At 43.3% G+C, this 1,153,433-nt stretch overlaps 1 protein-coding gene across 1 annotated transcript; it reads left to right on the top strand.

The window, feature by feature from the left end:
• Positions 1-207,702: 207,702 nt before the first annotated feature.
• Positions 207,703-783,515, top strand: PDZRN4 (PDZ domain containing ring finger 4). The gene is made up of 8 exons (XM_078655512.1): positions 207,703-208,005; positions 457,506-457,753; positions 463,280-463,382; positions 625,738-625,836; positions 669,194-669,256; positions 722,776-722,877; positions 775,892-776,008; positions 781,386-783,515. Exons 1-8 carry the CDS (start codon positions 207,937-207,939, stop codon positions 782,907-782,909), a joined length of 2,325 nt encoding a protein of 774 aa, XP_078511638.1. The 5' UTR covers positions 207,703-207,936; the 3' UTR covers positions 782,910-783,515.
• The last annotated feature ends 369,918 nt before the right edge of the window (positions 783,516-1,153,433 follow it).

The following is a 1,153,433-nucleotide window of genomic DNA, read 5'->3' as shown; positions in this document are numbered from 1 at the left end:
TATTAAGGAGACACTTGACACGTTTCATTTGCACTATTCTGTGCATGGTGGTACAGTGGCTCCAGAAAGAGATATCCTTTCCTTTGGCAAAGAAGAAGGGGTGACATTAGCCTTTCTCACCTTGATATCTGCAAGGGTCCTCCTTTCATAGGTTGTGTTGGATTGGGTTGTTGCGGGCATTGGATGGGAACCGTATTTCTCTGGTGTATGCATAAGGGTGCTGGTGGGCATATATGTATATTTCTGTTCTATCAATGAGCAATGGTTTGTGTGAGAAATTATGTTGCGGCTACAAACACACAGGTTGCAAGGGATAAAGGTGTATGTGTTCCGAGTTCAACGTAAGGTGAGACGAATCTCAAGTAACGGGGGGATTACCTTGGGCACTAAATCTGAGGTGGCCTCGTGCACATTGTAAACATGTTCCCTGCCTGTGGGCATTTGTTTCTGTGCAGGGTCAGTGCAGAGTGGAAAGCTACCACAAAAAGAGCTTGGCCTTTATGCTGAGTTCACAAAGTATTTTCTCTTGGAGGATTGTGACACGCTCTTTGCCCAGAGAAGTAAAAGGGCAGCTCAACGTGCACTAACGGTGTAGTTAGGGTTTACAGTCTGGGATCGAAAAAACCCTAGTGACTCAATAGTTAATGAAGGAGGAGAAAACCCTACTTACTGCTCTGCACTTCGGGGGCTGGATGACTACAAATGTGCCCTCGAAGTCATGGTCTCTGCACAGTTTTGGGCTGACTGGTGTAAAATATTTGAAGAGCTCGAGCAGCAGTATTGTAGCACCTCAATAGTGGTAAATGGCCTTAATACCGGGAGCTTAAATAGCAGAGTATGCCTATTCACAAAATGCGCTTTCGTTTTATCACACCATGTCAGAATAAACAAGCATTTACAATGCAATGGTTTTGCCTTTGTTAAAGTTAGAGCTATTGGCATTGCTCTTGACATTATTTTTATTTGTTTTTTTTTTTAAATAAATAAATGGCATTGTCATTTACAATAGCAGGGCAGGGCAGGGCACAGGGAAGGGGGGGCGAGGAGAGACGAAGGAGAGCTGCGGGCTCAGGGAAGGGGGGGCGAGTAGAGACGAAGGAGAGCTGCGGGCTCTTGTTGTAATGCTTGCATGGATGAGTTGGTGGATGCATGGATGGGTGCATGCATGAATGGGTGTATGGATGGGTGTATGGATAGATGCATGGATGGGTGGATGGATAGATGCATATATACAGCCAATCCCTCAACAATGTATGCAATCCACCAACCCATCCAACCACACCATTAATGGGTGGCACTTTTATGGTGCTCGCTCCATCATTTCCAGGGCAGTGCAAAGTTGCACAATGCCACATAGTGGATATCACAAACACTGCTGATAAAATTATCCCAAAGCAGTCTGGCATCTGAGGTAAATTACAAAGGTGAGGAATCTGTAGTTTGAAGTGTGCATCAAAATAACTTCTTCATAGTAGCAATATTGCTGCAAATAAGAGGGACGCCAACTTTGCTGCCAGCAGTGCTGTTCCTGTTCCAAATAGGGAGAAGTTGCACTGTTTCCTCTGAACAAGTACCTTTTGTGCAACGAAACAAACACATTTGTCATCCCTATTGTATGTGTGTATGAGGAGTGTCTGCACTACTACTGCCAGTTCTATGAGTGTATGAGGTGAAGGGTGACGTGGTGCCTGACTGTGATCTAGACTGGTGAATGCAGTGGCAGATAGGTGTGAGTTCTATGCGCTACTCCAATACACAAAGAACGTCTTTAGTTTTGCAGTGAAAGATTGCTGACTGAAGAAATGTGTTTTCTCTTATGTTGGAGGGCACGCACTTTACAAGATGGAGCGTTCGGTCTGCTCCGAGTAAAAGCCCTTACTTGTGCAAAATGTCCAGTCTGGTCACTGGCTTTGGCCAAGAGCTTTAGATAATAACTCTTCCCTAGTGCTCTTTGTGCCAGATCACCCACCTGCGGATAATGCCCACATTGGTGGCGGCTGGTGTTTTGTGACCTTCCTCCGCTGACAGACTGTATGAAGCACTTGCATTCCAGTGAGTGCAGGAATATATGCATGTCTGCTACAGAGTGCGGCAAACGTATTCCACTGATGTCTAGGTCTCTCTACTCAGCTTTGTTTGCCGCAAGACCCAGGAACTATCAGCATTCTGCAAAGGATTCCCTATGGCTGTTTCTTCACCACAGCACTGCCTGTGCTTCTGGCACACGCAGCTTGTGCCGCAACTGCAAAGAGTATACAGGCGTGGAGCGATCTTCACAGCAACAATAAGGGTGGCTTATAAAGGCGTGGTGGGCGGAAAATGTAAGGGGCCTCCAATGCTATGGATGAGCACTTCACTCTCCTCAGAGGAATACCACTGCTGGCCAATACAAAACGCCTGCCTGACAGAAGAGGCTGGCCAACAACAGCGTGGCACCACGAATCCTTTCTTGTACTCTTTCAGTTTTACCAGCATGGCAAATCTCTGCAAGCAGCTGAACCTTTCTCTAGCCACACCCAAAAACTGGGAGTCACAATGTCTATGAAGATGTTCGGAGAGGGTGTTTAATAACATGACACTCAAAATAAATATCCGAAAGCAGCCATAGTCTGAACGGGAATGCCAAGAAGCACTCGGGTAATAAGAAGTGCGAATAACGAAGGGTTTTAGCAAGAGGGGGAAAAGTTAGTATATTTCGCTGGACAAATAAGCACATCCCAAGCAGAATTTAAACTCACCAAGTCAAAATGTACTTTGGAAAAAGTAGCACACCAGATTCAGAGCTGCAAGGAGCGGGGAAGCAAACACCTAGGGTCACAAGGCAGAATGTGGGATTCACAAGATGGATTCCGAAGGTGTGATGACAGCCCAGAGTCAGCAGTGAAAACCAAACGCCGCGGAGGCCGCAGCTTCCTGCAGCCGACGAGTTCAAGGCATTCCGGAGGGAGCGAGCATTCCTTTGATCGGAGTCACTGAACAAAGGCAAACAAAGGCAGGCGCGGAGACTAGAGCGACCATCAGTTCATGGAGCCGGCAGGAAGACTGCACAGTGGAAGCGAAAGGTTACCCAACCAAAGCAGAACTGAGCTCAACAGCAACCAAACGCGTTGGAAAGGGTTACATCTTTTTATTTTTATTTTATGCGTTTTTATAGAGCGCGGACTTTACCCGAAGGTGTCGGAGCGCTTCACAATAGCAGTAATGATACATGAGGAGAAAATTACAAGTGAGCACATTACAAAAGCAAACGTTACATTACATGAGGCAATAGTGACAATTGTGCATGTACCAAGAGCAAATAAAATTCAAGAGGTAGCAAGCAGTACGTTACAAGAGGAAAACGTGACATGTGTGCATGCATGTTACAAAAGCGTACAAAGTTAAAGTACAAGTAGAGGTATAATACTGGCATAAAATATAATATAATAAAAGGTAGACACTCAAAACACAAGAACAAACGTTACGTAACATGAGCCAATGGTGGCAATTGTGCATGTATCAAAAGCAAACAAAATATAAGAGGTAGCAAAAGTGAATGAAAACAGAAATTACAGCCAAGCTAGCGAGTCTTTAACTCTCTCTTGGTAAATTATATATTCCGCCTCCTCTTTGGATACATATTTCTCTGGGGGGTGTGTCAGGACGGGGCTGCTGTCCACCCACAGACTCCTTGCCGTCTCACAGGCCTCCACGTTTCTCAGGAGGGGGCCCCTTCCCAGGCTCAGGGTGCGACCCCCGGGCAGGTAGAAGGCGAAGACCACGTTGTTCCACCTGCAGGGCTCGTACGTCTGCCGTGACTTCAAGTCCAGCGGATACTTCTCCAGGCGGCCCGTGGAGGGGTCGAAGTACCAGGTGTAAAAGTTTGTGGTGGACTCGGGGGCCCACAGCAGGTCCCCTGTCCAGGAGCGGGGCCACACTGAATCCAGCAGGGGCAGGTACTCAAACCCCACCCAGGAGGGGCTGTGGATCAGCACCCAGTGCACCACCTCCAGTTTGTAGGCCTCGGTGCCCAGGACCCTCAGGGCCGGCTCCTGCCCCCCGCAGTGCTGCTGCTTGTAGTTCCACAATAGCTCCTCGAAGCCGAAGGGGAACAGGCAGTTCCCATAGCGGGAGTCTTCGCACAACGCCGGGGAGTTGGCCCCCATCTCCCGCAGGTCTCGCATCGAAGGGTGGAGTTGCCGGTGGGGGATGCTGCACCCCCAGTAGTGCTGTAAGACCGCCTCCAAGCGCCTGCTCTTGAAGCGCTCCACGTCTGGGCGCGGAATGTGCGGGGACTAGCAGGAGACGCTCAGGTTTACGAGGTTTCCCTTCAAGATGAAGGTATGCCGACATTTCTCCTCAGTATATGTTCACACACACGCTCCATTGAGAACATTTTCGACCATGGGGTTTGTGTGCTCAACTGGGAACCTGCACCTCTTTTTAACACTCCTTCCCCCACCCCCCGCTGCTCACAGCCCCCTCACCCCGATTGTGAGGCCAGCGGCTGCCTAGAGGGCGACCAATCCAATGCGCCCCCTTTTCACAGGCTTGCTGAGGAAGGGTGAGGGCTACCACCTCTATGCTGCGTTCAAAACGGGCCCCTATCGGGTCCGGCTTCGCCTCCCTCGGCCCATGTTTCTAACACATGGAAGCCTGCAATGGCTGTATATAAGACTGTCTCCAAGTCCCTTCTTACAATCAAGTTGTATCGTCTCTAGTGACCGGTCATAAGAACAAGGAAAGACACGGAAGCGGGAGGTGGGGTGGGGGGGGCGGGAAAGACACGGAAGCGGGGGGGGCGGGAAAGACAAGGAAGCGGGAGGGGGGCGGGAAAGACACAGACGGGGGCGGGAGGATCACGGCGCACGCACATTTATAAACAAAATGCTCCTTACCTGATCGCCTCGTGGGAACTCGAATCTTGCAGCCAACTCCAACAACAGACACTTTGAAAAGGAACAAAACAGGCCCACTCGAAAAAAAAAAATAACACCCACCCACCACCGTGATGACGAACAGAAGTGGGTGGAGAGGGAAAAAATCTCGGGAACGCCCCCGAATCTGGTCCGAGATTGACGGACAGAGCCCTCTCCCAATGGCTAGCCTCCATTTATGGAGCTAGCCAATGGGAGGAGGGGGCGGATACCCGACCCCACAGAGAAAAACATAAGGTTTTCCTAGCGCATGCGTACTTCGTACTTCGTACGCATTTGCTAGGCAAAACCTAAAAAGGGGTCAATCGAATTACACCATGCTAGCCTACATGACTTACACTTGGGCCTGAAGATTGCAGCCATTTTGAATCATTTTTCTGATTCTCTATATTGCACAGTGTAGCAGCTCTTTCTCTGTCTTCATGTCCTATTCAGCCACAGGGTGGGTTTTGAACTTCACCCTTACCCATTACGACTGGAGATCTGTGCCTGTGCATCTGGAGCAAGCATACTGGGGGGTCGTGAACAAATTGTCACCGGGCATTTCACCGAATTGCTGGCTTTGCAAATATGAACTTAACAAAACTCACAAACCCAATGGTGTTTTTTTATCTCAATCCGAAAAGGCGACAAGGCGTACTTTGGGTGCTGTAAACATGATTTCCATGTGTTTTTTGTGATAATAGCTTCTTTGGGCTATTCTTGGTATTCATTTTTTCATGTTTTCATAACGATGACCCCCGTGAGGTGCCCTACATGAAGGCCAGACTGGCCACGCAAGTTCATCTGCTACATGTGAAATGATTAGTCCCACTTTCTGGAATCTGGCAGGTCGTTTTTTGTGTCACTTTGCAATTCTTATCTATTTTGACGACGCTAATAGAATGAGTAGTAAGCTGGAATGGTCTTTGCCGGTTTAGAAAGCATTACTGGTTCGTACTGAAGGCAGCAAAAGTGAAATGAAAGGGCCCTACAGCTTTTTTTTTAACATCAGCAAACTGTGAGAGTGGCAGGAGTAATGTATGGTTTGTGTGTACAAATGAGTATTTCCTTTCTGCAGTAGTACTCAATTAAATGCATTCAATCTATCTGGGCAGTATGGCGAGGCACTGTAATGATTTGTTTTGATCGCCCTCCATAGCACAAGATCCGCAGTTTCTATTATTTCTTATGGGGATTCTGACATTTACCTTGTCTGAACTTCCAGGAATCCGTTATCAAGATCATAGATGCATGTTTTATTTATTGACTGAATCTTGTACTTTCTCCACCATCGCTTGCCAGTTAGGTCCATTTCCTGCCACCACTTGAAGATGGAAAGGATTGGCGCTTGCCTGAGCGGTGATAGGAGTGTGCACACTGTTTCCATGTCTCTTCTTACACTGCACCAAGCCGGTTGATAAAATTCCGGTGTTTCTGAGTTGTAGAGATTTACTGAAATGCATGGAAAGTCACTTAAACTAATTTAGGCCAATAAACATGCTCGGTAACCCTCCCAATAGGTTGGCCTGAGTGAAAATGAAATTATGCAGTCAAATTTATTACATTTTATGTAACATGAAATTTCCTAAAATTTCGCATTATGTAATTATGCATATTTTGTCTGGGGAAGACAACTTAATGCAGAAAATGTCTCCATGAGAAACATTTTCAGGCTAGTCCAGTTTCAAAATAGTATACCTGCAATTACTTTTTATAAACGAGATGCAGCAGAAGGTGGAAAGGTGGTATGACGTATTGGTGAAGCATATTTTACACTGAACTCATGATTGTGCACAATTTCATGTAAAACATGTGAAAAATGCCCACACCTACAAGGTACATGGAAAACTGCCTGGGCAGAATGTTTGGGTAGTTACCTCCTATGGTTTTTATCTGTCGAAGAGGTCTTGTTTTTTGCTTTTGGTTTACTTCAGTAAATCCTTTGCCAAGCCGAGTGACACAATATTGATCAGCTTGATTTCTGCAGCAGCTTAAAGGCTGAAAATCAATGTAATCTGTGACACAGACCTTTTCATTTCATTAGGGAGAGATCAGCAGCCCACATGTAACTACATGTGTGCTGAGCACCTGAAGACCTCACTATCAGGATTGTAACATCAGCTGCTAAAATATAAATAAATAATTATCTTGTCACTGAGCATGTTTTGAGCAAAATATTTCAGAGCAGGTAAATGTGACTGGCTGACAGTCAATTTTTGAACAATGAAAAACGTACAGTCGCTTTTTTTTATTTTTATAAAATATGTATATGAAAGCAGTGTTTGCCAAAGCAACCTACACAGTGTGTCTGTCTTTATGTCTACACATCAGCGGCTCCTAGAACATGTAAGCCTGTGTCACTCAAGGTAGATTTTACTGTCAGAACATCATAATCTTGACAGAAGTGCGCACTTTGTCATCAACTAATCAACAACATACATATATATGCCAATTGCATGTCACAATGACTTTGTAAAAGGAACAGCTCTACAAACGTCACCAAGCCTCTTCAATGTGCCTTTACTACTGAACAAATGTAACCCCATGTATACGGTTTTAGCTAAATTCCTCTATTTAAAGCACATACATACAAACAAAATATCATGGCCAAAACGATATAAGCAGAGGGCAATCATGACCCATTGAAGCTTCGCCTTTCCTGAGTCATGGCCCATCCTAACACTCAACAGTAGCAAAAAGCATCATATTACACTGCGTGTTCGCAGATATACTTAATATATATTACACGTGTGGGTGCTTTTATTGCATTTTTTCCCTAAAGTTCTATATTTTTAAATACAACTTACTCTTACAAACATACCTGTAGAGTTTTTCCATTTGTTTCCAGTAAAATAACAAAAATAAAAAATGTGTAATAAAAAAGATACATAACGGTTAAGTTGGCACTGTAATGCCATCTCAGGGTAGTGTTGACATTTACAAACTGCTCAGAGATTGGCCTTGTGACATATTATCACTAGAACCCTTTGATGTTGATATGTATGCTGGGCCTCTCACAAGATTTTTATATCGGCCTTTCTAGTGATAGCTAGACAGAACGCCTAGGGTCTCATTACAATGTGACTCACATCGTGGGTTTCACTTTTGACCTCCACATTACAGTGCAGGCAGTCGAAAGTGAAACTGAACGGTCATTCTGGCTGGATTCCAAAGGGCTCAAGGAGCCTCTTAGCCTGTCGGAGGCCTCACCATAATCCTTATGGACGGCATTTCTGCTGTCGGGATTACGATGTCGGTTTCCGACAGGCTATCCATGTTGGGCTCTCCAACATGGAAAGCATGTTGGAAAGTGACTTTGCGCGCCTAGCAAGGCCTCCTCCTCCCTGAGGCCTCAAGTTGGGGGTCGAGGGGGCCCCTATGGTGCCCCCCTGTTAATCCATTCACCGCGAGGCAGGCACCTTGTGGTGCCTGCCACGCGGTGCAGGGATTAACAGATTCTCCCATTTCTCTATGGGAGTTTCTGCTATAGCCAGTCTACGGCCGCAGCACAAGCTCCCATAGAGAAATGGAAGTATGCAACGCACCATGTACGGTCACTTGGTGCAGTCGTATTGTAATACTGTGGTCGGGTCCACTGACTGGAGGTCGGTCGGTCCCGATTCCACAACGGTGTCACGTCCACCTGACATCGTAAGGCCCTTACTGTGTAATTGTCTAATAAATTCCAATACTGCCATTGAGGGATTTTGGTGACATCATAAACCACAAGGCCAATGGCAATATAGAACAATATTCCCCATGATACCCATTGTTTATTTTTATATTGCAAGTTTATTTTTGGGTAGTTCATTTTAAAATAAACAAAATTTAAAGTGCAGTTAACAATGGGTAGTGACTGGAATTCGAATGGTTAGATTTTGTTTACCTTTCTTGAATACATTGTTGATAAAGCAATGAACAATGGTGGGGTCCAGGAAATGTATGTGATTCTGTGGCAGCAGTGTGTTTACAGCATAATTATGAAATTACCACATATGCTACATAGTTTGCATAGTTTAAAAAAAACATGTTTCATGTTCAACTGAATAAAAACCATACTGCCAGAGAATGTACTGAATAAATAGCATTTGAGTACCACATAATTTGGTCCTTCATGCTGCATACTCTTAGAAGCTCTGACAATGGTAAGACTCTGCAAATGAGGTTTGGGGTGTGTCATCATGAGGTTGAAATCCATATTTCACAGTGAACTATATCTATAGTGCTTTTGACTTTACATATGACATCACTCATGACATGTTCAGTTACATCCTTGATCATTGATGATATAATTGATGACCTTTCAACTGAAAGCCATCAGATGGGTGCAGCAGGTGCAGTGCCTTGTTTGCAGAAGAAGTTGACTAGTGCCTGGACTTCAGCCAGGCCTTACACCCGAGAACCTGCGGAAGGAGCCCAACACCTGCAGCTTCCAAGACCTGCAAGATCTGATCCCTTCACACGATTCAAGAACTTTCACCACCTCACATTGTTGGACCTCTCGCTGACTCCACAAATCTTGTTTCAGATTTACGAAACCTGCAAGTGGGCCAATATGGATCCATGAAGCATAATATCAGTTTGCAGTCTCTTCCTCATAAAGCTTGCATTGGATTTGCCGCCTCTAACCTGTATTCGTGGATCTCTGGGGCTGAACTGGAGTGCACGAACCCAGCATCAGGATCCACAAAACCCACAGTAAAAGTTGCATTTTAAAAAATTCATTCACAGGGGAGGTGTCTTGGGACCACACAGGCCTGTGGTTCAGTATGTTCTCACTCGGCCCCTTAGAAAGTAAGTGCAAGTAAAGCCAGCCAAACGTGAGGGCAGCCTGTTCACTAGTACTAATTTCATTTAGTGAATTTGAAAAGCTAACTCATGCACAAAAGGCTACTTGGAGGCCCATACAGTATAACTATGATTTTGCACTACAATATTTTTAGTTTTGTACAGAAAGTACAAGTTTATACACAAAGAAGTAAACCACTAATAATGTCATATGCAGATAGTGAACACAAAAGAATGAACAGAGGTGGCATGGACGGGGTCTTGATCAGATGTGTCTCTGATGAGCTCCAGGACCAGGAAATTGTCTCAGATGTCACTGAAAAGTGATCATGAGCAACCAGCAAAACATACACGGCAACTGAGACAGAATTGCACCAGGGGATATAGATATATTACTCTGAGATGGGCTTTGATCCAGTACTTTTACTCCTGGTGCCCACTTCCCATCGTCCCTTGATGAAAAACTAAGATGACCAACACGATCACTGAAGAGTGAAGTCTGAAGGAGGCGTGCCCTTGGCCTCAAGTATAGTAATCAAGCCTTCTATCTGTGTTGGCTTGGGACTCAGAGTGAGTCCTTAGGCAGCTGGCAAAGGTTTTTTAAAGGAGCTCCTTCCTGTTAGGATGACCACACACAGTGCTCATGCATTGTTTCCATACATTGAAGTTACACACTGCATTCAACGAGGTGGGAGACTGCACCCGCATAAGGAGGGGAAGGAAGTGAACAGGTGGCATGAGACAGCAGGCCCTGATGCAGTAACTTAGAACCAGCAGTGTGAGATCCATCTGATTCACCCTTTGCAAAGAACACTGAGAGATATAGCTGACAACCAGGAGAGAGAGGTCACTACTCTTAACGGGGCTAGAGCCTGAATAGTGGCAGCCAGAGGTGGGTGAGACATTTAGGACAGCAGGCCTGGTACATAATTGGGCGCTCTGGCTTTGCAGTGATCTGTTTTATTTATTAGTCCAAATATTCGCACCAAGTATGAGACCCTGACACTGAAGTGTTTCTATGTGAGACTTCAAACACCTGTGATATTTCATTCCCACCTCATTGTTCTTCACCTGGTGAGAGGGTTCAGTGTTGACCTCTGAATTCTTCTCCATGTCTGTTCCACAGTCAGGGAAGAAGACTTCAGACTTCGCTCCCTGTATTATTTGTCAGACCCCAATTTGAGAGGCACCAATCAGTCAGTGGCTACTGAGTCCCAGCTGTGGTTGTTTGAAGTTGTTTGCCACCTGTGTCATGGTGATCTGACTCTGCAAAATGGTCCTTGTACACCCCGTTCCACAAACGACTCTCAGGATAGCAGGTGTGAGCAGTCACAGGCTTTCAGGAAGGTAGTGAAGGGAGCAAAAGTTCAAAACCGTTGAAGAACAAACATAACTTAATATCCATTCCAGTGCTTTCCTTCTTGTAAATATGTAATATCTAATGGGCATACCCTGTGTTCCTTAGAACCTGGGTAGATAGTCAGTGTGAGAAATAGGGTTGTTGGTTGGCTGGGGTGCGAGCCCTGGTCAAGCAACAGCCACCATCCCTTGTAGGGCGAACCACAAAACTCGCTAAATTAACCTGTGCTCAACCATGGGTAGCTTGGCACATAAAACAGTCAGGCTTAACTTAGAGGCAATGTGTAAAATATTTATGCTGCACACAAACAGTACTAAAGTGAAAACACAACACTCGAAAAATCTGACACCTATTTTGGACAAATATAGTACATTCATTATTTGACAGTAAAACAACATAAATCCAATCAGTAGAACTGGAGCTATTAATTTTTAAAGGTTTTTGTAAAAACTAGCACCTAAAAGATGAAAAAGCCAACTGTGGACATCTAGTCATGCGAAAATAGGTTAAAGTAAAAAAGAAATTTGGGTGCCCGCACTGGATCACGGTTCGGATACAAGAAGTGGATTGGGCCTGGACAGCCCTTACCTTCGGACTTAGAAGAAATTGTCAGAAAAATGTTCTGAGAAGGTAAAGTTCAGTGGAGCAGGGCCGCAGGTGGTGTCGGAGGAGGGAGCGTCATCTTCGGAGAGCCTTGGGTCAAAGCCATGATGATTTCTATGTTTGTACTTAGTCTCTTTTTTGGAAGTCGAAAATCTCCAGCAGGATGAGACAGAGGGTTATAGCCTAGAACAGTTTCTCAAGGCCAGACACCCCATTTGGTAGAGGACCGCTGAACAGGATTTGCGGCTTCAGAGAAGAACGTGGGAGAAGCCGCAAATTTATTATGACCGGTGATGCACCTTAGACAGATAGGCAAGCAGTTTGGTATTGGCCTCCTCCTGGTTCTTAGGGCAGTTTTTGTCAAACAATGTTCAAAGTCCTCAGTTTTAAGATTTGGCCATCTGGGCACCTTAGCATGATAACCAAAGGTCCAGGACTGATGGCAAACCACTTGAGGATTCAGGACTCACTCTGTCTGGGTCCAGGTGTGGGTTCAAGATGGTGGGTGCCTTTTGTGTTTGTGTGGCTCTGAACAGGAACCCAGCAAATTAGTACTGGGTTCAGGTGAAGATGCAGGGTTCAATAGCAAGGCTGGCTTTTAAGGGTTTAAGGCAGTCTCCAGGCAGCAAGGCAGTCCTTCCAGGTATAGCAAGGCAGTTTTGCAGAGTGTACAGCAGGTCATAGCAGCAGGTAGTCCTCTGAGAGTACTTCCGTGAGTCCAGGAGTGAAGTGAAGAGTTGGTGTTTGAGGTCCTATTTGTATACCCTGGTGCCCTCCTTGTCGAAGGTGGGAGTAGCTTCAATACAGTGGCTTTGAAGTGCATGGAAGTTTCTGACTCCCCCGCCCTGGCTCCAAGCTGGCTGCAGTGACAATGTGGAGGTGATAGGTCCTTTGTGTGAAGGCGGAGCACTCCCTATTCTGTTGGATATGGAACTGTGTTCAACTCTGCCCCCCAATTCTGTCAGGATACGGCACTTTCAGGAACACCTAATCCCTCTATTGTGTGACTATCTAGGATGAATTCACAAAGTCTGTCAGTTATACCCAGTCATGTGACCCACACCGGGCTACAGACACAAAAGGGTTAAGGGAACAAAAATGGCAACTTTCTAAAAGTAGGCCAAAGCGGCATGTAACTTATGCACCAGTCTGTCGTCCTGCTGAATGAAAGATTTTTTCCTTTCAATAGTCTGCTCCATACTGCGTTTACCAGTCTTTATGAAAAGTATACCAATAATTGTCCAAATAATTATTTCTCAATTCATCACGTTGAAAAATCACTGCGGAGACAGCGTTATACTTCTGTGATTCTTTATTCCATGATTTTAAATGAATAGTATATGCCCATCCAGGTCTTCTATAGCATCACGTCTAAATGAATAATTTATCACAGTAAGCTTGTATATGTGAATTCCACCTAATGCATTTCGAGCCTCGTGGCTCTTCGTCAGGGGTCACTGAAACAGAACAAGAGAAACAGCTCAACCCACTGCTAAATATGAATTTTCTCTAAACTAGATCCATTTCAATAATGTAGCACAAAACCTTAAACCTCCACCTACATAAACCCTCATTGGGTCATTACTGCTGTGTATTAGAAAAGGAAAAATTAAAACTCCCAAACGTGAACACTCGCAAAACCCCTACACTCTAAATTTAGCTCACACCCACTGTGAAAAATTATCACAAACCTCTATGTGCATCGTGCTGAGATAATAAGAGCCTCCCCTACTGCCCCCAATCTCCTGGTTCCAGCCCCCTTGACCTATCTACAACTCCCACACCATAAAATATATACTGCCCTCAAGATTCGAAGTCCCATTGCCTATAGATGCCAAATATCCCCATATTCCTTAATAAGTTCAGCAAAATTATAAGCAAAAAGTATAAGGGAAAGAGTGCATCCTTACTAAACCAGTTTTTGCATCGCAACTCTCTAAAGGTGGTATTTCCAAAATTGTAATAAAAAACCCCGGTTTATCATTAAATAGGGTTTTTCAATACAATTCCAATGAAACCAAACATTTCATAGCAACCTGCTCCCAATTGGTAATTCCAGAATATTAAATGCAATAAGCACTCCACAGTGTTATCCTATAGGGGATAGGCTTCAAAGTAGTGAAAATGAATTTCAGTACCAGGACATTCAAAACTAAAATGTTCATGCTTAACCTTTCAATTACATGACACCCTGCCCTATCAGCTACCTAGAGCCTACCTTAGATGCAACATGTAATAAAAGGGGAGTATAAGACTTGGCAAGAGGGTTTTATTACCAATGCCGACATGCCAGTTTAAAACTGCATTCAAGCTGAAGTGGAAGCTTCCGACATGTTTGAAAGAGCTACTTAAGTGGGTAGCACAATAAGTGCTGCAGGTCCATTGGTAGCATTTACTTTACAGGCCCTGGGTATATGGTATACTACTCTACAAAGTACTCATAAGTAAGTGAAATATACCAATTGGATGTTATCAAATTTAACCATGTGTTAGGTGAGTGAGCATACACACTTTAGAACTGGTTAGTAGCGGTAAAGTGCACAGAGACCTAAGGCCATCAAACATAAGTTCAGCAAAATGGAGGAGGAGAGGCAGAAAGTGTGGGTGAAGGCCACCCTAAGGCTGACAGGTCTAACAATCAATATAGTCACACGTGGTTCTGTCAGAATTAATTTAGCATCTTTCATACATTTCAAACAAGGCCATGTATGGGTCCCCTACCAAAAACGTTACTTACCATTAAATATAGACACAAGCTCAAAGTGTTTTTCAAAGCGTATACAATGTATATTATCTGTCAAATTTACATACTTTAACTACAACATTAAACAAAGTTCGGACAGGATGTTCTTGTCTATAAGTGACAAACTGCGTGTGCAGTGAAAAAACGTGCTTCAACCTATTATGATACTTGATCAGCCAATTTTCAAATATTTTCAAAGCCTGGCTATGTCTCACTTAGTTGCACCCTATATATGTCGGGTCAATGTCATTCACTTATTCCCAGCTCGGTATGATTAATACAAGCTATATCTTGTAAGGCGTTGACGTTTTGACCCCTGCAGTCAGATGTGTAACTGAAACATCTAATGAGTTCTTCCTCAGGACCACACACAAAGCATAAGTCTGGCCTGCATCATTTAAATAAAGCAAATACCAACATGAGCTACTGTGTAAAACAGAACAGTCTCTTATATAGATTATGATTGGCTGTGATTCACCAAGCCTTCCTGATAAATACGTGCCCAACCAGGTTGCATAGTAAAAGACTCTTGCTCAATTCGCTGTAAACAAATAATGAAATACTTGCTCAAAAGATAATAATGCAGGATAAACTGTATTTATCATTTGGGCTCGTTTAATCCTTTGAGCATGCTGTTTCAAAGAATGAAATGGTCACACAAAGGACCCTCGGAGGATCAGACTGCAGACATATATGAGAGACCATCACTAACAGGGCTGTCCCTAAAAGGGAAGAATAATACCAGATTAAATGAAATATAATAACTCCACTAGTATAAATAATAATGTGTGCGTCCCACTTCAATGAATCACGCATCGCATTCACAATGGCGAAGAAATGAATAACAATGAATAGTCCAGGAAATTAGGGAAAGTAATCTCCAACTGCTTCACCCAAGGTGTTCATATCGGCTCGAGTAAATTATGCTGTGCGCCAAACAAAAGCCTTCAAATAGTCAAAAACGCTGCACCGCAAATAAACATGTACTCTAGTGGAAGGAGATCAAAGTATTTTGTTCCTTCAAGATGGCCAACGGATGACCGTGGGCTAATGCTACAGTGTATCCAGTAGACCGGGAGAAACATCTTCTGTTTGTTCTTAGAAACCATAACCAATAGATATACTCCATGTTTTCCAACAGGATATAATCATGCTCAACAATACAACTAAACAATCTGGAAATCATTTGGATTGCTTATAAATTAATTTATAAGTTTCAATAAATATTTTAAGAGAACACTGCAGATTGTTTATAACTTGGCATTTCTACATAATGTCATAAAGTACATTTCATCTTGTATTTTTGACATGTTTGAATATGAATTGAAGCCAAAAGCAAACAAACAGAAGTTATACCTCAAGTGACACTATTCAACATTGTTTCATGTTGTAATTAATGGATACATTGTCCAAAGATACGGTTTAATACACAGAGTTATTTGAATATTCTGCTGAGCTCTTCCTTCCTTTGTCAAGAGGAACCCGAGACTAAAACAGCATGGGGTTATTTGAATCCCATTTTTATCTACATTTTCCATGTCCTTCTAAATCTGCTCCCCAGCTTGATGAGAACCACTCATGTCATAATAACCAGTTCATTAGGGATTGGCTTGAGGATATGCTCATGACCCTGATTAGAATTTATGCCCCAAAGAAAAATAAAGAGTAATTTTTCACTGAAATAGTTCCTTTCAGAATTAACTTTTTGAAAGGAAATTAATTGAAAGGTGGAGATTTCAGCATAGCATTGGATTCTACTGTAGGCCGGTTTGACCTTGTTTGTGACTCAATTAAACCTTCCCCCTCTTTACAAGGGTTCTAGAAGGCCTAGACTTGATCAATGTGTCGAGACTCCACCATCTGATCTCGGAGACTTTACTTTAAATTCCACTGCACATACACCATCCTCAAGACTCAGTCCAGGTATAATGTCTTATGACTGGGTTGCAGCGAGGGCTCAGGCTCCCACAAGTAATGGGTGGATGGCATTGCATTCAGAGATCCAGTATTGCGGTATTCAATCAGAGAGGCTTTGGAACACTACTTTCAGAAAATATAGCTGATGAATTATCCTGGTCTACTATTTTGGATGCTGCAAAAATAGTTGTTAGGATGGAGTTCATCCTTCACTACACCACCTTCTTTAGATTGTGTAGGACAAAGAAGTCTGACTTGAACAGTGCAACCAACTGGGAGGTGGATCTAACAGACTGCTGGCCTAGAGACTAAAAATGCTACAAACTGTCAATTGAATTAAATGTCTGGTCGCAGAGGAAGGTAGGGCCATAGCAGTTTGAGAAGATAGATGGGAGGCCTTTTATTTATTATTCTGATTTCTATAGTTCAGCCGTACTTAACACAGTGAACATTTATCAAAGGTGACATTTCCATTTATATGTCTCCGTATGCTAAAACGTCTGGAGGAAACCATCACCCCGGCTAAAGTTCTGGAAGCCAACAAGAAATGTATCCCTCTCCCCAAACAAACCCCCAGGTCCTCATTGATTCATAACTTCATTTTATAAAGCATTCAAGGACCTTTTATTGGCACCCTGTTCAACCTGGCGTCTTTGGTGTGGTTTACCATGACTATTTTGCCTTCTGACCTCAAGGTTTGCTGACTTTGTTCTTCTGCCTTTAGGACTCTGGGCATTTTATCACTGCTAACCAGTGCGCAAGTGCATGTGCTCTCTTCTGTAACATGGTAACATTGGCTCCTCCACAATTGTCATATTTAATTTACTTACAAGTCCCTAGTGAAGTCCGCCTACATGTGCCCAGGGCCTGTTATTTAAATGCTGGTAGTAGGCCTGCAGCACTGAATATCCCACCCACTTCAGTAGCCTCTTTAAACATGCCTCAGGCCTGCCAATGCAGAGACTCTGTGTGAAATTTAAAACTGTGGATGATTTCAAGCAGAGCATACTCAGAATCCCGGCTGACGGCAGGCAGACCAGGATACACATTGATGCAGTGTGGCCGTTGGACTTGGCCCTTTTTGCAGGGTCATCCCTGAACTTTTTGCCTTCCTCCTCTATTTTTTCTGACCTGTTGTTGGCTGTTTTATGACTCTTGGCACTTTACCACTGCTGATCAGTGCTAAAGTGCATATGCTCTCCCTATGGTAAATTGATGCATGGATTAGTGACTCCATGATTGTCAGATTTGGTTTACTTGTCATACCCTAGTACAGTGCACTGAGTGTGCCCAGGGCTTGACAATCCAAATGCTGCTAGTGGGCTTGCACCACTGGTTGTGCCACCCACTGAAGCAGCCTGTAAAAATGGGTCTAAGGTCTGCCATTGCAGAGCCTGTATGCCTGAACTCAGAATGATAAAACACATATTTTAGTGAAGTTGGTTTTAACATTCTATGTTTGAAAATACCACTTTTAGAAAGTAGGTATTTTCTTGTCTAACTATCCTAAGCCTGCCTCTGCTAGGTTGTGTATTCCTTATCTGGAGTTTGAGTGACAGGGCTGGGGGATTCCAGGAGACAGAATGAGTCAGCCCAGTGGTGAAAAGAGAGATCTGCATCTAGATGGGAGGGAGAAGTTGTACCTGGGACCTGAATAGGACTGTGCTCGCCCCCCACAGTGATGGCTCCACCTCCTGTGGTGCGTCTGATGTCTCTGTCCTGCACTGTGAAAGGAGAGAAGGAATCATTTCAACAAAGTGCTCCAGGGCTGTGCTTTCCCTACACAATGCTGGCGCCACCTCCTGTGGGGGGTCTGATGTTTCTGCCCTGCACTGTTAAAGAAAAGAAGGAGTCATGTAAACAGAGTCCTCCAGAACTGGTTTGGACTGGGCAAAGGCCCCTCTGCCCTCAGAGAACAAAGGATTTGGGACTATAAATATCGGGACCCTGATCACAAGAAATTAGATCACTTTGGACTACAAGAATAAACCTTTACCTAGGAGAACAACCTGAAGAAACTGAGGAGAGACTATTCCCAAGCTAAAGTGCTGCTTGGGGGTTTGGCCTGCAGTGGCTGCCTTACTGCCAAAGAAAGGAGAAAGGAATTTTGTGTACTTTGCTTTCAACTTGTGAAGGATCTCCAAGGGCTTGGAAAAGGGCTTGCCTCCTGCTGAAGTCTCAGGGACAACAGACTTCAACCCCCAGCTCCCCAGAGTTCTTTTGGTAGTGCCTGCTGCTGTTTTGGGCATTCTGAGGGACTGCGTGTCGCAAGGAGCTGGAAGTTCGACTCAACGAAAATGAACAAGGGTGTCGCCGCTGGAGTTGTCACACTGCACCGCATCGAGAGAAGCGTGCCGCAATGAAGAGGAAGCGTGTCGCCGTCGCTGCTGCCTGCCATCGCACTTCTGAACAAGGGTGTTGCCGCTGGAGTTGTCACACTGCACCGCACAGAGAGAAGAGTCTCGCAACGAGGTAGAAGCGTGTCGCTGTGCCTTCCGTCGCAGTTCTGAATAAGGGTATCGCCGCTGGAACTGTCGCATTGCACCACATCGAGGAAAGCGCCTTGCATCCCCGAGAAGCGTGCCGCCGTCGGAGCTGCTGCCATCACCTTTCTGAACAAGGATGTCGCCGCTGTAGTTGTCGCATTGTGCGGAAGCTTCACGCATTGTGGGAGAAGAGTGTTGCAGTAGGAGCTGTTGCTGTCGCACTTCTGAACAAGGGTGTCACCGCTGCAGTCCACGCATCGAACCGAGAACTTCTTGCATCCCCGAAGAAGCGTGCCACATCTGGAAGATCTTCACGTCTTTATTTCTTTGCACCCGAACTTTGCCGCATTTCCCTCACTGTGACATTGCTTGTCGTGGAAGGGCAACGCATCGTAAGGTATATTGACGCAAAGTGTTGCATCTTAAGAACTGAACTTAACTAAGCAAAGTGTCGCATCTTAAGAACTGAACTTAACTAAGCTAAATCTACCATCTTAAAGTAATAGTGTTGTGTATTTTTTTCGTTTATGTTCTTGTGGTAAATCTATATAAAGTCTACTTATTTTTTATATACAACCTTTGTGGTGTCCATCTGTAGTGTTGTCACTGGGTTGCTGTATGCGGTCACAAATGCTTAACTTACAACGCCTCTGAAATAAAGCCTGTCTGCTCGTGCCAAGCTACCAAGGGGGTGAGCAAGGGTTATTTTAGGAGTGTAATCCCCTTGTCCTGACTAGAGGCGGGGGTCCCTATTTGTCACAAGTACCTACCTGTGCCAACTAGAGACCCCCAAATCTAACAGTGGCCAGAACTGAAAGGGGGTCAACGGTATGCACACAAGGGGCAGTGAAGTGGTATCAAACTTCGCGTGAAGTAATTGCAGTGTGGTGACAACTGACCCTCACCCCGAAGAAATTGCCTGAAATTTAGTAGGCAATGAAACATGTTGGCCCTCTATGGAGATAGAAGGCGACAGAGTGTCTTTTAATATGAGCAAACACACAGCATAAATAAAGTTAGAAGGCTAATAGTTGTTTAGCTCAGTTTTAAATCTAATGGGGTGGCTCCAATTGTATTAGATTCCACTTCATTAGTTATGGGGTCAGGCACAGGGAGCACTAGGGAGATACATTCTAGAGCTCACATCACTAGTATTTCCACATTTTTGTTATCATTATCACATCTTTTGTCATGGTATGGGTGTGCTGATGATGAGAACATGCGCTCACAGGTGAGAACCAACCAGTGAGCTCCCATGGTGTTACTTCCATGAGGCATCCCATACCCCACATCACATGTTTTATCGTCTTTGATAGTGTCTGCATCACTATAATTGCTAGAAACACTGGGTTATAGCAATATCCTTGGTGGTACAGTGGGGGAACACACGTTTTAAGAAAAAAATTAGAACAGGGATTCATTGTCACAGTTAAAAATACAGATAAACTGTCAGCGTAGCACATAGAAGTGCAGGCATAGGACAAGCAGAAATCCAGATCAGACTGTTCAGCAAAGGACCAGGTCATATTGTGGCTGATATGTTTAGTGGGGGCAGACCTGGGTCATGTTAAACCCCTTGAGCTCCTGTATGAGGATTGCAATTTTAAACTGCCATGTCGACTTGGCAAGCTAACCCTTTGGCCAGGCTAAAATCCTTCCTTTTCAAAACATATGTCACCCGAGAGGTGGGCCCTGGACTGCCCCATGGGCAGGGTGCAGTGTATTTAAAAAGTTGGCTATGTACTTTTAAGTTTTACATATCCAGGTAGTGAAAAACTCTTAAATTTGTGTTTCATTACTGCAAGGCGTATCTCTCCCATTGGTTAACATTGGGATTACTTATTACATCGTATACGTGTAATATCCAATTGGGAAGAGATGTTTGGTGTCTCTGGATTCACAATTAAAAATCCTGATTTATGGTGAAATTAGATTTTAAATTGTAATTTTGAAAATGCCAATTTTAGAAAGTTTGTGTTTTCTTACTTTAATCATTTGGTGCCTTCTGCCTGCCTCTGAATACACATCTGGGGTGAATGACAGCTGGGCTTTGTGCATTTCTTCCAGACGGCCACACACAAAGGGAGCTTAGGTGTGACTGATGGGCAGTCTATTTCCTGATGGCCCAACCTCGGCAGAGTGGGAGGAAGGAGCTGACACTCACACCTGAAAGAGCTGTGTTCTGTCCCGACGTAAAGGGATGCATACCCCAGAAACACATCTAGAGACATTGCAGGAATGGCAGAGAATCTGTGTATTTCAAAGGCCTCTCTTTGAAGTCTCCCCCACTTTAACGGCATAACTGGGGATAAGTACTGGCCCCAGACACCACCAACTCAGCACACTTTTGAACCTGTGGATACTAAGCCATGGAAAAGGACTGCTGTGCTGCTCAAATGACTGCCAGTCTACTGAACTCTGTTGGATTTCTGCTCTGCTGACCTGCTGCCTGCTGCATTCTTGCCTTGGGGGAGTGAAAGAGAAGGACTGGACCTGAATCTCTCCACCACTTGAACCTAGAGTTGCTCATAGGGCGTATTTGCTTGTCTCCTGTTGGACGTCTCAGGGACATCAAAGACTTCACTCCACCCATCATCAGCACCTGGATTCTTACATCTGAGAGTCTTACCTTGCCAAGTGGTGCCAATCCAGCTCTGGGCCTTTGGAAGTGGGTTTAAAGTGCTGCAACTGCAAAACCCACGCATCACTGTTGTTGCGCAGCTCAGAACCGGTGCATTTAGTTCAATGCCAAAGCATCAGCACTGCTGACAGTATCGAGGACATCGCAATGCCGGCTGCGCAGCTCGAGAATGATGCATCGGCTACATCAGAGGGGTTCAGCGACAATGCATTTCTGATTTCCATGGCTCAGAACCAACAGACCGCCTACATCTCCTGGATTGATGCTAACACATCGCCTACCTTGTTCATCAAATCTCGCCCTCGACGTAAAAGCAACCCCAAACCACGGTACTCTTTCAGTGGAACAAGGCTAGACCCTGTATCTGACCCGCGCTAAATCGCAGTCTGCCTGAACTTTTTGAATATTACAGATAACAATGGTCCTAGACGTTGATTCTAAATACAATATTCAATACTTCTGTTTGTTTTTAATTATTAACCATGCGATTCAATCCTGCAATGGAAAATTCTTTGGGAGAGAGAAAACATATAGCCCAATACAACAATGTGTCCAAACAAACCACAAAAGGAATATTAAAGTGTGTCTCAACAAAAGAGAGGAGACTCAACTATTTATTCTTTTTAGAAAATCCTTATGGTGATTCAATATACAATTTATACAAAATCCAAAATACAAAATACAAAAAAGCAGCAAAAAGGGGGGTTGCTGTCAAATAATAAACAAAGGATAGAGTGAACAGTACGTGCTAGTGTGAATAGAAAGGACCAAGATGGTCAGAGAAAATGAAATCTTCGTTAGATTCTAAGGCTAAAGAGTCCTTAGGATTGTCAACATAGAGCCTGCCCTGAAGATTATGTTCGCAAAAATGTTACTCTTTCTTGCGTTGTCACAATGAATATCTTATCCGTATTGTCTGTAAAGGAGGGGTAAGGAACAGGGGGCCATTACAGATACAGGCTCAAGGTGGGGGGTTTTTGTCGTCGACGTTTCGATCCAAGGACAACAACTACCAAAGTGAGGGGGCTCCGTCTTAAACATTGACCGCCATAAGACGGAGCCCCCTCACTTTGGTAGTCGAAAACGAACGATAGTGGAGATAAATCCCGTGGATTTTTGATCAACTACACCGCCATACAAAGCGTGGCAATTAAAATAAAGCACGTTTGTTCGGCTCTAGACAGCGAAACCTTGGTATTCGTGGCACACCGATATAAGGGTGTCCATTCATACCACTGGGGTTGCTTATCTTTTAACTAAGTGTCCCCCATCACCCTTCTCGTCCTGATGAAGACCCGTGTATGAGGATACCACTTGCCCTTTGTTGTCCTTGGGTCGAAACGTTGACGACAAAACCCCGCCCCCACCTTGAGCCTGCATCTGTCAATTGCACTCCTAAAATATTATGCTAAAATATACACAAGAATAGTAACCACACTTGTTGAAAGTATATGGCCAATATTAATACATCCTGTCCAATTCTGTTTTATATAACAATCAGACGACAGATAGCATCCATCAGACTTTGCATGCAAATACACAAACATGCTACTTTTCTCGCTAAATGAGGAGAAGACATTTCATAAATATGATTGTTCGTTCCTTGGATGACACTTGAAAAGACAGTCTTAGGGCCCAATATTCAATTATATATCCTGTTGAATTTTGCTTGCTCCTCCTCCACAACCTTTACATCCAGGCACCTGCTATACAGCTGCACTCTACTTCTGTTTATTAGAGAGATGCTAACAATAAAAAAGATGTTCCTAAACAGGCCAGCACTTATTTAAAGGTTAATTGGTGTTAAAGAAAGGAAGTGACTATTGAGTCCTGCATCACTTAACTTTATTTTTAAAGCCATCTTGCAGCAAAAGTGTAAGCACATGATGACGTCATTTAGTTAGCATGCATTGAGAAGTATTATTTTAAAAGTGACAGTTTTCAAACATGAATTTAGAAAGCTGAATCCCCTCCCCCTCCCAGTACAATGCCAATAGTGAACCCAAGAAAGGGACAATTTAGTTGTTATGGACATGCTTTGGATGACCTGGGTTCCTATTATACTAGTAAAACATAATTCAATAATTGAAACAAAGGAGAGGATTTTGTACAGCACGCATCTTGAAGTCATGTATTTCGAGGTCCTTGTATATGTCATAAAGAAGATACTGGAGTTCAGGATGTGCACTGTACCAGCACCGCTTATGTTTGATTTAATAGACTATAATGTTGCTTCATCTATGATAACATAATCTAGGCCACGTTTAGGGTTTACATGAGTACTGATTTACCTGTTAGTTCACTAATAGCACTGTTGTAGAAGGCGAGCCATGAATGTTTTTTTTTAAACTGTCACTTTTAATAAATGTCTGTTTATGCAGTGATATAATGCAATGTACTAAGGTGAAATGCTTTCGCATTGTGAAAAAAAAAACTTTTGGGAATTTTGAAGATAGTGAATCCTATTTTGACATTATGCTTGTAGCATGATGTACATACCAAACGTGTTCATGGCTTGACTCATGCACCTACTCTTAGAGCCAAGCAAGACCCATGGCTCGGTTCTCTCTTGGTTCGCCCAATAAATGTGCCTTCGCGTCCTCCTATATTTGCAACTTAGGCTTAGTACATTGGGCTATCAGTCATTTGATCAAATGATTTTTTAAAAGGCAGGTACTAGAATCCTGGAGCCCTGCCCACATACATCCATAGACGACTCTACCATCAAGACGTCTTGATGCAGAGATGAAGAAGAGTCTGTTCAGTGAAAAACAGTTAAAATACTTGATCACTGGGCAGAAGCTCCAGTCTGATGGTTTGTATATGAACTTAATATTCTGTTCCCAGGGAGAATATGCCAGACCCAGGTATGATGGGCAGAGGCTTATTTTCACTGTGGGTGTTTGGGGTGTGACACGTCTCAGATGCATTTTTGGTTTGGTAGTTGGGTCTGGGGCCCTCAGTAGGGTCTGCTATATCTGTGCTATTTTTTCATTGTTATTCTTATTTCACTAAGAGATGTTATCTCGTTCTTTCTCTGGATATGGATCTTTAATATATATAGTGCCCGAAAAAAAATTGCATATCTGCAGACTTAGAGATACTCCTTGAATTTGTGCAAATTTACACCTTTTTGGAATTCACAAACATTGGCAATAGTAGACTTGCAAAGCTGCATCAGTCTCAAGTTTCTAGGTATAAAACTTGCAAACTAACACTCAAAAGGTGATGGAATGTGTACTTGCTTCACTGCTTGCAAGCAGTGAAGGACTCCTTTGCCAGCGAGGAGGTCAGGGGATGTGTTAGTAGACAGGAAAGTCTGTTGCAGATCCAAAGAACAAAGCAGTCAAGTTTATTCGCTCAAAAAGAATTCTACAAGTGAGCTCTTCACAGGAGAGTTTCTCTTGTCTAACTTTGCAGGGCATTTTTCCAGTGTACTTGGGGCTTGTTGATTTCTCTTAGATCTTTAACATATTAACAAGGCAACCATGGCTGGTAATCTACCTGTGTGAGCTTCCAACAGAATAATAGATGAAATTCTCCAATATAATATCATTGTCTTTTCTGATAGAAGGGTAGACATTGAAATATTTGGTTTAATATTTGGTTTAATATTTGCCCAGCTTAGAACCCAAATATGATTCTAGGACCTGCAGTATTGGTATTTACCAAATTTTGAATAATTATTATTTTAAATTACCGACACCTATGTTTAACTTTGTTTTGAAGGTTGAATCTTTCCAGTTAAATTATAGTTTGCGTATTTTTACATATTAACATTTATTATAATACAATAATTTCAATTGCAAAATTTGAGAAAAATTAAATGCATACTACACTGCAATGTGCTCTTGCCAATTGGTTTGGCTCACATTTATAAGAGGGAGTGAAGTTAAAATGTATTTACTGGGCATTCAATCTATGCACTAATCTAAAGTCATTAATATGCATTGTATTCCGCATTATGTAACACAATACTTGGTCCACACACTGTCAGAAGAAATTCTAATTCTCCTAGGTCTCTGTTGCCAGTCTGCTCCACATAGGCGTTAAAAAAAAACAAGCACTGACAAAGCCAGCAGGTATGACCTTTTATTAAAGAAGTGTTATGTAACAGTTGGGTGATTTTCTCTGTGTTTCTGAGATTGCTCTAAAAAGAAAAACTACTAATGAAGCAACGTCTTTGTTTACAACAGTAAGGAGCTTGGGGTGGTGTCCATTTGCTGAACAGACTTTATTAGGATATTAAAGTTGTACCTTCAAAGACCAATGTTAAAAAAGAAGTGAGAAGACGAAATTTGCATTAAAAAGATGAATGTAAAAGGCATACAGATAAACTATTGTGTAATAGATGCTTTTGTCAAAGAGCCAGTATGTTTGTTGCATCTTTAAGAAACTCTTTGTGTCACCACCTCTTGACTTTGAGAAAATAAAAACATTAAATCCAACATTTTATTATAAAATAAAGTAAAACGATCAAGCATAGATGGTCAGTGAATAGATCTGCGATTTTATCACAGCCTAAGGCATCACAAAACATGACATTTCAAAACAAAAAAGCATAAATCAGCAACAAAAAATGTTGTTTCAGCAAAGTAATCATATCAAAGAACACGTATTGGCCTCAATAAAAAGCTTTAAGTCATGTTGTATCAGTAGTCTAACAAGAGGACTGCTAGATGCCACACAAGCAAAACCTAATTCTAACATGTGTAGGACAAAGGAATCATTCAAGAAATGCCATGACAAGCAGCCAGGTAAACAGTGGCAAACTAAGAAAAAAATGTAAGACAGTGGTTCAATTAAGTCAACCCAAAACCACTCCCTCACTGTACTTCTTTCATTGTACACTTTTCAAGAAGTGATAACAAAAGGTTTTTCAGATAGCTGTAGGTGCCTGTAGCCTAATTGAATGAGTCTGAGCTGGCAAGCAGTTTTACAGATTATACATTTTCAAATTCAATGCTTCTAAAACAAGCATTTGCAATGCAATAGGTCTCGCATTTGAGAGAGTTTGAGCTATTGGCATTGCAAATGACAATGCCTTTTATTTTTGTGTTTTGAAAACCTGCAAGTGGTGCGTAAACACGCACCTTGTACTCATAGTTCTTGCTTACAAAAATCAAGGCGCAAGTTACTGCCTACCCTGCTTTTCGTAAGCAAGAACTATGAGTACAAGGTGCATGTTTAAGCACCATTTGCAGATTTTCAAAACAGATAATTAAAAGGCATTGTCATTTGCAATGCCAATAGCTCAAACTAATTGTAGACAGGAATGTAGAATGTGTGTAGAATCTAGGAAGCCTACGGTCGTTTGATATATGCTAAATGATTTACAGGAGGGACGTCGACTGTATTTGTCCAGGGTGACAAATATCCAGCATCATTTTGTCTTAACCAGAATACGGTTGAGCACACTACACCCTTTAGATGCCTTTCCGAAATGAAAATCTGCCGCCAGACACGCTCCATTGCCCTTGTGACAGTCTATGGAAGCAAAGCACACAGCACTTTGTGCTATGTGTGGTTAGTAAGGGCACTTAAGGAGATAATATCTCAAACCGATTTTTCTTGCACAGAATATAAGAGACTATAAACATACTTTATACACTATTTATTTGCACTTGTTTCAACTCTATTTTTTTTAATAGGACAATACATCTTAGGAAAAGTATTATATTAAAGTGAACAATTTTAGGGGAGACTCCGGTGTTTTAAATATTGTTTTTATTTCCTATTGATGTGTTTTATGTTTTAGATTTATTGATGATGTGTTTTATGTACTTTTATAGCCACCTTGATTTTCCCAAATAAAGTTTTGTGATCTGATCTGAGTCTGAGTGTCCGACTCATCATAAGGTATTTTCACCATCTCTTTCTTAAGCTGGCATTTTGGTCCTTATTTTCCTATGTATTTCCTGAACTGAAAAAAACACCTAGGGAGTCTTGCTGCACCATGTTACACAGTGTGATCCTATGAATATCGCACATAAGTAGTGAAGTCCAAGCTCTATAATCCTTCAGCATATATTAATCACATCTATTTCATCATCTCACTAGGTAAAGCTGAAAATGCAAAAACAGAGACAAAAGAAATGCAGCCGTGCCAGAACAAAGGCCTTTAATTTCCGTTCACTCACTGTGACACTGTATATGTAGCATGGATGAGGATTGCATATGTTCCACAAGGCGAAATGCATCACAAAGCACTACCTACATTTAAACTTGGTGCATATGAAAACATTTAATTTCATTGATCCTACTTATCTGACAGAAGAAATAATGACTTATAGACAAAGGCGATCTTGCTATGTTTGTTTTTATTAATGTTTGTTTGTTACCTTTGACTATTTTCTATCACCCAAGCTTATAGAGAAAAGATATGATGTTTGGAAAGCTGCCCACAGCTACTTCAATCTAAGTGTTATAATTGTATGGGACTCTCAAAATGTCAGCTTGGAGTTCAATGTGTATGCTGATGACAAGCATGTGTTAGAATAGACAAACTGTCGCTCTGTGTAAAATTCACAGTACTGGTTGTCAACTATGAGGTCTGTAGTGTGTTTGTGAGGGTGGGGGGACGGTGATGAGCACTTGATCAACAGTGCTAGGGGCTCCTACCCTTCTTTTGCTGCACAAACGCAGCCGTTGGAGCATCGTTTTCCCTAGTATGAATGTAGTAATGTACAGCAGGGTGGCAACGGTAGAGATATAATCAAAAAACACAATTTAAACAAATATAAATTTGCTGTAAAGAGAGCCCAGATTGCAGGGTCAAAAGCACAGGCAAACACCCTGTCATACTTCTTGGCATGCACCTTGGAAACAGTGCTGAGCTCTCTCTCTCTGTACTGCCGTGTCTGTTTGGTTCATTGCCATCGAAGTGCTGGTATGAATGGACAAGAGCAGCTTCCCTTCATGGCCGCTTCTCTAGTTAGCTATTCATTCAGTTATTTTTGAAAGCTGTCGAACGTGCTGGCGGTGTTTACGAGGAAGCAAAGTGTTTGGCTGGTCTCAATAAACACAGTGATTGTGTAGCATTGCGTTAAGTCAACGCTACTCACTAAGGCTGCTATTTCGGGCCGGTCTCAATTATCAGACTTCCGTTACACTGCAATCCATGAAACTAGGTAGCCAAGACCTATTGGCTTTGCCAGTGCTTGTTAGACGAAGAATGTTGTAGCAGAATTCAGTACTAAGGAGTTGAATGCAGGAAGAATTGTGTTTCTTTCAAAAATCGAGTTGGAGTCCTTTGACTTGAAATTCCAGGTCACAAACTGAACTCTGTCATCAATGACTCCCGGTGACTGAATGCAGGGCAGCAGTGGGTATGATGCTTTTCTCACTTGACCTAGCTGTCCGCGGTAACAGAAGTCAGAGGCACGCTGGCTCCGCTTTTATGCATTGGCTGGCCACGAGTCTCGTAGGCACACTGGCATCTGCAGGCTCCTCCTCCACCCCATGTGAGCAGAGTCGACAGACAAGGGCTTTAAGTGACCGCTCTGGTCAATGCACACATTTACATTTACACTTTTGAGTTAGCAGTTGCAATCGAAATCCGTCCTCCCGTGCTCCTGTAGGACCAGGCCCGGACTGGCCGTTGTGGGCACCGGGCAATCCCCCGGTCGGCCGCAAGGGTGGGGGCCGGTTTTGGGCCCTGGGGGCCGTTTTTGTTGCAGAGCCGTTTTTGCAGCATAGCTGCAAAATCGGCCCTGTAACAAAATCGGCTGAAAAGCGGCCCTGGCAAAGCGCTCGCCCCCCTCCCGCCCGGGGGGCGGGGGGGCCGACCGAGCACTTTGCCAGGGCCGGTTTTGGTTCCCAGTCCGGCCCTGCGTAGGACATAATAGGCGGAGCACGGATTTGTGGTGCAGGCTGGGTGTGCAGAGCGCCTCCGCTTGGGGCAGTCTGGCCCAGGCCAGGATCGACTTGTGTAAGGATGAAAATAGGTGCGCTAAGCACACACTCCTGTGCACCTTTTTGTGAATAGGTGGTGTGCACCATGTGCTGGGACCGGCTCCTGCCACATCCATGGCATGCCCTATCAGCGGAGCCAGTTTTGCTAAGATAATGTCCTGGCCGAGGGCGAAGAGAAATCTGGTGCCCTTGCAGACGGTAGTGAATGGTCAGTATTTGCATGAGCAAGGACTGACCCCTGAACATAAACATCCCCGGACCTCCCTCAGCACCCCCACTGATAGCTTAGCTGCCTCCATGCAGATGATGCTTTTATTGTTGATTTGTGCCAGCAGGGGTCAGAGGGCAAAGGGAGGGCAAGGAAGGGGGCTAAAGTAGTGTTAAAAACATCGCCCGTCCTATGGTAATGAGGGATTAAAAACATTTTAAACTGGCAACCAGACAAGGAACAGGCAGGGACTATGACGAGCCTGGAGCAAGATGGGATGGCCGCTGTGTTGGCGTAACTTTAATGCACACAGCGCCCTTCAGAAACAAGGAATTTGCCTTGCACTTCATTCCACTAGGTAGTTTGGTGTGTAATGGTGTGCAAACGCCATGATAGACTATTTCTCTAGGGACAACCCATTGTGTGGTGTTAAAGGCTCTCCACAGTTTCCCCCACCTCCAGCTTCCACGTGGATGTCTGATTACGCACACTAAGAAGGCAGGCAGCAGTGCTGAAAAATGTGTGTAAATCGGTTTCTATGTTTTCTCAGAGATGATCATCGTTGGTTCACCGCACCATGTAGGTAAAGTTGTATAAGCAATGTTGTAGGACAACAAAGGGACCAAATTTTCCCCGCTACACAAAACAGAATCAAAGGCAATTCATGTATCTGATTGTCCAGCCGAGCTGAATACAGATGAACAGGAGATGGAAAAGCGTATGCGTACATTTTTATTCTAATTAGTCACACGAGCAGTGCACACCGACTGCCCCCGCCCACCCTCCCCACCCCCTAATTTCATAAAGCAGGCAGAAAAGGCCCTCGTTCTACACATGGTAAGGACATTATTCTGCAAATCGCGGGGTGCCGTAACTACATTTTCGGGATCGAACGGATAAGAAGAGAGGCGGAAAATAATAAATAAAACACACACACAAGGAGGAAACGAGCTGTGGCGAAGGACCGGTCCCGCTCCCTCCTTGGAACCAGCACGGGCAGAGCTGCCAATCAATGCGACGTCACCACACAGTGCCAGCCTCCATAGGGGTAGGGCTGGGAGCTGCAGCTATCGTTAGCAGTACATAGTGATAGTTCGGTTGAAATACAAAGAACAAGCTGTGGCACGAGATTCTCCTCGCACTAAGTAGGGGGCGGGGGAGGCCAAGGAAAAGGGCAGCAGATTGATCTCCACACACTGCTGGAGCGCCCGCCCGTGCACCATGTGGCTTGTAAGGCCGACGCTGCTGAAGAGGAAAAAGAAAGTTCCCCGTGCGCCTTGCAGAGGATTGCTGCGGAGGAAAACTGTAGTTAGGCACTGCTGCTTCCGGACTATACAGAAGTTAGGTATGGTATTAACAGCCAACAGAAAGCAAGATTAAAACATCAATGCCAGAGTTAAACCAATGGTAAGCGGCATGACAAATTACACTAAGTTTCAGCCAACATTCAGATTACTTTTGGTCTCGCTGAGACAGCACATCAGCGCATGCGCTGCCAAGACGCGAGACCTAAAAAGTGAACTATATGGCTTGCAATTTCACAAATAAAACCCATGTAGTCCTGGTAATGAAGTTGCTGGAAGAAGACCACTAAATATTATTTAGGGAGATGGATTGACACTTATTTGATAATAATATAAAGGCAAACGAACAAAGAGAGGGCTGATCAAAAATAGCCTGAAAATTTTGTATTATTCAATACTGAGGCACAAGGGAGTATTCGACATAGGTCCTGAAGGCCAAATACATGTCTGTGTTTCAGTATATCCATATAAAAGAAATCTGCATATCAATGGTGAGCATCCTGAAGGTCTGACTGGGGTCCAGCTCTCTTGAACATACGTTTGGTACCCCTGCTCCAGAAACACACATCATAATGAGGTTCAATGGAGGCCAAGCTAAGAGGGAAAAAGCTGTCAAAATGACAGAGTCATACAATGCAATCGACCTCTTAATGTCATGAGTTCCAATCTCAGCAATGACGCCTCGGCCTGGAATCTTACTAAAGCCCGTAAATTAAGTACTATAAAAACAGGTAATGATGAGATGTAGTATTTACAGTGCTCAGAAATGTCACAAGGGTGGTATGAAGTACTATATAAGAATTAAGGGTTCTATTAGGATGTCGTGCGAAATCCGCATGACATCGCGGCACAATTTACCCCGCCATATTTTTATGGTGGGGGGTACTGCAGCGGACGGAAAGTCCGTCCACCGCTTTTCCGCAGGTCGGATTGCCGGCCGGGCAGAAAAGACAGACAATATGGTGGCGGTGGCGATGCCGCCATGGAAAGGCCGGCGGAAAATGCTGTGGGGGCTTGTTACGGGAACCTGGGGATGTGGGGGGTCAGGGGGCTGCACTTAGGGGGGTACCTATACTACACCCCTTCATTGGCATACACAAGGTGGCAGGCAACGTGCGGTGCCTGTCACGTTGTGCATGCCAATGAACAACATGCATATTTTACATTGTAGCGGGTGCTGCTTACAGCACTGCCCACCGTAATGTAAAATATGCGTGAAGCGACCAACAGGGTGGCGGTCGCATTCTAATGGGCCTAGCGGGCCTGCCACACCTCTGGAGGTCGCTCCCGTTTGCCATTACGGTTTGTCCGCCCGCCATTGTAATAGTGCCCTAAGTCAATAAAGTCTTGTCATGCTTGGCCTGTTGGATACCGCTAGTTGCGCTGGAACTCGAGAGGTACACACCCTCCTACTATAAATGAGGATTTAGGAAAACAAGACACAAAGCTACATTTTACAGCATCTTTTTTCAAAAACATATCTCAAAAATCTGTTGTGAGGCATAAGTAAACTTAAAACATAGATTTTCTTTCTAGCAAACTACTGGTATTTGCGGATTTTGTGTGCGTGTATGAGAGCAAAATACGAGCATTTTGTTACTTGAAACTAATAACGCTAAGAACAGTTACTGAGAGGGTGAAAGTAGAAAGTAATTTCAAATGTTTATTAAATTATACATACGTATAACCCTCATATGAAGGAAAACGACATGTACTACTCCTTAATGTTAGGACATGACGGATGCAAAGATTTCTAATGAAAGATCGGAGCAAATGATGGTACACCGGGGTTGTTTCTGTGCTGCGCAGCAGGTGAAAACTACGCCAGGACAACATTCTAACGACGATGGCAATTTTTGCCGAAAGTTTGTATTATGAAATTTTGTGTAATTGCTGCCTGCAGCAGACTGACTTGTGCAGAAACATCTTGCTGAAAGACGATTTCTGCTAAGTCTCCAGCGGATATCTCATAAGACTTTCTAATGCAAGGTACATGCTTGCGTCAAAACGCCCTACAAGATTCCAAAAATAAACACATTGAGCTCTGAAAATGTATTTCGGAAAATTGTCATCAATATTGTGAGAAAATTATGTACTTGTACACCCCCAGTTAAAACCATTCATTTTTATATTGCTGTTTCTTAGGCATTTACTTTTTCAGTACAAACTGCCACAATTACAGGTCAACAAATCATATTTCGTGACATCGCAGCAGGTCCAGTGCATTAACAAATGATATCTGTTGTTGATCAGTATTTCACTTCAGCATCTTTTCTACGGCTCAGTGGAGCTGGAAAGATTATCAGAGTGGGGGCGCTTGGCCAGTTGTGCCACTTTACGAAAGTCATAGGGATTTTGAACATTCATGATGTTATGAAGCAAATAGCTGCAAAAAGCGTTCTGAAAGAGAGACGACTAATTTTTCATCTCCTCCTTAATATTTTTTGGGGGGAGATAGGATGCAGGTGGGCTTTTAAAAGCAAATTGATTCCCAAACCATGAGTTCAACTTGGCACAGTATGAACCTTCACAGATGAAAACATGTTCTCACTCCAAATGATTCTCTGTGCTCAAATCAGCACAACCAGTGGAAAGCCAGCTCAATGTTTTACTTTAGTTTACAATATCTATCTTTTAAGTATAGATTTTATTCATCAGAAAAATGTGTGCCCAATTAAAACCATTTGTGCACAAAATAGATTTACCCAGGTTTCTGCTCTCTGTAAACAGTCTCAGTTTTCTAAATACGGTGGTCCTCTTTGGGAGTGGCTTGGTAATTTGGGGTTACTGATAACCTGGGGGCAGAGGAGGTTATCATAGTATTGCATTTTGCACCCTGATGATGAATAAGCAATTACTGGGAGAATATGTAATTATGTGTTTCATTCCTCTGCTAATTTCTCAGTTCTCCACAGAGCTTTGCCAGGAGCTGGAGTTATCTCAGATGTAATATGGTGGCCTCCAATTGATCTGGCAAGGCAGGAGATATGATGGTGTTACTCTCTGTCAGTAACAGAGCCTTCCACTCGTCTATTATTCCATCTATGTGCCTTCCTACCCAGAAGGTAGCCCACAGTACCTGGCCACATCACGATGCCAGCAATGGCCAACTCCCTCAACTCCTAAGAAAAGTCCCAGTCATCCATCCAGAGGAGTAGTGTCCCAGATAAGACCCCCCTCCCCACTCAGTCATTTTAGTGCAGTGATACTCAAAGTAGTGCCCTGGGGTGACTTGCGGCCCTTCTGCCCTTTACAAGCGGCCCCCTGGTCAAAAGCAGTGCTGGCTGGTGTTTAATTTACTGAGTACTAACATTCAGAATGATGTTAAATACACTGGCAAGCATTCATTTGCATGTTACCTGCAGTTAAAGAAGGGAACTCCTTCATTTTTAGAGACATCTTAGAACAAGCGAGTCAAAAAAAGATAACGTTTCTTCAATTTTTTCAAAAAGTATATTTCGTTGATTTGTAGAAGCGTCGCCTTAGTAAATCAGATCGAATTGCTTCATTGAGAGTTTTTTAAATTATTGTTTTCAAATATATTTAGAAACATTCTTGTTTCCACCCAGACACCAATGCCCATTATGAACTAAGAGGCAAATCAGTTGTCACATGCTTTCTATTGGTGGCCTATGTTGCAATTAAACATGGACATTATGATGTAATAAATCAAACTCAAGAGAAGGTTTTGTACTGCATACATCCTGAACTCATGTAATATAAGGTTCTCTTCTATGTGATAATGAATAAAAAGGAGGCAAAGTGAAAAATATAATTGCCAAGGATCATACAAGTTGGTCAAGTGGGGGAGCCAGGCTTCATTCCAGGTTTTCTGATTGAACATTGTGCAATTTAGCTACTAGATGTACATGCTTTGCTTCCCTTACACACACATTCCTCGCCCTGACCTACACCTTGCTGACATCAGTGCAGCCCTCAGTCAATTCATAGACCATACTTTATGGCCCCTGCAGAAATGTTTGCCAGTACCCATGCTCTATTTTGTGGCACCACCACTCTGTGGAGCAGATCCGAAGGCAAAGTCCACAAACCTTGTGACCAGTCCAAGCCACAGTTCAACTGCAGCCCTCCATCCTGGTCTGCTGCACCCACTGGGGTTCCACTGGCAAACCTGCAATCCCGTAGCTAAACTGCTCATTTAATCACAGCCGCAGGTAATTGCCATGACAATTCAAATGGGTAATTTGTGGTCTGGGATGGTATGTCCCAGGACAAAAGAAGTCATGGAAATTAGATTCTAGGGAGCTCCACACATAATCTATTACCCCTCTTAATCACGTCCAGTTGTGCTAAAACAGTTGTATGGCTACACATATTGAATCAGCAAGGTGGACGGATAGGTCAGACTCTGAAGATGCCATGACCATTTGCAGGATGAGCACATTTATTGCCATGTACAAGTGACAGTTGGCAAAACTGTCCTTTCCTGGCAGCTATGCAGGCAGCCCATAAGCTGGGCCTGTGGCAACTTCTCTGTTGATGTGGCGCTTTCTGCAAATGACTGTCCATCTAAGAACAGCAGCATCAGTTCATTTGTATTTGTAGCAGATTTAACCTCTTGCTATGAGGTACAAATGTCCCACAATTAATGTTAAAATATACATACATAAAACTAAGGGATGCCTTGTTTTGCTTGTTGTTAAAAGAATAAGAATGTCTTCTAAGCAGTGGTGGTAGTGAGTGCGATCAGAGGGGCACAATTTGCCTATATTGGCTTGATTTACAAAAAAAACTTTCCCCTACTTTTTGTTAAAAGACAAGTGTCCTGGGGCAATTAATTCCAATAGTTTAATTGGTTTATTGGTTCAGATGAAGTGTCATTCAGTGAGTCTCCTCTGCTGTGAACCCGAAGCTGGGAAGACAGCTAAACAGAACTTCCTGCAAGGTTGCCTCCTTGCTTGAAATGATGGATCTCTCTGTAAAGAAAATGCTCAAGACCAAGGAAAAAGGGCAAGGTGTTCATCTCCCTTTCTAGCTAGGAATACTCATTAATAAAGTCAAACAATAATGTATCAAACACATTAGGCATTACTCCTCCTGGACAAATGGAAACTACTCATCCAATGGTGTTGTCAACTTCCGATGCTTCTTCTCCTGATTCCTAAAGTAAACTTGCACGTCGATATAGCGTTTAAGAATGTTTCAGGTTTTTGTTACATGGAGCATAGTTCTCATGAGAACCTTCTTACCTAGGCTAAAAGATGCGCTATGAGCTCAGTGTGAAGACAAATGCTAGTCAGAGATGAGGAGGCATACTAGCAATAATATTCTGATGAAGCATATATAAAATGTCTAAATCACTGCACTGCAGTCACTGCAAGCCTCATTGTATTAAGGTAAATTACCTAACATGGGGTGAGCAAACTAAATGAAGCATGAATTTGAAGTCAGCACATTCTTAAGCAAGTTGCTGGTGCTAGGCAAATGTTGTAAGTAACATCTATCAAGCCATGAGAAGAGTCAAGAGAAAAGGTTTTTAGGCCTAACTAAAGAGGCACATTCAGGAATAATTGCCAAGTACAGAAAGACATTTAACATGGGGTGAGCAAACTAAATGAAGCATGAATTTGAAATCAGCACATTCTTAAGCAAGTTGCTGGTGCTAGGCAAACGTTGTAAGTAACGTCTATCAAGCCATGAGAAGAGTCAAGAGAAAAGGTTTTTAGGCCAACTAAAGAGGCACATTCAGGAATAATTAACTTCATTCTTTCATAAGCATTTTATAAACTCGCTTTGTTCTACATATGAATGATTAATTTTTTTGTTGCAGTATTAATAAGAATTCTGCTCGTTCTATGCATTAGGCACATTTTTCCTATGTGTCAATTTCTATGTGAAAACATGAGTGCAGCAGTTTAAATGTATCCTAAAGTGTAATTTTAACACAGTCTATAAGTCGAATTTTTATTTTCAAACTAATTTCCTCCAAAGCTTTGCGATAACAAAGATTTCTTTGTTTTGAGGGGTGGAGCAAAAAGTTAACAAGTGAGCTGTGAAGTGCGTGCTTTTAACTGGAATTATATTTATGCAGCGCTTACTACTCCTGACCAGGTGTTGAAGGGACAGTTACGTAAAAGATTGAATTATGTACAGTCTGGGTATTACTAAAATCTCTATTTGGGAAGCACCGTTTTATCTTAAACCTTTTTGCACATTTTGTAGCAGTCTATCCTATACTGTGCTTTCTGCCACATGCTGTGACACCATAGAACTAAAAATACACAAGTCACTAATCCAACATTGAATTCTGTGGCTCCCTGGTTACACACTGACCCCTGCTACGCATTAACTAATAGAGGTTTCATAATGTACTATGGTGCATTTTCCACTAACATATATTTTTTTATTTTTCACTTAAGCTGTGTGTTATTTTATATGTAGCTACCTGACGGTAAAAGACAAAAATAAATTACAGAACATTTTTTTTGCCACACCTTTGACCCCGGCCCCATGCTCACTGACCCCACCCTCATTGCATGCAGCGTCACCGTTGCAATACAATTTTTATGTACTTCGACCACCGCTTCTAAGACATGAGAAGATGGAAGCTGGTCCAGGTTCATTGCATGCAATCAGAGATATTCTGCAGAATTTATCACTGCATTAATATAATTATATTATAATTATACTGAAAGACAATACAACTATTGATAATGATAAGAAGAAGTGGGCGCTGAAAGCAGAGCATGGACCACAAACTGAACTGTTCCTTGCTAATACACTGATGGTAATTTGGGTTATTTTTAATAACCACATCAGTGGCCCTCAGTTCATTGACCTCAAAACAATAAAACGCTGAGTCAGCCTTGCTATAGTCTGAATTCAAGACTGTTAGAAATGGGATTTCTGGCTGCCTAGGGTATGCGAATAAGCCAAGCAGAAACCACCACTCTAGTCAGGGCAAGGCAGCTACACGCTACACGCTGAAGATAACCCCTGCTCACCCCCTTGGTAGCTTGGCACGAGCAGTCAGGCATATCCCAGAGGCAATGTGTAAAGCGTTTGCGCAACTCACACAAACAGCAGCAACACACTTGGCACACCTCAAAAGAGACTCCACACAAGGTTATATAAAAAATAACCTTGGTATTATCATAAACACAGTAGAATCATAATCACACATATACACTGTGCCAACTGGCACTAGGCGATATTCACAGGGGATTATATACAGGTTAGGGCCAATCGGGCCACTGTCAGAACCTTTAGAAAGCACTAGTAGCACATATAAACCACAACCAGTGGCCCGTTCACCGGGCTCCTCTTGGGGCAAACACTTGGCACGGACAGGTCCACATAGGCCCCCACTCCTCAAAATCAGCACTAACTGTGCGCCTTGGGGAGCCCCTCTCACCTGGGCTCTCTGGTGGGCTTCTTCTGGTCTTTGGACACCGGGGACAGCGCAGGACTCCAGTCGGGAGCCCTTGAGGCTCCTGTCCTCTCCCTCCGGGTCTGGCGAGCCTATGAGGCTTTGTCTCCGCTTGGCCAACTCCACAGGGCTCTCCGGTGCTTCTTTCCACTGGGGCAGATACGTGGGGTAGGCTCCCGCCCGAATGCTGCATCTGCGGCGTTTCTTTCTCCGCACAGCACCGCCCACGGTCTGACTTCTGGTCCGGCACATCCTGATGAGGACCCTGGTCTCCTTCCGCTTTCAGGCCTGTATGCCCACACACCTCATCAGCCCCTGCCACTCAAGAGCCACACATGCAGTACACATCATGCAGGCAGACACATAGCACACAGAAATGCCAACCTCTAAAAGTGGCAGTTCTAAAATAGGGATAATACATCTGCACACACCATTGCGCAGCATTTATTACTACTATTCCAACCATACCAAACTTGACCATGCTGCTCCTCTCATATCAGGAATTACCACTGAAACACTTAACCTGAAATCCCCAGTGCATTCCTATGAGAGGGCAGCCTCACAGCAGTGAGAAACCAAAATGTCTGTTTGTCACTACCAGGGCATGTCACACACTAAGGTACATGTCATACCTTTTCCCTACAATGCACCCTGCCCATAGGGCTAGCTAGAGCCTACCTTAGGGGTGACTGACAGGTAGTAAAAGGGGGGTCAGAGACATGGCACACAATTTAGGTGCCATGTCACAGCGGCAGTAACACTACGCGCACAGGCCCTACAATGGCGGAGGCCTGAGACAGGTTTGAAAGGCTACTTTGGTGGGTGGCGCAATCAACGCAGCAAGCCCACCAGTAGCATTTAATTTACTGGCCCTGGGCATCTGAGACACCACTTTACAAGGGACTGACAGGTAAATTAGATATGCCATGTTTACCACAAAGAGCACACACACTTTACACTGGACAGCAGTGCTAAAGTGCCCAGAGTCCTAAAACCACCAACACCATGTCAGAAAAAAGGCTAGGAGAAAGGCAAAAAGTTCAGGGATGACTCTGCAAAAAGGGCGAAGTCCAACAAAGACATTGGGTAGAACTATTGAATACCAGTTTTGTTTGACAATGCTCCTTTGAATATGTGGAACGCTACTGTGTGACTGGTTCACCCTATCTTTCTGCTAGCTAACCCAGGTGCAAGGTTATAGCCGTCACCAATTGCATGACTGTGTATAATCCTCAAAAATATTTGTGCATGCTTCTTTGCCTTCCCACATTTACATTTTGGGGCCACACAAAGCCTCTGAGCATCTTTTTTAGGTCTCGCTTAGGCAGCGCGCATGCTCTGTCTAGAAGGGCCTTTAGCCATCGGTCTTCACTTTTCAAGCACTGCATTCGTGCTTGTGGCGGTATCCACCTTGCGGGAACGAGCAGCGGTGCACCACAAGCACGAGTGCAGTACTTGAAAAGTGAAGACTGCACGCGCACGCACCACTACCGGGCTTATTTCTTTTTCTTGCAGCACTCCATTGCAGTGCATCTGTTTTCTCACACTCTGCCTTTTGTGCTGCTGCCCCACTCAAATGCCAAACCTTCTTGCGCTCCCTATGTTTCTTCTGTCACCACCCAGCTTGACCGTTGCTTCCCCTGTCCTACTTTCCATTGTTCCTGTCACTTGGCCACATTGGCAAACCCCCAACCCACTCCTCTGTTGCTTCCACGCCCTTCCTCATCAGTTTTTTTTATTTTTATTTTGGAGTGCTGGCAGCTGCCATTTGCTTCAAGGCTGACCTGTCTTTTTGATGCATTTGCATGCATATGTATTTTTTTTACTGCTCCAATAATAGCACCTGTCATCTAACAATGGTAAAGAAGTAAAACAAAACAAAACAAAAACAAATTTGCACAATGTTATGCCATATGCATGTGCGTGCGTGGTGACCCACAAATTGATATACGCCATTTTTCTTGCTTTAATCCCGATGCTGTTCTACATTGGCAAAAAGCATTTTTTAAGTTTTCCCGATGCCAAACAGATTCGGGAAAAGCGTTGACCAAGCTAAATATTTGGGTAATTGCATTGACAAACGAGACCTTTGTGAAAGTTTGTCCTTCAGTCGTCACTCAGCAGACACTTATTCTGGTCACACAACATCTTTTTGAAACCATCATTTACTCAGAACAATGAGCGCCACTACCACACCCAGTGAGAGTACCCACCAGTGGCAGGACTGTCCTTGCACTGTTTGAATTCTAGGCTTTATATAGTATTTCCTAACTCTGACGAGGTCAGCATGGGTCTGTGGCGTGTGTCTTTTCTCTGAATTCTCAAATAATGTGGCAAAGTTTATGGCTCGGTATTTGCCAAGCCCGGTAAAGAGGTGAGGTGCATTGTGCAATGAATGGCCCAGGCACTGTGCTCCACCCCTGTTCGCCCCCCCAAAAAGTTACACCCGGCCTTTGGCTGTATGCTGCATGCTCTGCGTGCACGGAATTGCACACTGCATGGTTAAAGAGAGGAGTCAAATAGTTTTAGCACATCATGCCCAAATGTGGTATCTCAAGCTTTGTGCCGATGTGTCAAACTGCCTCAAAAGAATTAGCAAATCAAAGCTTTTTTTGCCCCTCTCCCTCTTTACCTCTGTCTTCCTTGACTGATGTATACAAAACTTGAGATGCCCGCCCAGGGTGTAAGGTGCTACCTGCCATATTTCATTCAGGTTCTTCAAACATCGACGTGGGTACTAGCAAATTACCTGTTTTTGTCGCCCCCCCCTCTGTTTTTGCCCCACACCCGTGGGAAGTTCTCCTAGGAGAAGCTGGCACTAACTAGTATTGCATGGGGGGGGGTGATTGCAACTGCTGTTGGGCGGTAGTAACATTTCAATGTTTGTATTGCCTGAAGATAATTTTTTGTTGTATACTATCAAAATAGTTATTCTTATCCATAGGCCTGTTGAAGGTTAGCCCACCGCCCCTGAGTCAGAGTGCATTCAGTTACTCAGGATGTAGAAGTGAACTGCCTTAATCCCTATTTTGATCTCACAATTCTCCCCTCGTAATACCTTTCATCCAACCGCTGTTCACTGCAACTGACTCCATGTGCTGCCCTCTGGTGGACACGCATGCTACATACTCCTGAAGAGGTAACTCGTAGCCAGCGACCCTGAGGATCACTGCATATGTCAGTCCCTCATTTAGGTGTTTTACTAATGAGAGGGGTCACGCTGCTTCTTCCGCTTGATGGGCAGGTATGGATTCGTTCTGAAATGCTTCTGGATTGGCCCAGGCGAGCTAACCAATGGCGGCTGATTTGCTCCTCCGGAAGTGTACACGTTTATAGCCCATGTTTTCGACTCGTTATTTCCTTTATATTGTAAGATGTAGATTCTTTGCTGTTGCTCCTAGTGACTCAGACTACTCCCTCCTGCTCTACTTTTTGCGCCCTAGGGTTCATACCACAATCCACAGATTTGGTCACTGTGCATGTTGACACACACTGCTGTTTTGGGCACTTTGCCTAATGACTCATACACACTACTGCTTTGGTCACTGTGCCTACGGACAGATGCTACAGCCCACTTCTGTGGTCAATGTGACTGTGGACTCATACACCATATTTACTTTGGTCACTGTACATTTGGACTCATACAACTATTCTCTGCTTCAATCAATGTGCCTATGGACACAAAGTGAACACTTTTACTTTGGTCAGTGTGTTTTTGGGCACAAACTGCACCCTATTGCTTTGATTACTGTGCCTATGGACTCATACTACAGCCCACTGCTTTAATCACTAAGCCTATGGACTCAAACTCAATGTTTTGGCCATTGGACCTGTGGAAAGACACTACACCCCAGTGCATTGGTCAGTATACTTATGGACTCATACTACACCCCACGACTTTGGCCACTTTGCCTATGCTCTTTTACATAACCCTACTGTTTTGAACACTATGCACATGGACTCATGCAGCACATCACTTCTTTGGTCACTGTGCCAAGGGACACAAACTGCACCCCTCTGCTTTGATCACTGTGCCAATGAACTTATACTACACCCCACTGCTTTGATCACTGTGCCAGTGGACGTATACTACATCCCCCTGCTTTGGTCACTGGGCCTAGGGACGCACTGCAGTGTCCCATTTACAGGGGCATCCGTGGAGAGGTTTCGCTCTTTGTGGGCATTATGTTTACTTCTCCCATGGGTGCTTAGTTCCTCTGTATCACTGCACATATGAAAAGACACGGTGGACTACTGCAGGAAGCAGCCCATCGGTTTACAACTGCACACTCAGTCATTTCTCATTTGTTGTTGAAGCATTGCAGAGTTCACATACTTTGGTGTGCAGAAAACAATAGTATAGATGCCAACCCCCTGGCCCGCTCTATCAGACTGCATGGTTCATCATAAGGGATTTACATTTAATAAGTAATAAGGGTGACTAATGCTAAGAAGAAATCATTATTTTTTTCAAAAGGTGACCATGGACCTTCTTTCTCCCATCCAATGAAACCACTGGTATTCTGTGACCACTATCTTCAGGTCATCGTGGAGTGTTTCCAATCCTAAACATTTGTGAGATAAACCAGTGCACTCTGGGTCTTGTATTCTTGCTTTACTTTCATTGAACTAACTAGTGATAGACACCTTGAAAACGTACTTTCTTTGTGAAAAGTTCAGGCCTGGAGACTGTGTTCCTAATGACCTGGATTTTGCTTGGCCGGACTAGTCACAGTGGACCTTACCCCATGGACTGCCCTGTGTACACACTGCGCACCTCTGTAAGCAGCCTCTTTAATCCCATCCTGCTGAGCAAGTTAGGGCAACTGCTCTGCTTCCTGAATGTACCGGCAGGGTCACTTATTTTATGCAATTCCACCTGGAAAGATCATTCTGACCATGATTAAAACAGAAAAACCGCAGCAGTGAGGCTGCTGTCATTAGGGACGAACTCTGGAATGTACTCATGTATAAGCATGGGCGGATTTCACGGATCCACGATCCGCGAATTTTGCGGATCTGCGTATTGTTGATCCACAATATCCGCGGATTTGCGGATTTGCGGATTTGCGGATTGCGCTCGTGAAAGTCAAGGATGCAAAGGCCTCTATCCAGCATCACAGCTGATTTTCGACGGTAGATTTGGGAAGAAAGCACACCTGCCCAGCCTCGACAATGCTCACGATTGTTTTTGGGCTGATTTATGCATCACTGAATTTGAGCTTCAACTGTCCATCATAGTGGGTAAATGGCGGGAAGACGGTTCACACCGCAAGTGTGTGGGCGGGGCCAAACGTGCGGGGCTTCCATGCGAGCACACATGCCTCTGGTGTGTATAAAAGGTCAGAGACCGATCAGAGCAGCAGATGAAGAGAAAGAAGCTCCTGGTCACAGGAGCAGCCAGGGGATTGCGCTCGTGAAAGTCAAGGATGCAAAGGCCTCTATCCAGCATCACAGCTGATTTTCGACGGTAGATTTGGGAAGAAAGCACACCTGCCCAGCCTCGACAATGCTCACGATTGTTTTTGGGCTGATGTATGCATCACTGAATTTGAGCTTCAACTGTCCATCATAGTGGGTAAATGGCAGGAAGACGGTTCACACCGCAAGTGTGTGGGCGGGGCCAAACGTGCGGGGCTTCCATGCGAGCACACATGCCTCTGGTGTGTATAAAAGGTCAGAGACCGATCAGAGCAGCAGATGAAGAGAAAGAAGCTCCTGGTCACAGGAGCAGCGAGGGGATTGCGCTCGTGAAAGTCAAGGATGCAAAGGCCTCTATCCAGCATCACAGCTGATTTTCGACTGTAGATTTGGGAAGAAAGCACACCTGCCCAGCCTCGACAATGCTCACGATTGTTTTTGGGCTGATTTATGCATCACTGAATTTGAGCTTCAACTGTCCATCATAGTGGGTAAATGGCGGGAAGACGGTTCACACCGCAAGTGTGTGGGCGGGGCCAAACGTGCGGGGATTCCATGCGAGTCCATGCCTCTTGTGTGTATAAAAGGTCAGAGACCGATCAGGAAGCACTAATAGATAAAATAAAGCAGGTGCTCGAGCACCTGCTTTATTTTATCTATTAGTGCTTCCTGTTGAAGCTAACTTAGCTGACTTAGTAACTATTTTAGGATGGCGCTGGCAGCTTGCCGGCGCCATCCTAAAATAGTTACAACTTCAAGCTTGAAGGCTTGAACTTTTGCCCCCCAAATCCGCCGCTCGCGTATTCGCGGATTTTTGGTAAATTCGCGGGAGTTCGCGGATTGCGGATTTACCGAAAATCTGCGAAATCCGCGAGCGGAGCGGATTTGACGCTCATGCTTACTCATGTACCTTATTGGCATTTTTGCAAAGCACAATGCAGCTCTTTGGGTTCTGAGACACTCAGCACATAGGTAAAAAGTTGCAGAATTGTATTCGGTGGCATACTCACAGAATGTATGGGATGCTGAAATGGCACAGCCATTTGAAATGCCCACAAAGCTGGCTCTAACTCCTGTTTCTCCCCTGCCGCCTGGGTTGTGTGACAGGGCCATGAATCAACAAGCATTGGCATAACCAATAGGTCTTGCCTTTGGGACCCTATAAGCTTTTAGCCATGCAACAGTTGATGTTGTTGCACCAAGGCTATTGTGCTGCATAACTAAACACTTATAAGGTCCCAAAAGCGAGACCTATTGGCCTATGCCAATGCTTGTTTTGAGTATGCTGTTGATCCAAAGCTTTACTTCCCAACCCTGCAGAATTTGAACAGTTGTATATTTCTGTTTGTCAGATTTTCATTTATGGCGGCTTCTTCTTGCAGGAATGTCCCTTGGTGTGTTTGTAGCCTTGTGCATATGCAGGCGTCCCAGAGGGGTAGTGGGCATAAGTAAGTAGTAAGTCACCAGGAGTTGAGAACAATCACAGGCGGCTGCTCGAGGCAGCTGTCAGCTGCGCTGCCGCCATCTACGGCGATCGAACTCCACCCAGAAACCACCGAGGTGTGACTGATCTCCCATACACACGGACATGCTCCGATCGGGCCTTTGTTTGATGGCAGAGGCGACCTCTGATTAGCTGGTTTCTAATCCAGGTTCAAGACAACGAAGGATTTGCTCTACTAATTCATGTGATGTCCAGCAGGAAGCTGGCAGGGAAGAAAAGCGGATTGCGAGATCAGTGCTTCCAGAGTCGCGTCCCATGCATGCTTGTTCTTGACTTTTATTCCCAGGGCACCTGTTCCAAAGGGCCCGGTTCGGCGACAGGTGTGCTGCCATGCCTCAGTGTGCCCGTAGAATGGTGCAACAGCTGGCAGCGGCTCGCGCTAGGGTGTAAGATTAGCATGTTGAGGCCTGGGCCACACACGGGCAAAAAGCTGGGTTAGCACAGGACGGGCCTAAGCACCTCTCCGGCAGCTGGCGCAGTCACTAAACTCTGGCCACCGCCGTGGAAAAGCTGCATCTAATTGCACTGCCCTCTTCCAGAGCAGAAGGTGAGGCGCTAGGCGTCAGGCTGATTGCAGCAGGCTTGGAGCTGGACCTAATGATGTTCCGGCAGGCAGGTGCGCTGGCGCCATGTTAGCTTCTCGCGCAAAGTAAACACTGCAGGGCGGGGGCGCATCAGTACAAGGTCACTGCAAAACATTCTGCTGACTACAGGAGAATTAATGCTATTTTACGGCTCTTGGTAATGACTCACCAAACGAGTGCATTTCTGCTCAAACTGTAATTTTAAATCTGAAAGCCAGCTTGCAGGCAGTAAAATTGTAGAAACGGCCTCGGTTTCTTATCTGTTTGAAATCCTCTCTGCCCTTAGATCGCCGCCTGTAATAGCTGGGAAGCCCGTTGCCTAAAACAGTAGTGCGCTTTCCTTCATTTTCTTTTTACGGCGACGAAGGGACATAGTTATAGATCTATAAAACTAGAAAACGAAAATAATTCCCCTAACATCCCGGACCCTGGGCAGATGTAACACTGAGCAATCCAATGAAAAACTGACAAGTAGGCGAGGAAGTTTCTGATTTGTGAGCTAATAAAATCAGCATGTGCTTAATAATCACTACTAAAACAACAATGACAAGACATCTATTGTAGATTTTAGAGAGATTGCTGAATTCACAGCAGGTTCCACTTTCTCGTCTGAAGCAGATTTTTTATGGATTTATGTAATGAAGAACCCTCCAGGCATGGCATGCTATGATATTCATCTATTCATCGTAACATGATTATACGACATTGGGGGGCTATTCACAAGTCACTTTTCTGAGACAAAAGGGACTTATGCCGTTAAAAACACAAATTTACACAAACTACACATGATTCAGAAAATAAAATAAAAGTGCAATGTACATGCCTGACTGGTTTCTATGAGGAGGGTGTGGAAAGTTGCATAGACTCATGGCTTGCAAATAGGTATATTTTCTTAAAGCCACTGGAAGCTACACAACGTTTATCAGAGATGGAGAAATAAGCAGCTTTTTCGATATCAACGTGCATTTTTGTTAACATTAATATTTGAAAAATGACATCACAAATGTTATTTGTTTTTCAGGTTATTTTTATAAATATGATTTATTTCTTAGTATTATAAAAGAGGTGAAAACAACCATTATCAATATGCTAAAAGAGGTCAAAATAACCATTATCAATATGCTAAAAGTGTGTAAAATACATTCGATTTATCCACATTTCTGTCAATTATTAACCTGAATCAAGTTTTCATTCACATTTTTCTTTGTTGTAATCCTGTACCATAGTTTTCATAAAATTCCAATTTCCCGAAAAGTCCCTGGGGTATATTCCCAAGAACGTGTCATAACTACGGCAAGAGTAGCAAAGCGCAACTTTCAACATCGCAGCCTATCGCGGGAAAATAACCCCGTGGCAATGTAGAATTCACAACGCTGTGGTAGCATGCGATAGTCTGACGAAAGCGTGGACAATGTCCGCAATACAACCACCTCGATGGAGACAAACATACAAACCACAACATCAAAAAACCTACAAGGGGCTAAAGCGCAATAAGCAGTGCCAGGCCTGCAACACACACCTGGCAGGCAGGAAAAATTACCATAAAAGTAGGAAAAACACCCAAACACAAACTTACCAACACCCAAGCACCATGGAGGCAGCTGGAGCAGGTGCAGTGGACGAGCGCAACCCACAACCACCCCGGGCGACCAGCCCGGGACATCAGGAACAGGGAAGGGCAAAGACAAGAAGAAGAGGAAGAGGAAGTTCAGTCCGCAGGCGAACAGGATCATAGTCATGGAGGTGATGGAACACCATCAACAACTGTTCGTCACCACCAATGTGGCGGGACATTGAGGACAAGGTGAATGCTGTCGGGGAGCACAAGAGGACAATGGACGAGGTCAAGAGGCAATGGAATGATATCAAGGGGAGGACCAAGGAGAAATTCTCCGCTAACCAGAAGGCAGCAATGCAGACTGGAGGTGGGGTCCCAGCGCCACAGCTCTAGCTGAATGACATGGAGGAGCTGGTATCGACAGTCATCAGTGTAGAGACTGTGGGCGGAGTCGGGGGATCGGACACTGCTCGACAGGACACAACACAACCGCAACAGGGAGAGTGATCACCAGGTACTGGGGGATGGGTGGAGATGGGCACAATGGCACACATGCACAATCAAGCAGAGCACAGTGCACACCCACAATGACTCTGGGTCCTCGCCCAGATCTACACACTGTCACAATGTACAATGCCATGCTGTCTGAATGTCAACATGTACCATGCGGCTACATACATGTGGACACATTGTAATACACCATCTCACTTTTGCATCGCATGGCTACCGTCAACACCTCCTGCAGAGCAGTCCCAGCCACTCTTCACCGATGACGAGGAGGACAACACCAGCATCTGCACCCAAGCCATCCAAGACATCATTGACCTCACCCGCCACTCACCTCCAGGATCAGGGCAGCCCAGCTACATCAAGGAGATTCCACCCACTACCCAAAGGACCCAGCAAGAGGCACCCACCGCCCAGCACTCCCCAAAGACCCCCAGAAACAACACATGGCCTTCCAATGCCGTGTGCTGGAGTGCCAGAGGGAGACCGCAGAGCAGGCGTGGTTGGGCTTTGGCATCATGGCAAACAAACTTGATGCCATCCTTGGGTGTGTAGGCCCACTCCATGGTCTCCAATGAGCCCTGATTGCGATCGCTGGAGTCATGACGCGGAGAGAAGAACACCTGTCCACTTAGAGTGTCTCCAGCGATACCAGCCGTGAGCTGGCACACCTGCGGAGGTTCATGGAGGGCATGGTGCGGATGGAGGCGGAAAGGATGGCAGCTACCGCTGCACATCAGCGGAATGTAGCTGGATCTACCTTGCCCTGCAGATCCTCATCATTGCATTGCTGCCACAAGGCGTGGCGATGATGAATGCTGCTGCACACACACCATCCACATCTCCGCCCCTTGGTGTGTCTCTGCTTGCCAGTGCGGCAGGTCTAACCTCTCCGGCACCTGATGTGTCAGTGTGACACAGTGCGGCCGACAATCCACCTCCGGCTCCTGATGTGTCAGTGGCACACAGTGCCACAGCCAGTACAGCAGCACCCACAGGTGGGGCAGAGCACACAACCGGGGACGAGGACGTGGATGTGCCTGTGATAAGAAGGACTCAGTAACATTAATTTCCGCCACCAGGCCTGTTTCTGCTTGGTCCAGCACATGGCCTCATGACCTTCCACTGACCCACAATTCACACAGATGCACTCACCTTGGACTATAACATGGACTGCCACATCCTGTTTGATGACTCATGATACGGCGACCAGACTGCGGACTGCATCCCTCCTCTTCCGCAGTACTTGTCATCCCCAGATGGACTCTGGATGGCCCTCCATGGGGCCATTTTGTGTAGTGTGTTCGGCATTGCCCTGTACCGCTCCAGCTGCAGAACTGCACTGGATGCGCAATAAACATCCAGTGACGCACTGCTGTGTCATGTCTTTCATCATTCATGTATGTATGTGTGGATGAATGTAGGGTCAGTGATTTCCCTTGCGTCAATTATGCTCAGCCTGTGGGATGCCACTCAGAGGGTGCTGCATAGCAATTTGTGTTACGGGTCCCTTGGACATGACAACATGGACACACACATCAGCCACTTTCTTGTCCGGACATGGACTGAACCACGCCCAGATCACTCCACTTACGTTCTGAGGGGAGGCCTCATTGCTGCCCGTCGCAGGCGTACTCGCTGGTGGTGTGCAGGTCACTGGTCTAGTTGTCAGCATGTCACAGCCACTCCCTGAAGGCAGGTTTGCACACACACCACACCCATCCACGCACAGGCATCACAGGCCATGTGACCCAGTAAATATAAGGGGCAGACGACATCACATACTCCTCTGCCGGTGGTGACTGTATTACGGATTCGAGGCCTTGAGGCCGACATGGGCCTACCACCACATGGCGCTTACTGGGATTGAACAGGGTTTGTGGCACACGCTGCATTGTGGACAGCACAGGCACCCCGCCACAGGACAGCGACTTTGGGTGCACTGAGTCATTGGCACCTTAAGCTGCTGAGCGGGTGTGCAGCCTGCGATGTTGCCCCGTCCCGGCGGTCCGGACTGCTCAGGATTTGTGTGCTGTGCTGGACCGCAGTGTAGGCCAAGCCAGCGGGCCTACCGCCACGTGGCCTCGCTTCCGGGATCACAGAGTTAGTGGCACCCATTGGGCTGAGTGGCTGTACAGGCTGCGATGTTGCTGGGTGCCCTGGTATGTGCTATGTCATGGTGTTTCAAGACCCAGGACCAGACGTGAGACCTAGTGGCCTGGGCAGCGTGGCTGCATGGTGTGGAGGGTGCCATGTCCGTTAGACCCGGGCTTCTGGCTTGTAGCGGCACGTGGTGGGACCTGCTGTCTACACGCCAGTGGCGGAAGGTGAGCAGTGAAGCCCGGGGGTGAATGGGCGGGCATGCTCCGATGGGCGGCGGGTGGGGCTGGGATGCCTCTGCCTGGGTGTGCTGTGCATGGGTGGGTGGGCGACATTGTCTTGGGCAAGTGTGTCTACTGTGCCAGTCATGTATCTTGACTCGGTTTCAGATGACGGCTCTGACTCTGATGTGTGACCTGGTGTACTGCTATACATACCGGCAAGTGGTTGGATACACATTGGTGGCAGCAGGTGAGCAGTGTGGCCCGGGTGCGCAGAGGTGGCACTCTCTCTCTCTCTCTCTCTCTCTCTCTCTCTCTCTCTCTCCTCCTCTCGTCTCTCTCTCTCTCCCCCTCTCTTCTTCTTTCTCTCTCTCTCTCTCTCCCCTCCCTTCTTCTCTCTCTCTCTTCCCCCTCTTCACTCTGTCTCCTTCCCTCTCTCTCTTTCCTTTGATGTGCGCAGAACACACCTTCTCGTCATGTTTTTTGTCTTGCAGTCTGTGACCTATGGATTGTCCTGAGGGGAGCCGCCATGTGTCTTCATTTCATTTCTGTGTTAATTTCAATAAAGTTTCATTGGTTGCTTTGAAAGTGAATGTGTGATGCTCATTTCTGTGATGACACCAGTTGTGATTGTGCAACATCAGGTGGATTATTTCGTACATGTTTAGGTGAAGCTGATGTGGCATGTCTTTGGTCAGGGGGTGCCAGGGAGGGTTGGTCCTGGGTGTGGTGTCGATGGGTGTTGTAGCCCTCTTGGGTGTCCATGCTGCATGTTCAGTTGCTCCATGGCATCTGTTTGTCTTCAGGTGTGGCTGTGGGTTGGGCTCACTTTTGTGGTGCAGGCTGTGGTCTGACTTAACACCAGGTATGCACGGGAACGCCTACTCTGCATCTCATTAGCGATAGTTGCGGGGGTCCTCAGTTGTGATTTTTTTTGCAACTGCTATCGCGGGAAAACTGGTGCTGCGGGCTGTTAGCACCAGCTTGCGAATGGGGGGGTACATTTATCATGAATTTGGCTGCGATAAAGTGCCGTTAATTCAGCGATAGCTCCTTGTGAATATGGCCCTCTATCTTTAAACTCTGGGAACAGATATATATATATATATGTATATATATATTACCTACTGGCGGTCGCCAGTAGGTATATATAGTTAGGATTTTTTCCCTATGGGATTTTTGAAAATTCTATGTCTAATAACTTTGGCGTTTGTGGACGGAATTGGCTGAAATTTTCAGGAAAATGGAACATTTTGTTTCTGAGCAGCCCCTGGAAATTTGGGGGGGGGGTTCGTCAAGGGGGGCCGAGAAAAAAGGGGGGTCCCAAAACGTGTTTTTCCCATGTTAATTTCCATAGGGCGGTTGGCCTCACTTTTAGGCCGAACGGCTGAATGGATTTGCACGAAACTTGGCAAAATTGTAGGGACTGTTAGCCCGATGTGCCTTTGCTAGGTCTCAATATATGTGCTCCAGTGGATTTTGAGAAATTAACGTTCAAAAAAAGATATATATCTGTAAGCGCGCTCCGGGCAGCGCTCCGGTTCGCGTACCTGACGCGTAACGGAACTTCGAGCAGCGAAGCTGATTGGCTCTCCAGTGTCTGTCAACATTCTGAACAGTCCGGAGCGGCCACCATCTTGTCTCTCGGTAGGATCGAGAGACAAGAGGAGGCCAAAACAAAGGGGGAAATGACCATAAGGGGGCATAGTAGATCCTCCCTGACCCCCTAGGTTTGATGTGGAGGCTTTAAAAGGGCCCCGCAGTGCCAAAAAAAAATATATATGTTTTGTTTTTTTGCGTGGGGAGCGCCCGGTCCGCGAACCGGGAAGCGTTCTGGGGAGCGTACTATAAGGAAAAAAGAATGATAGACTTTTCAAATACTGTATGTTAATTGATTGTTGGTTTTGTTGATTATTTTTTAATTTCTTTATTTTTTAAGCAATTATTTCTTATTGTGATTGTGTTTCAAAATTTAATAACATTTCTAACATTTCACTGTCTGAAATGTCGTCATTTTCATTGAACATAGCTTGTAATCTCTGAGTGTGTAAAATGTCCTCATTTTGAAGGAGGTCATCTACTGCTTGCACACATTGCAGTAGTTCTTGGTCCCAAGTTTCATCCATAAATTCTATATAATTTGGATCAATTAATTCTTGGCTGCTCTCTTGCAGGACAATTTGAAATGAAACTTTCTGTTCGCCTTCCATGTTGCCTGAAATTTGGATAAAAAAAATATATATTAGTAGAGATAGGGCACTGTTGGGATTAATTTTAGATAGGCAGTTTTTATCAGTGAATTTATCTTTGGGCAGTGTATAGTATCAGAGTGGAAGTAGGAATATAAAAAAGTGTATGTGATTTAACGTAAGTAAATTCATAATTATACAAGAGAAACCTAACTCCATCCATAACTATAACAGAGAAGTCTATCTAAATCTATAACTACTACAGAGGGATAGTATATAATTATCAGAAAAAGTTTACCATATTAACTGATAGTGCACAATATACTTCAGTTTTTAAAATAACAACTTACCTTTACAAAGAAGTTGAAGTGATTAGTGAAAATCCAATTGAAATGTACACCAGGAAGTAGTAGTCAAAATGGCTGTGTTTCCTTCTCTTCCTTTATATATATTCAGGTATATAACCAATCAAATGTCAGATAAAAAAAGTAGAAAATGAAAGTAACATTTTCATTGGTTGTCAATTCCAACACTTCAGATGTGTTTTCTGAAGTAATTTACCTCACGGTATTTAGAGAGGTCTACAGGCTAAATGGCTAAATGGAATTTCAATCAAATTTGTGAAAATGATAGGGATTGGTATGTAGTATGAGCTAATCTATATTTGGTGAAAGTGTCTCCAGTCGTTTTTCTGTAAATTACTTTCCCACCTTTTTTGATGGAGCGCTTCCCGGGGAGCGCCCCGGTACGCGAACTGGCGAGCGCCCCGGTACGCGAACCTGAAGCGTTACGGGAGTCCACCATTTTGTGTTTCGGTCGAATTAAGATACAAGATGGAGGGCAACTAATGTTCAGAATGGGTAGAAGGGGGCACGGTAGACTTATCTTGACCCCCTAGGTTTTCTGAGGGTGGCTGAGGAGGCCCATATGTGCGAAAAAAAAACATTTTTTTAAAAAATTTCGCGAGGTTAGCTTCCGGTTCGCGTACCGGGTAGCGCCCCGGGGAGCGTACTTTGTTGAAAATTAGTGAAAAAAGTTAGAGTAAAATAATAATTGTGAGTGATCAGATGTAGGGTAGCTCTGAGAAGAGCTTTTGGGTTTATGGTACATTTAGGTACTTATAAGTAGGTACCAATGCACAGTCTTAAATTCAGAATGAAAATTCTGTTGCCCTCATCTGAGATGTGAACTCCATCTCCTCTGTAGATATCTTGCATGTAGTAACGCAAGTTATTGTTGTAGATGCAGCCCATTCCATGGTCTCTCATGTAAGCTGAAACAGATTTGTTTACATGCTTCCTCGATTTCTCAATTTGTGGACAAAATTGGTTCGACCACCTCCATTTCTGTCTTTGGCATATATTTGAATATACCAAGGCAGTTTGAGGAAAAAGTGCCATCAATTGCTCAAAGGTGTCCTTTAAAAGCATTTCCAGACCTACCCCAGTCAAAGTGCCCAAATCATTACCTCCACAGTGCACAATTAATAGGTCAGGTTTTGGCAAATGCATAAAGGTTTTCACCAATGGTATCAATTGGTGACATTTTAATCCTCTGTGGCTAAACCACTTAATTTCCACATCTTGTAAATTGAGGTTAGGTAAATTTCTGTTATCAGCATACCTCTGAGCCCAGTAGATGTAACTATGCCCAACAATCCAGACAGAAAACATGGTGAGAGGAGGTTCTGCTGCAGTCAGATGAAGTGTGGCAATGAAATGGGAGTTGACAAAATAAGAGTTTAAAATGAAAAAAACTGTGGAGTTTCTGTGTTAATGAAGCAGTAACAGTGATTGGTGGATTTTGATTGCTGAAAACAGAAAGTTAGGGTGCATGGATGAGTTCTTTGAAAGATGTATTTTGAATGGTCAATAAAAAATCATTAAATGAAAGATTGCACTGGATATGCAGGTGCACTGAGAGTTCAGAGTTCAATTGAAACATTGTTGTGTGAACTTGCAAACACCAGAGGTCTTCCAGGAGGTGGTTGCTGTGCAAAAAAGGCAGAGAGGGCAGAGGGGGGAAGGGTTTTGATTTGAAAAAAGTGAGGGAAGAGTTTTGATTGGGTGACATGAGATATGTGTGAAGAATTACAGCATTTCTGTGCTTTTGATAGCTGCAGACTCTGGAGTGCATACCTTTTGCTCTGCTAAAGACAAAGTAGTGTGTTTCTGAGACTGTTTTGAAACTCATAAAGTATGTGCTAAGGTGAGAAAAGATTTATTTAATTTAGATAGAGAATAGTGTGCTTTAAGGAGAAAATTATGAAGAAAGTTGTGTTTTTAAAATGTTGCTTTGCCTCAAGTGTTTTACAAATAGATTTTGTTTCTTTGAGAAATTGTAATTGGAGAAAATGTGAAGTATTAGTACTGACAGGGTGTTTTTGTGCATAGGAGCTGTGCAGTGTTTTCAAATTATGACTTGAAAATCGTTTTTGAGGAAAAGGAATGCTTTTAACATTTATGACAAGGACATAATGGTGTATGCTTCTTTATAAGGCATTTGAGTGTCTCTGATGTTATTTTTCCCATTTTAATGTAAGACCTTTCCCCGTGGTGCAAATTCCTTGTAAATATGCTCCCACCTGTGCTTGGCAAATTTAGATTTTGAATGTTTGAGTTACATAGCCATGTTAAAAGTGACCCTAAAATGCTGCAAAGGCAATCAAAAAACGCTTCCATGTGTCTTAAGGACATTTTCAGTCATTTCCCCATGTGCAGTGTTTTCAAATTATGACTTGAAAATCGTTTTTGAGGTAAAGGAATGCTTTTAACATTTATGACAAGGACATAATGGTGTCTGCTTCTTTATAAGGCATTGGAGTGTCTCTGATGTTATTTTTCCCATTTTAATGTAAGACCTTTCCCCGTGGTACAAATTCCTTGTAAATATGCTCCCACCTGTGCTTGGCAAATTTAGATTTTGAATATTTGAGTTACATAGCCATGTTAAAAGTGACCCTAAAATGCTGCAAAGGCAATCAAAAAACGCTTCCATGTGTCTTAAGGACATTTTAAGTCATTTCCCCATGTGCAGTGTTTTCAAATTATGACTTGAAAATCGTTTTTGAGGTAAAGGAATGTTTTTAACATTTATGACAAGGACATAATGGTGTCTGCTTCTTTATAAGGCATTGGAGTGTCTCTGATGTTGTTTTTCCCATTTTAATGTAAGACCTTTCCCCGTGTTGCAAATTCCTTGTAAATATGCTCCCACCTGTGCTTGGCAAATTTACATTTTGATAGTTTGAGTTACATAGCCATGTTAAAAGTGACCCAAAAATGCTGCAAAGGCAATCAAAAAACGCTTTCATGTGTCTTAAGGACATTTTAAGTCATTTCCCCATGTGCAGTGTTTTCAAATTAAGACTTGAAAATCGTTTTTGAGGAAAAGGAATGCTTTTAACATTTATGACAAGGACATAATGGTGTATGCTTCTTTATAAGGCATTTGAGTGTCTCTGATGTCATTTTTCCATTTTAATGTAAGACCTTTCCCCGTGGTGCAAATTCCTTGTAAATATGCTCCCACCTGTGCTTGGCAAATTTAGATTTTGATTGTTTAAGTTACATAGCCATGTTAAAAGTGACCCAAAAATGCTGCAAAGGCTTTAAAAAAACGCTTTCATGTGTCTTAAGGACATTTTAATTCATTTCCCCATGAATGTAGGTAGGCCTCACCTTAAACAAACCTCTGGATAGGCCACACCTTATCGTCATCCTGAATTAATCATTTAAAATGCTAGGGACAGATTTATGATAGGTGTATGCCTCTTTTGCGCCACTGTGCGTCACTTTTGTGACGCAGTGGCGGTGCAAAAGATTTGCTATGTGGCGACAAAATTACAAATTGATGCATCTAGGCAGATGTGTCATGCTGTAAAAAAACCGTGCCACATGAAACCGATGCAGCAGTGATGCAAAAGATGCACCATGTTGCAAGACAGGCCTCACTTCATCTCCAACAAGATAAGAAGCTTAGGGATAGATTTATGATGACTGGTGCATCCCCAGGGATGTGCCAGTCATCCTGCGCCGCTGTTCCGCCACCCATGGTGCGCTGCATTTACAATGCGGCGCACCATGGGGCAAAAACAGCACAGATGCGTGACGCATCTGTGCCGTAAAGGTGGCGCATTGCTGGAGCTGCATCGCAGGTGCCATGCAGCTCCAGCAAGGCTCAGGGGTGCCCCATCTCCATTTAATCTGCAACCCTGAGTAGGCCTCACCTTAAACAAACCTCTGGATAGGCCACACCTTATCGTCATCCTGAATCAATCATTTAACATGTTAGGGACAGATTTATGATAGCCGTGTGCCTCTTTTGTGCTGCTGTGCGTCACTTTTGTGACGCAGCGGCGGTGCAAAAGATTTGCTATGTGGCGACATATTTAAAAATTGATGCATCTAGGCAGATGTGTCATGCTGTAAAGTCCTGTGCCACATGAAACCTGCGTCAGTTTTCATATAGGTGTTTTGTTGCAAGGTATGCATTAATTTGCAAGAAAGCCCTGTAAAACTAACACAGTGAAATTTAGAAGATTTCACTGACTCAGCTTTATAGCATTGCTGAATCAAATCATTACGCCTGTTTGAAACAGGCATAAGGAGTGATGCACCATAAAATGTGTGGCTTGCTCCTGTGCATTGCAGTAGACATGTTGCGCTTACGACGTGATTCCTGCAATGTGCTGCTTTTGCGGCACAGATGCGTGACGCATCTGTGCTGTTTTCACTCAGTGGTGCTCCACATTGTAAATGCGGCACACCATGGGTGGCAGAGCAGCGGTGCACATTAACTGGTGCATCCCTGGGAATGCGTCAGTTAACATAAATCTGCCATTTTACATTTAAGTATGAGCAGGGGACACAGAGTTGGTGAGGCTTATCCAAGGTTAAGAAGAGATGAGTCCTGTTCACTGAAAACTTGGACATAGGCCTTACCTCCTCAGCATCGCTGGTCATGGCTAAATAATAGCTGCAAAATGTTACTCTTGTTAAACAATTTTACTATTATAGTCTCTGAGATTTGTGCCTTACTCTGCAACATCTCATTGTTGTTCTCTTTCTTTAAAGATAACAACAACATCAACATGAGCGACAATCAGCAATCAGTTGATCTCGACCTCATAATTGAACTCGTAATTGAAACATCACTGGAAGTAGATCCCTTGGATGATTTAAATCCTGAGGATGAAGAAGAACATGATGAGGATGCAGATTTGTCAGAATTGTATGACATAGGGTGGGAAGCTGAGGTGCTTGCGCCTATGGAACTATAAACATTTATTTTTAAAAATTTATAATAAATGAAAAGTAAAAATGTAAACCGTTTCATTTAAAAATAAAGACACCTTCAAAAACAGGTTATGTGTAGTGTCTTCAATAAAATATTAAAATATGCTCATAAAATTAGATCAGATTCACATATAAAACAGCACAGGTAAAATGAATATGAATTCCATTTCTTTTCTGCTATTTCTGTATTCTAAATTTGCCAAGCACTAAAAATGTCAAGTAGTGTGTTAAGTTTTTGATGACTGTTATTGATTTACTGTTTGGTAATAGTGGTTAATAACATTTTTTATTATATTTTACCACAGATTCAACTGCAGATCATTTCAAGATTTCAGCATGCCAACTAAAGAAAGACTTAGAAAGGCTGCAAAACGTCAAAGACAGCAGGTACATGATATAATGCAGCAGTCCTCTGACAAAAAAACTTGTCAAGTCACCAAGAAAGCACCGGGTAAGAGCACAAAAACATTTATAAGAAATATTTGTAGTAAAAAAAATATTACTACAGAAAATGTTTCAGTCCAGAAAAAGAGAAGCATTTTAAACGGAAAGGAAAGGCCAATCAAAAATGTTACTGCTAGAGCAAGAGATAACTCTGTGCATGATAGTAGAAGGAAACAACAGTTTAGGGACATTCGTAAACGAATGTTCCACAACAGGATAATTGGCAATTTGTTAAAAAATATTAAGAAAGGTCAACAGAAAGTGGTTTTTTATAAGAGAAAAAAAAAAGTTGAGAAAGTTATTGATCAGGCATTTGAAATTAAACGTAAGTTATTTATTTTGATAATCAATAGAATTAGGAAGCTAAACAAGGCAATTTATGATTTCAGAAGAAATAGTAGATGGAAGAGAATAGTTAATCGTAGTAATTTTTGTGAAGTTTTTTCCGGAGAATGGATGCATAGTTCAAGTTGTGAGGCATTTTTTAATGAGGAGAGTTATTTCCAGGATAATGATTTGGTGCATGCAGTTGACACCAGTGGTCGAGCTTATGAAGTGAAAGATGGTTGTCCAGTTGAAAAAGAAAAACTTGTGACAACAGAGACAGAAGAGGTGTTAGGTAATGAGGTTTTAGGATGACGTCCTAAGGGTCCTGTGTACACCTGGAAGTGTAGTAGTATTTGCAGTGTGCGACAGGATTCCATCAATTTGCTTTGTGATTTTGTACGGACATTTAATAAGAAAAGTTTGAAGCAGAAAATGAAGTTGTTGCAAGAATTAGATCCTTGCAGAGTGAGAGAAGTGACAGGTTTGCATGGTCATTCACTGGCTTGTCTTTCCAGGAGAGTATGCCAGAGTGTTTTTCATCATTTCAGGATGCTAGCAGTGCATCATAATAAAGTGAGGAAATTAGTTAGAATGTTGTATTATGCTAAGAGTCCAGCAATTATGCTTAAACAATTATGCGCTGCTCTTTTGCATGGTTCTGAAATAGATGTGAAGAATATTTGTGCAGAAATTGAGTTTTGTTACTTTGGAAGTAAAGAGGAGAATGTTGAAATTGACCAAGAAGAAGAGGGTAATGTGGAAGATAGTGTGCAGGTTTCCAGTACAGATAATTTTCAGAGGGAAATTGCGACGTTTCAGGTGAAATCAAGTGAGAGGCCTAATTTCACTTGTGTGTGTTGTCGACGCACTTATTATAAGAATCAGACTAAGTTAGTGGATTTATATGCAAAAAGTGAAAGGGAAAATAATAGTGAATGGAAGGATTTCACAACATATTTGATGGTAGAAAATTGTTTTGATTTGGGATCGGATCAACGTGTGTGTACTTATTGTTGTAGCAAATTAAATCAAAACCAGATGCCTGCAAGAGCAGTTCATAATAATCTGCAATTGGTTGAGATTCCTTCTGAATTGAAGGATTTAAATACTTTTGAATCTATTTTGATTCAAAGTATCCATCCCTTTCAGGCTATTGTAAGAATGGAGCCAAAGACAGGGAAATTGCCTCCATCAGATTTACATAGAGGATTAAAGGGAAGAGTTGTTTATTTGCCTCTAGATTTGAAGAAAAACATTAACACAATTGGAGTAGAAAAAGTGGAAGAGGACCCTCTGGTTATCTTAGTTAATGGGGTTCCGACAAAGAATAAGAAAATATGGCAAGATTTAGTGAATGTTAGGAAAGTCAAAAAGGCAACATTGTACTTGAAAAAAAATAATAAGTACTATAAGAATATATATGTTGCAGAAGAGGAAGTAAGTGAGGAAGAGGATAGCGATTTGTGTGCTGGTCAAATTGAGAAAGTAGAACCCTCTACTAGTGAAGAAATATATGAACATTATAGTGTTCATCCTTTGCATTCCAAGGAAGTCATGGGGAATGCTATTGAGTTGTTTCAAATGAAACAAGCCAAAGGGAGTCCCATTAGTGTTTGGGAGGAAAGTTTGGAAGCTCGGTGTTTCCCACAGCTTTTTCCAACAGGTCAGGGAGGAAGATATGATGAGCGACCTCATCAAATTCCTGCTTCTGAATACCGGACTTTGCGATTGTATGCAGGAAATGCTAGGTTTTGACAATGTATTCCCTATTTGTTTCATCTCCTGTTTGAAAGCGATCTGTCTGGACTGTCATATGCAGTGAACCACATCTTGAAAAGTGGTATACACATGCAAAACATCTCGGCAAGTGACTTTATGGATAAAGTCAATGTCCAAGACAGTATTTTGGATTCTCACCTGATTAATCTCATGGCGTGTCAGCGTGGTACTAATGAGTACTGGTACCGTCGTCATGGTGATTTAAAATGTATGCTGAGGAACTTAGGAACTCCCACATGGTTCCTCACTCTGAGCTGTGCCGAGTATGGCTGGGAAGACTTACTTGAATTTCTACGAGAGGCAAATGGAAACATCGAAAACATCGAATTCAAGACACCTGGAGAACTATGCTCTTTGGATCCAGTCAATGTATGCCGGTACTTCAATCATAGATTTGAAGCTATGATGTCTTTCATCATGAATAAGAAGAATCCACCTCTTGGAGAGGTGTTGGATTCTTCTGGAGAAAGGAGTACCAAGCAAGAGGTGCTCCTCACATACATATGCTGTTGTGGATCAAGGATGCACCTAAATTTGGAACAGATCCAGAAGACTCAGTGATGAGTTTCATACAACAGTATTCTACGTGTGCTGTTCCAAACGCAAAGGAGAAGAAAAGCCTAAGAGAAAAAGTTCTACGTTTCCAAAGCCATCGTTGTGGAAAGTACTGTCGTCGTAAATTCCGAAACAAGGACAAGTTCTACACCAAATGTCGTTTCGGCTTTCCACGACCGGTGATTTCTAAAGGAAGAGTAAACAGTTTGATGTCTTCGCTGCGACATAATGTGATGAAGAAATCACCTAAAAACACATACAATTTGAAGAGGAACGAAGAGTCCAAGTACATCAACGACTACAACCCGGTGATTTTGTCCATGTGGAATGCTAACATGGATATACAGTTTGTGGCTGATAACTGTATGGCTGTGGCTCGGTATGTGACATCTTACATCACCAAAAAAGAGAAGACAGAATTGAAGGATATGTGGGAGGACATTTCCCATGAAAAGAGCCTCAGTAAGAAGTTGTACAGTTTCAGTCTGAAGATGTTGTCGCATCGAGAAATCGGAGCTTACGAATGTTCTGACCGGTTGTCTTCAGCAAGTCTCTATGCCAAATCTAGGAGTATCGTTTGGGCGAGTATTGGTCTTGCTGCAACGCGTAATCGAGTTCTGAAACCTGTGCGGGAAATTGAGTATTTGGCGGAAAAGGAGCCAAACAGTACCGACATTTTGAAGAGCAACATGTTGGATACATATTATCCAAATCGAAGCAGTCACCTCGAGAATGTTTGTCTGTATGAGGTTCTTCAAAATTACATATTCAAGAGGAACATCAAAGAAGATACTGAGAAAGGAGTGTATGCTGTAATTGGAAGTGAGGGATGTCTGGTCAAGCAAAGAAAATGCCACTTGGTAAACCATCGAAAATTGAGTGGCGAATCTCCTGAAAAAAAGGAGTTTTTCTATTTAGCACTTTTGCAACTTTTCAAGCCTTGGCGTGCAGAAGAGGAACTGCTTGGAGATTTCCTCTGTTACGAAGACTCTTTCACTGCCGCCAAGGAGACCATAGAATGTCCTGCTTTTCCCAAATATGTAGAAATGTTGAATGTGGAAATCGAGCAGGAAGCAACGATTGCAGCCGAGATTGCCAGAGACAGTTCTCAGGACAGTCAGAGTTCTGCTTCATTGAGTCAGGATCCACTAGGAGGACCTGTTATCGAAAATGAAGCTGCCACTGCTATGAATGAAGTGGAAAGAGCCATGGCACATGCTCAGGAGGATGCGGTTAACTTAGAAGAGTTGGAAAGACAACTCAACGTTGAGCAGAGGAAAATATATGACTAAGTTACCATGCAAATTGATCATGGATTAAGTCATGAGAAGAAAGAGTGCTCATGTACGTCGTTGAAGCCTGTCCGACTCTACGTGAGTGGAGAAGCGGGAACTGGAAAAAGTTTCCTTATTAAAGCAATTTCATGTTATTTGCAGGAAAGGACTGAGTCATCGCTGTCTTGTGTTGTCACCGCTCCAACTGGACTGGCAGCACATAACATTAAAGGGATTACTTTACATCGTTTACTGATGCTGCCAGTGGAGCATGACAACAAATTACAATATCACAAGCTATCTGGAGATGCTTGTTGTGAAGTTTCAAGAATCTTGAGGAAAATTAAACTTCTTATCATTGATGAAGTAAGCATGGTTTCCAATGTCATGCTTGCCTTTGTGCATTTGAGAATGCAAGAAGTTCTCAAAACAGAGTATGATGTGTTATTTGGTGGCAAACACATCATTGTTTTGGGAGATCTTCTGCAGCTGACACCAGTGAAAGGGCAACCTGTGTTCAAAATGCTCACGCATGAAGATACCAGGAAGTGCCTAGGGAGCATTGGCAACGTCAATATATGGTTAAACTTCAATTATGCTGAACTGCATGAAAATATGCGCCAGGCGAAGGATGAAGTTTACAAGAATATTCTACAAGATGTTAGAATAGGAAAAGTGACCGAGCATGGGAAAGAAGCTTTACGTGCACGATTACTGTCAAATTTATATCCAGAACAAGATGTTGTGCCTGAGAATATTTTTCAGAAAATTACTGAGAAGAAATCTGGAATATGTTTGATGCCAACTCTTGCAGAATGTGCCATCTTCAACAACAAAATGTTGAATTTAGAAAAGCAAGAGATTGTGAAACTGGAAGCTATTGACAGAGTAGAGCATATGGGATCAACAATTATTTTGTCTGAGAATTTGAAATCAAAATTGGATTCATTAGAGAAGACTATATCTAAAACTGCAGGTTTTGAAAAGAGTCTGAATGTGTGCTTGAACTGCCGTATAATTTTAAGAAGGAATTTACATGTTGAAAAAGGTCTGGTAAATGGATCAATGGGTAATGTTGTTGATTTTGTGAAATACAGAAATAGAGATGGAATTGAATTTTTAAAAATTAAATTTGATGGCATTGAGGAAGTACAGCTAATTGGTCGTTGTTCTGCTAGATTTTTGCTTGTAAAAGACTTATATGTTCACCGTAAGCAGTTTCCTGTTTGCTTGGCATATGCGGTGACAATCCATAAATCGCAAGGTTTAAGTGTAGACAGTGCATTGGTGAATATTGGCAGTTCTGTGTTCAAGGAGGGTATGGCATATGTGGCATTGTCAAGAGTTAGAACTTTATCGGGATTGTACTTGATTGAGTGTGATGTCACAAACATTTGTGCGGATCTAGATTGTGTTAAGGAATACAATAGGTTGAGAAGAGAGTATGCGCCACATTTGCCTCAATATCCTTTGTTTGAGAAACGTGTGGTAGGCCGGAAATGAAGAAATGTGACCAATACTGGGGAGGTTGTAGCAAAAAGACGAAAAGTCGATGAACCTGAAATTATAAGCAGAAACAAAAAGGATTCTGTTGAAGATGTTGTTGGTTTTCAATTTGAAAACACTTCTGGTGTCAACTGCTATGCTAATGTAGTGGTTAATGTTTTGTTTTCTCTAGAAAATGTAAAAGAAGAGATTGTGGTCAATTCTGATCAAAGATTATGCAGTTTGTTAAATTCTGTGTTAGAGAAATGTAGCACTGATAGAACAAAAATAGAAAGTGTGTCTGAAATTAGAAATCTGTTAGACAGGTGTTCAGGCCAAACACAATTCTCTCAAAATATTCAGCAAGATTGTCAGGAGTCTTTAATGTATATGCTTGATGTATTGCATGCTGAAGGTGTAGATGTAGATCACCTGTTTGGGCTTTCTTATCAATGGCAGCATGACTGCGAGAACTGTAGGGTATCAAGTACTACTAGTGTAGACTCAGAAAGATTTATATATTTAACTTTGCCAGACAGTAAATCAGTCTCCTTTAATAAGCTAGTAAAAGCAGCTGATCACAACATGGAATGTTACAGAAAAGGGGGTGGTGATGAACAGAGTGTCTGAATTAAGCAGACCACTCTTACCCAGTCCAAAGATCAGGGCTTGATCCATCACCGTTATTTATCTCACTGCCCCATCCCAGCTCAGAACCTGGCTATATGCAAATTAGTCTGTCCCTGGCCCAGTGCATCATGGGAACAGGGCAGACCAAACTACCAAGCCAATTCTTCACCAGAAAGGAGACAAGCTACCGGGGACATGGAATGTAGCCAATGTAAATCTGAAATGATGTCAACATTATTTATACGAACATATGGCCAGTATGTCATTTTAATGTTCCAACGATGTAGGCCTGATGGAACAAAATTGACAACTTTAATTAAAAATGTTGTGGCTTCACAGTTGTCAATATCAGGAAGGACTTTTGTAACTGTAGCAATTATATATCATGACGGTCCTTCAATAACATCAGGACATTACACAGCTTATTTAAAGTCTAGAAATGGCTGGTCATTCTGCAACGATTCTGTTTTAATTTTCAAAAAAAAATTGCCGTATGACCTTAAAAATTCTTACCTGGTGTTTTTAAAACCAAAATTTTAGGGAAAGAATCTCGGGATGTGCTCTGAGGAATTTCAAGAAGTTCTAATGGCTCCTACACGATTTGGCCTTGAGGATAAGTGTAGTACAGAGACATAACTTCTTACCATAACACTGGACGTCATGGAAAAATAAGTGCACTTTGAAAGAGTTCAGAAAAACTATTTTTGGTTTTTATAAGCTAATTCAAGCAGCCAATCAAAACATGGAGTAGAGGGAATGTAAGTCTGCAATGCTGTCTACTGTTTTATATTGCTTTGTGATTAAAAGTGATGTAGAGAATTAAATAACTATAGTAGTCATAGAGGTAGTGTAAGTCTGCTTCATAGTAAGCAGTATCAGTGTCATAGGAAATGTAGAACATGAGTGAGCAAGAAGGGTAAGATATTAGTAGTCCAGGATTGTGAAAATGATCTTCAACATTTTAATTCTGAAAGTTGCGGAAATACAACATGACGGGATTGGCTTACAAGAATTCCAAGAGTTATAAATGGCTCTGACATGATTTGGCCTTGTGGAAACGTGTGGTAGAGAGCGAGAAGTCATTTATTGTATGTAACATATTTTTCAAAACGATGGAGGTTTTCTTTCAGAAAGTGGCGGGCTGAAAGTAATAACAGCACAACAGAGTGTAAGCTGTTCATAGGACATCCTTCGACGTCATGGAAAGTAAGTTAACTTTAAGGAGTTCTGAATTCTGATTTGTTATGTTGTATGGGTTTTTTAAACACAATCATTTTGATTGTGTTTTTTTCCCCGCTGTTATATGATGAATACCTTCAAGTCACTGTTTTTAGTGAAATTTGATACATTCTGAGAACAGCAAAAATAAACCATTTAACATGTATAATTAATTCTGTACTGTTTGCATTTATGATGTACATGTAGAACTGTGTAGGAGGCATGGAGAAGGTGAGGCTTCTGTAAGTGTCAAAGTTGTTGCATACAGTGCTCATATTCTACGTAGTCTTTCATATGATAGACTACATTTCCACAATGAGATACCTAAGCAAAGGAAACACAGGTGATATGATTGTGGAATGAGCAAAAAAAATTGCACGTTTTTCAATTATATTACCTGTGTTTCCTAACATTACACATCACATTGTGTAGATGAGGTTTAGGCCTGTTCCTGGAGACAGAGGATGTCTGACATTTGTTCAAGAGTGCAGTGGACATGACTCACTTCGTTGGTAGGCCTGCACATGTATTATCTCCTCTGTATTCTTCAACAAACCTAAATTTCATCTGCAACTCTGAGTAGGACTTACCTGAAACAAATCTGTGGATAGGTTACACCTTATCAGCATCTTGAAACAATCATTTAAAATGTTAGGGTCAGATTTATGATGGCCGTGCGCCTCTTTTGCTCCGCTGTGGGTCACTTTTGTGTAAAAGATGCAGCATGTTGCAAGATAGGTTTCAGTTCATCTCCAGCAAGATACCATCAGTTTAAAATGTATATAATTAGCACTGTGTGGGGGGCATGCAGAAGCTGAAGCTTTTGTAAGTGTCAAAGTTGTTGCATGCAGTGCTGCACTTCTGGGTACTGTTTCATATGCTGGACTACATCTGCACTATGAGATACCTATACAAAGGCAACACAGGTGATGTGATTGTGAAATGAGGAAAAGAAACTCCACATTTTTCAATTAAATCACCTGTGTTTCCTAAGTTTACGAATGACATTGTGCAGATGAAGTTTAGGTCTGTCCACGGACACAGAAGAGGTCTGGCCTTTGTTCAAGAGTGAAGTGGACATGACTTACTTCATTGGTAGGCCTTCACATGTATTATCTCCTCTGTATTCTTCAACAAGCATAAATTTGATATGCAATCCTGAGTAGGCCTCACCTTAAACAAACCTCTGGAGAGGCCACACCTTATCGTCATCCTGAATCAATCATTTCAAATGTTAGGGACAGATTTATGATAGGTGTATGCCTCTTTTGCGCCACAGTGCGTCACTTTTGTGATGCAGCGGCGGTGCAAAAGATTTGCTATGAGGCGACAAAATTACAAATTGATGCATCTAGGCAGATGTGTCATGCTGTAAAAAACCCGTGCCACATGAAACCGATGCAGCAGTGATGCAAAAGATGCACCATGTTGCAAGACAGGCCTGACTTCATCTCCAACAGGATAAGAAGCTAAGTCTTCTGTAAATGTCAAAATTGTTGTATATATTGCTCAACTTCTATGTACTCTTTGATATGCTAGACTCCATCTGCACTATGAGATACCTAACCAAAGGCAACACAGGTGATGTGATTGTGAAATGAGGAAAAGAAACTCCACATTTTTCAATTACATCACCAGTGTTTCCTAAGTTTACGAATGACATTGTGCAGATGAACTTTAGGTCTGTCCACGGACACAGAAGAGGTCTGGCCTTTGTTCAAGAGTGAAGTGGACATGACTTACTTCATTGGTAGGCCTTCACATGTATTATGTCCTCTGTTCTCTTCAACAACTCGAAATTTCATTTGGAACCCTGAGTAGGCCTCACCTCAAACAAACCTCTAGATAGGACACATCTTATTGGCATCCTGAAACAATCATTTAAAATGTTAGTGTCTTGCGACACTTTTGTGAGACAACATCAGTGCAAAAGAGACACCATGTTTTAAGATAGGCCTCACTTCATCTGCATCAAGATACTGTTAGTTTAAAATGTATATCTTTAGGACTGTGTAGGGGGCCTGGAGAAGCAGAAGCTTCTGTAAGTGTCAAAGTTGTTGAAAAACTGTTTGTCCTTCAATCTTTTCCCTTGTCTTTTCTAATTTTTAAATACATGTTTTAATATTTTTCAAATGTTTGTTCTCTCTTTCACAGATTGAAAGTATAAAAATAAAAAGTGAGTAAGTTAACGACAATTATAAGGTAAATGTTTTGTACTCTTTTCGTTACATTTCTATCACATTCACCTACTATTAGTTCCACAGCTTCATTTCTTTAACCCTCAGTTTCCTGCCTTTGCTACTTTCCTCATTCCTTTCTCTATTACCTACTTACTCAACTCCTTCCACTCTTTTTCTCAGTCCCTCTTTTCTCATAGTTCCTCACTCTTGTTCACTCACTCCGTCTCTATTACTCTTAGTGTCTTTGACTGATCACTCTTTCACTACTTGTTCATAATGCTTTCTCTGTGTAGTTGAAGCACACTAAGGGGCATATTATGAACACAGCCAATAAAATTATTGCTGTTTTTATTGGCAGAAAACTGCTGCAAAAGTGGTTTTAGCGGCAGTTTTCTGCCGCAAAAGCGGCTTTAGCGACACATTTCTGCCGATAAAAGCTGCAAAACTTTTATTGGCTATGTTGATGATATGGCTCTATGTTATTTACATTTCTTTGCTGTTTCAATTAATCTTTTTCTGTTATTTTTTCTTTTCTGTTTTCTGTTTTTTCTCTCTGTTATTCCACATGTTTTAATCTTATTTTGAACATTCACTCACATTCTCCAAGAAACTCTTCTTTGTTATTGTTCTACTCTCTTTTTTTTCTTTCACTTCCTTTTTTATTTTGTTTTTCACAATTATACCCTCTTCCATCTTTTCTTCGGTAAATAGATCTATTAAACAGTATCTCTGGTTTACTCCCTATAGCTGTCTTTCTTTTAACATTACTCTCTGTTTACTTCCCTTATACTAACTCTTCTTTTTTTTTTTCTTTTTGATTCGCTCCCGGTTCGCGAACCGGGAAGCTAACGGGGAAGCGAACCAAAAGAAATAGAGCTTGCCAGAGTGCTAAACATTCTAGCAATTTTTTTTGAAAGGGGAGGTAGTTCTGAAAAGAACTTTTTTTTAAATGTTTTTGTTGTTTTATATTTTTTTTATTTTTCTGAACATTTTTTGTTTTTTTTGTATTTTTTGAACAGTTTTATGTTTTTTTTTGTTTTTGATGGAGGGGAAACAACAAAAAACAGGCATTGGAAACGGCTCAACAGGAGCAAAAAAAAAATTACTGTCTGGGGCGTTTAGGGCAATTGTGATTTTCATAAGCTCGGTTGATTAAGGTAATACTAATATTGCCACAAGACAGTAATGCACCACAATACAAGCAGGTAAACTTCATATGGACAAAGTTGTCCTGAATGTTTGGCACGGTTTCCCGTGCCTCTGCTGCTGTCAAAGATATCTGTGATGATGACCTGGCCACAGGAGTTGTTGGGTTGTCCTGCTGGTCTTGCATCTCTGCCCGGCTGTAGTTTAATGGATGCCACCTGCTCATATGACGATGCATGGTGTAGTTACCGAAGCTGTATTTTTTTAAGGTGCCTCTAGATAACTTCTCCTTACATATGAGGCAGGTGACATATCTGGCATTTACTTTCTTCTGCCCTTCAGGGATCGAAAAAAACTGCCAAATAAAACTGGATTTCCGATGAGAAACCCGGGGCAGCTCTTCTAAAAACTGTGGTCCTTCTGTCTCCTCTTCCTCTTGCTCATCCTCTTCCTCCTCTGTGTTGCTGATGAACTGGGGAGGTGGTCCTCTCTTCCCATGAGGAGGTGGTGGTGGTGGTGGGGGTCCACCAGCTGAAGCTACCAATGAAGCCATTGCTGAACTATCAAAAAAGGTCTTCCTCTCACAAAGATGAAAGTCAGAGTGAGGAAAGAAGGAGGGGTTTTCATCATTTGGGAAAAACAATAGTTCTAAACCAATGAAAAGTGTTATTTTTAGGTCACCTGACCTAGCCTTACATCATTATGAAACCAAAAGTGAAATGAACCAATGAAAAGTTTTATTAACAAGTCACATGACCTGTTACGCTTATGTTACGCGCTGCGGAACGAGCCCCGGATCGCTTCCGGGTCGCTGCGCTTCGCGCCTCGGTTCGCGCTCCGGAGCACTTCCGGGTGCGCTAACGCAGCGCGTCATAAGACGCATTACGCGGCAACGCGATACGTCGCGCTTTCGCGACGCGCCCCTGATCGCTTCCGGGGAGCTGCGCTTCGCGTCTCAGTTCGCGTACCGGAGCACTTCCGGGTGCGCTAACGTGGCGCGTCATAAGACGCATTACGCGACAACGTGATACGTCGCGCTTCCGCGACGCGTCACGATGTTGATTTCTAACGCGGCAGTTGCGCAAACGGAACGTTTACCGGTTCGCGGACCGGGTCGCTGCATCACATTGAGCTAACGGGAAGCTTCCCGGTTCGCGAACCGGGAGCGAAGAAAAAAAAATATTAAAAAAAAAATTTGTACTAACTATATATCGCGCACCCGCAATCCACTGCTGATCATGTCACATATTACATCATTCATGACATGGTCAGTGACATCACTGATGACATCACTGATGACATCTCAAATGACATCACTGATATCAACATCCAGTGACTGTATGTTTCTATAAAGTTAAAATGTGTCTTACATATTGAAGAATGAGTGGAAGTATAAGTGTCTGGACAAAGGATTTAGTAGGTGCATGACTGAATGTATGAGTGAGTGATTAAATGTGTCTCACTGAGTGCATGGGTTAGTGACTAAAGTGTCTTAATTTGTGCATCATTATGTCTGTTGTTCTGTAAACTGCTGCATGTGTTGATCAGTAGCTATATGATTAACTATATGGGTTACTGATTGATTGTCCAAGTATTTGTATGGGAGACTGAGTGTGTGTGTGGCTGGCTGGGAGGTGTGTGACTCTGTGCAGATCAATGTGTACTTATATCAATGATTGTATAACAAGGTAAGTATGTGTTAGTATATGTTTGAAAATGTAAGGTGCTCTATGTTTAACTGTATAGACAAGAAAATGGAAGTGTGATTGATTCTTTACAGGACTGACTAGGTGTGTGAGTAACTCCATGGATGAGTGGCAGAGTGTGAGTGTCTGTATAGGTGTATGAGTGCATATGATAGTGTTGTAAAGATGAGTGATTGTATGTATGAATGATTGTATGGGTGAATGAGTGAATGTGTGTGTAGACGTAGGAATCAGTGAGTACATATGTAGTAACTAGTATTGGTGTGTCAATGGTTTCAAAAATTATACTCTGTATTTAACACTGGGTGAAACAGAGGTTATATTAAAATGTGAGGAGATGCATTGTATTGTCACATGAATGATATCATCAGTGATGTGGTCATTGATGTCAAATGAGATGTCATCAGTGATGTCATCAGTGATGTCATTTGAGATGTCATCAGTGATGTCATCAGTGATGTCACTGACCATGTCATGAATGATGTAATATGTGACATCATCAGCAGTGGATTGCGGGTGCGTGATATATAGTTAGTGCAACTAACTATATATGGAATTTCAATGGTTTTGTGTGAGTAAAATAAGGTTTTTTAAATGCTAATTCCTAACTATATATGGTCTATAACCTATGGTTTTTTCAGTGAATTTTCAAGGTTTTGTAAATGCTAATTCCTAACTATATATGGTCTATAACCTATGGTTTTTTAAGTGAATTTCAATGGTTTTTTAATAGCAAATATCATAAGCTGTCGAATGTCAAGTACGTGGTAAGTGAAAACATTTTCGTGTTTATGCACACTGATCTGCTTTGAATGGTGCCCCCCCACCCTCATTTCTATTAGGAGTACTCTCTCTTTGCACATAGTAAAGGGTAGTTAACGCAGGCCTTTGCCCCCGTTGTAATACGTCGTGCCTGCTTCTCTCTCCATTTGATTGATTGTTATCCAAGTATTTACTGTTTTAGAATTGGTTCTCTTTGGTTCATTCTCTATTTACAAACAAACACAGAGTCGCAATACTCTGTTTAGTCTTTGCAGATAACGAAAAATCGTGTAAAAAAAAAAGAAAAGGAATCGAGCAAAATCAGTAGGCCACTAATGGGATCTCTTTTTGACCTCGCTAAAATAGAAACATTAGGAACAACCCCTCATGACAAATACAAAACTAGTGAAATGAACTGAACTCCACACAATGATGGCTGCAAAACAGCTCGGCTCCGCCACCCACCCCGCCCAAAATAACGATAAAGAGCGGCTGCCATGATTGGTTGCGGAATGGCCACGACGGAGCTACGAAATGGTGCTGCTCTCATGCTAACCCCAGCTTCAGTCTGAAACATCCAGAAACACTGTAGACTACCAATTCGATCAGTTCCGGTAGCGCCCCAATGTAACCCGGTAGAGAAGAACTAGCCCTCCCCTCTTTGACTAATGGTTCTTGTTGCCTGTCCCTTCTGTTGTCATTTAACAGAACTATTTAGCCTGCTGAAAGGGGTTGTGTTCCGACCGCTGGTTGGTGGAGACATTTTGACTATATTCTGGACCTGCGTTGTCGCTTAATGCGTCATATGACGCGCCGCGTTAGCGCATCCGGAAGTCATCCGGGGCGCGCAGCGCGTAACGTAAGCATAACAAGTCATGTGACTTGTTAATAAAACTTTTCATTGGTTCATTTTACTTTTCTTATTCTAATGATGAAAGGCTTGGTCATATGACCTAAAAATTACGCTTTTTATTACTTCCGAACATTATTTTTTCTTAAATATATGTTATAATGTTCCAGGCTAATGTACTTTCCCGGAAAATTTACAACTGTCCTGCAAGTAAAATATATTCTTTTTTCGAGAAAAAGAGCGTTTCTGCGTCCCATGACGGAGCCGTTGAGCAAAAGAGGGTCGACCTGCTGTCTTAGTCGCCGATACGCCTGAATATGAGATTCTTATCGATCACTTTATGTTGCAGGAATAGAAAACACAACAGCCCTTGACCATTTATCTTTACTGCGTTCCTTCGTATTATACCTTTTACCCTTCATGTAATTGGTCTGCTTTATTTCACTTGCCTTTTAATGATTCTAAAACAGTGACTATTATTAAAAACTTTACCAATGTATATACTACTACCATGTTTTCTTTTAAAAACCTTTATTGTGAAAATGTCATTATACAAATACGAGCCTATAACCACGTGCGCCGGCCACGGAGCAAACTGTAATCGTATATGATGAGGAGACATTTACACTGTAGAGGAACGTAACGGGCGGGCCATTAGGTTGCAAGAACTAAGGTGTCTAACAGTTGCGGAATCGGTGGACGTACATTTTATAATTAAAATACGACAGGGCCAGTTACAATAAAATTATCTAGATATACATTTGCGGGCAAGTACCATGGGTGACGTTAATTCGAACTTTCAATAGTACAGTAATCAATAACACATCACAACTTAATATCAATAGAGATGTCGAAATATTCAATCTATTCTCGTCCCCGCCCGCCATGTGCTTCAAAACTGCATACGTATCTCGTGATATCAAGGTTGTACAACAAGTACACAACAAGGAGTTACGAGTCCCATTTATTCCGGCGCCATTTTGGGCGAGGACGGGCAGGTCCAGGATATAGTCAAAATGTCTCTACCAACCATCGACTATGATGATGTTCATATGCTGTATTTATTAGAGTAACACTCATCTGTCCACATGAAATTAATTTGCCACAATCTAAACATGTCATTTTAATCTTTCCAAAGTTCTTCTAAATATTTGGGACCGTTTCCCTTGCCTCTGATGCTGTCAGTGCCACTTCTTTGATGAATATACTAGCAGGTCAGGGGTTCTCCTCCAAATCTCTCTTTTATGCAGCACTATAATTAATTGGTGCCACCTCTCCATATGACGATGCATGGTATAGTTACCATAACTATATTTTTTTTCGGTTCCTCTGGAGAGTTCATCGTGGCAGATGAAGCGTGTAACGTACCGGGCATTTACCTTTTTTTGCATGTACAGGAAAGGAAAAAAAAAACCGAGCGTCCGAGTTCTAAGGTGTCCCAGGGCCATTTTAGTGGACCAGGCCCAAATCCAAAGAACAGGCCGCCATTTTGAGAGTCCTGTTGCAGCCGCCTGTCGCTGTAGCATCAAGAGCAGCCGAAACTCAGCTGAATGGCAACTGAAACGGTAAAGGGGCGCCCCACTACAGCAGACGAGCCTCCACCTAGGAAGGCCCGTTCACGCCGCCTCCCCCCCCCCTTCGGGCACCCCACGCCGTTATTCGGAGCAGTATTGTAGGATGGCCACAGCAGTGCGGCAACTTGCTAGACATCACCTCGGTGGTAACCGAATCTCAGCGCCTTGTGGTGTCTTCTATTCAGAAAACATTGTTATGCTGCCTTCGACCTATTCGCCGCAAGTGCGCACGCAACTCAGCTGCATAGCTTGCTAGACACCACCTCGGTGCTAACCGAATCTCAGCGCCTTGTGGTCTCTTCTATTCCAAAAATATTGTTGCGCTGCCTTTGGCCCCATTCGCACATCGGTCCGCTACTGCCGCCATCTCACAGGCCAACGGGGCGCCCCACGCCGACTTTCAGCATTGTAGGATGACCACACCAGTGCACCTTACTAGACACCACCTCGGTGCCATCCAGATCTTGGCATCTCAGCGCCTTGTGGTGTCTTCTATTCAGAAAATATTCTTGCGCTACCTTTGCCACATTCACACATCGGTCCGCTACTGACGCCATCTCACAGGCTAATGGGGCGCCCCACGCCGAGTTTCAGCATTGTAGGATGACCACACCAGTACAGCAACTTACTAGACATCACCTCGGTGCCATCCGGATCTCGGCGCCCCACTGCAGATGAAGTGCCTCTCAACTATGAAACCACCACGGTGACATCCGGATCTTGGCGCCTTGTGCTGGTTCCGGCCTATTCACACATCGGTCCGCTACTGACGCCATCTCACAGGCTAATGGGGCGCCCCACGCCGAGTTTCAGCATTGTAGGATGACCACACCAGTACAGCAACTTGCTAGACATCACCTCGGTGCCATCCGGATCTTGGCATCTCAACGCCTAGTGGTATCTTCCATACAGAAAATATTGTTGCGCTGCCTTTGGCCCCATTCGCACATCGGTCCGCAACTGACACCATCTCACAGGCCAACAGGGCGCCCCACGCCGACTTTTACCATTGTAGGATGGCCACACCAGTGCCACAACTTGCTAGACACCACCTCGGTGCCATCCGGATCTTGGCATCTCAGCGCCTTGTGGTGTCTTCTATTCCGAAAATATTGTTGCGCTGCCTTTGGCCCCATTCGCACATCGGTCCGCTACTGCCGCCATCTCACAGGCCAACGGGGCGCCCCACGCCGACTTTCAACATTGTAGGATGGCCACACCAGTGCGGCAACTTACTAGACACCACCTCGGTGCCATCCGGATCTTGGCGCGTTGTGCTGCCTTCGGCCTATTCGCACATCGGTCCGCTACTGACGCAAACTCACAGGCCAACGGGGCGCCCCACGCCGACTTTCAGCATTGTAGGATGGCCACACCAGTGCTGCAACTTGCTGGACACCACCTCGGTGCCATCCGGATCTTGGCGCGTTGTGTTGCCTTCGGCCTATTCGCACATCGGTCCGCTACTGACGCCGCCTCACGTGCCAACGTATTTTCTCCGCATTTTATACCCTATGCCGCATAACAGGTCATGTGACTTGTTTATAAAACTTTTCATTGGTTCATTTTACTTTTGGTTTCCTAATGATGGAAGGCTTGATCATATGACCTAAAAACAACACTTTTCATTGGATGAAAACTTTTTTTTTTTCCCAAACGATGAAAGCCCCACCTTGTTTCTGGATGTTTCAGACTGAAGCTGGCGTCAGCATGAGAGCACCACCATCTCGTAGCTCCGTCGTGGTCATTCCGCGAGCAATCATGGCCGCCGCTCCCCACCAGAAGCCTACAGGAGTCGGGGGCCCCCAAAACTTTTGATGAATCCTCAAGGCGGAGGGGACGCTTTCGAGAATGGGGTCCAAGACCTAGCAGACAAGCGTCCGATTTCCAAGGTGTCCCAGGGCCATTTCAGTGGACCAGGCCCAAAAAGGAAACAGCCTGCCGCCATTTTGAGAGTCCTGTGACAGCCGCCTATCGCTGCACCGCAAGAGTGGGCGCAACTCAGCTGAATTGCGGCTTTTGACACAGTGGACCAAAAACAGACGGAATGGCAACTGAAACGGTAAAGGGGCGCCCCACTACAACAGATGACACTCCACCTGGAGAGGCCCGTTCACGCCGCCTCCCCCGGGGCGCCCCACGCCGTTATTCGGAGCAGCATTGTAGGATACCAAAACCAGTGCGGCAACTTACTGGACATCACCTTGGTGCCATCGTTCTGCTGCCTTGGAACTATTCGCACAACAGTTTGCTACTGATGACCCACCCCCCGCGACGCCCCACGCCGGAAATCTGGACGTTGTGCTGCGTTGGGACTATTCGCACAGCCGACCGCTACTTCGTTGTTTTTCCCTAAAAATGTTTATATGTTATTACTGTTTTTGTTTTCTTGTATATATTTATAAGTTATTAAAGTTTTATAATCTTACTACTTTGTCGGAGTGCTATATATTTTTAATGTGACACATAATTGTAAAAACTTTGATGTACAAAGAGTCATCCCTGGAATCTTCCGCTTCAGGCTCGGTCTCCTCCCCAATCACAATACAGGATGGTTTTCAGATAATAGGAACGCGTCTGCTGTGACGGATCTCATCGAGTGTGGGCCTTGATCTACTATAACTCCTTTGAAGAGGGGTGATTCTTTACAGCTGGGGCCATAAACTACATCTGCAGGGCTAGCTGATACCCTAGGACCGGCCTGGACAATCGGACACAGAGGAAAAGGAGTGTCAGAGGGTGCGGTAGTGAATAGGGCGAAAGGGAGGTGTCGGGCGGGCACAGGGTGTGATTCTCAGGGAAGAGCAGCGCAGATGAGGGGAGGTTTATTACCCATGCATAAGACAGAGAGCGGGGGTGACCACTGCCTGGGGGAGATGCTTGCGAGGGTGGGGAGCCATGCTAAGGATCGAATGCGTGCACCAAGTGGGTCTGGTCAAGGCATCTAAAATGACTGCCGTGCACGACAAAAGTGTGGCATTTAAAAAAGACAAGATGGCGCAGACAATGTTTTTCAACACTTCCTGATTTCCTTCGAATCGAACGTTAACAGACGTTGGGGCATATTACCAAAGTTAAGCGATATTTATCCCTAACGATGCTTAGCAACGATTTTTTTACCGCTAAGCATCGTCAGAAATTATCGCAGATAAACCTTGCTATTATCAAGGTTTATCGCAAATACGATAAAAAACGACCGCAATGCATTAATATCGCTGAAAACTCAGCGATATTCATGCATTACCGAGCTAATGCTCTTAGCCATGTTATCCACCTCCCATTGGATAACATGGCTAAGAACTGCTCAGGGCAGGTGCTAGCTTTTGGAGATATTCGCGCTTATCGCGAATATTTCCAAAAGTTGATAATAGGAGATAGCGATGTTAGCGACTGTTTCCAGTCGCTAACATCTTGGCATGCCCACTTTGCATGTCATTAGTGATAAATATCACTCACATGCAAAGTGGGGCCCAAGATGGTCGCTATCTCCTACTAGCCGTCGCTAACTGGTGTTAGCAACAGCTAGGTAATACAGATATAATTTTATCTCCGCGAAGCGGAGCGCTGTTACAGATATATATCTTGTTTTTGAACGTTAATTTCTCAAAATCCACTGAAGCACATATATTGAGACCTAGCAAAGGCACATCGAGCTACCAGTCCCTACAATTTTGCCAAGTTTCGTGCAAATCCATTCAGCCGTTTGATTATTATTATTATTTTTTTTTTGCCCCGCGGGGCCCTTTTAAAACCTCCACATCAAACCTAAGAGGTCAAGGAGGATCTACTATGCCCCCTTATGGTCATTTGCCCCTTCGCTTTGGCCTCCTCTTGTCTCTCGATCCTACCGAGAGACAAGATGGCGGCCGCTACGGACTGTTTGCAATGTTTACAGACGCCGGAGAACCAATCAGCTTCGCAAACCTCCGTTACGCGAAGCGGAGCGCTGTTACAGATATATATCTTTTTTTTAACGTTAATTTCTCAAAATCCACTGGAGCACATATATTGAGACCTAGCAAAGGCACATCGGGCTACCAGTCCCTAATATTTTACCAAGTTTCGTGCAAATCCATTCAGCCATTCGATTATTATTATTATTTTTTTTCTTTTTGCCCCGCGGGACCCTTTTAAAACCTCCACATCAAACCTAAGAGGTCAAGGAGGATCTACTATGCCCCCTTATGGTCATTTGCCCCTTCGCTTTGGCCTCCTCTTGTCTCTCGATCCTACCGAGAGACAAGATGGCGGCCGCTACGGACTGTTTGCAATGTTTACAGACGCCGGAGAACCAATCAGCTTCGCAAACCTCCGTTACGCGAAACGGAGCGCTGTTACAGATATATATCTTTTTTTGAACGTTAATTTCTCAAAATCCACTGGAGCACATATATTGAGACCTAGCAAAGGCACATCGGGCTACCAGTCCCTAATATTTTACCAAGTTTCGTGCAAATCCATTCAGCCGTTCGATTATTATTATTATTTTTTTTCTTTTTGCCCCGCGGGACCCTTTTAAAACCTCCACATCAAACCTAGGGGGTCAGCGAGGATCTACTATGCCCCCTTATGGTCATTTGCCCCTTCGCTTTGGCCTCCTCTTGTCTCTCGATCCTACCGAGAGACAAGATGGCGGCCGCTACGGACTGTTTGGAATGTTCACAGACGCCGGAGAACCAATCAGCTTCGCTTCACAAAGCTCCGTACCGCGAAAAGTCCGCGAACCGGAGCGCTGCCCGGTCCGCTGTTACAGATATATATCTTTTTTTGAATGTTAATTTCTCAAAATCCACTGGAGCACATATATTGAGACCTAGCAAAGGCACATCGGGCTACCAGTCCCTACAATTTTGCCAAGTTTCGTGCAAATCCATTCAGCCGTTCGGGCTAAAAGTGAGGCCAACCGCCCTATGGAAAACTCAATGTTAAAAACACGTTTTGGGACCCCCCTTTTTTCTCGGCCCCCCCTTAACGAACCCCCCCCAAATTTTCAAGGGCTGCTCAGAAACAAAATGTGCCATTTTCCTGAAAATTTCAGACAATTCCGTCCACAAACGCCAAAGTTATTAGACATAGAATTTTCAAAAATCCAATAGAGAAAAAATCCTAACTATATATACCTACTGGCGACCGCCAGTAGGTAATATATATATATATATATAGCGCTCACAAATCCTCTTGCTTCCAAAAAGGACAACAGCACTCCGGGGGCGGCAAGTTCAAAAGCGATCTTTAATGAAAAGCAAACAAACGCGTTTCGGCGTAAGCCTTCGTCAGTGTCGATGACACTTGACACATGACCCCACTTAAAGCCCCATGGTGGGATTAAACATAGACAAGGGACTGCCCCAAGTGTCGAATATCGACGCCATCTTGTAGAATGTTAAGTCAAATACATATAATGTATATATATATATACACATCCTGTAAGACAATAATACCGTGGATCGGTTCAAATACAAGAAAATTACGGGTATAAATTGATATATTTACAAATTGTAACAAAATCGAGCCGTGGATCGGCATGGGTCCCATAGCAGTCAATCTACCCCTCTTCAAGGCAAGTGTAAAGGTCAGCGAAACATGTTAAAGAAGCTAGTACATCTAGAATTACACCAAATTTACAAATAAGTGATCATTGAATTGCATATATCTTCCATATATCAACAGGGTTAATTTGTAACCCAACGTAACAATCCCACACATAAAATGGAGGAAAAGAAAAGAAGAAGAAAGAAATGGAAGTAATATCCAAATATGCATATATATACTAGTAATGGAAACGCGGTGTGTGTGAAAATTACAGAAAAATACAAAGAATCATCATGAAACCTCCCATAGACCCCACCATGAGTTCACTATACAGACTCAACCAATACTATGAGCAGCCATACCCTGGTGTCTCCTGTTTGTGTAATTCATTTACCTAGGTGGACAGTCATTTCCTCCCCACTGTTTAGACCCCCAGGATGTTTGGTTGCTAAATCAATGATATACCTTGATTCCAGCTGTCTGAGTCGTCTCATCCTGTCACCACCTCTAACATTGTTAGGTATAGTGTCCAACCCAAAATACTGCAGTTTATTGCGATCTTTATTGTGATGCTCCGCAAAATGCAGGGCTACAGGGTAAGAGGGATCTACCTTGTCAATAGCCCGGAGGTGTTCCAACACCCTCATTTTTAATTGGTTGATGGTGCTCCCAATGTAGCGGAGGCCACACGGGCACACCAAGCAATATACTGCAAACACAGTACTGCATGTAATAAACTTCTGTATTTGCATTGATCTTCCTGTATCCTGGATGACATAATGGAGAACTCTCTTGCTGGCCGCACAAGCTTTACAGCGGCCGCAAGGGTAGAACCCACTCATTTCCTTCAATGTATTGGGTTTGACAGTGGGTCTTTCTAAATGACTTCGTACCAGCATATCCCCTAATGATCTACCTTTGCTGAAGGTCATCAGAGGATACGGAGGCAAATCCTCCCTCAATACACTATCTGTATGCAAAATGTGCCAGTTTTTTCGCATCACGGCCCTAAGGTGGTTTGCTCCCGAGGAGTAGGGAGTAACCATCCTGAACTTCCCCTCTTCAGTAATGTTAGTACTAGCTGTTTTTTCTTTTTCTTTGAGCAGTACTACTCTCGGGATTTTTCACACTCGTCTCAGTGTGTTCTGCAATAATGTGTCATTATATCCTCTAAGTGGGAAGCGTGCCAGGCACTTCGTGGCTGCCACCTCGAACTCCCGGTCCTGTGTGCTGTTTCTACGGAGTCTCAGGAGTTCCCCATAGGGGTTGCTCCTGATGAGTTTTGGTGGCTGGCTGCTCTTGACAAATAGAATGGAGTTTCCCGCTGTCTCCATTCTATAAAGCGAGGTGTGCACTTGGCCTTGATCAATGTACACCCTCAGGTCCAAATAGTCGACTGCCACCCGACTAATTGTTCCAGAAAGGTGAAGATTGTAGCAGTTATTATTTAGGTTCTTGATGTATTTTTCTGCCGTGCTGGCTGTACCCTGCCACACGATGAATAAATCATCTATGTAGCGGTACCAATGTACCACTCTGCCACTCTCTTGCCCCACCTTCCAGCTCCGGGGCACCTGCTCCTCCCACCAGCCAACGAATAAATTCGCATAGCTGGGTGCGAAGCAGGTGCCCATTGCCGTCCCAGAGGTTTGCCTGTAAAGCTGTTCTTCAAACAGGAATATATTATGATTTAGGCAGAACTTTACAAAGTTGAGGATCATAATGTTGTGCTGTGCAAAACGCAACTGGTGTTTGTCTAGATAGTGCTTAACAGCAGTTAAACCATGCTGGTGGTCGATGTTAGTGTAAAGACTGGTGATGTCCATCACCATCAGTAAATAGTCTGTCTCCCATCCCATACCCACAATCTTATTCAGGAAGGCTTTAGTGTCCTGAATGTATGAGTCGAGACTAGTCACAAGGGGAAAAAAGACAGAATCCACGAGCTTGGACATGTTTTCAGTTAGTCCATTGATAGACGCGACGATTGGACGGCCTGGGGGAGATGTACTGTTCTTATGGAGCTTAGGAAGATGATAAAAAGTCGGGGTCATAGGATTACTGCTCCTTAAAAAGAGGTGTTCGTACTTCCCCAGCATATGCACATCGTACCACGTATGAATCAGTTCATCATATTCATTATACATATACATATACATATTTTTTAAAATCTTTCAGATGTATTTTAATTGTGTTCCTATGTTTAAATCTTTCAGATGTATTTTAATGGTGTTCCCATGTTCGTCATTGGTTACTGGTTGTCTGTGTCCCTGAGGCGATGTCAATGTGTTTATACGCCTCTTATCGTGGGTTGTCTCCTCAGGACAGGACAGGACAATGGTGTTCTATAGCAGAAGAAAAATGTAGGTCTTTTAATGGTGCAGTCAATGCAATGTTATTATATTTCGGTTCATAATAACTACCGAAAGTATACTGAACGTCTGTTTTGGGACAGGCTGTTGCTATGTGGCTTTAATTGTACAATTTTTATGTGTATCAAAATATAAAGTTGTTTTGATTAGTTTAGTTGACTATTACTTATATTTTTTATTTACATAAGATATCACCCAGATCTTGTTCTCTGCCTTCCAAGAAGAAGATATGGTCTACCAACACCTTAACCTACTTCAGTAGCTTCTTGCACTCTGGTCACTCTTCCCCTAACAGACCTTCATTTTGCTTAATTCAATCCACTAATTTACAGTGACCATCACACAAAAGGCTGAGGTCCACCACCTGATCTTATGCTCCAGTTTGTCTCTCGTAGATGTAATTACTGCTAGGATCTCATTTAGTCTATCTTGTGACTGACCATGTGGGTGTGATTATTGACATTAATTGCATCCCGAGGGGTCTGGGCAGAGTACTGTCCCTTAGGGAACAATTGGGAATCACCTGCAGGGTGTCTTTGTACCCTTAGCCCTGCCCATTTGGGTGATTCCGCACACAGCAAACTGTGATTCCAGTTTCTAAGCAGTCTCACACTTTACCATCATGGTCAGTCCTATGACCTCCCTGCCACCAGTACCTGTCATTCTTTGACCGTGGCTATGATGGTGAATGCACAATCTGTCCAGGAACGGAAGTCCTGACAGACCCCAACACACTGCTCCAGCATCTTCAGTATTTGACTATCTCAGGACTCCCCCCTCAATTGCTCAAACCTGCCAGAATTGGGCCCAGCAAGTCCAAAACTGTGGTAGCAGCGATTTCTCCAGCTGAACTTTATTGTCACATTTTAAAGAAGATTCTGTCCTTCATGCTTTTTTGTTGACTGCCTAAGTAGGCCCCAGCAGTTTACATTATGGCATTGGACACTTAGCCCCTCACTCACTCGCACCACATATCAGCTGCCCTCACCTAGCCATCTGCCCCATGCAATGGGTGCTGCGTCCAGGCCTGTACTGTATGCCCAGTCTTTGGTGCTCAACATGCAGCCTCTTGTCCATTTCCCACCATGGTCAGTCAGTGCCTCCAAGTGATGACGGCTCGGGCACTACGGTTATCCGACCCACTGTTCCCAAATCTCATTCCCCCAAGTACTCTGCAACTATCATCTCCATGAGTAGCCAACTTCCCTGCTTAATAAGCAGCCAGAACCCAAGGGTACTTTTGAAGTCTAGTCACTCCATAGCTCTGGCACCATTTTTAGGTCTCGCCTGTCAATGCGCATGCGCATTGAGCAGAGCGAGAATATGGGGGCTTAAACAAAGCTTACCTACACTGGCGATTCACTGGCGATTTGATGAAGTGCATGTGCACTTTTAACTCAATGCGCAAGCGCAATTAGTTAAAATGCGCGTGCACAGCATCAAATCGTCAGCTTAGTGCCGCCAGCAGCTCTTCCCGCTCCGCCCCCTGCTGCATCAAAGGCTTGGCGCTCTGCCTCAGCCCAGCCATTCTCCTCCCCTAATTACCCCCTGCTGCATCAAAGGCTTTTTCACAGCCGGCCGGCCGTGCTTTCAGTTTCACGGCTGGCCGGCCGTGTCTCCTTTTCTTTCTTTTTTTTTTTTATCCGATGTTGATAATAATGATATCTGCTTGCTTTGCTTTATAACACTAATTTTATTTTAGCTCATCGCAGTGTGTTCACACTTCTATCGATGTTTCACAAAGTGTGATTTTGCAACTAAATGTAATTTTTGCACCTCTATTTGCTGGGGATGTCATACGAATACACATTTTTCACAACTCATTTATCATCAAACTAAATTTTCTCTCTATGCAGAGTGATTTTACACCTATAAGAAATGCCACACACTTGGTTACTTTGCTGCATTAGAGACTGTTCACCTAAGTTAGATTTTTGATTTTTGCTCCTACATGTGTTTTTGGAACGAAAAGTGATTCATGTTGATTTTGCACTAGGGATTGGACTAAATCTGACATGCCACACTACGGAAAGGATTTCATGCAATGCAATTCACTGTCCACATGCGCTTAATTAAACATATGCTTGCAATCATAGTTTTGCCGTTTCTAAGTTCTATCAATCGAAGGCTTTATAACTGCATCCACCACCACATCCACCGCCACATCCACCACCACCACATCCACCACCACCACATCCACCACCACCACATCCACCACCACCACATCCACCACCACATCCACCACCACATCCACCACCACATCCACCACCACTACATCCACCACCACCACATCCACCACCACATCCACCGTGACATCCACCACCACCACATCCACCGCCACATCCACCACCACCACATCCACCACCACTACATCCACCACCGCATCCACCACCACTACATCCACCACCGCATCCACCACCACTACATCCACCACCGCATCCACCACCACTACATCCACCACCGCATCCACCACCACCACATCCACCATCACATCCACCATCACATCCACCATGACATCCACCGCCACATCCACCGCCACATCCACCATCACATCCACCATCACATCCACCATGACATCCACCATCACATCCACCATCACATCCACCGCCACATCCACCACCATCGCATCCACCACCACATCCACCACCATCGCATCCACCACCATCGCATTCACCACCACATCCACCACCACATCCACCACTACCACCACCACATCCACCACCACCACATCCACCACCACCACATCCACCACCACCACATCCACCACCACCACATCCACCACCACTACATCCACCACCACTACATCCACCACCACCACATCCACCACCACATCCACCACCACATCCACCACCACCACATCCACCGCCACATCCACCACCACCACATCCACCACCACTACATCCACCACCGCATCCACCACCACTACATCCACCACCGCATCCACCACCACTACATCCACCACCGCATCCACCACCACCACATCCACCGCATCCACCATCACATCCACCATGACATCCACCGCCACATCCACCGCCACATCCACCGCATCCACCATCACATCCACCATGACATCCACCGCATCCACCATCACATCCACCGCCACATCCACCAACATCGCATCCACCACCACATCCACCACCATCGCATCCACCACCATCGCATTCACCACCACATCCACCCCCACATCCACCTGACAAAGGTATTAATTTTGCTATTTTCAAAACCAACACATAAATAAAAAAATTAAAAAACTTTCCTAATGCGAGACCTATTGCATTTTCAATGCTTGTTGAAAAAGCAGTTTTGCAGCTGCACTTCTCCCTTATCTGTCTGTTCGAAACCATTCCCAGTTCATAAGGGTAATTGGGGAAAAGTGGCGTGGCAACTTTGAAGATAGTTTAAAGAACAATGCGTGTAATATCGGTGGCATATGCGGAGTTCTGAACAAAATACTATAATACTATAATAGGGCCTCTAATAATCTTTTTAGTATACTGTGCCTTCCCTGGGTTGTAGATCCATTGCTACTTGGTGGGCCCCAAAACTTCTGACAAGTTTAGGGAGTTTTGGAAAGCTTCATCTTCTCCTTATTGCACATCTGTTACTCGTGGGTGGCTCACATACTCCGTAATAAGCTAGCCGGTTTTGGGATGATGCTTTATCCTCTAGTTTAATCTCTGCTGCTCCTATATGAATCACATATCCTCTGATGCATTTGGTCCTTTCATATCGTCTCCACTGAATCATCACAGACCATCTGATAAGTTTGATGTTTTTGGAGTCTGTCTCTATCACTGGTGGAACCTCCCTTGCTCCAAGGTGAACCACATAGCCTCAACAATGTTCTCTATTGCCTGCTCTTACCTTTGCTACTACTGGGAAAAGCACATAGCAGCCTCTATTATGCTTGGTGGTTTTTAGGAATCTGTTTCTTCCATTGGCTTCACCAACATTGCTCCTGGGGGTACCACCTAGACTCTGATAAGCTTTGTAATTTTTACAAAAATTATATAACACTTGTTTTACCTCCTCTACTTCTGGGTAGGCTACATAACATCTAACAAGCTTTGCAATTTCTAAGAGTCATGGCTTCCACTATTTGCACCTTAATCATTCCTAGGATGACCGTCTAGCCTATGATATTATTGGTGGATCTCAGTAAAGCTGTGTTTTTCTACCTTTGTCATTCCTGTGTGGATGGCTTCATCTTTTAAGCCCTAGCGGTTTGGGAAGATGTACCTCCATCTGACTGCACAACCCTCACTCTCAGGTGGACCACACATTTATTTATTACTTTCATGGCAGGAAACAAGCCTATTACCTTCCCCTTACAGGATGTTATTCAACTCATTGAGACATGGTGCCAAGTCATAATAATCTTGAATTAGGTCTTTCTTCGCTCAGAAATGATGCAACCTCAATTCTATCTCCAACCCATTATCACACCTCCCAAGCTGTGCATTAATGATCCACCGCTTCTAAACCTGTGTCTACTCCACATTCTCCTCCCTCCCACCCTCATCTTACTCTTTGTCTCTTGATTTTCTGTGCTACTTCTCTTATATCACCTTCTTCTTTGCCATACTCCCTTTTCTCCTCTACTCTCCTTTTCTCCATTCCCAAGCCATTACCTATTCCTCCTCTTTTGAAGTCTCCCCAGAAGCCCAAACCCAACAATTGGCTACCTTCCCTCATTTGCACTACAACACTTATCCACTTTCCCCTATCTGCTCCTCTGCTGTCTTCTACCCATTCTTATTCCAATATTCCACCCCTCACACCACCGGATGTCTCACCTGCTATACCCCTCTCCTCACTCAGTCGGCTCTCATGTAGCTGACACCACGTGCTTCCAATCCAAAAACTGACTTTTCTCTAACTTTGCATACAATTTTGTCCTGCTCATTTCCATACCACCCCTTCTTTCTACCCATAAACATTCACCTTCCCTAGATCCTTGAACATAAGAAAAAGACCTCTCCCCACTCATTCCCTCATTCACTCTGCCCATTCATCATTGTCCTACCTCCCATTCTCTTCCCCACAATTTCTGCACCTTAACCTTTTAAAATCACCCTACCCATCCACTCTTCTGCCTGCCTTTTCCTGTACCCTTCCACTTTACTCCTACTTCTCTTCTCTCCTATGAATTCTAATTTACTTTTAGCAGAGGCCTTTCTGGGCTCTATTACCACCATTGCCCTTAACCACATTATCTTTGGCATCATTGTTGACCTCACCATCTGGTTTGATAAACCGGACCTTCACAAACCTACAGTTTTATTAGTCAGTCAAAACATGTGTTTATTTAGACCTTGGTCTTTAAAACATTTACACAATACAACGCTTTTGTAAGAAATTAAATGATTACATAAAAATTGTAAAACCATTCAAAGCTAAAACCATAACAGGTTGCTTAAAATTCCATCAGATATGTACATCAGTAAAATGCTCAGACTTTTGCAAAAAAATCATTCTCCAACTATAAAAAATCTCCCCAAGGCACGGGACATGTCTAAAAACCATATGTTCAATAGTAATTTGGCTGTTTACGCCCTTTCTCTAATCCCATTTTTTTGTAAATAGGTCTCAGCAGTCTTTTTCATTGTGCTACAAACCACAATGATTCCAGTAAAATGTGCATTAAATCTCCTTTCATGCTAAGACAACATTTACACATTTTGTTCTTGTCTAAAAAAAGGGCCCTGCGCTTGAGAAATTAAAACCTGATTAATGATGCATCTAAATTTCAGAAGGCTCAATCTTAGATGTACATTTGGTAGGCTAAATAAGGGAATATTTCCTCCTCCAGCCACAAGGTCGTCATAGGGGATACATATTTCTTGTTCCGAAAATATCTCAGGTCATCATCCCTGGCCTTGGCTTTTATCGGCTCCCGAATCTCAGCTTTACTAAATTTTGATAGGTCTGTCATTCCGCTATTTATTGTCAGTTACTTGCATGTATCATTGATTTGCCCTGGCAGGCCTTGCCCCATAAAATTGACTTTCACTAATTTCATTTTTACAAAGTGTCTATATTTTGGGAGCTCATCCCTATCTATTCTGGACCAGAATGTTAGTGTTTCTGGCGAAGCTAAATAGCCACATGCAGTTAGTCCTGTTTCTATCCTAACAGCATGGATCATAGTAGAGGGTGGAAGGGAGAGTAATCTTTTTAAAAATCTACCCTCTTCAAGATCCCAATTTGTTTTCCCACTTATACAGAGGACCCCCACACCATATTGGAACTGTGGTGGAATCATCCCCTGATACGCCACCAATAGTGGTCTTAGAGAGGTACCGTCATACAGTTTATCAAAATTCTTGAGTCCTCCTACTGAAGAAAGGGCTTTTGCGTGCAGGGAATAAATGGGCTTTTTTAATTACAGGTACCTCACAAACTACATCCTCAAGTATTTGTAACTATTAACAGTCTCAATTTTAACATTATTTAGAAACCATTTAAACTTTACTTTCTTGTTCTTGGAAGGAAGCACTTTTGTTTTCTCCAGGTTAATATTTAGTTTTTTCTTATTACAGTAATCAACAAAGACATCTAGATTTCTCTGTAGACCAATTTCTGTTAAATCCATAATCAGTAGATCGTCGGAATAGAGAAGACAACTTATATGTGTACCATTCATTTTGGGGCCAAGACCATTGGGCAGGTCTAATATATTTGGTAAATTCCCCCAAAATATAGAAAACATGGGTTTCAAAACACAACCATGCCTGAGGCCATTCCTAATATCTATTCTTCGAGAGGGATTCTCATCGACATCCATTTCCTCCTGGGCCCAATTATCTCTATGCAATTCATGCGTGGTCAAATATGAGCCATGTGGGCTATCATAGTTTCTTAGTGCCTCTCACAACAGGGCCCTATCAATGGTATCAAATGCCAAGCGGATATCCACAAAACAGCAATATAACCTGTCACATTGCTCTAGTGATAATTTAGCTATAGCCCATAAGCTAAAACAGTGATCTGCTTTCAAATGTCTTGCCTTAAAACCACCTTGCTCCTCTATGGGTATTATCAAATGTATTTATGTCCATTCTTTCAATAACCCCAGGAGGATTTTTGAAAACACACCCACATCCATCAGGTTTATTTGCTTATAGCTTCTTGGGGAGAATACCTCACCGTTTTTGTACATGGGTTTGATCACCACCCACTTTCAACTATTTGGGAAAATTCCAGAGGAAGAATATTCTGGAAAAATAGGTGAAGCCGACTAGACCACCAGTCAATATTTGTTTTTCTTATTTCCACCGGCAGATTATCTGGACTGGCTGCTCTTGTAAACTTTAACAATTCAATAGTCTTTTTGATAGTTTCTAATGAAAATAATTCTTTCATTTAATCATTTATATTAAAATTAGCTGGTTGCGGAATGGTCGATACGCCTTTATTTTACATTTCCTTCAGGTATGTGTCCTATGATTCCTCTCCCTGGCATTTAAGCTTTCCCACACTTTTTTCTAGACCATGTTGTACTAGTTCCGATTTTTTTTAGGTTGTTCGTCTCTATTATTTCTAACCTGATTTTCCAGCTTTTTTCCTGGTGGACCTGTTTCTTATTAGCTATTGATGAAAAAGGGTTCAGGCAGATCAGGTCGTTTACCCCTTCTCTAGGTTTGCCCGGCGTTAGCCGCTTCTCACCCAACTCACGATTACCCAAATAAAGAGGCAGGCGCTGGAGACTGGAAGGCAGGAAACAGGAGTTTATTTCCGACGGAACAGAACACGTCAAATCAGACAACAGGGTATCTTCTCGAGGTGCTCTAACAAGTTTCTCTATGGCTCCGTCTTTTATACACAGGTTTATGATGCACAAACATTCCTTATTGCAATAAAGACACTTTGAAGTACAAAAAGGGCATGTTTGGGACCCCAGCTCCAGGCCCATTCCCATACTGACCGCTCTGATGTTGTCTTCCCCTCCCAAATGTGACATGTGATTGTAATCTGCAGCCGGACATTCCAACAGGGCACGAGGGCAGGAGGGGGTGGTCAGAACTAAGGTTGGGCGGGCGATAAGATCATGTTTCGCTATGTGGGCCGTAGGGGTACATCCACGAGACCTAGTTTTATGATGTGGGACTGGGTCGAGAGGCCAGGTGTAGCCGGGGGGGGGCATCAGAAGAGAGGAAGGGCGTTCCTGGGAGGGATGCGGGGGTGTCGGTCAGGTCTAGGGGTGTGAAGGCCTTGATTAATCACCGCTCCTCTGATGTGAGGCGAGGTCCTACTGTAGGAAGCAATAAACTGCATCTGTTGGGCTAGGTGATGGCCTGGGATCAGTCCGGGCAATCGGGCAGGGAGGAAGAGGTTACCAAAAGGGCCCGTTCTATGAGTAGAATGAAAGAGCGAGGGGTCAGGGGTCCAGAGTGGTGACAAGGTCGTGTTTAGCGGTGCGTTTATGGCCCGAACAGGAGAGACCGGGGGCTGTCGGGGCGCGGGGTGCTTGCGGGGCTGGAGAGAGAGAGAGAGAGAGAGAGAGAGAGAGAGAGAGATGATGGCTATCGGCAATGGGCAGGGAGGTCATGACACAAAGATGGCTACTATTTATGTTCGTGATGGAGCCTAAAAGGGAACAAGATGGCGGGGCCACTGTTTCGTGACTTTCTTTACCTTCAACAGTGGCGAGGGTGAACACAAATGAACGCCGCTTATGTACATATACATTTTGTCATTTTCCACAGTCGCCGCTTTTTACATAAGATAGATCATTTCCGTGTTTATCATACATATAGTCGTGTTTAGTCAATGAAATAGCGTTTGTCAATATTGGTAGACTTACATATAACCGTGTGTAGTTGATGCAACATACGAGGTGGAATACATATAAATTTACATTTGTCGTACTTAAAAGTGACCGATGAAACATTTTACAGGCAAAAGTGATTGAGGGAGGAATTTAGTCCAATACAAGCAATTAGTCGAGGGGTGTAGAAAGTTCCGAAAAAGGGGGGTCTTCGCCACAGTGTCTTTATTAGTAGCGAGTCATCACTGGTAGGTTCTGGTAGTTCGTTTTCTTCCGTTGGCGCTGTTGAGCACCGGCGGTGGAGCTATAGGTCCAGCTCGGGTCCTTCTTTACACGTCGCAGGATGTGATCTGTCCTTTGCCGTTAGGCCACAGTCCTGTTTCCTAGCTAATCTCTCTTTTTTTTTTTTTTTTTTTTTTGGGTTAAAAACTTTTATTGAGCAATCAGAGAAAAAGTACAGAGATGGGCCTACAACCACACGGGCTGGCCGCTAATTCGCAAAGCACGTACCATATAGTAAACATTAATCTCCGTGGCCAGGCCCAAATCACAGATTAAATATTGCACAAATCATATGACAGGACACAACAGTTTTTTGTCGTAAACATTAAAATAACAAACCAAAACAAGGCGAATGTAGCAATCACGTCAGCCCAGATGACAGAGGGGAAGTCCACTAATCAGGAAGATAAAGGTAAATCAATGAGACTGGGCAAGGCCGGGGGGGGGGGGGCAGCAGGGAGGACAGGAAAATCTTAAAAAGAGAATGAAAGATTTCGGGAACGTCAGCCTAGGGAGACAGGGTAAAATCGGATGCGTCAACCAAGGGAGGGGTACAAATGTCTCCACAATATGCATTCCACTGACCCCAAATTTTAGTCCACGCCCTGGGTCTGCCCCTAGCCACATAGACGGTCTTCTCTCGAAACATGGACCAGTCCATGTTATCCTCCCACACCGAAACGTCCGGAGGTCTGGATGCGCCCCAAAGTTGCGCAATGTCCCGCTTCGCGACCATGTACCCCAAGGTTGCCCATCTGGTCTGGGCCACAGAATAATCGGTGGGTTCCCACACATTCAACAGGCATCGTCGGGCCTCAGGCCGCAGGGCAACACCAATCACGACAGTCATCACATCAAGTACATCAGTCCAGTAGGCCGCCACCAACGGGCATTCCCAAAGTATATGCATAAAGGTAGCACTCATCCCACAGCCACGCTTACATAAGCCATCCGGGGAAAAACCCATTACAACCAGGCGCGGACCAGTTACATACACGCGGTGGAGGATCTTAAGTTGCACCAAACGAAGACGGGCGGGAATGGCTACCTCCTTAGGAGAAGAGAGTGCTGACTGCCAATCCTCGTCATCTAATTCCAATCCGTCACCAACCCACAGCTCCCTAAGGCGGACCAACAGGTCGGCGCGACTATGAATCAGTTTTTTATAAATAAGGGAGATAGTACTATCAGGCAGGTGTCCATCTAGTATACGATCTTCAAGGGGGGAAGACTCGGGCAGGGTCACACCAGGAGTTAGAACTGAGGCCAGGGCATGCCGGACCTGCAGATACCGAAAAAACTCTCTATCACTCAAGTCGTATTCTGCCTTAAGGGTCTGGAATGACTTCACGCTACCTTTCGCACAGACATCACCCACCTTACATATCCCAATCATATCCCAGCGGTCGAATCCCTTAGTAGACCAGAGACACCCCAAACGTTCAGAGGCATAAAGCGGCGTCGCTAGTGTCAATCGATTCTCCCAGCCCAAACTCACATGTGCGGCGCGCCACACAGTGACTGCGATCCTGGACGGGCCCACAAGATGGCGCCCGGCCGATCTAGAATAAAGCGCTCTATTAAAGTCCCCTCCCGGCAGCTGGAGTCTATCCATCTCAAAGGCCGGATCCCGACCCGGTGAATACATCGCGTGGTTGATGGCAGACAGCTGGGCAGCCCAGTAATATCTCTTGATGTCGGGGAGCGCCATGCCCCCGTCATACCAAGGGATGGTGAGTTTCGCAAGGGCAATACGTGGACGCCCGTCCCAGATCAGTTGTCTTTGAAGACTCTCGATCTCTCGGAAATAGGTAGCGGGAACGTCGTCATAAGAATTCTGAAGTGCGTAGAGGAACCGCGGCAAGGACATCATTTTAAAAAGGGCTGCCCTGCCCAGAGGAGACAGGGGCAGCTTACGCCAACGGGCCACATCTAGTCGCAGTCTAAGAAGCGGGGGGAGGAGATTGCGCTCGAATCGGAGTGAGGAGTCCAGCGTAATAAAGATCCCCAAATACTGGAAGCCAGACTGGGCCACCTGGATAGGAAATCTGTCCGGCAATGGGGGCAAAACACCCGAAAGAACATACACGCAGGACTTAGCCCAATTAATAACTAGGCCCGAGTTAGCTCCAAACGAGGTAAGAACATCAAATAAAACATTTAGAGATTTACGCGGGGAAGTAAGATATAAAAGAATGTCATCCGCGTAAAGTGAGACGCGGTCCTCAAAGTCCGGTGACCAACGGATCCCCTTGAGTGAAGGCTCCCATCGAAGCCACGCAGCTAACGGTTCCAGGGCGAGCGCAAAAAGCAACGGAGACAAGGGGCAACCCTGACGGGTCCCCCTACCAAGGCAGAAGGGGACAGAAACTCTACCGTTCACCACTACCTGCGCTAAGGGTTCAGCGTATAACAACTTCACCCAACCGATAAACTCAGGACCAAACCCAAATTTTTCAAGAGCAGCCCAAAGATAGGGCCACTCCACAGTGTCAAAAGCCATCGAGGCATCCAACGAGGCCAAAATGGCCGGTTCCGTCAGAAGCCCCGCCCTCGCAACAGCACCGTGGAGACGACGTAGGTTAAGAGCCGTGTTGCGATGTGGGATAAATCCGGATTGATCCGGATGAACCAAGTCACTAATGACCGTCAAGAGGCGGGTCGCCAGGAGCTTAGCCAGGACCTTGGGCTCAACGTTTAACAAGGAAATGGGCCTATAAGACGAACAAAGGTCCAGCGGTTTACCGTCCTTGGGAATTACGACTATCGTAGCCAGACGCTGATCATACGGGAGAACACCCCGTTCCCGGGACTCCAAAAACATGTCGCGAAGATAGGGCGCCACCTTATCAGGACGTAGCTTGTACAGTTCAATTGGCAACCCGTTCGGGCCCAAGGCTTTGCCCGAACGGAGTGAGCGAATGGCAGTAGCTATCTCGTCAGTAGTAAAAGGGGACTCCAACGATTTACAGTCTAAATCGGAGACGCTGGGCATAGCTATATCGCGCAACAGAAAGCGAGAGTCAGCAACATCCCGTCCAGACACAGGGGTATAAACCACACGAAAATACTCAGCAAAACATGCAACTATTCCAATCGGGTCCGTCACTCTCACACCATTCGATGATTGAATCACGGGCACCACACGATTCGCCCTCTCCTTCTTATCCAACCACGCCAATAATTTGCCCGCTTTGTCCCCCACATCATACAGACGACCCTGTTGCTCCCGGAACATCTGTTTGGCCGCATCCGTGACCAAAGACTTATAAGCAAATTGTTTCAGACCAAGGGCATGGAGTTTATCAGATGTGACTTCCGACTCTAAGGCAGCCTCCCTTTCAGCAATCTCCCTCTCGAGGTCCACCACCTCCCGATCCCTCGCCCTCTTGGATTCAACAATAAGGGAAAGGGCCTGTCCACGAATCACTGTCTTAAAGGCCTCCCACAGGGATATCGCAGAGGAAACGGATCCCTCGTTGTCTAAAAAATAGGCGTCCAAAGACTTAGTCAAAAGGTTGCGGGTCTCGGGGGAGGTAAGGTACCATGGGTTGATAGGAGCAACCCGGCCTGCCGCCTCCACCCCCATCTCAAAACAAAGCCAGAGCGGAGAATGATCGGAAATGCCCCGGGGGAGGTGTCTAATCTCACGCACCGCCGGCGACTGGGCCGCAGGCATCAGGAAATAATCCAGTCTAGACAAACTCCCATGGGCCCCAGAGTGGAAAGTGTATTGAAGCTGAGTAGGATGCATAAGCCTCCAGCAATCCACCAAGCCAAACGTGTCCAGAAACCCACCCAGCCACTGTTGGGCCGAAGGAGTATCCCTAGGGGGGTGGCGGTCGTGTAGACCGGAGAACACAGAATTAAAGTCACCTGCAATGAAGAGAGTACTATTTGGGAGTTCCAACAAAACACGGCCCAAATCGGAAAAGGTAGAAGTCTGCAGGCCGGGGGGCACATAAACAGCAAATAAGGAGAGGGTACGACCCTCATAACGACCCACGAGGACAGCATATCGCCCCCGATCATCAAGGATCACATCATCAATAGCTAGGGGGAGGGAAGCCCGAACAAGGATACCCACCCCCCTGGAACCCGTGGTAAACCCCGAATGTGCGGCAAGGCGATAGCCCCACCTATTCATCGCACGACAAGTATTGCCCACCAAATGAGTCTCCTGCAGAAAAACAATATCTGGAGATAAACGTCGTAAACATTTCAACACCACACTCCGCTTAATACGATCCCCCAGACCATTAACATTCCACGAAACAAACCTCAACCCGCTACCCCCCATCCCACACAGCAACGCCGAAACCCCTCCTCCATGAGCATGACATAAAAACCATCAGTAGCAAGACAAAGTCGCCTTGAGAACATAACACACAAATATCGAACTTCCCAACCACCCACCCCCCAACAATCAAGAAAACACCCCCCACCCTGCACCCCTGCAAAATGCTAAAAAGCCACCCCTACATGCAGTGTGCCTGTCGCCCAAGAACCTCCATTCTACAAAAAGACCCCGGAGGAGGAAAGGCTCTGGCCCACCCGCCACCCCGATCAAGACAGATAACGAGGAAAACACACAAACAGTAGAGGCACTTAGGCATAGAATCCCGGAAGAGTTTACTCTATACGAGGGCCCAGGCGTAGACGAATTGTTCAGCTCTCCACACCACCCTCAGCACCACCCGGGTGGGCGTTGGACTCAGTCGCAGGAGGTCGGCCAGGCAGAGAGTCCAGCCAGTCGTTCACAGAATCTGGTCGATCAAAGAAAAAGGTTCGGTCATTGTACTCCACTCGCAGCCTGGTCGGAAACAGCATAGCGTAGCGTAACTCCATGTCCCGAAGACGCTTCTTGACACCACGGAAGCCCATACGCTGTTTCTGGACCTGTTGAGAAAAGTCCGGATAAAAGTTCACTGTGGCGTTCTCAAAGGCCACCGGGCCCTTCACACGTGATGCTTGCAGGATAGCGTCCCGATCCCTATAATGGAAGAGTTTCGCAACAATAGGCCTCGGCGGGGCACCTGGCTTACCCTGGCCCCCCGGAACTCGATGGGCACGCTCTACTGCGAAAAATTTACTCAGTCCAGACGGAGAGAGATAGTTTTGGATCAGGTCCTCAACCAGGAGATCAACAGAGTGAGGTTCTGGATTCTCCGGAACGCCAACCACGCGCACATTACAGCGACGGGCCCTGTTCTCAAAGTCCTCCAAGCGCCGGGTCATGAAATCGTTCACCCTACGGAGATTACCAATCTCCGTCTGTATCTCCGAGACGTCCGCCGTGAGGCTGGATGACTTGAGATCCAATGATTTCACCTTTTCATTGGTTTTCGATAGGTCGGCTCGAATCAAGTTCACATCAATGGCCACGGTGTCGATTTTGTGGGCCAAGGCCTCATATTGTTGGCCTATCGTCTCCCTCATGCCAGAAATGGCGCCCATGATGTCCTGCAGGGACGGCTCCGTTGACGCGTCCATGATGTGGTCAGCAGCACTTGGACCGGGCAGGGCGGCTCCGGGGGACCCCTTCGAGTGGGTGTAACGGTCCATAACGTTAGACTGGACCGGGCCCCCGCGCAGGGGTGTCTTGGTCTTCCGTGTCTCTCGGTCCCCTCTGCCCGCCATGTTGGAAACTGCGTCACAAAGAGATTCACCAGGCTCGATGGAATGGGCACAGGAAAATAAGGCTTCGGGATCAAAGAGCCGCCAAAAGGGTACCACCAGGATAGAGCCAATCAGATAGGAGAATAAGCCAGCCAAAGGCCCGACAGCCGTCTCGTGCCCCGGACCCAGCCCAGGCCAGACTCCCCTGCCAGATGTCTCAGTCTGAGGCAGAATCGAAACCGAAACTTAAGAGGGGGACCCACAAGTCCAATCCCCCTGCCGCTGTTGTTCAACTCCAAGACGGCCACAGAGCCTCACCCAGTCCCGGGCGTACCTCAAGGGCGGATCCCAAAAGTTTGAATCACCGTAACTCCGGCACCCCGGGTCAGAATCAAATTCCGAAAGTTCCAGGAAGATCAGCCCAGCGTCCTCTACACAAATCCTCGTGAAAAGTCAGGATGTGTTCAGGATATCATGCCGGGAGTGGCGGGGGTCCGGAGAGCGCTGTGCTCACGCGGTCATCTCGGATGCCCGCCAAGCTCCTCCCCTAGCTAATCTCTCTTAAGGGTGCCTTATGCTGGGCACCTGCATTTCTTTCTCGGAGTCAGAATCCACGTGGAAAGGATAGAAGGGGTTTTGTCGGGTAATCGGGGGAGGAGAGGGCGGAGTGGGACCGGATCTTTGAGACGGACCAGGGGAGCAAAAGGGTGATGCGCAGGCAGGTCCATCAATCGGGCTCAAAGGGGCGGGGACTTCTGGCACGCGTGGGTCAACAAGTAGAGGGCTTCAAGGCAGCCACCCATTCCTTCGTTTTCTGCGTTTGAGAGTGGTGCATCGTCCCGCGTCCCGTTGCTCTGCGGCTCCATCTTAGGTCGAGGTCACACGCGCCTCACAATCTGTGGCCAGGTTGTGCGTCACGTCCAGCCCCTCTCCTCCGGTGGCTGTGTATCCTTGAATGGGTACAAAACAGGTTTTAGCGAACTGGCAAGAGAAGGCATTTATACATTTCAATTCCGTCCCAGATCTAGGTAGCTGGGGGTACGTTTCACCGGTCACGGTCAGAAGTTATCACTGTGGAGTATGTATACAGGCGTGTCTACTGATTTTGAACTAGGTCTATTTGGCGTTCATTCATGTCGCATGTGGCTTTCTGACCCTAGCCCTGGCAGTCTTTTATCATCATGAGAGAGGGGTAGAGGCTAAACACTCTTTTCTCGGGGAGCAACAGTTAAGCAGGGTCATCAGTTATACCTCGAGTTTTCGGAGCTGGGGTCAAGCGGGAGGAACGGGGACGTTTTGGACATCCGTACTTGGGTGCGGAGGGGTGGGGCAATCTGGGCCTAGGAGATTGTGTTTCTAACGAGCTGAGAGCAGAAGGTCACTGGCGTATAGTCCTCCTATAAAAAGGGCCAGATTAGGGGGACATCAGTCGTCTTACCTGTCCTTTCCTTATAGCCAATTTGAGTTCTGTCATTTTTACAGAAAAGGAGAGGTAGTAACATGGCAAATTACAATTGTTTTAGTTTCTGGCAATTTTGTCGATCACCTTTGTGTTCGAAAAACCAATTAGCCAACTTGGCCAAAGACATTTCCTCCTGCATGCTGCGCATCCTTAGTTTCCTATTTAATTCGCCTGGCTGTCTTTTGCTGTTCGTCTCTGTTGCAAATACTTATGCTTTCGTCAATTGTTCGGGAACTATCCTGGTCGGGCTAGTACTTACGGTGGGATCTTTGAATCATTTTTAGCGGACGGGTATCCAGGCCAAGGCAACGGAGGGTGTTAGTTGGGGGAACAATGGGCAACTTCGAGTTTCATGGCGTAAGAATCTACTCGTAGGTGCACGTCATTATTAGAGAGATGGTCGTTTCTAAGTAAGGGTGTGTTATATCTATGTCTGTTCATCGTGTATAGGTGCTATGTTCAGACCCCCTTTTTCCCCATTCCATTGGCCGTCCAATCATCACTCAAGTCGTACAAAGACATCTCTCTTATCAGGTCAACGCGTGCAACGTATATCCAGTCGAGTCACACACATTCGGTCATACACACATGCATTCATATCACCCAAATCCGCGTTGCTTAGGTCTTCTCCACACTTTAGTCGATGTTCTGATGCGACCTGCAGAAAGAAGGGGAAGAAGAAGGGGTGGGGGCGGCGTTTAAAGACACATTCGCGCGCATAAACCTAAAAGGCTTTTTACTTACTACGTATTTCGACCTATCTCCGCGGGGTGCAGTCCCTTCCATCTCGGCGTTTTAAGCCCCATGGGACTGGTGGTGCGGGAGGCATAATCATTCATGGACTGCACATTGCATAGATCGCCCACGTGTGGTATTGCGGATCTTGTGTGGGGGGGTCGAAACAAAAGGGCAATCAGGGTAAAGTGGGTGAACTCGTGTTCTTCTTCGAGGAGTCGGGGTGGTCTACAGTGGTACCGGGTCTGGTTTAGGGGCATCTGAAACAATTTCCCTGAGATATGTGGCATACAAAGTAAAACAGAACATCGGGACCTTTATCGATTGCCTTAGGTTGCACAAAAGTAAAAAAACACACGCAACAACTTGGATCGTTCACATTTTCAATACTCCTAGGTATTTTGCTTTTTAACCTTTCAGTAATCGACTTGCTTTATTTCGCCTATATTTTACATAGATCGGAAACAAGGGCTATGTATTCAAAACTTACCAATCCAAAAGCTACGACTGTATTTGTTGTCACAAAATCTTTATTTAAAAAATGTTGACGTACAAATGCAGGCCTACAACCACGTGGGCCAGCCACGGAGCAGACTGGAACTGTACATGAGGGCATATTTATCTGCGGAAAACATAACCGAGTCGGTGGTTGTTTTATTTCATCAAGGTACGATAAGTGCAATAAAATCATATCGAAAATTCATTGTGGGTAAGTACCATCAGTGTCAAAAAGATTCGAACTTTCAATAATACTGTAATCAATGATGCGTCAGAACTTAATATCAAATTCACTGTTCGAATGTTCGAGCAATCCTCATCCCCTCCCGCCATGTGCTTCAAAACTGCATACATATCTCACGATATCAAGTCTGAGCATCCAGAACACAACGGGGAATTGTGAGTTTCGTTTGTACCGGCGCCATTTTGGGTGGGGTCAGGCGGGTCCAAGTATAGTCAAACTGTCTCTACCAACTCGTGGTTGGGCCAGAACTTCTTTTCGGCAGTCCAGAAGTTTCGTTAAGGGGCAACAGAAGGGACCGGTGACATGAACCATCAGTCAAAGAAAAGGGAGGGGCAACAATCTTTCCTACCGGGTCGTACTGTTGTTCCACCGGAACTGATCAAATCGGTAGTCTGCAGTATCTTGGGTCATTCAAAACTGAGGCTGGCGCCAGCATTAGGGCGCCGACGTCTCGTGGTTACGTCTTGGTCATTCTGCGGGTGATCATGGCAGTCACTTCCTATCGGTGGCGGTTGGGGGCCCGCGGAGGTCGAGGGCCCTCCGCAACTCTCGTAGAATCTTCAAAGCTGAGGAGAACGTTTCTGAACGGAGGACTCGTTTTTCTAGTTGGCCAGCGACCAGGCCATCCTTGCACGTCAGGTTCGTTCCTGCAAGGTCGACCGCCATTTTTAGGAGTTCTGCAGCTACCGGCAGTCACTGGGTCAAATGAGCAGACGGACTCCAGCCTGTTGGGTGAGGCGTCGTAGCACCGCCACAGTGGACGAGACCCTGCTGGGTGTGTGGAGCGTCCCTGTACTGCAGGAGTGGACGAACCCTTTGCCGGGTGCGTGGAGCGTCCCTGCACCGCAAGAGTGGACAAACCCTTTGCCGGGTGCGTGGAGCGTTGGGGGTGCAGCTGAGGGGCCTCCACCTGGGGAGGCGGGGGAGGCTCGTCCGCGCCGCCTCTCCCTCCCAGTGCACCCCACGGCGTCTCGCTGACATTTGTTATGGTCGGACCAGGCGATGAAGAAGAGGGGGGGGTCGGAGGCATATGCAAGACATCCCCCCCCCGTGGCCTGCAAGGCGCCGGGAGAAGAAGGGAATGGGAGGACCAGTTCATTCCGGGTCGGGCCCATGCCTTCGGCGGCCGGCCGTTCTTTGCCACGGCCCCAGGAACGGGTCCCTTGGTTCATCCCGGGGACAGGCCTTGGCGCGTGGTGTCGCCTCCGGACTATTCGCGTAATGGTTCTCCACCCCAGGCCGCCGCCGACGGCTTTTGTAGACTTTCTGACGCCCAAAAACCTACTAGAAAGTAGCCCAAAGTAGCCCGACATTGCTACTTTGGGGAAGGAGGGACAGGAACGGCGTCAAGCAGACGGCGAAATGCATTGTGGGTTTGTTGTTGCAGCCGTTTGCCGTGTAAATAGTTGTTTAATATATTTTTGTTCAAAATAAAAACGTTTTAACCTGTTACTTTGCTATAGTGTTGTATATTTCTAATATTTGCCTAGGGTTTGTCGTTAATTGGGCGGGGTGGTCGGTGGAGCCGAGCTGTCTCGCAGTCATCATGGCGTTGAGTTCGGCTTTCCTCACTAGTTTCATACTTCCTGAGGGGTTGTTCCTAATGTTTCCATTTCAGTAAGGTTGAAAAGAGATCTCATCAGTGGCCTACTGACTTTACTCGATTCCTTTTGTTTTTCCTAATGATTCTTATGTTCTTTTATTTGCTAGCACGATATATATGTCCTTTTTAGGTCTCGCCTGTCGATGCGCATGCACATCGAGCTTGCGAGACTATTGGGGCTTAAACAGTCTTTAACTAACTTGCAAGGAATCGTGGCGATTCCTTGCAGTGCCCGTGACTTTTAAGCTCAATGCGCATGTGCATTGAGCTTAAAAGCGCGTGCACATCAGTTCCCTCAGCCGGCTGCTTTAACACCCTCTCCCCGCTCCGCCCCCTCCCCTGCCCGCCGTGTCGCATTTCTCCTCCCCCCTCCCCTTCTCTCGGCTGCTTTAACACCCTCTCCCCGCCCCGCCCCCTCCCCTGCCCGCCGTGTCGCATTTCTCCTCCCCCCTCCCCTTCTCTCGGCTGCTTTAACACCCTCTCCCCGCTCCGCCCCCTCCCCTGCCCGCCGTGTCGCATTTCTCCTCCCCCCTCCCCTTCTCTCCCTCCGTCTTGTTTAATCCCTCCGTCTTGTTGCTCCATTGCAGTAGTGTGATCTGGGGTGAAACCTGTTACTCCTGGAAGATCAGTACGCCTCGTGTGCGCTCTGTCTCCCAATATGAGTGGCTCATCTTTGTTCCACCTACACTGCACTGCGCACCTCCCCTTCTGTTCCTTGTAGTCTGCCCAGGCATACAGCCGCCAAACTTTCAGCAGCTGTGCCAGGTCACCCATATCCCCGCTAGTGATCCAGGCGGGAGATAGGAAGCTGCACCCCCCATCTCTCCTCGGCCATCCCCTTTCTTCTCGGCCATCCCCTTTCCCCTTTGGCGTTTTCGTGCTTTGATCCGACCGACACGCACACCGTACCGGGGACGCATCCCGAATACATGTGTCATTGAGAGGAAATATTGTGTGCAGTGCAGCCTTTCAGACCACACGCTGCTACTACGATGCGCGTTTTGTATCCTACTCCATTCCTTGTTTTCATTCATAGGAGCAGCATGAACCATGGGGCTGAAACACATGCAATGTTGTAAAAAAAATTGTAATACTGCTTTGAAGTTTACATTTTCATGTGCTCATAAAAGTAGTGCCTATCAGCAGAATGCATCGCCTCCCATGCACCCGTTGCTTTTATACTGTCGGCAAGGAGTGAATGTTTTTGTCGGTCCCGAAATTTGTTTCTTAATGTTGCCTGTTGAGCCCTGGAGCCTCTCTTCATACATGTTCGCCTCAAAGGCAGTTTCATGGTTTTAATGGCATCTTTAGTGAAGATACTGTGATGTATTCACAATACTAAAGGCGCTTCTTTGAAAATAATCATCTCAGCACTTGAATTCCGAATGTGTAAAATGAAGTGACAACAGATATGCTCTGCTGTCTGTATTTAGCGGGTTCACCATCCTGTCCTTGTTCAACTTCAAATCTTTCGGACGTCTCATAGACAACATGGCAGTCGGTGAGTGCTTCCCCACAAAGGTGGCATGCTTTTATGGATGTCTCATAGAGGACATGGCAGCCGGTGAGTGCTTCCCCACAAAGGTGGCATGCATTCACGGATCTCTCATAGAGGACATGGCATTTATCACGAAGACCATTCTTGTAGGTACTGATTGGATGTCGGTTTAGGACTAGTACTGAGTGGCACAGCAGAGGGAGCCATCATATGAGTGACTCTGCAGCCCCACTAGCCCTGCGAGTGACCAGCCTTTAGTGCGTTCTCCGTAGCCCACTCTGGCTTAGGAGTGTGTACAATTCAGGCATTTGGGGATATTCAAAGGCATTATACATAGCTCTCATCATCGTCTGAAGCAGATCGCAGGACAGTGCCAGCCAATCGCTACATGAGGTAACATTTAACATGTGACACTTAGAAATTAAAACGTACACTGGTCACAAGGAGGGGTATGTTCTACCCCACATAAGTTTTTTCGAGGTGAAAAGGGGACACATTTAAACAAGCATTGGCGTAGCCAATAGGTCTCACCGTGGGGACCTTATAAGTGTTTAGCCATGCAACAGTTGATGTTGTTGCACCAAGGATATTGTGCTGCATAACTAAGTACTTATAAGGTCCCAAAAGCGAGACCTATTGGCAATGCCATGCACACATGCAACGCCACTCAACCACGCAACGCCACTCAACCACGCAACGCCACTCACACATGCAACGCCACTCACACACGCAACGCCACTGAAACAGCGCCACTCAAACAACAGCGCCACTCACACACGCAACGCCACACACACGCAACGCCACTCACACACGCAACGCCACTCACACACGCAACGCCACTCACACACGCAATGCCACTCACACAAACAACGCCACTCATCCACGCAACGCCACTCATCCACGCAACACCACTCATCCACGCAACGCCACTCATCCACGCAACGCCACTCATCCATTTGCAAAACGAAAAATGTTAAACTCTTCTATTGCGAGACCTATTGCATTTTCAATGCTTGTTATTAGGGGTGTCCTCCGGTGGAGCCAGATGGTCTACCTTTAATAAATGGTCCAGGCTGAACCAACTACTGAGCAATGGGGGGGAGATAGGCATGACGGGTTACAACGGGGACAAAAGTCAGCACTACCTATCCTTCACTACTTTGCGGAGACTAAGTAGAATATTTCTATTCTATAGTATTCGCAAATAGGGAATACCCAAAGAGAGAACCAATTCCAAACAGTCAAGTTCGGACAAACAATCAATCAATCAAATGAGGAATAAAATAGGCGCGACGGGTTACAACGGGGGCAAAAGCCTGCGCTACCTACCCTTCACTATCTGCAAAGAGAGAGATCTTCCTGTTCCTCTCTGTTTGTAGGCAGAGAAGATCCTTTCCAAGAACCAATTCCCAACGATCAAGGTCCGGTCAAACAATCAATCAGTGGGGGATAAAAATAGGCACGACGGATTACAACGGGGGCAAAAGCCTGCGTTACCTATCCTTCACTATCTGCAAAGACTAAACAGAGTATGGCGGCCCTGTGCTTGTTTGCAAATAGAGAATGATCCAAAAAGAACCAATTCCAAAACAATAAATGCTTGGATAACAATCAATCAAATGGAGAGGGAAGTAGGCGCGACGGGTTACAACGGGGGCAAAAGCCTGCGCTACCCACCCTTCACTATCTGCAAAGGGAGAATACTCCTATCCTTCCCCGTTTGTAGACAGAGAATCTCTCAGGACAAAACAATCAAAATGCGTAATACTAGTATTTTCCAATGACAATCAAACAATCAATTCGCAATTTGTCGTGTTTCCACGACCTTACCCGGACCGTATGGACGGTTTCTCGTCTTCCGTTTCCAGCGCCCGATCGTCCTCTATTCTCCGTAATTGCTGTGGCACTCCTGATGGTTCCCAGTCAGGACCGTAGATCACTCGAGAGAGGTCTGTACGGAACCGGTGAAGTTCGGATGATCGGCTGCCAGACAAGGGTCTATCGGGCAGGAGCTCTTCCCGATCGTTGCAGTCGTTCACTCTGTCGTTGGGACCTCTCTCACTGGATCCACGTGTCGCTGATGGGCCCCACGTTTGGGACGCCAATTGATGAAAAAGGGTTCAGGCAGATCAGGTCGTTTACCCCTTTTCTAGGTTTGCCCGGCGTTAGCCGCTTCTCACCCAACTCACGATTACCCAAATAAAGAGGCAGGCGCTGGAGACTGGAAGGCAGGAAACAGGAGTTTATTTCCGACGGAACAGAACACGTCAAATCAGACAACAGGGTATCTTCTCGAGGTGCTCTAACAAGTTTCTCTACGGCTCGTCTTTTATACACAGGTTTATGATGCACAAACATTCCTTATTGCAATAAAGACACTTTGAAGTACAAAAAGGGCATGTTTGGGACCCCAGCTCCAGGCCCATTCCCATACTGACCGCTCTGATGTTGTCTTCCCCTCCCAAATGTGACATGTGATTGTAATCTGCAGCCGGACATTCCAACAGGGCACGAGGGCAGGAGGGGGTGGTCAGAACTAAGGTTGGGCAGGCGATAAGATCATGTTTCGCTATGCGGGGCCGGAGGGGTACATCCACGAGACCTAGTTTTATGATGTGGGACTGGGTCGAGAGGCCAGGTGTAGCCGGGGGGGGGGCATCAGAAGAGAGGAAGGGCGTTCCTGGGAGGGATGCGGGGGTGTCGGTCAGGTCTAGGGGTGTGAAGGCCTTGATTAATCACCGCTCCTCTGATGTGAGGCGAGGTCCTACTGTAGGAAGCAATAAACTGCATCTGTTGGGCTAGGTGATGGCCTGGGATCAGGCCGGGCAATCGGGCAGGGAGGAAGAGGTTACCAAAAGGGCCCGTTCTATGAGTAGAATGAAAGAGCGAGGGGGCAGGGGTCCAGAGTGGTGACATGGTCGTGTTTAGCGGTGCGTTTATGGCCCGAACAGGAGAGACCGGGGGCTGTCGGGGCGCGGGGTGCTTGCGGGGCTGGAGAGAGAGAGAGAGAGAGAGAGAGAGAGAGAGAGAGATGATGGCTATCGGCAATGGGCAGGGAGGTCATGACACAAAGATGGCTACTATCTATGTTCGTGATGGAGCCTAAAAGGGAACAAGATGGCGGGGCCACTGTTTCGTGACTTTCTTTACCTTCAACAGTGGCGAGGGTGAACACAAATGAACGCCGCTTATGTACATATACATTTTGTCATTTTCCACACTATCAAACTTATAAGCTGTTTCCTTGGGTCAATGAGTCAGGTTTTACCCTCTTTAGTCTGTGTGTGCTTTGTATACCTTATCCGCCTTTTCAAATTTCTGCATTCTTCTTCAAACCAAAGGTTCTTTGTTAGTTTCTCTGACTTCTTTCTATTTATTTGATTATTAAATACTTTGAGCTCTGCTTTTGAATATGCTACAACTTGGTTTATTATTTATTCACACCGAGAATTCAAAACTGAGGATATTTCTTCTACTTTAAGCTACTTATACTTATATTGGAAAGCCTTTAACCGTTTTAGGTACTTCTCTGATATTTTCATACTTAAGCATCTTGGAAAGCTGATTTTCAAAGAGAGCTCCAGATTTCTTTTGTGGATGGTACCCATGTTTAGCATTGTAGTCAGGGGATAATGACCACTCCTTTTAATCTGTAGTACCTCACATTTCTAAGTATGACCGTAAATCCAGTCTTGGACAAACACGTAATCAATTGGGCAGTTCTGGTCGCCATAAAGAAATGTTTTCCTTGCCAGTGAATCTGTTGGCATTCGATTTTTAAGACTGACGAAACTATTTGAGGCGAGGGAATTTAACAAAGATGTATCTCTCGCTGTTACAGCATTTACCATAAGCCTTGTTAAATTTATATTGAATGTAGATAGTAAAGCTTCATACATTTGATAAGTTATCCCAGGAATTAGTTATCATTAAAATCATCTAACAATACAAACAAATGTTGCGGTTACAATGATCATAATTTAACCAGATCTTCCTTAAACATAACAATATTCCCATCATAAACAGACGGATTCTTCACTTGCAGGTAAACATTGAGTACAATAATACAATACAATCCGACCTAACATTGGACAAATTAACTTTTTTTGTGTTTTATTTCCCAGCATCCCATTATCACCCGTTTTACCGCCCCTAGCCATGTTGGAGACAGCCTGTGCCTTTGGTTCTCGGAGTTTATGGATATCTAGTTCATTTTCCTTTCTCTCAAGACCTCCTCCACGACTTTGCTCCTTGTCTTTCTGTTTTCTGTTTATCCACTGATCTCTTCTTAAAGGGTTGTTTCCTACTCTTACCCTATCCCTCCCACTATCATGCAATGTCTTCCTGAACTTAGTAGTTACACTTCTATCTGGGATACTCTCTACATCTATTCTTGTACATATGTCTGAGCCCAAGCATTTGGATAAATTATAATCGGGGTACATGGAAAGGGGCAGAAGTGACGAAAGGGGTCAATTGGTCTAATAGACAGAGCACAAAAAATCTTTTGAAAGCAAGTCCTAATGAAAACTCAGGCACGGATGAAGGAAGAACACTTCTTATCTCATCTATAAGCAGGTTTTAGGGCCCATACGAGTACCATAGACCAGGTGCTCCGGTTGTTATTGAATTTATGGAAATGGGTTTTAATTGGTAAAGGACACTTATACGTGGTATGTGTGGATCTCAAATCTGCATTTGATTTGATACCCCTGGTGAAATTGTGGGAAGTTTTGAATGAAATGGGAATGCCGATGGAATTGTAAAACTTGATAATCTGTTTACATGAGGGGACCTTTGCACAAGCCAGGTGGGGCAGGGAAGGCAAATTATCAGAATGCATTGATGTTTACTGAGGGGTCCACCAAAAATGTATTTTAGCCCCTACACTATTCACACTGTACGTGAATGGGGTAATCAATATGCTTTACAAATGCAATGGTGATCCCCTGAAATTGGCATGACAACAATTACCGGCACTTTAATTTATTGATGATAAGCTGCTAATTTCGAAAACTCCCTTGAGCCTACAAAATGCCGTGAACCCGTTTACAGAGGGGTTTGCGTCATATGGATTAGAATTAAATGGGTCTAAAACCAAACTAATTACTTTTTCCCACATAAGTCCTTTAAAGGTAAAATTAAGGTTGGCTCAGTGAACCTAAAACAAGGAATTTGATTACTTAGGAGTAAGGTTGGCAAGTAATCTATCATGGACAGCCCAGATCATGAAGAGCCAAATGACACTCCAACATGTAGAGTCGGCAATTATAAAGTAAATGAAAAGATCTACTTATTGGCAAACATCCCCTTTGCTACATATATACTGTGTCAGAGGCTTTGATGCTGCCCTATATGGGGCAGAATCCTGAGGGACAGACCAAACCAGTTATCTGGAAATAACAGAAAACAAGTTTATTAGGGCAATACTTGCAATACCAAGGAATACTCCACTTGTACCAATGCGCATTGACCTAGGTATGAAAAATATAACTCACATTGCTGCTTCGAAGCCATTAGTCTACTGGGTTAAGATCTGGATCTGGATGGGGGAATCACATATCCTTATCAAAAAGGCTGTTCTAGAGGTCAAATCAATGGACAAAAGGACTTCAAGCCCATGACTCAGACAGGATATGACATGGTTGCTTAAACTGGACTCAGAAGAAGCATGAACTAACCCAGTAACCTTTGATGAGGGCATGATGGCAACATTTAAATCAATATACTGGGCCTTTACTTTGCAAAATTGGTTGTTGACTGTGGCACATGGCACTTTGATAAATTATTGTATAGATTTTAAATGTGTTTTAACTCATGAACTTTTTATGGATTGTATAGAACCCACAGTAGCTCGGATATTGTTTTTGAAATTCAGATACGGAATTTTACCAGTAAACTCAGAAAAAGCAAAATGGAAATATAGTTCCACTCAACCACGTTCCCTAGTCTGTAATCATACCTTAGAGTCTATTGAGCATTTTATGTTTTTTTGTTCTGCTTACATGAAAACCAGGAGCAGGTGGATAAAGCGAATTTCAGGGCTTTTATCCATAAATCGATATACTGATGCCATATGTATCCTTAGATCAGAAAATACAGAATGGCTTGTGTTTTGAGCCTCTAGACAATTAATGTTTGCATGGAGTGTAATACATTGTCTTTGATAACTGACAACCAATAACTGGGTTTTAGGCTTATGCCCTCATCATATCTCTATATTATGAAATAAGATTGGGGTTTTATGTATTTTGTATTTTAATGATATCCCATGTGGGATTCTAATTTATTAAATTATTTTATCATTGTTATAGGTATGGGCATTTATTAGCTACATGCTGTACATGATACATATTTATGATGGTAACTCTTTCACTGAGGATGACAATTGTCCTTGTCACAATTTCCCTGCGTGTTGGAAAATACTAGTTACAAATGCTACAATAGCATCATCAAATGCTCACAATAATCTCATTTTGTATACTGATTCACACTGTACTACTGATTTAAATTGTTTTAAATAAGATTACAATTGGGGGTCGATTCCGATCCGGTAAAATGCGCTCCGAATCGTCGTACGGAGAGTTTTTTCCCCATACGAATCGTACCCATAGACGTCCCGTACGTACGACGAAGTACGATCCGTACCAGGTGCCAAACTCCGTACGAGTCGTACAGGACTCCGTACGACTCAAATCTCCGTACGAGTTTCACTCGGACCCGGCTGTACGCGACATCACTACGGTTCGCGGCTGGTTTTTACGACCCAGCAAGTACGATTCGTGTCGGGTACGCGCCGAACGACCCTTTTCCTACGGGAGCCGAAAACAGTCGTAAACGCAGAGTTCGTGCCGAAACAGGTACGGAACGCCCCCCCCGGGTACGGCACGTACCCCCCATGATCGCAGGGGTACGCGCCGTACCCCTGTGATCATGCGGGGTACGTGCCGTACACCCAGCGTACATGGGGTACGCAACGTACCCCATGTACGGTGGGTGTACGGCACGTACCCCATGTACGCTGGGTGTACGGCACGTACCCCGCATGATCACAGGGGTACGGCGCATACCCCTGCGATCATGGGTGGTACGCGCCGTACGGTGTGTAGGTGATCGTGCGCTTTTCCGTACGAATCGACGTGTACCGTACGAATCGCGTCCGGGTCGGCCGATCGGGATCGGAATCGTCCGGTCGTACGGCATCCGTACGAGTCGTACGGAAACGGCTCCGGATACGATTCGTACGGACGGGGATTTTACCGGATCGGAATCGACCCCCTGGTCTATCTAGATTGTTTGTATTTAATCTTTTATGTATTTTATATTTGTACTTAAATGATCATGTAATGATTGAATAAAATACTACTGCCTAATGAGGAATTCTTGTTGTTATTTTAATTTTTCATGGCTTTCGCTCATCACCATTTGTTATCATGCTCAGTTCTTTACCCTTTTCAAGCTTCTCCTATTCCTTTCTAACTCAGTTAATCGATCCTAAATGACCCTCCCTTCTTCTTTGATTCGGCCTTTATCGCACTAAAGTAAAAGATGAGCAGTGGCGTGGCAACCCCAACACCTTATTAACATTGACCATTTTGATATATATATCATAGGTGTTGAGGATGGTGCTGCCACCGTAACTGGTGGGTCAATGGTGGGTTCTACTTCACCCTCTCTACCCTCTCCCCAAGCCCAACCATGTCCTTCATGCTTTCTGCTGCCCTTACCACCCTCGGCATGAGGCTATTTATTTGTCGTAATTCTGTAGCTATAGCCTCTAAATAAGATTTATGTGATTTTAGGGTATTTGCATTCAATACTATAGCTTCAAAAACACCTTGCAATGTTGTCTGCATCAAAAGAAATTATATTCAGCTTAGAGGAGGATGAGCTGAGTGTTATGTCCGGGTCAATATCCATATTGGGGAGTGCGAATTGGTTGGGGGTATTCATCATACTTGATGGGGACCCAATGGTTTCACACACTTGGTCTACTGTAATAGACAGTGCCTTCATTGAGATTGACCTTGGGCATAGTACTATGCTTGTGTACTTTGCTCAACTACGGGCTACTCTGATTGCACGTAGCACAGTGGAAAAAGGCATAGTGTAGCGTCGCGTGCAATTTTTGCTGGCTCATGGTCCTCAACGTCAAGTTGGCGACCGCGAGCGAGCGAAATAACATCCCGGCGAGACTTTTTCCTCGTTCAGAATCAGCAACATCAAGTTGCCGATCGCGAGCGTAGAAAATAAACCTCCCAGCGAAATTCTCAATGTGGGGAGGTCAGGTTTCTCATTGCGAGTGGTTGCGTATGCTCGCGACCGCTCGCAATGAAAAACTACCAGTCGGCGTTGAGAAAGCTGCTGCTCGTGTGCAAATCTACTCGAGTGGCAGAAAATGACCGCTTGCACTGTGCAAGATGCGGGTTGCAATGATTGCAGAGTGCGGACAAGCATCGGCACTGTGCAATCAGTGCGAACAGCATTTTGCACAGTGCACTACGCAGTTTGTGTAGCTACGCGTGGCTTGCATAGTGCGAAGTGCCCTTCGCGTAGTTACGCGTAGCGCTACTACGCGAACTACGCCCAAGGTTAATTGAGATACCAATATCCGGTGCCCCTGGGTCCTCCTGCATCTTATATAAGACATTCAGACCATTTACAATATTAACCCCATTGATCTACATGTCCGGCACAGCGCCTTCCGAGGTGCCTCCCATTAACCCTCTTGACTGACATGGTGAGGACAATAGTCTGGGCTCCAAAAGTTGTATATCCAGCTCCATTGTTTCAAGAATCTCTGCCATGTCCAGGGAAGAAAGGGATACATTGATAGATTTTTTGAATATAAGGGATGCCTCATATTTTTCTTCCTTGCCGTCCTGCTCCTGAACTGCCTTTCCACAGTCTTTTATTGAATTTATGAGGGAGGGTGCCTTAGAAGTTCCCATCCCTGTATTTATTACTCTATTTGAATCCCTAGACTCCTCTATGATTGTTTTTTCTAGTCCTACTCCTGAACTTCCAGACTGAGCTTTGTCTGCTCTGTTTTACAGATCTTTAATTTTTCTTGCCCTCCAGGCCACCAGCGGACTTGCCATTATTGCTCAATGGCATTCTACCCGCAACGAATGTGTACGCAAGTTAAAAATATCATTATTTTAGTACTCTGTACAATGTCTATCTCCTAATCTCTTGACTCTTGACTCCTTTACCCTTTGTTATAGGTGTTATTATAGCTGCCACCACCACAAAATCACCATATCAGATATTTTCATCAAAATTTGGTAAAAAGTGTAAAGTAGATTGAACTTTGTCAAATAAGCTAGATTGTTCAGAATTTATCAAAACTGTTTCAAGGCCATCTCTGTTAGATCCTAGGCAGAATCTATATCAAAAGAATCCACCCCTCCTACTAAACGCGAACTGCACCAACAGGCTTAACTATACAGAATCCTCAGCCAAATATCCACATACACAAAAATACAGGGTCACTAGGGAGCTTGCTGCCATACCTCCACACTCCAAAACCTCACCCGAGCTTCTCAGAGTGGGTTGACACAGTTACAAAAAGCACCCCCTACATGTGCACCCCCTAACGGTAGGTTAAATGTACCTGATGGCTGTCCTGAATGTTGACTTCTTGCCAGCTGCTTACGCCAGCATATCCAATTGATGGAATTTGCCGCAGGTTGTCTGCACGCTTACTTATGAACTTTGTAGCTCATGGTCACTCTTTCTTGTCTTTCCCTAGCCAGGGGATCTCAAACCATTGTCCTTTGATCCTTCTGGACTATAACTTTACCCAATGCCTTTTTTATTAAATCTAGACTTGTAAAATTGACTCATCTAGTATCCAGTACTGTCCTGTCTGCTGATCACTCTCTGGATACAATCTTTGAACCACAAAGATCTGTAACTATCACATCATCACCTTTCATCTTAACCAACCTACTGTGCTGACAACTCCTACAACCTATCCTGTATATCAATAAGATATAAAACCTTAGGAGAAAGTCAACTTTGAAAGCGCTTAAAATGGCTAGTAAACTTTGAACATGACAAAAGAATTTTGAACGCTGGCTAAAATCACTGTTGACACTCTTATCCCACAAAAAAATTCCTTTAGAAATGAATGAAGCTGGCTAATTATCAAAGAACTGAATGCAAAAAAATAGAGCCCTCAAATTGTTCTGGGAAAAAACGGTACAAAAAAGAATAACAAACTTTGTTTCCAACTCCAACTCAGTGGAAAAGTGGGTTATTAGTAGGTGGGGGTAAGCACCCTCGGCTAGTAATAATATCATGTTCACTAATAGCTCCAGTCAAGTCTCTGTAAATTAATCCTTGTTCAACCCTTGTTAGCTTATTAAATAAGCAGTCAGGCTTGACTTAGAAGATAGGTATGTGTAAAGTATTTAATACCACGAAACAGTAACTAAGTAAAAGACACAACACAATAAAAATCCAACACCAGTTTAAAAAAATAGAGAAAACTTATATCTTTAAAATGACACCATAATGACTAACATCCAATGTAGGTAGCGGGAGATATGACTTTTTAAAGATTAAATAAAGAATTGTGCATCCCAGCACCAAAAGCTTAAAGTGCCATTCATGGCTATCTGGACACACTAGACTTCGACAAAGTCAAAGTTATAGGCCAATCACAGTGGTGCGTAGGTCAGATAAGAAGTAGGCCTGGCTGTCAATTCCGTTCCGTTTGCGGAATTTGGGTAATTTTGTGTTCCGCAGAGAAAGTGAAATTGCCCAAAATTCTGCATTCCGCAACTTCGTGAAATTTTTAGCTTGTTTGCGTTCTCAAAATGTGTTTTCCCAAGATATTTCCCCCCGAGCACGCAAACAGCGATTGCGGACAGTAAAAAAACATCACAAACAAGCAATTCCGTGAGTTTTTTTACTGTTTCGCGGAGATTTGCATAACGCGATTACGCAAATTCCGCCCACCCCTAATAAGAAGAGAGCTAGGTCCCAGTCAAAAGTGTATCTTTGGACTTAGCCTTTTTCTTGGAGCTTTTCCCTCGATGACGAGTACTTGGGTTACTCGGATCCGTAGTTCGGCTGGGGAGCTTTCCACTGGACAAACCAGCGTGGTCAGGCTGATTTGTGAGTCAATGCTTGGCTCTCAATGTTAAGCTGGTCTCCTCATGGAGCTTTTCTGCAAAACTTTGCAGAAAGTTTCCAAACTTTGAGATCGTGTTAGTTCTAAGTTCCTTTGGGGAAAATAAGGGTTCAGTGACTCTGGATTGCCTCTTTATGGTTAGGACTCAATTTCCCACAAAACTACTGCACAATCCAGGAAAAACCCAGTTGCACCTGGTCAGATTGGGGTGATCCTCTCTTTGACTTGGCAGGGGACTTCTTCCAGCTCTGTTGCACCGGTTGCTGATCAGGGAGAACACTCATTTTTCTTCGATTCAGAAACAGTCCTTGTTTGGTAGAGCATTGGGCGCCAAACCGGTGAAGACATTCTGAGTGCAAGCCTTCTGTTGTGCATTCCAAGGATCCAGCAGGGGAGTCCTTCTTCTTTTGGTGTTCCAGGCAGTGATCTGAGTAACTCCTGCAGCTCTCCCATATTGATCCTCCTTTCTAGACTGGCAGGAGGGGGGACACCCCAACCAATAGGGAGAAAGCGACCTCCCCCTGCTATGACCACTTCCTGCAAAGTGTGGCATATTTGTGACCCAGAATGGACTGTTTCTCCAAAAATCAAAATGGAGGAATTCTCTCTTTGGTGTGAGCATCTGTGTAACCCAACCCAGAGGTGTGGCTAAAAACTGATTACACTCCCCTTCTAGCCTCCCATCTGGCTAGAGATCAAGGAAGTGTGGGTGGTCCTGTGACATCTGTTTTCTTCAGAGGCTCCTGCCTTTGAAGTCCAGCTTATCTAGCTAGTCTACTTCCTCTCCCTTGCGCCTCCAGGAAGTAAATCTCCTCCCACCAAATGGCAGTCACAGCCCTTTTCGCACCTACTCAGATAGCAGCTTGACGCAAGTTTTAAAAGGTTGACCAATCAGAAGAGGCTGCTACAGTGCTACTTTAGGTAACTTCAGGATAGTAAGGCCTAAAACAACTTTCCTATAATAGGTATAATAAACCCTACCATTGCAAGTTGTTGGATGTATTGTAACCATTATGTTGATGCTTTGAATAATATGTCTAGCTAGCTCCAGTCAAAGGTTAGACTTTGTTAAGTTTAATAAAGTCTTCCCATGTTAGTCTACGGGGCTAACAGCATTACAATAGGGACACACAGCTTTGGTTGTTTTCCTTACCAGGACATGTAAAACACATTTTATATTGTCCATGTTTTTTATAACAATCCAACCTACCCTTGGATTACCTAGGGCAGACTACTTTAGGGGTGACTTAAATGTATTAAAAAGGTAGTTTTGTACTTTGAAAGTACTTTTAATTCCAAAGTCGAGTTTGGACTTAGTTTTATTTTTTACCCAGCCTGCAAGGCAGGCCTGGCTTTAAAATGACACCACAGTGGTGCACATTTAAGTCAACTGGGGTCTCTAAACCTACATGCCCTACCATATATTAGGGACTTACAGGTAGGTTGTCTTTGCCAATTAAAATTATACCAATTACCAAATACCTTTGGAGGACGGAGCATTGGCCCTGGGCCTGGTTATCAGAGCCCACTGCACTTTCAGAGTCAGTAACCACCAGTATCAGTCAAAACATGTGGGTGATCAGGGCAAACAAATGTTTGACTTTCCTTCAACCCAATATGAGATTATGCACAGCCATCATCAGGACATATGGAACAGCACAGCACATATGACCAAAGTCACCTCCCAATTCAAAGAGCTCCAAAAAATCATCAACAACTTTTGGAAATTAGAATACACTGCTAACCCTATGCCCATCTGCGCCTTTTCCCATCTGCCTAGTTTTCTTTATTGCAGTCTACTCTGTCTAAATTCATAACTGTTAACAAGCCAATTGCAGTGCTAGCTCTCTTGTGGACCTTTGCCCCCCCCTGCACATCAAAATGTTCCTATACACATCCTCACTATGCCTAGTTAGAGACATTTTCAAACACAGTCCTTTACCAGTGATCTCAGGATGTCCTACATCAAACCTATACTCTGGAAACAACTCATTGACACATTAGAAACAAGACATTTCAGACCAAATGCAGAAGGATCCTTCTTAGGTAAACTCATCAAGACAGGTTACTTCATGCGACATTCTATTTCAAAGAAGCCACTTATTAACATATTACCAAAACAGTATTCTCCACCATCTGCAGCATATAAACATCCCCAACTCCGACCAAGATTACCTCAAATTATCCGTTGATTTGAATAGATGTGCTAACTCACCTTGCTGCTCTCCTGTGGTCTTTGGTGCAAAAATATACGGTGTCTTACCATACAATTCAGGCAATACTAGAGTGCAAGGGACTACACTGTAACAGATGACACTAAATTTCACAATGAGAGCTCCTATACTATCCCTTCATCCCCTTGTGACCAGTCCGTTCTTCACAGACACAGGCCCTCCCAATGTTGACCCCAATGCTGATCCATCGCAATACATCTCTTCAATGCCTACCATATCCCCCTCCCTCTCCCAAACATCTTCAACCTCTCCAGTTACAACTAAGCTGATAAAACCTAAATAATCTTCAAAATGGCAAAACCTCCAGATCTAGACACCAGCACTTTCACTAGAAATGGACCAATACATATCATGTATTTGTCTAAACCTCATTTTAAAAATGACCTAACCCAGTGTTTAATGTCTTCAAGAACTGAGACTTAGAAATCTTAGGGTTATCACCTACACCAAACTGTCTACATCAACCAACTCAGACTCCATCTGACCAAATCTGACAACCATCAGGTTCAGTATGCCCGACACCAATACAACATCCTAGACTGTACAGACAGCCAAGTTCTGTAATTTTCTTCCAGCAAGAATCAGACGCTCTCCTAAACACGTGTAATACTAAACATCATAAAATACCTGGTTTCACTCCACTTTCTGACAGTGCAGTGCCACCCATCTAATCAAGATTACTCCACAACATGTGCTTCACCAAGCAAGCCAACAACTGATGTACCGATTAAGTGCCCAGCTGGAGACACTATATACCCACATATGCTACCCCTTGTACTTTACCTACTTGGATGATTAGTCTGCTAGGAACAGCCCCAGAGCACCTCTTCTGGCCTCCTGCATTACACCAAACATGTGCCACCGTGGCCACACTTAATACAGCCCTCCTTCAAAGCAGATTACAAAAAGCTTGAGTAAACAGACAGGGTCTGAATGTGCTTCGGGGTCACACCAGTAGTATGAAAACACTATAATATTGTATAATTGTGTACTTGATTGCACCACACACTTCCTTTATGGACCATATCAAATACTGTGTTAGAGTTTCCAGTCATCAGGGGCATCCTGAAAAATGCAATCTACATCCAAAACTACAAGCAACAACATCCTTATCAGTCACCTTAGTTTTTCATAACTCTATCGCATATTTCCTTTCATCAGCGTCCAGCTGCAAAGGATTCAAAACTCAATGCCCATTCTTGAAATGTTGATGCTATTGACATCTCACGGAGCACATATTTCACCAAGGTCACTAAGACACGAGAGAAGTAAAATATTAATATCCAGTCAAATTAATACAGCAGATTCGCCTCTACGGGCACCCATTGAGCCATATACTTTCCCTCCCATTAGTAATATTAGGTCCATAAATACCTATCCTGACGCCTTACAAAGTATCACATAGACTACCAGCTCAAACCATATTATAGCATTTGACTACCTCTTCAAATTCCAATCACAATATTTTTCACTGATGCCCCCTCCACAATGATTCTTGTCATAAAAAACCTGTAGGCGCTCAAGGGGTTCTTTGTTCAAAAACTTGATGGCTTTCTTGGTGTCAAAAAAATATTTATTTCCTTGCTTGGTAGGGGTCAGCAGCTGGACCCCGCCCACTGTCAGTTTCCTTTTTTTTTCTTGAGAGATGTTAGGGTGAAAAGGCAGCCCGCCACCAAGATGCATCTCTTTTTACCCTGCTTAGCTCCCACTAGTAATCAAATCCTATTTCTGGAACTCGGGATGCAAAATACCTGAGTGTCCACCAGGAGATCTAGTCTGTCCAGTAATCAATAATCTATATCCACCATATAGGTTTCTAGATGAGCATTTCCAGGAAGTTATTATGTTATCTTTTATCTATAAATGGCTATATATAAGCAAGCTCCAAGACCTTTCCAGCAAACCAAGGAGGTGAAGATTATTGCTATCAATCATTCTCCCATGTCATGCAATACATTTTTATGATTCAATCTTACCATCTTTTTTAATTTGTTTTTGCCAGGTAATCTGTAACCCACCTCTCAGCCCAAGTACTCTCCTCCTCAACTCTGTTGGACTTTCTTTAATCTTAGTCACTTCCTCGTAAACTATATTCAGGTATATTTATCACAACGCTACTTAATTGCTTCCAATTTAATAACATTGATCTCTGCTGAAGCATCCACTGTGCCAGTCTCTACCTTAAAAAGCTCAGCACAGGGCCAACTAGAGGAGCTAAAATACACCTCAAATCTAACCCAACAGTACAGTCACGAGATACTTTTTATGTCCAAGAATGGGTCAAGCATGCTTGTGTACTACAGGCTTCTGGGCATTAACAAAGTTATGGTTAATAATGTATGAGCAAGTTATAGGCAAGCCAGGCAAAGCGCACCAATCCACTCTAGTGCTTGTGCTCACACCACAGATATCAATAACAGTACAAACATTGTTGAATCCAAATGGTGGCTAGTGATCATATGTGGCAGCAAAGACCATGGACTCTACCAAAATCTTGCATCAGCAGGTCCTTATGTACAGGGCAGAATATCGGGCACCACCTCCCTGGGCAAGCCTCATTAGGCAGTACCCTACATCATCTTACCCCATTCCTCGCTGTCCACACCTCATAATCATCAGCCGCAGAGGTCAGAGGGCTAGTAGAGTTGCAGATTAGCCAAAATGAAACTACCTTTGTAGCTGCTGGATGGCTTTCCAAGGCTAAGCCCTGAATGCAAGTGCTGACCTCTCTACTGGGTTTGACACTGGGATGGCGGGGCACTGCACTTCATTTCTCTGGCCTTGGAGGGTAAAGCTCAGAAATCCACTCTTACACTTCTTCTCCTCTAACCACCTCTTCCTTGCAATATTAGGAGAGCACAGGCCAGCCACTGAGGTAACATACTGCCTCCGCCCATCCTTGTCAGGGTTCCCAGGCTATATGCAATAAATCAGCTTGCCTTTGCTGTCATCAACACTATTTTGTAGGCCTTGCTAAAAGGTCACCTGAGTAGTAGTGGAGGCTCCTTCACAACTCCTCTTTGTCAGGGGTCTGACGTACACCCCTGAAGCCCCTGCGTTGTGGGGGGCCAAGTCTTCCATACATAAAGCTATGTATTGTTAGCTCGAGGGGTATGGGTGTTGAGTGCCCCTACCCACCCCGCCATTCCATGCAGGACGCCCCCTAAGGTATCCTTGCACCACTGCTCCTTGTCCTTATATTTCACCGGATTCCAGAACCAGCTTTTGGCATATGGACACCTTCCCCTGAACACACGAGGTGGCGGTCAGGCAGGCTCCGATGTTCAATAAAAGAGGATGATTTTGCAGCATGAATATACATACCTGAGGAGAAACAACAGCCCTCGCATCCTCCCTTGATGATGCCAAGCCATGCCGGCACATTTCTCACCGCTGCCAGATTTATTTTCCTTTGTGTGGGCCTGTGTGCAAACATTTGATTGAAAATGTGCTTTTTTTCTGATACTTAAATAAATATCAGTGAAAGTGCAACAATTATTAAAAATTCTTATTTTATTATTTTATTAATGGTTGATTAAGATTAATATGACTCCTATTAATAGCATTTGGAAATGCTTGGACGGCGGTTTTCAGCGCATGCAGTACCGACGAGGCGACTAAAGAAACAGGCGGTAAGTAAACCGTTCCAGATCGTATGGCCACAGGACAGACACTTGATAAATGAGCAGCGAAGGCCACACCGAGGCCTGTTAAAGAAACAAAAGAACAGCAGCCGCGGCGGCACTGAAAAAAATCGCAGCAGGAAAAATGCTCGGAAATAAAACTCAGGATTCAAGATTTTCTTTTCACGGATTTTTCATTTATCTTGTACTTTGGAAAAAAAGCCTTGTTCTAATGCCGACTTAAAAAATAATTGCCAGTCATCGTAAGAGAGCTTGGTATGTAACGGCTCCTTCATTAGTACATTTTGTGCTCGCCACTCGGCAGACTTGGCTTGTCACCTAAAGAAGCAAGCGATCCCTTTAGTGGCGGAGGAAGAAACGCGTTCGGTGAAAGATGGCGCTGTCGGTCTCAGCGACTGCTGTCTAATTCCTTGATCTGATGTTCAAGTTCCGAATTTACACATCTGAGGATCCCCTCACAGCCCTTCTGTGCAGACAGTTCAAAGGCAGAGAGGGGCCTGTCTCCTTGCCTTCCAACTTCCACAAAGGGGCCTTTCCATCGGAGTCAAGCAGCAAGACGATTCTAGAACTTGAGACATTTCAAAACAGACATAGCAGTTGTTCAGAATAGTAGTAAAGGTGGTTGGGGTGAAAAAGGGGTTCACTCCATAACACGTCATGTATTTTCATAAAGGTCTTGGTATGGTGCATACCAGCTTTTAATTTGGAAAGTGGTCTTTGTGAACTAATGCGCGATGCTTACTATAACGACGATGTGTTTCACCAGGTGGCTGTTTGGCTGTTTTCCAGACAGTTAAGTAAAATGCAGGCCCACTAAATTGGATTAGCACATCCCATGGGGCCCGATGAGCAGCAGGTGACTGTATCTGCTTGATTGTCTGCCTTGTTGTTGTTAAAGCGCTGCTATACGTGTAAAGGCAATTTGTTAACAATTAGTTCTTATTAGCATCGGTTCCTGTCATCGACGTGCAACACCGCCCAAGGCGCTAATGTTGTGTATGAAAAAGAAACGTTTTTGTTTGTATGAAGGCAGTTAAAAATACTCAAAACCCATTGTCTGTCTCAACATCGTTTAATATTTCAAAATAATTAGTTTTGCATTGGAGACCCCCCTGCCAATGTATCCAGTTTGAATAAGCAGTAGAGAAAGTCTTTCACTAGGAGACATGTTCAATTCGCAGAGAAGGTAGACAGACTGACAAAACAAATTAAGAAAAATGCACGTCTTTTCTTCATCAGATTAGATATGCTGTGATTTTCAAATCTAAAACGGACCATTACTTTTCCAGCAGTAGATGGATTATGAATCAACATTTATTTTTTACTGTATCTATTGCATCTATATGGAAATCCATAGGAAATTTGCGTATACCCTTTAGCTCACAATGGTTTAGTGGTGTATATAAACAAATACACATGACATATGGATTACACGCATATTTACTGCCAAAGAGAAGCAAGGCACCATGACAGGCAAGGCCACAGTATTATTTTTTAGGGTAGGTCAGCTTAGAATCACAATTGTATAAATAATTGCCATATCAGTCTACTCTAGGTTCCCGAGTAGTAACTCAAATGCATGGTGTTAGGTTTGCCACGTTTTTTTCCAACATTGTCAAACGAATGCTGTCAACACTACACAATAGCTACGTTTGAACAATGTTGTGGATATTGGAGCGAGATATCAAAGTTAATTTGATAAGGCTTGTACTATGCACTGCGTCTCCTAACAGAAGACAAAATATGCAATGGAACATAATAAAATGCAAATTCAGAAGCCCTAGGATGCAGGAATCATCCTCAAGTCCTCCAATCCTAACACACACTAGATGCTACATAATCTTCTCCTGTCTAAGACAAGTCCTATATTCTTGATGGTGCAGTTATTGTTTAGTACTCGGGCTGTGTGTAATATTACGCCAGCATAATCTTGCATAGTACCACTTCAGAACATTCCTAAACCTGGGAAGACTCCATCTGAAGAAGAAGGTCCTGCTTGTCCTGCGCAGCGGAAACGCCTGACTCTCGCCTGAGTCAAGCCAGAGTCTGCCCGTCTGCGCCCGTCAGCGCTAAGGAGGCGTGGGTGGCGGGTGACTCTGACAAACCGTATACCTGTTGTAATGCAAACTCCTGACTCAGGTATGTCCCGTGACTTTTTGTTAGCATTTCAAGGGCCCCGTGGCCCTTGTAATTGTTCCATACTACCTCACAGTTGGCATGGCCCTGCTAGCTGTGCCCATTGTCACACGACATTAAGCCCTGAACTAGCAACAGAGACACCCACAGACACTATTCTAGTGCGAGGTGGTCTAATTAACGCACGCTCCCTAGTGAAAAATGCCCAGAATATTTACGACCTTATCACCGATTCACATCTGGACTGGCTCTTGGTCACAGAAACGTGGCTAAAGCCGTGGTGTAATCCCGCTCTATCCATAGCCTTGCCTCATGATTATCTTATTCAGCGCTTAGATAGACATGAACGACGGGGTGGGGGCCTTGCTATTATTTATCAAAACATTTTCAAATGTTCTATTGAAGAACTGACGGAAATAAAAGAGGCAGAAGCTTTAGCCTTCTCTCTTGAAATCCGGGATTCCTTTGTTTTCTCGGGGGCTTTTATCTACCGCCCCCCGGGCTCTCCTATAAAATTCTTGGACTCTATAGGTGAGGTGATGACCGATCTAACACTCAGGTTTTCCAACTTCTCAGTTCTGGGCGATCTCAATCTGCACCTTGAGTCCCCAAATGATTCTGGGGTCAGCGGTTTTTTAGACACAATTGAAGTGTTGGGTCTCAATCTCGTGAATCAGGAACCCACCCACCATGCAGGACATTTGCTAGATTGTATTTGTTCTAATTATCCCAGTCTGATAGCTAAACCCCCCTGTCCTCAGGTATGGACAGATCACTTTTTAATTCCTTTTGATATAATTGGGACTCTGAAACCCTCCTCAAGGCCTCTAAAGGGCAATGACACATTGCATACTAAAATTCTTCCGGATTGGAAGTTATTAGCCAGCAGACCTGACATTGTTGAGAAACTTAAGACTAGCCTACCAGTTCTAGTTGACTGTACCTCCACTGATAATCAGACTTTCTGTGACTGGATTGCTGAAGCAGGTACGTTACTTAAATCATCTAGAAATGAAAACCCCAAATCCAGGAAGCCAAAAAAGAATGCCCCCTGGTTTACAACAATTCTCAAGCTTGAATTAGGTGAAGTAAAAACAAAGGAACGGAGGTGGCGTCGAAATTATGACACAACTGCACGTACTACTTATATAGAAGCGAGACGGAAGTACCATGCAGGAATAAAGTCAGCAAAAAAAACATATTATCTGCAGGCCATATCAATGGTTGGCCAGGAACAAAAAGCAATCTTTAAGATTGTTAAGGATTTTATGAATCCTTCAGCTCTATCGCAAGCAATCCCTCCATCGCAAGACTTCTGCAATGCGATATCTGATTATTTCGACAATAAAATCCTGGCCATTACAAATACCTTTCCATCAGGAACTGTTGCAATAATGGATGCTGAAGAGAAAGGGGAGACGATATCGTACCCTTGCTTGGATGACTTTGCCCCAGTATCTTTGGAGGAATCCGCCAAAGCGATCTTAGCCAGTAAATCAGGCTCCCCCTTTGATCCCTGCCCTCCCCCGGTGTTGCATTTATTAATAGAGATGGTTAACCCAATGATAAACAAAATCATCAATTCCTCTCTAGCAACGGCTAATATCCCGAATGATTGGAAGCTGGCAGCTGTTAAGCCGCTCCAAAAAAAGGCCCTGGCCGATCCTACTACCCTGTCCAACCTACGCCCGATTTCCTTGTTACCCATTCTTTCCAAGCTGACTGAAAGGTTTGTCAACAGCCAGTTGACTAACTTTTTGGAGAAGAATAACGTTCTCCATCCCAATCAGTCAGGATTTCGGTCAGAACACTCTACCGAATCAGCCCTATTATATACTACAGAAACACTTAGGGCAGCAATGGACCAAGGAAAGAAGGCTGTCCTTATCCTACTTGACCTGTCGGCAGCCTTCGATACGGTCTCTCATAACATCTTAGTGGACCGGTTGGCTGCCGCAGGGGTAGGGAGACAGGTGTTGGCCTGGTGTAGGAATTTCCTTACCAACAGACACCAAATAACAGTTTTAGGGCCATACCAATCTGAGGCCAAAAACGTCAGCTCAGGGGTGCCGCAGGGCTCTAGTTTGAGCCCTGTTCTTTTCAATCTATATATGGCACCCCTGATGAAACTGATCGCGTCATTCAAGATCAGTTCTATTTCATACGCTGACGACACCCAACTGATTTTGGTGTTGGATAAGGAGCGCCCAGGTGCCGAGGAAGATCTTAAGGATTGCCTTGCAGCAATCTTTAAATGGATGACTAATAACCATTTAAAGTGTAACGCCGGAAAAACTGAGATCCTTCCTTTTGGGAATGACAATCTTTTTTCCCCAATAGCATGTTGGCCTTCGGATGCTGAAGTGCCCCCCAATACAATTGCATCTGTTCGCAATTTGGGCATGAAATTTGATAACCAGCTATCCTTTAAACCCCAGGCTGTAGCAGTAGCAGGCACGTGCTTTCAAATCATCAAAGCACTAAGGACGTTTTTTGATCTTCTCCCTTTATCGGCGAGGAAAACTGTCGCAGTGGCCTTAATAAGTTCTAGGCTGGACTACTGTAACGGATTATACGTTGGAGCTAATAAATCTGTTCTCCACAAATTACAGATGGTCCAAAATGCGGCAGCCCGCCTTGTTCTATGCCTGCCTCGTAGATCGTCAGCCTCAGCAGCCCTAAACACCCTTCACTGGTTGCCAATAGGTAAAAGAATTTTGTTTAAACTTCTTCTAATTACCTTCCGGGCTTTTCACCAACGAGGCCCTACCTATTTATATAATGGGTTTAAAAGATATTATCCATCACGAAGTCTGAGATCTGCAAGTCAGAATTTACTTTCCCTCCCCTATTTTAAACTAGCCACAAAAGGTGGCAAATACCTTTTTGTACTCGGGTCTAAAGCCTGGAATAAACGTCCGCTCTTTCTGCGGTCTTTTTCTCAAGAAGCCCCCTTCAGGAAGGCATTGAAAACTTGGATCTTCTCATTGCCCGACGCCACTTGTAGGACTTTAGTGTAATGTGTGATCAGAAATCAGAGCACCTCTTTTTCCCTTTCCGACTCCTCCATCTGAGTTGTGTAATGCGCCAAGATACTCCTTGGAGTGGAAGCTGCGCGGTAGAAATGCTCATTACATTACATTACATTACATTGTAGCTTACATAAATTCATGCTTCCTTAAGTTTATGCCCACAGCATAGTTTCTCTCATGGAAGAGCTGGTTTGAGCTGAAATGTTTCATGGGGGTTGGAGCAACTCCTTAGGGCCCCCACTCCACCCCAATCTGCTTTACTATTTTACATGATTATTTCAGTGCACTGTTTTTCATAGCGTGCTTAGTTTCATACGTTAGATTATTAATTCAGTTACATCAGTATTCACTAGCTTTATGTGTGAGCTTCAAATGGAATGAGTTAGAATATCAACTGCATTATGGCTTTATCTCAAAATTTGGTATTCATAAATTAAAATAGCTGTTTGTTTTTGATTAAACACTTGGTCATTCTAATATACTATCCTGCAAGATGCAAAAGAAGGGTGTGGCTGCCTGTCAGTTCCCTGGTGCGATGTTTGACGACCTAAGAGAGTAAAGTGTTTGTCACACTGGGAATCAAACTTAAGACCATCGTGCCATATTTTAATATCATTGGATTTCTTCATTAAGAGTATAACCCTAGATTGGATTTTGCTCATCCAACAATTTATGGTTGATGCTTAAGCAGTGCACATGGCTTTCACTGCCAACAGTGAAATACTTTGGTGTATTTTTTGGTCAGGTGGTCGCTGGGGATATGTTCCTGGTCAAGCCTACAACTCTCTTGTTTGTGCCCCCCCATCCCTTTTCTTTGACCATGGGTCATATGGATTATGTGGCAAATTCACCTTGTCTACATGGTCATCCCAGATTGCCTCTTTCGTGGCCCTATTGATCTGGCTAGATGACTGCGTGCACTTTACCACTGCTAATCATCAGCAGTAAAGTGCCTCTGCATCGCTACTTCTTAATCATGTGTTGTATGTTGGATATCCCTATTTGGCCTATTTAACTTCCTTGTAAATCCATTGTAAATGGTAGTGCCTTAAGTCTACATAAGGCATGGAAAGTGAAATGTTATATGGGAGCGACAGTGTATTTTTACACCACCTACATACATGACAAAAATCTATGTCTGTCAGGAGCACCACTGCAGTTTAAAGGCACTCAAATGACTCATGGCATGGAAAACGACTTTGTAGGAAAAGCCTACCTTTAAGTATTCGTAAGTCATCCCTAACATAAAGAAGAAGATACACTTCTTATTGGGGTTAGTCTGCCCTCACACTGAAATAAAACCCAAAAGCTATTTCACTCTGAAGGTCTGGCCTGATCATTCCTAATAGGGATCGGTGGGGCAAAAATCTTTATTTTCCACCTCTGCATAGGAAAGGGAAAAACAAATGTTTCAGGGTTATTGCCTGATTAGTTTTTAAAATCTGACTTAATGATGAAAACAGATTTTTGATAACTTATGAAAAAAAGTAACTTTTTATAAATGCACTTAAGGCTGCCTGAGCCAGAATTGGCTTAAAACCAGTTCTGCCAATTATCACCCCTCCAGAGCTGAAAAATCCATCTTTGGATCCGAGACTTACCCCTGGCCCAGAGGACAATGCCTTGCTTCCAGACCCAAGAAAGGTCAATGTATGTTAACTACTGACTACTTAGAATTGATAAGCTATCTGGGAGTGCACTGTAACAGTTGTCAAAGCAAAGGGAAACTTCAGCACCACCTCTTTTAACTTACAGATGCTAATGGGGGCTTTTTCTATTCTTCCCAGGTCCCTCCTACACAGCTAAGCTCCAGCTATAGTAGGAGGGAAACTAGCTTTGGTTCTGTCAGGTATGGGAGTGGCCAAGAATCTTTAGACAGGCCTGTCTAGTGGCAGCTGGGTCCCACCATCTTGAAACAGGGGCTACTGGGTACTTTTACAAGAAGGCAAAGAGGTAGTGCTGGAAAAGGAGGATGGGGAATGCAAGAAAATGAAATGAAGGTTTGGGGTAGAATGCTTTCAATGACTGTCTAGTGTACAGGATAAATCTGGCACCTATACCACCACCTCAGAACATTCCTGAAACTGGGAACACTCCATCTGAAGAAGAAGGCTCTGCTAAAAACAAAAAACACTTCTTTCTAACTTCAGACTGCCCCATTTCTGATACATTAGATAAGCTTGTAGCTTTGATAAGATCTCAATCCTGTGCCATAATTTCATGAGGGAGTTTCTAGAATTTAATGTCACTACTACTCTTGTTCTACATCAGTTTAAATCAAAATTGCTTTATTGTAGTCACTCTTAGATTAAGAACTGGCAAAACAAAGTTAGTTTTGTTATTTAGCCCGTGTTCTGTAGACATTCCTCGTATCGGATAGCAATGTTGACTAAAGCCTGGCCTCCCACAATTTTTTGCCTCTCCTCCATCCACTTTTGCTGGACCTATTTTTGTTGGACTTAGGACTCGGAGCAATTTATCACTGCTAACCAGTGCTAAAGTGCATGTGCTCACTCCTTAAAACATGGTAACATTGGCTTATTCCAAGTTGGCATATTTAATTTAATTATCAGTCCCTATTGAAGTGCAATACATGTGGCCAGGGCCTGTAAATTAAATGCTACTAATGGGTCTGCCTGATTGTGCCTCCCACTAAAGTAGCCCTTTAAAGATCTCTCAGGCTGGCCATTATAGACCCTTTAAGTGCAGTTTTATGGTTTAAATCTTTTTATTGAAATTTATCAACAAACAGCATGTCGGGCATCTCAAGATAAATGACATAACAAGGGCAATATAGGCCCAAAGAGGCTGAAGTACTAGAGCAAAGAAATCGGAGCGTATAAATAGAATGCCTTAACATGAAATGAAACTTTTTCTAAAACCCCCCCTCCTACCCTTCCCTCGTCCACCAGGATAGAACAAAGTGTGGGAGCTGACTGGGTCATGGTGCGTGAGTAAGGCCCCTAGATCACTTTTGGTTGCAGCTCGGGAGAGTCGTAGGTGGTGCAAATATCTGGGGCAGGTAACTTCTTGAAATTCGCAGTCAAGAAGAGACAAGAATGGCTGCCAGAGCTTTCCAAATGTGGAGCCTTTCCCAGCATGAGGGTCAACTTCTCCATCCCTAGAATGTGCCACAGTCGATATAACCAGGCAATGAACAACGGGGTCCGAGAGGTGCGCCAATGTGTTAATATGTTTTGAACCGCTGAGCCTAAGGCAATTGCAATCATGCGGCCCTTGCGGGACTTAAGAGGATATGTCAGGGGGTTCGGCAGACCCAGCAGGATGTATGCAGGAAACCATGGCAGTTGTGTGTTTAGGTGTTTGTCCACCTCGTCAAGGACCTGAGTCCAGTATGCTTGTATGCCTTTGCAGTCCCAGAGGAGGTGTACCAAGGAGCCCACATTCCCACAACCCCCCCAGCAGTCTCTGCTGTGTCTAGAGTTCGCGAGGTGGAGACGCTCCGGTGTGTAGTACCAATAGGTAGCAAGTTTGGTTAGTGTTTCGGTCAATCCCGTGTGGTATGCAGAGTGGCAGGCCCTGTAATACATCCCCTCCCATTCCTTGTTGCTGAGTGACCTGCCCAGGTCCCGTTCCAATTGTGCACGGCTGGCGCTGTACATATGTGTGTTCCTGGCTAGCAGCATTTTGTACAGATCAGAGATATGTATTTTATCTGACGTGCTAGTAAGAAGCCATTTCTCGTACGCGGAGAGGTGTCTGTGAGCGTGTGACCTAATTTGAGGGTGTAGTGCCCAGTGTCTAATCTAGAGGTATCGCAGTCGTTCAGTTTCAGGGATCCCATATTCCGATTTGACCCTCTGGAACCGAATGATCCAGTCAACATCAAAAAGATGGCCCAGGGATCGGCACTCCGAGGATCGCCACCGTACAAAGGCTGCTTCATCCATGGCAGGCTGAAATTCAGGGTTATCGAACAGTGGGGTGAGCGGGGAGGGGAAGGTGTTCAGGTTATGTTTAATGTTAGTGAGATCCCAGGCCTCTAAGGTGACACGAGTAATGTGGGACGCATAGAGATTGGGTGGTCTGTGCACCTTCTGAAAGAAGAGCACCCTCCGAAGGGTTGTAGCTGCAACTGCTTGATCTTGAAAAAGCCAATGTTTCTCTGATTCCAGTCGATTCCATTCAACCAAGTGGCGTAGTTGTGTTGCTTGGAAATATAGTTGGAGGTTGGGGAAACCAATGCTGCCTTCCTCCGGTGGGAGGACCGTTACAGCATGCTTCATCCGTGGTTTGCGCCCATTCCAAATGAACTGCACATGGTCAGATTGGGTTTGTTGGAACCAATCAGGGGGAAGACGAAGGGGCAGAGTCTGGAATAGATATAAGATCTGGGGCAGTATAGACATTTTAGTGGCTGTCACACTGCCGAGCCAGGAGAGCGGGTAGTGTTTCCATTGACCCAGCTCCTTTCTAATTCTCAATTGCAGCTGATTATAATTAATGCTGGCTATGGCCCAGATAGAGGGAGCTAGCTGGATACCCAAATAGGGAACTGTGTCTGACGCCCACTGGATAGGGTGTTGCTCTTGCAAATATGCCCGGGTAGAAGGTGACAGGAAAATATCAAGTGCTACAGACTTGTCCGTATTAACCTTGAACCCTGCCGCTTGCGCAAAGGTGGCTAGTTCCAGAAAACAGGCACCTAACGCAGGAATCGGATTTGATAGTGAAATCAGGACGTCATCAGCATATAGACTAATTGTATGGGTATACCCCCCAAATTTGATCCCTGTTATTGCAGGGTTATGCCGGAAACAATGGGCCAGGAACTCCATAGAGAGCGCAAAAAGGATGGGCGAGAGGGGGCACCCCTGCCTGGTACCTCTACCTATAGGGAAGCGGGACGATGTGTGGCCATTCACCCGGACCTGGCTGTGGGGAAGCAATAACAGTTTAGGATGTGCATTCTGAGTTTATCTCCCATCCCATAGTGTGGGAGCACCTGTTCCAAGTATGGCCAATGGACCCTATCAAAGGCGCTCTCCGCGTCGATGGTAAGCACCATGTTCTCCTCTGATCCCGGGAGGCCTTCTCGATGAGGTGGATGGCCCGTTTGGTGTTGTCGCTCGTTTGTCACTGGGGGATGAAGCCAGCCTGATCCAGGTCGATAAGCCCTGGCATGTAGGGTGCTAGGCGAGCAGCTAAGATTCCAGTATATAGCTTAATATCAATATTAAGGAGAGATATAGGACAGTAAGCTCTGCAAGTGGTCCTGTCTCGTCCCGGCTTCAGGATGATCACTATGGAGGCATCGAGCATTTCTTCCGGGATTGCCCCTATCTTGCCAAAGGAGTTAAAGAGACTAGTCAGGGTGGGGGCCACTAGCGCACAAACATTTTATAAAAAGCAGCAGATTAGCCACCAGGCCCCGGGGCATTCTGGAGTCCTCAGATGCAACCCGTCCTTCTCTTGTTTCAAAAGGGACCTCAAATTCCATCTCCTTAACAAATACTTTCCTGAACTACGTCAACTAACATAGACCTCAATATTCAGAGTTGACTCACATTCAAGGATTGTTGGTGAACGGATTATGCTAATCACCTTGTTTTTTGCACAATTATTTATTGTTCATGCTGTATTCTTTATCCGTGATTTGCTTACTTACTGTCAGCTTACTGGGTAATGTAAGGCCCTTCTGTTTTTGACAATGTGTATGTGAAGCGCTCTGATACCTATGGGACTAGCTAGCGCTATACAAAACTTTTAAAATAAAATAAAAGACGCGAGATGGCCGCAACAACCTCTTCTATTCGTATTTCCCTCTCCAAATGATCTGCCTGAGCTTTGGTCAGGGTAGGTAAATGGGTCTCCTCGAGGTAGTCAGCGCTGTCGGCGTTTTTCAGTGATAGGCTTGTATATAGTTGGACATAAAAATCCAGGAAGGCCTCAGCGATTTTGGAATCCTCTGATAGTCGCCTACCGTCCCCTCGATGAACCCCCTGTCTCTGCCTCGCCTCCCGAAGTATATGAGCAAGGAGTCGGCCGCACCTGTCCCCTCCAGTATAATAAGAGTGTCACAGCCGGAGTGCAGCGTATTCAGCCCTGTCCTGGTCTAGTGCTGCAATTTGCTGTTGCATAGCCCTCAGCTGACGCCACACTCTAGGTATCCCTGTTCTCGGGTGCATCTGCTCTAACTCCCTCGTTCTCTGGGTGAGATCATCTCTCTTACGCCTATGCTCTGCATTATCTGCTGTAGAAATGACCACAAATTCCCAGCGTATGACCGCTTTGACGCTGCCCACTGTTTAGAGAGGGAGGTATCTTGATTAGCGTTGTATTAGAGGTAGTTCTTGAGGGTGCGTTGGATCTGTTTGACAACTGCTGCGTCACTGCCGGGTAGGTCGCTGCAAAGGAGGAAGCGTGAAGGTAGCAGTTACTGGGGCATGGTCAGATAGAGAGGCAACACCTATCTCTACGCCAGTTGCGATCGTGTGCATAGGCAAAGAGATAATCAATCCTAGCGTACAATTTATGTGCACTAGAGTAATAGGAGTACTCGCGGTTCTGGGGATGGAAGCAGCGCTAAAGGTCTTTGAAGCCTAAGTCCTGCAGACGCGCTAAGCCTGTCGCAGAAACTGCGCCCGTCTGACTAGTGCGCTGGCATGATCTGTCCATGATGTTATTACAGACCAAGTTCAAGTCACCCCCCAGCAAGGTCCAGTGCTCCGCCTGCGCTGTAGCCTTTGTGAGCGCTTCATATAAAAAACTTCTCCTGACCCTCATTCGGGGCATATACCAACCCAATGCTAAAAGTCAGGCCACCCAATGTAAAGCGGTAGGTGAAGAGCCGCCCCATAATTTCGTCCTCTTTCTGAAGGATCTTCCCTCGAAACATGCGGGAGACTAAGATGGCTACGCCAGCAGATTTGGCAGGGCATCAGGAGAACATCTGAATCGGAAACATGTGGGATTTTAGGCGATGGCAGTCCTTTGACAAGAGATGCGTCTCATGTAAGAGGCATATGTCAGCTTTAGCATTTTCAAAGCAGGACAGGACCACCTTGCGTTTAACAGGGTTATTAAGTCCCCGCGCTTTAAAGGTGAGAATGGTAAAAGTAGTAGGGAGCATCTATCTGGCGGGAAATCGCTAGGGAGCAATAACAAGGTTCAGAAACTGCCCCCGATGTCTTAGGGAAGATGCGCCAACAGCAGCCGGGCATCCCCTGTGTGTAGCCATTTGAGGGCCAAAAAGGGTGTCCGAGGGATCCCAAAACCCAGAAAAAATAACCCCAAAGAAATATCCAAATTTAAACTGTCCACATATGGCGAAACCAAAACGAAAAAATGCTGAAAATTGTAAGTTAGTCCATCATCCATAGATGATCGGTTGAAAGTCTTCATGGAGGTCGTGTCGTGGCCAAGGTCACCTCACCATCCCCCCCGCCGGCCACCCAAAGGCAAAGTTAGTACAGGAAAAAAGTAATTGGACCATGCATCTGTCATGCTGGCTGTGTTTTTGCCAAAGCTTCGGGTAGGGCTTCCAAAGCCGCTTTCTGACCATGCGAGAAGACTGAAGGGTCCAGTCGCCTGGGTCATTGCCAACGTCCTTGTTGCCTCCATCGTGGTCGCTTGTCCTCCGGTCCACGAGCGGGGCTACCCTCGCCATTCTCTTCATCTGGGATGTTGACTCGTAGGAGGCGACCAGCCTCTGAGAGTGAGCGGAGTTGATAGAGTTTGCCTTCCAAGCGGAAGATGAGACAGAACAGATGTACCCAGCTGTAGGAAATGTTGCGTTGGCGTAGATGTGTGGTGATGGGTCCAAAAGTTCTAAAGTTTTGCAGGCTGAGTGCCGCAAGATCTTGGTATAGGAGAGGGTGTTGGTCCAGAAATGTGATTTGGTGCATCAATCTGGCCTTACGTAGGATGTCTTCCTTGGGACAGAAGTCCTGGACACAGACCTATATGTCTGCGGGTGGGGCCTTATTGGAGCGTGGGAGACCCACCCTGTGCGCTCTGTAGAATTTGAGTTCTGCATCGGGGGGGTTGCCCAGGATGTGATTAAAAAGTTCTCCAACATACTTGAAAATGTTGCCAGCCTCTTTGTTGGTCCTCACCCCTCGGATTCTAACATTGTGGCTGTGGGAGTGGTTCTCCAGGTCTTTGAGGTGTGTCTGCAAATCTACCTGCTGATCATGGATACGGATAAGCTCTTGTTGAAGGGTTGTCATCTCCGCGTCCCTCTCATCGCCTTTTTCTTCCAACGCGGCGACCCTCTTGCCAATGCTGTCCATATCTCTGCGGACGTCTTTAATTTCAGCAGTGAGGTCGTGTTTGAGTGTCTGCAGATCGTCCCGCAACACAATGAATAGGGACTCCAGAAAGGCCCTGGTCACTGGTTCCTCTCCGTCCCCGCCCATCTGTGAGGAGGAATCGTCGCCCAACAGCGCGGTACCTGCCTGGCCCCCACTCTGGGCTCGTGCGTATAAATCCTTCAACATTTTGTCTTTCTTTCCACAAGTGGAGGACATGCTGCTTCCCCGCGTAGGAGGCCTTGTTGTGCCAGGGTAGGTTGAGCAGGGTTTCAGCCCAACTCCTGGATTGTGGCGTAGCCTAACTGTGACTTCTAGTGGCATTCCTCTGTGGGTACAGTGGTTCGTTGCGTCTCAACTCATCTCGGGGTGCATCAGGCCTGTTCCTGAGAGGGCCTGGGAGGTCAGTATAGGGCTCCAGCAGACCATCAGGCACAGTAATACACAGATGCCCTCCAGCCCGAGGGCTGACGATAAATGGCATAAGGCCTGTCACTGCAAGGCGTTGGGTCATCGCATCGACTTCTCTGTCCCTAGGCCAGTATGGGGAGCGCGCTCTGGGGCATGCGTATAATGCCTGCTCTGCAAGCTTCCCGGGGTAGGCAGAATCTCTTTCCCAGGCGCACCCTCTCAATGCCAGTCATGCACTGCGGGTTTCCCTCCTGGGTCCACACTACGCCACACAGTGGGGGAAAGTTGCAATAAGCTGGTCTGATAGGCCCCCGATGTCTGCCTGCTGCTAGTCCATCTACAGGTCCCCAAGGCCCTCCAGGAGGAACAGCTAATTTTGGGAGTGGGAGCGTCTCTCCCAGAACCCCCACACTGGAGCCAGATCAAAGGACAAATCTTGAGAGGGCAGGCCGCAGTAGCACCTCAGGCCTCTCTGACCGCTGTGTAAATTCAGCGCAGCCTTCTCTGATCCTCCCGCCCTCTCAGTGCTGATCATGCACTGCGTGTGTCCCCTGGGGCCGCTCACCTCTCATCCTGCAGTAGGGCGCGGAGGTCTCCGGCAGTACACTCAGGGGCTGGCTGGGCTCCCGTGCTCTGATTCACTGCTGGGCCTCGCTCCGGAAAGTCTGGTGCGTAACCACCCGTGCCGCTTCGCTGGGAGTCCGTGGGCGCCGCCCCTAGCTGAGGCGCATCCCGTCTCCAATCTCCTGCTGACACAGGCTGCAGCCCCGGTGGATCAGGGCGCGGTGTCTCCGCTACTGGGATGCTGCCTGACTTCGGTCCCTCTGGCTGCCGACCGCCTCTACCGGTTCCCGCACCTCTCACAGCCCCAGGGCACTACTTATCGATGTCCAGGTGGTATAGATGATTCAGAAAAGGGGGTGGTGATGAACAGAGTGTCTGAATTAAGCAGACCACTCTTACCCAGTCCAAAGATCAGGGCTTGATCCATCACCGTTATTTAGCTCACTGCCCCATCCCAGCTCAGAACCTGGCTATATGCAAATTAGTCTGTCCCTGGCCCAGTGCATCATGGGAACAGGGCAGACCAAACTACCAAGCCAATTCTTCACCAGAAAGGATACAAGCTACCGGGGACCGGTTTCTGGCATTTCAGCCTCGTCGGCCCGGCTTGCTTGAATCCTGATGGAGCAGTGAGCAAGGGACTCATGTCTGAGTATACCCTGCCACACCTATAGTGGCCAAAAACGATTCAGAAAAGGGGGTGGTGATGAACAGAGTGTCTGAATTAAGCAGACCACTCTTACCCAGTCCAAAGATCAGGGCTTGATCCATCACCGTTATTTAGCTCACTGCCCCTACCCAGCTCAGAACCTGGCTATATGCAAATTAGTCTGTCCCTGGCCCAGTGCATCATGGGAACAGGGCAGACCAAACTACCAAACCAATTCTTCACCAGAAAGGATACAAGCTACCGGGGACCGGTTTCTGGCATTTCATCACCACCCCCTTTTCTGAATCATTTTGTCCACCATAAGCGTGGAAGGGTATACTCAGATGTGAGTCCCTTGCTCATTGCACCATCAGGATTCAAGCAAGCCGGGCCGACGACGCCTGAAATGGCAGAAACCGGTCCCCGGAAGCTTGTTTCCTTCCCAGTACAAGAATTGGCTTGGTAGTTTGGTTTGCCCTGTTCCCATCATGCACTGGGACAGGAACAGACTAATTTGCATATAGCCAAGTTCTGAGCTGGGATGGTGCAGTGAGCTAAAAAACGGTGATGAATCAAGCCCTGATCTTTGGACTGGGTAAGAGTGGTCTGCTTAATTCAGGCACTCTGTTCATCACCACCCCCTTTTCTGAATCATTTTGTCCACCATAAGCGTGGAAGGGTATACTCAGATGTGAGTCCCTTGCTCATTGCACCATCAGGATTCAAGCAAGCCGGGCCGACGACGCCTGAAATGGCAGAAACCGGTCCCCGGAAGCTTGTTTCCTTCCCAGTACAAGAATTGGCTTGGTAGTTTGGTTTGCCCTGTTCCCATCATGCACCGGGACAGGAACAGACTAATTTGCATATAGCCAAGTTCTGAGCTGGGATGGTGCAGTGAGCTAAAAAACGGTGATGGACCAAGCCCTGATCTTTGGACTGGGTAAGAGTGGTCTGCTTAATTCAGGCACTCTGTTCATCACCACCCCCTTTTCTGAATCATTTTGTCCACCATAAGCGTGGAAGGGTATACTCAGATGTGAGTCCCTTGCTCATTGCACCATCAGGATTCAAGCAAGCCGGGCCGACGACGCCTGAAATGGCAGAAACCGGTCCCCGGAAGCTTGTTTCCTTCCCAGTACAAGAATTGGCTTGGTAGTTTGGTTTGCCCTGTTCCCATCATGCACTGGGACAGGAACAGACTAATTTGCATATAGCCAAGTTCTGAGCTGGGATGGTGCAGTGAGCTAAAAAACGGTGATGGATCAAGCCCTGATCTTTGGACTGGGTAAGAGGGGTCTGCTTAATTCAGGCACTCTGTTCATCACCACCCCCTTTTCTGAATCAGGTGGTATAGATGGCGTGAAGCTACTGCTTTGCTCGGCCGCCGACGGGAGAGATGGAACAACGCGACCTATCTCGCCGCCATCTTGGCCACGCCCCCTTAAGTGCAGTTTTAAACTGCCATGTCAGCCTGCCAAAATAAACCTTTTGCCGGGCCCACACCTTCCATTTTTATACATCTACATCATCCCTAGGGTAGGCCCTGGACAGCCCGCAGGGCCGGGTGCAGGGTATTTGTAAGGTTGCACATGTACCTTTAAATTTGACATGTCCTGGTAGTAGAAAACTCTGAAATTCGTTTTTCACTACTGCAAGGTCTAACTCTCCATTAGGATACCACTGGAGTTGCATTTTTTCATGTTATATGTGTAATTCACAAATGGGAAAAGATAGCCTGTTCATGTTTGGTGTCTCTGGAATCAAAATAAAAAATCCTAACTTATGGCAAAGTCGGATTTTAAATTTCAATTCTTAAAAATGCCCCTTTTAGAAAGTTGCCATTTTCTTGCCTTAAGCCATATGGTGCCTGCAGCCTGTCTCTGGTCTAAAGACTGGGTGTAGTTGGCAGCTGGACTTTGTCTATTCCTTCTAGACAGACACACACAATGGGAGCTTAGATTTGAATAGATGGGCTATCACTGGCAGGATGGGAGGGTGGATCTGGACCCAGCCTTACTTTTACCTAAATAGGCTGTTTTCTTTCCCCACACAAAGGGCCTTGCAACCCTGCATTGTCACTCCAGCTGCTCGGGGCACGGGCAGGTAGGGAATACCTTGAAATTCAAAGCCACTCTCTAGAAGCTTCTCCCACCTTCCAGAACCTGGGCACCAGTGTATAAAAGAAGGGCCTCAGTCTTGAGTTTGATTCCCATTGTAGGATTAACATGAAAAAGATTAGAGATCCTCAAAGGACTCTGCTCAATTCTTTTGTCACATTAACAATAAAAAGCAAAACATGTGTTGGCTACTTTGAGATCAATCCTTTGTTACAAGACATTGCAAAGATTATACCTGTGATTACTTAATGTGATATTTGTGAAGGTATTCTTAGACCAGTCCTCTCTGATTCAACTATTGGTCTAACATTGATGAAAACTTGATAGAACATTTTATTTCCTTTTGAGAAGCTAATAAAAATAAAACAACCAATTCTCTAGAAAAAAAGACTTTGACTGAAGATACTATTCTTAACCATGTCTTTTCTATACTTTGGATTACATATCTTTCCAGTAGCTGCAAACCCTTTTGCAATCATGTCTGCTTTCCTCCTGAGACTATTAAAGGAAGAATTAGTTTGCTATTGTTGGTAGGCACCTTGTTTTCATTTATTTCACAATTTCACCCACTGCTGCCATTTGTACCAAGGGGTTCTTGGTATGTTTACCTAGAAGCAGTACTTTCACCAGACTTTGATGTTAAAATTTGGAATTGCAGTCTCTGCCTGTACTTGTAACTGACAAGAGGAATTCAGATTTGTCCTCTTGAATGTGTGTGGCGTATAGGGGTTTTGGGGAGGTTACTGCACTCCTCTCCAGGACGAATTATCATTTTTTCCTACCTTCTTTGTGAAATCATTTCAGTTTGTGCTTATGCCTTTTTTACAACTTGTTCCTTCCATAGACCTCCAGGTCAAATTTGTATCGTATTCCCCATATGCAGGGGATTTGAAATGTGCAATGGGGTTGTAACTTTACCTAGAGGGACTTGATAAAATAGCCACTATAAGGCAACATTGTTTTTATCGAGACATGTTAAAAAGGGGTGCACAACAACAAGGGCCTAATTACGATGTTTCAGTAGAGTAGTGGCGTGGCAGTGCAAACTGCTACACCATCGCTCAACCAAAGGTCGCCCTGCCTGCCAGAATATGACTAACAAGTAGTCTGGCAGCGGGTGGGATGCAGTCCCATGGCGGTGTCTCTTTTAAAGGTGGTGGTGCCTTTGAAAAAGGCACTGCAATGGAACCGCACTACAAGGTTCCTATACTGCATGGACTCGAAAGTCCATGCAGTGCAGGAACCTATGTCCATGCACACAGGGGGTACATGTTATGCCACCCTGTGTGCCTCCACATATGTTTGAGGCACAGGGGGGACCTATAGGGCCACCTTTGTTTCCTCTCCACCAGGGTTTTCAAAGCTTACCAGAGAGGAAATTTGTAATATACTTGGCAGGTCTGTGATGGTCTTCCCAAGCATATTGTGGCCTCTGACCACCACCCTAACGCCAGGGAATGGCAGTTCCATGGAGGAGCCGATGGTCCAACTGCCTAGGTCGTAATTGGACAGTCGGACCGCCTGTGCGGCAGTGGCTGGATCTGCCACTACTGCACCACCATGAGTCTGGTGGTCCTCAGACCACCAAACTCATAATAGGGGCCTTAGGGCGGGTGGGCGGGGCGACCTTCGGTAGAGTGGTTTCACGACAGTGTGCATCGCTGCGCCACCACTCTGCTGAAAAGTAGTGATTAGGACCTAAGTGTTTTAATTAAGTGTCATCCGCAAAACGTTTGCTTTATTAAGATCACCCACTTCTAAGCTTTCAGAAAAAGGTACACTTTGGTTTGTACTTTCATTTGTTTGAGGAATAGCTTTGAAAGCTTTGGCTGATCCAAAAAAGCTATACACCTCTCAACACAAGACAAAACTCTAAATTCTAAAAGGTGTGATTTGTTTGGATCGCTCAAGGCCATTCCAACTACACTAATCATTGCATTTAAAAAGGGAATGAATGTGTGGGGAAAGAAAAGCAATAGGTGATAAACATTACTATACAAATGTAAATCTGGTAAATCAGCGAGAGTCTTATAGCATTTGTAGTTTGGCAGAAAACAAGCATTATCCAGAGCCATACACTCAACTGTGTCTTACAATAATGTTTCATTATGTAACTATCATGCATCACTCAATAAAGAACAATGTTGTGAATTCAACAGGTATGAAGGGAAGCTGTGTATTTTGAAATGTGCTAAAAAATAATCTGAGTTTATGTGTCCTTTGTATTACTCCAGAGTACCTATGCCAGGTGCCAGCCATTTTATCAAAAAATGTTTTTGTAAATAGGCAGATGCTGGTCTTAGCCCTCTCTGCAGGGTCACCCTCAAAGTTTTGCCTTCACACCTACTATTTTGCTGAATTCATTTTTGTGGCTTAAGGGCGCTGTGCACTTTACAACTGCTAACCAGTGGTAAAGTGCTTGCCCTCTCTCTTTTAAACATGGTAAAATTGTCTTTAACTCAATTTGCAAACGTACATTTACCCAGGGACTGTAAATTGAATGCTATTATTGGCCTGCAGCACTTATTGTGCCACCTACTGATGTGGCCCGTTGAAACATGTCTCAGGTCTGCCATTGCAGCCTCTGTGCAGTTTAAAACTGCCATTTGCCCTGGCAAAATAACCCTTTTGCGAGACCTCAACCTTCCTTTTTAATACATATAGGTCACCCCTAAGATGGGTACTGAACAACCTACTGGCAAGGTACAGTTTACTATTTAAAAGGTTGGACATGTACTTTTAAGTTTCACATGCCCTGGCAACTCCTAAATTTGTTTTTCACTACTGCAAGGCCCACCTCTTCCATAAGATAACTTTGGGTTACCTTATTACACTTACTAAGACATAACTTTTGATTGGAAGCAGGAGAAAGTTAGCAGCACCTCGGTCTCCAAATTTCCGGCCGGACGTGATATTCCTCCTGGGGCGCCTGGCATGACAATGCCTGACCTCAAAATGGCGGCCGTCCTTGTGATGGCTAGGACCTTCCAGTAGCGGATCCCTGAAGAGTGCCCAGAACCCCGCAACAGAAAGGAGAACACTATTCTGGTGGCTAACGGGGGGTTACGGCCTTTGACAACTCTGAGAGCGACCCTTAGGAATAACGTAATCTTTGCCTGACCTTATAATGGCGGAGGTTAGGTGGACCCGGGCTCTGGAGGCAGCCTCATGGCTGAACATAAAACTGGACAGATTGCTTCTGTTCGGAGCTGGGAGTCCATCACTGTGACCCGTGATTGGGCCCTGGTGCTCAGTCACGCCCAGGAGCTCGGGGGTTTTTGATCTTCTCTCAACAGACCATCCAGGCACCGCAGGCTCCCTGGGTCAAGAATGTTGACATGTGAGTAGCTCCGACCGGGAGCGCCCTGGCTAGTGATTACCTTCGCAGCTATATTCCCTCCTTGAACCTTTGGGCACCCCTGAAGTTATATGGACGGCGGACCTTCAACTCTCCAATTACCGCGATCTTGGTTTGTGTTCTTCTGTTGGACCTTGAATTTTGATGACCTCGGACCCCAAACAGTCATGGCTGCTGCCTGGTGGAGCTATTTGATCAGCTATAGAGGAGATTAGGCTCTGATTTACTCCCTCAGCCTTCACCTACCCAGCCGGACATTGGACATGGTTCCCTCGCCTCTATGCTGCGTCTCCTTTACTCCCCTGCCCTCAGACGAATCCATTCCCTGAAGTACTTTCCCCCTTTCCAGTCTGCCCGATCCATGCTGCATTCCCTACCCCTTTGTAATTTCCTCCCTCTCCCTTCTCTGCCCCTCTGGACTTATGTCTTGATTATGCTTGCACTAGTTACTCATGTTATTGTTTAACACTTTTTTTCCCCCTATGTTATACATGGCACCTGTAACTGTTGTAACTTTGCAACTTGTAACTCGCTGATCCTCATGTAAAGTGCTCTGATACCTCCGGGTCTAGCCAGCGCTATATAAAACTCTGCAAATAAATAAATAAATGTTGCGTTTAGTCTCAAATGATTTGTAGTTTACCCCCTTTGGTAAAGTCAGATATTAAGTCCAAATTCAGAAAATTACACTTTTAGAAAGTTGGCATTTTCTTGCCCTATCTCGTTGGTTCCTGTATCCGGACATTAATCCAAAGTGGGACTAGGTGTTGTTAGGACGGGCCACCTTGTCAGAATGGGCGGTGCGGTGCTGTCAGCTTCCACCCTTTCACTTCAAAGGGACTGCCTTAGCACACTTATAAATTACTTCATATTCATCTGTTGTCACCCCAGATCTGTAGGAACCAGAGCAAAGTAAGGAAAGAATTCCAGATGAGGGGTAAGTTGTAGATGTTTCTCCCATTTTGAAGCTGGAATAAGGTATAAATATTGGACCCTCAGACCCTTTTCAGATCACTTCTGGACCTATGGAAGATTTTGAAGAAGGACTGCTCTGTTGCCCTGCTGCTGTAAGGACTGCCCTGCTGCCCTTCTGCGGGGAGGACTGTCCTGCTGCCTGAAGAAGGAAGACTGGACCTGCTCCTTGTACCCAGACCACCATAGTGACTCGAGGGGCTAGATGACCAGCCTCCTGTTCTGAATGACAGTGACATAACAAACTCCAAAGATTTGCCCTGCATCGGCCCACTTCATCGGAACTGACATATCGCAACACATTTTTGTCGCTACTTTTTCCAAAGACTTTAAAATTGCATATCTCCAGTTCTACTAATTAAATTGTTGTCATTCTGATATTTTATTTATTAACATTTGCTCTATTTTTCTAGATTGGTATGGGATTTTTCCTTGTGTCGTGTTTTCAATTTATTACTGTTTAAGTGCTGCATAAATACTTTACACATTGACACAAAGTTAAGACTGACTGCTTTTGTGCCAAGCTACAAAAGGGTTAAGCACAGGTTCATTTAATGACTTTTTGTAGTCCACCTTGACAGGGATTTTGGTTTCACCCCTCTCATCCAATAACCCAAGTTCTCACAGTAGAAATATAGAGGAACACATTAGATATTTCATCATCATCATCAAATAACTTTATTTCGGCCGTTACGGCCTTAAAAGTAGCACTTACAAATTTTAAAGACGAACATGCTAAAAACCTTAAATTGAAATAATAGTCTGTACTAGCATAATGAAGCATAATGAATTTCATTCTTGAAAACAAATTTCATGAGAGACCAGGGAGGGAAAAAGAAAGACCACAGATGCATATACCTTTGGTACAATAGGCGAACAATCCTATCATAAAACACAATACAGAGTTAACAAGATCTATCATGCCCCCCCCCCACCCCCCACACCCCCTGGATTAAATTCCTGGACTTTTAAAGTGCAAGTGCCAAAGATACAAAAGTTAAACAAAAGGACTACAATTGGTATAAAATCTTACTCAGAACAATATTAGCAATAGCCCATGACGCCAAATTTAACAACATGAGTCATCATGCAATACAGTTCATGGTTAATAGAATACTATTGTATAAAATTGACATATTTAAAACATTTTAAAAAGAGAAGTTAAAAAAAACCACAAAAGCTAGGATGATTGCATGGACATCACCGCACCTTCTACTGATTCACATTTTGCCTACAAACTTGGCAATAGCACAAAGAATTGGCGTGCAGGTGTTGGTTTTCAAAATACGTAGTGCTACGCCATGACTGCGAGTGCCTAGTTGTTTACAAATAGGAACTATCCACCTTGATCTCAAGTGACAAAATCTAGGGCATGCAAATAATGTGTGGCTAATAGACTGGTTTGCAAGAGAACAACCGGGGCAGATCAAGGTAGCCGAAGAGTGTTGAGACCAGGCAGCTACAAAAGTATTAAGAGGGAGAGTGCCAAATCTAAATTGCATAAAAAGTTTCATATCCTGGGCATTGGTTCATTGGTTATAACTTCCAAATATGGCTCGAATGCACCTTGCAGTTTAAACTCCATAAATTCGAGGGTCAAACGGCCCCCAGTCAAGTGTATAATGAGGGACTGCGCCATCCAGTCCCAATACTGTTTATTGACCTTGGCTTTCATTGGAAAGGATTCTAGGGTGTCAGAGTCCCATGTTCCTTCCATCTTGATGGAGGACATCAGTAGCTTAACCCTAGTCAGCCAGCCAATTTTCTTATGACAATCTAGTGCATAGACCTCGTCCAGGGCAGCAGTATATGGGTGTAATTCAGGGGTAGTTTTTAGAAGCAGCCAAAAGAGTATTGGGCGCAGCTGGGCTTTTTGCACAATTGTGAACCTACCCAAATCAAATCTCAATGGTTGTAATGGTGTGCTCTGCGGAAGTGAGCAAAGAGAACTAAAACATTTGTTTTCGGTCACTAGAAGTGTGTTAACATTTTCAAACCCCCCATAGTTCTGCCCCATATAAAGCTACTCCCAATGCTTTGTGGTGATATATGCAGATGGGGGCCACTACTGGCTTGCTAACTGACAACTTATGTTCCTTGATCAATGCCCCTGTAATATGCCTTAGCTTTAAGTTATGTCTAATAATTTGGGGTCTCCAGGTAAGATCACCCGAAAGAGTGATGCCCAAGTATTCGAAGGTGCTCACTCTTTGTAGTTGTCCCTCTAGGAAGATCTTGCCTTTAAAGGATCGGTGGGAATTAATCATTAATAACTTACACCCTGATTCATCAAGCTAAATTGCACTCGCAAAAGGCAAGATTCTCAGAATCTTGCCTTTTGCGAGTGCAATTTTTGCATTTGGGATTCATCATCCCAAATGCAAAATTCGCTATTTAAGAATTCGCACATTTGCGAAGAATTGAATTTAAGGAATCTCTATTTGAGATTCCTTAAATGCAATTCATGAAGCATTTTAAAATTGCGAAATTGCAATTTTGGGCCGCTATTTACCGAGAGGTCAGACCTCTCGGTAAATAGCAAAAACTTAGAAAAATGCATTTAAATGCATTTTTCTAAGTTGCATGTTACACACACACATGTCCTTTGGACATGTGTGTGCGCAACACCAATGTAGATTACATTTCAGGGGTGCTACAGGGTGTCCTTTGGACACCCCTGCACGCTTGAAATCGCATCCTTATTTGCGATTAGCTAATTGCTAATCGCAAATAAGGAATAACTCCCCATGCATTCCTATGGGCCTGTAGGCCCATAGGAATGCATGGGGAGTTATTCCTTATTAGCGATTAGCAATTAGCTAATCGCAAATAAGGAACATGTAGGAATCGCAATATTTATTGCAATTCCTACATAAATCACGTTTTGCAAGTCCTTAATAGCGATTCGTTATGAATCGCTATTAGGGGCTCGCAAAACGGGAGAATGATGAATCAGGCTGCTAGTCTTTGCGGTGTTTATCTTGAGCCCTCTTAGTGCACAGAAAGACTCAAAACGTTTTAGGAGAGTTTTCAGGCCACTTGCGGTCTTGGAGACTAACAACGTATCGTATGCAAAGAGTAGGGTTATCACCTTGCCCCCCCCCCCAGTGTTGGCGCATCAGCTGGACTCTCTGCAAGGTACTGAACAATTCCATTTATAAAAAGGGAGAAAAGGGTGGGAGCCATTACACATCCTTGCCGGACACCTCTGTCTACCCTAATTGGGTCTGTCAACTATCCTTGGTCCCCCTATCGCACCCTTGCATAGTTGTTCTCATGTAAACAAGTGATCAATTGTACCATTTCTAGTGGAATGCCCATCTCCTTCAGAACATTCCATAGTCTGTGTCTAGGGATAAGGCCAAAAGCAGACCGTAAATCAATAAAGGCTACATATAGACTTCCCTTGGAGAGTGTCACTGTCTTCCATGATAGAAGTAGGAAGCGAAAAACCTGATTAACAGTGCTAACTTTGTCTGAACCCAGCTTAAAAGGGAGTTAGAATGTTATTCTCCTCTATCCAAGATTGAACTTTAATAAGCGGCATTGGAGCAAAGACTTTTTGAGCACTATTGATCAGCTGATGGTTCTATAATTCATGGGAAGTGAGAGATCACCCTTCTTAAACACTGGGATAGCCTCAGCCCCTTTCCATGAAGGTGGAATTTCTGAGCCAGCAGCTGTTCTATTAGCCAGTGTTATAATGTATGTTGACCAGTTCTCAACATCACTAAGAACTAGGTCACCAGGAATTGTGTCTGGCCCGGGGCCTTTGATCTAATGGTTGCATTAATACTTTATTGTATTTCCACTAAGCTGAAAAACCCGCCAGGTGCATAGCTATCTCGGGCATCTGTTGGGTCTGCATTGACATCAATAGACCCTCCCGTGTATAGGGATGAAAAATGGAAATGCCATTCATGAGCAGAGATATTACTACTAAGTGATTGGGATCTATTTTCCTTCCCCCTTGTTACTAAAAGCCAAAAGTGCTGTGTATCTTTTTTTTCCACAAGCTTCAATAATCAGTGACCAGCGCTCCGCTTTCCAAACCTTTTTGGCCTTAAAAGTCAGCTTTTTTTATATGTTCACCTCAATTCCCTGACTTGGCTTACATTATTCAAATGATTTGCTGAGGCCAGCTGGAATCTAATGATCCTGCATGCTTGTGTGAACCAAGCAAGATGCAATCTTGCACTTGCATTCTCTTTTATTCTGAGGTACTTTAAAATAAGTGGCCAATAAGTTTAAAAAAAACCTAGTTTGGCAGTCAGCAACCTTTGCAGGATTTCTCCTGGAGTCAGTGAGACCGGACATCAGTCTAGTAGTAGCCTCCAGGTTGGTATTAATGAGAGATAACTTCTCTGTGTCCATTGCTACCCACGCCCATTTAAGACGCCTACTATTGTTAGTGGGGTGAACCTCCTTGCAGCAGAAATATAGAGGAACACGTTAGATATTTGCAAATGCCCTACCTCGCAGCAATCCTACTCTTCTCCCAATAAAAACAGTATTGCACACGTTAATGGACCTGTTACTGAATAAGGAAAATACCCCAAAATGCAATTACCCTAAAGGGTGTTTTAAGTGCTTTGAAATGTTGAATTTTGGTAATTGAGTAGCTGCTATATTTGGGCCAGGGATCAGCTGACACCCAGAAATGCCAACAAATCCCATACATGACTGAAAAGTGGATGCACAGGGTGGTCGAGGAGGTGTGGTTTGTGGAGAACCTACCACTTTTTCTTACTTAGAATGCTCTGCAAATATCAAACATTGGTTAGCATACAGATTTCCTCATATTTCTGTGACAGGCAGATCTGAAATTTATGAGAAATAGCAAATGCCCTACAGCTCTGCATTACCACACTTCTCCTGATAAAGGTAGTACCCCATATGTGGGTGGACCTGCTGCCTAAGCAACAAAAGGCCTCATAAAGTAACAATGTAATGGCTCCCATGTTACTTAAAAAAATGGATTATTGGAATGAGAGTCGGTGCTGTATATGAGCCACAGCTTAGCCAGAAGCAAGGGAACCCTAACAATTTCAGACATTTGTGAAAACTTTCATGAATACCACCACTTTTTCTGACACAGAATGTCCAGCAAAAACAAACTTTGGTAAAGGTTTTTTTAACATTTCGTTATGGAAAGCACTGGAATTTGTGGTGAATGGCAACAGCCATACCACCTAGGATTCCCGCACTTCTCTCAATAAAAATGGTACCCCAAATGTGTTGGTGGACCGGTCCTTCAAAACAGTGACCATGTAAATGTCAGTCAAGTTGTTTTGACAAAAAGAGAATTGCTAGGATATAAATAGCTGCCATATTTAACCATGTGGTCATTCAGGCACTATGGAAAGAAACCAATCCCTAGACTTTTCTAAAACCTAGAGATCGGGCATAGTCTAGGGTGTTGTAGCTTGTGTGGAACCCACAGTTTTATTTGCCCAGAATGTAAGGCAAATATAAAATATTGGTTAATATGATATTTTTCTGTGATGCAACTCACTGGAGTTTTTGAGGAACAGCAGATGTCGTACTGCTAAGCATTGTGAAGACAGCACTGGCACAACATGTGCAAGTGTCACCTAGGGCACAGAAACTGAGTGCTGCAAAATCCAGCTATTTTATCCTTCGAAATCGTTCATGGTAAAAAGTTTTTGCAAATGAGGTTTCTTGCACTTTTATATCATCTTCAATATTTTATTCAAACTGTTTATTGTTCAATGTAATATTTTCTTCATATACACTGATTATCCATTTCATTAACTTTCTTATTTTGGCGAATAAAAAACCACAATTTTTTTCCAATGCATTTCGGCCTAAAAGGCCTTCATCTGGGAAATCTGTGAAGCAAAAACATGCATCTATCACTCTTTCTGTATAACGCAAAATATATACTTAACAAACCATACTGTCATAATATACCATAACTAATAACAAAATAATGTGTTAAACGTTTCAAGGTGTAACCTATATTTATAGACAAAAGACAGTGGGCCCTTGTTTGCACATTTAAATCAACAAACAACCTTCCTTCTGAAAGTTCGCCATGGTATACCAAATGAAACACGTGTAATAGAACTGGTTGTTAAACCAAGGCAGAGATGCTTGTTTAGAATATGCCCGGAGTTGAAACAATGTTACGCGCATTCAAACAGGTTTGTCACTCGCATCTACCTATTAAATACAAAACAACTCCGTTCTTAAATCGCTGCTACGCGCATGAAGATTACTGCGATAATCTATCGCTTACCGGGTTTTCGCCGTTAGAACGTCCTGAACCGCTACACCAAAAGCTGTGTGTGGTTTGGTAAAGGTTGCGTGTGACGCTTGGGGTGTGGTTTGATATATACGATTTCGCGCGTTAACTTCGAGGGCTGAGAACTTAAAATTAAAGGTGCAGGGCGCATAGTTGACTTATGCATAAAGCGAAAAAACTGACTACAACAATCGGTGGATCATATCAAGCATCATTGGAGTACTAATGTATTTAGGCGGTTATCAGCAATTTCATGAAGGCATCAGACCTACACAAATATTATTATCAATATGTCCAAAAAAGAAAAAATGAAGCTATGTTGAAATAAAATTAACGTGAAATCGGTATTATGCTCAGCACTACAGGTAAACACATGTTCACGGGATTCACAAATAGCAACTAAATTCTGTCCGTTCATTTTACCCATTAGGGGTCAAGGTCTGTAAATCGTATATCCAATAGTTCTCTCTTTTTAAAAGTGTTTTTTTATTGTCTCTTTCTTCTTGTCTTTCCACCACTTCCAATATGCAAGCTTTGATCTGATTCACTTGATGATTGTGTTCAGTGAAATGGGTTGCCACTGCTGATTTTAACACTTTGGTTCTGATATTACTTTTGTGCTCCGTGAGTCTTACTTTAAGTTTCCGCTCTGTTTGCCCAACATAGGCTTTACCACAGGGACACTTTATCATATATATGATGTTTTTTGTGCCGCAGGTTGCATTTACTCTTAATTTGATTTTATTCCCTCTCATAGGGTGCGAAATGGTGTTGCCTTCCATTATGTTGTTACAATTACTGCAATTTCTGTATGGGATTGTGCCTTTGAATTTTGTGTTGGTTTTGGTGGTAGTGGGGCTTTTAAGAATTTCCCCTAGATTTCTTGCTCTGGTTAAAGCAAATATCGGTTCTTCCGAAAAAATGTTGTTGAAATCTGGTTCAGTTTGTAACATTCGCCAGTGTTTTTTGATTGTTCTTTTAAACAGTGGGCTCATTGTTGAGTACTTGCTTACACATGTTATCTTAGGTTCTTTTTGGATGTGAGGTGTGGATAGTAATGACCTTCTGTCTTTTGATTCGGTTCTTTCCAATGCAGAATTTAACACAGTCTCAGGATATCCTCTTTTTTTGAACCGTTGTAGCATGTTGTGTGCTTGCGTCTTTGATTCCTCGGGGTCTGAGACAATTCTCTTAACCCGAAGGAGCTGAGAGTATGGTAGGTGTTGTTTGAGAGGACTTGGGTGGAAGCTCTGATATGATCGTAGATTATTGCGATCTGTGGTTTTGGTGTGGAAGGTAGTTTCAATTTGGTGTCCTATTTTTTTAATAGTTACGTCCAGGTAGTTAATTTGGTTCTCTTCAATTTCATAGGTGAATTGTATGCGTTGATCTATTTCATTCAGTTGTTAGATGTTGAAAATCAGATTGTCCTTTGAACCTTTCCACAAAATGAAAATGTCGTCGATATATCTAAGGTATAGACATAAATCTTTGTTCCATTGATCTTGTTGCAAGATGTGTGTGTTCTCATATGAATGCATGTAAATATTAGCATACGACGGTGCTGCTGGATTTCCCATGGCTGTACCCGACTTTTGGAGGTACCAATTGTCTTCCCATCTGAAATAGCTGTGCATTAATGTAAAGTTTAATAGTTCCAGTAAGAATATTTTCATGGGTTCTTCATAATCCATGTGAAGTAATGCTTCCTCAACTGCTTCTAACCCCATGTTATGGGGTATGGAAGTATAGAGTGCCTGGACATCTATAGTGCACATGATAATATTTTCATAATTTTCCAAGTGTAGGTTGTCTAATTTCATCAAAATGTCTGTGGTATCCTTAACATAAGATCCCATTTTGATCACATAGGGTTGCAGATATTTATCGATCAATTTTCCCACAGGTTCATGGACGCTCCGACATGTGGAAACTATGGGGCGGCATGGAGGAGTGGTGAGGTTCTTGTGGATCTTCGGTGTAAGGTAAAATTTAGGTGTTTTTGGGTGATCTGTAGTAAGGTATTTCTTCATTTTGTCATCTACACATCCTGTAGGTATGGCGTTAGTTAACCTACTGCTCCATGAGCAGAGACACCTACGTTACTGCTCGTAATAAATACAAAAAAGCCATTGCTATGGCCAAAACTACCTATGTCTCTAACAAGATTCTTTCCGCCCCCTGCAAATCTAAGGAGATCTTCAGAGTGCTTGAAGAATTCTCTTCCGACCCCAGGACGCTCCCTATCCAGGCTCCGACTCAGGAATCTTGTAATGCCCTCAGTTCATTTTTTCTGGAGAAAATTATTTTGATCAAGGACACTATTCCGGTCACCGTTCCTGGCGCTAATTTCACTTGTCCCCCTCCTAACGCCCTCACCTTCACACACGTTCCCCCTCTAGATTCAAAATCGCTGGCCATCTTGGCCGTCCGGGTTAAATCTGGTTCTCCGGATGACTGTTGCCCACCTTCTATACTACGGGACATCTGTCTCCATCTCCCTGATAATACTCTCTCTCTGCTGAATTCTTCTCTCTCTTCTGGCTCCGTACCTAACTCCTTCAAGGCAGCCGTCCTAGTGCCTTTACTGAAGAAACCGGGAGCAGACCCCGCGGTCTTGGCGAACTACCGGCCTATCTCTCTTCTGCCCTATTTCGCCAAGATTCTGGAAGCCCACGTTACCATCTGTCTCTCGCAGTTCATTGAGAGCTCCAACTTCCTCGAAGTCAACCAGGCCGGTTTTAGACCCGGCCATTCTACAGAGGTAGTAATTCTGGGCGTACTGGACGCTCTCCGAGCTGGCGTCGACAGGGGCATCCCTCAGGCCTTGGTTCTCTTAGATCTGTCGGCCGCTTTCGACACGGTGGATCATAACATCCTACTCCACCGTGTCGAGCAGGCCGGCATCCAGGGCCTGGCGCTGACTTGGGTCAAATCCTTCCTGTCTGGGAGGTCTCAGACTCTCAGCCTGGGTACTTTCAGGGCTCCTAGGGAGTGTTCACCCTGCGGCGTCCCCCAGGGCTCTTCCTTATCCCCTCTTCTTTTCAATCTATATCTTCAACCTCTCCTTTTCTCTCTGAGGCAGTGGGACGTCACCGTATTCAACTACGCTGACGACCTGCAACTCATCTTTCCTCTCGATTCTTCTTCTGCTATCTCTAACTTCCAGGCGGTTATGACCCACATCCTTCAGTGGATGAGCCAGAACCAGCTCAAACTCAATCCCGGGAAGACGGAACTCCTTCTTCCCGGCAAGAGCTCTATTCACTGGGGCCCGCATTTCTGGCCAGGAGACCTGGGGCCTCCTCCCACCCCCGTGGCTTCAGTAAAGAGTCTCGGGGTCATCATTGACTCCGAGTTATCTCTTAAACCCCAAATAGGGTCGGTGGTCTCCTCCTGCATGTACCAGCTACGCAGGATCAGAAAGGTGGCTTACCTTCTGACGCCTGAAGCCCTGATTTTAGTCATCATGGCCCTTGTCCTTTCCCGCTTGGATTTTTCGAACTCACTCTATCATGGGTTGCCTAAGGCCCTTCTTTCTAGACTCCAGATCGTCCAGAACCAAGCGGCGAGACTAGCCTGCGGGATCCCGAAATGGCAATCTGCCAAACCCTTCCTCACTAAACTCCACTGGCTTCCTATCTCCTCTAGGGCAGCCTTTAAAATCGGCTGCCTCACTTTCAAATCTCTCACCGGCACCTGCCCTGTCTTCCTGAAATCCCTCATCAGTCCCTACTGCCCCTCACGTAATCTCAGATCCTCTACCCTTCGTCTTTTGGTCGTTCCTCCTTTTAAACTTTGCAGAATGGGTGGCCGGAGATTTGCTCTCCTTGCCCCCACACTCTGGAATTCTCTCCCTCTCTCACTCAAACTCTCTAATTCGCTTATCCAATTCTGTAAATCCCTAAAAACTTGGCTTTTCCCACATTCCGTTTAACTCTCCTTTCCTCTTTCAGTGTCAGACTAGCGCCAGGAAACCCACGGTGACAGAGCGCTTTAAAAATGCCCCTTAACATAACATAACATAACATAACATAACATGATGGTTTGAAGGACCATTTGTATCTCTTTAGTAGGATTAGAGTCAAGTTCCATGTATGTTTTTTCGTCTTGTAAATGCACTAACGCTTGCGAATTGTAGTAGTCTTTGTTCATAATTATTAGAGCACCACCCTTATCTGCTCTTTGACAAATGATAGTGGGGTTGTCTGCTATAGCTTTGAGAATAGCATGTTCTTTCTGTGTCATATTTCTCTTTTTCGTTTGTTTTCGGTAATTGAATCTATACAGATCCTGTTTTACTAATTGTTCGAACAAATCTAATGTCTTATGGCTGATAGGGGCCATAAATGAACTTGGAGTGCTTAGGCCTTTTAAAGAGTCATCTTTTTGTTCTTGATGTTCTGTTACAATGTTGGTGAAAAAATGGCAAAGTCTGAGCTTTCTCATAAGTTTAAAGAAACTAATGTTCAGTTCGAGATGGTTGGTGTGTGCAGTGGGCTTAAATGATGTCCCTTTTTGGAGGGTTTTAATTAGTAGAGGGGTGAATTTGACATTGGAAATATTAATTACCAAGTTATCTACCGATTCTTCTTCTTGTCTTTCTTGGTTGTCACGTTCCGAGTTTGTGGTGGATCTTTCTCCTTCTCTATCTCGAGACTTTCTTCTAGACCTCCTTGGTCGTCCCCTGTGTTGGGGCGTATTCCTAAAAAAGGCTGATCTGATGTTTTGCTGGTACTTGTAGTTGGTTTAGATACCATGGGTATTCTCCTAGATGTCTCTGATGTAGCGTCTGTATCTGAGGAAGACGTGTCTGTCTGTTGTGTATATGGCCGGTTTTGTCTTTTCCTTGCATATATTTCTGCCCAATTGTAAACTTCATCCAGTTTATAGTCGATTGTGTCTCGACGGTATTTACGGAGTTTTCTTTCGTTAACTTCTTCAGTGTGTTTTGCCAATTGGGTTTTTATGTCTTCTAGTGTTTTATTAAGCTCTTCGGTCGTCATTATTTTTCCAAGTTCTTCTTTGACAGTAAAAATATCTTTCTCCAAATCTTCTAAGATTTGGGACAATTCTTGAATGATTAACAGGATCAAGTCTAAAGAACATTTATTTAAGATTGCGTACCATTTGTCAGTGAATTTCTTAGAGTTTTTACATGAAGATGGTTTTAATAGTATTCTCAGACCCCGCGGGATTCTTGACGCTTTGTGGTATCTCACCATTGTGCTGGCATGTAACCTTTGATTAATAATTTTCCTTGATAGATACAGGAGTTGTTTTATTTGTTGATCTTTGGATTTGGATGTAGTACACTCAATGACTTCCTCTTGGATCAATGAATATATTTTTGATGATTCCGCATCGGTATATGCAAAAGTGTCTGCTTTTGTTTCCGTTAATTTGGTAATTTCGTCGTATTGCATTTTGTTAGCGTGCTACAGTCAGGGAGCAGGAGAAAAATATGAATAATGGAAAGTGGCTGTGCACTGCTGGTTATCTGTGTTGGTTTAAGGCGTACTTCGTGCTCCTAAGTTATTCTCCCCGCTCAGGAGTGTATGTGATATGTGAAGACAGCACTGGCACAACATGTGCAAGTGTCACCTAGGGCACAGAAACTGAGTGCTGCAAAATCCAGCTATTTTATCCTTCGAAATCGTTCATGGTAAAAAGTTTTTGCAAATGAGGTTTCTTGCACTTTTATATCATCTTCAATATTTTATTCAAACTGTTTATTGTTCAATGTAATATTTTCTTCATATACACTGATTATCCATTTCATCAACTTTCTTATTTTGGCGAATAAAAAACCACAATTTTTTTCCAATGCATTTCGGCCTAAAAGGCCTTCATCTAAGAAATCTGTGAAGCAAAAACATGCATCTATCACTCTTTCTGTATAATGCAAAATATATACTTAACAAACCAAACTGTCATAATATACCATAACTAATAACAAAATAATGTGTTAAACGTTTCAAGGTGTAACCTATATTTAACCTTTAACTTCGAGGGCTGAGAACTTAAATTTAAAGGCACAGGGCGCATAGTTGACTTATGCATAAAGCGAAATTTATTCATATTTTTCTCATGCTCCCTGACTGTAGCACGCTAACAAAATGCAATACGACGAAATTACCAAATTAACGGAAACAAAAGCAGACACTTTTGCATATACCGATGCGGAATCATCAAAAATATATTCATTGATCCAAGAGGAAGTCATTGAGTGTACTAGATCCAAATCCAAAGATCAACAAATGAAACAACTCCTGTATCTATCAAGGAAAATTATTAATCAAAGGTTACATGCCAGCACAATGGTGCGATACCACAAAGCGTCAAGAATCCCGCGGGGACTGAGAATACTATTAAAACCATCTTTATGTAAAAACTCTAAGAAATTCACTGACAAATGGTACGCAATCTTAAATAAATGTTCTTTAGACTTGATCCTGTTAATCATTGAAGAATTGTCCCAAATCTTAGAAGATTTGGAGAAAGATATTTTTACAGTCAAAGAAGAACTTGGAACAATAATGACGACCGAAGAGCTTAATAAAACACTAGAAGACATAAAAACCCAATTGGCAAAACACACTGAAGAAGTTAACGAAAGAAAACTCCGTAAATACCGTCGAGACACAATCGACTATAAACTGGATGAAGTTTACAATTGGGCAGAAATATATGCAAGGAAAAGACAAAACCGGCCATATACACAACAGACAGACACGTCTTCCTCAGATACAGACGCTACATCAGAGACATCTAGGAGAAAACCCATGGTATCTAAACCAACTACAAGTACCAGCAAAACATCAGATCAGCCTTTTTTAGGAATACGCCCCAACACAGGGGACGACCAAGGAGGTCTAGAAGAAAGTCTCGAGATAGAGAAGGAGAAAGATCCACCACAAACTCGGAACGTGACAACCAAGAAAGACAAGAAGAAGAATCGGTAGATAACTTGGTAATTAATATTTCCAATGTCAAATTCACCCCTCTACAAATTAAAACCCTCCAAAAAGGGACATAATTTGTGCCCACTGCACACACCAACCATCTCGAACTGAACATTAGTTTCTTTAAACTTATGAGAAAGCTCAGACTTCGCCATTTTTTCACCAACATTGTAACAGAACATCAAGAACAAAAAGATGACTCTTTAAAAGGCCTAAGCACTCCAAGTTCATTTATGGCCCCTATCAGCCATAAGACATTAGATTTGTTCGAACAATTAGTAAAACAGGATCTGTATAAATTCAATTACTGAAAACAAACGAAAAAGAGAAATATGACACAGAAAGAACATGCTATTCTCAAAGCTATAGCAGACAACCCCACTATCATTTGTCAAAGAGCAGATAAGGGTGGTGCTCTAATAATTATGAACAAAGACTACTACAATTCGCAAGCGTTAGTGCATTTACAAGACGAAAAAACATACATGGAACTTGACTCTAATCCTACTAAAGAGATACAAATGGTCCTTCAAACCATCATAACTAACGCCATACCTACAGGATGCGTAGATGACAAAATGAAGAAATACCTTACTACAGATCACCCAAAAACACCTAAATTTTACCTTACACCGAAGATCCACAAGAACCTCACCACTCCTCCATGCCGCCCCATAGTTTCCACATGTGGGAGCGTCCATGAACCTGTGGGAAAATTGATCGATAAATATCTGCAACCCTATGTGATCAAAATGGGATCTTATGTTAAGGATACCACAGACTTTTTGATGAAATTAGACAACCTACACTTGGAAAATGATGAAAATATTATCATGTGCACTATATGTCCAGGCACTCTATACTTCCATACCCCATAACATGGGGTTAGAAGCAGTTGAGGAAGCATTACTTCACATGGATTATGAAGAACCCATGAAAATATTCTTACTGGAACTATTAAACTTTACATTAATGCACAGCTATTTCAGATGGGAAGACAATTGGTACCTCCAAAAGTCGGGTACAGCCATGGGAAATCTAGCAGCACCCGTCGTATGCTAATATTTTCATGCATTCATATGAGAACACACACATCTTGCAACAAGATCAATGGAACAAAGATTTATGTCTATACTTTAGATATATCGACGACATTTTCATTTTGTGGAAAGGTTCAAAGGACAATCTGATTTTCAACATCCAACAACTGAATGAAATAGATCAACGCATACAATTCACCTATGAAATTGAAGAGAACCAAATTAACTACCTGGACGTAACTATTAAAAAAATAGGACACCAAATTGAAACTACCTTACACACCAAAACCACAGATCGCAATAATCTACTATCATATCAGAGCTTCCACCCAAGTCCTCTCAAACAACACCTACCATACTCTCAGCTCCTTCGGGTTAAGAGAATTGTCTCAGACCCCGAGGAATCAAAGACGCAAGCACACAACATGCTACAACGGTTCAAAAAAAGAGGATATCCTGAGACTGTGTTAAATTCTGCATTGGAAAGAACCGAATCAAAAGACAGAAGGTCATTACTATCCACACCTCACATCCAAAAAGAACCTAAGATAACATGTGTAAGCAAGTACTCAACAATGAGCCCACTGTTTAAAAGAACAATCAAAAAACACTGGTGAATGTTACAAACTGAACCAGATTTCAACAATATTTTTGCGGAAGAACCGATATTTGCTTTTACCAGAGCAAGAAATCTAGGGGAAATTCTTAAAAGCCCCACTACCACCAAAACCAACACAAAATTCAAAGGCACAATCCCATGCAGAAATTGCAGTAATTGTAACAACATAATGGAAGGCAACACCATTTCGCACCCTATGAGAGGGAATAAAATCAAATTAAGAGTAAATGCAACCTGCGACACAAAAAACATCATATATATGATAAAGTGTCCCTGTGGTAAAGCCTATGTTGGGCAAACAGAGCGGAAACTTAAAGTAAGACTCACGGAGCACAAAAGTAATATCAGAACCAAAGTGTTAAAATCAGCAGTGGCAACCCATTTCACTGAACACAATCATCAAGTGAATCAGATCAAAGATTGCATATTGGAAGTGGTGGAAAGACAAGAAGAAAGAGACAATAAAAAAACACTTTTAAAAAGAGAGAACTATTGGATATACCATTTACAGACCTTGACCCCTAATGGGTTAAATGAACGGACAGAATTTAGTTGCTATTTGTGAATCCCGTAAACATTTGTTTACCTGTAGTGCTGAGCATAATACCGATTTCACGTTAATTTTATTTCAACATAGCTTCATTTTTTCTTTTTTGGACATATTGATAATGATCTTTGTGTAGGTCTGATGCCTTCATGAAATTGCTGATAACCGCCTAAATACATTAGTACTCCAATGATGCTTGTTATGTTCCACCGATTGTTGTAGTCCGTTTTTTCGCTTTATGCATAAGTCAACTATGCGCACTGTGCCTTTAATTTTAAGTTCTCAGCCATCGAAGTTAACGCGCGAAATCGTATATATCAAACCACACCCCAAGCGTCACACGCAACCTTTACCAAACCACACACAGCTTTTGGTGTAGCGGTTCAGGACGTTCTAACGGCGAAAACCCGGTAAGCGATAGATTATCGCAGTAATCTTCATGCGCGTAGCAGCGATTTAAGAACGGAGTTGTTTTGTATTTAATAGGTAGATGCGAGTGACAAACCTGTTTGAATGCGCGTAACATTGTTCCAACTCCGGGCATATTCTAAACAAGCATCTCAGCCTTGGTTTAACAACCAGTTCTATTACACGTGTTTCATTTGGTATACCATGGCGAACTTTCAGAAGGAAGGTTGTTTGTTGATTTAAATGTGCAAACAAGGGCCCACTATCTTTTGTCTATAAATATAGGTTACACCTTGAAACGTTTAACACATTATTTTGTTATTAGTTATGGTATATTATGACAGTATGGTTTGTTAAGTATATATTTTGCGTTATACAGAAAGAGTGATAGATGCATGTTTTTGCTTCACAGATTTCCCAGATGAAGGCCTTTTAGGCCGAAATGCATTGGAAAAAAATTGTGGTTTTTTATTCGCCAAAATAAGAAAGTTGATGAAATGGATAATCAGTGTATATGAAGAAAATATTACATTGAGCAATAAACAGTTTGAATAAAATATTGAAGATGATATAAAAGTGCAAGAAACCTCATTTGCAAAAACTTTTTACAATGAACGATTTCGAAGGATAAAATAGCTGGATTTTGCAGCACTCAGTTTCTGTGCCCTAGGTGACACTTGCACATGATGTGCCAGTGCTGTCTTCACATATCACATACACTCCTGAGCGGGGAGAATAACTTAGGAGCAAGAAGTACGCCTTAAACCAACACAGATAACCAGCAGTGCACAGCCACTTTCCATTATTCATATTTTTCTCCTGCTCCCTGACTGTAGCACGCTAACAAAATGCAATACGACGAAATTACCAAATTAACGGAAAAAAAAGCTGACACTTTTGCATATACCGATGCGGAATCATCAAAAATATATTCATTGATCCAAGAGGAAGTCATTGAGTGTACTAGATCCAAATCCAAAGATCAACAAATGAAACAACTCCTGTATCTATCAAGGAAAATTATTAATCAAAGGTTACATGCCAGCACAATGGTGCGATACCACAAAGCGTCAAGAATCCCGCGGGGACTGAGAATACTATTAAAACCATCTTTATGTAAAAACTCTAAGAAATTCACTGACAAATGGTACGCAATCTTAAATAAATGTTCTTTAGACTTGATCCTGTTAATCATTGAAGTATTGTCCCAAATCTTAGAAGATTTGGAGAAAGATATTTTTACAGTCAAAGAAGAACTTGGAAAAATAATGACGACCGAAGAGCTTAATAAAACACTAGAAGACATAAAAACCCAATTGGCAAAACACACTGAAGAAGTTAACGAAAGAAAACTCCGTAAATACCGTCGAGACACAATCGACTATAAACTGGATGAAGTTTACAATTGGGCAGAAATATATGCAAGGAAAAGACAAAACCGGCCATATACACAACAGACAGACACGTCTTCCTCAGATACAGACGCTACATCAGAGACATCTAGGAGAATACCCATGGTATCTAAACCAACTACAAGTACCAGCAAAACATCAGATCAGCCTTTTTTAGGAATACGCCCCAACACAGGGGACGACCAAGGAGGTCTAGAAGAAAGTCTCGAGATAGAGAAGGAGAAGGATCCACCACAAACTCGGAACGTGACAACCAAGAAAGACAAGAAGAAGAATCGGTAGATAACTTGGTAATTAATATTTCCAATGTCAAATTCACCCCTCTACAAATTAAAACCCTCCAAAAAGGGACATCATTTGTGCCCACTGCACACACCAACCATCTCGAACTGAACATTAGTTTCTTTAAACTTATGAGAAAGCTCAGACTTCGCCATTTTTTCACCAACATTGTAACAGAACATCAAGAACAAAAAGATGACTCTTTAAAAGGCCTAAGCACTCCAAGTTCATTTATGGCCCCTATCAGCCATAAGACATTAGATTTGTTCGAACAATTAGTAAAACAGGATCTGTATAAATTCAATTACCGAAAACAAACGAAAAAGAGAAATATGACACAGAAAGAACATGCTATTCTCAAAGCTATAGCAGACAACCCCACTATCATTTGTCAAAGAGCAGATAAGGGTGGTGCTCTAATAATTATGAACAAAGACTACTACAATTCGCAAGCGTTAGTGCATTTACAAGACGAAAAAACATACATGGAACTTGACTCTAATCCTACTAAAGAGATACAAATGGTCCTTCAAACCATCATAACTAACGACATACCTACAGGATGCGTAGATGACAAAATGAAGAAATACCTTACTACAGATCACCCAAAAACACCTAAATTTCACCTTACACCGAAGATCCACAAGAACCTCACCACTCCTCCATGCTGCCCCATAGTTTCCACATGTGGGAGCGTCCATGAACCTGTGGGAAAATTGATCGATAAATATCTGCAACCATATGTGATCAAAATGGGATCTTATGTTAAGGATACCACAGACTTTTTGATGAAATTAGACAACCTACACTTGGAAAATGATGAAAATATTATCATGTGTACTATAGATGTCCAGGCACTCTATACTTCCATACCCCATAACATGGGGTTAGAAGCAGTTGAGGAAGCATTACTTCACATGGATTATGAAGAACCCATGAAAATATTCTTACTGGAACTATTAAACTTTACATTAATGCACAGCTATTTCAGATGGGAAGACAATTGGTACCTCCAAAAGTCGGGTACAGCCATGGGAAATCCAGCAGCACCCGTCGTATGTTAATATTTTCATGCATTCATATGAGAACACACACATCTTGCAACAAGATCAATGGAACAAAGATTTATGTCTATACCTTAGATATATCTACGACATTTTCATTTTGTGGAAAGGTTCAAAGGACAATCTGATTTTCAACATCCAACAACTGAATGAAATAGATCAACGCATACAATTCACCTATGAAATTGAAGAGAACCAAATTAACTACCTGGACGTAACTATTAAAAAAATAGGACACCAAATTGAAACTACCTTACACACCAAAACCACAGATCGCAATAATCTACTATCATATCAGAGCTTCCACCCAAGTCCTCTCAAACAACACCTACCATACTCTCAGCTCCTTCGTGTTAAGAGAATTGTCTCAGACCCCGAGGAATCAAAGACGCAAGCACACAACATGCTACAACGGTTCAAAAAAAGAGGATATCCTGAGACTGTGTTAAATTCTGCATTGGAAAGAACCGAATCAAAAGACAGAAGGTCATTACTATCCACACCTCACATCCAAAAAGAACCTAAAATAACATGTGTAAGCAAGTACTCAACAATGAGCCCAATGTTTAAAAGAACAATCAAAAAACACTGGCGATTGTTACAAACTGAACCAGATTTCAACAACATTTTTGCGGAAGAACCGATATTTGCTTTTACCAGAGCAAGAAATCTAGGGGAAATTCTTAAAAGCCCCACTACCACCAAAACCAACACAAAATTCAAAGGCACAATCCCATGCAGAAATTGCAGTAATTGTAACAACATAATGGACGGCAACACCATTTCGCACCCTATGAGAGGGAATAAAATCAAATTAAGAGTAAATGCAACCTGCGACACAAAAAACATCATATGTATATGATAAAGTGTCCCTGTGGTAAAGCCTATGTTGGGCAAACAGAGCGGAAACTTAAAGTAAGACTCACGGAGCACAAAAGTAATATCAGAACCAAAGTGTTAAAATCAGCAGTGGCAACCCATTTCACTGAACACAATCATCAAGTGAATCAGATCAAAGCTTGCATATTGGAAGTGGTGGAAAGACAAGAAGAAAGAGACAATAAAAAAACACTTTCAAAAAGAGAGAACTATTGAATATACCATTTACAGACCTTGACCCCTAATGGGTTAAATGAACGGACAGAATTTAGTTGCTATTTGTGAATCCCGTGAACATTTGTTTACCTGTAGTGCTGAGCATAATACCGATTTCACGTTAATTTTATTTCAACATAGCTTCATTTTTTCTTTTTTGGACATATTGATAATGATATTTGTGTAGGTCTGATGCCTTCATGAAATTGCTGATAACCGCCTAAATACATTAGTACTCCAATGATGCTTGTTATGATCCACCGATTGTTGTAGTCCGTTTTTTCGCTTTATGCATAAGTCAACTATGCGCCCTGTGCCTTTAATTTTAAGTTCTCAGCCCTCGAAGTTAACACGCGAAATCGTATATATCAAACCACACCCCAAGCGTCACACGCAACCTTTACCAAACCACACACAGCTTTTGGTGTAGCGGTTCAGGACGTTCTAACGGCGAAAACCCGGTAAGCGATAGATTATCGCAGTAATCTTCATGCGCGTAGCAGCGATTTAAGAACGGAGTTGTTTTGTATTTAATAGGTAGATGCGAGTGACAAACCTGTTTGAATGCGCGTAACATTGTTTCAACTCCGGGCATATTCTAAACAAGCATCTCAGCCTTGGTTTAACAACCAGTTCTATTACACGTGTTTCATTTGGTATACCATGTCGAACTTTCAGAAGGAAGGTTGTTTGTTGATTTAAATGTGCAAGCAAGGGCCCACTATCTTTTGTCTATAAATATAGGTTACACCTTGAAACGTTTAACACATTATTTTGTTATTAGTTATGGTATATTATGACAGTATGGTTTGTTAAGTATATATTTTGCGTTATACAGAAAGAGTGATAGATGCATGTTTTTGCTTCACAGATTTCCCAGATGAAGGCCTTTTAGACCGAAATGCATTGGAAAAAAATTGTGGTTTTTTATTCGCCAAAATAAGAAAGTTGATGAAATGGATAATCAGTGTAAATGAAGAAAATATTACATTGAACAATAAACAGTTTGAATAAAATATTGAAGATGATATAAAAGTGCAAGAAACCTCATTTGCAAAAACTTTTTACCATGAACGATTTCGAAGGATAAAATAGCTGGATTTTGCAGCACTCAGTTTCTGTGCCCTAGGTGACACTTGCACATGTTGTGCCAGTGCTGTCTTCACATATCACATACACTCCTGAGCGGGGAGAATAACTTAGGAGCACGAAGTACGCCTTAAACCAACACAGATAACCAGCAGTGCACAGCCACTTTCCATTATTCGTACTGCTAAGCATTGCCACTTCTCTTGATATAAATAGTACCTCACTGTGTGGCAGATTGTCCAGGCAAGAACATGAGAAAATATAAAGGACATCCAAATTAATCCAAAGTATGAGCTTCGGGATGCTGGGTTTGGTGGCTTAGTGGACTAATGCATCCACTGTAGGGGTCTGAGTTTAACCTCTTGGTCACAGGTTCAAATCCTGGCAGGTCCACTCAGCCTTTCATCCTGATGAGGTTGGTAAAATGAATACCATTTAGATGGGTAAAAATAAAGATCTATTATTCAGCGCCAAGATACCTTTGGGTGAATGTGCGCTTCACAAATATATGCAATGTTATATTATGGTGTACTTATTCAGCAGCATTTAGTGACATCCCTGTTTTTATTTACTGCTTCACTGTTTTTATGCACTTAGTGCCGTACCTCTGTTTTTAGCTGTGTCATGCTCTTCCTACCCTCTGTCACCGCCTGTGCCGATTGCACGGAGGGTCGGTCCTGGCGAAATTCTACTTCCGGTTGTACTACCGGAAGTAGCAGCTAGCGTTCTAGCCTGTGTTTGTCCCTCTCCTATTTAATCGAGAGCAGGGCGCGGACGCGCGCAGCTGCGCGCTATAGGCGTGCCAAAGGCAAGCCCGTCTGCGCCCGTCCGCGCACGAATGCAGCCAGACGCCTGGTTCCCTGCATCCCTCCCCCTGGTAATTATTTCTGTCCTTATTAATATCGCCAGTCTCAGGTACACTAGTAAAGAATTAAATTAAATCAATACCCCTCAAAGTTGCGAACGAACTGCTTGAGATTATCGCCCCTCACGTTGTGACCTCTGAGAAATTTCTTTTGATAGGTGATTTTAATTATGCGAAAGTACAGCTGAATGTGGATACTGAAAAGTTAATTTCCAATATGAACACCCTCGATCTTGTTCAGATGGTCACAGGCCCTACCCATCAGGCCGGTCATACTCTTGACCTTCTTTTCTCAAATTCTCCTGATATTATGGTAGATCACCTCATTCCACTGCTCTGGACAGATCATTATGTATTGAAATTTACCATTCCTATTACTACTTCTGAAGTGGCTCTCGAAAATGAATTCACATTACGCAGACCCTTGAAATAATTACTCTATCCTCGTTTTCTAAACACTTCCACTTTGATCCAAAAGCTACTACTATGAGTGCTAGTATAGCAGCACATCACTTTGATAAAGCCATTGAGACTACATTGGATAAAATTGCCCCCTGGAGTAATGTCAAACATAAGATCAGAAATGCCCCATGGTTCACTGAACAACTAGAAATCACTAAATCTCTAACTAGAGTTGCGGAGAAAAAATGGTGGAATAGCAAAGAGCAGACCGACCGCAAGGCGTATAAAGTACTGCACATTGGTTATATGCGTGACATAAGGTCGGCAAAGCGAGCATTTCTTACGGAGCGAATAAAGAAAGCTGAGAACTCCTCCAAAGAACTGTACCAAATCCTAAAGGAGTTTACGACCTCTTGCAACCCGTTATCAACACCTAATTCCCAAGAGTGGACTGATGCTCTTCAGTATTCTTTGAGGAAAAAATAACTACAATCCACATCTCATTTCCCCCTCATCAAGCTACAACGCATTCTGAAGCCCGGGTAAACCTGTCATGCGACCCACCTCATATCCTGAGTGAATTCGTAAAATTCGACAGTGAAAGGACCATGTCAGTTGGGCAAAAAATAAATTCTGGGTCTCCTACCGACCATATTTCCCCCAAAGTATTTTCCATACTCGCCCTCGTTTTGGTGGAATGTCTGACTGGTCTCCTCAATTAATCTCTCTCTGAGGCAGGCTTCCCCATGACATGGAAAGCAGGAAGAATCAGACCAATATTAAAGAAACCCTTGGCCGACCCTAATATCCTTTTAAACGATCGACCGATCTCATTACTCCCAAACTTTGGGAAAATACTTGAATTTTTTGTCAACAAACAGCTTGTGAGTCATCTTGAAATTCAAGGGCACCACACAGAACGGAGACAGCACTGGTCAAGGTTGTTGACAATATTAGGTTAGTATTAGATAAACACCAATCAACCATCCTCGATCTGTCTGCGGCATTTGACACCATCTCCCATCGCATCTTAATTCAACGGCTTTGGGAGATTGATGTCGGAGGCAATGCCCTAAAATGGTTCACTAGCTATTTATCTGATCGTACTACTGCTGTTCAAATTGGCAAAAATATAGCAGGTAGGAGACCTGTTAAGATGGGTGTTAGAAGCGGGACCCCCGGCCGGCCAACGCTCACGCCAAGGTCAGTCAGGGATCACCATTTCTAAGTCAGGGCAAGGGAGTTACACACCAAGACAACCCCTGCTCACCCTCTAGGTAACGTGACGCGAGCAGCAAGGCTAATCTCGGAGGCGATGTGTAAAGCGTTTGCGCGCGCACCCCAGCGACAACACCCTAGGCCCACCACAAAGGAATCTCCACACAAGGTTATATCAAAAATAGCCTTTGTATTATAATAGTAAAAACACATTAGATAACACACACACTTTACAATGTGCCAACAGGCACGGGCAAGATTTACAAGGGATTATGTACAGGACAGGGCCACCTGGACCACTGTCAGGGGTATGCACTTTTTAGAAATAATACTTGTAGGTATAACACTTAGCACATAAACATATAATGAATGTAGCACACAAAATAGTTAATGTAGCATACAACCAGTAACTACTGGTAAAGGGTAAATACCTCCTACGCCACCCTAAACACTGTAGGGAAATCACGCAGGGAACTAGGACCTTATCATCAGGACCTATGGAAGGCAAACCATCACCTAAGCAAGTCACATTTAGCACAGGGAAGGAAACCTAAAATAATCACCTAAGCAAGTCACATTTAGCAAAGGCAATAAAACATCAACATTCCTCTAAGCAGGTCACTTTTAGCAAAGGGGAATAAACCATAAACAATTACCTAAGCAGGTCACTTTTAGCAAAGGTAATATCAAACAATCCTCTAAGCAGGTCACTTTTAGCAAAGGGGATAAAACAAACAATTGCCTAAGCAGGTCACTTTTAGCAAAGGTAATAACATAAACAATCCTCTAAGCAGGTCACTTTTAGCAAAGGGGATAAAACAAATAATTACCTAAGCAGGTCACTTTTAGCAAAGGTAACAACAAACATTCCTCTAAGCAGGTCACTTTTAGCAAAGGGGAATAACACATAAAGAATCACCTAAGCAGGTCACTTTTAGCAAAGGTAATAACAAACAATTGCACATGAAACATTAAAACACATTCAGAGGTGCAGGTAGAACATTTGCGCAGGAATCACATAAGCAGTAAATCATAATGCGCAGGGTGCACATGGCACAACACTAGAACTGTCCCTCAGGCCAACTGGCCTCGCAAGGGGCTGAATGCCCTGAGTCTCAATGTCAGGGAAGGCTGCGCAGGCAGCCAGAACACAAAGCCTAAACGTAGCAACTGTCCACTAAGTGCTGGACAGTTGTAAATACAAAGATGGCCAACGTTGGAGCCTCGTGGGCTCAAGAACACAGGTGAGGGCAAGTACTGCGTGGGAGCCTCGGGCTCTGTACCAAGAACTGCCCCCTCGAGCCTCGTGTGGGCTCTAAATCAACTATGGCACTCAAAGAGCCTCTCTAGGCTCTAAAACAAATGGGGGCTGTGAGCCCTCTCTATCAATGCCCAGGGCGGTGGAGTCCCTCTCGGGGGACTCGAGAAATGAATATTGCCCAAGAGCCTCTCGTGGCTCTAAACAAATATGGCCCCGCGTTGGAGTCCTTCGTGGACTCGGAGGACTTGGCACGTGGGAGCGGCCCGCTGCCAACCGGGGCCGCTCTAAAACAACAAAAGACCCTGTCCCCGCACTCACCGGTACCTCACTGGTGCTGCGGGGGCAGGAACACTGCCGGCTCCTCTCGCGCTGCTCCTCTCTGGGCGGCGCTGCAGGGGCCGCGGGCGGGGCTCCCCTTCACTCGGGAGCCTCGCAGAGACGCTGCAGGCTGCTTCCTGCGTCTCCCGCCTGGCCTTGTCTCGCCGCCTTCCGCCTGGCTTCCGCTGGGGCCGCCAATGGCAGCGCGGCCCTGGGGGTCAGGAGGCGGGACTTCCGGGTCGCAGTAGGCAGCGGCCCGGCAACAGTTTTCACGGCTCCGGGGCTTGCGGCGGTGATCATGGGGCAATGCCGGGTGGGCACCGGCTCGTAAATATCAAAATAAACCGGGGCAATGCCGGGTGGGCACCGGCGTCCAAAAGAAATATAAAGCGAGGTAGGCACTCGCGATGCGCCGCAAATTCGGGCAGATGCCGGGTGGCACCGGCTAGAGTCAAAAAGCGCTTGGAGCGCTAGAAGGCAAAGCAAAGCGCTATTGAGCGCTGGTGTAAAACTAAAGCGCTCCCAGCGCTATAAGTCAAATAAAAGCGCTTTCAGGCGCTCTGGCATAAGGTAAAGCTCCAGCAGGGTCTGGAGGCAGGCAGGGGGGGCAAGGCAGGGCCAGAGCCAGCACACTGGGTCTCCAGGCAGGGAGACAGTCCAAGTGGCGGATCCAAAAGTAGAACAGTTTCTGTGGGGACACAGCCCCATTTTTATACAGAGAAATCCTTTGTTTGGAGGTGCAGGGTGGGGGGAAACCAGTTGCAGCTGGCTTGGGAGTACCCTTGATGGCCCAACCACCCCTTTCATTCACTGGGGAGGCTTGGGTCGTTAGACAAACCACAGGGGGGCGGAGCCAGCATTGTGTGGGGAAAACCCCAGCCCATCCAGGACCCAGGTGCACTCCTCCCACACATCACTCATGCTGATCTCACACTCACCACCGGGCAGACCCATCCAGACTTCCTGGAGCCTGGCATGCCAGCCAGCTCCAGCCAATCACGCTCCAGCACCCTCACTGCACACATACATCAATGTCCAGAAGTAGTACTTCCCTACTAGACACATACAAGCCGCACATACCATTGCGCAGCATTCACTCTCACGAGTTCACACATACTAAACTCGAGCCTGCACTCCCCACGCATCAGGAACTAACATGGACACACACATTCCCCATGCATTCCTATGGGAGAGCAGGCCAGGCATACTACACGCACGCACTTTACGCTGGGACACAGGGAAAAAGTGCGCAGAGACCCAAAAATCACTAACTCTGGGTCACAAACAAAAGCAAAAAGATTAGGGGTGAACCTGCCCTAAGGCCCAAGTCCAACAATGGGTGTCCCCCAGGGCTCTATTTTAAGCCCTACGCTTTTTAATGTCTACATGACACCCCTGGCCAAAGTGATCAGAGCCTTTGGCTTTGATGTTTTGTCTTATGCAGATGACACACAGATTTTAATCACTTTGGATCCGGATCCTAATGAGACAAGACAGCGTTTTAAAAATTGTATGATTGAGGTTGATAAATGGATGATCGGAGGCGGGGGTGGCGCCCTGGACTGGTTTGCGTCATTCTTATCTGACCGCTCCTTCCAGGTGCATGCCGCTCCGTACTCATCCAGCAGACACCCCCTCAGCTGTCGGGTTCCTCAGGGATCAGCTCTCAGCCTTACGCTGTTTAATGTATATGTCAGACCCCTGGCTATGCTAGCCAGAGAACGGGAAATTAAATTAATGTCTTATGCTGACGATACACAGCTTATTTTCACCCTTTCCAACAATGCTGAGTTAGATCGAGCTAAATTTGGGGAAGATCTTATGGCCTTCGCCAATTGGTTGTCTGAGAATTGCCTACAGCTAAATGCTTCCAAATCAGAGGTGCTCATAATCGGCCGGGATCAACAGAAGTGGGACGAGCACTGGAGGCCTCCCACACTGGGCCTGTCTCCGATCCCGAAGCAGGAAGTAAAAAATCTGGGGGTTCTGCTGGACAATGATCCAGCTTTGGACTCCCATGCAAAACGAGTGGCGGGCACCTGCTATGGGCGTGTTCGCTTTCTCAGGCCCATCTTAGGATTCTTTGAGCCTTCGACCCGGCAGATAATAGTTCAATCCATGGTCCTCTCAATTCTGGACTATTGTAACGTTCTTCTGCTAGGCGGTTCTTCTGACGGTCACAAAAAGACTTCAGAGGGCTCAGAATGCTGCAGCCAGCACTCTGCTTGCCCTGCCGAAATATGTCTCTGCTTCACAGGCTCTTGTCCGGCTGCATTGGCTACCTGTGAAACAGAGAATTCAATTTAAAACCCTCTGTGTGGCTCACAAAATTCTCCACGGGCATGGTCCTCAAATATTGCAGGGACTGTGCACTTTCTATACCCCGATGTGTGCTCTCCGCTCTGCAGATCTCCATCTTGCCTGCACCACTAGGGTTCGTAGGAGCAGAGCGGGTGGACGCTCATTCACACATAAGGCTCCTTTACTTTGGAATTCTATTTCACTTCAAGCACGGTCCACCGCGAATCATCAGCTTTTCCGCAAACTAATTGAAACCTGGCTATTTTCTTCCATCTGATTAGCCCAAGCAGGGGATGCTGTCATCACTCTCTTTCTCTATACACTGCTGCCATGTCACACATGTCCGTGAGCGCTGGGACGCCCCATTGCTGGGGTAGCCATGCGCTATATAAAACAACTTAACATAACATAACATAACATGAACACCAACCATTTACAGCTAAATAGCAGCAAATCAGAAATCATGCTCTTTGGCAAGGCCGCAGAACACTGGGCACATGACTGGTGGCCAACTAACCTGGGCAACTGTCCAACGCCAAAAGAATCATTGTGGAATTTGGGTTTCTATTTGGACAACAAACTGTCCATGAGAAACCAAATTAATCATATCGTAGGGACCTGTGTAGTAATAAGGGTCCACACGGTGTAGCTGGAAGTAGATTTATTTAACCGGTTAGCAGTAAAGGATGCCCCCAACTTGTCTGTGACCTGGTCAGGCAAAATCTCAACATTCTATTACAGCCTTCACTTGAAGGTTCGAAGACCATACATGTGACAGGTTAAGGAAGGGGGGGAAGAAGAGGGAGAGGGCAGGGCAATCTAAATCCTAGGTTACAACACATCATCCCCCCTAGGGAAAACAGGGTGGTGAGAGGCAAGGAGAGAGAGAAAGTACAGAGTGGAGGTGGAGAGAGAGGTAAAGAGGGGACGGGGTAAGGTCCAACATTGGCTAAGGCACATTAATGCGAGGTCTTGCGCAGAAGACCCAAAATACCTACACGTAATACGGCAAAGATAACAATCAAAAAACGTATCCTGTCATGCAGTACTGTCTGTGCCAATGCGGAGATATTCTTTGTCTACAGCTTTTCCTACTCTGCCCATCATCCTTCCTGATGCCATCTACCTGGGACTTGTCTTCCCCTGATCTGATATTTCCTCCTCTGGCGGGTACGCCCTGGTCCTGACTCCACATTTTCCCAACTTCTATAACAACCACATTTTTCTTCACTTCCCTGATTTTACTAGGGGCAAAGAACTTATCCCCACTTTTGCCAAGTTTCTCTGGCTTCCTGATGTAAACACTTTGTCCCTGTTTGAGGTCCCTCTCCTTTGCACCCCACTTATCATCGTACCATTCCTTGTACCTATTCTGCTTGCATTCGATCTTCTTCCTTGTCTCCTCCTGATCTATCTCCCCTGCGAACTTTCTTCCCATCCAGTTTGGAGATAACTTCGATCCAGCTTTCCTTCCTCTCAGCAGCTCGAATGGTGAATACCCTGTTGTAGAATTGGGTGTGGTGTGGTACGCCCAAAGCATGTCCCGGATAGCTTCTTCCACGTTTTGTCCCGACTTGCTGGCCAGTTGTATGCACTCTTTCAACATGCGGTTAGCTCTCTCTACTTTCCCATTTGCTTTGGGACAATATAAAGGTGTGCGGAAGTGGGAAATGGAGCAGTCTTTTAGGAACTCTTTCATCTCTTCTGAGACCAATTGTACGCCATTGTCCGTTACCATCGTGGATGGAATACCGTCTCTGGAAAACACCTCCCTCAAGAAATATATGAGGGACTTTGTATTCACATTGTGTACCACTTTTTGTGTTATCCAATTGATGAAATAATCAATTAACACCAACAAATCCCAATCCTGGGGTCCTTTCCCTTGAATAGGGCCCGCTATGTCAAAACTCAGCTTGTCCCTGGGTGCATTGGGAACCTCTACTGGGCTCAAGGGTGCTTGCATTGTTACTTTCGACTTGCCGCTTAGACTACACGCATAGCAATCACGAACTTTGTCCTCCATGTCACGATCCATTGCAGGAAACCAATATTCCGTCCGTAATCTTGCTTTGCTGAGGCTGCGACCCAAGTGGCCCTCATGGGCCAGGTCTATCACTTGATTCCTTAGGCCCTCTGGAGGAACCACTCTTCCTGATTTAAGGATGAATTTCTCTTCCACTGAAAGATCATCCCGTACGTTCCAATAAGGGTGGATTTCATTCTCTAGGTCTTTGCATTTGCTTGGCAAACCCGACACGATGTATGACCTCACTTTCTTCAAAATTTTGTCTCGTTCCATGTGTGTATCCCATTGGTCCTTCTCTACCGCAACCAGGCCTACTTCCCATATGGCTTCATCACTCTTCTCCTCCTCCACTTCTTCACCAATGGGAGCCCCCGAAAGGAAATCCGCAACTTTGTTTTGTTGCCCAGGTATGTAAGCCATTCTGAAATTGTAGCCTTGCAAACCCAAAACCCATTTAGCAATGCGTGGGGTCATGTTTTCCATGTCTTTTTTAGCAAACAATGGCACCAAAGGTTTATGGTCTGTGTGCACTTCAAATGGAATACGCCACACATAAAATTTGAAGTGCCTGATGGCCCAATAGACGGCTAGGGCCTCTTTTTTCCACTGTGGAATAGTTGGCTTCAGGACCTTTAAGCGTTCTGGACACAAACACCACCACCTTCACCTTGTTATCCACCCTTTGTGCTAAGGTGGCACCGATCCCTTTGTTGCTAGCATCCGTTGAAATTATGGTGTCCCTTTCTGGATTGAATTTTCCAATAAATGGTGCCTCTATGATCGCTTTCTTTATGTTGAACAAAGCCCTTTCATGATCCATACCCCAACAGAATGTGCTGTCCTTCTTGACCAATTCTCGTAGGGGTTGTGACATCGCGCAAACTTTTGATGAATTTCGCCATGTATTCTACCAAACCTAGAAAAGACATGACCTCTTCCTTGTTGGTTGGAGTGGGTGCATCTCTCACAGCATTCACCAGATCACACTTAGGTTTTATGCCCTCCTCCGAGATTGTGTGACCGAGATAGTCCACGAACTCACTCCTAACTTACACTTGCTCGCTTTTGTGGTGAATCCCACCTCTTTTAGTCTCTCTAAAACCTCTTTGGTGTTTTCATTGTGCTCTTTTTCGCATGATCTGTAGATCAGGATATCATCCTGGAAGCACATTGTCTTGATACAGTCTTTGAGAACATGTTGCATTACACGTTGAAAGGCTGCAGATGCGGATGCCAGGCCAAATGGCATCCGCAGAAATTTAAAATTACCAAAAGGAGTCGTGAAAGCTGTAAGTGACTGAGATTCGGGTGCAGTTTAATTTGATAATATGCCGAGGAAAGGTCCAAAACACTAAAATATTTGGCACCCTGAACTGTGCTCAACATCTCGCTTATCCTCGGGAGCGGGTATCTATCCACTAGGATGTTTGCATTTAGGTCTCTCAAGTCCACACAGAGTCTTATGTTACTTCCCCCATCCTTGGTCGTGATGACAACTGGGGCCAACCAAGCTGAGCTTTCAATCTCCATGATGACCCCTTGGCTGACCAGTTTATCCAATTCTCGTTTCAATGGCTCCCTCATGCGCAGAGGAATGGACCAGGTCTTGTGTACCACCAGTCCCCCTCCCCTCTTTGAGGATGATCTTGTGCATGTAATTCTTAAGCACCCCCAGGTTTTCACTGAACACTTCTTAATATTCTGTAGTAAGGTTTTCTGCTATTTTGAGAGGTTCCACTAGTAAGACCTGCTCTCTGTTGTTGGGATCTAGTTTAATCCCTAACTCTTTCTGATGTTTCCACCCCAGAAGACATGAACCCCTCGTGGAGACATAAACCTTACCTACAGTGTGTCTGTCCTTAAATGAAATCCTCATCCTAGCCATGCCTTCTGAGGGATACGTTCCCTATTGTAACCTGCTGGGCATATGTCAGCTTTCTCTAGTTTAACTTGGTGACTAGCAAATTTCTCCTCAAAAACATTTTTGTCAACCAAAGTGAAAGGAGAGCATGAATCAGCATACACTTGGAACTTTTCCCCATCAAGAGTAATTTCACACTTCGGGTAAATGTTGTCCTCCTTTGCATTGTCATCATCCACTTGAGAAATGTACGTTTTCTCACACCCTTCCTCTCTCTCAACATTTTCTATAGCATGCACCTTATTGTTAACAGTTTTACACACTTTGGAAAAGTGCCCCCTCCTATTACATTTTCTACACAAAACATTCCTTGCCGGGCATTTCCAATTGTTCGCCAAATGATTAGGACTCCCACATTTGAAACAGTGAAAACCTTCTGATTTACTGCGTTGATTTTCTTTACCTTTTTCCCCCACCTTACATACAGAATCCCCATCCGAAACAGCCTTACTCTCACTCTTTTCTCTGTTTACCCCATCATGAATTTTCATTTCCTTCATACAAATGGCTGTGTGCTCCAAACCCTTTGCTATGCTTAACGCTTCTTCTAGATCGGGATTCCTAGTGAGCAATTCCTCCTGAATCTTAGGGTCATTCGTACACCTCACAAGTTGATCCCTAATCAAAGAATCAGTTAGAGGCCCGAACTCACAGGTAGCTGATAATCCCCTCAGGACAGCAATATATGCAGTAACCATCTCCTCTTTCTTTTGCGCTCTCTTAAAAAATGTGTGTCTCTCTAATACTACATTGAGCTTAACTTTAAAATGTGCTTCTAATTTCCTTAGGGTATATTCATAAACATTGGTGCCTTCCACCTCTTCCTCCTGGTCATCCTCTACCAACCTACCCGTGATATCCTCAAATACTTTTCTGCCTTGAATTCCCAGATTGTGGAGTAAAATGTGCTGTTTTCTCACATTAGAATAATTACCACCTCCTATTGCTATTAGGTAGGACTTAAAAATGCCTTCCCACCTCCTCCATGGAATATCTGGCTCCCCCAGCTCATTTAGAAAAGGAGGCGGCTGACTCATGCCTGCTCCTGCCATTGCCATGAATGGTGTCCCCACACAAAAACACCCCAAAGCGCACCAGAGTCACCAAAACCCAAAAACAAAAAACAGGCAAAGTTTAAAGTGAAACACCGAATGGCTCCAGGGACTGGGGTAGATTTCCACCTGTAACGATATTTGTCCTCTGTAGTCACAACCGTGTTGTATATAGTCACAGTCTCTGGCTCATTGCAGGTTGCCCACAGTACACTGAACCACAAAATTTGGAAGATCCCTATTGCAACGCTGGCTTTAAGGATATAAAACCAGTCCTCTGTCTGTTGCTGTTACCTTTCTCTCACAGAGCCAACCGGTATACTCTTGACGCCGGCAAGCGGAACTTCCTGTGAAGGGAGGTTCTAGTTACCTCAGGGAGTGGCGAAAAACGGGCTCCTTCAGCCATGACAATATCATTCATCTGCCCCAAAACCTTGAAATAGACCTCACCGTGTCTTAAGTACACAGACACGCCACCTTGGGGAGCACCTCTACTGGTTACTACGCTCCCCACAACACCGTCACGAAGGAAAATGTGTGCCTCAGACTCCACGAACGCGCCGACTGCGCGTTAGATCGCCACCACAGAAACTCCTCCTCTCACCCCGGAGAGTGCTGCGCCAACAGAGAGATGGGAATCTCCGTAGCCTCCCGCCGCCGGAACAATCTCCTCGACCAGCTTTCTTTCCCGATGCACCCCTCTGGAAAACTTACACCCAGGGGCCCCTTGAAAGTCCGACTCAACACCCCCGAATATCTTGCTGCGTGGACGGCAGAGCCAGTGCGAATTTCGCACCACACCAGTCAGGTAGGATGTATGACCTGGCGTGCCTGCCTTCTTCTGGGGGTTGAGGGGCTGGGAAGTGAAGATCTAATTGTCCCCGTTTGTCTGCACTCATCGGACTCCCGTAGTGGGCATATATAGCAGTGTCCGACGCCTCACTTACCTCACTGCCACCAATAAACCAACTAAGCGCCTTGACCAGTCATCAAACTCAACGTCGCTCCGATCGAGTTTCTCAAGGTTTCAGGGGAGGGCACCCTGCTGTCTCTGACACAGTTTCCATCCCTCGTCGCCACAAAATGTAGTAATAAGGGTCCACACGGTGTAACTGAAAGTAGATTTATTTAACCAGTTAGCAGTAAACGCTGCCCCCAACTTGTCGGTGCCCTGCTCAGGCAAAATCTCAACATTCTATTACAGCCTTCACTTGAAGGTTCGAAGACCATACCATGTGACAGATTAAGGAAGGGGGGGAAGAAGAGGGAGAGGGCAGGGCAATCTAAATCCTAGGTTACAACAACCTGCTTTGGACTTATGCGCAGCCTAAGAAAGGTCTTCAAGTGGATCCCAGCTGAGGCTCGGAAACCCCTAGTTCAAGGTTTAATCATAAATAGAATGGACTGCGGGAATGCGCTCCTACTAGCCACAAATGAGTACCATCTGAATATACTCCAGGTTCTTCAGAACACTACAGCTCGGCTGGTTCTCAATCTACCGCGAAGATCTTCATTGGCCCCCTGTCTGAAGAGCCTTCACTGGCTCAAGGTAAAAAAGCGAATCCTGTTCAAAACGCTATGTTTAATCCACAAACATATGCACGTAAATGGTCCAAAATACTGGTCTAAAAAGTTAACATGGTATCAGCCTCAAAAAGAACTCAGATCTAGCTCAAAGTCTCTGCTTACATCTCTTAGAATACATACATCCAGAAATGGAGGTCGCGCATTCTCTTTTCTTGCCCCCGCCTCATAAAACAAAATGCCTCATGACCTCCGCATTATCCCTGAACACAGCTGCTTTTGTAGGAAGCTGAAGACATGGCTTTTTGCAAACTAAGCTCTCCTACTCTCCTGTCAGAGCTGTCTGCAAGCGCCATGAGACTCTTTGGATTTAATATGCGCACGATACAAATGTTTCTGACTTGACTTGATATTATGATGTGGGTAGCTGCCATATTTGGGTCAATTGTCAGCCAGTATCCTGTGAAACCTACCATCCCTTGACACGTCTGAAAACAAGAGACCAGAGAGAGATCAGTATGGTGTAATTTGCATGGTTCTTACCATGTTTCTTATTCTAAGTCATCTGCAAAAAGCACACTTTAGTCAAAACAAAATATAGTTTTCCACATATTTCTAAAACTGTGTCCCACATGTGGGTTCACTGACAAAATATCACCAAACAAAATATTCCCTTACCAAAATATCGGGACCAAAATATCAATGTCAAAATATTGTCATCGTATACTTTTAACGGGAAGTACCAAAATATTGAAAATAAAATAGCGGTCATTAATATTGTTGTATTAAATATTGTTCTTTAAATATATATGAAATTAAATGATAAATATTAAATATTAACATGAATAAAAAATATATATATATATATTTTTCTATATATTTTAACAAATATCACAATAAACTTAATTAAAAAAATTAAACAAACATATGATAATTAATGTATATATTTACATATTTCTACTTAAACAATTATTTATCAAATAATAGTAATTTATATTATAATTTCAAAATGTATAAATAATATACAAATATATATATATATGTGTATATGTGTATATGTATATATATATATATATATATATATATATATATATATATATATATATATATATATGTATGTATATATATATATATATATATGTATATATATGTATATGTATATATATATATGTATATGTACAACAACACCAAAGTTCCGGTCAAAAACCAGTCACGTTCACGGGTGAGTCGGCGTAGGGCTCCCGGTCACCCAATACATCCAAAAAGGTGCTCCATTCATAAGAATAAACGTCACCAACACTCTGGAAATTGCTGTGCACGAAAATTTAATTTGGCAGGAAAACAACCCGTTTCGCTTTGCAGCTTGATCACGTTTACAAGTGGACACCAAACAATTGTCCTTTTACTCTTTCCAGTAACATAGAAAACGGACAAACACCCAAAGTGTATAATTGTGAGTACCATTATGGCGGACATATTTTAGAAGCACACAAACATAGATGTAAAGGCATATATGCATAAAGATCCTTAATGCATTTCGTTGTCGCTATTAAAAAAGGTTTGTAGCTGTTACATATATGTTGCGGCTAATAACAAATTAATTAGACCCCAAATCCGGTATAAATGCTACATAACAGTGACGGGTTTTTACGATAGATCTCGTTATCACATCTCTGCAGTGTTATAAATTCATAACGGATACATATAATATTACAGGACTACCACCGTGAATAAATTCATGCCGGTATTGTCGTGCTAGTCTCAGCGCAATAAAGTTAAATTGTTCAAATGAACAAACAACGCTACCTGTCAGTCACACTGTGACATTCCGCCCCAGTGGGCGAGGTAATCTAGACAAGACACGCCCAAGTGGGCTCATGTTCCCCAATAACTTGTATAGTCTCTCCATGATGTTTCCATCAAGGTACATGATGGTAGTAAAAGAATCCATGCCCCAGTGGGCAAAAAATACCTTAGTGTATAACACAATTAGTAGTAATAGCATTTAGCAACAAGACAATTTCAGAGCTGGTCGCCTATATCATTTTAGGCTGCCACATGATTTTCAAAATTTTTTGGGATCTTCAACAGAATGTGATATACTCCTTGTTCTTAGTCACACCATCAGGTACCTATATGAAAAAATATATATATATAAAAATATTGAAAAAATATTTAAAACAAGACCTATATAGGTCCTACTGCAGACAACAATCATAGTTACATTTGTACATTTCATCATTATTCAGCAAGGTGTACAGCTAGTTCTTCATGCAAGTTCAGTCCATTTGGGGTCATGCTTTCAAAGTCGATGATATATTGCGACTCTAATTTACGTAGAGCTAGTTTCTTATTCCCTCCACGTGCACCCAAAGTCACCTTATCTATGACCACCATCCTCAGCTGGTTCTCATTTTGAAAATGGTTGTCAGCGAAATGGCGAGCCACAGGATATTGTAGGTTGTGATTTTTGATCGCTCTCAAATGTTGCAGGACCCTTTCTTTGGCTTTCAATATTGTGCTGCCCACGTACCACCTATCACAAGGACAGATAAGTATGTAGACGCAGTACATCGTGTTACACGAGAGAGATTTGTTAATCGTGAACACTCTTCCCGAGGTTGGAACTATAAGCTCTATGCAATTCACACTATTGCGACAGGCTTTACATGACCTGCAGTATTTGAAACCCGGATTGTCTTTGGATTCAATTTTACTCACAACCATATTTCTACTCAAATCATCCTTAAGCGATCTACATTTTCTGAAGGTGATTTGGGGGTTGGAATTTAAGTAGGGTTTCAAGTGGTGATCGGTTAGGAAAACATGCCAGTGCTTGTTGAAGATCTTTCTAATGTCATGGACCTGTCCAGAGTACGTAGTAATGAATCTTACTTTATTGTCCTTTTCAATGATTTTGTTATGGTTAAGTAATTCATTTCTAATTGTGGCATCCGCCCTATTGCAAGCTTGTACAATAGTTTTGTTTTTGTACCCCCATTCTCTGAACCGGTTACACATTAGTTTTTTCTCCAATTCATATGCCGTTTCTGTACTACAATTTCTTTTGGCCCGTAGAAGTTCCCCATAGGGTATACTATCTACAAGGCTTCGAGGGTGGGCACTTCTGGCGTTCAACAGACTATTGCCCGCCGTTTGTTTCCGAAATAAGCTGGTGGTCACAGTGTCTCCTTGAATCTCAACTTGAATATCAAGAAATTCAATGGTACCTTTATGGATGTTTTTTGTGAATGTAAGATTCAGTGTATATATTCTTAGTTCTTATTCAGTAGACTCACAAAGTCCCTGGCTGACTCAATACTTCCGTTCCAAATCATAAAAATGTTGCCGATGTACCTAAGCCACAGGACAACTTCGGTGTTAAATTCGGCTAGTTGGCTGGAGGAGCAGGTGTATTCAATCCGGGTTTCAAATGTTGCAGGTCATATAAAGCCTGTCACAATAGTGTGTGAATTGCATAGAGCTTATAGTTCCAACCTCGGGAAGAGTGTTCACGATTAACAAATCTCTCTAGTGTAACACGATGTACTGCGTCTACGTACTTATCTGTCCTTGTGATAGGTGGTACGTGGGCAGCACAATATTGAAAGCCAAAGAAAGGGTCCTGCAACATTTGAGAGCGATCAAAAATCACAACCTACAATATCCTGTGGCTCGCCATTTCGCTGACAACCATTTTCAAAATGAGAACCAGCTGAGGATGGTGGTCATAGATAAGGTGACTTTGGGTGCACGTGGAGGGAATAAGAAACTAGCTCTACGTAAATTAGAGTCGCGATATATCATCGACTTTGAAAGCATGACCCCAAATGGACTGAACTTGCATGAGGAACTAGCTGTACACCTTGCTGAATAATGATGAAATGTACAAATGTAACTATGACTGTTGTCTGCAGTAGGACCTCTATAGGTCTTGTTTTAAATATTTTTTAAATATTTTTATATTTTTTCATATAGGTACCTGATGAAATGGTGTGACTAAGAACAAGGAGTATATCACATTCTGTTGAAGATCCCAAACATTTTTGAAAATCATGTGGCAGCCTAAAATGATATAGGCGACCATCTCTGTAATTGTCTTGTTGCTAAATGCTATTACTACTAATTGTGTTATACACTAAGGTATTTTTTGTCCACTGGGGCATGGATTCTTTTACTACCATCATGTACCTTGATGGAAACATCATGAAGAGACTATAAAAGTCATTGGGAAACATGAGCCCACTTGGGCGTGCCTTGTCTAAATTACCTCGCCCACTGGGGCGGAACGTCACAGTGTGACTGACAGGTAGCGTCGTTTGTTCATTTGAACAATTTAACTCTATTGCGCTGAGACTAGCACGACAATACCGGCATGAATTTATTCACGGTGGTAGTCCTGTAATATTATATGTATCCGTTATGAATTTATAACACTGCAGAGATGTGATAACGAGATCTATTGTAAAAACCCGTCACTGTTATGTAGCATTTATACCGGATTTTGGGTCTAATTAATTTGTTATTAGCCGCAACATTTATGTAACAGCTCCGAACCTTTTTTAATAGCGACAACAAAATGCATTGAGGATCTTTATGCATATATGCCTTTACATCTATGTTTGTGTGCTCCTAAAATATGTCCGCCATAATGGTACTCACAATTATACACTTTGAGTGTTTGTCCGTTTTCTATGTTACTGGAAAGAGTAAAAGGACAATTGTTTGGTGTCCACTTGTAAACGTGATCAAGATGCAAAGCGAAATGCGTTGTCTTCCTGCCGAATTAAATTTTCGTGCACAGCAATTTCCAGAGTATTGGTGACGTTTATTCTGATGAATTAAGCACCTTTTTGGATATATGTATATGTATAAATATATATATATATATATATATATATATCCACTTCACGATTGCCGGAAAGAGACCAAGGCTGTATCGGTGGTCCGAGTTGCGAAAGCCGGCACTTTCCACAAATCCACTCCCAGGCTCCCGTCCTCACAGGAACCACTCGGACACTTCAGGTGCTGTTCCAATATTTTATTCAGCAAGGGGAAAACGACGCGTTTCAGGGATTAGCCCTTGATCACGCTTGTATGTACTACCATCCACCATGTTTAAATACTTCATGTAAAACACAATCTACACCACATGTGATACATATAGAAAAACATTGGCGGCCATTTTGTAGTGTGCAATTTCACATCATGCGCATACAAATAATTCATATAACTTAGTTCCTGATAAGAAATCTTATAACCATTTGCACAAATGAAAATACATGCAATGCTATATCATTATAACATTTTATCTTAATTCATATTGCTTTATGTAGAATACGAACAGTGAACTTAGGGATTTGTGTTTATAATTCAATGCCCGTTTGTACATATAATCACGACGTTAAAGTCAATTTATAACGTATTTTGATCCTCATTAGCTCCGCAAGCCCCAGTGGGCGGAGTCCTCTATTTCTCAGTGCTGCCCAAGTGGGCATAATCCCTGTTTCCTCAGTTCATATGTGCAGATTCAATCACTTTTGTGCAGTTCATTATGTTATCCCCAGGCCGTCAATTGTCAAAATTTCAGTGCTCAAAAAATCTAAAATAAAAACATGATTTAAAATTACCTTCAGCAAAACTGTATTCAGATCAAAACATATTATTCATATAAATGAATTGCCAATTCTTCACTAATGTTTAAACCATTGGGAGCAAGACTTTCCGGATCAACAATGCATTTGGACTAAAGTTTCCGTAGGGAGAGTTCCCGGTTCCCCCCTCTGACACCCAGGTCGACACAGTCTATCACCACCATTCGTACCTGTTGTTCATCACTGAAGTGATTTTCTGAGAAATGGCGAGACACCGGGTACTGTCTGTTTTTGTTCTTAATAGCCCGTAGGTGTTCCAACACTCGTTTTTTTGCCTCATGTTTGGTACTTCCATTGTACCATTTCTGGCAGGGGCATATTAAGACATATACACAGTGCGTAGTGTTACATGTGAGGTTTTTTCTGATTTTAAATTCCCTGTTAGAATTGGGTACTGTCACAACCTCACAATCTTTGCTATTTCTGCAGGCTTTGCATTTCTTGCAACATTTAAAGCCCACTGGCTTCGAGATGTCGTCAGTTGTAATAGATCGGACATGATTATGACTCAGTTCGTCCCTCAGTGATCTGCTTTTCTTAAATGTAATTTGTGGATTACTGCTCAGATTCTTGCTGAGGTGACTGTCCGTTAATAACACATGCAGTGTTTTTTAAAATTTGTCGCAAAGCATTGGCCTGCCCGGAAAATGTGGTGATGAATCTGATACAGTCATCTTCCTCATTTTGCTTTTTGTGGTGTAGAAGGTCATTCCTCGTTTTCAATTTTACCCTTTCAACAGCTTCTTTGATAATCTTTTTACTGTAACCTCTTTCAAGGAACCATTGACACATGGTTGTCTTTTCATTTTGAAAGGAAGTTTCAGTACTGCAATTTCTTTTTGCACGCAGTAGCTCCCCATAGGGGATACTGCGTACCAGATTATGGGTATGACTACTATTTGCTTCTAGTATGCTATTCCCAGCTGTACTTTTACGGAATAGTTTGGAAGTCAGCTTGCCATTATTTACCTCCAAAAGGACATCAAGGAATTCAATCACATTCCCACCAACATTACTTGTGAAATGGAGATTCAGATCGTTCACATACAATTTGTCCACAAAAGATTTAACAGAGTCCTCTGTCCCACACCAAATGAAAAAAAATATCATCAATATAGCGCAGCCACAGGGCAATGTTGGGAAATTCAGCCATCTCCATGACAACCTGCTCCTCCCACCAGCCCATGAATAGATTCGCATAGCTGGGGGCAAAGCAGGTTCCCATGGCTGTGCTCTGTGACTGCCTATAGATGTCATCATCAAAGAAAAAGAAATTGTTAGTTAAACAAATTTCAATCATTTTCGGTGGAAAAGGTGAAAAAAAAACTAGAAGTCCGTGTTGTTTATTAGGACCCGGGGGGGGCAAATTACGGGGGCAATTTTTAGAGCTATATTTCTATGACAGTATGTAAAACTTTCCGTTTTTTTCCTGCATCAGTTGTACTCTCTACGCATGCGCAGCCTTGTTTGTCCTTGTCCTCCGATCTTATCAGACTTGGTCACACGTATACCTAGAAACTAATTTGAAGGATGTAAGGCACAGGCATTACAACACGTGTTGTCAACAAAAAAAATTATTAAGATTATGCATTTATCATGTGTGGTAAATGCATACTAGTTGTAAAAGCATGTGTGGAAAAGCGATATGCGTGCTAATGGTTTTGTGGTGACGATCACGCGTGCTTATGAACCGGGTCTGGGCATGGTGGGGTGTAGGGTACCAGGCGGAGGGGCATGCAGCTGCACTCATACAATATAGAAGTAATATAGGATTTTTAAAACTTAATAAAAAATTATTCCATAATTATCCTAGATTAAGTCTTCTGTTAGTATGTTCATTAAATACATGATAATATGTTTTTAAACAATTAAAAACATTCGCGTCTTTTTTGTACGGTGCGCTGTACATGACGTCACATGGAAGCTTTGATGCGACGTGTAACGTCAAAGGGTATTCGTAGCATATGCTGAGAATGATTAGCAGTACAAACTATGGTGTGATCACTCTCTCACTGTCAAATCAGAGCACAGGGCGCGCTATGAGAATGGTTAGAAGTGGTCACTCATTGGAGATCCAATTCAGGTGTGTGGCTTATCCACAGTATCATAACGTTATTTTTTAACCTGGTTAAGTTTGAGGTTTGCATGAAATACTATGCTATAGGCAGATATGGATGTTTAGCGAGCGCTTATCTGCATGAAGCTTGGTTATTACCATTTACATATAGGTGTCTGAGGAAGGGAAAAGAAGTCTATGTGAATGGCGAGGATTGCACAATAGTACCAGATCACTCTTTAATTTGTAGACACATACAATTGCATGACTCTTGTATACAAAATGCGCCTAATTTGGACTGAGTTTTGAAAGGTAGTCCGACACCTGCTATCATAACAACGTTCAGTTTACTGGAAACGGGAGTTATTTACTTTGAAATAATGGAGATTGTTGTGCAATGTAAGCAGGCATCGCTTACATGATTACTGTAACTGAGCGTGTGGTTTGATTAAAAATAAGTTGTGTTAACTCCTCTGCATGGGAAGCTGGATGTTTTCATCTGGCTGTCGATTTCGACCTTGAAAGCAGAGTCAACCAAATCAGTCGTATAAGAGCGCTATTGTCTCAAAAAGAGGTCGCTCTTATATCTGGTACAGAAACATTTGTCCTTCATGTAGCAAACACCCGCACAGAAGTGCATGATTTATTAAATACAGACGTGCTCTTGAATTATGGGGAGTTAATTTAGAGTATCTTTAATGTGTCCTTGACTATGGGGTTACCTTACTTTTTTAAAGTTAGAAGCAGTGGCCTTGTGACTTCTGTAGAAAGTATATTTGGTGTCTTTTTGGGATTTTGTCATTCGATTTTTTCCAGCATCTTTGGTGGATTGCGCTTAATACTCGCATTTGTTGCCGGTGTGCTTTTATTACTTTGTTTACATAAATATGGATGCACATCCTGCAGCAGACGATAATATGTCCCGGCTGTTGCTGCTTCGCAGCCGAATGATTAGTTATTACGGAGCGCTGCCTTTGGCTATATTGAGTGCAGCTTATGGATTATGGTTTTGATTTTCCTTTTTCACATGCGTTCAACCTGTGTTCCATTGCCTGAGCTGTGATTTCGACTGGGCCCTGGATTTGTGTTTCTGCAGTACGGTGTCTCCCAAGGCGGATTATTACCAGCTGATGAGCCCCTTACTGGTTCATGACGTGCTCTGTTCTGGCGGCGGGATTATGGCTTTAGCAGCGACACATGGAATAATGGGACGTTGGAATGTTTTTGCAGCGGCGCTTGAGTTCTTGAAACGCAGTTACATTGAAGATGCCCCGAGTTTTCCTCCGATGGTGATAGTCTCTGGTCGTTGAGGAACATGTATGTTCATTCCCACTATTGAATTGGATGGCTGAAATGTTTTCAGAAGAGAATAATGACTTCCTGTTGGAGGCTGTTACTACATACTGTGTTTATACGCTGTTGGATTAAGACTCTGATTTTTCTACGTATTCTTTATTATTTAGTTACTGCTTTCTATCAAAGAGCGAATAACTTTTTTTTGGAAATGTGAACTTGACTCTGCTTTTTAGGCTTGGACTCTGCGTTCCTAATTCGCCCACGTTTATATCATGTGCTTTGATCAAGAAAGGGTGCCGTGGGCTGAGCGTTGCACTCACACCCTGTTAAGTTAGCATGGGTTTATTAGACGCTCACACGCTATTTTTGCTTTCCTGCTCTGCTTTGCACACAACACGTACTTGTGATATTGTTTGCAGAAGGCTGGGTATTTTGCTTTATATGAGAATAATTTGATGTGCTAGATTTGTAAACTGCTTCGCTAGTTTTGTGTGTATAGTGAGATCATGGAACATCAAGGTTATCTTGAATACTGTGTCTGTTATTCAGAATGATCCTCGCACGTTAGAGCCATAATACATATGGAGCTGTGGCCACCTCTGATACTTGCGCGTTTCATAATCCATTGTGGAGGCAAAGTTACACACAGTTGGAGAACATTTGTATCTTGACAGTTTGTGGAGCACTGAATATGAACTACTACTGCTGAGTACCAGAGGTATGGGTCTGCCCAAGTAATCCTATGGGACTTTCTGTAGTTATAAACTAATCTGCTAGGTAGGGAGGGTGAAATGTAGGTATATTTTAAATTTGTTTACCTTTAGCATTATAGGATGCTTTTTCCGTTTGTATTTCATAGAATAGTAACAATGCTGACAACCTTGTTTCTGATAAAATGTTTGGTTTATTTTCTATGGTACTGTGCATGAGATTATGGCGTTAGAAATAAACATTTCAAAGTTGCACGTGTCTTTATTTACATCTTGTTTTGGACTGGTGTAAGACTATATTGAAAGAGTGTTTTTGTTATCCACTTTACTTCATGTAATCTAAGTCGCATGTTCTGGATTGACTAGTCATTGGTGTTTTTGCTCTAGGGCGAAGGACCAATGAGTCACTGATTGCTTGTGTGGTAGGGGGTTTGTGTAGTAAGGTGGGTTTGGTACACCGTAATTCACTGAGGTCCTAAGTCTTTATGCACAGTTCTATGTATGAGCAGAATTCCTGGAACAGTAGTTACAACAAAAAGGTTCGATAAAGGGCTTGCACTTTGAATATGAATATAAAATAGAAGAATAGTTGATAATCACAGCTAAGGAATGCAGCAATTAGATGTGTGCATGTGTGGATGATGTGTAGATTGAGTGGAAGATGAAAAACGTGAAAAATAAGAAAGGTTGGAGAGACGCAAACTACCCACTGCATTGTCATTGAAGTGGATCTTTGGATTTCCAGGTCATTACACAGATAGGGTGTTGGATTCCGCAGTGGGAGCAAGAGAAACTAGTACAACAATTAAGGAAGAAAGCTAGTGCATAAAGTACACACAGTTGAGCAGATTTACAAGGTCATGGGAAAAATGATGCAAAAGTGGCGCAAGGGGCTTGTAAACCTGCCGCAATGTGTGGTAGAAAAGATGCAAGAAAGGACGGAAGGGTGCAAATTAACCACTGCTATTCACGGGTAGTACTTACCAAGAAGGCTGAATAAAGAGCCTGCACTTTGAATTTGAATTAAAGAAGAAGAATTGATAAGCTTAGGCAAGAATGGTAGCAAGTAGGTGTGTGTATTTGTGGTTGTTGTGTTGATTGCGTGGAAGATGACTAAGGTGAAAAATTAGAGAGGTTGCAGAGATGCAAACTTTCCATTTCTTTGTAAAGGAAGTGGGTGTCTAGTTTTCCAGTGCATATATATATTCACTGAAAAACCATAGGTTTCAGGCACGTTATAGTTAGGAATTAGCATTTAAAAAACCTTAGAAATTCACTGAAAAAACCATAGGTTTCAGTCACGTTATAGTTAGGAATTAGCATTTAAAAAAACCTTAGAAATTCACTGAAAAAACCACAGGTTTCACCCATGTTATAGTTAGCTGGACATTTCTCTCATACAAAACCATTGAAAGTCCCCCGTTATAGTTAGTTCAGCTAACTATAACTCGCGCGCCCGCAATGCACTGCTGATGATGTCATATATTACATCACTCATCACATGGTCAGTGACATCACTGATGACATCACTGATGACATCTTAAATGACATCACTGATGACATCTCAAATGACATCACTGATAACATCACTGATGAAATCATCCATGTGAAAGAGTGGCAGACCTCCTCTCACCCTAATATAACGTATAATAAACACATTCAAAAATAGATACTAAAATGTTCAAAAAAATGGAGATACCAATACCAGTTACAACAACCTATTCAGTAATTCCAACATCTACATACACATCCACCCATCCACCAACAGTTCTATATAGTCACTTAAACATGTACTCACTCAACATATGTACTCATACACCTATACATCCTGTTACACTCCGATACTCATCCATAGATTTACTCACACACATACTCACACATGCAAATAAACTATCAAAGATCCATTTGTTTGCATATACAGCTATACACACACCACTACACTTACTTTTACAGAAATGTACACATACTTACTCTCTTAAACAATCAGTTATAGAAACACATACTTATTTATACAGGAACTTTTTCAATCTGTCATTGTCATATATCCTTACTTATATACATCAATACTCACATATACTAGTTTAAACATATGTACTTAAAGACACTATTGAGGCAGTCATTCACTCACTAGCACACCCATACACACATTCATCCACCCGTACAGTCCTGCACACATGCTGTCTTCAAAACACATACAAACAGTGAGTCAGTCATTCATGCGTCTGTAATACCCGCCACCAAACCATACAGACACTCATTTTGATACTCAAAAACAAACTAATAACCCATATAGACACTCGTGTAGCTACTCACCAACCCATGCAGCCACTTATACACAAAGTGAGACACTGATAAAGATATTTATATATTTAAACATTACTCGCTAATACATGTATTCACTAAGATACATTTAATAAGTCAGTTATACAATGAAATTTACAAAAAAAAACATTCATTTAGACACTTATTTACCCATTTATTCTTCCATCGACCTTTAGATATACATATATAAAAATATGTAGTTTTCAGATAGACAGACATTAAGTGGATGATGTCATCAGTGATGTCATCAGTGATGTCACTGACCACGTGATGAGTGAGGGAATATGTGACGTCATCAGCAGTGCATTGCGGGCGCGCAAGTTATAGTTAGCTGAACTAACTATAACGGGGGAATTTCAATGGTTTTGTATGAGAGAAATGTCCAGCTAACTATAACATGGGTGAAACCTTTGGTTTTTTCAGTGAATATATATATATATATATATAAATATTCATTACCTACTGGCGGTCGCCAGTAGATAGTTATAGGTTGGACCAAGTTTCCATAGGAAGAGCATTTTTAGTTTTGCTTCTAACTTTGGTGTTGTTTTATGAATCTTCATGAACGTTTCAAAACTGATTCTTTGTTCACATCAGCTCCTATGTTGAAAGTGTGGGGGTGATTCGTAAATGGAAGGCTGAGATAAAAGGGGGGCCCAAAACATGTTTTTTCCATGTTAATTTTCATAGAAAACTTTAGACAAGGCTACAGGTCGAACGGGTTACCCCAAATTTGGCATGGAGAATGGTCTTGGTCTAGAAAGCACGCTTTTGTTTATTTGGTGTAAATCCGTTCAGTAGTTTTTGAGAAATATTGAAATTTACAGATATCGATATTTGTGAATTCTGCCATCTGATTGGCTGAGGCATTACGAGCACGCGCTTGCTGCTGATTGGCTGCGAGTGCTGTGAGCGGTTGCAACTAGAAAATGTAGGCCGCCATTTTGTGATTCCGTTGTAGCGCGTAAGGGGAAAAAAGGGCGAAAACAGTGGGAAAGAGGAGGGTAGGAGCACTGTAACCTCTGTGGGTGTTTACGGTGTGCTACTGAAGGGGTGCGAAGCGAACTATTCACCCCCACCGGTGTGAAAGTGGTGGGCTACGGAAATTAAGTGAGGTTTTGCCTAGAGTGTGATGCTGCTAAGGTGAGCTGGTGCGGGACTCAGGGATTTATTTATTTATTTTATTTTATTTATTTAATTTGTATAGCGCGTTATAACCACAGGGGTCTCTAAGCGCTGATTGTCCAGATTGCGTAGTACAGTTTGGCAGGTACATGATCTTAACAATGCATCTAAGAGCTGCTCCATGCTTGTTTGAACAGAACCGTTTTTAATTTTTTCCTGAAGGCTAACAGATTGCATTCCTTCCTTAGTTCCGGGGCCAATTTATTCCACAAAGCAGGGAGTGTATTAGAAAAGGCACGTCCCCCCATCGTGGCCAACCTAAAACGAGATTGAGAAAGGAAGGTAGCATTCGACGAGCGCAAAGTCCTGCTCGGCGTGTAGGGAGATAGGCGAGATTTCACATATTTAGGTGCATTGCCATATAGCGCCTTATGTACAATGCACAATCCTTTGAATGCAACCCTCTGCCGAATCGGGAGCCAGTGTAGCTCCTGCATCAGTGGGGACGAATGTGCCGTCCTGGGTTTTTTGTAGATCAGCCTGGCAGCGTCATTCATTACCCCCTGTAACTTATCCAGCAGCCGCTGGGGTAGCCCTATATACAAGGAGTTTCCGTAGTCCAGCCTAGCCAAAATTATGGCTGAGACCACGCGTCTCAAGGTGGAAAATGAGAGTAAAGCTGAAATTTTTCTCAATTGTCGCATCAGGCCAATGCAGGTACCCACAACCGTCGAGACTGCTTTTCCCATGGAGAGCTTCTCATCCACGTACAAGCCCAAACTTTTCACTGCGGCCGCCGGTTTCGGTGGTACACCCAGCTCCACAGGCCAGAATTTCTCGTTCCAGGGGTTGCCCGTGATGGAAATGGGCAACACTTCCGTCTTGTCCGGGTTAATTTTTAAGGAGTTTTTAGACATCCAATTAACCGTGGCTTTAAGTATGTCCTGCAGCCTGGTAGACGCTCCTGGACCATCATCCAGCCGAAGGATTATCTGGGTGTCATCGGCGTAGTTATATACTAAGCAATCCATCCTGTTCAGGAGTGCAATTAGTGGCTGTAAGTAGGCATTAAAGAGTAAGGGCGACAGGGCAGAGCCCTGTGGGACCCCGCAGGTGATGGGTGCGGAGGTGGAAAGCAGGTCCCCCAACTGTACTCTTTGTGTCCTGCCCTGCAGGAACGATGTAAGCCATGCAAGAGCGGAGCCCCCGATACCAAAAGATCTCAGCCGCGACAGAAGTTGTTCATGACACACGGTATCAAAGGCCGCGGAGAGATCTAATAGTACCAGGGCAATCAGTGTTTTTTTATCAGCCCGACTCCTCAGTTCGTCCAGGATTGATAGCATAACTAGTTCCGTGCTATGGTTAGCACGGAACCCTGCCTGATTAGCCTCCAGCAGGTTGTTGCACTCTAGATGTTTAGAGAGCACAGCCAACACATGCTGCTCAGCCACCTTCGCCAAGAAAGGCAGCTGTGAGATGGGACGGAAGTTCTTTAAACATTTTGTGTCCGACCCAGGTTTTTTTAATAACGGAATCAGGCGAGCCTCTTTAAAAACTAGAGGGACCTGTCCTGTATAGAGGGAAGTGTTTAGCAATTGCAGAACTTCATCCTCGATACCTGGTAATGCCAGCTTAAACACTTCAGGGGGGCATGGATCCATCAGGGAGCCGGATTTAACTCGGCCAGTGATTGTGGATAATTCCTGTTTCGAAATTGGGGGGAATCCAACTAGCGGGATGATGTCCAGTGGGGCAGTATGGTCGGGTGGGCAGGAAAATTCGAGGGGTGTAGTTGCAGCAATTTCACCCAGAATATCGGAGATCTTATTCACGAAAAAGTCCTGGAACCTCTGGCAATCCTCCTGCACGAACTCAGTGCTTTGCTCTTTGTTAATCCTGAGCTCCGCCAGAACCCGAAAGATTTCCTTCTGTGGATTCCTGGCTGCAACTATTCTTTCCTCGAAGAAAGCAGCCTTCCTAGTTTGGATGGCTAATTTATAAGACGCTAATGATGACCTATACTCTTCCTTAGCAGTGGCGTCATATTCTTTCCGCCATCCCCGTTCTTTCCTCCTCACCTCACGTTTCATGTCACGTAGGGAGTCATTGTACCAAGGAGCCCCAGCTCCTCTCTCCACCTTCTTCACCCTACAAAGGGGTGCCACCAAATCAATGGCTCTCCCCAATTTGAGGTATAAATGACCACAGAGGGCATCAATACTGTCGTTCTTCTCCTTTACTGGGGGAGACTGTTCTAGAAGAGACACCATTTTATCCCCATCAAGGTTTCTCCACTTCCGCGCCATTTTCCAACCTTCCCCCGACTTAGGCAGGTGGCTATTCGAAAGTATTTTGCCCTTTATTAGAAAATGGTCTGACCAAGCGCATGGCAAGATCTCTACCGCGCCCTGGACTGGCATCGTAGTCCAGACTAGATCGAGCACATGTCCCTTCTCGTGTGTCGGACCCTTCACCTGTTGAGTGAAGTCCAAGGAAAGAATTGCTTCCTCGATTTGAAGTGCTTGCCCCTCTTTAGGGGATTTTTCCCAATGATAATTGAAGTCTCCGACAACAATCATTTTATCGTATCGTGAGCGCAGGTCCTGAACTAGTCTTGTAAAAAGAACCGGGAAATCAGGCGAAGCCCAAGGCGGACGATATACCACCAGGAACACCAGACAGGCCGCCCCCTGCCTGAGTTTTACCCCCATAATCTCTGCACCCCCCATGGTTTCGGATAGAAACCTTTCGGCGCTGAGACGGGCCTGGTAGAGGAGGGCTACTCCCCCTCCTTTCTTGGCTCCCTCCCTGTTGACATGGAGTGCCAAAAAGTTATCTGGCAATGCCGCCACTAAATCAGGCGCCGAACAGTCCTCCAGCCATGTTTCGGTAAGTGCGAGAGCATCTAGCTCTCCGTCTTCCAATAATGAAAAGACCTCCAGCTTATGGCACTGCAGAGAGCGTGTATTTAGCAGACCAAAGTTTAAAGTGCGGACATTGGGGCCGCCCTGCCTCGCTCTAATGCTCTTAGGTAAAGTCAGCAGGTGCTCCCGGGCCAACAAATGTAAGCACTCCTGATCAAGTTGAGACTTACCCAAGTTAAGCTCCAATAATTCGCCTCTAGAATAGCGCCGAAACGGACCAGGGGTTCTGGCCCCGGGTCCCGGATGGTCACTGATGGGCAAAGATGGGCTCGCCTCTGGCGAGCCTCCGGCGCGTCTCAGGCGCGCCCGCTGCGCGTCACCGCTGCGCGTTGTCATGGGGGCGTTGAAGTAGCACCCAATCGTGCTATGTCTGCCGCGACAACTAGAGCGGCAACAAAGATGGCGTCCCTTTTTGGCACTTCCCCTCCCAAGATGGCGCCTACCCCCAGACCAGCTAACGAGCCGCCAAGCAGCGGTGGGAATATCAGCTTTTTAAATGCAGGTATGTCCTAGGAAGCCCGCTGCACACCGCAATTCCAAATAGTGAAAAGTTACTATAAAAATTACACAAGTTAAAATGCACAGACTCGCGTTTTTAAGCGCCGAGCATAAGCAGCTAAAACAATTAAGTTTCAATCACCATTTGATTTAGGTGTTTCCAACAAACCAAGCGCAGCAGCAGCGCGATAAATAATGCCTCGCCTGCACTAGCGCTTGCCTGAACAGAACGGGCACCTGCTCTAGCCGGCTTAAGTAGCACCCAATCGTGCTGTGTCTGCCGCGACAACTAGAGCGGCAATAAAGATGGCGTCCCTTTTTGGCACTTCCCCTCCCAAGATGGCGCCTACCCCCAGACCAGCTAACGAGCCGCCAAACAGCGGTGGGAATATCAGCTTTTTAAATGCAGGTATGTCCTAAGAAGCCCGCTGCACACCGCAATTCCAAATAGGGAAAAGTTACTATAAAAATTACACAAGTTAAAATGCACAGACTCGCGTTTTTAAGCGCCGAGCATAAGCAGCTAAAACAATTAAGTTTCAATCACCATTTGATTTAGGTGTTTCCAACAAACCAAGCGCAGCAGCAGCGCGATAAATAATGCCTCGCCTGCACTAGCGCTTGCCTAACTGTGCCTAACTGTGTGTCTTATGCTGTGAAGTCATATCCCCTGACCACTGCACTACAGCTGTGGAAGTAGTGTCAGCATGTGTTTATACCGATTAGGATGAACTACTGACTAGTACTGGTTGGAAAGTCCTGGGGTATGGAAAATATGCGAGGTATTGTAGAGTCTCATGGTGCTCAGCTGAGCTGCTGGCGGACTCGGAGATGAAAGCGTGAGCCCAAACTGTGTGTCATATGTTGTGAACTCATGTGCTCTGGCCGCTGTGCCACATCTGTCGAAGTAGTGTAAGCATGTAGTTATACCTACGCGGATAACCTTTTGTTTCGAACATTGTAACTCGTGTATGGTGCTTAAGGGGTGTTATACAAGGAGTGCGAAGGTAAATTTGTGCATATCAAATCAATACCGTATTTGTGAAGTGGAAACTACTCACTCCTACGGGTTTGATGGCGCTGGGGGCATTAGCTGAGACGCTGACGAACTCTGGGTAAAGTCGCTGAACTACTGACCCCTATCGGTCTGAAGGTGCGAGGTACAGAAATTAAGTGAGGTATTGCCTAGAGTGTCATGCTGTTAAATTGAGCTGCTGCTGGACTCAGGGATGAAACCGTGAACCTCAACTGTGTGTGCTATGCTGTGAAGTCATGTGCTCTGGGCGCTGTGCCACACCTGTCTAACTTGTATATGGTGCTTGGGTGGTGTTGTATAGGGAGTGCAAAGATAAATCAATACAGTATTTGTAAAGCGCAAACTACTCACCCCTAAGGGTGAGTAGAGTCGGTGATCAAAGCAAGAGCTCTTTGTTGCAAAGTGAGATGGTGTGGCGGCTGTTGCACAGCTTTGTGGAGAATACATTTTGGCTACGGTCTGGGAATTGCCGTTACCTGGCCCTAAAATAGCGGGCCTAAGTTGTAAGTTATAGGGTGGCTCTAAAAAGAGCCCTTGCATTCATTGGTTGAAGCTACATATAAGTGCGGATGCACAGCTTCAAGTTATTCAGGAAAACTCGATTTCCCTGATCTGTGAAGTGTACTCCATCACTTCTGTAGATGTCAGCCATATCGAAACGTATGTTGTTGTTGTAGATGGACCCCATTTTGTGATCTCTCAGGTATGCAGACACAGCTTTGTTGACTTTCTTCCTAGATTTTTCAATCTGAGGACAAAATTGTCTTGACCATTTCCACTTCTGTCTTTGGCTTATATTGGAATATACAAAGACAGTTTGAGGCAAAAGTAACATCAGATGTCCAAAGGTGTTCTTCATAAGCATTTCCAAACCTACCCCAGTCAATGTGCCTAGGTTGTTTCCCCCACAGTGCACAATCATGAGGTCAGGGTGTTGGAGATGCAAACAGGTTTTAACCAAAGGCAACAATTGGTGCCACTTCAATCCTCTCTGTGGAAACCATTTAATGTCCACATTTTGTAAACCTAGGTCTAAGTCAATACGTCTCTGTTCTGCATACCTCTTGCAGCAGAAAACCTAGCTATGTCCTACGATCCACACTAGCCTTTTGAAGGTATGACTGAAAGTTATGAAAAGATGTCTGTAGCTCATGCAGTTCCTTCATAGAACAAGAGATGTGTTTAAAGATGGGGAGCTAGTTTTTTTTCAGATACAAAACGATACCTGATTGGGAGATGAAAAGTATTGTTTTTTAAAAGTAGGGTGAACATTCGTTTTGTGGAAAAGCATCTTTGTGATTGGTTAAGAAAATGAAGTTTGAACGTGGAGTACATATTATAGGATAAAATTTGCTCAACTCAACCACTCACTAACCCATACAACCACTCACATATGCCCATTCTCCAACACAGCCACCCATACACCAACTCAGTTAACCTAACACCTACCCATACAGCCACTTACACACCCAGTCACTCACCCATAGAGCCACTCACACTGCCACTCGGTCACCCTTAAAGCCACTCACACACCCACTCACTCACCCTTACAGCCACTCACTCACAAATATGGCCTCTCACAGACACTCTCTCATCCAGCTACTCACACACACACTTTTTCACCCATACAGCCACTCCCATACCCACTCACACACCAAAACAACAACTCACACACAGATACAGATGATCTCACATCCACTCAGATGACATATGATAGAAAGAGTAACACTCAGTAGTACAGAAAGAAGAGTAATTTAAATTATGCAGTAGTTTAAGTCTCACAAACGTTAGCGAAACACACTCACTAGATGATGTCATCAGTGATGTCATTTGAGATGTCATCAGTGATGTAATCAATGATATCACTTACCATGTCCTGAGTGATATAACATGTGAGGTCATAAGCATTGCATTTCATGAGGCCTAAGTTATAATTATGTCAGATAACTATAACTGCTGCATTTCTATGGTTTTGTGCATGTATAATATAAGCCTAACTATAATGGCCCTGTAACCTTTGTTTTTTTCAGTGAATATATATAAATATATAGACATATATACCCTGGGGAAAAACTCCATTATTTTGGCATAATCTCATATAGTTTCATGTTATGCTTGTTACATGCTATTCCAAAAATGTCACCATTATGCTATGTGGTGTAATTTCCCTTAATTACACAGAAGAAAACTATGAGAATTTTGCACAATCCTAATAGATGTATTCTTAAGAAAGAACATGGATTTAAAAAAAACTTGTAGATGACATACTATTAAAGCTGCAAAGTACAGAAAACTTGAAATAAAAATATAACTCTGCCGCACTAGGTTTAACTGTTGCCTTGATTTACTGGATGAACTCACATCTGGCCAGTCAAGTTTATCAACACAGGTAGCTTGAAGTCAATTCACTGTAGTTATGTGCAAGGTACGCATTTCAAATCTCCCTGCAGATCTATTGTACATGTGGTCATCCTGTATGCTATCAAGGGCCAGCCTTTAGCATGTGCAAACTGGGCCCAAAGCGCCTCCCTCCAGAGAGGGCACTGAAGCTCCATACTGCAGTCTCCCTTCAACATAGGTCCAAAAAAGGTGTGGGGGGTGTGACACCAAATTTAGTTTCGCCCAGGGTGCTCTCAGTGCAAAGGCAGCTTTGATGCTACCCAAGTGTGTACTACACTCACATATTAGCGAGTAGTTAGACTTACAGGGCTTTAAGTGGGATGAAAAAAACTGGGGGGGGTCTCTCAAAGTGGCGGGCCAGTGTAATTAAGGGCGTGGCTTAAAAACATGTAAGCTAAAAAATCTGTGTGATTTGTATTTTGGTCCTTCTTCTATGTTATGTTATGTTAATTTAATTTGTAGCGCACACAGATACTCGAAAGTGTCCCGGAGCGGAGCAGCGAGGGGTAACCATCAGAAATTTATGAAAAGAGATATGTTTTAAAGTTCTTCTTGAAGATCAATGGGTCCTGAGTATTCCGGAGGGCAAAATTGAGGGTGTTCCAAGACGCAGCAGATTCCCGAGCTAAAGAGCTGCCTCCAAGCCTCAGACATTTAAAGCGAGGGACCTGAGCGAGGCGCTGAGACAGGAAATGCAGTGGTCACGCTGGAGTGTAAAAAGTGAACCATTTTTGCAGATAGGTGGGACCAAGCCTATTAAGAGCGTGATGACCAAGGATTTAAATTTGACCCACTCGGCTACAGGAAGCCAGTGCAGAGAGCGCAGGTGGGGTCTAATGCTAGTCCTAGTGGGAATTTCCAGAAGAAGTCTGGCTACCGCATTTTAAACGACCTGAAGTCTTTTTAACAGATAGACCATGATGCCCATGTAAAGGGCATTGGCATAGTCCAGCCGGGACAAAATAAGGGCACAGATAACAGTCTCTTTTGCCGCCCTGGGCAGGAGAGGTAAAAACTTCCTCAGAGATTTCAAAAGGCCAAAGCAGGTCCCAGCAAGTTTCTTAATCTGTGTGGAGAAGGAAAGATTCTCTACAAACCAAACCCCCATGTTTTTAGCGGGCTTCCCTGTAAAGGTGGGTATAGGAAACTTGGGGGGCCATAGAGTTTCTCTGAAATTAAATGGAAACTTTCCATAGAAGAGAATCTCCGATTTGTCTTCATTGCACTTGAGTTGTGCAGCTGCTAGCCAATGAGATACGGAGGACAGGCAGTGTTGAGCAGAGGAAACAGAGTTTTCTTTTTATCCCAGGTGAAAAGAAGATGGGTGTTGTCGCGTATGCCATGACCTTAGCCCCAAGTTCTTCTGGCAGATACACCAAAGTTGTAACAGAAATCTTAAAAATAAGCGGGCTAAGGGAGGACCCGTGTGGGACCCCTGTGGTCACTGTCTGGGGAGAAGAGGAGGACGTCCTTCCAAAAAGGATCTGAGCCAGCCCCAAACAGCACCCAACACCCCGATCTTGGTTAGCCGCATGAGGAGAAGGGAGTGGAGGACAGTGTCAAATGCCGCTGACAGGTCTAGCAGAATTAGTGCTGCCTTCCCGCCGGCGTCCAGACACTCCCTAATTGCCTCTGAAACCTCCACCAGGGCCGACTCAGTGCTGTTGGAGGCTCTAAACCCTCAGTGAGCTGGGTGCAACAGGCCCTCTCTCTCAACAAACTCTGTAAGTTGTCTGTTCACCACCTTCTCCCACACCTTGGCCAGGCCAGGTAGAAGGGATATGGGATGGTAGTTCACTGTGCTAAGTGGGTTGTGTGTTGTTTTTTTTAAGAGAGGCAAGATTTTGGCCTGCTTCCAGGTTTCTGGGCCGCAGGCCGCCTGAACAGACAATTTGATGATACCATTCACCTCATTATTAATGGTCTCGGCAACTGCTGCCAGCATTCTGGCCAGACAGGGGTCCAATTGGAAGCCAGGCTTCAGGTCTGTGAGAATTTTAAGAGATACAGAGAGCTCTACAGGCTTTAAAGCATGCAAAGAGTTATCTGGATCAGCGAATAAAGGCACCACTACTGCCCTAATACCCTTGTCGCAGGAAGAGAATGCCACCTGAATGGAAAGAAATGAATCCTTAAAGAAATTAGAGAGGCTCTCGCACCAAGTGGATGGAGACTCCCTGGATAGAGTGGCAGGGGACGTGAAACTCTGTATAATAGGGATGATTTCTTTGGCGTTGTTTTTTTCCAAGTCAATGCGAGTTGCAAAAAGTTGCCTTTTGACCTGGGTAATCGCCCTATAGTAGATCTTTTGTTTGAGACGGAGCTTCTGCTTGGCCGCAGGACAATATTCACTGCGACGCCAGGCCAGCTCGAGAATCTTGCATTTATGTTTAATTGCTTTGAGATCGGGGGTAAACCAGGGTTTAGATGGAGAATCCCTAGTCAGCCTTGAACAGGATGGCGAGGCCAATGAATCCACTGCACTGGAAGCCCAGTTTGTAAACTTAGCAAGCCTGCCCTCAAGATCCCCCGATAGGGTGGGTCTGGAAGCTTCCAAGGCCTGGCTGAGCACAACAGGGTTAGTTTTGCTGAAGGCTGGTTGGCCATACGAACGCACTGAAGGCTCGCCATTGATAATTTCCCAAGAGAAATATGTTAGAAAATGATCGGTTTATGAGACCGGATATGGATCCTACAACAAAGTAGGAAAGTTGGTGCAAATAGGGCATAAGTGCTTCAGGAAGTGTTGCATATTGAATTAATATATACACAGATTTTAAAGAAGGTTTGTTCGACAAAATGTAATTTCTTTTAAATGCATGCGTTTAGTTTTCACATGTGGAGTTGGACTGGAATGTAGATCAATAACTTGCCCTTACATATGCAGAATACAACCTGGGGAGTTGGTGCGTTGGTTTCAAATATTTCGAAATCAGTAAAACACGTTTAACCTGACCCTTGATAAGAATCAATTGTGCATATCATGACGTACACGCCTTTATCTAACCTGACACCCTACTAGACATAGCTTGTTAGACAGGTAGTGAAGCGCTTCGGTGCCCTACATAGAAGTTGTAAGCACTTTATAACTGCTGCGCTGCAATACAATAACCCTCGCATGTGCCTACTCAGTGGGTCACCCGTCTATACTTACTTGCTGGTGGACATACTGCATACATTCTCCGTATTCCCCCATCAGTCCTAGTCAATAATGTCAGCCAACAATCTCAGCTCTTAGTGGTGGTCATTGTTGGCCGCAGATTTATTAATATCAATAAAGATTATTAATAACAATATTAATAACATACTGGTTGTACAATCTTCATTTGCGAACTTTAACCATCAATCATGCACATCACATTACAGTTTATGACACCTTCCTCTGATACAGGTGTCTGTCTCTCGTGCACTCATCAGTTCGTAAATGGCACTTGTGTACAACCAGTTCTTAATCAGTTTTATTGGTGTTCCAGTAGTTGGTTGGCCACACCCCTTTTTGGGTGTCATGGAGGGGAGCTTCTTTGCCTGGAGTTAGGTCCCCAGCTCGCTACCATTTGCGCCCTGCCGTCCGGCCGGGTCTGGGCCGCGAGTGCCGTCTCCGTCTTTTCCTCCCCTCCTTTGTGCGGCCACGTCACCCTGCCGTGCGGCATTGAAAAGTGAGTGGCCCTCCTCCTACACACCGCCCACCGGTGTGTTTGGTTAGCCAACGATTGTAGGATTTCCGCCAACGCCTTCCCCACTGTCCAGCACTGCGACTCTGCTGTTCCTCAGGTGTGGGTGGGTGGGCTTCAAACGATGTCGTTGTCGCGCCGCTCTCCCAGCTCCTTCGAAGACGTTGTGCTTCTGCTGGGGAGCGGCGATCCTTAAATCCCCCTGAGCCCCCAAGGGCTTCAGGTGAAACCCCCTTTGATTGGGGGGTTCAAAGGTAGCAAGGTTGGCCATTGGTCGCCCCCCATGGTCGCCCAGGTCACAAGGTCACTTCCTGTCGGGGTGGCTGGTGCGCACCCCGTATCCGCTGGTCCTGGCCGCTTCAGGGCGCCCAGGACCAGTTCCATCCCCCTGTTGGCACCGCGTGGGTTATGGCGCCGGCCCTTGAGCCTCCCCCACCCTGCGGGTGGATGCGGCGGCCTCTGCAATAACCCTCGCATGTGCCTACTCAGTGGGTCACCCGTCTATACTTACTTGCTGGTGGACATACTGCATACATTCTCCGTATTCCCCCATCAGTCCTAGTCAATAATGTCAGCCAACAATCTCAGCTCTTAGTGGTGGTCATTGTTGGCCGCAGATTTATTAATATCAATAAAGATTATTAATAACAATATTAATAACATACTGGTTGTACAATCTTCATTTGCGAACTTTAACCATCAATCATGCACATCACATTACAGTTTATGACACCTTCCTCTGATACAGGTGTCTGTCTCTCGTGCACTCATCAGTTCGTAAATGGCACTTGTGTACAACCAGTTCTTAATCAGTTTTATTGGTGTTCCAGTAGTTGGTTGGCCACACCCCTTTTTGGGTGTCATGGAGGGGAGCTTCTTTGCCTGGAGTTAGGTCCCCAGCTCGCTACCATTTGCGCCCTGCCGTCCGGCCGGGTCTGGGCCGCGAGTGCCGTCTCCGTCTTTTCCTCCCCTCCTTTGTGCGGCCACGTCACCCTGCCGTGCGGCATTGAAAAGTGAGTGGCCCTCCTCCTACACACCGCCCACCGGTGTGTTTGGTTAGCCAACGATTGTAGGATTTCCGCCACGCCGCAGGGAGGCTCACGTCTTTCTGCGGCTCCCCCCTGCCTCTGGTTCGCGGCTACCCACCCCTCCTTTCCTTTTTTTTTTTTTTTTTTTTTAAAGACAACCTGCGGGAGCCATTGCGCCCCACAGGTTATCCCAGAACACCTTCATCCCTTTGTCAGAGAGATGGACCCCACCTTGGGCGTACAGCTCTGGGCAGTCCGGGTGGATGAGGCCGTGCCTGATTGATTCCAGGCCATTGGTGGAGCAGAACTTGTGCATTGCGCTGCTCAATTTTTTTTTTTTTTTTTTTTTTACCTTGCATTATCGACCGCCTTGTGCTTCCTGCTGCTCATCTCCGACCAGACCACCGTCGTTGGACCCAGCCATGTCGCCGCCTCGGTGAGGTCCTTTTGGATGGCCTGCCCCACTGCCTTGCGCCCCAGTCGCGTCAGGTCGTTGCCCCCAAGGTGAATGATCAGGACGTCGGGCAGCCATGGGGTTATCCAGCGTCGGCAGCAGCTGCTCCCATCTCATATACCTTGTTCACCTATCCAGCGGATGTACGTCGCTTTGGGCCCGGTGGCTTGCTGCGCACCGGGTTAGGTTGAGGGACAAAGCACCCTGCCGTGCAGCATCCCAAGGCGGCCGCTCCCTCTCTTTTTTTTTTTTTTTTTTTTTTAAGATGTGGCCATCTGTATGACTTGTAAGCCCTGGAACGCCACCTGCCCATGGCCTGGATCCTCTCCTCTGGCATGCCATGCTGCGATGCCGAGGCTGCAGCCCCGATCCTGAATGAGTGAGGGGCAAGAAAGCATGAAGGTGGATTACCACTGGTAAAACCTACACCTACCCACACCGGTTAATGGAGTAGGCGGTCAACTGAGGTCGTAATCAGGGTCCACATACCTGTAGTTGTCCCTCCTCTGGTCCATGTTTTGCTGTGTGCGGCTCCCGGGCCGGCGTTTTTTTTTTTTTTTTTTTTTTTTTAAGAAGGGCAGCGCTTGCAAGCATTTTGTTGCTGCCCGGTCCCAGTTGCCCCTTTTTATCGTTACTATCAATAGACCTGTTCGGACAAACAGCTTTGTAAGAGCAGACTGCTTCCCGCCGGGGCGCGTGGACTGAAAATCAATGCAGGTGGTGAGGTCTCGGATGTCCCCCATCAGGGGCTCACGCTCGTGAAGCACTCACGTTCTTGGAGTGCATACCTCAGTCTTTGTATGGGGCCAGCCAGTCCCGGACAAGCCTGCCATATGTAGCATTTTAACCCATCTCAGTAGATATTCGTGTTTTTTTTTTTTTTTTTTTGATTATGTTGGGAATAAGGGCATTGCAGGTCTGTAAGCGTGGGGATATTCTGCCAGGTGGGGGTAACCTCTCAACGCGTTCTGTGCCCAACAGGATTTGGAACCTGGGTGTTCCCTGAGGGAGTGTAAACGTGGTGCCCATTGCAGCTGTAGGGGGCTCACCCTACTCGGAATCTTTGACGATACTCACAAGTGCTTGATGTGCATTTTTTCCCTTAATGCACATGCCCGTCTGTAGATAAATAAAGCGGTGTATGTGCGGGCGTGAGGCAACCCAGACTGCCAAGCAAAATCAAGTTGAGGATGAACTAGGCGCGTGTTGACCTGACAACCTTGGGCGCGGTGGTTTTTGCACCCCTTGCATGGAGCACCCTGGTGCAAATTGTTACTTTGGAGGAGGATTGTAACCTCTGGCCGTTCAGAGGTAAGTTACTTACAGTGTAACCCCACTCAGTCAAGGCTCTCGTTGTTGTGTGACTAGCTCACTCAGGATTTCCTTTTAATTCGTTATTTGCCGGCCTCTGTTCGAAGAGGCATACACAGGACTACGAGTCCCAGAATGCAAAGGAAAATATGGATTTCCCGTTTTTGTGCCATCCGTTTCTTAATTACGTAGCAAGCCAACCCAGTCTGAGACACCTGCCCCGTGGTCCGGGGTACTGAAATGAAGTAGTGCGGTTGCTTTTTTCTTAAATCTTTCCGCTGTGCGCAGTTCATTTATTGTCCATACTGTTAAACACTATGACACAACTGGGGCCGCAGCCACCACTTGCAACTAGTTAACTGGACTTGAAGCGGGCAGAGCACAGATCCAACCGTGCCACGGGTTTCACGTGCGCCTCTGGATCTCCACAAACTTACTAATACAACGGGAACTGTGCTTGTTACAACTCCTCTCCCGCACTAGACCATTTCCTTGTGCACTGAGTACGTGCATCTTTCGCCTATCATTTGTATTTCTCTGTGCACTGCCTGCATCTTAGAAACAAGTTCCTCAGAAACCCTGCATGTAACCCTTTTTATTAGCAGCGCATCCTCTGTACATTGTTTCTAATTGCACGATTTCGCCTGGGTGTGCTACGGGGACACGGTCAATCATCGTCGGTGCGCTTTAATTGTTAAGCGCGGTTTGTTTTGCCCTTGCATGCCCAAGGGGGGCATATATTTATTTTGCTCAATGAGACATCTCGGATTGGGATATACTACAGTCACGCTGCAAGGGTTGGCTGATGCCTTCAGTGCTGAATAGGACGTCTCCGATTGGCTGCTGCCAGTGTCCCGAACGAGGCACAGCACTGCAAAATGTCATTAATGCAGGCTCCGCGGAGTCTGCCGCGGCTCGGGGGAGGCCTGGGGGGGGGTCGGGATGCCGATTGCTTCACGTCCCGCCTCTTGGGCCCGCCCCCTTATCCTAATGGCATTAGCGTGTCCGGGCCAGACTGCGGGTCCTGAAATAACCCTTGCACCACACAGGCACATTATGAATTGGTGCAACCAACACGCAGGCACATTATGAATTGGTGCAACCAACCTCCGCCGCCAACATATATTGGGCTGAGAATAATTTTAAGTCTCATATAGCCTCGCCGGGCGCCCGTTGTATCGCGCGAAGCAACATCCCTTTCCCCTTATTATTATTTTTTTTTTTTTTTTTTTTTTTTTTTTTTTTTTGTACACGGGGGAAGTCGGCGGGATGCAACCCTTCTGCCCAATCCCCCCCCAGTATTATCCTGGGCAACTCGCGGATAAAACCCGCCCTTGTGCGGGACGCCTCTGGAGGTTTCGGGGGGGCAAATGCGTACTTTAGTGTGTGCCACCCTGGACCCTTAATTAGGTATGCATTTTCCGTAGCTACGAGCACCCAGGAAGCACATTTGGTAATTCCAGCTCCTAGCTACTACCACTTTGCCGCTAGTCTGATGGCCTTGTCAAATACTACCCGACGCGGGCCATTTGCACTCGCCCGGTCGGCCAGAAACAATTATAACTCCCGTTTACCCGATCACCTGGTAACACCTTGCCCCCCAAGTATACAAAGTATCGTACCAAAGGATTTTCAACACCTCGGTTGCGGCCGACACTACGATCCGCACTACCGAGAAAGCTTTGCCTTGGGCGGGCTGGGCGACGGTGTATTGAAATGGACGCGCTTTTCAACAAACACAGGGGCTACTTTTGGGACTCCGCACGTGTTGCATTCTGCCTGCCTATTGTGCGGTTGGAAGATGGGGCTTTTAACAATTGAATGCATTTTCATGTCAGCAACTTAATCATGCCCCACTGCCGCTAGCGTTTAACCCCTCCTTGCTACTTTACCTCGCCACTACCGCTGCCCTGCTCCGCCTTGTTCGTCGCCGAAGCCGAGATTTTTCTTTCTTCGGTGTCTGGGGAGCCGGGGGGAGTTACTCTGCACTTCGCCGTCGTCTCTTCCGGCGCGCTGCCCACCTCGGAGTCTGGATGCCACCCGTGACAGTTTTCTTCCATCGATGCCTGGGGCGCTGGGGGGCCGCTCTGCACTTCATCGTCTTCTCTTCCGCTCTCTGGCTATCCTGGTTTCCCTCTCACCGTAGCGGCTCGATGCGCGCTAGTTGGGTGGGCGGGGGAGAAGCGAGGGCGGGTTACCTCTCGTTGCCGTGTTCGACGCCTCAAGCCTCTTGTGCTGACCCAAGGAGATGGGAGTGCGGTCGTCGTGCTGTACCGAGCTTCTCAGTTAGTCCGCGACCTGGAGCTCGCCGACCGGGTCTCGACTTCCTCCACTTCGTCTTCGTCCCGTACCTCGCCGACAGGGTCTCGCCTTTCTTCAGTCGATTCAGTTGCACCGCTCCCCCAGTTCTTCAAACGATGTCGTTGTCGCGCCGCTCTCCCAGCTCCTTCGAAGACGTTGTGCTTCTGCTGGGGAGCGGCGATCCTTAAATCCCCCTGAGCCCCCAAGGGCTTCAGGTGAAACCCCCTTTGATTGGGGGGTTCAAAGGTAGCAAGGTTGGCCATTGGTCGCCCCCCATGGGTGCCCAGGTCACAAGGTCACTTCCTGTCGGGGTGGCTGGTGCGCACCCCGTATCCGCTGGTCCTGGCCGCTTCAGGGCGCCCAGGACCAGTTCCATCCCCCTGTTGGCACCGCGTGGGTTATGGCGCCGGCCCTTGAGCCTCCCCCACCCTGCGGGTGGATGCGGCGGCCTCTGCAATACTGCCCCTTGGTGTATGCGGTGCTTTAAAAACTCATGTGAATAAAACGTTCCATTGTTCATCTGAGTTCTTACCACTTAAGGCAGGAGCAGGTTAACTGAGTCATGCCTTTCGTTGCAGAAGCAGTATGTACTATCCATGTTTGGGTGATGCTACAATGACCCATGCTCATCTCATGTGGTGTACTTGTAGGAAGAGAAAATGAACCTAAGCACGTTCCCTCCCTCGATGCTTCAGTGCACCAGAAATGCTCTAATATCAGCTGGAGGCAGACGAGTATGGGTGAAATAAAGGGACCAGCGTGTGCTTCTCTTTGCGGGGCTTGTCGGGCGATCCGCCCATCCTGCATAAAAAGGAGATCGCACTGCCCCCGGGGAGTTTTGTTTAACCACACTCCAATTGTTTCTTAATTGGTAAATATTCATCTGTCATCGGCAACAGCTATGACACCCCTCCCGCTAACACGTTGTGTCATAAATAATCAATGAGGGGACATTAATATTCATGAGCTGAAACTGTGTAGTCATGTGCGCTGGTGCTGAGACGGGGGGAGTGTTGTCATGAACTGAGTCGTAACTCGGCGTGTGTGGATGCGAAGATGCGAGATACTTAAGGAAGGGTGGACGGGCATGCTGCTGCCGCCTCCGCTGCTCCCCCGCGCCGCACATCGCCTCGGTGCATGCCTGCATCTCACAGTGGCTGCCGGGGTCTCCACGCGGGAGTGACTGATGACAAACTGTAGTCGCGTCCGGAGGGTGATTCCCTGTCAGTGCGCCTGCCATCCTGTGCTGGGGGAGAGGGGAGCCCAGATCTCCCGCCGCGTGCTAGAATGGGCTGCAACCTGTGTACTTTTCAGAAGAGGGAGGAACACTACAAGCTGCTCTACGAGGTCGCACAGGTGAGAGAGTGGTGCCCTGGGAGCAGGCGTGAGCATGGCAGCGAAGGGGCTTGCAAAGTTCTCTGCCAAGCGTTTTGAGTTGTGTCCTCTCCCTGTGTGGGTACCACGCTGTGATCTCCGTGCAAACACTGAGGGCGCCTGCAAGTTGTCACATTAGATCTGTAGCGCAGTGTGTGGTTTGAGAGAAGGGTCGGAGTGTGATGAGGCTCTGGAGTCTAGTCAGGGATGCTCGTGCAAAGGCGGATATTATGTACAGTTTACATTTGGATAGTCCCAGGTCTTTCTAATATATGGCAACTTTCTTCCGAATCCTGATCGATGAAGGATGCTCTAGCGATAGTCGACATTGTGTCACCGCTTGTTGTTATGGTTCATTGTGGGAGTGTGTGTGTAAAGTGCATTATAGTACATCGATAGCCAGGTGATGGCTGCGCGTTGTAACTTGTGACCAAATAATTTCGTCATGTTTAACTCTGGTCGGTGAGTAGTTTGGGCACTTAGTCCATGAACGGAATGTCTGCGGGGTATTGTTTTGGACATACAGAATGGCATGTAGAGTGTGTGGGCGCCGAACCATGAAGAACACGTGCGCTTCTGTGCTGTGTGCTCCTGGGTCGTGTGCTCCTGTGCCATGTGCTTCTGAGCAGTGTGCTCACGGCGCCTTTCCGCCTTGCTCGGGTGGCGTGTGTGCAGCAGGATGCGCCGCTGCTCTGAATGAGGGGGACATGCCTTGGGGGGCGTCTCTTCTGCGTGCATCTGTCAGAGGGGTGACAGATACATGTTGACAGAGGCTGAGCGGGCCCGGCATCCGGAGGCACTGCCGGCGACAGGCGCGTGGCGGGGAGCCCCTCTCAGTGCTGGTGGTCCTCTGGCCCAGGGCGGGTAAAGTGCCCGCTTCTCAGCAGTCCCTGCGAGCGCGGGCAGACGAGCATCCCTTCCTAGAGTGCTGGCACGGAGGGGCGTCTGTGTGCGGAACTGCAACCGATGTCCGTGCTAATGGGGGCTGAGCCTTGCTTTGGGGCTAGGCACCAAACCAGTCTCTTACGTGTGTTAAAAGCGAAGCTGTGCCTCGCATCTCTGCGCAGACGGAAATACACGTGTATGTTCTTAACTCCTGGGGACAGTGTCACAGCTTTATTTGTGGGGACAACGGATTTCTTATATATGTTCTCTTCATTGTAGATGCTCCATTTTAGACATACCCTGACTTTGATCTTTGCCATGGTCTGTCTGTGGAGGGCACACCTCCTTCGGCTCCCGTTAGTTTCTGCTGTAGCTGATGCTCTTGCGTGGAGCAGGTGAGGACAAAGCGGTGTTTGTTTACTCTTTGGAAACCAGCCTATTCCACGCTGCCCTGCTAACCCGAGTGGCATCTTGTGATCTCAACCATCACATCCCAGCACCACGACCACAATAGTGATGTTACAAAATCCGAAAAAAGCCTCTCACTGATAACGAGGGTTGTCACGCTCGCAGAGGGTACCTGTGCGTTTCAAAACCTTAACAACGACGCGTGAAGGAAAGGGGCGGCGAGCTTTAGTGCAGCAGGTGTATTGGCACCGGGAGCCGGAGAGTGTCACTCCAATTATGGCTTTTACTGCCCAGTTTGCATCAGTGCCGATGCGTTCCATTTGAAATACAAAAAACCCACATTTAATTTAAAGTACCACGGTTCTCAGACAGATACCTCCCTAATAGCATATAATCGCGGAAAGAGGACATAGCCATAGAGCCTGCCTTAATTCCTGGAAGACGCCGAGTGTGACTCCTTCCGGATTATATGTGGTGACTGAGCCCTGGGCCTCGGAGCCTGCCGTGTTCAGCATATATGGCAGATAACGTGTGAAAGAGCCCCTGCGCGTGCCGCCGTCCTCGCCCGCGGCGCGCGGTGCGTCGCGTCCGCCTGTTCCTGGCTCCGCTCGCGTTCGCATGGAGGACGCACGTGACAGGAGCCAACCAGGTGTTGCACCAGGAAACAGCAGCTGCCTCCCGGGTGGCTGCAGTGTCAGCAGACCCGGAAGCCTGCCTCCAGTCACTGACTCGGATACAATAATCCGAATTAGCGTGTTCAAACATTAACACTTGACTCGGCCAAATCCCCTTTTAATGTTATGCCCCGGTGCTATCGCGATCACAGTCCTGGCTGTGCGGTGTCTAGAGAACTGGCTGCAAGGGGTGGGGTGGGTGTGGGGCTGTCTGGGCGACAAGACAATTGAAGATTAGCAGTTCTTTGCAAACATATCTGACTCTAAGGGGCTCGTTTATATTCATGCAAGAAAGCAATCCTGGAGCTGCGTGCACAGTTCTGGGGCCTGGGTACCAGATAGCACAGAATGCGCCACCGAGCGCGCTGTCAGATTAGCAGACAGAGTGAGAGAGGTGGCACCCAGCCACCGCGCTCAAGGAGACGTGTCTGCGCCTCTTGACACCAAGACATCTAGGAAACTGGAACAGGGATGTGCGGCAGCCACGTTGTGGCTGGTAGAGTTCAGAATCCTTAAACTGGCCCTGCCCCATCGCTGTGCCTATTTTAAACAGAGAGGATACTGTACCGTTACCCACGCAGAATTAGTAAACACTTTAAATGTCTTCGGGCTAATAGCATGACTTTTGAGTCCTACTTACCAAGGGCTCACATGCCCTACCTCGTGCCAGTCTTAACTACAACAGAGCTACTGTTCATCCCTCGTGGTGCAAGAGAAACATGAATTGGTCAAAACCGGTTTTCCATCCAATTCGCATCAGCTATTTACAAAGCACACTTCCTATTCGAGATTTCGTAGCTGGACGACGTGCCACCGATTCCAAACAGTGGCGTAGCACAAGATGATCGGGGCCCCGCAGAATGTGGAGGGGCCCCAAGTCTTGCACATCTCACAGATACTAGAACTTGGGCTGAATGCCCCTCCCACGCGCCGCAGGGGTCCGCCTTACGCCCCTGATTTTGAATGCTTGGTGCAAGTTGGTGCTCCAATTGTTTCTTAGTAAATATTCATCTGTCATCGGCAACAGCTATGACACCCCTCCCGCTAACATGTTGTGTCATAAATAATCAATGAGGCGACATTAATATTCATGAGCTGAAACTGTGTAGTCATGTGCGCTGGTGCTGAGACGGGGGGAGTGTTGTCATGAACTGAGTCGTAACTCGGCGTGTGTGGATGCGAAGATGCGAGATACTTAAGGAAGGGTGGACGGGCATGCTGCTGCCGCCTCCGCTGCTCCCCCGCGCCGCCCATCGCCTCGGTGCATGCCTGCATCTCACAGTGGCTGCCGGGGTCTCCACGCGGGAGTGACTGATGACAAACTGTAGTCGCGTCCGGAGGGTGATTCCCTGTCAGTGCGCCTGCCATCCTGTGCTGGGGGAGAGGGGAGCCCAGATCTCCCGCCGCGTGCTAGAATGGGCTGCAACCTGTGTACTTTTCAGAAGAGGGAGGAACACTACAAGCTGCTCTACGAGGTCGCACAGGTGAGAGAGTGGTGCCCTGGGAGCAGGCGTGAGCATGGCAGCGAAGGGGCTTGCAAAGTTCTATGCCAAGCGTTTTGAGTTGTGTCCTCTCCCTGTGTGGGTACCACGCTGTGATCTCCGTGCAAACACTGAGGGCGCCTGCAAGTTGTCACATTAGATCTGTAGCGCAGTGTGTGGTTTGAGAGAAGGGTCGGAGTGTGATGAGGCTCTGGAGTCTAGTCAGGGATGCTCGTGCAAAGGCGGATATTATGTACAGTTTACATTTGGATAGTCCCAGGTCTTTCTAATATATGGCAACGTTGTTTCCGAATCCTGGTCGATGAAGGATGCTCTAGCGATAGTCGACATTGTGTCACCTTTCGTTGTTATGGTTCATTGTGTGAGTTTGTGCGTAAAGTGCATTATAGTACATCGACAGACAGGTGATGACAGGTCGTTGTGACCAAATAATTTCGTCATGTTGAACTCTGCTCGGTGCGTAGTTTGGGCACTTGGTCCATGAACGGAATGTCTGCGGGGTAGTGTTTTGGAAATACAGAATGGTATGTACAGTGTATGGGCGCCGAACCATGGAGAACACGTGTGCTTCTGTGCCATGTGCTCCTGAGCCGTGTGCTTCTGTGCCGTGTGCTCCTGTGCCGTGTGCTTCTGTGCCGTGTGCTCCAGAGCCGTGTGCTTCTGTGCCATGTGCTCCTTGGCCGTGTGCTCCTGTGCAGTGTGCTCACGGCGCCTTTCCGCCTTGCTCGGGTGGCGTGTGTGCAGTAGGAAGCGCGGCCGCTCTGAATGAGGGGGACATGCCTCGGGGGCCCGTCTCTTCTACGTGCATCTGTCAGAGGGGTGACAGATACATGTTGACAGAGGCTGAGCGGGCCCGGCATCCGGAGGCACTGCCGGTGACAGTCGCGTGGCGGGGAGCCCCTTTCAGTGCTGGTGGTCCCCTGGCCCAGGGCGGATAAAGTGTTCATCCCTCCTGGTACAAGAGAAGCTGAATTGGTCAAAATCTGTTTTCCATCCAATTCGTTTCAGCTATTTACAAAGCACACTTACTATTCGAGGTTTCGTAGCTGGGTGACGTCCCACACAGTTTGATCAGGCACCCGTATAATTCTTGGGGGCCCCAAGTCTTGCACATCTCACAGACAAATACTAGAACTTAGGCTGAATGCCCCTCCCACGCGCCGCCGCAGGGGCCCGCGTTACACCCTGATTTTGAATACTTGGTGCACGTTTATTGCTAACTCTCGGGATAACTCGGTGGGCAGGATGATTACTGCAGAGGGCGTTGCACACCCTGCAGCTCATTGGTTGGGAAACTTAACATCACCACATTTAATTCGTCATTTTGAGGCCTACAGAGAAAGTAGTGTTGAGCAATAACAGCTGTGTTTAATAAGCAAATGCACACAATTCAGCTGTGGCGGGTACTGCACTGCATAAACGCCCAGTGTTATTAAAATTGCAGGCAGTCATATACTGTGCTTGAATGACGTTTTTTATTTTGGCACAGCACCTTCAGTTACTATGCATTCAGTGTGGGTACAGACTCTTTTGTCTGGTTTCACTGACAGAAGTCATTATGAAGGAGGTCGCCGGCACTGGCCTTTCTCCTCTGCTGAGTCACGTTTGAAATCTGTGGAGACTGCCTCGACCTGACCTTTAACCTACTTGTAACGGACCTTCGTGTTTCACACCAAAAAACCTTTTCGTTTCTAGGATGAGGCATGGCAGTGCTGGAATGTTTCAACTATCAGCTGTTCCTTGTTGTTCGCATTTTGTGCCTTCATTTGACGAGTCAAGTTTGCCACCATAGTTAAAATCCACGAACGGAACGGCAATAAAAACGGAGGCCAGTTCAACAAAGACTTCAATTCCCTGAGATACTCATTACGATGATTATTAGGCGTCATTAAAATGCGAAAGATCATTTGCTTAGAGTATTTCCTGTTTCTTTCTGTTTATTGGAATGCCTAGATAATGCTCTTAATAGCAGAGTTTCACCTGTTAAAGAAGCTGCCAATGTTGGCACGTATAGAAACAGAGTCACAGGCTGGTAGAGTGCATCACCTGGGGTGACGTCATTGAGTCGGGGGAGTGCCCGGATGACAGTTCTTGTCTCCTGCTCCCAGAATCACCAAACTGTTATTTCCCAGCCCTACATTTAATTCTATCCCTGGAGTCTACTAATGTGCGCCTCTTCCTTAGTTACTCTTCCCCATTTCTCTCTCACTACCAGGCTTCACTACTCCCCTCTCCAGACCCCAGACCCTCCTCACAGTGCTCCTCTCCCCCTCGCCATCTTTGTCCTTGCACTGTCCCACACGTGCCCGCCTTCTTTGTGCCTCTCGCTGAATGCATCCCTGTCAAGCCCTCTTCGCCTCGCACCCTGTTGTCAGCTCTTGTCTGCCATTCATCTCCAGCCAGCCCCTCGCGACGCGCCATCCACCCCGCCTCACCCTCTGTCTCAATGCTTGATCTGCCTCCTTGACATCCATTTCAAACCCACAGAGGCATGAGACAGGCGCGCAATTCATTAAGCAACTATGGGGTTCGCATTGGTTTTCCTTCAAGCACTGCCTTTCTTTTTCACTCCCCCTTGTTTGCCTGCATGCTTTCATAGCTTTCTCTTAGCAAACCAGAATGAAAAAAAGTTGTTTTTTAAAGCTAAGCACTACACACTGCACTTCTGCTGTTTGTAAGCACTATAAAAACAAACGCTTCCCATTCAATCAATCAATCAATCAAACAGGAATCATAAAGCGCAGCTATTCACCCGCGAGGGTTTCCAGGCGCTGAGGTCTAAGCTGCTGGGGTGGGGTCGGTTGAACAACCAGGTCTTTCGTTTCCCTCTGAATACCTGAGGAGAAGGTGAGCTCCAGAGATGGGGGGAGGCTGTTCCAGGTCTTTCCAGTGAGGTAGGAGAAGGAGCGTCCTCCACGGTGCTTCTGCAAATGGGGGAGGAGGGTGGGGGGAGGGTGTAAGCGAGGTAGGGGGAGTGCATGTGTCTGGGGGGGGGGGGGGGGGGGGGGGGGGTTGATGGAAGCTGATGGTATTCTGTGGTTGAGTCTACCTTGTTGGGCTGTGAAATCGTAACCTGGCCCTGCCTGCATGTTTCAGTGGCCAGCTTTCAACTGTTTGGGCCATTCTTATGTGCTGTAACTTCTATAGAGATCTGAAACTTTTATCTACAGAAGTATCCACTTCATCACATAGTACATTGGCTGCAGTGGCCATCACGATTCATTACATGATAGTCACTGATATAATCGACTGTATTTTTATTCAAATGGTAGCGTTTTTATACAATGTAGTGCAAAGGCTAAATAAAGCAATGCAGATACAAGCTAATAAAAAAGCAGGAGAATCAACAGATTAATGAATGAATTAAACACGTATAAAGCACACTGCTACTCACTAGGAGCACCCTGGCACTGCAAGTTATGAACTGATAACCTAACCAAACTAACTAGACGAGAGAGTGGCAAAGTCCATCAGAGCAACAAAAAGCCAAGTTGTGAACTGATTTTTTAAGAGAACTTCTAATTCTATGAATCGAAAGTGACTGGGAAGTTGGTTCCATGCTTCAGCTCCTCGTTCTGAGAAAGATTTGCCACCTCGTGTTATAAGTCATAATGAAGAGGACTTAAAAAGGTTCATGCAGGAGGACTTGAGGGTTCTGAGGGTTGTATAATGTGAAAATCTGGCCATCAGATATTTCAGACCAATGGCTTTGAAAGCTCTGAAAACCAGTACAAGAACCTTAAAGAGGATGTATTTGTGTACTGGGAGCTAATGTAAGGCTTTTAGGGCTGTGGAGGCAGAACCACATCTGGGGAGCTTCAACACCAGCCTGGCTGCAGTGTGTTGCAACTGCTGACGTTTATGGATCATGCATTTGGAGGAGCCTGCAAAAAGTCTATTACAATAGTCTAGTCTTTAGGTGATGAGGGCAAAAGCCACTGTCTTCCTGGCGGCTAATAGGATGAAGTCAGAAAACTTCCTTAAGGATTTCATTAAATGAAAGCATGTCCCTGCCACAGCGAGGGATTGCGGACGGAAGGAGACGGAAGGAGAGTGAAGTGTCAAATTTTACGGCAAGATTTCTGACCACTTCGACTGTGGCAGGAGGAGGTACTGAGATTGGCCACCATTGCAATGGTGAAAAGCAGTTGGATATGCCAAATAGCAGGATCTCTGTTGTGTCTGTGTTGCATTTAAAACAACTTAAGTTAAGCAATTTTGGAAGTTAACTTCGGATTGTGAGGACCCTTTATCCAATATAAGGATCAACTGCATGTTATTAGCATATGAAGATGTGGCGATGTAAAAGGACACTCTCAAATAAATAAGAGTAGCCATATATATATGTTGAATAGCCCAGGGCTAAGAGGCAAGCCCTCTGGAACTCCTAATGTTACTACTGATCTTTCTACCAATCAGAATGGTCCTGGAGAGACAACTTGTCTCCTCCCAGTTAGAAATGGTTTAATCCACGTGAATGCTTTGTGGGAAATACTGCAGCCCTTAAGACATTGGAGAAGTATCTGGTGAGAGAAAGTATTGAACGCAGCGAAGAGATCCAATAGGATCAATACTGCATTATCTACTGTGTCCAAAGTAAATCTACTGGTCCCAGAAACTTCCAACAATACTGATTCTGTAGAATGTTTTACAAGGAAACCTGATTACTGAGGATGGAGTACATCTGAATTTTCAAGAAAAGAGGTTAATTGGTCATTGACCAATTTTTCAAGTATCTTGATAAAATCAGAAGCAATGAAATGGGACGCAGATTACATAAAGTAGCCGGATCTACCAGGGATTTTTTTCCTTGGGGATTTTACCACCATCAATTTCCATTCTGGGGGGACATCGGCTGTAAATAATGAGGAGTTAAGAATAATATTGATTACTGGGTTTACTGCATCAACGACCTTGTGAAGAATAGCAGGGGGACAAGGATCGTCGGGGGAACCCGACTAGCAAGAAAGAATAGCTTGTTGTGATTGTGAAAGTGTAATTTCATGAAATTCTGTCAAAGTCGTAGTCCCTTCTTTTGAGGTAACATCCAGTAGATTGTCATTGGTAAAGAGAGAGGTCTTAGGTACGTCTTGTTGAATGGCAAGTATTTTATCCTCAAAGTAAGAGGTGATCTGATTGCTGAGGGTTTAAGAGGGGGGTGTCTTTAACTAGTGCCCTAGGCTTTAGAAAGGATTTAGAGATGTTGAGAATAGTTTCAAGGTCATGCTGGGCCTCCTCGATCGGAGCAGTAAAATACGTTTTTTGATGCTTTGATCTGGGCCTGATAGACTTTCTGCGCCTTTTTGAATTGCTGCAATTCCTTGGAATTGTAAGCATGTCGATACTTACGTTCCAGTTGCTTGCATCACAGGCGCTGCTCTGCTATGGTTAAAGAGAACCACAGGGCTGAAGGGTTGGATCTGTGATTTTTGGAGGATGTTGTGGGGGCCAACTTGTTACCTGTATCTGCGATCCAGTTATTAAATAAACTTAGATTTTCTGCTAGGATTTCTGTAAGAGTCGACGTGGAGGAAGATAGGGGATTGAATTTGCGGCAGTCATCAGTTTACCCCACTTGCATAAATTATGGATGCCCTTAGTTGTAGTGGGCTGTGGCAAACCTTATGAGTTAATTGAAATTGTAAAGCGAATTAAGTTATGATCTGACCAGGCCTGCTGAACAGGATCATCTATTACTAAATTGAAGATGTTGGAACAAACTTCATCCAGAGTATGACATGCTGTGTGTTTAGGGCATGTTACAAGCTGGTTAATGCCAATGATACTTAAAGTATCAAGAACGTTTGAAACATCTAGGATCTTACTAATCTCCACATGAGAATTGAGTCACCCAGGATGGTAAAGCTGCAATATTGGAGTAACAAAGGTACCAGTGTTTCTTCCAAGGAAGCTAAGAAGGTGGATCCTGGGGCTGGGGGCCAATAAATAAGGGCACCTGCAAATGATTTATTGGGGTTGATTTTAAAACAGAAGCTTAGACTTTCTGCTCCTTTTAAGGTGTTTTTCTTCAACGTACAACATTGGAGTGACTCTGGAAAGATGATAGCCAGACCCCCACCAAAATGCTCCTCTCTATCCCACCTAAGGATAGAATATCCTGGGGAAAGAGATTCAGCAATAGCCTGACTGCACCAATCCCTAACCATGTTTCAGTAATAAAAAGAAAGTCTAAAACAAGGTCTTCAATCAGATCATGCACCTCCTGTGTATGTTTGCGCAGTGAGCGAGCCTTGATTAGTCCACCAGATAACGATGTAGTGCTGTGGTAATGAACAAGCATGGGGTCAGGAAGCTGCTCACTAAACATCTTAAATGTACCTTTGCGTGGGGAAACCCTGTTGGGTAGCTGCGCGCTTTATTAATCTATAAATAAATTAATAAACAATTCAGCATAATGGGTCCTCAATACAGGTTGGGTCTGAAAAAGTGACCACAGTGCGAGGTAGAATGCCTGAGAGATTTTAGGTGGAATGAGGATAATGAATGGACAATACCTGGAGTTCCGCTGACCGGGGGGCTGGCGCTGGTCGTGGTCTGGGTGCGGATGGCGGCAGACTGGCTTGCCTGTGGTGCACATTTGGCGTACCACCGGAGCAACTGCACTGTCCTGTGCACACAAAGGGCTCTGAGCTCTAATGGGCTCTGCCCAACAAAAATCTAATAAACCCTTCCCCAGCCACTCAGAGAACGACCTTTGACATCAGGAAATGCCCAAAAACTAAGCGAAGAACAAACTGCAGTTTTCTCCAAAATTAAAGTGCCAAGTGCATGTAACAGCCTATAAATTGCAGCAAGGAGCAACAACAAGATAGCATCACTACATGCATCAAGACAACATTACATAACAGTCCTTGGGTTTATTATAAGCAACAAAAGAAAACCGTAATAAATAGCATTTTCATTAGACCCACCCACTTCAATTCTATTTCTTTTCATCATTCCAAGACACAACCCAAACACTGGAGAAGTCACGTAGTGGATGGATATAAATATATGGGTCTGATTACCAAGAGGAATTAAAATAGGATGGTGTTCTGGGAGTAGTGTTGCAACTATGTGAAGAGAGTTTATGCTTTTGGAAGAACAGCTGGAGAAAAGAGATTTATGTATGCTAATGATCAGGAGGTTATTTGATACCACTTGCTGTAAGATTCTAGTACTTGAACCAAAGAGGACATTAGTTAGTCTACACTCAAGGGCCAGTGCTTCGTGTTTTTTCTCCTGGCTGATGTCATCAAGCATATTCTATAAGTCTACTGTACTCTTAGTAGTGGCTGTTGGGAGGTAGACTCAGTTACATCCTGCGATAACTTTTTGTCACATGAAGTAGAGTTTTTCCAGTGGAAGGAGTATTAAACACTAATGAGGGTTACTGCTTTTGGCAGAGCACCTTCCAGAAAGCTCTTGCATGGTATCTAATCAAAATTCATTTAACTTAAAAAAAAACAGAGAGGCATGTGGGAATGGTACTATGAAACAACAACTTTCGCTTGGTGCTATTTAGGTGTCCCCCTTAGTCAGCGTTTAGCTGCTGTTGAAGATATATTTTGAACAACACCAATTATTAAACTGAGCTTTGAGTCCTCCATTGATTACCATTGATTTCATGGGCTTTCATTTGTTTTCTTGTTTTTCAATAGCTTTATTTCCACTTCTTGTGTTTGTGCCTTCTCTGGCAAAAGACACACAAATAATGGATGGAATGCAGAGCAAATCAAACATTCACCCCCAGTCAACAGATCTGGGTTAAATTCATCGTTATTTTGCTCACCATGCCCCCCAATTTAGACCCAGCCACATGCAAATTAGTCTTGACCTTGTGCGTCATGGGAACAGTCCAGCCCGAACTGCCAAGCCAGGTCCTCCCTGGACCAGAAACAAGCCTCCTGGGACCAGTTTCGGGGTACTACCCCTCATCACCCTCATCATCCAGCCTAGCTTGAATTTAGTGGCAAAGTGAGCCCGTGTCCCATGTCTGGGCATACCCAGTGCACTTAGGACGAGAAAGCAAAAGACACATAAACGATGGACGTAATGCAGAGCAGATCAAACATTCACCCCTAGTTACTATACCTGGGTTAAATCCATCGTTCTTTTGCTCACCATGCCACCCCAGTTTCTTCTCTGGAGCATAACTTGTTTACAATCTTTTACCTGGATGACTAGTATGCTTCATCAGGAAACTACTTTTTTCTTTTTATTTCTGCTGTCTGTGAGAAAGCACACATTTTCAAGGTGTCTCCTTTATGTGCTTCGCCCCTTTCAAATCCACGCCCCACACTGTCAGTCTAGCTTCCTGCATCCCCCACAGCTCATCTGTTGCTTTCTCCACCCATCCCTATTCAGCTTTTAAAATAATGTTTTTAAGTGCCCCAAGCAGTTCTGTTGTTCTTCTACCAGTCACTGTTTCATTCATCAAAATACAATTCTGTTTTGGAGGGCTTGGCCACTGCAAATTGCTTATGGCCTTCTCCTTTCAGATAAAAAAGGGAACAAATGCTCTTTGGTGTACGTATATGTTTTTTTTGGGGGGAGGTTGCAATTTTCTGTTTCAAGATGGTTGTGCCTTCTTGTAATCGTACTTTCTGACTGAGTACACAATGACTGTTGCATCATTATGCATGAATGCACGATAGTGGCGATGCTTGAGCCACCGAAGCATCATGAAGTATACATGTGCATGAGTAGTGATGAATATGTTCATGCATCTTTGCACTTTTTAAGTCTGAGACCTTTGATTTTACTACAATTATACATATAATATCCTTATATGGCTTTAAGGCAGCCTTCTTCATCCATTGGTCTGTTCTTGTCATTCACGTTTCTTCTGCTCACTACAGTATATCGCTTTTGGCAGTGGAGCAACCTACTGCTACAATCTTCTAACTTCACTGTGAGCGACTGCATTCTGTTATTTCACAAGGAGTACATCTGCACTCATAAAAGTTTCCTTCTGTGCCATAAACTATGACAACATATGCTTTTGAGACAATAAATAGTCATCTATTAGTCACGTTTTATTTTTAATATATAGGAGAGGGCCTGGCTGCTCCCCCAACAATAGAGTTTCACAAATAGCAAGTACTGAAATGGCCAAAAGTCTAAGGTCATTCCTATTAGCTTTGACAGTGCTGGAATTTTATCCTTGCAGGAGCTGCCCAACATCAGCAATACACATTTTGTGTGTGTTTTTGCCAATACTGAACAGCATCAGCAAAATAGGTGAGACCTAACAGCTTTGCCAATGCTAGCTACTAAAACCAAAACAAAAGGTTAGTCCTTCATTTACATTGTGGCCATGCCATGGAAAAGGAATTCCCTGTTCTAACATATGGACAATCTACAGTCTAAGATGCTGTTTCAGTGCTGTTCACTGTCATTGACTGCATACCAGTGCAACTAAGGTACTTTGGGTGGCTGCTCATGTTCTTTAAGGGAACAAAAACCATTGGCTCAATAATGGAAAGCTGTGGGATGAGCAGCCATTCATTTCGTAATTCTCCCTTAGATCTTCAAGACTCCATGAAGGCCTGCCTCCTGCGCTTTCACTGGACCTCTTCTCCAGGGCCCTACAGTGAGTATCCTGCAGCATATAGTACGCCTGATATAGATCTAGTGGTGCGATTTAAAAAAACATATACATACATTTTGTTAATCCAAGACATACAGATACAGCTGCACTTTAGGTCTCTAGCACCTGAATGTTGTGTACATACAATTGCAGGCAAGTTAAAGAAAAGGGATATTTAACTCTTTTGTGTTTGTCAATAAAAATGTTGTGAAGTATTGTTACATATGCCCCTTCCATTTATACCCCGCTGGAGAGAGCAGGAGAGAATTTAAAGTTGAAGAAGGTAACTGATGACATAAAATCACAGGAAGGGATAAGATGAATAAAATATTACTCGTCATACAAACGAGTTTCAAACACAGTGGTATAACTCAAAATGATTGGGCCCCTTACAAAATGTGATGAGGGGCTTCTGAGTCTCCCATATTGGAAAATATTTATTGCCCTTGGCCTAAATCAATCAGGATTGTAAAGTGCTGGTAATCAGCCACAAGGGTATCCAGGCACTGAGAGCCCTGCTGCTTCCGGTGGGTTCAGTTGAATAGCCAGGTCTTGAGTCCCTTCCTGAATTTTAGAAGAGAGGATGAGGGCCGGAGGTGAAAGAGAAGGCCATTGAAGGACTTAGCAGTGAGGTAGGAACTAGCACCCTCCACTGCGCCTTGGCTGCTGCAGGTGGTGTGAGCGAGGGAGAGGTAGGTAGAGCGCAAGAGTCTAGAGGGTTGGTGGATGTTCATGTTGATGTTGATGTATGCTGTTCCTTGATTGTGAAGGGCTTTGTAGGTGTGGATCAGCATCTTAAATTGGCATCTCTTCTGATTGGGGAGCCAGTGGAGCTTCTTGAGGTGGGTGGTGTTGTGGATCCATTTATAGAGGCCGAGGACGAGTCTGTCCACTGAGTTCTGTATGGTCTGCAGTCTCTTCGGGAGGTGAGTGTGTTGACGTAATCGAGCTGGCTGGTGACTAGGGTGAGAGTGAGTGTTTGTCTGGTGTTGACGGGGAGCTATTTGAAGATTTCTGGGACATGCAGAGCGTGAGGAAGCAAGTGGAAGAGGTACATTGATCTGGCATTTTATGATGAGCTGGCTGTCCAGGAGAATGCGAAAGTTGTGTGCAAGGTCTGTCAGAATGGGTGAGGGTCCTAGTTTGGAGGGCCACCAGGAGTCATTCCATAGTTATCTGTGTTGACTTTTAGGCAGTTGTTTTACATCCAGTCAGTGACGCTCGTAATGCACCAGTGGAAGTTGGCCCTTGTGGTGCAGGGGTCTTCTGATAGCTAGAGTGTGAGCTCTGTGTTTCCTGCATAGGACATGATGTTTATTCCTTGGGTTTCTGACAATGTTGACCAAAAGAGTCATATGGGTGTTGAACAGTGGCCTTGACACATGCCGCAGATGATGCACTTTGATTTTGAGGTGAATAGTGGTAGGTCGATTCTCTGGGTTCCTCCGGTGACAAAGGAGGTGATCTATTTGAGGGCCTCTTCTTGGATTCTTATGTGATGAAGCCTCTTCATAAGGGAGTGGTGGGATATGGTGTTAAATGCTGTTGAGAGGTCGGGGAGGATCAGGGCTGCGGTTTCTCCCTGGTCCAGGAGGGTTTTGATGCCATATGTGGCAGCGATCCGGGCGGTTTTGGTTCTGTGGTTGGTGCGGAATCTGGATTGGAAGGTGTCTAACACATTGTTGTTCTCCAGGTGTTCAGTGAGTTGGCGGTTGATGGCTTTTTCGAGGAATTTAGTGGGAAATAGGAGCAGAGAGAAAGGGCGGTAATTCATGAATTGACTGTGGATGGTTTCTTGGGGAGGGGCCTTGGTGATGAATGCATTAAAAATAAAGATAAGCTCCCTGCTGAGCTTCCAGGTCCTGAGGCAGAGTTCATGATGGCTGTGGTGTACTGTGTGGTCAGCTTGTCCGAGGCAGTGAGTAGGTGGTCCGGTTTTGCAAGCAGGCTGTAGAGGTCAGAGGTAGAGGGTTGGGATTCGAAGTTGTTGTAGAGGGTGGAGATCTTGTCAGGGAAGAAGTCCTCCAGGGTGTCAGAAAGTTCCTGGGAAGGGTGATGATGTTTTCACTGGCTGAGGGGTTGGAGAACTCTCTGACAATGCTGAAGAGTTCTTTGCTGTGGTTAAAACTGGCTTTGATGTGGCCAGCCAGGGTGCTCCTTTTTGTGTCTTTCAGGGGTTGGTCGTATTGGTTGAGAGTATCTTGAAGGTGGCCTGGTCTGTGGGATCCTTGCTGGTCCACCATTTACTATCTTCTTGATTGCAGTTGCATTTTGTGGTTTTCCGTTCTGTCGTGTACCAACTGGCCTGCATGGTAGAACTCTTGGGTTTGGAGGGCTTGACGGAGGGACTCTGTTGATACAGTTGGTGATCCAGGTGGAGAAGTTTTTGACAGCCTGTTCTAGGTTGGTTGCATTGTCAGAGTGGGAGGTGTAGTGGGTGTTGGTACACTGGCTTTCTGACACTTTGTTCCAGCTGTGGTGTAAGGCGCTGGGCAGCTTGGTGGCAGTGCCGGGAGATCCTGTGATAGTGAAGTGGTCTAATCAGGTGAGCTCGTGACATTACTGCACTTGACTCTGTCACTGGCCATGAAGATAGGGTCAAGTATGTGTCCTGTGCTCTGGGTGGGGTTGGTGACCAGTTGGGTGTGGCCGATGTAGTTCCTGCTTTCGAGGAGGATGGTGGTGTTGGGGTCGTTGAGGTAATCGAGGTCGAAATTAGGAAGATGTGGTGTTTGGAGACAATGACAAGTGAGGTGTTAAAATTGGGGATAGCGTTGCACAAACCGGGTCGTGGTCTTGGAAGTCTATAGGTGATGGTGGTTCTGCCATCAGTTTGGAGTTGGAAATTGAGGTGTTCCATTATCAAGGTGGTGAAGTCTGCAGTGGTGGTGCAGCAGATGGTTTCTGAAACCTCCATTAAGTAGGTCCTGGGAGGAGAGAAGGGTGCTGAGTGGTGGGAAGCTGTAGCAGCGAAACGGGTGAAAAAAGAGCGAGCAGTAAGTGAGCCAGCTCAAAAAACATCGCAGTACAGCAGAAACAAAATAAAAAAGAACGGCTGGAGATATGAGAAATAATAAAACATCAGGAAAGAAGGAATAACATTACGAGAGATTAATATAAATAAGAAAAATAATTAACAGGAAATAAGGAATAAAATCACACAATACAATTCAATCAAACAATACAATACAATGGGCTAAACAGGCAGGGGCAGCAGAGGGACATGAGCGGCAAAGTCGGGAGACCTGCTGAACTAATGGGCAGCAAGGGGGGGTTGGATCAGAGACCTAAATGTTGGCCCACTTGCTCTGCTGGGCCTCCAGGGCCTGCTTTACCCCTCTGTTCAGACAATTAGCAGAGTCTGGAGTTTGCAATTTAACAATAGCAGCATGGTCTCTACTATGCTATGTTTTTCATATCACATTGTTCACCAGTTGCTTGACCTGCTGCTGCTATTGTGATGTTGGAGATTTTCTTAAGTAGTGTAGTCAGTAATTATAGTTTGCAACCAGGCTCAGAATACATGTAGCGATTAAGCCATGGTGTGAAGGCAAATTGGTATGTGTGCTGTTGTGGCTAGTCACATAATAGTGTGTTGCAGAAGACGGTGAGTCTAGAGACCATCCACCAAACCACACACATGTATGCTTGGCTGTGGGTGGGTGGTATGTGTGCTGCTGCCAGGCCTTCATCTGTGAGATTTGCTGGATTGTGTATTATCAGAAGAACTGTTGAGGAGCTCTAAAGAGGAGAGTGCTGGGCAATGCAACCTTCCTGAAAAAACAGGTTGTACTTTGTTAACCAGGTGTACCCAGGGTGTGACACAAGCCCTATGGTGCAGGAGGGTGGGTACCCCAAACCTTCATGGGACCCCCATTCATGACATGGTCAATGAATATCTATGTGTTATGAGATACACAGGGGCCCTCATTACATTATGCGAGAAGCATCATTTTGTGTTATGCTATAGAAGTGTATGTGTGAGTAAAGTCTTGTGTGGGGGGCTAAGGTGGTGTTCTGGGTCGGGGTGATCTGCCTCAATGGCTTGAATTTGTGTCTAGTCAGTTAAGTTTATTAGGCAGTGCTTAGCTTGGAAAGGTGTCTGTCATTGGTGGTGCTTTCTAATATTCTCCAACTGGTTGTCGCGCTCTCCCAAGAAAAACACTGCGTGGAAAACTTTCACACCTGCCTCTCAGAAATCCACTCGTGGATGAACGTCTCACGTCTCAAATTGAATGGGACTAAAACAGAGCTCATGTTGCTAGGCCACCATATAACATCTCTACCAAATTCCATCTGGCCTACCTGTCTGGGACCTGCACCAACCCCAAAGAATGAACTAAAAAGTCTGGGAGTATGGCTGGAGCAGGACCTGACATTTAAGACCCAGGCAAAAAAGACAGTGGGCATTTGCATAGGGTTACTCCGCTGTGCTCGAAAAATACTCCCCCTACTGCCAGAACTCTCAAGGAGGCTACTTATCCAGGGTCTGATCTTATCTAGACTGGATTATAGTAACGCTCTCCTCCTGGCAGCCCCTGAATCTACAATTAACATTCTTCAACGAGTCCAGAACTCGGCAGCGAGACTCTTGACTGGCACCTCACGCAGATCGCCAGCCCTTCACTGGCTACCAATTCGTGAAAGGGTCAAATTTAAAGCCCTATGCATTGCTCACAAGTCCCTACAGGGGAATGGCCCCCCTATCTTAGAGCATTTTGTTCGCCCATACAAGGCCACTAGATCGCTCCGCTCCAATCATGCCAATTTGGCAATTGTCCAGAGAGTTAGGCGGACGCGAACTGGGGGTCGCCGCTTCTCAGTGAACTCAGCGACCTTGTGGAATGCTCTTCCACTCAGGATTCGGATGGAGCCGAGCCATCCGAAGTTCCGAAAGCTCCTCAAAACCTTCCTGTTTCCCCTAGACCCCTAGCCACTGGCACTGTCTTTGGTATCCCTTGTTTTATAGCGCTGGGACGCTCGCGGGCAGCCATGCGCTTTATAAATTTAATTTAATTTCATTTATAAATTTAATTTCATTTCATTTAATTTCACAGCAGATGTAGATTAACCACCCAAATGCTCAAAATTGCAGATACAGGGTTGTGTGGAGCCACGCAGTGCATGCGTCTGTGTAACGTCTTTTGGCAGACTTTTGGTAATAGTGAGTGGGAAGTGATGTATGGTGTCATTGGTGATGATGTGTTTTGTATAGGTTCTTCTGTTGTGTGTTGAGGGTCATGATGTATGGAGTATTGAATATAGTGAAAAGGGCACAGGGTGGCATGCTGTGGTAGTGAATTGTGGCTTACATTGGTAGGTGATATAGGGTGTAGTTTGATGTTGTGCACACAGTGTGCTGTGAGGTCTTCCGCAGATGCAGATTGTGCATGGACAGAATTTTGTCTTGACACTTTTAGCAGAAAGACCTCGTATGCACGTACTGTTAAATGTAATCTACACCTTCAAGAGCCTCGTCATATAGTTTTATCCAGACACAAGATGAATCCACTCCTGGAAAATGTTGCAGTGTAATAATTTGTACACTTCACACAATAGACCTCATTGGTAGTCAAGGGTAACAGTTACTGAGCCTGACTTGCCTTTGGGCACCCCTCGCATTACTCCTGCTACTCTTGGCGTAAAGGGTGAAGAAAGCAGTGTCGGGAACAGAAAATAAACCCATTTCTTGTACTTCCCAAATCACCTCAGATGCAAATCGAATGCCTTTGTTGGACCAAGTAAGGTATAAGAGATCAGCGTTGTGATGTCATCGCAGTTGAAGCATGCATGGAGTCAGCTTGACTATGCCTGGTATTTTGGTGAATTGACGTCTTGCTTCTCTCCATTTCAAACCAAAGAAACATAACATTTCCATGTTGGTTTTATGTGTGCCTATGTACTCTATGGCTATGTATGCTAGGCACACATACCTGCAAATCAGCTTGCACAAGTGGGCTCTCCTAGGGCAATGTCAGTAGAGTGGCCAAGGAAATACAATGCATATGTACATTTTAGTTACACAAAGAGGGACTTTCTGTGTAATTACAAATGATTGAAAATGTACTTTACTAATATAATTGAGCCGCCAAATGGAACATTAATGAGCATGGTGTAAGTTGTACTGAAAGCCCAATGAAGTGCGTCAACCGATAGACCAGTTACAAGACGTCTGCTATGTATGGGAAAATAATAATTAATGATGAAAGTAAAACAATTCAGAAATTAATGGATTTCCCTTGCCCCGCACATGCGCAGTTTATGCAATACAATATGATGGGGGTAGGAAAAATCAATGAAGACCATATTATATGCAAATACCATAACCTACTTGCACACAATGTATACAAGTTGGGCACTACACATGTATGTATATATATATATATAGATATATATATATATACAAAAAAAAAATATATATATATATGTATATATATATATATATGTATATATATATATATATATATATATATATATATATATATATATATATATATATATGTGTATTGCACTTACATCTATCAGAATTAATAAATTCATAACTCAAGAATGCACAAGTGTTATTTGCACTTTGACTAGGATAAAACCACTTCCACTGAGTTTTGTGAATCATCTCCTCACTCTTCAGATGCACTTTTGTGGTGCCAACTGTAAACTTCAATTTCTGACTAATTGCTCATAATTTCTGCCCTACAATTGGCTCAGTTGAAGATCAATCAGCTCCCTGCAGCTATTCTGGTTCCTTTCACTGGGATACATCTCTTCCCATTCACAGTTCAGTCATAAACATCACAGAGGGTATTCCTTTCGTGCTCTTTTAGCACAGGGCATAGGTCTGGCGAGGCAAAGGTGTTTTTAGCCGATTATGGGCTTGTATTGGTAATTACTCCGCTTTGTCTCCGGGCTCCTGTCTTATGATAATTGTGACCTATTCAGGCATAAATCAAGTAAATCGGATACCTTTGTCTTCCAGGTTATCAGGTCAGCCATAAGCTGGTAAAATAAACCCTTCCTGCGCGGCTACCCCTGAAAAGGAAATAATACAGATTAATTTCCCAGTGGGTGAATGGGAAAATGAGAGAATGGGGCTCATAGCCCTGATTGTACAGTTCAAATCTTGTGAAGTAGCAAGGCCAAATGAATTAAAAGAAAGAAAAGCCTAAAAATACACAAACTCAGTCATTGGTTTTAAATGAATGGTGAATAGGCTCAACAGTATGAGAAATTATTCAATTCTACAGTAGATTTAGAGCAAACAAGAAAGGAGAGAAGACAACAGTTGACAGCCAGATAAAGATGGTGCTTGGGGGGATCATTCCAACAGGCCATTTACATGCTAGAGAGTAATAAATGGCCTAATAAACCACCACGCAATTTAATGCTGATCAACTTTAGGCTAAAGTTTCCAATCAGCTTGAGATAAACGATGCAAAAGCTGCTGAAGACCACGTTATTATCTTATTCATAGGAAAAATAACAAACTTGAGCTTGCTGGTAGACATGAGCGATGTGGAGGCTTTGTTGGATGTAGGTGGCATGTAGATGTGAGCGCAAACTCTAATGATCGACATCTCCCTCTTCTCTAATTTTTAGATCTTTCCTTAAATTTTGTATGCATATATATATTATTTACCAACAAAATTCCAACACGAGCACAGAGCACTCTGTGGGTTATTGAAAGTGCCATTTTATTTTCAATTTCACCAGTAGACGCGTTTCGGCAAACTGCCTTTCTCAATACTGGTTATCATGTAGGGTAACATGATCGTTCTTTAAAATATACCTACACCCGCTCCCATTGGATCACAAATCATTGACCATGGAGATGCGCTGTCCTGTCTCCATTTCCTTCTTACAGCCAGCGTGTAGCCATCTTTAAATATGTTGTTTCTGTACAGATTAATGTCAGTAGCAGTGTCTTTTGACATATTGCAGCTTAAGTACCTCTTATTTCCAGATGGAACTCCGCCACACGACACAATCTTATCACAGGTAGGAGCGATGTTTGTTTACAGAGCATTTCCTGGTACCTGTTACCCTCGTTACCGCAAATGCCAGTTTTCAGAGAGTTTGCCCGAATGCGCCGGAGCTAGTAGCCAGTGTCTTCACATTTAGTAATGTCCCTTCTCCTGGCTGGCATACTTCTGTGGCTGCAGTGGTTCTGGAAGTTCTCCTTTAGACATTCAACTAAATGCCACTCTAAACCTGTCAAACACTGTAGAACTGGTGTCTCCGTATCATGAGAGCAGATTCATGTTAATTAATTTACCACCAAAATTCCAACATCAACACGCAGCACTCTGCGGGTTATTGAAAGTACCATTTTATTTCCAATTTCACCAGTAGACACGTATGGCAAACTGCCTTTCTCAATACTGGTAACCATGTTGGGTCACATGTTCGTACTTTAAAATATACCTACAGCCACTCCCATTGGATCACAAAAAGTTGACTATGGAGATGCACTCCCGTTCTATGGTGTTCGGCAGGTCTAGAGGGGCATTTGGTGGAATGTCTAAAGAAGGCATTTGCAGTAACGAGGGGAACAGGTACCAGGCAATGCACTGTAAACAAACATCGCTCCTACCTGTTAATTGAGTGAAGGACAACACACAGCCAGCATGTAAAGATGAGATTGTGCAGTGCGGCGGTGTTCTTCCAGGAAATAAGATCTACTTGAGCTGCAATTTGTCTAAAGACATCACTATTGACATTAACCTTTACTGAAGCAACATATTTAAAGATGGCCACATCTTTCCTGTAAGAAGGAAAATTTCGGCCCTGGGGACCTCTTCCCTCGGGGTCCAGCCTACTTGTAATACATGAAGTGGGCTGTGCTGCCCGTCCCTTGGTCTATTTCAGCCCCAGCGATCTAATTCCACAGGACCGGGCCATATACAAATGGGGAGAGGACCACATGGCCCCCCTCCCAGGGCTGATTTTGGGCGCAGGGACCCCATCCACCAGGGCCCTGGCCTCTTTATTCTGTGTGTCCTGGCCCCCACCCAGGGCACCCAATTCCACAAGGGTAGCCTCAAGGCCCCGCGGTCCTTGCTGGCCCCCCTCCTTCTGCGGGAGCCAGCATTACTTTGACACAAAGGGAGCTGCTAAGCATGCGACTGCCAGTAGGGAATATATGTATATACATATAGATAGGTAGATATCTTCTATGCAGAAATGTTATAATTATGTTTCCTCAGTAGGGTACCTCTAAATTATACCTTGATTGCAATGTTGCAGAGGTTTCAATTATGGTACTGTGACCTTTTGTTATTCATTTTCCTATTTCTTTGTACATATGAATTCTTTCAGTGTCTCTGTTTATTCCTAATCACTTTTTGATGCTTGTTTCTGTCTGGGTGAGTTCAGTAGGCATGCTTTTACCACAGTTTAGATTTGCGACATTGATGTGTATTTGCAAATCAGGGTATTGTTTACATGGTGTTCACCAATCAAAAACCAGACTAAGGGGGTTATTTAGATTTTAACTGAGTGGGAATACCACTGTAAATCATGACGGTCCCACCTTGCTAAACTCATTATTCCAATTCCCTATTTAGAGGTTTAAAAATTGCAGAGATTTGTAGGACAGAGCATTTGTTTGCCCTGCTGTCAGAAATCTTCGACCTGATGGATCATTCACTACAGGGGTCAGCAGGTCACAGTGATACTTGTTCTATTTAGGATAGAATCACCGTCAGTAGATTTCTATGCCTGAAGCCATCATGCAAGGCATGGTGGTCCTGGGCATGCCCAATGGCCCTCACACACATGGAGAGAACTTCCTGTGTATCAGGCCATTGTTTTTTTTAAAAACAAACTCACCACATTAATGAGAGTCTGTATTCGAAAGCCAAAAGGTTTGCCAAGCCAGCACAACAAGCATGGCACCTACTCTCCAACATTTTCTGCCCTAGGTTTAACCACTGTAGCAGTGCTTAATTTGAGCTGGTGGTTACCGGTGCTTGGCAGCAACACTTAATTGTCAATACCGAGGCTTGTAACAGGCGCTGTTTGTCTGATTTGAAAATAAGTACAATAGTTGTTAATTAATTCAATATACACTAAAATGACTATTGACTGCAAACCCATGCCATTCTTATAGCTTTTTTGGCCTGGAATTGGTTGGATTGTCACATTTGTAGAGGTGTGATGGTTAGTAGTTGTGTTACAACTGCCATTGGCAATTCTGGGAGCGGCAATGAGCAGTGCGGTGGCCTTCTGATGAGAGCCCTGTCACTTATTTTTTTCCTACACATTAAGCACTGGATTAAGTGGTTCTTTGCCGGGGGAGACCACAGCAATCTGTTACCGGGAAGGAGTGCATGTTGTCTGCCAGGGTCTAAATGACCCTGAAAGTCTTCCTATGAGCTACACTTTTTCATGACCATGCTCATTCATGATGAGAAACACAGCAATATACAATGGGAAAAAAGTCCATCCGCACAAAAATCTGATTTTCAAAATATGCAAAGTCTCAATTTCAGTAGCGGTAAAAGTCTGCTTACTGATCCCACTCAACCAAAAGTAAGCACCAAAAAACGTAACTAAGATTAAACTGAGACACCGAAACTATCCATATGTACAAACCAACACCAATGATATTTCACAAAGCATTCAGAAATATCAACACAGGAAAAAGGCATAGCAAAAAAGTGATTACGTCTAAATAAAACGCCACAGCATTATAATTTACAACTGAAATGTCTGCAACATTGCATATAGGGTGTGGTAATAAATATGCCAGTCCACTATTACAGAGACATACTTGCAAAATCTCTCTATATATAAGGCAGCATGCCCAGGGCTGAATGCAAACACAGGTAGAAAGCCCTGCATGAAGGACTATGGTGATGCAAAGAAACTGCATGGAGAACTGCACATACTGGGCATGCCATCTCATTTGGCATGCATGTTTATGTACAGTATCAAATGAAATGGAGACCACAAACGAGAACGAGATTCCAAGTAAATAGAACACGTATTTACTTCTAGGAATGAGGTTATCTGCAGTTGCCAAATACTGAAGGGCATCAACAAGATGCTACGAATGGCAAACCTACTCATTTGCTCCCCTAAATACCTCACACCATGCCAGCTGAAATGAAACCACCACAGTACTATACCACACATTTCCACCAGAGAAGCACACCTGAAATTTCACAAGATATAACTGCAAAGGTATTTGGGATATCACAGCTACATGCTTGACAAAAAAGGGCAGGGAAGGTCCTATAGATATTTTAGAGACCAGCAAGGATTACATCCCCAATCAATACAAGAAACAACAAAGAAATCCTTGGGTCTAAGATGCCTGTGCAGGCAGGGCAAGAAAAACTAGAGGTAGTCTAGTGGCTTGTGGGGAGATCCCTTTCAGGACGAAATCCCTCACCCACTGATGACAGTCTCAGTTACCGACAGAGAGAGATGGGCGCCCTTCCCGTGAGCTGTCGCCAGGTTGACGTGAGGATCATTATCCGTACTCTATGGGTATGGCCAGTAAATCAAACACTGAAAAACAGTTAGATTACTGGTTTTGTATTTCACCTTTAAACTTTTCTCTTTTCATTTTCACAATATTCACACATTATTGACGCAGTAGCAGTATCTATGATCCTGACGAAAACTGTGATACCACTCTGGGTTTCCAAGGCTGAAACATGTAGACCTACTTTTTTCTTCTGACGCGTGCAGTTCTATATCCATACTGCAGGTGCACTGTTTTTAATCCTGGCAGCAAGAACTAACAAATAAAGGTTACCCTATTTCTTTTGCTAGTTAGTTGTAGCTTCACCACCTACACTTTAAGTTTTTTTCTTTTTTCTGTTGCACTGCACCCTCATCACCCTAGTTTTAGTCTTTCTCATCTGTAGGATTTAGTATATCCTAGCAAGTGTAGGAATAAACCATCCCTGAGCTCCTTCCTCTCAGAGAGGAAGTTGTAGCCCTTGGAGGGAGTAGGTTTTCCCGCTAAGAGGAGAATCCCAGATGATGAAGCATGCCATCTATCTTGGATGAGGTATTTCTTCCTGAAAGGGATCTCCCCACAAGCCACTAGAGATTACCACTAGTTTTTCTTGCCCTGACGGCACAGGCATATAGACCCAAGGATTTCTTTGTTGTTTCACATATCACAGCTACATTCATGCACAGCTCTTTTGGCACTTTTAGCCATGTTTCCCTACCCCTTACTTGACAAGCCAACGGAGCCTTATATGAAATAACAACTTGCCCCGCATCATGAGAATTTGGACTGCACATAACCTGGTATCCACGAGGCACACAGGTGCCCCTTTTACCGCAAACACATAGGATGCACACACGTCTCATCATTAAGTTGCTAATGCCCACCCGAATTTTAGAGCATACTTTCAATGCATAACCATTATGTTGAATACTCATGCAGTCAGTTGTGCATGTCAGTAGTGCTCCAAATCAAACACACGGAACGACACAGATACAGAAATTGGATTCATTTTCATATATGGACAAAATATTCCATGCAGACAGATCCGCAACCACAGACGCTGCCTTCAACATGGTTCAGCAAGTATCTATTAAAGATGAGCCTGATGATGCCTCATCACAACCCAGGCTGCCAAAGAAACAAGCCTTGGAAAGGCAGTAGGACTCACATTTGTTGGATTTGGAGCTATTGGCATTATAAATGCCATTGTTTTTTACCTATCAAATAGATATGCCCTCCCCACCTTAAAAAAATAAAGAACTCTGTTGTTTTTTTATTTTTTATGTAGTACACCTGTAATAGGGCCAAAGCATTGGGAGTGAAAATTGAAGTTCTGACTCCACGTTAAAACAAGCAGTGTTGTGAGGGTGCAGTACCACAGACTGTCACTAGGTGTTTGTTGGGACCTCTTTTGGCTACTTATGTTATGGCACTCTGAAACATGTCTAAACAAGGGATATGGTGCAGTGGTGAGAGTTGCTGACTGGTGAGCTGGGGATCCATGATGTGTCTGCTGGTAGGCCAACATGATGTGATAATGGACTGATTGTTTAATTTCCCCGAGCCCATGGCTAGGTGCGCTATATAAATCAAAGCATTTGTAAAGTAACAAAAAAACTAGAAAAATAGCAGTGGTTTCAGAGGGATAGTGGGGGCCTGCAAGTAGTGTTGTGGGAGGAGTGAGGGGGAGTCACAGGGAGATTAAGGGATATGAAGCCACCAAGCAGTGTTGTGGGATGGTTGAGGGGGAGGCATGGGAAATAAAGCGACGGAAAGCAAATGATGCCAGCGAAGTTTCATTGCACAAGTAAACAGAGAAGGTAACGAGCAAAGAGGCAGGCAGGCCAAATAACAAAAGAGTTCTCTCTAATTATAAATACCCGGAACAGTAAGAACACATGTAGGAGAGGTTTTCCTTATGAAAGGATGCAACGTTCCAAAAGGAGGAACTACTAAGTGTATTCACCAATGAAAATCCAACATTTCTAAAGGACAACAACAGGAACCAATGAAAAAAGATGGGCGTTTTTAAAGCCCATATCCTAGATACAGCATGTCTCAAAGAGACAGTGCAAGCGCTGCCTATGCAAGACCTAAAAAGGGTATACATCTAAATAAGGTACTCTATTGGATGAGCCATTTTGGTTTTCAAACAATGATTCATGTCTCTGTCAATCTGCTGGAGTCCAGTGTATCTGCTGAGTGCAGGAGATCTGCTAAAGGTCTGGCTCATGTTGCATAATAAGAAAGTAAACATAGCACTCTGTCTATAATTACCATGCACAGCCTCAGACAGACCAACAACCACAAATACTCAGGCCAGAGGGATGTTATGCAGGTACCACATGATTTTCATCCTCTATGTGCGAATGACCAAAGTAGGGGATACTCCCTTTCAGGAAATGTTAGCTCTTTGATGCAGATTGGTGATGTGTGCACATTATCCTCAGAATATTTACAGGATTACAAAGAAAAGTGGGTTCCCTCAACCACCATCCTGACTACTGCTGCTGGATGCTAAAGCATTACCAAGCCAGCTCACATGGAGCCTAGATTGCATTGCAAATGAGAGGAAAAGGCATTGACTATTGCCTACATAGAAGGAGGCTAGTATGCTTCTAAGCATTTTTTGCGAAAAGCAAAGCTGAGGAAGTATGTTTTGACGACTCAGTTTCATCAAACTGGGTTACATAAAATTTCCACCATGAATGGTATTCACCAGGTTGACAGAACCAACCTTGTGAATGATTCGCTTTTTAAAAAGTATTTTTAAATTATTTTGTTCTTCATTTTTTAATCTGTGACCTAATATATCTTCCTTTTTCACACTTCCCTCCCCTTTCTAACTTGAAGTAGATACATCATGCTCCTTCCAGACTTCCTCCCCAGCTTCCACCTGCACACAATGTCAATCTTTTTTATAGTGGGGTTTCATCCACCCTGCACCCTCCCCGTTGTTCTCCCCTGATCTTTTGTTTAACTTACGTTCAATTTTTTTTGGCTCTTTGTCTTCTGTTGCCATTTTCTTTTTGTCTTCCACTTGGGGCCAAGGTACACATAAAAAACAAAACATCACGACCCTACTTCTCTTTAATTCTTTTTATTAAACATATACATTCTCCAAATTCCTAAAATGTTTGGAATTGCAAGAATACATTTATTTAAAATGTTTTTTCTTTGTTTTGTTTTTTTCTGGACCTAATATTGAAAACTGTATCCGGTTTCTTTTTTCCACAAAACTCTTTGCTGTCTCTGTAGCAGGCATATTTCTCCGATCAGAAGCATTGCCAGAATACCGTTCACACCTTATGACACTGTACCAGCAGGATACATGCGTACCCATTAATCTTCCAACACTGCTAGACTCTGCCACAGCACTTATCTCTATGGCTTTTGTGCTTTCTTTATCCGGGTGATTTACTGATTTTCCTCACTATGGAGCAGTACTTCTCATTCAAATAATTCAGGGAGGTTATATGGGCCATCTTGTCTGTGTCTTTCTGCAGCTAGAAACCTCTCTATTTATAACTTTGGAGTCGACTTTAGACCTTGGCCTTCGACTCCTCTCCCCTACGCAGCCGACTGATGTCAGTTTCAGTGGCCTCATGCATTTCCTTCTCTCAAATAATGTGTACATAAATAAGCATAGTGTCCCATCAGCGGGATCCCAAACTAAGACTTTCCTGATCCCAAACTAAGACTCACTTCAGGGATGTAGCTTTCAACTGTGCAACAGTTGCAGTGCCACCAGGGCAGAGACCTGCGGTCCCAGTGGCATAACGAACCTTGAGGGGGCCCCCCTGCAGGGTACGTGAAGCGCCCCCCTGCGGACTCAATCTAGAGCTCCCCAGCAGAAGTGCAGTGCTGACGGGGCCCCTGGAGGGTTAGGGCCCCCCGCACCGCGGGGGCTGCAGGGGCCTGTGTTACTCCCCTGTGCGGTCCCCCTGAACCCGCATGATTGCTGCATTTTATTATTCAAACAGCAGCCAGGCTGCCCATTTCCTTCATTCCACTGGGCCCACTACGCACTGGCTACACTACTGACTCTCCCAGATGTTTTAAGGTGTCCAGTGATCCATGACACTCCATTAAAGCTTGTTTTTTTTATCACGGCACGGGGGACTATAAGTTGATGAATAGAAATCAATATGTCGTATTAATGTGTATCAAAATATAATTTGAATTCAACAAGAGACACACTATCAGTTGCATGACCATCCAACTCACACGTCTTTTAGATATACTGAGATGGTTGTCCATGTAGGCATGTCCATTGCTTATAAATCTTCAAATTCTGAATTCAAATTAAATTAATATAAATATATGTGTGTTCTGTGTTAGTACACGCAGCCAAGTCCTCTCAGTTGCTGTTTATTGGGTTTTCACAGTCCTTGGGAGGCTTTGGCGGGTATAATTTCTCTGTTTCTCTTTAAACGTGAACGGTCTTTCTCTTCTGGTTGGATGCCACCAGGTCTGTTGTCACTGTCCTTTGTGTGTGAGGGGAAACAGACTTTATAACGAGGTTTTTACCTCGTTAAGCCTTTATCACAATTTTTTTAGCACGCATATTTTTACAGCGCATAAGCATTCTAAACTCATGCCAATACCACGCATTTTAGGTAAGTTGGGTGGTATGGTGGGTCTGCCCCCACAAATACATTGTTCTTAAATATACAAACAATGCATGGTATTGGCATGCGTTTGAAATGCATTTTCGTGGTAAAAACATGCGTGCTAAAAAATTTATGTCAAAGGCATGCAATGTAATTGCATGCGTTGTACCATCGTACAACCCTTTGTGAGTGGTGGCTGTAATTTCTGTTCGTTTCACGGAAATAGATATTCTGAACTGATTGTCCTCTTATCATTCTGCCTTGAAATATGTGAATGTAGACTATGGTCTGAGAAGCTGCCCTCTGAAATGATCGCTGTCTGGATTAATGGGTGAGGCGGGGGCAGGCAAAATTATATACAACACCCACAAAGTCAGGAAATATTTGAAAACTTCACCCTTGGTGAAAGCGGGTAACATATCCCAACTTCGGCTGGGGTGGAGTTCCCCACCTGGAACTCTCCTTTGGTTTATTTCATGCTTCTGCATGTCTAGTGGGTGAGATATTCCGTGGTAGGAAATCAAGGTGGGCTGCAATCCATCCGGTGTAAGTGCAAGGTTCAAAGAGGAGAGAGAGAATGGACAGCAGGAATTCAGACTGTGGCAGCGGGGTACAGCACAGTTGGTGGTTTGGGGCTTTGGTAGAATGGCACAGTAGGAGCACTCCAAGTTGTACTAGCCAAGCACTGTCTCATAGCGAGACAGGCTAACATGTGTTAGTTTTTCAGACGCTACTAGTTCAAATCATATTTTTTTCTGCAACCCAAAAGGGAAGGCTCTACCATGCATCACAAGAAAGATGGTTTACATGGCGGTTGAAAAAAAGAAAAAATGACATTGCTGTAAGGCCGATGTTATAAAGCCAGCAGCCTGGAGACTCATGGGCCCTTCATAAGTCATTCCTAAGGTGGAGACAGCAGAAGCTCTCTCGTCAGTTCAAGACAGTTTCCCCAGCTCTAAATGAGGTGGAAGAACCGTGTCTGCCACACTGTGAATGACTACCTTAATTCCTCCCTGACATCATTAACCCGTTTACCGTGGCTGGAATTCCGCCGCGGTGTGGGTAATTTAGGACTGGGCATGAGCCGTCCTCCGCACACGCCCACTGTAACATCGGACGGCCGGGGGCCGTCCGACGCACGCAAAGGGTTAAATAGTCCTATGTTGCTTTGTGTTATAAAACCCATGAATCCCTGTTAAGACCACATTTCCATAAGAATAGCTATTTATTAGATTTCTTATAGATTTTGCACCGTTTAACAAATCTTCACAAAACTTGCCCAAAAAAGTCTCATCCACCTCAGCCTCTTCCAGGAAAGTTTCAGGGTGATCCTTCAAACGGGGGTGAAAAAAGGGGGTGGATCCCAAAACACATTTTACACATTTATTTTTATATAGAGTTCATTTTTGGGTGTGATGGTCTTCTCTGAGGTTGGCTTATTGATAGGCAAGTGTTGGCAGTTTATTATATTTAGCAGACTAAACCAACATCCACGTGACACCACAGACTTAGATTGATTGAAAGGGATACAATGGACCCCAACAAAATAACATAGTTATATGCACCTCTTAAAACATACCTAAAGTTGCGCAATGAACAGGCTAGCCCATCAGATTGTACGTACCTGGTCTAGCAAAGATCTCCTGCTACACACACACACACACACCAAACAACATACACTGGTACAGTGTGCAACCAAACTTATCTACAAAATATTAACCTCTTTTGAACATCTTGCTATCCTAGTGAAACAGAAAACATGCGACTGAATCTTTGAGACAATAATAGTAAAGTACCTGAACTAGACCCCATTGTGATAATATAGTAAACATAGCAAAGTGCTCAGCTTTATATTTAGAAAGAAAATAGAGTGATGGTGTTGAGCAGCAATGAGGGCCTGCCTTCAGCTCCAAGGCATTTGGAGCCCACAAGTGGTTTTGAACCTGCACTTTAATCTACACATTTAAATGTCCAAAGGACTGAAAACTCGCTTCTTCCATCCAAAGCAGCTGCAGCAATTTTTTGCAGCATGAGACTAGAAATATCCTTCTGTCACAGCACATGCGGAGTTCAGAATTCTTTAGAGAAACGACCTCTACATTTACCCCTGAAATATTTTCTTTCCCGTCTGTGGTTTACACAGGAGGCAGTTATTTGTTTTTTTGAAGGCTCAATAGATCTGCCTTCCCTACTCTGCAGAGTCTTCATTGTCGACCAACTGGCCAGAAACCCTACTTTAAAGCTATGTGTATTGCACCTTCCCATGGCCTACAATTGTCTCATATGGAACTTCTGCCCTCCCATTTTTTCCTAGAGCGTCTAGGGGCAGTTTGGAATTTGTTTCACCCCCTTTTTCAAGTGATCTGAAGTTCAAGAAAGGCCTGACCACAAAGATTCACTCACTCCATTTTATCCATAAATTGTTCCGAATATGGACTAGCCTAGTGCAGCTCGTGTTATTCACCTATAAGATTGAGTGTACCTTTAGTTTAGTTACCTTTCCTAATTCTTATGGTAATGTTTCTTATGTGGACTAGTATTCAGTATTGATGATATCAGCAAGGTGACATGTATATTGTCATTTTTTTTTTATTGGTCTTCACTTAGCCATTGAAATTTTTTAACATGCCAATGCCAACTGATACTAAGACGCATTAGTTGTATTGTTATCATCACTGTGGTTTTATGTTGATGATTAAATAACTGTGCCTATATTTGTAATTGGATAACAGCATTTCCTGGTTTTTAAAGTTGAGGTCACTACACCTAAAATGACATGCTCAAAACAGTACCCACGTATATACACACATATTCTAAGCACATATTTGCAATACATTTGCACAAATTATAAATGCTCACAAACCTACTTTGCCCTTTGATTTGAAAAGAATATTTGTCATATGGTCAGATTTAACTTTTATGGAGAGGTTTGCGTAGCACAGTTATCATATTTACATAATGGGACATCTACATTTGGATAGTGATTCATACTTGCATGTAAGAACCTGGCCCGACCCATACCTCCGAGCACTCAAAGATCATTCTAACCCCACATACGCACATTTTGTTGTTTCTGCCCTATAGGGCAGTGGTCAGTCCTAGGAGTGATCTTCATAGCCACCACCTAGTTCTGCCTGTATTTTAAGAAAACAATAAAAGTTAAAAACAAAGAGGATGCCATTGAAGCCTACCATTGCGACACAGCTTATTAACAGAAAAGGATAGATCAAAACCAGGAGCCTATGGATTACGCCAACCTACATACTGGTCTCTCACTCCTTAAAAATGCATAACAGGTGACATTTGAAAGTTTATGAACCTCTGAACTCTGTCATGTTGCCACCTGTACTGCAAACTCTAGGGACCAAGTCAAAAGACTTTTTATAGTGAGCGGTATTGCATGCCTTGGGTGGTACATGGTGCAGAGATTGACTCACACACTGTATGACAATGTATCAGGTAAAGTCTCACTGGCGTAAAGCAAAATGATGCTCCACCCCTCCCAAAAAAAAGAATATGCTGAAGGGCCCCTGAGTCTCACATATCTCATAGATGTTCTTTGGCCTTTGGCTGAATGGGGAGCCATTGGAAAATTGAGGGCCCCTTGTGCCACAGGAGCCTGCGTTAAGACCCTGCAAAATCCATTCCTTGACTGTTAATGTTGAAGTTCTCTTCATGGTTCTTTTTGCAGGGGCTTAATTAGAAATGTAACTGGGAGACTAGAGACAAACTTAAGAAGGAGTTACCAACCATTCCAGACTTGCATGAAGGCGTGTAAATGCAAAAAGAGAAATGATTACTATCCATGTGGCATTTGTTTTTCAAAAAATGTATTTGATCCTTCTTTTATTGCGTAATCACAAATTACTCTGTAACCTTGGTTCAAGAGGTCTGCGCTGAACTTTCTGCGGCAGGTGCAGTCGGGTGTTCAGCTTCCTGCACACGAGAAGTGTTCATTTATGATTGCCAAAGATGGTAACATACAGTGCTACCGCTGTAACGGCGGTATGTGAAACAAAACAGTCTAAAACCATGGCCAAAGCTTGGCTATGATCAGCGCTTCCCATGCTCACTGTATTGTAATTACATTTATATAGCACTTACTACCCCTGATGAGGCGTCAAAACTCTTTTTCGGCGAGTAGCAGGCTATTCCGAAACCCATAAAAGATTAGTGGTGAATTAGTATTGTGAAAGCATGAAAGTAATTTGAGTGGTGAATATGTTAGTCAGTTATTTGGATTGAGAAAGATAGTGGAGGGATAGAAGAGGGAAAAGGTTAAAAAGACCTAGAACGCTAACAAATCCTTTTTTGTGTGCTTTTGTCCATATAGAAAATGTAGGTGATTGACTGAAACACAAAGCCCTGTGGGCACCCAAAAAAAGAGTAAATTACGAAATATTTCTGGGAGGTTCGCCTAGGTTGCTGCCCCTACAGTGCCATTCCGCTGACTTTTCCTCAGCAGTACCGTTGAGAGGTAGTCAAACAGACTATTACCTATTCACAGTTTTACTGTTGGCTGCTATTGGATATTTATAGGCAAGTTGATATGTTGGGCGGTAAGGTTGACGAGTCACCTACAGAAAAAATGTGCTGACAAACCATTTTACAAAACAGGCAAGATGGTTCTTTCACAAAGCACAGAAAATAGTTGGTAGCCAAATATCTTTTTTAGATTTAATCTTCCAGATTCATTTTAAAACTAAAGGTCAACTTCAGTCCCCAAGCCCCTGCAAAGGTTGCATTCATGCAATATGATAAGAAGAGTGGTTGGATTGTCTTGCCTCTCTGTTACTTAAAAGAGAAGCGTAATATCTTGGATTGTAATCCTGTTCATCACTGTGATGGAACACCACTAGCCACTCTTTTCGCTATACCGAGCCATTCAGCTTATGCGACAGGTAGGACGTAGTTGACTAAATGATGTGGCAAGACAAGGCAAAAGTGTAATTCCCCGCATTTTTTTATAATATTACTTCATTATTTTGACATTTTTACACATGTAAACGCAGTCTGGGCAAAGCTTTCATCTCATTAGTAACAGTTTTAGACTCAAATAAGGCAATATACAACTGAAAGGTGACCAGTAAATCTTTGTGCAGGACCTTCCACTATGCAGCAAAATGTGTTGCTGTATTTTGATGACTTTTACTCTGTTTGAGCTAGAAAAAATTTTGTTTTGCAAATTATGCTTCAGCAAATGAGGTATGAGCAAATACTGCAAATTCATAATTATTTAGAAAATGCCATGATTGCATAATTTCAGTGGCCTTGGCAATTTCTTGTTATCTCATAAGAAGGTCTTCCAAATAGTGTTTTTTTATTTTTAGTTAATAGATACTTTAGGCTTTCAAAAAAGGTCAATTTCTCACTAAAATTGGTGGGTCAGTAGTAGCAATATATTCAAGTTATTTTCTCAAAGAGCTACTGTGAAGTAGTCTGTTAGGACAAAAAAAGTTCCTTGCATGGCTCTGCAGAGCATGCATGCCTTTCTGAACTCAAATAGCAAGCTCCGTTTTTTACCTCCTCCTTAACCCACATGATGAACATGTGTGCATTAGGATATTTATTGAGTGCAATCTACTCTATGAGATATGTTGGTGCTTGTGGAACTGGATTTTTTTGCAGGGTTATCCCCAACAACTTTTTGTCTTCTTCCTCCTATTTTTTTCTGACTTGTTTTTGTTGGGTTTAGGACTACGGACACTTTTACCCCCTCTAATCAGTGCTAAAGTGCATATGCTCTCTATGTAATTGTAATGGTGATTGGTTTATTTATAAATGGCATATTTTATTTACTGATAAGTCCCTAGTAAAGTGCACTGTGTATGCCCAGGGCATGTATATCACATACTAATAAGGGGCCTGCAGCACTGATTGTGCCACTCACATGAGTAGCCCTGCAAACATGCCTCAGTCCTCCACTGTAGGGGGAGAGGTGTGGCGCCGCGGCCAGGGTGACTGACGCTGGACGCTGGGAATCACGGTTCGATCCCCGGCTTCGGCTACAAGGGTCTGCCCAGTACCACGCGACTCTGGGCAATAGCTTGCTTAATCTTCCCAACAGCCCCCAGCGTAGAGATACCTCTTCGGTGGTGATTCGTGCGCTATACAAGTACTGGAGTGACATTTTTTGTGTATGGAAGTGTAGTCTTAAACTGCCATGTTGACCTGGCAAGTGCACCCACTTATCAGGCCCAAACATTCCCTTTTACTACATGTATACAACACTTAGGTGGACCCATGGTAGCTTCATGGGCAGGGTGCAGTGCATGTGAATGGTAGGACATGTACTGGTGTGTTGTACATGTCCTGATAATGAAATACTGCTAATTTCGATTTTCAGTATTGCAAGGACTATCTCTCTCATAGGTTATCATTGGAGCTGCCTAGTAACACTTTTCAAATTTAAAGAGATAAGGATTTGAAGTTTGGGTTCCCTGAACTCAAGATTTAAAACACACCTTTCTGTGAAGGTGTTTTTTAAATTGTGCGTTTGAAAATGCAACTTTTAGAAAGTGGGCATTTTCTTGCTTTACCATCCTGTGCCTCTACCTGCTTGTGGAATTCATGTCTGGTTTAGACTGATAGTTGGGTTGTTTGTGCATTTACTCTAGTCAGTCACACAAAGGGAGCTGAAGTGTGCCCTTCATAGACGGATTGCCCATCACCAGGCTGATGGGCCTTCCTGAGCTAGAGTGGTGGGGGGATTTGTCAAAGATACCTGAATAGGGCTGTGCCTGTCCTCTCACAATGCTGTTTCCACCCCACTGTAGTGTTTCTGGAGCCCAGTCATGGCAAGGCAGGATCTGTGCACTACAAAAACTGTCCTTTAAAGAATGCCTACTTCAAAGGCGGAAAGGGATATAAGTATGGGACCTGTGACCCAACATTTTTGGAACACTTCTGAATCAAGAGGAGGCTCTGCCATGAGGAAGAGCTGGAGAACTGTCAGGAGGAGTACTGCTCCTTTGCTGTGTTGCTTTGCTGGGTTGGCCGGCAGTTGCTGCTTCTGTCTTCGAGAGGAAAAGGACTGGTCTTTGCTTTGTATCCTGCTTGAGAATATTCTCCAAGGGCCTGCTTGTGCTTGCCTCCTGTTATGAAGTCTCAGGGCCATCAAAGACTTCAACTGCAGCCTCTGGACTCTTCTGCTAGGAGTTTTGACCTGCCAAGTGGTGCCATTTCCAGTTCTGGGACACTGGAGGTGGCTTTGCTATAGAAAGAAGAAGAAAATCAACACAGCGACCTTCCGTGCCTGTTTTTCCTGCTGCAAGCTTGCCATGCAGTTGAAAAACCAACGCATCGCCGTGCTGCGGCTGAAAGATTGACGCAGCCCCTGTTCGTGGCTGGCTGAACCAACGCTGCGCTGGTTTGCATGGCTCCATGTTCGTCGCAGCTGAAGTCCCGAGCACCATGTCTCCAATATCTGAGACACCCTCTTTGGCTCCGACGCAGGCCCTACTGTATGGCTGAAAAACCATTCCATCACCCTGCTGCAGCCGAAGGATCAATGCAGTGCCTGTTCGCGGTTGGGAGCATTGACCCCAGTGCATCTGAACTTTTCACACAGCGCATCGCACTGCAGAAAGGACCCACTTTTGGATTTCAACATATTGCTTCACCTTGCAGTAAGGGAATACCCACAGCACTTCTCCTACGTGCAGGAGAATTGACGCCTCCATTCCCCTAGTGCTATAGAATTGATCTATCGCTGTGTTGTCTGATGCTTCTCTCCTTTGCGGCTGTTTTTCATTTTGGCGCTTTGCGCTAAAATCACCGCATCCGTAGAGCTCTATGGACAGAAATGCTTAAACCTTTAAAAAGTGATATCTTTAGTTCTGTAGGTTAGATTTTTGTCATTTTGGTCTTGCTTGGTTTAGATAGAGTGTTTATTTTTCCACACTGGTGTGGCATCCATTTGTAGTGTTTTCTTTGTGTTACTCTGTGTTTTATGTACAAATGCTTTATCATTGCCTCTGAGATATGCCTGATTTCTTGTTCCAAGCTGTAAAGGGGGTGAGCAGGGGTTACCTTGGGTGTGTAACTTCCTTACCCTGACTAGAACAAAGGCTCCCTACTTAGATAGGGTACATACCACTGCCACTATAGACCCCCATTTCTAACAGTGCTAACCTGACAAATGCAAAAAGTTATGAAAACAGCATGTCCATTATTGATTAAATAGGAATATTTTGTAATGCTTTTGTAAACCAAAGAAGAGCGGATTGATTTCAAAAAGAAAAGGAAAGATGTTCCAGAATTGCTATGAAAAAATGATGTTGAGTAGATAGAGATGGGATCATGAGAGAGCCGAGGTAGAGTGAGCCAGAGACATACATTGCTACACTCTGTGAGAGTGAGACCTAGCGATCACAAAGTGACCCAGCAGTAGGAGTGGGATTGTGTCCCCCTTGCATGGCGCATAATGAGGAGCTTGTGTACTGTTACGTTCCATTGCAATACAGAGAGCTAAGACACCATGCAAAGTTGAGAGACTGGACTGTAGTCTGCGATCTCACTGAAAGAGAAACCAAGGGTGTCAGAGGAGAACCACATTGGTAAGAGGCTTGTGCGAAGTACTCACCATTGCAACATGGTGGGCACCTATCTTGTTTGCTTAATGGGTTTTGTGCCTCGGCCCAGGAAGAACCCAAACCTCAAAAAACTGAGGTCCACCACAACCTCTTTGACTGGTCCTGTCTCTGCCTCTCCTCACCCATTGTACTCTGCCAACACTGGTGTCACTGCTCACACACCAGTCTACAGGACTGGAGTAAGGTCAATGTTGTTTGTTCTCTGAGTGCCACACTACCATTTTTCAGCAAGGTTAGGTTATTAGCATATTCACACCTGTGTACTATCTGGTCAGAACCTCTTTGAAGGGGTTTCATGTTCTTTTTGTGATTCTCAAGCACTTATAACCTGAGATGCCTGGATCTGCCTGTTGCCACAAATTGTAAAGAAATTTCTCTTCAGCCTTTTTCTGATGTATCACAACCTGATCTAGGCCTTAGATCTGATTAAAAAATTCAGGTCTCCTAAGTACTCTCACCTTATGAAAAGTGAAGGCAAATTTCATGAATATACAACTGTACTTTTGTGGTCCACTTCTGCTGAATGAAATATTCAGAGCATCAGAATAATGACCAGATATGTTTGGCTAACTGCGTGAGGAAAATTGCCCTCTCACAAATAGCAGTGGACCAGGCACTCTCAGTAAATCAGGAAGATGTGGCTCTATGTTTGTGATGTGGTGCAATTGACCAACCTCTAAAAATGTCCTAAAAGCAGCCGCGACCTGTGCAGGTAAGTGCGGTCGAGCTGGTGAGGGGGATTTTGACACACGAAAATGAGGGAAAAATAATTACTTAATTTTCCCTCATGGTCGTCCGTCGAATCCCTCCTCAACCGTTCCCCACCCCCCCACTGCTCTTACCTGTATGGGCCGCTCCTGCTGAAAAGCATCCTAACATCAGGCAAGTTAATCTCCTGGGCATACTGCTCACTTCAAATGAATTAAATAGGACTGGAGTAATTCCAATTAGTTTATTGGCCAGCTTCACACACTGGTGTCACATATTGTGATTTTACAAACAGAACCACTTGCCTAAGGTTCCAGATTCAGCCTCTCTTCCCCTCGGCTCACTGCTGCCGTCAGGTGTTTGGTCTGTGGTAGTGCACTGAAGACCAATCTTGTGGACACACGGCAATCCCTGCTTTACCAATGTCTCACCCAGATGGAATAAAAAGCACAAATATTCATGGCATGAAGAAAGCTATGTTGGCAAGTGGCATCCAAAGGCAACCGCTGGCATCCAAAGGAATAACATTTTGATCTTTGGGAGTATATTTTATACCATTTCTGATGTTCGACTGAAATGAATGGAGCCACATACAGTGGAGGGCAAATCTGATCCAAATATGTGTTCATCATTGACAGGAAAATATTGTTTGAAAATGACTCCTTAAACAACAGCACACCATAAGAACACATTATTAAGTATTGATATTATAAATTCATATTTGAAATGTTCTAGTATCTAGTCCTGTTTATTCACATGAAAGCTGATAGCGTGGCTGGCAGCACCGAAGAACAGTGTTATGATGGCATTCTATACTCATCTGCCTGATGAATAGTCCACTATTTGTGAGCAGCTGCACAGATGTTGTGTGCGCAATGATTCACGTACCTTTGAAACCAGGCGCCACGGGCTCTCCAATTATTAAGATCAATGCAAATGGTGTAGCCTGTGTTGATGTGCTTGTGTTGATGAGAACAGTCGTGGACGCTACTTTGCATGTTATTGTTTTTTTTTCATCACAGCAAGTGCCCCTGTGTGCAAAGTGCGGTCCTGGCTCTCTCGCCCCGCTTAGCACAACCGCTTCCCGGCGTCCCCTTTGATGGATTAACTAGAACAGTGAACTTTCTCTTCGGTTTTGCATATGCGCTCCCTTGGTAGCTGACATCATTTTTCTCCAGATGACCTTGCTGCTACCCACTCGACTAATTTTCCTGAATTAAAAATGGCATGTGGCCATGTTAAACGGAGAAATGCCTCTGAAAGTCTCACCTGCGCAGTAGGAAGAGTGAAGGAAAGCTGGCTGCTGATTTATCGCACACACACGCACACACACACACACACACGCACGCACACACGCACACACCCACAGTCAGTGTCCATGAATGTAACTCTGCGGGAAATGTGCGTCGGCTCTTGTGGTGTCACCTCGCCGGGATGCGCTCCGTCTCCTGACGAGCGGCTCCGAGGTTCCTCATCCATCTTCTTGTCCCATTACATTTTGCGTGAATGATGCTCTGCGCCCATTAACATTGATGGAAAAGAACAAAGGGAAGAGAAATGTGCCCTTCAATTGATTGTGTCTCCACAAGAGCACGCGGGACTCCACCGGTATCCGCAGGAGACGGGGCCCTGATATTTATTTATTAACTTCATTAATTAGCTTGCTTTATCAATCCCTACTACTCGCCGTCCCTCCTGTTTGCGACCCTCTCACGGCGCTGATTTGTATTCCGTGTTTATCTCTCATGTTGTCTGCTCGTCGTATTACCGAGTGATGTATATTTCCATCTCGGTAATGCGCCCGCCGGTGGCATTGCATCTGCCAGCATTTCCATTCTGGCTTCCCTTTCCCCTAAATTGAATTCACATATTTGTCTGATGACTACACCTATTGGATTTTTCTTTGTTGTCTTACTGACCTCACTTTTATGGCACTCCTGGCAGATACACATATCACGGAAATGATCACCTGAAAATGTCAAGCAAGCCCATCTCCCTGCATTTATTTATGGGCGCCCTTTTTATTGGCTCATCCGGGTATGTTTACCATGTTATTTCACACTTGAAAATGCCCCAGAAGGGCTTTTGGACCTGCACATGGCGGAGGCCCACTTTCTAGGCATTTGCAGCATGGAAGTGTGCTGTAAACATGCTATTTGCTTAACATCTGGGTCTGGGGAAAGGCACTTTTCTGAGAATGTTTGTATGCACAGCTTGGTGAAAAGATCTCTGAGGGCTAATAGGCAAGCTCCAGTGAGCTTCTGAAATCATAGGTAGTGTTTACTTTCCTAATATATATAGGCGTGTGATATCTGAGATTCACTGCATCGATTCTACACTCACACTTTTGAAAAACGTACATTTGTAGACATGTTTGCAAAGGCATGCCTCCAAAACTGTAGATGGATCACCAGTTACAGACCCATCCTTTTCCCTTAATTATCACGAAAAGGCTAGAGACGTATCTGTGGAACTGGCATATCCTGGTGGATAAGCAATGTCCCTTTTGCTAGAAATTACATTTATCATTGCAACACAGTCAGCAAAATGTATTTTTGCTTTTGCCTTAAACTGGGTTACTGGTAGAGGGGTGTAACATCCTACTCAAGCAACAACCACAATCCTTATCAGAGTGAGGAACAAGCAAACCCCAAATTAACCTGTGCTCAGTCCTCTAGTAGCTTGGCTCAGAGAAGTCAGGCTTAACTTAGAGTCAGTGTGTAAAGTATTTATGCAGCTTTTCAAACAGTAATAAAGTAAAAACATCACACAAGAAAAATCCACACTAATTTAGAAAAATCAAGCAAAATGTAATAAATGAATAAAGACCAAAATGACAATAATCCAATCAATAGAAGCAGAAATATGGAATTTTAGAGATTTAAGCAAAGAGAGCGCAACATACGGCTATCTAGTCATGCAAGATCAGGAGAAAGACACAAGTTCAGGCCAACGCGATGGAGTGTGGGCCGAACACAGGGACCATATTAGTCACACAGATTAGTTACCTTCACAGTCCAGCATGAAGAGTCTCGTTCATGGTGGAGGGGGCTGTGAGGGGCAGAGAAGCATCATGAACAGTCGTCTATTTAGTGTGCAGAGCAGGCATGGCGTCGCAGACAGTCATCCCTGTGGCACGAAGGTCCTGTTGACGTTGTGAGCGGGCAGAAAAGAGCTTTGCATTAGCGCTCCCTGAGAGTGGTCGAGGCTGTAACGTGAAGAGTCGGGTTGACGGAACTTTGCGCAGGCGGACTGTGCAAGGGACAAAGTTGTGGCATCGTGGGCCTGTTTGTGAGCGTGAAAAGCCTTACAACTTTAATTCAGCTGCCCTAAGGCCATACCATGGTATTAGTACTTGAGGAGAATCACTTGAGGGCCAGGGCCCTGCTCAAGCTAAATCTGGGTGCTGGTTCAGGTGGTTGGGAGCCTGCTATTTTCTTATGGCTCTGGATAGGAGGCTAGCAGGCTAGCCCTTTGAGTCAGTCGGGGAGTTCCCGCTGCAGGTGCAAGTCCAACCCCTCTGATTCTGGCAAGAGGGTAGCAGGGGCGCAGGGCCGCAAGGCTACAATCCAGCAAGGCAGCAGTAGAGCAAGATAGTAGTCCAGCAGGGCTGCAGTCCAGTAGAGTGGCAGTCCTTTTAGCAGCACAGCAGTCCTTCTTCTTGGCAGAGTTTCCACAGGTCTGGAAGTTTACTGAAGAATTGGTGTCTGAGGTTCAATATTTACACCAGGTGGTTTCCATATGAACTGAACAGGTTTCCTGCCTCCCCTGCCCAGGCTCCACACTAACTACATGGGTATGCAGCCCGTTGTGTTGAGGCAGGACACATCCTATTCAAGTGTAAGTAGCGCTGTGCCTAGCTCCACCCTCCCATCCTGTGGTTGATGGCCCATCCAGACACACCTAAGCTTTCTATTGTGTGTGGGTGTACAGGAGGAATACGCAAAATCCAACTGCCAGCTACACCCAGTAATGTGACCCAGAGACTGGCTGCAGGCACTAAATGGCTAAGGCAGGAGAATGTCAGCTTTCTAAATATGGCATTTTCAAATTATAAATTAAAGTCCAACTTTACCAAAAGAGTGGATTTTTAATCACAAAGACACCAAGCATGCACTGGTTACCTGTTCCCATGTGGAAGTTACAGTTTATCAGATATAATAAGGTAATTCCAAAGTTATCCTATAGGAGGGGTAGGCCTTGCAGTAGTGACAAATGAATTTAAGAGCTTTTCACTACCAGTACATTTGAAACTTAAAAGTACATGTCCAATGTTATAAATACACTGCACCCTTCCCTCTGGGTGGTCGAGGGCTTACCGTAGGGGTGACTAATATGTATTAAAAAGGAAAGTTTGGGCCTGACAAAAAGTTTATTTTGCTAACTCGAAATGGCAGTTTAAAAACTGGACACACAGGCTTCTATGGCCGGCCTGATACTTGTTTATAGGGCTACTTAAGTGGGTGGCCCGATCAGTGTTGCAGGCTTCTAGTAGCATTTACTTTACAGACCCTAGTTACCTTCAGAACGACTGTACTAGGGACTTACAAGTAAATTAAATACCAATTGGGTACAAGCCAATTCTACTATGTTTTTGGGAGAGATCACAATCATTTTAGCACCTGTTAGCACTGGTAAAGTGCACAGAGTCTTAAAACCCAACAAAAACGGGTTGAGAAAACAGGACGGTGAAGGCAAAAAGTTGGGAAATAACCCTGCAAAAAATGCGAAGTTCAACAGTGTCCATTACAGTGTTGGTCATTGCCACCCTGTATTCATGATTAAATTAATAATACTAAATATGCTTTTTATTGCTTCTATATTTGGTCACATTAAATGAATCCAAAAAAATACAAGCCATCTATGTTTGATCTTTCAGAGTTTCATGTTTATTGGTCAGGTCTCAAAAGTTGAAACTCCCCTTCAAAACAACTTATAGAAGGATTGTCAAAAGATAAGGAACATATTGGAATTTTTGGCATGAAGAAGTAACTTAAACCAAAGCTCTGCCATTTTGTTGTTCGTGTAAATCTGTCTAGCGTGTAAACACTTAAGATCTATTAAAAGGCTGTTGTATGTTAACTCATGATTTCACAAAATTAAATTTTGGACATAGTCCAAATGAATGAAGAAGTCTTAGAAAATTGTTTTTGTGGGGTCATGTGGCGGTATGACGTCCCCACAGCACCACAGGGAAGACCATGGCATGGAATTGCAGGTAGAAGGAAAGGGTCCAGTTTTAAATAAAACTAAATGCAATTTTTGGCCACAGGATTCATGATCTGGGAAGACCACATTTACAGATTTTGCCCACTTATGATGACCATGAACTCAAACTCGCAAAATGGCCATGGAGTATGTCTGCTGTTCATGTTCTGCGGCTACTGCTGCAAAGCTGAATGCCATGCACTTCGCCGTAGCACCTGCCATGCATGGCCCAGTTTACATCCTAGAAATACCGTGAGAAGGGACTGCCCACATGCACCTTGCAGGTGCTAGTGGCAGAAGTAATACTCATATGTTTTAGCTGAAGGGAACACCCTGTGACTACTTTGCACTACTGCAGGTTATGTCCTGCGACCAGCTAAGCCGTGCCTTGTTAATAGTTTATGTGTAGGGAGCACAGTGCACGGGCAAATGACATACCATGTAACTAGTTTCTAGGAGACTTTTTCAAATGCCTTGACCTGTTTGTACTTACATTGCTTTGCCAAGTTATAGCACACTCTCCATTACTATAATGCCTTCTATGCACTGTTCATTCTTTTCCACAAGATGCCATAAATGACACAACAATTACATGATTAGTGTTTATGGTGAGACAATAGTTACTGTCAGTTGCGGATGACACAAATAAAAAGTGGTGGGGTGTGTGGAAATGTTGTGGGCGGAGCGCAGGGGGAGAGTGGGGAAAGTGCAAAGTGTGGAGAGCTGCGGGTTAATAATAAATAATACAACTTACCTGATGCTGCTAGCCACCTTGCGCCTCGGTACTCCTCTGCTTCCTGCCTTCCGCAGTCCCTGGGACAGCATTAGAGACTTCACATCGAATCCCTGTACGGCTCTCATGGTATTACAAAGCATAAGAGCAGTGCAGGCATTGGCCTGAGTGGGCTGGTTTAACACTTGCTCAGACACAGGGAGTCTGTTCTGTTTCTCCAACCCAGTTGTAAAATACAGCTGGGTTGGAGAAACCTAACTGCGCATGTCTGTTCGGCTAGCCTAAGACGGCTCGCCAAACTGATATGTGCACTTAGCTGTGCACATCAATCCGCCGCATCTGCCAAGGCGTGGCCCCACCTCTCCCTACACACGCTGGCTAAGCCAGCAGTTGAAAAATAAAACGATAATTAAGTATTGTCTTATTTTTTTCAGCTGCCGACTCTGTGCCACTGGGGTCACCCTCCACCACCATTGCAGAGGAGCCACTGCTGGTTACTGTACAATTTATTTTTCTTTGTGAGCTAAATTAATCTTCCAGGTAGCTCTGCATTTAAAGTAATTCTCATACTCCTCCACACTGTCTGTGACCAAAAACAGTAAAGAAATGCCAGTAGACCAGATTCAGTCCGGAGACTCCTGATTTTTAAAGCAAGAAATGGGTTTATTTTGGCTGTTTCCCAATTGCAATTTCCTCTGCTTCAGTATAAGTCAATGGAGAAATACATTCTCATGGTTAGTTTTATAGACACTCCCCCTTACCTCTTCTAAAATGTTGGCATGTATGGCAGTGAGTTTTACGTTTCAAAATCATTAATTAGAAGCACAAAATCACTCAAAGTAACACCACATGACTTTTGGGTCGATTATGGTGTCACAGGGTATTAGACTCAGATTAGAGAATATGAGTGTGAGACTTTGGCCCAGATGGCATCATGAGAAATAAACAAATGGCCTTTGAGCACTGAGAGCAGCCTGCACCACACTAACACATCTTCTGCAGTGCATTGTTGTCAGTAACACCAGTAGGTACTCTGATGCATGAATTTGACAATTCTGCCCAGCTTTCAGAGAGTTGATAATTCTCTGCTTGACTTGCACAGGGTATTGGTGTGGACCACCGACTGATTAAGTGGTGTGTGATTGATGCGGGGGAACTATTTACCCTGTGGCCCTACTCAGGCTGCAGCGGTCGCATCGCCCTAAAGCCTCAGTGACGCGGTTGTCTGTCTTTTAATTGTGTATCATGGAAATAAAAGACAGACAACTGCACTTATGTGGTTGTTGATGGAGGATCAGTCCTGTGTCCACCCGTGAGTATTGAGCGTCCCGTACTACACTGGCTGCTTTCCAGGACTACGGTACGAGGCGTTCAAAAGCTCTTGTCCTGGGGTTGTCTATACTGGCAGTGGCACAACTGAGCTCTGAGGATGTTATCATATGAGAAAAGCAACAGCACAAAAAACAAGTATTGGCATAGCCAATAGGTCGCGCTTTTGGGACCATATAAGTATTTAGTTATGCAGCACATTATCCTTGGTGCAACAACATTAGCTGTTGCATGGTTAAACACTTATAAGGCCCCAAAGGTGAGACCTATTGGCTATGCCAATGCTTGTTTCTTTCTTCAAAAGGACAAGCAGTGCTATCAGGCTTCGGCTGCCATTTAGAGGTGGAGAGAGAGAGGTGTGTAGAGAGAGAGAGGTGTGTAGAGAGAGATAGGTGTGTAGAGAGAGATAGGTGTGTGTAGAGAGAGAGAGAGAGAGAGAGAGAGAGGTGTGCAGAGTGAGAGAAAGGGGTGTAGAAAGGCGGGTAGAGAGAGGGGTAGAGAGAGATGGGTAGAGAGGGGTAGACACCATCAGACTGTGAACTAAGAAGTGTAAAGCAAAACGGTAACAGTACTTTTCCATCTGTGCATAAAGAATCTGGAACGATACCCATTTTCATCAGGACCGCCCCAGTCCCGCTTACATTAGGAAGTGCAACAGCTTGTCAAGACCACATGGATTGACTTTGCAAAAGTTTTTTTTTTTTTTTGTGATGGATAATTGTTTACTGATTTATTTTGCCAGCATACACACGACACCTTGAAGCATTGGCATTTTTACTTGATGTCACTTCTACGCTTTTAAAACAAATAAATAACAACCATTGCAGGTTTTCCCAGTCCCAAATCTTTTAGTTTTTCCCGTGCTGTTTTTTTAAAATTTAGGACTTTTGAAAAATAGTTCATGCATGCTAATGATAAAGCGTCACATAAGAGATTAAATGACGCATTACATTAATTGTGTCAGTTATCTAAGAGATGCATCAAACACATCTCTACATATCAGGGAGCATGAGATTTGTGAATAAGTCAAATTTGGCACGTAGGAAAATGGGGAGACCACAATGACACACTGGATATCCACAAAGCATCTCGATAGGATCCCTTTTGTTTGTCATTTTTAGCCATTCCACTATATCATTATCAAGTCAGCTCTTGTTAAACTTTTATTGTATTTCGATCAACCTGATATTTAATTGAAAAAAACAGGCACAAATAAATCTTGGTCCGGGCTCCATCAGCGTCACTCAAGGCGAAAGTTGTTCGTCATTCACTCACCGTCATTGTTGCCGTGACTAAGGTTGTCATTACAAGTCAACGTACGAGGGCGCCATTGCCATATGAATATTTATTTTAATAAAATTAAATCAGAAGGATAGTTCTAACTTGCAAAATTTATGACAAAAACAAGTATGACAAGCACAAGTGTCAGAGCACGCTAATTTAAGTTTTCCTACAATTCAATTATTCTTTTTTTATTTTGCATATGTTGTAACAATTAGTATACTTGTTAAAATGTTGGGGCATTGACCTTACCGATCAACACTGACACCTATGTTTAGCCATCCACAAAAAAGTGAACCACTGGGTCGCCTGACTTGGTAGCCATTATGGGGTGGGTTAGCTGTTAATAATTTAAACAAGACGTGCGGCAGCGAGACGCGCTCTGTGGTGGGGGAGGGGCGGAGCGAGGCACTTGGGAGAGCAAGCGAGGAAAAAAAAAGGAGGAGAGTGGTGTGCGATGTGCTGGCACCATGACGAGAGAGGAAAGCCAGATGGCTCCTCTGCTTGTCATTGTGCGCGTAACCGTACGCTCTTTGCCAGCCAAAAGCATGTGGTCAGACTTTTAAAAGCCCACACACTAAATGTCTCGCCAGAGTAGCGCATTCGCTGGCTCGGGCGAGACATAAAAACAAGCTCCCCTCTGTCCGCATCTGAGCATCACTCCTGGGGCACTGCTGCAGTGCTGCTAACAATACCACAGCTGTAGAAGGTAATTCCAGTGCAGATGCTGAGACCCTCTCCATCACTTCATGAAGCATGAAGCATCTGATAGACGCAGCCTCTCACTGCAGTCTGGAAAAGAAATGGAGGCATTTCAGAGACACTCGGGGGACTGGAGTGGGGTAGGCAAGGCTGCTACCACGGATCTAGCTGACACAAAATCAAGTCCCATTCCAAGTTTAAAAGGCTAGCAACAAGATGAAGTGACGAAAACAAGACTCTGCCTCTTCACAATTACACCTGGCACAAACAGGGGTCAGCTGCCGCCTCTCTGGGACTAGTAACAGGATCCAGTGGGCACAGCAGGATCAGCCCTACCACCCTGGTACTAGAAAAGGGAGCGGCAGACAGTACCAAAGGCAAAGTTCTTGGAACGCCTCCTCAGAAATGTAAGTTATGACTCGTGCTTGCAGGGCGGCCACTGCCCAGCTGCAAAACGCCCACGCCTGGAGGCTATCTTCCCATCTTCCACGTCAAATGGCCGGTAACGAATGCTCCACTTGAAACATTTCTGTAGCACGCAAGGGAGCAGCAGCTGCTTCGCTGACCAAAACTGTAGTGCAGGTATTGATGCTAACTACATCTGCAAACCTGGCCAGAAGTGTTCCCTTCATCAGTGCGAGCAGCATACACAGAAGCAGGGACGTAAGAATTTCATTGGTGCAGCAAGTGCAGTTGGACCATGGCCCATCAGTTGGAGGAGCCCACAACCCCCTGATTATTGCTGCATTTTATTATTCAAACAACAGCCAGGGTGTCTATTTCCTTCTTTGCATAATGGCCAATGCCACACTGGCTAGGCTACTGCACAGAATCAAACTCTATCTCACTGATCATGTCAGCTGTATTCTGGCGAGCAAGTTTATGAAGCCCTTCTACCTCTGCCCTGCAGGCTGTGCCACCCAGTCCTGAGTGAGCCCCTAGAAGGTTAGGCAGAAGTGTTCTTTACCAGTCTGTTTCTGGCGTGCTTAATTGTGTCAAAACAGGATGCATTTTAATACAGCAGTTAAAGACTTACTGCAGAGATGTTTGTATGCCCAACAATTTTAAGGGGATATTAATAATAGCAAGGTAACTCTGGTGGTTAAAGTACTTGTGTCTTATTTAGTCACAGTTTTGACTCCTAAAGTAGAGGATTAACATGCAGATCACAGATTTGTATTTTAAAAAGATAGTTTAATGGATCACTGCTTTTATCACAGAGATCCATTTGTCACTTGCAGTTCATTAGTTGCAATCCTTCTTATATAGCACAGTGAGCAGCGAAACAGCAACAAAGTCTCACAAGCAAAGCATAATGTACGGGTTTAAAACATTATTTGTATTCTCACTCTTTTATTGTGCTATGGTTGATATAAAAGGATTCCTTTGTGTTGTAATACATTCTTTTTAGTATAGACAACCCCAGCCACTGTGTTATGTTTTAAATCCAGAGTTTGTGGTGTTCCAGAGTCCAGACCAAGCACTCTTGACACGTGATTCTTACCAAAATGTTTGTTGCTCTCATACATAACACTGTAGTTGTAAAGCACATGTTCACACACAGGTATCTTGGCACTGAATAACAGATGTTTAGTATTACCCAACTCAATAGTACTCATTTTATCAACCTCAGAAGGATGAAATGTTGAGTGGAACTGCTTGGATTTGAAGCTGTGACCATGAGGTCATACACACGCCCCTACAGTGGATGCATTAGTCCACTAAGCCACCAGACCCGGCTCACTGTCTTTTGTAACATTTCCTGTACATTTATTTTTGCACACTTGTATGCTTGTGAGGGTATATAAGAGCATATGTTCCTTCCTTTCAGATAGATAATTGATCAGCAAGGATGAATCCTTATTATCTGAATATTTTGCTGCAGAAATTGTTATTCCATATTATGTCCATTCACCACTTAATTAGTCCATTTCACTCTTGTTTTTAATTGTAAGTTTTTATTGAACAGAGAAAAGACAGCCGACACGTGCTTCGCCCTATATGGCGAATAACACCAGGGCTTTCTCAAGGCTAAATAAATTCATCAATCTTTTACTCAGGTTGCTGCGATACACATTCCAATACAAAAGATGAACATCCAATTTTTTCTTAAGAGAAAAGAGTCCTAAGTAGTCCTCAGTTTAAACCGGTATTTGCAAAAGTCCAGATGTCTTTAGGAATCATTATCTAGACCCAGGACCTCGGGACCTGTTGCTTTTGTTGGAATTCATACACTTGTATGCTTCCCTGTTTCTATATAATGGGTGTGAACTGTAGAGCTCTCTGACAACCTACATTGGAATCAATAGTGTTACATAGGAAATTTAATAGATGTCAGAGGGACTACAGAGAGATGAGGGGCACCGTTGTAGCGCGGGAGGAAGGGAATATGTGGATAAGGGGATTATGGTGGGAGAACTTATAAATATTGTGCCACTGGGCGCCGCCAACACTAAAGCTGGCTCTTTAGTGTTGGTTCACTTTCTAACAGGCTTAATCTGCCTACCACTTACCCAATAGCGGCAGATGAACTCCAAGAAACCTGCAGCACTAGCTGCGACAAAAGAGCAGCCACAAACTGCCTATATTTATAGAGAGGATAATATGAAATCTTTTACAACACAAGCAGGTAGTTCAATAAAAAAGAAGAAAATAACTTAAATAAGCAAGCTGTCTCTATTAATTTTGATAACCATGTTTATTACTGGAAATATTTCCAGTACTTTATCAAAGGTGTGAAATGGTGCAGGTACCTGCGCCATTCAAAACAGTTTCCCTTAGTTTTTCTGTGACCATGAAGGCCAGCACTCTGCATTTTTAAGCGCGTTTTTTTAATAATGGTATGTGTTCTTTTTTTATAAGAGGTGAGCATAATCAATATAAGGGTTTTTTCAAGAGGCATGAATATTTCCGAAACAGAACAAGGGAGTGGAAATTTTCTCACCATTACAGACATCACAGTATATTAATTTAATTCCTATTCCACGATGGCAGAAAAATAATTCAGTAAATGTGCTTTACCTCCATTCCGACATTAATTACTATACCATACTATACCCTTCGAGGACCCAAAAACTGTTTTTACCTACTCCAGAGCCCGAGCAACCTTGGCCGATGCCCGGTGGAGCTGTCTTATACAGCTATAGAGGAGTTCTGGCCCCTTGGCCGTCACCTACCCAGCCGGTCATCTGACATTGTTTTTCCTCGTCTCTCCGTTTGTGTCTCCTTCCCTCCCCCTCCTCTTCCAACTGTGATTCTTTGATTCAAATTGATGTAACTATGTAACCTGTAACTCGCTGATTCAACTGATATAACTATGTATCCTGTAACTCGCTGATCCTCATATAAAGCCCTCTGATACCTCCGGGTCTAATCAGCACTATATAAAACTTTGCAAATAAAATAAATAAATACATAAATAAACACCATAGTTCTGCAGGTCTTTCATAGCCCTTGGTGGACCTCCACCACCATTATCCTAATGAAGTAATCTTTACTATTTTATTATTATCTACTTGTCACTCACTCACCTCACAGAAAGGTACATTTATGTAGTGCCTAATTTATCACAGGTTCCTACCGATGATGTCAGTGACACTGCTGGAAAGTCTTCCATCAGTTTCCTTTATTAAAGCCGCCAATCGGCATCAGTGATACAGAATATGCATGATAGCACAGTGAAAAGTACTAATGTGATATCTTTGGGATTGCCCTTAAAGAATTTCCTTTGTGCTCAGAATCAGACTGTGTAGAGGGCTGATAATAAACAAGCTCATTATTTTTTTCAATTAAAAACTGTAGGAAGTATGCAGCTACGTATGGAATAAGATTTACAGTAGATGTGGTTGGGTCCCGAAAACTACCACAATTACACAACATTTATGCTTTTAGAAAAGCCAAAATATATTGCATCATGTGCCACCCTATGTCGCGGTATTATCTTGTTATTTTGTCTTTTTAACACTCATCAATACAAAAGGGATGCACATTCTTCAAAAATTTTACATTTTCTTAAGAAAAGAAACTGTACACGTTCATCACAACCTGTCGAAAACATTATTCACAAGCAAACGTTGATTTTATCTCGCAAGGAAGCCCCGAGACATGAATATATTCATAGTGTCCCTCCCAACTTCCAGAGGATAATAATTTGTGTGAAACATACTTTCTTGTATTCAGCAGGAAACAATTCCACAAGTCCTCTTCATGTAATAAAAAAGTCCCTTTTTCTTTCTGCTTCTCCCAGTTGTATTCTACATCTAGTCTTCAGTTTATAACTGGCAACACTATGGGTCTTCATCACATCCCCGTCACATCGTAAGGAAATACAAATAAATACAACAACAAACACTGTGGGTCTTAAAAAGCACCTCTTTACATTAGCATCAGCCCTGGAGAACTGTGTTTCCATCACGTCTGAATGTGTTTTGCTAAGATGCACAATAAGACTCAAGACCTGAGGCCAGTTTTCTGTAGCCTGATTGCCAGCCTGTGGTGTTTTGAGAACAATGTCTGTGATGTACCATGGAACATGAAGCAAAGCATATTTGAATCAAATAAGGTAAAATATTCCCACTTTTATTAAATTACAGCCCATCAAAGGGCAAAGCCTTTAGTGCATTCGTACAAATTTTGCTGGATTTCCGGTGTAGCATTTTGCATATGGGCGTTACCAGAATTGTAGGAGTGGGAAGAAGACACTATGAGAAAATTCCTGATGCAGTTCTGTTTGACTGAACTGAAGCTGTCTGGGCACTTGGTGGATGTGTTTAGGAGTAGTCCATAGCAACTTTAGGCCAATTATACCGATTGATGCATTGTAGGATTTAAAGACCACCACAAGTGTTAAGAGGAGGGAGAATTGCCTTTAGCTTTCGATGTACTTTTTTCTGCTCATGCCTCCATGAACTCAGACACGGGGCCATGACCCCAGGCTCTGAGGCCCAGGCAAGAACCTCTTTCAAATTGCTTCCTAAGTAGGCAGTGTGCTTCTGAAACTCAGTAAGGCTGCTGCTACAAGTGGCAGCATTTTTAAAGATAGGCCTAAACATGTCAAGTGGTGTAGTTATGGCAGGAGACTGTCACCTTCCACCTTTTATCTACACCAGTGGTTATGCCCTTCTTGGTCATGGAGAAAGGAGGCCCTGTAATCAATAATCAATAGAAAACAAATCGAACCTTTAAACAGTTTTGTGTAAAATATAAATGGTGTCATTGTGTCACTTTGCACTCTATTTTCTTCTGTTGTTTGCATTAAGCAGTGTTGTTTGAGGAAGAACTATGTTCCTCCTTGTCCTTATTTAAATGTGCTGCATACTATGCTGTACCAAAGAACATAGGTACCTGATATACTATTGGTTTATAGCCTGCTGCTGCAGGCTATATCGGTTGTTAAAGGCCCTGAATCCGAGCTGCTCAGGCCTATAATGAGGGAAAGAGCCTTTGACAACCAGTGTAGCCTGAGACCGAAGGGATGTGATGCTATTAGGGCATTCTACCCATCAAGGGTAGAATGTTCTAAGCTAAAAAGGGAAAACAGAAAGACAAACATTGGAAGTATATAACAGAAGGGTCTTACCGACCATTATTAGCCCTGAACCACTTTATTGTCTTCAGTGTAATTCCCAACATTCCAATGTCCTACTACCTTTTATAATTGTACCTCCATGTGAACAGGAAATTAGCCATTCCTTGTATAAAGTGGTGTATTTACCAAAAAGCAAATAATTTTTCAAAAATCAGAACTATGCGTCATTCAAATACAAATTCTCATCTTTTTTGAGCTTGCATTGCTTGAGTTCAAAAGGGTTTTGCAGAGGTGTGTTCTGGACAGAGCTTTCAGTAATTGCCTGGTTGTGCTTTACAGATGCAAACCTTATCAATTACCGGATCATAAGCTTTTATTCGATATGCAAGATATCTTGTAAGCACATTTGAATACAAACATTACAGTATCAAAAATAGAAAAACATGCCGTACAAGAAGCCAGTATAAAACTCATTTAAGAGGGATAAAAGGGCGTGAAATGCCCGTTAATAAATTAGCTAAAAAATGAATTAAACAGCTACTGACAATCTCTTACAACGAATAAGCCAAAACTGCTTTAAAAATTTTGCTATTCCACACACTAAAGGGGGAGAAGTGTCTGTGGTTAGGATACGCAAGGCTACTAGGTGGTTACGTGTGCCCATATTTCGACATAGAGGTTTCAGCCAAGAGCTCCTAGGCCTTGCATAATCCGGGCATTCAAATAGAACGTGGGCAATGGACTCAACCCTGCTCGGGCAGCATGCACAATTAGGGGAAGTGCGGCCCGCTGATGTCCATTTCGATACCACAGCACCTACTGGGAGGGATCCAACTCTGAATTTAAAATAAAGTGATCGATCAAAAGGGATGGTGATCATGTCCAGGTAGGGTTCAAAGGCAACAATGTCTTTAATTTGTAAAAAGGCAACCGTGGATTTGCAATGGTTGGAGTTTGTACTTAAGCGCTCCGAAATCCATTTCCAGTAAAGTTTCTTAACCACTTCTTTTGGAGGGGCTGAACGTGATGGCCAGCAATCTCCTAGGCCGATCTTCTCCAGGAGGTTTTTAGTTTCACTTAACCATCTTATCTTTGCCCAACCCCCCAGGCTCATTATATCCCCCAGGGCATCAGCGTAGGACTTTAGTTCTTCGGCCCTCCATATTCGTGTCCATAATAGGAGCGGCCGGAGCTGGGCCTGGTCTTTGATATTTTTACAGTCCGTGTCCAACCACACTGGTACAGAGGGAGTGCTCAGTGGAACGGAGATAATAGATTTCAGTAGCTTACTCTCCGCTGTCACTAGGGTGTCCATTCGACAGTGGCCCCACAATTCAGCCCCATACAAGGCTGATGACACAACTTTAGCCTTGTAGATGTCGATTACTGGGCTAAGAGATCTCCTAGGTGAGGCCCTGAACTCCCTCATGAGGGCTCCTCCAACTCTCCTATGGTTGAGGACCATTTTTTCAATATGGTTTGCCCAGGACAACCTATCCGTAATTCGAATGCCGAGGTAGTCGAATTCCGCTACTTTTTCTAAAGGGATCGAGTTAAGTGACGGTGGGCGGCCCAGTTTCTTAGGAGGGTTTAGGACTAAGTATTTTGTTTTATCCACATTTATTGTTAGCCCTTTTGCTGTACAAAACTCCTGAAATCGTGTTAGCAATTTCTGTAGGCTATGTGGGGTCTTTGAAATCAGGAGCGTGTCGTCCGCAAAGAGTAGGGTGGGGATACGGACTCCTCCGAGGCAGGGGGCGTCGGCTGGTTCTTGCTGAAGATGTTTAACCACCCCGTTCACATATAGCGAGAAGAGGGTGGGAGCCAAGACACAGCCCTGTCTTACGCCCCTAGACACTGGTATCTTCTCGGTGAGCTCTCCATTCTTACCCCAGCGGACTTGTGCATAGGTATGGGTATGAAGGCTAATGAGAAGGGACAAGATGTAAGGAGGTAGTCCCATCTCATAGAGTACCCTCCAAAGCTCTTCCCGGGGAACCAGGTCAAAGGCAGTCTTCAGATCTATAAAGGCCAAGTAAAGACTACCCTTGCCTAGCTCCACCACCTTCCACCCCAATAGTGCCAGCCTAAACACCTGCTCTATTGTCCCCATACCTGCCCGAAAACCTGCCTGAAAGTCTGATAGGATTTTATTTTCCTCCACCCAATAAAGAATCCTACCAAGGATAGCTTTCCCGGCTATCTTTTGGGTGGAGTCTATCAGACTTATAGGGCGGTAATTCCCCGGTGTTTCCCTACACCCTTTTTTGTAGATCGGGACCACCACTGCCCCTTTCCAGGATTCTGGCACTGCCCCTCCCGCCATGATATCGTTCAGGAGAGCTGCTATAACCCTAGCCCACTCCGTTGGGAATGCCCTCATAAGATCCCCTGGTAAGCCATCAGGGCCCGCTGCCTTACGCGGTGCTACCCAACCTATAACCCCCTCAATCTCTAGGGGAGTGAAGAGATCATAGGCAAGGGGTTCAATTTCACGTATAAGGTCCATCCCCAAGATCAGTTCCCCAATTGGAGGGAGATATAGATTCCCAAAGTGTTTTACCCAGTTTTGGGGCGGGATGTTACAGGGTCTCATCGATGCATCGGGTTGATTCCGAGTGCTAATGAGATTCCAAAAGGTCCTTGAGTCCCTGATCTTACTAGCCTGGAGGAGGTCATCCCAAAAATTTTCTTCCCATGCCATCCTGGCAAGTTTGAGGGATTTGTTATAGGCCTTCCTAGCTTCCTGAATCACGCCTCGAGATTTAAGTTTTACCGCCTCTACTAGCCTTGCCTTGTGGACCCTACAGGTTTGTGTGTACCAACCATCGACTGTTTTTTTTGATTTTTTGTTGCCCGACTGGTTTGGATACATGGTAAACACATTGGTTAGGGCTACTACCAGGGAGACAAAAAGCCCGCTAGCTCCACCCGCCCCTTCTAGGGAGGTTCCAAGGGTTGTTACTGCCTGGGTTAAAAGGGATTGAATTTCCCCTACCTTTGCCTCGGATAAGACCAGTTTCGCCCATTTTATTCGTCTACCACAAGGGGAAACTTCGGACTCATCCGGGGATGGGGCTACCAGGTTAATATTAACCCTATTTGAAGTGCGCCACCACTGGATCATACTTAAAGAGAGTGAATTGTGGTCACTTTCAGTCGAGGGGACCACCTGCATGTCCCTTACATAAGGCCATAAACATACGTCTATTAGGAAGTAATCCAACCTCGAGGAGTGTCCTGGCCTATTGTAGGTGTGAGCCCCCCCCCCTATCCGAGGGTGTCCTCCCATTTGCTGCCCTCAAGTTAAATTCGAGACACAGTGAGTATAACTGGAGCGCGACTGCTGTCCACCTTCTAATCGGTGGGATTTCTAGTGCCGGGATCCCCTTCCTGGAATCCTCCTCATCTTGGTCGAGGGAGACATCCGAGCCCAAGGGCTCGAACGTACAGTTCATGTCACCTGCGACCAATGTGCATGTTTTATGAGGGGTGTTATTTAACAAAGTCTCGAGGAGTGATATTACAGGAGACTTCCTCCCGCCCTTTGTTCCCCGGGCGTAGACATTATAAACATTTAAGACAATTCTTCCCCTTTGATCTAATAGGGTGATGTTTTGTATGTCCGGGGAGCCTGTGGGGAACTCCACTACTCTACAGTCTAAGGATGCAGCGACCCAGATGAGGAGGCCGCCCGATGGTCGCCCTCTCCCTGTTGGCGAGACTTGTGCTGAGGTAAAATAGGAAGAGAATCCCACCCTGTGAGCCGGGACCGAGCTCCATGTCTCTTGGAAGAGGCACAAAGAGTACTCATCAACCCAAGCATTAAAATCTGGTAGAGCCAGTTTTTTTGCAATCCCAGCCACATTCCAGCTGAAAACCTTAAGGACTAGGTCCGTCACAGTTGGAATGCAGTTGGGCACTACAAAGCCCCTATCTGAGGGCCTCCTCTCAAGCATCTGGGGGGAAGAAGAACCCTGTGGGGGAGCTACAGAGGTTCCTATTTCGTTTGTGTGGTTTACTTGAGTATGTGGTACTCCTACGGGCTCTACTCTGCTCCCAGTTTCCAGTCAGTGAGGGCCTGATGCCCACAGTTGGTTCTCCCTAATACCCCCCGAGACCCCCACCCAGTTTTGGCCAGTCAACAGGGAACCGAAACTTCCTTCAATTGGGCTAGCATTTTGCCTGGGGTAAAAATAAGAAAGGTCTACCACCTTTACCCCCGGAGTCCCCATACTTTTAATCGGAGTACAGATCGATGGGACTACTCTTGAGTCTTGGAAGTTTATGATAATACAATCCCCCTCCTGTGTTTTTCTCCCCTGCCCTACCCAGCCCACTCTGCGGACACTTAGAATAATACCGTCCACACCCGGCGGAATTGGCTTATTCGCCTTCAGCCAGTGGATACACTTATTTTTAAGTGATTGGTGATTTTCCACCTGGCCATCCTTTAAAGGGGGCACGTCAACCATGACAGCAACGAAAGGTTGACAGTCTGGGGGGAGATTAACAGGGGGGATCCATCGCACTGGTTTGCTGGGGACCATCGAGGAGGAGGGGGGGGCTGTAGAATGGGATACAGACTTAGGGGCTTTCCCTGTTGCTAGCCCGTGTGTTGTGGAACGTGCCCCTGGTTTTTGGGAAACTTCCGTTTTACCACTAACTAGCTGTGGCTGTTTTTGTACGGGGGGGTTAGATTTATTTATGGCAGGTTCTAAGTGTAGTGAAGGTCCCTTGAGTTTTGGCCCGGAGTTGGGACGGGGAGGAGATTTAAGAGCTAAAATTAGTGGGTTTTTATCGACAACTTTTTTTGGGCCAGTAAGTTGTTTAGGGTCTTTCTGAGCTGATGGTTCATTCCCCTTTGCGCCCAATTCCCTGTTGTCGGTCACTCTGGTTATTTGTTTAAAAGTTGTTTTAAGTGAGTGCAACCCATCAAGGGTTGATTGCTCTAATTTGTCTATCCTCTCTCCTAAACCCTTGACTTGCGATAGTAATGGTTTCAAGAGGCTGTATACCTTCTCAAGGATGTTTTCCAATGGTGCTAAATCAGAGAGCTTAGGGGCCTTAGCAGTGATAACATCTGGGTGTAGCCCTGTAGGAGAGATCTGAGCATCCCTGTCTGTATCCATTACGTTCACTATGGGCGTATCCCTTTTGGTTGTCATACTCATTCCTAAACGACTTCTTGCTCTTTGGTAAAGAGCGGCCTGACTCACTAGCCTACCCTTTTTGCGTTTTCTTGGCTTTTTGCTGAATGGTCTAGTCTCCTGCCTGGTCTCGGGGATTTGAGAGTTGGGGGACGCCCTAACTGACCCCCCTTCTAATATAATTATAGTAGGTGCGAGAGGATTTGAGGACTCTGGGTCGCTAATTGCCTCGCTATGAACATTTGGTGATAGTGATATGGACAGCTTGCTTGGGCCATCATCTACCATTGTAGGTATAGGGAGAAGCATGGCCAGATTTTCCAGCCTATCTATGTTTTGCTCTACACCGGCCAACTGAAGGGGATCTGCAAGAACACCTGGGACACTGGGTGGAGAAGCAGATTGGGGCCGAGTACTTGCTGGTGTAAGTGACAGAGCGGCAACCCCTAGAGATGAACGTCTTGAGGGGAGGTATACCTCAGATAAACGTCGCTCAGAAATGGCAATTTCCTTTTCAATCACCGCCGCCACCCTGGTGATAAACCGGTCCATAGTTCCTATAACTGGGCTTGCAGCATTTAACCCCTTGTCAGCTTCGCTCCTCAGAGACTTTCCGGAGCGAGTAGGCATGGTTACAGGAAACAAAACGGACAAGACACCTGGTGAAAGTACTCACTGTTGGCAGTTGGAAAGGGACGTGGCCCTGCCCGGCCTCTTCTGGCCCCTGACGGCCACAGACGGCCCCGCCCTTGTCCCGGGCTTCTCCCGCGCGCGACTCGCAGGCGAGAGGGGGTGTCAGCCTTTAACTGGCGCCTCCGGGCGCTCTTTGCGCGTCACGGGCGCGCTGTAGGCAGAGGGCGTGCTGGGGATTGTGGTCCGGTCTCTGGGACGCCGCCCGCCGTGTGCTCGTCCCGCCGTTTCCCTCACGGCACAGCCCGATGGCCACAGGATGCAGGTAAGCCTCTGGTGTTCCCCCACTGGGCTCCCGGGGGGTCAGCCTTTAACTGGCGCCTCCGGGCGCTCTTTGCGCGTCACGGGCGCGCTGTAGGCAGAGGGCGTGCTGGGGATTGTGGTCCGGTCTCTGGGACGCCGCCCGCCGTGTGCTCGTCCCGCCGTTTCCCTCACGGCACAGCCCGATGGCCACAGGATGCAGGTAAGCCTCTGGTGTTCCCCACTGGGCTCCCGGGGGGTCAGCCTTTAACTGGCGCCTCCGGGCGCTCTTTGCGCGTCACGGGCGCGCTGTAGGCAGAGGGCGTGCTGGGGATTGTGGTCCGGTCTCTGGGACGCCGCCCGCCGTGTGCTCGTCCCGCCGTTTCCCTCACGGCACAGCCCGATGGCCACAGGATGCAGGTAAGCCTCTGGTGTTCCCCCACTGGGCTCCCGGGGGGTCAGCCTTTAACTGGCGCCTCCGGGCGCTCTTTGCGCGTCACGGGCGCGCTGTAGGCAGAGGGCGTGCTGGGGATTGTGGTCCGGTCTCTGGGACGCCGCCCGCCGTGTGCTCGTCGCCCGATGGCCACAGGATGCAGGTAAGCCTCTGGTGTTATCAATTACATATTCTTCTTCTATCAGTGCAAAGGCTTAATGCAACTAACTGCTTAATAAACAGTACACATTTTTACAACATAGAAAGAAAGAACCAGAAGATATTTTTATATAAAAAATAATGCAAAACATGATTTTGGTAATACTAATCAGTATACATATTAATAACAAACTCACTTATACTGGCTCACTCATGTCTACAAGCCACACAATATCCAGAAACAGTCTATGGGTATTTGATACATGCTTTATAATTCCGGAGGTCATCTGTTTTACTCCAACAATACTTTTAATTTTAATATGAATGAAATGTATAACTTCCGAGCATATTGCATTGAGACAAACAGCGTGGCATAAACTCAGTTGGCATTCAATGGTTTCTACACGCGTTTCGACATCATCAGTGCCTTTTTCAGGAAAGGCCACAGCTGGATATCCTCTATTCATCAAAGATCTCAGTGAATTAAAAGCAAAATCCCAAGTAGTCAACTTCACCAACATATTCTGGTTTTTGCATTCTTTAACATCAAATATTTATTTAAGGGGTTACACTTAAGGACAACTAGCACTTTTCAATATGAGACATTAGACTCTAGGTTTTTTAGATTGCCATACTCCTAAAAGGCAGACAATACTTAGTGCATGACTTTTTAAGTTTGAGTGATAAGCACCTTGTCGTCTTTATATGAAAATCACAGAACCAGACTATTTTCAAACAGAAAGTCTGCATTGCATTTTGTCAGGTGGTCATGGATATCTTTAATAAAGGTATTAAACAACTGAGGAGCCAAGAAACACTTCTTTTTGGACTCCATTCACTATTGGGAAACATTCACTGGTTAATCTCTTGAACTATAGCAGACCAAGGCTTTATCAGAAGTATGTAACAAGAGTACTGTGTCAATTGGCTCTCTTGACATTTTATGCAGGGCCGTAACAGATCCTAATATGGCTTTATTCACGGTCACTTCCAGGCCATGGAAGGCAAACAAAAGTGTAGTGATCACACTGGAGCCGGTAGGTGTAAGAGCACTTAGTTCAACGACTGTTCATTTCCACAGCTTCCAGGAACAACTGGCTCCTGGGATTCAAACCAACACATTCTATCATCATGACAGTGACATCATAAATAATAATGAATACAGCAATAACAAGCTCTGGAAAGACTACTAAAACATCTCCTTTCTTTCCATTAGACAAAAACAAAAGGAAATAGGAATTTAAAAAAACAAAGCATTAAAAAAATGCAATATTAAATAGAAAAATCAAGCAACTAGCAAAGAACATAGCGGAAACAGCCATAAAGAACAATGTACAATAAATCTACAGGTAAAGCCGTAAATAACAAAGGACTATAAATCCAAATGGTTTGGTGGAACACTTCTCCTACCGCTTTTGTGTGAGTGACGTATTTTAGTGATGACTTAGGAAGCTGAGAAGGTTGCAGACAACACCCCTTCTGAACTTGCTGGGTATGAGCAGCATCACTCCCAGACTCAAGCCTCAACTGCAACACCACCTTCCTGGGAATCTTGTAAATCCTGGACAAGTTCCACCAATTCTTTCTATTGACCCTCACAGCAAAACGTGAAGTGGCATCCACTTTAACCGGAAGGCCGAATTTTGACAAACCCTTTGCAACATTGAGTGGAGACTTAATTCACACCCAGTCTCCCACACATACACTAGTCTTAAAACCAACCACATCTGGGACCACAGATGGAGCTGTGCAATGTGCCCACAACATACTCTGAACCGCTTCCTTGATCTCAATCCTTGATGAAACAGCCCACTGAACACACTCATCAAGAATAAGGTTAGTGCACTCAATGAAACCATTGGCCTGTGGTGATATAAAGTCACACAGCCATGTGAAATACCAGATTGACTTAAAAAATCAGACATCTCCTTGGACGTAAATTATACCTGGTTGTCAGATACAATCTCTTTTGGGAACCCCTCTCTGGCAAAAAGACATTGAAAAAAACTTGATGACCTCTTGAGTATTCGGATCAGTCATAAACTGAACCTCCCACCATTTACTGAAATAAACAGCTACAACCAAGGCAACTTTGTATTTGTTAGGGAAAACATTGAAAGGACCCACAAAATCTATAGCTAACTTCAACCAAGGGCCATTGGGAACCTCCACCTCTTGTATAGGAGGAGCAGCAACTTTGATAACTATGTCACTAGTGCAGCATGTCACACATCATTCCACATCATTTACTTGGCGGTCCATAGAAGGCCACCAGTAAACACACCGGATCCTCCTTTTGGCACTCGTCTGTCCAAGATGTCCTTCATGACCATAGTAGATGATGCAAGCTTTTAAGGACTCAGGAGGAATACATTTACCCTCCGCATGATCATTTCACCACCCTCCAAAGTAAGTTCATCTGCAATCTCAGCAAAAGGATGAAGATCACCATCCAAATATTTTTCCTTGGGCCACCCGGACACAATGAACCCCTTTACTCTCTTGAGTACAGAGCCCGACTCTGTTGCACAGAACCACTCACATTCAGTAAAATAACCCACACTACAAGCATCCACTGCAGCAATCAGACATTCTTCATCAACATCATCATCACAAAGTTCCTGTATTCCCAACGGTAAAGGAGACCTTGAAAGAAAATCAGCCCTTGTGTTTCTCTTAGTCTTTTTTAGAACAATATCCTTCATGACATAGCAGAGAGGTGCTACTCCTGTCCCTCACTATCCACAGAACTTCTGAAATCCATTTAATGGTCATTAATCATGTTGTTCTCTTTCTGATATAATTGGAGTTTAGTGGCAAATACTTTAGAAATATTGCAACCACCCCACACATCAAAGAGATTTATTACTAATTGCATGGCCACATATTATCGCAGTTTAAGTAGATGGGAAGATGATAGATTGTCGACAAAAGGGAGACTTGTGTCAGTTTTCAGCATTTTATTAAATAGAGCGTTTGTGAAAGGAACCCAAATACCAGTTTCATATGTACAAATAATCAGTGGGAAACCGATCAGGGCCTGCAGCCTGACCCTTCTCTTGGCTTTCTTCGCTTCTTCAAGCGTGATTGGGGCAAGAGGTATGATTGAACTGGAAGAAACCAAGTAGAAAGGAAGAAGCATGTCCACGGAGGCCTGTGTAGTGGTCACTCCTTGCCTGGCAGATTATATATCATTCACAGTGGCCTAGGTTACTTTATAGATCCAGTGCTGTTAACTTTTGCCAGTCTTGTCTTCCTATGCTGTTAGCATAGTGGTAAGGACTGCAATGAAGGCAAGTGGCCACATTATTTTGTTCAACACTTACAGTAGAAAAGGCTTGTTTAGCAGGACTCAAGTTACGGCCAAGAACTAAAACCAACCTTCTAATATGCAAAAACTTGTAGAGCACTGGGCAAATGTAATCTAATACAGTCTTATCCTGCCAAAGTCTCCTCCCCAGGTTCTCACAGTGACATAACGGTATTTAATGGGGCATGGAGGTACTATATAGAACTCCATTTGGACATTTGTAATGTGTAGCCCATGTATACTTTTCAGTAGTGCTTGTGATGTAATAATGAATCTCATTTAAAAAAAATCCTGACTTCTAAAACACTACAATAATTTAGCAGTTCAATTTTGCTTGTGAACTACCATTTAATTGCAATTCAAAGGATAGAAATACTGTGAAGAGTATTTGGTATGTTTAGTAGTAGTGAAGGGAAATGTCACAAACCTTACTGATTTTCGAGCCAGAATGTATTAGAGAGGGGTGTAGAAGAATACAGGATTTTGCTTAGTTTTATGAATAATCAGATAGGAGCCAAATATTTATTTTGCATACATTTTTTGTTTTAGCAAGGTTTAAATGCGTCGTTCTTTTGCTGCATAAGGGTACCATTGAAAAGGAAATGCAGAGTATACCCGGGCCTAAAAACCAATCAGGAAGCAAGAACCTCCCTCCTTCAGGGCATGTGCTTGTAATATTCATCACAAACATTATGTTTCTTTTGGAACAATGAACATGTGTTCGAACTGCACCACATGGGTGATGGATTCCTGGATTTCGGACAGCAGTGCCCTTGTGACCTGCATTCTAGACTGTGAATGCAGTGTGCATTATATTAGCATTAGCTTAAAAAAAAATGAATGAATGTTCCATAGCAATTGCGTTTCACTGTAAACCCCCTAATCGCGCCTGGCACTGTGCTCACGATTGAGCACAATCCCTTCCATAGGAGTGAATGAGGTCGGAGCAGAATGCCCTCGAGTGACTGCAAGCCCTGGATGCATGTGAGCCTCTTGTATCCCATAGGTCCAGTGTAATGGGCGTGACATGTTTCTCTATACATCGTCGCATGATCATAAGTCCAAGTCAAGTGGAGGCTGTTCTCTCGTATTTGCTGGGCCTTTGAGGAATAGTGTATGCGCTTTCTCGACGCATTTTTCTCCCTCCCACATTTACAGATTGTCTTAAAGGCTATTAATTATGCAGCTCTCATCCACTCTAGAACTCCTCATAATGTGACCGAAGGCTTGCGCGTGACAGCTGCAGACTCACTCTGAGGAACACGTGTCAAACAACTTTCTGTTTGCCAACTCTTCTTTGAGGCTGCGGCAAAGTAAAGCATGTTTTAAACGAGTACTCCGTCAAAAGTCTGTTAATATTCAATGCCGAATTCGAGTACACACGTCAAAATAGGCTTCTCTCATCTTTTAGTTTTTCTGCTCATTCAATCCTGAGGAGAAATAGCTGCTTTCATTTTGAAAGATGTTACAGCCTCGCTACTGCAACATTAATAAGCAGCAGAACTGAGCCCTGCTCTAAAAAGTTAGCATGAGTCACGGCTCCACATAGATAACTAGTAGGGTCCCCTCTGGAGTACTGCGGAATGCGAATATGCAAATATGTTTCTAAAAGAAGTATGATGTACTGTTCTAAAATATTATTGTCACTCCGTGAAGGAGTTCGAGTATTCCTGTTACTTGGAGTATCAAATTCGCGTTTTCATGCCTTTTTGCATTCCTGTTGTGGTGATATGTGTGTATTTATTTTAGAGAGTGCTAGCATGTTGACACTTTTGAGTGCTAAACCACAGCCGGAGTGGACAGCCAAAAGATGCAGCACTGTAGAGAGCTAGTGAGAAGGTAGATTTTATAGCAAAGCCTTCAACGAACTATCCCAATCTCACCAGGAATAAAAGAGTGCTGAGAGGGCGCTGCAGGGCCCACACCTTGAACAAACTACAACATCAGACCAATCTACAACAGACCGACCTAAGGCAGACAACACTCTGTCAAAGCAGCTTTCAAAACCAAGAAATCCTTAGCAGTCAAACTGAACTCTATCTCCGTGGAAATATCCATCATGCAGCCTCCATGAATCAACTCTGAAGTCCCACGCAGAAGACTACCCACGTGACTAGAAGGACTTACCTTTAGTCTTAAAAGACTTATTCATAAAAAATCACCACAGATTAAATAACATTCCTCAGCATTTTCTGACAACAATTTTTCCTTGCTCTCTGCCAAGACCTATTTTATTCAACACTGGCTCTTGATAGATAATAGATTTCTCCTAGATGGACGTGTCCCTTACTGCATAAAAACAAGGCAAAGCACTCTTAAGAAAACCCAGATGATCTCCATCATGCATTGGCAGAGCCAGCTGAGGATCTGCTGGTGGAAACTCTGTAGTTCCTCCATCCTAAAATGAGGTGGTAGAAACACAATATTGGCATGGTGGACGGACTTACAATTTATGTCAGTTCACTCATCCCAGACAATTTTAAACTACATTATTGGCTTCACATGTGATTCCCAAAGCAGTTTATTAACTCCTGTTTTACAAATCTTATGTTTTGTTACAGCAGTTTTGTAAAACTCTGATTTTGACATCTCTGAGGTGCATCAGGGCGAATGCGCTTGTGGCTTCCATTTAGCCTTTCAGAATAGAACCTTTTTAGATCAGTTTGGACTGAGCACCGAATGCCATCAGTACTCATCGCCCCTGCTTAGATCTTACTGGTAAACACAGTGGTGATGGCTGCAGGGCCATTAGCATCGTTGGCAGCCATTACAGACGTATTTAAAAGCTGACTGTCAAAGCTGGGGAATCACCAGCAGTAACATTTTGCCACCGGTTCCACAGTTTCACAGAAACAGTCTACTTGAGATATTTGTAAAAATGACTGGGATACAGTCAATATTACAGTCATACTTGTGTTTCCTTGGGAGTGGAAAATGTATGGTAACCCAGTTACCAAAAACTCTTTCTGTTCCACCACTACACCAAGAGGATCTAAACTGAGCCCACAGGCGGTTATTGGATAAATGTGGAGTGTGGTGTAACTCATGAACTGATGCTTTAGGGGAAGACCTGTAGTAATGCCCAGTGGCCGATCCATAACCCATTAACTTGGATCATGTGCATGATTGGTCAATGTTATTTGCTCCCTGAAATAAAATATGCATACAAATAATACAAATAATACAATAATAACATTTAAAATGAAGTTGCTTAATTCAAAAGTCTCCTATCGCTCCTGGTCTAAGACATTGTCCCTCTCTGACTAAAAGACCATTCGAATATTTATGTATGCTCGTCATAAGTGCAATTTGTTTTTAAGGAAGAGGAAAATCCGAGAAAGACTAAAATGGATTTTATCAGTCCTTGTGCTAATCAATTGGGTCAAGGATTTCCATCCTCCGAAAATTATGCTTGAGTATGGTTTTTAGTGACTACATCTTGGAACGTGCTGGTGTGAAGACAGTGAGTTGTCGCTGCACTAATATTTTCACCAGATTGGTATTGGTTTATTTGGTATGGTGATTGAATACAACGCGAGCCCACAGACTCCATGATCAAATAATAAAGTGCTTGCACAGTGTATTTAGGACTCTTTCTGTTGGGCGTTAACAAATATTATGTAATGGGCTGTTGTGCCTCGTCCATTTTGCTCCATCATTTAGCAGTGTTTTGCCATAAATAAAACCCTTTCTAATCCAGGAAGTGACAAAGCACCTTTAGTGTACGACCTGCCACTTTCTAGTGTATTTTTTTTAGTCCCGCTTTATAATTGTATATTGTTTCACTTTATTTCTAGTTTTTCAATGATAGCCTTATCATTTCTTTATCATTTCTTCTTTATTTTGCAGTTTTCTGCCTGCCATGGCATTGCTCTGGCCTCTCAGCAGTATAAGCACCCCATTCATTATTTGCACTAATTGTTCCTATTTGTGTCTAGTCATGCAGTCAAGCCGTTTTTTCTGACTAACGACCAGCTGTTAGTCAGTCAGTCATTCCCAGCTGTAGTCTGGGGGCAGCATATCCTCCCTCGTTAAAGTGATGTGCAGTTGGATGTGTGCATGACTTGTGTTTGAGTACAGCAACACCTTGAGTCCATCATATGATAAAGATGGCGCTCACAAATGTGGCTTTTGAGCACTACTGGATGGAGGTATATAATTGAAGTACTTTAGTATTTGGAATAATGAGAGGTATACAAACAGATCCTAAGACATTGTCTCTTTCTACAGCGTTGCCAAGGACCAAGCACCGCCCATCGTTGTATATCTTTTCAAGTATTGTTGGGCTGATCATAATATCAGAATTACTACAACTGATTGTGTCCCATCTTAAATAAAATTGGAAGTAATGAAAGGAGAGATTAATTGATTACTTTCAAAGAGTGGTATTCAGTCTAGTGAAACGTATGCTGTCACTGCAGTGAACATGTTTATTTTGTGGTAAAAATATGGTTTTATAGCTAGTATTCAAATATTAACCAGGTCACCGTAAAGTTGAGAATTACTGGATGTGTGATGCATCCTTTTCTTCAGTCCTTGTAGCCAATCAGTGGCTACAACACTGCTAATCCCCTGGAAAGTCTCCTGCTGGGTGGAGTGGTGGTTCTGTCATTCTCTTAAAATCAAAGGACCATCTTAATTCAGGGAGCACACATTGACATGCATTAGCAGCACAGTCCTTTCCCTTTTCAATCCTAAATTGCACCAGCAAAGACTCAAGCTATACCTCACTGACTGGGCTGTGCTGTTACTATTGGAGCAGGACCAAGATTGGTTTGCATCCAGCTTTTCTGCCTGGAGTAGCATAGTGTGTGAAAAGCATGGTGTATAATGTGGCCCTGAGTGATCACCAGTAGTTGAGATTAATTGAAGCATTCCTTTTTTTGCTTTGTTATTGTTGCAGCAGATGTCCTCTGTGCAGCAGGTAAGGCAAGAAGTGGGCACCATGCTCACTGTGCCACAGACCTCGGCTATACCTTACTGACTAGGCCTAAGTAGGCCTAAACTCATCTGAGCTGCGTGTGTTCTTGTCGGGTGTGTCGGGCCTGATAGTTTGCGCTTGACTATTCCTAGTGGAGCAGGGACAAGAGCGACTTACGTATTGCTGGTCTTTGTCTAGACTCTAGAGTGTCATAGTCGGTGAAAAAAGACGGACTGGAATCTAGCTCTGAGAGATCGCCAAATCTGGGGTTAATTCAAGCATTCGTTGCTGTTATTTCTCATTCTCACATACAACAGTGGTTAATCAGTGAAAAAAGATCACGCTGTAGCAAGAAAGCTTGAATGGAACCAAGCAGGCTTCTGATGGAATCAACAGAACGAGTTTCCTAAAAATGCATTTCTTTGCTGCACTTTACACTAAAGAAGTCTAAGGCAGGTTCTTAAATGAGTCTGGAACTAACTCTGGGCCAGAGGTTAAAACCGATCAGGTCTCTGGGCCTGCACACTACTGAATTCGTGTCTTCATGGCTGGGCCCTTCTTCATTGGTTTTATGCTAATAGCATCTGGTGTACGGCAATTACTAGAGTACCGGTGTTGATTATCTACATTTCATTGAAGTACATTTTGCAGTCACTGCAGTCAATAGAACCAAACAGGAGAATGACTTGGAGAGTGATGGAGCGAGATAGAAAACAAAATTTTGTTTAAACTCGCAAAGTCACATTTCCATAACATGAATAAAATTATTAATGATTTGTGATATGTCGTGCTAATACAACCTAGATTAAACTTTACACGTGGGGGGACTAACATGTGTGCTCATAAACGTGCATAAATGTTGCATCTTTTTGTTCGTGCAAAATAATAAAATAATTTATTGTTTTCGTTTTTGTCATTACTAACTGCTGCATATTTAAAATAAGCATGTGCTTGTTTTGCTTTTCCTTGTCTGTGTGATGTCATTTCTACTATTCTAGGTGCATATGGGTCTCATAGAAAAACGGAGACTGGTAAATATAAACGCTGCTTTATTTGTTTGCAATGGCTAGGTAACATTTTGATTAATCGGGTGGGTTAATTATTTAGTAAACCATGGGGTGGATACAGAATATACTTTATTTCTTACATTAATACTTTTCTTGTGTTTGTTTTATACTAGAAATCATAAGTTGCCTGCTTTTGAGGCCTAGCTATTTGAGCCGCAAAATAAAAGCTGATCTGAATTTCTGCAGAAAGTCACGAGACGCCCATTCTGAATTAAAACGTTTATTGAAGCTGTATTCACAAAGCAAAAACTGATGAGCTGACATCATTCTGTCGGACATGGCCAAGGTCGAAAGTGAACTTTTTGTCAGTCCTTAACTTGGCATCCGCGGAAGTTGCACTGTAAGACTATGGAAGCTGCGAGGATGACTTAAAACAAAGTTGCAATCGCAGGAAGCCTCTGGCTTCACGTGGAAGAGACAATGGTCTTTGTAAGACATGATTTTGTGGAACTTTTTAAGAATCGGGTGACATGTCACTTGTCACTCTCAGCCAATGGGACGTCGAGTATTTCTGAAAATTTTCCTTCGCTAGTTTAGTTAGCGTAGAAAGGTATAAAAAGTCATGCCCTTAGGGTTGGGCTGGCTGCTGCTTTCTGACTTTCCGATGAGGGTGATGTGCTGCTGGACTTTGCGTGGAGCACGTAAGAATCCTCAAAGAACTTTACTTTAATTTCTGTCTATTTAGCTCAGTTAGGGAAATAGGTTTTAGAAATGCTAAACTTTATATAATTTCTTTAAATTGATTAAATTGCTTAAATTGTATTTTTCCATATTTCTTACTATCATGCTTGCTTTATTGCTAATAAATTTCATTTATAAAACTTACAACTTATATACCATAATTTAGAAAATAAAATCTTACTTTTGACAAACAAGCTGGTCTTGGTTATTTAGAAGTATAGGTTACCATTAGCTAGATCACGTCGCCTATGGTGGTCGTTTAAATGGTTGGGTTTTATTCTAATGACAATATTCTTTCTGCAAATGTATAAAATTGTATATAGTGTGTAGATAATGTGTATATAGATTTATTCTGACCACCTGATTCAGTAGGCCCAAAATATATCAGGTTCATAAATGGGTCCATGTATAGTTTAGAATTTTGTTTATAGGTTATGAAATTGGGTAGCGTAGTTTATGATATATTTTCTATAGCCCGCTGGATCAATTATCTGGTAGCAGAAATTGATGGTTGCTAAGCGGTAACCAAGGTAACATGTTGGTTGCTAAGGATTGCGTCATGGTATGAAAATAGGATCAATGTTTTAACACTCGTTAAGTTCGTTTTTCGTGCCTATCTGTAAGCTATACCGGTATAGATTGTGTGGCGAGAAATTAGTCACGCAAGCCATCTGTTCGTTTGTAGTGATATCGCCGAGTATCACAAGAGGTATCGCCGTGTACCATAGTGTTGTCGCCGAGCAGCACAGTTTTAGGGCTAGGTCTGAATCTTGTATAGTGAGGATTTTCTAAGAAATCAAAGCAGCATGAGAATAGGGACAAAGCGCCTTCCATAAAACTCACTGTGATGAGAGTAATAGTTATATCCGAGCTTGAATGAAGGGTAAAATTTAACGTCGGTGCATGATTATCTATAAACAGGTTAGAGTCCTGTACGGGTACATGTTTCATATCTATAAACAGGTGAGAGCCCTGTACGGATAACGTCGTTATTTTGCTAACGGTGCATGATTTCTATAAACAGGTGAGAGTCCTGTACGGATTTCGTGTGTGTTTGAATTTAGGGAATTTTCCGTGTAAAAGTGCGAGTTTGAATTGTATTTTATGTTCAAGTGGAACTCTTAGAACTTTCACTTCGCGGTGGGTTCAGAGCAAAGCGAGTTCATAATTATACTTGCTTGAAGGGTGGGGTAAGGTTACTCTACTGACAATTGAATATTATCCTTAGTGTGAATAGCGCCGTCTATTCCGAAGTGTGGATACTTGAATGTATGTAAACTATCCTAATTAGTGAAACGAACAGATGTTGTCTTTATAGTCATTGTTAAGAATTAATTTACACTGAAAAGTGTTCTTAAAATGGCGCTGTGAAAAGATTTTGTGAAGGAGGGGTAAGCGCCAGGAGTGAGAAGCGAGAAACCGCAGCTGCTGTGTACGTCACAGAGCCGCGCTGGGATTGGGTGACCTACGTCACAAGCTGTATTCTGATTGGCTCCTGAGTCTCTGACGGCCTGTGAGCTGATTGGTCCTTAGGAAAATCTCCAAAATTATTGGTTGAGCAGGAAACTGACGTAGCTCAACTGCCATTGGCTTGTTGGTGTGTTTCGCGCACGGATTGGTTGTTTTGCGGAACATCCCGGAAATATTTTACGAACGATTTTGTGAATTAAATTTAACTTTTAAAAATGAGTTATCATTTTAAACATGTTGAGAAAAAGACAACATTATTTCAGAAATTTAAGAATTTATTTTCACCTGACAAGAAAATCGAAACGCGAGGTGGTAAACTACTTCATAAGTATAAAACACCTGCAGCGTACATGGAAGGTGAATACGGATATCATACTGTCTTATGGTTCGACAGTTGGAAACGTTATACTAAAAACGATGGTGTTTTGGCTTGGCCTGATGATGGTTCATTTAATGTAAGAGTTTTAAGAAACTTACGAGAGAAAATGAATGCTCTTGTTCCAAAACCGAGACCAACTCAATTTGAAGCTTTAGTTGAGTGGGAAGATGAGATGTATCAGTTACAAAGAGAAGCTAGTGGAATTAAAAGACCTTCTAAAAATCCATCATGGAAAAGAGAAACTCATGAAGATAGATTACGAATGTGGAGACAGGGAAACATGAGTGAAGGATTGTATTTAATTCATGAAATGGTAATGGGTTCTCCTACAGGAAAATCTATGGAAAGTGAATCTGAGGATGCAGTTATGGAAGAAATATATACAACTGCTAGAAATAAACAGCCTAATCAGCCTTTGAGACCTCCTAGATCATGGTCTACTCCGGTGGTTTCTACTGAAACTTCACCGAGTGCACCTCCAATTAGTGAAGCTCCTAAACTTTATCCAAATAATTGTGAAATCACTGAAACTCCTAGAAGACCAGAATTTGAGAATGCTCGAAATGAGGGTAGACATTTTTCAATGACTCCAAGAGCAAGGGAACCTCCAAAAGATTATACAAGAGAGACAAGAAATGTTGAGGATGATGATTATAATGAATACTTAAGGTCTAAAGAAGAATTAATTAAAAGAATGACAAAAGGCATGGAAGCTGTCACAGTTCCAGTAACAATAGGTCCTGTTCAACCTGTATTTGATCAAAGAAACACAAACAAAACTGGATTAACTATTCCTTTAAATACAGAAATTCAAAAGCCTGCTGAAAAATTTTATTCAGACTTGACTGAATTAAACACTTCTAGATCGAGAATGCCTGATTTAACCTTTAATGAGGATTTATCTCCAAAAACACCAATGGGTGCTATGTCAGATGTAGGAAGTCCTGAAGTCAGGGTAACTACACCAAAGCTTGATGTGGCCAAATTAAAAGCAAATATTGAAGAATTAATAATTGGAACAATTGGCCCAGATAGTTTAAATTACTATCGGGATGATGAACTATTATTCATTTGCAAAAGTATTCAATGGAAAACGAAAAATAAATATGATCAATTAGAGGATCTAGCTGCCGAACTTGAAATCGATGTGAGTAAACAAAAGAATTTTGCAAAACATTACAGATTAGATTTCTCAGAAAGCGACATTGAGAGTTTGAACTCAATGGGAAGAATAGTTCACATTAAAGATTTAATTGTCTATATCAAAAAGCTAGGAGAACTGAACAAATGGAGAGTGAAATGGACTAAAAGGAAGGAAGATGAAAGATTAGAAAGAATGTCAAAACAATTTCCAATGAGAGAAGTTGCAGGTGGAGGATATGTTCATGTCCCATGGTCGAGACAGGACATTCTGTTATTCACAAATGACTTTCCAAAATTAAGAGAGAAACCTGTTGAGTGGTACAGGCAAGTCGATAGATTTATCAAAGTGTCAAAAGTTCTGTGGATTGATTTGGATGGATTTTTTGACATTGTTGTTCCATCTGATCTTTGGACAGAATGTAAAATATCTATTAGTTGGCCAAAAACAGAACCTGAGCGAATTAAAGAAACAGGTGCCCCAAATCCACTCGTAATGGATTTTTACGAGAAAGTAATTGTTTGGATGAAAAACAAAATTCCACCCAAAGAAGTTGATTGGGTTAAAATAGAAAGAACAGAGCAGGAAACAAAAGAATCAGTTCATTCTTTTTATGAAAGACTACTGTTAATCTTTAAACAATACAGTGGTTATGAAAAATTAGATGAGAAAGACATGAGTCATTTTATCTATAGATTTGTTTATGGACTAAAACCTGAAATTGGAGAAATGATCAGAACTAGTATTGTCGGATGGCAAGCACTATCTATTGATGATATTCTGAGAAAAGCAAAATATTGTAGCGATGAATTAGAAGTAAAACAGAAAAAGCTGAAGGAGAAAGCCATGTGGGCACAGGTAAAAGTGGCTGAGCAACAGATTGCCAGCATGGGAAATAAGAACACTAATTTTGTTCAAACTGGAAATACGAACCAGATACAAGGAAAGTTTAAAGGTAATAATTTCCAAAAGAAATTTAGCCCAAAAATAGAAGAGCTGAAACAAAGATTACCTTGTTTTAATTGTGGCGAAATTGGACATTGGAGGGACGAGTGTCCTCATCCTCCTAGAAACTTAAAGAATCCCTTATTGAATCCACAGATGCAGAATGGTGTTAACGTGCAGCAACAGCTACAGATGCAACAGGGGTTAAATGAATTTAATATTCAGCGACAATTACAACAACAGCAACAACAACAGGTGAATAATCGTCAGGACCAGTTGCCACAACCACCTTTTCCGAATTGTGGGGGAGTTCAAAAATATAATCCAAACGTGGGATTTCAGGGATGTGAACAGGTAATAAAACCACAAAAACAGCAAAAGCAGCAAAGGGTTCAAATGCAAAATGCTTCACAACAATTTTTATTAACAGAAAGCCAAGACAGTGATTCTGATGATTATTGCTGACGGTGCCCGAGAGAGGAGGAAGAGTGTGTTGTTGGAGCCACTCTTGAGGTTGACCAGTCTGGTCCTTATGTAAACGGGAAAGTTAATGATGTAGACATCACTTTTCTAGTGGACACTGGTGCTACCCGTTCTACTGTTAGATCAGTGGAAATTGAAAACCTACCTCTCTCTGGGGATACCATCCAAGTTGTGGGAGTAAGTAATCAGCAAATTAAAACAGATTTAACTGATCCAGTACCAGTTGAAATTGGAAATTACAGAGACAAACACAGATTTGTGGTTTGTAATAGTAGTCCAGTAAATCTATTAGGTAGGGACATCCTATGTAAAATGAATTGCAGAATATATTGTTCTCCTGAAGGAGTTGAATTACAAACAATGGAGGAAGATGGTTTGTACAGAATGACAATGATGATGATGGAAGCAGAAGAAACAAAATTGTTTCCTGCATTTGAAGAAAAAGATTTACCTGAAGAGCTAAAAGAAACAGTGAAATCTGAAATATGGGATTTTACTGGGAATGAGATGGGTCTGATGAAAAACGTAGATCCTGTTAAAATTGCATTGAAGCAGGGAATAGAATTTCCAAACACTCCACAATATAAAATGAAAACAGAGACAATTGAAGGTATTACACCTGTAATTGAAAAATTAATCAAGCAAGGTGTATTGGAAGAAATGAAGAGTAGCTCTTGTAATTCACCAATTATGGGAGTTAAAAAGGCTAACGGAACATTTAGGATCGTACAAGATTTGAGAAAGGTTAATCAAATTGTTATTCCATGTTGTCCTGTGGTTCCAAATCCAGCAGTAATTCTATTTCAGATTCCATATGATGCTGAATGGTACACAGTCATTGACCTTTGCAATGCATTCTTTACTGTTCCTCTACACCCAGACAGTTATGAAATCTTTGCTTTCAGATTCCAAGGTAAGACCCTTGGATGGACAAGAATCCCTCAGGGCTATACAGAAAGTCCTTCAATCTTTAACGAACTGTTAAAAAGATCATTAGAAGATTTAGACTTACCAGGTAGGTCTACGTTGGTGCAGTATATTGATGATTTGTTAATAGCTGCTAAGACAAGAGAAAATTGTGTAACAGACACAATAATTCTGTTAAATCGCCTTGCAGAAGAAGGACACAAAGTGTCCCCAGCAAAACTACAGTTTTGCAAACAGGAAGTGAAATATCTTGGTCACAGAATTGCAAAGGGAAAAAGACAAGTAACAATAGAGAGAATAAAAATGATTCAAGCAATGTTACCGCCAAGAACACAAAGACAGGTCAGAATGTTCCTGGGAATGGTAGGTTACTGTCGACAATGGATAAGTGGATTTTCAGTAATTGCGAAACCACTACAAAGACTGACCAAATCAGATGTAAAAGATCCAATTATTCTCAGTGATGTTGAGATGGAATCTTTTGAGAACTTGAAAAAGAGCTTATGCCAAGCTCCTGCTTTGGGTATGCCAAATTATGAGAAAGATTTTGAATTGTATTGCAGTGAGAGAGAAGGATGTGCATTATCTGTGTTAATTCAGAGACATGGAAACCTAAAGAAACCTATTGCATATTTCTCTGCAGTTCTTGATCCAATTGCAAAAGCATTACCAGGTTGTTTAAAAGCAGTTGCAGCTACAAGTATCAGCCTTGAACAAAGTGAAGGAATCATTATGGGATTTCCTGTCAAAGTTTTTGTGCCTCATTCAGTTGAAATATTACTGACAAGAGGTAAGACTCAACATTTAACAAGTAGCAGATTGACAAAGTATGAGAAAATCATACTGGGAGCAGATAATGTTTCAATTTCAAGATGTTTGAATCTGAATCCTTCTACATTACTGCCTGATTCAGAAATCGTTAATGACATTGAGACAGAACATGAATGTTTAGATGTCATGGAATTCTGCACAAAACCAAGAAAAGACATCAAAGACAGACCTTTGCCTGAATCGGATTTTGTCTACTTTGTAGATGGCTCATGCTTAAGATCCGAGGGTGGTGTCTTGAAAGCTTCATACTCAGTTTGTACAGTTGAAAATATTAAAGAAGCATCATGTCTTGAAGGAGTTCGTTCAGCACAAGTGGCTGAATTGATTGCTTTAATTCGTGCATGTGAAGTATCAAAGGATATAAGAGTTACCATCATTACTGATAGTCAGTATGGGTACGGAGTTGTGCATGATTATGGACAACTCTGGTCACAGAGAGGATACATGACATCAACAGGGTCACCAATTAAAAATGCAGTTTTCATTAGGAGATTAATTGAAGCAATACAATTGCCAAAAGAAATTGCCATAGTCAAGTGTGCAGCACACACTAGAGGAACTGATTATATTTCCAAAGGAAATGCCTTCGCAGATGAAACAGCAAAGTACTGCGCAAGGAAAAATTATTCTTACAATCGGAATAGAAGTACAGAAACTGATTCAAATTCATTAATGCTAACAACTGTTGTAGAAACATGGAATGAGATTAGAGATTTACAAAACGAAGCAGATGATGAAGAAAAAGACCAGTGGTTAAGATCAGATTGTAGACAACGTGATGAAGATGGAGTGTGGGTTTACAAAGATGGGAGAGTAGTTTTACCAAATTGCATGATTTCTGACATGGCCAGATTATATCATGGTCCTGCACATTTAGGAAGAGATTCTATGGTCAGACTGTTTAAAGAAACATGGTTCAATACCAAATTTAGAACCATTGCAGAATCTTTTTGTCAAAGGTGTTTGTCATGCCAACAAATGAATCCAAACAGAAAATCAGTGGTGGGGACAGGAATAATTGGTCGAGAAGGTGGTCCCTTCACCAGGTTACAAATAGATTTCATTGAAATGCCCTTACACAACTGTTTGAAATATGTACTTGTAATTGTATGCTTGTTCTCAAGGTGGGTAGAAGCTTTTCCTACACGACATTGTGATTCAATTACAGTAGCAAAACTAATGCTCAGAGAAATCATCCCAAGGTACGGTTTTCCAGTCACTATTGAGAGTGATGGAGGAAGCCATTTTGATAACAAACTGTTGAAGTTAATTTGCGAAGCTATGAGTATTGAGCAGAAAATACACTGTGCATACAGACCAGAGGCATCAGGTGTAGTTGAACAAATAAATGGAACTATCAAAAACAGAATTGGGAAAATGTGTCTAGAGACAGGAGTTAAGTGGACTGATGCTCTTCCACTTGTTTTGATGTCAATAAGAAGTACACCAGATAAAAAGACAGGTTTGAGTCCTCATGAAATTTTGATGGGAAGAGTTATGAGGCAAGCTTTTGTACCTGTAGGTAAACTGTTGAGTATAAATGACAGTGCAATTTTGGATTACTGTAAAAGGTTATCTGATATGGTAACTTCTGTGTCTAATCAGGTGGGAACTGAAGCACAATCAAATGACAAAGTTTTGACACATGATCTGAGACCTGGAGACTGGGTCAGAACGAAAGTACATCGGAGGAGGAATTGTCTATCTCCTAGATGGCAGAAACCTAGGCAGGTAATCTTGATCACTACTAATGCTGTAAAGTGCAGAGGATTGAAGCGTTGGATTCATCCAAGTCATACTATTCCAATACCAACTCCTGAGAATTCTGATGTTGAAAGTGATACCACAGATGACTCTGATTCTGAAGCAGAAGACAGAACAGAAGGTGAAGTAATTCCAGATTCTGAAGATCGACAAGAAAGTCGACATCTGGAAACTGTGCCGGTGAATGGAAATCTGACAAGAAAAGACTTAGAAATAATTGAAATAGATTCTGAAGGTGAAGAGAATCTGCTAAAAGGAAAGATAACTGAGGATTCGGTTGTCTATGTTGAAGACAGAGAAGCTGAACCAAAAGAAGTTTCAGACCAGGAGAGTATCGAAAGGCAGAGAACAAGCTCTGAAGTAAGGAACAAAAATCCGAAATCTGGGAAGCTAGAGGTAATCGAGGAAGAGGAGGAGATCGAATTACCGAGTACCAGTGATGGAAGACAAAGTGAAGTTCCTGAAGGAGTAAAATTGCCGAATAGAGAAGTTCCTGAGTCAATTGAAATTTCAGACTACGAAACTGAGGAAAGTGACGTGGAAGGTGGAAGTGAAAACAGAAAGAAAAGGACTTGGAAATCAGAATCGAATAATTCTGAACCAAAGAAAAAGTACGTGAGAAAAGCAGACTACTGGCCTGGTGGAAGATTGAGAGTCAGATTGATCAAAAAGCCAATAGAACAAGTTGAAGAAATCAGTAGTCAAAAGAGTCCTGGAAAAGAGGTTGGAGTTGGAAGGAAAATAGAGGTGATATCAAGAAAAGGGAAGAGAATAATTAGACCAAACCAGAAATACAAGTCTCCTGAGTGGACTTACTTAGTAATTCCACCTGTTATTGACATATATGATAGTAGTGAAGAAGAAAACGAAATCCAAGAAATTAGTGACAATGATTGAAGTACAAATTTATTAAATTGGCATAAGGCTGAAGAAATCCTGTTAGTTGACACAAGGTTGAAGAAAAACTGTTTAGTAGAAGAAAAACTTATGTATGACATAAGGTCGAAGAAATCTTGTTTAGGGTTATAAAAAGAAAAATATTTTAAAAGGGGGGTGTATATAAATTTTAAAATTTATTTTTATTTTTAATTTTATTTTTGAGGCTAAAACTAACCTGAGAATGCCTTACATTAAGGAGAGCACTTCAAAATGCTCTGTTTTTAAAAGATGCTGTAAGATGACTCTGGTGTGTCTGCTCATTTTAGTTCTGCTCTGGTTGATACTAGCTGTGATTATACCTTTAGAAATGAATAGAGAATTACACAAAGTTAATTTAACAAGCAAAGCTCTGGTTAGCCAAACTAAACATAGTGCATCTGCAAAAGTAATTGATCATCAGCCTAACATTCATCAAGATAAATCAATAGGTGATTTTTCAAGCAATACTTTCACAAAGCTTTTGAGTGAATATGTAAAGGTAATGGATGCAAAGGATTGTTATGTGTGCGTTAAGTTGCCCGCTTCTGTTTCTGAGGGAGTAACATATAATATGCTTCCTCTCACTTATGCTGTTACATGTAGTGTATTAACTAGTTTATTTTATCAAACTGGTCGTTTAGAATATTACTATTCAAATTATGATGAGATTTTTGCTAATGTCAAGATTGATAATGCTTTAAATAAGCATAAGAAAGCTAAACAATTGAGAGAATATTTCCTTGTTACTAACGAACTCACTTATGAGTATGCTTACAAGAATAATCTAACATGTAAATTAAGTGCTGAAGGGAAGAAATTTCTGAATATGGTTGAGGAGAGAAGAGCAATTTATAAGAGAAATGAATTAGTCAAGCAGACTAAGTCATCATTCTGGCAAAAAGAGGATGAGAAACTAAATGGCAAAATGCTTGAAAATATTGCAATTCACATAGACAAACCTGTTAGTGGAAAGCTTTGCATTAGAAGAGATAACACACTTTTTGATAATTATTTTGTAGGTGCAAGCAACTGTGAAGATACTTATCAGATTTTGGGAGGTTGGGGATTTAAAGGTGGAAAAGATCCTATCTTTCCTGGAATTTATTTTGTTTGTGGTGACAAAGCCTACTACAACCTTCCAGACCATTGGTATGGAACTTGTTATGTGGGAATTGTTTTTCCTAAAGTGTTTCATGTTGACAGAGATTCAGAAGGATTATTTAAAATTCATAATTATGTAAATAGAGCTAAAAGAGAAACTTTTACTGAAGTTCTGGGAGATATTTTCCAAGCTGTAATACCTTTTGTTGGTATAACCCTAAATGCAGGGAGAATCAGAAAATTGTCCACTATAGTTGATAGATTATCAACTGACACTGCTGATGGATTTCAATTAGTGAATGTTGAAGTTATTGCAATTAGATCCATGGTAATTCAAGACCGTCTTGCTTTAGACATACTCCTAGCAAAGGAGGGAGGAGTCTGTGGCATTTTACATGTCCAACATTGCTGTACATATATACCGGATGAAAGTAAAAATATTGAAATGTATATTAAGAATATTACACAAATGCATTCTGAAATAATTCCTTTAGAAGAAGAAGATTTTACTGGGAAACTTTCAAATAGGTTTCAAGCAATTAAAAACTGGTTTCATAATATCGGAAGTTCAATTCTTGGCAAGATTCTGGCACCTTTGATTATAATTATATTCATTTTTATTTTGACTAAAGTAGGTTGTTTGTTGCATAAAAGAAAGAAGCATTTGAGAGAAAAGAAGAGAATTTATAAACTCAGAAAAGAAGAGGAAAGGGAGATTGAGTTGCAGGAGTTACATAGAGAGCGTCATGTTAATTGCAAGGATTATGCTGAAACAGACTTTTAGGTTTACTAATACAATGAATTTGAATCGATTTCTTATAAATTAAATTTTCCAAAATTTTGAGTGCTGGTGTGGTGATTTGTTAATCACCAGATGAGGGAGTTGATGGAGCGAGATAGAAAACAAAATTTTGTTTAAACTCGCAAAGTCACATTTCCATAACATGAATAAAATTATTAATGATTTGTGATATGTCGTGCTAATACAACCTAGATTAAACTTTACACGTGGGGGGACTAACATGTGTGCTCATAAACGTGCATAAATGTTGCATCTTTTTGTTCGTGCAAAATAATAAAATAATTTATTGTTTTCGTTTTTGTCATTACTAACTGCTGCATATTTAAAATAAGCATGTGCTTGTTTTGCTTTTCCTTGTCTGTGTGATGTCATTTCTACTATTCTAGGTGCATATGGGTCTCATAGAAAAACGGAGACTGGTAAATATAAACGCTGCTTTATTTGTTTGCAATGGCTAGGTAACATTTTGATTAATCGGGTGGGTTAATTATTTAGTAAACCATGGGGTGGATACAGAATATACTTTATTTCTTACATTAATACTTTTCTTGTGTTTGTTTTATACTAGAAATCATAAGTTGCCTGCTTTTGAGGCCTAGCTATTTGAGCCGCAAAATAAAAGCTGATCTGAATTTCTGCAGAAAGTCACGAGACGCCCATTCTGAATTAAAACGTTTATTGAAGCTGTATTCACAAAGCAAAAACTGATGAGCTGACATCATTCTGTCGGACATGGCCAAGGTCGAAAGTGAACTTTTTGTCAGTCCTTAACTTGGCATCCGCGGAAGTTGCACTGTAAGACTATGGAAGCTGCGAGGATGACTTAAAACAAAGTTGCAATCGCAGGAAGCCTCTGGCTTCACGTGGAAGAGACAATGGTCTTTGTAAGACATGATTTTGTGGAACTTTTTAAGAATCGGGTGACATGTCACTTGTCACTCTCAGCCAATGGGACGTCGAGTATTTCTGAAAATTTTCCTTCGCTAGTTTAGTTAGCGTAGAAAGGTATAAAAAGTCATGCCCTTAGGGTTGGGCTGGCTGCTGCTTTCTGACTTTCCGATGAGGGTGATGTGCTGCTGGACTTTGCGTGGAGCACGTAAGAATCCTCAAAGAACTTTACTTTAATTTCTGTCTATTTAGCTCAGTTAGGGAAATAGGTTTTAGAAATGCTAAACTTTATATAATTTCTTTAAATTGATTAAATTGCTTAAATTGTATTTTTCCATATTTCTTACTATCATGCTTGCTTTATTGCTAATAAATTTCATTTATAAAACTTACAACTTATATACCATAATTTAGAAAATAAAATCTTACTTTTGACAAACAAGCTGGTCTTGGTTATTTAGAAGTATAGGTTACCATTAGCTAGATCACGTCGCCTATGGTGGTCGTTTAAATGGTTGGGTTTTATTCTAATGACAATATTCTTTCTGCAAATGTATAAAATTGTATATAGTGTGTAGATAATGTGTATATAGATTTATTCTGACCACCTGATTCAGTAGGCCCAAAATATATCAGGTTCATAAATGGGTCCATGTATAGTTTAGAATTTTGTTTATAGGTTATGAAATTGGGTAGCGTAGTTTATGATATATTTTCTATAGCCCGCTGGATCAAGAGGAATCAGAATCTACCACCAGGTTGAAAAGCCGCTTCCCTCCAGAGGGAGGAGTGATATACCGGCTGCATGAACACTGAGTTATGCAAAGGGAGCTTGGCTCGCAGCATTACTAAACTTGTCAGTTCCATTTTACAAATCGACCCTTTCCTCACGCATCACGCGGGGCTGCTCAAAATGCACCCAGCACGTTTTTAAAAAAAAACATTGCATTGTGGACAGAGATTCTCTTTTTACAGGATTGCATTGGCGGAGCGAGGAGTGGGGATATTGCAAGACCCTGGAGGATCTTCCCATTTCAAATGACTCTTCCAGATGTGGGGAAAGGGCCTCGCACTCCGCACAGGATTGGAAGACAGATCATATAATGAGGACAAAGAGCTGCACTTCGCACAAAGGAATTAGGAGCCAAGAGGGAAGGCTGAGACTTGGCAGGTCATTCCCCGTGCACCCTGGTTCGTCTGATAAGGGCGCGCGTGACAGTGGCTGATGCCGCCGCTGACACACCTCTGCGCTCCCTGCACAGGCACCAGGGGTTTGGCAAGCAACGATAAGGAACACAATGAATAACTAACAAAGCTCATTTGATGAATGCGGCCATTTGCATTGCAGTCTACAAAATAACTCTGCAGCCACAGGCAGCCCCGCGTGCCTTACGAGCAGCCACTCTGGGATCATTGCAAAGATGTTCGAGAGCAGCACTAAGATGTGAGGGATGCTGTTTGTGGCACGCGTTCCCGTGCATTCCCAGGGAGGAGAGCACGGGATGCAAAGCTCCATCCTGCGTGATAAACAAGCGCCTGCCTCCTCTGTCCGCCTTTCATCAAAGCAGCACACACGAAGGAAAGGAAGACTCCCCCCACGAGTTTCATCCAATGCTGGAAACATTGTGGCACGACATCTCCAGGCCTTCAACCATTTATTTACTTTCAGCCAGCTCTCATGGAAAATAAGTTAACATGTGTTCATATATTAAATATACATTAAAACATATACTGCTCTCTAGCTCATCAATGTATTTTTTTTCTTTATGCTGGGGATCCTGCTCAGTTAAAAATATTCATCAGGTCAGGAACTTACAAGTAGTCTCCCTACGAAGGCAGTGATATGAAGTGATCATCCACAACTGGTAAATGAATACATTAATTAGTATTACCTTTGACTCTTTGAAGTTTGGAGCTAGCCAATGTTGTATTAGAAGTAGTCACAAGAGCCTAATATTGGATTTGTTTTTGTTCAAAGTTATAAAACGTGCTCAATTCGGTTTTAGTCAGACAATTCATATTCCAGTTTGTATGCCTTCTTAAATGATAAATTAAGACATTATCTCGATCTTACAGTTTGGAAGATGCGGGTGAATTATTTCAAGTATATGGATATATATATAGATATATTTTACCAGGTGTTAACTTTTTTTCCTGCTTAGACGTTTGTAATAGTCTTCCAATCGGTTAGTATTGCATAGATTTTCACGAGTCTAAATCCTAACAATTCAATGCTACACTTGCACATTTGTTTTGTAGAATCATAGTTTGTGCACTTTCAACGCTTACAGTGCGTGATTTGTTTTGTTTAAAAGTATTTCGTGTAAAACTTCAAATATCGCTTGTTGGTATTACAGATTCTTTTAGTCATTTCATGAAAGTCTTCTGGTCACAGATGTGGCAGTTGTGGCTCTTTCTAGGCGTGGTGTTTTACACATCACATGGGTTATCTTGAGGTTGGGATATTCCAGCGCCCTTACCTTGGATGTAGATGGTGTTCCAGTTCATCCCTGAAGGAAGTGCTCATTATGTGCTGGCTCCATACGAATGAATAAACCGCCCATCTCATATTCACATTTGCATATGCTGTACCCATGACTGTTCTCTTCCCCAGGGAGTGCAGATGGCATTCTATTTGAGGGATGGTTTTCAAATGCATACCCCAAGGAAGAAACTTTGACAAGGGACCGGGAGGAGCACTCCTGGCCCTTCCCATGGTAATTCAGTGACTGAGTGCAGCCGCACCGGTGGGAGCATCAAACCCCCTGCCAAAGGACAGCCCGGGGCCCCGGCTCACATTCTTGGAGCTGACAAGAGCTGCTGTTCCATGCTTGCGCATCTGCCTTCATGCTGTGATAGGTGTCTGCACCCCTTCGTAAGCGTGGGACTGGTCTGAACACTAGAACTGTCTCTCCGTACTGTGGTGCCCTAAGCACCTCTAGAAAGTGTGGAGAAGCTGCACTATCACTGGCTGATGTGGCAGTGAACCCACCCCTCAAGTACTATGCGGCTCTCAAGCAGATGCCTTTAGAAGAAGAAGGATGTGGACGTCTGCATTGTTTATTTATATTTTTTTATATATATATTTATTCATAGCTATGAATGGCCTGACACAAACCTGAAACCTATGGCTACTCTATGTTCGCTAGTGAATATATGTGACACTGGTCATGTAGTGGCTTCTAGTGGTTTCTAACACATTGTTTAACTCTCCCTGTGCACTTCCCTTTGTTTGGGTGATACCCGGACACTTTATTTAATATGATCTTAAATGGTATTTTATTATTCACAGTCTAAATAGTGTTTCAAGACACGTTACATTTTATAAAACATTTTTGAAACAGTAAAGTATCCGGCGGTTAGTAGCAGCAATTGAGAAAGCAGTAAGCTGCAGATTCATACATGGTTAGACCATGTGGCTAACCTAATGAGTTAGTTTATGGCTCACACTGAAGATCATATACCTGTGTGGAATATATGCTTCCTCCATATATATTTTATCTTCTTATATTTCACAATGGATAGGATGGTTCGTAAATCTTCAGAGCGCACCTCTGGTTAGGCATGCTCCCCTTGCCATTGTGAGTCATTAGTGACTTCATTGGTTATGTCATTGTATCATCATATGATGCTAGACGGGTACTGTTATCAGCAATGCATTGGGATGGTAGGATAAGGCCACATAGCTATCTTAACTGCTGCATTTATTGGGATTTGTGACATTAGTCTGAAACCAAAATTGTAATTCACCTACAATTTGTTCAGCTCATTTGAATGTTTTTGTATATATATTTCTAACCTTAATGTTACCGCAACTATGATTTTTTCATTTGATTTATTGATTATACGCCCTTTGAGTAACCTTAACCTTGCAGTAACCAAGCTGTTTTGCCATTAGACTACCTCCTTATTTGCAAATCTGAACCTGTCATAGTTCAGAATCCATACACCATGCAAACTGTAGTACCTTCAAGTCAGTAGCGTGTTGTTTCCTACACAAGGATGTGAAACCTAAAGGACAGAATCGGTGGAGGACAATCCAAATGTTAAAGAATCTTTCCCTTTATGGCTACCAACTGAAGCAGGAAACAGACCAGTGAATGGTCACACCTTTCTCTACAAATAAACTGGCCTCTGAAGCGCACTGACATGTTCACCAAGCTTCTTGAATACCCACTCTTAGATACTCCACAGCATGTGTTCACCTGCGTACATACTAGCAATTAAAGGGGAGTTCTCACAGGAAGCTGGGGAAGGGTCACAGGGATTGTTTTTATATGGCTTCTCCTGGTATCACCCAAACAAAGGGAAGTGCACAGGGAGAGTTAAACAATGTGTTAGAAACCGCTAGAAGCCACTACATGACCAGTGTCACATATATTCACTAGCGAACATAAAGTAGCCATAGGTTTCAGGTTTGTGTCAGGCCATTCATAGCTATAAAGAAATAAACTTAGATTGCTTTGTTTACATTGTAATGCTTGGTACATGATTGGGTGCTTCAAATCAAGTGTGAACACATTTGTGTCTAATTCCTCAGTCAAGAGAATATTTTTATATCCATTCTCCATCAATGCAAAGTAGTTGCTGACCTTCTTAAAAGAAAGTCACCCCTCTTCCCTGAGTGCATGGCATTAATGGGTCAGTCCATTCACCCATACACTTCAAGCTGTAGTGACCCTCTTGGTAACTCAGGGGTCTCAAATGGAGGAACCAAGCACCCACTATGCTAGTCTTGGCATATTAGGAGCCATTGCACAAATCCACGGAGAAGTATTTTATATCAGACAATCTTGTCAGCATGCAGTTGATCAATGAATGGTAGACGTTTTATGGGTTACCCTCCAGCAATTTGTTTCATTTGTGACTAGGGTGTATAGAGTGCAATTGTCAAAAAATTCTAGAGGTTTTGTTGGAAATACTCACTTATGCTTTCGATCTCCAGGCAGCTGTAATAACATCTGACTGACCTCATCATACTTAGTGAAAGTAACCTGAGCCACTGTTACTTCAAGTCTCATCACGTTGCTGACGGGGACAGATTTAGGAAAGTACTAGCCTGGCTCCTTGACACAGAACATTGAATCACTTCCATTCTCGGTGTATGTACACTACAGGAACTCTATACCTCAGTACACATTTAAATTAACGGCCCCTACATTTTCTGCTGCAAGTTGCTGTGCACAACGGGACTTTCTAAGGATTAAGAGGACATACAAGAGGTACGATACAATAGCACCTGAAGTGGAATTTGAAATTCATGAGTTATGTTGTGTGCAATTAAATCACTAGATGCACACAACAGGGATCTAGTGTACTGTCTTTTGACACATGCTGACCCACTATAATAAAAATAAATACCTATGACATGTTTCATCATGCCATCCTCCAATCCATGGTAAATATCATATTGAAACTAGATAAAACCCCATTAGCTAATGCAAATCATGTTGGCAAATTTTTTATATCCATATGCATGTTAAAATATCTGTAGCGTTTCAGGCACATGGGTTACATCATGTCATAACCATTTTCTACAGACCAGTTTGATTTCCTCCCAAACTGATCTACCTCTAAAAATCTGCACAATATTAGAACCCATCCTAAATCCACAGCTGTTGCCATTTAGATGGTGATAAAGTGTTCGACTTCTATGCCATGGGCTTTCGGTTTTTCTACATTGCTATGACCTGCTTGTAATTTGCAGCAGTGTCTGCTAAGCCCAAAGAGCTACCAGGCAGAATGCTCCCCACCATCTGTTTTTTTTGCTATATTACTGTTATGCTTCTGCATAAGTACACCTTGACGGTAAAGAGAGTAGACCAGTTGATGACTATATTCCATTCAATGCATAGAATGAATAACTCTGTCACTGGCCCAGCAATTGTATCTTACTTACTACGGAGGAATGTGACAGGCAGGACGTCCTTACAATAAACTGGACTATGCTTGAGCTATTCACATTTACCAAAGCAATGGAGGAATCAATGTGAAACTTATCTATGAATTGAGTGTGGGCATTGGGAGTATGTTTCGTTTCGTTATCTTTATTTCGGCTATTTTTAGCCATAAAAGAAGCAATTTAAACATTACATTCTACATAACAAATTATCCAGTAGATCAGGTACAATGGGTTGGGGACAGAGGTCATTATACAATTTTATACACATATTCAAATTACGCCTAAAACCTATCATCTAATATCATAAATACATTAAAATATGTTTAAAAGCCAGACATTTATTCACTTGATAAACATTTGATCAGAATAACTAATCAGTTTTATGAAATTACAAATACAATGGTTCGTTAGCCTAGGGTTCAATAATATATTGGACTGTGACACTAAAATTTTAGTCCAGCTTTCTTCCTGGTCAGGTAGACATTATATAAAAATCTACTTATACAAAACACCACCAGTTTTTAAGTGTTTGACTTCATTATACGTTCTGCCTCACTACACGTCCTTACACCCAAGTTCCTACACAAATATGTAATCCAACGTTCCCTAGGTGATTTATATGCTGGGCAAAAGAAAAATATATGGACATCATTTTCTTTAACCTTCTGCGTGCAAAGAGTGCATAAATCATTTTCCTTAGATCCCCCCCCATCTGGACGTATTCGCATTAATTTGCAAAACTCCATATCTGAATTGTAAAAATAAAGATTTCGCTAGCGGGGCACCTATCTCAACCATAAAGGGTTCAAAGGAAACAGCATCTTTAAAAGATAGGAACTTCAGGGTAAGTGACCCCATAGATGAACTATGTAGTATATCATTATTCATATATGACCAGAGAGTGGACTTTAGGAGCTTCTTGCAAAGAGGTGTCAATCTTGAGGGCTCTTCCCAGTAATACGATAAACCTAGCTTGTTTACCCAGGATAAGACATGTTTTAGCCAGGGGATATTCTTATATCCATCAATCTGCATAATCTCTACCAGGCCATCTCTGTAATTTGTCAGCTCTGGGGTGGTCCATATCCTAACCCAATATAATAAATGTCTTAGGATTGCTTGATGGTCAGTGCGTTTAATATTAATATCCAAAAGTACTGTTGTTAAGGGTGTTCTAACGGGAATTTTAGGTAATCTCCATATGAAGTTATTTTCTTCCCGTTCGAAATTCTTTTTACAGTGTGGCCCCCAAATCTCGGCCCTATAGAGTACCGCAGATTTTGCCTTTGCTTTAAAGACTTCCAAGGCAGGAGATATAGCCGTGGACTGGCTATCTCCATGTCTTTTCAGTATCGGAAGCAAATTTTGTCGGAACGTTACCCTATTTTTCTCTAGATGTCCATTCCAGGATAATTTACTGTCCAACATGATTCCCAGGTAATTAAAACTGGGAGTATGTAGAATGATACAATTTGGTCTCAAGATCTGAGGTCCCTGATAAACTACTGAAACAAATATTATTCTGGCAGATCCTCCCTAATTAGCTCATGGGCTGTATTGGGATTATCAAAATGCCAGTCCTCCAATATTTATATATATTTCTTTTACATATGCCAGTTGATCCTTCTGATAATCCCTCAGCCAGTCTCCTGGACAAAAGATGATTCCTAAGTTTGAGTAGTGTCCACATACTTTCAAAGTCCCAAGTCTAAACTTGGCATGTTATAGCTTCAATTATTTGATAGTTGTCTGGGTTTTACTTCTTTCTTTTTTTAAAGAGACTTTATTAAACCTCTCTGTTTGAGCATGATGGCACATAATTCAGCACTGAGGCTCTAACAATAATTCTTCACAAACAAAGGGGATTATGAACAAGTACTGTCTAAAACTACTTGTGAATCGGATTTCTTTCCATGTGACTTATTTTAAATGACCACTATGTACTTGATATCTTCCTATAATATATTCTCACCTGCAGTAATCTAATAGTCTCCTCGATTGCAAATATTGTTGCAACAAGGACGTGTACTGGTTGTTTCTTTCTTTAAGATATATACACTAACACGGCATCCAAGTCCTTCAACACTCTCCAGGAGGGATGGAATGCCTTCCTATCTTAGTTTTTAGGTCTCTGTTACCACACAGTGCAAGCTCTATTGTTGATAAAGATCTTTTGTGGAGTTAACAAAACAGTGGGCTTACAGTCCAACCATTGCTTACCATTGGATTGCTTGCCTTTCTCTACTTGTTCTTGTCCCTTCCCTGGAGCATAGACTCGTCACCATACTTTGAATTGGCTGACTTGTATCTTTCAATTGCTCACTTTTAAAGAACTACTTTTTCTTTTTATTTAAGCACTTCACGAGAGCACATGTTATCCAGTGCTCTCCATTTACTTCCTCCCTATCAAATGCTTACTCACCCCAAGCTTCATGGAGTTCTCTTCCTTGTGTGTTGCTTGCTCTCTCTCTTTTGTGTGCTCCGTCCCAATAAACTTTCTCTGTACTCTATTTTACACTCTGATTTGTGTGATTCTACCACTGCCACCATTTTGCTCCTTCTCGTGTGCTTTGCCCCTGCCAAACACCTCCATCTTAGGTGTTACTCTCTCCCTTGTGTGCTTCTCACCATACCATGCATTGCTCGCTCCCATGTTTTGCTTTTACTCGTCCCTCTCAGACACCTGTATTGCTCTCAACCACCCCTGCTTTCCTTTTGTTTTTCGGAGAGCCTGTCAGAAAATTGCTGCGAGTCCCTTTACCTTTTAAAAGTGATTTTGCGCTTGGGAAATTTCTATCTTTTTTTATTTACTGAAACATCTTGGATTGAGACATAAAATGTCACCCATGTCTATTCGTATTATTGCTCATGCAAGGTGATGCATGCATGTGCTTACAAGATGACACATGTACCTGCATGAAATGACGTGACCAGCAGTTGCTTCATCGCACCTTTCGTTTTTTATTTTGACTGATTCTGCACAGCTTCTGGAAACCGCATTGTCACTTCAACTAGGTCTAAAAGGTGAAACCTATTTGCTTTGTCAATGCTTATCATCCCAAGGGTGTCTCAGACATAGTAAGAGACGATATTAATGCACACTTGCTAGTACTGCTTCAATTGATTTAAAAAAAAAAAATCTTTTTTAAAGCATTTTCGTCATTTTATCCCCTCCATAATTTTACAACAAGAGAAAAAAAATCTGTATATCAATATTAGAGCTATTATTAATAGCCGCTACCCTTTCACCCCCCAAGCTTGAGTATATACATAAGAAAAACAACAATAAAAACACGGTACATGAAACTGACTGTTTTTGTATCCAAATTATAGTAAACATAATATGCATTTTCTTGATATATGATTGCAAACTAACTAAATTATATGATTATCCACCCGGATTCTGTATCCAACATGTCAGTGGGTCCCAAATGTTCGACGCCGTCTTTTGTTTCTTTCTACCTTTCTTTCGGTATATAGCCTTTTCTAAATTATATGTGGCCAAGAGTCTGGCCCGCCATTGTTCAAGAGCCGGAGGGTTATCGTCTAGCCATGCCGAAGCCAAGCATAATCTGAATACAGCCGCGGAAATAAAAATAAGCCCTTGAGTTTCCTTCGGCCGGGTATCTCCATCTACACCAAGTATTAATTCTGCCTTCGGTAATTCAATTTGTAAGTTAAAGATTTTGGATAGAAAGGTAGAGATTTCCCTACGTATTGTACCCAATGCGACACATGATGCGAATATGTGCACAATATCTGCCTTGTGCTGCTTACATCGAGGGCATTCTGTACCTCTGCCCGATCCCCTTTTGGCGATCTTGTTCGGGGTATAATATAACTGGAAAAAAGTTTTATAATATTGGGCTTGGAGGTTGGCCGACATTAGCCATAATTGAGATGCCTTAAGTGATTTCTCACAGGTGTCTTGTATCACGTCTAGTTTTTCTTGCCAATTTGATGTATATTTAGCAATATCGTCTGGTAGAACAGATATAAGATTATCATATATATACCACCAATTCTTATTGTGTGGGTACCAATTATTGTGTCTATTAAGGGAATTTTTCTAAATTTGGCCGGGCCTCCCCCTTTCTTCATTAAGAAATCTCTAATTTGTAGAAATTTAAAAAAATCTGATTGGCTTAGTCTGAATTCAGATTTCAGTTCATCAAATGATTTGAATCCAGTATTGGAGTAAATGTTACCACACTGGGTGATCCCTGCCCTTTGCCACCTTTTCATGCACTCGTCATTAAATGTATCAGGTAGGTTGGTATTTCCCACTAGCGCTGTATAGTATGAAAATCTCCCAATCCCACATAGCTTTCGAACATTGTTCCAGGCTGAGTATACACCCCTTAGAGTTTTAAATTATACTTTTTTGTAGTAGCAATTGTAAGTTTGTCTCCAGAGATGTGATTTTGTTTCATTACCTAATATTAAGCCCTGTGGTGTCGGGATCGTTTCTTCGCATTCTACGTGGTTATATGAGGTCAGAAGTATTTTGCTATACTGTATGATTGTGGCCCACCAATACATTTTAAAGTTTGGTAGTGAGAGCCCGCCCCTGTCTTTCGGGAGTGTAATATATTTGAGTGCACTACGTGGTTTTTTATAATTCCATATAAATTGTGAGAACAAGTTATCTATGTCCTGGAATATTTGTGTGGTGAAATCTAAACAAATCGTCCGGAGGAAATATAAAAATGTTGGGAGATATAGCATTTTGATTGCATTGCATCTTCCCACTAAAGTCAGATGAAGATTGTGAATTATCCAGAGGTTTTTGCTTGTTTGGTTTATGAGAGGTTCCAGGTTAATTTTGACCAGATTGTCTAGGTCTGATGTTATATTTACTCCTAGATATATGGCGTTGGTGACTACCCGATCATCAAGAAATGTAATCTTATTATTGATGACTATCTGGGTTTTTCCCTGATTGAGTTTGTATCAATCAAGTACTGCTTCAGTTGAAATGCTTCTTCAAGCAATCTCTGATCCATAAGATGGCCAGAAAAAGATCCTAACTCTATACTACGCCAAATACCTTGATTCACGGGTGAGTAGCCGCACTTTACAAAAATTCTGATTGATTCCGCCAAGACCTCTGTCTTTGTTTAAAGTTAATGGGAAGAATCAATAGGCCACTGTATAACCCTGATTGAGTGTGCAAAGTTGTGGCAATGGTGATGGCTGCATCCGTGGATTGGTTCGCTGGTACAATACAAGTTTATACAGAAAACATATTTCACACATTTCATGCACAGTGATACATTGTGATACACTGTTTTCCAAAGTTCAAAGTACATAAAATATTGTTTTCCAGATCACTTCACGCGGGGAATGATGTACAGCAGTAATGGCAGCCATACAATATATTTCGCCCCTCCTCTGTTTCACCTTTGTTTCCTCGTGGCTCTCTGCCCAAAGCATTTCTCACCTTTTCATATGAATGTGATTGGGAAGCACGCTGCTGACATAACAGCACCCTTTTGTCCCAGATTCGCTGGATGCGGTTCACAGTGATTTGAGTCACTTTCTGTCATGCGACCTGCCCAGCTTGGCTGGTGGGCTCCTAATGAGTCTTAGGGTCGACAAGCCTCAATGGCATGCACCTGCTTACTTGTGGGTGGTACTGCATCTGACAAACTAAATCACCACTTCAAGCACCCCAACATGGCTGTTACTTACTGTTAAGGACTAGCAACAACGCAGAAATGTGTCCAGGAATGCAAATGGAACTGGCTGTACTAACATTGACTCCAAAAACACTTGCGTGTAGTCAAGAAAACCTGAACTTGTATGTAGCGTAATGACTTTACACTTCCTTTTTAGCTTTCTCAATTATGGGCAGGTAAAGGGCACACTTTTTAGAGACAAGTCATACTTTCTTGCACAAAGTCACCTGCTGCCTCCATAACACACCCTCATGCTAATATCAGGAAATCCTGTGACTGTAAAAGGCTCGGAGATAGGTGCATGATGGGGAGGGTCCCTTGGCTGAGGAGTGGTGGCACTTGGCCTTTGGTCCTGTACAGTTGGTCCGGCACAGTTGGCCACAGGGCCTGGCCTAATAGAAGGCCCTGCTGCCAAACCCCAGGAGCATTCTAGTCCTGCTGGGCATGTCTTCACACGTTCACAGCAGGGGGTTGGACACAGGATGTTGCCTCAGGGCAAGTCCTATGCCCAATATCAGTGGGCGTCAATCTCCCCATTGACCCCCTCCACCCCACAAGTATCTTTATTTATTTGTTTGACTGTACCATTGTACTCCCATGGTACCACCAGCCAAGCATCCCCTCTATGGTACGATGAGACCACGCAAGCATCAAGCAGTGAAGCTTTCATGATTCTTCTGGAACACAGTTGTACCTCACAGAAGCTTCATGCTGTGTCCTGAGGGAGTACAGCAGTACATGCTGCACACATTTATTTTTGGGCTTGGGGGGCATCCCTCTGGATAACCCCTATGAGTGCAAGCGGATCAGGGTGTCCCTTCCCCGCCTTCTTATGCGTTTGTGTTTTTACAAGTTCAGGACACAGGGATGGAGTCCCTGTATCCTGTAATGGCGCCTACAGCATTTGTTTCAATTTGATGCCAGCCAATCAGAACAACAAAAAGGCCAACTGGAGAAAAAGCTCTCTCAGCCAATCAGAGGCCCTTATTTTTTTTTAAATTACATTACCACTTGAGTACCATGAGACTACCGCGAGACCAACTGTCCAGATATCGCTAACATTTTAACACCTTTGTGACCACCCCAATTATTTCTCTAAACACACATTTCTTGAAAGTGGCTGGAAGGAATTAATCAAATAATGAAATCATGCTTTTAGTGTTAAAGTTCTAACTTTATGCCAAATTTGGTGTGGTTCCATTCAGCAGTTTTTTCGGTATCGCTTCCCAAAGGTTCCTATGGGAATTAGCAATGTTTTGGAGCTCCTCACCCCTTTTTGTGGCCTTTGCTCGATGGATCACTCCAAAACTTTACACAAAGAAATTGCGGTGAGTCTTTGTTTTTCTTTTAAAAGTTTCGTGAAACAGTGCTATAGTTAGTAGCAAAACAAAAAACTTTCTTCCTATGGAAACTCTGCCTTAACTATAACTACACAGTGATGGGTGCCTAATGCATAGGTATGTCATTTTCCTGTGTTAAATCGGGAGGAATGTTGCTTTAAAAGGATGAACAGTGGTTTACTTCTGTACCAGAACATATCATGCCATGCTATAGACAGTGGTCATAATTCCTTTAAAAACCATGTTAGCAAATAATGTGTGACTCTTTTCAGTTGCTCTTTGTTCAAACATGAGCAAGATGATATTAATTATTTTCTCTTTTTTGTTTTTCTAAATGCATATAAGCTTTGACCACTGTTGGGACCAGGGTGCAATAAACCAAAAACTATACGTTATTATAAGAACATTCTTTAATGTTTTCTCAGTTCCAGAACACGCACCTACCTTGGTGAACTAGGCCAACAGGAGTTAATCAAACATGTGCACAGCTGTCTCAACCTTTATCTGATAACCAGATCTAATTTTAGAATTATCCTTCAATCTAAAACAGACGTCCATCTGCCGAGCATTATTTGTACCCCCTCTCGATCTTTTAATATAACAGTTACGCCAGGAGCACGCGTCATTCAACCACTCATTGAATTAGACTGCACCAGCGAATATTGCAGACTACGAAATATCACATTTGAGAGGGTATGGACTCCGGCCTTTAAAGTATTTTTTGGGCTAACATACGACCCCGGTGACAGCGTCAGGAAGTAATCCATGATTATATTTCAGGAGAGGGTAATTGACAAGCATGGTCACATTAATGGCCTCGAGCTACCTGTTAATGACTGAGGCCCAAGTCCTGCCTGGCAGCTGCGGTTTCCAATGAAGCATTAGCTGGAGAAGGGTGCAGACCTGCAGCTGACAGCAGCTGCCTCCTAGAGGTGGCGTTTCCTGCTTCATTTTCATTCGATGCATTTCAAGGGTATTGTACCTGGTTTTAATCTGACTCACAGATCCCCTGTTCGTAACCTTTTACCATGCACAGCTCCTTAAAACGTGCAGCTGTAATACAGGCGCTTAAATGCTGTCTTTGGCACAGCTCTAGTACATGAAATACGCTTTTATTGAACCAGAGCCCAATGATGAATTTCCCTTTAATTGCTGCTTCTCCCAGCTCCATGAAGATGTGTCGAGGAGTGCTTTCTCTCTATATCTGTTTTCTGCTATCTTTTACCCAGAACAGTTTTTTTTAAATTACAGATTAAAACTTAATGTAAGTATAATGATTCCAGGCGCACAGGCCATACAAACGCCTTCCCCATCAAGCTGCCTGCATCCTTTTTCAATTTGACCATAAATTTGGGTAGGAATTAAATAGTAAGTAGCCGTGATTGCAGTACAGGTCTCTGAGGGCACTCACGGGAATGAAAATAAATGAACAGGCTCTCACTCGGAGAATGCTTCATTATGGTCATTAGTGGGCACATCTTCAGGAGCAGAGGGAGTGGGGTGTATTACCAGGAATATTGGCACATGCCACTTGAAAAACTCATCGAGAATGAACAAGGCAAAACCCTCTGTTTTACCTCAAATAATGTTCACATATCTTTCCTACGGGTCACAGAGGTAGGCCTTTCTTATTCTTCTACCTTAATTGTGAATGATTATTACATTTTTATATTTCTGGTCTTTTAGAAAAGCTAGTCTGCCTTTTCTGTTCTATTTCCTGTGCGTCATGACAGATGACCAGAAAATTAAAAAAATACTTGCTACTTTGCTAGTCTTGCAGGCATGTAAATGTTTTTGAGGCTTATCTCTGTTCCTACATCCAATGACTGTGTAACTCTGTGTAAAAAAAAAAAATATATCGAATTAATATACTTTTTTTGTTTATTTTAGGTAAGGGATCTTTTATTTGTCTTGAAATGCATGACACCTGCGACTGGCTGACCACTGTACCCAAGGTTGAAGTAAGACGTACAGTTTCTACATTTTAAATTACTGGTTTTGTTGGGATGGTAATGCCTTTTTTTCAAGCCGGTGTTATTTTAGATTGGTCTATACCTTATTTTTTTATAATTGGCAGTATGTTATTTTCTATAAACGATCCCCAGTGCTGTGCTGCATTGTCTTGGAGTACAATGAGTTCACTGTGTGTCTGTGTGTGTGTGTGTGTATGTGTATATCTATTCACTGAAAAAAACAAAGGTTAAAGGGATACTATGGTTAGGTGAAAATGTCTGTTACTACCTAATGTTTTAAAATAACCAAGTTGCCCTAGTAGCACATGAGGTCTTACATAGCGAGACAACAAACTATTTCACTCCTACACTTGTCATCTCTGAGTGTATCTGAGGTACTTCGAAGCACTGATTACCATCTTACAACTTTATCATTAAAAAAGCGCATTCTGAAACAATCTCTCTTAAGTGCTTCCAAAAAATCAAACTCTATTGCAACTGCTCTAAGAACCAACCCCTTCTGCATCACCTTGTATACTGTCCTGTTTTTCCAAAGACAATTCCACTTTTTTTCAGCGAAAAAAGGAATTCTCGTTGTGATAGACACTTTAACATTGGATCAACTCCAAGACTTACCTCTCGAGTCATTACTGAGGCCGCATTATGGGGGGTGTACTGATCCCATGTACATATCTCCACCTTCAGCTTCTCCCATTAACTGCAGTCTATAATTTACCGAATGGATTTAGTTCTCCTAGTCATTAAATTCTATATCCTAGTACGGTTTATTTAACTAATGCCTTAATCATTCTATTTTCACCTCTGCATTTGTAAAGCTCTTCACTGACCTAATGGTTCTGATTCACACTATATAAAACAGCAGATACATAATTAAAAATCAGCCTGTAATGTAATTGTGATAAAGACCCTGGTAACACATTCGACATGGGTTACTTTTATCAGACCAAACACCTTCTAATTCACCAGCCCTGTGAATCTATTTGTTTCACATATATGTCCGCCATCTCATGCATTGCATTGCTTTGCTTAGCCTGAATCATGTTAAATTTGTAATTAAATTAAATTATGTGGTACAGTATCACCTGTGGGAGGCCCACAAAAGCTGCACATCTATTCCTATACGATAAGGTTTTCTAAGGAGCACAGTCATTACCCTCTATCCTAGCGTGCTTGTAATAAAGGTATTTTGTCATTATGCAACTGGATTTTGAAGGAGGGGAGTAAACATGTCTCAGGAGGGGGAGAGCTGGAGGAAAAAGAGACTTCCTATAAGCTATATTTAAAGAATTTTCTAGATGTAAATTCTCTGTTGTAAACCCTCATCCTTGTGTAATGTCTCTTGAAAAAATTTGGAATCCGCTTGCATGCTCCATCTCCTAGGCTCCCGTCACACACATCGCCTTCGGTTTCACTAAACAATGATGTATACACTTTTGACTGAGTTAGGATATTTACAAAATGGGTTACCTGCAAAAAGGTGGGCCTTTATTAAATCAGAATGCTCCTAGGCAATTAGAATTAAAAATATGTAATGAAACCTTTCCTTTGGCATTGGAGATACAGCAACTGGGATTTGTCTTCAAGACAGGATTATGCAAGCGAAGAAAACAATGTTCTCGTTAGGTTTTTTTGTCAACATACCAATTGTACAGAACATATTATTCTACAAAAATCGAGACGCTTGTTTGTTCATCAACTAATAATAAATGGAAAGATTCAAAGCTTTAGGCATGCCACTACTTAGAATAGATGTACTTACTATTTGTAAATGTGCTGACCTAAAGATGGTGAGATCATATTAAATAGTACTATTAAAAAATTACAAATCCGAACCAAACCCCAGAACAAATATTTAAATAGGCGTGCAAGGTAAATATGAATTTTAGTACATCAGAATAAAAAATGTACTTGCATGTTAGTAACCTGGTCTTGATACCCAAACTGTTTCCAATGTTGCAACATGTGTGCTCAACAAAGTATTGGACAACTCCTACATTTTGAAAACAGTGCAGTTAGAGACCTTGCAATAAAATCAAGTCATGTAAACATACATATTATTTTATTTAACCGTTTAGTATAGTGCACCCGCACCACGAGTAGCACTAGGGTGCTTTTCCAAAAACGTAAGTATAGTACATCACACCAAAAGCATGACTCTAGAAGAGGGATAAAGAAATGTTGGGAGTAGTCCTTGTGCAGGTTATACAACAGTCACAGAAGATCGGAACATTGATCACTCGCAAATTCTAGGCTAGCGAAAATGGGTTCATTTAGGCATCTGCAGAAAAAGTGTGCTTTATGGTGTTTTCAAAAAGAGTTCAGTGATGGTTTGGGTGTGATCAAGATGAAAGAGATCCAGCCAGATGTAGAATCCCTTGTAGTCAATAGAGATCATGAGAATCAATGTGATGTGATGGAACTTGTTTAAATCTGGGACCAGAAGGGTGGAAGAGGAAAGTATCGTCCTGCGCGGGCATCAGAGGATTGTCAGGCACCTGCTGAGACAGCATTACCGCAGTCAAGCCTTGAGATCACAAAAACATGCACAACACTTTTCAGGTTGTCCTGTGAAATTGCATGTTTGATTTATTTGAGTCAGTGGAGGAAAAAGTGAACGGATCTAGATACCAGTTCAACATGTGAAATGAACAAGAGTCTAGAGTAAAATCTAGCAATTGTATGGGTAGATAAATAGATGGTGAAAATTGTTCTTTCGCTAGGAATTCAACTGAGAAGGGCAAAATGTTTTCTTGTGTTTCCATGAGATGAGTAGGAATTAAGTTTTGCGTGGGTTGTGTTTAAGATAGACACCCATATGTGTAGTTTTTTTAGACAAGCTAGGAGAGAGGATTTCTTCTCAAGTGGATGGAGACACTGGAGTTCTTGAAGATCAGGTTCTGTGGCTTAATTACGGGTTGTACGGTGCCTGTGCGAGGGTTGCACACTGAGGGACATAATGAGGCATTGTGATAAGACCTGAGCTAAATCTCACCATAATCTCCACTGTATGGCGTTTGATGAGAAATAAGGAGAACCAGCTATGCAATTCTTCAAATAATTTAATTGATTTATTTGCAGAGGTTAAATTTCATGAAACACCCTAACTAACAGAGCTTTTCCTTGGTGGAATAGTTTTATACGCAAATATGTGTAAAATTGACCACTACAGGAAATTAAACTTAAATCAGCAAAGTTTAACCAGAATATCAAGGAATAGCTGTCATAGATCCACATCGAGTCAGACGCGGTGGTAACACTGGAGATATGGCACCTCGACCAGAAACAAGTATTACAAGTGTGGGGACGCCCAAAAACTGGCCCAGAACCAGAAGAAATGTTTGGAATTTGTCTGGCAATTCCAGGTTTGCATGTTTCCCCACTTTCAGGCCTGGAACCTCAAACTAGCCCTGTAACTGGGTGCAGATACTGGTTAGACTAGTTATCTCCATCACCGGTATCTCAGCCTTCAATTACCAGCTGGCAGATCAGTGCTTTTGTTGCAGGAAATAACTTACAAACCTTAATATACATGACAGGACATGTAAATCAACTTGCTATGGTGGTCACTGGCCTGCTTCTCAGTTAATGAGCAACATTGAAATACTATGCTTCGACGACGTCTTTAATAACCACGAAACTGACGAGGTCTTGATATCTTCTTTCAATGTTGAAACTTTTTTTCAGAAACCATTAAATTTGTTTTGTTGTAAAGACCGATGACTTTCAGATTGCTTTCCTGACTCAGCAAGCTAATTGGTGTATTCTCTGCAACGTACTCTTCTTTCCAGTATATTTTTGAGATTAAACAACCATGACATGAAAACAACTAATCGATATCAAAACAGCATTACACTAGCGGTCTTTTCATTGAATAGCAGAAGATGTGGGGGACCCAGGTTTGAATCTCAGCCTCGGCGCTGTGTGATTCTGGCCAAATCACTCAATCTCCTCTGCCTAAAATGGGAAATGTGTGTAAAATGTATTTGTTTATCAGCGCTGCGTTGCTTGGTAGCTAGGTTTGCACTATAAAAATGCTAGCATAAAGCTCACGTACATTTATTTATTTCACAGCACCCAGAGCATTTTGTTAAGAGGCATTTTACATCGAACTGCATCTTTAATGTTCCATAGACCCATCTGGTTTTCGAGTTTTATTAGCTTGAGATTGGCAACATAAATTAACTATACTACAGTTACATCATTCTTTGCCTATCACGGTTTTTGGTTGCTATCTGCATCTCAAAATGTTGTACCCCATCAAATTATATCCTCAGCCATTCTGATCACCACTGTATTATTTTTTTTTATTTAATGTGAGATTGCATAGACCTGGACAGGTCTTGGGCCTTTTACTCGCACTCAAGGTCATTTCCTTTCAACTTTAATATAATTATCTATTCCATGTGCTTTACTTGGTGCTAAGCATAATGCCTATTGCCATTTTTAGAGTGATTTGTTGCATTTACCCCTAATGGATAGAGCAAAGTTTCCTAGGTCTGTGCATCAGTAGCTCGTCCAGAACAGATTTTTGTATCTGCATTCAATGACTTTTATACTTGTTAACCCCAGTAATAAACTGAGGACCTCAAGAACCATGGGCCGAATTACCTAATTACGTATTGAATAGGGAAAACGTAAAAGTGCTGGGAATACATTTTTCAATGATAACTTATGGGAGAGGAAACACGTGTGCTATTGGAGGTTGGCAATGGGGTGCTCATTCACCAGTCTTTTGATTATGATTTCAGAGGGTCCAAAGTCAGATCTCATGGGGTGGGACAGAGAAGGGTAGCTAGTGAAGACCGCAATATTAGCCCACATCCCATGCAATGGATGCATTTAAAGGTCAGCTAACTAATGATGCGACTCTCAGATCCAGCATTAAACAACTGCTTCCTCTTTTGATGCATATCTACCATTTGAGGGCTTGCTATACACTTAGATAACAGGTTTGTGCACAGGTGATTCAGCTGTGCTCTTAAAAACGGTTGCATGATAGAGGCACACATTGCTAAACTACTCAAGCCTCTGCTATGCTGCCCTAACCACAAATTCGTCTGAACAACTTTGTGGTATAGGCATGACTGGTAAAGGGATATGTGTGGTAAAGTTCAGACCCAGGAGCCCCTCCCCCCCCCCGAATCCTAAAAACAAGTGGGTGCACTTGCCAGGTCGACACAGCAGTTTAAAACTACATGCAGGCACTGCATTGGCAGGTCTGAGAAACCTTTTCAGGTCTACTCATGTGGGTGGCACAATTAGTGCTGAAGGCCCAGTGGTAGCATTTGACTTACAGGCCCTGGCACACATACTGCACATTACTAGGGGCTTACCATTACACCAAATATGCTACTCAAGGGGAACCAATCATAATAACAGTTTTCATACTGAGCACTTGATTTTGACACTGATCAGCAGTGGCAAAGTGCTTTAAGCATCTAAGCCAGCAAAAACGAAATCCAGCACAGCATCAAAAATACAAGCGGTAGAGGCAAAAAGTCAGGGGAAACCACGCCAAGGATGCCAGGTCTAACATAACCCAACCTCTCCAGGCCCTAAAAAGTACCCCAACCCCCCATAGCCTTAAAAACGATCCGACCCCACCGTCCTAAAAAACACCCTTACCCCCTGAGCACTAAAAACTTCACTCACCCGCTCCACCCTAGTCCTCAAAACAAACCCGCCCCCTACTGCCCTAAAAACTACCCCCACCCCCAACTACCCGGCCCCAGCCCCACTTACCTCACAGTGTCCTCTCCTGAACCTTCCTTTTCCTGGGCCCACCCATTCCAGCATCTAGACCCCATTCAACTGCTTGGTTAAGGCAAGCGTGGGTCCGCTTGTGGCGAAACAGCACGCTTGGCTTAGCCCACGTTGTAAAGGCTGTTTCTCCTTAATTCATTAGAGGACTGAAATTGAAAACATTTTTTGCATGTAGTCCGTCTGCTAATAAAAAAGTCAGCAATACTTTGATGGGTAATGTGCATGGTGTTCCAAGTATACAGGACATACAGGCAACACAACTTTTACTTTCTCTTACTGATGTTGAAGAATCTCCATATTCCATGGTACGTCTTCTTGAGGAACTAGATATAGACATGGATATCTCTATGTCCAGTGGTCTTAAGAATAAATCCAAGTGGACACCCACCTTCCCGGGTGGTAATGCTATAGATTCCTTTTACAAACGTGTATTAGAAGATCTTAATGACGAGGAGTGTAAGAAAACCCCCAATAAGAGATTCTATCAAGATAACCTAGAACTAGGGGAACATCAGGCTCTAAGAAATCTAAGCGAAGACAATGATATACAGTACTAATCAGAGAAGCTGATAAAGAAGGGAATGTAGTTGTCATGAATAAGGTAGACTACAAAAGAGAGATCATGTCCCAACTCAATGACGATACATGCTATGAACCAATTAATCATAATCCCATGGGACCCCTGTGCACCCTGATCAATAAACACCTCACTGAATGATACTCCAAATGCCTTCTGGATGGTGAAGAATATGCATACTTGAAAGTATACAGACCCACTTACCCAGTTCTTTACACTCTGCCCAAAATTCACAAACATCAGCCTTTCCCACCAGGTAGACCAATAGTGTCGGGCATTGGTGGCCCCACAGAGAAACTGTCCGAATATGTGGACCTTTTTCTATGGCCCTTGGTATCCAATTTGGCTTCCTATATTCAGGACTCCAAACATATGGTGAGTTTCCTTGTGGATGTACTGTGGCAGCCAGGAATGATCCTAGGATCCCTTGATGTGGTATCCCTTTATACCAATATACAACCGGAAATAGGCCTACATGCTGTGACACAACTTCTGAACCATAGACCAGATGCCCAGTGGTTACACAAAGAAATGCTGATCACCATGTTGCACATCATCCTCCATAACAATGTTTTTCTATTTGAAAACAGTTGGCACAAAGAAACAAGGGGTGTAGCGATGGGGTCGAAATCTTCACCTTCATTTGCTAACTTGTTCATGGGCTGTCTGGAAAAAGATTGGATCTGGGGCATCAGAGGGGCAGCATGGATTAATCATGTCATTTTGTGGGGCAGGTATATTGACGATTGTTTACTATTATGGTCAGGCAACCAAGCGAAACTAGACCATTTCAGCACCTACCTGAATACCAATAACTATGGCATGAATTTCACCATGGAATTCAGTATGACCGCCATTAGCTTTCTAGACATTGAACTATATATCAAGGAAGATAAACTCCTCAGCCGACTATTCCGCAAAAGTACCTTATGTAACTCTATCTTGCATGCAGACAGCCATCACCCCACGCACCAAATCATATCCATTCCGTATGGGGAATTCATCAGAGCCAGACGTAACTGCAGCGAAGAAACTGAGTTCCAGAATTGCATTAGGGACATGAGCACTAGATTTGTGAAGAGAGGTTATTCTGCTGACTATCTCAAACGAGCTGAAAGTCGTATCTCCAATGTCAAAAGAGGGGACACCTTACAGAACAAGTGAAAACCAAACATCAATGACCAGAGAGTTCATATGATCACGGACTTCAATGACCTTAGCCACACCTTCAGAAAGAGTCTCAATAAACACTGGGGTACTCTACTGGCAGATAGCTCTCTGTCAGGCTTCATCACAAATCACCCCCAGATTACCTTTAGACGTGACAGGACCCTACGAACCAGACTCAGCCCTACAGTTCCTTAAACTTGCACTACACAGATTTGGCTTATACCCCACACCTTGGGTTTCCACAAATGTGGATGCTGTGGGCTTTGCAAGTGGGCCAAACACAATGTCAAGACTTTCAACGGCTACAACAACAAATCATATGTGATAAAATCTGACATCAATTGCACCACCAGAATTGTTATCTACAATATTGAATGTGCATGCGGTAGACAGTTTGTGGGCAGCACTATCAGGCCATTGAAAAAGAGAATTGGTGAACACATGAGGGCTTTACATCAGCAGGATGTGAAAAAGTGTGGCTCACTGGTTAGAGGAGGCAGACCCTGATGCAGAGGTCAGACCCGGGACCAGGGTTCAATTCCCGATGCGGCAGGGTCTTGAGCTCAAAATGTCCACGGACTCGATAATTCTTGCCTCGGTGCCTACTGGAATCATGGGTTCACACTCTGCAACTCTGGGCAATAACTTGCTTAATCTCCACTACGGCCCCACTGCGATGGGATGCCTGGTCTTCACCTTGGGGATGCCCAGTAGGGGCTATCTCGCAGGGAAAGCCAGGACGGGTTCCCAAAGCAAGCGCTAAGAGACCTGTGGGTGATTTGGCGCTATATAAATCGAAATTAACATAACATAACAGGATGTGAGATACGCTGTAGCAATACATGCTGCATTGTGTAATGCACAAGGCCCACTCAAGACTTTCGCTTTATTTAGAATTGAATCCATCAGCTTCAGCCACGGGGTGGTAACCGGGAGTTACATTTTAGACTAACATAAGCCATGTGGATTATGAGGTTGCACACAGAAGAGCATGGGCTCAACTGCGATTCTGCGATGCAATATTTTTGGGGGACTGAGTAATCATTTGACTACAATTTGGGAAAACATGCTGACACGATGTTGTCCTGAAATGTATGCCATTGTTTTAACTATTGCATCCTCAGTTGGAGTATATGTTGTAAACTCCCTAATCAATCAACTGTACTGCAATGCCTTGTAGTTATGCGTATGAACATGTTAATATAGTGGAATACAGGCACACGATGAATACCTTAGGGCTTGCGCACGTTTAACTGAAGGTACTTGCCACAAATCACCTTTCTGCACACAGTACTGGCAGCCTTTACGTTGGTCTTTGAGCACATGAGCTACTAGACTACATATTACACCCTATCCTTACTGTACACTTGTTTCCCAACTTTGGGGACCTTCTACTTCACCCGCTACGTGATGGTATGTGCTTTTATTACAAGTGTTTTTGTTGCGACTAATGCGCGTATCGTACACTTTTACTCATTATACTACGATATGTTAGGAAACATCCAGTCTCCCTCTTATTCTTCTCCAACATCCACCCGTACCAATGGGTCCGTTGTTTGCCTCCCACCCCTTTCTAGTGCGTAATTACTTTCCATTGTGATGGACTTGCACCCCATCGGGTTGGAATTATCACCGGCTGAGGGGGTAAGAATTTTACTGTTACGCTCTAGACATAATCCACAGTACCACCATGGTTATTGATGGCCCATAAACTCGGTGTAGTGACTCCCGTCATTATTTTTCTTCCTATTTTCATTTTCTTTTAGACTACACTGAGTTGTGAACTCTCCACACAGGCACTGTGAGATGTAACTTCCGCTTTTACAGTTTCTCTCACCCTCTATACTAAATAGATTCATATTGAAGAAAATTCTATACTAAATAGTTTCATATTAAAATTAGTATTATTTTTTAATTTCTATCAAATCTAGTTTTTTGGCTCTCCACTGTGGCGGTTATGCCCGCTACAGTTACAATGTTTCTCAACTGTGCTTCGTATAGCTTAGGCTTTTGCCGTGAACAGTTCACTTATGTTGGTCTAATTAGATGTGGTTGTAACCATAGGGGTACGTCCCACACCTAATGTTGCAGGTTTTCTCTCAAATATGGTTTCCACGTGTGCCGGGTGATGTCAATTTCCTCGTATGTGAGAACATGTGTTCTCCCTGTTATATGTTACGTGTTACATTGTTCTCAGGTCATGTTTTGTTTCATTCCCAGCCCTGAAGAATCAGAGACCACTGTTTCTCTGATGAAACACGTGTCGGCTGGCTGCTTTGTGTAACTACCGATTAAAAAGAAAAACAAGATATCTACGTTGGATTTTGCACTAATTTGCTTACTATTTACATTTGCATTGTCACTCTGTTGTAACAACTGTGTGTGTGCACGAGATTGTCATTTTATGCCCCATATATATATGCTGTAGATAGAAAAAAATAATCACGCCGTACCAGTTTCTTATGAGGATAAGAATAAAACGTATACCCCAGACCAGTTGGATAACAATTATCCCATACACCAACCAGCCCATGATCGTTAATGAAATTATATAGAGCTTTATGGACTCTTGGTTTCCGTCCCTTATACCATTGTGGCCCACTGTACAATTTCTTCTTCACCAGACTAATGTTAAGATCACCACAAACCACGAGAGGGGTCGGCCAAGATGCCAGCTCCAAGTTCAGCGCATCCAACACTGCAGACTCATCTAAATTAGACCCATAAATAGTACATATTGTGACTTTACTACTACCAATCACACATTCAACGATAGCCTACTGACCCATTTTATCCGCTAAGCAACGGCCTGTTGTCCGCACAGTAGGTTTGCTGTGAGGTGACTAATAGCGAAAGCCCTAAATCCACCAACATATTGCTCTTCCCCCAGGGTATATGCATCTCTTCATTGCATACCAAATCTGGTTGTATTATACGGAGCTCCGCCGCCACCCTTTTTCTCTTATTATAATTGTTTAGGCCACACACATTTAGAGAACAGATTTTAACTCCCTGTGAGTCATGATAACATCCAATAAAAACAATGCCAAGTCTGGATCCTACTACAATTATACACATCTTACAATGTCTTCGGAGCTGTATCATTATTTTCTTTTCTTTTTTGATACCGTGGCTTTTTCCCCTTTTACCCCACCAAAGTGCCCTCTGCCCCACCCCTACACCACCCGTGTCCCAAACCCACACCCACATCCCCAAAACTGCCCTAGAACCCCCCCATTAACAAGGCTTTAGGACCCATAATCCTGTAGATGCCAAGCTTTCCGTACACCTCCTGCCATCGCTGACTAAACCCCCAGTCAAAGAAGAGGGATTCCCCCTCCCTCTGGCTGAGCCTAACAACCAATAATCCTAACACTTGGCTGAGAAGAAAAGAGGAGCATACAATGCATAGAGAGGGACCAACGGGATAAGGAAGGAGAAAGAAATAAAACAAATATTAGAAATCACATAAGCAGGTCTAGCCTGCTTATACCCTATGTCGAGATCTTACTCCTTATACCGCTATCCCAGAACCTGGGTCTCTAAATAGAATTTGAATACTCCTTCGCAGAGCCTTCATTGGTAAAGAACCTAGTGTGCTCCTGAAAGATCACTTTGAGCTTTGCCGGGTTCATCAAAAATGCTTGAGCCCCTTTACCTTGAAACTGCGCAATTAACTGGTGTAATTGCCAATGAGTCTCTACAGTGTAGCGACAAAAATCCGGGATTAAAAAAAAACTCAAAATCTTGCCCAGATCGATCTTTTCTTATCTGGCCGTGCAAGATAAAGTTTTCACTCCAATCACACTGTACCAGAAAGAGTGTCTGGTGATGTGTAATTTAAGGAAGGCTAAAATGTTAAATGATGACGAGGATAATGCACTAATCCACTAAAAGTATGACGGACATGCTACTCATGTCCATGTGTCTGGGGGAGAAAAAAACGAGTTCTTTTTAATTACCCTCACACACCCTAGTGGTGTCATGCTTCATCATCGGGTCACCCCGACCCCTAAAAGTCGGGGTGGGCTCAACCACAGTGTTGGGTAGCTCTTCAAGATAGATGAAGGTGGGGGGGCTATAAGATAAAAAACCTCAGTCAGACTCCCGGTTTCCCTTTATTCTTGGGTCTGACTGGGTTACTAAAATTCTAAAAATGGGTCTCTTTTGGATTTTAATGTTTTGTTTTTTTGTGAAGTATAATCCCCTGGGTGGACATACTCCGATCGGTTCCCTCTCTAACCCCCCGACCACTGGAAACTGCACCAGTGGCCTTTTGTGATAACATAGTATTAACTCCCCCAGCGTCCATTCTTGCCTTCGTCATACTTGAATCAGCTTTCGCCCCACGCGCAGCATTACCTGGCGCCTTGTCCCCGGGCCAGTTCCTCCTTCAGTCAATACTCCCCCGTGCTCCTTTCGGCGGCATCACTAACGGCCTTCCCCGCCTTCTGCAAAATCTCCAAGCTGCCTCCAGGTGGAATCAATCCCCCTGCAGCGGAGTTCTCGTGGAGTGGACGCCCAGCGGCTTCGTCGCCCAACCCCGCCGCGAACACCGCCAAAGTAAAGAGCATCCTATCTTCAGGCTTCAACCCCACCGGAGGGACCAACTTTAAACAGGTATGACCTATATAATGTACGTTTTAATGTCCGTTAACATCTAATTAGTCCGTACCGGCACTGCGGTAGATTCAGCACGATTACAGCAGGTGACAGCAAGTTACAGCGCAACTCCTTCTCCCCTTCACAGATCTAGATTCAGGTCCGGCAGGAGCAGCCAGCTCACACGTCCACCCTCGAGGGCCCCATCTTGCCTCTCCCCCTTAAAAACCTTTTCTTTATTATTATTATTATTATTATCACTAAGTTAAATTTATAAGGCGCTCCGTTACCCGGAGGTTTCACGGCACCATAGGACGACATGCAATAGAGAGAATCACGTCTACTAGTTGAATAGCAAAGTTTTAAGGCCTTTACAAAAGATCTTATGGCTGATTTCATGCCAATGAGATGAAGTTAGCTAGTTCCACAAGATCAGGGCCAGATAGGAGAAAGAACGTTGTAGTGTTGAATCATAAAATACTCCAAGGGTGCTTGTAATCTTGAGTTTTTTCAGCTTAGAAGAAGTACAGCGACAGGAGGCAGAGACAGTGGTCAACTGCCAAACAGCAACATTCTCTCATAAGGCATGGAACCATATAGAACCAAGGTTCTACCTACAGGTGCCTGGAAGGCACAACACAGAGAATACTACATTATCCTCTTTTCTATAAAATGAAAGATAAACAATGATAGATAGAAAATAGAAGAGAAAGAAGAAAAGGAAACATAAGCGAGAAAGAAATGAGAAGGAAAGAAAAGTAGTAAGACGAGTAAGAAAAGAAAAGTAGGAAAACACAACTGAGAAAGTAGGAAGACACAACTGAGAGCAAAACAGAACGCAAGAAAGTTATCTGAACCTGGCAGGAATCCTACAGACTCTAAGACTCCTGCGAAGCTCTGGCACAAAAGTTGCATCAATATTACTACCATTTCCATTATTAGTAACAGAACTAAAACAACCGTTGTTTGTATCAGAACTTGAACTTGACAAAATGTCATTAGAGAAAATGTCATCTCTACCGACCTTGACAACTTTACAAATGTTCCACCAATTCTTGTTATTCACACACACTGCATTCCCGCAAACCTTATCAACCACTAGTGGCTCGGAAAATTTGCTCCTTCCCTTAGTGACATGAACAGGATTTTTTATGCGAACAACATCACCAGAACAAATGTTATGAGGAACAGATTTTTTCCTTTCATCAAAATAATTTTTTTGTTTCCTTTGAGCTAGCTGCTGTAACATTGTCCCTAACAAAACCATCAATGCCATCCATCAAATTCATCTTCACCCATTTAGACATCAAACCGGGACACATTTTCGTAGAAGGTTTCCTTCCCCTTAAAAGTTCGAAAGGAGAAACTCCAGTAGAGGAATGCGCAGTAGTACGGTAAAACCATAACATGGAACGTACAGCATTTTCAACCACACACTTGCTGGCAATGGCCCACTGCACACAGTTATTGAGCACACGATTCATCCTCTCAACAAGGCCATTGGCCTGGGGGTGATAGTGAGAGAGCACAAATCTGGGAAAAAATGTATAAGTGCACCATATTTACAAGCACGTAGTTAGTTTAAATATACCTTGCACAAGAGTGTCTTATACCTAGTAGTGAAATGTATAGAGTGTTTAAGTAGGGTAACAATAATCATAGCAATGTGAAGACTAATGTAGAAATGTTGGAATGAATATGAAAACCTCTCGTCTCATGTTAAAGTGATCATGTAAGAGTAAGGTGAAACCTTGCAAACCAGTTAAATTGTGTAGGCCTCATGGCAATTCACAGTAAATATAAAAGTGCTGCTAAAATAATGTGAGGTGGGGTTAACATGGTTCTTCCAAAATGTATTATCGAATTTAGTATTTGAAATATATGTTTTATAGATGTGTTGCATTATAGAAACGTGTGTTAGTTAAGAATACTGTTTAAATCAAGTTAAATGTTTTCAGAGTGCAGGGACCCGCTTCATGTAAATCAAGTAGGCCTGAACAGATAATGTCGTTTCTTTGATCTGCAATGTGCTCGTTAGAGAAGAAGTCGAGAGGCGCCAAGTACAGAGTTTTACATATGTTTTATGACCTATAGATATGGTGGAGTCTGGAATTTGAGGCCCACTGTAGGACGATCTGTATGCAGGTGCGAGGGGTCCTAATCAGTCGTAATGAATGGAGCTTTGTTCAGTGGCGCTTGGCGCAGGCCTGTAGGAGTTTCCAGGAATTTCAGGGGGTACCAGCGAACTGGAGAAGAAGCCTGGGAACCAAGGTCAACTTTAACGAGGGTCCCGAAGAGTACCATCATGGAGTCTGCCGCCAAATTCGATACCACGTGAGGGGCGTCCCGAGGGGCGTTCCTATCGGAAATGTGATTTTGTATTATGGAAAGTGACCCGGGAGGAGAGCAGAGCAGATGATTTCGGGAGCCTAAGAAAGCGGTTGGGTAGGCAGATAGGCTGATCACAAGAGACCGATTTACAGAAGAGACTAAGAGAAGTGTGCGATTTTTTTTGGAAGTCACCACGGCTGACACCTTTTTAGGTAAAGATCTTGTTGAGTAGGGATGTCACTTAGTCTAGAGTAGGGACAGACTAACTGGAAACCTTTCCTTTCTGTAAATGACTATCAGGTTGCAACTCACAGCGATCCTTGCAACATTAATGCTCTTTAAAGTAGTTTTGATAATTTCCTTTTGTCGTTTACGGATATTTAGAGAGTATCTTTTTGTATTAATACCTGTATACCTTTTGAATCTTATTCTGAGATGTTTGTATCTTCAGATACTTTTGACTTTGAATTAAAACTTTTTAACCTTTCTCAGTGGTAAGTGGTTCTTTAGAGTGGTTTAAGTTATTAATTAACTGACCTAATAGTAGATTACCTTTTACTCAATGACAGGTACCAACAATTCAGTCGACTTGATTTGGGATCTGATAAGGTAACTAGAAATCAGAAATCCCGCGTTAACAGTTGGTAGCAGTGTAGGATGGTTATCTTCTTGAGGAAGGTAATCTAGACTAGGTTAGCTTACCCCAAGGCCCCTAGAGCTAGACATCGAGAGACGAGCAGCGGAAGAATCGTGCGCCGAAGGTGCAGACGGTGCGAGAAAAGCAGCAGTATCGGAGGAGAGTGAGTATAACAAGGGTCATGCGTGAACAGATTGCGGTGTTTGTGTGGTAGTTGGATTGTAATGTCTTGCGGAGTTGAATGCCTGTAGTGTGACTGAGAGAAGGTTGTGAGCGCGTGCAACCTGGTAAACTGGTTACCTGGTAAACAGGTGAACTGGTGAATCTTAAGTTCAGGCCAGAGCTTAAGTGGTTTTGGGTGTATCGAACATCCAGTGTAGTTGTCGACCATAGTACGGAGGTCACGAGGTACCATTGACATAGTGGATAGTGTAAGAGTGGGTGCGTGAAGTAACGGACGCTGGTCGAAAGTTACTGTGTGTAAGCAACCTATCAGAGAAGGCGATTGTCTGGACGTAAACGGAAAGACATCTCGTCAAGTTAAGGTGACAACTACAGAAAGACTGTGGGCGTACAGTCAAGAAAAGTGATCGCTTGGACGGAAGTAATCATTTTTTCAGAGTATGAATGGGATGCACGCATGACCGAGGAGACGAGCTGAAAAGGGAGGGGAACTGCTGTGAAGGGGGACGGGTGACGTCGGTTAGAGCCGCGCTGTGATCGAGCGGTTGGTGTGACGTTAGCTAGAGCCGCGCTCTGGTTGGGCGGCTAGAGTCACGTCGGAGGAAAGCCGCGCGCGGATAGGCCAGTTAGTGAGGACCGCGCTGAGATTGGTGGATTGTCATCAGGAAGTAAACAAACGCTGAGAAAAGAGAAATCATGAAGTGCTTTAAGTGTTTGAAAGGGATTTTTAAAAGAAAAAGAAGTGAACATTATTACGGGGAAGAAGCACCGCCAGAGGGTACACCAGCTCATTATATGGCAGCGAATGTGGGGCTGCATACAATATTATGGATTGGGGCTTGGAATAAGCTTACAGAAGGGAATGAGGAAATGCAGTTCCCGAAGTATGGGACGTTTAAGTTAGAGGTGTTACATCGGCTAAAAGCAACCATGTCCTCATTGAAACCCCCGCCTAGACCAACCCAGTTTGAGGCCCTTAATGCATGGATTAGGGCGGCGCATGACAGGAATTTGAACAGGCGTCAACAAAGATTGACGCGATCGGTAAGAGCAGTGCGAGATTCCAAATGGGACGAGGAGGCAAAGAGATGGAGGGTACAGGCTATTGAAGTAGAGAAATTGTATCCAATGAGGGAGGTGGGAGGAGGAGGAAACCTCATGGAAGAGGACGAGGAAAGCGAGTCGGAAGACAACCTGATAAACAGATTGCTGTTAGATAGACCACCTCCGAGAGTTGGGGAGATTGAAGATAGGGGACTCGCAAGGGAAGGTGGGACGGCCATAGAGGGGTTTACACCACTCCCTATATCAGAATGGACACCTATCAAAGGCGAGGAGACACCTCACAACAACACTGTACAGAGTGTAGTGGGAAGGTTTGTGGTACAGAAGACGCCAACCACCGAAAAGGTTGAGTCTTTTGGATTGCCAGACGCTCTTCAAGTGCCTGTTACCATAGGACCTATAGTATCGATTTACAACCCAGAGAATGTGAGAGAGGAAGAACAGATACGGTTAGATAGAGAAAGGATTGAGATGGAAAGGAGGAATAACATGACAAATGCATGGAAGCAATTGCCAGGATCGGTAACGTGTAACACCCCATTAGAGGCAACTGTGGATCCCAATACAGGACAAGGAGGTCAGAGAGGACCGATGGACCTGAGGGGACCACGGCCAAAGTCCTATACAGAATTAAGAGCTGATTTGAGGGAATGGGATGGGTCCGCAGTAACCCCGAGTAACAGGTCAAGAACAGAACCCGAGTGGGAAAGCAGAGGTAATGGGACTGTATCTCATTGTGGGGCCAGCGAAAGCAGTCAGGGGCGAGAAGGCCAAAGTCAGGAGAATAGAGGAGTTACACGTCCTATAGACGAGAGGGAACAGCTGGAGCAAAATAGTAGGAGTGTGGAGTGTGAGGAGATGTCCCGTCTCTGGGAGAAAGGTGGAGATCAAATGGTACATGCATTCCAGAATAGGTTTAGGTGCCTTCATCATACACTCGGAGAAGACGTCCAACATTGGAGAAAGGAGAACAGCGATAGGTCCCGCCATGCCTCGAGTAATCAAGAATCACAGGGGAATAGTGAGGAAAGGGGGAGTAATGGAATGTCTTACTATACATCCAGAGAAAGCAGGCAGGACAAGGAAGGTAGGAATATGAGACGCAATGGAGTGTTTCACCACCCACCCCGAGAGGACGGAAAAGCATGGGATCTGGAGAGGTGGGAGCATGGGAAGACTCCGTATAACTCACCGGAGCCTAAACGTAGAACTCGGAGCTGGGATGGGAGAGATGTGGATGGAGTACCTAAATCTAGTGTGTTGAAAGCTGCAATAAAGGCAAAGAGACTTGATGTCACTAGTTTAAAATCTGATGTTGATGAGATAATAGATGGTACACTGCCTTTAGAAAGGATAGAATTATATGAACAAGATGAGTTGCTGTTCATGGCAAAGGATGTCACTAGGAAGGCTAGAGCAATTCATGAGAAACTGACTAATTTGGCAGACAGGTACGCCGTAGATTTATCACGGACAAGGGCACTGCAGAGTAACCACAGATTGCAGTATTCAGACCAAGACCTAGATGAGAAGAGAACTACCGGATTAAAAACACACATAAGAGAATTGGTATCAGGAATAAGAGTGTGGAGAGAACTGGACAAATGGGAAGAAAGGTGGTCGAAAAAGGGCACTGTCAGGCGAAGTATGAGAGAGATGTCTCCTGAGGGAAAGATAATGCAGATGGAGGCATTCCCTTTGCGAGAGATATCAAATGGGAATTATGTACATGTACCCTGGAGTAGAGGAGATTTAGCTGCATTTACGAACTCATTTCCGAAGTTAAGGGACAATCCAGTAGAGTGGTATAAGCAGGTAGAAAGGTTCGTAAAGATCTCGAAAGTATTATGGATTGATTTGAACACGTTGTTTGACATTGTGGTCCCGTCTGATTTGTGGACATCATGCAAGACTAGTGTTGAATGGCCAACTACTGAACCAGTGAGGGATGCCCTGACAAATGGACCGTCCGAAATTGTCATGCAAAAGTATGAAAGAGTAATAGCTTGGCTGAAAGATAAGGTACCACCCCAGGACATAGATTGGGTAAAAATAGATCGAACAAGACAAGAACCGAAGGAGACAGTTCATGAGTTCTATGAAAGGTTGTTGAGAACATTCAAACAATACAGTGGGCTCGATGTAATGGACCCCAAAGATATAGGACAGTTTGTGTCGAAGTTTGTTTTGGGGTTGAGACCTGATATTTGTTTAATGATTCAGCAACATTTAATTTGTTGGCAAAACAAACCTTTAGATGAAATTTTAAGGTATGCCAGATACTGTAGCGATGAGATAGATTCCAAGGCAAAGAAAATGAAGGAAAAGCTAATGGTGGTGCAGATGCAGTCAGCCGGGAAGGGCGGACAGCAGAAACAGGGAACGGGGACAATGGGACGGAAGTCGAATGGTCAGAACAAGGATAATGAAGAAAGTCAGAGACCTAGAATAGATTTTGCCACCTTAAAGAAAACGACAAAGTGCCACCAGTGTCACCAGGTGGGACATTGGAGACGCGAGTGTCCCTTTAACCCTGAAAATGGAGAGCTAGAATTAGAAGAGCAAGTTCAAGAGGTTACAGCTCATAAGGCGACAGTCCCAGGAAGCAAGGTGGTCAAAGGGGGGACTTCGGCTCCAAGAGCTCAGTTTCCACAGCCACTGAAAATCGCGACAGGGGGAAAGGTCTATAAACAGATGCCACTTTTTATTGAGGAAGAAAAGTGTTATTATATTGATCCATTGACAGGACAGCGTGTGAGTAGGGAGGAGGACTGTACCCTCGGGGCAGTCCTAGAGGTGGATCAAAGAGGGCCATTTGTCGAGGCTGAAGTGGCAGGATGTCCTACAACGTTCTTGGTGGATACTGGAGCTACTCGATCAACTCTGAGATCAGCGGTGGTTCCAGATTTACCGATGTCAGGGGAAACAATTCAAGTGGTAGGGGTCGCAAACAAAAGGTTGACTAGTCCCTTGACTGAACCAGTGTCCATGAAAATAGGAAATCATATGAATGAACATCAGTTTGTAGTATGTGATTCAAGTCCGGTATGTCTGTTAGGAAGGGATTTGCTGTGCAAGTTGAATTGTACCATATACTGCACACCGCAAGGTGTGGAGGTACAAACTACGGATGATGATGCTACTTTTAAGGTAGCCAATTCAAAATCTTGTATAGAACTATATCCTACCCTGACAGTAGAAGATCTTCCCCAGGACCTACGAGATGCAGTGGCGTCGGAGGTATGGGATTTCACAGGCGAGGAAATAGGATTGATCAAGGGGGTAGAACCAGTGAAAATAATGGTAAAGCCAAATGCCGAGTATCCCAGAACGCCTCAATACAAGTTGTCCCAGGAAACGATTGCCGGAATAAAACCTGTGATCGAGTCAATGATTCAACAGGGAATACTACAAGAAATCGTGGGAAGTCCTTGTAACTCCCCGATTATGGGTTTGCAGAAACCTAGTGGGAAATTCAGAATAGTTCAGGACCTTCGGAAAATTAACAGTATAGTTGTTTCATGTTGTCCAGTGGTGCCGAATCCATCAGTGATACTGTTTCAGATACCATGCCAAGCAGAATGGTTCACAGTGATAGATCTTTGCCAGGCCTTCTTTTCAATCCCATTGGATGAAGAAAGCAGGTATCTTTTCGCTTTTAAAATGGAAGATCGCGTTTTAACATGGTGTCGAATCCCACAAGGATTCACAGACAGCCCATCCATCTTCAACCAGTTGTTGAAGAAGAATCTCGAAAATCTAGTACTGCCGCAGAATTCGGTTCTGGTCCAGTACATAGATGACCTACTTGTTGCGTCAGAAACCGAGGAAGCTTGTAAAGTAGATTCCATTGCCTTATTGAACCACTTAGCTGAAAATGGACATAAGGTATCTCCGAGCAAGTTACAGTACTGCCTGACCGAAGTGCAGTATTTTGGACACCGGTTAGAAAAAGGAAAACGCAAGGTGTCCCCAGAGAGGATTGAGGCGATAATGAAGATGAATGCGCCTACGACACAGAGGGAAGTTAGGATGTTCCTAGGGATGGTTGGTTATTGTCGACAGTGGATAGTTAACTTTTCACTGAAAGCAAAACCCTTACAGAAACTGACGCACAAGGAGGTGAGTGATCCGGTACCATGGGACGATGAATGCCTAGTGGCATTCCTGCAGTTGAGAGACGACTTGTGTCGTGCTCCGGCTCTGGGGATGCCCGATTACGAGAAATCTTTTTCACTTTATTGCTGTGAGAGGGAGGGATGTGCTTTGTCAGTCTTGGCACAGACCCATGGAAATGCCCGTAGACCAGTTGCCTACTTTTCAGCTACATTAGACCCGGTAGCCGCAGCGTTGCCCGGATGTCTCAAATCCGTTGCTGCAACGGGTGTCAGCATTGAAAGGTGTGAGAGTATTGTTATGGGACACCAGTTAGTGGTGTATGTACCACATTCTGTAGAATTGTTAATGACCAGGACGAAGATGCAGCATCTGACCAATAGCAGGCTCACGCGCTACGAGCAAGTTATTCTTGCTGCGGAGAACGTGACCCTCAAAAGATGCTCGGTCTTGATTCCTGCTACATTGATGCCACTACCTACTGTAATAGAAGGCGAAGATTGTGAAGACCACGATTGCCTTGATGTGACTGAACTATGCACGAAGCCCAGACCAGATATCGTGGATGAGCCGTTGACTGACCCTGATGAAATATACTTTGTCGATGGTTCATGTTTAAGAGACGATACTGGTCGGTTGCGAGCAGCCTATGCTGTTTGCACCATTACTGGAGTCGTGGAAGTCGCTTGCCTGGAAGGAGTACATTCCGCACAGGTAGCCGAAATCATTGCATTAACTCGTGCCTGTACAGCAGGTAACGGAAAGAGAGTCACCATATACACTGACAGCCAATATGGTTTCGGTGTGGTTCATGATTTCGGGCAATTGTGGTCCCAGAGAGGTTACATGACCTCTTCTGGTTCGCCCATTCGAAATGGAGAATTTGTGCGATTGTTGTTAGAAGCATTACAAGGTCCAGCTGCCATTGCGATAGTAAAATGTGTAGCTCACACTAAGAATACAGATTTTGTGTCACAAGGTAATCGGTACGCTGATGAGGTCGCACGCTATTGTGCGGCACAAGATTATTCTTTCACAAAAGTGGAAATTGATGGTGCTGAAGAAAAGACAGAGTTTAGCATGATGCTAGAGACAGTGGATACTTGGGAAGATTTAAGAGTGATGCAGGAAAACGCACCTGAAACTGAGAAAAAGGCATGGGAGATAGCAGGGTGTGTGCGAAGTGAAATGGATTTTTGGATTTCAGCAGATGGGAGGGCAGTGTTGCCTGAGGAATTGGCAAATCCCATGGCAAGACAAATACATGGTTCAGTACACCTAGGAAGGGATGCCATGCTGAGAGTGTTCAGGCAGACTTGGTATTGCCCTAAGTTTAGAATAGCAGCGGAATCAGTATGCAAGCGATGTGTTACCTGCCAACAATTAAACGTAGGGAAAAGAACACCAGTCACACTGAGTCACATTGGGAGGTCTGGGGGGCCTTTCAACAGAATGCAATTAGATTTTATTGAAATGCCAAGAATCAACCGCCTTAGGTATGTTTTGGTGGTTGTATGCATATTTTCCAGATGGGTTGAAGCATACCCTACACGCAGGTGCGATACACTCACAGTAGCCAAATTGTTGCTCAGGGAGTTGATACCACGCTTCGGGGTGCCTGCCTCTCTGGAATCGGACAGAGGAACACATTTTAACAGCGAAATTGTGAAGATGTTGTGCTCTGCATTAAAGATCGATCAAAAACTGCATTGTAGTTATCGACCGGAAGCCTCAGGGATTGTGGAACAAGTAAATGGCACCCTGAAGAGTCGACTAGCTAAAGTCTGTTCATCCACATCTTTGAATTGGCCAGATGCCCTTCCTTTAGTACTCATGAGTATGCGTAGCACACCTGACAGGAGGACAGGTCTCTCTCCACACGAGGTTCTGATGGGGAGGGCCATGAGTCTTCCCACTGTTCCAACTGCTGCCTTATTGAACATTACAGATGATCTGATCTTGGATTACTGTAAGGGACTGTCTGACGCCATCCATTCTGTGTCCCTTCAGGTGCAGGCGGCTGAAGTTCCATCATCAAGGAACCTGGGTGCTGGTCAAGAAGCACGTCCGGAAGAACTGCCTAGATGTACGTTGGCGTGGGCCCTTTCAGGTAATCCTGATCACGAATACCGCGGTGAAGTGCGGAGGGCTGCCAAATTTGATCCATGCATCCCATACTCGAAGAGTTCCAGCACCTCTAGAAGAAACAGCTCCTCTCCCCGAGAAAAAGTCCAGTCGTGGAAGAAGAAACCCAAGAGGGGACTGGATCAGCTGTGGGGGTGTCGGAAGAAGTTGGGAACGCACCGGATCCAGAAGAAGAGGAAAGGCAGGACGGCAGTGAAACCGAAGACGCAACTGAAGGAGAAAGCTGCAGTGAATACGACTCAGACACAGATCAGTACCAGAGTGATCAAGAACCGAGTGTGAGGACGAGAAATAGGAGAACAAGGCGTGGAGCAGCCACCTGGCCGGAACGAAGGAGGAGGCTAAGCTTAAGGTCAGCTCAGGAAGAAACGCTTGTTCCTATATCTGAAGACTCGGATCCGGAAGAAGATACCCAGGATCAAGCCCAGGAAGGTCCAAGAAGATCAAGGAGGGTGCGAGTGCCTAGCAGAAGATACTCTACTCCTGATTGGACCTACCTCGTCACAGATGTCCGTGGGTCACAGAACCGGGAGGGTCAGGGAAGTGAGCCTGATCAGAATTGAACCGATTATCACAGTGCAATTAAGGTTTCTGCTACCAGGAGTGGAGGCCGAAAGGTTGCTGACACTCAACATCGTCTATCCTCCTCTCCTGAGCGGAATCAGAAAATTGATTTTAGAAACAGTTGACTTTCCGGTTTGTTGTTCACAATATCCAATATTAGAGGGAACTCTTCTTCGCTTGGAAATGCTTGAACGAGTAGTGGAAGTTCTTGGCACGCTCATTGTCTTGGATTAATACCTTATTGTAAATGTCTTCAAAGGGGCGCAGAACTGGGAAAGTGAAGAAAGTGATCTTGGTCAGAACAGACCCCTTCGTAACGGTGGATGTAGAGTTGATAGTACCAGGAGTGGAGATTGAAAAAACATTAACTCTTCATTTTGTTCGTCCACTTGTCCAGAGCGAAATAAGAAGAATAATCCTAGAGACAGTCGAATTTCCATGTTGCTGCACGAATTGCCCAGAATTTGAGGGAATACTTCTTCGTATGGACATTTATGAGGATGTGGTGTCCCTCCTTAGTACACTCATGGTTTCAGATTGATAAAAGACTTTTGAAAAGAACATTGTAAATATTGCTGCAAGATAACCTAGCGCCGAGTGGGAGAAAAAAAAATGGTAGGGATTTCCTTTTAGAGGACGGAGCAGGGTTAGGGTTGTCTATCTTCTACAGAACTTTAAAACTGTTTTGCAGAGTAGATTGTCAGCTTCCAGGTGTTCAAAAGAGAGACATTATTTGAAAAAGAGACTTTGTTCGGAGAGAAGGAGAAGTGGACGCTAGAAGAACATCCAAAGCTACACTGTTTGAGAACATGGAGGCCGGCAACCCGAACCGCAGGGCAAAATGTATAGTTGGCACACTTTTAGTGGTAGTGGTTTCTCTTATAGTTTTAGTAGTTACTGTATCATACATAGTGGGACATGAAAATGAAACAAAGACAAGATTAGAAACAAAGAAAGCATCAACACAAAAGCCTACCACTATTGCTGGGGGAAAGGGAGAAAACACTGAGAAAGAAAAGACTTTGCTAGATGATGAGATCAAAAGATTACATGTTGACGAATCAAAGGGGAACTTTAGGTCAAATGCGTATGCCAAGCTGTTATACGAATACATTGATGTCATGGAGGCGAAGAATTGCTACGTTTGTATGCAATTACCAGCTTCTGTGGATGAGGGTATCAGATACCATCATCTTCCATTGACATATGGAATCACATGTAGTTTGTTGTTAAGCATATTCTATGGACGAGATGGATTCGAGTATTATTTCTCGAATTTTGACTCGACATTGCCAGAGGTCCCAAATTACAAGCATCTGAACAAGTGGGACTATTACAAGTGTGAAGACAGGTTACAGAAATGGTTCATTCCATGGAAAACGTTAGATACTTCACATGCCCGAAGAAATAATCTGACTTGTCAAGTGTCAGAAATTGAGAAAAAGTTTATAGGGCAGGTGGATACTAGAAACAGGAGGCAAAAGATTTTGAAAGCTTCAGGACAATGGGAAACAGATTGGACCAAGGAAGAAAGGATGCAGCAAAGAAAGGGTAGCTTTGGTCCAATTGCTTTAGACAAGGAGAAACGTGCATTCACAGAAGTTACTCCTATTATGAGAATCTGTATGTAGGTCAAGTCAGTTGTGAACATGCTTTCCAATTGGAGTACTACTCCAAGGATTTTTTGAAGGAGATGCAAGCAATCCCAAATGTATATTTTGTATGTGGAAGAAATGCATATGTGAAGCTACCAGATAATTGGTATGGATCATGTTATTTGGCAATTGTCTTCCCCAAAATATAACATGTTGAGAATTTAGACACGACAAAGAGAGGAATACCAACAAGAGGGAGGAGAGGTCTAGGTGCTGAAGAGGTAGTTGGGGATGTATTTGGTGCTGCATTCCCTATCTTGGGATTGATACTGAATGACATCAAAATTAGAAGAATGGCTACAGTTGTAGATAGGTTATCTGCCAGTACTGCTAGATCCTTAATGCTGGTGGAGGGAGAGATGCAATCGATAAGAGCAATGGTTCTTTAGAACCAACTTGCTTTAGATGTTCTGTTAGCCAAAGAGGGCGGAGTCTGTAAGGCTTTGAAGGTTCAGGAATGTTGCACTTACATTCCAGACAATTCAAAACCTTTAGAGAAGTACATACGAAATATTACTGCGATTCATCATGAAATTGAGGATCTGACAAAGATAAATGTGTGGGAAAAAGTAGGTCATGGAATGGGTAAGGTTGGAGGTTGGTTTGCCAACCTAGGAAAGGGTATCGTTTGGTACATACTGAAACCCATCATCATAATTGTGATTTGTGTAATCACTTTGTGGGGTTTGGTGCGACTGTATTAATGGTATAGAGCAAACAGGTTGCAGAGATCTATGAGAGAACAGGAGAGAAGACTAACGGCGATGCAAGATACACAATATAAGAGTCTGAAGGCATTGGAGACAATGAAAAGAAGTGGTACTGCCATGACTTCACTTTGAAGGATTCTACATTTTAGAGATGGTGTTTTAATGGTGATGACTCCTGAAAGTCATCAAAGGGGGGACTGAGAGAGCACAAATCTGGGAAAAAATGTATAAGTGCACCATATTTACAAGCACGTAGTTAGTTTAAATATACCTTGCACAAGAGTGTCTTATACCTAGTAGTGAAATGTATAGAGTGTTTAAGTAGGGTAACAATAATCATAGCAATGTGAAGACTAATGTAGAAATGTTGGAATGAATATGAAAACCTCTCGTCTCATGTTAAAGTGATCATGTAAGAGTAAGGTGAAACCTTGCAAACCAGTTAAATTGTGTAGGCCTCATGGCAATTCACAGTAAATATAAAAGTGCTGCTAAAATAATGTGAGGTGGGGTTAACATGGTACTTCCAAAATGTATTATCGAATTTAGTATTTGAAATATATGTTTTATAGATGTGTTGCATTATAGAAACGTGTGTTAGTTAAGAATACTGTTTAAATCAAGTTAAATGTTTTCAGAGTGCAGGGACCCGCTTCATGTAAATCAAGTAGGCCTGAACAGATAATGTTGTTTCTTTGATCTGCAATGTGCTCGTTAGAGAAGAAGTCGAGAGGCGCCAAGTACAGAGTTTTACATATGTTTTATGACCTATAGGTATGGTGGAGTCTGGAATTTGAGGCCCACTGTAGGACGATCTGTATGCAGGTGCGAGGGGTCCTAATCAGTCGTAATGAATGGAGCTTTGTTCAGTGGCGCTTGGCGCAGGCCTGTAGGAGTTTCCAGGAATTTCAGGGGGTACCAGCGAACTGGAGAAGAAGCCTGGGAACCAAGGTCAACTTTAACGAGGGTCCCGTAGAGTACCATCATGGAGTCTGCCGCCAAATTCGATACCACGTGAGGGGCGTCCCGAGGGGCGTTCCTATCGGAAATGTGATTTTGTATTAGGGAAAGTGACCCGGGAGGAGAGCAGAGCAGATGATTTCGGGAGCCTAAGAAAGCGGTTGGGTAGGCAGATAGGCTGATCACAAGAGACCGATTTACAGAAGAGACTAAGAGAAGTGTGTGATTTTTTTGGGAAGTCACCACGGCTGACACCTTTTTAGGTAAAGATCTTGTTGAGTAGGGATGTCACTTAGTCTAGAGTAGGGACAGACTAACTGGAAACCTTTCCTTTCTGTAAATGACTATCAGGTTGCAACTCACAGCGATCCTTGCAACATTAATGCTCTTTGAAGTAGTTTTGATAATTTCCTTTTGTCGTTTACGGATATTTAGAGAGTATCTTTTTGTATTAATACCTGTATACCTTTTGAATCTTATTCTGAGATGTTTGTATCTTCAGATACTTTTGACTTTGAATTAAAACTTTTTAACCTTTCTCAGTGGTAAGTGGTTCTTTAGAGTGGTTTAAGTTATTAATTAACTGACCTAATAGTAGATTACCTTTTACTCAATGACAGGTACCAACGATTCAGTCGACTTGATTTGGGATCTGATAAGGTAACTAGAAATCAGAAATCCCGCGTTAACAATAGAAAGAACTCTTCTTATGAGTAACACCTCCCTGTTTAAGAAAAGACTCGAAATCAGAGCTAACGAACTGTACACCATTGTCCGTCATGATAACTGAAGGAAAACCCTCTCTCAGGAAAATATCCTTCAGAAAAAGAATGACATTAGCAGAGGAAGGTTCGTTGATAAAACGAATCTCCGGCCATTTAGAGTAATAATCAATGGCAACAATGGCAAAACGAGAAGAAGAAGGAAGGAGATAGAAAGGACCAACTAAATCAACACCAATCCTTTCCCACGCTCTCTCCGGAAATTGAATAGGTTCAAGAGGAGGAGTCCTTACCTTGTGACTTTTGTCAGAAGACTTGCAAATAACACAATTATCAATCAAAGTGTCAACACAGACATCCATTTGCGGCCACCAAAACACATCCCTCAACCTACGCTTCGTGAAAGTTTTCCCTAAATGACCTTCATGTGCACCATCAACAAGACGTTTCCTCAGAGACCCAGGAGGAATAAGCCTTCCACACCGCAAAAGAATACCATCCTCAACAGTGAGCTCATCAGCAACCTTAACAAAGGTCTGGAAATGCCCAGAAACATTCTTCTCTTTAGGCCAACCAGATTTCAAGTAATTAACAACTTGAACAAGGACTTCATCCTTTAACAACTCCTCTTTCCACTCAACCTCACTAATAGCACACATTCCTTCAAGATCCAACGCAGCAACAAAACAATCCTCTAGGTCATCCTCCTTTTCAAAATCACAATCATTCCCACTTATAGGAAAACGTGAAAAATAATCTGCCCTGACATTCTTTGAACCAGGGAGATACACGATGTCAAAGTCATACTGTAGTCATTTTGTTGACAATCTGGCAATCCTTGGAGTATGCTCCTTAATCTTCTCCCCAGACAAAATCGAGACTAAGGGACTATGGTCTGTTCGAATCACAAAATGACTACCCTAAAGAAAAGGGTTGAACTTCCTGACCGCCCACCAACAAGCCAAAAGCTCTTTCTCAATAACAGAGAAATTCACCTCAGCCCCACGCAACACTCTCGAAGCATAAGCAATAGTATTGTCAATTTGGCCATTCTTCTGAGTGAGTACAGCACCAAGGCCAAAACCACTCGCATCCACAGTCACAACACATTCCTTATTTGGATCAAAAGGTTTGAGCACACTGTCACCCACTAACTGTAATTTAATCCATTGAAAAATTTCTTGACAGTTCTTATCCCAGAGAAAAGGCACATTCTTCTTTAGCATGTTAGTGAGGGGTTGAACTTTAGATGCATAATCTTTGATAAATCTGGAGTAAAATTCACTGAGCCCAATAAAAGACTTCAAACCAGATTTATCGACAGGTGGAGAGGCATTTGAACCTTAGAACTCAAAATTTGGCTGGCGTAGAAGAGCGAAGCGCCCGTGTCGGAAGATAAGACTGGACTAAGGAAAATAGATACAGGGGTGCTATGCCATGCTTGATTGTATGCATATAGCATAAGGCCTTAAATTTGGTCCGGTTCTCTATCCTAAGCCAATGAAGATCCCGGAGAGCACCTGAAATGGACGCTGATTTAGGCACATGAGAAAGCATTCTAGCCACCAAGTTCTGAACCACTTGTAATTTGCAAACTGTCTCCTTGTTGGCTCCTAAATACAGGACGTTACCATATTCTAGCCTAGACATGATCAAGGCCTGAATCACTTTTTTTTGGGTGGGACCAGGCAACATCCAGAGTATTTTACGGAGCCATTTTAAGATGGTAAAGCAAGTTGTGCAGTCTTGACTACTTGCTGTCTCATAGATAGCTGATCACCGAGCATCACGCCTAGAATTGTGCACAGTTTGCACTGATAGGGGTAGTTTGCCCATTTCAGGCGGCCAATGAAGTGGACGCCAGAGGTCTTTATTTTTCCCCAGGATCAGAATCTCAGTCTTTCCACCATTCAACTTAAGCCAGTTTGTATGCATCCAGTTAGATATTTTTTGCAGCCCTACCTGTAAATATGACACAGTGGAGGATTCATTGGAGGAGAGAGAGGAAAGAAGCTGGGTGTCATCTGCATAGAAAAAGATAGATAACTAGGGGCCAGATGTAGGAGCCCTAATGCCGGTCGGTAACGGCCGAATTCGGCCATTACCGACCGGTATTTTGGATTTGGCATGTAGGGGGCATCTTCTTTACAGAATCGGTATATTAACTGATTCGGTAAATATACAGAATCGGTAAATTACCGAATCAGTAAATTTACCGAATCTGTAAATCAAGATGTAGGTGGCACTTCAAAGAGTGCCACAGGCCCTTTAGGAGTCGGTATTTACCACCCAATCCTATTGCTAGAGGACTGACATAAAGATTGAATAGCAACGGGCTAAGAATTGAGCCCTGTGGTACTCCATACGGAGAAGTATACGTCTTGAAGCTGGCAGTAGGCGAAAAAACCTGAAAGGTTCTTCCAGTGAGAAAATGTTTTATCCATTCTAGAGCTGGGCCAATTATCCCAATAGACTGGAGTACCTTCAAAAGAACTAAGTGGGACATCGTATCGAAAGCGGCAATCAAATCCAATAAAATGAGTGCCATCCTTTCCCTTTTGGCCCAATGCTGCCGAAGTGTTTCTGTAACTCCTAGGGGTGTTGACTTTGTGGAGTATCCAGCTCTGAAGCCTGATTGAGACACGTGTAAGATTTTATGGGTCTCCACATACTGCGAAATGTGTTGATTCACATGTTTTTCCAAAATTTTAGAAAACACCGGTAGCAAAGAGATAGGGTAAAGTTTGACGTTTCAGCTGGGTCTGCATTTGTTTTCTTTTTAAAGTGGAAGAACCATCGCGTGTTTCCATTCAGGTGGTAAGGGGGCTTCTCTCAGTGGCACATTAAGTAGATCCCTAATAGGTCCCAAAGAGGTGGGTTCTAATTTTTGAAAAATGTGGAAAGGGAGCGTGTCATTTGGGGAGGCTGATTTAAGATTATTTAGAATGGAATTAAAAGACAAAAGGTCTAATGGCTGCCAATTAGTAATACTGTGACTAAGCACGGAATCAGGCGTCCCGTGTGGCGTGATACAGCCTAGAGAAGGCATGGAGTTGGCTAATGGCTGTTCGACATTACCTATAGTTGTACTTAGATCAGCATAAATCTTCTCAACTTTCTCAATAAAGAAGTTCGCCACATTTTCACAGTGTGTTTCATCTAATACCGGAGGCGTCGGTTGACAAGATACTCCTTCACGATTTTAAACAATACTTTAGATTTATTATGTGCAAATACAATAGTATTGCTCACGTGCTCAGCACGAGCAGCTTTGCACAGAGCGTTATATTCTCTTTTAGCAAGTTTATAGCTCTGCTTGGATTCAGGAGCATAATCTTTCCTCCAGTATCTTTCCAAAGCTTTGCATTTGGTTTTCTTCACTGGACTGCTATTAAATTGCATGTGAATACTTGGGTTGGAGATTTAATTCTCAAACGTTTAACATTTTAAGAACCATCAAAGTCTTATTAGTGAATCAAAAGAATGAAGGACGGTATTCGTATGGTACAAACTTAGTCAAAGGCAGCGTGCACTGTACAGAGACAATATGTAATATCCTGTATATTGAGTATATACATATCTCCCACTACTCCATCTGTAGAACACTCAGGTATGATGTCATTTGGAGTGTTGTTCTAGGGAGCTGTCAGTTGGAGTAGGGCTGAGTGCCCAGCTGGACACTCCTGGTGGGGCTATCTACTAATGTATTACTGATCTCCATCTATATTCAATAAATCTACCTGAATATCACCTACCTGCGTGGAGTAAGTTACTACACTTATTTGGCGACGAGGATGCACAACTACTCATGGCATACCATGTTACCTTCATTTTGTGCACGTTCTAAACCTTTCTTAAGGTGTCTAATGAAGGTCAATGATTTTACGTCAATTGTGCACAAAAATTATACGTATATCATTTTTCCTCTGCACGTTCATATTTTACCCTGTTGGGTGTATGGTTTAGCTTTTACTGCAGTGGTCTGCTTAAGACTGGGCATTTCTATATTGTGTTTTTCAAACTTATTTCGCTGTAGCCCAGTACTTTTCTATTGTATTATTTATTCTAATGTTTTTTATTGTATAGAGAGGAAGAAAATCTAGTTTGCTTTTCACTTCTTCTCTATCATCTTAATTTCTCCTGATGTGGTTTACTCTTTTGTGTACTTTCCTGGCCAGTTCGTGCACAGAGGGTTCTCATTGATGGTTTCTGTTTCTTCTCTTTATTTCTTTTCGCATTCATCAGAAAGGAGGATGGGAAACGGGTCTTGTATTTCTGTTTCTTATTATCCAGCTTTACTTTACTTCTCTTTTCTATTTTCTCAACTTTAGTTTTTCTTGTTATCCAGCTTTACATTGTTTACCTAGTTCTCTTCTCTTTTCAATTCTCTCAGCTGTAGTTTTGTTTATACACGTCTTCTCTCTTTATTTCTGTCTACAGCTTTGTTTCTACACTTCTCTTCTCTTAAATTCTGTATACTTGGTTTTACACCTGAATATCTTCTTTTGCTTTCATTAGAAAGGAGGATATGTAATATCCTGTATATTGAGTATATACATATCTCCCACTACTCCATCTGTAGAACACTCAGGTATGATGTCATTTGGAGTGTTGTTCTAGGGAGCTGTCAGTTGGAGTAGGGCTGAGTGCCCAGCTGGACACTCCTGGTGGGGCTATCTACTAATGTATTACTGATCTCCATCTATATTCAATAAATCTACCTGAATATCACCTACCTGCGTGGAGTAAGTTACTACACTTAGGTAAAGTCAAAGTGTGTCTGGAGGGCCCACAGAGTTCTAAGAGTGGACTGTAATTGTGTCATGATGTAGTGTCTTCAGCTACTTCCTAAACTACAGTACAGAAAGGGGGTGGTCCCAGCCTTACAATAAACACATAATTAAATGATATAATGCGCTGTCCCAGATTTATTCTGATGCTCAATACGATTCAATAATATTGATCGCTTTATTGTGTTGTGTAATTTGAATTAATGCTGGCTGGCATTTAATTACGTGTTTTTTTTAATTATAAGACTTGGATCACTCCCTTTCTGTACTGTATTCTACCCATGTCCAACTTCCTAAACTATAGCAGGGGTGGGGCACTCCTAATATGATTTTAATAGGATTCTGTTTTGGGTCCTTGGTACATATTTAGAAAAGGCCTGTTACTTTGATTTTACATTGTCCCCCTTATTTTACTCTAGTCTGATGGTGTTCTGGCTAAAGGTGTGCTGAGAGCAATTTAAGATGGTGAGCTTTCAGCCCAGTAGTCAGGGTCACTGCTCAGAATTACCTTGTGGGTAATGCAGCTGATCTTGAAGATGGCGTGGGCTGTCAAGGAGAACCACTGGAGTTCTATCACAGTGGGTATGTCTTTTTTTCAGGTCCTTGATAAGACAGCTGCAACGTGTAGAAAGCCCCTTAGGGGGTGTCAAAGTGGAGTTTAAAGGGAAGGGAATCATCAATATCTAGTTGTGAGAGTACAAGGGCTTGAGCAGCAGTTCTGAAGTGACTTTGTTGAAGGAATGGAGCCACTTTCTTCAGCGAAGAGAACTGGCACCAGAACATCTTGGTTTACTTAGTGATGTGTTCCTTGAAGGTGCAGTCGATGTGCAGGCTGAATCTGAGTGACTTGGCATTGATTGAAAGTTGGTGTTCAAACTCGTCAAGGTTCATTTTTCTATCCAGACATTGAATTTATGGAGCACTTGAAAATTTTCAAATTGTTGGTGAGAGACCAACGAAAGGGGTAGCTGAAATCCTAAAAATTTGAAGAATATATGTTTGTGATGCTTCAGGCAGTTGTATGTCTGGAAAAACATAAATCTTGTCAGAAAGTCGTTGTTGCCATAATAGATCTTCAGTAGGATTTAAAATGTATATTCTAGCAATCAAAGATAAAGTAATGTGACATTCTCAAATGAACAGGTTCCAAAAGATCAATGCTAAATGAAACTCTTAGCACTGTTCTTTTGGAATCTGTTGCACTATTTTAAAAGGATTGCTTGTTTCATAGTTATACATGGTTGAAAGATATGTAAGTAGTGTTACTTTTCTCAAAATGGCTGCCTTCATGTTACATGTGCTAGTTGTGCTTTTTGACTTGGAAATAGACTTTAGGTCTGTGCCACAAACAAAAATAATGCACCTACATGAATGCACCACTCCTAAGCACAGGTGTAGGTGTATGACTTTTGGCTACTTGCAAAATGTACAGGTAATATGTCTCACAAATGTGCCCATCACAGCTTTCCTGAACAATTCACGGGAATCACTAATTTCCTAATCGATCTTTATTGACACTGGCATTTTCCAAATAGGGAATTGTATGCCTTTCACAAATCCTTACTGGGGAGAGCCAGCACCTTTGCTCATTTGTATGTTTTTCCTTTTCTTTCTTCACAGGGAAAATATCCCCCAAACACCAAATAAAGAAGCCCCTATCCAAACACAAAACTGACGTTTGGGAGTGCAAACCTTCCTCCTTTCCACATCAGAAAGGAATTTATTTCAGCGATTGACTTATATTAATCATAGACCATTTGCAGGACAAGGATGGATCAGACAGGAACTGGTGAATGGTCGCAAAAGTAAGGAGTTGTGAGCAATTCACAGTCATTCTGCCTACACCCCACGGCTTGTGAGGGATTCTCTCCTGCATACTATTGTGCTGATGTAATCAGTGGTGCTGGTACAATTTTCAGAGCGGGGGTGCTGCCATCAATGTTACATCACTGAAGTCATAAGGATTGTGAAATATTCAAGTGTCACACTAGGAAAAAGTGTAGGAAATGAGTCACGTTCATTCAGCGAGAGAGAGGTACTCGTGTAGCATTTAGCTCATGGTGCAATTTGGAGAGCACTGTTGCAAATACTAAAGCATGATGTGGTAGCACACTATTGTTTACAGGCCGCACATTTTCCATTGAAATGGACACAAAATTGCCACAGACGTGTAGTTTTATTGATAAAACTATATAGCGCATGAAAGATAATTGTGGAGCCGTGGTGGTTGGTGACAAACAAAAATGGTGAGGCGCTATATGAGTATACATTTAAAGAAAGATTTAACAAAGAAAAAATAAAAGTTTACATTACCTTAGCCTGCAGCATGTCCTTGTTGTTCTCCAGTCCCTGGCTCCAGACTTCTCCGAGCGCGAGGTCTCACAGTCAACTCCCTTATCCAATCCAGACGTTGCTCTCACGCTGTTAACAATGTTAAGCAGCATGAGTGAAGCATCTGGATTGGCTGGAGCAGGCAAGCTCAGTGCTCCTAAAGGCATTGGAAGCCTGTGCCTGCTCTCTACCCAGCTATAAGACAGCTGGGTTGGAGAAGCTTGAATTGCGCATTTCATGCTGGCCGTAGCAAGATAAGCAGCCAAACCGACAAGCACACTTTAAACTGAAGTGGCCACTCAGAAGCAATGATGCACTGACCTCACCCTCGCACTCTATTTGGCTGGCAGAGAGTAAAAAAAAAAGTAATACAACCATTTTATTAGCATTTTATTTTTCACACTTTCTGCGCAGCAACTGTACAGTTCATTTACAGGTATTTAAATGTTGTGTGTTAGAATAAAATTGACACCTTACACTCTTTCCTTTCACACTGTCTGTGCCATAATAAGGCTCTCCCACAGTTTACTTTATAAAATCCTCTCACTTTTCAGTCAGAGAAAGAAAAGCAAAGTAAGCACCAATCTCTATGTTAAAAGATTAAGAAGCAATTTGTCAGAAGGCGTAGCCTGACATTTGATCTCAATCCTTGGCATAACAAATGTGACAAGATAAAAACGCTTTCTAAAGGCCTGTTTATTGCTGATTTCCTTTTGAACATCAGCAGGGTTGTTTTGGGCGTTCTACAGGACCCTCTGCGCCCCTACTTCCAGCGCCTATGGTTGTGATGTAATATTATGCTGAAGTAAATTAATTTAACACAGCTTGGTCTCATTTTGTGAATACTTAGGAGTTGTAATTCCAGCCATTTTCGACCATAAAATAACTTCAAAATCTGAAAATGGCTCTGTGAATATGACCTACTGTGTCCACACATAAGCATACGTTTCACAACTTAGCACACTCATCTGCCAGCTTCAGACAACTTACTTACATTTAGGATTTTCAGTTTTGGACTCGAGGTAGAAAAACACTTCGTGACTGTGCTGTATGCATTGTTGTGCCAGAAGATGTAAACAATTAGCAGAAAAGCTTGCCCCAATTTAAACACAAAAACAATATGTTATCATGTAGGCTTTTGGTAAGGAAAACAGGAGATACTGGCGGTTGGAGTTCGTTGAATATCCTAATAATGTAATACTTTCTTTATGTGATAGCTGCATGATCTGGATGGCAAATGAAACAAGAAGCTATGGGTGTCATTGGTGTCTAACACATACTAGGGTTGATAATATTAACATCAGAGATCCGTGGAGATACTCTGAAACTTTACTTTCGAGTATGCAACGCACATCTTCTGGCCGCCACTAGAGAGCAGCAAAGACCATTAGCTTCTGCTCGTGGGAGGAGCGACTGATCAACGCCGGGCGTCACATGTGGCAGCTTTATTCTGAGATGTCTACACGCATACAGAAGTGTGTCCAAGTGCTCTAGGTCGGACATATGGTCTTATGGCCACAACATCACCATTGGACCCACAAGACCGAGGCTGAAACTGAGCCCTTAATGATATAGATTAAACATTACCCTGCTGGTTTTATTGGCATTTGATTGTGGTTAACATATTCCGCGCCACAACCTCATTCCTTGTCCACACGCTATCCAACGTATATCCCCTTTCAAAATACCTCATCCACTCGCCTCTTCCTTTCTGTCTCTACTGCATACGTCATCCACAGTGCGAGATCGCCATTGCTCCTGGCTTTTTCCTGCATGGCGTCTCCCTAGACAGGTTAATGATGCCTCGCAAACCCAGTTCTACCTGAGTCTGAAGATATAATTCTGACAGCCATAATTGACACTTTTACCTCACAGTCGCTCTTTTGACAAGGCATTTATTAACGCTAACGTCCTAACAAACTCACCCACCCACTCTCATTTTCTCATTTTCCTCCCAGAAATCTCCAAGGCCCAGATGCATGAAGCTAAAAACCGCTCGCAAAGGGGCAGATTCTCAGAATCTGCCCCTTGTCGACCGGTATTTTTGCATTTGGGATGCATCATCCCAAATGCAAAAATCGCAAATTGAGAATTCGCTAAATTGCGGTTACTTGCATTTAAGGAATCTCAAAGTGAGATTCCTTAAATGCAATGCATTAAAGTTTAAAAAATAGCGATTTCGCTAATGGGGCTCGCAAATTACCATGAAGTACAACTTCATGGTAATTTGCAAAAACTTTGAAAAATGCACTAAAGGGCATTTTTCAAAGTTTCATGTTTCTGTGTGCGCAACATATGTGCACAGATCAATTTCAGGGGTGCAACAGGGTGTCCTTTGGACACCCCTGCACCCTTGAAATCGCATTCTCATTTTGTAATTCGCTGATTGCAATTCGCAAATTGAAAATTCTTCCCATTCATTCCTCTAGGCCTCTAGGCCCATAGGAATGAATGGGGAGGTACTCCTTAATTGCGACTCGCAATTTGTGAATCGCAATTCAGGAATTTTAAGAAATCGCTATTTTTAAAGTGATTTCTTCTTGCATGCCATTTTGCTATTCCTTATTAGCGATTCCTTATTTTTCGCTAATAAGGAATCGCAAAATGGATGCTTGATGCATATGCGGGCAAGTCTTTAAATCTGAAATCTAACGTTAAGCTCGCCAATATTGGCATGACGTCGGTCCCTCTGATATTCCTTCACTCTGTTTACCCTTGGGCCAATGCAAGGGCCTCATCACATCCCAGACTCTTGTTCGTTGCTCTGATCGCCACTTCGCTGGACCTGGCAGAGCTGTTCGGTGAACATGAACAAAAGTAATTCCCTACCATGTTTCACTAACAATAAGCTTTTTTCCCTCAAATGCACCAGCCTCTCTTAAAGCAGGTGTATTGCCCCTTCGAAATTATCGCAATCTCCACATACTAAAATATTTATCAACCTAACCTACCACCTTACATCGAAGGTCAAGTCGCTGATAATCACACCTGCTAGACCATCACAACCACGTGACCATTATTTAAAGCTGTCAGGATATACGTTGGGGTCGGATTGGTAACCGCCAGCACTCGGGCAATGGCCGAAGGGCCGGTTGCCGAGTTCTAGCTGTGGCTGCTTTCAGACTTTCAGACATTAGTCCAAGGAAATGTTAGTGTTACTTTCTTGTGTTCCAAACGTCTTCCCATGAATCATTCTTCCTCTCATTACTGTCTATTTCTGATGAGAACCTCACTATCAGTCGTCTAATACAAAACAAGTGTCTTTTCACTAACTAGCCTTGGGCTTCAGAAATTGCAGCATCTGCAGCAAAAAGAATAAAAACTTCTTGCTCAAACAACTATTCAGGTTAAGACATCATTTTTCTTTTAATATGACATCAACAGTTACGCCAACTTAATCCAGCATTAGATTTACGAACAGGCCTATAATATTCAAATATGATTACCTAATACAACTCTTGCATTTAGCACATTTTATTTAAACATAATATTGTGCAAATTATTAATAGAAGTGTTTTCAATAGCATTTAAGATTTACTGCAGCATAAATAGGACAGTAGTAAGAAAAACACACTTTTATACTTATTTCCACTTGGAAGGGAACCAAAGATTTAAGGAAAACTTTGGAAGAGGCCCAGGAGGTTCTGGGCAATAGCAATAATTCTGCCGACGACCAGATCGAACACTGAAAGAGAGTAGAAGACAATTGTGCAGTTTGGTGAGGTACAAACAGCCCTTTTTCTTCAAAATGGAAATTGGCAAAACCAAGCATGCAGATCTGAAGGACGTGGAAAGGTAGTCCATAGAACGTACCCAGCATACAAATGAGAGGTTCAAAGTGATAGTATTGACAGTCCTTGGAGACACACCATGAGTTTGGCATGATCATGAACCATCCCAGAAGAAGGAGTGGCTAACATTTATTACAAGTGGGAGAAGAAAAGGCTCTAAGTAGAAAATTGGATTTCCAAATCATCACAAGAGTTTCAGGGGGAGGACGTTTATCTTCTGTGGGAATCATCACGTTAAGTAGGGGTATTTTCTAGGAGGGAGTGGAGGTATTTGCAAGCTAGTGGTTTGGGACTTGGAAGGGAGAGATATTGAGTCGACATTTATGTAGGCACATGCTATGCATGTACTAATAGAAGAGGTTAGGAACCATCAGTTGATGGGCCTACGGGTGGACTTATGCAGCAGCACAATAACCATTACAGTCAGCCCAGTCTGAGAGTCCTATGTGAATAGGGGAATGGTTTTAGCCAGTTATACCAACATTTCAGAGGTTAAACTGATAGGATTTGTGAGAAGCTGGTCTGGTATATGATGTCTACTAATGTAAGTGGGCACCCTGCACCAGTCCAGGAAACCCTTATGGTGATTTAAGAGGTCTTAGACAACCATAGAAAGCTCTCTAAGTGGTAGCTGTGGAGAGCAGCCTTCAGGCTTAGTCCAGAAGGAATGTAAAGCAACTTGTTTTTACCAGAATGCAAATTTATAGTATAGATGAAGTGAAAAAGAACCACACAAGGTATTTATAAAAATATGAATTTATTATATAATACTCTCTAACATGTTTAGCTATCTCCTACCTGGAGATAAACACAATGCAATGAAATCCAGTATATAGCAGAGAATACAGAGTGGACCCCAGGGGGGACCAATCTATATACTAAGACGAATGCCCACCAATGTCGGGTATTTCAGGAGAATTGGCAAGGACCTTTTCTTTCATCTGTCAACATCCCCCCACCCGCCCCACTGCGCTTACCCCCTACTGGCTTGTCTTAAAAACAATCTTCCTCCTGAAACTGGACCTTAAGCTTTTTACTTGCATCAAAACTGGACGTGTTGCTGCCCTAGTTACTAGCAACAGACAAACTGGCTTCATCCTAGGCTGCCAAGGCGAAGGTAGCACAAAGAAAATTATTCACATCATAGAACACACCCAGAAAAGCAAGATAAATGCGCTCCTATTAACTTTGAACTCTGAGAAGGCCTTTAATAGAGTTGACTGGCCTTGTATGGTGTTACACAAGATGGGATTTGGGCAACACTTTCTCAAATGGGTAATGACGAGCTGCAGTTCTCTTCAGGCTCTGGTAAGGATCAATGGTGTAACATTTTCTTTCCCTATCAGCAGCGGGGTACCAGACAGGGCCCTCCTTTTAATTTTAATAGTGGAACCTCTAGCAAATGCCGTCAGACATGAGAGGGATAGAATGGGGTGAAGATAATTTAAGCTTACAACGTTTGCAAATTATATATTGGTCACCATATTGCATCCTCTGAAGTTTGTTCCTCCCCTTCTAGAAGAATTGGAAAATAATGGGTCCATCTGCTTTAAATTTAATTTCATCCAATCAAAGGGCCTGTTGCTCAACCCTATGCCTCAACAACTGGGTTGGGAAAAGGAAGTTATTACATATTTAGGCATCACCTTGAGTCATTTCACCTTTCAGACAATCACTGTTAACTATGCCTGCATTCTAAAAGACGTTGGGTAAGACCACTTGAACTAGCCCAATAACATTTCTTGTGGATGGAGAAAATAGCCATAATAAAAATTAACAACTTTTCCACTGTACTCAAAACTAGGGGGGAGCGGAACTCATGGAAGTTGACTCTGAAAATCAATAGATAGGATGCAAATAAAACTAATGCTTGCTAGACAAGTTGCAATAAAATAGGAAACTTCACACATCTATTATGGAGGTGCCTAAAACTAAATAGGTTCGGGAGCAAGCTTTTTAATAACTCAAATTAGTATTTGAGACCCAAGATCTGCGGGACCCCAAAGTGATCCTTCAAGGGTACCCATATGCAAAAGTGAGATTTCATAAAGGCAAGCACATCACCATAGCTATCGATGTGACATTACAAGCAATCATATCACATTGGTTTATGTCCTCATACTATCACTAAGAAAGTGGTTAACGACCTTCGGGGATATATTAGCCATGGGGAATATACTTCTCACTACTGAACATAGACTCAAGTCATACGAGGAAGACTAGCCCCATGCACAACATTCTTATCTAGGGACTAGAGAGAGCTTACCTGCCATAAATATCCTAAAACCCTTAGACTTATTACAGGCATATACGCTCATACCGCTAGTAAAGATCTCCTGATGATGAATCTCCGAAGTCCATTGGCTATGAGTTTTGCTACTGAATGACTGAATTTGCCATGTTTAAGAATGTATTGGCTCTGGGAGTGTAGTGTGGGCGACGTGGATGGTGAAGGTCTCAATTTTGTTGGTAGGCATTTTAAGTTACAAAAGTACCAAGTTAGCAAGCATAGAGCCTCATTGGCCATTTGGTTGTGGGTGATTATCTCTGTAACTCTCAGAACTATAAAAAGATTTCAACCATGAAAACTCATGAAGCTCCACTTATCGTTTCCTGTAACTAATCCCCAACTTCATATCCTCTTTTGGTCTTGAAATTAACATGCCCCACCATTATAACCCTACTAGTTGGAACAGCCTACACTTTGAGCTCAGATTCAAATCCATGTTACTGTCTATTTGAAAGAACTTAAAAACACATTTGTTCATAATATAACCTACATGGCAACCCTGCACTCCTCCTTTTACTTTTTTTCCTCAGTCAAGGTGATATCTTGCTGCATTGCTGAGATTTATTAACTTTTTACAATTTATTGTATATCAGGTTTGTTGCTCGAGCTGTTCTCCATCCGTCATTTCTTCAATAGTGTGCCACTATTCTGCTGTTAAGTAAATCAATCCCTTGCCATCATGACATTCTCTGTCCTATACAAGTGCCATCAATAAATAAGGTTTGTTTTTTAATTGAACTCATCACTGGATCTAAGGATATGGATACTTTCCCATCCGATTGGACGCTAACTGTACCTTTTTAGCACTATAGACTTCTGAAGAAATCGAAAGGTAACTTGTAGCAATTTACAAAACTCATCCATAAATAATGCCTTCTTTAATACTGGCACATCCCCCTATACTTATAATTAAAAAGGCATGTGCAAAAAAATGACCTCTCTCTACTGATCCTGCCTCTTACAGATTGTTATGAGTTGCAATCGATTGTGCTGGAATATCTGGCACATGGATAGATTTAGCAGTTAGCAAAATCATTCACTGACTACACCTCTGGGCAAGACAGGTAGTGAGTGGGCTGGGAAATGCTATCACAGTCTTGACAGGGCATACTTAAAAAGGGGCTACACATGCCTTCGATATGTTCTTTCTTCTTCAAAGCATCACTAGAGATGCTATTTGCGAGGTTTCTAAACACAGCCAAGCCAACGAATGTATGTGAAAACTTCCTTTTAATCTGGCCACTATTAAGATTACCTCCTACCTTTCTGTGGAGAGCATGGCCTTTAGTGCACAATATTAAAAGTTATTTGAGGCTTTTCCCCATGCGCTCTTGTATAATTCCTCCTACAGTAACCCTGGGATGTCCACTCTCTTTGGTCTCCAAAACCGTGCCGTTTGGGTGCAGTTCTGCTTCGGACCATCTGGGGCTTTTTTCCGCACCAGTGAGGGGTGAATATGGCTAAGCACAGGTTCTAAAGAGAGATTATGGATTCTTTATAATTGATAAAAACCATGGAGGAAGTCGCCTGGCCTGCCTGTTAGAAGAAACTGGATTTTTTACCTTTTTTGAATATTTGAATGTTTACTGCTAATAATCTGAGAAGCTTGGGAGACTTCTGAGCAATATAAGGCTGTCAATACTACCCAATTCTGTAGGAGTGGTGTGACTCAAAATAGTTTTGTGAGTGGCCTTGGCTTGACCACCATAGAACCCCAATGGATCCATGGCTGCACCTCCATGCCAGATTCAGACAGTTTTCCCCCCTGTTCAAGGCTTCTTGGTGCAAAGGACTTCAAGCTTTAGGTTCGAGCTATGGCGGCATGGGTACATTCCGGTGATACTACTGGAGGCAGCTCAGTAGGCCGAGCTAAAAATGTAGGCACCTTCCTTAAGATTTTATCCAGGCTCACATCCGAAATTCAGAAAACTTATGAATACGTAAAAAATATTCTTGTAATGGTAACGTAAAAAAATTAAATATATCCTAACTGACTGCGAATAGGGCTCTGCTATATTAATTGATTTAGTGTGTTCATATGATGAATAGTGTCCTGTTGGGTTAGCCACCAGCCTCCTGACAACATTCTCTGTAACACTTCTTGGGCCGGTATATTAATTATTAAACATTGTTACCAATGACACAATATGACACACCCAACTATAAATAACAAGTAAACTCACAAAGCAATGCAGCAAGCCGTAAACATCACCATCAAATGTAGTTAGAAATAATATAGGCAGACCTAATCTGTCTACATAGTATTTGTTTATTTCCCAACCTTGGCTCTAGTATATCCTTTTCCACTTCCTGGTCCCTTCTTTGTCAAGCCATTTATAAATATTTTGTAATATCAAACTGTTTGAAAGAGACGGTTGTTTGGGCTTCTCTTACTGTTCTGTGGAATGCAGTTTCAATATATATTTTTTCAGATTCACTGGATGAGTTGAAAAGCTATCTATATTTCATGTTCTACCTATGTTGTAACTGAGTTTGAATGACTTGGCTAGGCCTGGTCATGAAAGTTTCAGGTACTAGAGCAATGCACAAATACACCAAGGGTAAACTTGTATTTTATATTCACAAATTGTGAATTTACAACAATATGATGTAATACTATGTTTGACCTTACATGCCCAAATGGATGTATTGTGTATGTTCCAGGTCAGAAACCCTTCCTAAGTAGGGCAGCATCCACAAGCCTGTCACTTTGTGGGTATTCAAAGACCACTTCGGTTACATGCCCACTGTCCATACCTTTGGACTATATACTTCTGTCAGGGTGAGGAGTAAATTTATATACACAAAGAGAATGGTGAAGTAATGTACTCAATTGACATGGGCAAAGGATTTCATCACAGGAATATAAGATTTCCCTATGGAAAACAAAAAAGTACAATTGCACTGGCCTACTAGATTTAGGCTGAGCAAATGTGCCCTCACTCAATTTACACATATAAACGTTCTTTTACATTTGATTGACTTGGAATTCATCAACTTCCTAGAAATGGTCTTGGAAATGTGTTACTGTACCAACTTATTAGCAATGGCGGACGTTTCTGTGAATTCTGAAAACGCTGGAAATTTACTCTAAATTGGGCATTCGATCTCTAATATTCTGTCATCTACTCTATCCCATTGTTTTGTATTTTTTGAATAGCCTCCCCAGGAGTATTTCTATTCCTTTTTAAATTTGTAGTGGTTATGTGTATTGTAATGTATTATTCTCAAAAGGAGGTACAGAAGCTTGGTAGGTCCACCATACAGACCCCTAGTAAATATGGCTAGAACAGAGGTATGCAGTTCCTAGGGGGGGCAGGGACAGGAAGGGGAATGGGGGAGAACACGCTGGGCGTTTCAGGTGTAGAAATGGGACTGGGAGTGGGATAGCTCCAATAAAAAGCAAGGGCCCTCACACACCCCAAGGGGTGTCATGCTTCATCATAGGGCAGCTCCTCATTTGGCCGGCTCTGCAGTGCCCAACGGGGCTCTTGGCTGGAGGTCTTCTCTGGTTGCCGACGTGAAGCTAAAGAGAGGTGTGGGGTCATGTGTATGGTAAGTAGAAGTGGGAGGAGAAATGTGCATCTTTAAAATAGCTAGGGCATTCCCCAAACAATTTATTTCGCTGGATACCACTGCTATGGATAAAAACAGCAGACTGTAAATGTTGTGGCTGGCGAGGAAAATTATACCCGCTGCAGCTCAAAGTGATGTGTGAAGGGTGTAAATGGTGGACATGTTTCATGCCTGAGACATACAGTAGGATCTATGCCATGTCATCAGGACCGGGGGATCCTCATCTACTCTAGTGGGGACGGTCAAAAGGTGAAATCGGAATTTCCATCCCCTATGTTCTGGATTCATCTCGTAATCATTAATGAAAGTGGAAGTGTGTGAAAAAAACAGTCTACCTTCTAGCGAACACCTGTTGATGTCTAGACGTGGGTAGGTCCCACGCTATGGAGGACCTCACATTGAGTTGTTCTTCCCTCGCCACTGAGCGAGTATCTTGGACGTCAATGTTGGAGTCTTATTCTAATCCCCTTCTAGTTGTTCGCCAGCCACAACTGTTTTTTCATTCATTTAAATGTTTATTGTATAGCACTGTGATGTCATTCCTCTTGTATGTAGGTTGAAGGGGATACTTGACTATTAATTTTAGGCGGGTTCCTAGAGTGAGACCTTTTTATGCAACACAATTTCTGAAATGTTGGTTGGTTTTTGTCATCTAACTTTTAAAGTACGGCCCATAGTGGCACTGGTTTTTTTACACTTCTGGACCTATAAAATGGGCTCCTTTGTGGGATGTGTTTTACACTTTTCTTTCCTTTAACTGAGCAGTCCAAATGTCAGTTTGCTGTTTAATTCTGAACATAGAATATATTTGATTGCCAGATTTTCTGCTTGCTTTAATGAAGGCAACTCTATTACAGTTTGTTATTTGACTCAATACTTGACTCTTGCTTGTTTTCTCCGGAGATAGACTTTGTTGGTTCTCTTACTGATTCTGTAATAAGACATTTTCTCTTGACCTATGGTGCCAATTTGAATTGATTAACTATCTTGTAGGTTTCTTTAATGATTCTTAATTTTGAATAAACCTAGATAGTTTGGCCTTTGAATGTTGTCCTCCATGGGTTTACTTTATTTTTGTTGGGCCCGCATTGATAGGAACTCAAACGGCTTAGACATTGTGAATCAGCTATTTTTGTGCAATGCGCCAACACTGACTAAATAGAAGGTGCTTGGGAATAATTTTTCCCTCCATTGACCAAAAAAGTCAATATTAGAACAAATAAATAGCTGGCTCTGGTCTTCTTCGTTTTAGATATTGCACATAATGCCTGCATACCTTAAAATGATTTACTGAAGTCTGATGAAGTTCACCTATACCTTGGAGATTTCCTTGAGAAAATGTGCCTATTCATGTTTAAACTAGATTTAATCACAACAAAGTGTAGCTGGCATAGCTTACTTCAGGTGCATTTTGTTCCAATTTTAATGAGTCAGAATGTTTTTGATTTCTGTGTTTCTTCTCGACTGTTGGAGCAATTGTGACATTGTGTAATCCTTGTGTTCTCTCGGTAGTTAACCCCTTCCTAAAATATGTCGTTTGTCGAATAGCTGGAAAAGGAGTTGATAGATACAACTCTGTATTACATTTTGTAATTGTAAATACAAGCTATTCTAATCCTTTGTTCGTCTCAATAGGATTGTGTCGGTTATAGAAAGTGATCCTTCGTATTGGATCAACATGGAAGCACGAAGATGCAAAGTTCATTAAATAATGAGATCACACACGGCCTCTGATCCGGCTTACATTGGACAAACGTGTGGTCAACTTCTACTTTTTTTCTGTGGTGCGTTGAAAGCTTTAATGGCCTACATCAGATGTAGAGGCCCTCCTTTCCATCGGTTGTAAACATAAATCCTACTCTCTTTATAGACAGGAAGAGACAAGACTGCCCTTCTTATGGAAAATACCTAATGCCAATCCAGTGGGCAGATATGAAATTCGTTCATAATGTGGTAAAGGGCAAAGAAGGTAGTAGTGAAAAAAACAGCTTTATTATCATACTCCCGCTAAGAAGGTGACAGAATACCAATAACTATGGAAAACTTGGGCATCAGGTTGCAGTGCATTATAAGTTAACTAACAAACACTCCGTTAAATTGTCAGTACTTACATTTCTTCATTACAGTGCATTATCACAACAAACTTTTTCGTAACTTTTGAGTCACTTGTAATGCATTTTCTTCCGGGTTCGTCCAGGTCAGTTTTAGCTTTCATGGCTGATATGTTCAGTCACCATGCCAGCTTCCCAGTGGTACAGTGTCCTTCAGCTATTCTAGCACTGCTGTGTTTTCCTAGAGACCTGATCCTATTGAATTTGCTTTGGTTGTTCATATGGAACCGTAACTATTGTTCTGTTATTACAGTCACTTCTCCTCATTCCATTAGGACTGTCCTTCTTTGATGCCGCTGAGATAACAGAAAAGCTAAGTTATAAGCATAAACGATAAGTTGTATTAAAGATAGGAATGCAAGAAATTTGCATCAGTAGTTGGAGACAAATCTATGCATCCTCAATCTGAGGGTTAGCCTTCGGAGGCGGGCCTACACCTTTCTCCCCTTCAGAGGCTTTCAAGCATATGAAAAATATCCTGTTCCTTAACGCCAAATTAGTGTTAACCTAGGAAGGATAATCTGATGAGGAGAGAGGTTGTCAATCCGTGAGTGAATCTTATGAGCTTTTTCTAAACTGAAAAAGGCAGTGTCCATTGTTTTTGAAAGGAGTAAAAACAAAGGTGTCTCTCCAACACAATCATCACTAGACAGATGTTGACATGCTTTGTTTTATGCTGCATTATTTAGGATCGTTTTATGCCTTAGAGGCCCTCATCTCCGAAGAAGGTGTTTGACGTTACTGGCACATCATGCTATCCGGCCTGAGCTTACAGAACATAATGGGGTGTGGATATTAAGCTGCATAATTAATAAATGGCCTTCAGTTATTTTCCAACAATAATACAGGAGCAATAAAAGTGTTCCAAGAATTTCTGGGAGAATTTATTCCCTCACACTTATACTTAGATGTGATATTCCTGCAAAGAAATACATAAACATTGATGCAGTTCTTTTAGAGGACTAAACATGTTGGCCAGGCTGTTTTATTGATGTTTTGAAGAATAATAGAGAGAATTGTTTTGAGACTTCATACTACAGCTCCTATGTTATTTTGGTCTTGGTGAAGATTATATTGGGAGCAACACCAATGAATGATGTGTTCTTTGTGAAAGAAAGAGCAAAAAAGAGAACAAGCTCAACAATACAATTGTTGCACTCTTGAGGCACTCCCGTTTGTGTGTTTTTTCTGTCTAGTGGTATTTATGGTTGTTGAATAGTTTGACCATTATAGGATGAGTGGCTACAATTATTACCTTACAAGACCCACATCTGTGCGGCAGTTTGTAGCCATAGCTAGTCTCGCTTAGGGATTGCTCATTCATAGATGTCTGATACCATTTGATATTGCTTTTGGAGTCCTATCACTTGGTCTACTTCTGATGGGCATACGTTGACATGCACTGTGTAAGACATAGCTTACACTTATGTGCACTAAAGAGAAAGTCCGAAGCACCTAGCCACTTGTATTCAATTAGACATGCTTCAGTGGAAATCCCCAGCATCCCCAGCACCCCCAACGATTGTCTGATTTTGCTTATCACATGCAGAGAAGATAAGATGGAAAAAGGCTGTTGCAGCAAGTATTTCATTTATTTACTTATTGTAAAGAAGTAACATGACACGAGAGACTAAGCATAGACAGTCTGGAGAGAGCAAGCATAGTACCAAAGACTACGGACGAAAGACTATTGTCACTTCTTCTGTGGGCATTGGTATCACCGTTACCTCTCAACGTTTCACCCAAGTGAACAAAAAATACAGTTCAGCTTAACCTGTTGAGAAACTTCAGAGGCATTGATCCAATCATCGCATTTTAAACCATAGTCCAGGCTTTGGTTCTTAGACATTGTTGAGTTACCTAAGATCGTTCTCCTCTTGCCCAAGGTCTGTCTTCATCCCATAGCCTGAATGATTTTAGAAGCCAGGAGTTTTGAAAATATATCAGACACTTCATTTTATTTCCTACCTATTTTTGGATTCTCCATCTACTGTGCGGTTGAGATTAACCTACAGTAAAAAAAAACTTCTAAGCTTGGCATGTAATCTGACATTATATACGAAATCTAAATAAAAAAAATTCCTGTGCAGCATTTTAGGTTATACTTTAAGGGTCAACAAACAATTGTTCTTTCCACTGTACTTGTAACATCTTTTTAAATTAAACAAATGCTTGCTGGAATATTTATGGTTAGTGCACCTTGCTTGGCCTTGACCTTGCATTGTCTTCTTTTGCTTAGTATGCTCCCATTGGCGAGCACATGTATCTCCCTTACTTGATTGCATTTTGGATAGAAGGAGCCATACATCCCTCTTGGACACTCTCTTCAAACATTCAAAGCAGTAACATCTTCTTTCAAATCTCCCATCACTTTCCCTGTGTGTACTAAGGTATAAGGAAACATATCTAGGTTTTTGGCCAGGCGTAGCATTTTCCTTTGCCCATGCTATAGTGCACCTGTCTTTAAGATACTCAGAGATATCGAGTTAATCATCTCTTTGACAGGTTCAGCAAACAATGAACATATTTTGCCTAGAAATGATTAGGCTCTCTTTGATTCATAGGGTAGAGTGCTAATTGAACAAAGGGGATTTGATATTGGGTTTTGAATACTCAGTCAGGAGTTGTTAAAGACTTGTAAATCTACCTCTCACTCTCTACAACCATCTATATCGTCTAAATGTGCCCTAGTGTGAATTGATGCAAACCTTGATGACCTCACACAGTATAACAGTACATTCCATCCATTCTGTGCTACTCAATGTTGGTGCTTTAGAACCACAATTCTTCTTATGGTCAGATGGCGTTTGAGAGTGCAACCGAAACTTCATTGTTTACTGCAGCGCATGCCTCAGCTGAGCACATCAATATAAACATTCCACCATTCATATTGATTTGCTACCCTGCACCTCCATTGTGCTCTATTTTTTTTATATGAGATGTGTATGAAATTCTCCAGTAATTATAACATATTCTATGTAACCTGCCACTCCAAGTGTGTACATTCGAGCTGAATGCAGTGCTCTGTTTCCTACTCCCAATTTGTATCTACAGTGTTACAAAACACCTGTTAATAGATGGCAAATGAATTATCAGGCTTGTAGTGGGTTTCTGTAGTGTTTTGAAGAGTTTTGTAGTAGTTATGGTCAGAGTTAATGTTGAGGAGGCATTCACCCTTGTGCTGTAACTATGCAAGGTATCAGTGTGTGGTCTACCTTTGTTTGGTTACAGTGCAAGAGGGGTAGGGATATGTAATAACCATGTGAATGAAGGTGTGGTCAGTCAGGATGCGTTAGATGAGACCAGTGTCTTGGGAAAGAAGAGGAAATGTTTTAAGATGGACATTGTTGCAGATGTAGTTGGTGTCAGAGAATGATCACATCAAGCTGATTAAAAACGATTTGTTGGTGATTTTACAAGACTAAGTTGAAGTCTATCATAATAATCAGTGAGCGCCGATTGAGTTTAACCCCTTCGGGGCTGATGACGAGCTCAGCTCGTCATGAGCGTAACCTGCCGTACGCTCATGACGAGCTGAGCTCGTCATGTAACGCAGTAATTTTGAAATTGCCGCGTACAGCGGGAAAATGCACCGCATCCATGCGGTTAAGATTGCAACACGATTTTTAAACAAACTTCTGAATAATGCAGGAAGGAGTTTTGTACCTTGATCTGTGCCTCGAAGGGAACAAGCTCAAAAATCACAGTATGTTTTGGTGGAGGCATTGGGTAAAAGGCAGGAATCGTCATTAAAGACTTATTTTTAGTAGCTAAATCAACCACAATTGAGGCCTTGCCCCAGGTGGGTGGTCAAGTGATTGTGTTGTAGTAAGTGTAGAGATCTGCACATGCCCCTGCCTTTTTGACTAATCGAGGTCTCAGTGATAGCCTCAAAAAGAAGAGGGGAAGTTACAGTAGAAGTGGTCTATAATGTATGACATTTTGGTAAATACCTACTAAAAACTCTGTAGTCTTGATGTCTATGTACTGCAGTGGCCAAAGCATACTTTAGTTTGCATTGTGATTCATGTCCATGTACTTATATATTTATCTGCAGATGCTTATTTACAAAGATACATATTCTCTGCTGCTATTCGTTTGTGTATATTACACAGAAAGGGGAGCGAGAAGAAATCTGGTAACTCACCACACGGTCTCTCCATCTAAACACTATGTCACAATGGGTGCATTTACCTGCGTCCAGTGGGGAATGTCATAGTCCCAGAGAATCCAGATGTTCTGGATAAGGAAACCTCACCATACTCTATTGTGGCATGCTTCATGATAGGCAACCTTATTTTTTGTGTAAATGATCAACTTTCTCGTGTGAATTAATGAAACAATGAATGAAGACAATTTGCAGGGTGCACCGTGACTTGCGAGGTATCAATGGGTAAGTAGAAAATAAGGTATTGGTTGAGAGAGAAAAAAATGGTTTTAAAAAAAGGGAGGAAGATTTTTCAACAACGTGCAGCTTTTTGGGAGTCTCACCCTCATATGCAGCTTCTATGTGCACATTTAATTGGTAGTGGACTTGTGTATGCACATGAATTCTCCATACCTCTTTGCCATAAGTGCAGATAACTCTTGATTCTGGACATTGTATATAAATGAAACACGCAAACGAAGGGCAACCCCATGCTCTACAGCTTGGGACTGAAACTAATTGTTTTTCTCTATCTTTTTTGACATTCGCTCTTTTTAAGTGAAACACCTTTTTTCCATAAAACTGTTTTAGTCATTTCTTTAAAAACATAGATTAGTAGTTAGTGTAGCCGAAGCCTGCATCGATGAGGTATTCAATTACTTTGCTGTACTAAGCCCCTCTCCCAATAACACCACAACCCCCAATATTTACAGTTGGGTGTTTCTCCTTTTAATTTTAATTAATCTGTTAAAAAGCCCACACTCTGCAGAATGTGCACTTCAGCTGAAGATGGCTCTTCAGTGTGCTATCGGTTTCCATATGTCATCTAATTAATCTTTCCTGATTAAATGTACATAAAACTCCCTGAAATACTTAGTAATTTGCGCCGACATGGAACACTGGCAAGCTTTTTCCAATCTCTGATATGATTATTACATTAGGGGAGGTAATTTCATGAGGGCACAGATGTTAATTGATTTGACGAAGTAAAGGTATTAAACAAGGCACCCTCAGGTACAGCCGGAATTCTGCAAAACTAGGAAACGAATCCATTGTTTGCTCTGGCTGTTCAGAGTGAGGGGAATTCACGGCAGAAGAATGCAATGGCCAGGGGAGGGGGCACGCAAACAGAATATACTTAGGCCCATTGCAGGCCTGCAATTTGTCAGTATCTTCATCATTACCTGCAGGGTGACAGGTGAGAGAATGAGCTCATGTCTGCAGCTGCTTCTCGCAGTTAGCGGTACAAATCTGGCATTAATGTCTGCTTTCTTCTAGCGGAGTCTTCCCGCGCATCATTACAAGCTGCCAGCTTTAAATGGTACATGTGCTTCATTTTCTAATGTAGAAATGAGAGTTAGAGTTGTGTTTGCCCATCAGAATAAATATGTTTTTCCCTTTCAGTGAAGCATTAAATGTTGCATGGCTTTATCCTTTTATACACGAAATTATCGTTCATTTTAAGACTTGTTTACACTTTCCGATCTACCATCCGTTCAGGAAAATTTGTCAAGCTGGCATGTGTAGGGGGCAGCTTGTCATATTTTCTTAGATTCATTGGCTTCCACAGCTATGAAGCTGGCCTGGTTACAGCAAGTGCCTCCTAATAGTAATGATCGGAAAAGGCCAGGGGGCATATTACCAAGCATAATTATCGCTATACATGGTTAGCGGCTAAAATTATATCGCCGCGCTCCGACGATTTTTCCCGCTGAGATACCTTGATATTATCAAGGTTTATCTCAAAAGCGGTAAAAATCGGCCGAAATGCATGAATATCGCTGAAAAATCTGCGATATTCATGCATTACCGAGCTAATGCTCTTAGCCATGTTATCCACCTCCCATTGGATAACATGGCTATGAACTGCTCTGGGCAGGCGTTAGCTTTTGGAGATAATCGCACTTAGCGCGATTATTTCCAAAAGTAGGTAATAGGAGATAGCGATGTTAGCGACTGTTTCCAGTCGCTAACATCTTGGCACGCCCACTTTGCATGTCATTAGCGATAAATATCACTGACATGCAAAGTGGGCCCCAAGATGATCGCTATCTCCTAGTAGCTGTCGCTAACTGGTGTTAGCGACAGCTAGGTAATAGGGCGATAAAATTATCGCCGCTTTAGCGGGAAAAATTCCCGCTAAAACGGCGATAAGGCCCTTGGTAATATGCCCCTAGTTTTCCATTCAGGATGTAAGTGACCTGCGCACTTTGTCCATAAAATAAGGATACGCTTGTTGATGTAGAGTACTGAATTGTGACGGATCCAGATAATTAAAATTAGTTGCAAAGGGAGAATAAGAAATTAATAGGTGAACGGTGTGCGAACAAAAAGGTACAAGTCAGTGCTAAAGATAGGCTTGCTTATTGTTTAGTTAGTGTCGTCCAATTAAGGCAGGCACCTCTTAGGAAACAAAAGTTTAATTCCAGATGTACGGTCTGATGACGGAAAAATATTTGTGCGTGTTTTTTAAAATGTTTTTCCATAGATTTTGGTAAATGATTGAGGCTATTCCAAATATGTCGGTTTTTCCGACTAAATTCGCTGTATCCTCAAGAGGTTTTGATGACATTTTCAAATGTTTTGTGATTGACCTTTAAACCTTACAGAATAAGCAAATCTCTCCGAGATTGCGCTGGTTCAAGATTATGGGTTTAGTGGTGCGAATTTGGAAGCTTTCTATCTGAATTGTTTCTGGTTTTCCCTGCCTTCATTGATGGAAGGTTTCATCACCCACAGACCTGTACAACTAGGATCTTTGCCCCTCACACAGGATGTCCTGTCTTTGAAGGCAAGGCATACTGCGACTGGGAAAACTCTCTATAAGAGGTTGGGTTGTGAGGGGGCTGGAGCACGAGCCAGTTAATGGATATGGGACCTTGCTAAAGCCGGATATGCAAAGACTAGGACAGATGTTCTAGCGACAGCAGGCACAGCAACACCCTAAGCTTCGAAATACTCAAAATAATGAAACATAAAGCAAAGTCCAAACTGTAGTAAATCACTGATGTTCCAATCACGAAACGTTTAATTCAGTTGATTGCAGAAATCCATGTAATTCACAAATGTTAACAGCACACTTGTAAATCCTATCAGGAAGACATGTTTTTTCAAACTGTGTATCCACAGTAGACTTTCACCAGGCGCAATGCATCTCGGGTATAGGACCATTCATCAGGGGTTACTACAAGTGAAGAAAACCACTTATTTTATATTTCAAATGAGTCAACAGTTAAACACTCAAGGTGAAACCCACTTGCAACAGATGAAAAGGTTTGCAAATGCCACCCAATGTAATGGAAGATATTTTAAGAATATCTTATGTATAGTGAAGCTGTTGATGCTAACCACTTCTGAACGCAGGTGAAACTACTTCCCCTACAAACTATGAAACCTAGCATACATCACATGAGATCACCTGGAAAGAAAGACCTTAAATGTGAGTGAATCCCAAACGTGCTGTCAGTGGATTAAGCAGTTCTCTAAAACGTCACCAGTGACCGAAAAAAACGAAATCAGAAAAAGTTCAAGGGTAAAAAAGCATTGAAAGCTTCAGACCTCGGAAATAGCAGAAAAGCCATAAGGCTGAGCAGAGTGACACTGAGGGGCGTCAATGTTATCAAACTGCAGGAAAACATGCAAAAGTAAGCTGTGGGGGAATCAAAAACGAAAAAACCAAGTGCCATCCCCAGCCACCTAAAACCACTTGAATACCTGTCGATGATGCCTCAGTGGACTTGTATTTGAGTGCGCTACGACCACATTTTCTGTGATATTGCTAAATAGCCATGATAGAAGGTGATGAATTGAGTGGTGTGAGGTGTTGTTTCATGGCTCTGTAAGGGGACAGCCTCTAAGTGGCAGCAGTCCACCTGCTGGCACCCATGGAAGTGGAAATTGTTTTCTACTGCCGGAAATGGTTGCTGAAGATGGCCCTTGTTAGATTTGGGGGCTCTAGTTGGCACAGGTAGGTACTTGTGACAAATAGGGACCCTTGCCTCTAGTCAGGATAAGGGGATTACAATCCTAAATAACCCCTGCTCACCCCCTTGGTAGCTTGGCACGAGCACACAGGCTTATCTCAGAGGCAGTGTGTAAAGCATTTGTGACCACATACAGTAAGCCAGTGACAACACTACAACTGGACCCCACAAAAGGTTTTATATAAAAATAAGTATACTTTATATAGAGTTACCACAAGACCATAAACGACAAAAATACACAATACTGTTACTTTAAGATGGTAGATTTAGTTTTAGTCAATGTACCTTTTGTTGCGTTGCGCTTCCACGACGAGCAATGTCGCAGCGAGGGAAATGCAGCAAAGTTCAAGTACAAAGAAATAAGAATGTGAAGTTCTTCCAGATGCGGCACGCTTCTCCGGGGATGCGAGAAGTCCTCGGTTCGATGCGTGGACTGCAGCGACGACACCCTTGTACAGAAGTGCGACGGCAACAGCTCCAACTGCGACACTCTTCTCCGACGATGCATGAAGCTTCTGCGCAATGCGACAACTACAGCGGTGACATCCTTGTTCAGAAATGTGACCGCAGCAGCTCCGATGGCGGCGCACATCTTGGGGATGCGAGGCGCTTTCCTCGATGCGGTGCTATGCGACAGTTCCAGCGGCAACACCCTTGTTCAGAAGTGCAACAGCAGGCAGCAGCGACGGCGACACGCTTCCTCTTCATTGCGGCACACTTCTTCGCGATGCAGTGCGACAACTCCAGCGGCGATACCCTTGTTCAGAAGTGGGATGGCAGCAGCAGCGTCGGCGACACGCTTCGATCTCGTTGCATTGTGCTTCCAGCTCCTTGCGACAAGCAGTTCCTCAGAAGGCCCAAAACAGCAGCAGGCACTTCCACAAGAACTCTGGGGAGCTGGGAGTTGAAGTCGGTTGTCCCTGAGACTTCAGCAGGAGGCAAGCTATTTTCCAAGCCCTTGGAGATCCTTCACAAGTTGAAAGCAAAGTACACAAAGTTCCTTTCTCCTTCCTTTGGCAGTAAGGCAACCACTGCAGGCCAATCCCCCAAGCAGCACTTCAGCTTGGGAATAGTCTCTCCTCAGTTTCTTCAGGTTCCTCTCCTCAGTAAAGGTTTCTTCTTGTAGTCCAAAGTGATCTAATCTTATGGTATAAGGGTCCCAATATTCATACCCCAAAATCCTTTGTTCTCTGAGTGGAGAGGGGCCTTTGCCCAGTCCAAACCAGTTCTGAAGCACTCTGTTTACAAGACTTCTCCTTTCCTATCACAGTGCAGGGCAGAAACATCAGACGCCCCACAGGAGGTGGAGCCAGCCTTGTGGAAGGCAAGTACAGTCCTAGAGCACTTTGTTGACAGGACTCATTCTCTTCTTTCAGTGTGCAGGGCAGAGACATCAGCCGCTGCCCAGGAAGTGGAGCCAGCATTGTGGAAGGCAGGCACAGCCCTAGTCAAGGTTCAGGTGCAACTCCTCCCTCCCATCTAGATACAGAGCTCTCTATTCACCACTGGGCTGACTCATCCTGTCTCTTGGAATGCCCCAGCCCTGTCACTCACAAAACCAGACAAGGAATACACAACCTATCAGAGGCAGGCTTGAAAGGTTAGACAAGCAAATACCTACTTTCTAAAAGTGGTATTTGCAACCACAGAATGTTAAAACCAACTTCACTAAAATATGCATTTTATCATTCTGAGTCCAGGCACACTAAACTCGAATTTCTACCTTGTTCTCTGTGTCAGTTAGGATTATTAAATGTAATAATTCGAACAGCCCATTCTGGCCTATGGAGAACAGGTAGCCTTGCAATAGTGAAAAATGAAAATGGCTGTGATTCACTATTAGGACATGCCACACACATCAGGGCTTGTCCTACCTTATACTTACAATGCACCCTGCCCTTGGGCCTACTATAGGGGTACCTGATAGGAAGAAAAAGGAAGGTTTAGGGACTGGTGAGTGGGTGCACTTGCCCAGTCAGGGTGACAGTACCAGACTGCACACAGGCTCTGCAATGGCAGACCTTAGACACATTTTACAAGGCTGCTTCTGTGGGTGGCACAACCAGTGCTGCAAGCCCACCAGCAGCATTTGGATTTACACGCCCTGGGCACACTCAGTGCACTGTACTAGGGTCTGACATGTAAACCAAATAGCCAAACATGGAACCACTGATTAATACATCAATTTACAATAGGGAGCACTTGCACTGTGGCACTGAATAGCAGTGGCATAGTGCCCGAAGCATCTAACACCAGCATAAATACTTGAGGCAACAGCAAAAATGGAAGGGAGACCCATGCAAATGGTGCCAGGTCCAACAGCCCTCATGAACTTAACACTTCACAAGGCTTGAAAAGTTTTTAAAAATTCACATGGCTCGGGCTTGGTTTGGATTGCACGAGATATAGTGGTTCTTCTGTGAACTCCAGAGAGCTCTCCCTGCTGCACCATTTGCTGATGACTATGGAGGCAATTGGGAGTCAGAATTGATGTTGGGGATGAGCTCTGACCCCATCACTGCCATCTGACTCTGCAAGCTAAGCAAAGCACAGCAGCACACGTGGGCCCGTGACTCAGTCTACACCACTCGTTCTTACGCTGCATCATAAAAGATGGCAGTGCCACAATAGACCCAGCCACGGCAAGCTGCGCGCAGTCTCCCCTCACCCATATGCAAAAATGTCTTATGCGCAGTGCCAAGCAGTACCAAACCCCATCGAATACAGCCTCGACACCAGCTACGTTGGCTGTAGCATTGTTTGGATTGACACCACACGCACAAGCGGGGCCCGAGGTTAGTTATGGCATCACGTGGACCAGAGGCATAAATTCCCAGCTCACCCTGATCTGCAACCTCGCTGTCACCCTACTAGATCTGCAGGGCAAGGAGCGATATTGGCAGAACTCCAGCGAGACTACAGCGGGGGCTATCTAACGGTCCTGCTGTGCTGACATATGCGCAGTGGCTAGATGATGGTGGCACCACACTGATTTCTTCTTTCAATTTCATGCTGTTTCCACCATTAATTTGGCTCATCTGGGGAGCCACCTGCTGGTCCCCCTCTGCTCTTTGTGGAGTCTGGTAGACTTGTTGACCCCAACTTGATGCCTTCTGACCCATCTGCTCCGGCTGAGTCTCCTTGTGGGGCCTTTCATCAGTTGCACTCATGCTGGCTTTAATGACCTCCCTGGGCAACCCTGGCATCCTAGAGTTTAGTCAGCCCAAGACAGCCTATTTTCTTGAGGGCTCAATTTTTCAATCAACTTGTGTCATGAAGTATTGATGACTTTTCCGGCGAACTCTGTTCTGATATGGTCAAACCTGTTGTTGAATGGTCCCTAAATATGTCAATTTTTTTTTCATATTTTGAGTCAAATATTGGTGCTACCAACACTGTTCATTGCACTACGATCCCTGACTACCACTATGTGGCGTGGCCCCATAACACCCATTCGGAATGAGGACCGGGACACTCTTGTATGATCTTGGTTCCTATTAAAGCTGAGTGTTTATTTGGGGTCTCGAATTTTTAGGGGCTGAACATGATGGATTCGAAAGAAAACAAGGCGAAGGAAGGGAAAGAAGGAAAGGGTAACCTTAAACGTTCAAAACAAGTATCCCCTCTCCCAGAATCTCCCATAAAAGAAAAACAGGAAAACTCAACAACTCTAGAGGCAATCATGAGGAAACTCAACAAGGTGCATGACATAGACCTAAGCACCAAAATAAATACCGATCTCTTATAAGCAGAGGCCTGTGGGATTTGCAAGGATCTTAGGGACCTTAATCTCAGGATGTCCAATGCAGAATCTAGAATTGGGATGGTGGAAGATGATATTTCAGCCCAACATAAGAGCCTGGTGAGAACTGATATTTTGATAACCGTGCTTAAACTGAAAATTACCAATTTGGAGGATCACAACAGATTTAGTAATCTTCGAGTTTTTGGTATCCCTAAAGATGTAGAATCTGAAGTGCCCCCCTGTGGTTGTCTTTCTGAACAAGTGGCTTCTGACGGTCTTGGGCCTTTCGTTTGACAGAAACTTTCAAATCAATGGCAATCACCCGAAACCCTCTAATAAATTCAAGACTGCTATGGCCACTTGAGTTCTGATCTTTAAACCCCTTCGTTACCAACACACCGAGTTTATTCTAATAATTCCAGACTGTGAGGCCCACCCTCCAGAGTCAGCCGCTCGGGACACTTTGCCACACCTCTACCTCACATGGCACACATGAGGAAAGTCAAGTCAATCCAATGAAAGGGCGCCAGGATCACCATCACTCAGGCCTAAGGAAGGGATACTGCCTCGAGGAGGAAGGACTTCCTGGTTCTCCAGAAGACCCTTGCAGACAGAGTGATCCAGAGCTCCATTGGGGGCCCTTCCAAGTTCAGGATGGTGTTCAAAGGACCATCGCATATCTTTTTGGAACGTGAATACTTTTGAATGACAGATGGAGGAAATTAGTGACAAGTCCAGCTGATCTGATTGATGTGGGAGTGCATGTGGTGGCCTTACCTGGCCTTGAGCTCAGTCAAGGCCCCCTGTCTGCCTTGTCCACATATCTACTTTCAAGACACCAGGGGCCTTGGCCCCACTACTATATCTCTCTCCACATTGCTTTGGTTTGGAGTCCCCCATGACAGTAGGCAATGGATTTCCAGGATCCTGGCAATTTTGTACTTTTTTGCCTACTATGTAACAGACCTTTTCTTTTTGCAGGTGTTAATGTTTCGGATATAAGTCTCCCGCTGGACTCCGGCCAGTTGTTTGTGGTTATCTCTTTTTTGCCACATTGAGAGCATTTGTCTGCTTGCTGACGTTCCAGGCCTCTGGCCTGTAGTTCTACTTTAATTCTGGGAATGTCATATTGTGCTGAAATGTTTTAACGTCCTCTCAGTTTCTCATTGACCGCTCATGTATGACTAAATGCAACTTAATGTCTCATGTTATTCTTGACTGTGCGTACCTTAGGCTGTGCTGGAATGAGTCTAGTGTCATGGCTTCCTTGTTGGTTTGGATCTATACTTGGGATGGTCTATCCTGCCTCTGTGGCAACCTCAAACTACCAGGAAGTTCGGTACCCCTGAGAGTGTGCCATGCAGTATCTGTACTTGTTACTTTGGTCCTCCTGGCCATGTTTTAAATTGTGGACTGGCATGCTTATTTTATTTGTATGTCTATTACCTATTACAAGTGTTTATTTATCTTTATGCTCCCGGGGGACAGGCTTCAACTGTTGGCTTGTTGGCTTACGAGGATGGATTCATGTGGTTCGGGATAAGACATAGCACTGTCTATGTGTTATCTGGTTTGTTCTGTTTACAAGTTGTTTGCGACATGAGAAATGCTTTCATACTTTATCACACTGTTTTTTCTGTATGAAGAGATACATGCTGTTTGATTCCTGCAGTCGTTAATATTGTTAATGTTTACCTATCTATTAAATGTGTTGATTAGTTACCCTCTTATACTCACTTCCTTGTTGACTAACTAGATTATTAAGCAGTTCTACTATGTAGATGTTTGTGGAGAGGGCTCCTGCTCACCCTCGTTGGTGTGCCCCACTGCCTCATACACACTTGTTCACCTCCTTGAGGCACTTCTTCCATTTTTTTAGAGTCTTTTTGTTTATTGGATTAATCATTTCCTTTCCTTCTCTTCTTTATCTTTGCAATCTTGTTCTTCTTCTGAGCCAAGTCACCCTTTTACCATGCATCACACCTAATGGTCAAGAGTAAACCCATGATCAGCCCTTTCACCAAATAGTTCATTATAGCCCTATCGATCTGACCTATGTAATAATAATCCACATTTGTAAAGCGCGAACAATCACCCGTTAGGGTCTCTAGGCGCTGGGGGCCGTCCGGAAGATTAAGCAAGCTATTGCCCAGAGTCACATGGTGCTGGGCTAATCTGCCGCCGGTGCCGGGGATCGATTCCAGCATCAGTCGCCCTGGCCACGGCGCCACACCTCTCCCTCCCTCCCTATGTCTACACTAAACGTTGTTTCTCTGAATACAAAAGGGCTTATCCATCCTGTGAAGCAAAGGAAGATCTCTGAATATTGCCACTCATTGAAGGGAAACACAGTAGTCCTCCAAGAAACAAAGATCGGTTAAAAAGAAGCCCTTTCTATGCACAATGGCTAGGTACATGACCTCGTCTGCTCCCCGGCAATGACTGTGAAAAACGGGGTAGTTACCCTATTATCCAGGAACTCTGGCCTCTCAATCATTACCTCGGAGCAGGACAAAAGTGGCAGATGGCTGATTACCCAACTGGAACTCAAAGGTGTTTGCAGTAAACATATAGGCTCTGAACACTAACAATCCTGTTCTTCTAGTTAAAATTGGCTGCCAAAATGGCATTGCTTCCAACATTTTGGGAGGATACTAATTTATCAATGGATACTATTGTAGACAAGAAATCGGCATTTAAACACAAAACTCCTAAACATTAAAGCCCATAAATCAATGAGCTCACTTTCTACAGCGCATGCACTATCAGAGGTTTGGAGCTACCCAATCCTACCAGTAAGGACTTCACCTTCTTTTCCCCCTCACACAAATGTTTCTGTAGAATTTATTACATTTTAGTAGACAATTTACATTCCCTGTTACAAGACACCTGCTCCTCTGTCATTGAACCCATTAACATCTGTGATCTTGCAGCATCTCTGTCTCTCTCAAGGTTTGACACTGGTCTATTGTAACCCCAGACAATCTGAGGCCAGGACAGCGAGGCACGAATTTCCAAGAACCTCTGGAGACATAAACCTCTGGAAGCTTATCTCACTTCAAAGTGGGCACCAGGTATAAATAGTAGACCTCAGACCCCAACTTTTCACTACACTTCTGAACTTGTGGAGACTGCCCGGAAGAAGGACTTCTGTGCTGCTCATCTCTGGCCACTTGAGTTGCATTTCAAATAATGCAAAAAGGGACAGTCTAGTTTAATATAAAGGTCTTGGAGGTGATTATAGTGAGGTACTGTGCTAGCATACATTTAAAGAAATCACAAAAAACTCTGTAAAAACATTTTAAACCAAGAATTATAAAAAGTGGCTAGAGGTTGGCATAGGTTGCGAAACAGACACTAACCCAGAACAATTTATTTTATTCGTACTATCAGGTCTTTTAACAAAACCAAAATATATTTATTCGTAGTTATGTAATTCAGTTACTAATTTAACTGCCAAGCATGCAGGGTTCTGGGTGCAGTATTTTTATACCACCCTTGAAATATACCCCTTGGTGTATTGCAGAGGGGAGTGGATCAGACAAATATTCTCAATAATTTGGAGTGAATAAAATGAATCTACATTCAGCACGAAATAACCTTTATCACCATGTGTGTGAAGTATGAGAGGCTAAACACTGCCTGTGGAGTTGTTGTGTAGTTCCTAGGATTCCGCAGAAGCGGCGCGTTTTGGATGACCTAAACTAAGGGCTTTGTGTCCAAACCACCTCCGGACACCCCTACAGGATATGTCAACCGTTAGACCAGCTAGCTCCACAGTGTCACTACCACCCCTATGTATCCTACAGTGGTTTAGGTAGTTTCTGGCAACCACTGGCCATTACAACCCTGACCTCAGGGATCATGGAAAACAGGACAGTAGTTTTCGTTCAGTAAATCGTGCATACTTATTCTCAGAAAATACAAAGGATGGTGGTTAGGACGTTTCAATAAGTATTTATTGGTCCAGCGTCAGTTTTGTGTAATACATATTTGTTGCGACCATCAGAAGACAAAAGCATACAAAGGAAATTGTAAGTACCAATATAATAAACAGTAGACACATTTCTCCCATAGTGCTAAGAAGATGAACATATACAGTTCATATAAGACAGTAGCACTTGCATACTCCTAGAATGCACTCCTTACGTAATTTACCTAAATGTACCAAGCCTAGATATGTAGGTGTAGCATGTATGTGTATAGCTATATATCTGTGTTTAGCCAAGAATCCCCTAGGGAAGAACCATCCCCTCACCTGATGGTACAGAATGAAGGACCCCTTCTCTGATTCGAGGATGACACCCTGCAAGGGATGTAGGGGTGTCAAGCTGCTGCGTTTAGAAGATTCAGCATGCAGGACCTTGTTTCAACTTTGAAGGAATTCTACTCTAATTTGTAGGGAGTAATAGGGGTCTTATATACTAGAGTGGTCACTCCAGGATTTCTTCTAGAATTAATGTGTTTTGAAAACAATCATAAATGTTTTGAGAATAATCATAAATGTTTTTCCAAACAAATGTGATCATGCACAGCGGGCTGTTGGCCAAGGATGAAAAAGAGTGGTAACCCTTATACAGAATAATTAAGCAGGGCTTGCGGACATATTTATGAATGTCAGGCACAGGTATTATGATAGAATACTAAGAGTCTGGTATCGAAGAGACAGGAGCAAGCTACTAGGTAAAAGGTCACCTGTTTAGAACTGTTATTGTCGTGTGGATGGGACAATGTATGTAAAACAAGCATTAGAAATGCAATCGGGCTCGGATTTATTTGAGTTTGAGCTAATGGCATTGTAAATGCCAATGTATTGTTGCTATGTGTTATGGAGTGTGTTCATGTGGTGTGTACTGCCAGTGATCTCCTTGTGAGTGTGAGAATATTGCACCGTTACTGCCTGTGATGTCCTTCTTGTGAGTGTGAGAAGCTTGCACCTCTGCTGCCTGTGGTCTCCTTTTGTGAGTGTAAGAAGCTTGCACTGCTGCTGCCTGTGATGTCGTTCTTGTGAGTGGGAGAAGATTGCACCTCAGCTGCCTGTGGTCTCCTTGTGAGTGTAAGAAGCTTGCACAGCTGCTGCCTGTGATGTCCTACTCACTACTCTACTCTACTCACTACTCTACTCACTACTCTGCACTCACTACTCACTACTCTACTCACTGCTCTACTCACTACTCTGCACTCACTACTCTGCACTCACTACTCACTACTCTACTCACTACTCTACTCACTACTCACTACTCTACTCACTACTCTACTCACTACTCTACTCACTACTCTACTCACTACTCTAATACTCTATTCACTACTCTACTCACTACTCTACTCACTACTCTACTCACTACTCACTACTCTGCACTCACTACTCACTACTCTGCACTCACTACTCACTACTCTACTCACTACTCTCCACTCACTACTCTACTCACTACTCACTACTCTACTTTCTACTCACTACTCTACTCACTACTCACTACTCTACTCACTACTCACTACTCTACTCACTACTCACTACTCACTTCTCTACTCACTACTCTGCACTCAGTACTTTACTCACTACTCTACTCTACTCACCTCACTACTCTACTCACTACTCTACTCAATCCTCACTACTCTACTCACTACTCACTACTCTGCACTCACTACTCACTACTCTACTCACTACTCTACTCACTACTCTACTCACTACTCTACTCACTACTCACTACTCTGCACTCACTACTCACTACTCTACTCACTACTCACTACTCTGCTCACTACTCTACTCACTACTCCCTACTCTACTCACTACTCTACTCACTACTCTACTCACTACTCACTACTCTACTCACTACTCACTACTCTACTCACTACTCTACTCACTACTCACTACTCTACTCACTACTCACTACTCTGCACTCACTACTCACTACTCTGCTCACTACTCACTACTCTATTCACTACTCACTACTCTCCACTCACTACTCTACTTTCTACTCACAAGGTGATATTAAGCCAAGTTAAGTGGCTTAACGCTGCTTTGTAATATACGGAGGATATTACCACCAGACCGGCGCTAAAAGTGACATTCGGGTGGCGATATCCCCCTTGTAAATATGCCACTTGGTGTTAATTGTATTGCTGGGTTAGTACCCTATGCTGCCTAGGAATTCACAAAAGGCATCTTGGCACGTGTAAACGGGTTTGGCACTGAATATATATACCCCCCACGAGTGTGAAGAAATGTGCTGTGGTGACTATCTTTAAGGGGTGTTGAGGGGATAGACGAAGGGGTGGTTTGCCTTGTGAGTTTTATGTTTGAAAGCATTCACAAACTTCAATCCGACTATTTTGAGATCGGGAAACGGTCGGAGTAGCGGGCTGGAGTAACTCCCTTCCGAAAATGGGGAGGGAATGGGTCAACCTTGGAGGCGATGCAGAGAGGAGGGATTTCCATTTAAAAAACAGGAAAGTAAAATATTTACCTTTGCACTTTGGGCATCATTTCCCCAGTGCTGAAGTGTACTTTTTGGGGGCTGTCTTTATTAGTTTTTCTAATGTATGCATCCACCACAAATACAATTACACGAGACATAACAACATAGCACAGTGTCTCCGCTTGTCATTACAAATGTATAACAATGTAAAAGTTTAGTAATAGTACCGGAGTCATGCGGTGTGCAATTTCTCGGTCATATGTGCATCAGTGATCACAACTTACAGCGATGGTTGCGCACGTTTTACAATATTACTTGATATATCTGTTATAACATCAGAAACAATATTCAGCATATTAATAAAAGTAAAAATCGGGGGAAGAGCGATATGAGCAAAATCTCTACCTTATTATAACTCTCGTTCCACCCCTGTCACTGCACGCCCCATTCACTCAGCCCGTTGCAGGGGACTTCAGAATGACATGGGGTCACAATCACAGTGTGGTTACCTTAATTGCACCAGAGGTATCCTTAGTAAATTCGGGTATCACGAGGGTTGGGTACATTGCGTGGGGAAATGTTTAGCTTCTAATCGTGACTGTCTTATAGGAAGAGCTACTCAGTCCTGCCTGCGTGGGGCCCAGTCGAGACGGCAAGCCTCCCGCTGGTCCCCCCTCCCCAAAAAAGCCCTATTCGGCCGTGAGGGCTCTGTGCAAGTCTTGCAACCATTTTGGGATGGAGGGGGGAGGGGCGCAGGCGTGCCTTCCAGCACATAGCTAGCTGCTGACCTTGAGGTAGAATTATGTATTGGAGAAATGTGAGCTGGGGTGATATGTGGCCTGGCATTCCCAGTTATTATTCCTGCAATACTGCACAAGGAGTAGATTTTCAACATAATAGAAATTATAATATAATATAATAGAAGTTTGAAATTCCAAAAAGTAGTCATCTGCACCCATTCTCAGTACTTTAACATGTACAGATATTTTATTTGTGTGTGACTTGCCCTCATAATGTATACAACCAATGACCAGAGGTAAAAAAAAGCTTCTGCTAATGCATACAACGCAAAAAACAATAATACTAACATAAAATGTAGTTGACAAAAAAAAGCTAATGATACGAATATTTAACCCAACAACACGAAAACACGACACTGTTGCTGCAAAATAACACAAAGTCAAAACATCTGTAGAAGAAGCTGCAATTCGAAACAGAAGACAGCCAGACTAGAACTGAACTAAAATCTAAGGTTAAAATCTCATTTCCATCTGCCTTCAATTACCGGCACCTCGGACAGCTGGTAATTGAGGATTTATGTATTCTTCTGCACGTGTTTCTTAAAAAGTACTGTGACTGCCCTTGAAGCTACAGGAAACTTCTTTCAATTAACTCCGCCGTGAACGCGGCACTCTGACAGCTCCTGCAATGGTGAACGCGCTCCCACCATCTGCATTGCATTACACGGGCACTCTGATAGCTCCTAATTAAGATTAATAAGTCTGCCGGGCACGTAACCGCACACTTTATGCCATGAAACTGAAATAAATGACGGCCGAAAAGTAAATATAGCCTATCACGTCAAGGCTACTTAATAGACAGCACATCGAAGACGAATCACTAGGCAGATGCCAGAAAAAACGCGGCGCGCACTAAAGAATGTGCCAGCAGGACCCCTTTCAGAATTCTTTTTTTTTTTTAACACATGAGAGCTCGGAAGCTCCGCCCCCCACTACGTGGTGGCGTAGGCCCGAGCCCTAAAAAGGGCCATACATTGCAAGACTATCATAAATCACAAGACAGAGTATCTAGAAAAAGTTAATTCACTTTTGAAAGTAAGCCATGCTTCATGGTTAAAACACACAATGCAGCGGAGACAGGCCTTACATTAGTCTCCTACAATAATATTTTTTTGGGGGAGTTTGCTACCACTGTTTTGAAGGTTTGGACCACTGAATAAATGGTTTTGTCAATGCCTTTTCCACTTTTTGAGACAAGATATTTGCCTTATCCACAACATAGCATACAGCCCAACATTATAATGGTTATGTCACTAGTCAACAAATATGATATTTCTATGCTGTTTCTAACACAGTCTTGCAACTTTGTAGTGCTGAAAAAATCCTTTGGAATAAGAATCATCATTCTGAAACAATGCATGACTGTCATTAACAGGCAATGTCTGGCCCTGATCTTCCAACTCCTGGCACGGAGGTGCAGAGCTAGCATTAGAAAAAGAAAGCAAACACAGTTTTTAGGAGGCATGTTTAAATTCTGAAGTTGCACCCCTTGGCAGTCAATAAGAGGCCACTGAGTGACGTGTGAGACAAGGGGTGGGACTTCTCACACAATATATCTTCTTGTAAGCGTCAATTTTTGCTTTTTCAGTTTTATTTAGATGTATTTTTTTACAGTTTCATTAGAACAAATGTGGCCCAAGGGCATTAAAGTGTTTTACATGAGCAGCAGATTATATGACACATTTTAAGTCACAGGGATATTAATTGATTTTCAACAATCACATGATGTTGAGCAGAGGCCAGGACTTCAGCCTGGTTCCCCAGTTCCAAGTTTGGATGTTAATCCAGACCTTGTCCCCTTCTCCTTTCTCCTCTTCCCCTTTCCTTTCTCCTCCTTTCTAAACATTCTCTTCACGGGGACCTATGCTTATAATCTAAGTTCCCACTATTGCATATACCCAGAATTTCAGCCACACATCAAACCGAGGCTGGATAGTCCTTAATTGCACATAGCTGAGGAAGTACAGTTGCATTTTTCTTGATGGCATAACTTATTAATGAAAATATGTTATGCTATCTTATGTTAAAAATATTTCTAAAGTGCACGGATGCGCCCCAGAAGGGGGTTTCCCGGTGCTGGTTGCAGGGAAGATGGCAGCAGAAGAGGAAGGCAGGCTAGGCCAAGAAGAACAACCAGGGGCCTCATTTATGAGGCCTTGCGTCAGTTTTGCGCTGCTGATGCGTCACTTTTTGTGACGCATCAGCGGCGTAAAACATGCCCCTTGTTGCGCCATATTTAAAAAGTGACGCATCTAGGTAGATGCATCACTTTTTAAACCCCTGCGCCACATTATACCTGCGTCAGGTATAATGTATGCAAAGGGGGCGTTCACACGCAAAAAGCCTCGTAATAGTGACGCAGTGAAATCTATGAGATTTCACTGCGTCACTGACGCAAGCCCTTTCACATGGGGCTTTCCCCATGAGAAAGGACGCATTGCTGGAGTTGCGTCACTTTTGTGACACACCCCAGCAATGCGTGACTTTTGCGCTTACAGATACGTCAGAAATACTGACGTATCTGTAACTCCTTGCGACATGATGCGTCATATTATAAATATGACGCATCAATCATGTCGCAGGGAGAGCGCAGTGAAAAGTGACGCATCGCTGTTTTCACGCAGCTATGCGTCACTCTTCATAAATAAGGCCCCAGGTCTTTAGTTGCTTCTGAAAACGTAAGTGGTTTCAAGTCTTTCTTAGTGAAGATGGCAAAGAGTTCCATTGGGTTGGGGCAAGGACACAAAAATAACTTTCTGGCTCTTCAGAGACGGGTTTGGAGGCCAGATTCAAGTCTGCTGAGTGTAAATCTCTCATAGGGGAATACAATTGTATCAGAGCAGCAAGACTTGACACTCCTTGTTTATAGAAGATCTTATGGGAGATGCATAGCACTTTAAACTTTGTGCGCTTTTCATCAGGATGCCAGTGACGCTTGGTTAAGAGTTCAGAGTCTGAACATATTTTGGGGAGGGAGAAAAGAAGGCTGGTGGCAGCAGTTTCATCAACCTGTAGTCAGTTCAAGACTGATCTTTTGGAGCCAGGTAGAGACTGTTGCAATAGTCAAGGCAACGAATGACAAGAGATTGAACAATCAGTTGGTGAACTTGTAGAGTAAAGAATCCCAAGATGGATTTATCGGTTCATAAGAATGCAACAGCAGAGACCTGCTAGAGGTGTACCCTCGGTTTCAAAAGATAGTGTGTCAACCATCCAAAAACAAAGGTTTTTAACCCCTGACTTAGGTTTAGGAGGAGGTCCTAGTACATCCGTCCACCAATTGTCTCCCTATAGGTGGGTGTGTCTGACCAACAAAAGGATTGTCTTGCTGCAGTTGAGGCTTTTTAGGAGAGGGTTACCTGCTGGTGTCAAGGAGAAGGCAAAGTGATTGCACTAAATCTCATCCCTTTTTGTATCTCCAAAAGTTAAGAAGTGTTATCATGCACTACTGCCGGGAGGTTGAAGAAGCAGCAAGTGGGTAGCAGAGTAAGTGGCTCTAGAAAGTACAGGAGAGGCAGGGATTTAGGCCCCTGTCACCATCCATGCTCATGCGGGCTTGCCTTCAGCATGCCAGCAGTGCACCTACTGCGCACATCTACTGCACATCCGCGCTCAAATCCTGCTTAAATGGGAACTTCAGGAATGAGAAGGCAGCCACAAAAATGTCCCACCAACGCTCAACAACTAGAGTGGGAGTTGGCAGGAATTGATAGAGTGTGGCACTAATCGCCATCATAAGCCAGGCATCTGAACAGTTAAATGTTTCCAAATGATTTCACATACATTTTTTGAGGTTCCGCAAATTAAATTTAGTACACTTGTGTAAATATTGATTAATTGGCCACATAACTCTAGCCAAGTTAAATACATTCAACTTTCTATGCCTTCAGAAGGACATAAGCAGAAGTGCAAAAATTATCATGTGCTGCTCATTTGAGTAATTATATTTATATATATTGTTTGACCAAAAGGTTCTTGAAAATGCCTGCCAACAGAGCTGGTAAGAAACAAACAAGCATTTGCAATGCAATAGGTCTCGCATTAGGAAAGTTTGAGCCATTGGTATTGTGAATTACATTTTTTTTATTTATGTGTTGGTTGTGAAAATAGCTATAGTAATAGCTAAAGTAATAGCTTTGTCATTTACAATGGCAATAGTTTTAACTTTCACAAATGTGACACCTATAGCATTTGTAATGCAATATGTGTTGTATTTTCACGAAAATCCAAGAACAGAAGTGAAATATTAAAATTTTTTGTGACATTTATAAGACAGACGTTATTGTTGTTCGAGTACTTTACGCTGGTGTTTGGATTCCTGTAAATCCCCAGTGTTGCAGGGTGCGTAAGAATTTTGTGAGTCCGCGCTATATAAAAATGCATAAATACATAAATAAATAAATACCGCCTTCGGGTAAAGTCTGCGCTATATAAAAATGCATAATTAAATAAATAAATACATACCGCAAAACATCCTCGTTACTCTGCCGGCCTGCGACCAGGAAGTCAGGCAGGCCGGCGCGACAACAGGAAACAGGAAGTAGGAGGGCGGGAGCCTACCCCGCCTCCCACGGAAGAGCCGCGATTGGAGCCGTGCACCGGAGCAAGCAGGAGCCTACCCTGCGCCCCGGTGCCGAACGAGGGAAGAAGAGTCCTGCTGCCGGGCCTTGCAGCTGAGGAGAGGAAGCCGGTGAGTGCGTTGCTGAGCTGCTGCTGCGGGCGGGCGGCGGGGGGGGGGGAAGCATGTACGCGTGCGGGGGGGCGGCCTGTGTATGTGTGTGTGTGCGTGCGTGTGTGTGTGTGTATGTGTCTTGGAGTGCGTGTGTGTTACTGTGGGGGAGGGGGTGTGTGTGTGTGAGCGAGTGTCTGTCTGCGATGTGTACGGCGCGGGACGCGACGTGCGCGTTCCCGCACACGAATCCAGAGAGAAAAAGCTTGTGCACCCTCTGGTCCGTCATTCCTCCCACAGTGATCGCTAATGGTCTCCAGCTGGATGCATCCTTACGGATGCATTTCCAGCGAGACCCAAAAAGGAAGAGTTAACATATTATCGCATTTCTCTTTCATTTTGTATAATGAGTTAACCTCCTTTGTTTATATAAACACATTTATCATGTGTTTTGGTGTGTGCTGCAACTATTATGGAAGTTGTTAATTATCATTATGTCTTGCCCTTAGCCCCGCCCCTAGCTCCGCCCAGCCCCGCCCACTCACTACAACTCTAGCTCATTTTAATGAGCACCTGCACTTATTTTTTCCCATTTAAAGCACTGGTTACTCCTGATTTATGAAGCCACTCAGGGCCACACTAAGTGGACCTGCGTGACTTCAATTAGTCGAATTTATAAGTTGTGTCGCGCATGTACCAGTTTGCGCGGTGCAAGCGTGACGCACCTAGGCTCACGAATATGGCCTATAGTGGCCTCATCAGCAATCCAGCATGGGGCAGAGGAGTATGTTCAGAGCCATGCAGGGAACATTTCAACCCCAGCATACTTAATAATGATATTGCCTTGAAATTATGAAAGTCTGAGTCAGGCCAGCAAGGGTTAAACCGCCGCATTGGCACGTCCCCACTATTCCATCACCAAAAGTTTCTCCTCTCCACCTGCAGCACAATGTACAACGTCACTGCTTGCTCCCTGTCCCTCTGCAGCTGGCCCATCACTCTCCTGTTAAGATTGTGCATTTCGCGATTGAAGACACGGTTGATTAAAAGCATACATCAAAACATGTAAGTTTGGATGAAGGTTGCTAGGATTTGAATTTGTAAAATGCAGGCTACATGCAATCCCAGCAGCAGCCACTGAACCTGCTAAGCTATCGTGCTGCTCACAAGAAAGAATGCTTAAGTTTAGGTGACTCCGAGGGCAGGAGGGGGCTTGCCGTGGTTAGGTATTAATAACTCGAAGGAGTGCCGGGGTGAACAAGCGTACAGTATCAAGCAAACAGTATTAAGCGCTTAAAATAAACGCGGGCGCTGTTGGGGCACGTGAAGCCGCTGACAGCTATGAATGGGGAGAGGTGGGAGCGGGGAGTCTGCTTCAAGGAGTGGTGCTGGGGCTGGGGAGGGCCGGATGGGCGCGGATCTCCGAGGCCTCTCCCTGGGAAGGCTCGACAGCAATGTTCAGGAAGCATCCTGTCCCGGGGGCGCTAAGACCCAGCACCGGACACCGGACCAGGGCGCAGGAAGCCGGGCCCGGGAGGGAGCCTGTCAGTCTGAGGCACCGCCGGGGAGGCTGCAGCGGCCAGTGGCGCGCTCTCTGCTGAGACTGGACGCCTGGTGGACGGTGGACAGTGGCCGAGTGTGGACGGAGAACCAGGAGACTTCTTGAGGGGCAGGTGTCTGCGCGTCGAGAGGAGGCAGGTTCCCGTGAGTCCGGAGTCATCAAGAAAAAATCTGGGACCACTTTCCTCCACAGTGCCCAAGCTCACAGTTGAATAAGAGGTCTGGCTTTGATACTTTATTGAATGACCAAGTTGGGGAGGGACAGCATTGTGCCCTCCTCCAGTCTGCCTCCTCAGTAGCTCCTGATATTGTTCTGGCACAGATGCCAGCCATGCCAAGCTGACCCGGGTGCGAGGTGACGAGGACTGTCCGGCCTTCGCCACCCCCTGACCATTGGCTCGCTCTGACAGAAGTCCATGGCCGTGAGAGTTCAGTGTCCATTAATTAGAGTTTGACCTCGGGGGTCGCCCCTGGGCTGTTGTGCTGAGGTTACTCCTCGGCCACTGCTCCTTCCACAGACCCCCTGCGCTGGACCACACCGGGGAGATAGTGACCATTGCTGACCAGTGAACACTGGACTCTTCAAAGCTCGTCCGGATCAGGTGCAAACTCTTCCCGCGCCCACCGAGGCTGTGTGGCCGCCATGGAGCGGATACACGGTAACGTTATGGCGTGTGATACATGTAACTACACAGTCAGGGGGCGGTGTGTCCTAACAGATTGCAGGAAGTGTTCAATACTACGAATGTCTGCACTTACAGTGCCTTGACACCGAACACTCTAGGCGCTGTTGGAGTTCTTAACCTGTGAGTGACAGGAGTCGCTCAGAAGTGTCAGACCAGCACGTTAGGTGCTGCGATGCTCTTACGTCCGTGTGTGTGTCTATGCCACAGCTGAGCTGAGGGGTTGACTGGAGGAGTGGGGATGGCAGTATAGTGAATGATGCGTTTTTCTCTAAGCGCTTTCAATGTGTCTTTCCTGTTGACAGCATGAGTGATTTAGTGATATATAGGCCTGCACACTGAAGGGAAGGCGTTCAAACTCATATTCTGTGGATGTGTCTGTCACGCAGATGGCACGGGTGTTTTATTAATGTGCACGCCTACATTTTATGGAGCTGTGTGCCCTGCAGCGCATCAGCTGTGTGAGTACTTGCACTACAGGGAATATGAGATTGGTAAAAGTGTGAGCATTACAGGACCATAAGGCCATGCAGACGTGTCTTGCAGCTTTGCCATTCCCGTACAAGCGGATAGTTGTGCGGTTTTGATGTTTATGTTGCTATGGGACGCTCTGGATGTGGCTGCTCTCCATGTGACAGAAGGGTTTAGTCATGCACAAAATGCATAATTAAATAAATAAATACATACCGCAAAACATCCTCGTTACTCTGCCGGCCTGCGACCAGGAAGTCAGGCAGGCCGGCGCAACAACCGGAAACAGGAAGTAGGAGGGCGGGAGCCTACCCCGCCTCCCACGGAAGAGCCGGAAGAGCCGCAATTGGTTGCAGCACCGTAGCAGGCAGGAGCCTACCCTGCGCCCCGGTGCCGAAGAATGGAGGAAGAGTCCTGCTGCCGGTGAGTGGGGCTTCGCTTTGTGGCTGGCCTGCGAGGGCGGGAGGGGGGCATGTGTGGGCGCGCGCGCGGCGGCGGCCTGTGTATGTGTGTGAGCGTGCGTGTGTCTTGGAGTCTGTGTGTATGCGTGTGTGACTGTGGGGGAGGAGGAGGAGGGGGTTGCCTGTCTGGGTGCCTGCGTGTCTGTGTAAGTGCGAGTGTGCGCGTGTGTGTGTGTGTGTGTGTGTGTCTGTGTCTGTCTGTGTGCATGCATGCATGCGCGTTAGGCTGGGAGTATGGGAGGGCGGCGCAGGACGGAACGTGCTCGTTCGCGCACACCAATCCAGCCTGGAAAAACTCGTGCACCTTCTCGTCCGTCCTTCCCTCGAGACAGCTAACTGTACGTCTCCAACCCTGGACGCATCCTTTGGATGCTAATTCCAGGGCGAGACCTAAAAAGTGGGCCAATGCACTAGTGTTACCATAGCCTACTTGCTTTTATGCTTGTCACATCCATAACTTCAACACCGTTACATTTAGTATCAGTAATAATTGTCAGCACCTTGAAACAATTAAAGCTATCTTTAGGCTTTTATTTTTGAAGTGACAAAATCTATATTCACGTAACCTCATCAAGAAAATGTACCCTTTTTTTCTGAGTAAAGTTCAGAAGCACTTTTAATTTTTAATGTGTCCAGGGACGTCACTTCCTGCAACTCCTTGTCTAACGTTTGTTGCATGGTCAATGGGTAACTATATATGATAGGAAGAATCATGCTATGGTACACCATACAGGTTAATACACAAAGATTTTACAAATTCAAATTGAGAATATTAGAGTGGAGAATTTGGTAACCTGGTACAATGTCTCACTTGGAGAAATTGTGGAGGGAGTATTTCCATGAAAGTATGATGGGAGGCTACCAGAGATCTTCTCTGTCCAGGGAGGAATGTGTTGGTCTAGATTGAGAGTTGGGGCTATATTGATCTGTGATGTTGTGTGTGTGAGATACCGGTGTCCTTTTGTGGATTGATCAATAGGAATGCAGAATTTGAACATTTTAGAATAAAAGAAGGATTTTCCCTCTCATCAGATTTTGACATTGGGAGTGAATAATGGGTAGCCTTTCTCCAAATGATTTACTTTGATGTTTCCGGGGCAGTGTGCTGTTATAAATGATGGTCCAATGAACTTTGGGGCATGGAGTAATGTATTCTATATGTGAAAACCAGGTCAGTCCCACACAATCTGCTAGCCTTAGACACCAATATGGGCACTGGAACCAATGCTGTCCACCCTGTATCCAATTTGTGTGTGTGTGAGAGTGAGGGAAGCTGTGCTGTTGTTGCTCATTGTTATTACTGGTCTGTGTAGACGAAGGATACCTGAAATGGCAATGCTAGTTGTGCCTGGGCCCTACACTGTGAGTGAGAATTTGGGCTCTATTTTGGCATATTTGGACTGTAAGTTGTATATGATGGCCGAACATAAAAGTGCAATGTCTGCCCTACTGGCATACAATTATTTCTGCCTTCTTCATTTTTTCTACATAACTAAACATAGTATTTGCTTTAAAATATATATTTGTGTTTTCTTAGTGTGCACTTGTTGTGTGTGTGTTTTATTTTTATTTGGAAATGTCACCATACTTGGAGGTTTTGTGAATTCATCTATGATGTCAACAGGGTCATAGATCATGCAATGTCATTTCCCCTGATGTCATCATTGGGTCAAAGGGCACATGATGTCATTTCCTCTAATCCTGGTATTTTGTTGAATTGATATTTATGAGTCATTGCAGTACAGATAGAGCTATCATGCACATCATAAATGGCCCCTTCTTGACCTCAGAGGAAAATGATCCTAAGCCTCCTGCTAGTCTTTGACCTTTCAGCTTCTTTTGACACCACTGACTAACCATGCTAATTCACATCCTGAAGTATTAATTAAGTAGGTTTTACGGGCAACATCATTCAATGGTTCTCCTTCAGCCTTTCCAACCAACATCAGTTTGTTCTCCAGTGGATCTCTGGTCCTAGAAGATCCATGTCCCCTGCAGATTTCCCATGGTTCCATACAGTCCCCAAGTAATGTTCATACTCCACATGGAATGCATTGGGGCTCTAGTCACCAATCATAATATAATAATTCACAAATATGCGGCTGATAAGTTATACTTACATCTCTCCTCTGCTCCATACATCCAAATCTGGCACACCCTTTTAATGAACATTGCACTAACCAGCTACCGCTCAAATCACTGGTAACTGTATCCTTGACTTTGACTGTTAATAGTAGACTTCTACCTTTTGGGTTACATTCACACTATACAAATACTGCTTCCCTACCTACATACAGGGGTGGCTCTAGGCTCATGGCGGCCCTGGACAGGGAGCGTAGGTAGGAGGCCCTGGAAGAGGGGGTCCGGGCGGGGCGGAGCGCGGAGGCCAGTGAAGAGGGGGAGGGGGGGGCAGGGTGTTTGGAAGTGGAATAGAGCCGGAGGCCGACAAATCCCTGCCAGGGGCCGCCACACAAATATGTATCCATCCTCAGAGGATTCTTATATTAAGGATATATATTGGCGTGGTGGCCCCTGGGGTTTGGTGGCCCTGTGCAGGTGCACAGCTTGCACATGCCTAAGGCCGCCCCTGCTACATAAATCAAAACAGTGCCTCAGAGTCTAAGCCAAATAACTACAGAGACGAGATAAGATGTTGGGTGCATCCATGTACTCCAACCTTTGCATGGTTAGGTAATAGGAGGGCAAATCGCGGAGACTGTCATAGTTCTGTGTGTTGCATGCCTTTGTATATATGCATTTAAATGTGCTGCCTACAGGAAAGAGATCACATTACAACAGGAGTTTGGTAAAAAGGAAGGCAACTAATAGTTTGTGGTGTGCCCTATATAAGTAAATGGCATTGCTAGTATCACCATTTCCCAACCGAGTATTACTCATTTTATTGACTTTATTTAAAGGCTTGTCAAAGACTCTAGCAGGCACATTAACCTGCCGAACCATGTATCGAACTAAAATTAGCCTCACTCTTTATGACGCACATGGACAACATACAAAGCATGTCTTATGCCTTTGAATTCTGAGCCAAGACTATGCATTTTAATGAAGTTTCAGTTGATTTTCTATGTTGTGAAAAATCATCTATATCTACACTAGCACTATTTCAGGGATCATTTTCCAAATTAAGTATCTGGTATTTACAGGCACACTGAGCATATAATATTTGTGTTGGATGTAGAGGGGGGAGCACAGTCATGCCAGTGGAACCACACATACCTCAGCACCTCTTCGGTTCTCTTCCTTTGTGCTGTTCTGCCTCCTCATCTCTCACTTAACTCCCTGCAAATCAGCAGATGACCTTTCACTCCCAGTCTCAGGTGCGCAGCAGATCAAGAAGTACCAGGCACCCAACCCAGCTCTTTGGAACTCCCATCCAGTGGGACTCACAGTGATCTTGTTGATGATTAACTGCTAAATCTGCATTAAGTTTCAGCACCTTCTGATAGGTCCCCTGGACAGGCATGGGGTAACAATGTAATCCCTTTTACCTTGCACAAATGTGTAGGCAATTGGGGAATAAAAGGAGCTACTTATAAAAGACTGTGGATCTCTGAACTGTTGTAGTGATTGGTTAGTTCTTGTGTGACCACTGTCCTATTGGTACTGAAATCAACATCTATGACCACCAGTCTCTCAGTGGTTTGCCCAATGTCAGAATGGACCACTCAGCCATGATTGTTAACCAGAGCCGGTGTAGTTTATTAATTGCTGAGAAAGTATGATCTCCACCTCAAAATACGGCTTTGCTCCTTTCCATTGAATTCTTTGCAACTTTTATGACTGAATACTCAGTGTCATGAATGCTTTTATAGATCGAATTTCGGTAGAAGAAGTGGAATACATTGGTTTGAACAGTTATTTTTTATTGCTTCAAGATGAACAGTTTTAGTTTCTGGAAAAGCCTTGTAGTACGAAAAATGCTCAGACACAAATTTAGGATGGCAATAGAAGTTTACCGTCAAACAGTGGGCTGTGGATGTAATTTCTGACGTGCTCGAGATGAATTTGTGAGGGTCCCAGTAGTAAAATGAGTCTATAAGATAAGATGAATAGATTGGTTTTCAGGTTACTCCGGAATGAGGGCAGGTTAGGATTATGCCTGCGCTCCTCTGAAAGAAAGTTCTAGTAACTTGGTATTGGACATAAGAAGGTTTATGAATTTCTCTACTTTCCACAATTCTAGGAGCAATTGGGATTTGGTTCTTGCACCTTTTCCTAATGTGAACAGAAGTTTGTCTTTAAACTAGGTGGCCTGTACCTAAGATACATCATTATATTTACCCTCTTTTATATGACCGATACCACATTTAAAGCTACTCTTAGTCCATCCATAAGTTAAAAAATAGTATATGTTGGTGTGGAGAGCAGCCTGATGATTTATTATAGGCAACACGACCATGAAGGACAGCTGTAGAGATGGATTCTGGAATTATCTTAAAGCATGGTTAAGAATAGAGCGTTAGTCTACTACTTAGCAGTATACGTTCCATAGGGGGTGGGACTTGTCAATTATAGTGATTCTCAGCACATCACTTCATCAGACTGTGCCTATAAATGCAAATATCTGTAAAGTAAAATAAAACACGTTTGGTGGAAAAAGTAAATGTACTTTTGAGTATTGTCTCAATTACATATACATCCACCTTTGTTACATTCTTGTTCCTTTTTTCCTGTTTCAACATGTACATAGCAATATTCTATGTGCCAAACCGCAAGCTTGAGAGAATACTGCTGCTACAAAATATTCTATGTAACATGCTCTGCTGTTCCTTGGAGCTAGGCTCGCTTTATATCAGATATTTTTGGCAAACAGTGGTGCAAAGATGCATGCACACCCACAACAGCATCAGACCGGCATGAAGTTTCCCCTCAATTACACCATTTCTTTGCAATGGCATAGTCAATATGGTCAATGGACAGCATGGCTAGGGTTAACATTGACCAACTGCAATCTAGTAAATGTTGAGTGGCAATGCACAGCGTGTTCTACTTAAATCCTAGGTAGTGGCAGGCCCGGCTCCAGGAATTTTTATTTGGGTGGGCCAATGGTGTATTTGGGTGGGCCACTGAGTTAGTCGCGTCCGGCATGACTCGCGGGGGGAGGGAGAGGGGGCAGTGGGGTCACTCGGGGGGGGGAAATGTAATAATATCTTTTTTTTAAATGTAGCTTACCGGGTGCCACGGCTTCTCAGCTCCTGCCCAGGATGCAAGCAGCCAGGTTCCCTCCCCAATGGTGCATAATTCCAGTGGCCCTGGTTATATCAATACACCCCAGCAGGCAGCAGTTAATGACTGTGCTGTCTGAACAAATAACTATGGCGTTAACATGTTCAGTTTCGCTGGTTTTGAATGAAAGGGCTTTATTTTTTTTTCCAAGGAAGGAGTACATGATCAAACATTTGGTCTCTCAGAAAAACCATAACAGTTAGTTTCTGTGGTGGCCCTCCTTTGACTGAGGTAACTTAAAAGTTACACTGCGGTGGCCCTAGGGCCCAGGAAACTCGCTGCCAAGGGCATCTGCTGACAAAGCCTATACATTAAATGCCACATCTCAAAGAGATAGGTATGTTGGGGGTTGGTTTCTGGTTAAATCCGGAGTTTGAGATGGGAGGTTGGTAGAGCAGTGAGGATGCCTTGCCTGGCCAGAATGAGTTGGAGTCGGGCCAGCCATCCACTGCGAGGAGGGAGGGAGCAAAACCCTGTTTATTGCCCTCATCACTTCCTGTTCCAAGGGGAGTGAAAACTCTGGCCCGTCGTAGCAGCATCTCCCGTGGTGAGACCTCACTGTCATACCCTAAGGCAGTGGTCTTCAAACTTTTTTGCATGGGGCCCCCCAAAGCAAAATGTTTTGAAGTTGGGGACCTCTGCAAAACTTTATTCCAAGGATCGTAAAACAGGAGAGGCAGGGCTGAGAGCAAAGGCAGAGCTTTTGAGATCATATTATGGACACTTTTTTGTAGCTCAGAATCCACAGTAAATATGAAACATATGTAGGGAAAATCATCAAGCAATAACAGAAATTGACAAAAAACCTGTTCTCTCAATAAATTGGTTCTTGTGAGCCCCTCGCACTCCTGGCCCCCAATGGAATTTTATTTTCTGCACTAATTATAGCTGAGGCCCTAATTACCCCCCTACCTCCTCTGTCTCTTTCACAACTTATTGACCATGGCTATCACTCCAATCTTCAAACAGGTTATCCATCGCTTTTTTGGTTTTACGTAAGGAAGACCCGGCCCAAGGGCATTGGGAAACTTTAAATAAGCACCATTTACATTACACAAATACAAGTTCATAAAATTTATTATATATTTTTTTTAATTTTAGGCACTGGACTATTAAGTGATTTGAGTTGAGCTGACAGGAGGACCTGAACTAGGTTCCAAAGTAGGAAGCTCTTGCCATTAGGACACAACTCCTCCCTTTTAGAAATAATGAGCTCCAATGTGCTGTCCCCACCTTTTCGCAGTGAAGGTGCTCTCATCTCTCTGTGATACGCCCTTCGCAAAGCTTGACTGGTCACCTTTCTTTTGCTTTTTGCTATATTTGGGTATTAAACCAGTATTAATGAGGTAAAATCAATGCCCAGATAGTTTTTACCAAATGTAAAAATGACAAAGTAGATGCATGACAAAATGTTCTGCATAACCCCATATAATTTTCCTTTTCTTGCCGCATAATTAAGTCAACCCTGCCACATGATTTGGTCCTCCCCTGCCGCATGATTCCAGTGACCCTGGCTTTAATAGGCCTCTCATGACACTGGACCCTATGCAACTGGTTAAGCAACACACATAAAAGCAGCCGAGGAGCTAATATATTCTTTATGTGATGCCAAAGTGCTTTTTACCACAGGCATGGAACGTGTAGCTCTATAAATACACTAGTTACTATTTCCCACTGTGAAAACCAGGATTCAAATCGGCGACTCTCTGGTCAGACTCAGAAATCTGCAGTGATTGCTTTAGATAACTGAGGTTTATAACGTAAGAGAGTAAATTTTTGCAAAATTCGTTTCATTTGCTTTGTTTTTTCATTTACTGTGTGTGCGCTTTTTTTTAAATATGCAATTATATGAAGATGAAAAAATTACATAGTTATTAGCATGTTGTGTTTACCCTTGAGCCTCGTCTCCCTACTCACAGACAGCGCCCCAGGAAACACTCTGGATTACAGGTGCAAACTTTTTATGCTGTTTAACTTCTGCATATAAAAGAAGACATCCTGTGAACTCACCAGATAAACGTCGACGCTTGCAGGCGATCTTCATTCACAATTCCTTCCTTGCAGACGCAGTTGTGCCCCCCTGGGAATGCAATCACGGACCCCCAGGGAGGTGTGCACCACCGTTTGAAGACCTGTGCCCTAAGGCCAGGGCTGGAGCTCCCACCACATGCTGTGCCTGCTGGCTTTGGCCCAGCATGTCATGTCATGTGAAATGGGCCGCGATAATCTGTGCTGGGCTGCGCAGAGGCTGCAGCAGCCTCTTGACTTTGGATCAGGAGAGCCAGCACGAACACTGATGGGGGAGGAACGGCTCACACCAGGCCTCAGGCCAAGGCTCCTGTTTGGGTGGGCCAGGCTCATGTTTGGGTGGGCCCGGCCCACCCGGCCCACCCTCTAGAACCGGGCCTGGGTAGTGGTAGAGTCAAAACGTTCTGCAAGCCCTGTTCTTTATGAATGTGAAATTGAATTAAAGAGAAGTCCTACCACAGTAAAAAGTTCAAGTGTTGTGTTGAATTTGACTTATACATCTTTTGTAGAATTCTGTAGCACCTCAGTAAGCTTGGCAGATACTGGGAGCTTATGTGTAACCCATCCTAGTGGTTTACTTGGGTATGTTTCCGAAATGTAAAAGGATGTATTTGAAAGTAAAAGGTTTCTATTTTCAGAAATGATAAGCAGGTGCATTTTAGACTGATACTTAAATGTTAATTCCTGCTGTGTTGGGGTGTCTTATTACTGATGTTCTTTCTTAGATGCTAGGGGGTATTGCATGTATAATTGCTCTGACACAGGAAGGTGTTCGAAATTAAAATTGAGAAAGCTTTTTTACAGTATTGCTGGGGACCTCACCTGATGCACTAGGTGGTTATTGCTGGTAATGCTAAATCCAATGGCCACTCATGGCATCGTGTCACTGTTGTAACACTGTTAGTAGTTCAGGGTGATTTTTATTGAACATATGTAGCATTTATGATAAAAGAAGAACTCGAACATGTCTGTGTTCAGAATATATGTATTTTTACTCACAACTTCCCAGTACAAGAGGATTGACACTGCATCATACTTATATGTTCAGTCTTGCCTCTAGCTTTTATGTATACTGTATGGTTGTCACTATAATACATTTTTGATGAAATCAAAACAAACATATTTCAACAATTGCTTTATGTAATGTAATTTTGATCTTTCATTTGTGAATACATTCACCAATGGGAGCTTTTTATCATGTTTAGTTGTCTGTGTGTATTGTTACTGTGGGGGAGTTGCAATTGTAAACAGGGCCGGACTGGCCATAGCGGGCACCAGGCAATCCCCCGGTGCGCCGCATGGGTGGGGGCCGGTTTTGGGCCTCTGGAGACTGTTTTTGTCATAGGGCAGTTTTTGCAGCATAGCTGCAAAACCGTTCCTTTAACAAAATCGGCAGAAAACCGGCCCTAGCAAAGAGCTGGCGGCACGCCCAACCCCACACGGGGGAGGAGGGTGGTGGTGGATGGCGGCCGAGCACTTTGCCAGGGCCGGTTTTGGTTCCCAGTCCGACCCTGATTCTACATAGTGTGCAAGCTTAGCTGAGTCATTAAGCTGTTCTGAAGTGCTCCTCCATCTGTACAGATAAATGTTTTTGAGTTATTGACTACCCTACTTGTAGACTTGTAAGAATCCCTATCCAATCATAATAAGAATGCAAAACATGAGTGTAATATTAGCAGGTGTTCAATTTGCACCTCACTAGAACCTGAGTACCTTAGAATTGGGAATAATGTGCTAATAGCTCACGTTATTGTCCATTCCATCGAGTTTCTTCCCAAAACGTGATTCCCGCCCCACTGTGATTTAGGCCTAAATGTTTTAATTGATTCAACTACGAATGCAAAATCAATGACATAAGAATTATGGAGAATCTTTGACACACATATGCGAATTGAACCGAAGGGAGGAGGTGTCTTATGCACACTCATCAACACACAAAGGTATGCAATGTCTGTCTCTTCAGAAGTTTCTCTTTGTCTTCAAATTACTGTTTTAAATTTTGAAATGGGTGTCTGGAAACTTCCCTTGTGGTGCCAGGAAAACATCCTCTTTGCCTTAAGTTCCCAATGGTTCCACACAGCCTTATATCATATTGTTGGTAATTTGAACCAATCTTCCTAGCTTTGAGTAGTTCTGAACATGAAAGTTATTGAATTAATGTTGCTTTTTTACAATACTACAGTAAGGGCAAGAGCTCAAAAATAACATTTTAAATCACAAAACTGATTGAATATAATTAGGACATACTCTATATGGTAATATAATTCCATGCATATGTACTGTTCATGGTTTTAAGAGAATATGTTTAATCAAATTAAACTTGAAACATAAAGGTACATGGCATTAAACAATTTCCTAGACACTCTAGATTTTTAGGAGAGGATAGGGTAACATTATGCAAAGGTATACAGGACTAACATAACATAATTAGAAGGTTAACAGGTTAATTGTGTGTCTGCAACATTAACAGTTTAGTGTGGCTGAAGCTTATCGCCAACTACTAGCAACCCAAAATTAATATAATACCTCCTGTTGTGCATAATGCCAGTATGTCTGTAAACTACCATGCCTGAGCCTCTTCTTGAGCGGCTTTAAGCCACCACTCTTGGCTTAAATCATGTTGTGTCCGCGGTTGTGCAAAACTACCTCTCTTGCGCCTCCGCTCTCAATCCGCTAACCGTGGCTCATTTGTTTACTAAGGCCGGCATTGCTAATATCGCACCAGGACACTCATGGTTGCTTAGCAACTAATAACCAACCATGCGACTCCAACGTCACCGTAGGAACTCTGACTCAGCTCTGGGCGTCACCCAAGCCCCTCCCTTGACCACGCCCATCCCGGAAATGACTCGCTCCTCGCTCCTCGCCACCGTCTTCATATATACGATGTCCGTGCCCCGCATCTACATCTTCGGGGTCCGGTAGAGGGAGATGCAGGTACACTGAGGGTGCCGAGCGTCGAGGGCGTGAGTAGTTCCAATGATTCCAAGATCGGCTGTTCTCTAAGCTAAGTACCGATTCTCTAAACTAATGACTCATTGTATGTTTCTCTACTCTCTCTGACAAACACGCAGGGTGTGCCAATTACGTTCCCACCCCCCTCCTGTGACCGATGGTGTTCTTCCCTAACACCAACTAAGTGAGACATTTTAATTTACTAAATTCACACGATCGATCTGTACCATTATTTTTGATCGCTAATCGGATGTGAAAACGTCCGTTTTTATGCAACCTACAACATAGCTCGTATCACGAATAGCACATAGCACTTCCCTCCGGATAGTGTCTAAACCCAGGGACTAAGGCGGTGATAACTGTATGACTACAATTCGCCACTACTGTCTCTGAACCACTTTTGGAGCACTTTACAATCACGGAAACCAATGGAACTATACTAAATGTATGTCATGTTCTATATGTTTGTCCACGTCTTTTTCATTTTCAGGTGCAGAAACCGAAAAGGTGAAGCCTCCTAAACCAGGAGTATTTAGGGAGATAAACCTTTCTTCCTAATTTTTGCACTTTTTTAAATTATTTTTCACTCTCACGTCCCTAGGTAAGGGTGGGCCTTAGCGTGCTCACACCGCCAGGGTTTAATACACATCAATAGTCCTGAAGAATTGCCAGGTAAAGTTACACCGTTTCAAGGCAAGAAACATGTTGACTGATATCTAGGAAACTGCCACTCAACTAATTGTGGACTGCTTCCATACACATAAATTTTAAATCAAAGTCTTTAGTGGTCATAGAATAAAATTTCCTTTTGATACACTACAGACCCTTTTAATACCCTCAACACTCACTAGTTTAGTTTGCACCAACACGTCCTGAATCTCACTAACCTGCTCCGCAGTAAGATCTGGCGTTGAAGCACACCAAGGAGACACTCGGTCTCCTTGGTGGAGCCCGATGATGAAGCATGTCATCACCAGGTGGTGAGTGAGGGCTTTTTTCAAACGTCCAAGTGTGGCCGTTCTTTCTCTTTGTTGCTCCCGAATGTGGTTCAAATACAACCATAAGACACTCTTTATTTGTTTATTGAAGCTTATCCCCGTCATACTAAAAAATAAAGTTTCATCATTGGCATTTATAAATATAATTTAAAAAAATCTTCGAATCTCTACGTGTCTCTTTGCTCAACTGCACCTATACAACTCAATTAACATCGTTTTTTGTGCATTTATATTACTCTTATGTGTGTCATAAAACTTTTTAAGCATAATTCCAGAATGCTGATTCTCTTCAATTAATCAGAATTAAGAATGCAGAATTCAGCAGTTTTGCATTTTGTACACATTCAAATATTTTGGAATGTTTTTTAAAGCCTTTACGGTGGACAGCCATGAGGAAGTAATTGACAGAAAACAAACTCAAATATTGGTATGCCGGTAACTTTCACCTTGGCAGTGCAGGAAAATATATATACTCCTGTGAAAAGCAGGAGTAAAAATGTTTCCAGGATGGGGAGGAAATCCCCTTGGTTAACAGCGACATGGGATCAAGTGGTTTTTCCACGGTTAAAATGTTTTCATCGTGGATAAGAACAAACATTTAATTGTATGAATGCACAAGTTTGTATGTGTTTCTCATGCCAATTTTCCATTTACTGGAAAATCTGTGCAAATATAATTTTCAGATTGGACCCTTCCTGGAAAACTAAAGCTGGGACATGGCAATACAGAAAATGTGCCCCATTTCTAGGACTCATTAGTCTTGCCTAAAAGTAAAGAAAATAGGAGTGATATTTGATAAAGGTATTCCTACCTCAAGGTAAAAACAGTAAAGAAGGAACAACGTTTAAGCAGCCTATTATTCTTATGATGGGTAAATTCTCTTTTCAATGCACTAGTTAAGCAATTAAACCCTTAAATGGCAGGTGACTATTCCACAGCAAATGCAAAAAAAATTGTGTAAAGATAGGTTTTAAATAGGTTTTGACAATACAGAAAACTGTCTACCTTCTGTATGTACAATGGCAATTGGTTCCAGCATCTTGTGCAAATAAAACTAAATGGTTTACCTCTACTTTGCGATTGTCTCCCTTAAGGAACAACCACATAAAATGTGTCGTAGATCTGAGCTCTGTGGGAAGTTGATGGGGCCTAGGGCGGTCTGTTAGATATAAGGGGCTATATCAGACTCAACTCTTGTGTGAGAGCAAGTCTAATACATGAAATAATCAGTTTCATTGTAAGCCAATGAAGCCGAGACATCATAGGAGACATATAAAATGTGTATTTATGAGTAGATTTTACTGATCCAGCATTTGAATAACCTTCAAATGATGTAATATACTGCCTCATTATATCACATAAAACAGTTAAGAAATCAGGGTTTGTGTGCACTTTGGCTCTAGCATAAAAGCAGAATTATGTGTTAAACATAGTCGGAAATGACTCGCAGTGTCTTGGCCTTAAAGTAACAATCCTGGCATTACAAATTTACAGATAGATGTTTTTCTTTTTCAGTTAATCACAACACAATCTAATCTTGGAGTCACTGAGGCTGATACAGTTGGACTGCATCTTGTGGTCTATGCGCTGCGCTGTTATAAAACCATACCATGGCTATCATCTTGAATGAAACCCTACTGTATTGTGGGAGATATTTTGATTAGCAAAGAATGAACATTTTATCCTAGATTAATTTCACTGCACTCTATAGGACCATACTTCTTGGTCATGGCCAAACAAGGCGCAAATTAAGCCAAATGTATGACATTACAACTCATGCCTTATCCATTAACCCTTAACCACTCAGATGCCTTTATCATGCATGGTAAATATATGTAAGGTAAGTGAAAAAATAAAAACATCTATCTATCTATCTATCTATCTATCTATCTATCTATCTATCTATCTATCTATCTATCTATCTATCTATCTATCTATCTATCTAATAAGGTTATAGGGATGTTATATTTAGGCTCAGATTTCCCTCATACAAAAACAGTGAAATTCAGCAGTTATAGTGAGCTAAGCTAACTATAACTTATGCCCCCGCAATGCACTGCTTATGACTTCACATATTACATAACTCCTGACATGGTCAATGACATCACTGATGACATCTCATATCACATCCCTGTGGGACCCCCCCAAGAGGCCTAGGGGATCAAGGTGTTTCTACCCAGCCCCCTTTTCTTTTTTTTCTGTGACTTGGTTCAACTGAGTCAAAAGATGGCTGCCAACACTTCTTGGTTTGAAGTGTTGGCAGCCAATCAGATCTCAGCACGAAATCCCAGGAGGGGTTGCGGATCCTCTGGGTCCCCAGTTGTATATCAGAAAAACCTTGACATAACTCTGTAGCTGCTGAATGGATTTACACCATTTAACAAAAAAGAACTTCCCTTAACCAAAGTCTACCTTGCTGCCAAATTTGGTGTAATTATGTTAAGCAGTTCAAGCTGTAGCCATGTCTAATGTTCTTATGGAAATTAAAATGGCAAAAATCATTTTTGGACCCCCGTTTTTCTCGGTCCCTACATGATGGATCACCCCTAAACTTTCAAAACAGCAGCTGAATTGAGAGTCAAATTAGTTTTGAAAATTTCACGAGAATTCGTCAACCGACACTCAGGTATTGGCAAAACAAAAACACTCTTCCTATGGAAACTACATCCTAACTATCACTACCTACTGGCGACCGCCAGGGATATATTCACAGAAAAAAATAAAGGTCACAGACACGTTATTATTAGGAAGTAGCATTTAGAAAATCCAGAAATTCACTAAAAAAACAAAGGTTACAGGGAATCTATAGTTATGTACAAATTTTACACACATAAAACCATATAAATTCAGCAATTATAGTTATAGTTAGCTGAAGAAACTATAATTCATGCCATTAGGTAAGTGTTGCTCGCGCCACTTCCATGCACATTTTTCTAATCAATAATTGTATTGCAAATATTGCAGTGATATTATAAATGATTTCATAGAAGATGTTATGAGTGATATAATATATTGAGTAATTAGCAGTGCACTGTGAGGGTGTGAGTTATAGATACCTTAGGGCACAATCCCCCTTATTTTTAATTTACTCCTAACCTCCTTTTACTAATAACCCCTAAAACTCTAAAATTATCCTTTCCTCCCTTTGTTTCTACCCATTGCTGAACCCTTAAATTAAACTTTCCTCCCTTTACTTCTGCCCACTTCTAAACCTAAAAATTGCCCTTACCTCCCGTTACCCACTACCCACCCCAAAACCCTAAAGTTACCATTACATTCCTTTTCCACTTTCCACCTCAAACACTAAAAATTACCCCACTTCCTTTTACAACTATCCTCTCCTCAACTCTAAAAGGACCCCTTTGCAAATTATTATTTTTTTAAACCTCAACTATATTATACTTACCATGTGTGGTAAAGGAATGCATGGGGTGAAGACTGCATGCTAAAGGATGTTTCACATAAACCCATATATCCATGTTTTCGCGTTCACAAAGCAAATTGTGCACTAATAAAATGCTGTTTTGATATACTGCTCTCAAAGACCTCTGGAGGAAGTTTCCTTCCAAAATATAATTGTTGAAGGCCTTTCTTGCCGGTGGCCTATCCATTGTTTGTCATTGTTTGCTGATAACAGGTCAAATAGGGATTAGTTATTATTTATTTTAGTTCAATGGTTTTTCATATTGCTTGTTAGAAATGGGGGTCTCTAGTTGGAAGTGGTATGCACCCTATTGAAGTGGGGACTCATCCTTCTTCTAGTCAGGGTAAGGTGATTACACACCCAAGTTAACCCCTGCTCACACACTTGGCAGCTCAGCACGAGCAGTCAGGCCTATCTCAGAGGCAATGTGCAAAGTATTTGTACATAACACACACAGTAACACAGTGAAAAACTACAAATGGACACCACACCAGTTTAAAAAAATGACATTATGGTTTCTCAACCAAACAGGACCAAATGACAAAAATCCAACATGCACAACTCAAAATATCACTTTTACAATATTTTAGCAATTCTTTCCATAGAACTCCATGGATGTGCTGATTTTACATAAAGTACCTTAGATGCATCAAAATCCACAAGGAAAAACTGCAGCAGAGAAGGGAAGCGTAGGAAAACACAGTGATGTGTTGATTCCTGATCGTGTGTCTCTGCATTTTTCCCCCGTTTTTGTCCAGAATTTGTGCTTGTTTCCTTATTTCTTCCTGTGCCCTGATCGCGTGTAACTGTATTTTTCCCCCGTTTTTGTCCAGAATTTGTGCTTGTTTCCTTTTTTCTTCCTGTGCCCTGATCATGTGTCTCTGCATTTTTCCCCCGTTTTTGTCCTGAATTTGTGCTTGTTTTCCTGTATCTGCCGTCTCTCGTCGTGTTGCCCACCTCGCCGCCCCCCGCTCCCGCTTCCCGCCACCGCCTTCAGCCCCGCCCCTTTTCTCTTCTGTTTCCCTCCCCGCTCCCGCCTCCCAGCTGCTCCGCCCACCCGCGCACTTGGCCTTAAATGGCGACCGTGCGACGCAGGTGAGTGTGACCCACTTGTGGGACACCCCCGCGCCGCACGGCCACCAGCTGCTGCGTGTGCCCCCAGTGCCTGCCTCTGCCTCAGCGCCGGCCTCGCAGCCGCCCTGAGAGCTCTCCTTGGTTTTCCCCCGTTTTTTGTCCTGAATTTGTGCTTGTTTCTTTATTATTTCTTCCTGTGCCCTGATCGCGTGTAACTGTACTTTTCCCCCGTTTTTGTCCAGAATTTGTGCTTGTTTCCTTATTTCTTCCTGTGCCCTGATCGCGTGTAACTGTATTTTTCCCCCGTTTTTGTCCAGAATTTGTGCTTGTTTCCTTTTTTCTTCCTGTGCCCTGATCGTGTGTCTCTGCATTTTTCCCCCGTTTTTGTCCAGAATTTGTGCTTGTTTCCTTATTTCTTCCTGTGCCCTGATCGCGTGTAACTGTATTTTTCCCCCGTTTTTGTCCAGAATTTGTGCTTGTTTCCTTTTTTCTTCCTGTGCCCTGATCGTGTGTCTCTGCATTTTTCCCCCGTTTTTGTCCTGAATTTGTGCTTGTTTTCCTGTATCTGCCGTCTCTCGTCGTGTTGCCCACCTCGCCGCCCCCCGCTCCCGCTTCCCGCCACCGCCTTCAGCCCCGCCCCTTTTCTCTTCTGTTACCCTCCCCGCTCCCGCCTCCCAGCTGCTCCGCCCACCCGCGCACTTGGCCTTAAATGGCGACCGTGCGACGCAGGTGAGTGTGACCCACTTGTGGGACACCCCCGCGCCGCACGGCCACCAGCTGCTGCGTGTGCCCCCAGTGCCTGCCTCTGCCTCAGCGCCGGCCTCGCAGCCGCCCTGAGAGCTCTCCTTGGTTTTCCCCCGTTTTTTGTCCTGAATTTGTGCTTGTTTCTTTATTATTTCTTCCTGTGCCCTGATCGCGTGTAACTGTACTTTTCCCCCGTTTTTGTCCAGAATTTGTGCTTGTTTCCTTATTTCTTCCTGTGCCCTGATCGCGTGTAACTGTATTTTTCCCCCGTTTTTGTCCTGAATTTGTGCTTGTTTTCCTGTATCTGCCGTCTCTCGTCGTGTTGCCCACCTCGCCGCCCCCCGCTCCCGCTTCCCGCCACCGCCTTCAGCCCCGCCCCTTTTCTCTTCTGTTTCCCTCCCCGCTCCCGCCTCCCAGCTGCTCCGCCCACCCGCGCACTTCGCCTTAAATGGCGACCGTGCGAACGCGCAGCGTTGACGCGCAGCGGGCGCGCCGATTGTGCGCCGAAGGCGCGCCAAAGGTAAGCCCGTCTGCGCCCGTCCGCGACCGGACCGCGACCAGCGCCAGGACCCCTGGCCCCCACCGACGGAAGCCGACCCGACGAACCTACAGCGCCACCGACCTCATCGCACTCAACACCGGCCGCATCCCAGGATGTCACCGAGCCGCCCCGAAGCACACCCACGGACCCTTCAGCTGCCACGCCTGCAAGTTCACCTGCATCCGGACCTTCCCTGCACCCGCCAAGCCGAACTCCAGCAGCACCCACCTCAAGTGTATCCTGCTCAACACCCGCTCCGTCCACAGACACGCCGTAGAACTCTGGAACCTGCTCGACACCACCGCCCCCGACGTTGCCTTCATCACCGAGACCTGGATGAACGCCTCCTCAGCCCCAGACATCGCCATCGCCATCCCAGAGGGCTACAAGATCACCCGAAGAGACCGCGACAACCAGACCGGAGGAGGCATCGCCATCATCCACAGAGACACCATCCGCATCACTACCAACACCGATGACACCCTCACCACCGCTGAACACCTGCACTTCCAGATCCACACCAACCCGAAGACCACCCTCAGAGGCACCCTGATCTACCGACCCCCGGGCCCACGCACACGATTCAGCGAGGACATCGCCGACTTCGTTAGCCCGCACGCTCTCCCCTCCGCCGACTACATCCTCCTGGGGGACCTCAACTTCCACCTGGAGAACAACAACGACTGCAACACCATCAGCCTGCTCGACAACCTCGACAACCTCGGACTCAAGCAACTGGTTACCACCCCCACCCACCTCGCCGGACACACACTCGACGCCGTCTTCTCATCCAGCAAAGACGTCACCTTCAGCCACGCAACAGGACTCCACTGGACGGACCACAGCTGCGTCCACTTCACCTTCAGAAGAACGACGATCCACCACCACCAGCAACAGGTCGCTCGAAGAAGCTGGAACAAGATCACAGCCAACCAGCTCACCGCTTCCCTGAGCCAGCACCCTCCCGCCAACTCAGCGAACCCCAGCCAGGCCGCCGACAACCTCACGAAATGGATCAACGACTGCGCGGACGAACTCGCCCCTCTGAGAACCCCACCCAGCAGATCCTGCAGCAGAAAAACACCATGGTTCACCGACGAACTCAAGAGCTCCAAGAAGAACTGTCGAGCCCTCGAGAAAGTCTGGAGAAGGGAACCAACGACGGACAACATGACCACCCTCAAGCTCGCCACCCGGAAACACCACCAACTGATCCGCGCCACCAAGAAAAATGCATACAAGGACCGGCTGGACAACAACGCACACAACTGCAAGGAACTCTTCAGCATCGTGAAAGAGCTATCCAACCCCAACGCCGGAAACAATGACATCACCCCGTCGCAAGAACTCTGCAACTCCCTCGCGTCCTACTTCCACAACAAGATCACGGACATACACAACAGCTTCAACAACCAACCAACGCAAGCCACAACCGCAACGACGCCACCCACCACCACCCTCCGCACCTGGACCCCGATCAGCACCGAAGACACCATCCGCACCATGAACTCCATCCATTCCGGATCTCCGACCGACCCCTGCCCTCACCACGTCTTCAACAAAGCCGACGCTGTCCTCGCACCCCACCTGCGGGACATCATCAACACATCCTTCGACTCCGCCACCTTCCCCGAGAGCTGGAAGCACGCCGAACTCAGCGCTCTCCTCAAGAAACCCACAGCAGACCCCACCGACCTCAAGAACTACCGTCCCATCTCGCTTCTCCCGTTCCCGGCCAAAGTCATCGAGAAGACCGTCAACAAACAGCTGGCCGCCTTCCTCGAGACGAATGGATCCCTCGACCCCTCACAGTCTGGCTTCCGAGCCAACCACAGCACCGAGACCGCCCTCATCGCCGCCACCGACGACCTTCGAACTCTGATGGACAACGGAGAAACAGCGGCCCTCATCCTCCTGGACCTCTCCGCGGCTTTCGACACTGTCTGCCACCGCACCCTAGTACAGCGCCTCAGCAACATCGGAATCCAGGAGAAGGCACTGGAATGGATCACCTCCTTCCTCGACGGAAGAACACAAAGAGTCCGCCTACCACCGTACAAGTCAGAGGCCACCAAAGTCATCTGCGGCGTCCCTCAAGGGTCCTCGCTCAGCCCCACCCTCTTCAACGTCTACATGAGCCCCCTTGCGGCCATCGCACGCCAACACAACCTCAACATAATCTCCTACGCTGACGACACCCAGCTGATCCTCTCCCTGACCAACGACCCCGCCACCGCCAGAGCCAACCTGCACGAAGGGATGAGAGACGTAGCCGAATGGATGACGACCAGCCGCCTGAAACTGAACTCAGACAAGACGGAGGTCCTCATCCTGGGCTCCACGCCCTCCGCCTGGGACGACTCCTGGTGGCCCCCTGCCCTGGGCAGCGCACCCAAACCGACAGACCATGCACGCAATCTGGGCTTCATCCTGGACTCCTCCCTCTCCATGACCAGACAAGTCAACGCCGTCTCCTCGTCATGCTTCAACATCCTGCGCATGCTACGTAAGATCTTCCGGTGGATCCCCACCGAGACGAGGAAGACGGTCACCCAGGCCCTCGTCACCAGCCGACTGGACTACGGCAACGCCCTCTACGCCGGAACCACTGCCAAACTCCAGAAGAGACTCCAGCGGATCCAGAACGCCTCGGCGAGACTCATCCTCGACATCCCCCGACGCAGCCACATCTCCGGACACCTGAGAGATCTACACTGGCTCCCGGTCAACAAGAGAATCACCTTCCGTCTCCTCACCCACGCGCACAAAGCCCTACACGACCAAGGCCCGAGCTACCTCAACAACCGGATCAACTTCTACACTCCCAAGCGCCTCCTCAGATCAGCCAACCACGCCCTCGCCGCCGTCCCCCGCATCCGAAGAGCGACAACAGGAGGAAGATCCTTCTCCCACCTGGCCGCCAAGACCTGGAACTCCCTCCCGACCGACCTGCGCCTGACCCAAGACCACCTCGCCTTCAGGAAGAAGCTCAAGACCTGGCTGTTCGAGCAGTAGCGGCACCCCCCCCCCCCCAGCGCCTTGAGACCCTACGGGTGAGTAGTGCGCTCTACAAATGACCTGATTGATTGATTGATTGATTGATTGATTCCTAAGTCCCTCGTGAGGCGGTGTGAGTTCTGCTGCACGCAGTAGTAGTGTTGTGTCGAATCTGGACTGTAGGGGAAGCGAGTTGTGAAATCCAAGAATGGTTCAGGTCTATGGGTGATGCAGTGGAAAACTTGGCACGCAGGAGCGATACGTGGAAATCCGGATGGGCTGGAGGTCAATGCAGTGGCAGCAAACAGGCGCTGTGTCGATTTCTTCAGCTGCAGTCCAACGATGCATTGATTCTTTCAGCCACACAGAAGGGCCTGCGTCAGAGTCAGTGCAGTGGTCTTGGACTTCAGAGACTGAATGCACTGAACTTGACCTGCTGTGTATTTTTTGGCTGTGGTTCGCACTATGTCAATTTTTTTATTGGCCGCACTGTGGTGGTGCAGGGAAACATTTCCCCCATGGCGGTGCTGCGTCGGAAAAACAGGCGCTGGAAGGGCCATGTGTCGATTTTGAAGGTTCTAAGCAGCAAAACAACCTCCAAGGGCCCAGAACGGGAATTGGAACCACAAGGCAGGTCAAAACTCCCAGCAGTGGAGTTCAAGGATGCTGAAGATGAAATCTTTGCTGGCCCTGAGACTTCTTAATTTGTTTTTCAATATTGCGAGGCCTATCTTTCCCCTAGGATAACATTGGAGTTGCCTTATTAAATTTTATAGGTGTAATTTACAAATGGGAAGAGATCATTTGTTTCTCTGGAATCCTCATTTAAAATCCAACTTATGGTGAAGTCGGATTTTAAATTACAATTAAGAAAGTGCAACTTTTAGAAAGTTGGCATTTTTTTTGCCTCTGACATTTTGTGGCTTCTGTCTGTCTCTGGTCACATGACTGTGAGCAGTTGGAAGTTGTGATTTGTGTAGTGCTTCTAGAAAGCTACACACAATGGGAGCTTAGCTGAGACTGGATGGGCCATCACTGGCAGAATGGGAGAGAGGAGCTTGGCCGAGTTTCACTTATACCTAAAAAGGCTGTGTCCTTTCTCTACACAAAGGGTTTCACACCCCTGTAGTTAGTCTGAAGTCATAGCGGGGAAGGCAGGGCATCTGTGCACTGCAAGGGCATGCTTCTAGAAGCTTCTCAAATACCTAACTGTGTATAAAAGAAGGACCTCAGACACCAACTCTTCGATACACTTCTGGACCTGAGGATACTCTGCCAGAAATGAGGACTGCTGTGCTGCTGAAGGACTGCCACTTTGCTGGACTTCACTCTGCTGGACTCCTGATTTACAATGCTGACCTTCTCTCTGCTGTCCTCCTGCCTTGGTGAGAGGGACTGGACCTACATCACTTGAACCAAGAACCCACAGAGACTCCAAGGGCTGGTTGGCTGGCCTCCTGATCTGAAGCCTCAGGGACATAACAGGCTTTTGAACAACCTTGCATCTGCACCTGGACTCTGCCATCTTTGAGTCTACCCTGCCAAGTGGTGCCACCTCTGTCCTAGACCCTTGGAAGTGGCTTTAAAATGCTTTTCCAGCCTCTGTGGATCCACCAGAACGACGCATCTCCTCTGCTGCGCTGACCAACCTCAAGCAGAACCAATGCATCTTTGTAGATTGGACCTGTCGCAAAGACTTGCATCACTGCTGCAGCCCACATTGCCTTCAGAACCAACTATTATCTCTCATCTACAGCAGCCTCAATGACGACGTCGGATTCAGCATTAAGGCCTCGCAGTTCCTTGGAACCGACAAATCACTCCAACTGCATGACACATCCGTGATTCTCGACTTCGGATTGTAAGACTTCATCGACAGGATCCTAGACTTCGACCTAACAGGACCTCACATCGCAGCTCACTGCAAGTCGGAACCGGCGCATCACTTCGGCCTCACGATGCATCTTTGACACAGGGTCACGCAATGCTCTGCAGATCAGAATTTAAGGTACACTTTTCAGTGTGCCTAGCTGGGTCCCTGCCACTGGCCTGCACTCCATTGCAGTCAGCCTCAACTTGTTACATTGTCCCGACCTAGCACGACCAGATATCCACAGTTGGTGCTTTGGGCCTTTTGTTAATATTTTCGGCTAATTTGATTTTGGTTGTTTTGCTCTTGCTTTATTTATTAAACCCTACTCTATTGTTCTAACTCTGTTGTGGGCTCCTTTTGTGGTGTGTTTTAAATGTGTTACTGTTTTGCATGTATACTTTACACATTGCCTCTAAATTAAGCCTGACTACTCTGTGCTAAGTCGTTAGGGGGTTGCGCACAGGTTAATTTAGGGTTTGCTTGTGCCTTACCCTGAGAAGGTATGTGATTGCTGCTTGACCAGGGTTCACATGTGAGTCAATCCGTAACCCAATTTCTTACAAGCAGAGGGAAATTTGCAAACTACCCAAGCGAATATTAATTGGGTAGGTCAGATTGAAATTTCTAGTGGCAAAAGGACTTCTTGCAAATTGTGACCTCTTTTTGTGATCAAGACAATAGTACATCTTTATCCTATGTACCTCTGAACAAAGTAGTAGGGCACATGCTCAATTGGAAACATCATTTTAAATATGTAAGGAAAGGTTAAAACGATTCCTTCAAAAAGCGTGGAACAACCTCAAAAAAGATGAAAATCGACTACCTCTATTGTTGAATCACCATATGCATAATATTTATTTTCATATAAATATTTTTGGACAGAATTTAATTCCTAGTACTATTAGAAAACTAGAAATTACATTTTTGATGAGCTCTATTCCTATAACGAGCAAAGAAGGATCAATATCTAGCTGTTGTGATCACGTGAATATTACTCAAATATGGTTCTCATCAAAGTTTGTGTTGCTCTCTTCCTGTCCAGTTCATTAAAGGGATGGGGTTACTGTGATCTTAATGTAAGCAGGGAAATCTTCTTTGAATAGACTTGTTACTATTTTCTTTCCTCAAATTAAGTCAGATTTTGACAAACCCAGAGGTCTCCATGGCAACACGTTCCTTAATGTGTTGCTTAGTTCCTTGATACATCTGCCTCCATGCTTCTTATAGTGGAAACTTGCTAGTTTGATTTGGTTTGCCTTGCTTTATCTCTGGCAATGGTTGTATGTTCAAGTAGGGTAAAAAGGCTTTAAATATTTCATGCCAAGGCCCTATTAAACTTTGAAAGCAATACAGGGAGATTACTATTTTGCCCTCTGTTCCCTTAGATACCATTGCACTTTTTTGCAGGATAGAGAGATATGATTGAATTTGTCTCAAGCAAAGGCTGGCTGCTTGATTTTGTAGATCCCTTTCTTTAAAGCTCCAAAATAGACAGTGATGTTCTTATCAAATCTCAATAACACCAATGTAACTGGCCTTGTTAGTTCACTGTGATGTGGTAATTGGAGAAGCTGAAGGATCATTATCTATAATATGCGAGCGAAGTTGGTATTTATATCCACTGTGGTGATCTGAACGTTGAATAAAAATACAAGTATGTGGTCAAGGCAAAGCAGTCTATAGAGACCTGCCCAGAAATTCACCCACTTACTGCAAATGGTACACAATGAGTTGCCCTAACTATGGCTGAACATTAAGAGCCTGATTTCGAGTTCGGCAGATGACTGGCCCCACTACAAACAAGACAGATATCCTGTCCACCTTATTAAAAGTGCATTATATCCTGTGACATTTTTAATAAGGCGGGAGGGGTATTCATCACGTTTGTGACTGAGTAACCTGTCTGCAAAGCTCTAAGTCAGGACCCTAAGATAAAGAACATAAGAAAGTCAATAGAAGAAGTAAACAGTGGAGTACAAGTAAAAAGAAACCTAATTTGATCCATGAAAATTTCTGGAGCAATGATGAAGGCTCTGCACAGAGACTGTCCACCAACCTCCGATCATTGCACTTTTGATGGTATTTTTATTTTTAAATCATGTCCTTCGACTTTGGCACTCTCGCTCCTTGGATAGGGAACTGAGAACGAAGGATTCCTGAAGAAGGGTGATTTGGGCTCTGACTGGCTGGATACCTCCCAATAATTGGGTGATTCTCAAACAGAGATTATTTTACAATTCAAATGGCACAGATATCCTGTGCCAAAATGTGCAGTGCCATTTTCATGTAAAATTGCAAAAATAAACATTCGGGAATATTTGAGAAGCACTGAGACTTGTCAAAATATGTTTCTTTTGTATCATTATTTTAAGGACGAGTGAATTAATAGCTAGGCCTTGCAGATAAGAGTGGGCTCCTCCCATGTAAGTGTCTTGACAAGGGCAAGATGCAGGTGTTTTCGCGCGCCTCTTCAGTGCCTTTTGTGAAGCTTTCCATCTTTGCAAGCGGCTTCGCAGACTGTGCAGCGCGCGGACTCTGTTTCATGAGCACATGCCAAATTTCCCCGGTGGCATGGCCTTTTACCACAGTTCCATGTCAGTGAACGTGCCCAACAGGTGTCAGTGTAAATCCAAAGATCGAAATTGATTGTCAAGAATGATTTATATACTTCAGACTTTCCTCGGGTAAGGAATGTATGTTCGGATTCTCTTCTGTCATTTAGACCTGCCTCGAGGCGTTCCCCCCTCTCCCATAATGGCATTTTACTCTGGTTCTACTTCCATACTTGTACGATTTCAGAACACTGCATAAGCGCTGCGACGTAATTCAGCCTTGTAGTCTTGAGAGAGAGAAGCTTTTTAAGTGAGAGAACTCCGGGCTATGCCTGTGTATATTTATAGTTTACAAGCAACCAGGAATTGAGAAGTACACGGCGCGACAGTTCAAGGTCGCGGGCGCCATTCACGCTGCTTGTTCCTAACAGTACTGAAAGGGCGAGATTTTGATCGATACCTTATATCTATTGATCCAAACCTCGATCTGGTCGACTGAACCTTTATTGCCTGTCTTGGAAGGAAACAGTACACCTATCTGCAAATTAGTTCACCCAAGAAAGGACTCTACTCTCAAAGATCACGGACAACTTCTAGGTTTCAAAAGTTTATTGTAAAGATATAATGAGCTGCAAATACAAGCATCTCAGAATGAGATTCACGAGATACACAGGTCCAATTACATACATGTGCTCTCGAAAAGCCCTCAGACGAGCAACAGAAATCACTAACACAAGTTCTAAAAATAGCAAAGCTATCAGCATAGACGCATATCTCTCCTTCATTTAGGTTGGAGGAAAACAAACACAGGTTAGGCGTCCCTACCCTGTTCTAGATGGTATCCCTACTTAACCAAATCCCAACCTAACAAAGGTGTCAGCAATGAATGACCCCCAAGGGAAGTCACCCACTCTAAGTCTCTTGGTGAAAACCTAAAGTTCTCCAGTCATGACCCCTCACTGCCTACCCATCCGCTCTCTAAAGGGTCCTCAGGTCTCTGCTCTAACTCCACCCAGGGGTGCTGTCCCTAATACAAAACAGTCAACAACATTTGAGACGCCCCTTGCGAAACGCCTCTCACGTGGTGCAACTTCAGGCTTTTTCCATGATGCTTTGTATTGGGCCTCAGACGTTAGAGTTGACCTTGCTTCTCAGTCTCTTCTCCGGCCCGCTGATACCCCTTAAACATTCCAGAACCCTCCTCCATGTCTGGGCCGTCTACTGAACAGACCTCTATTCATTCACTTATAATTGGATCCCCCCTTTCCTGTTGCAGACAGATATCTGCCGCCAGGAACCCAACTCTCATAGACTTCTAAAAAGGCTTGCAACATTTCTCAGCCCAGACATGTACGTGTAAATCAATGCTAAAACATTTCAGGCCTACAATATTTCACATTATGATTATAGCATTCAATTTCTTCATTTAATTAAAGCATGTTAAAACTCTTATTCTATTATTTAGAAAACATTACTCTAAATCATGGCCCATTAATGCAATGACCAAAAACGTTAAACAATCTGTGTCGTGAAAAGAAACACCTTCCCTTTTAGCTCCAGCTCTGGCCCTGAGGCCTACCACGTTCTGCGTTTTACCACAGACCATCTTATATGTTAACAGCTACACGACATAGATTCAAAATAATCACGTCTAATAAAATCATATAATGTCACACATTTCTGTATTAGTTCCACTTCTACTTAAATCTCTATATTAGCTATACATTTAGAATATAATTTCAGATACTATTAGCACTCATGGCATTTCTCTTCATGACTGGTGCTTACTATAGGTAAGTGTGATGTACTCATACATTTATATCAGTTTGCGCTCTCTCAGTTCCCCCCTTTGATGACCTCTCGGGGTCATCACTAACATTTAAACTGCAGTTATTGCTGGCATTCTCTGTGCTTCCAGAGCTCTCAGGCTCCTGTACTGATTATCTTGTATGGCAGCCAATCTCTGCAACTGTTCTCTTTGGGCCCTTTCTGACCTTCTTGCTCTGTACCATTTGAATACCCTCACCAATCCCCACAATATTATCCCACAGATCAATATTATGATGATAGGCTTTAGGATATACCAAATAAAGCTTTTGCCTAAGGTGGAAAACCACCCTCCAACTGTACTCATTCCGTGGCCCACCTTTTCCCAGACATTTTCTCTACTCAAGTCTTCGATCTCTTTGTGTATATTAGTTATGTTCTTAATAACTTTCTCAAGGGGTTTTGAAAGGTCTGGAATGTAAGTGCAACATTCCTGAACCTTCAAAGCCTTACAGACTCCGCCCTCTTTTGCTAATAAGACATCTAATGCAAGCCGATTTTGAAGAACCATAGCCCTTATCGATTGCATCTCTCCTTCTACCAGCATTAAGGACTGAGCAGTGCTGGCAGACAACCTGTCGACAACTGTTGCCAGTCGTCTAATTTTAACATCATTAAGGATTATTCCCAAAAGAGGGAACATAGCTCCAAAGACATCTCCAACCATTTCTGCATCGCCTAAATCTCTCCTTCCCCTCGATGATGTCTGGCCCTCAATGATCAATAAGTCTTGTGCATGATATATTTTGGGGAAGACAATTGCCAAGTAACATGATCCATACCAGTTGTCAGGTAGTCTCACGTAAGCATTTCTTCCACATACAAAATACACATTTGGAATTACTTGCATTCCCTTCAGGAAATCCTTAGTGTAGTACTCTAAATTAAAAGCATGTTCACAGTCAACTTCACCCACGTATACATTTTCATAATACGTTTTGGCTCGGTGAAGACATAACTTTCCTCTCTGCGCTTTATCTAAAGCTATTGGACCACTACTACCCTTTCTCTTATGTGACTTCTCTTCCTCGGTCCAATCTAATTTCCCTTGTCCTGATTTTTTCAAAATCTTTTGTCTCCTGTAACGATCATCCACCTGCCCTATGAACTTTTTCTCGACTTCTGACACCTTGCATGTCAGATTATTTCTACGGGCATGTGAAGTATCTAAGGTAATCCAAGGAATGAAGAACTTGGCCAATCTGTCTTCACTCTTCCAGTAATCCCATTTATTCATCTGCTTATAATTCGGGACTTCTGGCAACACAGAATCATAATTGGAGAAATAGTATTCAAAACTATCTCTCTCATAAAATATACTAAGCAATAAGCTACATGTAATGCCATATGTCAGAGGGAGGTGATGATATCGAATTCCTTCATCTACAGACGCAGGCAACTGCATGCAGACGTAGCAATCCTTAACCTCCATGGCATCCACGTATTCATACAAAAGTTTAGCATAAGCATTTGACCTAAAGTCTCCTTGGGACTCGTCTACATGTAACCTGCGGGCTTCTGCAGCCAATAACGCTTTCTCTTGAGTGTTTTCCCTTTTCTCACCTGCAACAGTGGGTGTAAGTGTTACTACAGAATTCGCATCAGTTACCTTTACCTCTTCCTCATGTCCCTTTACATAAGAAATTGTTACCACTAAAGCTATTAATATTATCACTCCTACTATTAGTGTACCTATTATACATTTAGCTCTGCGATTCGGGGTGCCGGCCTCCATTTCGTCAGACAATCTAGCTTTCCCTTTCTCTTTGCAAAAAAGTTCTTTTCCTCTCGTTCCTTTACAGTCTCTTTCAATCCTTTTTTTGTCTTTAGAATCCACACAGCTGGAGGCTGACAGCCTTTTTCGCAAAAAGTCCTTTCACAGTTCAAAAAGACAACCCTAGCCCTTCTCCATCCACTCAAGGGGTTCCCTAAAATTCTCTGCTTCCTGGGCGCTAGGTAATCTTCTTTTCTTCTGCTTGCTTTATTTACAAAGTCCTTTAACAATCGACTATTAGATTTGTGGTTGCAGCTTCAATAGCATAGTTCAATATTTCCATGCGAAGAGTATGCTCTTCATGTGCTGTTATCGTGGTACCAAAGTCGGGGAATTTCAATTCTGTAAGAAACATGTGTTTTAACTTGCTGAGGCGGGGAGGTCTGGGGAGCACGAATGTTAGTGACCCTTCTTGTTCGACACCGGGTACCAACAGTTGTATTTCCACGGTGATAATGGGCTCAGAACTGGACACCACCACCGCTCGGATCCTCCCTGTCTCCGGTTTCACAGACATTTGTCGCCAGATATGTCCACTCAGGTGTGGAGTATCTTCTGTTAGGCACACGCACTCTTCTTGACCTTCTTCGGTCTGATGCTTCAGCGCCCTGAGCACCTTCTTCTGGGTCTGAGTCTTCTGATATCGGAGGAAGGGTTGCTTCTGGAGTTGACCTCAGGCTAGAACTTCTTCTTTGCGGCCAATTTGCTTCTCCACGTGCCCTTCTACTCCTTCTCCTTCTGGTCTGTTCTCGCTCTCTTTCAGACCTGTCAGGGTCAGACTCGTACTCCCAGCTGTCTTCTCCTTCTGTAGCGTCTTCTGTTTCGCTGTTGTACTGACCGTCCTCAGCTTGGTCAGACTCGTTCCCTGCTTCCACTGGCACCTCTACAGCTTGGCTAGCCCCCTCTATGGCTTCTTGGTCCTCAGCTGGACGTCCATCCGAGAGAGGAGCTGTTTCCAGAGGTGCTGGAACCCTTTTCGTATGCGACGCGTGTATCCAGTTGGGCAGGCCTCCCACCTTTACAGCTGTACTTGTGATCAGAATGACCTGGTAGGGCCCACGCCAACGAATATCCAAGCAGCTTCTTCTCACATGTTTCTTCACCAGGACCCAGTCCCCCGGATACAGGTCATGGCAAGGGCCCTGGCACGCTGGAACCTCTGCAGCCTGCACCTGAAGGGACACAGAACGCATGGCGTCAGACAGCCCCTTACAATAGTCCAGGATCATATCATCTGTGATATTTAACAGTGCAGTAGCTGGAATAGATGGCAGTCTCATTGCTCTCCCCATTAACACCTCATGTGGTGACAACCCTGTTCGTCTGTCTGGGGTACTACGAAGGCTCATGAGTACCAACGGCAGGGCATCAGGCCAACTCAGGGTCGTTGAGGAGCAAACTTTCGCTATTCTGGACTTGATCGTGCCATTAATTTGTTCCACAATTCCTGAGGCTTCTGGTCGGTAACTGCAATGGAGCTTCTGGTCAATATTTAGCGCAACACAAATCATCTTCACAAGCTCGCTGTTAAAATGTGTTCCCCTATCTGATTCCAAAAAGGCCGGCACCCCGAACCGAGGGATAAGTTCTCTAAGCAGTAACTTAGCCACTGTGAGGGTGTCGCACCTACGTGTAGGGTATGCCTCAACCCATCTGGAGAACACACAAACAACCACCAAGACATAGCGGAGGCGGTTGCATCTTGGCATTTCAATGAAATCTATCTGCATTCTGTTGAATGGACCTCCAGACCTTCCTATGTGACTTAGTGCAACTGGTGTTCTTTTCCCTACATTCAGCTGCTGGCAGGTCACACAACGCTGGCACACTGCTTCTGCTGCTATTCTAAACTTAGGATTGTACCAAGTCTGTCTAAACACTCTCAGCATAGCATCTCTCCCTAAGTGTACGGGACCATGTATGAGTCTAGCCATTGGACTCACCATCTCATTGGGCAACACTGCTCTGCCGTCTGCTGAGACCCAAAAATGAGTCTCACCCATTACACATCCTGCCTTTACCCATGTTTCCTTTTCTGAATCAGGAGCATTTTCTTGCATGGTTGACAATTCATCCCAAGTATCAACAGTTTCCAGTATCATGGCTAATTCAGTTCTTACATTTATTCCACCCACATCCACCTCTGTGAAAGAGTAACCTTGTTCTGCGCAATACCGCGCAACTTCATCAGCATATCTATTGCCTTTCGAAACAAAGTCCTCATTTTTGGTATGTGCGATGCACTTTACAACTGCGATACTTGCTGGACATTGCAATGCTTCTAACAACAAGCGCACAAACTCTCCATTGCGAATGGGAGAGCCTGAAGAAGTCATGAACCCTCTTTGAGACCATAACTGCCCGTAATCATGAACTACCCCAAACCCGTATTGGCTGTCGGTGTAGATGGTGACTCGAATTTGATTGCCTGCTAAGCAAGCACGTGTTAGGGCAATAATCTCGGCTACCTGAGCGGAGTGTACTCCTTCCAGGCACCCTGCTTCCACAACTCCTTCAATTGTACAAACAGCATAAGCTGCTCTCAACTGCCCAACTTCGTCTCTTACACATGAGCCATCGACAAAGAAAACTTCGTCTGGGTCGGTCAGTGGCTCATCTACGATGTCGGGTCTGGGTTTGGTGCATAGTTCAGTCACATCGAGACAGTCATGGTCTGTATATTCATCATCATCATCAATATCATTTGGAAGTGGCATTAAAGTAGCAGGATTCAAAACAGAGCATCTCTTGAGGGTCACGTTCTCTGCAGCAAGAATAACTTGCTCATAGCGCGTGAGCCTGCTATTGGTCAGATGCTGTGTTTTGGTCCTGGTCATCAACAGTTCAACAGAATGTGGCACGCACACCTCTAACGGGTGCCCCATGACGATATTTTCACATCTCTCAATGCTGACACCCGTTGCAGCAACGGATTTGAGACATCCGGGCAACGCTGCGGCTACTGGGTCTAAAGTAGCTGAGAAATAAGCAACTGGTCTACGGGCATTCCCATGGATTTGGACCAACACAGACAACGCACAACCTTCTCTCTCACAACAGTAAAGAAAGAATTGTTTATTGTAATCAGGCATTCCCAATGCCGGAGCACGACACAGGTCCTCTCTCAGCTGTAAGAATGCCATCAAACAGTCTTTGTCCCATGGTACCGGATCACTCACCTCTTTGTGCGTCAGTTTTTGCAAGGGCTTTGCTTTCAGTGAAAAGTTCACGATCCACTGTCGGCAATAACCCACCATCCCTAGGAACATCCTGACCTCTCTCTGTGTCTGAGGCGCGTTCATTTTCATGATCGCCTCTATCCTGTCTGGTGACACTTTTCGTTTGCCTTTCTCAATTCTGTGTCCCAAGTACTGTACTTCTGTCAGGCAGTACTGCAATTTTCCCGGGGACACCTTGTGCCCATTGGCAGCTAGGTGATTTAACAAAGCAATGGAATCTTCCCTGCAAGCTTCTTCTGTTTCTGACGCCACAAGGAGGTCGTCTATGTACTGGACCAGAACTGACTTCTGGGGCAACACTAGACTTTCAAGATTTTTCTTCAGAAGCTGGTTAAAGATCGATGGACTCTCTGTATACCCCTGAGGGATACGACACCATGTTAGGACGCGATTTTCCAGCTTAAATGCGAAAAGAAAATGGCTATCTTCGTCCAAAGGGATCGAAAAGAAAGCCTGACAAAGATCTATCACAGTGAACCACTCAGCTTGGAATGGAATCTGAAACAGTATCACTGATGGATTCGGTACCACTGGACAACATGAAACGACTATGTTATTAATCTTTCGAAGGTCCTGCACTATCCGAAATTTCCCATTTGGTTTCTGCAGACCCATAATCGGGGAGTTACATGGACTACCCACGATTTCTTTCAGTATTCCCTGTTTAATCATGGACTCGATCACGGGTTTTATGCCTGCAATCGTTTCTGGAGTCAATTTATACTGGGGTGTTCTTGGGAACTCAGCATGCGGTTTCACTACAATTTTCACTGGGTCCACCCCTTTGACCAATCCAATCTCTTCCCCAGTGAAATCCCATACCTCTGATGCCACTGTCTCTCTCAAATCCCAGGGAAGCTCGTCTACTGTCAAAGTAGGGTACAGCTCCACACATATTCTTGAGTTTGCAACTTTGAAATCTGCATCATCATCATTAGTCAATACCTCCACTCCCTGGGGTGTACAATATATAGTACAATTCAATTTGCACAACAGGTCTCTTCCTAGCAGACACACAGGGCTTGAATCGCAAACCACAAATTGGTGCTCATCGCTGTACTTCCCTATTTTCACCTGTACCGGTTCTGTCAATTGGCTGGTTATTCTCCTGTTTGCGACCCCTACCACCTGTATGGTCTCTCCAGACATGGGCAGGTCTGGAACTGCAGCTGATCTGATCGTGGATCTAGTGGCTCCTGTGTCCACCAGAAATGTCGTAGGGCACCCTGCTACTTCTGCTTCAACATAGGGTCCCCTCTGATCTACCTCTAAGGCTGCCCCAAGGGTGCAGTCTTCTCTTTCCACTCTCTGTCCGGTTAATGGGTCCACATAATAGCACTCTTCACCTTCCACAAACAGGGGCATTTGTCTATAGGTCTTACCCATACTCCCTACTCGAGGAGGTTGCGGGAACTGGGCTCGGGGAGGAGCCCCCCCCCCTTTGAGCACCTTTCCTTGGTATGGCGTCGCCCCTCTCATAGGTGCGCTCTGGACCTCTTCCTCCTCTATCTCTTGCTCTCCTATCTCTACATTGTAAGGGCACTCGCGTTTCCAATGCCCCAACTCGTTGCACTGGTGACACCTAGTCGTTTTCTTCAAGGTAGCTATGTCTACTCTGGGTCTGAAGGTAGTACTCTCCTCATTACCCTTGTTCTGACTGTACTGCTTCTTACCTCCTGTACCTGTCCCTTGCTGCTGTTGTTGCGGTCCCCCCTTTCCTGCTGCCTGCAATTGTACCACCATCAGCTTCTCTTTTAGTTTCTTAGCCTTGGAGTCTACCTCATCACAGCAGTACCTGGCATATCTCAGTATTTCATCTAGGGGTCTACTTTGCCAACAAATCGAGTGTTGCTGAATCATTAAACTAATATCCGGTCTCAGTCCCAGGACGAACTTGGACACGAATTGCCCTATGTCCTTTGGATCCATTACATCCAAGCCGCTATACTGTTTAAACGCCTTCAGCAATCTCTCGTAATATTCATGGACTGTCTCTTTGGGTTCCTGTCTCGTTCTGTCTATTCTGACCCAATCTATGTCTTGCATTGGCACTTTTTCTTTCAGCCAAGTCATCACTCTCTCGAATTTTGCCATCACGATCTCGGACGGCCCATTAGTCCTAGCATCTCTCTCTGGCTCCGTTGTGGGCCACTCAGCGCTAACCTTGCATGCTGTCCACAGATCTCCTGGTACTACAATGTCAAACAGCGTGTTCAGATCTATCCATAGGACTTTTGAGATCTTTACAAACCTCTCGACTTGCTTGTACCACTCCACGGGGCTCTCTCGTAACTTGGGGAAAGATGTGGTAAAAGCAGCTAAATCTCCCCTACTCCAAGGGACATGTACATAGCTCCCATTGGCAACTTCACGCAAAGGGTAAGCTTCTATTCCCTGCTGTCCTGGTGTTATACCAATCATGCTTCTTCTGCCGGTCCCTTTCTTGGACCACCTCTCTTCCCATTTATCTAGTGCCCTCCATGTCCTTATTCCAGTAATCAATTCCCTTATGTGTGTTTTCAGCCCAATCGTTCTCCTCTCATCTAGATCTCGATCTGAGTAATGTAGCCTGTGGTTACCCTGTAATGCTTTGGTTCTTGACAAGTCCACCATATATTTGCCTGCTAGTTCGACTAACTTCTCATGGACTGCTCTCGCCTTTCGTGTGATGTCCTTTGCCATATACAGTATTTCATCCTGTTCATACATTTCCATTCTTTCTAAAGGCAGGGTACCATCTACCATGTCATCCAGATCTGACCTTAAGCTGGAGACATCAAGTCTCTTGGCTTTTATCTCAGCTCGCAATATGTCTTTTGAAGGGGGCTCACTGGTCTCCCTACCATCCCAACTTCGAGCTCTGCGTTTGGGCTCAGGAGAATTAATGGGTGGCCTCCCTTGCTCCCATCTCTCCAGGTCCCATGCTCGGCCATCCAATCTTGGAAGGTGATGGAACACGGGCCTTTTATCCCTACTCTCTCTCTGCCCACTCTCGTCTTCTTCTCTCCTCTCACCGCACATCTCTCTGTTATTTTCCCTCTGGTCGCTACACTCCCTTTGCCTCGTATCGCTCAGTATCCGATACGATCCTTCCTGGTTCCCCATATTCCCTGGGCTGCGCTCATTTCTGTCATCACAGGGACTATGGTGCGACCTCTCACAACTCCCATTCTGTTCTCTGGTGCCAGGCACACAGTGTGGACACTTAAAGCTGTTCCTGTACTCTTGCGCTCTCCTCTCCCCTTCACTGAGTATTGGGCACGCCACCCCTTCACTCCCGGGGCCCCCGTTTTCCAGGTCTGTTCTACCTCCATTCCGGGCCCAATGGGTGACTCCCCTACTCCCTCTACAGTCCCACTCCGGGCTACTCTCCCCAGCCCCGCAGTGAGTTCGTGCTCTGCTGTCCTGACTTTCCCTTTCTGCTTCTGCAGCATTGATGCACTTTTGAGCCTTCACTGCCTCATCCCACTGCTTCATGTACTCATTTAGCTCTTGAAAGGATTTTCGTCCAGATCCCCTCAGATCCATTGGCCATCTAGGGCCCCCAGGATCTCCTCCTGGGTCCCCTGCTGTGTGCATCGGGGTGCTCCACTCTCTGGGTATCGGCATCTGACTTGGGGAATTAGTGGTATCGTTCCTCCTTGCCTGCTCTGCTCTTTCTCTGTCTTTCCGTTTCCGTTCTTCCCCTCTTGCTCTCTCTTGGTCATATATCGATATTATAGGACCTATGGTAACAGGTACCTGTAGTGCATCTGGCAATGGGTAGGATGTGGCGCTTTCCGTTTCCGGCGCTCTTTGTACCACAAACCTACCGACCACCTGTTGCACCTGACTAGGCTGGAGCAACTCTTTCTTTGGCTCAGGATCCCACTCTGAACTGGGAAGCGGTCTATGCTCTCCTGCATTGCCCCCCTTTTCTCCTTCTGTATTCTCGACCTCTCCCCCTGCTCTATTATACGGGGGTGGCCTGTCTGTCAGTAATCTGTTTATCAGGCTGTCCTCTGTTTCGCTCTCATCATCTTCTTCTAGGGGGCTTTTATTTACTGGCGCCTCTAACACTGGGTACAGTTTATTTATTTCCAAATTATGCACTCTCCATCTTTTAGCATCCGCATCCCACCTGGCATCCTGTACTGCCCTTACCGAGCGTTTCACCCTTTCTTGTCGTCTGTTCATATTCCTTTCATGCGCTGCCCTAAGCCATGCCTCAAGGGCTTCAAACTGGGTTGGTCTAGGCAAGGGTCTCTTTGAGGTCATGACTGATTTCAATCGATGTAACACCTCTAATCTGAACGTCCCGTACTTCGGGAACGTCAGTTCCTCATTTCCTTCAGTAATCTTACTCCACTCTGATATCCAAAGGATCGTATGCAACCCAACATTTACTGCCATATAACGAGCTGGCGTACCCTCCGGCGGGGCTTCTTCCCCTTCATACGATCCTCGCCTCTCTTTCTTAAACAGTGCTTTCAACCATTTAAAACACTTCATAATTATGCGCACAAAATCCAGCCTCGCTACTCTGTTTACTTCCTGATGACAATCCACCAATCCTGTCGCGGCTTTTTTTGCTTGGCCTATCACAGCGCGGTTTTTCTCCTGTCGGCCAATCACGTCGCGACCCTGTATGACGTGTTCGCTAGCTGGCCTATCACAGCGCGGTCTTTCTCCGGTCAGCCAATCACTGCGCGACACCACCTGACGTCTCTTTTCTCCGCTTCGCAGCAGCACCCCTCCTTTCTCAACTCGTCTCCCGGTTATGCATGCGTCCCATTCATACACTGAAAAATGACTACTTCCGACCAAGCGGTCACTTCTCTCGACTGTACGTCCACAGTCTATCTGTAATTGTCAACACAACTGACGAGACGTCTATCGTCTTTCTGATAGGTTACTTACACACACAGTAACTTCCGACCAGCGTCCGTTACTCACGCACTCACTCTTACGTTCCCCCTATCTCGGTCTCTCGGGTGATCAATGGTACCTCATGACCCCCTTCACACTAGTTGACAATTACTCTGGGTGTCCGATACACCCGAACCACTTAAGCTCTCCTTGAACTTAAGATTTCCACCGGTTGCGCGCGCTCACAACCTGTTCCACAGTCACTCTACAGACATTCAACTCCGCCAGACATTACAACATAGATACAATACAAAACACCGCAATCTAACACGCATAACCCTTTATACTCACTCTCTCTGATACTGCTGCTTTTTCTGTCTCACGTCATCCGGATCTTCATCTGCGGGCTGTTCTTCCGATCATCGATTTCTAGGGGCCTTGGGGTAAGCTAACCTGGCCTAGGTCACCGTCCTCAAGAAGGCAACCATCCTCTATAGCTACCAACTGAAAGGGCGAGATTTTGATCGATACCTTATATCTATTGATCCAAACCTCGATCTGGTCGACTGAACCTTTATTGCCTGTCTTGGAAGGAAACAGTACACCTATCTGCAAATTAGTTCACCCAAGAAAGGACTCTACTCTCAAAGATCACGGACAACTTCTAGGTTTCAAAAGTTTATTGTAAAGATATAATGAGCTGCAAATACAAGCATCTCAGAATGAGATTCACGAGATACACAGGTCCAATTACATACATGTGCTCTCGAAAAGCCCTCAGACGAGCAACAGAAATCACTAACACAAGTTCTAAAAATAGCAAAGCTATCAGCATAGACGCATATCTCTCCTTCATTTAGGTTGGAGGAAAACAAACACAGGTTAGGCGTCCCTACCCTGTTCTAGATGGTATCCCTACTTAACCAAATCCCAACCTAACAAAGGTGTCAGCAATGAATGACCCCCAAGGGAAGTCACCCACTCTAAGTCTCTTGGTGAAAACCTAAAGTTCTCCAGTCATGACCCCTCACTGCCTACCCATCCGCTCTCTAAAGGGTCCTCAGGTCTCTGCTCTAACTCCACCCAGGGGTGCTGTCCCTAATACAAAACAGTCAACAACATTTGAGACGCCCCTTGCGAAACGCCTCTCACGTGGTGCAACTTCAGGCTTTTTCCATGATGCTTTGTATTGGGCCTCAGACGTTAGAGTTGACCTTGCTTCTCAGTCTCTTCTCCGGCCCGCTGATACCCCTTAAACATTCCAGAACCCTCCTCCATGTCTGGGCCGTCTACTGAACAGACCTCTATTCATTCACTTATAATTGGATCCCCCCTTTCCTGTTGCAGACAGATATCTGCCGCCAGGAACCCAACTCTCATAGACTTCTAAAAAGGCTTGCAACATTTCTCAGCCCAGACATGTACGTGTAAATCAATGCTAAAACATTTCAGGCCTACAATATTTCACATTATGATTATAGCATTCAATTTCTTCATTTAATTAAAGCATGTTAAAACTCTTATTCTATTATTTAGAAAACATTACTCTAAATCATGGCCCATTAATGCAATGACCAAAAACGTTAAACAATCTGTGTCGTGAAAAGAAACACCTTCCCTTTTAGCTCCAGCTCTGGCCCTGAGGCCTACCACGTTCTGCGTTTTACCACAGACCATCTTATATGTTAACAGCTACACGACATAGATTCAAAATAATCACGTCTAATAAAATCATATAATGTCACACATTTCTGTATTAGTTCCACTTCTACTTAAATCTCTATATTAGCTATACATTTAGAATATAATTTCAGATACTATTAGCACTCATGGCATTTCTCTTCATGACTGGTGCTTACTATAGGTAAGTGTGATGTACTCATACATTTATATCAGTTTGCGCTCTCTCAGTACTGTCAGCAGTATGCGGCTTTCAGTCACTGTACTCGCTGTTTATGCATGTAAACGCCACACCTTGTAAGGCGAGTAAACACGTATTCTCTGGCTCTCTAAACTGATGGTGGTGAAGACAAGCTCTCCTCCCGCAGCGCAAAATTTGGAGCAGCATGTCTTTTGACGCCAAGAACAGGCTTATTTTTTTGTTTGCTAGACTTGTAACGCTCAGTTTAAAATTGAATGTGCTTTTCTAATATTTGGAGATTTTGTGCGAAAATATTTACCCAGCCAAACTCTGAAAATGTACACAATTTTTTTTATTTTTTTTATTTCAAAGTATTTTATTGAGGATTATATAGATATATACAGTACAGTAGTAGTGGTGCGTGAGGGTGAGTACAGACGCCTTTGGGGTTACATTAGGCATAGTGGCTCGTACGGCTTTAATTAAGTCGACAACTCTCGAATTTCTGGCTGGCGTAAATTGTTCTCGGTCACATTGTTGTACCCTCACTAAGAAGAAAGAGAGGAGTGAGGAAAGGAGTAGTAGAGGCAGGTAGGTGTGTTTAGATGCTTACTTAACACCATTGAAATGTTCCATTGAAAGTGAACAAAAAATAACCTTCTATAGAAAAATGTTGTTTTAAAATCCAGAAAGGAGGCAAGTCAGCCCTCAATAATTGTTCATTGTTGTAATGAAGGAGAATGGTAACTTTGCACAAAGGGTGGTATTTAATCAGGGGATTACAGGAGGTATCTATGCTGATTGGAGACCCCACTTTTTGGGGGGCCCTTTCAGCCAGAGGCCGCGAGGTTTTATGGGGTATGCAAGTCTCAGGGACGGCTCACCATATTCTTCAGGGCTGGCCAACATATTTCAATGCCACTGTTGTAAAGAGAAATAAATAAGCCAAAATGTGGCCTGTAGGTTGTATCAGACCTATCACGCTGCCCTAATGTGAGAGTCTTTCATTATGTCCTCATCGTGTTTGTATCCTTCTTGGACTCACCTTTAGGGGATGCTGACAAAGTGGCTTTTTGAAGAGAAAAGCATCAGCTTGGCTGATCGAATTTAATGGGAGAAAATGTCATGCTCTGTTTCAATAACATAGTCTGATGTGAAGACAAAGGGAGGAATGTCTTATTTTAAGTGCCGTTTTCTGTGTTTGTAGTTAGAAATGGGTGTCTCTAGTTGGAAGAGGTGTGCACCTTTGTCCAAGTAGGGACCCTTCCATCTGGTCAGGATAAGGAAGATACACACTTTAGATAACCCCTGCTCACCCCTTGGAAGGTTGGCAAGAGCTTATCCCAAAGGAAATATGTGAAGTATTTGCATCCAGACACACAGTAACACAGGGAAAACACTACAAATGAATACCATACCAGTTTAGAAAAATAAAGTATATTTATCTAAATCAAACAAAACCGAAACGACAAAGATCCAACATACACAATTCAAAATATGACTTTTAAAAGGTTTCAAGCAATTCTGTCCATAAAAAACTATGGATGCATGACTATCACACAAAGCACCTCAAATGTGTCAACATCCACAAGGCAAACAGCTGCAGAGAATGGAAGCACTGGAAAACAAAGTGATATGTCAGTTCCTGATTCCTTAGGGAGCCGATGCGACAGTTCTGCTGCATTCAGGAGAAGTGATGCGTCAAATCCGGACTGTAGGGGAAGTGATGCGTAGATTGCAAGAGGGTTCTGGTCTTTGCCAGATTTTTTAGCCACTGGCAGGCACTGCAGCAATTCTTCAGCTGCACGGCAGAAGAGCATGGAAATCTCTCCCGCTGAGCGGTGCTACATCGGAAAAACAGGAGCTGAAAGAGCGAGGAGTCCATTTTCTTGGATTCTTCAAGCTTTTTCAGCTCCCAGTAGCAGGAACAGCCGCCAGAGGCCCAGAACTGGGACAGGCACCTCCTGGCAGGCCAGAACCCCCAGCAGTGGAATTCAAGGAAGCTGGTGGTAAAGTCTTTGTGTCCCTGAGACTTCAGAAGAGGAGGCAAGCACAGTCAAGCCTTTGGAGATTCTATACAAGCATGTTCACAGCAAAGTTCCTGTCTTTGTCCTCTCCTTGGCAGAAGCAAGCAACTGCAGGCCAATGCAGCAAAGCAACACACAGCAAAGTGGCAGTCTCCTCCTCGTAGGTCTTAAGCGCTTCATCCTTGGCAGAGGGTCCTCTTGTTTCCAGAAGTAATCTTGCGTTCTGGGGTTTTGGGTCAAACATATATATACACCCCATTTTCTCTTTGTAGTATTTGTTGCAAGAGTCTCTGAGCTCAGTAAAAAACAATTCTGTCCTCCCTGGTCCAGCTTCAATACAGGAGGTGGAGAAAGCATTGTGCAGAGCAGACACAGCTCAGCTATTTGAGTCTAGTGAAAACTCCTCCCACCACTTTAAATGCAGACCAGGTTTATTCAGGCTGGCTATGAGTCACCCAGGAAAGTTAGGACACACCTCAACCCCCCTTGTGACAGTCTGGAGTCAATGCATATCCTCGTATCCTGTTGTTTCAAAACCAGTCAGTGAATACACAAACAGGCATAGACACAGGAGGGTTGAACAAGAAAATGCCTACTTTCTAAAAGTGGCATTTTCAAACACAGAACTTAAAAATCACCTGCACCAAACGGTGCGTTATTAAATTCTGAGATCTAAGAGCCTAAACTCCATATCTCTATCTTTTCCCAATAGAAATTCACACTTGTAAGATGTTATAAGGCAGCTCCCATGTTAGCCTATGGGACAGACAGCCTTTCAACAGTGAAAAAATGAAATTTACAGTATTTCACTATCAGGACATGTAAAACACACCAGTACCTGTCCTACCTTCCACCTACTCTGCACCCTGCCCATGGGGGTACCTTGGGCCTACCTTAGGGGTGCCTTGCATGTAAGAAAAGGGACGGATAGGGCATGGCAAGTGGGAACACTTGCCAGACCGATACTGCAGTTACAAAATGCACACAGATACTGCAGTGGCAGGTCTGAGACCAATTTGAAAGGCTACTGGTGTGGGTGGCACAATCAGTGCTGCAGGCCCACTAATAACATTTGATTTACAGGCCCTGGGCACACACAGTGCACTTCATTAGGGGCTTACCAGTAAATCAAATATGTCAATCATGGCTAACCAATCAAAATGACATTTACCAAGGGAGCTCTTGCACTTTGGCACTCACCAGCAGTGGCAAAGTGCCCAGAAGGCCTAAACCAGCACAAACGAAATCCAGCACACAGTCAAAAACTACAGGAGGTGGAGGCAAAAAAAATGGGGAAAACCATGCAAAGGATTCCAGGTCTAACATTTGTTATATAAACAGAGCCTCTAGTGGAATTTGTCCGATTGAGAGTTTGGAAAATAAGTGTTCACCTACTCGGTATCACAAGGACTAGACTTTGTGGTGCTCTCTGATAATGCAGTCTTCCATGCATGGTTTCTACAACCCTTTTAAATATGCATTAAGCAGAAAAGTAGTAATGTGCATGTTCTTAGATAATGAATAATTAATGAATAGATATGTATACCACATTTCTGTAAACAAATCATCTCAGCCAGCAGGTTACTCTCTTACAAAAAGCCAACAAAATCCAATAAACTTGATCGCAAGCAGAATTCATAGCACCATATTCATACAGTCCTTTAGAAGAAACCAGTTTCTGCCTCCAAAAGAAGGCATGCTTAAATCAACTAACTGATACTTCGCATTCAAATTCCTGATGGAAAAATGCAAAGTCTGTGCAGAAATATAAAGCAATTGGCAGGGTATCTAACAAGTGGGTCAGCCCCTAGGTTATCAAGTTAAATAGACTGGGAAATAACATAAAGCAATGCTAGAAAAATTAAACTAGACACATTTGTTAAAGCCTGCTGCAAAATCTACATGAAGTAATAGAATATGACTATCCATATAGCAACGCTCCACAATGCCAAATAAATTGATGACACATCCAACCAAACAGTGACATTTCAGATTCCTTTGAGAGGTTGGGGAATTCTCATCTGCCACGAACACTGCTTATGCTTTACCAATCACTGCTGTTATGTCATATTAATTGTAAGCGAAAGGCTAGAAAAATATGGTGTGCCGTCTTTGGAAAACCTAATAAAGCCTCCAGATTACCTCATCACACCACCAAGAAACTAGACATCTTTAAGGACCTGTAGCTCCATGACAGAGGAACAACAAACACTCTGCCACCCAATGAAACCCTCTTTGGCTGTGGCTTTGAATGACCAACTTGATACCGTAGCTGCATATATTGTGGAGATTATTGTTAGACCTAGCATCCTTTGCATAGTTTTCCCCCTAACCTCTTGCCTTCAACCCTCCTGTTTTTGCTGGCATTAGGACTTTACCACTGCTAACCAGTGCTAAAGTGCTCTCTTCTCAAAACATGGTAGAATTGACTTGTGCCCAATTGGCATCTTTAATTTACTTGTAAATCCCTAGTAAAGTGGCATTACCTGTGCTCAGGGCCTGTAAATTAAATGCTATTGTGGGCCTGCAGCTCTTACTATGCATCCACATAAAACATGTCTCAGGTCTGCCACTGCAGCTTGTGTAGGCAGTTTTAACTGGCATTTCGACCTGTGAAAACAAACCTTTTGACATGCCCAAACCTTCCTTTAAATGCATATTTCACCCCTTGGGTAGGCCCTGGACAGCTCAGAGGGCAGGGTGCAGTGTTTTTAAAAAGTTAGACATGTGCTTTTTAGATCTACATCTCCTGATAGTGAAAGACTCTTAAATTTGTTTTTCACTACTGCAGGGCTTGTCTCTCCCATAGTACAACATTGGAGTTACCTTATTTATTAAGTGATAATTTCCAAACGGGGGCAGGTAATACTTTCATGTTTTGAGTTTTTGGAATGTTAATGAAAAATCCTCTCTCATGGTGAAGTCAGATTTTAAAATACAATTTTGACAATGGCAGTTCTAGAAAGTTAAAGACTCACAAATGATGGGCGTGCTCTCATGCCACTGGAATCAAGCTAGCCTGGCTGATGAGGGGTGATGCCCCTAAACCGGTCCCAGGATGATTGTTTTCAGTCCAGGGAGGACCTGGCCTGGCAGTTCGGGATGGACTGTTCCCATAGGGAGCAGGGTCAAAACTGATTTGCATATGGCTGGGTTTAAACTGGAATGGCATGGGGATAAAAAAATGATGGATTAGGCCCAGATCGCTGTACTGGGGGAATGTTTGAAATTGTTCAGCATTCTATCCATTAAGTGTTGTTTTTGCACTTTTAGAAAGTTTACATTTTTTGCCTTAGCTAATTGGTGTTAGCAGCCTGTCTATGGGCATTCAACCTAGACATCCACACACAATAGAGGACTCAGGTGTGCTTGGATGGGCCACCACTGGCAGGGTGGGGTGGCTGAGCTTGACAACACCCTGCTTATATTTGAATAGGCTGTTTCCTGCATCTGCACAAAGGGCTGCATACCACTTGTAGTTAGTGAGGAGCCAGGGCTGAAAGGTAGGATGCCTGTGGACTTCAAAGGAAACACCTCTAGTATCTTCTCCTACTTTAAAGGAAGGTCAAGGTATAAATACTGGACCCTTACACTGCAAATCTCTTGCCGACAGCAGCCTAGATGACAACACAGGTTCTTGCATCCCAGCCTCATGGCTCTTCGGAACCGCCACAATGTCTTGACTACACAACGCATCCTCCACGCTGGCCTTCGTATCACAAGCCCTCGTCGACGAGATCCTGGACGACAACGCAGGACTTCATATCTTAGTTCTGCAGCTCCTTGGAACTGACGCATCACCTCAGCTGCGCAACACATTCCTGATGCAGAACCTCGCAATGCTCCGCAACCAGGATTTAAGGAACTCTTATTCAGTGAGCCTAATTGCGTTCCTGTAGCTGGCCTGTGCTCCGTCATGGCCGGCCTGAACTTGTGACTTTGTCTCAGTCCAGCATGACCAGATATCCACAGCTGCTGCTTTTTTGCTTTTTGATATTCTTTTCACTGAAACCTTTAAAATTGCATGTGTCTGGATCTGCTGATTTAATTTTTGTCAATTTCATCTTGATTTATTTATTAACATTCACTATCTTTTCCTAAATTGGTGTGGGATTTTTCTTGTGCTATGTTTTCACTTTATTACTGTTGAAGTGTTGCATAAGTACTTAACACATTGCCTATAAGTTAAGCTTGACTGCTCTCTGGCAAGCCACCAGAGGGTTGAGCACAGGTTAATTTGGAGTTTTCTTATGCCTCTCCCTGACAACCACTGTGTTCCTGCTTGAGTAGAGTTTCATCCCTGCATCACCCAAACCATTAATCCAATTCATTACTGCACCAGGGGTACTCTCCGAGCCTCACCTGCTGTTTCCCCGATCGCCCAGCTGTCTCCTGCTTCCCCACCCGCCGCCGCAGTTCCAACACCTTCCAGCGGCCGCAGTGAGGAGGGGGGCTCGGGGGTATTGAGACTACAGTCCCCAGAAGTCTCAGCGGCGGAAGACGCCGCCACGCGCTTTCCGGCGCCAGGAGGCGCACAAAAAGGATCACAGACCCGGTTTGAGTAGGGGTCATTACTGCACCAGGGGTACTCTCCGAGCCTCACCTGCTGTTTCCCCGACCACCCAGCTGTCTCCTGCTTCCCCTCCCGCCGCCGCAGTTCCAACACCTTCCAGCGGCCGCAGTGAGGAGGGGGGCTCGGGGGTATTGAGACTACAGTCCCCAGAAGTCTCAGCGGCGGAAGACGCCGCCACACGCTTTCCGGCGCCAGGAGGCGCACAAAAAAAGGACCACAGACCCGGTTTGAGTGGGGGTCATTACTGCACCAGGGGTACTCTCCGAGCCTCACCTGCTGTTTCCCCGACCGCCCAGCTGTCTCCTGCTTCCCCTCCCGCCGCCGCAGTTCCAACACCTTCCAGCGGCCGCAGTGAGGAGGGGGGCTCAGGGGTATTGAGACTACAGTCCCCAGAAGTCTCAGCGGCGGAAGACGCCGCCACACGCTTTCCGGCGCCAGGAGGCGCACAAAAAGGACCACAGACCCGGTTTGAGTGGGGGTCATTACTGCACCAGGGGTACTCTCCGAGCCTCACCTGCTGTTTCCCCGACCGCCCAGCTGTCTCCTGCTTCCCCTCCCGCCGCCGCAGTTCCAACACCTTCCAGCGGCCGCAGTGAGGAGGGGTGCTCGGGGGTATTGAGACTACAGTCCCCAGAAGTCTCAGCGGCAGAAGACGCCGCCACACGCTTTCCGGCGCCAGGAGGCGCACAAAAAGGACCACAGACTCCGCGTCGCGGGATCGCGCGCGGGTCCGCGCCGGGCTCAGAGGCCTAAGGAGGACGGGATGGGGCCGCCCACCTTGAATTCGTGAGTCCAGGATTAGACGAGGTAAACCACATCTGTTTTATTTCACCGTACTATCTATTAACTTTGCCTCTGTCCTAGGACTGACACCACAAAATGTCTTTCAAGGGGGATAACACCACTATGCCCAGTGAGACCTTACAACCAGTAATCGTGGACCAAGCGCCCTCGTGGCTAGAAGAGTTAAACTTCCTATGCAAAACTACACATGTCCCTGTGGATTCGCCGTTCCTTACTGAAAACTTTTGTGCATCATCTGAGGCTGCCAGCTCTTTGCAACCCCTCCCATTATCCAATGAAGCTAACACTCAAAACATCCAAAGTCCCGCTATACATGACTCCTTATCCCCTATAAGGAATTGTAACGGGGCAAATAACATGGGGAATCAACCTAAATTGTGCTTACGCCCTACACTTCCTGCAAGCAATCTATCCATGATTCCGGAGACTGCTGAGAAACTAGTTGTTCTACCATCTTCTTTTCAAAAGGATCTATTATCCCTTATTGATCACCTGGTCAGCTCCCTCATAACACCACTGTTAGACAAAATAACCACATTAGGGGATAGGCTGATGGGACTGGAAGAAACCATCAAGTCCACCAAGTCCACCTTGCCAGTTAACAAAAGTACTGTAACACCCAAATGTCCTGATCCACCTTCCGCCTCGAAAGACCCAAAGCCAACCACGCAAGTCATAAGAGACTCAACTCAACCACTAGCCTCCAATGTACCAGCCCTAACACTTCGCAGTCCCTCTTCTACACTTACTCCCTCGCAACCTGCTGCACCTAGTGCACACAATAACAAGGTTACTCCCATCCACCTCCCCCCGGAGGCAGCTCCTTTTGTGTGCGTCCTCGCAGGAGTACCAGAACTTCCCCCAGGCAATATCGAGAGACAACACGACCTGCTGAACAAGGTCAAATTTTGGCTGACCACCAATAGACCCTTGCCACCCAACCTTGTGGGCACAATAATGAGTGTTAGAAGGGTGGGCTGGCTGGGTTCTCTCCAAAAAGATATTGTGGGTGACCTAGTTCTTGTTAGATTCAGGCAGAGAAATATTGTCCCGTACCTGTGTACCTGCGCACCTCAAGTGGGAAACAGCCCAATCTCCGTCTGGGACTTGCACGATTTCTACCCCAGAATATCGTGGTACCCCAAATCCAATCTAAAGTCAGGGTCCAACATGCTAATGGGCAGAAGTTTTCCTACTCATAACCATCAGAAATCCTTGCTCTATAGTACTAAGTACTGGAACTTTTATTAATTGTTGATTGATCAAATCTTGACCTGTGTATAGTACATTACAATTAAGTAACTTATTCCCATGGGTTGGGTAAAAGTTTTTAACATGTAGATATTATGTACTATTGTATGTATGTTTTATTTTTCACTGTTTTGTACTGTACGCTTTTATGATTTTTGATTTAAAATCGAATAAAGCTATATTGAATTTGAATACATATTTTCAACTGGACTCATTCCTTTTGAACCTTAAACATAACATAAAGCTGCTAGTGATGGAAGGACCAATTTAAGGTCAAACTAATATTCCCGTATCCGCCCTCACTTCTAGAGCAATATCATGGATGGCATACATCAGCTTAAAAGACCATGTGCAAGTGAAAGCCATGCTCCTGGATCAGCAATAAGAATTTAGGCCACCCATGGGGACAGACTATATTCTAGTTGGGCTTACAAACCCTATACCCACTTCACTAGGCCAATGAAAGTCCCAAAACGTTGATCCTTCTAAAACTGTCAGCAGTGCACCTTATGGCTGTTACTGGACTTCATCTAGATTTCTTGGAAAAATATCCCAGGCTTGCAATTAAAAAAATTCCTTTCCATTGCAACACTTTCATATCACTAGAGTCAATAAAGTCACAAAGAGAACCCACTCCTCTAGACATCTGTACTTTAGGTTCTGAGTGGCTTGTAAAGCTACTCTTAAGCAATTTCCAGCCCCAACACTGACTCTAGCCCCATTAGAACAGCTGCTGACCACACCGGCACAAAAGAGGTTGATATCCAGACTCTATAGGGAGATGCAAGATAGCACTTGAGGTGCCTGGCTAACATTAGACCCAAATGGTCAATGGACATTACAACTCCCCTGACAGACAAATAATGGACATTTTGCCTTAAGCTAACTGGGGCTCTCTCAGCCAGCTACAAGCTGCACTTAATACACCTAAAACTCCTCCACTACATTTATTATGCACTTGCTTCCTTACTTTTTATGGGCTTGTGGTTTGACTCGTGTTGATCCAGATGCAGCTTGGCTGATGCAGACTTCTTTCATCTGACGTGGTAGTGCATTCCAGTATACAGCTTCTGGATATAGTTGTTAACAACATTGTCAGATATTGTGGCCCATGTAATCCCAAGTCAATGCACATTGCATTGGTGGGTTGTGTGAACGACTGGCTCCTAGCCCCTCGAATGTAAACTAATAGCACTATCCACACTACCAGCAAAGCGTAGAGTGGCAATACACTGGTGCCATGACCTAGAAGATCTTTTTCCTAAATGAATGATTGTTTTTGTAATAGCAGCTTCAGTCTCATAGCAGAAATAACAGAAACTACAGTTGCAAACCCAGATGTTGGTCCCATGCTCACTGTGCCACTGAAACCAATCTATACTCGAATTCAGGGCGAAACTGGTGTTGGGCTGATTGGGTTCTGGCTAAGGACCTGGCCTGGAAGTTCAGACTGGACTGTTTCTATTGGAATAACATCAAATCCTGTGCACACACATCAAAATAGTTATAATACAAAAAGTGATTGTTGTTGGTAAATGAAGACAAAGTATTTTTTCTTCAAGTGTAGGTTTAATGTTGTGTTGCTTCACAGGCCAGCCAACACATGTTTCATCATTGGGTGTGTAACCCCAGACTTCTTCAGGGGTCAAATTGCACTTGGTTACTCTTTGGACCTTCCACCTGGTGATAATTCCGACCCAACGGGTCCTAATATTCACTTCGGTATGTAGGTTCTCTTCTTTCAGTTTTTCAATCAATCTCTTTGTAAAGGTAATAATATTCCAATTTTGTTGTTGATTCTGGCTTCGTGTGCCCCAGTTATTATCCACCAAATGACACGCTTTATGCCTCCTTTAGGCAAGCAAACAGTAACGCGGTGCCATCCGCCATATATAACTTCAGCGAGTACGCTAAGTTGCTTCTCGTCCCGGACCGTGGCCGAACACGGTCCGGGATGAGTAGCAACTTAGCGTACTGGGGCACACAAAGCCAGAATCAATGACAAAAATCGGAATATTATTACTTTTACTAAGAGATTGATAGAAAAATTGAAAGAAGAGAACCTGCATACCGAAGTGGATATTAGGACCCTTTGAGTCGGAATTATCACCAGTTGGAAGGTCCAAAGAGTAACCAAGTGCAATGAGCCCTGAAGAAGTCTAGGGTTACACACCCAATGACGAGACATGTGTTGGCTGGCCTGTGAAGCAACACCCCATTAAACCTACACTTGAAGAAAGAGTACTTTGTCTTCATTTACCAACAACGACCACTTTTTGTGTTATAACTATTTTTATGTGTGTGTACAGGATTTGATGTTATTTGCATGGACGGGCTTGTGCCCATAAATGAGGGCTTAGGGGTTTTCCCTCACCTGTTGCACCACATTGATATCTCTCCTTTTGCTACTTTCACTACACTGGGCAAGCGCCATACCATACCCTGTGATAACTAATGCCCCCCTTTCGTCTCCTGTTTCTATTGGAGCAGGGTCAAGACTGATTTGCATATGGCTGGGTTCAAACTGAGGTGGCAAGGTATGCAAAATAGCAATGGACTGGGATGCGGCTCATAGTGCTTGCCAGTGGCTGAGATTAATTCAAGCATTCAATCTGTCACTTTTTTATACTTCAGTGTGTCAATGTAAGTGGGACAGGTATGCCCAGATATGGGTCCGGTGCACAATGTGTCATTGGAATCAAGCTATACCTGGTGGATGAGCCCTAACTAGGGTAAAACCAGTCCTGGGTTGCTAGTGATCTGGTTTGGGAGGACCTGGCCTGGCAGTTCGGGTTGGACTGTTTCATTGGAGCAGGATCAAGACTGATTTGCATATGGCTGTGTCCAAACTGAGGTGGCACAGTGTCCAAAATAGAGATGGACTGGAATACACCCAGAGTAATTGCCAGTGGCTGAGATTAATTCAAACATTCCACCCATCACTATTTCGTATACTTCAGAATTATTACTAGTGACATGTTGGTTATACTTAGCACTGTGCTGAAACTTTATAACAAGCTGTCTGACCAACTATAGTATTAAGAAAACAACAAATTACATTGTTACCTCAAAAAATGTAGGTAACGTTCAAGCACTTAGATATTTTAATATGTGAGTTAGTAAACATTACTCAACAGTATTAATTCTGAATGGCCACTGGAAAATGCTATTACCTAATGCAATTGATTCCCAAACTGACTAATGAAAAAATATTGGCACTTCCTACAAAATACCAAACCTAATATTAACCTATCACCTAAAATGACCTGAATATTTTGGTATACCAAACTGATCCCTGAAATGATTATCTCATCCATAACGCCAGAGTCTGCTTTTGCGTTATTGAAAACTCAATACATAATCTAGACTACTTCTAGAAATGCTGCATCAGGTTCTAACAGATTGTGCACATATCTGCATAGCACAGTTTGAAAGGCACACCTGTGTGACTGTGATTGATGTGGAATCTGCTTATTGAGCTAAATGAAGATTTTCCTTTCACACCAAAATTATGCTTACATTGTCACCACCAGTTGGGAATCCTACAACTAGGACTCACCTACAGCCTAAATCATAGTGCTGTCTGGTGACATCTTCCATTAGAGCACAGAAATACATTTTTCTGGAACTCCTTGGGTGTTTAATTACTCACCAACAAAGATTAAAAAGAAGTAGTTGCTAACTTTGCCACAGAGTTCAGCAGCAGGTGGCATATGCTCCATTTCATTTATTGGCCGGATGGCTGTCTACAAGTTAGCTGATCAAGTATGAGTGCGTGGGTGGGCATAGGGTACTTACCTTCATTGGTTCCTCATTCACTCTTGGGAGAGCAGTGGCAGCTCCTAAGCTAAGGCTGAAGAGCATCACCCCACTGCTTTTTTGCAAGGAAACAAATGGAAAATAAAATGATAATAACACGCGTTATTATCATCTCATTTTCTCCTTACACAGCTTTGTGTGAGGGGGTAAAGTAGGAGTGGTAAACAGCACCCTCCTAAGTGCGCAATGACTGCTTGGCCGCGCACTTTGTATGTTCTCCATGCAGGCTGCTCCACAGTCTACGTGGAGAACATGCCCATTCCCCCAGTCAGCATCTGATCACAATGCTGCTACGGCAGTGTTGTGATTGGCTGACTGGGAGCCCGGATGTGCTTCCTCTGGCTGAGCGAGTGATGTCCGGATGTCCCGTAGGTAATAGAAAAGAAAACACACTCCTTACTGAGAGAAATGCAATAATGTGACAACAGCTGCCACCATCTAGCAGCGGCTCACGGAGGAAAAGGTCACCGTTCACATAAGCTGTCCTCCAACTGGATCATGCAGTCCGTTCGGAGCACTTCTCATCTCATTATTCACTGCTTATTAAGTCACTTGAGATATAAAAAGGTCTTTTGTAGTAATGAAAGAACTTCCACAATTAGCCAGAAGGCAGCCGTCTATCTTTCTAAAGCATTCCGTTTGGAGAAGAGCAGGCCGGTGCCACCGGATGAATTGTTGTGACAGTGACAAGTGTACTCCTCTGCCGAGAACTGCAATCTTGGCAGTCAGGCTTATATATTTTTTTTCGAAAGGGCAGCGAATTCATGTGAAGTGTGGGGAGTTTTTCTAGCAAAAGGCAGTGAAAATGAAACAAATCATCCAGGAAGCAATGAAATCAAGCTTTCTGCTTTGCTCTTTGTTCTTCATGAATTGTAAATGATGACAATATGCCTCTAATTTCATCTAATGAAAGTTTAATAGCAATTACCGATTTAGAGGCCTGTTCTTGAAAACTGAACGCTTCAGTTTATGTTCCAATATGTGTGGTTTTATTGCAGAGTGGGCCTGGCGATGAAGTTTACAAGGCGAATGTGTATTGGGACGAGGACGCGCTGCTTTAGGGCATCATTGATTTGCAAACAACACAGAAATGTGTCCCTGCAATTCTCATGAGAGAAGTACTCAGAACCATACACTCAGCTGCTTACATCTCGGAATACTGAAAGTTTACAATAATTAAGCCAATATGCTGCAGTCTCATGATAAACGTGTGCCCTGGGCAAGTTTCCACATGGTGTGAATGTTACAGCGTGTTTAATTCATATAATCCTGATTCAGGAGCATAATAAAGTCACGAGGGCTTGAGAGCCGTGATTGGACATGTTACTGAATTTAAAGGAAATTGTTTTGGAGTAACCTAATGGTTTTCACAAAATGCATGGAATGAAAGAAACACATTGTTATGCAATGTCTGCAACACTGCCCTAAGGCTGTAATACCAAGCCAACCCTAATTTAGGTAAACAATTAATCATTTGTTTAAATCAGAAAGGATCTGTGGATTACTCTTATTAAATCTAATGGTAGACGAGCACTAGGCAGATTGACTGTTGCCTAGGGATGTAATTGGGGGCAGCCGGGATCAAGAGTGGACACACACGAGAAGGTATAAGAGCATAGTGGTCATCAAATATTGACTCAGTTTTTTTCGTGATGTTGGGCTTGCCAGATTCTTCATGGGGGAAGGTTTCAAGAGGGAGATTGTAAAAATGTGAATCATTTGCTTCTCATGCATGCTTTTCTAGTTTAAATGAACCAGGGACCACTCCTAAAATAAATTAAGGGTCATAGGGACTACTGTTTTGAGATTTTGTTGTTCAATTTGGACAGGCTTAACATATGAGGCAAGGTGTAAAGTATTTATGCAACATTTCAAATAGAAACACAGTGAAAATACCACAAAAAGATCCCACACCAGTTTAGAAAAAGAGATTATTGTTTTTTTAAATAAAGGAAGACCAAAATGACAAAAATACAATAAGTAGAAGACATGATATGAATTTTTAAAGATTAAAAGTGAAAAATAGCGACTGGAAGCAATGATCACATATGGGATTATATGGCTGTGCTGGACTGGGGAAAAGTCAAGAGTTCAGGCCGACCACGATGGAGTGTGGGCTGGATACAGGAGCCATTGGAAGGCCCGCTGAACAAAGGTACCTTAGTCCTGGTTGCAAAAGCAAGATGTGGTGTGCAGCTGAGCGATGCATCAGTGTCTATCCCATGGTCGAGGTAATGCGTCAATTTTCTCCACGCAACGATGGTGATGCAACTGTTGTGAAGACGAAGTGCTGGTTTTGAGATGTGGTGGTTCCAAGTGTAATGTGCCGGGTTTCTCCATCAGGGGGATGTGTAGATTGTCTCTGACTGTAGAGGCAGTGATGCATCAGTTCTGATGGCGATGCGGTAGTTTCAATTGCAATGTGCCAGTTCTGTTCCTGCAACAGAGGCGATGCGTCGATTCAGCTTCACACAGCAGAGTATGCATTGGTTCCACTGGAGCAAACACCTGGGTCCACTTCCAATGGACCAGGCACTGGAACAGGGTGTAAGACTTTAATTTCCGTGAGACTTAAAACAGGAGGCAAGACCGCATGCCCTTAGAGATCACTCTGGGTTCAGGTAAAAGAGTCCAGTTCTTCCAGAGGGTCGCAGGCAGCAGGGCAGCACAGCAGAAAAGCAGTTCTTCCAGAGCAGTAGTCCAGGAAAGTGGAAGACCTTGTAGTGGCACAGCAGTCCTTTTTCCCTACAGAGCTTCTTCACAGGTCCAGTAGTGTCTGAGTTGGTAGAGTCAGAGACCTAGTACTTATATACAGTTGTCCCTTTGAAATGGAGGTGACTTCAAAGAGGGGCTTGGAAGTGCTCAGGGGTCCTCCTTCCCAGCTCTGGCTCCAGACTCACTACTGGGGGGTATGCAGTACTTTGTGTGGGGACAGGACAAAGCCTATTCAGGTGTGTTAGCCCCTCCCTGCCATCCTGCCCAGGATGGCCCATCAGGATGTGAATGGTCAATCAGTCACACCTAAGCTCTCTTTGTGTGTGACTGTCTAAAGGGAATGCACAAAGTCCAGCAGTTTACCAACCCAGACATGTATTGGAGACAGGCGGGAGGCACACAGGGCTAAGAGCAGAAAAATGCCATCTTTCTAAAAGTAGACTTGTTGAAAGGGTAGGGATGAATTCAACTTTACCAGTAAAGAAGATTTATCACTACCATTCCAATCATATAAAACATGAACGAATGAATGAATAAATAAATACACAAGGCTACTCAGGAAGAGTGTCCCAGTGCTGTTCAGGGGGCTGAAAGTGGAACTGAGCCAAGGACCATTGGTCTCCTGTCATCACTAAAGTCTCAATAGGAGAGTTTTCAGCTCTTTTAAATTTTACTTTATCTGAAATGGACCTCACATGTTGAGGCAGTTGAGTCCACATACCAGCCACTTTCACAATGAAGGAAGAGCCTCCCCTCTGTTGTCTTTTAAAATGGCGAATCACAATTAATCTGACTTTCCTGGAGCACAGGGGTCTTGCAGGGCTACATTCGATGATTATTTTTGTTAAGGTACAAAGTCCCCTTGTTGTAGAGGGTTTGGTGCATCAGGTTCAGTGCTTTGTACATTACACGTTTTTGAACTGGCAGCCAATTAAATCTCTCCCGAAATAATAATATTGTTGTATATTTCAGTATTTTATACAGTAAGTGGACAGCCATATTCTGCATAACTTTTTAACCGCTGGATCCGCTATTCTGGGAGGCCCAGACATAACAGATTGGCGTAATCCAGCCTTGAAAGAATCAGCAACCTGACCACTGTGACTTGGGCATCATGCAGAAGCAGATGAAGAAACTTCGCCAGCATGCAAAAGATCCAGAATCACATTTTCACTACTGCTGATACATGTGCCCCAAATGAAAGTTGGGTGTCAAGCATGACGCCCAGATTCCTAGCCACCGCTGTTGGAGGGGGCAGAGGGGGAACCATGCCAGGCCAAACTCCTGCCCATCCTGGAAGGGTATTCTGCCCAAACAACAAGATTTTTGTTATGTCAGGGTTGCACTGTAGTTTATTGGCCTTCAACCAGTCAAGCCGCACTACACTACGACGTTCAAAACCAGCCTTAGCATTTATGGACCCCCATCATACGTGAGCAGGAGTTGGTTATCATCTGTGTAAGAAATGACCTTGATGTTAAAATATTCAACTAAATATGCTAGAGATGACATGTAAATGTGGAAGAGTGTGATACTTAGAGAGGAGCCTTGTGGCACTCCCCTCTTTAACCTTTTTGTTCGTGAGGCATACAGCTTCAGTCAAACCACCCGCTCACGTCTCTCAAGGAAGGAGCCCAGCCAACTTAGGACAGAGCCTGTCACACCCAGATGTTCTAACTTGTACAGCATGATGGTATGGTCTACCACATCAAATGAAGCTGACAGGTCCAATAGCACCAGAGCCACATTAAGGCCAGAGTCCAGACTGGTATTAATAGATTCAGTAGCCTCTAATAATGTGGTCCAGGTACAGTGGTGGGCTCTACACCCTGATTGTGTATACGTTGTTCTTAGTCAGTAAGGTGAAATGTTGTTAATTTACCAACCTTTCTAAAAACACGACTGACCTACTAATTCTCAATCAGGAATTACAGCTCATTAATGCAATAGGGAATTCCCAATTTTAAACTCTCAGAGGGGTAGGCCTCACAGTAGAAAAACCAAATTTGGGAGCTTTTCACTATCAGGACATGTCCTACCTTTTGCTTACATAGCACTCTGCTCTACGGGCTCCCTAGGGCCTACCTTAGCGGGTACTTATATGTAATAAAAGGGGAGTTTAGGAGTTGGCAAGAGGTTTTAAATGGCAGGTCGATGTGGCAGTGCTGTGTGGGTGGCACAATCAGTGCTGCAGTCCCAATAGCAGCACTTAATTTACAGGCCCTCGGCCACGATATTGCACTTTACTAGAGACTTTGAGGTAAACTAAATATACCAATTGTGGATAAGTCAGTCAAACCATGTTTTGAAGGAGAAGCACTTGCACTTTAGCACTTGTTGGCAGTGGTAAAGTGCTCAGAGTCCTAAGGCCCAAAAAATAATTCAGAAAAATTGGAGGCAAGCAGGCAAAAGGTTTGCGGGAAGAACACCCTAAGGCAGTCAGGTCTAACAGGGAACAATAAAGCCACCTCACTTTATAAACAACGCTCTAGGTCTCTCAATACAACTAGACTTCCACGGGTTGGCCACGGCCTTCATGGCCCCATCAATCCAATCCAAAGAGGACAGAGAGCTGATTGACCTCCTACTCACAGCAGCGGTCAAGACGGTCCTAAATAACTGGAAGGACACGGGAAAAGCATCCTTCAGGGTTTGGTTCAACTGGATCACCTTCCTGCGGGGGGCGGACACCATAACCTCAAATCACACATCAAAAACCTGCACAAGAGGCAAAATGTGGCACTCCCCAGACAACTACCTGTCCTCACACAAGCCCCCCTAGGTTGTCATCCAAGGGGGATAACACACCCACACACACCGCAGGCGGAAAGCCTGGCCAACTCCATCGACACTCGAACAATGTGTTCCTCCCGCTTTCTCACTTTCTCTTTTTCCCACTTTCCTTTCCCCGTCACTTGGGGGTACATACACAGGCCGCTGATAACGCCACACACCGAGTATAGGAATGTAGCACGCATGCTCTCACAAAAGGCCGTATGTAACCCAACCGGCATATAATGTTGTCAACCTTTTTCCCCCCTCGGGCGACCTATACTGTACTCCTGTATATTGTACCTTGTATATAAAACTCTTTCTCAATAAAATTCACTTGAAATAAATAAAGCCACCTCAGAATAGAGGTTCAAAGTGGCCTTTAATGGCTCCAGTTCGAATCCTTGCTGTTGAATTCGGTTTGCTTTATTTTCTTGTGTTAGTATTTGCATTGTCACAAAATACATGTTACAGGAAGAAAGTGTTACTACACCAACTGTGTGAGCAATGATAGCTAGCTGATGCTCTAAATGAAAGAGAGTGGGTCTGTTGGAAAGCCTGATTTAGTACTAGCTGGAGTACAGTAGCTTGTGGACATGGGTTACATAAATAGTATTTTTTTGAAGGGGTTACCCAGAATGTTGCATTTTGCTGGGGTGGCCAGTTAATACTGAGGCAATGAGAAAACTCTATACAAGGTATATCTCACAGGTGCTGGAGATTTGCTGTTTTCTTAAGGGGAACTAGGTTGATTGGTCATTGAGGTAGGTTGTTTTGCTACTTAAGCAGTTAAAAAGTGTGTTGACTTAGAGGACCTCAGTAACATGGAGTCTTCTGACTCACTTATTTTATTTCCAAATTTATTTTTAAATCAGTAACCTATATGCTGAGTTGATGCAGACTAAGATTGAATATTATTATTACACAAAGTTTGACGTAATGTTCATGTGTACTTTGAATTTCTATCCTGGAATTGCAGATATCTGGCACTTAGACATAGCACTGATGTGCAATATACAATATCCAACACTTAATGGACATCTACTATAACATCCTGACCAGCGAGAAGTGTGAACACCGAAACAGAAGACAGGATATTCTGGAGACAGTCTATGTATATGGTGACCAGAATTTTTCATTGCCTTGATGTCACTTACGTAGATAGTAGACATTATATTTTAAGTACATATCAAGTTATAGTAGATTTAATATTCTTGCTTTAGTGCAGGTTGCATTTTATTTGTACATTAGGACAACTGACTCTCAGGGAGTTTTAGAAAATATAATTAGACATTTTACCTCCACGTAGGTTTAGCTTTTGTAATGATATTCCTATATCCTACAATTTCCTTGACCATGACCATGCTTGTCTGTCAATCTGCCCTTATAATCAGCCAAAATCATTCTTTCTTCCACCACCCGTTTTTTCTCATCTGGGACCGAGATCGCAAAAAGAGGATGCTCATGGTGTCCATGCAATGGCTACCTGGCCAGCTCTAATGGAATAACAGGGGAAGGTATTAAGCTATATTTGTCACTGAATTGTAACAGTGAGTCTCTAACAATTTTTTTCTGAAACTTTCAATTTTCAACTGTTTCTTTTATTTGGATAGTTGGAAGAGTAATATACATTGTGAGTATCTGGCTGGGGTTACTGCACCTATTTTGGTTTCAATAGCTGAGTATGCTAATCGAAAGTAAGGGCTTGGAAGAGAGCAATACCGACCTTGAAAAATGTTCTGTTTGGTTTATGAGAATACATTTACCACTTCTGAACTATTTGCATATTTGCCTTCTCAAAATAATTAACATTAACATTTGAAAAATATATTTTTGTGCTCCAATTAAAAATAGAAGGAAAAATGCCTCCCTACTTCCCATAACCTAGTGCCAGTACAGTAGTAGGGCAGTTTGATCTGACAGTCCGAATACTTGAATTAACCTCAGAGTGTCAGAAACTCTTTGACTGAGAATCGTATCTATCTGTATTGTTTTTCTGCAACAGTTCTATTGATTTTTCTTGTTTCAAACAAATGTTTTACGTTCAATGAACGTTAGTTCTTTGGTTCTGGGCATGGAATACCTCCCTCTATAAACCTGGATACCATGGGATTTACGGCACACCACTAACCACAGAGTTACACTTTTTCTCTCTTTGATTTCAGACAATAATGATGTTTTCACTATTGTTGGACTAATAGCAAATTTAATCACTCTAATTTATACTACATTCCTGTTTTTCTCACAATTCATGTGTTTTTGGTGTACACTACGGAACAGTACCCACTTAATTGCTGTTCCTCACAACCTCACAATGTCACTTTTGGGTTTATATCATTTCCTTTAAACACCAACAGTAGGCCATCAATCTGCTGAAGTTGTTGACAATCTAACCATTATTTTAGCAATAGAATATACCTCTTCAAGCAAGATATGCATCATCTTTTATTTACCCACATATAAAAAGTGTTGTTAGAATTCAAGAAGTGTCTCATGTTTCGCTAGCATTTCCCAATATTGGTAAGCAAGCTCTATTGCTTGATGTATTGGGGATAGTCAAAGTAGCCGCACATATGGTGTTTATTATGTTCTGACAAAAAAGATCTCCCAAAGGTGGACTATTATGCTTAACGCACATTGGTTAACTATAGAGATGATGGATTTCCCTGCATAACCAACCATTAACTACTATGCTAGAAGAGACATTTCAATACTAGTGCGTTAATGCCGTTGGTTGCTATTAATTGGACAATTTTGTTTGGAAGTAATATTTTCCGTTTCCAGCTCCAAGCTGCATTTTAAATCGATATGCCAGGGGATAACATTTACTAGATGATGAACTGGACATAGAGAAGTGAAGAATACAAAAAAATTTAATTAAACAAACCAGAAAGGCGGACACACCCGCCAGATGTCATCAGCAAAGAAGGGTTACCTAATAACCAAAATTAATTAAATATGGACGCCTATGTTTCAAATGGTGTTTTGTATTCCATCTTCAGTCAGGCCTCAATATTTGACCCTAAGTCTGATAGATGGCAATGAATATTTGTGTAGTGGTTTGATGTTTGCTGTAGGACAATTTGATCAGGAGACATTTTTCTCCATTCCAATTTTTAATGGAGGAGAAAAAAAACACATTATGATGAAATCCAAGCATCACTGGTGTTTATAACAGAAACATTTTCCATCAATCTTATCTTAGTGATCACTGATTACATGTTGAATAGAACAAAAAACTAGAGGACGGGCCGTGCCAGGTGATTTCAATTTAAACTTTGGTTCCATCATCACAAGATCAATATTTTCAGTCTTTGTGGCAGAAAATAAGACGTTTAAACAAAATTAAATAATGGAGCCAACGAGATCAGCTTGTTCCCTGGATGCCTCTTGGCTTCCATCTTCATTGGCCTATACGCCAATGCTGAGAATCAGGGATCAATTTGGGGAAAGATTCACTGTAGCCCCCAAATGATTTGCATCTTTCTTTTGATTCTAGAGTATTTCAATAAGATGGAGTATATTTACGATGCAATAGTACTTTTTTAAGACTTCCGTATGTCTTTTCAAACAATGTTTTTTAACTTAATCATGAACACGTTTAATTACTTTCAGGTTTTCTGGAAAGTAAGATTTGTATCAGAGTAGTTTGATTCTGATTTTAAGTGGATGCTTGGATGATTTTTGAAGCACTTTTTAGGGTCCCTTTTGTAAACTGCATTGCTTTCATTTTACCTATGTTTACATTTAAATACCGTTGCATTTATAAGACTTGCGGTGGCGTGCACGCGTAAAGACAGAAAGGCGTTTCAGCCATGAGTATAATGTTACAATTCAAATCAGACTGAGGCCGGCCGATTTTTAGATAAACATGCTTACTTCTCTTCAGGACCTCAAAAACCTCAAAAACCACAACAAATTACATTATAATAATCGGGACTTCATGATAGACCCTCTCAGATGCGTGAAACTTTCTTGAAAATATAAGCTCTGTCCTCGCAGATGTATGCAGAAATCGGAAGTTACACATTAACTAAAACGTGTTTCAGCAAAAGTTTGTAAGGCAACGCACCAAGAAACAACACATCTTCAAATAGAATGGGAAAAGGTGATTAATTTTTCTTTTGAGCATCTGCGATTAAACAACCTTTGTTTCATCTTTTGTCGACCAGGGTACCAAAGTGACATTCACCACGGCGAATCTCTTTAGGACAAATGCTGTGCCAGCATTACAGTGTCTGATTATCAGCTTTAAAATCCCTAGTGCAGTAAAACAAGCTAAAAACGACATTGTGGAGAAAACCAATATGAAAGGGGGGAGAGAAAGATTGCTTCATATAATCAAAAGCAGATGAACTTAATCCTATTTAGTTACTACTAATGCCACCCCGGACTGTAGCTCAAAAATACGACATTCATGCACCTTGACACGGCTGCAATTGGAGAGCAGAGGTCAGGGAAGTCCTTTTTCTTCCTTTCATCTTGATGTATTATCACATCGGAAGTGGTGTATTTAACCGTTGGCCCTTTCCCCTCTGCGAGACGCCAGATAAAACAACCAGAGTTTCGACTCAAAGGAAGAATGTCTTCATCTCTTTGAGTTTTATTTGTCATTGCGATGCGCTGGATGAAGGGGGCATGAAAGGCTTGCAGTAACAGAGTATCTGTTTCATATACTACAAACCGTAGGCTTTAAGGAGTTTGACCTTCATGTTAGTGACAGGCAATCAATGTAGGCAGCCAGAGGCAGTAAAGTACCTTACTTGATATATCCATATGTCCTCAGCATGCACGGATTGGTAAACATGTATATTTCTGAATCTGAGCAAAGTAACTAGAGAAATGCACTCTAGGTTCATCCCTGTCTCGCCCACCATAAACCACCCTCCATGTGCATCTATAATGGAAAGCTCCTTGGCCGTGGAGGGCTTCAAGCGTGGGTGAGCCACTGCCTCGGATGCAAAGCTGATTCACAGCCCTGGGATAGTTTTGTTTCTCTGGTAATCATCTGCAGAGCCTGGAACCTTCTCCTGTCCATTCACGTGTTCCAGCTGTACTCACTGCTATAAGATTCTCACAGGAATCCGAGAACATCTGGATATGATAACACTCTCATCTGTACACAGGGGAGAAAGGCCCTTGTGATGGAATAAGACACCTTTGTATTCCAAGGACAAAAAAGAGTTAGTGGGCAAGTGAGTGAACTTTCTTGTTTTTTACACACCCCTGAGTTGTTGCTGAAAGACCAATCGAGTGCCTATCAATAACACTCGGATCATTACTGTGTTTTACTTCTGTACCTTGGTTCACCTGGAAGCATCGTCTGTGCTTGGATTGAGGTCCATGGAACCCTTGCTTCTCCATTAATAACGACTCTACCTCACTGTTGAACAAAAATTACCTCCGCCTTCCAAACATTACTCATTGAGGACAACCTAGCTTCTCAAATAGACATCATTTTGTCCTACTTCCCTTTCATAAACATAAACAATTAAAATTTTTGTCCCCAACCTGAAGGTGGATAAAAGGACTTCTCACCCAGAGGACATGTCTTACTTGGGGCAGGCACCCCAGGTCCCATTGTTTCTGCTCAGCTATGGTTCCTTTTTAATTTTGCTTGTTGTTATTATTTCTCATCTTTACAGGCTATTGATTTGGCAATTGACTGTGGCATGAATTTTATTTAGAAAGTAATTAATTTGTTTTCTTCGAGATCTGATTTGTTTGTATTCAGAGATAAAGAAATAAGGTAGCATGGTTGCTGGCTCTGCAGGAAGGCTGGCAACTGCTACCAGGCACAGCATTGACAGTGTAGGCAGTGTAAATGGATCATTAGAGGCACGTGGGACACACCCAACACTGCTGCTGCTAGCATCAAAGGAGGGATGTGAGGCTTAGGAAGATGGGCAGGAAATCCTCATGTTTCTTTTTCCAGGCTGGACAGAGCAGAGGTACATAGAATGAGGATGTGGCTAGCAAAGAATGTAGATGGGCTGTATTTCTTTCTTTGCGGCTCCCGATTTAGGGAGCAGGTACATTTCATTCATATTCTGTAAGGCGAGGATGCACATTTCTGTTTTTACCTATCTGTTGATTGGGAGAATTGGAAAGCATTATGAGGTCTCTCTTTTTAAATTTCACCTCCATGGCGCTTGTGCTGTGCTTGTAAAATCTCTTGTATTTAATATATCTTAAAAGGGGGCTCTTATCAGTTCCCCAATAGAATGACTGTGTTCAGTCGCTATTGTGTGGAACTTTTTTTTTTCAACTTCCCCTGTCTACACGCATTTACAATACTTCGAATAAAGCAGTTCACACTGTTTAAGCCCCATTCACTGTCAAGATAATATCTCTTCCCATGGAAAGGGCAGACAGCTTCTAACAGTATGTTGGAATTCTTGCTTTTTATGACTTAGTTGTGTAAAGCAGATGCTTTAGCCTTTGAATGTGTGTGACATTTCCTATTCATGCCTCAGTACCTTTCTTGTTTTCAATCTAATATATTTGGTCATAATAATCAAATTCTAAATGCTGTGACAGACATTGCACATTAAAAATAAAGTTAATATACAAGAGTTATCCTATATTTTACTACTAAACAGGTAGCCACAAGTGCAGTTACCTTGCAGTTAAAAGGGTCATGATTTGAATGGTGCAGCAGATGCAGTGGCACCCGGCCCAACAGTTATCTGAGCTCCTCTAAACACCTAATATTGCTATATTTTACTACTATACTGGCAGACACAATTGCAGTTATCTTGCAGTTAAAAGGGGCTTGTTTTCAATGGTGCCGCAGGTGCAGTGGCACTGGGTCCAAAAGTTGTCAGAACTCCTCTAAACACGAAATATTGCTATATTTAACTACTAAATAAGCAGTCATAAGTATAGTTACCTTGCAGGTGCTAGGGTCATGATTTCAATGGTGCAGTAGGTGCAGTGACACCGGGGCCCAAAGCTCTAAGAACACCTTTCATCACCAGATATTGTAATATGTTACTACTTAACAGGCATGACAAGTGCAGTTAGCTTATAGGCAATAGGATCGTGATTTGAATGGTGCCGCTCGCAGCCGAGTCTCTTGCCGCCACACCAGCCGGAGGACTACCAGGACCAGCAGCCCCTCTGCACAGCTCACCTGGTGCTAATTGTGATCTTGCTTAATACGGCTCGTGGCCCCCGCTTCGCGGGCGCCGCTCGCAGCCAAAACTCTTGCCGCCACACCAGCCGGAGGACTAGCAGAACCAGCAGCCCCTCCGCACAGCTCACCTGGTGCTAATTGTGATCTTGCTTAATACGGCTCGCGGACCCCGCTTCGCGGGTGCCGCTCGCAGCCGAGACTCTTGCCACCACACCAGCAGGGGAACTACCAGGACCAGCAGCCACTCCGCACAGCTAACTTGGTGCTAATTGTGATCCTGCTTAATACGGCTTGCGGACCCCGCTTCGCGGGTGCCGCTCGCAGCCAAGACTCTTGCCGCCACACCAGCCTGGGGACTACCAGGACCAGCAGCCCCTCCACGCAGCTCAACTGGTGCTAATTGTGATCTTGCTTAATACGGCTCGCGGACCCCGATACGCGGGACGCACGCGGGCACATGCCAGGCCAAGCCCGGGCCAAGGGTGGGCCCATTTGAGACCGTTAGAACCAGGTAGATGCTGGGCTGGGCCACCCCTCTAAGGTCCCTGATATACACAAGGGTATCGTAAGTGGCATCAACCACAATAATTACTATTCGTGTGTTAAAGTTGTCTGTTCCTGATACACAATGTCAGCGCATGAAGGAAGAGGGAGGAAAGGAGCGGAAACTGGGTACGTAGCTGGGATCCTCGATCAATTAATAATGAGGGCTACCTCAGTATTGGCACATGAGATTGCCCTTATGGAACGTCGCCTCTCAATGGACCCAGTATTTTCCAAAAGATCATCTTTGGGGGCCATTGAGAACGCGTCCACGCCAGAAAAACATGGCCAGACCGCTCCGGCTATCGCATCACAGGCTGAGAATATAAGTATACAGGAAATCTCAGCTCCCTCAACACCCCGGTGCACAGAGCTGAACTTACCAATGAATACAGTAACGGGCGTGGTAGTAGTTCATGACGAGCCCCGTCAACCAGCTGATTATTTGAAGGGGACTACCTCGAAAAGAAAGCGAGGAGCAACTCAAGGTGGTACACAGCAGAAAGGGAAGAAGTCTAAGACCTCTAATCAAAGCATACAGAAGGAGATCCCCAATGCCGACCCCTCAATTGCCAAAGCCACACAAGGAGCCCAGCTAGGGGGAAACGATTCAAATAGGGCTGACCCTGTAACCATAACGGGATCATTGCAGAACGAGGAAATGTATTGGAGGAAAATAGGGGCCCTTTTAACATCTCATCTGGAGCCCCTAATGGACAGACTCTCTGCAATTGAAAACAGACTTGGGAAGACGGAGGGACTGATAACGCATACTTTGGGTAGCATTGATGACAAAATAGCAAAGAGTGGCCATTTCAAGAAGTTAGGAAGGGAGGGTGAAGTGGAGGGTGCATCTGGTTCGAATTCCACTGACACGTCAACGGTGGATCTTGTTGTGCAACCATTGGTTGTGGATAAATCAGGGGGGGAAACCGTAGGCAGTGGAATTGCAGACTGGGTTAGGCCACAGGGGGTACCAAGTAATGATGTTAAGGAAAGAGATAAGGCAAAGAAATTGTATCCCCATTTAGACTTACCCCCAGACTGCTCACCATATGTTGCTGTCCTGACCGGGATCCTCGGACTAAAATTGGGTGCAGAGGAATCTTATGACCAACTTAAAAATAAAACAACATACTGGTTAAATCATAACAGACCTCTGCCCCGAGATGCCCATTGTAAGATTCTCTTTGTGTGGAGAGTGAACTGGGTGGGACATAGGCAAACAAATGTACCAGGGGATTGTATTGTTGTGAATTTTAAAGACCCAAAAGCAGTGCACTATGTCACCCAAGGCTCCCAGACAATCACACGATCTAAAATCCAGGTGCAAGATTTAAGTTATTTCTACAGGCCAGTAAACTTGAGGCCCAATGGTGGGCACTGGGAAGCCGATAGGGGAGGATGGTGCAGCCAGACAGATTGAGAGGATGGGCCTATAGTGAGAGGAGTGAGTTACCGGAAACAGTTGCAATGGGAGAACACATATATGATAGTCAGGTAGCCCCAATGAGGGGCTTTAATAATATGTGCCACTTGGTTGGAGAAGACACCTCAGTGAAGTGGACTGACTACACGATGAAGAGACCGGAAAAGAAAGGGAGTTACACCCAATATCACAAGTAGGGGAGCATTTGGATTGCGTACCTCTGAATGAGAATCAGCTGATACCGTGTAACTCACATCCAGTCAGATTCATGGGTGCCCAAATAAGCAATGGCCCCACTATGGCCACTTGCCCCCCCCAATAACAGTCAAGGGAGTTCCCTTGAACTAGTATCTCGGAATGTGGCCGGTCTATCTGCCAAATTTCAAAACATCGAGTGGCTTGAATACATTAACAGATTTGATATAATCTGTCTGCAGGAAACCTGGGAAGTAGAGTACACTAACTTTCATTTAGTTGGGTATAAGTCTTTTGAGGCCGCCACAAGTAGGTCCACGGAGGGTAGAGCAACGGGCGGTCTCCTAACATTGGTACATTTGGGTTTGGAAGGGGTCTGGACTGAACTAAACTGGAACTCGGAATGTATGATAGGTGTACGGTTTAAAAATAGGGACTTCTTGTCAATTATTATAATGCGGGAGGATGCAGAGCTAGAGAGTTGGATGAAAGACTTAAGTTACAGAGAGAGCAGGACCAGGGTGCAACGGCTCCGCTGATCCTAATAGCTGGAGATTTTAATTGACACCTGTGCCCGAAATTGATACCGTTCACAGAAGACTGGTCCTCATGCAATTTGGAAGAGGGAGTACATTTTGACCACACGGCGGAAGGTAGGGAACTGAGTAGGGCAATGAAAAGACACATAATGGAACATTCAATGGACCTACTAACCATTGAACCTAATAAGCAGGCTAACCTTACCTTCAAAGGAAGAGGATACAGCTCATACATTGACTTCATATTGGTGTCCCATTCGTTAAAGAAGCGGCTTTTGGGTTTTGCCATAGAGTGGATTGGTTTCAGTGACCATAACCCACTAACATTGTCGGTGGGAGTGACAAATGTTAGTAAGGCTATAAGGAGTGGGGTGGGGATCAATAGGGAGAAGGTTACGGACCAAGGTAGGCGTCTGAAATGGTCTAGGCTTAATGGAGAAAGTTTTTATAAGTCCCTCATAGGAGAGGGGAAACAGCTTTTGGAGGTGTGTCTGGACTTAGCAGTGGAAGGACCCCTGTTAGTGAGGCATTTGGAGAGATAGGGTGGTTGATAGATGGTCTTATGCATACGACAGGGCAGGGCAAGAGAAAAAATGATCCCAAGTGGTGTGACAGAGGGTGCTCTTTAGCCCAGAGGAACCTAAGAGCAGCTCTTAAACACAAGCCCAGGGATAAACAAAGGGTTATGCGCTGCAGATTAACTTATAAGCAGGCAGTAAGACGCCGGAAGAACGCACTCCAAACTCAAACTTGGGAGGACCTTAGAGGAGCGGCTGAACGGAAAGACCTGTCCACCTTCTGGATGATAGTTAATAACCCTTGTTTCCAAGACAAAAATAGCCCACAGATAGCGTCTAATGTGCTCCCTGAACTGTGGGTGGAGCACTTCAGAGGACTATACAACAGGGGGAACACCGAGACACAGGAGAAAGAGGAGAGTGGGGGGGGGTGGAATGTGGCGCTAGAATTCACTCTAGAGGAGATCATTGCGGACATTAGGGGCCTAACCCGAAATAAGGCCCCAGGACCAGACGGGATCCCTCCGGATCTCTTCCTAAGTAAGGTAGACCTATGGGGACCAGTCCTAACAAGAGTGATAAATGCGGCCATAGCATTTGGGCTCCCCCGCTCATGGTCCACAGCCATAATAGTTCTAATTTTCAAAAAGGGGAGCAAAGATATCCCTCAATGCTACCGCCCCATCTCCCTGATAGATGTGACTGCTAAAGTGCTGGGCAGAGTAGTTTTAAATCGTTTGATGAGCTGGGAAGAGGAACATCAAATCCTTACTGATGTGCAGTATGGATTCAGGGCCAACATATCAACGACTGACCAATGTCTAAACCTGTACTTATTGGTGACAAAATATACAGTTGCCAACAATGAAACAGTTTATTTAGCCTTCATGGAGCTGGCCGCAGCCTTTGACTGCGTGAACAGGGAGAAGTTGTGGGCCATAATGTCCAACTTAGGGGCGGAAACTGATCTCATCAAGATCCTGTGAGCTTTACATTGGAACACATCAGCTAAAGTTAGGTACAATCTGGAGGGAGGTAATACCAAGCCTTTTATCTGTACAAGTGGGGTAAGACAGGGATGTATCTTGGCCCCGTTCCTGTTCTCCTTGTATATTAATGGCCTAGAACAATCCCTAAGTAGTCTAAAAGTGGACTCAGCTAGAGTAGGCAGCAGAGTGATCCCCGTCTTGCTCTTTGCAGATGACGCGGTCTTGCTGGCACGTACCCCACTGGGACTACAGCGTCTGATAGACGGTTTTGTGGATTTCATGACCAGTTTAGATTTATCTGCCAACTTGACTAAATCGTATGTTATGGAGGCCTAAACCCAGAAAATATTTTAACTATAGAATAGGCGCATTCAGCTTAGCGAAGGTACAGTCCTTTTTATACCTGGGAATTTTATTTGATCGGGGCTTAAAATTTAAATCACTGATTGAGGAACGATGCAATAAGTTAATATCCAGCTCAGGGGCAATAATGAATTTTGGTCGCAGATTGGGGCGATGGTCGCCTGAGCAAATGGTGACCCTATACAAATCGATCTGCTACTCAAAAGTGGCGTATGGGGCAGAACTGTGGGGGATTGCTAACATAGCTAAATTGCAGATAGAGGAGAATAAATACTTGAGAAGGCTCCTCAAAGTCAAACAGTCTGCATCCTCCTACATCATACATGAAGAACTGGGCGGAGCGTTTATAGAGGACAGGGTGGGGAGCAGGCCCCTGCTTGCATGGCTAAAGATTTGGGTTAACCCAGAAGCTAGTCTGACTAAACAAATAATTATGGACTGTTTGGGGAGGGATAGGGGAATGAATATCCCATGGCTTAAGTATGTAAAGGGTGATTTGGAAAACATCGGCTGTGAGGATCTTTTTCTGACGCCGTCTTGTATAACGAGACAGGATCAGGCTAGAGCAAAGGAGATGTTTTTCAAACACAAAGCCATGGCCCGAGAAGTTAAGGATGGGGGCAAACAATCAGTTAAAGCACATGTTTTAGTAAGGTCCTGTGGAGGAATAGAGCCTTACCTTGCCCTCATACACAATGTCTCTAACAAAAGAGAGGGACCCCAGAGTCCAAAAGGGTAGGGTACCAAAAGACAATTGTCAAAAAAGATTCCCTTTTGGGTACAACTCTATATCATGAAACAAATAGTCACCATCACATCACATTCAAAACCGGAGCAATAAAGGAAAAGCTGATAAAAACAAAAGCAGTTTATTCAATAAATTCAATTAAAAAAGATTTGTCATTTCTATTCATCAGACACAAATTAAAAACTACAGAAATTAGACACATTAAAATATAATTTCAGAATACATTGACATATCAAAGGTGGGATACAAAGCTTAAGGAAAGAATTGTTCCTATTCGCATGAGGTAAGCACAATGACCATAACCGTAATCACTCTCTGATCTCAAAATGTTTTTCCTCAGAGATACTGTCACTAGAGCCTAGAGTACTTAAACTCAACAAAATGGGGCATCGACGCGTTTCGGTGGGCACAATATTTTTTAGGAGCCAACACCTTCTTCAGGATATAGTAGTTGAATCCCACAAGTAAAGTAAAATATCTTATTAAAAGGCTACTGTTTCACCTCGGGTTATTTAATAATCCCTGGTCTTGACCGCCCGCGGTCTTAGTAATGTTCGCAGGGCTCCTCGTCAGCGCACACGCTTCAACGATTTAAATCGTTGAAGCGTGTGCGCTGACGAGGAGCCCTGCGAACATTACTAAGACCGCAGGAGGTCAAGACCAGGGATTATTAAATAACCCGAGGTGCCATGGAGCAAGAAATACATGTTCCACTTTATTTGAGGCAACACAGTTTAAATCTCCGCTTACAAAGTGCAAGCCTTAATTAAAGGATCTCGGATTGGCATACGAATGGCCTGGTGACAACTCGAGGAAGTGGCTGCGCCCAATCTATAGATTATCACCGGTGTGATATCGAATCGTCGTAATCTGTCTGAAACAGTAGCCTTTTAATAAGATATATGATTCTATGTGATCTCCCTAACCTTACTGCTGCATTTTATGTACTGATGTTATATGTGTTGTTCTATGCCTTGCAGTGACATGATAATGGATCTGCATAATATGTACAGTGATGGTGTTTTTATGACGTATGCAACATATCAGTCTTTACCTTATGGCACTAACTATGACATTATGACAATTGCCTAGTTGGCAAAGTGATTATTGGTCTCTTTTGGTTCAGGTCTATGTTTATATGCAATACAGATCCTTATTTTTATGTACCACTCTGTGGTTTCTCTTTTTTGGTGTATTTATACATCTCTGGTGTTTTTATGTGTTGTGCAAATGCTTTACACATTGCCTCTGGGATAAGCCTGACTGCTCTGCCAAGCTACCAAGAGGGTAAGCACAGGTTCTCTTTGGTGTATTACGGGCTTGCCCTGACTAGAGTGGTGGGTTCTGCCGGGAAACATCCTTTACAATGAAACTTTTACAACGCAGTGCTTTTACAACGCAGGTTTTAAAACGAAAACCATTACAACGCATTGCGCTGGGGGGCGCTCTAGGATAGGGAATAGATTTAATTTACTATCCAACACCTTCCCTAGTGTCCACGGGGACTGGAGTTGGAATAGTAAATTAAACTATTCACTATCCAGCACCCCAAAGCGCTATGCGTTGTAAAGGTTTGCGTTGTAAAAACCGCGTTGTAACAGCATGCGTGGTAAAAGCATGCGTTGGAACATCATACATCCGTTCTGCCTGGCTTAGGTGCATACCCTAGCCCGCTATGTATGTTAGCTCCAAAGATTAGAACAGGGGTCAGTAGCTATGTTTGGGAGTCACAATAGATTCTTAGTCTCTCGGGGACAGATGGTCTCAGCAGTTCAAACCACATTCTTTGAACTGGAGCTACTGTTTGAGGCCATCAGAAGAACTGTTATTGGCTGTTTTCCTCACATTCAAGGGACTGCAGTTCTGAAAAGGACTGACAAAATTAGTGTCAAGACTTATATAAATAGACAAAGAGGAAATGGTTTAGGAGCCATCCAACCTGCGTATTTATGATCTTTCAATGGGTCTGGCAGCCTTTGTTTTACTTTTCAGCAATTTAGGTCAAAGGAGTGGATACAACTGCTCCAGTCAAACTCAGGACGATATTTCCTTCTTCCCAAATGTATTGTCTGTGTCATCTGATTTTCAGAGCAATCTGTAAGCAGTTTGAACGGCCAAAAATAAGTCATTTTTTCAATAGGGGCTCTGGGGACAGAGAAAATGTTGACTAGGTGATAGAAGTTCTGACATGGCTTGGCCTTGAGGTCTTCTTTATGTGTTTCCTCCTTTCCATTGTATTCCAAAGTTTCTGACAAAAATAAAAAGAGAAACACTCATATGATCCTGATTTTCACTTTTAAGCTTTGCTCATCCAGATTTCCTCTTCTTTGTCTGATGGTGACAGTTTCTGAATGGCTCGTTCTTTTACTGTACCCCCAATCTCAGGCAGGCTTTACTGTCAACTCTTCGCTTGATGGTTTGGAAATTGAAAGGATAGAGTTTTAGAGGAAGGGACTCTTTCAAAAACTGTTGGTAGCTGTACAGTCTTCTGGGAGACCTTCAATTTTGTGATTTTACTCCCATCACTTTTCTACTTTTCATAAATGGTATTCAGGGAATTAGGTGGGCCCTTTATAATGTGATGAAGTAAATATCCTTTATTTTTGAAGGATGGTTTTCCTTTGGGTTTTGCTTTTGCTACCCTTAGACTTAAGTTGTCAATTATTAAGACCTTCAGAGTGTTGGTTCTACTAACCCTAGTTTTCCAGTCACTTATGAGCTAATCTCACTCTCTCAGTCTTCAATAAACAGACTGGTCCCCAGCTGGGATTTTTTGTTGTTTTTTTCTGCTCTTCAATCACATTGTTTTGAACCATTAGATTCAGTTTGTCTACAATTTTTGAAATGGAAAGTATGTATTGTTATAGCCATAACGTCTGCTAGACATTCGGGTGAATTTGGGCCCCTTTCATGTAGACCTCCCTTTTTGAGCTTCTTTCTGGATAGGTTGGTCTTTGAGATATTTTTTCACAAGTGTTAATTCTTCCTCCCATCTGCATCAGCAAGCTATCTTATCTGAATTCATGCCTATCCCTTCTAGACTAGAACTCGAGGCTTTACATAGTTTGGATGCGAAAAAGGCAGTGTGATCTATGTAGAACATGCCGCTCACATCAAAAGGGTGGATTCTTTGTTTGTGAATTTTGGTTGCTTTAGCAGAGGTTTGAATCCTTCTACTCCCTTAAACCTTTGTATTTGCTCCACTATTTCTGTAGCTTACAAAGAAGTTATTTTGATCTTGATTGAGGTCAAGGGATGTCCACCAAAAGCATATCTGCATCTTGGGCTGAGATTCAAGGAGCTTCCTTTTTTAGATTTGTAGTGATGATACTTGGGTTCTTCCTTTGACTTTTGTAAAGCCTTATTGAGCCTGTGTTGGGATAGGGAATATGGTGATTATAGATCAGAGTTCTTCTCACTATGTGGTAGAATAGACAACATTTCTCTGGCCACAAATAAAGCTTTCACAGGTGTTCCATCAATGAAAGTTCCATTTGATTATTGTGTTTCGGTGCTTGAAGTTGACCCCAACTGCTCTATAGTTGCTTTAGTATTTCTCAGAGCATGACTGAAACATGGACATGGAAGGGGATGTAATAGTTCAACTACTTATGTCATTCCATTACTGTCCTTCCACATTTCAGTCATTAGGAAATATGGTTGGCCATTGCAGAATATACGAGAGAGCAAGAGACGTTACCGGTTGTCTTTCAATTGGGTAGTCATTTTATCCACCTGGTGAGTGGGGAGATTAAAAAAAAAAAATCTCTAAGTATACAAAATGGAAGTAAGACAACGTAATGTTGGGCTCTCCACAATAGATTTACCTCTAGGAAAGTGAGAGATTACAACCCCAAAAATATTTTGGGGGTTAAGTTTCCTCCCTGCTATAAGACACCTGGAACTGTGTCAAAAGGGTACTTTTCTTCCTGAACCCCAGTCAATTTTTAAAAGCAGCTATCAGGTATTTTTGTGTCATTGAAAGAACAAGTCCAGAAATTGTTGTCTTGTACGGGAAACACCCTCAGGTCACCCCTGGGTGAATAATTCCTCCTCCTTTCAAAAGTGGGCCATATTAGCTGTTTTCCAGGAATACTTTATGCTCCTATTGCAGTATGGCTGTTCACCACTTGAAAAAATCCCCAAAGACAGGGTGGGATTTTATCGGCTCATGGAATTTAGGAAAAACTTATAATGGGGTAGATAGCAAAATAGTGTAGCTGGGGATCGTAGTAAGAAAGGACCATGTAGCGGATTCTGAAATAACAAATTTGTTACCACTGCAAGATGCAGCATAAATCCATTGTTTTGGATGGCGCTATCCAAGCATTAGCTGGAAACTAGCAGACCTGCTATCAAAAAAGCACAAAGGATCCTTGTAAACCCAAGACAAATGCTGCAAGGATGCAATCACTGTCATTTCCATTGGTGTTTTAAGATGCGCTGTATTCCCTCAGGGGCTAATGAACACAAACATCTAAGACAGCTGCCAGCAGAGAGCAATTAAGCTATTTCCCCACAGTGAGAGCCATAATGTGTAAAATGGTGACCTTTAGGTACACTAATGAACAGTGTGTGTATGGACTTCGATTGGAAAAAAGTGTTTTGTGTCATACACTGTTATATCCTATTAAACTGTCAGAAAATGGCGAGTTATTTTAAAGGTCATTGCTTGCTTTAGGTTTTCAAGAAAACGTTAAGCATTTTGAGAAAGAAGACGTCCTCCGTCTGCCAACTGCAGACAAAGGGAATTATGCACGTTTATTGAGCACATCTCCGTGCTCTTTGGAGAAAAGTACAATCTCATTAAAGTATATAATAAAACAGTCTCTGACGTGTTATTAACGTAACTTCAGGAAAATGTTATTCGCTTAATATTATTTATATAAAAAGTTGTCTTTCGGCACTTTTTTCCGTTGGCAATTTATATGATGCAAAAAGGAGCATATTTTATTAAAAACGTCTTATTAAATTTAAAGCGATAGTTGTAAAGCATGCACTGTATGTAAACGGAACCCTTGTATAAATGATCATGTTGGAATGACGCTGGCTCATGAAAAAGTCCAATCATTTCTTTAAGTTTGGAAGAGCTATATGCCTGGAATCTATGGCTAAAACAAAGCAGGGGCTGAATCTCTGCTCATTCACTACCCTAAATCTGATAGCTAAAGGCTCAAATAAACTCCAGAATAAGATGCCACGTTTTACTTCCCTCTCATGTGCCTGAACCACCTAAACCTTTGGCTGTGGAATTTCGACTGTTGCAAGACAACGACATTCTAGGAATGCCAGACGTTTCGTTTTTTTAATTATTTTTCATCACTTAAACATATTTCCCTCTGGAGACTACTATTTCTCCATTGTCCAATGCAATATGGACATGATGTTACTATGCACGTTCACATACTTTCCCGGGCTTCAAAACTCACTCCTGGTTAACCGTGCATAATGATGCAAGAAATGTGAGGTGGGGGCACGCATCTTCAGAATTTTATTTCCTTTTTACTGAGTCGGTTCTCGATTATCCCTGCTCGATCTTCGGGCTTACATGATACCTCACGACGGACCTACATTCCATGGAACTTATGATGGTTTCTCTTAACGTATCGGTTAAGATATTCGCATTACGTCGCTAATTGACATTTCTGCCACCTTAGTTGTCTCAATTTCTATTGATGCCCTGACGAAGTTCCCACGGCACGTAGGGAACGAAACGCGTTGGCTGTGCCTGTGCGCAATGAAAACATTCTTTTGAATTGAATAAAGAAGAAATAATCATCTAAACATCTCTCGCTCTATTGACTTTGATTTGAGTGCATCTTCCGCTTTTGTTTTTTGTATATTGTTTGAATTTACACCCTTAAAACAGCGGGTGTTGGAAGCAGCTGCACCACCGCATATTGAGAACTTTTGGCACCATTGTGCTTGACCTTGGTCTGCTGTTTTGTGTGCCTTTTGGTTTTGAAGAAGTGTGAGGTGATTATAATTACTGCAGGAGGTGTGACAGAAAAAAAAACATATTTTTTTCATGAGAAAAAAGGGAACGCAAATACATTTTCAACATTTCTCTAAACTCTTAGCGCAGTGAGTTAAATGATTATTTAAGAATGTGACTGCATCAAAGTTTGGAAGTTGTATTTGTAGCACTTACCTCGTCCAAGCTTATTTAAATTGCAGAATTTATAATTGCGTGTTGCGATTAAACGTTGAAGATGCTATTCGCCATTCAGTTCTAGTATTTCTGTGTATTGTACAGTGAGGATCAAGAAAATGTTATTATTGAGATTGTCTTTTGTAAGCCAGCAAGTTGTGCTCAATTATTTTGAATTCCCTGTATTCAATTGAGAGCTAAGAGTTCCCGCTGTGTTGTCATGCTCTGAGTTGAAGAATGTTACAGGTTTTTCTGGTAGCTATGCTCAGGGTGTGGTCCCTTCTTGTGTGGATAGACATTACATTTTTCTGCAGTGTGTGAAATGATTCACCCTTTTAGTGGGTTGATGTTGAGATTGTTCTTGCTGTGTGTGCGGTGTGTACCATGTGCGGGTTGTTGCAAGCTTAGGCAAAGTGTGCCAGTCTATATCTATGTGCTTGGCCCGTGGCCGGATGAAGGCAGGTTGTACGTAGAGCAGAATAGATGTTTTTTTCAGTCTCCTAATTTCTAGAATGCCCTTTTTTCCAGGGGAGTGAATTAGTCTCGCAGATGTTGGAGCCCTGAATTTGGAAACAACTGCCACCAAATATTTTCAGTGTGTTCCTTTGGATAACTAATAGACTTGCAGTGGGCTTTCTTATTGGCCTTTTTTGTTAGGGTTGGAAGAGTTGTATCAGAACTAAATCACACAATTTGTGAGTGATATGGGGGTGAAGATTTATACTTGAATTTGGAAGTGAGGCAGTTCACAAACATCATTGAACCAAATCAAATTTCCCAAGAAGACACTCCAATTAATCTCCACTCAAGACTTGTTGGAAATGGGCCTTTTGCAGGGTCATCCCCAAACTTTTGCATCTTCCTCCTATTTTTCCTGACCTGTGTTTGTTGGCTTTAGGACTCTGGGCACTTTATCACTGATGATCAGTGCTAAAGTACATATGCTCTTTGTGTACATTATTATTAGGATTGGTTATCCGTGATTGGAATATTTGATTTACTGACCACCCCCTAATAGTTGAGAGCCTGGTTTACTTAAATCTAGATTTGATTTCATTTGAGATATGATGCCTAAAAATGTTGATTACCTTGTTAAAGGGTGTCTTGGGTCTTACGAACTGGGCACACCATAAGTGAAACGGAACTAAGACAAGGAAAACCTATGTTTCGGATGCTTGAAAAAGCTCCCTAACGTGGCTAGATGAATCGTAGGAAAGAAGAGGAGTGTGCTGTCTTTGAACGCAATACCCTCACACCTTTTAGTATAGCTCGATGCAGATAGGTGAATGACATTATTTCAGATAAATAGTGCTTTTAACAAAATGCTGTTCCGTTGGAAGCCAGTAAAATGTCTTCAGAAGAGTCAAAATATTGATTGTTAAGTGCTAAGGCCAAATGATGTGTTGAAATTTTAATGTTCTGGAGCCATAGTAGAAGGAACCAGGGAAGACCAAGATAAAGAAACCTATAATATTCTAGTCAAGAAAGAAAGATTGACTGGACTACTGTTTTCCACAGGTCACACAAAAGCAACAGAATGATTTTCTTTTAATATTTTTTGTTTTAAAAATCAATTTGAAAGAATCAATGCTGGTGTAATGCCTTGTTCTATGGGTGACTAGTACACCAAATCAAACATATTCAAAAGGTACAAACAACATACAGAAGACTGATTTATGACGTAAACAAATGTATTAGTAGCAACGCACCTCAAAAGCATACGACTCCCCATAAATGCAGGGATCACATTCAAGATTGTGCAGAATGCCACAGCATACAACATAAATTCCTCAGAAGAATGATTCATCATAACTCTCAAAAGAGGAGTTTGTCTAACTAGGGTGGTCGACCTTGAATCTGGGGAACCAGGTCCGAGCCTCGGCACCGACACTCAACATCCTGTGATTCTGGGCAAATCACTTAATCTCCCCATATCTGACAAAACTGAATCTGTCCTCATGAAATGCAACTGGTGCTCGTGTAAAGCGCTCTGATACTTGATACCTTCGGTCAAGTTCGTGCTATATAAAACTTCGTCAACATTTTTTAAAAAACCCACAATAATGACAGATAAGTCTCTTGCATCAGAAAGCATTAAGATAATTCAAATCTTTTTCAAGTCTCAGCCCCTCCACACCCCATTCTCCTCTTACTCTTTTAAGTTGTTCCAATTTGCCATGTCTTATGCCTCAATAACATTCAATACTTAAAATGCATCTGGACATTGTTGAAATGATACTCAATAGCCATTCTCACTCAATTCAGTTGTACTTTTATTGGTTGTTTATTTATTTAATGCTGTTTAACAAGTATTTAATCTATTTTAGTGCCTTTTGGGCATGTTTATTTCTGCAGTGTGTTACACAAGTAGAATAACCAAAACCATAGTTAATGAGCTTTAAGCACAGCCATGACAAAGTATTTGGTTTCTGCATGAAATCGGTATTTGATCAGAAGACAGTGGAGTGATCAGAGAGGCAGTGTGATCTGGTTGCTGACTCTTGACCCACAATGAGAACAACTAAATGAGTTTCAACCCTTTGCAGCTTGTGGAGATATTTCTTGAGTAGCCCATGAGGATGCTTTTGTGGTAGGTCAGACAGGATAACAGTATGACAAGACACAAGCCAATCTGTTTGAGAAACAGGAGGAAAGGGGGGATGCCCCTAATCAAATGCAAAATAAAGGGCACTTAGCACAACATGCTTACCATCTGACTTGTCAGTGTGAGAAAGTCCATGAAAACTATTTAGTGAAACAAGTGTGGTGCCATTTTAATAACATCCATGAGCAGGATTTAGTTTTCTTTCGGGAACAACTATTTTAGCATTGAGTTTGCTACTAGTAATTGGCAACCTGGTGACATTTTGAAGTTTCCATGATCCAGCTGCCATTTTACAATAGATATGTTTGTTATCCCTCCAAATATGGTGGCTGTGGTTAGAGATTGCAATATAGCAATATATGCCCCAATTGTTCCAGGTATGTATTCACGATACAAGGCACATATGCCCATTAGTTAAACAGGTGTGGAAAAAAACTGGAACAATCAGTATCTTCATAACAAGGAGTTTCCTTTGTTTGAGCATTGAAAGGATTACCACTCACCCATAAGAGTGGCTGCTCTTTGTTGTAAAATTCCACCTGTTGAGGACCTTCTGAGAAATGTTCCTTTCTCTGTTCATCTCACCCCACCTTTCAGTATTCTGAAGCATTTTTCCTTCATCCTTATGTTTACATTCCAACTCTTCTGAATTTGTTGCCTTTTTTGCCTTAGTTGAGATAAAAGATGGAAGCTACCTGTAATTAATCGAAACATGTTTCACTGTCCCTTTGAAGATATGTCTGTGTCCCTAAGTTAATATGTGTTGTATGTTTATCCCGATCTCTGGTTAAGGATCTCCTAATTTCCAGTGCTTGTAGTAGAAGAAAAAAACTTGACACTTGAGTCAAGAGAGCACACCACAGAGCCATGCAATTCCATAACCAGCACAGATGAGCAATAATTTAAGTCTTTCTGAACATTGGTCACTGTGGGAACACCAAAGGGATACACTTCTCAAAGATATTTCAAGAAGATTAATTATCTTCATTCATGTCAAACTCATACATGGCATAATATGTTGCAGCTGACTGAAATAAAGTCATATATTTTCATGTGATAATTTTGAAATTCGACTGGCAGATATCACCAAATAAGTTCTAAATAAGGAAGTTTCATAGAAAATTGCATATACTTTAAAAATATCACAAAGATATTCATTATCTCAGGCCGGTCTAGCTTTGCTGGTTAGACCAGCACAAAGGCAAACGCTAACGAGAAATAAATATTATTTGTCCTCCATGTGCTTAATTAAATGGAGAACGAGGCTTGCAGAAGCTGGGAGACTACATAGCTGAAGGATAATTAGAAGATCAAATTTGAATAGGCATCAATATGTCTATGTGCAGACCATGATATATAAATCGTGACACTCATTTTAACTGTGAAGCCTGAATATTGATTAAATGCTGTTTTTTCCAAAAGCACAAACTTGCTGAGGTCGCTATTCAGGACCACATGGTCAGTGTAGGTGGGCCACAGGTGCCACAAAATCATTTTGGGGTCCTCTGCCATACAAACTGTATGTAGAGGTAATTTAAGGTCTATGATGTGGCATACCTGGTAATCAAAATGGTAGGCACAAACAACATGACTGCCGAAAATTACTAGGTATAGTAGTGTTTAAAGTAAATAACTCTGACCATCCCAAATACACATCAATCTATGAGACCAAGAGAAGATGTTGCTTGTGATCATGTAAAATAATTTTAAAATAGGTAGGAGATTAAAAACAATGTCACACATATGAGTGAATGAGAGACTGGTTAAGCAGAAGGTAACAATTGTACAGACCTTTAAACTGCCTTATTCTTCTATGTGTGCTGGTACTTGTGGATGTTATTTCTTTAAATAGGGTTAGCTAAGTTATTGTTCTTTTTAATGATCTAAGCTGTCTAAAACATGAGTGTGGGTTTGGCTGCGACTGGACACCACAGACGAAAACTTAGATATCACCGGGACACTTATACTCTCTCAGATGTGCCTGCTGTAAGGGTAACCTACCTATACCACATTAGTGCTGGCAGGCATGGCACACAAGGATATGTGCCATGTTGACTCTTCCGTTTTCTCTGCACCAAGGCACGCAAGATGCAATGGCAGTTTACATGCGCTTGGTGAGAGGTTTCTTAGGGTGGCACAACTCATGCGGCAGCCCTTAGGCACCCTTGTTAGTTCCAAGGCCCTAGGTACCAGGGGTACCACTTACTTGGGACCTACGGGGATCCTAAATGGGTGCATTTGTGGAACAATCATACAGTTTTGGGAAAGAACACTGGTACTGGGGACCTTGCTAGCAGGGACACAGTACACTCACTAAAAGTTGCCCCGCGTACCAGGCAAAAAGTAGGGGCCAACCATGTCAAAAGAGGCATTTTCCTACACCCACCTAATGCAAATTAGTACTGGCTCAGTTCTAATGAACACAGTTCATCTTGAACCTTGGTTATCTCATCCTTCCAACCTGAGGCCACTTCTTTTTTAGTTAGGAAATTTGAGATTCACCCCCCTCCCAAATCTCTCAGACGAAGCTACATCTGTGACGCTACAAAGTCATTTATATTCACATTCCAAGAACTAAATCTCTACATCCTGTACCGCGGTTCAAAAAATGTGACTGGGTGGGAAGGCTTTCTTTCACCTTGCCCCTCTCTATTGGAATCAGCTTCCTATCCATCTGCAGCAAAGCTCTGAGCACCTCCAATTCAGAAGGCTCCTTAAAACTTCACTATTTTAACATGTTCCCCCTCATGGCCTACTGCAGCACCTCCATAGCGTGCGAATCACCCCTCGGGGTGATTCAGGTGCTTTATAAATAAATAACTTCCTGTAATGTGCCATTGCTTTGCAGGCATGACGCATACAAAGCACACACATCTCAATTGCAGTTCTATTTACTTTTCAGAATAATGCAAACTTTGTACAGGTGTATGTTTTGACTTTTATGTGGTGTTTATGGTCATAATGCCAGTTATGTGTTTTGATGATCACCCCAAACCCATCAATAGGTAATCAAGGCAAGGACTGCTGCTTTAGTTACCAAATGTATTGCACAATTGCTATCAAATGTACTTTTTCATTTGCGATTTCTTTCAGAGTGCTAAAGGCAAATGGGATACACACAAAAAGAAACTTCGCTATTCAAGGACAATAAAATTGCCCACAGCAAAGTCATACCCTAAAAATCAATCCTTGTTTAATCAAAAACTGAAAGCAGAATGATATTTAAATAAGTTCAGCAGTGACAATCCTACATTATTGCATGCTATAGCAAAATCCAATGTCAACAACAAATTTATGTTAAAAAAAAATAATGTTTTACTCTGTGTTGAGTACGGAGCCTAAATCACTAACCGACAGCCAATATAAGTCTCCTAAAACATGTATAATGGACCACCTTTCAGCCTGTAACCAGACTTCCGCAACATCCTTGCATCACTGGAACCAACCTCACACACATGTAATAGATGTGTGTCCTTCATTCAGTGTTGGTGGCATATGTGCCCTGAGAAACTTCAAAACATCCCATCATGTCTTAGAACTAGTCAAATATTACTTTCGTTTCTTAGATCAGAGCATCTCAATAATTAAAAAAAATAATTATCACCCTGTCTTGTATCGCACATACCTTGAGGTGATTCATTGGCATTTGATCATACTCATAATATCAAATAATCCCTCTTGCAGCCCTCTTCGTCTGACTTCAGGGCCTGAGCAGCAGAGAAACAGCTACCGTCCAAGAAGGGAACAATACCCTTCCATTTACAGGGCTTATTCCTTCGTCACAGTCATTAAAACCAAGACCACAAAGCACTTATCAATTTCTGGTCAGCCAACATAAATTGTCCAAATGGATCATGCCACGTCCTTGTTTTTATCCGCCAATAGAGAGGCACTCAACATTTCCTTCTCTCATCAACAATTTTCATTTGGGCACCTGCTTGGTGTCAACAAAGTCATCATTCACTAGTAGGCGAATGATAAACAAATCTATGCAAAGTATTACTGGCATGCCACTCCCTTATCTAGATAAGGATTTCAAATACCTGGCTGAAACCCAATCCTACAAAAACACAACTGGTACTCCCCACTGACATCACCCAACTGTACATCTAAATGCATCTCACAGTCATGAACCTTAAAGGATTTCTCCCTGAATCACCCTGTGCACCGAATTGCATCAGTGATGTTAAGCTGTGCCCACCTTGTAACAAAAACCATGCCTCCTTCGATTAAACTTTCAGGGAAATGTCACGGCCCTATTCTTGCACCACTTAGTTGTTCATTCTCCTTTGATTAGTAATATTCCGGACTTATCTGCAGCTACTATCAAAGCAATACTACATCTGCAAATGTATATTCAGTACCCTTAATGGGTTTGACAGAAACATTGTGTTCTAAATATCGTTTACAAAATGAATCCGTATTGCAGTTCATAATAGAAAATCTATAGCTACAGCGAATGGGTTGATTTTCTGCCAACTTTATTTAAGATACTGCATTTCTGTCAGACAATATTTTTGCTAAGGATATTCTGAAGTGCAACCTGCCAGTTACAGAGCTGGTCAGACTTCACTGGTTTCCCTTCCACATCCTGCAACACAAGGGCGTCACAAAAGCAGATGGGGCTCTTTGCTCCAGGTCCATGCTTTCTGGGGCCACACAACGTGTCACACAATGTAACAAAACAAACCAACAAACAAAACAGGCCTGGTCTGTGCTTTTATAATGCAGCTAACACTGCCACACAGCTAGGTAGCATCAAAAATGGTTCGCTCTAATTACGAGGTACGAAAAAAGACCAGAGAGGGCCCTGCAAAAGTTGTGTCTGGGCCAGATTAAAGCTTCTAACATGCCTGCTACAGACACCATCACGTATGACGCAGTTATGATGTAGGAAACTCACTGCTTCCAAACGTAACGCCAACACCTGAAGCCAATAGCTCAGAAAAACTGGAACTACTAAATTACCCGAAAGAAAGATATTCTGAAGCAAGTTTTTACAACCTGTACCCTAGACAGCAGACCAATGGAATGCCAACCTCAAAAAGGGGCTCATTCGCTTCCAACTGCAATTCAGCAAAAAGCTCAAGACTCAAGACTCATCTTTCAAAAGAACACCCATGCCAGTGCCTCCAAATACTGGAGATGTACCAACCCTTAGATTGTATTGAACCCCTGCCTAAGCTAATGGGTTCTTCCCCATCTCAGACACCTGCTGCCCCAACCCCTCACGTTCACTTCTAGTGGGTGCTCCAGAATGAACCCAAATGAATTAAGGAAGAAGTTGAGGCCTAATATTAAACAAACAATCCGAATGGAAATGCTACCTAACTAGTGTGAAATCTGTTATAAAATGTGATCTATTGACAGTTGCAATCCAATGTGATAACTCGTGAAATATTGTGTGGGTACTGCAGAAAATAGGCTAGATTTAATTTCACAAAAACGTGTTTCTTCAAAATATAAGTTATTAGTATTTATCTTTCAATTAAGGTTAAAAAAAAGCTGTTGTGAGAAAGTATATACAACATGCATTGCTTTGGCACAATGTCCTTCAAAATTAACTAACCAAAACTAATCTGTGTTCCAAAAACCCAAATATATTGGTATCTACAGATCAGTGCCATCATTGAAAAAAAGTTTGTCATTTTACTGTGAAAAACATACTCTAATCTAATAAACATGACTTTTCTTTAAGTCTTAAATGATTCATAGAGTTCTATCAAATCTGATTAGCTCAGCTATGTAAAAGGGCGAGACCTACAAATTATGGATGCAAAAAGCCACAGAAAAGACCAGCAATGTTCGGTTTCCCAAGGAGTAAATAAAACAAGAACGCCTGAATGGCAGCACTATTAATTAGAAGCTTGGAAAACCATTTTGCTGTTTAAATGCTGATTCCTCTCAGAGACTTTCCATAATTCTAGCTATTGTGTTCCAGCAGAACAGTTTAAACCTTTCATTTCTGAATAAAATATGAAGTGCGAGGATAAACATTTAGAGTATGTGCTCACACTCCATGCCAAATGGAAAGTTGGCAATCAATTTATGACTCTACTAATTCAATGTATTTGCAATTTTTGCTAAACAGCAGAAAGACCAGTCTAAGCCTAAATGCTTAAATTGGTTTCTTACTGTGATTTTTTATTTTTATTTTACCATAAAACAAAGCTTTAGGTTTTGAACCAAATCCTAATCGTATTCGCTTGGTTTGGTTCGTCAACTAACAGTTCATTATACTGTGCGGCTAAATGAATTATTCATGACGTATTTCTGATGGGATGAATAGTGATACATTTTACGAGTAAAAGTTACTAGTCTTTTTTGACCATTATTTTTCTATCCTTCAGGTCAACGGAAAGGATCTTACCAAAGCCACCCATGAGGAGGCCGTGGAAGCGTTCCGCAGTGCCAAAGATCCAATCGTGGTGCAGGTTCTACGGCGCGCGCCCAGAGCTCATGGAAGCGCTCAAGACGCGCAGCACGTCACTGTCAGCACCCAAACAGATATCACCTTTGAGCACATCATGGCGCTGGCTAAGCTGAGACCATCTACTCCTCCGGTACCGGATATCTGCCCCTTTCTTCTGTCAGACAGGTACACAGTTCACAGTTTTGCTAACTAACAGTCTAGTTTTACCCTCATAACCAGAGTTTTTCTTACATATGATGGAAAGAGGCTGCCTCAAGCTGGGTTAAGTGTACTAGGCACACACTGCTATGGGCAGTGTGCAGACAATTGGTGGCGGCAGTTAGCAGCCTCCAAAATAGATGGTCGTTATTCTGGTCCTCAAAAGCGCGGGTTCTTGTTACTGTCCACTTTTGTTACCCCACTTGTTGATTTTAAAGTGCAGCTACATTCTTTGTTTATTCTTTAAATAATGACTTATTGTGCGTTTTATTGGAAATTGGGGGCATTATTCTGCTTAAGAGGATCTCTAATAGCAGGAATTGCGTTTTTGAATCTTGGACAGTCAAGGGCTGGGCCCTCAGGGGCACGAGAACAGTCAGTAGTTGTGTCTCATCTGGGCTGCCCTCTGTTCTTTTTTTACTGCTGTGCACAGCATCCCCTGGCTTGCACTTCCCTGGCGCCGACATCTGACTTGGGATTGCATCATTGCCATGTGACTGAGCTAATTTAGGAGCTGCCTAGAAGCACAGCAACACACCCTTTCACCTTGGTTCGTGTACTCTTCCTGTTTTTGTTAACTTGTGGGTTAAGGATTAATTATAAAATTCAGTTTTATTCACTATGTTTGCATTACATTTTTATTTATTGTGGGTTTTATTGAAATGCTCGACAATAGACAAAAGGACCAGCCTTCAATTGGCAACACTAATTTCAGGTTAGCATGGTATAGCTGAACACCTGTGGCACTTGAGGAAGAACATGACCCTTTGAAATGACTCCTAGAAATAAATTACCTACATCTCAAAACTGATTTACAGAGGAACGTACATTGTTACAGTGAACACTCACATGCAATGAAATCAAATAGAAAAAGTCTTGAACTGAGGCTAAATTAGCTACACCTAAAGAATTGAACAAGAGGATACGACGGCAATCATCAACAGAGGGGCCATTTTGCTACTTCTATTAGAGTGGCTGAAATATTTTCAGAAAACTGTTGCACACTAAGAGGAAAACTACTAATCCCTCATTCCCCACCTTATAATTGTAACTGTAAACGTAAATGTATTTATAATAATGCTCACTACCACTAATGAGGCATTGAAGCATTTTTTTCGACGAGTAGAATGCTACTCAGAACCCAAAATATTAGTTAGTACAATTTTTTGTTTTGGTTTTTCCTTGTGCATTTTTTGTGTTAGTATTGTGCTCTTGATGTATTGTGTTTTTAGTAGAGTTTGGGGTATGAAAGGAATTATAAGAGTGGATTTGAAAAGGGGAAGTAGTGAGTTGTTTTTTCTCGTGTGTGCTTGTTAGTTGGGTGACATGGCTAAAAAGAAGGGGTGAAAGATTGAGAAAGTTTCTTGAGAGCTCTTCTAACGTACCTAAATCCTGGTCTAACACGATCCATGGCTAATTTCAAAACAAGCTCTTCTGGGTCTGTACCTCTATACCCAACCAAGTAAATATGGGTTTACTAAGATATGACTTGTAGTCAGCCCTCTGTTTACTTTCTTATTTAGGGAAATCATGTTGAAAAAGTCTGTATGTTTCATTGAAAGTGTAAATCCACAATATATCATTAGCATCCATGACCAAATATAATTATGATAGATCATCATGCAGAAATTGCCTCATATCATCAGGACATAATTAACAGTTCCCTCAGAGAGGGAATGATTCTAATATTTTGAGAGAACCTGGGTGACTCTCCTTATGAAGAAACAATTTGTGTAGTCTTTAGGCCTTAAAGCTTATTGGCTTATATAGAATATCCATCTGCTGTTGAAAATGATGGAGAAGGCTGCTACAATTTAACTCAAAGACCACATTGAACAATTTAGTTTCTTAGGCAATAAGCACTCAGGATTCCATCACCCTCAAGGTATCCAAGATAGTTCCACTGGGTATCCAAACCGCCATCTTTTAATACCTTGGACAGCGGTGACTGCGTTATTGATGAGGGGAAACTCTCAACTGCTTTTTGCTCAATTCGGTGCCCCTTGCTCGTTGCATGGATTAAAGTAGGTGAAAAGGGATTTGGATTTAGCTCTGTGCTGGTTGAGTTCTTACATCACTGATTTACAGGATCTTTGGACACAATGTATTTAGAGCTTAAATGACATTATGGAGCATGGAGAGTATCACCTCCCTAGAATATAAAAACCTTGTTTGGCAAAGCATTTTCATTAAATTCCTCCATGTGTCTACCAAGAGAATAGGCCTGCTCATTATTTTACAGCCAGTAACATGGAATGTTTTACAGCAAACTGTACACTTCAGGTAAATACGAACTAAAGAGATTATGTGCTTCAACTCATAAATGGAGGGCTAATGGAGGAACCCTTTTGATAGGTGCAAGTTGTGCTTCAGTCTTGAAGTCTAGAAGATACACTGGTTCAAACCAATTACCAACAATGATCAGTAATTCTGAGCTGTAGGAATGCATGAAGTTACAATTGGTCCTCTGAGTATTGGGTAATTTCCAAGTATATCAGTGTTTTCAAATCCAACTCTTACAATATTTCTAATTTTAGGGTATTTGCTCTTATTTTTAGTTAGCAAAATGTCTGTGGAGGAAACATTGGGAATCCGGGTTCCCCACTAATATTGTAATAGTTACTGGCTATGACCCTTGTGGCACCTAAATAACTAAGGACCCAATACATAAAGGCCCAGTGCAAATCAGAAGTTGCAAGCTGCAGTCAAACTCATTTACAACCCGGACTTTGGAAAGTGGATTAGCAGGACAGCTCTAAACACCCCTGCCTAATAAATATTGATAGGCAGGAGACATACAGTGACTTCTTGCAAATGCTTGTGAATCCAGTGATGGAGGCCTTCAAGAGGCAGTAGACCTCCATCCATGTGTTTATATTAATTTCAATTTACCATTTCTTTGAAGAGCATCCTGGCTCCCCTAAAAAAACATGGCTGACTTTAAAAGAAATGTTCACTTGAAATAAATTACACTGGCAGAGCATTGCATTGCATTGGTGACCTGGATCAATGATTTGCATCTGCAAATGAGGTTAAAGCTTTGATACATAGAGTTAGGAATCACAAACACACACTCCTATTTACATTTCCAAACAAGTCTTTACTTTGTTACTCAGAAAAGCTTTTCAGGCTCACAGAGTAACTTTAACTCTTTTCATAAACACTGTTTTGGAGTTATAAAGCCTCTATGATAGACCTCTCAGAATTTGGGTGGTCTTCTCCCAAACTTGTTGTCTGACTCCGCCATAATTTTCTCTTTTTTTTTGTGTCGGCCTTAGAACTCTGTGCACTTTACCCCTGATAACCAGTTCCAAAGGTCTTGTGCTCCCTCCTCTAAGGATGGTAGAATTGGCTTACACCCAAATTAATTTACATATAAGTAGGGGTGGGCGGAAGCTCAGCAAAACGGTAAAAAATCTACGCGAGCACGCAGAAGTTCCGCAACATGCGGAATTGCTTGTTCCGCCTTGTCGCAATGCTTTTTTCCTGTTCGCGAATGCTGTTTGCGTGCTCACGGAGAAATATCTCGCGAATACGCATTTTGAAAGCACAAACAAGCAAAAAAGTCAGTGAAGCTGCGGATCGCGGAATTTTCAGCAATTCCGCATTCTCCGCGTAACGCGAAATTACCCAAATTCCGCAAGCAGAACGGAATTTACCACCCAGGCCTACTAATATGTCCCTAGTACAATGGTACTACATGTACCCTGGGCCTCTAAATTAAATGTTACTAGTGCGACTGCAAATCCAAAAAGAACAATTCATGGACAGAATGCTGTTCAATGTCAAATATTCACCCAGTACAGAGATCTGGGCCAAAATTCAGTGTTTTTTTGATCCCCATGCCATCCCAGTTTAAACCCAGCCATATGCAAATCAGTCTTGACCCTGGTCCCCTTGGAAACAGTACATCCCGAAATGCCAGGCCTGGTTCTCCCTGGACAAGAAACAAGCATCTATGGACCTGTTTTGTGGTTTCACCCCTCATCAGCCAGGCTAGCTTGATTCCAGTGGCATGGAGCGCACGGGACCCATGTCTGGGCATACCCTGGCAGTGTCAAGACTAACTTGCATATGGCTAGGTTCAAACTGGGGTGGTGTGGTGAGCAAAGAATATGAGGATTAAACCCAGATCTGTGATGGGGGTGAATGATTGATTTGTTTAGTATTCCGTCCATCATTTTTTCTTTTTTCTTTTGTTGCTCCGAGTGGAAAGAAAATGCCCAGATGTGGGTCTTGTGCTCACTGAGCCACTGGATTCAAGCTAGTCTGGCTGATGAAGAGTGGAACCCCGAAACCAGTCTCAAGATGCTTGTTTACGGTCCAGGAATTTTGTAATTTTGTCTTGTTTTATTGATGATAATCTGCTCTATTTGTCTAATCTGGTGTGGGATCCTTTTTGTGATGTGTTTTCACTTTGTTACGTACATTGCCTTTAAGTTTAGCCTGACTGCTCAGTATCAAGCTACCAGTGGGTTAGGCACAGTTCACCATGGCAAAGATTGTGCTTGCTGCTTTAGTAGGGTTCCCTCACAACCAGTAACCATTGCACTCTAATTTTGCAAATCGCAGATTTTTTTACTCCAAAATACTTTTGTACATAGAGCTATAACTGCTTTAAAATTGCAGGTTAACAGAGACCCTTTTAATAATCGCAAACCTATGGATTATGTATTTCTTTTACATTTTAGTAGAGAAACAGTGTAATAAAAAGCAGATTATAATCGAAAATTACACACCAGAATATGGTCAGATTTCAGCTAAAATAGCAAAAAGAAAACAATTTTTCGCAGCGGAATGGTCCGTACAACTTCTTTATCCAAGCTCCTATTATTCTTTCAATATTTGCAAGTGTGCTACCTGCTTCAGATTATCCTCATATGCCTTAATATGCACTAGTTTTAAACAGTAGAAATTAATAGTTTTGCTCGTAAAAAGGATCTTTAATTCAATTTGTATTTGGAGCATTGAGGTTTTCATTACCTGTTGATAATATATTAGATTTTTGAGAAGCGCTCAAATGACAGTCAGTATAATTTAGCACTCTTCTTTTTAGACTGGTTCAGCTTGTTTCTCCTCTGGAAACAACTAGCTTCATTTTGTACGATTTGAATGCTTTACTTATTAAAACAGAGAATATGCAATCTATAATCACGCTGTTGAGCAATATACCTATGCAAAGTAAAGAGTGAAGCAAATAGATGTTCTCCTCTAAGCCACTTGATAGCGCAATGTATCAGATTTGTGCAATTCTTAATATTCCCTTTAATTTTCCCAATGGGCTTCCTTATTCCACAGTAAAAATATTCAGTTTGCACATATCTCAAGATACGAAATCTGCTTAATGTGATAGATGACCGTAGACTCGTTTAATGATCTTACAATATGTCGTGTCGTAAAGCCCGTAAACACTGCGAACAATGCGACACAATACATGTTGTATTATTCTTTAATTAAAGAAGCACATTTCATTTTTCTCCGTTTTGTCTCCAGCTGTCATTCTCTCCACCCAATGGAGCATGAATTGTATGATGGTAATGACTATCTGTCCAGCATGCCTACTGACGCCGATAGAACAGAGGACTTTGAGTACGAGGTAAGATTGCTGTCAATTTTTTTAGCACCCAGTTCTATATCAAATGATCTTTAAAGTCCATTCAACCTCAGACTGCCACAGTTGTTGCCTATTGCTCGTTGTCAGGGACTATGCTTGCAGACTGTGGGACTTTACGAAATAGATGGCCCTGTTCGTCGCTTCAATATCTCTGCTGCATTTGTTTGTGCACACCACAGATGCAGTTTGGGGTGAATGAGTTTATAAGTAGTACTAATGTAATTTATGATGGATGACATTTTATATATTGCTGGCTAAATGTCATAATTGCTCAACTTTAATAGCATAAAAATTATATTGCTTAAATAGAAAAACACATAGAATTACAAATGGGCAAATAAATAACGGGATGTTATTAAGCATCTAGATTGTATTCAAGTTTAGAACACCGGCAGTAAAATGCTGGTGTTAGATGCAGTTAATAAAATGTGTTTAGAGCATCAATTAAAGCAGGAAGATAGTGAGAAAAAATAATAGATGACGAAGATATGTTGAAAGTTATTAACCAGAGCCACAATATCAGCCAGTGAAGCTAAGGCAGTATTAAAAAGAGTATTTGAGAAAATGTTTAAAGTCCTTAATTCTGGAAAATAGTCTATTAAACGACTAAATGGATTGTTGGTTTTTAACTTTAGTTGATGTTATGTCCAATCAACAGGGCTTGTAGAGCTATGTCTGTGCTGGACCAGTGGTAAGCCACCACCATGATTAAAGCTGACTCTCACAGAGCTACATGTTTTTGTATACATTTCTTGGAAATTTAGGTAAATTTCACTTTTAAGTTGAAATGTGGTTTGCCTGTATCTTGTATCAATTTTTTAACGCAAGGGCATACTTTGCATCTAGAAGTCACACTGGCAGGGGAAATTTGATGAGACATTTCCAGTGCAAACGAGCCTTAAACAAGAAAAACGTAAGCAAAATAGCCTAATTTAATTTTTTGAGACCTTTTGCAGATCTCCTGTAATATGAAATTCATGAATTTAGCAACATTTTCCAGAGTAATGAAAATGTTGCCAATACCTAATTTTTATACTGAAAGTGCTTTTGCCACTGTGACAAGAGCATTTTAGGCAAAATTGCTAATCACAACTGGCCACCACTTCATGGCGGCCGGCTGCAATTGTTTTGGCTTTCAGAAACAAACCGCAAAAGCAGGAGCTTTCTCAAAATTAAAGAAACAATATCTTTAACAACTGCAAAAACAACTGTGTCCCTTCATAATTTGGAACTGATAGAAAAGGTGGATAGACATAAAATTATATGGACTGAATGCCTAAATCAGTCATTTTCAGACGGGGAACATCCTTCACAATGCGGATATTACTCCGCAATGCTTTCACAACGCGTCCATTACAACGCAAGTCGTAACCCCGACTTGCGCTGGAGGGCGCTAGAGGATTAAGAATAGTATATTTACTATTCCAACACCTTCCCTAGTGTCCACGGGGACTGGTGTTAGAATAGTAAATTATACTATTCTCAATCCGCGCCCCCAACGCAAGTCGTGGTAATGACTTGCGTTGTAAGGGACTCGTTGTGAAAGCACGCGTTGTAATGGAACCCGTTGTGATGTCGTACTTCCTTTTCAGACTGCTCCATTAACACCAAAACTGATATGAGTTGTGTTAAGCTATCATATCAAAATTGGAGGAGGTTCAAACTACATTAAAGTCAATCAGAGAAGATTATAGGACAACAAAACCATGTCGACCAGTTCATTTGCCAAGAGCAAATAAAAAATGGGCCAATAAACGAACTCAAACCAACTTATTTATTTCCACTGCAGAGGTGCAGTTTCCAGAATCGGATGCCAGTACAAAACACCTCACAAAGAGCTATAACCTCAGAGAAAAATGGACAGTCGCCAACCCAGCCTTATAATGACACAGGAAAGCCTGTATTCTGTCATTTTTACCTAAGTGTAATACAAATTAGCAATATGGATGCCATCATGGCTGAGCAACCACAGCCAGAGGAATAATATAAAAATGCAGTGCAATTCTTGGGCCAAGTGAAAGACAACACCCCCAGGGCGGAAATTGTGGTGTCACAATCAGCGGAGAACGGCAAACAAGTGAACACTATAAAGTACCTAAATAGCAAATAATACGATTTATCAGTCCTATCAAAAATGAACCGCAGGAGCCTGAGAAAATTAAACAAGCGGAAAAACAGCACAGAACTGGCATCAGAAGAGCAACAGAAGCAGTATCCACTGTTTATCAAGCGGCCAGCCACACTGGCACTGAGGCAAAAAGTGACTGGTCCAGGGAATAAGGAAGGCTCTCCTCTTCCATTCAGTAATAAAGAAGGAAGTATACATACAGAACTTCAAATAGATGGTGCACAATTGCAAGACTTATTAGTAGAGGGGCCATTGATACCGGCCCAAAAGTGGACAACTTTAGTGCAAGCAACCTCTTGTCCAGTCATAGTATCAGCTACTCACGTGAACAGCCATAGAGTTCTGTCAACTAAAATATCCTTTGCCAGCCCATCATTGGGTGCCTCAGTTGCAAAGGGCCAATTCAACCTCCAAAATCATGAATTGAAGTGCCACCATGGTACATAGCTATAACCAGTATAATAGCTCATAGCCAATCAAAGTAATCAGTATATCACAGAGTCATACCCTACCCTTGAAGGAGCTCCCTACCAATCCACAATTAGAATTGGATATGGCTCATGGACTACTGCAGGCTGGGAAGAAATCATAGTCCAAAAGGAGGTAAACTAATACCTTCTGGAATTCAATCTAATTTGCCCACAGGAAGCATGGGCAAGTGAATCTAACACATTGATGGACTATGAACCGTTCACTATTCCAGCTAGTAAAAGGGCCATCAAATGTCACACTGCAGGTGACTAGCAGTTTTCTACCGTCCCTTCATGAAATGTAAAATAGAGGGATTAAGATCAGACAAATCATGGACTCTGGGAATTTCAATTAAATTCCCAAATAAATCCAGGCAGAAGCTACTTCTGTTTTTTATATATTTAAGTCCAGTCAGACAATCTCTACAAACCAAAGTGGATTTTATAATCAGTGGTCCCCATGAAATCATCATGGAAACCCTTCAACCTGAACTTGTTCAACTTCTGCAATATCCTAGAATCAACGAGGCAGACGGATTCAATATGGAACATCCCACCTCCCCTGTTCGATCCGCAACGCTGAGATGCAACAGATGATACACTAGTCAAAGTTCTCGATGCACTATGGCTGCACGCCCTGAAAGGCAACCATAGCATGGATTAACTGCCAGCACTTACACACATCACTCTCAAATGCGCTGCTGTGCTGGACTACACGTTCCTGTCAATGCCCCAATTCAAACAGCTGAGAGAGTTTTAAATAGAACACTACCTAGAAAGTGACCATTTTCCACATAAGCAGGTTGTGGAAAAGTCAGCCCATAACACACCTGATGCCCAGGCTGCTGGCGCAGGACGCCTCTTAGTTCCCATCTTGAACAATTACCAAATAAAGAGACGGGCGCTGGAAGCAGGAATACAAGAATAGAGTTTTATTGCTCATGAGGAGAGCCTGTCATTTCGGACACTCGCATAGTGTCTTCAGGAGGTGCTCTAACAAGTTTCTCTGAGCCTTCGTCTTTTATACACAGGTTTATGGCACACAGACATCCTTCCTTACAATCAAGACATTGTGGAGTATGAAGATATTCCAACACGTGGCTACAGTAGGGGCCCTTATCCTCCATACAATAGGAGGAGGCTGTCACGCAGCTGAGTGCTCTGCTGATTCCTTTAGAATGTGTGCGCCTGATCGAATCTCAGGGGGTGGGGAGGTCATGATCAATAGTGGCTCCTTTCAAGAGAGGCGAGTGCATACAGTAGTGGGCAATAAACTGTATCCTCAGGCTAAGGGATGACCAGCGGTTCGTGCAAACAATCGGGCTCATAGGAAGGGGTCATCAAAGGAGAGATTTTCGTGAAAGGAAGGATCGGTGTGGACAATCGAGCGTAGAGGAAGGGTTTATCAAAAGAGGGGTATTCATGGAAGGAAAGGAGGTGTTGGTCAGGCGCGGGGTGTGATTCCCAGTGACAGAGTCATGCAGAAGGAGAAGGGTTCATGACTTGTGCATGTGAGAGTGGGGGCGGTCGGGGTTCATGGGGGATGCTTGCAGGGTCAGGGAAGGGCGCTGATGATTGATCGCGAACAGGGAGACCATGGCACCTAAAATGGCTGTTGTATATATGTGTGCATGGGTCTATGCTGGCGGGATAACACAGTCAGTGTTTTGCAATATCCATTCTGCTTACGACAAGAGGTACAGTGAACACAAATGCACGCCGCTTATGTGTATATACATTGCCGATTTCAACAGTCGCCGCTTTTTAACATACGCTAGTACATTTTTGTTTACCCCAACTGAATAGCGTTTGTCAATGCTAGCAGATTGCATATAACCATATGTAGTCGCTATGATTGGCGAAACGTGGTACGTATGAATTTACATTTGTTGGGTTATTCATACAAGTCTAGAGATCGACATAACACTTTTAGTCGAGGGCAATCAGGAAAAAACGTTCCGACATATTATAGACTCAGGTTCTGACTTTCTTTTCAATGACATCAACATACAGTAAAAAGAGCTCTGATACTTTCGGGTCTTGTCAGTGCTATAATAGACTTTTGGAAAACTAAATGCATGAGTGATCGATGAAACATTTTAAAAGGCAATACAAAATGGTTGAGGGAGGGATTCAATTCGATACAAGCAATCAGTCAAGGGGTGAATAGAAAGTTCTGGAAAGGGGGGAGGGTCTTTGTCGCAATGTCTTTTAACAGAGTCCGTCTTCCTTTGTTGGCGCTGCTGAGCACCGGCGGCGGAGCTATAGGTCCAGCTCGGATTCATCCTTACACGTTGCAGGGTGCGATCAGTCCTCTGCTGTTAGATCACAGTCCTGTTTCCTAACTTATTTTCTTAGGAGTGCCTCAAGCTAGGCACCTGCGTGTCTTTCTTCTTCCGTGGCAAAACCTTAGTCCATAGTCAAAAGTTTATGCGAAAAAGGTGATGTTGTTGAATAATCAAGGGAAGAGAGGGCGGACTGGGATCAGATCTTTGAGCACATCAAGGGACCAAAAGGAGCAAAGGATAATCGAGCAGGCAGGCCCATCGGTCGGGCTCAAAAAGGACGGGGACTTCAGGCACGAGTGGGGCAGCAAACCGAGGGCTTCAAGGCAGCCCTTTATTCCTTAATCTGCCGAGTTTGAGAGTGGTGCCTCGTCCCGCGTCTCGTTGCTCGGTGGCTCCACCTTTTGTCGCGGTCACACGTGCTTCACGATCTGTGGCCAGGCTGTGCGTCACGTCCAGCTCCTCTCCTCCGGTGATTGTATCTTTGAATGGGTAAAAACAAGTTTTAGAACAACTGGCAGGAGAAGACATTTATACATCTCAATTCCGTCCTCAATCCTAAGTAGGTGGGAGATAAGTTCATCGATCACAGTCAGAAGTCATTATTTATGGAGTATGTAGGAGGGCATTACCATTGAATTCATAAAACCTGTTTGGCGTTCATTCGTGACGTATGTGGAGAGAAATTGGACCTTTATACACAGTGTATTATATCAAAACCCAAAATCGAGTCCTTATGTAGAGACTCGTCCTTCCCTTTAACCCAAGTATCGACAATCTTACATTTCCCTCCGGGGTCGGCTAACTCTTGTTATCGTCATGAAGAAGGGGGAGGGGGCAGATGTAAAACATGCTTTTCTTGGGGAGTGGCCGTTAATCAAGGTCATCAATTTCGCTTCGGGGGTAGCTGACATGAAGCTGGGTTTGATAGGGGGTAACGGGGACGCTTTGGACAGGGAGCTGGGGTCGATCGGGAGAAGTGGGGCACTCTGGACATCCGCACTTAAGTGCAGAGGAGCGAAGTAATCTGTGCATTGGGAATTGCATTTTTAGCGAACCGAAAAACAGAAGGCCATTGACGTTATAGTCCCCCTATAAAAAGGCCAGATTAGGGGACATCCGTCGTCTTACCTGTCCTTTCCTTCATTACCAACTCGGGTTCTATCGTTTTGCGGAAAGGAGAGGTAGTAATATGGCAAGTCACAATCATTTTAGTTCCTGTCAATTTTGCCGAACACTTTTGTGTTCGAGGAGACCCAATTAAGTTTTGTGCCGGGGGGGCACAACGTCACCATACAAGGAAAGAGGGAACAGGGGGCTTTTGGAGACAGAGAGAGAAAAAGAGAGTGAGAGAGAGAGAGAGAGAGAGAGAGAGAGAGAGAGAGAGAGAGCGCATTCTTAACCCCATGGATGCTCAGCATATTCCCCTGCTATGCTGAGAATCCGTAAAGTGCATGTTACATGACGAGCTGGGCTCGTCATGAGCGTGCGAGGAGGCTACTTCATGACGAGCCCAGCTCGTCATGAGCGTGGAAGGGGTTAATGGTCCATTCGGTACACGTATGACATGGAGAGAGAAAGAGAGAGAGAGAGAGAGAGAGAGACGTGTACAATAATGGGTCATTCAGTGCGCTCACAACACAGAACAACAGGGGTTAAGTAATACGGAAACACAGGCAGAGGGATGACGTAGCTCCATACATTACGTACACACATACTCAGGTGAGGGAGACAGTACATGTATTATATACAAAAATCCAAGACAAGACATATAACCGTTATTGGCCATAATGATCTCTTCCTGTATACTGCATATCTTAGCATCCTAAGCTCTTTTTACCCTTTTCTTTCCTTTTATTGTCGGCTGTCTTTACTGGTCTTTGTTGTTTTACACACTTACGCCTTTGGCAACCGGTCAAGAACTAACCTGGTCGGGCTAAATGCGTTTCCAGGCGGAGGCAACAGTGGGTGTCAGTTGGGAGAACAATAGGGCAGCTCTGAGTTTCTGGTTCATGAGGGTGTGGAAAGGATGTAGTAATTTCTAAACACTGACAACATTCCTAGTCCTCCAAACGGAGGGTACTAGAGTTTAAACCTCACCTCAGAATATTCTTTAAACCTTTCCCTATTTAGTTAAGTGTAGAGTGCTTAATCATGAGTGCACATTATTTTTGGTTGTATTATTCGGGGTGCGTAGGCACCATAATCGAACGCTTTTTCCCGTCTCTTCGTCCGTTAGATCACCTTTTTCTTTTTCGTATTTTTAATCGATGTTCCAAAGTGACCTGCAGAAAGAGGGGAAAAAGAAGGGGGGCGGGGGCAGCATTTTAAAAATACATCAGCGCGCATAAACCCGAAAAGGCTTTTACTTACTACATACTCGGTCTATCTCCACGGAACGCAGTTCTTGCCAACTCGGCATTTAAGCCCAGATGAACCTTTTAGTGTGGGAGAGATGATTATCGGAAGCCGGTGGATAGCATAGGTCACCCTAGTGTGGTATTACGGACCGTATGTAGGGAGGCCAGGTGGCACTCCTTCGGGGCGACTTAGGGGCATTTTTAGCACAATTTTCCTGATACAGGTAGCATATAAAGTATAGACTGGATTCCAGGGTCTTTTTAGCGGTTGCTTTGGGCTGTACAAAAATGTGCAAAGTACATACAACAAAAACCTGGACCATTCATATTTGCAATATTTCTGCGTATTATACTTTTTAACCCTTAACTAATCGAGCTGAGCCATTTCACCTGTAATTCAGTTATATCGGAAACAGCGGTCGTTTATTCGAAACGTACCAATTTACACGTGACAACTATGTACGTTTTTTCCAAAAAATCTTTAATAAGAATGCCGGTGCACAAATACGGGTCTACAACCCCGTGGGCCGGCCACGGAGCAGGCTGGAACTGTAGATGTGGGGATACCTTTATTAGTGAAAAAACCCAATGGAGTGTTAAAATTCGAACTTGCAATAATCATGAGGCGCCAAAACTTAACAACAATTCATTGTCCGAATGTTCAATCGATACCCATCTCATGTCAATTCATTGTCCTTCATTGTTCGAACACATAATCAGTACCCATCCTATATCAATCCATATGTTTAAAAACTACATACATATCCCATGACACCAAGGCTGAGCAATCGGAGTACAACAAGGAGTTGAAAGTTTCATTTGTACCGGCGCCATTTTGGGTGCGGCCAGGCAGATCCAGGCATAATCTAAATTTCCACTAACTCGTGGTTGGCCCAGAGCCTCTTTTTGGCAGTCCAAAAGTTCAGTTGAAGGGCAACAGAAAGGGATCGGCAGTATGAACCATCAGTCAAAAAAAAAGGGGGAGGGAGGCAACAATTTTCTACCGGGTCATACTGCGTTTTTCACCGGAACTGTTCCGAACTGTAGTCTGTAGGATTTTAGTCATTCAAATTGAGGCTGGTGTCAGCATGGGAGCGCCGACGTCCCGCGGCTACATTTTCATCGTTCCACGGGCAGTCATGGCAGTCATTCCCCATCGGGGGTATCTGCGGGAGTCGGGGACTCCCGCGGCTCCTCTAGAATCTTCAAGGTCGAGGAGAACTTTTATGGTGGTGGAATCAACAAGCAACCGGGCCATTCCTTCATGCTGGGCCCGCTCTTGCAAGGTCGACCGCCATTTTGAGAGTTCGGCAGCTACCGGCAATCGCGGGGTCAAATGAGCAGACGGGCTCCAACCTGCCGGGCGAGGTGTTGCAGCATCGCCACAGTGGACGAACCCTTTGCCGGGTGCGAGGAGCGTTGGGGGTGCAGCTGGGGAGCCTTCACCTGGGGAGGTGGGAGAGGCTCGTTCGCGCTGCCTCTCCCTCCCGGTGCACCCCACGGCGTCTTGCTTGACATTTGTTATGGCCGGACCAGGCGATGAGGACGAGGGGGGGGTCGGAGGCATGTGCAAGACATCCCCCCCCAGTGTTGTCGCAGCCATTATTAAAGAAGTGGCGCCTAGTACGTTTCGGGCCGGGCCTCCGGTTGATGGCGGCCGGACGCTCTTCGCCACGGCCCCAGGAACGGGTCCCTTGGTTCATCCGGGGGACAGGCCTTGGCATGTGGCGCCGCCTTCGGGCTATTCGCGTAGTGGTCCTTCCACCTCACCGCCCTCGATGGTTTTTGTAGACTTTAAAACGCCCAAAAACTACTAGAAAGTAGCCCAAAGTAGCCCAACATTGCTACTTTGGGGAAGGAAGGACTGGAACGGCGTCAGGCAGACGGCGAAATGCATTGTGGGTTTCGTTTGTCGTTGCAGCAGTTTGTCATGTAAATAGTTGCTTAAATGTTTTTTTTTTTTTTTTTTTGTTTGTTAAAAATAAAACGTGTTCACCTGTTACTTCGCTAGAGTATTATATATTTTTCTATTATTCGCCTAAGTTTTGTCGTTAATTGGGCGGGGTGAGTGGTGGAGCCAAGCTGTCTCGAAGTTATAGCGTTAAGTTCGGCTTTCCCCACCAGTTTCATATTTCCTGAGGGGTTGTTCCCTATGTTTCCAATTCAGCGAGGTTGAAAAGAGATCTCATCAGTGGCCTACTGATTTCACTCTATTCCTTTTCTTTTCCCTAACGATTTTTATATATATATTTTTCTCTTTTATTTGCTAGCACGATACAGCGGCTAATCCGCATTTTTATATTTGTCCTTTTGTATTAGGGGTACCCTCCTGGTCGAGCCAGATGACCTACCTCCAATAAATGGTCCGGGTGGAACTGGTTTACCAATCAGTGGGGAGTAGATAGGCATGACAGATTACAACGGGGGACAAAGGTCCGCATTACCTACCCTTCCTTACTTGCAAAGACTAGACAGAACATTTCTATTCCACGTTATTTGCAAACAGAGAATGCCTCAAAAGAACTATTCCTTGAACAATAAATGTTCAGACAATCAATCAATCAGTGGGGAGAAAAAAACAGGCATGACGGATTACAACGGGGACAAAAGTCTGCATTACCTATCCTTCACTATCTGCAAAGGGAGGCAGAATATTCCTATTCTTCCCCGTTTGTAGACAGGGAATATCTCAAAGAGCAATAATCGATAAAAATCGATAACAAACAATCAAATGCGGAGAAAAGATAGGCATGACGGATTACAACGGGGACAAAAGTCTGCATTACCTACCCTTCACTATCTGCAAAGGGAGACAGAATATTCCTATTCTTCCCTGTTTGCAGACAGCGAATGTCTCAAAGAGCAACAGAGCAACCAATCAATCAGTGGGGAGAAAAATAGGCATGACGGATTACAACGGGGGACAAAAGTCCGCATTACCTATCCTTCACTATTTGCAAAGAGAGAGGAACGTTCCTATTCGTCGCTGTTTGCAAACAGAGAATGTCTCCAAGAGAACCAATACTTCAAGTAGCAACCGAGGCTAAATGAACCAATCAATGAACAATACCAGTATCTAAATACCGTTTCCAATATCAACAATCAATCAATCAATCAGATGGATAAAGCCATCCTACCAATCAGACGTAAAGACGTCCTACTTAACCTTACCCGGACCGGATCATGTGGGCAATTCTTCGTCTTCCTTTCTCCAGCGCCTCTTTTCTCTATGTTTTTATCGCAGCATTCTTGTGGGATTCCAGTCAGGACAGTAGGTCACTTGAGAGAGGTCCGTTCAGAATCGGTGAAGTTCATTCAATCGGCAGCCGAACGAGGGCCCTCTCAAGGCAGGTATACTCCAATCATTTAGATGTTCACCCCATCGTCTGGACCTCTCTTACCAGACCTTATGTCGCTGATGGACCCCGCGTTAGGGCGCCAATTGAGGAAAAGTCAGCCCATAACACACCTGATGCCCAGGCTGCTGGCGCAGGACACCTCTTAGTTCCCATCTTGAACAATTACCAAATAAAGAGACGGGCGCTGGAAGCAGGAATACAAGAATAGAGTTTTATTGCTCATGAGGAGAGCCTGTCATTTCGAACACTCGCATAGTGTCTTCAGGAGGTGCTCTAACAAGTTTCTCTGAGGCTTCGTCTTTTATACACAGGTTTATGGCACACAGACATCCTTCATTACAATCAAGACATTGTGGAGTATGAAAATATTCCAACACGTGGCTACAGTAGGGGCCCTTATCCTCCATACAATAGGAGGGGGCTGTCACGCAGCTGAGTGTTCTGCTGATTCCTTTAGAATGTGTGCGCCTGATCGAATCTCAGGGGGTGGGGAGGTCATGATCAATAGTGGCTCCTTTCAAGAGAGGCGAGTGCATACAGTAGTGGGCAATAAACTGTATCCTCAGGCTAAGGGATGACCAGCGGTTCGTGCAAACAATCGGGCTCATAGGAAGGGGTCATCAAAGGAGAGATTTTCGTGAAAGGAAGGATCGGTGTGGACAATCGAGCGTAGAGGAAGGGTTTATCAAAAGAGGGATATTCATGGAAGGAAAGGAGGTGTTGGTCAGGCGCGGGGTGTGATTCCCAGTGACAGAGTCATGCAGAAGGAGAAGGGTTCATGACTTGTGCATGTGAGAGTGGGGGCGGTCGGGGTGCATGGGGGATGCTTGCAGGGTCAGGGAAGGGCGCTGATGATTGATCGCGAACAGGGAGACCATGGCACCTAAAATGGCTGTTGTATATATGTGTGCATGGGTCTATGCTGGCGGGATAACACAGTCAGTGTTTTGCAATATCCATTCTGCTTACGACAAGAGGTACAGTGAACACAAATGCACGCCGCTTATGTGTATATACATTGCCGATTTCAACAAGGTGCTCCAGATTCAAGACAATAAGGTCAATCCCACCACCCTAATAGAAATGAAATGGCCGTCAATAGGGCAACTCGAATTACCAGGACCTCCAACATTGGGAAACAGCTGGTCATCTGGAGGAACTACTTTGGGGAGTATTGCCCAAATTATCTAAACTCAATAGCAATGGAAAATCAGTCTTTAGCCAGGCAACCTGGGATAAAGCAATGGCAAACCTACACAGGGAACTAAGGGCAACGATGTGCAAATAGGATAATTGCACCAGAGAACCCCAGAGAAGCCTTTAATTCGGCCTTACAGATCAAATATTGGCACAGATGGCTGCTGTGTTGAAACTTTGGTTTAAGCTAAAGAAAGCTGTAGGGGAAGCCTTAGATTCCACCTGGGACAAAGATCTGTTTAACTCACTGCCATCACCCTGGGAGGTTACAGTGCGGAAGCTATTGGAAGACCTGCAAGCAAGCCAACCATGGGGTCAGAGCATATCAATGGGGTTTGTGAATCATTTTTAGTGAAGGCAGTAACAATATTGTCCATAAAGGAAGATCTCTGACCATACAATTAAAATCCCATAACCATAACCAATATACAGTAACAACCTACACCGCGATAAAGCCCCAGCTAAACAATTGAGGCATGCACGTAGAGGTAACGTGTGTAATTGTATTCCAAAATCTCAAATTTCACATTGGTTATGAGAACGTGCATTTTACAATCCGTAGGCACCATACCTATATATAAAACTGCTTATTATAAATTAGGCACTTTAAATGTGAAGATTTGCACCCCTTTTCTGACGATCACTGAGTTATCATGATATGTTATTAGAGATCAAATAATTTTACTTTGTTTATTTTGATAAAATCTTTTAGGATTGTTCTAGGATGAATTCTAGTGTGATTCTATAGAATGTTTTTTATTAACTAAGCATATATTTACCTAAAAAAATAAGAAATATCTTTAATGGGAAGTATTGTTTGTTCATGTTCTACAAGTCCATGGTTTACCTGCTCCCTGCAAATATTATGAATAATATGCTTTGGAAGGACCATCCTAAAATACTGTAGCCACCTCTCTGAAGGATGGGCTGACAGGTAAAGATTTCCAACGTCATGGCCTGTAACAGCCTCACAGCAGGGACATATGCTGTAAATGCGAGCAGATGTCCAATTGTTTTAAATTGTTGCATTAATTCATTTGAAGGCACAAAATAACTTTTACATTTGGCCACCTTCCCCTCTGTAGTAGTTTGAAACCGTTCCAGTTGTCATTTCCTAGGCTGAGGGCTAATCATTCTCAAAGCAAAAGTCACTGAATTGGAAATTAATTGTGCTGCTCAGTACTTAGGTTGTCTGCATATATCATTTCTATGTGTAATGGTAAAAAGGAATGTGTTTCCAAACCACTGAAGATGTGACAGTCTGCAGCTTCCCAGAATGATAACATGTCATTACTCGTGTTGCCCTTCATTAGATTTTTAGTTCAGGTTTTAACAATTCCTTTAATTTGTCAATCACAAAATCACCAGCTCTTCTGCCATGATCCACGCTTAACGCCTCTTCAAGAAGGAATTAGCATCCCGGGGCTTTGGCGCTAGATTATAATAGGTCCCTTCATTCTCTTAGGCTATTCAGTGTTCTGGGAGGTGTCTGAATACCACAAATATAAGCTACTAAATGTACAGCTCGTCTTCCAGCATTCGAGCACCATTTGCAGGGCTGGATGTGATGCTACCATTTCAGCTTCCTCTACGTTTAACCTTATATAAACTCGAATTTATTAACTAACGGTTGTTTTCCTGTACAGTCCACAGAGGGAGGAAGGTATTTTAGGATTGCTACAAATTCAATATTACCACATGAATGATATTCATTAGGGAATGTATTTAAAATCTTTAAAGAAATCCTTGTTTGATCTTAAATAACTTTTTTCCTCAACAGAGCGTCTGTGACAAACATATAAAATTCAAGTCTCCTGTTCTTGTTGCGACCTCTGGACTTTATCCAATGCAGACTTGTTTGCAGACGATATTAGGTTGGTGCTCCTTACAGGGGTCGTTACTGACATCTCCTTATTTAACACCAACTAATATAACCGGAAACATATATTAGAGAGTTCATGATATGAATGGACAACAAGTCTCGTGGTAGGTGCTTGTAAGAAAGTGGATTAGTATTCGGAGTAGGCAGTCACCCACCTCAAAGACTAATAACACTACCCAATCAGGGTGAACCCCAAAGTCTCTAAATTAACCTGAGCCTTACACCCTGGTAGCCATGGCACACAGCAGATCGGATTAATTTATGGCAAAGTGTTAATTATTTACGCCATGCCAAAACAGCAATAAAGTCAAAACATCAAATAATAAACCCCCATACTCAATTTAACAAGCATTTGCAGTACAGTAGATCTTACATTTGTTAGAGTTTAGAGCTATAGGCGCTGTAAATTGCAATGACTTTTACCCATGTGTTTTTGTTTCGAGTGGATGTATGTGGTGTGTTGTGGAGTGAAATTATGTGGGTTGAATTGGAATTGTTAGTTGTGGAATTGATTGTGTGGGGTGCAATTGCATTTTGTGTAGTGTATTTATGTCGTGGGAATATGTGTCATGGTAAATAGATAGGGGTGAGAGCTGCACAGAATAGATAGAAAGGAAGATAGAGAGGGATAGGTAGTCTGTGCATGAAGTGGTTGATGAACCCCAGAAGGGGTACAAAATAAAATATTTCAGTATGTGGTCCAACACAACTGGGCCCATGGTGATTGAATCTGAAATCTCACTGATTTGGTGAAGAAAATTAAATAGATAAGGACAGCTTTAATAAAAAGGAAGGCCTTCATTGTGTGATAAATTCATTTTTATTGCGACAGTCTGCATGGCTCATCGCAATCCTAAAAAGGGAAAGTGCACATTTTCACCCAGACAGCAACGTTGTAGTGTCCTGAATAAAATAAGGCCAAGTAGGGTGTTACTTGAGTAGTTGCTATTGAAGACCTCACTTCCAAAGCACCACGTTGTGTTGGATGTGTGTAGTCACAAAGCTGTATCTCTCTATATTTGTTGTTCAGAATAACCGGACTAGTGGCAAGTCAGAAGCACTCCTTCCCTGACAGTTTGGGGACCAGAGTTATAAAAAGTGGTTTATTATTAATAATGTAATAACGCATACGCCCTTTCCCCTTCCATTATTTGTGAAGACCAAATGAAAGTTGTCCAAGGGTTTTGCTTATTCATTATATTTTAAAACATATGTAATTTGTTTAACCTCCTTTTTTCCTTTTCCACAGGTAGTTAAGAATGTACACTTCTAGCAAACCTCTTTCTGACCTCACTTTTTTCTTCCATATGCCTAAATTGGTCTCACCCAGTAGTCATGTGTTAATGGTCTGCACTTCACTTCTGTTCTACTGCTCTCTGATGCCATCCCTTTACAACGCAGGGCAATATAAATGTGATATACAAGCGGATTGTCGTGTGCAACACCAGTTAATAAAAGTTGAAAAGACCCAGGTTTTTCTGATGAGCAAGAGCCCATCAAAGCATGATGTGCGCGTGTTCCTCTGTCTACAGTGAAAAGGATTGTTTATAAGTATTTACATCTGCAAGTGAACACACATAGCGTCCCTCTTCCTGAATCATATTTACTGCACAAAATAGTTCTGTACCTACACTGTCACAATTATGTAGTGGTGAAAGTGTTTCCTTATTTTCACCTAGATCTACCAGAGTTATTTTTTCAGACACTGGTCTGTAGCCATTTTCTTCTCAGTGTCGCAAGTGAAGTTAATATAAACATGATCAAGGTAAGAATAGTCATCCACTGAAATTAACTTTTCTTTTGTTAAACTGTAGTGGAGAGCATGTACTATTTATTTCGTAGCTGTCCAAATTCATTCCATTATTTCTAAATTCTTCAATTGTTATATCCCTCAATTGGCCAATAGGAAACCTGTGGGTTGTAGAAGCAGGGCACAGCACCACCAAGCTTTTAAAAGCTGCGCAATATAAATCCTCTTTCCTTCAGCAGAAAGAGAAAAATAACCAGACATGATAAAGCCAGCAGTGCTGCAAAGTTTGCACTATAATCACAGCCGTAATACCACCAGTGCAGAACATGATCCCAGCACGAACCGCTTTTGACATTTGGTTAATTTCTCTACCCCTCACGTATTCAGGAACTAAACCCAAAGATAGAAATGTGTATTTATTCTGCTAAACTGGAAACAAAATTAGTGCTCCAACTTGCAGGAAGCTTTCTAGTGGTTTTGCTGAAATGGAATTTGCTACTAATAATTCTAGGATGCTAATAAGATGGAAACAAACTAAGACCACGGTATTAAGACACGTTGTGGGAACTCTGAGCTATGAATCTAGACTCACATTTTATTTTCTAGAAAAGCATCCCTACTGCAAAATATATTGTTCATTGTGTGTACACGTGTGCTGCATAGAATGTGCTTGTTCTTATAGTATGGAATACTTTTCGGTTAATAATCATGGCTGGAATGTTGCTAGGATTGTCAGAGAAGAGGGCATATTGCACTCACTGAGAGCAAGTTCCTGTTGTATACCCATGTCTTTATATGATCAATAAACCTCTTTAGATGCAGTTCTTTTTGGAGTGATAGACTGCTTTCACCGGCAATACTGGCGATGACCGAGGATACTCAACAGGAGCTTTGTGATGCCTTGTGCAACCAATAGTCTATAAGTGCTGAATATTTTTGTTCAGGAATACTCTTGGCATATGAAGTGTCGAGGCACAGAAGAATTGTATTCACTGTGTGCAAGGTGATTTTGGAGACTTGCGTGTCAGGAAACCTGTTAGTAATTATAATACAGGGGAGCAAGATAGTCACATTTGGGGAGGGTGGTGAGTTGGGAGACTTAAACATGGAGAGGCTTGTGCTGAACCCTACAACAGTTGTGACTTGCACATCATCCTGTTATGTTCCCATAATCATGTGAATACCTTCATCATCCCGTGGCCATTTTGGATTAGTTTAGACTCTATAATTAGATGCCAATGTCCATGAGTGAGTTTGCATCGGTTATTGATACTCATTTACCTGCATGGATGAATGAAGCTAATTAAAAAAAAGATTTTGCATCCAGTTTATTTAGGTCCATTTTGAACTTTACTTGATGCAGCATTTTACTTAAGTGATGCCATTTTGGACTAGTTCTTTTATCACATTTGTCCTTCTATTCTATATTTTCGAATCTACATTTATTGGTTTAAAGTTGTTACAATTTCCAGCATTCACAACATTATATTTAACACTAATATATTCACTAAAGAACATTCAGAGGAGCTAATTACCTATTCATACTATTATGGTGACAACCTTTTTTACTTTCCCAGTTACCTTGAGACATTGGTGTCTACTTTATTTGAGTTAATTTATTGAGCAATTTTTCACTTTCTTAGAAATGGCCAGCATTGCTGCTCCACATTTATTCCTACCATCACCAGGAGAACCTCCCATTCATTGAGACATTGAATGTGGTTTTCTTAGCACATGTGGAAATACTTGAAGGATATTCTTGCTAACCAGAAAGGAAATCATCGATTTTAAAATATTGTTTCAGAGGATTTAGTCTAAGGAAATTTAAGAACCTACCCTGTTTTGAAAAACTTGGCAATATCGATGGTTATCAATATGCCGATATAACTGATGTATGTGTGTTATACATAGAAAACCACTATATTAATAGGAAGATATAAATTCAAAACCAGGAAACAAGGGGTAGATGAATCCATTGAGGAGTATGTATATGTATTAGGATCATTCGTATCTATATGTATTTCGAACATATCACATACAAACAAATATTATGTGAATACATTTTAATGAAGACCAATATCAAAAAAGTACAAGAGAGATTGTGGGTAAGTACGTACATAACACTTAATGCAGCCCTTGATATAGCCAAAGATGTAGAACATTCAGAATGATGTTTAGTGCAAGAGATTAGGGGAAACTCTAAGAAGATAGTAGAGTGATTCACCAAATAGAAGTCTTCCTTCTTGTGCGATAAATGTGGATGAGAAACCAATCACTGTTTTTGTGGGCCTGTGTGCTTGGTTTACTGTTGTGCGAAAAGATGTAAATTGAGGGAAACTAGATACGCAAGAATTACATTTGCCTTATGCCTCTCCTGGTGTTTTTACTGGCCACAAAATAAATGTAATTGATAATTTCTTGGTTGATTTGAAACATATTGGGCATGCGCACTCCAGGGACTGTGTATTTATCTGATCGTAGACAACCACTTTTGGGCTGGCCTCATCAAGAAGAAATAGAACGGGAATTAAACTAAATCCCTGAGGCAATCATCCCATTTATTTTGTGAGTACTGCAGATTCTAGGAATGAGTCAGACAACTTATATTACTTCTTAATCAGATGAGTATATAAATAACTTAAAGAATAAGCCTGGCTCAGTGTCCAGAAACAAGTTAAAGGCTTCAAACATTGCATAATTTAAAAACAAAAGGTTGTGCATGGCAAACTTTGGGTAAGGAATGTATTTCTTACTTATAGAAGCAAATTGAAAAAAACTGTTAGCAGACAAGTGATAAAAAATAATTGAACTTGTAGAATTTTATGCATGGCTGTCACCTGTTGTCATTTCCATTGAGGGGTCAGGAGAACTGCTGCATGCAAATATCTTCATATACATCTGGGTGGACTCTCATGCTTTACCTGAGATGATATCCACTTTATTCAGTTTTTTTTTACATTTGATCAAGATCCTGCATACCATGAAGTAGCTTTTGATGATGGCTCCAAGTGCTTGACTACATTTGTTACACCAGAAGGCATATTTCACTATTGTAGAACGCTTTTTGATTTAGCTAATGCAACTTCTGTATTTCAAAGGTCGATGAAAGAGAATCTTTACGGCATTCTAGGATCAGTGGCTTTCCAGGATAACACTCTTGTATTTGGAAAAGATTTTGCTGAACATGAGAAGAATTTATGTAAGGTTTAGATAGCTCTGCAAGAGAGAGGTCTCAGATTGAAATTATCCCAATGTAAATTTCGTAAATGGAAAGTTAAGTATTTAGGGCACATGAACACTGCCTTGTGGAAACTATAATGAAGGCATCTGCAACCACTATGAAGGAATAATTTGTTGCTTTCTATGATTTGACAGAATTCAGTTCTTAAGTTTATACAATATTATGCCACCAAAGTAGAACCAATGAGATATCTTGTTAGGAAAAATGTGAAATTTCATTGGAATAATTGTCAAAATGAGGCTTTTCAATATTTTGAAAAAATAAATTCTTGATGCTTCTTTTTTTAAAAACATTTTTGTGGTTGGAAAAGACTGTATAATAGTGGTTGATACAAGTAATTGTGGGTCAGGAGCACTTTTAATGTTGTGTGATATCAAGAATGTATGGATTGTACCTTATTGATCTAGAACATGAAGAGAATCAGGAAGGAATTACTTCATAATTGGAAAAAAACCTTTAGCTTTTGTTTGGGGAGCTGAACTATATACAATTCTTTTGTGGGGTACTAGATTCATTGAGAACATTGACCACAGACCATTAGTCAACATGCTGTCACCTGGAGGTGGAAGAACAGGGATGGCCAGATAAGGGAGACTTGTTTCTAAATTTCAATCTTTCCAATATCTGACAGAGTATGTTCCTCAAAGAACAATGTACAATCTGACTGTACTTCTAGATTACCTACCTGTATTGGGGAAAATGCTGAATATGGAGTGCAGGAGTGTAAGTTAGCATTTACCTTTGTTGGTGTGAGCATGTTGGGGAAGGGTTAGAGATGGACCTGAGGTGATATATGAGAAAACCTGGTTTTAAAAAATACAAAGAGGTAAATTGTTGAATAAAGTGCAGGACTGTTTGAAATAATGTTGGTCCACTGGATGAACTTAAATGTTATCACAAGATACATGGATTGTGATGGATTGGGTATCAAGACTGGAGTACTTCTTAGAGAGAATAAAGTAATTCCTCCGTTGAAGCATAAATTATGTGCTCATGCGAGTATTGTAAGAATTTCAGGTATCCGTGGGCATTTGCATGTCAGGTGTCTGTAGATGTCTGCATGGACAGTGTTCGTGTCCTGGTTTAGATGTCACAGTGACCTAGTTCAGATGTTACTTTGACAAATTTCTCTGCTGTCTTTTGGCTAAGTTTGCGCTAAAGAAAACCAATATACTTGCATACATACATACATACATGGGCGTGGTCATGTAGTTGTCGAAAGGCCCATGGAGAAAATTAGTTATTGGCTCACACCTGAGCAAATTTTAGTCCTGCATAATTTGGGAAATTTTGCTTTACCCTTGTTACAAGGAACTATCAAAACTACACTAATATGCCACTTCACGTAAATATGCACCATTCATGGTAAAACCTTAGCATGAAAGGCTCCAGTTGTGGTAAACATTTAGTGAACGTGAATGGACATTAGAACGTGAGTGACTGGTATTCATGGTGGTTTTGTTTAAACGTGTCCTTGTGCTAAAAACTGGCTCAAGGATATATTTAATTATAAACTATTGTGCAAAATGATGGATTTGCATTTCCCTTAATTTCTATGTAATTTTCCTGGACTTGTGAGTTTTTACATGAAACAAAAAGTATATGAATTGATATTGTGGCCCATTTTCTGTCATTTCCAAATGGGACAGTTGTAATTGGCTAATTGTTTTAATCGGCAGGAATAAGTAAGGTGCACAAAGTTACATCACAGATTATCATAGAATTCTTTGATGAATTTTTCTGACGGTAAGATATTTCTGATGTTATTGTATCAGATAATGATCCACAATTGTTAAGCAATTTAGTTAAGGAATTTTTTTTCTAAGTGTGGGACATAGAAGGCTCTCTAATTTCCTTCCAGAGGTGAATGATCAAGGTGAAAGATTCAACAGAGTTATTAGAAAATCCACTCAGTTAGCCACTAAGGATGGAATTTACTGAAGAAAGATTTACAAGCCACATTACTCATATAATTACACCTAATTATGACTCTCTTTCGACTCTGCTCAAATGTCTGTGGAGATATGAAACAGGTTCCTAGGTGGTTAAAGAATAAATGTGACAGACCGTCAGCGAATGATTACTGTAGTGTCAGAAAAGCTGTAGAATTGTACAAATGAAAAATGAAAATTTCCTTGGATAGCAAGAAGGGACTGTGCAGTAAATGTCATGTAAAGAAAGATGATTGAATACAGCCTAAACAGGGGGAAAGGGACTGCTTGATGGTCTAATCTTGTACAAATCACTGAGGTTTTTAAAACTAATGTGAGCGTTCCTGATGGTACCATATAGAATTTCAGTAGGATATCTTTGTGTAATGGTGATGTATAAGAGGCAAGAATCAAGTGGCAAGGGAGTGTTTGATATCAGGGTGAACAATGGTAGTGTGTTTCTAGATTTGTCTAAAATGGTTGTGTGTGGTGGACAATCTGCTTTCATTACAGATGCCATGAATATTATGGCAAATTGTCTGGCCATAGATAATGTGCAGAATCGTAGGAGATGTGCACCCTGTCACAAATGTCCTTCAAAGTTGGAGGATTGTGTTGTGTAAATATTGTGTGCCTTACACAACGGCTGAATTTGTATGCCACAGGTTTATTTTTAGTTTTAGTCATTGTCCGTGTATATATGATTCTTGTTTTATACTTATGTTTTATCTTCATGTTATTTAAGGAGGAGTGGTGTGTGCACTCTAAACACCCGTGCATAACCCTGTTCTTGTTTTTACAGTATGGAATACTAATGGGTGGGATGTTGGTAAATGTGTCAGCTGGAGAAGAGTTGTTGATGCTCTCTGTCAGGGTTAGCTCCTGGTGTATATTCTCATTTATTACTGTTGTAAATACATCTTATTTGATTAATTACCTGCTGTAAGTCTTAGACTACTTTCAGCTGCAATACATAGTCTACAAATCAAATCACTAAAAAGCCAATTTTTAGAGCTTCAAGTATTTTTGTAGTTCGACCACAAAGTCAAGGTATGTAGTCCTCACCATGCTCCTATGCTGTGTCCACCCCTTCTGAAGCCCATGGAAGATGATGGGCAATTCAAAAATCAAACAAATGTATTTCTTGCTCTCTGAACAAAGCTCTGCGCACTGCCTTAATGGGCAGCTCTTAAAGAAGTGCTCCTCCACTGGCAATTTAAAAGTTATTTAAAATTCAATTGATGCAATTGCCTTAATAGCACCCAAGCTCATACGAGTACATGTACAAAATGTAACATACTATGCTGTAATGCTACTCAAATTCCAGAATTGCCTTCCCCGTCTTACGAAGTCTAAGGAGATATTCAATGTTGTATGTAAAGTGTCAAAGTACATATTAATTAGAAGCTGCTTTTTTATTACTCCACAATAATTATTTATATTAGTATTTTTATACGGCATTCATAAGGTCAAAAGACACTACAGAGCACAAGGAGCATCAAGGAAAATGGAGAAGAAGGTCGTCTAGAGGAATGAGTCAGTCTAGTGGGAACACTTAGAGGAAGGGGTGGATCTTCAGTTGTGGATACACATTAGAAGAGCATCCCAGCGAAATGAGCCTTGACAATGCAGTAATCTTCTCCCAAGCTGTTTCCATGTGGGATCTAGGAGCAAAGCTGATGCAATTGCACCAGGGTCTAGGGGAGACACCACACCCCTTTTTGTGCAATTCTTCATTAGCAATTCAGCAGGCACAGGACAATTTTCCTAGCTTGTATTAGGGCCCTTGGTACTCTTGTTACACCTCTGAAGGGAAGGCCAACTTTAGGTGTCAGGTCAGGTGATTTTGAATGAATTTTTAGAGAGGTAGCTTGGGGATGTACCATCCACTGATATGTTCACCAGGCAGAGGGGTTTGAAGTAAGTGAATGCTTTGTTTCCTAGGCTGCTAATTTAGTGATTATTCTGTGGTCTGAGCCCTCTTATGGCAAAGATGAGACATGTGACAACGTGTTATAGCTTACTTTATCATTTTGCAGGAAGACCCTTCTAAATGCTCTGGGTGTCGATGCATTGTAGCCTGTTAATGCTACTGGAATGCCAAAGACAATGAGGTCTTCAGTTTGTTGTATTGGGAGTGTTTTGCATTTTGTCTCATTTGTTTTTTAAGTCCCAATGAGTGGGAATTTGGAATAGAAGTTGCCTATAGTTGCTTTATAATTAGCTATCCTTTTGTTTCAACCCTGATTATACCAGAAAAGTACCAGGACTTCTTTTGAGGTAACAATCATACTGTACAAATATACACATAGCCAGATTTAGTGCCATTCATGCGGAGACATCTTTTTGTCATCCATATGTTAATGGGTTGGAGGTAATTCTGCACATTGCCATGGTCTAGTTTTCTAGGGATCCTGTTGTAAACTTGGAGATCATCAGTGTATGTATGGTAGCTGAGATTTTAGCTGTTGATGGTTACTAGAAGGAGAGCCATGTAGGTGTTGAAAGGTCTGGTGAAATGTATGATCCTTGAGGCACACCACAAGTCAAATTAGTATTAATATTTGTTTATGAGAAAAGATTCCGTTTTACTTGATGTAAGTGGTTTGAGTGAAGGTCTGAACCATTGTCAAATGACAGCTACCAGTTGAGAAAACCGAATGCAGTGGTTAGAAAGAACTTGGCCGATTTAGGAGATTCGAATCAAATTCATGTTCAGTGTATTAGGAATCTCAAGAATGGCTCTTTTGATACCGACAGCCATGCACAATGAAGTACCTTACATTGTATGCAACACCACGTGCCACATAGGTGCCCAAACTAGGGTGTAATAAACTAACTCAACATCTTTTTTGGCACTATGAGCTACACAGAGAGAAGCAACATATCTTATGACGTGGATTTTATTTCTTATTGTATTATGTTGTGCAATTTTACAGAGCACGAAAGCAGCCAAGAAGAAATTCAGTGCTTTCTATTAAATCAGTTAAAATGCAGAGCATGGCTAAATAAAAACAGATCTACCAAAAATAAAATTGTAAAGCACGCACGCCCTTACATTAATGCTGTAAAGATACAAAGTTAGGTTACAGAAAAACAAGCAGCTAGAATGTCTGCAGGGCAAGGATAGCCCCAGCAGTAAAATCAAATTACATGGAACCGATTGCCAGCATAAACATGACTCACAGGGAAAATTATTGAGATAGTTCTTTATCTACAAAAATAGATTAGAAGCAAGTGAATAAGATATAGAGATAAATGCCAATTATTAGGAGAAGCATTAAGGAGAGAACTTTGGGAAGGTGAAAATGCAGGTGGCTAAAAAGGAAAGCAGTGAGAAAAATCAGGACAAAATGTATTAAAAGTGAAATAGGCAATAGGGCATAGGGCAGAGTGAGTGAAGAGGAGATTTTTGCAAATTAATTATACATGCAAGTCATTCATGCAAGTAATATCTGTTAGTTTGTTGGTATCATACAACGGGGTGCAATTTAATTTGCCTATCGACACAATCTCCATATATGTATAAGCGTAGAACAGCTCCAAATTATGGTTATGTAGTAAGGTCTGTAAAACATCTGTTTGATCCAATAGTATGGCATACTTTAGCGAAGGGATATCTTCGCAGGGTTTTACGGATATTCCTATCACCAAACCCACAAAGCAATCCAGAGGTAAGGATGTTTCTGTGTTTGGAACCTCAATGTCACACAACGACTCTTTGCTGAATGTTAAGTAAGTGGGTGTTCCTTACTGAATGAATAAAGGATGTATAGTTAATCCGATCCGATCCTATCCAATCCTATCCAATCCTGTCCAATCCTATCCTGGGGTGGCATGTTTCGTCATTGGGATCTTCCTTGCAATGGCATGGTGAGTGTTGTGGCAAACTACTAGCAGCAAAGAGGTAAGCATTTGAGGTGTTTTTATGAGATCAGGTAGGTAGGTATCTTGCTTGTCAGGTAGGTGTGGCAATGTACGTTGGATTGTAAAGTTCGATTTTGAATCCTCTTTATTTAAGGCAGCATGGTCAGCAGGGATACAGGGATTCCAGAGAACCTTGGTCCGGCCTGGCTACAGATTTAGGAGGCGATCCTATCTGATATTAGGTTAGACTGCCACATAGATGTATCTAAAGCCGCTTTTGACCACTGGCTATATTTTTTAAACATTTTTCAGTTTCAATATTTAGGTTCCATAAGCAAAGAGGGGCTATACGATCCTGATAAATGTACTTGCATCTCATGAGAGGGTGTCCAAGAAGCAGAAACCTGGTGCCCTCTCTTCATGGGTCAAATTTTAAATCTAGCTTTGAGATCATCAATAAAGCTTCCTAGTTCCATCCATAGGTAGTTTCAGGCACACTAATTCCCCCTCCATCATCTCCTACAATCCAACATATACACCTGTACATGTTGTCAGATACATTCCTTATCAGACCTGTCTCAACAAAACACCTGGAGAGCTTACCTCCTTGAGGGCAGTAGCTCGCACCAGCACTGATACAAGGATGGGCCCAATGATGAAGCATGCTACCCAAGGCGGTTGAGGTATTTTTGTCCTTTGAGATTGGATTAGCCATACATCCTTTATTCTTTCAGTAAAGTACCCCCGCTTATCAAATGTCCAGCAAGGATTATATTTGTAATTTAGTGATTGTTTGGAGGATATAGTCCCATACTTTATTCCCCCACATTCCCTCCCTTTGTTTATTCTTGGCATCTCTGTGCATCATAATCATTTCAAATGGAAAAACTTTTTGTTACAGTAAAAACTATATTGTGGATGATAGCAACATTATCTCATAAAGTAAGGGGAATTGGTATACCAGATTGGTCTAATTTGGCCAAAAGAATAGATTAATTAAGACCATCAAACATTGGGATAAAATCGATGTAGATACATTAAAGAGGATCAATCAATTTGTGAATAACCCTATATGCAAAAACGACTATGCTAAATGATTTCCAGCTAAAGCCAGTTTAGTTGACTCTGCCCAAGTTAGCAATTTTCTAGGAACTTTACTGTCTACTTCTGGAATGTACAGTAGTCAATTTGATGTTATATTCATGTTTAGGTCTCGCATAGCGTTGCAGCGCAACACGCTACTCGCTTTGTGAGACAGCCAATATACACAATTGTGGGGGGAAGCTCTGCCCCCTTTCCGGACATATTTTTGATTGGGTTGACTCATAAATGCTGCCTTTTGAATTGTTTTTGACTTCTTAGTCCCTCCTTCTGACAGCCATGTTATCATTTATATCCTTCCCTGGCTATTGGCCCCTTTACTCCAAAACTATTTTTGCCCTGTGTTCCCCCCATACCTCTCCCGCAGTCTGTGACTTTTAGCCCCCCCTCTCCCTTCCGCTCCCGTTCGTGCCTTCCTGGACCCCAAACCTCCAGTTTCCAATGCAATAGGACTCACGTAAATACGGGTCCTATTGCATTAACAAATGCTTGTTTGTAGCGGGATTGGCTGGCTGATTGCACTCTTTTTTGATGTCGCGCTGCTGACAGCTTTTTTTGCCTGACTCTATAACACATGCATAATACACGTGGGAAGTAGCGGCGAAGCCCACGCAATTCTATCCCTGCATTTCCATTCCCCGCGCAGCACGTGTCTTCGGCATTGCTATGTTGTATCTTGCACTTTACAGGGCACAAGCAAGGACCAACTAGAGTGCTCCTGTACAAGCACGTAGTGTACGCCTCCCCAAGGCACAAGCAGGCATCCACTCTGGGGTGCTTTTCTTGTTAAAACCAGAACGCGAAAAAAAGTGAGCTCGGCAGACGTGGACACCAGTATGGTTTACTAGAATGGGTTAAGCACTCCAGTTTACCGATATCTGCCTCGTGAACTTCTCTTCCCTCTGCTGTGTGTAGCTCTGTTGCCTTTGTGCTTCTCCCTGTCCCCTTCCCTGTTGCTCTCTGCCTCGTGTGCTCCCCTTGTTGCATTCTCCCACCTGCTCTACATTACTTTCTCTTTTTCCTGTTTGCTCTCCTCTCTGTGCTTTCTCGCTCTGTTGTCTGCTTCCCCCACCTGCGACCCAGTGTTCTCTCCTGCACCTGAGTCCGTGTCGCTTCCCCCTCATCAGTTTAAAAAATCTTTTGTGTTTTATTCCAGTTTATGCATACTAGCATAGCATTACAAGAGTGTCTGTTCAGACTAAAAGGATGGTATTGCCTATTATTTCTTTGTTCACAGTGCAATTGTCGCATTATGTTCATTCAAAGAAACATTCGGCAGTTGTGTTTTTGGAGATCCGCTTTCTTGTTCTGCTAGGCGGGTTCTGTCTCTACTGGAATCCGCCCCATAACAGCTTCAATAAATGTCTTCCGCCTACAGGCACCTGGCCTGTACATTCATAGAGACGCATCACCTCCTGCTTCCCTCCTGCATGCTGCGGTTCCCCGTTATTTCTGTACCGCGCTGCCTCAAAGCCGATACAAGTTTGGTGAGTGTGACCTGCGGCTGTCACCTGTCAGAGGTGCTGCCCACGCAAACATTAGGGGACAGGGGTGTGACAATAGCTGTCTGTTGGCCCATGTTATAATATAAGGTGACTGTTTATACGATATGCATATTACGTTTCGACTGCAAGTCCCAGCATGTCTCTGTTAAGTTTAAGTGAGCCAAGGATGCATCTCCAGAGTTCTAGAATGCCCTAGGTTGTTAAATAATGACTTTGGTTGTTTGTTAACTGTCAATGATTTTTACAGCGTTGTGTTGCCTTGTAGAATCTAAATTGTTACAATTGTAAAGATTTATGATTAGTAATTGTATTGGTACTGTGAGCAGAGGCAATGGGTGGTGCTAGCTGCAGTGGACTCCTGACTTGGGCCTTGTCACTTATAATTTTTTTTACAAATTAACTACTGGCCCACTGACACAAGTGGCATGTATTGGGGCAGGTGAAGAAGGGAGGGAGCACTCAGGATCGGGTGAACATCTGTTATTGTGGGGGACAATGGAAGATTGCATTATTGCTTCCTGCTCTGGACATATTCTAGGTTTGCTACTCTCGCGTCTTTGCGGTGTCCTTAAATTTGCAATGAGGATTAAAAAAAGTTTTTAAATAATGAAAAGCAACTTTGTTGTACTTGTCTTTGTGTGGTACAATAATTTACACTGCTTTTGTTGAGCCGTGCTTTCTTCTCCATGACAGGGCAGTGCTGGATTGTACTGTTGATGACTGTACTGTTCTGGTTTCAGTATACAGCTTCGCATGCTTTTCTGTGTACTAGGATTTTCTCGGCACGTGTCCATTATGTGTGTTTCATTAAAACCCACAAAGCATAGTTATAAAATTATTTTAGATCTGACACAGGTAGACTATACAATTATAGATTAAAGTACTAGAATACAAAAAAAGACCTAAACTGGTTTGCTACCCACCCATGGAATGCCTAAGTCTGAGATCTATGCTGCCATGTCACTCGGGCCGACTGTGCTGTGCAACAAAGGTTTGCTTTGCTAGTGCTGTGCAGCACCTGCCTTTATGTGAGGATTCCTACACTGCTGCTATTTGTGCAGTACTTCACGTGTATATTTTTGCGGAAAGCATGTGTGAGGAGGCATGCCCAGCTGCTGGTGTACCCATTGCCCCCAACCTTTTGCTCTGCACGAGTTAAGCTTACACGTCTGCCTTTCAGTGTTTAGGAGAGCAGCCTGGTGCTCGCTTTTTGTGTGTAAGGCAAGCTGTGCTATTAAGCTTGTATGTATCTCCTCTTCACGTGTTACATGCCTGGTATGCTGATGTCTGTGTTGGATCTGTATTTCCATATTGAATGAGGCCTGCACTGCTGCTACCTCTGTTGTAGCTCTTCACTGTGTGCACTCTTCATCAGTGTGTATTAAGTAAGGCATGCAGTGCTTGAATCTGTGATGTACCACTTCTGTGCGTGAAAAAGCTGCCACTGGTCATGCCCATGCTGTAAGTGAAGGGCATTTTTAAAACTATCTGTGTTTGTTTGCAGGGGCATTGTGTAAAAAGTGTGTGTGTACTTGAGCATTGCGGGAGCTGGTAAATGTGAGGTGACTGGGCTTGATAATATCCACAGTGTATTGACATCCCTGCCCAGTCATTGTTTATTCCAGATTCTTCTACCAAATCCTCTTCATGCATGCTTAAAGGTCTAGTATTCAGTGTTTTATTTTTCACGTGGCTTAAGGTCAAATATTTGAATACATGTGTTTAAAGTATTGAATGGAAAAGACTGTAAACAACTCAAAAGGAAGAGGAAACACTGAGGCCTAGAGCTAATGACAACTTGTTACATTTGATGAGGGTGTAAGCAAATACCGATCACTAGCTTCAAACTGGAGTTTTGTGTTGGTTTCATGCAACATCCATACAAAATGTTTCTTTTGTATCAAAAATGGACCTGACATGAGCAATAGGAGGGTGTCTGGATCATTTCCAGTAATCAAATCAAATCAAATAAGCTTTATTCGGTTTTTAGTTTAAAACCATAAAACCAACAAGAAAGAAAAATACATATATACAAAGATAACTCATCAAATCATTCACAGGATTAAAAGAAATCAACTATTAAAATGAACAAGAAACAATTTAACTAATCAGGTAATCAAAATACGTGAATAGTCAAAGACAAAAACAAAAAGTACACAATTAATAGCACAAGGTACCCAGAATCCCCTTTCACCAAGAATTATGGTTCAATGACATTAGTCTTGGTAATGAATTGTACCGGGGGCTGGGATAAAAATCATGCAAATCCCAAATGCAAATGGGGCCATCTCCTTCTTTATGCTGGGAGGAACGGAGGTAGGGGACAATGTTCCTATCCTTAAATTTAATTAAAATCAAGTCCCCCGAAATGTCTTTGGGCAGCGTACCTAGCCACCCCACCCTCGTAACACTCAGAATTCCGCCATCTAGTGCAGGTGGCAACGGTCTATTGTGTTTTAGCCAAAAAATCGCTTTGTTAAGCAAATCCTGGTGTGTTTCAAGTTTGCCGTGACTCAATGCAGGGACCCCAGAGAGAACAGTCACGAATGGGGCGGCTTCGGGAGGTAGATTGATGCAATGCCTTCTATCAGGTGTGGTCCTAGGTGCTCTATGAGGTACGAGTACGGGGTTAAGAGTAACATTCCGGCCTCTTGGAATGAGTGTAGTGAAGGGGGGTTCAAGAGTTTGATTTTTTCTGCATGCAGTGGGCTTGGACTTTTCGCAGTTGATAGAGGGAGTAGGGCAAATAGGTGTATCAATTTTATCGGTTGATGAATAGTTCTTTTTTATTGTTTTTTCAATAAGGGTCAACCTGTCCCCTAGATCGTTGATTTTTGTGATCAAAGGTGATAAAGCCGAGATTAACAGTTGCTCAATCTGAGCCAGTAAGTTCTTAGCCGGTGTTAGTATAGTTGAGTTGGAGGGGCATAATGGGGGGCTGATGCACATTTTGTCCACCTCAACGTCAACATTAGGTAGATTATCATCGTTGGCATTATTTTTGTCCTCAGCATGCTCCCTTTTGCTGGTTGATCCCCGGGACAGAGTGTTGGTTTGAGCATGAGTTTTATTGGGGGATAAAGGTACATCCAATAGAGTGCAATTAAGTTGGTCAGCATCTCTACCCAATTTAGGAGGAGTTAAGGCTTCCGGAACATACTTTGTGCCACACAGGGCATTCAGCTCCTCCCAAATGGACATAACTAGTGGAAAACACTGCTACATAGGAGACAATGGACAAATGAAATGGAGGAATTATAGGAAGGTTAAAAATATAGGTACCTCCTCTCCAGTGGAACCAAGTGGGGTGGCCCGTCCCGTCCTCCTCTGGCCTCTGAGGGCCACAGAGGGCCCGCCCTTTGCCCGGGCTTAGCCCCGGGCGCCAACCCGCGCGCGTACCCGCGACGCGGGGGCTTGCGCTGTTTTTCTTAGCACCTCCGGGGGCGGGACAGGATGTGCGCGCCTTCCTCTGCGCTAGTGGTGCTGGGGGATGTAGTCCCTGGACTCCTGCTGCAGGGAAGCCCGGTATGGGCGGCGGTAAGGCAGCGCTGGTGCTGCGGCGGACCAGGACTCGGGAGAGAGCTCCCAGGTCAGTTTCTCCCCAAAGCTGAAGTGTCCCCCGCTCCCCCGGGGCTCGCGCTGTTTTTCTCAGCACCTCCGGGGGCGGGACAGGATGTGCGCGCCTTCCTCTGCGCTAGTGGTGCTGGGGGATGTTGTCCCTGGACTCCTGCTGCAGGGAAGCCCGGTATGGGCGGCGGTAAGGCAGCGCTGGTGCTGCGGCGGACCAGGACTCGGGAGAGAGCTCCCAGGTCAGTTTCTCCCCAAAGCTGAAGTGTCATTCCCAGTAAGGTTATTGACCTGCTCCTGTTACAATATTGAAAATACAAAACTATCCCTGAATCCACATGTCACATGATTCCACTCTGCACAATTATACACCACACCATGCCACATAATTCTACACAACGGCACACAATTCAGCACCACACAATTCACAGCACAGCATACTTACACTCCACATAATACCACTCAACACCACATAATTCACCTCCAAATAACTGCACTCTAATCCATACCACATAAATCCAGTCTATACAACGTAGCAACACTCCACATAAATACACTTTACACCTACAAGCACAGTTTCTTTCCCGTACATTTTCAATGATACCGTCCCTCAAACCCACACTATCCTCCTCTTCTTAGGGTGTCTTCTACATACACAGGTGCTTCCACTATATAAGCCTGTAGCCTGCTCTCCCCTACTTTCTCTCTTTTTTACACACTTTCTGCTCCTCTGTCAGGAATTCATTCACATCTTCCTGCACTAACTTCATATTCCTCTCTAGCTTCCTTTCTATCTATTCTGTGTAGCTCTCACCCCTATCTATTCACCGTGCCACATAATTCCACTCCACAAATACACTCCACACAATTCCAGAACTATCAATTCCAATACAACCTACATAATTCTACTCCACATAACATACACCCACTACACTCCAAACAAAAACACATAGGTAAAAGACATCATTTACAACGCCAAAAGCACTAACTCTTACAAATGCGAGACCCATTGCATTGCAAATGCTTGTTATGTATACTTACTACTATTTATATGGCCATAAGGTGCATATTGGAATCTAGATTCTCATAACAGTTCTAGGATTCTCATTAACCAGTGTAAAGTTGTCTGTGAATATTTTGTTTAGGAGCGTTTCCTTTTGTCTAGAAGTGTGTCTTTTTAAATAATGGTCAGCAAGGTTGGAATAGTCTAATACATTATTTGGGTATGAAATATATTGAAAAGGTAACAGGCAAACTTATGTTATGGTTCCATGTATATCGCTATATACATCTGCTTACCTGTACAGTTATCCATTGCCTGTCTTCAGTTTGTTATAGATTCAGTGGGTCTGATGTTGTTCTATATTTGAGCAAGTGAGTATATATTTGAAGTGATGTACTGCTGAGGTGATAAACACTTGGACAACTACTTGACTTGGAGCCATATTGCGAACTTGACCCTGCCAAAAACTCTATCTATTGTGTTTTATAGGAAACTGTGTTCATGCTAAGTGCTAATGGGGTTGGGTTCATGGCAGCTTTGTAAGACATATGTTTTTGTAAAACTTGTTTTTTGGCATTTTATATTATTACATACATCACCATTCATTGTCGATGGTTTTGGCAGACAAGTAATCCCACACGGGGACTTAATACTGTGACATACTAACACATAGGTTGAAGGCTGTTGAACCCTGTCACTCAGTCCATTAGTTGGTGATGACCCTCATGGGTCTGTGTCCATAGACAGGTTACCTTCCAATGGGTTGTGATTTGTGTCGCGCTGGGCAGCTTTGTAAGACCTATATGAGCTGTGTTGGGTTGTGTTATAAGTGTACATTTTGATAACACGTGGAACTGTTAATGTGCTCATATAGAAATTTCTGGGCCTAACACACTTGCCCCCCCAGGCTTAATAGCATACATATGTAATGGTTCCGGGCTCCCAACATTCTGTCTCGCTTGTGTATATTACATATAACAAATACAGGCTAGATTTTTCAACCATCAGTATGGCACCAAAGGTCATTCTTAATCTGTGTTCCCTTTTCTTATGATTGATTACTAGTGTATAAAGAATAGAAGTGTGTGAGAAAGAGGAGGAGAGGCATGGAGCCAGCGTATGTGGGTGAGTTTATATGCAATTATCTGTTTTGTGACTGACAGGAATCTGACATGTAAAGGGTAACAACATTAAGAGTAATCTGTTAGAGGCATAGTGGCCTCCCCCTGACTCAGTCACGGCCTGAGACAACGACGGACAGAGCGGGGTCTCACATATCCTGAGCCAGGTCCAGGAAGAGGTGAGGTCCACTCCCCGGACACCCTGGTATAATCTCAACCAGGTGCCGAAGAGAGGAGTTGATACAGTTTATGGAACATTATATCCTTTACTGGTTTTCACTTGTGTGTGTGTTTTTTTGTATATTTTTTCACACCTTATTCACTTCTAAGCAGTAGTTTATTATTTGAACAGAGACCCTGACGAAAGCCAGAGGAGTAAACCTTTAGTGGCTGAAACATGTTGGTCTCCTCGCAGCTATTTGTGTGGACTGCGATGATGATACTATACTGTTCTTGTTTTTACTAGGGAAGGGGCCAACAATTATTAAAATTTACCTTGGTTGAGCTCCCTATCCTTTTTTAGACCACCACTTACATATATTTTTACACTGCACTTCCCATCACATCAACATCATGTGGTAGTACCGAGTGATTGTGGGTCGCTACCCCGTATCTGGTTATCTGGGTATGCCGGTCTCAATGATCTAGAGACACAATACCCGATAAGGATTACCAAATGATAACATTGATCATTACAAGACCGTTGATGGGAATCCTAAACCAGGGGTGACTCACGCTATTGGTTCTTCACATCTTGTGATCTGGTCTGTGAGTGTCACTGTCATCGTACCCTTGTACTATTGATAAGGTTACTTTGAGGAGAGGATCACTTTTGGATCCCTTAGTAGACCCCTAAGTTTGTAGTTGATCAGAGGCATAGTGGCACCAGGAGATTCTTGTAGAGTAAGACAAAAAGCTGATGCCATTGTCTGCACTGAAAACAGAGCCAGCTCCCTTTCCCTGATGAATACATTTACCAACAGCGCCTACAAGCTGAAGCAGGTGATGGGAGGAGTTAGAGCTGGTGCTATTATGTACACTCAACTTTATTACCAAGGATGCTCTGACTTCTGGTAGGGCAGATGGGTCATGGACAGGTTCAAGGAGGAGTTGTATTTAGGATGACGGCTGCCATGTTATGCTAACAACCTAGTTTACGGTAGCCAGGGCTAGGCTATCAGAGTGTAGGACTTTAAGCATGATTGGCTTGGTGACTCGTAGTGCATTCCAATGTGCTTTTTCTGGCAGAGCCTTTGGCATGAGAAAGGCATGGACTTGCATTTCAGGGACATTTAGAATGCACAGTAAAGATCCCTAGTTATGTCACTATAGGATTCCTTGACCTTGGGCTGAATGAGTCAATTATTGTGGTGTTGAGCTGTGCAGTGCAGTGTATGACCCGTGCCCCTCCTAAAGGGGATTCAGGGCCATTTTCAAATGTGCAGTGATTGGGTGAATGTCTAAGTGACAGGGAGACTGAATGAATGAAAAATGTGTGGTGGCTGGGGGATTATGGAAAGGAGAGCAAACATAAACCTGAGTACCTGTTGGAGGTGAACAGAGAGGAGTATTTCATATTATAAATTACCACCCATCTTCGCTATTCCCCCAGCTTGCCAAATCTGAATACATGTATGCGCTCCTGCATATCTTTCTTTGAAGCCTAAAAAGAGGGAAGTCAGTTGCACATCAGACTTCCCTCTTTGCCTCTCTGGTGTCTCCTATTTAGAAGAAACATGAAGCTCCCAATGGCAGAGTCACATCGAGGTTCACAATCAAAACATCCTTTGCAACTTACCTGCCACAGAAGGAGATTTTGGCCAATGGGATCAAGAAGCCTGCCTCACTTAAAGCAATAGTTCTGACAGTTATGTCATAATTAGTTCCACCATGGATGGCATGTAAGCCCTATATTAGTAAAGAAGCAATGGGGCCTATTCAAAACTGCATTTTGCAATATGGAAAGCAGTAATGCAGTTTGTTATTCACAAACCTATAGGTGGAGACTCCGGCTCTCCTATCGTTTCTGTGCAGAAATCTCTGATATGGTGAGGAAGATCTCCATACACATAGGTGTACATTTCAGTAGTAAATGTGGGGCAGACAAAAGAGAGTGGCTGGAAAATAGGGAATGTTAGGTTAGGTAAGGTTAGGTTAGGTTAGGTCGGCTCAGGACAGATGAGGTTACTTTAGGTTAGGTATCACATTATTAACTTAGGACATCCTGGCACTAAGAAACAGCACTGTATCAAAACAAACGTTATGGGCATTACCTGGAACTATAGAGTTTTCAGTTGCTTTTTTGTGAAGAGATGAGGGTTTGGGCATAGTTGATTTTTGGAAATTTCTTCCCAAATACCGAGATGCTTCTGCCGTCTATCTGTGCTATATTGAAGTGTAGAATTCACAAGAAAAGTTGCTTTGATGATTGGAGCATCATATTTTCCATGTATCTATTACTTTTTCTGGACATAAAGCTAGGAATAACCCCACATAGTGTGATTAACAATACAAAGGATCTTAAAGATAGCAACCTGGTGAATCTGGAATCAATGTAGATCCTTATGGATAATGGATAAAGGACAGTATTTAGAAGCACCTACCACCATGCTAGCTCCCTGATTTCAACAGATTGAAGCTGCTGTGTAAGAGATAATGTAATGTTAACATTCACATTAGCTTATTGACTATTATGTGTTACCAGAGAGCTATGTCTAACATTCTGCATGTTTTTACGCTGCAGTATATAAATCGAGTTTCGTTTGTGTGTTTTTTTAATTTTTATAACCTGACACACATTTGCCACTATCGTAAAATAATGTCACAAATCAATTTTTAGGGTACATTTGTAGAGATAGTTGAAAGATAACGTCTATGCTCTATCATGGGCAAATGAGGAGAATACTTACTTCTAACTGGGAGGGGTTTTGGGAAATTTAAGGAGAAGTTTAGAAAGGGACACACCAATACAAACATACAATAACAAAAGAGTAAGGCTGTAAGAAAATAAATTATGAATTGGGGTAGATGGTAGTCCACCACAATGAATACATTCACTAACCTGTTAGGTCCAGGCAAAGGTTTCATTCATTTAAACCTGAGCTCATCCTTTGGTAGCTATAGCATAGAGCTTACCTTAGTGAAAATGTGTAAAGCATTTACATGTACCAAAATAGTTAAATAGTCAAAAGCACAATACAATACAAATCCGACTTCCATTCATGAAACTAGGATAAAATGTAATAAGATGGCACAGAAATGGCAAATATCCAATAAGGGGAACCTGATGTATGAATTTTTAAAGACTTCACAGAAAAATCACTTGGAAAATGCATGATTTTACATCAACCATGATGGAGCATTGGGTGGACATGCCAAATAGGTTTCTCCTGGTCAATGATGTTGTTTTGAACTTAGTCTCTGACATTGAAGTAAATTTCATTCAGGAGAGCGGTCGACATTATCCAGCCAAGTCCTCTTGAAGTACGATAAGCACTGGGTAAGATCCAAAAGAAGTCATGGGATTTAGAGGGAAAGCAAGTGAGTGGGAGAAATAAAAATGTTGTGGCCAACTAAGTTCTTGTAGCTGGCAGATAATTTCCGTACCTTGGCCCAGTCAAGGTTTCTACCTTTGGACCGACTCTTTTTCTGAAGCTTAGAATCCTCCAGCGGTGCAAACATAAAGTTTCATCTGATAAGTCACGCTGAAGTTGGACACCGTTGCTGTGAGGTCCACCAACTTTTCAGAGTTTGTTGGAGTTTCCAGCTGGACACAGGCAAGGGTCCCGGTACATCAAGAACAGCAAACAGGGGGTCTGGACTTACTCCAGCAGAGGCCAACAGCAGGTTAAAGACCGGATCTAGTAGCACCTGGACAACTCCTCTTTGCAGAATTAGGCCTCTTGCAGCTTGTGATGTGCCTGTATCCCCAAAGGTCAGCCAACTGTCCTTTGGAGTCCACTTCTTGGACCAGGGTATAAGTGGGCACAGGTGCAGCCCTTCAGGTGTCCTCACAGGTCTCAAACAGCAGGAATAATCCTTGTGCTCTTCTGCAGGCCCAGAAAGTGTTTTGAGGAGCTGGTGGTGACATCCATTTTTGAAACATTCTGTAGCCTGTAGGCATGATGGCTCATTAACTCTCTCTAATTAATGGGGAAATAGATCCTGGTGGCAACCCCACCAACTTTTACATCACCTAGCGTTGTCCTTACAGCAAACTATCCCAGAGTGTACTATTCTAAGGGAAATCCAAGATAGGATAGGCCTTCTGCCCTAGAAGGAAGCTTATGTGCCTTTAAGGGGTGGGTTTAGGGACATGAGAGGTTCCCCCTCCTAAGCTACATCAAACTGGTTCTAGGATCAGTCCCTCCTCCCACTGGGGTGCAGCCAGGCTGACTGCAATGTGTCGTGGGATCAATGAGTCCCCCCCCCATGTCTCTCCGTACATTAAACTAAGAGTGTGCAGGCCGCACCTCTTCTCCTTTCAAGTAAATTAAGATTCTGGAACTTCCCCAGCTATCTTTCCTGAGCAGACAGGGGTCATGTGACCGACATTTAGCCCATCCTGTCTCCAGGCCTAAGTCATTGTCCTGCTCTGGGAAACAGATTTCATTCCCCATTAGGGTCAGGCACTGTCAGGGGAAACCCCTGACATGCTAATGCAATTTAGCCTCCAGGTGCCTCTGGCAGAGAAAAGGTAACTTTTTAAAAGTAACTTTCAATAAATAATCATTAAAAAACTCACAGAAAGTTTTAATATTGTGTTTCATTTATGCACAGATTTTAAATATGGTCTTTTATCAATTGTATAAATCTTTTAGACACTTAATGAATATTTTTTTGTTTTAGGGCATTATTTTCCAGATTTCCATTGCACCTTAGAGTAACCTACACTTTACAAATATGACACAGTTTTTTTATTTAGTAATCATAAATTATTATACTATTGTGACAAATTAGGCTAATCCCATCTCAGAGTATCTGCAGATGTTAACCCTTAAAATCATCACCATTGACATTTATGACAATAGACTCTCAGGTAGATCTTTCACAGATGGATCGTCTAATTTACTAGTGAAGATTTTGATACAAAATGTGCTTAAACAGCCAGCCTCTAACATTATAGAAACCTGAGTGACTTGTTCCATTGTCTTTTCAAGAGCTTCTTGGTTCATCCCTAGTTATGCATAGTTCACGTAATTTCAAAAATTTAGCATTACCCTCATTACATGAAATATCCTGAAATTATGCAATTATGCCACTTTGTGAATTACGCGCCATTCGCTGTCAAAATTTACCATAAATGCATAGGAACAACCGAATTTGAGGGCTTTTGTTTGTGCTGACTTTGGTAAATGCCTCCTCGGACAAAACATTTATGTGAGGATGAATTTTGTGCTAAAACATAGCACAAAATGACAGATTAGCATTTTGTATTCTTACACGTAATTTTGTAGAACTATTGCGTAATTACGCTAAAGCAAATTATGTGAATTTCGCACTTCCTCTATCCACAATGTGTTGTTTTGGATGATGTTGCACCTAAGTTTTGTGATCTCAAAACTTCAAGAGATCATTGTAAAAGTAATGCCTCTCCTAGATCATATGTACTTGCTGGAGAGCAATCATAAATTCATATATGGCTCACTGGTATCGTATAAATTGCACTTGTCCTTATCTAAAATTGTTCAAAGACCTTTTTGCTTTCTGAGAGATTTAGAGATCTAATGAGCTCTGTGAAGTTTCCCTCACTAGACAATAAAAAGAGTTAATTTAACTAAAATGTTCTCAGTGAGTATTCTGTGACATTTAAGCTAGATTCCTCAAGTTTCAGTTTTCTTGTCCGATGGACTGGTTAAGTGATGAAGATAGGATGGGGCTGCTAAAAGATCTCTTTCGTGGACTAAAGTATATTAACACCCACAATGTGTTGTAATTGTAATGTGCCGTGCACAATGTGAACATTATTCACCTAGATCTACAATGTAAACGAGTGTGTTATGTTATGCGTGAATGTCCAAAGTTTGTGACTCACATACCATTAAATGGTTTGAAAAAGTGACATGTCAAATGAGTAGTCAAGCACACCTTGTTGTTCACTAAAGTTTAAGAATACATTGTCCTTATTGTTGGGTGCTCGGAACACAGAATAGCAAAATGAATATCTCATAAATTATTCAGAAATTACAATTGCCCTGGTTGTTTGTATTAGTCACCTGAGACAATGTCAGATGGCCTGTTTACTTTTCTTCACATTCTTTAAAATAACGCGTTAATGAACAGTATGTGTGCTGTTTTCAAACAAAGGTGATACTGAGATATGTTGTTCATAAACCATTGTGAAAAATCATTCATGTTTTCTTATTGTTATGAATAATGTAGGAAAAGGCAGGAGCCCTAATAATTTTCTAATTAGGTGGATACAAATTTTAACGAAAAACGTTTAATTCAATGTATAACTAAGTACATGAATCATCAACCTATCTTGAAACACCATGAATTAAAGAAAACAATCAAAGAAGCCATTAATCTGTAGACGAAAAGCAGATAAAAATTCCTCAACCCCTTTCCACATTAATTTAAGTTACAAAAAGTGAAGGGAGAAAACTGAAAATCAAGGCAGTAGAGGACTTCAGAAATAGGAAATCAGGGAAAAGGATAAATGAAAGGAATCTGATACGAAAGGGGAAAACAGGCAAGATATGATTTACATTGGTAGCAGGATATTTAAATAATAATACAGCAAGTAAGAACGATACCTGCTGATGGATAAGAAACAAAAGGAAGGAGGAAAGGTAAAGAAGAGAATGGGTATGGAGCAAGGAGAGAAGAGCGAGACGTTTAGCTGGATTCCACAAAACAGAATAATATGAATAATGCAGAAAGGGGTTGACAAGGTAAGGCAGTACAGAAAGGGGGTTATTTGAAAGTGGCAGGGTAGTGCAACTAATTGGAAGGGTGCACAATAAGTTGCTTTCAACACCTCTTAAAAAAAGTCAAATAGAGGTAACGTTTGCTCTTGTAACATGCTGACTTGTTATTGTTCCTCATGTTCCACCACTGTTCCTATTGTGAAACGCTCTGACACCTTCGAGTAAAGTCTGCGCTATATAAAAAAGCATTAAATAAACATAAAAATAAATAAAATAAAGTATGACAGAGGCACGCATGGATAAACCACATGTGCCTCTACCACTCAGCCCGAACCACAAATATGTATTTGCTTTACCAAGCAATTTCCTTGTAAAAGCATAAGTGGTAAGGGGGTATTCGTGGCTAAGATTGCCAATACTCCGACTTCCAATACTCCGACTTCCCTCCGTGTGCTTAGCCCAACAATTTATCCCCCTACCTCGTCCCCTGTCCTGAGACCTAAAACCGTGTCCCCTACCATAAACTACCCCGACCCCGGCCCCCCGCCCTGAGCCCTAATACATACCCCACGGTGTCCAAAAAACTACCCCCACCTCTTCCACTGCCCTGATGCCTAAAACCCTGCCCCCAATAATAAAAACAACCAGAAACCCCCACCCTGAGACCTAAAACTGCCCCTCCTCCTAACGACCCCCAAACCCAGCCCTTAAAACTACCCGTCCCTCTTCTCCCTGCCCTAAGCCCCAAAATCCTGCCCCTTTCCCAAAAGAACCCCCACGCCCTAAGCCCTAAAAGAGACCACCACCCCTAAAACCTCCCCCCAAACCCAGCCCCGTTTACCTGTTCGCGTCCGGAGCTTTCTGTTCCTCCTCTTCTCCCCGCCCACCCTGAACACTAGACCGCGATCTGCCTTAACCACGCATATGTGTGGTTAAGGCAGATGCGTGGTTCATTCAAGCGTAGTTACTGCAAAGAAACAGCACGTGTGGCTCGGCCCACGTTATTCCGTCCTTTTCCTCAAAATAAATGATTGTATTTCTTCCGGTTCATGTTCTGAACCTACCCAATGTAATTCGTAATAATAAAAAAAAATGAATAATTCGTTTTGCCAGAAAGGACTGAGTAGGACAGGAGTCTTCAAAATCATGAAGTACCTCGTAAAGCAGATAATCGTAAGATCACCAAACGTTTGAAGTTAGAAGTGATGATGTATGATTACAGCTAGACCACATACATTCTGTGCGTTTTAAATGAGGTGCTATCAGTATTACCTCTTAGAATGTGGACCTGGGCACACACATGTTGCCACTCACCCCCCTAACTAGAGAAAGGAAGCACTTTTTTGGGGGGCTTTCTTTTGAAAATACTTTTAGAGCTCAATCACTTTCTCAGGAAGTTTTTTTCAGTAATGTTAACGTGTGCCTTGCTCACACAGTGCATCAGTGATATGTTTCTAGCCACACCACGTTCTTGCATGCCAGGAGCTTGTGTTGTCAACAGTTAGCAGAAATATAGAGACTGGTGGGAAGCCTGACGAGATTGATTTCCGTTTTCAACAATGTTGCAAGCAGTCAGACCTCAGCCATAATTATTTCTTATTTTTGTGGTGCATTCTCATCAAAGCAATCTTTTACATAGTGTTTCTGTTGAGATTCAAGTGAGTAGTGTGTGCTTCATCTCCGGTAATTACATGATGAGATTAGACACACAACAAATTATGCATGAAATACTCTCGTGCGCTCCCCTCGCAAGTAGACCAGATAATGCTTGCCTGAAGGATGCTATTAAATTTCATGTAGACAGCAATTGGATTGGCTTGCATAATATTGTCAAGTGAAATAGGGAACAGCAACATAAATTATGCCAGTGAAGTTGTGCAGGGACAGACCTGGAGTTATCCAAAGTGCAAACTGAGTACACGAAGAACTCCAAAAAAGCATATAATACAAACATTTTGATTGTTTATTTGGAGTGAAAAACATTTTCTTTTGCCCCCTTCCACGTTTGTCAAACCTGGTTCGACAGGAATGACATGCTGAAGTGGTATTAATATATCTCTTCAATACATGTACTGTGGCAAAGGGTAAGTTTCCCTCCTATGCATATGTGTACTCCTGAATATGGAACTCATAAACTTCTTTTGCCATTCTGCCACACAAGTGCCCAGGGAGAATTCCAGAAGGCACTTTTATTTTTGGGCCCTGGTTGGCCTGTCCTCTCGTTACTCAGTTCTACGTCACTGCCAATCACAAATAATGAGTTTTCAAATGCCCCTTTGTTTCATGAGGGGTCCTGGTGGATTGTGACATCATTCGCTGCTTGGCCCCATTATCATCACGTTCGATGGTGGGAGAGCCTTGAAAAGGTCAGTGTTGCATTTTTGGGTCAACCTTTAAAAACAAAGATTGAACAGTGTTTTCTTAATTGATTGTCCACTTTACAAAGTGAGTGCCATGCCTGCATGGGCATACTGAATGCATCTCCAGCCATGCTGAGCCCACACATAAACTGTAGCTTTGAGCAGAAATACCGTCGAGGGACAGTAGGGTTACCATTTCAAAGCCCGTGCTTCAGCTAGGGACCCATGTGTCTGTTTTACAACCCATGAGACCGGACTCTAAACGAGACATCTATGCACTCTCCACTGCCAGCAGGAGCAGGGGCATGGACACTTTTGTGCACCATCTACTTCCCGTGGATACCAGCAAGGAACATATTCGTAGAACCGGTATAATTTCTCAATTGTCTTAATCATTTTGCTGGTGTGCATGCAGAGCCAAATACCATAAGCCGTTTTGTGGCAGTCATTTCAATTATCGCTGCTTTAGCGTCCGTTTTTATCACATTATCAGGCTGCAGGATGGTTCTTTTTACTTATTTGGGGCCATATCATCACAGGGCAACTATATAATTATCGCTGCTTTAGCGTCCGTTTTTATAGCATTATCAGCAAGGTCACGCTATCGCGTGAATCCTTGCCTTAGCGCCCTTTTCCCCAACACCCAGCTACGCACCTCTAATGAGATGCAAAGTGGGCGTACCTTGCCAAACTTTCATGAAGAATGTCACTAAACGACATTTCTCCAATTAACAAAGAAATCGCTAACCTGCTTAGCGATTAATAAAGAAGCGCTAACCGCGCTTAACGCAGGTTTCTGTACACTAACCTGCTTAGCGATTAATAAAGAAGCGCTAACCGCGCTTAACGCAGGTTTCTGTACACCTGCTTTTAATCTGATTTAGCCATGTAATCCAATGGGAGGTGGATTTTATGGCTAAGTCCACCCTGCTCTATTAGCAAGGTATCGCCTGTCGCAGTGCGATTATAGCTGGATTTCCAGCGATATTCCCAGTTTTGTAGCTAACGCTTTGATTTCTATCGCTTTGGAGATAAGCGTTGCTGATAGCACACTATCTCCGCAATAGAATCCAGCGATAGGCGGCAATAATTATCCTAGCGCTAAGTGCGCTTAGCGATAATTATCGCCGGTTGTTGCTGATATGCCCGTTGTCTTTATGCTGTTAGGTTTGCAGTCTGTCTCTGGAAGTGTTGTAAAGAGGTCTCGCATCATTGTTAATTGGGTATGGATGCCTTTGCAGTTAATTTGCTAGAGTGTGCAGAAATATTTCCGAAATCCTTAAAGAGGACAAGGAACTCTACTTTCTACGTAATAAGCAACAGAGACACAATTCTCACTATGAGCACAATTTCGTTATTGAAAAAATAGGAAAACATTCATAGAACAAATAAGAAAAATGATAGTACTCTTGAAATCCACAGCCTGTGTTATTACAGCTATAAATGTGCACAGTACAAAGGTGATATAAAGCACAATATAGAGATTCAACTATCATTATGAATGCCGACAGGCGTCGTTACAACTGAACAAGCCACTTCAGACAGTGAATTTAGCGACTCACCTCATCATAGTTGCACACCAATTCATTTACACATTAATTCATTCTTTTATTCATTTAGTCACCCGTCCTCAGATAAACACATGCTCAAACTCAGAAAACATAAGCAAGAAAAAAAAACCTGAAAGAATAGAAAAGAAATGCCACAACCTATCTGTGTTAGGAATTTGTGTACAATGAAACCTAGATATGGGCAGCCATCTTAGAATAGTATTGTGCATTGTGCATGTTGGTCTTGGCCATTTTTGCAGAATCATCCCAGAACTTTTTGCCTTCCTCTGGTATTTTTTCTGACCTGTCGTTGGTGCTTTTAGGACTCTAGGTACTTTATCACTGGTATTCAGTGCTAAAGTGCATGTGCTCTCTATGGTAAACTTGGTAAAGATTGGTCCACACCTGCTTGGCATATTTCATTTACCTGTCAGTCCCTTGTACAGTGGTATCTCATATACCCAGGGCCAGTAAATTAAATGCTACTGGTGGGCTTGCAGAGCTGCTTGATTCACCCACCCAAGTAGCCGGTCAAACCTGTCTCAGTTCTCTGCCACTGCAGGGCCTGTGCGCGCAGTTTACTGCCGCTGTGACGTGGCACATAAAGTGGTTGCCACATCTATGACTCCCCTTTTACTACATATCAGTCACCCCTAAGGTGGACCTTGGCTAGCCCTTTGGGCAGGGTGCAATGTAGGTAAAAGGTAGGCCATGTGCATTAACTGTGTGGGCTGTCCTGGTAGTAGCAAACAGCCTATTTAGTTTCTCAGTGCTGTGAGGCTGTCCTCTCATAGGAATGCATTGGGGATTTCCTGATATGTGTTTCAGTGGTAATTCCTGGCATGAGAAGAGTAGCGTGATCAAGTTTGGTATATTTGCAATAGTGGTGATAAATGCTTCATACTGGTGTTCACAGATTTATTATCACTATTCTAGAAATACCACTTTTAGAAGTAGGCACTTCTGTGTGATATGTGTCTTTGTGCCTGCCTTTTGTGTATTGACTGTCTGGCCTTAGAGTGACATGGGCTGCGGAGGTGCAGTGGCCCCAGAGGGTTATGGTGAGCCAGCACTAGGCTGAATAGGCCTAATTTGCATTTAGTGGGAGGAGTAGCACCTGAACCTGAATAGGGCTGTGCCTGCCTTCCACAATGCCGGCTCCGCCCCTGTAGTGTGTCTGGGGCCAGGGCTTGCACTTACAATGGGGAGTGTTGTGCACTGTAAGGAGATTGTTAAGTGCCCTTCAGAAGCGGTTTGGACTGGGCACAGAGCCCTGTGCTATGGGGGGGGGAAACAAAGACACTTGGTGGTATAAATATTGGGGCTGTGACCCCATGTCTGTTGAAATCATTGAAACTGAGCTACTTGGATTTGAAGGAAGGACACTGCCAGGAGGTACTGCCGTGGGACCCAGCTGCTGTCCTCTGCTGGGAGGCCCTATGTGCTGGCCTGCCTGTGCCCAGCTCTGCCCTATGAGACTTTGGACTTAGCGCCGGGCTGAGCGCTCTATCTTTATTGCCCCTTGATGCAGCGCTGATGAGCGCTCTGCTTTCCCTGCACTCTGTGGTCAAGAGAAGGCGGGGGCGCGTTGCTTATTGTGGTGCCAAGGCGCATGGTGATGTGTGGGCAAAGTGCGGTGTCACCCCAACCAAAGCGCATCGTGAGAGCTTCACCTTTTGTCCTTTGAGCCCGAGAAGTGGGCTCCTGCTTCAAAGCATGGCAAACCAGAAGTCAGGCAAAGCAAGAATGACTGTGGGTGGAGCTCCCCGCCGGGAAGAGGAAGCAAGGCAGAGAGAATACAAAAGACACAGAATTGATGGACGGAATGCAGAACGAATCAAAACTTTCACTCCCAGTCAAGAGATTTATTTATTTATTTATTTATTTTTTTTTTTTTTTACACTTGTAATGCGCACAGATACCCACAAAGGGTTTCCCGGCGCCATGGCTAAGAGAACGAAATACAGAAAAACAAATGCCGTCAAAAGATCAATAACCATTTATGTAGACAGTTATTTATTAAACAGCCAGGTTTTAACTTTTTTCTTGAAACTGGCGAAATTTTCCTCTTTGCGCAAGGCTAAAGGGAGGGAGTTCCAAAGAACTGGTCCCAAGTGGGAAAAAGATTTACCTCCCATTCGGGCCAGTTTGAATCTGGGAACCACGAAAGTTGCTCCATTTAAGGAACGGAGATTCCGTACAGGAACATGGGGCCTAACCAAGTTCTGCAGGTACCGTGGTGCGGTTCCTGCCCTGATCTTGAACATATAGGTCAAGGCCTTAAACCGGACCCGGTTTTCAACTTTCAACCAGTGTAGGTCTTTAAGGTGCTTCGAGATCCTTGCTGACCTAGGGATCTTACACAACAGCCTGGCTGCGGAGTTCTGGACCAATTGTAGTCGTCTGACTACGGCTAGATTGGAGCCCAGATAGAGATCTGGATTAAATCCATCATTCTTTTGCTCACCATGCCACCCCAGTTTAGACCTGGCCATATGCAAATCAGTATTGACCATGTGCCTCATTAGAACAGACCAGCCCGAACTGCCAAGCCTGGTACTCCCTGGCCCAGAAACAAGCATCCTAGGACCGGTTTTGGATTGTATGTGTTTTGCTTTCTCGGCCTAGGCAGAAAGAGTGGGCTGTGTGGCCAAGACTGGTTGAGGGCTGGCCATCGTCCATGAGCAAATCCGGCTGAGACTTCGCTCAGCATAGTGACCGGTGAGGCCCTAGCCCAGCGGAGACGCCCGTGTCCTACCCGGCCCCACAGGGCAGGATCGGAGCAGGGTCATTGACCGCCTCCAGCTTGGAGCCCAGGAACACTGGTCGCCGGTTGCAGCGGACAGCTGCAACTTATCGCATTCAGCACCCAAGGAGTGGTGAGTGGGGCTGAGCCTATTTGTGATTAAACCCGGGCCGGGGTGGTGACGGGCCCCATAATTCTAACATTGTGCAGCTGCACCACATGGTCGCGGGCAGCGGCACCATTACCAGGTGTTGGGGGCCTTTCTCTTTTCTCGGTATTCCAGGGCAAGCCTAGTAGGGACCCCAGATTGGAAAGTTGCCGCCAAGAAGGAGCTACACCGGACTTTAGTGTGAGGTCAGGGCGAGACCTTGGTTGGAGGCCTCGATGTTCCATGCTGTGGTTGTGGAAAATCACTGTACCATGGGCAATGGAATTTTTTATGCCCTGAGGTGGACTGCTGAGGAAATTTCATGTCAAGTGCCTCATTCTAATGGCCACATATGCATGCCCTGAAATTATGATGTTCTGTTGGGGCTCATATCTTGCAATTGTCAGGAAGGGGCACCTAGGAGTGCAGTGATGGTGTCTATGCATAATGTTTCCATGCTGTTGTGGTAATGTGTGCACTGTATGAGCAATTACGTCTATGCCTGAGAGGTGCAGATGAGATGTGTACTGTGACCAATGTGCACTGTTGCTGATTATGTTTTGCATAATAACGTGCTAAGTACAATGTTACCAGTAGTTACTGGTTGTCTTCACTAACTGTGAATTGTGATGTTGTGACAGTGGCCCGATTGGCACTGTGGTGTATATAATCCCTGTAAAGTCATGCCAAGTGCCAGGTGGCACAGTGTATATATGTGATTATGTTCTAATGTGTTTTATGGATAATACAAAGGCTATTTTTATGTAATCTTGTGTGGAGTTTCTTTGGTGGTGTACCTGGTGTGTCGCTGCTGAATGAGTGTGTTGCACAAACGCTTTACACATTGCCTCTGGGATAAGCATGACTGCTCTACCAAGCTACCAAGGGGGTGAGCAGGGGTTATCTTTCGTGTGTAACTTTCTTGCCCTGACTAGAGTGGTGGTTTCTGCCTGGCTTAAACGCGTGCCCTAGCCAACCAGAAATCCCATTTTTAAAAGTGCATCATTTTTTTAAAGTGCCAACGAGGCTGCCGTGCTTAGAACCAAGTTATTAGCCATCTTGGAACTGTAAAACAATAATACGCTCTGAACAATGCCTTTCAATAATGGCTGTATGGTTTAGAAGCAATGATTGCTAGGGATGCGGTACACTAAAAATGAAAATGAGCAGCAAGCAAGTAGCTCGGTAGCACTGCCTAGGTAACTGCTCAGGACTCAAAATCAAAAATCAAAAGCAAATAAATAAATGATAAATAGAGAACATTGAAAGGCAAAGGACTAGCCCACCATCCTTTGCAATGAATTACACTCATTTTAAGACAGATGTGCACATGTGATCAGGTCAAATGCTGTCACTTCTAGGTACATACCACAAAAGGCTGGAGTGGGCTAGGCAAATTTCCTGAATTAAGGGCTGCCCGGGGTGGAAGTAGGCTGTGAGAGAGGCTGGCAGACAGCTAAAGATGTCAAACCAGATCTAAAAATTATGTCACTACACATAGCTAAATATCACACATATAATTATAAATATGTACAAAATATGAGCTGGCACAACAAGAGGCATCCCTTTCTAAGAAGTCGTAGCACAGATTATCACAAGGCACAGTTTGTAAGAGAGTAACCAGCACTAAAACCCATGCTCAATATTCTAATTTCTACGATCCCATATAAGAAATTCTCTGACAACAGGCTTGAACACAGTGGATTGGCGTTCTACTCTCAGACACCAGTTGCCTTTTACACATAGTTTTCATAGCAAAGGCCTCCTAAATGTGTTTTATATTTTTCTAATAAACAGTCCACACCTAAGGCACCGAGCATAACTGTTCCAATGAACCTCCCAGTCCTATCGCTCTTGTCATTGGCTTGTAACCTTAAACAACTCAGGCCTTCTGTATTGAGCATTGGCATTCCTACAAGTCAACTCCCAAGCCTGAAGTCATTAAATTACAAATGTACAAAATTACAATTGGCAAAACAATGCACAACCCCTTGTAAGGCAGCCCAAGAAGAATGATCACCATGTAAAACCTTTACCACCGGGGTTTGTCAGAGGGTGTAACCAACACCAAAATCCTTGCCTCCTACAGTAATCTGTGAGATTCGATGTTGCAAAATACTGTCTAGCAGATTTAACACATTATAATATCGATCCATCTTTCAAGGCCCATTGCTCTGAACCTGCGCTTTTCATGATAAATATGTCAGACCTAATGCTTTTGTCTCATCTTTTCATACTAAACAACAGAACAGACCATTTAAATTTGTCATGACGTTTTCCAATTAACCATTCAGTCCTTTAGACTTTATCATCGTCTTGTCACCAAAACCAAATCAGGCCTACAATTTTGAGCATCAACTTTCCCACAAGGAGGTTATAAGACATACAGGCATAAAATTACAATTGGTAAAAAATATATAACTTCTCCTGGGAGTGCTTAAGCAGGATTATCACACTCCAGATATTCTATCCCCTAGGTTTAGCAGATGGGATTACAACCACTAAAACCCATGCCTACCATGGTACACTGTAAGGTTCCATGTAGCAAAATACCTGTCTACAAACCTAAACAGTATAGCGAAAATCAACAAATAACAGCCTATTGAAGTGCCTTCCCAGTGTGTTCTTGTGGTTAGAGTGTTTGCCTTTTATTGCAGTATTATCCATGTACTTGTGTTTGGTACCCTCTTGCAACTTGCACTCACCACTTTGCCCCTGTAACACACGGTTTGCTTCCTCTCACATGTTTTTTACCTTTGATACTTGCACAAGTGCCGCCTTTGCCTACGTAATGTTTGTTCTTGTGCCTGAGTGTCTAGCATATATTGCAGTATTATACCTCTAATTATACTTTGTTTTCTCTTGTAGCCTGCACACCTGTCACTTTTTCCTCCTGTGCACTTTTTACTACCTCGTGTATTTTTGGTTGCTCACAATTTTTACTACCTCATGTATTTTTGTTTGCTCACAGTTATCACTTTACCGTATGTAACGTAACGTTTGCTTTTGCAATCTGTTGTTCGTGTAATGTTCTTAGTTTGTATCATTTCTGTTTCTATTGTGAAGCGCTCTGACGCCTTCGGGTAAAGTCCGCGCTATATAAAATTGCATAAATAAATAAATTGATTTTTAACATGTACCTTTAACAAATGAATTTTTTGAAAAAGTATACACCCAGGCAGACTTTAGCTACAAGGAACTGGCTAATTCGCAACACATTTTGTGAACAACATATGATAGACACACAAAGAGTAAAAAAACAATTAATGCCACAGACTGTTATGATATCAAAAATATATTTTTAATCTCGATTTCTTTTAAAAAATATAAAAAGAAGGGTTAGTAAATATCACTGTGTATATATGATGTATACAGTCAAGAATTTGATACATTGATTATGAATGGCAATTCCATGATACATTGTTAAAACCAAAACAGAAAAGAAAACATTTAAAAGTTAAACTTTTAGTTTCGAAATTATTTCTCCAAATTTTGTTAGACTTGGGCTGTGTCAACGCATTTCGACAAATCTTTTGTCTTCATCAGGACTTTAGAATATGCAGCCACTTTTTTTCTAGACAGAATGAAACAGATTTTTAGATAAATGTATGGCCAACACTTTCTAGGTTACAATCAGCAACTTTTGTTTTGACTGACCGAAGGTGACCAACAATTCACAACAGTTCACAACAGTCCATTGACAATTTTTGTATTCAATAAAAACATATTATGCGTTAGCTCTAAAAAACGTCAAATAGGATTCATTTTCTTAGCCAGGCTTGTGTTTAACAAATGAAACCTATGAAGTCAGACAAAACATTCCCAAAGAATCAATCTTGTCCAGAGGCTTGATCATTGGCTTTTGACAATAGTCACGTGCAACCTACTATATTGCACTTAACCTGTGCAATATAAGCACTCTTTTTCAGTGGAAGCACACAACGTCTGACTAATAAAAACATGTAGGGAAGAAGAGCAACCCCCGTTCAGTAAGACTTCTTACAGCTTTTTCTGTTGATCGCTGCACTGTCGCGCCTGTCCTAATAATGAGGAGTGGGGAGAGGGGCTATGTATCAAATGCAAAGATCATAGTCTCATTCTGTAACGTTAAAGCAGCAGAACAATTAGAAGATGTAGCTTGGAAGTCAACCCTGCTTTAAAATTATATATATCATGCTTGCAAGAACACACTAAACACAGGCAATTTAAATGACAAACATATAGAGTTGTCACCCTAATAACGATATTGAACTGCTGAGAAAACGATAAGGATAGCAGATCATGAGGAATTAATACTTAACCCCTCCGGATCACTGGGAATGTTATCTTAATCCTGGATCTCTAAAAAGATAAATGATATGATTTTTGACTGTCAGTTATCATTTTTTTATATTTCAACAATGTATCCTCTTTTCCTTTTTATCCATTTGTTCAGCAAAAAAATTATAATTAGCAAACAATTTATGATTTCAAATATTACTCATTTTAAAATGACCATTCTTAATACATATTTGAACTCAATGAATTCCAGAATTAAAATACTTCTTCAGGAATATGTGTCAGGCATATTTAATTGTATAAGTGATATGGTGGATAAAAACCTAAGTCCATTTGTTCACAAAACACAAATATTTTTTTAAGTATTACAATTGAGACATTACCTCAGTGCTGTCTACACTGTGGAAACTGGTCAGAAAAAATATCTCTAGAAAAGAAACGCAATTAAACATTACCATTCTTGCACACTCCAATGAGAGGTCTCAAAATTCACGTACTGTGGTGCTTTGACCTCAGCTCACAGGTTGTGCTGTATACACACTCTGAGACTACCATTTTTTAGAGGTCTGCTTGCCTTCCACTTTTCAAGACTGAGAGTGTAGAGAACATTGCCACCTGTGGCACTCGAGTGCCAGAATCACAGTTTCTTTTCACAGCAGGGTCATGGTTTATATGAAGTTAAGTTAAAAGTGGTTTACTTAGGGAGTACCTGTACTAAACTTATACTTTTTTCCTAAATTTGAGGTGCTATCTGTAAGGAATGAGGCTCCTCATGGAGATCAGCATAGTGCAATAGTGGCATAAAAAATGCATACATCCACATTTGATTGAAAGTCTGCAGACAAAATGTTGTTGGGAGTAAGGAAGTTCATAATGTAATAAATGTGTTTAATATTGCGAGAGAGAAGTTATCAGGGGAGGTCAAAGTGCTTCCCCCTTCCTCTCATTGACTTCCTAGGAATGAATTTTTGTTTAGCTCCGAAGGGAAATATGGGAATAGTTCTTATGAAAAAAAGAATATCCCAGAAATGTTGGTGGCTGTGCATAGATGGTTAGAGAGAGCAAGAGTCAAAGGACCGAGTGGCAAAGTGAGTGTATTGTGAAAACATCCGTGGTGGCTGTGGATGTCCCAAAAAAAGTGGGACAAATTGGATTGTCTGGTACCTAATTAAATAGTAGGGGAGAGGAATTGATATATATCTGGCACCTAATTAAATAGTAGGGGAAAGGAATTGATATATAATGTCATTGATTGGTCATCACTATAAATGAGTGAAAGAGAGAGTGTGGTTGAAGATATAAACAAGATTGTGGCAGAGTTTTTGAGATGGGTTTCATGACGAGAAAGTGCGGAGAACACCCATCATTATGATAACAGATTGAACACATTGACTTATGCCACTCATGGATATGGAAGGTAATGTACAATTGAACACAGGGGTACAGTGTCCCACTGCCTTTATGCTAGGTTTGCACTAGACACATGGCACAAACATACATGCTTGTATGAATATTGCACCACATCGCAAAGTACAGTAGCAGTCTTCGCTAACTTTGTTGGACAGTCCTTTACGGGCATTTTGAAGGACACTGTTCAGTGCGAGATTTACAAAGCATCTTTTCATTGTAACACACAGTCTATACTTGCAAAGATTTGTGTTGTATTGATTGGGTGTTTGTGTTCAATTCAAGGCTGTCAAGAAAAGAATATCAAAGTGTTTGGAACCAAAGGATGCAGTCAGTGTTAAATGGAACATGATAGTATTGTCGGATGGTCAAACAAGGAGATGGGGGTGGGGTTTGTGCAAGGGCCTGGTGGAAAGGAAATGGTCATTTATCAGGAAGGTTGAAGTAGCTGTTAGCAGTATCGTTTGAAGAGTTTGTCTTTTTTTATATAAGCTGACTTTGATGAGTGAGTATGCATTTGGCGTATTTGCTGGGTGAGCAAGGTTTTTTATAATCACTCGCTTTCAAGCATGAAGGTATGGAATAGTAAGAAGCTTACCAAGGAGAGAGACTGTTGTGTGAGAGAGTCCTGGATGTTTGGAACAAAGTGACCCCATGAGCGGCTGTTCAGGTGTTTGTGTGCATATGCTTAAACCATTTTTAGTACTTTGTTGCCTCTCCATTGCTTTTAAACAAATTAACATTTTCAGTCCACTCTTTTCCTTACCTCAGACCCTGTACCTCAAAACAGAAAGATATCCCTGAGGTATTGCTGATCCCTATAATGTCCACACAGTTTGAATGGAAGACACTGCGTTTCTTCCTGTGCATCTAGAATATGTTACAGAAAGGGCAGTATTTTATGATAGTCATAAAAAGTAGTACATAAATCATAGAAATGAAAGCCATGGGAAACATGATTATCTCTTAGTGAAATTAGTGGGGCATCCATTTTAGTGTTTCCATAAAGGTTAATTTGCTTCTTCCTTTTTCATAAATCAAGAATGTTTTGAAATTATGGATAATTACTTTTATGGATTGACAATTACTGCTGCCCTTCTGGCAACACAGTGACATATTATTCAGTAATAGTTTGGATGTTTTTATTGTTCATAAACATTTCTATTCCCTCTCGATTTCTAATTTATCAGTGCACGTGTTTAGAATAGACAATAATTGAAACACTGTACATAAATGATACTCAAGCAACCCGTGGTTTGCCTGACATGATCCTAATATTGCATACGTCTCAGCTCTTTATGTACAGTGTATTGCTGGTATGTAGTTCATGCACTCAGTTAAACTGAGTTCCTAACTTGAAATGGCATTAAGCAGTAATTTTCTTGATTTTTAGTTGTTCATGTTTGCATTTTCCTTAAAATCCAAATTGGGGTCAATCAGTGGGATGATTGATTATATTCTCTTTCCCACTTTGTATTTTGATGTTGTTCTAAATATGTAACTTTAGATGGGCATACAGCCGCATATTATTTAACGTTCTATTAGAATCAATTGTACCCATGTGGCTAAAATACTGACTCATGCTGTACCTAGTTATTGCAGCTGGAATTGGCATGTACATTAACTGGGGAAACGTATGTTCACACCTTTCGCTCCTGGTTCAAATGTTTAACAGAGGACTTCAACAGTGTCTCCATTTACCACACCAAATTGATGTATGCCATTGAATGTGCTGCTAACGTGAATTTTGAGGTCCAGCATCACATAAATGAAGTTTGTGCCTGCACACTGATGGTTGCAGAAATGCATATTCTCCATTAATCAGCTGACGCAGAAGTAGTAAACCATACCTACTTGTTATGTTATGAGATTTTCTTAAGCTCACATTTCACTCGAAGGTCTCAAAGCGCTAGCCTATCCCAAGTAACAGTGAAGGAGAAGGAAGAAAGCAGGTAGAAAGAAGAGAACTCAGAACAGCAAGGTTTTGAGAGCCTTATGAAATGTTCTATGGTCAGTCTCCATACGTAGATGCAGAGGGAGTGAGTTCCATAGGGTAGGGGCAACATGTGAAAAAGATCTACCGCCATTTCTGGCGGTGTGGATCTTGAATGGGGTAAGAAGATGTTTTTTAGCGGATCTGAGAGTTCTGGAGGGATTATACCTCATCAGTTTATTTGCAAGATAATGTGGCCGTGTCCACAAATGGTTTTGTGGACCAGACAGTTAATCTTTAATGTTATACGTTTTCTGATGGGAAGCCAATGGGGAGTTCCCGGACCTGGTATTGAGGGGGATCGAGACTGTAGACTTAATACCAGTATGGCAGCCGTGTTCTGAAAGACGTGTAGTCTGGTGAGAAGCTCTTCAGTGATGGAGGCCATTAGTGTGTTTCCATAGTCGGGCCGACTGATAATTAATCCTTGAACCAGTGGCATTCGAGATGACAGTGGGACCCATTTGGACATCTTGCAGAGGCTGCGTATTAATCCGTAACAAATGCTAGCCACATGATTGGCATGATCAGTCATGGAGAGGTGATTATCATTCAGCACTCCTAGGTTGCAGACTTCCGACTTAGTTGAAGGACATGTGTTGAGATTGGGAGGCCATCAGTCGCTCGACCACAAAGTTTGTGCTTTGCCGAAGAGGATGATTTCGGTCTTACTAGTCTTAAGTTGCAGATGATTATTTAGCATCCAGGTGTGTATATCAGACATACACTTCCTGAATCGGAGTTTGGTATCGGTCGGATCAGGTCCTAGTGTGATTAGCAGCTGAGTATCGTCAGCGTACGATACTGTGTCAAAGCAGTGTGATTTAATCACACTTGTTAGGGTTGCCACGTACAGATTGAAGAGTGTGGGGCTCAGAATAGACCCCTGGAGGACACCCATGTCGATGGATTGGCTACTAGAGACGAGGATCCCACATGCACTTTCAAGGTTCAATCTGTCAGGAAACTCCTGATCCAGTTAGATGCGATGCCCCTGACACCCATCTCCCACAGACGATTCACAAGAGTGCTGTGGGAGATGGTGTGGAAGGCAGTCGACAAATCGAGAAGAACCAAGATGGCAGATTGTCTTGCATCGAGGGAGAGTCTTATATTATTGACTACCTCTAGCAAAGCGGTTTCTATGCTGTGTGATGCCCGAAACCCAGATTGAGAAGGGTCCTGTTGATTTGTACTCTCCATGAAGGTGGTAAGTTGTTTGTTAATTAGTGACTCTAGGACCTTTCCAAAGAAAGGAAGAAGGCAAATAGGCCGATAGTTGTTTGGCTCCTTCGGGCCCAGGGTAGGGTTCTTTAATATGGGCTTAACCATGGCCGCTTTCCAACTTGTTAGAACAGTTGAATGTCGTAAGGATAGGTTAAAAAGCTTGGTGAGACCGCCATTGCAGCTTAGCCATGCACAGTTTGAGGCTAGTCATATTCTAGATTTTAAACCTAGTAGAAGGTTTTGTGCATACCAGGCTAAACCGTCTGAGTAATGGAGGAAATACTTCTACCACATCTGTGGTGGACCTTCAGTGCTATTTTCAGATTTCACCCATTGAGGGTGATCATGTCCCTCCAAAGTGGTTCCTGCCAGTATGGTGACAGTGTGAGCTGCCTCAGAGAGGGTTGGGCACTACTTTGGGTCTGTCCTGAACATCAGAGTGCTGAACGCTGTGTGCCTCTGAATTTGTTCTGGATGTATCAACTCCAAATACTTTGTCACCTTCCCTTATCTAAGCCATCAGTGGTTAAACACATGTGTGCCTCTCCTCATTGCTCCACCCTGCTGCTGTGTCTTCTACTGCTGCTAACCCTTGCACCATTTTATCCTTGAAATACACCCTTAAACTTGGGGTACATTTTCAGAAACTAAAGTAGAAGTATCCTTGATTTGCTGGGAGTTTTCTTCCTATGTGTAAGGGTCAGTTCATATGTTTTCTGGGCATGAACACCTTGGCTTACAGGGTGGTCTTCAAAAGAAGTGATGCCAAAGTACATGGAGACCGGCCTGTCGCCATATATTGCACAGACTTGATGTTCATCTGTATCACCTCTGCCTCAAAAACCCAATGCCAGAGTTGATGGAGGCCCTGCCACCCAGTATGTCACATTCCTTTCTAAATCAGAGAAGGGCAGAAATTACTTTCACCAATTTTCAGCTGCATTTTTACCACCTTCTTGTAAACCACAAAGGCTTTCACCCAGAGGATCAAAATGCCCAAAAACACATTTTTGAAACGTTAATGTATTCCTCTTCACTCTTATGTGTGTTGAGATTTTTAGATACTTGACTAAACCCACACAGTGTCATCATTTTCTCAATAAAGGCCAATTTTATGGTCATAAAAAGGGCAGCTATCAGATCCAATGAATGTTGCTATGAAGACATAGTCACATTAGGGGAACAGTTGTATCTGTCTTGGGCATCCAACCAAGGGGCCAATGTATATGTTGAAGTTTAGGCTCTTCTCCACTAGGACGACGGAGTAGATTACTCTGTCTCCCTGATGGAGGTCCGTACAACCGAATGTATTACTGTCCGTTGGGTTGGCAAACATTTAATGCATTGACAGGTTTCCTATCAATGCGTTTTGACTTTGCAGAATGACTCCTTAAAAAATTACAGAGCCATAAGTCAAAGTAAAAAAATAATCTTTTTAAAGACAAACCCCGAAGAAGGATAATGAGGTAATGCCCACCTCGACATGTGAGTTATGTTTCATGGCGAGGGGGTCATTTTGAAAGTAGCATTTGTTCGTAGGTATTTTGGTTGGTATCCTGCCCCAGTTGTTCCTTGGCTTCAAGTATATTCGGACCAGCTGTGTAGCATTTTGTAGAACTGCCATTTGTGAAAGTATCTTGTAATTGTACAATGAGAACCTAGCCAGAAGATCAGTGTACATGCCAAACACAAAGAAGCTACTCTTCCATGTGATTGGAATGGTAGCTGGGTTGTGGGAACATCGTGGATTAATACTACAAAATGATGTAGTGCTCTTAAAGAGATATGCCTGCAGTGTTTTCCTACATTGGTGCAGGATTGTGACAGTCCTAATGAATAAGGGAATGTCTTTCCAGCTCCTCGGTACATAGCTGGGAAAGGCATGTTGTCTTTTTATTTCTTTTGTGAACTTCTTCATCCCCAGTCTGATGATTTCCTGGCTCTGGTTTTTCCGAGAGCCACTATAGAGGAGTTCATCAGCCAGAGAGACTCATGAAGCATCTCACTGTCTAATAAATCCATATATTGCACCTTTGCAGCAAGATTCATGATTTACACAAAGATAATCATGAGCCTCCATACTTCCTACTTATTCAATAAATCAACCAACTTGCAAAAGCTCTCTTCCATTGACACACACAAGGCCTCACTGGGGCATATGGAGTCTCACATTACACTAAATCACACTGCTCCATTATTGGTGTTCATGTTCAATGGACCGAATGCAAGGGACACACATAAGGTAATATCATGCCAAAAAAGTGAAATGTTCACAAACATTGAACCATACACAAAACCATAAATAAAGTTTAATCTATTTTCTAACCAAATTGATGATTCTGAAAGACTTTGAGGGAGTCAGGGTAGAAGGGATGAAATGGGATAGGAGCTATAGTGTGAAGATCATCCAGGAAAATATGTTCTTTTTCTCACTGTCACTCCTCATTGGACATTAAGAGAATATGGGCCCAAATTATATGTTGGCGCCCCGCCAAAATGATGGTCCGCCCACTCGATTTAGATTTGTGCGCACCATGGGTTTTATGACGGTGAAGACTACGCCAACTCTTCATGGCCAAACCTCTCTGACAGTAAGGCGTTGATACGGCCATGGGAGTTTTGGCTGTATGTCAGCCCATCTATTTTAGGTGGGCAGACATATATCATCATTTCAGCGCACGTCACTGCCAGAAAAATCCTGGTAGTAAGGGGCATTGAAAGCTGCTCACTGTCCCTTTTACTTGGCATTTCTTTTTGCAAATAAGAACAAAACTTCGAGATTTGCTGTATGGCTCTGTCGTGTTGAAAGAGCCATCCATCAAACTTAAAAAGCATTGGCAGGAACCACCTTGATGGCAGTTTCTGTCAATGCCATAAATATTTGCTACATCAGTGGACATTTCTAAATTTGGTAAACGGCACCTCTGTCAAGGTCACTCCGCCACCATGGCAGGCTCAATGTTTCAAGATTATATTCTCCCGCACAACATCAAAATCCTTAGCACCCTAGTATGACATAACTCGACAGATGCTGCACAAGAATAATACAGTGACAATGAAGTCAACTGTACCACTTGTGTCCATCCTCTGTGCATTTAGACCTGTGGGGGTTGCAATAAAAGTAGAAGGTCTAGCACTATTTCTTTCTCCATAGTATGGTATGGCTGATCTTACTCAACCTGACACCTCTTCTTCCACCACTTTCTAGGTGTAGTAGCATGCTGCCAGTGTCCAATATCAATGCTATGACAACAAGTGTTGTAAAATAGTTGGCGTGCTTAAATGGTATCTAGAGCCAGTATCATGCCTTAGCACTTCACCACATATTTTGCAAGTGACATATTTCACCAGACAAGGGTCCAAATGGTGTGAAATGGGACCAAAGTAATGATTGTGAAGACTTCTGTATCCAACTGGAGTGACACCAACAGTTGCTTTTGCAAGACCAGAACTTTTGTGATGAGCCACAGGAGTGCTGGATTCATCTTCCCTCACCACTTCCATCTCTGCAGCCACCTCTCTTGTGAGCTATTTTCAACATGAAAGACACACACAGAATATAATCAAATGTTTTTGCAGTGTTGATGACCCCGCTTAGTGGAATGACTAGTTAAACACGACATCTACAAGGAAAGTTCTACTTGTCACTTTTTTTAAGTGAAAACACTTGAAAGCTAGCAAATATGCAATTTCTAAGGCACACAACACTTAACAAAATAACCTTCGCATTACACATTCTGAAATTCACAATTTAAGGTTTAAAAACATGTCTCTGGAACTTATCTAGAAATGGCGGCTCAAGCAAACAGTGTACCATTTAGAAAGAGGAAACAAAGCACAACAGAAATTCAAAAGTACCTTCACCTTAGCTAAACCTTATGTATGAGAAAAATACATCAAACTTCGGCAAACCATTTCTATAAATAAACATAGGACACAAAATAATCCAGACATTAACATTTATGAGAATGTAGAATTATTGTATGTGTAATCAAGTAAAAATGAGTCAGTATTAACAAAAACAGCGCATGTAGGATCATGCAATATTAAAACACACTCTGCATCCCAGCTTACAAGCAATTGAATTGCTCCCTATCCAACAAGCACCATGACAACAGCTCATTGCAGCAGTCCTTCTCTTGCACCTGGCCTTTGTAAGCAAATCATTTATGTTTGTAAGCACTTTGGATACTTTCATATAGATGGTCAGCTTGACATCAATCATCAATTTCAATTTCTTGGGAGAGAAGGGATGCTAACTTTCATTTAGATTGTTTTATTTATTTGTAGAGAGATTGTCTGCAAATGCGTCTTGGCTCATTTGGAGGCCACAGCCTTAAAACCTAGCAGTGACTGTAGCAAAAAGGTGGAAGATACTTAATGATTTAAAAGCCACGTTTTCCAAGAAGCATGGTCTTCATAAGTGACTGTTCTGGTTTTGGTGGTGGAAAGCAAACGTTGGTTTGCCTATGTGAGGGAACCGTGATAGTTGAAAAAGGAAAAACTAATTGTCCAGACAGGAGTATGAGCTAAGGTGCAGGGCTTTATGGCCATTGTTAAGGCTTGAGTCATATGGGTTGCCCATGTTAAGATTGCAGTACTGGCAAAATGTTCGATATTCGGTCCGTTTTTTAAGCACTCGTTGCAGAATCCTCGGGGCGCACAACGAGGATCGAAGGGGGCATATAGCCAGGGGCACTCCTTGCGGTGCGCACGGCGAGGCACTTTAACCGATTTTGAGGGCGAATCACGAGCTGCATATATGCTTCCTAAGAAAACACAACCCAACAAGGTCTCAAGATATTTTGGGACCCACATTGCAGAGGACAGACAAGGCCAAGAGCGCATTCAGATGGGGCGGGGGGGTTGCGCCCACCCACGAGTACCTGCTGGTGACGCTCAGAGACTTCAAAAATGAATTGCGGGATGACATCAAAGCAGATATAAGTGCCTCCTTTGATGCCTTTAAATCTGAGATAGGCTCCAAACTCAGTGATCTGAGGACCTGCACCCTTGAGGTGAAATGCCAGCGCTTCTCTCGATGCCTTCAAATCTGCCCCTTACCCTTCCTTGCTCCATCCACCTTGTCCCCTATGTTCTCCTTACTCTTCCTTGCTCCATCCACCTTGTCCCCTATGTTCTTTAAATGCTTTTCTTTATACTTATGCAACTTTTAAATGTATATTGCAACATGATTGTTCCTCATGTAAAGCGCTCTGATTCCTTTGGGTCTAGTCAGCGCTATATAAAACTCATTAATTAAACATGTACCCATTTAGTACTCTTTCTCTCTTTGTCTACATCCCTAGCTCGTATCCCCTCTCCCCTTAATCTCTCCCCTTGCCTGCTACTCTGCCTAGAACCCTGTCCTTTGTGCCCTTTAACTAAGCATTCCTTCTCCCCTTATTGGGGAAAGATCCAATATTTATACTCTGGAGTTTCAGCGAACCCGCTGAGAGAGTCCACTGCGCCAAGGGAGCCACTCACAGCTGAGGTATGGTATGGCACCCCTTGCCAAAGCACTCCCTCTCCCCTTTTTGGGGAAGGATCCAGTATGTAGGCCTTGGAGTCTGAGAGACCCCTCTGAGAGAGTCCACTGCGTAAAGGGAGCCTCTCGCAACATAGAGAGGGAAATGATACCACTTCCCCTGGGATCACAGCTTACTGGACTTCGGATGTTGCTTGGACTCGTCTACCGGTTTGTGTCCCTGTCGCCCTTCCCCTCCTCTTTCCATGTTGTGTCTCTCACCCTCCCCTCCTCTTTTCCGCCTTCATTATCTGTCTACTTTGCCTGCTCGTACCCCCCTCCCCTGAATCTCTCCCCTTGCCTGCTTTTCCCCTCACGTATTTGTGCTTATTGTTTATCTCGACTTTACAAGTAAATATGTTGCCATGCTCTAATAACTGTGGAACCTTTGTAACAATGTAACCTGAAACTATGATCTGATACTCATGTAAAGCGCTCTGATACCTCTGGGTCTTGCCAGCGCTATATAAAACCTTTAAAAAAATTAAAATTCTAAGTAAGTTGCAGTAGGTGGCGTGGGTTTGTCTAGATATTCCAGGCAGGTTGAATTAATGTTGACCAAATGTGATTCAATGATAGCTTTGACTGCTGTCGTCTGTGAACAGGGGTCAATGAAAGGGAAGGTATGTTTTATAAGGCAAAGGTGGATGAAACAGGTGCAGGCTAGATTCATGGATTAGGCTTCCAGGGAGGGGTGCTGTCTAAGAGATCTCCTGCATTCTACTCCACTGTTGCAAGATCCGAGGAATGCCAATTATATCTGACATAAATTGTGTTGCATTCAGTGGCTGATGAGATTGAATTATTCAAGATTTTTTTGGGGTGGGTTCATCTTGTGTAAATTGTCAGCCATCCATTCCCTGATGATAGTGAGGCTTTCTGTATAATAACTCAGCTTTCATTGGGAAACTCTTGACATTAGGTATGTTTAAAATAAGCTGATTATAACCCACATGCATATGAAAGCATACCATGACTTATTTGAGATATTGGACAAAGGGCTGCCTGTACATATTAAAATGAAATGCAATGACGACTGACCTTTGCAGAACCCCACCATCAATGCCTCTGAGGGACTTGGGAGAAGAATGACCACTTGAGATCTCCCTGAAAGGAAAGGTTTTATCTACTCAGAACTATGCTGGTAATACCAGCTGCCCATTGCATACACACATGTGCCATAATCTACCTGCAGCACAACTATTGTATGCCAATACATCAACCCTCACACAGCCACTATTTAGCAATGTTCTACAGTGTCTCTTCCCAAAATATTAATGCTACCACACAACCTTTAGACTACTAAGAAAAAAAAGCATCAGTCTGTAAAAGAAATTGCATTTTATTTTTTATCATGGAATACCAGAGATTACGTTTGAATTAGTGTGCATTGCTTGGTATGCAATCTGAAGGTAGATTTAACATGGGATTGTTTTTTTTTATAGTAGAGGCACTATCAGCATATTAGTGCAACTTAACTGTCTAGCAAAGTTTGTTGTTTTATAGGGAATTGTATTTACATGTTTGTTCAAAAATACAGTCTCCTTATTAAAAGCCATATCACTTTCTCTCTTCCCTACGGAGATGGATTCCAAACCGTTTTTGGTTGCCACTATTACATGCCCTTTGTGGTAAAACAATGGATTGTGTTATGAAAGTAAATCTGTGGTTCTAGCAATATCTGATAAGAATATGTATGCATTACTAAGCAGACAGTAGGCAGTTGAGAAAAAAACCACACCACAACGTTGTAGTACAACAATAGACCACAATAACAGCATTTAGTACACCATGGGGCATATGTATGAAAATCCGTTTTTGCGATACTCAAATAGCGATTTTTTGAGAAACGCTATTTGAGAATTGCAAAATGGGGTATATTCAAACATGTGCAATTTTTTTGCGATTTCTTAGTATTCCTTAATTGCGATTAGCAAATTGCGCAATCACTATTAAGGAATACCTTCCCATTCATTCCTATAGGCCAGGAGGCCCATAGGTATAAATGGGAAGTCATTCTCAATTGGCGATTCGCAAATTGAGAATCGAAAATTGAGAAGAATTTCAAGGGTGCAAGGGTGTCATAAGGACACCCTGATGCACCCAAGAAATTAACATGTGTGCGCATATGGCAGACATACAGCACCTTGAAAAATGCCAAAAAGTGCATTTTTGAAAGAGATCGCAAATTACCACCAACTTGAAGTTGGTGGTAATTTGCGATTTCTTAAGGAGAAATCGCACAACTTGGGTGCTTGTTGCATAGCATTTAAGGAATCGCAATTTGCGAGTCCTTAAATGCTTACGCAAAATTAAGGAATCACAAATTTTGCGATTCCTTAATATTGCGATGCGATTTTGCTCATACATCGGGATTTGCGAATTTTTAATAGCAAACGCTGCTTTTTTGCGATTCGCCGCGTTTGCGACTAAAAATTTGTTTCATACATATGCCCCCAAATAACACAATGCAACAATAACACAAAATAGCTGTTCAACACAACAAATCAATACAATGCACCAACAAAATGCAACAAAACAACATGAAAAGTAAAGCTCAACAATACAACACACCAAAAAAACACAAAATATGAGCATAACAATACAAAGCAAAAATGTATCAACCGAAAATTGCACATATTTTCAATTCTGTGGTGCTGTGTTAGGGTGTTTTTCTTGTTCAGGTTTTGTGGTAGTTACAGCGCTAAGTTGTGGTTATGCTTTTGTCTGTTTTTTGAGGTTGTGTATCTTTGTGTCACATTATTCTGCTCTTGAAAAAATATTATTTTTGTGCCGCATGGTGTGTTAGGTTTGTCAGCTGTGTGTTTGTGAGAAAATGGTTTGTTAGTTGAGTGGGGTGTTAACCCTGCTCAAGCAACACCTACAATCCCTGCTACAGTGTACCACAAACGTCACTATGTTAACCTCTGTTAACCGTCTGCAACTCAGCCCTGGTGAGAGTGTCAATGCTGAGCAGCTCTATATCCATGGTGCAAAAATAGGGGTAGGGCACTTCAATTTAGAAAAAGTAGAAAAGAGCCAATGGAAAACTAAGAAGAATTGAAAATGAGGGCAACCCTGTTGTCAAATTATGTGTATGGGATTTGTGGTTACACAAATCACGGTATGATACTACACAAACAGTACTGGAAACCACCACTGATCACCAATGTGAAAAATTGGGCTGTTGCTTCAGTGAGGTCTTAACCCTGATTAAGCAATGGCTACAATCCCTCTCAAGATGCACCACAAAAGTCACTAAATTAGCCTGTGTTTAACCCTCTGGTAGCTTGGCCCAAAGCAGTCAGGCTTAACTTAGAAGCAACGTGTAAAGTATTTATGCAGCACACAAGCAGGAATAAAGTGAAAACACAACACAAGAAAAATCTCAAACCAATTTAGAAAAATAGAGTACATTGTATTAAATTATTTAACACCCAAAATGACAAAAATCCAATATGTAGAACTGGTGTTATGGCTTTTTAAAGTTTATAGTAGCCACTAGTCCCTAAAAGATCAAAGCGCCAAATGCAGACATCTAGTCACCATGACTTGGGTCAAAGTCAATTAATATGATCCTCCGCGATATATAGTGCAAGCCGGATATAAGAAGTGGATTGGGCAGGTTGGCACTTACCTTCAGACTTAAAAGAATTTTCTTTTAAATGGTCTGGAAAGGTAGAACTTCAGTGGGTTTAGACTGCACGCGGTGTCCGAGAAGGAGGCATCTTTATCGGGGAGCGGCTGGATGAAGCCGCAGTGAAGATTTACATATTCAGACTTAGTCTCTTTTTTGGAAGTTGAAAAGCTAATACATGACGAGACTGTAGCTGATGAGGGCTCCATGGCATGGGTACCCCTTTTGAACAGGAGTTTCTGCTGCGGAGAAGAATGTAGCTGGAACTGTTACGAAGCCAGGCTGACCAGAGACGCACCTTGGGCAGATAGATGAGCAGGTTGATTTCCCTCTCCTCTTGGTTCTAAGTGCAGTTTTTAGCCAAACATTTCTAAGTCCCAAGCTTTAGATTTTGTTGTCTTGGTAACTTTAGCACTACTTCCAAGGGTAGAGGACTGACTTGGCAGGCACCACTTGGAGGGTTGGGACTCACTCAGGCTGAGTCCAGGTGTGGGTTCACAATTGTTGTAGCCTTTTCTGTCCTCAAGGTTCTGATCAGGAGGCCAGCCAACTGGGTTCAAGCGGTGAAACACAGCTCAAGCAGCAGGGCAAGACTCTCAGGGTTCAAGGCAGGCGTCAGGCAGCAAAGCAGTCCTTCCAATTGCAGCAATGTAGTCTTCTGGAGTACACAGCAGGCCACAGCAGCAGGCAGTCCTCTGAAAGTCCTTGTGCCGGTTCAGAACGTGAAATGAAGAATGGGTCAAAGGGTCCTGTTTTTATACCTGGTGTCTTCATTAAAGTAGGAGATGTTTCTAGAGAGTTCCTTTTGAAGTGCTTGCAGTTTCCTGCATTTGTTGCCCTGGCTCTTGCCTGGCTGCCTTAACAATAATGTTGCGTGAAGTCCTTTGTGTGAAGGAATCCAGGGCACAGCCTACTGATTTGCAAGTGGGGCTGTGCCCAGGTCTGCACCCCTCACCATCCTGCCAGAGATGGCCCTTTCAAGAACACCTAATCCCTCTTTTGGTTGGCTGTCTGGATGGAATAAATAAAGTCTTACTGCTAACTATATCCATTCATGTGACCTAGGAATAGGCTGCAGACACCAAATAGTTAGGGCAGGAAACTGGCAACTTTCTAAGAGTGACATTTTCAAAATTATAACTTAAAGTCTGATTATCTAATTAAAGAGAATTTTAAATTACAATATCTCAGACACTAAATAGGAAGTCTCTATCTGTTCCAAATCAAGTTAGCACTTTTTAAATATAATAAGGCAACCCAATGTTATCATATGGGAGAGCTAGCAGTGAAAAAGGAATTTAGGAGTTTTTCACTACCCGGATATGTAAAACTTAAAAGTACATGTCCAACCTTTTAATTACAATGCACCACTGCCCTAGAGGATGCCTGAGGCACACCTTAGGGGTGACGTTTAAGTGCTAAAAGGGGCGTTTGGGGGTTGGCAAGGAAGCTATTTTGCCAAGGCAAATTGGCAGCTTAAACTTGCATACAGGCTACAATGCAGACCTATGCATGTTTTAAAGGAGTACTTAAAGTTGGTGGCAACATTTGTGCTACAGGGACATTGCTACTTTTTTAATTTACATGGTATAGTACTTTAATAGGGACTTATAGGTAAATTACATTTGCCAATCAAGTGTAAAACAATTGTACCATGTTTTAGGAAATGAGGACAAGCAGTTTAGCACTGGTTAGCAGTAGTAAAGTGCATATAGTCCTAAGGCCAGCAAAAACAAATTCATAAAACGTGGGAGGGTGAAGACAAAATTTTGGGCTGTTACCCTACAAAAAGTGCCATGTCCAATAGTGTTATTGTGCAGCATTATTGTGTTGCCTCTTGTGGTGATGTTTTGTGATTTTGTGATGTTCTGTTTTGGTGTTGCCTATGTTTATTGTATCTATGCTGTGTAGTACTGTGGTTGTTGTGCTGCTTTCGTCGGTTTCTTTTGTTTTGTCAAGTTGTGCCTGTTATGTGTTCCTGCAGCTGTTATTTTGCTTTGTATTTAGTTTACTGTGTTCTGTTGTGTTCAGTATTAATTTTAGTCATCACAAAATTCTGATACATTTCCTGCCAAAAGCAAAACATACCTTTTGAGTTCCAGCCCCAGCTTTTCGGATATTTAAGACATCAGTCCAATATGTGTGTAGATCATGCATAAAATTAGCACTTCCAGTACTCACTTTAAATGATCCGGCCCAATGACTATTTGCACCTTTCAAAGGCTGAATACTAACCAGTGTGCTCACTGTCTAGCATTTCAAAGAATGTCTCTACGATCTATTGAGTAATTTATCTTCAGTAGCTTTTACATTGATTTTTGTTAGTTACTTTAAACACTGCAGTTTCTTTTCCCCATCTTGTATTAAAGATAATGCATTGTTATGTGAATGAATTACTGTTTACAACTCTTTTGAGGAAGTTTTTTTTCTGAAACATTTTTTTTCAACAGGACCTAATGTATAAAGGGATTTATATGAGACCTGGTAAAGTATTCTTTAGCATAGTGATGCTTGGGTACGCCTGATCTGCTGGCCTGGCTGTTTGAGACAGAGCAGTTCAATATTTTCAAGCCACATATTTGCATACTGACTGTGTTACACTTCTGTAACACTGTTGAGATGTCACTGAGAATGCAGCAGAATTCCAACTTTAAATAATTTTCTCTTCAAATGCATCTTTCTTTTGGCCAAATACTTTCATGCCATATTTTGTCTTTTGGTCACCGTAAGTGATTTCCTACTATGGACAGTTGCTAAGTTGATGCAAACAGTTCTTCTGTCATTATATTGTTCCCTTAATCACCCTTCCACTTTTACATCACTTTTACCATAAAACTTACACTTAACCTATATACGTCTCTACAGTACTGTACGGTGAGAAAGTAGGTAAGCGATTTGTAGATTTATAATTGGATGATGATTTTCTTATACTGACTGTTTCTTTTATTTACTGTTCTCTAAATGTGTATGCTTTTGGTTATTTTGGGTTTCAAGTCCTAACATAACTAAACTATCAATAAAACTAAGGAGTGCTACAGAACGACTAGCTCCTGTACCATCTTTGCATTCAACGATTCACTCTACTACCCTAACGAGTTTGCATGAAAAATGCTTGCTCTTTTTTTTCGGAAAATTACAGATTTTCTCCCAGCTCAGTTTGTATCTTGCTTACCAGAGTGTCTCTTTTGTCTGTGGTTTGAAATTAACACTAAGAAACTCCAGTGTTATCTCAGCTCCCATAAGATAAAGCTTGTTGAAAGAGATGACACCTGGAACCGTATTTTGATTTAATGTATTTTTTGCAGTGCCAAGTGCAGGATCCCAGGCAGACAACTATCATGGTCCTCTCTTAAGGAAATCTCTTTTAGATTACATTGTAGCTGTTAAATGGTGACATCATACATACATTATACATTAAAGGGAAAGACTGAAGAATTCTGCACTTGCCATTCGACTTGGTATCAAATGTCATGGAGGAGACAAGATGGGGGCAGGCTAGGCTGCTGCACTAGCTCAATGGCGTGATCTAGCGCCCCCCCCCATGGATATGAATACCCACCTGTGCCGACCCTTGGGATGATTGAACAGTTGGAGAAAATACTGCTGGATAACAGAGAAGAGAGGATAAATCACGGCAAGATAGTTATCAAAACTGCCACGAAGGCGGCTGCCCTTACCTGCTGCTGGGTCTGGTGTGTGCTCCCCTCGGATCGCGCTGAGGAGCAAGGTGCTTTGCTGTGCACCCAATCCGGGCGGACGGACGACGATGCTACAATGAAGCCCAAAGCTCGGGCTGAAGTGGGTGCGAAAGGATCAACTAGCGACGCATCCCCCTGGTCAAAGCGGGCGCTCTGCCGGCAAAATCCTCCAGGGGACCGGAGGATGGTGGCGGTGCTATTGCGGGAGGAGCAACGCGGCTGCCCGGGTGTGGAGGACAGATTACGACCCGGAAGGATCTCCCGGGAAATGGAACGCCTCACTCTCAGCCCCAGCAACCCGTGGCCGGGCCGAGCATCATGGAGATGCTAACGAAAAGCCGGGAAAAGCAAACAGTGCAAGAAGAGCCCGGCGGAGGGGGAAAGGAGAAGGAGATAGAAAAAACAGCTGGACAGCTGGGACAGCCGACAGGATACAGGTACGGCTAGATGTGGTGGAGAATGGCCACACTAGCCAAGATTATCTAACTGAATGTCTTGATCAGCATGCTGATACAGCCGCGTTGGGAGAAATTGGAGGGGATGGTGCGGGTACTTTGGGGTCGAAGAATGGTGGTTAGCTTAGAGACCATAAGTGCCTGGGGTGCACAAACTGAGGGACTCATCGATGGAGATGGAGATGGAGAGGTTGATGGGGTGGCACTCCAACTGAGGGGCGGCCAGAGACCTCAGCAGCAGTTGGCAAAGGGCAAGCAGGACAAAAGGGGAGAAAGGGGCCTCCAGGAAACCCAATCAGATAAAATCGAAATGCACTGCCAAAAACAATGAAAAGCCAACCCCGCCAATTCCTAAAAAAGCGAACCCGAGGCTCTCTTCACTAAAAAAGAAACCAGGAGCAATATGAATAATAACAGATGATCCTGCCGACCCAGACCTTTTGCGGGTTAAACACTTCGCCCAGAAAATTAATAGAGGTAAGGAAACAGACATAGAGATGACAGACTGCTATTACTCACTTTCAGAAGATGGGGAGTCACTGATGGGGTCATTGTTGGGTATCAGCCAGCAGCAGTGGTACTGGTAGTCGTAGTGAAGTGGAGGAAGATAGCGAAGGCCCGCAGGATACCAACGGGAGGGACTCTGCTACTACAGTATGGAGGCTAGCCAAATCGCTAACCGCGAAAGCACAAGAGAGAGGAGGAACTGAAGAGCTAAACTGGGACTATTCAGCCAGTCATCTGGTGGGGGATAGTCCCGCAGTATCCACAGCACCCTCCAATTTGGCAGCAACTACAGCAACCCTGGATGCCATATTACAATCGGTTATGGCGCACCGGCATGAATCTAAACAGGATAAGAGACGCTCTCAGGCTGCTATTCGGAAAATACAGAGGTTGGTGCGCAAAATTGCTAAAGTGGGCACAGAAATCTCGGATCGGCTAACAGATCTGGAGACAAGGACAGGGAATGTCGAGACTGAAATGATGGCAACCCAACAGCAGACCGCATCACATGAAGCCAGGCTTGGTGATATACAATGGAAGTTGGAAGACCAGGAAAACTGCCAAATAAGAAATAATCTGCGATTAGGGCAGAAGTATAAGGGAAGGAAACCAAGGGTCAACCAGGCTATTAATAATTTTAAAACCAGTCATGGCCTGATAGATGCATGGGCAGATAAGATGAAGGGGGACCCCGGTTATACTTATTTTTCATATCCGCAACAAAAATATTTTAGATTAGATAATTTTTCGGTCTCTGCTAGTTTATTGGGGGGAGCCGAAATTAAAAAAATGCCGCAAATCTTTTCAGATCATAATCCCCTTATCCTTGATTTAGCTGGCTGTGATCTTTTAAAGGAACCCTGTTCTTGGTCATTTGACAGGAAGCTGCTGGCTGATGAGAAATGTATTAAATATAATAAAGAATGGACTAGGGGATTTTTTTTAAATAAATTGGTATAGTGCCTCGCGTACAACTGTATGGGATACATTTAAGGGGTGCCTAAGAGGGGAAATAATAAGCTACGTGGGTCAACGGCGCAAAACGCAGAGGCGACAGGTCACCTCATTAATGGTCAAATTGGCACAGCTAGAAACAGAACATACCAGAGAAGTATCCCAGGAAAAGGCAATAGATCAATGACAGTTAGGAACCAGATAATTATCCTCAAAGCAGAGCTTAACAACGTGTTTCAAACACAGTTAGCCCAGGCATTCCAAGCGTACCAAAAAGAAATGTATGAATATGGAGAAAAGACGGGTAGATTATTTACCCTCAGAAGCAGGCAAAAGACTAGCAGAAATAACATAACTGAAATTAAAAATTAAGAGGGACAAATGGAAACAACTACTGTTAAGATAATAGAAGTTGTTAAGCAGTACTACAGCAACCTATACCAGCAGGATCCCGGGAATAATCTGTCAGTAATTGAAGAAAAAGGCTCTCTTCTTAGTAAACTAGACCCGAATATACGTGCTGAATTGGAGGGTGAGATCACTTTGGAGGAGACGATCTCAGCCTTAAATTCACTTTCATCAGGGAAGGCCGCTGGCCCAGATAAAATTCCAGTGGAGATTTATAAATTACTTCAAGGCGAGTTGGCAATACTCCTTCAAGATCTTTTTCTGGATGTTCAATATCGGGGGTCCCACCTAATTCATGGAAGGAGACAGACATAATTATATTCCATAAAAAGGGGAACCTCCATCAGTACCAGGCTCATACCGACCCATATCCCTGATAAACTCAGATACGAAGGTATACTCGAAGGTTTTAGCTACATGGCTCTAGAGAATCATAGCCGGCTTGGTCTCTCCATGGCAGCATGGATTTGTGCCTGGAAGGGGAACAACGGACCACACTTGGCGAGTAATATCTTTGCTAGATTTAGCTGCACCCAGGGGGGACGGGCTGGCTGTGATTCTCTTGGACGCTGAGAAAGCCTTCGATAGAGTGCAGTGGGAGTATCTGTGGGCAGCGTTAGCTGAACGAGGGTTGGGTCCAAAAATGATAACAGCAATCAAGGCAATGTATTATAATCCATCGGCTAGATTACAAATGATGGGAATGGCATCACACCCGATAGAGGTAGAAAGGGGCACTCGGCAGGGTTACCCTTGCTCTCCAATCTTGTTTGCTATATATCTTGATCCATTTATCAGACAGGTAGTTGAGAACGTAATGATTGACCCCTATGTGATCAACGGCTATGAGACAAAAATACTCGCCTACGCGGATGATATTGAGGTAAATACATCAAACCCCGAAACAACAATGGTAGAAATAGAGAGAATGGCAGAGGAATTCGGTAGCAGTTCAGGCTACTGTCTGAATAAAGAAAAGACACAGATAGTCTGCACCAGACAGGAACATTTTCAAGATCAGCGACAGACAGATAGTGCATCCTATCTGGCAGTAAAGATCGAGGCAGATATGGACGCACTATCGGCAAATAATATCAACCCAGTGCTACAAGAGATATCCAACGAGGTACGACGGTTGGATAATCGGCATTTAACACTAGTAGGCAGGATTAATCTCCTAAAAATGAAGATCTTCCTTAAAATACTTTATTTATTTCGAGCAATTCCTTTAGAACTCCCGCGCTGTACATTTCAGAAAATGAATTCAAATTTTCTCTAACTTTATTTGGAGTTACCAAAAAAATAGGAGAGCTTTGAAGACATTAACATTGCCAAGGGAGAGAGGGGGATTGGCTGCTCCAAATCTATTTTATTATTATCTGGCAAACTTCGTATTAGGAATGGGCGATCTATTGGGTGCAGATGATTGCGAGAGTGAGGATAAAGTGTCCTCAATCTATCAATTAGTGGTGGGGAGAGAAGCAGCAGGGCTTCTACTCAGACAGCTAGAACCTAGTCTTTATAAAAAATCTCAATCCAAATGCTTGAAAGCAGCTAAGGCGATTTGGAGCAAAGTATGTACAATTATGGAAATTCCACAAAGTAACAGATATACCCCATTATGAGGGTCATCGGTTTTTCCTGCAGAATTTTTGGATAGCATGGCTAGAGAGTGGGCGTAGACGGGTATACAGCGCATTGGGTATATATTTAACGAAAATGTTGATATGCAGTCTTTCTCAGAATTGGCTCAGAAGTTTGAGATTGGAAATAGAATATATTTTAAATATATTCAAATGAGGGGTTATATACAAAACCGAGTCAAGAAACAGGGAAATCTACGTGCAATACCGCTTATGGATAAAATACATCGCGGGGATGGGAGGATTGGGGAAGTTTATAAAATCTTAATAGAAACAATACCCGACGATATGGAGAAAACAGAATCAAAGTGGGCATTAAAGCTGGGGGATGAGAATATAGACATTGATATGTCAATTAAACTGGGAGAAAAAATATTTTTGGCCGCAAATCTTCAAACCCAACACTATAAAACGGTGTTTAACCTATATTATACTCCAGCAAAACTCTTTGAGTGGGGGAAAAGAGATAACGCTCACTGCCCCGGATGTCAGCTCAGTCCAGCGCACAGTACACATATGTTTTATGCATGCAGGTCCCTGACTCCTCTAATAAAGGGGATAGAAAGATTCTGGTATGATCTGATGAACTGTACAATTGAGATGAATGCATCAGTGATGCTCTTTGGGTATGACGGCCAATCTGAGTTATTATCTGCTCATAGGGACTTTGTTTTTGTCTCAATAGCGGTTGCAAGATTATTAATAGCACCAGCGTGTAAAGACCAGAACCCACCTGCATATACTGCCTGGCTACACCGCCTATTAAATATATATAATATGGAAATGGTGCCCTATAAAAACAAGGTCTATCGAGCTAGGAAGAGGGGGGAGAAGATCTGGGCCCCCTTAGCAAAATGGCTGGGAAAAGGCCAAGACACAGTAGAAGATAGAATGGGTATAGGTTGAAGTAAGACACTAGGAATAGTTAATCTTGCTGATGCTAAACTGTAACGTTATTTGTGTTAGTATTTCTATTTATGAATGGATTGTATTAATGTTTATATTTCATATTTGTTTGTTTCTTCTTTTTGTTTTGGAACCATCTGTATAAACAAATTAATTTGAATGTACCTAATGGCTAATAAAATAAAAAAATAAAAAAATGGAATCAAATGTATTTCTGTCTCCAGCAAGAGTATCCTCAATAGTGTGAGGGTGTTCGAGCAGTTTTAATTTTGTACTTTCCGCAACCATTGATGTTTTTACTCTTCTCACAAGCTTAACAGAAGCACTTTCATGGAGGTTAGAGCTCTTACTATGTTTTTTGTTTTCTCTGCAGTTTCTTCTTCTTATCTTCTATTAGTATGTATTGTGAATGGTATAGAATGTCTTGGAGTGCATGAACCACAGGTGTGAGCACTTGTCTGGAATTTATATTTACACAGAACTAGACTTATATGTCTGACTGGCAGGGCAAGTGATGACAAGTGAAGTGAAGATGTTAGGTTATTTAAATTGAGGGGAAGAATCTAACCAAAGACCTCAATGAAGTGATACATTAGAGGAAGTATTTTTCAAGTCTTAGATGGAGCAGGAAGGCGTTTCAGAGTAATAATCAGTGGGCATAAAATGATATTCTACAAAATATGTTCTATGTCAATGGTTGTATATTAGTAGCATAAGGTTTGCTGATCAAAACCTTCTAGAATACCATAACATAAATGTTCACAAGACAGAACATCTTACAACTAGATATTTCTTTAATTGGAAGGCATTAAAGGCATTATATAATTGTACCGTTTCATCTCAAAGAAGAAAAGGTCAATGTGATTATTGACAATTTGGAGTTTTGAGAGTGACCATCAGGGAAAACCCCATATATACCATTAAAATAATCAAAATAAGATGTTGCTACTGCCTGGACTAGTAAGGTAAGTAGTGATGTGTTTGTTGAATGTGGTTTAGAGAGCTTTGGCTTGTGGAACTGGGTCTTGTAAAGGGGAAAGTTATTGAGGCAATAAACACAATTTCAGATCTGTCATAATTCAGTCAATTACAATTTTGATTCAGTCACAGATGCACTTTTAGTTACAGTGTAACTCATTTGTACGATTCTCAAAATTGTTTTCTATTTTTAGGTACATCATAGTGCCATCTACTCACTTATGATGACCAGTCTTCTAAGTGTCAAGGACATGGGGGAGTGGGGCTATGTAGGCATTGGAGAGGCTCATCATAAGGGAGATTTCTGCTGCACCCCACATGTTATGCTTGACGTTTTCGAGGAGAAGAAGCTCATTAACTTGGGGATTGGATTTTAATTTCAGCCCTGTTCCACATATGGCTTAAGATCTTGCCATTTAACTGAGTGAATCATCATGCTATATTGTATCAGCTCCATCTGAAAGGTTTCATTGGTTACCTTGTTCAGGGTCTTAGGGAAAAATATTATTCCCTGATGCTTAGGAGTGGTATCTTGGTTTTATAGGAAGCTCTAAACCTGATTGGAATTCACCTAACATTCTATTAGTCTCATGGTGTTATTGATTAGTTATGTAAAGGTTGTGAATTAACAATAATGTCGAAGAAATATACTCCAGTGTAGATATCCGTAAATCCTACAATGGTAAAGATTGAAAGGAAACGTTAGTGTTAGCTGCTTAACCTACATACCACACCTGATACATTTCCAGCAGCAAATGCTTTGAAAAAGATAATTCTCCCAGATATATTTTCATGACTTCATGAAAGCTCAACCGGAATGCCTTTGTAGGTTATTCTGATTCGTAGACTTTGAGTCTGAATAAATATGAGTGGAAGCTGATATTTAGCACACCAAGTAAATAGATTTATTGTGGGTGAGCTATTTACGCCATGTCGTATATACTTCTAATTCTGAGTTTTCTTGGTCAGAATGAGATATAACATAAAATCTATATAAACTGTACTGAATTCTATGTTTCACCTTTTAAGGGTCGAGCCTGCAAGAGCATGCGCTAGCGCATGTGTCACATTCACAAGACACTGTTATACATTAAAGGGCATGGAGCCCGCCTGTTTGTTACCATTTGTGTAATTGTGTGGCACTCTTCTTTACAGCCTTGTAATTCGTCAAGTCAGACCTAACATCATTTCCGTTCGTCTCTGTGGAGCAGAGATTGAGCACTGATTGACTCAGCCGAATCAGTGCCCATCTGTTGCTCCCAATGTGATTGAGGTACTATTTTGTTCTGTTTAACTATTGGAGCCCTGCAAACAGAAGGCATGTGAGTTAAAAATGTGCCCAGCAGGACAAACAAAATTGGAAAGTTTTTTTTTCTTTAGTTAGGTTTCTTTTATTTTGCCAAGACTTTTTTTTCTCACATTGCACTCATGTTTTCTTTTCCTTTTGCTCATTGGAGTTGTTCTAAAAAGATGAGGATTATCTTTATGCAAAGCGACATTGTTTCTTTCTTATGTTTAATTTCTGGAATTATGCTTTAACACAGAATCGTGCAGTACAGCCCAATCCACCACACTCCAATCCACCCCACTCCACTCCACCCCAATGCACCCCGCCTCACTCGACACTAATCCACCCCACTGAATCCAATCCACCGGAGACCAATCCACCCCACTCCAATTTAAAATACTCACCCCAATCTAATCCACTCTAATCCACAACCCCCCAATCGCCCTAACCCACTCCACTCTGATACAAAACAATCTACCCCACTCCAAAACAATCTGCCATAGTCCACCCTTCCCCACTCCAATCTGCCCCAGCCCCTCTCCAATCCAAAACAGTGTACCTGCTCCAACCTGCCCAACTCCAATCCAAATCAATTTGACCCACTCCAATCCAAAACCATCTGCCCCACTCAATTTAAAACAATATGCCCCACTCCACTCCTGTCCAGTCCACGTCAACCCCAATCGATCCCACTCATCCCAATTCACCTCACTCCAATTGACCACAATCCATCCCACTCCAATCCCATCCACCCCACACCAATCCAATCCACTGTAGTCCTGCCCAATCCAAGCTACCCCACTCTAAACCCAATCTACCACAACCCAATACAATACACCTCACCCCAAACCAATCCACCCGTCTCTCTCCGATCCATCCACTCCAATCCACTCCACTCCAATACACCTCACTCCAATGCAAAACCGTCTGCCCCACAGCAATCTGCCCCACTCCAATCCCAAACAATATGCCCCACCCCAATACCAAATAATATGGGCCACTCCAATCCAAAACAATCTACCCACTCCAATCTGCACCCCTCCAGTCTGCCCCACTCAAATCCAAAATAATCTGCCCCATCGAAATCTGTTGCACTCCAATCCAAAACAATGTGCCCTACTCCAATCTGCCCCACTCCAATATAGCCACTCCAATCCAATCCATCTCAGCTTGCCTCACTCTAAACCAATCCACCTCACCTCAGTCCAATTCGCCCGACCCCAATCCAACCCACTACAATCCAGTTCACCCCACTCAATCCAATCCACCCCACTCAAATCCATTCCATCTCACTGCACTCCAATCTACTCCTCTCCAATACAATTTACTCCACACCACCCCACACCAATCCAATTAACTCTACTCAACTCCACTCCAGTCTAGCCCAATCCAACCCACTCCAGTCCACTGCACTCCAATCCACCCAACTCCAATTCACCCCACCCTACTCCACCCCACCCCAATCTAATCCACCCCTATCCAATCCACCTCACTCCAATCTAATCCAATCCATCCACTCCACTGCAGTCCAATCCACCCCACTCTACTGAAATTCACCCCATTCTACCCCAATCTAATCCTCCCTACCCCAGTTCAGTCTACCCCACTCAATCCAATCCATCCAGCCCACCACACTCCAGTCCACCCCACTCCAATCCAATCCACCCCACTCCAGTCCAACCCACCCCATTCGAATTCAATCCACCCTACTCCAATCAAATCCACCCCTTCAGTCCAATTCAACACACCCCCCTCCACTCCATTTCAACCAACGTCCTCCACTCCACTCTAATTCACCCCAGTCCAAACTACCCTACTCTAATTCAGTCCACCCCAATCAAATCCACCCCAAACCAATCTAGTCCACCCCACTCCAATCCACCCCAATCCAATCCACCTCACCCCATTTCAATCCATCTCACTACACTCCATTTCAATCAATCCCACTCCGATCCAACCCATCTATACCACCTACTCCAAACCACCCTACTCGACTCGGACCAACCCACTCTACCCCATTCTAATCCACCCCAATCTACTCTAATACAATTCCCCAGTACCTCAATCCACTCCAACCCACTCCACCCTATTCCACCACACTCCACTCTGCGGCACTCCACTCTACACCCCTCCATTCTGTGACACTGCACTCTACGACACTCTGTGCCTCTGAACCACTGAGCTCTACTCCACTCTACTCAACTGTATGACACTCTACTACCCCTACTCGAATCTACGACACTCTACTCCAGCAAATCCAGACTACAGCACTCTACTCCCCCCACTTCACTTTAAGGCACTCCATACCACTTTTACTTTTAGACATACTGAATAGCAGCCACACTGGTGTACAAAATGGCAAAAACACATTGCCAAAGCCAATAGCTCTTGTATAGGAGATACCAATTGGCCTTGACAATGCTTGTTTTTGTTGCAATACATTTCACCAGGTTTTTGAGAGCAAAATCTGCCAGTGGACAATTTTGGAAGGTGCAATAATTGTCACATGCAGTAAATACCTCACCCACTAGAAAATATCCTAGCACCATCCCTTGCTTGGAGTACTATCCTGGCATCATCCCTTGCTCAGCAACTTCACCTACTGGCACCATCCATTGTGCAAAACCACCCAACACCATTTACCTATAGTGATTGATGATAAAAAAGCTCCGCCACAATTTCCAGCCTTATATTATTCCACCCTTTGCAGGTGGCCGTCTTGTGGCAGGATAGTCGGGCAGTTTTCGCTATGCCCACCATTGCAAAGGGCTCCGTTTACTGACTTCTCCTAGCTTTGTGGATCCCGGTTGCACTTCTTCTGCTCTTACGTCTGTCCCTTTCTATTGGGTGCAGTAGGAATCTTACTATTTCTCACTATGTTTTTGTCCATGGAAATATTAGTAAGGGGCATAAATCCACTGACATAAATACTTTCCAACATCTTGATCAATTTCTGCCTCGGCTGCTTTCACGTGAATCAAACAAGGGCAGTGCCAGTCCTTTTCCAAGAGCTTTGATTGAGATGGGGAGGATTGTGAGCAGGGTAGCGGTGGTTACGGGTGGTTTCAGGTGTTGAGATAGATGCAATGTCCATAAATAAATGTCAACGGTCTTACTAGTGCTTTGGGCACACTGCTTTCAGGCTGCAGTATTGCTGTTGAAAGTCACAGGTAGAGTTGAACAGGGTGTCTTCAGTGCTTGCCTGAACATCATAAGCGATGCTCTTTGTAGAGTTGAAGGAGTTCAAATGTGGGGAGATGAATGTGTTGTTTCTTCCCAGCAATGTGCGACCAACGGGGTTAATTAATATTTTATTTTGGGAAGTAGGTAGTAGGTGTAAGAATTGGGAAAGAGTCAACAGTTCAACAGTGGACGTATACATTTAAAGAACAATATGAGAGATGATGTGACATTACAGCCAGAGCTGCCGACTTTGGAACTGGTGAACCTCGTTTGAGTCTCGTCGTTGGCTCAGCATCCTGTGGTTCTGGGCAACTCACGTTATCTCCCCATGCCTACCCAAACTAAATGTGTCCTTGTGTAATGTAACTGGTGCTCATGTAAAATGCTCAAATACCTTTGGGTCGAGTTTGCGGTATTCAAAATAGCAGGGCTGGATTTAGCTCTGGTGGTGCCCATTGCGATAATCTTTTTTGGCGCCCTTTTCTACCTATGACCTCCTCCTCGGATACCCTCACTAACACCCTTAAAAGTCCCTCTCATCTCTTGATAACCCCTTCTCTCACATGCATTTCATTTGGTTTAAAGCACTGGTAAAGGCTGGCTTTACTAATCCACTCACCTATCCACGTAACATACAGATCTGTTCATTGAAGCAGGTGTATTTTTCCTCTGAGCTACTTTATGGCAAGTCAAAATTGCCACTATTCAAAACTCAATCTCTCCCTCTAGCAGATACATTAATCACAAGAGTGTTCTTGACATTTTTATTGCTGCCTGAAAGCTGGACGTAGAAGGGACTTTGCAGCAGGTGCTTTTGAATCGTAAGTTATTGATAAACACCGCGGCCACCCCCTGAGGTCAGTGCTCCCCCTGCAGGCCAACGCCCAGTGCGGCCGCACCAGTCGCACCGCCCTAAAGTAGGTCCTGCAAAATAGAATAGTAATGATGTGTTTTAATTGCTCTAACCGTTCACAGTGCTGAAAACCTGCAGTGCATAACAAGCCCTACACCACCCTACTGTCAACTATTTAATTTACTGACTTGAGTATGCCCTCGTGTTAATGAAGTCTGTGATCTGAAATGTTTACACAAATATCTCACGTAAAAGCATCACTGCAAAAAACAATCTGGCTGTTAGGGAAATCTGCAAAGAGACAAATTAACTCACTCCATATACCTTCTGTAAAGATAGACTAGTTTGAGAACAAATTCCTAGCATTCACCAGCAGTTTTCATAATACCCCCTATTTACCTGAGGCGCAGATATGTCTTATAATGTAAAACTTTCCGAAAGTGCTTGTATCAGGTCACTTGCTCCAAATAACTCGAGCATCATAGGTGTAAGAAAAGAGCAGTGCGCTCTTGTTCCGAGGGAAGTGTTTTTTTAAATGTACACTTTGATGAATACCAGAATGCTCCCATCTTCTAGAGCACAGTTTAGGTTATTTCTGGCGTAGGCGTGGGTACTTCTTCATACCACGTGAAATCTGAGCTTGGCATCCCAATGTGAAATTCGGCGTTCAAGCAGCCCAAGATTATATGGCTCAGAGTACAGAAAGAAAACAACTGAAGCGTCACTTTTAGGAACACCCCACTCTGTGAATGGCAAGATATCAGTCATTGGGGATGCACCATATTTCTCACAGACTTGAATGGAAGGCACACCTGCAGGAATGTGCAATTTTTACAATTCTTGATTTTTATCGCAGTGGGGGTTAAAAAAGTACCATAGAGAATGGTATATTCTATTAATTAGATGTATGGTGTACTAAAAAGAAGAACAGAACCACAGACCAACAAGTCTATACTCCATTTTCACAAACTCTCAAGGAGAACCTATTCTTTTGCGTGATTGACGCAGCAAGGTTGAATCACATCAAGAAGTCTGTAGGTCCAGTACTAACATTTGTTGCTCTCCCTTCCAACTTCGTTACTAATGCCTATGCTCCGAAGTCTGAGTTCCTTTATTAGGCCATGCAACTCAAAGTTTACTTGCAATATACTTTTAATATACAGAAGTGGGTATTTTATTCCTTATATTACATGGTCAAACATAACCATTTCCACAAACCGTTTAAATTCTTAGTGTTTTGCATTTTCATGTGAATAAGAGAGTATGTTTACAGACACGGACAATAAAAGTAGAATCTGTAGTGTGAAACTGAACACACCAAAAAGCAGTTAGTAGTTTGCTGCAAAATAATGTAATGACCTATTGTATGGATAATAATAAGCATGTTGCCCATGATAGCAGGCATTATGATGTCACAACTTTTCATTTTCCTATTACAGGTGACTAGGGATGATACAACTCTACTGTAATTAAGAACATTTTGGACAGGTTTTATACAGGGGTTGCAGACTCCTCTGTATTATGTGATTACTATCATGATCCTAATAATAAACAAGTACAACTCTTCCAGTAAAAACGAATATGTTTGTATTTTATTGAAATTTCAGTTATATGGTGCTTACAACCCTTGATGAGGTGTTGAAGCTCTTTCTAAATGGACTTTCTGAATCAAGAGATGAATGATTTTGATCTGCACATTAGTGGCTGGTGCTGAATTTGAACTGTAAGTATTCTGTCTATGAAGAAAAATCATATTGAAAAGACTGCTCTACAAAGTGGTTAAAATAGTGCCATTGGCCATAATAGAAGAAATAGCTAAGGCCCTGATTAAAATGTAGGTCAGAGTTGCCTCCGACTGACATCGCTGCGGATTGGGAACTGACTGACCTCAGGTCAGCGACTCTGACACCGCAATTAGGATGCGACCGCACAAACTTCCATTTTTCAATTGGAGCTTGTGTGGCTGGCCGAAACCGCCCACAGCACAAGCTCTCATTGGAAAATGGAAGTTTGTAAACATCCCTGGACCGGCACACAGTCCAGGGATGTTAAGGGGGCACTTAGGCCACATGCGGAGAGCCAGGGGAAAAGGATCCCTTCTAGGGGCTCACAAAGTCGTTATACAACAGCCTTTTCATGTCAAAAAAGCAGACATGTCAAGGCTGTCGCAAACTGACATCATTATTCCGAGGGCAGAAATGCCATCCTTAACCCCTTCTATGCTGATGACGAGCTCAGCTCGTCATCAGCATAACCTGCCGTGTGCTGATGACGAGCTCAGCTCGTCATGTAACGCAGTAATTTTTAAAATGCCGCATACCGCGGGAAAAGCCACCGCACGCAATGCGGTTAAGGGATCATGAGGAGTTTCCGGAGCCCATCAGATTGGGTCAGTCGGTCCCTCTGACTGCTGCATCCGACCACATGCATCCCAATGCATCAGTTGGACCGCAGCTGTAGATGCGCTTTGAAAAGCAACCAACAAGCTGTTGGTTGTGCTCCAAACTTAATTGTAATGAGGCCCTAAATTGTAAAAGATAGCCATAATTCGGATATAGTGGCCCACTTATGGTCCTGTGCATTGGTGCCCCTGCACCTGGTGCACTATTTATAGCTATGCCCAATGGCTGTGGACCAACAAGGAGAATTGTTGTGTGTACCACAAAATCAAAAAATGTGATACGAAATATGCAGCAATCAAACTCCATTGACTCTCACATAGCCAATGGTGAGCTTTTTCAGGGTGGCTAGCCACCAGGATGAGCTCGCCAATGTTTGACTAATGGTTTACGTCATTTAAGTTTATCAGCAAGCACTCTGCATTGACCGCTCTTTATGCCCAATGACATGTCTGATGTGAAGCCCTCTTACCATGCCCCATGTCCTGATTACAGGCTGTGAGTTAAATTCCGATCCTTATTACAAAAGCAGTTTGCACATGGATTGGAATTACAAGCCTTGCGTTAATTGTTGCAGCGCCAATGACACATCTCAGCAGGTCAAACCTACTCAAATGTATCAGGGCAAAGACCCAGAGAAATGGCATAAAAAATGAGTTTTTTTCTGCTGTTAATTCTGATCCCACATGTTATGCCTCATTTCAGAAAGGAAAAACGTGGAATATGGGGTACTGCGCCCATTAAATATCTAAAATCGGTTAAATGTGGAACCCTGCACCCATCCAGCCCACCTGTAATCTGGACCTTAGCTTCTGTATATCTGCTAGTTTGTTTGACGAGAAAACAGGGAGGCAAATGTGAGAGTCTTCACGCCCAACTCCGGGAGGATGTCACCAGACGAGCGTTTATGTTTTACAACAGGCGTCAGTCTGTCTAGAAATCCGTGAAAGGGACAGATGTGGATCATCGATTTTACAAGTGACAAAACATCAGCAGCTCTGAAGTCACCAGAGAGGGCTGATTGATCACAATTCACTCTCAGTTTTATTAGAGAAAGAAGGCGCTGCTGCACCGAGCGAGGTGCACTGGCAGAGCCAGAGTCCCCGCATCACTTCTGAAGTGATTCCTGATTAAGTATTCTAATTAGGATTATCCCTTGATGACAGTATAAAAAGGAGCCACCTAATCAAATTCTGTAAGAAAAATCAATGTTGTTAATACCCTGGGATGCACCAAAGCCGCACAGCTAGACGGCGCTGGGTATTTTATTGTAGATAGAATGCATTAGAGATTCAGAAAGCATGTGTCCAATTACCATCTATTCTTTTTCACTCAGGTGTTCCTGGAGATAAGTGTTCTCCAGATTATCATACTCACTGTCTTGGGAAACCATGATGTATCTTTTTCACAATAAACTTTGCTTGCGTGGTGAGCATGCCAAGGGCAAAATAACACTGCTTAGCATGAAAAACAGGAAATGAAATAAATTCCCTTCAGAAGGCTATTGACACCAATCGAAAAAGTTTTTGAGAACAATCGTGTTGGTGCTCTGTGGAAGCATTCCAGACAGTTTTCAAAAAACAAAATGAAACCTAAAACAGTTAATAGAAGAAAACAGCTGTGAATAATTAGAAACCTAAAAAAAATGTATAAAGCTTTGCTTCAATAAAATGTAATTTCTAAAACACTCTAGAATGTGTTCTACTTTATGCTATGTAAAACAGTTTTTTTGTGTTGAAATTTGTTATTGAATTTTACAATGAAAATACATCAAGAGAATACAGATAAGGAGACAGTAATACATTGTGAAGGAACAAATGGGAAATTCTATAAAAATATATAGGGCACGCATACATCTCACCTGTTCCCCATTATTTCTTGTTATAAGGACTTAGAAGAAGGGTTTTAACTTGAAACATACATTCCTTAATGACTGATCAGGGATGCAAAAACGATGTTTGCTGTCTCACTGGTATGTAATGTGGCATCTGAAGTCAGAATTACAGTCTGCATTTGGCAGAGAAGGATACTCATATTTGGCCTCTTGCAAGCTGTCCATTTAGTTGAAAACGCACATGTGTTCAACCTGTCTGGCCTTGAGGAGGTCTTCCCCTAAACCTTCTGACTACTCTGCTCCTGTTTGCTAAAATTCGTTTTGTTAGCTTTGTGGGATCGGGTATGAATCCATCTTTGTAAAATTGTAGTACACAGCACACTTCCATTCTATGTGGGAACTTATATTTGTAGTATCAATGTCACAACTGAATTCTTGGAAAACGGTTCTTCATGCTTCATAAAGTAGGAGTTATCAGCCCAGGTAATGCAGCCTTATAATTTCCTGCTGCGTAGGTACAAAGCGTTCCTAACAATCCAGAACACTAGCCTTCAAGAGACTGGGGAATGATTGTAAAAGGGTTGTGGTGGAAAGAAAATAATCCTGTTGTGAAAGATGGGTCCAGAAGATATTTGTTGGCCAAAGGTAGGCCGGCATGCTTGGCATCATCCCATACGTTACAAGAGCAGGCTCACTGGAGAAGGAATTTGGATATAGGCCATTCCCCAGCCAACCCATGGGAAGTACAACAGATGGTCAGAATATCTGAAATCGGAGTTTGCTTCTAAGTAGAGAGAGGCATGTCTAATTACAGTTGACCACACCAAAGGCATGCTTGGGGAGCCCAGAAAGGTGAGCAGTTGGTGGGCCCCTTCCCTGTTTTGGAAAAATAAGTGACTTCTGGAAAGCTCAAAACTAGGTGTATGCAGTCGCGGCTGGCATGACTCGCAGGTTGGGGAGTCGCTTGGGCAAGGGGTCGCACGAGGAGGAGGGTAGTTTAATTTTTTTTTTTAAAGTTAAACTTACCATCTCCTCTGGTCCTGTGTCGCGTCTCCTCTCTCCTCTCTGTACAGGAAGCAGGCAACCACCCTCCCCTCCCCTAAACCGATCACAATGCTGCAATGGCAGCATTGTGATTGGCTAGGAAGCAGACCCCACAGGCGTCTATGGGGAGAACATTTTCTCTATGTAGGCTGCATGCATCCTACATACATAAAAAGCAGAGTGTGCATGACTGGTTTGGTCGGATGTGGGGCTGACCAAACAGTCAGCGCCCACAAGAGTGGGCTAGCCACTCTTACCCTGCCTGGAGCATGACCGCCCGCCCCCAAACAAACCCTACCTTCTGCTTTCTCGCAGTGCGAGAAGCAGAAACCTAAAATAGTATTTAAAATACCATTTTATGTTTCTGCTTCTCACACTGCGGAGGATCCGCCCCTGGGGGTATGGGCAGCATAATAAAGTCATAGTGATACACTTGAGAGCTATCACCACCAACTACTGGGTTACAACAATAACATAGCCTGTTCCCACTTGAAAGTTAGAACACTTCTTGAATTTATTCATGACAAGATGAGAAGATTGCTGTTGGAAAACCTGCTTACCTGACAAAAGGAGTTAGAACTTGAATTCTGTATTCTGTTGAACCCAGTTCTGAAAGTTTTTCTCAAGGGTCTAGAATGTGGCCTCTTTGCAGTTCATAAAGTTGTCCCACTACTGGACTTTGTTAGGTTTCAATGCTGAAGCAAGCAGTGGCAAAGCCAATGGTTCTCGTCTCTCGGACCATTTGGCTTTGCCAATGCCTTTTGTTGATGCCATATTTCATTGTGAAAAAGTAGTTTTTGCTGGTTCTGTGCTGCACTGTCCAAAAGAAAAGAAAAAACAAGAAAGACCCAATGAGGCAACTTCTACTTAAGGTGTTATCATTTTGTAGTCATATATATGTGATTAGGTATGTACATACCTATGAAAAGGATATGGGTGTACATTTTTCAATTTGCAGATCCAAGGTGGAGTGCTTTTTTGTTAGGCTGATCGGCCAGCAGCAATTTGCTCCTGTGCTCTCTCAATTTGTTTATTTAAAATAAAAAAAGGACCAGCATGAGAGACAGAGGGGCGGATGGGAGGAAGCAACAGGGAGTGGGTGTGCGAGGAGGGGAAAAGCAGCACAAGGGAGAGAGCAACACAGGGTGGGGCGAAGTACATGAAGGAGGAAACATTACACTTCACTGGCGCAGGGAGAGAAGGACACTAGAGAGACCAAAAAGCATATGAAGTAGAAAGCAACACAGATAACAAGGGTGAGTATTTGTTGGAAGGGAGAAGTACAGGAGGGAGAGAGCTGGAAGGCACATGCCCTCTAGTGGAGTGCTTAGCAAAAGAGAGACAAGTTGTTCCCTAAAAATGAGTAGTGGAAGAATACAAGTGAGCCAATCAAAAGGATGATAAAGATTCTATGCCCCAGTAAAAGGAGAAACACCAGACGGGAAAAGAATGGCCATTGACTAGGAAGCAAGCAAATAAGAGAGACATTAAAGCTGACAAATGGCAAGCAATAGGCAGGCTGTAGGCCCAAAATCAGTCTTTCCCAACCAAACAGTTTATGCTATCTGGTAAGTGAGACCTACAAACGAATGCCATCTAGTGACTGTTTATGGAAAACTGCTCCCAAGGCACTGTTTTAATGGAAATGATACACCAAGATGTGCTTTAAATGCAAAGAAATCTTTATCTTTTGTTTATCTCTGGCTTCCCAAGCAAGATCTGTTTTATTGTTGTGCCATTTTAACTTGGTATGGAAAAAGATTTAAATTACGCCAAGGAATCAGAGTAGATTTGGTAATTCTGCATCCTTTTTTACATGGAATTACCAATAATAATGCGGTTACGCCTACTTACATAATCAGAGGAATATGGAGAAAAAAATCCTACAGTGAGAGCACATTTAAGGAGGGCAAACGGCTGCTTGCGCTGTTATGCATGATTTTCTTAGCACAAAATGCATCCTCATGTCCATTTTGGATGCAAGGGTGCATTTCGCGCTTGGAGACTAACGTTAAATGCCAGGAGTACGTTGGTGGAAAATCCTACCCCAAGTGCATATTTAGCAAGCGTGAGTGACTTCTCATGTGACTATTCAGGTTCTGTTGCATAAAGCGCTATATATTAGTGCAACATTGATTGCACTAATGATTGATTGATAGTGCAAAATGCATCTTCGATTTCATTTTGCAAGCGAGGTGACATTTTTTGGCTAAATAAATTATACTTCCTACATAAACTTGTGGAATTTTTGGGTCATTCTTCATGATTACGCTACACCGAATTACACGAGTTACGCGGCCCCAAATTTTAACCAATAGTGTTTTTAATTCTAACGAAATAGTTTTGTGAAATTTATTATAATCTTTTCTTAAGTTTAATGTTGTGTTTGATGTTGTTTTTGATTCCCCACATGCATTTTCTCTAAGAGAAACCTAACAACTCAGCCACAGCTACCATGGCACTACATTCAACATTAGCATTGAGATTGATCTATCAAACCTCACATCAACACTGGGGATGTTCTTCTCCATTGTTAATCAGGTTCCATCTGTTGCATCTATGCCTGAACATTTTTCATCGCTGTCCTCCCCCATCAGTCTCTCTGATTTTTATTAGCTGAGGCGCCTGGTAAAGATGCTTTGAACACCTCAGGGACTTTCTGTCTTTTGTCCTTTTAGTGGTCGAAGTTAGACACCTCTCTGTGAAAGAGTGTGTTATGGGAGACTGCTAGTAACTGAATTGATCAAAAGGTGGGTAGCAATTCCCTATACACATCAGATGACATTTATCTTTTCATTTCTATATTGTAATTTTGTTGATCTCTTCTCTGCACTTGTAAAACATTCCCTTCAGCCTCAGAATGGTTTATTGTATCAAATATTGCTCAATTGGAAGCTTCCTTCATTGTTTATATGCGTTTGAGCGTCTGAGAGTAATTGTAGATTTTTCCTTTTTTTATATGTTCATTCGCCTCAAGTGCCTCATCACAATGAGCAAATAATCTACGCTGTTTTGATTTTTTTTTTATTTGTCAGTTTTAGGTATCATACTTCCAACACGTTTGAAATAATCCATAACTTGTTAGTTTTGCTGTTTAGGTTAGCCTTGGTGAGTTTTTTTATGTCTTCACTTCATCTGTTTGCTTAACTACAAATGTACGTTTTTTGTTGGAGTTTTTAGCCTTAGGAATACCTACACAGGCTTTTTCAATATGAGTTCACTTTTTGAAAGTTCAGAGACACGCCTTTGCCTCATTAGGTAAAGCAAATGTGAAATTATTTGAGTTGCTTAGTAAAGGCAAGCTAGTAAAGGCAATCTTTTGATTTGTTGTAGTGATTGAGTGTTAGAAATTATGTCTGGGAAATATAAAATGTGAAAGCAGATCATACTTCCCTTTTTCAGTCTGGCGCTATCCAAGACCTTATCATTTTACTAAAATAATATATATATAACATGCTTACTTAAAGGGGTTTCACCACCTCTCTTCACCCATCGTCAGTTTTTATGGCATTCACATTTCGCTTCAACCCACTTCAGTATACAGCACAGGGCAATGGGTCAGCCTACTTTAGGCACTGATTAACCTCAGTTAAAGTGACTGTATTTTGCTCTTAAGTATGACGGACATTCACACACAAGGTAGTTCCTTTACGCTGCAGTGTTTTCTTTTATTACTTTAATGTTGCCTTATGTGATAGCATGATGTCTTTGAAGTGAGCACAAGGCACGTTCCAGCTTTAATTGTTTCTGTCTCCTGCAAATGCTGTTGTAAATACCTTCTGCAGTGGCCTTTTTTAGGTTTTACCTGCTCAGCTTGCGTTGTGCTTGTGAAATCTATTGTTAATATATATCTTAAAAGGGGCTTACATCCCCTCCCCTTTCCTTGCTTTTCATTGGTTCCTGTGCACGCCACTTAATTTTTCTCCGTTTCAATTGGCTGTTGCATATTCTTCCTTGTGTGTTAGCTTTTATCAGTTTCCCGAAGCCAAAGTACTGTTTTAATCCACTTTTGAAGCGGAACTTTTTTTGCTGTTTTGCCTGAACAGCGCTTGGGTGTATAGCCAACAGATCTTAACGCAGCCCCCTCTCATACAGAAGTACATGTTCTCGGTGAGCCATGTTAAATGACCAGTGTGTATGAGGCTACACTTTGCCTCTGTTAGCATGACCAGACTGCCACTGTATTCACTAGCTACTTCTATGGTGCTCTCAGCCAATAAAAGCCATCCGGACTTTAAATGTGTAACTAACATGTCGCTTCTTTTTTTCTATTTCTCTCTTCCTCCTGAGTCATGAGGCGGACCTGCTGTTAATGCACGATAGTCACTTACATTGAACTCGGGCTGCGTGGTTGTCTACTTCTGGACCTCCCTCAGTCAAACACTGCAGCGGTGGTTGCTAGTATGCTAGTATGAGGTATCTCTTCATCCTGAGTATTGCGGGGGAGAAATCCTGAATTATATTGGCAACTTCACACATTCCTCCGCACTTTGTGATATTGTTTATTATTGACTTTTCTTTGATTACTTGAGGCCGATGGGACCCAGACCTCAACGAAGATTCCCAACAGGCACAAACAGCTACTGAAAATGAAGGGACTTCTACCTTCTATAATCAGATAGTTAGTCTAGTTACGCGGCAGGGTCACAAGCAGCAGTGAAGTGACACAGTGGGATGTCCCTCTCATGCACTTTGCATGTGTTGGAAGTCAATCACCGCTAGGCGTGGGGCCTTAAATTAAGTTAAGCCAACAATGAGTAAGTCTGATGCAATCAGTTTGCACAGCGTGCCCTGCCTTGGGCTATCTTTACAACAGTCATTCAGAGGTGAGAGCATAGTGTTGCCTCTCCTACAGATGGAAGCCGGATGCACTGACTGCTGTGGGGAGCCCCGACACGGAACACTATACCGAGCAGTACCATGTCTAGAAGTGCGAGCGCCCCTCCGCCACCAGGGTAAGTGGGGACTTGCTATTTCTCTTCTTGGTTTGGAGTGAGTGTGATGGAGTGAGGGCTCTTCGGCTCATCATTCAGTGTGAGGGTGGTGCAGCTATTGGCACCATCCCATACTCGGATGAGCACAGATGCCTCTGACTGTGAGCACTGCTCACTGCCAGGACAACTTTACAGATATGTAACGCTGCTATTTGTAGGCACTGGTACCTTTGGCACTAGGGTAGGAGGGGCACCGCAGGGGTCCCAGATGAATGAGCTAGAGCGACTAGAAGTGCTTCTTTAATGGAAACACGATTGTTCTCTGTCTCTGACCAGACAGATTAATTCCCATGGTATAATACTACTGTTTAACAAATCATGTTTCACCAACATGTGCTTACCCAGAGCTCAATATCGCTCTCACATAAAATCAAAGTTAAGAATGTATTGAAAACCTACAAGAGGCACACATATTTTAGCTGAGCTCTCTCTTTGTCTGTTGTTGCATTTCTTGGAACACGAAGGACATTGTGTTAGTCTTCTATTGGGTATATATAATGTTTAAGACTGAAGAGAAAACTCCGAAGAACAGCTTTCACCGATCTGGAAGAGGTGCTGACCTTCCAAACCCAAAATGCATTTGTTTTCCAAGAGCTGAGGATGAACCGAAATGACTGCATGGAAACAACGTGTTTAAGAAAGACAAGGGAACCCAAAAGGTATGCCATAGGGACCTTGGGCAGTATCATGTTACAAAAAACAGTGGTCCCTACTCGTGGACACAATGGTATACTGAGCTGATAATCACACACCTGATAAGTGTTATGTCTTTTGTCCAGCCGGACAAGGAATTTATTTAACAATTTTCTTAATAAAAACTGAATGAACACATTAATAACAAGTGGGCACAGCCGTGACCCACAACATTCAGACAAAACAACGAACAGAATGGTAAAAGGAGCAAAGCAACGTTTCGATGCCTAAGTTAAATGAGGATTGCAAAAAACACAGTTGAAGGACAGAATGTAGAACAATGTCATACATTCACCCCAGTGCAAGGATCTGGGCCTAAATCCATCGTTTTTTTGCACTCCACACCACCCTGGGTTAGACACTGGCTATATGCAAATCAGCTCTGACCCTGTGCCTCATGGGAACAGTCCAGTCCGAACAACCAAGCCATGTCTTTCCCAGACCGGAATCAAGCATCCAAGGACCGGTTTCTGGCTATCAGCCTTCATTCAGCCTGGATAGCTTGACTCCAGTGGTGCGGAGAGCCTGGGACTCACGTCTGAGCATACCCAGCCCACTCGGGGTGAAAATTGCAAATAACACAGTTGATGGACAGAATGTAGAACAATGTCATACATTCACCCCAGTACAAGGATCTAAGCCTGAATCCATCGTTTTTTTTGCACTCCACACCACCCTGGGTTAGACACTGGCTAAATGCAAATCAGCTCTGACCCTGTGCCTCACGGGAACAGACCAGTCCGAACTACCAAGCCATGTCTTTCCCAGACCGGAATCAAGCATCCAAGGACCGGTTTCTGGCTATCAGCCTTCATTCAGCCTGGATAGCTTGACTCCAGTGGTGTGGAGAGCCTGGGACTCACGTCTGAGCATACCCAGCCCACTCGGGGTGAAAATTGCAAAAAACACAGTTGATGGACAGAATGTAGAACAATGTCATACATTCACCCCAGTACAAGGATCTGGGCCTAAATCCATAGTTTTTTTGCACTCCACACCACCCTGGGTTAGACACTGGCTATATGCAAATCAGCTCTGACCCTGTGCCTCATGGTAACAGTCCAGTCCGAACTACCAAGCCATGTCTTTCCCAGACCGGAATCAAGCATCCAAGGACCGGTTTCTGGCTATCAGCCTTCATTCAGCCTGGATAGCTTGACTCCAGTGGTGTGGAGAGCCTGGGACTCACGTCTGAGCATACCCAGCCCACTCGGGGTGAAAATTGCAAAAAACACAGTTGATGGACAGAATGTAGAACAATGTCATACATTCACCCCAGTACAAGGATCTGGGCCTAAATCCATCGTTTTTTTGCACTCCACACCACCCTGGGTTAGACACTGGCTATATGCAAATCAGCTCTGACCCTGTGCCTCATGGGAACAGTCCAGTCCGAACTACCAAGCCATGTCTTTCCCAGACCGGAATCAAGCATCCAAGGACCGGTTTCTGGCTATCAGCCTTCATTCAGCCTGGATAGCTTGACTCCAGTGGTGTGGAGAGCCTGGGACTCACGTCTGAGCATACCCAGCCCACTCGGGGTGAAAATTGCAAAAAACACAGTTGATGGACAGAATGTAGAACAATGTCATACATTCACCCCAGTACAAGGATCTGGGCCTAAATCCATAGTTTTTTTGCACTCCACACCACCCTGGGTTAGACACTGGCTATATGCAAATCAGCTCTGACCCTGTGCCTCATGGGAACAGTCCAGTCCGAACTACCAAGCCATGTCTTTCCCAGACCGGAATCAAGCATCCAAGGACCGGTTTCTGGCTATCAGCCTTCATTCAGCCTGGATAGCTTGACTCCAGTGGTGTGGAGAGCCTGGGACTCACGTCTGAGCATACCCAGCCCACTCGGGGTGAAAATTGCAAAAAACACAGTTGATGGACAGAATGTAGAACAATGTCATACATTCACCCCAGTGCAAGGATCTGGGCCTAAATCCATCGTTTTTTTGCACTCCACACCACCCTGGGTTAGACACTGGCTATATGCAAATCAGCTCTGACCCTGTGCCTCATGGGAACAGTCCAGTCCGAACTACCAAGCCATGTCTTTCCCAGACCGGAATCAAGCATCCAAGGACCGGGTTCTGGCTATCAGCCTTCATTCAGCCTGGATAGCTTGACTCCAGTGGTGTGGAGAGCCTGGGACTCACGTCTGAGCATACCCAGCCCACTCGGGGTGAAAATTGCAAAAAACACAATTGATGGACAGAATGTAGAACAATGTCATACATTCACCCCAGTACAAGGATCTGGGCCTAAATCCATCATTTTGTTGCACTCCACACCACCCTGGGTTAGACACTGGCTATATGCAAATCAGCTCTGACCCTGTGCCTCATGGGAACAGTCCAGTCTGAACTACCAAGCCATGTCTTTCCCAGACCGGAATCAAGCATCCAAGGATGTCAGACAGACTGATTTGCATATAGCCATGTCTGAAATGGGGTGGCTGAGTGGGCTAAAGAATGGTGATGGATTAAACCCAGATCAGTTGACTGGGGGTGAGTGTTTGATTTGCTCAAACGCTCCGTCCATCATCCCCTTTTGTATCGCTTTGTTCGCCCTAAGTGTGGCAGGGTATGCTCAGACGTGAGTCCCTTGCTCACTTGGCCACTGGATTCAAGATAGCCTGGCTGATGAGGATTATGAATCCGAAACCGGTCCCAGGATGCTTGTTTCCGGTCCATGGAAGACATGGCTTGGCAGTTCGGGCTGGACTGTTCCCATGAGGCACAGGGTCAGACTGATTTGCCTATAGCCATGTCTGAAATGCGGTGGCTGAGTGGGCTAAAGAATGGTGATGGATTAAACCCAGATCAGTTGACTGGGGGTGAGTGTTTGATTTGCTCAAACGCTCCGTCCATCATCCCCTTTTGTATCGCTTTGTTCGCCCTAAGTGTGGCAGGGTATGCTCAGACGTGAGTCCCTTGCTCACTTGGCCACTGGATTCAAGATAGCCTGGCTGATGAGGATTATGAATCCGAAACAGGTCCCAGGATGCTTGTTTCCGGTCCATGGAAGACATGGCTTGGCAGTTCGGGCTGGACTGTTCCCATGAGGCACAGGGTCAGACTGATTTGCATACAGCCATGTCTGAAATGGGGTGGCTGAGTGGGCTAAAGAATGGTGATGGATTAAACCCAGATCAGTTGACTGGGGGTGGGTGTTTGATTTGCTCAAACGCTCCGTCCATCATCCCCTTTTGTATCGCTTTGTTCGCCCTAAGTGTGGCAGGGTATGCTCAGACGTGAGTCCCTTGCTCACTTGGCCACTGGATTCAAGATAGCCTGGCTGATGAGGATTATGAATCCGAAACCGGTCCCAGGATGCTTGTTTCCGGTCCATGGAAGACATGGCTTGGCAATTCGGGCTGGACTGTTCCCATGAGGCACAGGGTCAGACTGATTTGCATATAGCCATGTCTGAAATGGGCTGGCTGAGTGGGCTAAAGAATGGTGATGGATTAAACCCAGATCAGTTGACTGGGGGTGAGTGTTTGATTTGCTCAAACGCTCCGTCCATCATCCCCTTTTGTATCGCTAAGTTAAATGAGGGGCATCATCATCCGGACAAAAATATAGCGCTGTGGCGGACGGTGGGGTTCTGGTGTTCCAGAACCCCACCGTCCGCCACAGCCACAGCGCTGCCGCCTTCTGTATATCGAGCTATTATGCTCCCAATCCAGACGACTTTCCACGCTGGAAACTGCAGTACCGATTCCTCCATTGTTCATGGTATCTGCTGATCCGTTGAATTGCCTGATGCGATACGCAATTGCGTTAAAAGGCAGTGTAATATTTAAAGACAACAATGACTATATTTTTGTCCTGATGATGATGCCCCTCATTTAACTTTATTTACAACAAGGGGTGGTGAGGGACAGAGTCTCTGAATTAAGCAGAATACTCTCACCCAGTCAAGAGATCAGGGCTAGATCCAACACCGTGTTTTTAGCTCATTGCACCATCCCAGTTTCAGAACCTGGCTGTATGCAAATTAGTCTGTTCCTGTCCCAGTGCATGATGGGAACAGGGCAAACCAAACTACAAAAGCCAATTCTTACACTGGGAAGGAAACAAGCTTCCGGGGACCGGTTTCTGGCATTACAGCCGTCTTTGGCCCGGCTTGCTTGAATCCTGATGGTGCAATGAGCAAGGGACTCATGTCTGAGTATACCCTTCCACGCTTAGGGTGGACAAAATTATTTACAACAAGGGGTGGTGAGGGACAGAGTCTCTGAATTAAGCAGAATACTCTCACCCAGTCAAGAGATCAGGGCTAGATCCAACACCGTTTTTTAGCTCATTGCACCATCCCAGTTTCAGAACCTGGCTGTATGCAAATTAGTCTGTTCCTGTCCCAGTGCATGATGGGAACAGGGCAAACCAAACTACAAAAGCCAATTCTTACACTGGGAAGGAAACAAGCTTCCGGGGACCGGTTTCTGGCATTACAGCCGTCTTCGGCCCGGCTTGCTTGAATCCTGATGGTGCAATGAGCAAGGGACTCATGTCTGAGTATACCCTTCCACGCTTAGGGTGGACAAAATTATTTACAACAAGGGGTGGTGAGGGACAGAGTCTCTGAATTAAGCAGAATACTCTTACCCAGTCAAGAGATCAGGGCTAGATCCAACACCGTTTTTTAGCTCATTGCACCATCCCAGTTTCAGAACCTGGCTGTATGCAAATTAGTCTGTTCCTGTCCCAGTGCATGATGGGAACAGGGCAAACCAAACTATAAAAGCCAATTCTTACACTGGGAAGGAAACAAGCTTCCGGGGGCCGGTTTCTGGCATTACAGCCGTCTTCGGCCCGGCTTGCTTGAATCCTGATGGTGCAATGAGCAAGGGACTCGTGTCTGAGTATACCCTTCCACGCTTAGGGTGGACAAAATTATTTACAACAAGGGGTGGTGAGGGACAGAGTCTCTGAATTAAGCAGAATACTCTCACCCAGTCAAGAGATCAGGGCTAGATCCAACACCGTTTTTTAGCTCATTGCACCATCCCAGTTTCAAAACCTGGCTGTATGCAAATTAGTCTGTTCCTGTCCCAGTGCATGATGGGAACAGGGCAAACCAAACTACAAAAGCCAATTCTTACACTGGGAAGGAAACAAGCTTCCGGGGACCGGTTTCTGGCATTGCAGCCGTCTTCGGCCCGGCTTGCTTGAATCCTGATGGTGCAACGAGCAAGGGACTCATGTCTGAGTATACCCTTCCACGCTTAGGGTGGACAAAATTATTTACAACAAGGGGTGGTGAGGGACAGAGTCTCTGAATTAAGCAGAATACTCTCACCCAGTCAAGAGATCAGGGCTAGATCCAACACCGTTTTTTAGCTCATTGCACCATCCCAGTTTCAGAACCTGGCTGTATGCAAATTAGTCTGTTCCTGTCCCAGTGCATGATGGGAACAGGGCAAACCAAACTACAAAAGCCAATTCTTACACTGGGAAGGAAACAAGCTTCCGGGGACCGGTTTCTGGCATTACAGCCGTCTTCGGCCCGGCTTGCTTGAATCCTGATGGTGCAATGAGCAAGGGACTCATGTCTGAGTATACCCTTCCACGCTTAGGGTGGACAAAATTATTTACAACAAGGGGTGGTGAGGGACAGAGTCTCTGAATTAAGCAGAATACTCTCACCCAGTCAAGAGATCAGGGCTAGATCCAACACCGTTTTTTAGCTCATTGCACCATCCCAGTTTCAGAACCTGGCTGTATGCAAATTAGTCTGTTCCTGTCCCAGTGCATGATGGGAACAGGGCAAACCAAACTACAAAAGCCAATTCTTACACTGGGAAGGAAACAAGCTTCCGGGGACCGGTTTCTGGCATTACAGCCGTCTTCGGCCCGGCTTGCTTGAATCCTGATGGTGCAATGAGCAAGGGACTCATGTCTGAGTATACCATTCCACGCTTAGGGTGGACAAAATTATTTACAACAAGGGGTGGTGAGGGACAGAGTCTCTAAATTAAGCAGAATACTCTCACCCAGTCAAGAGATCAGGGCTAGATCCAACACCGTTTTTTAGCTCATTGCACCATCCCAGTTTCAGAACCTGGCTGTATGCAAATTAGTCTGTTCCTGTCCCAGTGCATGATGGGAACAGGGCAAACCAAACTACAAAAGCCAATTCTTACACTGGGAAGGAAACAAGCTTCCGGGGGCCGGTTTCTGGCATTACAGCCGTCTTCGGCCCGGCTTGCTTGAATTCTGATGGTGCAATGAGCAAGGGACTCATGTCTGAGTATACCCTTCCACGCTTAGGGTGGACAAAATTATTTACAACAAGGGGTGGTGAGGGACAGAGTCTCTGAATTAAGCAGAATACTCTCACCCAGTCAAGAGATCAGGGCTAGATCCAACACCGTTTTTTAGCTCATTGCACCATCCCAGTTTCAGAACCTGGCTGTATGCAAATTAGTCTGTTCCTGTCCCAGTGCATGATGGGAACAGGGCAAACCAAACTACAAATGACAATTCTTACACTGGGAAGGAAACAAGCTTCCGGGGACCGGTTTCTGGCATTACAGCCGTCTTCGGCCCGGCTTGCTTGAATCCTGATGGTGCAATGAGCAAGGGACTCATGTCTGAGTATACCCTTCCACGCTTAGGGTGGACAAAATTATTTACAACCTAGTCCTCATTTAACTTAGGCATCGAAACACCGTCGATCAAAAAAACCCCGTATGCAATATGACATTTAAAATATTGTGAAATGCAATGGTGTGGTTATAACAATCTCTGTCTGTAACACTGACTACAAGTACACAGACATATTTTTGCTTTGCTCCTTTTACCATTCTGTTCGTTGTTTTGTCTGAATGTTGTGGGTCACGGCTGTGCCCACTTGTTATTAATGTGTTCATTCAGTTTTTATTAAGAAAATTGTTAAATAAATTCCTTGTCCGGCTGGACAAAAGACATAACACTTATCAGGTGTGTGATTATCAGCTCAGTATACCATTGTGTCCACGAATAGGTACCACTGTTTTTTGTACCATGCATGGAAACAACAGCAGCATTGAATAGAAGGACGTTGTCTTTCAAATAAATACTTTATCAAAAGGAGTATTTAGAGGAAAGTATTTACAGTAATGTATCCTCTTAACATGCTGGTCATCTGCTGCATTATAATTCTCCAGAAAGCGTGTGTGCTGCGCATAGCTTTGCCTGTGCTGGTAATCTCGAAAGGACCTATGCTCAGGGCCACTGGAATTATATGGCAGAGGAGGACCAAATTATAGATCAGAGTTGAGTAAATTGTGACAAATTGTGTGGCGTAATGCAGCACATTTTGCAATAGTATTTTCAGCCGTGGCCTGTGCAGGTGAGATCAGTGGGCCTGTGGTGCCGAGTTTGTGTGTGGGGGGGGGGGATTTCGATGGACGATGACAAGAGAAAATAAATAATTTATTTAATTTTCCCTTGTCCTCGTCTATCGAAATCCCCCTTTCCCAGCCCCACCGCTCACCGCTCTTACCTGCACAGTCTGGTGTTTTTTCATTATTTTGATATTTCTGCACTTGTTAACGCTACTTTTCCGTTGACTGCACCTCATTAGTACTGGTCTAACTCTCAAATATAGCAATAAGCAACAGAAAGGTCACCGGTCGACCTTTGCAAAGGGCCTTCCACTGCACAGTAACAGGTCGCTGTGGTTTAGTAACTTTTCAACCGTTTGAGCTAAAAACAATCTTTTTGATGAAAATCTGCAGGTTGTGCAGAAAATGATGGAATACATGGCCAAATGTGGCTGGTGAAAAGTGCTGTGGCTGCACAATCACATAATTCCAGTGGCCCTGCCTTTGCTATTAAGAACTGTGCTCTGGCAGTCACTAAAGGGCCTATATAGTAAAGAGCTTTGTTTTGACAATCTCTGAAGGGCCTATGCTATAAAGAGCTGTTACCTGAAAGTCTCTGAGGGGACTATACGTTGAATAGCTTTGCTCTGGCAGTCTCTAAAAGACCTAAGCTGCCATGTGCTGTGCTCTATGCATCTATGAGGAGCTATGGCATGACAGGTTCTGAAGGGCCTGTGCTGCCATGAGTTATTCTCTGACAGTCTCTAATGGGTCTACGTTGCCTTGTGCTATGCCCGGACAGTTTTTGAAGGGTCTATGCTGTCATGCTTTATGCGCTTCACCATCTGTGAAGGGCCTATACTACCATGTTGTATGCTCTGATATTGTCTTTCTTCCTTGTGTTATGCTCTGGCCGTCTCCAATGGGCCTATGCTGCCTCATGTTATGCTCTGAGAGGTTATGCCGCTACGTTTTATGCCCTGACAGCCTAAGGAAGGATAATGCTGCCATATGCTATGATGTGAAAGTCTGTGCCATGGGCCTTGGTGTAAGAAGGACAAATGGCAGTTCCGGATTAAAAAATAGGCAAAGAAGGCCCCGTCCTATGAGCCCCACTCGTTCTAGGGGCCCCACAACAACAGAACAAAATAATATTGATTTAATTTTTAAAGAAAATTAAAATCAATCTTCCTCAAATTGTTTCCAAAAGATGGCCACTTTGACTGCTGTTTGGGCAAATATTTGCCACTGCACCTGCTGCTCTTGCTTTTACCGCTGGACTAGATTCTATGTAATAATTTCAATCTGAAGTGAACCTGTTTGATGTAGCTACACTCAGCTAAAGTGAGGCTCCCAACAATTTGTGATTACCTGCGATTATATTCTTGAATACTGTGAGATTTCATCACAGTTACTAAGACACCTTTTTAATATTTGTGTTTATTCACATCAAAACATCAATAGTTAAGAGACTGAAAACAAATAGAATAGCTTTGTAAAGTCAAGAGTGTTGTTATGCACCCTCAGCATGCCCTAGTCCCTCTCTCCCCATTCTTCAATTTTTTTAAACTGAAATGTTTTCGTTGAAACGCTCCAATTCAAAATGACTCTTGAAAAAGTCTAAGATCGAATTGTGTGCAGCTATTTTCAGTGGCTGAGATGGAGATGTATGTTATAATGCATCAGTTTCTCTTGAAGCACAATAACCACACTTGCCAATCAGGTAACTGCAAATGTAGAAAAGGTAAATATCATAGACAAATATGTTCACAAAATACTCAATCCACAAAGCCCACACACAAGCGTACCCAACACACGCTACACAAAAAAATACAAGCATTAATTTTACACACAGTATACAGACCACTTGCCTATGCACATCAGGTTCAGGACCCATGATCAGCTAAAGATTTGTGAAGAATTGACAACCATTTAGTAATTAGATGCCACTTCCAAGTATATATTATTTAAATAGCTGCTGCTGGTCTTTTCACCTGCTTTTTACAGTTACACATTGCAGAGTCATTTGGCATTATCATTGTTTTTTTTAAAGATGTTGCATAAAGTACACAAATACAAAACACTATGGTGCAGCCAGCATTGCCCGTGTGATACCACTTTGTTTTTATGTTCTTTAAGCCATGTTGCACAGCAGTCTGCGCTGCTGTGCAGTACTTTAAAAACATTGACAACGCCAATAGTTCTTGCATAGGTGAAGCATGTTGGCTTTCCGAAGGCTTGTTTAATCAGTCTGAACTCTGCTGCTAATCTAAGTTTACCTTATTGTGTTTCTGAACTCGGTTTCACCAATGAATCTTTAATAAACTTTGCCCAGGAAGAAAACCAAACTTTATTGCACTTCAAACACTTTAAATTAAACAAAATTGTGGTGTAATTTGGGGTTTAGTATTCAAAATTTTACACTGTGAACCCTCTTTCCTTCCAATTAATCAAGAGGGAGGGATCACTTGTCCTGCGTGAACCAGGGTATGCAGGAGATCGAACAACGGTGTCTCCAAAATTAAACCCTCATGCACGTGTAGGGTAACGTGGTAAGCGGTATATCTTGATTCTCCGCTCTACTGACACGTGTGTGCATAATCATCGGGTTTTTCTGTATGCAGCCTCCACCAGGAGGATCTTACCCTCGGTAAAAACAGTAGTGACCCAGTGATGTGGAGGGAGTGTAGGACAATAAAAATCCCCCGGCCATTTTAAATTATTTTGAATGCTAGTGCGTCCTGAAAACTTAACTTTTTCAACAGAGCGCACATTATTGGAGCATTCCCCTAATGGGATCCACCCGAACTCAGATTTAATAAAAGTCCGTTTACTGGGTCTCCGGGGGATTTTTATTGTCCTACACTCCCTCCACATCACTGGGTCACTACTGTTTTTACCGAGGGTAAGATCCTCCTGGTGGAGGCTGCATACCGAAAAACCCGATGATTATGCACACACGTGTCAGAAGAGCGGAGAATCAAGATATACCGCTTACCACGCTACCCTACACGTGCATGAGGGTTTAATTTTGGAGACACCGTTGTTCGATCTCCTGCATACCCTGGTTCACGCAGGACAAGTGATCCCTCCCTCTTGATTAATTGTAATTACCCAAGGAAACTGAGGGATCAGTACTTTCCTTCTCCCCCCTCCATTTGATTAGCATACCCTCTTTCCTTCCTTCATTCATCTTCTTTCGTTCTCTTATTTTTCTTTTTTCCCTTTTATTACTTATTTCTTTCTTTCTGTTTTGCTTTCTTTTCCTTTCATGTTCCTTTCTTTCATTCCCTCTTTTCTTCCTTCCTTCTTTTCCTTTTTCTTTCTTTTTTGCCATTTTTCTTTCATTCTTGCTTCCCTGCTTTCTCTTTTCTCTTCTTTCCTATTTTCTTTCCTATTTCTTTCCTCCATTTCTTCTTTTTTTCCTTTCCTTTTTGTCTGCTTCTTGTTACATTTGGTCTAATTCCTTTTCGTCTTTTTTCTTTAACTTATTTCTTTCTTTTTGTTTTCTTTCATTTTGCCTTATTTATTTTCTTGTTTCTTTTTTGCCATGTTTCTTTGTCTTTTCATTCTTTCTTTCATGCCATCTTTCTTTCTTTCCATTTTTCTTCTTTTTTTTCCTTTTTCCTTTTTATTTCCTTCCTTATTTCCCTTCTAGCCTTCTTTCCTTTTTTTCTTCCTTCTTTCTTGCTATTTCCCGTTTTTGTTTCTTTACGTGCTTCTTTCCTATTTGCCTTCTTCCTTTCCTTTTATTATTTTTTTCCTTCATTGGTTGTGTCATTCATTCCTTCTTTATTGCCTTAATGCTTCTATCCTACTTTCATTTATTCTTCACATCCTTATTTCTTTAATTTTCTCTTGTTTTCCTTCTTTGCTTTCTTCTTTAATTCTTTGCTTCCTTCTTTCTTCTTTCCTTACCCTTTTTCCCTTTTTTATTTCCTTCTTTCTGTCCTTCTTGCTTTTTGGCTTTCTTTCTATCTTTCTGCCTTTTTTCTTGCCTTCCATCCTTTTTCCTTTTGTGCATCCTTTCTTCCATTCTTCCCTTCCTTTGCCATCCTTTCTTTCTTTTGCTTTCTTCCCCTCTTAAATCCATTCTTTCTTTTCTCTTTTTACCTCCATTTCATTTTTCTGTCCTTTATCTATCTTTTTTACTTCTTTGCTTTCTTTCCTGTTGTATTCTTTTCTTATTTATTTCCTTCTTGTTTGCCTTCATTTGTTCTTTCTCTTTTGTTCTTCCCTCTGTTTTTCGCCCTTCTTCCTTCCATTTTGCTTGCCTTCATTCCTTTTTATGTGCCGCCCATCCTTCATTAATTTCTTTATTTCTTCCCTTTTCTCTTTCTTGACTTCTTTCTCGAAGCCAAGAGGTTGGTAGCCAATGCCAGGCCAGTTGACTTTTTTCATCTGGGTTAGCCAAGTCTTTTTGATTTTACTAATAGTATGTAGAACACAATTACTCATGGAGGATTTCAGCCAGACTTCATCCATTAGTCTGTGATTGTGTCATTCAAATGGTCTTCCCTTTCCAGTATGCATCAGGAGGCAATGTGCAAGTCCACTTCTGACATTGACTGACTTCACTCTGAGTTACGGCAGGCTGTCCTTTCACAAGGAGCAATTCCACTCAAAATAGTTCCCTTGAGTGGAAGAGATTTCTATGGTAATGTTTACTTTTTTGAGATTAAAAAAACATTTTTTCCTTTAGTCAGTATTTATTTCTTGTTTTAATGAGGGCATGGCACTTTCCTGAACAATAGAGTTTTGCGGAAACCATGACAAAGCAAAACAAGACTTACCAAAAGATGGGTGGCCAATGCCAGACCGATTGGCTTTGGCAATGTTTGTTTACAATTGGGTAGCAAGTACGTTATGTGTGTCTGCGTGTGTCAATTTGTGAATGCCCGCTAAAGAAAAGGCAGTGTTTACCATGACTTATAGCAGAGGACCCTCAGAGAACATTTTCAGTTGGATTGGCTGTATCTCTACACTTTTTCCCTGTCCACACAACCATGTGGTTCGCTGTTCCCTGCATGCCAGTGTTTTTGCTTCTCCCATTAAAGTATTGATACCTGTCAGTGCAAAGCCTGCCAGTTTTTCCCAGCTGCTGCTCTTGTGCTGGGTTCTGGCAAGCAATGAGTTGTCATGTTACTGGCCTGTGTGGGTAGCAGTCAGAGAGGGCTGTGCATGTTCTGGCAGAGACAGCTGTTATGGATGTTGTGAGAAGGTGCCAGTTGCTTACCAGTGAGGTTCCAAAGTAACTTGGTTAAAGTTTATGTTCTTGTCAGGTCTTCAAGAGCAAGAACTGAGATGAAAGAGTATGGGAGATGGAAGAGAATGGGGTATCTCCCTCTTTTGGAAGCTGAGGGAGTCTTGGCTGATGCCTTCATTGAGATCAGTGCCAGCAGTTTAGTTGCCAGCACACCGCCATTTCATGCCCAGAAAACGTTTTCTTCAAGTTCATTTATTTCTCCCTGGGGCATTTTGCAGGGTGGGCAGCTCAAGGACTCCCTCACACACATCTTCTAAGTGCTAAGCTTCGGTTAGGTTGATTATGACCCCTGACCTCTTCCAAACCAGTTAGCAATTGTAGGTTGAATAAAACATTGGAATACATTTATGTGAGGAAAAAATGAGAATAGGAGTCAAATATACTTTTAACGAACTAACAGAAAATCGAATTCTAAGATAATATGTTTCATAAACCTTTGAAATCATAGACTCTTCTTACCTCCGCGCCTTACCTCAGATGGCCTTAACACAAGTGGTCAAGTAATAAGCTAGTCGGATCTGTGAGCATTTTCCCAAATACAGAATAAAATCATTTGAACAAACAGAAGCAATGAAACATGAACATAAGCTCTACGGTTGAGGACTAACAAGAGGCACTCTTGACTCACTAAATGGCATATAACCTACTTATGTATTTTCTGAATGCTAAACAGAGCATGTAAGTATTTTGCAGAGTTGCTTGAAATCATTAGGATTCTATTACAAATGCATTTATACACTGTGGAACACTGGATGTGATCCATACAGAAGAGATGGAAAATGTAGAATAAATTGTTATTATAAATTATATTAAGGGCATGTATACTTAGAGATTGCCTTAGGCATTTGGTTGTTTAAAATATGGTGCATTCCGTACATTGTACACATAAATAGACTCCCTCGAACAACACTGGAAATCTGAGTGTTTCAAGCACTGACGTGTAGTAAATAATGTGTGGGCCGAGGAGTTGGCTGAGAGGACTCCCGATCTGAGAAGAGAATTTGAGTTCATTTCAGGCCTAGTTGGTCACCAGGTGGTGTTGGTTTTCGGTAGTTAACTTTCTCTAAACCAAACCCAGATGCATCCTAAGCATTGTACAGATGGTTTGTATGTGAGCAGTTTGGGTTACAGGAATTATCAACCAGCTCATGAATGGCAACATGCAAACGTATGGAGTCAAGCAAGGACAGATTTGCATGAAATAATTCATCAGAAGAAATGCGCTTTTAAGATATCGAGCAAAGAAATAGTCGGACCAAGCTGGTAGAAATGGCAATGCTGAATGTGATGCTTTGGGAAGTTGTGTTTGGGACCCAGCAGCACAGAAAAATGGGTGTGTGTCCGAGCTCAAAGTCCATGTGAGGTGGAAAGAGGCAAGGGTCTGTGTTAGGGCGTATTTGAATGCATTTTTTATGCAGGCACATTGCCTTTGCTGTACTTCAAGCATTGGAGAGTTTAAGTCAACATTTTATTTGCTGTTTTTTATAATGTACTCAAATGATCAATGGAAACTTAGTTATGCGGATGACAGAGTTTACCTGAAAGCAAGTTCTTCCGTTTCAGTCCCAGCGTTTTATGGTATTCGGTTGAAGGTCAGCTCGAATAGTTTGGTTTCCACCATTTTCTCAAGTGTGTGTATTTTGGTCCAGCTGAGGCTTGGATTTGAGTTCTTCCATAATCCCAGTCCCAGGAACCTCCCTGTGCTTCAGCCATTAGAAGTCTGCTTAGTTGACTCATTTGTACTTGCCAAGCATAAGTTCCTGCATAATAGTTTGTGAGGTGTCACTTTCTGCAGTGCCCTTGCCTTGGCTCTCCTAGGTCGTATCCACCATGAACAGAGCTTTCGGCATAATGGTAACAGCTATAAGGAGCAAGTTGTGCATTTTTACAGCTTGTTTCACATGGTCACCTTTTCATGGAATCAAACATTTTGGCTGCTGGGTTCTGTAACCTGTGCAGCCTGTCCGTGGCTTTCTATGTTAGCTCTCAACAAGTAGCATTGCAAGGTCAAAATGTCTCTTCACTGGGGTTCATGTCTGCGCCACATGGTGGCAAGATTGGAAGAGTAGAAGGATTTTCCAAAGCAATAAAATATGACGTTTTACATCCTTCAATACAGTCTTAAATTAGAAGTGAACAAGTATTTATTTTAAAGAGGACACTCGATTGGTTGCTTTGTATTTGGGGCCTAGGGCACTGATACGTTTTGAAGGAGGCACTGATAATGATTTTGCTCTAAAAGGAAGGTCAACTTCATACCTCCACTGAAGAAGAGGAAAATGTCTTTCATTTGTTGATGGTCCATGCATGTGGTGATTTTGCCCTAGAATTTGGATTTATTCAGCATGTAATTGGAGGACCAGTCTGCACTGACCTAACATCTACGGCAGAGGATGCATAGTTCGGTTGTGTGCTTTGGGGGTTGACCTATTGTCAGTCCCTTCACACCTATTCTCAGGCAACAAATCCGTCTTATAAACCGAAGCAATTCAAGAATAGAGAAAAGTCAGGCATGAACACTTTAGTTTCACCTCACCCTGTTATACGCCTGCATACGGCAAATACTATTATAAAGTATTGCTATGCACACACACTATTTCCAGAGATTCTGTACTCACCCTGCACTTGGTGACGCAGCATGAAAACATAGGCAGTCAATGACAGAAAATAAATGCCTACACCCTGATATGCTTCCAATAAGTGTCAATCAAGCTTAATGTCTGAATGTCCAATCGAGATTTATGTCGAATGTGTTATTGTCTGATGCAACTTGAAGCCAGCTCAGAAATATGTCTGCACAACGCCATTTCTGTGTCTGGCTACAGACAGCTTTGGTGTCTGGGAAGACCGCATGTTACCACTACACAGTGTACACCCCCCTCCCCCATTTAGGGAAAAATACATACACAGACCATTACATTAAAACTTTCATCGGCAACAAGTAAAAATAGTAGGTCTTTTGTTAGAGAGCACACACACAAATAACTTGATGTTAACTAACCTGCTGTGTATTCTGTAATTATTTACAACAAGGGGTGGTGATGGACAGAGTCTCTGAATTAAGCAGAGTACTCTCACCCAGTCAAGAGATCAGGGCTAGATCCAACACCGTTTTTTAGCTCATTGCACCATCCCAGTTTCAGAACCTGGCTGTATGCAAATTAGTCTGTCCCTGGCCCAGTGCATTATGGGAACAGGGCAGACCAGACTACAAAAGCCAATTCTTACACTGGGAAGGAAACAAGCTTCCGGGGACCGGTTTCTGCCATTTCAGGCGTCTTCGGCCCGGCTTGCTTGAATCCTGATGGTGCAATGAGCAAGGGACTCACATCTGAGTATACCCTTCCACGCTTAGGGTGGACAAAATTATTTACAACAAGGGGTGGTGATGGACAGAGTCTCTGAATTAAGCAGAGTACTCTCACCCAGTCAAGAGATCAGGGCTAGATCCAACACCGTTTTTTAGCTCATTGCACCATCCCAGTTTCAGAACCTGGCTGTATGCAAATTAGTCTGTCCCTGGCCCAGTGCATCATGGGAACAGGGCAGACCAGACTACAAAAGCCAATTCTTACACTGGGAAGGAAACAAGCTTCCGGGGACCGGTTTCTGCCATTTCAGGCGTCTTCGGCCCGGCTTGCTTGAATCCTGATGGTGCAATGAGCAAGGGACTCACATCTGAGTATACCCTTCCACGCTTAGGGTGGACAAAATTATTTACAACAAGGGGTGGTGATGGACAGAGTCTCTGAATTAAGCAGAGTACTCTCACCCAGTCAAGAGATCAGGGCTAGATCCAACACCGTGTATTCTGTAAAGCATCTGCCTTGGGAAGTAAGGCTGAAGTAGGCAGTAATTATGTGTAATTGCGCTAAAAGCAATGTGGCTGACAGGAAATTCTTTCGTGGTTTGCAAGACACATGGGCTGTAGTATGTGTCTAGCCAATCCCAGTATAGTGTCCCTCTGTTCCGAAAGACAGTCCAAACAGCACAGGAGCCAAAGGAACAGGTGACAGTTTTGTCCTCTCCCCACCCCTTTCATACCACTGTCCCCATCACTGTTGATAGCATCATGGAGGCTCTAGCTGTATTGCCAAACTCCCCAAATTTGAAGATATTCCAGATGTGCACTGTGTATAGCTGGCTATACACATGAATGCTGGCAAGTTAGAAAAAAACTTGCAGACAAATTACACAAAGTGCCCTGGTGGCATCACAGGTATGTGCACTTTGGTATTACAGAACGGGCCACAGATGCTCGTACAGCCTCTTTTATAATTCTGAGAGCACTTGTACGCATGTAGAGCCAGCATTATCTCGAGAGGGCATTCACTCATTTGCAAAGGGGCATGGCCCTAAGCAAATGAGAGAATCTCCTTGCCTCTGCTCCCTCAGACATGGACTTGGGTGTAAAGTCCAAGAAGCTGTGAGGAGGCAAACTGACAGTGCACCCCAAATACCTGGCAAACTGTCAGTACACCCTCCAAGGACACACATCTGTAGGAGAAAAAGGGGTCCCATGGAACCCCCAGATACCACCATGCTGGTGGGTACAGACATTTATTGCACCCACCTGCAAGGGGGATCTCTGTCCCATCTCTCAAATGTAAGCAGGTGCACCTACACAGTGAAACACAGAGCAGCTGATAAAAGCAATCACTTTGCATTTCACTCAATAGTGCCCCTAGGGTAGCCCCAAGTTAGGGGCTGCCCTGAGGGCAGTGCATTGATTGTAATCGGGCATTTTGTTCATGAAAAAGATTTAAGAGTGTCCTCCCTGTCAAAATTAATCAAGGTGCCATCCTTTCATTGCTTTGCATGTATTTCTTTATTTTTTAGGTTGCTGGTTCAATGTTCTGTGGCTACGAGCCTGGGGCTTTCTCAATGCTGCAAGAAACAAGAGGGAAGAACAGGTGATAGACAGAATAAACAAATCTGTATTACAAGAAAATCTCACCACGGGGTGAGGAGATTAAGACTCTTGTGAAGAGAGTAAGACTTTCTGTATTTGATGTGCATAATTTTGCCCCAAGGTTTATCCATCATGTGATAGTAGTGCATGCCAAGGTTCATGCAGTAGCCTTTGGTAAATGCCGGATGTGGGAGGATGAGAAGTTTTTCTAAATGATAGGTGCTGACAAAACAAGAAGTTAAGTGTTAGACTAGTGGATAGGAAGGTTCGTGTCCTTTCCTTTTTACTTTCTGTGTCCAGCCTCCTCGCCCTTCTCTGGCTGATCTTCCCTATTTATTGGACTGACTGAAGATAGTCGGCTTTACTGAATGATGGTGCATCTGCTTGTGCATACTCCTTTTGACAGTATTTGTATTTGTTTTGTATTTTTAGAGTTTTATGTAGCACGAACTAGACCCAAGACATCGAGTATCAAAGCGCTTCACATGATCACCAGTTTCGTTACAGATGAACACATTCATTTTTTGTTAGGCAGGGCATTTTTTGTTTCACACATTATTTATAATTGAACTCTCCTGCTGTGTCCCAGCAAGTAGATCCAAGCACACACAGCTGTATTCCTACGTTGGAAGATAGCACTTGGAGAAAATGCCAAAACTGATCTTCACAATATTAGGACTTTGCAAACAAGGCTGGGAGCACAAGTGAGTCGCCGCTGCTCTAGCACACTACTAGACAGTCACAAAACAGCAAACTAGAGCTGGATGCGAAAAAAGCACAGGTTCTTGCTTTCAAATTGCAGATAGTACCTCTCAAAGTAGCTGCCCCACCCGGTAGCCAAAGAATATCTGCTGTTTGAACTGCATAGTAGTTAAACATTCCAATCCATCCCTTAAAAGAATCGTACAGTGGTGACAATGCATCACGCCACCAGTCACTAACCATCTTAAGTCTTCACAACCCCAAAGACAAGATGCATTTGTGCATCATTAGGCAAAGACCAACAATGACTTTTTATCCAAAATAAATTAATGACATGATCTGGTTGCTGTCCCTTCTTTCGCCCATCTGCACTCTCTTTTCCTGTCCTCATCTCTGCCTTGAACTAGGTTGTGGACTGTGCATGAGAGCCTACTCTCTTTACAATTTTTTGCCCTGTTCTGTGGTCTCACTTGGTGCTCTTTAAAACGTATTTGTAATTTGTGTAAATTTCATTGTGCGGGTCACTTGGACCAGATAAATGGGCATCATTTTGTGAAGTCTAAGGCAAAGAAAATGCACAAGTTCTGCAATAAATTGCTGATTATCCCCTCCTCTACAGATCAACATAGGTAGAGTATTAGCTCAAACTGGGGTAATCCATTCAAATAAGAAAAAAACAAACCCATCTAGTGTTAAGTCTGACACACACAGCAAACAATTAGGAACGTTAGCCCAGTGGTTTCTCCTCCGCTAAGGTGGGTGAGCGTCACCCCAATGCTTTTCAGCAGTGTAAGGAAAAATAAAGTGATAACAACTCACTGTTATTATAATTTTATTTTTTCCTGTTGTGGGCATGGCAGCTTTGCTGGGTGGATTGGGCTACTCTTCTGACAGAGAAGGAGAGGGGAGGAGTGGTTTTCACTAGCTAAGTGAGCATGAATGTTTGGCCGGCCAAAGAAGCATATATAGGTGAAGAGCGTGGTACAATTTATTGGAAGCAATCAATATCCAACACATTTTGGCTACAGCTCATCTTGGTCATGGCTCAGATAGTAGCAGCACAGTCAATCATATCTGAAGTGATAATGTGCTAGAAGTGAAGGAAGGACAAATGAGCAATGGGTGATCAAAAACAATATACTAGTGCCATCTTGGAAAGGGGTTTTCTTAACTCATTACATATCAAATAAAACTTATAATTATATTGAAATAATTGCTTACAATCAATGCTGTAGTTTACAAATGTAGCAATATACAAAATGTGTATCTCAGTTAGTACATGTTGTAATAAAATATATATCATTTCATTAAAGGATTATACAATAGTGTAATACCAAAGTGGGCTGAAGCTACAGACATCACACATTACCCAAAATCTTGTATAGATTAATCACCTCAGCGACATGATCAAAATCATCAAAATGGCATTCAGGGAGTATTTGCAATGTAGGGAACAATGATACTCAAATGTATAAAGCAAAGGCATTGCCTTTTGGTTGCTACAAAGTACCCTCAGACGGACGTAGATGGTCAAAAACAAAACCAAGCATTGGGACCCAAGTGGGCCCTTACATGCATAATTCCAAAACATCCTCGTTTAAGTCTCATGAATCTATCCATAAACATACTGAACTATTTTTTTTTCTTTTTTTTCTTTTTACCCTCATTTGCCGTCTCGCCACCCATTTCTTCTGACTGAGTCCACCACTGGGCATTTATCTCATATGCTGGTTAGAGTGTTTGAGGGGAAGCTACACCTATTTTGAGCCTGGTCGTGTGTCAAACTACCTTTCTTGACCGGCTGACTCACCAGGCATATCCACCTCTCACTCTATTATCGACCTGGAGCACCATACGTTTTATTTTATACCAGCGAGATAGGCGCGGGCTTAATCATCGGAAAATCTTACCAAATTATAAAGAATCAACCAAAAGCTTCAAGAAAAGGTACCCAAAACCCTCGATTTCTCTTAGAATGATCTAGAGTGTCAAGCTTAGCCACAACCCTCATGGCTAGAATCCAATCCATTAATTTAGGGGAGGATGTAGAGACCCACAACTTACAAATCTCTCTGCGAGCTAGCAGTACGGCATAAAAAGTAAGTCTTACATTATCATTCAAACATTTGTTTTCTAAATTATATCTCCCCGTTATTATAAATTCGGGGCTTACCTCCATTCGCAGGTTCAAAATTCTGGACAGACAATTACTTAGATCCAGCCAGAATTGTCTTATATTTGGGCAAAAGACAAACATATGTAGGTCATCGGCATTTAAAGTGTTGCACTTCGGACATCCCACAACTCCGCCTGTTTTAAATTTGGATAATCTTCGAGGGGACCAGTATGCCCTATGGATAGTAAAAAGAAGATTCCTCCTTAAATTTGCAGGTTTAACAATACTATAGAGCATAGACATCGTTACTTGCCATTGACTCTCCGTCGCGATCTTCGGCAAGCTTTCCAACCACAGGGCCTCCGTAAGCACGAATGGTCCATCTTCCATTTCTAATATCGTCCAGTACCATGTGGCCACTTCCTTCTTAAAAGCCCCTATCCCTAGCTTGGTCTCGAAGTCATTCTGAGTCCCAATCACAATTTGTGTATCACTTGCCCAGCTCTGTATCTGTATGTATTTATACCTTGAAAAAGCTTGACCCCATTGTTGTTGACAAAGACTCCAAGAAATCAATTTATCATCCTGAAACAAGTCTTTCCATCTTTGTAGCCCATCCTCTTTTTTCAACTGAAAAGCCAAAGCATCCTTTGTCCAAAGTGGAGCTCCAGGAGAATCCCATATTGGGGCCATAAAACTAAAGTAAGGCAATTTCAATGCTTTCCTTATTTTATACCATACCTCCGCCAGGTCTCGCAAAACCTTTAATCTCACCTTTTTAAAAAATTTAGGGTCTGCAAACTTATATAAAATACCAAAATCATCGAGCCCGTTACATTTTAACAACGCGCCAAATATGTCTCCAATCGTGGATTTAATTAGGGTACCGAACAACATCCTGCAGTTCTTTAAACAAAAAGCCCACGCATAAATTTGTAAGTCTGGTGCAGCCAAGCCGCCTTTGTTAGTTCTCTTCCTCAACTTTTTCCATGATATTCGTGCACCTTTTGATGCCCATATAAATGAAGCTACCTCACTCTGGACCTTAGCCAACCATTCTTTTCTAAATCCCAGCGGTATAGTCTCAAACAAATAAGTAACTTTCGGTACGATCACCATCTTCACAAGATTGGTCCGTCCATACAATGACAGAGGAAGATTCATCCATCCTTTTAAAGTAGCCGTAATTTCTTTCTTGATCTTAAAAAAATTACCTTTAGCAAGATCTTCAATCTTATGAGTTATCCTAATCCCCAAATATCTCATTTCAGATTTGCTAATTATCCCTTCTGTATTTAGATTCCAGGTCATTATCTCAGTTTTATCCTGATTTATTTGATAACCTGAAACTTTTCCAAAATCTTTCGTTATTTTCAACAAGTTATCCAGCGAGTGATGTAAATTAGAAGAATAAATAATAATGTCATCCGCGTAGAGGCCCAGTTTTTTTGACCAATCTCCAACTACAAAGGGGGGTATCTCTTCTGAAGCCCTTATCTTACAAGCCAATGGCTCTATATATAAGTTAAAGAGTAAGGGCGACAAGGGGCACCCTTGTCTGGTGCCTCGCATTACTTTTATGGGAAGAGTAAGGTTTCCATTAACTAAAACACGTGATGTCGGGGAGCAATACAGAGACAAGAGAGATTGAGTGAAATTCTTCCCTAAATTGAGATATTGCAGAAGATCTTTCAGATATGTAAAGTTTACTCGGTCAAATGCCTTGACGCCGCCAAGGCATTTGACCGAACATACTAAACTTTTTGTCCTTAATTATTATTGTACCAATGTCCGTTACCAAAACATATACAAACATGAATAATATCCCCTAGTGTCTGGAGTATAATTGTTCAAAGTGTTGGTGTTGATTTTATAATAACCAAGAACAATAGCATTTAACAGTAACAACAATTAAGTAGACAAATTACATACAAAGATCCAATCATTTATGCAAAATCCAAAGTAATCAAAATGAATATTCAAATGTCTGTTGTTTTTAATACAGGTATGTAACCTGGAAGGGTCGAAAAAGGAACATCATAATTAAGGAAATGACAGAAAAAATATATACATTTCCTTAACTTAATTTCTGCACATGCCTGTGCTGGAACAATCAAAATGCATGTGTGAAAATGTATAAAAGTAAAATCAATTATAACCAAAGTGACTGCCACTTCTGTTACTATAAGAAAAAGCAAATGCATGTTATGAACTTTAATGCTTTTCTGGGAACAAGATGTTGTTCATCCCATAATACCCTCAAGGAACTAATGTTTAATGGATTAACTTAAATGGACTACTAATTCCTCATCTAAATTGAAAGAGATGTGACACTGGTTATTGAAATCAACGATACGATCAATCAATGATATTATGTGATTCCAACATTATTTGTTGTAAATTTCTGTTATCTTCTCTAATGTTAGATGGCATTCCATCAAGTACAACAAATTGCAGTTTCTTGATGCCACTAGAATGACAAGCTATAAAATGTTTTGCTACTGTATATTGTTTATTCTGTCGAGTGATGGGTTGCATGTGCTCCAGAACAATTTTTTTTTGCCTTTTGTATGTTGCTGCCTATATAATGCCTGTTACAAGTGTATTTTAAAACATAAATCCCAAAATCCGGATTGCAAGTGAAATTTTTCTGGAGAACAAATTCCCGTTAACATTGGAAATCATACATTTTTTGACATTTACACTAAGTGCCTGATTACTCCTTGTCAGAAATGGTTCCGACTGACTGGCGGTCGGAGGTTTTGACCGACCGATTATGATGCTTCCAAACACCGTTTGGAAAGTCTCCCATTGACTACAATGGGAGCATGTGTTCCAACTGGCAACACAGGCTCCCATTGAAAAAAGGGGTGCTTTCAGAAAACCTTTTACCCTGTGGTGGGCACCCCATGGTGCCTGTCACACTGTGCATGGTTCTACAGTGGGGGTCCCTTAGGAATCCCCCACGACCCCCAAACGGAGACCTCTGGATGAAGGGGCCTGCTAGGTGAACCCAAAGTAGGTTTCTCACAGCCTTTTTGTGTCGGACAGACAGAGTCAGAAAGGCTGGCAGAATAGGACATCATAATAGGTCAGTCGGAAACGCTGTCCATTGAGCTGTACAAATCGGCTCCGACCGACTCGGAGTTTCTGAATGCCAGTCAGAACTGAGTCGAAATGACGGGACGGTTACCTTTTTATCATAATCGGATGTTCGAAAATGTTTCTGACTCGGTTAGAAACATAGGTTCTGACACTGTATAGGAAAATCTGAATGCCGTTTGGACCCTCTCCGACCGACATTGTAATCAGGCCCTAAATGGGCATGCCTTGCATTTCACACATCTGAAAATCACAGATACTTATTCCTTCTTCATGCTATTAGTATCTTCTAAGATCATGTATTTACGTAAAATATCCCACAGAGATTTACTTTGACTAAATGTTATCTTAATAATCCACATTTGTAAAGCGCACAATCACCCGTAAGGGTCTCTAGGCGCTGGGGGCCGTCGGGAAGATTAAGCAAGCTATTGCCCAGAGTCACATGGTGCTGGGCTAACCTGCCGCCGGAGCCGGGGATCGAACCCTGATCCCCAGATTCCAGCGTCAGTCGCCCTGGCCGCGGCGCCACACCTCTCCCACTATCTTGGAATGATCATTTAAATATTTGGATAGTATTTTATTATTACGTAATACATGCCAGTGTTTTTTCAGCTCTGCCGCTGTAAGTGACGATTAAATTTGATAGTTTCAGAATCATTCTTTTTGTCTTGTCCTTTACAAGAAAGTCTACTCTCTTGGTTTGTTCAACTCTTTTTTTAGAGACTTGGCTTCGTACCCCCTTTTCTGAAATCTTTTCAGCAGGATCTTCAATTTAAAAGGCATTTTCAGTGCTACAATTACTTCTGGCACATAATAATTTCCTCTATAGGATACTGTTAATAAAATTCCTCGTGTGATTACTAGAAGGATACAAAAGACTATTGCCAGCGGTTTTCTTTCTTAACAGCTTGGTCTCTAATTTGGTTTTGTTGACCTCAATTTTGAAATCTTAAAATTCAATTAACTTTATATACACACGACTTGTAAAACTGAGAATAAGGAAATTATTATTTAAAGCTTTTACAAAATCAGTTACAAGTTGTTATGATCCCTTCCAAATGTTGAAATAGTTGTCAATATAGTGAACACAGAGCACTACATGTTTATCATAAAGATGGATGTTACTGGCAACTCGTTCCTTACACCAGCCCATGCAGAGGCTAGCATAGCTGAGGTGAAACAGGTCCCCATAGCTGTGCCCTGGGTTTTCCCCTAACAGTGGCCATCAAAAATGAAAACATTTTTTAAGACAGTGTCAAATCATATCAAGTAGCATTTCAGTGTGGAGAAGAAAAGATAAATATTTTGTCCTAAGGAAATGACGACCGGCTTGTATGCCTCAATCATGAGGGATGCAAGTGTAAAGACTGTTTACATCCACACCTAAGAGATAGTCATCCTCTAGCGTATTCCAATTTTATTCTTGATAACGTTTCCACTGTCTTTGGAATAAGATGGTAAAGTCTCCAAAAAAGTTTGCAGGAACAAGTCTACAGAGCGGAAAGGGTTTTCCCAAAAACATCCTGTTGATCAGACTATGGGCCTCCCTGAGAGATTGCTGGGACTTTTATGTAATTTAGATAAGAGAGACGGATCAGGAGTTTTGGAATAGTCACACTTAAGATATTTATACTCTTTCCATTCTAAGAGACCCTGTTCCGGCCAATCAACCAGCTTCTCCCAGAATGATTTATTGGCCAGATCAGCTGCTGATTTTTTGTTCAGTCATAACGAAAATTGTCATTTGTAGCTTCTGCCAAGTACTTCCCTTTTCAATTACTGTATTGTCCCATTTTTCTGATTGTCTGATAACAATTTGATTGTTATTGTGTGGCTCTTTTAAAGTTTGTTGATGGTTATGAGCTAAGTCGTAACAACCTCTCAATTTTGTATATCATAATCTTTTCAAACCTTTCCTAGCTCCTTTTTCAAAATCATCAATTACATCACTAGGCACACTTCATACGAAGACAGATCTCAGTTTAACACCACAGTCATAGTTAGGATTGTGTTTCCTTAGAAAATCATTTTTTGACTTGCTAATAACTTTGGTGTCGTTTGACTAAACTTTCCCAAAAAAAGGTTGTTCCACCTCCGCAACATCCTGAAAAGTTTCATAGTAATCCGTGAAGTGGGATCTGAGAAAAAGGGTTAGGGGATCCCAAAATGCATTCTCCCCATGCGTTTTCTCTTAGGAAAACTGAAGAGCTCTACAGCAAAAACTGCTGAACAGAACCACACCAATCTTGTCAGAAAGCAAGACATTGGCCCAGAAAGCATGATTTTTATGATTTGGTGTAAATCTGTCCAGTATTTATTTTTGAGGAGTTAAGTTCGGTATATTTGATGCCATAGTGGACCAATAAGTATATTGTGGTAGCCATCTTAGGACTCGAGACTCAGTTATGAGTCCTAGAAAAAATCTGAAAAACAGATATAAGGGGGCAGGTTAGTGAAACCCTGTCCCCCTCCCTCCAGGCCTGGGGCCCAAAATTCTTTTTACAAACTTTGCTACCAATTTATGGTGCCTTTGAGTCAAAACTGAAAAAAAGCAGGCGCTAGTTCATTTAAAAATTAACACCTCTGGATAAGCCATGGCCTGGGTATGTGGTGCATGTCATCTTGAAGGGGGGGGGGAATGCAGCCCCCCACCTCAGTCTATTAAGGCCCTGGGGGGCACATCTCCCAGGCAAAAATGTGTATTAAAGGGGAGGGGGTGCACGGCCTACCTCTCCAAGCCTGTCTAGGCCTTGGGGACACCATCTCCCAGGGCTGAATTCACTTTAAAAGGGGTTGGAGACTACATACCCCCTCCCTGATCCAATATCACCTCCATGGCCCCTATCCCCTGGGGCTGAAGCTTAACAGTGTCTCAGGGAGTCCACCTCCGGAACAATGTGTTTCCCTGCTTGGGAGACTGTGGGCATACCCCGCTCACACTATCCTGGGCAGGAAGCAGAAGTATTCTCCCTTCCTAGCGAGACCAGTAAAGAAATGCTGCTCCCACCTGGGCAGGAACAAAGGAAAGGTGCAGGCTCCAGCCAGCAGCCAGTATGGTGCTGTCTGGGAAGCTAGCTGGGGCCTTCAATGGCCCCTGCAGTGTGGTTGCCCCATCAGAATAAAACAAAGGGTTATTCCCCACCATGAAAATTGACTGGGGCTGTGAAGACCCCCTGCCCCCCCAAATAATTGAGCTGTGGGAATGCCAGGTGGGCAATGGGCACCCACTTAAGAAATACATGCTGGCTCCCACTAGTATCCACTATGGGTACTAGGTAGAGAGCCGGCTGGGCCATGGCCCCCACGCACAATTTAAACTGTGGGTGTCCCGGGTGGGCCCTGGGACACCATGAAAATATTTTTCAAAAAGTGAATAATAAATGAGTGGCTTATTTATTATTCACTGGCCCACAATGCCCCACACATTCGCTGTGTATCTAATCCCCTCCTGAGGCAGAAGCCGGGAGGTAGCTGTAATATTTTGTTAGAGCCTGACTTTTCCCTGCCACTCGGAACAACATCAGCCGACTTGGGCGATGAGATAGCCGAGTCCCGGGCGGATAGAACTACATTGGCGGCCATCTTAGTTTGGGGCAGGGTCTACACGCACTTGATTGGCCAATATAGAAGGACTCTTCAGACCAGGCTCCCTAATTCGCTGTGTATCTAATCCTCTCCTGAGGCGGAAGCCGGGAGGTAGCTGTATTATTTTGTTAAAGCCTCTTTATTTCTGTACGTTTTTAAACTCGCTGTATTCTCAGCTTTTAATATTACTTGCACTCCTAGCTTGACCACGAAGCTTTTGAAACACTGTTGAATATTTTGTGCGATTTCGTGTGATTTCCCCTGCTTGATTAATAAGTGGTGGTAATTCTCCCCCTGTCCCCCGCTTAATTTAATAAACGATACCTGACTTTTCCCTGCCACTCGGACCAACATCAGCCGACTTGGGCGATAAGAACACGCACGCACTTGATTGGCCAATATAAAAACGGTAGGACATGCCTCCACGCAGCGGACGCGATCAGCGGACGCACCGGACCTGCGCCGGAGTCGTGCCAGAGTCCTGCCCGTCTGCGACCGTCCGCGACCAGGATGCGGCCACAGACGTAGGTATATATTGCAATTCCTCAACCCTTATCTCCTACGATAAGGCTAGGCTTATGACCCTCAAGCCCAACCAATGTACCTCGACGTTTATCTCATCTCGAGACCTCTCCCCTCATCTGCCTCTTATATCCTGCAGTTTAGGACAGACTAATGATGATATGAGGAATGAATGTCCCATTCTTCGAACTCTGGCCCCTACCCCTCCCACTACAAACACTCTATCCATAAAATCTGGCCTGATTAGCTGCCGCTCTTTAACAAAACACTCTCTTGATATTGCCCAAACTCTGGAAGATGAAAAGTTGGATCTCTTTTTTTTAACCGAGGCCTGGTTAGGGGATGAAACTAATACCGCTATACACCTAGCCATACCTTCTGGCTACAGCATATTGTGCGCTCACAGACAGGGTTCTCGCTTAGGAGGAGGAGTTGCCATAATATACAGATCTCAGTGGACTATTTCTTCCTTCCCTTACACACAATTCGAACACATTGAAGCACTTCCCTTTTGTATTAAGATGACGGCTAATTTCACCTTTTCTAATCTCTTGGTTTACCGCCCCCCCAAATCTAAAACTTTCCCATTTACCGGCCTTCGCTGACTACGTTCTGCAAGCAACATCGCGCTACGCAAACTTTACCCTCCTCGGGGACTTCAACCTTCATGCTGATAATCCCTTGGATTCCATCACTCTTAATTTTCTATCCACCTTGTCAGATGGACGACTAAACCAACTAATTAACAGTCCAACACATAAAGCTGGACACACTCTTGACCTAAACTGTACTAATCTGGATGGACTATCCATTAATGACCCCCTTCCGGTGATCTGGTCAGATCACTTTTTTATACCATTCTCCTTCTCTCGGCACCAACAAGCCCGACCTAGACTCCCAGCCAAATTACAAGGTAGAAACTGGAGCAAGATCTCCCTGGACAGTCTAGCTGCCCATCTCTCCCCCACCCATCCCTCTGATACAGCTTTTGACTTAGATACCAGACTGACCAACTTCAATGGCTGGATTTCTTCCGCCATTGACCGTCTTGCCCCAATCAGGCCTTGTAAATCCTATCGTGCCACTCCCTCTGCCCGTTCGTACTCCGATGCGCTTCGTAAATGCAAATCGGCATGTAAGCTCCTTGAGAGACGCTGGAGATCTACTTATTCTCCCGACTGTAAGCTCCTATACAAATCTGCCCTTAAAGAGTATAGAAAAAAAATAATCGAGCACAAAATAATTTTTCTGGAAGAAAAAATTAACCGCGCACAGGGATCATCCAGAGAAATATTTAACACAGTTAGATCCTTCACCGATCCCCTAGCTCTCAAAAGTCCTCCCCTTGTGTCCCAGACACTATGCAATAGTCTTTCTGTTTTCTTTGAAAACAAAATTGCTATCATATATGACTCCTTCCCTAGTAATATCAACCCAGACAATCATGTAACTAGTACTGTCGCTATTGAATCAGAATGTACTTTCTCTAATTTTAAAGAGATTGCTTTAGATCAATCCTTAAAAGAACTACTAAAATGCAGCTAAGCAATACAAATCTCTGGCACCTCTTCATAATCCCATCTTGAATGGGATATGGAATGACTCTCTGCATACTGGTGTCTTTCCAGATTCTTGGATGCACGCTCGGTTGGTCCCCATATTGAAGAAAGCTAGTGCCGACCCCAATGAACCTGCCAATTACAGGCCCATCTCTCTTTTACCAGCTCCTGCCAAAGTACTCGAAAAACTTGTTCAGCAACAACTAGCAGGTTTTTTAGAAACACATGGTGCTTTCCATGACTCACAGCATGGTTTTAGACCAGGGTATAGCACTGAGTCAGCACTAATCGAGATGGCCGATGCCGTACGTTGGAGGATGGACGTGGGATCAAGAGCGGTGTTGGTGCTGCTTGACTTGTCGGCAGCATTCGACACCGTCTCCCACACCCTCCTCCTGGATCGCCTACAATCAAAAGGCATTCAGGGTACAGCCTTAAAATGGATTGCATCCTTCCTGTCCAACCGGACGCAAGCAGTGTTCACCCCTCCTTATACCTCTGACAGTCGTCCGCTTCGGTGGGGAGTTCCTCCGGGCTCCTCACTGAGCCCTCTTCTATTCAATGTTTATTTCTCACCTCTTGCGGAAATCATCGCCCAAACTGGAATAAAAGCCACCTCCTATGCAGACGATATTCAAATTTTATTTACTTTTTAACAGTATCACTCAATCTACTTTTGACCCGCTGAAAAACTGTCTGCGTACCATTGCCCAATGGATGGATAATAATTTCCTCCGGCTCAATGCCGGGAAAACTGAGGTATTATTCATCCATCAGCCGTCCCCATTGGACCCCAACATCTGGTGGCCCCTTGATCTGAGCGCCCCTTCCCCAGCCCAAAGAATCGGTGAAAAATCTAGGGGTTAGATGGGACTCTAACCTCTCATTCCAAAACCAAGTTCACACGGTCTCCGTAGCATGCTTTTCCAAAATTAGGCTGGTGAAAAAGTTTATCAACTTCTTACCTAACAACACCAGGAAGATCATAGTCCAGGCATTGATCACCACCCATCTGGACTACGCCAATGGCCTATACATTGGACTGTCTGCAGGCCTTTGCCATCGACTCCAGACAGTCCAGAATGCTGCAGTACGGTTGGTGGGTGGTATCCCCTTATGTGAGCACATCTCGCCCCACCGCCGTAGACTACATTGGCTGTCCATACAAAAAAGGGCAGAATTCAAAGCACTAGTACTGGCCCACCGTGCAGTGAGGGGAAAGGGCTCTGCCTACCTTTCTACATGTCTCTCCCCCTACAGTAATAATAGGCTCCTCCGCTCTTCTTAAAAAAACTTCCTCACTACTCCTAGGTTTAAAAAAACCCGCTCTGGCGGAAAAACCTTTCAAGTCTGTGCCTCTGCACTTTGGAATAAGCTACCAACATCTATCCGGAAGATCCAGGAAGAACTCCTCTTTCGGAAAGCCTTAAAAACCTTCCTTTTCTGCTAATCTCCACTCTAATAATCTAGTTCAGCTTAAGAATGCACAGGAGCGCCGGGACACCCCGTTGGGGTAGCTGTGCGCTATAGAAAACACACTAAATAAATAAATCTTTGCACTATGTTTTTTGCAGTTTGGTGATGTCCCTAGACGGGGTACCACTAAGCATTTCTATTAAAGTTGTGGGGGGCTACAGGGAGTGCAGCAGCCCCAAAGCAACAAAAAAAACAGCAGGTCTCGTGGGGCATTAAAGCCATGGCCCCAGGAGAACTTACCATATTTTTCAAAAACCTTCCTAGATGGAGCTCCAAGCTCTTCAGCTGGATGGGAGCTGTGAGTGTCTTTGTTGGGTTCACTCGGGAGCTAATACATGCTGCATACTGCCAAGGGACATGTCTAGCAGAGGGGTTGGCTGCCCTTGAGGATTGGGCCAGGCTCCACTACCAAACGCTGTGTGCAGAGGAGGGTGGATGCTGGCAGTCGGTTGGACCTTAGCTAAATGGCACATGCACTCAACGACCCCAGCACAGACCACACTAGTTTTTTTCACTTTTGCATTTACCCGCAGGGTTGGTTGTTCCTCAAGTTGTATAAATTGTCTGGCTGTAAGGGCCATGGCAAAGACCAGTAGGTCTAAATACATCAGTTATTTTCCATTATGTCCATATATATATGTGTATGTATTTATAGTTAGGATCTAGTTGCCATAGAAAAATGGCAACATTCTATTCCCAATAACTTTGGCGCCGATTGACAAATGTTCGCGAAATTTTCAAAACAAATTCTTTCTTGAGATCAGCTCCTATTTAGAAAGTTTAAGGGTGATTCATCAAGGGGGGTCCCAAAACATGTTTTTTCAATGTTAATTTCTGAAGGAAACTATGGCCAAGGCTACAAGTCGAACGGGTGAACGGAATCACCCCACATTTGGCTGGGAGAAGGGTCTTGGTCTAGAAAGCACACTTTTGTTTATTTGGTTTAAATCCGTTCAGTAGTTTTTGAGAAATATCGAAATTTACAGATATCGATATTTAGGAATTCTGCCATCTGATTGGCTGAGGCGTTACGAGCACGAGCATGCAACTAGGAAGTGTTGGCCGCTATTTTGTGATTCAGTTGAAGTGAGTATGGGAAAAAAAGGGGGGGGAAGTGGGAAAGAGGAGGGTAGGAGAACTGTGAGGTTTGTAGGGTGCTTAGGGTGTGCTATAGAGGGAGTGTGAAGCGAAGTATTTACCCCTACTGGTGTGAAAGTGCTGTTTTGCCCACTGTGAGATGGTGCTGAGGTGAGGTGCCGGTACACTCGGAGATGAAACCGTACGCTTAAACTGTGAGCTGAGAGGTTTGTAGCATACTGGCAGAACCAAAGTATTTACCCTTACCGGTGTGAAAGTGCTATTTTGTCTAGAGTGAGATGGTGCAGAGGTGAGGTACCGCTAAACTCGGGGATGAAACCGTGCGTCTAAACTGTGAGCTGAGTGTTGTAAAGTGATGTGCTCTGGGCGGTGTAGCATACTGGCTGCTGCAGCATATCTGTGCAGGTGGTGTTACTATGTGTTTAAAGTATAGCGGGAGTGCAAAGCAAAGTACTCAGTGGTACCGGTATGAAGACTCGGGGATGAAACTGTGAGTGTAAGTCGTGAGTTTATTGCTGTGAAGTGATGTGCTGTGGGCGCTGTGGGATACTGACCGCTGTAGCATACCTGTGTAAGTAGTGTTAGTGTGTGTTTATTCTATACAGGAAGTGGGAAACGAAGTACTCATCCCTATTGGTCTGAAGAGTCGAATATAGTGTTTTAGGAACCAGAAATAAAGGAATATTCGTGAAGAATATAATGCAGAATGTTGCAATGCAGACAAGGAAAATGGTAAAATGAGTTGTGTCAAAGAAAGCGGTTGTGTGTAATAAAGGGATGGAATTTGAAAAGTATATGGAAAGTGTCTTTATTTGAGTGCCATAATTGGACCCACTGGTGCAAGAGCTAGGGCATCCAGCTGATTCAAAGTTGAACCACTTCTTGTGTATTCAAACGTAACCTCCTGCATCGGTGAATTGTATATTACATGTTACAGTTGTATGTAAAATAAACAATAGCTATTACTCTTGAATGACTCTACAATCTATAAGGAAAATAAAGGTAGGATACGATTACCACATGTATCGTTCAAGAAAAGAAAGAAAGAAAAAAGAAATTGCAAAATGTAATCTTCAAACTTTTTAGGTACCTTGGTAGTGCTTTTTTGTATCAGAAAATTATAAACAGTAGAAAAGTTAGCAATCTGTTGTACAGTAGATTCAATGTGGTGCGTGTCAGATTTGGTACTAGTTCTACCCACATTGGAACTTTGAGGATGAATATAAACATTGCGCTTCTGAGAAGCACATTCCGTACCTTTGTAGTCAAACCGTACATTATTGTCTTCAGCTGTTACAAAAAAATATTCTTGTGTAGAGAGCTAAGGCATCGAGCTGAGACAAACTTCAACCGCTTCTGCTGTAGTCAAATCGAAGCTCCTGCATCAGTGAATTGCACATTTTAGGTTACAGTTTTATGTGACCTACACAATAGCTATTAGACATGGATAAATAAATTGTATAATAAAAATAAAGGTATGATACAATTACTACACTGTGCCAACCAGTTCCTAAACAAAGTTGTCTTTTTACATTTTTATCGTGACATTCTGAGCAGAGGCTGACTTTGAGTAAAATTGTGTGAAAGGGTTTTTGTGAATAACAGGCAGGCAGAGAGGCTTGTGTTCAAAGAATAGATGTGGTTTCGAAATGGGTGTCTGGCTTAGGTTAATTTAGGAAGTAAATAGCATATTTGCATAGGCCATACATGCCCGATTCTTGGTTAGAGTGAAGACGTAAGGGGCAATAATGAAGATAAAGTTCAAATATCTGAGTATACTTAGAAAGTTATTATATAAAAATAGTAGGATTGAAGTGTATTATAAAAAAATTTTAAGGAAAAAGTAAAAAAAGATGGAAAAGAATCCATTCAAGAATAACGTGAGTTTCTTACAAGTTTTGGAGATTCCAGTCCAGAAGTTCTTCAGCAGCTTGAGATGTGTAATGTTCCATTAAGCTATTGTTGCCATCGTGTGAGAAAAGCGAAGCGATCCAATTCATATCCTTGAAGGGACAGTAATGTTCTTCGAATGTTGGAGCGGTAATTTGAATGGGCAGGCAATCTGCGATGTTGTGAACGGTCGCACGTTGCAGGAGATCTTTCGCGGCTGCGCAGGAATCCCATTCCTCTGCGATTCCTTTCGGCATTGCATTCTCCATTGCTCCACTGCCAGAACAATCACGTTCATGGTTTTCAAGATATTCCATTACCTGTTGGATATCGGGAGCGATTGGTGAGATGTTGGCAAGGCATAGATCCATTCGCCGGTCGAATGGGCACGTTTTGCAATAAAACAATGGTTTTACGCATATTGCATAAGTGTAGATAAATGTTATGTTGTAGCTAGCTCTGATAATAGATAGAGAAAGATAGCCGGAAAGTTTTTCTGGTTTTTTTACAGTATTGATGTAGCTTGGCGTAGAGGCGTATTCTGTCGGACATAGTTGTTACCATAGAGAGAGTAGCCATTTCTAGAAGTATAATTAGTAGTAGGATGGCCACAAAGAGGGCGAGAATTATGGGCACTGGTCCTGTTATTCCAGAGATGATTGAGTGAATGTCAGAATGCAGTCTGGTATTAAAAGAAGAACAGTTTGAAAGTGTGTTAGAAGGCTGTAGGAGACCGTTTTAAAAAAGTGTGCCAGAACTTGAGTGTATATTTGGAAAGGAAAGGGGCCCCCTGTATATTTGGATAAATACCCTCACATGGAAAAAACACTATATTGGAAAGGCGAAGTGCACCGGGTACAGTGCACTTATAAAAACATGTAACACACTCATAGATGTGGACCACAACTCACAATATGACTCAACAAACATTTAATTATGAAAAAATATGTTTTGTCTTTTTATTATTTTGTTTCTATAGATATTTAATCAAGGATATAGATAATCCATAAATCACATAAATTGAACATACATAAATAATTATAAAGGTGATATATGTATTCAATAGGGCAAAAAATTCATATATACATGAAGATCTTTAGACACATATTTCATAACCACCAGAAAAAATATCATAAATAATCCTAAAATATGATGTACATTTTTAAGCAAGCTAATGATATGTTATATATTCTCACCCTACATACAGAAAGTAGAAAAGTGTAAAAAGTGTAAAAAGGACAAAAAGATGGAACAAAGTATCCCTAAAGGTTAAAGATGACCCAACACACAGATGTCAGTGTGCACTTGAAAGCACTGGTTGCAGTTGTAAAAGGACCTGTTAAAAAAGAATGTATATATATATATACGTTAAGACATGAGTCAGTTAGATAAATAGCACGAAGAAAGTGCTTGTGATACAGTTAAAATTTTTTACACGTATCACCTGTCTAAAAGACTTATGTCTAGAGAGTATGAATATGTTTTGAAAAAAACTAAAATGTAAAAACATGTTCGCAGTACAAATCTATTTGTAAATATGTAAATATGTACTACTCCAAGATGGCGCTGGCTATTACCAGCTGGCCTGTAGTCCTTCCTCTACCTAACTAATTGTTAAAAACAGGATGTTGCCAGAGGGCAATTGACATTGAGAAAGGCAATCTGCCGAAACGCGAGGGCGTCTGTCACTGCAATAAAGCAACTGTTGGAAAATTTACCCCGGAGTGCGGAGAATTCTTTGTCTTCAGACTGAGGAGTTGGAGCAGTAATATTGGCGGTGACCACATCCGCTTTCCGCACCCGTCGAAGAGTGCACCGCTACTTGTGGTTCTTGTAGCTGGGTCCGGAACGGACAGAAGGCGGGGCACCGCGCGGAGCCAGAAGGAGGAGGATTGTCGAGCATTGCCTGCGGTGGGTGAACGCGACGAGCGGCGCTTCGGAGGAGGTGCGGTGAAACGTGAACACCGGCGCTGGGTAAGCGAGACGCCTGTCCTACTGTCTTAAGAACTAAGAGACGGAAATGTTTGGCAGCGCGACGTGAGGGGTATTTCTCCTGGAAAAAGCTGCGTGTTATTGCGTGCTACTGCACAAAGACTAAGAACTTGTGTGCTCTAGACAGCAGCCCTCAGGCATCAATATGTTTTGCGAATCAACCAGGCATGAGGATGCCAAAGACATGTTCAAGAAATCAAACGGAGGCGGGGCTCCGCTAAGCAAACAAGACCCTAAGCAACCAAAAAGTAAATTCACCGAGTCCATGTTCAAATTGGAGCGCATGTATGAGCGCGAAGTCAGGAAGTGGTGGGAGGCCACTAGCCTTCAGGGCTATATCGAGGTAGACAGAGTTCCTAGGGGACTGCGTGTGTACACCGTCCCCTCGTATGAAAACCCTGACCCTCAACTCCTGACGGACTGGGCTGAGCATACCGCCCATTACTGCAAAGGGACTTTGGGACTGCTTGTGAAATATGCGTGGAGTGACCGCGAAAAAACCCTGGCAGAAATCAAACAGATGGAGGAAGATTTACGTAAGGAGGAAGACGACAAGAAAGTCACCGAAGCCTTGGATCAAATGAAACCCAGACTACTTAGATATGAACAAAAAATCAAGATGCGCAAACAAGAAAAATTTCAAAGGGACGAAAGAGATTACACGCAGGGCAGAGTACTAACCTACGCTAAAAAGTTTGATGTACCTAGGAAGGAATTAAGTTCCAAAACACTGCCAACAACGACGATTGAAACATCAGAATCTGATTTGACGGGGAACGAATCAAGTGACGAGCAAGCCACACTGGGAGCAAGTGTTGGGGGCAAGCAAACCCCTTTTCAATCAGAATTCCAAGTCATACGACAATCATGGCTAAGGGGAGGGAAGAACAAGCCCCCAGAACCAAACGCAAGCGCAGGAAGACAAGGAGAGCCGGCGGTGGCAGAAAAACCAAAAAGTTCGACTTGGACCAACCGCAGAAGAAACAACAGGAGGTAGTTGAAATGAGTAATCTCACAGTGGTAAATTTAACACAGAAACCACTAACTGCCGCGGAACATAAAGTACTAAGTCTTGGTCTGACCTTTTGTCCGGACGCACACCTGGAGTACACTCAAACCAGGATCGACTTGTTCAGTTTCATTAGGAAATTGAAACTTCATAAGTACTTTAAAATCAGGACTCATTTGACAAAAAGTAAGAAACAAACTACGAGGCTAACAGCAACAGATATACTGACTGTGAAGGATCTCACAGGAATAGAAACACTGGAAGACCTCATAAACGAATTGAAGACAAACACACAAAGCAGCCAAGAAATAGTGGAACGAGCCATGGAGGTTGGAATTGAACAGGATAGAGAAGAGAGCCCGTACAAACCATCCTCCACTTTCAATCCACAAATGCCATTTGATGCCCTGGATACATTTTCGGATGCTATGATTAAAGATCTGCAACATTTCCGCAAAAATCGAAAAATGGAAAATTGTGGGTTAAATCTGTCTCAGGAAGAAAAAATGGCATTAATAAATTTGGCACAGGATCATTCAATCATCATAAAGCCCTCGGACAAAGGGGGAAATGTCGTGGTGCAAGCAAGGGACGAATACTATAAAGAGGCGATAAGACAACTATCAGATGGAAAAAGCTACGAAGTGACCACTTTTAAAGCATACCAACAGAGCATCCAAGCATATGATGAACTAATAAGCAAGTGGTATAAAAAAGGAATGCTTGGAGATGATGAACATCTATACCTCCGTAGCTCTAACCCAACCTGCCCAACCTTCTATCATATTCCCAAGCTGCACAAAGACAGAGTACACCCCCCGGGAAGACCAATCGTTTCTTCAATGCAAGGACTGACGGAACATGTTTCCAAGTTTCTTGATTTTTTCCTGGCGAGTCTTGTTAAAAAGCTAACCTCCTATGTAAAAGACACCAAGGACTTTTTATCAAAAATCCAAAATATGCAATGGCAACCTGACTATCTATTGGTCGTCCTGGACATAACAAGTCTCTACACTTGTATCGAACATTCAAAGGGGATTGAAGCAGTTAAGGAGTATCTACAAAAAAGACCACTGAGATATGCACAGCATAACTGCATGTTATTAGAATTTTTACAATTCTGTTTAAATAACAACATTTTCCTCTTTGAAACCACCTATTACAAACAAGTGTCTGGTACGGCGATGGGTACCTGCTTTGCCCCCAGCTACGCGAACTTGTTCGTCGGCTGGTGGGAGGAGCAGGTGCCCAGAACCTACAGGGACGACATGTCGGACGGTAAAGTAATCAGATGGCATCGATATATCGATGACTTATTTATCGTGTGGCAGGGAACTGAGGAGACCGCCTTGAAGTACATCGCTAGTTTAAATAACAACGATTTAAATCTGCACCTCACGGGTACCATCAGTCCATGTACCGTGGACTATTTGGACCTTAAGGTGCAGATAATGGAGGGTAGGATTGAAACTTCGTTGTATCGTAAAAAAACTGCTGGTAACTCGATACTTCATTCAACCAGTAGCCACCCACCCAAACTAGTGCAAAGCATCCCCTACGGGGAATTGTTAAGATTAAAAAGAAACTGCACACGCGATTGTGACTTCGAACAGGCCGCCTCCGAATGTATTGCTAGGTTTGCCATCCGTGGATATAATCCCACATCACTAAATAAAACACTGTGTAAAGTGAAAAATATGACCAGGGAAAGTTTGCTGTGTGAAAAAGAGAACAAAAAGCTTGTAACCGGCAAATTTAGACTAATCACCCCCTATTCATCGGAAGCTAATCATTTAAAATCTATGCTTAGAAAAAATTGGCACATTTTAAAAACTGACAGTGTCATAGGTGAGGACGTCCCTAACTTTCCCTTAGTCACATTCAGAAAATCTAGATCTATCCGTGACAAACTAGTACATAGCCACCTTGAAAAAATACCCCCAAAAACCAACACCCTGAAACATATGAGAGGTTTCTTTCCATGTCATAAGTGCAAAGCTTGCAGCAACAGCAAAAGGACCCTTACATATACCATCCAAGATACTGGTAGGGTGAGAAAAATCAGCAAGTTCATCACTTGCAGTACACCATATGTTGTGTACTGCTTAGTGTGCCCCTGTGGACTCCAGTACATTGGAAGTACAGTACATCCATTTAAAATCAGGATACTGGAGCACATGAGGGCTATTGATAAAGTGGATCAAGCCTATCCCGTGGCAAGACACTTTGCTGACAAGCACAAGGGTGACCGTAATCAGTTGCAGTGTTACGGTCTAGACCTAGTCCCTGATAACATCAGAGGGGGGGACAGGCTTAGAAAACTCCGCAGGTTGGAATCAAGATATATCATTGATCTCCACACCAAAACGCCTTGGGGTCTGAACAGTGGGGAAGACATGATGGTACATATAGGCATCTGCTAAAATCTGAATATGTACGAAATATGATATATAACCAGTGAGGTGGAGGGTAACGGATAAAAGAGGTAAAACTGAATATAGAATATATATGAAAGTGGCAATCACACCAGTGTAATTTTTTCTGAAATTAAGTATGCACATTTGCTTACATGTAAATATATATGTACATAGGGCTTCATCTTTTGGATTAAGATATATTAGAACTGTAAATAATTGAGGGTTGTTTTTGAGTTACCTTGGTTTCCTCCTAGTGAAATGTGATCAATGAATGAATTTGATTTCAATTGCGTCTTTATGTAAATTGTTGTTTTTCTACATGTAAATAGTAACGATGAAAAACGCAAATGAAACAGGGGATGAATAAGAAAATGTCTAATGATTTGAAAAAGAACAGATGGTTGATTTGTTTTGGTTATGCAATTTTAAATACTGGTAAAAGGAGGGAGAATTGCCGATACACGGCTTAATTCTTTTCGCATTAAGACATGAGTCAGTTAGATAAATAGCACGAAGAAAGTGCTTGTGATACAGTTAAAAAAAAAAAAAATTTTACACGTATCACCTGTCTAAAAGACTTATGTCTAGAGAGTATGAATATGTTTTGAAAAAAACTAAAATGTAAAAACATGTTCGCAGTACAAATCTATTTGTAAATATGTAAATATGTACTACTCCAAGATGGCGCTGGCTATTACCAGCTGGCCTGTAGTCCTTCCTCTACCTAACTAATTGTTAAAAACAGGATGTTGCCAGAGGGCAATTGACATTGAGAAAGGCAATCTGCCGAAACGCGAGGGCGTCTGTCACTGCAATAAAGCAACTGTTGGAAAATTTACCCCGGAGTGCGGAGAATTCTTTGTCTTCAGACTGAGGAGTTGGAGCAGTAATATATATATATATATATATATATATATATATGTATATATATATATATATATATATATATATATGTATATATACATATTTTGTGGGGAAGATATAAAAGATTACATAATTTCTAAAGTTTTAAAGAAGGATGATAGAGTTGCAAAATAATAAAAAACAAATAGAAGAAATATAGGTTTTATAAATATTAAAATATAAAATCAACATATAAAAAACCTTTGAAATTCACTGAAAAACCATAGGTTTCAGGTACGTCATAGTTAGGAATTAGCATTTAAAAAAACCTTAGAAATTCACTAAAAAACCTTAGGTTTCAGGGACGTTATAGTTAGTTGAACATTTGACTCATATAAAACCAGAGAAATTCGGCTTTTATAGTTAGTTGAGCTAACTATAACATGCGCGCCCGCAATACACTGCTGATGATGTCACATATAACATCACTGATGACATGGTCAGTGACATCACTGATGACATCAAAGATGTTATCTCAAATGACATCACTGATGACATCATCCACGTGATAATGTGAAGCAGATACTGATGCTCTAATATAAACTTTGACACACCCATTCTAAAATGTAGAGTACTATTTTTGAAACCGTACACACAAGAATGCGGTATACTACATACCACTCACTATTTCCTAGGTCTACACACACATCCAGTCACTTATACTTGTAGTTACTCATCAATATAGGACTATAATATGCACTCATACATCTATACATGCAGTCACACTCTGTCACTCATCCATAGTTACTCACACACCTAGTTAGTAAAGCAAAGAATCAATTACATACCCATTTACTCATGAATGCAGTTATACACACCAACTTCGTTATTTTTAGACATACTACATCACTTACAATATTAACACATATTTACTATCTTATACAATCCCTGATAGAAGCAGACACTTATTCATCCACGCACTCTTCAAATAACTTAGTGTCACGTATACTCATTTATATCTTCAACACTCACCTACAGTGCCTCAAAACATATGTAGTTAGTCACAGATATACCACTGAGACATTCATTCACTCACCTACACATCCATACACACACTAACTCACCCATACAGTCCTTCCTTCCCAGATGCACTTTGTATTCCATACAACCACTGAATCACTCACTCAGACATCTATGGACAGACTCATACATCCCCCTACCCACACACCCACACAGACTCTCAGGGACTCATACACATACTCGGACAACAAATCAATAACTTATATAGACACTCATGGAGTTATTCAGCAACCCATGCAGTTGCTTACACACCAACGGAGACACTAACACAGACTTTTACATTGTTTAGTCACTAACCCATGCATTCAGTAAGACACATTTAATTACTCACTTATACAGTCAGTCACGCACCCACTAAATATTTTCTTAAGGCATTTGTAAATGCATTCATTCTTCAATACACCTTGGCATATATATATATATAAAATATATTTAACCTTTACAGAAACACACAGTCACTGGATGATGCCATCAGTGATGTCATATGAGATGTCATCAGTGATGTCATTAGTGATGTCACTGACCATGTCATGGGTGATATAATATATGACATCATCAGCAGTGCATTGCGGGTGTGCGAGTTAAAGTTAGCTTAACTAACTATAATAGGCTCATTTCTCTGGTTTTATATGAGTCAAATGTTCAACTAACTATAACGTCCCTGAAACCTATGTTTTTTTAGTGAATGTCTAAGGTTTTTTAACTACTAATTCCTAACTATATATATATAGTTTTTTGTCATTTTCTATGAACTCATTTTTTCTAATAAATCCCTCAAGTCACATAATTGAAATCTTCAGGTAATGTTTTCAAGTTAAAGGGAAAATTTGTTGACAAACTCTTGTATAATATCCTTATTTGAAGGTGCTGCTATGCTCTCACCATTCAATTTGACCTCAGTTTTCCTCTGTATAGGAAAGCAACTCAATAGGAGTGTGTTTTATAAAGAAAATATTTGTAGTATATATTATGTGAGTAATAATTTGGGCATATGATTGCTCATAAAATGCACATATAGGGGGGGTTTCAAAACATTACCCCTTACAACATGAGTAATTTGGGCTTGGCATACCAATTTGTGTGTAAACATTTATGTCTCACACAAAATATGGGCATGTATCCATACCGGCAAGTTTGCAAGTCCCCAATAGCCCATACCGAACTAAAGCTCTGATTTAGCTTTGCTGGATGGTTCTTCTTCTCATAGAGTGGCAGAGGACATTACCTCTGCCACACTGAGGTACCTTCTGATAGATTTAGAGATGACCACTGGCCCAGCCTTCCTCACTGTACCTTCAGGGCCGGACTAACCATAGTGGGCACCACCGTTTTCCCGGTGGGCCGGAAGGGTGAGGGGTGGTTTTGTTAAAGAGGGACGGTTTTGCAGTAGTGCTGCAATATTGCACCCTATAACAAAAGCGGCAGCGGCGCTTGGACTAGCACCCACCCCCCAGGCCAGAGCTTCTCTCAGTAGCAAAGCTCCGCAATCCCCCCACCGGTCAGTCAATTGAAATTGTCAGGGCTGGTTTATGTTCCCAGTCTGGCTGTGTGTACCTTGACCAGAACTTCCATCATGGATGTCCTCTTTAAAGTACAAAACTTTTGATGGAAGTCCACCCTCAGTTTTGACAGCTGTACACCAAACTTCTAAGCATTTATGTTTTTCAGAAACAAACTCCCAAAGCAGGCGAATGAATTTTTCAACATCCTGGGAATTTTTATTTATTGCCGCCAGTATAGCCTTCTCCATTGGGACATCGGAAGATGCTTTCCGTGGACTGGGTCCGTTAGAGAAGCTTAGGGGATGCCCGTTTCTAAAGAGGCATGAAGATTGAGAGCTTGATAGGCAGTATACTCTATCACAATTGAGCAGGAGTATTCTGCCCCCTAAACTTTGAATCAGGCCCTATTTCTTGACCATCCGCTATCAGGAGATTTCTTCCAAGTTTTCTCAGACCTTCACCCACATGATAACTGTATGGCATGCTTCACCTGGGAAGATGGTTAAAGTTACCTATGAGTAACAATCCACAAGTCGTTGTGTCACCCATATGAATCCCAATATTCGGAGAGCACATGACGCCCTGATCTCCCCATTTCTTGCGAAGAGTAATGATTGAGGGTGTGTATAGAGTGAATCATATGTACACATATCAAAGACATTTACCTTAGGAGACAAGGTATATTACTGGGATCTTGTTTGTCCTGAGCAAAGTTTCGTAATTAAAAACTGACTGAAACATGTTCACCTTTTTGATGAAGAAGCACAATCTAGGCTTTTGATGCATCATGTGGGTGAGGGTTCGAGTAAACAAAGAAGACATTTCCTGACCCAAGAGTTTGGGAATAAGTTTATAGGAATCCTGTTTTAGAGTGATGGAGCTTTAGACATCCAACCCAAGGGTAAGACAATGTTCTTTACCCTAATAAATACTTTACCCCCTTTTTTGACATTTGACGACTAAGTGTTGATCGTACCAAACTTCACGGTGTACTTTAGGCACAATTTTCAGTAGACTCACAGTAGGACAATGGCCGAGAGAGGTTATTATCACCTTCTGATACAGCAAAAATGGACCGTCGATGAGCTCACGAATGAGGACAGCTAGAAACGTAAACAGGATAAGTAAATAAAAGCCTAACAATTAGCCTGCCCTTCCTAAACGTAATGATCCTGCTTAAAATACAGACTCTGCGGGGGAAAGCAGGCGTCTGCAAGCAGCATTTCATGGCACCGATATTGAATATCAGGTTAAGACTTAACTGGGGGTGGGGGGGGAGGAGCTCTTTTGATATCTGGGTGGTGAAAAACGACAGTAAACTGAATGATTGCTGAAGGTTAATTATTTAAAGCCAATCAGGGAATTAATTATATGTAAGGAAAAGCTTGCTGTAATTGGCTTTATTTGATATCGGACTGTTGTTTGCTAAACCAATTAGTGCTGGGTTGCAGCGTGCGCTTTTCATTTCACATGTTGACAAACCCCACTGTGTTTACGCTCGCCCTCATTGCTTCTCTGATCAAAATCCTTTCTGAGAGGCAGAAAGTTAAAGGTCAGAATGAAGCACTGTACAGTAAAATGCATCGAATGTGTGGGCAACAGCAAAGCCGCGTTAGCACTAAATGGGTTCCCACTGTACGTACCAGTGTCTAGAGGCATTGCAAAGCGCCACACTTCATTCAAGGCCATTGCTATCTGTGATTGTCCTTGCCAGTTAGTTATTGGTTCATGTCTGCTTAGTGTGGGATGTCATTTTTGGCCAAAAGTGCTTAATAAACCGCTGCAATTTTTTTTCTCTATACAAACTAGTGCAGTCTCAGCCATTTTCCTGTGGTCTTTATTCATTTGCATGCATCTATCCAGATTGGGCCGTGTGGGGTGTATATGTGTGTGAGTGTCTGCGTGTCTGTCTCTATGGGAAATAGGCGCTACACCAGAGCTTGATTTATAAATTTACTAGCAATGAGATACTTGTCCAAAGGAGGATTGACATCAGAAGTGGTTAAACAGCCAGAGATTACTAGTGTGGGACAGCTTCAGGGCCAGATATAGGGCCAGGGACCAAAAATGCATCCTCAGGGAGTTACCGTATTGCCCCTAGAAGTTGCAACTACTGCCTAATTGCTAGGAAATACTGACAGCAAATTACAGTTTGTCTAAACTAATACTGGCGCTCAGCATCCTCAGCCTCATGCTGCATTGATCAGTGAAGCAGGGACAGTGACACATCTGGTTCAGTTTGTGACGCAGCTCCTATTGGGGCATTTTCGTATCACCAATGAGGCTGATTTATCAAACTTTTTAAGAGTGCAAGCTCAGGTGATATACAATTGCCTTGTCCTTATCTTATAACAAATTCACATTATATTCTTATCGTGTACTTCATACTGTAAGAGGGCGTACTACCTAGTTAAAAAAGCTACATTTAATTGTCGTGTTTAATATTTCGCTTAAGCTATCCCAGATGCCTACAGTGCATTCTGTAGTAAATCTGGTAGATAGTCGTAGAATACAGATTATTCAAGGTGAGCCATGCCTAAAGTGTAGAGACTCCCTCTTAGCAGGGTTTACTGCCAACCTAAGAAATCAATGTCAACGGTAATCTGCAGGGGTTCTCTTTAGAGCGCCCTTATGCATCTTTATCTCAAGGAGTTGGGTTTTTTGTCAGGACACTGAAAGTCAATGATTTCAGTTCTTGCAAAACATCTAAATGAAAGAGATTTAAAGACCCCAGTTCTCTCCTTTTATAGTTTATTTAGGCTTCTTATAGGGCTCCTAGGAACCAGAGTAGCCTTTATGTTTAAATGTGTATCATACTGCAGTGATTGAAAGCATATCGTTTATGTAATTCTCACTAATGCTAGCTGTCGTCCTTCTGGAAGCATTAACAGTTTCCATTGCTCTAATGGCCGTGTCAAGTGCATGTGTTTCCTTTTACTGCACATTATATGTTGTTGCTGCAGAATTTTGCTTTAGTATTTTGTCAGTTTTTCAACTGAATATATTTGTTACACTTAATATGGTGCACAATACAACTGCAGGGTGTCATTGTGCATTTATCTCGTTGGATATGCTGCTCAAGAGCGATATCTTTTCTTTGAGCCAATACTTACCTGCTATTTGGAGATTTAAAACACCTTCCTGCCATCGACACTATAGGCTCCCGAAGAGTAACATAGCAAGACCAGAAATTCCCCCTCCACGCTCGGGCTCCGTTATCCATTGCTGCTTCAGTATTAACATCTGTTAATCTGTTTCAGTTGCCTTTTTTTGTTGCTGACAAACGTAAACAGAAAGAAGATTGTGAATGGAGAGTTAGGTAAACTATCTGTAACCTAGAATATTTAACTTATTAAAAAACGTTGGTTAGTTTGTATCTCTAATGCCCTCGTATACTGTTAGTCTTTGAGAAGACCCTCAGGATATCGCTATTGTGTAGGTTGTATGCAAAATAATGTAGAAAGCGGTATTCACGGTTTCAGAAATGCCGAGCACGAAAAAAAAATGTTTTCACATATTGTTTGCTCTTTGATAAAATGCTGCCAATCCTAGCAACGGCCCCTCCTTTGGGGCAGAGGAGCATCACCCCTGCTGGCAGCACTGCAAAGATAAAAAAATAAAACGGTAATAAATAGAATGAAAATAAAAAAAGAAGACTTGGCTTTTCCGACAATCTGCATAGGTCTTATCTTGTAGCGCCGGGACACTCTTGGGAGCACCTTTGAACTAATAACATAACATAACATTTAATACCATTTTACTTTTCCCTTTCCCCCCCCCCCCTGAGATGGTCTTTTGGAGCGGGACCATTGCTGCTGACTGGCAGCAGGGGGGTGGTGCTCACTCCAACACTTTTTTATTGAGCATGTCACTTTGGACGGCTGTCTTGTGACCGCCAGCCTGACATGCACAGTGTAAACCTCTGGTGGTGAACAGGCACACAGTGCCTGTAGGAGCGTTGAGGCAGCCTGCGCCAGTCAATCTCTCATGCTGATGAACATTATCAGCAGCATGAAAGAGGCGTCTGAATGAATGTGGAGTATTCAACTGCTTCAAGCTTCCAGCGCCGAAGTACTGAAGCAGAGGACCAAAGGAGGCGAGCCAGCGGGTTGGGTAAGTACTCACTCTGCTCATTTTGCCTGTTATTCTGTTCTTTCTGCTCATTTTGGACCTTTAATTTGCCTCTTTGTTCTCATTTCTGATCTTTATTTTTCCTCTTTCTGCCCATTATATGTCCTCTTTCTGCAAATTTCTGACCTTTATTTTGCCTCTTTCTGCTATTTTTTGCCCATTATTTACCCTCTTTTTGCTCATTTCTGACCTTCATTTTGCCTCTTTCTACTCATTTGTGTCCTGGCTCCTCGACATACACAGCACCCAGATACCCATAGGGGTGACAGTGCTGCGCTTTACAAATGATCATTGATTGAGTGACCACATGTGATTGCACTCACCCACCACCCATTTGCCTCCTTCACCACTCTCGGGGTTGCCAGCCGCTGCTGGCCAATCCATTGGCTGCAAGTACAGCACATCATGTGTGCCCTTTTTTAGGTTGAGCTAGACAACTCAAAGACAGTTTCAACTAAAGACAGTTTCCTCCGGTATAAAGACAGGAAGAGAGTTCGACAGGGAAGGCCTCAAGAAAGAGAAGGACCTACGACCCATCCTGGTCAGTTTATTTCTATGGATAACAAATGTAGACTGTCCAGCAGAACGAAAAAGACGAGAAGGAGTGTACAACTGTATTAACAATTGCAAGTATTGCGGGGCTGTTCTAGATTTAATTTAAAAAATAAAGCTCAAAGCCTTGAATTTAATATGCTTCTCCACTTTTAGCCATAGTAATATGCGAAGAGAATCGGTGGCTGACACCGTCCTGGGTACCTGACACAGCAGTCTAGCAGCTGCATTTTGCCCCACCTGCAACCTATGTTTTATAGTTTTATTAGAGCCGAAGTATAGAACGTTACCGTAGTCAAGTCTAGACGTAATCAGGGCTTGAACCACTGTACGTTGAACAGAGAGGAGTAACATCCACAGAATTTTTCTCAACCATCTCAGAATGGGAAAGCATGTTGCGGCCACCTGAGTGCTTTGTTGCTTCATTGACAGATAGTCGTCAATGATAATACCCAGGTTACGAACTTGACATACTCTTCGAGACCTGCTATAATCAGTCTTTGGGCTTCAAGTCCATCCCCTTTCATGCCATTGCTTTTCATTTGTCTATGTCAGTGTCCTTTTAAAATCCTTGCTTCCTAGTGGTTGGTCCTGTCTCTTTGTAGCTCTTTTCTCTCTTCTGTTCTTCCCACAGAACAGGGACTTAGTACTGTCTCATTCTGCTATGGTTCTTAATCTATTCTTTTGGGGGACTTTTTTTCTTGGTTTCCTGCTCTTTTGTTCTTTGTCTGTGTTTAGCGTCAGCGCCCTAAGCTTGCTCGCATTGTGTGATTCAAGCCTACACATGGGGTGACTTGGGGTGAAAGGGAGATTTTCACCTGTCAAAAGGGTTCATTTTGACAGGTCAATTTGCAATTTTCACGCTACTACAGTCAGGCTACAATGGCAGGCCAGAAGGCACATGTGTACTGTCACTGTGATGGTTGGAACAATAGGTGCTGTAGTTCCACTAGTGGAATTTAATTCCAGGACCGGAGTTAAGTTTGTACAAGAACTAACCTCTCCTCGGTATCCACTTAGTATTTAGGTAATATATCTATCATACAATATCTATATCAACATTGTCCCGACACAAAGGATTATTTAGCCAAACATTTTCTTATTTATTCATTGTATAATCGCAAAATTCATAACAAAAGGACATCATCATTATATACAATACATTCAATTCTATACAACACTATCTACAAAAAACCCCACAAGAACATTAGGAAAAAACAATCTATGTCATTCATTCAAAAAAATCATACCAAACATCCAAAGCATCCATTCAAACCTATCAACCACAGCTCAACTACCATACCATTGAAAAATCAATAAACCGAAACATACATAAGCTCATATACATAACAAGGCAACAAAAGAAGAGAGGCGCCGACGCGCGTTTCGAAAACGGACCTAATTTTTTATTATATAGCATTTCTTTTATGAATGACATATATTGTTTTTTCCTATTGTTCTTGTGGGGTTTTTTGTAGATAGTGTTGTATAGAATTGAATGTATTGTATATAATGATGATGTCCTTTTTAGGGCTCGGGCCTACGTCGCCACGAAGTGGGGGCGGAGCTTCCGAGCTCTTATGCATTTAGAAAAAAAAAGAATTCTACAAGGGGTCCGGCTGGCACATTCCTTAGTGCGCGCCGCGTTTTTTATGGCATCTGCCTAGTGATTTGTCTTCGCTGTGCTGTCTATTTAGTAGCCTTGACGTGATAGGCTATATTTACTTTTCGTCCGTCATTGATTTCAGTTGCATGGCATATTCTCGGCGGTTTCGCGCACGGCAGACTTATTAATCTTAATTAGGAGCTGTCAGAGTTCCCGTGTAATGCAATCCAGATGGTGCGAGCGCGTTCACCATTGCATTGCATGTATCATGCGCGCGTTTAACATTTACCTTTCGCGCACGGCAGTCCATTCATTTTAATTAGGAGCTGTCAGAGTGCCACGTTCACGGCGGAGATAATGGAAAGAAGTTTCCTGTAGCTTCAAGGGCAGTCACAGTATTTTTTAAGATACCTCGCATACAAGCACCCTTGCCTCGCCAATCCGCGTGTCTTGTAAAATAAAAGTGCGCAGTCTTTCAAGATTTCTGAAAAGATTTTTCTGTTGTTGCACGAACATTTGCCTCTTCTCTGCGAGGAGTGATTTCCGTAGCTGTTTTCTCCTCTCTTCAATATGTTAGAGTTTAACAGAGATTTTCGCAATAAACAAAAACACCTATGTAGATTGCGGCGTGTTTTATTTGCCATCACCTTGAGTTGATTTTTACGTACGTATTTCACACACACACAGTAGTGAGGGCAGAGTAGTGAGGGCAGAGTGTAGAGTAGTGAGGGCAGAGTAGTGAGGGCAGAGTAGGGAGGGCAGAGTAGGGAGGGCAGAGTAGTGAGGGCAGATTAGTGAGGGCAGAGTAGTGAGGGCAGAGTGCAGAGTAGTGAGGGCAGATTAGTGAGGGCAGAGTAGGGAGGGCAGAGTAGGGAGGGCAGAGTAGTGAGGGCAGAGTAGTGAGGGCAGAGTAGTGAGGGCAGAGTGCAGAGTAGTGAGGGCAGAGTGCAGAGTAGTGAGGGCAGAGTAGTGAGGGCAGAGTAGTGAGGGCAGAGTAGTGAGGGCAGAGTAGTGAGGGCAGAGTAGTGATGGCAGAGTAGGGAGTGCAGAGTAGGGAGTGCAGAGTAGTGAGGGCAGAGTAGTGAGTGCAGAGTAGTGAGGGCAGAGTGCAGAGTAGTGAGGGCAGAGTAGTGAGGGCAGAGTAGGGAGGGCAGAGTAGTGAGGGCAGAGTAGTGAGGGCAGAGTGCAGAGTAGTGAGGGCAGAGTAGTGAGGGCAGAGTAGTGAGGGCAGAGTAGTGAGTGCAGAGTAGGGAGTGCAGAGTAGGGAGTGCAGAGTAGGGAGTGCAGAGTAGTGAGTGCAGAGTAGTGAGGGCAGAGTAGTGAGGGCAGAGTAGTGAGTAGAGTAGTGAGTAGTGAGTAGAGTAGTGAGTAGTGAGTAGAGTATTGAGTAGTGAGTAGAGTAGTGAGTAGTGAGAAGAGTAGTGAGTAGAGTAGTGAGTAGAAAGTAGTGAGCAGAGTAGTGAGTAGAGAAGTGAGTACTGAGTAGAGTAGTGAGTTGAGTAGTGAGTGCAGAGTAGTGAGTAGTGAGTAGAGTAGTGAGTAGAGTAGTGAGTAGTGAGTAGAGTAGTGAGTAGAGTAGTGAGTAGTGAGTGCAGAGTAGTGAGGGCAGAGTGCAGAGTAGTGAGTGCAGAGTAGTGAGGGCAGAGTAGTGAGGGCAGAGTAGTGAGGGCAGAGTAGTGAGGGCAGAGTAGGGAGTGCAGAGTAGGGAGTGCAGAGTAGGGAGTGCAGAGTAGGGAGTGCAGAGTAGTGAGGGCAGAGTAGTGAGGGCAGAGTAGTGAGGGCAGAGTGCAGAGTAGTGAGGGCAGAGTAGTGAGGGCAGAGTAGGGAGTGCAGAGTAGGGAGTGCAGAGTAGGGAGTGCAGAGTAGGGAGTGCAGAGTAGGGAGTGCAGAGTAGTGAGGGCAGAGTAGTGAGGGCAGAGTAGTGAGGGCAGAGTAGTGAGTAGAGTAGTGAGTAGTGAGTAGAGTAGTGAGTAGAGTAGTGAGTAGTGAGTAGAGTAGTGAGTAGTGAGTAGAGTAGTGAGTAGAAAGTAGTGAGTAGAGTAGTGAGTAGAGAAGTGAGTAGTGAGTAGAGTAGTGAGTAGTGAGTGCAGAGTAGTGAGTAGTGAGTAGAGTAGTGAGTAGTGAGTAGAGTAGTGAGTAGTGAGTAGAGTAGTGAGTAGAGTAGTGAGTAGAGTAGTGAGTAGAGTAGTGAGTAGTGAGTGCAGAGTAGTGAGTAGTGAGTAGAGTAGTGAGTAGAATAGTGAGTAGTGAGTAGAGTAGTGAGGTGAGTAGTGAGTAGTGAGTAGTGAGTGCAGAGTAGTGAGTAGAGTAGTCAGTAGTGAGTAGAGTAGTGAGTAGAGTAGTGAGGTGAGTAGAGTAGTGAGTAGTGAGTAGAGTAGTGAGTAGGGAGTAGAGTAGTGAGTAGAGTAGTAAGTAGTGAGTAGAGTAGTGAGGTGAGTAGTGAGTAGTGAGTGCAGAGTAGTGAGTAGAGTAGTCAGTAGTGAGTAGAGTAGTGAGTAGAGTAGTGAGGTGAGTAGAGTAGTGAGTAGTGAGTAGAGAAGTGAGTAGTGAGTAGTGAGTAGAGTAGTGAGTAGAGTAGTGAGTAGTGAGTGCAGAGTAGTGAGTAGTGAGTAGAGTAGTGAGTAGAGTAGTGAGTAGTGAGTAGAGTAGTGAGGTGAGTAGTGAGTAGTGAGTGCAGAGTAGTGAGTAGAGTAGTCAGTAGTGAGTAGAGTAGTGAGTAGAGTAGTGAGGTGAGTAGAGTAGTGAGTAAAGTAGTGAGTGCAGAGTAGTGAGTAGAGAAGTGAGTAGTGAGTAGAGTAGTGAGTAGTGAGTAGAGTAGTGAGTAGTGAGTAGTGAGTAGAGTAGTGAGTAGAGTAGTGAGTAGAGTAGTGAGTAGTGAGTGCAGAGTAGTGAGTAGTGAGTAGAGTAGTGAGTAGAGTAGTGAGGTGAGTAGAGTAGAGTAGTGAGTAAAGTAGTGAGTGCAGAGTAGTGAGTAGAGAAGTGAGTATTGAGTAGAGTAGTGAGTAGTGAGTAGAGTAGTGAGTACTGAGTAGAGTAGTGAGTAGTGAGTAGAGTAGTGAGTAGAAAGTAGAGTAGTGAGTAGTGAGTAGAGTAGTGAGTGGAGAGTAGTGAGTAGTGCGTAGAGTAGTGAGTGCAGAGTAGTGAGTAGTGAGTGCACAGTAGTGAGTAGTGAGTAGAGTAGTGAGTAGAGTAGTGAGTAGTGAGTAGAGTAGTGAGTAGAGTAGTGAGTAGTGAGTAGAGTAGTGAGTAGTGAGTGCAGAGTAGTGAGTAGTGAGTAGAGTAGTGAGTAGTGAGTGCAGAGTAGTGAGTGCAGAGTAGTGAGTAGAGTAGTGAGTAGAGTAGTGAGTAGAGTAGTGAGTAGTGAGTGCAGAGTAGTGAGTAGAGTAGTGAGTAGAGTAGTGAGTAGTGAGTGCAGAGTAGTGAGTAGAGTAGTGAGTAGAGTAGAGTAGTGAGTAGGACATCACAGGCAGCAGCTGTGCAAGCTTCTTACACTCACAAGGAGACCACAGGCAGCTGAGGTGCAATCTTCTCCCACTCACAAGAACGACATCACAGGCAGCAGCAGTGCAAGCTTCTTACACTCACAAGGAGACCACAGGCAGCAGAGGTGCAAGCTTCTCACACTCACAAGAAGGACATCACAGGCAGTAACGGTGCAATATTCTCACACTCACAAGGAGATCACTGGCAGTACACACCACATGAACACACTCCATAACACATAGCAACAATACATTGGCATTTACAATGCCATTAGCTCAAACTCAAATAAATCCGAGCCCGATTGCATTTCTAATGCTTGTGTTTGCTAGGGATTGTTTTGATTAACTTGCAGAGGTATAATTAATAATCCTTTGACTACTAATAGTTAATGAAGAACATACTGTTGAGCACCATGTAATCATACTAACTATAAAATGATGCAATAATAATTATAGAAGCAGTATTTGCAAAATACCTTTAATGCTTTATATTCAATAGAGGTCCACCAAATAAGTTCTGTTCAGGATCGGCTGTTTGGTAACTTCATAATTACATCATTCCCTGTCCTGCTTCACTAAATCCTCACAGCCTTTCTTTGTCTTGATAATGAACTTACAATAGAGCCCTGGTCAAACACCATTGGCTTGCCCGGCTACTAAGACTGAGACCCATGCTGAGCATCATTGTCACTGCTGATTGGTTCTTTGCAAATGTATGTTATCCTGTTTAGTCCGATGCTTGTTTCTTCTGATACACATACGGAAGATATTTGTGTTGATGTTATTTTATTCACATTATCACCATTTGCACTGAGCTCATTTTTTATTTTTCTTTGCAATTACTGCTTCTAATCTTGGCATTGTATTGTTTTATGAATTTACAGTATATTGCTCTTATGACTACAGCATTGTTCAGTAGTATTTTCTTCAATAACTTATAGTAATTCATTGTGTTCTTTATTAGAGGATTGTTGATAATATCTTTGTATATTATATAAATCATTGTGACTTTTTGCCAGTTTACTACCTCCAAGAAACATTGTTACAAAGTGCTTTTATACATTAAGCACTCAGTTCTGTGAGCTATAAGGCACTCTTATGAGTGAGTTATCTAATGTATATACTTAGGGTTTTCTGCACAGCAGACCATTATTCGCTAACATATTTTCCTGGTGCTTCTATAGAGTTTGCAGCCACTGCCAGACAGGCTACAATAGCTAACCTAGAGCATGTTTACCATTCATACATGTAGGTGGTGTGAATGTACACGGCAATCCACATGTGACATTCAACTCCATTGCTGCTTGTGCATTTCCTTCACTACTTTCCATTGTGTTACTGCACAGTTAAGTAATCCAAGGGTGCAGCCAATTTTACCTTACTTTATAGTAACATATCACTATCACCATGGGGCTATAAAGCAGTGTCACAATGTTATGTTATGTTATTTAAATGTATAAGGCATGCAGCTACCCCCAGGGGTTTCCCGGCGCCTGTAGGTAGGAATGAAAAAGAGTACGTAGAAATTAATTACTGATTGAACAACCAGGTCTTCACTTGTCTATGGAAACAACTAAAGACAGTTTCCTCCGGCATAAAGACAGGAAGAGAGTTCGACAGGGAAGGCCTCAAGAAAGAGAAGGACCTACCACCCATCCTGGTCAGTTTATTTCTAAGGATAACAAATGTAGACTGTCCAGCAGAACGAAAAAGACGAGAAGGAGTGTACAACTGTATTAACAATTGCAAGTATTGCGGGGCTGTTCCAGATTTAATTTTAAAAATAAAGCTCAAAGCCTTGAATTTAATATGCTTCTCCACTTTTAGCCATAGTAATATGCGAAGAGAATCGGTGGCTGACACCGTCCTGGGTACCTGACACAGCAGTCTAGCAGCTGCATTTTGCCCCACCTGCAACCTATGTTTTATAGTTTTATTAGAGCCGAAGTATAGAACGTTACCGTAGTCAAGTCTAGACGTAATCAGGGCTTGAACCACTGTACGTTGAACAGAGAGGAGTAACATCCACAGAATTTTTCTCAACCATCTCAGAATGGGAAAGCATGTTGCGGCCACCTGAGTGCTTTGTTGCTTCATTGACAGATAGTCGTCAATGATAATACCCAGGTTACGAACTTGACATACTGGTTGAGGTTAACAAGTCCATTTTAGTGGGCCAGTGTTGCGGTCCCCAGAGGTCCAGGTCTTTTCCTAAATTCATACCCTCAGTTTTATCTCCATTTAGTCTGAGCACGTTGTTCTGCATCCAAGATGCAATTTTCCTTGGACCGATCTGGAGTGCTGATGAATCAGATCTCTTAGATGAAGTAAGCGAAAACATTATCTGCATGTCATCGGCATTGGAAAAAAGGGACAGCCCAGCCTCTTTGGCAATATATGCCAACGGGCGCACATAGATATTAAACAGCAGTGGACTCAGCACAGAGCCCTGGGGAACTCCGTACGGAGATCAAGGTATATTTGAGCTAGCCGAGGAAGAGAAAACCTGAAAAGTTCGATCAGCCAGGAAAGAGCGAAACCATTGTAGGACTGAGCTTCCAAAGCCCAAAGAATGCAAGGCTTTCAACAAGACCATATGAGACACTGTGTCAAAAGAGGCACTGAGATCAAGTAGGATGAGAGCCACCGTATCACCATAGTCAAAATGCTGTCTCAACATTTCGGTAACCCCAAGTAATGTAGATTAAGTGGAGAAACCTCCTCTAAAACCAGACTGAGAAGGATGAAGGAAAATCAAAGACTTAATCAAAGAAGTCAGCTGAAAGTTTACATATTTTTCAAGAAGCTTAGAAAAAACTGAAAGCAGAGAAGTAGGACGAAAATTAGATGGCATAGAAGGATCAGCATTAGGCTTCTTTAAGAGAGGGAGCACCATGGCATGCTTCCAGTCGGGGAACAAAGCCTTCTTGTAAGGAGGCATAAAGAAGATCCATGATCAGCTGGAGCATTGGTGCCTCAAGTGGTTTCAACATGGAAATGGGAAGAAGATCTCTAGGCGAGCCTGATTCAATCCTAGCCAAGCGACTGTTAAAAGTACTAGGTTCTAAAAGGCGCCATGCTTCCATTCTAATGCTGGATTTTACACTGTCCTTGATCCAAGAGACTTCCGTACTAACAATAGTAGATGCAGTATTGGAAGTCTGTGGAGAACCTAGCTGGTTGTCATAAGTTAGAGTAGAATATATTTTCTCATTTTTCTCCACAAAAAAGCAAGTGAGATTCTCGCATAGCATGGCAGTGAAAGCCAGATAGTTCTTTTACTACTTTAAAAAGGGGTTCTGGGCAATGGTGAGCTTGAGAGATTTTAAAAGAAACAAACTCAGCGCGAGCTGATTTACAAAGAATATAATACTCCTTTAGAGCCTCTTTATAGGCTATATTAACATCTGTCTTATAGTATTTCCTCCATTGCCTTTCCAGATTTTTGCACTTTGATTTCTCAATCCTGATATACTCTTTGAACCAGGGGGCAGGCAACTGATGGTTGCCTAAACGTTTATGGGAAAGAGAAAGGCAGGTATCTACTGCATGAGAGATCTATTTTTTAATCGATGGTCTGGAATCATCTAAAAAATGATTTAAGGCACCGACATTGAGTTTGGCCCAATGTCTGACTTTAAGTTTAGGTCCGGCCATAACTGCTAAAGTGCAGGTTGCGATCTTAAGTAGACATGACACCAAAAAATGGTCAAACCAGCACAAAGGGAGAGCAGGAGGGCAAACCAAATCCAACAGAGTAGAAAAGATACGATCAAACAAGTGGCCTGCAACATGGGTCGGATCGGAATTGGAAAGATGGATATTCATTGCTTCAAGATCAGCAATGAACGCTGCACTGTTAGTGCATGCAGAATCATCTAAATGGAGATTCAGGTCACCCAAAATGGTAAAATTGGCAGAATTTAAAACATGGGGTGTTATCAGAACCGGGGAAGATGTTGCCCCAGGGCAAGCTGGGCCTGGAGGGTGATAAATTAATGTACCAAACAATATGAACTTAAGTGTGAGTGTGAGTTTAAATAGTAAAGCTTCACAGTCATTAGCAGGTAAGTCAGCGCAATTGCAATCAATAGAGCTTTTGTGAATTATAGCAATGCGATGCCCCATTCTTTAATTTCCTATCCTTCCTGAAGATGGAGTAATTCGAGTGGAGTGCCACCGCCACATCTGGCCCAGAACTGTCATGGAGCCCCCTTTGCGTTAAGGAAACCTCATGTTCTATTTTGGCATCGGCATTATGCCTTGGAAGCGAGCGACAATTGATGCTATAACAAGTGAAATCTTGGTATGATGGGGGTATACCCAAGAAATTCGTTTTGCCTGCCAAAATAGCATAATTCAAAAATCCCAGTTGGTCCACTAAGGACAAAACTCCATCTTAACAAATATAATTATCAGTGCCATAGAGGGAAGCCTACAGTGCTGGCATTCAAAAGGTGCAGTGTCTAATGTAATCTTGGCACAGTTAGGAAGGGAGGGTCGGTTTAAATCATGCAACTGACTGGATGAATACCTTAACCTCGCCATAATAAATTGGCCAGGGGTTGTGGCCCATAGACCCGTCATGGCGCGTACGTGCTTGCCTTTGGCATGCCACTGGTGCGCCCACTGCGCGCTTCCCCTCCCAGGCCATTTAAATAGTGGTCCGGGAAGCCGCGTCAGGAGAGCTAGACCGCTAATTAGAGCAGAAGTGATCTTGCAAATAGATGACCTTCAAGGGAGGAGTCCTGAGGTCCAAAGTGTAAGTGCAGAAAAGGCTTATCCCAAAGACAAGTAATGCCCCCAATAGCTTAGTATAACACACTCACCGAAAAAAAATACAATAATTCATTAAAAACTATTTAAAAAGTCACAGTTCAATCTCAATAAAAACAGTATGATTTTTAAACAGTTGTAAGGCGAAGAGAAAAAGAAAGCCTACCAGCCTCTCTGCGTCCGCTCCTGGGCCATTTAAATAGTGGTCCGGGAAGCCGCGATGCGAGAGCTAGACTGCTAATTAGAGCGGAAGTGATTGTGCAAATAGATGACCTCCAAGGGAGGAGTCCCGAGGTTCAAAAGTGCAAGTGCAGAGAAGGGTTATCCCAAAGACAAGTATTGCCCTCGAATTGCTGAGTATAACACACTCAGCGAATTCATTAAAAACAATTTAAAAAGTCACAGTTCAATTTCAATAAAAATAATACGATTTTTAAACAGTTGTAAGGAGAAGAGAAAAAGAAAGCCTACCAGCCACTGTGCGTCTGTTCCTGGGCCATTTAAATAGTGGCTCGGGAAGCCGTGACGCGAGAGCTTGACCGCTAATTAGAGCGGAAGTGACGGTGCAAATAGATGATCTTCAAAGGAGGAGTTCCGAGGTCCAAAATTGTAAGTTCGAAGAGGTTTTCCCAAATACAAGTATTGCCCCCCAATAGCTGAGTATAACACACTCAGCGAAAAATTATACAATAATTCATTAAAAACAATTTAAAAAGTCACAGTTCAATTTCAATAAAAAACAATAAAAATTTTAAACAGGTGTAAGGCGAAGAGAAAAAGAAAGCCTACCAGCCTACAATGCACAGTAGTCAAAATGTCAGGAAAAACTAGTCTAGTAAAAAGTGGAAAAAACCCAAAGACCATACACGAAAGACAACATGGCTAGAGAGCGGATTTTATTTACGCTCGCTTTTATATATTAAAAGGCAAGAGTATTGTGGCATGGCACTTTAAGTGGTAATAGTGAAGCCTTTTGTCTATGGATTGACCTGCCCATGCTCTCCCCTTTTTATGTTCGCTGTTAGTCTCTTTCAGTGTTGTTTATGCTCCTGGACCCATTCGTTCGGCACTTTTATTATTTTTTCCAAAGCTAACCCTATGAAGAATATGTAATCAGTCTTTTGTGTAGAGCATCTAATGAGGCTACTGGGGTCCTCCCATTCTTTGTGAGTCGGATCATAATCTGGTGCCCTAATGCTTTTCCTTGTTATGTTATGTTAGATGTATTTGTGGTGTGCACATATAACCCTTAAGGTTATCTTGCTATAAGTGGGCTGAAAGCTGTCTAGGGGGCCTGTTTGCATGAAATTTGAATAGTTAAGTTTTTTGCATTTTCTTGAAGTGCAGCAGAGAGTGGATGGTTAGAGGAAGCATGTTCCAGGTTGGGTGGGCAAGAGAAGAAAAAGAGTGAGCCCTGAATTTGGAACAGTAGATGTGTGGCATGCTGGCTCCCAACAGAGAGGCTGAGCGAAGATATTTGGATGGAGAATAAAAGTGAATGTTCATGTTAATGTGAGAGGGGCCTAGGTTGTGAACTGCTCTGCAAGTGTGGCAGAAGTGCAAGGGTTGCACGCTTGTAAATCGGAAGCCAATGTAGGTTTCACAGGTGGTTGGAAACTGAGGCACGGTGAAGAACATTCAGCACTAGCCAGACCACCTTGTTCTGGCCACCTTTTGCTGCTTGAGAAGGTGGGCTTGGATGCCTATGTATATGGTGTTTCTGTAATGTAGCCTGCTAGTGACACTCATGTAATAGTTGTTTTAGAATCCAGGCACAGCAATCTGAAACATTTTCAAAGCATTTTTAGGATGCCGAAACATCAGGCCGATGGCTCTGTCACCTAATCTGTCGATGTGAATTGCCAATCCTAAATGATGCCCAAATTTGCGGTTGATTGTGTTGGCTACGGGGGGGGGGGGGCTAGGTGTGTGGGGCACCATACCTTGGACCTGAGAAATGTTGCCTTGCCAAACAGAACTAGTTCAGTTTTATCGCCATTGAGATTGAGTCAGTTATTGCCTATCCACTCGGCTACTATTGACATACAGTGGGAAAAGCTGGTATGGGTACTTGCTGTGTCCTCTGTAAGGGAGAGGATCAGCTGTGTTTGTCAGCATATGATATTATGAAGAGTCCACAGATCTGACTAATGCGTCTAGAGGTACTATGTAAATGTTAAAATGGGTGGGGCTAAAGGAATAACCCTGTGGGACACTGCACATAGTGTTGACTGGATCCGAATAAAAGAGAGTGGAGGAGGTCTGACTAAGAGTGGTGGGGAGCAAAGAATGTAACTATTGGAGGGTTGAAAGGCAGATACTAATGTCATGGAGGCGCCCAGGAAAATGGAATGGGAGACCAAATTGAACGCTGCCTCTGTGTTCAAGAGAATCAGGGCAGTGATACCTCTATTATCCATGATAAGACTGATTTTATCTGTGGCTGCAATCAGAGCGGTTTCAGTGCGGAAATTGGCTCTTAAACCTGATTGAGCAGCATCAAGCAGGTCATGGTCCTCGAAGAAGTTGATGAATTGTTGGTTGAACTGTTTTTCAAAGACTTTAGCTGGGTAAGAAAGGAGAGCAATGCTTTAAATTTGGCTAAAACATTGAGGTTGTCAAGGATTTTTTTAGGAGGGGCTGAACCACAGCATGTTTACATTCTGTGAAGTAAGCAGCAGAGGCAAGAGACAGATTGAAAAGAGGGGTGAGGGCTTTAGTGAAAAAATGTGGTGGAGACAGTGGTTTTTGGGTAAGCTGATTTGACTCACAACATGGCCCTTGAGACATCCTTGTCCTGGAGTAAAGAAAGGATAGACAAAAAAGTCCTGGAAGGGCTACCGAAGGCTATGTTGATGAGGTCAAGGGAATCTGAAGAGGGGTAATGTTGAAAGTTATGGTAAATATTGTGAAAGTATTAGCAAAGCGCAAAGGGTTGTGAGGAGGCAGGATGTTAAGTGAATTCCTTTATAAAAATAAAAATGTATTTGACTACTTGCTGCTCTCCTGTATGAGACAGTCTAAAGAAAAATGGTAGGTTTGTTGCATGTTGGAGTGGTAATTGCTGAGGGCTTATTTGAAAGTGGCCCTATCATGTGGGCAGTTTGTGAGCCTCCAACAGAGCTCTAAATGTTTACATTGGCATTTGGGCTGTCTTAGATTGTCCATAAATTAACTGGCCTTTGGAGTGTGCCTAGGAGTCAAGAGAGTTTTGAGAGGCCAAAGATTATCAGTCACATTAAGTATTCAAGGGTTGAGATTGGTCGTGGCTGTGGTCATGTCTTAGTCCAGGTGCTGGAATGTGTTGAGAGCTCAGAGTTCCAGCAGTCGCTGTGTACTATGTTCCAGAGTTCAGAAGCAGTACTATGAGATGGCATGGCTATGGGATCTAAAAGATTAATGGGTAGTGAGCAGACCAAGTTACAGGGGGGGCGGTTTCTATCTTGTTGTCAGTGTGATGCATAAAGATTGGATCAATTAGATTTCCAGCCTGGTAACTTGGCCCCTGTACTTGTTGTAAGAGACTTATTACTCGAGATGAATGAAGTATGTGTTGTGGCGTCATCTAAATAGAAGTTAAAGTCCCTTAAGACAATAAAATATTGAAAAGATAACACAGTTGGGGAAATTAGCTCCATACAGTTAGTACTGAAGGTTTTCCTGGAGCTGGTGAAATGCTAGACTAGAATCTTACCAAAGGCAGGGTGATTAGGATCAGTGTAGTAGCTAGGGCGGGGCGGGCCGGGGCACTGTTTTTGGGGGCGGCTGGAGTCATGCCTGTCAACTTCCACAATCCCCCAGGCCCCGAGAGCAAGTCGTCCATCGTCTATCAACAGCCCCCCCCACCACCATTCACCCCGGAACAGGTTGTCCATCGGCCACCGAACCCCCCCCCCCTGCTCTTACGAGCACCCAGGCGGCAACGTTAGGGGCCTGCCCCCGGTGACAGTATGTCTAGTATGTTACTGATTAGGATGACTGAGATTGAGTATAATATATTCAATCCATTTGTTGAAAGGATGGTGCAGTTGGAAAAGAGCAGTTCATGGAGTGAAATCAGCCACCAGGTGTTTTCTTTCCTGCTTAAGAAGTTTGTAGCTTGGCAAGATGGTGGAAAGGAGGATGACTTGAGCCAAGTTTATGGTAGCAAAATAATATCAGCGGACCTAGTATCAATAAGGTTCCTATTTCCTAGAGTAGCCAGATAGTGGGCATTCATATTGAGGAAGTTAAGCAAGGTTCTAGTCGGAGTTTTGTTGGAATGGGTAGGGGTGGGGGCATGAACAGAAGACAGGGTGACAGATATTGTGGTTAAGAGGTCCACTGTGTTGCTTGTAGGAGGAGAGGTTGCAGGTGAACCGGTAACAGCTGCAGAAGGTGACAATCAATGTGAAGGGTTTTGCTTTAGTGCAGAAGGGAGACAGGGAACCAGGGTTGAGACTACATAGGGGTGGAGCAGAATAGCTTAGCTTTACCTCATGGTGGAGCGGAAGTGAACCAAGGTTCTGGACTCAAGGTACAATCTGGGCACAGATAGATACTGACAGGCTTGCCGGTGGCAAACCCACAGAGTGCATCTGCAATATGAACACCATTTGAAGTTCCCCTGAGAGAGGTGGGTGGAGTAGGCACCAGGAGCTAGCCCACTAATAGAACAAAGGTGCGAGCAGGATATGGTAAAAACGAAAATAACAAAAGATAAAACAAATTTAAGAACAAGGCCAAGCTACTGCAGGAGGATGGTCATACAAGGAAATAATACTTGAAATGAGAGGTGAAGTAAGGTAAGGGGGCAATGTGAAATGGACCAGGCAGGTCTAGGCAAGCATTTACTCTCCTAAACAGAACTCATATTTCCTGAGCAGTGTTGCAGATAGAAGTTTCTTTTGGCACCTATAGTTTTTGACTAAATCATATTCATGCTCACTAGCATAGTGCTCTGACCTTCTTTGTCACTTCCCCTTTTTCCATAGTACAAAGATTTTTGAGCGGGGTGTTTTCTGACTTCTTTACTGCATTAAGGCTCCCATGAATAATGTTTTATGACTGAATACGTGCCACCTGATGTGTGGATAATAGTAACCATCAATAGTGTAGATCTCTCTAAAGAACTTTGCTTGACGTTTGATCTCCTGGAACTTCAGACCGGTCCAATCATCTTGTCTCCCTCTTCTTGCACCAACAGCATGCACAGGTAGGAGTCTGCAGGCATTAGTTTTCAGACGCTATCATCAATTCAATGGCGGGTTGCTCTTTCAGTCCAATAACAAGCGATAACAAATAATAATCCTGCAGTAGTCTCTTTTGATTGACGTGTAAAGAGATCAGAGAGAATGAAAAACCCACCATGTGTCTCTTGCCTGGATAAGGAAGACCTTGAATTATGGCATTAGGGTGAATGGGAGAAACAAAGGGGGTTCTCCATTTCTTCATTGTCATTCTGATTCTATTTTAGATGGAATGTTCTGACTCTCCCATGATATACTATGGTTATGGAAGGCTTTCCGTGACTCCATTTTTCTCTGAACTACGAACAACGCTGACAACACCAGAAAATGCTTGATTAATAGTTCGAAAAATAATGATCACAGGAGATTGGTGTATTTTGTTTGTCACATTCTGGTAGAAATTTTTAAAAAAAAGAAAATTATTGTCATTTGATGATTACTTTAAGTAATACTCTTTCCATCGTTTAACATTTCTAACGAATGCCACCTGTAGCTGCATTTTAAGGCAATATCATTTTTTACCTTTCCATTATTTAGCTTCCCTTTCATCTTTTTTGTCACTGTTTAACGTATTCATAAGGCGGTGGCGATAAATGATCGTATTGGTGATATATGGATTTCTATGTTTTAATTTAAATCTCATTACACATCTGAAACTTGCTGGAACCAATCTTTGCATTTTCTGCAGTGCCATATAGGGCAGGTTTGATATATTTTACACCATTCTGTGCCACATTATACCAGCCTGAATGTGTTTGTCCTTCAAGTACCTGTAATGGTGATTTGCATCATTTTGTATTAAATTATCTTTGATATTGTGGTATTTTATATTGGTTCTTAACAGCTCTTTATAATTTGATATCATGCAGACATAAATTGAAGCCACTGCAAAACTGCTTAACCTTCACAAAAGAGGCTGGATTTAGATCCTGTCAGATTCCGATCCTACCACCAGTAGCAAAAATGTCTCATGGCAACTTGTCTGAGAGGCAATATTACTACACAGCTTTACCTATTTCGTTTTCATGTTCTGCCTTTCAGTTTAATGCAAAGAGTTGTTTTAAAACGGATACTTTCAAATACCGGGATGTAATTTCTACCAAATTAATACTAAAAATATTTATTGCTATACATGGCAAGTACACATCCAAATATATTCAGTAGATAGTACATTCAGCAAAGAATCTACCAAAGTATATGCAAACCTGTCTCATTAATGCTCGATACTACTCCGGCATAGCATTCACTATTAATAAGTAATCTGTGACCAGTGTGCTGTTGTTAAGTTCAACGAACTCGTAGAGGTAGGCCATTCTGGTACCTAAAAAATTGAAAAAATAAAAAACAGTGGGCCAGTTCATGAAGGCATTTAGGAGTGCCTGAAGTGGTACTGCTACAGTACTTCTCAGTGAATTCATAAATGCATTTATGAGATCACCCCATTGTTTGAGATGTAAACGAGTACGATCAATGGTTTTCATGCATGGGAGAAGTGTGATTATTGAATAAGGAAGCCATCATATTACAGAATATGGAATGTGTTCATAAAGGCATTTATGAGTGCACTTAGTAGTATTCGTGCACTACTACTTCGAGTGCTCATAAAATGCGTTCGTGAAATGTCACCAAAGCATATATTGAGTGCTGGAGGGCACTGATATTCTGTGTGTGAATGTGTGATAATATATGTCATTTCTCATGTGTTTGATGTGGAGTTTGTTATTATACATATCATAAATATACGAGTATTCCCAAAACACATTTCAGGATTTTCTTATGAACGACTTGCCTGAAAAGTTAACTTAATTGATAGAATTTCAAAATGGAAATGTTGTGGTGGGAAATATAATATGTTGATTAATCTGCTAACCGCATGTGGTTTTCACTGAATAAAGGACGTGTTTTACAGTTACATTCAATAAGTAAAGTGAATGTCCATGTGTTGCTGCTTTCTCTGAGAATCTTATCATTCCTACACAGAGGCAGCGCTCCTAGAACCCATATCCTCAATGTCCTCTTGCATCCTGCCCTGTATCTCAATTAATTTCTTTGCCTGCACTCTTGTTTATTGATCTCTACTGTTTGCAGATTTTTGCTTAATTTTCTGCCCCATCGCTATTACTTTGCCACCTCAAGATTGTATAAGGTGCAATACATTTTAAAAAATATATACAGCATTTTTTAAGGTTGTGTAGGAAATGTCTCTCTTTCAGAGCTAACCCTGAGAATCGTTTTAAATTAATTAGATGCATAGTTGTATTCTTTATTCATAAGTAATACTACAAGCATGCATATATACTTTTATCTAGAAAGGTAAGAAAAGAATTATGGCAGCAGAGGTATAGCCTCACAGCTGTATTTGTATCTCAAAACTGACACCAAATTAGTACATCTAATGTCTATTGCTCTGACATAATAGCCTCCCCGCTGCATCTTGCTTCCTATGACACTCATTCTAGAGGGTTCAATGGAATCTGGAGCAACGGTTAAGGGATGAAGAAGGAAATGTAACAGTCCTGTTTTCTTTTTTCAAATGCAGAGAGAATCAATTACGTTTTCATTGGTTTTCTTCAAAGATTGGTTTTATTGATAATCGGGTTACATTTTGAATAATGTAATTGAACTATGTGTCCCTAAATACAAGTGGCCTTGTAAATGGTCCGGTATTTCCCAGCCTAAAAGAGTTACTGATATCGAGGTACCTATAAATCTGGGGGTGGGAGAAGTCCAGCCATTTACGAGCTGTATCACGGGGGTCCACTTAGAAATTAGGGCTTGTCGGTTCTTGGTGATTCCTCATTTTGAGTCTTATATCGGGGGGGGGGGGGGGGAATCAAATGTTTTTATGGACCTCATGATTCCAATGGGCCCAGTAACTGCACTTACGGACACCCCCGGAATGAAGTGGGCACTCGTAGTGTGTGCCTAAAAGGTCATTTATATTTGATTTAAACATAGACCTCTGCACAGCACTTGATACCTGGCTTCTGGAGATCTACAAAGTAGCGTCTTACAAACGTATCATCTCTAGTTCCAGAGTATGGATGCCCTCTCTCCCAGACTCTGGAACGCCCTTCCTGCCAACATCAAAAGTATCCAAGATCATGGGTCTTTTCAGAAGGCTGTAAAGACCTATCTCTTTCCAAATTAACTTTTTCTCCTACCTCTGTGGCCTGCTGTTCTCTGTTGGTCTTGGGATCAGTACTGGACGCCCCATTGCTGGGGCAGCCATGCGCTGGACAAATTTCGTATTATTTGAATGATCAACTGGATACATTCAGAGAGACATGGGATGACGTTATCAATGCCCTCTGGGGCAATGGTTTGACCCTGATCTCACACTGGGATGCAGAGATCTTACCATGCAGTACAGGTAGAATGGCAGAGCCACGGACTCTACACTACCCCAGCACCGATGCCACCAGCATCATGGGTGCCAAGCCGGTGTGGTGGACTACGGAAATGGGGCCCTCAGAAAACTAAGCACCGCAGCTAGTGCTAATTTTATGATGGACCGATGACCACAGGAGGAGGATTACGTTTTGGGGAACCTGTGAAGTGGTTTGTTCTCCCCACTCTTCTCAACCCTTCTGGATCCCTCTACCCCACCCAACCTCCCTTCCTCTTACTGTATCTCTTGTGCCTTAAGAACATATTTAGTTTGTAGACTGCTTGTTGATCGCTAGGACTGATCCCACAAGGAGGAGTGTATCACAACATAACAGGACCAGGTCGGAAAGTACTGCACTAGGTTATTATATTTTGATATGTGTCATTGTTCCTCTTGGTAATGCGGGCACACTTACATATTAATGAATGTTACATGTATACATAATGCTTGTAAAACCCATTAAACCTTGTGGTGACAGCCTATTTTTAAGCATCAGTATGGATGTCCCCTAACATATGAAATCTTTTCAAAATGAATGATCGTTAGGCCTATTCTTTTTCCTGTTATGGAAGAAAAACAAAAATACAAAAAGCCTTCTAGCTCACTTGGAGTTCTGTAAGGTCACAACTGAGGTCCGTCTGTGAAATTGGCACCTGTGTAATTAGATGTAGACTGTGCTTAATTTTAGGATATAAATCAACAAGGAAGAGCCTGCAAAGCAAATACTGTTTGCCTGAGGTTCTGGGATTACCACTTGATTTTGCAATTTCTGTAAAACATGGAGACAAGTACTTTTGCATGTATATATCGGATGGCAAAGCCCAAATGAGTGAGTGCTATCAGTACTTAGCTTGCAATGGACACTAAACTACAAAAGGAGGATGAACAAATAGCTTCCACCTGTTTTTACCCCAGCACCACCTGGTGTCGATGGGGACCTTGAGTAGGTCAGGCGACATTTCTGTTACACTTGCATATTCTCATGTAATTTAAGTAATTTTGCATTGCGCTTGTTCCCATGTCATTATGCTTTGCTCGTACTAAAAAGTTAGTGTGAGCACACAGGAACTACACAAAGACCAACAGATGAGTGGCTGAGGTTTGAAGTGTAACTGTTTCTTACCCTTTGTTAGTGCAAAATGAGTCCTCACGTCCAAATTTGTCAACATGTTTTCATATATGGAAATTATATCTGACCTGCTCTGTAAAGATATAGAAACATCTTTGAATTCCTTCTGGAACAATTTTCATTCAACTCTCATTCATCAGTTCTACGTGCCTCCAGCCACCTGTTTGCAACAGGGAGATCGTTGACATGGTCGCACTTCTTAGGAGCTTGGCAGTCACCCCAAATACCATGGCTCGGGGTCCCAGCAGAGGGTAGACTAGGTTACGTATGACTCCTGGAGTCTGGGACCTCTCATATGACTGTCATGGCAGGGGGCCCATGGAATGCATTATGGCAAGTGTTAGGACTGACTTTGCTCCTTCAGAAACGTCCTTCAGAGACCTCGGACAGGATAGGATATCCTGTCACCACCCTTTCTCCAACTACAACCTCGAATGTCCTTGCTTTTCCTGTAGGGCAACCTCTCATGTCCAGTCTGAGCATTTTAATGTGATTTCCCAGGCCCACCGACCTGTGCGGCTGTGTCACAACATACTGCAGCTATGTCACTACACTGTACGTGTACCTGGAGCATAGTAGTAGAGTTTACGCACATTCCCACTGTACCTCAAACCAACTGAAATCCACTAAGGTGTATCCTCCTTGTTATACTAGTCTGCTTAGCGTTTTTTAGCGCATTGAGACAGTTATGATCTACCAGGGTCGTTCTTCCTTTTACAGAGAGCAAGAACAGCTGAGGTACTTGACACTGATGATGGATTACCATATCCCACTCTTTTAGAGGCAAAAGCCAACATTCAAATATTATTAAATGAGCTTTTACCCTGCAATTATGGATTATTCTAAAGAAAGTGAAGAATTATGAAACGTGTTCGTCATGATTTTGTCCCTTTAAAAATCTTTAAACTGTTTTTTTTTCTGTATGATACACTACAGTATTATGAACCTATAAAATAGCATTTTAAAACTATAGAAGTTTAAAAAATATATGTAGAATATGTCAAAATACTACACAGCACAGGAAAAGCAAGACCGTCACAAATATTTATGTCAGAAGATCTCATGAAACTCATTTACACAGTTTACATTATTAGTTACCGCACGTTTAATTCTTAAAACGGCACATAGAAGAGGGAGTCATGCAAAAAGTATGTATTGTTCTTGACCAACGAGACACTTTTCTACAAGCAAGACTAGATACTTTTTAAGAATGAATTGAAACTGTAGGAGTGTAACACTAGTCAGTAACTCTAATGGAAACACATACCTTCAAACCGAAAACAACCTTTGTTTCAAGTACGTCGTTTGATTCTGATTGGGAAGCATTATTTACATAACTGAAAAAATGCGCATAATTTTCTTTACTTGTATGGTCTCAGGAACACTGTATAGAGCTAAAGTGCTCAATATTCATATGTTGGACTTGGCCCTTTTTGGCAGGTTCACCCCTAAGCTTTTTGCCTTTAGCCTCTGGCATAGTGGTAGTGATTTTAGGCCTCTGCGCACTTTAGCACTGTGGCCCAGTGTAAAGTGTGTGCGCACTCTGAGTGCATGTGGTGTGATGGCCTGCCCTCCCATAGGAATGCATGGGGGATATGTGTGCCCGTGGTTATTCCTGATATGGGGGGAGTGCAGGGTTGAGTTTGGTATGTGCAAACTCGTGAGAATAAATGATGCGCAATTCTGTGCGCAGATTTATTGTGTCTAGTGTAGAAGTGCCACTTTTAGAAGTTGGCCTTTCTGTATGCTGTGAGATGTGAATTGCCTGTCTGACTTGTGAGTGACAGGGGCTGGCTGGTGTGCTTGTCTCCAGGAGCCAGGGTGAATCTGCCCGGTGGTGAATAGGGAGATCTGCATGTAGATGGGAGGGAGGAGTTGCACCTGGGACCTGAATAGGGCTGTGCCTTCCCTCCACAATGCTGGCTCCACCCCCTGTGGTGCGTCTGATGTCCCTGGCCTGTCTTGTGAATAGGGTAGAGGAGCTGAGCCAAACCAAGTGCTCCTTAACCAGTTGTATCTGGTTCTCCCCTTGCCTACACTGTTACAACAAAGGATTTTGTGGTATAAGAAGGGGCTGTGATCCCAAGTAAAAAATGTTCTTGTTTTGCTACTTGAATCTACCAGGGGCGTGCTGCTGCTGGGGCTCAGGGGAAGGCTTGCCTCCCTGGGCTCTGCCCTGCCCCTGGATGCCTGGAGGACATTTCTGATGGGACCCCTTTCTGCTCCATTTGCTCCTTATTCCTGGAACCCTTTTGCCTTTCCTCCCAGCTCCCAGGACCTTCTGCAGCATGGGAGCGCTGTATTTTACTCTAAAAACGCCAGCCTGGTGAGAGCTTTATTTTCCCCTAGGGAGCGCTTTTCCTTCTCCCTGCAGCGCTGGGCTACGATCATTATCGAGGGAATCCCGAAGTAGGGATTCCCCCGCTTTCTCCAATGTTACAGCGGGTGCCGACCCCGCCTGGCCGCCTATTTTTTATATTTCAACAGCAGGAGCCGACCCTGCTTTATATCCTAAATTCGGAGGGAGCCTACCCCTCTTGTGCCTTCCTTAAATCTGAACTTGCGTGGGTGCCTACCCCGCGTTTCACCGCCGCAGCCCTGAGCCGCCGAGAACAAGAAACCGGACGTCAGGCAGCATCGCACCTATCGGCGGGCAGGACTTCCGGTTTTCCAGAGGAAGTCCCGTGCACGCCGGCGCCGCCGACACCTGAGAAGAGGCCTCCTGGAGAGAGAACAATGGCGCCGGCCTGCACGGGGCTCCCATGATGGAGGGAGAGCCCTGCAGGCGCCACCAAGTGCAGCGTGAAGGCGGAGGGAGCCCGAGGCACATTGCGGGAGCCTGCCCCCACTGCATGCAAGGCAGACAGTCCCCGAGGAGCGGGGGCTCTCGAGTGCAAGTCGAAGCCCCAGCGAGAAGACGGTGTGCGGGGCTCCCCTAGTGAGGAGAGAGCCCCGCACCAACTCCCGAAGAGTCCCGCAGCACGGAGGGAGCACCCCCCTGAGCAGTCCGGTAAGTGGGGGCTCCCTGTTGCTTGGTGCCCTTCGAGGCCTAGTGCCAGTACTTAGTTCTGAGCGGCCCCAGATGGCAGCGGTCTGCTCCAACCTCATGGGGATTTTTGTTTAAAGCACCAGTGCGCTCCATGAGGACAAGTGCATTTTCAGAACCCAATGGGCCCCACAGTGCTCGGGGGCAGGTTCTGCTTTTGGCCCCATTTCTCTTAGAGCGTAGATGGCTCCCACGATGGCTATATTTATTTTAAAGGCCCATATTTTTTCCACAGTTTTGCCCCACTATTTCTAGAGCCTAGATGGCTCCAACATGTGGCGCAGTTTGTTTAAAGGGCCACTGAGAGCCCATGCCGCATTTTGACTATTCCCAGCTGCCCAGCAAGCAGCTGCACCATTTAGGTTCTTCATTTTTAGGGGACAGGTTGTTCAGTCCAGGAGTGATACACACTCCTTTGCCCCTACCTCTGCCTGCACAGCTGCGCAGCACTTTGTGCCAGCTGCAATGTTTAGGCCTTCATTGAGACTCCCAGCTGCCCAGCAAGTAGTGGGCAGCTGCCACGTTTAGGTTTGCGCCAAGTGCAACCCTCTGACTGTCGCTGCATTGGCAGCACGCCCTGACTTTGGACAGAGGGCATTTGAGCCCCTTAGAGATGGCCAGTTGGCCCAGGGGACTATTAGATTTATAGGGCGCCAGGCCATAGTGTGCTTTTTATAGGTGCTAGGAAATGTAATGTTTGTAGTATGTTTTATGCACCTTGATTTATGCTTATAAATGTGCTTTTATGATTATTAGGTTTTACCTACTGTCTTATGTTTTATTTCTCTACTGTGGTCTAGGTTTGATTTATTCCCTACTGCAGGTTATGTTATTAAGGTTATTTCCTAATGCAAGTTATGTTTAGGAGAGTATGGTCAACTATATTTAGACTTATGAGGTTGGTGCAGAATAGAGTTCTCGCCTTATGTGATACTGTGCCTGTTATGATTTATGTTACAGGTTGATGCTGAGTATAGTGTCTGCCTGTGATTACTGGCTGTGTTCTAAGTTCGTGATATATTCTTACTTTTACTATTTTTTACCAAGTGCTAATTCTGACAGTGGCCCACGTGGCCCTGTCATGTGTAAATAATCCCCTGCAAATATTGCCCGTGCCAGTTGGCGCAATTTATATTGTCTGATTACTATCTAATGTGTTTATTATAATACAAAGGCTATTTTTATATATAACCTTGTGTGGAGTTCCTTTTGTGGTGTGCCTAGTGTGTTGTTACCGTGTGTGTTATGCAAATGCTTTACACATCGTCTCCGGGATAGGCCTAACTGCTCGTGCCAAGCTACCAAGGGGGTGAGCAGGGTTATCTTTGGCGTGTAACTCCCTTTCCCTGACTAGAGTGGTGGTCTCTGCCTGGCTTTGGCGCAAGCCTTAGCCAACCAGAGATCCCCATTTCTAACACCATACAGTCATCCTGGTTCCAGGAGAGGACATTTTATCAAGATATCCCGCTCTTGCCTCATTTATGAAAAGTGCTGCATCGCTGCTTGAAAACAGCGATATGTCACTTTTCATTGCACCATCCTTGCGACATGCTGGATGCATCAATTTTACAGTATGACGCATCCACGTCATGAATTTACACGCATCACACGCATCACACGCATTTACACGCATCACGTCATGCATTTACAGCCACGGCGCTCCGGTGCTCATGACGAGCTGAGCTCGTCATGACCGCGCCCGTTCTAATGGAACGTTCAGCACAGCAGGGGAATCAGCCCAGCGTGCGAGCGTTCCACGGAACGGGCGCGGTCATGACGAGCTCAGCTCGTCTGGAGCACCAGAGCGCCGTCGCTCATGACGAGCTGAGCTCGTCATGAGCATCCAAGGAGTTAAAAAGATCCTACAAGTCCATTTCTGCATTTCCCAAACTTTTGGTGAAAGACGCCAATGTGAGTGGAATTATTAACGCTTCTCCAAATAGTCTAATACAATTTCGGTGAGGTAACACTCACTTCTGAGATACTTGGTGATCTGTGTGTCACACGCCAGGCAACCAAGACTTCTGTTCTTCTGAGATGGTATATTTAATGCCATTAAAGTGGGCAATAGTAACACATGTAATTTACATACCTTGTGAATGGCACAAGTACCATATTGAGCTTTCCTATTAAAAAGTAGCTCTATTATTAATATTATTATTAATAATGTTTTTTATTATTTTTAATGTATTATTAATGTTACTCTGACTGCTACATTCCATCCTGGTTTTGCTCTTTTTGTTGCAGGAGGTTGAGCTGTGCCGGGTCAGCAGTCAAGAGAAACTGGGTCTGACTGTTTGTTACAGAACCGACGACGAGGAGGACACAGGCATCTATGTCAGCGAGGTAAAGCATATGGCATATTGTTGTTAATGCGAAAAATATAAGCCAGTGTGTTGCGTAGGCAGCTTTCCAGAAATGTCTGTATGCCAGCTCCCCTTACTTTCAATTAGCACTCTGAAACATTACCCAAATACTATGCCTGTTACTACCCTGTTTTAATGGGTCCGCAGTAAATCTAAAATCACAGGTCTGAAAAGGAGTGGGAACATTTTCTGAAACTAAACACCAAATACAGACTGAGCACTCAACAAGTGGGAGTGTTGTGAACATACTGCACCGCCTACGGAAATCACACATCTCTGCTGCAGTAACAGTTATAATTCACCATGTGTTTGTTTTCTGAAAATGCTCCACTGAGGCATAACATTTTATATACGAAAAGTGTTTCTCCTACAATTGCAACTTCACAGCTGCAGAGGTTGGTGGGGATGTGTGTGTATTTGAACTTGTAAAGTGAGAAACAATAGAGCACTGTCAGCAGAGCCTGTTAGGAGGCGATTCAAAGATTTGTGTGTATGATAGCGGGGGAGGGGCAGTTCTGTCTGCATGTTGGTCCTGGTGGCAGGAGGAGCTAGGAGGACCTTACCAGTGACAAACAACTGCACCTTGAGGAGTTAAGTATTTAGCACCTTTCTAATCTGGTGCAAAGATGAAGGGGGTCTGATATATGCATAATAGTGTTTCAGAGCCTAGGAGTGTAGCCTGCACCTTCCTGTCTTACGTTGTTTTGCCTGCTGTATTTGTGATTCACGACTTTTAGCTGATGCAGTTGGTTTTGAATAGAGGCAGGCCAATGGAGGAACACATTAGGGATAAGGTGCTGTTGTGAAATGCTTCAGCCCTTTCATTAGTGATTCGGACAGCGCCATGCAGAATACTCTTTATTTAAGTAGATAAAAATGTGGGTACATTTTATATTTTGACGCATGTAGTAGACGTATTACATTCTCCTTATAGTGATTTGGTATCTATTAATGTTGTTGAAGTTCGAAAGTTACTCCAATTTTTACTGCAACAGTGTTATTTAAAACAGCATACAGAGGCTGGAGAGTGGAATAATCCCAACCCTTCTCACGATGAAAACTTAAAGTCATTGAATTGAGCTGAGCTCAATCCCCTGTTAGATAAGGTGCAGAGGTGACAGGCCTAATGTAGGACAATGTGCGAAGTATTTATGTAGTACCAAAACAGTAGTAAAGTCAATATACAAAACAATAAACATCCCAAACTGAATTAGAAAAAAAAATTAAAATGTAATAAACAAAATGACTAAGCATGAGCGCAAAATCCGCTCCGATCGCGGATTTTGCGGATTTTCGGTAAATCCGCGATCCGCGAACTCTCGCGGATTTACCGAGAATCCGCAATCCGCGATCGGAGCGGATTTTGCGGTCAAAAGTTCAAGCCTGCATAATTTACGATGGCGCCGGCAAGCTGCCAGCGCCATCCTCAAATGGTTACTTAATTAGCTTCGACAGGAAGCTCTAATAGATAAGATACAGCAGGGGCTCGAGCGCCTGCTTTATTTTAACAGTTGGAGCTTCCTGTTGAAGCTAATTAAGTAACTATTGCAGGAAGGCGCTGGCAGCTTGCCGGCGCCATGGTAAATTATTTCAACGGTGCCCTAGTTGAAGCTTTAATTCAGTGACTCATTGATCAGCCCAAAAATTAATCTGCTGCTCTGATCGGTCTCTGCCCTTTTATACACACAAGAGGCATGCTCGCATGGACGCCCCGTCCGTTTGGCCCCGCTCACACACTCGAGGTGTGCACCGTCTTCCCGCCATTTACCCACTATGATGGACATTTCACTAAAGGGACCCCTGCGCACTTCGGCGCGATTGCATAGTAACACACACTTGGTCGCTGGAACTAGTTGAAGCGCAAATGCAGTGACTCATGCATCAGCCCCAAAAAAATCGTGAGCGTTGGGAGGCTGGGCAGATGTGCCTTCTTCCCAAATATACCATCGATGCTGCTCTGACCTTTTAGACACACAAGAGGCATGTGCGCTCGCGTGGAAGCCCCGTCCGTTTGGCCCCGCCCACACACTCGAGGAAGCCCCGCCCCCAATCCGCAAATCCGCTGAATCCGCTAAATAGGCGGATTTTGCGGATCCACGATCCGTGGATCCGCTAAATCCGCGAATCGTGGATCCGCAAAATCCGCCCATGCTTAAAAATGACACCACAATGACAACAAGCATTTGCAATGCAATAGGTCTCGTTTTAACGCAAATTTAAGCTATAGGCCTTGTAAATGACAAAGCCTTTTATTTATGTTCCAAAAACCAGAACGCAAAAATAAAGGGCATTATCATTTACAATGCTAATAGTTCAGACTCACGTTATTGCGAGACCTATTGCATTTCCAATGCTTTTTCTTTTGAGCTTCTTTATTCCTCTGATAAATAACAGTTCAAAGCATCCTATCTATATTCATCAGATATTTTTCAGGGTCCGTTTAGTGTTAAAAAATAAAAAAAAGCCAACACGCAATGTTCAATAGTCGCTTTTTCAAGGCTTTATCATTTCTTAATAAACTTCTTCATGAAAAGTGTGCTAAGATTGATGCACACTCAGAGTAGGAATTGTTTGGCTGTTGTCAAACCTGCACTGGTAGTTAGATACCAAAATGTTGAATATTTATAGATGGGGAGGTATTTGCTTTAGTGGAGTGGCCATGTTGGGCTCAGATAATGAGTGTGTACGTGAGGCCGGCTCTGCTCGGCCTGTAGGCATCTGTAGCCCTGGCGGCGGGAGTGGGTGAGGTGAGTGGAGGTGGCAGAGGGGTGTGGGGACTCTGTGGAGTGAGAACCAGGTGTACCTGGAGGGCAGGACGGAATTGGGAAGGAGAGGCTAAGAGCACAAGGGGTGGGGGGTAAGGGGGGGGCAGAGATAGAGATGCAAAGGCAGGGAAGTGCGGAGTTCGGAGCGACACAGTGTGAGGCCAGATAAAGGGAGGAGCGTTGAAGGGTGGGAAGAGGTGAGGAGACAGATGCTGGAGTCCCGAAGAGGGAGACCCACCAACAGGGGCAAGCGTGGAGTTGTTATTCAGAGAGGGAGACAGAGACTTGGGATTTGGGAACGCTGAGATCCTGAAGATCCCGAACAGTAGACCACGGAAGAAACAGTTCAAGCGAGAGGGGGAGGTTAAGAAAGATGCGACGGCGCTGGAGAAGCCAGAGTAGAGAGAGGGTGAACGGAGGAGACATGGACACGAAAGAGCAGTGTCAGGAGGCTAGACGTTGACAGCTGTTGAAAGGGAGAATAGATTTGATTTATTTTTTTATTTACTTTATGCGTTTTTATATAGCGCGGACTTTACCCGAAGGTGTCAAAGCGCTTCACAATGGGAACAGTAGCGTTACATGAGGAGAAAATTACAAGTGGACGTGTTACAAAAGCAAACGTTACATTGCATGAGGCAAAGATGACAATTGTGCATGTGCCAAAAGCAAACAAAATACAAGAGGTAGCAAGCGATACGTTACAAGAGGAAAAAGTGACATGTGTGCAATTACAAGTAGAGGTAAAAAAAAAGGCAGATAACAAGACCAGGGAGACATGGACGAGAAGGAAGACACTGGAGAAGAGACGGAGCAAGAAAAGTCAAGGCAGGAGCTGTACGAGGTTGTTCTAAAAAAACAAATCTTCTGGTTGTGACGTGCGATCATTGGAGGGGGTGCAAGGGATGAGGGAACACGGCCTGGGGGAAGCTGGCTGGGGAGGGGGAGGAGAAATGCAAGGAAGTTAGGGGAGGAGAAGCCGAGAAGCCGCAGAGCGCACGCTGGGCGAAGCCCTTTGGTGTGCTGTGCGGCAAATGGAGGGAGGCTGATGCGCGTTCATGTTTGAACACGTGGTTCACATGAACTGCATGAAAACGCCAGCAAAAAGCTGGTGGTTTCATGAGCATTTTGAGCACTTGAATTCTCGTTCCTCAATGCGCTTGCGCGCATTTAAGGTCAAACGACCTAAAAATGCAATTGCAGGAACCAGTGATATGATTTTTTTTAAAGTTTCAAGTAGAAATGGTAGTCCGTGGTCGCAGTGGACCGGATCCTAAGCACAATTTGGTGCTGACCGCGATGGAGCATGGTTCGATTACACCAACCTGGTTCATCCTGATCAAAGATTTTACTTTCTGAAATTAGTCCTTTGAGTCCCAACCCACAACACTTCTATAGCCCCAGAGGTCCTATGGGGAGGCAGTTGGAGACTCAAAGAGTGTTAGATAAGGGCCTACAGCAGGGTCTAGACTAGGTCCTGTTGGTACTGATCAGCAGAGCAGTTACAGGAAATGTGTCTCGTGGGTCCCGTCCTCTTTTGTTCTTCCTCAGGCCCTGAAAGTATTCTGAAGTTGGTGCCTGGAGATGCTACATATTCCTGGCACAAGCTAGGGGGATGACTCCTGGGCACTCCCTAACCAATGGTGTGAAAGTTTCAATTGGCAACCCTACCCACTTTGGGCATTTGCAAGATGGTGAAAGTCTTCTGCCACTTTAAACTTGGCTCGGAGCACTGAAGGTGTGTGTGTGTGGGGGGGGAAGTGTACCATGGTAATTCTAGTGTCTTTTCTCATCCAAGACCAAAATCAAGTTTGAGCCAGCCACTGTACCCCCAATAAACCTAGAGGCAGAGGTCTGGTGGGACAAAAATAGAGGTTTCCAGCAAACAGATACTGGATATACAAGAATTGTTTTGGGATCCTGTATCCCTTCTCTTTAAGTGTGCAATCCTTGTTTTATATGTAAAACCCAGAAGCAGAAGTCTGGTGAGCCAAAGCAGGTTCTTCAGCAACCTGGCATTGGATACACAAGAATAATCTTTGCATTCTGTTCTCTGTCTTTTAAGTGTGCCCCAAAGTGTTATGTGTAAACCCAGCAGGCCTGCCAAAATGTCATTGACACTCAATCAGGATTTGACACCATTGTGTCAAAAAAAGGATGCTCTCAACCCACACCGTACATATTCTGGGAGATTCGGAGGATTCTCCTCCTGCCATTCAGGTCAACCTATTGTTTGCTGCTGAGAGGCACTTCACACCTTTTTCACAACTTTTCAGATACTTATTGCTGGTTGGCAGAAGTGGGAGAGCAAATGCAAAATTAGCCTCCATGAACTTCAGGCAACTAAAAAGGTAACTTTCCAAAATTTACTTTTTCTTAATATTATTCGAAAATCCGACCACCATTGAATTGTTTGTTAATAATTTTTATTTTTTCTGTTTATTTTGCTAGGCTGTCCTATTCTTGAGATACAGTATTATGAGTTTAATTTGTAATCTGGTTTTCTACACAGGGCAGCTAGGACTGCCACAGTGAAAAGTAGCTTTTAGGTACTCAACACTGTAAAGGATTGTTAATATTAAGTTTCTAAATGGCCTACCTTTAAATACTATACAGTATTTCTTGTGGACTACAAGGTCTACATACGGATGATAGATTAATACTTAAAAGGGAGAATTTGATCTGTTAAATGGGTTTATTTTGACAGGTCAAATTGTTGTGTTTAAACTACCACACTTAAGATACAAAAGGTCTCAAGCCAGGGTTTTATACTGTCACTATACTGGATGATATAATCGGTGCTGCAGTCCACTAGTGATATTTAACTTACAGGGCCTCGGTCCATTTTGTGCAATACCCTAGGGAATTGTAGGTAAATTAAATATGCCAGTTGGGAACAGCGGCGGCTCCTCCGCTAAGGCGGAGGCGCGTCGTCTCCACTGCCAGGAGCAGCAAAGAAAGGGAAAAAAGCATTATAATAATGGAATGTTATTACCATTTAATTTTTTCCTCCTATTACGGCAGTGCCTGACGGGGTGGAGGAGTTGCACGGGAGGAGTGGTAGACACTCCTGTGTGCAATGACTGTTGTGGCGGTCCTCTTGGGACGCCCAAAACAGTCATGCACACTCCCCTGTCCTTCATGCAGGCTGCATTACAGCCTGCATGGAGAACATGCCCCTACAGCCCCTGGCTGAGCGCGTGTCACAGCGCTCAGACCAATCACAATGCTCTATTGGAGCATTGTCTAATGGCTTAAGGGTGAGATCCTGGCTGCCTGCTTCCTATTCTGAGCTAGAGTTGGACTCAGGTGAGCAGGAGAGAAGATGAGGGACCCGGCATCAAGGTAAGTTTTATTTATTTATTTTTTAAACAGCCCACAAGTTCCTCACCGTGCCCACTCCCCCATCTGCAAGCTGTGCCGGCCGCCCCTGGTTGGGAATATGCCAATTCAACCATGTTTAGAAGGGGAGCATAGGTACTTTACCACTGGTTAGCAAGGTTAAGATGTACAGACATCTTAAGCCAGCAAAAATATAGGGTCCAGCAAAAGGCAAAAAATACAGTGTGACCACGCACAAAAGGTGGGTTTCCTACACGAAGGATAAATTGTGAGCTGCACATGCCAGGTGCAAAGATTTTACATGTAACATAGGCACTTAGAATTTCATTTATATGTAACATTTAAGTAATTTGTTTAGGTTACTGAAGCTAAATCCTTTATTGTACATTTAATCAAAATTGTTAGAAAAATTCATGTAACGATAAAGCACAATAAATTATACATTGATTAAAGAAATTCATCATATTTACAAAGTGTGGAAAAAGCAGTCATTTTCAAGATTTGAAGCGGTTTAAGGCCTGCCTCCATCACAATCGCTTCTGATTCCAAAAACCTAATATTAATGTCCAGAGAGAAAAGATAGATACAGGCTTTCCAAGTACCAGCAGATCATCTGCAATAATTGACACATTCCTGATCAGTATTCTACGTAATGTATGGTGCAAAAATCATCATGAATATATATTTATTTCATTGAAAGAAAGGATACATTTATTGTTCACTTTAGTTATAATATCTTATCATTTTTTTAAAACTGAAAAGATTCCGTTTAAAAACACATTTAAAGTGTATTTAAGGTTGTGAATTAAAACTAAAAGACAACACATATTTGCAAGTTATGGTTAAGACCTCAAACTACAGCACAAACTATAACTTAAACATCAACTGGGTAACCCATAGCTAGCTACCAAAAACAGTGCTTATAACCTCACCTAACAGAAATGTCAGAAATACTAGTGGGGAAAGTAAATGTGTGTAATATACTTGCACATAATTACATGGAATTACAGCAAAATTATGTGAAATTACACATAATAACTTGAAATGTAAATGTGTCATTTCACACCCTATTTAGGAGCAAAATGGATCCTCCCATCATTTTTGGGAACGAGGATGCATTTAAACAAGAGTATGGCGAACAAAAGCGGCTCAAGTTCTGTTGTTCATGTGCTTTCACTGTAAACAATTAGTGTGGATTTTTAGTATGTTTTTACTGCAAATGATTCATAATTACTCAAAGTAGTGTGATGGCATTGTAGGAATTTCACATAACTAGCATAACACAGAATTCCCAAAACTACGCAAATTACGCCAGCGTAATTTTAATTTTATCCAGACCAATTAAATAGGCTTGTAGATTAGATTTTGTACTTTAGTTTCTGACATACTACTTTGAGAAATTGCCCCAACCTTCAAAAAAATGTGATTGTTTTTCAGAAATTCAGCTCTTAAGATGATCTTTGAACCTGGGTTCATGAACAGTCTAGATGTCTCTGTATTGAATAACAGATTTGTTCAATTTGAGGTCTTCTAAAAACACTTTTCCAAAGTTTATTTCTTGAAATCTACTGTGCAGGTTTACACCAAACCTCGCAAAGGCACATAATTGAGTAGAGTTCTACTTTCATGCTAAGTTTGGTGTAATTTCTCTTCAGTTATTTTTCTGTAGAGCTGTCAAAAACTTCCCATCAGAGGGCAGGATCATTTTTGACATCCCCTGTGTTTTTTGTCCCCCGTCTGTCAGTGTTGCATAACATTTGCAGTCCTGAACCTGTGAGAATTTGTTATGGGCAACGTTTTCTGGAGATTCATCAAATCGTGCCAAAGGATAAAATGCCTTTATAATGTAAACGTTGACTGGACCATAACTGCAGAGGTCCTATTACTACCTCAGATAGATAGATAGATAGACAGACAGAAAGACAGACAGGCAGGCAGGCAGACAGACAGACAGACAGACAGACCGACCTACCTTTTGGGTTCACCTGAGAACTATTTCTTGGTCTTGTAAATAGACTTAGAACAATCTTTATCTTTGATATGGTGGTGCTCTTGTACTTTGAAAGCTTTTTCTGTGACATTCAAATATCTGGCTTTCTTGAAAACCCGTTTATGCACTGTTCTGTTCTTCAACACATTACAATCCGTGGACATTTGGTGATGGATGGAAAATCCCTTCAGATCAATGTAGACTTTTCTCATGAGGCAGTTGGGATCTTGATCTACTGAGTTCAGGACGGTGAGTCATGAAGGAGACATTGTGAAATTAAAAGCAGAGGTGACTGATGTAACAACTCTTTCATTCATAGGATTTTTTTTATTAACGTGTCCTATTTGATTCGTCTTTTAATTTTTTTAATAGTCAGCATGACCGAACAATTTAAGGTGCACAACCTCCTTCCTGAACTGACCTAGAAATAATTTGTGTGGTGCATAGTTTTGTGCTGGTAGTTGTCAGTGTCTTCATCAGGTTGAACCACGAAAAGTCACTAACTTAACCTATGCTTAACCCTCTGGTAGCTTGCCACTAAAGCAGTCAGGCTAAAGGCAAAGCCAATATGCAGCACTAGAACAGTAATTAAGCAAAATCACAACACAAAAAAATCCCATTCCTATTTGGTAAAATAGAAAAAGTTTGAATTCATTTTTTGACACCAAAACAACAAAAATCCAATGAGAAGAAACAGAGTCATGAATTTGTAAATTGTTTTGTAAAATCTAGCACCAAAAAGATGAAAGCGCTAACCGAGGACATCTAGTCACGCAGGACCAGGGCCAAGTCGAAAGTTATGGCTGACCACGATGGACCATGGTTCAGATTCATAAAGTAGGTTGGACCTGTTCTCAGCTTACCTTCGGACTTAAAATAATTTTTTAAGAAACATGTCTGAGAAGGTAAAGATAGCGGGGCAAGGGAGCCGGTGGTGTCCGAGGAAAAGGCGTTGTCATTGGAGAGCCACTGGACGAAGTTGCAGTGAAGTTCTATATTCTGACTTAGTCTCTTTTTGGAAGTCGAAAATCTCCAACGGGATGAAGCTGCAGGCTACAGCTGACTAGTGCCCCACAAGGCCGGATATGTCTCCTTCAAGGAGCCGCTAAACAGAATTTTCTGCTGTGGAAAATGAGGCAGTGGGTGGTGCCACAAAGGCAAGGCCATCCAGCGATATACCTAGGCTGGATGGGCGAGTAGGTAGATTTCAGTCTCCACTTGGTTTTCAGAGCACTTTTGACTCCCAATTTTTAGATTTGGGCTGTAGGGGCAAATTTAGCCCCAATTCCAAGTGTCCAGGACTGGATGGGTTCCACATGAAGGATCAGGACTCACTCAGGCTGGGTTTTGGTGCAGGTTTAAGATGGCTAGAGCCTTTTCTGTCCCTAAGGCTTCAATTAGGCGGCTATCCAACCAGTCCTTGGCGTCACTCTAGAAGTCTTAGGTTGAAGCAGAAATGCAGGACTCTAGCAACAAGGAAGTCCTCTGAGGGCACAGGGCAAGCTTCAGGCGGCAGGACACTTCTCGTGGTGCAATAGGGCAGTCCTCTGAAATACACAGCAGGCCACAGGCAGCCAGGCAGTTCTCTGAGAGTGCTCCCACAGGTCCAAAAGCAAACTAAGAAAGGGTCAAAAGGTCCCATTTTTATATCTGGTTCCTTCTTTGAAGTGGAAGAAACGTCTGGAGTGTTTCCCCTTCAGATGTGTTAGGGAGTTCCTGCCTTCCTGTCCTGGGTTCAGTCTATCCACAGGCACAATAGGCTAGTGTGAAGTCCTTTGTGTGTGAGCTGCAGCAGCATCTGAAGTGCAAGTGGGGCTGGTCAGAGCTCAACCCCTGTCCTACCTTGGATGGCCCAACCTGCCATAATAAGGCAGTGCTTAATTTGAGCCAGTGGTTTCCGTTGATCGGCACTGGCACTTAATTATCAACACCGGGGTTGGTAACTGTCTACACATGGTGGCACTATCTGTCTAATTTAAACGTGGCACAAGAACAGTTGTTTTTTGAGTCAATATACACGAAAAATTACTATTGGCTGGAGTTTCACACTTGTGGGAGTGTTATGGTTAGTAGTTGTGTTGGTACTGCCACTGGCAGCACTGGGAAGGGCAATGTGTGGTGCAATCTGCGGCGGTCTCCTGACGAGAACTCTGGACTTATTTTCTTTTACAAATTAAGCACAATACCCAATGTTATCCTATGGGAGAGGTTGGCCTCACAGTAGTGAGGAACAAGTTTGTCACTATCAGAAAACATGTACAACTTAATAGTACATGTCTAATTATTTAGGTATAATACACCCTGCACAATGGGCTGTTTAGGCCCTACCCATGAGGTGGATTACATATTAAAAAGGGACTTTTAGGCTTGGCAAAATATGTTTTTGATAAATCAAATTTGCAGGTAAATATTGAATACAGGCTGCAATGTCAGTACTTAGGTACGTTTTAAGGGATGCTTAAGTGGGTGGCACTATAAGTGCTACAGGCCCACAAGTAGCATTTAATTTATCATCCCTGGGAAAATGGTATACCACTTTAGTAGGGACCTTGAAGCAAATTAAATATTCCAATCAGTTGTAAGTCAATGTTACCATGTTTTAAGGAGTATCACTGGTGTGCATTGGTAAAGAGCACACAGTCCTAAGGTCAACATTAACAAATTCAGCAAAACTGGAGGCAAAAAAGCAAAAGGTTTAGGGGGGGCCTGCAGAGAGTACTATGTCCAACATTATTCTCCACCAGCCAGTGCCCATAGGGGCAGTAACCAATAGAGGCCACTGCAAGCTGTCAGTGTCAACAGCCAGGACCCAGCACATTCAGGGTTCTCTGACCTCTGAGGTTTTTCAGAGTATGGGCAACAGTCCCCGGTGATAGGCATCCTTATTCCACTCTCCTTTCCACCAGCCTTGGGATGGTAGTCTAAAACTGGCCACTCAGACCAGGTGCTATACCCCGACACTAAACAGAGGTCAGGGGTGAACTTCTCCTTCTCCTTCCTGGCCTATGTACTCTCTGTTTTGAAAAACCTGAGCTATAGGCTGTTTAGGACCTATGCTAGGGGTGGCTTATATGTATTAAAAAGGGAGTTTTAGGCTTAGTAAAAAAATTATTTTGCCAATTTGAGTTTGCAGGTTAAAAATATATGCAGGCTGCAATGGCAAGTCTAAGACATGTTTTAAGGGGCTACTTAAGGTGGTGGCACAATAAGTGCGGCAGGCCCACATGAGGCATTTAATTTACCAGCCCTGAGTGTATGATATACCACGTTACTTGGGACTTATAAGTAAATTAAACATGCCAATCAGATGTAAACCAAATTTACCATGGTTTAGGGAGTGTGTACAAGCACTTTATCACTGATTAGCAGTGGTAAAGTGCACAGAGACCTAAGGCCAGCTAAACTGAGGACAAGACAAAATGTTAGGGGGTAGCCATGCATAGAGTGCCAAGACCAACAATGTCCTACCCCTCCTACTCTGAAACTACAGAGGTGTGCATGCGAACAAGTAGCATTGCTTGTGGAAAGAAAGCAAGGTCATGCTCAGGCACCCAAAGCAGCCCTGATAGCAATGCTAAAACACTTCTCCTTCCTCCAATTTATCCAGATCTCTTTCTATCCATCTATTCTCTCTCTCTTTCCATATATCCTTTCTATGTCCTCCCTCTCTCATCGCCTTTTCTCTACCTTCCCCTCCCTTTCCTTATCTCTTGAAGTTTCTCCGTACATGGTGCAATTAACCTGGGGGAGCTGGCGGAAGTAACAGCGGCACCAGCAGTAGTCCTGTACTTTCAAAATTGGTCTCCAAGGGGTCCAGTCCACTGGTGGAATTACCAGTGAAATGGAAGGCCTGTACAACCCTAATAAAAAAAAGAAAAAGACCAGCTGATTGCCACCATGCACATACACCAGAGCAAGTATGTCCGCCGCATGAGGAAAACACCTTTCTGCGCTTAGGGAATGGAGTGAAACTGTAGCAGACCACTCCGAAAGAGAAGTACCTTTTCACTAGTTTTTGATTTTCTGAAATGAGCAAATGGGAAAGGCATGTTCCTACCCTATTACCTTCTGAAACAGTGGTATCCATCTCCAGTTCGCCACATATTGCAATTAGACTCTGAACCACAATGCTGGAGAGGCTAGGATCCGATTTAGAGCAAAATAGGCATCAGATATACATTCACATACAGATGATCCATTAGATTTTTATTTTATATTTACATTTATTTATTTTATTTTATTGAAAGAGTTTTAAAAAGTGTGAACACAACCTTAAGCTGTCAGAGCACTGAACATAAGCAAAACCATAAACCTAACCATAGCCCATTACATTTCAAAAATTCTCAAAACACCCATGTGTCAGTCAAAACTCACGAGGCAACATGCGGTTCCACTATAGTTGTTCTGGAGGCCAGTGGTGATCCGTTGCTAATGCAACCAAATGGTCCTCATGTGTGGTTCTTCACTGTGTGTGTGGGGGGGGGATGGTGTCCTTGTTAGTCTAGTGATTAGAGTTTAAGTGGGATGGTTACCCTGGACGTCAGACTGTCCAGAGTTCAGCTCTGATTCTTATTGTTATTAAAGAAATCTGTTTATTAGTATTCTTTTAACCTCTATTTTTAACATGGAGGTCGACCAGATTTCTGGTATCTTCTAGCAGATCCTGAGAAAGAGCATTTGTAGGTCTGCTGATTTCTAAATCTCAGAGGTTACAGCCAGGCGGAGTTCGCACTGCTCAGGGGGCAGCTTCCCCCCTATATTTCGATCTTTTCAGCTAGGTTCCTAGGTTCACCGTACTGCAGGGTTTTGTGAGTTAGGCAAACTATTTTCAGTTGGGTCCTAGCTTCAGATGGGAGCCAGTTGAGAGAAAGGTTATTGTGGTCAAAACATCTTGTGCCAGTTATCTTTCTCTCTGCAGCATTAAGGGCTGCCTTGAGTAAAAGTGAGAGTGTTAAACCTGTCAGCTTAAGGATGGTCTTCTCCCAACATTTTGCCTTCCTCCTCCATTGTTTATGACCATGCTATTGCTGGCATTAGGACTTTTCATTCTTTACCACTGTTAACCAGTGCCAACATGCTTGTGCTCTTTCCTCTAATAAACATGGTCATATTGGCTTATCCCCCAATTGGCTTCTTTAATTTACTTATAAGTTCCTAGTAAAGTGGTACTACATGTACCAAGGGCCTGTAAATTAAATGCTACTAGTGGGCCTGCAGCACTAGCGGTGCCACCCAATTAAATAGCCCTTTACAACATGTCTCAGGCTTGTCATTGCAGAGCCTGTGTGTGCAGTTTTAAACTGCCATTTCGACCTGGCAAAATAAACCGTTGTCAGGTCCAAACCTTTCTTTTTACTATATATATGTCACCCCTAGGGTACGTTCTGGACAGCCAAGAGGACAGGGTGCAATGTGTTTAAAAAGTAGAACATGTACTTTTACATTTTTCATGCCCTGGTAGTGAAAAACTGTTAAATTAGTTTTTCACTACTGCAAGGCCTATCACTCCTTTAGGAAAACATTGGTGTTGCCTTATTACTTGTTTTTGTCTATTTTCCCACTGGAAAAAGATAACCAGTTCATGTTTAGCGTCTCTAGAATCACTATTTAAAATCCTAACTTATGGTAAGATTAGATTTTAAATTGCCTTTCTGAAAATGCAATTTTTAGAATATCGGCATTTTCTTGGCTAGCTCAGTTAGTGTGTGTAGCCTGTCGCTGGTCACATGACTGGGTGTAGTCGGCAGTTGGACTTTGTGTATTCCTCCTAGACTTCCAAACACAATGGAAACTTAGGTGTGCCTGGATGGGCTATCACTGGCTGATGGGAGGGAGAAGCTGGGCCCAGCCTCACTTATAACTGAATAGTCTGTCTCCTGCCTACTCCTGTAGGTAGTCTGGAGCTAGGGCAGGGAAGTCAGGTTGCCTGCGGACTTCAAAGGGAACCCTCTAGAAGCATATGCATATGCCCTCCCTTAAAGGCACAACTGGATATAAATACTGGACCAGAGACACAACCACTTCAGTACACTTCTGAGCTGGTGAATACTCTGCCAGGAAGGCCTACGGTGCTGCTGAAGTATTGCCACTCTTCAGGATTACACTTTGCTGGTCTCCTGCTTCGGTGTACTGACCTGTTGCCTGCTGCCCTGTAGCCTGGGAGAGAATTGGGCTTGCATCTCTAAACCTAGACCCCAGAATGACTTCAAGGGCTAGTTGTATGGCCTTCTGATCTGAAGCCTCAGGGACATAACAGGCTTCCTTCCATCACCTTGCTCCTGAACTTGAACTCTGTCATCTGTAGGTCCACTTTCCAAGTGGTGCCATCCCAGTCCCGGAACCTTGGAAGTGGGCCTTAGGTGCTCTGCCAAACTGTGGACCATGTGGAACTGCTGCATCGCCTCTGCTGCGTGGCTCAGACCTGAAGAGAACCAACTCATTCCTGCTGCTGTGTGGATTAGACCTGTTGCAAAGACCAGCTTTGCTGCCCGTCGCCGCATCAGAACCACCACTGCACAATGCATACTCAGTGCAGACCCTCTCATTCCTGTAGCTGTCTCAAGCTCTGTAGCAGTTGGCCTGAACTTGTGACTTTGTCCCGGTCCGGCAAGACCAGATATCCACAACTTTTATTGCGATTTTTACTAAAGATTTTAAAAATCAAAAACCTCTGGTTCTACTGATTGTATGTTTGTCGTTTTGGTCTTGTTTTATTTATTAAATAGACTTTTTCGAAACCTGGTGTGGGGTCTTTTTTCGTGGTGCTTTCACAGTTATACTGTTTGAAGTGTTACACATTGCCTCTAAGTCAAGCATGACTGCTTTGTGCCAAGCAGACAGGGGGTTGAGCAGAGGTCAATTTAGGGTTTGCTTGTGCCTTACAATGATAAGGATTATTGTTGCTGCTTGACTAGGACTCACACACCAATCAACCAACAACCCAATTTCTTACAGAGTAAATATAGAAAATGTTGCCATATTCACATGTTTTTACATCAGACTTTTGCTGCGCAGGCAAGCATTGAAAGTAACTGGATATTTAGACATATTTTCTTTATACTGCAAGCAAAAAAAGTGCTTCTGTGACATGGTTGTACTTCTAAACCACAAAGGACGGGGGTGGGTGCTGGTGGGACACTGCTGCATAACCGGCCCCCCAGCAACAAAACCAGCCTCCCTTCTGGCCCGCCGGGAAATTTCCCGGTGCTTGGTCCGGCCAGTTCGGCACTGACTGGGAGTGCTGCCATATTTACGGCTATCCCTTGATGCATCTTTTCCCCGCACAGGTATGCCACGTGAAGCACTGAGGAAGTGTGTTATATTACTGTGTGCTTTTGTATCTGAAAGTTGGAGACACATTTTCACAATGGTATTGTGCAATAAAATACAAACTTAAACTAAAGTAAGCATTATTTTAGACGTTATCAATTTGTAAAGTGGTGAACAAAAATTGTTGAGTTCATTACCTATCAACAGTTAAAATCAATAAGGGAGCTCTGTTACAAACACCAACAACTGTGACTAATAAAACTCCAAATGTTAAATGAACATTCATATACTAAGATTCCTTTGACATCTACCATGTCAAAGTCTTCTTTACCTACAATACCCACATGCAGTCTCTCCATCACTTGCTTGTATACTCTACTAAATTAGGCCTCTTTTATGACCATGATACCTTTATTATAAACTATCAGCCTGTCCCGACGTTGTCCGTGTATGAAATAGAATGTGTGTATTTGGCAAGGGCAATTTATTTTAAAAACTCGCGGTAGACAGCATTTTTTGTTTCATTAGAATAGGGACGGAGAAGGCCCAGCTGCAGCCCTGGTTGATGTTAGCAGGCGCGTGTAATTGGTGTAGTGATCCGCCGCCTGAGCCCGGCTACAGCCCTGGTTGATGTTAGCAGGCGCGTGTAATGTTGTTGTTAATGTTGTTGAATGAGAGCGTTATCAGTCGCGGGTAAAACCGTTTAATGAGAGAGTTGAGTGACAGCGAGTAGGAGAGGCTCCAGTAATTGTCCCACACGCTCATTTGCATGTTCTCCCGCTTGAGGCCCAGCTGCAGCCCTGGTTGATGTTATCAGGCGCGTGCAATTAGTGTACTGATCTGCCGCCTGAGCCCGGCTAGAGCCCTGGTTGATGGTAGCAGGCGCGTGTAATTTCGCAGAATCAAAGAGTTCAGTAACAGTGCTCAGGAGAGGCTGCAGTAACGTTACTTACCAGGCCTCCAGGTGAACGCGTTTGTCACGCCCTCAGCACACGGCCACAGCAGACGATCTTCTGATTAATGTACGACCCACATGGCATGAAGGGCGGACACATGCCCCCAGCGTTTGTCACGCCCCCAGCGTTTGTCACGCCCCACACGCCCACAGCCCACGATGTGATGGCCGTACCACACGCCCCCAGCGTTAGTCACGACCCCAGCCCACGCCCACAGCACAACGCAGACACGCCCACAAGGGACTACTTTGCTGGCAAGGTTCTTTTACCTTTTAAATGTATAGAGGAGTTGGCCTAACGGCTAAGGCACTCGACCTCGGACCTGGGGATCTGGGTTCGAGTCTTGGTAACGACGCCAAACATCATGTGATTCTGGGCAAATCACTTAATCTCCCTGTGCCTAACAAAAATAAATGCGTGTCCTCATGTAACGTAACTGGTGCTATGTAAAGCGCTCTGATCCCTGATTTAGTTCGGGTCAAGTTCGCGCTACATAAAACTCTGCAAAAAAAATATATAAATATATGTGGTGGCCGTCTGCATAGCCTATGTCCTTCTGCTGCAACTGCCGTTTCCAACGCTGTATTGGGTGTTGTGATTGGTGCTGTGGTTACTGAGATTACCCGCCTCAAAGGTTTGGGCTCTCTCTTTATAATATTAGTATGGATATGAAATGTTTCTCACACTCTTTTTCCAAACTTTAAGCCAAAATCATTATCTCCTGATTCATCACTGTCTGGTCCCAGTGTCTTAGGTATTTTGAGACTCCCAAGTGCTGCTGGCACGCTCATGTTGGGTGGGTCTTCTCTCTGTAGGGAAAGAGAAGAGTTAAATAAAGCTACACCTCGGCAAAGTCCAGGTACTTGGCACTTCTTTGTGGAGTTCACCTACTTCATTTGTCTTTCTGTGCATATTCTTTCAGTTTGCTCATCCCTTCTAACAATATTATGCAATTAAAAAAGACCAACATTGGTACAATAAAATAGCCAAATGTTTGAGGCATCAAGATTGAACTTGCTTTATTGTTGAAACTCGTTTTATTTCATATTGACCACCAAAACTGCTACCAGACACAATTGTTTTCATTCGTTTATTAACGGTGATCACAGTCTGGCGAAAGTGCTTCGATTGTTGTCTGCACAAGTTAGCCAATCCTTTTAGGATGGCTTGAGACACTTCTTGTACTTTGCCACTCTGGATGTGTTTGGTATATATTTTCTCTCAAGATATAATTTTGTGATTAAGCTTTACAACGTGTTGATCTTTAGTATTTCCAGGCCTAGCTTTTCACATTTGAGCAAGATACACCAGAGCATCTCAAACAAAATCAATAGAGCAATACAAATACAGCTATAAAGCATAAAGCATTTCTGAACTAACAGAACAATCGCATAATGAATAGAATGATTTCAATGGTGAGTTGGGTTGATAGGCGCACCTCCCTATTGCATTTGATTATAAAACAATAGTTTAATAGTCCATGAACATGTTCTTGACAGTTAATGACTGGCTTTTGAGGCTTGCATCATGTCACTATTGTAAACCGATGTAGTCCTTAAAAGATAGAAAACGGCTGAAAGAGAGATTCTTATGTTTTTTATATGCTGGTTAATATCCCACATCTCATATGTTTTTAGCAGCATCGGATTTATAAATTACTGCATTTTGTTTCTACAAATGCTATTGTCTGCACATAAGGTATTCTGGGTTTATTTGCCTCCCTGGGCGTAGTTTGCGAAGTAGCGTTACTCGTAGCTACGTGAAGTGTGTCTTCGCACTACTCAAGCTACCCGTAGCGCTACGCGAACTGCGTAGTGCGCTGTTCGCGGTGATTGCACAGTACCAGATGCTTGTCCGCTCTGTGCAATCATTGAAAACGGCATTTTGCACAGTGCGAGCTGTCTTTTACTGCCACTCGAGTAGATTTTTACTCGAGCTGCAGTTTTCTCAATGTGGACTGGTGGTTTCTCATCGCCAGCGGTCGCGTGCATAAGCGACTACTCGCAATGAGAAACCTGACCTCCCCGTGTTGAGAAGCTCGCCAGGAGGTTTCTTTTCCACGCTCGCGATCAGCAACTTGTCTCGCCGGGATGTCATTTTGCTTGCTCGCGGTCGCCAACTTGATGTTGAGGAACGCGATCAAGCAAAAAATGACAGCTGCCCTATGCCACGCTACGCGTGTTTGCACTGTGCTACGTGCACTTTGCGTAGTGCGAAGTAGCGCAAACTACGCAAGCGTAGCGTAATGCTTTGTCCAGGCTTATTTATTTGTCAAACTCTTTGCAAAGCAGAAAGTAAAACTCCATTCCAACTGGCCCTATAGTATTTGTACAATACCTGATCACCTGGAGCCAGTAGTGGTCGGTGGTGGGAGTGCTACCGGGCGGTGACGTGGAGCGGGGAAGGGGCAGGGTGGGGGGTAGTAAACTATGGAATACAGCTAAATACAGGTAAGTAAACATATAAATAAATAAAATGAATTTTGTTGCTCGCACTGCATCGCATTTGGTAATGCAGTGCCCGCAACGAAATTCGTTTTATTTATTTATATGTTTACTTACCTGTATTTGGTCGTATTCCAAAGTTTACTACTGTAGTGTAGTTCCTATTATCCCAATAGGCTCTGCGCATTGGAATAATATCTTCAATAGTATAGACGTAGGACAGAGGTTAACTAGGTCTTCTACTGTCGATATTAGACTTAAAGTTTAATGTTTGCCAGCTAGCTCAGAGTTCACTAGAAACTTTCTCGAATAGACAAGGAGGAGTTTAACCTCCCTGGATAGACAAGAAGGGATTTAGTTTCTGACAACCATAGAACATGACAACTTTGCTCTCCCCTAATCAAGAGTGTATCTCTAGAGTCGTGTGAAAACAAAAGACAACTTATTTTACTCAGTCAGTTCAGTGCATTCTTAGTTTCACCAGATTGTAGAGAAAAGGAAGAGACGGGCGTGTTCAATAAAAAGATGTTATTTATTGATCAGTCTCTTTTCTCATACAAGAGAAATGAATCGCTATTATTGCAATACTTATTGTTAAGTAAAGTGCATACAGTAATAACAGAATTATAAAATAATACTGTAAAAGCATTGATGTGGTTTCTTAGCCATATGATACCTAAAATGGATAAAATAGATACATACATATATACATTGACTAATCGTTCTCAACTGGTGCTTCTAACTACGCCTACCCCAATGTACCTGACTTAAGCCTAATACGTGGGCGGGAGTAGATAAGTAGCAGTTTAAGTTAAGTTTGCTTTGCCAAGGGTCTGCTTCAAGAATTCTCTGCAAGGGGTTATTCAGTTCAGTACCTGGGATTTAGAAGGCTGGAGGGCTGGTATCTCTATCTCAGGGATTGATATCCCAGCTGCCTGCAAGGGTGGCTGGAAGCGCCGGAGCTGGATTTCTCGGCAGGAGAAAAGGCAGCGTCTCTCTCTCAGCGCGTCAGAAAGGAGGGGCAGCTTCTGTGGGCTTCGCTGTCAGCTGGGCTCCTCGGCAAGTCTCGCTGCTCCAATCTTGTCACCACCTCGTGTGTTTGCTTAAGGCAATGTCGGTATTATTTATACCTGAAAGGTGCTGAGATTGACGTAAGGATGGACATAAATACGTCAATAAGGATGTCATACGAACTGGTCGTTCGCACATTCTTTACTGAAGTTCTCGGCTAAATCAAAACAATGGCTGTGGGGATTTCCCAGGTCGTGGTAGGTTTGATTTGTTTTGAGAACACCGTATGCCTATTAGGGGGCTGGAGAAATAGTGCTTGCCTAATGAGATGGCATGCGCTATGACCTAATCAGATAACGGGCTTCTGTGCCGTTGTGTGGCTAATCAGATAACGGGTTTCTGTGCAGTTGAATGGCTGCTAGTTAATTATTAACCAGACAAGGGTCAGAAATAGGGGGATCGATACAGTACCCATAGTAAATACATCACACCCACTCCACGTAATCTATGTCCATATTTACAAATCTAGGCATAGTAAACAAAACTAGTAGTGCATGTGTATACCGAACCACCCCAAAATACAATCAAATGCATTTTGAAATTGGAAATGTGAAATACACGAAAAGATGAGTATAGTTACTATATGCACTTCAAGCAGTATAATAATGCTAAATCTAAACGCATTTTTTGAAATCAGCATGAACGAAATGCGGAAATTACACATGAAATGGCTCTTAATACAGAAGAAAAAATTCGAGACCATCTCATCACAAATCATAAATACTTGTGAACATGCTAGAGGGTAGCTAATGTCTCTAGAGTAGCTAAACATAGAAATTTTGTTCTCTAAGAATAGTTTTACTTTAAGCAGAAGATAAGTGTCCCAAAAAATCGTAAATATTTTTGGAAATGGATGGGGAAAAAAAATGTCTCGCTCTCCGTAAAAACTGGTGAGAAAATTTCTTATTGCTTATTTTCAAAGTTGAAGGCCAAATTCAGGGTGAAGGGAACGCCGTGTGCTAGTTTGTTCAAAGTCATACTCTCTGCTCTGGTGAAAACATCATATTGTTGAGACTTTCGAAAAAACTGTCAACTGCTTCTTGCGAAAGTTCCACTAACTCGGAAAAATTTTGTAACATGCATTCATGAGCATGATGGCCTTCATTGATGTTTCGATCAGCATAGCTGACAGAAGGTCGTACCTGATCGATGCTGCTTTCATCTTGTACTTCACTACTCTTCAATCGCAGTGGTGAAGTCTCCACGAATGCCGACATCAGGATTGGTAGCCGCTGGGGACAGTACAATGCATGAGCCGTTACCGGACCCAACAAAGTCTCTGCGTCCATTGGCACATCCGATTGTAGTGTCAGACAGGTGTCCAACACGCATTCTTCGCCGCATAGCAAGCACCTTAATACAGGCATAACACAACTTTGCCACATCGGTCAAAATGAAAGAAACCAAGTCATGTTCAGGTCTCTAAGCCGGGCTATTCCAAGGACTTTAGTTATGCGGTCCCTGTAGCGTATGGCTAGGATCGTTTCTTCCATTGTCGCTGGTGTCTTGTCTGTGACGTGGTTTGCCATAGCGAAGTAACAGGATCAAAAATAGGATGCCTGCCACTAGTCCCTAAAGGAGAGGAAGTCCGCCAAAGATGGAATGGACAAAATCAGGAAAAATACCCAGGATGGCTTTGAATGGGGTTAAAGCTCCCGAAAACACTGTCTTAAATACACTCGCGATTCCACTTGTATCAGAAATATTTAAGACTTCGCTCAGTATTTCTGCGAAATGTATGGGGGAATTGGTTGATAACAGTGAATGAATCTCAGCAGTTGTCCTTGCAACTTGGAGATCATACGTTTCTTTTGATGACGTTAACCGGGTTGGCGTCTGTAGGAGCACAGTCTTCATTCTGCTTAAAGTATCAATTCGAATAGAAGAAATTTTCAAACTGGGCCATAACCTTGCCGCCCTGTCTCGAGCATCGTTTGGGAACAATACTCTTTCACAGCACATGTCCTTCGTAGTCACGGTTATGAGATAAGGTTTTCCAGGCAGCAGACTGCAACATCTGCGATCTACAATTAGAATGTAACTCCCGTTCGAGAGTCTCCTAAAGAATGGTTCTATTTGTGTTGCAGGTGTGCCTAGCTGGTGACATGAAAGGTTATTTGTAGTCCCTTCACAGGCTCCATGCAAATTAATACCCTGACACAGAAGTGTACCGCTTAGTGATCTTGCACAATTATTGCCACTAAGAAACACATTCTGGCCTTTATTACTAACACATGTGTGTGTATAGGGCAAGTTCCATGTTGACTTAATGTACCCTTTACCCAACCTTTCATACTGGCCTGCCTGTATATATTTTTGGCAGTATTGAAACTGGAAAGTTGTTATCGGAATATTTATTATCCCATGTATTATCCATTCAATGACAGGTCGTTCTGACATTGTCAATGGTAATCTCTCAAGTTTTTCAATGCTCAGAATTGTATAGTCAGCACCCTTCTGTGCCAAACTGATTTGTTTATCAGTAAGGTTAAAGATATTAAATAGTGACGTTGTGTTGATTAAACGCCAAGGCACATAGCCTGAACGCAGATTTTGTAACGTCCAGCCAAGTTGTACAATAGAACGCAATTGGGACTGACCGTGTTGTAACATCAGTAAGTCTTGCTCTATTATATCGATTGCTGAAGACACAATACTGTCCAGTGAATATATTCTGGAGGACAGAGTCATTAACCCATTGTCTACAACAGAAAGTGATTTTTCCAAATTAATACGGTCAATTTCCCGTATTTTTTCCGCTGTCTCAATTTGAGTTAGTTTCCAAGCTTCATTGTAAGCTGCATATATAGAGGCCGCTATGAAACGTTTTTGACGCTGTTTGCGTGGTCCCATAATGAAATCACGCAAGTCAGCACCCTCTTGAAGTAAAGTTAGGTGTTGCTTAATTTCTGCCAGTGTGGATGTTTGTAGCCATTGAAGGCAGAGCTTGCCCACACTGTAAGTAGTTACTATCCCTGGATGTTGTCTTTGGGAATATCTAGGGTCTGGCCTGGTCAATTTGAACATCTGTATTTTGTTCAGGAATCTGTCTTGACAGTTATTTGTGTCTGTGGGCCAGATCAACCATTCTTTCCAATCAGGATGTGTTCTGTTTTGGTTTAAAATATGGTTCACGTCTATCTCCACATCTTTAGAGCTATTACTGTTCGTTGTTGGCTTTGGAATAGACGGTTTGTTTAAGTCTTTGATTTTGGCTAAGCCAAGACAGGTAGTTTGTTGAATAGTGTCATTCAAAAATATAATTTGTTCTGGGATCATGCAGGCTCTGAACAATGATTCTATACCTTGTACTTGCCAATCTTTTGTACCCCAAACAGTTTTTGCTTCAATGTTATTGTTCCAGAAATCAAAACCAAATGTATTCATTTTCTCAAAAAATGAATCTGAATATATCAATTTCGTGTTTGTAAGCATGGTCTTCATACCTGTCTTATTCGACATTTGAAATAAAATGTTTCTGCATTACTTGTGTTAAACCCTGAAAAATATGAATATTTATCATAAAATGTTTTAGAACTACCCTTTGGAGGAGTAGCACAATGTTCCCATTGGTTATAATTAAAACATTTCTAGGTTGTGCAGATTTATGGAGATAATGGTTACCATAGTGGTTGTAGCAGAACATTTGATCATAATTAGACGAACCCTGCAAATAATCATGTTCTGTAAATTTAGCAGACATTACTAGGTCAGACATCATATCATTAATACTTTCAAAGTCCCAATCATCAGCAAATGTACTTGGTTTTACAAAGTCACTTAACGAGATCTTAAATTGATGTGGATACTTCAGGATTTCAACCGGGCCATAGATTTCATAATCAGTATTGTCCCATGCTACACCGCCTGGTATAGGATTGGCTGTGAAGTTCACTGAAGAAAGTTCTCTTTTCTTGACGTGTGAAGATGTGTGTGGTTTAAGGACCAAGTTGATTTTCTGGCTTGCTGTGTCCATTTTAGCATATTTTCCCTCAATGAAATGTCCCTAGCATAGTACCATGATGAGCCAAAGTATGAGGATAAATGCACCTAATGTCACCCAAATTTCAATCCATGGAGAAGTCAGATAGGTTCCCTTTAGTTGATGAAAAAGTTCCTTTGCTTTGTCTTTAAAAGTTTTTGTTGATGGCTGTACTTCTGGTTCACTTGGATCTTCTGAAAAATCATCGAAGTTGATGAAGTAGCCGGATGCCGTTCTGTCAATTGTTCCAATTGCTTCTGGATTACTTTTTGCTTTTGGATTTTGCTTTGTTTCATTAGTAAAGTCTGTAGATACATCATCGTAGGTTGTTGTTTCTTGATGAAAAGCTTTTATTTGGGTTTTAAGAGGTTCAAGTTCCATTGCTTTGTTGCATAGTCCTTGTTGTTTCACTGTAGATTGTTCAAATGTGATCAGTCTTTCAGTTTGAACCTCTGTCGATGTAGCAAACTTTGGTGTTCTGCTACTTCTTGGGAGTCCACTTGGCCTACTATTTGTTATCGGCCACATGATTGTGGTTTAACCAGGTCGATGGATATGACTCGGTTCTCCTTTTTACCAGCAAGGGGCGGTAGTACTACTGATCTTGTCCCGTTGATAGACAAGACAGGAACTGCTTTTCTGTAAGAAGGCCCAAATTCCTTCTTTACCGCGATCTTCTCTCTGACCAGATCCCCGACTTTTGGAATCCAGACAGGCCTTGCTGGGACAGGTGGTTTTTCTTCAGTGGTTGTTGGCTGCTGTTTCAACTTTATGTTGCTCAGGTCTTTTCTTGTTTCATTTAAGTCCTGTAAAATAGCCAAGCGATCTTTGATATCAAAGCATTTTTCTTTAACCATTGAAGTCTGACTATCTAAGTCCTGGATTAACATTCTAGTCCCAAACAATAGTTCGTACGGACTGAGTCCTTTCAGAGAATTTATTGGCAGGTTATTTAGACTACGTTGGACACTTATTAAATGTTTGACCCACCCAACTCCTGAACCTAATATCTTTGCTGTTATAGATTGCTTTATGCCTTGGTTTTTTCTCATCCCGTTTCCCTCAGGAAGGAAGTGAGAAGAGTCCCGCAATGCAATGTTCATTCTGGCCAGGCACCCCCCATAAGCTGTTTTTAGAGCTAAAGGAAAGATTTTGGTCAGAACGTAACATGCTTCTAGCGTATATGCCATTCTAGACTCGCAAATCTTTGTATAACAGTTCCGACGTCAGCCGAAAGTTGGGGTCTACTATATAAGTGAAAATAGTCTTTACATGTTAATGTGACGCATTATTCATACTGGTTTTTATTTTTTTGTTGATTTGATACATTCTGGAGTGAAACGCCATGGTATTAAACCGTTTCTCTCGTCACTGCGATCTCTATTGCAGTCTGGGCAGTTTTTTACAAAAATGTGATGATGCAGGCTCATGCCTGGCCACCAGTACACTGATTGTAATTCTTCCAGAGAATCTTTTAGCTTAAGGTGTCTGAGACCCTCACCCATATGTGTGTCTGCTATTAACAAGCCTCTCCTGTCCGTGTTTGGAATTACTCTATCCCCCACTCCAGGGATTCGAGCAAAAGGGACTGAGTTTGCATCGATTATGTGTGTATAATTGAGTGGGTAATTGATCGGTAGCGCTGAGCAGTCGCCTTTTGATGACGTTTTTACTGCCAGCACAGTTTCCCCGTCAATGTATTTTACTGCACGCTTTTTTGTAGCTACGGAAGCCGATTTAGTTGCTACCGCTGTGGCTGTCTCAGCCAATGAATTCCCTGCAACGTGAACGCCATCACGCTGATGACTCAGTGAATGTATCACGTGAGTTTTTGGTAGTTCTTTCTGTAAAAGAACTACTTGTTCCCAAAGCACTTTTTGCTTTATTGTTGCACCTGTGTCATCTTTGTAACCGTTTTGAATCCATTTCTGTAAATCGTTATTGTATGATTTGACGCAGTAATACGAATCGCATACTATAAGTGTCGGGAATTCGTGATCGGCGTTATCTAGCGCCATTTTTAACGCTATTATTTCAGTTTGTTGTTCTGAATTATTTTCCACTGAGTGTGTTTTTGTAAGTAGAGGTCTTAATTTACCTCCGCGCCACACTTCTTTTACAATTTCGCATGTGGCGTTGTAAGCCAGCTCTCCCCAAACTGAGGGTTGAACATGACCGTTTGTATATATTACACAGGCGTACTGTCGTAAAGGCAGAATGTCGATTGGCAGAGGGTATTCTTTCTCATATTCTAGATATTTTAATTTTTTCATTTCCGGGTCAAAATAGTATTTTACTTTGTCTGTAGCAACAGAATTTATCCATTGTATCCATTCTGGATTCAGTGCAGTTGTTGGTAAATTACATGGTGTTGTTAATGCCTCAAAAGCTGATTCTGCTGTTCTGACTGTAACCTGTCTACCGTCGGCTTGGTATTTTTCTTTTGCTACAGCTGTTTGAACCGCATGAACAATGTTTTCCTTAATGCTGAACCTTTTTTCAGCTTCTGTGTACAAATGTGATTTGTATGCAATTGGTACCTTCTCTCCTTCATTAGAGGTCAGGTATGTGAATCCGCATCTTCCTGGGATGACTCGAATCACAAGGTTGCGTGTGTTGTCACGTGTTTGTAATTTTGTTTTGACTAACATATCTGTTAGTAAAGATCTCAAAATTTCTGTGTGTTTTTGAGTCCAATTGATTCTTTTAAAATCTGGTTTTATAAGATCATAGAGAGGTTTAACTCTCTCTGCATAATTTATAATGTAAGTTCTTCCGAAATTTAGGAAACCTAGAATTCATTGTAAGTTTTTTAGTGTTCTAGGTGCTTGGATCACAGCACATTTCTCTAGGAAATTGTCAGCCAGGCTTTTGCCTTCACTTGATAGTTCATATCCTAAAAACAGGACAGTTAGATGGGCAATTCTTGACTTTTTAAAGTTGAATTTGTAACCCTCTGCTGCGAACCCAAGTATTATGGTGTTCACTCTCTTCAAGTGAGTATCCAAGTCATCATCTGTTAGATAGATGTCATCGACATAAGATAATGCCTCATCGTCATATATTTGTAGTAACTCTGTTACTCTTGCTGAGAATAATCCTGGGCTGTTCTTGAACCCCTGGGGCAAACGACAGAAATTGTTTTGCGCGCCATTTATTGAGAACGCGGTCAAATATCTGCTCTCTGGTGCTATATTTTGACAGAAGAATCCATTAGAGATGTCTAATGTTGTTTTGTATTTTTTGCGCACTATGTTATTCATTAGTGCAGCACTATGCGAGTTTTGTACTGCAAAGGTTTTGCAACATGAGTTAAGGTGTCTGTAGTCCAAAACAAGACGATATGAATTGTCTGGTTTGGAGACAGGAAACAAAGGATTATTCATTTGTGAGGTGCAAGTTTCAATCACCCCCTGGTATTCAAGTTGATCTAGGATCTCTTTTACCCGTTTTCTAGCTTCTTGCTTAATTGGGTACTGCCTCTGAGCAGTAGGTTGTGATTTTAACTGGATTTTGTGAGGAGGAGAGTCCTCATCCCATCCCACATGGTTTTTATATAATGCAGGAGCTTGGGCTACTGCCCACTTTCTTGCAAGTGTATATTTTTTATGAATTGGAATATGATTTGAGAAGGCAGGCATAATTATTTCTTCGCCATGAGGGCACTCCCTGACAAACTCTGGTGGCCAGTCTCTTTCAGCTAGAAAGATATCATAGCCCTTGGAGAGATTATCCCAAAAGAGACCCCTTATTTTCCTAGTCTTATCCCCCTCTATACGTAATGTTATTTCATATATTTTATGAGGTTTGCTAACTCTGGTATCTGCAGTTTCCACCTGAATGTATTCATTCGTGTCCACGGTCTCCAGATGATTCATAAGGATCTTGCGAGCTATGCTCACTTCTGCTGCGCTGTCTAGCATTGTCTGAGCCCATTCTCCGTTTTTCAGCTGTGTCCTCAGTATTCTCGGCATCGTTGATTACTTTAATACTGGCTACCTTCTTTTTTGGAAACTGTAATTTTTTATTTTGATGAGCAGGTTCCTTGTCTTTGGACTTGACGTGCTCTTCCCTGTGTTCTGATCGTCCTCTTCTTTCCGATTTCTGCAAGGAAGTCTGAAAAGATTGAGAGGGACGTGTATCAATATCTTGATATCTATCAGGTTTCTTCATATTATCCCTATTTCTAAGGTTGTATTTTTTCTCAGAGGGCTCCCTCTGGGGAGACTTGTGTCCTTGGTCCGGAGATCTTTCTCTCCGCCGAGGAGACCTTCCTCTGGACTGGAATCTTTTTTCTTTAGGAGTGGATTGTTTATTTCCATCCCAGCTCTTTTTTTGAGTGTTTAGATTATTTTTAATAAATACTTTTTCAGGTTTTTCAATTAGTTGGGGTTTCACCGGTTTTCCACCCAAACTATCTCTTCCTAGTTCTTCATAGGATTTTTCTATGATTCTGGCAAGTTCAAATGGTTGGTCTGCTATATATGTCTCTTTCAACCTCTGGCGGATCGCCACATTTGCTACTTCTCCCTATATATTGGCTAATAATATTGCTGAGACCTGCTTGAAGTCTTTTAGTAATTTCATACCAAGGGATAAAGCAGGTTCTGGACCGTATTCATCTTGAATTTGTTTTAGCACATCTGGTATTACTGACATGGATGGAACACCATGTGTTTTTGTGTAAATGGAAGCAAAGACTGTACCCCAAGTGTCACAGTCCTCCACATGTGGTGCGATTCCCATTGGAAGACAGATAGTCAGAATCCTGTGTTTCTCAACCGGGGTGGTATCTGGAAATACCGCCTCTATTTGAGTGATTTTTTGTGCTAACCAGAATGGAATTTGTTCCCGTTTTGCGGGTACTTTACCTAGACAGGACTGTATGTTCTGTGGTGTAATTTTATTTGTGTTCCCCTGATGAGGGATCAGCTGTGGAATTTTAATCGATGGTTGGACTGTTGAAGTCCGCATTACATATTGGACTAATTGTCTATGTATTTTAATTAATTGTTTTAGCTGTGCTAAAAGATCTGGTGCAGACATTTCTTCAATGTCTGGATGTGGTGTGTATCCGGCTAGGACCGGCCACGTTGCTCCTGTTCTACCTAGTGGACCGAGCCTGGTGATGTGATTATGATGTTTTAGGACGCCATTAAACCAGAGCAGGTGCTCTTGGTATTTGAGTGGTATTTCCACCTCCTCGAAAGGAGTGTACTCATTAGGAGGTTCCTCTATTTTGTAATAGTGGAAGTCCTTTGTTACAGCGTTTGCTGCTGGAAAGTTTATCCATGAATAGAATACCTCTGTCTGCCGATATTCGTGTGCCTCAATTACGAATATGACTGTACCACCTCTCGGTGTCAGCCCATTTTCTATAAGTTTTAAAGTTATAGATTTCCTTATGTTGACCGGGATGAGTATTGCCTCCGGGTCTTGCTGTAGGAGACTATTGTCAGCCGCTAGGAGTTGAGCTGCTATTCTAGCTGTCTCCATTTCTTCTTCAGCTTGTGACATTCTAATGTCAAGAAAGTTATTTTATTTATTTGCAGATCAGGTTTCTATGGAAACAAAGATTAGATGCACAATATTTTGGAACAGTGTATCCTTCAACGTTGAATAAACCAAGAACCATACATAGGAGTCTCCTCCTACTAAGTTTGGCGGATTTAACCTTTCACCCACTCCAGACGTCTTTGGAGTATTATGGGGAAAAGGGGTCTGTGTGAAAAAGCACGACTGAGTTACTCTAATGTTTTACGTTAGATTTATCGCCTATCCAAACGTTGGGCGCCATGTAGTGTAGTTCCTATTATCCCAATAGGCTCTGCGCATTGGAATAATATCTTCAATAGTATAGACGTAGGACAGAGGTTAACTAGGTCTTCTACTGTCGATATTAGACTTAAAGTTTAATGTTTGCCAGCTAGCTCAGAGTTCACTAGAAACTTTCTCGAATAGACAAGGAGGAGTTTAACCTCCCTGGATAGACAAGAAGGGATTTAGTTTCTGACAACCATAGAACATGACAACTTTGCTCTCCCCTAATCAAGAGTGTATCTCTAGAGTCGTGTGAAAACAAAAGACAACTTATTTTACTCAGTCAGTTCAGTGCATTCTTAGTTTCACCAGATTGTAGAGAAAAGGAAGAGACGGGCGTGTTCAATAAAAAGATGTTATTTATTGATCAGTCTCTTTTCTCATACAAGAGAAATGAATCGCTATTATTGCAATACTTATTGTTAAGTAAAGTGCATACAGTAATAACAGAATTATAAAATAATACTGTAAAAGCATTGATATGGTTTCTTAGCCATATGATACCTAAAATGGATAAAATAGATACATACATATATACATTGACTAATCGTACTCAACTGGTGCTTCTAACTACGCCTACCCCAATGTACCTGACCTAAGCCTAATACGTGGGCGGGAGTAGATAAGTAGCAGTTTAAGTTAAGTTTGCTTTGCCAAGGGTCTGCTTCAAGAATTCTCTGCAAGGGGTTATTCAGTTCAGTACCTGGGATTTAGAAGGCTGGAGGGCTGGTATCTCTATCTCAGGGCTTGATATCCCAGCTGCCTGCAAGGGCGGCTGGAAGCGCCGGAGCTGGATTTCTCGGCAGGAGAAAAGGCAGCGTCTCTCTCTCAGCGCGTCAGAAAGGAGGGGCAGCTTCTGTGGGCTTCGCTGTCAGCTGGGCTCCTCGGCAAGTCTCGCTGCTCCAATCTTGTCACCACCTCGTGTGTTTGCTTAAGGCAATGTCGGTATTATTTATACCTGAAAGGTGCCGAGATTGACGTAAGGATGGACATAAATACGTCAATAAGGATGTCATACGAACTGGTCGTTCGCACATTCTTTACTGAAGTTCTCGGCTAAATCAAAACAATGGCTGTGGGGATTTCCCAGGTCGTGGTAGGTTTGATTTGTTTTGAGAACACCGTATGCCTATTAGGGGGCTGGAGAAATAGTGCTTGCCTAATGAGATGGCATGCGCTATGACCTAATCAGATAACGGGCTTCTGTGCCGTTGTGTGGCTAATCAGATAACGGGTTCTGTGCAGTTGAATGGCTGCTAGTTAATTATTAACCAGACAAGGGTCAGAAATAGGGGGATCGATACAGTACCCATAGTAAATACATCACACTACCCCCCACCATGCCCCTCCCTGCCCCCGGCATCACTGCCCGGCAGCACTCCCACCACCAACCGCTACTGCCTGGAGCTATATCATTACACAGACATGATGCGATACCTAATCGGGAAATGGATAGCAACATTTCAAGGCTCTTGCTATTCTGTCAATATATTATTTGCTTCTTTAAAATAGTTTAACTTTTGTCTAATTTGATGCTAGTTTCTGGGTAAGTATCTCAATATCGAGGGACAAAATATCCTCATTTAAATCCTGAGATTGTCATAGAGCACCCTATTTGAATTGTACACTTAGAACAATGCTTCACACAAAGTTTAAGGGCATTTTGCATTTAGTTTGAGGGCATTTCTCAGCAAAAGGTATTTAACTTAACATCGCTCCTGAAAAGTTCAACTGAACAGTTAGAACAACATTTTCAATAGGTCAACTTGCTTGCATCACAGTTTTGACCATTTATTGAACTGCTATGTCAACAATTTTAGACGAATTCAATTCAATTAAATTCATGAGGCTTTATTTGGTACATATAATACAAATGACCATAAAAGCACATAAAACATACATATTTAGACAACAAAATGCAGAGTTGAACTAAGGATACAAGTAATTAAAACATCATGCTTTTCCTAGCGTAAATAGATTTACATAAAAAAATAGCGTTAAAAAAACAAGTATCAGGGGTATTCATATTAAAAATCAGCTGCATGGCTTCATTAACATCATAGATACCATATTTTTTAAACATCGGTTTTAAATAGGCCATCCGGAAATTCATATAGAGGTTGCAAATAAGCAAAAAGTGCAGTGTGCTTTGTTTGGATTGTCCATCACACGGGCAAGGACCAACCGATGCTTTTTAAGATGTGGAAAAGCCACCAGGTGATGAACCAGTCCGAGCCTATGTCTAGTACGGACAAATCTATGGGTTGGTCAAGTCACCTGGCTCAAGTATAGCTGGAAACCTTCACAGTCTATATATTTATTATAGAACTTGAGTATGGACATATGACCATTATTAATTGATCGCCTTTGTGATCTGTGCAACAAAAATTTACTTTTCATATCGATCTTTGAGATATCCCCTGCAGCACAAGGATCGGCTACTATATTAATACCATAGATTTCCTGAAAACTATCTACAATATACTTTAACCAAGGAATCCTTGAATAATTATCCAGATCAAGACAGTCATTGATTACAAGTCGGTTAAAAGATGTTTCCTTCTTTAGCCAGATGGAACACCAGATAATTAAGGGCCGCAGAGATAATAGATCTGATATATAATCAGCCCCAACTTCTCTTTAGATGAATTCATTTGTATTTTTAGACTGGCTTTAGATGTTAATACTGTCTTTGGTTTCAGTTTGTGTTTGTATATATGTTCAGCATTCTATTGCTTGGCCTTTATTGTGTCATTCACTAAGTTGCTGGCCTGGAAAAAACTGCCAGCTATTTTTTGCTTTGAATTGCATTATTTGCATTAACAAATGTGCCTCCAAACAGACTTTTACAAATTGGTTTGCCACAATTCTCACAGCTCCTTTCTTACAAGTGAATACACCTTGTGTGAGTATGGTGCTACATACAACTTTCCCTCATTTTTAGGCCGAGCTAGACAGCACATGCACTGTCTCATTGAGACCTGCTGTAATCAGGCTGTGGACTTTAAGTCCATCCTCCTTCTTGCCTGTGGTTTTCATTTGAATATGTCAATGTCCTTTCTAAATACTTGATTGCTAGTTGTCAGTCCTGCCTCATTATCCCTCCTTTCTATCTTCTTTTTCTCCCAGGGGCAGGGCTTTAGTACTGTTTCATTTTGCCATGGTTCCTGTTTGTCTTTGTTCAGCTTCAATGCCCTAGCTGCTTACATTTAAATATAGCATTCTTCCTCCCACTTCCTCTTAATGCCACAGTTGTGTTACTGCTGCCTCCCCTCGCGTGCCTCCTACTCCGTTGCCTGCATTTTTTAAGGCGTTTTATACTTTTTGATGTCCACTGTCAGTTGGGCTTTTGTTGGTAGAATACTCACTTGGTTTGGGATTCCTTTTAAGGGGGAATGGGCTTGTTTTTGTTTGCCTGCCTCTGCTCAAGTGTTCTATTTACTTTCCTTGAGCAGCTTCATTTGACTGCACACTTCCTGTGCCTTCCACCCTCAGCCCTCCCACAATAGTGCTTGCCAGCCCCCACTGCCCCTCCGCTTATCAAATAATGAGTGCATTTTATGGCAGCCAGGGGGGAGATTAAGTGGTTTGCCCACAATCATTCACAGGATGATGAACCGACACTGAGGCTCAAACACAGATCCCCAGCTCCCAAGTTGGCACCTCTGACTGCTGCGCCATGACCTCTCACTCTGGGGATCCATGTTGGGGGTCTCCCTTTGTTTAACCAAAGGTGGTGATGGACGGAGCGTTGACAATACAAACACTCACCCCCAGTCAACTGATCTGGGTTTAATCCATCACCGTTCTTTAGCTCACTCTGCCACCCCAGTTCAGACATGGCCATATGCAAATCAGTCTGACCCTGTGCCTCATGGGAACAGTCCAGCCCGAACTGCCAAGCCATGTCTTCCCTGGACCGGAATCAAGCTTCCCAGGACCGGTTTCTGGCATTACAGCCGTCTTCAGCCGGGCTTGCTTGACTCCAGTGGCAAAGTGAGCAAGGGACTCACGTCTGAGCATACCCTGCCAACTTAGGGCGAACAAAGAAAAACCAAAGGTGGTGATGGACGGAGCGTTGACAATACAAACACTCTCCCCCAGTCAACTGATCTGGGTTTAATCCATCACCGTTCTTTAGCTCACTCTGCCACCCCAGTTCAGACATGGCCATATGCAAATCAGTCTGACCCTGTGCCTCATGGGAACAGTCCAGCCCGAACTGCCAAGCCATGTCTTCCCTGGACCGGAATCAAGCTTCCCAGGACCGGTTTCTGGCATTACAGCCGTCTTCAGCCGGGCTTGCTTGACTCCAGTGGCAAAGTGAGCAAGGGACTCACGTCTGAGCATACCCTGCCAACTTAGGGCGAACAAAGAAAAACCAAAGGTGGTGATGGACGGAGCGTTGACAATACAAACACTCACCCCCAGTCAACTGATCTGGGTTTAATCCATCACCGTTCTTTAGCTCACTCTGCCACCCCAGTTCAGACATGGCCATATGCAAATCAGTCTGACCCTGTGCCTCATGGGAACAGTCCAGCCCGAACTGCCAAGCCATGTCTTCCCTGGACCGGAATCAAGCTTCCCAGAACTGGTTTCTGGCATTACAGCCGTCTTCAGCCGGGCTTGCTTGACTCCAGTGGCAAAGTGAGCAAGGGACTCACGTCTGAGCATACCCTGCCAACTTAGGGCGAACAAAGAAAAACCAAAGGTGGTGATGGACGGAGCGTTGACAATACAAACACTCACCCCCAGTCAACTGATCTGGGTTTAATCCATCACCGTTCTTTAGCTCACTCTGTCACCCCAGTTCAGAGTTGGCAGGGTATGCTCAGACGTGAGTCCCTTGCTCACTTTGCCACTGGAGTCAAGCAAGCCCGGCTGAAGACGGCTGTAATGCCAGAAACCGGTCCTGGGAAGCTTGATTCCGGTCCAGGGAAGACATGGCTTGGCAGTTCGGGCTGGACTGTTCCCATGAGGCACAGGGTCAGACTGATTTGCATATGGCCATGTCTGAACTGGGGTGGCAGAGTGAGCTAAAGAACGGTGGTGGATTAAACCCACATCAGTTGACTGGGGGTGAGTGTTTGTATTGTCAACGCTCCGTCCATCACCACCTTTGGTTTTTCTTTGTTCGCCCTTAGTTGGCAGGGTATGCTCAGACGTGAGTCCCTTGCACACTTTGCCACTGGAGTCAAGCAAGCCCGGCTGAAGACGGCTGTAATGCCAGAAACCGGTCCTGGGAAGCTTGATTCCGGTCCAGGGAAGACATGGCTTAGCAGTTCGGGCTGGACTGTTCCCATGAGGCACAGGGTCAGACTGATTTGCATATGGCCATGTCTGAACTGGGGTGGCAGAGTGAGCTAAAGAACGGTGATGGATTAAACCCAGATCAGTTGACTGGGGGTGAGTGTTTGTATTGTCAACGCTCCGTCCATCACCACCTTTGGTTTTTCTTTGTTCGCCCTAAGTTGGCAGGGTATGCTCAGACGTGAGTCCCTTGCTCACTTTGCCACTGGAGTCAAGCAAGCCCGGCTGAAGACGGCTGTAATGCCAGAAACCGGTCCTGGGAAGCTTGATTCCGGTCCAGGGAAGACATGGCTTGGCAGTTCGGGCTGGACTGTTCCCATGAGGCACAGGGTCAGACTGATTTGCATATGGCCATGTCTGAACTGGGGTGGCAGAGTGAGCTAAAGAACGGTGATGGATTAAACCCAGATCAGTTGACTGGGGATGAGTGTTTGTATTGTCAACGCTCCGTCCATCACCACCTTTGGTTTTTCTTTGGTCTCCCTTTGTTTGACTCAAATGTATTGCTCTTATGAAACACATTAGGAGCGTTACAGCTCACTCTGCAGGCTTTTTGTTTCATTTTCTCTATTGAAATTGCTATATAGTGTAAACTCAACCCGAAGGTATTGCAGTGCTTTCCAGGAGCACAAGTTACATTGCACAATGACGCATTCATATTTTATGTAGACACCGGGAGATTAATCTGCAGCTCAGGACATTACTTACATGTCTTTAACAGAGCCTATAAAGGATTAAATAGTTCAGTGCTTATGTTTTAGTTTTGTTTGTTTTCAGCGCTTAGGTTTTTATCCACTCCAATGTGTACTCGATGCACACATGCTATCTAGAAATAAATAAAGCAGCGCACTTGTTGCGACCGGTAGTTTTAGTGTATTAATTTCTGCAGAGGAAATTCTTGTGAGTGCATAAATACATTTATTTCTTTTGAGTGTATTGTTGCCAGCTGATCGCATGAGTATGGCACAGGCTTTACTGTCACTGACTAATGCTGCTTGTTTAAAATGGTGACCGGTCCGCAACACATTAGGAGCATTGCAGCTCGCTATGCAGGCTATGTGTTTCATTTTTTATATCGCACAAACTCATCCCAAAGGTATTATAGCACATTCCATGAGAACCAGTTACATTACACAATGACACATTCATATTTTTTGTAGAAACTGTGAGATTAATCAGCAGCTCAGGATGTTACTCAAGTGTCTTCTACAGAGCCTATAAATAATGAAAAAGTTCAGCGCTTATGTTTTCATTTTGTTAGAGATAGTTCAGCGCTAATGTTTTCATTTTGTTTGTTTTCAGCACTTGGGTTTTTCAGCTGCTTCGACTGCTAGCTTTAGTGTATTCATTTCTACAGAGGACATTCTTGGGAGTGGGTAAATGCATGTATTTCTAGTTGTTGTAAATGACCTGTGCAGGGTTATTCCCAAGTTGTGTTTGCTTCTTCCTCCTATTTTTCTTGATGATCTGTGTTTATTGGCTTTAGAACTTGGGCACTTCACCACTGCTGATCAGTGCTAAAGTGCATATGCTCTCTGTGTAAATTACAAGGCCGGACTGGCAACTGGGCGTTGTGGTGTGCTGCCAAGCTGGGTGTTGATTTAGTCGATGAGGACCTGCATGTGCTTAAAACCATTCGTTTTGCTTTGTTTATTTAGAAGCACACGCAGGGCCCCATCAACAAAATCAGCCCCCACCGCAGTGAAATCAGCCCCCAGCTTGGCAGTACAACAAAACGCCCAGTAGCCAGTCCGGCCCTGGTAAATTGTGATTCTGATTGGTTATCCATGATTGGCATATTTGAATTTACTGGTAAGTCCCTAGTAAAGGGCATTGAGTGTGCCAGCGCTGCGGAGCCCACTCACTCCTGGGATGAGAAAAGTCCAAGGCAAGAAATGGAGTGCTTTTCCCTGCAAATGAAGAGCAAAGTTCAGAAGGGGGCACAATAGCTGGGCTCAGGCAGGCCAGTACGCAGGGCCCTCCAACAGGGAGGCAGTCCCTTGTGGCGGTTCCTCCTGGAGCTCAGCAGTAGCAGCCCCCAGTGTCAGGAACAGCACATCAGAGCACATTTTATGGGGTCACAGACCCTATATTTATACCACTTTTCCCCTTTGTGTCACAGCACAGGGTTTAGGGATACCAGTTAGAACTGGTATAGGGGAGCTTTGGAGCACTTTGGTTTGCTCAGCTCCACTCTCTTTTGTTAGGTGGGGGCTCAGTATCAGACGCACCACAGGGGGCGGAGCCGGCATTGTGGACGGAAGGCACAGTCCTATTCAGGTCCCAGGTGCAACTCCTCCCTCCTATCTACATGCAGATCTCCCTATTCACCACTGTGCAGACTCATCTTCGCTCCTGGAGCCACCCACATCATCCAGCACCTGTCAATCACAATCCAGACATGCAATTCACATCAGGCAGGCAGACAAACAGGACACAGAAATGCCAACTTCTAAAAGTGGCATTTCTCCACCAGTCACCATAAATCTGCGCACACCATTGCGCAGCATTTATTCTCACGAGTTCACACATACTAAACTCGCCCCTGCACTCCTCCCATACTAGGAATTACCAGGGACACACATATCCCCCATGCATTCCTATGGGAGAACAGGTCAATCTCACCACACGCACTGGGACACAGTGCTAAAGGACACAGTGCTAAAGTGTGCAGAGGCCAAAAACTACTAATATCAGGTCACAGAAATGGCAAAAAGTTTAGGGGGGAACCTACCAAAAGGGCCAAGTCCAACAGTGACTCATAGCTGGGCGTAATACACCTTGGCTTCATTTAGAGTTGTGGAAGGAGTTTCACTAGCACCTGAATAGGCAGTGTCTCCTCGGTACAATGCTGTCTCCACCTCCTGTAGTGATGGTGCACCACAGAGGACATAACTGGTTTTTCACTGAGCTCAGAGAACCTTGCCACAAGAGTTGGAGAGCTGTAAGGAGGAGTACTGCTTCTTTGCTTTGCTGGGTTGGCCTGCAGTTCTGCCAAGGAGAGGGAAAAGACAGGAACTTTGCTGTGAACCTGCTTGAACAAGAATCTACAAGGCTTGTGTGTGTGGGCCTCCTGTTCTGAAGTCGCAGGGACAGAATTACTTCAACTGCAACCCACTGACCACCACCTGGACTCCTGTGTAAACTCCTGCAATCAAAAGAGTGGCAATTCCAGTTCCTGGGCCCTACGTATTGTGTGCTGGGTGCTGCAAAGCAAGAGAAATAACTCCGACGCTCTCAGCAATGCTGCCAGTGATGCCGTGACCTGCACCGAAGCCAGAGGGACCGCTTGTGAAGTGCACAATGCAGCCCTCCACCTGCACCGCAGCTCCAACACCCTTTGACACCTGCCGACACCTAATGACACTTTCAGTTATTGGCCTTTCTGCCGCCAGCAATCACACTGACGCCGCCTGTGCCAGCATCCCATTATCGCGGAGCAGATAACCGACAAGGGTGACTTTACAAACTCTTCAACTTTGCATCGCCTCACCAGAACTGGTGCCTCACCACTGACGCCACCTAACGTTCCCTGCCCTGGATTCGACGCCTTGCCTCCTCACAGATACGATGCTTTACCTCCCCTGCTGCAACCAGGGATCCAGCCTTCGACCTCCGCACCAACACTTCCCCCTACGACACCATGCATCGTCCATAGACTTCATTTTTCAAGGTACAGTTGTTTGGGGGTCCGTGTGACTCCGTGCCCGACTCTGCGCACCTTACGGTCAGCACTGAACTTTGGATTTTTGCCTGTCACAATGTCGTAATAGCCCCAGGTGGAGCTATTTGTTTCTACAAGTGCTGTTCTTGAAGTAACTGTTCTAAAAGTCAGGTTTTGAATTGTGTATGTTGGATTTTTGTTGTTTTGGTCTTGTTTGGTTCAGATAAAGATACTTTACTTGTATAAACTGATCTGGTGTCCATTTGTGGTATTTTGTACTGTGTTACTGTGTGTTTGGTTACAAATACTTTACACATTGCCTTTGGGATAAGCGAGTCTGCTCATGCCAAGCTGCCAAGGGGCTGAGTAGGGGTTATCTAAAGTGTGTAACTTCCTTACCCAGACTAGAAGCAAGGATCCCTACTTTGACAAAGGTGCATACAACTGGCAACTAGAGACCCCATTTTTAACACTAGGGTGTGTATTGTTGCCAGCTGATCGTAGGTTTGTGGCACAGGCTTTGGTGTCACTGACTAATTAAGCTGAATGAAGCCGTCTTGTAATACTGAGTAAAACAGTTCCTCAATGCCAGTGCAAAGTTTGACATTAAACACAACTACTTTCTAGATTGCTGAGTGCATCGTGTCCCCGCAGCTTGTTTATTATGCAAGCTGTTCCCTTGCTTGAAAGAGTTGTGCAAGATATCTGAAAAGTAAATATCCCTCACCCAAATGTTTCATAATTAGTTGGCAGAAAGTGAAAGGGTTTCATAAATCATTGTGCTTTTAAACTATCACTTGAAGCAGAGTAACATAAAAAATATTCTTATAGTGGTTATCCTTGGTCAGATTAAGATTTTTAGAGACTTTGGTAAAATGTATAGGCCTAGCTATGATAAGCTTGCCATCACTTTTTAAATTAATATATTTATGCAACTATGCAAATGTAAGGAACTTTGGCAAAAATATAACAAATATTACAATAAATGAGTGGTCAAGCACTACAGGCACCCAGTCCTTGGATCTTTGTGCATGTGTAAGTGATATGCTTAAATCCAAAGATGTGCTCCGACCATGGTGCACTCTGCTAAAAGCAACTTTAAGTAGCAGACGCATGTATTGGTATACACTAGGTAGGTTTTTGGTAAACCGTGGTGGTTCACAGCTCCATATATTTTCAAACCACACCACATAATTCAACACAAACCACATAATTCAACTCAACAACACAATTACACAACACACCACATACATCCAATCCACACCACATAATTCCACATCATGCCACGAAATTGAGCAGCACAATGCATAATTTTATTTCACTACATACCACTCTAGAACACAAATGAAATTCCACATAATTACCCTCCATAACACACAATCCAGCTCCATATAATTCCAGTACACTCAATACCACATATATCCACTGCACATCATGCCACATAATTCCACTACACAAATACACTCCACACCACACAATTACATACAACACAATTCCACAACTAAACATTCAAATCCAACCAACATAATTCCACTACACACCATATACATACACTACTTAACACATGGGTAAAAGACATTCTAATTTGCAACGGCAATAGCTCTAACTCAAACAACTACAAGACCTAATTCATTATTAATATAGCCCATTGCCGATTAACCAAGATGCCAAAACTGGATCCATTACAAAATAGTGAAATGGGAAAACCGCTAGGGAAATTACAGCTAAGAGCATCTACAACTGCGGACAGATAGAACCCGAACCTTAATATTCGTAGACACTGTGTTTAAATGGGCCATAACAGTGTACTCTTTAAAACGTGTTGCTTACCATGTGACCCCAGAAAAGGTATCGCAGAATAGGGATAATTCTGCCTAGAGGGGAAAAAATATTCAAACTTAGCACCTGCCACCACATACCAGTTTTGTCAAACCTTCAGCTCCGGTGGATAATGAAATTAGATGGTTTATTTATTGTTTGAATAGTTGAACCCATTACCACAGAGGCACATTAATAAACAAATGAAACGATGCAAGCCAAGCCATGCTCGGCCTTTGACAACAATAAGTGAAAGAAAAGACCAATCCATCCAGTTACAGTAGATAATGTTGATCCAGGCCCAGGTCAACACTGGTGAATATAATGAGGCGGATGGAATGGTTTTAAAAATATATATGTTTTACCCCAAGGACTCATAGGAGGTGTCTATGCGATCAAAACAAAATAAGGAAATAGAGCAAAAGTGCAAGTTCAAGTAGCAAAATGTGTCAAAATAAGCATCGATTTTTTCATGTTTTATTATCAAATCCGAAACCCTGCACCCAGAATTGATTTAATGTTACAAAGTAGACAAATGATTATAGCCTTGAAACGTATATTATAAAAAGCTAAAATCAGATTCACAGATAAGATAAAAGCATGTTACCTTCCCCTTAGCTACTTAAATAATCAAAAGCGCCGTTTACAAAAATCAATGTTGAAATATCGTGTTACGTTTTTTCATTGGTGCCTTAAAATCAAATGCTGGGAATTTTTAATTTCCTATAAATCTGTAGTTTATTAACGTTAATGAATCACATCTGTATCTTGTTTTTGTGAGATACATTTTTATTAGATTTTGCAAGATATCGCCTGAGAACCTGTTGTGGCACTCAAGATATTTGTCTTGAAGAATAGCATCTGGCGACAAAGCAATACAAATTGAGTGAGATAACCATCTCGTGCAAGGTGATAGATAGTAGTGCCCTTGTAAGAGGAAAGCCATTATTCAAAGCTGTGGCAGTGTGGCTTTGATGAACTGTAAATAGAGCTCTGAACATTTATTTAGCTTAAGCCAATTTAAGACTGACTAAGTGAAATCTATAGACATAAGTCATTAGAATAAGTCATGTTCATTGTTAAGCCTTTTAAAACTATAGAGTAGCCAACCAGTGTCAATTACATGCTTAATTTTGAGAATTGTAAAGTATAGCTTGCCTTTTTGCAAGCAAACACATTCCTTCTGGCTAGGTCGGTTTTGGTTATTAGTGACAGTAATGGTATTGCAAAGTGTGAAGATGGGAACCCCTTTACTCGATTACGTCTAATATTAACCAATTGCACTAACTTAATGGCAGTAAATAAATAATGTAACGAATGCGAGATTGTGCTCACTAATTACTGCTTATAATAGTAATTACAATTTAATAGCGTTTCATACCACTATTGAGGCTCCTGGTACTAGGCAGAAAACCTAACAAAAGTTGATTTTCTCAAAGGGGCTGGCCATAGAAGAGGGCTGGACAGTATTTTTACCAAGAATATAAAGGTTAAGCTGGAGTGAAAATGTTTAACCTGTGAAACTACTTTCAACCCTTCTGGGCTATGCAGCTCTACAGTTTACCCAATTTGTCTACAGATGTTTTTCAATGAATTATGCCAATCATTTTACTAGCATTCATTGTTGGGTTGTTGTGGCTGTTGCTATATAACGACGTGAATTTGGAAAAGTGCATGCAATGGCGCTGGTACAACGTTCAGAGTGTGAGTGCTGCCATCAGTGTTATATCACTGAAGTCATAGGGGTTGTGAAAAATCCAAACCTCATACAAAAAAATGTAGAAGGAGGAGAGTGGTAAGGGTGTAGTATGCGTCTGGTGATGCCTTTTGGAGAACACTTATAAATATATTACTAAAGCATGGTGTAGTATTGAAGTGTCATTTACAGACTGTGCGTTTTCCATTGAAATGGCCACTAATCATAGTCAGTAATACAGTTCTGCTGATAAAAATTGCACAAACGATAATGTGCGGTAATTGGGTTTCAGGAAATAAGTAAAGTGTCTTGATTTGTTTTGATCCTATTAAAATCTTTGTTTCCATCACACTTCAGAGTTACAAAAAAATTGTGTTTCATTTGTACTTTGCTAACTGCTGATATATTCTGATACATTTGTACAGTTTATTTATAGGTTTTTACATTTTATTGTGTGTCAAGAAAATGACATCTTACAGCCTTTGCTTTCAACCACCTGCAAAACATTATCAGATAGTTCACTTTCCAAAACCCTGTGGGTTTTTATTCAGAGAAAATAATCCCTAATCTCCACCTTCAAAAGAATAAGCAGTAATTTGCCAGAAGCTATTGCCTGACATTTGACCTCTGTCTATGAAGCACAAAAATTGTTATCATTTAAATCAAAATTTAAAGGCATCTTTATTGCTCACCTTCTGAAATCCAACATGGCTACTTTGGGGGTGTTGCAGCACCCAAGCACCCTTACTTACAGTGCCTAAGAATGCATATTCACTCCTTGTTGCATGGAGTAACAAATGTTTATCAATCAGGGTTTCATTACATTGTAATAACAATTTCTTTAAAGAAAATATAATAAAACATCATCTGGGTCAGCGTTTATTTGATGTCACTGTCTATAATGTCATCATTGTCAAAAGGCACGCATTATCACTTCTGCTAACCCAAAATCAAAAACGAAATTTACTCCAGGTCGAGTGATGAAAAGAATGCAAAAACCAAGAAACATATCACAATTTGGAATGTCAATCGCTCTAGAAAAGAACATAGTGTTTCTTAATGCGTTTGTGTTAAAATTCTTCAGAATAGGCAGATTGAATCAAATTACCACCCTAATCCCTATCCTGTGCAAAGCATCAATTTATTAAAGCCCTATAAAAAGTGTCAGTCAAAAACTAAATTCTGTTTTACTCACTGTTCTTTGTAGGTTGATCCGAATAGTATTGCTGCCAGAGATGGTCGGATCCGAGAAGGAGATCGCATTCTACAAGTAAGCATGCACAGCTTCTTTCTGTGGGTTTTCTCACGGAGACATATGGTTTGGTGAATGGAAATCTGTACTCAGACCTACTGAACCTGTCGTGGCAAAAAAGTTCAAGACTGTAACGTGTTGATTTGTTCATGATTTTATGCAAAGGGACTAATTGTCATATGGACGAGAAGATGCTATGGGGGGTCATCGCAGGGAGCCAGGTGGTGGCAGGGCTTCAAGGATTTACCGCAGTGTTTTGTAATAATAATTTTCTTTTTTATATATCACTTCTGCCACTTTTAAACTCTGTAAGTAACAGATGCTACCATTAACATGTTTGTGCCATTGAATTTGTGAAGCTTGAAAGGATGGGAGCCTAAGACTGTCTCACCAGGATTTGATCCTCTGCCCTTGAGACAACTACATTTGTGTTCAAGGAATGCTCAGTACACTGAGCTTTCCTCCCCACTAGGACAACTGACTTTTCTAACAAGAAGGCAAAAGAACTCTTTGCAGCACATCCTGTTCCCGACATAGTGCGTTTTGCGTGGTCTGGGTTAAAGGGCCAGGTGTGGGCCTGAGCATAAAGAGTGAAATCCGGATGGTATTTTGGATATAGAATGTATCATTCTTGCTTAGAAACCAAGGACACCTACCCCCACTTGTATAGCATTATTAATTCCTAGTCCCGCCTAAGGCAAAGCCACACTTACAAAATACTGATAGAGGTTTGATGCATTGTAAGGATCTCTATTGAAAGAGCAATAACAAATATTAAAAAAACGAATGAATTCAAAATCAGTCCATCAATTTCACCTCTAGGTCATACCCATTCCTCTAAATTCAGAAGTGTAATATTGCACATTTTAGGGACAGTAATACAACCCAGTATTTCCAAAAGGTTTTAGAATCAAGACCCACTTTTTAGAATGGCAAACGTTCGCAATTCACCTAACTTTAATGGACCTGAGGTGGGGGCTATTTTTTAATGCAATAATGGCAATCCATTGTAAACATCATGCCCTTGACTATGAACTTTGATAAGGGAGTGTGGCCAACATATTGATCTGCCCATAAAAGGGCAGTTGGTGAGCTGCACTAGAGTCTGAAGCTGGAACACTTTTCAGAGCAGGTTGCTTGCTTGTGTTAACTGTTCACTAAAATCAAAAGGCTTCTGAAAACTCTTGATGTTGACACGAGTGATTTTAGCAAATTTGAGGCACTTCTTCTGCAGCAGAGTATGGGGTTCACATCATTTTTTGAGTTAAAACGAGTGCCAGTGGTCTATTTTGGACAGTATGTCGGTTTTATATAGCGCGAACACAGCCCAAGGGCATTGGTACATTTTACTTGAGCACCACATTACATTACACAAGGTCTGAATACTTTTATTATGATCACTGTAGATTAAGTGATTTGCCTAGAATCAAAGAATGTTGAGCCAGTGCTGGGACTTACACCTGGTTCCCCAGATCCAAAGTCGACAGCTCTGACCATTAGACCACATCCACATTCCTCAACTTATGTGTGAAAGTCATACGCACCTGAGATGGCTGTAAATGATAACATAAAATGAGCACATTCTTTGATGTATTGCCTTTGTGAAGTGCACAGCAGCAACAAATAATGGAGGCTTCACCGGAAGTCTTACTTGGGAATATTTGCAAGGGTTTGTTTTATAACTGGACTTATAGACATTGTTCAGGATCTTTGTACTTGTGCACAAACCGAGTAATCATTGTAATTTTTACTTACATGTAAAGCTGGACATGTGCAACCCACCAAAAACCGACCCACGGCCAACCAGTGGGTCCTGATCCACATTTTGGGAAACACTGATCTAACCTATTATCACACCTTCTAAATGGATAATGGGATACAAATATATTTTTAAAATTGCGCATGTAAATTGTGCCATGAATTGCATATCATCAAAAGAGAGGAGACATGTTTGCAAGAGGATTTTGCCATTAAGTCAAAACTGCCACCTTAGCAAAAAAAATATATTTACGTGGCTAACCAATCAACAGTGTTCATGGCCATGGATGGAAGTCTGAATTATAAAAAGTGAGAATTAGTGAAGTGGTGAAGAAATTTGGTAGAAACATGCCATTTCTTATGATTCAAGAAATGGCAGCTTTGATCAGAGAACTAATCCTAGCCAGGCTGGACTATGGAAGTTTGGTGTTTGCAGGACTCAGAATGTATCAATTGGGCACATTACAAAAAGCACAGGGCATCCACACAATCGTTTTTAAGTTCACTGAATAAGATCAGATCTCGTTCGTGGTTGTATGTCCTAATATCAAGGACAGAAATACTTTACTACAAGACTATTATACCAAAATATCATCAATCAAAATATTGTGAAGATAAGCATATAGAGGTAAGTAGATTATTATCTGCACATACAGGTGCATGGCATCAAGGCACATATATGTGGATTCTGGTATGTGAACACTCTATTTGCCTATGTATATTTATTTTTATGATATATTGGTGTTGATATTTAGGCCACATTATTTGTCTTTGTTGGCAATGGGGAAGTTACCAGTTAAACACTTCGTTATAACTAATGCACAGATGAAAAGAGTCATAAAGGAAATCTGCTTTTTCTACAGTCACATCAGATTTCTCATCTTTTCTGGACTCGATTTTTGCTGGATTTTAGAACTCTGCACTTTAGCACTGTGAGCCAGGAGTAATGTGCCTGTGCTCCATGTTAAAACATGGTTACATTGGCTTATTCCTCATTGGTACATTTACCTTGCCTGTAAGTGCCTACTATATCGTGTGGAAATTAAGCCTAGAGCCTGGAAGTTAAATGCCATTTGTAGACCAAAACATCTAATGTGCCATCCACTACAGTGGCAATGCAAACATAGCTAGAAGCCTATGCTGTGTAGCCTGACTGCTGCAATGTAAAACCTGCTCTGTACCTGTCAAAGTACCCTTTTTAACATGTGAAGGCCTCCCTTTTAAATATGAATAAATTATTCCTTTCTAGCCGTGTGGCCCACAAGGCAGACTGCATGCTATTTAAAAGTAGGGCAGGTAAAAAATGGATAATACCATGTCCCTACTGTGACTAGGCCAGAAAAGCTACTTTCATTGTGGTAGTCTTAGCCAGTCTATGTAGAAAGTCAGAGTACATATCAAAATACTAATACTGGATCTCGGGGATGGGACTGGCTACAAAAATAATTAAACAGCATTTTAAAAGTTATTAAAAATTAAATTTATCAGTGACGTTTTTGGAAGAAACCCTATTCAAGCAGCAACCGCAATCCTTGTCAGGATGAATTCACAAGTAAGCCTCAAATTAACCTGTGCTTAACCCTCTTGTAGTGTAGCATGAGCAGTCAGGCTCAACTTAGAGACAATTTGTACAGTATTTATACAGCACATCATAGAGTAATAAAGTGAAAACACAGCACAAGAAAATCTTACATCAATTTAGAAAAATAGAGTACAAATACATAAATAAATAATTTAGGATCAAAACAACAAAAATCCAGTCAGTAGGACTGGTTATATGTAATTTTAAAGATTCAAGTGAAAAAAAACATCAAAAACCACAGAGTGCTAACATTAGTTATCTGATCGCGCTAGACCGGGACAAAATCACAAGTTCAGGCTGACTGCGATGGAGTGTGGGGCGGCTAAAGTAACCCAGTTAGGCCCACTGCACAAATTACCTCAAATCCTGGTTGCAGAGTGATGCTGAGTCCTGTGTCGAGGATGCATTGCGCAGCACAGGTGGTGTAAGGCCCTGTCTTGTAGATACTTTACGCAGTGGCGATAAAGAGAATGATATACAATACGAAAATATCTTCAAACGTCACCATGGACAAAGAAGTAAATATAATATAGTGAGTCGCATGAAATGAGAAGGAAGATTTCAAATATACTAAAGATTGAATTGTTACAATATCTACCACACTCGCATCCTATAATTTCGTATAATACAACATCCTGGAGTTAGATGCAACAAGAATCACCGAAACTACACAAAATGAAAAATGCCATAGACTAGTTGGATTGCGTGACAGAAACCAAGTGCATCCTTAACTGGGTTAAAAACACAGCCAGAAGACGCTGACACTATTCAATGGGACTCAAACTTGGTAACATACACTATGGCATTTAATAGACAGCGAATGCACATTTAAGAAGACAACTGTTTAGTGCTGGTCATGGATACTGTAATGAAGGTACTTGCACTTGATTGCAGGGTTATCTGAGAGGTAACAGTCATATTATAGGATATCTCTGCACTTCGCGCCAGAGATAGCATCTAACAGTAGTGGGACTTTTCAGCTGAGTTTCTGGCCACGTAAAGGGATAGTACGGTGACAATTCAGCCGTGCTACAGCACCTATAAAGGGACAGTGACTTTTCAGGGGGGTTCTAAACACAGTGAAATAGCGCAGGTGTTACGGAGTATGGCCATTCCTGCCTGATATACCGATAGCTTTTATTTAAGTTTTGCCATCACGCCCCCATTAAGTGTGTCATTTGGCAATTGACCCCCAACCGTTTTGAGGAGTCAGTGTATGTGTCACAAACACAGGAAAACCTTTGGACTTGTGTTGGTATCTGTCTACATTTTAAACTCTGGTGATTTGGCAGATATTGAGGTGATATATGGCAGAGACATGAACCAGACACGCTGTTCTTAAGAGACAATATTAATTAGAAAGTGCACATTGGAGGCTGAGATGGAGGATAATGGCGTCATGAGGGAGAGCAGCCATCTCCACTGCCGATCCAAGGGGTGCAGCTGTGACTGCAGGCACAAGAGTTGGGAGGAGGTTTAAACAAACTGAAGGGGAGGTACTAGGCTCCCTTCACCAGTGAACATGCGGAAAGCAGCGGCCTCTGTTTACCTGGCTCCATTTCTTCTGTCTTTGCCACTCCGTCATGTTTCTTAACATTTGTCTGGAGCGTGACGTGGAGCTGACATAGCGTCAAAGTCTTCGGGTAGAGAGGTGGCTGTGTGACGACATCAACCATGGTGACACCGCGGCGGTGCTTTTGAGAATCCCACCTCCTCGTCGCCCCAATGAACTGCCCATATTTCGTTTTACTGATATTGAAGGATGCTCCCTTTAAACAGCTGATAGAGTGCAACAGGAGCAGAACTGGGGGAAGGCATGTGGACCCGGAAGTGGGACACGAAAAGCAATGCTTACATAGGGTACCAAACCACTATTTTAATTATAGAGAAATGCACACCGGTTCGCGTACTCTTCCACATTCCGTCTATTTTACAAAACGAAACCTAATATTCCTAAGAAAAAATAAAGAGGAAACCTTGTGTAAAAAACAATGAATTATTAAAGAGCCTCTATTGTATATTTCCTACTCTCACATGAAAGATGCGGTGCTGTGGCTATACATAATGTGCAGTGCCCGTGTATGTCAAAGCTGTGATGCGGCTGCTGTGGCCAACCTGTTACCATTTAATAAACTAAGTAGTCCGCAAAGGAACTATTAAGTAAGTAGAGTGTATGTAAACTGTACTTAGTCAGTGCTGGCTCGGCAGAAAACGGAAATGACATATGGGATCGCCAGCCAACCATCAGCCAGATAAGAACAGCAATGCTAGAATTAACCTAAGGTAAGCGGCAGGACAAATTACCCTCGCTATTGTAATTACTATAGGTCTTGTGACAGCGCATGCGCTGTCTACGCTCGACCTAAAAAGGCTACTTAACTGGGTGGCACAATAAGTGCTGCAGACCCACTAGTAGCATTTTATTTACAGGCCCTGTGTAAATTACCATTTTACTAGGGTCTTACAAGAAATTCAATGTGTCAATTGGGTGTAAGTGAATTTGACCATGTTTAAAGGATAGAGCACACACATTTTAGCATTTTAGCAATGGTTATCAGTGGTAAATTGCACAAAGTCCTAAGGCCAGCAAAACAGAGATCAGAAAGAATAGAAAAGCTGAATGGAAATAGTTTGGTGGAAGACCACCTTGAGATGAACAGTTCTAAGTGTTGTATTTTTAATTAACCCCTTCGATGCTCATGACGAGCTGAGCTCGTCATGACCACACCCATTAACATTATGGCCCAGCACAGGAGAAGGATCTGTCAAGCAACCAAGGTGTTAAAACAATTAAGATTAGTTACATTTTCCCTGCCTGAGGTTCCTGGAGGCTAATTTATATTAACTCTACAGCACCTCCCACAATGTGCTCAGCCCAGGAAGAGGTGTGAAAGAGGTGTAAATTCCCCCCCAGAAACACACAATAGGCTGACCTGAATGGATAGAAAGTACTCATTTGTGCTTAATAGACGATGCAGGGTGGTGGTTGCGGGCATTCAGTTGACACATTGTCAAATCCTGCCTGCCATATTTGTTGAGCTACATGTACATCTTTGGTCCACTTGAAAGAATGCCAGAAAAATCTTTTTATATCCCTTGTCTGGATGCGGAAGCACCCTGCTTTTGTGCTAGCATGACCCCTGTCTCTGAGTTTATTGTGGGTGCAGTGCTTGCTTCAAACTGGATTTTAGTATTAGATGTGGGAGGACACTAGTGATTACTATAGTGCACTTCTCTATACACCCACAACCCTCAGCGCTTAAGTTTAGTGTGGCAGAAGACTTTGCCATTGTGAAAATGCCCTGACGTGGCATTTTTGCCTGTTTGCAGTAAGGCAACAGGAACTACGGAAATTATGGGTTGTGTTGCCACTGGTACCTTTGCCCCAGTGGCTAGGGAGTTGTTAAGAGTCACCCCTACCTACTGGCTGGTGCATTGGATAAATGAGTCACCCCAAGGAACCGTGAAAGACCACTTTCTAGACCTGTGAAGAACAGAAGAGGACTGGACTTACTGTCTGTGACCTGGAAGGAGTACTGAAAGACTGGACCTTATCCTTTTCTAGCCACAACAAAGAAGTGGACTCTAAGGATCAGTTGGCTGATCTCCTATGTGGCTACAAGGACACAACAATCTGCAAGAAGCCTTTTCTCTGAAGTGCCCAGCTGACCATGAGAGACTGGACCTAGACTGGACCTTGCTGGAGGCCTTTGCTAGAGTGTGCTGGTTTTAGGACTTGGGAGTCTTAGAAGTGACCTAATGAAGCTGCTCCAGAAAAGTCAGGACTTGAGACACTGTCACAAGGTAAAACTTTTGACCGGGACAAATCTGGTTCTGTATATTACCTGCACTCCATGGCAGACAGCATGAAATCATACCTAGCTCCTGGTCTTCCATGACCACAGACTATCATTGGTCCCAAGTGCTTTTTGGCACTATTTCTAGTTAAAGTTTTAAAAATGTATATATCAGGTGTCTCTTATCGGATTTTTGTCATTTTAATGTCATTTTTGTTTACTAAATTCTATTCTATTTTTCAAATGTGGTTTAGGATTTTTATTGCTTGTATTTTTAACTTTAGTACATTTTTGGTACTGACTAAATACTTTGTACACAGGTACTGTACTTGAAATTAGTTTTCAACCCACCATAACATTAAGAACATCATACCTAGTGAGATTAGTTAACTCTGAAGCACTACATAGTTACAGCTGTCACACAAATAAATTGGGAGTGCCGAGACCCCACTGTAGAATAAGATTCCTGAAAATCCCTAAGTTATCGAAGATCTTTTCTTTTTCAGAAGGATTCTTAAAACAGTTTTGATCACAGCAGGTTATGGACTAAGGATGAGCTAGCTACCACTGACATCAATTGGATATTGTATAAGCTAGAAATGGTCATGATGGGGTGAGCTTCCAGTATAATGAAGAGTCCTGCTTGTTATAAAATTCTTACAAATTAAGTAGGGCTGTATACCTGAACGACATACACTTCTGAATATGGGGACTTAATACACACATAGCATCTGACGATGTTGGCCCAATCCCTAGCTCGCTCAGAGTGCCCCACCTGAACGCCTAACCTGATCAGCATGACAGATGGTATCAGCAATCTAGAACATGACTACTCTTAATTCTGCAAGGAAATCGTGGAAACAGACCTACCCTTTCTTTGGTACTTTTGCATCCCCAAGACAAACACAAGAAAGATACAAATATGGCTTTTCAAACACTTTTTGAAACAATTGTATTTTTGTATAGAAAGTGTGAGCTGCAATTATTAGGCAGATGAAACAAAGCATTGCAACCAGTAGTACAAAAATTGAGAAAAAGAGAAACAGTCAATCATGATAACATTACTATATGATTATACTCCTATCTAAAATACTACCTATATGAGAGCATTATGTAAGTACTCCCTGCCAGATTTATTGGGTACCTGGGTATTATTATTATTGCATAGTTTTATATAGCGCGAACTAGAACCGAACCGAATCAGTTATCAGAGCGCTTTACATAGCACCAGTTACGTTACATGGACACACTTTCATTTTAGGCACGGGGAGATTAAGTGATTTGCCCAGAATCACAAGGGGTTTTTGGCGTCGTTACCGAGACTCGAACCAAGTTCCCCAGGTCCGAGGTCGAGCGCCTTAGCCGTTAGGCCAACCCCTCTCCCTATTAATGTTCTTTCTCTCTTCCTTGTCTCTTTTGCCAGGCACCATATTCGCTACACCGCTGCCTCTCCAGTTACACATTGAGGAGTCTGTTCACTGTACATCCAGGTCACAAAACATCTAATGTTTTAGAAGATGGCAGCTGGAGCTGTTGTCTCACGTGCCAGGGCAGGGATTCAGTTAGCCTAGACAAAAAGTCCTAAAGTAGACCAAGTTTTTAGCGATCACACTTGCACTTATTTATAGTTGCAAAGTATCAAAGGGTATTTATTTCCTCATGTGGCACAGAGAAGAGCACACACAAAAAAACATGCCCATCTTTGAGATCAAGTTGTTGCCATAGAACCTTCTGCTAAACTCACATTGCTAAGAGCCTCAGGTTTAAGCTCCCTTAAATAAAGGAGGCTGTTTTGCACCCTCCAGCGCATTTCTCAGTTGCATTGGTAAACACGGACTGCAGATCCTTTGCTTCTAATTCCTTTCCTTTCCACTAAAACAGTAAATATGCTAGATGCTCCTTCTCAGCTGAATTTCACTCATAGCAGACAATATTCTGGCCTGTGTAGACTACGATTAGTACTGTCTAATTCTTAATCAGCCACTTGATCGCTCAATCTAGATAAACATCACTCTAGATCAAGCAATGTACGCAAAAGAATTGTGCTACTGGCAATGCCTAATCGAAAGCAGGGCTACCGCTCGCTTTGATGATCACCTAAATTCTAGATTATAACACTGGATCTGAACTAAGAAGGTGCTAGTCGCTTATGTATTTTTTTAAACAGATTCGGTGGAACTCAAACATATTGGCTGCATGTTTCATTGCGGGCATGTTACCCCTCTTGTGTTGTGTCTACTCACACCAAATCTTTCATAGATCCCATGTCTCTTCGGGAAGGACGATAAAGTAACACACAGTCCTACTTGCAAGTGAGTGAACAATGCCAGGTTACTAAAACCAATGTCAATCCCATTTCTCCTCTTTCAGTAAACTGTTGGTGGTGTCCATAAATCAGAACCCAAACGTTTGTGTTTCCGGGAAAATTGGGTAAAGGGAAGAGAGAGAGAGAGAGACAAATATGCAGGAAGCCTCACAATTCTGATTCAGCTCAATAACGCCTTCAACGGATTGGTGTGTATGGCCGATGACGTATGGAAGCCCACTGGAAGGATGCATATGGCTTAAAATAAATGGAAGCCAAACTTAAAAGGCATGCTCAGTTTAGGGATGTTGACAGCTTCCCAAAGACATAGGGAGAATACACCCCATATGCAGTCAGGAAGACCAGCCCTATTCAAATGAAATACTACATGGCTCCGAATGTGTGGTTGCCATGACACTAAAATAAGTCCCTAGGTTATGTGTGCCCAGCCCAGGGACTGAAGTAGGCACGGAGATGCTAAACAACAAGCAGATTGCAAAACTGGAGAGATGGAAAGCAAGAAGATTGCTCCATTGAGATGAAGAGTCTACGGAGGATCATGCAAGGATCGAATGAGGAGGAGAAGGCGGGAACCCAGAGGGAAACGTTAAGGGAAATAAAGAATTAAGGTGCATGATCAGAGAACAGGAGAGAACTGTAGGACACATATGACAAGTGCTCCAACCTCTGTTGCATTGCTCAGAGGACTAAGTGGACTTTCCTTCTATGACAGGCATTCACAGGCCAGATATCCCACCTCTGTTGGACACGCACCCATTGTCGCCCTAAAGTGCAATCCTACATTTTCCTGGTGGTTATGCCCACCTCCTCAGGTCAAGCCGCTATGATCCGTGCCTCTGAAGCCTCCATTCCAGCACAATGAGTGGGTGTTTCACTGGAGTATGGCATCTTCTTTAGAACCGTCCTTTGCAATGTATTTTCACTGTTTATGCCCTACATGCCACATATAATCTGGACTTCTCTATTTTTTCTTTAGATTAGAACTAAGGAGGAAGGAAAATTCTCCCAGATTTTATTACCTCTACTTCACAGGTGGGGGCAACAACCAAAGTCGTGCTGCAAAGTAACATCTGTCCAGTGCAGAGACAGAGGACAACAACCTGATGTCTTCGTGGGACCTATTCGGTGGGGGGGGAGGGGGGGCAGAGAAAACTTTCATCTGTGGTAGCTCTTCTGTGTATAGAGTTAAGCCAACACTGCTGAGAAACTTCCACTGCTTATGCATGCAGTACCTGCTCAGTGAGACCAGAAACTTGCACCGCTGGTGTCCATTCTCAACCTCTTCTGAGAAGGAGGAAAGCTTTCACTGCTGAGGCCCACATGGTGCGTTCATTACAAGTTAACCTTGCTCTGTGATTGTCATGTGGTACCTGCCCTCTCTGTTTTAGTGAAGTTCGAAAAACTTTTTGCTAGGAAAGCAGTTGAAATTATTGGAATTGCCAGTGCTCGTCTTTGTAGTTGAAAGACACAAACTGAAAGTATTTTTGTCTGACCTGAGAGGAATGCAGAGATCTACAGTGGCTTAACAAGAGATCATCGAGCTAGTCCTAGTAACCTGGATTAATAATGGGAAATTAACATTTAAGAGGCAGAAGATAAACATAAAAACCAGAACAGTTTTAGCTAATCACATCTTAAATACGGCATGCTGAAATTCTGGAGAATGACTTGACTTTGGGATAAACTTTTGCATCAATGCACTTTTCCAAACATACCACATCATAGCAATGAAAAACAGCCTTCACAAGGTTACCTAAGTTAAAGTTTTTATGTTGGAATTAATATTAACCTATTTTATCGGTCTCAATTTTGTTTATGTTGCACTCATTCCAATCAATCTATCAGTTTTCTATAAAGTACAACTACTCACCTGTAAGGATCCCAAGGTGCAGAGTGTGTGTGTGTGGGGGGGGGGTATATCTGCGGTTCGGTCAAAGAGCCAGGTCTTGAGGTCCTTCCTGAATTGCAGCAGAGATGGTGATTACCTGAGGCGCAGAGAAAAGAAGTTCCAGGTCTTTGCAGCGAGGTAGGAGGAGGATCTTCCTCCGGCAGTGTTGTTGCAGATCTGTGGGATGGTGGCCAGGGCCAGTTGGGTGGAGCGGAGATGTCTGGTGGGAGTGTAGAAAGAGAGGTGGTGGTTGAGGTATGCAGATCTGGCGTTACGGAGAGCTTTGTAGGCATGCATGAGGAGCTGGAAAGTAAATAGTTTGTTGATAGGTAGCCAGTGAAGGTCTCTCAGGCGGCCAGCGATATGGCTGTGGCATGGGATGGGATGTTCAGGATGAGTCTGGCAGAGGCATTCTGACATTTATTTAGGAGTTTCTGGGTGGTGCCGGTGTAGAGTGGATTGCCGTAGACTAGTCTGCTGCTGACGAGCACATGGGTGACTGTTTTCATGGACTCAGTGGGGATCCACTTGAAGATTTAATGAAGCAGGCAGAGAGTGTGGAAGCAAGAGGACAAAATGGCGTTGATTTGGTGGCTCATTTAGAGCGAGGAGTCCAGGATGATGCCTAGGTTTTGTGCATGGTCTGTTGTTGTGCGGGGGATTCCGAGTGCTGCAGGACACCAGGAGTCGTACCAGGCCGAGGGAGTGGAGCCCAGGATGAGGACTTTGGTCTTGTCAGAGTTAAACTTGAGGCAGATTTTCTTCATCCAGGTGGCGACAGCCTTCACAACATTGTTGAAGTTGCTCTTGGTGGCTGTGAGTTAGTCTGTGATGGAGTGAATCAGCTGGGTGTTGTCGGTGCAGGAGATGATGTGGAGTTCGTGGCTTCTGACAATGGCTGCAAGCAGAGCCAAGTAGATGTTGAAGTGGGTGGGGCTCAGTGAGGAGCCCTGAGGCACTACATAGATGATCTCTGTGGGTTCAAAGTTGAATGGTGGTAGTCGGACTCTCTGTGTTCGGCCGGTGAGGGCGGAGGCGGGGTCCCTTGCAGGGCTTTGTCGCAGATGCCGGCATCATGGAGTCTTGCACAGAGAGTGTGGTGGGAGACTGGGTCGAAGGCGGTTGAGAGGTCCAGGAGGATGAAGGCAGAAGTTTCGTATTGGTCTAGGATGGTGCGGATTTCATCTGTAGCGGTGAGAAGAGTGGTCTTGGTGCTGTAATTGCTTCTGAAGCTCGATTGGGAGAGGTCCAGAATGTGGTTTGTTTAGATGAACTCTGAGAGTTGGGCATTGATGGCTTTCACAATGACTTTGGCTGAGAAGGGAAGCAGAGAGATGGGTCTTTAGCTCTTGAGGTCTGTTTGGTCAGCAGAGGGTTACATCAGCAGGGGTTGATCTCTGTGCGCTACCAGTCTTCAGGCAAGGTGGGGGACTCCATGGAGCAGTTGGCGGTGCAGCAGAGTTTGGGTGCGATGAAGGTGCTGGCTCTGTTGAAGACGTGGTGAGGGCAGGGATCAGAAGGGGCTCCGGAGTGGATTCTTTTCATAATCCTGATGGTGTTGTCAGAGGTGAGGGTGGTCCAGTTGAGGAAGGTCTGCTGGGGCCTGGAGTTGGGTGTGGTGGTTGCGAGTGAGGTGGAAGGGTCTTGGATTGTAGTGGTCGTGGATCTCCTTGATCTTCTGGTGGAAGATGGTGGAGAGGTTGCTGCAGAGGTCTTAAGAGGAGGAATGTCTGTGCTGGGTTTGGCGAATTATTTGACCACATCGAAAAGTTCTTTGCTTTTGTGTGCTTTGGCATTGATGCGCTCTTTTATGGCTGCTTTCTTTATTGCTTGGATGTGGTTGTGTGCGTTGATGGTGGTTTGGAAGGCTGCAAGGTCTGCCACAATCTTGCTCCTCCTCAATCTTTTCTCGGGCCGTCTGCAGGCGCGCTTGGACTCTTGGAGGGCAAGGGAGAGCCAGCTGGCTTTCTTGGTGGCCTGCTTGCCTGAGGGCTTCCTGAGGGGGGCAAGTGTGTTGGTGCAGTTGGAGATCCAACAGTGGGGATTGTGTGCTGAGGTGTTGGCATTTGTGGATGTAGATGGTGGGGTTTTGTTGAGGGAGGTGGTGACCAGGTCTGCGGTGACCTTGTTCCAGCTTGTGCAAGGATCGCAGTGGGTGTGGTGGCGTACGGTCGGTTTATTGATGGAGAAGTGGACGCAGTGGTGGTCGGTCCAGTGTGGCTCGGAGGGCTGGCTGAGGAAGATGTTGTTGCTTGCAGAGAAGATAGGCTTGAGCGTGCGCCCTGCTGAGTGGGTTGGGGATGTGACCAGTTGTATGACTTTAAATAGGCTCTGCAGTTTATAAAGCATGTAAAAAAAATGTAAATCTGTTTAATAGACTTTTACGGTTTAAATAGACTAACTTTATAATGTGCCAGGAAGCCTATCTGATTTAGAGTGATTTAGATGAAACAAAGCATTGCAACCAGTAGTACAAAAATTGAGAAAAAGAGAAACAGTCAATCATGATACCATTACTATATGATTATACTCCTATCTAAAATACTACCTATATGAGAGCATTATTGGGTATCTGGGTATAATGTGCCAGGAAGCCTATCTGATTTAGAGTGGGCTATTATCCTTTGCAGGATAAAGGTTACAGTCAGCAGGGCTGCATCTCAGTTGCAGTGCCCTGCATTCCAGGACAATCCTAGCAGAAGTGCTCTTCTGCCGAATGTAGAATATAGACTGTTTATATATAAAATTACTGTTTCAATCTCATTGTGTAAAAGGTGCAGATCCGAAGTGATGGTTTGTCTGGAGCCTTAGAGCTGTCTCCAACTGGACAACGTAAATGCAAGTGCATAATGTTCTATGTGTTTATCCTTTTGCAGAGTGTATGAACAACATGATAAGAATACTTATTAAGAAATAAACTGCATTTAGGATAGCTTCTCATTACATTATCGTGGTAGTGTAAAGTATGTAAAAAGTCATTGTTAGAAAAAGATGTCAAGCAAAAACATGAAAATGGAGCCTCAGAGTGGGCCCTGATGTACCTTACAACATGTTGAATGCAGGTTAGTCAATAATTAAACCTACATAACATTACATAATTTTCAAATGTAGCCTAACACATTTTGGATGATGGACTTTGTGTTTTGCTACTAAAAGTAAGGGAGGACACACAAATCAGGTGCTTAGTCTGTCTTTAATCCAATCAATAATTCATGCAAGTCTTAATCCTGTGAAGTAAACCATTTAATTTCCTAAATAGCTTTAATTTTCAGTGAAGTATACTTGGTAACTGTATTCATATTGTAAGTTATTAGGCGAATGATTGATGCATCTAAGTTGTAGTACATGTTGAGAGTGCCTACCTCCATCTGCTAGCCACACTTGCTTGACAGAGATTTAAGAGCAACTGGACACAGAGAAACACAGATAGGAACAGTACCATCTAGCAGATATCTAAATACACGAATGAACTCCAAACATTGATAGATCATTGCAATGTATAGGATCAGCAATCGCACACTAATGATTGAAAGATGGAAGCCAAGTCAGACATGGGAAGCAGAGTGTTGTGACTGGGCCTTGCGCAAACAAGGTATGTGTTGTTATGCGGTGTTCTAGGTACGAGGAAAAGCAGAGGCAGGGGCGGATCCTCCATGTGAGCAGAGGAGCGTGGCCCCACTGCGTTCTCGCAGTGCGAGAAGCAGAAACATAAAATGGTATTATGAATACCATTTTATGTTTCTGCTTCTCACACTAGAAGGGTTTGGTTTGGGGTGGGGGTGGGCGGGCCTGCTCCAGGCAGGGGAGGAGTGGCTTGGCCACTGTTGTGGGCGCTGACTGTTTGGTCAACCCAAGGGTCTACCAAACCAGTCATGCGCACACTCTGTTTTCTTCATGTAGGCTGCATGCAACCTGCATGGAGACAACGGCCTCCCCATAGACGCCTGTGCATTCTATTTGAAGCTTTTTCCCATAACATAGGTCTCCTGGCTAAATCTTGCAAACCAACACATGCTCCTGTATAACGGAGATCATATTTTAACCCAACACTTGTCATAAATAGGGAAATAAATAAATTAATAAGGGCTCAGTTCCTGAATTTTTCATCCGAACAAAGTAACTTAATAAACCTACTAAAGGGGAAAAGACAGAGGAAAAAACGCTCCATAAGACAATTAAAGGAAGATGGGGCATGGATGCAGTTAAAAGAGGCAGCCACTAAAAATAATTCCATAAGGTATTGGGAAATAATTGCCGACTGCTGTGGCACTAGATTGAAATATTTCCCTATTCCCATAAAAGAAGAGGATTGGAAACTTCATATGTTAGAATTGTACTTTGCAAATTTTAATTCCTACAGAACACATATTGTGACCTCTGATCAGTTTAAAACTTCAGTATCCAATTAAGTACATACAGTTGATGAAGTGGCCAGAAGTATCAAAACAATAAGATCTTCAGGAGCAATTGGCCCTGATGAACTTCCCATGACGGTAATTAGAAAGGAACCACTCTTGTGGGCTACCTATTTAGCTCCACTATTTAATCTTTGTTACTCTCACGGGAAGACACCACCTTCTTGTTCTGGAAGTATTTTAATCCCTTTGTGCAAAAATGGCCTTAGAACACAGAATAGAATTATCGGCAAATAGCTTTACTGGATAAAAATATTTGCCCGTAGTATTCTAGATCACCTTCCGGAATGGATGATGGAAAAGAAAGTCCTCCCCATAGAACGAGCAGGTTTTAGGAAAAATCATTCCACTCTAGATAACATCTTCATGTTGAAGTTAATTGAGGAAAAATACACAATTACTCGTAACTCAAATGTTTACATGGCTTTCATAAACTTTTCAACATCCTTTGATAAGGTAGATCAACCTCTATTACGGAGAAAATTGCAAAAAATGGGCTTGCCTTCACCCCTGCTATAATTAATTTTTGCACTACATTCTCAAACTTGGTGCAAGATTTTAATGGGTGAAAATCAAGGGGTATCAGATGTAATCACCACAAAAAATTATCTGAAACAAGGCTGCTTGTTAGCACCACTGCTATTTTCTCTATATATAGCAGACTTACCTGATTGCTTTGCCAAAACTGAAGGAGATGCACCAAAGATAAGCACACAGCCTTTTGCATGTCTCCTATATGCAGATGATATAGTAATAAAGAACCTAACTCCTATTGGGTTGGACAGAAAGCTGGTATCACTACAAAAATTTACAGTGGGCCACTTTTTGAAAATAAATGTCTCTAAGAGTAAAATCTTAATTATGAAAAGTATTAAAAGTAGAAAATCATGTAACTTTAAGTGGCAAATTTGTCCTGTAAAGCTGGAGGTGGTAGACTCCTATGTTTCTTTAAGGAAATTTTTAACAGGTAGTTCGAAGAACAAACCCTCATATCGAACTTAGCACTTGTAAAGCTACATCTCACCTCAATGGCTTGCGTATTATTTTTACAGTGCTATGGGCAGAAGACACTTTTTACACCTATTGAAGGTTTTTAAGGCAAATATTCCTCCAACCCTGCTTTGTGCGATCGAATCAATCCCTGTTAAGGACTGGAGTTTTCTAGATAGAATTGAAGGTCAGATACTACGTAACATATCTAATTTTAACACATTAGCCCCAATGGCAGCAATTAGATTGGAATTCGGCTTGATAAGCTCTTATATCTACGGTCTGTCCAGGATTCTGCACTGGGGATATCAGCTAAAAAATAGCGAGACAGGTATTCTAAGAGGTTTGCAGCATTGTGATTGGCTTAGGGGAGGGGAGGGAGGCTACCTGCTTGGCTTCTTCCTGTGTGGAGGAGAGCATACAGGGCGACGCAGGACCAGACAACAGCGGGCAGCAAAGGTAAGTTACTTTTTTTTTTTAATGTATTTAAAATTAAACGCCCCGCGTGACTCCCTTCCTGCGCGCCCATCCCCTCCACCCACCCACCCACAAGTCATGCCGGCTACGACTACGCAGAGGTTCTACTATGATGAATGTGTCTGCAGTACTAGTGACAGATGAGGGTTTAAATTGGAGTAATAGACTCACATGTTCACTGCAGTAAGTCCCTAACATGGAAAAAATACAGCTGAGGGCTTGGAAGCCTCCGGACACCATAAACAAAACAAAAAACCTTACGAAAAATATTGCAAACACCTATGAATTCGAAAAACTCTGGCAACACATGTGAACTCATGTCATGCCAATAAAGCACGTTTGCATTGTATTATTCTGGCCTGTACAATTTCATTGGTCTTCAGTAGATAGAAAGTAACACCGTAGATCTCAAATGGATTCAACGAGTACTTAAATATCATGCCACAATTGCATCTAATTTATTGCCTAGGAACAGGAACTCATTTTTCATCAACTTTTTGCTAATTTGTGTGTAGAATCAAAAGAAAAAAAGTGACTCGTGTTTGCCATTACAGCGCATTAAATGTTCGATGAAACCACGCAGGTTATTTAGAAGCGCGTTTAAAGAATGGCTCCTTTAGCCATTCGAATGCCTCCCCTGCCCTTCCAACCTTCCAACCTTCCGCCCTCCGCATATCTTATCCATTTTTCATCTGCGCCTCCAGTTGTTTTCGCCGTAATGGCATGCTTTTTCTTCCACCGAGCAACTCTTGTATCTGCCAACTATTAATTCAGAGGCAGGAGCCAGATGAATCTTTCAGGATCAATCAAATTTTATCCCTTCAGTCTTTTCATTTCCTCGGGAAACATCACTGCCAAAAACAATAGTTGTATTTCCTTCAGCAAGATCAGATCAAGAAATCAAGCTGTAATCTCTGGAGTGCACTTGGGCCTGCGAGGTGGATGGCCGCCGTGGCCTGACCTTGAGAGAAGCAATAAGTTAGGTTTTAGTGCCGAGCTTTGTGAGGCGGCCTTTTTATCTCGCTGTCTGTGTGGCGCAGCACTATAAATGCGTGGCTCGCGCCGAGGTTTTCTATCCGCCAATAACGTGTAATGGCCCAGCAGTCTTGCAAAGTATCATACAAAGTTGTAATGATTCGGGCAGAAGTGAAGAAAGCGAAACAATTTGCTCATATAAGTATCAGGTGGGTTTTCGCCGGACAGACGTGTTTCTAATTCAATTTATTCTGAGTCCTGCAGACTGACTTTCAATGCAGCTTGCTAATTAAGCGTGATGAGCCATTAGTCACACGGACGTTTAACAAGGAAAAACATCGAATGACGTTGATGTCGTTTGACATTAAACTAATTTACATGATAAACTTAACAACGCCGCATCTAGGTGCTATAGAGACAGTAATGCCACCAGGCTTGCCAGATTAACACAACAACTGCTTCTTTACGGTTTTCCAGAAAGATGGCAAAGAGTGTTCTCTCAAAACATAGACTGGCAGAGTGTAGAACCCCGTGCTGCCGCCTCTCAACATACTGGACTCCATTACGCGCTTCCGGAGGGGTGTCATGGGGATGGGGGTTGGTGGTAAAACTGCGCAGGGCAATTTGTGTAATCCGGGTGTGTCTAAACTCAGAAACTCCAGACTGCTTAAATAAAGAGAGATCTGCGGGGCTGAGGGGTATGTGGGCAGTTGAAGGCTGCATACGCCCCCCTGCATGCATCCGTCAAGAAAAAAGCTCTCTGAGTTAAAGGAAAAATCAACCTGCCCTCTGCAGCACCTCACCACCTTCAACTCGCTCACTGGCAAAAGAAAAAGCACCCAACCGTTTATCACCTGGTAGGTGGCATATGGATGAGGGGGGAACATCGTTTACAACGAAACTTTTACCCCCGCAATACCAGTACAACGCAGGAATTACAACGAAAGTCGTTACAACGACTTTCGCTGGAGGGCGATGTTGGATAGGAAATAGTTTAATTTTCTATCCAACACCTTCCCTACTATGCACGGGGACTGGAGTTGGAATAGAAAATTAAACTATTCCACTATCCAGCGCCCCCCAACGCAAGTCGTAACGACTTGTGTTGTAATCCCTGCGTTGTAAAGGCATGCGTGGTAAAAGCATGCGTTGAAACGACATATATCCGGATGAGGATGTGGGCCTGTTGTTCCGGAGCAAAGCATGCAGCATTGGACAGGTATTCCAGAGACTACATCTTATTCCCCATTTAAAGCTAAGACATTTGTGAGCACAGGGAGATACGGTTAGTGTTGTGAATCCCCTCCCCAGTTTCCTCGTGCAGAGAAAGGAGTACCTATAATGGAGCCTAAAGGATCGTGCAATTGGATCGAGGAACCACAAGAAGAAACAGGTCTGTAGATTGCAACAGTCTGTTGGGTCGATGCCAAGAGGTATCCTGGACCATGCAAGAGAGTTCATCTCATGAATACACATCAACTAAACACTAGTCCGAGAATTCTAAGATTCACTCTGGTCAGTGATGGATAGTATAAGATATGAAACGCTATCCATTGCATGGAGGCAAATAATTGCACAGGATGCTGTATTTGTATCCTCTGATGCTGTGCTCTTGGCATTTCCTGAAAACCTCATTGTAATGCCTTCCTATATAGTCTAGCTTGGATTTAATCTATGGTTTTACAACTACCTTCTGGGATTCCTTTACTAGGAAGCACCATATCATACATCATTTTTAGAAGGATATGAGGATGTTTGTGCATTCCACACATGAACAAAACAATGGAGTGAAATGTAAGCTGCTCTCTCACCAAGGGACTTTCACTGAGTATTGAGGGGCTCAATGTGTGCCCGGTGTGACATAACTAGGATGGAAGGGGCTTGCATGTCAAGGGCTGCTTTGAACTGTTTAGTAGGATGCTATAACATTTGCTAATTCCTTTTGTCAATAAGTGATGTCTGCTGTTACTCATCATGCAAAAATAAAGTGCAGTATTGGAAAAGTGCAGATCTGCATATTCAGTTGTAATTCCACTCCACACTATTGTGGAATACATTTTGAGAAATGAAGATGTGTTTTCGCCTAGGACCCATTTTTTTTGTGGCAAAAACATGTAATTCCAATATATACAGCCGCGGTCGGTAGCGGGAGTACCTGCATATTTGCGTGCACAGCATCCCTAAATGCAATGCAGTGCGCGCAACTACATTTGTTTTATTAATTTATATGCTTACTTACCTGTAAAGCTCCGTAATCCATAGATTACTACCCCCCACCCTGTCCCTCCCCCTCCCCATGTCACCACGCGGCAGGTACACCCACTACTGACCGCGGCTGAATATATGAGCTGTGCATGTATTTTAAAAAGGGTACACTGCCTCATCTGCACTTCATCACACCTTTAACTGTGTTTACCAGGGATCTGCCAAGACAATGCGCCATATTACAGTGAATGGGCCATTCCCGTAGAGCCTCAATCTTGTGCCTGCTCAGGGACAGCAGAATAGTTAAAGACAGAAGAGCTGCAAGGCTATGTGGAGCATTACACAGAGCAGGATCTATCAATGGGGACATAAGTTGAGTAAACCTCTTCATAGATTGTGCCAATATTCTCTGGAACCGTTTCAGATCCCCACGATTAAATCAAACTCCGGGACCATTCTTTCAGGTCCAGCTGCAATAGCGCAATGTTTTGCCACATATTATCAAACCCTATACGAAGCGAAAAGGTATCACCAATTTCCAAATAAAAGCCTTTTTGGGGGATATTCCTCTAAGAGCTATATCACCATCCACCCAAGATTCCCTGGAAACGACCATCACTCACTTCACAATAGCTGGCAGGCTATGACTTCTGGTGAGGTGCTTGGACCCAACGGGTTCCCATGCAAATATTTTAAATCATTTCTCACTATACTGGGTCTCTACTCTTTGGCCACCTTGTCTCAAGCCCTGGAGGATCAACAAATGCCCCAGACAGGAGGCATGCCAAGATAGTGGTTTTTCCAAAACCTGGTCGCCTTTCGGAATTATGTTTGTCATATCAGCCTATATCACTTCTCAATATAGAGGCAAAAGTCTTGGCCAAAATATTGGCGAACAGACTCATGCGGCTCATGACAGACTTGGTTCATCCGGATCAGGCTGGTTTTATGCGGGCAACCAGACACAGATCGCATCGCTCTTTATGCGGATGACGTCCTTTTCTTTTTTACAGACCCGCAAAGGTCTGGACCAGGGTTTCTCCAGAATATGCAGATCTTTGGGGAGACCTCCCGGCTATGCATAAATAATCAAAAATCCCTTGTATGGCAGGTTCGAGGCTCCTTAGGGCAGGGACGTTGGATTCAAGAGATAATAGCGGCTGCAAACGGGTTCAAATATCTTGGTGTATTCCTGGCGGATACGCAATCTCTCTCCTGGGACCGAAACATCGGTACCCTTACAGAGTGGGGAAAGGCGAAGGTTAAGGCATGGTCCAGTCTCCCATTATCACTGTATGGAAGACCAGCTGTTTTGAAAATGGTATGCCTTCCGCACCTTCTGCATCAACTACTGTCTCACCCCAACCCCATTCCACAATGCTGGTTCAAACAAATCAAGGCGATCCTGGGTCAATTTCTCTTCGGGGCTGTATGGCTAGGGTAGAGCTTCACACCTGCTTCCAATCAACATATTGCGGCAGGATAGCTGCAACAGACATCCGGTCATACCACGCTGCCGCCCACCTACAGGTGCTGAAAGAGTGGTGGTACCCATCTTATAGGGTGAAGCAATGGATAATGGGGATCCTTCCCAATATTCCGATATGTATAATAGAGCTACCCAAATGACACTCCCACTAGCAACAAGAGTAGTGTTCATAGTATGGCTAAAATGCTTTCGTCGGATGAGGTGATGGGGAAGAATCACTTGGGAGACCCCTTTATGGCATCATCATGTATTTCCACAGATGGCAGATCTACAAGGCTTTGGGCTATGGGACCGAATAGGGATCTCAGCGGTTGGAGATATAGTACAAGGGGGGGGTCTTAAATCATTCCAGGACCTACAGGGCGAATTCGCGCTACACCGCAGTCAGTTTACAAATACCTGCAGCGCCGCCATGCCATAGACCCATATATATACGACCTATCTGAGATCCCAGAATTCAATCTGTTAGAAGGCAAACTACTCATGTGCGACCTCGTAGACTACAAGATCACCAAAATGTATCACACCCTAACCACAAACAACCTCAACACCCTAGATGTACTACGGAGCAAGCAGGAGTTAGATCTAGGGTCCCTAGATGAAGAGGGCTGGACAGAAGCCTGACAATCACCCAGAGGCGCAGCCATGTCCATACGCCTTAGACTCATACAGTTCAAATACCTTCACAGAACTTACTACATTCGGCTCAAGTTATCGAGACCCGGACTAATCGCATCCCCTCAGTGCCTCGGCTGTAAACGGGAGGAAGGCTGTTTCCTTCACACCACATGGTCTTATACATTATCAAAATGCTGCTGGTCGAGAGTGTTGAGAAGCCTGGGGAGAGGTGTTGTTGTGGGACCTGCCAAGATCACCAAACTTCACATTATTACATTGTACAGAGGGAATTGGGGGGAATATCTACAAGCAACACCTGTTTTCCTGGGGCTCACAGTGACTAAACAGGACATTGTCAGACTGTGAAATTGCAGAAGCACCGCCCACTATTGGAGCTTGGAAACGAGGCATGGACTCTAATGTGGGGCTGGAAATCCCAGTGTTTGTAGTTCGTGGATGCCCCCAGAAGCATACAAAATTTGACAAAATGGGCTGACTATAGAGGTCTGCCATTATAAGCACTGAATACACCCCACTGATCATCAGATGTCAGGTCTATAGTACAGGAATGGGTATCTTGATTGCACTGGCTCATAATGTGCACTGGCATGATTGGTATTAAAAGAGGCAGCATTAGCTTCCGCAGGCCTTCGTAGCACTAAAGAGCCCGTGAGCACCCAAGAAGCTGGCACACAACAGTTGTGCCTTCAGGACACTTTCGATAATACAGCCCTGGTGCATTTTTATGTTCGCAGGTGTTAGACTTGGCATCTGTTGGACCTGGCCCTCTTGACAGGTTTATCCCCAAACTTTTAGCCTTTTACCTCCTATTTTTCTGAGCCTGTATTTGATGGTTTTAAGGATTCTGGGCACTTTACCACTGCTGATCAGTGCTAAAATGCATATGCTCTCTGTATACATTGTGACAATGACTGGTTATCCATGATTGGCATATTTAATTTACTGGTAAGTCCATTGTAAAGTGCACGGTGTATGTCAGGGCCTGTAAATCAAATGCTATTATTGGGCTTGCAGCACTGGCTGTGGCACCCAAATGATTAGCCCTGAAAAGGTATCTCAGTTGTGCTGTTTCAAACTGCCATGTCAACCGGGCAAGTACACCCACTTGCACGGCCTCTAATCTTCCCTTTTCCTACATGTAAGGCACCCCTATGGTAGGCACTATGTACCCCCATGTGCAGGGTGCATTGTATGTAAAAGGCAGGAAATGTACTGGTGTGGGTGACATGTCCTGATAGTGAAATACTGCCAATTTCGTTTTTTCACTATTGAAAGGCTTTCTGTCCCATATGATAGAATGTGAGATACTTTGAAACATCTTATAATTATAACTTCCCATTGGGACAAGACAGAGAAGTAAAGTTGAGGCTCTCTGAACTCAGAATTTAATAACACATCTTTTAGATGGTCTTTAAATTTTGTGTTGAAAAATGCCACTTTTAGAAAGTGGGTAATTCTGTGTGCCTCTACTTGGTTGTGGATTGACTATCTGGTTTTAGCGAGACAGGGGCTGGGGTTGTGCATTCACTGTAGACAGCCACTGAATGGGGAGGGGGTTGAAGTGTGCCTGGCCTTTCCTGGATGACACAGAGCTGAGCTGAATAGACCATGGCTGCATTTAAAGTAGGGGGAGGAGCTTACTTTCACATTAATAGGGCCTGTCTCCCTTGCACAATGCTGTCTCCACCCCATGTGGTCATACTGCACCAGTGAGGACAGATTTGGTTTGGACAGGGCTTAGAGACCCTTGCACAATGAGAACCAAGAAAACATGGAATATAAGTAGTAGACCTTAAACCTCAGAACTTTAGATCACTTCTGGACTCAAGATGAACCTTTGCCAAGGAGAAGCGGTGGAGAGCTGTAATGTGGAGTACTGCCCCATTGCTGTGTGTGCTTTGCTGGGTTGTCCTGCAGTTGCTGCTTCTACCAAGGAGAGGACAAAGACTGGAACTTTGCTGTGAACCTGCTTGAAGAAAGGATCTCCAAGACACAAGTCTCAGAGACACAGAGTCTTCACCTGCAACCCACTGACCAGCATCTGGACTCCTGTGTGGACTCCTGCTTTCAAACGAGTGCCGATTCCAGTTCCTGGGCCCAAAGAATTGTGTGCTTGGTGCTGCAAATCATGAAAAACAACTCCAACCCTGTCAGCGATGCCGCCAGTTATGCCGCGACATGCACAGAGGCCGGGGGCACCGCTCTTGAAGTGCACAATGTACCACCCCACCTGCACCGCAACTCCGAAGCTTGCAGTCGCCTTCCGACGCAGTTGCTTCTTCCAAGGAAAAAACAAAGACTGGAACTTTGCTGTGAACCTGCTTGAAGAAAAATCTCCAAGGGCCTGTGTGAGCTGGCCTCCTGTTCCTAAGTCTCAAGGACACATAGACTTCACCCCCAGACCCCAAGAAGTCTATTGCTGAGAGTTCTGGCCTGCCAGAAGGTGCCTATTCCAGTTTTGGGCCTCTGGAGGTTGTTCCTGCTGTTGGGAGCGGGAAGCCACATGAAAAAAGCAGGAAAACCTGTCTCCGACACCGTCAGCGATGCAGCTAAGACGCCGCAATCTACACCGAGGCCAGAGGCACCGCTCATGAAGTGCATGACGCACCGCCCACCCTGCACCGCATTTCCGACTCCATTCGATGCCTACACACGCCTACAGTTATCGACATTACCCAATGCCAGCGCTCGCACCGACTCCATCATTGCCAGTGCCTGCATTCTGTTATCACAGCACCGATAACCACTGAGGGTGACTCCATGTACTCACCAACTTCGCACCATTACCAGAATTGATGACTTACCGCAGATGCAACTGACTTCCCCTGTCCTGGATTTGAGATTGGCATCGATCTCGGCACCAACGCCACACCTCCACGATACAGTGCATTATCATAGGCTTTGTTTCCAAAGTACTGGTTGTTTGGGTGGTCCATGTGACTCCATGCCCGATGTCCCGTACCGCATAGTTGGTGCCGCATAGTCAGCGCTAGGACGCCTCAGGGTAACTATCGTACTCTATAAATCGTCTTTCCATTAAATTCCATTCCTTTGGATTTGTTGCTGTCATGACGTCATAATAGCTCCAGGTGGAGGTATTTGTTTTCTACAAGCTTTACTTTGTAAGTAACTGTTTTTAAGTGCTATTTTACTACCTGTATGTTGGTTTTTTGTCATTTTGGACTTGTTGAGTTTAGATAAAGATACTTTATTTTCCTAAACTGGTGTGGTGTACATTTGTGGTGTTATTACTGTATTACTGTATTACAACCTGGCTAGGATCTGGAACTCCCTTCCCCTCCCTATCAGATCAGAACCTAACCTTCTCACCTTCCGTAAACTATTAAAAACTTGGCTCTTCAGCAAAATTCCAATCTAACTTTTCACTCAGCTTCTCTTACTCCAGCCTCTCCAGCCCAACTCACTCTTTTCTATAGCGCTGGGACGCCCCTGGGTAGCCAACGCGCTTTACAAATCATCAATTCAATTCAATTCAATACTGTGTGTTTTGAGTACAAATACTTTACACATTGCCTTTGGGATACGCCTGTCTGCGCGTGCCAAGCTACCAAGGGGGTGAGCAGGGGTTATCTAAAGTGTATATCCTCCTTATCCTGACAAGAAGCAAGGGTTCCTATATGGACAAAGGTACCTACCTCTGCCAACTAGAGACCCCCATTTCTCATCCTCATCCTTGAACACTAAAAAGGAAAATTAATAGAGGCATCTGACCCAACACTTTTTAAAAAGCAAGTTTATTGACTTTAGAAAAAAGAAGCCTATCTTTAGTAAAAACTCCATTTTATGTGTGTTCTATTTATTACAGAGCAGAATATTATCAGTACATTCATCTTCTTTTTCATAAAAAGGAATATGTCCATCAAAGTAATACCCAGCCAGAGTCAAAGGCGCACAGCCTCCACCATTAGCTGAGAAAAAAAATGTTATTGAAATTCTTTAAATTTCTAAATCCCTGAAAACCCAGCAAAAATGGCAGTCTTTTGGAAATACTTCTCTTTCACAGGGGAGAAAAGAGTGCATGCATGAAATAGACGCACAAACTATGTGACTAAGTGCTGAAGAGTGGACACCCTGGCCTATACTCATCTTTGACTACTGCCATGATTAAGCGCCTATGGGCTTAGTATTAAAACAAGTATTTTCGTACAGAGATGGAGTGCCAGAGTCTGGTGCAGAAAGATGAAAACAACTTCATTTGCTGATTTTGTTGTGCCATTCTTCTGTTCCCCCTTGGAATGCAGTGTGGTTGAAAAGGTGCTTTTACAGAGGCTTGGAGAAATATTTTATATATATATATATATATATATATATATATATATCACACAAGTAATCTCACGGCTCTCCTCTTGGTAAGTTTAAAGTTTTTTTATTTCACAAACATGTCTTTCTCCTACGCATTTCGAACCATAGTTCCTGATCACGGCAGTATGTTACATTGGTCCTTTCTTTCTTTCCCTTTATATACATACACTTTTCAAAAAACTTTATCGCCATGCTGTTTTGCTGTTTATATATATATATATATGCAACTGAGGGTTGCAGTATATTACAGAGCAAACCCCAATTTTGATATAACCATCAACATCCAACATCTAACATCCACCAACAGTGTTAAGATGTTTTCTGACACAGAGCGTATGAACGCTGCGAAGGATATGTTTAAGCGCAAGGGGGCGACAGTGCAGGCGGCAACGAGAACAACAACGCCTGAAGAACTCTCACAGGATCGCAAACTAAAAGAGACATTCCTGAAACTGGAGAAGCTACATGAGCGACGAAGTGCGCAAGTGGTGGGAGGCCACAAGCCTAACGAATTATATTGAAGAGAAGAGAGTGCCTAGGGGGCTGAGAGTGCACACGGTTCCTACGTACGAACATCCGGATCCCGAACTTCTCACAGACTGGTTTGAGCATACGGCATCCTACTGTGAGGGCACTCTGAAAATCCTAGTAAAGTACGCCTGGAGCGACAGGGGGAAAGCTCTGGCGGAAATTGACTCCATTAATGAAGAACTAGGAAAAGAAACGGATAGTGGAACAAAAGCACTAATAACCCAGATGAGGGATCAGATGAAGACGAGATTGGCCAAGTATGAACAAAAGATTAGAACGCGCAAGCAAGAAAAATATGAGCGCGACGCCAACGATTACGCAACCGGGCGTGTACTCACCTACGCCAAGAAATATGATGCCCCCCGGAAGGCTCTCCAGAAAAGAATCATGACAACCACCACTAGCGGAGTACCGGAGACAGAACCCGCTACCTCTGAATCAGACCTGACCGAGAACGAGTCGGGAGACAAACAACGGAGGCAGAATGACTTGGATTCACAAGGTGCAATGTATGACCTACAAGGGGCCCGCCCAAAGAAGACTCCTTTTCAGGAGGAATACGAGGTGATCAAAAGCTCCTGGCTAAGGGGTGGCAAAAACAAACCGCCCGATGCGGATGCAGATGCCACGACACCATCAACCAGAGGAGGAGGACGAGGAGGGCAGGCGGCGGGAAGAGGAGGCAGAGGAAGTGTAAGAACTTCCTCATGGCAGAACCGCCGAACGACCAAGAAACAATAAGTGTGAATCCTGAAGACAATACTGACTCTGCCAATCTCACTGTAGTGAATCTGACATCAAGGGTACTTACGGAAGCGGAAACCAAAGTTTTAAGTTTAGGTCTCACTTTTTGCCCAACGAATGACCTCGAGTATACACAGACCAGAATTGACTTGTTTTGATTTACTAGGAAGCTAAAGCTCCATAAACATTTCAAAATGCGTCCGCATTTAAAAATCAACAAGAAAACTACTAAAACAAATGAGATGGATATACTCTGCTCCAAAGACTTACCAGCCATCGAAGCACTAGAGGATCTACGGTTGGACCAAGAGCCTGATCATGAACTGGCAAATCTGACCATTGCTCAACGAGCTGTTCTACAAGGGGTAGAACAAGTAAGAGAAGAGAGCTCGTTTAAACCGGCGTCGACTTTTGTACCACAAGCATCATGGGACGCAGTCGATGTCTTTACAGAGGCAATGAAAAGAGACCTAACTAACTATAGGAAATCGCAACCGATAAATCCAGCGAACAACATCACGGAATGTCAACGCCAAGCATTAAGGACTCTGATGGATGACAAACTTTTGGTAATCAAGCCCTCGGACAAAGGGGGTAATGTGGTCCTAATGAGCAGAGATCAATACCGAACTGAGGCATTAAGGCAACTTGCTGATACAAACTTTTACCAGGAATGTACCAACACAGTGTATCAAAGAAGCATTACCAACTATGATGCATTAATACAAAAATGGTACACTCTTAATATGCTCGGGAAAGATGAGAACCTCTTTCTAAGGAACCACACCCCGATGTTACCGACCTTCTACCATCTCCCCAAGTTACACAAGAACATGATTAATCCCCCTGGCCGTCCAATAATATCATCTATTGGCAGCTTGACGGAGAACCTGTCCCGTTTTGTTGATAACGTTTTATTTCCATTGGTGACTAAGTTAGAGTCATATATAAGAGACACGAAAGACTTCCTGACTAAGATCCAGGAACTAAGATGGGACCCTGGATACCTAATGATGGTCTTAGACATTACAAGTCTTTACACCTGTATAGATCATAAGCAGGGTCTCGAAGCTATTGCACATGCTCTAAAGCAGCGCCAAATGAAGTATGCACGCCACAGCGAAATGATTTTAGAGTTCATTGAATTCTGTCTGTCTAATAATATTTTCCTCTTTGAGGACCAGCTGTACATACAAACCTCAGGGACGGCGATGGGTACCTGCTTCGCTCCCAGCTACGCGAACTTGTTCGTTGGCTGGTGGGAGGAGCAGGTGCCCAGGAGCTGCACCGTTGGTACAGACACTGGACAGGTAAAATGCTGGTATCGTTATATGGACGATTTGTTTATCATCTGGGATGGAGGGATGGACACGGCAGAAGAATTTATAAAAATTCTCAACACCAATGACCTCAACTTACACTTCTCAGGCTCAGTGAGTCCGGTGGCAGCGGAGTATCTGGACCTGAGAGTGTATATTGAAGAAAATCTCCTACAGACCACTCTGTATAGAAAAGAAACTGCTGGAAACTCCACACTTTTTGCCAGCAGTAGCCATCCTACCCCACTAAAAAACAGCATTCCCTACGGAGAATTGCTTAGAATTCGCAGGAATTGCTCCAAAGAATCTGATTTCGAGGCGGCTGCCTCGGAATGCTTAGCGAGATTTTCAATGAGGGGTTATGTCAATACCTTATTGAAAAACACTCTAAATAAGGTAAGGAGGATACAGAGAGCTACCTTGTTGGCCGCAGATGATCCGAATGTGACGAGAAACAGGAACACCAAAAAAGAGAGTGGAAAATTCAGACTAATTACTCCGTATTCCAGGGGAGCTAAAGATCTGAAAGCCATGCTTAATAAGAACTGGCACATACTGAAGACTGACAGTATATTAAGGGATGATCTACCTACACATCCTTTAATCACGTTTAGTAGGGCAAGGTCACTAAATGACATGTTAGTGTCGAGTCATCTTGATAAACTACCTCCCAAAACTAACTCCTTGAAGCAGATGGCTGGTTTCTTTCCCTGCGGTCACTGCAAGGCTTGCAGTGGCAGCAGACGTGTACTATCATATGTCATTCCAGACACCGGCAAGAAAGTGCTAATCAAGCACTTTATCACATGCAGCACCCAGTTTGTATTTTACTGTTTAGTCTGCCCATGTGGCTTGTGCTACATAGGCAGTACTATCAAGGAACTCAAACTGAGAATTCTTGAACACCAGCGAGCAATCGAAAAAGTAGATATCTCATATCCGGTTGCCCGGCACTTTGCTGAGGAACATGACAAAGACCGTACAAAACTGCGATTTTTTGGATTGGACATTGTTCCACCCAATGTAAGAGGAGGCGACCGCTTAAGGAGACTCCGTAGACTCGAGTCGAGATATATTGTAGACCTTTCGGCTAAACATCCGGGAGGGATGAATAGCGGTGAGGAACTTTCATGTCACCTGAGGAAATAAGATCATGGTGTTAAGTGAGCCCCAAACGAAGCCTTACCCATATACTGCCAGCCCTAGGACCATCTGCACATTTTGTATATTTTGTATATTTAGCATATTTTGTGGATAGTGTAAATACTGTATTCTAATAACACTAGAATTCCCAAAATATTCACTCATGAAGTTGGATTGTAAGGTTTATTCCATCTCGTGTAGATGATCACTAGACTGCTCTTCACCCCCTCTGCTTGAAATATGAGTTCGAAGTAAGGACGTAATTATGTAGATATGTATATATTGAATTTGTAAAAACAAGTATATACTGAATTAAGATGAGCCAAGATGGATTCTGAACTGATAAAAAAGTATGTTTTTTTCTCTCGCTACTTCCCATTATGGATTTTGAATAACCTGAATGCAATGTATATAATAGCAGCCCAAGGATAAACTGTGTTAGATCCGTGCATCCTCTGAGAGCATAGTTGAGAGTTTTTGGATATCCTTTCTGGCCATTCTGGACATATTGTCCATGCATGTGAAACTTTTTCCTCTTTCCTTTGCGCCCTTATACTTGAACGTCTTTTTCATATGTTTGATATGATATTTATCATTTTTTTGCACTGTTTTTCTGTAAATAGGACATTGTACCTTTGGTCATAGGACATTAGCCGATCCACGGCTTTATTTTTACTTAGAGTATTAACGGACGAATCGAAACAGACCCACTATATGGAGTAACACCCTTCCAATATGGCGCCCATAGAGGCACAAAGGGTTACAGTCCTATGTCTATGTCAATGTCTACAGATTTTTGTATTTGTATGGGATGTTGGTAACTAACGAGTGACACACTAACGCCGAAACGCGTCTGTGCTTTTTTGTTCCCTACGATTAAAATAACTGTACACCTCTTGGATTGTGAGTGCTGCCTCTTTCTAACCACATGAGAAGAGTTTTGAGCGTTATATATATATATATATATAACGTTTTTTTAAATTCTATTTCCTAACTATTACGTCCCTGTAACCATTTTTTTTTTGTGGATTTCTAAGGCTTTTAAAATTTTATTTCCTAAGTGTAACCTGTAACGTTTGAGAGAGGGTGTGTGAGTGGCTGAATTGTTCTCTGAATGGGTGTGCAAGTGTCTGTATGAGTGGGTGTGTTAGTAGTGGTGAGGGTGTGTGAGTGGCTGTATGTGTCTGTGAGTGGGTGTGTGAGAAGCTGTGTAAGTGAGTGAATCACTGTGCTAGTGCCTGTGAGGGTGTGGGAGTGGGTTTGTGGATGTTAATGGGTCTGTTAGTGGGTGTGTGAGTGGTTTTGTAGATGTGTGAGTGACTGTATGGGTGTGTGGGTGAGTGTGAGTGTCTGTGTGGGTCTGTGAGTTGATGTAAGAGTGCCAGGATGGGTGTGTGAGTGGATGTCTGAGTGTCTGTGTGGGTGTGTGAGTGGTTCTCTGGTTCTCTGAGTGGATGTATCAGCAACTGTATGGGTGTGTGAGAGGCTGTATGGGTCTCTGAGTGGGTGTGCGAGTGTTTATGTGGGTGTGTAAGTGGCTGCATGGCTGTGTGTGTGGGTGTGTGAGTGGTTTTGTGAATGTGTAAGCGCATGTGTGAGTGAAGGTATAGGTGTGTGTATCAGTGTGTGAGTGGCTCTGTGGGCCTGTGAGTGCATGTGAGAGTGGCTGGATGGGTGTGTGAGTGGGTGTCTGAGTGTCTGTGTGGGTATGTCAGTAGCTGTGTGAGTGACTGGACCTGTAGTGTAGCTCCTATTTTCCCAATAGGCTCTGCACATTGGAAAAATACCTACAGCAGTAAAGGCCTAGACCAGACGTTAACTAGGTCTACTACTGTCGATACTAGACTTAATTTTTGGGTTTGCCAGCGTAGCTCAGAGTTCGCTAGAAACTTTCTCGAATGTTCAAGGAGGAATTAACTTCCCTGATTAGACAAGAAGGGATTTAGTTTCTGACAACCATAGAACATGACAACTTTGCTCTCCCCTAATCAAGAGTCAATCTCGAGAGTCGTGTGAGCACAAGGCAATTATTTTACTCAGTCAGTACGTGCATTCTTAGTCTCATCAGAATGTAGAGAAAAGGAAGAGACGGGCGTGTTCAATAAGAAGGTGTTATTTATTGATCAGTCTCTTTTCTCATACATGAGAAATGGATCGATATTATTGCAATACTTATAGTTAAGTAAAGTGCATACATTAAAAGCAATAGTATAAAATAATACTGTAAAAACATTGATATGGTTTCTGAGCCATATGATGTTTGAAATGATTAAAATATATTTACATACACATATACATTTGACTAAACGTACTCAACTGGTGTTTCTAAATACGCCTACCCCGTGTACCTGACCTAAGTCTAATGCGTGGGCGGGAATAGAAAGTTACAGTTTAAGTTAAGTTTGTTTTTGCCAAGTGAATAACTAAAGAATTCTCTGTGAGGGGTTATTCAGTTCTGTACCTGGAATTTAGGATGAATGAGGAATGGTATCTCGTTCTCTGGTCTCGATATTTCAGGCTGCCTGCGAGGGCTACCCGGAAGCGCCGGTGCTGGGTCTCTCGGCTTGAGATAGCAGCGCGTCTCTCAGCGCGTCAGGAAGGCGGGGCTGCGCCAGCGGGGTCTGCTTCTGCTCTCGGCTTCGGCAAGTGTGGCTGCTCCGTCTTGTCACCACGCGTGTGTTTGCATAGGGCAAGATAGGTAATATTTATACCTTAAAGGTGCCGAGATTGACGTAAGGATGGACATAGATACGTCAATAAAGATGTCATACGACTTGCTCGTTAGCACATTCTTTACTAAAGTTCTCTGTGAAATCAAAACAATGGCCGCAGGGTTTTTCCCAGGTTGTCATAGGTTTGATTTGTTATGAGAACGTCGTATGCCTTATCAGGGGCTGGAGGAATGTCGCTTGTCTAATTAGATCTCAAGCGTTATGACCTAATCAGATAACACGTTCCTGTGCCGTAGTGTGACTGCGTCAGATAACGGTATCTGCATCATGGGGGCTTGTCTTGCCTCATGGGCTGACTGTTAGTTAACTTGATAGTTAGTTTAACCAGAATAGGGTCAGGAATAGGGGGATCGATTCAGAACCTATAGGAATACACGACACCCACTCCACGCTAACTATGGTCATATTTACTAATCTATGCATAGTATAACATAGTACAACATACTATAGAGAATAGTGTATACCTTACCACCCCAAAATACATAAATGCATTTTGAAATTTTCAAATATACTGAAAAATTGCAGTCATATATTTTGTATGCACTTAAGCTATGAATTAAATGCAAAAGTAAACACGCATTTGTATGCATTATTGCTAATTTGGTATTTGAGAAATACACATGAAATGGCTCTTAACATGGCTATACAGAAAGAAAGTTCGAGACCATTTCATCACATAATAAAATGTTTGTGAACATACCAGAGGGCAGCTAAAGCCTAAAAAGTATCTAAAAATAGAAATCTTAGTTCTCTAGGAATAGTTTCTTACTTTAAGCAGAAGATCAGTGTCCCGGAAAAAATATGGGAAAATATTTTAGGGGGTTGCTGAAAATTGCTGTCCGTGAACTGGATTGTAATTGTTCATGTGACTTTATTTTTAAAGTTGAAGGCCGAATTCAGGGAACGCCGTGTGCGAGTTTACTCAAAAGTCTCTATTTCTGTTCTGGAGAGAACATCATATCATTCAGGCTTTCGAAAAAACTGTCAACAGCTTCATGGGAAAGTTCCACTAAGTCGGAAATAGGTGTAACCATGCATTGATGCGCATGATTGCCTCCATTGACATTCTGATTCGCATTGCTGACAGAAGGTCGTACCTGTTCGATGCTGCTTTCATCTTGAACTTCACTACTCTTCAATCGTAGTGGTGAAGATTCCAGGAATGCCGTCATCAGGATTGGCAGCCTTTGAGGGCAGCACAAAGCGTGAACCTTGGTAGGAACCAAGAGTGTATCTGCATCCACTGGCGCATCCGATTGTAGCGTCAGACAGGTGTCTAACACGCATTCTTCTCCGCATAGCAGACACCTTAGTACAGGTAAAACACACCTTTGCCACATTGGTCGAAATGATAGAAACCAAGTCATGTTCAGGTCTCTAAGCCGGGAGAGTCCCAGGATTTTTGATATCCGGTCCCGGTATCCAATGGCTAGGATCGTCTCTTCCATTGTCGCGAGAGTTTGATCTGTGACATGGGTTGCCATAACGAAAAATAAGGACTAAGAATAGGATTCCTGCAATTAGTCCCAGGATCAGGGGAAGTCCGCCAAAAATCGAATGGACGAAATCTGGAAAAATACCCAGTATGGCTTTGAATGGTGTTAATGCCATCGAAAATACTGTCTTAAATACCCCTGAGATCCCATTGGTATCAGAAATATTTAAGATTTCGCTCAGGATTTCCGCGAAATGTACGGGGGAATTAGTTGATAATAATGTATGTATCTCTGCAGTCGTCCTTGCGACTTGTAGATCATACGTTTCTTTTGATGACGTGAGCCTTGTAGGCGTCTGAAGAAGCACTGTTTTCATTCTGCTTAAAGTATCTATTCGAATAGAAGTAATTTTCAAATTGGGCCATGCCCTTGCCTCCCTGTCTGGAAAGGAGCTGGGGAACAAAGAACGTCCACAGCACTTGACCTTCGCCGTCGTAGTGACTAGATAAGGAGTCCCGGGCCTAAGACTACAACATCTGCGGTCTACAATAAGAATGTAACTCCCATTATAGAGTCTTTGAAAGAATGGTTCTATTTCAGTTGCAGGTGAGCCTTGCTGGTGACATGAAAGGTTGTATGAATTCCCTTCACAGGCTCCGTGCAAACTAATACCGTTACACAGAAGCGTGCCGCTTAGTGACATAGCACAATTGTTGCCACTAAGAAACACTTTCTGTCCTTTATTACTGACACATGCATGTGAATAGGGCAGGTTCCAAGTTGTTTTAAGGTACCCCTTTCCCAATTTCTCGTACATGCCAGCCTGTATATATTTTTGGCAGTATTGAAACCTGAAGGTTGAGATTGGAATATTTATGATTCCGTGTATTATCCATTCACTGACAGGTCGTTCTGACATTGTCATTGGTAATCTTTCTAGTTTTTCAATGCTCAAGATTGTATAATCAGCACCCTTTTGCGCCATACCGATTTGTCTATCAGTAAGGTTAAAGATTTGGAATAGTGACGTTGTGTTGATTAAACGCCAAGGCACATAGCCTGAACGCAGATTTTGTAACGTCCAGCCAAGCTGTACAATAGAACGCAATTGTGACTGACCATGTTGTAATAACAGTAAGTCTTGCGATAATATATCGATTGCTGAAGACACAATGCTGTCCAATGAAAAAATTCTGGAGGACAGAGTCATTAACCCATTGTCCACTACAGAAAGTGATTTTTCCAAATTGATACGGTCAATTTCCCGTATTCTTTCTGCTGTTTCAATTTGAGTAACCTTCCAGGCCTCATTGTATGCTGCATATACAGAGGCTGCTATGAAACGCTTTTGACGCTGTTTGCGTGGTCCCAGAATGAAATCACGCAAGTCAGCACCATCAGTAAGTAAAGTTAGGTGTTGCTTAATTTCAGGCAGTGTGGAAGTTTGAAGCCATTGAAGGCATAATTTGCCCACACCGTAGGTTGTTGTTATCCCTGGGTGATGTCTTTGGGGATATCTTGGGTCTGGCCTGGTCATTTTGAACCCCTGTGTTTTATTCAGGAATCTGTCTTGACAGTTATTTGTATCTGTGGGCCAGATCAACCATTGTTTCCAATCAGGATGTGTTCTGTTTTGGTTTAATATCTGGTTTACGTCTATCTCTTCATCTGTATCAGAGCTATTGCTAAACATTGTTGGCTTTGGAATAGACGGTTTATTTAAATCTTTGATTTTGGCTAAGCCAAGACAGGTGGTTTGTTGAACAGTGTCATTTAAAAATATCATTTGTTCTGGGATCATGCAGGCTCTAAACAAAGCTTCTATACCCTGTACTTGCCATTCTTTTGTACCCCAAACACTTTTCAAATCAACATTTTTGTCCCAATAATCAAATCCAAAAGTATTCATTTGTTCAAAGAATGAGTCTGAATAAATCAATTTTGTGTTGGTTATCATGGTTTTCATCCCTGTCTTGTTTGACAATTTAAAATAAAATGTTTCAGCATTACTTGTGTTAAAACCTGAAAAATATGAATATTTGTCATACACGGTTCTAGAGCTCCCTTTTGGAGGTGTAGCACAATGTTCCCATTGATTATAATTTAAAACATTTCTAGGTTGTGCAGATTTATGTAAAAAATGGTTACCATAATGGTTATAGCAATACATACTATCATAATTTGTAGAACCTTGCAAATAATCATGTTTTGTAAATTTAGCAGACATTACTAAGTCAGACATCATGTTGTTAATGCTTTCGAAGTCCCAATCATCAGCAAATGAGTTTGGTTTTGCAAAATCACTCAAGGAGATCTTGATTTGGTGTGGATATTTCAGGATCTCGACCGGACCATAAATTTCATAGTCAGTGTTGTCCCAGGCTACCCCACCAGGTATCGGATTGGCTGTGAAGTTGGCTGAAGAAAGTTCTGAAGAAAGTTCTCTTTTTTCGACGTGTGAAGATGTGTGTGGTTTGAGGATCAAGTTGATGTTCTGACTTGCTGTGTCCATTTTAGCATATTTTCCCTCAATGAAGCGTCCCAAAGTAAATACCATGATGAGCCAAAGTATGAGGATAAATGCACCAAAACCCACCCAAAATTCAATCCATGGAGAAATCAGATATGTTTCTTTCAGTTGTTTCAAAAGTTTCTTCGCTTTGTCTTTAAAGGATTTTGATGATGGCTGTGTCTTTGATTCACTGAAGCCGTCAGAGGAATCATCGAAGTTGATGAAGTAACCGGATGCAGTTCTGTCAATTGTTCCAATTGGTTCAGGATTTTAGTTTTTTGCATTTTCACTTGGTACTTCAGTATAGATTGGTGTGTCTCAATTAAATGTCTTTATTTGGGTTTTCAGAGGTCTGAGTTCTATTGCATTGTTGCATAGTCCTTCTTGTTCTTCTGCAGGCGTTTCGAATGTGATGAGCCTTTTTGATAGGACCTCTGTGCTGGTAGCAAACCTTGGTGTTCTGCTACTTATTGGGAGTCCACTTGGCCTACCGTTTGTTATCGGCCACATGTTGTGGTTTTACCAGGTCGATGGATACAACTCGGTTCTCCTTTTTTCCAGCAAGTGGCGGTAGTACAACTGATCTTGTCCCGTTGACAGACAAGACAGGAACTGCTTTTCTGTAGGAAGGCCCAAATTCCTTCTTTACCGCGATCTTCTCCCTGACTAGATCCCCGACTTTTGGAATCCAGACAGGTCTTGCTGGGACAGGTGGTGATTCTTCAGTGGTTGTTGGCTGTTGTTTCAACTGTATGTTGCTCAGGTCTTTTCTTGTTTTGTTTAAGTCCTGCAAATTAGCCAAACGGTCTTTGACATCAAAGGTTTTTTCTTTCACCACTGAAGTCTGACTATCAAGGTCAGAGATCATCATCCTAGTTCCAAATAATAATTCGTACGGACTGAATCCCTTCAGAGAATTTCTTGGCAAGTTATTTAGACTACGTTGGACACTTATTAGATGTTTGACCCACCCAGCTCCCGAACCTAATATCCTTTCCATTATAGATTGCTTTCTGCCTTGGTTTTTTCTTTACACCATCCCGTACCCTCAGGAAGGAAGTGAGAAGATTCCCGCTGGACTGTGCTAATTTGGCCATGTTTCCCCCCAGGCTGGTATGCCTGAGTGAAAACAATGGTCAAACGTAACATGCTCTTAGCGTATATGCCATTTAGACTCGCAAATCTTGTATAATAGTCCGGACGTCAGCCGAGTGCTGGTGATCTACATTATAAGTGGAAACTAGCCTGTATATGTTAATCGCAAGCCATTCTTTTTGCTGGTAATATTATCTGCCTTGATACGACGAGGTATTAAACTGCTTCTCTCCCCACTGCGATCTCTGTTGCAGTTTGGGCAGTTTTTTACAAACATGGTGTAGTGCAGGCTCGTGCCTGGCCACCAGTACCGTGATTGTAATTCTTCCAGAGAATCTTTTAATTTAAGGTGTCTGAGACCCTCGCCCATGTGTGCGTCTGCGATTAACAAGTTTCTCCTGTCCATGTTTGGAATCACTCTATCCCCCACTCCAGGGATTCGAGCAAAAGGGACGGAGTTTGCATCGATTATGTATGTATAATTGAGTGGATAGTTGATCGGTAGTGCTGAGCAGTCGCCGTTTGATGACGTTTTCACCGCCAGCAATGTTTCACCGTCAATGTATTTTAATGTACGCTTTTTCCGAACTACGGGAGCCGATTTAGTGGCTGCCGCTGCGGCTGTTTCAGCCAATGAATTCCCTACAATGTGAACGCCATCACGCTGGTGACTCAGTGAGTGTGTCACGTGAGTCTTTGGTAGTTCTTTTTGTAAAAGAGCTATTTGTTCCCAGAGCAGTTTCTGCTTTATCGGTGCATCTGTGTCATCTTTGTAACCGTTTTGAATCCATGTCTGCAAATCCTTGTTGTATGATTTGACACAGTAATATGAATCTGACACTATAAGTGTCGGGAATTCGCGATCCGCATTATCTAGCGCCATTTTCAAAGCTATTATTTCAGTTTGTTGTTCTGAATTAGTTTCTACTGAGTGTGATTTTGTTAATAGAGGTCTTAGTTTACCTCCGCGCCACACTTCTTTTGTAATCTCACATGTGGGGTTGTATGCTTGTTCTCCCCAAACGGAGGGTTGAGCATGTCCGTCTGTATAGATTACACAGGCGTAATGTCGTAGAGGCAGAATGTCGATTGGCAGAGGATACGTCTTTTCATATTTTAGATTTTTTAATTCTTCTAGTTCTGGATCAAAGAAGTAGTATACTTTGTCCATTGTGATTGAATTCACCCATTGTATCCATTCCGGATTCAATGTTGTTGTTGGTAAATTACACGGTGTTGTTAGTGCCTCAAAGGCTGATTCTGCTGTTCTGACTGTGATATGTCTGCCGTCAGCTATCTCTTTTTCTCTAGCTATTGCGGTTTGAACTGCACGAATGATTTTTTCTGTATTACTGAATTTCTGTTCAGCTTCTGTTTACAAGTGTGATTTGAATGCAATCGGTACCTTTTCTCCCTCATTAGAGGTCAGGTATGTGAATCCGCATCTCCCTGGGATGACTCGAATCACAAGATTGCGTGTGTTATCACGTGTTTCTAATTTTGTTTTAATTAGCATGTCTGTTTGTAAGGATCTCAAAATTTCTGTGTGTGTTTGAGTCCAACTGGATCTTTTAAAGTCTGGTTTAATTAGATCATAAAGGGGTTTGACCCTTTCTGCGTAATTTGCAATGTATGTTCTTCCGAAATTTAGGAAACCTAGAATCGACTGTAAGTTTTTTAGTGTTCTAGGTGCTTGGATTACGGCACATTTCTCTAGGAAATTGTCTGCCAGGCTTTTGCCTTCACTTGATAACTCATATCCTAAGAATAGGACCGTCAGATGGGCAATTCTGGATTTTTTGAAGTTGAATTTGTAACCCTCTGCAGCGAACCCAAGTATTATGGTGTTCACTCTTTTCAAGTGAGTCTCCAAGTCATCATCTGTTAAGTAAATGTCATCGACATAAGATAATGCTTCATCATCATATAGTTGTAGTAATTCTGTTACTCTCGCTGAGAATACCCCCGGGCTGTTCTTGTACCCCTGGGCTAACCGACAGAATTGTTTTTGAGTGCCATTTACTGAGAATGCAGTTAAATATCTGCTCTCTGGTGCTATGTTTTGACAAAAGAATCCATTGGAGATGTCCAAGGTTGTTTTGTATTTTTTGCGCACTATGTTATTCATTAGTGCAGCACTGTGTGAGTTTTGCACTGCAAAAGTTTTGCAACATGTGTTAAGGTGTCGGTAATCCAAAACTAGACGATATGAATTGTCTGGTTTGGAGACCGGAAACAAAGGGTTGTTCATTTGTGAGGTGCAAGTTTCAATCACCCCCTGGTATTCTAGCTGATCTAGTATTTCATTTACCTGTTTTTTAGCTTCTTGCTTAATTGGGTACTGCCTTTGTGCAGTAGGTTGTGATTTTAACTGGATTTTGTGAGGAGGAGAATCCTCATCCCATCCTACATGATTATTATATAAAGCAGGTGCTAAGGCCACTGCCCACTTTCTAGCAAGTGTGTATTTTTTATGAATCGGGATTTGATTCGAGAAGACAGGCATAATTACTTCTTCGCCATGAGGGCACTCCCTGACAAACTCTGGTGGCCAGTCTTTTTCAGCTAGAAGGATATCATAGCCCTTGGAGAGATTATCCCAAAATAGTCCCCTTATTTTCCTAGTCTTATCTCCCTCTATACGTAATGTTATCTCGTATATCTTGTGGGGTTTGATAACTCTGGTGTCTGCAGTTTCCACTTGAAGATATTCATTCGTGTCCACTGTCTCCAGATGATTCATAAGGACTTTGCGAGCTATGCTCACCTCTGCTGCGCTGTCTAGCATTGTCTGCGCCCACTCTCCGTTTTTCAGTTGTGTCCTCAGTATTCTCGGCATTGTTAACTACCTTGATACTGGCTACCTTCTTTTTTGGAAATTGTAATTTCTTTTTTAGCTGAGCAGGTTCCTTGTCTTTGGACTTGGCGTGCTCTTCTGATCGTCCTCTTCTTTCCGATTTCTGCGAGGAAGTCTGAAAAGATTGAGAGGGACGTGTATCAATGTCTTGATATCTATCAGGTTTTTTAATATTATCCCTATTTCTAAGGTTATATCTATTCCCAGAGGGGTCACTCTGCGGTGACCTCTGTCTTTGGTTTGGAGATTTCTCTCTTCGCCTGGGAGACCTCCCTCGGGACTGGAATTTCTTTTCTTTAGGATTGGATTGTTTGTTTCCATCCCAGTTCTTTTTTGGTGAATTATTATTAAAAAATATTTTTTCTGGACTTGTAGTCAGTTGCGGTTTTACTGGTATTCCACCTAGACTATCTCTGCCTAGTTCTTCATAGGATTTTTCTATGATTCTGGCAATTTCAGCTGGTTGGTCTGCTATATCTGTCTCTTTTAACCTCTGGCGGATCGCCACGTTTGCTGCTTCACCTTTTATGTTGGCTAATAATATAGCCGAGACCTGCTTGAAGTCTTTTAGTAATTTCATACCAAGAGTTAAAGCAGGTTCTGGACCGTATTCATCTTGAATTTGTTTTAGCACATCTGGTATTACCGAAATGGATGGAACACCGTGCGTTTTTGTGTAGATGGAAGCAAAGACTGTACCCCAAGTGTCACAGTCCTCAATGTGTGGTGCGATTCCCATTGGGAGACATATAGTCAGAATCCTGTGTTTTTCTAATGGGGTGGTGTCAGGAAACACCGCCTCTATTTGGGTAATTTTCTGTGCCAACCAGAATGGTATTTGTTCCCGTTTAGCTGGAACTTTACCTAGGCAGGATTGGATGTTCTGTGGTGTAATTTTATTTGTGTTCCCCTGGTGAGGGGTCAGCTGTGGAAGTTTAATCGCTGGCTGAATTGTTGAAGTCCGCATTACATACTGAACTAATTGTCTATGAATTTTTAGTAGTTGTTTTAGCTGTATTAACAGCTCTGCTGCAGGCATTCTTTCGATGTCTGGATGTGGTGTGTATCCGGCTAAGACCGGCCACGTTGCTCCTGGTCTTCCTAAAGGACCGAGCCTTGTAATGTGATTGTTATGTATTAGGGCGCCATCAAATAAGAGCAAATGCTCTTGGAATTTGAGTGGTACTTCCACCTCCTCGAAAGGAGTGTACTCATTAGGAGGTTCCTCTACTTTGTAATAGTGGAAGTACTTTGTTACAGCATTAGCTGCTGGAAAATGTATCCATGAATAATATACCTCTGTCTGCCGATATTCGTGTGCCTCGATTACGAATATGACTGTGCCACCTCTAGGTGTCAGTCCATTTTCTATAAGTTTTAAGGTTATAGATCTCCTTTTAATGACCGGAATGAGTGTTATATTCGGGTCTGCTGCTTGCATGGTAGCATCAGCATCTGCGAGTTCAGTTGCTAATCTAACTGTTTCTCTTTCATCATCACTTTCAGTCATTTTACTGACCGGATGGTATTATAGCTGTTTGCAGATCAGGTTTCTTTATGGAAACAGAGATTAGATGCACAATATTTTGGAACAGTGTATCCTTCAACGTTGACTATACCAAGAACCATACATAGGAGTTCCCTCCTGCGAGGTTTTGGAGGATATAACCTTTCACCCACTCCAGACGTCTTTGGAGTATAATGGGAAAAGGGGTCTGAGTGAGAAAGCACGACTGAGTTACTCTAAATGTCTTACGTTAGTTTTATCGCCCTTTCCAAACGCGTTGGGCGCCATGTAGTGTAGCTCCTATTTTCCCAATAGGCTCTGCGCATTGGAATAATACCTACAGCAGTAAAGGCCTAGACCAGACGTTAACTAGGTCTACTACTGTCGATACTAGACTTAATTTTTGGGTTTGCCAGCGTAGCTCAGAGTTCGCTAGAAACTTTCTCGAATGTTCAAGGAGGAATTAACTTCCCTGATTAGACAAGAAGGGATTTAGTTTCTGACAACCATAGAACATGACAACTTTGCTCTCCCCTAATCAAGAGTCAATCTCGAGAGTCGTGTGAGCACAAGGCAATTATTTTACTCAGTCAGTACGTGCATTCTTAGTCTCATCAGAATGTAGAGAAAAGGAAGAGACGGGCGTGTTCAATAAGAAGGTGTTATTTATTGATCAGTCTCTTTTCTCATACATGAGAAATGGATCGATATTATTGCAATACTTATAGTTAAGTAAAGTGCATACATTAAAAGCAATAGTATAAAATAATACTGTAAAAACATTGATATGGTTTCTGAGCCATATGATGTTTGAAATGATTAAAATATATTTACATACACATATACATTTGACTAAACGTACTCAACTGGTGTTTCTAAATACGCCTACCCCGTGTACCTGACCTAAGTCTAATGCGTGGGCGGAAATAGAAAGTTACAGTTTAAGTTAAGTTTGTTTTTGCCAAGTGAATAACTAAAGAATTCTCTGTGAGGGGTTATTCAGTTCTGTACCTGGAATTTAGGATGAATGAGGAATGGTATCTCGTTCTCTGGTCTCGATATTCCAGGCTGCCTGCGAGGGCTACCCGGAAGCGCCGGTGCTGGGTCTCTCGGCTTGAGATAGCAGCGCGTCTCTCAGCACGTCAGGAAGGCGGGGCTGCGCCAGCGGGGTCTGCTTCTGCTCTCGGCTTCGGCAAGTGTGGCTGCTCCGTCTTGTCACCACGCGTGTGTTTGCATAGGGCAAGATCGGTAATATTTATACCTTAAAGGTGCCGAGATTGACGTAAGGATGGACATAGATACGTCAATAAAGATGTCATACGACTTGCTCGTTAGCACATTCTTTACTAAAGTTCTCTGTGAAATCAAAACAATGGCCGCAGGGTTTTTCCCAGGTTGTCATAGGTTTGATTTGTTATGAGAACGTCGTATGCCTTATCAGGGGCTGGAGGAATGTCGCTTGTCTAATTAGATCTCAAGCGTTATGACCTAATCAGATAACACGTTCCTGTGCCGTAGTGTGACTGCGTCAGATAACGGTATCTGCATCATGGGGGCTTGTCTTGCCTCATGGGCTGACTGTTAGTTAACTTGATAGTTAGTTTAACCAGAATAGGGTCAGGAATAGGGGGATCGATTCAGAACCTATAGGAATACACGACAGACCAGAACAGAACCTCCTCTGTCTCTTTATTCAAGCAATAGCCCACAGTCTTGCACAAAATGTCTACCCAACTGGAGTACTTTGTATTGGCTAATTAGTAAGTGCTATCTCATTGGGTAAATGTCTAGTGCATAATCTACACTACAGATGTATAGCTGACCATGAGGAAATGTGTCCATTGACTTTGTGTGCATTTAATTTCCGAAATGCTATTGTTCCTCGAGGTCTTGATCCTCAAATCTGTGATATGAATGAATGAATCCTTGCTAGAGAAGACAAAGAGACTACAAAAAGGGGATTCTCCACAAAACAAGGATATTTCCTCTTAACTTTATGAAGTAAGTGCTTCTTTATTTGGTGGTGATGTCCTCCTATTCCTCAGCATCAAGAACACATCACCAAAATCGCCAGGAAATGTGCACGGGGGCCTTATGCTAAGCTGTTAATAGACGTGGAAAAAGGGGGGAAGACCTTTGCATACCACTAAGGAAAACTGGATAGGGCCAAATGGGTGGAGCTTGCAGATGATTTTGGGCATTTGCATACTCAGGGTACTTAAAAGGGAGAACCATGCACTCTGCTCTCACCCGGAGACAACAAGAATGAAACCACTTGTCACAGTCACTTCAGATCAGATTGCGCTCCAACGATGCATTCAGCTCCAATAAGGATTTCAAGGAGAGGGTGGCCATGTTGCCTTCCCTCCCCAGGCCGATTTCAGCCCTGTGAACCCCATCCCTTAGAGCCCGGCCGCTCGATGCTGAATGCCCTGAAGCACACTCAGGGCACCCACAGTGTGGCAGTAGGGATCATGTGGGAGGCCACAATGCCCCCACAGTTCCTGCCGGCTCCTCACCTCCAGCGGGAGACAGCATTGCTCCTGCATGTAGGGAGCATCAAAATGCTGCTCCCTGTGTGCAGGAGAAATTTTATTTATCTCCGAACAGGAGCAGTTTTCCTGCTCCTGTCCACTGGGAGCAGACTTAAAGTTTGCTCTCGCTTGGTGGGAACTGTCAAAGCTCCTATCAAGTGAAAGTTAACTGCTGTCTTCCAAGGGTGGGTACCTCAGGTGATAGAGAGACCATTGGGGGGTGATGTTTCCCAGGGCCATAACTGGTTCAGCAGGGGGGCTGCATGGCCCCACTCCTTTCAGTTTGCCCATGCTGGCCAAGGAAGGTGGTGATGCCCTGGGCAGTATATGGCCTGGGAAGTGGGCGGCTCGGCCCACCTCCTCCGTTGTTGCCACAGGGAAGTGGTGGGCCCCAGGGCACGACGGGGAGGAGAGGGGCCCCCACGGCCCCCCTCCAATTTAGTTTTCCTTGCATCTTTTACCATGAGAAAACAGTATTTACTAATAGTTTCATGGATGATGTCTGGAAACCCACAACAGTTGCAAGCTTCATGATGTACATCTGAGAACCTTTGTTTCTTAGTGTTCATAAATCTACACCCATCTGAGGATGTAATCCACTGAGTACAAATTTACAACTGACCTTGAGAATATGTGCTGTAAGGTTTGAAGATTTTAGAAGAAACACAAAAGGATTAAATGGGCATGGAGTGAGCACTGCTTAATTATTTACAAGTGAAGATTCTTAAGAGGGCTCTGATTGAAAAGACATGGAGAGTTTAGTGTTCCATCAGGAAGTAAAAGTGATTGCTCTAAAAAGAGAGCAATGAAGGATTAGGTATTGATTCCAATCTTTCCTCTGCCTCAAATTTGATCTTATTATCAATTACTTTAAATATTAAGCAAGCATGAATACTGCAGCCAGACATCCATCCTTCCTTCAATTTACCCTGTCTCCCCTCTACCAGGATTTTTTCCTCGGTGTGTTGTGTATGGCCATAGCTTTTTTCTGTTGGTCTGTATGTGTACCTGGATATTTATTGGCTGTGTGCATCAGTCGAAGTGTGTTGGTTGGTAGAAATTGGTACCCGGCTCTTACTGATTTTATCTGGCATCTTTATAACAGTCTACCCTTCCTAACTTGCCACCAGGCCCCCATCTTTTCCCCTATTTACTTCCTCTTGAATTCTACTGATATGACCTGGAGATGTTTGTGGAAAACTGCATTTTAAGATCATAATGAGGTGCAAAATCCATGGTCTGCTGCTTATACATTTTAATGTGACATAAACTGCTTTCCATTGTATGCATGGTGGATCATTGTGTTCACCTGTGCATAGTGCTTTTCTATGTAGAGCTTAAGCAGCAAGAAATATATGACAAATACATGTATTTCAACTGGTTATAACTACAAAATACAGCAGTGACCTTCTGCACTCCTATTGTCTCAATTCATGTGTAATTGTGCCTAGTGATGATGCATTAGTCAATAATCCCTAATTGAGAGCACCAGACACAAACAAGGATTACCTGCTATTGTTCTTAATTTCTTTACGATATAGGGTTCAATTATGTAATGGTTTGCAAGTTAGAGCAAAGTCAATCTGGGATTATGGCAGTTTTTGGTCATCAATTGTATAATTTACAATAGTGCAATAGCTACAGCTTTGTGCATTACAAAAATACATTCCCATGAAAGATTTGCTTATCTGCTGCATATTTCATGAATGAAAGACACATCTGCTTTTCTGATCACTGGATGCACTACTTAGTCTCTAGGCACCTACTCATGCCCAGTAAATTGGACATATATCAACTGATGTACTTTTACTATCTATCCGTTGGTGGTTTTATACCTCTCCTGTGGTAAACAGGTTCCTTTTTAGGTTTCGCACTGCGAAACTCTATTGTGATCGTTTCTGCTTTCAAGGAGTCAAGGGAGACAGGAGACAAGTGATATGCACGCGCAACCTTGCGAACTGGGATCAGGTCGCGCGCGTTTCCTGTCTCCCATGGCTCCTTGGAAGCAGACTCACATGCACGCACACACACACACATACAGATCCCCCCCCCCCCCGCCGCCGCGCATACACACACGCAGGTACACACAGACACATACATACAGAACCCCCCCCCCCCCCCCCTTCCACACACACATCCCCTACCTTGGCTCGGCATGTCTTCTCATCACAGCTTGCGCAGGGACAGCCAACGTGCACACGCACGGCGACGGCGTCTCCTGCGCTACAACCGTGGTTTCGGTTTCGGCCTAACCTTGTTCTGTGCTTGTTAACAGGATGCCCTGCCATACTATACTTTATTAAAATACAGAACTGTCCGCTATAATCAAAGTGTTCATTTTGTAAGAAAAACGTGCATATATCTTCGACGTAATAATGTTCTATTGCTTTTTTTGAAAGCGTGAATGATAAAAAAAAATTTTTATATCGACATCATCTTTTTATATCACCTCGAACATGCACTTTCCTCATATTCTCTCACCTGACGATTGCATAACGGAGTTTGCCTTCACGCAAGGGCGGCGCACGTTTGTATTGGAAGTAATGAGGTCGCTATAATTAAAACGACACCTTGATGACAATTAATAGATTGGAAGAATTAGTACAGTTCCCCCTGGGCCCGCAATCAGCCGCTGCAGTCAGCAGCTCGGTTCATGGCAGTCATGTGATAGGGCCGCCGACCACGGATGCAGGTTTGCTGCCTTCCTCGCGGGCCCATCTCTCCCACATAACGGGCCCGCAGTGCACAGCAGGCTTGTGAGGCTGCGGTCGAGGAGAGACGGCTACCAAGCAGCCGTAGGGTCGGGCGCTGCAAAACACCTTTAACGCCGCTCGATCTCCGCACCACAAATCTGCCCGTTTTTGGGCCCTGGGCGCAGATTGTGGCAGGTATCAGCTCATCGTGGGAGCAGCCACTTGATTTTGGTCCTCAGTGCGGGAAAGACCGAGGTTGATTCTGGATGCTTCTCCCACACCGGGCAGCTCAGTACACCCGAGAGTGTAGACCGGGAATGGAGGGAGGTCTGTCAGGTGGGTCCCAATGCCTTCAAGGAGCTCCTATTGATGGACTGCACCCGTCCAGCCTACAAAATGTAGTAAGTGTGCCTAAGCGCTTTACTGGTAATGTGCAACTATTAACAGTTGAAATCTTCCTCTTTATTCGGATATGTTGCCTAATTGCACAGGGCCTCTGACTCTGCAGCACGCGCGCCCTCACTTAGCAAACTACTTCAGCATGCAGCAGAGAGGTGCGAGTCACGGTGGTTTTTGTCGTTTCGGTTTGCAATGAACGTTTGCTATGCTTGCTTGAATTAACATCTTCGTTTTTAAAGTTAAGTGGTATGCAGACATGCTGTGCTGCCTCCAATAACATATACTTACTTCGTCCGATGTCTGTTGTGTCAGAAACCGTGCACAAGAAACTGCACTATGTTCATTATCCGGTATGAATGTTTTCATTATCCGGTATGAATGTTTCACCCAGGCCTGGAATTTTCTTTGCATTCTAATGTGTGTTGTTATTAATCGTACCAAAATGAAAGAAAAAAAACCCAGACCAAGTCAAGACACAGTGAATAAGTAGAAAACACTTTACCCCCACCCATTACAAGGGCACTAGGTTAGTGCCCTTCCAATTATAGTGCTTTGCAGATGTTTGAAGGTCTTCTTACGAGTTTTTTTTTTGCTCAAATTGGTGTAATTTCTGACATTTATATTTTTCCCTAGTCTTCATTACTTGATATTGCTCGTAAGAAAGTGTCACTCATAGTCGTTGAATTGTCACTCATAATTGCACTGAAATTATGAAAATGTCACACTTAGCAATTTGAAACCTTGGCAGCTATGAGGTTTCTCTAGTAATTAACCAGCGTCTGTGTAAGCATGAAGGCACGAATTCACCCCCTTAATTATCTAGACAAGGCCTTTGTGAGGCTTAGACGGACCTTGGGCATTTAACCCCTCAGGCCCCGGGTCTGGGCTAGGCCATAACATACAGCTTTGTTGTCAGGGTAAACCTGCAGCAGGTTTCAGGTGTAATTAATGATGACATCTCATTTAATTTCACCCTTTTTTAACAAAAGCCACATCGTTTGCTTAATTGGGCCATTTCTGTGAATGGAGCACACTCACATTTTTCTGTAAGATAACTATATTGGTGATTTTATTGTGTGTTACTCTGCAATTGGCATTGCTTGGTCACGAGGAAGCAATGGTAAATCATTGTTTTTAACTTTGTAATTTTAGCTGAAATCGTAATTGTTCCTTGCACATTTTTATGGAGTAATCCAATTAATTACAGTTTGATTCTGTTTTTCTGTTGTAGGGAAACTGAACAAGGTCCTTTTTGAACAGGAACACAATAATATCTTGGTTGTGTCCCAAAAAAGCATGTACTCCTCCTTTCTAGTACATTTAACTGCATTATCTACTGACCCACTATAGGCCCTCTGGTGTCTCAAAGCCTGGTTTGCGCTGCTTAAAACTATAAATAAAAAAATATAACTAAGGTTTCATATAACTACACAGAAAGAAACACATTGCCCTGGACCCCCTTAAAAGCTTGCATGTCGTTTTTTTGTTTATACATAATGATAATCGTATTGTATTGCTGCCACTGCAAATCACTTTGTAACAAACAAACTAGGCTACACACACGTTGAAGTGAGGTAGGTGGTTTATGTGCAGCAACAAAACTCATATAGATAGAAAGTCAAGTAAGGTTACAATCTGGTAGGCCAGAGAGGGCTCCTTTCTGTCAGATGTTTTCTAGGAAAGGCGTCTATTGTAGCTTATCACCGGTGGAAGACTCCTATGAACTAGTCGGTCAGTTTTCAGCTGTTTTCTAAAGAGAAAGTGGTTTGTGTGCTCAAGGATTACTGAAGAGAAAAGCGGACACTCAGACACGTCTACGGCCATGTCGTCCTCTCGGAAGCAAGGGACTTTTAAAAACTAAATGCATAATATTTGAAATTTTAACATTTGAAATTAGGTTTAGGCTGCTTATTTAAACCCCCCCTGCTGATGACGGAACCGCTCCATCATCAGCTGCAGTGGCGCTGTGCTGATGACGGAGCAGTTCCGTCACGGCCCGCTCGGCGCGCCTGCGTGGCGCGAATTCCGTGCCTGCGCTGGACGTTCCATTGAGCGGGCGGGGCCGTGACGGAACCGCTCCGTCATGAGCACAGCTCAACCGCGGCTGGTGACGGAGCGGTTCCGTCACCAGCATGCGGCGGCCGCCCCGCCCCCCTTAGCACTGCGGCGAAATAGCCGCCGCAGTGAAGGGGTTAAGAAATGCATTATTAGACCCATAACTTGCTTAGAATGATTCGCTTCCTGTCTCCCATGGCTCCTTGGAAGCACACACGCACGCACGCACACACACACATACAGACCCCCCCGCGCATACACACCCTCACATAGAGAACCAACACCCCCGCCCCGCCGCCGCCGCGCATACACACACGCACGCACACACACACATAGAGAACCCCCCCCGCCGCCGCGCATACACACACGCACTCACACACATGGAGAACCCCCCCACCCACCCCCGCAGCCGCGCATACACACACACACGTACACACACACACACATACATACAGACCCCCCCCGGCGCTTACACACACACATCCCCTACCTTGGCTCGGCGTGTCTTCTCATCACAGCTTGCGCAGGGACAGCCAACGTGCACACGCACGGCGACGGCGTCTCCTGCGCTACATCCGTGGTTTCGGTTTCGCGGCCTAATCTTGTTTGTGAATGAATGAGATTTGAGCTATGATTTTGTAACAGTCAGGCCAATGTCGCCCCATTGGCGATAACACAGTTCCGTGTGCTGTAAATTAATTTCAAGGGCATACTGATGCACACCATTAACATCTGATTCGACATCTTACTACCATTAGAAGGCGTCTTATGTGTTGAGTGATAGCCGGTGGCTTCATATATTGTAGTGGTGTAATCTGTGTTGCGTTTATAGCGCTGGGACGCCCAAGGGTATCCAGGCGCTCTATAAAGATTAGATTAAATATTGCTGCTCTCCCGTGTTGAATCTGTTTCTGAATTTCAGTAGCCCTCACACCGATTCACATGATCTTGTTATGGCTTAAAGCTAAAATAGGGCGAGTTTCACATCGGATCCAATTACAGGTTGTAGGTACCTACACCTCAGAAACCCTATTCTCCCGGGCTCACCCATGACAACCCTCAAATGCCAGAAACAAAGAGCCCTATTATCCATCCTAGATACATGACTCAGTGAGGAGCACTACAGTCACACACTAGGTTCCATTAAAATCACCCTACTTGAAAAAATAAATAAAGACCAAATTACTGAGAGCACTATGCTAGGCTTCCCCTTCTTGGTCTCAGACAATGCAAACTTTTTGACAGGAAATATCTTACTACGTTAGTGATCCATAACAAGTCCAACTCTTCACCCTGTCTGACGACGAAGGCCTATCTTCTCCAAATAACAAGCATTTGCAATGCAACAGATCTCGCATTTACGCGAGTTTGAGTTATTGACATTGTAAATGACAATGCCTTTTATTTAGGTTTAAAAACGAAAACACAAATAAAAGGCATTGTTTTTGCAATGTCAATAGCTCAAACTCTGCGTAAATGCGAAACCTATTGCATTGCAAATGCTTGTTTAACTTGATTCCAAGTTCCTTAGCACGGCCCAAATTTCACATGGTTGAGCACCCGGCCTTCCCTTTCACACAAACTTCCTAATGATATGATGTTTACGCTTACCAATTATGTTATGCATTTGTAGAGGACACTATCAACCAGGAGGGTATCCTGGTGCTGAGCAGGTGTGAGTCTAGTCACACCTATGGCCTCATGAGACTACACGAAAATACAGGTCTTCAGCTTCTTCCTGAATTCAAGAAGTGATGAGGAGGCGGGTCTTATGTGCAGCGGCAGGTTGTCCCACGCTTTAGGAGCGATGTAGGAGAAGGCTCGACTACCGGGTCCGATTTCCCGTATGCACAGGATTTCTGCAACCAGGATTTCAGCTGAGTGGAGGTGTCTGGAAGGTTTGTGAAAGCAGATGCGATTGTTGAGGTATTAAAGGATATGTTTATTGATTGTCATGATTGAAGGTGAATTTGTTGATTGTCAGAACTAAACCTGCGGAAACATGTTTTTATGCAGTCTGCGTTATTAAAGACTTGCAGAAACAATCAAGATACAGTAGTTGTTATCAAAGATGGGTTATATCCAAATATGCATATGGTTGCCCGGCCGGATTAAAATAGGGGCGATTCCACTGCGAAAGTTTCCATTAGCTCCTAAAAATTGAAGAAGTAAAGAAAATGTTCTGATAACATAGTGAAAATCATTATGCCACATCCTATGCACAAAATTGAACGTCAAACACCGTGGACTATGTGACCAGCAACTTCGCACTTTGGTTTATTTATTTTGGGGTATCATATAGCGTGGACTAAGGCCGCATCAGGCTTCAGGGCGCCACACAAAGGACAAATATCAGAGTCGCAGCTGCACCGTGAAGTAGTGCACTAACTTCAGTGACAACACAAAGGCATTCTTTCTTTTACTTCCTGTCAGAGAGTGTTTGGAGTGTGACCTAATGCGCTGTTGTATAACGAAATGCTTGTTGTTTGTGTTTTGTGATAACGCTTCAGCCTCTCTAAAATATGTGTTCTGTGGTAAAGAGTAATTGCTGATCTTTGCTCAGTCTGTAATCTTATTAACTAAAAAGGGATTTGTTGTCAGCATTTACTAGAACTGAAATGTAAACAAACAAATAGTAAATACAATAACGAGAATCAGCCTGTAAGTAGTGCCCTGTGAGAGATAATGTTCCAACACTCTAATTGGCTCCCTGCAAGGGAAGGGTTTGACTGATCTCTGCTGCGGCGCTACCAGTCTTGCTTCTACCAGCACTATTATCTCAGGCTGACACTTCCATTACTCTGGACGGAGAAAGATGGACGTCACCTGTCAGAGGCTGGTTAATTGTGTTGCTAGATGTATGTTGCCAGGTCGCAGGTTGGACATTTATGAACATAACTGCTTCCTCTGATGTCCGCCATTCTTCAGCGATCGATGCGGCTCTTACAGTAAGCGCATAATTGAGTGAAGGCACTTACCACCGAGGGGCCGAAGATGAGGCCATTGTGCGAGCTTCATTGTCCATACATTTGCCACAAATGAGCTTGTGTTGGCCCTTTACTGCACATTGCTTAGCGGAAACAGAAACTAACGCGCCGTTTCCATTTGTTTTCTAGATAAATGGCCAAGATGTCCAGAATCGCGAGGAGGCGTTGGCACTGCTCACCAGTGACGAGTGCAGAAAAATTGTGCTGCTGGTTGCACGACCTGAGATGCAGGTTTGTATGAAGAAATGAGGGCATGGCGCCAGGGGCACTTTGAGGCGCTCATTACTGGCCTGCAATGAAGCAATCATAAAACTGGGGGCATCCACTGCAGAAATATCACAAACAAATCCACTTTAATGGGGTGCATCTGGCCTACAGCTGCCACCAGAAAATTGAGAACTATTTTTTTGACCTAAAGGTCCCTGATACATAAAAGGCACATAAATCCACACAGAGCTGAAATTGTCTTCATAACTGCCTCTCTTTTGATGTCAGAGCATGCTGAACGCTAAAAATAGCCATGTTTCTTTTGATTGAGTGGCTACCCTTCATTAGTGACTATTTATTTCCAATATTCTTCTCGCCACTTAGTTATCTTGCTTGACGGATGCTGTGCAACACAAAAGATAGGGTTCTGTCAGTTAGCTCTCTAGTACTCCTCCCTAAAAATCCACTCTGAGGCAAGACAAGGCTAGAAAGGACTACAGCTTCCTAAGTGGGTTCGAATTAGTATACTGATGACACCACAATCACCAACATCTAGAAATATTTCACAAATGCTACCCCATGGCACACCTTGATATCTTGGCTCAGTGACTAGATTCCCACATTGGACAAAAATAATCCTTACATAGATAATCAGTTGCATTCGTGGAAAGACTGATCGAGACACGTTAATCCCCTTTACAAGCTTATATTGAAGTAATTTCTTTTCACAAAACTACGTTGCTCAGTTTCTAAAATTCCAGTGTTTCAAAGATGCCTTCCTATCTACCGCTCCCTTTGGAGTTGGTATATGCTGAATATAAACCTATCGATCTATAAGTAGTTAGCCACGTAGATAGAAACATAGGTTCACAGACAGACACATACATTGGTTTGTGCAACTGTAAAACAGTGGTAGTAACTACGGGCAGGACTTTAAGTGGGAGGAAAAAACTGGGGAGGGGGTCTCTCAAAGGGGTATGGTCAATGTAATTAAGGGCGTGGCTTAAAAACACATAAACTAAAAATCTGTTCTTATCATACCTACAACAAGTCAGGACTATTGGCTTTGTCGATGGTTAGTTGCATAAGATAAATAGGCAGCAACTATGGCTTGTATATAATACTGAAAAAGCTTCCACTTAAAGCCCTGGTGACACCACGACAATGTTGCTGCTCCTGAGTTTCAAAAAGAGAAGGAAAATCCAGCGAGAAAATTACTCTCTTTAAAGGATTTCCCTTCCCCTTCAACCCTCACCTGGCATGACGTCATGCCGTAACTTCTCCACTACTGAGAAGTGAGCAGTGTGAGCACATTGATGTGCTTGCTGTCATTGCAATCTGGGAAAAAATGGACCGCCTGTGTCAGGGCACAAAACAGAGCCCAATAGAGACCCGTGTTGAGGCCCCCTTTAAAAAACTGCTGGTGAGACCCGGCCCACTTAAAGCCCTGACTATGGGACTGATTTATATCTTGGCAGCCAGGTTACTCCGTCATAGCGGTGAGGATTATCCCGTCCACTGAAATATAAATCCCATTATGTCTTACAGGATTTATTGTTCGGTGGACGGGATATCAGTCACCGTTGTGATGGAGGAACCCGTCCGCCAATATCTAAATCAGTCCTAAGACTTCTACATTAGGGAATGTTTTATGGTAGCAGTATTTCCAATATTTTCCAAGATATCTTTCTAGTACACACAACTTGTAGCATTGCGCTTCCTTCTCAATTTAATGACTTCTCTGCTCCTCTTTTACACTTGCACCCTTGTTCATCCATGCCATGACCTTTTCTGTCTTCTCTGTTGATGAAGAAGTTTCATATCAAAGAATTTTACAATTGGCAAGAAAACCACACTTCCATTGCCCCAAAAGTAAAGTCATTTAAAGGCCTATCTGTACATGACCCACCATCCAGACCGACCACTATAAACTCCTCTATGTCCTCCTAAATCTTCCACTTAGTATATCCAACCTCGATGCACTTGGCAGTTCTTTCTGCCAAAGGGCTCGGTTTGTTTCAAATGCCTTCTGCTGATTGTCACAGTAGTATCCCAGACCCAGGAAACATGGACTTCCATCTGGCAGGCAGCTCATTCTTCCAGCCACCAAGACCTCGCCTCTCCGAGACCCTTCTCTACATACTTAGTTGAATATCTCCAGCAGCGAGTCCTCCCTTCTGTTGATGCCACCTGCCTCGATGATGTCAAAGTTTCCTTTCTGATCTTTGGTTGTGTTGTTCAATAACAGTATTCTGCTCAACTAAGCATCTCTGCAATACGAAATTAAAGTGTATATTCTCTGGCGAAACAAATCTGCAGTGTTGCAAAATGTACTCTTAGAAAATATCTATGAATTAGATTCATGGAAGTGTACGTGGAAGTTTATAAGTTTTAATTCACCTAGAGAAAAGTGACTAGAAAAATTAGAAGTGATGTGTGGAAAACTGAATGGAGATCATAAGCGGTTAAGATGTGTAATGTCAAGAATGCTTTATACTATGCATAAAAGGTATAAAATATATTGTAATAAAATAAGAGCACACTGCTTAAACCATCTGACTCCCATTAAATGATTCAAGCCATGAAGTTGACAATGTATAGAGAAGAACACACTGAGCTAATGGAGTTACATTGGGTGCTAATGCACCCTGTGTGCTAATAATCATTCCCAACATATATCCACGGACAGGAGTCAGAGTCTGCAAAAGTAGAAGGACCAAACTTGCTCAGCTGGTGCATAGGTTAGGGGCTAGACTACGAGGGGTCATGTGTACTTGATAGTTCCATTGTCTGTACGTTTCCTCACTGCATACTTGAACCCAAGACTCTCAAGCATTCATGAAAGTGTATTGAGTGCTCTAATGCTGCCCACATTCACGAGACAGGTGGAAGCAGAGAAGTGGCCTTCACACTCAAGATGTATAGGTTGGCGGTGTTGTTGCTTTTAGAACCTCTCAGCCTTCACCCTACTCACATAAGTAAACCACAGGGGGCTGCTAATACTGTCTAATCAAAAACCGGTAACCAACCATTCAAGGTTGTTAAACTGTTTCTACGTGTCTTGTGCCAGTTTCCAATCTATTTCGGATTTGCTGAGCTCCAAGAGCAGCATTTCCAAGACCTGTAATGCGCAGTCTTGTCTTTAATCAGCTCGTGGCTCCTTCCTGACCTTACCTCTATCACCTGCGACTCTCATGCAAATTAGGTGGATTTAATTGGATTAGTTTACAGGGCGCAATTACGTGGTGACCTGCGACGCAGCTGATGATTGCGATTGAATCAGTCATTTCCAGTTTTTCAGTTACTTTTGTCTTTTTGTAAAACGCAAGCTATTTTATTAAAGGAATTATTCACTGCGCATTTTCAATTTCTGCTTCTTTCTGTTGCTTTAGTGCCATAGAGTGTTCACAGTGAGCAACGGACATGGAATATCTCACAAGTGGCGTATGTGTCACGGGCTCCAGATGTCTCTTAACTGTGAGCTTAGGTAGTACATTTCAACGTCTGTCAAACATTTATTTCCGTGTCAAATTGCCACATCTTGTTCTATTTCGTTATTTGTTTTTTTATTTCGACAGTCACAGCCAAGAGGGTTAGTGAACTATATATATAAGAAACATACAGAAAGGGAGTGGGCCTGAGGCGTTGAATGACACTTGTGTAATATACAATATTTTGCACTGATAAGAAGTGGAAATGTACACTCTAATGGGAATGAAATAATAACAATGCCCCATTATCAAAATATTAAAAACAGCAGGAGCCAGTACATTATTGGTATAGAAGGACACGACCTCAGTGTTCGCTGTTTCACAAGTGATCTTTCTATATTTCTATTGGCAGTGTGCTGGTACAGCTAATCAGCTTTTCACAGAGCTGCTCGTAAGGGTAGTTAACAAGTGGAGGGGTTCACTGCTGCTCTCCGGAGAAAAGAGGCTAAAGTGGGCAGAAAATGCAGTGTCTTCAAGACTTCTCTAAACTTTAACAACAGGTTGGCGTGTGAAATGAGAGATAGTTCCAGAGGAGTCTTTGAAATATAGAAAGCTACCTCAAGTAGTTTGGATAGAATATAGCTAGCAGGTGCTGTGGTCCACCTTATCTGTTTAGTCTGATCCTACAACACAGAATGGGCTGGTAGGATATGAAAGCAGGGGGTGAAGGCACATTTGCTACTCAGGCAAAACGTGTTCAATGTGTTCCTTATTCAGTCACCAGTGGAAGAACTTTAATATTCAGGAAAGTTGTTCCAGGAATTTCAAACTAGAGATGAGGTGGGGTGTGTAGTTTTGTACCTGTTGTAGTTTCTTCAACAGTGCTGCATTGCACTTGTTCAGGCAAGTCCATTCAATGAGGAGTGTAATCTTGTAAAGGAGCAAGTGGAAGGGGATGGATTCCCTATAGCAGCTTTACAAAGGCTTTGTGATGCCAGTGAATCATGATAGGAATTGCAAAGCTGGGTCACAAGAAGCTAGTGTTCGAAGAGAAGAGGAAAATAAGGAGGAGAGTGGCAGAGGATTGGTTCAGGAGGCATCCAGAAATATATCGGTGCTCTCCAGGAGTCCAGATAAGTTCTGTATTAAAAGAGCTCCCACACTTTGCTCTTTAAAACCAAAGACAGTGTGAAGGTAAGAGGGAGAAAGTTTCAGTCGGCTAGTGAGCAATCAAAAGTAATGGCTACGAATAGAGTTGTTAACTCCTCCGAGCCTTTAAACTGAAATTACATTTTAGCTCGAGAGGAATAGTATATGCTGTTCATGTGAGTACTTTAAAAAAAGCACACCTTCCACATGCATCAAAAATAAATCTTTGTGGTGGACATGTTTGTTGCTAAATCCTCTTTGGGTCTGTGGTGTTCTTTGACTTTCCAGGGCATAACACTTGCAAATGAGCTTTGGAGCAAGAAGATGATACTCAAAGGGGAACCTTTGAAACCAGACTGTATAAGTGTTGCTTTGAAAATATGGGGCCCGATTTAATAAACCTTTTGTGACCGCAAACCCTCCGATTTGCAAATTCGCAGAGTTTGAGACTTCAAAATCATGTTGTATCAATTAATAAATCCTTTTGAAAGTCAGATAAGCCTTCCTGACACTTGAAAAAAACTTTCAAAATCTTTCTTAGGAGGTGGGTGTGTAAGGGACATTCTCTCCTAATTGCACTTTGCATTGCTCTGCATCAGTGGGTTGCAAAATCAATTCCTGTTGCAAATCCTAAAAAACGTATAGCTTACCCAGGCGCTGCTGGTGCAGGTAAGAGTGGTGGGACAGTGGGGCGGGGTGGGGGGTAAGTCAACAGAGAGCAGAATAGGGAAAATATTTTTTTTAAAAAAGAAAGCCACTTTCCTTGCGCTCACTGAATTGCCGACTGGGCGATGCAGCGAGCGCAAGGTCAGTGGTTTCATTTATTTTTCCATTTTATCTTCCCTATTCTGTCGTCTGTCCACTCATACCCCGCCCCACTGCTCTTACCTGCACCGGCCACACCTGAGCTTACCGACTGAAAATCATGTCGGACAGGCTCGAGGCAGGGAGCTTGCAGTGGTATATAGGATCTTTGAATGCTCCCCTTCATGTGCTCCCAAATGGGAAAAAATTTTCATTTGAAAGCAGCACCTGCCCTCCTGATGGATACGGGCTTCTTTTAAAACAAGAAACGTTTTCATATTTGAAAAATTGTGACCGGCCTAATCAACTAATGAAGATATGTATGAAGCATTAGGAGAATAAAATAATACACTTTATTGAAATTAAGACCAGATGAACACGCAAATAATCAGTACTGTATGTCCATGAGCCAGTGGTTTGTTTTATCCTCTCCTCTGTATGATTCGTACATATTTTTTTAATGTATCTGTATATCATGTATTAAGGAACTCAGGGGTATATTACCAACCAATAGAGATAATTTTTGTCTCTAACTTGTTTAGAGACAAAAATTATCGCCGCAAATCGGCGATTTTTATCGCAGATAAACCTTGCTATTAGCAAGGTTTATCGCAAATGCAATAAAAAACGGCCGCAATGCATGAATATCGCTGAAAACTCAGCGATATTCATGCATTATCGAGCAAATGCTCTTAGCCATGTTATCCACCTCCCATTGGATAACATGGCTAAGAACTGCTCCTGGGCAGGTGTTAGCTTTTGGAGATATTCGCGCTTAGCGCGAATATCTCCAAAAGTTGGTAATAGGAGATAGCGATGTTAGCGACTGTTTCCAGTCGCTAACATCTTGGCACGCCCACTTTGCATGTCATTAGTGATAAATATCACTGACATGCAAAGCGGGGCCCAAGATGGTCACTATCTCCTATTAGCTGTCGTTAACTGGTGTTAGCGACAGCTTGGTAATAGGGAGATAATTTTATCTCCGCTTTCTTGGCTTTTAAAGCCAAAAAAGCGGAGATAAAGCCCTTGATAATATGCCCCCTAGTACTAAGACTTTGGAAGAGGTCACGTCACATATGGATTTCCTGCATGTATGTAAGTTTACACCTCACATAGCTGAGATATATGTGAATCTATGCAGAGGAGTCCCACTGTGGACCGAAGAAGACATACTCATAGACTGTAACACTGTGCTGACACTCGATGATTCAAACGTTTTGTTCCTGGGTGGCACTCCAGCCATTGCCTCCCAATCAAGGTGCTAGGCACAAAAGCCTCTTTTCTATCTGTCATCAATGGATGCTCTCTCCTGTGTCAACCTATGGTAATTCATTGCCTTTGCTTAAGTGATCTGGTGCATCTGTACATACATTCAATGCAGTTTATGTATGCATTTAACATGCTATGCGTGCAGCTTACCAATGGTGGCCATTTCAATGGAATGCTTATGGGTATTACTATGGGCTATGGAGTTGGAATTAACTAATCACAAGAGCAAGATATTATTTCATTGTAACCTGTGAATAAAAGCACACCCAATTTGATATGGAACTTTAAATCATATATTATGGAGAAATGCAGTTTAGGGTCACCATTCATGTATCCTTTTTGACGTGTTTCCTGTGTTGTCTATGAAGGGTTCCTTATTCTTTTTATTCCGAGTATCTAGCTAGCTGGTGTTGCTTCCTCTCTTGACTTATATCTTTGGTGCTTTGCAGAAAACTTCAGAATGATGTATTCCTTTATTGCTTCTAATCAGATTGTCCAGCGCAGTATTTCTGTTTTAATATATAAATAAAGCCTACATTTTTTTTAATTCCACCATCTAAATCTCAGAGTCACGTTTTCTACAACCTTATTACACTGCTATCCCTGTCCCCTCAAAACCTACAGACCCCACAGGTATCGCGTTTGAAATGTATTAATCCTTTTGCATCATACCTTTTGCTCATCTGAAAGGCTACCAGCTCTAGAATGTTCTCTAACTATGACCACTTCTGTTTAACACTTGATTTCTTGTCTACACATTTTTCAATCTTAAATAATGTTCATCAGATGGCTAGATTCCCTCTCTATAGGTAATGCACCAATTTAGTTTAATATTCACCTGGCCATTTGATTGTTAGTTCTACTCCCATATTCTTCTTAACCTGCTCTTGAAATCTCTGGGCTTATATGCCTTTCACAAGACTTTATAAAAAATTTATGATGTTCTTTTCATCAAGACTATTAATATAGATATTCTTGGAGTATCTTCTCTGCATCTATGCTCTAATATTTTAATTTAAGCTGTACTCGTCTTCCACCATTCTGACAATCACTTTCACTCTCGCCTCAGTTGTGTGCTTCCTCTATTTCAACTTTTGCATTTGCATTTTGATAATGTCACGCTCCGTTTCGTATTTTATATTTATTTAGGTATTAGAAAAACCTCTTGAAATAAATGTGGATATAGATCACTTAAAAAGGTTCATAGGAAAAAGAAATCATGAAAAAACGATGTTCTTGAGTTTAGGGGAGTAGAGTAGGGTGAATGGGATTAAATAAGGCAAATATATCACAACATTCACTCGAGTTTTCGTTGAATTTTTTTTATTTTCATTGGTGTGTGTATCTTAGGTCCTGGGGTATTTGTCTTAAATTATCTTTACAGAACACCAGTAGTGTCACACGAGGGGGGTTAAAGAATGGACTAGAGTAGTAATAAATACTTTTGGAAAATCATTAATATTGTGTATGAGGTAGAAGTAGTGGAGTTTGGCATTGGTTGTTTAAATGATCTAAGAGAAGAGCCTTAATGGACTCTCAAAGTCTTTGCCAAAGTTTGTAGCACTAAACCTGATGAGATCAGGAGGTCAGCACTCTCTAAGCAGTACTTAATCGATGCTACTGGAACAGCCCAGTATTCAACAAAGATCGCATGCACAATCCTTTTCAAGAAATGTCCCAAGAATCCGGAACCCTCTCCCACCAAGATTAGAAGTAACCCCTTCACATCCTTCTTCAAGCGAAATGCGAAAGCAATTCTGCTTGAAAAATTCCTTAGTCCTTCACCCCAACCACCAACTGGCCGCTCTCACGCAGAAACAATCTGACGCCATCTCCGACAATGCTATTGCTCGTACATATCGATGGCCATAAACTAAGGCTTATGCTTCCTTAGGTCACCTGTTAATATTGTAAGAAAGCAACACCTACACGTTTTATTCAGGATCTCAGTGTTGTTAACTCTTACCTGTATATATTCCAAGTGGGCAGCACTTTAACGTTTTTTTCACGATCTCTGTTATAGTAACCTGTGATATGTGTACAGTACTCTACCCCTCGGGTCATGTAAGTGCTCTACAAAAATCCCCCATACATAAATAAAATAAATGGGAGAATGTTGTTGGGAGAAAGAGGCAATTTAGTGCCACCTGGTATCTGATGGATATCCTATCTTGCTTAAGCATCCCAGTTTTTCCGCTGCAGACCAGTCTTTTCCCAGCTATTTGGTTATCAGCAGGGCTTTGATAAAAAAATGTTATCTTAAAATTTCTTAAGACTGCAGTTACAGCCCCTTCCTAACCCTGAGGCACGAATAATACCAAATGTATGCTAATCTCCCGTAATAAATTAAAGGCCCATACACCATACTTGCCTATGCCTTTGTTGAGAGTCCCAGTTATAGTGTAGGTTACAAGGGTGACTAGCAACAAATACTGTACACTCTGTAACATTTGATACCTCCTTTGTGCAAAGTTTTAGAGGATAACCTCCTTGCCTCACCTAGGGCCAGATGTAGGTAATTTAATTTTACCACTTCTTAAATACCGAATCATACCGATTCGTTATTTAAGAAGTGGTAAAATAGAGGGGGGAGATGTAGGTATTTCAGATTCGGTAAATACCGAATCGTTAAGATTCGGTATTTACCGATTCTGTAAATACCGATTCGGTAATGCCTACAGATTCGGTAAATACCGATTTCAGCAAGGGTGCAGGGGGTGTCACTTTGACACCCTCTAGCACCCCAAATACAGGACTGTGTGCCATGTGGGACACAGACATGCCCTAAGGGCATGTCTGTGTGTCACATGGCACAGGTGTGCATGCACAGATGTGCATGCACACCTGAATTCGGTATTTTACCACCCAATTGGATTGGGTGGTAAAATACCGAATTCTGAAGGCCTGTAGCACTGTAAACAGTGCTACCTACATCTGGGTTTTACCGAATCGGTAAAATTACCGATTCGGTATTTTACAGATTCTGTAAATTTACTGTTTCGGTAAATTTCCCGAATCTGTAAAATATTGGCCCCTACATCTCGAAAACCAATTACCGGTCGGTAATGGCCGAAATCGGCCGTTACCGACCGGTAATTGGCGACCTACATCTGGCCCTAATGTCTTTGTTGAACAGCGATGTACTCTGTGTGGATAAGGGAGGTGTTCGTCAAAAAAGCAACAAGGGCAACATATAACTTTGCCTTGAGCTTCACAAATCCTTTTACTGCACCAATTACTACAAATACGTCGGTGATATGGATTCATTTAACCTGTACCATTAAAACAACTTTCTTTAGCATAGGCAATCTCTTCTTGCTGGTCTGTGACAGGTATTCGTTAATATTCCGAAATACTCACACGCGGTACCCTCTGCTCTGGAGTGAGTACAGGCGGATGAAAACAGACAACCAGCAGCACAGCAGACCCCCAACATTCAGTGAGATCGAAAGGATAACCTTTAGCGAGAGGGAAACTGAGAAATAGATGAGTAGACAGACAACCTTTTAAGGAGACAGGAAAATAAACAGAAAGGAGGCCATCAGGGAGAAATACAAATACAGCGTTGAACTGAGGCCACATCACAGGAACACATACTGACGGACAACGCTAAAATACAGTGGTGTGTTGATTTAATCGCTGTCATAGATATAGCAAAAAGACTTTGCCTCTTCAAAATGCACTGCTACTTGAAGAATGAAGGGCAGTGCTAGGTATTCTCTTTTTGAAACACTGGGCACGGCCGGCTCTAAACACAGCGCGCGAACTATCAATGTGTCTTGTCAAGTAGTATTTCCTAGTCAGATCATTTCACGTGAGATTTTCTTTTAAAGTTGTGCGACAGAAATATCTGTCTTCAGCAGAAATGGTTCCGGAACAAAGAGATTTTTTATTTCTCCTCGGAGGGAGATGTCATCCAGGTCATCAAAGGAAAGGAAAGGAAATAGTGGAAGACAAGCACCATTTGTACTTCTTTTTATATCCGTGTTTATGACCAGGCAAACTGCAGAAAGGGACATTACATTGTCACTTCTCGCAGTCTGTCAGAAGCTGAAGTAAAAATTGCTTTTATTGCCATTTATCATACATACTATTGATTCGCCATCTAACAGATTTGGCAGGCACGCGCTCCCTGTAAATTACAGAGCGGAAATGTAATTCACCGCCATACTGAATCAACCCTGCACTACGATAAAGGAAAAGGCCACGCTCTCTCTGGATAGTGGGGCATCACGTTGGCAGGGTTATGTTGCTATGACATTTTGCTGGAATTTATGTGGCACATAGATTTGAGGCAATCTTGCTTCAACACACTTGTCATTCTTTGTTTTCTTTAGGCTTGTGTATTTACTGGAGAAGAACTCGATCAAACTGGAGGAATGGGTATTATCAAAAATAGTTTTGAAGGTTTTTTAAGGACTAAGTTATTTTTCAATCAGGAAACATCAAGTGACAGGGCCAGCACAAAAGAAACCGTGTAATATTCTTGAAAAGTGCTATCTGAATACTGTAGGATAAAGCCTAACACCCAGGCCACAAGGCACGTTTATGAATGATTGAAACTGTGGAACAGAAAGAAAGAGGAAAACAGTGGTGACCGGCACCGATCGGGGGTGGAGGGACGGTGGCAGCACCAAAGGAGGTGAGAGGGGTGGGGGTGTTGTTAAATAAAAAAATAAAAATAAACCTACCTACTTGCGGCGTCATCCTTGCCCCTCCTCCTGGTCGCAGAAGCAGCCTGGAAGCTCCCAGGTTCCCCAGAGCTTGTCGAGATGTGGCCTGGTGGAGAAGAGGGAAAGTGTGTATATATTTTCTTGGCATTTATTAAGGAGATTCGCTTTGAGTCTCTCACTAATAGGAGTGGCACTAGGGATCTTTTTGTGGTCCTGACGAAAAGCTTTGGGGTAATGGCTTAAAACATGTAGACCCTGAGATGCATACACATGCCTTTCAGTTTTCCCCTTTTTTATTTATTCATACCAGCATGAGGTCTGAATAAAACATTTGTTCCTACTTAGCCAGGTATTTTTTTACTTTTTAACTTTAGATAAGACCCTCTCACTCTTAAGTATTTGACAAAAAGTGCTCCCACGTATTAGTTTGGTCAAAGCACGCCCCTTCCGCAGCGACACGGGAAGAACCCAATGAAGAAGCATGCCACCTAGGACAATCTTGGTGGGTGAGGTTTTTTTAAAGAAAACTTTCTGTTTTCTAGCCAAAAAAAAGGGTGGAAAGATAGTCCAAACAGCACTGACGGACTCTCTCTGATTGTTACAGTTAGAAGAGGGAAAGTGCGCATGACTGTTATGGTCAACCCAAGAGGGCCGGGCAAACAGTCATTGTGTACTTAGCAGTGGGGGCAAACAACTTCTCAGCTGCTCCATCAGCCCAGCCTCCCTTGCACTGCTTATCTGCCGTGCACTAAAAAGGAAAAAATGATATGATAATAACTGAGTTATTACCTATTTTTACCTATAGTGCTGAAAAAAAAAACATTGGGGAGATGCTCCTCTGCCTTAGCGGAGGAGCCGCCACTGGAGGAAAAAAAAAGAAATTAGAAAAGGACAAAATAACTGTAGTGCACACTGATAAGTGCTTGACAATAAATCACAGGGCATATCCTTTCATTGAAGATCATATGTAAATCTTTTTCTGAGCTCTAATAGTAGGCTACTTGATATGGTAGCAAATGTGGGCATTATAATGCCGTATTATGATTTGTGCACTGCGGTCTGAACAGGTGTGTGAGACAACTCTGTGTACCTCTAGGGCAGCGTGGTCTTACAGAAGGCACTACAAATGATTATGCTGCCCCTTCTATAATAATGATATCTCTTGAGCACCTTGCTCCAGCGCTATCTTGAAAGAGTTCTCTGTCGTCTGCATGGAGGTGTAGCTAGCTCCATGCAAATGAGGGAATCACTTAGCCTCTGCACCTGCACCCTATTACAGATAAAGTAGAAGAGGCAAACAGGCCCTGAGGTGACCCACTGACAGTGGTCCACAAAAAGGTGGTTCACTCTCATGTGCCCTGAGGACAGCCTTCTTGAGGGATGGTGGAGGTTCTCATGGACCCCCAGACTTCCCTGCAGGTGGGTTTAGTCACTCACTGCACCTGTCTGCAGGGTGATTCTGTCCCCTCTTTAAAATGCAGCCTGCTTCCACCTGCCCTTTTAAACACGGAGTGGCGTGCAAGCAGCACCTGCATATTTCACTAAATACGCTGAACCCTAAATGTGCTGAAAGTTCTCCTCTGCCCTGGGGCAGCACACTGATTGTAATAGGGTGTACAGTCCCTGTTTACGTCTGGGAAGCAGGGGTACTGTGTCCATTACATAATAAGGGCAAGATGTGAAAACATAAATGGCATTGTTAACGCGGGGTTTCTGGTCTCTATTTACCTTACCAGATCCCAAATCATGTCGACTGAATCGTTGGTACCTGTCATTGAGTAAAAGATAATCTACTACTAGGTTAGTCAATTAAGAACTTACACCACTCTAAATAACCACTGACCAGTGATAAAGTTTAAAGATTTAATATAAAGTCAAAGATAATTGAAAATACAAACTTCTCAAGATAAGGTTTAAAAGGTACACTGGTATCACTATAAACATATATTCTTTGAATAATCTGAGTCTACAAAACAGAATAATAAGTACAAGTTCGAAAATCATCAGAGTTGCCAAAATGGATACAAGTTGCAACTTAAGAGTCATTACAGAAAAGAAAATTCTGTTAGTCTGTCCCTACACTAGACTAAGTGACATCCCTACTTAACAAGATCTTTACCCCAAAAGGTGTCAGCCGTGGTGTCTTCCTAAAAAGATCACGCACTTCTCTTTGCTCTTCTGTAAATAGGTCTCTTGTGATCAGCCTATCTGCCTACCCCACCGCTCTCTTAGGCTTCCAAAATCTTCTGTTCTGCCTCATCCCCGGGTCGCTTTCCCTAATACAAAATCACATTTCCGATAGGAACGCCCCTCGGGACGCCCCTCACGTGGTACCGAATTTGGCGGCAGACTCCATGATGGTACTCTTCGGGACCCTCGTTAAAGTTGACCTTGGTTCCCAGGCTTCTTCTCCAGTTCGCTGGTACCCCCTGAAATTCCTGAAACCTCCTCCAGGCCTGCGCCTGGCGTCGCTGAACAAAGCTCCATTCATTACAACTGATTAGGACCCCTCGCACCTGCATTCAGACCATCCTACAGTGGGCCTCAAATTCCAGACCCCACCATATCTATAAGTCATAAAACATGTGTAAAACTTTGTACTTGGTGCCTCTCGACCTCTTCTGTAACGAGCACATTGCAGATCAAAGAAACAACATTATCTGTTCAGGCCTACTTGATTTACATGAAGCGGGTCCCTGCACTCTGAAAACATTTTAACTTGATTTAAACAGTATTCTTTAACTAGCACACATTTCTATAATGCAACACATCTATAAAACATATACTTCAATACTAGGCCTAATAATACATTTGCACTCTAATGACTTTAAAATCCACGTCACTAAAAGTGTAGCAGCATCTTTCGTTTCCTGTGAAATGCCATGTGGCCTACACATTTTCATGGTTTGCAGAATTACATTTTGTTTTCACTTATTCATTTAACGTGTGACTCCAGCATCATTTTAACATTTCTACAACCTCTACATTAGTTTTCCACTCTTATATATGCATCTATTCTAATTAAAACAAACACTCATATATTTTCTCTTATATAAGTTGACACTCTTGTGCAATACAATTTAAACTAACACTACGTGCTTGTAAATATGGTGTACTTATACATTTTTCAGATTTGTGCTCTCTCAGTCCCCCCTTTGATGACTTTCAGGAGTCATCACCATCAAAACACCATCTCTAAAATGTAGGACCCTTCAAAGTGAAGTCATGGCAGTACCACTTCTTTTCATTGTCTCCAGTGCCTTCAGACTCTTATATTGTGTATCTTGCATCGCCGTTAATCTTTTCTCCTGTTCTCTCATAGATCTCTGCAACCTGTTTGCTCTATACCATTGATACAATCGCAGCAATCCCCACAAAGTGATTACACAAATCACAATTATGATGATGGGTTTCAATATGTACCAAACGATACCCTTTCCTAGGTTGGCAAACCAACCTCCAACTTTACCCATTCCATGACCTACCTTTTCCCACACATTTATTTTTGTCAGATCCTCAATTTCGTGGTGAATTGCAGTAATGTTTCGTATGTACTTCTCTAGAGGTTTTGAATTGTCTGGAATATAAGTGCAACATTCCTGGACCTTCAAAGCCTTACAGACTCCGCCCTCCTTGGCTAACAGAACATCTAAAGCAAGTCGGTTCTGAAGAACCATTGCTCTTATCGATTGCATCTCTCCCTCCACCAGCATTAAGGATCTAGCAGTACTGGCAGATAACCTATCTACGACTGTAGCCAATCTTCTAATTTTGATGTCATTCAGTATCAATCCCAAGATAGGGAATGCAGCACCAAATACATCCCCAATTACCTCTTCAGCACCTAACCCTCTCTTCCCTCTTGTTGGTATTCCTCTCTTTGTCGTTTCTAAATTCTCAACATGATATATTTTGGGGAAGACAATTGCTAGATAGCATGATCCGTACCAATTATCTGGTAGCTTCACATATGCCTTTCTTCCACATACAAAATATACATTTGGAATTGCTTGCATCTCTTTCAAAAAATCTTTGGAGTAGTACTCCAATTGGAAAGCATGTTCACAACTGACTTGACCTACATACAGATTCTCATAATAGGAGTAACTCCTGTGAATGCACAGTTTCCCCCGTTTCTCCTTGTCTAAAGCAATTGGACCAAAGCTACCCTTTCTTTGCTGTATCCTTTCTTCCTTGGTCCAATCTGTTTCCCATTGTCCTGAAGCCTTTAGAATCTTCTGCCTCCTGTATCTAGTATCCACCTGCCCTATAAACATTTTCTCAATTTCTGACACTTGACAAGTCAGATTATTTCTTCGGGCATGTGAAGTATCTAACGTTTTCCATGGAATGAACCATTTCTGTAATCTGTCTTCGCTCTTGTAATAGTCCCACTTGTTCAGATGCTTGTAATTTGGGACCTCTGGCAATGTCGAGTCGAAATTCGAGAAATAATACTCGAACCCCTCTCGTCCATAGAATATACTTAACAACAAACTACATGTGATTCCATATGTCAATGGAAGATGATGGTATCTGATACCCTCATCCACCGAAGCTGGTAATTGCATACAAACGTAGCAATTCTTCGCCTCCATGACATCAATGTATTCGTAAAGCAACTTGGCATAAGCATTTGACCTAAAGTTCCCCTTTGATTCGTCAACATGTAATCTTTTGATCTCAGCAACTAACAAAGCCTTTTCTTTCTCAGTGTTTTCTCCTTTTACCTCAGCAACAGTGATAGGCTTTTGTGTTGATGCTTTCTTAGTTTCTAATCTCGTCTTTGTTTCATTTTCATGTCCCACTATATATGATACAGTAACTACTAAAACTATAAGAGAAATCACTACCCCTAAAAGTGTGCCAACTATACATTTTGCCCTGCGGTTCGGGTTGCCGGCCTCCATGTTTTCAAACAGTGTGGTTTTGGGTGTTCTTCTAGCACCAGTTTCTCCTTCTCTCCGAACAAAGTCTCTCTTTCGAACAGGGTTTCTCTTTTGAACACCTGGAAGCTGACAGTTTACTCCGCAATCAACATTAGAGTCCTGTAGAAATAGACAACCCTAGCCCTTCTCCGTCCGCTAAAAGGAAGTCCCTACCATTTTTTTCTTCCACTCGGCGCTAGGTTATCTTGCAGCAATATTTACAAAGTTCTTTTCAAAGTCTTTTATCAATCTGAAACTATAAGTGTTCCAAGAAGTGCCACCACATCCTCATAAATGTCCATACGAAGAAGGATTCCCTCAAGTATTGGGCAGTTCGTACAACAACATGGAAATTCGACTGTCTCTAGGATTATTCTTCTTATTTCACTCAGGACAAGAGGACAAACGAAACTAAGAGTTAATGTTTTTTCAATCTCCACTCCTGGTACTATCAACTCTACATCCACCGTTACAAAGGGGTCCGTTCTGACCAAGATCACTTTCTTCACCTTCCCAGTTCTGCGCCCCTTTGAAGACATCCGCAACAAGGTATTAATCCAAGACAATGAGTGTTCCAAGAACTTCCACTACTCGTTCAAGCATTTCCAAACGAAGAAGAGTTCCCTCCAATATTGGATATTGTGAACAACAAACCGGAAAATCAACTGTCTCTAAAATCAATTTTCTGATTCCGCTCAGGAGAGGAGGATAGGCGATGTTGAGTGTCAGCAATCTTTCGGCCTCCACTCCTGGTAGCAGGAACCTTAATTGCACTGTGATAATTGGTTCAATTCTGATCAGGCTCACTTCCCTGACCCTCCCGGTTCTGTGACCCACGGACATCTGCAACGAGGTAGGTCCAATCAGGAGTAGAGTACCTTCTGCTAGGCACTCGCACCCTCCTTGATCTTCTGGGACCCTCCTGGGCTTGATCCTGGGTATCTTCTTCCGGATCCGAGTCTTCGGATATAGGAGCAAGCGTTTCTTCCCGAGCTGACCTTAAGCTTAGCCTCCTCCTTCTTTCCGGCCAGGTGGCTGCTCCACGCCTTGTTCTCCTATTCCTCGTCCTCACACTCGGTTCTTGATCACTCTGGTACTGATCTGTGTCTGAGTCGTATTCACTGCAGCTCTCTCCTTCAGTTGCGTCTTCGGTCTCACTGCCGTCCTGCCTTCCTTCCTCTTCAGGATCAGATGCGTTCCCAACTCCTTCCGACACCCCCACAGCTGATCTGGTCCCCTCTTGGGATTCTTCTTCCACGACTGGACTTTCGTCTGGGAGAGGAGCTGTTTCTTCTAGAGGTGCTGAAACTCTTCGAGTATGGGATGCATGGATCCAATTTGGCAGCCCTCCGCACTTCACCGCGGTATTCGTGATCAGGATTACCTGAAAGGGCCCACGCCAACGTACATCTAGGCAGTTCTTCCGGACGTGCTTCTTGACCAGCACCCAGTCCCCTGGGCACAGATGATGACACAGGTTCCTTGATGATGGAACTTCAGCCGCCTGCACCTGAAGGGACACAGAATGGATGGCGTCAGACAGTCCCTTACAGTAATCCAAGATCAGATCATCTGTAATGTTCAATAAGGCAGCAGTTGGAACAGTGGGAAGTCTCATGGCCCTCCCCATCAGAATCTCATGTGGAGAGAGACCTGTCCTCCTGTCAGGTGTGCTACGCATGCTCATGAGTACTAAAGGAAGAGCATCTGGCCAACTCAAAGATGTGGATGAACAGACTTTAGCTAGTCGACTCTTCAGGGTGCCATTTACTTGTTCCACAATCCCTGAGGCTTCCGGTCGATAACTACAATGCAGTTTTTGATCGATCTTTAATGCAGAGCACAACATCTTCACAATTTCGCTGTTAAAATGTGTTCCTCTGTCCGATTCCAGAGAGGCAGGCACCCCGAAGCGTGGTATCAACTCCCTGAGCAATAGTTTGGCTACTGTGAGTGTATCGCACCTGCGTGTAGGGTATGCTTCAACCCATCTGGAAAATATGCATACAACCACCAAAACATACCTAAGGCGGTTGATTTTTGGCATTTCAATAAAGTCCAATTGCATTCTATTGAAAGGCCCCCCAGACCTCCCAATGTGACTCAGTGTAACTGGTGTTCTTTTCCCTATGTTTAACTGTTGGCAGGTAACACATCGCTTGCATACTGATTCTGCCGCTATCCTAAATTTAGGGCAATACCAAGTCTGCCTAAACACTCTCAGCATAGCATCTCTTCCTAGGTGTACTGGACCATGTATTTGTCTTGCCATTGGATTCGCTAGTTCCTCAGGTAACACTGCCCTCCCATCTGCTGAAATCCAAAAATCCATCTCGCTTCTCACACAACCTGCCATCTCCCATGCCTTTTTCTCTGTTTCAGGTGCGTTCTCCTGCATCACTCTTAAATCCTCCCAAGTGTCTACTGTTTCCAACATCATGCTCAATTCTGTCTTCTCTTCCGCCCCTTCTATTTCTACCTTTGTGAAGGAATAGTCCTGCTCCGCACAATAGCGGGCGACTTCGTCTGCATAATGGTTACCTTGTGACACAAAATCTGTATTCTTAGTGTGAGCTACACACTTTACAATAGCAATGGCAGCTGGACCTTGTAATGCTTCCAACAACAGTCGCACAAATTCTCCATTTCGAATGGGCGAACCAGAAGAGGTCATGTAACCTCTCTGAGACCACAATTGCCCGAAATCGTGAACCACACCGAAACCATATTGACTGTCAGTGTATATGGTGACTCTCCTTCCGCTACCTGCTATACAGGCACGAGTTAATGCAATGATTTCTGCTACCTGTGCGGAATGTACTCCTTCCAGGCAAGCGGCTTCCACAACTCCAGTAATGGTGCAAACAGCATAAGCTGCTCTCAACCGACCAGTATCATCTCTTAAACATGAGCCATCGACAAAGTAAATCTCATCAGGGTCAGACAACGGCTCATCCACAATATCTGGTCTGGGCTTCGTGCATAGTTCAGTCACATCAAGGCAATCATGGTCTTCACATTCTTCGCCTTCTATTACAGTAGGTAGTGGCATCAATGTAGCAGGATTCAAAACAGAGCACCTTTTGAGGGTCACGTTCTCCGCAGCAAGGATAACTTGCTCGTAGCGCGTGAGCCTGCTATTAGTCAGATGCTGCGTCTTCGTCCTGGTCATTAGCAATTCTACAGAATGTGGTACATACACCACTAACTGGTGTCCCATAACAATACTCTCACACCTCTCAATGCTGACACCCGTTGCAGCAACGGATTTGAGACATCCGGGCAACGCTGCGGCTACCGGATCTAATGTAGCCGAAAAGTAGGCAACTGGTCTACGGGCATTTCCATGGGTCTGTGCCAAGACTGACAAAGCACATCCCTCTCTCTCACAGCAGTAAAGCGAAAAAGATTTCTCGTAATCGGGCATCCCCAGAGCCGGAGCACGACACAAGTCGTCTCTCAACTGCAGGAATGCCACTAGGCATTCATCGTCCCATGGTACCGGATCACTCACCTCCTTGTGCGTCAGTTTCTGTAAGGGCTTTGCTTTCAGTGAAAAGTTAACTATCCACTGTCGACAATAACCAACCATTCCTAGGAACATCCTCTTCTCTCTGTGTCGTAGGCGCATTCATCTTCATTATCGCCTCAATCCTATCTGGAGACACCTTACGCTTTCCCTTTTCTAACCGGTGCCCCAAATACTGTACTTCTGTCAAACAGTACTGTAACTTGCTCGGAGATACCTTATGTCCATTTTCAGCTAAATGGTTCAACAAGGCAATGGAATCTGTTTTACAAGCTTCCTCGGTCTCTGACGCAACAAGTAGGTCATCTATGTACTGAACCAGAACCGAATTCTGCGGTAGTACTAGATTTTCGAGATTCTTCTTCAACAACTGGTTGAAGATTGATGGGCTGTCTGTGAATCCTTGTGGGATTCGACACCATGTTAAGACCCGATTTTCCATTTTAAAAGCAAAAAGGTACCTGCTTTCTTCATCCAATGGGATTGAAAAGAAAGCCTGGCAAAGATCTATCACTGTGAACCATTCTGCTTGGCATGGTATCTGAAACAGTATCACTGATGAATTCGGTACCACTGGACAACATGAAACAACTATATTCTTAATTTTTCGAAGGTCCTGAACTATTCTGAATTTCCCACTAGGTTTCTGCAAACCCATAATCGGGGAGTTACAAGGACTTCCCACGATTTCTTGTAGTATTCCCTGTTGAATCATTGACTCGATCACAGGTTTTATTCCTGCAATCGTTTCCTGGGACAATTTGTATTGAGGCGTTCTGGGATACTCGGCATTTGGCTTTACCATTATTTTCACTGGTTCTACCCCCTTGATCAATCCTATTTCCTCGCCTGTGAAATCCCATACCCCCGACGCCACAGCATCTCGTAGGTCCTGGGGAAGATCTTCTACAGTCAGAGTAGGATATAGTTCTATGCAAGATTTTGAATTGGCTACCTTGAAGGTAGCGTCATCGTCTGTAGTCTGTACCTCCACTCCTTGCGGGGTGCAGTATATTGTGCAATTCAATTTGCATAACAAATCCCTTCCTAACAGACATACAGGACTCGAATCACATACTACAAACTGATGTTCATTCATATGGTTTCCTATTTTCACGGATACTGGTTCAGTCAAGGGACTAGTCATCCTTTTGTTTGCAACTCCTACTACTTGAATTGTTTCCCCTGACATCGGTAAATCTGGAACCACCACTGATCTCAGAGTTGATCGAGTAGCTCCAGTATCCACTAAGAACGTTGTAGGACATCCTGCCACTTCAGCCTCAACAAATGGCCCCCTTTGATCCACCTCTAGGACTGCCCCGAGGGTACAGTCCTCTTCCCTACTCACACGCTGTCCTGTCAATGGATCAATATAATAACACTTTTCTTCCTCAATAAAAAGAGGCATCTGTTTAAAGATCTTTCCCCCTGTCGCGATTTTCGGTGGCTGTGGAAACTGAGCTCTTGGAGCCGAAGTCCCCCCTTTGACCACCTTGCTTCCTGGGACTGTCGCCTTTTGAGCTGGAACCTCTTGAACTTGCTCTTCTAATTCTAGCTCTCCATTTTCGGGGTTAAAGGGACACTCGCGTCTCCAATGTCCCACCTGGTGACACTGGTGGCACTTTGTCGTCTTCTTTAAAGTGGCAAAGTCTACGTTAGGTCTCTGCCCTTCTTCATTATCCTTGTTCTGACCATTCGACTTTCGTCCCATCCCCTGTTTCTGTTGTCCGCCCTTTCCGGCTGACTGCATTTGCACCACCATCAGCTTCTCCTTTAGATTTTTCTTTCTAGAATCTATTTCGTCACTGCAGTATCTTGCATATCGCAGGATCTCATCTAGTGGTTTGTTTTGCCAACAGATTAAATGTTGTTGAATCATCAAACAAATATCTGGTCTCAGCCCCAAAACGAACTTTGACACAAACTGTCCTATGTCTTTGGGATCCATTACATCGAGTCCACTATATTGTTTGAATATTTTCAGTAATCGTTCATAAAATTCATGAACTGTCTCTTTGGGTTCCTGTCTTGTTCGGTCTATTTTTACCCAATCTATATCTTGTGGAGGCACTTTATCCTTTAGCCAGGCTATTACTCTTTCATATTTCTCCATGACACTGTCCGACGGTCCATTAGTTCTAGCATTCCTCTCAGGTTCTACATTTGGCCACTGGACACTAATCTTGCAGGTTACCCATAAATCCCCTGGAACCACAATGTCAAACAAGGTGTTCAAATCAATCCACAATACTTTGGAGATCTTTACAAACCTCTCTACCTGCTTATACCACTCAACTGGATTCTCCCTTAACTTCGGAAATGAGTTGGTAAATGCAGCTAAATCTCCTCTACTCCAGGGCACATGTACATAATTTCCGTTCGATATTTCTCGCAAAGGGAACGCCTCCATCTGCATTACCCTTCCCTCTGGGGACATCACACTTGTACTCCGTCTAACTGTACCCCTTTTGGACCATCTCTCCTCCCATTTGTCCAGATCTCTCCACACCCTTATTCCCGATATCAACTCTCTTATGTGTGTTTTTAATCCTGTAGTTCTCTTCTCGTCTAGGTCTTGGTCTGAGTACTGCAACCTATGGTTACTCTGTAATGTCTTTGTTCTGGACAAATCTACCATGTACCTGTCTGCCAGGTTAGACAGTTTCCCATGAATTGCTCTGGCCTTTCTAGTAATATCCTTTGCTATAAATAGCAATTCATCTTGTTCGTATAACTCAATCCTTTCCAAAGGCACCGTCCCTTCTATAATCTCGTCTAGATCGGATTTTAGGCTGGAGACATCAAGCCTTTTAACCTTTATAGCTGCTTTCAGTACTTCGGCTCTCGGTGCTCCTTCAGCCTCTCTCTCATCCCAGCTCCTAGTTCTTCGTCTAGGCTCTGGTGTGTTATGTGGAGTCCTCCCATGCTCCCATCTCTCTAGGTCCCATGCCTTTCCATCTTCTCGGGGTGTATGGTGAAACACTCCTTCGTGCCTCATAGCCCCACATTCCCCATCCTGTCTAGGTTCTCGGGATGCATGGTAAGGCATTCCGTTACTCCCTCTTTCTTCTCCCTGCATCTGTGACCTCTGATCACTTGATGTATGACGTGATCTTTCACTGTTCCCTCTTTGCCAGTGTTGTACATCTTTCCCAGGTGCGTGATGAGTGCACCTAAACCTATCTCTGTACTCTTGTGTTCTTTGGTCTCCCTCGTTTTGCATGAGGCGAGACATCTCCTCACACTCCATACTCCTACCATTCTGCTCCTGCTGTTCCCTCCCATTCGTAGGACGTGTAACTCCTCTATTCTCCTGACTTTGACCCTCTCGCCCCTGACTGCTCTCGCTAGCCCCGCAATGAGATACAGTCCCGTTACCTCGGTTTTCCCACTCGGGTTCTGTTCTTGACCTATTACTGGGAGTTACCGTGGACCCATCCCATTCTCTCAAATCTGCTCTTAATTCTGTATAAGATTTCGGCCGTGGTCCCCTCAGGTCCATCGGTCCTCTCTGACCTCCCTGTCCTGTGTTGGGACCCACCGTCGTATCGAATGGGGTGTTCCACGTTACCGATCCTGGCAATTGCTTCCATGCATTTGTCGTGTTATTCCTCCTTTCCATCTCAATCCTTTCTCTATCTAACCGTGCCTGCTCTTCCCCTCTCCCATGATCTGGATTGTAAATCGACACTATAGGTCCTATGGTAACAGGTACTTGAAGAGCATCCGGTAATCCAAAAGACTCAGCCTTTTCGGTGATTGGCGTCTTTTGTACCACAAACCTTCCCACTACACTCTGTATTGTGTTGGTTTGAGGTGTCTCCTCGCCTTTGATAGGTGTCCATTCCGTTATAGGGAGTGGTGTAAACCCCTCTATGGCAGTCCCATCTTCCCTTGCTAGTCCTCTATCTTCAATTTCCCCGACTCTCGGAGGTGGTCTGTCTATCAACAATCTGTTTATCACATTGTCCTCCGAATAGCTCTCCTCATCCTCTTCCATGAGGTTCCTCCCACCTACCACCTCCCTCATTGGATACAACTTCTCTACCTCAATAGCCTGTACCCTCCATCTCTTTGCTCTTCGTCCCATTTAGAATTTCGCACTGCTCTTACCGATCGAGTCAATCTTTGTTGACGCCTGTTCAAATTCCTGTCGTGCGCCGCCCTAATCCATGCATTGAGGGCCTCAAACTGGGTTGGTCTAGGCGGGGGTTTCAATCAGGACATGTTTGCTTTTAACCGATGTAACACTTCTAACTTAAACGTCCCATACTTAGGGAACTGCATTTCTTCATTTCCTTCCGTAAGCTTATTCCAAGCCCCAATCCATAATATCGTATGCAACCCCACATTCGCTGCCATATAATGAGCCGGTGTACCCTCCGGCGGTGCCTCTTCCCCGTAATAATGTTCACTTCTTTTTCTTTTAAAAATCCCTTTCAAACACTTAAAGCACTTCATGATTTCTCTTTTCTCCGCGTTTGTTTACTTCCTGATGACATTCTACCAATCACCGCGCTGTTCTCGCTAACTGGCCTATCCGATCGCGACTTCTCACTGACGTCGCACCAGCCGCCCAATCGCGTCGCGGCTCTTGCCGACGTCACACCAACCGTCCTATCGCGTCGCGGCTCTTCACTCGCCACCCTATCTCAGCGCGGCTCTTTCTGACGTCACTCGTCCCCCTTCGCAGCAGTTCCCCTCCTTTTTCAGCTCGTCTCCTCGGTCATGCGTGCATCCCATTCATACTCTGAAAAATGATTACTTCTGTCCAAGCGATCACCTTTCTTGACTGTACGCCCACAGTCTTTCTGTAGTTGTCCCCTTAACTTGACGAAATGTCTTTCCGTTTACTTCCAGACAATCGCCTTCTCTGATAGGTTACTCACACACAGTAACTTCCGACCAGCGTCCGTTACTCATACGCTCACTCTTACACTCCCCCTATCTCGGTCCCACGGCGGTCAATGGTACCTCATGACTTCCGTACTATGGTCGACAACTACTCTGGATGTTCGATACACCCAAAACCACTTAAGCTCTGGCCTGAACTTAAGATTCACCGGTTCACCCGTTTACCAGGTAACCAATTTACCAGGTTGCGCGCGCTCACAACCTTCTCACAATCACGCTACAGGCTTTCAACTCCGCAAGACATTACAATACAAATACACCACAAAACACCGCAATCTGTTCACGCATGACCCTTGTTATACTCACTCTCCTCCGATACTGCTGCTTTTCTCGCCCCGTCTGCACCTTCGGCGCACGATTCTTCCGCTGCTCGTCTCTCGATGTCTAGGGGCCTTGGGGTAAACTAACCTAATCTAGATTACCTTCCTCAAGAAGATAACCATCGTAAACTGCTACCAACTGTTAACGCGGGGTTTCTGGTCTCTATTTACCTTACCAGATCCCAAATCATGTCGACTGAATCGTTGGTACCTGTCATTGAGTAAAAGATAATCTACTACTAGGTTAGTCAATTAAGAACTTACACCACTCTAAATAACCACTGACCAGTGATAAAGTTTAAAGATTTAATATAAAGTCAAAGATAATTGAAGATACAAACTTCTCAAGATAAGGTTTAAAAGGTACACTGGTATCACTATAAACATATATTCTTTGAATAATCTGAGTCTATAAAACAGAATAATAAGTACAAGTTCGAAAATCATCAGAGTTGCCAAAATGGATACAAGTTGCAACTTAAGAGTCATTACAGAAAAGAAAATTCTGTTAGTCTGTCCCTACACTAGACTAAGTGACATCCCTACTTAACAAGATCTTTACCCCAAAAGGTGTCAGCCGTGGTGTCTTCCTAAAAAGATCACGCACTTCTCTTTGCTCTTCTGTAAATAGGTCTCTTGTGATCAGCCTATCTGCCTACCCCACCGCTCTTTTAGGGTTCCAAAATCTTCTGTTCTGCCTCATCCCCGGGTCGCTTTCCCTAATACAAAATCACATTTCCGATAGGAACGCCCCTCGGGACGCCCCTCACGTGGTACCGAATTTGGCGGCAGACTCCATGATGGTACTCTTCGGGACCCTCGTTAAAGTTGACCTTGGTTCCCAGGCTTCTTCTCCAGTTCGCTGGTACCCCCTGAAATTCCTGAAACCTCCTCCAGGCCTGCGCCAGGCGTCGCTGAACAAAGCTCCATTCATTACAACTGATTAGGACCCCTCGCACCTGCATTCAGACCATCCTACAGTGGGCCTCAAATTCCAGACTCCACCATATCTATAAGTCATAAAACATGTGTAAAACTTTGTACTTGGTGCCTCTCGACCTCTTCTGTAACGAGCACATTGCAGATCAAAGAAACGACATTATCTGTTCAGGCCTACTTGATTTACATGAAGCGGGTCCCTGCACTCTGAAAACATTTTAACATGATTTAAACAGTATTCTTTAACTAGCACACATTTCTATAATGCAACACATCTATAAAACATATACTTCAATACTAGGCCTAATAATACATTTGCACTCTAATGACTTTAAAATCCACGTCACTAAAAGTGTAGCAGCATCTTTCGTTTCCTGTGAAATGCCATGTGGCCTACACATTTTCATGGTTTGCAGAATTACATTTCGTTTTCACTTATTCATTTAACGTGTGACTCCAGCATCATTTTAACATTTCTACAACCTCTACATTAGTTTTCCACTCTTATATATGCATCTATTCTAATTAAAACAAACACTCATATATTTTCTCTTATATAAGTTGACACTCTTGTGCAATACAATTTAAACTAACACTACGTGCTTGTAAATATGGTGTACTTATACATTTTTCAGATTTGTGCTCTCTCAGTATTTTCAAATCAAGGCCACTCTAAGCATCGCCAATGCAAGTTTATTGTGCATAGCTGATTATATTGCAGACCACCCACAGTAAGGTCCTTCTATAGAAGTATGCTGCTCTCTGGTCCATGAACGAGGCAGTAAAAGTAAGAAATATATTTTGAAGTAATGATAAAACAGCGCTCAGTCTTCATATCATATTTATTTGTTTATTTTAGGTGCTGTGCCATACATGCTCACTCACTGCTTCTTCAAAGTTTGTTACACTTCCCTATTACAATTTGTTAGTAGCTCAGTATGGATGAGATAGTGTTTAGATACAATGTGTAGTATTGACCTGGCGGTGAACAACCTTTACAACGAAACTTTTACAACGCACTACCATTACAACGCGGTCATTACAACACAAACCATTACAACGCATTGCACTGGGGGGTGCTCTAGGATAGGGAATAACTTTAATTTTCTATCCAACACCTTCCCTAGTGTCCACGGGGACTGGAGTTGGAATAGAAAATTAAACTTTTCACTATCCAGCACCTCTAAGCGCTATGCGTTGTAATGAATTGTGATGTAAAAACCGCGTTGTAAAGGCAGGCGTTGTAATAGCCTGCGTTGTAACGTCATACATCCGACCTGGCCAGCTGGAAAGCCTATATCTCCTCTGTATGGTGTTGGTGGTATATAGAAGAGAGGGCTGAAATCATTCAGATTGGGTGATATTTACTAGTAATGGTGGAAGCAGGGGGTTGTTAGTGTTGGGAGACACATACGTGTCCCCTTGATTAGAAAGATAATCACTGAAAGGGATGTGACTCTTTTTCAGATTTTCTGAGGTCCAGCATGTCAAGATCCCATTACGTAAAGGACATGCATAGATTTTTCAGTTTTTAACAGATTCCTGATTAGTAGGTGATCGCTTTGTTCTACTAGGTTAAGAAAATTAGAGATGGGTGTCTTGAATGCTTCAACTGAAAGCGATGTATTTTTAAATTGGTTTGTTATAATCCGGAGCAGCGTCATTAGGTTCTTTGCAAATCTAAACCAAAAAGTTCATCCTAGTGCTAATACCAGTAGTATCTAGATCTGTTTACTGAGTGTTGTTGGAATGAGATCAGTTTTCAGTTAATAAATATTTCAGGATGCATTTTCTTGAATTTGCCTGGAGATATGGTGAGTAGCCTGCCACTGCTCTGAAACTGTTTAGCCTGGGCATCTCTAATAACTATGACTTGTCTGGTGATTCTAATTTTTTGCCATTTTTAATTATTCCATATATCATGTTACGTTAACCAATGCATCTACCTCTAAAGGATGCACAATTTAATTGGAATTGATTGGATTAATACTCAGAAACTGACTGTCAGTGGCAATAATTTATCTCACGGTGGCATCTTGCCAGCTATATAACTCAGTAGGAAGAGATTAATGGATTGACACTTTTGAGTCTGGATATGGACTGTTAGTATTTCACGCTTTATCATAGTGAGCAGTGTGAACAGTGATTAACCCACTGCATTTTATTTCTTACTTAACCACTTTGCAAGGTTTGTGGTATCTTTTCACACTTTGAAGTTGATGATACTGCCCTTACCGTTGATCTTTGCAGGTTTTTGAGTTTCATTAAGGTTTTTTCCACAGCCTTATAAAAATGACATGTAGTAATTAATCTTTGGGCCAGTTACTCCTCAAGCAATTATAACCCAGTAAGTCTCTAATATGAAAAGTTTGAGGTAATGTTTTAAAGATTACATAATCATAATTATTTGTTTAACAAATCTGTATACAGAGGAAGGTCATGCGCAGCAGCAGTTGGCTCACTGTGGTAGCTTGCCTGAAGCCTAGGATCTGCTGAAAACCCCCAATGCATAAGGTAGAAGGCCAGGAGCATTTAGAGTTAGCAACCTGCACTGGTTAAAAGCATCAATAAAAGGGGGGGTGGCCTGGAGCCGTCGGCAATGGCTGCACATTAGAGGAGTTCCGGACTCGACAACGTAAAACAGCCCAAATCCGTCCTGAAATCCGGATTGACACAGGAAAGAGCGTTGCAGAGGTAACCACCGCACCCCTGAGGGGAACAAGGAGTGAGCACGGAGAGTTACAGGAACAGTAATCAGCGGAAGACGAGATCGCATAGAAAGGCCCAACAGCAGCGGGACTAGTGTGCGTGAGCAGGTGGGCAGGGCCAAACGCAGATGACGAGTAACCGGTGAGGAGCACCAGGAAGCTTTGAAGGCCACTGCTCTCTGGTCTCCCCCATCTCTTTGAATAGGAGGGGATCTGGGACAGAGACACCACTGTGGACCCGCAGCCGAGGAGTGGGGTCGAGAGCAACCAGTGCCTGAGAAGTGGAGTGGCAAAACCAAGGTTTAATTGTGGCTGTTGGAACATTAAGCCAGTGGCAGGAATAGAACAGAATGACCAACGGAGTTTGTGGAGTGAGCCTTGAGGAGCTCCTGGACTAAATGGAGTCACGTGCCTGAGAGAGGGGTCGGTCCTACACAGTGTGGTACACGGCCATTAAATCCGAACAACCCTGGTGGTAAAAGCAGAAATTGGGCACACACGGCCCGGGAGAGTATCGACGACATGCCTCGGACCTCGTGGACAGAGGCTGATCAGAGTGACTAAATAATGGGCAGTATATAGAGTGCAACAGATCTTGGGAAGAAGAACCCAAGCACAGCAGGTGAATTGGACATTGGAATTTGTGGCACCCCCCAACGGGATGTAGAGGCCCGGAGACACACTAGGGATAGCTTAACGACGGGGTGCCACCAGGGAGTGGAGCACTCTAGCAGGTGAGCTGCAAACACAACCCCGACAGATACCACAGGGGTGGCACAGATGGTCTGATCTACAGAGGTGGTAGTAAACATTTATTGTATATGTAATTTAACGCCAGGACACTGCAGCTCTGAGGCCAGGCAGAGAAGAGTGGGGAAGTTGGTGTTGAACCTACCAGGAGGAAAGAAAAGTACCTGAACTGGTAATAGGGGCAACGTTGGGGGAGTGTAATCTGACACATTACCCCTGACACCCTATTGTGGCACGTGAAAAGGAAATGGTGAAACCAAAAGGCCCACCTGTTACACAAACAAATAAAATGGACAAGTACACAGTGATAAAACCCCAGAGAGCAGACTCAGGAGCTCCAGCATCAGAAATGGGGACTGTAGATCCTTCACTTACAGCAATCATGGTGACCTTTGCAGACTTAAAAGAATCACTCAAACCAAAAATAGACACCGTCACGATGGAGGCAAATCTTTTAAGCGCAGACGTTTGAAAAATATCAGAAAAAGTCACAAACACAAAAGGAAATATCACAAAGCTGGAGCTGGAGAATGCCACACAGAACCTGAAGGAACAAGTACAGCACCTTAAGCGACAACAAGAGTTACTTTCAGCGAAGCTCAAAGACCAGGAGGGGTGAGCGTGCCGGAATAACCTACGTGTGTTGGGAGTACCGGAGGGGTTCAATCAATCAGGGGACTGTAAACGCGCTATTCACACTTGAGGGTCTGAGGGCGCTGGGTGAGGCAGCTCCAGGTCAGCCAAAAAGCCAAGTCTTGAGGCTCTTCCTGAAGGTGTGCAGAGTAGGAGTGCGTCAGATGTGGATGTATGACGTTACAACGCATACTTTTACAATGCATACCTTAACAACGCATTTTTTACAACGCAACATCCATTACAACGCATTCCATTACAACGCATGCCATTACAACGAATTTTTAAAGACTACCTTTACAACGCATTCCATTACAACGCATACTACCTTTACAACGCATACCATTACAACATATACCATTACATTGCATGTATGGTAAGTATTGGATAGTGTAGGGGTAAAAATTGCTATTCTAACTCCAGGGGGTGCAACAGTAGGGTAAGTGTTGGATAGTATTGGATAGTGTAGGGGTAAAAATTACTATTCTAACTCCAGGGGTGTAACAGTAGGGTAAGTTTTGGATAGTGTAAGGGTACTATGCGTTGTAATGGTATGCGTTGTAATAGTATGCATTGTAATGGTATGCGTTGTAATGACATGAGTTGTAATTGTATGCGTTGTAGTGTCATGCGTGGTAATGGTTGCGTTGTAATGACATGCGTTGTAAGGGATGTTGCGTTGTAATGAATTAGTTGTAATGGTAGTGCGTTGTAAAAGTTGCGTTGTAAAGGTTGTTTCCCGTCAGATGTTGACTGGGAGCTCATTCCAGGCTTTGGCAGCGACGTAGGAGAAGGCTCTTCCCTCTGCTCTGGTTCTGCGGATGTGTGGGTTTCTGCTAGGGCAGGTTCGGCAGAGCGGAGGTTTCTTTTGGGTACGTGGAAAGAGACTCTTTCATTGAGATATTTGGGTCCAATGTTGTGGAGTGATTTGTAGGCATGGGTGAGTAGCTTGAAGGTTACTCTTTTCTCGACAGGGAGCCAGTAGAGGTCTTGCAGGTGATGGGTCATGTGCTCATGTCGTGAGGTGCCGAGGACGTGTCTGGCTGCGGTGTTCTGGATGGTCTGGAGTTTATGTAGCAGGGATTTGTTGATTCCAGCGTAGAGGGCATTTCCCTAGTCCAGTCTGCTGGTTATGAGTAGGTGGGTGACCTTTTTTCTGGCTTTGGGGAAATCCACTTGAAGGTCTTGCGAAGGATGCAGAGGGAGTTGAAGCAGGTGGCGGTGACGGTGTTGATCTGGGGATTCATGTTGATGGAGGAGTCGAGGATGATGCTGAGGTACCAGGCATGGTCCGTAGGGGTGGGTGGGTTTCCGAGGCCAGTGGGCCACCAGGAGTTGTCCCATGCGGTGGGGGAGGGTCCAAGGATGAGCACCTCTGTCTTCTCCGACTTGAGCTTTAGGCAGCTGCGGCTCATCTAGGCTGCAATGTCTTTCATTCCTTCCTGGAAACTGAGTCTGGGTTTTTTGGCGTTCTTCATGAGAGAGAGGATGAGCTGGGTGTCGTCAGCATCAGAAACTATGCTGAGTCCGTGTGGTCTGACGATGGCGGCAAGGGGGGCTATGTAGAAGTTGAAGATTGTGGGGCTGAGTGATGATCCTTGGGGTACTCCGCAGTTGATCTCTGTGGGTTCGGAGAGGAAGGGTGGTAGTCTGATCCTTTGGGTTCTGCCGGAGAGAAAAGAGCAGATCAAGTCCAGGGCAGGTCCCCATATGTCAGCGTCAAGAAGTCTGGCTGTGAGAGTGCGGTGGGAGAAGGTGTTGAGGGCTGTGGAGAGGTCTAGCAGGATGAGGGCCGCGGCGTGGCCCTGGTCGAGGAGCGTGCGGATTTAATTGGTGGTGGCAAGGAGGGCAGTCTCGGTTCTGTGGTTACTGTGAAGTCCAGACTGAAGAGTCGAGGATGGCATTCTCTTCGATGAAGGTAGTCAGCTGGGCGAGGGTTTCTTGAGAAGGAGCTTGACCTCTGCCTGTTTCCAATCTTTGGGGAAAATGCTGGATTTGAAGGAGGCGTTGATGGAGCGGCGTGGCTCGGGTGCGATGGCTACAAGGGGTGGTGATGGACAGAGTCTCTGAATTAAGCAGAATACTCTCACCCAGTCAAGAGATCAGGGCTAGATCCAACACCGTTTTTTAGCTCATTGCACCATCCCAGTTTCAGAACCTGGCTGTATGCAAATTAGTCTGTCCCTGGCCCAGTGCATCATGGGAACAGGGCAGACCAGACTACACAAGCCAATTCTTACACTGGCTTGACTGGGGCACTCTTATTCTTGGGGGCGATATGAACTGAGTCATGACCCTGCATATAGATAGACTGACAAGGGCCACCAGGGTTTTAGACAGAGAACCATTGAAGGGATTCATAGAAGTGATGGGCATGATTGACCTGTGGCGCGCCCACAATCCAATGAGTCGACAGTTCACACATACCTCTGCTGCACACAAGAGTCACTACAGATTAGATTATATCTTCACCTTTCAGGGAGGCCATACACAAAGCGCGAGGCATTTCGGATCATTCCCCGGTTGAAGTACAGTTAAAGGGGGCACCAAGAAGCACAATGCTACCCCCGAGAATAGACCTATGGCACTTCAGAAATAAGCCATGGCTCTCTGCAGACTCTAGAGGGGAGTATATGAAGGGGTACTTGCAGTGCCAGGTATGTTTAAATACTACTGGGCCTCTCATCTGACCATGGTGAATGACTGGGCATTTGCTAACCATGAAGACCCGGCCTTTAGGGCAGACCATTGGGCTATGGGTGGAAGAGGGTACCCAGCAGCACTTCCAGGCAGAAGAAGGGAAAAGCATCTCCCCCACACATGGGGACGGCAGTATGAGCTTGGAGAGAAGCATTAAAACACCTAGGTTGGGAGGGGAAGCTGACAGGAAGAACTTCATTGTGGAACAGAGAACAGCTGGCAGGGGTAGGGGCTCTGAAATGGTTTCCTAAAAACTGGGAACTGCTAGAAAAAGAGGGATTGGACGACATATGGAGGGGACAGAAACAGCTCACTTTTGAAAACCTTGAAGTGAATTTGAAATCGCAGACTCGGAAAGGTACCACAATTTACAACTAAGTCATGCAATACCCCAGTACCTCAGGGAGGGGGGACTCTACCTGATTAGTCACCGTTGGAAGACAGATTATTGATGGACCCAATAATAGCACAAGCCAGCTCATTAATATACAAGGAAATAATGTACAACTCACCCAAGCCGATAGACCCCCTAAGTACGGCCTGGGAAGTAGAACTAGGAATGCTAGAAGATGATGACTGGGAGGAGGCGGTACAAAACCAGCGGGAAGTAGCTATAAGGGCTCGATTCTGCCTAGTCCAAATACGTATCCTACATAGGGTGCATACTTCCAGAATGCTACTACACCGAATGGGGCGCGAGGAATCCAAATATTGTAAAAGAGGTTGTGGTGAAATTGGCTCATTCTTTCATATTATTTGGGAATGTAAATATATCTAAGTTTTTTGGAAAGAGGTGACGAGATTTATGACTGAAGTCACCAAGCTAGAAATTCCAGCGGAGCCGAGATGGTTACTACTACGTGTTACGGGAGAGGGAAAATGCCCCACATATACATTAATATGGTTAAAACTGGCTGCAATTGTAGCTAAAAGGAATATAGCCAAAAAGTGGGGAGCAAGCCAAACACCAGATCTGAGGGAATGGGAAAACGACTTAGCCTGGTGCTTAGGCACAGAGAGGATAGTTTGCAGAACCAGAGAATGCCCACAAAAATGGGGGACAATTTGGGTTTGTTGGAGGGCATATAGGAGATAATGAAAAGGGGAGGGGGTGGGCAGAGGTAGAAGAGGGCATATGTGTAGTTGCAACGCCTGGAGGCCCCAGAGCTGGAGGGCCATATGAGATGGAAATGTACCTGAGAAGCATGGAAATGTAACATTGAAATATGTCAAAACTCTGTGGTGTATGTACACTACTTGTCCTGAGGAACTGTTTAATAAAAAGATTTAATTAAAAAAAAACAGACGCAAAAGAATCATTAAAAAACTGAAATTCACAGGAAAAGGTCTAATTAAAGGGAAGTTATGGTTAAGATTAGTTTTAAAACCTTAATGTATATATATTTTAAAACAATGAAATTCACTTAAAATCACAATTAAAGCACATATATGGAACAAGTTAAAACCTAAAAACCTCTGAAATATCCCAAGTATGGTTAGCTTCACAAGTCATGACTTCCACAATAGACATTAAAACGCACACAAACAATGCAATGCTTATGACCTCACAAAAAGTATTTTGTTACAAAACATAGTAAAAAATAAAGCATATCATTGTTTTCTTCTTGATGGTGTTATTGCTAGTGTAATAAGTAATCTGATCCGTACCATTTATATAATTTATTACAGCATAGGTCACATCAATAAGCATTGCATTTGGTGTTAGAGTTATGGGGCCTCATTTATGAAAAGTGACGCATCGCTGCGTGAAAACAGCGATGCGTCACTTTTCACTGCGCTCTCCCTGCGACATGATTGATGCGTCATATTTAGAATATGATGCATCATGTCGCAAGGAGTTACAGATACGTCAGTATTTCTGACGTATCTGTATGCGCAAAAGTGACGCATTGCTGGAGTGTGTCACAAAAGTGACGCATCTCCAGCAATGCTTCCTTTCACATGGGGAAAGCCCCATGTGAAAGGGCTTGCGTCAGTCTTACGCCTGCTGTGAGGCAGGCGCAAGAGTTTGACGCAACAGCGTCCTAAAAGTGACGCAGTGAAATCTCATAGATTTCACTGCGTCACTATTACGAGGCTTTTTGCGGGTGAATGCCCCCTCTGCATACATTATACCTGGCGCAGGTATAATGTGGCGCAGGGGTTTACAAAGTGACGCATCTACCTAGATGCGTCACTTTGTAAATATGGCGCAACAAGGCGCATTGTTTACGCCACTGGTGTGTCACAAAAAGTGACGCACCGGTGGCGTAAAAGTGACGCACAGCCTCATAAATGAGGCCCATGGTTTACCTGGGTGTTGTCTGAGTTATGGTTTGTGGGGCTAACCACAATTCAAAAATTTTATTCATAACGTAACACTACTCTAACTGTGTTTTTTTGTAAGTGGAAATATTTGTTTTTCCGGGTTCCTGAATGCACATAATATTGGAAATGGACCGGTTAACAACTGTTAACATACGACAGCTTGTAGACATTCGGGCCATTAGCAACCGTTTGCCTGCTCTCACCCATCACTGGGAAATAAACACCCCATCCCCCTTTCTCTGCCTCCTTCATGTCTCTGCTCTGATGCTGTAAAGCAGACAATATAGTGTCAGTCAGTGATAGCTGAAACCGAGTTAATAGGGGGAACATGCTGCAATTAAGGGTGTGCATATTCTCTGCATTCCTGTGCACACCCTCAATTGCAGTGATTTAACTCCACGGCATCCAATGAGAGAGCAGCAGGTTTCGGTCAGTGTAAGGCTTTAGAAGCATTTGAGGTGAAGTAGTGGCAAGAGAAAAATCAAAAGGTAGCCATAACCACCTGCGTAAATAGTGATGATACAAGTTCCTCGTATGTCACTATTGCCTGACTCCAAAGATGAACTCAAAGATTCTGAACAAATTGTGGAGGATGATGTTGAGGATAAGTATTGAGCTCGAACATTGAGGAGCAACAACAGCTACAGCAAAGGAGGCAGAATGGTAGTAGCAGTCATGCAATGCAATTATTTTTTTCAGTTGGTAAGTACATGAAGCCTTAAAAAACAGATGCTTACTGACAGTGCTCTGACAGCCACAAGCTCCAACAGCACTATTATGTATATACATATCACTCCTATTCTAACTACTGGTATAAGGCTTGGCATAATGAATGTAGTGCCAATGCTGAGTCAAAGGATTCAAGAAGAGGAGACAAACGACCAAGTTCAGTCCCCATTCTGGTAAGGGTAGTTTGCACCCACCTATTTATCCAATTGTGTAGCTGCAACTGTACTGATACTTTGGATCAGGAACACTGGCTGTTGCCCATTACAGGCTAAGTACCTGGGGCTGTGTTATTGAACGAGCCCCTGGGCTGCAAAAGACATATTCACCCTCTTTTTACATTCCTGGGGCACTTTAGTATTGCAGAAGGGGCCGCAGATGCTTGCATGGCTCTTTCTCACCAGATCCCACCAGTGCACACGCAGAGCTGGCACAATCCTAAGGGGGCTTTCACTCTTTTGCACGGGGGCGTGGCCCATGTTAAAGAGGAAACATTCATTTCTTGTACATAAGTCTGAAAAAATGTGCATAATGCCAAGGTGACGTACCCCAGTCTTTCACCACACATTTACCACCACACAAAGGACAAGGACTATTTATGGTAAATTACAGGAGATTTCTTTAGGTTTCAGATGTCAAAAATATTTGTTTCATGGATAATGAGATGCTGTTCAATCTGCAACAATTTCACGCCATCCTCATTGGATCACAGAATTGAATTTGAAGGGGAAAATCTCTGTGATCAGGAAGCGTTTATTCTTTGATCAATGGTGGTGAAGACCCCATGAAGTTTTATCCACCCACCTCACTAACATGATACTAAAGTGAAACTTAATCAGTAAAATTCCACCATAACCATTTCCTGACATGATTGTATGCGGTGGGTTGGTGTTGGATTTATTGGTTTCCAGCTGAGCCTGATGACAACCTCCCTATTCACCAGCATGTGTTTCTGCTAGTACACAGTGAAATATTAGAAGCAGAACTTAACAGTGGAGGGAAAGGGGAATACAGCAACACTCTCGTTTTAGATCTTTCTGAATGGAGTTTTCATAAACTGGTGTTCTCAGGTACTTTAGGCACACACTAAAATGCAAATGAAGCACAGATATCACAGGATATGCATATCTGCTTTGAAAGTCACAATGCATGAGAATCACAAGTAACAGATTACAGCAGCCTCACCTCTAGCAACCCTGCGATTAAAGAGGATAAAGAGAAGAAGGCAAATTGAAACAAAGCCTAAACACAATCATTATTCAAGGCTTTGGATTCGGCAGTAGTCGGGGAACAAAAAAGGTGATGGACAGCATTTCAGCAAACAAAGGAAGTCAGCAAGTGAAAAGTGCAGCGTTGAAAGTTCCCAGGCACCTTCTTAGAGATATGTTTCTCCTAAACATTAACACTTTCAACATATCCCTGAACGTTCCACTCCATGACCTCTGCTTAGTTTAGGAGTTTTGGCGCCCCAGTCACCCTAGGCCTGTCCACCATAATCCTGCAGGAAAGCACCTCACAGTTCTTCTCTGCAGCATTCCAGGACCAAACTAAGATCTAGAACCCGTTCCTTATTCATTGCAGGGTCATAAGAAAACTAATCTACTTCTTCTCACAATTGCCTTCCAACATCTCTTCCTTCCTTTTTCCTTGGTAACCAATTAATGCCTTGATATTGCTCCCCCTCCCTTTTCCTCCATAGTTTTCTAGCACTTGCAGCATCTCTCTTATGTCATGTATCTTCTTCTGTACCCTAATCTCCTGTTATATGACTACAACAGGACAGAATGTGGCGTAACTGCCAGAGCTGCCAACATTGGAACTGGGGTATCTAGTTCGAGTCTCAACGTCGGCTCAAAACCCTGTGAATCTGGGCTACTCGCTTATTGTCCTTGTGTCCACATACAAGGAATGTGTCCTTGTGTAATGCAATTGGTGCTCATGTAAAGTGCTTCAATATCTTTAGGTAAAGTTTGTGCTATATAAATTACAAATAAAATGTTCAATCATCTTGGACCACCCTCAATACTGCTTCTATTACTACTATGAATCATCTCACTCCCTCCCTTTTCCTAAGGGCTATACACTACTGATGCTAGGCTAACAATGGGAATTATTGGTTGTTGTTAGAGCAGCAATTGATACAGAAGAGGAAATTTTAAAAGCATAGAGAAATATGTGTTCACTTTCATCATCTGAAGAAACTGGAGAGCATCTTCCACATTACTTCCTCCATGAGCACAGCCAGGCTTGCATCTGCTTCCGCTAAAGCCAACCTTTTTACACATGTTGCAAATAATTGTTCCATAAATGGACCCTGCCATCACATAGACTCTCCAATGAAGGCCATACTTAAATATTCTCCTTCATCAATGCATGGGCAGGCAGTGTTCACCTCCAGGTGCTTGCTTATATATCTTTTTCAAATAATAGTACCCTACCGGCCACAGTAAAATGCTAGTTTGCAACGAGTATTAAGGCTGTTAACTGAGACTACAGTAATGACATTGCTTTCACACCATTTGTAAGTTGTTCTTAGAGTGCTTGATTTAGAAACCTATTTTAGTAAGGTTTCAACCATGTGCTGTAACATGCAGATGTACTCTAGGTATTTTAACAAACAACAAAATAAATCTTCATTTGCATTACTTTTTTAATTGATAAAAGTAATTTAAACATAATACAGATTGCCTTGCTTCGAATGTAAAATACACTAAACAAATAATTTAAAACCCACTTTCCAATACGGACTTAATGGTTTACTTATTGCTGGATAAATTCAGATCATATAGAATCATATCATTTACTTATCTTGAGGAATTTGGTACAAATAAAAGGATATCCTAAAATGTTATTGAGTTGTAAATATGCAAATAGCTAATTCTACATCAACTTTACTTTCAACTAGTAAAATTCATATCATGTACCCGTCCTGCAATTAATGCAAAATTGCTATACAGGAAAAGTTTAAAAGCTTAGGTCTATTACAACACCACTCATCTCTTTCATAGACCATGTTCTCAAACAGTACAAATAACATCCTTTTAATGATGGCATACCTAATGAAAGCAGAGACAGCGTGGCAAATAATGTCTGTCTCAAGATCACATAAAAAGTTAAAAGCTTCCTGATGTAGTAAAAATCTCTCCGGTACAAACAAGGGACTTAAAAAGCGCTGTCTAATGTCACTATAACATTTGTAAAACAGAATAAAATGCATGGTGGATTGTGTAGCTTTCCCATCGCACTGACACTTTGGTAATGTCTTGCTCCACGCCTCTCTCGCCGGGATTACAATGAGATGGTGAAGAATGCCCAGCTGTAGTCTTGTGTGGTAGAATCTCTTCTGTACATCTGTTACCATTACCAAGTAACCTTGCAAGCCGTGATCTACGGGCCCTTTCAGGTATCTGAATAATATTAGTTTTTCCATTTCTTTATGTTCCCTCCGTAGGTCTTGTTTGTTGACAAAGATCAGCTTTGTGAGTTCTTTTATGCTGTACTGCAAGACACTAGAGAAGTGTGGCTCAATGGTTAGAGCAGGCAGACCTCGATGCAGAGCTCTGGCCAGGGACCAGGGTTCGATGGTTTCGGGCTCATTAATTACCCTGACCAGATATTCTTGCCTCAGTGCCTATTCTGATCATGGGTCCTGCTCTGTAACTCTGGGCAATAGCTTGCTTAGTCTCCACAACAGCCCCCACAACGCGAGGGATGCCTGGTCTGCACCATGGGGGTGCCCAGGAGTGGACACTTCACAGGGAAAGCCAGGAAGGGTTCCCTTGCGGTATTCGTACAAGCGCCGGGAAACCCACTGCGGGTAGCTGTGCGCTATACAAGTACAAAAACATTTACATTTACTAGCAGGGCATTCAAAAGAAACGTTTTTATTCATCTCCTTGAGTAGCCTACCCACATGTGCCAACTAAGGAATCTTTATTTACAACAAGGGGTGGTGATGGACAGAGTCTCTGAATTAAGCAGAGTACTGTCACCCAGTCAAGAGATCAGGGCTAGATCCAACACCGTTTTTTAGCTCATTGCACCATCCCAGTTTCAGAACCCGGCTGTATGCAAATTAGTCTGTCCCTGGCCCAGTGCATCATGGGAACAGGGCAGACCAGACTACAAAAGCCAATTCTTACACTGGGAAGGAAACAAGCTTCCGGGGACCGGTTTCTGCCATTTCAGACGTCTTCGGCCCGGCTTGCTTGAATCCTGATGGTGCAATGAGCAAGGGACTCACATCTGAGTATACCCTTCCACGCTTAGGGTGGACAAAATTATTTACAACAAGGGGTGGTGATGGACAGAGTCTCTGAATTAAGCAGAGTACTGTCACCCAGTCAAGAGATCAGGGCTAGATCCAACACCGTTTTTAGCTCATTGCACCATCCCAGTTTCAGAACCCGGCTGTATGCAAATTAGTCTGTCCCTGGCCCAGTGCATCATGGGAACAGGGCAGACCAGACTACAAAAGCCAATTCTTACACTGGGAAGGAAACAAGCTTCCGGGGACCGGTTTCTGCCATTTCAGGCATCTTCGGCCCGGCTTGCTTGAATCCTGATGGTGCAATGAGCAAGGGACTCACATCTGAGTATACCCTTCCACGCTTGGGGTGGACAAAATTATTTACAACAAGGGGTGGTGATGGACAGAGTCTCTGAATTAAGCAGAGTACTGTCACCCAGTCAAGAGATCAGGGCTAGATCCAACACCGTTTTTTAGCTCATTGCACCATCCCAGTTTCAGAACCCGGCTGTATGCAAATTAGTCTGTCCCTGGCCCAGTGCATCATGGGAACAGGGCAGACCAGACTACAAAAGCCAATTCTTACACTGGGAAGGAAATAAGCTTCCGGGGACCAGTTTCTGCCATTTCAGGCGTCTTCAGCCCGGCTTGCTTGAATCCTGATGGTGCAATGAGCAAGGGACTCACATCTGAGTATACCCTTCCACGCTTGGGGTGGACAAAATTATTTACAACAAGGGGTGGTGATGGACAGAGTCTCTGAATTAAGCAGAGTACTGTCACCCAGTCAAGAGATCAGGGCTAGATCCAACACCGTTTTTTAGCTCATTGCACCATCCCAGTTTCAGAACCCGGCTGTATGCAAATTAGTCTGTCCCTGGCCCAGTGCATCATGGGAACAGGGCAGACCAGACTACAAAAGCCAATTCTTACACTGGGAAGGAAAAAAGCTTCCGGGGACCGGTTTCTGCCATTTCAGGCGTCTTCGGCCCGGCTTGCTTGAATCCTGATGGTGCAATGAGCAAGGGACTCACATCTGAGTATACCCTTCCACGCTTAGGGTGGACAAAATCATTTACAACAAGGGGTGGTGATGGACAGAGTCTCTGAATTAAGCAGAGTACTGTCACCCAGTCAAGAGATCAGGGCTAGATCCAACACCGTTTTTTAGCTCATTGCACCATCCCAGTTTCAGAACCCGGCTGTATGCAAATTAGTCTGTCCCTGGCCCAGTGCATCATGGGAACAGGGCAGACCAGACTACAAAAGCCAATTCTTACACTGGGAAGGAAACAAGCTTCCGGGGACCGGTTTCTGCCATTTCAGGCGTCTTCGGCCCGGCTTGCTTGAATCCTGATGGTGCAATGAGCAAGGGACTCACATCTGAGTATACCCTTCCACGCTTAGGGTGGACAAAATTATTTACAACAAGGGGTGGTGATGGACAGAGTCTCTGAATTAAGCAGAGTACTGTCACCCAGTCAAGAGATCAGGGCTAGATCCAACACCGTTTTTTAGCTCATTGCACCATCCCAGTTTCAGAACCCGGCTGTATGCAAATTAGTCTGTCCCTGGCCCAGTGCATCATGGGAACAGGGCAGACCAGACTACAAAAGCCAATTCTTACACTGGGAAGGAAACAAGCTTCCGGGGACCGGTTTCTGCCATTTCAGGCGTCTTCAGCCCGGCTTGCTTGAATCCTGATGGTGCAATGAGCAAGGGACTCACATCTGAGTATACCCTTCCACGCTTAGGGTGGACAAAATTATTTACAACAAGGGGTGGTGATGGACAGAGTCTCTGAATTAAGCAGAGTACTGTCACCCAGTCAAGAGATCAGGGCTAGATCCAACACCGTTTTTTAGCTCATTGCACCATCCCAGTTTCAGAACCCGGCTGTATGCAAATTAGTCTGTCCCTGGCCCAGTGCATCATGGGAACAGGGCAGACCAGACTACAAAAGCCAATTCTTACACTGGGAAGGAAACAAGCTTCCGGGGACCGGTTTCTGCCATTTCAGGCGTCTTCGGCCCGGCTTGCTTGAATCCTGATGGTGCAATGAGCAAGGGACTCACATCTGTGTATACCCTTCCACGCTTGGGGTGGACAAAATTATTTACAACAAGGGGTGGTGATGGACAGAGTCTCTGAATTAAGCAGAGTACTGTCACCCAGTCAAGAGATCAGGGCTAGATCCAACACCGTTTTTTAGCTCATTGCACCATCCCAGTTTCAGAACCCGGCTGTATGCAAATTAGTCTGTCCCTGGCCCAGTGCATCATGGGAACAGGGCAGACCAGACTACAAAAGCCAATTCTTACACTGGGAAGGAAACAAGCTTCCGGGGACCGGTTTCTGCCATTTCAGGCGTCTTCGGCCCGGCTTGCTTGAATCCTGATGGTGCAATGAGCAAGGGACTCACATCTGAGTATACCCTTCCACGCTTAGGGTGGACAAAATTATTTACAACAAGGGGTGGTGATGGACAGAGTCTCTGAATTAAGCAGAGTACTGTCACCCAGTCAAGATATCAGGGCTAGATCCAACACCGTTTTTTAGCTCATTGCACCATCCCAGTTTCAGAACCCGGCTGTATGCAAATTAGTCTGTCCCTGGCCCAGTGCATCATGGGAACAGGGCAGACCAGACTACAAAAGCCAATTCTTACACTGGGAAGGAAACAAGCTTCCGGGGACCGGTTTCTGCCATTTCAGGCGTCTTCGGCCCGGCTTGCTTGAATCCTGATGGTGCAATGAGCAAGGGACTCACATCTGAGTATACCCTTCCACGCTTAGGGTGGACAAAATTATTTACAACAAGGGGTGGTGATGGACAGAGTCTCTGAATTAAGCAGAGTACTGTCACCCAGTCAAGAGATCAGGGCTAGATCCAACACCGTTTTTTAGCTCATTGCACCATCCCAGTTTCAGAACCCGGCTGTATGCAAATTAGTCTGTCCCTGGCCCAGTGCATCATGGGAACAGGGCAGACCAGACTACAAAAGCCAATTCTTACACTGGGAAGGAAACAAGCTTCCGGGGACCGGTTTCTGCCATTTCAGGCGTCTTCGGCCCGGCTTGCTTGAATCCTGATGGTGCAATGAGCAAGGGACTCACATCTGTGTATACCCTTCCACGCTTGGGGTGGACAAAATTATTTACAACAAGGGGTGGTGATGGACAGAGTCTCTGAATTAAGCAGAGTACTGTCACCCAGTCAAGAGATCAGGGCTAGATCCAACACCGTTTTTTAGCTCATTGCACCATCCCAGTTTCAGAACCCGGCTGTATGCAAATTAGTCTGTCCCTGGCCCAGTGCATCATGGGAACAGGGCAGACCAGACTACAAAAGCCAATTCTTACACTGGGAAGGAAACAAGCTTCCGGGGACCGGTTTCTGCCATTTCAGGCGTCTTCGGCCCGGCTTGCTTGAATCCTGATGGTGCAATGAGCAAGGGACTCACATCTGAGTATACCCTTCCACGCTTGGGGTGGACAAAATTATTTACAACAAGGGGTGGTGATGGACAGAGTCTCTGAATTAAGCAGAGTACTGTCACCCAGTCAAGAGATCAGGGCTAGATCCAACACAGTTTTTTAGCTCATTGCACCATCCCAGTTTCAGAACCCGGCTGTATGCAAATTAGTCTGTCCCTGGCCCAGTGCATCATGGGAACAGGGCAGACCAGACTACAAAAGCCAATTCTTACACTGGGAAGAACACAAGCTTCCGGGGACCGGTTTCTGCCATTTCAGGCGTCTTCGGCCCGGCTTGCTTGAATCCTGATGGTGCAATGAGCAAGGGACTCACATCTGAGTATACCCTTCCACGCTTAGGGTGGACAAAATTTTTACAACAAGGGGTGGTGATGGACAGAGTCTCTGAATTAAGCAGAGTACTGTCACCCAGTCAAGAGATCAGGGCTAGATCCAACACCGTTTTTTAGCTCATTGCACCATCCCAGTTTCAGAACCCGGCTGTATGCAAATTAGTCTGTCCCTGGCCCAGTGCATCATGGGAACAGGGCAGACCAGACTACAAAAGCCAATTCTTACACTGGGAAGGAAACAAGCTTCCGGGGACCGGTTTCTGCCATTTCAGGCGTCTTCGGCCCGGCTTGCTTGAATCCTGATGGTGCAATGAGCAAGGGACTCACATCTGAGTATACCCTTCCACGCTTAGGGTGGACAAAATTATTTACAACAAGGGGTGGTGATGGACAGAGTCTCTGAATTAAGCAGAGTACTGTCACCCAGTAAAGTGATCAGGGCTAGATCCAACACCGTTTTTTAGCTCATTGCACCATCCCAGTTTCAGAACCCGGCTGTATGCAAATTAGTCTGTCCCTGGCCCAGTGCATCTTGGGAACAGGGCAGACCAGACTACAAAAGCCAATTCTTACACTGGGAAGGAAACAAGCTTCCGGGGACCGGTTTCTGCCATTTCAGGCGTCTTCGGCCCGGCTTGCTTGAATCCTGATAGTGCAATGAGCAAGGGACTCACATCTGAGTATACCCTTCCACGCTTGGGGTGGACAAAATTATTTACAACAAGGGGTGGTGATGGACAGAGTCTCTGAATTAAGCAGAGTACTGTCACCCAGTCAAGAGATCAGGGCTAGATCCAACACCGTTTTTTAGCTCATTGCACCATCCCAGTTTCAGAACCCGGCTGTATGCAAATTAGTCTGTCCCTGGCCCAGTGCATCATGGGAACAGGGCAGACCAGACTACAAAAGCCAATTCTTACACTGGGAAGGAAACAAGCTTCCTGGGACCGGTTTCTGCCATTTCAGGCGTCTTCGGCCCGGCTTGCTTGAATCCTGATGGTGCAATGAGCAAGGGACTCACATCTGAGTATACCCTTCCATGCTTGGGGTGGACAAAATTATTTACAACAAGGGGTGGTGATGGACAGAGTCTCTGAATTAAGCAGAGTACTGTCACCCAGTCAAGAGATCAGGGCTAGATCCAACACCGGAACAAGGAATCTTGTCATAGTATTTAAGAGCAAGGCAGTCATTGATTACTTCCCTAGTGAATTTTGTTCCTGCTTTACTCCAGATAATATACCACCCAATTATAACACCCTGTTCAATTATATCTTCAATATAAATTGTATCTAGTTCTCTATAAGTAGTATAGGTTGGTACTGTATGGAGAACAGCCAATAGTCCACACAAAAAGGAGTTTTCCTGTAATTTCAGCATTGAGTGCTCCGCCATGCCCCAAATAGTTGCCTCATTGGTGTCCTTGAGAATGCATGTACTTCTATACAACTGCAACATCTCATGTATTGGTTTGTTTCCTATTTTCGTAGCAAATCTAAACAAAGCCTCAAATGTTCTTGTGCAGTTAGAGTATGACCAAGTAGGAAAAGTTAGGAACTTCTTCCAATTTGTGGCCCCTCACATAGTGGCGTTTTACTTCACTTTTCTCCTTCCACACACCATAATAAAGGTTTTTGTCAGATTTGATTTTAAATCTTTCTGCTCCATAGCTGTGGCAAATCTATTGATCAACTGTTGTAGACCATTTGCAGTTCTCGTTATCAGAACCGCATCGTCAGCATATAGGAGCATGAAAGTGGGTTGAGAATCTACTCTGGGCGCCTCAGCATTTATCACTTGCAACGGCCCCTCAAACCCAATTTAAATTGAGAGAAATTGGAAGGGTTCTAAGACACAACCTTGTCTTAGTCCTCTGGCGACCCTAAAGCTTGGGGTACATTCTTGCTCTTTTCCATATCTCACTCTGGCAGTCAATGAGTTATACATCTGGGACAGGAATGAAACGATGACTTCTGGGGTGCCCATTTCAATGATGGTCTTCCACAGTTTACTGTGGTTGACCAAATCAAAAGCGTTGCTAGGATCAGCACAGCAGAGATATGTCCCTGCCTGGCTACTGTTTATTTGGAAATTAAAAAATGGAGGTTGGTGGATTACTTTAATGTGCCAATATCCTTCCTAAAACCCAGGTATCCTATCTATCCAAAATGATTTGCCCCATTATTTTTACTGATTAATCTGAAAGCGATATCGTACGATAGCACTTGGCCCTCCCCGTCCCCTCTTTTGAATGTAAGTACTATTATTAAGTCTGTCCAAGTAGATGAGATAGGCCATTGAGCCACTGCATTAAATTCCTGCGTCAGAATTGCTGCCCACAAAGCTATGCAATAATTAAATGCATCCACTGGAACCTCATCAGGGCTAGGAGTTTTATTGGAGGAGGACTTTTCGTTGGCAATTACCACCTCTTCTAGGCTGACTGCTTGTAAGGGGGATGATTCAATGCAACATTGTCACCTTCAGGGAAGACAGGTTGAACTATCTTTATGGAATGGAGAATTAATTATTTTCCTAATTACCTATATAAATGGAGTGACATTACCTAATAGCGAATCGCAAAATGTAATGCAACTCCTACATGCATAAGGAATTGTGACCTAAATAGCGTTTCCTTAAAAATCGCTATTTAGGAATCGTAATTCCTTATCTTGATGCATGTGACCCCGAGTGATTTAACTTCCTTCTTATCCCTCTGTAATTGCCGTAGGGCCTTTTAGAGTTTTCAATTTAATTGTGTGTAGTGGTGATCATACCAGCCAAATTCTCTTGCTTTGTCCTCTTGTTAATCTTTTTTAAATTGTCTGCAATAGCAGAAGTAATCTAACTAAAAGCTAGCACAATTTTATCTGAGGAGGCCGCTGGTTCTGTACAAACTTACAAGTCCTCCTTGTTGCTTTTGCCACTTTTTCAAGGAGGGCTGTTTCAATCAATCAATCAATCAATCAAAGGCATTTATACCGCGCACTACTCACCCGGAGGGTCTCAAGGCGCTTTGGGGGGGGGGGGTCCGCTACTGCTCGAACAGCCAGGTCTTGAGCTTCTTCCTGAAGGAGAGGTGGTCTTGGGTCAGGCGTAGGTCGGTCGGGAGGGAGTTCCAAGTCTTGGCGGCCAGGTGGGAGAAGGACCTTCCTCCTGTTGTCGCTCTGCGGATGCGGGGGACGGCGGCGAGGGCATGATTGGTCGAGCGGAGATGGCGTTTGGGAGCGTAGAAGTTGAGGCGGCTGTTGAGGTAGGTCGGGCCTTGGTTGTGTAGGGCTTTGTGTGCGTGGGTGAGGAGCCGGAAGGTGATTCTTTTGTTGATCGGGAGCCAGTGCAGGTCTCTCAGGTGTCTGGAGATGTGGCTTCGTCTGGGGACGTCAAGGATGAGTCTCGCCGAGGCGTTCTGGATCCGCTGGAGTCTCTTCTGGAGCTTGGCGGTGGTTCCGGCGTAGAGGGCGTTGCCATAGTCCAGTCGGCTGGTGCTAGGGCCTGGGTGACCGTCTTCCTGGTCTCGGTGGGGATCCACCGGAAGATCTTACGTAGCATGCGCAGGATGTTGAAACAGGACGAGGAGGTGGCGTTGACTTGTCTGGTCATGGAGAGGGAGGAGTCCAGGATGAAGCCCAGGTTGCGTGCGTGGTCTGTCGGTTTGGGTGCGTTGCCCAGGGCGGGGGGCCACCAGGAGTCATCCCAGGCGGAGGGTGAGGAGCCCAGGATGAGGACTTCCGTCTTGTCTGTGTTCAGTTTCAGGCGGCTGGTCGTCATCCACTCGGCCACGTCTTTCATCCCTTCATGTAGGTTGGCTCTGGCGGTGGCGGGGTCGTTGGTCAGGGAGAGGATCAGCTGGGTGTCATCGGCGTAGGAGATGATGTTCAGGTTGTGTTGGCGTGCGATGGCTGCAAGGGGGCTCATGTAGACGTTGAAGAGGGTGGGGCTGAGCGAGGAGCCTTGGGGAACGCCGCAGATGACTTCCGTGGCTTCTGATCTGAATGGGGGCAGGCGGACTCTCTGTGTCCTTCCGGCGAGGAAGGAGGTGATCCATTCCAGTGCTTTCTCCTCGATTCCGACGTTGCTGAGGCGCTGCACTAGGGTGCGGTGGCAGACAGTGTCGAATGCCGCGGAGAGGTCCAGGAGGATGAGGGCCGCTGTTTCTCCGTTGTCCAGCAGGGTTCGGATGTCGTCGGTGGCAGCGATGAGGGCGGTCTCGGTGCTGTGGTTGGCCGGAAGCCTGATTGAGATGGGTCGAGGGATCCAGTCGTCTCGAGGAAGGCTGCCAGTTGCTTGTTGACGGTCTTCTCGATGACTTTGGCTGGAAACGGGAGGAGCGAGATGGGGCGGTAGTTCTTGAGTTCGGTGGGGTCCGCCGTTGGTTTCTTTAGTAGAGCGCTGAGTTCGGCGTGCTTCCAGCTCTCAGGGAAGGTGGCGGTGTCGAAGGAGGTGTTGATGATGTCCCGCAGGTGGGGTGGGATGACAGCGTCGGCCTTGTTGAAGGTCATTAATCCCCGTCCACTTTAGGCTAATCCAATGTTTCTTTGCAATATCAATCTGAGTAGCCATCTGGGATGCTAAAAAGATTTACATCATTCATTTAAAGCATTATATGGTCAATATATGAACTGGGCCTATTCCCTTGGAAAGTTGCCAGAGGGGCTTTGCCTCTAACATCACTTTATGTCAACAGTTCCAGATTATACTTATATAGTAATTCATTTATCTAGGCATTTAATCTTATTGGGCAAGGGTTTGTGTACATTTCTGAATCAATTAAAGTGATTACCAAAAAGTGAATATTTAAGGTTTATGGTGCACATAAAATGCATCGGGTTCCACAAAACTATCACTCTTACTATTTTAGTCTCTACAAAAGAGACATTTTTTTTAATGAAAAGATTTCTCATTTGTCGATTTTAGTTTGATGTTTTAGATATCATTTATTTCTGATCTCTTCACATTCAGTAAGACAGACATGCGTATCTGTTTAATCCTACTTAGATCGACTAACTGCAACACAATGATTGGTTGTTGATAAGACAAGTATTCTTTGTTGCGTGTTAAGTCTGTCAAAGAGCTGAAAAGACACCTCAAAACTATTTACACTTTCCGTCACGATTTCAATGTTTTCCCCCTTCTCTTAAGGCTCAACCCTTTCCCAATCTAATAGGCAAATATAATTACAGTGTAGCATTGCCCAATAACAGCGTCATGATCACAACCTTTGGTTTGTACTAAATACCAGTTGTCAATCCTTTTAAATCAGTGCACCAGCACAAAAGAGGGTAGCATTTGTCAATTGATTTTCCTTATCATTAAGGCAATACTGATTACTGTGTTTGTCAACCGCGTATTTCCTTTGTGAGCATACTGCATTAAGTCCGGTGTGGCTTCAACATGACATCTGCTGGCTGATTTCACTTTGCTCAGTGCCCTAGGCATTAACTTTAGAACTAGCCAAATAATGTTACCTTTAATTGTGGCATGGAATAATTAAGTAAAATAAATTTGGACTGTTAATCTCAATTAATACAAAACACATTTCTGCTAACAGTTAAAAAGAATTGCCTGTGTATGCAAGGAAGGAATTCTTCATTTTTAGGTCGAACCTACCAGGCAGCGCAAGCTGTGTTCTTTCAAAAGACCAGATGTGGACTTACCAAGGAATGAATGAATGAATGAAAAGACATTTGTAGAGCGCATGGCTACCCGGGAGTGTCCCAGCGCTGAGAGCAAACACAGAGGAGACTGAAGCTAAAGTAACAGAAGAGTCTTGAGATGTTTACGGAAGATCAGGTGATTGGTGGTTGTGTGCAGGTGAAGTGGCAGGGAGTTCCAGAGCTTGGCGGCATTGTAGGAAAAAAGTTGTCCGCTGCTTCTAGCATTCTTTACTCTGAGGACCTCAGCCAGGCGTAGTTCATCTGACCGGAGTTTTCTGTTTGCTTTGTATGGGTGGATCAATGTTGAGTTTATGGAGGGGCCAGTTCCTGACAGAGTTTGGTGCGCTATGCACAGAGTTTTGAATCTGATGCATTCTTGCACTGGGAGCCAGTGGGGGACCCTATTGAGGGTTTTGCTGATTGTCTATTGGATGCTCCTCTCAGAAGTCTAGCGGTGCTGTTTTGGACTAGCTGGAGTTTGGAGATAACTGAGGAGGGAGTGCCCAGATATAGTGCGTTCCCGTAATCCAGTTTGGAAAGTATGAGTGATTGAACCAGTACCTTTTTTGCTAGAGTGGGGAGAAGAGGGAAGATTTTGTGGGTCATTTTGAGTAGGCAGAAAGAGGTCGCTGCTGTCTTCCTGGCCTGTGTCCTGAAATTCAGTTCCTGGTCCAGCCAGATGCCCAGGCTCTTGATCTCAGATTTTGGAGCCGGTGGGGGACCCATGCCCGTAGGCCACATCAGGCTGGGGTTGAAGCTAAGAGGATTCCCCAGAACCATGATCTCCGCTTTTCTGCCGTTAAGTTTGAGCTGGGATGTGTCCATCCACCTCGATATGTCTTCTAGGCAGGTGTGGAGGCTGTTAGCTTTATGGTCTGCCTGGTTGAGCGCGACCACCAGTTACGTGTCGTCCGCAGAGGGCACTATGCGGATATTTGAGGGTGCTTGGGGCAATGACATGTCCATACTTTTTTAATTTTAGAAAAACTGTTTCCTTACTTTTTGTAAGAAGACAACCGTCCCGGGACGGCTGAGAGATTAAATGCTTCTGCTGAAATATAAGGCAGACAAGCACTCTTGCCAGGGTGCTTGCTTCCCGTAAAGAAAAGTAAATGTGCGCAACTGGTCAATCTGCAAATGTAAAGGGAGCTTAGAAGTCGGTAGTGGCTTTAATTGATGGTATCACTTGATGCTTCCTGATGACACATATTTATACTTTTTGAGAGATATTGTAAGGGAGCTACCAGCTAAGCTGTGAAGAGTGTGATTTTAAAAGACAGTTATATAAATAAATGCACTACGTGCAGTCTGGGTATTACTAAAATCTATATTTTGGAAGCACTTTTTTTATCTTAAACCTTTTTGCACAATTTTTAGCAGCCTAATGCAAGTGTAAAATAATAGTCTATGTGTTCACAGTACATTCTGTCACAGACTGGGACCTAGTAGCCCTAAAGATTCACAAGTCACTATTATCCACTGCACCAACCAGGATTACATTTTGTGGCTTGCTGGTGCAATGAATTAACGAAGATGTTTCATGCATTTCCCAACTTACTTGCATTTAATTTTCATTTAAGCTGCGCTTTATTTTTTATGTAGTTACCTGGAGGTGAAGGACAGAAAAGTTACAGAATATTTTGTTTTTTAGCCATGCTTTTTACTACGCTCCAATGCTCAATCACCACATCCTCATTGCTTGCAGGATCACAGTTCCCATACTGTTGTTAATGCACTTCAACCACTGATTACATCCATTCTATAAATCACAAATAATCTTCAAAACATTACATTTGTCTGTGTTGGCAAAGTTGTTAAGTGCAAAGAGTGGCATAGCTAAGAGGGAGCGTGGGCTGTATGCCAAGGGTGGCACTGTTTTTGGGGCAGCGGAGGTGAGCAAGTTATGTCTGTCGACTACCCCCCCCCACAAACAAGTCATCCACCAGCCACCCTCCCCTCGAAACAAGTCGTCCATTGGCCACCCCCACCCGCTCTTACCTGCACAGGGCAGCAAACTTAAGGTCGCCCGGGTGGCACTAGTTCTAGTTAGCCACTAACTGCAAATGCAGTATTGCAGGTTGAGGGGATTGCAGTATCACTTGTCCGCCATGTCACGTGGGGTGGCTGCCATGGTTTCTGCTGGCAGAGAGCATACCCAGGGCTCTTTACAGAGGTCTCAGCCACCTCAAAAGACCTGTTTATACCGATGCCGTTTCCCTCCATCTGCCTGTTAGTCAGGGCTCGAGTAAGGGGTACACGCAGGTACACGGCGTCCCCCCACTCTTTTCACAGGGTGGGTGCCGTCCCCCCTGCTAAGATGCTGGGCCCCATAGAAATATGCTGAATGTGTCCCGGTGTAATTTTCAGACACCGGGACACGTTCAGCACGTCACGTCATGAGGTCATTTGCATATTGTCAGTTCCCCCTCTTCTTTTTATAGGACTTGAGCCCTGCTGTTAGTGCCGCTGTAGATGTTACAATTCGGTCTGTCCACGTATGCACTCTTACAACCAGAAATACCTAAAACGAGATTTCATCCTAAACTCCTTATTTTATTCGGGAAACGGCTTTTACAACGAAGCCGTTTCCACGAAATCTTTAACCACGCATGCTGTACAACGCATGCGTGGTTACAACTAATGCCTTTACCACGCATGCCTTTACTACGATGTTTGTAGTAAAGGCATATGTGGTAAAAGTAAAAAAAAAAGGGGGGGGCTTGGGGTGGTCTCCCCCCCAAATAAAACAACTCACCATAAGTCACGTCGGCATCAGAGTCGATTAAGAGAAATCGGTAAAAATATGCCGTTTTCTCTTCACGACGTATGACGTCACCACGCAAATAGTCGGTGAAAGGTTTATGCGTGCTAAACGAATTCCGTTGTAAGGCATGCGTTGCAACGGAATTCGTTGTATCATCATATATTCATTTTATTCGAATAGCTTTTTACAGGCATTGGTTTAACACAAAGCCAAGTCAGCCATAGAGGCTTCTGCGGTTCACGCTGCTCTGCCCCCTCCCATCAGCCTCCGCTCTTCTTTGTGGCTTCAGGTACCAGCACCTGGGACACTTAGGACGATAAATGGAGTGAGCGCTGATTGGGTCTCTTGCGGGAGGGTGTTCGGTTGTTATATGGAGCCATTACCACCACTCGAGTTCTCTTAACCCTCCTGGTATCGGAGTAATAGACATGGCAGCTTCAGAATGATCGGGCCTCGCTTTTATGGATTTTTGAAAAGGAGTGATGTACTGAGCCGCCGGATGCAGCGGGCTGCGAGAGAATCCATCGTTTTGTTTAATGAAAGGATAAAAGGCACCAGGGCCCAATTTATTATCCCGCTTTTCCCCCTGTAAGGCAAAATACAAAAGCATGTTTTCAAAAAAGAATCATTATGATGAAAGGGCCTTGCCAGCCACGGCCGATCTCGGCCCCCCTCGCATTAGCATGAGTTAATACTAATGTCGTGTAATGCAATGTGCTAATGTATTCCTTGCAGCTGGACGAGGGCTGGCTGGATGATGAAAGGAGCGAATATCTGGAGGAGTTGAACATGGAAATGCTGGAGGAACAACAGGACGAGGTGATGCCGTACACAGCCGGCGAGGTGGCGCAGGTAAGGAGAACAGAATTAGCACAGGAAGGATGCCCTTTTGTACTTCCTAATAACTGAGCGCGCTGCAATCAAAGCCCTGTTTAATGAGTTGTTTTTTCTCTGCTGGGACCGGAAAATCTACTCTTAAACGAACCAGAGGCAGTGCAAGCCGATGTGAGATGAGAGTATGTATTCTGTATGTTCGGGGACACAATACAGATGTCACAGAGCCCTTGTCAGCCATGCCTTGCTATAGTAGACTAGAGGTCCTGGCAGCATAGGCACACTCGGGGCTTAGGCGTCAGGTACTGTTTTCACAAAATATGTGTTACACTAAGTAGTGATATCAGGCTGTCAAGTAATTCTAAAACGAGGCAGGGCCTGGGTGAAGAGAGCGAGGGAGAAACCTGTAACAATAATTATAATCAGATAGAAAATCAGATGTCTGAGCCCTCCTTGCTTTCACTGATTAGCATATAGAATAAATGATAGGGGACATGGATGGGGCAGAAGGCACCTAGAGATTTAAATATCACGGTGATGAGGTATGCGATGCTATCGCGGTCTAGTAAAATTACTCACGTTATTAGGATCTGTGTAATGTTTATATGTAGCAAATTAAAAACAGCCCATTACCAATCCAATCACAGGTCCCTTGTAAATCGTCTGATTCCCATAAAGCCGCCACCTCAGAATCCCACCGGTAATTATATCAGTAATGGGCAGAGTTGTATGTTTAATAAGGCGCATTTGCTTGAAAATGACTCTGTTTCCCTGAAAGTAATTTGTAACAAAAGCATAGTGGGAATTGTAATCCATCCTGTACACACCAGTGGAATTACTGCCAAGTGAAACCAGTGATAGATAATTTCATCTATTAACAGAGCCGCACACATTCTCATTCCACAATCTGATTAGACACAGGACTAGAAATGATGACATTTTGGCCCTGGGGTCAGTTTAGTGAGGTGGAATCGCCCATCCAAACTTCTAGCTAGGTGCATGACAATATCAAGGTGAGTCGTTTTTCTTCTCCTCACCACCCTGATCTCCGCCATGACTTCCTTCTCAGATCTGTTCAAGATCATGGCCGTCTCCTCTGCCTTGTCTCCCTCTCTTTTCTCCGAGTCCCCAGCCGTCTTGCACTGTACCCCTTGACTCGGTTATTCAAATGGTCTGTGCCCAGTCCATATGGTGAGGTGGTGGACTGTAAACCTCCTACTGCTGATTGGGCCACTGTCAAAACCCTATTATCTCTGTATGTCTTGGAAAAACCTTGCTTTAAAATGTTTATTTTTTTGTGCCGCACACTGAGCATTACTATTGTCTCCAAGCACTAACAGGGCGCCATCTAATACAGGGGTGTGTGTCGAAGATACATTGACTGTCCCCGGCACTGGCGTGGGGGAAGAACAGCAATTACATATGCAGTGACAACAAGTATGTTGTACAAAGAAAATCTGACCACCATTTTCATTGTTGGAACAATACATCAGCTATGAGTTGTCAGATCATACAGGGGTGCATGGCCACTAATATCCTACCACTGGAGCATCCGTGGGTGTGGTTTGGTGGGTGTTGAGCAGAGAGATGAGCCCACTTTTCATATGGTATGTGTATCTTAATTCACTCATGAGAAACAAGAGTGACAGAGCAACACAGAGAGAAAGAAAGAGCTGTTGAAAACACAACCTAGTAAACGAGCTACTTTCTGCACCCAAATTCAACAATGGAACATGGTGTTTTTTTTTCTCATATCTTTTTCTTCCTCTCCTCGCACTCTTTTTGTCAGTGGCGCCTCTTTCTCTAGTTCTCTACCTTCTATCTATAGGCTTTCTTGGATGCACGCTCCACTTCATGTCTGAATTCAGACAGAAGTCGCGCAGTATCAATGAAGGACATTCTAGTTGGAAAGACTCCAGTCACATGTCAACACATGTCAGAAATTGCATTTCAACAAATTTGCGGTGTCTCAGCTACATGCAAGTTGAATATTAACAATCCACTAGAAACAAGACTGCCTCCAGAAAAGGCTCACTTTGCAAACTGCTGTCTTTTCACCTGCCATCTGATGTAAGCCTACTTGGAATGTCTCTGTCAGTCCTGATGATCCCCAACAAGGTCCTTTGTTTACCACAACATATTAGAGCATTGCCCTTGACTTGGCATGCGAAAATGACCACTCAAACTAAATACTACATTATGGACATCACACTTAGATTGCCACATGGGCCCTCGTACTGGCACCAAATAAAATCTAATTTCTTAGCTGAGCACATAGACCTCCGCCACTAGAGCCAATCTAACAGACAGCCAAATCAGTGAGCAGGCATAGACCATGGGGGTCACATGGTGCCATACTCTTATACTTGTAATGGACCCCACACATCTTTCATCTAATTCAACTACTTTTGCATTAGCCACTATGGCATCCCAGTGCAATTCTGAACCACCTTGTTGCCTTCATTCAGAATCACCTGCAAGTGCTTCCATCAACAGACAGAGTCTCATGCATGGCAGTCTATCCTCGGCTCTGGAATTCCATTCCATTCCACCCCCACCCCACCCCACCCCACCCCACCCCAAACTTTTACTTGTCCACTGGCCTAACAGCTCCAGAAGCACACGTGCAGCCTCAAGGCTAAAACCCTAAATTCCACAAACTTACATACTGATGCCATGTAAAACTTTCTAGAATATCCTTCCTCACTATCCTGCTGTGATCCCAGAATATCGTTGTCAGAATATTGTTTGACTTAAATATCATTTTCTAAATATTTTCTTCGAAAATATTGCCCCATTGGAGTTAATAATACGAATTCAGCGCACAATGGGGCACTATTTTTCTAAACAATATTTAGGGCATTATAGTTGTGCCAGAAGATATTTCTTTAAGCTATATTCAAATATACATCCACTAGCCCATCCACTGACCACTGTGCATCGGCCAATGCAAGGCTGGCACCAGCATGTGATAACACTGCAGTGCAAATAGCACCAAAAACAATGGTATCTTCCCTCATCTCTGGAGCCATCTATTAAAATACTTGTGCATACTAAGCATTGGCCTGATTTTATAACCACTTCCTGTAGAGGGGTAACTCATCATTATTCGAAATATTAGTATATAAAAGCTATTAAATAAAAACAGAAAATACTTACTGGCAATTCTGGCAGTGGCAGCTGGCAACTACGTTGAGTGGTGCAGCGGGCAAATGGGTGGATGTATGCACCCGCAATTACATTAACTAAATTGCCGCCATGCATTACATTATCATTCTAAAGTTAAAATGTTTAACTTTAAAATGGTCATTTTTGCAATTTAGTGCACATTAGCACATAGTCATTAAATACATAAAAAAAGTAAACAGAATGGTAACTTGCATTGCTGCACGTCTTTGCTCTGGTCCAGGTGTTCTCTCCTCCAGCCCGGACCCCAGTCAACTCCTATAACCAATCCTGGGCCTGCTCTCATGCTGTTAACCAGCATCAGAGAAGCTCCGGGAGTGGATGGAGCGGGCTCTCTCAGTGCTCCCAAGGGCACTAGAGACCTATGGTTGCTCTCAACCAAGCTGTCTCAGACGGCTGGGTTAGAGACGTTTAACGTGAGCATGTCTGGCTGGCTGTCGCAAGACAGCCAGCCAAAGTGGCTTGCACACTTTAAACTTAAATGCCCAGCCCACCACTCCCCCCTGCTGCTGCCACTCAGCAGCAATGGCCCAGCTCCGTCCTTGGACTCAGCTCTTGATGAAGGTTAGTGAAAAATAAAATAGTAATAAATTAACGTTTTTATTTTTCATTTCTGGGGAATTTTCTAGTGGCATTTTAATTAGTGGGATGACGCTTTTCCGCCCTAATGGAGGAGCCACTCCTGACTTCTGGTTTTCCATGGAGCAATTTTAACAAAATTAAAATGAAAGAAATACAATATAGGGCCATTTGCTATGTAGAAGGGACTATGAGAAGCACCAACCCAAGTATTTAAAATAAAAAAATCACCAAGAAATCTTTGAAAAAGACCTCTGAAATAATTAAGCTTTGTCCAGTTTCTCATCCTTCACTTTGAGAAATAATTTATGCCTAACTGCATTATGATTATTTAGTGTCCTCCTTGTGGAGGATATACAAGCCATTTAAAAATATCTCCTGCGTTTTGTAATTTCTTAGCAAAAAGTAGCATCTCATTGAAATATCTTGAAAAAAATGACTTTTCAGTTAGGCCTTTGTATATTTATAAACCTTTATGTCCGCAGAGTTTTTCTTTAGTTTTATTTACCCTGTCGGTTTTGTGTTACATTAGGGTCCAACCTGATCATACAGTTTTGTGACATTTTCAAATATTTATCAGCGCAAATTTTAAGAATTTAGGGCCAGATGTAGGAAGCCTAATTCCGGTCGGTAACGGCCGAAATTACAGAATTTCGGCCGCTACCAACCGGAATTAGGCTTTTCATATGTAGGGGCCTGAATTAAGGATTCGGTAATTTACCGAATCGGTAATTTAAGGAATCGGTAAATTTCCAGATTCTTCAATACCGATTCGCTAAATTACCGAATCCTGATATGTAGGGAGCACTCAAATGTGTGATTTTCCCATTTTAGGATTCGGTTTTTACCAAGAACTACAAGTTGGTGGTAAATTTCAAAAACCCTAAAAAATGCAAATGTATGCAAATAATACAGTGCCATGTGGCAGACATACATGCCCTTAGGCCATGTATGTGTGCCACATGTGCACCCATACACAATTCAGGGGTGCAACAGGGTGTCAAAGTGACACCCTGCCACCCTTCAATGTTTCCCCCCTTTTACCAAATCGGTATTTACCGATTCGGTAATTCCCATTCATTCCTATGGGCCTTACCGAATTTTACAGATTCGGTAAAATGTACAGTTTGGAAACCTACATAGCATTTACCAATTCTAAAATACCGAATCGGTATAATTGGGTATTTTAGAATCGGTAAATGCTGATTATCTACATCTGGCCCTTAGTACCATAAAACTCAAGATTCTGAAGAGTCTGAATATTTTCTTTCAGGCAGGAATTCCATTCCAGCCCCAAATTTACACCTTGGAGACACACATGTAAGCACCCTGGTATCAAGTCATGATCGCAAGAATGTTCTTTTCTGTGAAAAATTCTGCGTTTAATTATTTCATTAAAAAGGTCGCTGTTTGTTTTTTGCCTTCTATATTGAAAATCACTGCGAGAATGTAGGCTCCTGGTTCCGGATGCACAAGTACCATAAATGTAGCTATGCTTTAGGTGTAAACTACATTTACTCAACCATATTTGTTTAAGCATTTCCAATATATGCGATATCAACCATGCAACTTGCACCTTGAAAAGCTTGTCCCTATTTGTTTATAACGTTTTTTGTCTCTTGTTCCTTAGCCAAAGAAACCAGAGGAAGAAGATGGCACAACAGACACTGCCACACCTTCACCCAACAACCATGAGAAGGACAGTGGAGTGGGACCTACAGACGAGAGTTTACGCAATGAGGAGAGCTCGGAACCGGAGAATGCGCCAGATGAGCCTAACAATACATGCTTGCAGGACAAGCAAGATCTGGGGAAGAGCCAAGACACCTTAGGAAGCACTGAAGCCCAGTTCAATGAAAGTTTTATTTCTGGAGAATTGATTGACTCTGATGTCGCAGGAAACCAGGATGACGATTGCGAAAGGTTTCGTCAACTCTTAGAGCTCAAATGCAAAATCAGAAACCGTGGAGAGTATGACCTGTATTACTCAAGAAGTACAATAGAATGTAGTAGAGGTGAGAAAGAGGGTGTTGCACACGAGCTCCAGGCACTTAACGAGGAACTTAGAAATATTGAACTGGAGTGCCAAAGTATTATGCATGCTCATAGACTACAAAAAATAAGCCATCAATATAGCAATATCTGGTCAGTTCATCAAGATGAATGCAACGCTAGTGGCAACCCGCTGACACATACAGTGAATGACATTGTGGAACATCCAGGGAAATCAGACAAAGATAGTTCTAGTGCTTACAACACAGCAGAAAGCTGCCGCAGTACACCACTAACGATCGAGCGGTCTCCAGACAGCACTTTGCAGAGAATGATCAGCATTACCAACAGGAAAAATCTGAGAAGCACAATAGTGTCCAATCAGTTGTCTTCTGGGCACTGTAGCATTGAGAGCACACCAAGCAAAACCAAAACAAAAATTACAGAGCAGAGCATTGCTGTACAAAGGAGGGATAATGTTTTTGAATGCAGAAAAAGAACCGAACATGAGACACTAAATGCAGAGCATATTCCCTACCTTTCACCTTACCACAGTTCTGCATATAGGCAAGGAAACATACCCATACATGCAAGACAGTATCAAAGTTATATGCACCTAATCCAACAGAAGTCTGCAGTGGAGTACGCTCAAAGTCAGCTTAGTCTCGTAAGTGTGTGCAAAGACCCCCAGAAGCTAACAGAGCCCAGGATGGAATGGAAAGTGAAAATGAGGAGCGACGGGACACGCTACATTACAAAAAGACCAGTAAGAGACAAGTTGCTTAAAGAGCGCGCTCTAAAGATCAAGGAGGAGCGAAGTGGAATGACAACTGATGATGACACAATGAGTGAACTAAAGATGGGCCGCTACTGGAGCAAAGAAGAAAGAAAGCAACACTTGTTGCGAGCCAAGGAGCAGAGGAGGCGGCGAGAGTTTATGATGCGCAGCCGGTTAGAGTGTCTTAAAGAAAGCCCGCAGAGTGGCAGTGAAGGCAAAAAGGAAATTAACATTATTGAACTCAGTCACAAAAAAATGATGAAAAAGAGGAACAAGAAAATTCTGGACAACTGGATGACAATCCAAGAACTCATGACACATGGTGCCAAGTCTCCGGAGGGTACAAAAGTACACAATGCCTTTTTGTCAGTTACTACTGTATGAATATGGCTTTTCATATAGTATACTACCGGTTTGGGTAGACTATGATTGCCTCGTTCAATGTGGCATTTTTATATTTTTTGTGACTCTTTACAGTTTTACTTTTTGTAAGCAAAATTACTTGATAATCTCCCATTCTGTTTTTCATACAATGGTAACTTCTTTAGCTAACAATTTTATTTACCCTGCAAATTGTCCATAGAGGAGCTATTTCTATAAAATGTAAAAACAAAAAAAAAAGAGATGAGTTAATTTACTGGCCTAATGTATCCATTGTAATTAAGCTCTGGATTTATTTCTCTACTTTTCTTTTTTCTACTTGATTATCAATAATGGACACTTTTTTATATGCTTGCTTATGGGCATACCCAGACATTAATCATCCGTGTCTTATATTGCACTGTCAATAAATCATGTACCGTATAACATCATATGGCTTAAAAGTTTTTTAATGACATTGTACATTTAACCTGTAAATTACAATTGTATTTGTCCAAGTAAAGCGTGAGTGGGCAATGATGCCCTGCTGTGTAGTGGCAGTTGTCACGTAGTTAGGCAATGTATGGTAATTGTGACGATGGATGAGAAATAAATTATTGCTTACCTTTACGATTAACTATCTACAGTTTTATTTCATCAAGATTTAAAATTATATCAGCACCTCTCGGTTTACTTGAGCCATGCTTTTTACAAATTACACTAAGCTTAAACATGGCAAAAATACTGTAGACACATTCATAGTTAACTTTCAGAAGTAATTAAAACAATCTTTCAAATAGATGTTGTGAGAAAGGGCTTTATTATTTTGAATGACAGGGTGTCCACCACACTAATAAAATTACTATCTTGTTAGGTTCAGTCAAATGTTTCAGTAACTTAAACCTGAGCTCAAACCGTGGCAACTGTGGCATACAGAAGACAGGCTTACCTGAGAGAAAATCTGTGATGTATTTAGAATTAGCAAAATAGTTAAAAAGGCGAAAACATAACACAATAAAAATCACACTCCAATTTCTAAAAAGAGTTAACATTTTCATAATTCAAATCACACCAAAATGATATAAATTCAATAAGGGCAATCTGAGATATGAATTGTTAAAGAGTTAAGTGGAAAAAAAAACAAGAATAGCAAAGCCCTAACGGCAGTCAATGGTCGCGGTAGACCAGAATCCAGGCCTGATATGAGGCTAACTGTGATGAAGTGCAGATCAGTTAAACCCAATAGTTTGGCCCTACGAAGGCTTGAAAGTTTGAAAAAGTTTCTATTCTAATTCCAAATCTGAAAAGGGACTTTGTCATTTTTCTGAGGAAAAACTCTTCTGCACATCAAACCAACATGACATTCAAACCTGTGCTGGGGACTGATGGTCTGGTACTTTTCACAGTCGCTCAGCTTGACTCTCTGGAGCAAAAGTTTTGAAAAGTTCCCAAACTTGTTTTGGTGCTCCAACAACCACAGGGATACACTTCCAAGGCCCCCAGAATCTCAGTAGGATCATTTTGAGACTCCCAGGGTTCCAAACAGAAGGCAACAGCAAAACCTAGTACAGGTGCCAGTTGCAAATGCTCAGTTGGGATTCCTCTTAAGACAGCCTTCTTAAGCTTTTTTATGTTCCTGAAGCCACCAAGGAGGTCAGCCTTTTGATTCTTGGAGATCTTTGTGTTCTTGGTTTTCAGGTGGAAGAAGGTTCAGCCTCCTCGGTTCCTTCTTGCAGGTCAAAGGGGCCACACACACAGCAGATTCACCCCACATGGTATCCTTTCACATGTCCAACAGTATTCTGAGAAAAACTGACTGAGGGTGCTCCTGCTTTGTAGGGTTCACCAGCCTGTGGGTGGGGAATGCTCTAAGAAAATCTGAGTTCCTCTCTGACCATTGCTGTAAAGGTTCTCAGGCCCTGACCTACCCACTTTTCCAATAGTTTCTGTTTGCTTTACTGCAAACAGGCACAATATGCAAAACGTCAGAACATATCCAAGATGGTGACTGCATGCGACCACACAGAATGCCCACAGCCCCCACCCTGCATATTCAGATCTTATTCAATCCAAGTACAGGTTGGGTGAAACTTGAGAACTAATGCAAATACGCCTCCAGGAACTTCAGCAAGGGAAAAGGTAACTTTCTAAAAGTTATTTTTCCTTAATATTTATAAACAGTCCAGCTTTACAATTGAATTTAATGTATAATAACAACTAAAAATAGTTTAGTTATTTTTCTAGCTGGTCCGTGCCCAATATACTGTTATTGGGACTTTAAATCGTAGTATTTTCTAAATAGGCCAGTTAGGCCTTCCAAAGCAGAAACATCTTTTAGGACCTTGCCATTAATTAACATTAATATTCTACATGTCCTACTTTTGCATACCATGCACCCTACCTTGTGTCCTACAAGGACTACATAGGGTTAACTTACTTGAAAGAGGTTTTTACCTGTCAAGGGAGTAATTTTATCAGGTCACACCTCATCAGTCTACAATGGTAGGTCTGAAACCATATTTTTCTTTTCGCACTTGTGGATGGCACAATAAGGGTGTTATTTTACTTTCCGTGCCATGAGTGCAGTTTCTACACTATATACTAAGGCTTTATAGGAGAGTTAAATACGCAGATCAGGAATTAAGCAATTTCTAGATTTTTTAGGGATCAGGTCACATACACTAGGCACTGGACAGCAGTACCCCAATGAGCAAAGTCTAAAAATCAGCAATACAATTCAGCAAAAAATAGGGATGACCAAGCAAAAAGGGGCATTTTCTCACAGATGTAAAATAACATTTCAGTAATCTAACGTTCCTAATGACTCATCATAGAAAGGATAAAGAAAAGGTTTAATAATTTTTTTCTAAAGATAAGTAGTTTATTATCATGCATATGAACATTTGTTCTTCTTTATTGTGGAATGTAATGTATTTGATGCAAACACCAACCTGAAAAAGAAGATTCGCATGCATGTTGACAATTCATGCTCATCTGCATAGAGCGGGAAGAGACAATAAATCAGATTCTGGTATGTTGAGTAACATATATGTATTTTGTTTAAATATAAATTCCATCAAACCTTTATTATTTCATTTTCCCTTAATTTTCTCAAGACCTTTTCAAGCTTTTTTCTGTTGGTGTTCCATTCCGTCGATGATCTTTCACCTTTGGTTTAAGGAAAACCATTACACAATGATCTACAATGTTTTATGTATGTAGTTAGAAGTAGCATGAGACACACAGATCATATTGCTGTTCCAAAGTTGCTCATATTAATGACAAATATACTACTAAGATTGCACACACATTTTCAAATGTTTTTTCATAGTGGTTGGGGTAATCTACACATTGGATGATCAATCTATATGTGCAGAACTGCATTCTTATAAATAATGAATTCTGTTTCACTGCTAATGTTTGCTTTCACCATAATTGTGGCATGGTCTATACTGCTTATGGGATTAAGTAGTAAATTACATCTTAGAAATGCATATCACATTTACCTGTTTTAACAATCAATGTTGAAATAGATTTTGTTCTCAATTCACTGGTTTCAAATGATGATGTTTTCAATTGTTAAAGTAGACATTTTGAAATTTACTCTACATTGAAAATATAGCATTCTTCAGTGTTTGGAGTTCAATGTTGAAATAAGGGTCCACATTTGAGAAAGTGTACTTCTTCATGATATACCTATTACTCCCACACATTCTGGGCATGGTCTACTCTGATGTGAGGAGTATATTTGCAGCTGGCCATAGCTATGTAACTCCTGGGCTGCCTACTGGAGCTGCATAGAGGGATCCGGTTATTTCTATTGCATAATGTTCTATAGGGGAACATAATTATGTTATCTCATTCTGTTTCCAGTAAGATATACAAAGTCTGCATATCATTTCATAGACTTGGTAAATCAAAAAAGTTATCATTAGGTGATCATCTTTGTCTACATGCCAGTTTGGTATCAATACACTCACTGTTTGTGATGTTGTGAAAAATGGTATTGGAAATTGAATGGGTCCACACGTTTTGACACGCACCTATAATAACCTCCTTAATCTACTTGCATCAAACTGTATAAAATCAAACTTACATACAGTTATAATTTCTCTGAATATTTCATGCATATTTGTCAAAAGCATCATTTGTAATAAAAGTCACTAGTTCTGTAGTCTCATTACCTTAAATCAGTCATAGGAACAGTTTTGTTATTTCCTGCTCTACAATTCTATTATTTTCATTGACTACTATATTATACAGTACAATCAATTCTAAATGTTATCACATATAATCAATTCATTAACGTAACGGCCTGTTTTAATTCAGACCAGTTAATTAAGAATAACCCTCTGTTGCCTCTCAACTTCATTAACTAACTTCAGTGCATCATATATTTCTTTTAACTCTCTCGTTATTCATCTGTCTGTTTACTAGCTTAAGATGGAGATAAACACAGAAGGTCCCTAAACCAAATGTAATGCTTGTCTTCTTTTGATAATGGCAAATGGTGAAAAGTTCTTTAAACTTTCTTATGCATACTTCTCATTTCAAAGGCCTACTTCTGCTTCAAAATCATCTTAATCCTAGTTATACATCATAGGAGAACAGATACTTTATTTAGCTGGGTGATTCTGATACGTATGTTATCAAAATCACACTAGGATTGCTAAACCATAATTTATAGAGAAGCACACAGTGACATTGGAATATGAGCCACCAAAGAAAGAATAAGAAGACTCCCAGAAACAACTGTCCTACTTGAAAGGAGCCCCTCCACTGATGCCTCTGTTACTGTGCCACAGACAAACACTTTCCTTGGACAGCTCTTCCCCTCCTCCTGAAAGGGCATCTTCAATCTCCTAACATGGAACGCCAGGACATTTGACATCAAGGACAAAATATGAATGATTTTAGGCCTGCCTCATTGAGGTGAATTTCATAATGAATTATTTGGTTAATCATGGTAAAACCAAGCAGGGCACCAGGTGAGTCCTATGACACTTCAAGACATATTAAATAAGTCACTTTCTTCAAATTTCCCCCTCCTCTTCTCCGAAGCATCAAGATTTAGTCCCAACATCTAAATGCAACTCCTCAAACTGCAACTGCTTTCAGAATGCCTGTTTTATGACTGCACCACCGTACTGTACTCTCTGATTTCCTTGGAAATGTATTCAGTACTGCTTATCAATGAGTTCCGAAAGTACAACGAGCTTAAAACACATCTGGGAATGCTTTCAATTGGTGTCACTAAGTAAGAGTGATGGCTTGGCATAGGTTAAAAGAGCATTGTTCATTGGGACTCAAATTGCACCTCATCGATGATGTCGAACAAGTCTGGACATTTTCTAGAGCTAAATGTGCTTCTGTGATGCGTAGGCATGTGGGATCGGCTGGATTGGTCTTCTTAAGGAATTAACAAAATTAATTTACATGTGGGTTGCTCTTTCAATAATAGCACAGACAAGCAGATGTTGGGAAAACGTATATGCAGTGGAATTCTAAAAGGTAAAGATTAACTCATGCATTTCTGTCTATGACCATTACTTTCCGTCTCTCTAGCAGATTATCAGCTAGATTCATCAAAGGGCCGTTTTGCGAGTCTTTAATAGCGATTCATAAGGAATCGCTATTAAGGACTTGCAAAACGGGATTCACGTAGAAATTGCTAAATAAATTGCGATTCCTACACATTCCTTATTTGCGATTAGCAAATTGCTAATCGCAAATAAGGAGTTTAGGCCCATAGGAATGATGGGGAGTTATTCCTTATTTGCGATTAGCAATTTGCTAATCGCAAATAAGGATGCGATTTCAAGGGTGCAGGGGTGTCCAAAGGACACCCTGTGTCACCCGTGAAATGAAAATGTACACATGTGTTGCGAACACACATGTCCAAAGGACATGTGTGTGTGTAACATGCAACTTAGAAAAATGCACTTAAATGCATTTTTCTAAGTTTTAGCTATTTACCACGAGGTTTGACTTCGTGGTAAATAGTGGTCCTAAATTGCGATTTTGCAATTTCAAAATGGTTCATGAATTGCATTTAAGGAATCTCAAATAGAGATTCCTTAAATGCAATTCCTCGCAAATGTGCGAATTCTTTATTAGCGAATTTTGCATTTGGGATGATGAATCCCAAATGCAAAAATTGCACTCGCAAAGGGCCAGATTCTAAGAATCTGGCCCTTTGCGAGCGCAATTAATCTTGATGAATCTAGCTGTATGTCTCTCCGAAGAAACTCTTTCGTTTGTCCTACAAAAGAAAATTCTGTATATTGAGCTCAAGTTTACGAATCCATACAGACTAAGGTGAATATCTAATGCATCTTGCTCGAGGGTGAACTGTTGAATGCTCACCTCTTTCAACTGATTAAAGCTAGCATCCCTTTCCATTTATGGATCAATACTATCTGCTAAACTCTGATTGACCCCAATAGTAAGCAATGTAAAATCAGCTATTGGATCGACGTTAAAATAAAGAACATCAGATTGAAAAATACACAAATGAGAAGCACAAAATGAAAACAAATAATAATGACAAGTTTTTTATGTAACATTATTTAGCATACTTTTTAAAAAAAATCTTTTTCATTAACATTGCGAGAGACAGAAACAGAGTAGAAAAACATAAAGTCATTCATTTCGAGCATAATAAAAAATTCATTAGCAAATACAAATACAGAGATGTAAATTATAATAAACAGTTCATATAGCATACAGATGTGCCCTAGATGTATGATTCTAGTAGCTTTAACAAAAACTTAAAAGAAAGTAAAGTCAATTCTCAGAATAGAATAGCACTCCCCATATTCTCTCCAACTTCTTCATAGAACGGAGGCCCCTTATTTGAGCTAAAGCAGATTCCATCGCATATATTTCACTAACTAGAGACCACCACTCCATGACATGTGGAAGTTTCGTAGAGATCCAAGCCCTTGTAATTGTCAATCTTGCACAGGCTATTAGAATAGTATTTAGATCTTTGTGAGGGCTACTGATATCCTGCAGATCTAACAGAACCGTAGTAGCTGAGAGGGGAGAAAAAGTGATCTGCTTTTCATTCAGAATACGTTCTATTCCCTTCCAAAATTCGGATAGTGCGGGGCAAGAAAAGAGCATGTGCTCCAGATCTGCTGCATACAGATCGCACTGGGGGCATTTAGAACGAAGATTATATAAGTTATTAGGTGTCCAGCGTGAAATTCTTTGAGGGGTATAATAAAATTGGCAGATTGTTCTGTATGTCTGAAGTCTTAAACTAGAAGACCGAACCACCTGATGAATTCTACACAGAGAGGCTGATATCTGGTTTTGGACTATATTGGCACCCATTCTAGTGGTCCATTTAGCTGCTAATTTAATACAATCATCAATTTTAGATTGATTTAAATATTTATATCCCTCACTAATAAGTGATTTAGTTGTACTAGAATAGAGGCATGTCATGATGTCAGAGTCTGCAGCCTCATTAATTTTCATTTTTCGAACCAAAAAATCCCGAATTTGCATACTTTCAAAATGCATAGAATCATTCAATTTATACAGAAGTTTAAGTGTTGTAAATTCAAGGAACCCCATTGAGCCATATAAGTCACCTAAGGTATTAATACCACAGCTAGCCCATAATTGCCCGGCCCCGTCCGAAAAAATTCCAGGTAATCCCGGGTTGCCCCAAAGCTGTAGTTTAGGATGAAAAAAGGAAACGTTGCTGAAAACCATCATCGAATTCCAAATTCTTACCATCTCCCTAGGGATCTTGAACTTGACCCTTTTAAAGTAGTTTGGATCGTGTACTCTAGCCAAGAACTGATTGCTATCTGTGCCCAGCATAAACTGAAAATAAAATAGCGGATTGCCGGTTTTAAGCAGACTTCGGAAGCGCCTAAAGAAGGTGGCAAAAAAATATAGCGTAAAGTCCGGAAAATTTAGCCCTCCTTTTTCAATTGAAAGTTTAAGTACTTGTATCGACCTACGGGCTTTCTTGTAACCCCAAATGTAGCTGCTACACATACTATCCAGTTTTTTGAAAAAAACATTATTTAGCCATACGGGAATAGAACGAAATAAATACAAACATTTTGGCAATACTTTCATCTTAATTAGATAAATCCGTCCGACTAGGCTGAGTGGGATCTTATGCCATTTTTTAAGTAAAGATGGTACCTCCTTTAACACAGGAACATAATTAAGCGCTATTAGTTCACCGATATTCGCAGAGATTTTCACCCCCAGATACATAGCAGATTTACATATACCTTGGAATGTATTATCTGGCTTGTAATTAACTATAACCTGAGTTTTATTTAAGTTTACTTTATAGCCAGAGATATCCCCATATGTATTTGCTTCCTTGATTATCCCTGAGAGGGCTTTAGCCACAACTGTGGTGAAAATCACGATATCGTCAGCATACGTGGTTATTTTTAAAGCATTTGCTCCATGTTGGAAAGAAATAATATCAGCTTGGTTCTGTAAAGCATTTAGAAACAGTTCCAAGGAAAGAGCAAACAGCAAGGGTGATAAAGGACACCCTTGCCGAGTGCCCCTAGCTATGGGGAAATTTAATGAGTCCATACCAGCATAGCTCATTTTAGCAGTAGGTTGATCATAAAGGGACTGAATCCATCCAAGAAAATGCACCTGAAATCCGAATGCCTTCAATACAGCCCATAGATAGCCCCACCCCACTCGGTCAAATGCTTTCTTAGCATCTAGCATGACCATTCCGAGTGGGGAGGAGCAACTGGAAGCAACATCAAAAGCAGTTATTGCTGTAATTACATGGGCAGTTGTGTCCCTCCCCAGCACAAATCCGTGCTGCTGTAAATTGACCAATTCTGGCATAAAGGGGGACGAGTCCATTAGCCAGAATCTTTGAAAATACCTTTGCGTCCGTGTTTATTAACGAGATGGGTCTGTACGACCCACACTCGTCTGCAGGTTTATGTTTTTTAAGAAAGAAAACAATTTTGGCTGTATTCCACGATATTGGGGCTTTGCCTGTTTCTACCGATCGAGTCTATGACTAAACTAAAGAGAGGAAGTAATTCCTGAATACATATTTTATAGATTTCAAGGGAAGCAGGTCTTCTCCCGCTGCCTTACCCGATGGGAGAGAGGCAATTGCTGACCAGATCTCAGTAGAGGTAATACTTTCATCAAGTTGATCAATTCCTTCTATCTCTCGTTGTTCGGTCATTTTGATATTGATATATGATAATATGTTTTGATTAGTAGGAGTAGTTTCTGGAGTATATAGAATCCTATAGTATTTAACAAATTGGTCTGAAATTTGATCTGGTTGGCTATAAGTTATAGAGTTTGTTCCTTTTATAATCTTGATTAGAGTTTTAGCCTTTTTATCAGCTGTTTTATAAGCTAAGATCTTACCGATTCTGTCTCCGCTCTCATATTGTGTAAGATGAAATTTATGTAATTTCACACTGTGTTTCTCCCCTAACATTTTTTTATTAGCTGTCCGAAGATTCACTAATTCAATTTTTAATTTATCAACATTAGAACCACCATTTTGAAGTGCTTCTGCCAGTTTAGTTTCTAAAGACAGAGCTGTTGAAGTCATAAGCTTAATTTCTTTCCTTAGTTCTGAGTTCTTTCTAAAAACTAATTGCTGGGCAAAGCCCCTTATGCTGGCCTTGCAAGCGTCCCACACAGATGTTACTGCAGCCAAATTTAAATTAATCTCTATAAATTCAGAATTATGAAGTTTAAGTTGAGAGATAAAAGCTGCATCAGATAATAGATATCTTGGAAACGTAAACTGCCTGAAACCTTGTTTCCTGGTAGAAAGACTACATTCTAGGAGAATGGGGTTGTGATCTGATGTTACTCTCGGGCACAATTCAACGCTACTGGAATTCAAGATACTCTCTGTGACCCAGACCAAATCTATTCTAGAACATAATTAGTGTGGTGCAGAATAATAAGTAAACCCGGCAAGATTAGGATGTATAGTACGCCAAGCATCTTTTAGATTATGCAGACGACTAGTATCGCAGCACGTGTTTTGCGCATTCGCTGGAAAGCGCCGCGTCTAGTGGTATCTAAATCATAATTCATAACACAATTAAATCGCCCATTACTAGTATCTCTCCTTCCCAATCTAATAATTCAGTATTTAGTCGATCATAAATAGATGGTTCATCAATGTTGGGTCCGTATACTACACACAGTACCAATTTACAAAACTCTACTTCTACTTGTGCTATTGCCCATCTACTCGCCTTATCGGCAGCGGTACGGTTTATTTTAAGATTTAAATATTTCTGCTTCAGTATTGCCACTCCCCTAATAGAGGCATTTAAAGAAGAACATACGATAAGTTCATAGCCCAATTGCCCTAATATTTTCTTATCTTATAATCTGATGTGGGTTTCAGAAAGTAATACAAAATGGGGTTTGTACATATTGAGTTCTTCCTGAACCAGCCTCCTCTTAGTCTTATTATTCAAACCGGCCACGTTCCAGGTAAGGCACCTAAAGAAATACATTACTTAGGAAGAAGTACATTGTCTTCTCTTTATAATTGAAAACCATAGTGTAGATAATTTTAATAGTGTTTTCTGACATTTCTATCAGTTCTGAATCTCGCGTTGAAATGTTTCCATTTTTAACCCCACAACCCCGGACCCTACCCCCTTTGGCCCGCTGCCGAGCCAGCAACCGCCCACCCATTTGTCCCTGAGGGAAACCACCCCTCTGACCCTTGCTGCCGCTGGAAGGGCAGCCCTTAGCAGAGAGACAGCATCGGAGCGCCCCGCCCCTGCAGCCTTGTAGAAAAGAAAACCCATAAGGGAAAGAAGAAGAACTTTGGGTAGAAAGAAAAAAAAAAAAGGAAAAGAGAAAAAAGGAAAAAAAAGGAGGGAAGGGGCTTCCTTTGCTCTAGCAATAATTGTCAAGTGTCATCAATTTTCAAACTAAGGTATATTGATCCCAGTAGAGAAGAGCCAGGGAGAGAGGCAGTAACCTTTCAGACAGGACCTCCAAAGAGGAATGAAGAATACCCCCCCAACCCTCACCAGCCACTTAATACATATCAAGCCTGATTCACCCTGTGTGAAAACCAATACGAAGCAAGCATTCAGTTCCCTAAAGCAGAGTCATAGTTATTTTCCTCTATTTATATTCGAGTTAATATTCGTTAGCCAGATTTATAGCCAAATTTATGTAGCGCTGCCTCAGCTTCGTTCAAATCCGTAAAGGAAAATGTATGGCCATCCTTGATCACTTTCAGGCGAGCCGGTTCTTGGAGGAACACCTATGCCCCCAGTGATTTAAAGGGATCTATAAGTTGACGTAGTTTCCACCTTTTCTCCATTGTAACCTTACTTAGATCCGATTTAACAAAGAAGGTGATATCTCCAATTGTAACAGGCGAATTGGGCCTCGCTTTAAGAGATACGGCTTGCCTTAATAAAAAATTGCCAAAGTAGATCAGAAAGGGACGGGGAAATTTGCTCGTTCTATTTCTTTGTATTAGTGGTAGTCTGTGAACTCTTTGGAGCTGTGAGTCTCAGTCCCAATCCGCTAAGTCTGGAAAGGCTGTCTGAAGTAAATGAACCATGTAGGCTCTCGGATCTGCTCCCTCAACTCCTTCAGGAATTCCAAAAATTCTGAGAATCTGCCTCCTCTGGCGATTCTCCATATCTTCAATCTTATTCTGCATGCTCATAATCTGAGTATCATGTTGAGAGTTTAAAGTCTCTGTGCGAATAGAAAGTTCTTCAACACCGACCACCCTTTGTTGTAGTTCATTTATCTCTTGTGTCATCCCACCAAGTTTACTTGTTACTTCTGATATAAAGTTCTGCATCTTGATGTTGTCATCACTTAACTTAAAGAAGTGCTGTTAAGCTTCCCGGCGATTACCGGAAAGTGTCTTTAGTATCAGATCTAAAGAGGTATGATTATCCCCAGGATCTCTTATTTGATCTGGACCGAGAGCCGAAGCAGCAGACATCGTGGCATATGAATTGGTAGCCATTATGCCAGCTGAGATTGTGAGCTGTGCTTCGGGACCAGCATCTGCTATTAATACTTCTTTTGTGGATATAGCTGTCCTAGTACAACTCATTTCAAAGCGTGCTTCTGGTTCTGGTTCTGGTTCTAGTTCGCTCTGTGGTCCAGATATAGAACTCTCTTGGTTTACGAGGTTTGCGGGTAAATCGGAAGCAGCAGGGGGGAGAAGTTACATAAATGTCCTCAGTGGGGCAATTGCCAGATAAGTGTAGTACCATGCTCTTTACTCCTCCCTTCGTCTGTATCCATTTACGCAAAGGGCTCTCCTCATTAATAGGTTTGCCTCGTAGATTAGAGTTCGAAATGGAGCTTAAGAGGGCAGCAACATTAGGACTCTTCCCTTTTTTAGATGTATTTTTGGCTTTAGACTTTCCTTTCTTCCGGCCCAGTTGTTTTGACATATTTACTGGGGAGTTAGATATCCCCTCTTCCACCTCCTCGTATTCATCATTTGAGTAGTCTTCCCCTCATTAGTGTCAGCAAGGGAATGCTTCGTGTGCCAGACCGGTGCAGTTAAATCTACTTTATCTTTATCTACTGGAGCGGCTAGGTTTATAATTTCTTCAGAGTGACATACGGGTTCAGGTACCAGAGTCAGTTTCATATTTAAATCTGGAAAGTCTTCCTCACTGAGATCTTTTTCTCGTGAGTACAACATATTAGTATCTCCAGCCGCTCCAATTATTTGCGAGACATTATTTACTGTTTCCTTTGTCGTATTTGCCTTGATATTCATATCACCAATGGCGGCTTGGTTTCTCAGCGTTTTCGATAAAGTCTCTTCGTTGTTGTGCGCAGCGTTATTAGGCAGTTCCTCTAAGGGGAGAGCAGAATCCTCCTTATTCACCAAATTAACACAGATATTGTCTGCTTCTGGGCTTGTTACAATACTCCCCTTAGCATGAGGCATATCACCATCCTCAGCTTCTGGGCGTGCTAACAGCGAGGAATCTTCATTGAAAGCAGCAACCATATTACCCAGCCGATTTTTAAGTTTCGGAGTTTTGTCTACTATGGTAAATAAGGGGCTCGAATTAGTTTCTTACCCTTCAGTTGTTCGCGTGGTTCACATGGCTCTGGTGGGGGTACTGCCTTTGTCGAGACCTTCGCCGCTGTATTCAGCGTGATCGTCGCACTGGGTAAAGTTTCTCCTTCATCTGGGACCGCGAGACTATCCGTCACGGCTCCCTTCCCGTTGCGCGTCGAGCGTGGAGCATTCTTGGGCGCCATGGAGTACAGTTGCAAAGGGGCCTGAGAGAGGCTGGTGGTTGTAGTCCTCCGATTGCTCCGGACGACTGACAAGGTGGCCAGCCGCGGAAGACCAGAGCAGCTGATCCACGGGTAGGTAGGAGAGAGTCGAACGGCTAACAGCCGCCAGCCAGATTGTCCTCCAGAAGGTAGTAGCATAGGAGCAATAGTACAGACTCTTTCAGATCTTCTCGTGTGTCATAAGTAAGTAGAAATCCCTTCTTGTCAGTTGCTTTCTTAGCGCATTCTCCACAAAAAGAACTCCCGAGTTTCTCCTTCTAATCAGGGAGCAGGGAGCCTCCGATATTGCTGCCGCTCAGTGGCGTTCTTCAACCCACCATCTTGGTTTCCCAATGTCTCATTAGAGGATCTGCCGTAACATTATGTAGCATACATAATTCCATGATGAAAATATGACAGCATGTCAGATCCTAACAGACCCCTTGCTCTAACCTCATGACTAACCCTGATGCTAAACCTAGACTACACCAAACCCTACCCCTTGCTTTTACATTTATTCCTAACCCTAGCCCTAATCCTAATGCAAACCCTACCTTCTTCCCATAAATTGAGTAGCAATCTGATTGGTCACTGTTCTCTGCAATTGCTATATTTGCCTATTGTTAGAAGTTTTGATGACAGACATTTCCAATGTGGGTAAGGGAGTGTATTTGTTGGTGGGGGTCAGCATAGCATGTAGTTTGGTTGCTGACTCTGCTTATACGCCCAATCAGTAGAGTCGTGTTTCAATAAATAGGATAGTTCTTAACAAGGGTCACTATATTTATCCAACCTGGGTTGTTACTTTGTTAGTATGCAGTTTGATGCTTTATAGAGGTAGATGTGAAAATGATTAGCAATGAATAGACAGAGGAAAATTGATTGCTTTGATAAACTATGGCAAAAGAGAGATCCACTTGCACACTGGGAAATTGACAGTATTCGTAAGAAATGGAGGAGTCATCTGTACTTGGTCTCCTGTTCATCCTACTCCAGAGATGTAGCAATATGGATTACAAAGAATGTACAAGAAGGTAGAGTTTTCGTTCTTTTAGGCCTGCCGTATTGGCTGGATTTAGCTTTGCTGACTATATGTCCTCTAGCCGTAAGTGACTGACCTCACCTAAGCAAAGCAGTGAATCCCTGTGCACAAGTCCCAACATTATGAGCAGGACATTTTAATTCTGTATTATCAGGAACATTGAGTAGGGCTATACCCAAATACAGACCCGAGACACAAAAGTTATGAGGCAGCTAAAGGATACCATATCTTCATAACTGATATATGGAGAGTCCAGCATCCATTAGATGTTGTATACCTTCTGCCTCATGGGTTATGTTTCAGAATTCATTATGCATTTGTTAGTGGAGACCTGGGTCAGCTGTGTGTAGAGATGGAGTTTTTAGATAGAACTGTATCAGACCCTTCACTGTTCACATTTTTGATATGATTGGTTGGTACTTAGAGATGAGTCTTCATTTAGTGGTTCTAATCAAATTCCCTTTCTGACTCAGCCTTTCAAAGGGAAATTTGTGAGGACCTGAGACGTTATTTTGCGACTAACAGCTGTACAGCTTCCAGGAGGGCAGTTGAATGGGAAGCCATGAAGATAGTACTGAGGATTGTGTGTATAGGACAAGTGCATGGTGTGCAACTGAAACCTGAGATTTTAGACTTGGCAAAAACAGTGGTACAGTCACTGTAATGATTAGTATAGTTTAATATCAGATATCAAAAGAAAATAGAAGGAGGCATACAACTCTTTAAATACATTTCCTACACTACTTCCTTTTCGATTTCTTGGGAGAAAAGTGTAAAACTACTGTCACGGCTAGTAAAGAGAGAGAGAAGGCCTTTATTTTAACAAGTGTTTGATAATAGAGGGAATCTGCAGTGCATGCAGAAGGTTAACACTTATTTCATGACCACTTCTGCTGGTTATATTCCCAGGGAGCCTTCTGACTGAGGGCCTGATTACGATCTTGGCTTTTTGGATACTACTCCATCACAAATGTGACGGATATCTATCCGCCATATTCCAAGTTCCATAGTATATAATAGAACTTATGTCCGGCTGACGGGATGTCCCCCACGTTTGTGATGGAGTATCCCTTCCGACAAGATCGAAATCAGGCCCTTGAAAACAGATTAAGGAATATTTAGATGGTGTAGCGCTACCTAGATAATCAGAATAACAAACAAACACATTGGATTTTTCACTCGAGAAAGAAGTGTTGACGTTCACACTTGAGTGAATGACTATGGGCAAGCACTGGATGGAATTCCGGTCAAATTGTATGGGATGGACTTGAAAGTTTTACCAGAGGAACTACATGATGTATGGAGGTGCTTGAAAAAGAATACTCCATGAATGCAATGATAGGCCTTTAGAACGCTTGCAGGTTAAGTGTAAATGGCGACCTAACTTGTAGGGTAATGTATTCAACTATAGTGCTCTCAGCACCAGGAATGTCCGTTCTCAGCTTACTCATAGCAAATATAAAGTATATCATACTCCAGAAATATTCATGTGATTTTTTCAAAAGACCAGCTATCTATTCGAAGTTAGGCAATATGGGCTACTGTACATGGCATTGGGACATGCTGCAGTGGCCAAATAGTGGAAGATGTTGTGAATAAACCTCACTGGGTGGTTGGAAGTAGAAGCAGCTTCTTGTTTTTTTTTAAATTTTATATAGCGCTGACTCGACCCGAAGGTATTGGAGCGCTTTACATGAGCAGCGTATTTACATTACACATTCAGGCACAGGATGTGGACGCGACCCCAAGGCTCGAACCCTGGTTTCCAGCACCAAAGCCGGCAGTCTAGCCTACGGACCAAATTGGATTTGTGTGCTTCATTTGAAATTTCGAAAATGTGGAAATATGGATATATATTTGAGTTATTTGGTTTGATGCCAGCAAAAAGGAAAATGATGATATGCTGGGGTTAAGCAAAACAGTGAATGGGCCTTAGCAGAAGAGAGAGTATTATCTGGTTAGGTCTGGAACGACCCAGAGTAACAAACTATCACTCATATTCCTTGTGTAATATGTGACTGAAGCTGAGCCACTGCCAGAACCATCCGGGAATTTTTAACTTTCCCTTTTCAATCAGGAAAAGCATCGAAAGGGTTTAATTGAATTAAATTTGATAGCTTTGTTGAGTACAGTTGGTTTGATTTATAAGCCCCGCGTAACCAGGACACTGGCTTCCTGGAAAGAGCCTGGAAAGTGAGTGTTGCTTTACATAGTACTCATGGTGAAATCCTTACTGAAAAGTCATAAATGCATTTGATCAACATAAAATAGTATTCTTTTACCTTCTCACACGTTTTTCTGAGTTAGCCCCAAAATATTTAACATGGGAATAGTTATGGAATGTTCACATGAAATGTACTACAAATAGACAGTCACACTTTTATTGATTGGAAATTGAACTTTTGGGGGCCAATTCACAAACACATGTAAGATTAATTAAAAGAGTATTCTGTAGTACTATTGCGCATACTCATGAATGCGTTTTGGTCTTTCCTCTTGTGTTCACCCATGACTTCTCTCAAAATAGTGTTTGCAAACATGCACACGTAGAGTGCAGTTGCCAAAGATCAGACACATATTCTTCTGCATTTTGAAAGAATAAGTGTTTTTCATACTTCAATCAATAAGATGCTTTCTATATGATCAAAGACATCTACCAAAATACTACGGGACTCATTTATGAGAAGTGACGCATCGCTGCGTGAAAGCAGCGATGCGTTACTTCTCAGTGTGCCTTCCTTGCAACATGATTGATGCGTCATATTTACTGTATGATGCATCATGTCGCAAGGAGTTACAGGTACGTCAGTATTTCTGACGTATCTGTATGGTGCAAAAGTGACACACTGCTGGAGTGTGTCACAAAAGTGACGTAACTCCAGCAATGTGTCCTTTCACATGGGGCAAGCCCCATGTGAAAGGGTTTGCATCAGTCTTACGCCTGCTGTGAGGCAGGCGTAAGATTTTGACGCATTTGAGTCCTAGAAGTGGCGCAGTGAAGTCTGGTAGATTTCACTGCGTCACTTCTATGACACTTTCTTGCGTGGGAACCCCCATCTTCATACATTATACCTGGCGCGGGTATAATCTAGCGCAGGGGTTTACAAAGTGACATATCTTCCTAGATGCGTCACTTTGTAAATATGGTGCAACAAGGTGCATTTTTTACACTGCTGGTGCGTCACACAAAGTGACGCACCAGTGGTGCAAAAGTGATGCAAGGGCTCATAAATGAGCCCCTACATTGTCTTTCCCTAGTTTCCTGAGGTATGTGAAAATAACAATGCTGCTGACATATTAAAATAAGGGGTTTAGTACATACAGAATTAAGTGAGTGACAGCTTAAATGCTAAAATTGAAATAAATTATCCTATTGTACCTTTTTCCCTTTCCTTTTTGACTGATACAATTATTTTTTCTTTTCCAAGTCTTTCTCTCTTTTCCAATCTCTTCTTGCCTTTTGTTCTGCAATTTACATGTTCACTCAATAGCTTGACATCTCTTCTTCTGTGTCACTCTCTGACACTCTCCTTCATTGACTCTTTTTTCCCTATTCCTTGGTTCCTTTTCAATAACGTTGTCTACACCAGGGCAAACAAGAGATCTGAAGAGATCTCATGGGTTTGGTCTTGGACCAAGGAACGAAAGGTAAGGAAGAACTCATGGTTGACAGTTTAATATACTTCTGCAATACAAAACTTATCAGTTCTCTCTGTTAGACATTAACTTGGTAAATGAGTCTTAATTATGCATAAGCAGATGGGGATTTGAATTAAAATGACCTCACGCTCGAGTGGCTTCAGCTCATTATAACATATCTTCCCCTTAATCATTTAGGCAGCCTCATCATCTCCCATATAGAAATTTATTAAAAGATTCAAATTTCCATATTTTTTCTGATACGTCTGCTATTAAGCAGCGAGATGTACCCATTAGTTGTGAGCCTACACCATACAAGAAGTTGATACATTACTCATGTGATTTTTACTCCTGCATGATGCACACGTTTTTACGGCACTTGCAAACCTAAGAATTGTTGTCAACGGTCTGAACGAAGGTATATCTAATATCATTGCCCATTTGCATTAGATCTGCATTTCTCACTGCCCTTAAGAGAAAAAATTAAGTTACTCCATATACAGCTGAGATTGTTGAAATTGTTTTGTTTCCATTATTGGGCATTAAATCCAACAAATTAACTAAAAAATGTAAATACATACCTCTTTTCAAGCTCCTAATTAAGCTCCCAGTTAAATTGGAACGGATGCACATTTATTTTAAAATAATTTCAAATGTCTCCACGTGTACGATATTATATAACATGCTTGTAATTTGATCTACTTGGGAGCACAAAAGATTCAGAAACTAAAGAGGTTACAAAAGCAAGCATGCATGCAGGTTATATCAAAATCTCAATAAATCGCTCCAAATCACTCTGATGCCTAGAGAGCATTAGCAGCTCTCTCAGTGGAGCAGGGAGTCAGCCACAGTAGCGAAAAAGAGCCACAGACCCTTTCAAACCTGGTTCACCAAAATGTTATGTTATGCTAAGTATCGCTCCTACACTGAAAGGTTCAAATAGAAAGGAAGCTTACTCTAGCCCAGAAAGTTATCAGTCCTCTAAAATAAAACAGGAAATAGCAAAGCCAATAGTCTGCTGTTGTCCACTAGCCTTTTGGCAATTATTTTCTTGTTTTTTCATGGTTTTTGCAAAACATATGGTTCAGGAAGCTGCTGGGTGTTCGTCAATCTAAAAAACATTGACTAAAGGCAAAATACATTTTTGTTCTCAAAATGCACACATTAACATAGTACTCCCTGGCACTGAAGTGAGCTACTTTGTCTGCTTGGATGTGCTCATTGTGTTGTGAAAGTGAAAGAGAAGCATGCTATTAGTCATAGTGAAGTCAGCCAATTGCTGAAGTGGGCTGATGCTTTGCCCCTTGGTGCATGCTTAAGAGGCTTGGATAAAAATGTGAATGGACAACCACAGACAAATGTATGACCTGTGGCTGAAAACCCCTATAAGTAAGTATGTCATAGACATGATTGTAGTAATATCAAAAGGTCTTGGTTAACACTGACATATACAAGCCAATCATTCTGCCATTGGCTGCCAGCCTCCTGCCTTTCAGAATTAAGGAAAGAAAGAAGGCAAGTGGGAAAGAAAGAAGGCAAGAAAGAAGGCAGGAAGGAAAAAAAGAAAGAAAGAAAGAAAGGATAGAAAGATGGACATAAAGAAGGAATGAAAGAAGGAGAAAGAAGGAAAGAAAGCAGGAAATAAGGAAAGATAGTAAGAAAGAAGGAAAGAAGGAATCAAAGAAAGTATTGAAGAATGAAAGAAGGAAAAAAGAATAAAGAAAGGAAATAAAGGACGTTGTGAATATCTGTTTCTGTGTGTTTAATTGCATTCGTACATTTCTACATAAAGGTGGCAGTGGGTGTGTCGATGTATGGGCGGGTATCTTTGGCTAGGAATATTTGTGTATGGATGTTTTGTTTTGTTTGTCAGAGAACTTTTTGTCATTGTGCATGTGTGGTGTAAGGGAACTTTATGTCTACCTGTGTGTGGTCCAGTTCTGTATGCTAGTCTGACATTGATCAAATACATTGATCAATGCTTTGACAAGACAGAAGCGCATACAAATGTATTTTTGGGAGATGGAACTTTGTGTTAATGTATGTTTGTGTGGGTATGTCTGCGTACATGTGAGCATGCTGCCAATCACCACAGACAGATGCTTGAAAGGGGGTCTTGTGCCTGCAGGGAGGAAAATTGATGGGAAGAGGATCAAATAGAAACATAGGGCAAGCAAAGTTAAGAGCAGGCACGACTGCTCGCAAAAAATATAGTGACTCACAACTTTCCTTGTCATTCAAAAGAACAATGAAAAGAAGAAAAAAGAGAAAAACTAGACACCGGAAAGCAGAAACCTTACCTGCCACGCCAACGGGCTGGACAAGGGCCGTGAGGTGAACGGCGGCAGTCTCCTCTACCGGCGGCGGCGGCGGAGCGAGGGGAGAACCACAGCCCCCAGCAGCCTCAGGGGCAGTGCGCGCCTGTGACGCGAGTGGAGCGCCCGGAGGCTCGAGATAAAGGCTGACCTCCCAGGTGCCCAGGGGGGAACACCGGAAAGCAGAAACCTTACCTGCCACGCCAACGGGCTGGACAAGGGCCGTGAGGTGAACGGCGGCAGTCTCCTCTACCGGCGGCGGCGGCGGAGCGAGGGGAGAACCACAGCCCCCAGCAGCCTCAGGGGCAGTGCGCGCCTGTGACGCGAGTGGAGCGCCCGGAGGCGCGAGATAAAGGCTGACATCCCTCTCGCCACCGCGAGTCGCGCGCGGTAGGTGACCGGGAGAAGCCCGGGACAAGGGCGGGGCCGTCTGTGGCCGTACAGGGACGGGACGGGCCACCCCCCTTGGAACTAATTGTGAGTTCAGGCAAGTGGTAAATTGTGGATCGAACCTTGTTTAATTTTTAACAGTTGCCCGTGACTTCTGAACTACCCCCAACATGTCTATCCAATCCACTTTACCAGATAACTATTTAATGAAAGTAGTTAACAGAATTAATAGCGACAGAAGGAAATCGCTAGGTAAAAGTGCTCTACCAGACCTCCCTTTAGTTTTACATCTGGACCCTAATAATGCTGGGACAAATATTACCAATGACATTGTTATAGCGGCTGAGACGGATAACACCAGTATTAATGCTGAATCCATTGAGGCTCCTGATAATTTGACTGTGGTGGAAGATAATTCGTGTGAGACCTCGGAAGGTACCCCTCAGCAGTCCACCAGGGCTACTAAATTCATGAGAGCATGCAGGAAAACAGCTCTTAAACGGGGAAATCAATCTGCCAGAAAAAATAAAAAAGACACCATACACAAGGAGAACGTTAAGGAAATAGGGGCATTATCTAAAGACAACTGTGTTTCTATTAAGCCTGACCAAATTGAACTGTTAATGAGTACGATTAATAATAAATTCAATATGGTTGTAGAGCCCTTGTTAGCTAAAATTGATGATCTGCGGGCAGAAGTGTTGAGTTTACGGGCTGTGGTGGATCAGCATGCAGTCAATTTGGATAAATCTATATCAAATATTAAAGATACTATGTGCCCAAAGCTAGTACAAATACAGGAAAGGGTACAACCACGACATACAAATAGTGCCCCCTCTTCTGCTAATACTGGGAAACAACTACCTAAAGAGCTACCTGTACTGACATGCCCATTAACTCAGGAAGTGGGTCGACCTTCTCAGTTGCCGGTAGCTGGGTCAACTAGTGTAGTGTCGGGTAGTTCATACCCCGATGTAAGATCATTACCAGCCTCAAACAGGGGAAATACTGTATCAGTACTAGCGGTGTCAGCTACGCCTGCTGCTTCAGGGGGGACCAATGGGGCACCTGTGAGGATATGTAGGCGCCCAGTAGACCTTCCCCCTGAATGTGTACCCTATGTTGTGGTTTTAACTAACGTCCCGACTCTAACTCAGGCTCCGTATACCCAAGAGTCGGTGGACGCTCTAAAAAATAAAACCACTTTATGGTTAAACCGCCACTGTGGTTACCCAGTTGACTACTCTGATCAAATTATTTCTATCAGAAGAGTCAATTGGATCGGTAATACTAGGAAGACCTGTGGGGGCGACTGCGTGATTATTAATTTTAAACATCCGCAACATGTTGCGACGGTCCTACTTAGAGATGCCACACTCACGCAGTTGGTTACAGATGTCGTTGCAAGACCATTGGGTTATTTCTATAACCATCTTAACAGGTTGCCTTCTGCTAATTGTTGGGAGGGGGCAAAGAATAATGTCAATTATCCATCCATTTTAAATAGACCCGGTTTATCTACCTTATGTCCCGGTTCTCTGGATGGTACACCTAACCCGCCGAGGCACATGATGACCTCTGCCCCTGGCGGGAATAGGTTTATAACACATACTCCCAATTTTTTATCAGTTTGTGATAGTACTTTTTCACCTGTTAATGGGATGGTTTACCAAGTTCCAATCCAGAATAGGTACCAGTAGCTGAGTTTTCTGGATCAAAATGATTGACATGAGATTGACCCGGTTCTTGGGAGAGATGTAAATAGTAATAATATTAGAGAGTTAACTATGCCCGCACATGAACTGGTTAATAATAATAATGTGAATGTGGATTGTATGTCTGTTGGGGGAGAGGTTGAGAATGTAATGTTTAACATAGAGCCTTTTAATTCTGATGATAACATGTCCGTATTCAATGATGGAATGCCTATTGCTAGCCATGATAGGGAAAGGGTAACTTGTTATATCGCCAGCTGGAATATTGCAGGCTTGATGGCCAAGGAGGATATGCTAGGATGGAAAGATTTTATTAGTTTATTTGACATCATTTGCCTACAGGAAACCTGGTGAAAAATTTTTTAAGGGCAGTGAGGGCTTTGTATCCTATGAACTTCCTGCCTTGGCATCGCCCATGGTAGAGCAAAAGGAGGGCTGTTGGTTCTGATCTCAGTCAAGTTACCCATTTTGGTGAAAAAGCATGTAATTGTGGGGGCTCATTCCCAAATTTTATACTTTTGATCAATTTCTACAATAATATATTTGATGGCACAAGGCACATAGCAATTAATGATTTAGATAATGCATTGAGTAACCTTGTGAATAATTTTAACGGCGTTTATGAATTTATTTTCGTGGGGGATTTTAATATTTCAGTTTGTCCCTTATCATCCCAGAAGTTATGTGGTGTCTATAATCGTTCAGGGGATGCTGATGTTCATTTTCCTCATCATTTGTATGGAGAAACCCTGAATACATTTTTGATAGATTATGACATGGAAATCATGGAAAATGCCAAGAACAATCTGGGAGAAAGTATACCAACTTTCACAGGGAGAGGGGCTAATACTGTTATTGATTTTATGTGCATGTCCTCTAACTTAATCCCCATGTGCTCAGAGTCCAAGGTGGTTGATGTGATGCTAAGTGACCATAACTGTTTAGTTACTAAAGCCATGATTTGGAAACCTGCTCCCACACTCGATATGGGTGTTATTGTTAATATCGAACCCCATAGACCAAATGGTTTTAGGCTGAGGTGGAAAGGTGAAAAAGCCGATATAACATCTGACTTCATCATCAATAGTTGTTTGATGGAAATTACGGCAATCCTCGAACAGGATGAAACTGTGGCTGCCAGTATTGATCACTTTGATAGAATTAATTCAACCATCAATAAGAAATTTACTAAAGAAATAGGGCACAAGAGTAGACAAAAAAGGGGGTGGTTTGACCATGCTTGTTCTAATGCCCGGAGTGATCTTAAAGAGGCCTTAGCAGCAAAACCAAGAGACAGGAGTCTGGTGATTCAACTTAGGCAGGATTATAATATGATCCTTAAACGCAGAAAGGCTGAACTCCAGCAGGAAGCGTGGGACAACCTAAGCCAAGCAGCAGAACTAAAGAATTGTACTTTGTTTTGGACCACGGTGAATAGTCCATTCCTTAAGGACGAGAAGGTCCCAGAGCTCACATCAAATGTGAGCATGGAATCATGGATTCAACACTTTTCCATTATTTTTGACTCTGGTAATAGACCTGCCTCCTATGGAGAAGGCTGGCCCATCGTTGCCTTAAATATTACCATAGATGAGGTCATGGATAGTATAAGAGCCAGTAAGGGAGGGAAGGCCCAGGGACCTGATGGGGTACCCATAGATGTGTATAAGACTGCCCTGGAGATTTGGGGCCCATTGCTGGCTAAGATCTTTAATGCAGCAGTTAGCTGCAAAATACCGTCTACTTAGGCAGAATCAATAATCGTCCCCATCCACAAGAAAGGTGACCGGGGCATTGCCAAAAATTATCGGCCAATATCCTTACTGGACTCATCTGTTAAAGTTATGAGTCGGGTCCTCTTAGTCAGATTAGAGGAATGGGCAGAGACCAATGAGATTTTAACTAACAGTCAGTTTGGGTTCAGAAAAGGTCGCGGCACCATCGAGCAGTGCTTGAATTTAGAACTTTTGGTAGGGAAATATACCCAGGCCAAAAAAGGGTCACTTTATCTATGCTTTGCTGACCTAAGCAGCGCTTTCGATATGGTAGACCACGCTATATTATGGGCCAAACTGATTGAAATGGGAGCTCCCAAAGGTATAGTTTATTTTTTGGCCCGCCTTTACGAAAAACTTAGCACCAGTGTTCGGTATGGACCTATTGGGGAGTGCACAAACAAGTTCAGGATCGGGAGGGGAATTAGGCAGGGGTGTGTTCTAGCACCCCTGCTTTTTAATCTCTTCATAAATGAGGTGGATTCTGTTCTGCAGACAGTTACGGTAGACGTACCTAGAGTTAACAACCTTAACATTCCTGTGTTACTCTATGCGGACAATGCCGTGCTGCTATCCAGGACCCCCCTGGGCCTCCAACGTTTGATGGACAGGTTTGTGCAGTTCATCAAAAGTAGGAAACTGGTGATTAATAGGTCGAAAACGTATGTGATGGAGTGTGGGCCAGGACGAGCTAAAACGAAAGTTAATTCCCATTATTTTATAGAAGGCGAACTGGTCCAAAAAGTCGACAACTTCTGCTACTTGGGGATTACCTTTTCTAAAAATGGTAGCTGGGACATAGAACATAAAGCTGTTAAAACAAAGATGATCAGGAGTGCTAATGGGGTTTTTGTATTTGCCAAGAAGCTGGGGAATAGAAGTATTAGGGACATGTTAAAAAATTTTCAATCGAGATGTCTGTCGGCGGCCCTTTATGGGGCTGGAGTTTGGGGTGTGTCATCGGCCGGGAGTCTACAGGTGGAGGAGAACAATTTCCTGAAAAGGCTCCTGTGCTTACCCAAATCCACCTCCAACAACTTGGTTCATAAGGAAACAGGGACCCAATTCCTGAATGATATGATCATGTTAAGACCCTTATTACTGTGGCGCTCCGTTTGGCTGAACGATGGCACCTCATTGAATAGAGCCATTATTGAGGATTGCCTCTCTTTGGACCAGCATCTAAAGATCCCTTGGATCAAATATATTATCGATTGTTTTCAAAAGGTTTTTGGGCTTAAAGTGGCCAATGATCGATATTGTGCCTCTGATATCTCCAAGTCAAATTTGAAAATCACCTTTCTGAATTATTGTACAGAGAGGCGTGCTTTGGAGGAATCTAAACTATCTACATGTAAGCTGTACAATAGTTTGAATGATTTTACTGGATTTCATCCTTACTTGACACAGGTGACCAGAGTTTCGCACCAGTTTGTACTAACCAGAATGAGGATGGGAACAGTACATTATCTGGTTGCGTGCCCCAATGTAAAAATGCGCCCTACTGGACCCTGTGCTTGTGATAATAATGCGGAACAGAGCACTAAGCACTTTCTTTTTTCATGCCAATTGTATAGCGAACTACGGAAAATCTTCTTAAAGCCCATGTTAAAAAGATTTGGAGTAAGAACCATTACCGACTCTATGAAATTGCTTTTTAATTTGTATCATCCGGACATTTGCTTTTTTACTGCTACTTTCCTGCTCAAGGCAATTGGTGCTAGGAAAAGTATGTGCTTCTAATGTTTTTTAACTATTTATTCCATCCCCCTCTGGATAACAAATGTATTATGTGTTTCTTTTTTAATTAATGAAATGTTTGTATCTGTAATTGTATGTGCTTTTATGGACATGTTTTTTATGCTCCGAATAAAGCTTTATGAAATTGAAATTGAGAAAAACTAGACAAATTCAGAATTGTACAACTGATATGCATGGCTATTGTGTGCAGATTCATACCTGGTACTCACTCCCTGAGAACTGGACACCATTCAAAGATGGCTGACTGTTTCAAGTCCAGGAAGTAGATCTTTCAGGGAATACGAAGCAAACCAAGGCATCAATGTCACATGTGAATACGGAGGCCTGACAGGACAGACAGAAGGCCAGAACCCAAGGAGAGAAGGGAGGCGGAGAGAAGCATGATTATAGAGTCACACGTTTGCAGACACGTTGAACAAGCAAACAACAGTCTGCACTACTTACAAATATGATGATCAACAATACACAACTATATGCCAAAGGAAGAAAGAAAAATGAAATACAACCGAAATTCTAAATTGTGCATCTAATCTGCATGGATTATGCAAAAATAAAACCCATTGGGCTCCGTATTCTCTAAGTTGTAGTTCTTTGTGATGGCCTCTGCAATTTAAATGAAAGGTGTGGTCTGCAGGTTTCACTGGGCTAGATTACATACATTATGATGTTGTGCAAAAATGGAGCAAATACTTCTGTACCCCAATTTTGCTTTTTCTGTACTGGGCAGCTGAACAGCGTGTTCCACAGCTCATGTTCTAGAAATGGTTTTTCCAATATGGCAAAAAAGAAGACATTTCAAATGATAAATGTATAGGTGCTGGTAACTGGGTTGTTTTCCACAGAGGGGCTGTAACAGTTCTCATATAGACAATGAGCGTGAACCCTGAAGAGGGAACCAATCCTGTTAGTGGCAGCTGCTCCTCTACCTCTTCCACTATATAAGAGTAGCAGTTCAGAGAACCAACAGTACCCATTGGTGCACAGGGACATCTTAACGATTTTGGGGGCCCTGGGCCAAATGTATTTTTGGGGCTCATCTGCGGGACAACTTTGACTTTATGATCCAATTTCAGCTCTTTCATTTCCTCTTTCTCTAGGTCACTGAGAGTGCTAAGGCAAATTCTAAATGTGTTTACATGGAATATTCAGGGACAATGATGTGTGTTTTCAACATTGTAACACAGCAGCAGCTCACCAATATTACTGCAAGTAATCTCTGTGACACCCTGACCATTTCACATATGTGATCTAAAAGAAACTTTTTTATGGATATTGCATGAAACATAAACACAGCATTTCTCTGCAAAACGTCTGTACTAGATTCGCACACATCACCCACATTAAAAGTAAACTAAAGGAAAACAATACTTAAAACAATCTGATTATGATTTTTTTCAATGTCATCAGGGCAAGACTCTCAGCAGAACAGAGCTGGCTCTGTCTGGGGGCCCCTGAATGGCTGGGGTCTTGAACTAAAGCCACCTTTGCCCATGCCTTTAAAATTCCTTGTCTGTGCATACCCCTCATTCCACTGCTTCGCTGTTCTTTGGACCTGATGACCTAGTGACTGAAGAGAACATAGGGGAAGAGGACACTTTCTTGTGTGTCCCAGTAGTGCAAAAATAACTTTTGTTTTTTCAGTGTTACTACATCATAGAAGTGAAAATCCTAATTTAGTATCCATGTTTTAATCTAAGGGCTCTCTAGGAAGGCTATGCATATTAACATATTTGTAATAGAATTTTCAAAAACATGTAATTCATGGTTATAAATCATTTTAAATGTGCAAGACAGTAGTTAACATAAAGCATGATACATGAAGATCAGATTAATGAAATGAGACAAGCTTCCTTTTGTTATATGTATGCTTACTTTTTAATAAGAAATTAAGAATGTTTCCTCAAACGTTCATATTTATATCTTAATTTGAGATAACCAGTTTGCACAGAAGGACTTATCTCCACTGTCCCTTTAGGCACATGTCCCCTGATCTTTTTGGGCGAGTTTCAACTGTTAAAGCAGAAAAGGGAGCAACGGACACCCTAAAAACTGTCAACCAGGGGCAGAGGAAGAGGCAAGGGTCCAAAAAGAGGAAGAGGAAAAGAAACCAATAAAAGATTCAGAGTTACTAAGGGGACGGAACAAAACTTAAATGGAGAAGAATGACACTGTTATAACTGACAAGTCCATCATCAATCTGTCATTGAGATAACTCACCAAGGAAGACAAATCGGTGCTATTATTAGGATTATATTTCTGCCCATTGAATGAGATGAACTACGTGGCTACTTGAATAGATCTATTTCTCTATATAAGAAAATTGAAATATTACTCACTATGGGCGGAAAATCCGATTCGCTCGCGGAATTTGCGGATTTTCGGCAATTTCGCAATCCGTGAATCTTGCGAAATTGCCGAAAAATCCGCAGATCCGTTCGCGGGCGTATTTCAGTTAAGGCAGGTGCTCGAGTTGAAGAAAGCTAACTTTGAAATGAAATGAAATTAAAATGCGTTTTATAAAGCGCGAAAATAGTTGCCCGGAGGCGTCCAAGCGCTGAGATTGCAGTATGTTCTAGGCAGTGAAACTAATTGACACAGAAGGAAAAAAGACTTTATTTATTAAACAGAAAAGTTTTAAGGTGTTTCCTGAAAGAAGTCAAATCTGAGTTAAACCTTATTTGAAGGGGTAAGCTGTTCCACAGCTTAGCGGCGTTCAAGGAAAAAGAGCGGCCTCCTGATCTGGCCCGGTTGACTTTGGGCACCGTAGCAAGGAAGGCGCTGGCTGATCGCAGTTGTCTGCTGGGGAGGTATGGGGTGATTAAGGGCGATTAATCAGAGGGCCAGTTGATCAGAATGACTGGTGGGCAATACAAAGGGATTTAAAAGTAATTCTGTCTCTCACAGGAAGCCAGTGCAGTCTTGTCAATCCAGGTTTAGCAGAGGACCTACGAGGGATTTGAAGTAGAGTCCGGGCTGCACAATTTTGGATCACTTGTAGCTTTCGCAATGTGAAGTCAGGGGCTCCCAAATAGAAAGCATTTCCAAAGTCCAACCTAGAGTGAATCAGTCCCTGTACGACAATTTGCTTAGCCTGAAAAGGTAACAGGGGGAGAATTTTCCTCAGCATTCTAATAATGCCAAAACAGGTAGCAGACAACTTAACAGCCTGGTGGTCTAGCGTTAGAGCCCTGTCCAACCAAATGCCCAAGCTCTTAATGGTATCCTTTGGTACTGGGGGGGGGGGGCCCAGGCAGGCCGGCTAGATGGAGTTCGGCGAGGGCGGGACCAAACGTCCCAGCATCATAACCTCTGTCTTGCCCCCATTAAGTTTGAGGCAAGACAGGGTCATCCAGTGTAGGAAAGACACTTTACATTCACCCAACGAGGTAGCACTTACTGGATTAGCCAGTAGAAAGTACTCCAGTTAAGTAGAGGTATTGCACAAAACGGTGGCATCTTGGTTATTAACTCTGCAGGGCAGGATTCATTCTAGCACGAGGCTCCTGTCACAAAAATTCAACCTCAACAGGAAGCACTTACAGATATAGCAGGTTGAGTTGAAGCTCAAATTTAGTAACGTTTTAATAAGCCCAAAAAATTAGTGAGCACGGTCGAGGCTGGGCAGGTGTGCTTTAACCCCATATCTGCCGTCGAAAATTAGCTGTAATACCCGAGGGAGGTCTTTGCATCCCTGAGTTTCTCAAGCGCAATCCCCGTGTAGTTCCTGTGTGCAGGAGGCTGCTTTCTCCTCACCTGCTGCCCTGCTCGCTCTCTGACCCTTTATACACAAGAGGCATGTTGACACGCAGAGAAGCCCCGCACCACACATTAGCGGTATCAAACGTCTTCCCGCCCTTTCCCAACTATGATGGACCGGCTCACTCAAGGGACCTCGGCGCCTTTTGGCGCTGTGGCAAAGTTACAGGCAAACATGGTCAGTGGAGACAAATCTTCTGGCCCTACGCAGCTGCAGTAGGAAAAGCACTATCATTTACCCAGCGAGGTAGCACTTACTGGATTAGCCAGTAGAAAGTACTCCAGTTGAGTAGAGGTATTGCACAAAACGGCGGCATCTTTGTGGATAACTATGCAGGGCATGACTCATTCTGGCATGAGGCTCCTGTCACAAAAATTAAACCTCAACAGGAAGCACTAACAGGTAGAAATAAAGCAGGTGCCCGAGTTGAAGCTCAAATTCAGTAACGTTTTAATCAGCCCAAAACATTAGTGAGCACGGTCGAGGCTGGGCAAGTGTGCTTTAACCCTATATCTATTGTCGAAAATTAGCTGTAATAGTCGAGGGAGGTCTTTGAATCCATGAGTTTCTCAAGCGCAATCCCCGTGTAGTTCCTGTGACCAGGAGGCTGCTTTCTCCTCACCTGCTGCTCTGCTCGCTCTCTGACCCTGTAGTGTAGTTCCTATATTCCCAATAGGCTCTGCGCAATGGAATAATATCTTCAATAGTATAGACGTAGGACAGAGGTTAACTAGGTCTTCTACTGACGATATTAGACTTAAGTTTTGTGTGCCAGCTAGCTCAGAGTTCACTAGAAACTTTCTCGAATAGGCGAGGAGGAGTTTAACCTCCCTGGATAGACAAGAAGGGATTTAGTTTCTGACAACCATAGAACATGACAACTTTGCTCTCCCTGATCAAGAGTATATCTCTAGAGTCATGTGAAAACAAAAGACAGCTATTTTACTCAGTCAATACGTGCATACTTAGTTTCACCAGATTGTAGAGAAAAGGAGAGACGGGCGTTTTCAATAAAAGGTGTTATTTATTGATCAGTCTCTTTTCTCATACAAGAGAAATGAATCGCTACAATTGTAATACTGATGGTTAAGTAAAGTGCATACAGTAAAAGCAGGATTATAAAATAATACTGTAAAAGCATTGATATGGTTTCTTAGCCATATGATACTTTAAAATGGATAAAAGATATACATACATATATACATTGACTAATCGTACTCAACTGGTGCTTCTAACTACACCTACCCCGGTGTACCTGACCTAAGCCTAATAAATGGGAGGCAGTAAGTAAGTAGCAGTTTAAGTTAAGTTTGTTTTGCCAAGAGTCTGACTCAAGAATTCTCTGTAAGGGGTTAGTCAGTTCAGTACCTGGGATTTAGAAGGCAGGAGGGCTGGTATCTCTTTCTCAGGACTCGGTATCCCAGTTACCCGCGAAGGCAAGCTGGAAACGCTGGAGGCTAGATTCCTCGGCAAGAGGAAAGGCAGTGTTTTTCTTCAGCGCGTCAAAAAGGGAGGGGCAGCGTCCGTGGGCTCTCGCATCAGCTGGGCTCTCCGGCAAGTAGTCGCTGCTCCAAGCTCATCACCACCGTGTGTTTACTTAGGGCAGTGTCGGTATATTTATACCTGAGAGGTGCTGGGTTTGACGTAAGGATGGACATAAGACGTCATTAAGAACTGGTCGTTCTTACATTCTTTACACGAGTTCTCGAACGAAATCAAAACAATAGCAGCGGGGATTTCCCAGGTTTGCTGGAGGCTTGGTTTGTTTAGAGAACTCGGTGTGCTTTCTAGGGGGCTGGAGGAATAGTGCTTGCTTAATGTGACAGCATGCGCTATGACTAATTTATGAAACTGGTTTCTGTGCCGTTGTATCGATATTAGTGATTTATAACCGGACAAGGGTCAGAAATTGGAATATCGATACAGGTCCCTAGATAAACACACTACACCCACTCCACGAATTCATGTCCATATTTACTAACCTAATCAATAGTAAACATAACTAATAGTGCATGTGTATACCGAACCACCCCAAAATATATTTTTTGCATTTGAAAATAGGCATATTCGAAATACACGAAAATGAGTATAGGTACTGTATGCATTCAAGCAGTGTAATCATTCAAAAAGGGATGCACAATTTATCTCAGCATGAATGATTTGCGAAAATAACACATGAAATGGCTCTTATTACAGAAGAACACATATAAACACAATTACTTGTAAATACGCTAGAGGCTGAAGTAATGTATTGTCTCTAGAGTTCCTAAAAATAGAAGCTCTGTTCTCTAAGAATAGTTCTACTTTAAGCAGAAGATAAGTGCCAAAAAGTAAATATTTTGGATTTGGGAAAAAAGTTTTCGTTTTCAGGGGAAGAAGGAAAAATTGTCAGTAGCTTTGTTTTTAAAACCGAAGGCCAAATTCAGAGTTCAGGGAACGCTGTGTGCACGTTTGCTTATAGTCACCCGCTCTGTTCTGGTGAAAACATCATTTCAGACAGATTTTCAAAAAAAACAGTTTACTGCCTCAGGTGAAAGTTCGACCAAGTTGGAAAATGTCGCTACCATGCAGTCGTGCGCTTGTTCGCTTTCAGTGATGTTTTGATCAGCATTGCTTACTGAAGGCCGTACCTGGTTGATGCTGATTTCATCCTGTACTTCACTACCCTTCAATCGTAGTGGTGAAGTCTCCACGAATGCCGTCATCAGGATAGGTAGCCGCAGGGGACAGCACAATGCATGAGCCTTTACTGGACCCAACAAAGTATCTGCATCCAATGGTACTTCTGATTGTAGTGTAAGACATGTGTCCAACACGCATTCCTCGCCGCATAGCATGCATCTCAATACAGGTAAGACACAATTCTGCCATATGGGTCGGAACGAAAGAAACCAGGTCATATTCAGATCTCTTAGCCGGGCTAATCCAAGGACTTTAGTTATGCGGTCCCGATAGCGTATAGCTAGGATCGTTTCTTCCATTGTTGCTGGAGTCTTGTCTGTGACATGGCTTGCCATAACGAAGCAGGAGTAGCAAAAATAAGATGCCTGCTACGAGTCCCAACAGGAGTGGAAGTCCGCCAAAGACAGAATGGACGAAATCGGGAAATATTCCCAGGACTGCTTTGAATGGAGTTAACAGTCCCGAAAAAAAAGGTCTTAAATACACTCGCGATACCATTTGTATCAGAAATATTTAAGATTTCGCTTAGTATTTCTGCGAAGTGTTGGGGGCAATTTGTTGATAACAATGCATGTATCTCTCCCGTTGTCCCTGCAACTTGGAGATCATATGTTTCTTTTGATGACGTCAAGTGAACTGGCGTCTGTAGGAGCACAGTCTTCATTCTGCTTAAAGTATCAATTCGAATAGAAGAGATTTTCAAACTGGGCCAAATTTTTCCCTCCCTGTCTGGAGTGTCATTCGGAAACAATACTCGCTCACAGCAAGTGACCATGGAGCTCACGCTTACTAGATAAGGTTTTCCTGGCAGTAAGCCACAACATCTGTGATCTACAATTAGAATGTAACTCTTCTAAAGAATGGTTCTATTTTTGTTGCAGGTGTGCCAAGCTGGTGACATGAAAGGTTATTTGAAGTCCCTTCACAGGCCCCATGTAAACTTATACCCTGACATAGAAGTATACCACTTAGTGATTTTTCACAATTATTACCACTAAGAAATACACTCTGTCCTGTATTACTATAACATGTGTGTGTATAAGGTAAGTTCCATGTTGACTTAATGTATCCTTTACCCAACCTTTCATACTGGCCTGCCTGTATATATTTCTGGCAGTATCGAAATTGGAAAGTCATTATCGGAATAGTTATGATTCCATGTATTATCCATTCAATGACAGGTCGTTCTGACATTTTCAATGATAATCTCTCAAGTTTTTCAATGCTCAGAATTGTATACTCTGCACCCTTTTGTGCCAGGCTGATTTGTGTATCAGTAAGGTTAAAGATACCGAATAATGACGTTGTGTTGATTAAACGCCAAGGCACGTAGCCTGAACGCAGATGTTGTAACGTCCAGCCAAGCTGTACAATAGAACGCAATTGTGACTGACCGTGTTGTAACATCAGTAAGTCTTGCTCTATTATATCGATTGCAGATGATACAATACTGTCCGGTGAATATATTCTGGAAGACAGAGTCATTAACCCATTGTCCACAACAGAAAGTGATTTTTCCAAATTAACACGGTCAATTTCCCGTATTTTCTCTGCTGTTTCAATTTGAGTTACTTTCCAAGCTTCGTTTTAAGCTGCATATATAGAGGCCGCTATGAAACGTTTTTGACGCTGTTTGCGTGGTCCCATAATGAAATCACGCAAGTCAGCACCTTCTTTAAGTAAAGTCAAGTGTTGCTTAATTTCTGCCAGTGTGGATGTTCGTAGCCATTCAAGGCAGAGTTTTCCTATACTGTATGTAGTTACAATCCCTGGATGTTGTCTCTGGGAGTATCTAGGGTCTGGCCTGGTCAATTTGAACCCCTGTATTTTGTTCAGGAATCTATCTTGACAGTTATTTGTGTCTGTGGGCCAGATCAACCATTTTTTCCAATCAGGATGTGTTCTGTTTTGGTTTAAAATATGGGATACGTCTATCTCATCATCTGTAGTGTTATTACTGTCAGGTGTTGGTTTTGGAATAGACGGTTTGTTTAAGTCTTTAATTTTGGCTAGGCCAAAACAGGTTGTCTGTTGAATTGTGTCATTCAAGAATATAATTTGTTCTGGGATCATGCAGGCTCTAAACAACGATTCTATACCTTTGACCTGCCAATCTCCTGTACCCCAGATTGTTTTCGTTTCAATATTATTGTTCCAGAAATCAAAACCGAATGTATTCATTTTGTCAAAAAATGATTCTGAATAGATTAATTTTGTATTTGTAAGCATGGTTTTCATTCCTGTCTTATTTAACAGTTTGAAATAAAACGTTTCTGCATCACTTGTGTTAAACCCTGAAAAATATGAAAATTTTTCATAAAATGTTTTCGAAATGCCTTTTGGTGGAGTTGCACAATGTTCCCATTGGTTATAATTAAAAACACTTCTAGGTTGAGCAGATTTATGCAGATAATGGTTACCATAGTGGTTGTAACAGTACATCTGGTCATAATTAGATGAACCCTGTAAATAATCATGTTCTGTAAATTTAGCTGACATCACTAGATCTGACATCATATCATTAATACTTTCAAAGTCCCAATCATCAGCGAATGTGCTTGATTTTACAAAGTCACTTAATGAAATCTTGAATTGATGAGGATACTTCAGGAGCTCGACAGGGCCATAGATTTCGTAATCAGTTTTGTCCCATGCTACCCCACCGGGTATAGGATTGGCTGTGAAGTTTACTGAAGAAAGTTCTCTTTTCTCGATGTGTGAAGACTTGTGTGGTTTTAGGACCAAGTTGATATTCTGACTTGCTGTGTCCATTTTAACATATTTTCCCTCAATGAAATGTCCCAAGTATAGTACCATGATGAGCCAAAGTATGAGGACAAATACACCTTGTGCCACCCAAAATTCAATCCATGGAGAAATCAGATAGGGTTCTTGTACTTGATGAAAGAGTTCTTTTGCTTTGTCTTTAAAAGTCTTTGATGGTGTCGGCAGTTCCTCAGGTTCGCTCGGATCCTCAGAAAAGTCATCGAAGTTGATGAAATAGCCTGATGCAGTTCTGTCAATTGTTTCAATTGCTTCTGGATTCCTTTTTGTTTTTGGAATTTGCTTTGTTTCATTAGCATAGTCTGTGGTTACATCATTGTAGACTGGTGTTTCTTGATGCATTATTGTGATTTGGGTTTCAAGAGGTTTAAGTATATTCATATATAACCCCCCAGGGCAACAAGCTAGCTTAAGCGCCAAACTACTGAACCAACTGCTACCACTTTGTCTGAAAAACAAAAATTATATGGTAGTCGTCGATTTCAACATCCATTATGAAAAAGCGGATGCCCCTGGATCCTCCCAATTGGAATACGACATGGGAATTTTACAACTGAAGCAGTGGATAGTGGGCCCTACACATTCAGCTGGCCATACCTTAGACCTACTATTCACCAACATTGAGTCGACCGATATTAAAGAAATCCTACCCCTATCCTGGTCCGACCACTCCATGGTATCCTTCTCATTTAAACTCCTCGGGAAACCTCCGAAGCGCAGAACTACCCCGCACATGTCCAGCAGAGCCTGGAGGCTAATTAATGAATCAACTTTCAAAACTATTTTCTTGAGATAGCCACCACACCGCGGAGGATTCTCCCGTCTGTAAAGACGTCGCTCTATTAGATGCCGGAATCCAGCAAACGCTAGACAAACTAGCCCCCATGCGGGAATCGAGGAAAAAAACCACAAATGAGAAATGGTACACCCCTCACCTCAAGAAATTCAAAAAGGAATGCCAAAAAAATGAACATCTATGGAGACAGATGAAAGATAGTGAAGCGAGAGCAAACTATATTACCAAACGGAAACAATACATCTCGGCCATTAAAGATGCAAAAAAGGCGTATTTTACTCAACGCATTCATGAGAACAGCAACTCAGCAAAAGAACTGTTCAGAATAGTGAAGGAGCTTAGCAAACCATCCAGCACCTCACAAACCCTCACCCCCTCAACCGAGGCCTGTGAGCGCATCAGCACTTTCTTTTCCGATAAAATCAATAGAATATACTCCACCTTCACTCCCCTAAATACCCCTAGCAAGCCGTATAACCCTGGCGAGCACATAATGACATCAGAGAGACGCAACGACCAATTAGACTTAGGCAACACACCTCGTCTAACTAGTTTTCAACTACTCTCTGAAGAGGAGGTATTAGCGTTACTGAGCACAGTCAAATCCGGATCCCCCTCAGACCCCTGCCCCCACTTCGTGTTTTCCAAAATCGCACCCACGCTCTGCCCCCTTGTCACCCAACTCTTCAACAAGTCGCTAACCACCGCTACCTTCCCGGAGGCCTGGAAACACGCCTCCGTGACCCCCCTCTTGAAGAAAGCAGGATCCGACATTTCTAATCCAGAGAACTACAGACCTATCTCCCAGCTTCCCTATCTCTCCAAAGCCTTGGAGAAGTCGATCAATATACAACTGACCCGGTATCTGGAAGATAACTCTCTCCTGGATTCATCTCAAACCGGCTTTAGAGCTAACAATAGCACCGAGGCAACGTTGCTGGCAGTGTCGGACAGTATCAGATGCTCCACTGATCAAGGGGGATCGGTGGCACTGATACTGCTTGACCTGTCAGCGGCGTTTGATACGGTTTGCCACGACTGTCTGCTAAACACACTCCTGAGTAAAGGAGTGCAATCAACAGCACTGAACTGGATTCGATCCTTCCTGAGCAATCGTACCCAGGCAGTGCATATGGGTCAGTTCCACTCAAAACCCAACACCCTCGGCTGTGGGGTCCCCCAGGGGGCCTCATTGAGCCCCACTCTTTTCAATGTCTATATCTCATCACTGGCCGACATTGGAAGGAAGTGGGGCATTGGCATATGCTCTTATGCTGATGATACACAGCTGATGGTGGCAATGGATGAAGGGCCTGAGACAACAAAGAAAAAGCTTCACAACTGTATCTCCGAGATGGCCCAATGGATGCACAACCACTGCCTAAAATTAAACGCCGGCAAATCGGAGATTCTCTTGTTCGGGGGAGCCAAACTTATATGGGACGCCACATGGTGGCCACCCACACTAGGACTGGCCCCAGCTCCAAAACAACACGCGAGAAACTTGGGGATCATCATGGACGATGCCCTGTCCATGAAGGACCACGTCCGATCACTCTGGGGCAAGGGTTTTGCCATACTCAAACTTCTCTCAAAGATATTCCCCTGGATACCCCTGGATTGCAGACGCTCAGTCACCCAAGCCCTACTGGTTAGCCGCCTGGACTATGGCAACGCATTATTTGAAGGGATGAACGAACAACTTTTCTCCCGCCTTCAGGTCTTGCAAAACCAGGCATCCAAACTGGTCTGTAATAAAGGCAAGCGAGACTCGGCATCGGAATGCCTAAAGAAACTTCATTGGCTACCGATGCGCCAGAGAGCTGCCTTTAAACTACTAAGCCACACGCACAGAGCTCTTCACAAAACTGGCCCCACAATTCTCCAAGGGAGGATCGACTTCTACGTTCCCAACAGAAATCTACGTTCAAGTCAATCAGCTCTGTCCAAACCTAAGCGTATTTACAAAGTCAGAACAGGTGGCCGCGCCTTTTCCTACCTGGCAGCCAGAAGATGGAATGACCTACCTTCCGACCTTAGAAACACCACAAACTATCTTCAGTTTCGACAAAAACTGAAAACCCACCTTTTCCCTAAAACCTAACCCTTCCCTAAAACACAACCCCCCAGCAATGCCTCAGTAGTCTCTCTTGGTTCATAGCGCCGTGATATCCCTTGGGATGAGTGTCGCGCTTTATAAATACCGAAAAATAAAAATAAATAAATAAGTTCCATGGCTTTGTTGCATAGTCCTTGTTGATTCACTGTAGGTTTATCAAATGTGATTAGTCTCTCAGTCTGAACCTCTGTGTTTGTAGCAAATTTTGGTGTTCTGCTATTTCTTGGGAGTCCACTTGGCCTACTACTTATTATCGGCCACATGATTGTGGTTTAACCAGGTCGATGGATACAACTCGGTTCTCCTTTTTACCAGCAAGGGGCGGTATTACAACTGATCTTGTTCCGTTGATAGCTAAGACAGGTACTGCCTTTCTGTAAGAAGGCCCAAATTCCTTCTTCACCGTTATGTTCTCTCTGACCAGATCCCCGATTTTTGGAATCCAGACAGGCCTTGCTGGGACAGGTGGTTTCTCTTCAGTGGTTGTTGGCTGTTGTTTAAACTTTATGTTGCTCAGGTCTTTTCTTGTTTCATTTAAGTCCTGTAAAATAGCCAAACGATCTTTGATATCAAAGCATTTTTCTTTAACCACTGAAGTGTGACTATCGAGGTCCTGGATTAACATTCTAGTCCCAAACAATAGTTCGTACGGACTGAGACCTCTCAGAGAATTTCTTGGCAGATTATTAAGACTACGTTGTACACTTATTAAATGTTTGACCCACCCAGCTCCCGAACCTAATACCTTTGCCGTTATAGATTGCTTTATGTCACGGTTTTTTCTTTCCATAATTCCGTTTCCCTCAGGATGAAAGGGACAAGAGTACCGCAATGCAATGCCCATGCTGGTCATGGCCTCCTTATAAGCTCGAGAGCTAAAAGCAGGACCCTGGTCAGAATGTAGCATGCCAATTGCGTATGTGCCGATAAAGACTCACAAATCTTTTATAACAGTTCTGGCGTCAGCCGAGCGCTGGGGCCACATCCAAATAAATCTCGTACATGAATCCACTGTGACCATGATATATTTATAGTTGCCATCCCTTTGTAAGGGACCGCAGTGGTCCAGGTAAACACATGCTAATGGTTTATCTGAGATTAGAAGGGGCGTCTGTGCTGGTCGTTTCACGGTTGATACCTTCATCCTTTGGCATATTTCGCATTCTAGAACATAGTTCCTAGTTTGTCTTCTCATGTGTGGCCACCAGTATCTCTGTTTTAATAGCGATACTGTGGCTGAAACACCAGCATGTACAGAAGCGAGCCCTTCGTGTCCCGCTATAATGAGTCCTAACCTATATTCCATGTTTGGAATTGCCCTATCCCACACTCCAGGGATTCGAGCAAATGGAACATTATTCGCATCAGTTATGTATGAGTACTTTACTGGAAAGCCTTTTGGGAGTGTTTCTATCGCATCTTTTACTGTAGCGCTGACAGCTTGTAATATTTCGCTGTCTATTTTTGTTTTTGACCGGGTGATAGCGGCTACGGAAGTCGTTTGGACAGCTGCCTTCGCTGCTTCATCAGCCAATGAATTCCCTGCAACGTGAACGCCATCACGTTGATGACTCAGTGTATGTATCACGTGAGTATTTTGTAGTTCCTTTTGTAAAAGAACTATTTGTTCCCAAAGCGTTTTGTGCTTGATTGTGCCACCTTTTGCGTCTTTGAAACCGTTCTCAACCCAGATCTGCAAGTATTCATTATAAGACTGCACGCAATAATATGAATCGCACACTATGAGTGTGGGGAATTCACAATCGGTATTTTCAAGCGCCATCTTAAATGCTAGTAGTTCTGCTCGCTGAGCTGTACAATCTCCTAGAGATTGTGTTTTAGTGACCAGTGGTCTAAATTTTCCTCCGTGCCAGTTACCTTTAACGATCGCGCACGCAGCACTGTAAGCTTGTTTACCCCCAACTGCGGGCTGTGCTGATCCGTCTGTATATATTATACAGCCGTAGTGTTCTAGAGGCAGGATTTCGGTCGGCAGAGGACATTCAAATTCATATTGGAGAAATTCTTGTGTTTTTAAATTAGGATCAAATTTGTACACCACGTCTGTTGCAGCAAGAGAATTAACCCACTGTATCCATCTCGGATGTAATGCTTTAGCATTTGGAATGCTAGCCTTTGTTACCGCCTCTAGGGCTGGTATTGGTGTAACGATGATTATTCGTTTACCTTGTGCTAGGGATCTTTCTTTCGCTACAGCAGTCTGTACCGCGGTTAGAATTTTTTCCGTTGGGCTAAATTTTATTTCAGCTTTTGTGTACAAATGTGATTTGTATGCTATTGGTACCATTTCTCCCTCGTTAGAGGTCAGGTATGTGAATCCGCATCTTCATGGGATGACCCGGATTACAAGGTTGCGTGTGTTATCGCGTGTTTGCAATTTTGTTTTAGCTAACATGTCTGTTTGCAATGATCTCAAAATCTCTGTGTGTTTTTGAGTCCAATTGATTCCTTTAAAATCTGGTTTTATTAGGTCATAGAGAGGTTTAACTCTCTCTGCATAATTTAGAATGTAAGTTCTTCCGAAATTCAGGAAACCTAGAATTGATTGTAAGTTTTTCAGCGTTCTTGGTGCTTGGATTACAGCGCATTTCTCTAAGAAATTGTCAGCCAGGCTTTTGCCTTCACTTGATAATTCATATCCTAAAAACAGGACAGTCAGATGGGCAATTCTTGACTTCTTGAAGTTGAATTTGTAACCCTCTGCTGCGAACCCAAGTATTATGGTGTTCACTCTTTTCAAGTGAGTATCCAAGTCATCATCTGTTAGATAGATGTCATCGACATAAGATAATGCCTCATCATCATACATTTGTAGTAACTCTGTTACTCTCGCTGAGAATAATCCTGGGCTGTTCTTGAACCCCTGTGGCAAACGACAGAAATTTTTCTGCGAGCCATTTATTGAGAAAGCGGTCAAATATCTGCTTTCAGGTGCTATATTTTGACAAAAGAATCCATTAGAGATGTCTAATGTTGTTTTGTATTTTTTGCGCACTATGCTATTCATTAGTGCTGCACTGTGTGAGTTTTGTACTGCAAAAGTTTTGCAACATGAGTTTAGGTGTCTGTAGTCCAAAACTAGACAATATGAATCATCTGGTTTGGAGACAGGAAACAAAGGGTTGTTCATTTGTGAGGTGCAAGTTTCAATCACCCCCTGGTATTCAAGTTGATCTAAGATCTCCCTGACCTGTTTTTTAGCTTCTTGCTTAATTGGGTACTGCCTCTGTGCAGTTGGTTGTGATTTTAACTGGATTTTGTGAGAAAAAGAGTCCTCATCCCATCCCACATGGTTTTTATATAATGCAGGAGCTTGGGCTACTGCCCACTTTCTTGCAAGTGTATTTTTTTTATGAATTGGAATGTGATTTGAGAAGGCAGGCATAATCATTTCTTCGCCATGAGGGCACTCCCTGACAAACTCCGGTGGCCAGTCTTTTTCAGCTAAAAGGATGTCATAGCCTTTGGAGAGATTATCCCAAAATAGACCCCTTATTTTCCTAGTCTTATCTCCCTCTATACGTAATGTTATTTCGTATATTTTATGAGGTTTGCTAACTCTGGTGTCTGCAGTTTCCACCTGAATGTATTCATTCGTGTCCACTGTCTCCAGATGATTCATCAGGATCTTGCGAGCTATGCTCACTTCTGCTGCGCTGTCTAGCATTGTCTGAGCCCACTCTCCGTTTTTCAGCTGTGTCCTCAGGATCCTCGGCATGTTTGATTACTTTAATACTGGCTACCTTCTTCTTTGGAAATTGTAACTTTTTACTTTGATGAGCAGGTTCCTTGTCTTTGGACTTGAAGTGCTCTTCCCTTTGTTCTGACCGTCCTCTTCTTTCCGATTTCTGCGAGGAAGTCTGAAAAGATCGAGAGGGACGTGTATCAATATCTTGATATCTATCAGGTTTCTTCAAATTATCCCTATTTCTAAGGTTGTATTTTTTCTCAGAGGGCTCCCTCTGGGGAGACTTGTGTCCTTGGTCCGGAGATCTCTCTCTCTGCCGAGGAGACCTTCCTCTGGACTGGAATCGTTTTTCTTTGGGAGTGGATTGTTTATTCCCATCCCAGTTCTTTTTTGGAGCTGTTAGATTATTTTTAATAAATACCTTTTCAGGATTTTCAGTTAGTTGGGGTTTCACTGGTTTCCCACCCAAACTATCTCTTCCTAGTTCTTCCTAGGATTTTTCTATGATTCTGGCAAGTTCAAATGGTTGTTCTGCTATATCTGTTTCTTTCAACTTCTGGCGGATCGCCACAGATTCTGCTTCTCCTTTTATGTTGGATAACAATAAAGCTGAGACCTGCTTGAAGTCTTTCAGTAATTTTATACCCAGAGTGAAAGCAGGCTCTGGACCGTATTCATTTTGAATCTGTTTTAGTACATCTGGTATTACCACCATGGACGGAACACCATGTGTTTTTGTGTAAATGGAAGCAAAGACTGTGCCCCAAGTGTCACAGTCCTCCACATGTGGTGCGATCCCCATTGGAAGACAGATAGTCAGAATTCTGTGTTTCTCAGTAGGGGTAGTATCCGGAAATACCGCCTCTATTTGAGTGATTTTTTGTGCTAACCAGAATGGAATTTGTTCCCGTTTTGCGGGTACTTTACCTAGACATGACTGTATGTTCTGTGGTGTGATTTTATTTGTGTTCCCCTGATGAGGGGTCAGCTGTGGAATTTTAATAGCTGGTTGGACTGTTGAAGTCCGCATTACATATTGGACTAATTGTCTATGTATTTTAATCAGTTGTTTTAACTGTGCTAAAAGTTCTAGTGTTGACATTTTTTCAATGTCGGGATGTGGTGTGTAGCTGGCTAGAACCGGCCACGTTGCTCCTGGTCTACCTAGTGGACCGAGCCTGGTGATGTGATCATTATGTTTTAGGGCGCCTTTAAACCAGAGCAGGTGCTCTTGGTATTTTAATGGGATTTCCACCTCCTCGAAAGGAGTGTACGCATCCGGAGGTTCCTCTATTTTATAATAGTGGAATTCTTTTGTGATAGCGTTTGCTGCTGGAAAGTTTATCCATGAATAGAATACCTCTGTCTGCCGAAATTCGTGTGCCTCAATTACGAATATGACTGTACCACCTCTTGGTGTTAGTCCATTTTCTATAAGTTTAAGTGTTATAGTTTTTCTTATGTTGACCGGGATGAGTATTGCGTCCGGGTCTTGTTGTAGGAGACTTGTGTCATCCTTTAGGAGTTGAGCTGCTATTCTAGCCGCCTCCCTTTCTCCTTCACTGTCTGACATTTTACTGACAAGAAGGTTTTTTGTTGTAGATCAGGTTTTCAAGCGAACAAAGATTAGGTGTACAATATTTTGGAACACTGTATCCTTCAACGTTGAATAAACCAAAACCCATACATAGGAGTCTCCTCCTACTAAGTTTGGCGGATTTTTAACCTTTGACCCACTCCAGACGTCTTTGGAGTATTTACGGGAGAAAGGGTCTGTGTGAAAAAGCACGACTGAGTTACTCTAATGCCTTGCGTTAGATTTATCGCCTTACCAAACGTTGGGCGCCATGTAGTGTAGTTCCTATATTCCCAATAGGCTCTGCGCATTGGAATAATATCTTCAATAGTATAGACGTAGGACAGAGGTTAACTAGGTCTTCTACTGACGATATTAGACTTAAGTTTTGTGTGCCAGCTAGCTCAGAGTTCACTAGAAACTTTCTCGAATAGGCGAGGAGGAGTTTAACCTCCCTGGATAGACAAGAAGGGATTTAGTTTCTGACAACCATAGAACATGACAACTTTGCTCTCCCTGATCAAGAGTATATCTCTAGAGTCGTGTGAAAACAAAAGACAGCTATTTTACTCAGTCAATACGTGCATACTTAGTTTCACCAGATTGTAGAGAAAAGGAGAGACGGGCGTTTTCAATAAAAGGTGTTATTTATTGATCAGTCTCTTTTCTCATACAAGAGAAATGAATCGCTACAATTGTAATACTGATGGTTAAGTAAAGTGCATACAGTAAAAGCAGGATTATAAAATAATACTGTAAAAGCATTGATATGGTTTCTTAGTCATATGATACTTTAAAATGGATAAAAGATATACATACATATATACATTGACTAATCGTACTCAACTGGTGCTTCTAACTACGCCTACCCCGGTGTACCTGACCTAAGCCTAATACATGGGAGGGAGTAAGTAAGTAGCAGTTTAAGATAAGTTTGTTTTGCCAAGAGTCTGACTCAAGAATTCTCTGTAAGGGGTTAGTCAGTTCAGTACCTGGGATTTAGAAGGCAGGAGGGCTGGTATCTCTTTCTCAGGACTCGGTATCCCAGTTACCCGCGAAGGCAAGCTGGAAACGCTGGAGGCTGGATTCTTCGGCAAGAGGAAAGGCAGCGTTTTTCTTCAGCGCGTCAAAAAGGGAGGGGCAGCGTCCGTGGGCTCTCGCATCAGCTGGGCTCTCCGGCAAGTAGTCGCTGCTCCAAGCTCATCACCACCGTGTGTTTACTTAGGGCAGTGTCTGTATATTTATACCTGAGAGGTGCTGGGTTTGACGTAAGGATGGACATAAGACGTCATTAAGAACTGGTCGTTCTTACATTCTTTACAGGAGTTTGTCGAACGAAATCAAAACAATAGCAGCGGGGATTTCCCAGGTTTGCTGGAGGCTTGGTTTGTTTAGAGAACTCGGTGTGCTTTCTAGGGGGCTGGAGGAATAGTGCTTGCTTAATGTGACAGCATGTGCTATGACTAATTTATGAAACTGGTTTCTGTGCCGTTGTATGGATATTAGTGATTTATAACCGGACAAGGGTCAGAAATTGGAATATCGATACAGGTCCCTAAATAAACACACTACAACCCTTTATACACAAGAGGCATGTTGACACGCATAGAAGCCCCGCACCACATACTAGCGGTATCAAACGTCTTCCCACCCTTTCCCAACTATGATGGACAGCTCACTCAAGGGACCTCGGCGCCTTTTGGCGCGGTGGCAAAGTGACAGGCACACATGGTCAGTGGAGACAATTCTTCTGGCCCTTTACGCAGCTGCAGTGTAGGAAAAGCACTATACATTTACCCAACGAGGTAGCACTTACTGATTAGCCAGTAGAAAGTACTCCAGTTGAGTAGATGGAAATCGCAAAAAAATCCGCCAGTTCAGAGGAAAATCCGCGAATTCGCAGACTTTTTTGCGATTTCGTGCGAATTTGCGGACCACAGATCCGCAAAATTCGCCCATACTTAAAAATTACTCAAGATGTACAAAGCGTCAGTCGGCCAGAAATCAATACCAAATTTGTGTTCAGAAATGGAGGACACTCTTGGGTTTCGAATGGACGAGATTGATTTTATCATGGATATGTATGAGTTGGATGCCAATAAAGAAGGAGGAAATTCATTAAGCATTGGGTCGATATTGGCTGAATTGGGCTTCGCAACTAACTGCGCAAGTCATAGTGGTTTTAGGCTGAAGTCTAGATACGTTCCACATGATAATATTGAGGCTCTCAGTACTGCCATGACACATAATTTAAAAAAAATGAGAAAGTAGCGAAGCCAACAACAATGGGATAAGCTAACCATTCAAGAACGCTGAGCTCTATAGAATCTGGAAAGTCATTCGATAAGGGCGGAAACATGGCAATATTGGATATGGAGATGTATAGGAGGGAGGCCCTTAGACAGGTATCTGGTATGACACATTATCAGGAATTTGGATGGCGAGTACAAATCCTCCATTACAAAATACCATAGGCTTTTTCAAGAATGGTGGTCCTCTGTACTCATGGACGTCGAATAACTAAAATTGTTGAAGACAGAGAATCCATGTGTCCTATGTGTTCCGAAAATCCATAAGGATCCCATTAGGCCACCAGGGAGGCCTATTGTTTCTTCAAATGGGGGATTATTAGAAAATACTTCTATTTATCCCCCTTTGTACTGTACCTTAGATCCTATTGCAAAGACAGCACAGACTTTCTGAAACGTGTACACAATGTCACATTGGAGGATAATTATTCCATGATAGCATTGGATGTATGCTCATTGTATACGTGTATCGATCATTGGAGGGGGGTCAAGGCATGCATGCATTATTTGCTGTGAAGAAACATTTCATCATGAGAGCATATCGTAATGTTGGAGACAATGATGTTATATTGTTTGGAACAAAATATATTCTTGTTAGAAAAATCACTGTTCCGACAGGTCTCAGGGCCTGCCATGGGCACCTGTTTCGCCATCAGCCTGGCAAACGTATTTCTAGGCTGTGGGAGGAACAGGTGGTATGGACAGTTGAGAAGGAGGTGTACACTGATCATATTCCCATCTGGATCAGGTACATTGATGATCTCTTCCTCATTTGGGATGGACCACAAAGTCTAGAAGTTGAATTTATCAACAAATTGGGAAGAAGTGATTTAAACCTGCGATTTACCCATAAGGTCAGTACCAATTATTGTGAATTCCTAGATGTGGTCATCTCCATTGAAAAGAAAAGAAAAATCATCAGTTTGTTTAGGAAAAAGACATCAGGAAATACAATTCTCCATGTCCACAGCAATCATCTGGCTCCACTAGTTAAAAGCATCTCATACGGCGAATAGATAAGAGCACCCCGTAATTGCAATACAGACGTGGGTTTCATTAAAGAGCAAACCATTATGGATACTAGATTTAAACAATGTGCTTACAGTATTAAGGTATTCGATGCAGCTAAAAACAAACTAACAAAAAGTACACCGAATGAGCTCCTATTCAAAAAGAAGGAAAAGAAGGTAGACACGAATGCACCTAGAATGATCACCACATATAACAAGAGATCCACCCAGATCAATAGGAAACTGATCCAGTAGTAGGGAAGCATGTAGGTGAAAGCCCACTCATCATCGATAGGAAACCCAGGTCTCTAAGGGACCGGCTGGTCCACAGCTACCAACAGGACATAAGTACAGGTACTTGGCTGAGCCCTCAGAAAGGATTTATCAAGTGCCATTCTTGGAACGCCGGCAAAAACAGCAAAACTAACAGCATGTACAAAGATGAGCAGGGTAGGATGAGGTCCATCAATAAGTGTATTACCTGCACTTGCGATTATGTTGTGTATGCCCTATAATGTCCCTGTGGCCTCAGGTACATAGGGAGTACCAAGTTACAACTAAAACTTAGAATTTTACATCAACGTGCCATAACCAACAGGGATTTCAATTATCTTGTGGCCAGACATTTTTCCGAACAACATGACAGTAACAGCAGCCTGTTGAGTTTCTTTGGGATAGACAGAGTCATGACACACCCCCGAGGGAGAGACAGAGAAAAACATCTACGTATCTTGGAATCAAGATACATTGTTGTTCTCAACACCAAAATCCCTTATGGTCTAAACGATGGAGAGGAATTGGCCACGTCACTTAAGTATGTCTGACTAAACCCATTACTGTTTGGCATAGAGTGGCTCACATAGAGATGAGATCATGGGAATGCCCTTTAACGGCCGAAACACATCCACTTAGGGCAGTACTAAGAGTAACTGCTAACTTAGAATTATGGCTTTCTAAAATGTTACTTTTTAACCTTCTTGGGGTTGATTATTATTCAAATTTTGCACTTTATTCACATTTTTTTTAAAATATATATAGGTATGCGGTGACCATGATATATTAACATGGTCACAATTTTGCTACACTCATTAATGTATAATTGTGGTTAATAATTCTGAAGCTTATAAAGCGCATGGTTACACTTACCAGTGTGTCCCCGCGCTGAATAAACCGCTGAGGAACCCGTCCTGGCCTGTTCCTGTGAGGTGCCCAACTCCTGGGCACCCCCCTGATGAAGCCAGGCATCCTTAGCGATTAGGGCCGGTGTGGAGACTAAGCAAGCTATTGCCCAGAGTTGCAGCGTGGGACCCCATGATTAGAGTAGGCACCGTGCCGAGAATTATCAGGTCCGCGGACATTTGAGCTCAAGACCCTGCCGCTACAGCCCTGCCGCGACGGGAATTGAACCCTGGTCCCGGGCCAGACCTCTGCATCAGGGTCTGCCGCTCTAATCAGTGAGCCACACTCCTCCACTATAGATGAATTAATCACCCACATACAGTTTTAGCCAATAAACATAGTGGGATCACTATGGCGAGCGAGAATCGAGTTGTATATTATGCATGAATAGATAATGAAATGGATACAACTTAATTGGATGGATTTTGCACCGTCTTCTCTGATTCTGGGAAGGGGTTACACAGTGAGAAAACACAACGTTTTGTTTTATTTTAATTTATCTTTCATTATTAACTGTTAGGTAACACCATTGTCGATTAGAGATCACATCATAGGCACTTAAAGGGTGATACCTTTGCCATAGTAGATGTGCATAGAATACTCGTTGACATAATACATACATATTCATTTTGTATTGCCCATTTTGAATCTATAACTTTATTGTTCCCTGCTAAAATAAGGTTTGCAGTACCAGTTGATTGAATTTTCTGCCAAGATATTGTGGAATGTAATGCACGATGGCGCACTGATTATAATGTGCAATAGGACATTATTGGGTTTACAACTATTGAGATTTTATTTTTAATCAGACAACTTTATTGAACACAGTCGGGATATTGAAAATGAATACTGGACATTTGGTCCAAGTATAATTGAATGTTATTTATTATGCACTTTTCGGATCAGGAGGAACAATCATTATATTTATGTGAGCATATTATGAAATGTATGATTCAAATTTGGGAGCATTTCAAAAGTATGACAGTGTGTTTTTCATGTCTATGAGTTGTTGAGACTATTTCTAAAGGCATATGGGCACTTTAGGATTACTCGAAAAAGGCTTCTGCCGAAACGCATCGTCATATGCATAAATAAACTCTTTTATGCTGTATGGAGGTGTGCCGCGTTGATTATTGTTTGAGGTCCAAGAATTGTCTAAAACTTATTTAGATATATCTTAATGTGTAGAATCATGTATATGTTCCATTGGGGGCCCGAGCGGAGCTGGGCATGCCCGGTCTTCCCCCCGAGGACATTTCCCTGGAATGCTCTGCCCTAATTAACTGGAGGACAAAGGGGAGGATTAGTAGTCGTAGCTTTAGGTGGGGTTTTGATGGGAGAAGACCTCGTTGGCCATCATCACACCTATGGGCAGGTTAGTGTAAGGAACCTAACCCTAGAAAAGGCCATGGGGGAACTTTTAGGCGAAGTGGGCAGGTTTTGGTGAGAGCCACTTTATTGACTTTATTGGTCAATATGGGAGGGATCAGTAAGATAGTTGTAGCATTAAATGTTTTTTAAGATGGTGTTTGGGAGTAATTATTAAAAGCAGGCATGTTGGAGGAGGCTTGGGTCGACTTGCAGCTCCCAAAATGAGTGTCTGTGGAGGGGTTGGCTGGGGTGGGGAACCCTTTTTCACTGCCAAATAGGAAGTCTGGAAAATGCAAGGCCAAGAGAGCGGCAATGAATCAGTGGGCAGGGGAGTCAAACAAGGCTACACCCAATTGTTCAGGGGGTTTTATCATAAGCTGAGGACTTACTGGTGCAGGCTGCAGTTGCTGTTCCTGTTCCTGTTCCTGTTTGGCATGGCACATTGTGCAGAGGGGGAGGGAGGCTCTCTGAAAGAGCCAGTTGTCGGACGGGCAGCAGGCATGGCTGCTGATGCATAAGGAGGGTGCGGTTTGAAGTTATGACCAGGAAAGGGCATGTGGGCTGCAAGCAGCTACAAATGCACGTCATGCGCTAGAGAAAAGACCGTTGGCAGAGTCTATCATGGTGGGCCCCCAGGGTAGAGTCTTTTGAGCCAATGGTGATATCGGACTCAAAAAGTGAAGCTATAATGTTGATAAAGGTTCAAGGGCCACAGACGCATGCTGAATATTACTAGAACATAAAGGAATGGCTGAAGTGCAACATAAAATGCCTCAGGAATTACTGACAACCACATGCCTTTGGTTGGGTTATCAGTTAGCCCAATGCTGTGACCAATACAGAGATGGGAGGCGGAAAAAAGAGCAGTTAGACCAACAAAAATGGTACGTGTGATACCACATGAACAGGACGACGTGGCAGTTGTAATGCTAGCATCACATTCTTTGGGGCAAAAAGGCCAGTGCAGTGTGGTTTGTCAAGCATGTGCTAGAGGGTTTCAGACACGGAAGATACAAGAGGTCAAGGCCAGCTTTGGGCAATTTCAGGGGATCCTAGGAGTCACGTGCCTCTCAGATCGATTGAGCTGATAAAAAAACATCATTAATGCTGGCGCCGGAAGTTAGCGGGCGGGCCCTGTCTCTGGTCACATCTTTAACGGTGTGTGGGCACTAATCCGAAGGGAGTAAGCGGTCCAGAGTAGCCTCCCTGAGCAGGAAGACAAGCTGGCGGAGTTGATGATTGGGATGTGTTGAGTATGAGTACAGGAATGCATGTTTATATGGGGGCGTGGAGCAAAAAATGCGAGGAAGAGCTGAATTTTGAGGATCAGTGACTGGAAGAAGGTGAAATAATGAATGGCAAAACAGTGAAAAGTGTGATGGTGGAATTGCATAATGTGCTAACAGTGTGGCATGGAGTTATAAAGGGTGGAGCTTTGGTATTTTTCAGTTTTCGAGAGCCAGATTCAAGAGCCAGAAGAGTTGCAGATAACAAGTAATTCTGAAGTTTTGCAGCACTTTGTGAGACAGACCTTGCAGCCAGCTACGGAGAGATGCAAGGAGTGAACAAGTGAGGAGGAGAGTATGGGAGAGTTGAAGGTACTACAGGTGGTGACAGTGGGGTTGGTAACAGTACATAAAAATAATAGGAACTAGATGGTGGCACAGGTAAGAAGAGTATTGACAGGGGAGTCTGTTAAGAAGTTGGAAAGTTTAGGTGAGGGCAAGGACACGATGTAGGCCCTAAGGGCTAGGGGATGGAGGGTTCCCTGAGTAAATAGAAGGTGGGGGAAAGTGTAAAGAAAATGAATTCGCCATATATGGGTATTTCAATGCCGTTAGAGGCAAATTTGATGCAACAAAGGGAAAAATTTGAAAGAGAGAATTTGTTGATGTATTTAAGCTGTTACACAGGGAAATTCAAGTGAAGGAAGAGTCCAAGTAAGAAGAGTTGGAATTGGCAGAGACCCGGATCCCCACACTAATTGAAAATTGAACCTCTGCATTTCTCATATATGCAAGGGTTTATTGAGAATTCCATCTGGAGCGATGAGTCATACTTTTTAAGTCTTTAGATCTGCTGCACAAGGCGCAAATGAATTGCAGTAGTTTTTGCATGGTTCAGGTATGAGGAGGAGTTTCGAGCAAACTTAGCTGTAAATCCTGACAAGAAATGGAAAGTAGTGGATAACAAGCTGGGGATGCAGTTGATAATGCCTGCTAGCCCTGTGCCCCTGGTTCATACAGAGAATAGGCTACCAATACCTTGTTAGCCATATCAAGGTTCCCCACTCATTGCACCTGCTGGTTGTTTTACAGAGGGAATTGCACAAGAGTGTGATTTAAATGTAGGTGTGAATGTTCCAACTGTGGAGGATGGCTTCAGGTAATGCAAAGCAAGTTCCCATACATTTTGGCGGGGATGGGGCAGTATAAGGGCAGAGGTCAGCAGAACGTTGGGGGAAAACGGGCCTACTCCAATTAATTTGTTTTGAAGCCCTGAGTTATTGGTTACATTTTACCCACAGAGGTTATATGTTGGCCCTCTCTCTATTTTTTGGGGTTTCAAAGAAAATTTCAAGTTGTGTTATCAAGGGCCAAGGTTGAATCGGTGGGCCAATATCTTGAAATTGACTAACCCATGGTGGTGCAAAAAAAGTGGAGATGGAAAATGATGGAAAGAAGTGAAGCAAGGCAGAATATTAGGTCCTTTTGCTGAATGCCTTTGGGAGAATCATACCATTTCTCCACTGAACTAAGGGGCATATTACCAACAAGTAGCGATAATTATCGCTAAATAGGCTTAGCGATGATTTTTTTATCACTTCCTATCACTGGATATGTTAGCGGAGAAAACATGCTATTAGCAACGTTTTTCTCCATTGTGCTAAAATATCCAGCAATAGCGGCGAAATGCGTGAATATCGCTGAGAAAACAGCGATATTCACACATTAGCGACGAAATGCTCTTAGCCATGTTATCCACCTCCCATTGGATAACATGGCTAAGAACTGGTCTGAGCAGGTGTTGGTTTTTGGCGATAGCGGGAATATTTCCATCGCTACGCCTGACTTGCTAAAAGGCGATAGCGGCGTTAGCTGACATGCAAAGCGGGCCCCAAAGCGTTCGCTATCGCCTAAAAGCTGTCGCTAACATTAGTTAGTGACAGCTTGCTAATAGAGCAATAGAATTATCGCTGCTTAGCGGCCGAAATGGCCGCTAAACCGGCGATAATTGCCTATCGCCACCCTTGGTAATATGCCCCATAGTTCTCGAGAAGCAAGGTGAGTTCTGCCTAATCCATCATTTATCTGGGCCACTGGGTGAGTCTATCAATGACTGAATAGTGGGTGAGGATTCTGGTATGAATACGCCTCAGTTGATGATGGCATTGCTTTGGTACGAAGTTTTGGAAAAGGTGCAGAATCGGCAAACTCAGACTTAAAATTAGGTTTTCAGCTTTTCCGGTGCAGCCAGAGCCTTTTTCATTGTTGTGACTGCAGTTTGATTACTCTATCTACTTTGACAGGATGTTGCCAATAGGTTGTTTAGTTTCTTGATTTTTATTTAAAATATTTAGCACCTTTGAGCGCTGCTTTGTCCAGTTTATGAGCAGTTTCAAAGGACTAACCCACTACTTAGATGATTTTTTTGTTTGTGGTGTAAGGCAGACAGAAATCTGTGGTGAAGTTCTGGCAGCTTCCCAGGTAGTCATGGGCGAGATTGGAGTTCTTCGGCTCTGGTAAAAATGGAGGAAGCTTTGGCTACTTTGACGTTCTTGGGTACCAAGTTTGAGTTAGAGTGCATGTAGATCCGTTTGCTGATGGAAATAGTTGAGGTTCTGGTACAGTTACTGGAGTAAGTGATTGTTTCAAGAAAGCTGAAACTGAGGAAGGTGCATTGTCTTTTGAGCCTAATTGAATCTTTCTTCTCGGTAGTTACAGCCTGACAGGCTTTTTGTAGGACACTAGGTGTTTCTGTGTCTGGTGCTACATTATTGCATCACAATGTGTGGTTGAGTGAAGGTTTCAGAGATGATTTATATTTGGCTCACATTTTTGAAGGAGTTAAATTGTGTGATCATGTTATCACTTCAGGATAAGTGGTTGTAGCGGGCAAAGAATTTTCCTGATGCTACAGGTTCCTATGGTTTGGGCCTTTTTGGATGGGCTTTGTGTGAAAGAGCCATGAACTAAGGTTTGGTTCTTCTTAGAACTGGGCGTCTCTAATTGGCAGAGGTAGGTACCTTTGTCCAGGTAGGGACCCTTGCTTCTAGTCAGGGTAAGGGGGATACATACTTTAGATAACCCCTGCTCATCCCCTGGGTAGCTTGGCACAAGCAGACAGGCCTATCCCAAAGGCAATATGTAAGGTATTTGTACCTAAAACACACAACAATATAGTGAAACACCACAAAAAGACCCCACACCAGTTTAGAAAAATAAAGTACCTTTCTCTAAACCAAACAAGACCAAAATGACAAAAGTCCAACATACATGTAGTAAAATAGCACTAAAAAATAGCTATTTCCAGAATAAAGATTCTAGAAAACAAATAGCTCCATCGCGGACTACTACGACAACGTGACAGCAATAAATCCAAAGTACGGTGCCAACCGCAAGGTGCGAGGTGTTGGGCACAGAGTCACACGTACCCCAAACAGTACCTTTGGAAAACAAACTCTATGACAATGAACGGCATCGTGGAGGAGAGGCGTCCGGAGCGATGTCGGCTTCCTGCATGCCATGAGAGGATGCGAGGTGTCATGTCTGCGAGGTGGTGGCATGTCAAATCCAGAACAGGGGAAGTCAGTTGCGTCAGCGGTGAGGTGTCAGTTTTGGTGAGGCGATGCAAAGTCGGCTAGTTCATTGAGTCACCCTGGGCAGTTATCTGTTCCGCAAGAACAGGATTCAAGCACTGGCGATGATAGATTCAGTGTGAGCGCTCGCCTCAGGAAGCCCGAAAACTGCAGGCCATGAACGGTGTCAGAGCTGCAGTGCAGGCCAGGCGGTGCATCGTTCACTTCACGAGCTGTGCCCTGGGCCTTGGTGCAGGTTGTGGCATTGCTGACAGCATCAGAGATTGCTTTTCTTGCTTCTCTCAGGTTTCTTCCAGTTCCCAATAGCAGGAACAACCTCCAGATGCCCAAAACTAGAACAAGCACCTCCTGGCAGTTCAGACCTATCAGCAGTAGAGTTCAGGGGAGTTGGGGGTGAAGTCTTTGTGTCCCTGAGACTTTAGAACAGGAGGCCAGCACACACAAGACCTTGGAGATTCTTCTTCAAGCTGGTTTCTCAGCAAAGTCCAGTCTTTGTCTTTTCCTTGGCAGCAGCAGCAACTGCACACCAATCCCACACAGCACACAGCACACAGCAAAGGGGCAGTACTCCTCACAGCTCTTTTCCATGCCAAAAGTTCCTCTTGAGTCCAGAAGGGATCTAAAATTCTGGGGTTCAAAGTGCACTACTTATACCTCATTTTGTCTTTGTTCCTCTTCGTACAAGGGTCTGTGAGTCAAGTCCAAACCAGTTCTTTCCTCACTGGTGCAGTATGACCATGAGGGGGTGGAGACAGCATTGTGCACAGGAGACAGGCCCTATTCAGGTGCAAGGGAAACTCCTCCCACTACTCTAAATGCAGCCAAGTTCCATTCAGCTCAGTTCTGAGTCATGCAGGACGGGCCAGACACACCTCAACCCCCAGTAGATGTCTACAGTGAATGCACATCCCTAACCCATGTTACTCCAAAATCAGACAGTCAATCCACAACCAGCCAGGGGCACACAGAATGGTTAAACGAGAAAATGCCACACAATTTAAAAACCATCTTTACTAAAAGAGCCTAAACGTTATTCCTCTAACTTGTCCCACTGGGGAGTTATACTTGTAAGACGTTTCAACATATCTCCCTTGCTATCCTATGGGACAGATATCCTTTCCAAATGGCATGCTATTTCACTATCATGACATGTCACACACACCAGTACATGTCCTACCTTTCACATAAAGTGCACCCTGCCCATGGGGGTACCTCTGGCCTACCTGAGGGGTTTCTTATATGTAAGAAAAGGGAAGGTTGGGGCCTAGCAAGTGGGTGCATTTGCCAGGTTGACATGGCAGTTTTAAACTGCTCATAGACACTACAGAGGCTACTTATGTGGGTGGCACAATCATTGCTGCAGGCCAACTAGTAGCATTTGATTTACAGGCCCTGGCACACTTTTTGCACTTTACTAGGCACTTCCCAGTAAATCAAATATGACAATCAGGGAGAACCAGTTGTAATAACAAGTTACACAAAGAGCACTTGCACTTTGACACTGATTAGCAGTGGCAACGTGCCCAAATCATCTAAACCAGCAAAAACGAACTCCAGCACAGCATCAAAAATACAGGAGGTAGAGGTAAACATTCCGTTGAAACCACACCAAAGTTGCCAGGTATAACAGTTGGGAGCCTAAAGGAGCCCTGCTTTTCTTGTCTTTATCCTCCTTTTGGTAGTGTTTTGTGTGGAAAGCTGCTTGCTAACAGAAAGTCTTGCTTAATGCGGGCAGTCAGATAGTACTGACATTGAATGCTCATAAGGCAAACGATGAGTGGGTTTTATATTTGTTACAGGTTTTTCTTTTGGCATGTCTGAAGTTTAGCAATATTTTTAGAGTAAGATATGTAGATGGGGTGGATAATAACATCACTGATGTATTATTTTGTTCACAAAGGCAGAGGTTCCTTTGAAGCCTGGGGAAATGAGAATCCTTGTTCTGATGACAAAGACAGTGGCAGCATCCACTAGAAGAGATTATCAGATGGTGTGGCAGGAATTTATAAAGGGCAGGCCCAGAACGCTGGCTGATGGCATTGATCAAATGTGGAGTAGAGTGAAGAACTGAGTGAATTTCATAATGGGCTAAATCAGCAAAGGTGTAGCAGTGGGCACTATTTCTGGGACTTGTACTCGCATTAAATGTTTTGGGAAAGGGTTCTGGGGTTATGGACCCATGTGAAGGAGGAGTTTGGCTGAATGAGAAAGAGAAGGGGCATGTGAGTGAAACTAATGAGCCCTGTTTGCTGGAAGTTGCTGGGGATATCCTCACCAAGTTAACAGAGATTTGTATATTAGACTGGGACGTTGCTCTGTTTTTTCTTTACATGGTGTGACTTTATGCTGAAACTTTTTGGATTTCTGAGTTTTTGGGCACATAAAGTGGTGGCATCCAAGGATGAAGTGCGGATTTTATTAAAAAAGAGAAAGACTGATCGATTGGGTGGAATTCAGGAGGTGTTGTCTTTAAGGTCGGCCGATTTTGTTTGTTGCCCTTTGTAAGATGGTCTGATTTCATACTGATATCCGGTGAGCTTCCTGGATCAGTTTTTGCTCATGCAGCTGGTGCACACTTGCTTATTTTCCAAGTTTAAGAGTGCTAAGGTTTGCGTCGGAGGATTTGAGTTTGGCTACTAATGAGTATGGAATTCAATCCTCCAGGATAGGGGCAACAACTGAGGTGAGGGTTTTCAGAATATAGGTTGAAAATGTGGGCACCTACTTACTATAAATGTATATGTTAGGATGAATAAATATGTTGTGTTATTGTTTCTGGTCAATATTTTCTTTTTCTGTTTTTAGTTTGTGTGGCCAGCCCATTCAGGTATAATACTGCTGCTTGGATTGTTGGTCATTCATTTGTTCAGTTGGCGGTTAAACAGGCAGAGAACAGGACTTTGGGAAGGAGGTTGGGTCAAGATGGGGCTCACATAGTTGTCTCATGGTGGTGGAAGATTGGCATGCTATGGGATGAGCTACTGGGGACTTTATCCAAGTACATTTCAGGTAGACCATGTCCAGACTTATTGGTTGTTCATGTGGGCAAAAAGCAGTGATAAAACTTTCTGGAATAGAGTTGCTGAAAGAAATGTAAGCAGAGGTGTCACTCATCAAGAAGATCTGGGTGGTGACAAATATGGTGTGGACAGAGTTGGTTCAAAGGCCGGTTTGGAGAGATGCATGGAAGCCCAGTGCAATATAGAAGCAGAGAAGGAAGGTTAACAGAGAAACGTGTGGTTTTTGTACATATTTGGGAATATCCATTCTGCAACACATTGAGATTGTCCAGCAGGATACCACTCTCTTTCGACTAGATGGAGGTCCATTTGTCGTTAATCTGCAATGAATATTAATTGTTGGAGCTCTGTTTGTCAGAGTTGTTGCGTGAGTGTTTATAGCATAATGGGCATTTTTATATTATGGTTATCAGTTGAAAGGATGCAGGGTTTTTGGGCAGGGTGAGTAGGAGATCACCTTTGGGTTTTCCTCATTGGTGATGTCAAGAGGACAAGTGTTGTTATGTGGGGAGGGAATCAAATGGTGGAGGAGCACAGCCCAGTGAGGACGGGGCTAGCATCAGGGAGCAAGGTGGATGGATTGCACGAAAGTCATAGTGGAGTGAGTGTGACGTCAAGGGGTGCAGGAGTTGTAGGTCACTTGTAGGTCGGTTGTGGGTGTCTGAAGGATAGGAGGTTAGAAGGAGGGGGGCACTTGGGAATTGGGTTTGTTGATGAATTAGCATTATTTAGTGAAGTATTTAGTTTTGGAAGGCATTTTGCCTACGGACTTGTATGTTTCTTATTCCAGACCTGTGCTATTAAAGCAGCCATGTGTTCTTTACAGTGTCGTATAGTGTCTGCGTTGGAGCACCATCGTATCCGATTGTTATTATGTAATGTAGAAATAAATTAAGCAAATCAAGTCATATTTACTAAATACATATTTTCTGTTGCGCAAGATATGTTCTGTGGGCTACAGGAGAAAACCCCGTGTCCTCTGCACAGTTCTAATATCATATAGCCTTGTCCCTCTTTCTCCGAAGATGAATGTATGCTTTAAAGAATGCTGCTATAAACAGGAAATCCGTGAAAAATAGCAGTCACCGTACATAAACGAATAATTCATACTGTGCATTTGTTATAAAGGTTCATATAATTCCTACTTCGCAAATACTATGAACATTGCTGCATAATTCACACTGCGCACATAATATAAACACAGCACGCCGTTGGTACACAGTAGCTCTCACCCGAATAATGCCTGTCTCATCACTGAGACTAGAAACCGTCTGTCAACCAAAAACAAACACGAATGCAGGCGCCTTTCCGCACTTGGCGATTGTTTGTGTAAAAAGACAAACAATGGCCTTTTGCCGAAGTTGCTCGTTTTAAATGCAGTAAGAGAAAGCATTTTTATGAATTGATTTCATACGAGCTGCGTTATATAGATGAAAGAAAAGCCAGCGTAGAGTGGCTGTTTGGGTTTTCAACCTTCCTCGAGCTCAGAACATTTCCGGCTTTTCGCCAGCTAATTAAGTTCCCCGCTCGCGCCCATTGAAAGCTTCAGTCAGGTATAATTAAAACCGAACACATGACAGCAGTGGCATTTGTCAGAATCATCCACTGGTTCAAATACCAGTTCTGACAGAAATGTCAAACTGATAGCACTCCCATCTCCCCATTGCTTGCTACGAAGCGCCATGAAGAACTTTTATTATAAATGCCTGGCTGATAACCTTTCCGAATCCCTGAGCACCGAATACTACACATGAAATTTCATTATCCTCTGAGGGGTTTCAGCTCATGGGTGCTCGCCTCCTGCGCAGTAAAGAATGCCTCGTTTTCATCTCCGCTGCTGCTTTCTTCCTTCTCGAGGCTCGTGGAAGGACCAATTAGGGGAAGCTGGAGGGTATTTTCAATACTGAATAGTAAGATTAGATCATTTTATGGGGGATTATGGCCTTCAGAGAATTCTAGATATTACTTGTGATATCAGATGTTGCCCTCCTTTTCGCTCAATGGAAAGGTTCAAGAAGGACGAGTGAGCCATATTTAGTGGCAATGACAAAAAGCAGCTCCCCTTTAACGGTAACTGCCGTTGAAAAGCAATACTGTAATAATGTGTTTACCGACATAAATCAGAACGTGATTGTAAGCAACAATGTAAAAGTACCTAGTTTGGAGTAGCTCGATACTCGTAGGAAATAAGGGCCATATGTATCAAGCTAATTAGCATTCGCAAAGGCCGAAATTCTGCGAATTTCGGCCTTTGCGAATGCTAATTGGATAATTGGTATGTATCAAACATGTTTGATGCAAAATAAGGAATTGCAAAATTTGCTATTCCTTATTTTGTGATTGCACTTAAGGAATCGCAAATTTTGCGATTCCTTAAATGCAATGTATCAAACAAAAAATATTCAAAAATTGCCATTAAGGATTCGCAAATTACCACCAACTTCTAGTTGGTGGTAAGTTGCGAATTCTTTTCAAAAAGCTTTTTTACAAAAAAACACAGGTGCCATATGACGCCCATACATGCCCTTAGGGCATGTATGTGCGCCATATGCCCCCAAATGTCTTTTTCAGGGGTGCAGCAGGGTGTTGTTGAGACACCCCTGCACCCTTGAAAAAATTCCTAATTTGCGATTAGCAAATTGATAATTGCAAATTGCACTTTCATTCCTATGGGCCTCCTGGCCCATGGAAATGAATGGGTAATTTGCGATTAGCAATTTGCTAATCGCAAATTAGGAATGCTAAGGAATCGCTATTGAAAAGCGATTTTGTACATACATACCGTTTTGCATTTCCTAAATAGCGATTCCTTAAAATTCGCTATTTAGGAAATGCAAAATAGTTTGATGATACATATGGCCCTAAATGTCTGACGTACAAAGCTATTTTGAGGTCACGAACGGCCCAATTTGCAGAATCAAGCCTTTTGCGACCGCAATTTTTTTTTTAAATGTACTGAGGCCCAATTTGCGATTTGGTAACCTATTACCGAATCGTACATTGGGTTTGTGATTCTGTATTAGTAAGGGGCGTGTTCAGGGTTTCCCTTAGTAATAACGACTCGCAGTGGTATGTGTGAATGTTTTTCTTCCGAAATGCAGTCACAAAACATTCACAGTTTACCACCAACTCCGAGTTGGTATTAACCCATTTGCAAATTGGAAGGAGTCTCCAAAGGACCCCTTCCTCTTTGTGAATGTTGGTGAAAACATTTTTTAAGAGCAGGTAGTGCTCCAGTGAACTACTGCCTACTTTTCATTTTTATTTTTGAAGAGCATCCGGTTGTCCTTAAAGCACTGCCTGCTCCTTTTATTGCTGGGGGACAATATTGCAGCACTGCTGCAAAACTGCTTCCCAGTAACAAAACCGGCCTCCACTACTGCAAAACCAGCCCCCACCCTTCCAGCCTCCCCGGTAAATGCCTACTATGGCCTCTCTGGCCCTGTCACTATTTGACCTATTTAACTTCCCTAGAAGTTTATTTTAAACAGTACCTAAAGTGCACCTATGGCATTGAAATGTAAATGTAATTTGTGAGCTGTACTGTGTATTTATACGACCCATATAGGTGATAAAATGTATGCCTTACAAGAGAACTATTATGCTCTGGCTAGGGTGCAGTTTGAATGTACTGCATTGCCACATGACTGTAAAAATGCCTTTATCATTTAGGAAAACCCTATTTTATATATTTATGTTATATATATATATATATATATATATATATATATATATATATATATATATATATATACATATTCACTGAAAACACCATAGGTTTCATACATGTTATAATTAGCTGGACATTTCACTCATACAAAACCATTGAAATTCCCCGGTTATAGTTAGTTCAGCTAACTATAACTCACGCGCCCGCAATGCACTGCTGATGACATCACATATTACATCACTCATCACATGGTCAGTGACATCACTGATGACATCTCACATGACATCACTGATGCCCTCTCAAATGACATCACTGATGACATCACTGATGAAATCATCCATGTGAAAGAGTGGAAGAACTCCTCTCACCCTAATATAACCTATAATACACACATTCAAAAATAGATACTAACATTTTCAAAAGAATGGAGATACCAATACCAGTTACAACAACCTATTCAGTAATTCCAACATCTACATACACATCCACTGATCCACTAACAGTTCTATATAGTCACTTAAACATGGACTCACTCATTATATGTACTCATACACCTATACATCCTGTTACACACCGATACTCATCCATACAGTTACTCTCATATACTCGCACATGCAAATAAACTATCAAACATCCATTTGTTTGCATATAGAGGTATACACACACCAGTACACTTACTTTTACAGAAACGTACAGATACTTACTCTCTTAAACAATCAGTTATAGAAAGACATACTTATTTATACAGGAACTTTTTCAATCTGTCACTGTCATATATCCTTACTTATATACATCAATACACACATACACTAGATTAAAACATATGTACTTACTCATAAAGACACTATTGAGGCAGTCAATCACTCACTAGCACACCCATACACACATTCATCCACCCGTACAGTCCTGCACACATACTGTCTTCAAAACACATACAAACAGTGAGTCAGTCATTCATGCATCTGTGCCCTAAGTAATACCCGCCACCAAACCATACACACACTCATTCTGATACTCAAAAAACCAACTAATAACCCATATAGACAGTCGTGTAGCTACTCACCAACCCATGCAGCCACTTATACACAAAGTGAGACACTGATACAGATATTTACATATTTAAACATTACTCGCTAATACATGTATTCACTAACATACACTTAATAAGTCAGTTATACAATGAAATTTACAAAAAAAACATCCATTTAAACACTTATTTGACTATTTATTCTTCCATCGACCTTTAGATATACATATATGAAAATATTTATTTTTCAGAAAGACACACATTCAGTGGATGATGTCATCAGTGATGTCCGTCATCAGCAGTGCATTGCGGGCTCGCGAGTTATAGTTAGCTGAACTAACTATAACAGGGGAATTTCAATGGTTTTGTATGAGTGAAATGTCCAGCTAACTATAACATGTTTTGAAACCTATGGTTTTTTCAGTGAATTTCTAAGGTTTTTTAAATGCTAATTCCTAACTATAATGTGGCTGAAACCTATGGTTTTTTCAGTGAATTTCTAAGGTTTTTTAAATGCTAATTCCTAACTATAACGTGGCTGAAACCTATGGTTTTTTCAGTGAATTTCAAAGGTTTTGTATGAGAGAAATGTCCAGCTAACTATAACATGGGTGAAACCTATGGTTTTTTCACTGAATTTCTAAGGTTTTTTAAATGCTAATTCCTAACTATAACGTGCCTGAAACCTATGTTTTTTTCAGTGAATATATATATGCACTGGAGAACTAAACAGCCACTTCCTTTACAAAGAAATGGAAAGTGTGCATCTCTACAACCTCTCTAATTTTTCAAGTTTTTCATCTTCCACTCAATGTACACATCATCCACACATCCACACATCTAATTGCTGCATTCCTTAACTGTGATTATCAACTATTCTTCTATTTTATATTCATATTCAAAGTGCAAGCCCTTTATCGAGCCTTTTTGTTGTAACTACTGTTCCAGGAGTTCTGATCATACACAGAACTCTGCATAAAGACTTAGGACCTCACTGTATTACGGTGTTCCAAAACCCACCTTACTACACAAACAACCTACCAGACTAGCAATCAGTGACTCATTGGTTCTTTGCCTTAGAACAGTGTTTCCCAAACTGTGGTCCGCGGACCCCCATGACTACCTCACACATTCCCAGGAGGTCCACAGGCAGCAGTTTTAAAAGCACTGCAAAATATCTTGTTTAATTACCACTTTTCAAAGAACAATAAAAATGTCAAGATAACAACAGTAATTGATTTCCCTGCTGGAGAGACATGAGAGTTTTGTCCAGTGACAGCTGTGACCGAACTAATGTAACACAGAGGGTTAATGTGCCTACTGCAAAGAAGTGTACCATACATTTAAAAAAACAGTATTTGATACGCATCGGTCAGTGGGATACAGCTTTTGTCACACAGATTCTTTTGTTACACTGCAGTTCATAAGTGGCAATCCTAATCTAGGACAGTGACCAAAAAACTGTCATCAAACAACTGCTTGCAAACTGCAAGGTACAAGTTAGTGACATGCTTTTTTTCAGTCTTTCAGTATCCTGATGCTTCTACAAAGATTTCTTTGGGTGGAAATACATTTTTATTGTTAAAGTCAATGCTAACCACTGTGTTATGTTCTGAATCCGGAGTTTGTGCTTCTCCAGACCAGCACTCCTTAAGTTTATGCTTCTCCAGACCAGCCTCCTTGGCTTCACAACACACTCTACTACTTCAGAAACGCAAGGCTGCACCATATTTACAAGTATATGGTGCAGCCCTGCGTTTCCCCTGCACTTTCGCTACATTTAATAGAGGAAGATTGTTTATGTGCAGGGAGGTCCCCCTTCCTGCACATAAACAATATTGAAATGCCATTTTGTCACTTGTATGTGTACTGCTTAATGCATCACACATGCAAGTTACAAAATGTCTATTTTTTTTAAAGATTGTTTATGTGCAGGAAGGGTCGCTTTGCTGAACATAAACAATCCAAGGCGTTTTACAAAAACGAGGAGAAATGAAGCATTTCTCATTGTTTCGGCAAGTTCAGTTAAGTTAATTTTGGCACTGCTTCCCATTTACGCTGTTCTTGTAAAAAGGCAGCAGTGTCAAAATCAATGGGTGTCGCAGAGGAAACGCCCACCACAACTCACACTGCCCACCGCTTTCACGCTAAGCATTGGGTCAAAGGGAGTCTTATTTACAAGGGACCGTTAAGCCACGTTAAGTGGCTTAACGTTGCCTTGTAAATAAGGCAGAGCCCCTATCGCCACAGAAAACTCTCAGAAAGTGATGTTCCCATGGTGATAGGGGCTTGTAAATATGCCACTAAAATCATTAGTAATTTGAGTATTTGTTTTGTGTGCACATATGTGTTAATTTTTTCCGAATTACGGTTTTAATGTTTGAAATTTAAATCCTACAAATTGCTTGTGGGTCCCCAGCTTCCAGTGGTGACTCTATGGGGGGTCCTCAGGAGTCAAAAGTTTGGGAACCACTGCCCTACAACAAAAACACCAACGACTAGTCAACCCAGAACATGCCACTTAGATTACATGAAGTAACGTGGATAACAATAGCACTCTTTCATTATACTCTTACACCAGTCCAATACAAGATGTAAATAAAGAAACGTGCAACTTTGAAATGTTTATTTCTAACGCCAAAATCTCATGCACAGTACCTTAGATAATACAACCAAACATATTATCACAAACAAGGTTGTCAGCATTGTTACTATTCTATAAGATACAAACGGAAAAAGCATCCTATAATACTAAAGGTAAACAAATGTAAAATATACCTATATTTCACCCTCTCTACCTAGCAGATTAGTTTATAACTACAGAAAGTCCCATAGGATAACATGGTCAGACCCATACCTCTGGTACTCAGCAGTAATAGATCACATTCAGTGCTCCACAAACTTTCAAGTTATGAATGTTCTCCAACTGTGTGTAACTTTGCCTCCACAATGCATTATGAAAGCGCAAGTATCAAAGGTGGACACAACTGCATATGTATTTTGGCTCGAACTTCCGACGATCATTCTGAACAGACACAGTATTCAAGATAACTTTGATGTTCTATTATCTCACTATACACACAAAACTAGCAAGGCACTTTACAAATCTAGCATACCAAATTATTCTCATATAAAATAAAATACTCAGCCTTCTCTAAAGAATATCACAAGTATGTGTCACGTGCAAAGCAGAGCGGGAAAGCAAAAATAGCGTGTAAGCTTCTAATAAACCCATGCTAACTTAACAGGGTGTGACTGAAAGCCTCAGCCCCACGGCACCCTTTCTTCATCAAAGCACGTGATATAAACGTGTGCCACTTAGAAACGCACACTCCAAGACTAAAAACCAGAGTTCAAGTTCACATTTCCCAAAAAAAGTTATCCACTCTTTGATAGAAAGCAGTAGCTAAAAAATAAAGAATACGCAGAGAAATCAAAGAGTCTTAATCCAACAGCATGTAAACACAGTATGTAGCAACAGCCTCCAACAGGAAGTCATTGTTCTCATCTGAAAACATTTCAGCCATCCAATTCAATAGTGGGAATGAACATACATGTTCCTCAACGACCGGAGCCTCTATCACCATCGGAGGAAAACTCAGGTCATCTTCAATGTAACTGCGTGCCAAGAACTCAAGCGCCGCTGCAAAAACATTTCAACGTCCCATTATTCCATGTGTTCCTGCTAAGGCCATAATCCCGCCGCCAGAACAGAGCACGTCATGAACCACTAAAGGACTCATCAATTGGTCATAATCCGCGTTGGGAGACACCGTACTGCAGAGACACAAATCCAGGGCCCAGTCGAAATCACAGCTCAGGCAATGGAAGACAGGCTGAACGCATGTGAAAAAAGGAGAATCAAAACGATAATCCATAAGCTGCACTCAACGTTGCAAGAGGCAGCGCGCCATAGTAACTAAGCATTCGGTTGCGGACCAGCAACAACCGAGAAATATTATCGTCCGCTGCAAGATGTGCATCCATTTTTAAGTGAACAAATTAATATAAGCACACTGGCAACTAATGTGACCAATAAGCACAATTCACCAAAGATGCTGCAAAAAATGCAATGAAAAAACATAGACAAGACACCAATTATACTTTCTACAGAAGTCACAAGACCAATTCTTATAATTTAAAAAAAATAAGCTAAACCCCTACTCGAGGACGCATTAAAGATAGTCTAAATGAATTCCCTAAAATTCCACGCCACGTCTGTATTTAACAAAGCATACACTTCTGTGCGGGTGTTTGCTACATGAAGGACAAATGTTTCTCTAGCAGATGTAAGAGCGACCTCTTTTTGAGACAATAGGGCTCTTATACGACTCATTTGGTTGACTCTGCTTTCAAGGTCGAAATCGACAGCCAGATGGAAACATCCAGCTTCCCATGCAGAGGAGTTAACACAACTCTTTTTTAATCAAACCACACGCTCAGTTACCGTAATCATGTAAGCATTGCCTAACATCGCACAATAAGACACACAGCTGAATCGGATCTCCAATGAGTGACCACTTCTAACTATTCTCATAGCGTGCCCTGTGCTCTGATTTGACAGTGAGAGAGTGATCGCACCATAGTTTCTACTGCTAATCATTCTCAGCATACGCTACGAATACGATAAAACGTCGAACATTTTAACACCGGTCCTTGATAATATGCCCCGAATTTCGTAACGCTCCATGCATCGCAAAATGCCATGCAGGGCATGGAATGAAGCGGCATATTATGAACAACATAAGGCGATACATTATCGCCGCTTTTATCGACAGAAAACTGCAGATAAAGCGGCAATAATGGGCTTGATAATATGCCCTTGTAAATTCCCATAGCAGCTCAGGTTCTGGTGTTAACCTGGGCTGCTATGGAAATTCACAAGGGCATATTATCAAGACCATTATCGCCGCTTTATCGGCACTTTCCTGCCGATAAAACCGGCGATAATGTATCGCCTTTTGTTGTTGATAATGTGGCCCGAAATTCGTTTTATTAATTTAATTGTTTACTTACCTACAATCATCCAGATTCCGTTCTTTATCACCCTCCCACTCTGCCCCTCCCCCGCTCTGCCTGTCTCACCGCAGCGCCCTCCGGGGGCCACGTCAGCGCTTGATAATACGGCCTTGTTATTTCCCATAGAAGCCCATGTTAACACCAGAACATAGGCTTCTATGGGAATTAAAAAGGACGTATTATCAAGCCCACCCTCCCAACATTAATAAAAAACCCCAGACAATGCAGGTACCCGGAGCTGGAAGGTCATTTTACAAATCACTGCCCCAGAAAGGTGGCGTTCCACACGATGTGTATGGGGAGAGAGAGAGACCTCAAAACATATTTTTTTTAAAAAGACCCAAGGGATGCCGCTCCCCGAGACTGTGGGGAGTAGAACCGTAACTCCCCCCGCATACTTCAAAATAAAACCAGAGAAGTGCCGTTCCCCAGTGCTGGGAGCACCTTACAAGCCCCCATTATGCAGAAAAATTGCCCCCGTATTTTGCCCCCCCGGGACCTAATGAATAAAACGGACTTCTACTTTTTTGTTTTCACCTTTTCCACTGCATACAAGTACTGCCTGAGTACCCCGCCATTTTTTATTTTATAAAAATTGAGCCTAAACATCCATGTACCACCCACTGGCCAAGACTATAGGCTCAGAATGTTTCTACCCTTCCCCTTTCCTTATTTCTCAACTTTGTTTTACTGTTTTCTTGTGACTCTCCTCTCCCGACAAACAACATGGCTGCCTGGTTTGGAGTATTGACAGCCAATCAGCATGCAGCTCCTGCTCGGAATTGTAGGTATTTACATACGCGTACGCCGCGATTTTTCTTTAAAAAAAATAAAATAAAAAATAGAGCCTAAACATCCATGTACGACCCCCTGAGAAAGCCTAGAGGGTCAGAATGTCTCTACCCTACCCCCTTCCCTTATTTCTCAACTTTGTTTTACTGTTTTCTTGTGACTCGGTTCTAGTGAGGCACAAGATGGCCGCCAACACTTCCTGGTTTCGAGTGTTGACAGACAGTTCACAACCAATCAGCATGCAGCTCGCGCTCGTAATTGAACATATTTCAGTATGCGTTCTGAACTCCGACTCTAGATATCGCTATGATTTTACTTGCAATTTTCTCAGAAACTACTGAACGGATTTACACCATTTAACAAAAAGCACAATCTGCGAACAGAACTCTACCTCTCTGCCAAATTTGGTGTAATTCCGTTCAGCCGTTCCGGCTGTAGCCCTGGCTAAAGGTCCCTAGGGAAAATTGCATGGGGAAAACACGTTTTGGGACCCCTCTTTTTTCTCGGCCCCCACTTGACGAATCACCCCCAAACTTTCAGGGAAGGAGCGGAACTGAGCAGGCCATTTTCTTGGAGAAATTCACAAAGATTTGTCTACCGGCGCCAAAGTTATTCCAAATAGAATGTTGTGGATTTCCTATGGAAACTAGGTCCTAACTACCTAGTTTCCATAGGAAATCCACAACATTGGAAAAAATCTGGAAAATCCTACAGTTGGATACAACTGTAGTCGAAAAAATGATGCCCCATCCAGTAATAACATATCAGACATAGAAATCTATGTGAAAGACAACTGTTTGGAAACAACTCTGCATCGAAAAGCTACTGCTACCAATGCAACTTTGGAGGCAACATGTTTTCATCAGCCATCCTTGATAGCAAGCATCCCCTACGGGGAATTCCTGCGTCTGGGAAGAATCTGTAGTGAAGAGCAGGAATGGAGAAAACATAGCGCAGAATCAATAAAGCGATTCAAGGAAAGAAAATACAGCAGTAGCATTATCAATAAATGTTGGAACAGAGCAAATGAAAGAACAAAAATTGAATGCTTGGCTCCAAAAAGCAGTGAAGATATGACCAAGGATGAACCAATAAGACTGATTCTAGACTTTAGTCAAGAATCAAAAGAAATTGCAATCAATTAAGAAAAACTAGAAAATCCTTTAGTTGGATACAACTATAGGTGGAAAAATGGTGCCCCAATCAGTAATAACATATTGGAGAGCTACGAATTTGAAAGACCGGCTGGTCCATAGCCATTTCAAGACGAAAACACAAAAAACAACATGGCTGAAGACAAAGGGATTCATAAAATGCCACAACTGTAAAGTGTGCGAAATTGCAAAACCTACAACAGAAGTCAAGATGGCAAATAATAAAGTTTGGCAAATAAAGGATCTAATCACGTGTAAGAACGATACACAGTCTATGTCATCGAATGCCCATGTACGTTAAAATATGTGGGCAGCACCATCTGTGATTTAAAAAAACGCATACTAGAGCATGTTCGTGCCACAAAAAAACAAAGATAGTAATAATGCTGAAGCCAAACATATGGAAACCCATCATAACGGAAACTGGAAAGCTCTCAAATTTAATGGGATCAACACCATACCGGCAAATGAAAGAGGTGGCCACCGGGAAAAAAGATTACGGCAAAAGGAATTGCGACACATTTTAAATTTCAGAACCATGACACCTTTTGGTTTAAATCAGTCTGAAGAATTGTATATACATCTGTAAACCTCCAATTAGCTTCTCTGTGAATTGCACCGGTAAAATTAACAAATCAGGGCCATCTAAATTGTCTATATGGGCAGAATCTATAAACAACCAAATTCATCAGAGAGGAAACAAAACTTCAATCAATTAGGAGAGGCCCTCTGGAGGGCTGAAAAATGGAACATACAGAGACTAGAAATAAATTGCGCATCTTGGAAATTGCCCACTGGAGGGACAACAAATGAACAGTCATGTAAATGGTTTAAAGGAAGGATTTTACAAATGGTACATATTGAATTGTAAAACGTACCCATTGAAGGGTCCAAGAAATGAGAAACAACACCAAAAGTGCGTTTTATGGTGCATATACTCCTATACATGGTTAAAGTAAAACTTTATTGATACCTCTGCTTGAAAAAACAATGTAACCTGCCCGAATAGAATTGTTATAAAGTTTCACAATCAGATAACAATGTAACAATCGAAGCTAAATTAAGGTAAACAACCTTGCCGGATTGTGTGACTAAGGATGGTAATCATTTTCAGTACTGTGTGCTTTTTTGCAAACATAAATGTATTGTTAATATTGGGGAATACATTGCCCATAAATCCATGGGGTAGCCTTAGAAGCTAACAGGAAATGTCGTAAACAGCGTTTCCTGTAAATGTTGTTTAAAAAAGAAAAAAATCCTGTTATGAATTAACCGTGAACAAGGTATACGGAGATACCGGAACGCGTGGGTTATTTTGTGCTGGCATTCAAAATGGATTTAAGAATAAATTAATCTTTTGGGAAAGAATGCTGCTGGTGTGCTGCTCCTTACTTCCTTTGGAGGTTTGTTCGGCATAATTTTGCGGTTTGGTTCAACCGCGGGAGCAACGCACTTTACAAGTAGTGCCTGAAGCCAGGGAAAAGGAACCATCTTTATATATATATATATCGTAGCAAATCCTGTTTCCTCGGCGATTCCACACCAAACAGAAAGAAGGACCCCAAGCAGCAGGTAAGTTCTCAGTGGGAAGATTTATTTGCTCTCAAAAAATGGTATTCCAGGCACGACGCGTTTTGGTTAACCAGTAACCTTGATCACATGACATCATATATGTATATATATATATATATATATATATATATAAAAAATATTTTACCATAATGACCTGACTGGTGCATCCAAAATCCACTCCCTCGCAGTTGTCCTCAAATCGCATATAGGCCCCAGCCAAGCATGAACATTGACCGTTGGCAGATACTTTACTTTTCCTCGGCACATTTTGCACTAACACTTTAAAAGATCTAATTTCAGTTTCTCTTTAACATATTTTGATGGTTTTGGTGTCTTTTTGCTCATTAATGTTTTATCTAATTTCTAGATAGGGTTTGGACTTGAACTTAGCTCCTGCTTCTATGGGGATTCCCTTCTGCCTGTGCAATAAAGGGGTTGATGAGATATTTTCAGAGCTGTGTTTTGAACTAAACATAATGTGTTGATTAAGTTGGTAGGGTGAAGGCTCTCACAATAAGAACACCATTTCTGACAATGAAAAAACTTTTTGTGTCCGAAATACAATAAAAAATATTAATTAAACGTAGAGACTTAAAATGTAAACTGACCGCATCAGTTTTAATGTTTTGAAATATAATGAAATGATTGAATCATGTGGGTGTGGGTGGGTGGGTGTGCGTGTGTGGGTGTGTGTTTGTGTGTGTGTGTGTAAAATGTTGGTGTGCACCTAGAATAAGTTATTTTTTCAAAACACAGTGGTGTAACTCTGCACAAGAAAGGTGCTTAAGAGTCAACTTTATTATTAAGAAGCCATGGACTGATTCTGTGGAGAAGCAAGAAGCAAAACTGAGATGTGCCGGATCTGAGATGACACCATTCTTTAAATAAGATGTACTGTCAGAAGTCGAGATTAGTCATAAATAAACATTCACGTTGTCAATAGCGCAGCTTTGCAGAGTGTGAAAATAAAGGTGCCTGGTCAGGTGCTACTTTGACTAGAGACAGTCTAGGGAGCCATCCCTGGCAGCGTGTGATAAGGAATGAGAAGGCAGGCAGTATGTAACATATGATACACAGTGAAGCGTCTAGATAACCTATCGGGTGATTATCTGCGCTTTATACATCTTGATTAATTGACTGATTGATTGCGTGGTTCTTCAGCAAGGCAATTTGCCTGCACAAAAAAGAATCATTCGTTTGATTGCCAGACAATAGATATAATGCTTGTAAATGCACGCTTTGTGGGTGTTCTGAGTCATGAAGGCAGGGGGTGTGGGTCGGTCTCAACAATCACGTGCAACTGGCGTGTTAAAAAGTAAAAGAAAATTGTAGAGATTGGCATTCACTCTAGGGTGCTATGGCTTATAATTGTTTTCATAAAGCCTGCTAAAATCAATAAAGAATACTTGAAATGTATGATAAAACTGAGAGGCAATGCATTGTTTTTCACCACTTTTCACTTCTACTGAATTTTCAATATTTATTTGACTGATTATTCTAAACCTTCCACCGAGACACTTGAGCGGATCAATACTCTATTTCAATGAACATGATGTTCCTAAAGTAAGACCTTGTAAAATTTCTCAATGCATGTTGTTAGCCATATAACATAAATTTAGGGCTTGTTAAATAATAGAGATGGGGATGCCACTTAGCCACAAATTATTCTACCTAATGAAAGCAAAGTACATGTCGATCACAAAACCGAGCAGCTTAGAATTACACCACCTTCATCAGAATAAACGAGTCAGCAAATTCAGTTTTTACCGTAGCTTTTGCATCACAATGTTGAGGCCAGAAAATGATTACTGCAATGAAGAAGCCAAAAAAGTAGCACAAAATACCCCAAGCCAAGAATTGCATAACTACATATAGACAGAGAGCTGCAAAAACACATAAATATAATGTTTATATTCCTATCTCCATTAATGCACACACATTTTGGTTTACAAAGAAACTGTGGCAGAGCCAAATATTTCTTTATTCTCTGGTACACATAACCAAAATAATACAAATCATGAGTGAATTGGTACGTACAATCATGACTGAAAACGCCTCCCACATCACCAGCATTGCAAAACTGTTCAGAAGATGTGCTACTCCTTTAGATACACACAGGAAACAGCTACAAAATCCGGTGATACCATCGCCCGAGTCCTGACTCATACAAAATGCAGGGCCAAAGTGGTGTTCCACGGATTATGGTGATGTGCGTAGGCAGCAGGAAGGCCTTAACTACTCTGAAATGCAGTTGCACTTGATATGCAATCCATGCAAAATGTCAGGAGGATGAAATGTAAGAAATTCACCCCTTCAATGCATCAGATGCGCAGGAGCCGTCCGACGCATAAGTGGTCATGTGCGTCGGACGGATCCCGTACATCCGACGCCATGGCACAGAGAGTCCCTCTGGTGCCGAGGGATTCCTTCCCCCCAACAGCCTCGAGAGCTGGGGAAGAGCTTCCCAAGCTCAGGTGCGGTAGCTTTGTTTTCTGTGAAATGACGATCAGCACGTAAGTCATTTCATAGAAACCGAAACTGAAATGAGCCAATATGCTCATTTCAGTTTCACTTTCTACATGCTCCGGGGGCTATCTCAACCTCCTGAGCACGTAGATAGTCAGGAGAGGTATCATTTGAAAGGGCAGAATCTACCCTCTGCAATGGTACTCCTCCCTAGTGGATCCCTGCTTGGGGATCGCCCCAGGAGGTAGGAGCCCCCAATCTGCCCCAGGTGGGGCATACAGCCCACTAGAAGCCAGGGACTTCTTTTAAAATTTAATTTAGGGATGGGGCTGCCCAAGATGGGCTTGTCAATGCCGCCCCCAGCATAATTACAGTCTGGGGAAGTTGGGGCAATAGCCCCGAATCCACCCCCGGGGTGGGCAGAAAGCCCACTAGATGCCAGGAACTATTTTAAAAATTGGATTTAGGGGTAAAGGCTGCCTGAGATGGGCATGCCAATGCCCCCCACCCCCGCAAAATTCCACAGTCTTACTGCCCCCTCAGGATGCAGATGGGGGCAGTAGCCCCTGATCTGCCCCCCCCCTGGAGGGCAGAAAACCCACTAGATATCAGGGATTATTTGTCATATTTTATTTAGGGGTGGGGACTGCCTGAGATGGGCATGCGTATGCCCCCAAAATAAAATTCCACAGTCTTTCTGCCCCCCGAAGGCAGATGGGGAAAAAGCCCCATATCTGCCCCCAGGGGACAGAAAGACCACTAGGCACTGAAGATTGTTTTTTTATACATAGAGATGGGGGCTGCCAAAATGGCCATGCCAATGCCCCACCCCCAAATAAATCCCACAGTATTTCTGCCCGCACCCCCCAGGAGACAGATGTGGGCATTAGCCCCTGATCTACCCCTTGGGAGGCAGAAAGCCCACTAAGCACCAGGGATTTCTTTTTATATGTAGAGGTTGGGGTAGCCCAAAATTGGCATGCCACCCCCCCCCCAATAAAATGCCAGCGCATTTTGCCTCCTCTGGGTAGGAAAATGTTGGGGGATCCAAGCAAGCCATACACCTTCCTGGATTCCCCAGGGTGCCTAGTTTTCAGAAATGTGTGGGTTTAATAGATTTCCCTAGATGGCCACTGAGCCCAAGGCCAAAACCCCAGGTGCTGCCCTTGAAAAACTAGGTCATTTTGTGATAGGTCATTTTGATGTCTTCACAATATGTTTTGGGCCCTTACCTGTCACGGCCCACCCACACAAGTGAGGTACCATTTTTACCTGGAGGAATGCTGAGTGGTAGGAAATTTGTGTCAGCCCAGTGATCCCACAACTTTCCCACACAGAAATCTGAGAAAATTTTGATTTTTTCCAGCTAAATATGAGGTTTGCAGGCGATACTGTTCGAAAAAATGTTGGGCGATCCACGCAAGTCATACCTCCCTGGACTCTCCAGAGTGTCTAGTTTTCAGAAATGTGTAGGTTTGGTAGGTTTCCCTAAATTGCTGCCAAGCCCAGGACTAAAAACCCAGGTGCCCCCACTTGCAAAACCAGGTCGTTTTGTGATAGGTAATTTTGATGTCTCTACAATACAATTTGGGCACTTGCCTGTAGCAGCTGCTTGGCCCACCCACACGTTTGAGGGACCTTTTTGTATCGGGAGACTTGGGGGAATGCAAAATTTGAGGTTTGTAGGGGATTCTGGGTAGGCAAATGTTGGAGAACCACGCAAGCCACACTTCACCGTACTCCCCAGGGAGTCTAGTTTTCAGAAATGTGTGGGGTTTGTAGGTTTCCCTAGATGGCTACCGAGCCCGGGGCCAAAAACATAGGTGACCACCTTCAAAAACCAGGTAGTTTTGTGATAGATAGGTTGACACCTGTGTTTTTGGTCCCAGGTTTGCAGACATCTGATGTAACATTGTTTGGATCCACGCAGATTCCAGAAGTATCCATCACAGAAATGTGTTTTTTTTAAACAAAGTTTGAGGTTTGCAAGGCATTCTGGGTAACAGAACTTGGTGAAAGCTACTCAAGTCACCCCATCCTGGATTCTTCTGGGTGTTTAGTTTTGAAAAAAGTATAGGTTTGCTAGGTTTCCCTCGGTGCCGACAGAGCGAGGGTTCAAAATCCATAGCTAGACACTTTGAAAAAAACCTGTCGGTTTTCACTATAAAACTGTGGTGTTACCTCGTTGCATTTTGGCCCATTTCCTGTCGTGGGCACTAGGCCTATCCACACAAGTGAGGTACCATTTTTATTGGAAGACTTTCGGGAATGTGGGGTGGGTGGAATTGTGTGGATCCACACTGATTCCAGAACTTTCCTTCACAGAAATATGAGGAAAATGTGTTTTTTTTATAAAGGTTGAGGTTTGCAAGGGATTCTGGGTAACAAAACCTGGTGAGAGCCACTCAAGTCACCCCATCCTGGATTCCTCTGGGTGTCTAGCTTTCAGAAAAGTATAGGTTAGCCAGCTTTCCCTAGGTGCCGTCTGACCTAGGTTTCAAAATCCACAGCTATGCACTTTGCAAAAAAGGGTCTGTTTTCACTGTAAAATGTGGTGTGTTCACGTTGCATTTTGGACCATTTCTTGTTGTGGGCACTATGCCTACCCACACAAGTGTACAAGGTACCGGGAGATTTAGGGGAACACAGAATTGTAGAGCAGGTGTTATTACCTATTGTCTTTCTATGCATTTCGGCCTTCCAAATGTAAGACAATGTGTAAAAAAGAAGTTACTTTGAAAAATGTCCTATATTTCACGTATAGCTACTGCTCCTAACTCTATATTTTCTTGCCATTTTGGAAATACATAGGTGTCCTTGATATCTATTTTTCACTCTTTGTATTTTAACAAATGAATTGCTAAATACCAGGTACACAATGAAAAACCATTCTAGGTGAACCTACAAGTCCTATATATTTCCACTACCAAAAGGATCGAGCGGATGTAACAGTATATTGCTTTCAAACATTTGTCATACTTGGAAGTCGTTACAGGTGAAAACGATGGCACAAACGGCTGCTTTTTATTCAACTCATTTTCAATTTTTCTTATTTTCAACTGCTAGTTACTATAAAAACAATGAATGATCTACACACATGACCCCTTGCTGAATTCAGAATTGTTTCTACTTTTCAAAAAATGAATAGCTTTTTGGGATGCATTATGGCTTTCACACCCATTTCTACCACTAATTGGAAGGAGGTTGAAAGCACAAAAGTCGCAAAAATTGGCTATGTCCCAGTAAAAGGCCAAAACTGTGTAAAAAGTGTTGGTTTTCTGACAAAAGTATGCCTGTCCCTATAAGATGGCAAGATGGTGATTTCAGCACTACAGTCTCTTTGATACCATTTGCAGGGAAGAAACCAGAAGCTTTCTTCTGCAGCACTTTGAACCCATTTTTAACCCCTTGGGCGCGGCCGCGATTCTGCGCCTGTGCGGCCGGTTTAATGAGTGGGCGGGTTCATGACGGCCCCCAGCCGTCATCAGCACACGCCCACCGTGATCAGCATGGAAGGGCTTAAAACAAAATGAAGCCATATTTTGGCTAATTTCCTGGTCCCCTCCAGGGTAATAAACAAACCCTGGGTACCTTTAGAATCCTCCGGGTGTTGGAAGAAAGAGACGCAAATTTGTCATGGATACCTTATGTGGACAAAAAGTTACAGGGCCGTAAGCAGGAACCACCCCAAATAGCCAAAAAAAGGCTTAGCACAGGGGGTGGGGGGAGGCCTTGTAGCGAAAGGGTTAAGCTTCTGGCACAACACTACTCTTTAGAACTTGATAGCAGCACACTGAGAGATCTCCTATACCTCCTATGCCTGCTTCAACCAAACAGTGTGTGGTGCAATGGGTTGCCTTCTGTACTTTGAGAGGTATGGCATGTTGTGGGAAAAGGCATTTGCCCCATTCAGCACGCTAATGGTTGCGATGCCTCGCCCTGTTGTGGACACAGGGGTCTTATTCTCATTTGCCACATGTATTTTGGGAGGCTTCAAATACTTTTCAGTCACACATTTGTGCAAGGGTGTTGCTCCTGTACTCATTGTTTCCCTCATTAGTTTCTATACAGTGACTACCTTTCCCAGCTGCCCCGGAGGGCAGCCATCTTGGATGTAGCCCACAGTAATATAAGCAGCACTGCCCTGGAGGAGCCACTCACCAATCCTGGTTTCCTGACGAGCAGGAAGCCCGAATTCTCCCACGAGTGAGAGCAGTTTAAAGAGCAACCTCAGAGGAGTTCTCCATCTCGCTTCGTGCACGCTCGGGTTCCTGCACAGAAACTGGCTCCTGACATCGTGCCTCTGCAAGACCACATTGCCTTGAAGCTGACTCTCATCATATGTCTGATGCACTTCCGCAGTATGAAATTGAAGCCGGCTCCCGTTATATTCTGATTCCGGCTACGCACGTAGCGGGTGTAGGGACCTCAAGGGCACATGTGCATACCAGGCTGAGTGGGCATCAATCTCTACGGCAGTATAGGCGCACAATCAGGCAACAACACTCATTGCTGGTGGTATCAGCCGGAAGCCACGAGCGACCTCCAGCCCCTTTCTTTATGCTCTCCGGCCACAACTGGCCAGAGAGTGATACATAGTTGAGGGGTGCTTCCGGAGCATTCACTTTCGAGGGGGGAGCAACTAGACCGCTACATCCCATCCCAACTTGGTTCTTCAAACAGCTAATGGGAAACGTGCTTCAACACACAAAGACAATTAGTCTCTTGTTAGTTTGGGGATTTCGCCTGAGGTTGTAGGGGAGCCGGCGGCCTTCTTGTTCTTGTCAAGGACTCGTTGGTCCTGGACCGCTGGCTGTTGTCTCAGAGCTGATGGCTTCCGACGGCGTATGTTCAGTTGGACTTTGAGTTGGAACTTCATCAGTGTTGCTGCCAACATCGTCAAGTTGCAGTTCAGTGGTTCTTGATGTATCTCTTCTGCGAAATACTCTGACTGGATTAGGAACTTCCTTGAGCCATGAAATGTCCCTTGTTATTGTCTCGCCATCTTGCTCCACAGTGATGGCTGTTCCTTTTGTCGACTTGACTGTCCACAGCTCGGGCTCATAGGGAGTTCAGAACTTTCCTCCGCCCCACCGATTTCTTAACAACACAGAACACCCAGCTGCATCACCTGGACTCTCGCTCTCCGTCGACGACTTGCTTTGTCGTTGGTTTTTTCCCTTTGTGTCTGTGTAGTTGCAGGGTCGTATGGCTCTTGCTGCCAGCTGTTGGTCATGGGTAACATGTCTTGTCTAGGTCCGGTAAGTATGAGTGATCATGGAGACCGCTTTGTTGTGCAGTGTGGTGTGCTGCGGTATTCCCTCAGATATTGTTGTAAAGCCACTTCTGGATCGGTGCCCTCGGCCACCGCTATGCGCAATATTTTATTTGCAGTGCGCATAAATCGCTCAACCTCACCATTGGCTTGTGGCCATTGAGGAGTAATTCGGTGATGTTTGATTCCTACTCGGGCTAGGAAGTCTCTGAACTCACTGCCTTGGAACAGGGGCCCGTTGTCGGTTTTGATGACATGTGGTAATCCGAATAGGGCAAACGATTTTTCTAGGACAGGTTGCAGGTTGGCAAAGGCGGTGGACGGCAGAACTTCAACTATGGGATATTTGGTATAGCTATCAATGAGGACGGCTGTGACTCTCCCATCGGGGAAGCTTCCGAAATCAAGGCTTACCCATGACCATGGCAATAGAGCTGGGTCATCAGTGATCACGGGTGCCGCGGCCTCGGCGTTGCTTGTAATCTGGCAGGCTCGGCAGTTACGTACAACGGTGTCCACACTGTCTTCTAGATCAGGGAACCACACCTTTTCCCTCATTCTTGATTTCATCTTCCCGATGCCTTGATGTCCTTCATGGGCGATTATTGTTGCTCGCTCTTGCAAGCTCTGTGGTATGACAATGCGTCTGCCCCTTAGTATGATTCCGTTCTCCGCGGAGCTGAGTTCGTTGCAAACCTTCCAAAATTTCCCTAAGCGAGTCTTGTTGGGCTCACTCCAACCTTGAATGTTTTTGAGAAGTCCTTCCCACGATCCGGCCTTCAGAGCGTCAGCTACTCGTTGTAGGACCGCGTCATGGCCCATGTGTTCTTTTACTTCCTCTGTAGAGAGTGCTCACGGACACGACCATTGGGTGACCATATTGACGAATTCTTCTGTTTTTGTTTCTTGATCACCGTCTCCCTCGACTGTTGCTGCAGGGTGTCGAGACAAGAAGTCTGCCGGGTTCTTTGCACCTGGCCGATACATTAGCTCCATTTGGTAATGTTGTAACTGAATGGCCCACCTTTCGATCCTGGGAGGTGGGTGTGGCGCTGTCCTCTTGAACAGCGGGACGAGAGGTTGATGGTCTGTTACTACTCTAAAAGGGTGCCCACTCACGTACAAATGAAAGTGGTTGCAGGCCCACTTGATGGCCAGAGCTTCTCGCTCTATTTGTGAGTACCGGGCCTCCGTCGCTGTAAGTGCTTTACTTGCAAAAGCTAAAGGAACCCATGTCCCCGGTTCGGTCTCCTGGGTGAGCAAAGCTCCAAGGCCCACCAGACTGGCATTCACAAGTAGCCCTGTGGTGCGCGTGGTGTCAAAATACGCCATGATCGTGCTGTCTAGTAGAGCTGACTTCACTAGCTTGAACGCGTTGTCTTCTTCTGCGGTCCACTTCCAGGAAGTATCTTTCATTGTGAGATTATGCAATGGTTCTGCAATCGTTGCTAAGTTCGGGCTAAAGCGTCCGCAGTATGTGGCCATCCCGAGAAAACTTCTTACCTCCGAGGCGTTGGTCGGGGCAGGGGCGAGTTGAATTGCTTGGGATTTCCTGGGATCTACTTTGACACCCTCTGAGCTGAAAACGTATCCGAAGAAGTCAATCGTTTTGCGGAAAAATTTACACTTCTCTTTGTGCAGGGTCACGTTGTGTTCTGCCAGCCGCTGGAGCGCGGCTCGGAGTTGCCAGTGGTGTTCCTCCAGGGTTTTCGAGTGAATTAAAATATCGTCACTTACATTGAGGATTCCTTGGAGGCCTGATAGAATTTCTCTCACTGCGTTCTGAAATATTTCAACTGCGACGATATTCCAAAGCTCAATCTTTTGTACTGACGAAGTCCAAGGTGAGTTGAAAACGTGGTAATATACCTGCTTTCCTCTGCTAATGTTAGCTGATGATATCCAGCATTAAGATCTAGCTTTGAGAACCATTGTGATCCATTAAGATCGGCGAGGATATCGTCCACCGTTGGCGTCAAGTGTCTCTCTCGCTTTATCGCTCGATTTGGCATCCTCATGTCGATGCAGATGCGAATCTTCCCTGGCTGCTTGGGTTTTTCGGCAATCACCATGGGAGACACCCACGGCGTAGGTCCTGTTACTTTCTCGATTACTCTTTGTTGTTTGAGTTTCAGGAGTTTTTGCTCTACTAGTGGTCGGAGATTAAAAGGGATTTGTCGATGTCTCAATGCAACAGGTTGTACTGCCTTATTGATGTGCAGCTTCACTGGTGATCTTCTGATATTTCCTAGTCCTTTGAACAATTGTGGGAACATATTCAGAACGTCATTGGTTTGGAGAAGTTTCACTGCGTTAGCGAACGCGATCAGGTCGAGGTCTTCTGCGGTGTGGCTTCCAACTACTATGTCTGCTTCTCGGTCAACAACCTGGAATGTTGTTGTAACTTCTTGAGTCTCGCGCTTCACTTGAACTGTCATCTTCCCTTTTAATGGAAGTGACTTCTGGCTTCCATATGTAAGAATGCGGATTCTAGACGGGGTAAGCACGGTCTTTGGATTTAACTTTTTGTAGTGCTGCAACCCCATCACATTGACAGTTGCTCCGGTATCAATCAGACCCGTCACTGGAGATCCATCAATTTCAATGTTGCATTTGGGTTGTGGCCGTCGTCTCTTTTTGAGGTCACTTGCAAAAGACACAAAGTAGCATTCTTCATCTTCCTCTGTGGAAGAATCCTCCAGGCGCTGGATGTGACGAGGGGGAGTCCTCATTGACCGTGACATTGTAGGGTCTTCGAGCGCTAGTTGCCTGACCGCTCCTGTTAGTGTTCTACTCCCCGGGTTGCCTCTTCCTCCTGAACCTCCTCGGAAGTGGTTTGGGATGCCACACTTGGAACACGTCTTCCCTTTCGCCGGGCAGCTTGCTGGTGGGTGCTCTTCTCTCCCACAGTAACAACACTGTGGCCTTCGTGTTGTCCTTGTGGGCAACCTTCCACGCCCACCACGAGGCGACGTGCGAATGGCGTCGGCTCGCTCCGTCTTGATACTCACTGGTTGTTCAATTGGTTGATTGAGCACGGTTTCCATTGCAGTTGATCGGATATCCGATAATTCGTGTGAGCGTGCGAGGATTAAGATCTCTTCCAGCGTTATGTGCGGTTGGCGAAGTATGAGTGTCCTTAGCGTCTTGTTACGGCAACCTTGGATGATTATGATTATGATTATGATTATGAAGTAGATTTATAGAGCGCGAATTGCTGCCCGGAGGCGTCCAAGCGCTAAAAATACCCAGAAACCTACAAGAGACCTATACGGAGGCTAACTTGAGTTAGAGGGGTAGGTTAAAGAGGAAGGTCTTTAGCTGTTTGCGAAACGCAGAGAGATTGGAGTTGGCTCTAAGAGTTGTGCTGTCACCTCTTTGGTCTGGTCATCCTCAGTGCAGGTGCTTGCTAGTTCTCTGAGGCGTGCATGAAAGGTGTCTATTTACTCTCCTTCTCTTTGTTTGGCTTGTCTAAGTTTGAACCGCTCGTAGTGAGGGTTGAGTTGTGGGTCAAAGTGTGCATTTAGAGCTCTCACTGCAGCGTCATAGTCACTGGCTGCGCCGGTGTTTGGAAGATGCGTGAATAACTTGTATATTTCATCTCCTGCGAAGTGTAGAAGTAGCATACTTTTGATGGCGCCGTCCGTCTCTCTCGTGGCCACAAAATAGTTGCTGAGGCCGCTAACCCACATCTTCTGCCTTGGTGACGCGGTAGCCAGGTTAATCAGTTCACTACATGGTGGAAGCGCAGCAATTTGGGTGTGTACATGATTTTGTGGCGCAGGCGGGGCTGCTTGCTGTTGCACAGGCAGGGCTGCTTGCTGTTGGGCAAGTGGGGCTGCTTGCTGTTGAGCTGCTTGCGCTCCGGCGTTCAACATGTTGATTGTTTGTTGTGTGTACCACTGGCGCAGTACTACATGTCTGTGCTTCTTTTACTGTTTTGTTGTCGGGTTTTGTTGACTTTGCCAGTGCTTTGTTGTCTTGCCTCAGTTTTGGGAGAAAAGATTGCCTCTGCCGGATGATTAATTCTTCTATCTTTGTTTTGTAGCACCCCACATATTTCGCTATTGACACTGTCCAACTGGTTCTTTTACTTGCCAGCTGGTGTTGCTTTTGCCAATACTTGTTGATTTTCACCTGCCCGGGGAAGGGAAAAAGGAGAAAGTGCTGATATCTCTGCTGTGCACTCTGCTTCCCATGCGGGTCTTGGTTTAATTGCTGGGGCCTTTTGACTCTTGCCCTTCCGTTTTGCAGCCTGGTCTAGCGTGTCTCTCCCTTAACACTGGTCGGGCCGTCGGCTCCGATCGCAGGGGCTTCTGCGCATGTGCGCGGTCACTAGCAGTTATCGTGGGAGTCCTCAGCTGCGCCGTGGCTCTGCAGGCCAAAGCGCGTGTCACTCTTCCGTGCTGTGGTGGCCAGGAGTGCGGGACGTGTCTGGCGCTGCTCACCTTTAAACTTTCCTCGAATGAACACGCTGTCAGGAATCACGGGAGGTTTCCTCCTCATACCTCCTCAGTGTCTTCTACCCTCCCATTCCAAACGCAAAGAGTACCTTATTCTTTAAGTTGGAGTGCTAGTTGGCACCGCAGAAACTCCAACATGGCTGCCACATTCTGTCACTGCAACAGCTTACTGCTGTTTAGCAGTCTAGTCTTCTAAACAATCACAGCCTGGTGAGGTGTGTTCCAACATTCTACTGCGCACTTCACCAAAGAATCTAGTAGGAGAGCATCTGAAAATGGAGCGTTATGGAAGTTAGTCAGGGTAGGCTCGAAATATCCGGGTTTTAGCTTCGTCGGTAAAAGTCCTGGTTCTAAAAATAAGGTTAGTGCTGAATTAAAAGTATTTCTGTAGTCCAAAGACTGGTTTATAATTTCCTTTGTTGATAAAACCTTAGCGTAAATGAAGAGGGAATAAAAATCGAACTTTTAGAGTAATGTTCATCTTAAAAATTAAAGAATGTCTTACTACTAAGAATTAATCTTTGTAAAACATTTCCGAGTTGAGCTGACACGGGCGTGACCTTTCTACACGCCGTGTCAGAAAGAATAAACTGTGTTTGTTGCAGAAACTAATATAGAAGAAAGTCTTATTCGAGCACATTATTTCTCCGTGCTGGCAGTTCATTAGTGTGTGTCTTCAAATTAATGAAAGAAATAAACTGGTACAGGTTTCCAGCGTTCATGTTTATTTCCTGTTAAGCTGTATGAATAAACTAAAGCCTAGGCTGCATTTAGCCAATAGTTTATTCATTTAATAAATATGAGGAAGCTTATCTCTCTCTCTCAATCAAATTAAAACCCCTCAAGAGAGTATTAAATCTGCGCTCTTTTCCTACCTAACAAGAACCTAATAACTTAGGCTAGGAGAGTTGGTTTTATGGAGAGAAACTGAAGACTCACCTCATCATATCAGACCCCCAATAAAAGTCCACAAGTCTATTTATTGAGTGAGTACATTAAGGAGGGAATTCCCAAGACATTTACAGAAAGAAGTTAAAGAAGAACATACACTTACCTTGTTTTCTCTCATAGAAGATAGAACAGAGAAGGAAGTCGAAGGGCCTGTAAAGAAAAAGAACAAGAGACTTAGTGAAGGCTTCTTTTAGTGAAAATACGCATCTATAAGAGAAGTAAGAAGAGAGGCAAGCCCAAAACTACTTTCTGGTAAGATAAGTTATTCATGTGTTAAAAGAAAGTAAGTTTTATGCAAGCAGAAAAGGTTATATAAACATTTTTTCTTTAGCCTGAATAATCTGAAGAAGAAGAAGAAGTAGACGCACGTAGACGCAAAACAGACAGAGTTTTGGAGCGGTCTCTTCTCTATCCCAATTCCCTTTTCCCCCTTTAGTACTTACCTGCAAGGAGTATATCACTAACCTGCAGAGGGGTTCTGAGAGGGGCACTGGGACTTAGCGGCATTCTGCTCCTGTGTGGTTTCTTGCTGCAGTTGAGCAGCCCCTTGACACACACCTTGCGATTCGCGATTCACTTCACTGCTGGGCTCGTACTCGTTTGCGGTTTACCACGTTCAGGTAGGCGCAGATTCTTCAGTATGTCTTTCGCCATTCTTCCATCCCATCCTCGTCGCCAGTGTAGGGACCTCAAGGGCACATGTGTATACCAGGCTGAGTGGGCATCAATCTCTACGGCAGTATAGGCGCACAAACAGGCAACAACACTCATTGCTGGTGGTATCAGCCGAAAGCCATGAGCGACCTCCAGCCCCTTTATTTGTGCTCTCTGGCCACGCCTGGCCAGAGAGTGATACATAGTTGAGGGGTGCTTCCGGAACATTCACTTTCGAGGGCGAGCAACTAGACCGCTACAGCGGGCAGGCCAATGGTAAGCAGAGCAGACCATGCTTTGTGCAATAAGCCTGTTTGAGGAAGCGCTCATTATCACTTTCCTTCAGGGGCCGCATCCTTCATTGTTTGTTTCCTACCATACAAGTAGCGTAGATTGTCATTGTATTACTAGGCACGTTTCATATTTGGCCATTAAGCTGATCATTGAAGTATTCATGCTCGAGGTTAATTTTTATGTAAAGTACATTGACCTTGGTTGAATAAGAAGTCCCATGGGGCTTATATTTTGGTTTGGTGAAAGTGAAGGATTATTACTGAACCAGCAAGTTCCTATTGCAGAGATTCTGTGGTGTATGTTTACTAGTATGTTGTATGATTACTGGTATGTTTATGTAAAATTGAATCTGCAAGCAATTATTGCCGAAAGGTATCTAAAGATATGAGAAATATCATGCCTGATAACAGTACTTTAGCAGTGACAGCATAAGTATAGAAGTAAGACCTTGTAGGCTAAATATGCTTGTTGCTTACACTTTACATTTGTCTACTAACTTCTTACTTTGCATATCTCCTTCCCGCACCTCAGATCTGTATTAGCTTAGTGAGTAGGAGCTGCCTAGAGGTGGGCCTTTATCTCGTCATGCAGATTCTGAGGAAGACAGCAGCTGTTACTGCTTGTTATTCAGATTGAAGACCAGATTTTAAACAACAACAGTCTGGGTTGGATTAGGACCAAGATCCAGGGGAATAATCCAAACGAGTAGGGTAATGTGCAGGATCTGTAAATTCAACGTGAAATCATGATATCAGTCTTGTGTCCGCACGCGAGACTGTGAAGAGGACGCCGAGGGGAAAGCCGCTTAACAGTAAGAGGCCGTTCTTTCAGGAGGGCACGTACCCGTGCCACACCGGGACTCTACCGGTTGTTTTCCTGCCACATTGATATTGTGATTTCACGTTGAATTTACAGATCCTGCACATTACCCTACTCGTTTGGATTATTCGGTGTCCATAATTTAAACTGCCATCATATAGCTGGTATACTTACCTTCAATACTTCCAACGCTTAAAGCCCTTTTGGTTATCCCGCCGGGTTGGAATTATCACCGGAGGAAGGCCCAACAAAACTTTTGAATCCAGCCATAGAGCCCTGAAGAGTTGTTGAACACTGTTTTCCACAACGAAACACGTGTCGGCTGGCTGTCTGTACAATTATACCATCCGCTTGATTAAAAACAGACAAGATAAAGAACAAAGATTCCACCGCCTGGACTGTATTAATTGTTTCTTAGAATAACTGTGATCATTGGATCAATGACTATTTATATGTGCGCAAGTTTAATTTCTATCACGTATTTAAAAGAATGTTTTTCCCTGACCAAAATGGTTCATTCTGAGATGTTGGGTTGCAATTGTAAACTACAGCTGCCAGACTGCTGTGATAGGCCTGGAGTCGTGTTTTCTTGGTCACACTATTAGATGACACATTAGTGCTATAATCTATAGATGGCATTTACCTTTCAATGCCATAAGTGTACTTTGGATACCAATTACTAAGCACTTACAGGAAAATTAAATAGGAGTTATCACATTTAGCATGTTTTAAGGCATGAGAACACATGCTCTGGGGTCTGGTCAGTCATGTCCCAGTGCACATCAGTCTAGAAAAACATAGAGTTGACTACAAAAAAGAGGCAATTTCTCACAACGGGGCACACATTAATTCAATACAGCAACATAGTCTAATACGTATCTGGAGAATGAAAATCCTCAATAAACAGCAAAGACATTTTACTCATCTGTGTATGATGATCACTTGCTATTTGACTATTGGTTACTGGTCAAGTCTGTATGTGCCTGGGTATCAAAGCTGGTTATATTGCCCAAAACACTTTCTGACCACTTTCCAGTGGTAATGGGTTAATCTTCCTACAGGGGTGATCAGGAGGGGGTAGAGAGCGTGTCCCACCAGAAGACTGCTAACAACTCCTAAAGTGTATGTGCTCACTCCTTAAAACATGGCAATATTGGCTTATACCCAATCCACATATTTAATTTACCTACAAGTCCCTAGTAATGTGGCACTACATGAGCCCAGGACCTGATAATTAAATGCTACTAGTGGGCCTCCAGCACCTATTGTACCACCCACGTACTTAGCCCTTTAGACACATATCAGGCCTGACATTGCAGCCTGTCTCTTCAATGTTTAACTGTCATTTTTACCTTTTTACCTTTTGTCACTATGCTAGGCCCAAAACTTCCATTTTATTACATATAAGTCACCCATAGGGTAAACCCTGGCAGGGTTCGGTGCATTTCAATTTGTAATTTCAAAACAAGGGGTAGTAAGGTAATTTCTGCGCAAAATCTGATGGTTAAGGTGTAACTTGATGGATAATGAAATAATATGCTACTAAGGGAGTCCAGACAGTCACCACCCTATACTGCCAAGCTGCAAATAACTAAATTTGCAAAAAGAGTTTCCGTTTGGTAGGAACCCCTGAGCAAAGAAGTACATAAACCTTCTTATGTTTTTTCACAATTCTTCAAAAAATAGTTCAACCAATAATAAATGTCCAGAAGTAAAGTATCCTTGATCTTTAATATTTCTTCTTTTCTTTTTCTTCACATGGACTCATGAGAAAGTATTCTTCACACAAATGTATCTTTTAGATCTCCACAAAACAGCCAACATGCATGTTTCGTCTCTGGTGTATCACCACCATAAAGACTTCCTCAGGGCTATAGCAACAATCTGTAGGATAATTATTTCCTTTATAAATATTTAAAGCGAGAAGGCACAGCTCAGATGTGACTCTAAACGGAGCATATTTAAAGTCTTCTCCAATGATTATTTTCACACATATTAGTGTTATTTCCCTGTAATATGATCGTGCCTCTCGCCCCCGAAAAACAAACCAACGTTGGTTTGTTTTTCGGGGGCGAGAGGCATGATCATATTACAGGGAAATAACACTAATATGTGTGAAAATAATCATTGGAGAAGACTTTAAATATGCTCCGTTTAGAGTCACATCTGAGCTGTGCCTTCTCGCTTTAAATATTTATAAAGGAAATAATTATCCTACAGATTGTTGCTATAGCCCTGAGGAAGTCTTTATGGTGGTGATACACCAGAGACGAAACATGCATGTTGGCTGTTTTGTGGAGATCTAAAAGATACATTTGTGTGAAGAATACTTTCTCATGAGTCCATGTGAAGAAAAAGAAAAGAAGAAATATTAAAGATCAAGGATACTTTACTTCTGGACATTTATTATTGGTTGAACTATTTTTTGAAGAATGGTGAAAAAACATAAGAAGGTTTATGTACTTCTTTGCTCAGGGGTTCCTACCAAACGGAAACTCATTTCAATTTGTATACGTACTGGTAGTGAAAAACTCCTAAATTTGTTTTTCACTCCTCCAATGCCTACCTCTCCCATGGACTGACATTGGAGTGACCTTTTTAAATTTCATAGCATGTCATTTCTAAATGAGTCAGGTTACCAGTTCAATTTTGGTGTCTTTGGAATTGTAAGGAAACATCCTAACTTATGGTGAAATCTGATTTTAAATTACAGTTTTGAAAATGTCACTTCAGAAAGCTGGCATTTTCCTGCCTTAGCCATTTAGTGCCTGTAGTCTGTACCTGGATCACATGATTGGGTGTAGCTGACAATTGAGCTTTGTGTATTCCTCCTAGACAAAACACACAATAGGTAGCTTAGGTGTGCCTGGGTGGGTGATCACTGGTAGTATGGGAGGGAGGAGTTGGGTTTAGCGCCACTTGCACTTGAATAGGCTGTGTCCTGCCTCCACACAGAGGGCTAAATACCCCATTAGTGAGGTTGGAGACAAGACATCAAAGGGAAACCTCTAGAAGCTTCTCCTCCACTTTGAAGGCACACCTGGGTATAAATAGAGGACCTCAGGCACCATCACTTCAGTATACGTCTACAACTGTGGATACTTTGCCAGGAATAAGTTCTGCTGTGATGCTGATGGACTGTCACTCTGCTCAACTGTTGCCCTGCTAGATTATTGCCTTGCTGTGCTGCTGCCTTGCTGTGTTGACCTGCAGCCCTTTTGCTGGGTGAGAAGGACTGAACCTGCATCTCTGTAATACAGAACCCAGAGTGAGTCCAAGAGCTAGTTGGCTGGCCTTCTGACTTGACGCTTAGGAACAGAAGACTCTAACAACCTTGAGCCAGCATCTCAACTCTACCACCCATAAGTTTACCCTGCCAAGTGGCACCACACAAGTGTTGGTCCTTAGGAAGTGGAGCTAAGGTGCTCTGGCAGTCTTTGTTGATCCAGCAGAACCTACACATCTCCACTGCTGCGCAACCCCAAGCAGAACTGACGCATGGCCACCACTGCGTGGATTGGAACCGTTGCCACGACAAGCATCCCAGCCTATTGCTGTATCAGGGACCGCCACTGCATGTTGCATCCTCGCAGGACCTCATATCTCTCATTTATGACAGCCTCGACGACGATGCTAGACTCTACATTGCAGCTCCTCAGAACCGAAGCATCGCCCCAACTGTTCAACGCATCCGTGACACCAGACTTTGCATCTCGGTGATGATCTATTAATGCGGATATCCCTGTTGTATTTAATACCTGTGGCCCATTCTCAGCATGAATGGGAGCACGTCATCACCTATCATGATAGCGAGAGGGACCAGGCGGGGTGCCTCCTGCTGTGTGCTGGCATGGTGGAGCCATTGGCTTGCCTGAATAGAGAACATCACGAGCAAAGTGTGTTTATTCCTTGGTCCCTCAGGAGCCTACTTTCAATATATACAGATGGCTTTCTGCTATACATGTGGCATGCCAACAGGTATCTATCCTCTTTCATTGGATAGATTATTGGTTGCGGAGGCCTGTCTGATCTCTAAATTAATTGGACTATCTTAATAACACCAGGGATGACAAACTGAGCCCTATTTTGCTTCTTCAGCGGTGAAACGAGTTGATGCAGTACCTGGGCATACAGATGTACCATAACATACAGACTGTGATCGCTGATAATTATGGGCTGAAATGGTTTAAAATCAAAATCATGTAGATGTCTGAAATACGTTACCTGTCTTCTTGGTGAGACAAGTTGCACATATTCCTCCAAAGTAGGGTTTACTGTCCCTGGCCCAGTCATATATTTCAATATTACCCAGTTACATTTTGCTTCAAACTGGCACTAATCAACTCCAAGACGTGCCTGACTCATGCCGTTTGTGGCAGTGCTAGCTGGCCCGATGCCAAGACCAATCACACAAGTGAACACAGTAGCTTGCACTCATTGGGCTTGGCAGCTGCAAATAAATAATGCATTTGCCAATGAGGGGCAATTGGAGGCTCCTAGTAGTTACTGAGCCCATTGCATGTAGACAGCTGGCGACTCTAGGATTGATAACAATGAAAGATCCTTTTTTTGAAAGTGTCTTTTTGACTTTGAATCAATTTAAATCTTTTGGGTTGACAATGTCACAGAAATTTGGTCATTTGGGTATTTCAAGGATAGAAATACTCTGAAGTCCTAATGTTAAAGCGAGTTACACATAAGTCTGGCTCTTGCTTCTTGACATCATGAATATACACAACCATTATGAACACTAATGACATAGGTGTAATCCCTACTAATACCAGAAGAGCTAGGGTCTGGGATCTAACTTAAGAGCAGTGGTCCTTCTGTTGCTTGCAGAATAATGCTGCTCTTTCAGTAAATAGCAGACATAGGCTTACACTATACATGTCTCCATAGGGTCTATCATACCCCAATGGAACAAACATCTCTTGGGTTAGATGTAGGCACTAACTGCCCTAGGCATCACTAACCAGAGGCCGAATCGCACTATCATGCAAACATCTGACCCTGGCTGTACCGGAAGGATGTGCACTGCAATTTCAAACCTAATCCCTTCCACCTCGCTGGTCCCGTCTGGCCTACCTAAAAGATGTTATGGCTTAGGTCCGGTGATTCATTGCACAACACTGTAGTTGGCTGGGAGAAGTGATAGGGAAGAGCGTGTATGCAAGACAGTGGATGAAGGGTCTGGGATACTCCAATGACGCAGTTGATAAACAGCACAACTAGTTCAACCCACCTCGCGTCTTGAAAGTTATATAGAGGTCCTTAAATGGTAACAGGATGTGAGGAAAAAACAATGATGAATACCAGGCTGGCGAGACACTGAAAGGCTTTTAGGGCCATATGTATCAAGATACCCATTTGCGATTCCCAAATAGCGATTTTTAAGAAATCGCTATTTGAGAATCGCAAATGGGTATGTATGTACAAAATCGCATTTTTTTGTGATTTCTTAGAAATCCTTAATTGCGATTAGCAAATTGCAAATCGCAATTAAGGAATACTTTCCCATTCATTGCTATGGGCCAGGAGGCCCATAGGAATGAATGGGAAGTTATTCTCAATTTGCGATTCGCAATTTGCTAATCGCAAATTGAGAATAATTTCAAGGGTGCAGGGGTGTCCAAAGGACACCCTGTTGCACCCCTGAAATATGCATGGGTGCACATGTGGCGCACATACATGCCCTCAGGGCATGTATGTGCGTCACATGGCACTTTGAAAAATGCTAAAATGTGCATTTTTCAAGGAATTCGCAACTTCCCACCAACTAGAAGTTGGTGGTAATTTGCGATTCCTTAAGGGCATTTTGCAAATTTTTTTTGCTACATACATTGCATTTAAGGAATCGCAAACTTTGCGATTCCTTAAATGCAATTGCAAAATAAGGAATCGCAAATTTTGCGATTCCTTATTATGCACCAGTTTTGCTTAATACATTCCATTTAGCAAATTCGCATTCGCAAAGGCTGAAATTCTGCGTATTTCGGCCTTTGCGAATGCGAATTTGCATGATACATATGGCCCATAGATGTTAAACAAATGGGTTCTGACTGACCACCCCAGAACTACGTGATACGTCACACCGTCTGAATGACCTACATTGCACTGTATATTTATATTGAAATGTAATTGTCTTCCGTTATATGCCATACTCATCACTATTGGATAGAGCGTTAATCTATTGAAACTTAGAGTATAAAAAAGAATGTCCAATAGAGATTCTATGTAGGCCTGGGTTTTGGCAGAATTTGTTATGCCATGGATCCCAGCGTTTCTTCTGATAACACCTCTTAGAAGCCAATGGATAGAGTGAATAATACTTGCAGAGCATCTAAAAATGAGAAATTGTTAGTCTCAAGAGCGAAGGTAAGTGAATAGCTAGGCTGTGTTTACCCCCAGAAGTCAGCACTGGCTGACAAGCTCTGCTTTGAATTGCTAGAGATGAAAATCTTTTAGGCAATCACACCATTATAGTATTTGTCCTGAATACACCCACTTATGAGTGACCTTGAACGCAGGCCTGTCTTCAGATATGGGTGCAGAAGACAAATCAGAACGTTTCTTCTCCATCTGGGGGCGACGACTTCAAAGTCTCCCACAGTGACAAGTTACATTTTTTTTCAATTTATCCTTCAGATGGACTTCATGCTTATCAAAAAAACTGTATATTGGTACAATTGCCCATCAATAGAGATTTCTGGCTGCAGTGGGGAAGGTGGTTCTGTCGCGTATGCAGTGTTTTCATTTTGGAGACACACAGCCTTGGCACAATGTGTGCTTTTGAGTAGGCCTGCTGCCTGCTATCATAGGTAGAGGATATGGATTTAATTAACAGTTCTAAAGTCATACATAGATGGGTGAGGGAATGCCCTGTGTAGATTTAATCCATTGGAGTTACCACAATCCCGTAAGCCGAAAAAGCTGGTAGCTCCGTATACTGGCCCTATGGAAATTAAATTGAACTTCGTAATGAGTCCCATGGAGAAGGTCTCCTAGTGGCAAAGAATGGATAGAAAAGTGCACAATTATGCAGGTTTTATAACAGGTGCAGCTAACCATCATAATGTATTTAAAAATAAAAAAAATTAACATTAACTTCTCTTAAACAAATAGCATTTACATGGCTTAATCAAATTTTCTTTACCTGCCTTTTCACACAAAGTAGACATACCACTGCCGCATGTTTTGCTTAAACCCAAGATTGCTTCATTGAAGATTGGTATTTGAGAAGCATTTGCAATTTATTGTGCTTCACTTACTTATTTTTACACTACAACCTTCTTTAAAAGGTTACAACCTTTATTATGGAAGTTTCGCGCTGCACACTTTTGGGATCACTGTTAGTATTTATGGCAGCAAAATGTACAAATTAACATATTACAACTGCTCGTGTCAGGCTATGCAGCAAATTTCATAGACAAGTGAGCTGAAAGGCCAATCCTATCAGCAGAGGCTCTTTGGGGAGACCTGGAAGAAGTACAGGACTTTCGTATTTTTGAGATGCTATCACACTGCCAACCTGTGCTTTTTGATTACAAGACCGACATATTTCCACAATATTTATTTAATATTTTAAGGTTAATCACTTATTGCAAAAATGTGCCTTTTAGCAATTAACCTCTTTGGTGACTACCACCATTCTGGGCTTCGTTACGCTGGCTATCTATATGAGAAGTGTTAGACTTGGCCCTCTCTGGAGGGTCACCCCCAAATGTTTTGCCTTCTCCCCTCCTGTTTTATTCAATTTGTTTTTGTTGGCCTTAGTGCTCGTTGCACTTTACAACTGCTAACCAGTGCTAAAGTGCTTGTGCTCATTCCCTAAAACATGGTTACACCTGATTGGCATAATATATTTACTTGTAAGATCCTAGTAAGTGGTGTTAGAAATTGGATTTCTGGTTGGCCACGGCTTGCGCCAAAGCCAGGCAGAAATCACCACTCTAGTCAGGGCTTGGGAGTTACATGCCAAAGATAACCCCTGCTCACCCCCTTGGTAGCTTAGCACGAGCAGTCAGGCTTATCCCGGAAGCAATGTGTCAAGCATTTGTGCACGGACACAGCAACAACATCCCAGGCACACTACAAAAGGAACTCCACACAAGGTTATATCAAGAATAGCCTTTGTGTTATCATAACACAGTTAGAATAGTAATCACACAATATACACCGTGCCAACTGGCACGGGCAATATTCACAAGGGATTATATACAAATGAAAGGGCCACATGGACCAGTCAGAACCATCACAAAGCAAACTTTGTAAAAGTAAGACAGATCATAAACGTACAACCAGTAAACTACATTGTGTACAGTCACATCAGGTACGAATTACATTCTGCGCCAACCTCATCAGCATAAACACATAATGCAATTCTCTCACAAGTCTAAACACATTAGACCCTAACCTTCTAAGCATAACTCACATTAGGGGCATACATCACACAGTGAAACATAATCTCACTAGCATAAACCATGATATGCAAAGCAACCTCATAACCATAAACCATATTTAGAGGTATCAAACAGGGTGCGCAAAACATACTAAATGCATTACATTTCCAAGCACCATATCACATTAGCGAATAAATCACAGTAGGGCCTGGTGCCCTATAAATCTACCAGTCCCCCTGGCCAACTGGACATCCAAGAAGGGGCTCAAATGCCTGTGTCCCGAATGTCAGGGCGCGCTGCCAATGCAGCAAAATCCAATAGCGCTACTGCGCTAATCTAAACGGTGCATCTGGCACTAAGTGCTGCGCAGCTTTGCAGGGATGGGGCAAAGGAGTGCATCTCACTCCTAACTGACAATCCATGTCCCCCAAAGAAATCAATGGCCTAAGCGTTGCAGCTGCCCACTACTTGCTGGGCAGCTGGGGATCTACACATGAGGCCTGGCACCACTGTGCTGCTTCTGTCCCTCTCAGGGACCCTCTCCAGAACTGCGCCAAACGTTGCAGCTGCCTGCGCTCTCACAGGACAGCTGTGATCAGCCAAAGACGCGGGCACCACTGTGCCCCTAGACTCAAGGTGCCCCCACACGGGGAAAAGCATGGGCCCCTCAGGGCCCTCTAAATAATTGTGTCCATCTTTGCAGCCACCTGGGCTCTAAAAGCAACAAATCAGGCCCCAAAAGGACGTTGCAGATGCCCGTAACTGCGGTGTCGCTGTGAGATATCAGATCACACTGTGGCACTAAGGAAAATGCCCACGGGCTCCTGTGGCCCTCTAGACAACACTTGCCACATTGGAGTGGCCGCTGCACAAACGGGGACGTTCTGACCGGGTGCCTCTGCCCCCCCTCCTTCCAGATGTCTTACATTCACCGGCTCTCTGGGCGGGGGACTCTGGGGCTTCTCCCTTGCTGGGGAGACCCTGGCGACGGTCTTGTCTCTTCACCCGCGGTGGGGGCAGGCACTGGCAATGTGCCTCACGCCCCCTCTGCCTTCAAGCTGCACTCGGGGGTTCTTCCGCCACCATGGGAGCCCCACACAGGCAGGCGCCTTCCTCCTCCCGGCAGCTTCTTCTCCTCTCCTTCACCCGGGCCCCCTCCCAGGACCCATGGGCTCCTCTGCCATGCTTCCAGGAGGTGGGGTGGGCTCTCGTTCTCCCTTGTGATGCACATCCCGGGGCTCCCATCGGCTCACGGGTGCCCCGCACTGACACTGCACAGCTTCAGGTCCTGCCGCGGCGTCACTTCCGCTTCCGTCCAGCGGACCCGCCCACAACCAGGTGGGCTGCGGGCTGCGGACGGCGGTGGCAATCGGGCGGCAAATGAGGGGTAGGCTCCCTCAGTATTCAAAGTATAAAGCGAGGTGGGCACCCGCTCGGAGTGGCCACCATGCGGGGTGGGCACCCACTGACAATGATAAAAAGGGCACGCAAAGACACAGGGTGGCACCTGCATAATTAAAGTGAAATGAGCGGGGTGGGCACCCGCAAAAGCCCACAAGGAGGGGGGAATCCCTACGAGGGGGATTACCTCGGGAAGGGCTGCAGATCTGCGCTGCTCAGCCCCCAGGCTCTCCCTCTCCTGGGGAAACCAAATCAAAAGCGCGCCCAGTCTCAAACCAAGCACTGGAAGAGCCAGGGGCATCAAAACAAAGCCAGCTCTCACAAGGGTCTGGGGCAGCCCAAAGTCCCAGGGCTACCAGAAATTCAGCAAAATGTTCTAGGGCATAGCTGGGCCCAGGGAGGCAGCCTCCTAGCAAGTCCTTCTGGGCCCCAGCAGCAGCACGCCCTGCAAGATCAGCACCCACAAGCAGAACAAACTCATGGGGACACAGCCCCTATATTTATATGACATTTTCATTTGTTAACAAGGTGCAGGCAATGGGAGAACCAGCGACAACTGGTTATGGGGAGCTCCTGAGCACTTTGTTTTGCTCAACTCCTCTCTCCTATTCACAGGACAGGCCAGGGACATCAGATGCACCACAGGAGGTGGAGCCAGCATTGTGGAGGGAAGGCACAGCCCTATTCAGGTCCCAGGGGCAACTCCTCCCTACCATCTGCATGCAGATCTCCCTATTCACCATTGGGCAGACCCATCCTGGCTAACCACACCAGCCAGTCCCTGTCACTCACAAGCCAAACATGCAATTCACATCAGGCCTACAATCAGCAACACTAGGTTACAGAAAAAGGCTAGGAGAACGCAAAAAGTTACGGGTTGATCCTGCCAAAAAGGTCAAGTCCAACAATTGGTATACCATATAACCAGAGTTGTTCAATTAAATGCTCCTAGTGGGTTTACAGTACTTAGTGTACCACCCACTTGAGTAGCCACTTAAAACTTGCCCCAGGGTTGCCGCCACTGCAGCCTATATGCAGTTTTGAACTGGCAATTTGATTTGGCAAAATGAACCCTTTTCCAAGCCTGAACTTCCCTTTTTAATACATATAAATCACACCTAGGGTAGGGCCTATCCAACAGTCCATAAGGCAGGGTGCATTGTAGTTAAAAAGTTGAACATGCACTTTTAAGTTTTGCATGTCCTGGCAGTGAAAAGCCCACACATTTATTTTTCATCACTTTGAGGCCCACCTCTCCCATAAGATAACATTGGGATAACGTATTACCCTTATTACATTTAATTCCTGATAACGTTTGTTTGGGAGCAGGTAGAATGTCATGTTTGGTGTCTAAGGAATTGTAATTTAAAATCCTCTTTAGTGGTAAAGTCGATTTTAAGTCCCAATTCTGAAAATGGCAAGTTTAGAAAGTTGGCATTTTTTTGTCCTAACCATTTGGAACCTACAGCCTGTTTCTTGCGTCAAATGACTAGGCATAGTTGGCAGTTGGCCTTTGTGTATTTCTCCCAGCCAGCCACTCAATAGAGGGACTGGGTGCTGGCAGAATGGGCCACTCAAGCACTTCAAAGGCAATGCCTCAGCTCACAAACAAAGAACTTCACACTAGCTTATTGGGACTGCAGATAGCCTAGGACCAGGGCAGGTAGGCAGGGAATTTCAGTCGCTTATGTTAAGGGAAAACTCCAGAAGTTTCTTCCACTTCAAAACTGGTACCAAGCATAAAACTAGGACCCTCAAACCCACTCTTCAGTTCGCCTCTGGATCTGAGGAAGGTTTCTCAGAAGACTGCCCTGCTGCCTGTTGCCTGCTGTATACTTCAGAGGACTGCCCTGCTGCACCAAGAGGACTGTCTTCTGTCTGAAGCCTGCCCTTTGATGTTCGAAGACCACCCTGCTGCTTGAGACCTTCTTTTTCACTTGAATCCAAGACTTCCAGAGTGACTAACACGAGCTAGCTAGCTATCCCTCTGATCAGAGCCTCATGAACAGAAAAGGCTCCAACCATCTTCATCCCACACCTGGGCCCAACCTGATTGAGTCCTGACTTTCCAAGTGGTGCCCCTCCATTCCTGGATCTTTGGAAGTGGTGTTAAATGTGCTCAGAGAGCCCAAATCCTTAACTTTGGACTTGAAACATTTTCAGCTGAAAGATGCTCTGAGATTCGAGAGGAGACAGGGACCTACTTGTTCATTGCTTTGCCCAAGGTGCATTGCCAATCAGTCTGACATCACGGCAGGTCCCACTATGTTATTTTCCACAGCAGGAAATCCTGTTCTGTAGCTCCTCACAGACGGGGTATCCGGACTCATTGAGCCCTAGTCAGCTACAGCCTGCAGGTTCATCCCTCTGGAGATTTTCAACTTCAACAAAAGGGACCAAGTCCAAATGTAGAAATCTTCACCATGCCTTCGTCCAGCGGCACCCCAATGGCGACACATCCTCATCGTACACCACAAGCTCTCTTGCTTCGCTGAACTTTACCTTCTCAGACATTTTGCTTCAAAAAGTCTTCTAAGTCTGAAGGTATGTCGAAGCCAGGCCCAATCTGCTTTGAGTATCTTAAATGCGCTTCATCATGGTTGGCCATAACCTTCGACTTTGCTCTTGCTTCCTTCAAGTAGATGTCTGTGGGTGGCTCCTTGATCTTTTAGGCACTATTTTTCACTTTAAAATTTAAAAGTTCATAATTCTAGTTCTACTGAATGGATTTTTTGTCGATCTGATGTCACAAACCTTTTTTTTTAAATGTGTTACTTTGTTACTGTTTAAGTGCTGCATGCACATGTTACACATTACCTCTAACTTAAGCTTGATACTTTTTTACCAAGCTACCAGAGGGTTACAGTGACTTTTTATGGTTCACCCTGATAAAGATTGTGGCTGTTGCTTGAGTAGTGTTTCATCCCTCCCATCCATCAAAGAACTTAATTTTTCATATAAAAGCAATACCACCAGCACTAAGCACCAGTACCACCGGGAACAGTATTGATCAGGGGCCATATCCTCCAACCTTTCTGAGTTCTGCACCTTGGAATGGAGGATAACAGAATAACTCAACGTTTTCTGCTGTTGAGCTGTGAAGCTCACGTTATTGAGTTTTTTTCCCCACAGAATTTCTACCAGGTGTTAATTAACTATAATGTTGAATAAATGTGAATTTTACACACTATTTGTAATCTTGGTTACATTTCAAACTCCTGTTTGCCCCTGAATTAGGATTCACTGCCCTCCTGGAAAGAGATTTTTCTCACAAGACTTTGTTATGTCATCTGAAGGTACTCTCAAGATAATCTTCTGATAAAAATCATTTAGCATCTCACCTTTGGGCAAATCTTCCTTCAAATATTCAGCATTATGAAGCACGAAGAACAGTCCAAAAAGAAAAGTATGAAGTTATTAACACCCATCAGTTGTGCATGATGTCAGTACAGTATATTTTCCAGAAAGGTAATAGCAGAGTTAGAGATTACATGGAAAAGCGAGCTTGCAAACAGAAACTGACACACAGGGACGGGTGTATTAAAGAGATGCAAGTGCATAAAGTTAATGCAGATATGAACAACTCAGCTTTCCACGTTTTGAAGGAAATCAAGTAGTTATTATTTTCTTGTGTAACAGAAACACTTCTGATTCAATTCTGTTTCATGTGCAATCAGGAGTTTGTGAAAAAATATGGAAAGTGAGTTTTGGGGCAATTGCAATAGGTGAATAATGCTCAAGTGGTACAATTGTAAAACTTCATAGCTATTTTAAAGACAAGTTACGATTTTTTAAGATCATGGAGGTGTGGATTACCTCATTTGTGTTAAAAAACACAGGTGTAAATTTCTAACATATACCTGCTCATTCTGTATGTGCTTTGGGGGACATTCTCAAGAAGGTGTGATAATTATCGCAAAATTAGCTTAACCAACTCTGCACATTGCAATCTATCGCGACAAAATAAACTATGTTAACGTTGTATTACCAACCCTGCGGCACGTGCAATAGTATCAGAATAACGGTCCAAATGACCATGCAAAAATCAAAGTGACGTCGAAAAAATTTAAAATGTAAAACACCAACACGAAAAAAGTTGCGATGCCCCAAATCGCGATACAAAAATCAGCGACAGGCCTGCAATTCCCACACATCATGTGGGAAAATGCACTATAAAAGCAACAAAAAAACCACACCAAAACCAAATCAAACTGCGTAGCACCATGGATGCACCCGGAACGAGTGCAGAGGACAAGCCAAACCCCACAAGCTCCACGGAGGACCAGCCAGGAACCCCGTGTTCGGGGAAGGGCAAGGAGAAGAGGAAGAGGAAGACGAGGTTCAGCCACAGGAAGACCGGATCATCGTCAAGGAGGTGACAGAACACTACCAACAACTGTTCATCAGCTCCACTGCATCATTTGCCACACAAACGGAAATATGGCAGTCCATCGTGGACAACATGAAAGCAGTCGGAGTGTCGAGGAGGTCAAGAGGCGCTGGCATGATGTGCAAAGCCAAAACAAACAGAAACTCGCTGCCAACAGGTAGGCAGCAAAGGCCAATGGAGGTGGGAGTCCTGCGCCACAGGAGGAGTTGGATGAGCTGGAGGAAATGGTGGCCACAGTCATCAGTGTGGAGACGGTGCAAGGAGTTGGGAGCCCAGACACAGCTTGATATGACCTGACCCAACAGCAGCAGGATGAGTAACGATCAGGGACTAGGGGGACGGATTGAAATGGGCACACTGGCACAAATGTACAATCATGTGTAGCACATTGCACACCCACAACGATTGTGGAACATGTCCCTGATACCCTTGGCACACTACAGCACACATAGAAATGCCAAGTAGGCCCCCGTCCACTATGCGCACAAAGGGGCCCCCCTCCCTATCACCTATCCCATAACTTACCCTTGCACATGTGCTGAGTCCAGCAAAGCAGCGGCTCGGTAAGCCACACTGACAATGCAAGTGACAATGCATGACCGATAGCATGGCTGCAGCCAAAATACATTACAGGGTGCACGACACTGAGGTGGTCCAGTGTGGATCACAACCTCAAAGTAGCAGGTCACACTGTGACACATCCAGGTGCACATACAACCCCGGACGTCAACAAGATATCTGCAGACAAACAATACACAAGAGTACAAAAACCGTCCAAGAGCACAAATGACCCAAGTCGCCAACATCTGAGCACACGAAAAGCACACAAGTCAAAGGCACACCACCTTAAAGGGATAAGGGGCCACTAAATCTGAGCTGCAGGCTCGGCTCTCCCACAATGCAGCACACACATGGCAATCACAGCACATCAACATTGACGACAATGTGGTACAAAGTGCAACACTTACACTACAAGACATAAGGCCTCATTTATGAGAAATGACGCATCGCTGCGTGAAAGCAGCGATGCGTCACTTCTCAGTGTGCACTCCTTGTGACATTCCTGATGCGTCATATTTAATGTATGACGCATCATGTCTCAAGGAGTTACAGATACGTCAGTATTTCTGACGTATCTGTAAGCGCGAAAGTGACGCATTGCTGGAGTGTGTCACAAAAGTGACGGAACTCCAGAAAGGCGTCCTTTCAGATGGGGCAAGCCCCATGTGAAAGGGCCTGTGTCAGTCTTACGCCTGCTGTGAGGCCGGCGCAAGATTTTGATGCTACGGCGTCCTAAAAGTGACGCAGTGAAATCTAATAGATTTCACTGCATCACTTTTACGACCCTTCCTTGCGTCAATATGCCCCCCTTGCATACATTATACCTGGCGCAGGTATGATGTGGCGCAGGGGTTTACAAAGTGACGCATCTACCTAGATGCGTCACTTTGTAAATATGACTCAACGAGGCGCATTTTTTACGCCACTGGTGCGTCACAAAAAGTGAAGCACCGGCGGTGTAAAAGGGACGCATAGCCTCATAAATGAGGCCCCCAGGACACAACTGGTGCCACTTTTGCATAGAAACTGGCCAATCACATCTGGCATTGCAAGAAAATGAGAGATGATTATGTACGAGTACAATCTCACATCCGTCATGTAGTCAAAATGTCCACTGTTTCCCATCAAATAGCCAGCTCTTCCAAAACAGTTACAATGTACATTGTCATTCTGTCTGTCTGGAAAAATTTACAATCAGAAATAACAAAGAACCAACCTCTTAGCTGTGTTCCCTTGTTAGTTTGTAACAGTATAATAAGAGTTGGTGTGCACAATCAGCTCCTGCACCTGCCGTTGAGAGATGCAAACTGCTGGGCAGTTGTACAAGACTTTGAGAAAAGTGGAGAGGTGCACTCCCAGATTTACTGGTTTCAATAATAATGAAAGATCAGTTCCTTTGTGAAAAATTGATTCTTTATTTCATATTCAAACAAAGAGCCTCAGCCAATCCAGCACATGTTTCCGGAGGCCCAACACTGCTGCCCACGATGTAAAACAGACAAGGCTGGCTTTCTTCATCTGCTCTGGGCTTGCCCTCACCTCAGGGATTATTGGGGAACGGTCTGCTCCATTCATGGGACATTAATCACCTCACAGATCAGGACAACCCTCTGGAGTGCCTATTGGGTCTACGCAGACGAACTAGCTCCTGGAGGCTCCAGTTACGTTTTCTAGACCTGGCTCTTGTATTGGCTCTAAGGGCACTCATCATGAGATGGAAATTATCCAGATGCCCCCAATTATCTGTGTGGCAAGATGATATGATTAGCTGGAGTAGTGCCGAAAGCGCAGCAATTAGACGAGAGGAGGCACGAGGACTGCGGAAACATCCCATTTCTATGGACTGGGACATTATGTTAGAAGAACTTAGGCAGGAGGACCTCCTACCTACACGCATCACCACCACTTCATGACGTACCTAGACACATGCAAGGGTCAAGAGCGGCAGGTGCTGCATAGACCACACAAGTACTCTAACAGCACGTCAGCAATGGTGGAAAGACTCTGTCACTTCACAGAGGTGACAGGGTGGGAGGTATTCATTCAAAAAAGGACAGACCAGGAGGGTGGGTGCGGGGAGGGAGGAAGGGTTCACGGTATTGGAATTGTTTTAAAAATTGTGAAATGTAATTCTTTCTAGAGATATAATGACATAGTTTAAGTATAGACCAATTGTATGATATTTGTACTGACTACAGTATGATGTTCTGATTTATGCACTATGCTACTTAGGGCCCGATGTAGGTAAATCTTTTTTACCACTTCTTAAATACCGATTCATACCGAATCGATATTTAAGAAGTGGTAAAAAAGAGGAGGGGAGATGTAGGTATTTCAGATTCTGTAAATACCGAATCGTTAAGATTCGGTATTTACCGATTCTGTAAATACCGAATCGGTATTGCCCATTGATTCCTATGGGCAGTGAAACCCATAGGAATCAATGGGCATTACCGAATCGGTATTTACAGATTCGGTAAATACCGATTTCAGCAAGTGTGCAGGGGGTGTCACTTTGACACCCTCTAGCACCCCCAATACAGACATGCCCTAAGGGCAAGTCTGTGTGTCACATGGCACAGGTGTGCATGCACAGATGTGCATGCACACCTGAATTCGGTATTTTGCCACCCAATAGGATTGGGGGGTAAAATACCGAATTCTGAAGGCCTGTGGCACTCTGACATGTGCCAGCTACATCTGCATTTACAGAATCGGTATTTTACCGAGTCTGTATTTACCGATTCGGTAATTTTACCGAATCGGTAAATACAGAATCGGTAAAATACCGATTCTGTAAATGCATGCCCTACATCTGAAAACCCTAATACCGGTCGGAAACGGCCAAAATCGGCCGTTTCCGACCGGTATTAGGGCTCCTACATCTGGCCCTTAGTCTGTACCAAATGGAGATTTGTACACGAGTGGAAAACAATAAATGAAAATGCCACAGTGTCCTTGTCAGAACGCATGGTCGTTATTATGTAACAATCAATAAAGTTTGTTTAAAAAAAAAAGAGCCTCAGCCAACGCGTTTCATTCAAATTATTGAACTTCGTCAGGGCACAGCGAAAGATGGGCTAATTATGGTCTTTGGCTAATCAGGTGTGGAAATGGTCAAATCGCCACGTGAGGCTCAAGATCAGTGTTAGTGAAGGTGATGTCACGTGTCAATCAGTGACTCCACGTACAGTGAGAGCCTCCTGGATAAGGGCCCAATAAATAACCTGGAGCAGTGAAAGTTGAGAGCTCCTTGCTGGTATCACCTGAGGCTCTTTGCACCATTTGTTGGAATATGAAATAAAGAATCAATTTTTCACAAAGGAACTGATCTTTTGTTATTATTGAAACCGATAAATCTGGAAGTGCACCTCTCCCCTTTTCTCGAAACATGTACAATGAGTTAACATACATGGAACACACTGTTAACCTGCATCTCCCTTTTACATTGCAGACAGACAATCAACACCTCCTGTAGAGCAGACCAGACATCTCTTCAATGATGAAGAAGAAGACTTCCTGGCCATCTGGTCTGATACCCACAAAGGGTCATAGATAGCCTCTGCACCCCACCTCCAGGAGCAGGTCAGCCCAGCTGCATCGAGGTTACCCCACCCCCTGCACAGACCACACAGCAGGAAGCACACACCACCAAGGTTGGCTCAAAGGACCCCCGACAAACAGATGGCATTCCAACGCCGTTGGTTAGAGTGCCAGGAGAAGATGGCTGATCAGCTGCAGGTGGGGTTTGACCTCATGGCAGCTAAACTAGATGCCATACGTGGGTGTCTAAGTCCCATCAGGGACCACTTACAGTCCCTAACGGACACCCACTGTCCACTCCATGCTCTCCAACAATCCTTGGCTGACATCGCTGGGGCCATTACTCGGATACAAGGACTGTCTAGTCAGACAGGCTCCAGCGATGACAGCACAGATGCAGAGGACAATGGAGACAATGGAGCTTATGCAGGCTGGAAATACTTCCAGCCGGCTGCCATGGCTGAACACCAGCAAGATGTAGCTGATATCTTCCATGTCCTTCAGATCCTCATCTTGCCATTACTGCTGGCATGACCACCAGGAAAGTGAAGGTGTGTGTGAGTGAGCACCGCAGCACAATACGGTGCAGAAAGAGAAACACAAGGCTCACAACACATTTTAATGACAAAGGTCACAATGACAAGGACCCTAAATGGGTTGTACAGGAGGTTATGAACAAACAGAGGACCGACACTGCCAGACAGTTACACCTCCGAGAACAACAGTGGGTGTACAGACTTCGCAGCTGGGAGACGGGCCTGAACGATGAGATCCCTTGGCTGCAAATGGCTACCTGAACAGCATAACATCATACCAAGGAGTGCTAAGTTGCCCATACTCCTTATACCTGACCAATGTTGGAAGGGAGACACATACTTACACAAACCCCCCCCCCCCCAAATCCAAGCTGGGCCCCTAAGAACACCATGAATTAATGGGACATGTTGAACTGTCCACACTAAACTCCGCATCACGTAATACCACAATGTACTGTAGTGTAGTTCCTATATTCCCAATAGGCTCAGCACATTGGAATAATATATCCTATAGATGTGCCGTAGGACTGAAGTCTACTAGGTCTCTATCGAATATATTAAACTTAATTGTGAGTGCCAGCTAACTCAGCGGTCACTAGAAACTTTCTCGAATAAACAAGAAGGGATTAGTTTCTGACAACTGCATAAACATGACAACTTTGTTTCCCCAAGATAAAACGTATCTTCAGAGTCGTGGAAACAATAGATAGATATTTTACTCAGTCATTTGTGCATGCTTTGTTTCACCAGAGGTGCAGAGAAATAGAGAGAAGGGCGTTTTCAATAAAAGTGTTTATTGAACAGTCTTCTTTCTCATGCAGAAGAAATGAACTGCTACAATCGTAATATTGGCTGTAAAGTATAATGTGTACAGCAAGCAGAGTATTATAAAATAATTCTGTAAAAGCATGGTATGGTATCTAAGCCATAAAATACATACATAAATAAATAAAGATTAAAAGAACTCAACTGGTGCTTCCCCAATGTACCTAACCTAAGTCTAGTATGAGGGAAGAAGTAAGTGAGGTGTAGCATAAGTTTAGTATTCTTTTGCCAAGAACCTATCCAATATTTCTCTTAGAGTCTAATCAGCTCCATACCTTGGTTTAGAATGAAGGAGGTCTGGTATCTCTCTGTCTCAGGACTCGCTTATGTGGATTGCTAAGACAGGTACTGGTTTTCTGTAAGAAGGCCTAAATTCCTTCTTATCTGCTATTTTCGCTCTGACCAGTTCCCCAATCTTTGGAATCCAGACAGGTCTTGCTGGGACAGGTGTTTTTCCTTCAGTGGTCCTTGGCTTCTGTAATGTGTTGCTTAGACTTTTTCTTGTTTCATTTAAGTCCTGCAAACAGCCAAACGGTCTTTGATATCAAAGGGTTTTTGTTCTACCACTGAAGTATGACGATCAAGGTCTTTGACAATCATTCTTGTACCAAAGAGGATTTCATATGGAGTAATTCCACCCAGAGAATTTCTTGGCAGATTGTTAAGACTACGTTGGACACTTATGAGATGTTTGACCCACCCGTCACCCGAGCCTAATACCCTTGCTGTTATATATTGCTTTATGTCACGTTTTTTTCTTTCCACAACCGAATTTCCCTCAGGATGGAATGGACTTGAGTACCAGAATGCAATGCACAAGCTGGCCATGGCCTCCTTGTAAGCTCCAGAGCTAAATGCAGAACCTTGGTTAGAATGTAGCGTGCCGATTGCATATATGCTGATAAAGACTCGCAAATATTTTATAACAGTTTGGGCGTCAGCCGAGCGCTGAGGCCACATCCAAAAGAATCTTGACCATGATATATTTATAGTTACCGTCCCTTTGTAAGGGACCACAGTGGTCCAGGTAAACACATGCTAATGGTTTATCTGAAATTAGAAGGGGCGTCCGTGCCGGGTGTTTCACTGTTGAAACTTTCATTTTCTGGCAGATTTCACATTCCAAAACATAGTTTCGGGTCTGTTTCCTCATGCACGGCCACCAGTATCTTTGCTTTAATTATGACACTGTGGCAGAAACACCTGCGTGTTCAGAGGCAAGTCCTTCATGTGCTGCTAAGGTTAGTCCTAATCTGTGTTCCATGTTTGGAATTACTCTATCCCCCACTCCAGGGATTTGAGCAAAAGGAACATTATTTACATCAGTTATATATGAGTACTTGTTTGGAAAGCCTTTTGGTAACGTTTTACCGCTGTCTTTATTGGAAGCGGCGACAACCTGCATTATTTCGCTGTCTATTTCTGTTTTTGAACCAGTGATTGCAGCTAAGGAAGCCATTTGCACAGCTGCCTTTGGGGCTTTATCAGCCAATGAATTTCCTGCAACGTGAACGCCATTACGCTGATGACTCAGTGTATGAATCACATGAGTCTTTTGTAGTTCTTTCTGTAATAGAACTACTTGTTCCCAAAGCAACTTATGCTTGATTGTGCCACCTTTTGCGTCTTTGAAACCGTTTTGAACCCAGTTCTGCATGTATTCACTGTAAGATTGAATGCAGTAATACGAATCGCACACTGTGAGTGTGGGGAATTCGCGATCGGCATTTTCCAGCGCCATCTTGAATGCTTGGAGTTCAGCTCGCTGAACTATACAATCTCCTAGAGATTGAGTTTTTGTTACCATAGGCCGGAATTTACCATCGCGCCAGAGACCTATAACAATCGCACACGCTGCACCATAAGCTTGTTTACCCCTAATTGCGGGCTGTGCTGATCCGTCTGTATATATTATACATCTGTAATGTTCTAGAGGCAGAATCTCAGTGAGCAGAGGACATTCTTGTTCGTATTGTAGAAATTCTTGAGTTTTCAAGTAGGGGTCAAAAACGTATTCAACGTCTGTTGCAGCAAGAGAATTAACCCATTGTATCCATCTCGGATGTAAAGCCTCTAAGGCAGGTACAGGAGTAACGACCTTTATGTGTTTTCCTTGTGTGAGAGCTCTCTCTTTTGCTACTGCAGTTTGAACCGCTGTCAGAATTGTTCTGTTGAAGTGAATTTCATTTCAGCTTGAGTTTGAGTTTGAGTTTAAAATTATTTGTAAAAGCGCGCATACACCAGCGGTTTCTTGGCGCTACAACTAACAGACTTCCAAGGGGAAAGGGAGGCAGGGAAACGTGAAGAATTTCAAAGTCAAAGGACTTTTTGAATAGGTGGGCCTTGAGTTGTTTACGGAATTGTGGGTACAAAGTGAGGGATCGAATTTCCAGAGGAAGAGAGTTCCACAGGGACGGGGCCAAAGTGGCAAATTTAGAGCCTCCCCACTTCTCTCTACGGAAACGAGGAATCATGAGAAGAGCCTGGGAGGAGGAACGGAGGTCTCTGCACGGAACATAAGGGGTAATCTCAGATGAGCTAAAAGCTGGGGCTAAGCCTAGGCGAGCCAGGAAAGCGATGGAGGCGATCTTAAATTGGACCCGGGCTCGAACAGGCAGCCAGTGCAGAGACTTCAGAAGGGGGGTGGAGTGGTGAAATTTCGGGAGATTGAAGACCAGGCGGGCCGCCTGGTTCTGTATGAGTTGGAGACGCCATAGGCTATATGCAGGGATACCTGCATATAGGGCATTACCATAGTCCAGGCGGGAAACCACCATGGCCAGGACGATAAGTTTGAGAGCAGAAAAGGAAAAGAAACGGGACACCCTGCGAATAGTACGCAGTGAAAGAAAAGAAGAAGAAACCACAGAGCTAACCTGGGAGTGAAGGGAAAGTTGGGAATTAATTTTTATGCCAAGGGTTTTAACTGAGGTAGCAGGAGTCGGAGGGGGACCAAGAGAGGGGGGCCAAAACAAAGGAGTCCAGGGGCTGGATGAACCACCCGTCAACACCAACTCGGTCTTATCAGGGTTGAGTTTAAGGTGGTTGTGGCTCATCCAGTCCCGGATATGAAGCATAATAGATTGAAAGTTAAGAGCAGAAGAGGGAGAAGAAGACAGGTCAAAAACAAGCTGGAGATCGTCCGCGTAATTAAACACGGCGACATCCATTTGTTGCAGGGAAAAAATAAGGGGAGCAATGTAAAGGTTAAATAAAAGGGGAGAAAGGGACGAGCCCTGTGGGACCCCGCACTGAACTTTCCGGATGTCCGCTGTAAAGTCACCCAGGCGAACAGCCTGGGTGCGGTCACTCAGGAAGGAGGAAAGCCAGACCAAGGCCGTCCCCCCCGATCCCCGCCGCCCTGACACGGGAAAGTAAGATGGCATGATCCACCGTGTCAAAAGCGGCTGAGAGATCGAGGAGCACCAGGGCCTGGCGATGGTTAGTGTCCATACCCTCCCTGAGGCTGTCCAAGACCGAAATGACCACGGACTCCGTGGAGTGTGCAGGGCGGAAACCGGCCTGACATGGGGCAAGGACCCCGTGCAACTCCACATAGGAACTCAGAGCGCAGGCGACGTGGCGCTCGAGTACCTTTGCCAAAAATGGCAAGAGGGAGATAGGGCGAAAGTTAGCAGGCACAGAGGGGTCCGAGCCAGGTTTTTTCAGGATAGGCACGATAACCGCAGATTTCAAAGGGTCAGGTACCACACCTTGAGCAAGTGAACTATTTAGGAGGTAAAGGGGAGGGTCAGGGCAGGAAGTAAAAATATGACGGAGAACATGGGCGGGACAAGGATCCTGTGGAGAGCCGGACTTAACCAAGGGAATTAAGGTGGACAGGGTTTCCCTAGAAATAGGGGGGAGGGAAGTGAGTACACCCTTAGGAAGGGGACATTGGGGATCGACAAAGGATGGGGAAGGAGAGGGAATGTTGGCCTTGATGGTTGCAATTTTATGAATAAAATAATTATTAAGGGAATGACAGAGTTCCTCGGACGGGGCAGGCTTGAGAGAGGATCTGTCCGAGAACGCCAAGTTGTGAACAATGGCAAATATTTCTTTCGACTGATTTTCAGCAGCCAGTATTTTGGAGGAGAAATAGATGGTTTTTGCCTCCAAGATATCTTTTTTGTACTGGGTCAAGATAGAAACATACTCCAGACGCAAGATGGGGCTATAGTTTCTCCTCCAGGCCCGCTCAGCGCGCCGTACCGCTAACTTGGTGGCCTTAAGCTCTTTACTGAACCAACGGTTAGCGTCTTTGTCGCGCTTGGAGGTGATGCGTTTGAGCGGTGCCACAGAGTCACAACCTGAAGACAGCCACTGTTCTATGGCCTTGACCTGTGACAGGGTGGATAGGCCCTGCAACGAGGGGAGGGAGGTAATAAGAGAGGAAGAGAGATCCTCCAGATTGGCTCGACCCCAAGCTCGAACCCAGATGTTTTTAGGGCGAGGGGGCTTCGCAGGGGGATGCACAGGAAGGGAAAATGAAATAATAAAGTGATCGGACCACGTGCAGGGGGAAATTAGGAGAGATTCCACCGGGCAGTTCAGTGACCAGATCTGGTCAAGTACATGACCTTTAACATGGGTGGGGGAATGAACATGTGAAATAAAACTAAGGGATTGGAGGGTTTCGGAAAACTCTCTAGAGGAAGGGCATTCGGCAGGGTCAGAAGGCCAGAAATTAAAATCACCAAGGAGTAAAATGGAGGAATTGTTAACAGTGATAGTAGCCAACACTTCCAAGAAATCAGGAAGAAACTGCAGCGGGGATTGGGGGGGGCGATAAGTAAGGAAGCAAGTCAGAGGGGGAGTAGTAGAGGTGGTGCGAATAACCAAGTATTCGGAGGTCATAATGCCAGGAAAAGATAAAATTTGGAAGGGAAGGTCAGTGCGGGCGATGACTGCTACCCCTCCCCCGGCTCTGCCCGTAGAGCGATCTGCTCGTAAGGCATAATATTGGGCCGGAAGAGTGGCTAAGAGGGCGGGGAGAGAGTCATCGCAAAACCAGGTCTCCGTTAAAAAAAGGAGATCTGGGGCATGAAGGTCAAGCAGGACCGAGAGTTCATGCGCATGGGCAACAGCAGATCTGGTGTTAAGATAAAGTGCCGTAAGGGTTTTTGGAGTTGCCGATGGGTTCGTGTCACCAGGCGAGTGTAGGGGGTTGAAAATAGAAAAGGAGATAAGAGGAGCAGAAGCTAGAGAAAGGCCCAGGAGGGAAATGTGAGAATAAGTGTGGGATGGGATGGGCCACGGTCCCTGGAGATGGTAGAGTTGGTCGGGGGTGTAGATGATGTGGGGGGCAGAGTGACATGCCCCTAGCCCCGGACTGTCGCAGACGGGCGCAGACGGGCTTGCCTTTGGCGCGCCTTCGGCGCGCCATCGTCGCGCCCGCTGCGCCCGTCCGCTGCGCCTCCGGCCTGAGCACATCTTTTTATACAGGAATCCGAGGGAAAGAGAGGAGGAACAAGGGGCGTGGCCTGCAAGGGGGCGGAGCTAACTCGCTCGCGAGGAATGGCGGCAGCGAGGGAGGATTCCCCAAGGCAGCGCCCAAGTCGGCTGTCTGGGACCTCCAAGAAGGCAGAGGAGATTGCCTAGCTGGTGGTAAGGATTAGGAGCACACACAATTCAAATTCATCACAATTTTTAAAAAAAACGAGTAAAATCAGCGCTCCAGGCTTTCCGCCTCAGAGGTCAGTTTGTGTACAAATGTGATTTATAAGCTATTGGTACCTTTTCACCTTCATTAAAGGTTAAGTACGTGAAGTCGCATCTCCCTGGGATGATTCGGATTACAAGGTTGCGTATGTTTACGCGTGTCTGTAAATGGGTTATTGCTAACATGTTTGTTTGCACTGAACGCAAAATTTCTGTGTGTTTTTGAGTCCAAACAGTAGGTTTGAAATCAGGTATGATTAATTCGTAGAGAGGTTTAACCTTTTCTGCGTAGTTTAGGTAAGTTCTTCCGAAATTCAGGAAGCCTAGAATTGACCGTAAGGTTTTCAGTGTTTTTGGAGGTTGGAGCAGCGCACATTTCTCTAAAAAGTTTGCTGCCAGGCTTTTGCCTTCACTTGAAAGTTCGTATCCTAAGAATAGGACGTTGAGGTGGGCAATTCTCGATTTTTTAAAGTTGAATTTGTACCCTTCAGAGGCGAATCCAAGTATTATGGTGTTCACCCTGTTTAGGTGCCTGTCCAAGTCATCATCCGTAAGATAGATGTCATCGACATAAGATAATGCCTCATCATCATACATTTGCAGTAACTCTGTTACTCTGGCTGAAAATAACCCTGGACTATTCTTGAATCCCTGGGGGAGACGACAGAAGTAACTCTGTGTCCCCATAATTGAGAAAGTGGTCAAATACCTGCTTTCAGGTGTGATATTTTGACATAAGAGACCGTTTGAAATATCTAACGTGGTTTTATCATTTTTGCGCACAATGTTATTCATCAGTGCTGCACTGTGTGCATTTTGTACTGCAACGGATTTGCAACAAGAATTTAAATGTCTGTAGTCCAAAACAAGACGATATGTATTGTCTGGTTTGGAGACAGGAAACAAAGGATTGTTCATGGATGAGGTGCATGTTTCAATCACCCTTTGATATTCAAATTGATCTAAGATCTCCCTGACCTGTTTTTTAGCTTCTTGCTTAACTGGATACTGCCTCTGAGCAGTAGGTTGATTTTTTAACTGGATCTTATGGTGAGGAGAGTCCTCATCCCATCCCACATGATTTTTATATAATGCAGGAGCCTGGGCCACAGCCCATTTTCTGGCATAGGTGTATTTTTTATGAATAGGAATATAATTTGAGAAGGCTGGCATAATGATCTCTTCGCCATGTGGGCCCTCCCTGACAAATTCAGGTGGCCAGTCTTTTTCAGCCAGAAGAATGTCATGTTAGAGAGTTTCTCCCAAAAGAGTGCTCTTATTTTTCTAGTTATGTCCCCCTCTATCTGGAGTGTTACTTCATATAGCTTATGGGGTACACTAACCCTGGTATCTGCAGTTTCAACTTGAATGTATTCATTCAGGTCCACTGTCTCCAGATGATCCTTCAGGATCTTGCGAGCTATAGTAACTTCTGCTGCACTGTCCAGCATTGTCTGGGCCCACTCCCCGTTCTTGAGTTGTGTCCTCAAGATCCTCAGCATGTCTGATATTTAAACTTGCTACCTTCTTTTTGGTGAATTGAGTTTTCTTATTTTTTGGAACGTGTTGATCGTCTTTGGACTTAATGCGTTCTTCCTTTGTTTCTGATCGTCCTCTTCTTTCCGATTTCTGTGAGGAAGTCTGAAATGTACGAGAGAAACGTGTATCAGTATCTTGATATCTATCAGATTTTCTCAAATTATCCCTGTTTCTAAGGTTATACCTCTTTTCGAGGGCTCCTTTTGAGGAGACCTACCTCTAGATTGTGAACGCTTCTCTTTAAGAAGTGTATGTCTAGTATTTTCCCACTTCTTTTAGGAGCAGTGAGTGTGTTTTTAATAAAAAACTTTTTCAGGATTTTCTGTTCGGGCTTTACTGGTTTCCCATCCAAGTTATCTCTACCTAGTTCTTCATAGAATGTTTTAATTATTCTGGCCAGTTCATACAGTTGCTCCATTACATCAAGTTCTTTTAGTTTTTGGCGGATTGCAATGGATGCTGCTTCACCTTTAATATTAGCTAATATTATAGACCTGTTTGAAATCTTCCAGTAACTTCATACCTAGATTTAAAGCAGGCTCTGCCCCGTATTCATTTTGAATCTGTTTCAGGACATCTGGTATTACCGCCATGGACGGAACATCATGTGTTTTTGTGTAGATTACAGCAAAGACTGTACCCCAAGTGTCACAGTCATCCAGGTGTGGTGCGATCCCCATTGGTAAACAGATTGTTAGAATCCTGTATTTCTCATGAGGTGTACTATATGGAAATACTGGTTCATAAAAAGGCGGAAGGTGCACTCATTCAAATCCAACATAAGTTCTTTCAGTCCAATAATAATTAAATTCTTTATTTCGGTAATTTTTATTAAAAAACTTCACACAGCAAACGCGTTTCGTTCCTTGTGGGAAGTTCGTCAGGGCTCTAATAGGTATATGCCGAATCGGCGTAGCAACCTGATACGGATAAGTTCAAACTAATAGAAAAGAACACCATTCAGAGATGTTGAATCGTCATCAAACTATAAATTGGTACTCCTGTTGGAAATATGTCAAAAAAGACTTTAACACTTGCTCCCGGTCAGTTCGGACTGATAAAAACGACACTGTATGGGAGATTGATACAAGAAATAAATTGCAAACTTGCAGAGACGTATCTCCAAGGACATATGAAAAAAAAAGAAAAGAGAAGCACCTGTGTGGCCCCTCTGAAACAGAATTAACTGGATCTTATGTAGCAGTCCCCGGCATGGTAACTGGGAGATCTCGAACCAATTGACTGGAATTGTACCCTGGGACGACGGGGACAGGAAGTGTGTCGCAACGGAGTTAGATTTATTGATGATACTTGTGTTTTGGTTGTGCAAGACCTTGGTCGGTCGTCCTGTTCTTTATTTTCTCTATCTGGAAATACTGCCTCGATTTCAGTAATTTTTGAGCTAACCAGAATGGAATTTGTTCCCTTTTTGTAGGTAATTTACCGATGACTGATTGTATAGTCTGTGGTGTAATTTTGTTTATGTTCCCCTGATGAGGGGTGTGCTGTGTAATTCTTATATCAGGTTGGACCGCATGACATATTGTACCAATTGTCTATGTATTTTAATTAATTGCTTTAGCTGAGCTAATAGTACTACATCTGTCATTCTTTCAATGTCAGGATGTGGTGTATAGCTGGCTAGTATCGGCCATGTTGCTCCTGGTCTACCTATTGGACCGAGCCTGGTAATGTGATTTTGATGTTGTAGGGTGCCTTTAAACCTGAGTTGATGTTCTTGATAAGTTAGTGGAATTTCAATGTCCTCGAAAGGAACGTATTCTGCTGGGGGTTCCTCTATCTTGTAGACGTGGAACACATGTGTTCCTGGATTTGCTTCAGGGAAGATAATCCATGAATAGAATACTTCTGTCTACCCATATTCGTGTGCCTCTATGACAAATATTACCCTACCACCTCTCAATGATAGGCCATTTTGTATAAGCTTTAAGGTGATGGTTTTCCGTACGTTTTCCGGGATGATTATAGCATCCACATCGGTTTCTTGGAAACCTGTAGGGTTTAAACCCTGTTGGTTTGCATTTAATGCGTCTCCACCATTTTCTACGTCACTAGTCTACCTTTTGTTGATTGAAAGTTTGCAGAGCAAGTTTCAAGGAAACAAAGATAAGGTGCACAATATTTTGGAACACTGTATCCTTCAACGTTGAACAAAACCAAAAACTAATATATGGGATTTTCGTCCTACTCAGTTATGGCGTATTATTTATCCTTTAACCCACGTAGAGAAGTGTGGCTCACTGGTTAGATCGGCAGACTCTGATGCAGAGGTCTGGCCCGGACCAGGGCTCAATTCCCGTCGCGGCAGGGTCTTGGGCCCAATGTCGTCGGACCCGATAATTCTCTCACCTCGGTGCCTACTCTAATCATGGGTCCCACTCTGCAACTCTGGGCAATAGCTTGCTTAATCTCCACACTGGCCCTACCGCTAGGATGCCTGGCTTCACCTTGGGGTGCCCAGGAGTGGGCACCTCACAGGAACAGGCCAGGACGGGTTCCTCAGCGGCACAGCGCGGGGACACACTGGCTAGTGTAACCAGGCGCTTTATAAGCTCAGGATTATTATTGATTTATTATTATTATTGGAGTACTTTACGGGAAAAAGGGGTCTCTGTGAAAAGCACGACTGAGTTACTCTAGTATCTAGCGTTAAATTGGTGCCTTACCAAACGTTGGGCACCATGTAGTGTAGTTCCTATGTTCCCAAAAGGCTCTGCGCATTGGAATAATATATCCTAAAGATGTGACGTAGGACTTAAGTCTACTAGGTCGCTATCGAATATATTAAACTTAATTGTGAGAGCCAGCTAGCTCAGAGGTCACTAGAAACTTTCTCGAATAAACAAGAAGGGCTTAGTTTCTGACAACTGCATAAACATGACAACTTTGTTTCCCCAAGATAAAACGTATCTTCAGAGTCGTGGAAACAATAGATAGATATTTTACTCAGTCATTTGAGCATGCTTTGTTTCACCAGAGGTGCAGAGAAATAGAGAGAAGGGCGTTTTCAATAAAAGTGTTTATTGAACAGTCTTCTTTCTCATGCAGAAGAAATGAACTGCTACAATCGTAATATTGGCTGTAAAGTATAATGTGTACAGCAAGAAGAGTATTATAAAATAATTCTGTAAAAGCATGGTATGGTATCTAAGCCATAAAATACATACATAAATAAATAAAGATTAAAGGAACTCAACTGGTGCTTCCCCAATGTACCTAACCTAAGTCTAGTACGAGGGAAGAAGTAAGTGAGGTGTAGCATAAGTTTAGTATTCTTTTGCCAAGAACCTATCCAAGATTTCTCTTAGAGTCTAATCAGCTCAGTACCTTGGTTTAGAATCAAGGAGGTCTGGTATCTCTCTGTCTCAGGACTCGCTTATGTGGATTGCTAAGACAGGTACTGGTTTTCTGTAAGAAGGCCTAAATTCCTTCTTATCTGCTATTTTCGCTCTGACCAGATCCCCAATCTTTGGAATCCAGACAGGTCTTGCTGGGACAGGTGTTTTTTCTTCAGTGGTCGTTGGCTTCTGTATTGTGTTGCTTAGACTTCTTCTTGTTTCATTTAAGTCCTACAAAACAGCCAAACGGTCTTTGATATCAAAGGGTTTTTGTTCTACCACTGAAGTATGACGATCAAGGTCTTCGACAATCATTCTTGTACCAAAGAGGATTTCATATGGAGTAATTCCACCCAGAGAATTTCTTGGCAGATTGTTAAGACTACGTTGGACACTTATGAGATGTTTGACCCACCCGTCACCCGAGCCTAATACCCTTGCTGTTATAGATTGCTTTATGTCACGGTTTTTTCTTTCCACAACCGAATTTCCCTCAGGAAGAAATGGACTTGAGTACCAGAATGCAATGCACAAGCTGGCCATGGCCTCCTTGTAAGCTCCAGAGCTAAATGCAGAACCTTGGTCAGAATGTAGCGTGCCGATTGCATATATGCTGATAAAGACTTGCAAATATTTTATAACAGTTTGAGCGTCAGCCGAGCGCTGAGGCCACATCCAAAAGAATCTTGACCATGATATATTTATAGTTACCATCCCTTTGTAAGGGACCACAGTGATCCAGGTAAACACATGCTAATGGTTTATCTGAAATTAGAAGGGGCGTCCGTGCCGGGCGTTTCACTGTTGAAACTTTCATTTTCTGGCAGATTTCACATTCCAAAACATAGTTTTGGGTCTGTTTCCTCATGCACGGCCACCAGTATCTTCGCTTTAATAATGACACTGTGGCTGAAACACCTGCGTGTTCAGAGGCAAGTCCTTCATGTGCTGCTAAGGTTAGTCCTAATCTGTGTTCCATGTTTGGAATTACTCTATCCCCCACTCCAGGGATTTGAGCAAAAGGAACATTATTTACATCAGTTATATATGAGTACTTGTTTGGAAAGCCTTTTGGTAACGTTTTACCGCTGTCTTTATTGGAAGCGGCCACAACCTGCATTATTTCGCTGTCTATTTCTGTTTTTGAACCAGTGATTGCAGCTAAGGAAGCCATTTGCACAGCTGCCTTTGGGGCTTTATCAGCCAATGCATTTCCTGCAACGTGAACGCCATTACGCTGATGACTCAGTGTATGAATCACATGAGTCTTTTGTAGTTCTTTCTGTAATAGAACTACTTGTTCCCAAAGCAACTTATGCTTGATTGTGCCACCTTTTGCGTCTTTGAAACCGTTTTGAACCCAGTTCTGCATGTATGCACTGTAAGATTGAATGCAGCAATACGAATCGCACACTATGAGTGTGGGGAATTCGCGATCGGCATTTTCCAGCGCCATATTGAATGCTTGGAGTTCAGCTCGCTGAGCTATACAATCTCCTAGAGATTGAGTTTTTGTTACCATAGGCCGGAATTTACCATCGCGCCAGAGACCTATAACAATCACACACGTTGCACCATAAGCTTGTTTACCCCCAATTGCGGGCTGTGCTGATCCGTCTGTATATATTATACATCTGTAATGTTCTAGAGGCAGAATCTCAGTGAGCAGAGGACATTCTTGTTCGTATTGTAGAAATTCTTGAGTTTTCAAGTAGGGGTCAAAAACGTATTCAACGTCTGTTGCAGCAAGAGAATTAACCCATTGTATCCATCTCGGATGTAAAGCCTCTAAGGCAGGTACAGGAGTAACGACCTTTATGTGTTTTCCTTGTGTGAGAGCTCTCTCTTTTGCTACTGCAGTTTGAACCGCTGTCAGAATTTTTCTGTTGAAGTGAATTTCATTTCAGCTCGTGTGTACAAATGTGATTTATAAGCTATTGGTACCTTTTCACCTTCATTAAAGGTTAAGTACGTGAAGTCGCATCTCCCTGGGATGATTCGGATTACAAGGTTGCGTATGTTCACTCGTGTCTGAAAATGGGTTATTGCTAACATGTTTGTTTGCACTGAACGCAAAATTTCTGTGTGTTTTTGAGTCCAAACAGTAGGTTTGAAATCAGGTGTGATTAATTCGTAGAGAGGTTTAACCTTTTCTGCGTAGTTTAGGTAAGTTCTTCCGAAATTCCGGAAGCCTAGAATTGACTGTAAGGTTTTCAGCATTTTTGGAGGTTGGAGTAGCGCACATTTCTCTAAGAAGTTTGCTGCCAGGTTTTGCCTTCACTTGAAAGTTCGTATCCTAAGAATAGTGTTGCAGGGTTTCTGTACTCACACAGAACTGTGCACAGAGGAGTGGAACCTCGGCAAATTAGGGTGTCCCAAAACTTACCTTAGCAACCAACTCACCCCTTACCGAGCTAGCTACAGTGTCTCATTGGACATATCAAACTCCCAATGTTTAGACAAACCAGAACATGAACTTACCGTACCTCAGGGTACGTGGAACTCATGAACACTCTTTTGTTATATTATCATTACAAACCAGAACATGGAGTAAAGAAGACACATGTGCATTTGAAATGTTTATTTACTAATGCCGTCTTCTCAGGCGCAGTATCTTAGATAATACAAGTATACTTATTATCAGTATCAAAATTATCAGCATAGTTACTAAGACATAAAAAGCGAATGGTGACAGCATGTTAACATGCTGTAATGAATAAGAGTTAACAACACTTATATCTCACCCTCCCTAACACATATATTATATTATTAGCTAAGAAGGTCTCTTTGGGTTGTTTTAGGGCGGGCCCATACCTTAGTGTCCTAGCATGAAGGAATCACATCAGCATACACCAGCTCTCTCTGCATGTGCACCGCATCAAGTGTGTTAACAATTCTCGTGCAAAGCAATATCAATCCCGCCTCAAGCCCAAGTTGGCAAAGGCTGCACTTGTGTTATGACTATGAAGGCGTGGAGATCAGACCTCATAACAATTCCATATCGTGTTGCTCCTGAAACTTCAGCACTCTCCGTGCAGACATGGTTTATTAAACAAAACTGATATCAGAGCAATAACATATTATTCTCACATACACCACGGCAAACAACTAGGTTGAAAGCTAAGTCAACAATTAAGGGTCGTGTGCAGAAGTTGCAAGAAAGGAAAAATGGCGTTTAAATCTCAAATGTACCTATGCTAACTTAACACGATATAAGGATATATAGGAGCTATATAACACCCCCCCATGATCCGAGAACGGACTAAATAAGATAACAGAAGTGCCATCACATGAGAGCAGAATCCAACAATAAACGAGCATGAATAAAAATTCAATTATAAAAACTAATGCTAAAAAATAGCCCACAAGTATAATGTGGCTCAAGCCAATAGGCAAGCAAAAAATAAAATGTCTTGACCAAAAGTCAATAAAATCAAGGAAATGCTATTAATCAGCATGTCAATTCGAGGCAGTGTCTATGATAAGACTGTATATGAAAAGTAAGCTGCAACAGCCTCCAGGAGGAAGTCACTGTCCTCATCCGAAAACAGTTCAGCCATCCAATTTAAAAGATGAAAGGAACATACGTGATCTCCCAGCACCGGATCCTCTATAACCATCAGAGGACAGCTCGGTGGGTTTTCAAGAAAACTCCGTTCCAAGAAATTTTGCGCTGCCGACAACACATCCCAGGGACCCATTAGTCCATGTGCCACCGCCAAGGCCATAATCCTTACGTCAGAACAAACCAACTCGTGAGCAATGATAGGACTCATCAGTTGATCAAAATCGACGTCAGAAGATATCGGTCCGCAGAGACACAAATCAATGGCCCAAAGGAAATCACAGGTCAGGCAGCGAAATACAGGCTGGACACAGGTGAAATAGGAGAACCGAAAAGATAATCCAAACGCCGTGCTTAGAGTCGCCAACGGCAGTGTGCCATAATAATCAAGCATGCGGTTGCGAAACCGCGTCAGTAGCAGTTGAGCGTGGTCTTGCACAGGAAGGGCATCCATATTTAAAAAGGCAGATAACCACCAAAGCGCCAGCCGCTAATGCAAGTAAAAACGGGAACCCTCCAAATAAGGATGAAAAAATAGAATGGAAGAAGGCAGGGATGACTCCAAAAATCTTCTCAAAGGAAGTCACGAGACCACCGCTAACAACTTTAAAAAAATGTGCTAGGCCCGTTGTGGAGGATGCGTTAAAGATAGAACGAACCATGGCCCCGAAATGCAAAGGCAAATCAGTATTTAAAAGAGCCTGAACCTCCGTACGGGTGTTAGCAATGTGAAGCACAAAAGTTTCACGGGCCGAGCTCAAGGCCACCTCTTTCTGGGACAATAGAGCTCTTATTCTAGCCATGCCGCTGAATTCTGCTCCCAAGGTCGGTATCTGTGGCCAAATGGAAGACTCCCTATGTTCACGTGTGGGAGGATAAAGAACATTTCTGCAGCAAATAACTCGCTCACTTACTGTTACTATGAAAGCTATACCTTTAATTAACCCACAACAGTTTTCATTATTGAGCATTAAATAACTACCATTCTCTAACAATTTAAACGTGGGGATGATAGCAGGAACTGGCGTGCCCTGTAAAACGCAAGCCATATTCGGTCGGTCCTTGTTACATGAACCGTGTAACTGTATGTGTCTGCACATTAAAGAATGATCTGGCGTCTCAGTACACTCATCCCCTGTTAGATAAACCTCCTGTTCATCCTTGAAACATCTGTATGTGTATGGGAGTGACCAGACCTCATGAAGAAAACCGCTACCTAAGGGTTCAAAACGACCTATTGGCACATATTTCATACAATTTGAAAACTTATATAAAGCAAAAGGCAGTGTTATTAAACCGTGGATAAGCCACGTAGCAGCAGTGGCTTCTGCCACAGAAAAAGGTAAAGATTCCAACCTTTCAATATGTAGCATAGAAAAGGAAGCATCACGCATTGAAAGCAAGCGTTGTTTGTCTGTCAAATTAAACGGTGCAAATAAAGAGGAAACGTTCATGTATCCCCAGGGAACTTTACCCATTTTCAGAGTCTGAAGTGTCCATGCAAACTGCATGATTGACCGTAATTGATTTTGACCATGGTATAATACTGACACCTCATCATGCACAATATCAACAACAGACGACACAATATTATCTAATGTGTAAATTCTAGAGGAAAGCACATTAATGCTATTGTCAACCACTGCAAGCACTTTCTCAAGATTCGCCTGATCAATAGCCCTAAGGCGTGAAGCAGCCTCAATCTGTGAGAGTTTCCAAATTTCATTGTAAACCCCATATAACCACCTTTTCGACCTGCCACTAGCTGGGCCTTTAATGAAATCATTCAAATCCACGTCTGCATTCAGTTTGGAAAGGTGATACTTAACGGCAGGTAAAGTTGAATGTTTCAGCCAAGCTTGACACAACTTGCCCACAGAGTAAGAGGTGACAGTATGACTCAAATCAAACCGGGGATCAGATCTAACAGTCTTAAAACCGTCAGTTATATTTAAAAATCTTTTTTGGCAAGAATCAGCACTACGGTGCCAAAGCAGCCAACCCTTGGGATTCATACTGGAAATGTTAAAGGAGGAATTAAGAAGCAGAGCCTGTATATCTTTAATGGACAATTGAGTAAAATTACTCCAATTCTCATATTCCTCCAAATCCGGGAAAGACGGGGTGTTTAACCTTTTAGATGTAGCCAATCCAAAGCATGTGGTCTGGGAAATGGTTTCATTTAAAAACAACATATGATTCGGGATGAGACATGCACGGTGCAAAGCCTCAGTGCCTCGTACCTGCCAGGCCCTTGAACCCCAAACCGATTTAAGGTCTATTGTTTCCTTCCATAACTCATAGCCCCCAGTAACTAATTGATCTAGGAAGGCCCTCGAATACAACAATTTTGTATCGGTAAGTCTAACCTTGGACAGTGGCTGTTTGTGAAATTTAAAATAAAAGGACTCGGGATTGGTCTGGTTAAAGTCAGTGAAATAAGTATACTTTTTAAGAAACGTTTCCGAACTCCCTTGTGTAGGTGCCGGGCAATGTTCCCACTGAGTAAAATTAACAGCATCCCTTCGGGAAGATGTCTTGTGTAAGAAGTGATTGCCATAATGTTGGTAACAGAACAATTCACCATAATTAGCAGATTCTAAATATAAATCCTCAGCATCAAAAGCAGCATAGTACTTCAAATCAGAAAATAAACTTTCCACAGCATTAACATCCCAATCATCAGAACGAATGTTTTGTTTCACCACATCCCCCATATTAACTCTTAGTACATTAGGAACATTAACGACTTCCGTTGGGCCATGAATCTGAAAACGAACTGCATCCCACGCGATTCCATCCAGAACAGGCCATGCTGTGATGTTAACCAAAGTCAAGTCTCTTTTTAATCTGTGTGTAGAATGTGAAGAGGAAAGTGGGGCCAAAGTTCCATTTAAATGAGTAATGCAAGTTCTCTCCTCGACATAATGTCCATTCATAATTCGAAAAAAATAAAACACAAAACCAATTGACATAAAAAGGTAAACCGAAAAAAGGACCAGCCAAATGTATATCCAAGGAGGTATCAAAAAATGTTTTTTAAACATGCTAGCATATACCGCAATTTGAGAGGGTCTTTTCGAGTCAAGGGAAGCAGAGTCAAATGAAAATCTGGATTCCGTGGCTAAACGAGCTTGCAGGTCAGGCATGGACAAATCAGTGGGGTATGTATAGTCTGTCTCATCCATGTTAGTTCCGGGTAAATTATTTAATAATGGACTGGAAACAGCAGGTAATTCGATGGCCACTTCAGGTTCAATATTAGAAGCAGTGGGCATAATTGAATTTCTCACAATGGAAGGACAGGAAACAGCTGGTGTCATGCTAAGAAGAATCGGCCACTCTGTGTATCTTGACATTGTCAATAGAAATAAACCTGTTTTCTTTACGACCTGGAAGTGGTGGTAAAATGACTGTTCTTGTGCCCTTCACTCCAAGCACTGGGACTGGAGCTCGATAGGAGGGACCAAACTCTTTCTTGTTGTCGATCTTCTCTCGAACCAGTTCTCCAACCTGGGGTATCCAGCCAACTACCGGGATCTGCAACGCATCATCCGATGTGGAGGGCAAATGTTCCTTTGCAAGACTGTCTCTGGTCTTTTGTAGATTCTGTAAAACATTGCAATGTTCATCTGCGTCAAAGGAAGTGGCGCGAACCACTGAGTCTAGACCGTCAAGGTCAGGGACGTACATTTTGATGCCAAAGAGCATTTCGTATGGGGTCCGCCCACCCAGAGACCTTCTAGGGAGATTATTAAGAGCACGCTGCACGCCATAGAGGTGAGCCAGCCAATTTCTGCCAGTGCCTATAACTCGGGCTGTCAAAGATTGCTTTAAATCACGGTTCATTCGTTCAACTACACTATTACCCTCAGGTCTGTAGGGTGACGAAAACTTGACTTGGACCCCCATCGAAGTCATGGCATCCTTATACGCCTTAGAGGCGAAAGCCGGACCCTGATCCGAATGGAAGGTACCACAGGCAAAAATCCCTATAAAGATACGCAAATCTCTAATGACAGTCCGCGAATCAGCGCTGCGATGTGGCCATACCCACACAAAGCGTGTGCATGAGTCAACTGCTACTAAGATGTACTTATATGCAGTATCAGATGAAAAAGGACCGCAGTGATCTAAATAAACACAGCCTAGCGGTTTATTAGAAATGTACAACTGAATCTGTGGCGGACGCGTAGCAGTTGAAGGTTTAATCTGCTGGCATATGTCACAAAGAAGGACATAATCACGCGTCTGTTTGTACAGCCCCCGCCACCAGAAACGTAGTTGTAATTGAGTTACAGTGGCCGAGACGCCCGCATGCGCAGACGCCACACCTTCATGAGCCGCTGTAATCAAGTCTGCTCTGCGATCCGAGTTGGGAATCAGCCGTTCCCCAACATCAGGAATTGTCACAAAAGGAACCTTTTCGGGACTTAAGTGGTATTTATACTTCGAAGGGAATCCCGCAGGATGTTTACTTCCCTTCTCAGAGGCAGCAATCGCTGCCAAGATGTCGCTATCAATCTTGGTTTTAGACCTAGTAACTGCTGCAACTAAGTATGTAGATACTGCTGATTTCGCTGCTTCATCAGCAAGCGAGTTGCCAACAGCGTGAACTCCTACGCGCTGATGACCGAGAGTATGAATCACATAAACGAGTGGCAACATAGCCTTAAGCTCTGCCACTCGAACCCAGATCATTTTATGTTTTATTGTGCTACCCTTGGAATCATGAAAATCATTTTGAATCCAAAAGAACAAGTTTTCATTGTAAGACTGGACACAGTAGTAAGAATCACTTACAATTAGAGTAGTAACACTTGGATCTGCGTACTCCAAAGCTAGTAAGAGAGCACGAAGCTCCGCCAATTGTGCGGTGCAATCGCCCAGGGGCAACGTGTGCACTTCCCTGGAAATGAACTCATCATTCAACATAGCACCGACCACAATGGCGCATGCGGAAACGTAGGCATGTTTAGAGCCATGCGCAACCTGCGCCGACCCATCAGTGTAAATGATGCAATGGAAGTCCTCCAAAGGTCGCATAGCCAGAGGAGCAGGATGAACGAATTCATACTGCAAGTACTCTTGCGACCGTAAGGAGGCGTCAAAAATAAACATGACATCCGTGGATGACAATGACGCAGCCCACTGAATCCACCGAGGGTGCAAAGCTTTTGAATTCGGTACACTGGCTTTCGTGACTGCCTCCAAGTGAGGACAGGGTGTTACCACTAGCATGCGTTTCCCCTGAGACAGTGCTCGTTCCTTTAGAATTGCCATCTGTACAGCAGTTAAAACCTTTTCCACTGTGGGAAACCGCATCTCAGCCGAAGTGTACAAGTGTGACTTGTAAGCAATAGGTACTGTGTCTCCTTCATTAAAAGTGAGGTATGTGAAACCCACCGTCCCAGGAATTATTCTTATGACCAGGTTGGTGTGGTTATCACGAGTCAGTAAATATTTAGAAGCGAGCAGATCAGCCTGCAAGGATTGCAAAATGGCTGAATGCTCAGGCAGCCAGCATGATTTTGAGAAAGTTGGTTGTATCAAAGCATACAAAGGCTTGATACGCTGGGCATATTCCGGAATGTAAGTTCTGCCGAAATTTAAAAAGCCCAGCAAAGACTGTAATTTTTTCAGTGTTGTAGGAGCGCGCAATTGTGCGCATTTCTCCAAGAAGTGAGGAGCCAAACCTCTACCTTCATTGTTCAGCTCATAGCCGAGGAACAACACAGTGTGTTCTGCAATGTGCGATTTTGCAAAATTAAATTTGTAACCCATATCAGCAAAGGTACAAATTATGGAATTCACTCGACACAGATGCATCCAAATCTCGTCGTCTGTGAGATAAATATCATCTACATAAGAACATGCATCTGGATCGATTCCCTCCAACAGAGTGACTATTCTGGAGGTGAAGACTCCAGGACTATTTTTGTAGCCCATTGGGAGTCGCGGGAAGCGTTTTTGCACCCCAGCGGACGTAAAACTTGTCCACTGGGAGCTAAAGTCATCCAGTCTGTGGGCATAAAAACCATTGGAAATGTCAAGCGTTGTCTCTAAACGCTTACGCACTAGACTATCCACTAGGGCAGAGCCGTGAGTATTCTGTACTGCACAGTTACGGCAATGCGAGTTCAAATGCCGGTAATCCAATACCAAACGATATGATCCGTCAGGTTTGGTCACAGTAAAAAGGGGATTATTCATTGGTGACACACACGTTTCAATAACTCCCTGATATTCCAATTGTTCAAGGATTTCTGCGACGGCTTCTTTAGCTTCACGCCGTATGGGATATTGAGGCTGAGGCTGCGGCTCAGACCGCAAAGGAATTTCGTGGCATGGGGACAATTTGTCCCAACCACATTGGTTGCGGTAGAGAGCCGGTGCAAGAGCCCGAGCCCACTCTTCTGCAAAATGCTGCGCATGCTCAGTCGAGACAGTGTGCGCGAAACTGGGAAGGATTACCTCCTCCCCTCGCGGCGCTGCGAGCACAGAAGGTGGGGGCCAGTCAGCCTCGGAAAGCAAAATGTCGTACGTAGACGAAAGGTTCTCCCAAAATACCCCTCTGACAGTATGCTGTATGTCACCTTCAATTAACAGGACAATTTCAAAAAGTCTTTCAGGGGGAGCTAATCTCGTATCGGCTGTTTCTATTACAACAAACACTTCAGTCGCTGTCACCCTCAGTAGTGGACGGAGCGCCTCTCTGACTATGGTAATCTCCGCCGCGCTGTCCAGCAAGGTCAGAGCCCACGTCAGATTCCGAAGCCGCGTTCTCACTATCTGTGGCATATCTATGCGCTGTTAAGGCTGCGACTTTTTTCTTCGCAAACTGCGGACGCTTAGGCGTAGAATCCTCCTGCTTCACTGCGCCGTCCGTCTGGCGGGACTGACCACGTCCTTGTTGGCCACCACGTCCACGTCCACCCCCTCCTCCTCCACCGGTCTTCGGGGCCGATGTGTCCTGAAAGGAACGAGGAGAGCGTTGATCAGAACCCTGAAATCGATCAGGTGATTTAATCATCGCGCGATCGCGCAAATCATAAACTTTTTCTGTTGGCGCAGGTGCTTGTACTGCAGGAAAAGAATCCTGAGTCTGTGTATTCTTCTTCCCCTGTGTTTGTTTCTTAGGCCAATTTTGTTTCTTGGACTTGGGCTGGACATCTGTCACTGCAGATTGTCCCTGAGGTTGTTTTTTCTCCTTTACTGGAAAATATTTCAGACCTCTACTTGTGCGGCCAATTGTCTTATAAGCGGCCACCACAATCTTTGCTAACTGGCGGGGTTTGTCGGCATCGGGCAGAGCAGCCAAAGCATTCGACACCTGAAAGTTAACTGCATCTCCTTTAACATTGGAGAGAATGAGATCACGTACAATCTCAAAAGAACCACACAGGCGCATACCCAATTCAACCGCTGCCTCTGGACCGTGATCATTCTGAACACGTCTAATGATTTCAGGCAGGGCAGTCATAGACGGGGTGCCGAAGCACCTCGTATAAACTGCCGCAAATGTTTTTCCCCAGCTTTCACAGTCAACAAGTTCAGGAGTTATATCCTTCGGTAGAGTAATCGTTAACATTCTATGTTTATCAGCAGGAGTAGAATTCGGAAAAACCGCCTCCAGTTGATCAAACTTCTCTGCTAGCCAGAATGGGAAGTCATCGTTGTCAACTGGACGCGCACCAAAAACCGAATTAACCATCACTGGATTGAGACGCATTCCGCCTCGTTCCATGGGAGCGGCCGCACCCCCCTGGGGACCACCAGGAAGATGTCGACCGATGTATTGCACTAAAGCACGAATCACGGAAATGGAAACAACATGTAACCTGCGAATTTCTGCTAGGGTACAAGCCCCGTGATTCGGGTGCGGGGACCTAACCTCGCTGCGGACAAAGAGTGGGGGAGGGCGCCATCAAACCAAACTCGATGCTGCCAATGATCAATAGGTATTTCCAATGCCCTGTACGGCGTATATTCAGCCGGGACATCCGAGGCGGTGTAGGAGTGGAACAAACCAGAATTAGCGTCCACAGCCGGAAACGTAACCCAAGAGTAAAACAACTCGTAAGGAAACGCCGGATCTGCACATACCACGAAAATCACAGCCATCCCATCTACTGGGACCTGGTACGTCTGAAGATGGTTGCGTACCGCTACGCGACTATGCTGCGCAATAGCCACCGCCGCCATGACAACACTGGAAACAAGAACACACAATGAATACTTTGTAGCACAACTGGGTAGTAATTCAAAGAAACCGTTTAAGAAAGAATCAAGCTTGAATAAAGACCTATTTCAAAAAATAGGTAGGTTTCACCGACACCCCGTTTTCCGGAAACGGATGTGAAGGGGTTAAGGCATGAACGATAAACTACTCGAGTGTCATGATATAAGACCACCGAAACCGTTGGGCGCCATGTTGCAGGGTTTCTGTACTCACACAGAACTGTGCACAGAGGAGTGGAACCTCGGCAAATTAGGGTGTCCCAAAACTTACCTTAGCAACCAACTCACCCCTTACCGAGCTAGCTACAGTGTCTCATTGGACATATCAAACTCCCAATGTTTAGACAAACCAGAACATGAACTTACCGTACCTCAGGGTACGTGGAACTCATGAACACTCTTTTGTTATATTATCATTACAAACCAGAACATGGAGTAAAGAAGACACATGTGCATTTGAAATGTTTATTTACTAATGCCGTCTTCTCAGGCGCAGTATCTTAGATAATACAAGTATACTTATTATCAGTATCAAAATTATCAGCATAGTTACTAAGACATAAAAAGCGAATGGTGACAGCATGTTAACATGCTGTAATGAATAAGAGTTAACAACACTTATATCTCACCCTCCCTAACACATATATTATATTATTAGCTAAGAAGGTCTCTTTGGGTTGTTTTAGGGCGGGCCCATACCTTAGTGTCCTAGCATGAAGGAATCACATCAGCATACACCAGCTCTCTCTGCATGTGCACCGCATCAAGTGTGTTAACAATTCTCGTGCAAAGCAATATCAATCCCGCCTCAAGCCCAAGTTGGCAAAGGCTGCACTTGTGTTATGACTATGAAGGCGTGGAGATCAGACCTCATAACAATTCCATATCGTGTTGCTCCTGAAACTTCAGCACTCTCCGTGCAGACATGGTTTATTAAACAAAACTGATATCAGAGCAATAACATATTATTCTCACATACACCACGGCAAACAACTAGGTTGAAAGCTAAGTCAACAATTAAGGGTCGTGTGCAGAAGTTGCAAGAAAGGAAAAATGGCGTTTAAATCTCAAATGTACCTATGCTAACTTAACACGATATAAGGATATATAGGAGCTATATAACAATAGGATGTTGAGGTGGGCAATTCTCAATTTTTTAAAGTTGAATTTGTACCCTTCAGAGGCGAATCCAAGTATTATGGTGTTCACCCTGTTTAAGTGCCTGTCCAAGTCATCATCCGTAAGATAGATGTCATCGACATAAGATAATGCCTCATCATCATACGTTTGCAGTAACTCTGTTACTCTGGCTGAAAATAACCCTGGACTATTCTTGAATCCTTGGGGGAGACAATAGAAGTAACTTTGTGTCCCCATAATTGAGAAAGTGGTCAAATACCTGCTTTCAGGTGTGATATTTTGACATAAGAAACCGTTTGAAATATCTAATGTGGTTTTATAATTTTTGCGCACAATGTTATTCATCAGTGCTGCACTGTGTGCATTTTGTACTGCAACGGATTTGCAACAAGAATTTAAATGTCTGTAGTACAAAACTAGACGATATGTATTGTCTGGTTTGGAGACAGGAAACAAAGGATTGTTCATGGATGAGGTGCATGTTTCAATCAACCTTTGATATTCAAATTGATCTAAGATCTCCCTGACCTGTTTTTTAGCTTCTTGCTTAACTGGATACTGCCTCTGAGCAGTAGGATGATTTTTTAACTGGATCTTATGGTGAGGAGAGTCCTCATCCCATCCCACATGATTTTTATATAATGCAGGAGCCTGGGCCACAGCCCATTTTCTGGCATAGGTGTATTTTTTATGATTAGGAATATAATTTGAGAAGCCTGGCATAATGATCTCTTCGCCATGTGGGCCCTCCCTGACAAATTCAGGTGGCCAGTCTTTTTCAGCCAGAAGAATGTCATGTTAGAGAGTTTCTCCCAAAAGAGTGCTCTTATTTTTCTAGTTATGTCCCCCTCTATCTGGAGTGTTACTTCATATAACTTATGGGGTACACTAACCCTGGTATCTGCAGTTTCAACTTGAATGTATTCATTCAGGTCCACTGTCTCCAGATGATCCTTCAGGATCTTGCGAGCTATAGTAACTTCTGCTGCACTGTCCAGCATTGTCTGGGCCCACTCCCCGTTCTTGAGTTGTGTCCTCAAGATCCTCAGCATGTCTGATATTTAGACTTGCTACCTTCTTTTTGGTGAATTGAGTTTTCTTATTTTTTGGAACGTGTTGATCGTCTTTGGACTTCATGCGTTCTTCCTTGTGTTCTGATCGTCCTCTTCTTTCCGATTTCTGTGAGGAAGTCTGAAATGTACGAGAGGAACGTGTATCAGTATCTTGATATATATCAGATTTTCTCAAATTATCCCTGTTTCTAAGGTTATACCTCTTTTCAGAGGGCTCCTTTTGAGGAGACCTACCTCTAGATTGTGAACGCTTCTCTTTAGGAAGTGTCTGTCTAGTATTTTCCCACTTCTTTTTAGGAGCAGTGAGTGTGTTTTTAATAAAAAACTTTTTCAGGATTTTCTGTTCGGGCTTTACTGGTTTCCCACCCAAGCTATCTCTACCTAGTTCTTCATAGGATTTTTCAATTATTCTGGCCAGTTCATACAGTTGCTCCATTACATCAAGTTCTTTTAGTTTTTGGCGGATTGCCACGGATGCTGCTTCACCTTTAATATTAGCTAATATTATAGACCTGTTTGAAATCTTCCAGTAACTTCATACCTAGATTTAAAGCAGGCTCTGCCCCGTATTCATTTTGAATCTGTTTCAGGACATCTGGTATTACCGCAATGGACTGAACTTCATGTGTTTTTGTGTAGATTACAGCAAAGACTGTACCCCAAGTGTCACAGTCATCCAGGTGTGGTGCGATCCCCATTGGTAAACAGATTGTTAGAATCCTGTATTTCTCATGAGGTGTACTATTTGGAAATACTGGTTCATAAAAAGGCGGAAGGTGTACTCATTCAAATCCAACACAAGTTCTTTTAGTCCAATATTAATTACATTCTTTATTTCGGTAATTTTTATAAAAAAACTTCACACAGCAAACGCGTTTCGTTCCTTGTGGGAAGTTCGTCAGGGCTCTAATAGGTTTATGCCGAATCGGCGTAGCAACCTGATACGGATAAGTTCAAACTAATAGAAAAGAACACCATTCGGAGATGTTGAATCGTCATCAAACTATAAATTGGTACTCCTGTTAGAAATATGTCAAAAAAGACTTTAACACTTGCTCCCGGTCAGTTCGGACTGATAAAAACAACACTGTATAGGAGATTGATACAAGAAATAAATTGCAAACTTGCAGAGACGTATCTCCAAGGACATATGAAAAAAAAAGAAAAGAGAAGCACCTGTGTGGCCCCTCTGAAACAGCATTAACTGGATCTTATGTAGCAGTCCCCGGCATGGTAACTGGGAGATCTCGAACCAATTGACTGGAATTGTACCCTGGGACGACGGGGACAGGAAGTGTGTCACAAAGGAGTTAGATTTATTGATGATACTTGTGTTTTGATTGTGCAAGACCTTGGTCGGTCGTCCTGTTCTTTATTTTCTCTATCTGAAAATAGTGCCTCGATTTGAGTAATTTTTTGAGCTAACCAGAATGGAATTTGTTCCCTTTTTGTAGGTAATTTACCGATGACTGATTGTATAGTCTGTGGTGTAATTTTGTGTATGTTCCCCTGATGAGGGGTGTGCTGTGTAATTCTTATATCAGGTTGGACCGCATGACATATTGTACCAATTGTCTATGTATTTTAATTAATTGCTTTAGCTGAGCTAATAGTACAACATCTGTCATTCTTTCAATGTCAGGATGTGGTGTATAGCTGGCTAGTATCGGCCATGTTGCTCCTGGTCTACCTAGTGGACCGAGCCTGGTAATGTGATTTTGATGTTGTAGGGTGCCTTTAAACCTGAGTTGACGCTCTTGATAAGTTAGTGGAATTTCATTGTCCTCGAAAGGAACGTATTCTGCTGGGGGTTCCTCTATCTTGTAGAAGTAGAACACATGTGTTCTTGGATTTGCTTCAGGGAAGATAATCCATGAATAGAATACTTCTGTCTACCGATATTCGTGTGCCTATATGACAAATATTACCCTACCACCTCTCAATGATAGGCCATTTTGTATAAGCTTAAAGTGATTGTTTTCCGTACGTTTTCGGGGATGATTATCACATCCGCATCGGTTTCTTGGAAACCTGTAGGGTTTAAACCCTGTTGGTTCGCATTTAATGCATCTCCACCATTTTCTACGTCACTAGTCTACCTTTTGTTGACTGAAAGTTTGCAGAGCAAGTTTCAAGGAAACAAAGATAAGGTGCACAATATTTCGGAACACTGTATCCTTCAACGTTGAACAAAACCAAAAACTAATATATGGGATTTTTGTCCTACTCAGTTATGGCATATTTTTTATCCTTTAACCCACGTGGAGAAGTGTGGCTCACTGGTTAAAATTGCAGACTCTGATGCAGAGGTCTGGCCCGGACCAGGGCTCAATTCCCGTCGCGGCAGGGTCTTTGGCTCAATGTCGTCGAACCCGATAATTCCCTCACCTCGGTGCCTACTCTAATCATGGGTCCCACTCTGCAACTCTGGGCAATAGCTTGCTTAATCTCCACACTGGCCCTACCGCTAGGATGCCTGGCTTCACCTTGGGGTGCCCAGGAGTGGGCACCTCACAGGAACAGGCCAGGACGGGTTCCTCAGCGACACAGCGTGGGGACACACTGGCTAGTGTAACCAGGCGCTTTATAAGCTCAGGATTATTAATATTATTATTATTGGAGTACTTTACGGGAAAAAGGGGTCTCTGTGAAAAGCACGACTGAGTTACTCTAGTATCTAGCGTTAAATTGGTGCCTTACCAAACGTTGGGCACCATGTAGTGTAGTTCCTATGTTCCCAAAAGGCTCTGCGCATTGGAATAATATATCCTAAAGATGTGACGTAGGACTTAAGTCTACTAGGTCGCTATCGAATATATTAAACTTAATTGTGAGAGCCAGCTAGCTCAGAGGTCACTAGAAACTTTCTCGAATAAACAAGAAGGGATTAGTTTCTGACAACTGCATAAACATGACAACTTTGTTTCCCCAAGATAAAACGTATCTTCAGAGTCGTGGAAACAATAGATAGATAATTTACTCAGTCATTCGTGCATGCTTTGTTTCACCAGAGGTGCAGAGAAATAGAGAGAAGGGCGTTTTCAATAAAAGTGTTTATTGAACAGTCTTCTTTCTCATGCAGAAGAAATGAACTGCTACAACCGTAATATTGGCTGTAAAGTATAATGTGTACAGCAAGAAGAGTATTATAAAATAATTCTGTAAAAGCATGGTATGGTATCTAAGCCATAAAATACATACATAAATAAATAAAGATTAAAAGAACTCAACTGGTGCTTCCCCAATGTACCTAACCTAAGTCTAGTACGAGGGAAGAAGTAAGTGAGGTGTAGCATAAGTTTAGTATTCTTTTGCCAAGAACCTATCCAAGATTTCTCTTAGAGTCTAATCAGCTCCGTACCTTGGTTTAGAATAAAGGAGGTCTGGTATCTCTCTGTCTCAGGACTCGCTTATGTGGATTGCTAAGACAGGTACTGGTTTTCTGTAAGAAGGCCTAAATTCCTTCTTATCTGCTATTTTCGCTCTGACCAGATCCCCAATCTTTGGAATCCAGACAGGTCTTGCTGGGACAGGTGTTTTTTCTTCAGTGGTCATTGGCTTCTGTAATGTGTTGCTTAGACTTCTTCTTGTTTCATTTAAGTCCTACAAAACAGCCAAACGGTCTTTGATATCAAAGGGTTTTTGTTCTACCACTGAAGTATGACGATCAAGGTCTTCGACAATCATTCTTGTACCAAAGAGGATTTCATATGGAGTAATTCCACCCAGAGAATTTCTTGGCAGATTGTTAAGACTACGTTGGACACCTATGAGATGTTTGACCCGCCCGTCACCCAAGCCTAATACCCTTGCTGTTATAGATTGCTTTATGTGACGGTTTTTTCTTTCCACAACCAAATTTCCCTCAGGAAGGAATGGACTTGAGTACCAGAATGTAATGCAGAAGCTGTCCATGGCCTCCTTGTAAGCTCCAGAGCTAAATGCAGAACCTTGGTCAGAATGTAGCGTGCCGATTGCATATATGCTGATAAAGACTTGCAAATATTTTATAACAGTTTGGGCGTCAGCCGAGCGCTGAGGCCACATGCAAAAGAATCTTGACCATGATATATTTATAGTTACCATCCCTTTGTAAGGGACCACAGTGATCCAGGTAAACACATGCTAATGGTTTATCTGAAATTAGAAGGGGCGTCCGTGCCGGGCGTTTCACTGTTGAAACTTTCATTTTCTGGCAGATTTCACATTCCAAAACATAGTTTCGGGTCTGTTTCCTCATGCACGGCCACCAGTATCTTTGCTTTAATAATGACACTGTGGCAGAAACACCTGCGTGTTCAAAGGCAAATCCTTCATGTGCTGATAAGGTTAGTCCTAATCTGTGTTCCATGTTTGGAATTACTCTATCCCCCACTCCAGGGATTTGAGCAAAAGGAACATTATTTACATCAGTTATATATGAGTACTTGTTTGGAAAGCCTTTTGGTAACGTTTTACCGCTGTCTTTATTGGAAGCGGCGACAACCTGCATTATTTCGCTGTCTATTTCTGTTTTTGAACCAGTGATTGCAGCTAAGGAAGCCATTTGCACAGCTGCCTTTGGGGCTTTATCAGCCAATGAATTTCCTGCAACGTGAACGCCATTACGCTGATGACTCAGTGTATGAATCACATGAGGCTTTTGTAGTTCTTTCTGTAATAGAACTACTTGTTCCCAAAGCAACTTATGCTTGATTGTGCCACCTTTTGCGTCTTTGAAACCGTTTTGAACCCAGTTCTGCATGTATTCACTGTAAGATTGAATGCAGTAATACGAATTGCACACTATGAGTGTGGGGAATTCGCGATCGGCATTTTCCAGCGCCATCTTGAATGCTTGGAGTTCAGCTCGCTGAGCTATACAAACTCCTAGAGATTGAGTTTTTGTTACCATAGGCCGGAATTTACCATCGCGCCAGAGACCTATAACAATCGCACACGCTGCACCATAAGCTTGTTTACCCCCAATTGCGGGCTGTGCTGATCCGTCTGTATATATTATACATCTGTAATGTTCTAGAGGCAGAATCTCAGTGAGCAGAGGACATTCTTGTTCGTATTGTAGAAATTCTTGAGTTTTCAAGTAGGGGTCAAAAACGTATTCAACGTCTGTTGCAGCAAGAGAATTAACCCATTGTATCCATCTCGGATGTAAAGCCTCTAAGGCAGGTACAGGAGTAACGACCTTTATGTGTTTTCCTTGTGTGAGAGCTCTCTCTTTTGCTACTGCAGTTTGAACCACTGTCAGAATTTTTCTGTTGAAGTGAATTTCATTTCAGCTTGTGTGTACAAATGTGATTTATAAGCTATTGGTACCTTTTCACCTTCATTAAAGGTTAAGTACGTGAAGTCGCATCTCCCTGGGATGATTCGGGTTACAAGGTTGCGTATGTTTACGCGTGTCTGTAAATGGGTTATTGCTAACATGTTTGTTTGCACTGAATGCAAAATTTCTGTGTGTTTTTGAGTCCAAACAGTAGGTTTGAAATCAGGTATGATTAATTCGTAGAGAGGTTTAACCTTTTCTGCGTAGTTTAGGTAAGTTCTTCCGAAATTCCGGAAGCCTAGAATTGACTGTAAGGTTTTCAGCGTTTTTGGAGGTTGGAGCAGCGCACATTTCTCTAAAAAGTTTGCTGCCAGGCTTTTGCCTTCACTTGAAAGTTCGTATCCTAAGAATAGGACGTTGAGGTGGGCAATTCTCGATTTTTTAAAGTTGAATTTGTACCCTTCAGAGGCAAATCCAAGTATTATGGTGTTCACCCTGTTTAAGTGCCTGTCCAAGTCATCATCCGTAAGATAGATGTCATCGACATAAGATAATGCCTCATCATCATACGTTTGCAGTAACTCTGTTACTCTGGCTGAAAATAACCCTGGACTATTCTTGAATCCCTGGGGGAGACGATAGAAGTAACTCTGTGTCCCCATAATTAAGAAAGTGGTCAAATACCTGCTTTCAGGTGTGATATTTTGGCATAAGAAACCGTTTGAAATATCTAATGTGGTTTTATAATTTTTGCGCACAATGTTATTCATCAGTGCTGCACTGTGTGCATTTTGTACTGCAACGGATTTGCAACAAGAATTTAAATGTCTGTAGTCCAAAACTAGACGATATGTATTGTCTGGTTTGGAGACAGGAAACAAAGGATTGTTCATGGATGAGGTGCATGTTTCAATTACCCTTTGATATTCAAATTGATCTAAGATCTCCCTGACTTGTTTTTTAGCTTCTTGCTTAACTGGATACTGCCTCTGAGCAGTAGGATCATTTTTTAAGTGGATCTTATGGTGAGGAGAGTCCTCATCCCATCCCACATGATTTTTATATAATGCAGGAGCCTGGGCCACAGCCCATTTTCTGGCATAGGTGTATTTTTTATGAATAGGAATATAATTTGAGAAGGCTGGCATAATGATCTCTTCGCCATGTGGGCCCTCCCTGACAAATTCAGGTGGCAAGTCTTTTTCAGCCAGAAGAATGTCATGTTAGAGAGTTTCTCCCAAAAGAGTGCTCTTATTTTTCTAGTTATGTCCCCCTCTATCTGGAGTGTTACTTCATATAGCTTATGGGGTACACTAACCCTGGTATCTGCAGTTTCAACTTGAATGTATTCATTCAGGTCCACTGTCTCCAGATGATCCTTCAGGATCTTGCGAGCTATAGTAACTTCTGCTGCACTGTCCAGCATTGTCTGGGCCCAGTCCCCGTTCTTGAGTTGTGTCCTCAAGATCCTCAGCATGTCTGATATTTAGACTTGCTACCTTCTTTTTGGTGAATTGAGTTTTCTTATTTTTTGGAACGTGTTGATCGTCTTTGGACTTCATGCGTTCTTCCTTTGTTTCTGATCGTCCTCTTCTTTCCGATTTCTGTGAGGAAGTCTGAAATTTACGAGAGGAACGTGTATCAGTATCTTGATATCTATCAGATTTTCTCAAATTATCCCTGTTTCTAAGGTTATACCTCTTTTCAGAGGGCTCCTTTTGAGGAGACCTACCTCTAGATTGTGAACGCTTCTCTTTAGGAAGTGTCTGTCTAGTATTTTCCCACTTCTTTTTAGGAGCAGTGAGTGTGTTTTTAATAAAAAACTTTTTCAGGATTTTCTGTTCGGGCTTTACTGGTTTCCCACCCAAGCTATCTCTACCTAGTTCTTCATAGGATTTTTCAATTATTCTGGCCAGTTCATACAGTTGCTCCATTACATCAAGTTCTTTTAGTTTTTGGCGGATTGCCACGGATGCTGCTTCATCTTTAATATTAGCTAATATTATAGACCTGTTTGAAATCTTCCAGTAACTTCATACCTAGATTTAAAGCAGGCTCTGCCCCGTATTCATTTTGAATCTGTTTCAGGACATCTGGTATTACCGCAATGGACAGAACATCATGTGTTTTTGTGTAGATTACAGCAAAGACTGTACCCCAAGTGTCACAGTCATCCAGGTGTGGTGCGATCCCCATTGGTAAACAGATTGTTAGAATTCTGTATTTCTCATGAGGTGTACTATATGGAAATACTGGTTCATAAAAAGGCGGAAGGTGTACTCATTCAAATCCAACACAAGTTCTTTCAGTCCAATAATAATTAAATTCTTTATTTCGGTAATTTTTATAAAAAAACTTCACACAGCAAACGCGTTTTGTTCCTTGTGGGAAGTTCGTCAGGGCTCTAATAGGTAAATGCCGAATCAGCGTAGCAACCTGATACGGATAAGTTCAAACTAATAGAAAAGAACACCATTCGGAGATGTTGAATCGTCATCAAACTATAAATTGGTACTCCTGTTGGAAATATGTCAAAAAAGACTTTAACACTTGCTCCCGGTCAATTCGGACTGATAAAAACGACACTGTATAGGAGATTGATACAAGAAATAAATTGCAAACTTGCAGAGACGTATCTCCAAGGACATATGAAAAAAAAGAAAAGAGAAGCACCTGTGTGGCCCCTCTGAAACAGCATTAACTGGATCTTATGTAGCAGTCCCCGGCATGGTAACTGGGAGATCTCGAACCAATTGACTGGAATTGTACCCTGGGATGACGGGGACAGGAGTTGTGTCGCAACGGAGTTAGATTTATTGATGATACTTGTGTTTTGGTTGTGCAAGACCTTGGTCGGTCGTCCTGTTCTTTATTTTCTCTATCTGGAAATACTGCCTCGATTTGAGTAATTTTTTGAGCTAACCAGAATGGAATTTGTTCCCTTTTTGTAGGTAATTTACCGATGACTGATTGTATAGTCTGTGGTGTAATTTTGTTTATGTTCCCCTGATGAGGGGTGTGCTGTGTAATTCTTATATCAGGTTGGACCGCATGACATATTGTACCAATTGTCTATGTATTTTAATTAATTGCTTTAGCTGAGCTAAGGGTACTACATCTGTCATTCTTTCAATGTCAGGATGTGGTGTATAGCTGGCTAGTATCGGCCATGTTGCTCCTGGTCTACCTAGTGGACCGAGCCTGGTAATGTGATTTTGATGTTGTAGGGTGCCTTTAAACCTAAGTTGATGCTCTTGATAAGTTAGTGGAATTTCAATGTCCTCGAAAGGAACGTATTCTGCTGGGGGTTCCTCTATCTTGTAGAAGTGGAACACATGTGTTCTTGGATTTGCTTCAGGGAAGATAATCCATGAATAGAATACTTCTGTCTACAGATATTCGTGTGCCTCTATGACAAATATTACCCTACCACCTCTCAATGATAGGCCATTTTGTATAAGCTTTAAGGTGATGGTTTTCCGTACGTTTTCCGGGATGATTATAGCATCCGCATCGGTTTCTTGGAAACCTGTAGGGTTTAAACCCTGTTGGTTTGCATTTAATGCATCGCCACCATTTTCTACGTCACTAGTCTACCTTTTGTTGACTGAAAGTTTGCAGAGCAAGTTTCAAGGAAACAAAGATAAGGTGCACAATATTTTGGAACACTGTATCCTTCAACGTTGAACAAAACCAAAAACTAATATATGGGATTTTCGTCCTACTCAGTTATGGCGTATTTTTTATCCTTTAACCCACGTGGAGAAGTGTGGCTCACTGGTTAGAGTGGCAGACTCTGATGCAGAGGTCTGGCCCGGACCAGAGCTCAATTCCCGTCGCGGCAGGGTCTTGGGCTCAATGTCGTCGTACCCGATATTTCTCTCACCTCAGTGCCTACTCTAATCATGGGTCCCACTCTGCAACTCTGGGCAATAGCTTGCTTAATCTCCACACTGGCCCTACCGCTAGGATGCCTGGCTTCACCTTGGGGTGTCCAGGAGTGGGCACCTCACAGGAACAGGCCAGGACGGGTTCCTCAGCGGCACAGCGCGGGGACACACTGGCTAGTGTAACCAAGCGCTTTATAAGCTCAGGATTATTATTATTATTATTATTATTATTGGAGTACTTTACGGGAAAAAGGGGTCTCTGTGAAAAGCACGACTGAGTTACTCTAGTATCTAGCTTTAAATTGGTGCCTTACCAAACGTTGGGTACCATGTAGTGTAGTTCCTATGTTCCCAAAAGGCTCTGCGCATTGGAATAATATATCCTAAAGATGTGACGTAGGACTTAAGTCTACTAGGTCGCTATCGAATATATTAAACTTAATTGTGAGAGCCAGCTAGCTCAGAGGTCACTAGAAACTTTCTCGAATAAACAAGAAGGGATTAGTTTCTGACAACTGCATAAACATGACAACTTTGTTTCCCCAAGATAAAACGTATCTTCAGAGTCGTGGAAACAATAGATAGATATTTTACTCAGTCATTCGTGCATGCTTTGTTTCACCAGAGGTGCAGAGAAATAGAGAGAAGGGCGTTTTCAATAAAAGTGTTTATTGAACAGTCTTCTTTCTCATGCAGAAGAAATGAACTGCTACAATCGTAATATTGGCTGTAAAGTATAATGTGTACAGCAAGAAGAGTATTATAAAATAATTCTGTAAAAGCATGGTATGGTATCTAGGCCATAAAATACATACATAAATAAATAAAGATTAAAAGAACTCAACTGGTGCTTCCCCAATGTACCTAACTTAAGTCTAGTACGAGGGAAGAAGTAAGTGAGGTGTAGCATAAGTTTAGTATTCTTTTGCCAAGAACCTATCCAAGATTTCTCTTAGAGTCTAATCAGCTCCGTACCTTGGTTTAGAATAAAGGAGGTCTGGTATCTCTCTGTCTCAGGACTCGCTTATGTGGATTGCTAAGACAGGTACTGGTTTTCTGTAAGAAGGCCTAAATTCCTTCTTATCTGCTATTTTCGCTCTGACCAGATCCCCAATCTTTGGAATCCAGACAGGTCTTGCTGGGACAGGTGTTTTTTCTTCAGTGGTCGTTGGCTTCTGTAATGTGTTGCTTAGACTTCTTCTTGTTTCATTTAAGTCCTACAAAACAGCCAAACGGTCTTTGATATCAAAGGGTTTTTGTTCTACCACTGAAGTATGATGATCAAGGTCTTCGACAATCATTCTTGTACCAAAGAGGATTTCATATGGAGTAATTCCACCCAGAGAATTTCTTGGCAGATTGTTAAGACTACGTTGGACACTTATGAGATGTTTGACCCACCCGTCACCCGAGCCTAATACCCTTGCTGTTATAGATTGCTTTATGTCACGTTTTTTTCTTTCCACAACCGAATTTCCCTCAGGATGGAATGGACTTGAGTACCAGAATGCAATGCACAAGCTGGCCATGGCCTCCTTGTAAGCTCCAGAGCTAAATGCAGAACCTTGGTTAGAATGTAGCGTGCCGATTGCATATATGCTGATAAAGACTCGCAAATATTTTATAACAGTTTGGGCGTCAGCCGAGCGCTGAGGCCACATCCAAAAGAATCTTGACCATGATATATTTATAGTTACCGTCCCTTTGTAAGGGACCACAGTGGTCCAGGTAAACACATGCTAATGGTTTACCTGAAATTAGAAGGGGCGTCCGTGCCGGGCGTTTCAGTGTTGAAACTTTCATTTTCTGGCAGATTTCACATTGCAAAACATAGTTTTGGGTCTGTTTCCTCATGCACGGCCACCAGTATCTTTGCTTTAATAATGACACTGTGGCAGAAACACCTGCGTGTTCAGAGGCTAATTTGCATGTAGCCAGGGTCTGAACTGGGATGGTTCAGTGAGCAAAAAAACCTTGATGGATCAAGCCCTGATCTCTTGACTGGGTAGGAGTGTTCTGCTTAATTCAGATGCTCTGTCCATCACCACCCCCTTTATGAATCGTTTTGGCCACTATAGGAGTGGAAGGGTATGCTCAGACATGAGTCCCTTGCTCACTGCACCATCAGGATTCAAGCAAGCCGGGCCGAAGACGGCTGTAATGCCAGAAACCGGTCCCCGGAAGCTTGTTTCCTTTCCAGTAAAGAATTGGCTTGGTAGTTTGGTCTGCCCTGTACCCGTGATGCACTGGGCCAGGGACAGACTAATTTGCATGTAGCCAGGTTCTGAACTGGGATGGTTCAGTGAGCAAAAAAACGGTGATGGATCAAGCCCTGATCTCTTGACTGGGTAGGAGTGTTCTGCTTAATTCAGATGCTCTGTCCATCACCACCCCCTTTATGAATCGTTTTGCCCACTATAGGAGTGGAAGGGTATGCTCAGACATGAGTCCCTTGCTCACTGCACCATCAGGATTCAAGCAAGCCGGGCCGAAGACGGCTGTAATGCCAGAAACCGGTCCCCGGAAGCTTGTTTCCTTTCCAGTAAAGAATTGGCTTGGTAGTTTGGTCTGCCCTGTACCCGTGATGCACTGGGCCAGGGACAGACTAATTTGCATGTAGCCAGGTTCTGAACTGGGATGGTTCAGTGAGCAAAAAAACGGTGATGGATCAAGCCCTGATCTCTTGACTGGGTAGGAGTGTTCTGCTTAATTCAGATGCTCTGTCCATCACCACCCCCTTTATGAATCGGTTTGGGCTTTATCAGCCAATGAATTTCCTGCAACGTGAACGCCATTACGCTGATGACTCAGTGTATGAATCACATGAGTCTTTTGTAGTTCTTTCTGTAATAGAACTACTTGATCTCAAAGCAACTTATGCTTGATTGTGCCACCTTTTGCGTCTTTGAAACCGTTTTGAACCCAGTTCTGCATGTATTCACTGTAAGATTGAATGCAGTAATACGAATCGCACACTATGAGTGTGGGGAATTCGCGATCTGCATTTTCCAGCGCCATCTTGAATGCTTGGAGTTCAGCTCGCTGAGCTATACAATCTCCTAGAGATTGAGTTTTTGTTACCATAGGCCGGAATTTACCATCATGCCAGAGACCTATAACAATCGCACACGCTGCACCATAAGCTTGTTTACCCCCAATTGCGGGCTGTGCTGATCCGTCTGTATATATTATACATCTGTAATGTTCTAGAGGCAGAATCTCAGTGAGCAGAGGACATTCTTGTTCGTATTGTAGAAATTCTTGAGTTTTCAAGTAGGGGTCAAAAACGTATTCAACGTCTGTTGCAGCAAGAGAATTAACCCATTGTATCCATCTCGGATGTAAAGCCTCTAAGGCAGGTACAGGAGTAACGACCTTTATATGTTTTCCTTGTGTGAGAGCTCTCTCTTTTGCTACTGCAGTTTGAACCGCTGTCAGAATTTTTCTGTTGAAGTGACTTTCATTTCAGCTTGTGTGTACAAATGTGATTTATAAGCTATTGGTACCTTTTCACCTTCATTAAAGGTTAAGTACGTGAAGTCGCATCTCCCTGGGATGATTCGGATTACAAGGTTGCGTATGTTTACGCGTGTCTGTAAATGGGTTATTGCTAACATGTTTGTTTGCATTGAACGCAAAATTTCTGTGTGTTTTTGAGTCCAAACAGTAGGTTTGAAATCAGGTATGATTAATTCGTAGAGAGGTTTAAACTTTTCTGCGTAGTTTAGGTAAGTTCTTCCGAAATTCAGGAAGCCTAGAATTGACTGTAAGGGTTTCAGCGTTTTTGGAGGTTGGAGCAGCGCACATTTGTCTAAAAAGTTTGCTGCCAGGCTTTTGCCTTCACTTGAAAGTTCGTATCCTAAGAATAGGACGTTGAGGTGGGCAATTCTCGATTTTTTTAAGTTGAATTTGTACCCTTCAGAGGCGAATCCAAGTATTATGGTGTTCACCCTGTTTAAGTGCCTGTCCAAGTCATCATCCGTAAGATAGATGTCATCGACATAAGATAATGCCTCATCATCATACATTTGCAGTAACTCTGTTACTCTGGCTGAAAATAACTCTGGACTATTCTTGAATCCCAGGGGGAGACGACAGAAGTAACAATGTGTCCCCATAATTGAGAAAGTGGTCAAATACCTGCTTTCAGGTGTGATATTTTGACATAAGAAACCGTTTGAAATATCTAATGTGGTTTTATAATTTTTGCGCACAATGTTATTCATCAGTGCTGCACTGTGTGCATTTTGTACTGCAACGGATTTGCAACAAGAATTTAAATGTCTGTAGTCCAAAACAAGACGATATGTATTGTCTGGTTTGGAGACAGGAAACAAAGGATTGTTCATGGATGAGGTGCATGTTTCAATCACCCTTTGATATTCAAATTGATCTAAGATCTCCCTGACCTGATTTTTAGCTTCTTGCTTAACTGGATACTGCCTCTGAGCAGTAGGTTCATTTTTTAACTGGATCTTATGGTGAGGAGAGTCCTCATCCCATCCCACATGATTTTTATATAATGCAGGAGCCTGGGCCACAGCCCATTTTCTGGCATATGTGTATTTTTTATGAATAGGAATATAATTTGAGAAGGCTGGCATAATGATCTCTTTGCCATGTGGGCCCTCCCTGACAAATTCAGGTGGCCAATCTTTTTCAGCCAGAAGAATGTCATGTTAGAGAGTTTCTCCCAAAAGAGTGCTCTTATTTTTCTAGTTATGTCCCCCTCTATCTGGAGTGTTACTTCATATAGCTTATGGGGTACACTAACCCTGGTATCTGCAGTTTCAACTTGAATGTATTATTCAGGTCCACTGTCTCCAGATGATCCTTCAGGATCTTGCGAGCTATAATAATCTCTTATAATAATCCACATTTGTAAAGCGCACAATCACCCGTTAGGGTCTCTAGGCGCTGGGGGCCGTTGGGAAGATTAAGCAAGCTATTGCCCAGAGTCACATGGTGCTGGGCTAACCTGCCGCCGGCGCTGGGGATCGAACCGTGATCCCCAGATTCCAGCGTCAGTCGCCCTGGCCGCGGCGCCACACCTCTCCCACAGCTATAGTAACTTCTGCTGCACTGTCCAGAATTGTCTGGGCCCACTCCCCGTTCTTGAGTTGTGTCCTCAAGATCATCAGCATGTCTGATATTTAGACTTGCTACCTTCTTTTTGGTGAATTGAGTTTTCTTATTTTTTGGAACGTGTTGATCGTCTTTGGACTTCATGCGTTCTTCCTTGTGTTCTGATCGTCCTCTTCTTTCCGATTTCTGTGAGGAAGTCTGAAATGTACGAGAGGAACGTGTATCAGTATCTTGATATCTATCAGATTTTCTCAAATTATTCCTGTTTCTAAGGTTATACCTCTTTTCAGAGGGCTCCTTTTGAGGAGACCTACCTCTAGATTGTGAACGCTTCTCTTTAGGAAGTGTCTGTCTAGTATTTTCCCACTTCTTTTTAGGAGCAGTGAGTGTGTTTTTAATAAAAAACTTTTTCAGGATTTTCTGTTCGGGCTCACTTTGTCATGACATCACTAATACCTAGAGGTTTTTTTCTCCATCTAAAAAAATTCAAATTAATTTGTTGAATCCGAGCGCTTCCTCGCTCAGTTTTACAGCGTGATGGGCCAAGTCTGGCAATTTTCACACAGTGCACCTGCGCTAAAATCCTGTGAGGCTACCGATCCCCGCACACATCAGCGCGCAAGTGCAAAGCTACCACACTTCTCGCTGATGTCCCATATATTTCCAAGCAATTGCGAGCACAATAACTGTACTGAATGTACATTGGCCCGCACCAGCAGATAAGGTCAGTGTGTTTCCATACTTCTGATCTCTTTTAAAAGACGGAGAAGTTTCGGTCGAGCATAAAACAGACTGCGCAAGCACGGAACAAAGCCTTTACCCCTCTTTTGCACACAGACCAATGAAAACGCAGCCATGAGGATACGCTCTCCCCCAGGCAGCCAGGCACCTTCTAGGAGGACACAGGAAACACACCTGTGCTTTCCAATTACCACTCATTACCTCTTTTGCACACAGACCAATGGAAACGCAGCCATCAGGATACGCCCTCCCCCAGGCGGCCAGGCACCTTCTAGGAGGACACAGTAAACACACCTGTGCTCCCCAATTACCGCTCATTACCTGAACCAATTAACCAATTGAGCTCAATATATATAAGCCCAGCCTTCCCTTCAGTTTCCATCGACGGAGAGACCGAGTGGACGCCTTAGGGAAAGCTGCTGGAAGCACTGAAAATAGACAGTAAGAGTATGCATGATGCTGTATGTGCCATATGTGTGTATGGGTGCTTCACTCTGCTGGGAGGCCACAATATTTGTAGTTCTACTTTGTGAGTCCTTTTTAACACACCAACCTGTTTTAAATAAGGATGTTGGAAACTTTAGCACACATGATTGTGTTTTTACTTCTTGTTTTCAGAAAGTCTCAGTAGGTCCTTCCACCTCTGCCCTCCCATGGAGCAAGTCATCTAGATTATAGGGTAAGGTAAAAAAACAGTCTTTTCTTTGGTTTGCAAGGATACACGTGTACATGTCACTTGTCTCTTATAGACTGAACCACGTGCGCAATAGGTACCTGCATGGATGGTACAGTGTACTTGTATTCATACTCACACTTTGGTGTGTATACTTCTTTTCTTTTTTGTTCCCTTTTTCTACAGAGTCACTCATTAGGTTACTACACCAAGAGGGGTACTTGTAATTCACAGCCCCTTCACACATTAGTAGCAGGTCCATTTTTCTGACACTTGGTGCCGGGAAGTGGACCTCTACGTAATAACCTCCCCTTTGGTCCTGAAGAATGCTGTGTACCCTTCGGGGACACTTTAGCAGAAACATGTCGACCCTTTATAACACGGTGAAGAGAGATTAATGTCCCATATCACCGACCACTTCTTTTAACTACCATTCCTTTGATCCCTAAATAAACTTAGGATATGGGCAAGGGTAATGGTTTTTAATACACTTTTTCACTCCCCCCACTGACATCACTTAGATTTAGAAGTGCATCCCTGTCTCCAGGTGTATGCCTGCTCTCTATCCAACCAAGTTTTTAGAGGGAGAGGACAGCCGATGATGAAGCATGACACAGGGTGGTGTGTGAGGTAATCCTTAACTTTTTATGAGATGCCCCCATTGGCAACGCATCTCCCCCTATATCTGTAGATACCTTTAGGAACACAATCTAGGGGCAGTCTTCTTTTGTGGATTCATTGCTGCCACAGAGCCTGTCTCAGATGACTGCTGCTGGAACTTTGACACACACATATCCGCCCCCTGATGTGTCATTGGCACACAGTGATGCAGCCCTACCACCTTCACACCCTGATGTGTCTGTGGCACACAGTGATGCAGCCATAACACTACCACACACACCTGACACACCGGACACAGAAGACATTTCAGAGTATTAAGATGTGGATGGTAATGACTGTGTGATGAATGAGGTAGTAGCATCAATCCCTGCCATATGGCCTGTCCCTGCGTGGTGCAGCCCTATGCATCATGCCCTGGAACAACACCACCCACTGTCCCTCAAAACACTCTGTGACATTCACCTGGACCCCGACATGGACTGTCATATCTGCTCTGGGTACCAATGACACAGCAATCTGACTGCTGACTGAACTCTTCCTCTTCCAATTGACTTGTCATTCCCCCATAGACTCTAGTTGGCCCTCCTACTGGGCAATCATGTAATGTGGGGTTGGCATGGCCATGTACTGCTCCAGCTCCGACACTCACCAGAATGTGAATGAAACATTCCAAATCACACAGATGTGTCATGTCTATGTTCAATCAAGTATAAAAGTATGGATGGCTGTAGGGATAGAGATTGCACTAAAAGGTACACCCTGTGAAATGACATCAATGAGCATGTTTAACCCTGGCCAATTCGATGACTGTGAAGGTGTGAACTAGCTGTGGCCTCATTGCACATGAACAATAATATCGCAACCCCCAAACGTACCCCCAGGTCCATGTCTTAAATAGGGCTGTGTTTAAAAATGTCGAATTTGGTAGCAGCCCTTCTCTTCGCATACCTACTCACACTCATCTGTGTGGACACAGCCTGTTCTGATGGATCACATTGATCCACATGGCAAGAAGTTGGACACCATACTCACATTGCTGAAGACACGTAAGAGCACAGGTCTACCAGCAACTATCCCAACCACAATTTCGTTCTCACAGAGGTGGGGCTGTCAATAGGGACTCACCCCCAATGGAAATGGATCAGTTAGTCCCTCCCTGTGTATGGACAATGCTCATTGAGGCACACAATTTGTCATTCTAATCAACACTCATCACAGTTGTACACTATTGAAGTTGCGTAGACTTTATTAGCATGTGCGTGTCAGTACAAGCAAGACAAGGGCCACAACATGCAGACCAATGCTTAAGACACTTACAGGCAGCAGAGGAACATGTTGAGGTGCAAGTAACGGGATGGCAAGAAAGAACACAATTCATTACGGATGGCAACGCGCTCAGCACACCTTGCCTTGCTGGACGAGTAATGTGATGTTTGGTGTCTTATCATTGCCCTGTGTCAGGGGACACGACTCACAGCCCATGGGACCTGCATAGTGCTGTACCACCGGACTGCGCTGACTGTCTGCTCTGCTGATAGTGAGCAGGTAAAAGGGTCCAACAAGGTCACATGTCGTACTACATTACCATGTGTGTACTCTCCCTCCAGCAGTATGTGGCCAAACAACGCTGTGCAGCTCCACCCAGGGGACTGCATCACCTTGCACAGGTGTGTGTCCACACGCATAAGTGCACACACATGCATTCTGAGTCCAGGCGAATGCAGACATGTCCACTGTTGTGGTGGGACATGTAACCATTCCTCCGAGATGTAACAAGGTGTTGGGACCTGTGCTGTGGGTTACAATCAGTTGTGGCTGCAAGAACGTAGGTACTCGTCCATGAATGTGGGCACAGCTTCATGGGCAATCAGTTCCAAGAGTGCGTCGTTGTCGAGTTCAACAAACAAAAGGGAGAGCCAATCCATTAACTGATCTGAACAGATATGCTCCTTCCACGCTGTTTCACCAATCCGCAACACATCCCAATAGGGGAGCGCCTCAATGTGATCACTGTACACGATGACTTGCGCAATCTCCCATCCCCAACTGCCAGCACATACGCCAAATATCAGGGCATCCCATGTATGGGTATCCCGGTAGCACTCCTGGTCATGGGCCAACAGGGGGCGCACACACAAGTCATAATCCAGTTCAGCTACCGTTGTGTTGGATAGGCAGACATCCATGGCCACTCGAATGTGCATGATCAACAGTGGAACCAGGGCTGGATGCAGGTGACATACGCAAGACAGAAGCTTAGACGGTAACTGATGGGCAACACTGCCAGTGATCCCAACAGGTGCAGCATACATGCACTGTACAGTTCCACATGACAGGGGTTGTGCATGTGCCCGGGATGGCCTGCCATTGCAATTGTTGGTCTCGTAGAACTGGAACTCTTCTGACTAGCGGCAGTTACGTGGATGATATGCCACAGCTTGGAGCAATGAGTCGTATGTGCGTGCAACGTTTGGACTTATGGGTTATTTTTTACTTTTGTGTCAAAGGCATCCCATGCAGGTCTACCTCAAGCAGGGACAATTGTGTGTGAGGTGTGGACACTTTCATTAGCGCAGTTCGTGATGTGGGAGTCATCAAATTCTGGTATGGTATCTCTCTCAGGGGATGCCAGCCGCATTCAAGACCAAGGTCGGAGGTTGAACAATCTCTCTCTCTCTTTCTCTTTCTCTTTCTCTCACCGTCTCTCTCACCCTCTCTTTCTCCCTCTCTCTCTCTCTGTCCTTTGATGAGTGCATGACACACTTTCTTATCTTGAATTTAGTCTTGCAGGCTGTGATTTACAGATTATCCAGGGCTGATCCACCATGACTCTTCCAAATAGTTGTTTGGAGTCAAATTTGATTGTGATATTTCGTTTGGACTTTCAATGGTGAATGAATGATTCTCCTTTTTCTGACCACACATGAATGTTAATTGCTGTAATTGTGCAACATCAGGGGAATGATTTTGTTCATGATTTTGTGAAGTAGATGTGCAATATCTTGGTCTGGGAGGGTTGTGGTGGTGCCAGGGTAGGGCCGGGGGTTGTCCTGGGGGTGGTGGTGGGTGTTGTGGCCATCATGGGTTTACGAGCTGCATGATAGTTGGCTCCTTGGCATCTGTTGTTCTTCTGGTGTGGCTCTGGGCTGGGCTCCCTTTTCTGGTGCAGGTTGTTGTCCGATTTTACACCAGGTAAGAGCAGGTGTTAAATCCTTGCCGCTAACTTGCCTGATCCCCTGTTTTGTGATCTTATCGCAGATCTGGCTGGTCATTGAGAATGTTGTGATGTGGTGTTGTCACGGCTTTTTGCATGGGAACGCCTACTCTGTATATCATTGCATTATTTGCCGGGGCCATCTGTGACGATGTTTAATGCGGCTGCTATTGCAGGTAAACTGTTGATATCGGATGTTAGCACCAGCTTGTGAATGGGGCTATAAATGTATCCCCATTTCGGCTGCGGTAAAGTGCCGATAACTCTGTGATAAGTCTTGGAGAATATGCTTCTTTGTTTTTTAACAATAAATTCTGGTCACAGGTCATACAAAAAACGTGGCCCTTTGAGATATTCACTTTTCGGTTCATTGTGTGGACTCAGAAACAAACATATGTGAGGAGTTGTTGATTAAGTAGCAGCTTGTTGATATATTTGGTATTTTAGACCCTTGTTCCCCACAGGAAGAGGAGTACATACTTTGTGTAGATTTATTTGTGGGATCCTAGGAAGTTTATTGGGCTTGTATTGTTAGTCAACAGGTTTGCCTTTAATACAACAATGGGCAGAAAGCTTGCTCGTTCAAGAAAAGTTTATTTGTGTCTCCTTTTATTTACAATTCTAGAATAGCTAGTGTTCAGTTCATAATATCCCAAAACAAAAATCTCTGACAACTTTGGCCCATTGCATCTTTTCTGTAGTAGATGTCTTTCCCTCTTCTAGGTACCTCCAACTATGGGTTAGGAATGTCTCCCCACACAAGTACTGTCTTCAGGAAAAAGATAAACAACCGAAGCTAAGTGTGGTTGGGAAAAGCTATGTTCATATGTACGTATCCTTTCATTCACTGGTTGCTGTAAAACTTTTTCCATGCTCTAATATGTTTTAAAGTAGCATGTTATTCTTTTCTGTTTGTTTTTGTGTTCGTTTTCTCCTTTACCTTTTTTATGGATTTCTTTGCTTATTTGATATTGAATTTGCTCCTCTTCTGACTGCTGGTATCCCTAATGATTGTAGCCCCAACTCACATTGGTTTCTTGTTTGACAAAATAATCAACTATTGTGCCTTAAAACAAACATAAAAGAAAAACTTTCACTGGATTTTGGTTAAAACAGAACTAATAATGATTTGGCAGATTTTTCCATTTCGCCCATGTTCACATGTCATGCTTTATCTTATCTGTGAATACTCTCCAGGTTAAACCAAAGTGTTGGCCATTCCCTATCCCGGAACGTGTCCTTGGGTCTCCTTCAGTGGTCTTGTTGTGTCTCTTGCAACTTTTCATCCCATGTTGCTTATCCCATTTCTGCCTCTTTTCCCCACGATCATAGCCTCTCTCCTATCTTGCATGCTGTCCTATTTCAGTGTCATCATTTATAGGCCCCCTCATGACTTCCGTCCTGTTGTCTGTTCTCTCTTCCTATCTCTGTCTGCTCTTCAAGCCTTTTTTCTTTTCCTACTGAACCCTAAATCTTTCATTTTTTTTTCTCTCTTATGTTCAGCATCTGCAGTCAGCACTGATACAACATGATCCTGTGTAAGTGTACCCAGGATATGTACTGGGTGTTACGTCATTGTGAAGGCTACAGTACTTTTCAGTAAAGCTTGATAAAACATACCCCTTGCATCCATTCCCTTAATGGAATTGTTATTTTCATATAGGATATCTTAGAAAATGTACATTTTAGTTGTCTAAATAATTGTTATTATTGTTTGCTTGATGCTACATAGTTTCATCCTTCATGTTACTTATCATATATTTATGTTATTATGTTTAGTACAAATGTTTACCTTGCTAAAAACAGATGTTTATTTGTAAACAATGTTTCTGTTTATTCCTCATGTTTTGCTAAAAGGAATTTTATTGTTTCTTGTTTTATCTATCTATTAACTCGATGTTATCTAGATCGTGCCATGTCTGTATTCAGCTTTCATCTTAATGCTAAATGGCAGTTGCTACTTGGTAGTTATATATTCCGTAACATTTTTAGGACTCACCACTGACTAGGGAGAGGACTGTCCAGGCCTTTAATATTGTCCTGCTCTGTTGGCAATGGTCTGTTCCTTCCATTGCGCCTTTCCAATTGTAGTGCTAGAGGTACTCTTGTGGTCTGACACCCTGTTCCTTTCCATTTACTCAGTGGTGTGTGCACTGAGACACTAACAGCAAGGCTGAACAAACACTAAATGCCAAAGGTACATCAATATTGTCAGGATTTCAATCAGGAGACCAACGAATAAGAGGAATGGACTCAGCAAAGCATGATGGAGAAAATGGCATGGTCAAGTTCTCAAAAAAAGATGGAGAATATGGAAGCCATGCTCTTGGTTGCTGTGTTATAAATGCAGTGGAATACAGCACAACATTTCTAGCGTAGTTCCAGCAGAGGCAGGAAAGCACTTGCACTGTTGCCAAGCCTTCATATATAGAGTAAGAACTAGTGAGATGGCACCGCACAACTTTTCGTATGTAGTATGGCCCCCACTCTCTCTCAGGTCATCATTGACATTGCATCACCCACCTTTGTAGTTTTGGATTCCCTACCTTGGTTTGTGCAGTTCTGTTCCTTTCCATTTTTCTGAAATTTCTATGGGCCAGATGTACGACCCATTATTGCATGCGCAAACGGGTTAGCAACCCGTTTGTGCATTCAAAAACTAAGAGGGCCATGTACAAACCCTATTTAGCGAGTCACAATTTATTTGCGACTCTCTAAATAGGATTTGCGACTCGCAATTAGGAAGGGATGCTCCAAGGGCGTCCCGTCTTAATTGCAAATCACTACCCTATGTAAGAGTGTTTCGCAGCTGCAATTCCAGTCGCAAAACACTCGCAAATTACCGCCCTCTTCAAGAGGGTGGTAGTGCACTCGCAAATGGGAAGGGGTTCCCAGGGGACACATTCCCCTTTGCAAATGCAGGGGAAAATATGTTTTAGCGGCAGGCAGTGGTCCCAGAGACTACTACCTGCCCTTAAAAAAATTAAACGAAAACGTTTCATTTTTTGAAAAAATGCATCTCGTTTTCCTTTAAGGAAAACTGGCTGCATTAAAAAAAACTGCTATATTGAAAAGCAGTCCCAGACATGGAGTTCTGCTGAGCCTGGCAGGCCACCATACATGGAAGGGCCAGCCGTTCCTAATGGGGTCGCAAATTGCGAGTGCCTCATAAATATTTATGAGGCATGCAATTTGCGACCCCATTGGGAATCGTAAACAGTGTCTCTGACACTGTTGTACATGGAATTTAGCAACTCGCAAATTGTGACTCGCAATTGAGTGCAATTTGTGAGTCGCTAAATGCCCTGGTCGTACATCTGGCTCCTAAGACCTTTTCTGCAGTTATTATGCCTCCTTCTGACTCCTTGGACCAAGGGCGATTCAAGTTGCCACTCAGTATTTCATTTTTTTTTTAAGGAACTGGTACCTCACTTGAAACGTTTGGATTGCATTGATATTGTTTCCTTGGGTATTAACTTATATGATGATGGTGTCATATGCCTTTGTATTCTAAGGAACACTCTAGATCCAGACATTAACCCGACAGGAGAACTATAGGGCTTTTGACAGACGGCTTTTTTTGTCTTCTCTACATTCTCTAACCCAGTACCCCTTTTTACATGAGAAGAACTCTCACTTAAAGTTGTACATTTTAGTTTAATCTCTTGGGAAGCCTATTCATGGGGACCGCAGGATTAACATTCAAATCTATTCCACCTTGTTCCCTTGTAGGTACACAAACTTTGGTGTCTGTGAACCCAATACTTTTCTCTCTAAATGTGTTTCACTGGTTCAATTTAAATGGGCTTCTGGGGAAACATTAACCAAGGAACGGAAAGCCAAACAACAAAGGTGGAGCCGGGGCAGATGTGTCAATAGAACTCAAGCCTGTCACCTCAGCTCAAAAATGCACTCTATGGGTCACCTCCATGGGAACGGTGGTGGTTCAGTACTGGGTGCTGCACCTGTTACACCTTCTTTCTGCCTCCTGCTGGCCAGCCTCAATCTCATATTGAATTGATATCACCACAGTCTGGTGAGTGATCTCTGCCACATTTATTGTCTGGTCGACCTGTTTCTGCCTAGCCTCAGGCACAGCTAGCAAGATGTTGCCAAATAAATCCTAATTTTGACCAAAAAACTCGTTCACATGTAGGGATGCTTTGAGTTAGCCACCTTCAGCCATTGGTTGCTTATGGTGAGTTCCTTCAAGGAATGCTTCATTAAAAGGTTCTTCAGTTTTTGATCCTCCCATTGGAGTACTGCATACAATAACATTTATTAGGGGAGTAGCTTTTGTCTGAGATAATCCTTAGCACCTGTAAGCACTCAAGTTTCTCAGCAGCCAGATGCCAAACTGAGCAATGGTATGCACAGTCTTGATCCCAATCGAGACATCCTCATTGTTTCAACACCCGATCCTCTGTTAACTGCCTGGCTTCTGCCAGATTCACCGCTTGTCATCCATGCATGCTTTCACTGGCTATGCGCATCCATCTAAGAGGGCCACTGCCTCATGACATTGACACTTCATCATCCTACCTGACAAGATTCCCACAGTTTCACGGGATTCTATAGAGTAGGAGGGCAATCCCCTCAGATTAGGGCTTCACACTATTGTGTGGTCCTATCACCTCCTGACACCAGTGCTCCTAGGCAGCAAGTCTCTACATGGGCCAGGAGCAAAGCTGTGGTGAGTGCTAGAGCACTGGATGTTGGGCACCATGATGGATGCTGTTGCCACCTTGAGGAGTAGGAGCTTTGACTGTCTCTGAGCCAAACACTCATTTGTTTCTGGCACTACCACTGCTGGAAGCCAGTAGCAGTACAAAAGGGGGTGGTGATGGACGGAGCATCAGAACCAATCAAACACTCACACCCAGTCAAAAGATCTGGGTTTGATCCATCACCGTTCTTTAGCCCACTCTGCCACCCCAGTTCAGACGGATCACTGACATAACCTCGACAGACCGAATATCGACTGGACAAAATATCGATGACTAATTATCGACAACAAAATTATCGATTTACTATACTTACACAACAAACATCAAAAATATCGACTACACAATATCGACTACTAAAAACAACGACTACAACAATATCGACTCACAACATTATCGATTTCTAAAACACCGATTATTAAATATTTATATAACAACAGTCAAAATATCGATTACACAAACATAGATAGCAAATTTATCGATTGTAAAAAAATCGCCATTAATAGATCCTAAAATAAATGACTTTATTATTTAATAATTAAGTCATACTGATCATAAAAAACCAGATTTAGTTAATATAAATAGATGACATATATTATTTATTTTCATAACATTTACAACACACAATAAATACTAACATACATTTTATAATACATAAACAATGTTTCGACCTTCTACACATTTTTTACAACTAATTACATATATTCCTCCACTTTACAAATATCAAAATAACATTACCTAGAACATTACCTATACAAAATAAATCCTTACACATTCAATAAACGTTAATTTGCGTCACCCATATAAGGAAAGCAATTAGCATAACAGAAAAAAAAATTCAAATCAACAAATAAAAACAGACTATCCATTTAAACAACCAATCCTATTTCTGAAACAATTAACCTAATACTATATAAATGAAATAATAAGTAACTAAAAACGCAGTATACATCTCCTAAGTAAAGGAAGACGAAACTCTGCTGGATTTCTGGAAGAAAACTGATGGACTTCAACAGAAAGAGACCTACACATATCTAAAGTAAGTACTACTACATTATTAGTCAGCGAAAATGTAACTCTCAAAGCTCACACCTATATTTTAAAGCAAAATACATCAAATATATCTTTTTTTTTTAGCACTCATCCTACAGATGAAAAAAAAAAACAGAAGACCTACACAACACCTGGACATCAAAAGTTACATATAAAAAAGTAAGTATATATTAGAAATGTAAAATCGAGAATTAATAGATAGGTAACTAAATCTAAACTAGCAAAAAACGTCGAACAAATTATCATAAATAGTAATAAAATATTTCTACACATTTTCTCAACTTCCACAGGTACAAAAAGATATACACAGAAAATAACAGTTTGAAGAACATCAACAGCTGAAAATAACGACTTGAAAGCATCAAAACATTTGCAGGTAAAATACAAATGTGTGAAACTGTATAATGTGATTAGAACATTTTTTTTCCTTAAAAAATATTTACATTCTCTTTTAATTACCTCCTAGCACTACAATACTATCATGACTGAAGGAGCTAAATTCATTTATTCACAAAAAGGGAAAATGCTTCTTTGTTACATGGGATATGTCTACACTCAAGAGAAACAAAAAGATTTGAAAGTGTTTTGGAAGTGTACGAAATATTATGCCAACAAATGTTATGGTAGAGCTATAACTCAGGAAACTACTGTTACTTATACTAAAGAACATAATCACCCACCCAATGTAACAGAAATAGAGATTAGACAAATGCTAGATTCCCTTAAAGAAGCTAGTACTAGCACTGATCAACCAACAACTGCTATTCTGAAACACCATTTAAGTGTACTTCCCCAACATGCTTCTAGCCAATTACCATCTATAGAATCCCTTAAAAGAACAGTAGCTAGACAAAAAAGAGCAACATGCACTACTCCTCCCACACCAAAAACTTTAGAAGAAGTCCAAATTCCACCTGAACTCTCTGTAACTCACAATAAAGAAAATGTTATACTCTATGACAACAAATCTAAAGATAAAAGAATTATACTGTTTGCCACAGCAAACAACATGACAAAACTTACCCAATGCCAAACTTGGATGATGGACGGTACTTTTTCTGTATGCCCCAAACCTTTTTATCAATTATACACCATCCATGGTCATTTCCAAAATGCAAATATTCCATTCCTTTATGCCCTTCTACCAAACAAACAGCAAACTACCTATCAAGAAATACTAACTGAAGTCAAGCAACATACTAACAACTATTTTCCACAAAAAATTATCATTGACTTTGAAAAAGCTATGATAAACAGCATCCTTAAAACATACCCACACACAGCAATACAAGGTTGCTATTACCACTTTAATCAATGTATCTGGCGACATCTACAAAAATCAACCTTGAGTATCCAATACGCCACTGATAGCACATTTGCTTATCAAATCAAAAAACTCATCGCCCTAGCCTATGTTCCACTAACAGATGTAACTGAGCACTATAACTTATTAATAGACAGCCCCTACTATAAAAGAAACGAAGATAAACTAAGCCCTATGCTTGACTACTTCGAAGACACATGGGTAGGAAGGCTACACAGATCAGGCCATAGAAGACAACCCAAATACCAAATAGCTTGGTGGAATGTCTACCTTAGCACACTAAATAAGGAAGCAAAAACAAACAATGCAGTTGAAGGATGGCACAATGCCTTCCAAGCAACTACAGGCCGAGGAACGCCTACCCTTCACAAATTAATACAATCCTTACAAAAAGAACAAAGTTACCAGGAGCTCCGAATGGAGCAATCAGTAACTTTGATTGGACCTAAACTCACCAAAGAAACTAAAAAAATGTATAACACACTCCAAAGTCAAGTTACCCTCTATCCAACTAGCAAAGGACTAGAATATCTATCAATGATTGCCAAAACTATTCTTTAAAACATTACATAACTATACACGTAAAACTAAACATATTTTTCCTAAAATTCTTCATTATAATATGTAACAAATTGCAATTAAATTATCAAATACATAATATTAACATATATAAAATGTATTTAGATAATGTATTTACAAAATGTTACATACAACGTAAGTAAAGCAAAATTAAAAACAGTTTTCCCACCCATTAAAAATCCTGAAAATACTTATATTTCTGATACAGCTTCAAACGTAATCCAATTCCAAGCAATCCATAGGACACCATTCCAAAAACCCATACAATCCATGAAAGCCCAAAAAAAAAGCAAAAATACAAGCAAATGCATAGCGACTCCTTTCCACTTCAGTAGACACCAGATGCCATAGAAAACCCAAAAATCCGTAATGGCGAAAAATAAACGCTCCAAGAAAATGTAAAAACCCAAAAAATAGTGTGCAAAAATAAGAGTATATAATACTCGTTACACAGCTGTGATCAAAAAAGAAGGGAGTCCTCCAAAACAGCGAAACGCGACGATAACCTAGAAAAAATTAAATAACATACCCACCCACATAAAAACACCCATACATATATAAAAACACATATTTATACATCAAACATATTATCTTAGTAACATTTAAACATATTACCTCACCTCACACACCTACAACAAAAACGCGGTAAAAATCCAATATCGTACACTCTACCTAACACCGAACACACAATCTTCTCTAATTAACTCTACCTACATAAACATAAACACAGCACACATACACTAGCAATAAGTTCAGAAACTTATAAAACACAATTAAAACAAACTTACCCTCTCTAACGCGAAGCAGCACCCAACCGCGATCTGTTGAAGCACCAAATACGCCTAAGTAACATTACGCGGTTAAAAAGTAGTCCCTGTATACAGCTAAATGCTATTTAATTTCTATATTCCAACACTTTAAAAAATACACAGAGTATTATATTAAGTGTAAATATTTTTTTAAAGTGTATAAAATTATTTCATAAATATTCATAAGTTTGAAATAATTATTCAACTGTTATGTTATAGTTAAAAAATTAATTTTTGATTTATAAATACATTTAGTAAATAATGTTAATGTAAAAATAAATTGCATATATAAGTTTGTTACAAGAAATGTTTTTTTTAAATTTGCAAATATTATGTAAAACATTATGTATGTATATAATAAATGTTATTGGTGTTTATGTATTTAAAAATGAATATTATAAATATGTTCAATATTCATAATAATTATTTCCAAAAATATAACATGACTTGGTAATAAACAAAAATGTTACAATTACAAAAAAATGTACATAATTTGCAATGACAATAAATTCAATGTGTATCTGAATAAATATTTTGTTATTAAATAAAAAGTACATATTACCAATTTGTTTCAGAAACTATTTAAATGTTAATATATGTAAAAGATAAAAAAATTATGTTAATATAATTTATGTGTTAAAAACATATACATGTACTTCATATTTTTGTTATGTTAATAAAAACATTGAATGAAAATTTTTGATTATAAATAAAAAATGATTCTCTATTTACAAATAAATTTTTATATGTGAATAAACAATTTTTCATTTATGGCATTTAACCCTGTCTATGTTTCCTTCTTTATTATTGTATATAAATATTATTTGCATATTAAATAATCTATTTAAAAATACCTTATACATTTAAATATATTTAAAAATTGTATTAATATTTAAAGTCCTACAATACCAATAATTGTTTTAATGTATATTAATTGAAATATTTTATATAAAATATATGAAAAAGTAACTAATTTAATAGACATTTAAATTGACCATATTTTTACCCTGTATCCCTCTAACCTAAAACCCTAAACTGACCCAAAGCCCTAAAAACACCCCTTTACCCACAAACTAAAAACTGACCCAGAACCCACAAAATACCCCTTTACCCACTAACTGAAAACTGACCCTGACCCCTAACAATAACCCTTTACCCACTAACTGAAAACTGACCCTGACCCCTAAAAATACCCCTTTACCCACTAACTGAAAACTGACCCTGACCCCTAAAAATACCCCTTTACCCAAAAACTGAAAACTGACCCTGACCTCTAAAAATACCCCTTTTCCCACAAACTGAAAACTAACCCTGCAACCAAAAAAATACCCTTTACCCAAATACTGAAAACTGACCCTTAACCCTAAAAATAGCCCTTTACCCACTAACTGAAAACTGACCCTGACCCCTAAAAATACCCCTTTACCCACTAACTGAAAACTGACCCTGACCCCTACAAATACCCCTTTACCCACTAACTAAAAACTGACCCTGACCCCTAAAAATACCCCTTTACCCAAAAACTGAAAACTGACCCTGACCTCTAAAAATACCCCTTTACCCACAAACTGAAAACTAACCCTGCAACCAAAGAAAGACCCTTTACCCAAATACTGAAAACTGACCCTTAACCCTAAAAATAACCCTTTACCCACTAACTGAAAACTGACCCTAACCCCTAAAAATACCCCTTTACCCACTAACTGAAAACTGACACTGACCCCTACTAATACCCCTTTACCCACTAACTGAAAACTGACCCTAACCCCTAAAAATACCCCTTTACCCAAAAACTGAAAACTGACCCTGACCTCTAAAAATACCCCTTTACCCATAAACTGAAAACTGACCCTGCAACCAAAAAAATACCCTTTACCAAAATACTGAAAACTGACCCTTAACCCTAAAAATACCCCTTTACCCACTAACTGAAAACTGACCCTGACCCCTAAAAGTACCCCTTTACCCACTAACTGAAAACTGACCCTGACCCCTACAAATACCCCTTTACCCACTAACTGAAAACTGACCCTGACCCCTACAAATACCCCTTTACCCACTAACTGAAAACTGACCCTCACCCCTACAAATACCCCTTTACCCAAAAACTGAAAACTGACCCTGACCCCTAAAAACACCTTTATCCACAAACTGAAAACTAACTCTGAAAGAAAAAAATTACCCTTTACCCAAATACTGAAAACTGACCCTGAACCCTACAAATACCCCTTTACCCACTAACTGAAAACTGACCCTGACCCCTAAAAATACCCCTTTACCCACTAAATGAAAACTGACCCTGACCCCTACAAATACACCTTTACCAAAAAACTGACAACTGACTCTGCACACAACATATACCCCTTAATAACCAAACAGAAAAGTAACCCAGAAGACTAAACCAACCTCTTTCCCCAAATACAAAATAATATATATATGAGAATATCTATAATTATATATATATATGTTATATATATCTTTATATATCTAATTATAAATATATTATATATATGTAATTAAATGTAATTAGACAATTATATTTCATATATATATATTTTATATTTAATTATTATAATATTAGTTATATCTATTTATATCTATATAATTAACATATTTTAAGTCTTTAACAATTATTTCATTATGAATACCAATTAATTAATTAACATATGTCATTACTTATAATTAATTAACTTCCCACCCTATACGCCTATTAACACACAACCCACTACATAACATAAAAATGTGAGATGTAACATAATTTACTATAATAGCATTAATGTAAATAAATCTACAATTACATAAAATATAATTAACATATTTAATTTATTTTACAAATATTTATTAATTCATAACAATTAACTAATTAACATAATTAATTACTTACAATTAAATTACTTCCCACCCTATTCCCCTATAATCCCACAACCCACTACATATCCTAAAAAAGTTTGATTTTACATATTCAACAATAATTCCATTTATTTAAATAAATTAACAATTAAATTATATATAATTAACATATTTTAGATAAATAACAAGTATTTACTTATTCTTACCAATTAATTAATTAACAGATTTAATTACTTACTATTAAATTACTTCCCACCCTAATCCCCTATAATCCCACAACCGGCTACATGAAAAAAATGATTTAAATAAGCATAATTCTCAAATAAGCTATTAAAATAACATATTTACCAATTACATATTATATATTTAATTAAATAGTAATTTAACAATTAATTACATATTAATACCAATAATTATATTTACATATTTAATTAATTAATACCAATTAATATATTTACATATTTAATTAATTAATACCAATTAATATATTTACATAATTAATTAATTAATACCAATTAATATATTTACATAATTAATTAATTAATACCAATTAATATATTTACATAATTAATTAATTATATTTAAAATACTTCCCACCCTATTCCCCTAAAAACCCACTACCCGCTCCTAGAAATTATTATAGTAATATAAAATTTTTTTAATTTATTAATTATTTTTAACATTAATTCTATATAAATAAATAAATAAAATTAATACATTTTAACACAAAATGCTATTATAAAACATTAAAACAATGTACATTGAACTATTACATATTATATATATACATATTAAAATTCGATATCATGAGAGTCGATATTGTGACAGTCGATAACACAACTTTCGATATTTTTAAACTAATAAACATATCGATATTTTTTACTGACGATATTACTTACTCGATATTTTTTATGTCGATATTTTTTACATACATAACAATCGATAAAAAAAAAATCGATATTACTTACCTCGATATTAATGCCATCTCGATATTCTCTAGTCGATATTATGTCCAGTCGAAATAAATGACTCGATATTAAGACTGTACACCGTTCAGACATGGCTATGTGCAAATCAGTCTGGCCCTGTACCTCATGGGAACAGTCCAGCCCGAACTGACAAGCCATGCCTTCCCTGGACCGGAAACAAGCTTCCGAGGACCAGTTTCTGGCATTCTTTTTCCGTCTTCAGCCCGGCTTGCTTGAATCCAGTGGCAAAGTGAGCAAGGGAGTCACGTCTGAGCATACCCTGCCACACTTATGGCGGCCAAAAGCAGTACAAAATGGGGTGGTGATGGACGGAGCATCAGAGCCAATCAAACACTCACACCCAGTCAAAAGATCTGGGTTTGTTGCATCCCCGTTTTTAGCCCACTCTGCCACCCCAGTTCAGACATGGCTATATGCAAATCAGTCTGACCCTGTGCCTCATGGGAACAGTCCAGCCCGAACTGCCAAGCCATGCCTTCCCTGGACCGGAAACAAGCTTCCGAGGACCGGCTTCTCGCATTCCAGCCGTCTTCAGCCCGGCTTGTTTGAATCCAGTGGCAAAGTGAGCAAGGAACTCACGTCTGAGCATACCCTGCCACACTTATGGCGGCCAAAAGCAGTACAAAAGGGGGTGGTGATGGACGGAGCATCAGAACCAATCAAACACTCACACCCAGTCAAAAGATCTGGGTTTGATCCATCACCGTTCTTTAGCCCACTCTGCCACCCCAGTTCAGACATGGCTATATGCAAATCAGTCTGACCCTGTGCCTCATGGGAACAGTCCATCCCGAACTGCCAAGCCATGCCTTCCCTGGACCGGAAACAATCTTCCGAGGACCGGTTTCTGGCATTCAGACGCTCTGTCCATCACCACCCCCTTTTGTACCGCTTTTGGAAGCCAGTCAGAGGCAGGGTCTGCCATACCTGCCCCTCCCCCACAAGATGAGCCATTAGAAGCACGCATGACTTGAAAGTTTGGCAGATTGGACACCCAACTCGGCTCAGAGGCAAGCATGATGCAGAAAACAAATGAGCAACCAAGGTATCAAGCAGAAAGGTGGAGACACTATGGGTGGGGTAATAAAGGGTCATTTTATTGTCTGGTCACTCTCTCAGCAACCTATTTTTCTAAATAACAAATTCTATAGTCTCTCTCTTCTACTTGAGCCACCTGTTGCCGATGAGTCTCATTTTTTCAGTGCTAAGCAGTTATCCTCTTACTGTCTATAATCACTCTGGGAGTCCAAACCATCCCCAGTTCCCCCATCTCTGGTTCATGGTTTTCATTTATGTTCTGGAGAAGTTCTTTCTGAGAAAAACGGATTATTGTTGTAATGAATACTGCATTCAATGTCAAGTAAGTAGGATGTTTAAAAACAAGCAAGTACAAGAGATGCACTCATCACAAGTCTAGCAGATAACTGAACATTACACTCTGGAACATAGAATGCTACATCAAAATTTAGTCGTTGCCCAGACTGTTGCCAACATTTCTTTCTCTATAACAGAGTATTTAGTTTCAGAATGTGACAGTGATCTTGATGCCAAAGCTATCGTTATTTCTTTGTAATTATCATCTATCTGAGAAAGAACAGCCCCTAATCCTTTTCCACTTGCGTCGGTGGTGATGATGCTGTGAGCCAAATTGTCATATGCTTGAAGAGGAAATGCATTGATGAGATCTGTCTTAATAGCTTGAAAATCGTGTTCAAGTTCTTTATTCCATTAAAATTCACTTTTGACTTTCAAAAGTTGTCTCAAATTGTACGTTTTAGATGCAAAGTTCTTGACGAATTTTGAATAAAATTCAGTAAGACCTAAAAAAGATCTTACTTCATCTTTAGTAGAAGGTGAGGGTGCGTTTTCAATCGCCTCCATCAAGTTCTTTTTAGGAGAAATACCTTGGCTGCTAACCTGGTGACCAAGATATGTTACCGAATTCATTCTAAATGTACACTTTTTTAGTTCTACCGTTAACCCTTTCTCCATCAATTTTTGCAAAACAATTCTGAGTCTATCATCATGCTCTTTTAAATCACGTCCCATAATCAATATGTCATCCTGAAAGTATGTTATACCTTTTATTCCTTTGAATAATCTATGCATCAATCGTTGAAACACGGCGGCAGCAGAAGCCAACCCAAAAGGCATCCTTATAAACCTGTAACAGCCAAATGGTGTTATGAACGCTGTCAGACTTCTGCTGCCTTCGTGTAACTCAACCTGTTGATAGGCAGATGTAAGGTCAATTGTTGTGAACCATTTTACCTGCTTAGTTTGTGACACCAATTCATCAATTTTTGGCAATGGGAATTTGTCAATTATGATATTTTATTGAGATCCCTCAAATCAATGCATAAGCGCAATCGATTATTAGGTTTCTTTGCGATCACTAAGGGGGCCACCATTCTGCGCTCTCTACAGGCTCAATAATACCTTTCTTTTCTAACTTTTCTAATTCTTGCATGACATCATCCTTTATACTCATGGGAATATTCCTAGCTTTGTGACAAACTGGTTTTGCGTTCTGTTTAAGGACAATTTTATGAGTAAATCCTTCGAGTTTCCCTACATCTCCGGTAAAAAGCTTTGCAAATTCTTTAGTGATGTTATCAGTAAAATCTTTGTTAACATCATCAATGAGCATTACTTGATCTTCTGCTTTGGGGCTGAACATGATGCCTAATTCCCCTTGATCTAGCCACCCCAGTACAGAGGGACCCTTCTCAGCAACATACAATTTTCCTATGGTGGACCTGTCTTTGAATTTGAACATTTCTTCGACAAAACCCACCATAGGAATTGCTTGTCCAGTATAAGTTACGGGACGTATATCTGGTGGACTAAGTTTTTTATTAATAAACTTTGCGAAATTGGTCTTCCCAAACTGATCTCTGTACAATTGTATAAGGGGAACCTGAATCAGCTACGATTCGAATATCTACACCCCTAATATTGATGTCACACACCGTTTTTTTCTTCCTGCCATTAGAATTGATATTCAACACCTCCTCATTAGAGTCTTCATAGTCAAGTATGCAAAATACATCATCATCTGAGGAAGACTCATTGTTGCTATTGCTTACCTCTTTATCTTCAATACAGTTTACCTGCCTCTTTTTGTTTTTATTTGTTCGTCTTCTACAAACTTTTGAAAAATGGCCTACAACACCACAATATGTACATTTCGATTTAAGAGCGGGACACCATTTTTCAAAAGCATTGTGACCACTGTAACCACATCTGTAACATACATTTTTGTTATCATAGTTATTTTTCATCTTATTATTCCCTTTTCTATTATCTCCTTTATTAAATGAACCATTATATCTTTTATTGTCAAATGTTGCTTTTGCTTGAATATTGGCTACTACATTCCCTTCTTCACTCTTCTTAAGTGCCACTAGAACACATCTTTTGGACATTTCTGCTTTTTTAATGATCGCTATTATTTCATTAAGAGGAGAGTCTCCACAAACCCATAATTTTTCTTGGATAGCTGAATTGTTGCAATGCATTACTAGTTGGTCTCTCACAAATCCATCATGTAAGTTCTCAAATTAATAATTAACTGAAAGCTTTTTAGTGCAGAGACGTAATCTTCCACTGATTCTGATTATAATTGTTTCCTTTGAAAAAATTCAAATCTGCTGATACCTACACACACAGTAGGCTGGTAATATCTATCCAAGTCAGATAAGGAATCAAGAAATATATCAGAATTATCAGTGTTTTTTTTTTCCATTTGTAAATATATTCTAATACCTTCTGGACCTAAATTGTGGAGTAACATCTTTTTTTTTCTAGACGGTGAAAATACTTTAAAAAAAATGTTTTTATTCAGCTTGGCAACTTAGTTGATGCATATCATTTCAGACTTTCGGCAATCGTTAAACAATGAAGAAAAAATTAACATATTTAACATATTGCGATATGCACATATTATAATAAACAAAAAAAACTGAGTCAAAACGACCAAGTCACAGTAATCAATTGTTTCAGACAATGTACAAATGTAGCCCATATTTTCAGCCCCCTCTCTATCCTCCTCTTCCCTCCTCTCTGAAATGCTGCAGATTCCAAATTGTGAAGAGCAAGAAACCTATCTCTCCAATTAACAAATGTTGGGGGTATAGGGTTAATCCATTCTGAAGTTATAGTTAACCGGATGACAGACATAACAATACACAAGAAAGCAGTTTCATGCTTTGATCTAGTAAATAAATGGTCATTTTCACACCCGGTTATAACTAGCTCGGCTGTAATGAGCACAGGAATCTTAAAAGCACTCGTAATGAAAGATTGAACATCTTAGAAAAATGTAACCAACTTCGAGCACAGAAAGAACATATGCACATCGTTGGCCGCTAGCTGGCCGCATCTTGGGCACCCATTACCCCTACCACCCCCCCCATTTAGAGATCTTATCCGGGGTGACGTATGGATCAAAGAGGGCCATATAGCTTTGAGAGCGTAAGCTCCCTGAAATTAAAACTGAATTGGCTAACTCCAGTATAGATGGAATGTCGATCCCACTCTTACCAAACTTGAGTTCCAACCTCTCATTTTGAGAAGATAAATCATCCAGCATCCCTTTTAATAAATTCTGATACAAATCCCCTATACGTGTTCTCCTGAAGATAAGTTCCAGAAGTTGATTTTTACCAAATACAGTGGGGATGCGTTGCAAAAGTTTGTCCATATAACTGCGTATCTGCAGATATTTAAAAAATTAATGCGTGCCTAAACCATACTTTTCTTTTAAAAATGAAAAAGAAGACATGTTACCATCAACAAGTAAGTCTCCCAATATATAAATACCTTGTGCCCTCCACCTAATAGTGACACAGATCTGAAAAATAGCTGGTAGCAGCCTAGCAGCCGCCAATGGTGTATAAAAGTTGTAATTAGAGATATCCCTTTTCCGCCGTATTTTCCTCCAAACTGAGTACATTGTTTGGATTACCTTGAACTTTGTTTTTTTGTAATAACTGGACTCTAAAACTGAGAGAAGAATCCCCTTGGCGTCCTCGCCCAACCCTTTCACATCAATAGAAAGCGAACAAGCTATTGAGGTTATGGCTCTTAACCCAAAAAGAGGTAAAGCAAGATGTTGCAATAAGGCTGCCCAATTATACAGCAGCAGATCAGGGACTGCCCAACCCCCCCTATTTACTGGTAGATACATCCACTTGACCGCCATCCGAGTGGAGTGGTAACCCCAAAGAAATCTATTACAGCAGATTTGTGCCCGAATTAAACTGGCCTGAGCAAACTCAAGAGGGATTGTCCTAAGAATATACAAGAACTTAGGTAAAATAAGCATTTTTAAGACGTTCCTCCTACCAAATAAAGAAAGATGTAGCTTATCCAATCTAGTCAAAGTAGTATTAACTGTATGAATAATTGGAGAGATATTTATTTCCGGTAGAAGTTCGACAGCTGCTGTGATTACCACCCCCAAATATTTAGCGCTTTGTACCACTGGAGCGTCTGAGGGACCCATATTAGTAGTTTGTATAACCTGTTTTTTTTGGATGTTTAGCTTATATCCCGACACTTGGCCAAAGGAATCTGCCAGTCCCTGTAGAGCTGTAAGTGCAGAAGACACATTGGTGGTTAAAACTACAATGTCATCGGCATACGCCAATGCCTTACATTCATATACATTGATCTTAACAGGAACTATACTTAGATATGCCTCTATTTTATTTATAAACGGATCATTAAGGCAAATTGCAGGGGAGAGCAAGGGCACCCCTGTCTAGTACCTCTGCCAATATCAAAAGGGCTTGAAAGAAGGCCTGTTATGGATTACATTGCTCGTGGAGCAATATACAATGATCTTAATGCATGTATAAACCTTGAAGAGAAGCCCTTCCATTGGAGAAGCCTCCACAGAAATCCCCAGGCAACCCTATCGAACGCTTTTTCAGCGTCCAATAGGATTAGCCCTAAGGGAGATTTCGTGACTTGAGCCCAATCCAGTAGGGCTATGACTCTGCGAATGTTATCTGCTGTGTCCCTGCCCGGAATAAAGCCATGTTGTCGGATTAACACCAGAGGAGAAATAACTGATGCTAGCCTGGCAGCCAAGATTTTTGAAAATAGTTCATTGTCCGTGTTAATTAGTGAAATCGGCCGATATGAGGCTGGATCCAGCTCTGGCTTATCTTTTTTCTTGATCAATATAATAGTTGTCATGTGCCACGAATCCGGAGTAAACCCAAGCTGAGCTTGTCTCAAAGTTGTTAAGAGATCTACCCGGATCTCTGCCCGAAATGTGGAGTAAAATTCCAAGGGAATAGAGTCCGGCCCAGCTGCTTTGCCTTTAGCCAGAGAGTTCAGAGCTGCTTCCACCTCAACCCACTCTATGGGAGCAGCAAGGAGAGAGTTCTGAAAATCAGAGAATTTGCTTGTATTAAGGTCGGCCACAAAGGTGTCGAACTCCTGATCTATGGTAAGATCACTGACTTCCTCAGCATACAGAGACTGATAGAATTCCGAAAACACAGCTAATACCCCTTCCGGAGTGTCCTGCACCTGCCCCCTGGTATCTTGTATCTTAGCAATACGATTGGCATGTCCCTGCTGCTGAAGGCGCTTAGCCAGGATCTTACCTGATCTTTCTCCAAACTCAAACATTGTCGAGCGGTACTGTATGTATTTGGCAGCAAGATCCTGGCCAAGAAATTCAAGAAGGGAAGACTTAATACAAGCCACCCGCAATTGAATAGAGTCTATATTGTGTCCTTCCCTAATCATATTGGTAAGCTGAGTCTCAGCCTGGCGTAAATCATTGATTCGTCGTTAGTTTGTGTTTGGACTACCTTCTGGCGATGAAACGAAACACTTTTTGTCTCTCCGCGCAGTGAGGATTTAAATGCATCCCACAAGACCTGGCTAGAAGCTGAACCTCTATTAATATAAAAAAATACCGTTATCCAGGACCTCATATGATCAGTGTATAATTTATCCAATAGCAATTTTCGTTCAAATGTCCAAGATTTTGGGGTGCCTGTTTGGGGTTTTAACTTACACCTAATAGTTAACAAATTATGATCTGAGATCATTCTAGGCCTACTTATAATTGAAGTGGAGTCTGCAATTTGATCAGATACAAAAAAGTAATCGAGACAAACCATTTTTTTGTGGGGAGCTGAAAAGAAAGTTGAACCATCCAAGTTTTTACAGTGGTGAAACCAAAGATCCAACATTGAGTGTTCTTGTACCATGGCTTGCAGAGCCCGAAAGACCCTGGGTTTTAGGCTGACATATTTCTGACCATCCACCAAATTAAAACTGGCTGGTAGGTGAATATTAAAGTCCCCCAGAGATAAACAGGATGCGCCCATAGGGCTAATTCTATATTTAAGTAATCCAAGACAGAAGGATCATCAGAATTTGAACTATATACGGTACATAACGTAAAGGCTGTGCCATTGATCACAAGCTCGCTCTGCTATTGCCCATCTCCCCGTGGTATCCTGTTTAGATCTTGCACAGATACCCACTCCACGTTTTAACAATATAACTACCCCTCTTATCGTGGAAGACTGTTGGGAGCATGCTGCCAAATCCAATCCAGGAATTTTTAAACAACTGCGATTATTCCACGGCACATGTGTTTCTTGTAAACACACAACTTCAAGACAGAGAACCTGAATGATTCGAGAAAGCGTGGCCTGCTTTTTACCATTATTCAGGCCACAAACATTCCATGAGGATATATTTATTTTACCTGACGCCATTAAAATGCGAACGCAGTACCAACACTATTAAGAAGATAATATACTGTTTTAATACATGATTGCCAACACAAGAAAAAGAGAAAAAAAAGTTTTTCAAGCTGATTTTTTGGGGGGGGATGTGCCCCCAAACCTCCCCCCAACCTCTAACACCTACCCCCACCCCCCAAGCCCCCATCCCCCTCCCCCAAAACTAGGCAACAGGACCTAAGTCCAAGTGATGGAGGAACTGGTGTGAGGTGGAATGTCAGTTCAAGTTAAAAGATGCACATCTAACTCCAACGGTGCTGTCAATATTTGAGGTACAATTTCCTGGGGCTATAACACCAAATAAAATATGTACTCACTGTTCGAGCTACAATTTGAGTACGACGAATGTTCCTTCGAAAATGTATCTGTTACCCTCTTTAGACTGTCATTTTCTCTCCGCGATTCCACACATCTTAAGTTGAATAAATGCTTCCTGTTAAGACTTTCAAGAGTTCGTCATAGATTGGGAAGTAGATTCACATCGACGTTGGGCAGTGAACTCTGCTTGTAAAATTACTGCCCAAAAATAATTTGTCAATTTTCCACAATTTTTTTTTCTTTTGCCTTTAAAAATCTTGAATGAATATGCAGTTCAGGGTCGTTCACAAATGATCCCATCTTGTCACCATTGTTGTAATGAGTACTGCATTCAATATCAAGTAAGTAGGATGTTTAATAACAACCAGGTACAAGAGATGCACTCATCACAAGTCTAGCAGATAACTGAACATTACACTCTGGAACATAGAATGCTACATCATGTGGAACCTTCTTACCTGTAGTCATGGACACAACTAGAAGATGCCACAATTATCAACATCTGTATACACTGGTTCAGGTATAAACTGTAGAATAAAACAGACCTGGAAAGGCATAACAAGGTAACATCAATACAACAACCCAGGAACCCCTATTATGACCATCCTTGTTTCCTTTTAGCACCCTTGGCATTGCAGAGGTCTCTTTCTCTACCTTTGGTTAGCCATCTGCTCTCCATTTATTGAGCCTTAGCGCATAGTTCTCCCCTGATGGAAGTATTCATGTCTGCTCCTGGTGGTTCACCTCTTCAGCACTTCAGACAGGACAGACTGCTGAGACTTCACAAACCCTACTATGAGGTAACAAAGAGGGCCTTTGAAGCCATGCAGGTAGAGGCTGCAGTGTCTTGTCAATAGACAGCCAACTTACACCCTGCGTGGTGGGGCTGGATCCAAGGATTGCATGTCCACCAGTCCTGGCAGGGTCAGTATAGGCAATCCCTTGGGAGCCACAGAGAGAGTCTGGCTTTTTGGCCCAGTTGCTTCCTTATCTTCAAGTGTGATCTACTCTAGAGTAGGTGTTCAGTTGCTCTCTCCATACCTGCCAAAGAGGTGAATAGTAAAACCTCAGAAATTGTCAAAATTCATAGTACAGTGCTAGATTCCTCATATGAATGACCTCAGTAATATGCTGCCAGTAAAGCCAAAGTTGGTTTTCTGCAGATGAACCTAGAGCGTAGCATATTATCTTGTGCTGTCACATATATTTAATGTCAGGTACCTTGTTAGAGGATTCTGACCAATTTGCAGTTCAAAACCAAGTTCAAGTGCAGATACTACAAACAATCGATCTGGAATGAACTAATAGATATCAAACATGGGAAATTAGATGGCCTAAGCTGTATAACCTATTTCAAGTATCCACTAGCAGTTAGTTAATGAGATAATAAAGTTCAAGTCACTTTTACCTAGACATTTGCTAGTAGTTGGCAAGTGCTCCTAATCAAGCAGTTCCTCCCCCTCAGGACATTACAGGTCACTTTACCCTGGCACTATCATAAAAACATAGAGTTGGTCGTTAAAAAGGGAGAGAAGAAATATTTCCTTTCTTTAAGAGAGAAGAGTCTCGTGGAAGTGGGATTCAACCCATACATAGTGAAATACAACCCATATAACGAGGTAGTGTGAGAGCCCCGCTCTACCTTAAGGAATGAGAGTGTATAAGAGGGAAATTCTTTTGTTTCTATTGTGAGGAGTGGACCATGATCCAAATATCTGCCTAGGAAGGAATTTAATTCCGATATTAACCAGCCCGCCAGTAAAACTGGGTGTCCTGGTAGGGATATGGCAGATCCATAGCATTATTATTGTAGTGTTGTCTAAAGACCCTCTCTTCTTCATTTTCATATCATGATTTCAATTTGCCACCCTGAATTTCCCTATTATGGGTAAAAGCTTTTGTGGACATGCTGCCATGTGGAATGCCACTAATGTCCACTTTGCTGCTCACCATCATTTGCCTGTTAATAGCAAAGACCACCCTGAACATTTCCTGACAGATAGTGGTTCCAAATCAACTTCTGAACCCACAGGCAAACAGATCCAATGACTGCTTATGCTCTGCTGAGGGCCCAAGCGAGAAATTATTTGCTGTCATTCATGCTCCACATTTCTTGGGATGCCATGTTTGAATACAAACAACCTCATGATTGATTGGCAGCAAATAACTCTCACCCTCCAGTTAACAAGATGTCTGTAAGTGGTATTGTAAATTGTTAACCTAACCAAAAACATTGGAGTGCTGTGTAGTCAACAGGTGATAAGAGAAATAGCAGCTTTTTGGAGCAAAAGTGTTCTGTGAGCACTGTGAATCGTGTTCTTGAAAGAGATGCCGTGCTTAAGTTATATTATTATGAACAAACTGCATCCAGAGCACCCAATGACTTAGCATATTTTTGGCTGATCTAAAACCTCCTACTTAACACATTGGCCAGTGTTGTGTTGAAGGAGCAAATGCTGCATGAGTCGGAATATGTGGTCAGGATGAAGGACGGACGGTAAATTCTGACACTGATTCAGTCAGGTTTCTTTTAGATCGGTGGCCCCGGCCAACAGATATCGTCCTGCCTTTTGTGGAACTTTCCATCAAAGACTGCAATGCCAGATGTCGTGTCCCATCTTTCATGATCTTCTTCCAAGAACACGATGGAGAGCATCTGTAAACAGGGACGCCAGGGTCCAGTCAGATGAGCAGGCAGATCCTGGATGTGCATTCTTTGATTGATCCCAGGTCAAGGTTGGAGAGTTTGACATGCAGCAGTTTCCTAAACTGAAGATCAGCATCTCCGGCTCGCGCTGAGTTTGTTCCATATATTTTGCATCCTTCGCCCCTAATAACCTTCTGACATATTTCAGCCTCTTAAAGCTTTTGGGCCAGGCAGGCGGACAGAGGAGGGAGCCAATATTCTGGCCGAATCATAGTCGTAGCTCAGTTGTTTTTTAAAGAGACACTCAAATCGATGCGTGAAACTCTGTTTTTAATATACTTTTGCCACAGAACGTTCAGAGTATTGGACTAGAGTGGCTATTTCTCTTTTCTTTTTTTACAATAGCATGGTGTATTTTGAATTAACATAGAAATGACGTATTGTCAACTGTTGCCGCGTTGATCCTGAGCTGGTGTGAAATTACTTTGTGTGGAACACTATGGAGAGCTGCATTTCAATTAATTTCTCACATGCAGAGTTAAATCAGATTAACTGTACACCAACCCTTTGACCACAGACCTAATTCCTTTCTTATAATGAAATGGAGGATTAATTTAAATGAAGCATATCTGTACACATTTGCAAGAAAATGTTGAGGCAGACTTTGCAACACGTTTCCGTACTTGCTGTGTCAGGGATAATTCAAGAGGTGAACGAATATTAATTTTGGGAATCGCTCGCTCTTAGAATGCTCTTTTCACTTTTTTATTTTGAAGAAACGCCATAGAAATAAAAATGTGCGCTATCATTCCGCATACAAAAGTGCTTCACTTCTTTATAGAAAGGTGGACATGCTGTATCATCAACTGAGAAATCGCCCCAAAAGTAGGCATCACCCACTTAAATGTAATTTATTTTCTTTGAGAGAAAGCAAGCGAGGTTTTGAAGTAATCATTCGTTTTCATGAAATATTGCAGCATAGAAATGCATTCTCTGTTACTGCCTCTAGGTCTTGAGAATAGCGACAGGCTGCATTTTTTATTGGCGAAATTTTAGCTTAACAATACGACTGGGAGGCTCGCGTTCTTTATCGTCTCCTCGTAACCTTTATTCAGGCTACAGTAGATATAGCTGTTATCGATCGGTAACCTTGGTGCTATATAACAAACTCCCACTGGCTTCTGGGGTCAAACTGAACCACAGCTGTGGGTGTGAGAATTCATTTCCATATATCATTTTGGTGCAGATTTTAAAATGGATGTCTCAGTACTCGTCTTTGTTCCGGCCCATTGTCTGTTTTCACAAGCAGCACTGTACCTTCTCAAAAACGGAAGTTGCAGAATAGAGTTATTCATTCAGTGGTGTTTGAGCATCGCCACGCCAGACTCAAGTAAAAAAAATCTTGAGGCATCTACCTCGCCGCCTCTCAATTTTTGGAGAGTTTTAAATATGCCCCTTTCTGAGCATCGTCTAATAGAAATGACAGCACATCAGCCTGGTCCTGTTGGAGCTCCAGTTGTTTTAAGCGAAAGTCTTTGAGGTTGTGTGGATGTTTTCAGTCCGTCATCTAAAATAATCATCACTGAATTTTGGTGAGCATTATATTTATAGCCATGGTCACCTGCTATAGACATGACCACCTGCTTTCATGAGCTCGGGCGCGCTATATAACACGTTATAAATAAATAAATAAATAAATACACACAACTGAAAGGGATGTGAGCTCTCTTATGCATACATGCTAGTCATGCAAGCCTTTTACCCAATCACAATTCTCCAAAGTCGGTACGGCACTAGTGCAAAAAATTCATTATTATTTACCCTTCCAACACACCTATAAACTTTTTCATTCATAAATTCAACATGTGATGCCTAATTATGAGTTGACCTTTTCGGATTCAATACCCCTCGCATCCACTAAAAATCCAACTCCACAGTGCTCAAAATATATTGGTTCCCATTTGTCTCATTTGTAGCTACCAGTCATCGCTGCTGCACTCTCAGATGCTGTGTATTCTTGTCTGTTTTAGAGTCCTCTAAACTTGTCAAACCAGTCTGAGTACCAGTCCCATCTCTACCAACACATCCACGAGAGCTGCCGCTGCAGTAGATCCCTTCAGAGCACATCCGGTTTGCAGAGCAAGCAGCATGTTTAAAGCACCCACTCACTACACTTTTTTTCAGGAAATAACCACAAAGATGGAGGTCCCGATTCACAGAACTAACTTAAGACAAATTCCTAAACTTACTACTTTTGGTATTCACAGAAGTTAGGATTTTGTCTTAAGACAGACTTAAGACAGCCTTAAGACAGAATACTAACTTAAGTCTGTCTTAAGTCTGTCTTAAGTCTGTCTTAAGTCTGTCTTAAGACAAAATCCTAACTTCTGTGAATACCAAAAGTAGTAAGTTTAGGATTTTGTCTTAAGTTAGTTCTGTGAATCGGGCCCGGAGTTTTTGTTTAAACAAAAAACGAGTTGCCCTGAACATGGGCAGAGTTGTCCATATGTAAGTTGGTGCCAAATTACAGTTTCTGAGCCAATTTCTGGCCTTCATGGAAATCAGCAGTGATCATCTCACCGTTGACATCACTCTGATGTGGCAGCTTTTTGGTGATGGGCTGTCATGTGGTTTCACTGCCAGAGCCAACAGTGGACCCGCAAAGTAAATTATTTATTTATTTATTTATTTTAAAGTTTTATAGAGCGCGAACCAGACCCGTGAGGGTATCAGAGCGCTTTACAGTATTAAGGGAGGTGTCTAGAGCGCAGGGAAGGGAGGGATCATTGGGTAAAAAAAGGGGATACATAATGCAAGGAAACAAGTAGTCAACGTGCCAGCTACATGTGGGAAGGAACATTGGATAAAAAAAAGGGTTACATAACGCAGGGAAATAGATAGTAAACATGCCAGCTACATGTGGGAAGGAAATTGCAACAGGTAGATACATTATATAATAAAATGAAATTAAATGAAAATTATATTTGTAGAGCGCACATAGCTGCCCTGGGGCGTCCAAGCGCTGAGACTGAAGGTGCTATTTAGATGAGACATATAGGCCGGGAAGGTGCTCTACTTGTTAAACAGGAACGTTTTGAGATGCTTACGGAAGGAGGTCAGTTCCGGGTTAGACCTTAGGTATTGGGGGAGAGCATTCCACAGCTTGGCCACATTGAAGGAGAAAGAGCGACCTCCTGCTCTTATCCTCCTGATCTTCTGCACAATAGCCAAAAGGGCATGGGCTGAACGCAGTTGTCTGCTGGGGTGATACGGAGTGATTAGAGAGAGGTTAATTGCCGGGCCAGTTGCCCAGAATGCCTGATGGGCGATACAAAGGGACTTAAAACGAATTCTCTCCCTAACAGGGAGCCAATGTAAGCTTTTCAGCCCGGACTTAACCGATAGCCTACGGGGGATTTGCAATAACGTTCGGGCAGCACAATTTTGGATTATTTGCAGTTTACGTAGAGTAAAATCAGGGGCTCCTAAATACAGGGCATTCCCGAAGTCCAAACGAGATTGGATCAGGCCTTGTATCACAATTTGCTTTGCTTCAAAAGGTAACAGGGGAAGAATGTTTTTGAGGATTCTAAGGAGACCAAAGCAAGTAGCAGACAGTTTGGTTGCCTGATAGTCAAACGTCAGAGACTTGTCTAACCATATTCCGAGACTCTTTATAGTGTCCTTGGGTGTCGGTGGCAGACCGAGACAAGGGGGCAGATCGAATTGATAGAGACTGGAACGGATCGGCCCAGCAACATAAGCTCAGTCTTGTCTCCATTAAGCTTGAGACAAGACTTGGTCATCCAGCTTTTGACTTTCTCTAAACAGCCCGCCAAATCCGCCCTGGCAGAGGAGCCGTCCTCTGGAGCCAGAGAGACCACCAGCTGAGTATCGTCAGCATATGTAATGATCTTAATCCCATATGGATGGACGATCTCAGCCAGCGGTCTCATAAAGACGTTAAATAACGTCGGTCTCAAAGATGAGCCCTGTGGGACTCCACAGCCCAAAGGTTTACTGGAGGAGATGGTGTTTTCTTCGTTAGGTTTTTTCACGAGTGCCCACACCATGGCCTGTTTCCACGCGGGTGGAACTGTACTTGTGGAGATTGAGGCATTAAGTACTTTAACATGATGGGGAGAATGGTACGGGTGGCGGCAACCAAGGTACGAGGGGGGGCAGGGTCACTAGGAGAACCTGATTTCACTTGCGTCATTAGAGTGGCGAGTAGTTCGGAGCTTAGCAAGGGAAATTCATCTAACAAGGGCGGCAGGTTACACTTAGCATCCTGCAAAGAGGGCGATGGTAAATCCACCGGGGCAATCAGATCTGTGACTGGGTTGATGGGCGATGGTAAACCCCCCGGGGCAATCAGATCTGTGGCCGGGGACGATGTGGCCGGGAAAGATGAATAGATAAGATCGATTTTATGGAAGAAAAACTCCGCCAGATCCTCGCACCGAGATTGTGGGTTATAGTCGGTTGGGGAGGATTGAGGGAGCTTAGTGAGGCTTTTCACGATCTGATAGATCTCTTTGGAGTTGGAGCCAGCTTCAGAGATTTTTTGTGTGTAATATATAGATTGAGCAATCTTTATCTCTTTTTTATAGGCTCTAATAGCCTCTCTATAGATGGTTTTATCCGACTCGTCATATCCCAAACACCATTTCCTTTCAAGTCTTTTACATTGACATTTTTCCTCCCGGAGCTCAGCCGAGTACCAGGGGGCCGTGGTCCTAGTTCGTTTTAGGGTAGTTTTCTTAATAGGAACAATAGCATTAAGAGAGTTCTTTATCCAGTTATTAAACATATCATTAGCTACCAAAGGATCCTGATTAATTGGTGGTTTTGAGGTTTCTAACTCGTGTACCCATTGGTCCAGCGGAAGTTTTGATCAGTTCCGTGCTTCCCGAACTACAAGTGTTAAGGCCGGGTTTTTATTGGTCCCCAAAACGAGGGGGATTAACAGGTGATCAGTCCAAGGGAGAACAATTGGGAGATCTGTTTTCAGATTGGGGCAGTTACTGAACACTGGGTCTAACAGATGTCCTCTAATGTGTGTGTGAGATGAGACAAGCTGGCTCATCTGTAAAGCGGAAAGACCTCCGATTACCTCTCTGGCGATATTGTCGGTTGTGTCATCGAAATGAATGTTCAAATCGCCTAGCAGTGTAAAATTGGATGGAGACGAGGCTAGATCCGCCATGACCGGGGGCAATGATGCATAGAACTGTTTAGCGGGGCCTGGTGGGTGGTAGATGAGCGCCCCAGAGAAACTACTGTTCGGGAGAACTCAAGACAGAAGGACATGCTTTCGCAGTCCATAAAAGGGTTAGGGGAGCATCGGCATGAATAGCAATCTCTAAATATAATTGCCAGGCCGCCTCCCTTCTCATTGGGCCGATCAAGTCTTACTATTTGATAGCCATGCCCCAGGGCTTGTACTAACTTCGGTTCCGAATACGGGGTTAACCACGTTTCGGTGAGAAAGACTGCGTCCGGCTTAAGTTCCTCATGCAATAAAGATATTTCTATACAGTGTTTAGGTAAAGACCTACAATTAAGAAGATACATTTTAAATACGTGTTGTTTATCCGTAGGGGGCGCGGATTTGAGCTGCACATTGCAGTGCAGGCAGTGCATGGGCATATCTAAGGGATGATAATGATGTTGACATGTCGCTTTAGCTTGTGTTCTTACCGTGGTCAATTCAATAGAGCTATAGCTCTTAACATTCCCTGAAGAAGATGCAGGGGTCGTGGCCCCTAGCCCCGTCCGGTCGCGGACGGGCGCAGACGGGCTTGCCTTTGGCGCGCCGGCTGCGCCCGCCCGCTGCGCCGCCGGGAAGAGGCAATCATTTTATTGGTGAAGAAGAGAGGGCGGGAGGCAGCCAGCAGCTAGAGCACTGCCCCTCCGTACTCCCAAGATGGCGTCCACCCCTCTCTCGCACCAGCCCTTAATCGGCTGTGCAGGGAGCAGGGGTCAAGGAGTGGTTTGAAAGAGGACAAGGTAGGGAGTGATTAGGATGCGAATTTTAAGTATTCTAAAATCAACATACAATTTCCAAATACACAATTTAAAAAAATTATTCAATCAATTAAAACGTATTGCGCCGCACTTTTAAAATATGTACCGTTTTAAAAACGTATTCTGCAAGCCTTACGTCCCCCAGCTTTCCGCCTCAGGGGTAGATAACACACTAGTCTGTAGGAAAGTACCTAGTCTCAACTCTTGCTCAATGTCAATAGAGGGATAATCATGAAACATATTCGTTAGGCAAGGTATTTACCAATTAAGAAGGTTTTTGTCTCCTTCTTAAAATTTGCCAAGGACGGAAGTCTTCTGATGGCAGGTGGGAGAGAGTTCCAAATCCTTGGCGCAGCCCCAGTGAAGGCTCGGTTGTAGGTTTTCTTTTTCCGGAAGCGTGCAGGGTGCAGCAGTAGGTCTTTGGCAGAGCGGGAGTTTCTGGGTCCACCTAATACCACAAGATTTTGTGCTAGAAATGGATGGGAGTTGTTATCCAGAGCTTTGTGAGTAATGCAGGCCAGTTTAAATTGGATTCTGGCCTCTAGGGGAAGCCAATTCAGTGCTTTGAGGTGGGGAGAGATGTGGTCGAATTTCTTTGAGCCCGTTAGTAGTCTGGCAGCGGTGTTGAGGCAGGCTTTCATTGGGGCCAGAGATATTTTGGGAAGCCCTGCAAGGGTAGAGCATCCATATTCTAATCTAGAGATGACTAGTGCATGTTCTGCCGTTTTAAGGTCAGACACCTTGAGGAAGGGTTTCAGGTTTCTTAAGTAGTTCAGGTGGAATCTAGTCCTTTTGGCCATCGAGTTTATATGGCCACGCATGTTCAGGCTGCCGTCCAGGATTATTCCAAGGGATTTCACCAAGTTAACAATGGTAGGAGGGCAGTTTAGTGCTGAGATGGTCTCGATCCAACCTTGGATGTCTGGGTTGGGTTTGGGGGAGAGATCAGGAGGAATTCAGTTTTATTTGCGTTGAGTTTAAGCTGGTTGGCGGTGAGCCAGTGGACTGTTAGCTTCAAGGCCTCATTCAGGGAGAAAATGTCCTCAGGGGAAGAGATTTTTATGTAGATTTGAGTATCGTCGGCATACATATGGTAGAAGATGTTAGCGGCACGTAGAACCTCGGTGAGAGGTTCCAGGTAAAGGTTGAAGAGGATAGGTGAGAGGGTTGATCCTTGGGGGAACTCCAACTGTGACCGGAGATGGGGTGGATAGATTACCGTTGATGAGGACTCTCTGTGTGCGGTTTTGGAGGAAGGATCTAAACCATTCAAGGACGGTGCCCTCCAACCCCATCCTGAGTTTGAGGCGTTCCAGGAGAAATTGATGGTTTACCGTGTCGGAAGCAGAGGAAAGGTCTAGGATGATTAGGAGACAGGTTTTACCTTGGTCGAGGGCTTGGAGAGCGTCATCTACAATGTGGAGGAGGGTGGTTTCCGTGCTGTGGCATGATCTGAACCCGGTTTGGAAGTCATCTTACAAGTAATATTTGTTGATGTGTAGGCTCAGTTGCTGTTGTACACATTTTTCCCGAACTTTGGCTAGGAGTGGGATGTTAGAAATGGGTCTATAGTTCTCAGCAGAAGCAGGGTCCAGAGAGGGTTTTTTTAGGATGGGGACAACTTGGCCCGTTTTGAGCGAGTCAGGAATTGAGCCTTGGAGGAGAGAGGCATTGATTATTGCAGTCCAGGAAGGGATGATGGCTTGAGAGCCTGCAGCTAGGCAGTTAGATGGGAGAGGATCGTTAAAGTGATTGTTCGGGTTTAAAGAGGCAAGAATTTTTGAGATAGAGTGTTCGTCATAGGTTATAAAATTGGACCAGTGCGCTAGGTTTTTGGGTGAGGTTTAGGAGGACAACGCGGGGAGAGGAGGTAGAGCTGGCAGATTTTGATTTTGGCTTTGAGTTGCGGATTTGAGTTCGATATCTAAGGCAGAGATTTTGTCGCAGAAGATGGAAGGGAATTCCTCACTTAGGGGTTTAGGTATTTCTTTGGAGGTTTTTGCTAGTTTGTTGGATTGGTGTTTGACCAAGTCGAACAGCTTGCGAGGTCGATTTTTGGCTTTCTCCAGTTCCGTTCTGAAGAATTCTTTTTTTGAGTTGAGGATTTTCTTAATGTAGGCATTTCTGGCCCGGCGGAGAAGTTTTAGATGTGCTGCTGAAGGATGATGTTTCCAGTTACGTTCAGTCTGTCGAAGAGATCTCCTCTCCTTGTTGAGGGATCCGCTGAACCAGGGATTTCGGTCTTTGATCTGGGTTCTTTTTAGTTTTAGTGGTGCCAGGTCATCAAGAATGTCGTATATGGTAGAAGAGTAATGATCTGCTAGGTTGTCGACCGAAGTGCATTGAGGGAAGGGAGGGGGGAGGTCGGACTCACAACGCACTGTCAGTTTTTCGTGATCAAGGTTCTTGGTGTCTCTAACCCAACGTTTAGGAATCACGTGCTGGGGTGTCCATGTCTTATGGGTGCTGGGCAGGAGGAAGGTGATGGCGTGGTCGTCAGATCAATCACAAGGGTCAATAGAGATAAGTTTGATTGCTGCTTCTTTAGCAATGATCCAGTCTAGGGTGGCACCTTTTGAATGTGTGGGGAGGGAGCAGGCTTGGATAAGGGCTTGATCTGCCAAGAATTTTCTAGTGGCAATGGCCTGAGGATCCTTAGGGTCGTTCCAATGCAAGTTAAAGTCGCCAAGGAATATGTCATTGGAGTTTGGGGAAATCTTGGATGTGATGATTTCCATGAGGAGGTCCCTAAAGGTGTCGTTCTTGCCTGGGGGTGGTAAAAGATGGGTAGTTTGCACAGCTGTGAGGTGTTGTTAGACATAGCTAGTGCGAGGTATTCGCAGGAGTCTGTAGGGTCCAGTTCCACAACCAGGAGGTTGTAGCAGTAGATGCAGGCAATGCCACCTCCTTTTTTCTTTGAATGCCTGTCCATCCTTACGATGTTATAATTGGGTGGGACAAGGAGGTCTAGGTATGGCGATGAGGATTCCTTGAGCCAAGATTCAGTCGGGATTGCTAGGTCTGATTTGTGTCTCAGGATGAGGTCGGCTACATCAGATGCATGTTTTACAGCTGACTGGCAATTTATTAGGAGGCCGGCTAGGGACGGGCCGGACTGAGTGTCAAGGGTAGGATCAGAGACGGGAACTCTAGCAAGGTTGCTTTTTACCACTCCTCTGGTACTGTGGGTAGCAGATCTATTAGGGTTAGATACAATTGTGTTGATAGGGAGTACTTCCCTCAGGTCTGATGGGCATGGGGGGGTGGTTAACCCCTTCCATGCTGGGCCGATTCTGCTCCTGTGCAGAAGATTTCAGCGCGGGTGCGGTCATGACGGCCCCCAGCCGTCATCAGCACACGAGCACTGTAGTGCATGACGGCTGGGGGCCGTCATCAGCATGTAAGGGGTTAAGGCGTAACCACTGAGGGTGTCAGCCACTTCTTCCTCCGAGAGTTCTGAGGGATTAAGCGAGTTAGAGGTGGGATTGTAGGTATGGAGAAGAGCAAGAATGTCCTCCTCCGAGAGGGGGAAGCGTTGCTTGCGGGGGCGCTGGTGTCTGAGGGAAAGTGGTTGGGGAGAAGGAGGGGCTTTGTGGTGGGGACATGGGTCACATTCTGCGAGAGCCAGAGCTTGGAGAAGGAGAGTTCGGTGATGTGAAGAAGGTGCTTTAGGTCCAGAATGGACTTGTGGATGCCCAGGGTTAATTCTGTGGCTCTGCGGTGAAGGTCATCAATATCTCTAAAGGAGGCAGGATCAAGCTGGCAGGGGGCCAGTAGCAGTGGAGTGGTCCTGATAGAGTGTGCTGGTAGCCTGGAGGTGAGTTTGGGCGGGCCGAGGGCCGGCTGCAAGCGCGCTATTCGGACTGAGTGAGGGGGGCTAGGTCGATTGGTGTCATTGTGAGGTGGAGAATCTTGTGGGCAGGGAGCCGAGCAGGGGGCAGCGCTTTTGTCTGACTGGGAGTATGGCCTAGTGTAGGGGCTAGCTCGACCAAGCTTCTGTGCCTTATTGGGCATTTCAATACCAGTGTGGTAGGCCCTAATAGGAGTTTCCGTAGCCCGGAGTACAGGAAGATTCCGTGGACAGAGGGTTGAGGGTTTAGACAAGCTTCTGAGGGTATGTGCTGGAAGCACGATAGCGGGGCTGGGTTGGCAAGTGAGGTGGGCCCTAGGAGGAGCTTCAGAGGCCAACGGAACTTGAAGGTCAAGGTTCGGTGGAGTGGGCGCGAAGGGGTTGGCATGCGTTGGTGATAGGGTGTCAGGGCCGGGACGTTCAGTGACGAGGTCATTGGCAGGAGTGTTAGGTGTGTGGCAAGGCATACTAGGCGGATTGGGCGAGATGTGGATCGGTGGAAGCATGGACTGAGACGGGTTGTGAACATGTTTTTTTAAGGAGTGAGAAGAGGTCTGCAAATTTGATGAGGTTTTTTGGAGGCCCTTGATCATGCTGCTATTGTATAATGTGATGGTAAGGTCAGCACGTATGGTTGCCGATGGAGTGATTGAGAGTTTTTTCCCGTGCGGGATGTTCCTGGTTTCCTGTACTTTGAGGAGGCTCAGTGCGCCAGAGGGACGTTTTCATAGAATAGAAGATGAGGTAGTTTATGACAGTGCCCAGGTTCATGCAGAGACAATGGTCAGATATCAGGGTCTCAGGATGTCTTTTCAGGATGGAGTGTTTAAGGGATTTGGAGAGCATAGGAAGATAGGTAAGGGTATAGTAATTGTCCCCCGTGGAGGTCAGGCCGGGCTCCGCCATGTTGGGGATAGTGATGGGAAAACCGCCCCAGTGATTGATTGGGTTGTGCAAGATATACTCAGGTGAGCCCTACAATCACTGTTTGCTTAGGGAGGGTGCAGCTGCGCCCAGATGACTCATCTGAATGAGCAACTACAACATGTGGAAAGGCTGTTAGAAACATGCCCAAGCACTGGTAGGGTTTACCAGGTCACAATCAGTATAGTAGGTTAAGATGGTGGAAGACAGAGCTCCTATTAAGATGGCTGCTGTAAAGGTGTTCTTTCTGCTATTGAAGGTAGCTTCTGGCCCAGTCCTCTTTCTATTGTTGTGCAAGTATGGCGTAGTCCTCTTTCAGTTTCTTTGGTTATGGCGTAGTCCTCATTCAGTTTCTATGATTATGGGAAGAGAGGACATCTTCTATTGTGTGAGGCATGCTACATAGAGGGAATGAGCCTCCCATAAATATAAGACATAAGATGGCCATCTCAGACAATTAATCCAAGGGAGTATGTAGAGTAGGCATCTTTAAAGTGACATAGGAAAAAAGAGATTACTCCTGCGATCGTAGTAGTCTGCAAAGGTGCTCACCTTCCAGTAGACATGCAGGCTTGCTGGCGGTTTCCTCAAAGCAGGCGAGCCAGAACCGGAAAGTTAGCGACCCATGTGACAAAGATGCAGGCCTCGCTCATCAGGACCCCCACAGAAATCAATGGGCGCTCCGCACACCAGCCGGCAGTTTCCTGGGGCGCTGTGAGGAAAACGGCATCAGCGGCTGGTGGATGGCGGGCTCAACATCGGCAATCTATTCCAATGCCTGACCGCAATCAAGGGCATGCGGGAAGCGGGTTCAGCACCACATTGGAGCGCCGCAATGAGAAAACGGCCTCCGAGGCGAGCGAAGGCAGGCTTTGTGTCTGTGCACTGCTCCGGTCACACACAGCCCCGCAGGCAGGTATTGGGCCCTGATCGGCAACTATTCATGCGACCTCGTCAACCTTTCAAAGCTCGTAGAGATGAGACCAGAGACGCCGCACACAGGCGGGAGGGCACTGGCCCCCATACTCGGCACCAGATGTGAGCAGAGGACGGGCTTCGCATCGGCACCCACCCAGCCGAGGACCTCACAGCAGGCGCGGTCAGCTTCTCACCAGGGCACCCCGAAGTCCCGCTGTACGATCCCACCAGCAGAAAGACCTCAAGGGTCCACTCCATAGCAGGACGCCGCCGCGACTCCGCAAGCTGCAACCCAGTCGGTCAGCGACGGAGGAAGAGCAGCGATCCTCTCCCAGAGATGCTCGATTTAGGTAAGGTCAATCTCCGGCAACCTGTTGCTCCGCAATTGCAGTAAGCGGTATAATCTAGAGTGCTGCAGCGCGATAGTAGATGGCAGATGGCAGGGTTATCCGGGGATAGAAACCAATTTGGTGATCCCCAACCCGGGAGCTCTGGATCATAGCTCCTACCTGGCGGACATCTTGAAACTAAATCTTGCACCTCCCCAATATCTAAGGCCTTCATTCCAAGTTTGCTGTAATTTGGTGCGCAGATATCTGAGGTCTGGAAAGCTTGATTCCAGCCACTTTCCCCAACTAAAATCTGTAGATTTCACTCTGGAATGGGAGAATGTTCAGATGGACCTGGAAATAGCAGACTTTTTTCAGTATGTTTTTTTTCCTGATTCCACGGAGGAACCAGGAGATATTTTCCACCAGCTTTGTGCTGGTGGAAACTAAAGTGTTTGGAAAAGGGCGTGTTGGTGAAGGCGTGGCTTGGGGACCGGGGTTCAGGGTAAGCTTTAGCTTATCTTGGGGAGAGAATTTTCTATCCCCCCTTCAATTCCTTGTAGCACCTGCAGCTACAAAGACAGTTCCGGTATCTCTGGGCCTGGAATGATCTGGCCTAGAGTTTGCATACCAAATAATTCTGAGCTTGGAAGCATGATGGGAGAGGATGTGTAGTTTCTGCCAGAGCTGTCCACTTTGAACACTTACTCTCCCCATGCCTAAGAAACATTAATGTGACTCTTTTGCTCCAATACATTTTAGTCCAGTTTGTGACATATAAAACTGCAAAAACCACTTGTAATTGTGGTTGTCACAATCATAACCATAGTTATCCCTCTGGGTGAAACTCTGCCACTCTTAGGGAGGGTCTAAGAAGAGCAGGACAACCACCAGGTTTATGGGGTAGGAGCCCTTGCTCCACCAAACTCTAAATAATACCTTTTGTGTCTTATTCCCTGATAAATATTGACATCAAATATATTTTTTCAGTTTCAGAAACTAAATCTGAGACCGCCACAAAACTTTACCCACAACCATAATACACTTTTACATGCAACTGTCAGTTTGAGGCTGCATTGTATTGTATTGTACATTGTGCTATGTAATACAACCTTATCTAGTGTTGTTCTAAATATGGATCATGAAAATTCAAAAATCCCAGTCTGTTGCGGTAACATTTATCTGCCTTGTGAGTCCCTCCTGGGTCCACTTCGCCTTTTAATCCTTCAGAGGTTGATACAATTTAAAATGAGTTTCATTGAGTTTGGTAGCACTACACAACTGTTATTTCAGTGCCAAATACCGTTCTGGGTGAACATGAGATAAAAGTACACATTTTACAAGGCAATTAGCACATTCATGCTGGCATATGCTCAGAGTTGGTTGCATAAATACTTCTTGTGATTCACTCCCAGCATATGAATGCCATGTCTGTTTGTACAAATCATTTGTCAATTAATCTTTTGGCTTGTAGTAATTCAAGAAAGATAAATAGAGAAAGAAAGAGAGAGAAGGAGTTAAATGAAGTAATACTAGGTTGATTTGTACACAAAGAGTTTGGTGTGTGAGTACAGACTTGGCTTAAAATCAACTTCAAGAACACACTGAACCAAACCAAGGAAACCCTTGTCAACACAGAAGCAAAAAACACTAATTGAAGGTGCTTGATCTTGTGGATCAGGAATATATAGATCTGGGTCACTGCTAAATCTACCACAAGGTTCATTTACATTCTCCTAAAAGGGGATACAATCATCTATTGGGACAGAGAAAGAAACAGGGGTGGTCGCACTGCAGTTGTCCACATGGAGTATGTAGCCTGTGTGGTTTTTAGCAAACATGCCCCATCTTGGGAGACATGACTGCCTCCTACCTATTGATCACAAACAATACTTTTATGCTTACATTATATATTACAAACCAGGTTAGTAAGAAATTGGAATCTTAGTTGAGAGGGGTGTGAGGTAGGGCAAACCACAAAAGTCACGAATTAAACCTATGCCTAACACTCTGCTAGCTTGGCACATAGCAGTCAAGCTTAATGTATAGACAATGGGGCTGATTACCATGTTGGCGTTCAGAACATAAACTGGCTGGTCATTCCGACACGGTTCCGACTGGCTTTGGGAGTCTTTCGAATGGTCAGAACCACACCATAATCCCCAATGGGTGGCGGTATAGCCGTTGGGATTATGATGTCGGTTTCCCACAGCCTTTCTATGCTGGCCTTCCAACACGGAAAGGCTGCCATAGAGCGGCTTTGGGTGACCTAGCAGGGCCCCCTAGCCATATGTAAGACCCTAGACTGTGTGGCAGGCACCATGGGGTGCCTGCCACAGGGTGCAGGGTTTTACACCCCCTTCTCCCATTTCTCTATGGGAGCATGTTTACATCTTTTTCTAATGGTGACTTTTTACATACCTTGCACTTGAATGATAATATACTTAGAAATTATTGTGCAGGCAACACATTTCTTGGTAAGCATTTTGTCATTTTGCCCATACACTTTGTCAAAGGCAAGGAACATTAAATGCAATACCCTTGAATTTGTTTGTTCGGTTGAATCTCAAGACAAGCAATCTCATCAGTGCTGAATCTTTGACACAGTGCGATTGGAACATGCTTTTATTATCTAATCCACCTCTAAGCCAAATTTTGCAGAGGAGCACTTTGGCTTGGATTATCCTAGAACACCGTTTCTGAAACTCAGCCCTGTTAACTCTAACCATGATCCAGCAAAGGATGATAGCCTGCTATACAGTAGATCTGTTTCCTGATACATTATACACAGGTTTGTTGGGGTTGGGTTTTCCAAAGAGATCTGGCAGAAGGTACTTCCACTGTGCTCACGCTAGTGTAGGTAGTATTGGATGGGAGTTCAGATATAATTATATAATCATATAATCACATAACAGTGATATAATGGTTAAACTGTTTATCTTTTTCACCCCTCTTGTTATACTGATTACAATTTTTTGTTTAATCCTACTAATAATTGCAGCTCACACCTTTTACACAAGAATACAATTGTTTCAATAAATGTTTGAAAAGCCAATTTGTATCCTTCTTGCGTCCCCTTTGGGAATGTCTGAGTAACAATGAATGGGTATATCTGTTTCCACTATTTCCTTGGGGAATTAGAGTGGTCATGTTCGGAGGTTGCAGATACCATCTTGGACCCTGGAAGGGTAGGATTTTAGATGGGGCGCTGTGAGCTAGCTAGGAATTGGGCCAACATACTCTGATGATATTTGTGGCCCCATTCCCCATATTCTGATGATTATGTTGTCCGGATACACAGTCCTTCTTAAAGTAGGAACTGTATGACATATGCCCAGGGTCATCCTGTGGGTAGAGGACATCTCCTATGTCTAACTCTAAGCTGTTTGTAGTCAGTTCTTCCTTTTTCACAGCCTGGTTAGTTAAAGAAAGGGCAGACAGGCAAATATGTGGATGTTTTTTGCTAGTGACAGAGTAGGCATCTTCTGAAGTCATAAAGGGGCTGGGTGTAACCATCGGGCAACCCTTTGAAGCTCAGTACAACCCCCGCCCCGGCCATCCTACTCAGTAGAAGAACATCCTTTCCTACACCCAAGGCCCCAAACGTCCCATCTGGGAAGAATACGCATCACACCACAGTAGAGCATTCTTTAGTTTAGGCAGAAAAATGGCAACATCCTAAATGTACTTATAACAACAAGAGAGGAAGGGTTGTGCAAACACTCCTACCTCCCCTCAAAATTAATCAGACAATCAACAGAGGAGTGTTCTCACAGAAGATATTTCAGAAGAGCAAGCATGTAGTTAATCAACACAGTCAAAATATTAACTATGAAGGAAACCGATTTTGGTTTGTCATAAGGCCCTCACTCACCAACCTGGTAGGTGACATGCTTCATCATCGGACCCCACCAGAAATGGCCGAATACCACCCTAGTGTGCTGCAACGTCAGTTTACCGTGGAGCGGGTTTGTGATGGTGAAATGTGATTGTAGTGAATTTAAAAACATCCAAATTGTGTTAAAAATTTTTTTTATTAGTTTTGCCAATTTGATACACATAAAAACAGAGTGTAGGATGATGACTAAATTAAAAGTTCAAATCCATCCTAAAAGAGTGGTCAACATGTTTCTGCCTTTAATGAGAAGTTACTCAGGCTTTCGTCAGGACCAAAAGAAATAATGAAGACCCTCGGCGGTATGATCGCGCTAAGGCCCATCCTAACCTGAGGATACTAGTTTGAAAACAAAAATTTAATTCAAGATTCCGTCAACAATAAAGAGGAACCGAGTTTATTCAGAGGTGCAATCTGTCAAAGCACCATGGGTCACGGGAGGTGGGTGAAAGCGACTCGGCACACCGCCCTCAACGCTCAGCACCCGTATGGAACCTATGCCAACCTTTCGGTACCGGACCCTGAGAGTGGAAAGTAATTTATTTTCAATTAATTAATAATTAGTTGTTAAGTAATATTAATCAATTTATTGATAATTATTTGTGTTTATTTTGTAATACATATTTGTTTAGGTGCGGGTTGTGGGGTTTATAGGGATAAAGGGTGGAAAGTAATTTTCTTAAAATTAATTAATAATTAATTGATAATGTATATTAATGAATTAATTGATGATTAATCATGTTCATTGTTTGGTAAAAAAATGTAGGTGCAGGTTTTGGGTATTGGTGTAAAAGCTGGGTAGTAAATTAATTTAAATTAATTTATAAAAAGTTGTTAAAACAATTATTTTTTAAATTGAAAACAAATTTTTATTGTGTAATTAATTTTTTTAAAGTTTAATTTTAGGTACGGGTTGTGGGGATTAAAGGGGTAAATGGTGGGAAGTTCATTATTTTTAATGAATTGTAATAGGGTTTTTTGTTTATAATATTTTTGTAATGGATAATTATGTTAATTATGCATTTTAGTTATAGATTTTAGATGTTGGTTGTGGGTTTGTTAGGGGTATGAGGTGGGAAGTAAATACATTTTTAGCAATTAATATTTGTTTTTTAAATTAATAATAAATATTAATTTAAAAATAATAGCTAGATGCATCAAACAAAAATCCGCTCGCAAAGGGGCAGATTCTCAGAATCTGCCCCTTTGCGACCGGTATTTTTGCATTTGGGATGCATCATCCCAAATGCAAAAATCGCAAATAGAGAAATCGCTCAATTGCGATTATTTGCATTTAAGGAATCTCAAATTGAGATTCCTTAAATGCAATGCATGAACGTTTTAAAAATAGCGAATTCGCTAATAGGGCACGCAAATTACCATGAAGTATAACTTCATGGTAATTTGCAAAAACTTTGAAAAATGCACTAAAATGCATTTTTCAAAGTTTCATGTTGCGCACACACATGCCCTAAGGGCATGTGTGTGCGCAACATATGTGCACAGATCAATTTCAGGGGTGCAACAGGGTGTCCTTTGGACACCCCTGCACCCTTGAAATCGCAATATCAATTTGCGATTCGCTAATTGCGAATCGCAAATTGAGATTGTCTTCCCATTCATTCCTAAGGACCTCTAGGCCCATAGGAATGAATGGGGAGGTATTCCTTAATTGTGATTCACAATTTGCGAGTCACAATTAAGGAATTCTAAGAAATCGCTATTTTTTTAGTGATTTCTTGATGCATTCCATTTTGCTATTCCTTAATAGCGAATCGGTATTTTTCGCTATTAAGGAATCGCAAATTGGGTTGTTGATGCATTCGGGGGCAAGTGTGTTAATTGTGTCAATCATTTTTTGTTGAATGTTATGATTGTGTTGTGTGGGGGTATTTTGTGGGTTCATTACTTATAATTAATACATAATATTTGATTAATAAAAATGTGTTTGTTGATGAATATTTGTATTAATAGTATAAATATTTGTTTAGGTGTTGGGTTGTGAGTTTTGTGGTGTTTTAGGGTGGGAAGTAACTAAAAAAATGTATAAAATAATTAACGTTTTTGTTAATAAATAATTTCTAAATAAAAATATTTATTTGTACAAAAATTATTTTAGTATTTTATATATAACAATATTTGTAGATATTTTTTATATGTATTTAACATTATAATATGTTATTAGTTTTACTTTTTTGAATATTAAATATATTTTAATTTTATTTTTCAACATATTTCTATTTCTTAATTCACTTTGTTTTTAAAATAATTTTATTTTGTTGACGATATTTTGTTTGTTTTTAATGTTGCACTAACTGGAGTGGGAATAGTAAATTCTACCCCTCAGCTATCCAACACTTTCCCTACTGTTGCATTTATTCGAGTGGGACCAGTAAATTTAACCCATCTGCTTTCCAACACTTTCCTTACTGTTGCACTTCTTGGAGTGGGATTAGTACATTTTACCCCTCTGGCAATCCAACACTTTCCCTACTGTTGTACTGACTGGAGTTAGAATAGTAGATTTGACCTCTCCGCTTTCCACCACTTTCCCTACTGTTGCACTTATTGGAGTGGGAATAGTACATTTTACCTGTCCACTATCCAATAGTTTCCCTACTGTTGTATTGACTGGAGTGGGAATAGTAAATTTTAGCCCTTTGCTATCCAACACTTTTCCTACTGTTGCACTTATTGGAGTCAGAATAGTAAAATATACCCCTACGCATTCCAAAACTTTCCCTACTGTTGTACCACCTGGAGTGGGACTACTAAAGGTTACCCCTCCACTATCCAACACTTTCCCTACTGTTTTAGTGATTGGACTGGGAAAAGTAAATTAATCCCTTCACACTCCAACAAATTTCCTACTGTTGTACTGGCTGGAACGGGTACAGTAAATATGACCTATCTGCAATCAAGCGCTTTTACTACTGTTGCATTTATTGTATGGAGATTTGTAAATTTTAGCTAGTTTTATAATTTTTATTATGTGTGACCTAGGAGTAGTATATTTTTAATATATTATTTTGTGTAGTTTGGTATAAATTGTAGTTTGAACAGTCTATATATGACATTTTATAATTTATCATTTACTTCTCGCTGTGTGTAAAACATATTTTTACTAAATTAAAAGAATTTTAAGTTGTTTCATTTTTTTAATTAGAATGGTTTCTTTTTTTAAAATGTTGTGTTAATGGTATAGGTATATAAAAATATTTATTTGCCTTATATAGTATTTCCAAATTATAATATATACTAAAATGATTAGTTTAATAACTTTTGTGTATGTAGATATATGTAAATGTACATACTAATTATTATATATGTGTGTAACTTTTTAAAACTAAGTTTATTTTGTTATATGTGTTAAGATATATATTAAGGGGCAGATTACAATGTTGTTCAGAAATGGTTCCGAACAAATTGGTCTTCGTCTGTTTTTGAATGAATTGGTTCCTGTGAGTCCAGATGAACGATTACGATGTTTCCCAACATCATTTGGTTGGACTCGCATTGACTTCAATGGGAGCCTTTGTTCTGAACGAGAGCACAGGCTCCCATTGAAAAAAGGGGTGGTTGGGGGAAACATTGCATGCTGTGGTGGGCATCCCATGGTGCCTGTCACATTGAACATGGTTAGGAAGAGGGGTCATTTTGGTACCCCCATGGGCCCCATTTGGATGCCTCTGTGTGAAGGGGGCCCACAAACACAGGTTCCGACAACCGTTTGTGTCGGCAAACCGAATCAGAACGGCTGGCTGAATCTGTCATCGTAATCGCTCGCCCAGAAACCGTGTCCATAGAGCTCTACGATTCGGCTCTGAAAGACTTGGGATGTCCGAATGCTTTTCGGAACTGATTCGGACTGCCCGACCGGTTTCCGGGCATCTTAATCGGTTGTTGGGAAATGTGTACGATTTGTTCAGAAACAAGGGTTCCGAATCGGATTCTGCAATACCAAATTCCACTCCGGAACGACATGATAATCAGCCCCCAAATATTTTTTACTTTTTTCAAATTAATGTTACTGTTTAATATACTTGGAGCCTGATTTCGATATCAGGTGGAATTCCTCCCCACCGACTCGGTCCTGGGACAGACTGACACACGGGTAGTCCAATGGCCTCTACTCTCGATTTTACAGCCTTCTAGAAACATCTTCTCTCCAAAGGACTTGTGTTGGTTGATAGTCATGTACTTTGTTTTGGTGGTGTTTACTGCCAGACCCGCAATTATTAGAATTATTCAAATCGATTTAATAAACACTGGGGAACACTCGGGGACTGAGAGACTTACAAGGTATCGTCAACAAAGAGTAGTGTAGGTGTTCTGAGTGCTGCAATGCTAGGCGTGCAATATGGCTGTGGTGATAGAAACCGACACCCTTCCTGATCGGGATGGGTCGGATCCCCTCACCGTACTCAAGGATGATTGATCTCATGTAGCCAGACAGGTATGGTAAGGATGTTCATTGGTATGTTCATGCCCTTCAGCACCAGCCGCAGCTTGTTTTGAGGGACTAGATCAAACAGAGATTTCCACAGTCTTCCAGAACATGGTCAGAAACCTGAAGACCTGATTTATGGTGCTCATTTTTATTCTAATGCCAAGCTGCAACTTGGAAAGTATGTTATTTTCGTCAATCCAATCGTGCATTGGTCCCAGGACAACCCGGCAAAACACCCTTTGGGCGGTGCCTATTAGGCTCATGGGCCTATAATTTGAGGGTAGGCTTCTGTCTCCCTTTTACTATATGGGGACTACCTCGGCTCCTTTCCAAGAGTTTGGAATTGGTGCAACCCTTGTAATGCGGTCGATAGCGCTAGTATAAACTTAGACCAATTGACCCTGTTGCTGATAAAAATGTTGCCGGATATGCCATCTGGTCCGGTGGCTTTACCATGTATGATGGCAGCAAGGGCAGATCTAACACCACTTAAGTTGAATGCAAGGGTGTTGTGTTCTGTTAGGTCTGGGCTACTAGTTGGGTTCTGTGAGCTATCAGTGCATAGGGCCTGGAAATGGCTCTTCATGCCACTGGAGTCAAGCTATCCTGGCTGATGAGGGCTGAAAGCCCAAAACCAGTCCTATGATGCTTCTTTCCAGTCCAGGGAGGATCTGACCTGGCAGTTTGGGCTGGTTGTTTCCATCGGGTGCAGGGTCAAGACTGGTTTGCATATGGCTGGGTCCAAACTGGAATGGCATGGTGAGCATAAAAACGATGGATTTAAGTCCAGATCTCTGTACTGGGGTGAAAGTATGACAATGTTCTGCATTCTGTCCATCAATTGATCTTTTTGCATTAGTCACCCCGAGTGGGACAGGTATGCCCAGATGTGGGTCCTATGCTCTCCATGCCACTGGAGATGGATGCTAACCTGGCTGATGAGGGCTGAAAGCCGCAAGCTGGTCCTAGGATGCTTGTTTCCAGTCCAGGGAGGACCTGGCCTGGCAGTTCGGGCTGGACTATTCCCATTACGTGCAGGGTCAAGACTGATTTGCTTATGGCTAGGTCCAAACTGGAATGGTATGGTGAGCAAAAAAACAATGGATTTAGGCCCAGATCTCTGTACTGATGTGAATGTCTGACATTGTTCTGCATTCTGTCAATCAATTGTTCTTTTTGCATTTGTCACCCCGAGTGGGACGGGTATACGAGTATACCAAGACGTGGGTCCCGTGCTCTCCATGCCACTGGAGTGAAGCTATCCTGGCTGATGAGGGCTGATGAGGGCTGAAAGCCTGAAACCGGTCCTATGATGCTTTTTTCCAGTCCACCCGGACCTGCCCTGGCAGTTCAGGCTCGACTGTTCCCATCGGGTGCAGGGTCAAGACTGATTTGTATATGGCTGGGTCCAAACTAGAATGGCATGGTGAGCAAAAAAACGATGGATTTAGGCCAAGATCTCTGTACTGGGGTGAATGTATGACATTGTTCTGCATTCTGTCCATCAATTGTTCTTTTTGCAGGGCCTGGAAATGGTCAAACCAGCCAAATGGGAATGCATGGTTAGGGGGGTGATAAGCTGCCCCTCAGACCCCCAAGCCACAAGGGCCTAAAACTTAATCTCAGACTGCGCAAGATTTGATCATGTCCCGCCATCTGTTACTATCACACTTTCTTTTTGCCTTTTGCTGAGTATCCTTGTAGATCTTCCGAGTAACTTGAGTTGCCTTTTTGTCTGCCTGCAGGCCTTGTTGTACCAGCTATTGGCTTTGTTGCTCTTTCTAAAATTCCTATGGGCATGGGGTGGTGGAGCTAGGAAGAGAAGCGTGAGTCGATCGAAGAAGCATGTGTGTATGCTAATTTGTGTCATTTATCAGTATGGAGTCGATGTTTAGGGTGGCAGTTGTAAGGTCTGGGATTATAATAGACAGGATATCGTGTTCGACTGCCACTTGGTGCTGTTTGAGTTTTTGCCTGTTGTTTGTTTGATGGAAGTCCCTACTTGGCGTATGTGACAGAGAGAGCGGTGGCATATTATCACAGAAATGTGGAGAAAGAGGGCATTATGGTTCCTCTCAAGCCTTGGGATAACTATCCTGTCAGTCAACTTGTGCCAATGTCTTAAATCAATCATTGAATAATCAATGCATCTCTCATGGTTGGGCTTGTTATATGTAATAATATATGTTCTGTCGTCTGATTTATTCTCCCTAGACTGGGAGCCAATTGCCTGCTTATTTGTCGAGCAGTTTAATGAGGTTCTAAGCCACTATACAAGATTTCCATTTGGCCTACCCCAATGTTTAGTTTTAGCCGGGATCCAGTGGTTGGTATACCCGGTCCTGGTGTGAAAGAGAGTTGAGGGACATTGATCAAGTGAATCTGACTTGGCAAGAGTAGGTTGGTTTCTGGCTTGTTGGGGCAAATTTCAGGGATCTTGCAACCATTATTTAGAGGACAAGTGTCTGGAAAGGGCTGAGCGGATCATCTATACAGGTCTCCTCTAGATTCTTGTGGGTTAGAGTGGGGCCAAAAGCCAAGAAAAGTCTGAGCCTGTCCTGATGATAACATATTCCTGTTGGCTGCAGTATTCCTAGTTCCCTGGGCTGGCCTGGAGTCTGGTCCTAGAGATAAGTCATTGTGTCTTTTTGTGTCATTTGAGTATGTGGTTGTGTTTTGGGTGGTCACATGAACTCTTGCTCCACAGTTACATGTCCCACCCTTTTTAGGTACGGTAACTGCTGCTATCATGTGCTCCATTCCTTGAGTGAGGGGATAGTGCCCCATGTATGGAAAGCAGCTCAAGTACTTCCAATTTGTAAAAAGGTCAATGCACCTTCAACAGAGCTTTCTAACTATCCCCCCATTTCACTGCTTCCACTCATGAACAAACTCTTTGAAGGATATATCAATTCGAAGCTCATGGAACATATTGATGCTCAAGTATGTCTGGACCCCTCACAGTCTGGTTTTAGACCAAAATACTCTACTGAATCAGACTTTATTAGACTCTCTTTAGATAATAACACAGCAGTATCATTAGTGCTGCTGGACTTGTCCGTAACCTTCGATACTGTAGCCTACCATAAGCTACTGCAAAGGCTTATTGAAATAGGTATGGAGGGGCCGGCCCTTCAATGGCTTTCAAGCTTTTTAGAGCAGTGCACACAGACCATTAATTTGGGTCCCTTCCACTCCTGCGATAGATTCCTTATGAAGGGGGTACCACAGGGCCCAACCCCACCCCTACAATGAAGGTAAAAAATCTGGGAGTTTATCTGGATGACTCCTTATCTATGAAAGATCAAGAAGCAACCACTTCAGGCACCTGCTTTTATATGCTGAAGCTCCTACAGAGAGTGTTCCATCTTCTCCCCTTATCAGTACGTAGGACCCTGATTCAAGCTCTGGTAGTCCGTCGTCTTGACTACTGTAAAGCACTTTTGGCAGCTGCAAACGATACTGTGCTGAATAGGTTGCAAGTGGTCCAGAACACGACAGCACGCCTGGCCCTCAATATGCCTTCTAGAACTGCGTCTCCACCACTACTGAGATGCCTTCATTGGCTGCCCATCCATGAAAGAATCAAGTTTAAAATCTGCTGTTTGGTATATAAAGCAATCAATGCTAAGGGTCCTAGGTGCCTGGCGGAAAAACTCGTTCATTACCTACCAAGCAGATCTCTGCGCTCTGGAGAGAAGGCTCTGCTGTTTGGTCCCCGGTATAACAAACTATGCTCTGGTGGAAAGACCTTCTCCTTCTTGGACCCACGATACTGGAACTCGCATCCTGTCTACTTATGCAAGTGCCTGCATTTTCTAAAGTTCAGGAAACTTCTGAAAATGTAACTTTTAAACAATAATTGCCTACTCCCACCTCTGTCTTTCCGCTTCAGCACTGAGATCTCCCTTTGTGTGTGTTTCCTGCGCTCTATAAATCCTTCATTCATCCATTTATTCATTCATTCATGATGTCAGTGAGGTGTGCTATCATAATTTGTAATCCCCCTATCTCCTCTCTCATCTCCTTGTGGAGGTCTTGCAAGGGGTTGTAAGTTTAATCTACCGGCACTGTAGTCACCCTCTGGGCGATCAATTCAGAGGGAGTTCCAGGCAGATCTAAGTTTTCTAGGGTTGGTAAGAAAGCTTCCAGGGGCTGAAAGCAATTGCTTCACATTATGGCATGCTTTGAAGGGGAGTGTGTGATGGAGCTAGTTGGTTGGGTGCTTGACTATTAGAATACAAGGGTATAGCCCTTGGCACATGGGTTTCCCTGTCTGTTGGGTGCTGCTGCAGCGGTTTCTTTATAAACATATCAGGGTGGTTGTGCGTAGCAAACTTGTTTTTTTTTAACATTCTCCCCGAGGGTCTTCGGGCAGATTGTTGTTGCCTATGATGGATTCATCTTCTTCTATCAAGAGGTCATTCTCACTTAGACTGAAGTTCCTGGTCGCTTTCCTGTGGTGCCTACCTGGGTTAATAACTGGGTTAATAAATAGGAATTTTTAAATTTAAATGTGGTTTGAAAGAGGAAAATCAACAAGACAAATAAGATATGGTTATATAGTATACATTAACCAATATTGATTAACTGTTACAATTTAGGTGTCCTAGTTGCCTGGGCCTCACAATTACAGATGGAGTAGAGGGCAGCCCAACAACCATTGAGGTGCACTTGCTAGTGAACAACAGAAGGGTAAACCGCAGTTGATTAATCAGGATTGTGCGTATGATCATATAAGTCAAACCAGTACCTTAATTGTCCAGGGGCAAAGAGGGGTGTTCCAGCCCAGTCTCGTCTTGCCACAGACGGGCAAAGATGGGCCTGCCCTTGTCTCAGGCATGTCCTGCATGCGTTGAATGCTGTGGGAAGGCTGGGGCATGTTTTGAATGCATTGGAGAAGGGCAGTCCGCCCCCTTTAATTCCAATGCAGCGCCTCCGGGCACTGAGGATTGTGGAGAGGGTGGCCCCATTCTAAGGGTCTGGCAACACTCATAGGGATCCGGTCACCCTCTCAGGTAGCAAAGAATGATAATGATGAAAAGTTGAGATGAAAGGGATGACCATTTTCTAGAACACTGGTTAACAGAAGACACCATAGAACAATTACTGTAGTCACCTGTATAGGAGGGACTGCTGCTGGATGGAACTGAGGACATAACAACTTGAACAACTTGCAGTTCTTGTGGGAGTTAATAAAGGTTTTTACATCCAAACAGGTGAATTATTCATGATATAGAAATGGACCACTGAACTGGTGGAGTCCAGGAACATTATCACGCTTGCTGAGCTTCAATATAGATCTTATTGCAACAGCATTACTGACTGAAACCAAGATTTGTATGCGTTTCATGTAAAACATTTGATATTCTTGTTTTATTATGGCAACCAACTATCTTTGATTCTTGTATTTCATATGTGTATTGTTTCTCCTATGTGTTCTCTTATACGACTGCATATTATTTCGATGAATTGATATTTGTGCACTTTATCATCTCTTCTTACTTCTCTAACTGTACAGAGCTGTGTGCTGCAGTGAGGACTTTAAAAGTGTATTTTAAGAGATGAAAAAAATGCTTTAAAATGTTTATATCTTGTAAGTGCTACTTATAACAAGGTTTTGAGATTGAGGTTCATGAATTTCTCAAAATAAAGGAGAACTCAAATTGGTTATTTTATGTCTTTTATTGGAGACCCTCCGGATCTCCATCTTTATAGGGGGACTTTGTGGTTAGATCGAAACAAAAACGGTAAACCTCAAAAGTCCAGAAAATGTAGTGTTTCTAGGTAGACTTCGCCTCTATCTGCAGGCTGTTTGCATATTTTTGTCCATTTTTCAATTTCATCACTACTCTGAACCGGAGTCCATCCAATGTGCACAGGTATGTGATTCTGTTTATAAGTATTTTCCTTCTGCTAATCTTTCCTATACTATGTTTCCTTTCACTCAGAAATCGTCCCATCCCCTGGTTCTCTCCCAGTTCTGGTTGACTTTACCTTTTTGGGACTCTGTACTTTAGTAAAAAGGGTGGTAAGTCACCTTAGTGCCTTGTAATCTCTAGGGAGTTGATATGGGTCGATCTTCCCAGGTAGCAAATGTGGTCATCAAAGTGAGAGTCAGTGATCAAACAATACAATGCCAAAAGGGGAAATAAAATAAGGTCCTCTCATCCCAGTCCTATCAGCTCCTCCTTGGCATTCGGATACCTACAACCTCCACCCCCTCTCTCTGCCTTCTTGTGCATTTTCATGTCCTCTAAGTCCTCCCTTAATTTCTTTATCTTCCAGGTTTAAATCCTGAAGGGAAAAAACGTTTTTCTTCTATTTCTATTCTTTATTCTTTCTCTCTTGTGGTCCTTTATCTCTGTTTACTTCTTTGTTTTTCTCCTTAGGTTGCTGGTCATGTGACTGTGCCAGACTAAGAAAGTGGACAGGCACGTCTTCCTTCTTGCCAAATAAAGAATTGAATATATGGTTTTAGGTACGTGAGATTCCTACTTCTTTTGTGTACACCATATCTATACATCTAATCATAGCACAGGCTACACACTATTATTATTATTTAATTGACTGGGCTAATGGAAATATCAATATCTTGTGACTCTGAACAGCACTTACGAAGATATGTTCTAGGCTGCATAATATAACAACATTCTTTCTCTTTTGTATTTTTGAAGGATCTAACAGCTGGATTATATCTATTGGACTCCATAGATCTAAACTGTAGTTATGAACACTAAATATCCTCTGATGATGCTCATGAGAGCACTTACAAAACGAAACATAGGAATACGAAGCGTCTTCATGCTGTCCCACCTGTATTTCTCTGACAGTCTCTACAAATGACTTTAAAGATGACGTTTAGAAATGGCTGATGATTCAAATCAGATGGACAGTCCCTTCCTAACTCTGAAAAAAGAGGTGACCCCTGTCCTGAAATCTGAGATGAATCTTAGAGAAACATCTTCAACCCCCTTCTGTTTAATGGTCAAGACCAACTGTGGTACAGAGTCAGAATATCCCCAGAAACTGGCCGGACACTTCAGTGTGCTTTAGACCTATCCACTGCATCAATGAAAGAATGTATGGGTGCATATCCATCAGAGTACAAGAACTGTTTACTTTGTAACTTCTGGTTATTCATTGAATCACACAATTGGATAGATGTTAACTCCTTCAAGAGAAACCTGAAATTATTGCTGATAAAAAAAGACATACCTCTCTGACTTATTAGTACGACTGGATGATCTAACTAAACAATCCACATGGAATGGTCACCTACCCACAAGGAATCAGGCTCTCACCTCTGTAAAATCTCTATTTTTTAAATGTTATTTCCTAACTATAATGACACTGTAACCTTTGGTGCTTCTAGTTAATTTTTAAGATTTTTAAAGTTATATTTAATTATATTTCTTAACTGTAACCTGTACCATTTGACAGTGAGTGTGTGAGTGGCTGTATAGATCATGAGTAGGTATGAGTGGCTGTATGGGTCTGTGAATGTATTTATTTCTTTATTTATATCATTTAGAAAGTGCGTGAATCACCCCGACCGGGCTATCTCCGTGGTGGACAGCCTTGGACAACCAAAAAGGGAAGATCAGAACAGTGAGGTTTTTAACAGTTTTCTGAAGGAAAGGTAGTTGGAGCAGAGACGTAAGTGGATGGGCAATTGGTTTCAAAGTAATGGAGCCAAATAAGAGAAGAGAAGGATTTACCCCCTTATCTGGCCTGTTTTCTGTGGGGTATCAGGAGGAGATCTTTGGACCCTGAGCGGAGGGTCCTGGGGGAGTGTATCTAACTAGCATGCCACTCATATATCTAGGTCCCATGTTGTTCAGGGCTTTAAACACCATACAGCAAATCTTGAAGTTGATTCTTTTTGCATATGGGCAGCCAGTGCAGTTTACAGAGGATGGGAAGTTACGCTGTTCTGGTGTTCCCTAAGTGGACTGCCCTATTCCGGACTACCTGCTGTTTGTTTAAGGAAGATTCCTTAACTGATATCAACAGAGCATTGCAGTAGTCCAGATGGCTTAGGAACAATGCTTGTAACAAGGTTTTTTGTGCGGACAAAGGGAGTAGGGATAGACTCTGCGAACGAGGCTTAGTACATGAAAGCAGGTCCTGGCAGTAGAGGTGGCATGCTCCTCCAAGCTTAACTTCTGGTCAATTTGGACCCCTAAGTTCTTAACCACTTGTTTTGGGGACGGGAACGGGCCCAGAGATTCTGGCCACCAGTTAGGTGGCCACCTTGTTACTGCTTCTTTAAATAACATGATCTCTGTTTGTCCGCATTCAGCTGAAGGAAGTTGTTACTCATCCATTCAGTGATGGTTTTCATGCACTCCGAAAAGGTAGCCTGAATGTTTGTGTTATTCTTGTCAAAGGAAAGGAGCAGCTGTGTGTTGTCGTTGTAAGAAATAGGTATGCACCCTAAGTTTCTCAGTAATGACACGAGAGGTGAAACATAAATGTTAAATAAGGTAGGGCTCAAACATGAGCCCTAGGGTACTCCCTTGGTGACATTGGTGGTCTGTGATCTGCAAGGACCAAGGTTGATGGTTTGAGTTCTCCCCGTCAGGAAATCCATCAACCATTTTAGTACATTATCCTGGATGTATATAGCTCTAAGTCTCTCCAGCAAGATATGGTGGGAGATGGTATCAAATGCTGCAGACAGGTCCAGCAGTATAAGAAGCACTGCTTGACCATTGTCTGCAAGCATTCGGATGTTGTCTGTGACTGTTACCAGTGCAGATTCCATACTGTGTCTAGGTCGGAATCCTGATTTCGAGTGGTCGAGGCTGTTGGAGGATTCGATGAATCCAGACAGGTGGGTGTTAATGTGCTTCTCTAGTAGCTTGCCTTGCAAGGGGAGTAGTGAGATGCGGCAGAAATTGGTTATAACATCAGGCATTTTTCCTGATGGGCGGGATCTGAGCCGCTTTCCATTCTATGGGAAGCCTGCCTTCTTTTAGAGAGCTATTTAAGATGGAGCAAATGGGGGCAGCGAGCGAACCAGAGACCTTGGCTGGATCAGGTCAGATGGGGAGACAGATTTGGTCGTTTTTAATAAGGATTCAGTTTCCTTATGGGAAAGCATAGAAAATTCCTCCAATTTGTATGTGCTACTTGTGTTTGATGATATAAAGGAGGGTTCTGAATAGCGATTTTAACGGGGGCCAGTGTTAGCAGTTATCTTGTTACAGATGTTATCTATTTTGGTTGTAAGATATCCTGCAATATTGTCACATAAAATCGATGGCGCGTCTTCTGTGTTGCAGGCTTTGGGATTAGTGAATGTTTTGAGGACCTGGAATAAAGCTTTGAGAGTATCGTCTGCTTGGCATAATAGACTGGTAATATACGTATTTTTGAGCGATTTTAAGGCTGCTATGGTATTTGGTCTGAGCGGATTTAAATCGTTCTCTGTCGTGGGAATCATGTGTGCGACACCATTGTCACTCTAATTTCTTACACTGGCTGTTCTCAGTCCGAAGATCAGTGGTGTACCAAGGGGTCTGAGGATGTTTGGAAACCACTGGGTTGTTTTCAGGGGTACCAATGTATCTATTGTGGTCTTTATGCTTGTCTGGAAGGCTGTTAGACATTTTTCTACCGTGTCAGAGTATTGTGGTGGTATAAATGTATCGTTGAAGAGAGTGGAAGTCAATCTGTGCAATTGTCTGTAGCTCCTAATCGTTTGTGTTTTGGGCGCTTTGTGCTCTATAGATCCTGTAATATTGAATTACATTTTGGAGTGGTCTGACCATGTGAGGGGGCCGGTTGTTCCATAAACAATGTTGGGTGAGTTTGAGGGGACTAAATCTAGTGTGTGTCCTGCTATATGGGAGGGATCATTGTTGGGTTTTAATCAACTCAGGTGCAGGTAGCTCTGTCAGAAGGGAGACGGCATCTGGATCGTTAGGGTTTTCGCTATGAACATTTAGAGAAGCAGACATTTTTTGATTGAGATAACATAAGGGGAGATTAGGTCCACAAGTTGGTGTGTGAGTAAAGTTCTGGATGCATAAATGGGTGTGTGAGAGACTGTACGGATCTATAAGTGGGTGTGTGAGTGGCTGTTTGGGTGTGCAAGTGGGTGTGTGAGCAGAGTTCTGGATGCATGAATGGGTGTGTGAGTGGCTATATGGATCTGTGAGTGGGTCTGTGAGTGGTTATGTGGGTATGTCTGTGGGTGTGTAAGTGACTGCAAGGGTGTGTGTGAGTGACTGTGCTGCTCTGTGAATGGATCTGTGAGTGCCTGTAGTAATCTGGGAATGGTTCTGTGAGTGCATGTGTGTGCATGTGTGAGTGGTACTATGGAGTTTGGGCATTTGCATACTTAAAATGGAGAACCATGGGCTCAGCTCTCACCAGGAGACAACAAGAAAGAAAACACTCATCAAGACACTACAGATCAGATCGTGCTCAACTAGATCAACTATGCATTCACCTCCATTAAGGAGTTCATATAATTTTTCAACGTGGAACACAAGAGGAAACACACTTGCTTTGCCTTTGCAAATCCCAAGAAGTTAGGATTGTGGTTGCTTTACTGACGTGGAGCTTCAACTGGGGCACCTGCTTTGTTTATATTAGTAAGTGTTTCCTATTGAGGTTTACTTTTTGTGAAATGAGCATCAGGGCCAGAATGACACCTAATTGTTTCCAACCAGTATCCACAGTTTTGCTGAAAATGTCTATCTAACTGGGGGAAGAAGGTCATACATCCTCCCTCCCCAGGCCGATTTCGGCCATGAAGACCCCATTCCCGGCCTTTTCATGCTGGGTCCCCACCCAGGGCACCCAGAGTGCAATGTTGGAGGCCGCGGGGGAGCATAAATGCCCCTGTGGTCACTGCTAGCTCCCTACCTACTGCTGGAGCCGGCATTGCTACCGCACACAGGCAGCTGCAAAGTAGGAGCAAGCCTTTTATTTGTTTGCCTGAAAACAGATGAAAAGTCTCCTCCCAGTGAGCAGGGGCAGTTTTCCTGCTCCTACTCACTGGGAACTGACTTACAGTTTGCTTTCATTTGGCTGGAGCTGTTAAAGCTCCGGCTAAGCAAAAGCAAACTGTTATCTCCTGAGGGTGGGAACCTTGAAAGAAATGGAACCGGCTCTAGGGGGTGGTGGCCCTCAGGACCATTTTTGGCTCCAGAAGGGAGTGCCTCATGGCCCCCCTTCTTTAGTTTGCACAGGGCTGGCCCCGGGTAGGTGGAGGGGGCATTCCAACCCCCTCTCACTTTGAATTTGGCCATACTCCCTTTGCAGTGTTTTCATGCCTTGGGGAGGTGGCGTTACCCAGGACAATTAGGAATTACACAAAACCATGCAGACCTTAAAACTTCACAGACTGCACTTCCCATTTCAAGCACACACCTAATATTATGCAGCCTAAATCAAAAGTACCTTTCCACAGACTCATTCAAAGTAGTCTAATCACTAATCCCTCTGCCAACATGTCTTAAACCTCATTTTTGTACTTCAGCTTCACTATTCTGTGACTACTCAGGGTGTTGGGCCTAGCCAAATATACCCAGCAACCCTTTACATGTCTCTGTTGTAAGTCTCACCATTTTCCTGAAAACATGCATGCAAATGTCTTGCTTGATCTGTCTGTACCTTTTTCTAGTGGTATCATAATAAAAGAAACATCCAAATAGAAGTATACATGTGTTTTATACGTTTAATATCTTCAGATCCATAACACATGTGGGATTACATGTGCAAGTAGAGACATACCTCAGTCACATGACCATGCAGACCGTAAAACTTGACTGACTGCACTTCCCAGTGCAAAGAGACACCGAAAATTATGCGGGGTACTTCAACTGTACCTTTCCACAGACTCAGACAAACTACCACAATCACTAATCAATCTACCAATGTACACATATTAGTATGCACAAATTATTTCAATAATCATTTCAGTACAATAAAACAAATTACAATACACATCTGTACATTTCTTAACATATTTCAAACATCACACTTCTCTAATAATTTCAAAACTATGAAAATAATGCTTTTCAAATCTAAAAATATCACTTCAAAGAGTAAAGCACTACTACATTATATATAACACTCCTAACAAATTTGTAACTCACCTTTCAAATAGTATTGCAGAATATTTTTTTTACAGAATATGAAATATCATTTCAGATCAAAAAACGTTATTTTGGTCGAAAGACCATAAAAGTATACAAAGAATACACAATACATTAAAATATTATCCAACCCTCTTACAAAAATGCAATAAAAAACTAGGTACCGTAGAAAACTTTTCATATTTGGGTGTCGTACTTGATTCGAAACTAAGTTGGAAGGCCCAAATCGAGAAAAGTAAGATATCATATGCTCAAAATGTCAAGCCGATTGTATGCAAAATGAATGCCAGCACAAGCAAAAGTGAAACCCCTGTTTTAGAACTTTTTAAATTTAAAATCCAATCTGCTGTCTTATATGGAGCAGAGATATGGGGCCCTTGGGCAAAAAATAGTTTTCAAAGCATGGACAATAAGTTCATGCGTGCCATTGTAAGAGTTCCAAATAGTACACCTCTTTTACCTCTTCAACTTGACCTGAATTTTAGGAGAACAGATCACTTTGCTATCCTAAGACCACTAATATTTTGGGTTAGGCTTTGGACCACCCCGGAGCTGATAGAATATAGAAATGGTCTACAAGAACTGTTGATTCTTGATTCTCTTAATTCCATACAATGGTTAGTGCACATTAAAAAATGGTTTACTCTCCTGGGCTTATATTCAATGTGGGAGACTCCTGATAAAATGCCTACCTCCTCTAAACTAATAGTCAAGCGAGCCTTCTGGACTCACATGAGTGGAAAAATAGTGGAAGGAAGTAGTGTTGGGTCCGCAGTTCAGGCTTTTTTATCATTTAAGGATGAGTTCCACTTTGAATTATTCCTGGACGAAATAGAGCCACCCATTGCAAAAACCCTCTATTTAAAGTTTAGATATGGGACACTTATGTTGAACCACAACACAGAACGATGGGCACAAAAGAAAAGGCTGGGTGAATCGAATGTTAAAATGGGGTGTTGCCCTATGTGTTCTAATGCCTGCATAGAGAACGAGGTTCACATGTTCTTTGTTTGTAGTGCATACATGAATGCTAGAAAGAAATGGCTGAAACCAATGTGTAATCTCTTGGGGACTAGATCTTGCTCCTTAGCCTATAGGATCATGAAAAGTAATTCAACCCAGTACATTGTATTTAGCATAAGTAAATTTCTTTATTCTGTTTATATAATCCGTAAGAAACAAGGACAGGTACTTTGAACTGGATAGGTGTACATGTTTACAAAACCTTCAAATTTTAAATGAAATGTTTTTAAAAATGAAAATGTAAAAACTATTGTTTTCCCAAGTACCATTTCTTAAATTAATTGTCGCCATGCATATTGCTTGATTATTTATTTTCTATGTATGTATGTGACTTTTATGGCCAAAATGGCCGAAATAAATAAATAAATAAATAAATAAATAAAAATGCAATTGCATCAATGGTACATAACCAAATCCAATAGGCTCATTACAGTGCATGTGCAAAGTAAGTACATTACAGGTGATAGTAGCTAGAAAAAGCAAGCACTAGGTTAGACCCAGCAATAGTGGCATACAAAAAAAATTCTTTTTAAGCAGCATTAAAACAAGCTTAATTCATTTTGAAATTAAAAACACTGAAAATGTTTAAAATATGAATTTAAAGCCCCTAAAACGTTAGGGATAATGTGCTGGTGGTGGCTGTGCTGTCAAATTTAGAATAAAACAGTGCCTATGCCACATAGAGGTCAGGAATCAAGAAACAGCAAAAAAATAGGCTTGCGGGTATCAGACTTTACAACTCTGAATGCCTCCATACAATGTGTAAACTCAAGATTCCTACACAATTGAACAAGCCAACACTTCCTTACTAGTTTATAGCCAGGGCAAAAAAATGGAGCTCCCACTCCTCCTCCTGATTACATGCTGGGCAGTCACGCTGAGCAGAGTTTGACCATTTACAGGTAAAAACACTACGCGGCAAGATGCCCAGTCTAAATTGGACGTATAGTTTCCTTGCCATAAATGGGTGGATGTCATCTAAAAAGGGCTCTAGCTAGTACTCGTCTTTCAAGAATAAAAATTGAGCCGTCAATTGTCCTATGGGGGAACTCCCTTGAACAACAGCTAGATTACTCAGCTGGTATGCTTTTATCATATCAGAGCACGAGATTGCAGCACATGCTTCCTCTGGATTATTCCACAAACTTGGTTTTTCCAACCTGCTACATTCTACTTTTATGTGAGTAAACCAGGGGATTTTTGCTGCTCCCGGGAGGCCATAATCTACACCAGAAAGTTAGTGGTTTAAGACCTATCTCCTCCCCAATAGTTCTAATTCCTAGATCCAGCCATAATGGAATAAGGGGGGTACTGGAAGGGAGACCCACAATCTGTCTCATAAAGCTATTTTCTACTTTACTCACGTCTCCACAAGAACAATGCTCCCATAATTTAGCCCCGTACCTTATCACACCCCTGGCTTGCGCCTTGTAAATCTCCACTAGAGGCCAAGCAGGTTTAGAGGATGAGTTTCTCAGCAATTTGGTAATTCATCCAGTGATCTGGGCTCACTTAAGCTTAGCTTTAGCACTTTGTGGGCCCCACTCCATATTTTCTGTCAGGGTCATCCCTAAATATTCAAAAACTGACACCCTTTCCAGCATGATGCCATCTAAACAGGGGTTAGGGCGGGATGTCTTGGGTGGAGTGAAGACCATGAACGTTGTCTTCTAGGCATTGATCTCCAATCCCCTAGTGTTACAGAAGATGGCTAAGCCATCTAGTACCCACTGGATACCCATAGGAGAATTTGACTTAAGAAGGGTATCGTCCGCAAACATCATTGCTGGAACCTTGGTGCCTGCCTGTTTAGGCGCGTCATTATCCTTGATCTCAATGAGTTGGACCACCAGACCATTGGCAACGAGGCAAAACAGGGTGGGTGTGAGCACACCCCCCGCCTTACTCCTCTGTCAAACAAGGGATCAAGTCACCTCCTTTTCCACACCTGACCTGGGCAAAATTGCCTTCATGCAATCTTATAAGTATGCTCAGGAGGTAAGGGCCATCCCCATATCTCTACGTACCTCCCAAAGCTTTGCTCTGGGCACCAGATCAAGGGCCGTCTTCAGATCCACGAAGATCAAATTGAAGGCTGCCACCCTCCATTCTCACCGTTTTTCAAAATATAAGTTAAAGTCTATAAATTTGGTCAACGGTGTGAGTGTTCTTCCTGAATCCGGCTTGGTATGGACTTAGTATCTTGTTGTCTTCCATCCACCCCTGTAGATGATCAAGAACCAGAGCTTTTGTGTCACATCGATCAAACTAATCAGTCTGTAATTGGCTGGCAGACGTGGTGAGCATTTTTTTTTTTAAAACTGGACTATTTCTGCCCCTGCACAGATTTCAGGGATCAGCATCCCCTTCACAATAGCATTAAATAGAGCCTGTAGGTAGGGTGCCCAGATTTTTGGTTTGTCCCGGAAGAGATCGCCCAGGATTTTATCCAGTCCCGGGGCTTTGCCAGGGAAGCTTATTTATCGTATTTACAACTTCAAGCAAGGTGAACTCGGTGGCTCCATCATGAGTAACCCTAGATAGAATTATGGGTATGTCCACATGAGGTCCACATACTTTCTCTATGGTGTATAATGCCTGAAAATGCTCCTCCCAAGCTTCTGCAGCTATGTTTGGATCTAATGCTGACATACACTCAGTGGGGCCCATGCTGACTATGGACCAGAACTCCCTCAAGTCTCTAAGTGAGCATAGCAGATTTTAAGGTGTCCCATCTCTTTGTTTCCCATAGATCACTGAAATAATATCGATAACAAAAATATAGAATTACACAAGTATCGAAGATAAAATATTGAATACAAAAATATCGAATTCCTATCTACAAACAGGTAAGTACAAAAATATCGAATCAAAAATATAATTAAAAAATATATACTTAGTCAAAATGTCGATTTTTTTTAAATGTCTTACAAATAATTTAAAATTAATGAAATATTAAAAATAATTAACTAAAATATACTTAAATACTTAAATAACCTTAAAATTAATAAATAATTAATTTAAGTTATTAAAAAATTAAAATTTTATTTTTCAAAACATATATATATATTAACTTAATATTAATAAAAAAATATACAATATTTTTACCGTAGGATAGCGGGAGGGTAAAAATTACTATTCCCACTCCAGTGGGTGCAACAGTAGGGAAAGTGTTGCATAGCGTAGGGGTAAAAATTACTATTTCCACTCCAGTGAGTGCAACAGTAGGGAAAGCGTTGGATAGCGAAGGGGTAAAAATTACTATTCCCACTCCAGTGAGTGCAATAGTAGGGAAAGTGTTGGATAGCGTAGGGGTAAAAATTACTATCCATACTCCAGTGAGTGCAACAGTAGGGAAAGCGTTGGATAGCGCAGGGGTAAAAATGACTATTCCTACTCCAGAGAGTGCAACAGTAGGGAAAGCGTTGGATAGCGTAAGGGTAAAAATTACTATTTCCACTCCAGAGAGTGCAACAGTAGGGAAAGCTTTGGATAACGTAGGGGTAAAAATGACTATTCCCACTCCAGAGAGTGCAACAGTAGGGAAAGCGTTGGATAGCGTAGGGGTAAAAATTACTATTCCCACTCCAGAGAGTGCAACAGTAGGGAAAGCGTTGGATAGCGTAGGGGTAAAAATTACTATTCCCACTCCAGAGAGTGCAACAGTAGAGAAAGCGTTGGATAGCGTAGGGATAAAAATAACTATTCCCACTGCAGAGAGTGCAACAGTAGGGAAAACGTTGGATAGCGAAGGGGTAAAAATTACACGTCCCACTACAGAGAGTGCAACAGTAGGGAAAGCATTGGATAGCATAGGGGTAAAAATTACCATTCTCACTCCAGTGAGTGCAATAGTAGGGAAAGTAAATACTTCATATATTAATAAAAATAAATTAAATATAAATACCAATAAACAATTTATTAAAATTGATTACCAATTTAATATAATATAATAATGAATCAATTAAAAATACAAATACAAAATAATTATTAAAATTAATTACCTATTAATACAAAATAATTACCAATTACCAATTAATTAATTAGCAATTAAAAATTAATGAACAATTATTTCAAAATAAATACCAATAAATAAATTAAAATATTTATTTAATTACAATTAAATTACTTCCCACCCTATTCCCCTATAAACCCACAACCCGCTACTTGAAATAATTTTATAACATTAACATAATTATCAATTAATCAATTAATACAAATTAATTACCAATTTAAATTTAATTAATTACCAATTAAAAATTAATCAACAATTAGTTCAAGATAAATACCAATAAATAAATAAAAATATTTAATTAATTACAATTAAATTACTTCCCACCCTATTCCCCTATAAACCCACAACTCGCTACGGGAAATAATTTTATAAAATTAACATAATTATCAATTAATCAATAAATAAAATTTAATTACCAATTTAAACTTAATTAATTACCAGTTAAAAATGAATTAACAATTAATTCAAAATAAATACCAATAAATAAATTAAAATATTTAATTAATTATAATTAAATTATTTCCCACCCTATTCCCTTATAAACCCACAACCCGCTACAGAATTAAATTATGCAAAAATTAATTAACGTAAAATTCATTACTTAAAATAAATTTTAAATAAATATACAATTTTCACACATATACTAACATACAAAACACTTTAAAAAATTCGATATTATTAAAAAATCGATATATTTAATACCTATATTATATACTTTGATATTTTGACTTTCTATATTTATGAAAATCGATGTTAAATTACTTACCTTAAAGTCGATATGTTTGTTGACTATATTCTGTCCATTCGATATTCTGTCCATTCTATATTTTCACTTCGATATTAGTGCAATTCGATATTTTTGTCTCGATATTTTGTCTATATACCGTTTCCCATGACTCTCTCGCTAGTCGGGTGATCTCTTTGCATCTCATCCTCATTTGTGTGGTTGATGACTTATCTTTGGCTTTAATGGCCTACAGTAGAGCCCGTTTTGCCTTTTGACAACTATTATCGAACCATGATCGAATGGCCCTTTTTTCCCCTTTGTTGACATCTTTGGATAAAATACATCAGCCAATTTAAGTACTAATCCTGCATGTAGCTCTGCAACTTTATTAATAATAGGGACATTGCCACCTGCCGCTTCGGTCACTTCTCCCAGTTCTACTAGAACCGTGACTTGTCAGACCCTCCAGGATTTCGCGATATCGCGGTTTGCCGCGAAATCGGCACTTTTGTAAAAATGCCGTGATTTTTACAAAAGTGCCCGCGAAATCGGCACTTTTGTAAAAATGCCGCAATTTTTACAAAAGTGCCAGCGAAATCCAGATGTCCATTGCTACATCTGTGCTGCCTGTGACTTTGGACCCTTTCCATGAACATGGTTGTTTCTGCTGGGTGTTTAGTCCAGTCAGAGAGTGTCATTTTTGGGAGTTTGAGTTATGGAGCTCTGTTGAGTGACTGGGATCTCCCAGATGCCCTGTAATGGAACATATACCTAAAAATGGCAATTTTTCAACAGTTACCCTTGGGGTTGGAGTGAGTGGGTATCATCTGTCTTGTTCTGGACTTTTATTTAACAATCTAATACATTCTGGAAATTATAGTCCTGGATCACTTCGGATGAACCAAAATGAGCAAAGAACATTATTACAGTGGTTTCTAAAAAGCAAGCCCAGTACTTGAATCCATAGGCCACCTGTCCCACCCCATTAGATGGAGCGCTTTATGTGTCAGCCTCTGTATTTTATTTCTTATTTGTTTGGGTTTTGGGAACAAACACAGTCCTGGGGTGGGTGATCTGAGTGCTAGGGTGACCTAGAGTCCACCAGTCTAGTGGGACTCCTCAGCTACACAGAAGGTGCTATATAACTGTACATATTTGTTCATTCATTCATGGGTGGGTGTCCTTCAGCGCGTCTGCCTAGAGACACACCCACAAATCTGGCATTCCGTCCCCAATTTATCCATTCACAAATCTATCTCCACCCTTTAATTTGTCTCCCTTCGCTCCTCCGGGTCTCACTCTCTCCTGGTTTTGCCAACTATACGGAAATCCTGACTGGCAGAACTCTCTGCGCTGTGCTACTCCAGAGCTCTTGCTCTGCAAATGCACCTCAATCCATACTTCATTGGCCTGTGCTGTTTCCATACCGAGATCAGCATACAGCTCTCCCAGTGCACCTCAATTCATACTGTAAGGGCTTCTTTATATTCCACTTTTAAGAGCCAGATACTACAGCTCCCATCAGCAGGCCTTTCATTCTAGTAATGAAACTCACACACAGTTCAGCCAGTGCACCTCAGTACTGGCTGATTTCTAAGACCAGCACACCGCTTAACTAATGCCAACAGTCTTAATTGTAATGTTTCATTTCTGATAACCACAAAATGTACAATGTACATAGACCTGGCCTTTTACTGAGTTTTATAATACACACACTAAACACGAAAAACACAGTTAAATCATATATATTGCAGATTAGATTATGTTATGAATGAGCGCCATTTTACAGACCCTCCAGGATTTCGCGATTTTGCGGTTTGCCGCGAAATCGTCACTTTTGTAAAAATGCCGCGATTTTTACAAAAGTGCCCACTAAGATATTGGTGTTTGTTGTAGGAAAAACTGCCAAATAAAATGCCGCAAAATTGCCGCTAAATTTCCATATTTGTGCTACTAAATTTCCATTTTTGTGCCGCTAAATTTGCTAATCCATGCCACTATATCCTATAGAGCAGACAGTTTCCCCGGCGACTGCTGAATTGCCCCCCATTTAATTCTTCTCTTATTGTTGGAGAGCACTAATCTATTATCTACAGGGATACTGGTGGCCAAAGTAATGTTTGGGTGCAGCAACTCCAATACCAGAGATAGAGCATTGTGGTCGCTGTCATGGCGTGGAAGGACAGCAAAGTCAAAAACTCTATGCCACAACCTAGTCTCCACTAAGATGTAATCCAGGAGCGAGGCTTGGCCTATTTTGTTCCCTGGTGTTTCCGAGGCCGTGCGTCCTTTGCATGCTCTCAAAGAGTGGGTCAGTGTAAGTGCATTGATTAGAATTGCCAACGAAGACCAAGCCTTGATTGGTGGAATTTGTGGCTCAGGAAATAACCAATGTGCTTCCTCCTCAGTAAAAATTGTGCCAATCGGATCTGGTAAAGGCTCGAATTAGCAGTTAAAATCTCCCCCCACTATCATCCATATATTTGGGGGGAGAATAGGAATAAAAGAACTCAATTGGTCAAAGGCCGGGGATTCCTTACTCATGCTAACCAGATGGGAATAAATGTTAATAAAAGCCACTTCCAGCTTTGTTGGAAAACTAAGTACAATGCAATGAATATCGTTGGACAGAGTGTCCAACTGTTTGGCTGTGCAGCCCAGATGTGAACCAACCCAAAACATAGGCTCCCAGATGGTCTACCCCTACCTCCTGAGGTGTCTAAAATGTTAAATGATGCAAAACCCACCCTTAAAGAGTCTTCCAGTGCCCATGTTTCCTGGAACAGGCAGATATCAAATTGGTCCACAAAAAGCCCCCAGTCAGAGCAGGGCAGTTTACTTTTAAGGCCAGCAACGTTCCAGGATAGAACCTTTAACTTCTTACCTAAGTTCTGTTTAACTCTGGGGTCCTCAAGAACAAGACTATCAAGGGTTAGAGTCCCCCTGAAATATCAGAAACTCATAAAAGATTTTCTTTTGCACACATTAACTGTAATGCACCACTCTCAACAACGTAAAACCAGTAATGGCAAACGTTCCCTCTCTTTCTGCACACAAATAAATGTAAGTAACAAATCAAATTGCTTTCTACTTTATTTCATATTTTGAAACACATTTCTATTGGTTAGACATATTCACACTTTCTACACTTTCTAACTGTCTTCTAATGTTTCCGAAACTGATTCTGTAACTTTCTGGAGTCGAAACTCCACCACGGCGCCACATTGCATCATCACGATGGAGCTGCGAACCCTTACGGGATTCAAAAATCAATTTCTAATAATACTAGAAGTCTTTTTTAACCACACACTACTTCTACACATACTACTGACTTAGAAAAACTTAATTTAGTAACATATCACTTATATAAAAGTTACCATTTCACATTTTAAATTCACAGTTAAGTTTCAACCCTTCCCCCATTCCGCTTAATCCCAGTTTCCATAGTAACAGTGTCAGCTACATTCAACAGTACAGGCAGGTCACAAATCCAAATAGCAGGTGTGGTTGACTTTTCAAAATATTACCTCATCCTATCACTGTACCTTCCAATCGTTTTTAATTACCAATCAGAAACATTTTTCTTCAGGAAAGAAACATGCATCCTACTTTTTTTTTGATCAAATATATTTTTATTGAGTTCCACAAAGCAAAAACACGTATACAATGACCAGAACAGACAGGGAGCACCGTCGCTGCGACCATCCCCTACGATGCATGGACCCATCTTTGCATTCAATAAGTGAGGCAGGGCCATGTGTCCATGTATGCTTGCACAGTGGGAGGCCTGCCCCTCGCCGTCCGCGAGAACTCTTTTCTACCAACCCCCCCCCAAACCCGCCCCCTCAACTATCCCCAACTGTGCCCTACCCCTCCCCTCCATCAAACCCCTCCCCTTCCATCCCCCCTCCCTCGCCCGGTGTGTTCCTCGTAGCGCTTAATGGTGACTATTCGGGGTCAGGCTAGACCTTATGTTCCACTCTGGCTCTTACGTCTCGAAACCCTTCCGCCAGTTTCAGGACCCTGAGATATTTCGGGCACGTAAGCTCCGTAAATTCTTGGGAAAGCAAAGAGATGAGTGGCTGCCATGTTTCTCTGAAGGTCTCGGAGGACTGCGTGAGCGCGGCCTGTATCCTTTCCATCCCCATGATATACCATAACCTATGTAACCACCCTGTGTGTGTGGGCTTTCTCTTGGTCCCCCATAGCGACAAGATGTGCTGGGAGGCTGCCCCCATAGCCAATCCCATCTGTTTTCCCCGCATGGACTTGAGTGGGAAAGTGAGGCTGTTTGGGAGTCCGAGGATAGCGTAGGCTGGGAAACGTGGAATGTCGGTGTCAAAGTGTGTGTCTATGTCCTTAAGTACCGCCTCCCAGTATTCCCTTACCTCCGTGCAGTCCCATAGAATGTGTAGCATGGTCCCCGTCTGCCCGCACCCCCTCCAGCATTTGGGGTCCTTACTCGGGTTTCCCTGGTGTAGGCGTTCTGGGGTCAGGTGCCAGTAACAGGCGATCTTTACCGCCGCCTCTTTGCTAGCCGTGTTTCTGGCCGTGTGGTGAGCCCGGTAGTAGATGTCTGTCCATTCTTTAGCAGAAAGGGTGCGCCCCAGTTCTCTCTCCCAGCGCCTCTGCCCGGCCGACTTCTCCGTAGGAGGAGGGGGAGATAGCATCGAATATAAGTCAGTGATGGACCCTGTATCTGAGGTCTTGGTCATGATCCATCGCTCGTAGGGTGTAAGAGTGCGGCTCGTCAATGGCGCCACATCGGCGTGCGTCAGCCAATGCCTTAGCTGGAAATACTGGTAGCGAAGCGGCTTATCCAGTGAATAGTCTGCCGTCACTATGTCCCAGGTCAAAAAGCCCTCCGTGTCAAACAAGTGGCCGGCGGAGCGGCATTCGGACTGCCTCCACTGATGGAACGCGCCCGGGGGCTGGCCTGGTGGGAACGCTGGGTTGTCCAGCAGTGGCGTCATGGGGGAGGGAAAGGTTGTCAGGCCCCTCGAGACCGCTGTTGCATCCCACACTCGCATTAGGGTCCTGGTGATTGGGGATTTCTTGAGGTATGGCGGCCTGTCTGGGCGTGCGAGGAAGGGAACTTTCCAGAGGGGCAGGCCCGCCATGGCCCTGTCCTGGAACAACCAGTGCTTCTCCGAAGTTGGCCGGGACCACTCCAGGAGGAATCTAAGCTGAGACGCCTGGAAGTAGCGCCTCAGGTCTGGGACCCCCAAGCCCCCCTCCGCCGTCGGTCTCGTGACCAAGTCGCGCCGCAGCCTAGACCTTTTGTTCGCCCAAACATAGTGGTTCAGGATGTCCTGTAGCTTTTTCAGCATCCCCAGTGGGGGAGTGACTGGGATAGTCTGAAATATGTAGAGGATCTTGGGTAGAAGGGACATTTTTATGGCTGCCACACGGCCCAGCCACGAGAGCGGCTGTCGTTTCCATCTCGCTATGTCCCCTTGGACTCGTGACAGTAGTTTAGTGTAGTTAAGGTCCACTGTTTGGGTAGTCGCTGGCGTCAAGTCTATCCCCAGATATTGTATGGTGGTGCTGACCTCGAGCCCCCCTACCTGCAGCGATGCTCTATTGGCCGGCCGGGTGTTGCTACCTAGCGGCAGGACGACGGATTTTTGGATGTTCATTTTAAAGCCAGACACCCCCCCAAACGCGGTCATTTCCGACAGGAGGGCCGGCAAGGAGACCCTCGGGTTCTCCACTGCTACCAGAATGTCGTCAGCATAGAGGCTTATGGTTTGCTCCACGCCCCCGAACTTGATTCCGGCAATGGCATCGTTGTCCCGGACGCGCTGGGCGAACGGCTCAATATAGAGAGCGAACAGGAGCGGCGAGAGGGGGCAACCCTGTCTCGTGCCTCTCTGGATGTCGAACGGTTTGGAGCTAACCCCATTGACTTTGACGGTTGCTTTAGGGGACGTGTAACATCCTGCCACCCAAGAGCGGAAGCGAGGGCCCACGCCGAACTTAAGCAACGTTTGTTCCAGGAATCTCCAGTCGACTCTGTCGAACGCCTTCTCGGCATCCACCGAGAGCAGAGCCGCATCCGAGGCGTTGAAATGAGCTTTGTCTATGACATGCATAATGCGCTTAGTGTTGTCCGCGCATTGCCGGGAGGGGACGAAGCCCGCCTGATCAGGTTCGATGATGCCTGGTAGGCATGGACCCAGGCGGGAGGCCAAGATGCCCGTGAAGAGCTTAAGGTCAATGTTGAGAAGCGAGATCGGCCTATATGCTGCGCATCTTGAGGGGTCTTTGCCCGGCTTTGGAAGGACTATGACTTCCGCCTCTAACATCTCCTTTGGGATCGAACCCTGGCCCCCGAACGAGTTGAACAGCTTCGTGAGGACCGGTGCCAGGAGGGGGCAAAAGGTCTTATAGAAGCCTGCGGAAAAGCCGTCCGGGCCCGGAGCCTTTAGGGGCTTGAGGCGGGCGATGGCTGCTATGACTTCCTCCAAACGGAAAGGGGCGTCCAGCGCCGAGGAGTTCGTTTCATTAAGAGCGGTGAACTCCATAGTGTCCAGGTAGGACTTTCCCGCCTCCTCCCCGACGGTCCGGTCGGCGGCATACAGCTGCGCATAAAAGGCACGGAATGTCTCCGCTATGCGGGCATCCTCCCGGGCCTCTACGCCATCGTCTCTGCGGATCACTGTGATCTGGGAGCGGACGGTTTTGGCCTTAAGTTTGCTAGCAAGCAAGCGGCCCGTCTTGTCTCCCCCCACGTAGTAAGTGTGGCGGAGGCGGAGCGCCGCGTATTCTGCCCTGTCCAGATCTAAACTCGCCAGTTGTGCCCTGGCCGCCTTCAGCTTGCGCCAAATTCGGGGAGCACCCGTCCGGCAGTGAACCCGCTCCAGCTCTAGCACCTGCGTCTCTAAATCCCGCCTCCGTTCCTTCCGCTCCTTATTGTCCGCCGCCGCGATTGCCATGATTTCGCCCCTTATGACCGTTTTAAGCGCTCCCCACAATGTCGCCTGAGACACCTCCCCTGTGTCGTTGTGAGCCAGGTAGTCGGAAATGCTTTGGGACAGTTGTTCCGCCACTCCCTTGCGGGAGAGTAGACTTTCCCTGAGTCGCCATCTGCCTCTGTGTGGGGGAGTGCGCGGAACCACCAGGTGGAGGATCACTGCATCGTGGTCCGAAAGTGCCGCCGGGGTGGTGTCAATGTCATGAACCATGGGTAACATGTCTCGGGAGCCCAGGAAGTGATCTATTCTAGCGTAGGTGTGGTGTGCGTGTGAGTAAAAGGTGTAACCCGGGGCCGTGGGATGTCTATCCCGCCATAGGTCAATCAGTCCCCTTTCCCCCAGCCACTGCTTCCCGGCCACCGACAGTGCTCCGGTGTCCCCAAACCTCTTCCCGGACCTATCCACCACGTTGTCCATGACCAGGTTCAAGTCCCCCCCCACCACCACCTGCCTCAAATCGCCAGCCAGCGTCTCAGACAGCGCTCCCCTCAAGAAGGCTTCCTGTTTCGTGTTGGGTGCATAGAGAGATCCTAACGTGAAGGAAGAAGTGCCTACATGAATCGTGTGTGCTAGGAGCCTACCCCTGATCTCCGCCACCTTGCTCCCAACCCGCCCTCTAAAGTGTCTGGCCACCAGGATGGCCACGCCAGCTTTTTTCTCACTGGTCGCAGAGTAGAATTGGTGGGGGAAGGCCCTTGCTTTCATGCGATGCCAATCCTTCGCTAGCAGGTGTGTTTCTTGCAGCAGACAGATTTCGGCCTCAGAGCGCTCCAGGAAGGAGAGGACTGCCCTTCTTTTGATGGGGTTATTGAGTCCCTTAACATTAAGGGAAAGTATACGAATGGTATCAACAGCCATGGGTATTCGAGCCTCTCACCTGCTTCGACCTGAGCCCCCCGCTGGCCCTACCCCGAGTTCCTGTCGCTAATCCAGGCTGAACACACCGAGCCCCCCCCCCGTGCCCACCCCAGCCCCAACTCCCCCCCCAACCATCCCTTCCGCCCCCCCCCCAACTGGAGAACATAGTCCCAGGCCAATCATTAGACAGTCTAGGCCTGTAGTGAATGAGTCAATGAATGGGTGTGTGGCAGTGGCGGCTCTCGGCCCCCCAGCCCCCCCCAACCAGGAGTCAAAACTTAGCTGATGACGACCGTCGCTGGAGTCGACTCAGGAAGCGGAGCCGGTGTCTTTAGATACTTCGTGGATCGCTGCGGCCTTCTCCTGGGCCACCGTGTCTGGGTCAGGCTTGAGATTCTTCTTCCGTAGCTTGTTCCGGCGCACTTTCTGCCATCCGTCCCCCGACGTCCCGGGGGAGCCCGACGTGGCTCCGGGGGGCCGCCGTTCATTCGTGCCGTCTTGGGGTGGTTCCTCGTAGGGGATGTCCAGTACTGCACAAGTGTCTCGCAGGGTACACAATTGGTGGAGGGTGCCATTCCACTTAAAGACAAGGCGGAAAGGGTGCCCCCAGGAGTAGGGGACCCCCTCCTTACGCAGGAAGGCGGTGGCAACCCTGAACGCCCTCCGCTTCTGTAGGGTGGACGCAGCTAAGTCCTGAAAGAGGTCCACATTGTGGTCTCGGAAGCGAAGGGGCTGCTTGAGACGGGCCTCTCTCAGTATGCGCTCCTTCAGGGGGTAGTCAGGCAGAAAGGCCCTGGGTCCGGCGGGCCGGGCCCACCCTGTGGGCCCTGTCGATGCGAATCGCGAAGTCCTCTCCCTCTCCCAGCACCATCCGGAAGAGCGCTTGTAGGTACCCCGCCATGTCGTCCCCCTCCGCCTTGAGTGGCACGTTCCGGACCCGAATGTTATTCCGCCTGGAGCGGTTCTCCAGGTCCTCTGTGTGGGTCTGTAGGTCCATCTGCTGGTCGTGAAGGCGGACGATCTCCTGCCTGAGAGATTCTATTTCCTCGCTCCTGGCCTGGCCTGAGAGCTCGTTGGCCGCCACCCTTTCCCCCAGGTCGTCGACGTCTCGCCTGAGTTCCTTGTATTCCCCGGTCATCTCCTGTCGGAAAGTTTGAATATCATCTTTCAAGGAAGTGAAGAGGGCCTCCATAAATGCCTTAGTCGCCGGCGTTTCGCCTTCTGGAAGTTCCTTCCCCCTGGGGGGGGGCCCGATGCCGGCTTGTCTGGGCTTTTGTCCGCTTTGGGGGGTCCTTTGGACAGCATCTCTGAGATGTTGCGGTTCCCCTTGCGACTGCCGGTCGTCATGGCGGTCGCTGTCTGGGCCGTAGGCCTCAGCCTGGTCGGGGCACCGGGCGCCCCTGTAGGGTCCCCAGGCGTGCTCCGGTCGCGAGGTGGGGGCCGGCTTCCCGTCCTCGGTGCCTCCCCTCTGAGTCCCTTCTCTGCTGCTCCTGTTCGTGCTTAGCGTAGGCCCCTGCACACGTGGTCGGTCCTTGGGCCCGCGTTTGACCTCCCAGGCCTCACTACTCGGGGTCCACCGCCCCCACTAGCAGTTCCAGGGGCCTAGTCTCGCCGTAGTTTCGGGGCCTCTTGTGTCTCTGGGTCGCGGCCCCCTCCTCACACGGGCCCAAAGGTTGTCTGTGCCTCCGTGTGTGCGCTGCGGCGCTGTTCTCGCTGGGGGGGGGGGGGGAGGGGGAGGTCCACAGCCGCACCCCCGCTTCCCCCCGGTCTGTGCACCGTTCTCCCTTTGCCCTTGCACCCGGGCCCCGTGGATTCTCGCTGCCTCGCAGGGGGGGGACGTCCTCACTCCCTACCTCCGGTGCTGGGGCCGCTCGTGCTCCCGGTCGCCTCCTGGGTCTCGCTCCGTGTTGCCGCCGGCCAGTTACGTGCTCCGGCCGCGCCGTCCACTACCAGGCCCACGCCGGGGCCTTGCGTAGATCTGAGGGCCGGTGAGCCCGGCACCGCTCCACTCTCCGTCAGGCCTCCGGACTCCCCGCCTGGAGCGTCGCTGTTCGAACCTCGCGGACGTCACCGGGGGTCCTAGTTTCGCCTTCCCCGCTCCCGCGATGCTGTGGAGCGGCCACGCTGGGCTTCCAGGTGCCGGGGTGCGGGACGGGGCCATTCGCGCCTTCCGGCAGCTGCCAGGTGTCACTGTTCCTTGGCGCCTCTCTCTGTACCAAGGTCTAGTCTGCGGCTCCCCGGCTTCGGAGGACTGCCGGGTGTCTGTCCGCTCGCTTTGGCCGGCTTGGGCAAGGCTGTGGTCCGCAACTTTCCCTGGTGGGGGATCGGGCCTGGGGAGCCTCCGCGGACACGTCCTACCAAGCCGCCATCTTGGCCACGCCCCCATGCATCCTACTTTTGAGTGCACAATGTTGATTAACAGCCAGTCACTTATTGGCTTTTTAAAAAACAGCATCTTCTCCCCCATTTTAGATACCTCTCATTCTACCAACTGACTATCTCAGCTACAGACATCCCTTCAAGATGCTTACAGTATGGAATGTAGGGCACAGCTATGTTTTCTGGTGCAAAATGTATGCTTAACCTAGAGGTGTTGACAGAGGCCTAGGTTTGCAAAATGTGGATATTAAATGGATTGCGCGGAGAGTATTAAAGGGGCACCGATTGATGCCTTTGGTTAAAACCTTTTTTCATCTCCAACCCCCTGACCTCGTGATTGTACACTGTGGTGGCAATGACCTAGGCACATTAACTGGGGTGGGGCTGGAAGTCTCAAATTGATGTTGCTTTTGCCTCAGACTGTTTTTGCATACTCTAATATATGCCAAAAGACAGAATGGAAGTGGCCATATCAATTCTGTCCACAGATTGAGAAAGCAAGGAAGAATGTCAATAAAGATGTTTCTGGTTACCTCAAAGACCATAGGATGGGTTCCATTTATAAACGTTTTGATATGAATGACAACTACAGAAGTAATGAAGTTCACTTCACAGATGAAGGGAACAACCTTAAGCTGTGCATTCACACTTACATGTAGCTCCAACAAAGTCATAATCAAAACAAGGGCTCTTTTTAGAGCTACCCTATAACCCAACAGTGAATCTTATTTTTTTTTAACATACATACTCTTTTTAAAAAATTTCTGGATTCGTGAACCCGTTGCGAATCCACAAAACAAAAGCACAAATTCAATGTACCACAACACAATACACTTTTCTAGTTTAACTTTTAATTTACATTATTTTATATTATTACTCACTCAATGAAATTTAATGTGATTGTTAACTTCAATATCTCTAATTCTATAAAAAAGTTCATAAATGCAACACTACCTTCTGAATTATATACTATTAAATTATTCATTTGAGATGGATCCACAAATCCACAGCAAAGGTACACTGGGGTGCTGTGCTGAGAGCTGCGATGGGGTGGCGACTCCTATCATGAGAGTAAAAAAAAAATGTATGCCCCCCAGTTCCATTACCCGATGTCGGGGCCTGGCCATTTTTGATTTTAAAAAAGAGGGTCGGCTTTATCTATGTTTCTAGACATTCCAAGCTACTGCACCTTTTATTCTTTTTAAACTGACTTGTATTACATGATTCTAATATGCTTTTCAAGAAATATGTAACGGCTTTTTTGATGTTTATGATTTTGCAAAAGATTTTATTTGTATTCTTCATGTTTACAAACATACTCACTCTTTCATATGAGAAAGCTACATATCAAGGATTTTAGTGGTTTGTGGGAAAGGTGATGGCGTGACCAAGTATTGTAAGGAATAAAGTGCCCCCTGCTGTACAAAATAAGGATATTGTAAGTCACCTTGGAGTTCTATAAACTTAAAAAGGTACTCCGCCTTCGACCTCATTCCTTTATATTGTCTTGGAACTCCTCAGTGAATTGCAATATCCTTATGATGTATGGCAGGGGGTGCTTATTGCCAATATAACATGTTTGTCTCACAGAATTACATCAAACCAGATAAAAAGTGTGCCTGTTCTGCAATAGTAATTTCATTCAATAGTAAAGAAAAAAAGTTTTGGAATAACTGTGCATTAAAAAAATAATTAAAAATGAGAAGCCTTACCTGCTGTGTTACAAACAACAGCTACTGGAAAACACCATGTTCTCTGCATTCAGGCTAGGCTGTGTCTTGCTGGAACCATATTCACTCCCTTTTGACTACTAGACCTAAAGCTAAACTCTCTAATCCTAAACTAAGCATGCAGCGGGGCACAGGGCAATATGCTATGATCTTCACTAGGGCTTTCAAGCGGGCTGTGCATAATGAGTTCAGAGAGCCACAATGACTAATCTTAGACGGTGGCTGCATTTCTATTCATTCGAACTTAATTAATTTATTCCACCAGGTACGTGACGCGTCCTGAACAAACAGTGCTGCTGAATCCTACTCGCCAATAAATTTCAACAGTAAACGGATTCCTGGTCACAAAGGTAATGATAAAATGTGCAGAAGGCGAGCTGCACCTAATTAATGAAAATGCCCTTTGTTTTTTCTAATGACTCGCACATTAACTTGAAAATGACTTTGCCGGCAATAATTTACAGACAAGCACTTTATAATGGGGAAACAATTCAAATTTATGTGCACTTGAATGCTGATGATGTGATTAACGTTATTAAAATCGTTTTACAGTCCACAAAGAAGTGTGAAATGTTTTTTTTATTTCATAAGCAATTGTACATTCGTAAGTTATTACGCTTCGGGCTTAGAATTGGGACTGAGGGTGTTTTGAACGGAACAATGTGGCGATGCCGATGAAATATACATGGGAATTTTCAATATTTTCTAATGTATTTTCTCTCTGGAAACGGGGTGTTACATTCAATGTCCTACTTGAACTCATAATAACTGTGACCATTGCTCAGGATGAGGCTGTCAATGGGTCACTTACTAGAGTGATGTCGTTAGGAGAAAGCTAATGCCATGATCAATTTACAAGAAATTCGTGGCGCCTAGGGAGAGACATGCCCTTGAGCACAACAGTGGCGGATGGGAGCATTTTAGAAAAGAGCTATTTTGTTAATTGGGAGGTCAAAGAGATGCTTAATTCTTTAAGTATGAATAAAATGAGTTGCTTTTGTTATTGTACCAATCTCTCGAGGAATCTTTGCCGTTTTCTAGTTCACATCTTTTACACTTTCTAGCAGACACGTTCATCCCCCTGCTGACTTTCATCAGTCAGCCCCGCCTCAAAGCTAATGATAAAACGTGAGGAAGGCAAGCAGCAATTAATTAATTACAGGATATTTGAATTTTCTAATGCATCACACATTAACTTGAACATTACATTCATTGCATTTATTTAGAAAATTTCCTTTTTTACCCTTGCTTTCACGTTTAACTATTAACATTTTACAACTATATTCAACAAATACATATATTTCACATACAGTGGTCCATTTTTCATTTTCTTCTAAAAAAATATAATTTTTTTTATCAACATAGTTATAATAGTCTTCTCTCTGCAATGGCAATTCTCGGAAAGCAGCAGGCACGCACAGCAGTCGAAGTTTTATTATAATTGTTTGTTATGTGCAATTAGCACACGAACAATTTGTATCAGAATGAGGAAAACTATTATTGTAATCTCTGCGCCATAATGTAGTATAAGATGAAAATTAGAATAACCCGAAGCATTTTATATCACGCTTCTCTACTGTCTGTAAAAATTGGTCTAAACTCTACACAATGTCTACGTCTATATTATTATCAGCCTCGTAGTTATGGAATTGGCTGAATGATTAGTATTTTCCCTTATGACCTAGTGCCAACCCATGTACTATTTTCGAATACCTTTAACCCCTTCGCTGCTAGGCCTTTTCCCCTCCTGTGCTAAGGCTTTTTTTGACGTTTTGGAGTAGTGCGCGCTTAGGCCCTTGTAACTTTTTGACCACATAAGGTATCCGCGCCAAATTTGCGTCCTTTTCTTCCAACATCATGTGGATTCTAAAGGCGCCCAGGGTTTGTGGATTCCCTTGGAGGGGTCCCAGAAATTAACCAAAATATAGTGATTTGTTTGTTTTTTTCAGAAAAATGGGAAAAATGGGCTGCAAATGAAAGCCTCTGGATTTTCCCTGAAAATGGTATCAAAAAAGGGTTTATGGGGCTGAAATCTCCATTTTCTCAGCTTTCAGGGAATGACAGTCTTTTGTCAGAGAACCGAAATTTTTCACTCAGTTTTGGCATTTTTCTGGGACATAGCCTATTTTTGCTATTTTTAGAGCTTTCCACCTCCTTCCAGTTAATGGTAGAAATGAGATGGAAAGCAATAATGGATTCTGGAAAGCTTTACATTTTCGAAACGTAGACAAAATTCTGAATTCAGAAAGGGGTCATTTGTCTAAATCCATGAAGGTTTCGTTATAGAAACTAACAGTTAGATATTGGAATATTTGAAAATTTGTTGAAAAAAACAGCCTTTTGTCTCAACGTTTTCACCTATAACTTTTTCTAATTTTGACAGCTCTTGGAAAGCAATAAACCGTTACATCCGTTAGACCGTCCTGGTTGTGGAGATATATAGGACTTGTAGTTTCACCAAGAACCCGACGAACCCAGATCCAAAAACTGAGCAGCAACTTGCAATGGTATTTTTTCATTTACTGGGTATAGTGCACTTTGTCTTGGAAAATGTATACATGGAATAATCTGTATGAAAGACACCTATGTATTTCTGAATTGGGTACAAATTATAGAGTTCAGAAACAGTATATAATTGCACATTTTCAAAATTGGGAATACTCATACTAGCATGAGAATTATTGGTCATTTTTCATAAAGATTTTTTTTTACACAATGTCTTTTATTGAAAGGGAGAAATGCATGAAAGCTCAATTAGTAATAACAGTTGATTTACAAATCTGAATTACCCCAAGTGTCCCGATAAAAACGGTGCCTCACTTGTGTGGGTCGGCCTTATGCCTGCGACAGGACACGGCGCGAAATGCAACGTGGTCACACCTAAATTTTGCAGTTACAAATTGACCCTTTTTTGGCAAAGTGCCTACCTGTAGTTTTTGCACCCTAGCTCTGCCGGCACCTAGAAAAACCTAGCAAACCTATACATTTTTGAAAATTAGACACCCAGGGGAATTCAGGATGGGGTGACTCGACTGCCTACCACCAGGTTTTGTTATCCAGAATCCCTTGCAAAGCTGAGATTTTGACGAAAAAAACACATTTTCCTCACATTTCTGTGGTGGAAAGTTCTGGAATCTGCGTGGATCAACACATTTCCACCCACCCAGCGTTCCCCCAGGTCTCCCGATAAAAACGGTACCTCACTTGAGTGGGTCGGCCTTGTGCCTACGAAAGGAAACGGCACAAAATGCAACGTGGTCGCACCTCAATTTCCCAGTGAAATCTTGCGCTCTTTGGACAAAGAGACAACCTTTTGTTTTTGAGCCCTAGCTCAGCCGGCACCTAGGAAAACCTAGCAAACCTAAACATTTTTGAAAACTAGACACCCAGGGGAATTCAGGATGGGGTGACTCATCTGCCTACCCCCAGGTTTTGTTACCCAGAATCCCTTGCAAACCTAAATATTTGACAAAAAATACACATTTTCCTCACATTTCTGTGGTGGAAAGTTCTGGAATCTGCGTGGATCAACAAATTTCCACGCACCCAGCGTGCCCCCAGGTCTCCCGAAAAAAATGGTACCTCACTTGCGAGGGTAGGCATAGTGGCTGCGACATGAAACAGCGCAAAACGCAGCATGGTCGCACCTCAATTTCCCAGTGAAATTTAGCACGTTTTGGACAAAAAGACTACCTTTTGTTTTTGCGCCGTAGCTCTGCCAGCTCCTAGGGAAACCTAGCAAACCTATACATTTTTGAAAACTAGACACCCAGGGGAACTCAGGATGGGGTGACTCGTCTGCCTACCCCCAGGTTTTGTTACCCAGAATCCCTTGCAAACATAAAAATTTGATAAAAAAAACACATTTTCCTCACATTTCTGTGGTGGAAAGTTCTGGAATCTGCATGGATCAACAAATTTCCACCCACCCAGCGTGCCCCAAGGTCTCCCAAAAAAAATGGTACCTCACTTGCGTGGGTAGGCATAGTGGCTACGACATGAAACAGCGCAAAACGCAGCATGGTCGCACCTCAATTTCCCAGTGAAATTTAGCACGTTTTGGACAAAAAGACTACCTTTTCTTTTTGCGCCGTAGCTCTGCCAGCACCTAGGGAAACCTAGCAAACCTATACATTTTTGGAAACTAGACACCCAGGGAAATTCAGGATGGGGTGACTCGTCTGCCTACCCCCAGGTTTTGTTACCCAGAATCCCTTGCAAACATAAAAATTTGACATAAAAAACACATTTTCCTCACATTTCTGTGGTGGAAAGTTCTGGAATCTGTGTTGATCATCAAATTTCCACCCACCCAGCGTGCCCCCAGGTCTCCTGAAAAAAATGGTACCTCACTTGCGTGGGTAGGCATAGTGGCTGCGACATGAAACAGCGCAAAACGCAGCATGGTCGCACCTCAATTTCCCAGTGAAATTTAGCAAGTTTTGGACAAAAAGACTACCTTTGCTTTTTGCGCCGTAGCTCTGCCAGCACCTCGGGAAACCTAGCAAACCTATACATTTTTGAAAACTAGACACCCAGGGGAATTCAGGATGGGGTGACTCATCTGCCTACCCCCAGGTTTTGTTACCCAGAATCCCTTGCAAACATAAAATTTTGACAAAAAAAACACATTTCCCTCACATTTCTGTGGTGGAAAGTTCTGGAATCTGTGTGGATCAACACATTTCCACCCACCCTGCGTGCCCCCAGGTCTCCCGAAAAAAATGGTACCTCACTTGCGTGGGTAGGCATAGTGGCTGCGACATGAAACAGCGCAAAACGCAGCATGGTCGCACCTCAATTTCCCAGTGAAATTTAGCACGTTTTGGACAAAAAGACTACCTTTTCTTTTCGCGCCGTAGCTCTGCCAGCACCTAGGGAAACCTAGCAAGCCTGTACATTTTTGAAAACTAGACACCCAGGGGAATTCAGGATGGGGTGACTCGTCTGCCTACCCCCAGGTTTTGTTACCCAGAATCCCTTGCAAACATAAAAATTTGACCAAAAAAACACATTTTCCTCACATTTCTGTGGTGGAAAGTTCTGGAATCTGCGTGGATCAACAAATTTTCACCCACCCAGCGTGCCCCCAGGTCTCCCAAAACAAATGGTACCTCACTTGCTTGGGTAGGCATAGTGGCTGCGACATGAAACAGCGCAAAACGCAGCATGGTCACACCTCAATTTCCCAGTGAAATTTAGCACGTTTTGGACAAAAAGACTACCTTTTGTTTTTGCGCCATAGCTCTGCCAGCACCTAGGGAAACCTAGCAAACCTGTACATTTTTGAAAACTAGACACCCAGGGAAATTCAGGATGGGGTGACTCGTCTGCCTACCCCCAGGTTTTGTTACCCAGAATCCCTTGCAAACCATAAAAATGTGACAAAAAAACACATTTTCCTCACATTTCTGTGGTGGAAAGTTCTGGAATCTGCGTGGATCAACAAATTTCCACCCACCCAGCGTGCCCCCAGGTCTCCCGAAAAAAATGGTACCTCACTTGCGTGGGTAGGCATAGTGACTGCGACATGAAACAGCGCAAAACGCAGCATGGTTGCACCTCAATTTCCCAGTGAAATTTAGCACGTTTTGGACAAAAAGACTACCTTTTCTTTTTGCGCCGTAGCTCTGCCAGCACCTAGGGAAACCTAGCAAACCTATACATTTTTGAAAACTAGACACCCAGGGGAATTCAGGATGGGGTGACTCGTCTGTCTACCCCTAGGTTTTGTTACCCAGAATCCCTTGCAAACATAAAAATTTGACAAAAAAACACATTTTCCTCATATTTCTGTGGTGGAAAGTTCTGGAATCTGCGTGGATCCACAAAATTCCACCCACCCAGCGTGCCCCCAGGTCTCCCGAAAAAAATGGTACCTCACTTGCGTGGGTAGGCATAGTGGCTGCGACATGAAACAGCGCAAAACGCAGCATGGTCGCACCTCAATTTCCCAGTGAAATTTAGCACGTTTTGGACAAAAAGACTACCTTTTGTTTTTGCGCCGTAGGTCTGCCAGCACCTAGGGAAACCTAGCAAACCTATACATTTTTGAAAACTAGACACCCAGGGGAATTCAGGATGGGGTGACTCGTCTGCCTACCCCCAGGTTTTGTTACCCAGAATCCCTTGCAACCATAAAAATTTGACCAAAAAAACACATTTTCCTCACATTTCTGTGGTGGAAAGTTCTGGAATCTGCGTGGATCCACAAAATTCCACCCACCCAGCGTACCCCCAGGTCTCCTGAAAAAAGCGGTACCTCACTTGCGTGGGTAGCCATAGTGGCTGCAACAGGAAAAGGTCCAAATCGTACGGTGATGAATTTAAAATACCCTGAAGCAATATAACTTTGATTTTGGGGGGGGGCACCTGAGTTTTTGGCCCGGGGCTGGGTGGTATTCTTTGGAAAGTAGCAAACCCAAACAGTTCTGAAAACTAGACACCCGGGAGAGTCCAGGGAGTTATGGCATGTGTGGGTCCCCCAATGTTTTCCTACCCAGAACTCCTTGCAAACCTTAAAATTAGGTAAAAATAGCACTTTTCCAAACTTTTTGGCGTGGGATCGCCGTGCCGGCAAAAATGTCCTACCACCCTGCGTTCCCCTTGTTCTCCCGAGTAAAAGGATACCTCACTTGTGTGGGTGCCCCAAAGCAGAACACGCCAAAAATGAATTTTGAAAAAAGTAGTTTTTAGTCATATTTAAGTTTTACAAATTAAGCCCCCCAGCCTGAGTCACATGCCTTTGGCCCACCCGCACAAGTGAGGTATCATTTTACTCGGGAGAACAAGGGAAACGCTGTGTGGTAGGACATTTGTGCCGGCAGCGAGATCCCACCCAAAAAAGTACGGAAAAGTGGGTTTTTTGACCAAAATTTAAGGTTTGCAGGGGTTTCTGGGTAGGAAAACATTGGGGGACCCATGCATGCCATACCTCCCTGAACTCCCCCGGGTGTCTAGTTCTCAGAACTGTTTGGGTTTGGTAGTTTCCAAAGATGCCCGCCAAGCCCCGGGCCAAAAGCTCAGGTGACCCCCTCAAAAAATAAGATTATTTGGCTAAAGGTAATTTTTTGGTCTCCACAGTATGAATTGGGCCTTTTCCTAAAGCAGCCACTATGCCTACCCAGGCAAGTGAGGTACCATTTTTATCGGGAGACCTTGGGGAACGCTGGGTGGGAGGTAATTTGTGTGAGCCCAGTGATGCCACGCTTTCCCACACTAAAACGTGTGAAAAAACTGATTTTTTCCAAGCAAAAAATGAGGTTTGCAAGGGATGCTGGGTAAAGGAACTTTGGAGGATCCATGCAAGCCATACCTCCTTGGAAGCCCCCGGGTGTCTACTTTTCAGAAATGTGTGGGTTTGGTAGGTTTCCCTAGATGGCTGTCTCGCACGGGGCCAAAAACCCAGGTAACCCCTCTTGCAAAAGCTGGTGGACTTGACATTTTCACCATTGTTAAATTCACCAGCTTTTGCAAGAGGGGTTACCTGGGTTTCTGGCCCCGTGCGAGACAGCCATCTATGGAAACCTACCAAACCCACACATTTCTGAAAAGTAGACACCCGGGGGCTTCCAAGGAGGTATGGCTTGCGTGGATCCTCCAACGTTCCTTTACCCAGAATCCCTTGCAAACCTCAATTTTAGCAGAAAAAAACAACTTTTTCACACGTTGTAGTCTGGGAAAGCGTGGCATCAATGGGATCACACAAATTACCTCCCACCCAGCGTTCCCCCAGGTCTCCCGATAAAAACAGTACCTCACTTGCGTGGGTAGCCATAGTGGCTGCAACAGGAAAAGGTCCAAATCGTACGGTGGTGAATTAAAAATACCCTGAAGCAATATAACTTTGATTTTGGGGGGGGGGGCACCTGAGTTTTTGGCCCGGGGCTGGGTGGTATTCTTTGGAAAGTAGCAAACCCAAACAGTTCTGAAAACTAGACACCCGGGAGAGTCCAGGGAGGTATGGCATGCGTGGGTCCCCCAATGTTTTCCTACCCAGAACTCCTTGCAAACCTTAAAATTAGGTAAAAATAGCACTTTTCCAAACTTTTTGGCGTGGGATCGCCGTGCCGGCAAAAAAGTCCTACCACCCTGCGTTCCCCTTGTTCTCCCGAGTAAAAGGATACCACACCTTAACAGAGTTACTCAAAAGTCAAACATTCAAGCACGGCTATCTATTCCTCAAAGACACACACATACAGGTTGGATTTGGCACGAGGGCGAGTGATGGTTCAGTACATAAAATTTTATTAACAAGATATTTCAAAAAAATGAAATGCTCTGTCAATAAATAAATGCATAAAAACCGAACCCGTGACTCGCAACTCGTGAGCTGTAAAGCCACGACAAGGCACCAACCGTTTTACAGGCCATTCACGCACCTTTCATACCTGATACAAACCAGACCATTGACACCATCCGAATGGAAAAGCAACACATAACAACAATCACAATAAGGGACAAGGTACACCCTACTGCAGAAAGAGAAAAAAAAATTATTACTGCACACCCATCTAATCCGCAAGCACACACACATACTGGTTGGATTTGGCACGAGGGTGAGTGATGATTCAGTACATACAATTGGATACGCAAGTAATTTCATAAAAAATGAAATACACTGCGTATAATTGAAAGTATGATAAACTGAACCACTGACTCACAGCTCGTGAGCTGTAAAGCCACGTCAAGGCACCAACCTCTTTACAGGCCATTCATACACCTTTCGTACGCGTGACACATACAAAACATTCACACCGCCAGCCGCGGACCCATCACATTTCAACACTCACATCAGCAAACAGCGCCATTCAAGGGCCCATAACTTTCACACGCCCACATTTCTGACACTGCAACTACACAAAATGATGGACTGTGTGGAGTGTCACTCAACTAGCAGTGTGTGTAGTGACCAACAGAAAGTAACTACTCACACACCGCCTGCCGAGCGCCAGTCCACCCACACCACCATCCAAGCACCAGACCATGCACACCGCCAGCCAAACACCACTCAGCGCACACCGACAGCCAAGTACCACTCCACACACGCCACCAGCCAAGCATCACTCCACGCACACCACCAGCCAAGCGCCACTCCACAAACACAACACCAGCCAAGCACCACTCCACACACACCGCCAGCCAAGCACCACTCCACACACACCGCCAGCCAAGCACCACTCCACACACACCGCCAGCCAAGCACCACTCCGTGCACAGACAGCCAAGTACAACTCCATGCACACCACCAGCCAAGCGCCCCTCCACACACACCACCAGCCAAGCGCCACTCCACAAACACAACACCAGCCAAGCAACACTTCGTGCACAGACAGCCAAGTACCACTCCACGCACACCACCAGCCAAGCGCCACTTCACACACACGACCAGCCAAGCGCCACTCAACACACACCACCAGCCAAGCACAACTCCACACACACCGCCAGCCAAGCACCACTCCACGAACACCACCAGCCAAAGACAAATCCAAACACAACACCAGGCAAGCGCAAGAGCACGCACACCGCAAACCAAACACCAGACCACGCACACCGCCAGTCAAGCACCAGTCCGCAGACACCGCCAGACAAGCACCAGTCCACAGACAGCGGCAGCCAAGCGCCAAACCATGCACACAGTCAGACAATGGACACTACACGCAAACCAACATCATACTTTAGTTTTTTTTTAAAATAAAAGAGAAACAAAAACAAATTGCAAATTGATACAAATCTACTAACTCGACAACTAAATCTACAAAGACTACACAAATACAAACTTTGAAACTGAACAATAAGTTTTACAGAATAAAGACCAACCAGTTCACTTTACCACTCATTGATACTCCCAAAAATTATTTTGCGTGTGGTACAATCTAAAACAAGCAGGTACACACAGCCCGGGGTTTGAAGGGCAGTCGGGGCAGTACATGCGAACCTCCTTCCGCAAACCTCTTCGCCAACAGACTCTACATCTCCGACTGGGAAAGTCTTTTGAGGTTGTAGGAGGAATTGTATCAGGAAAGTGGTGATCTTTCAATCTGGCAACATCCTCCACCACTCCAACTCTAGGAACACTTGCCTGTTCCACTAAAACAAGGCTGCCTATTACAGACTCCTGAAACTTTACAAAAGACAACTTTGACTGGGGACAAGATTTCTGGAACACAATAAAAGCATTAAAGGTTGCCAAGTGGAAAAGATGGATAGCCAACTTCTTGTACCAAATGTAAGCCTTACGAAGAGCAGCATACGGTTCCAACCTCTGATCAACTCTGTCAACACCACCCATGTACTTATTGTAGTCCAGTATGCACACAGGTTTGCGCACTTCTGCAACCTGACCCCAAACACCGGTTCAGTGCTTTCATCATGTATTGTAGTCAACATGTAGACATCTCTCCTGTCTGTAAACTTCACAGCTAGAAGCTCCTCACAACGCAATGCACTGCACTGTCCCCGAGCAAGCTTTCGACAAACAAGTTCTTTTGGGAAACCTTTACGGTTTGAGCGGATTGTGCCACAAGCAACAGTGTCCACTTTGGCCAATTCCCTGAACAACCGCACACCAGTGTAGAAGTTATCGACATACAAATGATGGCCTTTGTTAAACAATCCACGACTAAGTTCCCACACAATTTTCTCAGTCACTCCAAAAGTCGACGGACAACCAGGGGGGTTAATCCTGGATTCCTTACCAGTGTACACCCTGAAATTAAAGACATATCCAGTCTCACTGTCACACAGCATATACAGTTTGATTCCATAGTGTGCCCTCTTACTAGGAATGTATTGACGAAATACCAAGCGGCCTTGAACAACAGCAAAGACTCATCCACTGCAATTTCTTTCCCAGGATAAAAGATCTCAGAAAATCGATCAACCAAATGATCAATGACAGGCCGAATCTTGAAAAGACGGTCACAATCAGGGTGATCTCGTGGCAAAGCAAGACTATTGTCAACAAAATGCATCATCCGCAGCAGAAGCAAATACCTATCACGACTCATGACTGCCGGAAATATAGCTGTTGCCATCAAGGGACTAGTAGACCAATATGAAGCCATTGATGGTTTCCTAAGCAAGCCCATCAAAAGAGTTAAACCCAAAAACTTTTTCATCTCCTCCAAATTTGTGGGAGTCCACCGGGTAGCTCTAGCATGGGGCTTAAGGCTGGCACTGTTCACCCTCAAAAAAATTTCAGCATACAAATTAGTCTGCTCTACAATCTCTGCCAAAAACACATCATCCATAAACAACTTGAAAAAATCAATAGGCAAAAAGTTTTCAGTGTTCACCCTACACCCTGGAACACCAGTAAATTCAGGCAATGCCGGCTGCACCATGCCTGGTGCAACCCAGAGGTCAGAACTTTCATCGTCAAGTCTTGCAGCCACAGGCCGCCGCCCAGCTGCCTCTTGTCTCACTACACCAACTGGAAGTCTAGCAGCCCCAGGCTGCAGCCCAGATGTCTCTTGCCGCACTATTGGCACATCAATGTCCTCCGCAACCACAGGCACAACAATGTCCTCCCAAACCGTAAACACAGCAATGTCCTCCCCAACCACAGGCACATCATCCACACCAAAAGTAGCTTCATCAGCACTCAAAGTGTCTTTATCATCAGATGAAGCCATGTGTAGAGAAAACTCACTACCTGAATCTTCACCTCCCACCTCTGGCTCAGAATCAGAGTCAGACTCTGGACCATGGTCAGAGGAAGAATCAAAAAGCATTCCAACAACTTGCTGAGCAGTAATCCGGCGGCTAGCCATTATCCTTACAAATAAAGGAGTCTGCACAAACAACTCAACAACCCCAACACTGCGCAAAGTAAGCTAAAAAATGGAAGACTTTTTCACAAAAAACTATATTTAGAAAAAATATACAATTCACTTACAAGACACAACTACACTCACCAGCACCTACTCTGCAAAGACACAGCAAATAGGCAACGATATCCCACTAGAAAGAAGAAAAAAAAACTTACATCTACAGAAGGACACATCAAAAACAAATGCAAAACATGTTTTACAATCACAACAAACAGAAACAAAACATACTCGTATTACTACACACTTTGCAAAATAAACAATTACATTACAATTGAACAAAAAAAAGGTCTCTTACCAAACACATGCAACTACAGAAACAGCAGAACAACAGAACCACCAGTAACAGAACCGCACACTGCAACAATCTAAAGAGAAAAAAAAACAATACACATTAGAAGAAACACAAACAACACACATTACAACAGGCTATGTCACAGGGTATGTCCCAAATGGGGTGTCTGTCCCCAAGGGGGGAAGATTATAAATCATTATAAACGTGGGCCACTGGAAGCAACCCTACAGAGGGCAGAGAGGCCAAATAAAGACACGGCAGAACATACAGAAAACAAATGGGCCCAAGGAAGCAACCCTTGGCCAAGGGGTCGCTCCCTATAAAAAACAGAAACCTGGAGTATAGTGGGCTTTTCTATCCCCCCCGGGACCAGAAACTGTAAAAAACACAGCCACTCCGCCCCCGGGGGGGGGGGGCAGAATAGTCTACAATATTTATAATGCCCCCTGGAAGCGACCCTTGCCCAAGGGGTCGCTTCCTTTATAAATATACTAAAATCCCTGGTGTCTAGTGGGCTTTTCTACCCCCCCCCCCCTGGGTCCAGATGTGGCCCAAAAAACGGCTGATCTGCCCCGGGGGCAGACAAGTCTAAAAAAAATTATGGGCCACTAGGAAGCGACCCTTCTCCAAGGGGTCGCTTCCTTTACAATTATAAATAAATCCCTGGTGTCTAGTGGGCTTTTCTGCCCCCCCTGGGTCCAGATCACGCGCTAACATGGGCGATCTGCCCCCAGGGGGGGCAGAAAAGTCTGGATTGCAAAAGTATGGCCCTAGGAAGCGACCCTTGCCCAAGGGGTCGCTTCCTTTTATGAAAATAAACATCCCTGGTGTCTAGTGGGCTTTTCTGCCCCCCCTGGGTCGAGATCGCTCGCTAAAACGAGCGATGTCGACCCAGGGGCAGCAGAAAAGTCTGAATTACAAAAAATTAGCCCCTGGAAGCGACCCTTGCCCAAGGGGTCGCTTCCTTTTCAGACAAAAACAATCCCTGGTGTCTAGTGGGCTTTTCTGCCCCCCCTGGGTCGAGATCGCTCGCTAAAACGAGCGATGTCGACCCAGGGGGGGCAGAAAAGTCTGAATTACAAAAAATTAGCCCCTGGAAGCAACCCTTGCCCAAGGGGTCGCTTCCTTTTCAGACAAAAACAATCCCTGGTGTCTAGTGGGGGCATTACTGGTGCAGGATCGCGACGCTGTGCGCGATCCTGAACCAGGAATGCCCTGCATTGGGACATCAGGGGAGAGGAAACAGTGTTTCCTCCCCCTCGATGCCTCAAGGCACCGAGAAATGGCCCCCCCGCCCCACCGGAGACCAAAAGGCTACCTTGTAGCTGGACGCGCTGGAAAGAAATGGCTTCCAGCGCGTCCAGCACTTCCTGATGACGTTGGCGTGCGCGACAGCGCGCTGACGTCACCAGGAAGTGCGGGGGGAGCAGCGCGAAGTCTTCCGCTGCCACCCCCCAAAAAACTAACACGATCGGAGCCCCAGGGGGGAGCGACAGCGCTCCCCCCGAGGGCTGTACTGATGACGGAGCGGTTCCGTCATCAGCACAGCCCAACCAATGCTGTTGACGGAACCGCTCCGTCATCAGCATCGAAGGGGTTAAGAAAGCTCCTAGGACTGCAGTCATATCGGCTCTCTGACATTTTCCCTAAGCAAACAATATTTGGGCCTGATTCACAAAAGTAAACTTTCACTTTTTTTTAAGCAATTGTTTGATATTCACAAATATATTTTACTAGTAGTCCCTTTACAACAGCAGAGTCTCTGGACATATAAAGATAGGACAGTACTATCTTTTTATGTGCAGACCCTATCTTTTTATCTGCAGACCCTATCTTTTTATTTGCGGAGACTCCGCTGTTGTAAAGAGACTACAAGTATGTTATGTTATGTTATGTTAAGGGGATTTTCTAGAGCGCTCATAAGTTTCCTGGCGCTGATTGGATACTAGAAGTTACAGCGGGGGAGTTTAGCAGATTTGTGAGAAAAGCCTGGTTTTGAGAGACTTCCTTAAAATGAAGAATGGAATTAGAGGTTTTAAGTGAGAACTGTAAAGAGTTCCAGAATTTGGGGGTCAGGTGGGCAAATCTTCGACCGCCAAATTTTGTAAGTTTAAAGGAAGGGACAACCAAAAGTCGAAGATGAGTGGATCTCAGATTGCGTGTCGGGCAGTAGGGAGTGATCAAGGATTTCATAAAAACAGGGGAAGGGCCAGTCAGAGATTTGAAGGCCAGGCAGCCGATCTTAAAGGCTATCCTTTGGTTGACTGGCAGCCAGTGCAGTTTATAAAGTAATGGCTTAGCCAACTGCCATTTTTGGGATTTTATAGGCAAGTCTCGCCGCCTGGTTCTGAACAATCTGGAGCCTAAGAAGATGGGATTTAGGAAGACCGTGATACAGGGAGTTAGAAAAATCCAGGCGGGAGAGCACCAAAGCGATCAAAGCCTGAATCAAGGCTTCAGGAGTCAAGAGATGAGCGACCTTCTGGATCCTGCACAGCTGGTACATGCAGGAAGAGACTACCGCACCCACCTGGGACTTGAGAGAGAGCTCAACGTCGAGAATGATCCTGAGACTCTTCACATATCCAGTAGGAATATCGAGCTCCGCCGGCCAGAACTGGGGGCCCCAATAAATGGAGCTGTTGCCAGGTAGAAGGAGCTCAGTTTTTCCAGGATTCAGCTTTAGCTGATTCTGGTTCATCCACTGCTGGATATGTGACATGACCGCTTGAAAGTTGGTGACAGCATCCGGAGTTTTGAGAGGGAAAATGATTTGTAAATCGTCCGCGTAATTAAATACGGTGATGTCCCACCTCCTCAGGATCAGCGGCTGTAAATATAGATTGAAAAGGAGGGGGGATAAAGATGAGCCCTGGGGGACACTGCAGTGTGATAGTTCCTTTGTGGCCCTGAAAGGCCCCAGGCTGACCGCCTGAGACCTGCCGGAAAGTGTCAAAAGGTAGGGCCGAATTCAACCAAGAACCCTTCAGTATTTGCCCGGCGTTAGCCGCCTCTCATACCATTCGAGATTACCAAACAAAGAGGCAGGCGCTGGAGACAGAAGGCAGGAAACAGGAGTTTATTCCGACGGAGCAGAACACATCAAATCAGACAACAGGGTATCTTCTCGAGGTGCTCTAAACGCATCCTTGAGGCCTGGCCTCTTATACACAGGTTTATTGCTTTATTACATGAAACACATTCTTGTCAATACTTGATGTACGGAAAGACATCCTCGGAATCCCTGCTTCACCCCCATTCCCACAAACATTTACAGTAGAGTTCCCACCTCGACCTCAGCATGTGGTGGTTGTCGCGCAGCTGGACATTCTGCTGGGAACGGGAAAGGGGGCGATCGGTCGGATCTGGAGGTGTGAGGGTATTGATTAACCACCGCTCCTTTGATGTGAGGCGGGGCCCTACTGTAGGGGGCAATAAACTGCATCTGCCGGGCTAGGTGATGGCCTGGGATCGGGCTGGACAATCGGGCAGGGAGGAAGAGGTTATCAAAGAAGGGCCTGTTCTTTGAATGAGATGAAAGAGCGAGGGGGTTCAGCACGGGATGTGGCTCGGAGACAGGGTCGTGCTAGAGGTGCGCTTATGGTCCAAGCAGGAGAAACCGGGGGCTGCCGGGGCGCGGGGGAATGCTTGCGAGGCTGGGGTGTGAGGGGGAGAGGCGCGCAGGCTATTGGCAGTGGGCAGAGAGGTCGTGACACAAAAATGGCTGCCACCTACTTTCGCGATGGGGCCTAAAAGGGACAAGATGGCGTGGCTACTGTTTTCATGATTGTCGCTCTACTTTCAACAGTGGCTGTGGTGAACATAAATGAACGCCGCTTATGTATACCGATTTTAGTCATTTTCCACAGTCCCCAGTTTTTATCATGAGTAAGTTCATTTCTGTTCATGTCTGAGGTAAGGACGTACAAGCTGACATTTTAGTTATACTAATAAGGGAGGTATGTGGCTGGGCTGTCTATCGAGGTCTTTGGTAGCCCATATGCATTACGGGCAGATGGAAATAATCCTACTATAAATGTTGACAGAATCGTACATAACCACATGTAGTCAATGCGATAGGCGAGGAGGCAGTGCATATAAAATTACATTAGCTGTGTCATACGTCAGACCTTGGAGACGGGGACATTATTTAGACGATGTAGGAAATTCGTTCGAATACAAGCATGATGTCATACAGAAAATGTTCTGGCAGAATAAGGGCTATTATCACTTGAGGTCTGGACTCCATGGGGATCAAAACTAAACAGCATTTTCATGTGCATAACTGGTGTTCTACAATCATCAAGGTATAGAGTTAACGCCTTCTTAGTTATCCTTGTACAATTGAAAAGCGACCGATGTAAGGTTATGAAAACTCAATTGGGTGGTAATCAATATGAAGCGGTTGGGAGATTAATTCAACTTGACAAGGGACAGTCAAGGGGTGGCAATGTTCAAAAAGGGTTAGTCTGTCCAGTGTCTTTTTACAGCGAGCCATCACTGGTAGGCTCTCATCGTTCTTCCTCTTTCGTTGGCGCTGTTGAGCACCGGCGGTGGAGCTACGCGTCCGGTTCTACTTCAGATCTCGCATTGCAGGGTGTGGCCATTCTTTGCTCTTGGACCACAGTCCTGTGTTTGTCCTCAGAGTCAAGTTCAAAAAATTCCATATGAAAAAGGGGGGGGGTTATGGGGGCGTGCTTTGGGAGGCCGAGGGAAGAGAGGGTGGAGTGGGATCAGATCTGAAACGGACCAAGGAGGGCAGAAATTTCAAGCAAGCGGGCCAGTCAATCGGGCACAATGGACTGGGACTTTCGACACGAGCTCATCAACGTGCAGGGGCTTCTGGGTGGCCCTTCTTTCCTTCACTTTCCACGCTGAGAACGGTGCCTTGTCCCGCAACTCTTTGCTCTGCGGCTCCCCCTAGGTCGAGGTCATAGATTTTCCCCGATCTGCAGCCAGGCTGTGCGTCACATCCGGCCTCTCTCCTCCCGACGACTGCACGTTATCCTTGAATGAGTATAAAAAAACTATTTTTAGAGAATTGTCAGGGGAAGATGTTTCCACACTTTAATTTCTCTCCCAACCCCAAGTAGTTGGGGAAGCGTTCATTGGTTACGATAGGGTGGATGCTTGGTAATCCTTACATCGGTGTATGTTGTTAACTCATGCATCATTGCTGTAGTGCGGGTTGGCAAGCATTTTTATTTTCAAACAACACGTCTGTCTGGCGTTTGACTCTGGTTATATTTGCGAACGTGGCAAGAAGTCTGATGTCTAAAAATTACATAGTTTATCGAATTCAAACCGGCTCCTTCAGTAGAGACTCGCGTTTGTCTAAAACAAATCCTGTTGAGCTATATGTTTCTTCAAGGTCTGTTAATTTATAAAAATTGTGAAATGCTGTTATCATGGGACTATAGCTACAGTCTTTAAGATTTTCTGGGACGGCTGGTACAGAACTGGGACCATTCTGGAGGAACGGGGACGTATCGGACATTCTATTTTTGTACAATGGGCGGAGGTAATCCGAACGATGAGGGTGGTGTCACCAAAGTACTTAAGACAAAAGCCACTGACATATAGTTCCCTTTTTAAGGGTCAGATTAGGGGACATCAGTCGTCTCACCTGTCCTTTCTTTCTCGGCCAAATAAGTTTCATCATTTTACAGAAAGGAGAGGCAGTACTATGGCAAAAATACGATCATTTTGTTTCTGTCAATTTGTTCAAACACTGTCGTGTCTAAGAGCCAATTATTCCCGTACCGGCGAGGTACAGTGTCGTCATTTATTCAAAAGGGAGCGAGGGAGCCCTCAGAGGGAGAGAGCGTTGTGCGTACCAAATAGGCTATTAGTACACGTACAACATAAAAAGAGGGAGAGAGAGGGAGAGACGTGTACAATAATAGGCTATTCAGTGCACACACATATAGATCAGTACGCGTCAGTTTCACGTAAAAAAACACAAGCTGAGGGAAAACATAAATTCATAGTTTACGTAAACACAAATACCAGATAGGGTGCGACAGTACATACATCAAGTACGAAAACGTAAGATAAAACAGAGGGCTATTTTTGGCGAAAGAGCCTTTTCATGCGTGTTGCATATTTTCAGTACGCCATTTAATTCATTCGGGGGTCGAGCTCTTCGTTCTCCTTCCTTCCTAATAGCAGACAATTTCTGTTGGTAACCTCGCTTCAATAAATACTTACTCCTTTTAATTGGTCGGACACTGGTCCAGTCGTGCTTATACTCACGGTGGGGCCTTCCAACATCTAACAAATGTCGATCCGAGTTGAGGTAAAGGAGGGGTGTCTGTCGGATGTGCGATGGTGCAATTCTGACTTTTCTATGAGGATGGAAGAAGAGGGGGTGAATCTAAAACATGACAATATCCCTAATTTCTGGGCTGAGGGGGGATTTTAGATGAATCCCAACCCGGGGTATCCTTAACTTTTCTCATCTAGTCTGCACATTAAGTTGACTCACTGGTGCGCATCATTTAGGGCGTTCATTTGGGATATCGGTTGGGGTCCGAGGTACTGCAATAACCCTTCAAGTTTCTGGCGTAGGCCACTCTCCCATTCACTAGCTCCAGAGAGGGAGAGAGAGTCGTTCCTAGGTAGGGTAAGTGCTATATTCTTTCTCGTCCTTCCCATGCAGGTACCATGTTCAGGCTTGTTTTTCTTATTCCATTAACCGCTCGATCCATACCTCAGTCATACAAAAAAAATGTGTCCGTCAACCCAGACTTGCGCCACACATGAGCATTCATACAACACAAATCGGGGCCCACGCGTGCATTCATACCATACAATTCTTCTTCTTTCTGCGTGTAACACGGTGCATTCTGGGTCTTCTCCATACTCCAGCTGAAATTCCGATATTAACCTGCAGAGAAAGAGAAGGGGGGGGTGACAGCGTACAAAGCACATCAGAGCGCAAAGACACGAAAATGTTTTTACCTACCACGTGCCTAACTTATCTTCTGTGGGAAGCAGTACCTTGCATCTCGGCATTGCAGCCCAGAGGAACTGGTCTATCGTCCTATTCATAGATATATCTAAATATCTGAGTCTTTTACCTATTGCTTATGCTGCAGGAATGCAAAAATACGACAGATCTTGACTATTCTTTTCGCATTGTTCGTATGTACCATGCCTTTCTAATTTTTCATAACCAAAATTGCTTCATTTTACTTGTAAAAACTCAAACGAGACAAATGGTTGCAGGATCAATGAAGGTTGATTTTATAATTGAAAGTAAAACAAGATCAGTTACAATAAAATCGTTTATACGCATACCATGGGCGAGCATCATGAGTAGCATTACTTCGAAAATACAATAATCAATAGTGAATAAGAACCAATATCAGCAGGGTTGTCCGCATGCCCAGTCAGTACCCTTCCCCGCCCGCCACGTGCTCAAGGACCGTATACATATCCCATAATGTCAAGGCTACGCAGCTAAAACGTCATAAGGAGTTGCAAGTCTCGCCCATACTGGCGCCATTTTGGGGCGTGGCCGGGTGGGTCCAGAGTATAGTTCGACCGAAACCGTGGTGTTAGCCGTCCTTGACGAGCTTAAAGCCAAGGCTGATGTCAACTCTCCCCAAGCCTTGATCCTCCTCGACTTGTCCGCTGCGTTTGACACGGTCGACCATAACATCCTTTTGGACCGTGTCAGCGCAGCGGGCATACGAGGCACTGCCCTCTCCTGGATCACCTCCTTTCTGACAGGGCGTTCTCAAGCTGTTCACCTTCCCGGCTTTTCTGCTTCCTCCCTCCCGGTGCCCTGTGGGGTCTCCCAAGGTTCCTCCCTTTCTCCCCTTCTTTTCAATCTCTACATTCACCCTCTTATCTCTTCCCTTCTTGAGCTGGGGGTCTCTGTGTATAACTACGCCGACGACCTCCAGCTCGTCTTTGACCTTTCCTCCTCTTCTCACGCTTTATCCTTTTTTCACTCCACCATGGTCTTTATCTCTGGGTGGATGAGCGCCAACCACCTCAAGCTCAATCCAGATAAGACTGAGCTGGTCCTGATTGGCGGCTCATCCAGCCCCTGGTCCTCTGCTTTCTGGCCTCCCATTCTTGGCCCTTCCCCCACCCCCGTTCCTTCCGTTAAAACTCTGGGCATCAAGGTCAGACAGGACCTGTCCATGCATGGACAGGTCAGTGCCGTGGTGTCCTCCTGTTTTCTTTCCCTCCGGATGATCCGGAAAATCTCTCGTTTCTTTTCTCTTGACTCCCTTAAAATTATTATTTCTGCTCTCATCACCTCCCGCCTCGATTATGGCAATAGCTTGTTCGCTGGCATTCCTGCCTATGAAACCCGCCGCCTACAAGCATCCAGAATCAGGCTGCCCGTCTTATCTTTCACTTGCCCAAATCCCATCACATCACTCCCGTCCTCAAATCCCTTCACTGGTTGCCCATCTTGCAGAGATCCCTGTTCAAATTGGGGTGCCTTGTTTATCGGGCCCTTGATCACTCTGGACCGGCTTTCATCAATTCTCTGATTTCCCTTCACACCCCTGCCCGCACTCTCCGTTCATCATCTTCTGCCCTCCTCACTGTTCCCCGCTTCCGCAAATCCCGCACTGGTGGAACCCGCTTTTCTGTTCTTGCTCCCCGGTTCTGGAACTCCCTTCCTCTTCCTATGCGTTCGATTCCTATTTTTTCTCATTTTCGTAAAGCGCTAAAAACTTTCCTTTTTGTCCAGGCCTACCCCCGCTAATCCTCCTGGCCCTGTCTGTCCGGTTCTTTAGAGCTCCCAGCGCCAGGAAGCCGTTTGGCCATCGCGCGCTTTACAAATATTTTCATTCATTCATTCATTCATTCATTCATTCATTCATTCATTCATTCATTATAGTTCAAATGCCTCCGACAACTAGCGGCCGGACCAGAATCCCTTTCGGTAGTCCAAAAAGTTTGTTAGCGCCAACAGAGAGGACAAGCGGCGTGGACTGCGGCTTAAAGGCGAGGAAGGCAAAATCTTCCCTACCGGGTCCCGCTGAGGTCCCACCGGAGCTGATCGAGTTTGGCAGTACAAAGGCCGGTGTCAGCACGAGAGCACCACCATCTTGTGACTAAGCATGGGCGCAAAATCCGTTCCGCTCGCGGATTTTTCGGATTTTCAGTAAATCCGCAATCCGCGAACCTCGCGGATGTGGCGAAAATACGCAAATCCGCGCGCGGCGGATTTTTTGCTTGTGTTCGCACTGCTCGCGGGCCGTGGCGCGGGCAGCAACAATCTCGCACTCGCGAAATTACAAAAATTACAATTGGGGAGGGGTGAAGGAAGTGACCCAGTCTCCAACTTCCTCTTCCTGTCCAGCAAGCTCCTCCCATTGCTTAGTCCATTTCCTGGCCACTTTGAATTCGATCTTGACTGGGAAGGATTACTTTTTGTGGATGCTGCTGGAGATTTGGCTTTGAGGCCTTTTGGATTACTTTTTGATTAGAAATTTGATTTACAAGTAAGTTGATAAGTTGATGTTGTTTGTTTGTGGTGATTTTTGTGTGTGTTTTTTGACTTTTTGTGGTGGGTTTGGGGGCTGGCTATGTGTGGGAGGCCATTTTGAGGCATGGTCCTGCAGGTCCTGGCCATGTGGATGGGGTCAATTGGCCATTTTGAAGTCAGGCAGTGTGTTTTGTGCCCTATGCCCACCCAGTCTGCTCTGATTCCTTTCATTATGCCCAGGGGGCCTCTAACTTACCCGAAAATCGGATTTAAAAAAAAATGTTTGCCTGTGTTCGCACTGCTCGCGTCCCGCGCAGCAACAATCTCGCACTCGCGAAATTGTAAAAATTACAATTCTGCACATGAATTGAAAACTACCAGGCTTAGTTATGGGTGCATGCATGATACAACTGTTTTCTTTAATTTTAACATTATTCTGGCCAGGGCATGGATGGCATTGGATTGTTGTGATTTTTGTGTGTTTTATGACTTTTTGGGGTGGTGTTGGGGGCTTGCTATGTGGGTGGGGGCCAGTTTATTGCCTGGTCCCGTGTGGGTGGGGGTTTAGGGGCCATTTTTAAGCCAGTTTGTGTGCTTTGTGCCATAGGCCTGCACCCAGTGTGCTGTGATTTTATCATGCCCAGGGGGCCCAGAATCCGTCTGTTCGCGGATTTTGCTGGTTATTCGCCACGTTCGGGTCGTGAAGCAACAATCTCGCACTCGCGAAATTGCAGAAATTGCAATTTCGCACCAGAAAACCACCAGCAGGCAGCATAAACCTTCTGAAACTTGATGGATGGCATTGGATTGTGGTGATTAGATTGGTGTTGTGTTTTTTGACTTTTTGGAGTAGGGGTTGGGGGCTGGCTATGTTGGTGGGGGGCATTTTGAGGCATGGTCCTGGCCATGTGGATGGGGGTTAAGTGGCCATTTTGAAGGCAGGCAGTGAGCTTTGTGCCATAGGCCTGCACCCATTTTGCCTTGCTTTCACCCATTTAGCCCAGGGGGAGTCAGTGGTACATGAAACTATAACCCTCTCTGTGTGTGCTCTCTTGGAGCAATGTTAAATTCCTGTTTCCCAAAAATTTAGCAAATCCTAATTTTGAAATTTCCATATTGTGTGGTGTGCATGTGTGTATTCATAAATGCCTACTTGCAAACTATTTATTGAAGCGCTACATATGCAACATATCTTTACTGATGTTCCTCTGTCTTCGTTTGCTTTTAGGTGCACAAAGTCAATAACTCCGCATCATCGTTGAGCATCAGTGCCAGGAAGAAGTCCTGCTGCGGCCTGTTGTTCCGACATCTGAAGAAGATGGCTCCAAAAAGAGGTGCCCGTAGCTCCTCTTGCAAGAAAAATGTCTCTACTAAGGAGAAGAAGAAGCAAGTGGCACCACTTACCAAGGAGACTGGTGGCTCGACCACTACATTTTGGGGAAAAAAAAAAGGCCCACCATGAGTGCTGCACAGGTAGCCAGTTTAGTAGTTCAATCACCAACGACCAGTGATGTTGGCTCATCGCAAGAAAGTAGCAGCACACCATCAACACAGGTTGTAACTCATCTCACAAGTACTATTCAACAACCAAAGCCGCAACAACAACTGCATGGGCTACTAGTACAAGCACAAGTACATGCGCAAGGAGCTGTCCGAGAAGGAGCTGTCCGAGAAGGAGCTGTCCGAGAAGGAGCTGTCCGAGAAGGAGCTGGCCGAGAAGGAGAAGGCCGAGAAGGAGAAGGCCGAAAAGGAGAAGGCCGAGAAGGAGAAGGCCGAGAAGGAGAAGGCCGAGAAGGAGAAGGCCAAGAAGGAGAAGGCCGAGAAGGAGAAGGCCGAGAAGGAGAAGGCCGAGAAGGAGAGGTCCATGGAGAGTTGCAAGTAGAGGTCAGTGAAGAGGCCCATGTAGCGGCGCATGGAGCGGTGCAAGTGCCCACAATGGTTGTTCTTCCAGAAGTAGGGGCACAGGAGGAAATTGACTTTGGAGCCGGGGTATCATGTCAGGAAGACGAAGGCATTCCTCCTGATGATTCATTTTCTCCCAGCTCCCCACCAAGGAAAAGATCAAGGAGTGTGTGTAGAAGTTCCTCTTCAAGCCCCGCTCCATCAGATGATGATCTTGATCTAGATTGGCAACCATCTCTGACGTCTGAGAGGGAGACACACCATGAGCAGCGAAAGGTATCAAATGTTAAAAGGAAGGGCCCCGGAAAGCTCATACTTATGGATCCGAACGTCGGACTTGATGAAGTGGTGCATTCTGATGTTGTTGAACAGGATGACAGCAATGACCTAGTCATCACACACGTCATTCCAGCCACACCGGCCATGCAGCAGACAGACATTTATACCCTATCCCGACATCATGCTGAGCGTGACCCTGGCGACGTGGCACTGGTAGCACCACCAACGCAGTCAAGTAGTACAACAAGTTCAACAAAACCTACAGCTCCCATATTTTCTCCCCAGAGGGGGACTCCATCCAGCTCGACTCCCTCAAGTAGGGTTGCTGCAATAATTGCACAACCCAGTAGATGTCTGCAAGGCTCATCCACCACTACTTCATCTGGCATTGGCAGTATCATCTCGTGCGGCAAAACCAGAAGTTTCCAGTCCCCAGTTTGGAACTTTTTTAGCGTCCATGCAAAGTATGATAACATAGCGGTTTATTGCATTTGTAAGACTGGAGTTAGCCGTGGTAAGACTGGTACCAACTATGGAACCGGAGGCCAGATAGGTCATCTTGAAAGAAGGCACGCTATCGAATGGTTTGGGCACCTAGCAAACATCAAGGGAAAGCAATCCCAAAGGGCAAGTGGCCAAAATATACCCATATTAGGTGTTTCATCTGAAGATGACGGGGAGGTACAAGAAGCGTCAGACATTTGTCCGGTTGCACCCAGTACCCCTGGCAGCACCACACCCTCCGGAACACATAGGAGGCACACTGAGAGTCTGGGAGACACACCAATGCGGAAAATGTCAACACTGAGCAGAAGTGGGTCGAAGAAGGCATCAGCATCATCCAGTAAATTTGTCCAGCGCACCATTTCAGCCATGTTCTCCTCAGATGTGCAATTTCAACGCAACCACCCAATTGTACACCTGTATAACACTAAGCTGGATAAAATGCTAGCGGTGGACCTTCTCCCTTTTTCGTTTGTCGAAAATGTGGGTTTTCTTGAACTTGTGGCAACACTGGCCCCCAAATGGAAGGTTCCTAGCCGGTTCTATTTTGCCAGGGTTGCTGTTCCAGCACTACATAAAGAGGTGCTTGAGTTGGTTGGGGCAGCTTTGCAGAAGAGTGCAGTTCACACTATACACCTGACAACAGACATGTGGACCAGTTGCCAAGCCCTTGATTACATGTGCATCACTGCACACTGGGTCTCTTTTTCAGGGGTTGCACAACAGATAAATGCAGGTGGTGACTTGGTCGAGATTTTTAAGGGTGCTCGTAAACATGCAACATTAGCCATGTTTGGCATGGAGAAAAGTCATACTGCAGTCAACATTTTGGATGACTTTAACAAAAAGGTCTCGCAATGGCTGCCCCCAAGAAATTGCAAGGTTGGTTATGTTTCAACTGATAATGGCATCAATGTAGTTAGGGCCATGGAGGACGGTTACTATTTCAGAGTGCCGTGTTTGGCGCACTGTATGAACCTTGTCGTGCAAAAGTTCTTGAAAAAAGAACTTGCAGTCGACCAAATACTGACCATCTGCAGAAGAATATGCACACACTTCAACCATTCTTTTAAGGCCCGGAAGGAGCTGAGGCGCCAGCAAAATGTACGTAGAATGCCAGTGAAAGCACTTATCCAGGAGGTGGCAACACGTTGGAACTCAACCTTCTACATGCTTGAGCGTCTGCATGAGCTGTTTCCAGTAGTCAATGAGTATTTCTACAACCTGGGTGGTGATACGACAGAAATGATGCTAGCGGTGGAGCAATGGCAGCTAGTTAAAAGCCTGACAGACATGCTTCGTCCTTTTGAGGTCTTCACGCGTGACGTCAGCAGGGAGGACTGTTCTTTGAGCAAAGCTATCCCATTGTTGCTGAAGCTCGAGCACCAAGTCAAGGTGGTGTCTTCAGAATTAAAAGATGCTGGAAAGAATGAAGCATATGAGTTGGCGCAGAGATTATTACATCGCCTAGTTAGCAATAAACGGCTTGTAAATATCAAGAAACAACAGCACTACATTTGTGCTACTATTCTGGATCCACGTTACAAAAAGCCATTGTTTGGCAAAGTAATAATTCCTTTTGAAACATCAAATGTTACAGAGTACAAAGGTTGGCTAGCGCAGTCAGCCATTCGTTTTGAAAGAGAGCGGAAGGAAACTGTAGGAGAACTTGAAGACAGTACTACTAGTGAATCAGCAGGCCATCAGGCGTCCCAAAAAAACACTTCTGCATCTGTGCCTGTGGCTGAAGTGAGTAACTTTTCCTCTGAGCCGTTAACCACACCAGCAACCGTATCATCTGCACCAGGCCCAGGCGATATGTCTGAAGTGGATTGGCTAAGTGAGCTAGGGTTTCCTTGTCCCAGAAAGGACACAGAAGTGCAAAGTACAGGAATCCGGGAGAACATTGTTTCTATGGTGCAGGCCCATCTGGATGACTCCACAGCGGTCAATATTACTGAGGACCCATTGGCGTATTGGCATGGGAAAAGAAACATATGGCGAGAGCTCACCAACCTGGCTATCAATTACTTGTCTTGCCCACTCGCAAGCGTGTCTTCAGAACGTGTTTTTAGTTCTGCTGGTGGCATTGTGACTTGCAAAAGGTCCCGCCTCTTGCCCGCAAATGTGGAGCGGCTCACCATGATAAAGATGAACCAGCACTTCATACCACCAGATTACAAAGTACGAGAATGCACGCAGGAAGAAGAGGACACTGACCTACCTGAGGAAAGTTCTCCTCAGTTACCAGAAGTACTACCGACTGAATTTGCAGAGTATGAGGACGAGTTCTGCTTCCCTGACAGCGAGTTCTGAAAATGAGTCAATAATTAATTAACTTTAACATTAGTCCTTATTCACTTTTATTCCTGTGTGTCTGTCTTTCTTTTTTTAGCAAGTGCTTGATCACATTCACAACAAAACTGTAATCACCCCATCACAAGCAACAACAAGCCCATCAGCAGAACTGTCTTGATTTTGATGCCGCAGCATTCCTCAGGTTCACAACAGTTAGTTGACAAGAACTCAGTCCTGGTCGTCTATCCTCCTCCTCCAGACTCACCCTATCCATTTCCCGTAATGCTGATGCCTGGAATCTGCACAATGAAGAAACTTACGTTGACGAGTCCCCTAAAGAGGGACTGGAAGTAGTGAGTCCTCATTTAAATACATTTTGCTAAGTGTGACTTTTTTTCCCCGATTTGCTTTTTGGCTGTTTGGGGGGTGTCAAACTTGTTTGCGCTTGGGTTTACGGGTCTTGGCTGGGCCATTGCTGGCAAGGTCTATTAAGGGATGAAATTGGTTAGGCATTTACTTTGGAAAACATTTGGCCAATTACACGTGAACGTTTAGGCGTTATTATTGCTCGCTTGCCTGTCTTAGGGGTGCTGTCTGTGGGGCTTCTAGGATTTTGGGGTCTGTGAGCACCGCTGCCATATTTCTAATGTTGATTGCTTTTGTTTTGCAGAAAATCCACGCCGGGAAACTCCAGTTGGGGCCCTGCTGCAGAACGCCTTAGGACACTGTGAATTCCAGGTGGAGCCAGCCCTCAAACACAAATTACAGGTAAGATAAGCGTTTGGATGGGAGGTAGTATAATGGAGTATTCGGAGAGGCGAGAGAGTGACAGTGGTACTAGTAGTAAAGTCCTAGGGCTCTTGAATTAACAAACTCTGTGACAGGCATTTACTTTAGAAAACATTTGGCCTATTACACGTCAACCAACACGATGACAGTGTTCAGTTAAATGAACTTACTGCAAAACCACCACCCACCAAGCTCAAAAGTAGTAAAAAAACAGATATGCTCAGATAAAGTTTGAAAAAGTATATTTTTATATCCCTAACAAAATAATCTCCCGCAAGACCCTCCCTAACCCCAACAAATAAATAGTCATTCAAAAGTCCCCAAAAAACCCAACTCCCAATTCCCACCCCCCAAAAGTCTCTAAAAAAGGGGCAAGGGACACTCTAGGGATGCACAGTGTTGAGTTTGGCCTCCAGGGCATCATGCCTTAGGGCCAGGGCATCGTACTTCTCCTGGAGGGTGGCGTGATCTAAGCGGAGGCCCTCCACCACATTCTGATAGTCTTTCCATTTCTGGACCTCCGCCTCTAGGTCGGACACTCTGCGGAGTGCTCGGCGCAAGCGAGCCTTTACACTGCTGTGAGGTGCAGCCTTTGCTGCTTGGCGGTGGCGTCTGCCAGCACGGCTCCGTTTGGCTGGAGCACTGCGCTTACCGGCAGAACGTGGGGTCACGGAGGAGGATGCAGATGTTGATGCACTGGACTGCGTGTCGTCCCCCTCCAATTCCACCAGCCGCCGATATTGGGCAACAGTTGCTTCCAGCCTCCGTTGCCGGGCCAGTACAGCCAGCATACTCCTCGTCGGTTTTGAGGTTTTAGTATTACCAACTATATGAAGAAAGAAAGACATAATATGTAACCAATGCTCTTTAAGAATATGATTAACACAAAATAATTCAGCAGGAAGTTGTGTCACAGTACAACTAGCAACTAGCCAGCGCAGTACAAAACTATTCAGGCCAGTATCATGGGCGTCCGCAGGGAGGGGCAAGGGGGGGCGCTTGAATCACCATTTCCCTTCCCACAACTCACTTGTATCCTTGGTTTGATGCTCTTTCATATGAAAGAGATCTGGCAGAAGCCCAGGCGATATGTCTGTTTCACTCTCTCTCTCTCTCTCTGTCTCCCTCTTTATGTCTCCCTCTACCTCGCTGTCTCTCTCTCTCTCTGTCTCCCTCCCTCACCCTCCCTCTGGCTCCCTCCCTCTCTCTCTCCTTCTGTCTTCCTCTCTCTCTGTCTCTGCCTCTATCTGTCTGTCGGTCCCAGCCTGCTGTAATTACCATAATGTAATTTGTCACTGGGCCACCACTGGATACACATCATATCCTATCTAAGAGTCAGATAGTACCATGATCCAGCTTACCTGTACTCGCCACCGCCACTGTCTCCTTCCTCACAGTCTGTACTTCTTGGTCCGACTCCTCTTGCGCCGCCTCCTCCCCAGAGTGATCCTCGGACTCAGAGTCAATGATCACCACCACATCCGAGCTGGCCCCGCCACCAGATGTTCCACCTACAAAGTAGATTTAAGAATGTTAGATTACACCACTCACTAGTATTTGGTCTATGAATGAAGAAATGTGAAAACAGAAAAATTAATTGACTGTCTACTCTAGTCTAAAGTAAAAATGTCCCTCCTTCCAGGGAAGGCTGTTGTCTTGCTGCATTTTTTTGTCATAATTGATGAATGCTTGATTAATTTTAACACACACCATTTTTCTCTGAACAGACAGAAACTGGACTTCTAAGGACAAGAGCAACATCAACTTCAAACCAGGTGAAAGCTCGGCTCGACCACAAGAAATATGTTCCATTACTCATCAACTCAGCACCAAGCACTTTTCCATTTCCAACTAACTTTATTTTAATATATGTGTTTACTTAAACTTTTAATAAAGCTTTTAAACTTGAATAGACTCTGTGGTTTTTGGTCCTCCAGATTAGAGTGACTGAGCGAAAGGTTTTGCAATTTTTGCAAGGAGGAGTCCGCGCCGCTGACACTACCAGGTTTATACAGTGTGCCAAACACGGCACTCTGAAATATTATTACTCTGGTCTTTGGTGTCCATAGTTCGGTTGGTGGAGAATTGTCCCTGCAACAGTAGTATTATTGATTTTGCTCCTATCTAAACACTATTTCGAAAGAATTAAATTAGGAACGCTTGGACAACAATAGGTCCTCTATATTTAAATGAAAACTTACTGGGGCCAGCAAAGGAGCACTCGCCGCCCTGGCCTGCATCCTCCTCCTTTGGAGCCACTGCATCCGTTTTTTCTGTCCGCTTGCCCCTGGGCGGACCTGACGTACAACATGAAAGAATGAACAGAAAACATTGATGATTGCTGCTTGCCGATGTCCTTGTCAACCAAATCAAACATTTAGAAAGAACAAGAACCAACTATTTCAGCCAAAAAGAGGGCTACAAAGGAAGGACTGCACCTGAGCCTCTACTCTAGGGGCAGATTTACAAGCCCCTTGCAGCTCTTTTGCTCCGTGACGGAGCGCCACAACAAGAGAGGCGCCATGGTGTGGCGTATATTAACAACGTGACGCATATGGGAGATGCATCCCATTCTAAAGCCCTGCGCCATAAGAGAGCGTTCCAGCGCAAGGGAGGGCGTTCCTGCGCAGGAACGCATGCTAAAAGTGGCTATGGGGAATATATAAAATTTCAATCAGTCATTTAGGACAATGATGCGTCACTGAAACCCTGCGCCTGCATGAAGCAGACTTACGGCTTGATGCAGCATTGCTGGAGCTGCGCCATCGTTGCAACGCAACTCCATCAATGAGCCGCCTTTACGGCACCGATGCGTAACGCTTCGGTGATGTTTTGGGACCATGATGTGCCGCATTGTAAATACGGCACACCATGGGTGGTGCTGGCGTGCCGCACACTTTGCAGGGATGTGCAGGTAATTGCTAATCTGACACTTAGGGGCATACTTACGAGTTCTGAGCTGGACACCTCCAGATGTGCACCAGAACAAATGCGTAACGCAAAACTAACCTTGCGTCACGGCAGATGCGCCGCAATTACAATGCGGCAAACCCTGGCGCAAGGGTAGGCAGATGCGTGACGCATCTCGTGACGAAAGAGAGGCGCATCTCTAGAGTCGCGTCGCAGGCGCGATGCAACTATAGCAATGCTCAGGGCTGCCCAATACTCAACATACCGCATCAGTCCTTACGCCTGCTTCAAGCAAGCAGGCATAAAGAATTGACGTAGCAGCGTCGCGGAAGTGCCTGCGTTAAATCTTGTAGATTTCACGCAGGCACTTTTGCGAGGCGCACAGCTGCCTGACCAACATCCCCCACAACCCCCACCCCCCCCCTGCGTGGGAACGCACCCCTTGTGGCGCAGGCCCAGGCCTCAACGTGGCGCATCTCCTTAGATGCATCACGTTGTACATGATTCGCAGGGATGCGCCACGTTTACGTCGCTGTGCGTCAGGTAAGGCAGTGTAAACGTGGCACAAGGGGCTTGTAAATCTGCCCCTTTGTGTCTAGCATTACGCAGTTCTGTAAAATACACTCATACATTACTCAGCCCAATTAAATGAACACAAAATAGAAAACAAATAAGCAGTGGCACCGCCACAGAGAAGGAGAACAGTGCACCTGAAATGCACAGAAGATTTTGAAATATTAATTTACCTCTCTTATCAATGTAATCAGCAGCATTATTGCTCTTTGTAAAAAAGTTAAAACAAACATTTGCAATATAACACACAGAGCAGGAGAAAAAACAGAGTAGTGAGTGATGAAAAAATTGCTACTACTACTCACCAAGCCCGGGGACCTCCACTCCCAGCAGGTCGAGCAGGTCGCGCTCCCGGTCCAGGATATCGGTCCAGCGGTGGGTTACTTGATTGTAGGTGCGCTGGACCCCCGTGATCTTAAAAAGGGCCCGGCACACCTGCCCCCACCGCTTCCGTCGCTCCTGGCTGTTGGTATAACCAGCAGCGATCCTGCCGCCTGCCGCGATGGTCCTGGGGAGACGGCGCTGCACATAAAAAAAGAGTGCGCCCACCTCCTCAGGGCTGAAGATCTCCCGGGGCACCACCATTTCCGCCCTCAAGCGGCCACACGGGAGCCGGGCACGGGCTGCGGTGCCCGTCTTGGGCAGCTTGACAGCTGTCTTCACCATGTTCTGGGCAGGTGTTAGTAGTAAGGAGACAAAATGAAAAAGAATAAGAGTAGGGAAGAAGTAAATAAAAGTTTAAAAAAGTAGTTGAAAAGTAAACAAAAGTAGCCTAAAACACAAAAATATAGACCTAGAAAAATAGAGGGATAGAAAATAAGTTAAATAGATCAAAAAAATATTAAAACAAGCAAAGGATGGCAGAGATATACAGAGGATAGAAACACCATACCCAGACACATAGGAATGAATGAAAAACAAGATGGCGGCCCGATCACGTGCGCGTAAGTAAGTTCGCACGCGATTTCTATCGCGAACTCGTGCGAACTTGCATTCGCAATGCGCTCATTGCGCGAGATTACACATAGCGGGCGGAAACGGAAATACGTCACGCAAACAAAATGGCGGCGCCCATACTCAACCTTGGGGTAACTCGCATGAGTTTGCGGCTTCCACGGTCGAGTTCGCACGACGCCGCGCCTCGCGAATAGGGCGAAATTACCGAAAAACGAGTTTTGCAAAAGCAAAACCAACGAGCAGGTGCAAAAGTTCGAGCTCATCATTTGTAACCATTTACCTGTAGTGCTTCCTGAAGGGGCCCTCCAGAATCCGGTTGCCTACTTGCAACTATTGTGTGACCCTGCTCTGACAGTCACAGAATAGTTACAAGTATGCCATTGCATCCTGTTATTGCAACAAAAAGGAAAGGGAGCAGACAAGCAGGTGCCAGCCTTCATTAATGTCAGTTGGGGCAGGGCAGGTGTTGTTGTTTGCAAAACTTAGTGCAGGTGTGCTTGGCTTTGCCACAATAATGTACACTCACTAGTCAATCAGAGGGTGCTGTGATGACACCGAGGGTGGCATGGGTGTGCCAGCCAGAGGGTGGCATGGGTGAACCAGAGTGCAAGTGTTGACAGAGGATGGCAGTGCTTTGCTTTGCCCCAATAATGTACACTGGTGAACCAGAGGGTGCTGTGATGACACAGAGGGTGACATGGGTGAGCCAGAGGGTGGCATGGGTGACCAAAGAGAGTGCCAGTGGTGACAGAGGGTGGCAGTGATGAAGAAAGCCTTGCAAACAGGCTGGGCAAGTAGAAACAACAAGTTCGCAAAACTGGCGACCCGACAAGTAAGTTCGCAATTTGCGAAATTGTACAAAACCCTCGCGAACTTGCAGAAACCCGTGCGAACACACCCCCCCAAAAAATCCGCAAATCCGCGAGAGTTCGCGGATTTTGCGGATTTTTGCAATCCGTGAATACGCAAATCCGCAAATTCGCGGATTGCAAATCCGCAAAATCCGCCCATGCTTGTGACAATGTTGTGGCCACTCCGGAGAGCGGGACAGCAGGTGTATCCCTCCACCGACACGTTGAATCAGTCTTTCCTTCGATACCAGATGTGGATAAGGTGGCGGTCGCCCGGGGCAGTGGCATATTCATGGGGGATAGTCGAGCAACAGTGGCGGTGGCCCCCACCGGAAGCGTGCGGGAGCCGAGGGCCGGTGACTTTCGAAGAATTTTTTAAAACTGAGAGGACGTCTTCAAGAGTGGGGCTCATGCCCGAGCAGGCAAGCATCCGAGTTCCAAGGCAGCCCAGCGCCACTCCAATGGACCAGGCCCAAATCCGGGGTGTCGGCCGCCATTTTGTGAGCTCCGTGGCAGTCGCCTGTCGCTGCACCGCAAGAGCGGGTGCAATTTAGCTGGATGGTGGATGAGACACTGTTCCGCCAGAGCGGACGCAACTCAGCTGGCCGAGCGAGGCACTGTGCCGCAAGAGCGGGCGCAACTCAGTTGGCCGAGTGAAGCGCTGGGGTGTAGCTGAGGCACCTCCACCTGAGGAGGTGGGGGAGGCTCGTTCGCGCCGCCTCTCCCTCCCGGCGCACCCCACGCCGTCCGGATGCCACCTCAGGGCAGACGAATGGGAAGGCCCGTACAACGACATCGTGGCCGTGGTGCTTCCGGGCCATCCACCCGACGACCTCTTCGGCCGATGGCTGCCAGGAAGGTCTTGGCGCGTTGGGTAGCCTCCGGCCTATTCGCTCAACGGGCTGCTACCGACGCTACCTCGCCGGCTGATGGCTTTTGTAGACTTTTTTATAGCCCAAAGCCTACTAAAAAGTCGCTCAAAGTAGCCCAACATTGAAGGCGGGACAGGAACAGCGTTAAGCAGACGGCGAATGCGTTGGGTTTGTTGTTGCAGCCGGCTGCCATGTAAATAGTTGTTTAATAAAAAGTTTTAAATAGTTGTTTAATAAAAAGTTTTAACATGTTACTTTGCTGGAGTGTTGTATATATTTATAATGCTTGCATAGGGTTTGTCGTTATTTGGGCAGGGCGGGCGGTGGAGCCGAGCTGTCTTGCAGCCATCATGGCGTCGAGCTCGATTCTTCTCATTAGTTTCATATTTCTCATGAGGGGTTGTTCCTAATGTTTCTATTTTAGCGAGGTCAGAAAAGAGATCCCATCAGTGGCCTACTGATTTTACTCGATTCCTTTTGGTTTTCCTAACGATTTTTATGTTTTTGTTTGCTAGCACGATACAGCGGCTAACCCGCAATTTTTTATATATATTTATGTCCTTTTTATGAGGGGCGTCCTCCGGCGGAGCCGGATGATCTACCTCTAATAAACGGTCCGGGCTGAACCACCTACCAACAAATGGGGCAAAGATAGGCATGACGGGTTACAAAGGGGACAAAAGTCTGCACTACCTATCCTTCACTATCCGCAAAGACTAAACAGAGTATTGCGACCCTGTGCTTATTTGTGAATAGAGAATAACCCAAAGAGAACCAATTCCGAACGATCAATGTTCGGTCAAACAATCAATCAAATGAGGGATAAAAATAGGCACGACGGATTACAACGGGGGCAAAAGCCTGCGTTACCTATCCTTCACTATTCACAAGGACTAAACAGAGTATTGCGACTCTGTGCTTTTTTGTAAATAGAGAATGATCCAAAGAGAACCAATTCCAAAACAGTAAATGCTTGGATAACAATCAATCAAATGGAGAGGGAAGTAGGCACGACGGGTTACAACGGGGGCAAAGGCCTGCGTTACCTACCCTTCACTATCTGCAAAGACTAAACAGAGTATGGCGACTCCGTGCTTGTTTGCAAATAGAGAATCTCTCGGAAACAATCAAATGAGTAATACTAGTATTTTCAAACAATCAAACAATCAATTCGCAATTCGTCGTGTTTATACGACCTTACCCGGACCGCATGGACAGTTTCTCGTCTTCTGCTTCCAGCGCCTGATCGTCCTCTATTCTCTGTAATTGCTGTGGCACTCCTGATGGTTCCCAGTCAGGACCGTAGATCACTCGAGAGAGGTCTGCTCGGAACCGGTGAAGTTCGGGTGATCGGCTGCCAGACGAGGGTCTATCGGGCAGGTGCACTTCCCGATCGTTGCAGTCATTCACTCTGTCGTTGGGACCTCTCTCGCTGGATCCACGCGTCGCTGATGGGCCCAACGTTGGGCGCCAATTGTCGAAAGGTAGGGCCGAATTCGACCAAGAACCCTTCAGTATTTGCCCGGCGTTAGCCGCCTCTCATACCATTCGAGATTACCAAACAAAGAGGCAGGCGCTGGAGACAGAAGGCAGGAAACAGGAGTTTATTCCGACGGAGCAGAACACGTCAAATCAGACAACAGGGTATCTTCTCGAGGTGCTCTAAACGCATCCTTGAGGCCTGGCCTCTTATACACAGGTTTATTGCTTTATTACATGAAACACATTCTTGTCAATACTTGATGTACGGAAAGACATCCTCGGAATCCCTGCTTCACCCCCATTCCCACAAACATTTACAGTAGAGTTCCCACCTCGACCTCAGCATGTGGTGGTTGTCGCGCAGCTGGACATTCTGCTGGGAACGGGAAAGGGGGCGATCGGTCGGATCTGGAGGTGTGAGGGTATTGATTAACCACCGCTCCTTTGATGTGAGGCGGGGCCCTACTGTAGGGGGCAATAAACTGCATCTGCCGGGCTAGGTGATGGCCTGGGATCGGGCTGGACAATCGGGCAGGGAGGAAGAGGTTATCAAAGAAGGGCCTGTTCTTTGAATGAGATGAAAGAGCGAGGGGGTTCAGCACGGGATGTGGCTCGGAGACAGGGTCGTGCTAGAGGTGCGCTTATGGTCCAAGCAGGAGAAACCGGGGGCTGCCGGGGCGCGGGGGAATGCTTGCGAGGCTGGGGTGTGAGGGGGAGAGGCGCGCAGGCTATTGGCAGTGGGCAGAGAGGTCGTGACACAAAAATGGCTGCCACCTACTTTCGCGATGGGGCCTAAAAGGGACAAGATGGCGTGGCTACTGTTTTCATGATTGTCGCTCTACTTTCAACAGTGGCTGTGGTAAACATAAATGAACGCCGCTTATGTATACCGATTTTAGTAATTTTCCACAACAGGAAGGACTTAATCCAAGCAAAGGCCAGGCCCTGGATGCCGGCCAGCTCGACACGGTGGAGAAGGATGCTATGGTCCACCGTGTCGAAAGCGGCCGACAGATCCAATAAGACCAGTGCCTGGGGTACTCCTCTGTCAGCATTGCCTCTCAGGGTATCCAACACGGCCAGAATCACAGCCTCGGTGGAGTGTCCTGGTCTAAAGCCGGCCTGATTGGCTTCGAGATAGTTAGAACTCTCTATGAATTGCGAGAGGCAAGAAGTGACGTGTGCCTCCAAAAGTTTAGATCGATAGGGCCGGACGGAAATGGGCCGATAGTTGGCAAGGACTGCGGGGTCAGCTCCCGTTTTTTTTAATAGAGGCACCAAGACGGCCTCGAAGGAGCTAGGCACCGTACCAGAGCCAAGGGAGGAGTTAAGTAGGGGCAGGATGCAATCTGGTAAGGTGAGACAGATGTCCCGAAGCACTGAGGGGGGGCAGCAGTCTTTAGGAGAACCAGATTTAACTCGGATAGCCAGTTTAGCCAAAGTGTCAGAGTCAAGGGCAGGGAAATGTGACAGGCAAAGATCGTTGCTCAGAGAAGGAACAGCATCAGCGACAAAAGGGGTGGGAGGAATGGTGTTCTTAATCATAACAATTTTATTAATAAAAAAGGTGTTGAGAGCATTACAGGATTCTTGAGTAGGGGCCTGGTTTGGAAGTGTCCTGGCGTCAGACGTAAGCTCACCAAGGACTTTAGAAATTTCCTTGGATTTGTTTGGGGCAGTCAAGATTCTCTCAGAGACATGGGAAGATTTGGCCGCGATGATAGCATTTTTGTACTTTTTACGCGCAGCCACATAAGTGTCCCTGTCAGCTATGCGATAGTTGCGTCTCCACCTGCTCTCTAATTGGCGTAGTTCAAGATGTTGTGCTTTCAGGGAGTAATCGAACCACTTATGAGATTTGCTATGCCGGGAGCGAGGGAATTTGGATAGGGGGGCAAATTGGTCAGAAGCCATTGTGAGCCAACGGGAGATATCGTCTTCCAATGCGTTGACGCAGGTGTCATTGCGCAACGAGGGGCGGGTCTCTCATAGGTGGGAGAGGAAGCCTTGAGAATCAAGGGCCTTCCACTTGCGGGCAACACCCCCCTCCAGCGGGGGAGCCTTGACCCGGCCCCTTACGGTGATAGAGGTCTTGATCAAAAAGTGATCCGACCAGATGCAGGGGGTAATCACGGGGCAGGAGAGCAGGACCCCATGAGACCAGATGTGGTCAAGTATATGACCCCCGGTTTGGGTGGGAGAGGTGACGTGTTGGATCAAATTTAGATTGGAGAGAGCCTCGAACAACTCAGTTGCATGTGGGCCAGCATCGCAGTGGTTAAACCAGTAATTAAAATCGCCAAAAATGGCGACTCGAGTAGAAGAAGTGGTGAGGTTTGCTAACTGCTCGCTGAGGGCAATAGGGAATGAAGTCATGGAATAAGGAGGGTGGTACAGGACGATGAGAGTTAAAGCTCCCGCCTCAGTTTCTTGACTAATGACTAGATTTTCTACTTCTGGGAGGCTAAGGGAAGATGTTGCGATAAATTTGAATTCCTTGCATATAACAGCTGCCACTCCGCCTCCAGAGCGGCCAGCAGGACGGTTAATATTCAGTATGTAGTAGTCAGGAGGCAAGGCTGCTAAAATATCAGGGAGTGAGTCATCGGACAACCAGGTCTCGGTAATTAATAGAACATCAGGACTCTCGACCGTGAGCAGGAGGAAGATGTCAACCTGGTGCTTTATGAAGGAACGCGTGTTCAGATAAAATATGCGGATGTGAGTCTCCTTGGCGATGGCCCTGGCTAAAGGCTTACATTTCTCTAGAAAACTAGGTGCCTCGCCAGCAATGCCAAGTGAGAGAATCCGATCCCAGGTTGCTACCGAAAGTTGACAGGGAAGGTGCTGCAGTTTCCTAAGTGTAGATGAGGTGTATGTAATGGGACAAGCAGCATCCCAGGTCCCTTGGCCCGTCTGGCCGCAGACGGGCACAGGCGGGCTGGACTTAGGCGCGACTTCGGCGCGCTGACGGCGTGCCCGCTGCGCCCTTCTGCTGCGCTCCCTATAAGAGTGGGCCATTTTATAGACAAAGGGCGGGAGGGGCAGAGCGCTAGTCCGCTCGCCTCCTTCCTCACCTAAGATGGCGGCCTCACCTGATCGGCTACAGTGGGCGGGCCGGGGGGGCAAATCGGGCCGAGTGCAGCGTGATGTAAGTCTCAACCCGAGCACCGGATAAATCAAAGATTAACTGGTGGCGCAAATCAAATACAAATAATCGGACTGCTCCAAGGTGAGCCCAGTGGAATTTAAAAACAAAGGTTAAAATTACAGCACGAGAGTCAGCCTGTAATAATTTTCAAGGGAGTTAGCGCGCACAATCCTAAGTGCAGGAGTAAGGCACTCGTCCCGGTTACCACCAAGGGATAGCCTCCAGCACCCAATCCAAGTAAAATATCTTTGTGAATAGAAAAAATCGGAAACTTGTACAAGAGTGGACGTTTACCTTTGTGAATCAGACTCTTTGGGGGATATTCTCAAGAACGGGCGTTAATTATCGCCAACCTAGGTTAACGCAATTTTTTCATAACGCCTTCTATCGTTGGAAACTAACGCAGTGTTAACAGTGTATTCTCAACACGCCGGCAACAGGTGATAGTTTCCCGATAACGCATCAAATGACCGTGTTAAAATTACCAGGATGCCGATAAAAAAGGAAACCCAAACGTGAAAAAAGTTGCGATGGGCCTAACAGGGATAAAAACATCAGCGATAAGCGGCGCCATTCTTGCAATTCCCACATCTGGCGGGAAAAATCACCATAAAAGCTGCATAAAAAAATAAACAACTATTGAGAAGCAACATGGAGAAAGCTGGAGCAACTGCACAGGCCAACCAGAACCCCACAAACCCCCGAAGGACGAGCCAGGGACCTTGGGGAAGGAGAAGGGCACAGAGAAGAAGAAGAAGAACCCGCAATTCAGTCCGGAGGAAAACAAGATCCTGATTACAGAGGTGCTAGAACACCGCCAACAACTGTTTATCACCTCCACTGTGTCATTGGCAACTAAAAATGCAATATGGCAGTCCATCTTGGCCAAGGTAAATGGAGTCGGATTGAAGAGAAGGGAAGTGGACGACTGCAAGAAGCGCTGAAATGATGTGAAGCGTAAAACCAAGGTGAAACTCGCTAACAACCGGAAAGCCGCAATGCCGACTGGAGGTGGGAGTCCAGCGCCACAGCAGGAGCTGGATGAGATGGAGGAAATGGGGTCCACAGTCATTAGTGGCCAGATGGTGGCAGGAGTTGGGGGAATCACTACTCCACATGACCTGACCCAACAGCAACAGGGTGAGTAACGACCAGGGACTTGGGGGACAGGGGAGATAGGCACAGTGGCACACATGCACAATTAAGTATATCACAGTGCACACCCACAATGACTCTGGATCATGTCCCTGGTCTCCTTGGCAAATAGAAGCACACATAGAAACAGCAAGTAGGCCCCTGTCGACAATGTGCCCAGAAGGGGCCCTCCCCACACCTTACTAATCTCACAACAAACCCATGCACATGTGCTGAACCCAGGAAAGCTGCGGCTCCATGAGCAGCACTGACAGTGCAAGGTTCACTGCATGACGATTAGCATGGCTGCAGTCCAAATATCATGACATGGTGCATGCCACAACACTGAGGTGGCTGAGTGTGGACCACATCCTTAAAGGAGCAGGTCACACCCTTAAACATTCACATGCCCAAACATCCCCTGACGTCAACAAGACATCTGCAGACTAACCATGATCAAGACTCCCAATTCCAACCAAGAGCCCAATTTACCCAAGTCTGCAACATCTCACCACTGTATGAGCACAGACGTGAAAGGCACACCACCTGAAAGGGATAAGGGACAGCAAAATCAGAGCTGCAGGGGCGACTCTCCCACAATGCGGCACACAGACATAAGAATCAGAGCACATCAACATTAACAACAATGTGGTACAAACTGCAACACTTTCACAACATAACAGAAGACACAACTGCTGTTGCTTGTGTGTAGAAACTTGCCAATCACATTTGGCATAGCAGGAAACTGAGATGATAATGTACAAGTGCAACCTCACATCCCTGATGGTGTAGAAATTTCCACTGCCCCGCATCAAATAGGCATCTCCTCCCAGTCACAATGCACATTGTCATGCAGTCTGTTTGTAAACTTGGCCAATGCATGAACATACATGGGACACACTGTTAAACTGCTTCTCCCCTTTATATTGCAGAGAGAGAATCAACACCTCCTGCAGAGCTGACTGTACATCTCCTCACTGATGATGAAGAGGATCTCCACACCATCGACACAGATGCCCTCCAACAGCTCATGGATACCCTCAGCAACCCACTCTCAGGAGCAGGGCAGCCCAGCTGCATCAAGGAGACCCCACCCCCTGCACAGACAACACAGCAGGAAACACCCACCACCATGGCTACCTCCCAGGATCCCCATGACAAACAAATGGCATCCTAACACCGTGTGTTAGAGGGCCAGAAGAAGATGGCTGATCAGGTGCGGCGGGGTTCGACCTTATGGCAGCCAAACTAGATATCATACGTGGGTGTCTAAGTCTAATCAGGGACCACTTACTGTCCCTAACTGAAGACCCCCCGTCAGACCCGGCAACAAGAAAGCATCCTGGTTCACCGACGAACTCAAGAGATCCAAGAAGAACTGCCGGGCCCTCGAGAAAGCATGACGCAGAGACCCGACTGCAGACAACATGACCTCCCTCAAGCACACCACCCGAAAACACCACCAGCTGATCCGCACCACCAAGAAGACAGCATTCAAGGAACGGCTGGACAACAACGCCCACAACAGCAAGGAACTCTTCATCATCGTCAAAGAGCTCTCGAATCCCAGCGCCGGAAACAACGACATCACTCCCTCGCAAGATCTCTGCAACTCGTTCGCCTCATTCTTCCACAGCAAGATCGCAGACATACACAACAGTTTCAGCACACAGCCGACGCACCCCGCGACCGTACCAGCGCCCCCCACCACCACCCTCCGAGCCTGGACCCCGATTAACACTGAAGACACCACCCGCACGATGAACTCCATCCACTCCGCATCACCAACCGACCCCTGCCCTCACCACGTCTTCAACAAGGCCGACGCCGTCATCGCACCCCACCTCCGGGACATCATCAACACCTCCTTCGACACCGCCACCTTCCCAGAGAGCTGGAAGCACGCAGAATTCAGCGCCCTACTGAAGAAACCGTCAGCGGACCCCACCGACCTAAAAAACTACAGCCCCATCTCGCTCCTTTCTTTTCCTGCCAAAGTCATCGAGAAGACTGTCAACAGACAGCTGGCCGCCTTCCTCGAGACGAATGGATCCCTCGACCACTGCAGACCGGCTTCCGGGCCAACCACAGCACCGAGACCGCCCTCATCGCAGCCACCGACGACATCCGAGCCCTGCTCGACAACGGGGAAACAGCGGCCCTCATCCTCCTGGACCTCTCCGCAGCGTTCGACGCGGTCCGCTACCCTAGTGCAACGCCTGAACAACGTCGGAATCCAAGAGAAGGCACTGGAGTGGATCATCTCCTTCCTCGCCGGAAGGACCCAGAGAGTCCGCCTCCCCCCGTTCAGATCCGAGGCCACCGAAGTCATCTGCGGCGTACCACAAGGATCATCACTCAGCCCCACCCGCTTCAACGTCTACATGAGCCCCCTCGCAGCCATCGCACGCCAACACAACCTCAACATCATCTCCTACGCCGACGACACCCAGCTGATCCTCTCCCTCATCAACGTCCCCACAACCGCCAGAACCAACCTACATGAAGGGATGAAGGACGTAGCCGAGTGGATGAGGAATAGCCGCCTGAAACTGAACTCAGATAAGACGGAAGTCCTCATCCTAGGATCATCACCCTCCGCCCGGGACGACTCCTGGTGGCCACCTGCCCTGGGCAACGCACCCAAACCAACGGACCACGCACGCAACCTGGGCTTCATCCTGGACTCCTCCCTCTCAATGACCAGACAAGTCAACGCCGTCTCCTCGTCATGCTTCAACATGCTACGCATGCTGCGCAAGATCTTCCGGTGGATCCCCACCGAAACCAGGAAGATGGTCACCCAGGCCCTCGTCACCAGCCGACTGGACTACGGCAACTCCCTCTATGCCGGAACCACAGCCAAACTTCAGAAAAGACTCCAACGCATCCAGAACGCCTCAGCACGACTCATCCTGGACATCCCCCGACACAGCCACATCGCCAGACACCTGAGAGACCTGAACTGGCTCCCCGTCAGCAAGAGAATCACGTTCCGACTCCTCACTAACGCACACAAAGCTCTCCACAACCAAGGCCCCAGATACCTCAACGACCGTCTACACTCCCACCCGCCAGCTACGATCGATCAACCACGCCCTCACCGCCGTTCCCTGCATCTGAAGAGCCACAACAGGAGGAAGATCCTTCTCCTACCTGGCTGCCAAGGTGTGGAACTCCCTACCCATCCACCTCCGCCTGACCCAAGATCAGGAAGCAACTCAAGACCTGGCTGTTCGAACAGTAGCGGACCCCCCTCCCCCAAGCGCCTTGAGACCCTCCGGGTGAGTAGCGCGCTATACAAATGCTTGATTGATTGATTGATACCCACAGTCTGATCCATCTTCTCCAACAAGCCATGGCTGACATTACTGGAGTCATGACTCTGAGACAAGAACAACTGTCTAGTCAGAGTGGCTCCAGCGATGTCACACAGGAGTTGGGACGCATGCGGAGGATCATGGAGAACATGGAGCGTATGCAGGTGGAAAGAACTGTCGGTTAATATGCCGCTGTATGAGAAGACACTGTTTTATTTGTATATGCAGCATGACCTTACATCAATAAAGTCCCTTGACGGAATAGTGATAACTGAATCTTGTCTTCATTCGATTTTATTAAGCCCACACCTCTAAGGTGCAAGGAAATTCTCGGGATTTACCACCAGCTCATCTCCGTGATTCCTTTCTCTTTGTCTCAGATTCTACATATCATACTGCTACTGAGGCTAACTTTGCCATTTGAGGTCCAATTCCATTTAAAATACTTCTTACTGCTACTGTCCAGCTGTGTATAGAGGATCCCTGACGAAGTTCCCTCTGGCAAAAATTGGGAATGAAACACGTTGGCTGTGTGCCAGTTTTAAAAGATTGATTGAATAAAAAGAAGCAATTTTGGTACAGATCCTTATTCGTATGTATTGACTTCACAACAAGTGCAACTTCCATTTTTTCTTGAAAACTTGGCTACTACTGACCCCTCCGGATGGCGGGAAGTGATTGCACCACTTTCTAATTTATTGTACAAGTGGACTGGATGTGCTTGACCTTGGTCTGCCATTTGCCCCTTTCTCTGTAAGCAGGCAGAAAGAAAGGCTGCCACGGCTGCACACCAGCGAGATGTAGCTGGGACCTTCCATGCCCTGAAGATCCTCATCATGGCACTGCTGCCACAAGGCCTGGAGCAGAAGAATGCTGCTGCTGCTGCTACTACTCCATCCACATCTCCGCCCCCTAATGTGTCAGTGCCACACAGTGTGGCAGACATCCCAGCTCCGGCCCCTGATGTGTCAGTGCCACACAGTGCTCCAGACAAAACATCTCCACCCACATGTGAGGCACATCACACATCAGAGGAGGATGATAAGGATGATTCTGTCGTTGTGGTAAGAAAGAAGCAGTAGCATTCATCCCCGCCATATGGCCTGTTTCAGCTTGGTTCTGCTATCTGCATCATGCCCTGGAATAACACCTTCCACTGTCCCCCGATACACTCTGCGACACTTACCTTGGCCCTCGACATGGACTGCCATATTAGGTTTGGTTACCAATGACACAGCAATCAGACTGCGGACTGAACTCTTCCTCTTCCGATGAACTTGTCAATCCCTAAAGGACTCTGGGTGTCCCTCCACGGGACAACAATGTAAAGTGGGGTTTGCAAGGCCATGTACTGGTCCAGCTGCAATATTTTACTGTATGTTATTAAAACATTCTAATTCTCACAGATGTGTCATGGCTATGATCTTGAATGTATGCGATAGAGGCTAGGCCTTTGGCTTATGCTGTGGCAATGAAGATACACACACAACAGTTGGCATGTAACCCCAAGCGGTCTTCCGCTCCTTTATTTATCCATTCGGGCGAGCCCGCCCTGCGGGTGCATGCCACATTGCAACATTGTCGATTAAGGTCTGGGTGGCGCCGACACTACAACAGAGACACATGCCATAGTTACTTTTGTGGCTACACCACCCTTCTTTATACTCAATATTATTTATCAAGTTCAACCAACCATTTTTGAATTTGACCAGGTATTTTTATTTTATACCATTCATTTTTAGAAAAATGAATGGTATGAAATAGGAAACGGGGGAAATCGGCCTGACCTCCACCAGTATCAATCCCAGTCACAAACAGGGGGAGCTGAGAGAGATTTGGTTCAATCAGCCAGAGTGCTTTCCCCAATGCAGGCCTCCACGTAGTCCTGGCTACACGTGCCCCGCTGTCAGTCACAGTATCGACCCCCACTAGGACTCCCTTGCAGCCACAGGGAGCACCACCAGCCTCCAATCGTATTCACCGCACAACCCCAACTGCCACATATTTCTAAGACAGGACCTGATTCACAGGATTAAATGCCTCAATTGCTATTTCGGGCTACAGTGCTTCTCCTAGGCTGCAACATGAGCATGGCCAGTCACCGCCGATCTACTGCTCCTCCACAGAGCCCCAACAGGGCAGCATCTGCTCCTCAGAGTTAGGCCACGGCACACCATCTGCACGCAGTCTAAAGGCACCACCCAGTGACAGTTTCTCCCCGGCGCTGCCAATTGTGTCTGTGCCTGGCAGGTCGCCTTTCCATGGCTTTACTCTGCCTGCAGGCCCGACCTGGTCGCTGCTTCACTCCAACTCCAGCTCCTACACCTCAGCACTTCACAGTTCGGGCCCTGCTCCACCAGCTGACAGGGCCATATCTTCAGAATGTGTTTGTTGGTTTGCCGCAAGGATCATGCAGTATTTTTGAGAGAGAACAGTGTGATCTCTAAAGAGCAATGTCCCCCATCATGCACATTCGTGCAACCCTCCCCAATTACTTGCCATTGATACTGAAATTATCAAAATAGGCTGGGCATACCCCTGATACTTGGCAAACAATATGTCCAATACCCTCTGAAATGTCGTGGGAGCTTCATGAAACACAAAGGGGAGTACAGTAAACTGATATAAGCCTCATGGAGTAGAAAAAAGCTCTTTAATTGCTATCATTTTCATTCAAGGGGGATCAGCAAAAAAAACCTAAATAGCTCAAGGGTGGTATTGCATCCGGCTCTTCCCAGCAGCTCTATCAACTTGTCAACCCATGAAAGTAGAAATGTATCAAACTTGGACATGTGATTGACCTTTCTAAAATCGAGGATTGATCAGACCCAACACAATTGGTGAGTTCCAATTTCTAACCAAGATCCCTACTAATTTTAGTGCTAACATTTTGTCCACCTTCTCATTGACGGCCTTCTTTCCAGCCCCAGGATTCAGTAAGGATTTTGTTTTCCAATCTGTCCTAGTTCGGTGCATTGTAGTGGTTTGCCTAAGGGGGAGCCTCATTGTACCATGTTGCATAATCCAGTAGGAACAGAATGTATTTGCAACCCTTTCGGCGAGGAAGGGAGGCCCTACCCTATCCATTACCATTCATTGAAAAGTAACCTTGATTATGGACATTTTGTGCAAAGGCACTCTAGGAGCCTTACCCAGACTCACTTGTTAGCGAGGGCACTCTCTATAACAATTGTTGATTCCTGCAAACATTCCAGACTAATATAAATGCTTGAAATGTTTTTGTTTCTGTTTTCACCATCCTAAAATATCCACCTACTAAGAGGCAATGGGCAAAAGAGAAAATCTGCTCCCAAAATGTTTTTGACACCAGTGATTGTAGGTCAGCAGTAATGTTAGCATTTTTATATAGGAGTCCATTCCTTACTAAAAAGATAAGAATGTACCTCTGGGGCTAGCTCTACAGTCTGACTCTATCCCAAGCATGTTTCAACAAAGGACCATTAGTCTGACCTCCCTGGAAATGATTTTCTTCCGTCAAGTGTTCCGAGGATAAACCCATAAAAATGAGAGGTGGGGGTTGTTGTATGTTGATGAAGAAGGAGGCAGGAGTCTTGAGATGAATTCGTGGTCTTCTTTATTGTATGAGACAAGAGACACCCACAGGTAAACAGCTGCTCTGCTCCAGGACTCCGGGCAACTGACAAACGTTGCCCAGAGTACTAGAACAGAACAGAGAAGTAAGAATGCATCCTCGCGCTGGGAGCAGCACGAGAATGCATAGCTGTATACCACAACTTCTCCCTCTTCACAATGAAAGAAAATAAAATATACATGAGTAAAACAAAATCTGTAAACCAGTTACTGTAAACCAAAATGACAAATTTTAATCCAGAATATAATCATTAAACCTGACTGGTAATCTCCTAAATCTAACAGTCGAATCTGAAGATTGACGAGTTACACCCTCTACACCCTCTGAGGAAGAGGGGAAAGGAGAAACTGTGGGATTTGAAGGAGAACCTGAATCTGGATGAATGGATGCACCATTTAAAGTAGAGGAGGTATGAGAAACAGGAGCATTTATCCAAAATGACCAATCACACTGATCAAAAAGTTTCTTGGTCAAGTTGAGCAACGAACGTGCTTGAGAATTAGTTAAATGTACCAAAGCCCTCTTACTCCACCATCCTCTACTACCAAGCAAAGCAGAGGCTTTACTAACAGAGGTTACTTGAACGGGAGTGGGAAATTTGGAGAGACCTTTTAAAACTCTCCTGGGATTCCTAATAAAGACCCAATCACCAATCTTCAGATCAACAGAGGTAAAACGTCTTCCAAAGTCATGTTTTTCTTTCATCACATTCTGTTTCTGTAAAACTCTACTAGATATGTTACAATCATGAGAAATAGAATTTTCCTTTTTAAGGTTGGTCTCAAGACTCTTTTGACATAACCAAGTGGGACACAATTTAGTATGAACATTCCTATTTCTTAACAAAGAAAATGGAGATAAACCTGTGGTACTATGAGGTGAAATGTTATAGGACCACAACTTATTTTCAAGAATTTTTTTTACATCACAGTGAGTGGAAATTGCAGTCTGAACAGCATCTTTCAACAATCTATTAGCTCGCTCTACTAAACCATTTGAAGTAGATGAATATAGAGCTACTTTAAAATTAACAACATCATGTTCAATCAGAAATGAGGCAAACTTCTCAGCAGTGAAATGAGAACCATTGTCAGTAATTACAATGGAAGGACAACCTTCAATCATAAAGATATTCATCAAAAACTTTACAGCATTGTTTGCAGAAGGAGAGTCACAAAACATGTGATACACCCATTTTGAGTGATAGTCAATCAACAAAATGATATATTTCATATCATGAGGTAGTAATTCAAAAGGGCCCAAAAAATCCAACCCAACTTTTTCCCAAGGTTTGACTGGAAAAGGAACCGGATGAAGAGGAGTGTTCATCACTTTCCACTTTTTATCTGAAAGTAAACATTCACTACAAGAATCTATGAAAAATTTAACTTGAGACTCGATAGAAGGCCACCAGTAATGGGATTTGATAAGTTGAGACGTTTTAGTAATACCAAGATGACCTTGATGTGCGAATCTAATGATATCATTCCGAGAACCAGAAGGAGGTACAAAAACATCATGCCTCATAATTAAATTGTTGACCAATGACAATTCAGAGGAAATCATAGCAAAAGCTTTTAATTCACTTGAGAGCTTCCTAGTCTCAGGCCATCCTTTGGTGACGTACTGTGCTACTAATTTTAAGTTATGATCATTATCATAAGCCTTGGACCAAGATTCATCAGTAATGCATGGACACAACTTGACAGCATCAAGAGTAGCAACTACACATTCAATATCATCACAGTCTTCTAATTCAGATGAATTATCAAAAGCCATTCGTGACAAACAGTCAGCCCTAAAGTTTTTGCCACCCGAAATGTGTTTAATACACAAGTCTTGACGAGGCTTTTCCAAGGCCATCTCCATTGAGAAGTTGAGTGAGGGGTTTGTGGTCCGTGAATAAATCAAACTCACGTCCCCAGATATAGTTTTTAAACTTCTCTATGGCCCAAACGCAAGCTAAAGATTCACGCTCTTTGGCACTATAATGCGTTTCCGAATCTTTTAGTTTTCTTGAAGAAAAAGCAATCGTGTGCTCTCTTCCTGAAACCCACTGCCCCAAAACAGCACCCAAACCAGTCAAACTTGCATCAACCATTAAAAAACATCTAGCAGAATCTTGAAAAGGATGCAAAGCAGGTGCTCCAATAATCATGTTTTTAATCTGAGTAAAAGATGCCCCAATATCTTCTGACCACTCAAATTTTGAACCCTTGTGTAACAAAGCATGAAGAGGTTCCACAATCAGAGCATAACCTTTTACAAAACGAGCATAATACTCTGCCAATCCGAGGAAAGAACAAAGGGCATCTTTGTCCTTGGGGGTAGTGGCGTTGGAAATGGCGTCAATGAGAGAAGACTTAGGTTTGATTCCTTCCGAAGTCAAGGTATGTCCTAAATACTCTAAAGATTGAGTTCCAAATTTACATTTATCGGCTCTGACCGTCATGCCCGCATCATTGAGTTTACTCAAAACTGAAGTAAGATGTGGCAAATGTGTTTCCCAATCAGTCGAAAAAATTAAAATATCATCCTGATAGGCCTGCACACCTGACACGTCATGAAAAAGATGATCCATGATCTTTTGGAACACGCTGGCGGCAGATGCCAGGCCAAAAGGAAGTTTTAAATATTTGAAAACTCCAAATGGAGTTACAAATGTGGTTAACTCTTGGGAAGCCTTAGTCAGAGGATCTTGATGGTATGCAGAACACAAATTAATAATGGAAAAGTATTTTGCCCCTCCCAAATTGGCAAGGAGGTCTTGAATTTTGAGAAGGGGATGGCAGTCAATCAAAATATTTTTGTTTAAAGTGCGCAAATTGGCACATAACCTAACCTCGCCATTTTTTTTTCGCACTATAACGATGGGCGAAACCCATTCAAATGAATCTGATGATGCAATAATACCATCATCTTGTAGTGAAGTGAGAACAGATTTAAGTTCCTCCCTCGCACTAATAGGAACTGGTCGAACCTTATGGACAACAGGTTGAGCACAGGCTTTCAACCTAATCTCATGTTGGAATCCTTTAACAGTACCTGTTTTTTTTTAAAATACCTTTGGAAATGTATCCAAAACCTGTTTAATATCAGACTCTTGGTCATTGACAATTAGACATTCAGAAACAAAAGGTGGAGCAGGAGAATAATCCTCAGGTGGTTCATCTATTCTCAACGGGTTATCAGAACCAGGCACCAAATACAGACCCATTTTCGCAAGATCTTGCCACCCAATTATGTTGCGACCCTTAACAGCAACATACATTTTTGTAATAATTGACCTTCCCAAACACTCTAATCTGTAGTTGAAAAAACCAAGCATGATAATGTCAGATTCACCGAACGCCTTAGGACTGACATCAGACTCCAATAAGGCAATAGAATTGAGCCATTTTTCATGAAATGTAATATCTGACAATATAGTAATTGGGGAACCGGAATCTGCCATTATGGAGATTTCAACTTCCCCAAACAGTGCTGTGCCCACTGGACCTATGACCAACTTTGGAGTTTGAATATAATTGCATTGAATAGAAACAACTAAATCCTGAAACTCATCCACACATTCATCAAATTCTGAACATTCAACTGTGTTAACAGATGGTCTGAAAGGCTTTTTAACAGACCTACATAAACTCTGAAAATGTCCCATCTTTTTGCACAAAACACATCTTCTGTCCAGTGCAGGACACATTGGACTATGACCAAGATGAGACTTTGAGCCGCATCTGAAACAAAAATAATTTGAATTTGGTTTCCTAGGCAATTGCTTAAAAGGCCTGTTAACATTTACTACATTGACATTTGAGTTATCATGTGGGAAAGACTTAAGAGAAGCGCAAGGTTGATCATTATTAAGAGCATTTGACGTTGTGATGGATCTCTCAATACTCTTAGCAATGTCAATGGTTTCTTGAAGTGTAGGTTTTTTGCAACTTAATAAGCGTTGTTGGATTTTCTTCGAATAGCAAAAACAACCAAATTAATCTCGGATGTAAATATCAGGGTTTGATTCAAATTCATAAGTTGACGCCAAAATTCTTAGCTGTGCAATATATTCTTCCACAGTTTTGTTTTCTCGTTGTTTCCTTTTAAAGAAATTATGTCTTTCTAGCATTTTATTAGGTTCTTCACCATAATGCCTAGCCAGACGAGATAAAGCTTCCTTATATTCATCTAAGTGGTCACCTGCTTCACCTGTAGGGGCAGGGGACCTGGGAAGATTTTCAAAAACATTTTGCGCAGCAACACCTAAACAGCCATATAAAATAGCTACTTTTCTCTCCGGGCTAAACTTCACAGCATCAATTGCAATAATATGGTTAGCAAATGCTCTAACCCATTGACGCCATGGAATAGCTGGTTTGCCAGGAAGTTGAAGACATGGTGGGGGCTGTGCAAACTGCTGTGGAGAAGCCATATTAAATAAAGTATGAATAGATATAGTTTTAAGTAATTGTTAATTTAAGTCAAAATTATTGTATTTATTTCCTGGAAAAATTATCCTGAGAGACAGGCAATGGTGTGCCTGTCACCGAGAGGATAAAACCATACCTTTTTCTTTAAAATGCAATAAGCAGAAGTCATCCGATGAAGGAAAGAAGAAAGTTCGAAGAAAAACGGAGTTGGCTTCGTGTAATAACTGTTCTGTGTAGCATTGCTAAGCGACCTCCAAAATGGCCGCCAACGCCAGCGTGATGACGTCACCACGCTTTGGTCTGCGTGCCCACAGAGTCGCCTTATGTCAGCTTCACGTCAGACAGAAGAGAATTCTCGTACCTCGCAGATGATGAGGTGTAGCGTTTCAACACTGGAACGTTCAGGCGAAGTCCTGATCCGTTTGTCGATGACGTCAGCGAGTATCCGCCGGAGGCTGAAGATTATATAATGAAGTCCATGAGGTATTTATAAATGAACCTCTTACAAAGAAGACAAAGTGGACTAATTTTATGTTGTGAAGATCATTGAGAGCTGCTGCTGTTGTGGTTCTGAAAATCTGGATTCATATAATAGTACTGGACTCGAGAATAAAAACTTCGTCGAAATAGGACGAATTTGGTATCAAAAGACCGAGAATGACGAGTACGTCATGTACATGTATTTTCGGCGTATTCGAGTGACGATTCCACCTCGAAATCGTCATTTACATTCTGATCCCTTAGCTCCCATTTACATGTTGCCCTTTACATAGGCCTTAATCCAGTTGAATTTGATTCCACAAGGACACATACTCCTTAATCGACTTCTCCCTGACCTCAGTACAAGTTAGAACCATTGCCCCAGGCCGAACTCGTTAGGTCAGTTCCCTCCCAGTGGCCGAGCAAGATAGCATCTAGGCTCAACCGGCCATAAAACCATTTGAGCACGCACACCTGCCATATCTCGCTCACATCTTTTTCTCCACTCCTTTTCTTTACTTGCTTTATGATGGGGAGGTGACCGTTTTTATTGGGGGTCCAGCGATATCTGATGAAATGTTGGGTCTTGCCGGATGATTTGTTATGGGCAGCACGACATGAAATATGTACATGTCATCATGACTCTGCTTTTCTTTTGTAACCAGTAACTATAAATGAAATACCACGAATTCAAGGAATGTTTTGCCCAAGGCTGAAAATCATGTATAAAGAGAGAAGCCTGACTTCGTGAAAGTGTGCAGTCTCCTGAGAATATACCCGTATTGTACTTCTAGGACCCTGTTACCTTGGTTGCAGCCAATAAACTAATCTTTGACTTCACCTCGAAGACTCTGAGTTTCTGTAGGTCTGACTCAGGAGAACCCGAGGTCTTTGGGTGTTGATTCCCTGACACCGCTGGGTTACCGGTTCTGTGCCGGTTCTTAAAAACCCAGTACCTCAGTTGGCGCCCAACGTGGGGCGATTCCAGTGGTACCAGTCAGCCTGAAGATCGTGAGGAGCTTCGTGTGGAAATTCCGGAGGAGGGCCCACCACCTCATCGACCCCTGCATGTCGACGTGGTCCGAAGGTCTTTGCTGTGAGGTTCCCCGCTTCCCGACGGCTACAAGGACTGCTGCCTTGGCTATCGCCCTGATGTTGGACCCTTGAAGTTTTCGGTAGAGCGAAACACTGGGACGAGTCTTCCGGTGACGCCATCGATATTTTCAGTTAAGTATAAGTGGAGCGTCTCCCAGTCCTTAGTTGGACTTACTTTGTGGTATCTTTGGGATACAAAAGTTTTTTTTATTGGTACTTGCAAGCACCATAACCGAAGGACTCGTGTATTCACGAGAAATATCGTAATCGATAAATCCTTTGAAGTTTTGGAACTAGACTAGAGAGCGAGGATGCCTAGTCTTAGACTTGGGAATTTGTTTTGTCTTGGTAGTAATAATAGGGAATCCCGATTGGAGGACTCATGTCCGGTTCCTCCAGTTGGAACTCCGACTTACGAGCTATATGTTAAACATGGGGTAGGCCCCATCGTTTACAACGAAGTATGGATTAAATACACTAGGAAAGATGGTGTTTTAAAATGGCCCCAATATGGTAGCTTTGATTCTGAAATCTTAGACAACCTTGAAGTTAAACTCTTCAAAAAGAAAGCCCGGCCGGCGATGTTTGACTCTTTCCGCTTATGGCGCAAAGAAGCCAAACAAAAAGAAATTAAATTAGCTAAGAAAAATAAGAGAGAAGGAGGACTTTCGGTAATGCAAGCTGCCGTGCAGTTTAAAGATAATGAAGAAGAGCAGATAAATGAGCAGTTGCACAGGCAACGTAAAATGGCAATAGATAAGTGTTATCCAGTTTTGCCGTCTCTTCAGCAAGAGGCAGCAAAAGAGCGTGGAAAAGACCCATTAATGTCGCAATTATTAACTTCACCACCCCCCTATGCGCAGAATGCCACAACACCCCCGCAACCTTTAGTTGCGCAGGCTGCGCCTCCTGCTCTTCCACAGCACCCACCAGCTGTTCTTCAGCTGGCTCCTACTTCTTCGGTACAGCCTCCTCCAGGCCCACCGACCACTTCTGTTTCACCTGTGTTTTCTACGATTTTGCCTACTATACTTTTTACGTCTCCTAATGCTCCCTCTACGATTCTGCCTAGTACCACATCTATTTTCCCTGATACCTTTTCTGCCATCTCTACCCCCGCCTTATCTCACCCCGTTTTTCCATCTGTTTGTCCTTCAGTTTCACCTTCCATTCGGCAGAAAATGGCCAGCACTGTTACTAATCTTCTTTTACCTCTTTTCGGGTCGCCTGCTACGACCCCTAACATAGGAAGAAGACAGTTGCGAAGTCAACTGCCTGATTATCAAGAGAGAGATTCCCTGAATAGTTTAGCTCAGAAATGGGTCATGGACACTGCAAAATATGATGTACAGTCTGTCATGGAAGTCTTCCATCAATGGGAAGCAGCGACACAGAGATATGTTTTCGAACAGATGTGTGTCTTTCTTGGCGAGGATTTAGAAGACAATGATCAAGAATGCATCCCACAAGAGATGTGTCGTGTACGATTTAAGTTTGGAGAGGGTATGATTGTAGGTCCCGATGTGGAAAAGGCAGTTGAAATGTTATTATCATATCGAAGTAAGGGAAACAGTTCTGGGTCACCATCGGAATCTAGTGCATCTAGTAGGAAAAAGGCACGACAATACCCTATGAGAGAAGTTCCCCCACAGTGGAGAGAGGGTGACGCGACCGCTGTCCCACCTGTCCTGCCACACTTTCACCGTGTATGGGTACATGTCCCATGGAAGCGAGCTGAAGTTTTAGCACTCAAACAAACATTACCAGATCCGCGTAAAAATCCTGCAGGGTACTATAAAGAATTGTCGCAAACTGCTGGGTCATGTATAATGAATTTGGCCGATATTGATATGTTATTTGGGAACGTTGTTCCACAGCCTTTATGGGGTAAAATTCGTCATGTAGATCATGACCAGGAATTAGGTGACACGTGGGCTAATATTACTGCTGCAGATGCACGACAAGTTGGTGGTGCCAAGCCTGAGCCTCTGATAGCAGAACTACCTGGTAGAATAGTAGATTACATGAAAACGATAATGCCTGCAATACGCGTAAATTGGGATAAGTTATCTGCATGCAAGCAAAAGAAAGAAGAAACTGTTTCAGATTTCTTCACCAGATTTGAAGAAACATTCATTGACCACAGCGGTCAAGATATGACCACAGAAGGTGGTCAGAGATTGTTTGTCGATAAATTTGTGCACAATCTGCTTCCAGAATTGTGTAGGAAATTAAAAGATTCAGAAAGTTCTTGGGCAGTCTCATCTTCAGCCCAGATATTAGCTACCGCACAGTACTACGAGAATAGAGACAAAGACGAGAAAGATAAAGTTGAAAAGAAAACTAGAGAACTCAAAACGAAGGTTTTGCTACAGCAAGCCTATCCGCCACGTGGTGGTGGTAATCAAAATAATAATGGTCAGAATCACTACCAGAATACTTTTCAGCAGCCTCAACAATATCAGAGAAACTTGCAAAGATTCGATTACACTCAACCCCGCGTAGGTCCTAACCAGTGTTTATATTGCAAACAGGAGGGTCATTACAAGTATAACTGTCCTGCCCTACCACAACGTGCAAATGGAATTTCTGGTGTAAGAGGTCGTGGCAGTCAGCAAGCACGTAGAGGGCGTGGAAACGCCCCTCAGGACGCGCGTCCCCTTCCACCACAAAACTCTATGAACAGGTTTGATCAGCAAAATAACGTATCTGACAGGACAGCTCAATACTACGTTGATGAGTATTACACAGAAAATGAGCAGTGGGAAAATGAGGATTGCTAGGACAGCCATAGACGAAGAGAGGGAGTCGTTTCAGTTCCAGTAGATCAGAGTGGACCTTACGTTGAGGTGATTACATCAGGTGTGTCAGAACCTTTTCTGTTGGATACTGGTGCTACAAAGAGTTCTATTATGCACTCCAAACTCCCTGGCGCACCTTTGTCTGGCGAAATGAACGTTTCTGTAGGTTTTTCTGGCGCCCCAGTTAGAAATCCGATTTCTGACCCTTTATCTCTTTCTGTTGGTCCTTGTGAATTCAAAGCACCCCTTATTTTGACAACAGGTTGTGGTGAAAATTTGCTAGGATTAGATTTGCTAAAAAGATTGCATGCGACTTTGTACTGTTCTCCTTCAGGAGTACAGCTTACTTTAGGTAAGAAAGTGGTTTCTCCCATGTATTTGTCGAGAAATGCACTTCCAGCAGAATTGTCGATTCTCCCAGATATTCTTTGGGCTACTGGTCCAAATTATGTAGGTCTTTTAGAAATTCCACCATATGTTGTAACATTGAAGTCGAATGTCAGAATGCCACGAATTCCCCAATACAGAATATCTAATGAGGGTGAACGAGCTTTGCTAGCGATCGTTTACGAATTAATTGAAAAGGATGTGATTGAAGAAACACGAGGCAATGTTTGCAACAGTCCTGTTCTGCCTGTTTTAAAACGAACGGACCCTTCTCAGCCACCTGTGTACAGATTCGTGATTGACCTTAGAGAGGTGAATAAAATCGTTGTGCCACAATTCCCAGTTGTCCCCGACATTACCACATTATTGACTATGATTCCAGCCTCTGCCTCCTGGTTTTCGGTGATTGACCTGAAGAATGCTTTCTTCAGTATCCCGATTGCTGAGGAAAGCAGGGATATTTTTTTCTTCAGTTTAGGAGGTCGCAGCTTCCGCTTTAAACGCGCTCCTCAAGGCTACTGTGAAAGCCCCTCAATATACAGTCAAGCTCTGAAAAGTCAGCTTGACGCAATGGTTTTGCCCAAAGGTGCCACTCTCGTACAGTACGTGGACGATTTGCTCATCGCTGCGGATACTGTGAAAATTGGTAAAATGGCCACGCTGTCATTATTGCGTCATCTATGTGATTTGCATCACAAGGTGTCACTTTCCAAGCTTCAATATTGCCGACAAGAAGTGACCTACTTAGGTCATCTCTTATCGAAGGAGGGAAGGAAACTGACCCCAGAAAGAATTCAGGCAATAGCAAAATTGAGTGTGCCAAGAACACAGAGAGAAGTACGTGCTTTCTTGGGCATTACATCGTACTGTAGACAGTGGATTCCAAATTTTTCGTTATTAGCCAAACCCCTGGTGGCATTAACGTGTAAAAATACACCCAATCCTATTCCTTGGTCGGAAGAATGTCAGAAAAGTTTTCTCGAATTACGCACAGCATTATGTTCGGCCCCTGTGTTAGGTAACCCCAACTACAGTAAGCCTTTCACATTATATGTCCACGAGAAGGAGGGCTGTGCATTGTCTGTGCTGACTCAGTTATTCGGAGATAGACAGCGGCCATGCGCCTATTTTTCGTCAACTCTGGATCCGGTAGCACGAGCATTGCCAAGTTGTTTAAGGGCCACAGCAGCAGCAGCTGTTTCCATTCGACAGTCTGCTGGTCTAGTAATGAATAATACACTAATCGTGATGGTCCCGCATGCAGTAGACACATTGTTAAATAGGAGCAAGACACAGCACTTAACTAGTGCTCGACTGTCCAGTTACGAATTGACGCTGCTAGCGAGCCATGTGCACATAAAAAGGTGCAGTACCTTGAACCTAGCCACATTGTTACCAATTGCAGAGGAACCAGATGCTTTAGAACAGCACGATTGTTTTCTTAGAACAGAGGAAGAGACGAAAGGGAGAGTTGATTTGTTCGACACTCCTCTTGCTGAATGTGATGGTACATTATGGGTGGATGGTTCATGCTTTAAGCTCCCAAATGGTAACGTGACTACAGCATATGCTGTCACAACTTTGCACACAGTCGTTGAAACTGCGCGAATACCACATGGTTCAGCTCAAGCCGCAGAACTCGTAGCACTTACGAGAGCATGTGTGTTGTCTAAAGGAATGAGAGTGACTGTCTACACTGACAGTCAGTATGCTTTTGGTGTGGCTCATAGTTTTGGACGATTCTGGAGAGAACGTGGGTTCCTGACTTCACATGGAGCTAAGATTCAGCATGGTCAGTTGGTGAATGAGCTTCTTGAATCACTGACGTTGCCCCTTCAAATAGCGATCGGGAAATGTAGTGCTCACAAGAAAGTGACTGATGATGTTGGTCGTGGAAATGCATTTGCTGATGAAACCGCTAAGGAAACTGCAAAGAATGTGATGAGCCGAATGTATGTTGCGAGCCCAGAAAGATGGACTGGTGATGTTGGAATATGTGAAGACACAATAGAAAGTGTGAAGTCCATCCAAGCTGAGGCCACGGAGAAAGAGTTAAGCATGTGGAGAGACAGTACAGGGAGAATGGATGCAAATGGTTGTTGGATTGAATTGACAGAGCAACAGAGATGGTTGTTACCCGATGCATATGTGCCTGCAGTGGTTACAATGGCTCATGGAATGGCCCATATCAGCGCGAAAGGGATTTGCGAGTTGTTGGCCCCGGTGTGGAAGAATTCAGGGATTCCCAAGTATGCAGAGAATGTTGTCAAGAATTGCATGGTATGTCTGAAGCACAATCCTGGTAGGGGAACCCCAACTCCAGCTGGTCATTTTGCACCTCCTACGTATCCGTTCGAGGTTTTGCAGCTAGATTTCATACACATGGAGAGGTGCAACAACTTAAAATACGTGCTCGTGGTTGTTTGTGCCTTCTCAAAATGGGTAGAAGCCTATCCCCTAAAAGACAATACTGCCTTGTCCACAGCGAAAGCCCTTGTAAAAGAGTTCTTCCCCAGGTTTGGAATGCCTAGAATGGTCTGGTCTGACAACGGAAGTGAATTTGTGGGTCGTGTGATGAAAAGAGTGTGTGAAGGGCTAGGCATTAGGCAGAAGTTCCACGCTGCAAATCACCCCCAATCAGCTGGATTAGTGGAATGTTACAATGGCACGCTTAAACTTAAATTGGCCAAAATCCAAGCGAGCACAGGTCTTAAATTGCCTGACGCTCTACCCTTAGCACTCCTATCCACCAGAATGACTGTGCATTCGCGAGTGAAACTCAGCCCCTATGAAATAATCTTTGGTCGGCCAGCCAACATATGGGGAGTGCCTAGGCCCACGAAGTTTAGCGAGCTGCAACACCCTATTTTGCTTGACTATTTGTATGAATTGACGGCTAAATTGCGTGTTTTATATCAACAGGTCCACAACACCTTGCCTCCGGTCTCTGAGACACCGGGTCACTCCATTGACCCCGGTTCCTGGGTGCTTGTCCGCAACTTTCAAAGAACAAGAAACGACCAGCCCAGATGGACCGGGCCTCACCTCGTCCTCCTGTCTACAAGGTCGGCTGTTAGGGTGGAGGGGAAGGCCAATTGGGTCCACGGGATCCATTGTAAGAAGATACCCTTCCCTCTGCCACACGACCAATGGGTCCAGAAAGGAGGCACCGACTCAGAGCGCACCACTGATGAACGTGTAAAAGAAACCAACCCTGACTGTGAATGCGAGAACATTTTTCGAGAAACTGTGCCACCACCAGAACAATCGAACTCTGTGGAACCTGAACTACTATTTCTGGACCAGACAGTACCCGGGAAAAGACGCTACACCTTACGACCAAGAAAAACAGACTAAAGTAAAAGTGATTTCTTTTATGATCCGAGAGAAAAACCTGTGGACTAATAAAAAAATGTGTTTTTTCCCCAAATCCTATTTTTGAAAGTGCAGATCTCCCATCTAGGTAACTTGCTTATTTTTGTTTTTTTGAGCCGCCATCCGGGTTCCGCTGCTAGGGTCGCGGTTGATTAAAGACTTTTGAGTGCAGCTGACGACGTTAGGTCGCTGGTTCTGGTTGGTCCAAGGGAGTTGCCCTAGACTGACGGAAGCATCCTTTAGCAGAGGCAACCTACCACCGCGGGCAGCACCTTAGAGAGGATGGAGTTTCCTGATGTGGAGAGGCCTGCCAAACAAATGAACTTTAAGCACAGACCTTTTAACACGATGACGAAGAAAAGTTTTATAATAGTGTGTATTTTTATGCTATTCAGCGTAATGGTCTTTTTGATAAGCTATGTTTTATTCTCTTTTCATGTGACATTTGCGCCCACTACATCACCCATACCTCCTCCTACTGTTTCCTCTCATTCTTTCCACCCTCTGCCTGACCACGAATCAAATAGGAGATTAGAGTTCCTTAATAACTCCTTCGTTCAGTTATTACACCAACACCAACTTGTAATGAACACAACTAACTGTTGGGTGTGTGGTCTCATGCCTCACACAACGGACAAAGGTATCCCCTATTTGGTCCTGCCATTTAGTCACAATGGATCAGTCTGGGCATATAGGACAATGTTCATATATGCACGAGAAATCCAACCCCTACGTTCTGTAAAAGACAACCTCAAGACTAGCGCCCTAGTCAAAGGTATAGTTGACATGATCAAGGAAGTAACTTCTTACGAAGATACCCCGGATGATGAGATACTTGCATATGTAGGTTGGAACGTGACCGGATATGGCACTACATTAAGTGAGAAAGCAAGCCAAGAGATCGTCCCCTATCTGGATCTTTCCCCATCAAGGTCACCTGTGTCTGCAAGGTATTGGCAAGAATCCCAGAGCTCAGCTAGGGAAGAGTGTCTGTACAGAAACGTATGTTTTTGGATCTCAGACTTCCCCTGCGTTTTTAGCCGCTAAGGGTACTTATTTCATCTGTCATGATAGAGCCTATACATGGTTGCCCCCTGACTTCTCGGGCTCATGTTTTGTTTCATTCCTGTTACCTCCCACCTACACAGCAGCGGCGGATTACCATCGGACAAGGGTAGTTAGAGGTGTTTTGAGTAAAGAAGACACTGCAGGTCAAGAATTTGGTGACTTTGCAATGGGTTTTCTGCCGTTCTGGGGAGCCATGGCTAACAGCAGGAACATAAGGCAATTGACAAGGGTAGTTGAATCCACCGTGACTGAAACTGCTGGTGCCCTTAGTAACCTGACTGCTGAGCTCCAGTCGGATCGACTTATGACCCTTCAGAACCGGGTCGCTTTGGATGTAATACTTGCGGACCGAGGTGGAGTATGCAAATTGATCCAGTCTAGTTGTAGCATTTTCATCCCAGATAATGCTCCAACAGTGTACAGGGCCATCTCCAAACTGCATAAGATTTCCGAATCTATTCATGTGGATAAAGGAGATTGGTCGTTAATGGGATGGTTCTGGGAACTGATATCTGCCTGGGGATGAAAAATTCTGATGGTCATTGGGATGGTCTTAGCCATTCTTTTCCTGTTCTGTCTATGCATACAGTGTGCTCCTGCAATATGTGGCCTCTGTGCTACATCATGTGTAAGGAAGCCTGTGTCAAGAAATGAACTAAGCACTAGAATGATGTTACAGCAACATCTCAATGACTTTAGGAATATAGATCTGGACTCAGACTAACATGAGGATAGATTAATTGCCTATGTAAGGGCAAAAGGAGGGGCTGTGGTTCTGAAAATCTGGATTCATATAATAGTACTGGACTCGAGAATAAAAACTTCGTCGAAATAGGACGAATTTGGTATCAAAAGACCGAGAATGACGAGTACGTCATGTACATGTATTTTCGGCGTATTCGAGTGACGATTCCACCTCGAAATCGTCATTTACATTCTGAACCCTTAGCTCCCATTTACATGTTGCCCTTTACATAGGCTTTAATCCAGTTGAATTTGATTCCACAAGGACACATACTCCTTAATCGACTTCTCCCTGACCTCAGTACAAGTTAGAACCATTGCCCCAGGCCGCACTCGTTAGGTCAGTTCCCTCCCAGTGGCCGAGCAAGATCGCATCTAGGCTCAACCGGCCATAAAACCATTTGAGCACGCACACCTGCCATATCTCGCTCACATCTTTTTCTCCACTCCTTTTCTTTACTTGCTTTATGATGGGGAGGTGACCGTTTTTATTGGGGGTCCAGCGATATCTGATGAAATGTTGGGCCTTGCCGGATGATTTGTTATGGGCAGCACGACATGAAATATGTACATGTCATCATGACTCTGCTTTTCTTTTGTAACCAGTAACTATAAATGAAATACCACAAATTCAAGGAATGTTTTGCCCAAGGCTGAAAATCATGTATAAAGAGAGAAGCCTGACTTCGTGAAAGTGTGCAGTCTCCTGAGAATATACCCGTATTGTACTTCTAGGACCCTGTTACCTTGGTTGCAGCCAATAAACTAATCTTTGACTTCACCTCGAAGACTCTGAGTTTCTGTAGGTCTGACTCAGGAGAACCCGAGGTCTTTGGGTGTTGATTCCCTGACACCGCTGGGTTACCGGTTCTGTGCCGGTTCTTAAAAACCCAGTACCTCACTGTGAGGATGTGTCGAGTGTCTGCCGAGTATCTTCCTTGTGGGTGTCTTTAACGGGTTCAACCACTCGTTGCCAAATGTTGTATGTTGATGAAGAAGGAGGCAGGAGTCTTGAGATGAATTCGTGGTCTTCTTTATTGTATGAGACAAGAGACACCCACAGGTAAACAGCTGCTCTGCTCCAGGACTCCGGGCAACTGACAAACGTTGCCCAGAGTACTAGAACAGAACAGAGAAGTAAGAATGCATCCTCGCGCTGGGAGCAGCATGAGAATGCAGAGCGGTATACCACAGGGGTCCATCTTTTCTCTTTTTTTCCATTTTCCTTTCACAGCTGGTTTTGCTAATTAGTTTTTTACAGGGTAATCTACTTTTCCTTCTTCCGCAAATGGAGGGTGCCATTCTGAGTTTTCAGTGCTAAGCTGGGTCTCAAGTGGATCAGGGTTTGTGATATGTCTGTTCCAATTATCATTTCTTTATTTAACCTGGGGACTACAGCCATTCCTATGGGCCTTTTGGCCCATAGGAATAAATGGGACACTCATTCCTTAAATGCGATTCGCAATTTGCTAATCGCAATTAAGGAATTTTAGAGATTCGCTATAAAATTGCGAATTATTACCTATTTTCCATTTTGCAATTCTCAAATAGCGATTCCTTAAAAATCGCTATTTGAGAATCACAAAATGTGATTTACCTACATATGCCCCAAGGTGATTTATATCTATATAAGCGATACAAAAGGGGATGATGGACGGAGCGTTTGAGCAATTCAAACAGTCACCCCCAGTCAACTGATCTGGGTTTAATCCATCACCATTCTTTAGCTCAGTCAGCCACCCCAGTTCAGACATGGCTATATGCAAATCAGTCTGACCCTGTGCCTCATGGGAACAGTCCAGCCCGAACTGCCAAGCCATGTCTTCCCTGGACCGGAAACAAGCATCCTGGGACCGGTTTCGGATTCTTAATCCTCATCAGCCAGGCTATCTTGAATCCAGTGGCCAAGTGAGCAAGGGACTCACGTCTGAGCATACCCTGCCACACTTAGGGCGAACAAAGCGATACAAAAGGGGATGACGGACGGAGCGTTTGAGCAAATCAAACACTCACCCCCAGTCAACTGATCTGGGTTTAATCCATCACCATTCTTTAGCTCACTCAGCACCCCAGTTCAGACATGGCTATATGCAAATCAGTCTGACCCTGTGCCTCATGGGAACAGTCCAGCCCGAACTGCCAAGCCATGTCTTCCCTGGACCGGAAACAAGCATCCTGGGATATAAGGGCATGAATCGAGAAAATTACACTAGGGTCCTAAAATGCTATACAACACCCACTCCACTTTATTATGTTTGACATTACTAAATTCAAGCACTAAAACATATCTAAAGCACGTGTTTACAATCCCACCCAAAAATACATAAAATGCATTTGAAATGGTTGCACACGAAAATGAGTATTTGTACTGTACGCATTTGAGATCAATGATTTCATTTTAAGCACATAGTATGATATTGGCAATGCTAACTGAATCATGAAAATTACATTTATGAAATGGCTCTTAAATACAGAAGAAAAAAGGTCGAGACCATCCCATAGCAGAATATATAAACTGATTTGGCTTGTGGACAAAGTCAATATTATTTCTAGGAAGTAGTCAAAAAATTCTTGTTCTCTAAGAATAGTTCTACTTTAAGCAGATTACTTTGTTCCAAATTTAAATTTTGGAAAAAAGTCAAATCAAATCGTAGAAAAATAGAGTTCCAAAGTTAGAAGTTTTTTTTTTGTTTCCTTTGTTTTGAAAAACAAAGGTCGAATTCAAAGTTGATAGAACACTGTGGGCCTTATGTAGGTGGCCATTACCGGTCGGTAACGGCCGAAGTCGGCCGTTACCGACTGGTAAATGGGTCATTGAGATGTAGGGGACCTTTTATCACAGAATTGGTAAATTTACCGAATCGGTAAATTTACTGATTCTGTAAAATACCAAATCGGTAATTTTACCGATTCGGTAAATCTCACATGTAGGTGGCACTGCAAACAGTGCCACAGGCCTTTAGGAGTCTGTATTTTACCAGCCAATCCAATTGATGCACACCTGTGCCATGTGGCACACAGACATGCCCTAAGGGCATGTCTGTGTGTCACATGGCACACATGCCTGTAATTGGGGTGCCAGAGGGTGTCAAAGTGACATCCCCTGCACCCTTGCAAAATTCGGTATTTACCGATTTGGTAAATACCGATTCGGTAATGCCCATTGATTCCTATGGGCTTCAATGCCCATAGGAATCAATGGGCATTACCGATTCGGTATTTACTGAATCGGTAAATACCGATTCCTTCCGATTCGGTAATTATAAAAATAAAATTACCTACATCTGCCCTCCTCTTTTTTACCACTTCTTAAATACCGATTCGGTATGAATCGGTATTTAAGAAGTGGTAAAAAAGATTTACCTACATCGGGCCCAGTCTGCTAATTTCAAAAGTTATTCTCGATGTTAGGAGAAAACATGAAATCTTCTAAGCTGGCAAAGAAATCATCTACCACAGTAGGTGAAAGTTGAACCACTTCATTAAGTAGATCAATCGTACACAGATGAGAAGCATCGCCGTCAGCATCAGTCGCATTGGCAATGTTCGCAGTAGAAGGTACCTGTGTGCCTGTTGGTCCACGTATCTCACCGTCCGCTGGAATTGTTGGCGAGACCTCAATGAAAGCCGTCATCAGGATTGGTAGCCGTTGGGGACAACACAATGCATGAGCCCTTACCGAGACAAGCAAAGCGTTAACATCCGTTGGCAGTGCCGATGGAAGTGTCAGACAAATATCCAACACGCATTCCTCTCCACAAAGCAGGCATCGTAGAACAGGTAAGATGCAATCTTGCCAGATTGGTCTGAATGACAAAAACCACGTGGTATTCAGATCTCTCAAATAAGCCAGGCCAAGAATATGTATTATGCGCTCACGATACTGCATTGCCAGAAGAGTGTTCTCCATGGTAATCGGGGTATCGCTGGTCACTGGACTTGCCATAAGGGAGTAGAAGGAACAAGAATAGTATCCCTGCTACGAGTCCCAAAATGAGAGGCAGGCCACCGAACACAGAGTGCACGAAGCTTGGAAAAATGACTAGGACTGCTTCAAAGGGTGCTAACAGCCCGGAAAAAAACAGAGATCCAGCCCATTACAGATTCATGAACACAACAAGTACTCTCTTCTTGTGACACCCAAACTAGCCTATCGGATACTTATAGAGGTCATATAGTGTAGACAGTGTCAAATTAATAGTATTTAAGGTCCTGAAGAATCGCAAGTGAATTAACACAGACGCAAGAAACATGTCGACCACTACAAATACACACTTACCAGCACTGAAGTTGGAACATTGTATTCCATCAAGTGCTTGTTATCACTATTTTTAATTAAGACAGGAGGCCCCCAGAATAAAGTTTCTTATAGGTACTCCCAGCCTTATTTTAAACTCACTTCCAAGTCAACACACCCCTGGCCCCACACCCGCACTTCACAAAATGGCTGTTGGATAAAAGATCTCCGATAAAGTGCCCCTCTTAGAGGTGAGCCCGTTGGGTATTGCACCGCCGACCCAACGAGGAGCAGCCCAGATGATGAAGTATGACACCTGCAATGATGTGTGGGGGCATTACATCCAACAAAAAGGATGACCAACTGTGATCTCACTAAGACCAATGGCACCACATAGTGTGACTCATACCTTTCTTCTCCTGAGGAACGGCACAGCTCCTGTTGTCTTTTGTATGGTAAATCCCAGGTCAATTTTATGTATTCTTTACCCAACCTTTCATACAGTCCTGCTGGTATGTGTTTTAAGCAATACTGAAACTGGAAAATCGTCCCTGGCATCGTGATGGTGCCATGTATTATCCGTTCCACTGCTGGTTTCTCAGAAACGGTTAAGGGTAATCTTTCCAGTTTTTCTATGCTCAGCACCGTATAGTCTGCTCCTCTCTGTGCCAAACAGATTTGTTTATCTGTAAGGTTAAATTCAGTAAACAATGACGTGGTGTTGATTAGATGCCAAGGCACATAGCCTGAACGAAGGTTTTGTAATGTCCAGCCTAGCAGCATTATAGAACCCAATTACGGATTTTTGTAGCCATTCAAGGCACAGTTTTCCTACACTGTAAGTTGTTATTATCCCTGGATGTTGTCTCTGGACATATCTTGGATCTGGCCTAGTTACTGTAAACCCTTGTGTCTTGTTCAGGAATCTATCTTGACAGTTATTCGTGTCTGTGGGCCAGATTAACCATTTTTTCCAATCAGGATTAGTTCTGTTTTGTTGTAAAATACATTTCACGTCTACCTCCTCATCTGTAGTTCCATTACTATCAGGTGTGGGTTTAGGTATTGACGGTTTGTTTAAGTCTTTTATCATAGCCAGGCCAAGACAAGATGTCTGTTGAACAGTGTTATTCCAGAACATTATTTGTTCTGGGATGATGCAGGCTCTGAATAAGGCTTCTAAACCTTGCACCTGCCTGTCTTTTGTGCCCCAGACAGTTTTTGTCTCAATGTTGTCTTTCCAAAAGTCAAAACCTAATGTGGACAATTGAGCATAAAACGCCGCAGAATACATTTGCTCAGTATTAGTCAACATACTTTTCATTCATGTCCTATTAACATTTTTGAAGTAAAATGTTTCTGGATTTGTGACATTAAAACCTGAGAAGTATGGACACGTTTTTGAGCTACCCTTTGGTGGCGTAGGACAATGTTCCCATTGATTATTAGTAAAAACATTTCTAGGGTTTGCAGATTTGTGCAAATAATGATGACCATAATGATTAAAACAATACATTTGTTCATAATCTGATGAACCTTCTATGTATTCATGTTTTGTAAATTTTGCTGACATTTCTAAGTCTGTCATCATGTTATTAACAGTCTCAAAGTCCCAATCATCAGAAAATGTGCTGGGTGAAACAAAGTCACTCAAGGAAACCTTAAATTGATGTAGAATCTTCAACAGCTCTACAGAACCATAAATGTCATAATCAGTTCTGTCCCATGCTATACCACCAGGTAGAGGAACGGCTGTGATGTTCACTGATGACAGGTCTCTTTGTTCACGATGAGATGATTTGTGTGGCTTCAGGAGTAAGTTGATGTTCTTACTTGCTGTGTCCATTTTACTATATTTTCCATCTATCAGCTTTCCCAAACTTAAAACAAGAATGAGCCAAAGTAGGAGACACAATACACCTAACACAATCCAAAATTCAACCCATGGTGAAACCAGATATGTATTTCCAAGCTGGTGAAATATTTCTGTTACTTGTTCCTTTAAAGTTTTATTTGCTGGTGTCGTTTCAGGTTCACTGGGATCTTCAGAAAACATATCAAAGTTGATGAAATAGAAAGAGGCAGTTCTGTTTATTGTTGGTAATGCATCAGAATTACTTGAAATCACTGGAGCTACTTGATCCCTTGTCATATTAGTATAGTCAGATGCTATATCATTGTAGACAGGAGTGTCTTGACAAACTGTTATTTGGGTCTCAAGAGGCACAAGTTCCATGGCTTTGTTACATAAGTCCTTCTTTTTGCACTGCAGATTCTTCAAAGGTGATAAGTCTCTCAGTTTGAACCTCTTGGATAGTAGCAAGATTTGGTCGTCTGCTACATCTTTGGAGTCCACTGGGCCTACTACTTATTATCGGCCACATGATGTGGTTTTACCAGATCGATGGACACGACCCTGTTCTCCTTTCTTCTAGCAAGGGGCGGCAGTAACACTGTTCTCGATCCATGAATTGCTAGCACAGGTACTGGTTTTCCGTAAGAAGGCCCAAATTCCTTCTTTTCTCTGACTAGATCCCCAATCTTTGGAATCCAGACAGGTCTTGCTGGGACAGGTGGTGTTTCTTCAGTGGTTGCTCGCTTCTGTAATGTGTTGCTTAAACTTCTTCGTGTTTCATTTAAGTCCTGCAAAACAGCCAAACTGTCTTTGATATCAAAGGGTTTTTGTTCTACCACTGAAGTATGATGATCGAGGTCTTCGACAATCATTCTAGTACCAAAAAGGATTTCATATGGAGTGATTCCACCCAGAGAATTTCTTGGCAGATTATTTAAACTTCGTTGGACACTTATTAGATGTTTGACCCAACCGTCACCCGAGCCTAATACCCTCGCTGTTATAGATTGCTTTATGCCCCCGTTTTTTCTTTCCACTACTGAAATTCCCTCAGGATGGAATGGACTTGAGTACCGCAATGCAACGCCCAGATTGGCCATGGCCTCCTTGTAAAATTGAGAACTAAACGCAGGACCCTGGTCAGAATGTAGCATGCTGATTGCGTATGTGCCGATAAAGACTCGCAATTCTTTCATAACAGTTCGGGCGTCAGCCGAGCGCTGAGACCACATCCAAATGAATCTTGAGCAGGAATCCACTGCGACCATGATATATTTATAGTTACCATCCCTCTGTAAGGGACCACAGTGGTCCAGGTAAACACATGCTAATGGTTTATCTGAAATTAGAAGGGGCATCTGCGCCGGTCGTTTCACTGTTGAGACTTTCATTTTCTGGCAGATTTCACATTCTAAAACATAGTTTTGGGTCTGTTTCCTCATGCGCATCCACCAGTATCTTGCTTTAATAATGACACTGTGGGCGAAATACCTGCGTGTGCAGAGGCAAGTCCTTCATGTGCTGCTAAGATTAGTCCTAATCTGTGTTCCATGTTTGGAATTACCCTATCCCCCACTCCAGGGATTCGGGAAAAAGGAACATTATTTGCATCAGTTATATATGAGTACTTGAGTGGAAAGCCTTTTGGAAGTGTTTTACCACTGTCTTTTATTGAAGCAGTGACAGCTTGCATTGTTTTGCTGTCTATATTTGTTTTTGAATGAGTGATTGCAGTTACGGAAGCAGTTTGCACAGCTGCCTTCGCAGCTTCATCAGGCAATGAATTCACTGCAACGTGAACGCCATCATGCTGATGATTCAATGTATGAATCAAGTGAGTCTCTTGTAGTTCTTTCTGTAATAGAACTACTTGTTCCCAAAGCAACATATGCTTGATTGTGCCATCTTTTGCATCTTTGAAACCGTTTTGAACCTAGTTATGCAAGTATTCATTGTAAGATTGGACACAGTAATACGAATCGCACACTATGAGTGTGGGGAATTCGCGATCGGTATTTTCAAGCGCCATCTTGAAAGCCTGTAGTTCAGCTCGCTGAGCTGTACAATCTCCTAGAGATTGAGTTTTTGTTACCAAAGGTCGGAATTTACCATCGCGCCAGCGACCTTTAACAATTGCACACGCAGCACTATAAGCTTGTTTACCCCCAATTGCGGGCTGTGCTGATCCGTCTGTATAAATTATACATCCGTAATGTTCTAGAGGCAGAATCTCAATGGGCAGAGAACATTCTTGTTCGTATTGTAGAAATTCGTGAGTTTTTAAGTAAGGGTCAAAAACGTATTCAACGTCTGTTGCAGCAAGAGAATTAACCTACTGTATCCTCCTCGGATGTAAAGCTTTTGCATTCGAAATGCTTGCTTTTGTCACTGCCTCTAAGGCAGGTACAGGAGTAACAGCTTTTATACGTTTTCCCTGTGCGAGAGCTAACTCTTTTGATACTGTTGTTTGAACCGCTGTCAGAATTCTTTCTGTTGAAGTGAATTTCATTTCAGCTTGTGTGTACAAGTGTGATTTGTAAGCAATTGGTACTTTTTCACCTTCATTAAAAGTTAAGTACGTGAATCCGCGTCTTCCTGGGATGATTCAGATTACAAGGTTGCGTATGTTTATGCGTGTCTGTAAATGGGTTGTTGCTAACATGTCTGTTTGCACTGAACGCAAAATTTCTGTGTGTTCTTGAGTCCAATTAGTTGATTAGACATCAGGTTTGATTAGTTCGTAGAGAGGTTTAACCCTTTCTGCGTAATTTAGAATGTAAGTTCTTCCGAAATTCAGGAAGCCTAGAATTGACTGTAAGTTTTTCTGCGTTTTTTAGAGATTGGAGCAGCGCACATTTTTCTAAAAAGTTTGCAGCCAGGCTTTTGCCTTCACTTGATAGTTCGTATCCTAAAAATAGGGCGTTGAGATGGGCAATTCTTGATTTTCTAAAGTTGAATTTGTACCCTTCAGATGCGAAACCAAGTATTATGGTATTCACTCTATTCAAGTGCCTATCCAAGTCATCGTCTGTAAGATAGATGTCATCGACATAAGATAATGCCTCATCATCATACGTTTGTAGTAACTCTGTTACTCTGACTGAAAATAACCCTGGACTATTCTTGAATCCCTGGGGGAGACAACAGAAGTGACTTTGTGTCCCCATAATTGAAAAAGCGGTCAAGCACCTGCATTCAGGTGCATTGTTTTGACAGAAGAACCCAACCGTTAGAAATATCTAATGTGGTTTTATATTTTTTGCGCACAATGTTATTCATCAGTGCTGCATTGTGTGCATTTTGTACTGCAAAGGTTTTGCAACAATAATTTAAATTTCTGTCGTCCAAAACTAGACGATACGTATTTTCTGGTTTGGAGACAGTAAACAAAGGATTGTTCATGGACGAGGTGCATGTTTCAATCACCCCTTGGTATTCAAGTTGATCTAAGATCTCCCTGACCTGTTTTTTAGCTTCTTGCTTAACTGCATACTGCCTTTGAGCAGTTGGTTGATTTTTTAACTGGATCTTATGGTGAGGAGAATCCTCATCCCATCCCACATGATTTTTATATAATGCAGGAGCCTGGGCTGCAGCCCATTTTCTGTCATAGGTATATTTTTTATGAATAGGAATATGATTTGAGAAGGCTGGCATAATGATTTCTTCGCCATGTGGGCATTCCCTGACAAATTTAGGTGGCCAGTCTTGTTCAGCCAGAAGAATGTAATAACCCTTAGAGAGTTTCTCCCAAAAGAGTGCTCTTATTTTTCTAGTTATATCCCCTCTATCCTGCGTGTTACTTCACATAACTTATGGGGTTCACTAACCCTGGTATCAGCAGTTTCAACTTGAATGTATTCATTCAAGTCCACTGTCTTCAGATGATCCTTCAGGATCTTGCGAGCTATGGTAACTTCTGCTGCGCTGTCCAGCATTGTCTGAGCCCACTCCCCGTTCTTCAGTTGTGTCCTCAAGATCCTGGGCATGTCTGATTTTTAGACCTGCTACCTTCTTTTTGGTGAATTGAGTTTTCTTATTTTTTGGAACGTGGTGATCGTCTTTGGACTTCACACGTTCCTCCTTGTGTTCTGATCGTCCTCTTCTTTCCAATTTCTGTGAGGAAATCTGAAAGGTACGAGAGGAACGTGTATCAGTATCTTGATATCTATCAGGTTTTCTCAAATTAATCCTGTATCTGAGGTATACCTCTTTTCAGAGGGCTCCTTTTGAGGAGACCTACCTCTGGATTGAGATTGCTTCTCTTCAGGAAGTGTCTGTTTAGTGTTTTCCGACTTCTTTTTAGGAGTAGTGAGAGTGTTTTTAATTAAAACCTTTTCAGGGTTTTCCATTAGTTGGGGGTTTTACTGGTTTCCCACCTAAACTATCTCTTCCTAGTTCTTCATAGGATTTTTCTATTATTCTGGCCAGTTCATACAGTTGCTCAGTTACATCAAGTTCTTTTAGTTTTTGGCGGATCGCCACGGATGCTGCTTCACCTTTAAAATTTGCTAATATTATAGCTGAGACCTGTTTGAAATCCTTCAGTAACTTCATACAGAATCTGTTTCAGGACGTCTGGCATTACCGCCATAGACGGAACACCATGTGTTTTTGTGTAGATTGCAGCAAAGACTATACCTCAAGTGTCACAGTCCTCCAGGTGTGGTGAGATCCCCATTGGTCAACAGATTGTTAGAATCCTGTGTTTCTCATGAGGTGTACTATCGGGAAATACTGCCTCGATTTGAGTAATTTTTTTATCTAACCAGAATGGAATTTGTTCCCTTTTTGCGCGTAATTTACCAATGACCGATTGTTTAGTCTGTGGTGTAATTTTGTTTGTGTTCCCCTGATGAGGGGTGTGCTGTGGAATCCTTAGAGCAGGTTGAACTGTTAGAGTCCGCATGACATATTGAACCAATTGTCTATGTATTGTTATTAATTGTTTTAGCTGAGCTAATAGTTCTACATCTGTCATTCTTTCAATGTCAGGATGTAGTGTATAGCTGGCTAGTACCGGCCATGTTGCTCCTGGTCTACCTAGTGGACCGAGCCTGGTAATGCGATTTTGATGTTGTAGGGCGCCTTTAAACCAGAGAGCATGCTCTTGGTATGTTAATGGAATTTCAATATCCTCGAAAGGAGTGTATTCCGCTGGAGGTTCCGTAGAAGTGGAACACGTGTTCTTGGATTTGCTTCAGGGAACATAATCCATTAATTGAATACCTCTGACTGCCGATATTCGTGTGCCTCTATGACAAAAATTACCCTGCCACCTCTTGGTAGGCCATTTTGTATAAGCTTTATAGCGATGGTTTGCCGTACGTTTTCCGGGATAATTATAGCATCCGCATCGGTTTCTTGGAAACCTGTAAGGTTTAAACCCGGTTGGCTTGCATTTACTGCATCTCCACCATTTTCTTGGTCACTCATTTTGTTGACTGAAAGTTTTCAGAGCAAATTTCAAGGGAACAAAGATAAGGTGCACAATATTTTGGAACACTGTATCCTTCATCGTTGAAGAAACCAAAAACGAATAAATAGGATTTTCATCCATCTCAGTAATGGTGGATATTTTATCCTTTAACCCACTCCAGATGTCTATTGGAGTATTTTATGGGGAAAAGGTGTCTCTGTGAAAAACACGACTGAGTTACTCTAGTATCTAGCGTTAAATTAGTGCCTTACCAAATGTTGGGCGCCATGTAGTGTAGTTCCTATATTCCCAACAGGCTTTGCGCATTGGAATAATATATCCTATTGATTTGACGTAGGACTTAGGTCTACTAGGTCTCTATCGAATATATTAGACTTAATTCTGAGTGCCAGCTAGCACAGAGGTCACTAGAAACTTTCTCGAATAAACAAGAAGGGATTCGTTTCTGACAACCGCATAAACATGACAACTTTGTTTGCCCAAGATAAAACGTATCTTCAGAGTCGTGGAAACAATAGATAGATATTTTACTCAGTCAATCGTGCATGCTTCGTTTCATCAGAGGTGCAGAGTATTAGAGAGACGGGCGTTTTCAATAAAAGTATTTATTGAACAGTCTTCTTTCTCATGCAGAAGAAATGAACTGCTACAATCGTAATACTGGCTGTAAACTATAATGCGAACAGCAAGAAGAGTATTATATAATAATACTGTAAAAGCATGGTATGGTTTCTAAGCCATAAAATACATACATAAATAAATAAATACTAAAACTTACTCAATTGGTGCGTCTAAAATACGTCTACCCCGATGTACCTAACCTAAGTCTAGTACGAGGGAAGAAGTAAGTGAGGTATAGCATAAGTTTAGTATTCTTTGCCAATAATCTATCCAAGATTTCGCTTAGGGTTTAATCAGCTGCGTACCTTGATTTAGAATGAAGGAGGTCTGGTATCTCTCTGTCTCAGGACTCGATTTCCCAACACCCCGCAAGGGGAGCTTGGAAACACTGGAGCTGGATTTCTCGACAAGAGAAAAGACAGCGTCTCTCTCAGTGCGTCAGCTGGAGGGTCTGCTTCCTTCGGCACTAGCTGTAGCGAGCTGTGTTGGGCAAGTAGATAGTCGAGCTTCTCCAAACCACTGTGTGTTTGCTAGGGAGAGTGTGGGCATATTTATACCTTGAAGGTATTGAGTTTGACGTAAAGTTGGGCATAATAACGTCATCAAAGAATCGCAGATCTTTGAAAACTCTATGAGTTCTTGGACAAATCAGATTCAAGCAAGGGGAAGTCCCTAACTGCTGAAGCCGAGTTTTCCAATAAATCATTGTGGCTTTTCGGAACTAGTGGAAGTGTCCATGCCTGTATTTGGACTGCATGGGCTATGTCTAACTATAGTTATGATTTCTATGCCTATATAAGGACAAGGTGATTTATAGTTATATAAGGGCATGAATCGGGAAAATTACACTAGGGTCCTAAAATGCTATACAACAGTGGGGAAGTGCCACTTTTAGCAGGTTGGCATTTCTGTGTGCAGTGTGTCTGCCTGCCTGATGTAAATTGCATGTCTGGCTTGTGATTGACAGAGGCTGGCCTGTGTGATTGGCTCAAGGAGCCAGGATGGGTCTGCCCGGTGGTGAACAGGGAGATCTGCATGTAGATGGGAGGGAGGAGTTGCACCGTGGACCTGAATAGGGCTGTGCTTTCCCTCCACAATGCTGGCTCCACCTCCTGTGGTGCGTCTGATGTCCCTGGCCTGTGAATAGCAGAGAGGAACTGAGCAAAACAGAGTGCTCAACAGCTCCCCTGAACCAGTTGTATCTGGTTCTCCTACTGCCTGCACCTTTTAACAAAGGAAAATGTCATATAAATATAGGGCTGTGTCCCCATGAAGTTGTTCAGTACTTGGAGTATGCTGATCCTGCTGGGGGCGTGCTGCTGGGGCCCAGGGGGGGGGCTGCCATTAGGGCTTGCCTTCCTGGGCCCTGCTTTTCCCCTTGATGCTTCTAGGATTTATCCTTTCTTTTGCTACAGGACCTTTTGTGCTTGCTGGGAGCGCTTTGTTTCCATTGCAGCCAGGCACTTTAGTTGTCCTAGGAAGGAGCACGAGCACTAAGAGTGAGCCTACCCCTCATTGTGCCTCCCGGAAGTCAGGCAAGTCCACCTGTGGCATGGGCGGGGCCGCGTCAGGACTGGAAGCAAGAGAGCAACCAACAGGAGGGGCCCGGGTGAAGGAGCAGTGCATGCAAGAGTCTGGAGCAGGATTTCCAGCGGGGCTTCTGTAAGCTGCCCCGGTGAAACCCCGGTGAGTAGTGCATAGGGGGGGGCAGCCTTGCGGGAAGTCAGGAGTCCCCGTAGGGGGGAGCTCCCTGTTCCCAGTGTGGTGCCTTGTGAGGCAAAGCACCAGACTCCCCTGTTTTTGAGCGGGCCCGCCGTTGCGGGCCGCTCCAACGTGATGGGCATATTGAATTAAGAGGCCCTAGTTGGGGCCCGAGGGCCGTGGTGGCCATACCTTCCCCTGACGGCAGTACCGAGTCAGAGCGGCCCCGTCTTGCAGCCGGCCGCTCCAACGCTTGGGGGACATGAATTACCTCCAGAGACTGTGCGTGGCTCCAATGACGTGTGCACAATTGTTTTCAGAGCCCAGGTGGCTCCATTAATGGCCCCATTATTTTATAGAGGGTCCAGAAGGGCCCAAGCTTTTCCCTCTGTGGGGGCACATTGAATGCAGAGGCACAGTGGTGCCTGCGTTTTCACTGATCCCAGCTGCCCTGCGAGAGCGCAGGCAGCTGCAACATTTGTGCGCAGTTATTTGACAGAGTCCCCGAGAGGGACGTAAGTGGCACAGAGGTTTTTACAGCTGCGCACCACTTAGTGCCAGCTGCTCTGTTTAGGCCTCCAGTTGAGATTCACAGCTGCCCAACAAGTAGTGGGCAGCTGCCACATTTAGGTTTGCGCAGTGGCGCACCCTTGACTTTCGCTGCTGTGGAAGCGCACCATGACTCTTGGGACACAGGGCATTTGAGCCCCTTTTCTGAGATGGCCAATTGGCCAGGGGGACTGGGAGGTAAATAGGGCGGCAGGCCCTAATGTGATGGAGGTGCTAGGAAATATACTTCATGTAGTATGTTTTACGCACCCTGTGTTATATCTCTAAAATGTGGTTTATGATTATGAGGTTGGTTTGCATATCATGGTTTATGCTAGTGAGATTATGTTTCACTGTGTGATTTACACCCCTAATGTGAGTTATACTTAGGAGGTTAGGGTCTAATGCTTTTAACTTGTGAGATGATTGCATAAGTTGTTTATGCTGGAGAGGTTGGCGCAAAATGTAATTTGCGCCTGATGTGATACTATGCATAATGTAGTTTATGTTACAGGCTGATGCTAAGTACAGAGATTACCAGTGTTTACTTGTTGTATGTCTATGATCTGTTTTTCTTTTACTAAGTTCGCTTTGTGATGGTTCTGATAGTGGTCCATGTGGCCCTGTCATGTGTATATAATCCTATGTGAATATTGTCCATGCCAGTTGGCACAGTGTGTATTATGTGTTTACTATCCTAATGTGTTATGAGAATACAAAGGCTATTTGGGATATAACCTTGTGTGGAGTTCCTTTTGTAGTGTGCCTGAGATGTTGTTGCTGTGTGCGTGCGCACATTTATTTTATTTTATTTATTTAACTTATAAAGTGCGCTATCACCTTGCAGGCATCCTGGCGCTAGGCATCTCAGAGGACAGAAGAAGTGTGTCAGATACAAGACAGAAGACTATATCTAGGGTAACAACCAAAATGCTTTACACATGGCCTCTGAGATAAGCCTGACTGCTCGTACCAAGCTACCAAGGGGGTGAGCAGGGGTTATCTTTGGCGTGTAACTCCCAAACCCTGACTAGAGGGGTGGTCTCTGCCTGGCTTCGGCACAAGCCTTAGCCAACCAGAGATCCCATTTCTAACAGTCCCCATTTACACATTTTATTTTTCCTAGCAGGAGATCTGCTTTGAGGAAACAAGTAAGTGATTAATTATGGATTGGTGATAACCCATACCAAGAACAGCTTGCACAGAGTCTCCATTAGTTTCCATGGGTAGGTAAAATTGTGTGCTGGTTGGGCCTGCATAACACATTTTTTGAGTGCCGAAGGTTACATCAAGTGGCTATTCATCGGTTCTTTTCTGACGTGGACAGAAGCAGGTGATGTGGCCTCAGTTACCACAGTCAAAACTTGCTGTCCCACCTGAGAAGGGCTCAGAGGTTTCTTTTTTGTGAAGACAAGTACAGTGTTGAATCGGTTTGGAGGCTGGGACGGGGTCTATTCAGCTTCCTTGTTTTGGAACTCGTTAGCACAATAGACAGGCTAGCCATACCAATGGTAGTAGGTAAGCCAAATGACGTGATGGTCAGCTCCTCCACACTGCTGGGTAGAAAGCATAAACAATGAAATAGTAATAATATTATTTCATTACCAGTTTATTTTTGACACTTTCTGCTAGGAAATAGAGCGTGAGGGCACAGTGGGGCCAGTGCATCCCTGCTGCCAATGAATCGCAGCAGTAAGGAGTGCCCACTTAAATCTGCTTTGTGCATGTTGGTTTGGCCGGGTACCTTGCTATGGCCCAATCGACATTCACACTTCAAACAGCTCCAACCCGGCTGTCTTGGACAGCTGGGTGGGAGAGCAAGCACTCACCTACAGTACCTTTTGGAGCATGGAGCCAGTCCATTCCAGCCAATCAAGACACTTTAGAACAGCATCTTGAATGGATGAGAGAGCTGGCTGTCGGCTTTGCGCTCAGAGGATGTGCTGAGGACCAAAGAGGACGTATTGCAGAACATCGATCAGCAGTGTAAGGTAAGTGATTTTTTCTAGGTGCATATTTATGTTTATGTGTATATTATTGTGTATTTGTTTTGTGTATTATGTGTATGTGTTATGTGTATGTGTGTGTGTGTGTGTGTGTATGTATATGTGTGTATATGTATATGTTATGTGTATTAGTTCTGTGTATATTTCTTGTGCCTTCCACTCAATGTGATTTTCCACCAACCGCCACTGGTCAAATGATCATCTTGCTTAATCCACTTTTGTATATCTTGGTATAATACATTAACAAATTGTTCAATATATATTTTTCCTGGGGGAGTGGTGGAGCTGCCCATGAGATGGCTGCAGGTATGTGAAGCTCCGTTTGCCGCCGGAGACTTTCACTCGTTACGGGCAGCGGTTCGCCGATAAACAAGGCATGCTGTGAGGAATCTGGTGCATGAACACAGAGAGATCACATGTTTTTCCTTTTTGGCTGAATCTAAGCCATTTTACCCAGCTTTCCCTCTCATACATTGCACGCTTCAGCGGTTACGGCCGCCATTTTATGCTTTAATGTGCGCAACAGAGCCGACTTTTCCTGCTCTGTCGCGCTAGCTGCTTATGACCTCACGAGCTTGACAGAGGTGATGGAGTAGGGTTTTCACAAAAAGAAACCTGCTCGGATGAACACCCCCGTAATACATACTAACAGTGTGAAGTGAAAACTAATCTACAAAGCACATGAACTAATGCGTATAAATGGATGAAAGAACTAAACCGTATTCACATTGTGCTTTGAAAAGAAATGAGAAATAATGCATGACTAGGCCGCATCTTGCATCTTGCTTTAAAATAATAAATAATGCCGCTTTTACCTAACCCTTTGCTAAAGAATATATTAACAGGGGAAAGTGCATAGGTGGGTGGTAAACTGTAAAAAGTGCATTATCATGTAATTAATGAATGTATATGCTTATTTGTCATAGTGAGCCGAAAAGGCCATCACTCTTCTTAGCTTGGCCTAAAAGATGAGGGGCTTGAGAGTGAGAAGGGATGACATGACAAAACCGATAGAGGTGCTGAGCGCTGCACAGGAAGAATAAAAGTTCAAGGATTTTCAGATCGAAGTGCATTGTTCTCCTGCCAAAAGATAGGTCTGGCTGTGGGATACAGGACTTCTTCCGCGGACATAGCTGAAAAATACATGAGAAAGAATGTAAAAGTATTGAGTAATAAAAGTGAATAAACAAGTCAGAAATTACATTATGGGAGCAGCGAATAGACAATAGGTTCTACAAAATGTGAATGAGAACCTAGTGGTGTGATGGACCACCTCCTAAATCCACCAATGAGCTGTCGAAATCCATGAATTGTTTCAACTAATGTGGGACGGTCATGGAGGTTTAAGGGTATACCTGGGGTGTCTTTAGTGGTGTGGTTTAGAATGAGGTCGGATGGAGAGGAGAGAGGGGTGATGCGTCGCTATCCGTCAGCTTGCAGAGAGGCTTAGCAGTTCCTGTTCCTGTCCTGCTCCTGGGTTCTGAAGTCTTTGTTCCCTGACTCTATTTCAGGGGCCCTCACCATCTCCTTGGCTAGGAGGGGTGTTATTTAACTGGTCTTTGGGTTAGTATTATCCTGCGGACTCGTACTTTACATAATCATTTGCAAATGTATTTTTTTTGTCTCTGAACTTATGTCTCTTCATCTATCCACTCCGTCATAAGTATATTGTTTCGCATTATTTTTGCTGAAACTGATGTCTCTTAATTTTTCCACTCCTTCATGTGCATTATTTATATTACTGATGAGTTTGACACTGTTTGCATTGCTGATGTTTTCTCTCCCTCTTTCTTATACACAATTAATTGAGATAAACTTTATCTCTCTCACTGAGAGTCTGTGATTATTTAGATGACTAAATAGTTACATAGATAGGACTATTATTACCAGCAACTTCTCAACCAATTGGTCCATCGACCATAGGAAAGAGAGTTGATACACAGGTTTAGTTATGTATTTAGAAGTGCTAAAACATGAACCTGTGAAGAAAATTAATTTCTAACGTCATTAAAACTTGACCCCAAGCGCATCAGTGATTTGGTTGAATGTGTATGGACCATTTGTATGTGATGTTATTGAGTATTAATTCAATATTAATTGATGACCACTCAGAGGCTTTAAAGCCAATTTTCATTGCTTTTTTCCTCATTTTTTATGCTAGTTAAAGGTGCTACCAGCGGGGAACACTGCATATTAAGATATAAAAAACACCAAGACTTGAAAATCTTACCCTGAGACCCCTGGTAAGCTGGGGAGTTACACAATAGCAGTATGCTAATGATATTCACTTTATATGAACTTTCTTTTTTAAACAGTGTGCTTAAAGTTTGGGCCAATTTTTATATTTCATCATTCCTTTTATAATAATATGTACTGCGCAGTTTCCTACTTTTTGGTGCCACTTGTGAGATCACATAGCAACGCATACCCTTCAGGCATCTATCAGAGTGACAATGCGACTTTTCTAATGTGTCTTCTACAGCAATCTACTTTTGCAAATGGAGTACTCTTCATCCTCTTGTCAGAAGGCTGTCACCTCATCCACAATCATGCCCTCTGTACGTAAGGACTCAAATGCTCCTACCAAGCGACAAAAAAAAGATCCTGGATCCCCCACGAAATCTCATTTACCTTTGAATTTGGAGGACCTTATGGAAGAGATTAAGCATCTGAAACCTTTTGTAATGGAGACTAATGTCACTCTTCAATGTATTGAACAAAACGGTCTACTTTGGAGTCCAGAGTGTCTAAGGTTGAGCAACGTATCAGTGAAGTGCAGGATGTGGCCACCAAAATTGACAACATGACCAAGGAGGTATCACTCTTGAAGCAGCAAACAGAAGACTTAGAAATTCAAAATAGGTGCAACAATCTCTGAATTTATGATATTCCGGAAGGAACAGAGGGGTCAGACATGATTGCCTTTCTCTGAGTTCACATTCCTCAAATTGGTGGGCCTCAAAGAAGGAACACATCTCAACCAACAACGTGCTCACCGAATTGGCCCTGAACCTATTAGTACCTCAAGTGCTGGCCGTCCCAGAGGAATAATTATCCTTTTCTTGGAATACACTGAGTTGCTTATGGTTTTATCGGCGGCCCATCAAAGAAAACAAATACTATGGTCTGGTCAGAGAGTCTTTGGGCCATATGTATCAAGCAAATTAGCATTCACAAAGGCCGAAAATCGCAGAATTTCGGCATTTGCGAATGCTAATTTGCTAAATGTATGAAACATTTTCCCAGCAAAATAAGGAATCGCAAAATTTGCCATTCCTTATTTTGCGATTGCACGTAAGGAATCGCAAATTGTGCGATTCCTTAAATGCAATGCATCAAATAAAAATTAAAGCAAAAATGCCCATAAGGATTCGCAAATTACCACCAACTTCTAGTTGGTGGTAATTTGCGAATTCTTTTGAAAAAGCAATTTATTTAAAATCCAAAGGTGGCATATGATGCTCATACATGCCCTTAGGGCATGTATGTGTGCCATATGCCCACACATGTCATTTTCAGGGGTGCAGCAGGGTGTTCTTGTGACACCCCTGCACCCTTGAAAATATTCCTAAATTGCGATTAGCAAATTGCTAATCGCAATTTAGGAATGTTAAGGAATCGCTAAAAAGAAGCGATTTCATACATACATACCGTTTTGCGATTTCTAAATAGCGCTTCCTTAATAATCGATATTTAGAAACCGCAAATGGTGAGGATGATACATAGGGCCCTTTATCTCCCAAATGTCACATATGCAACTGCCGCTCTTATTCTTATCCTTCTACCCTACTCTAAGATTCATGAATACAAGATATGGTCAGGTGCACCCCTGTTTCTTTGAAGTCACATTTAAAGATCAAACTTTTATGTTTGACTGTCCTGAAGACCTGAGGAAATGTATTTTTCAACACAAGGGTGATGCAATGGATCTGGGAAAGACCCAAACTATTTATTCAGTGTTTCTTAATTCATCACATGGTGTACTTTGGATCCTCTTCTTTAAATTGTTTATGTCTATTTTTTCTGAGAGTTAGCTTTAACATTATTAATGGCAATTGTACATTGTTAATGGTGATCATGGTCTTGTTGATATTTTTGGTTCATGTTTCTTTCTACTTATTTAACTTAGCTATTTATTTATTCTTCTTTGCAGGTATTTGTTATCTAATCTGGATTCCCTTCTCTGGTGTGTTGTCTCCTCAGTACCTCACTTCCCAGACCTACTGTTTACATATTATCCTTATGCTTGGTAAGTGATGTTTATTGGTCATCTATGTAACCCTGGGCGTAGTTCGCGAAGTAGCGCTACTCGAAGCTACGCAAAGTGCACCTCGCAATATGCAAGCTACGCGTAGCACTACGCGAACTGCATAGTACCTTGTTTGCGATGATTGCACAGTGCCTGATGCTTGTCCGCACTGTGCAATCATTGAAAACGGCATCTTGCACAGTGCGAGGCGTCTCTTACTGCCGCTCGAGTAGATTTTTACTCGAGCGACAGCTTTCTCCATGCAGACTGGTAGTTTCTCATCACGAGCAGTCGCGAGCATACGCGACCACTCGCAATGAGAAACCTGACCTCCCCGCGTTGAGAAGCTCGCCGGGAGGTTTATTTTCCACGCTCGCGATCGGCAACTTAATGTTGCTGATTGCGAACAAGGAAAAAGTCTCACTGGGATGTCATTTTGCTTGCTCGCGGTCGCCAACTTGACATTGAGGACCGCGAGCAAGCACAAAATGACCGCTTCACAACTCTATGCGTGTTTGCACTGTGCTACGTGCAATTCTCGTAGTGCGAAGTAGCGCAAACTACGCAAGCGTATCATAGTGCTTTGCCCAGGAGTACATCTATGTATTATGCATTTTTATTTGTTGATTTATTTGTATTTGTATTATTGACTTGTCGGCTTCAATCATTTATATAACTGCTGTCCTTTTCTTTATATTCTGTATCTCTTTTTATAACATATGACTGTCTCCGTGGGCATTGTTGTGCAATTTTGTTTGATCCTGGCCTGTTGCCCATCTTAGGTCTGGTTTTGGAATCCCCTATATGGCATAATAAATCTATCAAGATGGCATAATCGCACCAGTTTTTGGAAGCAATGGGTGCTTAAAAGGCATAATTCAAGTCAAACACTTGTTGAGTGATTTGACTACTCTTTCTTTTTTGGAAAATCTAAAAAAACAAATTGGTCTTACTTCTGCTTATGCCATCAAATATGAGTCTCTCAAAGGTGTTCTTCTACATAATATTTCCATGATTAATCAGTCACAATCTCCTATTTGTTCTTTACCTTCTGACCAAATTATGCTTTCATCATCACGTAAAGCAATATATATATATATATATATATATATATATATATGAAGAGAGGATCCCAATCCTGTCAATAGTCGACAGGCGACGGCAGGGTGCAGACCTCAAAACGCCCCATCAAACGGTCAGCAAGGCTCAAGAATGAAGCAACTCCAGTGAGTAAGCAGGAAAAAACGTTTTAATATGAGATAACGCGTTTCACTCCACAAGGGAGCTTGTTCACATAGGGACACTCAAAAAAAGTGTAGGTATATATACAAAGCATAGGGAGGGGCCTATTTTAGGGAACACGCCCAAAAATTAAAAAAAGGGGGAGGTAAAGAAGTAGTGCACATGGGAATTTTAAAGTGATACACGCATGACCGTATGGTATATATAAAGATAAAAGTGGCAGTTGCAGAGATGAACAAATAATAACAATAAAGCATGTGGAAAAAATACAATAATTGGACACATGATGGTAAATGTAACAGTGAAAAGACTGGCAGAATATGCGCAGACACAGACTAAACGAATCGCAACCTCTAATAAAGGTAACACATTGGTCCACAAACAAATATCCTGACAAAGTGCCAGATATTAATAAAGTCCCAAACAATTAGGACCCAAAGGAGCAAAGGTTAGTCAAAAATATACAATTAACCAAAAGTGTCAACAAAGTCAGGGCATGGTGCCTGAAATACAAATAACCACATTGCTATAGAAAAGAAGACTGCCTCATCAGCTATGAACCCCACAATCATTTCAGTCATGTAGTGCAACAAAAAAGTGATAAACATAGGATATAAATATACCTCAAAATACAGAAAAAGTGATTATAAAAAATTAAAAAAGACAACAAGAGAAACAGCCCAACCCAAAAAATTATAGCAAGAAAATAGGAAAAAAGAGAGAAACAAAGAAAAATGAAGAATGAGGCAAAATGAATAAGTGCTAAAAAGAGCCGAAAGTATGATTCACACAAATGCAGAATCAAACAAACATTATGTTTCCAAGAATCAAAACAGCATCAAAATAATCATTGCTGGTAAATATCAGCCACAAAGTGCCACAGCAACTAGAACAAGAACCAAATTAGTCACAGTCATTGGAAAGAAAACAGACGCCAACCAGAATCGTATCCAATTATAAAGCAAAATTTAGAGGAAATTTCTCAAATCCTCCGTCAGATTAAGACCATTAGGGGCCTTGGTGTCAAGTGACATGATAAGCTGTGATTCACGCTGTCTCAATAGTTTTTCGCGGTCACCACCCCGACTTGGTTGGGGTACCGAGCACAAAACAGTGTATTGTAAATCCTTCACTTTCTTATCATGAAAAGCCTCAAAATGTCTAGCCACAGGGTAATTGCTGTCACTGTTAACAATTGCTCTAATATGCTGGAGGATTCTTTGGTGCACAGGCAGCTTAGTGCTCCCAATGTACTCCAAGTCGCAAGTGCATTTGAGCTTGTAGACAACAAACTCTGATCTACAGGTTAAATATTCATTGATCAGGATAGGTACATCACTGAAGGCAGTGACATATTGATTGGTGTTGGTGGCAAAATTACAGGCACGACAAGATGTACATTTAAAAAAGCCCATTTTGTTGATTTTGCTGGGTTTTGGTGGATTTTCTGGTGCTGCTCTATCCAGAGCATCACGCATAGAGGGCGCACGTCTAAATGTGATGGTAGGTTTTTCAGGTAATAGAGGGCCAAGAATAGAATCAGTCAGAATAATGGGCCATTCGGTGCCAATGATGCGCCTTAACTTACGCTCCTGTGAGCAGAAAGTAGTAATCAGTCTGACTGTACAAAGAGAGGTGTCCTGTGAGCTGTTAGTGCTAGCAATAGTGGAATCGCTGGATGTAAGAAGCGAAGCACGATCTACTTGTAAAGCCCTAGCTAACGCTTGGTCAAGGATGGCTCTGGAATAGCCTCTCTGTATGAAGCGCTGTCTAGATTCCTCAAGGCATCTTGTAAGAGACTCCTTATCACTGCAGATTCTGTGAATTCTAATGAATTCACCATACGGAATACTGCGAATGGTATGTGATGGATGAGAACTGCGAGCATGCAAAATAGAATTGCCCGCAGTACTTTTACGATGCAATTTTGTCTCAAGTTTATCATCTTTGATATAAAGATGAACATCAAGGAATTCCGCCTCATTCACATTCACATTGGCAGTAAATTTTAGGTTCAGAGAATTGGCGTTACAGTCTGATACAAATAACAGGGCCTCTTCCTCCGTCCCCCTCCAAATGATGCAAATGTCATCAATATAACGCCAATAATGTTCAATGTGAGATGACCAATGTGCGTGTGTGGATCTGAGCTCGTGCTCCTCCCACCAACCCACATGAAGACATGAGTAGCTGGGGGAAAAACACGAGCCCATCGCCACCCCACGCAATTGATGATAGGTGTTGTTCTGGAAGCGGAAAAAATTGGAGGTTAGGCACAACCTGATCATTGAAATAAGCATAGCATTGTGTTCTCTGAAACAAATAGCACGTGTGTTAAGATAGTATTGACATGCACTAATACCATGGTGATGATTGATAGAGGTGTAAAGTGATTCAATGTCCAAGATTAAAAACAAAAAATCACTGCACCACTGAACGGTTTGGATCTTGGTTAGGAAGTCTGTAGTATCCTTCAAGTAGGAAGGGAGACTTGCAACATGGGGCTGAAGAAAAAAATCCACATACTTGGAGATGTTCTCTGTCATACTCCCTATGGCCGATATGATGGGACGACCAGTTTTTGGAAGCAATGGGTGCTTAAAAGGCATAATTCAAGTCAAACACTTGTTGAGTGATTTGACTACTCTTTCTTTTTTGGAAAATCTAAAAAAACAAATTGGTCTTACTTCTGCTTATGCCATCAAATATGAGTCTCTCAAAGGTGTTCTTCTACATAATATTTCCATGATTAATCAGTCACAATCTCCTATTTGTTCTTTACCTTCTGACCAAATTATGCTTTCATCATCACGTAAAGCAATATATATATATATATATATATATATATATATATATATATATAAGTATTTATATTGCACCTTCCCGTTCTATATAAAAAATGTAACTAATGTGGGAGACTGACCTTCAGCATTCCTTTTCTTTAAAGGTCTGGAGCTTGATTTGGAGCAAGATAGACCAAATCTTATGCATTCCCAGTACTACACAAACTCTTTTTTATTTTTATAATAGATTATATATTACCCCGCTTTCTTTGCATAAATACAACACAACTCTTCCAACAATGTGTCTTGTAGCACCTTCCCTGGCACGTACCTGTTTATGTTTTTTCAATGTCTGCGGATTACAACCTTTTGGCTGCAGATATGTAGAACTATCTCTACTATTTGTTCCATTAACTTCCCTTTTGATGTTCACTAATCTTTCTGGGAAGTTCCTCATGCTCTTGGCCTGCTCACTCCAAACTAGGTACATTTTTAGAACTATCACTTGCTATTGTGTTTCAAGTTATTACATTTAACTGGAAGAACGCCACAAATGTAAATGCTACTAGCTGGTGGAATCTTCTTTGTTTTCACCAGAGGCTTGATACCGCATTGGCCACATCTACAATACAGATGATTAATAACGACCTCTTCTGGTCACCGATCAGTTGTTAATTAGACATGAAGCATACACCCTCCAAGGATTCTACAACGGAATTTCAGCCCCCCTGACTGTTTTTCCCTTTCCTGTTTATTATCAGATATAGTTTGTACCATTGCCTTTATATGAGATAAGCTGTTATATGACATGAAGTTGCTATATGAAATAAGTAATTCTATGATATAAAGTTTATTATGTGGTGCATATATAGATATGTACAACATATTATCTTATTGTTTCCTCTTTCCCTTCTTACCCCCTTTTCTTCTCTTCTCTATCTTTAATTTGTCTTCCCTTTTCTTACTTTTTCTTACACTGCAAAATATAAAAATGCCATTTCATAAGTGGAGAATTATGATACAATCTCAATAAGTTTATTATACAATGTATCTCTTCTTTAGTTAAAGGCTATTTCTTGTTAAAAGATAAGTATCCACATTTGTGTTACATTTAAATAAAGTTTTTACTAAACTAAAAAAAAAGATTTTTTTTCATACAGACAGCTTGCGTTTGACTAGCCAGCATCATGCTCACTGTGCGTGCATTAAGAATGTCCAGGGGGGGTGAGGAGAGGAGAATCTGGAGGCAACCTGTGGGGCTGGGTGTGCCGGGAGCTGGCTGTCATCGGAGCGTGAGAGGTGGGAAGCAGCTGATGGGAAGGAGCGTGTGTGTGCTCAGTTCGGGGAGAGAAAGGCGGCAAAGGAGGAAAGAAGGCCAAAAGATGGAAAAGAGGAAAAAAGTGGATAGGCAAAAATGTTGCAAAGGGTTGAAAAAGGCAATGAAGTGGCCGAAGAGAAAAGAGGAAACAAGAGTTAAAAGCAGGCAAAATGAGGAAAAAGTGTCATAAAGAGGCAGAGTGCAAGAACTTGAAGTGGGGCAAAAAGAGGTAGTGCAAGAGTGAGCTGAGTGAGAGTAGTTCGAAATGGTGAGAGAAATAGAGATACACTAAGTGGCAAAAAGGTGCCAGAAAAGAGGCAAAAGGAAACAAGAGCATGAGAGACAAAAGATGCAGAGAAAAAGAGGAGAAGGAAAATATAGGTACAAACAAGCACAAGGTCAGAAACAGGAAAAAAAGCAAAGGAGGCAAGAGGGCAGGAGCAGAAATAGAAGGCGGTGGACTTCAATCCGGAGTAGGAGGCAAAAGCGGGGTACGGAAGGGCCGGGCCTGGCTGTAGGGTCAAGACACCAGGTAAAGTGATCAAGCAGTGCCTTCTTAATGTATTCTCATGCCCCCATACAGTCTTGACATTAATTATGTCATATCAACTTTTGCAGTGATGTTATCAATGGTGTTATAGAGAATATCACGAGTAATGCATTATGTGGGATATTCAGCTGTGCATGGTGAGGACGCAAGTTATAATTACCTTAGGGCACAAGTTACAGTTTCAAGAGATAACTATAACTAGTGAAGTTCGGTCTTTTTTTGTTTAAAATCTTACGTTGTCACTGAAATGTTCACCTACTTATAATATCACTTTAACCTTTGTTTTTTCAGTGAATTTTGAGTTTTTTTTTAACTTTAAGCAATATTTCATTACCATACATAATCCAAACCCTAGCTGTGAGTAGTCTTTGGACGTGTGCGGTGGGGGGGTTGGCCATAGGGCCTGAACTTTGGCCAGACCCTGCGGCCAACCCTCCATGGGCACTCAACCCCATCACATGGCCTTTGGCCGGGTGGGTTTGGCCTCAGGGCCTGGAGTTCATAAGTTAATCTTGCCCCCCATCAGTTTAATCAGCTCACTTTTGTACATGTATTTGACATGTCGGTAGCTAGTCTTTCTCCTTGATTAGCTATCTCTTTGCTAGTGCCTATTATGTGTTTTCTGTCCCATTGTTTTTAATATTTTTGTTTCTACACACTTCATGGATATAATTTGGACATATTTTATGTTTATTGCTGTTGATCATTTTATGATGATTTTTTTCTACTTCTGGCATATTTTGATAAATACTATTGCTCTTTTCTTTTTGATGAATTTCGTTTCCCCTTTCTTTTTTCAGATATTGGTAGCTCACATTCATTTTTCCAAAGTTTCTGTCAATTTTAGGTAAATTCCAATGGTGCATTGCAATGAATTTCTAACAACCATGAACAGTATCAATGAATTGTGTCTTAGCTTATTATATGTACCCACTAATCAAACAATAAATAAATATTTATTTGCAACCCCCTTACAGGAACCACAACCCGGGGCGTGACTTAGGGTTGGTTGCATGGCCTGGCCTGTGTGCAGCCAAACCTATGCCACACACAGCCTGCTGCAACACCAAAATATGACGAGTGAGTGTATTGGTTTTGTTAAGAGATGGGCATAACAATATATATTCAGCAGATTTACCATCTTTTTTCATACATTACTAATGTTTTTAATCAAATATACTTTTCAATAATTCACACAATGCAATGTTCAATAATATCATGTGTGTATTTTGTTATAATGAAGTTTTTTATTAAATAGCAAACAAAATCTGCAGGTACATTCCTTACAAAGGATATGACAGTTGTACACAGTCTATCCGTGAACATTTCAGACAGTGATAGAATAATTTTATCAACAACAGTAGTGTTACATCTCATCATCAGAGTCACGATCCAGTACAGGAGGGGTACATATATTCCCTCTGTAGGCATTCCATTTGCCCCACACTCTTCCCCATTTCTTTGGGCACCTTCTGTGAATGTATATAGCTTTCTCAGCTGCCATGGCCATGTCCATATCCCTACGCCACTCGAACAAGTTTGGGGTTTGTGCCGCCCCCCCATTTCTGTGCTAGATTCCGCTTAACAATCATCATGCCCGTCATTGCCCAATGACGATCGGCGTGGTTAAGATCTGTCGTCTCCTATATGTTCAATAGGCAACACCTAGGATCAAGCGGTACTTGTTTCTCGCTGCCCTCTGTAATAGTATCCATCTCTGCCTTCCAGTATATTGTATTCAGCGGGCACTCCCACAGAGTATGATAAAATGTACCTAGTTCGCCACATTGGTGCAGACAGTGCGGGTCAATGATTCTTTCTATCTTATGCAATGTCGCCCGCGTGTAATAGGTCTTATGTAGTATTTTCAGCTGTACCAACTGCATTCTAGAAGAGACTGCTACCTCTCTAGGCGATGCAGTCGCGTCAGTGTCGTCCATATCCCCAATCTCTGTCTGCCAGACCGCCCAGAGTCGTACGAGGGAGTCTGTTTGATTATTAAAAATTTTCCTGTAGGTAAGAGAAGTTGCTTTCTTGCCTAAGTAGTCAGTTAACAGTCTGTCCTCTAAAGGGGATAATTAAGGGAGTATCTCCGCTGATTGAAGGGCTGCGTCTATCGCATGTTTAATTTGCATATATCGAAACTGTTCACCAGGAGCCATTTCGTAGTGTTCCTGCAGGTTGACAAAGCTGACGAATTTTCCATCTTTCCAGAGATCTCCCAGCCGGGAGATCCCTATCAAGTCCTATTTTTGGAACCCCCTTGCTCTTTCCCAGGGTGCCCAATCTGCCTGTGTCCCACAGTGGAGAGTAGTAGCCTCTGAGCTTATTGCTCTAAAGAACAAATCAGGATCTCTGCAGGGCGTGTTGTGCAGGGCATATTAGAATCTGGGTAAGGCCATCATTTTAAAAAGTGCTGCTCTGCCCAGTAGGGTGAGCGGCAACGCTCTCAGTGCTTAATATATCGCTTCAGCCTTTGCAACGGTGCTTGCAGATTAAGTGCCAGGAATTCGTCTGGGTCGGACATTACATAGATCCCAATACATAGATCCCAAGGTATTTAAAACTATCTGTTATTATCTGGACCGTACATCCACCAGGCAGTCTTGGAGGTAACTCACATAGAATATATAGTACAGACTTGTCCCAATTAATTGTGTACCCCGACACAGACCGAACACCTCACAGATGTTAAGCAATGCGTGAAGGGACCGCGTGCTCGAGGTTATGTATATAAGGATGTCATCGGCATAGAGGGAGATACGATCTTCCCATCCCTCTCTCCATTTCAGACCCCAGATTACTGGGTCCCACCTCATTCAGGCAGCCAAAGGCTCCAGGACCAGTGCCAACAGAAGTGGCAACAGCGGGCAACCTGGCTGCATCACTCGTCTCAGAGCAATCTCCTGTGATATGTGTCTATTGGCAACTTCATGCCCAACAAGGTTAGCATACAGTAGGTGTATCAAGGAACAGAATTTCGGTAAACCCCAAATGTCGGAGTACCGCATACAGAAATGCCCTGAGTCAAAGGCCATTTTTGAGTCAAGTGATAGAACCGATGCGTCCTCCCGTATCATATGTTTTCGTCCCAGGACGCTATGTAGGCGCCTGCGATTCAAAGCAGTATTCCTGCCAGGCATGAATCCCGATTGGTCTGGGTGGACCAGTTGGGTGAGATGAGGTGTCAATCTGAGCACCAACATTTTGGCCAGAATCTTGGCCTCTGCGTTAATCAATTAGATCAGTCGGTACGATGCACACTCCACAGTCGGCTTGCCAGGTTTATGGATGGCCACTATGGTAGCCAACCGTTGATCTCTAGGGAGCGCGCCTTGGGCCCTGCTTGCCTCATACATTTTTTACATATAGGGGGCCACCTTATCTGCCGTTCGTTTATATAATTCTATTGGAATGCCATTGGGGCCGCTGGCTTAACCCGACTGTGTCTTGTAGATAGCCACCTGTAATATCCGCCTCAAGCCCTTCGGCCTTCACTGGTGTGAGCACCGGCATACATATGTCTCTAAGGAATTCAAGCGCTTCCTGGAATGTGGTTGTGTTTGTGGATGTGTACACCCATTCATAGTGTGCTGCCAGCATAGTCACTATCTCCTGTTGGTTTGAGGTTATTTCACCGTTCTCCATCCTGAGCTCCACTATCCATCTATTCTAACCTATCTAAGCAGGCAAGAAATTTGCCGGCTTTTTCCCCTGATTCGTAGACCCTCTGCTGAACTGTCGTTATGCAGGTTTTGGCATCTGCCCAAAGGTCTTCCCTATATTCCTGTTGTTTCACGCGCAACCCATGTGGGTTGGTGTCTGAGGGATCCCTAGCATGTTGAGACTCCAAATAATGCACCTCCTGTTCTAAGGCTCCAATCTCCTTTTTCTTATCTTTTTTATGACCTTCAATGAGGGAGATGGCCTGCCCATGTATGACTGGTTTGTACGCCTCCCACAAAATTAGTGGAGAAGAGACCAAGATCTCATTTTCTTGGAAGTAATGCATTGTTGTAGTAAGTAAACCTTTCTTAATCGTAGAATTAAATAGGAACCAAGGATATAAGGGATATATATGATGCTGAGTGGGGCCGTGTGATCGAAACTCCGCCAGCACCGAGGAGTGATCAGAGATCCCCCTGGGCAGATGTGAGACAGCCCCAAACCTTCCCATATTGTCCGTTGCTATGAGAATGTAGTCTATGCGTGAAAGGATATTGTGAGCCCCTGAATGAAAAGTATATTGTCTCTGGTGTGGATTTTGAAACCGCCAAATATCCAGTAAACCAAGGAATTCAGCCAGGGGTGATCGGAGATGGTGTTGAGGTCGGGCAGGTGTACGGTCCACTGCGTAATATATCGTCATATTAAAGTCACCCCCTAATATTTAGTCTCCCTCAAGCAGCGCAAGTAGGAACTTGTCCCAGGCCTGAAGGGCCGAGGAGTATAGGGCGGGTGGGATAAAGACAGTCACTAGATTAGGTAAACAACCTTCCCAATGGATCGAGGTCGGGGCAAATCAGCCCAGGTCATCTTTAAAAGTGCGGTGAACAATGAGAGGGAATTGCTTTCTAACTAGGATTCCCACCTCTCTGGACCTAGGGGTAAATTCTGAATATACTAGAAGCTGGAACCCCCATCGGTCCAGTGCTTTACATGTGGACCCTACTAAATGTGTTTCCTGCAAGTGTGACTGCTGGGGCCTTGTGTTTCAGATATCGCAGCACTAACCCTCACTTTATCTTGTCCCGCAGACCATTGACATTCCACGAGAGGAGCGAAAGTGTTGGTGTTGAAGTGCGTTGTGTCATTGGGTCAGGCAAGGGCATACAGAGTGTGGGTCTCTGTTGCAGACCGGATATCTGAGGTCAAGTGTACATATGCTGCCATAGTGACTGTGTCTTAGTGTTTGCAGATCTTCAACCGTCATACCAATAGTAACAAAAGAAACTTCATACCCCAAATGCGTGATATCCCTTTGAGAATATCCTACCCCCAGTCCCCGTCCGCACGAATCAGCGATGTGGGCATAGAAGTGTATCTCCCAACCCTGTTGGGGCAAAGCAACTGTTCTAAAGCCACAACACCCAAAAACACAACAAAAACAACCCACCAACCCCAGTAACAACAGCTCCCCCACCCTGCAACCCTGCCTTGTAGGTCTAAAACGACTCATATCCCCAACAGCAGAGCCCCTGTCGTCCCAATAACTATATACCAAATGTAGAGTTGCCCGGTACTACCACCCAGCAGCATCCTCCCTCCAGGCCTGCAGCTCTGCCCTTTCACCATTGTAGGTTATTACTACAATCAGAAGTCCATAGTCCACCCGGCCCTAGGCCAGTCCATTGTGCTGAATAGCAGAGAGGAGCACATTGTAACAATGAGAGAAACACCCCCTCCCCTGCACCCAGAGGAATAGCAAAGAGATAATAAAAGACCAGTAAAGCATATGAAGTGTTTTCACTTCCCAGCACATGCCGTGACACTGCCGGGGCTCACGGAGCAGGAGCTTCTGGATCTCTATACAGATCCCATCCTCTCTCCATGCCAATTTGAGGAGTCCTTGGAACTTTGGCCGGCTGTCCTCCGGTCCGTCTCCTCCCGCCGACGATGTACCCGGAAAGGGCCCTCATCCAGCCACATATGGGCCTCCTCTGGTGACATGAAGTACCAAGACTTGTCGCCGTCCACCGTCCTTTGTCTCTAAGAGTCCGTTTCATCCCTTCAGAGGAACGTCTCTCTCGCTGCACCTTCAAAGTAAAGTCTGGAAAAAATCGGACCGCGGTATTCTCATAGGGAAGGTCGCCATTGACCCTGGCCGCTTGTAAAATTGCATCTCGATCACAAAAATTCAGAATACATGCAATGATGGTCCGAGGGGGTGCCCCAGGTTTCGGTTTGGGGATCGGGCTATGTGTGCCCTTTCCACGGAGAACAACGGTGACAGTCTCTTGGACCGGAGGTGATGCAGGACAAGGTCTTCAAGGAAGAGGTCCACACTGGGGTCCTCCACCCCGTCAAGCACCCCCACCACCCAAATGTTGTTGCGGCATGCCCTCCCTTCCTGATATTCCAGGTGCAACGCCCTTGCCTTGAGTTGGCGGACCAATTTTTGTGCCCTCTCCTTCAACTTACACATCATTGACTGCAGCTCCCCTATGTATTCCTCCGTCGCTGTTACTCTGTCAGACGTTTTCCACATGGCATGTCGGCTCTCATGAGGTTCATCTTGATTGTAACCTTGTTGATTTTAGTTTCTAGATTTGTCCCCACTGCCTGTATCGCCGCCAAGATTGAGCTAAGTGACGGTTCTTTTCTGCTCAAGTCTCCGTCCCACACCCCCTCCTCTGTGGGCAGCTGTCGTGGAACGGCGTATTTATCCATTTTATTAACTTGGACAGAGGCTCTGGCTCCTTTCGGTTTCACCATGGTGTGACTTGTCTCTGGGTATAGTTGTCAGGAGGTGTTTGGAAATCCCATCTGCACACCCTCCAGCGCCCACTCCTGTCCAATGGGCCTCAATCTCTCGGCACTGTGGGACGACTCGGCTAAGTACGGATATGGTGCAGGCCGTTCCCCAGAGAGCGAGTTGCTGCTTCACAAGCCACATCCGTGGGGACAGCATGCTTTCCACAGGGAGGGGGCCCAGGTATGCAGTCATTCCGCTCCGGTGCTCCACAGTAGGTCCGTGTTCACCAATCAATGTCACTCTGCTGCTCCACAGCACTCATCCACAGCGACCCTCAGAGGCCTCCGCTCAGGGGCCCAAATCCAGGCTGTGCTGTAGTGGCCACTGGCAGTCCTCCTTTAGGGCAGCCTCACCTCACGTTCCTGCCTCAGCGGCTTCGTGGAGACAGGCAAGCGTCCACAGCAGCAGTAAGCAATCTGGTCTACTGCAGCGGATTACATTTTCTCCCTTTTGCCTCCGGAGTGATCACAGGTAAGACTCATGATTGTGGCGCCGAGGTGAAAAAGAAGAAGACACACTGTTAATATTTTTACTGCTGCTGGGGTCTGCTGGACTCGCTGTAGCCCCCACTAACATGAAAAAGGAATGATGGTCCCCCTTCCTATTATGGGGGCACCACCAAGCTCAATAAAATGCAAAAAATAAAGCATTTGCAGGGCATTGTGTGGCACTCCTTCAAGGGGTAGTCAATAATAAATTAGTGATACCTGCTGCTCATTTATTATACGGTTTGAATAAAAAAAAATTAATGTGGGTACCTTGATGCCCAACCAGGACACCCATATAATGTTTTAATAGGGTGCGGATGGCAAGCAGCCATTAGAGGCCCCAGGGACCCCATTCTAAGATACTATTTATAAAATAAGGAGGGGTGGGCGTGCGACCCCCCTCTATGAGCCACCAAGGCCACCAGAACCCCATCTCTGGGGCTCTTTTTTAATAAGTGGAGAGGGGCATGTGCCCCCCTTCCCAAGTCACTAGTGGCTCAAAGGACCCCATTAGTGGGGGGCTTTTTTTATGATAAGGGGAGGTGAACGCAGAACCCCCTCCCTAAGACTTTATAGGCCCTGGGAACACCATTCCCCAGGGCTGGTTCAATTACTCGGGGGTAGCCACCCCAGGGACAAATCTTTTCTTCCCTGCCTGCAGCAGCACGGGCAGGGAAGGATGGTCTGCTTCTACCTAGCGGGAGATTTAAAAATGTTCCTGCTGGGTGGGAGCAGCCATGTGTTTCCCCACCTGCACATCTGAAGGCAGATAAACAGATATAGATCCCACTCAGAATTAGTATGCAAAGACAGCTTGTCTCTCCGGGCAGGAGCATAGTGGAGATCTGCATGGGAGAGTGTTATGTTATCAGATTTGTAAAGAGCATGGCTGCCCCAGTAACGCGGTGTCCCAGCATTGATTCCACAGATAACCAGACAGAAGAGGAGGAATGAAGTAGAGAGATAGGCAGGGAAGAGCCAGGTATTACAGCCTTCAAGAATGCCTCATGATTTTGTATGCTTCAGATAGTACATGGAAGAGCTTTCCAGAGAGAGCAAGCTAGAACAAGGAACAAACAACCTCCGACCCGCGCTCTTCTAACACGGGAACACTAGCCAGGTGTTGGTTCGATGAGTGCAAAGGACATTCCGGTACATAAGGGGTAAGAAGGTTGGCTAAGATAGAAGGGGCTCAGGCATAGAGAAGTCTATGAAAAAGGCATAACGTCTTGAATTGAATTCTCTTCACAACCGGAAGCCATTGCAGCTTCCGTTTGGATTTGGAAGTAAAGCAATAGTGTGGGAAGAAGATGCGAGTCCGGGACACAGCATTCTGTACCCTCTGAAGGTGATTTATACCAGCTTTGTTGGCCTCAAGGTAAAGAGATTCACAGTAATCCAGTCTAGATAGTATAGTAGACTGGATAATGGTCTGACGAGTTTGAGCATTAAAAAACCTGAATAGTGACTTAAGACCGCATAGATGACCGAAACAACTGCCAGCCACAGATTTCTTCTGTCCCATGAAAAGTTAAAGCACAGTCAACCCAGACACTCAGGTTTTTTACGATTTCCTTAGGAGCGGGGGGCTCCCAGCGCAGCAGGCCACCAACGGTCACTCCATAGATGCGGGAGTCTTTTCACATAAGAAGAATCTCATGTTTTCTTGCGTTCAACTGTAGACAACTAGCTGCCATCCAATCAGTGATGGTCTTCATGTTGTTCTGAAACTTGGCTTTGTGTTGATCTGAATTATTCGAGAGAGAGATAACAAGCTGATTATCATCTGCATAGGAGAACATGGAGAGGCTCCTGCTTTTTTGCAACTTTTAGTAGGAGTGCATGTAGGGTAGGGTATGCCCACATTTTCACAGGTTGATCACACAGGCTACCTGGGACACTGTGTTCTATCAAGTTACAGGATGGGGGACCCCGAGTCAGAAACCACCCTCCTCCATTTTTGGGGCACTAGGGACCCTGAGCCACATGCCTCCTCTGCTTTCTTTTTATCAATTTGTCCCTAGGGGATGTGGTGTCAGGGGCCCACTTGTGGCTCGGGGGGGGCACATGTTCCTCACCTTTAATAAACTTTGGGCCCTGGAGATGGGCGCCTTGGGGCCTTGTGTGAATCAGAAAGAAAAAACAAGATTTGGCCGGGGTGGGGTGGAGGGTGGGGCGGGCTAATTGGGAATGGGCATTCCCCTGGACGCCCCACAAGGGCTAGAGGGACACAGTATCCCTAAATGGTCCCTATATCTTTTTTTTATTTTAAAACTTAGGACAGGGAATTAAGTCCCCCACTTCTGTAATGATTGCCATTGCTTGCAACATTGTTCACCATGTTGCAAGCAGCCAATCAGAGTGCTTGCTCCCACAGGAGGGTGTCTCCTGCAAGAGTGAATTGGCCCACTGGAAAGAAAGCTCCATGGGCCAACCAAAAGGCTGTATTTTTTTTTAATTGGGCTAGAAGGACCTTTGTGAAGTACCTCAAACCCAATCGTCCAGATTGAGGAATATTTTTTAACCTTAATATATCAAAAATTACTGAATGGATTTACACCAAATCACAAAAAGTAATCTTTCTAGAGCAAGATTTAGATTCCAGTCAAATTCCATTTTGCAGTAGCTCTGCCTAAAAAAGTCTATAGAAAATGCATGGGGACATTTGGTCTTGGGCCCCCCTTTTTTCTGCTTGATGGATCCCCCTAAAACTATCCAAGAAAGAGCTGAGGTGGATGAACTTTTTTTGGAAAGTTTCATGAAGATTCATCAAACAGCACCAAAGTTAAAAGCAAACCAATAACACTTGGAAAAGCAGACCTAAATATTACTACCTAACAGCAACTGTAGACTTCTGCTTCTCTACATGCACTCCTACGGGCAGGGAAAGGGACATTGCTCCCACCCAGAGGGAGCATGCAAAACAGCTGCTCCCTTCGGGTGGAAGCAATACCAGCTCCTGCATAATGCGGGGAGTTGGCTGGGGCCAGTGTGGCCCTGATGCTCTGCTCACATCCCCCAACTAGTGGTTTGCGGATACCCTGGCTGGGAACTATAACTTGTGCCATAAAGTAATGATAACGTGTGCCCTCATCATTCATTGCTTATGACCTCATGTATTACATCACTCATGACATGTTCTATGACATAATTTATGATATAACTCATGACATCTCAAATGACTTAATTGATGACATCTCTAACAATCAACAATAACTTGTGCCTTAAGTAATTATAACTCGCGCCGCACCATGCATGATGCAAATACAGATGTTGCAGTGATGTTATCAATGATTTCATAGAACATGCAATGAGTGATGTAATATCTGGGATCAGTAGCAGTGCATGGTGAGGCCGCCAATAAACGTTACTTTAAGGCACAAGTTATAGGTCCTTGACATAACTACAACTGGTGAATTTCAGTAGTTTTTGTTTGTTTAAAACTAGGCCTGGGAGGAACTTAACTTGAATTCCGTGGAGTTACCAAATAACTCTGCTATTTTCCACAGAATTCTACCAATGGGCAAAAAAATGCTCTTCCTGCTGGTCACACAGTTTTGTTCACTCCGGTAGTACATTCCGTGCTGAAAAACAGCACGAACAGCACCACGTGGTGCGCATGGGCATGGCCATTTTGTTTTACCTGCTTCTGCATCTCTTCTTAGCCTGCTTCTAATCCTACCTAGTCCTCCCCGTCTGATCAGCCCAATCTTCATCCCAGCTGTCTGTAGTTCTGTGTGTATGTTTACGTTTCTGTCTGTGTTTTTCGTCACTTTTTTGTACATTGTTTTTTGTTTTCCTTACCTTCTGTCCTCCTCCTACTGTTCCTTATCTCATTCCTTTTTCTGCTGTGGCAGAAGCAGGCATCAGCAGCATCAGTGACACCAGCACCACCTGCACCACCTATAGATGCTGTGTGAAGGGGTGCAGCCCTGCCACAATTCAGAGAGGCAGAGATAGTCTTTTGGGTACAGCACCACCTCTCCAACATGTTGGTGATAGGGCCAGCAAGAGTTGCGCCCAGCAGAAGCATTGGCTGCTGTGATGGAGAATGTGGCACTGCAGCAGCATATGTACTGCTGGGCCAACATTATAGACCGAAAGCAGGACCAGCTAGGTGTGAAGGTTGCAAAGCTTGTTGATTAATGTTTATTTGTGTTCTTTTTTTGTTTATTTTTGTTCTTTTTTAATTCTGATGTTAAATGGTGTAAATCTGTTCAGTAGTTGCTGAGAAAATCAAAACTAAAAAAGTTTTGATATCCATGGCTGCAGAGGATCCACGCATCCTACAGATTAGGATCTGCGCACCCTGCAGATTATGATCCGCGCACTCTGGCGATCACGAGCTGCATTCTAATTGGCTGTGAACACTCTGAACCAGGAACTGTTGGCAGCCATCTTGTGCCTCGGTAGAAGCAAGGCGCAAGATGATAGTAAAATGAAAGCGGAAAACAAGAGGAGGGGCAGAGTTGAAACACCCTGACCACGAAGGCCTGCTTAGGGGGTCCTACAAGGACTTCCAGGGCTAAAAAAAGCATTTCTTTTTTTGAAAAATAGCCGAAATACGCGCTGGGTGCGCAGATCCAGCCGCGAAAATGAATAAAACGGAGCATGGGCTCCCATGCTTTCTTTAAATAAAGCCCCCGGGTGGGCCAGTTGATTTTGTTTTTTAACGTGCAGGTGGTATTCAAGCCCTCTCCTGAGCCCCGGGGACTGCCACCCCTGGGGCTTTTAATAATATATTTGTGGGGGGCACACGGCCCCCCCGGTGCCCCGGGGACCGCCAGCCCCAGGGATTTTATTATTTTTAAAAATCATGTGTGGGGGGGGGGGCTGGAGGTCCCTCACACTCACCAGGGACTGCCATCTCCCCGGGGCTCTAATTATTACAAATGGAGGGTTCGTGATGGACCACCAAGACTCCGGGAACACTACCCCCCAGCTTTGTAAATGTTAAGAGGGGGACTGTACGGCCCCCCTCCGGGAGCCCTTGATGGCCCTGGGGACCGCCACCCACCAGGGCCAGCTCCTGCAGTGTCTCGGGGTGCCCACCCCTGGACACTGCTGTTTGCTATGGCAGGGCGGGAGCCTCATGGCTCCTGCCCTGCCGTAGCAAACCAGCACTCTCTTCCAAAATGCAAACCAGATTGCTTTTCCACACGGGAAGCTGCATGTTAAAAGCTTCCCATGTGGAAAAGCAATGCCGGCTCCTGAAGGACGCGGGGAGCCAGCGGGCCTGTAGGGGCATTGGGGCTCCCCCCATGGTCTCCACCACTGTGTATAGGCCCCAGGGAGGTGGTCCCCGGGGAGAATATAAATTAGTGATAGGATCAAATTTTATTTTATGGAAAAATTTGGAGTAGCGACTCCAGCGCGGCCCCCTGGTGTGAACGCTTTAGGTGCGGGACTCCCAGCACGGCCACCTGGTGTGAACGCATTGGGTGCGCGACTCCCAGCGCGCTCCCCTGGTGTGAACGTGTTGGGTGCGCGACTCCAAAACACGCTGGGTTTGCGACTCCAAACAAAAAACCTAATATTTTTTTTAATATAAATAAAGCTTATATGTTTAGATCTTAGGTGGCTCTAAAAAGAGCCCTTGTGTTTAATTGGAGATTTTGGTACCTACAAGTAAGTATCTGCAGAGTCTAAAGTTGTTGAGAAAGACTCTGTTACCCTCATCTGTGAAAATGTACACCATCTCTCCTATAGATGCTATCCATATTAAAAAGCAGATTGTTGTAAATGGACCCCATCCTATAATCTCTGAGATAAGCAGAAACAGCTTTATTGACATGTTTCCTAGCTTTCCCAATCTGTGGACAAAACTGATTGGACAGTTCCATTTCTGTCTTTGGCATATGTTAGAATAGACAAAGGCAGTCTGGGGGAAATGTAGCATCAATTCTGCAAAGGTGTCCTTCTTAAGCATTTCCAGACCTACCCCAGTCAAAGTGCCTAAGTCATCGCCACCACAGTGCACAATTATGAGGCCAGGGTGTTGGAGATGCAAAAAGGATTTAACCAATAGCAACAATTGGTGCCACTTTAATCCTCTCTGTCCAATCCATTTAATGTCTACATTTTTCAAATCTAGGTCTTTGACAATACATCTGCTTTCAGCATACCTTTGGCACCAGAAATTATAGCTGTGTCCCACAATCCACACTCTAAGCATCTTTAAAGGAAATCTGGATGCACTCAGAAGATGTCTGTACGTGAAGTAGACAGTTTGTAAATATTTCTAAGATGGTGGACAAGATGCAGTTTAAAAAAAAGAAGAGAAATGATTGGCTGATTGAGAACCTCATACACTGAATATTAGGGTGCATGTTTCTGGTTTTAAAAGCATGTTTCTCATTGGTTAGTAAAACGTTTGTGAAAGGTATATTAGATAAGATAAACTTCTACTTTGGAAAGCCAAACACACTTGCTGTTTACATTTTCAACATTGTGTGCTGAACATGTGACCTGTGTTGAGTCTTCCATAAACTGTTACTATGGTAACAGGCATTAAGCAGAATGGGGGTAGGGTTGAAAGCTATGTCAATTGGCAAGGGTTGAAATGTGTAATCAATAGAAATGTGTGTTAGCTTTTGAATTAATGTGGAAAGCAAAGTGATGGGATATTTACAGGTATATGTGTGCAGAATGAGAGGGAAAGTTTGCCATTTTTTGGTTTTGCTAAGAGCAGTGCAGTACATTCATTGTGTGCATAAGAAAATGTGGCGTGTGATTTAGATATTTCCTAATCTACAATTCAATTTGAAAGGTGAGTTAATTATTTGTGAGATGTTCTAAGTGGTGCCTTTCTTTTTAATCATAAAATATAATTCATAACATTTGGAGTTAGTGATATTGTTTCTTTAAAAACATTTTTTTTTATTAGGACATCAAAACACAAATATAAGAACAATGTAACATATATACACATAAAGAAAAACTATGTCTGATGCCCCAATCTTACATAGTATTTTTACCCCACCCCAGGTGGATCCCCCCTTCAGGAAAGAAAAGCAAAGCTAAACACAAAAAAGTTTTTACACCGCGGTTGACACTATCATCGGGATATTGCCAATCATACTAGCAGCTAATACTTACTTAGCCATTTGGTTAGAGAATCCCACATTTTTCCCCTTTTGCCCTTGCCCACCTTATCCTTCTTCTAAACACAGAGATCTCCCAATTATAAGTAGATAGTAATTTACTGAACCATACATATTTCGAAGGGGGGTCTGGATCAAGCCAAACCGTAGCCCGACACAGTCGGAATACAGCCATTGCTATAAACACCATTTTCCTGTCTGCTTCTTCCATTTCTTGATTGGAAATCCCTAACATAATAACCTGGGGAGTCAATGATACTGGATATCCCAATATAGATTCCAAACGCTGTTCGATTTTGGCCAGCAGTTGGGAAAGACCAGAGCAGGTTGCAAACATGTGCGTACTATCCACAGCCAACCACCCACACCAAGGACAATGTGTCCCCGAGGTGCCCCCCCATTGATGGATACCCGCCATTGTGACATTAAGATTGCACAGGTCTTAAAACATTGCACCTGCAAATTGGCTGAGATACACGTTGTTTGACCGAACAGCAGGGAGTCCTCACACTTCCCCTGTCCGGCTTGTTAGCTTATATGAGATCTATCGAAGTGCTTGGCCAAGTCATCGCCCATTCTTACATTAACTAATTTATATAAAGCAGATATTGTGGGTGGGCTACCATTAACAAAATCTAATAAAGGGATTCGGTTCCAGTTGAAACATCTTTTAGCCACGAAATCCCTTATCTGTAAATATTTGAAAAAATATTTATTCTCATTACCAAATCTCTCTTTAATAGTGTCAAAAGTAAGCAATTTGGCACTCATTATAAGATCCCCTATATACTGAATCCCTTTCTCTACCCAATTTCTAAAATATGCATCTTGGAAGATTTCCGGGATTGGAGAATTATTTACTAAAGCAGAATACAAATGAAGCCGCCCAATGTCGATTTTTTTCCTAAGAGCAGTCCAAACCCTGTAGGCACCTAATAAAACCTTACATTCAACCCTCTTGTAATACGCAAAATCTATCTGCCGCATGAGAAGTCCCCTGCCTTCTTACGCATGAATTAGATGATAAATTGAAATTTCAGAACCTCCAGGATTCCCCCCATTCAACAGCTCCCCCAACTGCTTCAGCATAGTTATCTAATAATATATTTGAAAGTTAGGGACGGACCAGCCTCCCCGGTCTCTAGGTAAGGTCATATATCTAAGCGCCCTTCTTGTGCGCTACCCAGCCCATAAGAACCATGAAACTAGCTGATTAAGCCTCTGAAACCAAACCTTATTAATATCTAACGGAATTGCTCTGAAATAATACAGATTTTTGGGGAGGAAGATCATTTTAATGACATTACATCTCCCGATTACCGTCAAGTGTAGATTATTCATTCAGCAGAGTCTGATTTAATATTTTGTGATAACGGTTGAAGATTCAACTCTACAATAGTTTCGGGTTTAGAGCTTATCTCTACACCTAACTACCTGGCATTGGACACAATGCGCTGGTCAGCTAGTACAACCTTTTCATTAACAACTATTTGTGTTTTACTATCATTCACATGGTAGCCAGAAATCATACAATGTGAGGTTAAACTATTTATTTCCGCTAATGCTTGGCGAGGGGCAGCAGTTGTAATAGCTAAATCGTCTGCATAGCCTAAAGTTTTAATGTCTCCCCCACAGGCATGGATAGGTTAAATTATTTGATTCTCCTGGATCATTCTAAATGAAGGATCGATATAAATAGCGAATAACAAGGGAGAGCATGGGCACCCTTGTCTCATGCCTCGCATAATATTAATCTCTCCTGACTGTGTTCCCATCAGAGCAATTTTCGAATTGGGTCTTGGTACATACTTTGAATTGCTCCTAGGATTCCATCCCCTATCCCTTAATGATTCATAGCCGCCCATACAAAAAGGCCAGGAGACCCTATCGAATGCCTTTTCTGCATCTAATAAAATTAAGCCATAGGGTCTCCTGTAACCTTAGTGTAATCAAACAATGTTATTGTCTGATGTATATGATCAATGGTTTCCCGACCAGGGACAAAGCCATGTTGTTGGGCTGAAACCATTTTTTAATGACTGCCGCCAATCTGTTTGCAAAGAGTTTGGAATAGTTCTTGATATCGCTATTTATCAATGTAATGGGCCGATACGCCCCCAGGTCAGTGGCCGCTTTCCCTTTCTTTAAAAATATAACAATCTCTTCGTGCCTCCAGGACACAGGAGGTGTCTTCCCACTCTGTACTATGTGAAACATTTCCAAAATGTTTGGTGCCAGCTGAGTTCGAAAGATCTTATAAAATTCGCCTGGCAGGAAACCGCCAGGCAAATTGTAACCGCTTTACCTGGTGGCAGTGAATCTAACACACAGAGAATCTCTCCTAAATTAATCGGAGCATCCAGCATATTCCGATCTTCAAGAGCCAATTGATCCAATTTAACCTCATGGAGGTATTTCTTGATTTCGCTCTGCAGCCCAGAATTGTCACCGACATCTTCTGAATATAGCTTCTGATAGAATTTCTGAAAAGCAGCAAGAATTTCGCCTGAGTCAGTCACTAAGCCAATATCTGGATCTAAAACACTCGTAATCTGGGTTTGAGCTTCTTTTCCCCTAATTCGCACAGCTAACATGTGTACCACCCTTTCATTGCTCTTGCACAACTTAGTCCGCCAGGCTAAGTATCTGCCCGCAGATTTAGCAAATGAGATCTCCATTATAGCAGATTTCGCAATTAAAATCCCTGTTCTAGCCATTTCAACGTCCCCCCCTCCAATAATACCTTACCAGATTAATCTCAGCTTTCATCAGCACTTCATACAATTCTTTTAGCTTATTTCTCTCTTTCTTCTGGGCCTCCCAACCAAACTGCGTGGTCTCACCCCTGATACCCGCTTTCAAGGTGTCCAAACATTCTGGATACTAGTACTGCCTAAGTTTTCATTTAAAAATCTTTTGATCCACATAGCCATATGTTCTATATATATATTATCACTCAACAGTGCCCTGTTGAAAGTCCAGCTGGTTACATGTTTCGGGCATTTAATATTCACTTCCAGTACCAGAGAGTTGCGGTCGGACATTACCCTGGGAAATTTAGTAATTTTGCTGCCCTGCACAAGACCTGGAGAAATAAAATAGTAATCCCATCTTGAGTGTGATTTGTGCGGGGCCGAAAAATAGGTGAAACCTCGATCAAGGGCCTCATTAATGCCCACATATCTACCAGCCCGTGTAACTCCTTTAGTTGACTGAGGGATCTAAAAACCTTCGACTTGCGGCCCTGATATATTATTCCCGGGTGATTAGATTTTGCACAGCCGAGATTGATATTAAAATCCCCACACAGTATGACCGGCGCTGGCTAGCCCACCAATTCTACTCTCAGCCAATTGTACAGTTCAGGGTTGTCTAATAACGGTCCATATACAAAGCAAAGTGTAAACAGGCTACTATCAATTGAGCATTGCGTAATTGCCCATCTACCGTATTTATCGAAAATGGAACATGAAAAACTTGCCATATCCCGACGAGCAAATATAGCCACCCCCTTTGTCTTAGCCTTCTGCTTAGTCCATAAAATCAATTGAAACCCATCCAGTTCCATAATTTTACTTCTGCTGGCTTCAATATGCGTCTATTGGAGGCAGATAATATCTGCCTTCAAGATTCAAATATATTCCTTTATCCTGCGTCATTCAGCAGGATCATTTAATCCGCAAATATTAACAGTGGCTATCCTAACACACCCCATTGTATATAGTACACAAACCTAAGTGACCAATAGCCCAAAGCATCAAAAAGAAACACATTTCTAAACACCCCAGAAAGAATAACACATGAGATCCCCTTGCCCTTCCCCTAATGGAATGCACCCCCCCTAAACCCCCCACACCCCTCACTAAGGCAAAGCAGGTCCTCAGACCCTTGTGATGCCTCCGAGTTAGTGCGCCGCCTGTCGTGCCGCTACCTAGAAAAGGGAAAAACCCAGAACAAAGAAAAACAAGGAGACAAGCCCTACCCCGCCCCCCCTGCCCCCCATATTTACAGATGGTAATTCTTACACATTATTCCCCCGAAAGTCCTTAGTTTTAACTAACACCCCACCCCCTACCTGACACCCCACTTTTGAGAAGGTGGGGAAGGAAAAGCATGAAGAAAAAACAAAAACCCCAACCATCCACATCCAACCAAAGGACCCTCTGCCCCAAGAGACTAGAACTCAAACTCAAACTAGCTTAACCACCAGTTATCTCCTTTAGGTAGTTCTCAGCCTGAATCTCAGAAGTGAATACCCTAATCCTCCCCAGATGTATGACTTTTAGCCGAGCAGGGTTCATCAGTTATACTTCACATCTATGTTTTTGGAAGGGACTGATCGGCTGCCTAAGCCGCCATCTTCTCTCAACGGTTGTGTGACAAAAGTCTGGTCGCACAAAAAATGTCTGTCCTTCTGCTGTTTTCCTGGCATCTGGCCGGGCCTTTTCAAATATCGCCTGCCACAGTAAAAAGTTCCTAAAGAATATTAGGATTGCTCGGGGTTTTGGATTGGGGCCAGGATCTCTGCCTCCCAATTCCAGTGTGAAAGTTCTGGGAAAGCTGATTTGAAGAGTTTAAGCACAAAACCACGTATATCTCCCCTCACAGCTTTCTCTTCAATGCCCAGCAGACGCAGGTTGTTCCTCCGCTGTCTGTTTTCGGACTCTTCCACAAAATATCCATCATTCTGGCATCATTAGCTGATGTTTTTTGCTCAGTGCTCTCCAGCCCAGCCTCCAATCCTACAACCCGTTCCTCCAGGGCCGTAGTTCTTGCTACTACCTCTGTACAGGCTTTCGTTGTCTTACGGAAAGCACCCTGGATTTTCTTAGTCACAAGTTGCGCTCTTTTATGCTCCTGATGAACCTCGACTTGCATTGCCTTAAGAGTTGCGTAGATTAAGGAGATTGAAGGAACCTGCTCATTATTTCTCTCAGAGATTTTCCTCCTGAAATTCAAGCCCTAACCCCCCCTCAGCTCTCTCAGCTCCCAGGTTCGCGGCGGAGTAATCCCATTGGAGATTAACATTGGAATCCGAGTGCGAACTCTCGTGCCGTGAGCCGGTATGATTTTTCTTCCTAACGCGATTTGTAGCCCTTCTAAAAGTATCAGCAGTCGTAGGGGGGGCTATCCGTGTCACTGTCGTCGCCAGAAGCATCTGTGTCCGTATTATCCAGTTCACTGGCAGTGTTTAAATCAGATTCTTCAGCCACTGGGAAAAAATTATCTCCTTCCGGAGTACCAGGCACTATTTCCCCCAGATCTAATGGCTCACCGAGCACATTATTGAGAGTAAGACTTTCCCCTGAACCCCCCTCCTGTTCTCTCCTTACCGGAGACCCTTCTGACTCCTCCACTTGGCTATCAACAACTTCCGGGATATTAAACACACTGTCCATTTCTCTTATACCTAAAGAGTCCTGTGTAGCAGCCCCATTCAGCTCAGATACAGTGTTGCCTGATTTACTGGTAACTGATTTACAAATAACAGCAGTAGCAGCCGCTGCATTGGCAGAGACAATGCCTGTGCTTCTCAATTGGATTGGGGTTCTCTCTGACAATGGTTTAGGCAGGTTGCTCTGTTTTCCACTTACCGGCTTGCCAGAGAACATCCCCGGGATCGTTGGGGTCTTTCTTCTTGCACCCTCGTGGAGAGAATGCTGTTCAATGTCGGGAGTCCCGCCCTTCTCCACCACCTTCTCACCGTCTCCCTGTACGGAGGTGGGGACTGCTTCATATCCTTTTGTGGCAGGCAGTGTCTTGGACACCACGTTCGCTATCGTGCTGGTCACTCCCTCCTTTTGAGCCACTCTGAGGAGCGCCTTCCCGTTCCAAGCAGCGTTCTCTCCCAGCAGCTTGCCGGCTATCCCCACCCGCCAGAGCCTCAGGTACGTCCAGCTTCGCGGAACCCGGAGGTGGAGTTCTGTCACACGCTGTCAAATCTCGCTTAGTCCTGGGGAGAAAAACATCAGGGGGTTGTACGATCCTGTTGGCTGCAAAGGGTCTGGCTTAACAAGGCATTAGCACCACGAAATACCACTCAGTGAGCACAGTTGTCGGGGAGCGACACACGCACAGATCACGCAGCCGACATCTTGCCCCTGTGATATATTTTCTAATGAAGAAATTTTTATTACATTTTTTTGTAGTGTATTTAAATGTTGTTCAATATATAGTTTGTATACTATTATGTGTGATATGGAATAGAGATTGCTGATTATGATTGATTGTTTTATTGTGTGCATATGTACATTGGTATGAAAAAGGAATGATGGTCCCCTTTCCTATTATAGGGGCACCACCAAGCTCAATAAAATGCAAAAAATAAAGCCTTTGCAGGGCACTGTGTGGCACTCCTTCAAGGGGTAGTCAATAATAAATTAGTGACACCTGCTGCTCATTTATTATTCGGTTTGAATAAATAAAAATTAATGTGGGTACCTTGATGCCCAACCAGGACACCCATATAATGTTTTAATAGGGTGAGGATGGCAAGCAGCCATTAAAGGCCCCAGGAACCCATTCTAAGATACTATTTATAAAATAAGGAGGGGTGGGCGCCCGACCCCCCTATACGAGCCACCAAGGCTACCAGAACCCCATCTCTGGGGCTCTTTTTTAATAAGTGGAGAGGGGCAGGTGCCCCCTTCCCAAGCCACTAGTGGCTCAAAGGACCCCATCAGTGGGGGGCTTTTTTTATGATAAGGGGAGGTGAACGCACAACACCCTCCCTAAGACTTTATAGGCCCTGGGAACACCATTCCCAAGGGCTGATTCAATTACTCGGGGGTAGCCACCCCAGGGACAAATCTGTTACCCTGTGTGTGCAGGAAAACATATGTTTTCTTCCCTGCCTGCAGCAGCACGGGCAGGGAAGGATGGTCTGCTTCTACCCAGTGGGAGATTTAAAAAAGCTCCTGCTGGATGGGAGCAGCCATGTGTTTCCCCACCTGCACATCTGAAGGCAGATACACAGATATAGATCCCACTCAGAATTAGTATGCAAAGACAGCTTGTCTCTCCGGGCAGGAGCAAAGTGGAGATCTGCATGGGAGAGTGTTATGTTATCAGATTTGTAAAGAGCATGGCTGCCCCAGTAACGCGGTGTCCCAGCATTGATTCCACAGATAGCCAGACAGAAGAGGAGGAATGAAGTAGAGAGCTAGGCAGGGAAGAGCCAGGTATTACAGCCTTCCAGAATGCCTCATGATTTTGTATGCTTCAGATAGTACATGGAAGAGCTTTCCAGAGAGAGCAAGCTAGAACAAGGAACAAACAACCTCCGACCCGCGCTCTTCTAACACGGGAACACTAGCCAGGTGTTGGTTCGATGAGTGCAAAGGACATTCCGGTACATAAGGGGTAAGAAGGTTGGCTAAGATAGAAGGGGCTCAGGCATAGAGAAGTCTATGAAAAAGGCATAACGTCTTGAATTGAATTCTCTTCACAACCGGAAGCCATTGCAGCTTCCGTTTGGATTTGGAAGTAAAGCAATAGTGTGGGAAGAAGATGCGAGTCCGGGACACAGCATTCTGTACCCTCTGAAGGTGATTTATACCAGCTTTGTTGGCCTCAAGGTAAAGAGATTCACAGTAATCCAGTCTAGATAGTATAGTAGACTGGATAATGGTCTGACGAGTTTGAGCATTAAAAAACCTGAATAGTGACTTAAGACCGCATAGATGACCGAAACAACTGCCAGCCACAGATTTCTTCTGTCCCTGAAAAGTTAAAGCACAGTCAACCCAGACACCCAGGTTTTTTACGATTTCCTTAGGAGCGGGGGGCTCCCATCGCAGCAGGCCACCAACGGTCACTCCATAGATGCGGGAGTCTTTTCACATAAGAAGAATCTCGTGTTTTCTTGCGTTCAACTGTAGACAACTAGCTGCCATCCAATCAGTGATGGCCTTCATGTTATTCTGAAACTTGGCTTTGTGTTGATCTGAATTATTCGAGAGAGAGATAACAAGCTGAGTATCATCTGCATAGGAGAACATGGAGAGGCACCTGCTTTTTTGCAACTTTTAGTAGGAGTGCATGTAGGGTAGGGTATGCCCACATTTTCACAGGTTGATCACAACAGGCTACCTGGGACACTGTGTTCTATCAAGTTACAGGATGGGGGACCCCGAGTCAGAAACCACCCTCCTACATTTTTTGGGCACTAGGGACCCTGACCCACATGCCTCCTCTTCTTTCTTTTTATCAATTTGTCCCCAGGGGATGTGGTGTCAGGGGCCCACTTGTGGCTCGGGGGGGGCACATGTTCCTCACCTTTAATAAACTTTGGGCCCTGGAGATGGGCGCCTTGGGGCCTTGTGTGAATCAGAAAGAAAACTACAATTATTTGGCCGGGGAGGGGTGGAGGGTGGTGCGGGTTAATTGGGAATGGGCATTCCCCTGGACGCCCCACAAGGGCTAGAGGGTATCCCTAAATGGTCCCTATATCTTTTTTTTATTTTAAAACTTAGGACAGGGAAATAAGTCCCCCACTTCTGTAATGATTGCCATTGCTTGCAACATTGTTCACCGTGTTGCAAGCAGCCAATCAGAGTGCTTGCTCCCACAGGAGGGTGTCTCCTGCAAGAGTGAATTGGCCCACTGGAAAGAAAGCTCAATGGGCCAATCAAAAGGCTGTATTTCATTTATAATTGGGCTAGAAAGACCTTTGTGAAGTACCTCAAACCCAATCGTCCAGATTGAGCAATATTTTTGAACCTTAATATATCAAAAATTACTGAATGGATTTACACCAAATCACAAAAAGTAAGCTTTCTAGATCAAGATTTAGATTCCAGTCAAATTCCATTTTGCAGTAGCTCTGCCTAAAAAAGTCTATAGAAAATGCATTTGGTCTTGGGCCCCCCTTTTTTCTGCTTGATGGATCCCCCTGAAACTATCCAAGAAAGAGCTGAGGTGGATGAACTTTTTTGGGAAAGTTTCATGAAGATTCATCAAACAGCACCAAAGTTAAAAGCAAACCAAAAACACTTGGAAAAGCAGACCTTAATATTACTACCTAACAGCAACTGTAGACTTCTGCTTCTCTACATGCACTCCTACGGGCAGGGAAAGGAACATTGCTCCCACCCAGAGAAAGCATGCAAAACAGCTGCTCCCTTCGGGTGGAAGCAAAACCAGATCCTACATAATGCGGGGAGTTGGCTGGGGCCAGTGTGGCCCTGATGCTCTGCTCACATCCCCCAACTAGTGGTTTGCGGATACCCTGGCTGGGAACTATAACTTGTGCCATAAAGTAATGATAACGTGTGCCCTCATCATTCATTGCTTATGACCTCATGTATTACATCACTCATGACATGTTCTATGACATAATTTATGATATAACTCATGAAATCTCAAATGACATAATTGATGACATCTCTAACAATCAGCAATAACTTGTGCCCTAAGTAATTATAACTCGCGCCGCACCATGCATGATGCAAATACAGATGTTGCAGTAATGTTATCAATGATTTCATAGAACATGCAATGAGTGATGTAATATCTGGGATCAGTAGCAGTGCATGGTGAGGCCGCCAATAAACGTTACTTTAAGGCACAAGTTATAGGTCCTTGACATAACTACAACTGGTGAATTTCAGTAGTTTCGTTTGTTTAAAACTAGGCCTGGGAGGAACCTAACTTGAATTCCGTGGAGTTACCAAATAACTCTGCTATTTTCCACAGAATTCTACCAATGGGCAAAAAAATGCTCTTCCTGCTGGTCACACTATTTTGTTCACTCCGGTAGTACATTCCGTGCTGAAAAACAGCACGAACAGCACCACGTGGTGCGCATGAGCATGGCCATTTTGTTTTACCTGCTTCTGCATCTCTTCTTGGCCTGCTTCTAATCCTACCTAGTCCTCCTCATCTGATCAGCCCAATCTTCATCCCAGCTGCCTGTAGTTCTGTGTGTATGTTTACGTTTCTGTCTGTGTTTTTCGTCACTTTTTTGTACTTTGTTTTTTGTTTTCCTTACCTTCTGTCCTCCTCCTACTGTTCCTTACTTCATTCCTTTTTCTGCTGTGGCAGAAGCAGGCATCAGCAGCATCAGTGACACCAGCACCACCTGCACCACCTATAGATGCTGTGTGAAGGGGTGCAGCCCTGCCACAATTCAGAGAGGCAGAGATAGTCTTTTGGGTACAGCACCACCTCTCCAACATGTTGGTGACAGGGCCAGCAAGAGTTGCCCCCAGCAGGAGCATTGGCTGCTGTGATGGAAAGTGTGGCACTGCAGCAGCATATGTACTGCTGGGCCAACATTATAGACCGAGAGCAGGACCTGCTCGGTGTGAAGGTGTGAAGGTTGCAAAGCTTGTTGATTAATGTTTATTTGAGTTTTGATATCCATGGCTGCAGAGGATCCACGCATCCTACAGATTAGGATCTGCGCACCCTGCAGATTAGGATCCGCGCACCCTGGCGATCACGAGCTGCATTCTAATTGGCTGTGAACACTCTGAACCAGAAACTCTTGGCAGCCATCTTGTGCCTCGGTAGAAGCAAGACGCAAGATGATAGTAAAATGAAAGCTGAAAACAAGAGGCGGGGGCAGGGTTGAAACACCCTGACCCCGTATGCCTGCTTAGGGGGTCCTACAAGGACTTCCAGGGCTAAAAAAAGCATTTCTTTTTTTGAAAAATAGCCGAGATACGCGCTGGGTGCGCAGATCCAGCCGCGAAAATGAATAAAAAGGAGCATGGGCTCTCATTCTTTCTTTAAATAAAGCCCCCGGGTGGGCCCGTGGATTTGTTTTTTAATGTGCAGGTGGTATTCAAGCACTCTCCTGAGCCCCGGGGACTGCCACCCCTGGGGCTTTTATTAATATATTTGTGGGGACACACGGCCCCCCCGGTGCCCCTGGGACCGCCAGCCCCAGGGATATTATTATTTTAAAAAAATCATGTGTGGGGGGGGGGGGGCTGGAGGCCCCTCACACTCACCAGGGACTGCCACCTCCCGGGGCTCTAATTATTACAAATGGAGGGTTCATGATGGACCACCAAGACTCCGGGACCACTACCCCCCAGCTTTGTAAATGTTAAGAGGGGGACTGTACGGCCCCCCTCCTGGAGCCCTTGATGGCCCTGGAGACCGCCACCCCCCAGGGCCAGCTCTTGTGTTACCCACCCCTGGACACTGCTGTTTGCTGTGGCAGGGCGGGAGCCTCATGGCTCCTGCCCTGCCGTAGCAAACCTGCTCTCTCTTCCAAAATGCAAACCAAATTGCTTTTCCACACGGGGAGCTGCATGTTAAAAGCTCCCCATGTGGAAAAGCAATGCCGGCTCCTGAAGGACGCGGGGAGCCAGCGGGCCTGTGGGGGCATTGGGGCTCCCCCCATGGTCTCCACCACTGTGTATAGGCCCCAGGGATGGGGTCCCCGGGGAGAATATAAATTAGTGATAGGAGCGAATTTCATTTTACGGAACAATTTGGAGTAGCGACTCCACGCGGCCCCCTGGTGTGAACGCTTTAGGTGCGGGACTCCCAGCACGGCCACCTGGTGTGAACGCATTGGGTGCGCGACTCCCAGCGCGCCCCCCTGGTGTGAACGTGTTGGGTGCGCGACTCCAAAACGCGCTGGGTGTTCGACTCCAAACAAAAAAAAACTAATATTTTTTAAATATAAATAAAGCTTATATGTTTAGATCTTGGGTGGCTCTAAAAAGAGCCCTTGTGTTTATTTGGAGATTTTGGTACCTACAAGTAAGTATCTGCAGAGTCTAAAGTTGTTGAGAAAGACTCTGTTACCCTCATCTGTGAAAATGTACACCATCTCTCCTATAGATGCTATCCATATTAAAAAGCAGATTGTTGTAAATGGACCCCATCCTATAATCTCTGAGATAAGCAGAACCAGCTTTATTGACATGTTTCCTAGCTTTCCCAATCTGTGGACAAAACTGATTGGACCAGCTCCATTTCTGTCTTTGGCATATGTTAGAATAGACAAAGGCAGTCTGGGGGAAATGTAGCAACAATTCTGCAAAGGTGTCCTTCTTAAGCATTTCCAGACCTACCCCAGTCAAAGTGCCTAAGTCATCGCCACCACAGTGCACAATTATGAGGCCAGGGTGTTGGAGATGCAAAAAGGATTTAACCAATAGCAACAATTGGTGCCACTTTAATCCTCTCTGTCCAATCCATTTAATGTCTACATTTTTTTTCAAATCTAGGTCTTTGACAATACATCTGCTTTCAGCATACCTTTTGCACCAGAAATTATAGCTGTGTCCCACAATCCACACTCTAAGCATCTTGAAGGGAAATCTGGATGCACTCAGAAGATGTCTGTACGTGAAGTAGACAGTTTGTAAAATAAGATATTTCTAAAATGGTGGACAAGATGCAGTTTTAAAAAAAGAAGAGAAATGATTGGCTGATTGAGAACATCATACACTGAATAATAGGGTGCATGTTTCTGGTTTTAAAAGCATGTTGCTTATTGGTTAGTAAAACGTTTGTGAAAGGTATATTAGATAAGATAAGCTTCTACTTTGGAAAGCCAAGCACACTTGCTGTTTACATTTTCAACATTGTGTGCTGAACATGTGACCTGTGTGTTCTGTTGAGTCTTCCATGAACTGTTACTATGGTAACAGGCATTAAGCAGAATGGGGGTAGGGTTGAAAGCTATGTCAATTGGCAAGGGTTGAAATGTGTAACCAATAGAAATGTGTGTTAGCTTTTGAATTAATGTGGAAAGCAAAGTGATGGGATATTTACAGGTATATGTGTGCAGAATGAGAGGGAAAGTTTGCAATTTTTTCGTTTTGCTAAGAGCAGTGCAGTACATTCATTGTGTGCATAAGAAAATCTGGCGTGTGATTTAGATATTTCATAATCTACAAATCAATTTGAAAGGTGAGTTAATTATTTGTGAGATGTTCTAAGTGGTGCCTTTCTTTTTAATCATAAAATATAATTCATAACATTTGGAGTTAGTGATATTGTTTTTTATTAGGACATCAAAACACAAACATGAGATGTAAACAATGTAACATATATACACATAAAGAAAAACTATGTCTGATGCCCCAATCTTACATAGTATTTTTACCCCACCTCCCCCCACCCCAGGTGGATCCCCCCGTCAGGAAAGAAAAGCAAAGCTAAACACAAAAAAGTTTTTACACCGCAGTTGACACTATCATGGGGATATTGCCAATTATACTAGCAGCTAAAAATTACTTAGCCATTTGGTTATAGAATCCCACATTTTTCCCCTTTTGCCCTTGCCCGCCTTCTCCTTCTTCTAAACACAGAGATCTCCCAATTATAAGTAGATAGTAATTTACTGAACCAGACATATTTCGAAGGGGGGTCTGGATCAAGCCAAACCGTAGCCCGACACCGTCGGAATACAGCCATTATATAAACACCATTTTCCTGTCTGCTTCTTCCATTTCTTGATTGGAAATCCCTAACATAATAACCTGGGGAGTCAATGAGACTGGATATCCCAATATAGATTCCAAACGCTGTTCGATTTTGGCCAGCAGTTGAGAAAGACCAGAGCAGGTAGCAAACATGTGCGTACTATCCACAGCCAACCACCCACACCAAGGACAACGTGTCCCCGAGGTGCCCCCCCATTGATGGATACCCGCCATGGTGACATAAAGATTGCACAGGTCTTAAAACATTGCACCTGCAAATTGGCTGAGATACACGTTGTTTGACTGAAAAGCAGGGATTCCCCACACTTCCCCTGTCCGGCTTGTAAGCTTATATGCCATCTATCGAAGTGCTTGGCCAAGTCATCGTCCATTCTTACAATAACTCATTTATATAAAGCAGATATTGTGGGTGGGCTACCATTAACCAAATCTAATAAAGGGATTCGGTTCCAGTTGAAACATCTTTTAGCCACGAAATCCCTTATCTGTAAATATTTGAAAAAATATTTATTCTCAATACCAAATCTCTCTTTAATAGTGTCAAAAGTAAGCAATTCGGCACTCATTATAAGATCCCCTATATACTGAATCCCTTTCTCTACCCAATTTCTAAAATATTCATCTTGGAAGATTTCCGGGAGTGGAGAATTATTTACTAAAGCTAAATACAAATGAAGCCGCCCAATCCCGCATTTTTTCCTAAGGGCAGTCCAAACCTGTAGGCACCTAATAAAACCTTATATTCAACCCTCTTGTAATACGCATCATCTATCTGCCGCATGAGAAGTCCCCTGCCTTCTTACACATGAATTAGATGATAAATTGAAATTTCAGAACCTCCAGGATTCCCCCCATTCAACAGCTCCCCCAACTGCTTCAGCATAGTTACCTAATAATATATTTGAAAGTTAGGGACGGACCAGCCTCCCCGGTCTCTAGGTAAGCTCATATATCTAAGCGCCCTTCTTGTGCGCTGCCCAGCCCATAAGAACCATGAAACTAGCTGATTAAGCCTCTGAAACCAAACCTTAATATTATCTAACGGAATTGCTCTGAAATAATATAGATTTTTGGGGAGGAAGATCATTTTGATGACATTACATCTCCCGATTACCGTCAAGTGTAGATTATTCATTCAGCAGAGTCTGATTTAATATTTTGTGATAACGGTTGAAGATTCAACTCTACAATAGTTTCGGGTTTAGAGCTTATCTCTACACCTAACTACCTGGCATTGGACACAATGCGCTGGTCAGCTAGTACAACCTTTTCATTAACAACTATTTGTGTTTTACTATCATTCACATGGTAGCCAGAAATCCTACCTTGTGAGGTTAAACTATTTATTTCCGCTAATGCTTGGCGAAGGGCAGCAGTTGTAATAGCTAAATCGTCTGCATAGCCTAAAGTTTTAATGTCTCCCCCGCAGGCATGGATAGGTTGAATTATTTGATTCTCCTGGATCATTCTAATTGAAGGATCGATATAAATAGCGAATAACAAGGGAGAGCAAGGGCACCCTTGTCTCATGCCTCGCATAATATTAATCTCTCCTGACTGTGTTCCCATCAGAGCAATTTTAGAATTGGGTCTTTGTACATACTTTGAATTGCTCCTAGGAATCCATCCCCTATCCCTTAATGCTTCATAGCTGCCCATACAAAAAGGCCAGGAGACCCTATCGAATGCCTTTTCTGCATCTGATAAAATTAAGGCCATAGGGTCTCCTGTAACCTTAGTGTAATCAAACAATGTTATTGTCTGATGTATATGATCAATGGTTTCCCGACCAGGGACGAAGCCATGTTGGTGGGCTGAAACCATTTTTTAATGACTGACGCCAATCTGTTTGCAAAGAGTTTGGAATAGTTCTCGATATCGCTATTTATCAATGTAATGGGCCGATACGCCCCCAGGTCAGTGGCCGCTTTCCCTTTCTTTAAAAATATAACAATCTCTGCGTGCCTCCAGGACACAGGAGGTGTCTTCCCACTCTGTACTATGTGAAACATTTCCAAAATTTTTGGTGCCAACTGAGTTCGGAAGATCTTATAAAATTCGCCTGGCAGGAAACCGCCAGGCAAATTGTAACCGCTTTACCTGGTGGCAGTGAATCTAACGCACAGAGAATCTCTCCTAAATTAATCGGAGCATCCAGCATATTCCGATCTTCAAGAGCCAATATATCCAATTTAACCTCATGGAGGTATCTCTTGATTTCGCCCTGCAGCCCAGAATTGTCACCGACATCTTCTGAATATAGCTTCTGATAGAATTTCTGAAAAGCAGCAAGAATTTCGCCTGAGTCAGTCACTAAGCCAATATCTGGATCTAAAACACTCGTAATCCGGGTTTTAGCTTCTTTTTCCCTAATTCGCACAGCTAACATGTGTACCACCCTTTCATTGCTCTTGCACAACTTAGTCCGCCAGGCTAAGTATCTGCCCGCAGATTTAGCAAATGAGATCTCCATTATAGCAGATTTCACAATTAAAATTCCTGTTCTAGCCATTTCAACGTCCCCCCCTCCAATAATACCTTACCAGATTAATCTCAGCTTTCATCAGCACTTCATACAATTCTTTTAGCTTATTTCTCTCTTTCTTCTGGGCCTCCCAACCAAACTGCGTGGTCTCACCCCTGATACCCGCTTTCAGGGTGTCCAAACATTCTGGATACTAGTACTGCCCAAGTTTTCATTTAAAAATCTGTTGATCCACATAGCCATATGATCTATATATATATTATCACTCAACAGTGCCCTGTTGAAAGTCCAGCTGGTTACATGTTTCGGGCATTTAATATTCACTTCCAGTACCAGAGAGTTGCGGTCGGACATTACCCTGGGAAACTTAGTAATTTTGAACCCTGCACAAGACCTGGAGAAATAAAAAAGTAATCCAATCTTGAGTGTGATTTATGCGGGGCAGAAAAATAGGTGAAACCTGGATCATGGGCCTCAGTTAATGCCCACATATCTACCAGCCCGTGTAACTCCTTTATTTGACTGAGGGATCTAAAAACCTTCGGCTTGCGGCCCTGATATATTATTTCCTGTGTGATTAGATTTTGCACAGCCGAGATTGATATTAAAATCCCCACACAGTATGACCGGCGCTGGCTAGCCCACCAATTCTACTCTCAGCCAATTGTACAGTTCAGGGTTGTCTAATAACGGTCCATATACAAAGCAAAGTGTAAACAGGCTACTATCAATTGAGCATTGCGTAATTGCCCATCTATTGTATTTATCGAAAATGGAACATGAAAAACTTGCCATACCCCGACGAGCAAATATAGCCACCCCTTTGTCTTAGCCTTCTGCTTAGTCCATAAAATCAATTGAAACCCATCCAGCTCCATAATTTTACTTCTGCTGGCTTCAATATGCGTCTATTGGAGGCAGATAATATCTGCCTTCAAGATTCAAATATCTTCCTTTATCCTGCGTCGTTCAGCAGGATCATTTAATCCGCAAATATTAACAGTGGCTATCCTAACACACCCCATTGTATATAGTACACAAACCTAAGTGACCAATAGCCCAAATTATCAAAAAGAAAACACATTTCTAAACACCCCGGAAAGAATACCACATGAGATCCCCTGGCCCTTCCCCTAATGGAATGCACCACCCCCCCCAAACACCCCACATCCCTCACTAAGGCAAAGCAGGTCCTCAGACCCTTGTGATGCCTCCGCGTTAGTGTGCCCCCTGTTGTGCCCTGACCTAGAAAAGGGGAAAACCCAGAACAAACAAAAACAAGGAGACAAGCCCTACCCCGCCCCCCCTACCCACCATATTTACAGATGGTAATTCTTACACATTTTCCCCCCGAAAGTCCTTAGTTTTATACCTTACACCCCACCCCCTACCTGACACCCCACTATTGAGAAGGTGGGGAAGGAAAAGCATGAAGAAAAAACAAAAACCCCAACCATCCACATCCAACCAAAGGACCCTCTGCCCCAAGAGACTAGGACTCAAACTCAAACTAGCTTAACCACCAGTTATCTCCTTTAGGTAGTTCTCAGCCTGAATCTCAGAAGTGAATACCCTAATCCTCCCCAGATGTATGACTTTTAGCCGAGCAGGGTTCATCAGTTATACTTCACATCTATGTTTTTGAAAGGGACTGACCTGCTGCCTAAGCCGTCATCTTCTCTCAACGGTTGTGTGACAAAAGTCTGGTCGCACGAAAAATGTCTGTCCTTCTGCTTTTTTCCTGGCGTCTGGCTGGGCCTTTTCAAATATCGCCTGCCACAGTAAAAAGTTCCTAAAGAATATTAGGATTGCTCTGGGTTTTGGATTGGGGCCAGGATCTCTGCCTCTCAATTCCAGTGTGAAAGTTCTGGGAGAGCTGATTTGAAGAGTTTAAGCACAAAACCACGTATATCTCCCCTCCCAGCTTTCTCTTCAATGCCCAGCAGACGCAGGTTGTTCCTCTGCTGTCTGTTTTCGGACTCTTCCACAAAATATCCATCATTCTGGCATCATTAGCTGATGTTTTTTGCTCAGTGCTCTCCAGCCCAGCCTCCAATCCTACAACCCGTTCCTCCAGGGCAGTAGTTCTTGCTACTACCTCTGTACAGGCTTTCGTTGTCTTACTGAAAGCACCCTGGATTTTCTTAGTCACAAGTTGCACTCTTTTATGCTCCTGATGAGCCTCAACTTGCATTGCCTTAAGAGTTGCGTAGATTAAGGAGATTGAAGGAACCTGCTCATTCTTTCTCTCAGAGATTTTCCTCCTGAAATCCAAGACCTAACCCCCCCTCAGCTCCCTCAGCTCCCAGGTTCGTGGTGGAGTAATCCCATTGGAGATGAACATTGGAATCCGAATGCGAACTCTCGTGCCGTGAGCCGGTATGATTTTTCTTCCTAACGCGATTTGTAGCCCTTCTAAAAGTATCAGCAGTCGTAGGGGGGGCTATCCGTGTCACTGTCGTTGCCAGAAGCATCTGTGTCCGTATTATCCGGTTCACTGGCAGTGTTTAAATCAGATTCTTCAGCCACTGAGAAAAAATTATCTCCTTCCGGAGTACCAGGCACTATATCCCCCAGATCTAATGGCTCACCAAGCACATTATTGAGAGTAAGACTTTCCCCTGAACCCCCCTCCTGTTCTCTCCTTACCGGAGACCCTTCTGACTCCTCCACTTGGCTATCAACAACTTCCGGGATATTAAACACACTGTCCATTTCTCTTATACCCAAAGAGTCCTGTGTAGCAGCCCCATTCAGCTCAGATACAGTGTTGCCTGATTTACTGGTAACTGATTTACAAATAACAGCAGTAGCAGCCGCTGCAGTGGCAGAGACAATGCCTGTGCTTCTCAATTGGATTGTGGTTCTCTCTGACGATGGTTTAGGCAGGTTGCTCTGTTTTTCACTTACCGGCTTGCCAGAGAACATCCCCGGGATCGTTGGGGTCTTTCTTCTTGCACCTCCGTGGAGGGAATGCCGTTCAATGTCGGGAGTACCGCCCTTCTCCACCACCTTCTCACTGTCTCCCTGTACGGAGGTGGGGACTGCTTCATATCCTTTTGTGGCAGGCAGTTTCTTGGACACCACGTTCGCTATCGTGATGGTCATTCCCTCCTTTTGAGCCACTCTGAGGAGCGCCTTCCTGTTCCAAGCAGCGTTCTCTCCCAGCAGCTTGCCGGCCATCCCCACCCGCCAGAGCCTCAGGTACGTCCAGCTTCGCGGAACCCGGAGGCGGAGTTCTGTCACAAGCTGTCAAATCTCGCTTAGTCCTGGGGAGAAAATCATCAGGGGGTTGTACTATCCTGTTGGCTGCAAAGGGTCCGGCTTAACAAGGCATTAGCACCACGAAATACCACTCAGTGAGCACAGCTGTCGGGGAGCGACACACGCACAGATCACGCAGCCGACATCTTGCCCCTGTGATAAATTTTCTAATGAAGAAATTTGTATAACATTTTTTTGTAATGTATTTACATGTTGTTCAATATTTAGGGCCCGATTACGATTGCGGTGAATCCGCATCCTATGGGCCGGCGGAAGCCACCGCCGGCCCGGAGGATGCGGATTCACCGCTGCGGAGAGATAAATGACCCCCTGCCAGATTAGGATGGCGGGGGGTCATCTGTGGGCGGCAAGACCGTCCGCCGTTTTCCGCCGCAAGACCGCGCTGGAAAAGCTCTAATATGGTGGTGGTGTCTATCAGACACCGCCAGCCAAATTAGGATGCATGGGGAAACATGCTTTTCCATGGCGGGTTTTCCGCCGTGGAAAAGCATGTGGACTTTGGCATTTGAGGGCCCGTTGCGGGCCCCCAGGGTGTCAGGGGGTGGGGGGTGCACATGGGGGTACCTATGGTACCCCCCAGCATTTACATGCACAAAGCGGCAGGCACCGCGCGGTGCCTGCAGCTTTGTGCATGTAAATGTTAAACATGCATTTTTAACATTGCGGCGGGTGCTTCTTCAAGCAGCACCCGCCACAATGTTAAAAATACAGGATGTGACCGCCAGGGTGGCGGTCACATCCTAATTCGCACGGTGGGACCGCCGCTGCCCCTGCGGACGGTGCCTCCATCTCTGGGGTGGCGGACGGACGCAGGTCCGTCCGCCATCCTAATTAGCCCCATAGTTTGTATAATATTATGTGTGTTATGGAATAGAGATTGCTGATTATGATTGATTGTTGTGTGCATATGTACATTGGTATTATAGTGCATACTTTTAGGTGTTGGTTTTAAATTGGAAATTTATATGTTGAGTGAAGGTATTAGTGATAAGAGTAGTTTTTATAAGTGTCTACAGAGGTATAGTTTAAAAATGTGAATAGTCTTGCTTTTCTGGAATCAAACTGTGAGTCTGTGTTCACTTGTACAACCATTCTGACAGAAGCATGTGGTTATTTAAACTTTTTGCTGACACATAACTGCTTAAAAACCTATCCAGTTGTCAACCATTAGCAGTATCAGAACCAAGTTACTACTTATGCATTTGCAGAATGATTCCGGCATTCCCAATAGCAGTGCTCTAGTCAAATGTGTAGAATGTATGCAGTCACTAGGGGTGGGCAGAATTTGCGTAATCGCGTTACGCAAATCTCCACGAAACGGTAAAAAATCTCCACGAACACGCAGAATTTCTGCGAACACGTAAAAGTGCTTGTTCGCGATGCTTTTTCACTGTTCGCAATCGCTGTTTGCATGCTCGGGGGGAAATATCTCGTGAACATGCATTTGAGAACGTGAACAAGCAAAAAATTTCGTGAAGTTGCGGAACGCATAATTTTTGACAATTTTAAATTCTCCGCGGAACGCAAAATTACCCAAATTCCGCAAATTCCAAGAGCATAAGGGAATTTACCGCTCAGGTCTAGCACTCACCTAACCCCTTCCAGACTACTGAGTCTCTCCTGTTAAAGTCCAGGGAATAGTCTGTTTGTCTGGAATCACACTGTGAGTCTATGTCAACTTGTACAACCATTCTGACAGATGCATGTGGTTACTTAATCTCTTTGCTGACACATAACTGCTTAAAAATCTATTCTGTTGTCAACTATTAGTAGTATCAGAATTCAGTCACTGCTTATGCATTTGCAGAATGATTCAGGCATTCACACAAGCAGTGCTGTAGTCAAATGTGTAGAATGTATGCGGTCACCTAACCACTTCCAGACTACTGAGTCTCTCCTGCTAAAGTCCAGGGAATAGTCTTGCTTGTCTGGAATCACACTGTGAGTCTGTGTCCACTTGTACAACCATTCTGACAGACACATGTGGTTACTTAATCTCTTTGCTGACATGTAAATGCTTAAAAACCTATTCTGTTGTCAACTATAAGTAGTATCAGAACCTAGTTACTGCTTATGCATTTGCAGAATGACTAAGGCTTTCACCCAAGCAGTGCTGTAGACTAATTGTGTAGAATGTATACGGTCACCTAACCCCTTCCAGACTACAGAGTCTCTCCTGCTAAAGTCCAGGGAATATTCTTGCTTGTCTAGAATCACACTGTGAGTCTGTGCCCACTTGTACAACCATTCTGACAGAAGCATGTGGTTACTTAATCTCTTTGCTGACACCTAACTGCTTAGAAATCTATCCTGTTATCAACTATTAGTAGTATCAGAACCCAGTCACTGCTTATGCATTTGCAGAATGATTCAGGCATGCACACAAGTAGTGTTGTAGTAAAATGTGTAGAATGTATGCAGTGGCCTAACCCATTCCATACTACTGAGTCTCTTCTACTAAAGTCCAGGGAATAGTCTTGCCTGTCTGCAATCACACTGTGAGTCTGTGTCTAGTCTTAGAATCATCCTGACAGAAGCATCTGCTTCTCTCTGCAGACATATAAGTGCTCATAAACTTATTGTGATGATAACTATTAGTACTATGAGAATCAGTCACTGTGTATGCACTTGGAGAATGAGTCAGGTATTCAGAAAAGCAGTAGAACAGTCAAATGAGGACAATGTATGCGGTCCCCTAACCCCTTCCCGACTACTGAGTCTTCTACTAAAGTCCAGGGAATAGTCTTGCCTGTCTGCGATCACACTGTGAGTCTGTGTCTAGTTTTGGAATCATCCTGACAGAAGCATGTGCTTATTTAATCTCTCTGCAGACATATAAGTGCTCATAAACTTATCATGATGATAACTATTAGTACTATGAGAAACAGTCACTGTGTATTCACTTAGAGAATGAGTCAGGTATTCAGAAAAGCAGTGGAACAGTCAAATGAGCACAATGTATGCGGTCCCCTAACTTTTTCTAGACTACTGAGTCTCTCCTACTAAAGTCCAGGGAATAGTCTTGCCTGTGTGGAATGACACTGTGAGTCTGTGCCCAGTCTTAGAATCATCTTGACAGAAGCATGTGCTTATTTAATCTCTCTGCAGACATATAAGTGCTCATAAACTTATCGTGATGATAACTATTAGCACTATGAGAACTGAGTGACTGTGTATGTTCTTGGTGAATGAGTTAGGCATTCAGAAAAGCAATGGTACAGTCAAATGAGCACAATGTATGTGGTCCCCTAACCCCTACCAGACTACTGAGTCTCTCCTACTAAAGTCCAGGGAATTGTCTTGCCTGTCTGGAATCAAACTGTACATATGTGTCCAGTCTTAGAATCATCCTGATAGAAGCATGTGCTTATTTATTATTATTATTATTTAAAATGTTATATAGCGCGTAGTTACCCTAGGGCATCACAGCGCTTAACAGGACAGCAGCAAATAAAAAACCATCAATAGGGTGCAATCAAACAGAGAACAGATAAGTTTTCAGACATTTGCGAAAGCGCAAAATGCAGGTCTCAGCGCGCAGTTTTAAAGGTAATGAATTCCAGAGCTTCGCGATGTTCACCGAAAATCTTCTCCCGCCCGTGCGTGCCCTCTTTACTCTGGGGACTAGGAGGAGATGTTTCAGAACAGAACGCAACGTTCTATTCGCTTTGTATGGCACTACTAAACTTCTCAGAATAGGGGGTCCTGTCCCCTGCAGAATTTTGTGGGCTATACATAGCGCCTTAAATTTTACTCTTTCCCACACTGGGAGCCAATGCAATGCCTTTAGGGCAGGTCTAGCTGACTCGGTTCTGGGGGTGCCCATGAGCAGTCTGGCCGCCGCATTTTGGACCTGCTGAAGTTTGTTAAAAGTGGATTCAGGGGCACCCAAAAAAAAGGCATTGCTATAATCGAGTCATGATGTTATCAGCCCCTGAATAAACAACTTCCTAGAAGGAAAAGGAAGAAGGGGGAAGATTTTGCGAGCCGAACGCAACAGGGCGAAGCAAACTCCTGCCGTTTTTTTGGCTTGGGTCCTGAAAGAGAGATCATGTTCCAGCCAGACCCCCAAGCTCTTAACCTCTTCTTTCATACTGGGGAGATCGCCCATACAGCTGGGCCAGCTGGTCAGAGGGAGTGAGGGAGCTTTATTCCCTAGCAGCATGATCTCAGTCTTAGAGCCATTCCGCTTAAGCGCTGATTGGTCCATCCAGGTATGAACTTCCGACAGGCATGAGTGCAGCAAATCGGGATTCTCTACCAGTTGTGAAGGGGCGACCACTAACTGAGTATCATCAGCATAGCTGATGATCTTGATGTTATAGGGGGTCACCACCTCCTCCAGTGGGGCCATGTATACATTAAACAATGTCGGGCTAAGGGAGGAGCCCTGTGGCACACCCCACTGGAGGGGGATAGATGAGGTCCGATTGCTGCCTTCCCAAACCTGATATGCACGGCCGTCAAGAAATGACTTAAGCCACCTCAAAGCGGCCCCTGCCACACCCACCCCTGACAGTCGCCGAATCAGCACCTGATGATTAACGGTGTCAAACGCCGCACTCAGGTCCAGGAGGATCACTGCCACTGAGCCTCCTGAGTCCATGATGCGTCTAGATTCTTCAACAACTGCCAGGAGGGCGGTGTCAGTGCCCTGGCCTGGACGGAAACCTGTCTGCGATTCACGGAGCAATCCGTTCAACTCCAAGAAGCCTGACAATTGATGATTCGCTAGTCTCTCAGCAATTTTGCCGAGGCCTGGCAGAAGAGATATGGGCCTAAAATTTGCCAATTCCGCCGTGTCCAGGTTAGGCTTTTTTAAAAGTGCCTTCACCACAGCTGTTTTCCAGCTTGGTGGCACCAAGCCCTGAGAGAAAGAAGCGTTCATCAGATCAGTAATAGGAGACACTATAGAGGATGCTACTTGTTTTAAGAATGTCATAGGAATCGGATCCATAGGAGAGCCGCTTTTCATGGATCTAAGGACTTTCAATACTTCAGCCTCTGAAACTGGGCCGAAAGTATCTAGAGAGGAAAATAACTGACGAGGCTGAATTAAGGAGTTCTGTTCCTGAGTTTGTTGAGGTCGAATAATCTGAGGCAGGGAACTCAGTATTTTTTCTATTTTTGTGTGAAAGAAGTCTGCCAACTCCTTACACTTCTGTTTGTCCTGTGTAGCTACAGGTTCGGGAACTTTCAAGAGTTCTCGCACCACTTTGAACGTTTCACCTAATCCCTTGCAGACCATTTAGTCAGTCTTGGAAAACTACAGAGAATAGTATTTAATCTCTCTGCAGACATATAAGTGCTTATTAGCTGATCGTGATGATAACTTTTAGCACTATGAGAACCCAGTCACTGCCTCTGCATGTCAAATGTGTAGAATGTATGCGGTCACCTATCCCCTTCCAGACTATTCAGTCTCTCCTACTAAAATCCAGGGAATAGTCTTGCCTGTCTGTAATCACACTGTGAGTCTGTGTCCAGTCTTAGAATCATCCTGACAAAAGTATGTCCTTATTTAATTTCTGTGCATGAGCGCTTATCAACTTATCTTGCTATTAACCACTAGCAGTCTGAGAACCCAGTCACTGTGTATGTATTAGGAGAATGAGTTAGGCTTTCGGACAAGCAGTGGTACAGTCAAATATGCACAATGTATACGGTCACCTAATCCCTTGCAGACCATTGAGTCAGTCTTGGAAAACTACAGGGAATAGTCATGGTTTTCTTGAAACACACTGTGAGTCTGCCACCTACTGCCCCGATACCACCTAGCAACCCCACACTCCCCACGCTGCATGGCATTCACCTCACCATCCCCACAAAGAACAGGACCCCCCTACTCCCCACCCTCGGGTCTCACTCTCACCTGCCACCTGCCTGCTCTCACCCCGTCCACCTCCTACTGACTATCACCCCCTCCCTATACCTGCCCCCACAGACCCCAAATTACTGCGAACAACCAGAACACCCCCTCCACACACCCACAAGCAACAAAACCACTTTACCCCTACGAGACCTCGTACCATATGATATCCCCCTCACCACCCCTAGAGAGAACAGGACCACCCTACTGCCCACCGATGGCACTCATCTCCGTCCATCACCTGCTGGCACAACACAAGACATCCCCCCCACTACCCCCATAGACAAAAGCATCCCCCAGGACCATCATGGGCTCTCACCCCCATCCATCACTTACAGGCTGCCATCCTCCCCACAACCGGCCCTCCACTCTCTTCTCCTCGTGTCGAACCACCTGAACACCCATCCCCCCGAGCACACAGGACATACCGCACCCACCCCCGACTAGACCCACACCACCCTACACTCACAGCCTCATCCAGACCCAACGCAGACAACACAGCTTCTAAAATACAGATCTCCCCAAGTCTCCCCCCCCCACAAGCCCAACACACTTGCACAAGTCCATTCCTGCTACAACAACAAACTAGTGACTGAGCAACGCATCTCCTCGTTGGAAACACAGATAACGACCATAATCAGGGGCCTCACTGGAATCCTAGCAAACCTTGCAGCTCCCCAGAAACAGCATCACACCCACTGTTTCATCGCTCAGATGCAACAATATCCATCCACTACCCCTCCCAAGAGATGGGTGGCTAACCCCCTCTCCAATCAATCACAGAGACTGAAAAGAACCATAGAATCTATGTCTGAGAATGACATGGCGGACCTCGCCTCCTCGTACGACAATCTTAATGCTGTCCCTGACCAATAAAGGTGATCACTGGACTAGGCAGAGTCCAAGCCCCCCCAACTCACTGAGACCACTGACCGCCCGCACCATCATCCCCACGGCCCCACGTACAAAGAAACCCAAAACAGAGATGACCCCCACAAACTGCATGCTCATAAACTGCAGATCAGTCACCAAACACGCCACAGAACTAGCAGAATCCATCCTTACTCATGACATTGACATAGCATTTATCACCAAAACCTGGCTTAACAACTGTCCAAGCCTACGTAAAATTGAATCAAAGGATTTAAGGCAGGTTGGATTTTTATCTAGTAGTAAAGGATAGATAGGAAGTGACAAAAGTTGAAGTATATTCAGGGATGATTAAATCTGCAATAATAAATGCCGAAAAAGTGATACTAAAGGAAGGAATGAGATAATCACAGAGGTGGAAATAGAAAAAGCAAGCCAACCAGATAGTAGGTTCCTGAATTGTCGGGCAGGATTGGGGAAAAGACAAGCTAGAATAATAACAGGGGCTTGTGGAGTAAGAGAGGAAATTAAAATCATTGTTGAAAACCATGAGTTGGATAAGAGCTGGGGAAACTGGAGAACTGTGAGGACAGAGAACTAAATGAATCATGGTGGGCAGTAGATGAGTCTGGCCATCTTAGCGAAATTGACTAGGGAAATGGGTTGTCGCATAGTCTAAGAATAATTTCGTGGAATATTAATGGATTTAAAGAGCAAACAAAGATGGAATGTGTAAAAAATATTTCACAACAGGCAGACATTATCTGTCTGCAAGAGACTTGGCTATGCAACAATACCCCTATAGTTGAAGGCTTTACACAGATTTCTAAAGCGCCTACGAAAGCCAGATTTGGTCGCCCATCTGGTGGAATCATGACTCTAATCTCCACAAAAACAATAAATAAGGTGTCCTTGATAAACACCTCTACTAAATAGATGTTGGCCAGCGAGGTACGCCTACAGGATCAGGGAAGGCAAAATGAATATGGTATAGTGATCAACATATATGTGCAGTGGGGTACCAAAGAAGATTATATAAAAGAAATGGGACTTTTGAAAATAGACTTGATATCCTTAAATGATAAATATGGGAAGGATTTTCTAATTATCACGGGAGATGTTAACCCTAAGTTAGATCCTGGAAAATTGGACCCTTGGATGAAAGAAATCTTAGATGCATATGAGATAGCCCCAGCCCTTTTTCCCATTTGTAAAATGAATAGACAAGAAAAAGAGCTAGGGAAATTTCTAGGGTCGCATGGACTAGTTAGTTTGAAAGGCAGATCGGAATTTAACATAACAGCAGAACAAACATTCAGAAGGGGCAATCAATTGTGCCCTATAGACTATCTCTTTGTACATGCCTGGAACTTTGGCCTAGTAAAAAAGTTTAAGGTAATTAAACACAAAGGAAGTGACCATTATCCACTGTACTGTGAAATAGAGAGAGATCCCCCAAGAGTTTGTGAAAAAGTTTTATTACAACCTATGGATTACCCGAAAAGACTATCCACAAAATTGACAGAGGAATATATTACACAATTATCTAGTTTCCAACAAAACGTAGACTCAGAGATAGCAGGGAGCCCGAGTGTTATATGGTTTGAAGAAAAAATCAAACAGGCTGCACTATGCCTATCTGCCAATGTAAAAAAGACAAAAAAAGGGGGCAACGATCTGCAAGGGGGAGGCAGACAGCAAATTAATTGGTTAGACTCCGAATGTCTGGCTCCCAGCGCTGCTCCAGCGCTCGCTCTCTCTTCCTCCTGCCTGCTCCTCGCCGCACTTTCCCGCTGCTGCCTCCCTGCGGCCCCGCCCCCACCAAGCCCATTCGCCGCCCCGCTCCCGCCACCCAGCTGCTCCTCCCTTCCGGATCCCCTTATGGAGACCGCGAAGCGGGCGCGCGCAGCAGGCGCGCCACTGGTGCGCCAAAGGCAAGCCCGTCTGCGCCCGTCCGCGCCTGGACCGCGCCCAGCGCCAGAACCTCTGGCCCCAGCCGATGCCAGGGCACCCGACTGAGGTACGAGAGCACCACCCTCACCGCACTCAACACCGGACGACCTGCCGCCTGCCACCGAGCTACCCCGAGGCGCACTCACAGACCCTTCACCTGTCAAGCCTGCAAATTCACCTGCCTCCGAACCTGCTCCCCACCCATCGAACACAGCAATGACAACAACAATCACCTAAAGTGCATCCTGCACAACACCCGCTCCGTCCACAAACACGCTGTCGAACTCTGGGAACTCCTTGATACTACAGCACCAGACGTCGCCTTCCTCACTGAAACTTGGATGAATGCCTCCTCGGCCCCGACATCGCCATAGCCATCCCGGACGGCTACAAAATCACCCGGAAGGACCGCGTCAACAAACCTGGAGGAGGAATCGCCATCATCTACAGGAACACCATCAGCGTCACGACCAACTCCGAAGACACTGTCACCGCCGCCAAACACCTGCACTTCCAGATCCACACCGACCCCCAGACCACCCTCAGAGGAACACTCATCTACAGACCCCCAGGGCTATGGACACAATTCAGCAAAACCATCGCCGACTTCATCAGCCCGCATGCCCTAGCCTCACCAGGGTACATCTTCCTAGGGGACCTTAACTTCCACCTGGAGAAAAACAACGACAACAACACCACCACCCTGCTCGCCAACCTCGCCAACCTCAAACTCAAGCAACTGGTGGACACGCCAACCCACCTCGCGGCCACACGCTCAACCCCATCTTCTCCGCCAGCAACCACGTCTTCTTCAGCCACTCCACCAGGCTACACTGGACCGACCACAGCTGCATCCACTTCACCTTCAAGAAAACCACCTCCCACCACCAGACGCCACAGATCCCCCGCAGATGCTGGAGCAAAGTCACCGCAGACCAGCTGACCACATCGCTGAGCCAGAACCCGTCTGTAGACACCCCCGACACCAACGACGCAGCACACAACCTCACACAGTGGATCACCAACCGCGCCAACGACCTCGCTCCTCTGAATAAACCCCCAGTCAAGACTAGCAACAGAAAAACTGCATGGTTCACAGACGCCCTCAGAGTCGCAAAGAAATCATGCCGAACCCTCGAGAAAGCTTGGCGCCACGAACGGACATCAGAAAACATGACAGCCCTCAAGAGCGCCACCCGCGAATACCACCAGATGATCGGCACCACCAAAAGGACATCGTTCACAGAGCGGCTGGACAACAACGCCCACAACAGCAAGGAACTCTTCAACATCGTCAAGATGCTTCAACACCAGCAAAAATGACATCACACCGTCGCAAGACCTCTGCAACTCCCTTGCCACATTCTTCCACTGCAAGATCGCAGATATACACGACAGCTTCGGACCCCAGACTCCGCCTCCAGCCACCATACCAATGACCCGCACCACCAGCCTCAGCGCATGGACCCCCATCAGCACTGAAGACACCACCCGCGTCATGAACACCATCCACTCCGGCTCCCCATCTGACCCATGCCCTCATCATATCTTCAACAAAGCCGACACCATCATCGCACCCCACCTTCGGAACATCAGCAACAGCTCCTTCACGTCAGCCACCTTCCCTGGAAGCTGGAAACACGCAGAAATCAATGCCCTTCTAAAGAAACCAACAGCGGACCCCAAAGACCTCAAGAACTTCCGTCCCATCTCTCTTCTCCCCTTCCCGGCTAAAGTCATTGAGAAGACCGTCAATAACCAGCTGACTGCATTCCTTGAAGAAAACAACTCGCTTGACCCTTCCCAGTCCGGATTTCGGGCCAACCACAGCACCGAGACCGCTCTCATCGCAGCCACCGATGACATCAGGACCCTGATGGACAACGGAGAGACAGCCGCTCCCATCCTCCTTTGATATCGTCTGCCACCGCACCCTAATAACCCGCCTCTACAGCACTGGGATCCAAGGAAAGGCCCTAGACTGGATGACATTGTTCCTCTCCGACAGAACCCAGAGAGTCCGCCTCCCTCCCTTCCGCTTCGAAGCCACCAAGATCATCTGCGGCGTACCCCAGGGCTCCTCACTCAGCCCAACCCTCTTCAATATCTACATGAGCCCCCTCGCCACCATCACACCCAAACACAGCATCAACATTGTCTCCTATGCCGGCGACACCCAGCTGATACTCTCCCTCACCAAAGATCCTCTCACCGCCAAGGCCAACTTCCAGGACGTAATGAAAGATGTCGCAGAATGGATGAAGCACAGTCGTCTGAAGCTCAACTCGGACAAGACAGAGGTCCTCATCCTCGGACAATCCCCATCCGCCTGGAACGACTCCTGGTGGCCCACGACGCTGGGCACCACACCGACACCCACGGACCACACACGCAACCTTGGATTCATCCTGGACTCCTCCCTCACAATGACCAAGCAAGTCAACGCAGTCTCGTCCTCATGTTTAAACACCATGCGCATGCTCCGAAAGATCTTCCTGTGGATCCCCACCGAAACCAGAAAGACGGTCACCCAGGCCCTCGTCACCAGCCGATTAGACTACGGGAACGCCCTATACGCAGGAACCACAGCCAAACTTCAGAAACGCCTTCAACGCATACAGAACGCATCCGCACGACTCATCCTCGACATCCCTCGCCACAGCCACATATCCGCCCACCTGAGAAACCTGCACTGGCTCCCTGTCAGCTAGAGGATCACGTTCAGGCTGCTCACCCACGCACACAAAGCGCTCCACAACATGGGCCCCGAATACCTCAACAACCGCCTCTCGTTCTACACCCCCACCCGCCAGCTCCACTCCACCAGCTTCGCCCTCGCCACCATCCCACGGATTCTCAGAACCACCACCGGAGGAAGATCGTTCTCCTACCTGGCAGCCAAGACATGGAACTCCCTCCCCGCACACCTACGACTGACCCAGGACCATCTCACCTTCAGGAAACACCTCAAGACCTGGTTATTTTAGCAATAGCAGCACCCCACCCCTTCAGGGCCTTGAGACCCTCACGGGTGAGTAGCGCGCTCTACAAATGTACTGATTGATTGATTGATTGAATTTCGAGAAAAAAAGGCTATTGAGGAAAGCAGAAAGAAAGTGGAAGTTAAGATACGATCAGGAGGGTTACAATAATTTACTAAAGCTGAGGAAGGAATACAAAATGTTAGTGAGAAATAAGAAAAGAAGCTTCAAAGAAAAATGCTGGGTCTCTTTACTGGAAACCATAGAAAGTAAAAATTAAGTATGGGCGGAAAATTTGTTCCGCTTGCGGAATTTGCGAATTTTTGGCAATTTTGCGATCTGCGAATCGCATGAAATTGCCCAAAAATCTGCAATTCGCGAGTTGGCGGATAGTTTTTTCTTGCTCGTGCTTCAAAAATCCAATCTCGCGCGTGCTGCATTGACTTACCATGATTCTGCTTTTGCTGATGAGTTTTCCTCCCTGTTCGCGTGCGCTGCAAGATTTTGGTAGCTGGGCGAGCGACGCCACGATCGCGCACACGTCATTACGACCTGAAACAGGAAATTGTGAACGCGAACACGTCATTGCGACCCGAAACAGGAAATTGCGAATGCGAACTTGTCATTGCAACCCGAAACAGGAAAAAGGCATCACGAGCAGGCTGGTTAAGCGGAAACAACATCTTCACGACCGTTGCGACCACATGCGCAAGTTCTTGTTCCCGAACTGTTAAAAAAATCTCGCGAACTCGCAAAAAAAAATTTGCAAGCTTGCAGGATTTGGCAGATTTTTGCGAATCGCGAGTATGAATTCGCGCGAATTCGCTTATCGCGAATTCGCAAATTCCACCCATGCTTAGTAAAAATATCAAAGGGTTCTGGAGGTTGATCGATCCCCGGGAACCATGCATTGTGAAGTTGGTGAGGCTTCCTGGGAGGAGCACCTAAATCATTTATATAAGTCTAGCAATGGACCAGAAATTAATGGAGAGAAAACCTGGAGGCGACTTGTAGTAAAAAATCTGGTTCCCTTATACTTGTTTGAAAATGTAAAGAATACCATTAAAAGGTTAAATCGAGCCCGTGCGGCAGTGTCTGATAATCTACCCGCAGTTATAATCAAAACAGAGTTAAAATGGTGAGCCCAATTTTTCTCAAAAATGTTCATAGCAGTATTAACCACAGGTACAATTACAAAGTCTTGGAGGGGAGCCGTGATTAGGCCTTTGCACAAAAAAGGGGATAGAAAAGACCCAAAGAATTATAGATTAATTAATCTGTTAGATATCGGTGGGAAAGTGTTCTCAAAGATAATCCTAGGAAAACTGAAAGAGTGAGTTGAATTAAACGCAATTGTCCCGGTAGAGCAGGGAGGGTTTAAAGAGGGGCACTATACACTCAATCATTGTTTTGCCTTGTGGGCTGTGGCTAGGAAGACTGTAGAACAGCAGGGGAGATTATACTGCTTTTTTGTTGACTCCTGGGCAGCATTTGATCTGGTAGATAGAGAATGATTATGGGACACGCTAAAAAGATATAATATCCCAGAGGCCCTTTTAGAGGTTATTCAAGGACTGCATAGCGAAAACTAGGCACAAGTTACTAAAGATACAGCAGGAGGTTTAACCCAAGAAATAAAAATCAATAATGGGTTAAGACAGGGATGTGTATTGGCTCCTCTTCTATTCTCTATCTTTCTTGCAGATTTACCGAAACTAATAATAACTGAAAGAGGAGCAAGCCCAAAAATAAATGAAAAGCATCTGTCTTGCCTACTATATGCTGATGACTTAGTCATCTTTGACCAAACGGAATTAGGGTTGCAAAGAAAGCTAAATTTTTTTGAGACATATTGTTTATCCAAACACCTAATAGTAAATATGGAGAAAACAAAAATACTGTTTAAAAAAAATATATATATATATAGCTGGTTCCTGGGTCAGACAAAATTGGAAGTTGTTAATGAATATAAATACTTGGGAGTATGGTTCGACAGAGCTTTAAACTGGGGTATGCATGTACAAGCCCAGAAAACAAAAGGCCTAGCAGGAATCTGTGGGTTGAAAAAAATGTAATAGTAATTATTGAGACATGTCACATAGAACAGTGTTGAAAGCATTTAAGGCTATGATTCTACCTCAGATGCAGTACGGGGCAGAAATTTTGTGTCTGGGCGGAAAATGTTCATGGGATAAGGAGGAAGGGAAATGTCTAAAAACGCTTCTCTCCTTACCCAGCTCTTCAATGTTACAGGCCGTTAGGTTAGAACTAGATTGGTCAGCATGGAACATACAAGTTCAGGTAAATCTGTGTAGATTTTGGAAACGGTTGGGATTAGGAGAGGAGAAGAAAGTGGCATGTTGGTGTAGGAGGGAGATCCAACTGAGTGAACTGAAGTGGGCAAAAGTGACCAGAAATAAACTGTACTCCATTTGTGAAACTTTAAAAGTTAAAATTGACCGAGAGTCATTATGTATTGATGAATGGAAGAATTTTTAAAAATCCTGGGAAATGAAAAATCTAGGCAGAATGACATGGATTACTTGAACCAAAAGGAGTCTGTGCATTTTATGCTAAATACTTGGAGTAACGACAATTGGTATCCGTATCTAGATACTGTACCGAATTATGCGTTGATATTGGAATTATTGAAATTGAGAATAGGGATCAATCCCGCCCACTCAAATGAAAGAATAAAAAAATATATTAATGGATGACTGTGGTAAATATACATGCGGGTTAGATTTAAAAGGTTCCAGTGTCCATTTTGTAATGGATTGCCAAAAATTGCTACCGGTACGTCGGAAACTTTTAAGGCCACTCTTTTTGAAATATGGAATAAGCTCAAGGACGCAAGCAATTAAGCTCCTTATGGAGATGCAGTTCTTTCACATTGTAATTGCCTTGGCAAAGTTTGTACAAGAAGCAAAAATGCAGTAAGGAAAAGGAAAGGGGAAGGGGTGACAAAGGAGGGATAATTCGAGGCTAATTATTTTATGTATTGAATTTTTAAGTATGTGGTTTAGTCTTAAAGTATGTTAATACAAAACAAGCTTTTATGAGAAAATAATGGAATTTGGTTTTAGAAAAGAAAAACATTTTATAGTTATATTTTTATCTGTGTTATGATAGTGTGTGTAGTTTAAAGACCAATTGGTCATAATAAACTTATTTTTTGACTTGACTTGACTCCTCCCTTCCTCTCCTGGACACTCTCGTCCCCCCAAGCTTTACAATCACCAACAAAAACAGAAAGAACCATAGAAGTGGAGGCTTAGCGATCATCCACAGAGACAATACATCTGTGACGGAATCTGAATCATCCAACAACAACACCTTTGAGTGCCTAACACGTCAACATCATCACCTGCAACAAAAAAACACTAACCTGCCACCTTATCTACCACCCCCCAGGCAACTCCACCCTTCACTGAACACCTGTCTGACCTAATTGCCCACTGCTCCATACGAGATGCGAACAGCCTTGTTCTGGGCAAATTCAACCTACACTGGAACGGAAAAAAGAATCCGCTTATTCAAAATCTGAGCGAGTTACTATGCAATAACAACCTCATGCAACACTGCACAGAAAACAACTCACAACAAAGGAGCAACCCTAGATGCTATCATAGCCAATCAAGACACAGTGAGGATAAACCACACCCTGCCCGTTGATTGGTCCAACCATCGCCTAATCCTTTCCCAACTCACTCAGCCAGCCACTATTCAACTCCCCACCCAAGAACAACCCAAATGGACCAGAAATCTCTCTCAGATCAACATGACTGACTTGGAAAAAAGTCACCCCTTTACTCACTCCCTCCTCAACTGAGCTTTCCACTACAGAACTCGCTGACCACTACAACACTACCATGTCAACTATTCTCGATCAGATAGCCCCTTTGAAACTAAAACAACCCAGGAACATTCCATCCAGATCCTGGTTCAATACGGACATCAACAACGAAAGGAGACAACTTAGATCCACAGAAAGACTCTGGAGAAACAACCCCTCTGCTAGTCTTCTCAAACAACTCAGAACAGCTCGGAGAAATTACAAAAAACACATCCACAATGAAAAAACCAATTTCTTCTGCTCTGCCTTGGACAATGCAAAAAAGAGGCCCAACAAACTATTTAAATCATCAAGCTACAAACCACTAAGCCCACAACAACTTTCACCCAGGCTTCCTTGGAACTCTTCAAAAACTTCGCCATCTTCTTCGAAGAGAAAATCACCAAGATTGAACACTCGTTAGACACCAGCAATGATCCCACAGCGAGATTGAACACTCGTTAGACACCAGCAACGATCCCACCAGCAAAAGCCTACCCCCAGATACTACAGTAAGCTCATGCCTTCACAGCATAACGACATGGAAGGCCTTCGCTCCCAGCACGGAAGCCAAGATTATTAAGCTAATCTCAACGTCCAAACCTGTCTCTCACATCCTAGATCATATACCAACTCAACTGACCAAAAATCTCAAACTCTTCTTAGCTCCTTTCTGGTGCAGAATCATCAACAGCTCCCTGCAATTCGGCAGAATACCTGATTGCCTCAAAGTTGGCCAAGTCACGCCACTACTAAAAAAACAGGCCTTGAACATGGACCTGAACAACTTCAGACCCGTCTCCAATCTCCCCCTCCTATACAAAATCCTGGAGATATGTGTCCTCTCACAGCTGACTCAACAAAAGGACAACATCAACCTTCTTGACCCCCACCAATCGGGGTTCAGAAAAGGTTCCCGCACTGAGATGGTGATCCTTAACATCAAAGACAACATCCACTAATCACTAGACTCTGGGCCTCCTTCTCATTCTCCTTGACCTATCGGCAGCCTTTGACACGGTAGATCACCAACTTCTCATCAAGGCCATACAAGGAAGGGTTGGTGCCGATGAAATGGTCCTCCGTTGGTTCACCTCTTTAATCCAGAACCGCTCGCAAAAGATACAAATCAAAAACTTTACCTCTGAACTCCACCCTGTCAGCAGAGGTGTACCCAAGGCTCAGTGCTCTCACCACAATTGTTCAACATATACATGAAACCCCTCACCACCATTCTTAAAAAGGCAAAGATCCCCTTCCACCTATCCACTGATAACACCCAGATCTATCTAGAAATCACCTCCCCCAACGACATCCTCAGACTCAACAACACTCTAAAAGAACTTCAGCGCTGGCTATCCCAAAATCACCTCAAACTCAATCAAGAAAAAATAGAGATCCTCCTCATCTCCAACAAAGAAGAGAACCCACAAATTGCTGAGTGGCTTAAAGCTTTGGATGCTCTAAACGGTAATCTCACCCTGGCCAAATCAGTAAAATCCCTAGGAAACACCCTAGACCCCAAACTGGACACGACCAAACACAACAAAAACGCTGCTAAGACTGCTTTCCTCAACCTAAAGCTTCTATATAAAATTAAACCATTCATCCCTGCTAAAGACCTCAAACAAGCCACACAATCGCTTTGTAATAATTATTCAATTAGTACCTGTGTACTTCAGTAAATTAATTGTGATTACAAAACGAAGTGTGTAAATGATTTGTGTATACTATGTGTTTAGTAATAGAAAAGAGAAAAGAACAGAAAAAGGACTATTATTTGAAGAAAATTCAAAAACAAGTATTGGATGACCAACAACATGTGCAGAAAAAGAATAAGTCTTCCGGTAAGAGAAGAAAAGTATTTATTAAAACACTTTCAAAGCCTAGAAACAGTGTGCAGATTGTGGAAAGTACAAAAAATGCTTCGACCAGAAAAAAGAATATGAATTAAAAAAAAGGAAATAATGGGAAATTACATTCAAAAGACAAATGTATGGTAAAAGAAGGCAGAGTCAGTATACAGAAATAAGAAAAAAGATGTTTTACAATAGAGTTGTATTTAATTTGTTGAAAGATGTGAAAAAATATAAAAAAAGCAACATTTCATAAAAAGAAGAAGGATATTGAAATTATTGTTGAAAAGGCTTTTGAATTAAAAAGGCAATTATTCATTTAATTTTAAACAGAAATCGAACACTAGATAAACCAATCCATTTTATAAAGGCCAAAAGTTAGAACAAAAGCGTAATTAACAGAACTCATTTTTGTGATTTTTTTTGGGGTGAATGGAAACACAGTTCAAGTTCAGAGCCTTTCTTTAATGAAGAGAGTTATTTTCAGACCAATAATTTATTGCATGCAGTTGATACCAGTGGTTGAGTTTATGAGGTTAAAAATGGTTGTTCTATTGAGAAAGAGAAGATGGTTTCTAGAAATGTAGAAGAACTAATAGCTGATGAAGTTCAAGGGAGACGTCCTAAATCCCCAGTGTATACTTGGGACTGCAGTAGTATTTGTAGTATACGACAGGAATCGATTGATATTTTACGCAATTTCTTACGAGAGTATAGTTAAAAATGTATTAAACAAAAGATTAAGATCTTGCAAGGACTAGGGGCCAGATGTAGGTAGGAAATATTTACCGATTCTTATTTACCGAATTTTACCGATTCGGTAAATAAGAATCGGTAAATAAGAAGGGGGGAGATGTAGGAACATCCAGATGTTCCTTTTACCGAATCGGTAAATATCTGTATTTACCGATTCGGTAAATACCGACCGGTAATGCCCCATTCATTCCTATGGGCTTTGAAGCCCATAGGAATGAATGGGGCATTACCGGTCGGTATTTACCGAATCGGTAAATACCGATTTTGACAAGGGTGCAGGGGGTGTCACTTTGACACCCTCTAGCACCCCCAAAAAAGGTTCAGGGGCCATGTGGCAGGCATACCTGCCCTAAGGGCAGGTCTGCCTGTCATATGGCACAGGTGTGCATGCACACATGTGCATGCACACCTGAATCGGTATTTTACCATCAAATAGAATTTGATGGTAAAATACCGAATTTGTAGGGCTTGTGGGACTCAGAAGAGTCCCACCTACATCTCAATTTTACCGATTCTGTAAAAATACCGGTCGGTAAATTTACCGACCGGTATATTTACCGAATCGGTAAAATTACCGAAATGGCCTGTTTCCTGTCACCTACATGTCAAAAGCCAAATACCGGTCGGTAACGGCCGAAATCGGCCGTTACCGACCGGTATTTGGCTACCTACATCTGGCCCTTGATCCTTGCTGAGTGAGAAAAAATACTGGTTTGCAAGGTCATTCTCTCTTTCTAGGAAAGTATGTCAAAGTGTTTTTCATAATTTCAGAATGTTATCAGTACATCATTCTCAAATGTGGAAGTTAGTTAGAAGATTGTATTACGCAAAAAGTCCAGCACTAATGTTAAATGAGTTGAACAGTGCTCTTTTGCGTGGGTCAGTATCAGATGTAAAGAAGGTTTGTGATGAAATCGAGTTTCGTTACTTTGGTCCTGAACAAGAGAGTGCATAAACTGACACATTAATTGAAGAAAATGTAAAAAAAGAATGTGCAACATACTACTACAAAAATGTTTGAAGAACCAATTACAAAGTTTGAGGTGATTTCAGGTTAAAGGCTAAATTATTCTTGTATTTGTTGCCGGCGAGCTCACTATAAAAATCAGACTAGGACTGTTGATCTGTATTTAAAATGTGAAAGAGAAAATAATGATAAGTGGAAGGAATTTGCAACTTATTTGTTGGTAGAGAATTTTTTTGATTTGGGTTCTGATCAGTGTATTTGTAAATATTGTTATAACAAATTAGACGAGAATAAAATGCCTGCTTGAGCTGTCCATAATAATCTAGAGTTGGTATCTATTCCTCCAGAACTGATAGATTTAAATACGTATGAGTCTATTCTGATTCAATGTGTGCACCCATTTCAGGCTATTATTCGTATGGAGCCTAAAACAGGTAAATTGCCTCCTACAGATTTAAAGAGAGGATTAAAAGGAAGAGTTATATATTTACCTCTAGATTTATAGAAAAAAATATTAAAACTTTTGGTGTTGAGAATGTAGAAAGTGAACCACTAGTTATTTTAGTTAATGGTGTTCCTACTAAGAGTATGAAAATCTGGCAAAAAATAGTGGATGTTAGGAAAGTGCAAAAGGCAACATTATATCTGATGAAAAATAAAGATTACTACAAAAATGTGTATGTGGAAGAAGAAGAAATACTCTTAGCAGATGACAGTGAAATGTCAAGTGGTCAAATTGAAAATGTGGACATGTCCAAAAGTGAAGAAATCTATGAACATTATAGTGTACATCCACTTCATTCAAAAGAAGTGATGGGGAATACAATTGAATTATTCCAAATGAAAAAAGCAAAGGGGACTCCCATGAGCGTATGGGAAAAAAGTTTGGAAGCTCGTTGTTTGCCGCAGCTGTTGCCAACTGGAAAAGGTGGACGATATGATGAATGATCAGTGCAGATTCCTGCATCTGAATATCAAACAACAAGATTGTATGCAGAAGATCCAAGATTTCGACAATGTATCCCATATATATTTCATCTTTTGTTTGAGAGTGACTTTTCTGGACTTTCATATGCAGTTAACCACATATTAAAAACAGGAGTACATCTAAATGTTTCTGCAAAAGCATTTATAAATAAAGTACATCAGAGAGAGAGACGATCATTTAGAATCTCAGCGGATTAATTTGATGGCATGTCAGCGTGGTACTAATGAATATTGGTACCGTCGCCATGGAGAACATAAATGTATGCTAAGGAACTTAGGAGCTCCTACATGGTTTCTTACCCGAAGCTGTGCTGAATACGCTTTGGATGACTTACTTGAATTTCTTCGAGAAGCAAATTCAAATATAAAAAATATTAAATGCAAGACACCTGGATATTGTGCTCTTTGGAACCTGTTAATGTATACAGATATTTCAATCATAGGTTTGAAGCTTTGATGTCTTTTATCTGCAATAAAAGAATCTTCTTCTTGGAGAAGTTGTGGATTTTTTTGGGAGAAAGGAGTATCAAGCTAGAGGTGCTCCTCATATACATATGCTGTTATGGATCAAGGATGCACCCAAATTCGGACCTGAATCAGATGACTCTGTTTTGTCTTTTATTGAAGAATATGCCACATGTGCTATACCAAAAAGAACAGAAGAATACACCTTAAGGCAACAAGTCTTACGATTCCAAAGTCATCAATGTGGAAAATACTGTAGAAGAAAGTACAAGTCTAAGGAAAGGTTTTATACCAAATGCCATTTTGGATTTCCACATCCTGTAATATCTAAAGGAAGAGTAAACAGTTCTATGTCAGCTGTGAGACGTACCATTACTAGAAAATCTCCCAAAAATACATACAATTTGAGAAGAAATGAAGAATCAAAATATATCAATGATTATAATCCAGTTATTCTCTCAATGTGGAATGCTAATATGGATATCCAATATGTTGCGGATAATTCCATTGCTGTTGCCCGGTATGTGACATCTTATATTACATCTTATATTACAAAATCAGTAAAGACGGAGTTGAAAGAAATGTGGGAAGAAATTTCTTACAAGAAGAGTCTTAGTAAGAAATTGTACAGTTCTAGTTCGAAGATGTTGTCCCATCGAGAAATTGGGGCGTATGAATGCTCAGATCGGTTATCATCTGCAAGTTTATACTCAAAATCAAGAAGAATCATTTGGGTGAGTATAGGTCTTGCTGCAACACGAAATCAAGTACTTAAATCTGAACAAGAAATAGAATATTTAGCAGAAAAAGAACCGGAAAGTACAGATATTGTCAAAACAAACATGTTGGACACATATTATCCAAATAGAAGTCATCAACTGGAGAACATATGTCTTTATGAAGTGCTGCAATATTACACTTTTAAACATAATACTACAGAAAACATAAATGAAGGAAAATATGCAGTGATTGCTTCTGAAGGATGTTTGGTGAAACAAAGGAAAGGAAATTTAATTAATCACAGAAAACTGAGTTGTGATACTCCTGATAAAAGTGAAGTTTACTATTTAGCACTTTTGCAACTCTTCAAACAGTGGTGTACAGAATTGGAATTACTTGAAGATTTTCAGTAGCTATGAAGATTCCTTAAATGCTTGTAAAGATACCATAGAATGTACTGTTTTTTCCACATTATCTCAAAATGTTGAACAATGAAATTGATCAAGAAGCTACTATTGCAGCTGAGATTGCTAGAGACAGTTCTCAAGACAGTCAAAGTTCTACTCCACTGAGTCAAGATCCACTAGGACAACCAATTCTTGAAAATGAAGCGGCAATCGCAATGAATGAAATGGAAACAGCAATGCATCAAGCTCAAAAAGATATTATGAATTTAGTAAACTTGGAAGAACAACTAAATGTTAAACAGAAATAAATATATCAGCAAGTGAGACAACAGATTGACCATGGATTTCTTCATGAAAAGAAAGAATGCACATGCACATCATTTCAACCTATCCGAATGTATGTCAGTGGTCAAGCTGGAACACGAAAAAGTTTCTTATTTAAAGTATTGACCAATTATCTACAGAAAACAACTGATCCACATTTGTCTTGTGTTGTAACTGCTCCAACTGGGTTGGCAGCACACAACATTAAAGGAATTACATTACATCATTTACTTATGCTACCTGTAGAGCATGAAAATAAATTGGAATATAACAAACTATCTGGAGAAGCTTGCTATGAAGTTTTAAGAGTGCTAAAGAAAATGAAACTTCTTGATGAGGTAAGCATGATCTCAAACTTAATGCTTGCTTTTGTGCATTTAAGAATGCAGCAAAGTCTTAAAACCGAGTAAGATGTCTTATTTGGAGGAAAACATGTGATAGTTTTTGGAGATCTACTGCAACTTACTCCTGTAAAAGGACAACCAGTATTTAAAACACATGTGCATGAAGACACCAGAAAGTCTTTGGAAAGTGTTGGAAACGTTAACATTTGGTCATATTTTGAATACAAAGAACTCATTACAAATATGCAACAGGCAAATGATGTTGATTATGGAACTATACTTCAAGATATAAGAATTGGAGTACTGACAGAACATGGCAAACAAGGTTTGCAAAGTCGACTACTTACAAACTTGTTTTCAAATGAAAATATAGTTCCTGAAAAATCATATACGAAATTTGAAGAAAATAAATCTATAATCTGCTTAATGCCAACACTGCGCAAGTGTTTTATATTCAATTAACAACTTTTGAAGCTAGAAAATGAACAAATAATGAAAATGGAAGCTATTGATAAAATAGAGCATGAAGGAATCACTATTATTTTGCCTTGAAAATTTAAAACAAAATTGGATTCTTTAGAAAAAGCTATATCTAAAACAGCTGGTTTAGAAAAGAGTTTATATGTATGTGTAAACTGTGGGGTAATTTTACGGCGTAATTTGGATAATGAAAAAGGTTTAGTAAATGGAGCAATGGATAAAATTGTTGATTTTGTTAATGATCAAAATAGAGATGGAATTGAATTTTTAAAAATCAAATTTGATTAGATTGAAGAAGTACACAAATTGGTTGTTGTTAAGTGCGTTTTTTGCTTGTTAAAGATTTATATGTTCGTAGAAAACAGTTTCCTCTTTCTCTGGCACATGAAGTGACTATTCATAACTCTCAAGGATTAAGTGTAAAAAATGCTTTGGCAAACATTGTAAATACCGTATTTAAAGAGGGCATGGCATATGTTGCTTTGTCCCAAGTCAGAACTTGATCTAGATTATATTTGATTGATTTTGATGAGAGAACGATTAGTGCAGATGCAAACTGTGTAAAAGAGTATAATCGGTTAAGAAGAGCATATGCTCCCAATTTAGGTGTATATCCTGTAGTTGAAAAGCGTGTTGTAGGTCAAAAAAGAAAATGAAACTTCTTGATGAGGTAAGCATGATCTCAAACTTAATGCTTGCTTTTGTGCATTTAAGAATGCAGCAAAGTCTTAAAACCGAGTAAGATGTCTTATTTGGAGGAAAACATGTGAACTTAGGAGCTCCTACATGGTTTCTTACCCGAAGCTGTGCTGAATACGCTTTGGATGACTTACTTGAATTTCTTCGAGAAGCAAATTCAAATATAAAAAATATTAAATGCAAGACACCTGGATATTGTGCTCTTTGGAACCTGTTAATGTATACAGATATTTCAATCATAGGTTTGAAGCTTTGATGTCTTTTATCTGCAATAAAAGAATCTTCTTCTTGGAGAAGTTGTGGATTTTTTTGGGAGAAAGGAGTATCAAGCTAGAGGTGCTCCTCATATACATATGCTGTTATGGATCAAGGATGCACCCAAATTCGGACCTGAATCAGATGACTCTGTTTTGTCTTTTATTGAAGAATATGCCACATGTGCTATACCAAAAAGAACAGAAGAATACACCTTAAGGCAACAAGTCTTACGATTCCAAAGTCATCAATGTGGAAAATACTGTAGAAGAAAGTACAAGTCTAAGGAAAGGTTTTATACCAAATGCCATTTTGGATTTCCACATCCTGTAATATCTAAAGGAAGAGTAAACAGTTCTATGTCAGCTGTGAGACGTACCATTACTAGAAAATCTCCCAAAAATACATACAATTTGAGAAGAAATGAAGAATCAAAATATATCAATGATTATAATCCAGTTATTCTCTCAATGTGGAATGCTAATATGGATATCCAATATGTTGCGGATAATTCCATTGCTGTTGCCCGGTATGTGACATCTTATATTACATCTTATATTACAAAATCAGTAAAGACGGAGTTGAAAGAAATGTGGGAAGAAATTTCTTACAAGAAGAGTCTTAGTAAGAAATTGTACAGTTCTAGTTCGAAGATGTTGTCCCATCGAGAAATTGGGGCGTATGAATGCTCAGATCGGTTATCATCTGCAAGTTTATACTCAAAATCAAGAAGAATCATTTGGGTGAGTATAGGTCTTGCTGCAACACGAAATCAAGTACTTAAATCTGAACAAGAAATAGAATATTTAGCAGAAAAAGAACCGGAAAGTACAAATATTGTCAAAACAAACATGTTGGACACATATTATCCAAATAGAAGTCATCAACTGGAGAACATATGTCTTTATGAAGTGCTGCAATATTACACTTTTAAACATAATACTACAGAAAACATAAATGAAGGAAAATATGCAGTGATTGCTTCTGAAGGATGTTTGGTGAAACAAAGGAAAGGAAATTTAATTAATCACAGAAAACTGAGTTGTGATACTCCTGATAAAAGTGAAGTTTACTATTTAGCACTTTTGCAACTCTTCAAACAGTGGTGTACAGAATTGGAATTACTTGAAGATTTTCAGTAGCTATGAAGATTCCTTAAATGCTTGTAAAGATACCATAGAATGTACTGTTTTTTCCACATTATCTCAAAATGTTGAACAATGAAATTGATCAAGAAGCTACTATTGCAGCTGAGATTGCTAGAGACAGTTCTCAAGACAGTCAAAGTTCTACTCCACTGAGTCAAGATCCACTAGGACAACCAATTCTTGAAAATGAAGCGGCAATCGCAATGAATGAAATGGAAACAGCAATGCATCAAGCTCAAAAAGATATTATGAATTTAGTAAACTTGGAAGAACAACTAAATGTTAAACAGAAATAAATATATCAGCAAGTGAGACAACAGATTGACCATGGATTTCTTCATGAAAAGAAAGAATGCACATGCACATCATTTCAACCTATCCGAATGTATGTCAGTGGTCAAGCTGGAACACGAAAAAGTTTCTTATTTAAAGTATTGACCAATTATCTACAGAAAACAACTGATCCACATTTGTCTTGTGTTGTAACTGCTCCAACTGGGTTGGCAGCACACAACATTAAAGGAATTACATTACATCATTTACTTATGCTACCTGTAGAGCATGAAAATAAATTGGAATATAACAAACTATCTGGAGAAGCTTGCTATGAAGTTTTAAGAGTGCTAAAGAAAATGAAACTTCTTGATGAGGTAAGCATGATCTCAAACTTAATGCTTGCTTTTGTGCATTTAAGAATGCAGCAAAGTCTTAAAACCGAGTAAGATGTCTTATTTGGAGGAAAACATGTGATAGTTTTTGGAGATCTACTGCAACTTACTCCTGTAAAAGGACAACCAGTATTTAAAACACATGTGCATGAAGACACCAGAAAGTCTTTGGAAAGTGTTGGAAACGTTAACATTTGGTCATATTTTGAATACAAAGAACTCATTACAAATATGCAACAGGCAAATGATGTTGATTATGGAACTATACTTCAAGATATAAGAATTGGAGTACTGACAGAACATGGCAAACAAGGTTTGCAAAGTCGACTACTTACAAACTTGTTTTCAAATGAAAATATAGTTCCTGAAAAATCATATACGAAATTTGAAGAAAATAAATCTATAATCTGCTTAATGCCAACACTGCGCAAGTGTTTTATATTCAATTAACAACTTTTGAAGCTAGAAAATGAACAAATAATGAAAATGGAAGCTATTGATAAAATAGAGCATGAAGGAATCACTATTATTTTGCCTTGAAAATTTAAAACAAAATTGGATTCTTTAGAAAAAGCTATATCTAAAACAGCTGGTTTAGAAAAGAGTTTATATGTATGTGTAAACTGTGGGGTAATTTTACGGCGTAATTTGGATAATGAAAAAGGTTTAGTAAATGGAGCAATGGATAAAATTGTTGATTTTGTTAATGATCAAAATAGAGATGGAATTGAATTTTTAAAAATCAAATTTGATTAGATTGAAGAAGTACACAAATTGGTTGTTGTTAAGTGCGTTTTTTGCTTGTTAAAGATTTATATGTTCGTAGAAAACAGTTTCCTCTTTCTCTGGCACATGAAGTGACTATTCATAACTCTCAAGGATTAAGTGTAAAAAATGCTTTGGCAAACATTGTAAATACCGTATTTAAAGAGGGCATGGCATATGTTGCTTTGTCCCAAGTCAGAACTTGATCTAGATTATATTTGATTGATTTTGATGAGAGAACGATTAGTGCAGATGCAAACTGTGTAAAAGAGTATAATCGGTTAAGAAGAGCATATGCTCCCAATTTAGGTGTATATCCTGTAGTTGAAAAGCGTGTTGTAGGTCAAAAAAGAAGATATGAGAATGTCTGTAGTGAAGTTATAGAGAAGGAAAAAAATCAAGAAAATGTTGAGATTGTAAGCAAAAAGAAAATGGACACTATTGAAGACATTGTTTGGTATCAGTTAGAAAATAGTTCAGGTATCAATTGCTATGCTAATGTAGTGGTCAATGTTGTTTTTTTCTAGAAAGTTTGCAAAAGCAAATTATGGAGAATCGTTAAAAAAGATTTTGTTCCTTGTTGCATTGTATTTATGAAAGATTGAGAACTGATAATAGGAAAATACAAAGTGTTTCTGATATTCGTAATCTTTTGGATATATGTTCTGGTTCTACACAATTTACTCAGAATATTCAACAAGATGCTCCGGAATTTCTAATGTATATGCTTGCAGTATTGGAAAATGAAGGAATAGAAATTGAAAATCTTTTTGGCCTTTGTTTTAATGGGAACATGAATGTGAAAATTGTATGTTTACATGTAGCACTAACAAAGATACTGAAAGATTTATATATATGCATTACCAGACTGTAAAACAGTGTCTTTCAACAAACTAGTTAAAGCAGCAAATCAAAACATGGAGTGTAGCCAATGCAAATCAGAAATGTTATCAACATTATTTATACAAAGATTTGGACAATATATAATTTTAATGATTCAACTTTGTACAGCTGATGGAAGAAAATTGGAAACTTTAAACATTTTGTAGCAAGTCAACTATCAATATCAGGAAGAACTTTTGTAGCAGTAGCAATTGTTTTCCATGATGGTCCTTCCACAACATCTGGACATTACACTGTCTATTTAAAATGCACAAAAGGATGGACATATTGTAATGACGCACAATTGGTTTTTAAACAAGGTTTGCCTAACGAATTACCAAATTCTTACCTAATTTATTTAAAGCCACAGTTTTAAGAACATAATTCGGCCTATTAGGAATATGTTGAAATGTATTAATACGATTACTATTGGACGATTTCAGTATAAAGGATTTCAGGAATACCATTTGGCCTAGAGGAAAGGTATTAATTTAAATTAAGGACTTTTGCTTGGACATTCTCACAGCATATACTTTTAAAGAACATCATTTAAAGTATATGGAAATTATAAAGCATTGCTCATTGAATTATTTTTTCAGTTCTTTCATATTGAAGCAAGAAAATTCTCTTAGAAAGAAGCATTTTATATATGTGTGATTTGTATTATATGGTATGCTATTGA

Source organism: Lissotriton helveticus, chromosome 1_1 (genome assembly GCF_964261635.1).
Source record: "Lissotriton helveticus chromosome 1_1, aLisHel1.1, whole genome shotgun sequence".
NCBI lineage: Eukaryota > Metazoa > Chordata > Amphibia > Caudata > Salamandridae > Lissotriton > Lissotriton helveticus.
This window is presented reverse-complemented; position numbering and strand designations above follow the sequence as displayed.

Coding starts and splice junctions, on each gene's coding strand:
- PDZRN4 (XM_078655512.1), top strand. CDS start 207,937: ATGGGCTGCAACCTGTGTACTTTTCAGAAGAGGGAGGAACACTACAAG. Junction 463,383..625,737: donor CAGAGGACTTTGAGTACGAG/GTAAGATTGCTG, acceptor TTTTTGTTGCAG/GAGGTTGAGCTGTGCCGGGT. Junction 776,009..781,385: donor CAGCCGGCGAGGTGGCGCAG/GTAAGGAGAACA, acceptor CTTGTTCCTTAG/CCAAAGAAACCAGAGGAAGA.